This window comes from Typopeltis vanoorti, chromosome 9 (genome assembly GCF_054136105.1).
Source record: "Typopeltis vanoorti isolate ZY-2024b chromosome 9, IOZ_Tvanoo_1.0, whole genome shotgun sequence".
NCBI lineage: Eukaryota > Metazoa > Arthropoda > Arachnida > Uropygi > Thelyphonidae > Typopeltis > Typopeltis vanoorti.
Window position 1 is genome coordinate 37,892,071 of NC_143557.1, and position 1,153,433 is coordinate 39,045,503.

Here is a 1,153,433-nt window from a genome sequence, read left to right on the forward strand (position 1 = left end):
CTCATTGAGAGGACCGGCGTGGAGTGCCGACCTCAGGTGAAATTGATTTAAAGTAATTTTCAGCCAAAAAAAAATTGCAAAGAGTCCATTCTGGATTGGATTCTCTGGTGGGGCTTCAGAGCAAACGCGTGTACAAACTCCCCCTTCCAGACGAAATGAACTGAAGATTCTTAAACTTGGAAACTTGGCATAGGAAAAAAGCAAGTGGGGTTTCGTAAATTTTAAGTGGTAGATGAATGTCATTCCCAGGTTATGAGACTAGCAGTCTGCCTATTATAACCTAAAGTACCTTGAAATAATTCCGTGCTTTTAAGAGCAGAGTTTCCAGATCATACGAGGGGTTATAGAAAGTTCTGATAAACACATAGAACAAAAATAATATTAAAGCGACTAATATAATCACAAGAAAGAACATACGAGGATATAAGAATATAATAACATAAGTTAATTTCATAATTCTTTTACTAGTATGTTCTTTCTTATGGTTATATTAGTTGCTTTAATACCATTTTGTTCTATGTGTTTATCAGAACTTTCCAGATCTCTCCTCCCTCGTATAACGATTATCTCACACAAATTGCCAATATACGATAGATTTACAATCTAGGTGGGATTCACATACAAAACAAAAATCGATGAAAAATTATGTTCTATAGATTTGTGAAGTGGTGTGGTATATTTGGTTGATTTGCATTTTTGTATGCGGGGCGGGATTCTTCGTTATAATCTGGAATGCGCATTTTTAATGTTTGTATGCTTTTCATGCATATTTACACTGTTGTAGTTTTTGCATACTCCTAATTTAACCGTGGGAAGATCGTAGGCTATGTGTGGAACCGAAACCTTTATCCTCGGGAGATTTCTTATTCCTCTCTATTTACCCTCATCCCTTTGATAATTTCTTCCCCAAATAACATCAATGCATTGAAGTGAATCACTCTTTTGGATGAATTTATATAAAGATTATGGGAAGACTGAAGACTACAATTCTGTTGTTTAATAATCTTGCTGAGCTGTTGCATTAACCATTTTCAGGAAATAGGACAAGCATTTAGACTATGCTTGTAGTGGGGCAAGTTGTAGTTCAAGTCTGTCTGTGATTCTTAAGAATCATGGAAGAAGACCGAGAAAGCGAAAACAAAAGAAGTGCAATCGTTGCCGATTAGCTCTTTGTTTTTCGCGGGAAGAAAAGAAAAGAAAAGAATCCGTGATTGGCAAAAATCGACCACAAGAGGGTCAGGGAGATGAAAGTTTTCGTGAGAGGAGAAGGAGCGAATTATGAGCATTCGGAAGAAAGATCTTGAAATAGTCAGAGCAGTTAGATCAGGAAAATGTTGTGATATTAGAAGTCTGTATGTCAAAAGCTTATTTACTTTTGGTTTTCTAGGATACAGGGAAAAGTAAATCCCCTCCCTTTTCTTTATTCTGATTCATTACTATCAGTTGACTGTTGCCGGACTTCGCCGATCGCATAGCTCAGCCACAATTTTCCCGGATAAGTAGCTTCCTTAAAGCCATAACAGAACTCTTTCATAACAAGTCATACGTAACGTTAAGGAATAAATGCTAGATAGCCTTTCAATTACTCTATCTGCGTCACGAGGCTATATAGCCTTGTGCCGCAGATAGAGTAATTGGAAGTGTTAGCCTTTACAATTGCTTAGAAGTAAATAGAAGAAAGGGAAAGAGTTTTCGTGATTTTCAATATTTTCAAATTTCGGATGCTTTCATTTTAATAGCAGCTCGTTGTTTCTCTGTTAACAGCGGAAGCCACCGGAAAATTGTAAACTAGCAATTAAGATAACCAAAACTATGATTTATGGAGTGGCAGTGAAGGTAACAGTCCGTAAGTTTTACCCGCTAAGAAAGAGAATTGATTTATTGTCAAAAAAAAAAAAAAAATGATCCCTCTCTGTACATTGTGAAGATTGTGTTAACACGCTTTAGGAGGCGTTCATGTTAAAATAACGATTCCTAGAGACACTGCTCGATTCTACAAGAGAATTCTGAATATCGAACATTCTTGATGGTTTCTGTAAATGTAATAGGATTATAGATCTCTTTAATTGCCATTTATACTGATACTTTACTTATTCTTTAATCTAGATACAGTTTCCAATCAAGGATCAGAAGCCACAGAGTAAAATGTGCTTAATTGAGGAAAACAAGCACGTTCCTTGCAATCAAGCTGAGCGCGATCTTCACGCTTTCAGGTAAGGATTTCATATAACTGTCGGTGTTTTGCTTTCCTTGCGTACAGCAATGATATTAATATTTCTCATAAATTCATGTAAATAAACCAGTATAGGTGAGAAAACCAGTGCATCATGTTTCATTTTTCGTTGTTAATTAACTTTATTTATTTATTTATTATGATTATATTTATTATTTATTTATTTTCTCAGGGGCTCACTTTAGTGAGTACGGGCGTGGCAAACCCGAGGTACCTAATGCTGGACCATGCCTTACTTCATGTAATATACATCTGTTATATTATCTGTAGACTGGTCCCTCCTCTTCCTCCCTTGATTCTTTCTTTCTTCTCTTCTTGCTCCTTCCCCCGAATGCTATTAGAGTATTCGAGGGGAATCTTTCCTATTTTTCTATGCCATTTCGTCTTGTGCTAACAGGACATTATCAAACACTGTAACATGATCAGGCCATCAAAAAATGTTCATACCGCATCGTCCGTCGCACGGGTTACCAAGGCACGCGTTCGGGTTTTAGGCAGAGGGACCCGTTCGAAAAATATGTTACAGTCTCCCTTAGACACCACTCCTCAGCACTCTGCTAGAGGAAACTTCATCAATGGGCCCGCTACCCGTTTGGGGAGGTGTTTAGGGGCAGCGCAAAGAAATGGTTCTGCAAAAGGACCGAAATGGCAACGACACCAGACTATGGCTTTAGGCAACTGGAATATCTTCTCTCTGACAGGTCGAGGAAGCCAAGCGCTACCGGCTAGACTTAGTCGGGCTTTCTTCGACCAAGAGGAGAGGCTCTGGAACTGTCTACCTGGATAAGGGGTGGAAGCTCTACTACTCTGGTGTGAACCCGACAATATCTGCTCAGGCGGGTGTGGGGATACTCACAAGTCCCCCAGCTGTCAGACTGTGTTGCTGAGTGGATCCCATTGGGGGGACAGGTATATGTTTTAAGGCTTCAGATGAAAAACCATGATTTGGCTGTGGTGCAAGCCTATGCACCTAATCTGGAGTCAGAATACTCTGCCTTCCTAGAGGAATTGGATGCTGCTTTTGACAGGGTGGCAGACATGAAATCAGTCCTGCTAATAGGTGACTTCAATGCACATGTTGGAACAGATGACCAGACATGGAGGGGGTGTGGTTGGGAGGAACAGCACCCCTGACCTTAACGCGAATGGGTTGAAATTATTGGACTTCTGCTGTACCAAGAGCTAGTCCATAATGAATACCTTCTTCCAGCACCGAGAAGTCCATACGTATACCTGGTACAGGGATACACTAGAACAAAGGTCTCTGATTGACTTCTTTATAGTCTCAGCAGAACTATTTTCCTCAGTGTTGGACGTTCGTGTGAGGAGAGGAGCAGAACTGTCAAGTGACCACCACCTTGTTATGTGCACTCTACGGCTTCAGAAACCAGTTGCTACCATCAACACTGGTAGGCCTAAGCAGCTATACCGCGTGAAATGGGAGACATTGGAAAATGAGGCTGTGAGGAAGAATTTTGCAGATGACATTTCCTCCAGGTTCAAACAGATTCCCAAGCACACTGCAGATGTTGAGAAGGAGTGGAAGCTGTTCAGAACAGCTGTCACTGCCTCTGCACTCTCATGCTGTGGCAGAAAGCGGCTCAGCGTGGCAACGGGCAGTGAGCAAAGGACACCTTGATGGAACCAAGAAGTCCAAAAAACTGTCCGGGCAAAAAAAGGAGTCCTACCTAACATGGCTTAGGGTCAGGTCACCTGAGATGCGTTTGCAGTATGCTGAGACACGAAAAGCTGCTACTGAGGCAGTAAAGACAACAAAGCAGAAGGCTTGGGAATCCTTTGGAGAAAGATTAGACTCATCCAATGCAAATGCAAACACAGTATTCTGGCAGACCATCCGCCGCCTTCGAGGGAGGAAATCGTGCACAGCAAGGGCAATTAAGGCCTCTGATGGTGCACTTTTAACAACTGAGAAGGATATCCTCCACAGATGGAGGGAATATTTTGAGAGCCTTCTTAACCCGGGTGGCCCAGCAGTTGTTGACATCCAAAAGGTGCAGATTGGGGGAAATGACTAGTCTCACAGCAAAAGAGGTCCATTTAGCAATAAAATCGCTAAAATCGAACAAGGCCTTAAATTGAGACGGTGTTCTCTGGCCGACTCGAGTGTGTCAGGCTGCTTGAATATCTGGGCGAGCACCAATGCAATGGTAGACAGGTTAGTTACTGCAATAGTTACTGCAATCCTTGTGGTCTCTCTTCTTAAAGACTGGTAATAATACCAGTCTTTAAGAAGGGAGACCACAAGGATTGCAGTAACTATCGTGGCATCTCTCTGCTCAGCCTGCCTGGGAAAGTGTATGCTAAGTGCTTGGAAAGACGGTGCAGGAGCATAGTTGAGTCAAAGTTCCAGGAAGAACAATGTGGCTTTCGTCCTGGTAGAAGCACAACTGACCAAATCTTCACTTTAAGGCAAGTCTTTGAGAAATCTTGGGAATATGCCAAGAATGTCTACACATGTTTTGTGGACTTGGAGAAGGCATATGACCGGGTTCCTCGGGATAAGCTTTGGCAAGTAGTACAGGAGTATGGAGTGGATGGTCAACTATTAGCTGCAATCAAGTCCCTGTATGAATACCCAGAGTTTTGTGTCAGGGTAAACAGCACAAAGTCTGAACCTTTCACAGTTTCCGTTGGCCTCTGCCAAGGGTGTGTTCTGTCACCCCTCCTTTTCATAATATTTATGGACTGGATTGATAGGCACAGCCTAAGCAGTGAGTGTGTCAGAATTGGAAGATGTCACATTGGACGTCTGCTTTTTGCAGATGACCTAGTTCTGCTTAGCTCCACAGATGACTTCCAGCGGACCCTGGATAGGTTTGTAGCTGTTTGTGCAGAAGCAGGATGAAGATCAGTGTGGCCAAAACTGAAACATTTGTGGTCTCAAGACAACCATCCCATGCACTGTACATGTAAGTGGAGTCCCAATGAGGTAGGTGGAGAAGTTTAAATACCTTGGGTCCATATTCACGAATGATGGAAAGTGGGACATAGAGCTAGATTCTCGAATTGGCTTCGCAAGCGCAATATTGCGGGAGCTTGGCCGTTCGGTAGTATTGAAGCGGGAGTTAAGCCAGAAGGCAAAGCTGGCTGTCTTCAATACAGCCTATGTCCCCATCCTCACCTATGGTCATGAGAGTTGGGTAATGACCGAAAGAATGCGGACACGAATCCAAGCGGTTGAAATGAGGTTCCTTCGAGAGGTTGCGGGGCTGACAAGACTCGAGAGAGTCAGAAGCTCTGCAATTCGGGAAACCCTAAATACTCAACCGCTGCTTCTCCGTGTTGAGAGATCACAGTTACGCTGGTACGGGCACCTGGTCAGAATGCCACAAGAGAGGCTCCCTCAACAGGCCCTCTTTGCCAAGCCAGAGGGTGGGGGGGCCATGGACTCGCTGGATAGATTATATCCAAAATCTTGAGTGGACACGTTTGGGAATCCCACCAGAACACCTGAGCTTGGTGGCAGAGGATCGTGACCATTGGAAGTTCCTCTTGCAGCTGTTGCCCCCACAACCCAATTAGGAAAGGTGGGCCTTGAAGATGTATGTATGTATTTATTTATAAGCGACATATACCAGTGCAGAATTTGAATAGCCATAGGGATTGTTTTTGGAAAACAGGATACTAATAAGGAAATTGTCGTTTTGTCTAGCTTTCGTCTTGATATGCTCTGTCGCATTTTAATAATTTGCAAAACAAAAGCGTACAAATTGAGTATAAACTGCGGTATTTGAATGAATTTCTGAAGTTGCAAGCACTAACTTTGGCTCTCTCCTGAAAGGAAAATTTTCGTGTTTTGGTACGTAGCTGTAGGCATAAGTAGTATATTTTCTGCACTTTCTGCATTAATGCTTTAGGTGGGAAATATATTTCTTTTTCTTTGTAAGACCAACTTCAGGCATACTTATTGGAGGCCTGAGGTGGCTTGGAAAAGTTCCGCGTTTGGTGTTTAAAGCAAGATTTTTAGAGTGTCTAACCCTTAGCTCACAGAATGAAATGTCAGAAACATTTTACATTTTGAATTGAGAGAAGCTGTAAATTATTTACGTACTAAATAAAGTCAACTAAAACTGAATTAATAAACATTTTCGTTTCAATGAATATATTCTTTTAATTTTTTTTTCGTGAAATTAGATTCATAAGTGAAAATAGCCAGGCTTTCATGGTTATAATAGCATTATAAGCTCTTTATGAGCTTTCTTGTTTTGCATTAGAATACACATTCAAAGTATACTTAATTATTAAAGCTCTCAGATGAGTTCATGCTTCTTTGATCTTTTTTGTTTTCTCTTATATTTATCCAAGAATATTTTGCCTCGCTTCTATGATTTTTTAATTACAGTTTGCATCACTAGATTTATTGTGATTTTAATTCCTGTGTTTTTTACTTTTTTTATTACAGGACTCAGAAGAAATTTCTCTGTCACCAAAATAGATTGAAGATATTTCAGAAATCTTTTACAAACTTATTGGGCTTTCACAAATCAAGGAAAATGTGCCGCTATTTTCCCCAAGGATCTTGCATGAAAGTAAGGATCTTATTGATGGTTTGCTTGCGGGTTCTAATTCTAACTGTGGCCATTTACTATGCATGTAACTCTTTTTAAGGTACTTAAAAAGGTACGCGTGCGTACGTACGTGCGCGCGCGCGCGTGTGTGTGTGTATGGATAATGACAATATACAGATATCATCAACATATTCGTAACTTTTAAGAACTGTAATTGTAATCAAGATGTTGTGCAGAATATTCCCAAATGTAGCATGCGAACGTGAAGTAATAAATGTAATTTATAAAATAATTCATAATGCACAAAGTAATGGAGATAAATATAAAAATGAAAACATAGCATAGCCTTGACAGGACTGTTCGGTGGATATTCCAGTCTTTTTCACTTTCATTAATTCTGAATTCTTTTGACAGGTTCAGCCATATGACGGAACCTCTTATGCGACATCCTTTCGACTCATTTTAGGTCTCACTCGTCATTGTCGAAAGAAATAACTTCAGTAAACATAAATTCAGTTTGTGCAAACGTCGAAACCACCGACCAGCTACTCTCTGCCTTCACCTAAACCCTGTCGGACACAGATATTGCTGGATAGTGTGACTAATACCACTGATGCCCCCAACACGCTGCCTACTCTCAGAGTGTTAGCACATGGTTATGATAACTGTTACAGTGTTGCTGCTGCTTTTTTTTCTGAACTTTCATATTTTTATTAATACAATATTTTCTGTGAGAGTATTTGTTGCATATTAGGGGCTTTACCGCTGCTCTTTGTCTGCAGTGCTACGTGACTTCGGTTGACTCGCCATTTCGCGTTTCCTCAAAAGAATGTATGTTCTACGCGTGTGTGTTATAACAAACACACTTGAAAACAATCGTCATGAAGATTAAAACAGTGAGATTTATGTTTACATAAAATGCCCTTAAAATCCATAAAAAATAACAGCCGAAGCAACCAAAGCGATGAGCCCATTGTATTGTTCGTTAGTTGCATGTGTTCATCTGACTGGTTTCATGTTTTCCGGAATGAAAAATGTCAGTTACCGAAGAAAAAACTCTGCTTCCTCTGCGTTAGACCTCCAAAATCGTCTTCAGGTGACAATTCCTTAGAAAAGGTGTTCTCACGAAAAGATCTTCATGTATCTCTGTGAAAATGTTTTCGTCACTTAAATTACTTTAAAATAACGAAGGCATTTCGTCAAAAAAAGTTTTTTTTTCTTCCCCTTAGTACCTTTGGAATTTTTGATAGATCTCTTGGTCCTTGGTAATGTGTAAGTATAAATATTTTACATCACTCTTGAAGAACGAGAAAATGGAGAGAGAGAGAGATGTATAAGCCCAGTTTACAGTCACCTTCCTGTTTTGGATAATGTAACATTTGCATATGTGTTTATGTGTCTAATGCGCGCAAATATTGAGCTTTGGTAATTATTATTTAATAGCTATTTGATAAATAAGTACGTTCCCAGAGTTGCTTGTTCATGTTCTATTGCTCTATTATAAAAATGACCAATCCATGAATTTTATAATTAAATTTCATACATCATCTGTAATAATGACGACTTCTTTGTCTCCTGTGTGTATATTGCTGTTATATTCAGTGCTCAAAAGATGCCAGTTCGAAAACCAATCTAATATATTTTGGGTTGCTTTTCCACCTGTGATATTGTTTATAATACTGATAAACTAAAAATGAACTATAGCCCTCACATTGCGCTGTATCATGAATGTAATGATTTTCATCACCCAGTGTGACACCACCCTGTTAATCGAAGGCCTGAAGTGGTTTGATATTTGGTCTCTAGGACAAGAGTCCTAGTTTTCAAACTGGCACCCTCTCTATTATGTGCTGTTAGTTAATATTTCATAGGTGGGATTATCATTGCAAATTAAATTAACATAAAACTAAATTTGTATAGTAAGACAGTGTTTTTTTTTTACATTTAAAAGTAGCTGAATAAAGCATGCTAAAGCCGTTTCTATTAAATTGTTAATGATAAGTGTTTATTACATGTGTATTATTTGTTTCAGGGTGATTCCTGTCGGTTTACTCATACATCTAATTCTTCCTGCGAGTCTCATGAAAATGGAGCAGCTACAGATATGCCCAGTTGTTGCTATTATATTCATATCCTTTCCAGTTTCTGCTTGTTTCTTACAGATTTTATAATGAGGAAATAACAAATGAAGGTCAGAATTTCTGTTCGAAGCATATGTTATTTCTTGTAAACTATAGTTGCGTCTGTCACGTCATTAAATGTTAGAGAAAAATCGTCACTACCTTTTACTAACTTTCAAGTATTGTAAAATTCATTTGCAGATAAAGGGAATGTAGTATGTATTACCTCACCCTACTTCAACTAAGAAACAAAATCTGATTTGCTGCATCTCAGTATCTTCTTCAGATTATGAGGAAAAATAACTTTCTGAAAAATTAAGTTATAAAGGTTCGACTAGGGAAATGAATTATTTTTCCTTGAAATATGTATGAACTTCCTGCTGTAGTAATTTGCTTCAGTGTCCTTCTTATTACAATAACGAAACGATGCTTATATCTGTTTGAGTAGTGTCCTTATAGAATGATCTTAAACATCCTATTAGCAGAGTTCTGCCATGTACACTATGGCCTACTACAAACTACAATTGCTCTTGCTTATCATAATCAACCCCTTGTAGAATGCAGAACAGAAACGAAAGAATTAATGTGAGTATATTTCAGTCATCCTAGAGCATCGGTGTAATCCCTTTCTGGATCAAATATAATTTTCCAGCCCTCTGATATAGCTTATTGGAATCCATCCCATACATATTTCTGAACGGTCACATTTATCACATTGTCGTAGAGCAGTGGTTCTCAAACTTTTTTGTCTGGCGGCACACTAAAATCAATCAATAATTTCACGGCACCCCTAATATTATTTGCGTTTTATAGAGAGTAAAGTTCCGATTAATCGATTCTGAAATACTCGCATATATAACCCATAAATAAATTGATATTACAATATTACAGATACTAAAGATATGAAGAAAAGCGTGCTTAAAAGAAAACAGATTTTATTTAAACTAAATTGGTTTATTTTCAAACAACCCAAAAACATACAAAACAAATTCTATTATAAAGGTTCAGATAATAAAATATGAACTTAATGTGAAATATGTGCCTGGTGTTGTTTGCATATTTCTTTGATATTAGGCCTTGTTTTTGAGAGACATATTCTCATCTCATTTTCAAGGGCCTTTAGTCTTTCTCTCTTCTTTGTTTTAATATTTACGAGTGCAGAAAAACCCAGTTCACACAAATAAGATGTAGAAAATTGCAATAAGATGTTAAGTGCTTTCAATCCTATATTGGGGTACTCCTTCATATTTGTTATCCAAAATGAATTCAGACACATTTCTGAATGCTTCAATCTCAACGTACGATCGTTACTTATATCAATTAATTCTTCGGCTTCTATAAGACTTAACTCACTCATTGCTGATGTTGACTCTACAAATGGATTTCGAATCCAATCGTATAAATTGACTGAAATGTCTGGAAAATAATGGTCAATGTTTTCTTCTAATGTTAAATGGCTGTAAATAAGCGTTTGCAGATCAGTGTTCTTACATTTTCTGGAGGCAACTTTAAGGAACATTTCTACATTGTTGGTGCTTAATTTTATCTTCCACATTTTTATTTAATCTTTAAAAGCTTCAATTTTATCTGTAGATGTCAAAATATTCTCATTTCTTCCTTGCATGTTGGAGTTCAGCTTGTTCAGATGATCGAATATGTCTTAAATAGGCTAGTTTGGAACACCAAAAATCATCTTGTAATAATTTATAGAATTCTGGTTTGTCTTCATTTTGGAAAAACATTAATATTTCTTCTTTAAGTTCAAAAAAACGATCCAATACGCGACCTTTTGAAAGCCATCTTACTTCGGTATGAAGAAGAAGATTCTTGTAATGAGATTGCATCTCTTCACATAGTCCTGCAAATATTCTAGATTTTAACGGTCTGGCCTTGATATAATTAAGCATCTGAATGATTTCTTCTAATACAATTTTTAATTCCATGCCTATTGTCTTTGCCACCAATAATTCACGATGAATGAAGCAATAAGTCGTTATAATGTTCTCGTTTTCTTTTCTAGTAAAGGAAACAAACCCTTTTGTATTCCAACCATAGAAGGTGCGCCATCTGTACATATACCCACACAAGTTTTCCAAGATAGACCATTTGTATTAAAATATGTGTTCATTATATCAAAAACATCTTTACTCGTCGTAGTTTTTTCGAATTCCTTGCAACATAGAAATTCTTCGATAATTTTATCATCTTCAATGAATCGAGTAAAAACAAGTAAGTGTGCTTTACCACCGATATCAGTTGACTCATCTAACTGCAAACTGAAAAATTTTTATTCGATTATTTTGGTTATAACTGACTTTTCAATATCGACTGACAAATCATTAATATGTCTACTCATAGTATCATTTGATAATGGAATCTTCTTTATTTCTTCTTCTGCCTCAGTACCAAAAATTATTCTCACAATTGCTGAACAGGACGGACGAATCAAGGTTTCGCCGATAGTATGAGGCTTCATTTCCTTCGCAATTATTTCAGCGACTAAATAACTCGCTTCTTGAACTCGGTCGGAAATTGTAAACGTACAAAACTTTTACTTTGTTTTTCTTGTAATCTTATTAACTCTTTGAAATATTCAGGATTTTTATTCGACAAGTTGTCATGTTTTGTGGAGAAATGTCGCAATAATTTGCGGAACCATAGCCTCATTTGACAGAACCAAACCACTTAGGTCTGGGAATTAATTTATCACCACACCACGTAAATCTCACTTTTAGATAGCTCTCTCTCTCTCTCTCTCTCTTGATATAAACGAGTTTTTACATTCTTTTTCATTGTTCCCTTTTTACATGAACTTGTTCTTTCTGTTTCTGTTGTTTCATTAGTGCTTTTTTGTTGCTGAACGTTAAAAATAGTCAAATCTTCATTAATGCAAGTATCAGTTTTGATAATTTATTAGTGCGAATTGATTCGCTATCTTTGCTACAAGTAGACATTTCCTTATCGTCAGAATCTTCACTTCTTTTTTTAAGGAAAAAATTATTCATGATTTTGAAGGGCATATGTAACTTTAATATTTTATTTTAAAATTTATTTCAAGTAAATAATTTTTTTTCCGGATGGAAAAAGGAAAAACATTTGTTTACGATGTCTCTCGTTATAGTTGGAATGTATAACAATAAGAAAAACCTCTACTCACTGAATTTAACGACTTTAATATCGTGCTTCGTTTATTCTCACCGATGACAAAAGACTCATGATTTTTGTTTAGGGGAAATGATCATGTATAATACTTGTCACACTGAACAGAGAAATACTAAAACAGACAGCAGGACAACTAACCATTCATTATTTCATTTTCCCCAGTATTTATGTGCCGTCACATATCTAGTTACTACGACACGCGGTGATCTAATGAAATCCCAGGATATAATATAACAGTGATACAAAAAATGATAATTTTTATATACGCTTCATCCATTAAAATCAAAATATATAATTTTTTTGTTTTTGATTTAGTTATTTGTGGCAATTGAATATTTTGCTTTTTTTCAATAAACGATTCAAAATTTCGCGGCACCCAGTTTGAGAACCACTGTCGTAGAGTCATACTTCTGATCTGGTCTGTTTACAGAAATATTGAATGCCGAATCTCTGTTCACTATCTATCCAGGCTTTGTATTTAAAGTAAATTGGCTAAGGTAGTGAAAAAAAAAAATTAAGCGTTTTGCAAGTGCTTGAGACAAAAATTCAATTCAGTCTTCATTCTCAAACTGCAAGTGACAGCTAGCAATCATAACAAATACAAATAGCTTTGAGAGTACAAAATCAGGTGAAAAAAAAAAAAACCCTTCTGTACTAACTGCAATCCTGCCCTCTGGTCTCGTACAAAGACTGTGGGACAACGTCTGATCATCCGTGCTTCCACTTCTCTAGATAGCACTAGTGTAACATCATCTAAAGAAAAAGAAAATTACAACCTAACATTCTTCTCCTGCAGTTCTTGCCTTGACAACATAGTCTTCACTTCAATAGTAGAATCTGTGTGCAACACATCTCCATAGTCTTTGGCCAGAAAATCGAAGAATTTTAAATAACTTTGAATAACTTATATCAAAATTTGATAAGTTAGTTAAAGTTATGAACTCCAACATTAAAACCTACTCTGTCATCACTGTGCTCTTTGATAGTTGGCATCCATCTCACAGAATGGAAACGAGTATATATTCTAAAAAGATCTCACAGCGCCTTAATTTGTTGGCTTATATCCAGAGCCTCATACAAAATCAGATCCCATTTTCTTTAGCTGACTTTTACTTCTAGGCTCTTTCTGGTATGCATCTCATCAGTAATATCCAATAAACTTGCTGTCCTTTTTCCATTCAAGATAGTCCTTCTTCCTGTCGAACAGCTAACTCTGTACACATCCAATAATACCTAATCATAAATGAATTGTTTTCACACCTCACCGACTGTCTCTTGCTGTTTCATACCTTTTCTAAGTTTGTTTACTAAACGGGCATCGTTCATTAATCCACTTTCCTCCAAGCCATTAGAAAGTGAACCGTAGCTAATCAACATCCATTCATAGTTCATCTACTAGAACTACGAATAGTTTGTTGGTTCTACAAACGAGGCAGGCAAGGTACAGGATGTTACATGTTATTCGTTATTGCATGAGTATCAGACTGGTTTATATATTTGTAGCAGCAGGAAAAACCAGGTTTTCAGAATAAAAAATCCCTGCCAATTCCGTATGAGATAGAGCAATTCACTTTCAGTTGGAAAGATCTGGGAGTCACACTCAGATTCCAGCTGAAGGGCGACACAAGAAGCGTCATCCTTGAGACTATGTTATGGAAGCAGTATTCCCTATGGACCATAGAAAATACCGTTCCAGGTATTGGCATAAGTGCAAAAAAGAACATGAGTAGATATCTTCTTCTCACTCTACCTATAATCCATATACACAGCAGCAATGTGTAATACATTCTGCAGCCTTTCGTATTTACAATTAATATGAAAAATTATAAAATAAAGTATGTCATCCTGTTGATGTCAATGATAGTCCAGTGCACTGTAGTATGAACAGTGGCGCACAATTACCGCCACAGCTGAGCGTTTTTCATCCAGTCTAAAAGAGATGTTGATAGGAAGTTACTCCTGTTGAGCAGCCAGAGCGTATGTTCTCTAAAATGCGTGTATAATAACAACAATGTAAGAATAGCAGTATTATTAAATTTGAAGTTTTAAGTCTTATCTTACTTTTAAAACATGCTTAGATAATTCATGGAATTTAGGATATTGTTGAAGTAATAGAAAACAATTTAACATAATACATAAGTTACACAACATTCTTTCCAAAATGTATTTGATGTGCATTTTCCTTTACTGTGTTACAACAGTATTGCAAATCGGGCTGCCTTAGCAACATGAATAAGGAAGGAGTCCCTCGATTTCATCTAGACGATCAAAGACAACATGCTGCTGAGGTAAGACATTATTTTATATATATTTTACTTGTAAATATCTACTTCCGGTGTACGTCTCTCTCTGAAGCAACTTTTCTCACACCTTTTTTCCTAAAGACTGCCAACTACATTCTATAAACACGTCAACAAATTCCTTCTTTCTTCCAACCACTTCTTCACACACACATACACGGCAGGGCACTGCTGTGTTATAGGTTGTGCAGCATCTCGTATGTGAGTTCGATGTTAAAAAAATGTCCAGTTGAACTCTGGTCCTGTTCCTTGGAGAATTCCACTTTCTTTTCTGGAGTTCATTTATTTACAATACCTGAAAATAAATTCCTAGAGACAAACTGATTTTTGTTTTTTTAATCTAAAGTAATTTTGCCTCCTCTACATGGGAAATGGTTGTCGTGAATTTCAGTATGTAGACTTTTCTGAGTGTTAGGAAGGTCTGGGCGGAGCTGTGTATGGAAATACATAAGCATTATGTCTAATTATATCTCAGTAAAGAAATTGCTAGAAAATCATAATGTGGGAAGCGGCAAATACATTTTCGGTTAAAAGTACACATTGGACATAAAAATGTTCAGAATCACTAATATACGATTGAAAAAAAAAAAAAAAAAAACCGAGTGCTAAATATACTAATGTGGCGGAAAGACTGTCTGAAAGTTCATGATTGCTCTAATCATAAATCTGCTAACCAACATTTAATCCTCCATCAGCAGTCTAGTATCACTAAAGAAAGGGATAAATGTAGAGTCAGTGTCACTCATCCCTTTCTTCCTCACAATTGCTTCGTTTCTCTTCTTAGAACATGCAGAAAAAAGAACAAAAGGTACAAACATGCAAGTTGGTAAAAAGACATGAACATTGCCAAAATATGTTGGGTTATTTTATCCCAGAAACTTGGGTTTTTAATTCTGCAATCTAAAAAATGGACTACAGAACGCACTATTTATATAATAATATATAGTGTTAAGAGTCCAGTAGATGGGACATTTGTCTGCTGTGCTCTCTTCCCTGGACGTCAATTAAAATCATTGGCAGGCTTGTGCTAGCTATCTGTGACTAGCTATAGTTCGAGATTGACTATTTATCCCCTTAGTTTCAAATAGTTAGGATTAAACAGCCTCACTTACTACCTTTCGGGAAGAAAAGGCTTTAGCAGATTTATTTAATCATTTATGTAATTGAACTATTTTTGTAGCGACGTTTCTAGACTGTTACTACTTTTGAAAATTTTTCTTCTCTCTCTACCTCCTGACTTAAAATTGCATATAGGTTGCACTTATCCGAAATTACGAATACTCTGAAACCCGAAAGTAGACATTATTTTATCAAGGCAGATCTTTAAAAGGTTCACGTTTTAAAGAAGAATCCCACAGCTTCTGGGTTGCCTATCGCTGCTTTAATAGAATGTCATACCGAAGTGCTAACGGTCGTCTTTGGCTTTACTTTCCCGATAAGTAATACAAGCATGGAAAGAAGGAGAATCCGAACTGCAATATTAGCTGCGAAGTCCAAAAGTGAAAGGTACTACCAGTTCCAGAAGTGTGAACTACATGGTCGCACACTTCTGGAATCTGGAATTCATCCAGAAAATAGTCCGACGTTCAAATTATGACGGTCTCATAATTTGAGAAAGTTGGGACGTATTCTGGGTGAATCATTCCACTAGAAGACAATGCTGATGCCACTCGCTGACTTAAGTACATTCATCTGCATTCTTATGAAGCAATATTTCATTCCCGCTGTTTTCGAACATGGCACTGCATCTGTGAACAGAGTGCTTTTAATTACTAGTTGGTTTCTAGTGCACATGAATGGATGTACGCATCTTCCATTATCTGAGCGTTGGAATGTGTAAGATTAGCGCCAAAGCAATTAAGCAAAGGTCACAGTGTGTTGATTTCCCTTAATATCATTCTTGCTAAATTACACTTATCTCTTCCCGGAAAATATTTACATTATGCGATTGATATGGAGTATTGTCTATGGGCTTCCCAATCGGTCAGATGTAAGTCGCATTAAGTATTTGGGAGTATCGAAAGATGCTTAAGACATCTAGCTAAAGCGCTAGATAAAATTTCGACTTCCTGATATATCAGGTGAAGATATATTAGAAGACATGTTCAGAGTAATAAAAAAAAATAATACTAATATTAAGTTCGGCTGTAAGTTCTCGGAGATAAACGCAGAGCGTTTTCAGTGTTTATACCAGCGAGCCGAACGTTTCTTTACGTTCTTATTTCATCTTAGCATGTAGTTGAATAAGTTCTGGTCGAACGGCAACACTTTATTTCGGCTGTCGAGTAGAATCCTTATTTTAGGTTGGTACGGAAAGGAATTTTATGCGTCTTATGCAAATGACAATATGCTGAGCTTCACACACAAAAAAAGGCTTCTACCAATACACTAATGTACGTTTTGCATGTTTTCGATGCCTTGAGCCTTGCAATAATTTTCGATGGCTGAAATTTTTTAATTGTATCAGCTATTGTCAATCGCCTATACTGTGATGAAACTCAATTCGTTCGCGATGGCGTCAAAAACACTCGCATTTCGCAGGCGTGATTAGAAAGCGAATGCCACTGTGGAAGTAATTCTCTTCATCGCTTCAGTGTGTGTGTAATGTCATGTCCTCTACTATCAGTTCATTTGTTCCATTTATGTTTGAAGATACTGGTGGCATTTGTTTTCCTCACGACGAATTGCTGCTATTCTCTGATGATGAACTTTTGACTACACGTTGCCGTATGCAGTTCCAACATGATTCCCATTTTGAATCATACAGTATTCATGCAAAGGACAGTCCCAATGAAATAATGTGAAGTCCGTTGGATTAAATGAGCTGCATTGATACTGAGGCTGAAAGTGGTATTTTCAAAAACCCGTAGCGAATATGAATTATTGAGCAAGCATTTCATTAGATCTGTGTTTGCTTATGGGTGTTTTTTAATATCGAAAACTTCATACTTTTTTTTTTTAATTTCAGTATCTTCAGCTCATAACCATTCCGTATCGGGTTCATATGACGTTTGTTTGTTTGTTTTAACTCAAAAAGTCCTGGGATGAACAAATACATAATTACTTCCTCAGATGATTAGACGATATCTATATCTGTCACCAAAAATGTCCAGTGTTTGTTTTTTTATTATTCCACCCACGATAGGTTGTGAATCTATTGCAAATGCAAATTAAAATATATATTGTAAAATATATATGATACGTTATTTTAATACATGTTGAAATAATGTACTGCAGTGGCGGCTCCTCCATAAAGGCTGCAGGACTGAATTGAATGCAGCTCCAGCCTTAAGTAAGGGCTGCATCGAATGCAGCTCCATATGGACGATCCGCCACTGATGCATCGCATGTTGTAAATCTATGGTGCATTAGTTTTAGTGCCGTGAGTGAATTAAGAATTAAACAATCCACAAACGTGCTCCAAAAACCAAACATGGAAAGTTTTCATGCCACTACAGACCTCCAGTAATTAGGACGATCTCATACTCAGCGATGAAAAATCATCTGCTACTTGCGATGTAATTTGCTGGATACTCTGTTCAATTAATTGCTAATTTATTTACTTGTTTTGCTGTGCACTTAATGCAGTATCCCAGTTGTTCAAAACAAGTCTAAAACGCACGCTAAACCAGGTGCGATGTCGTAATCATAAAAGCCACATTCATGTCAAGCAGTAAAATAAACAATAAAATAAATCCTGTAAAGCCTTTGCATTTCGTAAAGGCAATGGTGAACATTTTTGTAGCATTTGGAGATCGGTAAGTATCTGTAATCCATCCTTAGTCCTCACCAGTTCTTAACTTGATGTATACCAATGATAAATACACGTATGGGTGACGAGAGTATGGCAGACAACTGATATTTTATATTCCTTCTCCTGACTGGTATTATTGTTTGAAATTGTGTGAACTCGAACTCTCTCTTTTTTTTCCTATATATATATATATATTTTTTTTTTTATTAATTAATTTTTTTTTAAAAGATATATATATATATATATATATACAGTCATCCCTCGACTTACGTCCGGGTTCCGTTCCATCCGGGAGGACGTAAGTTGATATATTAAATCAACAGAGTTATAGGGGTTAGGGACTTAACCGTAATAGTATATTGTCGTTTTAATTTTTAAACCTTATTATAAAACTGTACTGTGCGTTACTGCCGCTATAAAACAGGAGAATAATCACCCAAATCTTCCTCCACATTCACATCTTCATTACCTTCCCTGAACGATCAGGCTGTGGCTCTTCTGGTGTAACCTTTCTTTTTTTTTTTTTTTTTTGAGGAAAATGTCCAATGTGCTTTGCTTATTCCATTTCTTCTTTTCATCATATACTTGTTCATAGCAAGCAAACGCATCATGCACTTTCGTTTTTATTATTAAGCGGCGTTCAACAGTGGCGTCCACGTCTTCAGCCATTTTGAGAACATCGCTAACTGCAAAGCACATTTCTGCAAGACCGTTCACTGTAAATTGTTTAACTATCTCTTCCTGTTTCTCTTTTCCATCTTCCGTTTCTCGTTTTTCCTCTTCTGCAACAGTTGTTCTTCCAGTTTGACCAATTCTTCATTGGTCAACTCTTCAGGGGAACTTTCTATGAGTTGAATTATGTGGCATCATTCACTTCGAGATTCAGATTGTTTGCTAGGTCCGCTATTACAAACTTCCAAAATCATGCACAAACCCTTCTAATGTATTTTTCCATATGCCACTCATACATTGAGAGCTCCCAAGCCACAGCAATATTTTTAACGGCATGATAAATATTGAATGTTTTTCAGAATTGCATGAGAGTCTGGTCATTTCCTTCAGTAGCAGAAATGGCTTGTGAAAAAGTTCTCCGTAGTTAATAAGCCTTAAACACTGCATGAACTCCCTGATCCATCGGTTGGATCAATGAAGTAGTGTTTGGAAGGAGAAACATGATCTTGAACTTGGTGAAGATCACCACTCTAAGACGTATGAGACAGATGACGTGGAGCATTATCTAGAATTAATAAAATTTTAAATTCTACATTTTCTTTCACACAATAGCTTTTTATTTCACTCGCATAACAGTTGATTAAAGCATCCTCAATTTTTGAGTCATCCACGACTAATTATTGCTCCGATAATGAACTGGGAGTATGCTTCCTAATGTTTTTGAAGATTCGTGGATTCTCACTGTGCCATATTACAAATGGTTTCAGTTTATATCCAGCCACATTACCCGTAACAGAATCGTAATACGGGCATTAAGAGTTTTGAAACTAGGTATTGATTTTAGCTTTTTGTGGATGAATGTCCGCTCGGGCATTTTTTTCCGAAACAAGGAGGTCTGATCCATATTAAATATTTGCTGTAGCAAATAATTTTCTTCCGTAATAATTTTATCGAATTTTCCCACAAACTCCTTGGCAGGCTTCTCAGCCACTTGCAGATTCCCATACATTTTCACATTATGCAGCGCAAAACGCTGCTTGAATCTCATGAACCAACCGGAAGAAGCGTTGAATTCGTAGTCATAATTGGGTTTGCTTTCTCCTTCAACATGTTGAAGAGACTTAGTGCCTTAGCGGTTATGGTCATAATGCTAAGGGGTATATGCGCTTTTGGTTCAGGTCCTCTATCCGTGATGCAAGTAGCTTTTCCTTATCATCGATAGGACCTTGTTGTTGCTTCGTCACCATCGTGATTTAAAGGAAGCAGATCCTTTCACAGCCTCTACGATTTTATCCTTATTTTTCAAAATGGTCATCGGTGTAGAATGAGACCATCCGAAGTCATGTGCGATCACATTGACGTGCTTACCAGCTTCATGTTGCTTTATAACTTGCAACTTCGTTTCAAGATCAATTGCTCGCCTCTTTTTCTGTGTTTCTTCACTATTTTTTTTTTTTTTGATTGTGCGTGTAGGGGCCATGTTTCACAAAACATCGCGAAATATTTAACGATAAATATACAAAATAAACAGAGGAACTGTTGAAGACACGTGCCGACTGCCGAGATTGCCGCTGAAAGTGCTGTTGCCACTATGCATGCTTTACTTACCCTCGCTTGCGTCTTGCTCGAAAGTATACCCGAAAATGTTATTTATTCCCTTATGGGATCGTGGAGATATCTTCGAAAGGACAAAACTCGAACGGATGTAAGTCGAGGGATGACTTTATACCTTTTTGTCTTTGATACCTGAAGAAGTTGAATTTTGTTCAACGAAACTAGCACTATCTCAGCATTAAACTTTATTCTTTTTATTCTCGGTATTATTGTCATTCAAACCAATTTTTTCATATATATATATATATATATATATTTAAAGATAATAAATGTTTTAACGCCTTGTCATTCCCCGAAAGGAGAAGGCAGTAAGTCTTTTAGCTCTAATGTTGTAGCCCCTCATTAGTCTCCGCGTCACCATTAAGGCACTTGAATGCTCTTTGATTACGTAAACAAAATGTAACGAAAATATAGCACACGTCTGTATGATTGGTATTATGCATGATTTATGTTGATCATTGACTTTTTCCTCATTTGTGGTCGCCAAAAATCTGAATTTTATTAGTGAAAACGGGAAATTACTAACCTGTGCGAACATACATTTTTGCACTTCGTTGTGAAGTTTCAGAATTCGATCACTAGATGTCTCTAAATTATAGCAATGAAATGGAGCACTGCAAGAAGAAATGAAATGCATTGTGGATAAAATGGCTTACAGTAATTAAGTTTCTGATTACAGAAAACCATTTCACTGATTGATATTAATTGGGGGGGGGTGAAAGTTTTTCGTGGAGAAGAATATACCGACTGTAGGAGAAGTTATATTAGAATAATGCTACTTCGGAATTCAGTAGTGGATTGTGTAGCAGAAATAAAGTTATATTGTGTTCAGTTTAATATATAGAGAGTGGGGGCGGCGGCTCCAAATAGCTTTCAAGATGGAAAAGATCTCTTTCAAAATTACACTTTCACCACTCATTAATATTATTACTATTATTATTATTACTCAGGAATAGCATGCAATATCCCATACCAAATGTACAGTGCGCGGCTTTGAATAGTTTTCAGATAACTGTGGCCACTCTCGTTATTTGCGTTTAATCGTAGAAGTTTTGCCATCGTTCAGGCAATAGGTTAATTATCTAGAATTAATGATTTCTGTTGAAACTGTCTGCTTATTAGGCGTCAGAATTGCGAAAAAAATCTTGGAGTCATTAATCTTCGCACAAATATGATGATACCCTTTCACCCATGAAAACGTGGGTATTAGTATATAGAGATCGTAAGGTTTTGATCTCACATACATGCTATGCAAACAGGCCAGATAGTACAGTCAATTTACAGATATAATACTCTCTCTCTCTCTCTCTCTCAAGATATACAACAGAAAAATGGCAAGAAAGTTGCATTTAATGGCATTACCTCTTACTTTAGATAATCATCAATAAAGCGTTCTCAAGATGATCTAGTGCGTGTGTAAAGTGCTGCCATCTGGTGGTTTCAGGTGATATTTATTGTAGTGAACTACCAATTCCTGGATGAAAGTAACTGGATCTATGAAATAAATAAAATATCATAAATATTAATAACGGATAATAAGTGCGTGAAATTGGTTTGCACGTTATTTTTATAATTGTAAAAGTCAATAATCAGTATAATAGTTCTTTACATTTCCTCTGGTAATGTACACCGTAAGAATACAAGAATGAAATCATTATATTCATAAGAAAAGCATAATGAATATCTTTCCACGGATAAGAATTATGCAAGGATAAGGAATGTCTGATATGAAATGCATGAAGATAATATATGATATCATTGTGATCAGAATATTATCCATAATGTGGTGTTATTATTTCGCCGTCTTCTGCTACAATAAACTTTTACAAAAATGGAATCGTTTACACCACGGGTGGCGAACCTATGGCACGCGTGCCAGAGGTGGCACGCCCGAGAATTTTGCTGGCACGTCAACGATTTACGTATGGTATCCTTTTATACGCATATAAATTATTCAACCTTTTTTTTTAATTGTTACAATACGTACAAGTTAAATTTTGTTTTACAGGAGAGATAGCAGCTATGAAGACATGAATTCTATTGGTGTGGTATTAACAAAAGATCACGCGACCCTTTAAAGACAAATGGAACCAACAATTTTTGAGTTGAAATGCTAATTCTCTTCAACCGAATTCCATAGCATCTGTCATAACAACATTCACTATATATTTCTTAGTTTTAAAACATTCACGACGGGGTGTCGTTTATCGTTCCGACAGAACTTCTCATTACCAGCGGGATCTACTCACACAAAGTTTCAACCCTTGGTTGATTTTTATTGCCTTGCTTGCTTTGAGCTGGAAGGAGAACTTACACAAGCATCATATGGTATGTTTCAATTCATGGTAGAATTTTATTTGAAGTAGGCCTTTGTGATCTGTCATAATGACATCGAGAATTTCAAATGCAATCAAACAAACAGTTATTTCATGTAATTGAAAAATTAGACGTTTTAGTTAGATACTGTGTTTCCGGTGCAATATATGGTTTTGCTCGCATCTATACGGCTTAGTTTCTGTGAGAGGGGTACATGTGATTCATTAGTTAGCGTTTTTATTCCAGCTGTCTCTAATTGCACTATTTGTTGAGAAATATATTACACAGACTGCAGAAGCCTCTGTACCTTATTCAGGGATACAATAAAACTTTTTTTTTTTTTTTTCTTGCATCTACAGTATATAATGGCTGTTGGGGAAGGCGTGTTGTTTTTGTGTGGGAGGTATATATGCAAAACGTTTTAATGTCTTTTTTCGTAAAGTGAAATCAGGGGTGCCAGTTATACTCGAGGGCAAGTTATATTCGACAGTAAGTTCGCCGACAAGTCGACATCCTTCTGCTGCTTCCCCTGCTCCGCTGACTTCTATGGTGAGTTACAATGCATAAATATTTTTCTTACTACCGTTTTTTTTTTTTCAACAACATCATCGAAATCAATTTAATAATACAATAATCAATTTTATACTGAATAATATTATAAATTTTTGGTGATCAGAATGGGATATGTCAATGAAACTTACCACAAGTTAATTTAATGATGTTGGCCTGAGAAAACTACAATATTGTAGCATTAGTCCTGTGATTGATAACTAATTTAAATGCGTACTTTTATATTTCTCAGCATGCTACACCGGATACATAAGTGTATTAATACTCTTTATGATTATTCCATAATTAATTATTAATACTTATTTACTAAAATAAATAGCAAAAAAGCTTCTCATCGGCGGTACAAAATTATATAAATTAAGGATATTCAATCCAATATTAAACGTTAGTTTAATGTATGAACTTTAAAAAAATGAGAAGGTATTTACGAGTAAGTTTGTTGGGACTGGGCCCTCTAATACAGTAAGAATAATTATAAATGCAGTAAAAATACAGTCTTATAGAAAAAGAATTGAGAACGACTGGTCCTTAGGATTCCTTGACTTTTGCTCTTTTCTAATCGCACGTGCGTTTATTAGCATCCGCCAGTAGGCAGAAATAAGCAGCGGCAAGTGCATTATTGGTGCGTATGTGCACTTTTTTGTTTTTGCTACTGTAAATGGGAATTATAAAGATCATTTAATTTAGGCATATAATAAAATGTTGATTTTTTTTGAAACTATAAAAAATGCATTCGATTTAAGTTTTGAGTTATTTTGTTACAGTTCTAGTGACCATGGCTGGCGAAAATAGAAAAGAAAATTATCACAGAGAGTTCCAAAACTGATGGACTGAAGAGTATGGCATGATTAACCAAGACAATAAAGCAATATGTGTTTTATGTTCCGGGACAGTTGTGTGCAGAACGTCGTCAGTAAAACGGCATTATGAGACAAACCATCGCTCCTTGTGAAAAGCAAGGACGAACAGAAAGAATTTATTGCTCGGGCAGTTAAAAATAGGAATATCCAGTCAACAGCCGTAATGAAATTTATCCGCAGTCGTTCAAATATAACTACTGCTAGTTTTTTTTTTTTTTTTTTTTTGCCTCAAATGTAATTGCCAAACACGGGAAACCTTTTAGTGATGGGGAATATATAAAAGAAGCATGGTTAAAATGCGCACCAGTTCTCTTAGAAGATTTTGAAAACAAGGGAAAAATTATTCAAAGAATAAAAGATATGCCTTTGGCTAGAAACACAGTGAAAGATAGAATCATAGAAATGGCTAAAAATATAACTCATCAGCAAAAAATAGATGTAAAATCTTCTGGTTTAATTTCTCTTTGTTTTGATGAGAGTGTTGACATAACGTGATCAGCTCGTTTAGCAATTTTTATTCGTTATTCTGTTGGGAATAATATCAAAGAAGAATTGATAAATTTAACATCATTAGCAACAACAACAAAAGGAATAGATATTTGCAACGCAGTTGTAAATGCACTCGCTGAAAGAGATATAGATCCTTCCAAAATTGTATCAGTAACTACTGATGGTGCTCGCAGTATGACTGGAGAGGAAAATGGGTTCGTCAGTTTATTTACCAAACGTATTGGACATTCAGTTCTGGGTTTTCATTGTATTATACATTGGCAGGTTTTATGCGCAAAGGCTTTTCTACATAATGAGAAAATCATTGAAAAATACAATCAATTAATGAACGTCGAATGGCTTTCGAAATAAATGTTTTTTACTGATTTGTGTTTACATTTAAATGAATTAAATGTTAAACTGTAAGGTGTTAACAAGACAATTATTGTCATGTTTGATTTAATCAAAGCATTCGAAGCTAAATTACCAATTTTTAATCGTGACGTTATTTCCAATACCTTCCGATATTTTCCAAATACAAAAAAATTCTTTGCAGATCTAGAATCCCATGAAAAAACAGATCAAGTTAAATTCACAAAAGAGTTTTCTATATAAATATAAAGAGCCAATAGGCTTCAATTCGGCGCTGCAAACATTATTTAAATTAAGGGGATATTAATCCCACATTATTTTAAAGCCTAATAAGAAACTCAAAGATAGAAATCAAAGAGTTTCACGCCGAATATAGCAAACTATAAAAGTTTCAGCGGATTGTAGCGTACGCTAAAGCACGTAGTTCAACACTAGGGCAACTCGTAGCAGAGGAGGTTAAGTTCTGATAATAGTGATCAGAACTATAATCTTCTCTGCTACGAGTTGCCCTAGTGTTGAACTACGTGCTTTAGCGTACGCTACAATCCGCTGAAACTTTTATAGTTTGCTATATTCGGCGTGAAACTCTTTGATTTCTATCTTTGAGTTTCTTATTCGGCTTTAAAACAATGTGCTATCCCCTTAATTTAAATAGAGTTTTCTACATTTATTCAGTCGATAATCAACAAATTTTCTTCAAGATTTACGCAGTTCAGGCAATTTGCAGACACATGAAAATTTGTTTTGCATCCAGACACAACATCAGCAGATGAACTCAATTTGGAGATTTTCGAGTGGCTGAATTTGGAAGATATAGAAATGCAATTAATTAACCGATTTTCAATCTAGTTCTATATGGAAACAAAAGTTTGTCGATTTGAGAAATGACTTGGAAATAATGGAAAATGATCGATTATTGAGCGCAATTAAAAAGAATACAGAAGAGGAAATATTGAAAACCTGGAATGCCATTCCTGAAACCTTTTGTTGTTTAAAAAAACTAGCGATGGCTATATTATCAATTTTCTCCTCTACATATGCTTGTGAGCCATTATTTTTCGAAATGAATTTTATAAAAGACAGTTTAAGAAATAGAATGACTGAAACACTGATGAATCTCATTTGGCGTGTGTATTACTAACAGTGACAAAATATGAACCTGATATAAATCATTTGGCATCTAATGTAAGTAAACAAACAGACAAACAAGTGAAGTTTGCGCCTGCAAGTGTTGCAAGTCTAGCTGACCCTGCACGTAGTGCAAGACCAAGGCAACTCATGGTAAAAATAGAATAAGCTCTAATTACTAATCTTAATATTTACCCTTAAAGCAAAGCACATCTCCTGGAGGAGATGTATGATGCTTTGTATTAAAGGCAAGGGGCCACTACCCGGGCCGGTTTCGACCTTTATTGAGGTGTATTTAAGTAAAGACCTCTCTAAAAATTAGGACGATCCCTAGACCACTCTATAGTGGCCGAAAGACCGTCCAACTCAGCGTTGTTCCTCAGTGACAGGAAGTAAAGACCTCTCTAAAAATTAGGACGATCCCTAGACCACTCTATAGTGGCCGAAAGACCGTCCAACTCAGCGTTGTTCCTCAGTGACAGGAAGTAAAGACCTCTCTAAAAATTAGGACGATCCCTAGACCACTCCATAGTGGCCGAAAGACCGTCCAACTCAGCGTTGTTCCACTCAGTGACAGGCTCACCCCGTCACCGAGAAGAACTTCTCAGCGTTGGCTCTACCCAGTGGCAGGCTCACCCCACCACCAGCCAGAGCCATAATCTCAGCGGTGGCCCTACTCAGAGATAGGCAAAAACCTATCCCCAAGCGGAGCCTCTCAAAGCCAGCCCCCACCAGTTCCGACCCCTATCGAGGTCTCATCAGTGGGAGCCAGGCTAGAAATACCAAGATTTTAGTAATACAGAGCTTATAAGTATTTTACCAAAACAAGTTTCGATAAGGTGTTTTAACCTTATTAAATAACACTCTCAGGAGGAGATATAAATGTAGAAAGTATTTTACCTTGAGTATAATAAATGTTAAAGATACCAAGATATTTTAAACCTGATTTTACTCCAATTTCCCAAGTAAACAAACAGGCAAACAAGTCAAGTTTGTGCCTGCAAAATCTTGGTATTTCTAGCCTGGCTCCCACTGATGAGACCTCAATAAAGGTCGAAACCGGTCTGGATAGTGGCCCCTTGCCTTTAATACAAAGCATCATACATCTCCTCCAGGAGGTGTGCTTTGCATTAAGGCTAAATATTAAGATTAGTAATCAGAGCTTATTCTATTTTTACCATGAGTTGCCTTGGTCTTGCACTACGTGCAGGGTCAGCTAGACTTGCAACACTTGCAGGCGCAAACTTCATTTGTTTGTCTGTTTCCTTACTTGGGAAATGGAGTAAAACCAGGTTTAAAATTGCTTGGTATCTTTAACATTTATTATACCCAAGGTAAAATACTTTCTATATATATATATATATATATATATATATATATATATATATATTTCATTTTGGGATGTAGCCTATATTATTGTGTGTTTAGGATTAGGCTAAAGCAGCTGACACTATTTAGGTGAGTTTGTTGCCCTGCGTATCAATTAAGAATAATCTCATTGCAAGGTAGACACCGAGACCGGATGATTTATTTTAATCATACGGTTAAAAAAGTGAATTATGAGTTCAATTTTTATGGTACAAGGCAGATAGATCGTAAATTCTCCGTTTAACCATTTTCATTCGATGGAAATGCAAAACTGCTATCTCAGAAAGAAAGGCCTACGAATTTAACATCAAGCGCCTCAGTTGCGCAATTGGAAGAACGACGGTACATTATGCCCTTCGATTGGAATAGGCCGAAGTTCGATTTTCGTCGCGACGGGAGGAATCTTTATCTGGACAATTTCAATCGAAGGTGAGTTAGCGATCTCATACGGAGGGAGCAGGGTTTTTTTCTTCCGGAAACGCGGGTTTTTCATCCCGCATACAGGCAAATCGGCCCTTCAGAACACACGCAATTTACAGACAAAATATACTAGTTGTGGTGCTGGTGGAGGTGGGCGCTAGATGGCGTTGATGGAGATGATTCGTAGTGGATGTTCGGTGTAGTGGTTGAGACAGTTGTAGGTATCCTCCCGCGATGAGTCTTCGGACTCCTTGGAGGTATCAGGTATAATAATGATAATTTAACATCAAACCCAATCTTTTTAACACCATCATTTTGAGGTTATAACACCAACTGTGATAACACATGGATGACTCGATGTATTATCACGTTTTTTTTTAATTTTTTATACCAGAAAGTAGATGAACTGGTTTCATACGTAGGTATAACGTTTTCTTCCCCTAACTAGACACACCGATTTGAGAACAGCGAAATTCACTCAAGAATATCAGAATGTATAATTTTTTTTTTTTAATGTTGTTCCCATTCACGAAAGATTATTTGTAAACCTATAGTACATCTTGTAGCATACGTGGGCTGGATTTTCTTTCTATTTTTATCAATTTTATATATTATTTTTTATTTTTTTATTTTATTTTATTTTTTTTTACAAGTTCGGAAACGTTGCTGTAGAGACCAAACATGGAACTTTTTGAAGCTACTTTAGACCTCCAATAAGCGGGGAGATGATATCATACTTGTCGATGAAATTTATCTTCCACCTAAAGACGATCGCAAACATCCATGCCCACGACAGGATTTGAACCCACTGCCTGTTGGTTGGAGAGCTGGATGCGCTGACCACTCGGCCAACACCAGGTTACAAGTGATTGAGTACATAATACTGTTTAACGGTTGTCAAAGGAATCAAAGACCTTAATCTACAGGGTTATGTAAAAGGGATCTAAATTTGGAAGGTGAAAAAATATAGGGTTCCTGATTTACAGATATAAACGCCCAGAACTTAGATTTTTAAACCATAAAATATCGGAATCGCAAATAAGTATGTGTGCAAGTGAATCTGGAATTTGGGATCGACCCGCAGACTGCACCTAGGAGTCAACTCTCCTCCCTTCTTTAAACAATTACGAAGCAAAGTAATGCATTGAAGAATAGTTCGGAAATCCCGCAAGTATGATCTGCTCTGCCTTCTCTTCTTTATAACTGAGTAGCCAGTTTTCTCTCTAATCGTTTACCACATGTAATCGTGGGCAGCTTCCTATTCAGATTTCACTTTCATTGTAGAAGTGCCTTGCATTTTTATTCCATTGCCTACCATCTTTCTATTATACATAAATGACCTTATTTCACGAACCTCAAACTCTAACAGTAGTTGTGTTGATGTGGTACACTCCATTCATCCTGCTCATTTCACAAATCTTAAAGTGCCTAAATATCCCAAGTTTTTAATAATCTTCTACAACTAGTGCCAAACACAGCCCCGTTCATTTTTTCAGTTAATAATAATAATACAAACTGGCCTTTGATAATATCCACCTCACTAAACAACACTAAATCTCTCTCTCTCTCTCTCTCCTTGGAATGGCTTGTACCTCTAACTTTTCCTGCATTGGTAATTTTCTCAGCTTTCAAAGAACTTGCTGTTTTTGCTGTAGAACATTGTTTTTTACTGGTTTGGAAACCAACTCTGCAAATCCCAAATCCACCGAACTTCAATCACATTAAAAAGTTGGTTTATCCAAAAACTTCCCCTAATTATGCTGTCCATAGGGAGGCAGTTTAGCTAATCGACGATCCAATTCTCTCAACGATTTGCTCATTACAAAATCCCTACAATAACACGAGCGTCACCAATTTACATCTATTTACGGTTCAACTGCTTATCTACCGAACTTTCTTCTCTCGCTCTTCTTTTATCCTATTTGGTTGTTTTATCTCTCTCTCTCTTTCTATATATATATATATATAGAAAATTTGTGTGTGTGTGTGTGTGTGTGTGTGTGTGTGTGTGTGTGTGTGTGTGTGTGTGTGTGTGTGTGTGTGTGTGTGTGTGTGTGTGTGTGTGTGTGTGTGTGTGTGTGTGTGTGCGCGCGCGTGCGAGAGAGAGAGAGATGCTATCTAGAGAAGTCGATATGTCGTGTGCTGTGTGTATTCCCAATCTAGCATGACGAAAAGCACAACGGGAAAAAAAGAAAGAAAGAAAAGAGGGAAAGGAAGGAGCCAAAGAGTAATCCACATGCCTTACAGGTATGTGAAATTTAGGTTTCTCTGAATATAATAGTGGCTTTCTGCCAATATTTATTTTAAACCCTAAATTCTCTGTTTCTGACGTAGTCAAAATAGCTCTTTTTAAAATATCACTTATTTTTATTTAGTGTTTCAAGAATAGCGAGAGCCTAGAACAGAAGTGTCAAGATGTGGGGTTTACCTTTCAGTCTTCCATCATGAAATCTGAGGAGAAACAGAATGAACCCAAGAATTTCTTGGTGGAACAACCTCATCTTCATTCTCATTTCTTTCATCACCGTCAAATGCTGCCCGCATGTCCACAACATCATAAATGTAAAGAGGTGATTGACAATTGCTTCACACCATGCAAGCACCAGGTGCATTATATTGCCAGCATCTACCACAATCTTTGTCTTCTTGGGCTTTCGTGCTCTATGTGTCATAAGTGAGTATAATGCATTTCCCTTTTTCATAGTCACAAAAAAATACCGAGTACAGTTATTTTGTTTGTTTTTTGCATAAATTTACCAGATAAAAGTAAAAATTGCTTCAGTTAGAAGTGCGTTATTCATGAACGACGAAACTGATCGGAGGTCTCTGTCTTTGAGCCTTCCACCGTTTAAGCCATGATAGTCGTGACTAATTTTCGACATATCATCCGTCCTGTACATTCTCTGAGTGGTCTTCGTTTTTGTTTCCCGCTCTCCTTTAAACCGTAAAATGAACGAATTTATTCAGGCATCATCTTGGTTGTGGTGTTTTTATCCCCGTTTTTATTAGCTTTCGTGGATGGGTGACGAAACTCGTGAATAATGACCGTTCAACAGTACAATGCAAATCGTAAATGTCTGTCATTAAAAAAATAAATAACATTGATATAAAACGCTATTGACAATTTTTCCAGTAGTAATGTGTCAGGAAACTTTGGAACCTAAAGCCATGCATAACTAACAAAGCCAATGCTGGTTCGAGTGCTGGCATCGCTCAGTACGTTAACGACAGTGTCATACTTGAAGCACCACAATGGCCTCTAGTCTCGACATAGTGAACTTATAATTATGCAACGTATGAATCGAAAATAATGAATAAATAAAGCCAAAATAGCTTCGTTCCTTACTTATCATTAATCGACGCTATGGAAGTGTAGTTTAGTAGGAAATGAGGTAAAAAATATAACCAACTAAGTATTAAATATGTGTACCTAACTGGTTCAAAAGTAGAAGAAAATACCTAAATTTTATTTTTTAAGTACGAAAAAAATTGGAGATAAGGCATATTCCTACTTACCTTCAGCAAATAAGCTCTGTATGGCAGCATGACAAATTGCTGATAGCAAATATTGCTTTTATCCTTGGGCACACACTGTCACTGACTGTATTTTCACTTTTTTTTTTTAAAGCGTCCAACTCGATGATGACTGAATCAGTGCTATGAAATCCAACTAGTTGATTTTTGTTGCATGTTATGAATCGCATGGCAATATCATAAAATTAACAATGTTATTTTCTTTTCTTTTTTTTTTTTCAGGCATTGTTCATCTGGTTCTGTTCCAAGAACTTCTACTACACCATGCAACACCATAAACTCTCATCAGCGTCCGATAATGAGTCAACAGGAAACAAATGTATTAACCTACCCTGGTATTAATGGAAAATCGTTCTCTAATCTGAGCACTAAAGAACACCTTCGAAAACGCTACCCCACATCGGAACCCATCTCAGGTGAGTAATTTCACATAATAACCTAATCCCTTTAGATTATTATGACTTAAAATCGCAATAGCAATCGAAAATATTATTAAAGAAGCTGATAGTAAGCTTTATGGGCATGGTGAATTCGTCAAATTCGCTCGCGTCACAGCGTGAAAAGAAAAAGAAGAGAGGGAAATGGTCTTTCTGTTTCTTTCACTGTTATTTCAGATTATTGTGAAATATTAGTTGTGAGGAGGTCTCGTAATGTTCACTTTTTTTTTAGGTTTTCTTTGTTAATAAATAGTGTAAATATCTTTACACATCTCAGATATTTGAGTTACCCCACCTTTTGGGCTTTATAGTTCAATAAACACATTAGAAGTTATCTCTGCATTTTAAAGTCAATACCTGACACTTTTTTTTTTTTTTTTTAGTGGGTCAACCAACAAACTATGGAGGATTTGGTTTGTTTATGTGAATCGTACTCAAGAAAAACTGCGATTGTAAACTAGTCATATTTTAGTGTAACAGGATGCTAACAGTTCATGATAACGATCTCATACCGAACGATGAAATTAGACCACCTAAAAACATTCTAAATCAATCTATGCCCACAGTGGAATTCGAAGCCATGGCCTCTCTTGTTTAAAGATCGGAAATGCAGGCATGCGACTCGTTACGTTCAATACCACCGTCGAATGGTAAATCACTAACTTTTATTTTCAGTCGTAGATTCTTGTAAGGATTTAATAGCATTTTTAAGCAGTCATATGCATTGTGCGTGACTGACGTAAAATAGAGCATTTATTCATGTCAATTAAAAAAAAAAGAAAATCAGAATACTTTTCGCAAAAATTTTCTCCGAAACAGATATTGTCCATTTCGGCAATAAGATTGTCAGTTTGCGGATAACTATAGTCTTAGCTGATGTAGCGGTTTTCACTTCACTAGCATTGCGAGGTAAGTTTAGCCTGCAGCCTGGGATAGGCCGCCGGCTATCTACTAAATTTAATAATTTTAATCTTAGTGTTTAATGTGATACGTTTACGAGTCTTTTTCTTTTCATTGGAAGCTAAAGTGTCCTTAATTTAATTTTTATTTTCCATTATTAACAGCAATAAAATAATAGTTATAAACAGTTTAGAAATCACAACTAAACACACCAAAACACACAGAGATGCCACGGCATCGTGAACAAGCTGAGTCCACGAAAACTACGCATGGGTTGTCACGACACTGAAAACGTCGCTAAAATCGTATGAGCAAATGCGATGTCGTATAAGTGGGCATTAATCATAATTAAAAACCATCGTATGAGCAGATCGCCGTAAAGTAAAACTCCATAAGGTGGGGGGTATTTAGGGACGAATTCTCTATGCTTGCTGCGCAAGCTCATTAATTGAGAAAGAAGTATTTATTTGTTAATAAATGCATGCATTTATAAGCATTCCATTTAGGCTTTTATTTTTGTAGACAGAAGACGTCTTAAGCTTGCCCGGCAATAATTGAACTTTGTGTTGTATATCGAAGGCCGATGCTTGCTTGTCTAGTCAAAGCTACCTTGGATTGCTCGGTTGTAGGAGCCTCCAGGTCCTCGCAGCAGCACTGTGATTTCATGCGCGCGCATAGCCATTTCACGTCGTCTCACTCTATTGCTTAAAGACACAGGCCATACGCAGTCCAAGTAGCTCTAGCCAGTGAGCTTCAGCCAGCCTTTACAAGTGTGCGTGTTGCTTGGGAAAATTAAGTTCCAACTAACTTTTTATGACGATGTTATTGACCAGTTCATAAAGAAGAACCGTATGGTAGAATTTGTATTCAAATAGCTAAATTGAAGAAAGATAGAATATCATTTGTAAAATAAATGTTGTATTTGTATGATTAAATGTACATAAATTTCTAAATATATAGTTTTAAATGGTCAGTAATTCATTATTCCGCTAATCAGACTTCAATCACACCTCTCACTCCCTGAATGATAACCAGAGCAAGCGTGGATTTCCAGACCACATTCGCCCCTGGGGGTATTACTATATTATCCTCTCGGTAAACCAGACTGGCAAAGAAATAATTTTAACTTTAAGTTGTCAGATGCCACAAGACGCATAGGTAGCAATTCCAACGCAGAGTTCCCAAATTCTCTCCAATTTTCATCGAGGATAAACGTGTATGACAGATGGTCGTAAATCGAAATATAAACAAACAGCGTTTAGCACCTTAATTAAATGAATTTCTTTCGCATATATCGCATCAATCCAGTAGCTAAATAGGCAGTAATTTATTAATCAGTATACCACTAAGTTTTACGAATTATCTGTTTAAACAATGATAGACTAATGATATACTAATCATTCTGAGCCAGTTCTATATAATCATAAGAAAACATTTTAGTATACCATTGCTTCGCAAAAGTGTCTCCGTATTTTAATTGATACTGATTGTTTATAGAAATCCCACCCGTTGAAGGTTGTAAATCTGTAGTACATTAGTACTGTTGATGAAAAATGGTTACATAATCCCAAACCCTGCACTAGAGACTAAACACCGGGCTAGGAACATAATATGCGCCCTAAAGTCCTTCATAGATACCCATGCTGCAGTGGGATTCTTTTGGCCTATAAGTTAGGGAGCTGAGACGTTATACGCTCGGCCACCAAGCCAAATCGCTATATTCTTTACGTGCAGAAGTAAAAAATTATCAGTACGTTAGAGCTAAGTAGAAAAGCGGTCGTTTGCGCTTTGAAAATTTAAAAGAAGTAAAAGTATTCGCCAATGAAAATTTCAGTATAATTGCCTCGATATACTTACTTGCTGCAAATTTCGGAAAATAATAACGCCGAGTTAAAGTAAACTGTATTTGCAGCATAAAATGCATAAAACGTCGAAATAACATTTAAATACTATTCCTCACTGAACACAATATTTTATGTAATCATTTCATTTACTTTTTTAAAGATTCGACTCGTGTAGACAAGTAAGTTTTTTCATAGTTCAACAAATAAATTGTATAAAGAAATCAGTTCATTCATTCAGTTCAATCTTACACGTATATACAGTACACCCGATATAGAATAGACAACCTACTACTTAAAAAATTAATTGTGCTTTTCTCACAATATACTTTCATTAACAAAGAACCGGTAATTATAAACACAAAAATTAAAATTGGCACAAGTTTATTAAATAGCTACAATACGTCTATTACGTCTTATTCTTCCAACATCTTAAGTAGGTTTGCAATTGTAATATAGTGTAATATGTCCTAAGCTTGTTTTCACTGCTCATAAATTATCTTAGTGTAATTAAATACTTTAGCATTTTGCATAATGAAAAGGCATTTTAATACTTTGATTTAAAAAATAAATTATACTGCATTGACAAGTGTGGATGTCAAAAGTGAGTCTGCATATTTTCTTGTTGTTTTCGTCAATATTTCTCTTCATAACATTTAGTATTTTAAAACATCACCCATAACAATATTTATATTAAATAGGCCAATACCTTGGACGAGTAAAATATTTTTTGTGGCTAGTGATTTTGTTGCATTTTGGGAGCTCTGTTAATAAATATTATTTTTGGAAAGAAAAGCCGTTATTCTTGGTGATTGGTCGGTGGCAGAAAAACCACATAAATATAAACAAACAAACAAATAAGTCTCGCTCTCATTTCTCGTTGGTATTACTGGAATGTAAATTTCTCTCCGTATAACCCTAGTACAGTCATACTTAGCGGTTTACTGTGAGGATAAGACAGAAAGTATCCACAATATATTTACATTTTTGTTTTCGAACGGACCTACTACCCAATTTTCTCATACGGTGCACATCCACACAACAATGGCTCATCGAATTTGCAAAATATTTGCACTTAATCTCGCCAACTAGAAACTTCCATGACATGGTATAACTGCAGGTCATATATGGTTCTGATTATGCTGATCATTATTTTATTTTATTTTTATTTATTTATTTTTTACAACCATACAAAAGCTTGTTCCTCACTAGGTGAAACGCGAGTACTTGCACAGCTCTGTAATTGTAATAAACACATTGAGGATGCATCATTATGAATTACACATAAAGATTAAAAAATCCACTTGCATCTTTTATTCCTCAGAGAGAGTAGGCAAATTAGTCGATCTCTGGCACGGACAAATAGAGTTTTTTTCCTCCGGGAAAAAAACTCGTGATCACTATCTCGTGTTACTTGTCCTAACTAGTCTCGTGGTGAGATTAGTTCAAAGGTCGATTTTTTTTTTATCTGTTAGGTTAAAAATCCAATTTTTCGAAAAAAAAAAAAAAAACATAATTTACTTGCATCAGAGATCAACTCCTGGAAAGAAAAAAAAAAGCCATAGGAAAAACTTACTCTGATTGGCGACTAAAATCGAACCTAAGGTCTTCTGCCTAGAATCTAGTATCACAAATGTTATAGGATGATTTTTCCTTAGGTTGAATAACCTATCATGGCTTGTTAATTGCTCATTGGCCATAGTCATTAAGGTGTACACAGAATGGTTCCAAACTGATGGGAGGGGGGGGGGAACATCTCTGAAGGCTCAAAACACGTCTCCATCAAGGAGGTGTACCTTGTGATGAGAGCAGTATTCCGATTGGACGGCAGAGGAGCGTAAAAAATAAGTGTGCATATCTGACATCGTTATTTCTGAGCCACCACATAGACAGCTACAAGTATGTCGCAAGCAACACGCAGTTCACTCCTCATGCTTATTTCCATTATCCATATCGTTGGAAGTGACATGTGATACATTTTTCCGACCAGAATTAGAACTGAAATCTGTGTATTGACTATCATATGACCAATCACTGTATACCATCCATTTAGCAGCCATCTGCATTTTACCATGTTGCAGTTCCAGGATAATGATAACCATATCACGGATCCTATGTTGTAAAAGGCCATCGAATTTTCCAGATCTCAACCCATTCGAACACCTGTGAGAGTATTCTGGATTGTACCGTGTGGGCGCTGCATTTTCCTTCCGCTAGGCACTATAAGACACTTTGCAGACTTCATGGCTAATCACATAGTCCTTTAGCACGACTGGTATAGGCCATTATCAGCTGACAGGCCGCCCAGCATGATATTAAGCAAACAGTCATTATTCGTCATATTAGCGTATATGTTTGCCGTGAATTTTTGATGTTAAAAACTCTTTTCGGGCAGTATCGAGAAATTTTCTCGTGAAAAATGTTACGTTACGGAAGTGTCACGTTCAAGAGTGTTGCGCGCGCGAACACCGCAGGAGAACTTTGATAAAGACGTTTTTAACGCCTGCTGCTGCTGCCGCCACTATGATACAAAAATTACTTTTGAAACATTTTAAATATGTGCGGTAAGACACATTATGTGTCCTGTTCATAATTTTTAAATCGCTTAAACAACGACCTTCCAAAAATCCAGTTTTCGGCAGAGTTAGAGACCAATGATTCACTTTGCTTTATGGACGTCTTCCTTTAATATTTACCCTGTAAATTTAATTTTCATTACTCATGAATGTTATCAATTTTCTAAATGCTGTATATGACATCAGAACATTAGTTTAAAATAGCTAATTAGAACGATTCTATAAGATTGTTATTTTGTTCGCCTGCCCTGAGGAAACGTCATTCGTAACCATAGCCCTAGGCCTACGGAAAAAAAGACAGTTGCCGACCAGAGGAACTTCTTTAAGCCTTTTTTTTTTTTTTTTTCATCGGTTCCCGAGATAGTCGATTTCTGGCACGGGCAAGTGACTTTTTTCCTTCCACCAACTCGAGTTTTTCTTCCAGTAAAATCTCGACCGTAGAACTCACTCTACGTCAAACCAATATATAGTGTCAGGACCACAAGTAACACTTTCCTACCAATATTGTCTTCCCCGGGACCAATTAAAATCACTGATAGTCGTGGGCCAGTTATTCTGTGATTAGCTGAGAGTGTAGGCTAGCTGCCCACTAGTCATCAGAAGTTAGAGCTAAACGGAAGTACCTATTCCCGTTAGAGAATAAAAGGTGTTTGCGAATTTATTTATTTTAATTTATAGTTATTTTTTACTTTAATTAAAAGTGTCTTTTAATTTTAAGCACCTTCCCCGAAGATTCCAAAAGTTGAAGATTATATACCACTAGAAAAAGAGCCTGATTATTTAAGCACTTCTTCAAAGAGTCCTGATGGTGTGAACAATATAAAAAATAAACTCCATAAAGGAAAATATATTTCGGATGATATTTCTTATCAGGAGAACAACAGCCAATTCTTACAAACTAACAGATGCCAGGAGGATATGGTGGAAGATTTTATGGAATGTGGTTATGAAGCATTGGCAACAACTTTCCTTAAAATAATGAAAGATCAGGTAAGGCGTAAATATATCCGGGCCGGGTTTTTCTAATACAGTACCATGATTAGATTTTTCTCTTGTGAGATATACTGCATTAAAGTGGTAAAAAAAATATCTGAACAAGATGTTATTTTGATGTGCAGAAACAATTTTGTGTGTGCGTGCGTATTCTGAATTAATATTTTGTTACTTTATGCTAAAACTAATAATACTGTATTATTTATAATATATAAAATAGTGCATATTTATTCCTGCGGAAATGACGTTTACATCCATAGCGCAGGCTTCCAGAAGGAAAAACTATTCTAAGTTCGTTTCTAGTCACCGAACAGAGGGAGTGTTTTCTGTTAAACTTGCCAAGAAATTATATATCGTTTAATCCTTTATCCAAGTGTTACCTAAGTTTGTGCGTGGAGTATCTTCGTAAGTGGACTACTTGTGTGTCTGTGGGGGGGGGGGGGGAACTAATGACTTTACACTAATTGCCTTAATATGCAGATTCTGAAGAAAACATTGACTGATTTATCCAGAGAAGCCAATGGTGAAATTGCCTGCAAGGATAGAAAAACCAGAGCACCATGGTGCTCAGGAAGTTAAAGAGACAGTAATGGAAAAGAAGAAAGCATGTTAAAACTTCCTAGAAAGTAAGTTAGTATGTACTCATAAGAACCCAGAGAAAAAAATATAAGTGAAGCAGTGCTCACAAGTAGCTAAACAGAAGCCATAAGAAGAACTAAGAACAGAAGATAGTAAGGTGGCAAAGCATTCTGGGTGCTATTGAAAAACTAAGAAATGGAGGGGGAAATGCTATAAAAGTAATCAGAGGTGATAGAGTGACATAAAAACTGAAAATACCTGTATGAAGTAATTACTTTAAAATATTATTAAATGAAACAAGATCACCATTTATAGTGGTAGCATATATTCATGAGGCTATAATGAGGACTACATATTAATTTTGTATGAGAAAGAAAAAGACATCAAAAACCTGAAATGTGGAAAAATGCAGCTAGAGCAGATGAACATCTGACCAGAAATGTACAAATATGGAGGTATAAAAGTTTTACAGTGGCTTCACTGTATAATTCAGAAATATGATGATATGGTCAAATTCTGAATGATTGAAATAATCTTGTAGTATCCATATGCAGAAAGAGAAATAAAACCAAATGTTAGCAGTCTAGAGCAATTTCCCTTCTCAGTGTTCCAAGTAAGATATTTATGCACTCATACTTGAGAAGAGGATAAGGAAAATTGCAAAAGAGAAACTTAGTGAAGAACAAGCTGGAATTAAACTGAATAGGAGTAGTTAGTCCGCGCGGTTAGTCGTGTGGCTATGCGCTTCGCAACCATATGCCTGGGAAAGGAGTCCTAGGTTCGATTCCCGTTGCTGACGTGAGGAGCTTAAGGATCTCTCTCAGCCATAGCCAAGTTAGCCGTTTTTGGGCAGCAGGGTTTTTCTTCCCAGTTTATTTGTGGTTTTTCATCCCGCAAGCAGGCAAACCGGCTCTGTGAACACACAGGCTACAGTCATAGGACACACCAGGAGGCATAGGGATAGCCACCTTATCCTCAGGATGGCTTAGAAGAGCTAAGGATAGCTCCATAACAGGCCACTAGGCCTAATACGTGAAGGGGAGAGGAAGAAGTCTTAATATCCCGTAATAGAAAGCACACATCCTCTCAGACGTATATAATGCAATGCATTATGGGAAGAGCTATTACCAAACCGCTTTCGACCTCTATTGAGGTGAAAAAAACCTAGAAAAGTGTTCACCACAGGCCGAGAATAGTTAGTATAAGAATGCAAAACAGCCTGATAGTATTAGGAGAAAGAAAAGACAGATGGATAATATGAGAGATAGAAAAAAATCTCAGTTCTGAAGCCAAAGGCTATCCTTTTACCTTTTTCACCAGCCTCATGCAGATGAGCAATCCAAAATCCAGAGATGAATGGTACTGAGTTTAGCCTTTTCTAAGTTAACTGCTTTGAGTTGACGTTCTCTACCCCGGTTTCCTCGCCAGTCATCCCTGCAGTTGACCATAAGGCCATTTAAAAAACATAATAAAATGTTAAATATTAAAATGTCTCATAATAAAAATAGAAATTCATCTCTCCCTGGCGAATATTACATAAAAGGTGAGTGGTTTACATCCTAGCCAAAAATTTGGTGTCCCCTGGAATGCTTGTTTCTAAATACAAAAATCGTCGATCTAAACATAAAATTCCATAATACAATATCGTAAAGCATCTGCCATATTGCTTTTTTTTTCAAAGCCGTGTTTTTACTAACTTTCCGTGAATGATATTTTAACTTGTTAATTATACAAATCAAAATTCTCTTCCCATTGATGACAAGTGGACAAAAAAAAATAAAAAAAAGAAACAAAGAACGAACCTGTTCTGCTGTAAGTAATGGAATACTCAACCCACTACATTATCTGTTCCCATTACACAAGCCAAGCTGCAAACTGTTTCCAATCTGCAGCAGATGTCACAGATTTAATCTCTGATGCTAAAGTACCTCCATTTGGTGGCACTTAATGGAAGCCGACCATACGCAATTCTCCTTGGAACTTCAGTAAGTATTATTGTTAGTACCAAACTGTGGAAGTTTGTGGCGAAAGCGATTTAAGATTTCCTTATACCAAGTTTTTTGTTATTAATGGAAATAATGTCAGTGGATCTTAGAGTTAAGCACAGAATGCTGGTATTCAGAAACAGTCTCAGCTCTTGGACCATTGTAATTACTTATTTCAAAAAGCGGGAGATGAAAACCCAGTAGTACCGCGGAGATGTCTCAACGTGATTGTTCTGTAATATTTAATGGATTTTTGAGGTTGTATTGCTTAAATAGAAAATTTTTACACCAGAGGCCCAAACCCTCCATGCTTCTTGGAAAGCTGAAGAAATTCCTGTTTAACTTCTTGGTATCGGCTTGACCTAAAACAGGGGTCGCCAAACTTCTTTGACCGTCGACCCCTTCAAGAGTTTCTTGACATTTTATCGACCCCCTCTAGTTTACTATTAAGTAATTATAATAGGACAAGCAAAAAAGACGCTCCTGTGAGTTTTTAGATTGTTTATTTTATAGTTACAGTGTTTATTGTATGTATAATATAGTATATATTATTATATTGGCTTGACGTCAAAGGGATACGTTTTTGTTTTTGACGTCCTTCTTAACATTACATATTTGATAGGAAGAATAAATAATATATAAAATAAAATTTAATTTAGATAACAAAATATCAATAATATACAATCATCCTTATATATATATATATATATATATATATATATATAAGTTAAATAAAATAAAAGTTAAATAAAAGAGCCAATAGGCTTCACTTCGGCGATGTAACATTATTTAAATGAAGGGGATATTAAATCCCAGATTCGGCATGAAACTCTTTGATTCCGATCTTTGAGTTTCTTATTCGGCTTTGAAATAATGTGGGATTTAATATCCCCTTCATTCAAATAAAGAAAATAAAACTTTTATTAACTTAGTATACAATTTACTAACGTTGTCAATGTGAAGGGTGTGCTTCGTGACTCTTGACAACATTAGAAATGTTGAGTTCAAAATTAGTAAGTTTCGGCCTTAAATCGCCACGGAATTCTATATCTAGCTTATTTCTTTGTTTTGTTAAAATGGAATTAACCATGTACGTGCCGGCCGGACGGTAACCACCGACATCCGTTTATTGGTAAATACTCATTTTGGCCTACTTGATTGGCCTCCGTAACTATTTTCATGACCTTGCTCCATCTTATAGGTCCTATTCATGTCACTGTTCCCACGATTCACTCTTAATTGCGTTGCCATTCAGGATGGAGGTAATCCAAGTCAACCGAATTAAATATTACCTATACAATGATGTCTTATATTTTTCTATCGACCCCTGAGCCCGAATCGACCATTAACAATGTTATATCGACCACTTTGGCGACCACTGACAAAAAAATTGTACTGTTTACTGTATAATTGTATTATTTCAGCTTCTGTAATGTCTGAAATATTTATTATGTAGAGCTGAGCAGAGAAGATTATAGTTTTAAGTATTATGGCTTTAGAAGAAAAGGAAAGTCGCCAAATTTTCCAGTTTTCTGAGATTTCAATCTTTTTATATATATAAGTTCTTGAAGTGGTAATATTGGATAGGTGGAGAAGGGAATTATAAGTATAGCGAGAGGTTCGCTCTTAAGAGTTAGTCCAAACAGAACCCCTCCGAGATCCTACTTTCCAAAAACTTAATTTTGTCGTGTCAACCTCGGCACTTAATTCACTGATTTTGCTGAATTTTTCCAAAAAATAAAAAAATGTACGTACGTTGACAAAAGTATTTGGATACCTAGTTGTCAAAAATGCATTTTAATTACATTTCTAGCTTCATTGCCAAAGTACTTCCACGGCGTCGGAAGCATGAAGTTGTTCAGGTAGCCATCAGATGTTATGGTTTTGAGCACGTCTACCAAAGGACTAAGCCTCACCTAACTGGAATACTCCCATACCATTACCAAGCCTCCAGCAAACTTGAGAGTCGGAATGATACAGTCCTTCCACGACCGTTCCCTGGTAATATCCAGATCCAAACACGACAATCAGAGAGAAACATTAGAAGCGTGATTCTTCGCTCTGCAGAATCCCTTTCCAATCTACAGTCCATTAACGGTGTGAAAGAAAGACACAAATCCAAACGTCGTTTGGCGTTGAGGAGGTGATATGTGGCTTATTCACTGTAGCTCTACCGTGGTAACCTAAGGCATGCAAGCCTGCGGATAGTTCTAGTGCTGACAGATCTCCCTGTAGCATTTTCCAGGTTGACTGCGAGGTCTGCCGCTGATGACTTGCGTGATTCTCAAACATTCCAAGACAAAGCTCATCGATCTCAAACAGTCAGTGTCGGTAGCCTAGCCAGAGCCTTTTCCTGGGAGGCCACCTTTTATTACCAGATTTACACAGATCCGAAATTTTCATGGTACATAAGGTGTTCAAATACGTTTTTGTCAGTATAGTGTACATGGAATCATAATCCTTCAAAGTGCCTGCTTCATTATCAGCATATTCCAATACTTTATTTTCCTTCATAGTTGAAGAAACTATTATCCGTCGCACAGCACGAGAACTGTCAATCTTCCGCAAAAAATGTTCGTGAATCAATTCAAAGAACAACGGACTAGAAAGGTAACCTTGGTCGACTCCAATTTGAACTTTGACGGGATCTGATACGAACACATTAACTAGGAGACTAATAGTTGTATTCGCAAAGATTCCTTTAATGGTGGATAGCAACCTTTTGTCCCCACGTCAATTTGCTGGATGATGTGGAACAGAAAGGGAAGTCGAACATTAGCAAATGGCTGTGCAAAATCTGAGCACTGCTATTGACTGCTTTTTCACATTAACTAGACGAAATAAATCACAGCAGAAACAGATTAAATTCTACTGCTCGGCCTAACACTCCATACCCTTTGTGCTTTTGATTGTGTCTCATTCCTACTTTGAGCCTGTTATTGATAATGCGGAAAAAGATCTTGTAATCAATATTAGATAGAGAAATAGACCTCCAGCTCTTGATTAGAGGTATGTTCTTTATTAGATTTTGGAATGAGGACAGTTTGGCTTGCTACAAATTCACTTGGTATGCAACATGTAGATAGAAAAGTAATTAAATAGTATAACCGGAATGGGAAGAATAAAATCTCAGGCTTTGCTGTAAAGTTCTATCCCTAGACAGGTGCAGTGATTTTCTTGCCTGGCATTTTTCATCGGCTGTGGTAATTTCAGCGCTGTAATAGGTCTGTCGAGCCCATGAGAACAGGAAGGGCATTAATGTTCCAAGAGTTACAGTTTCCCATAGTACTATTGTCTTCAAACAGATTTTTATATAATTTTTGAAAGGAGTCGGGGATGTCTTGTGTGGTGGACATGTCTTCACGATCCATGTAGATTTGGGTGATAATCCTTTCTTCGTAGAATTTAGTGAACTGTTTATTGAGGAATGCAGTTAAAGAGCTATCTGCTAAGTGCTGCTGGATTCTTAAAATAAGAATAAAAATAAAACTTCTTTCTTCCACTTGTTTCTGCCTTTCCAGTAAAACCTCTAACTTTATGTTAATGTTTTTAACGATGTTGCCGCATCTATACCATTGCGTTGGTTTGCTATGACTCATATCTCTTTATTCGGGGATCTCATTTTTCACTTTTGATAAAAGCATGTTTCTTTACCCATTCAATCATATTCTGTTTTACTGCTTATTTGAATTTTAATCACATATCCTGGTTTCAGGTAACATTATTCCATTTTAAACATAGGGTCTGGAGTTTGTTTGAAAAGATCAATGGGAAATTTGGTAAACGTCTTCAAGGAACTGAATTCTGCTTGTTCCATGCAGTAGAATTTATGTAGGACTGGATTATGATCAGACATGTTGATGTCAAGATGTTTTATCTGAATTATCCTATTTAATGGAAGAAAAGGTATAAATTCGATCAATACAGGAACCAATAACTTCATTCATGTAAGTGTAGACCTGGAGATTAGGAATGCGAATCCTCTAGATGTCTGCTAGTTGAGCTTGTCGAGACATGTTTTTAACTGTGAAAATCTTACTTTTTCACTTCTGGAGTGTATTTCTATGTTATCTAATATAGGGTTTTCGACGCAATTCCAATCAATAGCTGCTTTGATATAGTAGTTACCGTATACATATGCAGTTGTTTTTGGAATTGCAGCTGTTTAACTGTTCCATTAGATGCAGCATAAACATTTATAAACCTTATTTCACATCCATGGTATTTTCAGTGTGTTGTCAAAATTTGCCCTTCTTCATCCCTTTAGATATTACAGAATGACCCAAGGAGATGGGGGAGGAATAAAAATAAGAATCCCTACTCTTCAATAAGAAAGAAGTAGGTATCTATCTGTTCAAGTTTTTATATCTGCAGAAGTACATTTCTTGGAAAAACAAAACCTGATATTATAGTGTAACATTAGTTTCAATACAGGTTGTTTAACTAGCCTTCAGAATCCTGATAATAAGGCAATGCAGAAGAGAGGTGATATCTCATACTTGAGGCTTAACTTCTAGATTATTGGATGAACCGGATGAGGTGTTTAAAATAATTGCTTGTCATTATTTCAGTGTCACGGCTACTGTTCTTGACTTGGAAAAGCTAGTTATTTTCTTTTCATATAGATGCTAATCGTACTGAAAAAATATGGAATATGGTTTCTTTTTGAAAATCTTTTCCGGATATTAAGTTCATTCGGATGTCTTACTTGCTTTTTATTTCCTCTTCTTTGATTTCTCCTTGTATAACAGTTTCATTGGTTTGATTTCATCTTTTATCTGTTCACTTGTCATGCTAGCTTCACTGTTATTAATTTTAGCTAATGTTCCATTTGCATTCGACAGTGAAAGTGTTCCTGCTGTTCTGAAAATTTTGGGCTAATTTCTGACTGATATTGTCTCACACTACGTATGGTTTTACCAAATATGGATGTTTGAAAGCGCCCTCTTTTTTGGATTGAATTAGAAGATCGGTGACTCTTCTTTAATCTTCTCCGACCTGTATATCCGTTGTAATAGGCACTATTACAACGAAATGAGATGTAGAGAACTTTCGCATTTCGACATTTATTGAAGGAAAACCTCTCCAAAAACTGGGTGATATACAAGATTACTCTAAATCTCACCGAGTAACCCTAAATGATCACAAACTCTTCGCTCTTGACCAGAATAACTCCAGGACAGGAAACTCACCAGTGCCATCATTCAGTGACAGGCAGAAACCCGCCACCGAAGAGATCCTCTCTTCTTCCAGGAAGCAAGCCAACCCAAAGACGAATATTATTACTATTCAAGTGTGGGCTTTCTCCAGAAAATCGGATGAACTCTAAAACCATCCAATCAATGAGTGATCCGAAGGATCATTTAACTCATTACTCAGTGGTGGTTGCACTCAGTGACAGAGTCACCCTACCACCGAGCAGAACCGTCCTCACTGAGCTACCCAAAGGATCACCACCAAACTCATCACTCCCAACCTGGGTGACTCCAGGACAGGAAACTCAGCGGTGAATCCACTCAATGAGAGGCAAAAACTGCTATCTAGCAGAACTTCTCTACTCTAAAGATGAACATTACTAATTGCCATCAGTGGGAGCCAGACCCAGATGGATTGCAAGGTTAAATAAATTCAGAAGTTATCTTTTTCCAATATATTGTACAAGTAATAAAAAAAAGTTTGCACATTATTATTAAAATATTCTCGATCAGAGATAACTGTAGAGAGCTTTATCACTTGGTTATGATTTAAATTAAACTTGCTAAGAAATTATATTCTTGATGAATCCTTTATTCGAGTGTAAGTCTGCTTGGTTGGCCGAGTGGTCAGCGTATCCACACTCCAACCAACAGGTTGTGCGTGTGGCCGTGCATGTTTGTGATTGTCTTTAGGTCGAAGATGACTTTCGTCGCTCCGTGTGAGACCACCTTCCCTCTTACTGGAAGCCTCAAGTGGTTGAAAACTTTCATTATTCTCTTAACCAGGGTTTCTGGAACTTTGTAAAAATAAGTGAAAAATACAATTAATATATATAAAATTAATAAAAATGTAAAGAAATCATTAGTCCACCCACAGTTCGAATTTACTATAGGTTTATAAATAAACCATTCGTGAATGGGACCAACACAAAAAAGAGCAAAGTTTGTGTGCGAAGATCTAGAGGCTACTTCTATATAGCTTCATCAATTGCCTTCTCGTAGCCAATATTTCAAAGCACACTCAGACGTGCATAATGCTATCCATTAAGATAGAATCACTACCCAGATTCAATTTCAATCTTCGCTAAGTTCTCATCAATGGAAATCAAGATCCAAAACAATAAGGCAATGCCTCTACATAAAACTAGCTTATTCGTAAAGATACTTCACGCGCAAGCTTTGTTTGCTTATTACACTTGGATAAAGAATGAAACAAGAATATAATTTCTTGCTAAGTTTAATTTAAGTGATAACCGAGTGAAAACTTTCTAGAGCATTTTTCTCAGCTTTTCTTCGCCAGTTTCTCGAGTTAGTCTATCTCTGGCAAGGGCAATAGAGTTTCTGTCTCACTAATTCAGGCATTTAACCTTGTATCCTTGCATCTTAAGCAAATTGGCCATGGAACTCGCACTGTTACTGATAATAATACGAGTATCAAGATTTAATGGCTATGAGGTGGCGGCAGCTGTCTGCTGTTCACTTCTATCTGCACCCTCCTGAAAACTTTGATTTATTAGTAGTTCCGGCTCACTGTTAGTAAATGTTTGAAAGATGAAAACTGATTACCCACTAGTGTCCAAAAAACGTTGTGCTTGAGAAGATCCACCTACTCTCTTAGGAAATTAAAAGGTTTTAGCAGATATATTTATTGTTTATTTTATAATTTATAATTTTATTTAGAGCATTTAGAATATTATGGTATTTTGTGATGAAGATGTAGCATGTATATCTTTGGAATACAATACTTATAAATGTATTTTAGGTGTGATGCAACTTTTATAAATAGTCTTGTCCATCGTGTTTCTTTATACACAAGTTCTATGTAAGTCTGGAAAATGGTGCCAGTTAAGTTACCCAGACCTCAAGTGTGCCCCTCCAAAAATAGATTATGGGCCAGTATAGCTCAATGGAAGTGGCGCTGGCGTCCTCTGCGCATGGTCGCTCGAAGTCAGACTTAAGTTCAACTCTAGTCGCCAACTGGAGGAACTTTTTCTAAGCCTTTCTTCGACCGATTCCGGAGTTAGTCGATCTCGCACGGGAAAGCAGGTTTTTCCTCCAGGAAACTCGGGTTTTTTTATCCCGTGAACTCAAGAAAATTGACCGTAGTACCCACATTATTTCAGACAATAACATATCTTGTTAGGGTTAGATACCAAGAGATGGCACCACTTGTTAGCCAGCCTCTTCATCGGTGGCTGCTATAATTAGTGATAGACATGGGCCAACTGTCTCTGATTGGCTACCGGTGGAGATTGAACTGCCCACTCTGTCTCCAAAAGCTAGATAGGGTATAAAGGACTTGCCTACTCCCTATAAGGGAATAAAAGGCGTAAGCTGATTTATTCTGATTTTGATTTATTATTATTATTATTATTATTATCTTTCACAACGTTAACTTATGATTGGGTAAACAGCCCCATCTACTCCCTATATGGAACAAATAGGCGTTAGCTGATTTATTATTATTATTATTACCAGTTACCCCAAGGGAGTCCAGAACTGCTCATTGAAGGAAGCCATACATCACCCATACCATCTGTCATTCTTCTCTTTAATCTCATCATCACACTAGATGCATTCGTTACTTCAGCAGGCAAACTGTTCACTCACTCTCTGCTCTGTGAGAGAAAAATCTAGGTCTTACATCTTTCTTCACCGCTCATAAATTTAACTTATAAGAATCTTCTCCGCACATTGCGTTCTCTTTGCTACGTTACGTTTGAACTTCAATTTCCTATCCAGCATAAATCTGAGATCCGTAACTTCATCAGTTTCTGAAAGCATAATATACCATTGGAAATCTCATCATGCCAAGGTGCACAACTAACATTTAACATTTAACATTACTAACATTTAGTACACAGCCATTGTCATTTGCTCTCTGTTTCAACTTATTCAGATCCTGAAATTATCCACCACTCCAAATATACTGATAGGTTGGTAGTTCGACAAATCGTTTTTCGTACGAAATGTGCACATTGGAACTATTATACATTCTTTCTATTCCTGTGGGATCTTGCTTGAGCTGAGCTGAGCTAAGACTCAAGTTATACAAGCATTTCAAAGGCAAGCCAGTTATTCCTTTAGCATATGTGCTGATATCCCATCTGTCCCGATTGCCAAATTCTTATCCACATTATGCAACAGCTCTTCAAACTCTCATGTACCTCTAATTCTTCATCCAATGTGGCAGTGTATGGGCAGAGTAGTTAAACATTTGTTGATGTTTTCTTTGAAAAAGTGAGGGTTGTAATCATTGTGGAAAACAGTAACAAAAGAATGTTTCGAGAGCAGAGATATGGAGAAGGATGAGAAATTGGTTGGATAAGTTTGGAGCTGAACTGTATATATAGGTATTGACCAGCAGCTGCTCGTGTTCGCACATGATTATAAGTAAGTCAGCCAATTCAGTGGAGAAGCGTCCATGAAAATAGTTACAGAAAATACATAATGCGACAACAGAGCGTCTAGGAAAGCAACGGGAAAAGGGAGAGATCACCTATTAAGCGATCTCTCTCCTAAATACTGTCATCCATTTTAAGGGAGGGAAATCTTAGATGCTCCACTCAATATATAACGATAATCTAAGGTCTGGTAGATTTCAGATTTGTAATGTGTTAACAATTAAGTAGAAGAGAAGTACTGTTTAGAACGAAAAGAATACCAGAGTGGTGTGTTAGAGACTGAAGAGGTTATGGGCATGATGGGTTTCTGTCAGGACGGCTAGACTGTGTCAGATCATTTCCATACCTGCTATTATTAGTAATAGTTGTAGAAATAGTAGTGGTAGTCGGCTATATTTTAGCCGATTTTGAAGTAGTTAAATAATTTTGTCTGTTATTTAAATCAGATTCTTCCTAGGACACCATCTAGACAGGGTGTACCATGAGGAAATTTTTATATTTACAGTTGATTTACTTAATCATTTTAATCAAAAAATAGAAGAAAATATAGATCACCGTGAATGGGCGGGGAGTTACTGTTCATTCACGCGGCTGTTGCTAGCTGCAGTGCTAGTTAATGATGTGTACATCCAAGTCTCGTTCTCGCAAAAGTTCTTGAAATATACAAACAATGCTTCATAATTTGTCATTCAATTGATCATGTTTAACTATGGATCATATTATCTGGTATCAGAAATCATGCAGCAACGTAATTAAACCTTTACTTTAAAACGTTAAGACTTTGTAAAATAAAATCTCATGTCTTGAGACGCAATCTCTCAGAACACTGACAGTAAAACATACGTTTTTTTCTTTCTTTTTTTGCCACTGTTGAAAACTAAAAACCAAGTGGTGTCATCCAAAAGCATGATTATCATACCCCCCTCCCACACACATAGAGGTTCCACATTCGAATATTGGTAGTTGCAAATATTCATTCATTTTCAGGCTAAAATTTCAGACTGTCTATTCAGACTAAAATAGGTTCGAATCTCATCACTCAACTGTATTTTGTTTGTTTGTCTTGAGATGTACTACAACTCAAAACTTTCACACATGATTTTCTCCATCCGATGTGAAATCATTCGAAGTGAGAAATGGCTTGAAAATAATACCTTATTTTGTTCTAGGACAAACCGCTTAGATTATCGAATTTCTTTTTCATCCACGATATAATATACCTCGAGAAATGTGAACGACCCTAAAGTTTAAATGTTTTTACACCCTTTCTTGGAAGGGATTCTCATTAAATATGTTCTCCTACTGTTGACGTAATTCACCAGTGCATAGAAGTATGTGTCATCGTTGTATTACTCGCTTGTTACTGTGTACGTGCCATCACTCATGAGTGTTATATCGCTTTCTTCTTTAGTCTTATGGTAGTGATCTCACTTATCAAATATCGTCTTTAGAAAATAAAATTGTGCAAAATTAAACTGTCTCTGAATTTTGATGAGACAAAATTCAGAAACAGTTCTCTGGGCTTCAAGAAATATTTCATAATTTCTAGGGAAATTATGAAATATTTCTCGAATGGAATGAAATCTTGGTAGCTGAGAAGACTTTAAGGATGTTTCACGCTTATATCGACAATCCATACAGTTGTTGTTGTTATTTCGGCATACGGTTGAAGCAATTAACGTAATAATTCCACTGTATTAAGTCCATAAATTGCTGGGGATTGCTAGTCGTTGAATTTCAAGAACAGTCTGATACCTTCACATTCTTTTGAATTGGGTATATCTGATTGCTGAGTTTATCAAAGGAATAGAAAATGCAGATGTCCGCACATTTCGTTCCATTAAATCTGATGAAATGGCAGAAATAAAATAGCTTCAGTCGATTTTCTTTCTGACATTTTTTAATTATGTAAGATCCTTTGAAAGGAATGGAAACTGAAGTCAGTAATTCAGTTAAAGAAGCTGAATACTATCCCCAGTGCCGTAACGAGGGCGTGGCGAAAGAGGCCCCCGCCACGGGCACAAAACGTAAAAATTTAAAAAATAAAAATAAATAAATATATATAAAAGTCCGCTATTTTATATTGTATTTTTAAATTTCGGCAATACGGCGCTTTAAACATACAGATTCCGCAACACACTGCAACTCATTTTGATGGGGTCAGTAGTAAGTATTTAACATATTGCATTTAGTAAAAATTGACATGTTACATTTAAATTTTTAAACTTTTTGTCATTTTTGGGTTAGGGGGGCGCAAGTTAGAAACTTGCCACAGGCGCTTCATACCCTCGTTACTGTACTGACCATCCCAGGAGAAGACTGCTTACTTTGATACATTCTGGGAATAGCTGTACACCTGCCTGAAGGGATAATTTCTTAGATCAGAGAATAAGACAGGTTCACCCTGTTAATTTTTTATCACCATGCATCTTTGCATCAGTCCCTGTATAGTGTAATATGGCATGCAGCTAAGTGTTGTGATGAACCCTGCAATGCCTTTCGTGCTCGGCTATTTCCTATCATTCATTTGTTTGTTGTCTGTCCTATTTTAATGTTCCTACATCTTTAGCAGTTGAGGTCTTCAAGGTATTACACTGTATTGATGTGAATCTACAGGTAAAATATTCATTCATTTTAAATGTCTATAAAATACTAACATGAATCTCTACCCTTTTTCAGAATTTCGATGACGATCAAATATCTTCTCTTCTCAAAATAGAAAAGCCCGTGGAATTCCTTAAGGAAGTTATGCAGCTTATTAATACGTTTGAATGCAAAAGAAACCAAGCTGTGGATCATGCACCTTTAACCAGTAAATCAAGCCATCCTGCCAACTGCAGTAGTGTAATACAAACTTGTCAGGTGGCTTCATATAGCAGACCAGCTTCAGAAATAGTGTCTTCATCACTGTCTAGAAAAATGAGAACTGATAACTGTGAGCACATCGAGCCTGCTTTGCATTTTCAACATGAGGCTAAATACAACTGCTCCTCTAAATACAGATTTTCTACATGTGAACCTGCAACAACAGACTCAAAGAGAATGCCACCCATTGTAATTCCCTTGGAGGTTGTCAATCAAACTCAGCCCCGATTCAATCACATAGTTGGTGTTTTGAAAGATCCTCGTATCCAGAAACGGCAGCAGGTGCCTGTTACCGTAAATCAGAAAACATCAACATATGGTTCAGTGAGCACAACTGCAACTAATTTTAATATTGTGGAAACTGCAAAGCCATTCCTGGATGTGGCATGTTCGAGAACATATCGCGATACTGACTTTGTTATCCCTATTAATAATCATTCTGGAAAAGCAATACCGTCAGATTTCAAAATTTCTGACTCACTGCTAAAATTTCACTCCAAATCAACAGCTACTGCAGCTCATGATGATGCATTTTCCACCCTTCCAGTTCCTTCATCAAACGATTTATGGAATTCTGTACACTGTCTGAAGCATCAGAGATTCGGGCAGATACAAAAGCGGCGATCAAAAAATCTCATTGTAGTAGAAACTGATAAAGAACCTATTAAAAGTGAGAGATCTCCAGCAGAAGTATTATATGATGAAACTGACACGAGCACGAAATTCTCCAAAGAAAATAGAAAAGAAAGTGCAACGTCTATTCAGGTTCGGGCAGCTGCTATGAATTATATATCTCCCTTGTCGCTATGTGACGTACCTAATCAGTCATGTACTTCTGGGTATGAGAATAAAATATCAAAGAAGCGCAGGTCTTGGGTACATCGCATTCCAGGAAAAGAGATACATGGCTATCACACTTCTGATGCAGAAAGCAAAATTAAAACACTTTTGACCAACACATCCCAAGCAAATATTAATAAAGAATTTAAACATTTTAATTTAAAGAAGATGTTCAAAACTCTTGATCCTGCTGCATCACCATTTAACTCAATGACATTTCCTTTCACTTAAAGAAAAAAAATCTTATTTCTAACACAAGAAATGAGGATGAAATTTTATTAAAAATATGTTTTATTTAATGTGTAATGCTGAGAATCATGTTATTTGATCTATTAGTATTGAAAGTAGCCAAATTTATGGAATATTGTATTGCTTAAAAGATTTATTCTTTTCAATAAATTTAAGAATTATCAAGAAATGTATAATCTGTGTTTGTCTTTGAAAATAATAGCGTTATGGTTAACTAATAAAAAACACAAACATTAGAGGGGGGAAGAAGAAGACAGTGACATTTAGTGGCTAACTTTCCTAGTGTATAATGTTATGGAATCAAATCAAAGTATTCTATAATAATGCATATAAAAGTCAGATCTTGAATGGATGTCACTAAAGGAGAGAAGGAGAAAGCAGAGATAAAACTTAACTCAGTCTAGTATACCGAAGAAGGATTATATACTATAATTATATACTATAATTACTATAACATAATAATAATAAATTCGTCTTCTCCCTTTGGGGAATAAAAGGAGTTACTAGATTGACTTTGAATAAATCTGATAATACCTTCTATTACCTATAGGGTAAAGCCGTTTTACCCTATCTAACTTTTGAGGGCTGAGCGGGACGATTCGATCGCCACATGTAGCCAGAGATAGCTGGCTCAAGACTATTACTAATTACAAACGGCATCCATAAAGAAGGCAATTTTTGCCATCTCGTTGTCCTTCACCTTAATTCGGTATATAATTGTCTGAAATATGGATTCTACAGTCAATTTGCTTACAGGAGAAAAATCCCCTTGCTGCTGAGAAGTCAACTAATTTGGAAACCAGTCAAAGAAAGGATTAAAACTTCCTCTAGTCGGCTACTGGATTCGAACTAAAATGGCTGTCTTCAGGTGTCTTAGCGGTATGAATACAAACGTCACAGATAATAATAATAAGCTAACGCCTTTTATCCCCTTATAGAGAGTAGGCGAGGCCTTTTAACACCCTATCTAGATTTTGGAGACTGAGTGGACAGTTCAATCTCCACCGGTAGCCAATCAGAGATAACTGGCCCATGTCTATCACTATTTATGGAAGGTCACCGATGAAGAGCGGCAAACAAGTGCTGCCATCTCTTGCTACCTAACTCTAACAGGATATGTTACTGTTTGAAAATAATGTGGGTTCTACTGTCAATTTTCTTGAGTTTACGGGACGAAAAACCCTAGTTTTAGCGAGAAAAAACCACTTGTCCGTACCAGAGATCGACTACGGGAACCAGTCGAAGAAAGGCTCAGAAAACGTTCCTCCAGTCGCAGAGGATGCAAGTGCCGCTTTCACTGAGCTACACAGGCCTTACTTTATTATTTTTATTTTATAAACAACTACATAAATCATAGGTTTGCTTCAAGTGTCTCTTTTCTTCCATCTGTGGGCTGTTTAAAGTAATAAAGAATGTCAGCAACCGTCAACTACTTTAATTACCAAATCGATTCCACTAGTCAGGGTCGACAGCATATGTCTGCTCCTGGATCACTCATCTTGGAATATGTGCCAGAGAACAGTTCAGAGAACCCGTGATAAAATCAGATGGTTCAGTGCATATAATATAATAGTGAAAAGAGTATTCTCTCTTTTGGCTTAACTGCTAATGCGAATATTCCTCATAGCTGTGTTATTTCTCCCATGCTCTTTTTCATATATATAAACGACCTCTCACTGACTTCAAACATTATCCATAGTTTTGATGATGATGATGGTGGAAGTGGGCGGTAGATGGCGTTGATGGAGATGATTCGTAGTAGAGGTTCGGTGTAGTGGTTGAGACAGTTGTAAGTGTCTTTCCGCGATGAGTCTTCAGACTCCTTGGAGGTGTCAGGAATAATAATAATAATAATAATAATAATAATAATAATAATAATAATAATAATAATAATAATAATAATAATAATAATAATAACACTTTTCATTCCTCCTAAATCATATGTCAAATCTGACAGCACTCGAACATCTCAAGCTTCAAGGTTTAAAACAATAAACGAAACAAAGGATTTAAAATAATAGCAGAAGTAGAAGTTATTGAAGTGCCTATTTTTAAAAATGATGCACCGCATTAATAAATAGCTTTCATATGGAAAGAAGTCATTTATTGAGCACAAAACTACAGACAACAAATCGTTGCACAGATTAACAATATCACCAGCAAAGAAACCGAACACCAGACGATAATTATGAGAATGTCATTAAGAATTGTACAGAATTTAGTGGTAACTCTCCAAAATAGAGTTTATTTATTAATTTACGACTGGAAAAACTGTGAACCGTAGTGTAGAATCCCTCCTGTAATAAAATGTGCTTTTTGGAAGAAGGAAACTGATTAGTAACGAGGAACTGCTTTTCATTGATTCTTTTGAATCAAGCGCATTAAGAAGTAGGATAATGCCACTGTTACGAAATCGCAGGAAATTAGCAAACTGTGTGTGGTTTGGAGGATGGGGTTGCTGATATAAACTGAACGCCTTAAATTCCGTTGAGAATGATAGAAATATAAATCACATGGCATATATTGTAGATATATTTAGATGACAAGTGTCAGCAGTTACCGATCTCAAGGAAGTCAGTAATTAAAAATGAATTACGGCTTTGCTGGGCTACTTAGTGAAGAAATTTTAATAGAGTTTGAGTTGGGTTGATTTAAGCAATTAGGATTGCGAGGTTAGGATATTACATGTTAATTTCATGCATTCTTCTCGATTGCCTGTTTTGCCGGATAAAAACCGAATTTTCTAGGGGAAATTTGTGAATTTAGAATACTTATTGGATGTTTCCGAGGATTGTGTAAAATTTACAGTTAGCTTGAAAAGAAAATTAGTTACACGAATGCTAGAATATAATTAATAAATATCGTAAATTTGAGCTAATCCGCTTCATGATATATTGAACATGAATCCTGATGTATAACATCCTGACTAGGTATAACAGAAGAACAGTATCATTCTGATATTCAGGATACTAAATCTGAATAGAGAAATTTTGTTACTTATAAACATAACGGCTAGGAAATGGATTTAAGTTGCTGACTAGTAATGTACAAGTACACTAGCTCCGATCCCTTTATTGAATATGTTTAGAGTGATATGAATTCTCACTTAAGAGAATAAGTTTGATACAAAACTGCTAATAGTCTTGATTAAGATTTATGACTTGTCGAACAGATTAAATGGACCAGTCAAATTAAATGTCGAATGATAGGGAACAGTTTCGCTGATATTGATCCAGGATTGAGATCCTGTGTAGCTCAATGGAAGTGACCTTCGCGTTCCACGACGCTTGATCGCGCGAAGGAAGATCTCGCTTAAATCCTAGAAGAACATTTGAACATTTCCTAAGCCTTTTTCGACCGTTTCCAGAGTTTCTCGATCTCTTTTTTTTCTTCGAACTCGAGTTTTTTCTTCCGAAATTCGGGTTTTTTGTCCCTAAACTCAAGAAAATCGACCATCGAACCCAAATTAAAAAATATATATATATTGCATTAGGTTAAGGACCAAGAAATGACAGCACTTGTTAGCCGTCTCTTCACTGCGTGGCGATTAAACTAGCGATGGCCTTGGGCCAGTTATTTCTGATTAGCCACCAGTGGACTTTGAACTGCCCACTCAGTCTCCAAAAGCTAAATCAGGTTATAACGGCCTGGCCCACTTCCTATACAGGAATAAAAGGTGTTAGCTGACTTCTGATTTTTCTGATCCAGGATTGTGGAATTCAGCTTGTAATAGACTTTTCCTGGATCTGTTAGAGGACTGTTTTATGCCATCAAATATAAAATATACTACAAGAGGAGTGGATATAATCGATTAATCTATTCTATATAAGTAGCGACTTTCAGAGATTTTGGTGAGTGGCGAACTTCAAAAAAAAAAAAAAAAAAGAAATTGCAATTATGAAACTTAACAAAGCTTTAAAGGTAGACAGGATATATTCCACTATGTGTAAATGCATGGTCAAACCATTTCGTGATTAAGGGTAAGAGAGAGAGTTTAATTAGAGAAGGGAAAATGACATCGTAATCGATAAACGAGGACCAAAAAGTGATACGAAGATGGACTGGGAGATGGACTCGGTCCTTGACTCTTTATCCCTTCAGATTGAGGATTGGATATTCCAGCGGAATGCCCATTCCATAATCCTCGATTAAGATTAGGACAATGAAATAGGGCTTCACACTGTTTCTTTTAAGCTGCTGTGTAAAAAACCGGAGATTCTGGGAGGAAAATCGTACAGAGCATGTGTAAGTCAAAAAACACTTAACTTGGGAACGAAGAAATGGCTAGAAAAGATTCCTTTAACTGGCTGTTGACTCTTTTCAAACAACAGCAGCATTTACTTCATTTTCTGACTTATAAAATATCTATTTAGCCTTTAAAATTTAAAAATGCTTTTGAAAACTTGTAAAAAAGTGTTAGTATCATCCTCTAATGAGTTTATTTCCAAAGATAGATAGGCCATCTTCTTTACTTTTAATTGGTTTTTTCAAGAATGCAAGACAGCTAGTCTCTACACTTCAGTCATCCGTGCAAGCAAGTTCATGGTATCCAATTTTGACAGATAAGTGCTATCATCTCGTGGCTTGGAAGCCTAACAGATATATAAATTAAGGAACAAAGAGAAAAATCGCAATAACTCTGGCAGCAGGAAAATACATATGAAAGTCAGATACGTTATGTAAAAAGTGACAATTCTTCCTGGTTATCAAAATTTTGAGGCATTAGGAGAGCTTTTCAGGAGCAGTGGTTATTATTACCAGTTGAGGTATTTTTGTGAGGGATGACCACATTCCTTATTGAGGCACTCTGACAATCTCATTTTGACCTGTCGTGTTTCACTATTATCTTGATGTTCGAATATGTTACTGAACTATGTGTTTACAATTTTTGTAGGATGTTTGCTTTGCATCGCATATGATTACCGCTTTTCAGCAGGTTGCATATAGTTTTTTGAGTTATCGTGATTTTCTCTTTGTTTCTTAATATTTAAAAACCAGTGTATTTGATATGGGAAATAATGTGAGTTCCACTTTTTTAAAGTTGCTGTGTAAAAAATCGGAGTTTCTAGGAAGAAAATCGTATAGCTCTTGTATATCAAAAACCACCAAACTTGGGAACCGGCCGAAGAATAGAATCCTGTAACTGGCCATCGGTTTAACGCTGTGGGAGCAAACTTTTTTCCACCGGACTACGACAATACTAGTATATTAGTGAAGAATTATAGGAATTCTAATTCTTAAAACATTCATCCAAATGAATAATGAATGAGAAAATGGCGTTTCTAAAATAAGGAACCATTATCAGAGACCAGTACCCGCTGATAACAAACCTACATAGTGAAACCTTTAAATCTCAGCAATAAAAGTTAAAAATGCACATGCTTTGTTTCAGATAGGGTGAAACAACTGATAAGAATGGTTCTCATAAGATGAAAAGGGGCATCTCTATAGTATTAGTAACTTTCATTTCTCTATGAATTATTCGCTTGCGCTTAATGAAGAAATGTGAATGTTTATTCTTCTTGATCTAGTTATATTTACTAGCTGAAGACTTTTCAGACTAATTCTTGAAATAATTATATGAATAATATCCAAGAATGATTGCAAGAAAAATATAAATAAAACGATACGCAGGGACGTTTCTATAGAAGGGGGAATTTATCTAATATCCTGCCAAACGCTTCCTAGTGATTTTTTTTTTTTTTCTTCTTCTTTCAAACTGGTGTGTTCTATGTTTGAAAACCGATTGGATGTATTCAGTTTGTGAGAGAGGTTTATGTTTCAAGTAATTGGTAATAAAAGTAGTTGACATAATATAAAAATGGAAGATAACATTTTACCAGTCATCGAATATATATAACTTCAACAGTTTTTTTGAAGCGTTTGTTTTGTTACGTTCCAATTTTAATTTTTTTATTTCGAGTTGTGTCGTATCCCGGTTTATATTGAAATATACATGAACTCGAGAGTACAAAAGTATCGAAACAAGTAGAGAATATGGCGGCTGAGTTCGGAGATCTGCGTAACAAACTGAAGCAATCTATACAGAATCCTGTTATTTCTCACAAGAAAGAAAGAGAGTTAGAAGTTGTCCAGCTAAACCGTTCGAGACGTAGTATACAAGAAAGGCGTAAGTATCGTGACCAGAAGCCCATGTCATATTTGGAAACCCTTAGAAAACTTCACGAAGGAATACAACAGAGGCGTCTGTTTTCAGACGAAGAATGTCAAGCCATAGAAAAGAAAATAGATGAAGTTGTCGCATGTGGAGAAAGAGGAGAATATCGGCAGCATACCGTAGATAGGGCACCTCTTCGCAATAAGTATTTCTTCGGTGAAGGGTACACATACGGTTCACAACTTCTTAAAAAAGGACCCGGAATGGAAAAACTTTATCCCCATGGAGAAGTTGATGAGATACCGAAGTGGATCGAAAATTTGGTTAGTTACAAAATGATCAATGTCTTTCTAAATGTAATTAAATAATTTAAAAAAGTTTTCACATCTGGATGCAGAAACTTCTCTGGTTTTCTTCTGTTTTAAATGTCTAACACGTTTCTGTTGCTGGTTATATATATATATATATATATAACTACATTGACATCATGTATTAAATGTAGACAAGGACACTTTCCAACATTACTGTTATGCCAGATAAACCAAAGGTGAAAACACAATGATCTTAGGATGGGAAAATCAAACATTGACCTTTCTTGACGGACAGATGAACTGGAATCAAACATGAAATCTAGTGATTGTTAAGCTGTAGGCACATCATTATTATATGCTGTTTCAGTATTATAAATTTTGAAACAAAATTCTTTATGCATATATAAGTTATTTAACCAAAATTTATGGACAATATTGCTTCTTTATGATTATTATTATTATTATTTGACACCTCCAGGAAGTCCAAAGACTCATCGAGGGAGAGTGTGCCAACAGCATCGAATGATTGAATCCCTTCCAACTACTAATCGCGCTCAAACTTGCTTAACTTTTTGCATGAGCCATTAGTTGCTGAGGCTCTACCAATCGACTAACCATTGCTGTCATGATTCAGTATCTTTTGAGTGCGCTTGCTATGCTATTTGTTTATGGCATTATATTGCTGTCAGCTGGGGCTTATTAAACACTTTTATAATCCTTCTGGCATTATATTAAGCTTGGAAGAATTTTATGTGATTATACTTCATCTTGGCCAAACAAGGCATTTCCTGTTATTTTAACTTTACTATTCTGTCTGCTGTAGGCTGATTCCATTTTTTCTTTCTTTCATTTTTGGAAATAGGAGAAAATTAAAAAATCACATACCTTTTTGTGTATGTTATTTTTATGTCCTGATGATTCTTTAATATACCAAAGCATCTTCCTGAATGTCATCAATCTCTTCTCCAAGCAGGTGGTATTTGCATGTCTCATTTTTGTCATGTAAAATTTTGGATCTTGTATTCATTAGTATTTAAAATAACATTTATATCATAGTATTTTTATTTTATTATTTTTTTTTTATTACAACTCTGCATATGAGGATTACTAAAATCTAAAGCATTTTAGTACCATTGAATAGTAGTTAGGAAGATAGGAAGTAGTTAGAAAGAAGAAGGAAAAAATTGATCGATATTTCCATGAATAACTTAGCTATTCAAGACATGTAAATGATTCTGTCTTTGAGAAATGATGCTGAAGAAGATAGTGGTTCCAAAGATGAAATGATAATTAATGCCATCCATTTCTTTAAAGAGTGTAAAAAGTTAGTCCATTGAGTTTGAAGTTGAACTACTAAGCATATTTAGGCTTAGGTGATGGTTTATGCTCATATTGAAATTTAATGGAATGAATACAGCTCAGCCACAGAGTTGTCCTCTTCAAGTTGTTAACCTTCCATCAAAAAGACTCGATGAAACAACTGTTACCATCCTTGTTTACAAGTTTGCAGTTGAACCTTAAAAATCATGTAGCATATAGTGTGGCGGCTGCAACTTGCCTCCTAATTACCAACATCAGGCTTGTAGCTTGCCTTCTTTTAGATGGCAATGCTTTCATAAGCATTGCCATCTAAAAGAAATCTTTCCAACATTCACTTCTATGTAAATTCCACAAAGACAACAACAACATAGTCATTAGTAGAGCTTGCAAGGGTAATGCTACTATTGTCCTCAGTACTAATGATTATAATTGCAAAACGAATTTGCTGCTCAGATATGGCACTACTTATAAACCACTAGATTATGATCCCACCAATTCTCAGGAAAAAAAATGCTGCAAAAGCTTATAAAAAATACCACATCTTGATCTGAAGTTGTTAAAAACTCAAACTTTGTAGGCCCTCACCCCACCCCAATATATGGATTGCCAAAAATTTGTAAACCTAATTACCCTCTCTGTCTCTCTGACATTGGAAGTTTTTTCACTTGGTTAGACTATAAATTATATACTTAGTTTAATCCTTTATCCAAGCGTAAGCAAACAAAGTTTGCACCTGAAGTATCTTTCTCTAATCCAGAATAATTTAATAATAAGGTGTGACACCTTTTGGCAACTGGCATATGGAAATATGACTTCTGCATTGCTTCAACCTTGGTATTACCTCTGGGTCTGGCTCCCACTGAAGAGACCTTAATAAATGTTGAAACTGGTCTGGGTAGTGACCCCTTCCCATAATGCATAGCATTATATGTCTGCAAGGAGATGTGCTTTGTATTATGGAATACCAAGGAAAGTGATGAGAATTCAGTCCACCTTTGCCATGAGTTGCCTTAGTCCTGAAGATACCCCAGGCGCAAACTTTGTTTGCTTATACTTGGATAAAGGATTAAACAAAATATATAATTTATAGTCTAACCAAGTGAAAAAACTTCCAACATGGCTCCTTTTTCTTGCAACTTGTCATATATTTGGTCAAACTGGGAAATCTGCGAACATCTCCCTTGGTAAACACAAGAAATACATCTGTTGTCACAACTATTGTCAGTCAGATCTAGTAGGTCATGTATTGAGGCTTAAGTGCTGTGAGGACATCGTGTTGGAGGTTTAATGGAATATTTACAGCACTAGGAAAGGATTAAAGCTAATTTTAATGCTTCCAATGAGACATCTTCAGGGATTACAAATAACTTTTGTAACATGCACTCAAATACAACATAATACTAAGTGAAACATGTGGGTGACTCTAAAGTCCTATTTAGGTGGTGTGCCCTATATGGGCATTTGTAGGTGGAGGATGTAAAGTGGGATCTCTGATAATTAATGTTTCTCAAATTTTCGGATGTTTTATGCAACCCTATTTATTTAAATTTGGTTGATTTCTGAGTGCTGCCACAGATTCTAAAAACAATTTAAATAAATTTAAATATTTATTGAATTTAATCAACCAAATTTAAATAAATATGGTTGCATAAAACTTCCCAAAATTTGGTGTAGCTCAGTAGATGTGCCGTTTGCACTCTATGGCACTTGACCGCAAGAAGAAAGAGACTTGTGTTCAAATCTAGTCACCGACTGGAGGAACATTTTCTAAGCCTTTTTTTCGACCGGTTCCCAAGTTAGTCGATCTCTGGCACGTGGAAGTGAGTTTTTTCTCCCGGAAACTCAGGTTTTTCGACCTGTAAACTCAAGAAAATCGGTCGTCGAACCCATACTATTTTCAGACATAATATTGTGTTAGGATTAGGGCCACGAGATGGCAGCACTTGTTAGCTGCCTTCTTCACTGCATACCAATTAATTAGTGATAGCCTCCGACCAGCTATCTCTGATTGGCTACCAGTGGAGATTGAACTGCCCACTCAGTCTCCAAAAGTTAGATAGGATTAAAATGGCCTCGCCTATTCCCTATATGGGAACAAAAAAGGCATTAGCTTTTTTTTTTTTTTTAATTATCAGATCAGAGATCCCACTTCACATCCTAGAACACCTACAAATGCCCATAGATGGTGCACTATCACCCACATGTTTCACTTTGTATTTAGTGTGTGTTATTAAAGTTATTTGTAATCCCTGAAGATGTCTCGGTGACTAAATATTGAAAGCATTAAAATTAGTTTTAATCCTTTCCTAGTGCTGTAAATATTCCATTAAATCTCCAACATGAAGTCTAGCAGTCCATGCCTTGGATGCCTTGCACAGAATCAGATAGAAGAAAACTATCATGCATCATCACAACAAATACAAACTTGAAGGACTCTTTTTAGAATCAGCAGCAGATTTAAAAAATCAGCCTAATTAAATAAATATGATTGTGTTAAGATTTGGGAATCTGTAATTCTTAAGCCTCTCACCCAATAACTAAGGCTAGCCAATGGCACCCATAGAGGGTACCCCTCATAGGAGTTTAGTTTTAGAATAGTGTGATTTTTTTCTCTTATTGTGTGTTATTACAATTTTAGTATTGTATTCCTGAAGATGTCTGTGACAGAGATAAAATATCAGAATGATTAAACCTGTTTATTAATTATTTCTCTGTGCTGTATTTATTCCATTAAATTTAATTATGAGAAGTTGAACTATATGTAGTACATCACTATCTCTGTTAAGTAATGATTAGACTTTTAATAATTGAAGAGAATTTTCATTTATCAGAAACTTTCATATGATCTTTGCATTTTACTCCACATTTTGAAGTATAAGTATAGTGATGGAAAGGGATGTGGAGGATGCCGTTTTTGCATTTTTAGTGAGCTGTTCATTCTCCTCTCTCAAGAGAGAGAATTTGCTAACTTTTTTTTTTTGTAATAAATAGATCAAGTCACCATATTGGTTATTATAGGCTAAGTCTTCATTACCAACTATTATGCTAGATTCATTACTAAAACAATATTGCTATGATAACCAAGAACCGGAATATTGGTATCTTAAGCAGCAACTTCAATACTGCTATATTAAGCATTATTTCTAAGCAGGCCTCACTTGGTGAAGTGTAGAAGAATTTTATCTGATATGGAACAGAATGAAAAATTTTCACTTTCTCATTTATGGAATATTCTTCTCTAACAGCCTGTAATATTTGTTCATTCTCCTGGCTTGTTTCTGGGAGAGGAAAAAAAAACAAACATATTTGGCATTTTTTATTTTATTTTTTCTGCAGAATTGCATCATGGAAAATTGTTGTAAAACTACACATCTGTTTATAGTATAAAGCACTAAAACAAATTTATTCCAGAAGTGTTCTGGAATAAATTATAAACATAGTGGTAAATACCACATATCATTCTTTTACCTATTGCCAGCCTGTGAGTCTGAGACTGATGCTCACAGTATAGATGAAACTTAGTGTTAAAAAAAAAAAAAAACTTCCTCCTTTACTAATGATCTACAAACTTCCATGATGCATTAGTATTAGTCAAATCAAAGGAATTCTCCAGCATTGAATAGAAAAGCTCCTTGCAAGAAAATTAGTCAATTATTTGCACACTCCTTCAAACATGGGTAAAAGTCATATTCCAGAATTAATATAAACTTAGAGAAAATTTCTCATGTAATGGTTTTATGATCCTCAGGGGCTCACTTTAGTGAGTACGGGTGTGGTAAACCCGAGGTACCTGATGCTAGACCATGCCTTACTTCATGTAATATACATCTGTTATATTATCTGTAGACTGGTCCCTCTTCTTCCTCCCTTGATTATTTCTTTCTTCTCTTCTTGCTCCTTCCCCCAAATGCTATTAGAGTATTCGAGGGGAATCTTTCCTATTTTTCTATGCTATTTCGTCTTGTGCTAACAGGACATTATCAAACACTGTAACATGATCAGGCCATCAAAAAATGTTCATACCGCATCGTCCGTCGCGCGGGTTACCAAGGGATGCGTTCGGGTTTTAGTCAGAGGGACCCATTCGAAAAATATGTTACAGTCTCCCTTAGACACCACTCCTCAGCACTCTGCTAGAGGAAACTTCATCAATGGGCCCGCTACCCGTTTGGGGAGGTGTTTAGGGGCAGTGCAAAGAAATGGTTCTGCAAAAGGACCGAAATGGCAACAACAACGGCACCAGACTATGGCTTTAGGCAATTGGAGTATCTTCTCTCTGACAGGGAAGGAGTTTGAACTGGTTGAGGAAGCCAAGCGCTACCGGCTAGACTTAGTCGGGCTTTCTTCAACCAAGAGGAGAGGCTCTGGAACTGTCAACCTGGATAAGGGGTGGAAGCTCTACTACTCTGGTGTGAGCCCAACAATGTCTGCTCAGGCGGGTGTGAGGATACTCACAAGCCCCCAGCTGTCAGACTGTGTTGATGAGTGGATCTCATTGGGGGGACGGGTATGTGTGTTAAGGCTTCAGATGAAAAACCATGATTTGGCTGTGGCGCAAGCCTATGCACCTAATCTGAAGTCAGAATACTCTGCCTTCCTAGAGGAAGTGGATGCTGCTTTTGACAGGGTGGCAGACATGGAATCAGTCCTGCTAATGGGTGACTTCAATGCACATGTTGGAACAGATGACCAGACATGGAGGGGTGTGGTTGGGAGGAATGGTGCCCCTGACCTTAACGCGAATGGGTTGAAATTATTGGACTTCTGCTGTACTAACAGCTTGTCCATAATGTATACCTGGTACAGGGATACACTAGAACAAAGGTCTCTGATTGACTTCTTTATAGTCTCAGCAGACCTATTTTCCTCAGTGTTGGACGTTCGTGTGAGAAGAGGGGCAGAATTGTTAACTGACCACCACCTTGTTGTGTGCACTCTATGGCTTCAGAAACCAGATGCTACCATCAATGCTGGTAGGCCTAAGCAGCTATACCGCGTGAAATGGGAGACATTGGAAAATGATGCTGTGAGGAAGAATTTTGCAGATGACATTTCCTCCAGGTTCAAAGAGATTCCCAAGTACACTGCAGATGTTGAGGAGGAATGGAAGCTGTTCAGAACAGCTGTCACTGCCTCTGCACCCTCATGGTGTGGCAGAAAGCGGCTCAGCGTGGCAACGGGCAGTGAGAAAAGGACACCTTGGTGGAATCAAGAAGTCCAAAAAACTGTCCGGGCAAAAAAAGGAGTCCTACCTAACATGGCTTAGGGTCAGGTCACCTGAGATGCGTTTGCGGTATGCTGAGGCACGAAAAGCTGCTGCTAAGGCAGTAAAGACAGCAAAGCAGAAGGCTTGGGAATCCTTTGGAGAAAGATTAGACTCATCCTATGCAAATGCAAACAAAATATTCTGGCAGACCATCCGTCACCTTCGAGGGAGGAAATCGTGCACAGCAAGGGCAATTAAGGCCTCTGATGGTGCACTTTTAACAACCGAGAAGGATATCCTCCACAAATGGAGGGAACACTTTGAGAGCCTTCTTAACCCGGGTGGCCCAGCAATTGTGGACATCCAAGAGGTGCAGAGCGGGGCAATGACTAGTCTCACAGCAGAAGAGGTCCATTTAGCAATAAAATCGCTAAAATCGGGCAAGGCTGCTGGCGATGATTAAATTCGGCCCGAAATGCTAAAAGCCTTAAATCGAGACGGTGTTCTCTGGCTGACTTGAGTGTGTCATGCTGCTTGGATATCTGGGCGAGCACCAAAGCAATGGCAGACAGGCATAATAATACCAGTCTTTAAGAAGGGAGACCAGAAGGATTGCACTAACTATCGTGGCATCTCTCTGCTCAGCCTGCCTGGGAAAGTGTATGCTAAGTGCTTGGAAAGACAGTGCAGGAGCATAGTTGAGTCAAAGTTCCAGGAAGAACAATGTGGCTTTCGTCCTGGTAGAAGCACAACTGACCAAATCTTCACTTTAAGGCAAGTCTTTGAGAAATCTTGGGAATATGCCAAGAATGTCTACACATGTTTTGTGGACTTGGAGAAGGCATATGACTGGGTTCCTCGGGATAAGCTTTGGCAAGTAGTACAGGAGTATGGAGTGGATGGTCAACTATTAGCTGCCATCAAGTCCCTGTATGAATGCCAAGAGTTTTGTGTCAGGGTAAACAGCAGAAAGTCTGAACCTTTCACAGTTTCCGTTGGCCTCTGCCAAGGGTGTGTTCTGTCACCCCTCCTTTTCATAATATTTATGGACTGGATTGATAGGCACAGCCGAGGCAGTGAGTGTGTCAGAATTGGAAAATGTAGCATTGGACGTCTGCTTTTTGCAGATGACCTAGTTCTGCTTAGCTCTTCCACAGATGACCTCCAGCAGACCCTGGATAGGTTTGTAGCTGTTTGTGCAGATGCCGGAATGAAGATCAGTGTGGCCAAAACTGAAACATTTGTAGTCTCAAGACAAGCATCCCAGTGCATTCTAAATGTAAGTGGAGTCCCAATGAGACAGGTAGAGAAGTTTGAATACCTTGGGTCCATATTCACGGATGATGGAAAATAGGACGTAGAGCTAGTTACTCGAATTGGCTTAGCAAGCTCAATATTGTGGGAGCTTGGCCGTTCGGTAGCATTGAAGCAGGAGTTAAGCCAGAAGGCAAAGTTGACTGTCTTCAATACAGTCTATGTCCCCCATCCTCACCTATGGTCATGAGAGTTGGGTAACGACCGAAAGAATGCGGACACGAATCCAAGCGGCTGAAATGAGGTTCCTTCGAGGGGTTGCGGGGCTGACAAAACTCGACAGAGTCAGAAGCTCTGCAATTCGGGAAACCCTCAATACTCAACCGCTGCTTCTCCGTGTTGAGAGATCACAGTTACGCTGGTATGGGCACCTGGTCAGGATGCCACAAGAGAGGCTCCCTCAGCCGGCTCTCTTTGCCAAGGCAGAGGGTGGGAGGCCACGTGGAAGGCCAAGGACTTGCTGGATAGATTATATCCAAAACCTTGAGTGGACACGTTTGGGAATCCCACCAGAACACCTGAGCTTGGTGGCAGAGGATCGTGACCATTGGAAGTTCCTCTTGCAGCTGTTGCCCTCACAACCCAATTAGGAAGAGTGGGCCTTGAAGATGTATGTATATATGTATGTAATGGTTTTATGTACTTATGATATGTATGCTAACTAGTAATAATAGTTATGAATGGATCAAGAGCATAGAATGGCTTCATTGTATAGTACTGACAGTTTCATATAATGGTTATGTGCATATTATAATAATTGCATTACACATGACAAGAAGAACTATTCATTGAATACAATAAGTCATTAAATAATGCATACCTTTTCGGCATTAAATGTGTCCCTTTAATGCTTTTTTTTTTTTTTTGCCCAAATTAAATATGCTTTTTTCTTGTATGTTTCTTTTGTGGCTTAAAGAAAGCACAACTTTTACATGGATTAATGCATCTCCTCCCTTGCTAGTTCATATTTTTTCTAAAAGGAATGTTAGGGATTTCATTCCTTTCCTCTTTCTTGTGAATTGCCTGCATTAAGTGTGCTATATTTTATTATTATCATTCAGGCCTCCATGGAGTCAAAAGACTCATCGTGTGAGGTCCTTTCTAAGAAACTCAAATCTATTAAGACTCATCGAGGGAGGTCCCTCCTAGGAAACACAAAGTCTATCATACCACTCCTTAAATGCATTGCCGTTTTCGCTCTCACCACTCCATCAGGCAATGCATTCTATGGTTCAGCCACCCTCCATGCAAAGAAACCACTCCTCACCCTTTTTCTCGCAATTTCCTTTCGTAACTTACAAGGATGGCCCTTGTCATGATTCCCTCCCGCTGCTCAACCAAGCGAAAGAACACCCCACTGTCAACCCTGTAACCACCTCTCAACAGTTTAAAAAGTCTCAATCATATCACCCCTCCTTCTTCTATCCACCAAACTCTACAGTCCACGCTCCCTCAGCCGATCCTCATAACTAACATTGTACAGTCCTGACACCATCTTTGTTATCCGCCTTTGTACCCTTTCCACAGTTAATTTATTCCCTTCAAATCCTGGGGACCAGATCTGAGAACAATAGTTTAAGTGTAATCCCATCAGAGTCTTATACAACGGAATGATAACCATTTTATCACTGCAGGTCAGTGTCCTTCTCATTATTGCAGCAATCCTCTGCGTTACCTTCGCAATATGTCCCCTAAATTTCAAGTTTCTATCAATCATCAAACCCAGATCTCCTACTTCCTCCAGTTTAACTCCTCCCATAGAGTATGCAGCATCCCACCGATGTGTCCCAAACCTCAAGACCTTACATTTTGCTGCATTAAACTGATACCCCCATTCATTTGCCCATCTATCTAGCTTATTCAAATCCTCTTGCAGGGCTACCACATCTGCACTATTACTAATAACCCTTCCCAGCTTCGCATCATCTGCAAACAACCGAATATCCCCTTGCAATCCACGGACAAGGTCATTGATATAAAGGTTAAACAATATAGATTCCACTACTAAGCCTTGTGGAACCCCACTTGTAACCTTCTGCCTCTTTGATATTGCTCCACCATACACAACTCTGATACCTATTGGACAGCCAATCCTGAATCCAGTTGACCAGTCTGACATTCAGATCCATGTGCTGCAACTTGAATATCAGCTTATCATGTGGCACCTTGTCAAATGCCTTTGCTAAGTCTAGGAAAATGGCAGTATATGCCTCTCCTTCATCTAATGCTCTTGTAACTTTATCATAAAAGGCTAGCATATTGCTAAAACAAGAGCGCCCCTTCACAAATCCATGCTTACTCTCACTGATAACATTACCCTCATCTGCCCAATGCTGTATATGGTCCCCTCACTACTTTCTCCAAGATTTTACTAACTACTGATGACAGACAAACTGGTCTATAATTAGACACTTCCAGTCTGCTACCGCCCTTATGCAATGGCATTATCTTACCTTCCTTCCATTCCATGGGCACCTTTCCCGCAGCCAGACTTTCATTGAAAAGCCAGGTCAATGGCGCTGTCAGTTCCTTAGCACATTATCTCAAAACTCGTGGTGAAATACCATCCAGTCCCACAGCTTTACTAACATGCAGAGTACTCAGTATGTGGAACACACTCTCTCCTGCACCTCTAAACCTCGAACCTGCTCTATCCCTCTAGTATTCATATTGAATCCTCCAGGATGAAATACTCCAATAAAGTGTTCATTGAACAATTCCACTATGTCCTCTGCATCAGTCACTCTATTCCCATTTTTATCCCACAGTCATTCTTCCACAGTCATTTCTCCCATAGCTAAAAAATTCCCTAGGATTTTCCTTGGATCTAAGGGCCAATCTTTTCTCATATTCCAGTTTCGCCTTTCTTACCATACTAGTTACTCTTCTAGCATGTGTCTTATATTCTTCATGCCTCTTTTTCTGTTTGTCAGGTGATCAGTTACTCTCAAAGAAGTCGCAACTTCTTTGCACTTTAAGTCATAACTAGAAATAAACAAGAAGTTAAATACCATTTAACAACACTGTAATGGAAAAATATTTCAGTGAAACATGAAAAATGTTTTCTCCTTGAAATATATGATAAAAGAGAATTTAAAAAAAAAATTAAATTCATTTTCTGTAAACAAATAGTATTTATGATAAACAAAATTAAATAATTTGAATGTTGTTAACTTAATATTTTTATTTGATGAATATGAAGCTTTTTGTGGTTTACTTGTTCTTCAGTTAATTTTTGGTATTGAGACCATGTGTTTCTGAACATATAACATGTTACATTGTTTATTTTATTAAACCTGTTATATGTTTAGAAATGTGTATTTATTTATTGTGCCTGTATAGACTTAAGAAAATGATATTTATTTTCATATTGCTAGACTCTGAAGAAAAGCCATTATAGGTTTCATTCTGATCAGAAAAATTGCCATAGAACTCACACTTGTGCAGACAGTAATGCACAAGTAAACCACAGTAATGCAGTTCTGAGTTTAGAGCATTAGATGACAGCACTTTCTGCCATACCTTCTCACAAAATCCTTGGTTCATTGAGCTTGAACTCTCAATCAATGAAGATTAAATGATGGAGAAACTCCCTTTAGAGAAGAAAATGCATTAGAGAGGAGGATGTTTATTATTATTATCATCATCATGCCAAACCTTCAGGAAAGCAGCATCATGGAAGGTCTCCCTCAGCTCACTACAATTTATCATAACTTAAACTCAATACTCCTAGCATTCAACACATATCAAAAATGCATCCCACTTACCCACTACTTTCAGTGCAGAATCTTTTCTTCACTTTCCTCTTCACTCCACTTTTACACAACTCTCAGGAATGGCCTCTCATTCTCTTCTCACATTCCATTCCATGTGTAATCCTATCTGTATTAATCTTTTAAAATCCCCTTACCGACTTTATCACCAGTGGCATTGCTTACCCATTTAGGTTGGGTGTGCTACCATGTGACTATGCAACTCGTGCTACAAAATTCACATCGACTATATGATTGCATTTTTATTGATGTATGAAAGTTTTAAGAGTGCATAGCACATCAGTGCTCATCTTAATTGGTTCGGTGTAATTAATTGTAGGATAACTTTGAATACTTAATTCATCAATAAATATAATTTTAAATATGGAAAGCATAAAGGTCAGATGAACAATAGCTATGCTCAGGGCCACCCCTAGGAATTTTGCCGCCCCGTGCAGTAGCATATTTTGCCGCCCCTTCTCCCTTATTTTTCATATACTTTATGCCAACTTTGCTGCCCCATGCAAATACACGTCGGTAGAGCCTGGCAATGTTTCACGTGCATCATTTATGCGAAGAGTTTACGCTTTGTGTTGAGATTCGATTATCATTGGCAACTACTAGAGTGTGACACTGATAATTTGAATTTTGATATGATATTTAAATACAGTCATATAGTATGTACAAAATTGGAAAAGGTAATTACATCTTCTCCAATTATACCTGAGAAATTATTAGTTTTCCTTATTAAACCAAAGAAAGGCTGAAATAACTTGTTTACTTATTTATACACAAGTTCCAACCTCCTTCAACTATAATCATACAATCCGTGAAAGCAATGGCAAAAAACAGGACATTCAGTACATCATCAACAGTTTCCCCCCCATTGTAAATATGGGCAAAAAATTTATAAATTATTTATAGAAAATTATAAATATATATTAAAAACTTGTCTATATCAGTGTCATAAACACATCACTTCACACATGCAAAATAGATGAAACTTGGAAAACAAAAACAGCAACTCATGACAAAAGACAGTGTTCAATTGGATTGCTTCACACAATAACCAATCACAGCCACTTAAAACTTCTGGTTGCTATTGTCTCAGCGCACACCCTGCCGTGCATTCAAAAGCACTGGAACGCTAAGAATTTGACATACTGCACCATCTGCACTTCTGTTTAAAGGACTCGAAGGTGTCTGTATTTGTGACCACACCTAGGCTGTTAACACTAATGTGATACAATGTTAATGCAGTGATGTCTCCCCTTCATGTGCATTAGTTTACTGTGTTTTAGAAATCACGTGAAGCCAGCAAACAATTGGGAAGTTTTTAACATGAATAAATGCAAAATATAATATCAGTAAAATTGACATTCCATGGGTGTGCACCACACACCTAGCACACCCTGAATATATGCCCGTGGATGTCACCTATCAACTCTGGTTTGTAATTTAGATTTCCTGCTGTTCTTTTCATAAGCAACACTCCAGAGTTTTGATATTGTCTTAATCATTCATCTCCAGAGTCTCTTCAGAATTTACACAGCACATTAAAAACTAAGTGACCAAATGCTATGTGTAGTGATACATCTACTTTCTTATCTCTACTAGTCAGTGTGCACTTAATAAAGTGCACTGTGTATGTATTCAGACTACACTGTGTATGTGTAGTCTGAATAATACTTGTATCTTCTGAGCTTCAAGTTTTTATCAGCCGTTATTCTCAAATCCTGAATTTCACTTACCTCCTCAAGCACAGCTCTACCACTACCATATGCAGTCCTCTGACTTTGTGCTCCGAAGTGTTACACTTTGTGCTATTAATGTAGAAATGGTAATCCCATTTGTTCATCCAAGCTCAAAGTATTTTAAATCTTTCTAAATGGACGTGATGTCATGTCCATTTAAATCACTTTAACTCTCATCAGCTTTGCATTGTTGCCATAACTGAATATCCCCTGTTATTCTATCTCAGAGGCTAAACTTTAAATCTCCCTCTTTATGAACTGATGTGGCTCAAAATTTCTTTTCCACTTAGCTGTTTTCATTTTCCCGTTACCTAATTTTCTAAATACTGGGATCATCTTCCTTGAAGACTTCATAATTTATAATTCAAACTAGCTTCCTTTGTTTAATGTCACAGATCAAACTTTCTGAAGTAATTATTATTAGTAGCGAACTAATGTAAATTGGTATGTAATATTCATGAACTTTGTATCTTTGCTACAACTAAATATCCTGCCATTTCACATGAAATATCTAACCTTTCATGCTAGAGATGGCTGAACTGTGAATCTCCCTCACTTTCTGGACAGTTGAAGCAATCTAAACTGCCTAGAATACTTATGATGCTATCAACATCCTGGACCTTTTCTTAACTGGCTTTCCCTTTAAACATGCTGGCAGCATCAAGTCTCCTTGTAGTAACTCCAACCAGAACCTTAACCATGTTCCCTTTTCTGTAGGTCATCCTTCCTTCATATCCACTACCACTGTATTGGTAGTACCATTTTGGATTATTACCATCCCCTTCCCTCGTGATTTCTGTACTTCTTTTCCATGGTCTTATTACTGTTTCTGGTCTGATCCAAACATCAGCCTTGACATGAAGAAATATCATCAAGCATATTCTGCAAATGTTCTGACCACTATCCAAGCCTTGGTATTCAGAGACAAGCCTGCCAGAGCAGTCTAACATTTAAAAAAAAAAATGGCATATTTGAATGTTTTTAGTCAGAAAACTTAGCTTTGTACTCGCCAAACACTACAATTTCTGCAACATTGTACAAAAAATATCAACAAATCCAAATCAGACTTGGAGAAGGCCAAATGCAAAAAACTTGCTTCTTGCTCAAATGGTCATTGAGCTGGCTGGTCTCTCATTTTTGTAATGGGCCCAATTTTTATCAATCCACTTCTCACATCCTGATGGTACAGTGCTAATATTACCAAAAGATAAGTCTGGTCTTGGCATTAGTCTTTTCCTCCAAGTCCTATATAGAACACAAAGGAAATTAACCAGATAGACCACTGCATTTTTTCTCTGATCTTTTGCCAGAACGACATAAGAAAATATCATCATTGATCTAGATACTAATAAGTTTCCTGCTCCAGAAGTATACTTCCACTTATATTCAAAATTAACATCCATTCCTTATTGCCATATTCATGCTGTCATACTTGTCTGGTATATTCCTAGCAGCATGGAGTCAAGCCTGTTCCAGCCTACATCTAAAAAAAATAAAAAATAAAACCCATGCTCATTACTCCATCTCATTCCTCCCATAAATATTGAGGTCATTGATGGCCAGCTTCTTGACTATTAATGTGGAGTAACAAGTCAACAATTGTTCTGTATGAAATGACAGGTCAGATGTAGATGTCTGTAAGTGGTGGTATACATTGTGTTATGGCCATGAGTATTGGTGCACATAATGTGGAAGTCTGGATTTTTGTTGGATATGGGGATAAACACTCGATTTTTATTTTCTCCTTCTGTTTACCTTTCTGCTTAGTAATGTTATTTAACCAGAAATAGGAATTGGTAGTATGATATGGTACAAAACTTCATATTGTAATGATAGGGAGGATTGTGAGTTTGGTGAGGCCCAATAATTTCAAAACAGAATAGTGAAAGCTGTCATTGGGGAGTGCATATGTGTGGGAGGGGATCGTTGTAGTTATTACATCCAGGAATTGTTAACATAATTACCATTGCCTCTGGATCATTGCAGTTGTCATTGATTTATTGATGACTTGCATGTGCCTCAGTTGGCCTCAGATATATACAACACAGAAAATTTAATCTTGGTCTCTATTTTACATTCTGAATTACTCTTTTAAATTCTTTATATGATCAGCAGTAAGTTTCTTTTATGACTTTAGGATATATTTGCCACAAATTTCACTAAAAGAATCCAGAATAGATATCAGTGCACAACTGCAGATTTCTTTCCATATCCCTAGTCAAGTATCTAGTCGGTCATTTTCAATTTTCAATAGGTTTTAGCATTTTTATTGGATCCATTACATTCTTGAAGTATGGCAACTAAGCCACAGCAAAATATTTTGACATTTCCATATATTGCATGATTTATATGTTCCTATCAGTAATATTATCACTGTTATATTCTCTGGATTGCTATTGTTTTTAAGATTAAGCACAAGAATATTATTTTAAGTACATAAATTAATCCTTAAATCTTTAAAATATAAATTGTTTTGTAAGTAGGGTTGTTTTGAAATTATTGCTGTATAGTAACTAAGGCTATGAAGCCAGTTTTATTGTCTGTTAATTGCATATTCTCTGGCTGGTTTGCTTATTCTGCAGGATTAAAGAGCTAAGTTTCTGGGAGGAAAATTCCTACTCATCTCTATATGAGACAGTTTAATTCATCTTCAGTTGTAAAGCCCTTGTAAAATTTTCCTGTGTCGTAGACAGGATTTGAAATGGTGTACTTACAAAACACTTTCCGACCAAAAGGTGTTTTGTAAGTACACCATTTATTTATTAATATAACTAGGGTGACCAGATTAAAAATTTGTTTGGGTATTCATGATTAGGTTTTGGGGTATTAATTATTGGCCTTGGGGATAATTGCACTATCAAACATAAAGACCGAACAATTATAATAAGATTATTTTATTTCTTTATTTGTAGATTTTCACAATATACAAATGCATGAAACACAGAGTTGGTCAAATTTTGGTACAATTATTCAAATTCATAGCAAGTCTTTAAACAAAATTTAAATATTTTATTTTGGCAGTTATTTTAGAAATATTCTAATGATGTGCTTTGCATAATCATTTACAATATAAATTCAGTAAACCTGATTTATTTTATCAAAAGAGAAGTATTTACCTAACGATATTTTTTATTTGAGCGAATTTCTTTTAGCAATTTTTAAATTTTTTAATACAACTGCATAAAATTCTTTGCATGACATATTGTAATTGGTTTTCACCAGTAATTCTCCCTCAACAGTTTTTACGTCTAATCTGTTCCTGTCCTTTTTCCAAGAGTTGAACATTAAGCTAAATACACACTCACTCATTGCATTTGAGTGAGGCAAATCAAAAACAAAATAATTTTTTCAATATTAGGTACATCGTATGCATTTAAATTTTTTTTCCAAATATCTGTGATATTTTTGAGTTTTTTTGTGTCAATATTTTTATGAAACGATTTTAACAGGACGTATTCTTCATATAGCAAATCAATATTAATGTTGGAAATTTTAAATAAATCTATAACTTTTAAGAAAAGATCAAAATGTGCCACTTCATGTAATTTGAATATATTAAGATACTCATACTTATTATTTTCAAAACTAAATCTTTTTTCAATATACGGAATTAAAGTTTTCAGTAAATCGTCTGCCTTTTTCTTAAACAAATTTATCTCAACTGGTTTGCGACAAGATTTCAATTTTTGTATAGCAAACGAATCCATAAAAACGATCATTTAATTTAGAAAGTAGAGAGTTTCTTAGATTGGCCATTAGGTTAAATAGTTCTATTATAATTGGGCCATCCTGCTCTAGATTACAAATGACGTTTTGGACACAGGTTGCTGCATTTGAAAAGAAAGAAAGATAGACTTCAGCTAATTCGTTCTAAAAAAAATTTTGTAAAATAGGTGGACATCTTTCCAAAGATAGAAAATAGTTTTTCACTGACTCAAAATTTTTGTTTAGCCTATCTACTGTTACTGCTGGAAGGAGTGACAACCATCTTGTAGGAACATGACGCATTAGATCTGAATGTTCTGGTCGCAAAATTCATCATGTTCTTTTAAATTTTCTAACCTTTTACTATGTGAAATTCATAATATGTTTTTAAAATTACACATTCTATATCTACTTCTAAACAGCTTGTAGCTTTTCTTGTTGCATTGTGTAAGACATGGCAAAGACACCCCATATCTATTAAATCCTTATTAAATTTCTTTAATTCTGTAAATACACTCTGATTAATGCTAATACAAAATTTATATTAGCATTATCACCACAAAAACTAACAATGTTCTCAGGATTTAAATTCAGCTTCTTCAACTTTTGAAGTAAGCAAAGTGAAATATCCTTTGAAGTTTCTGACTGGCTGTTAAAGAAACTCAAAAGTTTTGTTTGAACTACTCCACTAGATTTAGAAAAATATCTACACATTAAAGGTAACATTCTAAAGGAAATTCTGATTTTCTCCTAAATTCTCGACAACTGTAGATACACAGTCTTTTGCTAAAACATTTCTTATTATTTTAGATATTTTTGTTCGTGTGAATGTCAATTGAGAAGCGATTTTTGAATCAGTAAATAATGTTTTGAATAATGAACTCATGCAATCCGATGATTGATGATAGTTATGCGCATGTTTCACTGTGTGATAGGCAAACGTAGCTTCGGATGCAACAGTCTTTTGTTCTTCAGTCGAAACTAATGACAATGTCGAGGAAATAAAAAATGAATTTAAAGTTGGATTACTAGCTAATACTTTCCCTTTTAATAAACATCTCCATTTATTATGGAAAATTCATAATTGCACCATAAACATTTCGCTTTACCAACAGCTCTTCCTTTAATCACCCAGGCATAAGTTTTCTGCCACTCCTCGTTGAAATAATTCTGATGTTTTTTCTTCTTTTTTTTCTCTTGATTTAACCTCTGTAATTTTTTCTTCTTCTGTATTTGATGACGATGAAGAGGACATGCTGTGAAAAGGGTTAAAGTAGTATTTATAGAATTTATTGCCTTACGTTAATACAATGAAATAAAAAGATCTCAAGCAGTGACCGCGTGAGCCCATACTCCCCCTCGTGTCAGGCCTGTGACAGGTGCCGAGCATTACAAAGTAAGCATAATATAAATATCCTATAAAACGATCTATATAAGTAGGATACAAAGTTGTTTTTCGAGTCTTTGAGAATGCATTTCAACAAAATATTTACTTGCGGCTAATTTTCTTCTTATATAATCAGCTAAACTTGGTATTATATGATTTGTAACGTTTACATTTTGCTTAATTGGTGGCATTCACAGTAAAGGCAATAGTCGATATTTATTTATTGAGTACAGAAAACTGAAAAATTAATATTATGTCCGAAACCCTGAAAAGGGGTATTTTTCGTACCCCATTTAAGATTTTACAAAAGGGTATTTTATAAATTTAATTCAGTAAATGGGGTACGTCTGGCCACCCTAAATATAACTGATGTAGTTACTTTCCCACTTTGGGCTTAATGGAACTTAAAATATGTAGTTGTGATCTGCATTTAAAACTGTTTCCCCCCCCCCCCAAAAAAAAAGAAAAAAAAACTTGTAAAATAAGATTATCATGCAAGATAAGACTTTCATATGAAATCATCATCATTATGCATATCAAGGATTTAGGCCTAGCATGGCCTGTTCCAGCCTTAGAAGTCATCATTTAATCTTTTAAGAGGACGTCCTGGTTTTCTTTTTCCTAATGGTTATTTCTCATGAAAGAAATAAAGAAAGGATTATTATTATTATTACGGGCGATTCCAGGGATTCCTTAGTTTCATCGAGGGAGGCCCTAAATCATGTCCACACAACTATTCGACATTCTCACAGTATCTATCTTGCCTTCAACTCACTCACCGTCATAGCACCCACAACAGACTCTGGCAGCTTATTCCACTCATTTACCACTCTAAAAGTAAAGAACCCAGCTCTAACTGTTTCCCCCCCCCCCAAAAAAAAAAAGAAAAAAAAACTTGTAAAATAAGATTATCATGCAAGATAAGACTTTCATATGAAATCATCATCATTATGCATATCAAGGATTTAGGCCTAGCATGGCCTGTTCCGGCCTTAGAAGTCATCATTTAATCTTTTAAGAGGACGTCCTGGTTTTCTTTTTCCTAATGGTTATTTCTCATGAAAGAAATAAAGAAAGGATTATTATTATTATTACGGGCGATTCCAGGGATTCCTTAGTTTCATCGAGGGAGGCCCTAAATCATGTCCACACAACTATTCGACATTCTCACAGTATCTATCTTGCCTTCAACTCACTCACCGTCATAGCACCCACAACAGACTCTGGCAGCTTATTCCACTCATTTACCACTCTAAAAGTAAAGAACCCAGCTCTAACACCCTTGCTAACCACACTCTTGCCCAGCTTCCATAGGTGTCCCCTAGTTCTCTCACCACCAGTCCTGTTCTCAAAAATATCCTCTGAATTAATCCTATAGAAACCCTTTAGCAATTTGAATGTCTCAATTATATCTCCCCTTTTCCGCCTGTCAACCAATTTCTGCAACCCACAAATCTTCAGCCTGTTCTCATAAGGTACATTCCATAGACCTGCTATCATCTTGGTCACTCGCCTCTGGATCCTCTCCACCTCCTCCCCATCAAAAAGAAACCTAGGTGACCAAATCTGGGCACAGTAGTCAAGATGAGGTCTTGACTACTGTGAAAAGTAGTCAAGACCTCATCTTGTCAAACTCTTATCAAGGCTCGGTATGAGGTACAATAACTTGCTTGTCTCTGCTCGTCAAAGTATTTTTCAACAACCATGTGCGTTGATGAGCTGATTTAGCCACTTTTGCAATGTTCCGCCTAAACTTCATCTCCCTGTCCACCAACACTCCCAAGTCCCTGGCCTCATCAATCTCCTGCAGTACAGTTCCACCAATGTGGTATACTGCTGCTAATCTTTTCACCCCAAAATACATAACCTTACATTTTGTCACATTAAATTGACATCCATTCTCCTTAGCCCAGAACTCCAATCTATCCAAGTAGTCCTGCAAGATTTTGACATCTTCTGCATTCACTATTGCCCTACCCAACATTGCATCATCAGCGAACAAATGAACTGTTCCTCTTAGATCCTTCCTTATATCGTTAATGAACAAATTAAACAGCAGTGATCCAAGAACAGAACTCTGCGGCACACCACTAGTCACAGGCCGTCTTTCGGACACTACTCCCGAATAAAGTACTCTCTGATATCTCTCCATCAACCACCCACCTATCCATCTCACCAACCCTATATCCATTCCCATATGTTACAGTTTACGGATTAGAATTCCATGTGGTATTCTGTCAAAGGCCTTAGCCAGGTCCAGCAGTATCACTGTAAACCCATTACCCTTATCCAGTTCAGCCGTCACTGTGTTATAAAACTTGAGCAAGTTACTGAGGCATGATCTACCCTTCAAAAACCCATGCTGTCCCCCATACAGTATCTCATTTTCATCAATCCATTCCTGCATTTTTCCCTTGACTACTTTCTCCAAGTCCTTGACAACGACTCCTGATATGCTGATCAGTCAGTAATTTGCTACAGTAGTCTTGGATCCTCCTTTATGCAGTGGAACTATTTTCCCCTCTTTCCACACCTTCAGGACTAAACCAGACCCGAGACTCAGATTAAACAACATGGTCAAGGGCACTGATAATTCTTTAGCCGCTTCACATAAGACCCGTGCCGATATACCATCCAATCCCACAGATGTATTCACATTAAGGTTCTGTAATAGACCATTCACCTCCACCTCATTCTTTCAATGTCACTACCTGGATGATATACTCTTGCAAAGTGCTGGCTCAGTAATTTCACTATATCGACTAATTCAGTGACCTCCTTACCATCGGCATTCCTTAAAATCATTCTGTCATGTACAGTTTTTTTTTTTTTTTTTTTGCTTGCAGCATATTGAAAGAACTGTTTGGGATTCTCTTTAGTTTGCATAGCTAGTTTGCTTTTATAATCCGCTTTTGCTTTTTTTTTTTTTTTTACCACACTCATTACCTTCCTGGTCTACACTTTATACCATTCGTGTGCCTGCAGGTCACCTTTCTCTTTAAATTCCCTCCACAGTTGTTTCTTTTTTTTGCAGCTCAAGCTTAATAGTGTTATTCATCCATTTAACCCCTACTTGTTTTACTATTCGGACCCGAGGTATACAATCTGCCATAACCTCCTGTAAATGCTCCTTGACCACTTCCCATGCTCTATCGACATCCAGCCCTTGCAGTTTTACATGCCATGGCACTGATCCAAGCAATCTCCTAAGCTTGTCATACTTGCCAGCACGGTAATTCCACATATACCCTGTCTTAATCGAAAATTCCGCACCTTTAGCCACCTCCCAGGTCAAGACCTTATGATCACTCTCACCAATAGGTGGCAACATGGTCATATTCATTACAGTCAAAATCTCAGATGCTATTACCAGGTCAAGCACTCTCAAACCCCTAGTATTTTCAATTACATACTGTCTCAGATAGTTATCCCTTAATAATTGAATAAAATCCATTTCCTTCCTCACATGTGTCCTCTCTTCCTTCCAATCAATGTTACCATAGTTGAAATCTCCCATAATAATCACCCTCCTTTCACTCATTTCATCAGTTTGTTTATGCAAGTCATTTGCGATTATGGCCCTCCTAAATTCCTCTCTGTTGTACCGTGGCAACAAACTCACCATCCTAACTCTGTCACTGTTTTCTTTCGCGACCTTTAACAATACTTTCAAGTCCTCTCTCATAAAAAATGTATCTCCTTTCAATTCATTTGTACCCGCCACAACTATCAATTCTTTCACTCTCTGTTTTTGTGCTCTAATACTCTCACTTATATCCTTAAATTTCACACCCGGTAAGTACGATTTAGTTAAACTCCCATCTATCACACCTCTTAATAACAAGTCACCATACAACACTCTTTCCTTCATTTCTGAAACTCTCCCACTCTTACGCTTATTTTTCCTTTCAAACACTTGTTTATTTCCATTAGCCGAGGCACTCTGGAAAGAGTTTTGCAGGTGCTCCAACTGCCGCTGCGCACTGTGTATTACTCCGCGTAATCTGGCGATCTCACTCCTTACAAATAATTCCTCATTTTTTTCATCATTTAAACCATTTTTTCTCTCTCTGTATAATTGCTTTCACTCTCTCTTTGATCACCACTCTCATTGCCATCTTGTACAACATCTAGATCTAAGTGAACAACAAAGTTTGTAAATAAAGTCATGAAATATTTATGGTGAATTATTACTAAATATTTAGATAAGCATATTAAGCAATCCATGTTTATTTTAATGAAATAAAAATCAATGCTTGTTCTAAGCAGTTAAAGTTTCTGCTAAAACATGGGAAATCTCTGCTTTTATGCCACACATTGCCTAATTATCATATTGCTTGAAAGATATCTTATATGCTAGACTTTTGCAGCATACTAATATGCAGTATTATTTTTTGCATTTTGGCACACACATTATGCTAAAATATAGTACTTCAGATTATGTTGATTATTCTTTATTGGTGGCATCAGTCAAAAGTCACTGTAAACATGCAATGTTTGCTGTTATCCTAGAACCAGTTGTTTGTCATCCTAGACAAACTAACAGAATTCTTTTCTATTATATTATTTATATATATATATATAAAATTTCTCAGAAAAACAGCTGGATATACCAAGTGGTATATCCACCTGTCCAGCTTAAAAGCCAAAAATGACAGAGCATCTGTTATCTCTCCCTCTGTGTGTATACATACATATATATATAATATATAATATGGATATATAATCTGGATATACCACTTGGTATATCCAGCTGTTTTTCAGAGAAATTTTTCATATGAAGGAATTGGTTGTGTGTTTAATGTTGTGACGAGGAACTATAGCTCTAATCCAGATGTATTATAATCTGAATCCATTTTTGAAAATTTAATGGCTAAATCATATTCATCTTCGTATGATAAGTCATATCTCTTTCACATTTAAATTTTTAATTAGCTTGTTATCATCAATTACTTGATATGTACCCTCAAGGGATGTGCATACGATACTATGATGGTACCACATGATTAAGCTTATCATGAGGTGCCATGATAAGCTAATCTATCATTTACTGGCTTTACTAATCTATAAATAACTTTCCTCCAAACTTGTCAGCACTGCAATATTGTCATATCTTATATTTCTAAGGCACTTCGACTAAATCAGTTCACCTATATCAGGTGTAGTATGCCCAAAGTGGCATACATACAAATTTTTTGAGCATGTGGAATTCAGAGTGTCCCAAAAAACTTCAAACTTTGAAATACTATCACTCCAGGAATCCACCTTGAGTTGTGACTTGTGCACCCTGTCCTCCCTACCAGATATGCAGTGATTTGTCTAAAGTGGTGAGACATACCGACAAAATTATGTGATTAAATGTCTATGAATATCGCCAAAGTATAATGTTGCAAATTGTCTGCCATCCATGTGTAGCAACAGAAGTCTCAGTAATGTTGAATATCTTTCCTTTTCTCTCCACATTTTATACTTATAAAAAAAGGTTTATCATTTTATGTTAAATTTATTCTGTTAAGCTAAAAGTTATGTTTTATTTTAATACCTTTATTAAAGCATCTTTGAAATAATGTCATTTAGCAAGGACATGAGGACCAGGGTTTTAGCTCGGAGAGTGGTAATTGAATGAAATGGATAGCCTGAGTCATTTGTGAATGCTTTGTCTGTTAATGGTTTCAAAGAGAGTACGATAGATATTGTGTTGATAGTTTAGGTTTCCCATGATGAGTCTTAGGACTCCATGGAGGTACCCATGCAATAATAATAATAGTATTTTTTTTTGTTGTTGTTGTTATGCTTTTATAAAGTAAAATGTGTATGAGAAAAATGATATGCTGTACAAAACTTCAGGGGGCACATGAAATAGTGTTTTAAAGGATTTAGCCAATTTTTGCACGCATCCTTAAAAAGGTTCACGAACCCTCACCTAGATAATGGTGTTCCTCTGCAGTTTCTATTTTAGCATTGAATATCTGTTTTGCTAATATTTTCCTCTCCTCATTCTGTTTAAGTGACCATACTAATGATACTCTAACCACTCCGCCAGCCTGGTTGGCTGAGTGGTTAGAGTATCTGCTCTCCAGTCAAGAGGCTGCAGGTTTGAATCCCACCGTGGGCATGGATGTTTGTGATTGTCTATGTAAAATACTAGTTGTGGTGGTAGTGGACAGTAAATGGCGTTGGTGTGTAGATGATGCGGCTGGCGGATGAGGTTGAGTGGTGGAGACGGAGAGCTGTAGAGTAGGTTAGGTGTCCTCCCTCGATGAGTCTTGGACTCCCTGAAGGTGTCTAATAATAAGAATAATAAAAATACTGACTTGGATTATCTCTGCTCACACATTCCTAAATGTCAACGATGCCAAGTTCTTTTCTCATATCTTCATTTTTAACATGATTCTGTGACTATTTGCTCCCCTCATTTACTCAGAGCTATCATATCTGTGATCTCTAGTCTTTGATCATCTGTTTTATTTCTAATCCATCTCTCAAATCCATAAGTTAAAATTGGTTTGAACACAGTGTTGTATACTGCTAGTTAGTGTTTTAGCTAATTTGTCTAGTATTCCATATAACTTTATTCAGCTGTCTCTCCACCATACCAGCTTTGCAGCTGATTCCGTTGTCTATTTCCATATTTAATTTGCCATCGTCACTAAAAATTATGCATAAAATAGAACTAATAAAACAAGTATTTTACTTGTTTTATTAGTTCTCCATTGAGAATACAACTTTGGCACATGAACACAGCTTGTTCTTCTCCAAGTTTCTCTTTCATAATTTTTCTTGGCCTCTTATCAAGAATGTTTGCATAAATTTTACCTGCAGTACTTAGTAGAGAAATTCCTCTTTAAATTCTTACATTATTTTATTGCACTTTTTTTATGCATGAAAACTATGAGAGCTTTAATCTAATCATCCAGAATTCAACCTTCTGAATTATGCAGTGTGGCAACTGTAAAACTTTTATAGTGACTTTAGTGACACAAAAGTCACTATAAAAGTTTTACATATATAAAATTTATGTTTTATATATAAAAGTCTGTGTCACTAAAGTCACTATAGGTGACATGTAAGGTTTGTAACATACTGCTATTTTGTGTCACCTTTATCATCTCATCCTTTTATGGTACTCTTTCCTTCCCTTTACCACATTGATATCAATATGGTGAAATATATTACCCCTTATGCACTTCGCACCCATCATATTTCAATAGAATATCAAAGGTATTACAGTTTTAATATGTGCTTTGCATCCATGACAACTGTGACACACATGCACACCACAGCTTGTTGGATGGTTAATTGCTTTCATCATTAACAGTAGATAGAGCCTTAGAGGAATAGGAGAAAGCATTGAGTTATTACAGCATGAGCTTTTTAAGACAGTTCCTGATGAATTTGATGTATATTATTTTAGAAATAAATGTAGTCCTCTCTCGTTTTATATATATATATATATATATATATATATCAACCTTGCACAGGAGAGGTCCTCTGAAACCTATGTTATGACAGTGCTATGTAGTCAAATGGTTAGAAGGAAGAAAGGAATTTGCTGTTGTGTTTTTTTTGAAGGCCTAAAGATTTTAATTATTGGGGAAAACAGTTTGGAGAAGACTACTCCAGAGACCAGACGAATGAAGGTAGAGGATAAGAAATTGGTTCAATGAGTTTGAAGTTGAAACATCAGCTGCTTGTGTTTGAATATAATTAGAGGAAAGTGGAAGAGTGGTAGTGGTCTGTTCGGTGGTCAAGAGAGACTTACTCACTTTTGATTAGGATCAATGTGAGAACAGTATTCTAATGTTGAGAAGATTTCAGCTTTATAGTGTCAAGAGTTAGCACATACTTAATCTAGGTATGTGAGTTAGACTTACATACATACTTTCAGAAACAGTAGATGGTGGTGGCTAGAATTGCTTTATTTTATGTTTGCTATCATTGTAGGAAATTTTTTCTTAATAAGAGATAGCATTGCTTGCTGAATGAACTTAATATAGCATTTGTCTTTCACAGCCATACATTTTTTGGTGAAAAATAACCCAGTTTCAACATTCAGATTTATTTCAGGTGTGCTTACCTAGCAAGGAAACTGAGTGCCACTCACCAAGATGAAATCACAGATTACTGCTGGCTAATGGGTAACTTGTTTGTGACACTTAAGCTTTTACATTGGAAACACTGCAGAAGTGACTGAACTGTCATATTGCTCATAATTTGATGTGACCATGATCACTCAAAGACTCGTTTTTGTTATTGCTCACTGCTGGTAGAAAAATCCATATAATTTAATGAATTTATTTAGCATCTAGAATTCCTTCAAGGATTTGTTGAATTCGGTGGCAGAAAGATGCTGCTATAGATTAGTAAACCAGTAGACCATATTAAATGTTCTTGATGTTATAAAATATTTATTTTTCAAAATATTAAGTTTAATTATATTCTGTTATATATATAACTCATTTGTTTTAACTAAATAAGATGCTGATTTATTTTCCAGGTGATAAAACCTATTGTGAAAGCCAAAATTGTGCCTGAAGGTTTTATTAACAGTGCTGTGATCAATGATTATCAGCCAGGAGGATGCATTGTGTCACACATTGACCCTGCACATATATTTGATCGGCCAATCATCTCCGTGTCTTTTATGAGTGATAGTGCTCTTAGTTTTGGATGCAAGTTCAGTTTTAAACCAATCCGTGTTACTGAACCAGTTTTGTGCCTCCCTGTATGCAGAGGTTGTGTTACTAGTTTAAGGTTAGTTTAACTTTTTTTGTGTATTTTCAATAATGGTTAGTTTTTTACTGTGCTGTCAGTGTGTGTGTGTTAAGAAGAAAGTAATGCACATTTCTTTCATTTATGCATAGGATATTTTCAAAGTTACTAGTCATTTTAAAATCACATATCTTTAATGCACAGACCAGCACACATCAAACAAGAACTAGAATAGTGAACTACTGATGGAATGTGTGTTGTGGAAATATTTTGTATTTCTGAAAATGCAGTCTTCTCAGTGTAAGACCAGTGTGTAAGATAACAGATGATTCTCAGATGATAGCATTTTGGAAATGGTTAATAATAAATAAATAAAATAAAAAAACCTTTGAGGAAAAAACGAGCCTCATACTTTTGAAGATATTATCCAGTTGGTCATTTGTTAATATTTGTACAAGGTTAAAATATGACGGTTAAGCACCTTCTACAATCCATTGGTAATGTTGGAAATATGAATTATGTTGTATATACAGTCAGTCCTTAAATTTTGATCACTTGTACTTAGAGCAGCCTAATGCTGCATTCGGTGCTATAGTAAAACCTCTAGTGTACTTTCATTGGTTTTTGTGCTGGCACAGTGTAATATCGCATTTGTGTGGTATAATGTTTGTTTAGGTGAAGGAAATGTTTTTCACTAGTATAATTGGGTCAGTTTGGAGTAGAGTGTAAGACCAGTCTATAAGATAACAGACACTAAAATACCAATATATGCAGGTGGCAATTATTATTAGTGTGTTTAAATGTACCAACCAAATATAGAATTTCTCATAATTATTGGTTTCTGATGTCCTGAAACACCCCCCCTCCCTCCCCCCAATGCATAAAAAATGCACATGCCACAGTTTCTCTGCTCATGGAATGTTATGTTATTTTTGACTTTGGATGTGTGGTCATAAAGTCTATTGATGGTTTCTGATATGTTCTCCATCCTTTGTATAATAATGATAAAATTTTTTCATTTTTTATTTTTTTTTACGGACATATCTTTGTAAAAATAACCATCAAGTGAAAGAGTGATTCTTCTAATGGTGTTGTGAAGAGACCATTCAATTAAGAATGAAAGTGAAAATTATATAGTTATTTTCGCCTTATGATGGGATCGTTGGAATGAAACCCCATCAAGTTTAGGACTGTGTGTGTGTCTGTACAGCCATGAAGTTAGCAGACATGCTAAATGCACTCAAGGATCAGTTATTTGAATATTAATTGAGAGATAAGTGTATATAGCTATCATGGATAAAGAAGTATGAACGGATTGCACCAGTAGTTGTCATCCATTTAGATTTCTGTGCAAAAGAGGACAGTAAATCTGTTAATTTATCACACCATGAAACTGAATTTTCTATGTTTCTATTATTGGTATGATTAGTAACAAAAATTCATAAACATTTTAGGAGCCAACCATAATGTTGATATAGAAATTTAGAGTAGAGAACATGGTATTATTTTAAGATTTATTTTCCATATACATACTGTAAGAAGTATGCTAACAGTGGATATGCTTTATTTCTTTCTTTCTTTCTTTGCAAAAATTATGGAAACAATTACTGTGTTAGAGAGAAACTTCAGTTTAATATAAACCAAAATAATCACTCAACTTTTCAACCTTCACATTAAGGTCATCATCTGGAGTATATGTTTGCAAGTATATATGTGTACAAGTATACACATATATACAAAGAAACAAGGTCAACTGTTAAAACTACTGGCCTGACCTCTAGTGAAAAAAAACTTACTACATCAATGCTAGAGTCCTGTTAATATTATTATCTGTTTGGTTACAAAAATAAATTAAACCAAACAGCATGGATGGTGGCCAATAAAAGCTGAAATAATATTTTAGAGTCCTAAAGTCAGAGTTTGCTTTTAAGAACTAAGTGGTTTGAATATGTGCCATCCAAATTCTTGGGATGTTTATGCCACCATTATTGTAAAGAACAGGTACTGAGAGGTATGCTTCACCAAAATTGTTAAATGTAATGTGTTGTTTGTGTTCTTTTTTTTACAGATAGGGATTATATGTCCAGTTTCCCCAATATATAAGGTAAGCTTGCCAAAACCTACCCGAAAGCAAGTTTTAATTTACAGTCTGAACTCTCTAGTTCATATGAAAACCAGATATTTTGAATGTAATTGAAAGAATCACTGAAAATTCAGCTAAACATATTCTGAAAAGTAATCAAGAAAAACTTAAGGATAAATTTCATATTTTAAAAACAATGGCAAAATTCGAATGCCAATCATATGATCTAACCGATCAGGATATCTCTTCCCTGGCTAATAACTCTAACAGTGAACAGCAAACAAGTGAGATGAGGAGTGATCAACCTATCGAGCCACATCCTAAATAATGGTGAACTCATTACATCAACTTAAACTTCACAGTTGCACCTAGAACTGTTAATAAACTGGATGTTGTATACCACACAGAAAGAGGTGTTAAGTCCCTTCCAAATAATATAGCTGATAAAATTCGTTGAGAAACTAGCAATGTTTTAAATAAAAAGAAAGCCCTATGTAGCATTCTTACAAAAACAGAACTAGCAACAGTCAAGTCATTAAAAGCTAATCGGGATATAATTGTTACAAAATCAGACAACAAAGGTACTGCAATGATTGTCCTTAACAGATCAACTTACATCGATCATATGAATCAACTAGTTTCCGATGACAGTGCTTATCAATTTGTGAACTATAATCCGACTAAGAAGTTTAAGAAAAAAATTGTGAAATTACTTGAGTTTGTCACTTCGTGTCCATTGGACACTGTTAAAAAAAACCTATTACCGCATTATGCCTGTTCTCCCAGAATATATGATGTTCCCAAGGTACACAAACATAACATTCCACTTCAGCCAATAGTTAAAGATATAGACAGCCCAAATTATCACCTAGCCAAGAAATTACCGTCAACACTCATGGAGTTGGTAAGTCATTTCCCCTCCTATATAAGGAACACACAACAACACTTCATAAACAAAATTAAAAACATAACACTTCATTGTTCTCCTTAGAAATTTTTACCAGCTAGGTGGAATGAAGCATTAGCCAGGCATACAAAAATTTTGAATGAGTTAAGAAAGACCCTTTTTCATAACTAATTAAATAGTAATTTTATTAGAAATTACTTCAAACAAGGATAATATTTTATATAGTAATTATAACAAACAAGACTTGGATTTTTCTTATTTTCTCATTAAGTAATGAAAAATCAATGCTCACAGCTTAAAATTCTATACATTAATTCTTCTCTTCTTCTTAGAAGCCCAGTTGTCAGCAGCTTTTTCATAATTAAAATCTGTTGGATCTGGTCCCCTCCAGTGAAATCAGCATCAAATTATTTAGTGTTCTGACTGATGCAATTCCTCATACAGGTTTTTATCTTTTTTAATGCAGAGAAACCTCTTTCACATTCAACTGTGCTCACAGGTATGGCCAGTCCAATAGCAGCTAGTTTTACTAAATTTCGAAAAGACTCTTTGAGCTCAGATTGTTGCTAATTTCAGCAGTATTTGTCTTGGACCTAGATTTTTGTGTATGACTGTCCTATGACATGCAATGCAAGAAATTGAGCTGGTCTCACAAGTATCGAAACTCTCTGGTTCAATTTCTCATCACTGTTAATTAAAAAATGTCTTCAATTTTTTTTCCATTCTTGCTCATTATTTAGCCATGTCAATTCACAACATTAATTAGCCAGGAGTCAGTAAAACCAGCCAGGCGGTTTGCCCATTCAAAAGGTCCTGGGGAGAACATAGCACTTGGTAAAGATGATTTATTAGTCAGTTTTGATGTTTCTGCCCTTTTCACAAATGTTCCAATCAGTGACACAATTCTTCTCTTACCGAACAAATTTACACCCGATATTACAGCTGTTGCCCATGTACTACATTCCAGTAACTTTGTGTGGCAAAATAATTTTTACCTTCAAAAGGAAGGTATGGCCATGGGCTCACCACTACCCCCCCCCCCCCCCCCCCCATTGTTAACTTTTATATGGAAGCTTTTGAGAAACATGCTCTAGATTCCTTTACTTTAAAACCTAGAGTTTGGCTTAGACACATTGACAAAGTTTTATCTGGCCACACAGCTGCCAAACATTAAACACCTTTCTTAGCCACCTGAGCAAACAACACAAGCGTGTGCAATTTACTATCTAAATTGAAAATCAGAACTCGTTTCCTTTCATGGATACACTGGCCACATGTCTTCCCTCAGGCAGTCTATCCTTCACTGTCTACTGCAAGCCTACACATACAGACCCAATATATACATGCTAATTCATATCACCATCCTTTGCAAAAACTTAACACCATCAAAAACAGAGCTATAACAATTTGCTCTAATGAACAAGCTCTTAAACAAGAATTACAAATTATTAGCAATACATTTATAAATAATGGCTATAGCTATAATACTATTAATAAAATTCTTCATAAAGCTTCATCGAAAATAATATAGATTACAGTAACACCATAGTTATCCCATACATTAAAGGGTTATCAGAAAAAATTTAATAGAATTCTGCACCATTATGATCTTAATGCCACTTTTAAACCACCTTTAAAATGAAAAAGAATATTCAACTCCTAATTATTTTTTTATTTTTTAAAATAATTTTAAAAAAAAATTCAACTTATCTAAGGATCCTCTCCTCCCATTGGCTCACCCTGGAGTTTATTGTATCTATTTCACCTTTAACTTACCTTATATATTGGGGAAACTGAATGTACAATCCCTATCCGTAAAAGAGAACACATTAAATTTAACATTTTTGTGAAGCAGGCCTCAGATCACGCTCTTAATACCCTACACCAAATTGATTGGAAAAGTGCCTGTTCTTTGCATCATAAAAAAATCTGATATGAATACAAATTTAAAGAAACCTGTGAAATTTTGATTAATCATCCTAATCTTAACAACAACGGTGGCAAAAATCCCAAGAATTTGGATGGCACACATTCAGCCCTTAGTTCTTCAAGTTTTCCAGCAAATCCTGACTTTAGGACTCATCATCATCATCAAATTTCTGCCATGTACCCTCAAGGGGTGTACAGGATATGATAGTACTACATGAAAAAAATTACATCATTATTAATTTCCTATCTACAATTTTCCTCCAAATCAGTCTGTTACTTGTCAAGACTCCAACATTATCAGATCTTATATTTCTATCGTCTAAAGCATTTTGTACCATATCAATCCACCTATATCTTGGTCTTCCTCTGGGTCGTTTTGCTGCCAACCTGGCAGAGAACACTTGTTTTGCTAATCTTTCCTCGCCCATTCTGTTTAAGTGACCATACCACCTAAGATTAGCTCTGCTAACGCATTCCTGGATGCTGACAATGTCAAGTTCTTTCTAATATCCGTGTTTTTAATATGATATTGCCATTGATGCAATCTGTTCATGCCTATAATCTTTCTCAGGACTCTCATATCGGTGGTCTCTAGTCTTTGGTCAAGTGTTTTACTTCTGACCCAGCTCTCAGATCCATAAGTTAAAACTGGTTTGAACACTGTCTTGTACACAGCTAATTTAGTGTTCCGACTGATTTCTCTCTTATTCCATATGAATTTATTCAATTGACTTCTCACCATACCAGCGTTGCTGATTCTGTTGTCTATTTCTATATTTAATTTACCATCTTCAGTAAATATCGTGCCTAAATAGCTGAAATGTTTTACTTGTTCCACAGGTTCTCCATTCACAACACAGTTGACATTTTCAATGATTCTGCCTATTTTCATTGTCTTTGTCTTTTTATTGCTGACCTTCATACCATATCTATTACAACAGCTATTCAATTTAGTCAGAGAATCTTGCAGACTTGTAGCAGATTTATTTAGAAGTATAACATAATCCGCATAAAGCAAAGAGCTGACATTAACATCTCCAATTTTGATATCATGTTTAATACCACTTTCCTTCATAATGTGATCCATATAGATAATGAATAACAGAGGGGATAATGTACATCCTTGTCTCACACCAGATTTAACATTAAACCATCTTCCTGTACTTCCTTCAATTCTAACTGCTGACTTACAACTCAAATAAAGACTAAGTATTGCTTGATATAATGCCCCATTGACACCATATAACTGAAGCGTATTGAATAGCTTCTCTCTTGGCACCTTGTCATATGCCTTTTCCAGATCGATAAAACTTAAATACAGATCTTTGTTATATTCCCATGCTTTCTCGACTATTTGTCGTAAAGTGAAGATCTGATCCTGACAGCCTCTATTTGACCTGAATCCAGCTTGTTCTTCACCAAGCTTTTCTTCCACAATTCTTCTCAACCGTTTCTCAAGTATACTTGCATAGATCTTGCCAGGAACACTCAGTAGGTAAATACCTCTGTAATTCTCACATGCAGTTTTATTTCCCTTTTTATATATGGGTACTATGAGAGCTCTACTCCAATCATCGGGAATTCGTCCCTCTGTCCAGGCTTTCTGAACTATGCAGTGCAGCCACTGTAAGACTTATACCACCATACTTCAGCATTTCTGGTCGAATATCATCTACTCCTGCTGCCTTTCCACATTTCAAGCCTTTGATGGCTTTTTCTACTTCTAGTATGGATATGTATTCCTGACTGCATGCCTGGTCAGTGTTTTTTACCACTGTGCTGTCATCACTGCTTGTTTCTTTTAGCAGTTTTTCAAAGCAATTACTCCATACTTCAAGGATATCTTTTTCTCCCGTTTTCATGTCACCTTTATCATCTCTAATTCCTTTTACAGCACTCTTTCCTCCATTCTTAAGCTTCTTCAACAACCTCCAGAATATTTTGCCACCTTCTTGATATTTATTTTCTATATTCTTGCCAAAGTCCTCCCATGACTTTTGTTTAGCTAGTTTTACACGGTGTTTAGCATTCTTGCATTTGTCTCTATATTCTCTAAGAGCACAAGCTGACTTATTTGACAGGAACTTTGGTATGCTTTCTTCTTTTCCTTCACTGCCTCTTTAACTTCCTGTGTGCACCAGGGAGTTCTGATTTTTTTATCCTTACATATAACCTCACCACATGCCTCTCTGGCAGAATCAATCAATGTTTTCTTCAGAGTTTGCCACTGAATCTCCAAGGTTTGATTCCTGTTCTCAAACTCTTTCATTTTTTCTTCAATAATCTTTGTGTATTTTAGCCTACAGTTCACATCTGAGAGTTGCTCAACTTTTATTCGCTTTAAAACTTTCTTACATGTTATTCTTTTCAATATGAAATTCAATTTTATCCTGCTCAAGACTAAATAGTGATCACTTCCAATTTCAAATCCTCTGTACACACTGGTGTCCTGCACCAGGGAGAAAACATCACTATCAACAATAACATAGTCAATGAGACTTTTCTTATTCCTAGCCTCTTCTCTCCATGTGAATTTGTGCACATTTTTATGTTGGAAAATGGTGTTAGTAATAACCAGTCCATGTCCTGAGCTGAAATCCAACAGATATTTGCCATTATTATTAGCTTTGTTCTTTTCTCCAAATTTTCCCAAAATATTTTTGTATGTCTCACAATCATTTCCTACTCTGCTATTTAGATCCCCAACAAGGACCAACTTTTCATTTTTCATTGTGTCAGTTGCTTTTTCTGAAGCCTCAAAAAATTCATCCACTTCTACCTTAGTAGAACCTTCTGTGGGACCATAGGCACAAATAAGTCTCATTGTCCAGTTCCCCATTCTCATATTTGCCCACTTTACTCTACTTGAGACTGACTGCCATTCAAGAAGATTAGCCTCGTATTTTGTGTTGGATACTATGGCTACTCCTTCTTTTCCTTGATTGTCATTTCCTGAATATAACAATTTGTATTTATTGTTCAGAAAGATCTCACCAGTTTTGGTCTTTTTTGTTTCAGTCACCCCTATTATGTTGCTCTGGTACTTATCTAATTCCTCAGCTAGCTCCATTTCTTTGCCATTCAGGCTTCTTACGTTGATAGTACCGATCTTTAACTCTGGTGATGTTGAGTTGGGGTTTATTTTCAGATTTGTTCCAGTAGCTGACTTTTCGCTGTTTGCCCTGGTTCCCTGGCGAAAACAACGTGGGCCTTGTTTAACCGGGCGACGCCCCAGCCAGCACGAAATTTTGTCATGTTGTACCATCATTTTATTCTTATTTTGGTTTAACCAATAAGAATACAATTTGGTCGGCTAAATCCCAAATTGCCAGCCCATCCTCGTCCTTTCAGTATCCTAGTAGATACCCAACAGGGTGCACCACGAGAAGGTGAGGATTGGACATTAGGTCAGAAGCCCTGGTCGGTTCTCCACATTCCTTTAAAGGCTATGTGGAGATCTCCTCTCAGTTATACAGCTTTGACCCTTAAGCACCCCACTTTAGGACTCTTAAACAATTATTTCAGCTTTTATTGGCCACCATCCATACTATTTGGTTTAATTTATACCAGGGGTCACCAAACTTCTTTGACCGTCGACCTCTTCAAGAGTTTCTTGACTTTTTATTGACCCCCTCTATTTTACTATTATGTAATTATAATTGGACAAGCAAAAAAGTCACTTATGTGAGATTTTAGATTGTTTATTTTATAGTTACAGTGTTTCTTGTATGTATAATATAGTATATATTATTATATTACTACTACTATTACTATCACTGGTATTACTACCAGTCCTGCTCATCTCTGCAACATAGAGAAGTCTAGTTCATGAATGAATAACGATTGAATTATAATATGTATGTTGATGAATGTTAGAACATTAACGCTCACTTGTATGTTGATGCACAAAAAATAAGACTGGGATCGAATACGTATAAGTAAATAAGAACCGCGCACGTGTTGCAATCTCGCTCTCGTCGCGCCGGCTGGGCGGGAACCACACATCCATTTATTGGTAAATACGTCATTTTGGCCTACTTGATTGGCCTCCGTAACTATTTTCATGACCTTGCTCCATGTTACAGGTCCTATTCATGTCACTGCTTCCACGATTCAATCTTAATTGTGTTGTCATTCAGGATGGAGGTAATCCAAGTTAACCGAATTAAATATTACCCATACAATGATGTCTTATATTTTTCTATCAACCCCCTAACAATGTTATATCGACCCCTGGGGTATGTCGATATCGACCACTTTGGCGACCACTGATTTATACGTATACTTATATTATTATTATTATTTGACACCTTAAGGGAGTCTCCATCACTCAACCTCATCCACCAACGCCGTCTACTGTCCACCACCACTAGTATTTTTCACAGACAATCACAAACATCCATGCCACGGTGGGATTCGAACCCGCAGCCTTTTGGCTTGAGAGCAGATACGCTAACCACTCGACCAATCGGGCTGGCAGTATATGAGTAACTTTGTTAACATGTTACTCTCTAGCTTAATTTATTTTTGCAGCCAAATAGATAATAATATTAACAGGTCTCTAGTGTTGATGTAGTAAAGTTTTTATTCACCAGAGATCAGGCCAGTAGTTTTAATGGTTGACCAAATCAATGTAACTTTAGCATACCATGTAGATTGTAGTGCAGTTTGTTTTCTTTGTATATATGTGTATATTCCATATGATTATTTTGGTTTATATTAAACTGAAGTTTTTTTCTCTAACATGGTAGTTGTTTCCATAATTTTTGCATTGAATTCTGATCGCCATGTAACCGCAAAGGAATGAATTCTCTATTTCTTACTTTGAGATTACCACTGCTGTGCAGGTTATACCGGAATATTCTAGTATTGATCATTAACAGTGTTCATTCATTCCATATTTTGTACTTGCAATGAACCCTAAATTATATCTTTGGGAGAGTAACATTGCCAAACTTTTATCTCTCTCTCGTGATACTCCTTAAGCAGTTAGCATTGCTTTTACATCTGGATAATTCCTGTACTTAGACACTTAAATGTGGTTAACATTGTGGAAATGTGTTAAATGTGGAAAATAAGTCAGGGGAAGACTGTAATATCAGAAAGTTTGCAAAATATTTTGGAGGCTGCTTAAAAAGTTTAGAAATTGAAGAAAGAACACTTAAAAAGAAATCAGAAATGATAAAGGTGACATAAAAATGATCAAAAATATTCTAGATGTCCTGAGTTGTTCCTTTGAAAGACTGTTAAATAAAACAAGCAGTGAGACAGCATGATGGTAGAAAACATTAGAAGAATGCTGAAATTGTAATGCATTGTAATAAATAAATAAATAAATTGTAATTAAACCACATAGAATGACTTCATAGTAAAAAATTGGCTTCACATGAAACTAAACATAAAGTATTGTGGCAGCAAACTACAGTGATCCAGATAGATCACAGTTTCTATTCAGGAGCATTCAAAGGGTCAGTAGAAATAATAAAACATCCACAACAGTGAAACAACGGATGATATTACATCAAGCATAGTCCTCTCTCTCATAAAACATCTGGTACATATGAAAGCCATTGGCATGCATTATGTTATTAGTCTCTTTCTTTCAAACATTTACATTGTGATCGTTACCTGTTTTGCAGCTTAATTTTGTATTGCATTCACTACATATCCTGACGGTGTGAAGTACAGTTTTTTTTCACGAAACTAGTTGAGTATCCAAATAAACATTTTTTACTAGAAAGTTATTCTATCTGGTTTAATATCAGTCTTGCATTTCCATCGTATCTGCATATCACAGAAGCCTTCATAATGAAATTAGAGGAATGCAGTTATAAGTAAATATCATTGCTTAGGTAGAAAAAGCCATCAGAACCTGAAATATGAAGTTATCAAAGTATTACAGCAGGTATACTGCATAATTCAGATCAGGTTAAAGAGTCAAATTTATAATGATTAGAGTCACTTTTCAGAAATATCACATAAATCTCTATTGGTCACGAAACATTTTTCCTCACCCGTAGTATGAATTGTGTGTGTGTAATTTGCACTATCTTCATTTCAGCAACAAAGAGAACATCTTTAATAGAATTAAAAACAGCCAAATTCAAATAAGCAATAATCTGAAAGATTTGCCTTGTCTTTCTTTAATTTTGCTACTAGTCCCTTGTTTTTATCCCAATATGTTACATGCTATTTTGTTCCACTGTCTGCTGACCAATTACTAGTCTTCAGGAACTGATTCATTTCATTCTCTCATCTATCAGAGTACATTGCAACTCAGTTTTGGAGAGGAATTATGTAAACAAATGCTTCCAATTTTTATCAATGCATCTCATCTAAAATATCTGTAGAAGCATCTAGAAGAGATTCTTTGATTTCCTTAACAAATTTTTCTTTAATGCCACCTAACTGACAAATTCTTTATATTTCTCACTTTGATATAAAAATTTTAAAGCCAGTAAATGGTGTATCGAATTTAGCTTTATAATAGGCTGCATTTCAGGTGTTAAAACATTTTACAATGTATCTTTCTTTGGAAAGCAGTGCTGTGTTTCCTGGGCCAAGTCTCTCCCACAACATTTTTTTGAAAATTGAATGTCTCATGCAATCTAATTATTTTCACTTTAAAAAGACCTCAAAAACCTTGTCTTAATCTGGAGTTTCTGTCAGCTGTCCCAGGGTATTTTGTATACATTACAGAATGCATACCCTTTCTAAATCCAGCTTATTCACAGGAACAAGCTGAATTTAGAAAGAATTACAATACTTTGGACCATATTCACACATTAAGACAGCTCATTAAAAAATCAATTGAATACAATAAGCCCTTCTGTCTAGCCTATATAGACTATGAAAAAGCACTCAAAACCCAGGGAACTGAGAAACCATTTATTGAAACACTAAAACATATTTACAATAATGCAATTTCTGTAATTAAATTATATAAAAACAGTGAAAAGTTCCCAATACAAAAAGGCATCCGACAAGGCGACACCATATCTCCCAAATTATTTACAGCTGCACTAGAGGAAGTCTTTAGAAGTCTTGATTGGGAAACAAAAGGAATAAACATAAATGGAGAAATGCTGCATCATCTGAAATTTGCAGATGATATTGTCCTAATAGCAGATAATCTTGAAGATCTAGAAGAAAGGTTAAATCAGCTAAATGAAGCCTCCAGAGTAATTGGATTAAAAATAAATAGAGAAAAAACAAAAATAATGATGAATAAATATATTAACCATAGAACTATCAAAGTTGAAAACCATGAAATAGAATAAGTTAATTCATATGTATATTTGGGCCAATTGTTATTCTTTGAGGAGTGCCAAAGAAAAGAGATTGTATTCACCTTCGATGGATGGCTTATGGGAAAATGAGAGACATATTCAGAAGTGACATCCCTATGAGTCTAAAAAGGAAAGCTTTCGACCAGTGCATACTTCCTGTCTTAACATATGGAGGAGAAACAGGGACTTTAACAGAAGCCCTAAACAAAAAGCTGAGAACAACACGACATCACATGGAAAGAAGTATGCTAAAAATAACATTAAAAGATAGGAAGACAAATACCTGGATAAGATCTCAAACAGATGTCATGGATATTGTAAAATACATTAAACAGGCTAAGCGGAGATGGGCTGGCCATATTGCCAGATGCAGTGATGGGAGATGGACTAGAAAAACAACTGAGTGGAGACCAATGGATGGAGCAAGACAAAGAGGAAGACCGAGAAGAAGGTGGAGGGATAAAGTGGAACAAATTGCAGGAGTGCGATGGATGGGAGAGGCAGAAAACCGAGAATATCATGGGGGAGAACTTTGTCCAACAGTGGACAGAACCAAAAGGTTGAAGAAGAAGAAGACAGAATGCAACTTTATCTTCATAGTACAACCATTTGAATGACTTCAAAGCATTTGTCAATTGTTTTTAGTTAATGACACAACAGAACTCTTTTCTCCATGTTTTTAGTATATTCTGATCTCTTACCTTCTCCTTCAGCTTTGTACTTCACAAAACTAAAAAGTGTAGTTTACATATTTATTTAATTTATGCTCCATGATGAAGGGCAAAGGTATATGAATTATAAATTATTCATAAATATAACTCAATAAGAAACACTAGCAATGGAGCCAGACTAATTTTTCACCATGTTACATCATGGATGTGATTTGGTCTTCAACTTGTCTTTGCAACATTAATTTCTTTTTAAATAATACTATTTAAAAAAAGAAAAGAAAGCATTTTCATCATATAAAATGCTTAATTATATAATTACACTAAGCTAAATCACATCCTGACTTATGAAAATAAGCTTGCTTCAGTACTAAAATTCAGAGAATTACAGTTAGCAGTGAAGCAAATGAAAATCAATCTTGTTAAATTAATTGTTTTTGTTTAATGATATTTCTAATTTTTATAAGAATGGTGAGGACTTGCAAGTTGTGCAAAATAAAATGTTGTTTGAGAAAACTTGTTTGAGGCTCCTCCAATTCAGGAAAAGGTCTGTCTAGTCTCTAGGGTAGAGTTTCTGGATTTTGTAAAACATAAATAAAAAAATACAAAAAAATTAATAAAAATTGAAAAAAAAATCCTTGGCTCACCCATGGTACTGAAGTCTTATGCGAGGATGGTCTGAAAAGTTCTTGGCCTAACAATGAAAAAACGAATTTATAATTTCAAAATTATTTTTATTTTTCAACATAATCTCCCTTAAGACTAATACATTTATTCCAGCGATGCTCCAGTGCCATTCTCCATCCCTGTAGTGGTTTTCAGTAAGATCTGAAAAATGCCCCTCTACAGCTGCAATCACCTCTTGATTCGAAGAAAAACGCTGACCAGCGAGGGAGAGTTTTAGTTTTCGAAAGAGATAGAAGTCAGAGGGAGCCAAATCTGGGAATAGGTTGGATGTGCCAACAATTCATAGTGCAGATCCCTTAATTTTCCCATTGCCAAAACATTTTTGTGGGCAGGTGCACTGTCCTGATGAAAGATGATTTTTTTCTTCTGCAAACCGAGTCTTTTCTCATGAATTTGTTCGTCTGGTCTGGTTAAAAGATCAGAATAATTTTCCCCGGTTATTGTTTTATTTTTGATATTATTTTTTTTGTTTATTATTGATAATTAATAAACAAAATGCCTTCAACATCCCAAAACACTGATGTGCCATGACCTTTCCTGCTGATGGAACCGACTATGTCTTCTTTGGCGCTGAACAACAGGCTTCTGTCTACTGTTTTGACTTCTGTTTGGATTCTGGTGTGTAATGGTGAATCCAAGTCTCATCCATAGAAATAGATCGACACACAAAATCAGTTTTATTCTTGTTTAAATGCTCCAAGCACTGTTCAGAGATTTTCATGCGAATGCATTTTTGATCTACTGTGAGCAAGAGCAGCACCTATCTTGCACAAAGCTTTTTCATATGCAATTCTTCATGCAAAATATATCCTACACGTTCTTTTGAAATGCCTATAGTCTCAGCAATTTCACGCACTTTGACTCGCTAGTCATCCAATACCATATCATGCACTTGATCAATGATTTCTGGTGTTGTTACACTTTTTGGACGTCCTTCACGTGGATTATCTTCAAGGCTGGTATGGCCATGTTTAAACTTGGGAGCCCATTTCTTATTTGTCGAAAATGAAGGAGAAGAGTGCCCATTAACTTTTATGAACTTCGAATGAATTTCTTTTGGTGTTAAACCTTCTTTTAGAAATATAACTGCAAGATATTCAATTTTATCCATTTGAAGAGATACAGACAACACTTTTCCTTCAGACAGCTGTATAAAATAAACTACTTGATAGAATGACTTGCAATTTCACATGAATGTTTATGACAGATATACCAACTTTAGAAAAAAAATCTTGCCGATAGCGTTACCATCTATGGTTAAGGCCGAGAACTTTTCAGACCACCCTCATAGGTTTACAACCTTTTGTGGCTGGGGATTACTTAAAAATCATTGGCAAAATCTGAAGAAAATATGCATGATTCAGCCAGAAAGACATATGGGGGAAGAAAAGAAAAACAAATCACAATGGACCTAAAAATTTTGAGTAATTGGAAAAAAGGGGAATCGTGTTAAAAGCTCTTGCCAAGTAAGTCAGTAGGTGGAGAATGCAGAGACAAATATGCTTTCGTAAGAATATACGATACAGCAGGGTAAGGATGTTAGTGCATGGGAAATAGTTAAGGGTCATCTAGAGAAAGCAGTATTAAATTGTATACCTAAGGGTAATGAAGGTTAATCAGATAAGAGTTAGATGGATGAGTAATTGTCATTAAGCATGAGCTGCAGAAGAAGAAAATGCTGTGGCAGGTATATAAAGAGAAAGGTGACCAGCAAACTCATGAACAGTACATGTCTCAGGCAAGAAAGGTGACCAGCATGGCAAGGAAAGCAAAATCAGATTATGAGAAGAATCTAGCCAAGCAGGCCAAAGGAAATTCCAAAGAGTTCTTTCATTATGAAAGACCTCTTTGGAATTTCCATCAAGTAAAAGGAATGATGACTATAGAAGATTATCCTTAATGAGTGATGATGGTCATGAGGAGACAGAAGCAGATAAATTAGTTGAGTTACTGGATGACCATTTTTCAAGGCTATATCATCCTAGTGAGGTTATTGCTTTAACATGTGACAGATATTGATGTGGGAACATAAGTGGATGAATTGGAGGTTCTTGATATTGCAGAATCTCGATGTAAATACAGCTGTGGAATTATTAGATGGGATATCAGCTCTGGTTTTGAGAGAATGTGCAAGGGAACTGGCATTGCTTCTGACTAGGCTCTTTAAATCTCAGCTCCAGTAGATTTCCAATGGAGTGGAAAGAGGACAAAATAATTCCCTTCAACAAGGGAGGTTCTAAGACTGCAGTAGCAAATTATAGACCAATCAGTATGTCAGGCTTGGTGGTAAAAGTACTAGAAAAATTGGTCAAAAAAAGAATTCAAGAATGGGTAGACAAAAATATGATACTGTATGAGGGTCAACATGGCTTTGTGAAATCTTGGTCATGCCTTAGTAATTTACTAACTTTTTTATAATAGTGACAGCTGAGTTGGATAAAGGAAATGGCTGCATGATGATTTTGCAAAGGCATTTGACAGAATACTGCATGGAACTCTGTTATGCAAATTAGAACAAATGGGAATGGATATGACACTGGTTAAGTGAATAAAAGGGTGGCTACTGGACAGATATCAAAAAGTGGTATATGGAGGGGCAGAATCGAGGCAAACACAGGTGGCTAGTGGTGTGCCACAAGGTTCAGTGCTGGGACTGTTACTGTTTAATTTATACGTAAATGATATAGGAAATAACCTGTAAGGAAATATTCAGTTGTTTGCTGATGATGCGAAATTATGTACTCATGGTGATGTGGAAAGCTTGCAGGACGATTTAAATAGGTTGTCAGTATGAGCAAAACGTAACAGTTGTCAGTTTAATGTGTTGAAATATAAAGTTATGCATTTTGGGAAAAATAGATTACAAGCCATGTATCGTATTGATGGCATTGTTCTCCAGGAAATAGATGAAGCTAAAGATTTAGGGTGGTGGTAGACAGAGTTAAAGTTTAGAGAACATGTTGCTAAGGTAGCCCATAAGATTAATTACTTGCCTATTAAAGAACACATTAACAAGTAGAGATAAGGAAATTGTCATTCCTCTTTATAGGCCCTTGATATGCCCACATCTGGATTACTGGGCTCAAGTCTGGTCTCCTTGGTTTCTTAAGGATGAGGAAGCAGTGGAGAGGATTCAGAGATGAGTGTCCTGTTGAGTGTTTCCTATGAGGATAGATTGAGGATGTGTAGATTGCAGAAGTTGGTTGATAGGAGAAAAATAGGGAATATGATAGAAACATTTAAATTGCTTAAAAGATTTTATAGGGTTGATGCAAGGGAAAATAAGGGAGATTTCAGCACTTGGCTAGAGGGACCAGAACAAGGGGTCATCCCTGGAAGTTGAATAAAAGTGTGGTTAGTTGGGATGTGAGGACTAGATTTTTTGCTTACAGAGTTGTGAATGAGTGGAATGAGTTGCCAGAGTCCATTGTGAGTGCTTTGTCTGTTACTCTGTTCAAGGAGAGATATGATAGATTGGATCTCCCACAATGAGTCTTTGGACTCCATGGAGGTGCCTGTATAATAATAATTGTCTACTGTAAGCCCACACATACTGGCCATTACATAAATAAAACTCTTACCACCACCTATCACAAAAACTTGGAGTCATTAATACCTTTAAAAACAGAACAGTAACAGTTTAATTCCAATGACTAAGCTGTTAAGTGTAATGACAAATTATCAGCATTACAAAACAATTTTTGGTATATCAGAATGAACAAAATTCTTTATAAGACTGCTGCTTAAAATAAAATAAATTACACTAATTTAAGGTTATATATTTGGGTAGCATTAATACCATCTTTTTAAACCTCCTGCAAAGTTAAAGAACTTATTTAACTCCTGCAAATATTTCCTTTCTCCACTGGATCACTTAACTTGCCATATATTGGTAAAACAGGATGCATGATTCCTCTCTGAAAAGGAACAAATGACAAATTTTTTTAATAACTGTAAAATCTGTCCCTTCTCTTCACTGTTTCTTACACCTATTGCTTACAACATACCAAAACCTAGTATGAATACAAATTTAAACAAGACAGAAATTGTAATCAGCAACCCTAATCTGAATGGTGATGGCTTAAAAATCTCAAGAATATGGTTGGCACACATCTGATTCATATAATGCTTGTTCTAACAGGTCATAATAATTAGGAATGTAGACCACCAGCAATCTTTAACTCTAATCATTGATTACTATAGGCATAATTTGACAATAACAGACTTCAAACCTGATTTTAAATACTGATTCGCCACCACTAATAATAAATTGTTAAAGGATAATAGGACTGTAACTTTGACTGCAGTGTTTTGTTTTTTCTTCACCAGAGGTGACTAGTAGGGTAACAGTTGACCAAATTAGTGGTAATTTGGTATATATTGTTTGAATTGTAACATCTTTCTTTCTCTCTCTCTCTCTCTCTCTATATATATACCAGGGGGCTCTGCCCCCCCCCCCCCCAGGCGCCCAACGGTGTTCCGGACTGGTAGGCCGGTTCTCTTTCAATTCTGATGACTCAAATTTTGAAGATTCGACACTCAGGGTAGCCCCTGAGTGTCAAGTCTCCAAAAGGGGAGGCTCCGATCTCCCTGAGTTCCGGACTGGTACGCCGGTTCTCCTTGAATTCTGATGACTCGAATTTTGAAGACTCAAAAGGGGGTATGCCCAGGCTCCTACGGCGCCCAACTTCTTGAGTTCCGGACTGGTAGGCTGGTTCTCCTTGAATTCTGATGACTCAACACTCAGGGTAGCCCCTGAGTTTCAAATTTTTTTCAAATAACTTGACAAAAAACGTTACATAAAAAGGCTTATCATTTTATACACATATATATATATATATATATATATATATATATGTATGTATTCCAGATGACATTAATATGAAGGTTGAAATTTAGGGAAAGTAATGTTGTTACTCCTTTCATAGTAGTGATCTTATCTCCATAATTTTACATAACGAATGCTAGTTACCAATGCCAATCAACACCCTCTCACAGTTCAACTCCAAATCCACAGATTTGGACACATTAACTGTTTCTTCTTCTCTTCCTTCAACCCCTCCACTGCCACCCTCTTGAACAACCTGCAGTCTCATGTTTCTCAAGGAATACAGTCTGCAACTTTTCGAGTTAAATGTGAATAATTTCATTATTGCCCATCCGCAGTACTAGTGTATTATAGGTTTACCAACCTTTCATGGATGGGTTCTTCATTAAAAAAAAGAATAAATAAATAAATAAAATCTCACCTATGTTGTCTATTTGAAGATAGATACAGCATTCTGGAAATTTAGAGAAACTTGTGTTGTTTCATGTTTTTCTTTTCTCCTAACCCTTATCCACGTGTGTCAGCATTTCCAAGACCTTTGATAATCTGCCATAATGGGCTGATTAGCAAATGACAACCATGCAAAGCATCTTATGTTTTGATTTTCATCCTTTATAATTAGGTAGCCAGATTTCTTTGCCAGTGAGGCATGCCTCAAGGACTTGTTATATAATCTACTCTAGCTCGTAGGGAACCCTGTTCTTTCATTAACTTCAAACCTTCTCTATAGTTTTAAACGCTTACCTTCATGTTATTCTTCAGTGGATTGATGACACAACCTTGTCACCTTAAATGCTACCAGAGAACATTCCTGTTTTGTTTTTTTATTTTTCATTAAAAAAAAAAAAAAAAAACTTCACCTCTATTATCTTTAATAACACTTGGCTCACCAAGCAACCAGATTTCTCTTTTAAGGCTGACATTTACCTCTAGTAATATATGCATAACATTTGTGGCTTCCTCAGTTTCTATCTGTTTAAGACATCATTTACATTTGAGCTGCTAACCCACCAAAAATTGCTTCTTCACTCTCTCCTTTCCTTTCCACTCTTGTTGTAAGTTGGAACCACCTTCTTTATGAAGTGCTTCCCAAAGACTACAGCCTCAAGCTGTTCAAAAAAGGAGAGCTTGAGGTTGTTTACCTTTACCCATACATCAGTTTTTGTTATAGATTCTGAAACATCTAATCTATGTGAGTGATATATATATATAAAAACTTCACCATATTCTTTCCTTACTGAATCAATCTGTCATTGTTTCTTGAGATTTTACCACTTGGTTTCTGAGGTTTCGTTTTTGTTTTAAACCTCCTTTACTTTTTCCCAGACTATTTGTGTAGTTGAGGCTACAGTTAATATCTGAGAATTATTCTTCCTTAATTCTTTTTGAACAATAGTATGTATTCTTCATTTCAGTGAAATGAAGAATATAAAGAACCTAAATCACTTCCTCTTTCAGATCTGCATACTCTAGTAGCTTGGACAATCGAAAGGCATGAATAAGACGTTTGGTGTAGGTTTTCTTCACACAGCTTTAATGCATGTATATTAGAACATAGTGTTAGCAATGACTTGTCCATATTCTGAACAGAAATTTTGCTCTTTCCTCTCCAGATTTTTCCAAAGTTCAGTATATTTGCTTTAATTTCCTGCTCTGCAGTTGAGGTCCCCACCAAGAATCAGCTAGTGTTTCTTTTTCTCTTTGATGCTGGTAGTCCTATCTAATGATTTAAAAAAAAAAATTGCTTTCATATTTCCTTACAAGAACATCTCTAGGACCATAGATAGACAAGTATATCACTGTCTGGTACTCCTTTAAAAAACTGTCTACTTTGCTTCTGTTTAAGAATTTTTTTAGATACAGAACTTAAATAAATACAGTATCATGCAAAAAAAAAAAAAAAAAAAAAGCAGTACTTAAATAAATACAACAATACATATTATGGAGTAAACAGATGTCAAAGTTCAGTACTGTTTTTTTTTTTTTTTTGTTTTTGTTTGTTTGTTGTTGTTGTTGTTCATACTGTACTATATCTACTCTTCTCTGTGCCTGATTCCTAGCACTAAATAAATCACTGTATACTTATTGTAGAAGGACCTCACCTGTTTCAGTCTTCTTAGTCTCAGTAATCATTTATGTTAAAAATGATATTTCCTTGTTTTATTTCTAGCTGCACCTTTTTTTTTCCATTGAGGCTTATTACTTTGATGATGCCCATCTTTAATTCTATACAGTTTGTTCAACCGGAGTGACTTTCTCTCTTTGTTTAGGTTACTGAACATAAACTAAATGGATTATAGAAAATGTCTTTGTTTAATTGGCTGATTTTCATCCCATCAGTCTCAATTTTTGATACTGCTTTGTGAAAATTTCATCATCAAATTTCTGACATGTACTCACAAGGGGTGTACAGGATGTTATGATAGCACTACATGAAAAACTTACATCAGTACTAACTTGCTTTCAACAAAAATTGCTCCAAATCAATCTGTTATCTGTCAAGACAACATTATCAGATCTTATATTTCTGTCTTCTAAGGCACTTTTTACTATATCAATCCACCTATATCTTGGTCTTCTAGGTCTTTTTTTATGCCAACATGGCAGAGAACCATGCCACCTGAGATTAGCTCTGCTAATACATTCCTGGATGCAAACAATGTCAAGCTCTTTCCTAATATCGTCATTTTTAATATGATATTGCCATTGATCCATCTGTTCATGCCCCTAATTTTTCTCAGTGGCTCTCATATCTACAGTCTCTAGTCTTTGGTCATGTATTTTTATTTCTAACCCAGCTCTCAGATCCATAAGTTAAAATTGGTTTTCAATGTTTCTGCCTATTTTCATTGTCTTTGTCTTGTTATTGCTCATTTCCATACCTAATTTATCACAACAGTTATCAATTTAGTCAGAGAATCTTTCAGACTTCTACAGAATTTTTTAAAAAGTACAACGTCATCTACATAAAGTAAAGAGCTGAGATTAACATCTAAAATTTTGATATCAGGTTTAATACCACTTTCCTTCGTAATGTGATCCATATAGATAATGAATAATAGAGGGGATAATGTGCATCCTTTATGTAGAAAGTTTTTTACCTTAGGTATATACTATGTTAAAGATACCAAGCAAATTTATAACTTGGTTATAATCCTTTTTCCCAAGTAAGCAAACAGACAAGTAAGTCAAGTTTGCGCCTGAACGTAGTTCAAGTCTGAGGCAACTCGTGGTAAAGGTGGAGTAAGATCCGATCACTTTCCTTAGTATTTTCCCCTAATGCAAAGCACATCCCCTTGCGGCAATGTATGATGCTATGCATTAAAGGCAAGGCCACTACCCAGACCAGTTTATCTGAGAGCTACTCAACTTTTATTCACTTTACAACTTTCTTACTTCTTCTTTTCAGTATGAAATTCAATTTTATCCTGCTCAAGACTAAACGGTGATCACTTCCAGATTCAAATCCTCTGTATAGTCTAGTGCCCTGCACCAGTGAGAAAACATCACTTTCAACAGTAACATAGTCAATGAGACTTTTCTTATTTCTTGCCTCTTCTCTCCATGTGAATTTGTGCACATTTTTATATTGGAACATTGTGTTAGTAATAACCAGTCCATATCCTGAGAAGAAATCCAACAGGTATTTCCGTTACATCAAATAATACACTTCTCATCACTATCTTTTGATACATATCCTCAAGGGATGTACCAGAATACATTTTAAATGCAAAGAGTGTTAATAACTTGCAAGTTCAGTATGATAAATATGCTGCTAGTTAAGTGGGCACTGACTCTACGACTCTGTGGAGGTTACTGTAATAATAATTATTATTATAAAGCAACTTAAAAGATTAAAACCACAATACAAGTTTGTCAAATAGAAAATTATTCATAGAACAAGAAACAAAATTTTATAATTGTAATGACTTTATGTTGTTTTCCCTGAATGGGTAAACATTCATGGATTCACATATTAATCTGAAACCCAATTTTGAAAAAAGTAGACAATATTTCTTTATGGAGAAGTCCCCCTCCTTCCCTTCATAATAACATATATGGTGTAAGTCTCTTATGCTTTGTTAGATGGTGTAACTATATGTAGCCTCTACTCTGAAATTAGAATTCTCCATATTGAAAGCAGTCTTATTATAGTTCAGTTCTTAACTCATACAGTGGCATGCCCATCTGAATGAACTTTGTACCAGAACTCCTCCAACCTGATTGCCACCATTTGATATATATATATATATATATATATACGGGATGATCCAAAAGTGATGTTTGTATTTTATTTTTTATTTTTTTTAATACTTGAAATGTTAATTTCAAGTATTAAAAAACTATTTTTTAATACTTGAAAATTTTATAGATCACTTTCTGCTACATATTAAACATTGGTTGAAAGCATTTGAGTTTATTTAATTAAGGAAATCATAAAAAAATTATAACAAAAAAACAATGAAAGAAAATAAATAGAAATAAAAAAAGGTGTCTTTTGGCACACTCTGTGTTACTCTCAAGGAATGAACTAGATATTGCAGCCTAACACGGTTACAATTTCATGACTAGTTTCAAATCAACAACTTTAATTCCGAATTGATCTGTTATTTTTCTATCAATTTTGTTACAAAACTTATAAACTTATAATTAATTAAAAAAACTTATAAAAGATAAAGTTTGCTGAGCAGTTTTCTATTCTAAGTCTTTCCAAATCTGTAAATTTTTAACAGTGTAGATTTATCCATATCTCTCCATGGTACTTGTTCAATGATAGGTAACATATTCAAGAAATTCTACTGTGGATTTGTAGTGGAAAATCCATACTAGCAGTTATTAACTGGGAGATCTCCCTGATGAAGTTGATGGGTAATCACCTCTCTTTTATTTTGGAGATTAGAAACATATAAACACATATACAGACATCTAGATCTAAGTCTGTTAAATTGCATGTATATGCTAACCACTTTGTCTGTCTTGTAGGATGAAAACCTTGAGTTGGTGGGAGGGTAGGTCTTTGCATCCGAGAAGGGCATTTGCCTTAATAACTGAGTCATGAAGGCTCTTTGCTAAAAACACTAACCAGTAATAACACTTAATGGGTCATAATATTCATTAAGTAAAATACATGTTATCATCCCTCTCTATTCTAGTTGTTCTTCCAAACAACTACCCTATCTTGGTTCAAAGAAAATCAGTTATTACTCATTTTACTACATTTGAAATAAAACAAATTAAGCAGTTCCTTAAAATTTACCAGGAAATATTCCATTATGTGTATTTTTATTATCTGTAGTGGCTTTGCAGCAGATAACATTACTCACTGTGTACGCCCTCAGGATATAAAGAAACGAAGAGCAGTCATTATCCTGAGAAGGTAAGTTTAATATGCTTTTTATGTAAAATTTAAATGAGGGGGTATATGTATACTTACATACATGAGGTTTGTTCAAAATGTTCCTCAACATAAATTATTTAAAATATATACAAAGCTTATGGGCTACGGGAATATATTTCCTTTGAAATATTCTCCTCCTGCCTCAAGTGTTCCCAGCATTTTTCCTGCTTTTAGAAGCAGGAAAAATGCTGGGTAACATATACAAGGTTACCCAGCATTAAAATTAAAACTGTTCTAAAGGAATAGCTCTGCCACCTTCTGTTGCATTTCATTTGTCTTGAAACCTTTGCCCTTTCATTATAGTTTTAGCTTAAAGAATAAAAAGAAGTCACAGGGGATAAAATCTGGTTAGTAAGGTGGATGAAGTATGACTGTGATGTTCCTTTGAGTAGAAATCCGCAACTTGCAAGAGCTTATTCAGTTCTTGCATCTCATGTTCAGAACAAGGGTTATCTTCAATCGAAGTTCAACTATCTTTAACTGTTTTGAAGTACTTGAATGTTTTTGAGTGCTTTAAGGCATTGTCCCTGAAAGCTGTTTTGAGCATTTGATAACACAAAACTTGATGCATACATGTTGTTCATTAATTCCAGACATTACGACAGTCAAAAAGAAGAAAACTCATGCTCATTCATCAAAGCACCTGCAGTGATTTGATGAATGAGCATATTTCATATATCAAACTCTGGTTTAAACTACAGAATTTGACATATTAAATAAGACTTATTTTTCTTACACATGCCAACTTATTTAATTATGCAAATCAGCCTGTGAGGCTGAAAAAACATTTTATCACAGATGGAAGCTAAAACTTGCTAGAAATTGAATTTACTAGATGTAAAATTTTTGCCTTATATCAAAGGCATATTCAGTACATTGACAATAGAGCACAGTTAAAATGCAGATAATGAGTATTTTAAAAAGCACCTCCATAATGTATGGTGATGCTTTCTGCAAATTTAAACAGATCTGATAGACTTCAGTTATCTCCTTTATGTGAAACATTATTGTATCAATCTTCTGTAAATTCTTGATTATTGTCTCATTATAATTGTATGTATTTTTTTTTTATATATATAATTTGGAATTTTTTCACTGATGTCTTAAACACCACAGGTGTCTAAAACATCAAACAGTTTAAAATACAAATGCAGTGCCTTAGATACTAAGGCAAAAATTTTACATCTAGTAAATTGTAAATTCAGTTTTACACAATTTTGGTTTTCAGCTTTATTTTCACAAACACATCAGCTTATGAGTGTAAAATTTTCTTGATTAGTATTTATGTATTTATGCTTAAGTACTGGTTAAAGCTTTGTTTTGTTGAATAAAGACAGCACTAGGCATGAATTGGAGTCCAATTCACTGTAAAGAAAGAAAATAATGTTCTGGTATTTCATTACGTTATGTTCACACACACATATTTTCTCATTCCTTCCTTCCCCCAACAATATGCTATTGTAAAAAGAAGTGAGATATGTTTATCTCATCTTCCTTATACCCTCTTTTACCTTGCGGTGTCGAGGGTCCATTGATTATCGGACTTCACTCCGTTTACAGGATAAGGTGGTCAGCCTTATGCCCCTGTGTATCCTATGGCCTGTAGTGTTGAGTTCTCAAGGCCAGTTTGCCTGCTTTGCGGGATGAAAAACCCCAGAATAAACTGGGGAAAAAACCCTGCTGTCTACGCCCAAGACTGGCTAACTTGGCTATGGCTGAGGAAGATCCTTGAGCTCCTCACGTCACCGACGGGAATCGAACCTAGGACACTCCTTCCCCAGGCATATGGTTGCGAAGCGCATAGCCACTAGGCTAACTGCACAGACTGAGATATGTTTATATAGAGGATATTATCATAATATTAATCCTGTCATAGAGAGATTTTTAATTAATATTAATCCTACTGGCTGCACCATTGTTTAAATATAGGATTTTTATTTATTTTATTTAATCTCTTTTTCTAACAATTATTTTTTTAATTCCAAGTGTACCTATATATAGGGTTCACTCCGATTGGTGCAATGACCTCCTTTTTTACTATTTCTTTCATAATCCAAATAATCACTGACTCAAGACCAAAATACAAAATAAACACATTTAATATAACAAAAACAATGTATATATATATATACACTTCAAACAAATATTACATAACTAACTACAAATTTAATTGGATCCAAGGCCTTTTAAAAATAAACTTACACTTAAGACTAGACTAAACACTTTGTTTTCACAATGACAAAATGTTCATAGTCAGTTTCTCTCTTTGTCAAGGCCCTTTTCCGAAGATATACGACTTTATTCTTCATTTTCATAGGATCCTTTCTCATCACTTATGTAGCATACATTAATTTTTCCTGACTCAATTCTGTCTCTTTTTAGTAGAAATAATAGACCCGGCATCCAACTATAATAAAATTGTTTAAAGTAACACAACTATTCAAATCCGGTAAATATATAAATTTTTAACTGCTTTACATATCACTTTGACAAAATAATTTCAATAACGGGCACATTGCAAGTGCCGAACATTGCGTGTTAGGAAACTAAAACTAATAAACATTCTAACATAAACCATACGCAAAAATATTCAGAATTTTAAATTATGATTATTTTTACACTATTATAAAAACTCACACCTTTATCAATGGCTACAGTTCTGACAGAATTTATAAGATATTTGTTTCTGTCTCCATCTTGCAACCATCTTAACATATTGATTATAGTAATACTATGACTAGTTCTAGTATCTTGGGTACCTCAGAAGCAGTAGCCAAAACTTTAAAAAGTACTACTTTCAAATCCCATATTAGATTGAAACCCGTCTACTTCCCTGAAGACCATCTCCCTACCCTACACTCAATTCAGTTTTTATATTTGTTAGGAGTTCATTGTACTTGCAACATTTTTAAAAAAATAACTGAAAAATCTGCCATCATTTGTCTGAAAGAACATAAATACATCCTATGTATTTCTTATGTCAGGTCTAACAGGTCATGCCTTGACTCCCTGCACTACCACATGATATCAACGTCACATGCGACTAGTATAAATGGGCACACCTATCCACTGTATGTAATCAGTAAACGTTTGCCAGTAATGGGGAAACATGGCAACATAAACCAATTTGACCATGGGCAGATAGTTGAGACCAGAGGGCAAGACCAGTATTTTGGAAACAGCTGCACTTGTTGGTTCCCTCACTACAGTATCAAGGATGTTCCAGGACTGCATTAACCATGAACAGACATCAGCTGAAGGCTCACATTGCTCAGCCATGCTTGGTTAATCCTGAGGTGAGTGTCGAGTGTCACAACTGGTATCTCAACAACAATGTGCAACAGTCACATAGCTCACCTACATGTATTTAATAAATTTCCCACTACAACAGGGAAATTTGACCCATTTTCACATGCATCGTATCTTGCTTTGCCTCAGATTCCATAGTTGGAGACCAACAAGGGCCCATGATGATAGCTAGGCATCGCAAACAACGCCTCACATGAGCCAAGGAACATTGGCAATGGATCCTTGATCAGCAGGCTTCCCTGCTTGTTTGGAGGCCTGAAGTAGCATGGAAAAGTATCATGTTTGATTTCTAGAACAAGGTTTCCAGATTATCTCTAACTTATAGCCAGCCTGTGGTACTAATTCACAGATAGGGTACGAATCCAGATCTTTCCATTCAAAGGCTGACTATTCCATTTAGGTATACTATTAACACAGTTTATAATATAATTTAGTGCACACTCTTAATTGAAATTCAGAAATTAGTAAAATGAAAGATGTATTCTTAGGGATTACTTATATTTATATAAATTGAATAAGTGAATGACTAGCGAGTAGTATAGTAGTATGATGCCACACTTCATTATATTACTAGTTGATAGATTTATTTGCACAGATCAGAATTTAGATCAGTTTGAGCCATAGATTTTTTTTGTGTGAACCTTCTTATAAAATATGTGGTTCTCTCTTTTGTTATCTGGTTCTGGATTTCTTAATATTAAGCAATTAAAAAAAGGTTCTTTAATAGTTTGTGAAATCTAAAATCTACTGCTAGCTAAAATCTACTGTAATGAAAGTTGACAGTAATATGGCATTTTTTGCTTATATTTAATATGTTCTGGTAAACACTTGTTTCAGTTATTACTAGTTCTGAAAAATAACATCAATGTTTCTGAGTTGATAAATTTTTTATTCAGCTGTTTCACAGATGGTTTTCCAGTTTTCAACATAATAAACACTGTTGTAGCAAACTCATTATTCACTCACCATGAACTATCAAAAAAAAAAAAAAAAAACTGCCAGAGCTTTGTGCCATTAATATCATTCTAATGAAAATTTACTATAGGAAGTCTACTGTTACAAACTATTCCCTTGGTTTTTATGAGTTTGCTGTGGTAAGTGTTGCCTGTTAAGGTATTAATGTTGTTATTACTATTCACCATATATATATATATATTATTATTATTATTTATTTATTTATTTATTTTCTCTCTCTCATTAGAGTTCTTCCTGATGCACCTCGTCTTACTTCATCTGAACTTACGTTAATGTCACAATCAAAATCAGTACCTTCTCAAGGTTATTCTACAGAAAATATTTCAGATGACATATCGCATATGCTTTCAGATTTTAAAGAAAAAAATAATAATATGGAAAAGGTCACAGATAACCAAGAAAAAGTTGCACTGTACAAAAGAAAGCTGTCTAGTTCAATATCGTGGGTAGCTTCTTCTTCTGGGCATGTAGATACTGATAAAGATGACGAAGAACCTAAAACCAAAACACGGCGAAAAGAGAGTGAGGATAAGGATGAAAATGCAAGCAGTTTCTCTCAGGATGTAAGTACAGTGAAGCGTATTCACATTAAAAGATCTTGAATGTTTCTACAGTTCTTGTGTAAAATTAGACATTGTGAATACCTATAAATAATATTCACTTGCATTCACTCCGAAGAACTATTGAAGAAAAACCTTATCTATGCACGTTGTAGGAGCATATTCGCCATGAACAGTTTATAGGTTCTTAAACTCTATATGATCTGTATTAATAACAAAATTTCTTGGTGCAAAGAAAACGTTCACATGCAGTTGGCAGTGCATGGCATTTCATTTGAACATTGTAACTTAATATAGTGTTTCATAGTGTTAATACTGGAATGTTGGAGATTTTTCAACATGTAAATATTTATATATGCATCCATGTTTTGCTCTTCTTGGAATATTTTTTCACTTTCATTACTTTCGTCATATCTTATCCAAAAGCTTTACCTTAAATCAAGATTTCATAATCCTGTTTTGTATACAAAGGAAGATAAATGTATTTTATTTCATTAAGGTTATGTAGTTTATTGTAAATTGAAATTGCACAAGATTAGCTTGTAAAGCATCCGTTTTCAAAAGTACCCAATATGTATATAAAAGCTGTGTACACGAAAGAGAAAAGGTCCTATTTTTTTAAATAAAATGCCTATGTGATAGTTATTGAAATACAAGGTCTGATGATTAATCTTCAAAATTACAATTGGTGCTCTGTAAAGCTAGTCATTTTATGTAAAATTATCCAGAATAAACATTTTTACCTGAATAAAATTGCTGAAAGTTTATTATTATGATTATTGCACAGGTACCTTCATGGAGTCCTAAGACTCATCATGGAATAAAAAAAACCTCAGGAATGTAATTTTCACAGGGTGCATAATGCTAGAAAGGCTTTTGGACTGATTAGCTTCACTTCATTGGCTTAAGATAATTCTGTTTTGTACTTTAATTTCTTTTCTTTGTTTACATCAATACTACATCATCTAGAATGTCTTCAAATGTCAGCAGTATGTGTGCAACTTAATTCATAGCTGTTGTTCTCTTGTAATGCATATTTTTGTATTTCTCTTTTTGTGTTATGCACTCGAAGTCTTCCTCTAGTTGTGAGTTCAAATAATAGTTTTTTCTATATTGGTATCTCTAGAGGCTTCTAGTCATTAATTTTATTCAATTATGTCTTATAGCTAAGTAAATCCGTTGCATCAAATGTACGTGTGTGTGTGTGTGTGTGTGTGTGTGTGTGTGTGTGTGTGTGTGTGTGTGTGTGTGTGTGTGTGTGTGTGTGTGTGTGTGTGTGTGTGTAAACACATTAACTGCATTCTGAATGGAGAGCCTATAAACACAGCTATTTAGGCCAGCTGAATAAATTTATATGGAATGAGAGAGAAATTAGCCAGAATACTAAACTAGCAGTACACAAGACGGTGCTCAAACCAATTTTAAGTTATGGATCTGAGAGTTTGGTTAGACAAAACACAAACCGTTTGGAGTATATGCACTTAGTAGGTACTGAGGGGACTCGTAGCCAGTTGTTTGGCTGCAGTTCTGGCCATACCTAATGCTCTGACTTTTGTGTCATATTTGGGTTTGATAACCATTGCATATTTGAACATTGTTAGTTAGTCTTGTAAAACACTTCATAGTAAAGAATAATTATAATAAAAACCTTAATTTCTGTTCAATATATATTTAAATCCTTAAATACTCTTCTTGACCTTTTTCCTGTCCACTGCTAGATATAAGCCTCCCCATAAATTTCCAGTTGTTTCTGTTCTTAATTTAATGTCCACCATCTTATGGCAAACCTTTGTAGACATCCCTCCATCCTTAAACATTACAAAACCTTAAAAAAGAAATATTTCAGTAATTGCCAAACTGACATTGGAATCCCCATAATAACTGAAATCTCCTGGATATCATCTGAAATAATAGATTAGTTTGAAAATCACTAATATGCGCTGTAAAAGATAACAAATTTTACAAATATGATGCCTTGTTTTGTTTGTATGTCAGCCAATAATTTTAATAGAAAATAGGTGGGAATACAGTTATTATTATTATTACTGAATAAATTTTTCTAATTGATTATGATGTATTTAACTTAATAGTCATTAAGGTGACATAAACATAATTTCTTGAAACTTAGGTTGAATAAGAAAAAACACAGTACAATATTGTGGCATTGTTATATAATGAATATTAGACACAACCACCATCAAGTTCTTTGTTATTAAATACCTTAGGACACAGTAATCACAAATGTATATGGATCTTTATTTTTCAAGAAAAGTAAAGTCAGATGTGAGCTACTGGGTAGTTAAACATTAATAAAGAATAAAGTAAAAAATGCCACATACACATCTATTAAATTAATGCTTTTAGTAGTAGCTCCTTACAGCTGCGTCTTCAATTAGATGAGGAAATTATGCTAAAAGCTAATTGTATTGGGAATATATCCTCTCATCTTAGTTCCACACTCACCATTTCCACAACCAGATCTCTCTCTCTCCCCAAAATTAAATGCTAGCTTGCCTTCTTTTTGTTATTTCCCAAATATTCTGTAACAGGACAAAGCTAAGTTCCAGTAGCTTATACAAAGGCAAATAGGTTAATTATCGTGAGCTGTTATTTTATTCTTTTAAAGTCTAGTGATTCAGTGCTGCCTTGTGGGGTGGGATGCTTTACCTGCTTTCATTAACTTAATGAGCATTGAATTTAGCTTTGCTTCATCTCAGAAAGATTGACTGTAGAACTCTATTTCAGACAATAATAAACCATTGAGGAATATCATTATTATTAAGAGAGACCTCCAAGAAGTCAGGAACTTATGATGTCGTAGTGGCTGTTAAATATTCATATTCTCACTCCAAAGTTTTAAAAATGTCAGTAGCCTTGAACTTGATCATCATCAATAGGGAAGCAAAGCCAATTGCTGTCATTTTCTTAAAATGAGGGCTGAAATTAATTCAACCTGCTCCTTTTGGAAGTAAAAAATCATTAGTGAATTTATTTAAAACAATGAATGACAGAAAATGTGACATAAAAGCCATTGAGTCTATCACATTTTGTAAAATGTCACTACATTAAGTTCTTCCTCTCCTATTTAACAATAAGGTAATGATAACTCTAACTGCAGTAAAAAATTCTAGAAATTATTAAAAAAACTAAGGCCCTTTACTGCTTTAATGGACAAACTTACAGAAAAAGCAGATATTATTTTAATACCTTGATTTTAATTCATAAATATTCTGATAATTCATACCCCAAAGGAGTTGGCAGTATTACTTTTACTCCGAAATTTTTGAACATTAGTAGGTAGGCCTAATTGTTAGGTGGAAGTAAAAATAATATGGCAAACAAATGCTATCATCTTGTGTTCTTTTGATTTTTCTGAGCTATGTAACACCTGAATTTCTCCAGAAGAAATCCTATTTACCTGTGTAAAAGAATGACTAACTTCTAAATTCATTGGACAAAAGAAGATATGAAGCCTTGAATAAGTTCATCATTGGTGCACTTTATCAGTATATAAACTTTATAATAAGCATTTTCGATGAACTGTGTATATTCACAGTACTGAAATCAGAATGTATTTGTTCTTTGCAGTTAACTACATGTAGCTTATTTTAAGCAAAGTAAATTACTCAAGATTAAACGTTAATATCACTTATGCTTTTGTAATCATCTCCAGCTTATGCTAGCATCTTCTTCATACTATCCCACATTAATGGCTATTTTTAAGCTTGTTTCATGAACACACACACACATATATATATATATATATATATATATATATACATGTTATTTTTTTTTGACTGACTGAAACCGAGAAAATAGATAAGTTAATTTAGTGGAGCACACGTTTCGTCAAAACGACTTCTTCAGGTATGGTGACACTTAAAGTTAATTAGTCAAGATTAAACGTTAATATCACTTATGCTTTTGTAGTTATCTCCAGCTTATGCTGGCATCTTCTTCGTTACTATCCCACATTAATGGCTATTTTTAGGCTTGTTTCATGAACATATATGTTATTTTTTTTTGACTGACTGAAACCGAGAAAATAGATAATTTAATTTAATGGAGCACACGTTTCATCAAAACGACTTCTTCAGGTGTGGTGACACTTAAAGCAATTAAAAAAACCATAAAAACACTGTGCCATTATAATAACAGACTTGTAAACTGAAGTTAAATTTGAATTGTCGTTATAGTCTGTTCTGTGATTCTGTTGTGCAAATGCGAGCATATGAGTGCACACGTATGCCAGTATCTAATGGCAGAACTGTGCAAGTCAAGTAGACTATAACTGAGGTTGCTGTTGATGTGAGAAGGGTCTAGGACAATTTCTTTGGATTCCAATATGCGCCATTCCACTTCATGACAAATATAAACGTTTGATGTTGCATTCCAATCTACTCCATGTTGGCGGCCTTCATTGTTTGTGTTCACTGAAAATAAGACGTGACTTGAGAGTGTGCTTGCTCTGATTCTATTGTATGAAATGTCTCTCTGATGCTCCTCTAGCTGTATGTGGATTGACTTCTCAGTCTGACAGTAGTATGGCCTCCCACAATCACATATTATTTTATATACACCAGGGAACTGAAGATGGTTATGAGCTTGTTTTGGGTGGCTTAGAACTGATCTTTTGGAAGAGATGAAAGACATTTTTATATTACATTTTTTCAAATTTCTTCCTAGTTTCTGGGAAAGCGAGCTGATGTACACCAAAGAAATATAACTATTGGGTTATTAGGGATCTCTGTGTTGTTTCGAGGGCACTGGTATAGTTGCCTCTTAATGTTTTTGAAAGAGTATCCATTATTTAAGAAATTTCTTTCTATATATTTTAGTTCTTCATTGGCCAACACACATGGATAGATACCTACATGCATCCTCACATCACTATCCCGCACAAAAGTTAGGTATCATTTCCACATTGTCTCACCGTGCTCACTCAGTATTGTCCGATGAAGAAGAACTAAAAAATTAACTAAAATATCTAGAAAGAACTTTCTTAAATAATGGATACTCATCCAAAAACATAAAGAGGCAACTATACCAGCACCCTCGAAACAACACAGAAATCCCTAACAATTCCATCCCAAGGGTTATATTTCTTTACCGTATATCAGCTCACTCTCCCGGAAACTAGGAAGAATTTGCTTCCAAAACTAAGGTCAGTTCTAAACCACCCAAAACAAGCTCATAACTATCTTCTGTTCTCCAGTGTATATAAAATCATATGTGATTGTGGGAGGCCATTCTATGGCCAGGCTGAGAAGTCAATCCTCCTATGGCTAGAGTAGCGCCAGAGAGACATTTCATACAATAGAATCAGAGCAAGCGCACTCTCAAGTCACATCTTATTTTCAGTAAACACAAACGATGAAGGTCGCCAACACGGAGTAGATCGGAACGCAACATCAAACGTTTATATTTGTCACAATGAAGTGGAACGGCGCATAGTGAAATCCAAAGAAATTGTCCTAGACCCTTCTCACAGCAACAGCAACCTCAGTTATAGTCTACCTGACTCGCATTTGCACAACAATAGAATTACAGAACTGACTATAACAACAATAAAAATTTAACTTCAGTTTACAAGTCTTATTATAATGGCACAGTGTTTTTATGGTTTTTTTAATATGCTTGAAGTGTTACCACACCTGAAGTCGTTTTGACGAAACATGTTGTGTGCTCCATTAAATTACCGTATATTCCGCGTATAAATCAACTTATACGTGTGGTCAAAAATTGATTGCTTTCCAAGAAAAAACTGGTATGTATCATACTCTGTTAAATTTATTAGCAATATACAAAAAGGATAAGTAAAAATATTTCAACTTATATGAATACTATATCGAACACTTATATCAAATTTATTTACAGAAAAAATTATTTGCATGTTATATAATTATTTATTTACAAAAGAAAATAGGTAACTACATAATTAAAATTTAATTTTCACTGTCTGAATTCATTGTACTCTGGTTCTGTAATTTCTTCCGGTATTGTCATATAAATTGTATTCGTTTTCTCCATCAGATTTTTGTTAGATATAGCACATTTTTTAAAAGATTTTATTACTATCTGGTTTTATTTTATCCCATGCTTTCGCTACCCATTCACACATAGTTACCAAAGACGCATGTCACATTTGTCCTCCTTTTGTGTAACTTTTCACTGCTTGCATCCACGCATTCCACTGTTTTCGTAAACTGTCTTTAAATGGCTTGTTTATACAAACATCCAACGGTTGCACTAGTGAAGTTAACCCATTTGGAATCACTGCCATATTGGTATTATTCTCTCTTAATAAAGATTTTGTGCTCTCCGTTAAATGGGATTTGAACATGTCCCACACTAAAAGACTGTTTGGATTTTTTAATGCACCTTATCGTGTATTCCAAATACATTTTATCCACAGCTTAACTCCTGCTTCGTCCATCCAACCATTCTCATGAACATGGACAAAAAAGTTTCTTGGAATTTTGATCTATTGTTTTTCTTTTAAAAATTATCATAGGTTTTAATTTAGTACCATCAGCCATACAAGCAAGTACAACGACTGTTTTCATGTCCAGTTGTTTTTAAAGAAATAGTTTTACTTCCCTTCAATTCTACTGTTCTATTCCCGATAATGTCAAACATAACTGGAGTTTCATCCATATTTTTGATTTGAGACAATAAATATTTTTTTTTGCTTTCGTTTAGCAATTATAAATCTTTGAAAACTTAATAACTTATCATCCAAATCCTTTGGCAGGTTCTGTGCGATTTTCGTTTTTAGTCGAAGCACTAAATTTTTCCTTTCCATAAACCGGCTACACCAACTCACTGTAGCTTTGAAGTTTTCACTGTCCTTTTTATTTGCTTTGTCCCACTTCAAAGCAAATAAACGAATATTATTTCTCGTTATAATGAGTCCATTTTGGCGATTTTCTCGAGCCCAATCCGCAACATTATTTTCCAGAATAGGCCACTTACAAATTCCTTTCCGTAATGTGCACTTATTTTTTGTCATTTTCATTATTAAAGTTTCATTTTTTCTCCAATCACGAACTAGTTTTTCGTTTACTCTGAACTGACATGCAGCAACACAGCATTTTCTTTTGCAAATTTAATCACTTTGCACTTAAAACTTGCATCATATTTCATTCTTTTAAAAGGAGCCATTGCACTTTAGTTCACCATTAGTCAACTGGTCAGTGTGAAATAAAATTTCTTTTGTCAACTAGGTATTTTATATATTTTGCTAAAACAAAGAATGGACGGACTAAAAAGGCATTTATGATCCTAGTAGTGATCCTATTTTATGATCCTATGATGCCTGTATAAAAATTTTACTTAAAACTGTCATAATTTTTATTTTTAAAGAAATTTTCCGAGTCGACTTATACAACGAGTATACTATAAAAATTCAAACTCAAAAAATTCCAATATCGACTTGCACGCTGGAATATACGGTAACTTATCTATTTTCTCGGTTTCAGTCGGTCAAAAAAAGATGAACGTATAATCACAGAGTCAATGCAACTAATGATCATATACAGGGTGTTCGGGATAAATTTGACATATTTATAATTAATTATATTTTTCCGTAAGTTACATGTATTAACACACACTTCTCTTCATTTAAAAGTTTGGACCCTTCTTCATTCATATACAAGATGTCAGAAAGGATGGATAGCTGGAACCCACCTGAATCATGGAAGAGAATAACTTGTATCATGATGATTCGTGCCCGCCATCAAAATAAGGATATTACGACTGCTGCCCAATGCTCCCTGAATACAGTAAAAACAATCAGGCATGAACTAGAGACTTGCAATGGTGACTACGAGGATGTAGCAAGAAGAAAGATCCCTAGCAGACGATCTGATTGCGTTCGTACAGCAGAATTCCTCGCAAATCTGCAGGAACAGGTGTTGAAGAACCCTGGCATTGGAATTCGGGCTTTGTTCGTGGAGTTGCTAACTGTAGTCAAGCCCTGGATAACAAGGGTAGCCAATGGTAGGCCGTATGTATGGCAGCAGGATTCGGCCCCTTGCCACACCTCTGGGAAAAGTCAAAAATGGTTGTCTGAAAATTTCTACGACTTCACCAGTCCAAATGTTTGGCCTCCAAACTCCCCAGACCTTAACCCCATGGATTATTTTGTATGGGGCGCAGTTGAAAAAGACACCAATCGCACTTCCAGTAATACAAAAGCCCAGTTAATGGATAAAATTAAAACAGTTTTTGCGGCCCTTCCCAGGGAGACTGTAGCATCAACTTGTTCGAGGTTCCGAAGCAGAATTGAAGCTGTGATCGATGCTAATGGTGGTTATTTTGAGAAAATCTTGTTGATAGTATTGTAATTAACTCTGTCTGTAATGTTTTTTTGTCAATTCATTAAATTTAATAGATACAAAGAAGATTTTCTTTTTCCTTACGAAACTGTCAAATTTATCCCGAACACCCTGTATATGTGTGTATATATATATATTGGTGCTTTGGGTATATTGGGAGAATATTTCAGATAATCTCCTGTTCATCTATTTCAGTTTATGTAAATTTCATCTAAAGCAAATGTAAAAACATATATAATAAAATAAATAAAAATGACTACATAATTTTAGCAGGAGACTTAAATGCAAGAATTGGAAACACGAAAATTAATAATAATATAAGAATACACGGAGAACACACTCTAAACAGAAATGGTAAAAAATTGATTGACTTTGTAGTTTATAATAACCTAAATATAATGAATTCCTTGTATAAACATAAAGACATACATAAATATACTTGAGCAGCAAAAGGATGGAAATCAATATTAGATTACTTCATATTAAATGAAAAGACATCAAAATTTTCACTAGATGTTAGAGTTCACAGAGGATATGAAATAAGCAGTGACCACTTCCTTGTTAAAATAAAATTAAGATTACCACCTAAATGGCTACAAGTAACAAGAACAGAAAAAAAAATTGAAACATTTGTTTATAAAACTAGACTATTGAATGACACAAATGTACAATGGCTATATGAACAAAGAATTAACCAATATCTAGATAAAATAAAACAAAATGAAGAAATAGAAATAGAATGGCTTAATATAGAAACGATACTAAATGCAGCAGCAAATGAAAGCTTAGGAAAGACCAAAAAATTCAATAAAAGAAAAAAACTGAAGATCTGGGATGATACAATCAAAGAAATAATTAAAAAGAAAAAAGAAGAAGCTTATCACAAATGGTTAAGCAGTAAAAGATTAGAAGATGAAATAGAATATAAAAGAATAAGAGCCATAGCTAAAAGAAAAGTCAGAAAAAGACATAGAGAATCATGGAATAAATTTGTTTCTAATTTAGAACATGATTTATATAAAATAAGACCCAATGTATATAAGATTTTGAAACACCTAAATGCAGATACCAAAGAAAACATAATATTAAACACCGAATTAAAATTAGAAGAATTTCTAAATTATTACACAGAACTGTGTACAGACAAATATTTTAAAAAAGACAACTGGTAAACAATTAACGAAAATGAAAAGGAAATTTTTTCCTCCCGGAAACTCGGGTTTTTCGTCCTGTAAACTCAAGAAAATCGACCGTAGAACCCACATTATTTCAGACATTAAATATATTGTGTTAGGGTTAGGGACCACGAGGTGGCGGCACATTTGAGCCGTCTCTCTTCACTGTGTACCGCTTAATTAGTGATAGCCTTGGGCCATCTACCTCTGATTGGTACCAGTGGAGATTGAACTGCCCACTCAGTCTCCAAAAGTTAGATAGGGCTAAATGGCCTCGTCTACTCCTCGTATACGGGAATAAAAAGGCGTTAGCTGATTTTTTTTAAAGGAAATAACTGAAGAAGAATTAGAAATCGTCCTGAAAGAAACAAGAAACGGAAAATCACCTGGAGAAGATAAGCTAGGTTCAGAACTATATAAATACGCAGGAACAAGATTCAAAGGAAGACTCTTATTATTTTTAAATAAAATTTACTCAACTGGTATCCCCCCAATAGAATGGAAAAAAGCAATTGTGATTCCTATCTTTAAGAAAGGTAATACAGATGACCCTAAAAACTATAGAGGTATCAGTATACTAAATTCCTGTTACAAAATATAAAGCAGAATCTTAAATAACAAACTAATGAAATATTCCGAAAACTTTATTCTAGAGGTACAGAATGGATTTAGAAAAGGACGATCATGTATAGACCCAGCCTTTTGCCTAAAATTAATAATAGAGAAAAGAAGAGAATATAATTTGGAAACACATATTGCATTTATTGACTTCGAAAAAGCATTTGACAAAGTTAAAAGAAACATATTATTTAACATATTAAAAGAAAGACAAATACCGAATAATATCCTAAAAGCTATCACAAGTATATATGAAAATAATCAAATACAAATAAGAATAAATCACGAGCTATCATATACAAGAGAGATAAACCAAGGGGTCCGACAGGGATGTCCCCTCTCAGCAACTCTTTTTAATATCTACTTAAATGAAATAATAATAAAATGGAGTAAAAATTTACATCAAGGAATTAAACTTTCAGCTACAGTTAACTTAAACACTCTCCTCTTTGCAGACGACCAAATAATAATTACAAATTCTGAAGATAACTTACAGAAAGCTATTTTAGATCTAAATGAGATATCCAAAGATTATGGTATGATAATATCAACAGAAAAATCAAAAACCATGGCCTTTAAAGGACAAGATCCAGCAAGAACTAAAATAGTAACAGATAACAAGATCTTAGAAAACAGGTGAATTCATTTAACTACCTAGGATGTACGATCACATATGAAAATGAAAAAGATATAAACGTAAAAATTGCAAAATATTTAAAAATAACAGGAGTAATTAACTCTATATTTAAACCAAACCTAGTTCAAAAACAAACCAGGCTAAAAGTATACAATACATTAGTCCTACCGGTCTTAATGTATGATAGCGAAATCTGGACAATAAAACAAAAAGACAAACAAAGATTAACAACAGCAGAAATGAAGTTTATGGGAAAAATTGCAAAGTATACCCTATTTGATCACAAAAGAAACGAAGATATCATGAAAGAACTAAACCAAGAACCAGTAATTGAAAAATTTTAAAAATATAAACATAAATGGATGGAACACGTTCAAAGAATGAAAACAGAAAGATTACCAAAACAAGCCTTAAAGTACAAGCCATTAGGAAAAAGAAAACCAGGACGTCCTCTTAAACGATTCAATGATGACTTCTAAGGCCGGAACAGGCCATGCTAGGCCTAAATCCTTGATACGTGTGATGATGATGATGATGAATCTACCAAAATTTGGTAGGTACCGCCTATGAATGGCAAATAAACGATATATTGTCTTAAAGTGACGTGTTCAATTATTTGTGATAATCGGCAAAGGTCATTTCTAGTTCGAAGTAATCTTCGAATGTGAAATGATGATGGATGGCCAGTAAAGGTCTCCTGTAAACCGTTGCCAAGTTGAGAGAACCACATGTGCACTATTCCAGTTATATCATAATGGAATGATAAAGACTAGTTAATTTTCATCTACCATAAACTGATGCTATTTCTTTCGAAACGGCTAACAGACAATCATTGTTAAGGTTGGCTGATCTATATGCTATTCGGTTTTCCAAGTTCTTTGTGTGGTAAGGTGTTTGTTTTTTCTTTTGGTTTTATTATACTGTATTCTTGTAGTTTCATATTTCTAGGCACACTTTTCGTTTCTGAACTTTTTGCATTTTCAGTGTCATTCTGTTTCAGATTTATTATTAAGTTCAGCACAGTATGGCAGAGAGTGGCAGCATGCTCCTGTAATCTAGCTACTTGGAGCCTGAATTGGAGGACGGTTTTGAGGCTGGGTGCTCTGCACTTTTTGTCCTATGTTGATCGAGTTTCCGCACTAAGCACGGCGTCGATATGGTGACCTCGTGGGCCGGCCAGGTTGGCCGAGTGGTAAACGCTAAGCACTCGGCCAGGCTGCGGTTTCGAATCCCGCCGTGGTCATGAATGTTTGTGATTGTCTGTGAAAATACTAGTGGTTGTGGTGGGGTAGTACATGTAGTTGGTGTAGATGAAGCACCTCACTCTAGTTGGTGGAGATGGAGAGTTGTAGAGTAGCTGCCCTCCCTCAATGAGCCTTTGGACTCCTTGGAGGTGTCACGTAATAATAATAATAATTATTATTATTATGTTCGATGAGGCTGTGTAGCACTGTATGAAAATAGCTTTTGCCTCTGTAGCACTATGCCTCATGAAGAACGATTGCTATAGATTCAATTCTAGCCGCCATGACAAGAAGTTTTCTTACAAGTTCATTAATTCACAAGTATTCATACTATTACAGTTCAATTCTCTCTCTCTCTCTCTCTTTCCCAAAAACTGAAAAGCCTTTATTCATTGATTGTTTGATCCTACTAACATTGAAGCATAAAAGATAGAGCCTGGCTACAATACCTGTTTTCAAAATAATAATAATAAAATAAAACAAAACAAAATAAATTAAATAAAAAAATAAACCTGTATATAGTATTTAATCTTGATTTGGATCCATCTGTAAAGAGGAGTAGCAAACTTGAGAATGGCTTTACGAATAAAATTTACACTGTTTATTTATTTTTTATTTAATTAAAGTAGTACTACATTTCAATAGTATTAAAATAAAATATTCAAACAGACCTCACCTACTCCCTATACGAAAATAAAAGGCGTTAGCTGATTTTATTTATTTATTTATTTTTTGCAATAAGCAAATTTAAAAGTTCAACAAATAAAATTATCATATTTTCCTTCAAGAATATTCAGGTTTTGTTTGTTTGTTTGTATTTACTTTTGAACTCATTTTAAGTAATGCTAAATATTTAATTCTAAGCCTTATGGGTTGGTTTCCGGATAGAGCCGCCGCTGGGAATTTTGCCACCCCGTGTAGTAGCATATTTTGCCGCCCCTTCCCCCTTATTTTTCGTACAGTTTATGCCAATTTTACCGCCGCAAAAAACTTGACGCCCCGTGCAAATGTACATCTTTCACTGTCACTAGAGCCGGCCCTGTTTCCGGATCAGTTCCATGATGATTCAGAAATCAAAACTGCATTACGCTGTATTTGTACTTTCCTGTTTCCTGCTCTGTGGATAGAATGTTAATACACACGCACGTTTCCTGAGAATTAAGAAATCCTCCTAACTTCTACAGCCGGATGCGTTTCTATTAATAATGTTAAATAGACCATTTTTAATTCAGATGGTGAAAAAAAACATTTTTTTTTTTGATGCGCATCTGAATTTTTACAGATATATATATATATATATATATATATATATATATATATATATATATATATATATATATATATATATATATATATATATATATATATATATATATATATATATATAATGCGTATATGCACACATGTACAGTATATGCCTTTAAGTTTCAGTCCTTCAGTGGGCGTTGTAGTACGTAGTATTTCATCTTGATTTGGATCCATCTGGAAAGAAGAGTAGTAAATTTGAGAATGGCTCTACGTGTTGGTTTGGCGTGCAACTGGGTAAATATTTTATCACCATTTTTGAAACCTGAGGAGATTTATATATTAAAAAGAAAGATGTGATTACATATGTATTATTATCATTGTTATTTTAAAAGTTATTTTGATACTTTATATATCTGCAACCGGCTTCTTCATTTCAAGGTTATTAAAGATGCTGTGAAGGGTATACAGTTCAATGAGAGATTTTGCATATACTATATTGTTGATAAGAAAAATATTTTCCACGGTGTTGTTTATTGTTATTGTTTTTGTAGCTATGTTAGCAGAAATGGGTAACCGGGCTTTGGATGGATATACCATTTTGGGACGCAATCCAAATTTCCGTATTTTTATTTGGCCAAAAAAAAAAAAAAAGTTATAAATATAGGAAAGTCTCTAAAAATAGTTAGCAATAAAAAGTAATAAAATATTGAATAATATATTATTAAGAGTAAAGCGCATTCGAGTTTAATTTCATCGGTATGAAAGACTGCGGATGTTACCGATGATGATAAAAGAAAAACAAAAGTTAAATGCCAATTTGTTTTGCTAATCAGTTGCAAAACTGAGTAAAACAAAATACTTTGAGTACTTTTTGAAAATGAGTATTCATATAGTGTCTTCTGTCATTCTCTTAATGGTGTATTTGTTTGTCTTTCACCCCCACTCCCCATCCAACCTTGGAAAGAAACACTTTTTTTTTAGCTATATTATTTATATATTGTTTCGTTCGTGATATACCTGCAAAATAATCATGAATAAGGATAATTATTTTTGAATTTCTCTTTCTTGATAATGTAATGAATTATGTCTAAATTCAGATGCTGGCATTCCATAATCAGCTGCATCACTTTTAATTCCTGTAATTCTATATGTAGCATTTTCAAACATAAAATTTACCATTCAGTAAAATTTTAGTAGTCACAGTGGCACTCTGATACAATCTACCAGTGAAGCTGTTTTCATATATCAGCAGAAGTCTTTACCAATGCATGATTTATTATTTTTTTGTTAAGTATCAAAACCATCCACAAAATTTTGAAAATATTTCTGCAACTATGTTTTCATCTGATTTTATAACTTGGATTGCAGTGTTTTGTAGTATACATATACATATTTGATGCATCATCATTATTTTTTTTTTTTTATATGGCCCTTCTTGGCTATGGAACTATATGATATGCATTTCAATAAAGTGCTGTTTGTAGATAAGAGGATAAAGAGGTGTAGATGGTTGTTGTGTGGAGAAAAGTGCCCACTTATGATTAACCCCTCAGAGATATCATGTAATACTAGTAATTTCTGATTAATTCCAAGATTGTGTTTGAGTAGATCAGGTGAGAGACAGGTCCTCTTTCACTATATTTGTTTATCTTATTCATGGGAGAACTGATAACTGTTTTTTTAAAAACCAAGATTATGGTTAGAAAGTAAATTATACTTGAAAATAAAAAATTATACTCTTGTTTTCATTCTTCATGTGCAAAAGTTTGCACATGAAGTAATGTCATCACAACTAGGCCACTTGTATGGACTGGTGATTGTGCAATACATAACATCTCACAACCAAGCCATAATCCACTTTCTTGTGGTATGGCCTGTTTGCACAAATGGGGGGGGGGCTTTGGTGTGGTGACTGTTGCCATCTAAAAACACATACCTACCCTACTTGGAGGAAATGCCAAAAATAGGTCTTGGAGATAATGTCTTTCATTCTTCAGTGAAACATCATCACCCAGCTTATTGGAGGCATGAAGTGACCAATGCTATGTTGTTTTGTTTCTTGTGTAGTTTCCAGTTTCTGTTCCCTCCCTCCTTCCTTCTTGCATTCATTGAAGACATTTCTATTAATGCTTTCTGTACAATAATTATTTAACTAGGGACCTCCTTTATTTTAATGTATAGCAGTAAAGCAGTTTCTTCAGGATGACTGCCAGACAGTACACAGAACTGAATCTGTTGATAATACTTCTGGAGGATGCCAGAAAAACTGGTGAATAATTCTGCTACTGCTTGCTTTGCCAGCTTGTGAGGACAAACTCAGAGTATACAGCTTGCAGGGGACACCATCTGAAGCCATGCTTGGGTTGTAGTCTGGGCACCTGGGTACTCTCTGTATGAGTGGTGGTGACTATGAGTCCTTCATCCTTCTTGCATGCTCCTGCTCTATACAATTTCTCATTATTTTTACTCATTTTTCTGATAGATAGTATAAAATCTCTTACAAAACACTCATAAAAATCTCAAAAAAAATATCAAAGATGGTACCAAAAAAACAAACAAACAAACATTGACTTTACTAACATCCGAAGTCTCAGTTCTGATATCATTGACCTGCACCACTGCCTATTGACATCAAACCCAATCTGTCCTTCATCACTGAACCACAACTGGCATCCTTCGCAATATCTGACTTCAACTTTTTTCGTTACTTCTTTCATGATGTCTTTCATAAGAAGGGCTGACTTGTGCATCTGTCAGTTCTGATATCCTACAAAAATGGAATCCCTTTATATCATCTGCTTTCAGTCAAGATTTTCTTACTTCACTTTGTTACCTTCATTCGCTGCCTCTTCCCCCTGATGACTTTATTGGCTTGTGTGACTGTTTAGCTCTGAAAGTCAATCATATTCTAATTACCCTAGTAGTGAGAGAAACTTCTTTTGTGATTTTGGTATTCACAATTTAGACTGGCTTCCCTTCTCCAACTTCAGAGCAAGCTGGAAGAGAGCTGAACTGTTTGCTGTCAGTAATGATTAACACAAATTCTTCAACATCCAACTAGAATTCTATAATCCTCATCATTCTCCCAACACCCAGGACTTACTCTAATCGGCTCTCCCTCCAAACACACTGGCAATGTTGTTAGCTCTCCTTTTTTTGGCAAGTTAGATCATAACCTTGTTCATGTTTCCTTTTCTATAGGTGTTTCTTCTCCCAGTCATTCTCAGCCTTATATTTTATCGCATTACAACACAGCCATTTGGGATGACTTTTGGAATTTCTGTGCCTTGTTTTCATGTCCTGATTACTACTTTTGATCCTAGTGCCTGCTCTGATCTAATAACAGAAGTTATTCCTACTGGGATGAGTGCTTTTTGTTTTTATATATATTCTCCACCTCACTCAAGCCCCTCAATGTGTATCCAAATCCTGGTTTTCCAACGATTGTTCCAAAGCAGTCCAAGTCAAAAATTTAACATATTCTCATCAAGTCAAAAATTCCAGCTACTCATGCAGCTTATACTATGGCTCTTAACAGTTGAAATACAAATTATCAACAAATCCAAAGCAGACTTTGTAAGGGCTGGACACACTAGGCTTGTCTACTATTTAAATGGCAGTTGAGCATTCTAGTCCATTGCCAAGAATGTGGGAGTTTCTATCATTCCATGTTCTCACCTCTGATGATACATCCTGATGATACAGTGGTAACATATAGAAGATGTATCTTCTAGATGTTACCATTGTATCATTATGTTGTATCTTCTAGTCAACACCTATTTACAATCCGACTTCAAACATCAACCAACTTTCCATCTTCTTTCATTCCCTACACTTCTGCTCTTTGGAACAGTTTCCCCAAAAGATTACATGAGCCCTTGCCTACACATGGTACTGTCATGTTTTAGGTCTTGAACTGCTTGTATATAGGGTTATAAAACATATCGAGGCTAATATCTCTTCATGTCAGATTGCTGTAATCCATAGTGCACAGTACCTGTTGTATATTACTATGTATTATTTGCTTATGCTTAATTGAAGGGTAAATTCTCTTCCAGAGTATTTATTTACCATATTTTTCAGCTTATAAGATGCACTAGTGTATTGGACGACTCACAATTTTCATGTCAAATTTTTTGAAAATAAAAAATAAAAAATTCTTCTTCGCAGTATAAGACATAACCTACAAATTATGCATTAATTTTTTCATTTAAAATCATAACCTACAAATTATTCATTAATTTTTTCATTTTAAATTTTCATCATCATGCATATCAAGGATTTAGGTCTAGCATGGCCTGTTTCGGCCTTAGAAGTCATCGTTGAATTGTTTTAGAGGACGTCCTAGTTTTCTTTTTCCTAATGGCTTGTACTTTAAGGCTTGTTTTGGTAATCTTTCTGTTTTCATTCTCTGAACGTGTTCCATCCATTTATGTTTATATTTTTAAAATTTTTCTATTACTGGTTCTTGGTTTAATTCTTTCATAATTTCTTCATTTCTTTTGTGATCAAATAGGGTATACTTTGCAGTTTTTCTCATAAACTTCATTTCTGCTGTTATTAATCTTTGTTTGTCTTTTTGTTTTATTGTCCAGATTTCGCTTCCATACATTAAGACTGGTAGGGCTAATGTATTATAATAAATTTCGTTTAATCCTTTATCCAAGTGTGAGCAAACAAAGTTTGGGCCTGAAAATATCATCAGGACTGCGGTAATGTAGTACAACACCGGGCAACTCGTAGCAAAGGTGGACCAAGATAACATTACTCCTATCTCAGTATCTCCCATAATGCAAAACACATCTCCTTGCAGACATGTATAATGTTACGCATTAAGGGAAGGGCCACTACCCAGACTAGTTTCGACCTTTATCGAGGTTTCTTCAGTGGGATCCAGGCCTAGAAGTGGAGACACCAGGCAGAAGCAATGGCAAGGTCATCTTTACCTATACAAGTTGCCAAAAAGTGTGCCACCATTTTATTAAATTACTCTGGATTTAGAGAAGATGTTGAAAGTTTATTTTTTACTTGGTTAGACTATAATAAATTTAGTTTAATTTTTTATCCAAGTGTGAGCAAACAATGTTTGCGCCTGAAAATATCTTCAGGACTGGGGTAAGGTGGTACAACACTGGGAAACTCATAGCAAAGGTGGACCAAGCTGAGATAGGAGTGATGTTAGCTTGGTCCACCTTTGCTACGAGTTCCCCGGTGTTGTACTACCTTACCCTAGATTTCGAAAGTATCTTCAGGCGCAAACTTTGTTTGCTCACACTTGGATAAAGGATTAAACTAAATTTATTATACTCTAACCAAGTGAAAAATAAACTTTCAAAGGCTAATGTATTGTGTGCTTTTAGTCTGGTTTGTTTTTGAACTAGGTTTGGTTTAAATATAGAGTTAATTACACCTGTTATTTTTAAATATTTTGCAATTTTTACGTTTATATCTTTTTCATTTTCATATGTGATCATACATCCTAGGTAGTTAAATGAATTCACCTGTTCTAAGATCTTGTTATCTATTACTATCTTGGTTCTTGCTGGATCTTGTCCTTTAAAGGCCATAGTTTTTGATTTTTCTGTTGATATTATCATACCATAATCTTTGGCTATCTCATTTAGATCTGAAATTTTAAATTTTAATACATTTATTAGATTAAAAAAATCTAATAAATAAAAAAATCATTAAAAAATCATTAAAAAATCTAACATATATATATTATTATTATTATTATTATTTGACACCTCCAGGTAGTCCAAAGACTCATTGAGTGAGAGTGTGCCAACAGCATCGAACAATTGACCCCTTTCCAACTACTAACCGCAACTGAGCCATTGGTAGCAGAGGCTCTTCCAATTGACCAACCTTTGCTGGCAACTCGTGAGCCGGACGTTAGAATATATATTCTAAAGATACTAAGAAATTATGTACTTGTTTTTTATATATGTGTGTGTGTGTGTGTGTGTGTGTGTGTGTGTGTGTGTTAAAAACAAGTATATAGTGTGATATTAGCAATTCTCTTGATGATTATTTCAAGAACGATATATGAAAGTGGTTGCATTATTCTTGAATAAACTTATTTATACAAGTTCTTTCAAAACCTAAGCAAATTATAAATTTATAATGGTAATATAATTTTTTCTTTTAAAAAATTGCATCTTTACAATTTATTTATTTATTTTTTACAAACAGAACCCTGTGTTTATTCATTGAGTTCAAAATTTAGTAAACACAAAGTTGTGGATGAAAATTGTCAGTTTAACAAAAGATGGACATGCGACTAATATTTTACTTGCATGAAAGAACTATTTGCTTAATATGTTGTGAAAAGATATCTGTTCTCAAGGAATATAACATCAAGAGGCATTATAAAACTAAACATTCTTCAAAATTTGACAATTTGCAAGGACAGTTGCACAAAGACAAAGTGAATCAACTGCAAAAAATTTTAAAAAACGCAAAATGTATTTAAAGCTGCTTCATTACCTGCAGATACTGCAGTTCGTGCAAGCTACATTGTTAGTCAAATGTTGGCAAAAATAATGGAATCATTCTCTGATGGAGAAATAGTAAAAGAATGCTTACTAGCAGTAGCAGATGTCGCTTTTCCTGTTAAAAAAAAAAAAAAAAGATTTCGAAAATCAGCTTGTCGCAATTTACAATCCTTCGTAAATTTTGGTAAAACCCCTTTGTAGGTGATTTCAAAAATTTGAATGTGTAATAACCACTTTCTACTCAGAATCATCAGTCATATAAATTGCTATATGTTGATTTGTCTGAATTTCTGGTTGTAATCTTTGTAAATAATGTTTGTCCGTAGATTTTGGACGCCAGTGTATTAGATATACACTGCTATTATATTGAGCTCAACTTTACACCAAATAATTTCAGAATATTCAAGCACTACTGTTTTCCACTTTCACTCTTGAAGAACACAATTCCTCTGCTATCATTAACAGTACCTCCCTTTCTCTCTTCACCTTCCTGTTCTTTTGGAAAATTCTATATTTTGCCATTTCTACTCCTGACAGTATCATCCTCATTCAACCAAGTTTCCCTTGTACCAATAATCTTTGGGCATACTAATTCTATCAATGCTACAAACTCGTCCTCTTTATTTCTGATGTTTCATACATTAGTATACAAGCATAACAATCTCCTCACCACCATCACTCTGTACTCTTTCTGCTATTGTACACTTCTCTCTTTGTTTTGACCATCCTTGTTTCCATGATTCTGACTCTGATTTTCATTCACATCCTTATCATTCCCAATGTTTTGCACTGCATCAATCTTCCCTGCCATTATCACTTACTCACTTTTGCATCCCTATTCTCTCTGTCCTTTCTCAACCTCTCTCTCTCTCTCTCTTCTTCTTCTTCTTCAGCTTCTCCCACTTAAGTGGGGTCGCTGTTTGTAATGAGTCTCTTCCACACCTTCCTGTCTTGGGCTGTCACCACATCCAGGTTCTTCATCTTCCAGTCCTCTTCTACCAGCTCCCTCCATCTCTTCTTTCGCCGCCCACGCTTCCTCCTTCCTTTCACATCCATCTGCATGACCCTTCTTCCCACATATTCGTCCTCCCTCCTCATCACATGACCAAACCATCTCATCCTTGCCTCCTGTATTTTTGCTCCTAAGTTCGTAACTTTCAGTTCCCCTGACATAGTCATTTCTCAAACGATCCTTTCTCGTCACACCGCACATCCACCTAAGCATTCTCATCTCTGCTACTTCCATCTTGCTGCTGTTATTTTTCCTCAGGGCCATACTTTCTATAGCATATGTCATAGCTGGCCTCACTACTGTCCTATAAATTTTGCCTTTCAGATTGATCGGCACCCTCTTATCGCATAGCACTCCAGCCATCTCCCTCCAGTTCCTTCAACCTGCTTGTATCCTGCATCCCAGTTCCTTCTCAGCTCCTCCATCTTCTTCCACTGTTGAACCTAAGTATCTAAAGTCTCTCACCTTCCTGATGACATTTCCTTCCAGCTCCAGATCTGTCTCCTGGCCGCCGCCCACTGCGCAACACATATACTCTGTCTTACTTCTGCTCAGTCTCATACCTCTCTCTTCCAGTACTTTTCTCCATCTTTCCAGTTTAGTTCCCGCTTCTTCTCTTGAATCTACACACAGCAAGATGTCATCTGCATACAACATTATCCAAGGTGCATCTTCTCTCACCTCCTCTGTTACCACCTCCATCACAATATTAAACAGAAATGGACTTAATGCTGACCCTTGATGCAAGCCAACTGTTACTTGAAAACTTTCTGTCTGTCCCAGACAGGTCCGAACACTTGTCTTCACATTTCTGTACATTTCCCTCACCAACCTGACATATTTCTCCGGCACCTTCTTCTCCCTCAGACACCTCCAGACTTCTTGCCTTGGCACTCTATTGTATGCTTTCTCCAGATCAATAAATACCAGATGTAGCTCCCTTTGTTTCTCTCAATATTTTTCCATCATCTGCCGTAACCCAAAGTTAGCATCTGTTGTTGATCTACCAGGCATGAAGCCAAATTGTTCCTTTGCAATCTCCACCTCCTTCCTCAATCTACCATCAAGAACCCTTTCTAGGATCTTGATTGTGTGGGACATCAACATCAACTTTATTCCTCTGTAATTTTTACAGTCTTGTGCATCCTCTTTACTCTTGTAGATGGGAACAAGAGTACTCTCCCTCCATTCCTCGGGTATATTTTCCTGTTGGCAAACTTTCATGAACAGGTCCCACAGCAGGTCAATTCCCTCTTCCCCCAGTGCCTTCCATGCCTCCACTGGAATTCTGTCAGGCCCACTGATTTTTCATTCCTCATCCTCTTCATGGCCTCTGTCACTTCCATTCTACTGATGTTCTGCACCATCCCCTCAGAAGGCTGCCCATCTCCTCTGTGAGTCCTTGCATTTTCCTCATTCAAAAGTCCCTCAAAGTATATTTTCCATCTGTTTCTTATGTCCACATCCCTCCATAATACTCTTCCTTCAGCATCTTTGATCTGCCTCACATGTAAGATGTCCTTTGCTGCTTTATTTCTACATTTCGCTAGTTGGTAAATTTTTCTCTGTCCTTCCTTTGTTTCTAATTGCTCATACAGATCTTGGTATGCCATGGCCTTTGCCTGTGCCACAACTCTCTTGGCTTCTTGCTTTCTCTCTTTGTACACCTCTCTCTCCTCTTCCACTCTTGACTCATCCCACTTCTGCTTTGCCTTCCTCTTAGCTGTCACTGCTACTTGTACATCATTATTCCACCACCAACCCTCCTTCTGCTCTCTAATCTTTCCAGATGTCTCATCAAGTACCTCGATTGCACAGCTCAGGATTACTTTTGAATTATGTTTCCACCAAACTTGTACACTTTCCAGTCCATCCGAAATCCTCTCTAACACCCTCTCCCTAAAACGATTCCTCACACTCTCCTCTTTTAAGCGAAACCACTTAATTGTCTTCATCCCATGGCATCCAGAAGTTCTTATCTTCGATCTTATTTTAAAGTCTGCGCACAGCAGTCGGTGTTGTTGTGCTACTTGATCTGTTGGAATTACTTTACAATTTGTCACAACCTTAAGATGTTTTCTTCTAGTCAAAATGTGGTCAATTTGTGAGCTGTTGTTACTATTAAATGTTATCAAATGTTCTTCCCTCTTGTAGAAAAATGAGTTCACAATTGCCAGATCAAACACAGTAGCATTTGATCTGGCAATTGTGAACTCATTTGTTTTTGTGAACATTGGCAATTGTGAACTCATTTGTTTCCACAACCCTCTCTCCTTCCTGGTTCATCATTCCCACTCCATGGCCAACATGCACCCTTTCACAGTCTCTATTCTATCTTCCTATGTGCCCGTTCAAGTCTCCTCCGACAATCACCATCTCATTTTCTTTCAATTCCCTCATTTCTTCATCTAACACATTCCAGAACTCATCTTTTTCCTCTGCTGTACAACCAACTCGCGGGGCATATACACATAATACGACCACCCGCTCTTCTCCAAGACCCAATTTCATTCGCATGATCCTGTCGTTCCTTCTACCCACGTCCAGTACTTCACCCTTCATTCTGCCACACACCACAATTCCTACACCATTTCTTCCCTCGTTATTCGCTTCAGAGTAGAACAATTTATATCCATCTCCCAGTTCCTTTGCCTTTCCCCCTTTTCACCTTGTCTCCTGCACACATAAAATGTCCAACTTCCTCTTCCTCATCATGTCTGCCACCTCTCTTCCCCTTCCAGTCATGCTTCCAACATTCAGTGTTCCCACTCGCAGCATCCTCTCCACCTGTTGGGCTCGCTTCTTTAACCGCACCCGCCCTTGATGAGTTAGCCCTCGTCTACTTCTCGCAGCTGTAGGGCGATGTGGCTGCACGTCGCTTAAGGGGTACGCCCTAGCCCTTATATCATTTTCTCTTTGACTCATAATCCTCTCTCTCTCTCTCTCGCTTGCTCTCTGCCATTTAGTGATAATAATTTCATATGAATCTTATGTACCCTTACTAAACAATAATTACTCCAAATGACCAGCATTGAACCCATTCAAATGCGTTCTATCAGCTTTGAACCATTCTAACTTTCCTTCAAATTCATTCTATACATTTACAAATTGAATACTCTTTGCCTGACACAATTCAGCCATCTTGTCATTCAGTATCATTGCTCTTGTGTTCACTACTGTCATATCTGGGCAACAAACTAACCTTTCCCACTGACACTATCTTTCACCTCTGGCAACAACTTCTTCAAATTCCTGTCTATATTCTTTTTTACTTTCCAAGTTGTATGTGCCTACAACTAATTCAGATACATGTTTCTTCCTTCTTTGCAAAGCATTTGATATTCATTTTATTGTACCACCTGGAAAACATGTTTTATGCACTTTATTATTTACCACACCTTTAATGATTGAATTGCCATACAAAGCCACCTTATCATCTTTAGATACTTGCTTCTTTCTATTAACCTCTTCATTTACATTAGTTAATCTCTTCTTTAAATGTTCAGTTTCCTCCTCCATACATTTAACCTGAGTCTTCATTGTCACTAACTTTTGCCTAAGCACTTCCATGTCATTTCTATTATTATTGTTCCAAGCATTTCTATCCATTTCCTGATTATTCCTGGTAACACAGTTCTCATTTTTGGAACACCCTAACCTTTCATTGCACTTCTAACACACTATAATACATTCCTTCTTGTCATTTAATCTAATACTTTATAATTTGTAACATTTTTGAGTGCATACATAAAACAATTGTTGCATTGTATCCACTGCAAAAAGTCCAGGGAAAAACTCAATTGAGTTTTTTTTTATTTATCATTTATTTATATTTCATATAAATCTTTTATTTATATGAAACCTTATGTGTTACTGACATATGCTTCTTTACCGTCACTATTTTTGCAATGTTAACTAGCATATATGTAGGCTACTTTCCATATTGAAGAGTAAATACCAGATGGATATGATCAATGTTAGTTCAGAAGTGAGATTTAAGGATTCTTGGTGTGATAGGAAGCATGCAGTTCTTGGTACGTGAAGAATACTTTGCTTTGTTCATCAGTTTAGGAATTGGAAGAAAATAACGATGCCCTGAAGTCAGCCTTGTGTTTGGATGATGTTACAGTGATACCATCTGGATACAAGAGACATTGAAGAAGTTGCATCTGATGGCCTTGGCAAGGGGGGCCAGAAGGCTCAACTTCCATTTGAGCTCAGCTTCCCTTTTCAAAGTCTGTTTTGTTTGGTCATTGGGCTTTTTTCAGCTGTTGTGTGTTACTTTGCAGACCAAGTGAAATGCTGGGGTCTCCAGCAACTTATGATACACAGAATTCTTTTCTTCAACTTGTTCTTATTATGTTCAGATCTCTATGGAGTCAGACTCATCATGAGAGGCACCTTAATTGCACTCATTATTTGCAGATGCCATGCTCTGTCAATGCATTCCAATCAGTGGCGTAGCTAGGGGGGGGGGGTGCGTTGGGGGCGGTCCGCCCCAGGTGACACTTTTTTGGGAGTTTTCACGTGAGACAATTTTATTTGTCGATGATTCTTTTATTTATGTTATTAGTAATTTTTATTACTTAATAATTAGTTTTAACAACTATACTTACAACTAAAATAAAATATGAATATAACAAAACGGTTACAATTCAAATTCTTAAAAATAAAACAATAAAACACATGGCACGACAATTGCTTTATTTGTTTATCGCTTATACCGCGGCAGCTGCATCTCAGCAATGGCACCACAGTCAGCACATTTGCGAAAACACTTTTTTTTTTTTCATCAATGCAACATAAAACTCGAGGCTTTAAAAGTATTTTTAACTGAAAATAGGGATGAATTAGTTAACAATCAGTAACTTACGCTAAAGAAATTTGTGATGATCTGGGGATAGTCATGGATTGTCGGTGTAGAAAGAAGAAACTGATGGCAAGTGAAGAATCACGGATGCTGAATTATCACACGAAACGTAGTTGAGGAGAGAAATGTTTTTTTTTTTTTACTTTACAGAGTGATCCAAGAAATTACTGCGTCATTTCAGCAGCTTCATCTTCTTGCTGAAAATTATGCCTTCCTTACCAGACTGGCTCTACCGACCATGCAGCACATGCATTTGCACGGGGCGACAAATTTTTTGGGACGGCAAATTTGCATTTACTCTGCGTTTGACGAGTAAACGCGTCTTTGCTTGATTTTAATTACCCATGCCGATGCACATTTTCTGAACAGAATTCCACCTTTTAAAGGGTTAATTATCTCTCTATTTCTATAAAAAAATATAGTTTATGATAATTTTTCATTAAATTATGAATTTTCATTAGTTAATGCTACTACTAAAATTTATAATCAGAGATGTTGAAGACTAGCTTAACATCATGGCTTTTAAAATGTCATTTTTTTTAAGGTGAAGAAGTGGCAAAATATGCTATTGCGTGGGACGACAAAATTCGTAGGGCCGGCCCTGTTCCATACTCCATCGAATCTTTTGAATGGTAAATATGAATGTCAACTAAATCATGATCACGATGACATTAATAAGGAGGGTTCCCTCGTTGAGAGAAAAAGACTTCATAGTTTTATTTCTGTTTGCTGCTACGCAAGACAAAACAGAGACGCAGAAGGACGGTCCCCTTGAACTTTTGCAGTTTATTCTAAAATATAGTCTCAAGAACTCAGTTCCAAATATTATAGTACTATTGCGAATTTTCCTCACAATTGCTGTAAGTGTTGCTAGTTGTGAAAGGAGTTTTTCTAAATTAAAATTGATTAAGAATTACCTAAGATCTACAATGAGTATCTTGCATTTAAGAAATCTTGCCATACTCTCTATAGAACAGCAACTGAGTGATGAAATAAACGTCGACAGTGTCATCGACGATTCTGCTAACAGAAAATCAAGAAAAATAACATTTTAGAATATTGGAATTAAAGTTTTACTTCAAAAATCAACAGTATATTAATTTATTTCTCTATATGTCGTTTAGTATTTTTGGTGTGTATTGAGAGGGGCAGCAAACTCGGGGACCGCCCTGGGCAGCAAAAGTTGCAGTTACGCCACTGATTCCAATCATTCACCACTCTATGCAAAAAACCTGCTTCTCACTCCTGTGATCACATCCTCCTTATACATCTTTCAGGGATGCCCTCTTGTTCTCATCTCATCATGCTTTTTGAAAAACCAGGATAGCAATCTGGACTGGGCTTGTGGTTGGAATGAGGAATGAAGGGTCTTCATTCTGGTAAGAATTATTTTGGTTACTTGTTAGAAGCAGATGTCTAGATCAGAAAAGGAGTAGAAATCGTGTCATCCCATTCGATATTATTATGTCGAAGGACATGAGGCTGAGATTGAAAGAAGGGAGACTAGGATAATGTCATGGTGTGAATACCAAGAGGAAAGCTGATGTCTGCAATGTATTTTTCAGGAGAAGTGGTTAGAAGAAATGATGTTGGAGAGACTCAATTATCAAGTATTCTGGTAGATTGGTGAAAACTTCTGTGAAAGAATTGTTACTGACAAGTGAATATCTTGGTGTCTTGGCAAAGACACCAATATATTCACTTGTCAGTAACAATTCAAAATCAAAGCTTGCCAGTTTTGATTGGAATTAAAGAAGGAAAACCATTGAGTTGTGAATGTGTCCTCAGTTGAGACTACATTTGGACTTCAGATGATCCAGCTTCTTAGACAGATAGTGGAAAAGGTCAGCATGGTCTTTGGAATTTGGAGAGGGATATAGGCAACTGAATGTAAGTGAACGGGACAAGGACATTTTGAGCCACTGCAGATTGTAAAGAGGGATTCAAGGTTTGTTTTTCTCTGCCATGGAATATCAGAATTTACAAATGCATCATAGAGATTATTAAAATTCTTAAATAAAATATATTCAAGTGCACAAATGCCAGTAGAATGGAATACAAGTAATGGTAATATCAATATTAAAAAAAAAAGTGCATAAAAGTAAAACCTGCTAATTACAGATGTATGTATTAGTTTGGTCTTTGGAATGTGGAATACGGGGACAGATTGAGGACAGATCGAGAGAATGTAAGTTGAGAGCCTCGTGAATAGGAGGAAGAGGGGGGGGGTATGATTGAGACATATAAGCTGGTCAGGAGTTGTTATCAAGTAGACATGACAGAGATTTTTTTATAGAATGGGAGAGGGGAGTAGAACAAGAGGCCATTGCTGAAAGCTGTATAAGGAGGATGTGAGCAAAGGAGAAAAAAGCAGGTTCTTTGCATGGAGGGTGGTTGGTGAGTGGAATGCATTGCCTGAGTTTGTCGTGGATGTGGACACATTGAATCAGTTTAAGACTCAGTTGGATGAGCATTGTATGCAATAGTGAGTACCTCCCACAGTGAGTCTGACTCCATGGAGATCAAATGTTGATAATTCTAAATATATAGTAGAATAATGAACGAAAAATTAAAAAAAAAAGATGCTTTACAATGGATGTAGCATTTTATAGAATTAAATTTAGAAACTCATCATCTGTTCATAGGCTATGAAAAAACCATTTGTTAAAGTAAAAAAGACATTGTTTTGACATATTGCAAAGAATAAATATACCTAATATCTTATTACAGGCAGTATTGAATGTATACTGAAATACGTATCTGAAAAACAAACAATTAATATATATATGTATGTCAGTGGCATCTTGTGTCCATTTAGGTTGGGTGTGCTGTCTTGTGGCTTATACTCATTAGTTCAGAGGATATATGCATAAGTAAGGTGTCCTCGTTACCTCCAATTGGTGAGAGCGATCATGTGGTATTGACTTGGGAGGTTGCAAAATTCATGGATTTCTCTCTTAAGAAAATATATACATGGAACTACAGGTTAGGCAGTTATAACAAGCTTTGGAGTGAGCTTGCAGCCGTCCCATGGCAAAACATATTGCAGGGGAAAGTGTTAGCAGTGCATGGGATAAAATCAGTGGGTATCTGAGGAAAGCAACATCAGATTGTGTCCCCATGGTGAGAAAGACAAACAAGGTAGGCGTTAAATGGATGAGTAGTAGTATCAAGCTTGATCTGCAAAAAAAGAAAATGTTATGGAGAATTTACAAGGAGAAAGGTGATCAGTACATGAACAGTGCAAGGCTCAAGCTAGGAATGTTACCAGCATAGTAAGAAAAGCTAAATCAGATTATGAGAAGACCTTAGCCAAGGAGATCAAGGGTAATCCCAAAGAGTTCTTCTGCTATGTGGCAAGTAAAAGGAAGAATGACTTCGAAAAGATAACTTTAGTGGGTGCTGATGGTATTGAGGTGGCAAATTCAGATGTAATAGTAGAGTTACTGAGTGATCACTTTTCAAAAGTCTATCACCCAAGTGAGGATATCTCTGTACCTGTAGCAATAACTAATGTGAGAATTGAAGTTAAGAAATCAGAAGTACTTAGTATATTGCAAAATTTAAATATAAACTACTGTAGGTTTAGATGGAATATCAGCTCGTGTGTTGCGTGAATGTGCAATGGAATTGTCAACGCCTCTTACTTGGTTATTTAACTAAAGTTTGAACTTAAGTTAAATATGGTCCCTAGGGAGTGGAAGGAAGGCAAAGTAGTTCCTCTGCATAAAGGTGGCTCTAAAACTGCAGTAGTTAATTACAGACCAATCACCATCTTGGGAGTGGTGGTAAAAGTATTGGAAAAGTTGGTTAAAGACAAAATTCAAGAATGGGTGGATCAGGATATGATACTCTATAGGAGCCAACATGGTTTTGTTAAAGGACGATCCTGCCTTAGCAATTTATTAACTTTTTATAATAGAATGACATCTGAGTTGGACAAAGAAAATGGCTACACAGTGGTATTTTCAGATTTTGCTAAGGCATTTGACAGGATACCTCCAGGGAATATTGTTGCACAAATTGGAGTGGATGGATACTAAATTGGTGATATGGATAGGAGAATGGTTCAGAGAGAAATACCAGAAGGTGGTGTATGGAGGAGCAGAGTCCAGGATGAGACAGGTGACCAGTAGTGTGCCTCAGGGCTCTGTGCTTGGGCCATTATTGTTTAATTTGTATGTAAATGATATAGGAAATGGCTTAAAGGGAGATATTCAGTTATTTGCCGATGATGCAAAGTTCGGTAGCGCAATAAAAAATCAAGCTGAAGTTGAAAGTTTGCAGGATGATTTAAATAAGCTTGCGAAATAGGCAAAAGGTTATGGATGTTAGTTCAATGTGGAAAAGTTTAAAGTTATGCATTTTGGGATTAAAATATAACCAGCTGTGTACTACATTGATGGAACGGTACTCCAAGAGATTGATGAGACTAAAGACTTAGAGGTGTTGGTGGATAGGGAGATGAAGTTCAGGGGACCCATTGCTAAGGTGTCCAAGATTGCACATAGGATTACTTGGTTATCGAGGAACACACTAACATCCAGAGATAAAGAGCTTATTATTCCCTTTTATAAGGTGTTGATACTTCCACATTTGGATTACTGTGCTCAGGTCTGGTCACCTGGATTCCTTGGAGATGTAGAAGTTGTGGAGAGGGTTCAGAGGAAAGTGACTAAGTTGGTGAGTGATGTAAAAAATGCTCCTTATATTAATAGATTGAGAGCTTGTGGATCGCAGAGGTTGGTTGATAGGCAGAGAAGAGGGGATATGATAGAAACATTTAAATTACTAAAAGGTTTTTATAAGATTGATGCAGGGAAAATGTTTCAGCTGTGTGATAGTAATGGAAGAACAAGAGGTCATCCCTGGAAATTAAGGAAAAGTGTGGTTAACAAGGGTGTGAGAACAAGGTTTTTTGCCTTGAGGGTGGTGAATGAGTGGAATGCATTGACTGTCTCTGAGTTCTTAGTCTGTAAATGAATTCAAAAAAAGATAGGATAGATATTGTTTTGATAGTTTGGGTCTTCCCTGATGAGTCTACTGACTCCATGGAGATACCCGTAAGAATAATGCAACTCGCGCTACAAAATTCACATCAATTTGACTGTATGATTGCATTGAGTGTATAGCACATTAGCACTCATCTTAATTGCTCCAATGAAATTACTTGTAAGATAACTTTGAATACTTTAATTTATCAATTAATATGATTTTAAACATGGAAAGCATAAAGGTCAAATGAACAATAGCTGTGAGGAGATTAGAACAATAGCTGTGGTGAGATTAGATTCCCTTTGGCATCTAGAGTGAGACGTGGATAATTTGAATTTTGATACACTTTTTAAATACAGTGATATAATAGGCACAGAAATTAAAAGTAATTACTTGGGAAAATTATTTTTTTCTTGACTGAACTGAAGAAAGGCCGAAATAACTCATTTTACTTATACACAAGTTCCAACCTTATTCGATTATAATCATACCATCTGTTTGATTTAGATTGTATGATTATGACTATGATTATAAATATATATTAAAAACTTGTCTATATTGGTGTCAATTCTGTAGATAAACTTATATGTTGGTTACACATGACTAAATTTTTCAGGAAATGACAACATGTACTAAAAAATTAATTAAAAAAAATTTTAATCAATACCTTCCTATATTTCGGCTATGTTACACTGCCATCTTCTGGGAACATAAACTATGATATTTGCATGCAGGCACTCACAATAAGCAAATGAGCTCGTTGTTAGTGCCTGTGTACGCATATCATAGTTTTATATTCCCAGAAAGTGGCAGTGTAACATTGCCGAAATATAGGAAGGTATTGATTAAAGTTTTTTTTTTTTTAAATTAATATTTTAGTACATGTAATTTCCTGAAAAATTTAAAGTCATATATATCGGTGTCATAAACAATAAGTTCACACTTTACACACGTAAAACAGATGAAACTCAGAAAACAAAAACAGCAACTCATGACAAAGTTGAATTGGATTGCCTTACACAATAACTAATCACAGCTACTAATGACTTTCTGGGTGCTATTGTCTCAGTGCACACCCAGCCTCACCTTCTGGGCAGTTTAAAACTACTGGAATGCTAAGAATTTGATGCTATGTGCCATCTGCATGTCTGTTTAAAGGACTCAAAGGTGTCAGTATATCTGACAACACACCTGGGCTATTAACGTGAATGTGATGCAATGTTTACGCATCAAAGTGTCCTCTTCATGACGCATCAGTATGTTGTGTTTAATTTTAGGAATCACAAGAAGCTAGGAAATACTTAGGGGAGTCTTTAACAGGAATAATGAAAATATATAATACTTATGATATTGCTATTCCATGGGTGTTCACCGCACATCTGGAATATTCGCCCCTGATATTAATGAAATACTAATACAGTGGAATAATTTAAATAAGCCTGGTACAGAAATTTCTTGTAATAAAATACATATGCACTTTTTAAAGAAAGAGCCAAGTGGTTTTATTTTGGTGATGTAAAATAAATAGAAATAGATGAATATAAAAGATCCAACATTATTTGTTGGATTTATTTGAAATATTTGTTGTTGAAATAAGGTTGGACAATAGCATATTTCTATTTAAATATGCTATTGTTTACAAATTAAGTAATATCACATAAGAAAGATAAATTAAAGATACCAAGAAATTATATACTTGGTTTAATTCTTTTATCAGTGGGAGCCAGACCCAGAGGTAATGAAGTAATGCAGAAGTCATATTTTCCTATACATAGCCTAAAGGTGTCATATAAAATACTCTGGATTAGAGATAATTGTTGGATGTTTTTCCACTTGGTTATACTATAAATTAAAGATATCAAGAAATTATATACTTGGTTTAATACTTTATCCAAGTGTAAGCTAAGTTTGTGCCTTAAGTATTTTCAGGACTAAGGCAACTTCAACCTTGATATCACTTCTGGGTCTGGCTTCCACTGATGAGATGTCAATAAAGGTCAAAACCAGTCTAGATAGTGACCCTTCCCATAATGCATAGCATTATTCATGTCTGCAAGGATATGTGCTTTGCATTATGGGATACTAAGGCAAGTGATGTGAAGTCATTAGCTTCTATATACGTGTTACCCTAGTCCTGAAAATACTTCAGGCGTAAACTTTGTTTGCTTACACTTGGATAAAGGATTAAATGAAGTACATAATTTCTTGGTATCTTTTAATTTACAGTATAACCAAGTGGAAATACTTCCAACATAAGATAATTTACCAAGTGTAATACATAATTTGAACATCATAGTTGAACAGTTTGGAATGAAAATATCGATTGATAAAAACTAAAACCATGGCATTTTGTAGACAAACTCCATTAGAACTAAAACAGTTATTAATAATAAAACAGATAAATACTTTTAATTATCATGGATTTGAAATATCACTTGAAGGAGGAAAGGACATCAACTTGAAAACTTCAAATTTTTTGCAGGTTATGGGCCTAAAAAAAAAACAGAAAAAAAAAGCACTTAAAATATACAGTACTCTAGCACTGCCTACATTATTATTATTCAGTGAAATTTGGACAGTAATAAACAAAGAATAAAAATGAATGAAATGAGATTCACAAGGACAACTGCCATATACACATTATTAGAGCGAAAAAGGAATGAAGATATTTTAAAAGAACTAAAATCAGTGGACTAAAGTAAACGAAATTGGATAGAGCACATAAACCAAATGACCAGTATTTTGTATTCTAAACAATTAATAAAATATAAACCAAATAGGAAGGGAAGGCTACTGGGTAGACCTCAAAATAGGTTATTAGATTAAAATGAGACTGCAATAGATCGTATGGTCTGTATCAGTATTTAGTGTTATGATGAACTTTCATGGTTGGGCACTGACACTATTCAATAATGAAATTCCAAGGATATCCTGACAGGAGGGAGGTATCTTGCTTGGAGAGTTGCATATAGCCACTTTCCAGTAAGTGCTATTAAACGGAAGTGCTTTAATGCTGGTGATCTAATCTGTGATATTTATTACAGATTGAGAACAGTAGGGCATGCATTCTAGGATATGTTCTCTTGCCCTGTGTATTTGGAATGGATTGTAATGTGCTGAGCATTCATTCTCATAGCAGTGCATTTTTTTTTATCATGGGATTTAGTTAGTTCACCAGTAGTTAACAACAATGCAAGAAAGAATTTTGATCTATAAAAAATTAACCATTTTTCTACTAAATTCAGTTATCTCAAGTCAAACAGTTGAAAAATCGGTTCTTTGCAATTCACATTTTGCAGGCATGTGGTGACATCTGTTAAGGAATATATTGTCTTCACCTATGTACAGTGCACACCGTGTATAATACATTTCCAAAAATGGAAAGGCAAATCTTGGAAAAAAAATAATGCAAAGTAAGTTTCAGATTTTGAAGTGATACCATTTTAAGTATTGTCAGTATACTGTGCAGACAGTAAAATCAGTTGTACCCGGTATTATTATTATCACAGTAATCTTGTTAAGTGGAGGCCCACTTAACTAGCAATATGTCTATCATATTGAAGCTGGGAATTATTTAACTCCCTGCATTTGCAACACATTCTGGCAATGGGTTCTACTCGCTAACCATTCTCCATGTAAAAAAAAAATATACTCCTCACACCATTTTATTTATTTTACTGCTTTTTAGAGTATCAGTTCAATAAAATAGAAAATTAAAAATTGTATATAAAAATTTTAAAATGTCTTAATATAAAAACTAATACTTAGTTATTATTTTTTTAATTTAAACATAGTAACAAACAAAGAGCATTTATTGCTTTCTTAGCAATGGTTAAAAATGGATATTTGTCTACTTCTGGATGAATTACATTTATAATGTAATTTTGGTCTCTTGCTTGTGAAGTTAAGATTTTGTATACTTTATGTCAATTATAATATGCATCTCAGTTTTAACTTGACCCAGTGTTAAAGTGCATATTATATGTAGGTGAAGACAGTAATTCACTTCAACTCTAGCATTTCTCTGTTTACATCTACTATATGGGGGAAAATATATGTACTGGTGCATGCACACAGAAGAATCTCGCAGCCAGAGTGTAACATGGTCTGTTTCTTCCCAGGAATATTAAAAATAATAGGAAGTCTGCAGGCTGGCAACAGAACTGCATATCATCAGGAAAGTTATACCAGTCAGCTAATAATGAAGCCCTCATTATGTAATAGAATATAGAAGCAGTTGACAAGTCAAGCATGATGTCTGCTAAATGATTGCATAACACCCTAAAGTAGTACTGAAAATTCTTTTTTCACCTCCTGCATGAAATAGTGTAAATTCTCAGATGCTGTACAAAGTAGTAAAACCAGGAAAAAACACTTAAAGATTTTCAACTGACTATCATAAAATAGAATTTTCAAAACTTCAATACACTTTGAGCAACAACCGCTAAAATGGTATTTGCATCACTTGGTAAACAACTTTTCAAAGTAAAAGGAAGATGCTTCTCAATCTTAGTTCTTCCCATACAACAAAAACCCTTTTATTTCTGTGTATGTATTGAAATATCTCATTGGAAGAGAAGAAAAGGCAGAAGAGGAGAGAGAGAGTAGATGTGACAAATGTTGCATTGCTCTGCATGTTACTCTCCCACAGTTTGAAGAATATCATATGATGGCTAAATTTTGAAAGGATGACGGAGGTGATTGATGCAGAATGCTCAGTATTGTATTGAAATACTGTTTTTCAGTAAAACATGATTCATAAGTCAGTTTTGATCAACTTTGAATTGAAGACAAATTTTGCAAGGAGAGTGGCTGGCTTCTGTTTTCTCATCAACAAAAAGGTTAATGAATTTAAAATTTCATTTATGAAAACAACAAAAATGTGGATTCAGAAACAATCAGTATGATATGTAAAGTTTTATAATGTTGTTTGTGTTATGAAAATTCTTTCATTCAGTCTGTTGATTTTTAAACTTAGAAATATCTTAACAGTTACCAAAAATTTTTGCAAGGTAGACCTGTCCTCCCCTTTCCCCCCACATACACTATGCCTATGGTGAAAACCCATCAATTTTTTTTCACCTCAGTATTTTTACAATATTCATATTTCCAATTCAGAATGAAACTAGTTTGGGTAGTGATTCTTCCCATAAACAAGACAGTAGAATCATCTGAAAAGAGTGTGTGATGCATTTTGTGATTATAGTGCAATTTGAAGTTAAGTCATTTACCATAGGCATTAAGATATGTCATACAAAATTTTTTTTGCTGATACTTGGATGTAGGATAAAGCAGAACTTGTTTTGTAAAATAATAGGTGCTGGTATACCTAAATTGCCACCAGGAAAAGTTGAAAATTAAAAGAATTCTGCATCAGTATGTTACTTAATAAAGGTTTATTGTTTCTCCAACCAAGCACTCCTCTGGCATTCTGTTTTTCACTCCATGAATCATTGAATCTCCATACATCACACTTTTAACTGCTCCATTCTTTCTTTCCTCATCTGAATCTCCCTCTCTCTACCCCCCCCCCCCACTCTCCTTGCTTGCTATTTATCCATCCAATCATCACCATCCTACAAATCTGATACACTCCCTAATGTTATCTCCCTTTCCACATTACGCTTATCTTCCTCACCCTCAGTTGTGCACTCATCTCTCCATCTTGGCATTCAGTTTCTGACACACTTCTAGCAAAGTTGGTTATGCTAATATCCATGTCGCCTAGCCCTTCCCATTTCCTACATTTTATGCAAACATGCACTGTCCAGTCTCTTTCCTGGCATATTTCTAATTGCTGGGAAGCAAACATGCCACAAAATCTTGTATTGTACTATTGTACAATCTGGTCTTTAAATGGTGGTGAACTGTGCTATTACATGTTGGCAAAATGAATTACAGCAGTTGCCATTATTGATACACAACACAAAAGACACTGTCAAGGTATATTAAAAATAATAATATGCTAAATAACAAAAACCTCAAAGCATGAACTATTCAGTCTGTATGATATAATGAGATAAGACTCCCTCTAAATTTAAAGCAAATGTCCTAATTATTTATATCGAAACATATTTTTCCTCTGCCACCTCATTAACACTTCCTGCTCTTTTATTTCTGTCTTGCTGCTCTATCTTTTGACTTTAATGTCAGGTTTAATGGTGCTTTTTTCTTAATGTGATCCACATAGATGATGATAAACAGTGAAGATAGTGTACCCTTGTCTTACAGTCGATTTTACATCAAGCTGCCTCCCTCTCTACCTTTGTCAGTTCTGACTTGCAATTAAATGTAGACTGTTTATTGCTCTGTATAATATTCTGTTTACCTAATATGATTGTAGTGTTTCGAAAAGCTTTTTCTTGGCACAAAACTTAAATACAAATTTTTGTTATATTATTTGTTTTTTAAAGGAAAAATCTGATCCTAAAAACTCTTAGCGTGTTTGTTCTCCTCTTAATTTCCCTTCCAATTTTTCTTACTCTTCTCAAGTATACTTGCATAAGTCTTCATAAAGTACTGCAACTTCTTGCAGCAGACTTTGTAAATTGAATATTGTAATACAGTTTATATGAAATGCTTTTTAAAAAAAAAAAAAATATATATATATATATATATAACCAGTTCGGTGCACTCTGTCTTTAGTGTACCGCCAGTCCCTGTCGATAATAATAAAATCATAAATTCTGTATTTTTAATATTTTTCGTTTTTTTTTTTTGTGCATGTGTGTGGATTGTTAATGATTGTTTTTGTTTTCAGGGGCTAAAAGCACTTAGCTTTCCATCTCTAATTAGACTCTATGTATCACCATTAACTGCTGCTGTGCACAATGTAAGTAATGTATTTTTGAAATTTGGTTTTATGTTGTAATAAATTGCATATGTGTTTGTTTATATATATATATATATATATATATATATATATATATATAAAGTCAGGGTAAAGTTAGAGTTTCATATTTCTGAATGGAAGAGAAAAAAATTTAAATGAATGAGTTTTGAAACATTATTTATTACGGATAAAGATTATTTCAAACAAATACGCAAGCAGTTTTGAGGGGATCTCAAACTGCAGTCCACACAGAGGCAGAGCTAGGGAGGGATGGAGGGGGACGATCCGCCCCAGGAGGCACTTTGAACCTTTGTTGAACTTTTGCAGTTAATTCTAAAATACAGTCTCGAGAACTCATTTCCAAATATTGTAATACTACTACTACGAATTTTCCTCACAATTGCTGTAAGTGTTGCTAGTTGTCAGAGGATTTTTCTAAATTAAAATTGATTATGAATTACCTACATTACTATGAAATAGACTTCGAAAATGTCATCGACGATTTTGCTAACAGAAAAGCAAGAAAAATAATATTCCAAATTGTTGAAATTAAGGTTATGGGAAAATTTGAAACAAATTCTCACAAAAGCAGCAACAGAAACCTTAGAAATAAAGCACAAATGGATTAGAAAAAGAGGACTACGAGACTGGAACAAAGAAATAGAAAATATAATAAAATCCAAAAAGGACAGTTACCAGAAATGGCTAAATTCCAAAACAAAAAGAAATAGTGCAGTTGCAAAACGAGAAGGAAAAAACATAGAGAAAGATGGAACAATTTCGTAACAGAACTAGAAAAGGATTTATTTAAGCCACAACCCAAAACCTATAAAGTAATAAAATACATGAATAAAGAAATAAAAGAAAAGATAAAAATACAAACAATAGATTTAGAAAAATGGGTGACCTATTTCCAAAATCTCTGGACAGATGAGAACAATGAATTAAAATTTTATAAGACAAAGAATGACCTAATAGAAAATATCACAATGTTAGAACTGAAAAATATAATAAAGAAGATGAAAAATAGGAAAACGCCAGGAGAAGACAATATAATTAGAGTGTGATATTTTTGTCAACCTTCAGAATGAAGGAAACAGGGATATGACAAGAAACGGCAAGGTTGTACATGAAAATTGTGAGAGTGTGAATGTAGAAAGTGTGAATGACAGTATAAATGGTTTGATGGGTATAGTGTGTTCAGGAATGACAGAGAGAATAAAATGGGGGGAGGAGTATTGTTGATGATAGCTGATGAGCTCCAGCCAAGGAGAATAGAAGTTGAATTGCAGGATAGAGAAAAGAGCACATTTGAGGCCATTTGGTGTGAGATTGTGGCTAGCAGAACTAAATATACAATTGGGTGCTGCTATAGACCAGGTGATGGAAAAGATGGTGGTGACAGTATGCACAAGCAGATAGAAGAAATGGGTGGAAGGAGGGTGATTATTATGGGAGATTTCAACTATGGTCGCATTGATTGGAGTGAGGAGAGGACACACGGGAGGAAGGAACTGGATTTTACGCGGTTATTAAGGGATAACTATCTGCGACAGCATGTAATGGAAAATACTAGGGGTCAGAGAGTGCTTGACCTAGTAATTACATCTGAGGATTTGGCTGTAACAAATATGACCACATTGCCACCAATCGGTGAGAGTGATCATAGGGTCTTAACTTGGGAGGTGGCTAAAGGTGTAGAATTTTCAATTAAGACAGGGTACATGTGGAATTATCGGGCTGGAAAGTATGACAAGCTTAGGAGTTTGATTGGTTCAGTGCCATGGCATGTACAACTGCAAGGACTAGAAGTTGATAGTGCATGGGAGGTAGTTAAGAAGTGCTTGCATGAAGCAATGGCTGACTGTATACCTAGAGTCCGAATAATAAATCAAGTAGGGCTTAAATGGATGAATAACACCATTAAGCTTGAGTTGCAAAAAAAGAAACAACTATGGAGGGAATTTAAGGAGAAGGGTGACCGGCAGGCACATGAACGGTATAAAGCACAGGCCAGAAGGGTGACGAGTGTGGTAAGAAAAGCAAAAAAGGATTACGAAAGAACATTGGCCATGCAGGCTAAAGAGAATCCTAAACAGTTTTTTAGATATGTAGCAAGTAAAAGGAAAAATGTACATGGCAGATTGATTTTAAAGAATGCCGATGGTAAGGAGGTAACTGAATCAGTTGAGATAGTTGAGTTACTGAGTGAGCACTTTGCAAAAGTATATCATCCAGGTGGTGACATTGCAGAAACGAATAAACCAGTAGATTATACGGGAATTGTGGTTAATGAAGTGGAGGTGAGTAGTCTATTGCATAACCTCAATGTCAATACATCTGTGGGATTGGATGGTATACCAGCTCGTGTTGTACGAGAAGCAGCTAAAGAATTGTCAGTACCCTTGACCATTTTGTTTAATTTGAGTCTCGGGTCTGGGTTAGTCCCGAGCGGGTGGAAAGAGGGGAAAATAGTTCCACTGCATAAAGGTGGTTCCAAGACTGCTGTAGTAAATTACCGACCGATTAGCATATCAGGAATCATTGTCAAGGTCTTAGAGAAAATAGTCAAGAGGAAAATACAATATTGGATAGAAGAAAATGGGATACTGTATCGGGGACAGCATGGTTTTGTGAAGGGTAGGTCATGCCTCAGTAACTTGCTCACGTATTATAACACAGTGACGGCTGAACTGGATAAGGGTAATGGGTTTACGGTGATTCTACTGGACCTTGCCAAGGCCTTTGACAGGATTCCACATGGAATTCTAATCAGTAAATTGCAGCATATGGGAATGGACATAGGGTTGGTGAGATGGATAGGAGGGTGGTTGACGGAGAGATATCAGAGAGTGGTTTACTCGGGAGTAGAGTCCACAAGACGGCCTGTGACTAGTGGTGTGCCACAAGGATCTGTTCTTGGACCACTGCTGTTTAATTTGTTCATAAATGATATAGGAAATGATCTGAAAGGAACAGTTCATTTGTTTGCGGATGATGTGAAGTTGGGTAGGGCAATAGTGAATGCAGATGACGTCAAAATTTTGCAGGATGATTTGGATAGATTGGAGGTCGGGGCTAAGGAGAATGGATGTCAGTTTAATGTGGCAAAATGTAAGGTTATGCATTTTGGGGTGAAAAGATTGGCGGCAGTTTACTGCATTGGTGGAACCGTGCTCCAGGATATTGATGAGGCACGAGATTTAGGAGTGTTGGTAGATAAGGAATTGAAATTTAGGGGACACATTGCAAAAGTGACCAAAACAGCTCATCAAATCACTTGGTTGCTGAAGAATACGATGACAAGCAGAGACAAGCAGGTTATTGTTCCTCTGTATCGAGCCTTGATAAGACCTCATCTAGACTACTGTGCTCAGATTTGGTCACCTAGGTTTCTTCTTGATGGGGAGGAGGTGGAGAGGATCCAGAGGCGAGTGACCAAGATGATAGCAGGTCTGTGGAATGAACCGTATGAGAACAGGTTGAGGATTTGTGGGTTGCAAAAATTGGTTGATAGGCGGAGGAGGGGAGATATGATTGAGACATTCAAATTACTGAAGGGTTTCTATAAAATTAATTCGGAAGATATTTTTGAGAACAGGGCTGGTTGTGGGAGGACTAGGGGACATCCATGGAAACTGGGCAAAAGTGTGGTTAGTAAAGGTGTTAGAGCTGGGTTCTTTACTTTTAGAGTAGTGAATGAGTGGAATGCGCTCCCTGAGTCTGTGGTGGATGCTGTGACAGTGAATGAGTTTAAGGCGAGGTATGATAGATACTGTATGAATGTCAAATAGTTGTGATGAATATGATTTGGGGCCTCCCTCGATGAGTCCAATGACTCCCTGGAGTTGCCCGTAATAATAGTAATAATAATAGTAATAAATATAGAACTATACAAAAATGCAGGTGAAAAATTTAATGAAAGACTTTTGAAATTTTTTAATATGGTTTGGATGTCCGGAAAAACCCCTAGCTCTTGGAAAAAAGCACTGGTCATCCCAATCTATAAAAAACTGGTAATTAGTTTACGGAATTAACAACGCATATAAAGATATGGTATGTGCACTCAGGAACTAACACAAAGCAAATGAGGAAGAAAGCAAGAAACTAATATTGTTCCTAAAGTCCTAATGCTGCTCTCTTGCGGGCTAATTTGGTAGTCTTGGCAGTTGGGCTGAAGTTCTCATAATGAAAGTCTCCCAAATTTGGGGCAGTTTCATGCACCCAAATTTGTTGAGGTTAGGAACGTTTTTTAGAGCTGCTGAAGATTCTTTGAATAATCTTTCGTATTTAAACTTGCTGCGATGGATTATTTTTGTTTTCTTCCAACGAATTTTATGGTGGGTATCTAAGGCATGGTCTGCCAGCCCAGAGTGGCTGTACTGGTGAAACCGGATGTAGTCTTGGTGTTCTGAAATCCTGATATTTGTTGTTCTGCCTGTTTGGCCAAAGTAGGGCAATTTGCAGCTGCAAGGGACCTGGTATACACCAGGTAGGTCTAGGGGAAGTGGTTGGTCTTTGGTAGAGCGGATAAGGGATGCCAACTTTTTATATGGTCTGTAACAGGAAGTAAGGTCATATTTTTTGAGGATATTGGTTATTTTTTCAGAGGTGCCCTGGATGTAGGGGATGGTGATAGACTTGGTGTAATCTTTATTGTGGAGGGGGATTGTGGTTTACAGGTTTTAGAATTTTTTTGGATTTTTTGGGGGTTATAGCCATTGGCTAAGAAAGCGTTGAGGATGTGGTTTAGTTCAATAGTCAGGGCCTTGTCATCTGAGCAGATTAATTTTGCCCTGTTATATAGTGTTTTTATCACCCCATATTGTTGTGAGGGGAGGGGGGGGGGATTGCTGGTGAATGTAACTGCCAGTGTGGGTGGGTTTTCTGTAAACAGAGAAAACCAAAGATCCATCAAGCTGGCAGGTGATTAAAGTGTCTAGGAAGTGGAGGGTGTTGCTTTCCTCTTTTTCTAAGGTGAACTGGACTCTGGGATGTTGGTTGTTTAAGTGTGTTAGGAACTTGGAGTGTGTCTGAGCCATGTGGCCAAATAGCAAACACATCATCCACATAACGAAGCCAAATAGTGGGTTTTTGTGGGGCGGAGTTTAAGGCTTTCTCTTCAAATGTCTCCATAAAGAAATTGGCCAAGGGTGGGGAAAGTGGTGAACCCATGGCTGTCCCCTCTATCTGTTTGTAGAACTTTCCTTGCCAAACGAAATAGCCTGAGTTCATTGTGAACTGAAATAGGGCTGAGATATCGGGAGGAAACTTGGCTTGGATGAGCTCAAGGGTTTCTTTGAGTGGGACATTAGTGAATAGGGAGGAGACGTCAAAAAGCCATGGGTTCACCACTTTCCCCACCCTTGGCCAATTTCTTTATGGAGACATTTGAAGAGAAAGCCTTAAACTCCGCCCCACAAAAACCCACTATTTGGCTTCGTTATGTGGATGATGTGTTTGCTATTTGGCCACATGGCTCAGACACACTCCACTCCTTCCTAACACACTTAAACAACCAACATCCCAGAGTCCAGTTCACCTTAGAAAAAGAGGAAAACAACACCCTCCCCTTCCTAGACACTTTAATCACCTGCCAGCTTGATGGATCTTTGGTTTTCTCTGTTTACAGAAAACCCACCCACACTGGCAGATACATTCACCAGCAATTCCCCCCCCCCCCCTCACAACAACATGGGGTGATAAAAACACTATATAACAGGGCAAAATTAATCTGCTCAGATAACAAGGCCCTGACTATTGAACTAAACCACATCCTCAACGCTTTCTTAGCCAATGGCTATAACCCCAAAAAAATCCAAAAAATTCTAAAACCTGTAAACCACAACCCCCTCTACAATAAAGATTACACCAAGTCTATCACCATCCCCTACATCCAGGGCACCTCTGAAAAAATAACCAATATCCTCAAAAAATATGACCTTACTGCCTGTTACAGACCATATAAAAAGTTGGCATCCCTTATCCGCTCTACCAAAGACCAACCACTTCCCCTAGACCTACCTGGTGTATACCAGGTCCCTTGCAGCTGCAAATTGCCCTACTTTGGCCAAACTGGCAGAACAACAAATATCAGGATTTCAGAACACCAAGACTACATCCGGTTTCACCAGTACAGCCACTCTGGGCTGGCAGACCATGCCTTAGATACCCACCATAAAATTCGTTGGAAGAAAACAAAAATAATCCATCGCAGCAAGTTGAAATATGAAAGATTATTCAAAGAATCTTCAGCAGCTCTAAAAAACGTTCCTAACCTCAACAAATTTGGGTGCATGAAACTGCCCCAAATTTGGGAGACTTTCATTATGAGAACTTCAGCCCAGCTGCCAAGAGTACCAAATTAGCCCATAAGAGGGCACCATTAGGACTTTAGGAACAATATTAGTTTCTTGCTTTCTTCCTCATTTGCTTTGTGTTAGTTCCTGAGTGCACATACCATATCTTTATGTTCCCGAAGATGGCAATGTGACATTGCCGAAATATAGAAGTTATTTATTAAAGTTACCTTTAATTAATATACTTTATATGCGTTGTTAATTCCGTAAATTAATTACCAGTTATGTCTAACCAACGTATAAGTCTTACTACTAGAATCTATAAAAAAGGAAATAAAGACAATTGCAATAATTATAGGGGAATTAGCCTGCTGAATACAGGATATAAAATATATGCAGGAATATTAAAAGAGAAACTAAGCAGCATTGTAGAAAACAAATTACTAGAAGAACAAAATGGCTTCCGAAAAGGCCGATCCTGCATAGATCTAATTTTTACTTTAAAATTATTAATAGAAAAGAGAAGAGAATTTCAAAAAGAAACACGTGACGTTTATTGATTATGAAAAAGCTTTTGACAAAATTAGTCGACAAAAATTGTTTAAAATATTAACAAATTTAAACATACCAAACCAACTTTTACAATCTATTCAAGAAATATATACAGGAAATAAAATAGCAGTTAAATTAGAACACACCTCAGAATGGAAAGATATATCAAGAGGAGTACAACAAGGATTTACCCTCTCACCTCTGCTTTTCAATATATATATAAATGAAATATTAACAATCTGGAAACAGCATAACCCATTTGGTATACAAATGACCCTGCAAATGAAGATAGATACACTACTATTTGCAGATGATCAAATAGTATTAGCTACATCAGAAGATGACTTACAAAGATCATTAAAATCATTAAATGATATCTCAAAGCAATATAATATACAATATCCAAAGAAAAAACAAAAATAATGGCATTCAAAGGAGAAAACCCAATAAGAAGTAAAATAGTGATAGATAATAAAATACTAGAACAAGTAAACACTTTCAGATACTTGGGATGTGATCTATCATACGAAGAAGAAAAAGAAATAGACACTAAAATATCAAACTTTGTCAAAGTAAATGGCATAATAAATAGTATATTTAAGCCATCCCTGGTACAAAAACACACTAGAATCAGACTATATAATGTCTTGTCAAAACCAACTCTACTATACGGAAGCGAAACATGGACCATGAAAAGGAAAGATGAAAAACGAATTCAAACAGCAGAAATGAAGTTCCTCAGAAAAACAGCTGGATATACCAAGTGGGACCACAAAACAAATGAAGAAATCTTACAATCCCTAAAAATCAAACCAATTAATTACTACATAAGACAGTATAAACAAAAATGGCTAGAACATTTAAATCGAATGGACAACAGCAGACTACCAAAAATATTATACAGATACAAAATAAGTGGAAAAAGAAGAATCGGAAGACCAAGAAAGAGATGGCATGAGACCCGAACAGGCCACATGGCCTATATTCCATGTTAGGAAGAAGAAGAGAAGACTTCAAAAATAAACATAATGTTTTAATTTATTTCCCTGTGCGTGGTTTGACTTTTTGTAGCATTTTTGATGTGTATTGAGAGGGGAGGCAAAAGCTCTAGCTACACCACTGAATCCACATGTATGATATTCTGCTTATTTTTTTGTAACAAACCACAATGAGGATATAAATGTTTTGCAATTAATTCTATGAAAGTGTGTTTATTGTGTAAAAAAACAAAAACTTAGCATTTTTGATGAATTAAATATGCCACTATGAAGGTTTACAAAATTGTTCAACTTTACCTATAGCTTGGCTCAGAAAATGCAAACGGTTTCTGAATTTGCAAATAATGTTTTCTTATTAATTATGGCTAGTTTTCATAAATATCTATATATGCGATTTTCTCAATTTTCCAGTTAATGAAATTATTGACCTATCAAAAGTGCTTGTGGTGACCATTAAAACTAATGTTCCTGAGATGATAGTAAAAAAATAAGATAGCTCTGAAAATCTCTATTATTTGCATAAAAAGTATGAAGTACATTTACAGTAACTGAAATTTTAACATAAGCAGAAATATTTAATTATGACATTGAATATCTGTTCCCTTAAAAGTTTCCTATATTTTGTGGATGGGAATTGCATTTTTCATGTTGAGTGTTCTTATAAACTAATTGGTGGTCATTGGTATGGTTTTCATTACAGAGCAAGAGCACTGTTTTAATTGTAGTTCATTCTGCTTGAATGGTTTGGTTTAATCGACCTTGATTTAATAATAAGCTGCTGAAGATTTCAAACTTAAATTGTTGCCATCAGCTGGTTAGCATCAATTTGAAAAGTATGAAAAATTGTATAGGTGAACTGTAGACTCAAATACACAAACATCATTGAAAAAAAAATGAAAGACTTTGAAAACAAGAACGAAACCTTGGAGATGTGTTGACCTTGAAGAAAACACTGAGTGATTCAGTCAGAAAGGCATGTGGTGAGGTTGCCTGTAAGGATAGAAAAATTGCACTTCTTATCCATGTTCTTTCAACAGATAGCATGCATCATATCCAGATTTAGCTGGATCTCTAGACGTCCTAGCCGGTAGGAAGGTTAAAGATGAGCATAAATTAACATAGAGAGAACATGTAAGAAATAAGATTATATGAAATGAGAAGTGATCGTTTAATTATGAGTAGGATAAAATTTATCATCACAATTGAATTCTTGTAGTGTACCTTCAATCAAAGTACAGAGCCTCCATAGCTCATTTGGTATAGATGAAACCCTTTGGTCAGAAAGACCTGGGTTTGATTCCTGTCTCTGATGTGTGGAACCTTTAATTGGTCTCTTTCCACTAAAGGTGAGTTAGCTGGTTTCAATGGAAACTTGGGTTTTTCATCCCTCAAAACAGGCAAACCAGCCAACACAGACAAATCTATAATAATAAGATATATATCCTTAATTCCTCATTAGGAGGCCCCCCCCCCCCCCAACACACCCACCCAAAGGGATGGAGAACCCATACGAATAAATAAGGGATGTACAGAATTCCAATGAGAATACTAAGTAATAAAGTTTATATTTTCACTAGCTTTCTATTGTTTTTTTTTTAATTAATTTATTTGTCAGAAAACCAACATTATCAGATGCTACATTTTAGTCTTTCATGGTACTATTAAGTACATCAGTCCGCTCAGATCTTGGTTTTCTTCTGGGTTTTCTCCTCCCATTCTAGTATCAGACACCTATTTTGCTAGTCATTTTTCTCTGCCATTATGTTCAAGTGACCATACCACCCAGCTATGCTCCACATACTTCAATACTAACAGTTTTAGCATTGAAGAATGTGGAGCATAGCTTTCATTCTGTTTAAATGTCTGAATGAAAGACAAGCAGCTTTTGGAGGTAATCTGTAGAATCAAATAATTGGAGAAAGAATGAAACAGTTTAAAAACAAAACTCAAACTTTAGAAACCCAATTCTAAAATCTGAAGATGGATTCAATCATAGAAGCATGTGGTGAAGTTGTCTGCAAGAATACAGAAATCACAATTTTGTGAAGATTCCAAGAAGTCAGAGGTAGTTTTGGACAGGAAGAAATCATATCAGAACTTATTGGCAGATAAGTTAGCATATGCCATTACAGAATATTGAGATTGATAGGTGCAACTGGCTGAACAAAAGTCATAGGAAGATTTTATGAAGAACATAGAAGTTAAACGTGTGTTGCTAAATGTTCTGGATAAGCGCTAACGTAAGTTACAAAAAATGTCCAAGTACCTGTCAGTTTTGGAGACAGACAAAAAGTAATAAATTTGAAATTATATAAAATTGATGTAATAAACTTAAAATGTGGAAAGGCATCTGAAGTAGATGATGATCATCATGTCTATCAAGGATTTAGGCCTAGAGTGGCCTGTTCTGGCCTTAGAAGTCATTGTTGAATCTTTTAAGAGGACATCCTGTTTTCTTTTTCCTGATGGCTTGTACTCTAAGGCAGCGCTTCCCAAACTGGGGGCCGTGAAATAATGAAAACAAATTTTAAATGTTTTAAGACTAAGTCGATTATTTATCTTAAAAGAAATGTATTTAAATTTTATTATTATTTCTTTTTTGTTATTTTTTATATTTTAATGGAAAAAAATCACACATTGGTGCAGGTTCACAAATTTTACTATCTGAATATTTCGGCGCTTAATGAATATTAGTAAATATATGCTTATTCATATAAGTTTCATTTCAAAGCAGAAATCTAAGAATTGCAGTTTCAAATATTTCATCTGATATTGGTGTAGCAGTACTGAAACTCATCCATTACATTAAATGGTTATTAAACTTCTTTTATGTTTTTAATTCTTTCTTTATTACTAATCGTTTTATGTTTCATATGCTTGTACTGCAAATGTATAATAGCATCATATCTTATCTATATGAAAATATAAGATAATGTGCCATGTCAAATGTGTATGTAAGATGCTAAAAATGTAATATTTGCATTTGATTTTTGCAATATTTGCTGTGTATGTTTTGTATTGAATATAAATACAATAAATATTATGATAATGTGTGTATATTAAGATTTTTTTTTGAGAGGGGCCGTGAAATATTTTAAATTTTCTAAAGGGGACCCTGACATCCAGAAGTTTGGGAAGCACTGTTCTAAGACTTGTTTTGGTAATCTTTCTGTTTTCATTCTTTGAACATGTTGATGTAGTAGATGATATACATGATAGATAATATTCAATTAAAAATGAATAAATATGGAGATACAGTGTAAAAGTTTTACAGTAGCTACACTGCATTATTCAAAAGGCTTGATGACAATTCTCTATAATTGGGGTAGAGCTTTCCTTTCCTAAAAGGTGAAATAAAACAATTTCAGAATTACAGAAATTTTTGCCTACTGAGTGCCCATATAAGATTATTGCACATTACTGTAGCAGGAATTTGATGAAGTAAGCAACAATTCTGAAATTATTTTCTTTTCCTTTTTAGAGATGAGAGCTCTACTCCAGTCATACAGAATTTTCACCAGGCCTTTTAAGTACTCTGGGTGCTTAAGGGTCAAAGCTGTATAACTGAGAGGAGACCTCGACATAGCCTTTAAAGGAATGTGGAGAACCGACCAGGGCTTCTGACCTAATGTCCAATCTTCACCTTCTCGTGGTGCACCCTGTTGGGTATCTACTTGGATACTGAATGAACGAGGATGGGCTGGCAATTTGGGATTTAGCCAACCAAATTTTATTCTTATTGGTTAAACCAAAATAAGAATAAAATAATGGTACAACACGACAAAATTTCATGCCGGCTGGGGCGTCGCCCGGTTAAACAAGGCCCCCGTTGTTTTCGCCAGGGAACCAGGGCGAACAGCGAAAAGTCAGCTACTGGAGCAAATCTGAAAACACACCCCAACTCAACATCACCAGACTTAAAGATCGGTACTATCAACATAAGAAGCCTGAATGGGAAAGAAATGGAGCTAGCTGAGGAATTAGATAACTACCAGAGTGACATAATAGTGGTGACTGAAACAAAAAACACAAAAACTGGTGAGATCTTTCTGAACAATAAATACAAAATGTTATATTCAGGCAGTGTCAATCAAGGAAAAAGAGTAGCCATAGTATTCAACACAAAATACGAGGCTAATCTTCTTGAATGGCAGTCAGTCTCAAGTAGAGTAATGTAGCCAAATATGAGAATGGGGAACTGGACAATGAGACTTATTTGTGCCTATAGTCCCACAGAAGGTTCTACTAAGATAGAAGTGGAGGAATTTTTTGATGCTTTAGAAAAAGCAACTGACACAATGAAAAAGGAAAAGTTGGTCCTTGTTGGGGATCTAAATAGCAGAGTAGGAAATGATTGTGAGACATACAAAAATATTTTGGGAAAATTTGGAGAAAAGAGCAAAGCTAATAATAATGGCAAATATCTGCTGGATTTCTGCTCAGGACATGGACTGGTTATTACTAACACCATGTTCCAACATAAAAATGTGCACAAATTCACATGGAGAGAAGACGCAAGTAATAAGAAAAGTCTCATTGACTATGTTATTGTTGATAGTGATGGTTTCTCCCTGGTGCAGGACACAAGAGTGTACAGAGGAATTGAAATTGGAAGCAATCACTATTTAGTCTTGAGCAGGATAAAATTGAATTTCATATTGAAAAGAATAACATGTAAGAAAGTTTTAAAGTGAATAGCTCTCTGATGTGAACTGTAGACTAACATACACATAGATTATTGAAGAAAAAAATGAAAGCGTTTGAGAACAGGAATCAAACCTTGGAGATTCAGTGGCAAGCCCTGATTGATTCAGCTAGAGAAGTATGGGGTGAAGTTGTCTGCAAGGATAGAAAAATTAGAACTGCATGGTGGACACAGAATGTTAAAGAGGAGGTGAAGGAAAAGAAGAAAGCATATCAACAGTTCCTGGCAAATAAGTCAGCTTGTGCTCTTAGAGAATACAGAGACAAATGCAAGAATGCTAAACGCTACGTAAAACTAGCTAAACAAAAGTCATGGGAGGACTTTGGCAAGAATATAGAAAATAAATATCAAGAAGGTGGCAAAATATTCTGGAGGTAGTTGAAGAAGCTTAGGAATGGAGGAAAGAGTGCTGTAAAAGCAGTTAGAGATGATAAAGTTGACATGAAAACGGGAGAAAAAGATATCCTTGAAGTATGGAGTAATTACTTTGAAAAACTGCTAAATGAAACAAGCAGTCATGATAGCACAGTGGTAAAAAACACTGACCAGGCATGCAGTCAGTAATACATATCCATACTTGAAGTAGAAAAAGCCATCAAAGGCTTGAAATGTGTGAAAGGCAGCAGGAGTAGATGATATTCGACCAGAAATGTTGAAGTATGGTGGTATAAAAGTCTTACAGTGGCTGCACTGCATAGTTTAGAAAGCCTGGACAGAGGGACGAATTCCCGATGATTGGAGTAGAGCTCTCATATTACCCATATATAAAATGGGAAATAAAACTGAATGTGAGAATTACAGAGGTATTTACCTACAGATAGAGTATTCCTGGCAAGATCTATGCAAATTAACTTGAGAAACGGTTCAGAAGAATTGTGGAAGAAATGCTTGGTGAAGAACAAGCTGGATTCAGGCCAAATAGAGGCTGTCAGGATCAGATCTTCACTTCACGACAAATAGTCGAGAAAGCATGGGAATATAACAAAAATCTGTATTTAAGTTTTGTCGATCTGGAAAAGGCATATCACAAGGTGCCAAGAGAAAAGCTATTCAATACACTACAGTTATATGATGTCAATGGGGCATTATATCAAGTAATACCTAGTCTTTATTTGAGTTGTAAGTCAGCAGTTAGAATTGAAGGAAGTACAGGAAGATGGTTTAATGTTAAATCTGGTGTGAGACAAGGATGTACATTATCCCTTCCGGTATTCTTTATCTATGTGGATCACATTATGAAGGAAAGTAGTGTTAAACATGATATCAAAATTGGAGATGTTAATGTCAGCGCTTTGCTTTGAATCCGCTGCAATTCTGCAAGATTCTCTGACTAAATTGAATAACTGTTGTAATAGATATAATATGAAGGTCAGCAATAAAAAGACAATGAAAATAGGCAGAATCATTGAAAATGTCAACCTGCTGTGAATGGAGAACCTGTGGAACATTTCAGCTGCTTAGGCACGATTTTTAGTGAAGATGGTAAATTAAATATAGAAATAGACAACAGAAGCAGCAAAGCTGGTATGGTAGGAAGTCAATTGAATAAATTCGTGTGGAATAAGAGAGAAATTAGTCGGAACACTAAATTAGCTGTATACAAGAGTGTTCAAACCAGTTTTAACTTATGGATCTGAGAGCTGGCTCAGAAGTAAAACACTTGACCAAAGTCTAGAGACTGCAGATATGAGTCCTGAGAAAAATTAGAGGTGTGAACAGATGGCATCAATGGAAATATCATATTAAAAACGAGGATATTAGGAAAGAACTTGACATTGTCAGCATCCAGTAATGCGTTAGCAGAGCTAATGTCAGGTGGTATGGTCACTTAAAAGAATGTTCGAGGAAAGATCAGCAAAACAAGCATTCTCTGCCAGGTTGGAAGGAAAACGACCCAGAGGAAGACCAAGATATAAGTGGATTGCACGGTACAATGTGCCTTAGACGATAGAAATATAAGTTCTGATAATGTTGGAATCTTGACAAGTAACAGACTGATTTAGAGGAAAATTGTAGATAGGAAGTTAGTAATGATGTAATTTTTTTCATGTAGTATTATCATATCCTGTACAACCCTTGATGCTAAATGGCAGGAATTTGATGAAATAAAGACTTAAGTTAGGACTCCTAAATATTTCTGAGTCCTCGCCTAATTCAATAGGACTAACTCTGTTTTAAGCTCACTATTACAAAGAGTAAAAGCTCAGACTTTGACAATAGCAAATAGAATATCCTAGCAAATGACATCAAAATCAGTTCATAAAGAATAGGGTGGAAAATTGTACGGAAGAGTGTTTATGTATGACAGGAACTATAAAGCAAAGTAAATTGTAGAAACAGCACACAGGAAATAAATCATGGGGTAACAGACCGAAGGTAATGGTAAGAAATTGTACTTAAGTAACAGAACAAAAAGGAATGGCATAGTCATAAAGAATGCAAAAGTACACGTACAAATGGAAGATACGTAAGAAAGAAGAATATGTAATTATAGATATGAAAATTTAGAATTAATGTTGAAATTTTGAATTATTACATTATTTTGAATTGTTCACTTACTTCAAATCTTCATAATGAACTAAATATGTGCAGGATGTACCATTAAAACCAAAAATATTTAAATCACAAATTCTAATTCAAAATAGATTTTTATGCTATTGTTATATGGTATCTCCATGGAGTCAGAGTCTCATTGTAGGAGACCCTTACTAACTTAATACCTCTCATATCTCTCCTTAAACTCATTCGCTGTCAGGTCATTTGCACCTAATTCTGACAATTCATTTCACTCATTCACCACTTGCCATGCAAAAAAATCTAGTTTGCACACGCTTATTAACCACCTCTTACATAACTTCCATGGATGATCACTAGTTCTCTGATTACTTGTTATTTATTGAAAAATTTCCTTAGCATCATTATAAAAGATCTTTAATATCTTATAAGTTTTTCTCATGTTCCCTCTTTTTTATATATCAACTAAACATTGTAACCCACACAACTTCATCCTATCCCCATTGGGAACATTCCACAGACCTGTCTCAAGCTTGGTCAGTTGTCTCTGAATCCTCCCTAACACCTCCTGATCCCTAAGAAACCCAGGTGACCGAATCTGTGCATAGTAGTCAAAATGTGACTGAATCAGCCTTATAAAGACTGATAATAATTTCACTATCTTTAATTGTTAGCCTGTTTTTCAACCTCCAAGTAATCCTTTGAGCTATTTTATCACTTTTGCAATATGCCCTCTGAACTTCAGCTCTCTGTCCATCATTATCCCCAAGTCTATGGCCTTATTAGTTTCCTGCAATCTAGTACCATCAATTTGATACACAGTATGTAACTTTTTCTACCTGAATTGAATAACTTACATTTTGCATCATAAAATTGACAATCACCCTTCATCCACAACTTATTTAAATCATTGTGCAGGGTATCTTCATCACCTTTATCAACTATTGCCCTTCTCAATATTGCGTCATCAGCAAAGAACTTAATATCTCCCCTGTAGTCTTTCCCTATATCACTGATATACAAATTAGAGTACTGGCTCTACTACAGAACCCTCATTCTCCTAGATTCCATTCCATTTACTCTCTGGTGGCTTTCAGCCCCCTCCCCCATCCATGCTACTAGCTTCATATCCATTCCCATTTGCTCCAACTTTTATAATAGTTTTCCATGTGCTTTCTGTCAAATGCCTTTGCAAAGTCTCATGGTGCAGCCATTTCCTTCACCCACTTCCACTGTCACATTTATTATAAAATATGAATAATTTAATTATTAAAAAAGATGAATAAATAAATTGATGCATAGCTGTGTAGAAGGAACGGATGCAAGTTTTGGATGTGTGGAGTCAGTTTGAGTGAAGATTGGATTTATATAAGAGGGACGGCCTACACTTGAATAGACCTTGAATATTTTTATTATTATATCTGATCCACACACAAAAAGCCACAAGATCTATGGCACATTAGTGCCATGTGTGGCCAATAGGAATAGAAGAAAGGAGTAATCTGTTCACATTTTGCTTGAACAGCTGAGGGATGTAATCTTTGGAGAAGGCAGTGGAGGAGACCTTTCCAAAGTAGATGGAGTGAACGAGGAGGCAGTGAAGTTAGTTCGATGAGTTTTAAGACGGACTGTAAAAGAGTGTTGATTAGCAGTGGCTCTTGTTTTAATGATTTTGGAGGAGAGTCAAGGAATGATAGGGACCAATTCAACAGAACACTTTCCATGAAAGTATCTGTAGAAGAGGCACAAGGCAGAAACTGAATGTCTATGAGAGAAGGATTGAAGTGAGGATGTGAGAGAGAGATATCATTAATTAGCCGGATTGTCCTCTTCTGGACACAATTGAGCAATCTTAGAGAGGATTTTGGTACACCATCTCAAATATGGGAGCAATATTCCATGGCTGGGTGGATTTGAGCTTTATATAGAGTTGGCAGTTGTGAAGGTGTGAAGTAGTGTTATGTGCAAAAAAGTATGCCAAGTGTTTTGGAGGCTGCAGAAGCAATAGTTCAAATGTCTTTCTACCAGGAAAGATCAGAGATGTGCAGGTCGGTTCAAGAAGAGAAATCTGTCATGTTTGGATATCTCAGTATTACTGAAGGCAAGGGAAGGAGGGATATGAGCTCTTTCTTGCTAGTGATCAGACAGATCCAAGTTTTGGTGTTATTGAGGTTTACAAGGTTATCCTTGACCCACTTGGATATAGCTAGGAGATCTGAGTTAGGTCACTGGTCATGATAGATCTTGAGGATTCTAATACTTGAGCATTAACAGGTTTGTCAAATGAAAGGGAGGAATGGAGTGTACCGTCATCAGCAAAGCTATGGATAGGTTTGGAACTCTGAGAGTAGGTCATTTATATACAAGAGGAAAAGAGTGGCTGAAAGAACAGAACCCTGGGGTACTCTGCATTGGTGGGAAAATTTGATGAGAGTAAACCATCCACCATTACAATTAGTGAGCGACCAGCAAGAAAGTTGGCGATCCAGTTGCAGAGTGAGGAAGGCAGACCATAGGATGGCAGTTTGATGAATAGGCCACTGTACTAAACCATCAAATGCCTTTGAAATGTCGAGGGCAACCACGTAAGTTCCTCCAAACTTCCCCATAGCCTGAGTCCATAGATGGGTTGTGACAGCAACATCAGCTGTAGATGACGAGGAATGGATCCATACTGCTTGTCACTGATTAGTTTGTATGTCTCTAGGTGGTTCAAGAGTTAGTTGTTGATGACCTTCTCCATAATTTTTGAGAGAACAGAAGTGAGAGCAGTTGGATGGTAGCTCATTGGTCGACTTTTATCACCTTTCTTTGGATTAAAAGTCAACCGATGAACTACCACCCAACTGCATGTATTTGTCACATGTTCTGTCCATGGGATTTTCAGAGCTCTTCTATAGCACCATATTTCAAAGGCCATTATCTGTTGCCTTACTCTCTTTTTGAATATCCAGGTCTCACTTCCATATGTGAAAATTGGCCACACTAATATTCTTATCATTCTTTTCTTTGTCTCGATACTCACAAATCTTCTGAACAGATCTTTATTTTTCCAGAATGAATCTTTAGCTATGGCTGTTCTTATTTTTATTTCTTTATCTTGCTTTCCATCTGCAGTAAAGTGGATACCTAAATATTTGTATTCTGTTGTATGTTCAATTTTCATATTGTTTATGAATATTTCTGGCTCGGATCTGCTTTCTTTTGAGATTTTCGTAAATTTGGTCTTTTTTGCATTTATATCTAATCCAAGTTCTTTACCTTCTTCAATTAGTAGCTGCAGTAATTTGATTAATTTGTTTGTTTTTTTCTGCTATTAGAATGGTATCATCAGCACATCTAAGATTGTTGTATGTTATACCATTGATACTAATTCCTATGTTTTGTTTTACAGTCTTTTTCATCACTGTCTCACTATAGATATTAAATAGATTTGGGGAAAGGATACAACCTTGTCTAACTCATCTTTTTATTTTCACTACAGAAGTCTCATCGTTAAACAGCTGCATTTTCTGTTTGGTGTAAATCATTTTTATAATCTTAAGTACTTGATCTTCTATGTCTAATTTATCTAATATATTGAACATTTTATTATGTTTTACCCAGTCAGAAGCCTTCTGAAAGTCTATGAAGCATATGTAAATGTTCTTATGTTTCTAGATATCATCATCATCATACGTATCAAAGATTTAGGCCTAGTATGGCCTGTTCCGGCCTTAGAAGTCATCGTTGAATCGTTTAAGAGGACGTCCTGGTTTTCTTTTTCCTAATAGCTTGTACTTTAAGGCTTGTTTTGGTAATCTTTCTGTTTTCATTCTTTGAACGTGTTCCATCCATCTATGTTTATATTTTTTAATTTTTTCAATTACTGGTTCTTGGTTTAATTCTTTCATAATATCTTCGTTTCTTTTGTGATCAAATAGGGTATACTTTGCAGTTTTTCTCATAAACTTCATTTCTGCTGTTGTTAATCTTTGTCTTTTTGTTTTATTGTCCAGATTTCGCTTCCATACATTAAGACCGGTAGGGCTAATGTATTGTATACTTTTAGCCTGGTTTGTTTTTGAACTAAGTTTGGTTTAAATATAGAGTTAATTACTCCTGTTATTTTTAAATATTTTGCAATTTTTATGTTTATATCTTTTTCATTTTCATAAGTGATCATACATCCTAGATAGTTAAATGAATTCACCTGTTCTAAGATCTTGTTATCTAATACTATTTTAGTTCTTGCTGGATCTTGTCCTTTAAAGGCCATAGTTTTTGATTTTTCCGTTGATATTATCATACCATAATCTTTGGATATCTCATTTAGATTTAAAATAGCTTTCTGTAAGTTATCTTCAGAATTTGTAATTATTATTTGGTCGTCTGCAAAGAGGAGAGTGTTTAAGTTAACTGTAGGTGAAAGTTTAATTCCTTGATGTAAATTTTTACTCCATTTTATTATTATTTCATTTAAGTAGATATTAAAAAGAGTTGCTGAGAGGGGACATCCCTGTCGGACCCCTTGGTTTATCTCTCTTGTATATGATAGCTCATGATTTAATCTTATTTGTATTTGATTATTTTCATATATACTTGTGACAGCTTTTAGGATATTATTTGGTATTTGTCTTTCTTTTAATATGTTAAATAATATGTTTCTTTTAACTTTGTCAAATGCTTTTTCAAAGTCAATAAATGCAATATGTGTTTCTAAATTATATTCTCTTCTTTTCTCTATTATTAATTTTAGGCAAAAGGCTGGGTCTATACATGATCGTCCTTTTCTAAATCCATTTTGTACCTCTAGAATAAAGTTTTCGGAATATTTCATTAGTTTGTTATTTAAGATTCTGCTGTATATTTTGTAACATGAATTTAGTATACTGATACCTCTGTAGTTTTTAGGGTCATCTCTATTACCTTTTCTTAAAGATAGGAATCACAATTGCTTTTTTCCATTCTATTGGGGGGATACCAGTTGAGTAAATTTTATTTAAAAATAATAAGAGTCTTCCTTTGAATCTTGTTCCTGCATATTTATATAGTTCAGAACCTAGCTTATCTTCTCCAGGTGATTTTCTGTTTATTGTTTCTTTCAGGCTGATTTCTAATTCTTCTTCAGTTATTTCCTTTTCATTTTCGTTAATTGTTTGCCAGTTGTCTTTTTTAAAATATTTGTCTGTCCACAGTTCTGTGTAGTAATTTAGAAATTCTTCTAATTTCAATTCAGTGTTTAATTTTATGTTTTCTTTGGTATCTGCATTTAGGTGTTTCAATATCTTATATACATTGGGTCTTATTTTATATAAATCATGTTCTAAATTAGAAACAAATTTATTCCATGATTCTCTGTCTTTTTTCCGACTTCTCTTTTAGCTATGGCTCTTATTCTTTTATATTCTATTTCATCTTCTAATCTTTTACTGCTTAACCATTTGTGATAGGCTTCTTCTTTCTTTTTGATTATTTCTTTGATTGTATCATCCCAGATCTTCAGTTTTTTTCTTTTATTGAATTTTTTGGTCTTTCCTAAGCTTTCATTTGCTGCTGCATTTAGTATCGTTTCTATATTAAGCCATTCTATTTCTATTTCTTCATTTTGTTTTATTTTATCTAGATACTGGTTAATTCTTTGTTCATATTTGTGTCATTCAATAGTCTAATTTTATAAACAAATGTTTCAATTTTTCTTTCTGTTCTTGTTACTTGTAGCCATTTAGGTGGTAATCTTAATTTTATTTTAACAAGGAAGTGGTCACTGCTTATTTCATATCCTCTGTGAACTCTAACATCTAGTGAAAATTTTGATGTCTTTTCATTTAATATGAAGTAATCTAATATTGATTTCCATCCTCTTGCTGCCCAAGTATATTTATGTATGTCTTTATGTTTATAGAAGGAATTCATTATTTTTAGGTTATTATAAACTACAAAGTCAATCAATTTTTTACCATTTCTGTTTAGAGAGTGTTCTCCATGTATTCCTATATTATTATTAATTTTCGTGTTTCCAATTCTTGCATTTAAGTCTCCTGCTAAAATTATGTAATCATTTTTATTTATTTTATTATATATGTTTTGTAGCTGATTATAAAAATCAATATTATCCTGCTCTCTTCCTTCTTCTGGGGCATATAAACCAATTATTGTTAAATAGCCTCTATCTATTTTTATTCTAGCTTCTATTATTCTTTCATTCCATAATTTATAATGTTTTAACTGTTTTGAAAGGGAGTTATGAAATGAATCCAAATCATGACTCTTGCTTGTGCTCTTTGGTCTCTGTCGACTCCACTGTATATCACATTAAAATTTTCAGTTCTCATAGTTCCTTTTAATTTCTTTTTTGTTTCAGTGATTACTGCTATTTTAAAATTTCTTTCATTTAATAACTGGTCTAATTCTATTTCTTTATATGCTATTCCTCTTACGTTCCAGTTTGCTATGTGTATTATATTTTGTCGTTTCCATTTTCGTTTTCCCTTTTCCATTCCAGGGTCGTTTCCCATAGATTCAATCCGATTATCTTTTTCTGTCAGCTTACAAGTATGGTTATGTTCTCCATGTCAGGGGACTAGCCTGACGATGGAATAGTTCAGTGGTAGGGCTGCTACCTTAAGGCTTCTGAACTCGCCTTCTTCCGAATTTAAACCCATAGGAGGAATAGGGTATATTGAAGGGGAAAAGGTAGATTATAGAAGAAATATAGTAAGGTTTATAGAGAGGACATAGTTGTTGGCCAGAAATGAAAAGACCCCATGGTCCTCGAGTACTCTAATAGCACAAGGGTCATAAAGTAAGAAGTGTTGGCTGATAAGGCCTTATAGGAAAGATTAAAGTAAGTGGGTCTTCCTCAAAGTAGAAGGAGGAGAGGATAGATCCAGCTAGGGGTCCATGGGAGTGCCGCTTCCCTTACAATCAAGATGATTGCCCTGTTGGTCCACGAGTCCTTATTCAGTATATTCGGACCACCCCACCATATATATATATATATATATATATATATATATATACACACACACACACACATATGGTGGGCTCCCCTATCCGCCACCCAGGGGACGCGCTTTCTAGGGGTTACAGGGACCCTGAGAGGTTTCTAGATCTACCAACCTTAAATACAAATCCTTGTTATATTCCTAAGGTTTCTCAACTATTTGCCTTAAAGTGAAAATCTGACCCTTACAATGCTGTTTGGCCAAGCTTTCCTTTCTATAATTTTTCTTACCATTTCTCAAGGATGCTTGCATAAATCTTACCAGAAACACTCAGTAGGGAACTTTGAATTCTCACATTCAGTTTTATTTCCCTTTTTATAGATGGGTACTATTTGAACTCAACTACAATCAAATTGATCCTCTGACCAGGCTTTTGAATAATGCAATGCAGCCTCTATATTTGAACCATTCTGGTTGAGCTGTTGCCAGCTATTTTTCCATATTTCACATTTTTGAGGTCTTTTTCTACTTCAAATATGGATATGTATTCCTGATTGAATTCCTATTATTATGAGTTTTCTGCCACTGTGTTGACACTGCTTGCTTCATTTAGCAGTCTTACATTGTAATTACTTCAGACTTCTAGAATATCTTTATTTTCAGTTTTCTTGTCACCTTTGTCATCGCTGATTCCTTTTACAGTACTTTTCCTCTATGTCTAAGATTTTTCAATAGCCTCCAGAACAATTCCATCTACTGATGAAGAAAATTTGCGCTATGCTGTCTTTAAGGATTTATGGAAAAATAATTATTACCTTATGGTACTAAATTTGGTGGTGACTTTCTAGCTTATGCAGGTGATCCAATAGTTTCATGCTGTGTACATTATAGTTTGTATTCTGTACACAAAGGAATTACGGGCCATTGATCTGGTGGTCTGGGGAAGGCTTTGAATTCAGGTGAAGAAAACTGTTCTCCTGGGAACATTAAAACCAGAAGGAAATGTGGATTATATTTCTTTACAGTGGGCTGGAAACTAAAGTAATTGCATCTTCACATAATGTACATAGTATTGTATTAATATAAGAATCCAGGCTATTTATAAGCAATTATATAGGAAAAGTGGATACTAGATCCAACATTATTTCAAAGCGAATGTTTATAGAAACTGTGAAAGTTGCATAGGTTGACCTGGGAGCTTGCGAGGGTGCAATCCTCAGCAACCCCACACTACTTGGGGGACATAGGTTCTGCCTAGGCGTTCATGTGTTCACCTTTTGTTGGTTCATTTGATGGGGGTTTCGCTGGCCTAGTGGCTGTTTTGAGCTGGTTGGTTCTCTTTGGAGGCCAGACGGAGGCCTTAAGAGAGCAAAAATTTATATTTAGTAATAAGGAAATTGAAATGTCAGAGAAGTGAATTTTTTTTAAGTGAACTCTTGGTAGGTAAGTGGAAGTTATTACTAAATGAAGCCTTATGGCTTCATTTCAGCGATGTAAAATTACTTAGGCCACTAGATTCAACATTATTTCAAAGCCAAATGTTTTTAGAAACTATGAAAGTTTCTAGAAATGTTTTTAGAAACTATGAAAGTTTCGTAATTTGACCTGAGAACTTACAAGAATACTTATTTATTAGTGCATTTGATAAAGGTTTTTTTAAGTAGCTGAAATGAAGCCTCATGGCTCTTCCTTTGGTGATTACTTTTACGACCAAACGGGTCACTTACAGGGGGTGCATTTCTCTGACATTTCAATTTCCTTGGTGAGTTTTTGCTCCATAGGGTTTCTGCCTGATCTCTGGGGGAAGCCAACCGGTTTGAAGTGGCTGTTGGGCCGGTGAAGCCTTTTTCAAATGCACTGGTGGAAGGTGAGTGTATGAACGCTTGGGCAGTGCCTATATCTTTTGGGGAGTGCAAGCTAAAGCAACTTGGGGATGCCGAGAGTTGTGTTTTTGTAAGCTGTCAGGTCAACTTGGCAAATAAAAGGAAGAATGACTTCAGAAGGACAACTTTAGTGGGTGCTGATGGTATTGAGGTGACCAATTCAGATGTAATAGTAGTTACAGAGTGATCATTTTTCAAAAGTCTATCACCCAAGAGAGGATATCTCTGTACCTGTAGCAATAACTAATGTGAGAATTGAAGTTAAGAAATCAGAGGTACTTAGTATATTGCAAAATTTAAATGCAAACACTGCTGTAAGTTTAGATGGAATATCAGCTCGGGTGTTGCGTGAATTTGCAAAGGAATTGTCAACGCCTCTTACTTGGTTATTTAACTAAAGTTTGAATGGTCCCTAGGCAGTGGAAGAAGGCAAAGTAGTTCCTTTGCATAAAGGTGGCTCTAAAACTGCAGTAGTTAATTACAGACCAATCACCATCTCGGGGATGGTGGTAAAAGTATTGGAAAAGTTGGTTGACGACAAAATTCAAGAATGGGTGGATCAGGATATGATACTCTATAGGTGCAATAGGGTCGATTCTGCCTTAGCAATTTATTAACTTTTTATAATAGAATGACATCTGAGTTGGACAAAGGCTACACAGTGGTACTTTTGGATTTTGGTAAGGCTTTTGACAAGATACCCCATGGAATACTGTTGCACAAATTGGAGTGGATGGATACTAAACTGGTGATATGGATAGGAGAATGGCTCAGGGAGAGATACCAGGTGGTGTATGGAGGAGCAGAGTCTAGGATGAGGCAGGTGACCAGTGGTGTGCCTCGGGGCTCTGTGCTTGGGCCATTGTTGTTTAATGTACATAAATGATATAGGAAATGGCTTAAAGGGAGATATTCAGTTATTTGCTGATGATGCAAAGTTGGGTAGCACAATAAAAAATCAAGCTGATGTTGAGAGTTTGCAGGATGATTTAAATAAGCTGGCAAAATGGACAAAAGGTAATGGATGTCAGTTCAATGTGGAAAAGTGTAAAGTTGACACACTAACATCCAGAGATAAAGAGCTTATTACTCCCCTTTATAAGGTGTTGATACTTACACATTTGGATTACTGTGCTCAGGTCTGGTCATCTGGATTCCTTGGAGATGAGGAGGTTGTGGAGAGGGTTCAGAGAAGAGTGACCAAGTTGGTGAGTGATGTAAAAAATGCTCCCTACATTGATAGATTGAGAGCTTGTGGATTGCAGAGATTAGTTGATAGGTGAAGAGGAGGGGATATGATAGAAACATTTAAATTACTGAAAGGTTTTTATATGATTGATGCAGGGGAAATGTTTCAGCTGTGTGATAATGATGGAAGAACAAGAGGTCATCCCTAGAAATTAAGGAAACGTGTGGTTAACAAAGGTGTGAGAACAAGGTTTTTCACCTGGATGGTGGTGAATGAGTGGAATTCATTGCCTGATTCAGTTTTGAGTTCTTCGTCTGTAAAGGAATTCAAGAAGAGATATGATAGATATTGTTTTGATAATTTGGGTCTCCCACGATAAGTGTACTGACTCCATGGAGATACCTGCAATAATAATTTTGCAACACTGCTGATATTTATTTTCTATATTCTCACTGAAGTCTTCCCACTTGTTTAGCTAGTTTTATACAGTGATTCACTTTGCTACTTTTTTCTGTGTTTTCTAAGAGCACAAGCTGACTTACTTGTGAGGAACTTTCAACATGCTGTCTTCTTTTCTTTGACTGCCTCTTTAACTTCCTGAGTGCACTACGGAGTTTTGATTTTTCTATTGTTACAGACAACCTCACCACGCTCCTCTCTTGCTGAGTCAGCCAATGCTTTCTTCATGGTTTGCAATTGAATTTCCAAAGATTTGGTTCTTGTTTTTAAACTGTTTCATTTTTTTCAGCGATATTTGAGTATGCAGTTCATATCTGAAAGCTGCTCGACTTTGATTCATTTTAAAACTTTCTTATACACTCTTGAAACATGAAAGTGTATTTTATCATGCACAAAACTAAATAGTAATCATTTCCTTTTAAATTCTCTGTATACTCTTGTCCTTAACCATAATAAAGAAATTGCTTTCAACTGAAACATAGTCAATGAGAATTTTCTTATTTCTCACAGTGAATTTATGGACATAATTATATTGAAACATGGTGTTTCAATATAATTAATATTGAAATTAATCCATATCCAGAACAGAAATCCAGCATGCATTTACTGTTATTATTAGCTTTGCTCTTTTCTCCTGAGTTTCCCAAGACATTTCTTTATGTGTATGGTAGTAATCATTCTCTACTCTGTTTAGATCTTCAACAAGAATCAACTTTTCCTTTTTTCATTGTGCCAGCTGCCTTCTTCATTATCTCAAAAAATTCCTCAATTTCTAACTTGGTCACAACCTTCTGTGGGGAATGTGAGCACAAATAAATCTCATTGTCCAGTTCCCCATTCTGATATTTGTCCACATCACGCTAGTTGATATTGCCTGCCATTCAAGAAGATTAACCTCATATTAAAAGAAAGACTCATATTTAGTATTAAATACTATAGCTTCTCTCTCTCTCTTTCTTTCTTTCTTTCTTTCTTTTCCCTGATTGTTATTGCCTGAATATGACATTCTGTATTTGTTGCTTAGAAAGATCTGACCTGCTTTTGTTTCAGTCATGCCTATTATGTCGATTTAGTACTTATCCAATTCTTCTTCTAATTCTATTAGAACAAATCTGCACATATTACTGCTCTCTTTGCCCAGTTACTACAATATGGTTATTTCTTATGGCAAAATGATTTTTACCTACAAAAAGAAAGTACAGCCATGGGCTCACTACTATCACCCCCCCCCCCCCCCCACACACACACACCCCACCATCATTGCCAGCTTTATATGGAAGCTTTTTAGCAACATGCTCTAGATTCCTTCACTTTAAAACTGCCAGTTTATCTTAAATATGCTGACAATGTTTTTATCTGAGCGCATGGCTGCCAGACTTAAAACACCTTCCTCATCTACCTAAACAAACAGCATGAATGCATACAGTTTGCCGCCTGAATTGAAAATCAAAACTTCCTTTTCTGGATTCACTTCTTAAATATCTTCCCTCAGGCAGTCTATCTTTTACAGTCTACTGCAAGATCATACGTCCTGGCCAATACATACTTGCTAACTCTTTCCATTATACTTCACAAAAAATGTCATTAACATCTTGGAAACAGAGCTTTAAGCATTTTTTTTTTTCTAATGAGCAAGAATTACGAATTATTAGCAATATGTTTATAAACAACAGCTATACCAGTAATGCTGTCAGTAAAATTCTTCACAAAAGTACATCAAAAAATGGAAATAATACAGATAACAGTAAAACCATAGCTATTAAATACAAAAGCCTGGTGTGAAAGCAAATTTAAGGAACCCCACAGAGTTTTGATCAACCATCCTAATCTAAACAGCATTGGTTGCCTAAAAATCCCAAGAATATGAATGGTACACATTCAGCCACATAACTTCTGTTCGTATTTCTGATTGCATATTTTCCAACAAACCCTCACTTTAGGACTTGAAATAATAATTTAAGCTCTTATTTCATATATTGGCCACCATCAATACTGTTTTTATTCTGATTTATTTGCGAGCTATGAGTAATCTCCAACCTAACTTTTGTTAATATATCTGTTAGTAATTTCTAGCTTAACAGATACAGGATTAGCTTTTAAGTTTTGTTCCTAACTGGAGGTCAGGCCAGTAGTATTAATGGTTAACTAAATGAGCCTGATTTTAACATGCTGTGTGTATTGTGACATGGCCTTTTTCTTTGTGTGTGCCTGCACACACACACTTCAGATGATCTTGATTTAAAGGTTGAAACATTGAGTGATTATTTTGGTTTATATTAAATTGAAGTTATAATATGGTAGTTGTCTCTGTAATTTACTAGAATGAATTGAGGTAATGAAGACATACAGTACATATTCTGTTGATTTTTGTTTTAAATTGAGAGCTAAAATGTATGTTCTACCAAAATTTTAAGACCATGCAAATTTTTCATGAACTGCTATCAGTTTGGATTTGGATATTTTAGTAACATGCATTTTTGCTTGGAGTTGAATTTGAAAACTCAATCTATCTTTTTCCATAGATTCACCAGATCAGGTTTCTTTGTTTTTGCTTGTGAATAAAATCTGAGGTGCACAGATCTGTAGAAAATAAGTTCCTGATAGATATTGTTCCTGATATAGATATTCCTGATAGTTGTTGAAAGTATATAGAGGAAAGTATATGATTTCATATCAATTGCCTTAGTATCCCATAATGCAATGCATATATCCTTAAGGACATGTATAATGCCATGCATACTAAGGCAATTGATGTGAAGACATTAGCCTCTATATACAAGTATCTCAGTCATGAAGTGACTTCACATGCAAGCTTTGTTTGCTTACACTTGGATAAAGGATGAAACCAAGAATATAATTTCTCGGCATTATTAATTTATAGTTTAACCAAGTGAAAAAACTTTCGACATGACAGTATTCAGAATAACTTTGTTTAGAATAATTAGATTTATCTGCTGGGCAGTAACCTCAACCCAAGTTGAAATTTGTCTTTCATCTTAAGACTTTCATATAAATTCTTGTCACTGTGGGATGTGAAATTATATAATAGGGACTAAAATGCTAATCTTGAAATTAGGGTATCACATATATTTCTGAATGCGTCTTGTATTAACAACTATCTCTTTTAATGACGTCAAAATTTTGCAGGATGATTTGGATAGATTGGAGGTCTGGGCTAAGGAGAATGGATGTCAATTTAATGTGGCAAAATGTAAGGTTATGCATTTTGGGGTGAAAAGATTGGCGGCAGTTTACTGCATTGGTGGAACCGTGCTCCAGGAAATTGATGAGGCACGAGATTTAGGAGTGTTGGTGGATAAGGAATTGAAATTTAGGGGACACATTGCAAAAGTGGCCAAATCAGCTCATCAAATCGCTTGGTTGCTGAAGAATACGTTGACAAGCAGAGACAAGCAGGTTATTGTTCCTCTGTATCGAGCCTTGATAAGACCCCATCTCGACTACTGTGCTCAGATTTGGTCACCTAGGTTTCTTCTTGATGGGGAGGAGGTGGAGAGGATCCAGAGGCGAGTGACCAAGATGATAGCAGGTCTGTGGAATGAACCGTATGAGAACAGGTTGAGGATTTGTGGGTTGTAAAAATTAGTTGATAGGCAGAGGAGGGGAGATATGATTGAGACATTCAAATTACTGAAGGGTTTCTATAAAATTAATTCAGAAGATATTTTTGAGAACAGGGCTGGTTGTGGGAGGACTAGGGGACATCCATGGAAACTGGGCAAAAGTGTGGTTAGTAAAGGTGTTAGAGCTGGGTTCTTTACTTTTAGAGTAGTGAATGAGTGGAATGCGCTCCCTGAGTCTGTGGTGGATGCTGTGACAGTGAATGAGTTTAAGGCGAGGTATGAATGTCGAATAGTTGTGATGAATATGATTTGGGACCTCCCTCGATGAGTCTAATGACTCCCTGGAGTTGCCCGTAATAATAGTAATAATAATAATAGTAATAATAATAATAGTAATAATGTTTTTATTTGTGATGTATGTAAGTTTTTTATGAAATTGTTGCTTCTTGCACTATTTAAAACCATACTTTGTCTTCAGGAACTGTAGTTGCAGCTTCTGTTACTTTAAAAATCCCATTTGGAATTCTAATAAAATGCTGTAATTGAGTAATTATTTATGATTAGAAGTTTTAAGCAATTGTTTTACATGACAATTATAAGAAATTCTTTATGAAATGCTTTAAGATTATAAGAATTATTATAAGAAATGGTTTAAGAAATTCTTAAAGCGAATGTTTGTAGAAACTATGAAAGTTTCGTGAGTTGACCTGAGAGTTGACGAGAACACCATCTTCGGCATTCCTGAGTTGCCTTAACCTGAACTACTTAAAGACATGGGCACTGCCCAAGCATCGATATTTGTGATGTTGGATTTAATATCCACTCTTCCTATGTAATTTTACATCGCTGAAATGAAGCCTTTTCGTGCTTTCTTTAGTAATTATTTTTATGCACTGACTGAGAGTTCACTTATGAAAAATACATTTCTCTGATATTTCAATTTCCTTAATACTGAATGAGAGCTTTTGCTCTCTTAAGGTTTCTTCCTGGTCTCTGAAGAGAACCAACCAGTTCGAAACAGCTGTCAGCTAGTGAAACCTTTATCAAATGTACTAATAAAAGTACATCTATATTAATATATAGATGCTTGGGCAGTGCCCATCATGTCTTTTAAGTATTCCAAGCTAAGGCAACTTGGGGATGCTGAGGATTGCATTCTTGTAAGCTTTCAGTGCAACTTACAAAACTTTCCTAGTTTCTACAAACATTCAGCTTTGAATTAATGTTGAATTTAATATCTACTCTGCCTGTGTAATTTTACATTGCTGAAATGATTCCTTTTGGCTCTTTCTTCAGTAATTAACTTATCATTTTATTTACTATAATAACATAACATGAAAATTTAATCTCTAATTATGATTAGGTGGCAGTCAGCAAGTTTGACCAGAATGTTTATATTCCTTATGAAACAATGGAAAAAAAACTAGAAATTGTCAGAAACAGGTAAGAGTGATTGTGCATGCTTTATTGATGCTTCAGAAATTGTGATATAGATGATTGATAATTCTGTGTGCACAAATTGTTTCTGATTTTCTTTTTTTTCAAGTTTTGATAAAAGCACATCATTGAATCTTGCAACAGTTAATAGCATATTGTTCTGTGTGTATATAAATTTAATTTACAACATTACATTTGAAGTTGAAACATTGAGCCATACACAAGCAGCTAAAAATTATGCTAGACAAGAAATTGTGTTGTTGTTTAATCCTTTACCCAAGTATCGAACAAACTAAAATTGTTCATGAAGTATCTTCACAACTAGGTTGGCCAAGTGGTTTAGCATATCTGCTCTCTAACCAACAGATTGCAGGTTTGAATCTTTGCTGTGTACATGGATGTTTTTGATTGTTTTTAGGGTAGATGAATTTCATATTTCATCATCTGGTGCAAAACTGCTGCCCTGTTTGTTGGGACTTGAAGTGGCTTGAAAAATTTCCCTCTTTGTTCTCTAGAGTACAGTTTCTGAATTATGTAAAATATAAATTAAAAAAAAAATACTAAAACATCAAAAAAAGGAAAAAAATCCTTCATAGCTCATCCACAGTACTAATGTAGTATAACCTTTTCATGAATGGAAATCATATTAAAAAAAAATTCATATCACACTTTCAGATGTGTATATTGCTGTGCATTATAGGAAGAGTCACTACTCTGACTGGTTTTGATCATTTTTGAAGTTTTATCAGCAGAAGTTGGACATGTGGAGATATTGAGAACTAAATCAGTGTAGAAGCCAAAGTGTTCACTCCTGTGAACACTTTATAAATTACTCCAGCACTGCCTGGAGAAAGTACTGTCTTTTCTCAACCACATGAACAAGTAGGCTTTAGAAGTGGTTTCAAGCACCATAAATCATACAGATACTATGAGAACTAATAGAGAGATCCAAAATATGCAGACTCCCACTCTGCTTGGTATTTATTGACTGAGAAAACGTGATTCCATAATAACATCAGCAGTCATGAATGCCTTGAAGACTTGCTCTATACATGGCAGCTACATTAGAATTATTGCTAGCATCTATGAGAACATAGCATTCAGGCTTTTTGAAGACACAAAGCCTGTCAAAATTGAGAAAGGAGTATGCTGTGGCAACATTATATCACCAAACCTATTTTTAATGCTGCTCTACAGAGTGTTTTTCAAGAAATGACTTGGGAAGGAAAATAAATCAAAATTAATGGAGACCACCATACCTAGTTATATTTTGCTGATAACATCATTATTTTTGCCAGTATGCCACCTGAATAATTACATCTACTTAAATTAAAAGATTACAAATGATGGCAGAGCCCAGGGTGAGATTGATAGACATGTGAAACTGGCATTGAGTGCATTTGGTAAAAACCATATCTTTACAGACATCCTACCCTTATGTCTAAAAAGAAAAGTCTTTAACCGGTGCATCCTGGATCAGTAATCAGGGAATTACAAGGAGAGATAAGAAATTGAATACATGGATAAGAGAAATGACAAGTAGAGGATGCCATTTGCATAAAAACCCTAAAATGAAAATGGGTGGCTTACATTGCTAGAATTTCTCACAGCATTGGTCTACAAAGATAATAAACTGAACCCTAAGAGACTGTAAAAGACCTAGAGGATGAACATTTATCTGATGAAGGGATGAAATCAGGAAACACATTGGAGTGGCCTAGTAACAAGCTGCTCAGACTAAGTGGCAAAATCTTGGAAAGACCTTCATCCATGGATTGAGAACAATTGATGATGACATCCAATCAAACAGTTTCTTCTTGTAAGAAGATGGATTCAAGAACTGTTACTTTATGAGTTTAATCTTGAGTATGCCTTCAAGATGTTTTAGTCAGCCAGAGCAGTCTGAAATGCAAATGTTAAGCACAGATCCACAATGTTGTGAAGTGCATCACAGTTTGACTTTAAAAAATTCCAAACTGGTATCATCAGCTTGGCAAGTTCAACAGAAGCTGTACAAATATGGAGCATTTCAATGACTATCACAAGAACATATTTGCCAGTCCACAACTTGTTCCATCAAACATGTGTTGAAAAGTGAATCTACTACAGCAATCTGAACCCTCAAGTTGTAGATCAACCTAAGTCAAACACACACCTTGTCCAAATAGTGGTTAGCTCAAGAAAATAAGGTCATATGAATAATTTAGAGATTATAGTCCACTTTGAGCTGGTTCCAGAAGACTATCATCAGTGATCTCTATTCTCAATAATTGGATTGAGTAGTTACTACTCAGCACTTATCAGATGGACCATGCTAGCAGTCTGCATTATCTTTTCTCTCCAGAAAGTCAGTGCCAGAATGTGCAGTTCATTTGCGAGAGAGAGAAGATGGAGATTGTTTCTTCCTTTTTCTGCAGGTGAAAACTGTTGCCAGAAGCTTCTGGCAACAGTTTTTTTTTGTTGCCATTGCTTCCAAAGACTAAATTTAGTATCATAGAGGATTGAACCACTTGTTGAAAGGCATAAAACATATATATAAAACATAAGCATATATTTTGTTGAATTATGTTTTTCAGTTGTAAATTTATGTGCTAAAATAAAAATGATCTTTAGTGCAGGGTTATTTCTACCTGAAACTTGGGTTTTGAATCTGCAACACGGGAAAATTAACCATTCACTATTTCAGAAAATACATGTCAGATTCAAGGTTGTGAGTTAGTGACATGTCTGCTATACTCTTTTCAAAGCTTTTAAAAATCATTAATGGCCCTGGATGAAAATTTCAAGAAAAAAATTAGGTCAAAAAATAGTTCTCCCAACTTACTTTGGGAAAACAAAAAGGTATTAGTGTATTTATTTATATAGATTACAACACTAGAAAAGTGAAAATTGAGTGAAAGCCAATCAAAAACTGACCATTTATTTACAAATAAAATATAATACACTGCAATATGTATTTGTAAAGCATATTTGTACCTGTTTCACAATCTTCAGTCTAGTGTAATTTTATTTGTTGTTCACTGCAACAGTTCACTGATAACATTTGGTGTACATCAACAGGCAAGTAGAAGAATGCACCTTACCACTGCATCCAATGAATATCAAATAACAAGCTTATGTAGCTATTTTTGTATCTCGCATCTCAGTAAGATTACATAAATCAATTATTCTCTAAACAAACCGGTCTGCTTGGATCAAGCAAGCAATGTATAGCCCCCCCCCCAAGTTTATCTATCATAAAATATCAATGTTGAGCTTATTGAATTAGATGTTTAGTTAATTGTAGCTCTTTCAGGTATGTAGAGTGAGGTGATTCTGTGGATGATTTGGCTGATGATTGAGTGAGGTAGTACTGGTATATGAACTCTACTTTATGCAGATATAATAGAAGAATGTCAGTAGAATATTAAGATACTGATTTTTTTCCCTCTCACCAATTAAGAGACTTTGTCTTTTCATAAAAGTTGAAAAGTTGAAAAGTTCTTTTCATAAAAATAAGTTTCACACTTATTCTACAGTCATTTAAAATTATGTTGGCTGCAATGTGGCAGTTCATGTAAAGTAAGCCACAGTGATGCAAGAGAAAAGAGACCCAAGATTTGTGAGAGAATTTCCATTTTTGGGACTGGTATTTTTCATACAAATATTCAGATTTGTATATTCAAAGCAAGTGCTGTAACTAATCATTTTCATCATCATTTAATTTGTTTTGCATGCAGTTACCTTTTCCACAGATTAAACAGTACTTTGTTTTATTCTCTATCAAATTTAAGTAATTTTTTTTTTAGTTCATAAGTTTTTGTTTTTATTTTTTTATATATGTGTCTTTACTAGTGTATATTATTGTTACCACTAGTATGATTGTTTTAGGTTAAAAAGGCCATTAACATTATCAGAAAAGATTTTATATTCCCATTTGGACCAACCAGAGACTCAGGATATTGAGAGAGGAACCAGTTATTTAAGGCTGCGACCAGACAGAGTAGCTATGCAGGATGCAACTGCGCAGGTATTGTTTATATATATTTTTTTAAAATTTAATTTTTTAAAATAATTTCTTTATTCATGAATTTTTTTTAAAGATTGTATAACTTATTTAAATTAGTCAGTAGTGAAAATATCCTTTATAGTATGAAAAATATCTAAGGTTAAATCCTTCATTTTACACTTAAAGTGCATAGAATTTTAATGAGAACTCTTTCAGCTCAGATTTCATCATAATATTAGAAAAACCAATGGTTTGTGCTAGAATAGCAGAAAAAAGAACAAAGGAATACTGAGATTTAGGTGTTCAGAAGATCTTAGAAGGCCAAAATGTAACATCTGCAATACTGGAGGCCAGACAGATTAATTTAGAAGAAAACTCTTGATAATTAGTAATAATGTGAACTTAATTTAGGGACCATACCACCTTAGATTCAAGTATAATCTTTACAATAAAGATTGTAAAGAATAATTACAAACCCACAAACTACTGAAATTTCACAACTAAGTCCATGGGTATAATTCTGTTCAAAAGCAAATTCTCTGTAGTTGGCTATCCAGCATAATAGTATATTCCTTTACTCTCTCTTTTTCTCTCTCTCTCTCTCAGTTTGCCATACTGAGAGTTGACTATATTAACCAAGTAAGATGGTCTGACACGCTCAGCATACCTGGGCCTGAAGTTTGGAGTACAAGACATATCAGTGTAGTATGATTCACTCATTGCCATTCTTTTTTGACTGACTTATATATTTTATGGTTTGTGTAATTAGGCATCGGTAATTATCAGGCAATAATTTTTCTTGTGTTTTGATTTACTCTACTGGAAAATTCTTTCATATCAATGATAAAGAAATGATGAAATGCTCTAGAGAGCTTCAACTTAGAATAATGAAGCTTCAGCAGTTAAAAAAAGCAGGAATGTAAGGAGATAATAGAAATGCTGTAATGAGAGGTGAATTTAACAGGGATTTACTTTAGTTAAAATAAATGCATATAAACTTGAATAATCACTTGGTGCACAGAATTTTCAACTTTTGTAATGAAGTTGTAATACATTCAACAATATTCATTTTATTTAAACGGTGAAAGAAAGATGTGAACAAGAGAAAATAATTAGACAATAATAGATATAAGCATGTTGTTAAAAAGCGGCATTGATCCTAAATGCAGTTAGTTGTATGAAAAGTTGTAACTGTTTAAATTATATCTCTTATGTTAGATTTTATTTTATTGTTCATTTGCTTTCTTTCATCTCTTTAATTGAGAATGTCCTAAATCTGAACACAAACAGCGGTAAACATTTAAAGATCACTAGTCAGTACATACGAAATATCATTGAAAAACAAGTTAAACAGTAAGGGCCCAAGAACAGAACCCTGAGGCATGCACTGATCACCTTCCTTTTCTGAGACACAGCTCAATCATAATGTCCTATCGTACAGAGAGCCAATCTGCAATCCATCTAACCAATATACTATCTTTTCCTATTCTCTGTAGCTCGTACATCAACTTTTCATGTGGTAATCTATCGAATGCCTTTGCAAAGTCCAAGAATATCACTATGTATGATTCTTCCTTCTTCATCACATTTGTCACCTTTTCATAAAGCATAAGCAGATCTGCCATTTAATAGTAATTCAACTTTATATGATATGTATGAATCATGTTTTTTCTTCTTAATGTCTAAAACTTGCATGTCAGTTCAGTCATGAAGAGGGTTGATCTGTTATCTGTGGTATAGTAGATTCTAATGTTACATAATAGAGAAATTATATCTTTCTCTTATGCATCAAAATGTATTTTCAGTAAATCTTGCCATAATAACACTATAGAAATCTGATCCAGTTATTTTCTTTATATCTCTTACTTCTTTTGTATAGTATGTTATATATTTTGTTAAGTTTAATAACAGTGGTATTTAAAACTTCCTTGTTTCAGATGGCAATGCTGCAGTTTATTTCAAGTGGCTTAAAAAAAGTAAGTTCTTTATTGTTATTATCAAATTGTTTAGGATTATTTATCGTATCTCATGAACCACATAAAAGGTATCATAATTTGATTTTAAGTGAAAGAAACAAGCATTTGAAATGTTATATATCTTTGTTTCAGAATTGTATGATTTATATTGATAATTTTCTAGTTTAGTTGCTTTTCTAAGTAATGTTCAGAGTAGTACTCCAAGCTGCATATTCATGTTACCTGTCATAGCTCTGCCACCTGCATCCACTGGCAGTAAATATTAACAGAAACAAAGAAATGGAAGAATGCTGTTTAACATGAAAATGCATGAACTATGGGACTGAATCCTAAGCATGACATCAGTGAAAGAAAATCCCAATTATATATAAGAACAGAATAAAACATATAGCAGGAGAAAATCTTAATTCTCTCCTGCTATAATATAATATCTTAATCTGAGATGGTGGTCGTTAAGAAAACATTCCAAATGCGACTTTTCCATATCTGATCCTTTTATCCCATATTGTTATTAAGCACATTGAAAGAAACACGTAATCTAGACTATTAGAGAATGAATGATGGTTATCAGATGCAAAACATACAGGTATATTTGTCCTTATAAATTTCATCTATTTTACAAGGACATTATCATTGAGGACAAGAGATTGGTAAGAAAACATTCAGAAGCACTGAATTACATAGTTTGTGTTTACTTCTTGATTCTCAGTATCTGCTATATGCACAGGATAACACTCAGAGTTCAACAGGAACAACGGTAATGAATAACTGTGAACTTTAAAATAGGCATACAATTGGAGCATTTGAGGTTCTGATGGTGCATGGTGTTTGACATTTGTTAGGAAAGAAATTATCAAAATCTATTTGAGTGCAGTATATTGGTTGGATTACAGAGAACTCTTTGGCTATTGTCAGTGCCATGGCAAGCAAGCAAGGCAAAACTTTCCAATTCCAAGAATATGATGTATTCTTGGTGTTATTGAATTCTAATCTCAGCAGAATGGCCCATCTGTCCAAAGTAGCAGTCGACAGAAACATGGTGCTTGATAAACACTAGATGGGATGGGAGAGATAACTTATCCATAACAGAAGGCAGTTTCCAAAATGATTCTAAGTTGGCTTATAGATTATGTTTGCAAAGAACCTGTGCTGCTTGTTCTGATTGCAGTCTGGTTGAAGGATGGAGACTTGGTCATATTTGTTAGCAGTAATCGTGATTTTCAATTCCAACTGAAGGAAATCAGTATGAACAGATTGATTGAATTAAATGCCTAAAACACCATTTTTTTGTGGTTAATGATAATTTGAGAAAGGATATGTGTGTGTGTGTGTGTGTGAGAGAGAGAGAGAGAGAGGGAGATAGACAAGTGGCTAATGAATTTTAAGCTTCGTTCTAAATACATTCAAAATGCATTAGATTTTTGCATAATTTGCATGTTTTTGTAATTTTAAAACATCTTATTCACTAGCAAATTATTTGATCATGGGTAGTGCCAATAATTTATTAAGGAGGTTTTATTTCTAGAGAGTTGGAAATAAACACTACAGTGTTCACTTTTAAAGAATTGCAAAAACACGTGCAATTTTAGTTGCTGGGTTTTCTCCAAAAGTCATAACATAAGCCAATAATCTCCACTTTGTTCTCTCCTTTCATCTTCTTCAAGGTTCAGAACTTTATTTTTCTTTCTATATGTTTTGTAGTAATTAGAAATTGAACCTGATGTACCCCTCCTCCCAACACCAACAGTTGTTCTGTCATCATTGTCATAACATTACAATTGAAAACTTTGAACAGTTTTCTTTCTATATGAGAGTGAGACTAAATCAAAACTTACTAGATGATCTGTGCATTGTAAGGATAATTCAGAAATTTTATTATTGAAATCTATTGATTTTTTATGAAAGAAGCACAGTTTCCTGTAACCGCAGGGAGAAGATTAGATAGGTATCTTGAACATTTTCTTTGTGTAACTTGGGAAGTCCATAAAGCCTTGGAGGAAAAGCATGATGAACTTTTAGCTTTTTTCAGTTTCATCATCATAGGAATGAACTTCATCTAAGAGACTGTTGAGTTTATTGATTTGAATCTTTATCAGTACTTCTGTAAGTAGTAGTATGATCTTGAAGTAAAGGATTAATTTTTCTAAATTAATTATTCTTATCATGAATAACAACTGTGCAATCTCTGTCGGCCTTAGTAATAATTATATTACTAAGGCCGACAGAGATTGCACGATTAAACAAAGTGGAGATTATTGGCTTATGTTATGACTTTTGGAGAAAACCAGCAACTAAAATTGCACGTGTTTTTGCAATTCTTTAAAAGTGAACAATGTAGTGTTTATTTCCAACTCTCTAGAAATAAAACCTCCTTAATAAATTATTGGCAGCCACCTACGATTTTGGTTCATATTAAACTAAAGTTTTACTCAAACACGGTAGTTGTCTCCATAATTTTCCAAAATGTAAAAATGTAATAATTATATTCTTATTAGTTTTGATGTAGTCTTATTCTTTACAAATATCCCTTTGACTGATGCAATCAAATTACTTAATAAAGATTTTTCTCCTGATATTGTAAATTTAATTAACTTTGTCATTAATTCAGGATACATCAGTTGTTGGAATAAATTATACAAGCAGATAGAAGGAACAGCTGTGGGTCTCTCATTTCTCCTACTCTAGCTAATTGTTTTATGGAACATTTTAAACAACATATTCTCAACGTTTTTTCACCTAAACTATCAATTTAGTACAGATATGTTGATGTGCTTTTGCTGCATGGAACTCCTCTTTGTCCAATCTTCGTGGATTTCTGTAGAAAATTAATTCATTAAACCCAAAAATCAAATTTACTGGAGAATTAGAAGATAACTTTCTTCCTTTTCTGGACATTCTCATTCTGAGTTAACCAAATGGCAATCTACAGTTCTCAGTGTATAGAAATCCAACTCATACTGGCAAATACATAGATTCTAACTCTCTTCGTCATCATCGCCACCCTTGTCAGAAATCTGAAATCAAATCTCTAGTTTACAGTGCTCATAAAATATGATCAACTGATTCTCTTTTAAACAAGGAACTGTCTATTATCAGAGATGCTTTTATTTCTAATGGTTATAATACAAAATCTATCCATAAAATAATCAATAATTATGACTTTCATCTTAACCCTCCTCGAGAAGAAGTTTTCAGAATTTGTCTTCCATTTGTTAAATGACTTTTATAAAACAATAGCAAGACTTCTTTGCCAGATTGACTACAAGTCTCTTTCCATCAATGAACTAAATACCTTCCTTATTTCTTCGAAAGACAAATATCCTCCTTTTTCTTATCCTGGAGTTTACAGAATCCCCTGTTCTTGCAGTTTATGTTATTATGAACAGACTGATTGTACTACACAAATTCATCTTGGAGAACATATTCCACTTAAAGAGCCAATGAATCTGGTTTAGCAAGCCACACTTTATCCACAAAATACAGAATTCAGTGGAACAATACCCAAGTTCTACACAAAAGCTATTTACTTCTGAAAAGACTGCATAAAGAAAGCACGATCCTAACCTTAGCAGAAATGATTGCCTTAAAGTTTCTTGATTTTGGAAAGTTTTCCTAGCTAATAATCACCATTCATGCATTTCATAAAATGTAATTAATTATTTAAATGTAAAAATATTTTTAATTATTTCAATTTAATTAATATTTGTTAATGCAGATGGAAGTATTCTCCTACAGTTGGTATAACATAATATTATGCACTTTCAATTTAATAATAGTTGTTCTCTCTTTTTGTGTTTATCTTCCTGTAGTATATTGAAAATGCCTATGAAACATAGCCAAAAATTCTACAAATTAAGTTTTTATTGTAAGTGACTCGTAATTATTTAGTATCATAATGTCTTCTGCTTATATTTTGATTTTCAAATTTATTCTTATCTTGTGCATTGTTAAACATCTGTATAGTACTTCTGCCTATCGGCTGTTCTCTTTCTTTTCTTCCCTTTATTTTTCCAGTGATAATCATTTTCCTCTTCTTGATCTCATTCAGTAGTCTCCTTTTTTAGTTTGCTGTATTAAGTACTTGTTTGTTTGGATTTCTGTCCAGCTAATCCTCATCATTCTTCTTAGAAACCACATCTGCAGAGCCATCAATGTTTTTCCATTTAGTTTTCAATAGTCCATGTTTCTGAGGTGTGCATTAATCAAGAATACATAGCAAATCAGCAGTTGTTGTATTCTTGTATTTATAGTCACTTTTCTGTTGGTAAATATGTTTGTATTAAGAAAGGATGTTTTATCTATTTGTATTCTTTGTTTTATTTCTTAATATATAAATCTATCTATTTGTTCTTTGTGGTGGCCTTGTAAGAATATGTTAAGGTTTTTAATCCATTGACTTATTTGTTTTTATCATTATTTTTGTTTTCTGTATATTTGTTTTTAATTCAAATTTATTGCATTTCTCTGTAAGTAAGTTATATTTTGTAGATCCTCTTCATTCTCAGTGATTAGTACTGTGTCATATTCATATCTTAGGCTATTTATGTTTCTTTCACCAATTGAAATGCCTCTGTATTTTGATTTCTTGCATAATCCTTTCCCGAGAAAACCCTAAACAGCAATGGTAGAATATCCTAAACAACAATACACATCCCATCAGACTCCTCTCTATATCTACCCATTGCGTATCTTTATAACAGATTGTTAGTTATGGTGTATTTTTTTTATTTTTTTATCATTATTATTAAAAATTTTGAGTCCAGACCAATGTTTTTTAATATTTCTGTAAGTTTATCACGAGAGACTGTGTCAAATGCTTTTTTTTGAAATCTGTCAACCCGAGGGTAGACCTGTAACTGTAATATGCATAAATTTGATTATTGTGGCTTTCAGCTTAATCAAAAGAATTCTGTCTGAGATTGGTTAGAAGCCATTTAAAAATTTTGAAGTGCAACTGTCCATTAGAATTCCTGTTCCATTTTCATGCTTGCTTCTACCTAAAAATGTTGATAAGGTACTTCCTGTCTTTATCTCTACAGATTCTGCCCACCTAACCTCACTCATTCCGTAGATGTTGATGTTCATTTATTTTATTTCATATTTGGTGTATTTTGATTTTTTGCATAACCCTTTCCCGAGAAAATCCCAAACAGCAATGGTTAGAATCAATGGTAGAATATCCTACACAGCAATAAACGCTCACATTACTTGTTGCTATGCATAGACTGGAAGGAGTGCAATTTATTAATGTGTGGCATAAGTTTGAAGGAAGAATTGAACCGTATAAGAGTGATGGACTACATTTGAAGGATTTTGGTGCGAGTCATTTGGAGAGGCTGCTGCTGGAGGGAGAGTAATAAGTGCAGAGAATGAATATAAGCAAGTAAGAAGTGATGTGAAAGAGTGGGTACTTTGGAATGAAGAAGTGCATAGCATGAGAGAACAAGTGTGTAAGACAAACAGGGAGACTGAGGGTGGACAGGGGAACACAGCATGAGAAAGATTGATGCTCCAAGAGGATGTGAATACGTGTGTAGACAAAAAGGGAAGTGGATGACCTGGGATGTAGGGAGAACAGTTGGATTTGAAAAAGGTTCTGTGATGAGAAAAAAAAATGGCTCAAGGAAGATAAGGATAAGTCACATCTAAAAATGTAGTGGTGATATCAGTGAAACTTGTTATAGATCCCCGAATGAGCTATGTTGTATATGAATGCTAGATCATATCAGAAACAAGGGAAATGGTTGCATTGATTGAGTTTGTTCACCCAAAAATTGTTCGAATATGGTTAGATGAGGATGACATCCTGAGAGGAATGGAGATGGAAGGGTATGAAGAAGTCAAGTGAAGATAAAAAAAGGGAGGTGGAGTGCTGTTGATGATAGAAAAGAGTTACATCCATACAAAGCAGAGATGAGGGAGAAATAGTGGTTTTGAGGCAGTATGGTGTGAGATAGAGGTGAATAGAATGAAATACTTTGTTGGTCACCCTATTTGCTTATGCATTTCCAGGTCTATAGACCTGGAAATGCATAAGCAAATAGGGTGATCGTTATGGATGATTTTAATTATGGCAATATTAGGATGACTAGATAGATAGAAAAACTCATTTTCTTTACTTCTGTTTGCTATGAGTTTTTTGAGGGACAATTACCTCAAGGTATGTAACAGAGGGCACACGAGAATTTGAGGATTTGATCATCTCATCTGAGAATGTTATAAATGAGGTGTCAGATCTCGCTCCAGTTGGTGAGAGTGACTATGAAGCGATTACTTGTGTTGTTGGCCTGAGGACGTCTGTGAGGAAAGGATATATGTGAAACAACATGGCTGGTGATTATGAGAAGCTCAGGAGACAGCTTGCAGCTGTAGCATGAAATGAAGAGTTAGGTGGAAAGAAGATCAGTAGTGCTTGGGTGATATTCTAAGAAATATCTAGTAGAAGCAATGTCTAAATGTGTTATAAAAAATCAGAAGGTTAAATAAGGTAGGTGTGAAATGGATGAACGAATAGATTAAATATGCAATACAGAGATAGAAAAAAACATTATGTAGGCAACATAAGAGGAATGGTAATAATCCCCAAGAGGAATACAAAGAACAGGCAAGGAGGGTGACTCAGTAAGAGTTGCAAAATTTCAGTATGAGCAGCAGTTAGCTAATGAAGCCCCCCCCGCCAAAAAAAAAAAAAAAATCTAGGGAGTTGTTTTGATATGTAGCCAGCAAAGAAAAAAATTTTGGTAGGATGGCATTGATTGGAGAAAATGGTATAAGAACAACTGCTGCAGAGGATATAGTCGAGATTTTTTAATGAACATAAAGGTCTTTCATCCTTATGAATGTGACATCATGGAGAGTTGGAGAGCAGTGGGTGATGAGGAGGAGAGACTCGCTGACTGTGAGCAAGAGAGGTATATGGGGAATTAAGCATACTTGATGCTAATTAGGCTGTGGGACTTGATGATGTATCTTTTGAAGGAATGTGCCAGGGAGTTGACATCTGCTTTGACGTATTTGTTTAATATGAGTCTTACATTGGGTCAAATTCCAAAGGAGTGGAAGGGAAGGCAAGATTGTACTGCTTCATAAAGGAGGTGACAGAACTCAAGCATCAAATTCTAGGCCAATCTGTGTGTCAGGTGTTGTGGTTAAAATGTTGGAGAGGCAGAATGATAATCAGGATCCAGAATTGGTAAAGGTACATCATGATTTAGTAATCTACTTACAAAAGGTGACAGCAGCATTGGACATGGGAGACAGATACACAGTAGTAACTTAGACTTTACAAAGGCTTTTGATAGATTACTGCATGATAAGTTGATAGTAAACTAGAGCAGATGAGGTTGGATATTAGGCCTAGTTCATTGGTTTAGAGATTGGCTATCTGATAGGTATCAAGTTGTGTATGGGGAGCAATATCCCAGAAGAGGAAAGTCACAAGTTTTGTGCCTCAAGGGTCTGTTTTAGGGAGGCATTGCTGTTTAACCTGTATGTTTATGATATTAGAGAAGATTTGAATGGAGATATTCAGCTGTTTGCAGATAATGCAAAGTTGGGATGAACTCTGAGTAGTAGAAGAGGGCATGGGAGTGGAGATGCCTGTTCATTGTTACAAAGTGGAAGATTTAAATTGTTGAAAAACAAAGATGGGATGTAGACTATTCACTTGGCAGAGATATATTGTTGGAGGTGGAGGAAATAAGTGATCTTGGGGTGATAGTGGATAAGAATCTAAACTTTAGAGGACCATACAATGAATTCTAGCATAGGACACTGACTTGTAGAAGTAAGGAGATTCTAGTTCCATTATGTAAGGCTCTGATTAGGGTGCATATGGACTGTTGTGCACAGATTTGGTCACCTGGTTTTCAAAAGGATGAAGAGATATTGGAGAGAGTGCAGAGGCAATTGACTAAAATAGTTTCTGATCTCTGGAATGCAGAATATGAAGAAAGGTTGAAACAATGCAATTTGCAGAGTCGTGGATTAGGAGGAAGAGGGGTGATATGATAGTGATGTACAAATTGGTAAGAGGATGTTAATAGGATTAACTTTGAAGAAGTTTTTCATAAAATGGTGGGAGAACAAGAGGTCATCTCTGAAAGCTGTATAAGGAGGATGTCAGCAAGGGTCTCTGGAAGTTGTATAAGGAGGATGTGAGCAAGGGAGCGAGAAGCAGTTTTTTTGCATGAAGAGTTGTGAATGATTGTCATGCATTGCCTGAGAGCATGGTGTCCGCAGAGAATTTTAATGTTTTTGGTATGATGAGCTGTTTGCATGACAAAAGAGACCTCCTAGATGAGTCTTTGACACCCCCATGGAGTTATTATCATGGAGTCAAAAAGACTCCATAGTAATGATAATAACAACAATATCCACAGGAAAAAAGTCGAGGATTCTGAATACAGCTGTTTTTCCAACAGTTACTTATAGATGTGAAACTTGGAACGTAAAGAAGTCTGACAGGAAAAGGAGATAGCCACTTTTGGCATGTGGTGGTGTTATAGAAGGCTGCTGAGGATATCATATACTGAAAGGTGGTCAAATTGAAAGGTAAAAATTAAAGATGCCAAGAAATTATATACTCGACTTAATCCTTTATCCAAATGTAAGCAAACAAGTTTGCACCTGAACTGTTTTCAGGACTGGGGGGCAACTCATATATAGAAGCTTATGACTTCACATCACTTGTCTTACTATACCATAATGCAAAGCACATATCCTTTCGGGTATGTATAATGCTATGCATTATGATGAGACCTCAATAAAGGTCGAAACCGGTCTGGGTAGTGATGTGAAGTCATAAGCTTCTATATACGAGTTGTCCCAGTCCTGAAAATAGTTCAGGCACAAACTTGTTTGCTTACACTTGGATAAAGGATTAAACGAAGTATATAATTTCTTGGTATCTTCAATTTATAGTGTGGAAAAATTTCCAACAAATTGAAGGGTGCTAGAAAGGATCAGTAGAACTTTAAGGTTCCTTAAAGATATTGAAAAAAGAAAGCTGAAATATTTTGGACACATCGAAAGGATGGGAGGAGGACTTCTCAATAAAGAATAAGAGGTCAAGTTCCTGGAAAAGAGGAGAGGGGACTAGACCCTCAATGAGATGCATAGATAGTGTGTCTGGAGTGACTGATCTGAAGAGAATTGAAGCCTCCATAAAAAAAAAAAGAAGCCTATAACAGGACTGACTGGTGTGGCACATCACCATGGAATGGAGTAACCATATGACATCTGATAGATGGATGGATGCATAGGCTAGTTTTGCTAATTTTCAACATCAGATGTTGAAGGCCGTGAAGGGTTTACTCCAGTATCATTTTTGTGATTTTACTTCTGAAGGTAAGCCCTTCCCTATTTTTTGAAACAGATAAGCACAGCTTCTGAAACCAATGGCAGTACTGGTTAAAGTAGGTTTTATTTTAACACTCCGACCATGTAATCATGACATTTGACAATGTTTATTTTTGCAATAAACTAAACTAAACCAATATAGAACAAAAGAAGTAGTATATAGTAATTTCAATAGTTCTATAATAATATTATTCACATTTACTAATGTATCTTGCTTTTCCCTTAAGTGTGCTGCCATTGTGCTCTTGGAATACTAGATGGAGGATTTCCAGGTCCTTCCATGGAGGATGTATTTGTGTGACTAACAAATTTTGTCACATATAACCCCGAGAGGAAATCCTCATTCCTTGCTGCACCATCTTCAGTGCTGTTTTGTTCTTCTGAGGAACTTGTCTACTACTTCCACTGATGTAGTCTTCATCAATTTAGATTTAACTGTTTTGAGGGGTCCTTATGGATCTTCGTGGCTGCTGTAGTCACTCAGGATTCCCAAAGTCCCCACCACACATGCACTTGCATTGCCCATCCCATGCTAAACTGGGCTCAGGGATGCTCCTGAGGGTAGATATCAGAATTTGCCAATGCTGATTTTAAAAAAAAAAAAAATCTTGGGGATCATGTTTCAGACCCTTCACTTTCTTAGCCCTAATGTTAGTTTGTTTGCCTTGCTTTATAGAAATAAAGTACTTTATTCACATTTCCCCTAAACTTCTGTAAATTTGTCATGCTAAGTTACAACATTTTTATGACTCTTCATTCTAATGCATTTCTCCTTTTTGTATAAAAGCATTAAATTATTGAAATATTTTATTCATTATTTTGTTTACTTACTCATAAAAATTTTAATGCAATTAGGAACAAACTTCAGTTTACTTATGCATTTCTTTAAATGTGTGTTATTTTGCAAGGTTGCTGTACCATCTACAATACACTGTGATCACTTGATCGAAGCTCAAACTGGAGGTGAAAATGACTTGGCTAGAGCTAAAGTAAGTTATAGAAATATTACTATAAAGGCTAATTGATGAAAATTCATTTGTGGTTATTGAGAAAGCCATGTAAGGCAAGTGATGTTAGGCTTTGAGGGACGTTAGGCAGTGCATTGTAACAATTAGTATAAAAAAAAGTGCATTTCTTAATTTCTGTTAAAGAAAGAATTCTTTGACATAATTAATCTGAGATCAAATTATGCATGATCCTACTTATTTTCCTGTGATTTTTGAATTAAATTTGATTTGGTACTAAATGCTAATTAAAGTAAGATTTAAACTAAAAAAAAAAGAATGTAAACTATGAAAGAACTGTCATCTGAGAAATACGTATCTGAGTATGACCAAGTGAAAAGAAGCATAAATAAGTAATACAGTTGTATTTTTTCATGAAAATACTTATAAGTAGGTAGTACAAAGAAGTTTTTCTTTATGGAAGTTTTTTTTTTTTTTCACCAATTATATATTTGGTTTAATCCTTTATCCAAATGTAAGCAAACAAAATTTGTGCCTGAAGTATTTTCAGGACTGGGGCAACTCGTGGCAAAGGTGGTATAACTTCTCATCGCTTGCCTTAGTATCCCATAATGCAAAGCACATCTCCTTGCAGACATGTATAATGCTATGCATTAAGGGAAAGTCACTACCCAGACTGGTTTCGACCTTTATTGAGGTTCTGTAAGTAAAGACCTCTTTAAAAATTAGGCAGTCCCCCAGACCACTGCCTGCGAGTGACTGAAGGACCGTCCAACTCAGCAGTGGTTCCACTCAGTGACAGACTTGCCCCATCACCAAGAAAATCCCTCAGCAATGGCTCTGCATAATGGCAGGCTCACCCCACCACCAAGCAGAGCCATAATCTCAGCAGTGGCCCCTACTCAGAGACAGGCAAAAACCTATCCCCAAACAGAGCCTCTCACATCTAAGGGAAAGCAACCACTTCTGCACAAAAGCACATCAATGGGAGCCAGACCCAGAGGTGGTGATACCAAGGTGGAAGTAATGGAGAAGTCATATTTCCATATACAAATTGCCAAAAGGTGTCACACTTTATTATTAAAATTCTCTGGATTAGAGATAGTTGATAGAATTTTTTTTTTTTTTTTTTTCACTTGTCTGGGTAGTGACCCTTCCCTTAATGCATAGCATTATACATGTCTGCAAAGAGATGTGCTTTGCATTATGGGATACTAAGGCAAGTGATGAGAAATTATACCGCCTTTGCCATGAGTTGCCCCAGTCCTAAAAATACTTGAGGTGCAAACTTTGTTTTCTTACACTTGGATAAAGGATTAAGCCAAATATATAATTGGAAGTTTTTCTTTAATTATCACAAAGTGGACATAGACAAAGATATCTTAAAAATGTATTTCAAGTACTGGTCTTCAAAAATACTTCAGACATTCTATTTTACTCATCCTTTAAGCAGACATAGAACTAAAAACCAAATACTGATTTTTAGATATACATGTAAAAGTTTTTTTCTCAATTTTGTAAAACTTTTTCCTGTTGTGAATACTTATTTCTGAATTTAATAAGTTGTTGGGCAGAAAATATCCTTTTGATTTAGTATAAAACTTCTTAGAGTAAATCCTGTCAAAGTGATCAAAGCCAGAGGCAATGTCCTGTTACAGTAGCTCCATGTCTTTCTGACATGCATCTGGCGCTTGGAATGCATTATTGTTGTTATATTATATTATATATTATATTATTGTTGTGGGTTTCCATGCCCATAATTTTCAAACTAGAAACAACAAAATAAAACTGCTTACAGAATATGAAAGTTTAACTTAAGATTTATTACCTACAGAATCAATACTGTAGAATGCTGTATTGCCAGCAAAGGTTGGTCAATTGGTAGAGTCTCTGCTACTAATGGCTCATGCAAAAAGTTAAACAAGTTTTAGCGTGGTTAGTAGTTGAAAGGGATCGATCATTCAATGCTATTGGCACACTCTCCCTCGATGAGTCTTTGGACTCCCTGGATGTGTCGCATAATAATAATGCCAAACAACTTCAGCATGTATGCCTTTCGTGGCACTTAAGATATCCAGTCGATTAATAAATTTCCCTCCAAGTGTTCTCCATCATTTGTGGTGTAACTGTTTCTGTCACAGCAACAATTCTGGGCTTCAGTTCATCAAGAGAGGATAAATGGGTCTGGGAAACATGTCCTTCCTGTATTCCTACAAGAAGATATCAAGCAGCGTAATATTGGGTGAGTGTGGAGTTCACGGAATCAGTTCACTGTGCCTAGGAAAATGCATGTTAAGAAATTCTTAGACAATAAGAGTCCAATGTGGCAGTGCCCAATTGTACTGGAACACTACATTTGACTAATGATCTTCCAACTGGAGTAACAGATACAGCTGTAGCATGTCCAGATAGTTCACTGCTGTCACTGTTTTTTCTGCAAAGAAAAAGGGCCCCAAAACTTTTGAACATGACAAAGTACATCAGACATTCACCTTTGGACTATCTCTTTCAAATGCTTGATTGGCATGAGAGTTTTCTGATCCCCATAACCTGCAGTTATGACGATTTACCCTCCTTGATATGCAAAACGTTACTTCATCACTAAATATCTATCTCCAATGGTGAATTTCATCAGCTTTGACCTTTTTGATGAAATGTCTTGGACAAATTGGAAATGGCAGGGTTTATCGTTCGGCTGTAAAGCCTGCACAATCTCAAGTTTGTAGCACGGAGTTGAAGGCAGTTATAAGCAACCCTCCAAACAGTCATTTGTAGATGACTGTTTGGAGGGTTGCTCCAAAAAAAAAAGCTCATCTAGTTGATTTTTGTAGGCTTAGATAAAATGCTTCTTGGATTCGATCAACATCTTCCTGCGAAGTGCTTGATTTTTCCATTCCTATTTGGTGCCGAACACTACCAATCTCTTGGAATTGCTTTAACCAGCATCTAATAGCATTATCTGAAGGTGGATGCTTTCCATAATGAGTTCTGTAACAACTTTGCATTGTGTTAATGGACTTTGTTTCGAAAAACCAAAGTACGAGGTGTGACAATTTAATTCTCGTAACGTTGCACACGCAATAATATTTGTGAGAGGAATGGTTTTAGCATTAAAAGTCTTAATAACCTTAAAAATTGTAGAGATTTTTGTGTCAATTTTCAGCTGTTCAGCAAATAGAAACTCTTCAATCATTTCTTCATTGGTATTTATATAATGCAAGTAGGCCATTAACAAAGTTTCATTGTCACATAAAGTAAAGTTGTCTCATTAAGTTGCAAAGAAAATTCTGTGGTTTTTAAATCATCACAAAGTTCTTTTTTTTCTATGTCCTTTGTCATTTCATCAATTTTTGTTGATACTGAACTGTTGCTGAGAGGAATTGATAATGTCATATTACTTTTACCTGGGCCAATCATAGTATCTAAAACTTCATTTATAGCCAGTAGGATGAGAGTTTTGCCAATAGTATGTGGCTTTCCTCATTTGACAATTAATTTTGAAAGTTTGTAAGAGACACACCAAATCCGTTCTCTTGTTGGTTACTTTTGTTGTGTCCCTTTTTCATTAATTACTTTGTTAATTATGCTCTATACGTTATGTTCGCTCTGTGGTGTCACGTGGTACTGTCTAAGTACAAAGGAATTGCCTCGGGGTTGAGCCAAAATCCAAATACAACAAAGCTTCTGAGGTGGTTCTTCTCTTAAGGTCCTAAGACATTTATTTGTTAATGCTATGCCACTTAGGACAATTAGTTTAAAAGAGAAAATCTTAAACAAGAAGAGTATACTCAAATATACCTCAATGACTAACAACTTTGCAATCGTGACCATAAATTCACTACTTAAATCTACCTCCTAGGTTCTTATATTGTAACAAGTGGTGCACCAGATAGTGTATACAGACAACTGAATAAGAAGAAGCAAAAGATTTGTTCAACATACTAACATTTATACGGTGCATGGAAACTTGGTAAAATTAAATTCATTATTAGAAAATATTGTGCAGATATTATCAGCAAATGTGAGTGTTAAGTCATGCAACTCATATAGGATTGACAATTGTGCTGCTCCAAGCTATATCACACATAAATTCTTCAAATTCCTCTCGAATAAAATCTAGTTAACATGCATTAGCTCCTTATAGACACACATCCTTAGTTTAACAACCTTAAATTTATATTCATTTTCTTTCACAGCTTATAATATGCTACAGTCCTATTCTATCTCTGGTTAAGTCCTCAGATCTTGAATTACATATCATTCATTCACATTAATTAACAAGAAAATTTCACGATACCGTTTTACAGTGAGTTCCTGATCTTGTTCCTTTCTTTACTCGTCTCTGGATCCTTGAAATGATTTCTTCTTGCTGGGGAAAGTATCTCGGATTTCTCGATCATGTATAGGCTTACTCATTTCTTGTAGGTCATCTCCCTTTTTTCAGAGAGATACTTGGGGTAAAGTAACTCCTTCAACATGAAGCATTTTACATAGACTCTGAGCTTTTCCGCAGGCTACCTTGTCTTTTCCGGAATAATGTTATTCTCCTCTGGTTCGCGATACATAACCTTTCCTATAGATACATGCTGCTTTCTTTCTCTTCTGCCGGGAATCGGAGCAGAGATTCCCCTCCCATTCTGGAACTGTACCTCCACTCACAATGGCCACACACTGAAGAAAAAAGCTAAAAAGCCTCTTGGGGGGGGGTTTCCTAACCCTTTTATCACCTCACCCTATCGGCACCTTCCGTAGCCTTCTTCCTCCTCCCGATGCATAGACAGCGCTCAACGTGGTGTCTTTTGGTGGCAGTTTCCTTCCTTTTTTGCTTATTCATCGTGTGCACATGATATACTTGTGGCAAATTCTTTTAATCCTGTGCGTTGGCCTTGAATCAAGCCCTAATTCTTGAAACAAAACGTGAGTCATTTAGCCATGCTTTTTTGTCTTTCTAAATTTTAGGAATATTATACTATTTCAATTATACATTAACGTTCTTTTCCAGAACGTTATTGTATAATTGAAATTTCACAGCCAATTCAACTAGCTCAAGTATCCTATTTATATAATGGGATAACAATCTTTTCTTATACATTTTCACAATAATTTTCTCTTTGCTTAATATATCCTAATTTTGTTCACATATATAATTTACACACTTTGATGCAAGCCATTTTTTTATAGGGTCATTGCTTGTTAAATTATGAAGGAATTAATTTTCTTAAGAACTTTATTAATCACAATTTAACACTTTGTTTTGCAACCAACCCTTTAAGCCCAGAACGATTTTTAAATCTAGTCTTTAATTTGCGAAAGTACTTCACATCCATTTTTACTTTATTTGGATGCTTTGTTCTTAAATGCTCAATCATTCTTGAAGGCTTCATTCCTTTGTTTGAGAAAGTTTTTTTGTCGTATTAAGCACATCAGTAATAACTACTGATTATTTATAGATGGAAGAACTTCATATTTTAAATATTCACTTGAATATTGACAAAACTTTCTTTTTTCACTCATTTTAATGGGCTACAGTGCTACACAATACCAACGAAGTGTGCCGCACGATACCACTGGCTACACTAGATGTATTTATTTTTAATGTAGAAAATTCAGACCAGTAAGTAGCAAATAAAAATGAACAGTATTGCCAGACATACAATATTCTGAACAGTATTGCCAGACATACAATATTCTGAACAGTGTTGCCAAACATACAATATAAATAGAGATGCTAGATTAAATACAGAATTTTTCGCTTCTATTATATCAGTAGTATTATGATGCTTACCACCCACTCCTCCTCAGTATTCATGAATCCTTCATGATTCATGAATACTGAGGAGGGGTGGGTGAGAAAAAATACTCAAATGTTTCAGGGGCCATTCCCAACAAAGTACTGATACCGTAGATACAGTATATGGAAACAGAAGTAAGAAACAAAAGACATATGATGCTAACATAAATGTACCAATATGTTTAATCATTCATGCTGCTGCTGAAAAACCAATAGGGAAAATGTCACCCTTCTTTATTGAAAAAGGTTTAGAAGGACTGGCAGGACACTCCCAAAACTGTTAAGAAATTGCATTCTTGTGATGTCCTTGTGGAAACATTGTGTCAGCAACATTCTGAGAAACTACTGAGAGCAACAATGGGTGGAATAGAAATTACAGTGACATCTCATAAAACACTTCATTCCTGTAGAGGAGTAATATCAGAATGGGATCTCCTTGATGTTCCTGATGAGGAGATATGTTCAGAACTTAAAAATCAAGGAGTGACAGGTGTGAGGCACATCCTGATATGTAGGGATGGTTGCCTAGTTCCAACCAAGAACATCATCCTTACTTTTGATACACCTAAGCCTCTAACATCTGTAAAAGCAGGGTATCTCATCTGTCCTGTTAGAATGTACATCCCTAACCCACTGAGATGCTATAATGTCAGAGATATAGACATGCCCAAACTGCCTGTCATGGTTCTACTACCTGTGCTTGATGTGGTGGTAGCAAAGAGCATGATAACAAATCTTGCTGTGCAAAAAAAAGCTAAATGTGTCAACTGTCAGGGAGATCATCTAGCTTACTCTTGTGCATGTCAGAAATGGAAAGATGAAAAAGAAATACGAAGAATGAAAACAGAGCAAAACATAACATACCAGGATGCAAAAAAGAAAGCTAGCCACTATCACACCTGCTCTGAGAACCTCTTATGCTGACAAGGTAACAATTAAAAAAGTGACAGTAGCAACTCAAATTTGTATGTCTGTTCCACCATCTGATAATTTGACCATACTGGCACCTTATGATCATGAGTCTTTCTCTGTTGAGTGCATAAATCACATGACCTATGGCCTTACTCTAGAGACAACTCCAAAAATGATCCCACTCGATGAAAACCCACTTGTCAAAAAAATTATGGCAAAGATATCACTTAAAGATAAATCACCAGATACTCCCATAGGAAAAATGGATACTTCAGTACCCGGTGAAAGTAAACTAAACTTACCAACTGACTCTAACACATCAGACATATTGAATACTCTACCGGAGGAAACGATGACACTGGCCATCCATACTTTACCAAAACAATTGATAAATATAAATATGACAAAGTTAAGCCCTCAACCTCCCGAAAACCAGACAAGTCTATAAAACCAAAACAATGAGAAAATTTGTACAATGGAACTGTCGTGGATTTCACCAGAATATCGATGATATCAAGATTTTGTTGCAGAAACACAAACCTTTCTGTTTCTGTCTACAGGAAACATACTCATGACCCAGTGAAGACCCTACCTTTAGGAATTTCACTGTTGTATGCAATAATAGAACTGGAAGTGGTCATGCTCATGGAGGAGTAGCTATCCTAGTGGGCAGTCATATTCCTTTCCATCAGGTCCAACTTAATACTTCTCTCTACTTCTCTGGAAGAAGTAGAGATTTGCTTCTTCTCCTTGGGATTTGTTATTACAGTATGTTCAATTTATTTACAACCAAGTGCTGAGTTAAATGAAATTGATCTTGATAACCTTATCTCGCAACTGCCTGAACCCCATACTTTTGATGGGCGACTTTAATGGTCACAATACTCTGTGGGGTAGTGCCAACACTAATAGATGAGGTCGAATCATTGAAAGAATTCTTGATAATAATAACCTCTCCCTTTTAAATAATGAACTCAATACTTTCTTCCATATGCATACCCATTCATATTCTGCAATTGATCTTACAATCTGCTCCCCCTCCATTCTTACAATGATCATGTGGGACGTTGAAGAGAACATATATGGAAGCGAACATATATGGGAACATATATGAAGAGAACATATATGGGAAATGGACCAAGCTGACTGGAACACTTTCTCTCATCTTGCAAAATTTAATGTTGATGCCATCAGTCAAATACCTATCAATGAAGCTGTAAAATATATAACAGAGTGCACTGTCCAGGCAGCAACAGCCTTCATCCCCAAAACATCTCTGTTTCCACTCTATCCAAAGCTTTGGTGGAACCCAGAATGTCAGACAACCAAAAAAGATTAACACAGAGCATGGGATATATTCGTAGATATCCCACCACATCAAACCTTATAGCTTTCAATCGTGCTCGAACCAAAGCACGCTATGTGAGGCGTCAGAGTCAAAAACAATAATGGATCCAATTTACTACATCAATTAATCAAATGACCAGTCCAAAAATTGTATGGGATAAAATCTGGAAAATGAAAGGCAGATATAGAACACATTGTTTGTCTACCTTAGATCATAATGGAGGTGTTTTTGCTGATCCCAAAGCCATTGCAGACACTCTGGGAGAAAATTTTGCCAGAATCTCAACAACAGCTTCATATCCTCCTGAATTTTTAATTCTGAAAGAACAGTAAGAGAAACAAAGGCTAAATTTTTCTACCAATGTTCTTGAGCCATACAATCAGCCATTTGTTAAGGAGGAACTAAAAAGAGCTCTCATACTATCTCACCCTAGTGCAGTAGGGCCTGATGACATCCATTATGAAATGATAAAACATCTACCATCATCTTCTATTGTATAGTAAGAGGAGTTCTCTTACTATACAATAGAATGCTTGTAGAGGAAGGAGGAAGAGTTTCCAAATTCTTGGAATAAATCAATTGTCGTTGCTATCCTAAAACCAGGAAAAGATCCAACACAAGTAAATAAATATCGACCCATTGCTCTGACCAGCTGTCTTTCTAAGATACTAGAGAAAATGGTTAATGCCAGACTTCTGTGGTATTTAGAAAGCAACAATCTTCTCTCCAATACACATTGTGTATTGGAGAGAAGGTTCTGTAGACATCGCTCAACTTTAGACCATTTGGTTCATTTAGAAACTTGTATAAAAGATGCATTTCTGAAGCAAGAACACCTTGTTTTAGTTTTTTTTTTTTTTGACATTGAAAAAGCTTATGACACAGCCTGGAGATATGCCATATTAAAAGACCTCTATAACCTGGATCTTAAAGGACATCTTCCTGTATTTATTAAAAAATTTCTTGCCGGGCGAATTTTCCAAGTCAGAGTGGAAAATTCTTGATCATATCATCAAGAAAAGGTGTTCCTCAAGGCTTTGTCTTAAGTGTGACATTTTTACTGTTAAAATTAACTGAATCACTGTTCAGCTTCCTCCCACTGTAGACAATGCTCTATATGTTGATGATTTCACAATTTACTGCCACTCCTGTAACATGAGGGTAATTGAAAGACAACTTCAGCAAGCAATTGATAATGTTTCTCTGTGAGCTCTTAGTAATGGGTTTAGGTTTTCAACAGAAAAAAGTGTCTGTGTACACTTCTGTCGGAAATGCACGCTCTTCACCTAGATCCTGAATTAAGAATGACACGCACTATTATTCCAGTAGCTACAGAAGCCAAATTCTTGGAACTGATCTTTGACAGTAAACTTGCATTTCTAGCACAGATTCGTCAACTAAGAGAAAAGTGCAAGAGAGCATTGAACCTTCTTTGCACTCTATCCTCTACTGAGTGGGGTGCTGATCAGGTTTCATTGCTCCATCTTTATCATGCACTTATACGTTGAAAGCTGGATTATGGGTCTCAAGTCTATGGTTCTGCAATGGTTGGATTCCATCCATCATCAGGGTATATGGATAATTACTGGTGCCTTTCACACATCACCCACTCAGAGTCTTTATGTTGAAGTAAATGAAGCAGCTCTATCACTTCGACAGAAACAGTTGTCTCTTAATTATGCCCTAAAGATAGTCTCCCAGATCATCCTACATGGACTAATCTCTTTTCTCTTCACTGGGAAGCTGAATACCACACATTTCAAACTGCCATACGTCTTTTTGGTATGCGTATTAAAGAGACTATGCAAGCTCTTGGTATAAATGTTGACAACATTGCGTACACTAAACATAACAGCATCCTTCCATGGCAGGTTTGCACACCATCCTGCAACCCTCTCACTTTATCAGCTATAGAAATCTCATACTCCATCATCTGTCTGCCTCCAATTGTTTAATGCACACTCTGATTTTTTGCCTATTTATTGTGATGGTTCAAGAACTAATACCTCTGTTGGCTGTGCTGCTGTGTTTGCTGACATTACTATCTCCAACCATATCCCACCTGATTGCAGTAATTATACAGCAGAGTTACATGCCATTCAACTTGCACTTCTTCATATAAAAGAAAACTGCTACCAAAAGTGACTCATTGAGCTCTTTACAGGCTATCTCGTCTCCTATGCATAATCCACATCCAGTACTTTATGAGGTGTTACACCTGTTTCACAAAATGAAAATCCTTAATTTTGATGTTCAGTTGTGCTGGATTCCCAGCCACATTAGAATTGAGGGAAATGAGACTTCAGAAGCAGCTGCTAAATCAGCTCAAACTTTCTCCCCGTACTGTTTGACAATACCTTATACAGACTACAGACAGTTTATACGATCAAAGCTAATTGCTCAATGGCAGTCATCATGGCAGGAATTAACAAACAAATTATATAACCTTAAACCTGAAATCAAGCATTGGCATTGTAGTCTGCGAATAAAGAAAAGAGAGGAAGTTGTTCTCACTAGGCTCTGCATAGGTAACCATCATCATACACATTTACTGAGAGCTAATGACCCTCCCATGTGTGAAAAATGCAATACACATCTCACTATTTATCATATACTATTAGAGTGCCAGCACATTGCACGAGAGAGGAATGAAATTTTTGCCTACCTGACAGACCATATACACTCAGGCAGATGCCGACAGACTCCGGCAGATTGCACGATGTGTTTAATTTTTTACAAAGAATTAATTTATACAAACGCATTTACACAAACACACTGTAATTTTGTTTATATGTAAATACTGTATTGCTTCACTTAACTTTTTTACGTATATGTGCAGGAGTTGAGTACTAATGTATATATTATTCTTTAGGTTAATTTCTGACCAATCATGTATTTCTGTAGCCTTGTTACCTTGTTGTAATTTTATTAATATGCAAATACCACACTGCTAAACTTAATTTTTATGCATACATAATGTATAATAATTCCTCTTTAACTCTATGTATTACTGTAATAACATTCGTTGTAATCTTATTATAGTAATTTTATATGTAGATACTGCATTGCCCAGCTTAACTTTTGTGCATACATATTATTTACTAATTTTTTTGACTACTTATGTATTGCTGTAAGACACCTTGTATATTTGTGTAACCTTCTGGTAATTTTGTTTATATGTAGATACCACATTGCCAAATTTTATTTTCATGCATGTTATGTAATAATTCTTTTTGCCTATTTATGTATGGCTGTAAAAACATCTGTTATAATTTTTGAATTTTAATGATTTTTGAATATCCAGTATTCACAATATTCAGCTTACTTGATATATATACTTTGTTTATTATAAGGTAAAACAAAACGAATTTTTGCTGGATGCATTAATGTCCTTTAGCATACCCAATCAGTACTCATAAATTTTTCAATTCCTGGGTTCTCACATTATACTAATCAACAATTCCTGGGAATTAGAAAACCATGCTGTTAACAAGTCATACAGCAAGAATTGTGGTATAAGACCAAAATATAAGATTTTAGTCTTCGTGTAGCAAAGTAATAATGGTTCATCATCAAATTCCTACCATGTACCCTCAAGGGATGTACAGGATATGATAGTACTACATGAAAAATTTACATCATTACTAACTTCCTATCTACAATTTTCCTCCAAATCAGTCTGTTACTTGTCAAGACCCCAACATTATCAGATCTTATATTTCTATCGTCTAAGGCACTTTGTACTGTATCAATCCATCTATACCTTGGTCTTCCTCTGGGTCGTTTTGCTGCCAACTTGGCAGAGAACACTTGTTTTGCTAATCTTTCCTCACCTATGCTGTTTAAGTGACCATACCACCTGAGATTAGCTCTGCTAACACATTCCTGGTGTCAAGTTCTTTCCTAATATCCTTGTTTTTAACATGATATTGCCATTGATGCCATCTGTTCACACTTCTAATCTCTCTCAGGACTCTCATATCTGCAGTCTCTAGTCTTTGGTCAAGTGTTTTACTTCTGAACCAGCTCTCAGATCCATAAGTTAAAACTGGTTTGAACACTGTCTTGTATACAGCTAATTTAGTGTTCCGACTAATTTCTCTCTTATTCCATATGAATTTATTCAATTGACTTCCTACCATACCAGCTTTGTTGATTATGTTGTCTATTTCTATATTTAATTTACCATCTTCACTAAAAATCGTGCCTAAGTAACTGAAATGTTTTACTTGTTCCACAGGTTCTCCGTTCACAACACAGTTTATATTTTCAATGATCCTACCTATTTTGATTGTCTTTGTCTTTTTATTGCTGACCTTCATACCATATCTATTACAACAGTTTATTCAATTTAGTTAGGGAATCTTGCAAACTTGTAGCAGATTTATTTAGAAGTATAACATCATCTGCATAAAGCAAAGAGCTGACATTAACATCTCCAATTCTGATATCATATTTAATACCACTTTCCTTCATAATGGGATCCATATAGATAACGAACAACAGAGGGGATAATGTACATCCTTGTCTCACACCAGATTAACATTAAACTATCTTCCTGTACTTCCTTCAATTCTAACTGCTGACTTACATCTCAAATAAAGATGAAGTATTGCTTGATATAATGCCCCATTGACACCATATAACTATAGCATATTGAATAGCTTCTCTCTTGGCACCTTGTCATATGCCTTTTCCAGATCGACAAAACTTAAATATAGATCTTTGTTATATTCCCATGCTTTCTCAGCTATTTGTTGTAGAGTAAAGATCTGATCCTGACAGCCTCTATTTGGCCTAAATCCAGGCTGTTCTTCACGAAGCTTTTCTTCCACAATTCTTATCAACCTTTTCTCATGTAAACTGGCATAAATCTTGCCAGTTTACTTGAGAAACTCCTCAGTAGGGAAATGCCTCTGTAATTCTCACATTCAGTTTTATTTCCCTTTTTATATGTGGATACTATGAGAGCTCTACTCCAATCATCAGGAATTCGTCCCTCTGTCCAGGCTTTCTGAACTATGCAGTGCAGCCACTGTAAGATTTTTATATAGTTCGCCCACCAATTAGAGATCCTTCGACACTTCTGCACATGTCAGAAAAAGGAGAATCTATTCCGATAATAGGGTAATCAGTCCGTATTGTGGGATGAGTTGGTTATTATTACAGGTTGGAAAATTAACTTCTCTTTTATGATTATTGTAGTTAACTATGTTGCTTGTATAACAGTTCGGAAATTTTACCTATAAAGCACGTAATTTCGCGTGTTGGCGACCAATTCGTACGTCCATCATTTCTTTCTTACCTTCAGCATGAGTCGACTATTCTTGGCAAGATGCCAAACAGAGACCTACAAATGGTGGCGAAGTATACCACCATACGTCAGCATTTCTGGTCGAATATCATCTACTCCTGCTGCTTTTCTACATTTCAAGCTTTTGATGGCTTTTTCTATTTCAAGTATGGATATGTCTATCTGACTGTATGCCTGTTGAGTGTTTTTTACAACTGTGCTATGACTGCTTGTTTCATTTAGCAGTTTTTCGAAGTAATTACTCCATACTTCAAGGATATCGTTTTCTCCCATTTTCATGTCACCTTTATCATCTCTAACTCCTTTTACAGCATTCTTTCCTCCATTTCTAAGCTACTTCAACAACCTCTAGAATATTTTGCCACCTTCTTGATATTTATTTTCTATATTCTTGCCAAAGTCCTCCCATGACTTTTGTTTAGCAAGTTTTACACAGTGTTTAGCATTCTTGCATTTGTCTCTGTATTCTCTAAGATCACAAGCTGACTTATTTGCCAGGAACTTTTGATATGTTTTCTTCTTTTCCTTCACCTCCTCTTTAACTTCCTGTGTCCACCATGGAGTTCTAATTTTTCTATCCTTGCAGACAACTTCACCACATTCCTCTCTAGCTGAATCAATCCGCGTTTTCTTCAAGGCTTGCAACTGAATCTCCAAGGTTTGATTCCTATTCTCAAACTCTTTCATTTTTTCTTCAATAATCTTTATTTTATGTAATTTAGTCTACAGTTCACATCTGAGAGCTGCTCAACTTTTATTCGCTTTAAAACTTTCTTACATGTTATTCTTTTCAATATGAAATTCAATTTTATCCTGCTCAAGACTTAAATAGTGATCGCTTCTAATTTCAAATCCTCTATACACTCTGGTGTCCTGCACCAGGGATAAAACATCACTATCAACAATAACATAGTCAATGAGACTTTTCTTATTCCTTGCCTCTTCTCTCCATGTGAATTTGTGCACATTTTTATGTTGGAACATGGTGTTAGTAATAACCAGTCCATGTCCTGAGCAGAAATCCAACAGATATTTGCCATTAGTATTAGCTTTGCTCTTTCCTCCAAATTTTCCCAAAATATTTTTGTATGTCTCACAATCATTTCCTACTCTGCTATTTAGATCCCCAACAAGGACCAACTTTTCATTTTTCATTGTGTCAGTTGCTTTTTCTAAAGCCTCAAAAAATTCCTCCACTTCTACCTTAGTAGAACCTTCTGTGGGACCATAGGCACAAATAAGTCTCATTGTCCAGTTCCCCATTCTCATATTTGCCCACATCACTCTACTTGAGACTATTTGCCTTTTTCTTTGCCATTCAGGCAAAGAAAATGGTAGGCAGTCTCATGATCCGAGAGGCCTGTTTCTCCAAAATTGTTAAAATTGATGTGTTGTTTGTGTTGTTTTTTATGGATAGGCATTGTATGTCCAGTTTCCCCAATGTAAGGTAAGTTGCAGGTTGTTAGCCTGTAACTTACCATCGTTGTAACTTAACATCGTTGTTTTTCTATATTTTTACATCTTTAAACTCTCTGGGGCCCGTTCCCCTTTTCAGACTCTGACGATATTTGTTTGTTTCAGCTGTGCCAGTCAGAGCCTAAGGACAGAAAATTCTTGTCCTAAGAAGGTTTCCCAGAATTTAAGTGTTATAACCTTGTTAAAAGAATTAAGTAGCTTTAGAAATCTTAGCATGCAGTCATGGCCAAAATCCTCTTAGCTCCCTTATGCATAGGTCCGTAATTTTGTGAGTGGTAAAATCAGTCTCATGCTCAGACAAAACTCAGGCTTACATAGAAAAACATATTTATTAAATGACTAAAGAGATTACAATTAAGTGTAACATGTCAAAGGCAAATCATTGAAATCAAATCTTATTTGATTTCAATGATTTGTTATTTGCTTAACTAAATCGCTAGTTAAGCAAATAAGAAATATTCAAATTGACAAATATACTATTCACATTCCATGGGTGAATTAGGTTCACACATAGCACAAAATATAAGAACAATTTGTAAACTAAACTTTGTCATTTTGACCCCTTTACATTAAATTAGGAACTGCACAATCTTAAGTTCTCAGACTACCAGCCCAACACAGTCACTAAATCGCTGAGCACAAAGTTACTTTAAAGTTCCTTTTCTTCCTAGTCAGAATCTTGTTCCTTCTTTCCTCTAAAGTTAATTATTGCATAGGTAAAAAAGTTTCAGTACTTTACCACTTGACGTGAAGATGTCGTGGTTCTTTCATCTGTCCTTTGTGATTGGATATCTTTCTGCTACAGTAGATTGCCACCACGTGGAAGTCACATGTTCGTTACGAAATGGCCACTTTTCTTTGCTGGACACTCATTCATCTCATGGGTTGCTGTCGCTAGCTCGACTTCCATCAAAAGGAATCCTTTACTGTCTCACATCGGCAAAAGCTTTACTGATGGCCCAGTTTGGAGAACTGCCGTCATCTCGCATGTAGCCTTGTCCGACTTGCGTTAGTCAGCAACGGGAAAAGGTTGAAGCTCTCTGTGGTCAAGCTTCCTTCCGGTCATCAGCATCGCTGGTCCGCATGAGAAAACAGGAACAGAAAAAACGGGGGGGTTCAAACACGCGTGAATTCGTATTTATCCTCTGTCACAGCGCCCTCTTTCCACATTTGAATTTTATTCACGGTGCCTCCCTATTCGCTCTTACAAAGTGGCGTCACATTTCTGCTCCTCGATGAGTACTCTTTTCATGGAACACGAATTCCGTTCGCTTTCCATGACGGTGGTCAGCTTGCAACCATTGGACTCTTGTTATCACTTAGATACACGTTTTTGTATAGAGCATAATTAAACATTAACATTTTAAACAATATATTTATGTTTAGACATACAATCTTCTATTTTTACTTCTTACTAAGGTAAAAATGGGACATGTTCTCTCATATATGCTTACTTTGCTAATAGTACAAGTATTTTATTACTTATTATTGTGTTCTTGTTAAATCTTGAATGAATGATTCTTTTGTTGAAGAGTCCTCATTCAAGATCTAACAAGGGCAAGGTGCAATAGATGCAATAAATTCCAGGGTGTACCAATGGGAAAAGAGGATTCTTTGATGAGTTGGATATGTTTTTTAATTTTAAAGGTGGTTTTAAAGCATAACATTCGACAAAGATGATTTATTATTCAGTTTTGATGTTTCTGCCCTTTTCACAAATCACCCAATCAGTGACAATCCTTCTCCTTCAGAACAGATTTCTGTCCGACATTATGGCTCTTTGTCCACGTACTACTTTCCAGTTACTTCATGTGGTAAAATAAATTTTACCTACAAAAAGAAGGTATGGCCACTATCCCCCCCCCACCACCAATTGCTAACTTTTATATGGAAGCTTTTGAGCATTGTCCTCTAGATTCCTTTACTTTAAAACCTACAGTTTGGCTTAGATATGTTGCCGATGTTTTTTTTGTTTTCTGGCCACACAGCCACCAAATGTTAAGCACATTCCTTAGCCACCTGAACAAACAACATGAACGCATTCAATTTACTACTGAAATTGAAAATCAGAACTTGCTTCCTTTACTGGATACACTGGTCACACGTCTTCCCTCAGGCAGTCTGTCCTTCACTGTTTACCGCAAGCTTACGCATACCAGCCAATATATACATGCAACAACTCATATCACCACCCTTTTCAAAAACTTGGAGTCATTAACACCCTCAAAAACAGAGCTATAACAATTTGCTCTAATGAACAAGCTCTTAAACAATAATTAAAAATTATTAGCAATACACTTATAAATAATTGCCATAGCAAAACTTCTTGTGTAGCGGCTTAAGTGCTGTGAGGACATTATGTTGGAGGTTTAATGGATTTTTTTTACAACACTCAAAAAGAATTAAATTAGAATTTAATGCTTCCTATATTTCGTCCTAGTCACTAGGACATCTACGGGGATTACAAAAACAATTACTGTAACATGCACACAAAAACTTACAATACTAAGCCCAACCACGTCGGTGACACTAAAGTCCTATCTAGGTGGAGCGCCCTCTAAGGGCTGTAGTAGGTGGCCTGGAATGTAAGGTGGGACTTCTGGTGATGAGTGTTTCCCAAATCTTCGGAAGCTTAATGCAACCGTATTTGTTAAGATTTGGTTGGTTTCTGAGAGCTGCTGCTGCTTCTAAGAAAAGTCTCTCTTTCTTGAATTTGCTGTGGTGGAGCATGGTGGTTTTCTTCCATGATACTCTGTGGGTGGTGTACTAAGTTTTTGTGTGCATGTTACAGTAATTGTTTTTGTAATCCCCGTAGATGTCCTAGTGACTAGAATGAAATATAGGAAGCATTAAATTCTAATTTAATTCTTTTTGAGTGTTGTATAAAAAAAAATCCATTAAACCTCCAACATAATGCCATAGCAAAAATTGTATTAATGAAGTTATTCATAAAAATGATATAGATTATTTTACAGTAAAACCATAGCTATCCCATACATTAAAGGGTTATCAGAAAAAATTAATAGAATTCTACACCACTGTAATCTTAATGCCACTTTTAAACCACCTTTAAAATTAAAAAGCATATTCAACTCCTCATGGTTAGCCTAGTGGCTGTGCACTTCGCAACCATATGCCCTGGGAAGGAGTGTCCTAGGTTTGATTCCTGTTGGTGACGTGAGGAGCTGAAGGATTTTCCTCAGCCATAGGCAAGTTAGCCGGTCTTGGGCGTGGACAGTAGGGTTTTTTCCCCCAGTTTATCCTGGGGTTTTTCAGCCTGAAAGCAGGCAAACTAGCCTTGAGAACTCAACACTACAAGACATAGGATACACTGGGGAGTAGGGCTTGACCACCTTATCCTGTGAACGGTTTTAGATCTGATGATTAATAAACCCGCGACACCGCAAGCTAAAAGAGGGTAAAGGGAAGATGAGATTCAACTCCTCTAAGGATACCCCCCCCCCCCCATTGGCACACCCTGAGTTTATTGCACCTGTAACTTACCTTATATTGGAGAAATTGGACTTACAATCCCTATCCATTTAAAAAAAAAAAAAACCATTAAATTTAACAATTTTGGAGAAGCAGGCCTCTCAGATTATGCTCTTAACACTCTACACCAAATTGATTGGAAAAATCCTTCTTCTTTACATCATACATAAACCTGGTATGAATTTTGAAGAAGCCTGTGAAATTTTGATTAACCACTCTAATTTTAACAATAACGGTGGCATAAAAATCTCAAGAATTTGGATGGCACACATTCTTCGTTTTGTTCGTTTTCCACTTTGTTTTACAGTAAACTCTGACTTTAGGACTCTAAGCAATCATTCAGCTTTTATTGGCCACCATCCATATACTGGCTTCTTGTAATTTATTTTATTTTTGCATGTGAACATGTTGCTCCCCAACTTAATATTTAATTTTGTAACCTAATAGATAATAATAACAGGACTCTAGCTTTTGATGTAGTGAGGTTTTTGCCAGAGGTCAGTCCGAAAGTTTTAATGGTTGATCAATAACTTTAGCATACCATGTAGATTGTAGTGCAACTTGTTTCTTTGCATATATGTGTATACTCCAGATGATGACCTTAATGTGAAGGTCGAAACATCGAGTGTTTATTTTGGTTTATATTAAACTAAAGTTTTACTCTAATGCAGTAGGTGTTTCCATAATTTTCAAGATGTTTTCTGATCACCATGTAAGCATTGAGGGAAAGCATTTTCAGTTATCTTCATGTTCAATATAGTTGCCTGAAATGTCTGCAGTTTTCAAGTTGCATGCATTATCGACTTTTGAGGATGTCTGTGGGTACTAAAAGTTTATCCAGGTTCATTGATTTTTGTATGATCAACCTTTTCCCATCAACTTCTAATACCAGAAATAAATCAAAGATGATGCTTACATATTTCTTTCTGAACAACAGTTCACAGATTTTGATTTTGGATCTGCTACTAAGTTGCCATTGTGCTGATGGCAACATGTTTTTTGGTTATCAAACTAGCATACAAAAACAGCACTGCCAAAATATTACCATTGGGAGATATTATTTTAAAGATATGAATTACTTCTTTGGATCTTTAAATTTTTGCAATGTGATTATACTTATAACCCAGTATTGTCTTTACTGTAATCCCCTGATACCAAAATAGTTCTAAATTTATTTCATGAATTTAAGTAGGCTATTTAAAAAAAAGAAAAAAAAGAAAAGCAGTTTTCAGTTCTTCCAAGAAGGAAATTAATATAATAGATATTTTTTATGCATTTGCTTGATTTCTTAATGCACTTAATGAAATGACATGAACATATTCATGTAGGATATCAATAAAGAAGTGTATGCATTCTTGAAAACAGCAGCAGCAAAATACGGCGTTGGATTTTGGAAACCTGGGAGTGGAATCATTCATCAAGTATGAAGGTTTTTTCACATTGCTTTTCTTTATTTTGAATAATAGGTATACCAATCATTACAGCAATAAGTGTATATTTATTATCTATTTTTATAACATACTAAGTTGATAAAGCATAAATTTTTTTAATGTATAATTTATTTGGTTATAATAACTGAAATTCATTATTTCCTACTTTGTTGTGTAATTATATGGACTGGCTGCAGTTCTTCAGTTGTTTGCTGATGATTCAAAGTTGGGAAGAATTATAAGTAGCACTGCTGATGTTAATTCCCTTAAAGGAGATTTGAATAGACTTTTGAATTGGACAAAGGAGTGGGGGGTTGTAGTTCTAATATCAATGAGTGCAAGATGTTGCATTTTGTAGTGGAAATATAAGGCTGTGTACTATATCAATGGTGCCATACTGCCCAAAGTAGATGAGATTAGAGATTTGGGAGTGTTAGCAATATGGAGATTTGGGAGTATTAGCAATATGCGTTCTAAACTTCAGTAGACACTGAAGTTTAGAGCACATATTGCTAATGTTGCAAAGACTGCATATTGTAGTGGTGCTATAATAAGAATTACTCTAACATGTAGGGATAAGGAAGTGGTTCTGCCACTGTATAAAGCACTGGTCAGACCACACTAGGACTATTGTGCTCAAATCTGGTCACCTGGTTTTCAGTGTGATGTGGAGACATTGGATAGTGTCCAGAAGCAAGTGACTAAAACAATGTCAGGACTTTGGACTGCTGGCTATGGAGAGAGAGGTTGAAAAAACGTGGATTGCAGAATTTAGTGGATAGGAGGAAAAGTGGTGATATGATAGAGACATTTAAGTTAGTGAGAGGATTTTATCGGATTAATCCGGTTGAGATTATAAAAAGGTTAGAAGGTGAGAGGGGAAAAACCAGAGGTCATTCCTCTAAGTTATATATCAGGTCATCCCAAAAGTAATGTAGTTTTTTCTTGTTCAAATGTGTCCCAGCTTGTCCAAACATGAATTTTTAAAGCTTTATTAGTACTGCTAAGCTGAGGTGGCCTCATTCTAAGGAATTTCACTTTGCAAGAACATCATACATAAGTTATTATTTAAATAACCCTTTATTATTATGGAGGTCACTGAAGAGCACATCATGCTTTGAGTTCAGAGAAGACAGCAGTGCTACTTACACTGTAAAAAAAAATGTGCATGAAGCGTAGGGCAATAATGTTTTGAATGTGTGAAAGTGCCAGTGATGGTTCCAAAAATTTCGACAAAGGGATTTTAGCTTGAAAGACTCCCCCCCCCCCCCTCCAGCATATTATTGAGAGAAACAGTGCTCTGGGAACCATGTTTTTTTCGATAATGATATGCTGGAAGCTGCTATTGCAAGATATGTCAATGCAACTGTTGAAGATTTAGCAAAAGATCATAATTCATTGTCATTGACCATCCATCACCATTTGCAAGAGCTTGGAATAGTGTCTAAGCTCGGCAAGTGGGTTCCTCACGAACTGACAAACAACAATTGAAGATAGTGCGTCATCATCTGCACTGCTGTTCATTCTCGAGAGGTTCAGTCTCCATTTTTGAATTGTGTAGTCATGAGTGATGAAAAGTGAATACTTTACAAGAATGTTAAGCACCGAAGGCATTAGTTCCTTCAGGGGAACAGGCTAAACCTCAGCCGAAGCAAAACCTTCACCCCCTCAGAAGGTTTTGTTGAGTGTTTAGTGGGATATAGTTGGTATTATACACTCTGAACTCTTGCCACAAAACCAAACAATCACAGCTGAAGTATACTGTGAATAACTCTATCGGGTGATTGAAAAACTGGAAGAAAAGAGGTATTCTCTGGTCATTCGAAAGGGTGTTGTTTTTCATCATGATAATGCAAGCCCTCATAGTGTAAGAATCTCCTGTACCAAGATTGAGGAACTCAGCTAGGAAAAGCTTCCACATCCTTCATATTCTCTTGATCTTGCATCTTCAGATTATCACTTATTTCAAAATTTGCAACATTTCATTAATGAAAAACAATAAGATATATTAGAGGCTCTGAAATTGAGCCTATGCAACTTCTTTGCCTCCAAACCTACCGAATTTTATAGAAATGGCATTATGGAGCTTTCACAATGTATGGAGAGCATTATTGATTCAAATGGAGAATATATATACTTGATTAAATTAGCAAGTGATTTAGCTTTTATATCCTTTCAACACTTAATGCTAAAAATGACATTACTTTTGGGATGACCTGATAAGAGTGTGGTGAAGAGGGGTGTGAGGAGTAGATTTTTTACATGGAGAATTGTCAGTGAATGGAACACATAACGAGAATGTGTTGTTAATGCAAGGAGTGTTAAGGACTTTAAGATTCAGTATGATAAATATGTTGTCAGGTTAATGAACCTACCATGATGAGTGTGCCAACTCCATGGAAGGTGCAATAATAATATTTAACATTCGTTATGAAAAAAAACTTCCGGAGACTACTGACAGGTTTGAGTAATAATTTTAAACAGTTTGTGATATTTTAACATTCATCTCAAGGTCGTCATCTAATATATATGTATGAATGCAAGCTAGATTAAATCTCACTGTGGCACACTTTAAAACAGCTGATTAGTTAGCCAACCGTTTACCTGGCTGCTGTCAGAGGGCAGGAAGAATAAGTTTGAATAATGAAATTAATTACAACTAGTTAGGAGAATAAATTGCATGTCTTAAGTACAGTGATATCAAAATAGCTTGAAATTTATTTCATGAATGGAAAAAAGAATTAAAACAGAAGATAAAGATATTTAAGCTTCAGTAATTATAAGTAGATTATTTTTAAAAAGCAGTTTTTCAATTCTTCCAAGAAAGAAATTAATGCAATAAATATTTTTATATGCATTTGCATATAAAATCTAGAATATCTCCATAACAATAGAGAGATTCTAGATATCTGGAGTAATTATAATTGCCTTGAAGAATTCATAAATAAAGCAAGAGAACAGTGGTAAAAAATCAAGTAAAATGCAGTCAGTAGTAATGTGGTATCCTGCAATAGCTGGAAAACTTTCCTGATGTGATGATAAAAAAATACAGAAGTTGTTAGGTAGGTTTAGCTGTATACTTTTATTTTTAGTTTGAAACATAGACATTCTGCAGCTTCTTAGAGATTGAGAATTCATTAAGAATCTAGGATCTAACAATGGAGCAATTTCTGGTCTAGTCTTAACTTCATATATACTATAAACATAATTTAGATAAAAAGCAAAGTTAATAATAGTAGTCAGTACCTAGGGGATTTCTATTCAGAACATGGACTATCCATTAGTAACACCAAGTTACATCATGAAAATGGGCTTAGATTAACATTAAAAGAAACAAGTCGAATCAGATATTTCAAGAAAATTATCTTTTCAGATAATCAAGAAAAGTCTAATCAGATATTTCACTGTTGTCAGTGATATCTTCATATTGATTCAGAATGCAAGAGAAAAGAATTTCAAATAGTAATTAAAACTCAATTAAAAAGATGAGTGTAATATTGAAAAGAAGAATATGTAAGAAAGTTCTAAAAAGAAAAAAAGAATCAAACCGGCAGCTTACAGAAGGGAGTTATAGAGTCAAATGTACAAATATTATTGAAGAAAAAATGAGAGTTGGAAAACAACCAACCCTTGGAGACTCAGAGAGAAACTTTGACAAAACATTGATTAATTTGACCAGTGAGGTGCTTGGTGAACTTATTTGCAGTAGAAAAATCTTAATATCATGGTGAACTCAAGAACTTCGAGGCAGTATGTATTGGAAATTAAGTAGAGTTATTGAAAGAGTACCTAGTAACTAAAAAAAAAAAAAAAAAAAGAAGCAATGTTACATTAATGAGGCAAATTGTAAGAAAGCTCTATGTAAAAATATAAACCTATATATTGCTAAGCTCAAGTCATGGGAAGACTTTTTTTAAGAATACATACAATACATATCACAAAGACAATGGAATTCTGTGGATGTCTGTTGAAAACACTTAGAAATGAAGGAAAGAATACTGTAAAAGGAATAAAAGACGATAAAGACAGTATTAAAACAGAAGATAAAGATATTTAAGATATTGGAGTAATTATAATTACTTTGAAAGATTCATAAATAAAACAAGAAGAGAATAGTGGTAAACGATCATGCAAAATGCAGTCAGCAGTACGTCAACATTTGAGGTTTCAAAAGTCGTCAAAAACCTGAACTGTGGAAAGGCATAGATGGAACAGATGATATTTGACCAGAAATGCTTAAATATATGGGGGCGTGAAAGTTTTACAATAACAACACTGCATAATTCAGAAGACATGGTCTGAAGGTAAGTTTTCAATTACATATAATAGGATTCACGTACACTACCGATCTGTAATAAAAATAAAATAATCTATATTAGATTACATGGAAATTCCTCTACTAAAGTTTGAGATAAGATTTATGCAAGTATACCTGAGAAGAGACAACAACATGAAGAAAAATTGTTTAAGGAATACTTGGAAGAACAGGCTGGGTTCAGGCAAAATAGTTGTCATGATTTGGATTTCATTTAAAGAAACAAATATGGAAATCAGAAACATAATTGTCTGTCTACCTCTAATCTGTATTCCTTCTTCCGAATTCTCCAGTGCTTCTTTTAACATTGCTTTGGAATACATATTAAACAAAATTGGCGATAGAGAACAGCCTCGTCTTACTCCTCGTTCAATGATACTCGGTTCTGTTGTACCATGTATGTCTCTCACCATGGCAGTTTGTCCCATATATAGTGAAATATTAGCCTTCTGTCTTTCAAATCTATACCAATCTTTTCCATTACTTCCACCATCTTATCCCATTTTACAAAGTCAAAAGCTTTTTCAAAATCTATATAACAGATATTAACTTCTTTATTCACTTCCAGATTTCTTTCACTTACTATTCTTAACAGTCCAATCACATCTCTTGTTTCCCTACCCTTTCTGAAACCAAACTGATCTTCTCCAAGAAATTCATCCACCTTAGATGCAATTCTTCGTTTTAAGATTCTTATAAGTATTTTTGATGTATGGGAAATTAGGCTTATTGTTCTAAAATCCTTGTAGTTAACTGCATTACTTTTCTTTGGTATAGGTATAAATATTAAGGTCATAAAATCTTTTGGAGTGGAAAGTTTCTCAGAGTTGAGGCACATTCCAGGAATGGCCTCTTGTATTTGTATTTGCTGCAGTGCAAAAGAGTGGCTTTCTTTCAACGTATCCTGTGGTGAGTGTCCAAAGCATGATTATCTTTAAAGGTACCAGTTAAATGGTAAACCACTGATTGCTGTATGTACCTTGTATTCCTGTTTCTTTGATTTGCTTGTTTCTCTGCACTGATGATGTATGGTTATTTTCAGCACAAAATATCTTTACTTTCATTTCATTAAAGTTAATTACTGTGGTTATCGTGTAATTTATTGCAAAGCATGATTAACAACTCCAGAGTGGCTGTAATGGGGAAACAGATGTAATTCATGTGTTTTAGATATTCTGATATTGACTGTCCTGCCTGCTTGATCATAGTAGGACAGTTTGCAACTGCAAAGGATCTGGTAGGGTTAAAGTCTTTAGAGTCGATAAGGGATGCCAATTTTTTATGTGGTCAATAAGTTTTTGTAAGGATGTATTTCTTTAGGATTTTTGTTATTTTTTCAGAATATGTGGAATGTTGGTAGATTTTGTGTAATCTCTGCTTGGCTAAGAAAGTGTTGTGAATGTGGTCAAATTCAGTAGCAGAGACCTTTGAAGAAAATGCTTTAAATTCTGTCCCACATAAATCCACTGTTTGGCTATCTTACATAGATGATATGTTCTCCATTTAGTCATATGGTCTGGATACTCAATATATAACATCTAAACCAACATCCCAGGATCTAGTTTGCCATAGAAAAGGAAAACAACAACAGTCTTCTTCTCTTCCTAGACACTGATTACACACAGGACTGATGGATCCCTGCCATTCTCTGTTTTGCAGAAAATCCACACATACTGGTAAATGATTCCATCAGCAGTCACATCACCCCACCCCCTCCCAACAATATGGGATTATAAAAATCCTATATAATGGCAAAATTAATAATTTCTGATAGCAGTACTCCAACCACTGAACTTGACCAAATTCTCAATACTTTCTTATCCAATGTCTACAACTCTACAAAATTCACAAAATTTTAAAACCATGTAACTGCAATTATTTCCAGATTTCACTGCCATCTTCACTAAAAACTATGCCTAAATAGCTGAAATATTTTACTTGTTCTGTAGGATCTCCATTCAGAATACAGCTGGAGTTTTCTATACTTTTGGCTTTTTTAATTCTAATTTTCATGCCATATTTGTTCAGCTGTTATTCAATTTCGTTAAGAATCCTGAGTCTTGTACTAGATGTGTTTAGGAGTACATCATCTGCATAAAGCAAAGAACCAAGTTTAACATTCCAATTCTAATATCATCTTGATACCACTTTCTTTCATAATGTGATCCATATTTTACTTACTTAATCCTCTTCACTCCACCTGGGAGCATGTCTTCCACCATTTTCCACTGGATTCTGTTTTTTGCTTCTGCTTTTATTTGGTTCCAGTTTTTATTAATATTTGCTATTTCTTTCAGTATTGTTCTTTTCTGCATTTCTCCTGGCCTTCCCCATTTCTTCTTTTACCTTGTGGGTTCCAATCTAGAACCTGTTTTACTATTATTTTATCTTCTTTCCTCAACACGTACCCCAACCACCTCCATTTCCTTTCACGTATCTGTTGTAACATGGGTTTCTGGTTTGTTCTCTGCCATAGTTCTTCGTTTGATAGTTGTTTTGGCCAATATATTCCCAGTATCGTTCTTAAACACTTGTTTAGGAAGACCTGGAGATTGTTAACTATCTTTTTGTTTAATATCCATGTATCTGATCCATACATTAGTATTACCTTTACATTTGAGTTAAATATTCTCATTTTAGTTTTTAAAGACAAGTTCTTGTTTTTCCAAATATTTAATATTTCTAAGTTGGTTAAAAGTTGAATAAGCCAGCTGTTTCCTTCTATTTATATCTTCAGTAGTTCCTCCTTTTATTGATAGTATTGAACCAAGGTATATAAACTGTTCTACTTCAAGTGGTGTTTCTTCTATTGTTATTTGTTTATTTTGCTTTGCATTTATTTTCATCAACATTTTTTTTTATTTTTTTATTTATTATAAGACCAACTTTTTTGGCTGTTTCTTCAAGTGTTGTTTTTTGTTCTATATGTTGGTGTTTCTTGAAAGTAAGCATATATCATCTGCAAAACCTAGATCATGGGGTTGGTTTTGAAGTAACCATTGTAATCTTGTATTTCCATGGGATACTTTTCTCATCACCCAGTCTGTGATAATCAAAAACGTAGTAGGGGAGATGATACAACCGTGCCTTACTCCTGTCTTTGTTTTTAAATGGTTCTGAGAGGGTATTTCCATGTATTACTTTAATTTCAACATCTTCATACATTTTTTAAATTATTCTTATTATTTTTTCTGGGTGTCCATAATATCCAAGTAGTTTTCATATGGAAGATCTGTTTATACAGTCAAAAGCTTGTTCAAAATCGATAGCATTTAAATGTAAGCTTGTCTGCCATTCCAGTGATTGTTATGGTATTTGTAAATTCGCAATGTGGTTGGTATATGATCTGTTGGCTCTAAATTCTGCCTGTTCTGGTCTTAGTTGTTTTTCTATTTCTCTTTTGATAATTTCCAATGTGATCCATATAGATGATAAATAAGAGTGGAGATATGTGTATCCTTGTGTTATCCTTGATTTTACATTAAACCATCCTTCTGTGTTTCCTTCAATTCTAACTAAAATTGAAGTATTTCTGAACAGTTTCTGTATAATGTTCCATTCACCCCATATAATTAAAGTATTTTGAAAAGCTTTTCTCTGGGCATCTTGTCGTACACCTTTTGCAGATAAATTAAAGATGCTAAGATATTATATTCTTGGTTTTTGTGTGTGGAACTGCTTCATGACTGGGCTACTTGTATATTAAGACTGACTTCATATTAATCGCCTTAGTATCCCATAATGTAATGCACATATTCTTAAAGATATGAATAATACTATGCATTATGGGAATGGCCACTAAGCAGACCGGTTTAAACCTTTATTGAGGCATGTTTAAGTGCAGGAATACCTCTCCAAAAACGAGTGATCTACAAGATTCTGAATTTCACTGAGTGACCTAAAGGATCACTGCTAAACTCATTACTCCTAATCTGCACTCCGGGACAGGAAACGCAGCAGTAGATCTCCACCCAGTGACAGACAAAAACCTACCACCAAGCAGAGCCTCTCTACTCCCTAGGACGTAAGCAAACCCAACGATAAACATTAGTAAACATTGATGGCGCTAGCTTCGGCATAGCATGTGGCGGTGAATTTGAGCTGTGTAGAAGAAAGTGATTTTTAATTGACGAATAGTCCGTTTTTTTTCCCCGTTTTTCTGCGTTTTTGAGTGCTAAATCGTTTCTCTGAATACGAGTGTACTTCAGTGGTTGTTTTTTGGAAGTTAGTTGCTGTCGCGATATAATATATTTTGGTTACCTTCGGAATCGAATGCATAACGGTGGAAGACAAAACAAAGCTAAGTTTTCATTACTGTATTTAGTTATACTTCATTTTATTTAGTGTACTTAAATGTTTTGTTTTGCTTGTAATTGTTTGTACTTTTTTTTTCTATTTATTTAACGGAATTTATAATTGAATAATTAACGATTACGCTACTCGGCAGTAAGGAATGATGACGGATTCAGCAGCAGTCACAAGTGGCGTATCGCCAAGTCCTCCGCCATTTAAGAACTCAGTTATTAGCAATATCATAAGGGACTTTGTGGCATGCAGTACTTGCGGCATGTATGCGTCTCGGGAATTAGATATGTGGTTTGTGAAAGAGAGCAGAGAGCGTATATGCGCAAAATGCAGGCAGTTGGAGGAAATAAGTGCATTAGAAATATCGATATCCGACTTTGTTGCTCCAGGAACGAGGAATGAATATAGGAAGACAAGTAGTGTGATAGGAGAGAATGAAAAAAAGATATATATGAATGAGAAAATAATAGTTGATAGTGTGGAAGGTGTGAGTGACTGTGAAAGTTTAGGAGATGGTTTTGTTTGGGAGAATGAATTTAGATTAAGAGTGACTGACCTGCAGAGGGAGATAGATGAGTTGAAAGAGGAGGTGGATTGTCTTGTGAATGAGAGCAGAAGTATGAAAGATAAGATTAGGAGAATGGAAGAGATAAATGCAAGGAGAATCAGAGTAGGAGAGAGAGAGAATTTAGGGAGTATGAGTGAGAGGTATGGGGGTGCTAGAAGAGGAGAGAATGGAAACAGTAGAAGAGAGGGAATGAGAGAGAGGTATGGGAATGCTAGCAGACGAGAGGATGGAAACAGTAGGAGAGACGGAATGAGAGAGAGAGATATGGAAGTGCTAGAAGAGGAGAGAATGGAAACGGTAGGAGAGATGGAATGAGAAAGAGGTATGGGAATGCTAGAAGACAAGAGGATGGAAACAGTAGGAGAGACGGAATGAGAGAGAGAGATATGGAAGTGCTAGAAGAGGAGAGAATGGAAACGGTAGGAGAGATGGAATGAGAGAGAGGTATGGGAATGCTAGAAGACAAGAGGATGGAAACAGTAGGAGAGATGGAATGAGAGAGAGAGATATGGAAGTGCTAGAAGAGGAGAGAATGGAAACGGTAGGAGAGATGGAATGAGAGAGAGGTATGGGAATGCTAGAAGACAAGAGGATGGAAACAGTAGGAGAGACGGAATGAGAGAGAGAGATATGGAAGTGCTAGAAGAGGAGAGAATGGAAACGGTAGGAGAGATGGAATGAGAGAGAGGTATGGGAATGCTAGAAGACAAGAGGATGGAAACAGTAGGAGAGACGGAATGAGAGAGAGAGATATGGAAGTGCTAGAAGAGGAGAGAATGGAAACGGTAGGAGAGATGGAATGAGAGAGAGGTATGGGAATGCTAGAAGACAAGAGGATGGAAACAGTAGGAGAGACGGAATGAGAGAGAGAGATATGGAAGTGCTAGAAGAGGAGAGAATGGAAACGGTAGGAGAGATGGAATGAGAGAGGTATGGGAATGCTAGAAGACGAGAGGATGGAAACAGTAGGAGAGACGGAATGAGAGAGAGAGAGAGATATGGAAGTGCTAGAAGAGGAGAGAATGGAGACGGTAGGAGAGATGGAATGAGAGAGAGGTATGGGAATGCTAGAAGACGAGAGGATGGAAACAGTAGAAGAGACAGAATGAGAGAGGGATATGGAAGTGCTAGAAGTGGAGAAAATGGAAACAGTAGGAGAGAGGGAATGAGAGAGATGTATGGGAGTGCTAGAAGAGGAGTGAATGGAAACAGTAGGAGAGAGAGGTATGGGAATGCTAGAAGAGAGAATAACAGTAGAGGAGAGGGAATGAGAGAGACCTATGGGAATGAAAGAAGAGGAGAGAATGGAAACAATAGGAGAGAGGGAGTGGTAAGAGGTATAATGTATGGCGACTCAATGATCCGTGGTGTTCAAGATAGGATGTGTGAGGAGTGTTTGCCAGGAGGAACAATAGAAATGGTGGCTATGGCAATTAAGAGAGGTGAAAGGGTGGATGAGATGATGTGATGGTAGGAACGAATGACTTGAGTGGTAATGTAAGTCGGGCAGCGAGAGATATGAGGTTTTTGCTTGAGACTGTACGGAAGAAGACAGAGAGAGGAAAAATAGTGTGCGTGTTGCCTAGGTATGATAATGATGAGCTGAGCAGAAGAGCGGTGATATTGAATGGCATAATAGCAAGAATGTGTGACAATAGAGGACTGGTATATGTGGATGCTTGGAGTAGGCCGGGATATCGTTAGTGCGTGGGAAATTGTGAAAGAATATTTGTTAGCAGCAATGGTAAGTTGTATACCACGAATGAAGAAGAGGACACAATTTTGAGTAAAGTGGATGACAAACAATATTAAACAGGAATTGGATGTGAAAAAGAGGCTATGGAAGAGATATAAGGAGACAGGTGAAGAGAGGATGCGTGAAGAATATAAGACACAGGCCAGAAGAGTGACTAGTGTGGTAAGGAAAGCGAAACTGGAATATGAGAGGAGATTGGCTCTAAGATCCAAAGAAAATCCTAGGGAATTTTTTAGCTATGTGGCCAGTAGGAGGAGAAATGACTGTGGAAGAATGATATTGTGGGATAAAAATGGGAATAGAGTGACTGATGCAGAGGACATAGTGGAATTGTTCAATGACCACTTTATTGGAGTATTTCATCCTGGAGGAGTCAGTTTTAATGCTAGAGGGATAGGACAGGTTCAAGGTTTAGAGGTACAGGAGGAGAGTGTGTTTCAGATACTGAATACTCTGGATGTCAGTAAAGCTGTGGGACTGGATGGTATTTCACCACGAGTTTTGAGAGAATGTGCTGGGGAACTGACAGTGCCTTTAACCTGGCTTTTCAATGAAAGTCTGGCTTCGGCAAAGGTGCCCAGGGAATGGAAGGAAGGTAAGATGGTGCCATTGCATAAGGGTGGTAACAGACTGGAAGTGTCTAATTATAGACCAGTCTGTGTGTCATCAGTAGTTAAGATCTTGAAGAAAGTAGTGAGGGACCGTATACAGCACTGGGCAGATGAGGGTAATGTTATCTGTGAGAGTCAACATGGATTTGTGAAAGGGCGCTCTTGTTTTAGCAATATGCTGGCCTTTTATAATAAAGTTACAAGAACATTGGATGAGGGAAAGGCATATACTGCAATTTTCTTAGACTTAGCAAAGGCATTTGACAGGGTGCCACATGATAGGCTGATATTTAAGTTGCAACACATGGGTCTGGATGTCAGATTGGTCAACTGGATTCAGGATTGGCTGTCTGATAGGTATCAGAGTTGTGTATGGTGGAGCAGTTTCAAGGAGACAGAAGGTTACAAGTGGGGTCCCACAGGGCTCAGTACTAGGACCTATGTTGTTTAATCTTTATATCAATGACATTTCCAGTGGATTGCAAGGGGATATTCAGTTGTTTGCAGATGATGCGAAGCTGGGAAGGATTATTAGTAATAGTGCAGATGTGGTAGCCCTGCAAGAGGATTTTGAATAAGCTAGATAGATGGGCAAATGAATGGGGGTGTCAGTTTAATCCAGCAAAATGTAAGGTCTTGAGGTTTGGGAAACATCGATGGGATGCTGCATACTCTATGGGAGGAGTTATACTGGAGGAAGTTGGGGAGACAAGAGATCTGGGGTTGATGATTGATAGAAACCTGAAGTTTAGGGGGACATATTGCAAAGGTGGTGAAGGTAACACAGAGGATTGCTGCAATTATGAGAAGGACACTGACCTGCAGAGATAAGAGGGTTATCATTCCATTGTATAAGTCTCTGATCAGACCACACTTGGATTATTGTTCTCAAATTTGGTCCCCAGGATTTGAAGGGGATAAATTAACTGTGGAAAAGATACAAAGACGGATGACAAAGATGGTCTCAGGAGTGTACAAGGATAGTTATGAGAATCGGCTGAGGGAATGTGGACTGCAGAGTTTGGCAGATAGAAGGAGAGGTGATATGATTGAGAGTTTTAAACTGTTGAGAGGTGGTTATAGGGTTGACACTGGGGAGTTCTTTCACTTGGTTGAACAGCGGGAAGGAGTGATGACAAGAGGCCATCCCTGGAAGTTATGAAAGGAAACTGTGAGCAAGAGGGTGAGGAGTGGTTTCTTTGCATGGAGGGTGGTTGAGCCGTGGAATGCATTGCCTGATAGAGTGGTGAGGGCGAGAACGGTCAATGAGTTTAAGGAGTGGTATGATAGATTTTGTGTTTCTTAGGGGGAACCTCCCCTTGATGAGTCTTGACAGACTGTATGTTCTTAGGAAGGACCTCCCACGATGAGTCTTTTGACTCCATGGAGGCCTGAATAATAATAATAATAAATATCAATGGATATCAGTGGGAGCCAAACCCAAAAGTGATACCAAGGTAGAGGTAATGCAGAAGTCATATTTCCACATACAAATAGCCAAAAGGTATCTCACGTTATTACTAAAATACTCTAGATTAGAGATAGATGTTGAAAGCTTTTTTTAATTGGTTATATTATAAAATAAACATGCCAAGAAATTATATTCTTGGTTTCATCCTTTATCCAAGTGTGAGCAAACGAAGTTTGTGTGTGAAGTCACTTCATGACTGGGCTACTTGCATATACAGGCTAATGACCTCACATCAATTGTTTTTGTATACAAGTAGGTCAGTCGTGAAGTGACTTCACACACAAACTTCGTTTGCTCACACTTGGATAAAGGATGAAACCAAGAATATAATTTCTTGGCATTTTTAATTTATAGTATAACCAAGTGAAAAAAACTTTCAACGCCTTTTTCCAGATCTACAAAACTTGGGTGCAGATCCTTGTCATATTCCCACAATTTCTCAACTGTTTGTTTTAAAATGAAAATCTGATCTTGACACCACTTCTATTTGGCCCGAACCCAAAGTAATTTTATAAACTTGGTAACCCTAATATACATTATTCCGAAGGTAAAAAAACTTTACATCTACATCTCCTCTAGAGATTCTTATTCAAAATAAAAACACCTTTTAGCATCTTATATAGGTAAAGTTGATAAGACTCTGTATTACTAAAACCTTGGTATTTAGGGTCTAGCTACTCATTGAGGAGACCTCAAAAAAGGTTCAAACCGGTCTGGGTAGTGACCCCATCCATAATGTATTGCAGTATACATCTCTTAGTGAGATGTGCTTTACATTATGGAAAATACTAAGAATAGTGATCAGAGCTTTACCTACCTTTTACAATGAGTTGCCCTGGTGTTGCACCACCTTTAGACTTGAACTACGTTCAGGCGCAAACTTAACTGTTTGCTTACTTGGGATTAGGAGTAAAATAACCAAGTTTATAAAATTACTTGGTAACCCTAATATATATATATATATATATATATAAAATAAGTTTAATGACTATTACCGAGAAAAAATTATAAACTTATTTTATAATATTCCAACCGAGTTAAAATGAATTGTCAAAATATATATATATATATATATATATACGACAGAATGATCATTGACTCGGTTAACATACATAGTTTTATGAAAAATATTGAATGACTAGAACCGAGATTTAATTAAAAAGGTTTTAATATAAACACACTACTAGTTTCGGCCTGTAACAGCCTTCTTCAGGTGACATTATAAAAGAAAAAACACTAAACATTGAGGGTTAAAAGACTATGAACATCATAGACAGTCTTTATACATAATTAGCATTAAAACGTTGTAGTTGTATTTGAAGCTGTTCTTCCATTTGTTGCATTGTTGGGAGAGTGCGTGCTTGCTGCATCACGTGAACGCCAGTACATGATTACGGCTAAATGACTATCCGGGAGGTTGTAGCTTAAGTTGTTATTTAGATGAACAGGATTGAAGATGATTTCTCTCGATTCCACAATTTTTCTCTCTATTTCGTCACTGCAACGGAAGATGTTTGTAGATTTTTCCCAGCAGACTTTGTGACTTTGGTTATTATCATTAGGATTAGCCGAGAAGAGGATATGACTTGATAATGCACTTGCTCGCTGTCTCTTGTAAGTAATGTCTCTCATGTGTTCTTCCATACGCATTTCGACAGATTTGTCTGTCTGCCCGAAATAAGGAATATCGCAGTCACATAATATTTTATATACGCCAGGGTATTTGAGTTGATGATGACAAGGTTTTGGGTGGCTAATTAAGGAACGGATCTTTGGAAGTGGAGTGAACAAGGTTCTGATATTGTATTTTTTTAGAACTTTTGCTAATTTATGTGAAACAGTACTTATGTAAGGAATAGATATATTGCTTTTGAATCTATTTGTTTCTTCTGAGTGATGTCTGGGAGGATTAAGAAGGAATTTGTTAATGATTTTCTTGGAATATCCATTAACTTCGAAAGAAGTTTTCAGATGGTTTATTTCTGTAAGCAGTTCATTTGGATCATCAAGAAGAGAACGGGCTCTATGTCCCAAGGTGGAAATTATTCCAAGCTTATGAGGAGGGAAATGATGAGATTGACTGTGCAGATATCTGTTGGTATGTGTGGGTTTTCTATATATCGATATTTTTAGTTTACCAGCAGAAGAGCGAGTCAATTTGACATCAAGAAAAGGCAAGGAATTATCCGTTTCAAGCTCAGCAGTAAACTTAATACTTTGATGTCGGCTATTGAGATGTTCGAGGAAAACCATAAGAGATTCATGTCTTCATTGTTTGGAGCCATGGACATGAATCTCTTATGGTTTTCCTCGTTATATATGTGAATATGAAGTTTGCATAAATTCTTATGGTAGATCATTCCTTTGCCTTATAGAATTTAGTCTTGGTGTATACCTGAATCCTCTCTCTCTTTCTCTAATAGCATATTGTTTAATTGTTTATAAGATATTGGCAATCTTGAAAGAAAGGTTGACCTCTAGAAATTAATGATTAGATCCTCTCTCTCTTTAACACCAAGCATGTTTATTATTATGTGCAGAATAGGTAAAATGTTGTTGAAGGTTAAAATGAACGATTAAATTTAACACTGTTAATTCTAATCAAATCAGTTTCTTCCCTAATAACACAGTGTCCTTAGTCAGACTAATGTTTAAAGCACATTAATTTCAAAAATTAACAGAACAATTTCTGTTAATTTTTGAAATGTAGTCCTGTGTAAATGACATTTGCATCCATATTGCTAGACCATCAATTGGCCCAGATAGTTTGCATGACATTAGTAATGAATATTGGATTGCCGCTATTAATCCTACAGAGGGCTTACAGTTAGGTAGTATATACAAAGGGGGGGGGGTCTGGAAAGTTCTGGTAAATACCTAGAACAAAAATGATATTAAAGTGACTGATATAACCATAAGAAAGAACATATACTAGTAGCAGAATAATGGAGGTAACTTATGTACTTATATTCTCATATGTTCTTTCTTGTGGTTATATCAATTGTTTTAATATCATTTTTGTTCTTTTGTTTTAGACGTTTAATTGGTTTTATATTCAGGGATTGTAAAATTTCTTTATTTGTTTTATGGTCCGACTTGTTATATCCAGCTGTTTTTCTGAGAAACTTCATTTCTGCTGTTTGAATTCGTTTTCCATCTTTCCTTTTTATGGTCCATGTTTCGCTTCTGTATAGTAGAGTTTTGACAAGACATTATATAGTGTGATTCTAGTGTGTTTTTGTACTAGGGATGGCTTAAATGCATTATTTATTATGCCATTTACTTGGACACAGTTGGATATTTTGGTGTCTGTCCTTTTCTTCTTCGTATGATAAATCACATCCCAAGTATCTGTTGGCCTCCGCCAAGGGGTGTGTTCTGTCACCCCTTCTTTACATAATATTTATGGACTAGATTAATAGGCACAGCCGAGGCAGTGAGTGTGTCAGAATTAGAAGATGTAGTAGTAGATGTCTGCTTTTATGCAGATGACCTAGTTCTGCTTAGCTCTTCCACAGATAACCTCCAGTGTACCCTGGATAGATTTGTAGCTGTTTGTGCAGAAGCCAGGATGAAGATCAGTGTGGCCAAAACTGAAATATTTGTGGTCTCAAGACAGCCATCCCAGTGCACTCTACATATGAGTGGAGTCCCACTGAGCCAGGTGGAGAAGTTTAAATACCTTGGGTCCATATTCACTAGTGACGGAAAGTGGGACGTTTAGCTCTATATTCAAATTGGCTCAGCAAGCGCAATATTGCGGGAGCTTAGCAGTTCGGTAGTATTGAAGCAGGAGTTAAGCCAGAAGCAAAGCTGGCTGTCTTCAATACAGTCTTATGTCCCCATCCTCACCTATGGTCACGAGAGTTGGGTAATGACTGAAAGAATGCGGACATGAATCCAAGCAACTGAAATGAGGTTCCTTCGAGGGGTTGCAGGGCTGACAAGACTCGACAGAGTCAGAAGCTCTGCAATCCGGGAAACTCTCAATACTCAACTGCTTCTCCGTGTTGAGAGATCACAGTTATGTTGGTACAGGCACCTGGTCAGAATGCCACAAGAGAGGCTCCCCCAGCAGGCCCTCTTTGCCAAGCCAGAGGGTGGGAGGCCAAGGACTTGCTGGATAGATTATATCCAAAACCTTGGGTAGACACATTTGGGAGTCCCACCAGAACACCTGAGCTTGATGGTGGAGGATCGTGACCATTGGAAGTTTCTCTTGCAGTTGCTTCCCCCACAACTCGATTAGGAGAGGTGGGCCTTGAAGATATACCATATTGGCCGGCGTATAAGATACACCCCCTTTTTTGTACACATTTTTTAGGAAAAAAAGATTTGTTAGATCCTCTTCCTGATTCTGCCAAGTTCTTATCATTTTCTCAGTTGGGGTGGCCCGAAATGCCTCTCTGCAGCCCTGTTTTCATGTTCTTTAGCATACGCAATCACACATAGCTTGTATCCAATATTGTAGAAATGCCGGCGTTTTTCAGCCATAATTTGCCAAGAAATTTAGAGAAAATTTAACGGCAGAAAGTTATTACTGTTCTCAACAACCACGACAACAATTGGAAAGTTTAAACGAACAGGAACACAGCTGTGATTGTCGATTATAGCGCATGTGCATCCATTGAACTCTACATAACTGGGATGATCTCACACTCCACAAGGAAGCAAGAAAGAAATCACATAACTCGGAACAGAGAAAATTTCCAGAAACGAAAGTAATAAAAAAACTGAGTATTGGCGTATAAGATGCACTCCGTTTTTCAGACCTATTTTCAAAGAAAAAAGTGCGTCTTATACGCCAGCAAATATGGTATATTGAAAAGTAGAGGTGAGAGGATACATCCTTGTGGTATTCCTCTTGATATATCTTTCATTCTGAAACATGTTCTAATTTAACTGCTATTTTATTTCCTGTATATATTTCTTGAATGGATTGTAAAAGTTGGTTTGGTATATTTAAATCGGTTAATATTTTAAACGATTTTTGTCTACCAATTTTGTCAAAGGCTTTTTCATAATCAATAAAGGCCACGTGTTTTGAAATTCTCTTCTCTTTTCTATTAATAATTTTAGAGTGAAAATTGGATCTATGCAGGATCGGCCTTTTCGGAAACCATTTTGTTCTTCTAGTGGTTTGTCCTCTACAATACTGCTTAGCTTCTCTTTTAATATTCCTGCATATATTTTATATCCTGTATTTAGCAGACTAATTCTCCTATAGTTATTGCAATCGTCTTTATTTCCTTTTTTTTATAGATTGGGATAACCAGTGCTTTTTTCCAAGAGTTAGGAGTTTTTCGAGACATCCAAGCCAAATTAAAAAATTTCAGAAGTCTTTCATTGAATTTTTCACCTGCATTTTTGCATAGTTATATATTTATATTGTCTTCTCCTGGTGTTTTCCTATTTTTCAGTTCTAACATTGTGATATTTTCTGTTAGGTCATTCTTTGCTTTAAATAAAATTTTATTTCGTTGTTCTCATCTGTCCAGAGATTTTGGAAATAGGTCACCCATTTTTTTAAATCTATTGTTTGTATTTTTATCTTTTCTTTTATTTCTTTATTCATGTATTTTATTACTTTATAGGTTTTGGGTTGTGGCTTAAATAAATCTTTTTCTAGTTCTGTTATGAAATTGTTCCATCTCTCTCTGTTTTTTTTCCTTACTTCTCATTTTGCAATTGCACTGTTTCTTTTATACTCTATTTCTGCTTTTATTGTTTTGGAATTTATTCTGTCCTCTTTTTGAGTGTATTATATTTTCAATTTCTTTGTTTGTCTTGTAGTCCTCTTTTTCTAATCCATTTGCGCTTTATTCCTAAGGTTTCTGTTGCTGCCTTTGTGAGAATTTGTTTCAAATTTTCCCATTCATCTTCTGTGTCACTTGATTCATGTGTGGTTTCTGTTTTTAAGTTTGTTCATTTTTGATATTATTGTCTAACTTGGGGATCCTGGAATGAAGAAATTTTGTAGTTGGTAAGAATTTTCAATTTTGTGTGTTTTTAGCCACTTTGGTTTAAATCAAATTTTTGCTGACACCATATAATGATCAGAGTTTAACTCAAAGCCTCGATATGTTCTTACATCTAATATTAACTCTGCTAATTTAAAATTTGCAATAAAGTAGTCAATTACTGATTTGTATCCTCTGGCTGACCAAGTATATTTATGTATTTCCGTGTGTTTAAACACTGAATTCATTATTCCCATATTATAAATATCAAAATCATGCAGTCTGCGACCATTTTGATTACATGTATCTTTACCAAATTTACCTATGTTTGTTTCTTATTTTTTGTTTCCTATTTTGGCATTTAACTCTCCTGCTAGTAGTAAATAGTCTGTTTTGTTTGTTTTATCTATGGCATTCTGTAATTCTTTATAAAATGTGAATTAGCCAATCTCATACGGAGGTAGCAGGGTTTTTTTCTCCCGGAAATTCAGGTTTTTCATCCCTCATACAGACCAATCGGCCCTTCAGAGCACATGCAGTTTACAGACAAAAAATGGTGGTGGTGGTTGTGGGCAGTAGATGGCGTTGATGTAGGTGATTGGTACTAGAGGTTCTGTATAGTAGTGGAGACGTATGAGTTATACGGTAGTTGTCCTCCCGTGATGAGTCTTCGGACTCCTTGGAGGTGTCATGAATAATAATAAGTATATTACTGTGTTCTTTTCCCTCTTCTCTGGCATATGCACCAATTATTATGTGGCCTCTTTCTTGAGTCTAATTTCTATTAGTCTTTCATTCAAATAATTGTAATGTACAGTTTTGTTCTTTAGGGATTTATGTACCATAATCATTATACCTGCTTTTTCTCTTTCTTCTTTTTTTACCCCACTGTAGATTTCTATATAGTTGTTTGTTTCTTTTGTACCTTTTTGTTTTTTTCTTTGTTTCTGTTACTATACATATCGTTATGTTAGCTTGGTTTAGTTGTTTATCAAGTTCTTCTCACATTCCAACTATAGCATAGTTGATGCAGATTGAAAATTAAATTGAATGGACAACAGCAGACTGCCAAAAATATTATACGGATACAAAATAATGGAAAAAGAAGAATCGGAAGACCAAAAAAGAGTTGTCATGAGACCGGAACGAGCCACCTGGCCTAAAATCCATGTTAGGAAGACGTTCTAGGTGTTTATGGGAACTTTCCACACCTCCTTTGTATATTCCTAGAGGAAATATCCATAAACAAACTTGGTTCTTCGTGGATGGAACAGTAAGCAACCAAATGTACCATGTAATAAAAAGAAGTAGGCATAAGACATATATAAGAAATGTCTGCGGCTATAGCATAGTTGATGCAGATACTGATCACTACCTGGTAATAGCATTTCACACTAAGACCCTCTGTTGAATTTATCTACGTGCAAGGCGGAAGTGGCAATAAGTAGGGGATTGCTTTGTAGAGTGAAGCTCCAATATGGTAACATGAAAAATCTTCCTGCCTAATCCTGTGGTTTTTTTTTTTTCTTTCTCACTTTCTGGTCTGGTATCTTACCAAAGTTTTCTTTTGTCTAATCCTGCTACCACTTTTTTTTTTTTTTTTGGATTGTTACATTGAACCCTGCAGCAAACCCCTGAAAATTGCTGGCTAATGGGGCTCTGGCACACCCAATTCCACGAAGAGTGTCTGTCCTGATCAGAAACACGCTACTGTGTCTGGGGCAGCCAACACGTCGATAGTTGTAGTCCGGAATCTCAATGAGAAATATGCTACAAGGACTCTCAACATACTGCAGCTAAACATCAACGGCTCTCAAAAAAAGATGGAGCTTAAGAACATTTTATACAAAAATAGCATCCATATTGCATGCTTACAAGAAACGAAACTAAATTAAAATCTGAAGCTTCAAATCAAAGGCTATTCAACATTAAGGAAAGACAGACCAGATTGTTCTGGCGGAGGTCTGGATATACTCTTATGGACCAAACACATTAAATATAAAGAATTGTATCAACTACAAACAGCAGTATAAATAGTAATACAGAGATTCAAGCAATTGAGATATTTCAATGACACAGTTATCAATGCAGAACTAATTAAGCAACTAAGTCAAACAACGTCAGATACAAAGATCCTTTTAAGAGATCTAAATGCCAAAAGCCCAACTTGGAGCTCCCCACAACTAGATCGGAAAGGAGCACAAATAAAAGACACAGAATCAGCATTAGATATCACAGCAGTAGATTATGAAACTGCGAGTCTTATCCAGTGGAAAATACTAAAGAACGCCATCAGTGATCATAGACCTATTATCACCACAATTAATTTGCAGTTAGACCAAAAACCACATACAAAGAGATCTTGGAACTTCATAAAAGCAAATTGGCCTAAATACACACAACTACTAGAAACATATTGCACTGGTACACCCACTAGTAAAGATCTTGATCAGCAACTACTAAAATTAACTAACAACTTACAGAAAGCTGCAAAAAATTCATTTCCCAAAGGAACCCAAAAAACAATTGGGTTCCATTTTGGAATGATAATAATATCAATGCTATGATCACTGAAAGAGATAATATCAACAAACAGTTAAAACAGAACAATACAGGAGGCAACAGAAGGAAGTTAATAGAATTAACTCAAAACATAGAAGATGAAATTTCTTACTGCAAATAAAAAAAGTGGGAAGAATTCTACAATAGACTTAGATCCAAGAAAAGACTCACAACACTGGAATATCATCAGATTATTAAATAACACAACACTTCCGGATACTGATCACTCTTCGAACACAATCTCCTCAGGAACTAATACAGCAACAACAAACAAACAGGTGGCAAATATACTAGCCAAACATTACTCGAAAAGAAGACAAAAAATGCAGGAAAATTGCAAAACATCTACTAATACAATCCAGAACCTATCCTTCTGAAGACATCTTTACTCAGGATCTTACAATGACAGAACTAGAAACGGCAATTAATTAAATTGACCTTGACAAATTGCCTGGAGTTGATCTTAATCTTTGGATACACGATTAAAAACATGGGAAAAATAGCCAAAAACTGCCTTCTGAAGATATTTAACACCTCCTGGAATACAGGTAAATTACCAAAAATCTGGAAAACATCAGTCATTATACCTTTACTAAAACCTAACAAAAACCCTAATGACTGTAAAAGCTACAGACCAATAGCTTTGACTAACACTCTCTGCAAACTAAATGAAAGAATAATACATACCAGATTTATGAACTGGCTCTTAGAAAATGACAAGATCAATTCTACCAAACTACATACAGGTCTCAACACAGTACAGAAGATCGATTATTTTATCTTTGGCAATCAGTCATAGATTTCAAGAAAAACCACCCAAGAAGACAACAGCAATATTCTTGGATCTCACAGCTGCCTTTCTTCGTGTTTGGAGACAAAAATGAATAAAAATTGCATACGATACTGAAATAAGGGGGAATGTATTAATTTGAATTTCTGATTTCATGAAAGGAAGAAAAATGAAAGTAAAAGTTGCTGGAGTTTACTCCAGCATGCATCTAACTTGGGCTGAAGTCTCGTAAGGTTCTATCTTAAGCCCACTCCTATTTCTCATTTATAGGAACAATATCCATCCTCGCATAACAAGTGACACAAAAATGGCATGCTACGCAGGTGATATAGCAATCTGGCACACAAGCAGTAATCCTCAACAATCTGAAAAAGTCCTAAGTAATTCATTAAAAGGCTTAGAAAGATGGGCAAAGGAACTTAAATTACAGATAAACCCAGAAAAAACAAAACTGAGCATCTTCTCCACTGATAGAAAAAATACACAATTTCAACCCCCCAAATCAAAATATATAGTACCAAAATATTAAAAACAGAGTCTCCAAAATACTTAGGCCTAACCCTAGATACTGAACTGAGATTTACAACTCTTATTACAAATACAGTGGAACCTTGGTTGTCGAATATAATTCGTCCCTAAAGGCTGTTTGGAAACCGATTTGTGTGAAAACTGAAACTATTTTCCCCATAAGAATTAATGTAAAATTGATTAATCCATTCCTGAACCCCAGATGATTGCTTATTTAAAGCTTTATAACAGTACTTCATGCTTAAAATCGTACAAAAACCATGAAAATTCATAAAATCTTACACAAAAGGAATAACACAATAAATAGATAAAATATAGACGAAAATTGATCGCCTCTTTATTTTTGAATATTGTACAGATTGTTGATTTCACCATGCCAAACTGCATAACAAGATCCGAGACACGAATGGCGTTTTCAAGTTTGGATATGGTTTCTTTTCACTTTGCTGCTATCATTGTTCTTCTTCAGCCTCCATGGTGGCTTATTTAATAATAATTTATAGAAAAACAACAAAACACGAAAGAAATCAAGAAAAGGCACTGCAAATTCAAGCAGGTGTCTGCAATGGGCGGAGGCTGTGGCGTAACTGATACTCTCCTGCTGTACATCTCAGCCCACAGAGCACATGGTTCTCAGTTTACCTGTTCAAGAACAGAGATTTTGTTCAGAAAATATGTTCAGGAACCGATTTGTTCGAGATGGGAGTCGTTCGACATACAAGGTTCCACTTTATATCTAATAAAGTTCTTAAAAAGCTTAATATCATCAAAAGGCTTTGTGGCACAAAGTGGAGTGCAAAAACCAATGCCACTCAAAACTATATATACTGCACTCATATAACCCACTATGGAATATGTCTCATCAATCTGGGCTCCAGCTTCTACTAGCTCAAAAGTAGAAGCTTGACAAGAGTACAATCAAGAACAGCAAAAATTATAGGTACAGTCTCATCCACAAATAATTTAAAAAAGCTCAACAAGAATGTGGATTTCGCATATTAGAAGACAGAAGAAAATTCTCCTCAGTTAAATTCACTAACAGAAACAGGAGCCAACAACAGGATCACATCTCACTCAGGACTTTCGATGCCTGGATAAGAAAATCTAGACTAGAGAGATTATCCACTTTACAATACGATCATGAGATTAGAAAACAGATAGACTTAGAACACATGTTCATTGAAATAAGCAAAGAGCCATTCCTTTCCACTATTCTACCAAAAAACACAATTATAAACTTAAATCTCCTCGAACGTTGTTCAAAAAAGGATTCACAGGAAGAAAATAAAAGAAAAGGGCTTGACGCTATACATCAATTAAATAATCCCAAACCATGTCATTGCCTATACCGATGGATCATCTGATGAAGCACTCAACCAAGGAGGTTCAGGGTTTTTTCCTAACTCTACCCGGAGGCGAGGAAATGAAAATCAAAACCACAGCTGGCAAAATAGCTTGAAACTTCACTTGTGAATTAACGGCCATACAAACAGCTCTCAAGTTCTATCTCTCTAATCCAAATATTACAGAAGGAATAACCAGCTACAGTAAATCTAAATCTGGACTTGAAGCATTAAAACATGGAAAAACAAAACTCACAGGAAATTCATGAACTACTAACAACATTAAATTTGAAAAATAAGTACTGCAATGGATACCATCCCATGTAAATATTGAAGGCAATGAAAGAGCAGACAGTCTAGCCAAAGAAGCAAGACATTTATCTCAAAAATTACACCCACTATCACTAACTGATGCTAACTCAGTCGCCAAAATAAGATTGGTAAAACAAACACTCAAGAAGAAGAATGAAATCAGTGAAATTAATGAAAATAGAGTAATAACCACAATCATCACCAGACTAAGAATGGAACATTTTAAAGGCATGAAAATTCAGCCAGACGGAAGTAGGCGCTATGAAGCATGCAAGAACTGTCCAGGAGTTGAACTAACACCTGCCCATATCTATTCTTGTCCAGAAATTGCTGCTGCTCTACAAAAAAAATGACAGTAACCCTAGAGAAAAGCTCTACTCCATCAAAGTTCAACAGATTGCCAAAGCAGTTCTACAGATCCACTGTCATATCTAGAAGCTCTTCAATGGACTTGACAACAACCCTCTGTTCAATGGAGAAATGTTAATAGAAATACCAGTTGGTGTAATATCGAAAAAGTGTGAGGATGTGAACATACAAAATGGAATATGCAGAAAGAATAAACAGGATATACGATATTCATTTTCTCCTGTAGATGATAGTGACTTAGAAAACAAATGGAGACTCAGATGAAAAATTTTATTACTCATTGTTGCAGCAGAAACTTTTCAGTTCACTCACTAGCAGCAGAAAGAAAAACAAATAGTTTAGTAATGCATGGAAAGAGGCTATAAAGAAACATGAAGTTAATGTCACAGTACCCATCACTGGAAAATACAAGTTTATGAGCTGCAGAAATTTAGTTAGTAAAATGCTGCTTCAAGAGAAAAGGCTGATGGAGAAAAAATTAATTGAATTAAAATAAAAAAAGTACAAATAACTCAGTTCTTCAAATGCAGTAGAATACTCAGATACTGTCTAACAACTAAGATTCAATTTCCCAATATAAGAAATTGTTGAGGAATTCAAACAGCACTTTGAGACTATTAATCAAGTTGCTACTACCAGATTGAAAATGACAATTTCACACACAACATTGACTTCAAGAAGGTGGATGAATTCATTTACCTAGGAGCTTTAATAAGCAGCAAGAGTAGATGTCAAACAGAAATTAAAAGAAGAATTACCATGGCGAGGTCAGCAGTGGTGCAGTTGCAGAAAATATGGAAAGACAGAAACATTTCTATCACCACTAAATCAAGACTGGTCAGTAGCCTGGTGTTTTTGATTTTCATTTATGGTTCTGAATTTTGGATACTCAGTGAAAAAGATATGGTCAAGATAAAGAGCTTTGAGATGTGGTGCTTGAGAAGGATATTGAGTCTCCTGGTTGGACATGAGGTCTAATGAAAGTATAATAAGTCAACTAAAAATCAAGAAGCAGCTGTGTGACATGGTAAATGAAAGAATTCTCAAATTACTTTGTCACATTTCAAGATGTGAAAATGACAACCTGGAAAAACTTATTATCCAGGGCAAAGTGGAAGGACAAAGAAAAAGAGAACATACAAGATCAAGATGGTTGGACCAGATTAAAAATATTACCAGACTTATTTTTGAGTTGGCCAGTGCTGCAACAAAAGACAAAAAGAAATGGACAGACATTGTGTCTATATGGTCACGAGTCCTCAGACATGAGGAGAACAAACAAAGAAGATAGTGTTTAGAAATTGAAGTGGAGAATGTTATTATTATTTACTCTCTCCATCGAGTCAGCAGGACTCATCATGGAAAGTTTATTCAACTGACAACATACTGAATCTTATCCTTAACACTTCCTTCATTAACACATTTGGGTAATGTATGCATTCCATTCATTCCACACTTCTCCATGTTAAAAATCTACTCGTACCTCTCTTCATTCCACTCTTACATAACTTCCATGTATGGCCTCTGCTTCTTTCCCTCTTGCCTTCTATTCATTTTATAATCCCCTCTAGATTAATCTGATAAAACCTCCTCACTAACTTACACAATATCTATCATATTACCTCTTTTTCTTCTATCCACCAAACTGCAATACATATTTCTTCAACATCTCTCTCCATAACCAGCATTCCAGATTTCTGATATTGTATTAGTCACTCATCTATAGACCCTCCCCAATGTGTCCACATCACAATGAAAGTGTAGTCTGACCAGTGCTTTATACAGTGGTACAAACATCTCCATATCCCTACAGGTTAGTGTACTTCTTATAATTGTGGCAGTATGATGTGCAATCTTTGCAGCACTTGCAACATGCCTTGTAAACTTCAATCTGCTGTCAACCATCACTCCCAGATCTCGAATCTTATCTTTCCTGCAGTACAGCACCATCAATATAGTACATAGCCTTATGTTTCTGCACTCCAAAATGCAACATATTCCTGATGTACAGGATAATTATGGTAGTACTACATGAAAAAGCTACACCATTAATGAACCTCAATCAACCATTTTCCTCCAAATTACTCTGTTATCTGTCAAGACTACAACATTATCAGATCTTATATTTCTGTCTTTTAAGGCACTTTTTGCTTTATCAATCCATCTACAACTTGGTATAAGTATTCTTTTGCCAACCTGGCAAAAGAATACTTATTTTGCTAATCTTTTCTCTCCCATTTTAAGTGACCATACAACCTGAGATTATCTCTGCTAATATATTTCTGAACGCTAACAATGGCAAGTTCTTTCCTAATATTCACTGCCATCGAAGCCATCTGTTCACTCCACTAAACTTTCTCGGGATTCATATCAGAGGTCTCCAGTTTTTGATCAAGTGTGTTATTTCTATCTCAGCTCTAAGGTCCACAAGTTAAAACTGGTTTGAAATCCGTTTTGTATACAGCCTAATTTCTTTTGTATTCATTATAAATTTAATCAGCTCACTTCCTACCATACCAGCTTTACTAATTCTGTTGTCTATTTCCATATTTAATTTGCCATCTTTGCTAAAAAAAAAAAAAAAAAAAAATTGTGCCTAAGTAGCTGAAATGTTTTACTTGTTTTATAGGTGCACCATTCCATTCTGGATACAGTTGAGATTTTCAATGTTTCTGCCTATTTTAATTGTGTTTGTCTTATTATTGTTGATCTTCATGCAAAATTTATTACAACAGTTATTAAACTTAGTCAGAAAATCTTGCAGACTTGTGCTGGATTTATTCAGAAGTATAGCTTCATCTGCACAAAGAGCTAAGATTACCATCGCTAATTTTGATATAAGATTTAATACTACTTTCCTTCATAATATGATTGGTATAAATCATGAATAACAGTGGAGATAATGTGCACTCTTGTCACACACACACATCTGATTTAGATTTAACATTAAACCATCCTCCTGTACCTCTTTCATTTCTAACTGCTGACTTGCAGATTAAATAGAAACTATGTATTGCATGATATAATGTACCATTCGTACCATATAATTGTAGCTTTCTGAACAGCTTTCCTCTTGGTACCTTGCCGCATTCCTTTTTTCAGATCAACAAAACTTAAATACAAATCCTTGTTATATTCCCAAGATTTCTCAATTATTTGTCTTGAAATGAAAATCTGATTCTGACATCTATTTGGCCTGAATCCAGCTTGTTCTTGGCCAAGCTTCCCTTCCACAATTGTTCTTAGCCTTTTCTTAAGTATACTTGCATAAATTTTACCAGGAACACTCAGTAGGGAAATACTTCTGTAATTCTCACATTCAGTTTTATTTCCCCTTTTTTTTTTTTTTTTTTTTTTATAAATTGGTACTATGAGAGCTTTGCTCCAATCGTACAAAATTCAACCCATGATGAGGTCTTCTGAATTATGCAGTGCAGTCACTGTAAAACTTTTTGGGAGTTTTCAACCACTGTGTTGACACTACTTGTTTCAAAGTAATTACTCCAAACATCTAGAATATCTTTATTTTCAGTTTTCTTGTCACCTTTATCATCTCTGATTCCTTTTACAGTACTTTTTCCTTCATTTCTAAGCTTTTCAATAGCCTCCAGAATATTTTGCTGCCTTCCTGATATTTATTTTGTATGTTTTTACCAAAGTATTTTCATACTTTAGCTACTTTTATTCGTACTTTGCTTTCTTACATTTTTCTCTGTATTCTCTTGGAGCACGAGCTGGTTTACTTGCCAGGAACTTTTGATATACTTTCTTCTTTTTCTTCTTTAACTTCTTAAGTCCACCATGGAGTTCTGATTTTTCTATCCTTATGACCTCATCACATGCTTCTCTGGGTGAATCAGTTAATGTTTTCTTAAGGGTTTGCATTTGAATCTCCAAGGTTTGGTTCTTGTTTTCAATTTCTTTCATTTTTTTTCTTCAGTGATGTTTGTATATTTGAGTCAGCAGTTCATATCTTAAAACTGTCAACTTTGATTTGTTTTAGAACTTTTCTTACACACTATTCTTTTCAATATGAAATTCAACTTTATCCTGCTCAAAACTAAATAGGGATCACTTCCTATTTCAAATCCTCTGTTCATTTTTGTGTACTGAACCAGTGGGAAAACATTGTCAGCTATAACATAGCTAATGAGACTTTTCTTGCATCTTCTCTCCATGTGAATTTGTACACATTTTTATGTTGGAACATGGCATCAGTAATAACTAATCCATGTTCTGAATAGAAATCCAGCAGGCATTTACCATTATTATTAGCTTTGCTCTTTTCTCCAATTTTCCTAAAACATCTCTATGTCTAGTAATCATTTCCTACTCTGCTGTTTAGATCTCTAACAAGGACCAACTTTTCCTATTTCATTGTATCAGCTGCCTTCTTCAACGCCTCACAAAATTCCTCCACTCCGTTTCTTTCTTGATAGAATCTTCTGTGGGACCATAACCCCAAAAAAATCTCATTGTTCAGTTCCCCATTCTGATATTTGCCATCCATACTTGCCTGCCATTCAAGAAAATTATTCTCATATTTAGTATTGAATACTATAGCTACTCCCTCTTTTCCCTGATTGTTATTACCTGGATATAACATTTTGTATTTGTTGCATATAAAGATCTCGCCTGTTTTTGTCTTTGTTTTAGTCACACCCATTATGTCAACCTGGTAGTTATCCAATTCTTTTGGTAGTTACATTGATGCTTCTTATGATGCTTCTTCCTCTAATGCTTCTTACCAATCTTGAGCTCTGCTGATATTGAGTCAGACTGTTTTGTTCCAGTAGCTGACTTTGCATTGTTGGCTCTGGTTCTCTGGTTCATGCGATGCCCCGGGCTGCATGAAATTCTGTTATGTTGTATCATCAGTTTACATTGTGGTTTAACCCAATAAGAATACAGTTTGGTCTGCTACATTCCAATCCATTCCAGGGTATACCACTAGAAGGTGAGGATTGGGCATTAGGTGAGAAGTCCTGGTCGAGTCTCTGCATTCCTTAAAAGGCCATGTGGAGGTCTTCTCACAGTTATACAGCTTTGAACCTTAGGCACCCTCCAGTGCGACACCTTGCATTTATTAATATTAAAACTACAATCCTACTCCTTTGTCCAAGCGAAAAGTCTATTCAGATCTTTCGTTAAAGCAGTAAAAAATAAGACTGCTATTGAAAATAAAAGTACAGCAGAAATTCTGAAAATGGAATACCCTTAACTAAAATTTATGAATTTATCAGCCTAATATGCAAAAAAAAAACAAAAAAACTCACTAGATGGGAATATAGCCACATGGTCTGCTTTTTTTTTTTTAAAAAAAAAAGATCCAGTGATTACCAGTAACAGCATTAGAGACTTGATATGGCTTCTGCTAGGGAATGTTAATAACTGATATCATGTTTTTACATTCTGGCAGTTGTTAGGAAAACATGATGAATTTGATAAAGAATTGTATTTGTCTAGTATTTGTGGACTGAAGTATATGTCACTATACATTGAAACACTAGAGGATGCAGTTAGGGTGTTTACAATATCACAGAAGTATATATTTTAATATGATACAACTATATAACCGCCACACCCTCTGCTAGGTGTATTTCCTACAGGAATATTCTTTGGTCAATTTTTGAAATAAAATCTGGACTTGCCCAAGGAGACTCACACCGAGTCTGTTCATCAAAGCAGAATGAAAATGAATGTGAAGAATACTGTTACCATATGCTTTTCCTTTGGGACTCATTAGGATGCCTAGGAGTCTTGTCTTACATGAGGAAAACGCTAAATATATATGTATTTCATGTACTCACCAACACCAATCCAACTTGGTGTTATTGGTAATAGTTCAGTTGTGGTAGCCCTGAAATAGGATTTGAATAAACTAAACAGATAGGCAAATGAATGGGAGTATCGGTTTAATGCAGCAAATGTGAGGTCTTGAGGTTTGGGACACTTCATACTCTCTTGGAGGAGTTGTACTGGAGGAAGTAGGGGAGATAAGAGATCTGGGGTTGATGATTGATAGAAAACTGAAATTCAGGGGACATATTGCAGAGGTGGTGAAGGTAACACAGAGGATTTCTGCAATACTGAGAAGGACGTTGACGTGCAGAGATAAAAGAGTTATCATTCCGTTGTATAAGACCCTGATCAGACCACACTTAGACTATTGTTCTCAAATTTGGTCCTCAAGGGGATAAATTAACTCTGGAAAGGATACAGAGCAGATAACAAAGATGGTTTCAGGACTGTACAAAGTTAAGAGGATTGGCTGAGGGAATGTGGACTGCAGAGTTTGGTAGATAGAAGGAGAGGTGATATGATTTAAACTGTTGAGAGGTGGTTACAGAATTGACACTGGGGAGTTCTTTCGCTTGTTGAACAGTGGGAAGGCGTGATGACAAGGGGCATCCCTAGTAGTTACAAAAGGAAGCTGTGGTCAAGGAGTGGTATGATAGACTTTGTTTCCTAGGAAGGATCTCCTGTGATGAGTCTTTTGACTCCATGGAGACCTGAATAATAATAATAAATGTATCTTGAGAAGTGAAAATTGAGAAAGCTAATCATAAATATTTTGCAATCTTACAGCTTCTAAAATCCAAATTATTATCAAGAAAATCGAAAGAAAAATTATCTTTAAGTTACACTCCCTAATCAAAAATATCTGGATATGGCTATATACAAATATAAAAAGCCTTGCAATCTTCATAGACAAACATTAACAATACAATGGGCCATATTGAATAGCTGAGTAATTTTCATCATGTCACTGTTATAAGATGCCACCTTTGCAACATCAGTTAGGGAAATTTCTGCCTTTATCAACTGTAAGTGATGTTATTGTGAAGTGGAAATGCCTGACAGCAACAACACGGTTGCAACAAATGTAGACCACATAAAATCACAGAACAGGACTCCCAAGTGCTTGGTGCAAAAAAAATGCAATTTCTTGGTTGAAACACTCTCTCTACAGAGTTCCATAATGTTGGTTCAAGCAAATAGTACCACAACTTTTTTTTTTTGAGAGCCAAAGAACATTGGTTTCCATGGCCATGCTGCACATGAGCCAGGCATCAGGTGGAGTGGTATAAAGCTTGCTGCCATTGTATCTGGAACACTGAAATTGCATTCTCTGGAGTGGTGAATCGCTTTTCTCTCAGACTAATGGCTGAGTCTGGGTTGGCAGATGTCAGGAGAATACTGCCTTCCCAAGTGTGTTGTGTTAACTGTGAAATTTGATAGAGGAGGCATCATGGTTTGGGGCTGTTTTTCATGTCATACTAAACAATTCTGTGCTTCCATCTTTTTGACAACAGTTTGGTGAAGGCCCTTCCTTGACTGGCCTGCATAGAACTCTCATCTCAATCCCATTTTGAACCCTTTGAATTGGATGAATTGGAATGCTAATTGTGAGCTAGGCTGAATCACCCAACGTTAGTGACTGATCTCACTAATGCTCTGGAAAAATGGATTGAATTACTGCAGCAGTGTACCCAAACTCGGTGGAAAGCTTTCCCAGAAGATTGAAAGTAGTTATTAGCAGAGGGTGAAACTACTCCATTTTAATGCCTTTCGTATAAGAGAGTTGAGATGAGCAGGCATCTGGATATTTTCATAGGTGTGAAACCTATAGCTATGAAACATGATTAACAACAAAGGGAGATTATGAAAAACTTGAAGGATTTTTGGACCATTTTACAATCAAAATAATGGACTGTATGAACATAGACTTAATAAAAACTGTTTCAGGGGCCCAACATTCTCTCATTTATGAGTAATTGGAGAATTGAGTTGTTTGGCAGGCATATGTCCAGTTAATGAAACAAGTGCTTACAAATAAAATTGACAAGAAAAGACAGGAGGACTGTCCACTCCCCTGAGCACTATGGATAGGTATTGTAATTAAAGACCTATGGCAGCTGGATAAATACTTTTACTTCAGACAGTCTGTAATAGAGACACCTGGTGAGGGCAGCATTAGACATAAATGGGCCATTAAGCTGTTGAAGGAGTATTTGACTTTCTAAAGAAAGAAAGACCATTATAAGTTGGATTATAGTTACCAACTAGAACTTTTATTAGGCCTTTCTTTAGCAGGTTTCCAAGCTAATTGATCTTTAGCATAGGCAGAAAGGTTGCCCTCTTAGAAACTCTGATTTTTAACCCTGTTATAGTTTTGGCCTGAGGGCTTTGGAAATATAGATAAGTGCTCAGATGGCAGCACTTATCTGTTGTATTTCCCTTGAACACCTTGATCCAGTGATAGCTGATGAGTGGAGACTGGCTGCCCACAGATCATCAGAACATTTAGACTAAAAGAGCTGTTCTTCACCCTTTTGAGAAGGAAAAGTATCAGAAAGTTTTTTTTTTTTTTTCACTGATCTCCAAAAATTAAGGCTAACAGAGTTCCGCCTTTCCCTTTTGATTAAGTGATTTTAGCTTGGCTGATATCTAAAAAAAAGAATAAATAAAAATAAAAAATCAGCTATTTATTACTGTTACTGTGCGACCACAGATGCGAGAGCCATTGCCACTTTTGCGCATGGCAGAAGGCGAATCCATTCCGATAATAGGGTAATCGATGTGTTTTGTGGGATGAGTGTTTATTATTATACTATGGAAAATTTGCTTTTCTTTTATGAAAATTCTAGTTTTTAAAGTGGTAACTACTTTGCTTGTACAACAGTTGGAAAATTTTACGTATAAAGTACGTGATTTTGCGTTTTGGTGACAGATTCATACATCGCCTTATTCCTTTCTTCCCTTCAACATGAATTGACTCTTCTTGGCAATTTGCTAGTGATGGCTCTCAGTTCTGTGGTCCTACAGTATATGGGTGATGAAGTGACTTTTATGAAAATGCCTGTTGAAAGTGTGTAAACCCTAACACATTAGTAATATGTGTAGGCTGTCGGTGAAATAATCTGTAACACCTGTCTTTTAAATTGTTTCAAATGTAAGCAAATTTTATAGCAGCATTTGGGAAGTGGTAGCATGCATTTTAAAACTTAATATAAATATTTATATACTTATTTTGTCTCTGGGAATTTCAGATTATTTTGGAGAACTATTCATTTCCTGGTGTTCTGTTAATTGGAACTGATAGTCACACTCCCAATGGTGGTATGTATGACACCTAATTTTCTTTCTTGTAGTTTGTAGATGCTTGAGAAGCTTAGTATTTCTTAATTTTAAAAAATTCACAGTAGCTATCATTTAAAGAAACTGATTATGGAAATCAGTATCACTTTGTATTGTTCAAAACTAACCATAACTCATTAATAACCCAATCAGACATATAATATTCTGTTGTAGAATGAGCTGAGCTTTAGTTTCAGCTCATCCGGCAACAGACAAATCTATTTATAGAAGAGTAAATGGCTTACAGAAGGGAAGCCTGCATCCACTGTATAAAAGTCTTTTACACTGGTCGCGTTTTAATATTTGTTATTGAAAGTTGATGCCGAGAGAGAGAGAGAGAGAGAGAGAGAGAGGTAATGCGGATAGCATGCATTGGAAAATTATCACAATGAGTGCAGAATGAATAATTATTATAGGTGACTCCTAGGTGTGTGGAAGGGGAAAGGAGGAGGGGGGAAAAGGACATAAAGGGTAAATAGTTATTTGCAGCTTGTGATAGGTAGCTGCCTAAAACACTATATGATTGAAAGAACTGATGATTTAAAGTTTTCGACATGAGAATTTCTTTATAACCTTACTATAATATGGTAATCACATTGTCTCTGATTAAGGAGAGTGATCATGTAGTCTTTCCCTGGGAAGTGACTAATTGAAACTACACAGTGATTATGAAAAACTCTGGATGTAAGAAATTGTCTTGCTGATTTTAAATTTAATTGCAACATTTCTAAGAAATGAGCATCTTTTATATCTCTGATTTGATCTAAGTAATCCATTATATGAATAATAAATAGTCAGGTTTTAACTTGTAGACATTTTTTATTAAAACTAGATGTATTTCCTTGACATGTTTCACTGTCTACATGGCTGACAGCACCTTCATTAGGTTGTTTAACATAAGTAAAAAAAAAAAGAAAATGGCAAAAAAACGTTTCCCAACAGCCTCTATTTCTATAAATTGAAAAGACTGGAATGATAGTTTAATCATGTATATCATTAGGCATATGTTACGTGCAGTTTCTACATTGTTGGGTAAACTATGTATGGGATTGCTGGCATATGAGAGGTCTTGACCATATTAATTAATCATTTCCAAATTTAAGCAACTGTACAGCACAGTCCAGAAAAATGAACAAAAACTACTTTCTGACTTCTAATAAATTTGTATTAAATTTTTCAGACTATTATCTTACTAATATAGAAACTTCAATTCTACACAAAGATTTTAATTATGCTACCATTACTCCAAGATGCATTCCAAAAGTAGACATCATGGCTAGTGTTGAAAAAACTACTAAATTTCTGTCATCACATGAATTATCCACAAGATTACCTAGTGCATCGGTTTTATTAAACAGTCGCCCACCAAAAAATAATATCGCGGCTTTAGAAAAAGACACTTTAAGTAGTTTATGTAATAATGATGAAATCATTATACTTAAAGCAAACAAAGGGAATTCAATGATCATTTTAAACAGTGTGAACTATGACACCAAGATTGCCTTCATTTTATCTGATTTTTCCATGTATTCTGAAATGGACCATGCCCCACTTGGTTGTCACATAAAAACTAACAATATGATTTCCAGTACTTCTGAATTTACAGATGATCCTAATAACTGAAATCTAGACACCTACTCACTCAAATTATATGGCATATCTAAAGTTCATAAGACAGACATCCCTGCCTCCCCTGTCCAATAATGATGGCAGAAGCTCTCCAACATATCCTCTCTCTAAGCACTTAACTTCCTCAAACCTCATATCTGACATACCAATGGTCTGGTAATGGGTTTACCTTTATTGCATCTGATCACCAACTTATACATAGAAAAATATAAGGAAGTAGCTATACCACTGGCCATCTAAAAGCACGTGCCTGGTGGAGATATGTCAATGGCATCTTTATCATTGTGAGTACATGGAAAACATACCAACAAAGACTTTTAAAGAAATCAAATTCATGTTACATAGTAAAAAAGGAAGAAAAATAACCATTCCTAGACATCCTTATCAACAAAAACATTGCTAGACAATTATCATTAGAAGTCTACAGAAAGTATCTACAGGCAAACTTGTTCTATCACCTTCAAAAATTATGTAGAATCAAAACCTTAAAAAATATACTAAAAATGATGACATTAAAAGAAAAGAACTTCAAATCCTCTTCAGTCAGTTCCTTCAAAATGGCTATCAAAAAAGTTTTTGAGTAGCCATTTTGGAGGAACTGATTAAAGAGGATTTGAAATTCTTTTCTTTTCATTCCATCATTTTTTAGTATATTTAAAACTATTTTTTAAGGTTTCGACTTTTGAGTTGCCAAAATAAAAAAAATTAATTTTTTGATGAACCATCTCATGATAATCAAGAAATCAATTACAAAAGAACAGTATCCATGCTTGGCAGTACATCAAGAATAATAGCCCAAATATTAATTGGTCAACATCAGAACGGCCTTCAGACAAGTTAACACCTTACAAAGCTTCTTACATTCGACTACAAACAAAGCTCGATTTTATAAACATCATGGAATATACAAGATTCCATGTTCTTGTGGAGAGATGTGTGCAGGTCAAACTGGGAGAAGTTTTGAAATTCATAACAAAAGAGAAGAAAAAACTGGATTTGCATTACATATCCTCATAGAACGTCACACAGTAAATTGGCAAGCATTCTCTATGCCTCTTTTAGAAGAAAATTACCTCAATAGATTGTTCAAGGAATCTTCAGATGCCATTCACTCAAAATGCACACATAATAGAAACCAAGGAATTGATCCTGGGGTGCTTTGACCCTTAAGCATATAACTGAGAGGAGACCTCCACATAGTCTTTAAAGGAATGTGGAGTACCAACCGGGGCTTCTGACCTAATGTCCAATCTACCTTCTCGCGGTGCACCCTGTTAGGTATCTACTTGGATACTGAACGAACGAGGATGAGCTGGCAATTTGGGATTTAGCCGACCAAATTGTATTGTTATTGGTTTAAATCACAATATTAAATGATGGTACAACATGATAGAATTTCATGCTGACTGGGGCATTGCCTGATTAAACAAGGGTCCCTGTTATTTTTGCCAGGGAACCAGGGCAAACTGCAAAAAGTCAGCTACTGGAACAAATCCTAAAACACACCCCAACTCAATATCATCAGAATTGAAGATCGGTACTATCAACATAAGAAGCCTGAATGGCAAAGAAATGGAGCAGGCAATGACAATCAAGGAAAAGGAGTAGCCATAGTATTCAACACTAAATACGAAGATAATCTTCTTGAATGGCAGGCAATTTCAAGTAGAGTGATGTGGGCATATATCAGAATGGAGAACTGGACAAGGAGACTTATTTGTGCCTATGGTCCCACAGAAGGTTCTACTAAGGTAGAAGTGGATGAATTTTTTGAGGCTTTAGAAAAAGCAACTGACACAATGAAAATTGGTCCTTGTTGGGGATCTGAATAGCAGAGTAGGAAATGATTGTGAGACATACAAAAATATTTTGGGAAAATTTGGAGGAAAGAGCAAAGCTAATAATAATGGCAATTATCTGTTGGATTTCTGCTCAGGACATGGACTGGTTATTATTAACAGCATGTTCCAACATAAAAATGTGCACAAATTCACATGGAGAGAAGAGGCAAGGAATAAGAAAAGTCTCATTGACTATGTTATTGTTGATAGTGATGTTTTCTCCCTGGTGCAGGACACCAGAGTGTGCAGAGGATTTGAAATTGGAAGCGATCACTATTTAGTCTTAGGCAGGATAAAATTGAAAAGAAGAACATGTAGGAAAGTTTTAAAACAAATAAAAGTTGAGCAGCTCTCAGATGTGAACTATTGACTAAAATATACAAACATTATTCAAAAAAAATTAAAGAGTTTAAGAACAGGAATCAAACCTTGGAGATTCAGTGGCAAGCCTTGAAGAAAGCCCTGATTGATTCAACTAGAGAGGCATGTGGTGAGGTTTTCTGCAAGGATAGAAAAATCAGAACTCCCTGGTGTGACACATGAAGTTAAAGAGACAGTGAAGGAAAAGAAGAAAGCATATCAAAAGTTCCTGGCAAATAAGTCAGCTTGTGCTCTTAGAAAATACAGAGACATCATCATCATCATCATCAAATTCCTGCCATTTACCCTCAAGGGGTGTACAGGATATGATAGTGATACATGAAAAAAATTACATCATTATTAATTTCCTATCTACAGTTTTCCTCCAAATCAGTCTGTTACTTGTCAAGACTCCAACATTATCAGATCTTATATTTCTATCGTCTAAAGCATTTTGTACCATATCTTGGTCTTCCTCTGGGTCGTTTTGCTGCCAACCTGGCAGAGAACACTTGTTTTGCTAATCTTTCCTTGCCCATTCTGTTTAAGTGACCATACCACCTAACCACCTAAAATTAGCTCTGCTAACTCATTCCTGGATGCTGACAATGTCAAGTTCTTTCCTAATATCCTCGTTTTTAATATGATATTGCCATTGATGCCATCTGTTCATGCCTATAATCTTTCTCAGGACTCTCATATCTGTGGTCTCTAGTCTTTGGTCAAGTGTTTTACTTCTGACCCAGCTCTCAGATCCATAAGTTAAAACAGGTTTAAACACTGTCTTGTACACAGATAATTTAGTGTTCTGACTGATTTCTCTCTTATTCCATATGAATTTATTCAATTGGCTTCCCACCATACCAGCTTTGCTGATTCTGTTGTCTATTTCTATATTTCATTAACCATCTTCATAAAAACCATGCCTAAATAGCTGAAATGTTTTACTTGTTCCACAGGTTCTCCATTCACAACACAGTTGACATTTTCAATGATTCTGCCTATTACAGCTTTAAGTTACAGCCACTGTAAGACTCTTACACCACCGTACTTCAGCATTTCTGGTCGAATATCATCTACTCCTGCTGCCTTTCCACATTTCAAGCCTTTGACGTCTTTTTCTACCTCAAGTATGGATATGTGTATTCCTGACTGCATGCCTGGTCAGTGTTTTTTATCACTGTGCTGTCATCACTGCTTGTTTCATTTAGCAGTTTTTCAAAGTAATTACTCAATACTTCAAGGATATCTTTTTCTACCACTTTCATGTCACCTTTATCATCTCTAACTCCTCTTACAGCACTCTTTCCTCCATTCCTAAGCTTTTCAACAACCTCCAGAATATTTTGCCACCTTCTTGATATTTATTTTCTATATTCTTGCCAAAGTCCTCCCATGACTTTTGTTTAGCTAGTTTTACACAGTGTTTAGCATTCTTGCATTTGTCTCTATATTCTCTAAGAGCACATACTGACTTATTTGACAGGAAATTTTGGTATGCTTTCTTCTTTTCCTTCACTGCCTCTTTAACTTCCTGTGTCCACCAGGGAGTTCTGATTTTTTTATCCTTACAGATAACCTCACCACATGCCTCTCTGGCAGAATCAATCAATGTTTTCTTCAGAGTTTGCCACTGAATCTCCAAGGTTTGATTCCTGTTCTCAAACTCTTTCATTTTTTCTTCAATAATCTTTGTGTATTTTAGCCTACAGTTCACATCTGAGAGCTGCTCAACTTTTATTCGCTTTAAAACTTTCTTACATGTTATTCTTTTCAATATGAAATTCAATTATATCCTGCTCAAGACTAAATAGTGATCACTTCCAATTTCAAATCCTCTGTACACTCTGGTGTCCTGCACCAGGGAGAAAACATCACTATCAACAATAACATAGTCAATGAGACTTTTCTTATTCCTAGCCTCTTCTCTCCATGTGAATTTGTGCACATTTTTATGTTGGAACATGGTGTTAGTAATAACCAGTCCATGTCCTGAGCAGAAATCCAACAGATATTTGCCATTATTATTAGCTTTGCTCTTTTCTCCAAATTTTCCCAAAATATTTTTGTATGTCTCACAATCATTTCCTACTCTGCTATTTAGATCCCCAACAAGGACCAACTTTTCCTTTTTCATTGTGTCAGTTGCTTTTTCTAAAGCCTCAAAAAATTCCTCCACTTCTACCTTAGTAGAACCTTCTGTGGGACCATAGGCACAAATAAGTCTCATTGTCCAGTTCCCTATTCTCATATTTGCCCACATTACTCTACTTGAGACTGACTGCCATTCAAGAAGATTAGCCTCGTATTTTGTGTTGAATACTATGGCTACTCCTTCTTTTCCTTGATTGTAATTGCCTGAATATAACATTTTGTATTTATTGCTCAGAAAGATCTCACCAGTTTTGGTCTTTTTTGTTTCAGTCACCCCTATTATGTCGATCTGATACTTATCTAATTCCTCAGCTAGCTCCATTTCTTTGCCATTCAGGCATCTTACGTTGATAGTACCGATCTTTAACTCTGGTAATGTTGAGTTGGGGTTTATTTTCAGATTTGTTCCAGTAGCTGACTTTTCGCTGTTTGCCCTGGTTCCCTGGCAAAAACAACGGGGGCCTTGTTTAACCGGGCGACGCCCCAGTCGGCATGAAATTTTGTCATGTTGTACCATCATTCTATAATTTGGTTTAACCAATAAGAATACAATTTTGTCGGCTAAATCCCAAATTGCCAGCCCATCCTCGTCCGTTCAGTATCCAAGTAGATACCCAACAGGGTGCACCACAAGAAGGTGAGGATTGGACATTAGGTCAGAAGCCCTGGTCAGTTCTCTGCATTCCTTTAAAGGCTATGTGGAGGTCTCCTCTCAGTTATACAGCTTTGACCCTTAAGCACCCCTGCAAAGTATACATGATATTAAAAAACTATTTTTGGTTGATAAGGGGTGGTGGTTAGAAATACACATTCATAAAAACAAGCAAGGAACTATACTGGATCCAGTTACATAAAATTACCATAAGAAGTGATATATATATATATATATATATATATATATATATATATATATATATATATAGTTTTATGAAAAATTGAATAACTAGAACCGAGATTTAAGTAAAAAGGTTTTAATCATTAAAGGTTCTAGTCATTCAATTTTTCCTAAAACTATGTATGTTAACAGATTTAATGATCATTCTGTCATATATATATATATATATATATATATGTGTGTGTGTGTGTGCACGCGCGTATACACACTCAATAAAATATACATCTTATAATAAATGAAATATACTATTACAGCAAGATATTTTTTGTAATGTGTGGCTGGAAGAGCTTCATGGATTGATTCGCTGGGTTCAGAATTCAAAGAAAGAAATGAAGGTATGCAAACTTTATTGAAAGCGTGCAGGGAATTCACATTCTCACATTTTAGCAATTCTTAAAGGTTGTAAAATCTACAGCAAATCTGTGCTGTGAGAGTGGCAAAAAGAATGCATCATCAGAAAGTACTTAAAGGACTCCATGTAGAATGAATAATGACATTCAATAAGCAATAATTCTAAATGTTCTTTTACAACTGACAGTTAAAATCACAACAGGAAAGTAAAGCTCACTGCGTTAAGTAAACAGCATTACTAAAAGTAAAACTTGCTGATATAAAGTATAGATACTGTGAATTGCTGCATAATCATTATGCGAATTTCGAATAACTGGGAGTTAATTACTTTTTCTCCGGTATAACAATGAAGAAAATATGGAAACAAATGAAAAGAAATTAACTACATTTCATGTACCTCTAATAAATATGTTATACCTATTCTTTTAAAGTCAAAATCATAGAAATAAATACAAGCTATATTGCACATGCGCATAGCACCAACTCTGAAACAACAACTTGATTGGCCTTCAGAACTTTGAAAAGTGGGGCAGAAATATTAGGTACCATCGGATTAGAGAGATGTGCACAGCTTCGAATTCTTCGAATAATCTCATAATAGCTAGGGCAACAGTTCAAACCGAAACTAGCCTTCAGTAGACCAATACAGTTTCGATACAAATCACCTATTTTTGCAGTGGATTCCTGAGTTTTTTTTTTTTTTTTTAATCTGGTTCCCACTCACAAAAGGTTGTTAATAAATAAACCTATAGTTACTTAAATATAAAGAGCCAATAGGCTTCATTTCGGCGATATAAACATTATTCAAATTAAGGGGCTATACCGTTTGGTATCTATTTGGTCTAGCTACTCACTGATGAAGCCTCAAAAAAGGCTGAAACCAGTCTGGGTAATACAGAGACAAATGTAAGAAAGCTAAACACTGTGTAAAACTAGCTAAACAAAAGTCATGGGAGGACTTTGGCAAGAACATAGAAAATAAATATCAAGAAGGTGGTTAGATATTCTGGAGGTTGTTGAAGAAGCTCAGAAATGGAGGAAAGAGTGCTGTAAAAGGAATTAGAGATAATAAAAGTGATATGAAAATGGGATAAAAAGATATCCTTGAAGTATGGAGTAATTACTTCGAAAAATTGCTAAATGAAACAAGCAGTGATGACAGCACAGTGATAAAAAAAAAAAAAAAAAAAAAAAAAACACTGACCATGCAATCAGGAATACATATCCATGCTTGAAATAGAAAAAAATCATTAGATGTCTAAAATGTGCAAAGGCAGCTGGAGTATATGTTATTAAACCAGAAATTCTCAAGTATGGAGGTATAAAAGTTTTACAGTGTGTACACTGCATAGTTCAGAGGGCCTGGACAGAAGGACGAATTCTAGATGATTGGAGTAGAGCTCTCATAGTCAGTGGCGCACCCAGGGAGGAGGCAAGGTGCTCCCCCCCCCCAAAAAAAAGGAAATGGAAATAAATACTAGAAAAGTTTTCAAAATCCTTTTCCTAATTAAAATTGATTTTTTTAAATTTATGTTGTGTCTTCTATTTCTATACTATTTGTCATGTATTGGTGATCAGTGCAGATGCTGAATCATAGGTCATATGCAATGCGTAGTGTGTTTTTGTAAATCGTCTACTCAATCCCCCCCCCCCCCAAGATTAAATTTTGAGTGCTCGGGCCCCCTCTCCAAGATTAAATCCTGAGGTGTGCCACTGCTCATAGTACCCATATATAAAAAGGGAAATAAAACTGATTGTGAGAATTAGAGGTATTTCTCTACTGAGGTGTTCCTGGTAAGATTTATGCAAGTATACTTGAGAAACAGTTGAGAAGAATTGTGAAAGAGAAGCTTGGTGAGGAACAAGCTGGATTCAGGCCAAATAGTGGCTGTCAGGATCAGATATTCACTTTACGACAAATAGTTGAAAAGTCATAGGAATATAACACAGATCTGTATTTAAGTTTTGTAGATCTGGAAAAGGCATATGACAAGGTGCCAAGAGAGAGAAGCTATTCAAAGTGCTACATTTGTATGGTGTCAGTGGATCATTATATCAAGCAATACTTAGTCTTTATTTGAGTTGTAAGTCAGCAGTTAGAATTGAAGGAAGTACAGAAAGATGGTTTAATGTTAAATCTGGTGTCAGACAAGGATGTACATTATCCCCTCTGGTATTTATTATCTATATGGATTACATTATGAAGGAAAGTGGTATTACACCTGATATTGGAGATGTTCATGTCAGCTCCTTGCTTTATTGCAGATGATATTATACTTCTAAATAAATCTGCTACAAGTCTGCAAGATTCCCTGACTAAATCGAATAACTGTTGTGATAGATATGGTATGAAGGTCAGCAATAACAAGATAATGAAAATAGGGAGAAGCATTGTGAATGTAGAACCTATAGAACAAGTAAAACATTTCAGCTACTTAGGCACGATTTTTAGTGAAGATGGTAAATTAAATATGGAAATAGACAACAGAATCAACAAATCTGGTATGGTAGGAAGTCAACTGAATAAATTTATATGGAATAAGAGAGAAATCTGAAAGCACACCCCAACCCAACATCACCAGAGTTAAAGATCGGTACTATCAAAATAAGAGCCTGAATGGAAAAGAAATGCAGCTGGCTGAGGAATTAGATAAGTACCAGATCGACATAATAGGGGGATGACGGAAACAAAAAAGACAAAAACAAAGGTGAGATGTTTCTGAGCAGTAAATACAAAATGTTATATTCAGGCAATAACAATCAAGGAAAAGAAGGAGTAGCCATAGTATTCAACATTAAATACGAGGCTAATCTTCTTGAATGGCAGGCAGTCTCAAGTAGAGTTTCTTAATCAAGATGTCTAAAAAATGCAGTTGGTTGTTGTTTTTCACTTCCAGAGTGAATTTTATCTTGTTATCTATTGAGTTGATTTTATTCACAAACGAATTTAGGTTTTCTAAGCTGTCTTGCCATATAATGAAGATATCGTCAACATATCTCCACCATGTAGATATTATCTATTTACAGAAAGCCCACAGATACTGGAAGATATCTTCATTATACTTCAAACCATCACAAGACACACAAACTGAGCATTATCCACATGTTGAAATATAGGGCCAGAAAGTTTATATCAGAAGAGGAGGATACATAGACTGAATTCTCACTAATAGCCAATACATTATCACAAAATGGATATCCTCAAAACATCATCAAAAAATATCTATACGGTGACAACCCCAGACAAGAAGAATCACGCTCTCAGCACATTTCTACTGTAGTGATCCCTTTCATCAAGTCAATTTCTTATCAGATAGCCAGAATACTAAGAGCCTACAACATCAGAGTGGTCTTCAAACCAACCACCAGCATCAGACAAGTTTTAGGATCCCCAAAAGATAAGGTACCTTTCTACAAACATCCAGGAATATATTACATTCCTTGCTCCTGTGGTCTTGCCTACATCGGACAAACTTCACTGAGTTTAGAAATCAGACAAAAAGAACATGTTGGTGATGTAAACCACAACAGAAGTATCTCTTCCGGCTTAGCACATCATTTCTGTACATCTAACCACACGATACAGTGGAAAAACAGCTCCATGCCATATCTGAATGACGACTACCGACATCGTTTATTCAAGGAAGCCACAATAGTGTTAATAACCGGTGGAAACCTCAACAGAAATCAGGGTGCAATCCTAAACAGTTCATGGAAAAACCTGATCCTCTCTCTAAATCAATCTGAACTACAGCTAGCCAGTAATCACATTACACGTTTACAACAAACACGCATGCGTGATAATGAATAGGAACAATAAGTTCTCTCTGTCACGCGAATGTGTAACCTTAGCTACTAGTTGGTTTACAACGTTTTTTATGTTCCTTTCAATTTGCATTTATTAGTTTTGCGAAACTGGTAGGCTCTAATGTAGTTTGTTTTTTGTAATGGTCAGTAATAAATAAATTTGTATTTTAATTATATAAACAACCAAATATGTTTAGTTTAAACAGTTCCACTTATCATGCATGTATTTCGCATCATTGGAAATTCTTGGAGTTTTCTGAGTGGTGATGTGTATCATTTATATTTTATATGAAAAGAGCACCCAGTTTCTTGTCCATACTGTGACCCTCAGTTGTATATGTCACCAGTACTTGGACTCATTCCAAACATTTCTGTTGGAGTTGGTGGCAGAGGAATTATATATCATTTATCATATATGCATGATTGTGAAACAAAAATTAATGCTTTTTATTAGATCCTTTCACTTGTTTTTAAATACATCTGACCTGGTTTAATCATTAAAAAAAACCAACTTAATAAATCACTGGAAAAATTGGTCAGAATTAAAAAAAATAATAATAATCATCCCACTTCTTGACACCATAGGATTCATAAAAAGTGCAGGTCAGTATGTCTTCCCTGAGATGTACAAGAGAGGCACAGTATTCCTCTTCCAATTATTCTCTGATACTGTCAAAATATTTAGGCAAGCTTTTATTAAACAGTCATATTGACCATACCTCTTCTTATATAGTGCATAAAGATATGATTCAAAAACTTTTGAAATTTGCCTATTTGAGCAAGTTTAGATGTGTGTTTTATTTTTCTCTGTCTCCTTTAAAGGAGCTCTTAGCTACATCAAAAGTCTGGTGTTCAATGGGAAATAATGAACTATTCCATTGTTTCCCACTCATCCTTTTTAAATGGAAAGGTGAAATATATAACAGTGTATTAGCCATGATAATGCCATTGTTACCTCTGATTACTAATTTATATATGGAAAAATCCAACAAAGCAAGGCCATCTTAAGTTTCCATGTGAGAAAAAATAAAGAAAAAAAACAGTAAACAAGAATTAAGTTGGCTTATTTAATTCATTTTAGTAATTATGGACTGCACAACCATGTTATAAATAATTCTTTTTTTAATTTCCCTACGTTTCGATCTTCATATTAAGATCATCATCTGGAGCATATACAAATATACAAGGACAAGCTGAGTTACATTACACACAGTAAGCTAGAGAAACAATGATTTCATCACTGGTTATTCTATTGGCATGACCTCTAGTGGAAAAAAAAAATACAAATTGATTATTTAGAAACTACATCAAAGCTAAATTCTATTTAAGATAACATGAGAAAAACATTCTTTCTTATAGATGGTCTTCTTTCAGTAACATTACAATTTTTTTTAACATTTCAATTGTTATTTTAGATTCAGGATTCTGGATTACTTACAGTCCTGTTTATAATTAACTCTTAGAGAGAAAGGTTGAATATGTGCATTCCATATGCTTGGGATTTTCAGACCATCATTATTGTTCAGATTTGGGTGGTCGATAAGAATCTCACAGGCTTCCTTGAATTTGCATTCATACCATGTTTTGGTGTGATGTAAACAACTGGTGCTTTTCCAGTCAATTCTATGTAAAGTGTTCAGGGCATGATCCGAAAGGCCAGCTTCACCATAGTTATTATATTTAATGTGTCGTTTATGTTCCTTTTGTCTGATAGGAATTGTGTGTCCTGTTTCCTCTATATATGGTATATTCCATGGTGGGCCAGCGGAGGGAGTGGGTCTTTAGATTAGTTGAGTAAGCTTTTTTAATTTTGCAGGTGGTTTAAAGGTGGCTTTGAGACTGTATTTTTGTAGTATTCTGTTTATTTTATCTGATGTCCATTTAATTTAAGGAATGGTTATAGTTTTATTGTAGTCTGGTTTATCTTTGTTTTTTATTGAGGTCTTGTAGAGAATTTTGTTATTTGGCTGTAACCATTTTTTAGCAAAGTATTGCTGATAACTTTAAATTCATCTTTTAGAGCTTGTTCACTGGAGCAGATTTTCAAAGCCCTGTTTTTTAGAGTATTAATGACACCTAGTTTGTGTTGGGTGGTGGTAGGAGTTTATGTGTATATATTGGCCAGTATGTGTTGGCTTCCGATACACAGTGAAGGAAAGACTGCTTGAAGGAAGACATGTGACAAGTGTATCTAGAAATGGAAGAGTGTTCTGTTTTCAATCTCAATTGTGAACTATTTGTGCTGTTTGTTTGTTTAGGTGGCGAAGGAAAGTGTTTAGTGTCTGGCAGCCATGGGACCAGATCACGAAAACATCATCAACGTATCTAAGCCAGACTTTGGGTTTTAAAGGAGAGGAATCTAGAGCATGTTGCTCAAAATGTTCCATATAAAATTTAGCAGTAGGAGGGATAATGGTGAGCCCATGACTGTGCCTTCTTTTTGTAGGTAGAAAGTGTTTTGTCAAACAAAATAACCAGAACATAATACATGTGCAAAGAGCACCATGATATCTGGAGGGAATTTGTTCTGTAAAAGAAGTATTGTGTCATTGATTAGGACATTCATAAAGAGGGCATACGTGTCAAAACTGACTAATAAATCATCTTTTTCTAATGTAATGTCTTTATGTTTATGAAGTGTTACGTGTTTCTGACATAGGAGGGGGAATGACCTAACAACTCCTTGAGTGTTGCTGCTAATTTCTTGGCTAGGTGATAATTTGGGCTGTCTATACCTTTGACTATCGGCTGGAGTGGTGTGTTTTGTTTGTGTATTTTTGGTAGACCGTAAATTCCCGGGGAACGAGCATAGTGTGGAAACAGTTTTTTGACTGTGTCTTCCGGCCATGTAGTAATAGATTTAAGTAGTTTCTCTGTTTTCTTTTTTATTCTATTGGTTGAGTCGTAGTTAACACGTTGGTATGTACTATTGTCCGAGACTAGCAGATTCACTTTTTCTAAATAAGTGGTTCGGTTTAGAATAACGGTGGCACTTCCTTTATCGGCTCTAGTTATTACTATGTTTGGATTTCATTTTAATGATTTCACCGCCATTTGATTCGTGTTTCGTTAAGTTACTTGTTATTGTTTTCTTGTGATTTATTATTATTATTATGGCTATTATAGCCTGTTTTTGTTTAGGAGTGTCCTTTATTTTAAATACATTGGCTATTTTTACTCAACAAATTTATATATATATTTTAGGGCATTATGGGTGAGTATTGAAGGCAATTATAGCAGAATAAAGGGGAGGAAAAATTTTGTACATATACCTTGTTTTGATACTAGGATGTCTTCAAATTCCGTGTTCCTGCTGAAGGTTGTTTATAGCAAGGGGGGAAGGGCACATGGGTGGGGTGTTTTGATGTGGGAAGAATAAACTGGATACCCGGGTTTATTTTAATAAATAAATATATATATATATATATATATATATATATATATATATATATATATATATATATATATATATATTGTGTTTAAGGGCTTTTTTGGGGGGGGGGGGAGGGTTTACTTACGGAAAAAAACGGGCAGGGGAGAACGTTAACGGGGTGCAAACAGTTTCGATCGACTGACCATCATTGGAACATTTTCAGAACGAGCGTAGGGCTATGTCATGACTGCAAGTTGAATCTGCCAAATAAGGGCATTTGTTGTCGCTAAATGGCTGGAGGCATGGCCTGATTTGTAAGTTGCGGATTGTTCAACATTTGTGGGTGGACGTTGATTGAGTTTTCATCAGATTTTATGGCAATTGTTTCGGATATTCTAAGCATTGTTTTGTTGATTTGCCTTGTCGATTTGTAGGATATGTTTCAGTTCAAGGGCGTGAGCTGCAATTTCTGTCTTCCCTGTACTCTGGATTTTCTTTTTCTTTTTGATGTTGCGATGTTTTTTTGTGTTTAGATGTTCTGGAATGGGGATGTTACAATCCCGGAAGTGCTCTTGTAGTCTAGTCCATAAAGACCTAATGGTAGAGCCAGTGTAGGTGATGTCACAGTCTATTTGACAAGGAAATTTGTAGACTGCATTGTGGTGTTCGAATATTTCTTTGTGTGTTAGAGTTTTAGTGGGTTTTAGGAGAGTTGCTAATTTTTGGTTCGTGGTGAATACTAGCTTATAGTCCATGTGTTTGAAAATGTATTTGTAGGCTTTGTATGTGTTTTGGTTGTATGGCAATTTGATGACCATACATGTAAGGGAGTCTGTTTTGATTGTATTGTTGTTATGATGGGTTTTTGCCATACTGTTCGCGTAATTTATTAGATGTGTGGGATAGTTGCAATTTTTAAAAACCTGTGTTAAATACTTTAATTCCATGTTAAGATAATTACTGTTGGTTGAGAATTTGTAAGCATTGATGAATTGCGATAGGATGACTGATTTTTTAGCAGAATATGGGTGGTATGAATTGAAATCGAGGTAGTTTCCGATATGTGTGGGTTTGTGGAATATGTTCGTAGCTATTTTGTTGTTGGTTCTGATTAATGTCAGGTTTAAGAGATTGATGGATTTGTTCTGTTCTGTTTCCATGGTGAATTTTAGTCTGTTGCTATAATTGTTGAGGGATATTTGTAAACCGGTGATGTGTGAAGGTTTACCAATGCATAGAATATCGTCTATTGATAACGGGGGGATGGAAGGGTGGAGTAGGAGTGATTCTATGTGTGCCAGGAATGATTCTGCTAGTTGTCCACTGATGTTTTGGCCCATTGGGTGACCAAAAATTTGAATATATATGGAGTTGTTGAACTTAAAGAAGTTGGTGGATATTGCGAGTTTGATCAAGTTAAGGATGTCATTTGGTGTTAATTTTGTCTGATGTTCTGGGGACGTCCACGTTAGTGTATAGTGAAGTTGCATCTAGTGAAGTGAGGAAGTCATCTCGGGATGAAGTAATGTTATTTTTTTTCTGGAATAGGTCGTCCGTATTTTTAATCATACAGTTAGACATTGTAAGTAATGGTTTGATGAGTTTGGCAACAAATTTTGAAAAAAGGAGCTGGGTTGTTGTTCTTTTAGGAGACTATTTGTCGTATTGGATAACTGTCTTTGTGGGTTTGATGTTCCCAAACATATAGGGGGTGCGTGTAGTGCGGGTGAGTTGTGTGTCTCATTGTGGTTTTGTCTATTTTGTTTTGACTGTTTGAGGTGTGTAGGGTGCTGTTGATTTGTTTTATGAGGTCGGGGGGTGGGATCATTATGGATTTTTCGGTAGGTGTGTGTTGGTCTTTTAAGATGGCCGTTATTTTGTTGTGGTAATCGGTTTTGTTGATGATGACTACAGTGTCTCCTTTGTCAGCTTTTGTGATCATGATATCTGGGTTCTTTCTTAAGGATAATAGGGCCTATTTGCAAGTTGGGAGTAATGTTGGGTTTCACTATTATTTTGCTATTTATAATGTTTATTTTTTGGAATAATCTCTGTTTGGGTCATTTTCAAGTTTCGCTTGGACTTCAATAATGATGTATTTATTTTTTCGGTATGTATTTAGGGAATATAGCGAAGTTAAGTCCTTTGTTTAGGATGGTGATTTCATCGGGTGTGAGCACGTGGTGTGACAGATTTATGATGGAGTTTTCATGTGTGGGTCGTGAGGTGGTGATGTATGAAGGATTGGGGACTGTATGTATTATGTATTTGGTGCCTGTTAAGGCATTCCATTTTTTTGCATGTCAGGCTTCAGTTAACAGCGCATAGTCGTTGATGTGTGTTTGTGTACTTTCAGAGAAAACCGTCCATTCTTTTGGGGTCATTAAGTTTTTCAATCTATGTTTTGTATTGTGGATATATGAATAAGCTTGATTTTTCTTTATGAATCTGTCATGCATGGCCTGTTTTATGAGCGTGCGTGATGCCCAGTAGGAAATTTTTTTATTCCCGAGAATGGAGCGGTTACCGCGTACTGTAGCAAAGTTTGGCGTGACGTTATGATGTAGGCAATTCTTAAGGAATGTTATGTGTATTTTTTGCACGGTGTATGTAAGGATGGTTCTCTGGTAGGTTTCTTTTGGAAAAATTATACATTTGTCGAATGTATGATGTGAGCCCATGACATAGTTTTAGCACACGCTCCAAACACTAGGCTATCTTATTTTAAGTGTTTTTTTGTGATGGAGGGGGCAGAAGGGGGGGTTGAGTAGAGAGCCAATGGGTGAAGGGTTTTATGGTTACAAAACACAATATAAATTAGGTATTGTTTCTGAGAAAATTCCCATGCTACTCCTCTTAAACACTATTATTATTATTATGGCTATTATAGCCTGTTTTTGTTTAGGGATGTCCCTTATTTTAAATACATTGGCTATTTTTACTCAAAAAATGTATATATATATATTTTAGGGCATTATGGGAGAGTATTGAAGGCAATTATAGCAGAATAAAGGGGAGGAAAAATTTTGTACATACCTTGTTTCGATACCAGGATGTCTTCAAATTCCATGTTCCTGCTGAAGGTTGTTTATAGCAAGGGGGAAGGGCATGTGGGTGGGGTGTTTTGATGTGGGAAGAATAAACTGGAAACTCGGGTTTATTTTAATAATATATATATAAATATATATATATATATATATATTATTGAGTTTAAGGGCGTTTTTTTTTGGAGGGGAGGAAGGGTTTACTTATGGGAAAACAGTGCCAGGAGAGAATGTTAACAGGGTGTGAACCATTTCGATCGACTGACCATCATCGGAACATTTTCGGAATGAGTGTAGGGCTACGTCATGACTGCAAGTTGAATCTGCCAAATAAGGGCGTTTGTTATGATTTATATTTAAAATGTTGGCGGTTTCTAAACGTGTTTTGTCTGCTATGTTATTTCGGGTGAACCTTAAGCCTCTTTCAATATTACAAATAAAATTCAGTTTCACCATCAATTTGGGTGCTATGGCAAAATTTAGACCTTTGCTAAGTAGTGAGAGTTCATCTTTGTTTAAGGCATGGCTAGATAGGTTTACTACGCTACTGTTAGTTGTCGGCAATTGGTGGCTCCTGTTGCTTCTTGTTGGTTGTTAATGTTCACTGTGGAGAAATTTGAATATGTCCGTTGATTTTGTTGATCTTTTAGTCTATGAAATTTGGATATGAGATTTTCTTTTTTAGTTTGAAGGATGTGGTTCAGCGCGTTATCCGTAATCTTTTCGAGGATAATACAAATATCTGTGTTTAAGTAACTTGAAGGTTCAGATTTTTCATTTTACACCTGGTTTTGAGTAGCAGCCAAGGCTATGGGAAAAAACTTGACCGCTACTCAAAACCGCTGCTATGGAACTTTTTGAGCAACATGCTCTAGATTTCTCTCTCCTCTAAAACCCAAAGTCTGGCTTAGATTATGTTGCTGATATTTTTGCGATCTGGTCCCATTGCCACCAGACACTAGACACTTTCCTTAGCCACCTAAACAAACAAACAACACAAACGTATACAGTTCACAATTGAGATTGAAAAACAGAACATACTTCCGTTTCTAGATACACTTGTCGCACGTCTTCATTCTGGCAGTCTTTCCTTCACTGTGTACCAGAAGCCGACACATACTGGCCAATATATACACATAAATTCTTACCACACCACCCAACACAAAAATTAGGTGTCATTAATACTCTATAAAACAGGGCTTTGAAGATCTGCTCCAGTGAACAAGCTCTGAAAGACGAATTTAAAGTTATCAGCAATACTTTTCTAAAAAAATGGTTACAGCCAAATAACAAAATTCTCTACAAGACCTCAATAAAAAACAAAGATAAACCAGACTACAACAAAACTATAACCATTCCTTAAATTAAATGGACATCAGATAAAATAAACAGAATACTACAAAAATACAATCTCAAAGCCACCTTTAAACCTCCTGCAAAATTAAAAAAGCTTACTCAACTAATCTAAAGACCCACTCCCTCCACTGGCCAACCCTGGAGTATACCATATTTATTGCACCTGTAATATACCTTATATAGGGGAAACAGGATGCACAATTCCTATCAGACAAAATGAACATAAACAACACATTAAATATAATAACTATGGTGAAGCTAGCCTTTCGGATCATGCCCTGAACACTTTATATAGAATTGACTGGAAAAGCACCAGTTGTTTACATCAGCGCTTCCCAAACTGTGCGCTGCAGCCTCCTTGGTGGCCATGAAGTAATGAAAACAAATTGAAAATGTTTTAAGACTTAAGTAGATTTTTTTAATCTTAAAAGAAAGGTATTTAATTTTTATTTCTTTTTTTTTTGTTATTTTTTATATTTTAATGGGAAAAATCACACATTGGTGCTAGTTCACAAATTTTGCTTCCTGCATATTTTGCCGTTTAACGAATATTAGTAAATATATTCTTATTATTCATATAAGTTTCATTTCAAAGCAGAAATCTGACAATTGCAGTTTCAAATATTTCACCTGATATTGACCTTTTTTGTAGCAGTATCAAAACACATCATCACATTAAATTGTTATTAAACTTCTTTGAGGTTTTTAATTCATACTTTATTTCTAATCATTTTACGTTTCATGTGCTTGTACTGCAAATGTACAATAACAATGTATCTATCTATATAAAAATATGAGATAAGATAATGTGCTGTGTGAAATGTTTATGTAAGATGCTAAAAATAATAGTTTTTGCTATTTGATTTTTGCAATATTCGCTGTGTATGTTTTGTATTGAATATAAATGAATATAATTTATTTATTTATTTGTATGGAGTTTCCTCCCTTTTTTCTCCCCTGTCCCTATTTGGGCTAGTTGAGCCCGCCTCATGGGGATTAAGTATTTATGGCTGTAGATCCGTGTGTGTTCACGGGGCTAGTTTGCCTGCTTGCGGGATGAAAAACTCCAGATAAACTGGGGGGAAAAAACCCTGCTGTCCACGCCCAAGACCGGCTAACTTGGCTCTGGCTGAGGAAGATCTTTAAACTCCTCATGTCGGCAATGGGAATCGAACCTAGGACACTCTTTCCCCAGGCATATGGTTTCTTAGCACACAGCCACTGGGCTAACCACACGAACAATGAATATAATAATAATATATGTCTATATTATGATTTTTTTTAGGGGGGGGGTGAAATATTTTAATTTTTCCAAAGGGGGCCCTGACATCCAGAAGTTTGGGAAGCACTGGTTTACATCATGCCAAAACATGGTATGAACGCAAATTTAAGGAAACCTGTAAAATTCTTATCAACCACCCCAATCTGAACAATAATGATGGTCTGAAAATCCCAACCATATGGAAGGCACATATTCAACTTTTCTTTCTAAGAGTTAACTATAAACAGGACTGTAGGTAATCCAGAATCCTAAATCTAAAATAACAATTGTAATGTTAAAAATAGGACATTGTTACTGAAAGAAGACTATAAGAAAGTATGTTTTTCTCATGTTACCTTAAATAGAATTTAGTTTGTGAGATTAGTATTCGACAAATGTGAGAGTAGTATTCGATAGCTGGTCGGATTTGCAATTTGTATAAGATTAACAGCTGTTTAGAGGTGAAGTAATGTCTTGAGCGAAAGAGAAATCCTAGTTTTTTGGAAGCTGAGGATGCAATGGTTGTGATGTGTTTGTGCCAGGAGAGGCCTGATGTCAGGGTAATTCCAAGAAGAATCTCCTCTTGTCTGAAAATTTGAATATTATCAAATAAAATTTGAATGTTATCAAAAAGCATGTAGCCTCTGGCAGCAGAAATCACATAATATATCTTTTTTTTTGGTGACTTTGATTTTACAACTGCAACACTTTAGATTGTCATTCAGTTTGTTGGCAATCACCGTGTACTACACTGCTGAGATTCGAGGTACACTAGGTTGACCTTTGTTGCCACCATGTTGAAAGTTTATTTTTCACTTGGTTAGACTATAATAAATTTAGTTTAATCCTTTATCCAAGTGTGAGCAAACAAAGTTTGCGCCTGAAAGTATCTTCAGGACTCGGGTAAGGTAGTACAACACCAGGCAACTCCTTGCAAAGGTGGAGCAAGCTCACATCACTCCTATCTCAGTATCTCCCATAATGCAAAACACATCTCCTTGCGGATATGTATAATGTTATGGATTAAGGGAAGAGCCACTACCCAGACTATTTTCGACCTTTATTGAGGTCTCTTCAGTGGGAGCCAGGCCCAGATGTGGAGATACCAGGCAGAAGCAATAGCAAGGTCATCTCTACCTATAGGAGCTGCCAAAAGGTGTGCCACCTTTTTTATTAAATTACTCTGGATTTAGAAAAAGATGTTGAAAATTTATTTTTCACTTGGTTAGACTATAATAAATAGTGTCCCTTCCCTTAATGCATAACATTATACGTATCCGCAAGGAGATGTGTTTTGTATTATGGGAGATACTGAGATAGGAGTGATGTGAGCTTGCTCCACCTTTACAAGGAGTTACCCGGTGTTGTACCACCTTACCCCAGTCCTGAAGATACTTTCAGGCACAAACTTTGTTTGCTCACACTTGGATAAAGGATTAAACTAAATTTATTATTGTTGTCACCATCTTTACTTTGCATGGTAGGCATAGCAGGCGCTTTCACATAGCTGTTTTTTTAATAGTAAAGATAACTGATTGGATGGACTATGGGTACTTACAAGTTGTGCAGAAGTAATCGGCTCTTTAGTACCCTCTATTAGTTTTCCATTTACTGGTTATTTTGCATGAAAAACACTTGCAATAACGATAAAAAAGTTTGAAAACATCATGAAGTTTTTAAAGATGGTGTTAATCAAGATAATGAATTGCAAGCAAGAGTAGGTAGCTTGCAGAGAGAGAGAGATAGAGCTAGATGCACTGAAAGAAGTGGAATGTCTCAGGAATGAGTTGAGAAGTGTGAAAGAAGAGATTAGGTGAGTAGAGTACACACACTGCAGAGACCAAATGTCAAGAAATGCAAAGCAAATCAGAATAGGAGTGAAAAAGAGTTATGAGATTGATAGAAGAAGAGAGAATGGGAGAGCCAGTAAAAGAGAGGGAATGAAAAGAATGCGAGCAAATGCTGGAACCAGGGATGGAGAGATGACAGAACAAGTATAAAAACAAAGAAGAAAAGTGTTAAAATGAGGGATGCAGGTAAGCAAGGAAGAAACTGAGTGGTAAAAGATGTTTTTTATGGAGACTCGATAATCTGTGGTGTGCAAGATAGAATACCTGAGGAGTTTTTGCTTGGAGGGACGATGGTGTGACTATGGCAATTAAGCAAGGTGAAAGGATGGATGAGATAATTGTGATGATGGACATGAATGACCTGAGAGGCAGTGGGAATAGAGTAGCAAGAGATGTTGAGGTTCATGCTCGAGGTTGTATGGATGAAGACTGTGAGAGGGAAGATAGTTTGTGTGTTGCCCAGGTATAATATGTAGAGTTGTGGAAAAGAGCTCCAATAATCAATAGAATAATAGCCAGTATGTATTGAAAGAGAGGCTTGGAACATGTGGATGCTTGGAGGGCATTTGAGGAGAAATAAACTGTGCGAGAGACGGCTTGCATTTGAATGAGAAAGGACGTAGGCATCTGGAGAAAATACTGTTCTCTGAACAAGTCAGTGTGTCAGTGCAGGGAAACTAGAATTATCAGAGTGGATGGTAACAGGAGTGGTCTCTTGTGGGAATAGTGCTTGGGAGAAGGGGAATACATCAGGTAATGCTGAATCCAGTAGAGTCAAGGGGATAATGATAGGTATAGAAACAGTGACAATGCCTTGATTCTTGCCAGGAGTATATGGAATAAAGAGATGAATTGGTGGCACTGATAGCATCAGCCTTTCCAAAGATTATTGAGATATCTGAGACATGGTTGACAGAAGATGATATACTGATAGGAATAGAAGTAGCAGGGTATAGCATTTTTCAACACGATAGGAAGGACAAATGTGGAGTAGTACTGCTTATGATTAGTGATCACTTATGTCCTCTTAGAGTGGAGGATTTGTAGGGCAATGGCACTAATGGTTTTGAAAACATATTGTGTGAGATAGAGGTGGGCAGGACAGGATATTTAGTGGGGTGTTGCTACAAGCCAGGGAGTATAGAGAAAGAAGAGCAGGAGATGTTTAGGCAGTTGAACTTTGCAAGTGCAAGAAGAATGATTGCTATGGGAGATTTTAACTACATCAGTATAAATTGGGAAGAGGAAACTGTATGTATTAATATGAGAATGGAATTTCTGGAATTGTTGAGGGCAGTTGTCTTTGGTAAAGTAGTAGAAGGAACACATGGTTCAAAAGTTTTAGATTTGGTCATAGCATCAGAAGAGCTGATTATAACTGAGATGGCTTCTCTTCCTCCCAGTTGGAGAGAGTGACCATGTGATTTTGACTTGGAAGATGAATAGATGTGCAGAAGTATCAAAGAGAAAGGAATTATGTATGTAGAATTATATGGTAGGTAATTATAGTAGTCTTAGATATCAACTTGGGGAAGTTCCATGGAGGGAGGAATTGAAAGGGTGAGATATTAGTGCTTGGAAACTTGTGAAGGAATATTAGCAGCAACAGCAACCTGTATACTGCAAGGGAAGAAGAGAACACAATTTGGTGTAAAGTGGATGACAAACAATATCAAATGGGAATTACAGGTAAAAAAAAAGAGGTTATGGAAGAGAGATGAGGAGGGGGATAGAGAGCAGATGCATGAAGAATATAAGACTCAGGCCAGGAGAGTGACTAGTATGGTCATGGCCGGACTAAGACAATTTTGCCCCCCTGGCAAACTCCTTCTTTGGTGCCCCAAGGTTTTTTTTATTTTATTAATATTTAATACTTCCTGATTGTAAGTAGGTATAGATTTTCTCAAATGATTAATAATTTCATAACTTCAAGATTTCTACTTATTATTTCTATTCACTAACAAAAAAATACAATACTACATACAAAAAAAAATTACTAAATTATTGGTTATTAAAAATATTATGGGTTTTACACTTTTCATTTTATCAATTATCATTTACATATATATTTTTCTTGATTTTAAATCTGTGAAAAGAATGAAATTTTTTTTGAATGAAATGCAAGTTTTTATTCTTTCACTAATGTCTATTTTCTGAACAACTGCATTTTCAATAGATAGTAAGGCTAAAGAATTTAATCTCTCGCTCCCCATTGTTGATTGCAAATATGTTTTGATAAGTTTCAATTTGCTGAAACTTCTCTCAGCTGTTGCTACTGTAATAGGAATCGTCAGCTGAATTCTCAATGCAACCGACGTATATGGAATTATATTCTGTAAATTATGTACTTTTAAAAATTGTAAAGTTTCCAATGGCGAATTGATGTTTTCCGAAAGTAAACTGTTTAGAGATTTAATTTCTTAAAAGAGCTTGTTCTCGTCAATGTCACTATTTTTTCATGATGAATTGAATGCAAATCCATACATTGTTTTTTTTTTTAATTCATTTAAATCGCCTATTTTAGTTATATTAAAAAGAAAACCCCAATTTCAAATCTTTCTTCAAGAGATGTTAATATCGTGTCCAAAATGATGTTGAATATTGTTATTCTAAACTTTGTTCTCTCATCAACAGTAACAAGAGTGTCTTCAGATTCATAACTAAATAATTTCGTCCTACAAATTATTCTTTTTTCAGTAAATATTGGCTCCGTTCCTAAAAGCTTTGCTAATTCCTCAGCTTGAGTCAAAGTATTTTCAAATTCTAGTGTACGGTATTGTCTAATGAATTCCGTACATGATTTTAATAAATTTATAACCGTTTTTAAATCCATACTTTTGTTTATTGATTTACTAACTCTGTTAATCCGATGAAGTATGTCATGCCACGCCACTAATATAACTAAAAAGGAATAATCGCAAAGTTTTTCTGCTAGTGTTAAAGATTCAGATTTGGTGGCTGCATCGGTTGAATTTTCACCGAGTATTATCAGTGCATCATGAATTTCGAAAATCTGATACCTAACTGACTTTATTCATTCAATACGACTCTCCTAAAGAGTTTCACAACTGCTTTAACAGTGAAATTTGGTACATTATCAGTTAAAATTTTCCATATAGCAACGGATGTTGAAAATAATGTATAAAGCAGCAATGTCTTGCCCACAATGAAACAGATTGTGGGCAAGACATTGCTGCATCTTCTATAACTAAATTTAAAGAATGGCAGCCACAAGATATGTAAAATGCTTGGGCATTTACTTGCTGTAAACGAGCTTGGACACCTTTATTTTTCCCTCGCATATTGGACCCATTGTCATAGCCCTATCCTCTAATATCATTAATATTTATTTTTAAATCTGAAAGCAACTTAATGATCTTATCATATAATGATTCTCCTGTAGATTCATAGAATGAAACAATGTTCTGTTAAACAAAATGACTTGGTTAAATCTACGAATCATAAAGTAAAAGATAATTGTTCTTTGTGACTAATATCTGGGGTACAATCTAAAATAATTGAAAAGTATTTTGCTTCTTTGGCATGCTTAACAATATCATCGCAAACAACTGATGCCAAAAGAGAAATTATTTCGTTTTGAATAGTTTTGCTGCAATATGTTACATGGGTTTCCTTCGACAAAATGCGACGTACATGTTCGTGCATAATGACATATTTACTCAATAATTCTATCAAACCCCAAAAATTGCCATTATTTGGAGTATACAACCGATCTGATGAACTGTGGAAGCCAAATTATAGGTTGATAAAAATAATATATCACACAGCCTTTTCAATACATTTTTCCAATGCTCTCGTTCTTTAACAATGACTGACTGCATTTCTTCATCTATTGTTGTACTTTTTTAAAATCTTGTATTTGTTTCAACCCATTTGAAATAATTTTTTACATGTTCTGGTGAATTTTCATGACTCTTTAAGTAATCATTTATATGTTTCCACTTACAATGACCAACTGATCCTAAGACTAAAGTTACTTTATTAGAGTAAAATAATTTGCAGCAAATACAAAATAATTTGTTGGCACTCATTGAATAAATAAGCCATTTTCATAAATATTTTTCACCATTTGGAGTTATTCTATAATACATTGATGCTGAAAAACATCAATTTTCTGTGTCTCTGGGATAAACGAAATCAGTACTTTCATCTCTGGTACATTCTAATAAATCTGAAGATAAAATATAATCACGAACTGCGGAGTTTAATGGGAAAGGCCATGTAGCAGGATCGTTATACTGAAAAGTATTTTCAGAAATGTTCTGCAGGTTTTCTTTGAAATTTGTCACTTTTGAATTTGAAATTTACAAATCATTATTTTCATTTTTTTTTTGGATCTTTTTCATTTAGACTTATATGATCAGAGTTTAAATCTCTAGAATATTCATCACATGATGCATCTTCTTTTATTGAAATGTTAAAAGTAGAGTCAGGTGAAAATGAATTTGTTGATTTTAGGAAGTTAGTTAAATAATTTGCACTTTTAGAAATATTTCTTTCATTTTCTAATTTTCTTTTACGGTTTTCTGCTCCAGATAATTTTTTAGAAGACATTTTGAAGGGTTAGAAATTCCAAATTTCTATGATTAAAAAAAAATTGAATATTAACATTAAAAGGGGATTTAATAGCAAAATAATAAAATGTAAACTTACCACTAGATCACCAGGTATGATTATAAATTTCAAGGACAGGCAAAATAAAACAAAAAGAAATACTTAATAATTTCATAACACATTCAGAAACACAGAACGGACAAAGACGATCTTGTGTATTTCTAATTTAATGAACTAACACCTAAAATTAGAATCAGTATGGAGAAAGCCTTTGTTTGACAATTTTTCTGAGAGAGTTTTAAATTAATTAATTGGTTTAGCCAATGCCAATATGCTGCGTGAGTTTTAAATTAGTTAATTGGTTTAGCCAATGCGCCGCGTCATACCAATATTCAACCTTTTGTGCATGCTTCCACCTTGCCTACTGAATATTATGTACATTTTTTATTTGTTTACTAAACTTCTATAATTTGAGCTTTAATTAAAACAACTTTATAGTACATGGTATTTACAATTTAATTTCTTTGAGATCTATCCTATCTTAAATATTAAAAAAAAAAAATCACTCATAATGAATAGTGATGATGACTGTTATAAAATGAAGTCCCCGCTATCTAGCGGTGGTTTATTTTACTGTTACCATTTATTGTTGCTATCAATACATTCTTCACTCTCCTATTCTGCCTATGGACTTTTTAATAAGAAATAAGACCCTACTTATAGCCTTTTCAAAGTTGCATAGATATAAGGCTCTATTGCTGGCCTTAGTTTTGGCGCTCTGGGCAGCTGCCTGGTCACCCCACCCCTTAATCCAGCACTGATTATGGTAAGGAAGGCAAAACTGGAATATGAGAAGTGATTGGTCCTGAGATCCAAAGAAAATCCTAAGAAATTTTTTCGCTGTGTGGTTAGTAGGAGGAGAAATGATTGTGAAAGAATGACATTGTTGAATAAAAATGGGCATAGAGTGACTAATGCAAAGGACATAGTGGAGTTGTTCATTGAACACTTTATTGGGGTATATTTCATTCTGGAGAAGCAGCTTTTAAATACTAAAAGGATAGGGCAGGTTCAAGGTTGGGAAGTGCAGGAAGGGAGTGTGTTTCAAATACTGAGTACTCTGGATGTCAATAAAGCAATGGGACAATGAAAATGTGCTAAAGAACTGACAGCTTCATTGACCTAGGTTTTCATTGAAAGCCTGGCCATGGGAAAAGTACTCGAGGAGTAGAAGAAGGGTAAGATAGTGCCATTGCATAAGGGTTTTAGAAGACTGGAGGTGTCAAACTATAGACTAGTTTGTGTTTCATCAGTAGTTAAGATCTTGAAGAAATTAGTAAGGAATCAATTGGGCAGATGAGGGTAATGTTATCTGTGAGAGTCAGTATGGATTTGTTAAGGGATTGGCTTTTTATAATAAAGTGACAAGAGCAGTTTGTGAGGGAAAGTCATATTCTGCTTTTTTTTATTTTACAAACACATTTGATGGGAGTACCACATGATAAGCCGATATTTAAGTTGCATCACATGGGTTTAGATATCGGGTATATGTGGCTAGTAGGAGGAGAAATGATTGTGAAAGAATGACATTGTTGGATAAAAATGGGAATAGAGTGACTAATGTAAAGGACATAGTGGAGTTGTTCAATGAACACTTTATTGGGGTATATTTCATTCTGGAGAAGAAATTTTAAATACTAAAGGGATAGGGAAGGTTCAAGGGTTGGAAGTGCAGGAAGGGAGTGTGTTTCAAATACTGAGTACTCTGGATGTCAATAAAGCAATAGGACAATGAAAATGTGCTAAAGAACTGACAGCTCCATTGACCTGGGTTTTCATTGAAAGCCTGGCCATGGGAAAGGTACTCGAGGAGTAGAAGAAGGGTAAGATAGTGACATTGCATAAAGGTTTTAGAAGACTGGAAATGTCAAACTATAGACTAGTTTGTGTTTCATCAGTAGTTAAGATCTTGGAGAAATTAGTAAGGGATCAGTTGGGCAGATGAGGGTAATGTTATCTGTGAGAGTCAGCATGGCTTTGTTAAGGGATTGGCTTTTTATAATGAAGTGACAAGAGCAGTTGATGAGGAAAAGTCATATTCTGCTTTTTTTTTTTTTTTTTTACAAACACATTTGATGGGGTACCACATGATCAGCCGATATTTAAGTTGCAGTGCATGGGTTTAGATATCAGGTTAGTGAACTAGATTCAGGATTGGCTATCTGATAAGTATCAGAGAGTTGTATGGGGGGGGGGGGACCACTATGAAGGAGGCAGAAAGTTACAAGCTGGGGTCCCACAGGGCTCATTACTTTGACCTGTATTGTTTAACCTTTATATCAATGATTGTCAATGGATTGCAGGGGGGGGGGATATTCAATTGTTTGCAGATGATGTGAAGCTGGGAAGGGTTATTTGCAGATGTGGTAGCTCTGCAAGAGGATTTGAATAAATATGAACATATTTTCAAATGAATGGGGATATCAGTTTAATTCAGCTAAATGTAAAGTCTCGAAGTTTGGGATACTTCAATAAGAGGTTGCATACTTTATTGGAGGAACTGTAATGGACGATATGGGGGGGGATGCAAGGAATCTGGAAGTGATGATTGATAGAAACCTGAAATTCAGAAACATATTGTGAAGGTGATGAAGGTACTTCAGAGAATTGCTGCAATACTGAGAAGGATGCTGATCTGCAGAGATAAATGAGTTGTTATTCTGTAAAGCTCTGATCAGATCACGGCTGGACTATTGTGTTCAAATTTGGTCTCCAGGATTTGAAGGGGATAAATTAACCATAGAAAGAGTGCAGAGGCAGATAACAAGGGCCTGTATGAGGACTTTACAATGTTAGTTATGAAGATAGGCTAAGAGAATATGGACTGCAGAGTTTAGTAGATAGGAGAGGTGATATGATTGAGACTTTTAAACTGTTGAAGGGTAGTTACAGGGTTGACACTGGGGAGTTCTTTCATTTGGTGGAACAGGGGGAAGGAACAGTGACAAAGGGCCATCCTTGGAAGTTGTGAGCAAGAGGGTAAGGAATGGTTTCTTTGCATGGAGGGTGGTTGAACTATGGAATGCATTGCCTGATAGTGGTGAGAGCTGATCAGTGAGTTCAAGGAGTGTATGATAGAAGATATAATAAATAAATCAGTTGCCAAGAACTCACAAGTACACTGCAGTCTACCTGTCTAAGTACTTAACGCCATATTATCAGAAACTGTTCTACCATATAAGTATAGTTAGAACAGAAAAACCTATCAGTTTATATGAATAAGAGACAACAAAATATTCCTTAAAAAGACATAAGATGCAAAGCCAGTCCAAATAAAATCCTTTGAAGATCTGAATGCCACATTTAAAGGAACACTGTTCTAAAGAAGGGAACAACATATACTAATCCATATGAACACAGACCACCAAGCAGATCTAATTACCCTGGAAATTGACAGCTGCTACATTCTAAACTCGATAAGTGAATGGAAACAAGAGACTGGCCACAGAAAAAGGACTGTCTATTCTTCATATCAACATCAAAAGCACTTAAAAATACTGGCTTACGCTGCGAGCTTATCTGAAGGAAGATATTAGCATTAACAGACGTATCCACAGCAAACGAAGAGGCAACCAGTTACCAAATGCCAATCTTTCAACAACACAAACACTGTAGACAAACTAAACAAGGTGATGGATTAATAATATTTAGCAGGCATAAATTAGAAGTAATAGAAATAGATTAGAATATGTAGAAAATATATGCATCAAAGTAAAAAATATCAAACAAAATAACTGCTTGATATTAAATGCTATCTAATAATGTTAATAGCTCAATTTAAGTACCATAAAATTTCTGACATGATGCCTGGGAGAAAACTGGATGCAATTTTCTACCACAGAAGGCACCTCAGAATACCTTATAATAATAAATGATATAAACATTATGAACATAAATAACAACATAGCATAATACTTGGACCTCCTATCAGCATATAACCTTATTTATACAGTTGTATACAAGAGAAGAGATGATCAAACACAATCACCTCATCCTGTATCAACTACATAAATATATGGCCCCTCCCAAACAGCTATACAGCAGCCATCAAAATATACAAACTGGCAGACCATTATGCCACTGCGCTACAGCTGCATACTAAACCAGAAGCCTTAAAACCCACTGAGACTACAAAACACCATAATAGTGTTATAAATGAATCTATAGTAAATGACAAAATTGGAAAAATAGACTGGATGCAGATAGCATCTTCAGACTAAAGATGCTATCTGCATCCAGTATCTCAGTCTGTATCTCAGACATCTTCTTAAAATATATATAAAGCAAAAATAAAAAATGCTCTCAAACCAGACAGAATCTGTGGATAACAGAAAATATGTTAATAGTTATACAAACATGCCCTATTAAAACAACTTAAGTTGTCTAACAGTACAGTATTACAAGCTAAATACAATAGAAAACAGAATAACCTTAACATCACAGATTAGAACTGCAAAATGAAATTATTATAGAAACAGGTTAATAACAGCTCAGAGTGATATAAAGGAAATCTGGTACCTGATCATTGAAATGCTAGACAATATACACAAAGCCATTGCATCTAAAATGATAAAACATCGCTTTGCTTATGAGCCCAAATCCCTCAAACAGTTGGCAAACAACTTTAATCAGCACTTTGAATTCTGTCCAAATACAGAAAGAAACATTCGCCCCTCGTACAAAGAAATATTTTCCACTAGGACCATGGGCAGTTTAGTCAGTGCAGTTCCCAACATTAACAAAAGAACTGTCACTTGCAATTCATCAAATAACAAAGGACCAGGAATAGACAGAATCAGAACCAAAAGACCTTGAAAGACACTCAACTAACCTATGTCCTGCTATATTAAACTGTTAAATGAAATCTTCGAAATGGGGCACATACCCGAAACACTAAAGACTGCATTAATCACTCCCATACTTAAACAAGGATAAACAAACATTAACTACCTTATAAATAATTTTCACTACAGTCCAAACTACAGAGTAACCAGAACAACATATCAGATAACAAGACACTGTCTACAAACTACATAACATAAGTATAATAATTACTGCAGAAACATTTATTGACTTTGAAAAAGCATTTGACAAAGTTAAAAGAAAGATATTATTTAACATATTAAAAGAAAGACAAATACTAAATAATATCCTAAAAGCTATCGCAAGTATATATGAAAATAATCAAATACAAATAAGATTAAATCACGAGCTATCATATACGAGAGAGATAAACCAAGGGGTCTGACAGGGATGTCCCCTCTCAGCAACTCTTTTTAATATTTACTTAAATGGAATAAAAATTTACAACAAGGAATTAAACTTTCTCCTACAGTGAACTTAAACACTCCTTTTTGCCGACGACCAAATAATAATTACAAATTCTGAAGATAACTTGCAGAAAGCTATTTTTGATCTAAATAAGATAGCCAAAGATTATGGTATGATAATATCAACAGAAAAAATCAAAAACTGGGGCCTTTAAAGGACAAGATCCAGCAAGAACTAAAATAGTAATAGATAACAAGATCTTAGAACAGGTGAATTCATTTAATTACCTAGGATGTACGATCACATATGAAAATGAAAGAGATATAAACGTAAAAATTGCAAAATATTTAAAAATAACAGGTGTAATTAACTCTATATTTAAACCAAACCTAGTTCAAAAACAAACTGGATTAAAAGTATACAATACATTAGCCCTACCAGTCTAAATGTATGGAAACGAAATCTGGACAATAAAACAAAAAGACGAAGATTAATAACAGCAGAAATGAAGTTTATGAGAAAAACTGCAAAGTATACCCTATTTGATCACAAAAGAAATGAAGAAATTATGAAAGAATTAAACCAAGAACCAGTAATAGAAAAAAATTAAAAAAATATAAACATAAATGGATGTAACATGTTCAAAGAATGAAAACAGAAAGATTACCAAAATAAGCCTTAAAGTACAAGCCATTAGGAAAAAGAAAACTAGGACGTCCTCTTAAACGATTCAACGATGACTTCTAAGGCTGAAACAGGCCATGCTAGGCCTAAATCCTTGATACGCATGATGATGATTACTGCAGAAAGCCACCTGAAGCTTCTACATACCTGATGTGATCAATAGACTGCTATTTGAAGAGAGACATCTAGGGACCTACAGAGAGCTGAAACTGGCACTATATAGATATTATAGCAAGACGGAAAATTAGAGGAAATTATTAAAAATAAAAAAATTTCTATCAAACCAATATACCCTATCCTCCCCCTTCAAAAAAAAAAAAAAAAAAAAAAATTAAACAGTGTACATGCAGTGGGCATGTGTACTTGTTTTTACACACTGACTGGAAAAAAGTACACTTATATACAGGGTGTTCGGGATAAATTTGACAGTTTCGTAAGGAAAAAGAAAATCTTCTTTGTATCTATTAAATTTAATGAATTGACAAAAAAACATTACAGGCAGAGTTAATTACAATACTATCAACAAGATTTACTCAAAATAACCACCATTAGCATCGATCACAGCTTCAATTCTGCTTCGGAACCTCGAACAAGCTGATGCTACAGTCTCCCTGGGAAGGGCCGCAAAAACTGTTTTAATTTTATCCATTAACTGGGCTTTTGTATTACTGGAGGTGCGATTGGTGTCTTTTTCAACTGTGCCCCATACAAAATAATCCATGGGGTTAAGGTCTGGGGAGTTTGGAGGCCAAACATTTGGACTGGTGAAGTCGTAGAAATTTTCAGACAACCATTTTTGACTTTTCCCAGAGGTGTGGCAAGGGGCCGAATCCTGCTGCCATACATACGGCCTACCATTGGCTACCCTTGTTATCCAGGGCTTGACTACAGTTAGCAACTCCACGAACAAAGCCCGAATTCCAATGCCAGGGTTCTTCAACACCTGTTCCTGCAGATTTGCAAGGAATTCTGCTGTACGAACGCAATCAGATCGTCTGCTAGGGATCTTTCTTCTTGCTACATCCTCGTAGTCACCATTGCAAGTCTCTAGTTCATGCCTGATTGTTTTTACTGTATTCAGGGAGCATTGGGCAGCAGTCGTAATATCCTTATTTTGATGGCGGGCACGAATCATCATGATACAAGTTATTCTCTTCCATGATTCAGGTGGGTTCCAGCTATCCATCCTTTCTGACATCTTGTATATGAATGAAGAAGGGTCCAAACTTTTAAATGAAGAGAAGTGTGTGTGTTAATACATGTAACTTACGGAAAAATATAATTAATTATAAATATGTCAAATTTATCCCGAACACCCTGTATATCTTTATAAAATATATACATTTCCAATCACATAAATCAACACCTGGTTTGCAACGGGTACTGAAACGAAATCATCCCCATCTGTTATCTTCCTCAGATAAGCTCAGCACAAGCTTCAAGAAAGACATCAGAAACATCACGCAAAAGAAAGAAATTTAGCAAAAACAAATACAGTAATCTTTTAATAGTATATATGTAAATACATTGTATAATAACAAACATGAATATTGATAAATGAATTATCATATACAGTAAAACCACTTTTTTACACTTTTCAGGGGACTGATGGAAAAAAGTGTAAATAGCAGGAAATGTAAAAAAAAATGTTTAAATAAGGCTAAAAGATGACTTACTGCTAGTATGTGAGTCTACATACCAGGTTACAAAATTTAATAACTGAAAATAAATGAATTTACAATTACATTTACTATTTAAAATAATCTTTATTTGTTAATTTTTTTTTTTTTTTTTTATATCGCGCCAGATTGCTTTGCATTGAGTTCAGTGCTTGACCTCTTTTTTTACTATCGTGTTCAAAGTGGACACGGAGAGTCCAAGATCTTTTGCTAAATGCACACGTGTTCCGGAATGCCAATCTACACGTTGCAGAATTGCCATCTTTTCTTCTACCGAAATACATTTTCTGTCTTTTTCATTTCAGTTGCGGAAACAAAACTACAGCTGAAAGTAAGTAACGCCATCTGAGAACAGAAATGCGCTGATTTCCGCAGCAATTGAATCAAAAATCAGTATTGCCACCCGAGAAAAAAACTCAAATCACTGCGAAATAACGTCCACATCAAGTTGTTAATGGCGGGAAAACAATACATTGCAAGAATAGGCCTTAAGACGGGACCAACAGAAAGTGATGTAAATGACAGGAAAATGTAAATTGCAGGAACGTAAAAACGGGGTTTTACTGTATGTTGTAAAATATCTGTACTACATAATATATAAGCAGCATCCAATCATTTTTAGTACTGAAGTTGTAAACAATAGAATCTCACCTTAAGATTAATTGTTTACGTAGACAAGTTTAGATGCATGCCGATACATGTAACTTATGTATTATGTTCTTGTAAGCAGATAAGGACCATGTATATAGTGTAAATAGTAGGTATGAATAATAAATTTTGTCTGAAAAAAAAAAATTATGGACTATTCTATGGAATCTTTAGCCTCATCAAGGGAGGCCTAAACATTATGCCACACACACTATCCAACATTTGTGCAGTAGCCAGCATATTTTGCTTTGAACTCATTCACAGTCATGGCACTTACAACAGACTCTAACAACCTATTTCACTCTCCAAGCAAAAAAAAAAATATATAGTACTGACAGTCCTAACTACACTCTTGTTCAGTTTCCAAGGATATCCTCCCAGTTCTCCTATAACTAGACTTGTTCTGAGAAATTACCTCTATATTAATCTTCTAAAAACCTTCAGTAATTTGTATGCCTTAATCATATGACTCCGTGTCTGTCAACCAATTTTTTGTAATCCACGAATCTTCAACCTGTCTTCATATGGTTCACTTCACAGACCTGCTGCCATGTTAGTCACTCTCCTCATTTGCAGGTGACAGGATTTGCTAGCAGTTTTTGTTTGTCAGGGTATTCTTCAGTAAGCAAGTAATCTGACGAGCTACTTTAGCCACTTTTGCAATATACCCTTTAAACTTTAACTCCCTGTCCATTAACACTCTCATCCCTGGTTTCATCAATTTCTTGGAGTATGGTACATTGCTGGTAATCTTTTCACACCAAAATGCATAACTTGACACACTGCCACTTTTAACTGACATCAATTCTCCTTTGCCCAGACTAGCAGTCTATCCAAATCATCCTGCTTTATTTAATATTATGCATTAATTATTGCTGTACCCAGTTTTGTATCATCAGCAAACAACTGAATAGTTCCTTTCCTATATCATTAATGTACAAATTAAATGATAGTGGCCTAAGAACAAAGCCCTATGGCACACTACTAGACATAATCCTTCTACTGAACTCGACTCCTGAATAAACTTCTCTGATTATCTCCTCAATTGCCCTCTTATCCACTACACTAGCTTTATATCCATTACTACGTGCTGCAATTTATTGATTAGAATTCCACGTAGTGTACTGTTAAAAACTTGCAAAGTCCAGCAGTATCACTGTAAACCCAGTAAAAAATTACCTTTATCCAATTCAGTTGTCACTGTATTATGAAACGTGAGCAAGTAAACAAGGCACAACCTACCCTTCACATAACCATGTACCAAAATGTAGTATCCTATTTTAATTTATTCCCATATTTTTGCTCTTGACCAAGTTTTCCAGTATCTTAACTAAGACTCCTGATTTGCTGCTCGACTAGGAATTTGATACATCAGTCTTGATTCCCTAATGTATGCAATGGAACTATTTACCCCTATTTCCACTCCCTTGGAACTAACCCAGAGCCAAAACTTAGATTAAACAATGTGGGCAAAGGAACTGCCAATTCCCTAGCACCTTTTTGTAATGCTTGAGCTGGTATACCATCTAATCCCATAGCTGTATTCACATCACAGTTCCTTTATATGCTATGTACCCTGTTCATTTACCTCAGTTTTCATATAAGCCTTTGCCTCTCTTGTTACTGCAATATCTTCACCTGGATGATGTATTCTTGCAAAGTGTTCACTTTGTAATTCTGCTGTTTCGTCTGATTCAGTTACCTCCCTACCATTGGCTTTCATTAAAATCATTCCCCCATAAACATTCTACCTTTTATTTGCCACATATTAAAAGAACTCTTTGGGATTATCTTTGGCTTATACTTCTAATTTCTTTTCATACTCTGCTTTTGCCTTTCTTACCACAGTGGTTGGTTACTCTTTTGGCCTGTGCTTTGTACTGCTCATGTGCCTGCTAGTCACCTTTTGGGTGACTAGCAGGTCACTATCAATGCCGTGTTTGTTTTAATTTATCCGTGAGCATTATCTAGCCTAACTTTTGTTAATTTATCTGTTAGTAATTTCTACTGAAGAAAACAGGACTCTAGGTTTGACGTCAGTTTTTTTTTTTTTTTTCTCAGCCTTGACCAAATTAGTGTGTGACTTTAGCATATGCACATGTGCGTATTGTAACATAACTTGTTTCTTTGTATAAATGTGTATACTCCAGGTGATGATCTTGATATGAAGGTTGAAATGGTGGGTGACTATATTTTTATATTAAGCTGAAGTTATTACTATAACATAGTAATGGGCTCTATAATTTTTAAAATAAATGAACACTGTAAATATGAAAGAAAGGATTCATGTTTTCCTGACTGTACTTCTGAAGACACACTGAACGGTACTTTCTCAAGACTCCTGATCCCATTAGCCTTTCAAATGCAAACATCCACCTTACATAAATCTTTCGTTCCATCAAACTCATTCTACACTATTCCTCCTGCACAATCTATTCAGTGACTCTGCAATCATAGCTCTCCTTCTCAGCTTGCCTTTATCATACTGTGACAACAGACTCACAACTTTTACTTTCTCACTGTTCTTTTTCACATGTACTGGTAATTCCCATATCTTCTTGCATGTCACACCTGTCACCTGCAGGTCATTCATACCAACTAAAATAAACATCTCCTTCACCTGCATTCTTACAGCATCTCTAACATGCTTAATCTTGGCTCAAAGGAAACACTATTTTGTCACACTCTTCATAAACACTCCTCTTATTAGTGAATCGCAATACAGAATTCGGAAGCAAAATTTTTTTTTGCTTCCCATTTGCCAGGTATTTCGCTAACCATTCTTCGAACTCGTGGTGCAAGCAATAGCCAGAAATTCCATCTGGGTTATTGCTTGCACCACTCTCAGAACACTTAAGATGAACCCATCCACCAGTTTCATTCTAATTCTATAAATCTTTTAGTCTACAAAGTGCATATATTTCGTGCTCACTGCAGCAAACAAAATCATCCATGTTAAATCACCCACCATTATTTTATGCACCAGTGCCATGACGTACAATATAACATACAGCAAAACAAATATAAAAGCTTCAAAAACCACAGAATTAAGTAAACAACCTAAATTGTAAACCTGCGTTTAGAGTTAAACACTCATTAAAAATAATAATCCAGGAAGGAGTTAAGTATCACCAGATACTTAAAAAAATAACTTGACTTTTGGCACTAAAAGTTGCCATATATAGCACCTTATTCTTTGGGTTGGGCATCATATTATTTTGCTAGCCTCTTTAAATATCCAAACATAGTTATTGAATTCTATGTATGGCATGTTTGTGCATTACCAAAGTACTCGATGTTTTTCTTTGGTGGTGTGTAGAATGCCAAGCCTAAGTTATTTGCTTGTTTCTTCTCCACATCTTTGATATGTTCTTTGAGGTGGATTTTTCCAGATCGACTCATTTCTATTCTGTCATGTTGTACCATCATTTTATGTTGTGGAGAAAAAGATATCCTTGATGTATGGAGTAATTACTTTGAAAAATTGCTAAATGAAACAATCAGGAAGAATACATATCCATACTTGAAGTAGAAAAAGCCATGAAAAGCCTGAAATGTGGAAAGGCAGCTGGAGTAGATGATATTCGAACAGAAATGCTAAGTATGGAGGCATAAAAGTCTTGCAGTGGCTACACTGCATAGTTCAGAAGGCCTGGACAGAGGGATGAATTCCAAATGACTGGAATTGAGCTCTCATAGTACCTGTATATAAAAAGGGAAATAAAACTGAATGTTGAGAATTAGAGATATTGCTCTACTGAGTGTTCCTAGTAAGATTTATGCAAGTATACTTGAGAAATGGTTGAGAAGAATTGTGGAAGACAAGCTTGGTGAAGAACAAGCTGGATTCGGGCCAAATAGAGGCTGTCAGGATCAGATTTTCACTTTATGACAAACAGTTGGGAAATCATGGGAATAAATATAACAAAGATCTGTATTTAAGTTTTGTAGATCTTGAAAAAGGCATATGACAAGGTTCCAAGAGAGAAGCTATTCAAAACGCTACAGTCGTATGGTGTCAATGGGCATTATATCAAGCAATACTTAGTCTTTATTTGAGTTGTAAGTCAGCAGTTAGAATTGAAGGAATACAGGAAGGATTTTCATAATCTATATGAAAACAGAGGTATTCATATAGATTATGAATACCTCTGTTATTCATTATCTATATGGATCACATTATGAAGGAAAGTGGTATTAAACCTGATGTCAAAATTGGAGATGTTAATCTCAAATTTACTTTATGCAGATGATGTTATACGTCTAAATAAATCTGCTACAAGTCCGCAACATTCCCTCACTAAATTGAATAACTAATTTGAAAATTGAATGATGCTGTAATAGATATGGCATGAAGATAATAGATAGATGTAGGTCAGCAATAACAAGACAATGCAAATAACCAAAAAAATTGAAAATATCAACTGCATTGTGAATGGAGAACCTATAGAACAAGTAAAATATTTCAGCTACTTATGTACAATTTTTAATGAAGATGGTAAATTATTATGTAAATAGACAACAGCATCAACAAAGCTGGTATGGTAGGAAGCCAACTGAATAAATTTTTATGGAATAAGAGAGAAATTAGTCAAAACGCTAAATTAGCTGTATACAAGACAGTGTTCAAACCAATTTTAACTTATGGATCTGAGAGCTGGGTTAGAAATAAAACACTTGACTGAAAGACTAGAGACTGCAGATATGAAAGTCCGGAGAAAGATTATGGGCATGAACAAGTGGCATCAATAGCAATATCATATTAAAAATGAGGAAATTAGGAAAGAACTTGACATTGTTAGCATCCAGGAATGCGTTAGCAGAGCTAATCTCAGGTGGTATGGTCACTTAAACAGAATGGAAGAGGAAAGATTAGCAAAACAAGTGTTCTTTCTTCCAGTTTGGCAAGAAAAAGACGCAGAGGAAGACCAAGATATAGGTCGATTGATAGAGTAAAAATTGCCTTAGAAGATAGAGATATACGATCTGATGATGTTTATCATCAAATCTTATATCTCGACAGTTAGCAGATTGATTTGGAGGAAAATTGTAGATAAGTTAATAATGGTGTAAGTTTTTCATGTAGTACTATCATATCCACTACACCTTTTGAGGGTTCTTGTCAAGAATTTTATGATGATTCCTTTGTACAACATAACAAATGCTGCATATAGAAAAAATTTTGTATACCACTAGTTGTTTAAGAGGAGGGTGAGTTTACTTTGCTTATCTTAGTATTCCAGATATTTTGTAGTAGCATGAAAGCAACGTTTACGCTATATTGTTTTAGTATTTTTGTTATTTTATCTGTAACATTTTCATGTAGGATAAGGAATATAGCAATTTGTAGTCAATTTTGTTGCTGTATATCTAAGTGAATATGTGATGGTCTGTTAATTTTTTTTTTTCTGTTTGTATTCAATCTGGAGAGGTACATGACATGGTGATGATACAAGTAATTAAATATCATTCTTTCAAAAAAGTTATATAGTTCTTGCCTGACATATACTATGAACATTTCAGGCCATTGAAATTTCAACTCCTAAAGAACTGATTATTTATTGGAAATCTAAACAGCAATTAAGAAATGAATGCTAGATATATAGAAATTTGATGGAAAAAAATTGAAGAAAAAGACTCGGCTAATAATATATGTTCAGGACTCGGACTATTCATTACTAAAACTGTCTTCCAACATAAAGATATGTATAATTTCACATGGAAAGAACACACAAGAAATAAATCTCAGTGATTATGCTGTTGCTGATAATATCATCACACTAATTCAGAATACAGGAATACAAAGGGTTGTAATGAAAGTGAACATTTAGTTTTGAGTAGGATAAAAATTAAAGAGAAAAATATGTAAGGAAGTTTAAAAAGAATTGGTGTTTGAGCAGTTTTCATAATTAAATTGCAGACTGAATTTTTCACTTGCATTAAGTTATTCTGATACAGTGGACAGAGTGAAAAGGAGAGTGTTAAAGATAATATCAGGATTGCGGAATACTGATTATGAAGATAGATTGAAAATTTGTAGACTGCAGACAGGAGAAAGAGGGGTGATATGATTGAGACACAAACTTCTGAAAAGGTCATACAGGATTTCAATTGATGGAATCTTTTATTTTATGGAGCATGGGGAAAAGACAGAGCATCCTTGAAAGCTTAGAATGAATGCTACTAAGAAGCTGATGCGATCTAGATTTTTCTCTCATAGAGTGGTGCATGATTGAAATGGATTACCATGATATGTTGTGTGTACAAGCAATGCAAATGAATTCAAGAACAAGTATGTCAGCTTGGAAGCCAGTATGTGGCCTCCCTTAATGAGTTGTCCCTGACTTTCTGAAGGTCTGTCTTAATAATCTTTCTAATTAATGTGTAAGATTCATTTGTTGGGCTATTATTTTGTTACCAAGTATTTTTGCCACAATTTACTTGTTTATTACTTCTCTTTTTCACATGATGCCTGTTTCCTGTTAACTTCCAACAAACTTCTTCCTATTATTCAAATTAAGTAGATAGTGAATCCAACATTATTTCTTAGCCGAATAAGAAACTCAAAGATAGAAAATCTATCTAAGAGTTTCAATGCAAATATAGAAAACTATAAAAGTTCGGCAAGTCCAAGCATAAGCCAACAGGTGGTACATGCTGGAGCAACTAATAGTAAAGGTGGAGTAAGCTCCGATCACTGTTTTAGTATTTTCCCTTAATGTAAAGCACATCTTCTAGGAGATGTATGCTCTTGTACATTATGGGAGAGGGTCACTACCCAGACCGGTTTCGACCTTTTTTGAGATCTCGTCAGTGAGTAGATAGACCTAGATGTCAATACTAAGGGTGCAGTAATACAAAGCTTATTTCTTTACTGTGCGAGTCGCCAAAAGGTGCACTACTAAATTACTGAGATAAAGAGCCAATAGGCTTCACTTCAGTGAAGTAAATTTATTCAAATTAAGTGGATATTGAATCCAACATTATTTGAATTAGCTGAATAAGAAACTCAAAGATAGAAAATCCATCTAAGAGTTTCATGCTGAATATAGAAAACTATAAAAGTTCGGTGAGTCCAAGCATAAGCCAGTGATCGGAGCTTACTCCACCTTTACTACGAGTTGCCCCCAGCATGTACCACCTGTTGGCTTATGCTTGGACTCGCTGAACTTTTATAGTTTTCTATATTTGGCATGAAACTCTTAGATTTTCTATCTTTGAGTTTCTTATTTGGCTAAGAAATAATGTTGGATTCAATATCCACTTAATTTGAATAAATTTACTTTGCCGAAGTGAAGCCTGTTGGCTCTTTATCTTCTTCCTATTATTATTATTACTACATGACACCTCCAGGGAGTCCAAAGACTCATCGAGGGAGAGCACCTATTCTACAGTTTTGTCTCCACCACTCAATCCACCAATGAACCTCACCAACACCATCTATCATCTACCACTACTATTTTCACAGACAAACATCCATGCCCACAGTAGGATTCGAATCCCTAGCCTTTTGGCTGGAGAGCAGATATGCTAACCACTCATTCAACCAGGCCGGCAAGTATTCCTAAGCTAAGTATTTCTTATCTTGAGGTCTTGACTATTATTCTCCCCTTTCTTGGAATATTTCTTGGTTCTTTTGGTTATAGTTTATTTTTCATTTATAATTTAGTTTATAGTTTTAGTTTAGTTAGTCTTTCTGTATGGTTTCTTGTATTTATTGTCTCTTTGTTCTTTTTCTTGATTACCTTCTCCATAATAAGCATAGTGATCACTGTCCAGTTCCAGTCCTCTTCTAACTTTAGTATCTCTAACATATTTAATAGCTTCATTCTTGACTATTGCAATTCTGGGCTTTCCATTTTTTACAGATTCTACTATATACTGAGTTAGCTTTGCATAAGGATCCCCCCCGACTTACATATTTGGCACAATAATGAAGTACCATGTGATATCAATATCATGTGCAGCCACTATAAATGGGCACACCTTTTCTCTGTACGTAATCAGTAAATTTTTGCCAGGAATGGTGAAACTTGGTGATGTAAGCCAATTTGACTGTCTGCAGAGAGCTGGGGCCTGGAGAGCAAGTGCCAATATTTCAGAAACAGCCACACTTGTTGGTTGCTCCAGTACTAATGTATCAAGGGTGTACCACGACTGAATTAACCATGAACAGACGTTCAGCAGAAGGGCTCACATTGGTCAGCCATGCATGGTTGATCCTAGAGGTTAGCGTTGGGTGTCATGACTGGTATCTCAGCAGTGACGTGCAACAGTCACACAGCTCACCCACAAGTACAACAGCAGGGCAGCTTGACCCATTTCCAAATGCACTATATGCTGCTCCTTGCTTTGCCACAGCTGTAGATCAACAAGGGTACCCATGATGATGGCTAGGCATTGCAAACAACGCCTCACATCAGCCAAGGAATGTCAGCACTGGCCCCCTTGACAGATGGAAGAAAATCAAATGGAGTGATGAGTCCTGTTTCCTATTGCACCTTGCTGATGGCCAGGTTTGCATTTGCACAGCTGGAATTCAGCAGCAGGCTGATGGAGGTGGGGAGCTTTTTCCTGACACTCGCAAGATCCGTTGGTTATTATCTCGCAAACACTGAATGGTGAATGCTACAGAGATCTATTAGCTGACCATCTCCATCCATATCTGCAGGAAATCTACCCAAACCACAGTGCCATCTTTCATTAGGACAAACATACCTTGTCATCAGTCTTCTACAACTAGTAAGTGGTTGGAGGAACACAATGAATTCACCATATTGCCTTGCCCCCCCCCCCTTTTCTCCCCAACTCTCCTGACTGTAGCCCCAATTGAGCATGTGTCGGATATGCTAGAACAGCATGTGAGAGCTGCTGATTCTCCTCCACGGAATGAACATGAACTGATGGAGTTGTTGCAGTGGACATGGTTCATGTTATGCATGGAGGATGTTCAACACCTTATGGAATCTGTTCCTAGGCTTATTGTAAGCTGTGACTGCATAGAGAGGTGGACCAATGTGTTATTAGGTGGGTGTTCCTAAATTATTTATTATTAATGTATGATGTACAGGTCTCAGGATATTACATACGTATTACATAAAACAGCATAAAAACAATTGTAAAAATCATATTAAAGGGGTACAATTGGTTGAAATGATTAAACATTAAAAAATTAAGAATCAGAGCTTAATCCTTAAATACCGGGTCCACTCCAGGGATTCTGAGGTCAGTTTAAAAAAGTCCTCTTTAGTGCCCGAGAATGAGTAGATAGGGCCCTCAAGCACAATGTGATTGATAGTCTGAATCCTGCTTCTGCATTCACAGTTTAGAGTATCAGACCACTTCCATTTATGCAAGAGATGTTTACATCTTCCATGTCCTGTTCTAATCTGATTTAAAGTGGTCCATACATATCTAGGGAGATCAAAGCCCTCCAGATGAGCTGTTGGATTTGAAATCTGAATGTGAAGATTGGAAGTATGTTGAAGCCAATACTCTCCCCATGACTCACATAGGTCAAAGTTCTGGTCGTTCAGTTGTATTGCACTCCTCTAGTCAGGACGCCTGGGTTTCAGTCTTTGTGACTGAATCCAGTCACAAAGACTGAAATGGAAGGAAATGTCTTGGTGGATAGGCAAGGAACTATTTCCAGTTATTTTTGTCCATAATTTGCTTAAGACTTGGATCTTGCAAAACAAGGGAGGAGCTATATTACTGAGAGTCGAGAGCCAGTAGCCAGGAGTAAATTTTAGAGCACCAGAGATTATCCTCATAGTTTGATTCAGCTGGACATCAGGACTAAAGAAGCATGTGTGCTGTTCAGCCATACAGCAGCACAATACTCTGCTGGAGAATAAACCAAAGACAGTATGCAAGAACTATCATCAAGGTTATGTATTATATTATTACAGGTTTTTAATTTTTCAGCGATATTTTCTGAATGATATTTAAATGTCAAGCTGTCTAGGGTAACTCCTAGGTATTTTGGATTATTGTTAAATTTCACCTGTTTATTTCTGAAGTAAACTTTTGATTTGCCTGGATATTAGCCTGGCTAATTAAACTAATTAGCCTGGATATTACTTGAATGAAAGGATGCAACTTCAGTTTTGTTCAGGTTGGGTTGTAATCACCATTGTCTAAAGCAGGGTTTCCCAAACTTTTTCTACAATGGAACACTTCACAAATCCTGAAATGTTCACGGAACACCTTGGTTATTTTGTAATGTATTAATTAATAATTAATCGTAATTTAGCTTATTTTATTAAGTAATAACTGTTAATTAATTATTAATGATTAATTATTAATAATAATTAATTAATAATTAATTAAACATCAATTAATCATCATTAAATTAATTTGTGCTAATTTTCATTGACATATCCCATTCTGATCACCAAAAATTTATAATATAAGTACTTACGAGTGAATGCAGACGTTTTCTCCTGTGTGCTGGTTTTGTAGGTTAGGTAAATATAAATAAAATAAATGAGTAAATCTAAGCGTTAAGAAAAAACAATCATTTATTGTCAAATGTTAATTAGTAAAAACAAAACACACAAAAATAGTAAAACATATATTGCAAATTAAGTTCTTAATGACTCCGGTGTTATTGAATTACAAATTCTTTTGATATCAGACACAATATTAGAAAGTTGAATTCTCATATTTGGTGTAGCTTTGAATCTGTTCCTGGACTTTGATTTGGTTGCAGCATGATATGAAAATCCTGCCTCGCATAAATATGTTGTTGTAAAAGGAAGTAAAACAAAAATAGCTAGTTTCGACACGCTTGTCCAGAAATCATTTATTGGCAATTCCTTGTATTTTTATCTTAGATCAGAGTCACTAATTAAGTCGATTAGATTTTCATAGTCACTTGCGCTGAGGTCTGCAGGTTTAGCTGTCACTGTAAATGGATTCAGAACCCAGGAATTTTCCTCATTGGATTTTGGAAAATATTGCAAAAGGGTTGATTGCAAGTCATGCAAGTGTTCTAAAATTACGTTAGATACTTCTTCATTTACTTCAGAATTTATTTCAGTCAAAAATTCATGCAAGGTGGGAAAACAATCAAAATTATTCTGTTCAACTGTAGAAATCCAGAATTGCAACTTCCTATCAAAAGATGCAATTTTATCTCTTGTATTAAAAATTGTTATTCTTTCTTGTAATGATAAGTTAATTTCATTGCACTTTGAAATATCTGCCAGATACGCAAGACTCATCAACCATGAAGAATTTCTTAATAATTCAATAAAATTTTGTCCTAAATTATGTGACATCAAGAAGACCATTAACTCACTTTGAAGTTCAAAAAGCCTCAATAATGCTTTTCCTCTGGATAGCCATCTCACTTCACTATGTAATAAAAGTGCATTATGTGCACTACCCATTTCATCGCACAAAATTTTAAATAATCTGGATTGAAGTGGTCGAGATTTTGCATAGTTGATCATTTTTTCGGCTTCATCCAAAATAGTTTTTAAATATGTACGAATTCTTTTTGTTACTAGTGCTTGTCTACGCAAAACACAATGACTTTTTGGTGGCTCTTGTAGCTACTTGCAGGATACGTGTTACAATTCCCTTCACCTTTCCTACCATTGCTTGAGCACCATCTGTACAAATATCAATATACTTCTCCCAACCGATTTCCTGTTTTGTAATATAATTATTAATACAGTTGAATATATCCTATCTGGTAGTTTTTTCTTGTAGATATTCGCACATCAGTAAATCTTCAATACTTTTATGAAATATGTAACGAACAAACACTAGTAATACAGTGAGTCCTGCGACATCTGTAGATTCGTCCATTTGCAATGAATATTCACTGCAGTCTAAGTCAATGAATTAGCTCTTTTTCTATATCAGCATAAAGATCTTTGATGCGGCGTGAAACAGTTTCATTTGATAATTGTACTGCATCTATTTTTTTAGCAGCCTGCTCGTTTAACATGCATGATACAATGTCTTTCACACAAGGCTTAATGAGCGTCTCACCAATTGTATGAGCTTCACCATAAAGTGCAATGCGGTAACTCACGCGAAAAGACGCTTCTGTTGCATTTTCAGTTGTAGCAATTGTAGCCATTTGAAGTTTAGATTTTTCTAGCGAGTCACATCTTTTCTTGAAAAAATGTATATCTTTTCCTTTATAATCAGTGTGGTTCGTTTCTAAGTGCCTACAAAATTTAGCTGGAGTCAAAGAACTGTTTACTAGTATTTTATTACATAAAACATCAGGAGCATGTGTATTGCCAATACACGTAAATCCATAATTTAAATAACTTTCATGGTACCTCCGTTTTGGTCTATTCTTAGATGGCTCTTGTTCTTTAATATTAGCTTTTGAAGAAACCACAGTTTGCAATTCCATATCTTCTTCAATCATACGAGTAGATGTGTCAGCAGAAGTACATGCTCTTCCTTGTGTTAAAGTTCCTGTCTTTAAACAAGAATCTATGGGTATTTTTTCAATAATATTCAAATTCCAATATTTGTCAGAGCTATAATAAAAACAAATAGAATTTTGTTTTAAAGGTAACTTTAGTATGAAAAACAATAAGATTATAAATAAGAAATGTTGAATAATATAAAAGTAAATGAATAATGCAAAATAGTAAAAAAAGACTGCAACACACAAAAGTGAATATGAATTATAACAATACTTGTAAGAAAAGTACTAAACAGTATAAAATAATGTAAAAGCAATTGTAATAAGAATGATTTGATAAAATGTTCAGTAACAAAAATTAAACAGTTCGAAATAAATCAGATATTAATTATAAAATTAGTTAAAAGAGTAAGAAGAATTCTTTTTTTTTTAAAAGTTGCCTCACCTACTCCCCAAATACAGGAATAAAAAGACATTAGCTATTTTTTTTTCCAAGGGCCCAGTCCCAACAAATTTACTTGTAAATACCTTTCCAATTTTTTTTAAAGTTCATATATTAACATAAGTATTAATAATTAATTATGGCATAATCATAAAGATTATTAGGACACTTATGTATTCGGTGTGGCATGTTGACAAATATAAATTACATTTAAATTCGTTATCAATCACTGGACTAATGAAATGTAGCATGTCATAGTTTATTCAGGCAAACATCATTAAATTAATTTCTGCTGATTTTCATTTACATATCCCATTCTGATCACGAAATATATTTATAATATTATTATAAGTACTTACGAGTGAATGCAGACTTTTTCTCCTGTGTGCTGGTAGTTTTCCCCTCCTTTTGTACATCCTGGAGATCTTTGTAGGCTTCAGGTGGATGACTCACTATCTGTTCCGTCACAAACACCTTCAATAAGAGATTGCTTAATACCAAAATTAAACAAAGTGCCTTGTCTCTTATTCATATCAGATTTTAACTCTGTATTCCTATTACTTTTAAAAATATCACGGCACTCGGTTTCAGAACAAGCACTTACACACTGCAATACGAACTTGCGAAGAAAGTATTCAGTAGTAATAGATTTGAGAACCGGATGCAGACTTGATCTTCAATTTCATTGGAAAAATTTTCTTTATACTTCCTTGCTGATTGGTCACTGATATTTGCAACACAGATGTTATTTCGTTCAGTTTTGAGAACACGCTGCCCATTGTTGTAATCGGCTTGCAGGCAATTTTTATGATTGGTCATAAACGGCGGCATTCTCTTTCCCAATTGTTGAAAGATTTCAATGTGTGAAAATCAACGATAATTCATGAATACTTCCATGTTTAAAAATATGCTGTTTGGTCACTGACATTTGCTACACAGATGTCATTTCCTTCAGTTTTGAGAACAGAAGATATGACACCAATTGTTGTAATGGGTTTGCAGGCAATTTTTATGACCTGTCATAAACAGCAGAATTTCCTCTCCCAAATGTTGAAAGGTTTCCATGTGTGAAAATTAACGATACACAGATGTTATTAGGTGTTCTGGGTCTGAGCTTTTCGACATATTCACGAATATTATTCTCCTCAGAATATTTTTACTATAAAATATTTATTCATGAAAAATGCTTCGAAAACTAAAATGACAAATTTCAGAACTTCTCGCGGAACACCTATTCACCTTCCGCAGAACACAGTTTGAGAAACCCTGGTCTAAAGTATTTATCAAGTATAGCCAGATCTTCAGTTAAGATGTTTTCTGCTTTTTGCAATGTAGGATGTTGAGTTGCAATGATATTGTCAGCATACATGAATCTCCGTGATGTTGTCACTGGGATATCACTAATATATAAGTTAAAAAGCAATGGGGCGAGAACTGACTCCTCAGGTAGGCCATTTTTAATCTTAATTTACTTTTGGATTCATTGAGAGATACTTGTATCCATCTTGAGAAAATTCCACCTAGGTTTTAATACTGTTCTTATGATTGGAATATTGAGGCCTACTTTATAGATTATAGGTTGATATTGACTATTTGGAAAATTGTCTGATACTTTCCTAGAGATGGGGATGTGGCTGCCATTATTGTCTGCAGTACAGAAACACAAATCAAGGCTATATCCTCTTTCCTATTTAGAGGAGAGAAAGCTCGGTTTATCTTTGGCAACAAAGGTCAGATAGAGGATTTTCTGATTTTTTCTGACTTACTGGTGAACTGAGTTTCCATCCAATTCACTAGTAAGGTGTCATTTAGGTCATCCTCTCTATAGCCCCAAAGGGAGTGATGACTATTAAAATCTCCCAAGATTATGCTTGGATGTTGTTGTTGGGACAGTACTTGATCAGGCCATTTAACTTAGGGAGGTTTATACACATTGGTTATAGCATAACCAGATATTATGATGGATACACTATATATGTCCATGCTGATGCTTGGTTCATAGATCTTATAATTTGAAATGTCATTTTATATATATATATATATATATATATATATATTTGGAATGGTTTATACTATTGATTATGTTATATCCATATATTTTCCCTCTCATTAGTAGGTCTAAATCAGGGGTCGCAAACTGGCAGCCCACAGGCCGGATAAGGTCCGCGAAGGCTTCATATCCGGCCTGTGACCTTAATGATTTCTGTTTCTAACATCCTGTGGGGATTAAAACAGAAAAAATTCAAACTTCTAAATGTTTTGTAAAGCTTTAAGCAAAAGTAAAACATTACTACAATTCTTTGTACCATGTTTCTATCATCAAATGTTGGCAACACTGAGTGGAAGTTACTTGTCACTCATGTAATTGAACTTATATTTTTAAAATTTAAAAATAAAAATGGTTATAAATTTAAATGGTGGTGTAACTGTTTATGTAAGTCATAAAGGCCTGACAACAAAAGGGCCTTTGTTAGAGCCTTTCTTTTTTTAGTTTGTTTTGGTTCACAGAATAATATTGAATACAGCTTGCATCGGATATACATCTAATTGACTGGCCCTTTGCTGTGTTTGAGAACCCTGTTCTAGATCGTCCTTAGTATGAATTTCCTGTATTACAACTACATCTATTTGATGGTTCAAGATCTTAATAAGAACTTCACATTTATCCCTACTTATATCTTCTATATTTAATTGGCATATTTTTAAGAGTGAGCTCATATTCTTATTTCTCAGGTCCTTGATAGGTGTATGTCAGTTATTTGAGAGCCTGTGTCCGTAAGTCTTACTAGGAGAGTATGGAGCCATCTGTTGCTGTAGACTATTTAGCGTTACCTAGGGTGCACCACAAGGAGTAAGTCTATATTACACCCTGTTCCTAACTTTAGGGTGTTTCTAATGCAAAGCTAACTCAGTATGGTATGATCATGTATTTCATTGTGTAGAAATATGGTGGTCAGATTGTTAGCAATAAAAAAAAAAAGCTTAATGGTCTTTTTTTACATTATCTGGAAGATTCTTTACTATTGTTTCCATTTTTAGTCCCATACATTTCTGATATGTTCACCACGATTGCATCCTATATTCTTTCCAGTTGCTTAGTCAGATGTGTTCTGCATTTGTTCAAGGAATTTTTTTTAGTCTCTTTGCTTTCATTCTTCCTTTGCCTGTATATTATAATCAGGGCGAAACCCTCATTTTTGTTTATTTATTTATTTATTTTTATTAAGTCATTATGCATCCACTGATGAACTTCCATTTTTTAATATGGCCCACTTGATCTTTATGTATGAGGCAGGTAACTTGAGCTTTTGCTTGTTGTGATCTTGGTATCCTACTGAACAACAGCTTGAATCCATCATGTAACATTTCAAATCCTTCTCCTTTTTTTTTCTTTCATATGCAGGTATTTGATTTTAGGCTTTTTAATTTAACAAATTCTATTTTTTTCTGTTTACACTTGTGACATTCCATGTACCAAAATTCATTGTTTGTTATCTGCACCATGTGGATGTACAGAAATTCCAACTGGCTATTGTTCCTTGTTTTTAATCAAAAAATTTTAGTGAAATCAGAAAATTCCTGAAATTTTCCAAAAAATTTCATGAATGCCAGGAATTAGCCTGCAGTGCTTTCTCTTAAGTTGTTGACAAATGCATATTTTATTCTTATTTTCAGTCATTACTGTTCATTTCACCTAACATTGCTCATTGCTCACATTCTCAAAGCACATTTTCTAAAAACATATATTTCCTTCCACAACTAGTGTGTGTGTGTATGTACATGCATGGTCAACTCTTACTTTAGCAAACACCATCATAATAGTGAAAACACTTACTTTAACAAACTTGTAAAAAGTTTGGAAAGCTTCCATTGTCACAAATTATTTATTTGGAACCTATTATTCCTACTCTTGAGGCAAAACGGTTTTGTTTCAAGAGCAAGGTTCCTGGATTCTGTAGTCCTTGCAGTACTAATGTGCTGTGTGTTTAGAACCATTGGCAGATGCAAAAGTCATAATTTTGCAGTTTTGTTATCTCATTTATTTTATTATTATTATGGATATTATTTCTGAGAAAACTCCCATGTTACTCCTCTTAACAAACTATTATATTTATGGCTATTTTGTTTCTGTTTAGGAGCCCCCGTTTAAATGTCATTGGCTTTTTTTACTCACGGATTCTTAGGGCATTGCAGATGTATACTTACCAATAAATATATGTAGCATAAAGGAAGAGAAATTTACACATACCTTTTTTCTGGGTGTTGTGGCTTTTCTTCCTTCTGCGATGTATGTAAATATAATAATAATTATTTTTTTTTTTTAATATTATAGTATTATCATTTGTGTTGTCAGAATGTTTGTTTACTTGAAGATATGTTTTATCATTATTTCAGAAATTGAAAATTATTATTTTTCATGGTTAATCAGGTGGACTTGGAGGTATCTGTATTGGTGTTGGAGGAGCTGATGCTGTTGATGTAATGGCTAATATTCCTTGGGAATTGAAGTGTCCCAAAGTTATCGGTGTTAAACTGACTGGTAGTATGTCAGGATGGACATCACCAAAAGGTAGGTTGCCTCACATTTGTACAATATATTATTTTTCTGTAACTGTTGAATAGTAATTTTACACACACACACACACACAGTGTGACAAATGCTATTGTGCATATAGAATACCAGGCAGAACCATTAGACTGTGGATGTTTGAACATGTCTTTGCTGTTGCCTTAAGTCATATCAAAAAACAGTCAAGCCAATAGTTAACTAGCTGGCAGAGCTTGCATACTGCAATTGTTGGCTTCATCAGAAATATGAGTGAATGGAATTTAGAATAGCATGTTAACTTCAAGTTTTATGCAAAGTTAAGTAAAAGAAACAAGTGAAACTCTTGACATGTTAAGAGTGGTTTATAGTGATTATATGAAAATGTCTAATGTATTTGAGGCAAAATAGCATAAAAGGTTTAATGAGAAATGATAAAAAAACTGAGTAAGCAATGAAATCATCAACATATGAAAATGTAGAAAAAGCGTAGCAGTTAGTTTGACCTGACAGACAATTAAATGTATGGTTAATGTCAGAAAAATTGAATTTAGACTGAGAAACACGGAAGATTTTGACAGACGATTTGGAAATGACAACAATTTCTACAAATTTTGGCTTGTCAAAAGCAGCAGTGCTTTAATGTTTATTCTATGTTTGGCTGTTTTTGATACTTATTACTGGTGATGAAATTTGGAGCTTTCAGTATGATTCTGAAACAAAATGACAATGCATTCAGTGCAAAACATGATCTTCACAAAGACCAAAAAAAAAAAAGAGAGAATGTCACAATCGCAGATCAAGACAATACTTGTTTGAAAATTTTCTGACATTCATTGTTGTATGGTGGCAGTAGTAAAAAGCATCCCAGAAGATTGTTCCAGAAATGTTTTGAACAATGGCAGCATTGTCTCACTAAGTGCATTACTTTACAGAGAGATATTACTTTGAAGATGATAGTACCCTAGTCTACAGGTCAGATAAGCAAATATAATTTCTTTGTGTGGGTCTATCATCTCATTATCATTTTCCTGACCCTTGAGGTGTACTATGTAGGATACTATGAGAGACCTACATGGTTAAGTTTGTATTATTAATCTCCTATTAACAATTTTCTTTCAGATTAGTCTGGTACTCATTAGTGTTCCAATATTGTTATATCCAATATATCAGTCTTTTAGGGCACTTTATATAATCAATCCACCCAGATCTTGGTCTTTCTCTGGGATCTTTTTTCTGCCATCTCAGCATCAAACACCTGTTTTGTTAACCTTTCCTCTCATTCTATTTAAATGACCACACCACCTTAGATTAACTCTGCTCACACATTCTTGAATGCTAACAATGCCATTCCTTGCCAAGATCTTTTTTTAATATAATTCTGCCAACAATGTCATTCCTTCCTAAGATCTTTTATAATATGATTCTGCCAACAATGTCATATGTTCATTTGGAACACGTCTTTTTTTTTTCTCAGCTCTCTGATCAATTGTTTTAGTCCTAAGTCAGTTCTCAGATCCATAAGAGTAAAACTGTCTTGTATATAGTTACTTGATTATATTGATTAATTTTTTTTTTTATTTTATATAAATTTATTCAATTGAACCCCCCCACACACACACACCCCTCATACACACCAGCTTTGCTTATTCTGTTGGCTGTTTCAAAATTTAATTTGCATCTTCACCAAATAGCTGAAATATTTTACTTGTTCTATAGGTTTTCTATCAGGTTGCAGTTGAAGTTTTCTCTGTTTTTGTCTATTTTCATAGTTTTGGTTGTTTTTTTATTTGCTGATTTTCATGCCAAATTTGCTACAGCTATTATTCAATTTATTTAAAGAATCCTAGAGACTTGGGGTGGATTTCTTTAAGAGTAGAACATCTGCAGCAAAGAGTTGAGTTTGATATTTCAGATTTTAATATCAGGTTTAATGCCATTTTCTTTCATAATGATAACACTGCACCTAGACTGTGTACAGATTTAGTCTCCTGGGTTCCAAGGGGATAAAGGAGCTATGGAAAGGGTGCAAAGAAGAGCTATAAAGATTATATCTGGATAATGGAATTTAGATTATGAGGACAGATTGCGAGTATGTGGATTTACAGATTCTGGTTAACAAGAGAAGGAGGGGGGGGGTGATATGATAGAGGTCTATAAACTTCTAAATGAGTGTTATAGGATATCATCTAATGAAAGTTTTCATTAAATGGAAGGTAGTGAGAGAACATGGGGGCATCCATGTAAGTTGAGTTTTCACATTCAGTTTTCTTTTTCTTTTTTTTTTATAGATGGCTTTTATAGTGCTCTACCAAATCATCTGGAATTTGACATCTGATCAAAGCCATCCAAATTACCCCATCTGCATTATGCAGTATAGCTGCACCAAAAATTTTATATCCAAATATTAGATCATTTCTGGTTGAATATCATCTAATTCATCTGTATTTTCACATTAAAGGATTTTCATAGCTTTTTCTATGTAGTGTTTTGATATGTACTCCCATTTTGTATTCCTTTTGGATATTTTCTCCTACTGTTCTGTTACTGCTTGTTTCATTTGAGGCTTTCAAAGTAATTACTCCACATATCCAGAATGTTTCAAAAGTTTCAGTTTTCATGTCACCTTTATCATCTCTTATTCCATTCTGCACTCTTTCTTCCATTTCTGTGCTTTTTCAATGACCTACATAATATTTTGCCACCTTCCTCATAATTATCTTCTATATATTCTTACCAAAGTCTTGTTTCCCATGATACTAATTCTACATGACTTAGCGCTAACATTATTTTCTATGTTCTTTTAGGGAATGTGCAGACTTGTTTGCTATGAACTTTTTAAAAATTTTCTTACATAGAAAGTTTGTGTAATATTAATTTTTATCAAATTCAGTGATGATCAGTTATGCATTATGAAATCCTGAGGCAGTTGATATGTAGGCAACAGCCTGTATGCAAATAGACTAGTTGTGAAGATACTTCACATACAAAATTTGTTTGGTCATGCTTGTGTAAAGGATTAAAAGAAGAATATAATTTCTTGTCAGTTGATGTAAACAGCCTCTACAAGGGGGGGGAAGGAGGTCTGGAATGGTCTGATAAAGACTTAGAACAAAAATGATATTAAAGCAACTGATATAACCACAAGAAAGAACATACTAGTAGCAGAGTTATCAAGGTTTCTTATATCTTCGTATGTTCTTTCTTGTGATTAATATCATTTTTAATATCATTTTTGTACTAGATGTTTATCAGAACTTTCCAGACCTCCCTTATATATATACAAATATACTAGTCATGAAGATACCTCACATACATTGTTTGCTTATCATTGTGTAAAGGATTAAAATAAGAATATAATTTTTTGTCATGGTTACTATTTATATATACCCCAGCTCAACATCACCAGAGTTAAAGATTGGTACTATCAACATAAGAAGCCTGAATGGCAAAGAAATGGAGCTAGCTGAGGAATTAGATAAGCACCATATCGACATAATAGTGGTGACTGAAACAAAAAAGACAAAAACTGGTGAGATCTTTCTGAGCAATAAATACAAAATGTTATATTCAGGCAATAACAATCAAGGAAAAGAAGGAGTAGCCATAGTATCATCATCAAATTCCTGCCATGTACCCTCAAGGGGTGTACAGGATATGACAGTACTACATGAAAAATTTACATCATTACTAACTACAATTTACATTACTATCTACAATTTTCCTCCAAATCAGTCTGTTACTTGTCAAGACTCCAACATTATGAGATCTTATATTTCTATTGCCTAAGGCACTTTGTACCATATCAATCCACCTATATCTTGGTCTTCCTCTGGATCGTTTTGCTGCCAACCTGGCAGAGAACACTTGTTTTGCTAATCTTTCCTCTCCCATTCTATTTAAGTGACCATACCACCTGAGATCAGCTCTGCTAACGCATTCCTGGATGCTGACAATGTCAAGTTCTTTCCTAATATCCTCATTTTTAATATGATATTGCCATTGATGCCATCTGTTCACGCCTCTAATCTTTCTCAGGACTCTCATATCTGCGGTTTCTAGTCCTTCGTCAAGTGTTTTACTTCTGACCAAGCTCTCAGATCCATAAGTTAAAACTGGTTTGAACACTGTCTTGTATACAGCTAATTTAGTGTTCCGACTAATTTCTCTCTTATTCCATATGAATTTATTCAATTGACTTCCCACCATACCAGCTTTGTTGATTCTGTTATCTATTTCCATATTTAATTTACCATCTTCACTACTAAAGATCGTTCCTAAGTAGCTGAAATGTTTTACTTGTTCCACGGGTTCCCCGTACACAACACAGTTGACATTTTCAATGATTCTGCCTATTTTCATTGTCTTTGTCTTTTTATTGCTGACCTTCATACCATATCTATTACAACAGCTATTCAATTTAGTCAGAGAATCTTGCAGACTTGTGGCGGATTTATTTAGAAGTATAACATCATCCGCATAAAGCAAAGAGCTGACATTAACATTTCCAATTTTGATATCAGGTTTAATACCACTTTCCTTCATAATGTGATCCATATAGATAATGAATAACAGAGGGGATAATGTACATCCTTGTCTCACACCAGATTTAACATTAAACCACCTTCCTGTACTTCCTTCAATTCTAACTGCTGACTCACAACTCAAATAAAGACTAAGTATTGCTTGATATAATGCCCCATTGACACCATATAACTGCAGCGTATTGAATAGCTTTGAGTATATTGAGTAGCCATAGTATTTAACACTAAATACGAGACTAATCTTCTTGAATGGCAGGCAGTCTCAAGTAGAGAAATGTGAGCAAATATGAGAATGGGGGAACTGGACAATGAGACTGATTTGTGCCTATGGTCTCACAGAAGGTTCTACTAAGGTAGAAGTGGAGGAATTTTTTGATGCTTTAGAGAAAGCAACTGACACAATGAAAAAGGAAAAGTTGGTCCTTGTTGGGGATCTGAATAGCAGAGTAGGAAATGATTGTCAGACATACAAAAATATTTTGGGAAAATTTGGAGAAAAGAGTAAAGCTAATAATAATGGCAAATACTTGTTGGATTTCTGCTCAGGACATGGACTGGTTATTACTAACACCATGTTCTAATAAAAATGTGCACAAATTCACATGTAAAGAAGAGGCAAGGAATAAGAAAAGTCTCATTGACTATGTTATTGTTGATAGTGATGTTTTTTCCCTGGTGCAAGACACCAGATGTAGTAGTAATATCATATCCTGTATACACCTTGATGGTACATGGCAGGAATTTGATGATGGTGTTCCACCATTTTACCACTTCATCATCATCAAATTCCTAATATGTACCCTCAGGGGGTGTACAGGATATTAGGTTGGTACTGCATTACACTATTACCAACTTCTGATAAGCAGTTTTTCCTCTAAATTAATCTGTTACCTGTGAAGAATCTAAGATTATCAGGTCTTATATTTCTTTATCTTCTAAGGCACTTATTACCCTATCAGTCTATCAACATCTTGGTCTTCCTCTGGGTCTTTTCCTTGCAAGCATGGCTAAAAGCACTTGTTTTTCTAATGTTCCCCATCCCATTCTGTTTAAGTGACCATACCGCCTGATATTAGCTCTGCTAACACATTCCTGAATACTAACAATGTCAAGTTCTTTCCTGATATCCTCATTTTTAATACGATAGTGCCATTGATACCATCTGTTCACTCCACTAATCTTTCTCAGAACTCTCATATCTGTGGTCTCTAGTCTTTGATCAAGTGTTTTATTTCTAACTCAGATATTACTAGTCCCATTTCTTTAACATTGATGCTTCTTTCATTGATAGTACTAATCTTGAACTCTGCTGATGTTGAGTTGGGATATGTTTTGTGATTTGTTCCATTAGCTGACTGTGCACTGTTCGCGTTGGTTCCTTAACAGAAACAATGAGGGCCTTGTTAAACTGGGTAATGCCCCAGCCAGCATGAAATTCTGTTATGTTGAACCATCATTTTACATTCTGGTTTAAGCCAATTAGAATACAGTTTGGTCGACTAAATCCCAAATTCCCAGCCCATCCTCATTCAGTATCCAGGCAGATACCTAACAGGGTGCACCATGAGAAGGTTAAGGATAAGGGCAGAAATCCCGGTCAGTTCTCTGCATTCCTTAAAAGGGTACTTGGAGGTCTCCTTCCAATTATACAGCTTTGACCCTTAGCATCCCCATTTTACTACTTGTATATAGAAAAATAGATGACTAATGCATTTATTTAACCTTGTTATCTTCTTTGTTAGTGGCTATTCTCATAATGTTTTTGCATTATGAGATACTGAGATGTTTTATGTGGAATTATCATTCTCTGTATACTAATAAACCTGTGCTTATGCTTTTGTAAAGGATTAAAATAAGAATGTAATTTCTTGTCCAGCATAAGGGTTCAGAGAATCATTTCTGAAGTTTGAACTCACATACACAGCTGATGCATACATGAGTTTTTTTTTTGACACTGAAAAGCTTATAATCTCCTGAAGATACAACATATTAGATCTCTATAACCTTGGTTTCATAGGATATCTCCATCTCTGTTATTTCTCCCTATCCAGATCTTATTCCAAGTGGGAATCACATTTTCTTGCTCATGTTGGCAAAAGAAATTGATGTCACAGTTAACAATGAGAGCCCTCTGATTATAAATAGTGGTCTTTATGTTGACTTACAATTTTCTCTCATTCCTTTTAAGCACATATAGGTCATTGAAAGATAATTCTAACAAGTTGATAATCTTTACTGTTATGGTCACTCAATAATAGATTTAAATTTTCAGCAGTTAAAAACAAAATTGTCTGTGTACACTTTGTCCAAAATGCACTCAATGCAAATTCCAATTCCACTTCTATCATAAACCAAGTTGCTTCTGGGACTCATTTTTAACAACGTTATTTTCCTTGCACACATTTGCCATTTTACCATCTGTGCCCAATGTGGTAAAAGAGTACAATAATGAATCTTGCTCTGCAAAAAAAAGCTAAATGTGTCAACTGTCAGGGAAATCATCCAGCTTACACTCTTGCATGTCAGAAGTGGAAAGATCAAAAGAAATCATCATCATCATCAAATTCCTGGCATGTACCCTCAAGGGGGTGTACAGGATATGATAGTACTACATGAAAAAAATTGCATCATTGCTAACTTCCTATCTACAATTTTCCTCCAAATCAGTCTGTTACTTGTCAAGACTTCAACATTATCAGATCTTATATTTCTATCATCTAAGGCACTTTGTACCGTATCAATCCACCAATATCTTGGTCTTCCTCTGGGTCGTTTTGCTGCCAACCTGGCAGAGAACACTTGTTTTGCTAATCTTTCTTCACCCATTCTGTTTAAATGACCATACCACCTGAGATTAGCTCAGCTAACGCATTCCTGGATGCTGACAATGTTAAGTTTCTTTCCTAATATCCTCGTTTTTAATATGATATTGCCATTGATGCCATCTGTTCACGCCTCTAATCTTTCTCAGGATTCTCATATCTGCGGTCTCTAGTCTTTCAGTCAAGTGTTTTACTTCTGACCCAGCTTTCAGATCCATAAGATAAAACTGGTTTGAACACTGACTTGTATACAGCTAATTTAGCTGTATACAAGACAGTGTTCAAACCAGTGACTAATCTGACTAATTTCTCTCTTATTCCATATTAATTTATTCATATGGAATAAGAGAGAAGATGGTAAAATCAATATTTCTATATTGATTTTACCATCTTCACTAAAAATCGTGCCTAAGTAGCTGAAATGTTTTACTTGTTCCACAGGTTCTCCATTCACAACACAGTTGACATTTTCAATGATTCTGCCTATTTTCATTGTCTTTGAATTTTTATTGCTGACCTTCATACCATATCTATTACAATAGTTATTCAATTTTGTCAGAGAATCTTGCAGACTTGTAGCGGATTTATTTAGAAGTATAACATCGTCCACATAAAGCAGGACATTAACATCATCAAGTTTGATATCATGTTTAATACCACTTTCCTTCATAATGTGATTCACATAGATAATGAATAACAGAGGGGATAATGTACATCCTTGTCTGACACCAGATTTAACATTAAACCATCTTCCTGTACTTCCTTCAATTCTAACTGCTGACTTACAACTCAAATAAAGACTAGGTATTGCTTGATATAATGCTCCATTGACACCATATGACTGTAGCGTATTGAATAGCTTCTCTCTTGGCACCTTATCATATGCCTTTTCCACATCGACAAAAATTAAATACAGATCTTTGTTATATTCCCATGCTTTCTCACCTGTTTGTCGTAAAGTGAAGATCTGATCCTGACAGCCTCTATTTGGCCCGAATCCAGCTTGTTCTTCACCAAGCTTTTCTTCCACAATTTTTCTCAGCCGTTTCTCAAGTATACTTGCATAGATCTTGTCAGGAACACTCAGTAGGGAAATACCTCTGTAATTCTCACATTCAGTTTTATTTCCCTTTTTATATATGGGCACTATTAGAGCTCTACTCCAATCATCGGGAATTCGTCCCTCTGCCCAGGCTTTCTGAACTATGCAGTGCAACCACTATAAGACTTTTATATCACCATACTTCAGCATTTCTGGTCGAATATCATCTACTCCTACTGCCTTTCCACAATTCAAGCCTTTGATGGCTTTTTCTACTTTAAATATGGATATGTATTCCTGACTGTATGCCTGTTCAGTGCTTTTTAAAACTGTGATATCACTGCTTGTTTCATTGAGCAGTTTTTCAAAGTAATTACTCCATACTTCAAGGATATCTTTTTCTCCAATTTTCATTTCACCTTTATCATCTCTAACTCCTTTTACAGCACTCTTTCCTCCATTCCTAAGTTCCTTCAACAACCTTCAGAATATTTTGCCACCTTCTTGATATTTATTTTCAATATTCTTGCCAAAGTCCTCCCATGACTTTTGTTTAGCTAGTTTTACACAGTGTTTAGCATTCTTGCATTTGTCTCTGTATTCTCTAAGAGCACAAGCTGACTTATTTGCCAGGAACTTTTGGTATGCGTTCTTCTTTTCCTTCACTGCCTCTTTAACTTCCTGTGTCCACCATGGAGTACTAATTTTTCTATCCTTGCAGACAACTTCAACACATGCTGAATCAATCCGTTTTTCCTTCAAGGCTTGCCACTGAATCTCCAAGGTTTGATTCCTGTTCTCAAACTCTTTCATTTTTTCTTCAATAATCTTTATTTCATGTATTTTAGTCTATAGTTCACATCTGAGAGCTGCTGAACTTTTATTTGCTTTAAAACTTTCTTACATGTTCTTCTTTTCAATATGAAATTTAATTTTATCCTGCTCAAGACTAAATAGTGATCACTTCCAATTTCAAATCCTCTATACACTCTGGTGTCCTGCACCAGGGAGAAAACATCACTATCAACAATAACATAGTCAATGAGACTTTTCTTATTCCTTGCCTCTTCTCTCCATGTGAATTTGTGCACATTTTTATGTTGGAATATTGTTATAGTAATAACCAGTCCATGTCCTGAGCAGAAATCCAACAGATATTTGCCATTATTATTAGCTTTGCTCTTTCCTCCAAATTTTCCCAAAATATTTTTGTATGTCTCACAATCATTTCCTACTCTGCTATTTAGATCCCAACAAGGACCAACTTTTCCTTTTTGATTGTGTTAATTGCTTTTTCTAAAGCCTCAAAAAAATAAATTCCTCCACTTCTACCTTAGTAGAACCTTCTGTGCGACCATAGGCACAAATAAGTCTCATTGTCCAGTTCCCCATTCTCATATTTGCCCACATCACTCTACTTGAGACTGACTGCCATTGAAGAAGATTAGCCTCGTATTTTGTGTCGAATACTGTGGCTACTCCTTCTTTTCCTTGATTGTCATTGCCTGAATATAACATTTTGTATTTATTGCTCAGAAAGATCTCACCAGTTTTTGTCTTTTTTGTTTCAGTCACCCTTATTATGTCGATCTGGTACTTATCTAATTCCTCAGCTAGCTTCATTTCTTTGCCATTCAGGCTTCTTATGTTGATAGTACGAATCTTTAACTATGGTGATGTTGTGTTGGGGTGTGTGTGTTTTCAGATTTGTTCCAGTTGCTGACTTTTTGCTGTTTACCCTGGTTCCCTGGCGAAAACAACGTGGGTCTTGTTTAACCAGGCGACGCCCTAGCTGGCATGAAATTTTGTCATGTTGTATCATCATTTTTTATTTTGGTTTAACCAATAAGAATACAATTTGGTCGGCTAAATCCCAAATTGCCAGCCCATCCTCGTTCGTTCAGTATCCAAGTAGATACCCAACAGGGTACACCACGAGAAGGTGAGGATTGGACATTAGGTCAGATCCCTGGTCAGTTCTCCACATTCCTTTAAAGGCTATGTGGAGGTCTCCTCTCAGTTATACAGCTCTGACCCTCATATTGGGATGCAACAAGGAAATTAATCACCACTACACCTGTTCTGAGATTCTGAGAAGGTGGCAGCTAAGAAAATGTCATCAACATCTCAAGCATGTATGTCTATTCTGTAATCTGATAATTTCACCATACATGAACTTTGATTGTAATTGCTTCTCTTTTGAGTACATCATTTGAATTACGTATGGTTTTACTCCAGAGACAACTCCAAAAATGGTTCCATTTAATGAAAACCCACTTTTGTGTGACAAGGATATTACTTAATGATAAACCACCAGACCATGCCTCCTACCTCTTAAAAAAAAAAAAAAAATGAGTACTTTGTTATCCACTGAAAGTAAATTGAATCCTGACACATCAGATGTATTAAATATTTTACCAGTGGAAAAGATGGACACTGGCTGTCCATACTTCCCGAAACAATTGATAAATATAAACCTGACAAAGGTATATATTTAACTATACAAGTCTATAGTTAAATATACTAATTAAATATATTAAATATATAGTTAAATATACCAAAAACTATACAAGTCTATGAAGCCAAAAAAATAAGAACATTTTTGCAATGGAACTGTTTTGGGTTTTGCCAGAATATCGCTGATATCAAGATTTTGTTGCAGAAACACAGATCTTTCAGTTTCTGTCAACAGGAAACATACTTAAGACCCACTGTTCATGTGGTATCTTACCATAAGTAATTTCACTGTTGTATGGAGGGACAGAACTGGAGGAGACCGTCCTCCTCATGGAGGAGTATAAATTGTTGTGTCCCAATTTACGATTCCTACTCTAATCCTACAAATTCCTTTTATCTATATTCTTCTAACTTCTATGCCCTAGATTTTACCAAAACTTAAACCAATATCTAAGTTATTGCTCTCCATAGTACCCCTAATATTTGTATTTATACTGTGCCTTTTGGGATATTTAGTTTAGGATATTACATACATAAACAAGGAGAAAGAACTCAAATATATCTGAAAGTGCAACTATTGCAGTCGTGAAACTTAACTCGATTCTCAACTTAAATTTTCTGCGTGACTAAGTACAATATTTTCAAGTGGTTATCAACTGCACCATTTATGTTGTCATAAATAGGGAGAAAGTCAATCTCGAATATATCTCTTAGTATTTAAATATTATTGCAGTCGTGACACTTAATCTCTTCTTTCCTCAACATTAAATTTCCCGCGTGATTAGGTACGATGATTTTTAAGCGGTGCATTGGATTAGCAACATCAGACAACTCTTTTATCATTGAACGAAAGGTTTATTAAGTTTTTAAACATGGTACAATTCAAATACTAAACTAAAATACTTATAGACTAACAATAAATTATTACAAGCAATATGGCTATTTGTGATTATGCCACCATACACATTAATTCATAAATTCACCTGATGTGAACAAATTAGATCAATTCACACTATCTGATTATTCATACTGAAGTAGAATAACAAATCGTTCACTGCTAACACATACTTGTGACATTTCAGTTATTTTATACATTACATCAGGCATTCAATTCTTAGGATACGTAATTACTTAATTCACACTATTCCGTTATACCGTTATTTGCACTAACACACAATTATGTCATTTAAATATCTTGTGCAATATAACAGACATGCAAAAATACCTTAGGACTCTTAATCATTCACAAATCTTTAACACTAGTCAATCTACGCATAACACATTCTATCATATACTAAAGTCCTAGTATAACTTCAACAGTTCTGTATTGGAATCACGATACTTTTCACAGACAAATTTCTAGCTAACATAGGTTATGATTTACAGTACCTTTCTTGAGCTTTTTGTATGGGCCTTTATTCTTTTCCAAACGACCTCTGGTATAACTTCTCGTAACTCTGGAATACTTTAACACACATATATTTGCTCTACTATTAGCAACGAGGACATCGATCTCTTTACAGCTTTCTGCTTTGCGTAGTTATCACTAGCGTCGAAACGAAGAAGATCCCTCCTTTTCTAGGACTTTATGGCAATTTTTTCTTTGCTTCCTACTCGGGAAAACGGGAATCGAAATCCCACTCACTTTCGTTTCCGTGTTGTGACGAGGAGATATCACCCCTGTCGCCACTCAGGAAAACCCTGTGAACTCCACCGGAACCAAAACCAAACTCCAAGGCCAAAAGTGACTATCCAAAAAGAGAGTCTTTCTCTGGGGGGTTACCAACCCTTTTATAGCTGCTTCCCTAATGGCACCTTTTCTTACTTCCTTTCTCCTCTTTCTACTTGTTTTTTTTAATCATCGACCAATTAGGGTGGCGTTTTCCCGCCAAACGTCATTTGATCGGCAAGCCCGTTCTCAATGTTTCAATCCGGGGATCGGCCCTAAGCGATAGCTTTGCTTTTCTTGTGCTAGCCTGACTTAATCCCCTTTCAAACTTTTTCTGTGAATTCTACTTAATAACTTAATCTCTCACATAACGTATTTTATGACTCACCCCTTTCTACTTATTTACTTAACTCTCTCATTTTTAATCGTATTACAATATTAATCTATACTTTCCTTTGTTAGCTACTTATTTAGTTAGAATTCCTTATTTTAAGTCATATTACAATATTAATACATTCCTTCCTTTATCAGCTATTTTAACAACAACCCTTACGTTTTATACATATTACTGGATGCAAGAAATTTTCCATTAAATGATTCATTTTTTTATGCAGGGGTTTTAATTTATGATATTTATTCTTCATGTTACACCATGATGGCTGAGAATACTATATTCCTAAGATATCAGGTGTAACAATATCTTAATGAGTAATCACTCCTTTCCATCATGTCCAGCTTAATCCTGCTGTGGAAGCAGCAGCAGTTTGCCTATCCATGGAATTTATTATTACAGTATGTTCAGTTTATTTATCACTGAGTGCTGAGTTAAATGGAATCGATCCTGATCTTGCAACTGCCTGAATCCATACTTCTTATGGGTGACTTTAGTGATCACAATACTCTGTGTGGTACTGCCAACACAAATAGATCAGGTCGTATCATTAAACAAATCCTTGACAATAATGACTTCTCCCTTTTGAATAATAGACTCAATACTTTCTTCCATATGCTTACCTGCTCATATTCTGCAGTTGATCTTACAATCTGCCCCTGTCTATTCTACCACTGCTCACTTAAGATGTTAAACATATATGGACGTTATCATTTTTCTGTTCTGTGCATGATGTCTTTATTGGAATCATATTCTCTTACACGGATGCCCATATGGAAAATGGACCATGCTGACTGGAACAGTTTTTCCCATCTCAGTACCAATACAGTGAAACACCTATCAGTGAAGCGGTAAAGTATATAACAGACTGTTTTCTTCAGCCTCCATTCCAAGAACGTCATCTTAATTCCCATTCTATACAAAGCCTTAGTTTTAAAAGTATGCAATTAATGTGATTATGCATTCATGTGCCTGTTTTTACCCTTCCAATAAAGATTGTAAACAAATAATTAAAATAACTAATACAAAAAAGAAAAGTCAACACCCCAACTCAACATCACCAGAGTTGAAGATCGGTACTATCAACATAAGAAGCCTGAATGGCAAAGAAATGGAGCTAGCTGAAGAATTAGATAAGTACCAGATTGACATAATAGGGGTGACTGAAACAAAAAAGACAACAACTGGTGAGATCTTTCTGAGCAATAAATACAAAATGTTATATTCAGGCAATGACAATCAAGGAAAAGAAGGAGTAGCCATAGTATTCAACATTAAATACGAGGCTAATCTTCATGAATGGCAGGCAGTCTCGAGTAGAGTGATGTGGGCAAATATCAGAATGGGGAGCTGGACAATGAGACTTATTTGTGCCTATGGTCCCACAGAAAGCACTACTAAGGTAGAAGTGGAGGAATTTTTTGAGGCTCTAGAGAATGCTACTGACACAATGAAAAAGGAAAAGTTGATCCTTGTTGGGGGTCTAAATAGCAGAGTAGGAAGTGATTGTCAGACATACAAAAATGTTTTGGGAAAATTTGGAGAAATGAGCAAAGCTACTAATAATGGCAAATATCTGTTGGATTTCTGCTCAGGACATGGACTGATTACACAGTCCAACACAATTTTTGCTGACTTTTATATGAAACTTGTTTTTTACTAATTTGGGTGCACTAATTTCAAATATCAAACCCATTTTTCTCTATCACGTCAGGTTTTTCCTCTATGGCATTTTCTTTTTGCTAATTTGTAAGTTTTTGATACTTTTATGGAGGCAGTACTATTTAGAAGATCAAAAAAATCGATTTTTTAATATTATTTTCTGAAAGTATGTACTTTTAAAAATCTGTTCCTAACTTTTTATCAAGAAATTCGAAAAATTCCCGAAGATATAGCCTATTATTCAAAGCGGTGCACAGATCAGGATCGGAGTGCTCACCGCTCTCGCTTGTTAGTAAACGAATAAATGCGTAAGAACCTGCAATGGCACGTACTGGCGCTTTGAATGCGAGAGAGGCCGATAATTAGATACATAACTACTTAACAATATTCATTAAAAATTACAAGAATATTTATAAAAAAATAACAATTTTACTTACACGTGAGTTTCAGGGAATAAATTTTTGTGTGCAGCAATTTCTGCTGTGTGTTCTGTTTTGGCAATCCCTTTGAATACTCCAACAGTTGTCGGCCATCATGTGAGAATCCCATCTTCCTTGGTACCAATCTTCCATAGTTTTTAAGTCTTGATAAAATCTTTCGCCTTGTTCATCGTTTACAGCACCTAAATTCTCGGGAAATCTATCAAGATGACTGTATAGGAAATGAAGCTTTATGCTCATGTTGCAACCTGGGCGCTGGAAATTTTCAAGCATTGTTTCCACTAGATCTTTGTAATTGCACGCTTTTTTGTTTCCAAGAAAGTTATTCGCAACCATCATAAATGAAGTCCAGGCCTCTTTCTCAATTTCGTTCATAGAGTTGATGAAATTTGGGTCTCTCATTAAAGTTCTAATTTGTTGTCCATCAAATACGCCGGCTTTAATTTTTTCATAACTAAGTTGTGGAAATTTTTCACATATGTATTGGAAACAGTCACCTTGTAAATCTAAAGCTTTAACATACTGCTTCATAAGACCTAGTTTGATGTGTAGAGGTGGAAAAATGATTTTTTCTCTGTCGATTAAAGGTTGATTTATAACATTCTGTTCTTCAACATTTAAGGATATTCCAAGAGGCCAATGTTTCTGACTCCATTGTTGGTTTCTAGCTCGACTATCCCAGAAGCATAGAAAACATGGAAACTTTGTATATCCTCTTTGAAAGCCAAGTAAAAAAGTTCACCATTTTAAAATCCACACAGATGAGACAGTTATGGTCTGTATATTTTAATAACTTCAGAACCTTTTTAATGTCCTCATATGTTTTCCTTTAAGTGGACTGATTAGCCAATAGGAATTGAGCCATATGCATTCCCATTGTGTAGTAAGATGCACTTGAGACTTCTGCTTGAACTGTCGATAAATAAATGCCACTCATTTGGATGATGTTGTACAACACTCATTTCAGTTAGTAAACCTGACACATTGTTACAGTAAACAAACCCACACGCGTGTTTAAAATATTGTGCAAGTTACTTTCCCTGCTACGATAAAAAGTTATCTTCGTATCTTGCTCCAGTAAGTTTTTTTCATTGAATCTTGAAGCTAACAATTCCGATGATTCCTTCGATAGGCCCAAATCTCTTACTAAGTCATTCAATTCCGCTTGAGTAAAACTTTGCGGTCCAGAACTAGAAATGAAAGATTCCCTGACTAAATTGAATAACTGTTGTAATAGATATGGTATCAAGGTCAGCAATAAAAAGACAAAGACACTGAAAATAGGTAGAATCGTTGAAAATGTCAACTGTGTTTTGAACGCAGAACCTGTGGAGCAAGTAAAACATTTCAGTTACTTAGGCACGATTTTTAGTGAAGGTGGTAAATGAAATATGGAAAGAGACAACAGAATCAATAAAGCTGGTATTGTACTAAGTCAATTGAATAAATTCATGTGGAATAAGAGAGAAATTAGTCGGAACACTAAATTAGCTATATACAAGACATTGTTCAAACCAGTTTTAACTTATGGATCTGAGAGCTGGGTCAGAAGTAAAACACTTGACCAAAGACTAGAGACTGCAGATATGAGAGTCCTGAGAAAGATTAGAGGCATGAACAGATGGCATCAATGGCAATATCATATTGAAAATGAGGATATTAGGAAAGAACTTGACATTGTCAGCATCCAGGAATGTGTTAGCAGAGCTAATCTCATTGGTATGGTCACTTAAACAGAATGGGCGAGAAAAGATTAGCAAAACAAGTGTTCTCCTCCAGGTTGGCAGGAAAACGACCCAGAGGAAGACCAAGATATAGGTGGATTGATACAGTACAAAGTGCCTTAGACAATAGAAATATACGATCTGATAATGTTGGAGTCTTGACAAGTAACAGACTGATTTGGAGTAAAATTGTAGATAGGATGTTAGTAATGATGTAAATTTTTCATGTAGTATTATCATATTCTGTACACCCCTTGACGGTACATGTCATGAATTTGATGATGATCTATTTATCAGTCAGTCAAATATTTCACTAGTCAGGCTGTAATACTATGGTTGACTAATTTTATGTGATAAATTAAAAGACAGCATTAAATTAGTCATAGGGTTATTCCATGTTTGATTTCTAGAACAGGGTTTCCAAATTAGACAGAAATAAAATTTTTAAAAATGTAAAAATTTAATCCATCCAAAATACTGATAGACTGTAATTATAAAGTAAACAAAATACATGCGTATTAGTGTGTCTATCAGTCTATTACATGATCATTTATTTATTAATGATCATTTTCAGTTCTATCACTAATGGTATATCTGGATCTCTTCTTCATTGTCATTTTCAACAAATGTTAAGGTAAAAACGATCACCATAAACTCTCTCAATAAAATAAAACATTGGCAGATGGATGGGAAGAGTGGCATCTTATGATGTGGCAGAAATTGATAAAACAATCAAAAATTTTTGGATTCTTTTTTTTTTTTTTAGAAATTATATATTTTGAGAGCAGTTAAGAAATTAAATTCTTTCTCAACTTTTCAAACTTGCTACATATTCCATCCTTGGCTAATAAGTAAACTTAAAATAAATGTGCTGAGGTCTACGGTACATTTATTTCAATTTAACATGTCATCATTAGTTACTTTGCAGTATGCTTGAGTGATAAAAGATAAAATGATGCATGCATCTTTTTATTCTTATTGATCACATTTCACTATGACAAAATCAGTGATAATTGACAACTCTATGTAATGACTGACATGCCCCAGCAGGTGCTATAAGTAAGGTTAAAGATATAAAAAAAAAGACTATTTGACATAAAGCATAACATAGAATTGGCATTTAAGTAAACTTGACAGTTAAACTGGAACTCCTAATTTTTCGAATATTATATACATGATCTGCAACCGAAAAATGAGCTAATATATACATGATTTACGACTCATAATTTGATTCATCTTTTGAATGTAGTTAACTGTCTCCCTGATGATGTCCATGTAATATTGAATTAAAGATATTGGAGTTTTTGAATAAATTCTATATACTTTTTGTTTGATGTGTAAGCTGTGAAACCTGCTTTAATATCTCCACATCTTTATCTCCTCTGAACCTAGGAGACAAAATCACTGTACAGTACTCCAGGTGCATTCATATCAAGTTCTTGTAAAGAGGGAAAATCACTTTTTAACCTCTGAGTTTGATTTGTGGCTTTTTTTTAGTGACTTTTGAACTTCCTATCCAGTATAGCTCCAAGATCTTTAGTCTCATTTGTTTCACCAAGTATAATCTTACAGCATAATATGGCATTGGATATCACATCACATCACATCACATCAAGTGCCAAGCTTTACAGTCTAACATTGAATTGATAACCATTGTCATTTGCCTATTCTTCCAGCCTGTTCAGATCATCCTGTAAATGCATCCCTGATTATCCTATTTTTGCATCATCAGTAAACTGAACATAAACTGTTAAGCCTTTCCCCAGAATCATTAATATGTAGATTAAACAATAACGTCCTGAAGCACACCATTGGTCACCTTGGATTTGGCAGATTCACTCTCTTTCTTCCTATACATCACTTCCTTATATCTGTCTATCTGATTGCCACCCACTTATCCAAGTAACAGCTTATATTCCACTCCTCATGTGGTATCTATCAAATGCCTTATCATTCCAACAGTATCAAATTGTCTCTATTCCATTATGCAACTAAGCTGTAGCATGATCATAAAATAAACCACGTAACCATGCAGTTCTTTGCAAAGTATAGCTTCTTTGTCAACCCATTTCTGTATGTGAATTTTTACCAAATTGTTTAAAATTTTTACATGTATTCCAGAGATACTGATAGGTTTATAGTTACACATCAGTCTTTTTACTCCCCTTGTGTAATATCATACATTCTTTCCTGAGCTGAGACTCACATTATACAAACATGTCAAGGGGCTAGCAGGCTGTGAGCAATTGGTGAAATTATGGAAAATTCAAGAGGAAACAATAAATGTAAGTTTGACAGTATATTGTGGTAATTTTAAACTGCTTGTTTTATAATTTCTTCGTTTAGTGGCATTTCAAATAATAATGGACTATGAGTCTATGTATAGTGAGGCAAGGTTTTAAAAGCGTATTAGATGAAGAAATTGTTACCATTATATCTACTGAAACTAATTATTTTTTTTAGTATTGTTAAACTGGGTATACTGTTGGTATGTATAACCATAGTTACAAGTGCTACACAGCAGTTAGATAATTTATATTTTAATGACAATAATTCCAGTGGAGAGGTTTTTTTTTTTTTTTTTATGTTGGGCCCATATACAAGAGGTTGGCTGGTCAACCTATAGTACGTTAGTATAGTATATGGGTGATGGGTTATGAAAGGAGAAACTTGTTTACATTTGATTTAAACACCTGCATATTGTATTCCTTGGGAAATATGTCAGGGGGAAGACTGTTCCACAGTACTGTAGTAGCAGGGATGAATGAGGAGGAAAAGAAACTTGCTCTGTGGGTTTTGAGGTGTACTGTAAAAGGATGTTGGGCGGCAGCTGTACGTGTTCCAATGGGTTTAGTACAGGGTGGGAGAATTATTGATGCTGTTTCAGATGAACATTTCCCGTGAAAGTATTTATAGAATATACAGATTGCAGAGACCAAGCGTCTATGTGAAGGTGAGTGGAGCAAGTTGGTGAGGGATGGGTCATTTATTAGTCTAATTGCTCTCCTCTATATTGAGTTAAGCATTTTGAGGGTGCTTTTTGGAGCCCCACTCCAGATGTGAGAGCAGTATTCGAGTGCTGGGCGGATTTGTGACTTGTATAGTGTTAACAGCTGTTTAGGGGTGAAGTAACGTCTTGAGCGAAAGAGAAAACCTAGTTTTTTGGAAGCTGAGGTTGCAATGGTTGTGATGTGTTTATGCCAGGAGAGGCTTGATGTCAAGGTAATTCCGAGAAGTGAAATTTCATCTTGTCTGTGAATTTGAGTGTCATCAAAAACATTGCTGGGGAAAATGGTTCTTTTTTCTGAGAAATTAGACAGAACTTGGTTTTACTAGCATTGAAGTTGACAAGGTTGTCTGAACCCCCATTGGCTTGGAGATCAGAATTAAGGGCAGCAGTGGTTGATGTTCTGTGGGTTGAAGTGAGTTGTGTAGAGTAGGGTTTCTCAAATGAAAAGGTGGAATGTAATGTGCTGTCATCTGCAAAACTGTGTATTGGGTTAGAGGTCAACTGAAGTAGGTCATTGAAATATAGAAGGAAGAGGGTCGGTGAGAGAACTGAACCTTGAGGGACCCCGGCATTAGTTTGGATGGTGAGAGGATAGGGAGCTGTCTACCATCACACATAGCGTGCATCCAGACAGAAAGCTGGCAATCCATCTGCAGAAGTCCTGAGGCAGTCCAAATGATGAGTACAACAATAAAGATAATGAAGAAATGCTAGTCAAGTGATTTAGTAATAGAAATGATATTATTATAAAAATCTCCATGGAGTCAAAGACTCATCGTGGGAGGTCCACTGTTATACACAGTTTATCATACCGTGCCTTAAATGTATTCACTGTCTCTGCACTCACCACACTCTCGGGCAATGCATTCCAATCACTACTCACCATTCTCCATGCAAAAAATCTGCTTCCTTATACAGCTTCCAGGGATGACCTCTTGTTCTCCTGCTATCTTCACCCATTCTGTGCAAAACCTCCCCGACATTAATCTGGTAATAACCTCTTAACAGCTTATATGTCTCGATCATATCCCACCTCCTCCTTCTATCCACCAATTTCTGCAAATTGAATTTTGTCAATCTGTCTTCATATTCTACATTCCAGAGACCAGAAACCACCTTAGTCAGTTGCCTCTGAACTTTTTCCAATGCATTTTAATCTTTTTGAAAACCAGGTGACCAGATATGTGGCCTGATCAAAGCCTTATACAAAGGAACCATAACATCCTTACTTCTACAAATCGGTGTCCTCCTCATCATTCCCATTTTTTTATCTGCTGTGTTGTCTTCACAATTTTAGTAACATGTTCCTGAAATTTTAGGTCTTTGTCTACAATCACTCCCAGATCTGTCTTCTTCTCTACCTCTTTCAAGATATTTCCACCAATTGTGTACTTTATATCCCATCTCTGCTTCCGAAATTTCAAAACCTTGCACTTTGAAACATTGAATTGACATCCCCACTCATTTACCAATTCAGCCAGTGTATTCAAGTCTTCTTGCAAAGCCACAGCATCTGCTCTACTCCTGATAGCTCTCCCCCAACTTTGCATCATCTGCAAACAACTGCAGACCTCTCCAAATATCATTTACATACAAATTAAACAGCAATGGACCCAAAACAGACCCTTGAGGTACACTACTAGTAACTTTCCTCTTCTGGGATATCACTCTTCCATAGACAACTAGCTGGCCAATCTCCACTCCAGCAAACTAATCTACTGTTCAGCCTCATCCATTCTAATTTAATTACCAGCTTGTCATGTGGCAATTTATCAAATGCCTTTGCAAAATCTAAATATACCACTGTATATGCAACACCCTTATCCAACACATTTGTCACTTTATTATAAAAAGTAAACAGATTGCTAAAGCACGATCTTCCTTTAGTAAATCCATGCTGGCCGCCAAAGAGTATTTTTCTGTTGTTAACCCAATTCTGAATCTTAGTCCTAACTAACTTCTCTAATACCAGACACTCAGACTGGTCTATAATTCAAAGCCTTACTCTTATCACCTCCCTTATGAATTGGAACAATTTTACTCTCTTTCCACTCTTTGAACTTGACTAGTGAGAGGACTAATGTTGAAAATATATGCAAACGCTGTTGTTAACTCTCTGGCACATTCCCTCAAAACACGTGAAATAGCATCAAGTCTCGCAGCCTTATTTACATCAGGTATATTCAATTCCTCATATACCTCCTGTTCACTTACTAACAGTTCCTTTCCTACTGCTTTCAAGTTCTGTATGATGTCACATTGACAAGAATGAAATATCTTTATAAATTGCTCATTAAATATCTAAACTATATCTTCCGCAGCGGTTATCATTCCTCTGTTGTCACCAATCAGTCCCATCCTACTATATCATTCTTTCTTCTACTGGCCACATATCAAAAAAACTCTTTAGGATTTTTAGCTAACTTAAGCTAACTGCTGCTCATACTGCATTTTTGCTACCCTTATCAAGCTAGTCACCTTCCTTGCCCTGCTCTTTGTACTTCTCATGCAACTGGTTGTTATAAATACTCATTTTGTGTTTTTTCCATAATACCTTCTTCTTCCAGATTGCATACCTTATCTCTTGATTCGTCCATTTACACCTACTCTATTTAACCTCTTAACCTTCGGAATACACTCTGATATTGCCTCCACCAAATAGTTCTTGAGTATGGCCCAAGCAGCATTGATATCCTTTCCATCCAGTTCCTCTTTCCAATTTATTATCGCAAGCTGTTTCCTGGGCGTAATTACCAGTCTTATAATTCCACATACATCCCTTTCTGTGGAAGATTATTTTCACAGAGATCATTTTTTGTTATTGCAATGATGACTGATCTCTGTGATAATAAATGGCAAAATGATGATTCAACATCCATAAAACGTTTATTGCAGTGCTGTAGTTAACAAGTAAATAATGATTGGTGAAAGTATAATGTTATAAAAAATCTGAAAATCTATTTCCCAAAACGGTGGAATTCATTTCAAAACTGTCCTTTCATGAGTTTATCATTGGCTTAATAGAAGGGTCAAATTTGTTGAAAAGAAAACAAACTTAATCCACAGAGCCCACATATTATTGGAAAATTTTTGAAAGTGTTGATGCTATTGCTGCTGCTGCTGTGTAATTGAAAAGCACTAGAGGTGGTGGTGCCATCTTTATTGTATGTGTTCGTCGTACATGTTGATTAATTTTGACGGTATATATTAGAACACAGACTGATAACTAAATAATTATTTATTGACTTAATGCTGATATTTCACTGTATTATAACCAGCAAAAACAGTTTCACAGTGCACGAGACTACAACAATATGGTGTAACAGTGGGACTAGTTTGAACAATTATAGCAACAACACAGAGACTAAAGTCTTAATTAGATGCCCTCTGTGTTGGAAAAAAAAAAAAAGACAGAGAAAGCAGGTACTAGTTATGTCTTAAGATGACTTCCTGTCTGTCTTTTTTTTTAACATAGAGGGCACCTAATTAGGACTTTAGTTTTTGTGTTGTTGCTCCAATTGTTCAAACTAGTCCCATTGTTACACCATATTGTTGTAGTCTCGTGCACTGTGACAAACTGACAAACTGTTTTTTGTGCTATGAAGATGCTGGTTATAATACCAGCGAAATATCAGCATTAAGTCAATAAATAATTATTTACTTATCAGTCTGTGTTCTAATATATATGCCGTCAAAATTAATCAACATCTTTATTATATATACTGAGAAAAACATCAAGGGGAGAAGAGTATATACCGTATTTTCCGGTGTATAAGACGCACTTTTTTACCTTAAAAATTCATCTTAAAAATGGGGTGCATCTTATATAATGAAGGTAAAGATTGTTTCCTCTTTTCCAAGTCATATGCACTCCCTTTTATGTTCCAAGATCTTTGTAGGCAGTTAATGGTGCAATCAAATTGATGCGTGACCTTCACATGACTTCTAGTGCGTCATTGGCTAAGAACAGGGAGTCCCTATTCAAATTTCATAATATCTTATCTGAGTAATCAGTTACTGATGTTTATCAGTATTGAGTTGACGTGTTGAGATATTTTGTGTTCGGTTTGATATTTCCCCGTAGATTTTAGTGATGGAAAAAAACAGGCAACATTCATATACTTCAAGTTACAAATTGCAGGAAGAACACGGGAATAGGGAAGCTGAAAGACATTTTGGACCTCTGCCTACAGAAAAAGTTTTTTTTAGGTTTTTTCCAGAAAATTGTATTAAATTTCTTGGGTGCATCTTATACACCAGAAAATACGGTATATTTTTTTTATTCTTTAATGTGTGGGTGGGTGGATGTGTTCTTTCAAATGGCTAATTAATTACAGATTATGCTTAATCTAGTGATTAAGCATAATCTGTAATTGTGATTTAATATTTTTTTAGTATTCCTCTTCAGAAGTTTTCTAAAAGGAATTAGAAATTTTTGTTTGTTACAGATATCTGTAAAAGTAAATTTTACATAAGAATTCTAAATGTCAAAGGCTAGAGGATACTGCAAAGTAAAGTAATACAAAGTATTGTTTTCATTTGTTTGTTTAGATGTAATTCTTAAGGTTGCAGGAATACTGACAGTCAAAGGAGGAACAGGTGCCATAGTAGAGTATTTTGGACCTGGTGTGGATTCAGTCTCTTGCACAGGTGAGTTTTGTAGCATTTGCATATTTTCGAAAAATCTCCTGCTCCTTTGGACATAAAATTCATGATCCCAAACTAAGAAGCTTAAAAAAAAAAAGCTTTATCTGAATTTCTTTATGTTTAATAACCATTTAAAAATCCATTAAAAACATTTAAAATCATTCTTGATTTAAAGTACTATGTACAAAAGTGTTAATTTTTTCATTGCATTTATATGGGCATTCTATATACGAAAACATCAATTACCTGATAGGCATTCTTGAGTGTTGTATAGAATATATGATAGTACTATATGATTACGTTTACATTATTACTAATCTGCTATCAGCAATTTTTCTCCAAGTTAGTCTATCACTTGTCAGCACTCCAATATATTCATAATTTTATATACAGGGTGTTCGGGATAAATTTGACAGTTTCGTAAGGAAAAAGAAAATCTTCTTTGTATCTATTAAATTTAATGAATTGACAAAAAAACATTACAGGCAGAGTTAATTACAATACTATCAACAAGATTTACTCAAAATAACCACCATTAGCATCGATCACAGCTTCAATTCTGCTTCGGAACCTCGAACAAGCTGATGCTACAGTCTCCCTGGGAAGGGCCGCAAAAACTGTTTTAATTTTATCCATTAACTGGGCTTTTGTATTACTGGAAGTGCGATTGGTGTCTTTTTCAACTGCGCCCCATACAAAATAATCCATGGGGTTAAGGTCTGGGGAGTTTGGAGGCCAAACATTTGGACTGGTGAAGTCGTAGAAATTTTCAGACAACCATTTTTGACTTTTCCCAGAGGTGTGGCAAGGGGCCGAATCCTGCTGCCATACATACGGCCTACCATTGGCTACCCTTGTTATCCAGGGCTTGACTACAGTTAGCAACTCCACGAACAAAGCCCGAATTCCAATGCCAGGGTTCTTCAACACCTGTTCCTGCAGATTTGCGAGGAATTCTGCTGTACGAACGCAATCAGATCGTCTGCTAGGGATCTTTCTTCTTGCTACATCCTCGTAGTCACCATTGCAAGTCTCTAGTTCATGCCTGATTGTTTTTACTGTATTCAGGGAGCATTGGGCAGCAGTCGTAATATCCTTATTTTGATGGCGGGCACGAATCATCATGATACAAGTTATTCTCTTCCATGATTCAGGTGGGTTCCAGCTATCCATCCTTTCTGACATCTTGTATATGAATGAAGAAGGGTCCAAACTTTTAAATGAAGAGAAGTGTGTGTTAATACATGTAACTTACGGAAAAATATAATTAATTATAAATATGTCAAATTTATCCCGAACACCCTGTATATATATATATATATATTTTTTTTTTTTTTGTAGGGTACTTCTGATTGAATCGGTCTACCTAGATCGTGGGTTTCCTCTGGATCTTTTTCCTGCACTCTTGGCATCAAATGCCTATTTTGCTTACCTTTCCTCTCCCATTATGTTTAAGAGTGACCATACTCACTTTAAGTTAGCTCTGTTCACACGTTCCTGAATTCTAGCACTGTCAGGTTCCTTCCTAATATCTTCATAATGGCAGAATATGATTCTGCCATTATGTTATCTCTTCACTCTTTAAATTTTTCTCAGAACTCTCATGTCTATAATCTCTGATTGATCAGCATAATTGATCAATTAAAGATCATAAAGCAATTAATCAATGACTGTTTAATCATTGATTAACTGCTTTATTTCTAACTGAACTCTCAGATCAATAAGTTAATGGTGTAACTTAATCTTCTGCCAGTGTGATTTTTCTTTCTATGGATACTCCTTATGTTGATGGTGCCTATGTTCAAATTCTTCTGATGATGTGTTTGTTCCAGTGGGCAAAGCAGGGCAAACACTTTTCGGTGTTTGCCTCCTGCTTCTCAAATGGAAACAGTGAAAGCCTTGTTTTGCCAAGCAATGCCACAGCCAGCAAGAAGTTGTATCACGTTCGTTTCTGGTTTATGTGAATACAGTTTGGATGCAAGTCCCAAATTTCCAGTCCACCCACATTCATTCAATACCCACTGAGTATACTGAATGAATGTGGAATGGCTGGAAACTTGGTCCAATCCTTCTCACATTATAGGTGAGGATTGGACATTAGGTCTGAAGCCCAGTTGGTTCTCTGTATACCTTGAAGGTTATTTGGCAGAGAGGTCTCCTCCCTGTTAACTTGTTTTGATGAGTTAACAGGGAGGAGACCTCTCCGCCAAATAACCTTCAAGGTATGCAGAGAACCAACTGGGCTTCAGACCTAATATCCAATACTCATCTATATGTGAGGAGGATTGGACCAAGTTTCCAGCCATTCCCTGAAAATATGACTTTTACTATGGTTTAGCCATCAGCATATCCATAGGGATAGCTCCCATTGATGATACCTTAATGAAGGTCAAAACTAGTCAGTATAGTGACTCTTCCCATAATGCATGGCAATATACACATGTGAAAGGTAGTCATAAATTCTTGATGACCTCCTCATCAAGATTCAGTACTACATGAAAAGTTTACATTATTACTAACTTCCTATCAGTAGTTTTCCTCCAAATTAGTCCTATGTCAAATATTGTCACATCTTGTATTTCAGCCTTCTCAGGCACTTCTAATTGCTTCAAATACATCTTGGGCTTCATCCGTTTCTTTTTCCTCCCATATCGGAATCATATGCCATTTCCCCCCCCCCCCCCCCCCATCTTTCTTTTCTCTTTCTGTTTAAGCGACAATATTGCCTGAGATTAGCTCTGCTCACACATTCATAAAATGCTAACAGTGTCTACTTCCAAATATCTTAATTTTTAATATTGTTTCAGAGTTTCATATCTGTGGTGCCTATTCTTTGATCAGTTATTTCTAAACCACTTAACTTAAACACTATCTTGTGTACTACTACTTTAATATTTTGGCTGATTTCTCTCATGCCATATTAATTGATTCATTTGACTCCTTGCTTTACCAGCTTTGCTTACCCTATTGTTTATTTCCATATGTAATTCTATCTTTATAAAAGGAAATGCACCTAAATAGCTGAAGTATTTTACTTGTTATATGGGTTCTCTATTGGGAATGTAGTTGAAGTTTTTTGTGTTCCTGCCAAATTTTATACCAAATTTGTTATAGCTATTATTCAGTTTAGTTTAAATAATCCTGATACTTGCAGTGGATTTGTTTTGAAATGCAACATCACATGCACAAAGCATAGGGCTAAGTGTGTCATATCTATTAATTCTAATTATTTGCAATATCTTCAATTCTAACTGTGAATTGCTTACAGCTTAAATATAGACTATATATATATATATATATATATAATATAGTATTAATTCAATATATATATATATTGTGGGAGGGCACACTACTCTACTTCGCTAAACACATCTCATCCCTGACACTACACCACTACTACCATATATATATATATATATATATATATATATATATATATATATATATATATATATATATATATATATATATATATATATATATATATATATATATATATACTAGGGGGGATGCCTACGTGTCCCCCCTGAGTTCCAAACTGGTAGGCCGGTTCTCTTTGAATTCTGATGACTCGAAAGGGGGAACTCCCCTTTTGAGTCATCAGAATTCATATATAAACAATATATATATATATATATATTTTCCTCTTTATAATATTCCATTTACTCCATGTAATTGTAGCATTTTGAAAAGCTTATCTCTTGGCACCTTGTTGTATGCTTTTCCAGATCTACAAAACTTGAATATACTTGCAATATTCCCTTGATTTCTTGGCTGTTTGTCTTAAAAGTGAAAATCTGATCTTGACAACTTGTATTTGGTATGAACTTAGCTTGTTCTTTTCCATGTTTCTCTTTCACAATTTTTCTTAGCTTCCTCAAGCAGAAAGAATAAGGAAACTAATGGAAGATAATCTAAAAGAACATCAAGTAGGATTCAGAAGTGGCAAGAGTACTATATACCAAATATTAGTGTTAAGGTTGTTCTTGCCTGCTTTGGTGACATTTTGAAAATGTGGGGCAGCATAGGTCAGAGTGGTTTTATTTGAATCGTATGCAGTGTATAGGAACATGATATACTTATTGTGGAACATCAGTGATAATGCAGAGACTGTTGTATTCAAAAGTAGGATAAAGCGTCTTTATTCTGCTTTCAGAAAGAACAATACTGTTGGTGTTCGTGATGATGGGCGATAGATGGCATTGATGGTAGTAGTGTCACAGTGGAGAATTAAGTAGTAGTGGAGAGGATGAGATGTGTTTAGCAAAGTAGAGTAGAGTGTCCTCCCACGATGAGTCCTTGGACTCCCTGGAGGTGTCATATAATAATAATAATTATAAGGGAGAATATAAAGAAAATGTCAGTTCAAAGTGCAAGAATCGGTGATTTAAGATTTGCTGATAATGTAGTCAGTATTAAAGAAAATGAAGAACTAGGAAAAAACAGTGCTGAAGTTACGTGAAGAAGGAAAGAGATGTGGGTTGATAATGAACATCATCATAACACTAATTACCGGTATAGAACATATTGGTTTGTTACCATCTCATTATCGATCAATATCCTTTTTTGAGGTCTACTCTGCTTTCTCTTCCCTATTGATTTATATTTTAGTATTGGTTTAGGATGTCGGGTGTTCAATCCATGTTTAGGAAAATGGATCGAACATGGCCATTCGATTTACATGTTCAATCCATTTTTGTTTATAATTGTTTAGTTTTTCTTCTATTGATTTTGTTTTTAGTTCTTTTAAAATGTCTTCGTTCCTTTTTTGATCTAATAATGTATATTTTGCAGTTCTCATAAATCTCATTTCACTTGTTTTTATTCTTTATCTTGTTTGTTTATTGCCCAAATTTCACTGCCATATAATAATGTGGGCACTGCTAAAGTATTGTATATTTTCAAGCGTATTTCTTTTTGTACTATATTTGGGTTGAGTGTTCTATTTATCAGGCCTATAATCTGTAAAAATTGTGAAGTTTTTAATTTTATGTCTTTTTCTCCTTCATATGACATTTCACATCCAAGATAACTGAAAGTATTTATCTGTTCTATTATTTTATTATTAATAACTATTTTGCTTCTAACTGGAGTTTGTCCACAAAATGCCATTGTTTTAGTTTTATCTATGGAAATTTTCATTCCAAACTGTTCTACTATAATGTTTAAATTATATATTGCTCTTTGTAAATTGTCTTCCTTATCTGATATTATTACCTGATCATCTGCAAATAATAGAGTATTTATTTTGTTATTCCGGGAAATTTCTATACGTTGATTGTTTAAGGTGTTCCACTGTATTAATATTTCATTAATGTAAATATTGAAAAGTGTTGGAGACAGAGCACATCCCTGTCTTACTCCTTGGTTTATAGATTGTTTTTCAGACAACTTTTCATTTATTTTTATTTTTATTTCATTATCTTTATATATATTCAATATTGCATGTAGTAAAATATTAGGTATATTTATTCTTTGTAATATATCAAACAGTATATATCTTTTTACTTTGTCAAATGCTTTTTCGTAATCTATAAACAAAAGATGAGTTTCAAATTAAATTCTCTTCTTTTTTCTAAAAGTAGTTTTAAACAAAAAGCAGCATCCATTGTAGAGCGTCCTTTTCTAAATCCATTTTGACATTCTAATAATATTTTTGCACTGTATATTTAGTTTTTCATTAAGTATTCTGCTATATATTTTGTAGCATGTATGCAATAAACTAATACCTCTGTAATAAATTTAGTTTAATCCTTTATCCAAATGTGAGCAAACAAAGTTTGTGCCTGAAAGTATCTTCAGGACTGGGGTCAGGTACTCTTACTACCAAAGCTAATATACAATGCAAGCTGTCAAGAATGATGCAGATTATAACAGTAAAATAAAAACTTATTGCAAGATACATTCACATTTGCATGCTGCCTGATTTTCCTGGATACGTAAATGATGTGATAACCAACAAGTGAGGTCTTGTTCACATACTATGCACAAGTCATAATCCCATTGTGCTTTATCCCAAAACAGGATATTTATTAGAAACTTTAGCTCTGGTTACTTTTAAAACAAGAAATCAGTGGTTATCATCACATGACTATTAAAAGACCATAGACTATTCCAGGAATGAAGATTCACATGCTATTAGGATAAATTGCAAGAACTGTGTAACCGTACCTTACATTAAAGGTTTTGGTGATGATGGGACTTGAATGCTTAAGACAACATTCAAACCAATCAGAAAAACAAAGTTCATTTTGTCCTACCATTGACAATTTGTATATATCCTCTCTCACCCAGGAGTTAATACAATCATGTGCACGCACACTCAAGGAACCATATTATTGGTACAGGTAGGCCATATTAGTCACGGTTAGATACAACATAGGGATTATTTAAAAAATTTTATGATATGTTATGGTGAATCAGGAGTATTTGATGTTGACATCAAATATTATTATAAAATCTTCTAGAGAAAATTAAAAATCTCTGACAGGAAACACACACACACACACACACACACTGATTAAGTTGAGAGACTTCCAAACAGGGCACAGTGGTACAGTGCACTGACTAGTTTTGAACAGGAATTACTGCACCAATGTACCTAAATTCTTGGTCATATTCCTACAGAAATATGCAGGAAATTAATATTGGGAGGATTCATCATGCAGGAGGGGCTGTATACAATACATCCAGTCTGCAGAACAATTTCAGTAACCACCTACCACATCCATTCGCTTTTTTTATCAGCATGAAAAACTATTTTGATATTATTCTTATATCTCCAAGGAATTAAGGACTCATCCAGGGAGGCCATACAACATCCACACCAGCTGTTATACTTTTCTTAAACTCATTCACATTAGATGTACTCACTACTTCAATAGGCATTCTGTTTCACTCACTGATGGTTCTATGAGAGAAAAATTTAGGTCTCGCCCATTTCTTAATGTGTGCAAACTTCCACAGATATTCCCTTGTCCTCTCCTCACCATCAATATAGAGAAAAATGTTATCAACTGATATCCTATAGTGTCTTCTCAAAAGCAAGTTTGTAGACATCTATTATTCACCCCTCTTTCTTTTGTCTACTAGTGTCTGTAGTATATATATATATATATACTTTCAATCTGCCTTTGTAATTCTACATTCTGTAATCACAATATCATCTTTGTAACTTCTTTGCAGCCTTTCCACTACTTTATCCATTTGGAACCCAGGGGATGAAATTGGCACTTGGTAGTCCAGGTGCAGTTATATCAAGACATTGTAAAGAGGCGAAATGACTTCCATATCCTTACATGTCAGTGCTCATTGCAATTATCCTATGAATTGTATTTTCAATTTTTGTTATGCAACTTTTGAACTCCAGATATTTTATCAACCATAACTCCAAGATCTTTAGCCTTATAAGTTTCTCCTAGCATAATCCCAAAAATAGAATATGCCATTGGATTATGCTAAAGTGCATAACTTTAGACTTACTAACACTGAGAAGTCATTATTTATCTACTCATGCTTCCAGCCCTATTCAGATTACCCTATAAAAGCTGTTTATTAGTAACATCCCTAATTGCCCAGCCTACGAGGTCTGACACAGAAAAAACGAGACTGTGCCTTTATCTCTTTTTATTTAACAAATTGAGAAAATCAACTATGATCTCCTTCAAAATAATTCCCTTCCGAGTTGACACACAGCTGCATATGATGCTGCTAATGTTCAAAGCGATTCTGCAGATCATTTGCTGAAAGGCTGTTGAAGATCTCCGTCCTTTTTGCTTTCACATCTTCTACTGACAAAAAATGGGTTCCTTTGAGCACTGATTTGATCTTTGTAGGGAGCCAGGTCCAGCGAGTAGGGTGGGTGCTCAAGCACAGTGATGTTATGATTAGCTAAAAACTGCTTCACAGACAAAGTGTTGTAGGCTGGCATGTTGTCCTGGTGCAAAATCCCACTGTTTCTCCACAGTTCTGGTTGTTTCCTTTTCATGCGTTTATGCAGTTTCGTCGAGACTTCAAGGTAATACCGCTGATTTACCGTCTGGCCACTGAGAACCCACTCTGCCATTACAATACCCTGAATATCAAAGAAAACAAACAACATGGCCTTGAATTTTGAATGACTCATGTGTGCTATTTTTTTGGTCTTGAAGATGTTGCTGACTTCCACTGCATTTATTGTCACTTGGTTTCCGGATCATGCATAAATATCCGAGTTTCATCACAAGTAATTATCGAATTCAACAAATCTGGTTCCTCCTTAATGCATTGCAAAAGGTCCAAACACAGTTCCTTGCGACGTTCTTTTTGTTCATCTGACAACATTTTTGAAACCAGTTTTGCACAAACCTTTTTCATGTTCAATTCTTCCATTAAAATGCATCAAACGTTTTCCCTGTCCAAATGAACTTTCTCAGCTACTCAAACACCCAACCTTCTGGCTTTTTGAATCACATCTTGCCCTTTTTTAATGTTGTCATCAATAACTGCTGTGCATGGGCGGCCTGGGCGATCATCTTTTCTGCCTTCCTAAAATTGTTTGTGCCATTCAAAAACATGTGCATGAGACATGCACTCTTCACCATAAGCCTCATTCAATAATTGAAAAGTTTCCATCACAGATTTCTTCAGTTTCACAAGAAACTTGATGTTAACTCGCCTGTTCACTCTTGCACTCCAATATTTTTCTGACCGTGGGTAAGAAAATGCCTATATTTGAACATGCGTCTACTCATACTGAGTAAAGCGATGGAGTTGAGCCTTGTCTCATGGTGACAGATTAGAACATGCTCTATAATCATTTCTTTGTCTCTCCCCTCCCACTCTCCATTTCCAAGCTACAGGGTTAAGCCTTGTTTTTTTTTTGTGTCAGACCTTGTATATTTGCATAATTGGCAAGCAGCCAAACATTTCCTGTTAGGTCTTTCCCAATATTATTAATATATATAGATGAAACAACAATGCAAAGACTGATCCCTTGAATACACCGCTGGTCACCTTAAATCTGGGAGATTCACATCCACCATATACCATTTACTGATACCTGTCTGTCAGCCACCCATTTATCTAACCAAGTAAACAGTTTATATTCCAATCCCATATTCTCTAGTTTATGCAATAGCCTTTAATTTGGTATCCTATCAAATGCCTTAGCAAAGTCCAACAGTATCGTAGTGTATCCATTCTCTTTAGCCAACTCTGCCATAACATTAATATAAAATATAAGGGAATTGCTTAGACATGACCTCTCTTCAGTAAGCCCATGCTGTTCTTTGCAAAGTATATCTTGTTTGTCCACCCACCCATTTCTGTATACAAGTTCTTACCAACTTCTCTAAAATATTTAAAATTACTCCAGAGATACTTATAGGTCAGTAGTTAGACACATCATTCTTTTCACCCCTTGTTCAATTGGATTATCATACATTCTTTCCATTTTGGATCTTTCCTGAGTTATGACTCAACTTACACAAACATGTCAAGGGCCTAATCAGTTTGGCTGAACATTCCTGTAGTAAACGAGCTGATATTCCATCTGTCATAATTGTGGAATTCTTATCCAGGTTATACAATAGCTCTAGCACTTTCTTCTCGTGCATCTCTATCTCTTTATTCAATGTAGTGGTAGCACGGTATACAATGTTATATGCACCAATTTGATGTATTTGAACTACTTCATCTTGTTCTGGTTGTAGGGTACTGTGTACAATAAGTATTCTTCCATATTCATTTTTCTTTTACTTGCAGTGTAATGAGAAAATTCTTTTGGGTTGCTTTTAGCCTGTGCAGCCAATTTTTTTTCATACTCCAACTTAGTTTTCTGTATGATACTTGTACCTTTTCTGGCATATATTTCATAACTTTTCTCGCTCTTCTCATGATATTCCTTCTCCATCATCTTCTTATGGATCTCTTGTTTAATGATTACACATCCATTTCACTCCCATTCTATTTGTGTTTTGAACTCTAGAGACACATTCAGATATCGCATTATTTAAGCATTTTTCAATGCTTCCCATTCAGCACATGATACCATGTAACCAAAAATAGGATTCTCTTTAGTTTTACCTAATTTCCAGATTTGTAGTTCAGCATATATGTCCTGATTGGAACATACACATAGTTGGCTACTTCCCAGGTCAGTAGCGTGGTCACCATCACCAGTTGGTGGCTAGATAGTCACATCCTTAACTGAGACACCTGATGCTATGATCAGACTAACATTTTGTCCTCGAGTTGCTTCTTTCACATGCTGCTTGCGGAAAGTTGTCACGCAGCAGCTGAATAAATTCTCTTTTGTTCTTATCATGAGCTTGCTCAGCTATCCAATCAATATTAGGATAATTTAAGTCACTCATAATAATTACTTGTTTAGTGCTCATCAGGTAATTTGGCAGTGCATTTCTTCATCTCCAGCATCTGAACCTTACAGGCCTGTAACATATATTCCATCATGTTAGCTTGGACTTATAGCCTCAAAATCAGTGCTGCACAGGACGTTATTACCATTATTGATTTCATATGTTTCTGTTCGAACTGAACTCAAGTCATTCGATATCATTAGCAGTCCCCCCCCCCTCCTCTCCTATCTCTTTTGTCATTTTTAAAAATACTATATCTCTTGCTCCCGATTTGAGTCAGGACAACCAACTCTGAGAACCAGGTTTCACTAATGCCAACAATTTTAGGCCTTGTCATATACACCAAAGCAACAAATTCGACTATTTTTTTATGATGCTCCTGACTTTTATGTATAGACATATGTTACCTCCTTGCTTTTTCTTATACTTAAATCTATAGTCTGCTTGTACAATCCTTGTACAAAGGTCAAAATATTTGTTTATAATTAGTTTCAGTTAGTTGTGAACATCATAAAAAAAAAAAAAAAAGATACGAAGAAATTATATACTTGGTTTAATCCTTTATTCAGGTTTAAGCAAACAAGTTTGTGCCAGAACTATTTTCAGGACTGAGGCAACTCGTATAAAGAAGCTAAGACTTCACATCACTTGCCTTAGTATTCCATAATGCAAAGCACATCTCCTTGCTGACATGTATAATACTATGCATTATGGGAGGGGTCACTACCCAGACCAGTTTCGATCTTTATTGAGGTCTCATCAGTTGGACCCAGAGTTAAGTCAGGATACTAAGGTTGAAGTAATGCAGAAGTCATATTTTCATATACAAGTAGCCAAAAGGTATCTCACCTCATTATTAAAATTCTCTGAATTAGAGAAAGTTGATGGGAGTTGTTTAATAATAAGGCATGACACCTTTTAGCTGCTTCAACCTTAGTATCACCTCTGGGTCTGGGTAGTGACCCTTCCCATAATGCATAACATTATACATGTCTGCAAGGAGAAGTGCTTTGCATTATGGAATACTAAAGCAAGTGATGTGAAGTCTTAGCTTTTTTATATGAGTTGCCCCAGACCTGAAAATAGTTCAGGCTCAAACTTGTTTGTTTCTTGGTATCTTTAATGTATCATAAAAAAAAAAAAAATTTATAGGTTGTAAAGCTATATTAGATTAGTATCGCGGATGATGGATTAAAGATTTGATAATATGGAAGCTCTGCTCTGAAGTGCAAAGATGTATTTTTTCATGCCACTACAGATCTCCTGTAAGTAGAGTGGCGATCTTGCACCAAACTATGATAAACCATCTCCTACTTGAAAAGGTAGGTAATGATTTTCAGTAACCCTACTAGTTATTTGTTTTGTTACATGAGTCATAATTAAGTTTCATGATAAAGTTAATGTAAGTATTTATTGAAATAATGTGCTGATTTAAACTTTCATTCTTGTAATTGTACTATATTTTAAATGATGACCTTAATTAAAAGCACTAAGTTTTTCCTTGAATTAGGTATGGGCACTATTTGTAATATGGGTGCAGAAATTGGTGCAACTACATCTGTTTTTCCTTACAACAAAAGAATGAGGGACTACCTCATAGCAACAAACAGAAAAGGTACATTTTTTGTTGACATCTAAAATAGGGTATTTTTGAAATCTCTTAACCTAAAAAAAAAAAAAAGTTGAAATTTGTATTGTATTATATTATAATTGATTCAAAAATCAAGATGTAAGTGGAAGGAGACTTTCTAATAGTAATTAATGATAAAAGTCACATAAAAATTGATTTTGTAGAATTTTCGACTATGTTTCATAGCCATTTTCAATACATTACAGGAAAATAACAACAAAAAAACTGAGAGAGAGAATAATTGAAAGCATGTGATATTATATATATGCTATCAACTGCAGGAGAATAATTCCATCTGCATTAATAGATCAAGAAATGAAATAAAATAAAAATAAATTAGTTAATAAAATATTTTTAAGTTTAAAGAATTACTGTATATGTCAGCGTATAAGACGAGGCCTAAATTTTAGGCTATTTTTAGGTTTTAAGCTTATATCGGTTGTATAAGACAACCCCCAATTTCTTCTTTCTAGTATTAATGCAACATTAGGTACTGTTGTTATATCCATTAATTTTAAAATTTTTAAACATTTTTAAAAATGGTGTGAAATTATGGATAAATAAGTGTGGAACATACGATCAGGTGGTATAATGAAGAAACGCAGTTTATTATTATGGGATATGTTTCATAGTCATTTAACTGAGAATACTAAATGGCTTCTAGAAAAAAATAACACAAAAATTGCTGTTATACCAGGTGGTTTAACTTCTATATTGCAACCACTAGACGCCTGCTTGAACAAACCATTTAAAGATCACATGTGAGAAGAGTGGACTAATTGGATGTTGACTGGCGAAAAATCATTTACAAATGGTGGATCTATGGGCGCTGCATCACTTGATATGTTGTGCAATTTTGTGATCAAAGTATGGACTAAAGTAAAAGTAGAGACTGTAATAAAATCATTTAAAAAGTGTGGTATCTCTAATCTTATGGATGGTACAAAAGATGATCTGTTGTGAGACACTGACGATGAAAACGAAATCGATTCACCGGATTCGAACTGATATCCATATGACGATCATTTAAACAAAATGCTTTTGACCTAATGTCCAATCCTCACGGTCTCATGGTGCACCCTGTTGGGTATCTACCTGGATACTGAACGAATGACGATGGGCTGGCAATTTGGGATTTAGCCGACCAAATTGTATTCTTATTGGTTAAACCAAAATAAAAAATGATGGTACAACATGACAAAATTTCATGCCGGCTGGGGCATCGCCCGGTTAGACAAGGCCCCCGTTGTTTTCGCCAGGGAACCAGGGCGAACAGCGAAAAGTCAGCTATTGGAACAAATCTGAAAACACACCCCAACTCAACATCACCAGAGTTAAAGATCAGTACTATCAACATAAGAAGCCTGAATGGCAAAGAAATGGAGCTAGCTGAGGAATTAGATAAGTACCAGATCGACATAATATGGGTGACTGAAACAAATAAGACAAAAACTGATGAGATCTTTCTGAGCAATAAATACAAAATGTTATATTCAGGCAATGACAATCAAGGAAAAGAAGGAGTAGCCATAGTATTCAACACAAAATACGAGGCTAATCTTCTTGAATGACAGGCAGTCTCAAGAAGAGTGATGTGGGAAAATATGAGAATGGGGATCTGGACAATGAGACTTATTTGTGCCTATTGTCCCACAGAAGGTTCTACTAAGGTAGAAGTGGAGGAATTTTTTGATGCTTTAGAAAAAGCAACTGACACAATGAAAAAGGAAAAGTTGGTCCTTGTTAGGGATCTGAATAGCAGAGTAGGAAATGATTGTGAGACATACAAAAATATTTTGGGAAAATTTGGAGAAAAGAGCAAAGCTAATAATAATGGCAAATACCTGTTGGATTTCTGCTCAGGACATGGACTAGTTATTACTAACACCATGCTCCAACATAAAAATGTGCACAAATTCACATGGAGAAAAGAGGCAAGTAATAAGAAAAGTCTCATTGACTATGTTATTGTTGATAGTGATGTTTTCTCCCTGGTGCAGGACACCAGAGTGTACAGAGGATTTGAAATTGGAAGTGATCACTATTTAGTCTTGAGCTGGATAAAATTGAATTTCATATTGAAAAGAATAACATGTAAGAAAGTTTTAAAGCGAATAAAAGTTGAGCAGCTCTCAGATGTGAACTGTAGACTAACATACACAAAGGTTATTGAAGAAAAAACGAAAGAGTTTGAGAACAGGAACCAAACCTTGGAGATTCGGTGGCAAGCCTTGAAGAAAACCCTGATCGATTCAGCCAGAGAGGCATGTGGTGAGGTTGTCTGCAAGGATAGAAAAATCAGGACTCCATGGCAGACACAGGAAGTTAAAGAGGTAGTGAAGGAAAAGAAGAAATCATATCAAAAGTTCCTGGCAAATAAATCAGCTTGTGCTCTTAGAGAATACAGAGACAAATGTAAGAAAGCGAAACACTGTGTAAAACTAGCTAAACAACATGGGAGGACTTTGGCAAGAACATAGAAAATAAATATCAAGAAGGTGGCAAAATATTCTGGAGGTTGTGAAGAAGCTTAGAAATGGAGGAAAGAGTGCTGTAAAAGGAGTTAGAGATGATAAAGGTGACATGAAAACTGCAGAAAAAGATATCCTTGAAGTATGGAGTAATTACTTTGAAAAATTGCTAAATCAAACAAGCAATGATAGCACAGTGGTAAAAAACACTCAACAGGCATATAGTCAGGAATACTTATCCATACTTGAAGTAGAAAAAGCCATCAAATGCCTGAAATGTGGAAAGTCAGCAGGAGTAGATGATATTTGACCAGAAATGCTGAGGTATGGTGATATAAAAGTCTTACAGTGGCTGCACTGCATAGTTCAGAAAGCCTGAACAGAGGGACGAATTCCTGATGATTGGAGTAGGGCTCTAATAGTGCCCATATATAAAAAGGGAAATAAAACTGAATGAGAATTACAGAGGTATTTCCCTACTGAGTGTTCCTGACAAGATCTATGGAAGTATACTTGAGAAATGGTTGAGCAGAATTGTGGAAGAAAAGCTTGGTGAAGAACAAGCTGGATTCAAGCCAAATAGAGGCTGTCAGGATCAGATCTTCACTTTACGACAAATAGTCGAGAAAGCATAGGAACATAACAAAGATCTGTATTTAATTTTTGTCTATCTGGAAAAGGCATATGACAAGGTGCAAGAGAGAGAGAAGCTATTCAATACACTACAGTTATATGGTGTCAATGGGGCATTATAGCAAGCAATACTTAGTCTGTTTATGAGTTGTCAGTCGGCAGTTAGAATTGTAGGATGTACAGGAAGATGGTTTAATGTTAAATCTGGTGTGACACAAGGATGTTCATTCTCCCCTCTGTTATTCATTATCTATATGGATCACATTATGAAGGAAAGTGGTATTAAACATGATATCAAAATTGGAGATGTTAATTCAGCTCTTTGCTTTATGCGGACGATGTTATACTTCTTAATAAATCCACTACAAGTTTGCAAGATTCCCTGACTAAATTGCATAACTGTTGTAATAGTTATGGTATGAAAGTCAGCATTAAAAAGACAAAGACAGTGAAAATAGGTAGAATTGTTTGAAAATATCCACTGTGTTGTGAACGGGGAACCTGTGGAACAAGTAAAACATTTCAGCTACTTAGGCACAATTTTTAGTATAGATGGTAAATTAAATATGGAAATAGACAACAGAATCACCAAAGCTGGTATGGTAGGAAATCAATTGAATAACTTCATATGGAATAAGAGAGAAATTAGTCGGAACACTAAATTAGCTGTGTACAAGCCAGTGTTCAAACCAGTTTTCACTTATGGATCTGTGAGAGCTGGGTCAGAAGTAAAACACTTGACCAAAGTCTAGAGACCACAGATATGAGTCCTGAGAAAGATTAGAGGCATGAACAGATGGCATCAATGGCAATACATATTAAAAACGAGGATATTAGGATAGAACTTGACATTGTCGACATCTAGAATGCATTAGCAGAGCAAACTCAGGTGGTATATGCACTTAAATAGAATGGGCGAGGAAAGATTAGCAAAACAAGTGTTCTCTGCCAGGTTGGCAGGAAAACGACCCAGAGGAAGACCAAGATATAGGTGGATTGATACGGCACAATGTGCCTTAGACGATAGAAATATAAGATCTGTAATGATAATATTGGAGTCTTGACAAGTAATAGACTGATTTGGAGGAAAATTGTAGATAGGAAGTTAGTAATGATTTTCATGTAATATTATCATATCATGTACACCCCTTGAGGGTACATGTCATGAAGTTGATGATGAAGAAGAAAATTCACATGAAAATTGAGATTAATAATTATTATTTGTTTTTTTTTAAGACTCACATGTTTTGTAATATTTTAAATAAATTTATGTAACAAAAAAATTAATATGATTTGTTTATAAACACTGCCTATTTTATTATTTATCGATGTATTGTAAGTACCTAAATATTCATCCAAGAAATTAATCTTCCCTTTTTATACTAACTGTATAAGACAACCCATGATTTTGAGGGGTTTTCTGTAGTATTTGAGAGTCGTCTTATACGCCAACATATACAGTAATTATAATTTATGAAACACGGGAATGATGAATATTATTTAGGATAACTTCCCAAAATTGAGAAATTCTTATCGTGGAGTTTACAGAACCACCTACTCTTGCACCTTGTGTTATTATGGACAGACTGGTCGTTCTGCACAAATTCATCTTGAACATCAAGAATATATTTCACTTAAAGAGCCCAGTAAATATGGTTTAATAAGCTATTCCTTATCTACAAAAACACAGAATTCAGTGGAACAAGTTCTACTCAGAAGCTATTCTCTTCCGAAAAGACTGTACAAAGAAATATGTGAAGCACACATTCATAATCCCAACCTTAACAAAAACAACTGCTTTAAAGATTCTCAATTTTGGTTAGTTATCCTGAATAATACTCATCATTCCTGTGTCTAATTCTCATCATTTTGTCTATTAATGCAGATGGAGACATTTTCCTGCAGTCAATAGCGCATATGATATCATGCACTTTCAGTTTAATTAGTCTCTCATTTTCATACTTATTTTCCTGATGTATTGAAAATGGCTGTGAAACACTTCTGAAAATCTACAAATAAACAGTTTTTATGTAAGTCATTAATTAGTATTATAATGTATTGTTAACTAATAATCTAATTCTTATTGGCAGATGTGTGATTTTAAGCTGTTGTAAGAAAGATGATTTTTTTTTTAAATTATTAAGAGCTTTCCTATATTAATTAGTGTATTTTTAGTATATTGTTGGAGTTTTTATTAGTTTTATTGTATTTGATGCATTTACTAATATATTTGTGGGCATGTTAATTTAAGATTGTTTTTAAAAATGCTGCCAAAAGTAAAGGGTAATGTAAATACTGAAGATGAGAACCTTTGTCTTTTGAATAAAAGGATTATAATGCTAATTCTGGATGATAAAAATGAAGATAATTTGACATGTGAAATTTCTAGATTAATGCAATTCATAACACAATTCACCAATGAGTTTAAAAAACAAACAAATTTGTAGGACAAGAAAAAAAGGAATAACTATTAGAGCTAGGAAACTGCAGAAATTGAGAAGATATCAGTGAATAATATAAGGTAAGTTTAGAATGCAATGAAAAAGAAATATGGTACAATGATTTGCTGATTAAATTTGATCTTGATGACAGTGTCACTTGCTTCAAGCTTCGTGGGAGTGAAAATTATTGATTGTAATAAATACAATCAAGAGAGAGAGAAAAGAGATTGTAGCAGTCATACAAACAAATGATTAAGAAAAGATAAATACATCATGAGAATAGCTGGAAGATGCAAGAAAGAAGGGTGAAAGAGTGAAAATTGTTAGTCTTTTGCTAAGATATAGTACTGAAAGAATATGATGACAAAAGATTCGGTATGCTGTCTGTGCAGAAGATATGCAAGTTTTTGGATGTGGGATGAATTTAATGGTAGTGAAGAGGGGTACCCTGCATATGAATGAATTGAGCATCAGGAGCCTGAAGAAATTATTTATTGAAGTGAGACCTAATGCAAAAAGTCAGGGAAACTATGGCAAGAATAGTGTAAGTTCAGATAAAGTATGCTAATTGATAATCATATGAATGTCACTGAGCATGATTCTGAATCTAGTGAAGGGTTGGATCTGTATGCGTCTGGTTCTGACTTTTCGAATAACTTGGGAATGAGAAAATTGACTAACTGGCCAAGTGGACTGCAGATGTAAGTTTTTGAAAAAGCTAGTAAGAAGTTTATGTATATACTCAAATGTCAGGCATGAAGGGGTCTAGCTTGTTGGCTTGGTGAATATCTTTTGGCTTTATATTACTGGCATTAGTGAAACCTGACTTATAGAGTCAGATGTAGTACCTAGAAGAATCAAGTGTTAAGTGTATAGTATTTTTAGAAGAGGAGGTACTATTAATGATACAGATTATTTGAGTCCAGTTAGGTGAGAAACTCATGAAAGTAATAATGTTTCATGTATCAGTGAGCTCAAGGTTATTTGTTGTGGAGTAGAGACTAACAGGATAATACATACATATATATATTTTTTTTTTTTTTTTTATGTTGGACCCATACACAAGAAGTTGTTTGATCAATCTGTAGTACGTCAGTACCATATATGGTAGTGGGTTGGAAAAGGAGAAACTTGTTTATATTTGTTTTAAAAGTCTATATATTGTATTCCTTGGGAAATACATCGGGGGGGAAGACTGTTCCACAGTACAGCAGTAGCAGGGATGAAGGAGGAGGAAAAGAAACCTGTTCTGTGGGTTTCAGGGCGCACTGTGAAAGGATGTTAGGCGGCAGCTGTATGTGTTCCAATGGGCTTAGTACTGAGTTGGGAAATTATTGATGCTATTTCAGATGAACATTTGCCATTGCAGAGACCAAACGTTTATGTGAAAGTGAGGAGAGTGAGTTGGTAAGAGACAGATCATTTATCAACCTAATTGCTCTCCTCTGTATTGAGTCAAGCATTTTGACTCAATTTTGGCGCTCTTAGCTCCCCCCCCCCCAAATGCAAGAGCAGTATTCACTAGCTGAGTGGATTTGTGATTTGTATAAGGTTAATGGCTGTTTAGAGGTGAAGTAATGTATTGAGTGAAAGCGAAATCCTAGTTTCTTGAAAGCTGAGGATGCAATGGTTGTGATGTGTTTATGCCAGGAAAGGCCTGATGTCAGGGTAATTCCAAGAAAAGAAATCTTATCTTGTTTGGAAATTTGATTGTTATCAAAAATAATACTGGAGGAAAATAGTTCTTTTTTGTGAGAAATAAGACAGAACTGGGTTTTACTAGCATTGAAATTGATGAGATTATCTGAACCCCATTGGAGGATGGCTTGGAGGTCAGAATTGAGGGAAGTGGTGGTTAATGTTCTGTAGGTTGAAGTGAGTTGTGTAGAGTAGGGTTTACTAAATGAAAGTGAGGAATGCAGTGTGCTGTCATCTGCAAAACCGTGTATTGGGTTGGAGGTCAACTGAAGTAGGTCATTGATATACAGAAGGAAGAGGGTTAGTGAGAGAACAGAACCTTGTGGAACCCCAGCATTAGTTGGATGGTGAGAAGATAGGGAACCATCTACCATCACACAGTGTACATTCAGACAGAAAGCTGGCAATCCAAGTGCAAAAGTCTTGAGACAGTCCAAATGATAGAAGTTTGCTTAATAAGCCTTTGTGCCAGACACATCAAAAGCTTTGGAGATATCAAATGCAACCACTTGAGATTCACCAAACTTCTCCATAGCATTTGTCCAGAAATGGGTGATTTATGTGAGCAGATCTCTCTCCTGTTGATCAGCAGCAACAGAATCCATATAGGTGGTCATTTATTAGCTGGGTGCCTTCAAGGTAGTGTAGGAACTGGGAATTGATGGTTCTCTCTATTACTTTAGATAGTAATATCTAAACAATTGGAGGAATGCCATCAGGACCAGGAGACTTTTTTTGTCTAATTTGAACAATATTTTTCTGATCTCTTTCTGGCAAAAGGATATTAGAGGCATTATATACTATGCTGGGCATCTGGAATGGTTAGGGAGCATTTACCATTGGCAGTTATATAGCATGCATTGGAGGCAAGTGTGACGCCAGAAGATTAGCTTTTTCTGTGGGTAATGATGCAGTAGTCATCTGGGTATGATAGGGGTGGGAATAGTGTTCGGCAAAAGTTGTGACCATTGTTTTGACAAGAGAGACCAAAAGACTTGGCTGCCTTTTAGTGGATAGGCTGTAAGTTTCCTGGTTTTTGTTTTTTCAAAGTCTGGTTTGGAAGCATTGATAGTTTTATTGCATCTATTTCAGGCTTGAATATAGCATTGGCATATCTTTTGGAGAACCAGTATTTAGTTAGGCAATGGCAGTTGAGAGTAGTGTGGGGAATGTATGTTTTCATGCAATGAAGTAATCCATACTGGCACCAGTACGGATTACTTCATTGATACATTTGGAATTGATTGATACTCTTTTCATAAAATCATATATTAAGAAATGTGGGATAATAATATGTAATGTAAAAATAGTCATAATTTAAGATTATGAATCTTTTTACAGTTGCTTCTGCACATTAGAAATATTAGTTTGCAAGTGGCAATCATATATGGTTAAGAAACAATGTGCCTGATAAGAAATTGATATTTGTTTAAAAAAAAAATCTTTTTTAAAGTTAGTTAAAAAGTTTATTAAAAAATGTTAAGGTACTTACCAGATTATGGGAGTTGTAATAATTTCTGTGATTCTTTATTCTAATTCACAATTGTTTAAGTGTACAGTGATATCTCATGTTCGTCATGAAGGTATTGTTACAATGAGGGAGAGAGAGAGAATGGAAGTTTGAGAACACATACTAGAGAATTTTGTTTTAGGAAGTTTTTGAAAACTTAACAGTCACAATGTATCAATAGAAGATCATGAAAAGGAATCTTAGCAAGGTGATCCTTTGGCTGGAAAAATTGTTACTGACAACAAGTGAATAAAAGGAGATATTAAATAGATGTTTTGTTTCAGTATTCGAAGCGATACTAAATTGGAAAGTGTTTCTGCTGTCTCAAGGTCACTGGTGTATGAATTATTTTCTAGTAACAAGTGATGGAATTGCAGAAATCTGAAACTGTAAAGTGGCATTATTGAAGAAGCTCTATTTTTATACATTCTTGTTTATAAAAGGATAAAAGACACTTTTTCCTCTGGTAAATATTTGTTTCTTGTAATTGCCTGAAGTAAGATGATATTTATACTCAATGTAACAGTGAGGATGAATGTAAAAATATATACTAAATAAGGAAACTATGCATAATCCCATGGAAGTTAAGAAGTTTTATATTTTGAGGAAAGGCCTGATAAAGAACTCTCTCTCTTTCTCTTCTTCTCTGTCCAAAGCAATCTCTTTCATATGTTAACAACTTTGAAAGTCCAATGCAGTTCTAAGGACTTTATGCCATGTAAATCTTGGTCTTCCTCTGGGTCTTGTACCCTCCATTGTGCCCTCTAATACTAGGCAAGGCAGTCTGTCCATTTCCATTTGTGCAATGTGACCAAACCAACAGAGTTGATGCTTTTAACTATATTAAGAATCACTGAATTAGGGATATTCAAATCTTTGCATCACTTGTATATTTGTCATATATTTTGTCCAATGAATTCTTTTGATTTTCCTGAAGCATTTCATTTCATAAGTCAGCATTTTCTTTTCTGTTTGTTTTTTTATGGTCCAAGTTTCTACTCCATAGATATCTGTTGGTAGTATTATAATTTTTTATAATTTTATTTTTAGAGTAGTTGGAATTTTGGGTTTTTCTAAATTTTATTCAGTTTATTCATCATTGACTATGCCATAGATGGTGAACCTATGGCACACGTGCCAGAGGTGGTGCATTAACGATTTACAGGTGATATCCTTTTATACGCTTATAAATTATTCAACTTTTAAATTATTGTGTTAAATTTTAATTATTGCAATACATACAAGTTAAATGTTGTTTTACACGAGAAAGCAGCTATGAAGATGTGCATATGATTGGTGCGGTATTAACCAAAGATCACGTGACCCAAAGACATAAGCAACCAACAAGTGTTGAGTTGAAATGCTAATTCTCTTCAACCGAATTCCATAACATATGAAACTGTCATAGCAATATTTGCTATATATTTCCTAGTTTTAACACATTCACGACGGGGTGACGTTTATCATTCTGACGGAACTTCTCATTACCAGCAGGATCAACTCGCACAAAGCTTCAACCCTTGGTTGAATTTTATTTCTGCTTGTTTGGGTTGAGCTGGCAGGCGAACACACACATGCATTACATGTACAGTGACCATATTTTGTTGGAGAAAATGAAGGACAAATCACTTTTTTTTAGCGAAACAAAATTAGTTTTGTTTCACTAAAACTAAAAAGCTTTATAACGTTTATTGTAAAATATAAGCATATACATAGCATTTTAAACAATCATATTATTACTTTAAAACAGTGGTTCCCAAAGTGTGTGCCACGATTATAAAATTTTCATAATTTTATTTCCATTTTCAATTCAATGTGATAGGACCCGACATCTAGTGGACCTGGTGCAAACCAGTAACTCACTTAGTAATAACTGTTTGCAGAAGCCTCTACAAATGGTTACTAGATGGCGCTCTACAATAATTAAGTTTCTCGAACTTTTTTATTATTATTATTATTATTATTGTTCTGGGAAACTCCAAGGAGTCGACAGACTCATCGAGGGAGGCCCTAACATCATGTCAAGAACAACTATTCAACATTCACACAGTATCTATCATACCTTGCCTTGAACTCATTCACGGTCATAGCACTCACAACAGACTCTGGAAGCTTATTCCACTCATTTACCACTCTCCAAGTAAAGAACCTAGCTCTAACACCCTTGTCAACCACGCTCTTGCCCAGCTTCCATGCATGGCCCCTAGTCCTCCCACCACCAGTCATATTTTCAAAAATATCTTCTGGATCAATCTTATAAAAAAACTTCAGTAATTTGAATGTCTCAATCATATCACCCCTCCTTTGCCTATCGTCCAATTTCTGCAACCCACAAATCTTCAACCTATTCTCATAAGGTTCATTCCACAGACCTGCTATCATCTTGGTCACTCGTCTCTGGACCCTCTCCACTTCCTCCCCATCACGAAGAAACCCTGGTGGCCATAGCTGGGCACAGAAGTCCAGATGGGGTCTTATCAAGGCCCGATACAGAGGACAACAACTTGTTCGTCTCTGCATGTTAAAGTATTTTTCAGAAGCCAAGTGATTTGGTGAGCTGTTTTAGTTACTTTTGCAATGTGCCCCCTAAACTTCAACTCCCTATCCACCAACACTCCCAAATCCCTGGCCTCATCAATCTCCTGGAGTATGGTTCCACCAATGCGATATACTGCTGCTATTCTTTTCACCCCAAAGTGCATAACCTTACACTTTGCCACATTAAACTGACATCCATTTTTCCTAGCCCAGTCCTCCAAACTATCCAAATCATCCTATAAAATTTTGACATCCTGTGCACTCACAATTGCTCTACCCAACTTTCCATCATCAGCAAACAAGTGAACACTTCCTCTCAGATCCTTTCCAATATCATTGATGAACAAATTGAAAAGCAGTGGTCCAAGAACAGAGCCCTGTGGCACTCCACTAGTCACAAGACATCTTTTAGACTCCACTCCTGAATAAACCACTCTTTGATATCTCTCCTTCAACCACCCTCCTATCCATCTCACCAACCCTATATCTATACCCATCTGCTCCAGTTTACTGATTAGGGTTCCATGTGGTATCCTATCAAAGGCCTTGGCAAGGTCCAGTAGTATCACTGTAAACCCATTACCCGTATCCAGTTCAGCCGTCACTGTGTTATAAAACGTGAGCAAGTTACTGAGGCATGATCTACCCTTCACAAAACCATGTTATCCCCCATACAATATCCCATTTTCATCTATCCAATCCTGTATTCTTTTCTTGACTAATTTCTCTAAGACCTTGACAATGATTCCTGATATCCTAATCGGTCGGTAATTTACAACAGCATTCTTGGAACCACCTTTATTCAGTGGAACTATTTACCCCTCTTTTCACCCGCTCGGGACTAACCCAGACCCGAGACTCAAATTAAACAAATTGGTCGAGGGTACTGACAATTCTTTAGCTGCTTCTCGTACAACACGAGCTGGTATACCATCCAATCCCACAGATGTATTGACATTGAGGTTATGCAATAGACTACTCACCTCCACTTCATTAACCACAATTCCCGTATAATCTACTGGTTTATTCGTTTCTGCAATGTTACCACCTGGATGATATACTTTTGCAAAGTAACTCAACTATCTCAACTGATTCATGTGTAGAGGCTTAAGTGCTGTGAGGACATCATGTTGAAGGCTTAATGGATTTTTCACAACATTCAAAAAGAATTAAAATAGAATTTAATACTTCCTATATTTTGTCCTAGTCACTAGGACATCTACGGGGATTACAAAAACAATTAATGTAACATATGCACAAATAACAAACAATACTAAGCCCAACCACGTGGGTGACACTAAAGCCCTACAGCAAATTCAAGAAAGAGAGACTTTTCTTAGAAGCAGCAGCAGCTCTCAAAAACCAACCAAATCTCAATAAATATGGTTGCATTAAGCTTCCGAAGATTTGGGAAACACTCATCACCAGAGTTCCCACCTTACATTCCAGGTCACCTACTACTGCCCTTAGAGGGCGCTCTACCTAGATAGGACTTTAGTGTCACCCACGTGGTTGGGCTTAGTATTGTTTGTTATTTGTGCATATGTTACATTAATTGTTTTTGTAATTCCCGTAGATGTCCTAGTGACTAGGACGAAATATAGGAAGTATTAAATTCTATTTTAATTCTTTTTGAGTGTTGTAAAAAATCCATTAAGCCTTCAACATGATGTCCTCACAGCACTTAAGCCTCTACACACGTATTCTAATCATCCATGGAGAACTAGCACGCAAATCCAAGCAATACGGTAAGTCAAAACTACGACTATCTAGGCAACTAAATAGGCTGGCCTTTTTAAAACGATGTCGGGACACAAGAGTGATACCAAACTGCGTTAAAATGAAGATCAATTTCCATTCTAAAAAAGCACTTCGTATATATAACCGTGCCAGCCAGGCATTACTCCGCGAGCAAATCGCCTCTACACGTGCTACCCTCTCAGTGATGAACGCAGCCATTGGCTCCTTACATTCAGAGCTCTCCACCGTTCTTAACCCTGAACTTTGGGCGATTCTTTCTGGCATTTCGGAAACTTCCGCACAGAGAGAATTCCAAAAAATAAAAAATAAACACATCAAGAAATTTAGCAACCTTGTGGAAAACAAACCACAACCACAAATTCAACCGCTCCAGACAGTAATAAACCTCTCTTCCAAAAGGCTCAACAATGATGCCGTCAGTGCCCTTTGCCTCGGCCATAATTTTGCCGTCGCTCCGAAGGAAGTGCCGGTGCTTGACGTAATGGTGAACATCGAACGTGGAATTGGTCGCTTACCGTCGGAGATAGCTAACAACATCAGACTTGACGTAGCCAACATCCTCGCGCATTCTTCTCCTCCAAAAAGTAATTTATCATATGCCCAACGCACGGCTCTCCTGAAACTACGTAAAGAAAAAAGTATCGTCATCACCAGAGCGGATAAGGGTAATGCCAAAGTCGTTCTTAATACCAGTGAATATAAGCGTAAAATGAACATTATCATCCGCGATCGCGCTACCTACATCCCGCTAGAACACGACCCCACAAAAACACAAGTTAAGAAACTTAAAATTTTACTCAAAAAAGTATCTTCCTGGCCCCCTGATGTCACGAAAAAACTTGAACCTTTCCGCTCCCGTCCCCCCCGAATATACGGTTTACCAAAAATCCACAAACCCAATTCCCCACTCAGGCCTATAGTAGATGCTACCAATGCACCTTGCTGTAGACTATCTAAACAGCTGGCCAACTCTCTGATCCCCCTCACCGGAAGGTCCCCTTCCTATATAAAAAACTCGACCCACTTTAAAGCCCTCACAGAAAATTTAACCTTGAAGAAGACAGACATATTGGTAAGCTTTGATATCTCCTCTTTGTTTACCAATATTCCCTTAATTGACACCTTATCTCTCTTAGAAAACGTTTTTCCCTCTGACATCTTAGATCTCTTTTCCTTTGCCATTAACTGTGGATATTTCTCTTGGAACAACAAAATCTACAAGCAGATAGAGGGAACTGCTATGGGTTCCCCCCTCTCACCCCCCCCCCCCCTTGCCAATTTCTATATGGAAGATTTCGAAAAACGAGCCATAGACTCAGCCCCACTCAAACCTTCTATCTGGCTAAGATATGTAGATGATGTGTTCTCTATTTGGCCTCATGGCCCAGACACGTTAGACTCCTTCCTCAGTCATCTCAGTAGTCTACATCCAAGAATCCAGTTCACTATGGAAAAGGAAAAGAACAATTGTTTACCCTTCCTAGACACCTTAGTCACACGCCTGCCTAATGATACACTTACCTTCACCGTATACAGAAAACCCACACACACACAGGCAGATACATTCACAAACTCTCCCACCACCACCCCTCTCAACAATATGGCATTATTAAAACTCTTACCAAGAGAGCCCACAATCTTTGTTCCAGTGGAACCGCCCTCACGAATGAGCTTAACCACATACACAGCACTTTCCTTTCCAATGGCTACAGCGATCACAGTATCAAAAAAATAATCAACTCCTCCCCCATTCCCCTTCCTTCTCTTCAACAAGATTTTAAAAATGCCATCACCATACCTTACATCCGTGGCACATCTGAAAAAATACCCAAGATACTAAAACAGTACAATCTACACACAGCATATAAGCCCCACCGCAAACTGGCTACCCTTATCCGTTCTACGAAAGATCAGCTCCCTCCTCTCTCTCTGCCTGGAGTTTACAAAGTACCCTGTTCCTGTAAGCTGGCGTACTTTGGACAGACAGGCAGATCAGCATCCATCCGTCTAGAGGAACACAAGTCTTACATCTTCAAACACAACTATGGCCATTCAGGCTTGGCTGACCATGTTTTGGACACCACCCACAGAGTATCATGGAAGAAAACCACCATGCTCCACCACATCAAATTCAAGAAAGAGAGACTTTTCTTAGAAGCAGCAGCAGCTCTCAAAACCCAACCAAATCTCAATAAATATGGTTGCATTAAGCTTCCGAAGATTTGGGAAACACTCATCACCAGAGTTCTCACCTTACATTCCAGGCCACCTACTACTGCCCTTAGAGGGTGCTCTACTTAGATAGGACTTTAGTGTCACCCACGTGGTTGGGCTTAGTATTGTTTGTTATTTGTGCATATGTTACATTAATTGTTTTTGTAATCCCCGTAGATGTCCTAGTGACTAGGACGAAATATAGGAAGTATTAAATTCTATTTTAATTCTTTTTGAGTGTTGTAAAAAATCCATTAAGCCTTCAACATGATCAACTGATTCAGTTACCTCCCTACCATCGGCATTCTTTAAAATCAATCTGCCATGTACATTTTTCCTTTTACTTGCTACATATCTAAAAAACTGTTTAGGATTCTCTTTAGCCTGCATGGCCAATGTTCTTTCGTAATCCTTTTTTGCTTTTCTTACCACACTCGTCACCCTTCTGGCCTGCGCTTTATACCGTTCATGTGCCTGCCGGTCACCCTTCTCCTTAAATTCCCTCCATAGTTGTTTCTTTTTTTGCAGCTCAAGCTTAATGGTGTTATTCATCCATTTAACCCCTATTGATTTATTATTCGGACTCTAGGTATACAGTCAGCCATTGCTTCATGCAAGCATTTCTTAACTACCTCCCATGCACTATCAACTTCTAGTCCTTGCAGTTGTACATGCCATGGCACTGAACCAATCAAACTCCTAAGCTTGTCATACTTTCCAGCTCGATAATTCCACATGTACCCTGTCTTAATTGAAAATTCTACACCTTTAGCCACCTTCCAAGTTAAGACCCTATGATCACTCTCACCGATTGGTGGCAATGTGGTCATATTTGTTACAGCCAAATCCTCAGATGTAATTACTAGGTCAAGCACTCTCTGACCCCTAGTATTTTCCATTACATGCTGTCGCAGATAGTTATCCCTTAATAACCACACAAAATCCAGTTCCTTCCTCCCGTGTGTCCTCTCCTCACTCCAATCAATGCGACCATAGTTGAAATCTCCCATAATAATCACCCTCCTTCCACCCATTTCTTCTATTTGCTTGTGCATACTGTCACCACCATCTTTTCCATCACCTGGTCTATAGCAGCACCCAATTGTATATTTAGTTCTGCTAGCCACAATCTCACACCAAATGGCCTCAAATGTGCTCTTTTCTCTATCCTGTAATTCAACTTCTATTCTCCTTGGCTGGAGCTCATCAGTTATCATCAACAATACTCCTCCACCCATTTTATTCTCTCTGTCATTCCTGAACACACTATACCCATCACATTCAATCCCACTAGTTATATCATCTACAGTCAGCCATGTTTCACTAATACCTATAACCTGTGGTCTGGAAGTGCCAACCATGGCCAAAAACTCTTCCTTCTTGTTCCTAATACTCCTAGTATTAGTGTACATGAATTTAAGACCCCCATTAGCCCCAACCCTACCTTGATGCCTTATATTAACTATCCCACTCAGATTTGTTGTCCTTATTTGCTCTGGCATATTATATTCATTCTTACATTCAACTGCCTCCATAAGGACTGTATATCTACTCCCCCCCCCCCCTTAACAAATCTAGTTTCCCTGAATTTGCACATCCACTACATTCAGCAACACTTTCTCAAGTCTTCTTACAGCATAACCATTCAAATGCAAGCCATCCATCTTATATAGATCCTTTCGCCCATCAAACTCACTCCACACATCCACAAATTCCACACCACTCGTCATACATAACCCACGCATAAAGTCATTCGCAATTATGGCCTTCCTTTTAAACATTTCACTGTCATACCGTGGCAAAAGACTAATCATTCTAACTCTCTCACTCTTTTCTTTTGCTACCTCAAACAATTCATTCAGGTCTTCTATCATTTCCATTTTATCTCCTTTCAAATCATTCGTACCTGCCACAACAATCATTTCTTTCACCCTTTCCTTTTGCTCTCTAATAGACTCAGTTACGTCCTTTATGGTCGTACCAGGTTGGTACGATTTTGTCAAATCCTCTACTAACACACCACGTACTAACGAGTCTCCATACAGCACTCTATCCTTCATTTTGTTCATGTTCACATTCATACGTCTATTTTTCCTGTCATACCTTTTATTATTGGTTGGTTCATTCAGTCTACTTTTGTTCATGCACTCTAGCTGCTGTTTTGCTCTTTCTATCGCACTATTCAACAACGCGATCTCACTCAGTGCATCTATCTCATCTTTTTTATTTTCTGAGAAACCATTTATACTATCATTCACACTTTCTACATTCACACTCTCACAATTTTCATGTACAACCTTGCCGTTTCTTGTCATATCCCTGTTTCCTTCATTCTGAAGGTTGACAAAAATATCACACTCACGATCCGAAATACACTTAAATTCCTCATTCTCCCTACATTTTCTACACACATTCAATCCTTTATTATCATCTAACCACACTCCGACTGCACTCCGCAAAGCGTACATTTCACAGCTAGTACACTGACTCATTTCTTTTATGCTACCGTTCTTTGATAACGATGGCGAACCATCATTACTGGCCGCCATTTTCCTTCGCACAGGTGCCATACTTATTTGCAACGTGTTTTGTCAAATTATACGTTATAACACACCAAAAACAGACGCACTAAAATACGCAAGGCAAACAAAACAAAACTACACAATATTAAGTAATTTGTATCGATAACTGAAAATGATACTTATCTTATCTGGAGCTTGCACGAACACTACACATTACGAATTCATCTAGCGGCGACTTCCCGACATAGATTATGTTATAAAACACTTTAGTAACACTAACCACGCTAATAAAGCTCCAATAATATACCAAAATTACACACTTAAGTCCATTAAATTGAATCCAAAACATCAATAAATCAACAAAAAACACAAATCTCTCAGGAGCTCTCCGATAGCACGTGCATTCACCGGCTAGCCGCGACACCTCTTGGTACTTTGTGTTTGTATATATACATAGCTGTCGGTTTCACGCGGTCTTAGTGTTGAATTAGTTTACAGAGATTGTATCAACTGAATATTGTTGTGATTGAGTCAAGTGAAGTTTTTGAAGTATTTCTTCTCATATGTATTTTTAAAAATGGATCGGTTTTTACTACACAGTAATAAGCATTGTGTGAGAGAGAAAATAAACAGGGCACACCTTCAAATAGTGGCAAGAGTGTGAAGAAGCGTAAATATCGAAAATATGATGACAGTTATTCGGACTTTGGTTTTACGTCGACAGAAGGGAGGCCACAGTGCGTACTGTGTATGACAGTTTTGGCAGCAGAGTGCGTGCTACCAAGTAAGGTGAAATGCCATTTAGAAACCAATCATCCCAGCATGGTTAGTACATCTCGTGACTACTTTACCAGAAAGTTAAAAGAGTTAAATCAACAAAAAGGTAGTTTTTATAAGCAGGCATCAATAGTAAGCAATACTTTGCGAGCATCTTACAAGGTGGCACATAGAATCGCAAAATATAAGAAGCCTCATACCATCGCAGAAGAACTCATTCTGCTGGCTACTCAAGGTATGGTGAACATTATGATGGGTAAGTCTGCTGGGAAGCTGCTTTCAAAAGTGCCTTTGTCCAATAACACTATCAGTCGCAGAATACAGCACACAGCGGAGCGGAGGACTTCAATAATCAATTAATTGAAAAAATAAAAGGGAAGGAATTTGGGTTGCAGCTGGATGAGGCCACAGATGATAATATGCACTTCGCGATGACTCTCTTGTGGTAATATTTTGTCTCGTACGTTTAAACTGCGACAGGAAATTTATATTTTTCTTAGAGGAAGACGACAAGTATACCGAAAATTTTGTGAATGAAGATTTTTTGGTAAAACTAGCATACTTATGTGATTTTTTGAAAAGATGAATGCTCTGAATCTCTCTCTGCAGGGATGCAACATGCACCTTTTAAAGTCAATTGAGAAAATTTCAGCTTTTATAAAAAAAACTAAAACTATTATTATTATTATTGTTCCTGCCAACTCCAAGGAGTCGACAGACTCATCGAGGGAGTCCCTAACATCATGTCAAGAACAACTATTCGACATTCACACAGTATCTATCATACCTTGCCTTCAACTCATTCACGGTCGTAGCACCCACAACAGACTCTGGAAGCTTATTCCACTCATTCACCACTCTCCAAGTAAAAAACCTACCTCTAACACCCTTGTCAACCACACTCTTGCCCAGCTTCCATGCATGGCCCCTAGTCCTCCCACCACCAGTCATATTTTCAAAAATATCTTCTGGATCAATCTTATAGAAACCCTTCAGTAATTTGAATGTCTCAATCATATCACCCCTCCTTCGCCTATCATCCAATTTCTGCAACCCACAAATCTTCAACCTATTCTCATAAGGTTCATTCCACAGACCTGCTATCATCTTGGTCACTCGGCTCTGGACCCTCTCCACTTCCTCCCCATCATGAAGAAACCCTTGCCCATAACTGGGCACAGTAGTCCAGATGGGGTCTTATCAAGGCTCAATACAGAGGAACAACAACTTGTTTGTCTCTGCATGTTAAAGTATTTTTCAGAAGCCAAGTGATTTGGTGAGCTGTTTTAGTCACTTTTGCAATGTGCTCCCTAAACTTCAATTCGCTATTCACCAACACTCCCAAATCCCTGCCTCATCAATCTCCTGGAGTTCGGTTCCACCAATGCGATATACTGCTGCTATTCTTTTCACCCCAAAGTGCATAACCTTACACTTTGCCACGTTAAACTGACATCCATTTTTCCTAGCTCAGTCCTCCAAACTATCCAAATCATCCTGTAAAATTTTGACAACCTCTGCACTCACAATTGCTCTACCCAACTTTGCATCATCAGCAAACAAGTGAACACTTCCTCTTAAATCCTTTCCTATATCATTGATGAACAAATTGAAAAGCACTGGTCCAAGAACCATGTGGTTCCATGTGGTATCCTATCAAAGGCCAGTAGTATCACTGTAAACCCATTACCCCTATCCAGTTCAGCCGTCACTGTGTTATAAAACGTGAGCAAGTTACTGAGGCATGATCTACCATTCACAAAACCATGTTGTCCCCCATACAATATCCCATTTTCATCTATCCAATCCTGTATTCTTTTCTTGACTAATTTCTCTAAGACCTTGACAATGATTCCTGATATGCTAATTGGTCGGTAATTTTCAACAGCAGTCTTTGAACCACCTTTATGCAGTGGAACTATTTACCCCTCTTTCCACCCCCTTGGGACTAACCCAGACCCGAGACTCAAATTAAACAAATTGGTCACGGGTACTGACAATTCTTTAGCTGCTTCTTGTACAACATGAGCTGGTATACCATCCAATACCACAGATGTATTGACATTGAGTTATGCAATAGACTACTCACCTCCACTTCATTCACCACAATTCCTGTATAATCTACTGGTACATTCGTTTCTGCAATGTCACCACCTGGATGATATATTCTTGCAAAGTGCTCACTCAGTAACTCACCTATATCAACTGATTCAGTTACCTCCTTACCATCGGCATTCTTTAAAATCATTCTGCCATGTACATTTTTCCTTTTACTTGCTACATATCTAAAAAACTGTTTAGGATTCTTTTTAGCCTGCATGGCTAATGTTCTTTCGTAATCCTTTTTTGCTTTTCTTACTACACTTGTCACCCTTCTGGCCTGTGCCTTATTCCATTCGTGTGCCTGCCAGTCGCCTTATTCCATTCATGTGCCTGCCAGTCGCCTTTTTCCTTAAATTCCCTCCATAGTTGTTTCTTTTTTTGCAGCTCAAGCTTAATGGTGTTATTCATTCATTTAACCCCTACTTGATTTATTATTCGGACTTTAAGTATACAGTCAGCCATTGCTTCATACAAGCACTTCTTAACTACCTCCCATGCACTATCAACTTCAAGTCCTTGCAGTTGTACATGCTATGGCACTGAACCAATCAAACTCCTAAGCTTGTCATACTTTCCAGTCCGATAATTCCACATGTACCCTGTCTTAATTGAAAATTCTACACCTTAAGCCACCTCCCAAGTCAAGACCCTATGATCACTCTCACCGATTGGTGGCAGTGTGGTCATATTTGTTACAGCCAAATCCTCAGATGTAATTACTAGGTCAAGCACTCTCTGACCCCTAGTATTTTCCATTACATGCTGTCGCCGATAGTTATCCCTTAATAACCGCATAAAATCCAATTCCTTCCTCCCATGTGTCCTCTTTTCACTCCAATCAATGCGACCATAGTTGAAATCTCCCATAATAATCGCCCTCCTTCCACTCATTTCTTTTATTTGCTTGTGCATACTGTCACCACCATCTTTTCCATCACCTGGTCTATAGCAGCACCCAATTGTATATTTAGTTCTGCTAGCCACAATCTCACACTAAATGGCCTCAAATGTGCTCTTTTCTCTATCCTGCAATTCAACTTCTATTCTCCTTGGCTGTAGCTCATCAGCTATCATCAACAATACTCCTCCACCCATTTTATTCTCCCTGTCATTCCTGAACACACTATACCCATCACATTCAATCCCACTAGCTATATCATCTACAGTCAGCCATGTTTCACTAATACCAATAACCTGTGGTCTGGAAGTGCCAACCATGGCCAAAAACTCTTCCTTCTTGTTCCTAATTCTCCTAGCATTAGTGTACATGAATTTAAGACCCCCATTAGCCCCAACCCTACCTTGATGTCTTATATTAACTATCCCACTCTGATTTGTTGTCCTTATTTGCTCTGGCATATTATATTCATTCTTACATTCAACTGCTTCCCTAAGGACTGTATACCTACTCCCCCCCCCCTCAACAAATCTAGTTTCCCTGAATTTGCACATTCACTACATTCAGCAACACTTTCTCAAGTCTTCTTACACCGTAACCATTCAAATGCAAGCCATCCATCTTATATAGATCATTTCACCCGTCGAACTCACTCCACACATCCACAAATTCCACACCACTCGTCATACATAACCCACGCATGAAGTAATTTGCAATTATGGCCCTCCTTTTAAACATTTCATTGTCATACCATGGCAAAAGACTAATCATTCTAACTCTCTCACTCTTTTCTTTTGCTACCTCAAACAATTCATTCAGGTCTTCTATCATTTCCATTTTATCTCCTTTCAAATCATTCGTACCTGCCACAACAATCATTTCTTTAACCCTTTCCTTTTGCTCTCTAATAGACTCAGTTACATCCTTTATGGTCGCACCAGGTTGGTACGATTTTGTCAAATCCTCTACTAACACACCACGTACTAACAGTCTCCATACAGCACTCTATCCTTCATTTTATTCATGTTCACATTCATACGTCTATTTTTCCTGTCATACTTTTTATTATTGGCTGGTTTATTCAGTCGACTTTTGTTCATACACTCTACGCTCTTTGCCCTTTGTATTGCACTATTCAACAACGCAATCTCACTCAATGCATCTATCTCATCTTTTTTATTCTCTGTAAAACCATGAATACTATCATTCACACTCTCACAATTCTCATGTACAACCTTGCCGTTTCTTGTCATATCCCTATTTTCTTCATTCCTGCCACAAAATTCCTGACAAAAATATCACACTCACGATCCGAAATACACTTAAATTCCTCATTCTCCCTACATTTTCTACACACATTCACTCCTTTATTATCATCTAACCGCACTCCGCAAAATGTACATTTCGTAGCTAGTACACTGACTCATGTCTTTTATACTACTGTTCTTTGATAAAGATGGCAAACCATCATTATTGGCCGCCATTTTCCTTCGTTCTGGAGCCATACTTATTTGCAACGTATTTTATCAAATTATAAGTTATAACACACCAAAAACACACAATAGATGCACTAAAATACGCAAAGCAAATAAAACTACGCAATATTAAGTAAATTTATCAACGATAACTGAAAATAATACTTATCTTATCAGGTGCTTGCACAAACACTACCCTATATAATATAATATTTCTGAAATTATGTTATAAAATGCTTTAGTGCAATAACTACAATAAAAACTACAATAATATACTAAAAATACACAATTAACTCTAAGAAAACACTTAATAAATCAGTAAAAATCACAAATCTTTCAGGAGCTCTCTAACAGTACGTCTTTCCACCTGCTACCCTCTACACCACTATGGAAAAAACTATGGAAAAGAAAAATGAATGAAAACAGAGGCAAAGAATGTTTCCCCTTGTTGCAACAGTTTTTGATCTCCAGTGGAGTTGATTTCTCTTGAGGTATGAAATCCATATTTGAAGAACACTTATCACAACTCATCACCTGGTTTGAGAAATATTTTCAAAATGATAATATCGATAAATTTGCATGGATTCAAGATCCATTTAATGCCAGTGCTCCATCTGAATTTACTGTTGCAGAAGAAGAGAATCTTATTGTTGTCTTGCAACAATATGTTAAACAAAATTTAGCAGCATGGAAGTAACTTCATTTTGGATATCAGTAAAAGATGAATATCCCCCCTCTGAGTGAAAAAGCTCAGAGAATTTTAATTCCATTTGCGATGTGCAAAGCTGGATTGTCAACAGTCGCTGTGATAAAAACTAAGTATCGCACAAAAATAAATGTGGAGAAGAAAATGAGGGCGGCTGTGTCCAGTTTTATGCCAAGATTTGAGAAAATGCGCGGTGATCAACAGGCTCATCCATCCCACTGATGATAATTAGTTGAATTTGTTCAATTACTTTTTTTTTTGTGATCTTAAATACGTGTTTTATTTATTTTTACCTAACCCTTTAATTAAAAAAAATGATTCGCAATTTTGCAAAGTGTACTTGTTTGAATTTGACATAGGGTGCCTTGGGTAAACCTGGATTCATCAACGGCGCCGAGAATCGAAAAAGTTTGGGAACCACTGCTTTAAAAAATTTAATTTTGATATACAAGAATGAACTTTTTTTAATAAATCAGGTTTGTGTTTTAAAAATTCATAAAACTATATTCAATTCATGTCGAGGTTCCATTTGGTATAAATTCATGCTTTCAATGTTTCGATTTTTAATTGGTTTTTTTTTACTGGTTCACATATTGTTCACTAAAGAAAATACTCGTTCAGTGGGGGACATTAGATCCAGGGAGACATAAGCAAAATTCAATGATTTTTAAAATGTTTTTAAAAGATACATGTTTATCTGCGAACTATTTAAAATAGTCAATCCTACTATGTCATTTTGTTGCCATTCCTCGATCTTTTCACTGGTGACATAACTTTTAATACACGAAACTTCATCAAATAGTTCGCCATCATCTATGTTTAAGTTCCAGTGACTGGAAATAAACATAACCCTTTCCTCAATCTTCGCCTGCAGAGGAGTTTCTCATAGTAGGACTCATTCAAATATTTCCATTTCCATGAAACTGCTATCCCAGTTATTTAAATAATCAATGCAATTTTGGTAAAATTTATGAATTACATCTTTAAATATGTTGGCATTAATATTCAATTTACTATTTCAATTCACAAAATAAAGGACAAAATGGCCATTTTAGAAAAAAAAAAATCTGAAGGACAGAACAGTGAAATAGAGGACTGTCCTCTTAAATGAAGGACATATGGTCACCTTAATTATATGACATGTTTCAATTCATGGTAGAATTTTATTTCAAGTTAGTCTTTGTGATCTGTCATAATGACATCAAGAATTTCAAATGCAATAAAACAAACACTTATTTCATGTAATTAAAAAATTAAACAATAGTTTTTAGTTAGATACAGTGTTTCACTGCAACATATGGTTGCAATGAAACACAGTTGCTGACTTTAGTCTGTACAGCATAGTTTCTGTGGAAGGGGACAATAATAGTGCATTTGAGACAGCTGGAATAAAAATGGCACTAACTAATGAATCACACTATATCTTGAGAAATATATTACACAGACTGCAAAGGTCTCTGTACCTTATTCAGGGATACAATAAAACTACACTTGTTTTTCTTACATCTCTAGTATAATGGCTTTGCGGAGGGCGTGTTTTTAAAGTGGGGAACGAGTTACTATCGCCTCACCGTGAACATGTTTAAACATTTGTGCGAGGTAATATGCAAAACTTCTTGATATCTTTTTTCGTAAAGTAAAATCAGGGGTGCGAGTTATACGGGAGGGCAAGTTATATTTGAGTGAATATGGTAAGCATTTCTCCGACAAGTTGAGCTACCCCTGCTCAGCTGACTTCTATGGTGAGTTGCAATGCATAAATATACACTGAATAATATCATAAATTTATATATAAATAAATGTTATAAATAAAATATTATTTATAAAATTATAAATAATTATTTATAAAATATTATATATTATTATTATATTATTATTATTAAGAGATACCTCCAGGGAGTCAGAGACTCATCATCATCTTCATTCTCAGCTTCCAAGCTGAGAATGAAGTCTCATCCTTTTCCCACCCTCCATAAATTGAAAAATTCCATTAATTGAAATCCTGTATGACCCTTTCAGAAGTAAGTCTCAATCTTATCACCTCTCTTTCTCCTGTTTTCCAGTGTCTGCAGTCTACAACTTCTCAATCTGTCTTCATAATCGGTATTCCACAATCCTGATATCATTTTTAACACTCTCCTTTGTACTCTCTCCAATATATGAGAATCACAACGGAGACCAGACCTGCGCACAATAGTCCAAGTGAAGTTTTATCAAGGCCTTGTAAAGAGGCAAAATCACATCCTTATCTTTACATGTGAATGTTTGTTTCAGCATTGCAATTATCTTTTGAGTTGTATTTGTAATCTTTGCCACATGGCCCCTAAACTTCAACTTCCTATCTATTAACATCAGTTTTCTAGCCTAATCCCACCAATATAATACGACATTGGATATCTAATGATGCGAAGTGAATGACTTTACATTTACTGACATTGAACTGACACCCATTTTCCCATGCCCACAATTCCAGCCTATTCAAATCATTCTGCAAAGACTACATATCAGCAGCAGTCCTGATTATCTTGTGCCCTTGTGCAATGGAATTACCATACATTCCTTTCATTCCTGCAGAATCTTCCCTGTTCTATGACTCATATTAAACATCCTGGTCAAAGGAATGGCCGGTCAGCTGAACACCATTTTAGCACACATGTTGATATTCCATCAGTCCCTATTGCTGAATTCTTATTCAGTTTGTGCAACAGCTCTAATACCTCGACCTCACACACCTGCGTTTCTTCATCTAAGAGGTAACATTGAGCTGAGTGTTGCGTTCATCAGGTTGATAGCTTTTAAAAATGGACACTCATTAACTGAACAACCTCATCTGCATCTGTAACCCTCACGCTATCTGAATTTAGAAGAGTTATTCTTTCATATTCATTCTTTTTTTTACTTGCAACATATCGATAGAATTCTTGTTGATTATCTTTAGCACACACAGCCAGTTTCTTTTCATAATCAGACTTTGCTTTTCATACAACAGTTGTGACTGTTCTAGCCTGCTGCTTATAATGTTCATAATGGAAATTAATTGATTTTCTATTAATTTTTCCCCTACTAAAAACTGTCTGGCACATCATCAACTTGATTTGTAAATTTTTGGCACGTGCTGGCACGTCAGCAACTCTGTGCCTAAACTTTTGGCATGCTCACATAAAAAGATTTGCTACCACTGGACTATGCTATGGGGGGGGGGGGGGTTATTGTTGCTATACTATTTAAATTTGAAATCAAAGTATGCTCCTTCCTGATTAAGTGTTATCTGTATATCTTCCGGATGTCTTCCAATTTTCATTATCTTAGTTATACTTGAATTTATAATAATAATATAACTTCTGCAGTTTCTTGTAATTTTGCAAGCTGGTATTGGAGATTTGATTTGTTATCTCTTATAATTACTACATCGTCTGTATATATGATATGTGTGATTAGTCTTCCATTGACTTTTACTCCTTTTGTTGAGGAGAATTCTTTAATGAGTTTTTGGATAAAAATGTTAAAAAGACATGGGGGAGAGTGGGCATCCTTGCATAACTCCTTGTTTGATTTCAAATTTTTTTTTTTTGTTTTGTTTTTTGTTAATGGTGGGGTGATATTTTTATATTGAACTACTACACTTATTTTTGAGTTATATTCTGATAGTAGTTTGAAACAAAACTTAGTATTTCAATTTATCAAATATTCTTAATATTTGAATTAGTTTGCCTCTGTTGAGAGAATCAAATGCTTGTTTAAAATCCACAGAACAGCAATAAAGGTCTCTTTCTCTTACCTCTGATGAACATTTATTTATTTATTTATTTTTATTTCTTTTGTAGGAATTTGTTGTGAAAAGCAAACTAAAAAAAAATGTTCGATCTAGTAGACTGACGAAGCGCACATGTAAAACAAACACTTAATAGAATGAGTCGGTGAGAGAATGAATTTATCCTTTAAAGATAAAGATCTTAAAGTATAGTTTTATTTAGGTCTTGGATATGATTTTTTTTATAGTTATTAATTTAATTATATTTACCATGTATATAGTTTTATTTAGTTTCATTAAATATTTTTTTAAATTTGGTCTTGAGTCAGTCATTTCTAGTATTCTGAAAGGAATGAAGTTAAAGTCATTGCACAATTGGATATTGAACTGTTGTAAACTTACTTAACACTTGGTGTGAATATGGTAAGGTGCATCTCTAAGAATTGCATCTTGTGCACAGCACACACAAGTCATTTAAGCGATGATGGTATTGCCTATAATTCAGAGATTAATTAAAATTTATGGAGTTTGCTTTGAAAAATTAAGAATTTTTAATTTAACTTCATGGAATATTTTACCTTATAGAAATTTCCAAATTTCATAAATTATGGCTAAACTCAAATTAAGGAAATACTGCATATGAAGGTATCAGATGCACTAGAAATAGCTGAGTTGCTTTGTGTTCACCCTAGTGAAGTATATAGATTCCAGGCAGAATTATATATTGCTATTAGCTTGCTGGATACTGAGAGGAAACTGGATGAAGAATTGAGTTAAATGAGTTAGAAGTGTGAAAGGTATTATGAGTTTCATTTGCATACAGCAGTTTCAGTGAATGGGATATTGGCATGGGTGTTTGGTTTGATCATCAAGGCACTGGAGAGGGGTGATTAGGGATTGCACTCAAAAGTGAGTAGATAGCACAACCTCTCTAGCAGACAGGATGATTTTGGAAAAAATATATCTTAGTTTAGCAATCTTAATATTAATTAAGATCTTTGAAATCTCCATGGAAGATTATCTTGCTGTTTGTGGAATTAAACTATATGTGATCAAATTTCAGACATAAATAATCAAATGTTAATATTAGTTCTGGAAAATTTCCATGTCAAAGGTTAGCATAGTCATCAGAATTAGGAGAATGGTAAAGGCAACAAATGATAACAAAATGAGGCATTGAAATCTTGGCCATTGCAGATAATATAAACCATATTTCAGGTGTGGTAATCTTTGGTATTGGTCTTGAAAGTGCTGGAAACATTGCATATTCGTGAGCTCTCTCTCTCTCTCTTTATGGATGTGAGACGTAATTGTATCATTTACACCTACGAGGTGGTGTCAAAAAGTTTCAAGACTAGGTTTGTAACACGCCAACAGATGGCAGCACAAGGCTGCACGCACAGTCACAGGGAGCACTACCTTCATAAGTTAGTGTGCCAAAAGACATCGTCCTGTGTACATCGGGAACTGCGCAACTGATGCTATTCTGACCACTTGCATTATCACATCTGCGATTTCATCATGGACAGCAAGTTAGAACAAAGAGCAAACATGAAAATCTGCATGAAACTGGGCAAATCTGCCACAGAAAATTTGACATGATTCGGCAAGTTTACGGGATGCTGCAGTGAATCGTTCGAGGTGTTTTGAGTGGCATGTGTGCTTCAAGAGCAGAAGAACATCACTGGAAGACGATGAGAGATCAGGAAGACCTTCAACAAGCTCAACCCCCCAAAATGTCGAAACCATTTGGCAACTTGTGCATGAGGATCGTCAGAGAACACTCCACAACGTTGCTGCCATTGTCAGTGCGTTATACGGAACAGTTCAGGCATGTTCAAATCCTCACACGTGGATTTGAACATGCACCGTGTTGCTGCCAAGTTCGTCCCCAGGCTGCTGACCCAGGATCAGAAGGAACACTGCGTCAAAGTCTGCCAAGAATTCGTCAGTGTGCCGTGGATGACTCATCCTTCATGTCGAGGATCATTACTGGTGACAAAACTTGGGTGTACGGGTATGACCCTGAGATGAAGCAACAGTCTTCACAGTGGAAGAGCCCATCATCTCCACGACCGAAAAAGGCGAGGAAGGTCCGCTGCTCGACCAAGTGCATGCTCGTCGTCTTTTTCGACATTTGTGGCATTGTGCGTCGAGAATTTGTCCTCAGGGACCAGACCGTCAATAACGAGTTCTGCTGCCAGGTTTTAAGGCAAAAGTGACTGGATCTGTGGTGCGCAAAAAACTGGATTCTCCACAACGACAATGCACCCTGTCACTGAGCTCTCCTCACGTGAGTTTCTCACCACTTCCGCACCCACCCTACTTGCCAGATGTGGCTCCTGTAGACTTCGCCCACTTCTTCCTGAAGATGAAGATCCAGCTCAAAGGTCACCATTTTGACACCATTGCAGAGATCCAGCACAAATTGCAGAAGGTGCTTGACATGCTTCGAAAAGAAGACTTCCAGGACACATTCCAGAAGTGGCAAGAATGCTGGGAGCACTGTATTGATATGCAAGGGGACTATTTTGAAGGTGAAAGTGTGTAAACATAGATAAATAAAGTAATTTCTCGTAAACAGAGCTAGTCTCGAAACCTTTTGATACCACCTCATACATCGGGTGGTTCTTATTGATAGAGATTCAGAGAAACGAAATTTTTCTTGGTGACCTCAATTTCAAAGGTATGTTTTGATTGTGTTGCATGTAAGGATATCTCAGTGGTGGGATTTTTATTATTGTTAGCATGTTTTTTTTTTTTTTTTTTGTGGGTGGTTGGAAGTAAGTACTCTGGTATTACAATGGAATATTACAATCTGAATAATGTTAAAATAGTGAGACTTTAGAGAACAAATAGTAGATGCAGTATAACAGATATTGCATCCTGACAAGCAGGCAGTTTAACTTATAAAAAACACTATGGCATAGTAGCACAGTAGCCTGAGCTGTTGTGCTTTAGGAAATTTCGTTGTTATATTTAAAGTCATAAAATGAATCTTCATAAATAGAGGAATTTTAAAGACTATATGCAGTTTTGATATGTTGCTTAGAGAAGAAGGCATGACTTTGCAATGAGTAAATATAGCTGAAAATCTCTTTCAGACATGTAATTTTCTGGATTTAAGATTGTAGCAGAAGATGAGTATTTGTAAGCATTAACGAATTCTGTTAGTTTATTAATTATTCATATTCATATCATAATTAATGCCATTAATTCATTAACAAATTAATATGACAGTTGTTTTATGCAATAAAACAACTGTCATATTCCATCATCATACCAGCACTAAAATATACCACATTATTTGTGGTATATTTAAGTGCTGGTATGATGATGGAATCTAATGAGGAGTAGATTTGGAAAGTTTATGGATTTAATTTCTCCGTATTCAATAAAAAAAATAGAAAGGCTTATGTGCTGGCACATATTCCTTTCTGCCATTTGATTATTTGACCAGACTGGATGATTAAATTTGATAATATCCCCCTTGATATGCTCAATTTTAATCGTCCAGTCTTTATAGTGTGAGAATTACAAAGGAATTTTCTTATTGAGTATTCTTGGTATGATTTCTCCTTTTTTCACAATTTTGACATTGTGGAACAGGAGAACATGCTGAATTCTTTCTGAAATGAAGCTTGTCAGGTTCAGAATTTCTTTAAGACAAATAATTGAGAAAACATGGGATATATAACAATCTATATTTAAGTTTTGTAGATATGGAAAGGAATATAACAAGGTGTCAAGAGAACAGCTGTTCAGACATTACAATTATGTGGTGTAAATGAGACACTATATTCAACAATACAGTATTTATTGTATATCTGGAATTTAATTTCATTAGATACAGGTAGATGGTTTGGCAAAAATCAGGTAGATATAAGACAAAGATGCATGATATCTCTGCTGTTATTCTTCATTTGTATGGGTCGAAAGAAAGTGGTATTAAACCTGATATCAAAATTGGAGATGTTAATCTCATCTGTTTACTTTATGCAGATGATGTTATTATACTAAATAAATTCAGTGCAAATCTACAGGACTCCTTAACTAATAACCAGGAGTGATCTGATGAACTTAACAATCGAGAGTAAGAATGATTAAAGGGATACATATGTAGCAGAAATTGAAGAACAGAGTGCAATTAATGTTAAGGTGTCAAGAGCGTTGACAGCAAACAAACATGTATGGCTGGTGATAAAATTGAGAGAGTGAATGAGAGCGAAAAAATGATGCATGATATGAATGCTGAGTTGGTTAAGATGAAGCGGATGTGGAGTGAAATGAAGAGAATTCAAGATATATATGGAAGAGTGAAGAAGATGAAAACGAATGATGTCGGCATGAAAGGGGTAACAAAAGACCTGCGTGTGGCATTGTATGGAGGTTTGATTATTAGAGGCGTGGTAAACAAGAAGATGCATAAGGTTTCTTTTCCTGGAGGTAAAATGAATAGAGAGATTGAGGCATTCGATATGAGGAGTAAGCAAGCAAAAGAGTTTGTATTGGTAATAGGGACAAATGACTTGACTGAGAACAAGGAACATATAAGATTGGATATCAGGAGTTGTTGAAAAGGATAAAAGATAATAGTGTGATAGGAAAGGTAATAAGCGGGTTGATCAGGTATGACAGTGGTGAGATGAGGTGGAGAACAAGGATTATGAATGATATGTTAGTGGAAATGTGTAAAGAGAAAGGAGTGCAGTTTGTTAATGTGTGGAATGAGTTTGAAGGATGTGGTGTAAATGTGGAGCTGTATAAAAGTGATGACTGCATTTGAATGGTTTTTGTTGTGAGTCATTTGGAGAGACTGCTGCTGCTGGAAGGTAGAGAAATGAGCGCAGAGAATGAATATGATCAAGTGAGAAATGATGTGAAAGAGAAGGAGAGATTGAAGTGGCAATTATGAACAAAGAAGTGGGTAGCATGAGTATAAAGAATGAGAGAACAGGTGTTCAAGACAGACAGGGAAACAAGGTGGCTCAGGGTGGACAGAGGAACACAGCGTGAATGCATGTGTAGACAAAAAGGGGAGCGGATGACCTGAGATAAAGAGAAAACAGTTGGATTTGAAATTCTAAGATGAATAAGAAAAAAAGAAATGGCTTGAGTTAAGCATGGAAAAGTCACATCAGATAAGTGGTATCAGTGGAATAACCTGCTGTGTTTGTATACAAATGCTAGAAGTGTAAGAAACAAGGAAAATGAAATGGTTGAATTAATTATCTGTTTACCCAAAAATTGTTGGAATAAGTAAGACATGGTTGGATGAGGATTACATCCTGACAGGAATAGAGATGGAAGGGTATGGTGTGTTTTGTGATGATAGAAAGGGTAAAAAGAGAGGAGGAGTGCTATTAATGATAGAATAAGAGTTACGTCCATACAAAGTAGAGATGCAAGAGGGAAATAATGCCACTGGTTTTGAGGCAGTATGGTATGAAATAGAGGTGAATAGAATGAAATACTTAGTTGGATGTTATTATAGACCTGGTAATGTGGATGGTAGTGACCATGAAATTTATAATCAAATTAGCCAAGCAAATAAGAAAAGGGTAATCATTATGGTTGAATTTAATTATGACAGTGTAGACTGGGATGATAAGATAGCAAATGGAAGTAAAGAAAATTAGTTTTTCAAGTTTTAGAGGGACAACTACCTCAGTAACAGAGGGTACATGAGGATTGAGGATCTTGGATTTGATCATCTCATCAGAGGATGTTGTTATAAATTAGGTGTCAAATCAACCTCTAGTTGGTGATAGTGACCATGAAGTGATTACCTGGTTGGTTGCTGTTGCCAGCAGTGCGAGGACTTCTGTAAGGAAAGGTTATGTGTAGAACTACAAGGTGATTATGAGAAACTCATAATCACCTTGTATGGTGTGAAATAGAGGTGAATAGAATGAACTGCAGGTGTAGCATGGAATGAGGAGTTGGCTGGAAAGGAGATCAATGCTGTTTGGGTGATATTCAAAAACTGTCTAGCAGAAGCAATGTTTTAATGTTTCTGCAAGGGTCAGAAGGAAGGTTAAATAAGGTAAGTGTGAAATGGATGAATGAATAGATCAAGCATGTGATACAGAGAAAAAAGGCATTATGGAGGCAACAACAATAATAATCAATTCCATGAGGATTACAAAGAACAGGCAAGGAGGGTGACATAGTTGGTAAGGGTAGGAAAAATGAAGTATGAGTAGCAGTTAGCTAATGAAGCCAAAATGAATCCTAGGGAGTTCTTTCAATAAGTAACCAGCGAGGGGGGGGGGGATTATGGAAGAATGACATTGATAGGCAAAAAATGATATAAGAACAACTGCTGCAGAGTATATAGTTGAGATATTTAACAAGCAGTTCATAAAGGTCTCTCATTCTTGTGAATGTGACATCAAGGTGAGTGTGAGAGCAGTGTATGATGAGGAAGAGAGACTAACTGTAATTAATTGAGCAAGAAGTATATGGGGAATTGAGCAAACGTGATGCTAATAAAACTGTGGGACTTGGTAATATATCACCATGTATTTTGAAGGAATGTGGCAGGGAGTTGGCACCTGCCTTGATATATTTGTTTAATATGAGGTCTTGCAAGATTGTGCTGCTTCATAAGGAAGGTGACAGAACTCAAGCATCAAATAATAGGCCTATCTGTTTGTTACTTGTTGTGGTTAAAGTGTTGAAGAGGGCTGTTGAAAACTAAGATCCAGAATTCAATTCTTGATGATACTGAACTGTTGATGAGAGGAATTGAAGTCATATTACTTTTACCTGGGCCAATCATCATATCTAAAATTTCATTTATAGCTGGTAAGATTAGAGTTTTGCCAATAGTATGTGGCTTTCCACATTTCGTAATTAATTTTGAAAGTTTGTAAGACACAAGTCCCTTCTCTTGTTGGTTACTTTGTTTTGCAACCAACCCTTTAAGTCCAGGACTATTTTTAAATTTAGTTTTTAATTCGCGAAAGTACTTTACATGCATTTTGCTTTATTTGGATGCTTGGTTCTTAAAGGTTCAATCATTCTTCAAGGCTTCAGTCCTTCATTTGAGAAAGTTTTTTCACATATGAAGCACATTAGTAACTGCTCATTATTTATAGACGGAATAACTCCATATTTTAAATATTCACTGGAATATTGACAACACTTTCTTTTTTCACTCATTATAATAGCCCGAATTAATGATTTTCAGTGTAGAAAATTCAGATGACAAAGTAGCCCAATTACTTAACCTTCAATGTAAAAATTCTAAAAAATAAGTAGTGAATAAATTTGAATAGTATTGCCAGACATAGAATATTCTGAACAGTGTTGCCAAACATACAGTATAAATAGGGATGCTAGATTAAATATGGACTTTTTTTGCTTTTATTATATTAGTAGTATAATGCTTACCACCCCCCTTCAGCATTCACAGCACCCCCCAGGGGACACTACTTCCCAGGTTAAGAACTACTGTCTTAACTAATGATCTATAACTTTCCAATTTTCTGTGTAATTTAATTACATTGAAGGATCTATAAGGTAGAACAAATGAAAACAAATGTATTAATGTTTTGCTCACCAGCAATTAGTAGGTCAACCTCCCTTGAAGAGAATTTGTGCTTCTTCTGGGGGTCCATCTAGCCTTGGTCCATTCTGCAGAGATAAGAGCATTAGCCTCAGCAGGATGATCAGTGAACATCCAGACTTTGAGCAGACAAGAAAGTACAAGGGCAGTAGGAACACAGAAATAGACCTTAGTCACAATTAGAAGATACAGCAGGTAGAGTCAACGATGATAAGGCTAATGACGGTGTTTCTTGCAGTACTATCCTAAAATAATTAAGTTCCTCTATAATACTTGTTTCCATTGTAGTGAGCAAGAAAACCTACCAGGGTTTGCTAACCCTGATGGGAGGAACCAACATGTATCATTGGATGGCCCAAGTCAGACAGCCTGTCCCATGTGATGGGCGGTACTCCACACTAGTCAAGCCACAAGGATGGTTTGGGACATCTTTATGTGCCAAAATATAAAAGCAAATTATAACCTCACCATCTTGATGCTATACAAATGTTCAAGTAAAATCAAAATTCTGCATTGCACCATCTAACATTCACATTTGGTTGATGATTCATCTGAGACTTCTTATTTGAACCAACGAGGTATTAATAATTACTTAAATGCACATGAGCCTGCTGGTTGGTTATCATGTATTTTTACTAATGAGAAGTATCAGAAATAAAGGTGATGAATTTTTAATGTTCATATGATTAAGACCTGGCTAACAAAAGAAGTTCTCCATACAGGAATAGAATGTGAAGGGCACAGTGTATTTAGGAAGGATAAGCAGAAAAGTAAAGCAGTTAGTTTGAGGCTGTTTCTTGTGAGGTAGAATTTAACCGAACATAATATATATAGCTGAATTCTTTTACAGGCTGGGGTCATTAGAAAAGTACTGTGAACTGCATAGACAGATAAATGTAGGACTCGTTATTTATGATGATTTTGACTATGGGAATTACAGACTCAAGGGAAGGAAAGCAAGTTTATAGTGCACTGAAGGATAATAAATTAAACAGCATATGATGGAAAGGGACACATGGAGTAAGAATATTGGATCTAGTAATATCATGTAAACCTTGGATGAATGACAAGATACTGAAAATGATGGAGGGAAGAAAGAAACATAATGATCATCCTGAATACAAGAACTTAAAGAGATCAGGAAAGAATGTAGGATTACAAAAGAACTGTGGCTCAACAACAGATGCAAGGAAATTGAACTTCTGGACAAAAAGCACAAAACCAGAGAACTTCATGAAAAAGTTAGGAAGCTGACTAGCAAATCTTGCAAAAATTTTGTAGGCTCTCATTGCATTGAAGATACCAGTGGAAACATCCCAATGGAGAAACACAAAATAAGAGTATTCACAAAAAAGTAAAATAAAGGAACTAGAGAAGGACTCTTCAACATTAGAACTATTATAGAAAGATATCTGGAGAAGCAGAAAGAAGTCTACTTATGTTTTATTGACTACACACAGGCCTTTGACAATATACAACATGAACAACTAATCAAATGCATCAGAAATTTAGGAGTAGATGGTAATAATACTAGATTATTGATAAATCTATATTGGGAGCAAACTCCCTCAATAAAAATATCAGGAGGAATCCCCAGTAAAGAAAGGTGACAGACAAGGCTGTGTTCTTTCTCCTATATTGTTTAACCTCTACTGAAAATATCTTCCAGCAATTAGAAGAATTTAAAGGAGTCGGCATAGGATGCAGGAATATAAACAACTTAAGATATGCAGATGATACAGTACTGCTAGCTGAAAATAAAAAAGATCTTCAAAACCTACTAGAAGAGACGCTGAAGCTAAGTGTAAAATATGGACTTAATTTCAACTTCAAAAAAAACAATCGAGGGAGGACCTAACATCATGTCAAGAACAACTATTTGACATTCGCACAGTATCTATCATACCTCGCCTTGAACTCATTCACAGTCATGGCACCCACAACAGACTCTGGCAGCGTATTCCACTCATTCACCACTCTCCAAGTAAAAAACCTAGCTCTAACACCCTTGCTAACCACATTTTTGCTCATCTTCCATGTATGGCCCCTAGTCCTCCCACCACCAGTCCTATTCTCAAAAATATCTTCTGAATTAATCTTATAGAAACCCTTCAGTAATTTGAATGTCTCAATCATATCAACCCTTTTCCACCTATCAATTAATTTCTGCAACCCACAAATCTTTAACCTGTTCTCATAAGGTTCATTCCATAGACCTGCTGTCATCTTGGTCACTCATCTCTGGATCCTCTCCACCTCCTGAATAAACCACTCTCTGATATCTCTCCATCAACCACCCTCCTATCCATCCCCACATGCTGCAGTTTACTGATTAGAAGTCATATTCTCAAAAATATCTTCTGAATTAATCTTATAGAAACCCTTCAGTAATTTGAATGTCTCAATCATATCACCCCTTTTCCGCCTATCAATTAATTTCTGCAACCCACAGATCTTCAACCTGTTCTCATAAGGTTCATTCCATAGACCTGCTATCATCTTGGTTACTCATCTCTGGATCCTCTCCACCTCCTTCCCATCCAGAAGAAACCCTGGCGCCCATATCTGGGCACAGTAGTCTAGATGGGGTCTTATCAAGGCTTGATACAGAGGAACAATAACCTGTTTGTCTCTGCTTGTTAAAGTATTTTTCAGCAACTAAGTGATTTGATAAGCTGATTTAGCCACTTTTGCGATGTGCCCCCTAAACTTCAACTCCCTATCCACCAACACTACCAAATCCCTAGCCTTGTCAATCTCCTGGAGTACAGTTCCACCAATGTGATATACTGCTGCTAATCTTTTCACCCCAAAATGCATAACCTTACATTTTGCCACATTAAATTGACATCCATTCTCCTTAGCCCAGTCCTCCAAACCATCCAGATCATCTTGCAAAATTTTGGCATCCTGTGCACTCACTGTTGCTCTACCCAACTTTGCATCATCAGCAAACAAATGAACACTTCCTCTCAGATCCTTTCCTATATCATTAATGAACAAATTGAACAGTAGTGGTCCAAGAACAGAACCCTGCAGCACACCTAATCACAGGCCGTCTTTTGGACTCTACTCTTGAATAAACTACTCTCTGATATCTCTCCATCAACCACCCTCCTATCCATCTCACCAACTATATATCCATCCCCACATGCTGCAGTTTACTGATTAGAATTCCATGTGGTATCCTGTCAAAGGCCTTAGCAAGGTCCAGTAGAATCACTGTTAAACCCATTACCTTTATCTAATTTAGCCGTCACTGTGTTATAAAACATGAGCAAGTTACTGAGGCATGATCTACCCTTCACAAAACCATGCTGTCCCCCATACAGTATCCCATTTTCATCTATCCAATCCTGTATTTTTTTCTTGACTATTTTCTCCAAGACCTTGACAACGATTCCTGATATGCTGATCGGTCGGTAATTTACAACAGCAGTCTTGGAACCTCCTTTATGCAGTGGAACTATTTTCCCCTCTTTCCACCCGCTCGGGACTAACCCAGACCTGAGACTCAAATTAAATAAAATGGTCAAGGGCACTGACAATTCTTTAGCCGCTTCACGTACGACACGAGATGGTATACCATTCAATCCCACAAATGTTTTGACATTGAGGTTTTGTAATAGACTATTCACTTCCACTTCATTCACCACAATTCCCGTATAAGCTATGGGTTCATTCATTCCTGCAATGTCACCACCTGGATGATATACTGTTGCAAAGTGCTCGCTCAGTAATTCCACTATATCAACTGATTCGGTTACCTCCCTACCATCAGCATTCTTTAAAATCATTCTGCCATATACATTTTTTCTTTTACTTGCAACATATCGAAAAAACTGTTTGGGATTCTCTTTAGCCTGCATGGCTAATGTTCTTTCATAATCTGCTTTTGCTTTTCTTACCACACTCATTACCCCTCTGGCCTGTGCATTATACCGTTCATGTGCCTGCCAGTCACTTTTCTCCTTAAATTCCCTCCACAGTTGTTTCTTTTTTTGCAGCTCAAGCTGAATGGTGTTATTCATCCATTTAACCCCTACCTGATTTATTATTCAGACTCTAGGTCAACCATTGCCTCCTGCAAACACTTCTTAACCGCCTCCCATGCACTATCACCACCCAGCCCTTGTTTTACATGCCATGGCACTGAACCAATCAAACTCCTAAGCTTGTCATACTTACCAGCTCGATAATTCCACATGCACCCTGTCTTAATTGTAAATTCTTGGCCTAATGAGGTAGATTTGCCTTCAGTTCAAGAAAGTGGGACATACAGTTTTAATTTGAAGTGGAAAATCATACAAGAGATATGAATAAGAAAGTAAGTATATATGTGGAACTATAAGATGGGTGTTATAATAATAAACTGCGAAGGTGGCTGAAGCAGTGCACTGGTATGAAAAATGTGTAGTAGAAAAAATCTACAGTGCTCTGGAAGTAGTAGTGAAAGGTAGTCTCTAGGAAGCTATAGCTGGTTTGCCATCCTTAATCAGGAGGAAAAACTGTTTGGAAGTTGAATGAATGAATATCACTTTTAAGCAAGAGCTGCATAAAAAGAATGTTGAGCAGTATAAAAAGTGGGCTAGGAAACTGATGGTTATGGTGCAGAAGGCAAAGTCAGACTCTGAAAAGCCTTATCTTTAAAGAAGAGAAATCAGAGACACTTTCTGATTATGTGGCAAGTAAAAGAAAAAAATGGGCATTCAATAATAACCTTAACAACTGTGGAAGGCAGGAAAATGTTAGATGCTTCAGAAATACCTGAATTATTAAGCAATGACTTTAGTATGATATTGTTTATCCCAACCAGAGACCAGTTAGCTGTCTTAGTGCTAAGTTTGAACAAGATGAATAGGAAAGAAGCCATGGATGAGTTGGAGGTATTTAAACTATTGCAAGAGCATAATTTGAATTCTGTGGCAGGATTGGATGAGATGAGATTTTGTAAAGGGTAGATTTTGCCTTAGTCATTTGCTTACATCAGTGCTTCCCAAACTTCTGGATGTCAGGGCCCCCCTTTGCAAAAATTAAAATATTTCACGCCCCCCCCTCGAAAAAAAATCGTAATAGAGAGATATATTATAATATTTATTGTATTTATATTCAATACAAAACATACACAGCGAATATTGCAAAAATCAAATGCATATGTTACATTTTTTGCCTCTTACTGTTTGGTTCTGAAGACGATGCGGGCTGTTCTAGTAAAATATGAAATACTGTCCTTTTTTTTTTTTTTTTTTAGTCTGTTTCTGCTTCTGATTGTTCGCGGGATTTTTTTTTTTTTTTATTTTTTATCAGCCACTTATCCATCTCAGGGTTAAATTTTTTAACGTAGAATAGATCAAATAATATCACCACTTACCAATTCTGGCACACCACAGACTGACAACATGAAATTAGTAAATATTACCTGAATAAGGGAATCCCCGAACCAGGAATATTTTTCTTTTTTGTGATTTTTCTCCCTTTACGGTAATTAAGCCTAACACGAAACAGACAGCAAAGGCAGGTTATTAAAACGTGCACATGATTGGTGCGGTATTAACAAAAGATCACACAACCGAAAGATAAAAGCATAGCTGACAATTGAGTTGAAATGCTAACTCTCTTCATCTGAATTCCATATGTGAAACTGCCATAATATTCATTATGTATATATTACTTAGTTTTAACACTTTTACGAATTTTAATTTACAATTTTAACACGTTCGGTTGAATTTTATTGCTGCCTTAGGAAATCGAACTCACACACATCTAATTAATAACAATAGTTTTTAGTTAGATACTGTGTTTGCCCATGCAACATGTGGTTTTGTTTCAGTCTATATATACAGCATAATTTCTGTATGAGGGGACATGTGATTCATTAATTAGTGTGTTTTTATCCCAGTTGTCTCTAATTGCACTATTTGGTGAGAAATATATTACACAGACTGCTCATACCTTATTCACTGGCATAATAATAAAAGTACTTGTTTTTATTGCCTCTGCAGTATAGTGGCTATTAGGGAAGGCGTGTTGTTTACCACTGCAAACGAGTTACTATCTCCCCACATGAACTTGTTTAAGCTTTTTTTCATGCGTGAAGTATATGCAAAACTTTTATTGGTAATAGAAAACTAGCTCGGATGACAGTGATAATATAAAATGAGTTTTGATATGTATATAAAGTCAATATCAACAGTGCCTGATTACGAACGCGTTATTAAAGGGACGGGAAGATTTGGAGCTTCCTTGTAGAGCATTCAAAGTAAATACAATTAACCACTGCTTTGAAATGAAACATATGAATAAGCAATATTTACTAATATTCATTAAGCGCCGAAATACGCAGAAAGCAAAGTTTGTGAACCAACATCAATGTGTGAATTTGTCCATTAAAATATAAAAAATAACAAAATAGAAATAATAAATAATAAAAGTTAAATACGTTTCTTTTAAAATAAAAAAAATCTACTTAGTCTTAAAACATTTTAAAATTGTTTTCATTATATCACGCCCCCTCCCCTCAACAAAACCTACAGCCCACAAGGGGACCGCGGCCCACAGTTTGGGAAGCGCTGGCTTACATGACTAAGGCAAAATTTTATCCAGTTTAGTTGGATAAAGGAAATGGCTACTCACTGATACTGCTGGACTTTGCAAAGGCATTTAACAGGATATCACACAGAACTCTTTTGCATAAACTGAAACAAATGGGGATAGGTATGAAGCTGGTGATTTGGATAAGAGGATGGCTCATGGACAGATAGTCGGGTAGAGAGGGGTTGAGTCTGGAAGAAGATGGGTGACTAGTGGTAGTGGTGAAGTGCAAGGCTTGATACTTGGTCTGCAACTGTTTAATTTGTATATTGGTAATGTAGGAAATGAATTATGGGGAAGTATTCAGTTTGCCAATGATGCAGACTGATAAGCAGAAATAGGGAGCCTGTTATTCCCTTCATAAGATTTTAATAAAGCGATATCTTCACTACAATGCATAGATCTAGTCCTTCTTATCCCAAATTCCATTGGGATAAGGATCACCAAAATTGTGTCAGTGTATGGGATGCCTCCTATTTGAATAGATTGTAGGTCTGCAGGCTTCAAAGACTAGTTGATATACAAAAAAAAGAGGAGACATGATAGAAATGTTTAAGTTATTAAAGGTGTTTTTTTAGGATTGATATTGAATGTTTCTTTTCATTGCTGGAAGGGAGATAACATGGTATGCTTGGTTAGGATTGGCATTAGAACAATGTTTTTTTTCTTGAACTCATTCACTGATGAAGTACTCACAACCAACCAGAGATGAATGAGTATTGTTAATCATGGTTAGAATAAATTTCTCGTGATGAGTCTTAAATTCCATGGATCCAAGAAATAATATCTGCAAGAGAATTAATAACACTTGTGACTTAATTATTCAATTTAAGTCTTAGCATGATAACACTTCTGATGAGTGGAAAGAGAGCAAGGTAATTCCATTATACAAGGGTGCAGCTAGGACAAAAGCAACCCATTATAGACTAGATAGTATCTCTGGAGTAATCAGTAAAGTGTTGGTAAGTTTGGTGGGATACACATCCAGACAGATAAAAAGTATCTTAATTTTCTGTAGAGGGCATTAGCATTGCTAAATAGTTTTTCTTGAGCAATTTTCTCATGTTTTATAGTATGTGACTGTGCAATTGGATGACGGAAAGGGATGTATATTACTTTTGAATTTTGCCAAGGTATGTGACAAGATTCCACACTGGAGGTTGGTACACAGACTCATAATGATTGGTATGCAAAATAACATATTTGTGACCTGGATAGAAGAGTGGTTGAGATGTCAGACAGTAATCTATGGAGGTGCTGAGTCTAAGAGAAGGAGGGTGACCAGTGGAGTACTCCAGTTCTGTACTTGGGCTGTTGTCATTTAACTTGTGTATTAATGAAACTGAAGTTGGCCTGGAAAGTAATATACATTTCTTTGCTGATGATGCAAAATTAGGAAGAATAAAAAGGAGTATTTCCAATAAAGAATCGTTGTAGGATGATTTGAACATAGTTTTCCTGACAAATGGTGATGAGTGTCAGTTTGTTGTTGCTAAGTTTAAGGTTATGTATTTTGAATGAGATATTGCAGGTAGAGTATTATATTAATGGTAATTTGGTGCAAATGGTCATTGAATCTAGATAGTTGGTGGTGGCGACAGACAGAGTTAAAGTTTAGAGGCCACATTGTTAAGGTGGTCATCACATCAGATAACTGCAATGTTTGACGATACCACAAACGTTTGGGGAAAAAGGAAGTTATTCTTCCATTCTTTAGAAGGCTTTGATACTATACTCCAACATGGTCAGCTGGGTTCAGAAGAGATAAGACAGTTGAAAATATTGAGTGGATGGTATCAAAGAAGATATCTAGCCTATGGAATTGTGCATATGAGTACAGACTGAAAAACAGAAAAACATGACTGTAAAACAGCTCCAGGCCACACATTGCCTAAATAGGTATTTAGGCATTGTGTGACCTGGATTCCCCCCCCCCCTCCCATAATGAGTCCTTGACTTCACAGTCTGCATAATAATAATTAATAATCTTTAAGCCATCATTGTGGGTAAGTTATTTGTGGGCTTTTTAGTAGAATGCTCAAGTCATTCATATTTTGGGTTGTTATAGAAATACCTAACAGCTCTGTCCAAGCTGATTTATTAAAATTGGTTTAATCCTATACATCTTGGGATATTTATACCAGGGATATCCCAGGATTAGAGTCTTCATTAAATGTAACCACAGTTTTATAAGGTTAATCAATTTGCATATCACAGTGATGCCATTTCTGAAGTATCGTTGCATAGAATTTTCTTTCAAGGAGTATGGATGGAAGATTTTTCCTGCACTATTGTACTCATTCTGGAATTAAGCATTCCAGAACTGAATCCATCATGCATGATTCATTCAATTCTGTGTTTTGTTTAGTTTTCAACAATGCTTTGCTTCTGATTTCAAATTATGGGTTCTCTATGGATATACTCTATCAAGAATATGGCTATTTTACCACCAATTGGTGACAGTGATCATGCTGTTCTTTCTTGGGAAGTATCTACTTGTATTGAAGCTCCGATTAAATCAGGCTACATGCTGGATTACAAAGCTGGAAATTATGATCAACTTAGAAGAATACTATCTTTGGTCCCGTGGTATCAGGTCCCGTGATATGCAATGAAGTATCGCTGCATAGAATTTTCTTTCAAGGAGTATGGATGGAAAAAATTTTTTCCTGCACCGTTGTACTCATTCTGGAATTAAACATTCCAGGACTGAATCCATCATACATGATTCATTCAATTCTGTGTTTTGTTTAGTTTTCATAATGCTTTGCTTCTGATTTCAAATTATGGGTTCTCTATGGATATATTCTCTGTCAAGAATATGGCTATTTTACCACCAATTGGTGATGACAATGATCATGCTGTTCTTTCTTGGGAAGTATCTACTTGTATTGAAGCGCCGATTAAATCGAAGCTTCAATTTCCAGCTTTGTAATTTAGATACATGCTGAATTACAAAGCTGGAAATTATGATCAATTTAGTAGAATACTATCTTTGGTCCCTTTGGTATCAGTTACTGAATGGAAAAAATGTCAGCAATGCATGGGAATCTTTGAAAAAGTGCTTGAATGAGGCAGTATCTGAATGTATCCCTAGTGTTCGAAGAATAAATAGGTTGGGAGTGAAATGGATGTGCAGCCTTATTAAGCCAGAGATCCACAAGAAGAAGATGACATGGAAAGAATATCCTGAGAATAAGAATGAGAGAAGTTATGAAATATATAAAGCTCAGGCCAGAAAAGTAACGAGTATTGTGAGAAAAGCTAAGACGGAGTATGAAAAGAAATTGGCATGCAAGCTAAAGGCAATCCAAAAGAATTTTATCGTTATGCCACAAGCAAAAGAAAGAATGAATGTGGAAGAATAACTTTATTGAATGCAGATGGTACACGAGTGTCGGAAGCTAAGGAGATTGTTCAGTTAATGAGTGCTCACTTTGATAAGATATATCAACTAGGTGTATGTAGCATGGTGCTACTGCTATGTTGGATGAAGAGTTAGAGGTTCATGAAAATGAGGTTGAACAGCTCTTGCATAACCTGGATAAGAATTTGTCAATAGGGACAGATGGAATATCTGCCCATTCGTTAAAGGAATGTTCAACTGAATTGGCTAGGCCTTTCACACATTCATATAACTTGAGTGTCAGCTCAGGAATGGAAGGAATGTATGATAGTTACATTGCACAAGGGTGGTGCAAAAACTGATGTGTCTAACTACCGACCTTTTAGTATCTCTGGTGTGGTAGTGAAGATTTTAAAGACATTGGTAAGAACTCGCATACAAAAATGGGTAGACAAGCATTCTATACTCTGCAGGGAACAGCATGGGTTTATTTACTAAAGGAAGGTCATGTTTTAGCAATTTGCTCATATTTTATAACTCATTCATTTTACGGCCGAGTTGGATAAATGGAATGGATACACCATGATAATGGATTTTTCTAAGACATTTGATAGATACCACACGACAAGCTGTTGGGTAAACTGGAGAATATGGGATTTCATCTAGATACACAATCGGTCTTTTCTCCTCCCTGAAACATCTTATTGCTCTCAAATACTGCGTTCTAGATAAAACAGTGTCACTTCGCTCCATGATAAGTTTCCGTTTATTCTGGGACTTTTTAAAACAAAATCCGTTTTCATGAAGTATTTTCCTTAAAGTTTCTCTTTTCCAAGAAAAATTAATTTTTTCTTTAAGCACAGGAATCAATTTTGGAACAGTTGGCACTCTTTTCTCGACCATGTAAAATTCATGAATAGTTCTTCTTATAACGTCTACATCAAAATCAATCAAAGCTACGGTTTCGATGGTTTTCTTTCTCTACCACTTTTTTTTGGAGATATAAATTTTGGCTTACCTTCACCTTTTGATTCCCTACAAATTCTTTTAACAGTCGACCTCAATACACCCACAATTGCACTTGCAAGTTTTATGACTTGAGAAAGGGGAACGAGGAGACGAACAAGGCCTTCTGATGATTCTTTTTCGCAGAATGTCAGCACATTATTCAATATTATTTTGCAAGAGCTACTGAAACGTTTAACAACAGAACTTGTTGACTGTATACTGGATCCATCATACAAATTAATAATAAAAAAATAATGCAAAAAAGCGACAACAAAAAGTTGGCGACCAATTAGTACATCCTTCATTTCTTTCTCCCCTTCAGCATGAATCGACTATTCTTGGCAAAATGCCAAGGAGAGACCTACAAACGGTGTCATACAATACCAGGCACACTCAGTAGAGAAATACCTATGTAATTTTTACATTCAGTTTTATTTCCCTTTTTATATATGGGTACTGTGAGAGCTCTACTCCAATCATTTGGAATTTGTCCCTCTGTTCAGGCCACCTGGACTATGCTGTGCAGCCACTGTAAGACTTTTATTCATACTTGAGCATTTCTGTTCGAATATCATTTACTCCTGCTGCCTTTCCACATTTCAGGCTTTTGGTGGCTTTTTCTACTTCAATTATGGATATATATTCCCGACTGCATGTCTGGTCAGTGTTTTTTAAAACTGTGATATCACTGCTTGTTTCATTGAGCAGTTTTTCAAAGTAATTACTCCATACTTCAAGGATATCTTTTTTGCCAGTTTTCATGTCACCTTTATCATCTCTAATTCCTTTTACAGCAGTCTTTCCTCCATTTCTGAGCTTTTTCAATAGCCTTCAGAATATTTTGCCACCTTCTTGATATTTATTTTCTATGTTCTTTCCAAAGTCCTCCCATGACTTTTGTTTATCTAGTTTTACACAGTGTTTGGCTTTCTCACATTTGTCTCTGTATTCTCTAAGAGCACAAGTGGATTTATTTACCAGGAACTTTTTATATGCTTTCTTCTTTTCTTTCACTGCCTCTTTAACTTCCTGTGTCCACCATGGAGTCCTGATTTTTCTATCCTTACAGACAACCTCACCACAAGCCTCTCTGGTGGAATCAGGCAGTATTTTCTTCAGGGCTTGTCACTGAATCTCCAAGATTTGATTCCTGTTCTCAAACTCTTTCATTTTTTCTTCAATAATGTTTGTCTATTTTAGTCTCGGTTTACACCTGAGAGCTGCTCAACTTTTATTCACTTTAAAACTTTCTTACATGTTATTCTTTTCAACATGAAATTCAGTTTTATCTTGCTCAAGACTAAATAGTGATCACTTTCTATTTCAAATCTTCTGTACACTGGTGTACATCACTATCAACAATAACATAGTCAATGAGACTTTTCTTATTCCTTGCCTCTTCTCTCCATGTGAATTTGTTCACATTTTTATGTTTGAACATTATTTTAGTAATAACCAGTCCATGTCCTGTGCAGAAGTCCAATAGGTATTTGCCATTATTATTAGCTTTGCTCTTTTCTCCAAATTTTCCCAAAATATTTTTGTATGTCTGGCAATCATTTTCTACTCGGCTATTTAGATCCCCAACAAGGACCAATTTTTCATTGTGTCAGTTGCTTTCTCTAAAGCCTCAAAAAATTCCTCTGCTTCTACCTTAGCAGAACCTTTGGTGATACCATAGGCACAAATAAGTCTCATTGTCCAATTCCCCATTCTGAAATTTGCCCACAAAACTCTACTTGATATTGCTTGCAATTCAAGATTTGCCTCGTATTTTTGTGTTCAGTACTATAGCTACAACATCTTTTTCCTATTTTCATTGCCTGAATATAACATTTTGTATTTATTGCTCAGAAAAATCTCATCAGATTTTGTCTTTTTTTGTTTCAGTCACCCCTATTATGTTGATCTGGTACTTATCCAATTCCTCAGCTAGCTCCATTTCTTTGCCATTCAGACTTCTTATGTTGATAGTACTAATCTTTAACTCTGGTGATATTGAGTTGGAGTGGGCTTTAGGATTTGTTCCAGTAGCTGACTTTTTGCTGTTTGCCTTGGTTCTCTGGCGAAAACAATGGGGACCTTGTTTAATCTGTCACGCCCCAGCCAGCATGAAATTCTGTCATGTTGTACCATCATTTTTTATTTTGGTTTAAGCAAATAAAGAATAAAATTTGGTCGGCTAAATCCCAAATTGCCAGCTCATCCTCGTTCGTTCAGTATCCAGGGAGATACTTAACAGGGTGCACCACGAGAAGGTGAAGATTGGACATTAAGTTGGAAGCCCTGATTGGTTCTCCACATTCCTTTAAAGGCTGTGTGGAGGTCTCCTCTCAGTTATATAGCTTTGACCCTTAAGCACCCCAAATGGAAAACATATCATCAATAAAGAAATCTAATGTGGAAATGATAAAAACAGCAAAAAAGTAAAGTAAGAACTGCTAGATTAAGTCAAAATACTAAAGACTTAATTAAGAAAAGAGAAGAACTGAGAAGGAAAAAGACGTAAAGGTACTAGAGAAGAAATAGAATTTATTGAGTTTAGAAAACTAGTGATAAGAGAAAGAAATGATATTCGAAGCCATGATATCAATAAAGAAAGAAATTATAGGAAAAGAATAAATCATTGAAAGTGATAAGGAAGGAAACTAATAAGGAAAGAACTGGATTACATGTCTTAAAAATAAAAAGGAAAGTACGAAAAAAATGAAATAATGAAAATATGTGAAGACTTTTATACCACTATGTATGAACATATTTATCTCAGACCCACTGAAGATGACGAAAATGAAGAAGCCGAGATGATACCAGAAATAATGTTTGAAGAAGTAGAGAATGTAATTACAGAAATGAAATTAATAAAATCTGAAGTAAAGATGGAATACTGGCTGAACATCTAAAGGCAAGAGGAAGGACATTATGGAAGGAACTGAATTTATTTAATGACATCATCAAACAAAAAAAAGAACCTAACAATGCAATTATTGTTCTAATCCACAAAAAAAGGAAATAAAGAAGAAATAAATAATTATAGACCAATATGTCTATTATCACAAGTATATAAACTGTTTTCAAAAATATTACTAAATAGATTAATGATGAAGTTCAACCAGTAGAACAAGTTGGTTTTAGAAAAAAAATTACAGAAATGAAATTAATAAAATCTGAAGTAAAGATGGAATACTGGCTGAACATCTAAAGGCAAGAGGAAGGACATTATGGAAGGAACTGAATTTATTTAATGACATCATCAAACAAAAAAAAAAGAACCTAACAATGCAATTATTGTTCTAATCCACAAAAAAAGGAAATAAAGAAGAAATAAATAATTATAGACCAATAAGTCCATTCTCACAAGTATATAAACTGTTTTCAAAAATATTACTAAATAGATTAATGATGAAGTTCAACCAGTAGAACAAGCTGGTTTTAGAAAAAAAAATTTTCCACAATAGACCATATTCATACTATAAACCAATTAATAGAAAAAAGTCACAAATACCAAATAGATCTTTATATGATGTTTATAGATTACACAAAATCTTTTGACTCCATATTTCAAGATGAAATGATAGACACATTGGAAAAACAGAATATAGAAAAGGAAATATATTAGACTAATAATAAACGATACGAAAAAGCAACAGCAACAATAAAACTAGAAAGCATAGGAAAATCATTCTGAATACAAAGAGGAATAAGACGGGTTGCTCCACTTTCTCCCAAAGTCTTCAGTGCAGCATTGGGAAAAATATTTTAAAAATTCAATTGGGAAGTGAAAGGAATTAATATAAATGGAAAGCACTTCAACCATCTAAGATTTGCCGATGACATAGTACTCATCGCAAAGAGTAAAAAAAGAACTACAATCTATGACAAATGAACTATGGTGGGAAAGCCTAAAAATGGGACTTAACATAAATATTGAAAAAACATAGTATATGACAAAAGAATATGAAGAGGAACATAACTGTAGGCAGAAAAGAACTAGATCAAGTAGATGAATATATGTACCTTGGACAAAAAAGAGTTAAAGAAAGGCAAAATAAATATAGAACATATAATAGGAGAACTACCATTGTGTTTAAAAAGGAAAATATTCAACAGGTGTGTGTGTGTGTGTGTGTGTGTGTGTGTGTGTGTGTGTGTGTGTGTGTGTGTGTGTGACACCAGTGTTTACATATGGTAGTGACACATGGAGCTTAACAGAGAAGCAATGTGAAGATCTGAGGATAGCACAAAGAAAACTAGAAAGAAGAATGCTGAAAATTACTTAAAAGGATAAAATTAAGAATGAAGAAATAAGAAAAAAGAGTAAGAGATATATAATAGAAGGGATAAAAAAAAAAATTCAAAATGGAGATGGAACTGGTCATGTAGGGAGAATGAGAGATGAAAGGTGGACAAGATTGATAACAAATGGCAATGGTGGTCAGAGACAAAAGAGAAGAAAAAAATGGAAGAAGGTGGGGAGGACCTATGTCATAAAGTGGATGAAGAAAGAAGATGATATATTTATTTTTAGAATGGATTTTATTGGAAGTTTTTTCACTTGGTTATACTATAAATTAAAGATAACAAGAAAGTATATACTTGGCTTAATCCTTTATCCAAGTGTAAATAAACAAAGTTTGCACCTGAAGTATTTTCAGGACTGGGGCAACTCATATAAAGAAGCTAAGACTTCACATCACTTGCCTTAGTATCCCATAATGCAAAGCCCATCTCTTTGCAGACATGTATAATGCTATGCATTATGGGAAGGGTCACTACCCAGAACAGGGATCACTTCTTATTTTAAATCTTTCTTACTCCATAGCAAATCTTCTGGTCATGACACAAACCATGTAGAAGCTTATCTAGCTTATTTGACTTCGACGGCATTTGTTGACAGTATACTTGTTGGTTGGTTGTCATATTTCTTGGTGGAGAGCTTCCTCTCCTTTGTCATTGGATGGTCTTAGGCTCTGTAATTTTGCAGATATTTTTATTCCTACAAATAAATGACGTTTTTTCACTAACTAAAACTTCTCTTCATAGTTTTACTGATGACAGTACTCAGTTTCTCTTTTTTTTTAATTTGATCAACCCTGTAATTGCCAAATAGTCCCATTTTCAAAATCTCCTCTTTTTGTCTTCCCTTTATGTTAGGCTCAGCCACTTGTCACTAAGTAACTTAGCTACAAAAAAAAAAAAAAATCTAATTCATGCTCTAATAGGGCATTTAATCCTATCTGCATAGTTGGCTGTCTGTCATTGTGTGTATATTCTTTTGTCACTTTGTCTGTATTATGGGATGAAACATTCAAATTTTCTTGGGGAAGCTTGGATTTTCATTAGTATGACACGGAAAACTTTCCACCTCTGAGACTGGCTACCTCATCTGTGATTCAAACTCTAGTCTTTTCAACCAGATAGCATGGTCATTATTTCCTGAGTTATGGAAGCTCTTTTCAAAATCTTCAGTAGCCAGTGTCTTAAATACTGATCTCTTTACTATTCGCTGACCACTATACTTTTTGTCTGACTTAATGGTATTATTGACATAAGAATACATCATATTTATAGCCTTTTCCATTTCCAGAATTCTTGTTTCTGTTTTCTTGTGAAGATATTACCTCAGAATACTGCTCCATTGTTTGCGGGGGTGGTGTACTAAAAATCTCCCCAAAAAAATACTTTATGCTCTCTTGATGATGGCATTCTGCTTAATTGATCCCCCACCCACCCCACACCATCCATACACCCCTTTCAAAAATTCAGTCCAGTTATACCTCTTTATACCTCTTCTGTGGATATTTATATGAATAGTGTTCTCGTGAACTGGCTGCTATTCCTCCACTTTCCTTTAAGCATATAAAAACACAAAGAGCTGTTGGTCACCATCCATTCTTTATCATCACACCTACCAGGCCACCCTCCCATCATCTAACTCTTATTTGAAAGAACCTTTTTCACACTGTTTTCTCTATGATTAAATTCTCTCTTAAAGAAACGTATCAACAGGTTCCTTTTTTTTTTTTTTTTTTTTTTTTTAAAATCCTTAACCACTTATCCATTCCTTATAATCTCTCAAGGGTTGACATCATCATCAAATTCTTGATATGTAGTTCGGTGGAGGGGGGGGGGATATTGCGATAGTACTACATGTAAAGTTTAAATCATTCTAGGGTTGTATATCTATATACAGTATAAAAAAAGACTTAATTTCATCGTAAATCTATTTCATAGCAAGGCTAATGCATGGAATTAAAAGAGACAATATAAATTATATTCTACACAAACATTCTGGTCAAAATTTTGTCTTTTAGTACATAAGAGATCATTATCACTTCTTCTGAAATAAATGATTGTATTTTAAACTAGCAAATTATACCACTGAAAAGAAAAAAAATTTGGTAAAGTAACCATTAATAAATTTAACTGTAGCAAACACTGTTATAACAGACTTACTCACTATAACAAACTACCAGAAAAAGCTATGATCAAAGTCCCACTTGCATACTGCTGGGGTAAAGGAATTTTACTATATCCAACTTCCACTGTAACAAACAATGCTTGTGGGGGCTCTGGGAGTTTGCTATAGTGAGAATTGACTGTATAAATTATAGGTCTTCATTACTGATTTTCTTCCTGCATATTTCAGAAATATCTGATCTGGCAGATAAACATTCAAAACTGTTAAATCCTGATCCAAGTTGTGAGTATGATCAAGTTATCGAGATTAATTTGAATGAGGTAATTTCACTTTATTTTAATGAAGTATTATGCATATTTTTATTGTGTTATAAGGATGCTTTCTTTAGTCTTATATGAAGTTTATGTGCTCTCTAAATTCATTATACATCACTTTCACAAGTTTTAGTTATAATTAGCATGCATTTCCTATTTTTCCAATTGCTCCTATAATCAGATTACATAATGTCCTGAAAGTACTAGTATCAAGAAGGATACCACTGCAGATTATTGAAATGATCAAAGATACACACACACACAATGAATTTATAATAATATATCACATAAAAATATGCATAAAATTCCTATTTCCTATACTAGGTGATTCTTTGAGTCCATGTCTACTTAATATAATTATGGACAAAATAATAACTGAATTTAAACAGAAATTAAATGAAATAAAATTCAAACAATAAAAATTTCATTTCATTGGATATGTAGGTGATGTAATATTACTTACATCAACTGCATATCCGGGAAAAGAAGATTATCTCCAAAAGTAGTTATTTCAATTGCCACAGATATGCAGAGTTCTTACATGGAAATATCAACAGAAATTAAATGTAAAAATATTGGAACAGGTAATGAAATTTAAATATCTAGGAATTATTTTGAATAACTCTAACTGAAGAAGTATGAAAAGCACTTAAAAAAATTAAAGCACTGAGTCAGATTTAGTTCCAGTTGAAATGCTAAAAAAAAGTTAACTTGATTGATGACTGGTATTAATCATCCCAATACCAAAAAACCATATTCATTAAGATGTACTGATTACAGAACATTTAGCTTAATGTTGAAATAAAATAATAGCAGAAGAGCAGTATGAATTCAGAAGTGGAAAAGTACAAGCAATGCAGTAATAAACCTCAGAATGATATGCAAAAGATCAGTTGTTGTTCTTGTACAAAAACATATCTACTTCTGCTTCATACATTTTGAAAAAAACATTTGACTCCCATGCAGGCCCGGCTGGTGGCGTGTGCAATATACACAGGCGCCTAAAAGATGTCAAAAAATATGAGATAAGAGTTTAAACGAACAACGAATGGTACATATAATTATGAATGTACATTGTCTTCCGTTCGGGCCCCTTCAGATCTTCCCAGAAACGAACAAATAAATTCTGAAATTGTGTTCTGGACCTGATTATATCACTCTAATTTTTTATTAAAATTTACGAAAATATACTTAAAATAGTTCTTCTTTATTTTTTTGATGTATCGTAAATCAACTTATGATTAATTATTGAGTTCCATGTAAGGGCCGTATCCTAATTTTAATCGGATTGGATGCATGTGGTCCAGCCCTAAAAGTCGTCTTACTACTGATAACTCATTCTTCTTGACATTCGAGCCTGTTATATTAGCGGGCTGTTAGGGCGGCGTCAGCGACACAAAATAATCGGCGAACTCTTGAGTCTAATGCAAAACATTCTTGTAAAATTCTCTTATCTATTTTCATTGAATCTTCCTGAGAACTAAGCAGACTAGTATTCTGTAACATTTCCAACAAGTTATATTGAACAATTGTTGGCATAAAAGAAATATTGTTTTGTATAAAAGACATAAAGGTAGGATAGCATATTTCACTTACTTTAGAAGAAATGTACCTATGTAACTGGGTTAAAAAAGATTTGTAGAAATAGGTGAAGTGGAATTCCTGGTTTTTTTTTTAAATTTTCAAATATGAGTTAAAGGTCCAACCCTTAGGGTTGATGTTTTCATTAGAAGAATTTAAAAATTATGAATTAATAGAAAATATAGGATAAATATTTGTGAGAACCTCCCAGAACTTTGCTAAAGCAATATTTCAAGGGACTTATCTTCCTTATAGAACCTCAGTGCTTGGGTAAAGTTTTGGGAGGTTGTTTAATAAAACACCAATATAACATCTAATACCAATCTATTTTTCATTCTTAAATTTTTAAACGACGGTAATTTTATCTTTATTTTCAAATTTATGTTATTTTAATAAAAATATTTTTTGCATTTTTCATAATTTTATCATTCTCTAATTTTTGTACCCATTTTTAAATTTTCCAAAAAACCCAGGAAATCCACTTCGCTCGAAATATGGATCGAAAGAAAAAATTGTCTGGTTGGTAGAATAAAAAAAATCAAGAAAAGAGGCTGATAGAGCAATTAAGGAATCAAAGAACGCTGCATAGTTTTCTGCAAGATGGGCAAGACAAGGATAATTCTGTTCACACTATCGAACCAATGGACACAAGTGAGCTTAAGCATGATGGTGGAATTGTAACCATTGTGAGCCCTGGAGCTGAAACTGATGAGGCTTGCATTAAGATTGAATCAAATACTGGTACAGGTGCAACTAAACAGGATGATGGGAACTCAATCGACGTAGTGTTTGAAAGAGAATGTTCAAATAGTGATGTAGAAACGAGTGCTGTGGAGATAACTAGCTATTCTGATCTTGAGAACATAGTGGATTGGCCAGAAAACTTACATTTTCAAATTGAAAAGATAGTACTGAAAGGGCCAGCACGAGCTAAAATTAAACATTATCTGAAAGACCGTCTTGGGTGATCATTTAGCGAAACATATTTCCAATGAAAAACAGCAAATGGTGAATTAGTGGATAGAATATGGCTTGTCTATTCAACCAAATTAGATAGTGTTCTGTTTTTGTTGCAAAATATTTAGTAGTGATGAATTTACCTTAGCAAAGGTTGGCACAAATGATTGGTGACACATGACATTGATTTTGAAGAGACATGAATGAAGCACTCAGAATTTTGATTGTTATGGAAAGTTGACTGAGTTAAAAAACGACTTTCTGGTGGTCAAATCGTTCATTTTTGGACAAACAAATTCTATTTGAGTGAAGTAAAACATTGGGATGAAGTGCTGAAGAGAATAATTTCCCATGTTAACGGTATTAACATGGGAAAGTCATGTTAATGCCATTAGTGCTTTGAAGACCAGATTGAAAGGTATTTATTCTGCATTAAAGAAGTCGTTCAATTGGAAAAAGATTCACTTACACGTATAACAGTGGAATGAATCGCATCAAAATTAGATAGTTTTGAATTCATTTGTGGATTAATGATCTGGCACGACGTACTTACAGAAATACAATTGTACAAGCAAGTTGTTACAATCACAAAGCATGAATATTAAATCAGCAGCAACTGCATTGAAAAGGACAACTGAATTTCTCATTTCCCATAACTCTTAAGATTCTTTCGAGAATTATATTTCCCAAGCAAAATGCATCGCAATAGATGTGGATTTAACAGACAATTTTAGTCCTGAGTTAGATAATCGGATCCGAAAAAGAAAGAAATTCTATGACGAGGAACCAGATACCCCAGAGCCTGTTGATGCAAAAAGGAAATTCAAAACCAAATTTTTTGACATTTTGTTCACAACAGCAATTACTTTAATGAAGGAGCGTTTTGATTCATTTAGTAGTTTTGGAGCCCTTTGAATTTTTGTACAACATTACAGAATGTGATAACATGGAAGACCAACAGTTGGGAAAAAAATGTAGTTCATTATAAAAAGCATTAAGTGACAAAGAAAATAAGGACATTGAAGTAGAAGAACTGCAAATAGAGCTGAAATTATTATCTAGAAAAAGTGAAGAAAATAGTACACCAGAAATGGATTTATAACAACAACCTTGAAGAACTCTTTGCAAATTCACTGATTGCATTGAGAATACGATTGACTTTGCCCATTTCAGTTGCTAAGGGGGAGAGAACATTTTCTAAATTACAATTAATAAAGAACTACCTGTGATCAAGCATGAGTCAAGAAAAACTAAATGGTTTGGCATAATTTCAATAGAAAATAATATTGCTCAGTTTATCAACATTGATGTACTGCAACAGGGATTTCACTAAAATGAAAACCAGACGAATCCCTTTTAGCAAAATTTTACTATTTTATATTATTTTGAAAATTTATATAACTTGAAAAAATTTGTATAAGCAGGACTAATCCATCGGTAACATTATACTGTAAAGCGGTTTTCATTTGTTTTTCATTTCCTGTTCGTTTTATTCACACTTTATTCAAAAAACCTTTTTTGGAAAGGTGCCGAACATTAATCGCGCACACAAGAAAAATACTATGTGCCAGTCCTGCTCCCATGATAAACTTATATAAATCTTACAAAATATTGGTCTGGACTCAAAGGATTCAAGGATAATAATAATAAAAGACATACTGGAATCAACAGTTTTCAATAAAGATACACAATATGCTTTCACAGTGGATAAATATAAAAAGAATCTGACAGTGATGTGTATTATCATCATTGCTCTTTGAGATTGATTGAGGCATTTCATTTGGTGGAAGAAATATAAATAACTTAAAATATGCAGACAATGCAGTATTAATAAACATTGAGATAAAACAAATCTACAAAATATAGTTCATAAACTAACAGATCTGTCATAAATTTGGACTAAAAATAAATACATAAAAAATCTGGGAGGTCTAATCACTGATGGAAAATGTGGACAAGAAATAAAAAGAGGAATACAAATAGCCAAAACAGTCTTTCTTAATATGAAACAAATACTTTCCAACAGAAAAGTCAATATAAATATGAGAATACACCTACTGATTTGCTATGTATATTCATTAATGTACACCTCAGAAATTTGAAAAAAAGATTGATATTGTTGGAGATGTGGTTACTGTGAAGAAAAGAATGATGCAGATTAGCTGGATAGAAAAGCTTACAAGCAAGTACTGCTTGATAGAGCAAACCAAAAATGATTACCGAATGTTATCGGGAAGTGAAATTCTTAGGGCATGTGGTAAGAGAGGGGGGGACTGTCCAATATGATTATCACAGGAAAACTGAGGCGGAAGAGGCCAACCAAGACTTCACTATATGAAGGATGTGAATGCTGGATAGGCAAAATCACTATATACATCTTTAAAGTCACACAAGATAGAAATAAATGTTCTCTCAAGCAGCTACATGTGTAATTAATATCAGATTTAAAACAGTGGCATCTCAGACTTCCCTTCCACGGAAGTCTGAGATGCCAGATTCAGACTCACAGTGAATTAAAGTTTCATAAAGTGAAATAATGTGGAAAGTTTCACATCCAGTAAAAAAATATGTATCAACAGACTAATGTTCCTTATCAGATGCAGAGATGTTGATGTGATTCCATGGTTCTTAGTATTACACCACAAATATAAGCAAGCATCTGAAATCTGTCCTTGAGCAGAAGTTTACATACGAAAGCATACAAGATTTAAATTATCATCAATCAACAGATAAACTTATTTGCTTTGTTCAGAGCTATTGATGTCCTTACCTGCTGGACTGTGGAATAGAGATAGATACTTCTAATAAAGCTTATTACATTTCTGCAGTAACTAGAAGAAAAAAAAAATTCATGCAAAAATTCAATAACTTGTTAGTGGAAAAAGAATACAGCACATCAAACACTTAACTTACAACAAAGTCATTATCAATTCATCTTCATGTATGCTTAAAAATACTGAACGTATTGTATTGTCAAAAGGTTTGACTCTCGCTTCTTTCTCCATGTTAGCAATGATATCACTAATTAATTTTCTTCTTCTGCAGCTTGTCCCACTTAAGTGGGGTCGCTGTTTTTGGTGAGTCTCCTTCACATCCTCCTGTTTTGGGCTGTAACCACACCCAAGTTCTTCATCCTCAAGTCCTCTTCCACCAGCTCCCTCCATCTCTTCTTTGGCCACCCCCCTTCCTCCTCCCCTGCACATACATCTGCATGACCTTTCTTCCCACATATTCGTCCTCCCTCCTCATCACATGACCAAACCATCTCAACCTTGCCTCCTGTATCTTCGCTCCTAAGTTCGTAACTTTCACCGTTCCCCTCACATAGTCATTTCTCAGACGATCCTTTCTGGTCACACCGCACATCCACCTAAGCATTCTTATTTCTGCTACCCCCATCCTGCTGATGTTATTTTCCTCAGGGCCACAGTTTCCATAGCATATGTCATAGCTGGTCTCACTACTGTCCTGTAGATTTTGCCCTTCAGATTGATCGGCAGCATCCTCTTATCGCATAGCACTCCAGCCATCTCTCTCCAATTCCTCCGTCCCACTTGTATCCGGCATCCCACTTCCTTCTCAGCCTGTCCATCCTCTTCCACTGTTGAACCTAAGTATCTAAAGTCCCTAACCTATCACTAATTAATATCCCCCAAAATGATATCATTGCTAACATGGAGAAAGAAAGGACTAAGGACAATTCTGAAAAACACAGCAAATGTAATCTGCATTCAAACAGCATCCAAACTTATTTCCATATTGAGATTTCTGTAGCTGCTGTAGTGATTCATGTTGAAGTTTCTGAAATAAAAACAAGTAGAAACAGGAATAAAAATATTTAATTTTGGGGGACCCTGTAACCCCTAGAGAGGCGTCCCCTGGGTGGCGGATAGGGGAGCCCACCATATGTGTGTGCGTGCGTGCGTGTGTATATGGTGGGATGGTCCGAATATACTAAATAAGGACTCATGGACCAACAGGGCCATAAGGGGCAATCATCTTGATTGTAAGGGAAGCGGCACTTCCATGGACTCCTAGCTGGATCTATCTCCTCTCCTTCTACTACTTTGAGGAAGATCCACTTACTTTAATCTTTCCTATAAGGCCTTATTACCCAACTCTTCTTATTTTATGACCCCTATGCTATTAGAGTACTCGACGGCCATGGGGTCTTTTCATTTCTGGCCTTACAACTATGCCATCTCTATAAACCTTACTGTAATTTTGCCTATAGATTTTGTGTCCTGTAGTAATTATGTCCTGTAGATTTTGCCCTTCAGATTGATCGGCAGCATCCTCTTATCGCATAGCACTCCAGCCATCTCTCTCCAATTCCTCCGTCCCACTTGTATCTGGCATCCCACTTCCTTCTCAGCCTGTCCATCCTCTTCCACTGTTGAACCTAAGTATCTAAAGCCCCTAACCTATCACTAATTAATATCCCCCAAAATGATATCATTGCTAACATGGAGAAAGAAAGGACTAAGGACAATTCTGAAAAACACAGCAAATGTAATCTGCATTCAAACAGCATCCAAACTTATTTCCATATTGAGATTTCTGTAGCTGCTGTAGTGATTCATGTTGAAGTTTCTGAAATAAAAACAAGTAGAAACAGGAATAAAAATATTTAATTTTGGGGGACCCTGTAACCCCTAGAGAGGCGTCCCCTGGGTGGCGGATAAGGGAGCCCACCATATGTGTGTGTGTGTGCGTGCGTGCGTGCGTGCGTGTGTGCGTGTGTATATGGTGGGATGGTCCGAATATACTAAATAAGGACTCATGGACCAACAGGGCCATAAGGGGCAATCATCTTGATTGTAAGGGAAGAGGCACTTCCATGGACCCCTAGCTGGATCTATCTCCTCTCCTTCTACTACTTTGAGGAAGATTCACTTACTTTAATCTTTCCTATAAGGCCTTATTACCCAACTCTTCTTATTTTATGACCCCTATGCTATTAGAGTACTCGACGGCCATGGGGTCTTTTCATTTCTGGCCTTACAACTATGCCATCTCTATAAACCTTACTGTAATTCTTCTATAATCTACTCTTTCCCCCTTCAATATACCCTATTCCTCCTATGGGTTTAAATTCGGAAGAAGGCTAGTTCAGAAGCCTTAAGGTAGCAGCCCTACCACTGAACTATTCCATCGTCAGGCTAGTCCCCTGACATGGAGAACATAATTCTACTAGTAAGCTGACAGAAAAAGATAATCGGATTGAATCTATAGGAAACGACCCTGGAATGGAAAAGGTAAAACAAAAATGGAAACGACAAAATATAATACACATAGCAAACTGGAATGTAAGAGAAATAGCATATAAAGAAATAGAATTAGACCAATTATTAAATGAAAGAAATTTTAAAAAAGCAGTAATAACTGAAACAAAAAAGAAATTAAAAGGAACTATGAGAACTGAAAGTTTTAATGTGATATACAGTGGAGTCGACAGAGACCAAAGAGCACAAGCAGGAGTTATGATTTGGATCCATAACATTCTTTCAAAACAGTTAAAACATTATAAATTATGGAATGAAAGAATAATAGAAGCTGGAATAAAAATAGATAGAGGCTATTTAACAATAATCAGTTTATATGCCCCAGAAGAGGGAAGAGAACAAGATAATATTGATTTTTATAATCAGCTACAAAACAAATATAATAAAATAAATAAAAATGACTACATAATTTTAGCAGGAGACTTAAATGCAAGAATTGGAAACACGAAAATTAATAATAATATAGGAATACATGGAGAACATACTCTAAACAGGAATGGTAAAACATTGATTGACTTTGTAGTTTATAATAACCTAAAAATAATGAATTCCTTCTATAAACATAAAGACATACATAAATATACTTGGGCAGCAAGAGGATGGAAATCATTATTAGTTTACTTTATACTAAATGAAAAGACATCAAAATTTTCACTAGATGTTAGAGTTCACAGAGGATATGAAATAAGCAGTGACCACTTCCTTGTTAAAATAAAATTAAGATTACCACCTAAATGGCTACAAGTAACAAGAACAGAAAGAAAAATTGAAACATTTGTTTATAAAACTAGACTATTGAATGACACAAATGTACAATGGCTATATGAACAAAGAATTAACCAATATCTAGACAAAATAAAACAAAATGAAGAAATAGAAATAGAATGGCTTAATATAAAAACGATACTACTTGCAACAGCAAGTGAAAGCTTGGGAAAGACCAAAAAATTCAATAAAAGAAAAAAACTGAAGATCTGGGATGATACAATCAAAGAAATAATTAAAAAGAAAAAAGAAGAAGCTTATCACAAATGGTTAAGCAGTAAAAGATTAGAAGATGAAATAGAATATAAAAGAATAAGAGCCATAGCTAAAAGAGAAGTCAGAAAAAGACATAGAGAATCATGGAACAAATTTGTTTCTAATTTAGAACATGATTTGTATAAAATAAGACCCAATGTATATAAAATTTTGAAACACTTGAATGCAGATACCAAAGAAAACATAAAATTAAACACTGAACGGAAATTACAAGAATTTCTAAATTACTACACAGAATTGTGGACAGACAAATATTTTAAAAAAGACAACTGGCAAACAATTAATGAAAATGAAAAGGAAATAACTAAAGAAGAATTAGAAATCAGCCTGAAAGAAACAAGAAACGGAAAATCACCTGGAGAAGATAAACTAGGTTCAGAACTATATAAATATGCAGAAACCTAGATTCAAAGAAAGATTCTTATTATTTTTAAATAAAATTTATTCAACTGGTATCCCCCCAATAGAATGGAAAAAAGCAATTGTGATTCCTATCTTTAAAAAAGGTAATAGAGATGACCCTAAAAACTATAGAGGTATCAATATACTAAATTCCTGTTACAAAATATATAGCAGAATCTTAAATAGCAAACTAATGAAATATTCCGAAAACTTTATTTTAGAAGTACAGAATGGATTTAGAAAAGGACGATCATGTATTGACCCGACCTTTTGCCTAAAATTAATAATAGAGAAAAGAAGAGAATACAATTTAGAAACACATATTGCATTTATTGACTTTGAAAAAGCATTTGACAAAGTTAAAAGAAACATATTATTTAACATATTAAAAGAAAGACAAATACCAAATAATATCCTAAAAGCTATCACAAGTATATATGAAAATAATCAAATACAATGAAATAATAATAAAATGGAATAAAAATTTACATCAAGGAATTAAACTTTCTCCTACAGTAAACTTAAACACTCTCCTCTTTGCTGACGACCAAATAATAATTACAAATTCTGAAGATAAACTACAGAAAGCTATTTTAGATCTAAATGAGATATCCAAAGATTATGGTATGATAATGTCAACAGAAAAATCTAAAACTATGGCATTTAAAGGACAAGATCCAGCAAGAACTAAAATAGTAATAGATAACAAGATCTTAGAACAGGTGAATTCATTTAACTACCTAGGATGTATGATCACATATGAAAAAGATATAAACGTAAAAATTGCAAAATATTTAAAAATAACAGGTGTAATTAACTCTATATTTAAACCAAACCTAGTTCAAAAACCAACCCTACCAGTCTTAATGTATGGAAGTGAAATCTGGACAATAAAACAAAAAAACAAACTAAGATTAACAACAGCAGAAATGAAGTTTATGAGAAAAACTGCAAAGTATACCCTATTTGATCACAAAAGAAATGAAGAAATTATGAAAGAATTAAACCAAGAACCAGTAATAGAAAAAATTAAAAAATATAAACATAAATGGATGGAACACGTTCAAATAATGAAAACAGAAAGATTACCAAAACAAACCTTAAAATACAAGCCATTAGGAAAAAGAAGACCAGGACGTCCTCTTAAACGATTCAACGATGACTTCTAAGGCCGGAACAGGCCATGCTAGGCCTAAATCCTTGATATGCATGATGATGATAAAATATTTAATTTATTAACTAAATTACATATTTACCACATGAAGTTTTGCTTGCTAGCATTACCGAAGGTAGATTGAGGATGCACACTAACCAAAGACCAAGTATAAAACAACCTCTATAACTGGGACAGTCACATGTACGTATGGCCTGGATGTGTATGAACAGTCAAGTGCTATTTATACAATCACATTCTCCAGCCAAAGGCTGCTGGTTTGAATCCCGCTGTGGGCATGGATATTTGTGATTGTCTGTGAAAATACTATCTAATGCCGACCACCACTAATGTGGTGGTGGTGGTGGTGGTCGGCATTAGATGGCATTGTGTAGATGATGAAGGTAGTTGCAGTTGGTGGAGAGTTATAGAGTAGATGCCCTCCCTCTGAGTCTTTGGACTCCCTGGAGGTGTTACATAATAATAATAATAATATTCAACTCATATTTTCAGGCTAAAATGAACTTAAAAGATTTAATGACAAAGCAGTTTAAGCGGGAAATTTGACATTCTTGCAGATAAGATGATCCACAACATGTCAGATTATACACTTTTGAACATATATTTTTAGATTATACACTCTTGTAGTATTCAAAGAGCATTCAAATTTCTTGGTCTTTTGATGGCAATCCTTAAATTTGTCATCAAAAAATTACCACAGAATGAATGAAGCAGATGTTGTTAGGCTAAACACCTCAACCTTACTATAAAAATAAATAAAAAAAAAACTATGCTCTCAGGGGAGGAAAAAAGAAATATCCTAGGTAGAAAAGGCAGCCTTTGAAAAATCTAGAATTAAACATAGTAAAGGCAGACAAACAAAATACCATGGTGATCTTGAATCCAGATGATTACAACAATGAATTAAAAGAATTATTATTGGATACATTGACATACATTCCAATAGTGAATAAAAGTAAAACTATATGCCTGTTAGACATTATAAACTGGCCAAAAAATAACTTTGTCCATATCAAAAAAAAAAAATTTTTTTTCTGACACACACCTAGACTATATGTGGGCTACCTAAGGTTTACAAACTTGAAGCTCTGCTGTACCCCATTGTTGATGACATAAATTGTCCTATCTATAAACTTGCTAAATGTTTGACATCCAAGATCAACAAGCACATTGGCAGCACATCATCTTACATTAAAAAAAAAAAAAAAAAAAAAAAATACTCTACACACTTTTAAACCACTATATGGAAACTTCAGTTGGAGGAGAATTATTGATTAGTAATTGCTGGTGTGTCATCTCTTTTCACTAATGGGTGATACACTTGAGCTTTTTTTCAGAATATCCCCCCCCCCCACACACACACACCAAATATTTGCATACTCTTTAAGTACTGACTTAGAGAGAATTTTAGCTGGAATAACCCAATCTTTAAACAAACTGAAGGTGTAGCAGTGGGCTCTAAACTTTTACCTCCATTGGCACTTAATTCATCCCCCCCCCCCCAAAAAAAAGCTCAGATTATGGCTGAGGTACATTGATGATGTATTTGCCATTTGGCCACATGGCCTACAAGATTGTATGATATTTTTACAGTCCTAAAAACTTGAATTACTTTTGAAGAGGAAAAAGTAGAGACTAACCTTCTTTGATACTCTAGTTACATAGCAATCAGATTGGTCACTCACATGCTCAAGTCCTACCATAAGCTCCCCCCCCACACACACACACATGTGTACATGCCGCTTCACATCACCATCCTGCTGAAAAACTTGGAATTTTCAAAACTTGAGCCTGGACAGCCAGAGTGAATTTTGCTCTCAAGACTTGTACTGCAACAACAACAACAAGCTCTACCTACATCATCTGAACAAAAAACCCTTGCCAGAATCCTTAAAAAGAACCTCTTCCCCAGCTAGACTAGACTATACACATACTATATCTCTCCCCTACTTTGCAAACATACAAACTAGATTTGCTCCTAAACAATATAAAATCAGAACAGATTACAAGCCTATGGACAAAGTCTCCATTTTCTTTAGACAAATCAGGGTTCTCTATTATTCTCAAGTCTACAGTATCTCCCTGTCAGTGTGGAATTTAGTATTTTGAACAGGCAGGACGACCACCTTGTGAAGAAGAAAAGAATAAAAAGCACATTCAGCGCATGCCATGGAAAAAGACCATTTCATCAGGTGGAAGAAATCTAGGCACACAGATATCAGTTTAAATAACAGAGGCTGTCCTTGGAACCCATTGAACTGTAATAGAACTTACATTGTAATCCTAAATATATTTTGGTGCATCAGCAGAGTCACAGAACATTACCACAGAAAGTGCATGTTGCCTTCCATACGTGACTGTTTTTGTTCTGAAATCGTTTTATTTTCAGTCTTCATTTGTGTGTGTGTGTGTGTCTTCAAAGTGCCTTTGATAATGCTAGCTTGAACTGGCCAAATGTCACATTGTAAATATTTAATTTAGGTAGTAAATTACGTTAATTCCTGTTTCTACTTAGTTTTTTCCAGAAATGTGTGAAGCATCCATCTATACTTCTATGAACCAGACAGCCACTTCAAAATATCTCAAAAATGGAAGAGACAGTAATATTAAAAGCAGACAAGGGTAGTGCAATTATAGTCATGAACATAGAGGAATATATTGGAAAAATGCAAACCTTACTGAATGATACCAGCACTCGTGACCATACCTGGCAAAACCCACACATACACAAAAAAAATTAGTTTATAAGAACCTTGTCAACTGTCCTGAGGACACCAAGAACTATTGTACTTATAGGCATTCCCTTGATCCAAGAATTTATGAAGCTCCTAAGATACATAAGCAAGGTGTATTACAGTTCATAGTAGATGCCAGATATTCACCCACCTGCTTAACATCTTGCACAGCTAATAGTCGCATTCATAGTCAATATCGACTCCTGCATGAGAAACATGGCATACAAAAGATTTGTTGGTAATAGAGCCATTTGACTTAGCTATCTAGTATAGACATTGCCAACCTGTTAACTAATGCACCCTGAACAGAGATCGTAGGACTACTTCAAGAATTATTCCCACTAGACACTGATTTTAGTTTATTTATTTATTTATATATAATGGTGCATAATTTTTTTTTATGTGATTCCTACCCACAAAAGGCTTTTCTGTAAACCTACAGTATCATCATACCATGGGTGGGTTGAGGATTTTTTTTTTTTCTTTTTGGTATTTTTATTTATTTTTTACATTTTGGAAACCCTGCTCTAGAGACTAAACATTGAACTTTTCAAGCCGCCTAAGGCTTCCAGTATGTGGGGTAGTAGTAGTCTCACACCAGGCAATGAAATTCTCTCACCTAAAGATAATCACAAACATCCATGTCCATGGTGGGATTAAAACCCATGTTGGTTGGAGAGCAGGTACACTAACCACTTGGCCAACCAGGTCAGCTTCTTCCAATTTCAAGACAAATTCTACAAATAGAAAGAAGGCTTTACAATGGGCTCACCACTGTCAGAGCCTTGATGGAATTATGTTTATGGAATCATTTGTAAAACTGATCCTAGAGACATGCAAATTATTTCCTAAAGTTTGGTTACGATAGCCTGACTCTGTAAAAAAAAATATAATTGTTCATCTTAACAATATTCCTGCTCAGCTTTTAAATCACTGTAGAATTAGAAACTACTTTTAGACACTGTCGTACAGGTCTCTGAACAAAATAAACTTGTTTATTCAGTTTAGAGAAAAATGTACTTAGATCTTTCCAGCAAAAATGCAAATACTCCATTATTCTCATAAGCAATTCTGACTTGGTTGGCCAAGTGGATAGCATTACCCAGGATATAGGTTTGAATTCCATGATAGCATTAATGTTTGTGAAAGGCATTAGGTGGTATATGCTCATCGACTGGTGTAAAACCACCATCTCATTTACTGGATGCCTGGAAATGGCTTGAGAATTCTGTTTGTTCTCTAAGGCAAAGTTTGCAACTCATCTAACCTTTAGCATACCCATGTTACAAATATGCTATAGGTTTACAACATTTTGAGGATGATAGTTGAATTAAAGCCAGTGTCATTTTTTTACAGTAAAATAAAGTTATCATTTAAGATTCATCGGTGCCTCTGGTTACTATTTTATTTGTAACATTTCAAATCTTTTTTTTTTTTTTTTTTTTTTTTTTGAGAAATATATTTGTACTTGAAATATTAAAATATGCACCAGTTAATTTAGTTTTCTCTGCAATATTAAATGTAGTATTCTTTTTCAGATGATTTGGATTATCTGAAATCTGAAGGGTTTTTTTTTTTTTTAATATACTAATTTGCATCTATATATGCTGTGTTAACATGTAGAGAGAATGTTAGTGGAGAGGTGTGAGATAATTTGCCTTGAACAGTTGTGTGTTACCAAATTATACATTTGGTAACACACACATGCAGAATCTGTTGATTGGCTCTTGTGTAGGAGAGACTCAGTCCACATTGCAACGTAGGTATCATTTGGCAACACTGCATTTCAATCTCCTGATTTCAACATATTGTGTTATAATGCATCAACCAATCCTACACAACACCCCTAGGAGCTATTGCATCACTGGCGGATACAATGCAGTTGAGTCATGACATTGTTGTCGTAATATGATGCAATCATTAGTATAAAGCAAAGTCTTGTAGGATGAGCAAGTGTTTGTGCAACTTCCTGGGCTACACTCCCATTTACTTCTGCAGTCATAAGTACTACACAAGTGATCCCTGCTGTGTAAATCCAGCAGTAGTGATAACTCGTACTTGTGTTAATAGTGCAAATAACTTTTGTTAATTTGCACTAAACAGCAATTTCTCACCTTTCTAGTTGCTCTTCCTCATTTTGAAATGCAGGCATAAATACATATTCTAGGTCGGTTGTAAAATCATCCTATAGCACATGTAATTACTAAGCAATGCAAAAAAAACTAGAATTAATTCAACAGTTAAGGATATATTTTAGAAAATGCTTCATGCTAATTAAGTGCAAATTAACAAAAGTTATTTGCAGTATTAACACAAGTAAGATTTATCACTACTGCTGGATTTACACAGCAGGGTTCACTTGTGTAGTACTTATGACTGCAGGTGTAAATGGGAATGTAGCCCAGGAAGTTGCACAAACACTCGCTTATCCTACAAGACTTCGCTTTATACTAATGATTGCATCATATTACGACAGCAATGTCATGACTCATCTGCATTGTATCAGCCAGTGATGCAATAGCTCCTAGGGGTGTTGTGTAGGATTGGTTGATGCATTATGACACAATATGTTGAAATCAGGAGATTGAAATACAGTGTTGCGAAAGGATACCTATGTATGCAATGTGGACTGAGTCTCTCCTACACAAGAGCCAATCAACAGATTTTTTTGCTCATTTTCATGTTCAGCACATCGAAGTTAGTAAAGAATTGCTATTTTCATTTCAGAGGCAAATTGTGTGCTTTCAGTGTATTGACATTTTCTGTATGGTGATTTAATGCTAAAGGGTATAATGATAGTGAGTTGCACATGGCTAAGCCATGTGCTACTCCTGAAAGAAAGGAGATTCTCTAACTTAAGAAAAGAAATCAAGATGGCTACATGACTAGCATTGCCATGGCAATAACACTGCCATGCATGATGAAGCTTATGCTATAATAGTCTAAGAAAAGAAGAGATGCTAGGCATCACCTCGTGCTATACTTTGAAGAAAAAAGAAAGAATTTGGAGCTGGCACCTGAAAGGACAGGGATGGTGATTAAGAGGCTTAATTTGACAATTTTTTTTTTAAATTGCTAATAAATATTAGAGCAGTAAAACATAACTAACAAAAGATTCTATGTAATATTGAAAATTACTGATTTTGTCAAAGCATACACACATCCACACACAGAAAAAAACTCAAGTTTTGTTTTTCAGCACCTTTTAAAGGAAACAATATTTTCATTGACAGCTTGAACCTCATGTTAATGGTCCATTCACTCCTGACCTGGCACATCCAATTTCACAGTTAGGCAAAAAAGCTAAAGAGCATGGTTGGCCATTGGATATTAGAGTAGGTAAGTCTCAAACATGAAATGTTTAATTGAAATCATTTGTGTCCATTTTCATGCTTTTTTTTGGTGGATAAAAGTAAGTGTAATGAGTGATCAGGAAACTATATATTTTCTCAGTATCCCAACTGTGAAATTAGTTAAGATGTACATATCTAAATTGTTGCTAGAGGATTCATTAGTGAATCATTTCATTATATAAATACTAAGGAAGTTACTGTGGGGGAGGGGGAAAGAAGAAACAAGGAATATTAATTATAACAGGTAGAAAGCTTGCAGTGAACACTCTGATAGGAAAATAATGCACAAACATTAAAAGAGAGATTAGTGCAATTGGAAAGTTCATGAACTTGGAAAAATAACTTTCATTTGAAGTAATTAATAAAAATGATTATTTATTTTTTACGAAGTAGTCCTTAAATTTAGTTAGGTAATTATATGCTGCCTGGAGTTTCATTCAGCAACAGCGAACGCAATTATGATCAAATTCCCTGTGTATAATGCTTTTGAAAACTCCTCAAATGATAGTGTTGCTAGTCACTATTTCCACACCTGACATATTGACTAAAAATCTCAGCAGTAGAGACTTGAATCAGTGTGGAATTGCATTGCATAATTTGAAATAATTTTGCATGCAAAAAAGGACTACAGCAAGTGAAATTCATAGAACATTTCCTGTCTATGCATTCTGTTTTTGGAGTCAGCAGCATATAAGTTTTCAAATCTGGACAAGTATTTGCCAGCCAAGTTGGTCGAGTGAATAGTCCATAACACTTGTGCATAACAAAAAAAAAAAAAAAAAGAAAGAATGTGATTCAAATCCTGCTCTAGCATGGTTACTTATGAATGTGTGTAGGTGGTAGATGAATTTCATGGTCCAGTGTGATACTACCACCCTGCTTATCAGAGGCCTGAAGTGACTTGAAAAAGAGTTCATTTTTGGTCTTTGGAGCAAGATTTCTGGATTATATTAATCCCTAGCCCACTCTTGGGACTACTAAGTGGTATTTTTGCAACCTTTTATGAATGGAATTGATTTAACGTAAGGCTTCCTTAATTACCCAAATTTTAAGACAGTTTTTCTCAGACCAACTTCTGCTTAACAGCCACATGCCATCCTATCTTTTTCCCTAAAGAGCACTAGCTAGTACTTGAAAAACATATTTAATTTATTGAACTTGCTTATATTTCATTGGATTTCCAGCTGGCATCGTCACAGCACAAATAACAACTATGAAACACACAGCACTTAATGTGCAGCATGGTTGGCTTTTTCCATTTAATTCTGTGTGAGGTAATGTTAAGAGCATGGTTTTCCAGTTCTGACTTGACATGCAGATAATCATGGATGTTAATAGATCTACTAGTCTACCCAAAGTAGGCTAAGCTGCAGGCATAAAAACTTTATATAACTCATGATATGCAAGAGGTTGATGCTTATCCTTAGGGGAATAGGTGAGGTTTCTGGTTGGATGTGTACAGAGCCATACTGGCACATTTCCTGGACAGAACCTGAGTGCTCCAGGACCTCCTTTACAACATGACAAAAACAATCAATATATATACAAAAAACTTTTATTACATTTATTAAAAAAAAAAAAAAACTTATGCTAAGTAAAGACACTACAAATATTTTTTCCTAGACTTCTCTTTTGTAAATGCATTAATAATATAATCATAATTAAAAATTATTCACATCGTTTTCAATAAATAATAGTGATAAATTTGATATTTTAATGCAAAAAGTTTCGTAAATAAACAGAAGATAAATGTTACCATCATGGACACAAAAAATATATGAAAATAAATAGTATTTGGTATTTGTATTCTTGTTTTTTAAATAAGAGCATATGATCTATTTAAATATTGACCTGAAGCAATGACATCCTTTTTTCTGAGCTATGTGTGTGTGTGTGTGTGTGTGTGTGTGTGTATTCCTCAGCTTCTACTCGGTTGTTATGGTACATTTTAAAAAAATAAATATTTAATGACTTTAAACCAAGATAAAATATAAGTTTTAATGAAAATGATACAACTAGTTTCAGCCTTTTACAGCCTTCATCAGGTATACACTAAAGGTAGAACACAATAATAAAAATTGAAGTTACAAAAAACTGAGAATTACAGGCAAAAAATGCAATACATAGAAAAACTTGAAAAATACAACGTTTTCTACACAGAAAATGTTGTATTTTTCAAGTTGTTCTATCTAACGCGCTATTGTTTGTTGCATGCATGCTTGCAAGTTCTCGTGAACACCAGTATTGAACGACTGCAGCATGGCTATCAGGGATGTTGTAACTCAAATTGCTGTTCAAATGTTCAGGATTAAGGAGGATTTCCCTGGATTCCACGATTTTCCTTTCAAACTCATCACTGCAGCGAAATATGTTTTCGGATTTATCCCAGCAAACTGAGTGACTCTGTAGATCATCATGAGGATTGTTTGAGAAAAGAGCATGACTGGATAGCACAGATGCATGTGATCTTTTATAGATGTCTCTCTTATGCTCCTCTATACATAGTTCAATAGATTTGTTAGTCAGTCCAAAATAAGGAATATTACAGTCGCACATTAACTTGTATACACCTGGATATTTCAGGTTGTGATGAATAGGCTTCGGATGGCTTATAAGAGAACAGACTTTATGGAGTGTAGTGAAAAACGTCCTGATGTTGTATTTTTTAAGGACTTTAGCCAATTTATTGGAGACTGAACTAATGTAAGGGATTGAGATGCTACCTTTAAAATCAGTAGTTTCCATAGTACACTGCCTAGGCGGATCCAGAAGAAATTTCTTAATCGTGTTTTCAGAATATCCATTTTGTTTAAAGATAAGAGAAAGGTGATTAATTTCTTTTTGGAGCTTATCTGGTTCATTTAAAAGAGAGTGTGCTCTGTGTCCTAAGGTAGAAATAATTTCGAGCTTTTGTGGTGGAAAGTGATGAGACTGACAGTGCAGATATCTGTTAGTATGAGTGGGTTTTCTGTATATAATGATTTTAAATCTATCAGACTCTCAGGGGACCCAGTAACCCCTAGAGAGCGCGTCCCCTGAGTAGCGGATAGGGGAGCCCACCATGTGTGTGTGTGTACATGCGCGTGCGTGTGTGTGTATATATATATATGGTGGGGTGGTCCGAATATACTGAATAAGGACTCGTGGATCAACAGGGCCATAAGGGGCAATCATCTTGATTATAAGGGAAGCGGCACTCCCATGGACCCCTAGCTGGATCTATCCTCTCCTTCTTCTACTTTGAGGAAGACCCACTTACTTTAATCTTTCCTATAAGGCCTTATCAGCCAACTCTTCTTACTTTATGACCCTTATGCTATTAGAGTACTCAAGGGCCATGGGATCTTTTCATTTCTGGCCTTACAACTATGTCCTCTCTATAAATCTTACTATATTTCTTCTATAATCTACCCTTTCCCCTTCAATATACCCAATTCCTCCTATGGGTTTAAATTCGGAAGAAGGCGAGTTCAGAAGCCTTAAGGTAGCAGCCCTACCACTGAACTATTCCATCATCAGGCTAGTCCCCTGACATGGAGAACATAACCATACTTGTAAGCTGACAGAAAAAGATAATCGGATTGAATCTATGGGAAATGACCCTGGAATGGAAAAGGGAAAACAAAAATGGAAACGACAAAATATAATACACCTAGCAAACTGGAATGTAAGAGGAATAGCATATAAAGAAATAGAATTAGACCAGTTATTAAATGAAAGAAATTTTAAAATAGTAGTAATAACTGAAACAAAAAAGAAATTAAAAGGAACTATGAGAACTGAAAATTTTAATGTGATATACAGTGGAGTCGACAAGACCAAAGAGCACAAGCAGGAGTCATGATTTGGATTCATAACTCCCTTTCAAAACAGTTAAAACATTATAAATTATGGAATGAAAGAATAATAGAAGCTAGAATATAAATAGATAGAGGCTATTTAACAATAATTGGTTTATATGCCCCAGAAGAAGGAAGAGAACAGGATAATATTGATTTTTATAATCAGCTACAAAACATATATAATAAAATAAATAAAAATGATTACATAATTTTAGCAGGAGACTTAAATGCAAGAATTGGAAACACGAAAATTAATAATAATATAGGAATACATGGAGAACACACTCTAAACAGAAATTGTAAAAAATTGATTGACTTTGTAGTTTATAATAACCTAAAAATAATGAATTCCTTCTATAAACATAAAGACATACATAAATATACTTGGGCAGCAATAGGATGGAAATCAATATTAGATTACTTCATATTAAATGAAAAGACATCAAAATTTTCACTACATGTTAGAGTTCACAGAGGATATGAAATAAGCAGTGACCACTTCCTTGTTAAAATAAAATTAAGATTACCACCTAAATGGCTACAAGTAACAAGAACAGAAAGAAAAATTGAAACATTTGTTTATAAAACTAGACTATTGAATGACACAAATGTACAATGGCTATATGAACAAAGAATTAACCAGTATGGAGATAAAATAAAACAAAATGAAGAAATAGAAATAGAATGGCTTAATATAAAAATGATACTAAATGCAGCAGCAAATGAAAGCTTAGGAAAGACCAAAAAATTCAATAAAAGAAAAAAACTGAAGATCTGGAATGATACAATCAAAGAAATAATCAAAAAGAAAAAAGAAGCCTATCACAAATCGTTAAGCAGTAAAAGATTAGAAGATGAAATAGAATATAAAAGAATAAGAGCCATAGCTAAAAGAGAAGTCAGAAAAAGACATAGAGAATCATGGAATAAATTTGTTTCTAATTTAGAACATGATTTATATAAAATAAGACCCAATGTATATAAGATTTTGAAACACCTAAATGCAGATACCAAAGAAAACATAAAATTAAACATTGAATTGAAATTAGAAGAATTTCTAAATTACTACACAGAATTGTGGACAGACAAATATTTTAAAAAAGACAACTGGCAAACAATTAATGAAAAGGAAATAACTGAAGAAGAATTAGAAATCAGCCTGAAAGAAACAAGGAACGGAAAATCACCTGGAGAAGATAAGCTAGGTTCTGAACTATATAAATACGCAGGAACAAGATTCAAAGGAAGACTCTTATTATTTTTAAATAAAATTTACTCAACTGGTATCCCCCCAATAGAATGGAAAAAAGCAATTGTGATTCCTATCTTTAAGATAGGTAATAGAGATGACCCTAAAAGCTATAGAGGTATCAGTATACTAAATTCATGTTACAAAATATACAGCAGAATCTTAAATAACAAACTGAAATATTCCGAAAACTTTATTCTAGAGGTACAAAATGGATTTAGAAAAGGACGATCATGTATAGACCCAGCCTTCTGCCTAAAATTAATAATAGAGAAAAGAAGAGAATATAATTTAGAAACACATATTGCATTTATTGACTTTGAAAAAGCATTTGACAAAGTTAAAAGAAACATATTATTTAACATATTAAAAGAAAGACAAATACCAAATAATATCCTAAAAGCTGTCACAAGTATATATGAAAATAATCAAATACAAATAAGATTAAATCATGAGCTATCATATGCAAGAGAGATAAACCAAGGGGTCCGACAGGGATGTCCCCTCTCAGCAACTCTTTTTAATATATACTTAAATGAAATAATAATAAAATGGAGTAAAAATTTACATCAAGGAATTAAACTTTCACCTACAGTTAACTTAAACACTCTCCTCTTTGCAGACGACCAAATAATAATTACAAATTCTGAAGATAACTTACAGAAAGCTATTTTAAATCTAAATGAGATATCCAAAGATTATGGTATGATAATATCAATGGAAAAATCAAAAACTATGGCCTTTAAAGGACAAGATCCAGCAAGAACTAAAATAGTATTAGATGACAAGATCTTAGAACAGGTGAATTCATTTAACTACCTAGGATGTATGATCACTTATGAAAATGAAAAAGATATAAACATAAAAATTGCAAAATATTTAAAAATAACAGGAGTAATTAACTCTATATTTAAACCAAACCTAGTTCAAAAACAAACCAGACTAAAAGTATACAATACATTAGCCCTACCAGTCTTAATGTATGGAAGCGAAATCTGGACAATAAAACAAAAATACAAACAAAGATTAACAACAGCAGAAATGAAGTTTATGAGAAAAACTGCAAAGTATACCCTATTTGATCACAAAAGAAACGAAGATATTATGAAAGAATTAAACCAAGAACTAGTGATTGAAAAAATTAAAAAATATAAACATAGATGGATGGAATACGTTCAAAGAATGAAAACAGAAAGATTACCAAAACAAGCCTTAAAGTACAAGCCATTAGGAAAATGAAAACCAGGACGTCCTCTTAAACGATTCAATGATGACTTCTAAGGCCGGAACAGGCCATACTAGGCCTAAATCCTTGATACATATGATGATGATGATGAAATCTATCAGAGCATCGTGTAAGAATTATATCCAGGAATGGAAGGCAGTTATTTCGTTCTAGTTCGGCAGTGAATTTTATATTAGAATGCTGGTTGTTAAGATGATGAAGAAAATCCATGAGAGATGTGGGTCCGTGACTCCATATAATGAAAATGTCATCAACATAACATCTCCAAAGTTTCGGCTTAAGTGAGAAGGACGATATTGCTTTCATTTCAAAAATCTTCCAGGAAAATGTTTGCTAGAACCAGGGATAAAGGGTTGCCCATTGCTAGGCCTTGGTTTTGTTTGTAAATGGAGTCTCTATATCTGAAGTAGCCAGATTGAATACAGTGCTTTAATAAAGCAAATATTTTTTTAGACAATTTGTCCTTTAGTAATGTTAATACCTTCTGAGTAGGGACGTTAGTAAATAATGAGATAATGTCAAAACTTGCTATGATATCATTTTCGCTGATTGAAATATTTTTGATATGAGAAACGAAGTCTGTTGTGTTTTTTGACGAACGATGAAGATTTATTAAGAAACACTTGAGGTATTCTGCAAGATGTTTCGAAAGCTTATAAGTAGGACCATCAATCCCTTCCACAATTGGGCGAAGAGGAGTGTTTTCCTTGTGGATCTTCAGAACTCCATAAATGCATGGTATAAGAGGGTGTAGAGAGCGTAAAGAAAGGCGAATATTGTGAGGAAGTTCAATTGTAGTCTTTAACCGATTGTTTGTGTAGTTTTGTAGTTCCCTTGTTGGATCATCCTGAAGAATTGAATATGTAATGTTGTCTTCAAGCCATTGAAGCATTTTATTGTGGTAATCTTCAGAGTTGAGGACGACTGTGGCATTGCCTTTATCTGCAGGTAAAATAATGATGTTTTTGTTCTTTTTAAGATTCTTTAAGGCCTGTCTTTCGGCAAGAGAAAGATTATCTCTTGGAGGTTTGGCATTATTGATAATGAAGATCAATTCAATATGGAGAAGTTTTGATTAGGAATAAGTGAACTGGCTTTTTCTATTTTAGTAAATAGAGATTCTTTTTGAATAAACTTAGGTGAGGGAATGAAATTTAGACCTTTGCTTAGAATATCTTTTTCTGCAACTGTTAAAACATGTGACGAATTGTTTACTACAACTGCGTCAGGATTAAGACAGGCTTTAGTAGGAACAGATGTATTTTGTACTCTCTTAAGAATCTCAAACTTCTTGATAAGATTAAGCTTATTATTATTTTGTATCTGTGTTGCTTGCGCTTCACTGTTAAAGATAAAATCATGAAAATTATCATTATCCATAACCTCTCCAAGTTTTTTAGTTAAAGACCTTTTTTACGTTGAACAAAAATGCAAGACAACATTTTGTATCTGCGATTCTTTTGCTGAGAAGATCTAACTTTGCTGTACAATAAATTCTTTTAGTGTGTTCTATTGTTATTTTTCCCTAAATTTTTCTCACTTAAGCCAAAATTTTGGAGATGTTATGTTGACGACATCTTCATTATATGGAGTCACGGACCCACATCTCTCATGGATTTTCTTCATCTTAACAACCAGCATTCTAATATAAAATTCACTGCCGAACTAGAACGAAATAACTGCCTTCCATTCCTGGATATAATTCTTACACGATGCTCTGATAGATTTAAAATCATTATATACAAAAAACCCACTCATACTAACAGATATCTGCACTGTCAGTCTCATCACTTTCCACCACAAAAGCTCGGAATTATTTCTACCTTAGGACACAGAGCACACTCTCTTTTAAATGAACCAGATGAGCTCCATAAAGAAATGAATCCCCTTTCTCTTATCTTTAAACAAAATGGATATTCTGAAAACACGATTAAGAAATTTCTTCTGGATCCTCCTAGGCAGTGTACTATGGAAACTACTGATTTTAAAGGTAGCATCTCAATCCTTTACATTAGTTCAGTCTCCAATAAATTGGCTAAAGTCCTTAAAAAATACAACATCAGGACGTTTTCACTAACTCCCTAAAGTCCGTTCTCTTATAAGCCATCTGAAGCCTATTCATCACAACCTGAAATATCCATCAGGAATACATCTATAGCCTAAATGCCGAGGCATCTCTAACTGACATCAAAAGAAATTATAAAAAAACATTGAAGAAAATAGGACTGAGAATCAACAGGTTAGTTTTCCTAAAACAGTGTAAATTCAATCAAGTTTTTCCTAATTTCATATTGTTTCAGGAAAAAATAACAACAGAACGCAGTAAAAGAATTTAACTTCAATCAAAGTTAGATCTTCTCAGCGAAAGAATCTCAAATACAAAACACTGTCTTGCATTTTTGTTCAATGTAAAAAAGGTCTTTAACTCAAAAACTTGGAGAGGTTATGGATAATGATAATTTTAATGATTTTATCTTTAACAGTGAAGCGCAAGCAACATGGATACAAAATAATAATAATCTTAATCTTATCAAGAAGTTTGAGATTCTTAAGAGAGTACAAAACACATCTGTTCCTACTAAAGCCTGTATTAATCCTGACAAAGTTGTAGTAAACAATTCATCACATGTTTTAACAGTTGCAGAAAAAGATATTCTAAGCAAAGGACTAAATATTATTTCCTCACCTAAGTTTATTCTAAAAGAATCTCTACTTATTAAAATAGAAAAAGCCAATTCACTTATTCCTAATCATTTGGCAAACTTCTCCATATTGAATCCATCTATTTTAGAGTTTTTGTCTTTTTTTTTTTTTTTTTTGATGTACCGTAAAGTTAACAGTTAGGATAGTTTGCTGTGATCTTGTGTGTTGGTTGCAGGCGGTGAACATGTAGTATTATGTGTATTTGTAGGGACTGTACTAGTCATCTAAAAGGTTTTGTGCTGGTTGAATAGCCTAGCCCTGGCTCTGTGTGTGTAATCTTGATGATGCTATATATGTTATGTTTGGATGAGTGATGTTATGGTTGCTTATTTAAGTAACCTGCTTGTGTATGTGTAAGTTTCCTAGGAAAATGACAGACTCAATGATATAATCACAAGAAAGATATTTATTTAACCAAATATTTCGGTCTGGAAATAGCAGACCATCGTCGGTGGTATTACAAGAACAGTTTAAAAAATATACAGGCTAGAATACTAACAATAGATCGTTGAAATTAGAACATGCCGCGTGATGTTATATCACTAAGTATGAAACGAAATATTTTGAAGTAGAAACATGATTGAATTTGCTATTAAAAAAAAAAAAAAAAAAAAATTAATGAGTAATCTTGATTAGGCTTTCCCAGATTTTTGATATAGATATGCAGTCATTACGATTCAGGTTGGGATTGATGGAACATCAATCATCCATTCTTCACAATAAACCTGAAAAGTCTGGTTTGGCTCAACACGGGATTGAAACTGACCACAGCATCCTTTGGTCCAAGACGTGCCTCTTACATAGATCCCGTTACAGGTTCGAACGTTTGTTCAAGGAAAGCGTGGAGGCCTTGCTCCATCATCCCAACCTGAATCGTAATGACTGCATATCTATATCAAAAATCTGGGAAAGCCTAATCAAGATTACTCATTAATTTTTTTTTTTTTTTTTTTTTTTTTTTTTTTTTTTTTTTTTTTTTTTAATAGCAAATTCAATCATGTTTCTACTTCAAAATATTTCGTTTCATACTTAGTGATATAACATCACGCGGCATGTTCTAATTTCAACGATCTATTGTTAGTATTCTAGCTTGTATATTTTTTAAACTGTTCTTGTAATACCACCGACGATGGTCTGCTATTTCCAGACCGAAATATTTGGTTAAATAAATATCTTTCTTGTGATTACGTGATTATATCATTCAGTCTTATGTCGCAAGTATCCTTAAAACAACAATGACAGACTCACTCATCTAGCAAACTACTGAAAAGTCCCAACCAGATCTCTGTAAACACAATGCTGTTCTAAACAGAATTCACCCTAGCAGATTATTCACTGTAAGTTCGCTATAGTGAATTGATATTTTAATGGTACATTATGTTCTTTACTTTATATCTAAATAGAGGTTATTTATGAATACAGAATTTTTTAATGTAAATTTTTAAGCATCGATAGATTTGTGGAGCTAATGGTTGCTAAGATCCCAAGATAGCTGGAATTTAAGAACCATTGAATTAGCATCCTTGACTATGAATAAAGAAGAATATAGCAGAGTATTATAGTGCAGTATTATAAATCTTGAGCTGAGCAGTTATAATAGTACTAACTACAATCTTATACTCTGTGTGAGAAGAGGAGAGGAAATAGCACTTTGTTACTGCCTTTGTAAACTTTGTCTGTATACTTCTACTAATTATATATTATATTGCCAGAAGTATTAGAAAATCCCAACAAAAATACCTTATGCGCATAGAACATGCAAACAGAGCTTATGTAAATAAGGTAATGACTTTCTTGGAAGATGATAAATGGTTATCACATCCGACTGAACTGAAATTACATGCCTCTATCATACAGTAGTCTGCTATGGTTTGATTTGGGATATGATTTCTATGTGCACAGAACATGCAAATAGAGCTTAAGTAAATAAGGTCTATTTGCATGCTTGAACTAGCTTGAAGCTTGTAAATAAGGTAAATGACTTTCTTGGATGTGTAAATGGTTGTTGTCACATCCAGCTGAACTGAAATTACATCCTCTATCATATAGCAGTCTGCTATGGCTTGATTTGGTGAGACCAGCATGCTTCTAATAGACAAAGGAGTTCTAAACCTAGCTTGAAGCTTGTACCTGAAGGTGAATATCAGTGATAGCACTCAAAACACATGAAGAATGGAGGCTATTTACCTCTGAAACTTCAAAGAGGTGTGTGAACAGTTGTTGAAAGTTTTTTCACTTGGTTATAAATTAAGGTAAAGATGCCAAGAAATTATTTTCTTGTTTAATCCTTTATCCAAGTGTAAGCATACAAAGTTAGCACATGAATTATTTTCACGGCTAGACTACTTGCATATAGAGGCTAATGACTTATTAATTCCCTTAATATTCCATAATGCACGATCAGTGGGAGCCAGAAGATGTAGTAAGGTTGAAGTAATGCAGAAATCATATAGAAGTTGACTCATATGGAAGATGAAACCTCAGTAAAGGTCAAAATCAGTTTTAAGTAGTGGCTGACCCCATAATGCATAACATCACAGCCGAAAGGATGTGTGCTATGCATTATGGGATACTAAGGTAATTAATGTTAAGTTATTACCCTCTGTATACAAGTAAAGATATATATAAGCCTCAGTATAAAGGTGAAGATAATTCACGTTGTATAAAGGATTAAACAAGAATATAATTTCTTGGCTTCTTTAATTTAAGGTATATAAAAAATTTGTTGTATAGACAGAATGCTATGACACAACCAAAAGATGGATCTACACCTTAATAAAAATATATTGTTTTGAACTTTCTCCATATTTCTTACTTTTTCAATACCTTTCACACCATCTTTATCACAAAACATAGCAGAAATACTGGCAATCAAATTCAGTTTAGAACAATTTCAGACTATATTGTATATTAACAGCTATTAATTGCTAAGCATGTTTTTTTTTTTACTTTATTTTAAGTCGTAATGCAGTAATATTTATTCTTCAAAGCCAGCCTCAGATTCAAACTGATTGATGAATCTATCAGTCTGTTTTTCTCATTATAATTCCATACTTATTGACAAATTATGGGGTGCTTGAGGGTTAAAGCTTTATAACTGAGAGGAGACCTCCACATCGCCTTTAAAAGAATGCAGAAAACCGACCAGGGCTGCTTTTGACCTAATGTCCAATCCTCACCTTCTTGTGGTGCACCTTGTTAGGTATCTACTTGGATACTGAATGAACAAAGATGGGCTGCCAGTTTGGGATTTAGCCAACTAAATTGTATTCTTATTGGCTTAGACCAAAATATAAAAATGATAGTATAACATGACAGAATTTCATTCTGCGTGGGGCATCGCCCGGTTAAACAAGGCCTCTGTCGTTTTCGCCAGGGACCCAGGCCAAACAACTAAAGTCAGTTACTGGAACAAATCCTGAAAGACACCGCAAATCGTCACCAGAGTTCAAGATCAGTACTATCAACATAAGAAGCCTGAATGGCAAAGAAATGAAGCTAGCTGAGGAATTAGATAAGTACCAGATCAACATAATAGGGGTGACTGAAATAAAAAAGACAAAATCCAGCGAGATTTTTCTGAGCAATAAATATCCAGGCAATGGCAATCATGAAAAAGAAGTTGTAGCTATAGTATTGAATACAAAATACGAGGCTAATCTTCTTGAATGGCAAATAATATCAAGTAGAGTTTTGTGGGCAAATATCATAATGGGGAATTGGACAATGAGAGACTAATTTGTGCTTATGGTCCCACCAAAGGTTCTGCTAAGGTATAAGTGAGAGAATTTTTTGAGGCTTTAGAGAAAACAACTGACACAATGAAAAATGAAAAGTTGGTCCTTGTTGGGGATCTAAATAGTAGAATATGAAATGATTGTCAGACATACAAAAATATTTTTGGAAAATTTGGAGAAAAGAGCAAAACTAATAATATTGGTAAATACCTGTTAGATTTCTGCTCAGGACTTGGGCTGGTTATTACTAACACAATGTTCCAACATAAAAATGTGCAAAAATTTACATGGAGAGAAGAGGCAAGAAATAAGAAAAGTTTCATCGACCGTGTTATTGTTGATAGTGATGTTTTCTCTTTGGTGCAGGACACCAGAGTGTACACAGGATTTGAAGTTGGAAACAATCACTATTTAGTCTTGAGCAGGGTAAAATTGAATTTCATATGGAAAATAAGAGCATGTAAGAAAGTTCTAATGTGAATAAAAGTTGAGCAGCTCTCAGATGTAAACTGTAGCCTAAAGTAGACAAACATTATTGAAAAAAAAATGAAAGAGTTTGAGAACAGGAATCAAACCTTGGAGACTCATTGAGAAATCCTGAAGAAAACATTGATTGATTCAGCCAGAGAGGCATGTGGTTGGATTGTCTGCAAGGATAGAAAAATCAGAACCCCATGATGGACACAGAAAGTTAAAGAGGCAGTGAAGGAAAAGAAGAAATCATATCAAAAGCTCCTGGTAAATAAGTCAGCTTGTGCTCTTAGAGAATACAGAGAGAAATGTAAGAAAGCCAAACACTGTGTAAAACTAGCTAAACAAAAGTCATAGGAAGACTTTGGTAAGAACATAGAAAATAAATATCAAGAAGGTGGCTAAATATTGTGGAGGTTGTTGAAAAAGCTTAGGAATGGAGGAAAGAGTGCTTTAAAAGGAATTAGAGATGATAAAGGTGACATGGTAACCGGTGAAAAAGATATCCTTGATGTATGGAGTAACTACTTCACAAAATTGTTAAATGAAACAGCAGTGATGCACAGTAGTAAAAAACACTGACCAGGCATGCAGTCGGGAATATATATCCATATTTGAAGTAGAAAAAACCATCAAAAGCCTGAAATGTGAAAAGGCAGCAGGAGTAGACGATATTTGACCAGAAATGCTCAAGTATGAAGGTATAAAATCTTACAGTGGCAGCATTGCATAGTTCAGAAGGCCTGGACAGAGAGATGAATTCCAGATGATTGGAGTAGAGCTCTCATAGTATCCATATATAAAATAGGGAATTCAAACTGAATCTGAGAAGTACCGAGGCATTTCCTTACTATGTGTTCCTGGTAAGATTTATTCAAGTATACTTGAGAAACGGTTGAGAAGGATTGTAGAAGGAAAGCTTGGTGAAGAACAAGCTGGATTCAGGCCAAATAGAGACTGTCAAGATCAAATTTTCATGTTACAACAAATAGTTGAGAAATCATGGGAATATAACAAAGATCTGTATTTAAGTTTTGTACATCTGGAAAAGGCATATGACAGGGTGCCAAGAGAGAAGCTGTTCAAAGTGCTACAGTTGTATGGTGTCAATGGAGCATTGTATCAAGCAATATTTAGTCTTTATTTGAGTTGTAAGTCAGCAGTTAGAATTGAAGGAAGTACAGGAAGATGGTTTTGTGTTAAATCTGATGTCTTACAAGGATGTACATTATCCCACCTGTTATTTATTATCTATATGGATCACATTATGAGGGAAAGTGGTATTAAACCTGATATCAAAATTGGAGATGTGAAACTCTATGCAGATGATGTTATACTTTTAAATAAATGTGCTACAAGTCTGCAAGATTCCCTGACTAAATTGAATAACTCTTGTAATAGATTTGGTATGAAGGTCAGCACTAAAAAGACAAAGACAATGAAAATAGGCAGAAGCATTGAAAATGTCAACTGCATTTTGAATGGAGATCCTATGGAACAAGTAAAACATTTCAGCTATTTAGGCATGATTTTTTAGTGAAGACAGTAAATTAAATATGGAAATAGACAATAGAATCAACAAAGCTGGTATGGTAGGAAGTCAACTGAATAAATTTATATAGAATAAGAGAGAAATTATTCAAAATACTAAATTAGCTGTATACAAGACAGTGTTCAAACCAATTTTTAACTTATGGACCTGAGAGCTGGGTTAGAAATAAATCACTTGACCAAAGACTAGAGACCACAGATATGAGAATCCTGAGAAAGAATAGAGGGGTGAACCAATGGCATCAGTGGCACTGTCGTATTATAAACCAAGATATTAAGAAAGAACTTAATATTTTTAGCATCCAGGAATGTGTTAGCAGAGCTTATCTCAGGTGGTATGGTCAATTAAATAGAATGGGAGAGGACAGATTAGCAAACAAGTGTTCTTTTGCCTTGTTTGCCAAGATATAGGTGGATTGATACAATAAAAAGTGCCTTAGAAGATAGAAATATAAGATCTGATAATGTTGAAGTCTTGACAGGTGACAGATAAATTTGGAGGAAAATTGTATATAGGAAGTTAGTAATGGTGTAAGTTTTTCATGCAGTACTGTCATATCCTGTACATGCTTGAGGTAAATATCAGGAAATTGATGATGATGACTTATTGACAAAACAATTTGAAATTAATATTCACTCCCCTTTCCTTAATTTTTGCAGTTAGAAATGAGCCAGTTAGAGTTATTAACATGAAGCTTATCTTCCTGATACATTTTATTGCTACAAAAGTTCGACTGGAAGAATGCAACTTTTAAAAGGAAATCAGAGTTCAGAATGGTGGTATTAGGAGAGAATGGAGACAGCATACAAAGTTGATAGAATGAATCCAGTCTCTCTGCAGGAGTCTAAACATGGGATTTGGCCACTTCTAATAAGGAAAGTGGTGATACTGCATTGAAAACTGATCTATCAGCTAATGCTGCAAGATACCAACATTTCTTAATTTTGAATATTGTACAGACTAACAAGTTGCAACCCAGTTCATTTAATGAATACAGAACCTTCACTTACATACATGTTACGATGCCCAACAGAAAATGTGTGGTCTGATAATTTACTCTCCTTTCGTGCCAATATATATATATATATTGAATATTCTTCAAGTATCATTCCATGCATTGATGTTTGCATTTATATATCAATGTGTTTTTAATACCCTTGATATATGGAAAACAGTCATCTGCTTATATTTATAACATCAATGGTTCTAAGTGGCAGTAATTTTAAAAGACAAACAAATAAAAATATGATTATACTCACAATGCGAGCTCTCTTCGGCCTATAATTCTTTCTAAAAAAAACAATATATTATTGAAGAGCTGGAATGCTCTTCAACATTTTATATTTAGAAACAGAAATCAGAATAGAAAAACTTGATGTGTGGTTTATCTATGCTATAAAAGTACTAATAGAGAGATGGTCTGCTACAAACAAATGTATGAAGAAGTAAAAAAAAAAAGCGAAAAAAAATTCAAATTATGTATCTTTATGATAAACTTTTTAGAATTATTAATGGAATGAATTATTTTTGAATTATGCATTTAGCTATCTTTGTATTAAACTAATTTATTCTAGAAATGCATAAACAAATTTAAGAATATATCTTATATAAAAAAAAAAAATACAACTTATATTTAGCTTACAAGCACAAGAATTCATTATGGGGGTTCATCTGTTGTCACAAAAGTTTGGCTTTTCCCTTGAAAGGAGTGAGATGTAAAGCCCCTTCCTGAATATTTCCACCAACGTGACTATTTATTGTCTATTGGCTGAGTGATACATCTTACAGACCCAACCATATGCAAGTGTTGGATGAGAACTGGACTTCATCAAAGCTCAGTTCAGTCCATACAAGAACATCGTATCTAAAGTTTGGTCAGACATTGAGATAAACAATCTATTTTGGCTCTTCTAAGGAGAAGAATGTCTTCATCTTTTTTAAGCCTTGTATTTGAATATATTTAAGAGATTTTATCCAGATATCCTTCTCTCTCTCTAAAGCATAAAATTATCAGTTATTGTATTATTATTATTAAAAAAAGAGGATTGGGGGTGGGGAAAGGAAGTTTCCTTGTCTTGAGCATGTTGGATTTTATGCTTGTCTCCAAGAAATAAATATTCTTTGCCCATGTGTTCATATAAAAAAAAAAAAATGTAAAAATCATTATTTAATCATTATGTTTAAGAGAATATTTGTATTTTTTTATTTGGAAAATCTTTTAAAAAAATTATGAATTTATTTTTATAAAAATCTAATGGGATTTCTGAACACAAGTGTTTCTTTTATTCCATTAGGATTAATTGGCAGTTGTACTAATAGTAGCTATGAAGATATGTCCAGAGCTACAGCAGTAGCCCAGCAAGCACTTAAGCATGGCATTAAAAGTCGATCTATATTTACTGTCACTCCAGGATCAGAGCAGATAAGAGCTACAATTGAAAGAGATGGGCAGGTTTGTCTACTTGTGGTTTCAATTTGTGTAGTTTTTATATTTCCCAGTTAATCACTAAAAATCAGAAACTACAGTAGTATAACCATTACTCTAGTTTCTTTGAAATAAAATATGCTTACAGATTCATCTAATTAAGTAAAAAATTAGCATTACACATGCCATAAAATATAGACCCAATACAATCTTAAGGTTGCATGCAGCATTAAATAATATTGATGCCACATTCACCTGTTTTTATTTAAGACTGCATTCTAACAGAATGAAATTTTAAAAGATAATTGTTTAAAATAATTATATTGTCACATGCAAGTTCGGATGCGTTTTGTAAAAATTTGGCATAAAAAATATGATTTCGCTGATTTGAAAGAAATTATTGATTTATTTGTGTTATGCAGTACTATACAGACTGTTCTTGTATTTATTTTTTTGTAGAACTGGAGAGAGAAAAGAAAAAAAAAAAACATGGAAAATTTTCAGATTCTAAGCACTACACAACTTCTTTATAAAAACCTAAACACACATTCTTGTACTTTTGGGTTTACTATTCATCATTTATGCCAGACTTGTATCTATCTTATATTTATCTTCACATTATCTAGTGTGTAGCCTTAACAGATGTGTTAGATATGATAGCCACCATGGTAATTGTAATAATCTCTCTCTCTCTCAGATCTCCTCTTATCTGAGGACTCCTGACCTTCCTGATGATGCTTCACCATTTCTTTCTCTCCTGTGCCTCTATAAGCCTATCTACAAGAATTAGTGATGAAGATGTATTGCCATCTGAGATAGGCTGAAGACTAGATTACCCTTGCACTACAGTTAACAGTATTATTAAAAATAAACAAAAATTTTTGCCGAAGGCAAGTGTTACTACAGTGAACATTACTTTAATTAGGAAGAGGGATAACCTGGTTGCTGATATGGAGAAACTCTTAATCTGGATAAATGCTCAAACTAGTTGCCTTGATCCTTTCAATCATGCTATTATTCAAAATAAAGCCTAAAGCCTTTTCAGTGACATGAAGGTGAGGAAGCAAGCCATGGATGATTTGATAGGTTCAAGAAGAGGTCAAACCTACATCAAAAGGCAAGGAGAGGCAGATACTGTTGCCACACAAAAGAGATCAAATTTTTATTTTAGATAAACCAGTTTTCATACCATCAGGTTTTTTTTTTATTATCTTTCAACTTCAATTTAAGGACATATTTGAGTTACAGAACCTCTGGAACTGAAAGTGAACTAAAATTGCAAAAGATAACTAAAAATAAAAACCCATCAGAGAAATCAAATCTGGAAAAAAATAAAATAAAACTAATTGGAGAACCCACATTAACACAAGAAACTAACAATTATATAAATACATGAAAGTACTATAGAACAGTCTCACAAGTGGAAAACAAGAATAATAAAAATACTACTACTAGAAGATTTTATACAAAATAGCAGAAAGGATCAGGCAGTATTTTTCATATTTGTATTATTATGCAATTCTGAAAAATACTGCCTGATCCTTTCTGCTATTTTGCTGAAATTTTGCTAGTCTGCTGAAAACAATTGCAGACAAGCTAGAGGAGGAGGAGCATCCCAGAAATAAAAAAGCTCAAAATAGAATAGGCCATGAAAGATAAGAAAAAATAATAACAAAAGACAGGAGAAGTGGAATTGTAACAGAAAATTATGAAAGCAGCAAGAGAAACAATAAATTAAGAACTTAAAAGACCTTATACATGATTTCTTTAATTAATATCTTTGTATATGAACAAAGTAACTGCATTTAAAATAAAGGATTGTACCAAGAAAGATACTGTTCCATCCAAATTTTTTAGTGTAGTATTCGAAAGTTCTAAGTGATCTAGATTAGCGTCACTAAGGGATTAAAAATCAATGCTTTAAAAAAAAAAATCATTCATGATGTGAATGAACTATGATATCAATTGAAATAGGATTATTTATAAATTATTGAGAAACTAAGACAAATTGCTGAGACATCTTGGTAATGTAATAAAAATTTGTAGTTAAGTTTTGTAGATCTGGAAAAGGCATAAAGACAAAGTGCCAAGAATAAAGCTCTTGGCACTGTGTCATATGCTACAGTTATATGGTGTAAATGGGACATTATATCAACCAATACATAGCTTATAATAAATTTAGTTTAATCCTTTATCCAAGTGTGAGCAAACAAAGTTTGCGCCTGAAAGTATCTTCAGGACTGAGGTAAGGTGGTACACACCAGGGCAACTCGTTGCAAAGGTGGAGCAAGCTACCAATACTCCTGTCTCAGTATCTCCTATAATGCAAAACACATCTCCTTACGGATATGTCTAATGTTCTGCATTAAGGGAAGGGCCACTACCCAGACTAGTTTTGACCTTTATTGAGGTCTCTTCAGTGGGAGCCAGGCCCAAGCTGAGATACCAGGCAGAAGCATTCGCAGGTCATCTCTACCTATAGGAGTTGCCAATTGGTGTGCCACCCATTTTTAATAAATTACTCTGGATTTAGAGAAAGATGTTGATAGTTTATTTTTCACTTGGTTAGAGTATAATAAATTTAGTTTAATCCTTTATCCAAGTGTGAGCAAACAAAGTTTGCGCCTGAAAGTATCTTCAGGACTGAGGTAAGGTGGTACACACCAGGGCAACTCGTTGCAAAGGTGGAGCAAGCTACCAATACTCCTGTCTCAGTATCTCCTATAATGCAAAACCTTACCTCAGTCCTGAAGATACTTTCAGGTGCAAACTTTGTTTGCTCACACTTGGATAAAGGATTAAACTAAATTTATTATACTCTAACCAAGTGAAAAATAAACTTTCAACATCTTTCTCTAAATCCAGAGTAATTTATTAAAAATGGGTGGCACACCATTTGGCAACTCCTATAGGTAGAGATGACCTGCGAATGCTTCTGCCTGGTATCTCAGCTTGGGCCTGGCTCCCACTGAAGAGACCTCAATAAAGGTCGAAACTAGTCTGGGTAGTGGCCCTTCCCTTAATGCAGAACATTAGACATATCCGTAAGGAGATGTGCAGGCCTAACAACGAAAAAACGAATTTATAATTTCAAAATTATTTTTATTTTTCAACATAATCTCCCTTAAGACTAACATATTTATTCCAGTGATGCTCCAGTGCTATTATTTCGTCCCTGTAGTGGTTCTCAGTAAAATCTGCAAAATACCCCTCTACAGCTGTATTCACCTCTTGATTCGAAGCAAAACGCTGACCAGCAAGGAAGAGTTTTAGTTTTGGGAAAAGATAGAAGTCAGAGGGAGCCAAATCTGGGGAATAGGGTGGATGTTCTAACCATTCATAGTGTAGATCCCTTAATTTTCCCATTTCTAAAATACCTTTGTGGGCAGATGCATTGTCCTGATGAAAGATGATTTTTATCTTCTGAAATCCAGGTCTTTTCTCACAAATTTTTTCGTCTGGTCTGGTTAAAAGATCGGAATAATATTCCCCGGTTATTGTTTTACCCTTTTCAAGATAATTAATAAACAAAATGCCTTTAGCATCCAAAAACACCAATGCCGTGACCTTTCCTGCTGATGGAACAGACTTTGTCTTCTTTGGCACTGAACAACCTGCTTCTGTCCACTTTGACTGCTGTTTGGATTCTGGTGTGTAATGGTGAATATCCAAGTCTCATCCATAGTAATAAATTGATGCACAAAATCAGTTTTCTTCTTTTAAAATGCTCCAAGCACTGTTCAGAGATTTTCATGCAAGTGCATTTTTGATCTGCTGTGAACAAGCAAGGCACCCATCTTGCACAAAACTTTTTCATATGCAATTCTTCATGCAAAATATATCCTTCACGTTCTTTTTAAATGCCTATAGTCTCAGCAATTTCATGCACTTTAACTCGCCAGTCATCCAATACCATATCGTGCACCTGATCAATGATTTCTGGTGTTGTTACACTTTTTTGATCTCCTTCACGTGGATTATCTTCAAGGCTGGTATGGCCATGTTTAAACTCGGCAGCCCATTTTTTAATTGTCGAAAATTGGGCTTTCGACAATTGAAATAAAATAATAAAATAAACTTCGAATGAATTTCTTTTGACGTTAAACCTTCTTTTACAAAGAATTTTATAACCGCACGATGCTCGATTTTATTCATTTCAAGGGATACAGACAACACTTTTGATAGAATGACATGCAATTTCACATGGATACTTATGACAGATGTAGCCACTTAGAAAAAAAATCTCTTGCCGATAGTATTGCCATCTATGGTCGAGGCCGAGAACTTTTCAGACCATCTTCATATAAGACAGTTTTCAAACCAATTTTAACTTATGAATCTGAAAGCTGGGTTAGAAATAAAACACTTGATCAAAGACTAGATTTCTGAGAAAGATTAGTGGAGTGAACAAATGGCATTAATCTCAGTATCACATTTAAAATGACAATATTAGGAAAGAACTTGTCATTGTTTCAAACTAGGTACACAATTTGTCATTTTTGTAAAAATTAAAGATGGAAATTCAAATTTACATCATCTTCAAATTTCTGACATATACCCTTAGGGTATATACAGGATCTTATGATAGTACTACATGAAAAGTTACATCATTACTAACTTCCTGTCAACAATTTTCCTCCAGATAATCATGTTTGTCAACATTCCAATATTATCAGATCTTATATTTCTGTCTTCTAAGACACTTTTTACTGTATCAATCCACCTATATTTTGGTCTTCCTCTGGGTATTTTCCCTGCCATTCTGGCAAAGAAAGAACATTGTTTAGCTAATCTTTTCTCTCCCATTCTGTTTAAGTGGCCATACCACCTGAAATTAGCTCTACTAACAGTTCCCGAATGCTAACAATAGCAAGTTCTTTCCCAATATCTGTGTTTTTAATATTTTATTACTATTGATGCCATCTGTTCAGTTTCCGTAATCTTTCTTAGGACTCGTATCTGTGGTCCTCAAGTCTTTGATCAAGAGTTTTATTTCTAACCCAGCACTCAGATCCATATGCTAAAATTGGGTTGAACACTGTCTTGTACACTGACTAATTTCTTTCTTATTCCATATAAATTTATTCAGTTAACACAAACTTCCGCTTTTTAAACTTGTGTCTATTACTACTGATGGTGCTCCTGCAATGATAGGTAATAAATCAGGCTTCATTTCATTATGTAAAAACGATGACAAATATCCAGATTTTTTAACATACCACTGTATTATTCACCAACAAGTACTGTGTAGTAAAAGATTAAACACAAAAGATGTTTTGGATATTACATATAAAATTGTAAATTCTGTTCGAGGAAAAGTCCTGCAATGGCGGTTATTTAAATTACAGGCAGATGATGATAGGGAACTTCTGTTGTACAATACTGTTCGTTGGCTCAGCAGAAGTCAATTTTTAGAAAGATTTCTTGTATTAATTAACAATATAAAAATTTTTCTTGATGAGAAAGGAGATATTTATCCACAATTGAGTGATAAAAGATGTTTGTTACACTTATCATTTTTAGTAGATTTCTGTATGAAATGAAGCAATTTAAATTTAGAGTTACAAGGTAGAGATAAAAATTTAATTGACATGTTAAGTTCAATAAAAACTTTCCAACAATACTTACTTTTATTAAAGAAAAATATAAATGGCTCCGAATTTAGACATCTCCCATATTTATTAAAAATTTTTGAACAAAATCAAGAAATGCTTCGCTATGATTTAAAAGAATTTATTCGTGAAATAGAATTAGTTGAGGAAGAAATAAATTCAAGATTTAAAGATTTTAATAAATCTGAAATGATTGTATCTTTTATCAGTAATTCATTTAAAGAAAACTTGAACATCACAGAAATTTCAAATAAAATTAGTGGGCTGTTTGATATAAACCAAGCTGAAGTAGAACTTGAGATAATAAACATTCAGAATAGTTTACATTTAAAATCAATAAACAATGAAGTCATTTGGAAGTATGCGCATAAAAAATTCCCAATATTAACTGATTTTGCACGAAAAATTCTGTCGTGTTTCGGATCGACATACTTGTCAGAATCTGCTTTTTCAAATATGACCAGCATAAAAAATCAATTAAGAAACCAAATTACTAATGATCATTTTGATAATTGTCTGCGATTGGCCACTTCTTCATATCAACTTGACTATGAAAATATTGCAAGGTTCAAACAATGCCAAATTTCACATTAACTTTTTTTTTTTTTTAATCAACCAGCATTTCCTGTAACTTGTGAGTTTGTAATCAATCTGTTGTTTTTTCTAACTTTGGTTTTCCAAAATAGAGAAATAAATATTTTATTCCAATATTTTTTTTTTTTTTTTGTATTAAAATAATTAAAAGTGATAAATAAAATTTTAAATACACAAATAAAGTTTTTAGTTGTGTATTTTTTTAGTTGTTTATTTGTGTGTAATCAGATATCAGGTTGGGGGAACGTGATCTATATAAGAGAGTAGATTGCCGAATAACTTATATATAACATAGTAGATCGGCGAGTAACTTATAAGATAGTAGATCGCCGAATAATTATAGAAAAGTAGCTCGCATAGTAAAAAAAAAAAGGTTGAACACCACTGCACTACATTACGCATATCATTGAAAATTGAGCAAGCTGACTGGCCTACCTTTTCTTCAAAAGCAGAATTCAGTTCTGCAACAGTTAGCTCCTTTTTCCTATCAGCAATGCAGCGAGTCATGTGACAGAGTGTATTACACATGCTACCACAACTGCAATTACTAAAACATTTAGTCAGCTTTCACATTTTCCTAAGCCATGATGGAATGACAATTTCAGCCAAAGAAGCCCAGAAAAAAGCTTGGGGTATCTTCCACAGTTACCCCTACAACAACAAACCCAATTGCTTTCAAGCAAAATGCATCCATCATCAGAGCCAAAAAGAATCCTGTATCTAATATACATCTTTCATAATAAGAGCAGTGTCCAGTAAAGAAGGCTGGGACAAAATCTGGAAAATGAAAGGTAAATATACCATCCACCAACCGTTCATCCTTGAACAGAATGGTTGCATAGTTGCCAATCCCACAGCAGGCAACACTCCTGGGGAGATTTTTGCTAAAGCATCAGAAGCATCTTCTTACCTCCCTGAATTCCTTGTCAAAAAAATGTAAAGAGTAAAAACAACAAATTATGTTTTCTTCCATTGGTACTGAAGTATATAACAGGCTATTCAGGAAAGCAGAAATGAAAGCTGTGTTGCTTAAATATCACCCACACTGCTGTTGGTCCAGATAACATTGACTATGAAATGGTTAAACATCTGTTGTTATCATCTATGGATCAACTGTTGCATCTTTACAACAGAATTTTCTTGAACGTATTTCCAGATACGTGGCAAAAGGCAATTATTGCCTTTCCTAAACCAGGCAAGTATCCAGAAACATGCATAAACTATTGACCAACTTCTCTGACCATCTGCTTATGCAAGATTCTGGAAAATGATTCACTCCTGTCTTTTATGGTTTAAGAGAAGCAAACGTTTTTCCAGAATACGATCTGGCTTAAATATCATTCAACAATGATCATCTAGTCCATCTGAAAGCATCCATTAGAGATGGCTTACTGAAATTCTAACATGTAATATTGGTTTTCTTTGATATGGAAAAAGAAGTACACCATGCTGCTTGGAGATTGGAATACTGAAAAATCTACATGATTTCAGTCTCAGAGGAAATCTCCCTCTTTTTTTTTTATCAAAAACTTTCTATATAACCAAACCTTTCTTTCCTGACCACGTAACCAAGAGGAGGGAGTCCCGTAAGGTTTAATTTCAAGTGTCACACTTTTTCAATGAACGTTAACTCGATAACTAAACAACTTCCTTAAATCATAAGTAATGCCTCATATGTGGATGACTTTACCATCTTCTGTCATTTGTGTAATATGAAGGTCATAGAAAGACAACTGCAGCAAGCCATTGATCATATTTCAAAATGAGATATGCAGATTGGTTGAGATTTTCATAGCGGGCAACACGTACGATTTTACTGCAGACATTATGATTTTCATCTTAATCTAGAATTTAGAGAAGGACAACTTTAATCTCAGTTGCACCAGAAGCCAGGTTTTTGTTACTCATGTTTGATAAGAAACTCAGTTTCCTTCCTCATATACATCATTAGAATAACAATAAATAAATATGGATGACACTTATGTTAATTTATTTTGTAGAATTGTGGGTGGTATCTATATTTATTTATTGTTATTTTAATGTCTTAATTTTGAAATCATCTGTGTCAGTTAAAAAACAAGTGTCACAAGGCAGTGAATATCCTTTACACCTTATCTTCCATCCTTCCATCTTTTGGGGTACAGATAGATGGTCTTTGCTTTGTCTCTATCTCACACTTATAATCAAAACCTGATTATGGGTCTCAAGTCCATGCTTATGCCAGAAAGAGAGAGAGAGAGAGCTCCATGATGGCTAGACACTGATCTTTAGTTTGCATGTTTGGGCAAATGAATCACCTCTATCATTTTGACATCAGCAGCGGTCTCTTTTATACACTACAAAAATAAAATTGCTTCCAGAGCATCCCATGTGTTCAACTACTTTTTGTCCAGGATGGGAGAATCTGTACAACACCTGCCATATGATTCTTTGACTTGTGAATAATAGTGCTGTAACAGTCTCTAGATATTGGGGGTACACAACAGAGGCCACTAAACACTCTTCCCCTCTGGCCTACATATACACATAAATTTATATAATACAGGTATCCCTTGCTTAATGCGGTTTTGCTTAACGCGGCGAAATTAATTGCTGCAATCCCTTGATATACGCGGCAAGAATTTTGATTAACGCGTCTTTAACCCTGAGGAGCTCGCAGCTGATCTGACAGATACATGCAAAATGTTTAATATAAATATTCTTACACAATTTAATGTATAGCTTGGAGGTCACGAGTAGCTGTGCATTCATATGTTATGAGTGATATTCCGCACTGTTGTTTTGCTGTCAGTTTGGTTTAATACATGTTATGTAAAGGTTTGTGATATTTGATAGTAAATTTTATCTGAGAGTTACCGCGACCTCCAATATCAGTATAGTATGTTTTTTTTTTTTTTTTTTCAATAGTTTCTAGATTGTAACTGACAATAAATAAACCATCATGTATTACTGAAATAGACAGCCAAAGGCTTATTTATCATACATGTCCTCTAGGAGATGTGCTTTGCATTATGGAAAATACTAAGGAAAGTGATCTGGAGTACTCCACCTTTACTACGAGTTGCCCATAATAATCTCCCAAAAGTTTCTATATATTCGGCACAAAACTCTTGTAGTTTCTATATTCGGCTATGAAATAATGTTGGATTCAATATCCACTTAATTCATTATGTATTATATTTGCAGTGTTTTTTCTTTGTTTTATTGCTTGTTTCCGGAGGTCTGGAGAGTCATTTTGCTTGTTATCATAGAATTTATGCCGATAAGAATAAAACTATTCAAACGACTGTTGATAACTTCTTTTGATAAAAAAAAAAATTCCAGTAAATAATGTATGGTACAGGTATTTATTAAACATTTACTTCGCATTCATTTTTTATCTTTCCTAAAAGAGTACCATATAAAACGAATTATTAATACAGTAATCGATCATGGACGAATTGTAATTTTTACCATTGATTATTAGATTTGATATACGCGGTAACATCGAGGGATTAATTAACCGTGGTAATCGAGGGATACCTGTACATGTATACGACCATTCAGTTTTTCCTTTTGTGGCTACCTAAATGTTCCACCACTCCTGTTGTCTACCAGCAGCTTTTCTATCTCAGAGAATTTAGTACTCTGGTTTTGTACCTGTCTACACAGATGGTTCAAAATTAGAGGCACTAGTGGGATCTTCTGCTGTCTTCCTAAACAGCATATTATCTTCCCAGATCCCACTAGAATATAACAACTTTACAGTTGAACTGTATGCCATAAAGCTTGCACTAAAATACATAAAATTTGCATTGCTTCATAATGTACTGAAATTCACAAAGTTATGGGGAGCCAAAACACATCCAGGGCTCTTCTGAATCTAACATCTCCTCTCTCAGTTAAGAAAGCTACTCCTGGATGTATGCTTCTGTTTGGTTGGATTCTGAGCCATGTTAGGATCAAGGGAAATAAGCTACAGATAATGCATCTAGGCCAGCTCATTTCTCAAGTCTCCATCATCTGCCTATCCATACACTGATTACTGGCAGATTATCAGACACAAACTTCTATTCCAGTAGCAGTCATCGTGAACAAAAGAGAGAGACCACTAATATGCTCTGTAAAATTAAGCCTGAAATTAAATTGTGGCAACCTGGTCTGTAAATGGGAAGCTGTTTTTGCTCAGCTCTACATAGGTTATAGTCATTTTTCACACTCCTTCCAGTTAAGAGATGATGACATGACTGTGTGAATTCTGTAATACCGAACTAACCATCAGTCATATTTTAATTGACTGCTCTCATTTCAGGAACGAGTGTGGTCATTTTTAGCCATACAGCAATTCCTCGATTAATGCGCCTAATGCATTCTTTAAAACAGGCTTATTAATCGAAAACGCACTAATCGAATATAGTAACCTATGGGAAAATGTATAATTCGTTCCTCGGATTTCTTTTTTGACCCTTAATTTTTTATAAAAGAATTAGGGTATGTCTCAGGGCCTAGTTAAAAGAAAACTATGAAGCTGAAAGACAATAAAACATATTCAGAATATAAATTTATTATTCTGCTTCTTAACAAAGAATTGAGCTAACATAGTTTGGCTGGCATTCTGTTTCTTTTTTTCATACAACTGACGGTATGGACCTATTTCCTCTTCTACTACTTCTGCAAATTTTACTGCTTCTCTCTTCATCAGGGTCAGCCACTAAGCATTGCTGCTTAAAATCTTCGATTCCACAAAAACTATTTTCAAATTGTTTCTGTGAAACCTCTTCAGGCTTGTGAGTGATTAAATTTTTCTTCATATTCTTCAGGATCTTCCCGCTGTGCATCTAAATTTAGCAGGTCGGAATCACTCAACTTCTAACGTTGAGTGATTCCGACAGCTAGCATATTGCTAGCAGTAATTTCATTCGACTTTGTGACTTTAAAACAAGACTGAGATTTCTCTGATTTGGCTAGAAAAGTCTTGGAAGGCATTTGCTTCCAAAAAAGGCCGGTTTCATCGACATTAAATATTTGTTGCTCACAATAGTCCCCTTCTTACACAATTTTCTTCAAAATCTTCAGATATCTCCTTATCTGCACTTGCAGCTTCGCCTGTGATTAGAACATTATGTAGGCTATTTCTCTTTTTGAAACGCTCAAATCACCCAGCACTAGCGTGGAATTCTTTGTCTTTTCCATCATTGATAGCTCTTTCTTTCAAGGTTGCAAAGAGGTTTAATGCTTTTGATTTAATAAGGCCAGTGTTTAGCGGGATCCGTTTTTAGTTACAATATTCGATCCATGTAAAAAGAAGTCTCTCTAATTCAATCATTATAATACTTCGATTTTGAGTGCATGCATGATGAACTTGAAGCAGCCTTATCTTTCTCTTCGTATTCAGGAGTTGATTCACCCATTTTTGTGTTCTTGTCCTATCTTTGCTCTGGCCTCGCCTTGTTCATTTTTCTTTATTATTTCAAGTTTTTCTTCCAATCAGATTACTTTTCGAATCATTTCTCACTTCTATTTTTCACTTTACTTTTTTATTTTAAATTATTTTCCTAGCCTTTAATCATGAGTAAAAGAATTAGTAAGCAAAAAATAGAAGTGTGAAAATGATTCAAAAAGTAATCTGATTGGAAGAAAAACTAGCATAATATTCTAATAAATATTAGAATATTATGCTGTGCTCTATGGAACAGCATAATATTCTAATGTTTTCACTGAAATGACACTTAGCCAGGTGGTTTTAGAATTGGACCATCGATGTGATGATAGGAAGGACATCTAATGGACACTGTGCAAGTTTGATTTCAAGATTTGAGAAAATGTGCTGTGAACAACACGCTCACCCATCCCACTAATTACGATTTATTTATTCAATGATTTGATTGTTCAAAATATGTACTTATTTAATACTTTTTTTACATAAATTGTTTTTTGAATTTGAAATACGTGTTTCATTTTTTTTTTTAACTTAACCAACCTAACGTTAATTCTGACTTTGGACACCATGGAAAAATCCTGATACACTAAGGGTGCTGTGAACCAAAAAAGTTTGGGAACACTTGGCTTTTAATACAATACCCAATTTTTATCTGTTTCATATACATTTTTTTTTTTTTTCACACTTGCTTTTTAGATCTTTTTTTCACTCGTTTCATATACACTTGTTTTTGTACATTTGACTATACCTTTTTTACACTTATTTATTTATTAAATTACTTTCACCTTAAATACTTCTAAGATCATTACTGGTACAGTTTTTCCCAAGTAGTCCTTGTGCCATTAAACTTTAAATCAATCAATCGGCATGCTTACAAGCATGCCGATTGATTGATTCAGTGTCATTGCATTCAGGGATTACAAATACATGATGGACATGTGTTCACTGACACAAGAAATAAATCTTCAGTTATATACCTCACATATTAAACCGTAGTGGCAAACCATTGTGCGTGTGTGTTGTTTTGAGAACACCTGTCATATATATATATATATGACATTCTGTGATAACACCTGTTTCATAATCTGTCAGTTCTCACGTCATTGAAAGTGTACAGATGTATATCCTAGAGGTATATCTTTCTGTCTTATATAGCAGATACATGACAGCAGGAATATACTTACAATATATATTTCATTCTGAGCTGGGGTCACTTAATATTTATTGCAGTCTAGTATAATGCTACAAAACAAAGTGTGTGGGAGAGAGTGATACAGAGCTAGAAAAATTTTGGGCTGGCTCACTAGTCAGATATTAATCAGATTGTACTCTATCATGGTCGTCTATTATATCATAGTCACATGTTTAATCCCAGATTTGGTAAATTTATAAGCTTTTGTTAATTTTAAGCTAATTTTTATCCAGTATCGAACTACCATTATTAGTAGTTCTGATTAGCAGAGTGTGTTTATCAGTCTGTGAAGAAATATTCATGCATTTCATAAATAATTCAAGACTGTTTATTACCTTTTTATATTAACGATACTATTAATATAAAATAAAAACATACAGTACCATAAAATCTCTCGGTAAAATAAATTATGTTTAACTACATTACTTGGATTCTGAATTCTGGTTGGCTCTGAAACATTGGATAGATATTCATGTTGGAGGTTTAATTGAATATTCACTAGCAAACGATTAAAAACTAATTTTAATGCTTCCAATATTTCATCTCAGTCACTGAGACATCTTCAGGGATTACAAATAACTTGCAGCACACACAAAGACAACACAATACTAAATGAAATATGTGTGTGACTCTCAAGTCCTATCTAGGTGGTGCGCTCTCTATTTCATAAGTAATTTTATACTTGCTGATTGCTTAATTATATATAATTGATTTTATGCTTGTTCTGTATATTGGGATTGAAAACCACGTGTATGCAGTTTTAGCTTTGTTACTTGCAAACTTCTGGTGTCATACTCGATTGTATGCAATACATTTTGAAGAAGTTACAAAAATATCAATATTTGTTAAATAAACAGACGAGTATTGATCCAGCACAATGACATCTCTCATGCATTTATTTTTAGGCAGAGGTACTCAGAGAATTTGGTGGTATTGTGCTAGCAAATGCATGTGGTCCCTGCATTGGACAGTGGGATAGGTAAGTTAATTATAATTTCATTATCTTTTTGAAATATTTTGAGCAATGTTCTTATCATGCATTAAGCAGGATTGCATATATATGCAATATATATATATATATAAAAAAAACAGTGTTTAACCAAGCCGGGAACAAAAGTTTGGATTTCATTTCACTTTGTGTAATCCACTTACGTGTTAAGTGGATTACACAAATTGCACTTTCTTAAATAAGTGCACTGCAAAAGTGTTGATCGCGTTAGATGAGTGGGTCTTGTCCTTTAATCAGAACAGTTTTAAAGAAATGTGTGATCACTCTGAATGGTATTATGTTGGAATGGATTTTTTACAACACTCAAAAAGAATTAAAATAGAATTAAATACTTCCTATATTTCGTCCTAGTCACTAGGACATCTACGGGGATTACAAAAACAATTAATGTAACATGCACACAAAAACTTACAATACTAAGCCCAACCATGTGGGTGACACTAAAGTTCTATCTAGGTGGAGCGCCCTCTAAGGGCAGTAGTAGGTGGCCTGGAATGTAAGGTGGGACCTCTGGTGATGAGTGTTTCCCAAATCTTCGGAAGCTTAATGCAACCGTATTTATTAAGATTTGGTTGGTTTCTGAGAGCTGCTGCTGCTTCTAAGAAAAGTCTCTCTTTCTTGAATTTGCTGTGGTGCAGCATGGTGGTTTTCTTCCATGATACTCTGTGGGTGGTGTCCAAAACATGGTCAGCCAAGCCTGAATGGCCATAGTTGTGTTTAACGATGTACGACTTGTGTTCCTCCAGGCGGATGGATGCTGATCTGCCTGTCTGTCCAAAGTATGCAAGCTTACAGGAACAGGGTACTTTGTAAACTCCAGGCAGAGAGAGAGGAGGGAGCTGATCTTTCGTAGAACGGATAAGGGTAGCAAGTTTGCAGTAGGGCTTATATGTTGTGTGTAGGTTATACTTTTTTAGTATCTTGGCTATTTTTTCCGAAGTGCCACGGATGTAGGGTATGGTGATGGCATTTTTAAAATCTTGTTGACGAGAGGGACGGGGAATGGAGGAGGAATTGATTATTTTTTTGATACTGTGTTTGCTGTAGCCATTGGAGAGGAAAGTTCTGTGTATGTGGTTAAGCTCAGTAGTGAGGACGGTTTCACTGGAACAAAGATTGTGGGCTCTCTTGGTAAGAGTTTTAATGATGCCATATTGTTGTGAGGAGTGGTGGTGGGAGAGTTTGTGAATGTATCTGCCTGTGTGTGTGTGGGTTTTCTGTATACAGTGAAGGCAAGTGTATCATTAGGCAGGCGTGTGACTAAGGTGTCTAGGAAGGGTAAACAATTGTTCTTTTCCTTTTCCATAGTAAACTGGATTCTTGGATGTAGGCTATTGAGATGACTGAGGAAGGAGTCTAACGTGTCTGGGCCATGAGGCCAAATAGAGAACATCATCATCTACATATCTTAGCCAGATATGTAGGTTTGAGTGGGGCTGAGTCTATGGCTCGTTTTTCGAAATCTTCCATATAGAAATTGGCAAGGGTGGGTGAGAGGGGGAACCCATGGCGGTTACATCTATCTGCTTGTAGATTTTGTTCTTCCAAGAGAAAAAAACGAGCCATAGACTCAGCCCCACTCAAACCTTCTATCTGGCTAAGATATGTAGATGATGTGTTCTCTATTTGGCCTCATGGCCCAGACACGTTAGACTCCTTCCTCAGTCATCTCAATAGCCTACATCCAAGAATCCAGTTTACTATGGAAAAGGAAAAGAACAATTGTGTACCCTTCCTAGACACCTTAGTCACACGCCTGCCTAATGATACACTTGCCTTCACTGTATACAGAAAACCCACACACACAGGCAGATACATTCACAAACTCTCCCACCACCACCCCTCACAACAATATAGCATCATTAAAACTCTTACGAAGAGAGCCCACAATCTTTGAACTTTCCTCTCCAATGGCTACAGCGAACACAGTATCAAAAAAATAATCAATTCCTCCTCCATTCCCCGTCCCTCTCGTCAACAAGATTTTAAAAATGCCATCACCATACCCTACATCCGTGGCACTTCGGAAAAAATAGCCAAGATACTAAAAAAGTATAACCTACACACAACATATAAGCCCTACTGCAAACTTGCTATCCTTATCCGTTCTACGAAAGATCAGCTCCCTCCTCTCTCTCTCTGCCTGGAGTTTACAAAGTACCCTGTTCCTGTAAGCTTGCATACTTTGGACAGACAGGCAGATCAGCACCCATCCGCCTGGAGGAACACAAGTCGTACATCGTTAAACACAACTATGGCCATTCAAGCTTGGCTGACCATGTTTTGGACACCACCCACAGAGTATCATGGAAGAAAACCACCATGCTCCACCACAGCAAATTCAAGAAAGAGAGACTTTTCTTAGAAGCAGCAGCAGCTCTCAGAAACCAACCAAATCTTAATAAATACGGTTGCATTAAGCTTCCGAAGATTTGGGAAACACTCATCACCAGAGGTCCCACCTTACATTCCAGGCCACCTACTACCGCCCTTAGAGGGCGCTCCACCTAGATAGGACTTTAGTGTCACCCACGTGGTTGGGCTGAGTATTGTAAGTTTTTGTATGCATGTTACATTAATTGTTTTTGTAATCCCCGTAGATGTCCTAGTGACTAGGACAAAATATAGGAAGTATTAAATTTTATTTTAATTCTTTTTGAGTGTTGTAAAAAAAATCCATTAAACCTCCAGCATAATGTCCTCGCAGCACTTAAGCCTCTACACAAGAACTCTGAATGGTAAGTACCTTTAAAAATAATTGAAATTTGCTGGTTTTAGAAGTGTCTATTATATATGATACCTCTGTCATGAATTGTATAAGAATAAAATAGTCTTCATTCTGCAAAGGCCAGTTGTTACAACCTGTGATAGCAGTTAGTTAAATATGGAGGCAGTGGGTGCTAAAATATCTTTGGATGACTGTACTCTTTTTCATGTTATCTTGGAAGTAGCAGAATGAGCTACATTTCTGGCGTTTCTTATCATTCGTACTATAGGCTTATGCTGCATAAAATAGTTTCTTAAATTTTTTATGTTATCACATTGTGTGGTACTTTGTATATAATTATTTTGCTACTTTCGTACTTGTGGATGCTAGAATTAGATGTTTCATACCATTAAATTGTTACAGGGAACTTATTTTTGGAAAACACAATTATTAGCGGTGCAGCCTGTAGTAAACAGGCCACACTGCTTCTGAAGGTAGTGGGATATTAGTTCACTGTTACTATAGCAACAGTCGTCGGAGACCACTGAAGGACTTCTTTGTAGCATCTACTGTACAGAAATCTAAAGATGTCCTATTCAAGTTTTGTTCTTTTAGTTCAGTTAAATATGTTTCAAAGCTAGGAGTATTGCATTTTTTTGATCCTAGGTCTATTTTCCAATGACATCTTAACTAGACCTAGGATCATTAAAATGCAATACTCCTAGCTTTGAAACATAGTTAACTGAACTAAAAGAACAAAACTTGAATAGGACATCTTTAGATTTCTGTACAGTGGATGCTACAAAGAAGTCCTTCAGTTAAAGAATGGAGATGTGCTATTGAGGTAAGGATAAGAAAAGAACCAATGGAGTTAGTTTCTAGTTAACAAAAAACTGAAGAACATTATCATGGAATAAAGTGTATATTTATCCAGGCAGGTATCGAGTGTTGTTATCCAAGTTTTGAACCAGTAAGCAATGTTAATAAAGAAAGAAGTTGAAGACTTCTATGGTGATATATCACCATGTCCATGAAAGTAAAATAGGATTTCAAAATCATGGTGAACTTTAATGCGAGAATAGGTATATGAGAACAAGATGAAAACCTGATGAGAAATTTTGAGTATGGCCCAAGGTATGGTGAAAGAACCAGATTAATCGAGTTCATGAAAAATAAAATGAAATTTTCATTTGAAAAGGAAAGTTAATATGTTAAGAAAATCTTTACATAATGAATTATTTTTATTCAAGCAAAATTCACATAGCAAGTGAACATGAAAAATTCAAATGGAAGAAATAGCAAAATTGACTTTGTCCTCGTTAATATATGAAGCATTTCAACAGTGTTTAATTTTTGTCATCTTCAACATTGAAAGTGACTCTTGTTTGGTATGCATTAAGATTTAAGTCATAGAAAAAAAAAAAAGAAGAAGAAAATCCTATGAGAACCAAAATGTAATTTTAATAGTACAGAAATGTACTATTAAAATTTATAAAAGAATAGTTTTATCGGTATATATATACACACACAAGTGCTGATCTACGTGAAAGCAATGACATTGCTTGTAGGCAAATAGGAAACTAGATATTGATAGTGTAATTGCATGAAAGCTTGTACTCATACATTAAGAATGGAGCTTGTTATGAGGGAGAGTCTGTAAGGGATGATACTGGTTTTGTCTAAATGAAAAGCAATGGTTTCAGTAGTTGTGTAAAAAGTTTGGTTGATGAATCAACTCAGACTGCATATTTGGTTTTCAGAGTTTGAATGCAGATCAGCATGGGAAATTTTGATCAATCTAATCTAATCTAAACAGTAATGGTGGCCTAAAATCCCAAGAATATGGATTGCCCACATTCGGCCAAAATACATAGCTTCTTTTTAAGTTCTTTACCAAACCCTCACTTCAGCATTTTAGAACTTCAAGTAAGAATTTCAGCTCTTATTAATAATATTGGGATGGGTTTAACTAGCAATATGCAGCTGTTTGTAGATGATTCCAAATTGGGGAGAACAATCAGAATCAAGCAGATGTTATGGCCTTACAGGAGGGCTTGAATGGATTGCAAGAATGGACAGGTAATTGGAACTGTCAGTTCTGTGTTGCAAAGTATAAGGTTTTGAAATTTGGTAAGCAACAATAGGATGCAAAGTATACACTTGGTGGGAAAACTTTAAAGGAGGTAGAGGAGATGAGAGATTTGGGAGTGGTGGTGGACAGGAATCTGAAATTCAGGGGCCACATTGCACAAGTTGTGAAGATGTTGCATTGCATAATGGCAATGATGTGGAGGACCCTGACATGCAGAAACAGAGATTATGATGTCATTGTATAAGGCCTCAATCAGGCCTCATATGGATTATTATTCACAAATTTAGTCACTGGGTTTTCATGGTGACGAGGATATGTTAGAAAGGGGCTAGAGAAGATTCACAAAGGTTGTCAGTAATCTTTGGAATGTGGAGTACGAGGACAGATTGAGAGAAAATGTAAATTGCAAAGGCTCATGAAGAGGAGGAGGTGGGGAGGGATATGCTTATTAAGACATAAGCTAGTGAGGGGTTGTTGTCAGTTGACATGGAAGATATTTTTCATAGAATGGGAGAGGGGTAGAAAAAGAGGCCATTGCTTGAAACTGTATAAGGAGGGTGTGAGGAGCAGGTTGTTTGCATGGGAGAGTGGTTGGTGAGTGGAGTGCGTGTGAAAGTAGAGGAGATGTGAGATCTGGGAGTGGTGGTGGACAGTTTAAGGCATGGTTGGATGAGCTTTGTGTGCAACAGTGTGTATCTCCCACAATAAGTCTCTGTTTCCATGGAGATCAGATGATGATAATAAAATTAACAAAATAAAAATAAATTGTTTATATATATATATATATATATATACAAGTGTAATATTATAAGATGATAAAAAAACTAAATAAATAAAAAAGAAAGAAATAAAAATGAGCAAAAAAGATTATAAGAATGCCATGTCATACATTAGGGAAATATCAGAAAAAATAGATAAAACACTACATAAATACAACATTAAAGCAACCTTCAAACCTCCTGCAAAATTAATAACTATACTCTGCTCATCCAAAGATCCCCTTTCCTACCTTGCCCACTCAGGGCTTTGCAAAATTCAGTGCACCTGCAACCTCCCTACATCATAGGGAAAACAGGGCACACCATCCTAATAAGAAAAGAGAAAAGTGCCATATTAAATTCCTTCACTATGGTAAGACAGGCCTGTCAGATCATGCACTACAAACATGTCACAGAATCAACTGGAAAGACACAAAGTCCCCACACAGCACCAAAATATGGTTTGAAAGAAAGTTCAAGGAAGCTTGTGAGATGCTGAAACATCATCCAAATTTATACAAGAATGATGGATTAGTAATTCCAAGAATCTGGAGGACCCATCTGCAACTGGCATAGGATCCAGAACATTTTTTTTTTCCTTTTGTTGGCAGAAGGCCAACATAAGAAAACCTCAATATAAGAGACTATTGATGTGTTTAATGTTCTTCCACTGTATTTTTATTTTATTTTTTATCATCTGAATATTATTATACTTATATGTATAAAATCTATTTTATTTTGTTAATTAAAATATATTTATGAATAATTTTTATGTATTGTTTATTATTATTGATTTTTTTTTTTTCCCACTAGAGGTCAGGCTCTGGTAAACAATTAACAAAGCATTTAGATTTATCTTACTTTTGTGTAGTGTCATGTGCATATGTATATTTTCCTGATGATGACCACAACACAGAGGTCAAAATGTTGAGTGTTATTTTCATAATTAGAAGTAAAAATGAATGCTGACAACCATATAACCTTAAAAGAAATAAAAATAATAATATAATGATTGAATTGGACAAGTGAATCACCATCTACTAACAGGTATCGGTAGATTGCAATATCACGGAAAAAAATCTAAAAATAAATTATGCTCGGCTAGAAAGAAATTATATGGATGACTACACCCATCATTATTGTTGTTATTATTACCGTTATTCCGTGGGAACCTCAATGAAATTCAAAAACTTTGTCATAAGTGGGCCTCCATTTTAACCATTATTCATACAATACCATGATCATCAAATTCCTCCTATATACCCCTCAAGGGGGTGTACAGGATATGATAGTATAACATGAAAAATTTACATCATTACTAACTTCCTATCTACAATTTTCCTCCAAATCAGTCTGTTACTTGTCAAGACTCCAACATTATCAGATCTTATATTTCTATCATCTAAGGCACTTTGTACCATATCTATCCACCTATATCTTGGGCTTCCTCTGGGTCATTTTCCTGCAAACCTGGCAGAGAACACTTGTTTTGCTAATCTTTCCTCGCCCATTCTGTTTAAGTGACCATACCACCTGAGATTAGCTCTGCTAACGCATTCCTCGATGCTGACAATGTCAAGTTCTTTCCCAATATCCTCGTTTTTAATGTGATATTGCTATTAATGCCATTTGTTCATGCCTCTAATCTTTCTCAGGACTCTCATATCTGCAGTCTCTAGTCTTTGGTCAAGTGTGGTTTGAACACTGTCTTGTATACAGTTAATTTAGTGTTCCGAACTAATTTCTCTCTTATTCCATATGAATTTATTCAATTGACATCCTACCATACCAGCTTTGTTGATTCTGTTATCTATTTCTATATTTAATTTACCATCTTCACTAAAAATCGTGCCTAAGTAGCTGAAATGTTTTACTTGTTCCACAGGTTCTCCATTCACAACACAGTTGACATTTTCATTGATTCTGCTTATTTTCATTGTCTTTGTCTTTTTATTGCTGACCTTCGTACAATATCTATTACAACAGTTATTCAATTTAGACAGTGAATCTTGCAGACTTGTAGCGGATTTATTTAGAAGTATAACATCGTCCACATAAAGCAGGACATTAACATCATCAAGTTTGATATCATGTTTAATACCACTTTCCTTCATAATGTGATTCACATAGATAATGAATAACAGAGGGGATAATGTACATCCTTGTCTCACAGATTTAACATTAAACCATCTTCTTGTACTTCCTTTGATTCTAACTGCTGACTTACAACTCAAATAAAGACTAAGTATTGCTTGCTATAATGCCCCATTGACACCATATAACTGTAGCATATTCAATAGTTTCTCTCTTGGCACCTTGTCATATGCCTTTTCCAGATAGACAAAAATTAAATACAGATCTGTGTTATATTCCCATGATTTCTCCACTATTTGTCGTAAAGTGAAGATCTGATCCTGACAGCCTCTATTTGATCTGAAACCAGCTTGTTCTTCACCAAGCTTTTCTTCCACAGTTCTTCTCAACCGTTTCTCAAGTATACTTGCATATATCTTGCCAGGAACACTCAGTAGGGAAATACCTCTGTAATTCTCACGTTCGGTTTTATTTCCCTTTTTATATATGGGTACTATGAGAGCTCTACTCCAATCATCAGGAATTCGTCCCTCTGTCCAGTCATTCTGAACTATGCAGTGCAGCCACTGCAAGACTTTTATACCACTATACTTCAGCATTTCTGGTCGAATATCATCTACTCCTGCTGCCTTTCCACATTTCAAGCCTTTGATGGCTTTTTCTACTTCAAGTATGGATATGTCTTCCTGACTGCATGCCTGGTCAGTGTTTTTTACCACTGTGCTGTCATTACTGCTTGTTTCATTTAGCAGTTTTTCAAACTAATTACTCAATATTTCAAGGATATCTTTTTCTCCCGTTTTTCATGTCACCTTTATCATCCTTAACTCGTTTTACAGCACTGTTTCCTCCATTTCTAAGCTTCTTTAACAACCTCTAGAATATTTTGCCACCTTCTTGATATTTATTTTCAATGTTCTTTCCAAAGTCCTTCCATGACTTTTGTTTAGCTAGTTTTACACACTGTTTAGCTTTCTTACAATTGTCTCTGTATTCTCTAAGAGCACAAGCTGACTTATTTGCCAGGAACTTTTGATATGCTTTCTTCTTTTCCTTCACTGCCTCTCTAACTTCCTGTGTCCACCATGGAGTTCTGATTTTTTTTATCCTTGCAGACTACCTCACCACATGCCTCTCTGCTGAATCAATCAGGGTTTTCTTCAAGTCTTGCCACTGAATCTCCAAGAGTTCTCAAACTCTTTCATTTTTTCTTGAATAATCTTTGTGTATTTTAGTCTACAGTTCACATCTGAGAGTTGCTCAACTTTTATTTGCTTTAAAACTTTCAATAAATAATTTTAAATTAAAAAAATTCACCTACCAGAGTGCTCAAAATTGCCTCTAGCCTGTTCCACTTACTCACTTCTCAAAGCAAAAAAAAACTAGTCCTTACATGCTTATTAACCATACTTCTACAACTTCCAAGAATGATCTTTTGTTCTCTCATGTCCTGTCATGAAGTAGAAAATTTCTTCAGCATGCACTCTGTAATATCCTGAGCTTGTTAGTGCCAGGGAATTCCAATTTTTTTTTTTTTTCTTTATATAACCTGACCATCTTCTTTCAGGTCTTCTCAGAAATCTTTTTCCTTCTTATGGCTGCCACTCCAGTAAAACGTTTGTCCATCTATTTTCCTCGAGTCTTGCAAGGTGTCCCTTCCATTTCTTTTGAAGTATGTTTCTCCAATATCTAAAAATTTCATTTTAGCTCTTATTTCTTTATTTTTGATTTTATCTTTGAGTCTTATGTTTAGCAGATATCTTTCCATTCTTCTTTCTGTTTTTTTGCATTTTATCTATTATTTCCTTTTTTGATTGGCCAGACATTGATTTGAACAGTCTTGCTCTGTTCAACCAATGTGTTCAACCGAAAGCTGGCCATCCCATTTCTATTCTTCTTTTCACTTCTTTCATGACTACTTGTATCTTCATTGTTCACAATTTTCATAAGTATATATTTTCATCTACCATTTCAATTTCTTTGCTGTTTACCTTAATAATACTGTCTTTCATTATATCCTTCTCAGTTTGTCGTTATTTTGGTTTTCTCAGAATTAATGTCTAATCCAATTTCTAGTGATTTAGTTGTCAGCTCTTTTATCATTTCTTTTAAATCTTTTATATGTTTGCAATAATAAGAATATCTCGTAAATAGGCTTATACATTGGTTATGTATTACTAAATCACTTAAGGAATTGACAAAGTAGATAAGAATATAAATTAAATTACACTTTAATAAATATTTCCGATATTTCGGCAACGTCACATTGCCCTTCAAAAGGAACTTACAGATAAGGCACGTGCACGTAGGCACTACAACACAGTAACTGAGAATGAAGTGATGAAGCTATTGTTCTCCTAAAAGTTGTGATGGTGCCCCCTAGCGGGCTAAGTAGGTGTTCTTGGCCATTGGGCTGAAGGTCTGCTGATGTAAGCCTCCCACATTTAAGGCAGTCTCATACAACCAAATTTGTTGAGGTTTGGAGAGTTTCTTAGGGCTGAGGCTGATTCCATGAATAGTCTTTTGAATTTGTATTTGCTATGGTGTATTACTGTAGCTGCTTTCTTCTACTGTATTCTGTGGCGTGCATCCAGAGCATGGTCTTCAAGACCAGAGTGGCTGTACGTTTGAAAATGGATGTAGTCCTTGTGTTCCGAAATTCTGATATTCACTGTCCTGCCTATTTGGCCAGAGTAAGACAGTTTACAGCTGCAAGGGACCTGGTATACACCAGGTTATGTCTAGGGGAAGTGGTTGGTCTTTAGTGGAGCGGTTTCACAAGTACAGTCACTCTGGTCTTGCAGACCATGCTCTGGATACACGCTACAGAATACGGTGGAAGAAAGCTACAGTAATACACCGTAGCAAATACAAATTCGAAAGACTATTCATGGAATCAGCCTCAGCCCTAAGAAACTCTCCAAACCTCAACAAATTTGGTTGTATGAGACTGCCCCAAATTTGGGAGGCTTACATCAGCAGACCTTCAGCCCAACTGCCAAGAACATCTACTTAGCCCGCTAGGGGGCACCATCAGGACTTTTAGGAGAACAATAGCTTCATCACTTCATTCTCAGTTACTGTGTTGTAGTGCCTACGTGCACGTGACGTTGCCGAAATATCGGAAATATTTATTAAAGTGTAATTTAATTTATATTCTTATCTACATTGTGAATTCCTTAAGTGATTTAGTAATAAGAATATCAGCAAATCTTAGGTTGTTTGATTTAATTCCATTAATATTGACTTCTTTATTGGACCATTCTAAATTACTCATATGTTCCAGTGTTAATATGAAGAGTTTGGGAGAAATGATGTCTCCTTGCCTTATTCCTTGATTTATGTGAAATTTTTGCTTATTTCATCAAGAATGATATTTGCTGTAGCATTTTCAGTGCCATAATCTCTAAAGTCTTCTATTGTTGATGATGTTTTTACGCAATCAAAAGCTTTTTTTAAAAATCTATGAAAGCCATGTGAAGAGTAAGGTTGTATTCATTGCATTTTTCAATAAGCAGACTTATCGATTGCATATGGTCTATTGTACTGAAGTTCTTTCTGAAACTAGCTTGTTCAGAAGGTTATATTGAATCAAGTCTTATTTCTAATCTGTTGGTTATAATTCTAGTGAAAATCTTATAAAAATGGAATAACAGACTAATAGGTTTACTTTTCTAGTTTTAATTTACTTCCTTTTTTTATGCAATATAATAATGTTTGCATTATTCCATAATTGAGGTGTTCTCCTTTTTTGATGAATTTATTGAAGAGGATTTTCAATTCTTGTTTTAGAATATCCGCACCTTCTTTAATCATCTCTATTATTAAACCATCCTCTTTGGCAGCTTTATTGTTTTCGTTTGTTTTAACGCTTTTTCAGTTTTAAAGAGTTCTAATGGAGGCATATCAGAGGTATTTGCATAGTCCACTTTCTTTTGTTAATTCTGGAGTTTTTTTTCTATCTTCACTTTTATACAGATTCCCATAGAAATTTTTTGCTTCTGTGATTTCTTGTTTGCTGAATAATTTTCTTTCTTTCTGGTCATCAAGAGCTGTAATATTCTTTCTTTCAGATGAAAGATTATTTCTTAGGATTTTGAGGTTTCTAATGTCATCAGTGATTTTTTTGGATCATACTCTTAATATCTTCTTTTATATGTCCTTATTGCCTTAAGTATTTCAGTAGTTCCTCTTTTCTCTTCTGCAATCAGCTGTTTTCTCTTTTCAGTGAAGTTTATTTTTTTTTCTGATAGTTTCCTAGTCCAGCTCCTTTTGTTTTCTGTTAAATTTTCTGCTGATTTAATAAGAAAGTTGTTTTTTTTTTTTCTTCTTCTTCCTGGTCAATGCTTATTCCTGTACTGAATATCATTTGTATATTTTCTTTAAGTTTCTTTTCCACTGATACCTTGAAGATATTCCTATGTGTGTAAAGTGTTTCAGTTTTTATAATATTTTCCTTTTTTTTTTGCAATACTCATCTCTCTCTCAGCTTTCACTGGTATTTCTCTTTTCCTCCTCACCATTCTGTGATCAGTGGTGATGAAAATATGGTTTAAAAGGTTTAAAACACTAACATCTTTGCAGATATGAATTCTTGAAGAAAGTATAAAATCTATTTCATTTTTTGTTGTCCTATTCATGCTCAGACAAATACATCGTCTGTTGGATCTCTTCTTGAAGAATACCCGTTTTCTCAGATTATTTACTTTCATCATGTTATGTGGACAAGCTGGAAATTCTGCCTACATCATCTTGAAGAACATATCTGCTGCTATATGGTCAGTCATGTCTAACTGACCATGTATCTGGATCCTGGGAGGAAACAAACTACTATACTAAATCCACAGGGGGGTAAAAAGTAAATACAAACTGAAACACTTTTTTTTGGAATTAGAAGTTGACTTAAAAAAAAAACCAAACTTCATTAACTATTGTTGCGTGAAACTTTGCACAACCATAGTTGGATTTTGGAAACAGTAATTTGTAGCTTTCTGGCTCAACAACTAAGGCTTTTAAAGGTTCCTACTGGCCTTTAAATGGTTTTTCTCTTCATTTCATGGAATGGATTACGAGTCAGAACTAGAGCACTGGGAAGAGGCTGCCACATAACAGTGGTAGACTCTCAGAAAACATTAATTCAGCCAGAGAGCCATGTGGTGAAGTCATCTACAAATTTATAAAAATAAGACCATGTTGGACTCAGGAAGTTAATGAGGCATTCATGTCAACAAGAAAGATAAAGTCATGGAAAACTTTAAGGATATAGAAAATAAATGTCAGAAATGTAGTAGAATGTTCTGGAGACTATTGATAAAGCTTAGAAATGGAAGAAAGGGTACTATGAAAGTAATTAAAGAGAGGATAAAGGCAGCATATAAATTGATGTTATGGGTGTCTGGAGTAATTATTTTAAAAGATTGTTAAATGCAACAATAAGTGACAGAATAGTATTAGAAAATATTCAAGAGGAATGCAATCAGGAGCACATAGCAGTACCTGAGACAAAAAAAAAGTAATCAAAAACTTAATGTGGAAAAGCAGCTTTAGTAGATGATATTCAACCAGAATTGTTCAAATATAGAGATGTAAAAGTGTTACAGCAGCTACGTTGCATAATTGAGAAGGGTGAATTCAATTGGATTAGAGCTCTTGGTACTTATCTGAACAAAGGGATATAAAATTGTGTGATAATTGCAGAGGATTTTCCCTTTTCCTCTCTAATTCTCAAATTGTTCTTTTACCATATCTGATGGCAAGACATAAAAAGCCATCTTTTATTTTCTCGATACACAAGAATACACACATTGCACCCTTGATTTACATATGGGTTAGTATCTGGAGATGTTAGTGTATATCGAATTGGTTAAAAGTATATCATAAATAAAATCTGAATTATAACGTATTTCAATGATTTACATTCCAGGTAAACATGATGTTCGTTCATATAATAACACAAATTATATTGAAAATATGTAGTATATATCAAATCAACGTAAATTCAACCCAAATTGCAATATATTTCAGTGAGATACATTCCAAGTATGTATGTATGTATATATGAGCCTTTATCATACTCATATATATGTATGTATATGTGAGTATATATGAGCCTTTTTCATACATTAAGAAAAATGTTAATATTTTAAGCAAAACGTATGCATGCGTTAAAATCAGATTTATTGTATAATACTTAGCTGTATAATGGACAGTAAATAGTTATGTTAGCATTACTGAAGAAAGGTCATGATTGTTGGTTACCAAGATTATCTGTCTTCTTAATCACCTAAAGGTTCTTGAAAATTCTTTTTAAAATAAGAATGAAGAGTTGTTGAGGTATCATTTCTTGATACCTCATTTATTTCAAGACATGGTAGTAAGGTCTCAACAACTCTTCTAAAAAGCATAGCTTCATTCCCAGTTAGGATCAGTGTAACCTAACCTTTGCAGGTACTTACCAATTCCAGCTGGAATTTGCTACCAGTTAGGGATTTTTATAGACCATAATGAGATATGTTTCTGCTGCTCCTATTCATGAGTCAGCTGTGCAGCCAAATCTTCCAGAGACCGAGAATCCCTCCTAACTCAATCGCTTTATCAAGCTCAATGTTGCCAAAATCCTATCTCCTGAGCAATTGCAATAATTTCATTTGCAGTTGGTGGCACTTTCTCAAATCCCCTGAAATCATGTATACATTTACTCCAAAGCCACACTCTACATTCATGCCAACTAATTTGATTTCTTTCCAAGCAGCATTGATGTTGTTGATTCTTTCTCAGTTCTGTAGGACCTCCAATATTCTCTATTATTCTTGTTATATTATATAGGAGTCACTTAACATTAAAAGCTAGGTAACTGGAAGGAGATATCTGCATATCCTTTTAAGGAATATGGAGAACCAACCAGAGCTTCTGACCTAATGTACAGTCCCCACCTATTTCTTTTAAGGTTACACGGTGATCAGCATTCATATTAATTAAATTAGGGAAACAAAACACACGTGTTAAAAAGATTATTTTACTGATTAATAATAAAATAATAACTTTACGTTTCGACCCCTGTATTGAGGTCATCTTCAGAAGGATACATTCAGAAGTATAAGAACAAGCTACATGCTGTTGCACTCTATACAAGTAAATTACATCTACGTTGTTAACTAATCTTTTTTCTTAGCCTTCCATCTAGTGGGGGAAAAAAAAAATAAATAAATAAAAATAAAATAAAATAAAATAAACAAAAATAAAATAAAAACTACAATAAACTCTGCTAAAGTCCTCATGTACTAGGATTCTTTTGGAATTATACAGTTATATTACGATTATCTTCTGGATTTGTACAGGTTGCTATTGAATGTTCAAGGGGAAAAAAAAAAAAACTTCACTAGGTCTTGTATTGAGATTTTTCTTTGTGGTTGCTATGAAGGTTGTAGATGGGTCCTCCACATTCTTGGAATTGTTAGACCATCATTTTTATTCAGATTCGGATCATGTTTGAGCATTTCACATGCTTCCTTTTCTGACCACGCACTCCAAACATACCACAGAACTGACTTTCCAGTCAGTTCTGTGGTATGTTTGGAGTGCGTGGTCAGAAAGGCCGGTTTTTCCAAAATAGAGGTATTTTATGTGACGTTTGTGTTCATCCTTTCTGAATGGGATGGTTCGCCCTGTTTCCCCTATGTACGGTATGTTACATGTGCAATCTATTTTGTAAACCCCTGGGTGGGCTAAGTGTGGCAGGGGATCCTATGGAAGAATTGAGTAGGTGTCTTAATTTTGTTGGGGGTTTGAAGGTGGTTTTGATGTTGTATTTGTGTAGTGTTCTGTCTATTTTTTCTGAAATGCCTCTAACATATGGTATAGCAATAGCATTCTTGAAATCTTTTTTGTTATTAGTGGTATCTTTGTGGAGGATCTTGTGAATGGTTTTTATACTGTATCGATTTTTTATAAAGGTATGTTTGATGGTCTCATATTCATGGTTAAGAGCTTGTTCAATTGAACAAATGGTTTGAGCTCTGTGTTTAAGGGTGCTTATAACCCCTAGTTTTTGTGTTGGGTGGTGATAGGAAGTTTCGTGTATGTACTGGCCTGTGTGTGTAGGTTTGCGGTAAACTGAGAAGGAGAGACAGCCTGAAGGAAGACGTGGGACAAGTGTGTCTAGGAATGGAAGAGAGTTGTTTTTTTCTATTTCAATGGTGAATTGGATGCGTTTGTGTCGTTTGTTCAGGTGGCTTAGGAATGTATCTAGTGCTTGGCGGCCGTGTGACCAAATGGCAAAAATATCGTCGACGTATCTGAGCCAAATTTTGGGCTTTAGGCACGCCGATTCTAGAGCTCGTTGCTCAAAATCTTCCATATAAAAGTTCGCTATTGGGGGGGAGAGTGGAGAGCCCATGGCGGTACCTTCTTTTTGAAGGTAAAAATTGTTTTGCCACACGAAATATCCGGAGCAGAGTACGTGGGCAAAGAGGGCCGTGATGTCGTGTGGAAATGTTCTGTAAGAGTAGGATAGTATCATTAATTGGGACATTGGTGAAAAGGGAAGTTATGTCAAAGCTGACTAATAGATCTTGGTCGTTGAGTGTAATATTTTTAATTTTGTTTATGAATTGTTGTGTATTTTTTATGTAGGAAGGGGAATGACCAACCAATTCCTTGAGTGTAGCTGCTAATTTTTTGGCTAAGTAGTAATTCAGACTGTCAGTTCCTTCCACAATAGGACATAATGGCGTGTTTGTTTTGCGTACTTTTGGTAGGCCATAAATTCTGGGTGCGCGGGCATACTGCAGTATTAATTTTTTGATTGTTTCTTCCGGCCATGTGTTAACTGATTTAAGTAGTTCAGTAGTTTTCTTTTTGTTACGTTGCGTGGGGTTGTAATTTACCATTGGGTAGGTGTTGTGGTCAGATGTTGTGGAGGACCCATCTACAACCTTCATAGCAACCACAAAGAAAAATCTCAATACAAGACCTAGTGAAGTTTTTTTTTTTTTTCTCCCCCTTGAACATTCAATAGCAACCTGTACAAATCCAGAAGATAATCGTAATATAACTGTATAATTCCAGAAAAGAGGACTTTAGCAGAGTTAATTGTAGTTTTTATTTTATTTTTATTTTTTTATTTTATTTTATTTTTTTATTTATTTTTTTTTCCCCACTAGACGGAAGGCTAAGAAAAAAAATTAGTTAACAACGTAGATGTAATTTACTTGTATAGAGTGCAATAGCATGTAGCTTGTTCTTATACTTTTGAATGTATCCTTCTGAAGATGACCTCAGTACAGGGATCGAAACGTAAAATTATTATTTTAATATTAATCAGTAAAATAATCTTTTTAACACATGTGTTTTATTTCCCTAATTTAATTAATATGAATGCTGATCACCATGTAACCTTAAAAGAAAGAGTCATCATAATCCATGGAGATATGACCCACAAGCAGTGCAGCCTCTACGGTAAACTAAAGCTACGTATTTCCATGTTAATTAATCGACTGGCCTTTTTGAAACGATGTAGAGACAGTAACTTAATACCGAACTGCATTAAACTGAAGAAGAAATTTACATCAGCTAAAGCGCTCCGTATCTATGCCAGACTAGAAAAAGCTTTGTTAAGAGAACAAATTCACGAGACACGAAAGAACTTAGCATCGACCCAAGCCAAAGTGTTACAACTGAAATTTGAACTATCCACTTACATTAATCAGGAAATTTGGAATATTCTAGACAGAATCACAGACAACTCGGCCCAGCACCTACTACTCAAAAACAAAGAGCACTTAATAACAAAGTTTCAAGCATTAAAACTACAGGAAAGCACAAGACAATTCCGACGCCATAACAGAAGGAGCAGCCAATCACCCAACAACACAGTTAGGAGCAACCAACCACCATTGGACCACTGTCTGGTTATCAACCAATTGGATTACAACCTCACACAAGGTGAACTCTCGCTACTGGAGAAAGTTTATGTTACGCCATTGCTCCGAGGTCAGTAAATAAACTACATATAATTAATATATCATATCGAGAGAGGTTTAAGATCCCTTCCCGCCAATGTAGCTGGCAAAATACGGATGGAAACTGCCTGTTTACTAAATTCAACCAAAAAATTAAGCCACAACCTAAACAAATCGGATAAACTGGACCTCAAATCCCTAAAAAATAACCGTGACATTATTATCACTAAAGCCGATAAAGGGAACACCACTGTTGTTTTAAATTGGACAACCTATATTGAAAAAATGAACCATTTGGTATCGGACCACAACACCTACCAAATGGTAAATTACAACCCCACGCAACGTAACAAAAAGAAAACTACTGAACTATTTAAATCAGTTAACACATGGCCGGAAGAAACAATCAAAAAATTAATACCGCAGTATGCCCGCGCACCCAGAATTTATGGCCTACCAAAAGTACACAAAACAAACACGCCATTACGTCCTATTGTGGAAGGAATTGACAGTCTGAATTACTACTTAGCCAAAAAATTAGCGGCCACACTCAAGGAATTGGTTGGTCATTCCCCTTCCTACATAAAAAATACACAACAATTCATAAACAATTTTAAAAATATTACACTCAACGACCAAGATCTATTAGTCAGCTTTGACATAACTTCCCTTTTCACCAATGTCCCAATTAATGATACTATCCTACTCTTACAGAACATATTTCCACACGACATCACGGCCCTCTTTGCCCACGTATTCCGCTCCGGATATTTCGTGTGGCAAAACAATTTTTACCTTCAAAAAGAAGGTACCGCCATGGGCTATCCACTCCCCCCCCCCAATAGTGAACTTTTATATGGAAGGTTTTGAGCAACGAGCTCTAGAATCGGCGTGCCTAAAGCCCAAAATTTGGCTCAGATATGTCGACGATATTTTCGCCATTTGGTCACACGGCCGCCAAGCACTAGATACATTCCTTAGCCACCTGAACAAACGACACAAACGCATCCAATTCACCATTGAAATAGAAAAAAACAACTCTCTTCCATTCCTAGACACACTTGTCCCACGTCTTCCTTCAGGCTGTCTCTCCTTCTCAGTTTACCGCAAACCTACAGACACAGGCCAGTACATACACGAAACTTCCTATCACCACCCAACACAAAAACTAGGGATTATAAGCACCCTTAAACACAGAGCTCAAACCATTTGTTCAACTGAACAAGCTCTTAACCATGAATATGAGACCATCAAACATACCTTTATAAAAAATCGATACAGTATAAAAACCATTCACAAGATCCTCCACAAAGATACCACTAATAACAAAAAAGATTTCAAGAATGCTATTGCTATACCATATGTTAGAGGCATTTCAGAAAAAATAGACAGAACACTACACAAATACAACATCAAAACCACCTTCAAACCCCCGACAAAATTAAGACACCTACTCAATTCTTCCATAGGATCCCCTGCCACACTTAACCCACCCAGGGGTTTACAAAATAGATTGCACATGTAACATACCGTACATAGGGGAAACAGGGCGAACCATCCCATTCAGAAAGGATGAACACAAACGTCACATAAAATACCTCCATTTTGGAAAAACCGGCCTTTCTGACCACGCACTCCAAACATACCACAGAATTGACTGGAAAGGTACCAAGTCCCTACACCGCACCAAAACCTGGTTCGAGCGGAAATTCAAGGAAGCATGTGAAATGCTCAAACATGTTCCGAATGTGAATAAAAATGATGGTCTAACAATTCCAAGAATGTGGAGGACCCATCTACAACCTTCATAGCAACCACAAAGAAAAATCTCAATACAAGACCTAGTGAAGTTTTTTTTTTTTTCCCTTGAACATTCAATAGCAACCTGTACAAATCCAGAAGATAATCGTAATATAACTGTATAATTCCAGAAGAATCCTAGTACATGAGGACTTTAGCAGAGTTTATTGTAGTTTTTATTTTATTTTATTTTATTTTATTTTATTTTATTTTATTTTTATTTATTTATTTATTTATTTATTTTTTTCCCCACTAGAGGGAAGGCTAAGAAAAAAGATTAGTTAACAACGTAGATGTAATTTACTTGTATAGAGTGCAACAGCATGTAGCTTGTTCTTATACTTCTGAATGTATCCTTCTGAAGATGACCTCAATACAGGGGTCGAAACGTAAAGCTATTATTTTATTATTAATCAGTAAAATAATCTTTTTAATACGTGTGTTTTGTTTCCCTAATTTAATTAATATGAGTCCCCACCTATTTGTGATGCACCCTGTTAGTAGGATTAAATCATATTAAATGTTACTTAGGATTTAACCAATGAAATTGTATTCTTATTGGCTTAAAGCAAATTGTTTGTACAATGTGATGGAATTTCATGCCTGCTGGGTGTCACCCAATTAAAGGAGGCACTTGTCGGAGACCCAGAGTGGTAAATAGTGAAAAGTCAGATTAACAAACTCTATCTAGGTATCAGCAGAATTGAATACAAGCACAAACAACATATATAGTTCAACAGAAAAGAAGTGTAACTGACATAAGAATAGAGAAGTACCATGTTGGCATAACAGATACAAGATGTTATATTTGAGGAAAAATTTCAGAGAATCATAGTGGATATTAGGAAAGAGCTTGACATTGTTAGCATTCAAGAAGTGAGCAGAGCTATCTTAAGTGTTATGGTCACTTATACAGAATGGGAAAAGAAAGGTTAGAAGAACATGTTTGATGTCAGGATAGTGCAATTAAAAGTACTGTAGAAAATTGAAATAGAAAATCTTAAAATATTGGAATTCTGGGAAATAACAAGCTAATTTGGAGGAAAAGTGTCAGTAGGAAGTTAATAATGTGAACTTTTCATGAACTATTGTCATAATATCAAGCAAAAAAGAAAAATAAAAGAGTTGGTAGTTCTGGAAGATACTAATAATTTAAGTAGTGATAAATATAGTATGAGAGAAGATATGAAAGGTCTGTTGAAAGAAGTGAGAAAGAAATGTGAGAGAGTAAAAATTGTAGGTTTGCTACCCAGATATGATAGTACCGAGTTAAGGAGAAGGGCAATGATAAAAGCAAATGATTTCACGCTATGGAAGAAGTGGATTGTTTGTGCTTGTTTTTAGATGTGTGGAGTGATTCATGGCAGAAATGACTTGTATAAGAGGGATGGCTTGCACTTGAATTCATTTGGCATCAGGAGCTTGGAAAAATTACTTCTTGGTTTCAGACCTAATGCAAAGAATCAGGGAAACTAAATCATCAAGGGAGAAATGGGAAAAAATGTGTGTGAAAGTTCAGCTATGGTATGCAGATGTGATAAAGATATGAATAGATTCTAATATGGTTATGTATCTGGTGAAGGGGTGGAAAAATATGCTTTGGGTTCTGACATTTTGAGTACGTCTGGGGAGTGAAAAGATAGTTCTACAAGGCCAGATAGATTACATATCTAATTATAAGAATAGGCTAGGTAGTAATTTATTTTGTCTATACACAAATGCCAGAAGCATCAGAAACAAATTGGTTGAGTTTGTTGCTTTATTGAATATCATGTGGCCTAAGATTGTTGTCATTAGTGAAACCTGGCTATCAGAAATGATAACTGGGATCAAATGTAATGGGTATACTATTTTTAGGAATGACAGAAGACATAGGAGAGGAGGGTGAGTACTACTAATGATATCAGATGACTTAAGTCCCATTAGGGTAGAAATACAAGAAAACAATGATAGTAATAATGCCCCATGTAGCTGTGAGTTTGAGTTTGTCTGGTGTGAAGTGGAGGCTAACAAAATGAAATATATGATGGGGTGTGTCTACAGATCTGCAGCTCATTTACAGGCGATGAAGAAATGCATTGCCAATTTAGTCTTACGCATACCAAATAAGTGATCATTATGAGTGACCTTAATTTTCTAAACATTGATTGGGTAGATGAAAAATCTCATGATAAGAAAGAAGAGGAATTTATTGAATTGTTGCAAGACAACTTTTTCAAGCAGCATGTGTAAAAAGGAACTCAAGATCCAAGAGTACTACATTTCTTCATAGTGTCAGAAGGAGTCTGTTAAGAGTAGGACTAGTTTACCACCAGTTAGTGACAATGATCATGCTGTGCTTTCTTAGGAGGTATCTAATAGTATTGATACTCCAATTAGAACAGGTTACATGTTGAACTACAGGAAATTATGATCAACTTAGGAGAATACTATCTTTGGTCCCATGGTATCAGTTACTGACTGAGAAAAAATGTCACCAATGCATGGGAATCTTGAAAAGTGCTTAAATGAGCTGGTATCTCATTTAAATGAAGTGTTCGAAAAATAAATAGGTAGGGAGTGTAATGGATGTGCAATCTTATTAAGAAGAGACCCACAAGAAATAGATGTGGAAATAATATAGTGAGAATAAGAGTCAGAGGAGTTATGAAATATATAAAGCTCAGGCCAGAAAAGTAATGGATATTGTGCAGAAAACTAAATCAGAATATGAAAAGAAATTGGCAAAAGAAAGAATGAATGTGAAAGAATAATTTTATTGATTGCAGACAGTACTCTAATGTTGGAAACTAATGAGATTGTTCAGTTAATGAGTGTTCACTTTGCTAAGATATCAACCAGGTGCACAGTGGTACATGAAAATGAAGATGAAGAGCTGTTGTATAACCTGGATAAGAATTTGTCAACAGGGACAGATGGAATATCAGCCCATTTGTTAAAGGGAATGGTCAGCTGAATTGGCTAGGCCTGTCACATGTTTGTATAACTTGAGTCTTTAAGGCTTTGATAAGACCACACACCTAGATTTTTGTGTGCAGATTTGGTCTCCCAGATTCCAAGGTGATAAAGAAGCTGTGGAAAGGGTGCAAAGAAGAGTTACAAAGATTATATCCAGATTATGGGATTTAGATGATGACAGATTGTATGTGGATTACAGACTCTGGTTAACAGGAGAAAGAGTAGTGATATTCTAGAGGTCTATAAACTTTTGAATGGGTGTTATAGGATATTGACTGATGAAATTTTTTGTAATGTTGGAAGGTGGGGAGAGAACTCTGGGAAGTATTTTACATTAAACTATTGTCATGTGTTTCTTTCGATTCTAACTGCTGACTTACAACTTAATTGTAGATTCATGGGAATGTAACATGTCAGATCCATGTTAAATTCCCGTGACTGTACATGGATCTGGCCTGAGCATTTTATAAACTTCGTATTTGCCCAGTCTTAGAATACTGCTCTCACATTTGGGGTTGTATACCAAAACATTCCCTAAAAATGCTCAGTGGTATAAAAAAAATGACATTCTGCTTAATATCCCTCTCTTAAAGACTCCCTCCAATTACTTTCTTTAGACATTTCATTTTTACATTATTGCTCCACCAAACTGGTTGCCATCATTCCTCTACTCTTAATTCTATCTGCTACTGCTGTTCTTTGGAACAGCCTTCAGCATATCATATTTCCCAATGAGTAGTACCTCCAGCTTTACAAGAAACACATTAACAGATATAGTGTGCCCACGCTTTAGAGATCTTCACTTGGACACTTGCCAAGAATAGTCGATTCATGCTGAAGGGGAGAAAGAAATGAAGGACGTAGGAAATGGTTGCCAACATGTGAAATCACATGCTTTATACATAAAATTTTCAAACTGTTATACGAGCAACATAGTTAACTACAATGATCATAAAAGAGAAGTTAATTTTCCGACGTGTAATAATAAACAACTCATCCCACAATATGGATTGATTATCCTATTATCAGAATGGATTCTCCTTCTATTGACATGCGCAGAAGTGTCGAAGGATCTGGAATCTGTTGGCATACTATACCCTTTTGATCACATTCCTCATGATGCTTTTGTTGTAAATTTTGTGATCGCTCATGTGAGTTGATAAAACAGTGTTTGGGATAATGCTGTATTTATTTTTGAAATTATGTTTTTATGAATTATGTAAAGTGAGATCATGAATTTTGATTCATTGATTATATATATATATACTTTTTTTTTTAATGTAACTGTGATGAATGTAAATATTTCATGTAGTAATCATAATTTTCAGGAAAGACATAAAAAAAGGAGAGAAGAACACAATTGTAACATCATATAATCGCAATTTTACTGGTCGCAATGATGCCAATCCTGCAACCCATGCATTCGTTACCTCTCCAGAATTAGTAACGGCTTTGTCTATTGCAGGACGCTTAGATTTTAATCCTTTAACCGATGAGCTGACTGGAACAAAAGGTATTCTAACAACATGCACATTTGCATGTGTGTATATTTATATATATATATATATATATATATATATATATATATATGTTGATATCTAAATTCGATATAATAAATAAATATTTAACAAGAATTTCTGTCCAAGGTATGAGAATCAATAATTTAAGATTTTCATATGACAGACATTATTGAAGAACTAGAAAGGACAGTGTTTGAAGCTTTGTGAAGAAGTAAAGGGATTTGGAAACTCATGTTTATGCTTAGGTACTGGTTTACACTCATACTAAAATTTAATGGACAGAATACAATGCAAAAAGAAATAATTAAATAGCAGGCTTAATCATTCCAATATTTTGTGTCACAGAGACATCTTCAGAAATACAGTATTAAAATTGTAATACCACATACAACAACAACAAACATAAAACATCAAAGATGATCAAATCTTGATTAGAGATTAGATTAGAAGGGGATTTTACTCCAAAATGGAGTAACATGCTTCCCATTGGACCCATGGGCATTGATGATGAAATAAATGACACACACATTCCATTAAATCTATGATGGTTTTGATATAATTTGCAGTGGTTTAGCTTATTTTCATTGAAGTGCTAATGTAGTTGTTTCTTCTGTTCAGTTAGTTGTCATGTGAAATTCAGCAAAGAATTTGATAATGTATCATTTAATAAAGTAGTTCACTTGGATCTTTCTTATTGAATCACACTTCTAATCAGAGATGTAGAGATTTTGCAGAGAGATCACTAACCTTTCCTCTTATGTTGTTCTGTTTCTGTTACAGTTCTTGTTGCTTATAGATTCTCTTTCATGTTTTCTTTGCCATTTTATTTGGTCTTTCTGTGGATCTGGTTTTGTCATAGCTTGCTTCCCAAATTTTCTAGAAAGTATTCTATGTTTGCCCTATTATGGTGTCTAGACCTAAGGTTGAGATTAGAAATTTTTTTAACAGATTCATGAACACACTCCATAAAAATACTTTGTAGTTTCTGAATTTAAAAGTCATAGGACAGTTTTTCAAACTGCAGCAATATCTTTATGCATTCTGAAATCATAATGAGTAGTTGTAGGTGAATTGAGAATGGGAAGTCCTGTCTCTTTAATATACCTCATGGGCACAATTGAAGAAATGCTATTGTGCAAATGTGCTATTTGATTTTTACTTTTAAAAAAATTGTATTTTTTTACATCAGTCTCAGGTATATGAAGTTGAAGAATCCAAAGTGTGTTAATGTCATGTGTTGTATGATGATTAGCTAGAGGTAATAAATTGGTTTTGTAAATCTTTTATACTTGATGAGAAATTATATTCTTGTTTCCAATTATACTGATGAACTGATTTATGTACAAACTAAAGTTAGCTTCACTACAAATTGCTATTAGTATTTCATAATGCAGCTTCATTACACTAATGTGAGCTCAATAAGGCTTGGACTGAATTGGACTGAATGACTCTTTCCATAATGTAGAGCTGCATACATCCTATGTGGGAGATATGTTCTGCATTACTGGATACCTACTATCCCATAATGCAGGACATTTTCACTACGTATTGTGTAGTGAAATCAATTGTTGTTTATGTATAAACTTGTAAAATATCATAGCATGAAGATATTTCACATGCAAACTTTTTTTTGTTGTCCTATCTTGGTATTGATTGTAAACTATTTTATACACTATTTTATACACAGATGACTTGAGTTAGTGTTGAGACCTATGATTATAATATTAGTAACATATTTTCATGTGGCAGTGAGCTTGAAGCCATCTGGTGTGAGGTGGAATCTAACAAGATCAAATACATAGTGGGATGTGGCTACATACCCGGTGGATACTTGTTAGTGATGAAGAAATGCATCATCAAATAAAGACAATGGATCTGAATAGAGTAATCATAATGGGGGACTTTACTTATCCAAACATTGATTAGGTAGCAGTAAAATCTCATGAGATGAATGAAACTGAATATATTGAGCTGTTGTGAGACAACTTTCTCAAGCAGCATGTGAGAGAGGGAACTCGAAGTCAAAGAGTGTTAGATTTGATTATAATGTCAGATGGTGTCAGATTGGTGATGGTGATCACACAGTGCTTACTTGGGAAGTGGCTAAGTTTTTGAATGTTCCATTCAGGAAAGGTTACGTGCTGAATTACAAAGCAGAAAATTATGACAAACTGAGTATATTTAGTTCAGTGCAATGGTGTTGGTTGCTGGATGAGAAGAATGTCGACAGTGCATGGAAGCATTTGAAATATACTTAAATGATGCAATATCAGAATATGTCCTGAGAGTTGTTCGAAGAATAAATAGGGTAGGAATCAAATGGATATGTAATCTTATCAATCAAGAAATTTGTAAGAAAAAGGATGATGTTGAAGGAATATTGTGTGCATAAAGGTGATATCTGTTATGAAAATTATAAGCAGCAGGCCAGAAGAGTCACAAGTGTTGTACAGAAAACTAAGTGTGAGTATGAATATAAACTCGCTTTGCAAGCTAAAGATAACTGCAAAGATTTCTGTTGATATGCTGCAAGTAAAAGAAAGAATGAATACGAAAGCATAACTTTACTGAATGCTCATGGTGTGAGGGTGACAGATGCATAAGAGGTTGTTGAACTAATGAGTGCCCATTTTTCTAAATACTATCAACTTGATATATGCAACATTGAGCTCACTACTACCTCTTCACTGGATGAAGAAACTCAAGTGTACGAGGAGGAGGTATTACAGCTGTTGCACAAACTGAATAAGAATTCAGGAATAGGAGCTAATGAGATGTGAGCATGGGCACTGAAAGAGCATTCAGCTGAACTAGCTATTCCTTTGACCAGGCTATTACTTTGAGTCTCAGAACTGGAAAGATTCCAAAGGAGGGGAAAAAATGTATGGTAATCCCATTGCACAGGAATGGTGCGAAGATCAATGTATCCAACTGTTGACCAATCAGTATCTCAGGAGTGGTGATGAAGATTTTGGAATGATTGGTTAAGGCTCGCATTCAGAAATGGGTTGACAGAGGATCTCTACTTTGCAATGAACAGCATAGGTTTACTAAGGGAAGGTCATGTGTTAGCAACTTGCTCACATTCTATAATAATATTACCATTGAACTAGACAAGGAGAATAGATACACCATGATACTTTCGGATTTTGCTAAGGCTTTTGACAGAATACACAATGGCAAACTGTTGCATAAATTGGAGAATATGGGTTGGGATTATAACATGTTAATGTGAATAAGAGAATGGCTGACTGACAGATATCAAAAAGTGATATATGGGGAATGTGAGTCTGCAAGATTTAAGGTAAGCAGTGGTGTACCACAAGCATCAGTTCTTGGTCCACTGTTATTCAATCTATACATTGATGACATTGGGAAGGATTTGACAGGCAACATATAGCTATTTGCTGATGAGGCAAAGCTCGATAGGGTAATCAGGAATGCAGATGATATGCAATACTTGCAGAATGATTTGAATACGCTGGAATTGTGGACATGGGAAAACAGATGCCAATTCAATGCCATTAATTATAAATTCATGCTTTGGCTTGATTGGATATCCAATGTTGTATTATACTGGTGAGATTATGCCAGAAGAAGCTGATCAATCTAGGGATATGGAGTGTTATACATAGGAAGTTGAAGTTTAGGGGCCATGTAGCAAAGATTGCAAATACAACTCAAAAGATAATTGCAATGCTGAAACAGGCTTTCAGATGTAAAGATAAGGATGTCATTTTGCCTCTTTATAAGACCTCATTTGGACTACTGTGTGAAGGTCTAGTCTCCTGGTTTCTGTAGTGAATGTTGACTACAGACAGCAGCAAACAGGAGAAAGAGTGGTGATATGATTGAGAGTAACAAATTTGTGAAAGGCTCATACAGGATTTCAGTTGGTGGGATTTTTTGTTTTATGGAGGGCAAGGAAAGAGAGCAGCCTTGGATGCTGAGAATGAATACTGCTAAGAAGGTGGGTGAGACATAGATTTTTCTCTTATAGAGTGGTACGTGATTTTAATGGATTGTCATTGGATGTTGTGTGTATAAGCAGTCTGAATGAATTCAAGAACAAGTATAATAGCTGATTCATGTATCATGTGGCTTCCCTCAATGACTCCCTGGAGGTTTCTCTTAATAATAATAATACTTGCTTTGGCTGTAATTCCACAGAACCGAACTCCATTGCAAGCTCATCATCCCATTAACTGGAGGCCTGAAGTTTTATCTTTGGATTATGTAAAGTAGCAGGGTTTTTGCATTATCTAAAAAAAAAAAAAAAATTACTTAGCTCAGCCACTGTACTAATGCAATCTAGGGTTTTACAGTCTTTTGTAAATGAGAGTGACATAAAACATTCCAGGAGCAGCAAGTATAAATCATCTTTGTGTAGAGGCTTAAGTGCTGTGAGGACATCATGTTGGAGGCTTAATAGATTGTATACAGCACTCAGAAAGGATTAAAACAGAATTTAATACTTCCTATATTTCATCTCAGTCACTGAGACATCTTCAGGGATTACAAAAAAACTAATGTAACATATACACAAATACAACACAATACTAAGCCCAACCACGTGGGTGATGCTAAAGTCCTAACTAGGTGGAGCGCCCTCTAGGGGCAGTTGTAGGTGGCCTGGAATGTAAGGTGGGATCTCTGATAAGTATTTCCCAAATCTTAGGAAGATTAATGCAACCATATTTATTAAGATTTGGTTGATTTCTGAGAGCTGCTGCTGATTCTAAAAATAGTCTCTTTTTTTTTTGAATTTGCTGTGGTGGAGCATGGTGTTTTTTTTTTTTTTTCCATGAGATCCTATGGGTTGTATCCAAGACATGGTCAGCCAGGCCTGACTGACCATAGTCATGGTTGCAGATGTATGACTTGTGTTCCTCCAGGCTGATGGTTGCTGATCTACCTGTCTGTCCAAAGTATGCCAGCTTACAGGAACAGGGTACTTTATAAACTCCAGGCACTGAGAGAGGAGGGAGCTGAAAAAGATATATATAGAAAAAGACCTTATATATTGATAACATTTAAGTTGATTAGGTTGTCCTCACTTCATTGAATGCTGTAGAGATAAACATTTGAGACATGGTTTGTGTAAGATTTTAAAGTGTAATAGAGTACTCTAATCATCAGAAAAATAGTTCTCATCATTTAGTCAGTGAGATAAGACATCCTTTCTACAAATGTAGAAAGACTGTCTTATTACTTCAAGAAGTAATTGAGCATGGAAGCGGATAATTAAAGCAGGTAAGTAGAGTCCCAAGATATTGCTATTGTAGAAAAAGCTGAAGCTATCCATATCATACACTGAATATACAGAGAGGAAATTAACTCCCTAAAGACAGACTTAATCAGCTTCCTCGTAAATGTCAAAAGTGGCTGCACATGTCCAGAGGATGTAGACAGTGAGATCCCATATCAGGAGTGGCAGAATCTCAATGTGGTCGCTTATTAATCAGTATGCTTTTAGATGGTAAAGTTTTCTGTTAATGACTTTCTTTGCTATTTTACTGAGAACTGAGATTAGGACAATGACTGATAATTGGCTTCTATGTACATTTTTCGAAACAGTCTATAGCAGTGGTGTTCAACCTTTTTTACTATGCGAGCTAAGCTACTTTTCTATAAAAAGTTATTCGGCAAACTACTCTCTTATATATAAGTTATTCAGCGATCTTCTCTCTCTCTCTTATATAGATCACATTCCCCCAACCTGATATCTGATTACGCACAAATAAACAACTAAAAACTTTATTTGTATTTAAAAATTTATTTATGACTTTTAATTATTTTAATACAAAAAAAACAAAACAAAACAAATATATTGGAATAAAATATTTCTCTATTTTGGAAAACTAAAGTTAGAAAAAACAACAGATTGATTACAAACTCACAAGTTACAGGAAATGCGGGTTGATTAAAAAAAAAAAGTTAATGTGAAATTTGGCATTGTTTGGACCTCGCAATATTTTCATAGTCAAGTTCATATGAAGAAGTGGCCAATTGCAGACAATCATCCAAATGATCATTTGTAATTTGGTTTCTTAATTGATTTTTATGACAGTCATATTTGAAAAAGCAGATTCTGACAACTGTCGATCTGAAACACGACAGAATTTTTCGCGCAATATCAGTTAATATTGGGAATTTTTTATGTGCATACTTCCAAATGACTTCATTGTTTATTGATTTTAAATGTAAACTATTCTGAATGTTTATTATCTCAAGTTCTACTTCAGCTTGGTTTATATCAAACAACCCACTAATTTTATTTGAAATTTCTGTGATGTTCAAGTTTTCTTTAAATGAATTATTGATAAAAGATACAATCATTTCAGTTTTATTAAAATCTTTAAATCTTGAATTTATTTCTTCCTCAACTAATTCTATTTCACGAATAAATTCTTTTAAATCATAGCGAAGCATTTCTTGATTTTGTTCAAAAATTTTTAAAAAATATGGGAGATGTCTAAATTCGGAGTCATTTATATTTTTCTTTAATAAAAGTAAGTATTGTTGGAAAGTTTTTATTGAACTTAAAATGTCAATTAAATTTTTATCTCTACCTTGTAGAGATAAAAATAACTCTAAATTTAAACTGCTTCATTTCATATAGAAATCTACTAAAAATGATAAGTGTAACAATCATCTTTCATCACTCAATTGTGGATAAATATCTCCTTTTTTCATCAATAAAAATTTTTATATCATTAATTAATACAAGAAATCTTTCTAAAAATGGACTTCTGCTGAGCCAGCGAACATTATTGTACAACAGAAGTTCCCTATCATCATCTGCCTGTAATTTAAATAACCGCTGTTGCAGGACTTTTCCTCAAACAGAATTTACAATTTTAAATGTAATATCCAAAACATCTTTTATGTTTAATCTTTTACTACACGGTACTTGTTGGTGAATAATACATTGGTATGTTAAAAAATCTGGATATTTGTCATCGTTTTTACATAATGAAATGAAGCCTGATTTATTACCTATCATTGCAGCAGCACCATCAGTAGTAATAGACACAAGTTTAAAAAGCGGAAGTTTATATTGTTTCACAAATTCATCAAATGCCAAAAAAAATGTCTTCTCCCCTAGTCCTTTCCAATAATGGTATAATTTTCAAAAGTTCTTTACTTGAATAATCTTGAAATACCATGCGAATAAATACCATTAACTGAGCAATATCAGTGAAGTCATTTGATTCATCAAATTGTAATGAAAACGCAATACACTGGTAAATGTCTGACATTAACCTGGCCTGGAAACTTTTCTCTGGCAATTGGAACTCTTCCTTTCGACAATTTGAAACCTTGTCTGCGGCCTAGAAGTAGTCTCTCTCTAGTATCTCGAACCGAGAAGCTCCTTTCTGAAAGAAGGAAACTCCTCTCTCAAGCAACGTGGATCTGGGTAGTCTCTCTGATGGCAACTCTTGACCGGGCGGCCTCCTCTCTGACAGCAATTTTGGAACTGATACCCCTTCTGCTTGCTTCAGTCCCTTTTTATTAGGCCTCCTCTGAGACCTCGCATGAAGTTTGGCAACCCCCAAAAAATCAGTATGAGTCTTTCATCTTAAGTTTCAAGTTTGGCATGCCTTTTATTCCCTTCCACTTTCTTTTGATTGTAAGTTGCTGGCCACCAGAAAGTTGTTTGAACTCTTTCTGACTGACTTCGGAGATGTTTACACTTAGAGCCTGCAAACCTTTCTCATACATACAAGTTTCAATAACAATCTTTCTAATGCAGCTATGTACAGCTTCGGCGACAAAAACATTGCCTTTGTTTTTAACACTCTAACATATTCTTATTAAAGCAGTATATACAGTTAGCTTCAAAAGAGTTATTTACAAAAACATCTAATACAAACTATACCGAGACAAACAAAGTTTATTTTTTTACAATATTCACATGGGACTTAACCTAAGTAAAAAATCGATGTAATGTGCTTTGGAATATTTAATATTTAAGCTACAATCGAGTTTTTACACTTTACTTATAATCATATTTACCCAGACTTATAAGAAAATTACTGATTTGACAATTTTAACAAAAAATAAATAAACAATAGCAATACACTTAAAGCGAATTAAAAATAATACAAAATAATGATAAATAAAATATTATGTTTTCAGTTTTAATTAAAGTTATAAGTAAGGAGGAATACACAAGAGATCGACCAAAAATCGCTCCGCGATCGACGGGTTGAACACCCCTGGTATGTAGGCATGCATCCATGCTGTCAGATAGATGCTGACTGAGTATGAAAGAATATAGAAATGTATACACTGGATGTTAATTCTAGAGTACATTTTGAACAGAATGTGGAAGTCACCATCAAGACCAAAACATTTTTTCAGTATATGGCCTATTCAAAATCTTTTGATATCTGATGAAATGTGCATGGTTTTAATCAGACACAACTATCTTTTGTATAACAGGCGAGTTTCTACATTTGATCCTTTCAGAGTCTTGTTGTATTTGTTGCTGGTTGTTCTGCATATGTTACTGACATCGTAATAAGCTGAGATGGAGGATAGATTTTTTTGTCAAAGCACTTGTACATTTTTTTAGAAAATCCATGAATAGTGGAGACAGGAATTTTGAATGAAGTGGAATTTGAACATCTTCATTATAAAAGGATTTATTTTGTTAACTCAGTAAGGTCAAGTGTTTGGATCAGGACAGAAACAGATGACTGAAAAGAATTGTAGAAATTGTGCAGGTCATCCCATTTGATTTGCATTGCTTTCACTATAATGCTGAAGGACAAAGCAGAGAATGAAATGTAGAAAGGATTTTAGGTAAACCATACATGGTGTGGGGGTGGGGGGATGAAGGGTTTGTTTCTTTGTGATGTCAGGAGCCCGGAGCCCAGTGTCTAGACTTTTTAATTTCTGGATCTGAGATTTAGTGGGATCATAGTCTAAAGGTCTGTAGGTGGAGCAGTCTCTAAGAATAACATCCATTTTCTAATTGTATTCACTGGCATTAAGGTTAACAGCAGCACTTTCCTTGTCAGCTCTGGTGATGACTATGCTGTTATTTTCACAATTCCTGGGAGCATTCAGCTGGCAAGATAATAGATTTCTTTTAGAAGACAAATATCCAGAAAGGAAATTGGTGACATTAAACCTAATGTTGTTAGCTATCTCTGGGGCAGAGTTATGGTACTGCATTTGATGTCGAACATCTAATGCCAATACTGGTTTAGGTGCCTGTGCAATAGTGAAACTGTGGCCAAGACTTAAGACACTAATGACAATTTCAGTAATCCTTTTTGACAATGATTTAGCTATTATACAAAAAGGTTGGACTTGAAGCATGGATTCAGAATTCGAAAGACTGATGTACTTTTTGATATTATTTTTAATTTTCAAGAATTCTTTTCTGCAGAGCCTTCTGAAATATTAAAGAGAATTCAAAATTCTCTTTAATTTTTGGTATCCATGCAGAGTTCAGTGTCGACAATAGCTTAGACTAATGAGCTAATGGCTGCATTGGTAGCAATGAGAATGGTGTACATAGCAGTGAACTGTTCATGTAGCAAAGGCAACACGCGCACACTTGTAGGTATGCAGAGCTTTTTTGGATTTGAACTTGATTTTTAAATTGATGCAATTTGGTAAAATTCTAGTATCCCAACATCTTTTAAGAAAGGCTGGCTAGCTTAATTCTATAGATAATAGAAGTTTCATACTGCATTATTTTGCCTTGCTTTTTATATCTTCATTATGAATCAAATTCTGTGTGTTAAGACTTAACACAGCAAAACAGCACTAGGAGAGAATAAGTAATATTTAATTCTTCCAATGTTTCATCTCAGTTACAGAGACATCAGGTAATACAATGAGATTGTAACACACATACAGAGACATCAGGTAATACAATGAGATTGTAACACACACACACACACACACACACACACACACACACACACACACACACACACACACACACACACACACACACACACCATCAGTGTGTAGAAACAAACAATACTGTTGTTTTCAGTACAAAATATCTGTACTTTCATTTCATTAAAGTTAATTACTATGGTCATCGTGTAATTTATTGTTTAACATAATATTTGTTATATTGATATTTAAGAAAGGAGATAGCCATGCTGTGAAAATAAAAGAATCAGCAGGTGTACATATGCACAGTAACAGAAACAAGAATAAAAATCCATACCTCAAATGTAATATATTACAAAATCAAATTTTTGCTTCTGTTTGACAGCCATCAGATCAACAGAATTCTGGTATGTTTTTGATCACTTTAGTCATCATTCTCAAATTCCTGATAATGTCAGGGAATTATTACATTATATTATTTGTAGAAATTGTCAGTTTCAGCAAAAATACATAGTCAACGTCTTTTCCTTTATGAAAGGAAGTTTTCTGTTTATAACTACTTTTTTTGTGTTTATATCTCCCATTCTCCCATATTTTTTTTTTATTTCATATATTCATCTGCTGTTATTATCTTAGGTGAATATCATACTCTCTTTGTACGATCAATCATCCACGTGCATAGCATGACAGCACAACATCTGAACATTATCTACAATAGCGATCAGTAAACATTACTTGTAGTGGAGTATGTACACTTTCGACTGTGACATATTCAGAATGAAGCATCTTGTTAAGTTGTTGATTTTGGTATCATTGCAGATAATGGCTACATGCAATTTAATTTCCAACACTGATGTTTTCTTGAAATCTGCAAACTGATATATTGTTTTCCATCAATAACCTTAAGGCTTTACGGATACAAAAGGTGTTAAGTCCAACCATCCTTAAAATGGCTAAAAGTTATTGAAACTGAGTTTGATGCTGTGTGTGCTTTAAATAAATTTAAAAAAAAAGAATATCATGCTGACATAATAATTTAAAATGAACAAGCAAAATTAATTTTATACACATTTTCTCCTGTTCTAAATGAACAAATAATCTGATTAAATTTGTTGATACACAGATTGTCTCTGAACAAATGTTTGACATATGGTACTGATGTGCTATATTACAATCCTTCATATGTGGAATTGATATATATATATATATAAGTAAAGTAAAAATGTTTAAACAAAATGAAACTGCTTTACAATTTAGATCACTTGTGAATAGAATTATGTACGTTGTAGTGGAATTTAGCAACTGAAGCACGTCATGTTTATTTGACAACATTTACAAATTTGGTTTGCAACATGCTGGGGTTAAACCTCTATAAGGCAAATAATGCTTTTCCCTTATCAAGGTATACACCTTGATAAGGTGTATACCTTGTGAATTTAATATTTAAAATTTTAAATATGAATTTAATATTTAAAAAAAAGGTGGGGATAGGGTTACAGGTGAGTAATGCTTTTTTTTTCTTTTTTTTTTTTAATGTTGGGCTCATATACGAGAGGTTGGCTGGTCAACCGATAGTAATTTAGTGCTGTATATGGGTAGTGGGATGGGAAAGGAGAAACTTGTTGACATTCGATTTAAAAGCCTATATATTGTATTTCTTGGGAAATACATCAGGGGAAGAAGACTGTTCCACAGTACAGCAGTAGCAGGGATGAAGGAGAGGAAAAGAAACTTGTTCTGTGGGTTTCAAGGTGTACTGTGAAGGGATTTTGGGTGGTGGCTGTACGTGTTCCAATGGGTTTAGTACAGAGTGGCAGAATTATTGATGCTGTTTCAGATGAGCATTTTCCATGAAAATGTTTATAGAATATACAAATTGCAGAGAGTAAATGTCTGTATGAAAGTAGGGGGGGGGGGGGGGAGTGAGTTGGTAAGAGATGGATCATTTATCAGTCTAATTGCTCTCCTCTGTATTGAGTCAAGCATTTTGAGGGAGCTTTTAGGAGCCCCACTCCAAATGTGAGAACAGTATTCGATAGCTGGGTGGATTTATGATTTGTATAAGGTTAACAGCTGTTTTGAAGTGAAGTAACGTCTTGAGCGAAAGAGAAAGCCTAGTTTTTTGGAAGCTGAGGAGGCAATGGTTGTGATGTGTTTATGCCAGGAGAGGCCTGATGTCATAGTAATTCCGATAAGAGAGATTTCATCTTGTCTAGGAATTTGAATGTTATCAAAAATAATACTGGAGGAAAATGGTTCTTTTTTTGTGGGAAATAAGACAGATGGGTTTTACTAGTATTGAGGTTATCTGAGCCCCATCAGAGGATGTCTTGGAGGTCTGAATTAAGAGAAGTTGTGGTTGATGTTCCGTGGGTTGAAGTGAGTTATGTAGGGTAAGGTTTATCAAATGAAAGAGAGGAGTGCAATGTGCTTTCATCTGCAAAACTGTGTATTGGGTTGGAGGTCAACTGAAGAAGGTCATTGATGTACAGAAGGAAGAGGGTCGGTGAGAGAACTGAACCTTGTGGGACCCCAGCATTAGTTGAATGGGAGGATAGAGAGCCATCTACCATCACACATAGTGTGCATCCAGAGAGAAAGCTGCTATCCATCTGCAGAAGTCCCGAGACAGTCCAAATGATGTAAGTTTGCTTAGTAAGCCTTTGTGCCAGACCCAGTCAAAGGCTTTAGAGATAACTAAAGTGCAACTACTTGGGATTCACCAAATTTTTCCATGGCATAAGTCCAGAGATGGGTGATATATGAGAGCAGGTCACCTGTTGATCGGCATCGACGGAAACCATACTGGTGGTCGCTTAATAGCTGGGTACCTGCAAAGTAGAGCAGGAGTTGAGAATTGATGGTTTTTATCCATCACTTTAGATAGGATTCAGGTGAGTGAGATAGGTTCATTTGATAAACCTTACCCTACATCCGGTAGTTAGATGGCAGTGATTTGTCACCCTTTTTTGGGAATGGGTTGAATATAGGCCAATTTCCAGGCTTTGGGATATATACCAGTGGAGTAAGAGTGTGTGTACAGATGGCATAGGATAGGAGTCAGTTCTGCTGCACAGACCTTCAGGACAATTGGAAGAATGCCATTAGGGCCAGGAGCTTTTTTTGTGTCTAATTTTGAATAATTGTGTCAAAAGGATACAGGTGGCATTGTATGTTGGGCAGTTGGAATCACTGGGGGACATTTGCCATTGTCAGTTATGCGTGCATTAGAGGCAAAGTTGAAGCCTGGAGATTGGCGTTTTCTGTGGGTGATGTTGCAATTGAGCCATCTGGGTATGAGAGTAGTGTATGGCAAAAGTTGCGACCAATTGCTTTGGCAAGAGATCAAAAGGCATGGCTGCCGCTAGTGCAGGCTGCAAGTCTCCTGCTTTTTGCCTGTTCAAATTCTGTTTTGGAATCATTGATTTTTTTTTTTTTTTTTTTGCATCTGTTTCGCGCTTTGGTATAGGCACTGAAGGAGGATGGCATTCTTAATTTGAGTCAGTTGTGGTATGCCTGATTTTTCATTTGTACAGCCTTGGCACATCTTTTGGAGAAATAGGGTTTGGATAGGGGACCACAATTCAGAGAAGTGTGGGGAATATATGTTTTCATGCCAGTGAGGATTACTTTGGTGATATGTTCAGTGCATATGTTTGGATTGGAAGACTGCAAACAATAGTCCAACCATGGGAATGAAGCATAGTAGTCTCGGAGGCTGTCCCATTTGGCACTGTTATAATGCCAAACTACTCTTGTGCATGTGTGACTGTTTTAACGTTTTTTTTTTTTTTTGAAAGTTTATTTTTCACTTGGTTAGAGTATAATAAAATTAGTTTAATCCTTTATCCAAGTGTGAGTAAACAAAGTTTGCACCTGAAAGTATCTTCAGGACTGGGGTAAGGTGATACAACACCAGGGCAACTCGTTGCAAAGGTGGAACAAGCTACCAACACTCCTATTCTCAGTATCTCCTATAATGCAAAACACATCTCCTTGCGGATATGTCTAATGTTATGCATTAAGGGAAGGGCCACTACCCAGACTAGTTTCGACCTTTATTGAGGTCTTCAGTGGGAGCCAGGCCCAAGTGGAGATACCAGGCAGAAGCATTAGTAGGTCATCTCTACCTATAGGAGTTGCCAAATGGTCTGCCACCCTTTTTTAATAAATTACTCTGGATTTAGAGAAAGATGTTGAAAGTTTATTTTTCACTTGGTTAGAGTATAATAAAATTAGTTTAATCCTTTATCCAAGTGTGAGCAAACAAAGTTTGCGCCTGAAAGTATCTTCAGGACTGGGGTAAGGTGATACAACACCAGGGCAACTCGTTGCAAAGGTGGAGCAAGCTACCAACACTCCTATTCTCATTCTCAGTATCTCCTATATAATGCAAAACACATCTCCTTGCAGATATGTCTAATGTTATGCATTAAGGGAAGGGCCACTACCCAGACTAGTTTCGACCTTTATTGAGGTCTCTTCAGTGGGAGCCAGGCCCAAGTGGAGATACCAGGCAGAAGCATTAGTAGGTCATCTCTACCTGTAGGAGTTGCCAAATGGTGTGCCACCCTTTTTTAATAAATTACTCTGGATTTAGAGAAAGATGTTGAAAGTTTATTTTTCTCTTGGTTAGAGTATAATAAAATTAGTTTGATCCTTTATCCAAGTGTGAGCAAACAAAGTTTGCTCACACTTGGAATGTGTTTTGCATTATAGAAGATACTGAGAATAGGAGTGTTGGTAGCTTGCTCCACCTTTGCAACTAGTTGCCCTGGTGTTGTATCACCTTACCCCAGTCCTGAAGATACTTTCAGGTGCAAACTTTGTTTGCTCACACTTGGATAAAGGATTAAACTAATTTTATTATGTTTTAACGTTGTTGCATGGGGCAGGAGATGAGCACTAGGTTGTGGTCAGAATTGTCCAGGAAGCTCACTACATTCACTGTATATTTGGAAGGGTCATTGATAAGGAAGAGATCTAGGGTATTTGGGGAGTGATTTGGGTTATGTGATATTCTGGTCGGCTTGTGAGCAATTTGTGTAAGGTCATTGATGATGGCAAATATTTCAGCATCTCTGCCTGCAGGATCTGTACAATTGGAAGAGGAAAGCCAGTTGGTATTATGGACATTAAAATCACCTAGGAGGATGATTTCACTACTGGGAGAGTGGGACTGGAGAAAATCAACTTTTTAGGAGAGGTAATTAAAGAGCTTGGAGTGGTTGGTGGTATCAGCAGAGCGATAGAGACAGCAGATGAATTTGACTGAGTGGGGGAGGGATATTTTTAACCAAAGAAGGTCAAAGTTAAGCGATTCAAGGTTAGGTGCTCTCTGGCAGGGTATGTCAAAGCAGATATATGTGCACACACACACTACCCTTGGGGCGAAAGGAGTTAAATAATGTATAGTTTGAATGGTTGATATGGATAGTGCTGGGGAAGGTGAAATTTGAGTTTCTGTTAAGAAGAGTAGGTGGGGTTTGGTTGACTGTAGATGATAGTGGAACACTATTAAGGTTGGAGTTGAGACCACGGATGTTGGTGTAGTGGATATGCAAGAGTCTGTGGGGCATGGCTTTGATCGCAAGGGTCTTACACGTTTCCTATGCAGTGCCTGCATACTGGTCTCTTTTGTGGCTATTAGTGGCATCACTTGGTTTTTTGCACTAGTTTGGTTTGTTTGTAGTCTATGGTCCAGCTGTTGTCTCCATTTTGGCGTTTTTCTTCTAGCTGTCTTCGGAGTTGGTGTCTTTTGTTCCCTTTTTTGCAAAGGTTAAGTCAGGCCAAGCACGTACACGCGATTGGGGGCAACTGTCCTTTAGCTTGCTATTTATCACTGTTATTAATTTGGGTGTGTTTGTCAGTGTATCACAGATCACTTTCACAAGACGTGGAAACTTCATTCCATCCTTTCTTTTGTTTATGGGTTCGAAATGATGACGTTGTATGATATTCCTGGGATCGAAGTTGCATTCACCCGCTAGTTTGCTAACATCATCTTTTAAAAATTTACCGTTTTCCTCCGGAAAGTTCAGGATAACGGCGTTGAGTCTCATGTTTTCAGCCTTGAGCGACGCGTGTACCATTGATGCACTTAAATCTCGGAGTTCATTAGCAGGTACAGATGCACTTGCGATCGGCCGTTGGTTGTCGAGTATCTCGAGCTTTGTTTCTAACTTTCGGATTTTTGGACGAGAAAGTATCGATCGTGTTATTAAGGTGTTGTTCGAGATTTTTGTTTAACAGAAGGAAGGCACATCGAGCAGAAAAAAGGCTGGTTCAGTTCAATAAAAAGCTATAATAGCATGGTCTCACACACTAGGCAATAAAATAGCTACCAATGACATTCACAAACATTTGTGCCGACATTGAGAGTCAAACAAAGTGAGTATTTCTTGGATGGATACTTTATTCACTTCGCCAATCAATCCAGATGGAATTCTATTATGATTGTATGCAATAACAGATATTAAGCAGTTGTGATTCTGTGATTCACATCAAGGATTAAGCATTTGCCTGTTCTGACTCCATTACAGGAAGTCTGTTAAATTTTCTCTTTCAGTCTTAATTTATTTTAATTTAAACTGCTTATTACATAAGCAGTTTAAAAATCTCTTAATTAAATTAAACTTGGCAAGAAATTTTATTCTTGGTTAATCCTTTATTCAAGTGTAAGCAAACAAAGTTTTTGTATGACGTATCTTCATGGCCAGGCTATTTGTATGTAGAGTCTAAAAATAAACTAATAGAGACATTAATTGCCTTAGTATTCCATAATGCAAAGCACGCATCTTTCCAGGCATGTATAGTGTTATGCATTATGGGAAGGGCCACTACCCCGACTGATTTTGATCTTTAATGAGGTACTGTTAAAATGCAGAGGAAGGGGGGTACCTCTCCCCCCCCCCCCCCCAAAAAAAAAAAAAACTGAGTGATCTCATACTAGTTTTGATCTTTGTTTTAAGCCTTAAATGTTGGGAAAGGCTCATGATAAAAGTTTAATGGAGGGAAACAGCACTAGGAAAAGGAGAATTTAATGCTGCCAATATTTTGTCTCAGTTACTGACATCGTCAGGGAGTACAAAATGAGGCTTGTAAAACACACACGCACACACACACACAGTACAAAACTAACTGAAACACATGGACGAAAGAATCATCATCATATTCCTGCCATGTACCCTCAAGGGGTGTACAGGATATGACAGTACTACATGAAAAATTACATCATTACTAACTTCCTATCTACAATTTTCCTCCAAATCAGTCTGTTACTTGTCAAAACTCCAACATTATCAGATCTTATATTTCTATCGTCTAAGGCACTTTGTACCATATCAATCCACCTATATCTTGGTCTTCCTCTGGGTCGTTTTCCTGCCAACCTGGCAGAGAACACTTGTTTTGCTAATCTTTCCTCTCCCATTCTATTTAAGTGACCATACCATCTGAGATTAGCTCTGCTAACACATTCCTGGATGCTGACAATGTCAAGTTCTTTCCTAATATCCTCATTTTTAATATGATGTTGCCATTGATGCCATCTGTTCACGCCTCTAATCTTTCTCAGGACTCTCATATCTGCGGTCTCTAGTCTTTGGTCAAGTGTTTTACTTCTGACCCAGCTCTCAGATCCATAAGTTAAAATTGGTTTGAACACTGTCTTGTATACAGCTAATTTAGTGTTCCGACTAATTTCTTTCTTATTCCATATGAATTTATTCAATTGACTTCCCGCCATACCAGCTTTGCTGATTCTGTTGTCTATTTCTATATTTAGTTTACCATCTTCAATAAAAATTGTGCCTAAGTAGCTGAAATGTTTTACTTGTTCCACAGGTTCTCCATTCACAACACTGTTGACATTTTCAATGATTCTGCCTATTTTCATTGTCTTTGTCTTTTTATTGCTGACCTTCATACCATATCTATTACAACAGCTATTCAATTTAGTCAGAGAATCTTGCAGACTTGTAGCGGATTTATTTAGAAGTATAACATCATCTGCATAAAGCAAAGAGCTGACATTAACATCTCCAATTTTGATATCAGATTTAATACCACATTCCTTCATAATGTGATCCATATAGATAATGAATAACAGAGGGGATAATGTACATCCTTGTCTCACACCAGATTTAACATTAAACCATCTTCCTGTACTTCCTTCAATTCTAACTGCTGACTCACAACTCAAATAAAGACTAAGTATTGCTTGATATAATGCCCCATTGACACCATATAACTGCAGCGTATTGAATAGCTTCTCTCTTGGCACCTTGTCATATGCCTTTTCCAAATCGACAAAACTTAAATACAGATCTTTGTTATATTCCCATGCTTTCTCGACTATTTGCCGTAAAGTGAAGATCTGATCCTGACAGCCTCTATTTGGCCTGAATCCAGCTTGTTCTTCACCAAGCTTTTCTTCCACAATTCTTCTCAACCGTTTCTCAAGTATACTTGCATAGATCTTGCCAGGAACACTCAGTAGGGAAATACCTCTGTAATTCTCACATTCAGTTTTATTTCCCTTTTTATATATGGGTACTATGAGAGCTCTACTCCAATCATCGGGAATTCGTCCCTCTGTCCAGGCTTTCTGAACTATGCAGTGCAGCCACTGTAAGACTCTTATACCACCATACTTCAGCATTTCTGGTCGAATATCATCTACTCCTGCTGCCTTTCCACATTTCAAGCCTTTGATGGCTTTTTCTACTTCAAGTATGGATATGTATTCCTGACTGCATGCCTGGTCAGTGTTTTTTATCACTGTGCTGTCATCACTGCTTGTTTCATTTAGCAGTTTTTCAAAGTAATTACTCCATACTTCAAGGATATCTTTTTCTCCTGTTTTCATTTCACCTTTATCATCTCTAATTCCTTTTACAGCACTCCTTCCTCCATTCCTAAGCTTCTTCAACAACCTCCAGAATATTTTGCCACCTTCTTGATATTTATTTTCTATATTCTTGCCAAAGTCCTCCCATGACTTTTGTTTAGCTAGTTTTACACACTGTTTAGCTTTCTTACATTTGTCTCTGTATTCTGTAAGAGTAAAAGCTGACTTATTTGCCAGGATCTTTTGATATGCTTTCTTCTTTTCCTTCACTGCCTCTTTAACTTCCTGTGTCCACCAGGGAGTTCTGATTTTTTTATCCTTGCACACAACCTCACCACATGCCTCTCTGGCAGAATCAATCAATGTTTCCTTCAGAGTATGCCACTGAATCTCCAAGGTTTGATTCCTGTTCTCAAACTCTTTCATTTTCTTTTCAATAATATTTCTGTATTTTAGTCTACAGTTCACATCTGAGAGCTGCTCAACTTTTATTCGCTTTAAAACTTTCTTACATGTTATTCTTTTCAATATGAAATTCAATTTTATCCTGCTCAAGACTAAATAGTGATCACTTCCAATTTCAAATCCTCTGTACACTCTGGTGTCCTGCACCAGGGAGAAAACATCACTATCAACAATAACATAGTCAATGAGACTTTTCTTATTCCTAGCCTCTTCTCTCCATGTGAATTTGTGCACATTTTTATGTTGGAACATGGTGTTAGTAATAACCAGTCCATGTCCTGAGCAGAAATCCAACAGATATTTGCCATTATTATTTGCTTTACTCTTTTCTCCAAATTTTCCCAAAATATTTTTGTATGTCTCACAATCATTTCCTACTCTGCTATTTAGATCCCCAACAAGGACCAACTTTTCCTTTTTCATTGTGTCAGTTGCTTTTTCTAAAGCGTCAAAAAATTCCTCCACTTCTACCTTAGTAGAACCTTCTGTGGGACCATAGGCACAAATAAGTCTCATTGTCCAGTTTGCCATTCTCATATTTGCCCACATTACTCTACTTGAGACTGACTGCCATTCAAGAAGATTAGCCTCGTATTTTGTGTTGAATACTATGGCTACTCCTTCTTTTCCTTGATTGTCATTGCCTGAATATAACATTTTGTATTTATTGCTCAGAAAGATCTCACCAGTTTTGGTCTTTTTTGTTTCAGTCACCCCTATTATGTCGATCTGGTACTTATCTAATTCCTCAGCTAGCTCCATTTCTTTGCCATTCAGGCTTCTTACATTGATAGTACCGATCTTTAACTCTGGTGATGTTGAGTTGGGGTTTGTTTTCAGATTTGTTCCAGTAGCTGACTTTTCGCTGTTCGCCCTGGTTCTCTGGTGAAAACAACGGGGGCCTTGTTTAACCGGGCGACGCCCCAGCAGGCATGAAATTTTGTGATGTTGTACCATCATTTTTTATTTTGGTTTAACCAATAAGAATACAATTTGGTCGGCTAAATCCCAAATGGCCAGCCCATCCTCGTTCGTTCAGTATCAAAGTAGATACCCAACAGGGTGCACCACGAGAAGGTGAGGATTGGACATTAGGTCAGAAGCCCTGGTCGGTTCTCCGCATTCCTTTAAAGGCTATGTGGAGGTCTCCTCTCAGTTATACAGCTTTGACCCTTAAGCACCACAAATATTATTATTCTTTTTTCTGACACCTCCAAGGAGTCCGAAGACTCATCGCGGGAGGACACCTAGGACACCAAAAAAAAATACACCCCACCTTTTGTGTCCACAAAAGGTGGGGTGCCTTTTGTGGACACCAGTCAGCTGCCTAGCATGTAAACTGGGATCTCGAAGTATTAGTGTTTCTCATATTTTGGAAATTCTATGCAACCATGTTTATTTAAATTAGGCTGAGTTTAAGAGCAGCAGCAGATTCTTAAAAAAAAAGTCATTTTCTTCTAAATTTACTGTGATGGAGCGTAATGGTCTTTATCCAATTGATTTTGTGAACTATATCCAAAGCATGGTCAGCAAGGCAGATTGACCATAGCCATGACTGCAACTGTATTTTTTATGTTCTCCCATTTGGATGGTAGCTGATATTCCTGTATGTCATAGTAGGCCAACTAGCAGAAACCAGAAACTATATACACCTGGTATATAGTTTCTTCCTGAACTTCCTGTATGTCTATAGTAGGCCAAGTAAACTCTATATACACCTGGAACTGAGAGGGAATTGGTCTTTAGTGGAGCAGATAATGGCAGCTTGTTTTCAGTGGGTTTGAAAGTGGTGCAAAGATTGTATTTATTTGATTCTGAATATTCTTTTTTGATTCTAATGTGCCTCAGACATAGGGGATAGTGATTACTACAATCTTTCTGAAAAGGTTGTGGATTGGGAATGATTACTTTTTTTTTTTTTTTTGATAATGTGGGAACTGTAACCATTAGATAGAAAAGTGTGGTGTATATAATGCAGTTCTGTTGCTGGAGAGGTCTCATTGGAACAAAGGCTATAAGCTCTGTGGGTTAGTGTTTTTATAACACCATATTGTTGAGAAAGGGGGGGGGGGTGATGGGAAAGTTTGTGAATGTATTTGCCTGTGTGAGTGGGTTTCCTATATACTGAAAAAGACCTATAACCTGTCCTTGAATACTTTGAGATTCCAGTTTACCTCCTAGGCTGCTAACTGCTGGTCATAGAGGGCACCCTCCCTAATTAGGACTAGTCCAAGGTGGAACTATTGGAAGCATTAAATACTTCTTTTAATCGTTCCTAGTGCCTTTTCTCTCCATTAAACTTGTATCAGTTTTGATCCTAAAGGATCACTACTAAACTCATCACTCACAACAAACTCAACTCTGGCTCAACTCAGTGACAGGCAACAACTTATCACTGAGCAGAACGCTCTACTCCTCAGTAAGCAAGCCACCATCAGTTGGAGCCAGACCAAGACAAGATGCCAAGGTTGAAGTAATGCAGAAGTTATATTTCCAAATATACAAGTAGTAAAAAAGTGTCTCACCTTATTAAAATACTCTAGATTAGAGATTATTATTATTATTTTGTGACACCTCCAGGGAGTCTAAAGACTCGTCGAAGGAGGACACCTACTCTACAACTCTGTCAACACCACTCATTCCACCAACGACAATGAACTGCAACTACACCAACGCCATCTACTGCCCACCATCACCACTAGCATTTTCAGAGACAATCACAATCATCCATGCCCATGGCAAGATTTGAACCCGCAGCTTTTTAGCTGGAGAGTGGTTTTGCTAACCACTTGGCCAACCAGTCTGGCAATTGTTAGTTTTTTTTTTCTCTTGGTTATAATTTCAATTATACTTACCAAAAAATTATATTATTGTTTAATCCTTTATCCAAGTGTAAGCAAACAAAGTTTTCACATGAAGTATCTTTGTGACTGGACTACTTGTATGTAAAGGCTAATGATTTCACATTAATGGACTTTGTATCCCATAATGCAAGGCACACTTCCTTTTGAAAGTGCATAATGGTATGCATTAAGAGAAGGTTGCTATCCAGACTAGTTTCAATGTTTTAGGTAGTTTGTTACCTATCCAAACACACTGAGTGACCTACAAAGTCACTCTAAATCTCCTGACTGACACTAAAGGATCACCATTAAACTCATCACTCCTGACCTGAATCACTCCAGAACAGGAAACTCAGCAGTGGTTCTAATCAGTAACCTGCAAAAACCCACCACCAAACAGAACCCCAGGAAGCAATCCCAAAGATGAATATTAATAAATATTGAGGTAAAGTGTGAGTGATCCACTAGTGGCTCAGGCCCAGAGATGAACATTATTAAATGTCATCAATGGAAGTCAGAACCAGGAAGATAACAAATGGCTGAATTAATGCAGAAATCTATATTTCCCATATGCAAGTAGAGAAAAGTCAGTCTGGATTAGAGATAGTTATAGAAAGTTTTTTTTTACCTGGTTATGATTTAAATTAAATTTGGGAAGGAATTATGTTCTTGACTAATCCTTTCTTCAAGTGAGAGCAAATAAAGTTTGCATGAAGTATCTTCACAACTAGTCAACGTGTATAGTGGCTGATGTTTTCACATTAAATGGCTTAGTGCTCCATAATGCAAAGCATGCATCCTTTTGGATGTATATAATTCTATGCATTACAGGAAGGGCCGCTACCCACACTAGTTTCATCAGTGTGAGCCAGACTCAGAAGAGATATCGAGATTTGAAGTAATGCAGAAGCCATATATTTTTCACATACAAGTAGTAAAAACCTGTATCACCTTTTTATTGAAATTACAGATATTTGTATGAACTTTTTTTTTTACTTTGTTATAATATTTGGTTATTTGCTTTCATTTCGATAAAAGATGAAACAAGAATATAATTTCTTCTCAAGTTTAATTTAAATTAGAACTAAGTGAAAATAACTTTCTGTGACTGTCTCTAATCCAAGGTATGTTAAGTTGATACATCTTTTCACTACTTGAATTTTTATTTTTATTTATTTATTGCATAATTGTTTCTCTTTTGCTAATCCTGTGGCTAAGATATTCAGTTTGACTTTATCCTTAGTAACAGTACAGATAAATAATTAAAAACAGGTTTAATCATTTTGATATATTTGACTATTTTAAGCCTAAAGCCATATGGATGCCTTTTATTAATGCTGTTGAGTGGGAGATCTGAGAATTAAAGTTTCTCATATCTCGGGAAATTTAAGTCAACCATATTTATTTATATTACGCTAGTTTTATAAAATTGTATTTACTGAAATATGCCCCCCCCCCTCTCTCTCCACCAACGTTACTGATGATTTAATTAATTTTGCCATCCATAGGTTACTTCTCTTGGACAGATACCTTATATAAACATATAGAAGGCACATCCATGGGCTCTCCCCTCCTCTGCCATTTCCTGTATGTAGCTCTTGAAAAACATGCTCTTGATGCTGCCATTATCATATCTTCTATTTTGCAAAAATAGATTGCTGTGTTCTCTATTTGACAACATGGCTCAGTCATATTAGATTCATTCCTCTTCCACCTCAACAGTTAACACCCCAGAATCCAGTTCGCTTATTAAAAAAAAAAAGAAAATAACAATAGTCTGCCTACATGACTTTCCATTGGCACACTTTCTTTCTCAGTTTAGAGAAACTCACCCACACAAGTAGATACATAATTTCTCATCATCAAGTCCTTGTCAACAGAGCTTTTAACCTCTATTCTACCCAGGTTTCCATTTTCAGCTGAAGATCTTGCTGTCCAATGGTTACATTGCCAAAGTCACTTGTTTGTGACTCATGGGGGGGGGGGGGCTTCCAGTGATGGTAATGGCCCTTTTCATTCTACCTCTTTGATTTTCTACCCCATATTCTTTGCAATGAGTTTTTTTTTTTACTATCCTATCCTATCTTCCAGACTACCATAACAGGAGGCAAACAATGAACATTCAAAAAGGCAGATCCTAGTAGTCTTGCACTACTATGTCTTCTCCTTTGGCAAGACAGACAGTCCTGTATGGCCCAGCTAGAATCAATTGGCTTGTGTGCAAGGATCAGCAGTGTTGCAGTAAGTCTCCTACCCCATGGAAAAAAGAATTAACGAACATCAGTATTATATTGAATACATGAAACCTCAAAAGTCTGGTCTGACAAAACATAGTATTGACACTAAACACAGTATCTGGTGGGATGAAGCTCGTTTTCTCCATAGAAGCAATTTTAAATATGAACGCCTTTTCAAAAAAAGTTGTGAAGCCCTTTTACATCAGACAAATCTGAATCAGAACGATTGTCTGTTTCTCTCAAAAGTTTGGGAGATTCTCATTTTATGTGCCCATCAAAATAGTTTTAATAATATTAATTATTAATATATTGATTTCTAGCATGCAGCAACAGATTTTGATTGGTAAACTGATTGTTGTATGTACCTTGTATTCCCATTTCTTTGATTTGCTTGTTTCTACACACTGGTGATGTACTGTTATTTTCCATATGAAATATCTGTACTTTCATTTCATTAGATAACTACTGTGGTTATTGTGTAATTTGTTGTTTAACTGCAAAATAGTTGAAGTACCATATATTCTGCCCGAAGAAGTTATGTGGAACATCCAAAGCTTGCAAAATGGAAAACTGCAGGTGAGGATGGAGTTATAGAAATATAATCTTCTGAAAGTAGGTGCAGAAATGATACAAAATCTTAGCAAAACTATTTACCTTATGTCTGAAGAAAAATGATGTACCAAGAGCATGGAAGAAGGCTACCCGAATTAAGAAAGGTGTGGTAGAAGACTTGATGAACTATCTATAATTTTCCTACTGATAGCAGACCGACCCATCAGTCTACTATCAGTAGTTTATAAAGTGTTTACAAAAGTCTTAGCTCATAGGCTTTGTACAACTCTAGACCTAGCACAACGAAAAGAACAGGCATGCTTTCAAAGTTTCTTTAGTGCAATTGACCATATTCAAGTGGTACAACAGATTATTGTACAGTGTAATGAATATCATTTACCATAATGTCATGCTTTTATTGATTAAGTGGTACAACAGATTATTGTACAGTGTAATGAATATCATTTACCATAATGTCATGCTTTTATTGATTATGAGAAAGTCTTTGATTCAGTAAAAAACTTGTGCAATACTTAAAGCATTACAAAACCAACAAATGGCAGAGCCATACATCAGGTCCATCAAATCAGCATATACCAACAGCAATTCATTTCAATGGAAACATCTCTACTATTAAAATACAGAGAGGTATAAGACAGGGTGACACAATATCTCCAAAATTATTCATAGCTTGCCTAGAAGAAATAGTCAAATTTCTTGATTGGGAAGGGAAAGGTCTGAAGATAAATGAAAGATATTTAAGCCATTTATGCTTTGCAGATGACATAGTTATCTTTGCTTCAACTGCACATGAATTACAGTTTTGATGAATTATTATAAAAAAAATTCATACTCTATTCCATGAACTCCAAATTGCTAGCAAAACAGCTGGCCTAAAGATAAACCTAAAGAAGACCCAAGTTATGTTCAGTAGCATGTCCAACCAGAAATAATAAAAATCAATAATGAAGAAAATAAACAAGTAGATCATTATATATACTTAGGACAACAGATATCAATGAAACAAAATATCATGGACAAAATTAAAAGATGCATGATGCATGGATGAAAAGCATTTTGAAAATTACATCCAATATTCAAAAGCTAACTACCATTATGCCTGAAGAGAAAGGTTTTCGACCAATATTTTTCCTATGTTGACATATTGCTGTGAAACATGGACACTGAATGCAACAGAAATTCAAAAATTAAAAATAATGCAATTTATTATGGAAAGCAGTATGCTTGGTCTCTTAAGACTGGATCACAAAAGGAATATGTGGATAAGAAATCAAACCAAAGTCCCTGACATCATAGGAAGAGTGAAACACCTGTAGTGGCAACGGGTTGGGCACATTGCTCGCAGAAAAGATCAACGATGGACAAAGAAGTACTGGATTGGATTCCATGAAAGGAAAAACTATCATGACCCCAACCTAAATCATTTTGGATTGATCATATCATCAGATTTGCAGGAGTGACATGGAAAAGGAGAGCTATGGACAGACAGCTTTTGAGTAATCTAGCTAACACCTTCATCAAGCAGCAAATTGACAATGGCTCATGATGATATAATATTAGAGAAAGAAAAGTGAAGTCATAGCACACTGCATTTATCATCATCAGATTTCTGACATAGTCTCATGGGGTGTACAGGAGCTTATGATAGTATACTACATGAAAGTTACATTATTACTGACTTCTTATCAGCAATTTACCCCTAGCCTGTTATTTATCAACATTCCAATATTATCAGATCTTAGGCACTTTTTACTGTATCAATCCACCTACATCTTGGTCTTCCTCTGGGTCTTTTTCCGGTCATCTTGACAAAGAACACTTGTTTAGCTAATCTTTCCTCTCTCATTCTGTTTGAGTGCCCATACTACCTGAGATTAACCCTGCTAACATATTCCTGAATACTAACAGTGGCAAGTTCTTTCCTAATATCTGTGTTTTTAATATGATACTGCCATTGATACCATCTTTTCCTTTAGTTATACACAGTGATCAGCATTCGTTTCAGTCGAATTATGGAGACTACAACCGTGTTAGAAATAATTACTTTAATTTCCTAATGTTTCAGCTGTCATATTAAGGTCATCATCTGGAGTATACACGTATATGTACAGAGATAATCTATGTTACATTTCAATTAGTATGCCAAAGAGACAATGATTTGGTCAACTGTTATTCTACTGGCCTGACATCTGGTAGGGAAAAGGAAAAAAAAAAACTATATTCTATTTATAACATCATCAGAGAATTTTGCTTTTGCTGTAATAAAACTATCTATATGAATTTGTTCTCTGGTGATGTTATAAAGAGAATATAACTTTGATGTCATTTTTTTTCACTAGAGGTCAGGCCAGTAGAATGATGGTTGATTAAATCATTATTTCTTTGGAACACTGTTTGAAATATGATATACCTTATCTCTGTATACATGTGTGTGTGTGTGCGCACGCCTGCTCCAGGTAATGGAGCAGGCATGCGCACACTTGGCGTGTCCATCACTTTATATGGCTGTCAAAACATCATCAAATTCCTGATATGTACCCTCAAGGGGTGTACAGGATATGATAGTACTACATGAAAAACTTATGTCATCACTAACTTCCTATCTATAATTTTCCTCCAAATCAATCTGCTACCTGTCAAGACTCCAACGTTATCAGATCTTATAGCTCTATCTTCTAAAGCACTTTTTACTGTATCAATCCACCTATATTGTGGTCTTCATCTGGGTCTTAATCCTGCCCTGGCAAAAAACACTTGTTTTGCTAATCTTTCCTTCCCCGTTCTGTTTAAGTGACCATACCACATGAGATTAGCACTGTTAACCTGGATGCTAGCAATGTTAAGTTCTTGCCTCATATCCTCATTTTTAATATGATATTGCCATTGCCACTGATGCAATCTGTTCAAGCCTCTAATCTTTCTCAGGATTCTCATATATGCGGTCCCTAGTCTTTGGTCAAGTGTTTTATTTCTAACCCAGCTCTCAGATCCATAAGTTAAAATTGGTTTAAATACTGTCCTGTATACAGCTAATTTAGTGTTTTGACTAATTTCTCTCTTATTCCATATAAATTTATTTAGTTGACTTCTTACTGTTATAAAGAGTTAAATATCTGTAGCCATTTGTTATAAAAAGAGATTATTTATTAATTAATTATTATCAATCTTCATTTGTTATGAGATTTTCTCTATAATGATTATTTCTATTTCTGAGTGTTTTATATATATATATGCACAAGGGTTCAATTCCGATTGGTAATTGAACTTATTGAGGTAACTGTTTCTTTCAGAATCCGAAAGATCACTGACTCAAGACCAAATACAAAATATACGCTAATAATAAGTTTAGTTTAATCCTTTATCCAAGTGTGAGCAAACAAAGTTTGCACCTGAAAGTATCTTCAGGACTTGGGTAAGGTAGTGCAACACCAGGAAACTCGTTGCAAAGGTGGAGAAAGCTCTCATCACTTCTATCTCAGTATCTCCCATAATGCAAAGCACATCTCCTTGCGGATATGTGTAATGCTATGCATTAAGGCAAGGGCCACTACTCATACCGGTTTCGACCTTTTTTGAGGTCTCGTCAGTGGGAGCCAGGCCCAGTAGTGGAGATACAAAGGCAGAAGCAATGAGAGGTCATTCTAACCTATAGGAGTTGCCAAAGGGTGTGCAACCTTATTATTAAATTACTCTGGATTCAGAGAAAGATGTTGAGAGTTTATTTTTCACTTGGTTAGACTATAATAAATTTAGTTTAATCCTTTATCCAAGTGTGAGCTTTCTCCACCTTTGCAACGAGTTGCCTGGTGTTGCACTACCTTACCCCAGTCCTGAAGATACTTTCAGGTGCAAACTTTGTTTGCTCACACTTGGATAAAGGATTAAATTAAACTTATTATAGTCTAACCAAGTGAAAAATAAACTCTCAACATCTTTTTCTGAATCCGGAGTAATTTAATAATAAGGTTACACACCCTTTAGCAACTCCTATAGGTTAGGATGACCTCTCATTGCTTCTGCCTTTGTATCTCCACTCCTGGGCCTGGCTCCCACTGACGAGACCTCAGTAAAGGTCGAAACCGATATGGGTAGTGGCCCTTGTCTTAATGCATAGCATTACACATATCCGCAAGGAGATATGCTTTGCATTATGGGAGATACTGAGATAGAAGTGATGAGAGCTTTCTCCACCTTTGCAACGAGTTGCCTGGTGTTGCACTACCTTACCCAAGTCCTGAAGATACTTTCAGGTGCAAACTTTGTTTGCTCACACTTGGATAAAGGATTAAACTAAACTGATTATAGTTTAACCAAGTGAAAAATAAACTCTCAACAAAATATACGCATTTTATAAAACAAAAACAATATTTACACTTCAAATAAAATTACACAACTAACTACAAAATTAACTGGATCCAAGGCCTTTTAAAATAAACTTACACTTTAGAGATCACCCATTCTCTGACTCATTCTATTACTGGTTTGTTTAACATATACTAAATCATGTCTATCTACTAGATCAGTGTTTCCCAAACTGTGATCTGCAATTAATTCAAAGGGGGTCTGCAGGATAGTTTATTTTCATTAAACTTTATCTTATCATGTTGCTCACACCTGTTGTTCACACTTGGCCTAATTGATATGTTCATGTTCTTCCGAATATCTCCATTTATAACAGTATTGCATTGTCATAAATGACCCATTTAGTGTTGTTGTAAAATTGTAATTTATTACTTCACTTTATGATATGCAAAATATAAAAAAATTCCATTTTGGATTTTATGAGGGCCGCAGTGAATTAACATTCACTACAGGGGGTTTGCGACATCAAAAAAGATTGGGAAACACTGTACTAGACTAAACACCTTGTTTACACAATAACAAAATGTTCATAGTCAGTTTCTTTGTTAAGGTCTTTTTCCGAAAATAAAAGAATCTTCTTTTGCCTAGAATCCTTTCTCATCACCCTTATGTAGCACACATTATTCCTCCTGACTTTGAAGTATAGATATTCTGAATTCTCCGAAGTATAAGTACTCTTACCTCATGCAGTTCAATTTTGTTAATTTTTGTACCAGCAAAAGGTTTCTTCTACTGCTTTATTTAAGTTGCTAAATTCTGTCTCCTTTTCCAGTAGAAATAACAGATAGATCCGGCGTCCTTAAGACAGATGAAATTTTCTAGTCAGCATTTCCTCGAACATTCCTATAGAACGTCGATTGCAATATTTTCTTTTATTTACCAATACTTATTTACAGTCTTAACTCCTCCACTTTAAAGACTCACAGTTCTATGATTCCTTTTCAGAAGCTTCTATTAATATTCCTCCCACTGTCACATACAACTAAATAAACTTCGTAAGAACAAAATTCCTCCGTCTGCATTCATAAATTTCCATTAGCTCTCCCTTGTTTTTCCTCCGTTACCTTGATACTGAATGCTCCCTCTGTCAGCTGTCAATCACCCATCAAACTCCTCGGTGAGCATACGCACTCCATGAAAGTAGCAAGCAAGAAGTTAGGTATGACTGACTGACATGTTGTCCCTGTTATCATTACGAGAATGTCTTTACAAAACACAGCACTTAATAATTTTAAACCACAATAAAATTTCCAAAAGTAACAAAACTGTCCAAATCCAGTAAGTACATGATTTTTTTTAAATGCTTCCTTTTCATTTTGACAAAATAACATCAATAACAGGCACATCACAAGTGCCGACAATACATATTATGAAACCAAAACTAATAATATACTAACATAAACAATTTGCAAAAATATTCATAATTTTAAATTGACTGTTTTTACACTACCATACTAGCTTTGTTGATTCTGTTTATTTAAATATTTAATTTACCATCTTCACTAAAAATCGTGCCTAAGTAGCTGAAATGTTTTACTTGTGCTATAGGTTCTATTCACAATGCAGAATATTTTCAACACTTATGCCTATTTTCATTGTCTTTGTCTTGTTATTGCTGACCTTCATGCCATATCTATTACAACAGTTATTCAATTTAGTCAGGGAATCTTGCAGACTTGTAGCAGATTTATTTAGAAGTATAACATCATCTGCATAAAGCATTGGTTCTTACCCTTTTCGAAGTCACGGAACACTTTTGATTATAAGAAAAATTTGGGGAACACCAAAAGCATTAGGGCCATAAAACTAACAATAAACATATGCATGGACTTGCCTTTTATAAAAATGGAACTTATTTTAATACGATACTTGAGCTTGTTGGCTTTTGCAGGTTTCAGCAATGTGAGGTCTAATCTCTTTGTCTATATTAGGATGTCTTTCAGGTATTTATATGAGTTAATATTGAGAATCTGAGCTCACACAAATATGATATTGAAAACTGTAACAAAATTTTGAGTGCTCTTTTAGAGAGAGCTGGGTATTCGGCTTGGACAGAAATACAAAATTCCTCAAGATTTATTTCAGAGATTTCATTTTTCCGTTAACAAGGTAACTAATTGTTCTACTTGTAACGAAAATTCACAACTCGATGTATTAACTGTGCAAAATGGATTTCGTATCCAGTTATAATTGTGTGTATTTAAGGAAGGAAAGTAACTTGAAATCTTTTCTTCCAATACTGTTAATTATTCTGTTATAACGGAAATAATTCCCTCTACATTTTTATCCAAAGTAGCCAATTACGCTCAGAACTGTGTCATGTGACATCTTTCACCAGTGGAACACTTGTAACCAGGTCACGGAACACCAGTCAAGAACCACTGGCATAAAGTAAAGAACTGAGATTAACATCTCCAATTTCGATATCAGGTTTAATACCACTTTCCTTCATAATGTGATCCATATAGATAATAAATAACAGAGGGTATAATGTACATCTTTGTCTGACAAGATTTAACATAAAACCGTCTTCCTGTTCTTCCTTCAATTCTAACTGTTGAATTACAACTCAAATAAAGACTAAATATTGCTTGATATAATGCTCCATTGACACCATACAACTATAGCATTTTGAATAGCTTTTCTTTTGGCACCTGTTATATGCCTTTTCCAGATCTGCAAAACTTAAATACAGATCTTTGTTATATTCCCATGATTTCTCAACTACTGTCATAAAGTGAAAATCTGATCCTGACAATTCTATTTGACCTGAATCCAGCTTTTTCTTCACCAAGCTTCCCTTCCACAATCCACTCAACCGTTTCTCAGTATACTTGCATAAATCTTACCAGTGAACACTCAGTAGGGAACACACTATAATTCTCACATTCAGTTTGATTTCCCTTTTTATATATGGGTATTATGAGAGCTCTACTCCAGTCACGTAGGAATCTGTCCCTCTGTCCAGCCTTTCTGAACTATTCAGTGCAGCCACTCTAAGATTTTCATCCCTCCATACTTGAGCATTTCTGGGCACAGTAGTGCCCAGATCTGGGCACCAGGGTTTCTTCTTGATGGGGAGGAGGTAGAGAGGATCCAGAGGTGAGTGACCAAGATGATAGCTGGTCTATGGAATGAACCTTACGAGAACAGGTTGAAGATCTGTGAGTTACAGAAATTGGTTGATAGGCTGAAAAGGTGTGATATGATTGCGACATTCAAATTATTGAGGGGTTTTTACAAGATTAGTTCAGAGGAAACTTTTCAGAACAGGTCTAGTGGTGGGAGAACTAGGAGCCATCCATGGAAACCGAGCAAGAGTGTAGTTAGCAAGGATGTTAGAACTAGGTTTTTTCTTGGAGAGTGGTGAATGAGTGGAACAATCTGCCAGAGTGTGTTGTGGGTGCCATGACTGTGAAGGAGTTCAAAGCAAAGTATGATAGATACTGTGCGAATAGTGATTAGCTCTTGACATGATGTGTAGTTTTTCCCTTGATGAGTCTATGGACTCCTTGAAGTTGCCTGTAATAATAATAATATCATCTACTCCCACTGCTTTTTCACATTTCAGGCTTTTGATGACTTTTTTTACTTCAAGTATCAAAATATATTCCTGATTTCATACCTGTTGAGATTTTTTTACTATTGTGCTGTCACTGATTGTTTCTTTTAGCAATTTTTCAAAATAATTATTCCATACATCAAGGATATCTTTTTCATCAGTTTTCATATCATCTTTATCATCTCTAATTCTTTTTACAGAACCTTTTCTTCCATTTCTGAGCATTTTTTAGACAGCCTCCAGAATATCTTGCCACCTTCTTGCTATTTATTTTTTATGTTCTTACCGATGTCTTCCAATGACTTTTGTTTAGCTAGTTTTACACAGTGTTTGGCTTTCTTCCATTTGTGTCTGTATTTTCTAAGTGCACAAGCTAACTTATTTGCCAGGAACTTTTCATATGCTTGCTTCAAAAGTCTTTCTTGAAAGGTCGAAACATTGGGGAAAAAAAATAATTATTTCTAACGCAGTTTTAGTCTCCATAATCTGTCTGAAATGAATACCATCTGTTCAGCCCCCTATTCTTTCTCAGGACTCTCACATCTGTGGTCCTCCAGTCTTTTGTCAAGAGTTTTATTTCTAGCCCAGCTCTCAGATCAATAAGCTAAAATTGGTTTGAACACTCTTGTAAACAGCTAATTTAGTGTATTGACTAATTTCTTTCTTATTCCATATAAATTTATTGTTGACTTCTTACTACACCAGCATTGCTAATTCTGCTGTCTATTTCCAAATATAATTTGCCATCTTTACTAAAAATGCCTAAATATAGCTGAAAAGTTTTATTTGTTCTCTAGGTTTTCTATTCAGGATGCAGTTGATGTTTTTAATCTTTCTGTCCATTTTCAATGTCTTTGTCCTTTTGTTGCCGATATTCATACCAAATGTATTACAACAGTTATTCAGTTTGGTCAGGAAATTTTGCATACTTGTGTCCTTGATTTATTTAGGAGTAGAACATCATAAAGTAAAAAGCTGAGATTAGCATCTCCAATTTTGATATCACGTTTAGTACCACTTTCGTTCATAATGTGATCCATATATATTATTAATTATAGTGGAGATAATATACACCCTTGTCGCACACCTGACGTAACATCAAACCATCTTCTTGTACCCCCTTCAATTCTGACTGCTGATTTACAACTCAAATAGAGACTATGCTTGATATAATGTCCCATTTACCATATGACCAGTGTTTTGAACAGCTTTCCTCTTGGTCATATGCCTTTTCTAGATATACAAAACGTAAATACAGATCCTTGTTGTATTCCCATGATTTATTAATTATTTGTCATAAATTAAAAATCTGATCCTGACAACGTCTGCTTGGCCTGAACCAAGCTTATTCTTCTCCAAGCTTCTCTGTCACAATTTTTCTTAGTCTTATAGAAGTATTCTTATTTTTCTTAGTCTTAGATTTATAGAAGTATCAAGAATACTTCTATAAATCTTACCAGGAATACTCACCAATGAAATTCCTCTGTAATTCTCACATTGTTTTATTCCGTTTTTTATAGATAGGTACTATGAGCACTCTACTCCAATCATCTGGAAGTTGAACCTCTAACCAGGCTTCTGAATTATGCAGTGTAGCCACTGTAAAACTTGTGTACCTACATATTTTAGCATTTCTGGTCAAATATCACCTATTCTAGCTGCCTTTCCACATTTTAGATTTGTGATAGCTTTTTCTATTTGAAGTACATATATATTCAAGATGTATATGTAATTGATGTATGGGTAATTAAAGTAATTACCCATACATCAAGAATATCTATATCATTAGTTCTCATGTCCCCTTTACTATCTCTTATTCCTTTTACAATACTTTTTCAGTAGTCTCCAGAATATTTTGCCACCTTCCTGATGTTTATTTTCTGTATTCTTACCAAAGTCTTCCCATGACTTTTGTTTAGCTAATTGTACACAAGTATGAAGGGCGAAAATTTTGGAAAAAATTGGTTAGGACTCGCATTCAGAAATGGGTTGACAGAAAATCTCTACTTTGCAATGAACAACATGGGTTTACTAAAGGAAGGTCATGTTTTAAACTTCCTGAGTCTGCCATTGAGTTCTGAGTTTTAGTTTTCTTTCTTTGCAGATTACCTCACCATATGCTCTGGCTGAAAAAAAAAGTTTTCATTAAGGTTTGCTGCTGTATCTCCAAAGTTTGTTTCATGCTTCCAAACTCTCTGTTTTTCTTGAATAATATTTATGTATTTGAGTCTACAGTTCACATCTGATAATGTTCAATTTTGATTCTTTTCAAATCTTTCCTACATACCCTTCTTTTCAATATGAAGTTCAATTTTATCCTGCTCAACACTAAATGGCGATCACTTCCTATTTCAAATCGTCTGTATACTGTTGCGCCATGAATCGGTGGGAAAACATTACTAGTGACAATAACATAGTCAATGAGATTTTCTTATAATACCTTGCATATTTTCTCCATGTGAATTTGTGCACATTTTTATGTGCACAAATGTCTTATGTTTTATGTCTTAGTAATAACTAGTCCATGTCCTAAGGAGAAATCTGGCAGGTACGTACCATTATTATTAGCTTTGTTCTTTTCTCTGAATTTTCTCAAAATATTCTTATATGTCTGGTAATCATTTCCTACTCTGCTGTTCAGATCTCCAACAAGGACCAACTTTTCCTTTTTCATTGTGTCAGTTCCCTTCTCTAATGCCTCGAAAAATTCCTCCACTTCTTCCTTAGTAGAACCTTCAATCTGGTATACTTATCCAATTCTTTTGTTGATGGTGCCAATCTTGATCTCTATTGATGTTGAGTTGAGGTTTTGTTACAGTAGCTGACGTTTTTGCTATTTGTCCTGATTCCCTGACTAAGGCATCAGGTCGAAAGCCTTGGTTGGTTCTTCACATTCCCCAGAAGGCTATGTGGAGGTCTCCTCCCAGTTATCCAGCCTTGACTCTTAAGCAGCCCCTTAAATTTGTTAATTTGTTAATAATTTAATACTTGAAAGAAACTAGCATGATAAGACTAATAAATATAGTTTTTGTCCCTTTTTATATTAGAATTATTTTAATGTTATATTCATTATATCATTATATAAGGAAAGCAAATGAAATTCTGCATTTGCTTTCCTTATATTAAAAGAAATTACATTCATAGATCAGTGTAAGCACTTGACCTTGTTTGAATTTTGTATCATTAGTATATAGTTCTGTATCATACTGCTGTTGCTATATCCTATAAATGATTTAAAAGTGTGCACTATTGAGGATAATTGCATCTATCTTAAATCATTTAAAATTAAATTTTCTTTAATTGTTTTTTTTTGTTGTTGTTTGTTTTAAATTTTTTTTAATTTAACAATTTCTTTAATTGTAAAAATGAATAGCATTTCAGAGATGAAAATGCTATCATTTTCATCTCTGATGAGGATTATGGTACATAATAATACATTGTAGTTTGACTTTAAATGACTCATATATATAATATAAATCTCTCATATATATATATATGGAGCAATTCTACAACCATTATAAACTGCATAACTTGGCTATCTGTCTCTAAATGTTATGTGAAACATAACATACAGGTTACCTGTTAATATACAGGTAATATATATTTAAAATATCATGTTTTTATTTACATAACTTCTCTTTTTTCATTTTTTTTTATATTTTCTTTAGGAGAAAAATTTAAGCTGGATAATCCTTTTGGTGATGAGCTACCAAAGAAGGGTTTTGATCCTGGTGAGGATACTTATCAGCCACCCCCATCTGATGGTTCTGGAATTGCTGTAGATGTTGATCCCAAAAGTCAAAGATTGCAGCTTTTGCAACCCTTTGATCGATGGGATAAAAAAGATCTGACTGATCTTGTGATCCTTATTAAGGTATGACTTGCTTGAATATGAGATGAATAATTAATATAATCAAAAATCCAGATCTTCAAGCATAAAAAATGCTATAAATACATTCAGCCCACACCACAGTGAACACAGGTATAATGAAATATTGAAAAGTTGTTTACAGTACTCTTTAGCTGTACTATACTAATTATAACTCAATATTACAAACAATGGGCATTTCAAAAATTCACAGTAATGAACTATATAGTACACTGCATTTACTAGCAGAGACAATATTACCCCCTCTCTTTTCTCTAAAATTGTACATTGACTCAACAAAGATTCGGTTTAAACTAAATCTATCCATTCCAACTCAGCCATATTCAATTGTTACTGTCATCATAACTAATGTGATCACATTTTGGAAGGGATAGCAGGTATTCTACCAACATACCGATGATTTTCATTGGCATTTGAAAACTTCTGCTCAAAAAGCAGTTTGATTTTGAAGTGATATGAAAGATCTCATTAAAAAAAAAAACTAACAGTGAAGTACCACATAAAAGTGTAATGTTTGCCTAGAATGAATTCAGTGTCTGTGCTCTTACCATAAAGGTAAAAATCTGCAATGGATGGATGTCAGGATGGGAAGTAATAATTCTGTAACTAGAACTATTCCCTAAGGCCATTCTGTCCTTAACTCATCATAAGATTTAATGGAATAAATACAACACAAATAATTATACACACATATTTAATCTATCATATATTTCATCTGTCACTGAGACATGTCAGGAAAACAATATTAAAATTGCAAAAACAAAGCCTAAAGTTCTATGTTGGGTGGAAGGACTAAGAATTAAAGTTTCTCAAGTCTTGGAAAGTTTATTACAACCATATTTATTAAGATTGTTTTTTTTTTCTTTAAAGTTTGTATTTGTTGTGGTGAAGCATAGTAATTTTCTTCCAATTGATTTTGCGCAAGATATCCAAGGCATTGTTAGCTAGACCTGACTCATACTAATGGAGCTAGATGTATTTCTTATGTTCTAGGTGGATGTTTGCAGATCTCTCAGTTCAACCATAATATATAAGTTGCAAGATCAAGGAACTTTGTAAACACCTGAAACAGAGAGAGGAGGTAAAGAATTCTTCGGAGAGCCAGCTTCAGATGAAATTTGAATGCAGTGCAGAGATCTGCATGTGTGTTTGTAGTGGAGGGGGGGACCTCCCAGTGATGGTACTGGCCCCTTTCATTCTTCCTCTTTTCTTGGCTTTACTTCTCTTGAGTCTTTTTTTACTATCCTTTCATCCAGACCATCATCTCTGGGATCCAACGTCTTACCGCTGTGTTTGCCATGTGGTGCGACCCATGGACATCTGGAAAGGTGAGGAGCTTGGTAGACTTGCACTGTTTTGATCTCAGTTTCAGCAAGACGGGTGGTCCTGGGTGCTGGCCAGGATCAATTGGTTATTGGGCTTAACTGTGTTAGGGACCCTGAAATGTTTAAGGTAAAGAATTTATACTCGGGGGGGGGGGGGGGGTATTCAGAACCAGAACTCCCCACCTACCACAGAGCCACATATGGATGCCTGCCTGCTCACTTGCAAGCAATGACTGCACTTGGGAGTGGAACATCAGAGCTATCATGGATACTGTACCAGTAGCAAACAAGCCTTGAATCCTGACCCTAGACCATGGAGGTGAGACTTACTGTAACACTGCTGACCATTGCAGGCAAGGGGCAGCAGTGTTGCAAGGATCTCCCAAAATTTAAGAAATTACATTCTGGTGATAACCTTGTGGAAACACCATGTCAGTGACATTCCAAGAAACTACTGAGAGCAACATCAATGAGTGGAATACCAATCGCAGAAACACCTCATAAAACACTCAAGTCTTATAACAGGAGTGATATCAGAATGGGATATCCTTGATGTTTCTGATGAGGAGATATGTTCAGAGCTTAAAAATCAGGTAGTGATAGGTATGAGGCTCATTCTGATACACAAGGATGGTCACCTGGTTCCAATCAGGATTATCATTCTTACTTTTGATACACCTAAGCCTCCAACATCATAAAAGCAGGGTATCTCAACTGTCCTGTTAGAGCATACAAATTCACTAAGATGCTTTAAATGTCAGAAATATGGGCATGCCCAAACTGCCTGTCATGGTTCTACCATCTGTGCCCAATGTAGTAATAAAGAATAGGATAACAAATCTTGCTCTGTCAAAAAAAGCTAAATGTGTCGACTGTCAGGGAGATCAAGAAGCTTACTTTCATGCATGTCAGAAGTGGAAAGATGAAAAAGAAATACCAGAAATTAAAACAGAACAGAATGTATCATATTGGGATGCAACAAAGATTGTAGACATGTATGTCTATTCCACCATCTGATAATTTCACCATACCTGAACTTTATGATTGCAAGTGCTTCTCTGTTGAGTGCATCGGTTGGATGACATATGGTTTTACTGCAGAGACAACTCCATGTTTGATGAGAAACCACTTGACAAAAGAATTATGGCAAAGATATCACTTAAAGATAAACCACCAGGCATCCCCACATAAAAAATGGATACTTAGGTACCTACTGAAATTAAATTAAACTTGCCAGCTGACCCTTGACACATCAGATGTATTGAATATTTTACCAGAGGAAGAGATGGACACTAGCTGTCCATACTTCCCAAAAACAATTGATATATGAACCTGACAAAGGTAAGCCCTCAACCTCCAAAAATCAGACAAATCTATAAAGCCAAAACAACAGAAAAATTTTTACAATGTAACTGTCATGGATTTCCCCAGAATATCGATGATATCAAGATTTTGCTTCAGAAACACAAACGTTACTGTTTCTCTCTGCAGGAAAGAAACTTAATACCCAATGAGAACCCTAACTTAAGGATTTTCACCATTGTACTCAAGGACAGAATTGGAAGTGTTTTTGTGCATGGAGTAGCTATCCTAGTGGGCAGCCATAATTCCTTTTCATCATGTCCAGCTTATAATATTATTGGGAAGCAGTAGCGATTTGCCTGTCCATGAATTTCTTATTACAGTATGTTCAATTTATTTACTACCGAGTGATGAGTTAAATGAAATCAATCTTGATAACTTTATCTTGCAACTGCCTGAATCCATACTTATTATGGCTGATTTTAATGGTCAAAATATTCTGTAGGGTGGAGACAACATAAATAGATGAGTTGAAATCATTGAATGAATCCTTGACAATATAATGATCTCTCTCTCTTTTGAATAATAGATTCAATATTTTCTTCCATACATCTACCTGCTCATATTCTGCAACTGATTTTACAATCTGTTCCCCCTTCCGTTCTTTCACTGCACACATGGGATGTCGAAGGGAACATATATTATTATTATTATTTGGTAACATCCATGGAGTCCCACTCAACCAGCATGATATCTTCATAATAAGGTTTGAAGTTATTTGCACTATCTGCACTTGGGATGCGTTCCACTCACTAACAACTCTCCACATAAAAAATCTATTCCTCACACCCTTCTTTACCACATCTCTATACAATTTCCAGGGATGGCCTCTCATTCTTCCCATCTTAACGTCCACTCTTTATAATTTCTTCTTTAGTAATCTCATAGAATCCCTTAACTGACTTGAAGGTCTCTATCGTATCTCCTCTTTTCCTGCCATGTACCAACCTCTGTAATCCACATTCAATCAAGTGCTCTTCATAATAACACTCCAGAGTACTGATATCACTTTGGCTATTCATCTTTGGACCCTCTCTAGTGCTTCCACATCACAATGAAAAACTAAGTGATTAAATCTGAACACAATATGTGGTCTGATCAATGCCTTATATAGATGCACCACCACTACCTCCTTATCCCTACACCATATGTAGGGATAAGGAGGTAACGTGTGATGTACCCTCAGAACTTCAGTTCACTGTCCACCGTCACTCCAAGATCCTTGCATTTATTAACATTAAAACTGCTTGTCCAAGCGCTAAAAGTCTATTCAAATTTTCTTGTAGAGAATTAACATCAGCACTATTCCTGATAATCCTCCTAACTTTGCATCATCATCGGCAAACATTTGAAGATCCCCAATCAGTCCACATGAAATATCATTAACAAACAAGTTTAACAGTAGGGCCCAAGAACAAAGCCCTGAGGCACTACACTGGTCATCTTCCTTTTCTGAGACAGCTGCATCATACATAACTTGCTAATATCATTCAGAGAGTCAATCTTCGATCCATCTAACCAATATACTATATATTCCTATCCTCTCCAGTTTGTATACCAACTTATCATATGATAATCTATCAGACGCTTTTGCAAATTGCAAGAATATCGTGCTGTATATGATTCTCTCTTATCCAAAACATTTGTCACCTTATAAAACACAAGCAGATTGCTAAAACAAGACCTGCCCTTCACAACCCAATCCTATATTTTATTTTTAACCAATTTTTCCAACCCAAGTGTTGCAACAAGAAGTAGCGGTGTATTTGAATGGTGTTACAAGAAGTGTTTTGTTTTTCCTGAATTATATTGTGTAGATTTGTATTATAGTACTTTTGTATGATAGCCAGATGGGATATAATCATTTCTGTGGCATTGTGGCTTGAAAAGTGTTTGCTTCAGTTTTTATCTTGATTAATGTGTAAGTGCTTGTTAGCATTACAAAAATGGTGGCCGGAGCAGTAAAGAAGCATATGCCAGCAATGCGGAAGGTCTCAACCCAGAGATCAAATTTTTCCTTGGACTTTTTTGCAGTGGACAAGATGCAACAATTGTTTTTTATATGCATCCAAAAACATTAAAGATTTATTGATGGAGTTAGATGGAATGATAAAAAGGAACATATTATAGTATGTTAGAAGTGGGATGAAAGGCTAAGACATTCTAAAAATGAGAATATGTTACCAGGAAGAATCAGGAAATTGATCAGAGTGCTTCTGATGGTAATAATAGAAGTGATGTGGAAGAGCTTATGTCGAAGTTTAAAGAACAACATAACTGGTGTAAATGACAAGGAAGTTAATAAGAAGCAGCAAATATCTCAGGATGATAGGGTTGCTTTTTATGGTGACTCAATCACTAAATGTGTAAAAGATAAAGTGCACAAGACATGTTTTACAGGTGGTACAATGAAAAGAATATCAGATGCTTTGTATAGAAGGAAGGAAGGAACAGATGTCAGGAAGTGATGAATAATAGTGTCATTGGGAAAATGGTTTGTTGCTCAGATATGACAGTAGTGAACTGAGAAGGAGAGCAATGATACTGAATGACAAAATGGCTGAATTGTGTCAGGCAGAGTGTGTTCATTTTGTGAATGTATGGAATGAATTCGAAGGAAAGTTAGAATGGTTCAATGCTAATGGTATGTATTTGAATGGCTTTGGTGTTGGTCGTTTGGAGTGATTGTTGTTTAATAAGAGGGCACAGAGTCTATACAAAATTATTATTATTATTATGGGCTACTCCAAGGAGTCCGTAGACTCATCTAGGGAGGCCATAAACATCATGTCAGGAACTATCATACTTTGCTTTGAAGTCATTCACAGTCATGGCATCCACAACAGACTCCTGCTATCTATTCCACTCATTCACTACTCTCCAAGCAAAAAACTGATTATAACACCCTTGTTAACTACACTCTTTCTCATTTTCTATGGATGACCTCTTAGTTCTCCCACCACCAGACCTGTTCTGAAAAATTTCCTCTGAATCAATCTTGTAAAAACCCCACAGAAATTTGTATGTCTCAATCATATCACCCCCTTTTCCGCCTATCAACCAGTTTCTGTAACCCAGAAATCTTCAACACCTGTTCTGGTAAGGCCCATTCCATAGAACTGCTACCATCTTGGTCACTTGCCTTTGAATCCTCTCTGCCTCCTCCTCATCAAGAAGAAACCCTGGCTCCCATTGCAGTAGTCAAGTGGGGTCGTATCAGGGTTCAATAAAGAGGAACGATAACCTGCTGGTCTTTGCTCGTCAAAATATTCTTCAGTAAGCAAGTAATCTGATGAACTGCTTTAGCCACTTTTGCTATGTGCCCCTCCCCCCAGAGTTTAACTTCCTATCCACTAACACTCCTGAGTTTATGGCTTCATCAATTTCCTGGAGTACAGTTCCACTAATGTGGCATACAGCTAGTAATCTTTTCACCCCAAAATGCATAACCTTATGCTTTGTCACATTAAAACTGACCCATTCTTCTTTGCCGAGTCTGCCAATCTATTCAAATCATGCTGAATTTGACATCATCTGTATTAGCTATTGCTATATCCAACTTTGCATCATTGGCAAATAACTGAACAGTTCCTCTAGATCCTTTCCTATATCATTAATGTACAAATTAAACAGTAGTAGTCCTAGAACAGAACCCTGTGGCACACCACTAGTCACAGGCATTCTTTTGGACTAGTGGTGTGCCACAGGGCACACCACTAGTCCAAAAATTACTAAAGAAAAAATTTTAGTAATTTTTTCTTTAATTACTCTGTTTAAAGAAATTTAAAACATTTCTGAATTTTTTAAATTCAGAAATTTAAAAAATTTCTGAAAAAAGTTTTCAGATTTTTTCAGAAAAAATTACTCTGTTATTTTTCCATCAACCACCCTCCTATCCATCTCACCAAGCCTATATCCATCCCCGTGTGCTGCAGTTTACTGATTAGAATTCCATGTGGTATCCTGTCAAAGACCTTTGCAAAGTCCAGCAATATCAATGTAAACCCATCTCCACTTACCCATTCCTGTATTTTGCTCTTGACCAACTTCTCCAATACTTTGACAACAACTCATGATATGCTAACTAGTTGGCAATTTGCTACATCAGGTCTTGGAGCCTCCTTTATGCAATGGAACTATTTTCCCCTCATTCCACCTTTCCCTCAGGACTAACCCAGAGTTGAGACTTAGATTAAACAATATGGACAAGGGCACTGACAGTTTTTTTGAAACTGTAAAACTATGTTCCCATAGTTGAAATAATTACCTGTCCTCCACTCATGGAGTCTATTTGCTGATACATATTATCTCCATCACCTTTTCCACCTCCTGGTCTATAGCAGCATCCAACTGTATATTTTGTTCTGCTGGCCTCTATCTCACACCATATAGCCTCAAAAGCTCTATTTTCACTGTCCTGTAGTTGAACTTCTACTCTCTTTGGTTGCAGTTCATCAGCTATCATCAATAACACTCCCCCTTCCCCCATTCTTTTCTCTCTGTCCTCCTGGAACACACTGTACCCTTCACATTCTATCCCACTAACTATATCATCTTCTGTTAGCCGTGTCTCACTAATGCCAGTAACCTGTGGCCAGGATGAAATAAAGTGCAAAAGCCCCTCAGGCCCACTGCTATCCTGATGTTTATACTAACTATCCCATTCTGGTTTGTTACCAGTGGTACTAACTTAGGCATATTGTACACATTCTTACACTCAACATCCCCCCCCCCCCTTTCAAAGAAAAAAAAGAAAGCTCTAGTTTCCCTGATTCTGCACATCCACTTTCACTTCATTCAACAACACTTTTTCCAGTTTTCAAGCACCAGATCCATTCAGGTGATGTAAACCATCCTTATATGAGTCCTTTTGCCAGTCAAACTCACCCCACAAAAAAATTTAATACTTCAGACACACACACACAGTATGTGATGTAGTAGGATTATTAGCCAACTCTGCCTTATGGTTACTCTCCCCATGCCAGTTTCAAGTCTCAGTAAAGGAGGAGGGGTTGGGCATGGAGCTAATCATCCTTTCCCATAAAAATTTCCTAATGATGGAAATCGAGAGCCCAAGTTATCCAGTATACTAGATGTTGGGTGTGTGATGACCTGCAGGATCCCAGATGACTGCTATTTAAGTTGGCAAGAGGATAATGCATGAATCAAGTCTGAATAGCAAAGCCTGCAGGAACTTTGAAACATATGAGGCCATTGACTTCGCCTGAACAAAAACAACAATTCCAACATGGAGTGTTAGAATGTGTTTGATTTCTAAGACTGATGTGTTAGGAGAACATTATGATAATATTTGAGGCCAGTATGAATACATGTGGACCTAACTGGTAGAAAAAAAAAATTTATTCAACACTCCACTAGTTTAATGAACTATAGGAAGTGAACTACACCCTCCTTCCAAAAAAGAAACAGAACTTTTGATAGAAAATAAAACACAGGCCAATTATAATTATTCAAATCATTTATTTCAATCAATATACTCTCCCTCAGCTTCGATACAGCATTTGACACGATCAATTAATTCGTTAAATTAGTTTTTTATATCGGTTTTTGGGATACTGTTGAGGGTCGTGGTTACTGCCGCTTGAACGTTTTCATTGGTGTCTGTCGCTTTCCTTTCATCGGCAAATGAAGTCGGGCAAAGAGAAAGAAGTCACAGGGTGCTAAATCCGGCGAGTGATCCAATACACGAACTTGATTTTTACTCAAAAACTGTCTCACAATGTTCGAACAATGAGGCGGTGCATTATTGTGCAAAAGTGACCAGCTGCCTGCATCACGATATTCATGTCGTATGCGACGAATTCTCACTATCAATCACTTCAAAACTTTGAGATAAAACTCGCCATTGACCGTTTGGCCAGGTGGAACGAATTCTTTGTGGATAATGCCCTTGGAATCGTAGAAACAAATCAGAATTGTCTATACTTTTGACTTCTCCAAGTGACTTTTTTTCGGATGCCCCCTCTTCTGGTAGTCTCCACTCAGCACTCTGGTGCTTTGTTTCAGGCTTATACTCAAACCACGTTTCATAACCAGCAACGATTGTTTCAAGGAAGTTTGAGTCCTTACAAGCGGTTTTAATGAGGTTCTTGCAGTGTTCAATTTGATGCATTTTTTGGTCGTCGGTCAACTTGTGGGGAACAAATCGCGAATTCAATTTACGAAGGCCCAAACGCTCGGTCAAAATGTTGTTCACAGTTGATTTTGGAATCCCGAATTCATCTTCAATCAATCTCATGGACGATTTCGGGTTTTCTTTGATGAAATCACGCACTTTGTTGGATGTTAACTTCTCTCAGTTCAGTTTTTGGACGGCCCGGCTTTTTGTCATCCTCAAGCTTCTCACGACCGCTTCGAAATCACTTAAACCACTCGTAAACTGAGTACTGGATAAGCATTCATCACCGTATACTTTTTGAAGCATTTGATGCAATTCAGTAAAACTTTTACTAAGTTTAACACAAAAATCAATCGCAGCTCTCTGTTTGAAACTCATTTTCTGACCGTTCGTCAAAACACTGTCGCTCTTGGCACTATAACTCGGCTTCTAATGAAACAAATGTCATAAACAGTTGACACAACACTAATGAAGGTTGCCGCTTTCGACAACAAAAAGTTACAACAGGTGGCACCACTAGTTTCTTCTATTTTCAAAAAGTTCGGTTTCTTTTTGAACAGAGGGTGTATGGTGTCATCTATGGGAAGTGAACTATGGTTCACTTCCCATAGATGACACAGTGAATTATATAAACAGTTAGCTACAAGCAGTTGATGAAAACTGCATTAAATATCTGAATAAAGATTAACAATGAAAATTGTACATGTTCTTTGTTGCATCCTGATGATTAGTGATATTATGCAATCTCCAGAGGTCTGTGTGAGTGAGAATTTTTATGAGATAAGACCAGACCTGATGTAATATCATGCCTTGTTTTTTGTTGCATTGCTCTGTTTTTTTTTTAACATCTCAGATGACTCTTCAAAAACTCTGGAATAGAAATTTTAATCCAGTTAGATCATTTCAGTGCATTGCCACAGTACTCTTGGTGTTTAGTTTCTATTGTGTGTTTGTACTGCTAATCCTGATTTGTGGTCTCTATGTCCTTAAAGGTGTTTCTGACATGCATATCGCTCTCTCTAACCTTGCCTGGCTGTCCTTAGATAACATATTCTATGTATTCGAGTGATTTTATAAACCCCCAGGTTTTTTTAAGTGGAGGATATGTAGGTCTTGGAAGCCTAAGAACACTTAAAATCTTGGGTAGTGGAAAAAAAGTAACTATATTCCCTTGCTGATGCAATATTTTTGATCTCTTGTCTGTGACTGACTGAATGTAGGGGAGAAGTACAACTCCTATGGTGTTTGATTTCTAATCCTCTGTAATCTTGTTTTTCATGTTTGTTTGGTAGCTTAGAAAGTTGTTTCAAGATATTATTAACTAATGTTTTATTATAGTCATTCTTTGGTAGAATGGAACTGAAGTATTCTAATTTTTGATTTCTTTTTTTCTGTATGGCTGGAAATCTTGTACATTCTGTCTCATAGAGTTCTTCCAAAAATAGTTCTTGTCCAAAATATTAAAAAACACACATCAGTTCAATAAAAAAAATAGCCATGATATTACATCAAGTGTGGTCTTCTTTCATAAAGAATCTGATGCAAACAGACCTTGAGAGCTTGCTTTGTATCACTAATCATCAGGATGCAACATAGAATATGCATGATTTTCATTGCTAGTTTACATTCATATCTTTAATAAGGTTTTCGTCATCTGCTTGTAGTTTATTGTTTATATAATTCACTATTTTCTCTTGAGGAAGTGAATCATAGTTGTTCACGAATCTAGTAATGTCGAATCAAAATTTTTTTTTAAAAGTTCATAAAATTTATACACAGGCTAGTAGATTATTGCTTATTTTATTGCTTACAGATTATAGAATTATCTGTATATATATTGCTTATACAGAAATTCAGTCACCTTATTAGTTGTCATCAGCCTTCTTTTTCATTTCCTGGAGATCCTCATAAGACAGTTATTAACATTTCAGCCTCTTTCTGCTGAAGAATTAAATTCACTTTCTAAAGGTCTGAATTTTGCAGTAGAACCAAAAGTTATTCCAGTACTGGAATTTTGTTGGCAATTGACAAAGTTCTACGTGATGTTTTTCAGATGTAACTAACTGCCTTTGTTTTCAAATAGTGCAAATTTTTTTTCAAGTCCAAGTTCTTAACTTTGAGTTTGTCTTACTCAGAAATGAAGGCCTTACTATCTCTACAGAGGAACACTGATTTTATTATTATTAGGGCAGATAATGGGAAATCTTTATGTAGTAGTTCAAGATCAAAATGAATACTACAGAAAGTTAACTTTATTGCTATGATTATTTCACATATCATCCCCTTACCAATGAGCCTACAGTACCCAGTAAATAAATCACACATATCGATAATGTCTTCCTGGGATGAAGAAACCAAGAAGAAACTTAAATCTGTCATAGGCATTCTCCTTCCAAAATTCCACAAAGCAAATATTTCATTTCGTCATAGGGTAGACTGCTTTGGCTTTCCTTGCTATAAATTTGCTGAACACCTTTCTAAATTACTTGTAGCATTCACAGGAAAGTACTCTTCATTTATCAAGTACTCTGATGTTTTAAGGATACTTGTGACATAAAGACTGAATAACATAAGCACGTAAACACAAGAAAGATATTTAATTAACCAAGTATTTCAGTCTGGAAATAGCAGACCATCTTCAGTGGCACTACAAGAACAGTTTTAAAAATTACAAGGTGGCATACTAACAATAGATCATTTAAAAATAGAACAAGCCGCATGATGTTATATCACTATTAAAGGGAATATTATTAAGCAGAGACATGATTGAAATAAAGATATTAATTAGTAATATTAAATAACATAAAATTAATATGAATTAATGAGTTATCCTGATTAGACTTTCCAGATTTTTGATATAGATATACAGTCATTCCAATTCAGGTTAGAACGTGGAGTAAGGCCTCTACGCTTTCTTTGAATAAACGTTCAAATTTATAACGGGATCTATGTAAGAGGCAAGTTTTTGACCAAAGGATGTTGTGGTTAGTTTCAATCCCGTGCTGAGCCAATCCAGATTTTTTAGGTTTGTTGTGATGAATGGAGGATTGATGTTCTTGGATTCTTTTTTCAAGAGAACGTCCAGTTTGTCCAAAATAGGAGAGATCACAGTTGCAGGGAATTTGATAAACTCCAGGAAGAGACATAGTTGAGCGTTTGTCTTTAGGAGAAGGAAAATGGGAAGATAATAGACTCCTTACCTTCTTTTTTTAAACAGTATCAATTCATTACATCATTGTATAAAGTTTACTATGGAAATGGAAGAAAACAACCAGTGATCTTTTATAGACATTCTCCTCATCTGGTCACCTTCAAATACTCTTACAACTACAGTTTACAGGAAACCAACATTCACAGGTCGTTATATTCTTAAAGAATCAGCCCATCACCCTTGTCAAAAAACAGGAATCATAAAATGTCTAATCAGAAGAGCCAAAACTAATTGTTCTACTTCTAATTTTCTACAGAAAGAATTTTCTAGTATCCAACAACACATGAAACTCAATGGCTTTTCCAAAAAGGGTGCTCAACATCTTCTCAATTCTTATAATCCACCACAAAACAACAAAGATTCAATACGTCGAGTTCCGATTCCATACATCTCTGGGATTTCAGAACCTATCGCAAGAATTCTGAAGAAATATGAGTTAATAGCTACGTATTCACCTATTAACAAATTATCTTTCCATTTTCCTTCTCCTAAAGACAAACGCTCAACTATGTCTCTTCCTGGAGTTTATCAAATTCCCTGCAACTGTGATCTCTCCTATTTTGGACAAACTGGACGTTCTCTTGAAAAAAGAATCCAAGAACATCAATCCTCCATTCATCACAACAAACCTAAAAAATCTGGATTGGCTCAGCACGGGATTGAAACTAACCACAACATCCTTTGTTCAAAAACTCGCCTCTTACTTAGATCTCGTTATAAATTTGAACGTTTATTCAAAGAAAGCGTAGAGGCCTTACTCCATCCTCCTAACCTAAATCGGAATGATTGTATATCTGTATCAAAAATCTGGTAAAGTCTAATCAGGATAACTCATTAATTCATATTAATTTTGTTATTTAATGTTATTAATTAATATCTTTATTTCAATCATGTCTCTGCTTAAAAATATTCCCTTTAATACTTAGTGATATAACATCATGCGGCTTGTTCTATTTTTAAATGATCTATTGTTAGTATTCTACCTTGTATTTTTTTTTTTAAACTGTTCTTGTAGTGCCACTGAAGATGGTTTGCTATTTCCAGACCGAAATAGTTGGTTAATTAAATATCTTTCTTGTGTTTACGTGCTTATATTATCAAGTATAGTTCTCATTTCAAATTCCATCACTCTACTTGAAATTGTCTGCCATTCAATATGCTTATTCTTATGTTGAATGTTATATCTATTCCTTTCATTCACTGAATACAACTAACATCTTATAATTTTTATTAAACAGAACCTCACCTGTTTGTCTTTCTCATCTTTCTAATAACAACACAATAACACGGTCTCCTCTCTAATTCTTATTCAGTTCCACCTCTTTTTCATTAATACTTCTTTGGCTGATGGCGGCTGTTTTCAGTCCTGCTGATGATGAGCTTGGGTTTTTTTCCCCAGTAGTTTGACTTTTCATTGGTTACCCTGGTGTCCTGAAAACACCATTTGTGTCTTATTTAACTTGGTGACATCCCAGATAACATGACATTTCATCATGTTGTATGATAATTATGATTATGGTTTTAGCCAGTACAGAATACCATGTGGTCAGCTAAGTCTGAAACTGCCAGCCCATCCTCATTCATTTATTATCAGGGTAGATACCTATTGATAGGTCATAAGGCTTACCATGAGAAGGCAAGAATTGGAGATTAGGTCAGAAGCCTCAGTTACTTCTCCACATTTCTTAAAGACCTCCCCTCTCTCTTTCTCTCTACCCTTTATCAAACCATGTGTTCTCTTTTCTGTGCAAATAATTTTATGTTAGACTTCCTACAGCATTGCTCCTAATAGTTGTATTTTGTGATTTAATTGCAAGATAATTCAGTTTATCATGAAGATCCAGGTGTTTTCTGTAGTTTGTTATCAGTGATGGATTAAGCTGGCTCTGGGGCCTAAAATAATAATAAACTGTAGCTTTCACTACAGTTTTATTATTATCATTTTTGAATTTGAAGTTCAGATGTTGGATAAGGCCTCTTTTATTAACCAATTTTAATGCCAGTCTGCTCCAGTCCTTTTTCTTTTTTCTGAACTCAGGGTTCCTGGTGTCGACCAGGTCTGACACCTGCTTGATCTGCCTCTGTTTGTCATAGCACATCATATCATTATACTGGTTTCACTATTTTGTGTCTACCATACTATGATATTAGTTGTGTCTGCCATCTTTCAAACAGGAAAGTCAAAGTCAGCTGCTGTTTTCATCCAATGAAAATAGTGACTGAATGTCACACACACACACACACACATATATATATATTTCACAAGAGAACTATAGGATTAGTGATGGAATAGGAACAGTGAACCATATCAAAGGTAAGGGACCTATAACTGTCTCCTAAATAAATATAATTTAATTTCAGATGTAATTGCTGAGGAAGTTGAAAAGACTGTGTTCAAATATAAAATGAATGTTGGACATTTTTGAGTATTTTTTTCTGATACTGAACTATTGGTACAGAAATAACACTAATGAACTAAGCAATTCTGATAAAATTTTACTGAGTTCAAAAGAGATTTCTTGGAATGAGTAAGATGTCCTATGAAATATTCACTACAAACAGATTTCATACATCGCTCGCTACAGCCTTTATCACTCATGTTACTACAAAACCACATTGATTTATCCAATTTCTTTGAACTAATTCTGTTTAATATTCCTTCTCACTTTTTCAGTTCTCACCCCCCCCCCCAAATTGTTTTTGGTAATTCTAATTTAAGTCATGTAATTTTAAACTCAAGGTGCTTATTTTGATGATTATATCTCAAATGTATTTTAGAACCCACTCTTATCCATTATCTCATTGATGTATGCTCATTTTTGGTCTGTTATTGATGTTACACATATTAGTATTATTTTATGTTGCTATATTATATGTCCTAAATGTAATACAAATTCATTGTTACTGCAACATCTTCATTGAGCACAAAGATGATACTTGTACATATGTGAGCAAAATTTCACTTTCACTGAACCTTTACTCATGTATATGTAATCAATCAATAAATATTTTATTAGTTATGAATGTGAATATCAGATATGCACTCTTCACCCTTTAATTTTCTGAAATTTAATACCATTGAACTACTTAATATGTTTATAATTTGAGCATCATTTATAGGTGAAAGGAAAGTGTACAACTGATCATATTAGTGCTGCTGGTCCATGGCTGAAATATAGAGGTCATCTGGATAATATATCCAACAACATGTTCATTGGGTAAGTTATGTCAGTGTTCTACGATGATTTTGAATACCTTTCCTTATAGGCTTTTTTTAAAATATAATTTTTTCCTTTCAGTATTGTATTGTAGTTGGATTTACAATGATTCCATTCTGTTCTTCCATTGCATGTTAGGCTCAATGGCCTGTCACGGTCAATTAAAGTATTTGCTTAATTAACTTTTGTCTAATTTTTTAAATCTAATTAATGCTCTGATAGGGCAATTAATCCTTTCTGCATAGTGTATTATGTCTATCAATTGCATGTGTTCTCACAGATGGTTTGTCTGCTTGCAGGATGGAAAAGCAGAATTTCTGGGAGGAAAACCCTGCTACCTTTGTAGAAGACTGGCCAACTCATCTTCAGTTGAAAAACTTGAGAAAGTTCTTTGCATTCTACACAGGATTCAAAGCCGTGTATCTTTCCAACAAAAGGGCATCATTGAAACTGACTGAGCTACACTGGCTCAATTTATAGTGATGATTCACCTAAATAATTAAAAAACTACTCTATCTCAGAATGTCCTACTAACATTATGCAAACATGCACCATTAACATTGTATGTTGTCTCCGTATAGCTCTGTATATTAGTACTTATTGATTTAATAAACAAATTTGATTCAGTAAACTAAGTCAGCTGCTGAAACAAACTCCAAATCAACATCAGCAGAGCTCAAGGATGACACTGTCAATATAATGAAAAATGAACAGAAAAGAAATGGAATTAGTAGAAGAATTGGATGAGTACTAGGTCAACATAATAGGTGTTATTAAAACAAACATAGAAGACAGAAGACCGAGATTCTTCTAAATAACAAATATGAGATGATATATTCAGTCAATAATATTCAGGAAAGAGAAGAAGTTGGTATAGTATCCAACACTAAATATAAGGATAATTTTCTTGACTGGCAGGCAGCATCAAAAAGAGTAATGTGGGAAAAAACAATAGAGAATTGGACAATGATACTTATTTGTGCCTGTATTCCAACCCAAGATTGTATTAAGGAACAGGGGAATATTTCAAGTGGGAACACAACTGACACAAGAATGAATAATTGATCCTTGCTAGAGATCTAAACAGCAGAGATGGAAATGAATACTAGACATCGTCAAAATCTTTTAAGGCACTTTTACTGTATCAATCCACCTATATTGTGGTCTTCCTCTGGATCTTTTTCCTGCCAACCTGGCAGAGAACACTTGTGTTGCTAATCTTTCCTCTCCCATTTTGTTTAAGTGACCATACCACCTGAGATTAGCTCTGTTAACATATTCCTGGATGCTAACAATGCCAAGTTCTTCCCTAATTCTTGTAAAAAGCTTATATATTGGTAACACATCATGCATGAGACTGACCCAAATTTGTAAAGCTTGCATCATGCGAACATCAGCCCAAGACAACCCAATATAGCCCGCTTGGGGGCACCATTAGGACTCTAGGAACAACAGTAGTTTCTCTCTTCTGCCTCATTTGCTTTTTGTAGTGCCTGCATGCACGTGTCATAGTTGTATGTTCCCATTGAAGATGGCAATGTGACATTGCCAAAATATAGGAAGTATTTATTAAAGTTTCTTTTAATTAATATTCCAATATACGTCGTAAATTCCTTAAATAATTTAACAGTCAAGTTCTTTCCTAATATCCTCATTTTTAATGTGATATTGCCATTGATGCCATCTGTTCACTCCCCTAATCTTTCTCAGGACTCTCATATCTGTGATCGCCAGTCTTTGGTCAAATGTTTTATTCCTAACCCGGCTCTCAGATCTATAAGTTAAAATAGGTTTGAACACTGTCTTGTATACAGATAATTTAGTGTTTTGACTAATTCTTTCTTATTCCATATAAATTTATTTCGTTAACTTCCTGCCATACCAGCTTTGTTGATTCTGTTGTCTATTTCCATATTTAATTTACTATCTTCACTAAAAATTGTGCCTAAGTAGCTGAAATGTTTTACTTGTTCTATAGGTTCTCCATTCACAATGCAGTTGATATTTTCAATGCTTCTGCCTATTTTCATTGTCTTTGTCTTGTTATTGCTGACCTTCATACCATATCTATTGCAACAGTTATTCAATTTAGTCAGGGAATCTTGCAGATTCATAGCACATTTATTTAGAAGTATAACATTGTCCATATAAGGCAAAGAGCTAACATTAACATGTCCAATTTTGATATCAGGTTTAATACCACTTTCCTTCATAATGTGATCCATATAGATAATGAATAACAGAGAGGATAATGTACATCCTTGTCAGACAAGGATGTACATTAAATTTAACATTAAGCCATCTTTCTGTACTTCTTTCAATTCTAACTGCGAGAGTCTGCCAATGACCTCTCACTTCTGTGGTCGGACTATACCCAATATCACCAAAGCATTTTCATTGCACATTTAGAAAGAAAAATAGATAAAATGAAGGCAGATGCAAAAGGAATATGAGTACATGGAATGAGAATTAATAATCTGAGATTTGCATCTGACATTGTTATTATTGAAGAAGATGAAAGAGAACTACAAAATACATTGAAAACTATTAAATGAGGAAGAAAAGAGATTTGGACTTGTTATGAACTTGAAAAAATAAAGACAATGGTATTTGGTGGAACAAAAGATACAAGTGGATGGAATTGATATAAAAAATGTAGAACAATTCACATAATTTGGAAAGGAAAATGACATATAATTTGGACTGTAAAAAAAGAAATAAAGATCAGGATCGCAAATGGAAGAACATATCTGAAGGCCATGGATAATATCTGGAAAAGTGATCAGCCTGCAAACAAAACTAAGAGTGCTGGAAACATGCATCTTTAGCGGTGTACTGTATGGATCTGAAATAAGGAATCAAGAAAAAGAATTTTGGCAGTTGAAAGAACCTGTTACAGGGAGATTGTAAGAATGGGATCGGTACATAAAATTACAAATGAAGAGCTCTATCGGAAGATAGATACATATGCAGAATGAGTGAAGACCAGAGGATAAAGACATTCATGTTTGGTATTACTGATGGGGTAAGCAGAAGAGGTAGACTACAGAGAATGGATAGACGTAAAGGACTGGTATAGAATGGGTATAATAGAGAAACTGCGCCACTGTGCACTGGACTTCACTATCTTCTTCCAGAGAAAGATGGAAGAAGATAGTGAAGGCGGCATCAGATACCAACGGGCAGCGAGTCCATCGTTCGTGATGATGATGATTTTAGTCTACGGTTCACATCTGAGAGCTGCTCAACTTTTATTCACTTTAAAACTTCCTTGCATGTTTTTCTTTTCAATATGAAATTCCAGAAATACAAGCCATATAGAAGTATTTTGGGGAAAATTTGAAGAAAAGGGCAAAGCTAATAATAATGGTAAGTACCTGTTGGATTTCTACTCAGGACTTGGAGAAGTCATTGGTAACACCATATTCCAATATAAAGATGTGCACAGATACACATGAAGAGAAAGCTAAAGAAATAAGAAAGTCTCATTGACTGTCTAAAGAAAAGTGTTATTGTTGATTGTGATGTCTTCATGCTAGCTCAGAACACAAAAATATATAGAGAATTTGAAAAAAACACGAAGTGATCACCATTTAGTTTTGAGCGCAGGATAAAATAGAATATCATGTTGAAACGAAAAGTGTTTAAAAAAAGATTAAAACTTGAGCAAGGCTTTCATAGGTCAACTGTAGATTCAAATACATAAATATTATTCAAGAAAAAAATGAAAGAGTTTGAAAACAAGAACCAATCCTTACGGAATCATTGGCAGATCCTGAAGAAAACATTGATTGATTCAGCTGGAGAGTCAGTGTTAGTGAGCTTTTCTGCAAGAATAAAAAATTCAGAACTTCATGATGAACTCAGGAAGTTAAAAGTTCAGTCAGATAAAAGAAGAAACCATATCTAAAGTTCCTAGTGCATAAGTCACCATGTGCTCTTAGAGGATACAGAGAAAAATGTAAGAAAGCAAAATATTGTGTAATAAACAAGCCATGGAAAAAATTTTAACAACAACATGGAAAATAAATGTAAAGATGGTGTCAAAATATTCTGGAGGCAATTGAAAAAAACTTAGAAATGGAAGAAAGAGTGTTTTAAAAGGAATCAGAGATAAGTGACAGGAAAACTGAAGATCAAGATATTCTGGATGTCTGGAATGCTTCATTCAGGATGCTGCATCCTGAATGAAGAACCTATAGAACAAGAAAACATTTCGGTATTTTAGGCTTGATTATAGTGAAGATAGCAAATTAAATATGGTAGTAGACAATAGAATTAGCAAAGCTGATATGCTAAGAAGTCGAATGAATAAATTTATTTGGAATAAGAGAGATATAAGTCAAAATGCTAAACTTGCTACATATGTGATAGTGTTCAAACTAATTTGAACTTGGTTAGAAATCAGTCACTTGTCACAGACTGGAGACCACTGATATGGGAGTTCAGAGAAAAATTAAGAGAGTGAACAGATGGCATTATTGGCAATATCATGTTAAAAACAAGGATATTCAAAGAGAACTTGCCACTGTTAGCATTCAGGAATGTGTGAGCAGTGCTTATCTCAGATTGTAGTCATCACTTAAAACAATGGGAGAGGAAAGCATTGCAAAAAAAAAGCATTCCTTGACAGGATGGCAGGAAAAAGACCCAGAAGAATATCAAGTTCTAGATGGGTGGATACATAAATGCCTTGCAAGACTGCAATATAAGTTTTGACATTATTGGAGTCCTGACAGATACCAAATTAGAGACCACATGTTTATTAATGAGAACAAGTTTTATTAAAGTAACAATAACATCCAACAAGTGACTTTGACTTGGTTAGAGTCAAATGCTTTGACTCTAACCAAGGTGTTCCGTAAAAATTTCAGGAATTTGTAAAGTGTTCCGTCGCAGGAAAAATTTCGGAAACACTGGTCTAGTATATATAAAAGGATTTAAAAAAAAGCATTCGTTATGCATGTGATTGAACACAGCTAGTTATTGCTGGCATTATGCATATCATATCACAGGTCTACTTTTGTTAATTCTTGGTGTAGAATTAAACCTTGGGTGAGGTTTATTTGTTGTTTGGGAGGCTAATCCTGATCTGTGCTTCCTTTTCTTCTTAATGTACTTTATGTATTCTGACATGAATGGGGCAGTCTCATGCATCCAAATTTGTTGAGGTTTGGCATGTTCCTAAGGGCTGAGGCTGATTCCTTGCTGTGGTGTATTACTGTGGCTTTCTTCCATCTTATTCTGTGGCAAGTATCCAGAGCATGGTCTGCAAGCCCAGAGTGGCTGTACTGATGAAATCAGATGTAATCCTTATGTTCTGAGATTCTGATATTTGCTGCCCTGCCTGTTTGGCCAAAGTAGGACAATTTACAGCTGCAAGGGACCTGGTATACACCAGGTAGGTCTAGGGGAAGTGGTTGGTCTTTAGTGGTGCGGATAAGGAATGCCAATTTTCTATATGGTCTGTAACAAGTGGCAAGTCATGTTTTTTTAAGATTTTGTTGATTTTTTCTGAGGTGCCTCGGATGTAGGGAATGGTGATGGATTTAGAGTAATCTTTTTTTGTGAAGGGGGAGAGGGGTTGTGGATAACTGGTTTAAGTATTTTTTGGATTCTTTTTTTTTGGGGGGGGAGGTAGTCATTGGCTGAGAAAGTATCACGGATGTGATTTAGTTCAGTGGTTAGGGCTTGATCATTTGAACAGATTATTTTTGCCCTGTTGAATAGTGTCTTAATAACTCCATATGGTTGTGAAGGGGGGGGGGGGGTGATGGGATTGTTGGTGAATGTATCTGCCTGTATGGGTGGGTTTTCTATAAACTGAGATAACCAAGGTTCCATCAGGTTGGCAGGTGACTAGTGTGTGTCTAGGAAGGGGAGGTTATTGTTTTCTCTTTTTCCAGGGTGAACTTGATTCTAGGGTTGTTTAAGTGTGGTTGTTTAAGTGTGTTAGGAAGGAGAGGAATGAATCCGGGCCATGTGGCCAAATAGCGAACACATCATCAACGTAGTGAAGCCATATGGTAGGTTTTTGTGGGGCTGAGTTTAAGGCTTTCTCTTCAAAAGTCTCCATAAAGAAGTTGGCCAAGGGTGGGGAGAGTGGTGAACCCATGGCTGTCCTCTCTATTTGTTTGTAGAATTTTTCCTGCCAAACGAAATAGCCTGAGTTCATTGTAAACTGAAATAGGGCTGAGATATCAGGAAGAAATTTAGCTTGGATTAGCTCTAGGGTTTCTTTGAGGGGTACATTCGTGAATAAGGAGGAGACGTCAAAACTGACCATTGTGTCATTATGTTGGAGTGTAAGGTTTTCTATACTGGCTTTGAAGTGGGCTGAGTTTTTTGTGTGTGATGGTGTGTTGCCAGTATAGTGTGAGAGTGCTTTGGCTAAATGCTTGGCTAGTTTGTAAGTGGGGGAAATCAATGCCATACACTATGGGACGTAATGGCACATTTTCTTTATGTATTTTTGGGAGCCCATATATGCGGGGAAGATCTTTAGTTATATGGTTTTAGTCTGTTGGTAATCTCCACAGGCCAAGAAGCGACCTTCTTAAGGAGCCTATAAAGTTTTCTAATTTGAGAGTTGGTGGGATTGTATTCAGTAGGGAGGTAAGTGGCTCGATCTAATAGTAAAGCCTTAAGCTTACCTGTGTAGTAATAAAGATTGAGTACCACAGTGGCATTCCCCATATCCGCTTTGGTGATAACTATTTCTTTGTTTTTCTTCAATTCTTGTAGTGACTTGTATTCATTAATGGATATGTTGGTTTTTGGAGGTTTTGATTTTGTGAGAACACAGGCTACATCCACTCCGTATTCGTTCGAATTCTTTATTAGCCGCCAATTCGAATGAATACGGAGTCGACATATCAACAATTTTGACAAATTAATAAAGAACTCGGTGTCCAAACCTAAACTACAAACCAACACTGTAGTTAACCTTTCTTCAGTTATCTTGAAGCCTGAAGCACTCAATGCTCTGTCACGTGGTCACAACTTCACCATTACTCCTAGGAAATTACCGGCCAAGGAATTAATGATCCAAATTGAACGCGGGATTCGCCAGCTTCCAAACCACATCGGCAATGATATTAGATTGGATGTAGCCTGTGTTCTCACAAAAACAAAACCTCCAAAAACCAACATATCCATTAATGAATACAAGTCACTACAAGAATTGAAGAAAAACAAAGAAATAGTTATCACCAAAGCGGATAAGGGGAACGCCACTGTGGTACTCAATCTTTATTACTACACAGGTAAGCTTAAGGCTTTACTATTAGATCGAGCCACTTACCTCCATATTGAATACAATCCCACCAACTCTCAAATTAGAAAACTTTATAGGCTCCTTAAGAAGGTCACTTCTTGGCCTGTGGAGATTACCAACAGACTAAAACCATATAACTATAGATCCCCCCTGCATATATGGGCTCCCAAAAATACATAAAGAAAATGTGCCATTACGTCCCATAGTGGATGGCATTGATTTCCCCCACTTACAAACTAGCCAAGCATTTAGCCAAAACGCTCTCACACTATACTGGCAACACACCATCACACATAAAAAAAAACTCAGCCCACTTCAAAGCCAGTATAGAAAACCTTACACTCCAACATAATGGTCAGTTTTGACGTCTCCTCCTTATTCACGAATATCCCCCTCAAAGAAACCTTAGAGCTAATCCAAGCTAAATTTTCTCCCGATATCTCAGCCCTATTTCAGTTTACAGTGAACTCAGGCTATTTCGTTTGGCAGGAAAAATTCTACAAACAGATAGAGGGGACAGCCATGGGTTCACCACTTTCCTTACCCTTGGCCAACTTCTTTATGGAGTGAGACTTTTGAAGAGAAAGCATTAAACTCAGCCCCACAAAAACCTACCATATGGCTTCACTACGTTGATGATGTGTTCGCTATTTGGCCACATGGCCTGGATTCACTCCTCTCCTTCCTAACACACTTAAACAACCAATACCCTAGAATCAAGTTCACCCTGGAAAAAGAGAAAAACAATAACCTCCCCTTCCTAGACACACTAGTCACCCGCCAACCCATCACCATTCCCTACATCCGAGGCACCTCGGAAAAAATCAACAAAATCTTAAAAAAACATGACTTGCCACTTGTTACAGACCATATAGAAAATTGGCATCCCTTATCCGCTCCACTAAAGACCAACCAATTCCTCTAGACCTACCTGGTGTATACCAGGTCCCTTGCAGCTGTAAACTGTCCTACTTTGGCCAAACAGGCAGGACAACAAATATCAGAATCTCAGAACACAAGGATTACATCCGATTTCACCAGTACAGCCACTCTGGGCCTGCAGACCACGCTCTGGTTACGTGCCACAGAATAAGGTGGAAGAAAGCCACAGTAATACACTGCAGCAAGTTTAAATATGAAAGACTATTCATGGAATCAGCCTCAGCCCTTAGGAACATGCCAAACCTCAACAAATTTGGATGCATGAGCCCAAAATTTGAGAAACATTTATCAGAAGAACTTCAGCCCCAAAGGCCAAGAACTACCAATATAGCCTGTCGGGGGGCACCATCAGGACTTTAGGAAAATGGTAGCTTCCTAGCTTCGGTTCTCATTTGCTGTTATGTAGTACTTGCATATACTTGTCTTTGTATTAAGTTCCCAAGAAGATGGCAACTTGACATTTGCCGAAATATCGGAAAGTATATATATTAAAGTTTATTTAATTTATATTTCTAGTGTACGCTGTCAATTCTTTAATTATTAGTTATCACGTTTAACCAGCGTATAAGCCTCTCTACAAGAATTCTGATATAGGATAGGATAGATTGCATTTTTTTTTTTTTTTTTTTTTTAAATCTTGTTTGGTAAAAAGTAACTATCTGGAGGTGTCTAAAAATTTTGTTAATTATCTTTACTTTGTACCTACTGTGGAGAAGAGTATGTTTAAGGTAATGAAGTTCTTTATTCCTGTATTTCTGTTGTACTAGTGCTGTAATCTCATAATGTTATATGGATAACATGAAAATGTGCATGTCAAATTTGCCAAGTGAATTTCTTGACTTTACTGCTAGTAGGCTGTGGATTCAAACTCCACCTTTGCATGGATGTTTGTGAATGTTCTTAGGTTGAATAATTTTTGTTGCATGGTGTGAGAACACCACTTTGCTTATTTGGAGAGTTGAAATGATTTGAAAAAGGGACAGCAGGCCTCCAGGTTAAGCTGATTCTTACACTGCTACTCATTTTATGCACGCGCGCACACACACACAGTTCACCCTTGAAGAATGTGGGTTTGTACTGTGGGTCCGCTTATATGCAGTTTTTTTTTTTTTAATATATATATATATATTGGAAAATTTTTTTGTAAGTTTGCAACAATTTGAAAAAAACTCACAGATGACCTTCTTATCTTAGAAATATCGAAAAAAATTAAGAAAAAGATATGTCATGAATGCATAAAATATATGTAGATACTAGTCTTATAATTTACTACCATAAAATATAGACAAATCTATTATTAAAATTTATCAAAACTTATGCACACCAACACTTACAGACTGTGCATGGCACCATTTGCAGTCGAGAAATGTAAACAAACATAAGGATGCAGTATTAAATCATAACTGCATAAAATTAACTTATCAAATAGTTTAATTAATTAGCAAAAAATAAATATTTTATAATGATTCATTAGTGTATAGGCTAGGCTACTACGAAGCAATTATATTGACACTAAGCTACCATGAAGCCTAGAATGAATCATACTATGAATCATTATACCTATAAATAAATATGAATAATTTATTTTTCACATTAGAAATTGACTCTGCTATTTAACTTCTGATAGTAGGTCTACTTTCATTTATACTTTGGAGATGTTCTAGTTCTTTAAGTTCAACCTCATTGGGTTTCTTCTTTCTATTCTTATGCACTCTTTTAATTCCTTTCTGGCCATACAATATTTCTATACAGCTTTACAAGCATGATTCCTTTGATGCATTCATCTATATATGTGTCATTTTTTTGCTGGAGTCACATGCTTGCATTCAGTGTTGAACCAGTAGTTATATTCAACTCTGCCTACTTTTCCTAATGCCATATTTGATATTGCCGCTATGACATTCTTAAGAGTTTCTCAGGCATCGTTAATACTCTAGCTATCAGAGTAAGGCTTTCATTAATTTTTTTCACTATATCTGGCTTTGATTTTTGATTCCTTCAGTTTTGTATTATTAAACTTTCTGACATGAGATCCATACATCTTCCTTGCATTTGAGATTCTGCTTCTAATCTTTGATATAACTAAATAGTGGTCACAACCAATATTTTCTCCTCTGTAGGATCCATCATGTTGGACAAAATGTCTTGCATCTATTAAGATCAAAGTTGGACAAAATGTCTTGCATCTAAGTTGGGTAGGGCAATAGTGAATGCAGAAGATGTCAAAGTCTTGCAGGATGACTTAGATAGATTGGAGTTCTGGGCTAAGGAGAATGGATGTCAATTTAATGTGACAAAATGTAAGGTTATGCATTTTGGAGTGAAAAGATTAGCAGCAGTATACCACATTGGTGGAACTGTACTCTAAGAGATTGATGAGGCCAGGGACTTGGGAGTGTTGGTGGATAGGGAGATGAAGTTTAGGGGCACATTGCAAAAGTAGCTAAATCAGCTCATCAACTCACTTGGTTGTTGAAAAATACCTTGACGAGCAGAGACAAGCAAGTTATTGTACCTCTGTACCAAGCCTTGATAAGACCTCATCTCGACTACTGTGCCCAGATTTGGTCACCTCGGTTCCTTCTTAATGGAGAGGAGGTGGAGAGGATCCAGAGGCGAGTGACTAAGATGATAACAGGTCTATGGAATGAACCATATGAGAACAGGTTGAAGATTTGTGGGTTGCAGAAACTAGTTGATAGGTGGAGGAGGGGAGATATGATTGAGACATTCAAATTGCTATAGGGATTCTATAGGATTAATTCAGAGGATATTTTTGAGATCAGGACTGGTGGTGGGAGAACTAGGGGACACCTATGGAAGCTGGGCAAGAGTGTGGTTAACAGGGGTGTTAGAGCTGGGTTCTTTACTTTTAGAGTGGTAAACGAGTGGAATAAGCTGCCAGAGTCTGTTGTGGGTGCTATGACAGTAAACGAGTTCAAGACAAGGTATGATAGATACTGTGAGAATGTAATCGCATAGTTGTGTGGACATGATGTTTAGGGCTTCCCTCGATGAGTCTAAGGACTCCTGGAGTCGCCCGAAATAATAATAATAATAATAAAAAAAAGATGTGATCAGTTTGGTTGAAGGTGTTTCCACCAGGAGACCTCCAGGCCATTTTATAAATGTTTTTGTGATTAAACATTGTACTGCCAACAACCATGTTTCTCAAAGAAGCAAAATGGAACAATCCCCATTATCATTGGATTCATTATGTAAACTATATTTCCTAGTGGTTGGCCTGTATGTATCCTCTTTTGCCTATCTTAGCATTCTAATCACCTATCATAATTTTAATATCCTTCTTGGACATTCCTTATAGATTTTATCTAAATCACCATTCATAAAATAGATCTTTTTTTTCAGCATCATTGTTTTCTTCAGTTAGAGCATGTGTACAGATAAAACTGTAGTTACAAAATCGTCCTTTGATTCTTAATCTATACATTCTAGGTAATTTTACTTTGAAGTCCATAAGTTGTTTTATTATCTTGTTTACGATTTGAAGCCTATTCCAAACATGTGATCTTTCTTTTGGCAGCTATAAAATATCATTCTTCTTTTCTGTGATTCCTTCTCCAGCCAAGCTCATTTCTTGTATAGCAGTAATATGTAAGTTACACTTATCTAACTGCTCCAGCAGCATTCTTAGGACTCCAGATCGACAAAGAGAAATTATGTTCCAAAAATATGATCCAATTCTCAAATCCTTAAAACATTTACCATTTTATCGTTGTTCAGTCCATCAGGCCTCAGATTTTGTGACAAGATAATTTTTCAGGGATGGGGTCATCAGCCTCAGGCCCAACCCCCAGGAATCCTGAAGGACCAGTGTTTTCTATTACAGTTGTCTCCCTTAGCTGACTGGTCCCAATTTGAAAGCATTGGGAACTTGCTTTTTTTGCTCTTGCATAACTTAGCCATAAAACTTTGCCCAGTAGACATGACAAAGCCATGCATCATGCATCGGACTTGGTAGGAATAAATAGCATATCCTGTTTTATTAGTACACATCTGTCAGCAAAATGTGCCCTTGAGATCACATACTACCCCTTTGATTCTATTCATCTCATTTTTCTCAGTTAACCCACTCTTGGACACTTTTTATCACAGCCATCATTTTGAACATATGTTCACTCCAATATGCCATTTCAGATTCAAACTTAGAATTGCCTCTTGTTGATCTTCTGTGACTAAAAATTCTCTCTGCCATTCTATCAAATTTATTTGCTATCTATTGTTCACCTAATGCCAGCAATTCAGAGTACAGTGTCATTTTGATTTCCTTTCCCATGGAGTGAAATTTACTTAGTTACTTCCATCCATGTGTGTTTGTTTGTTTGACATTATAAAAAAGCCAAGTAGACTGGTATTTATGAGTTATTATTATTACGTGACACCTCCAGGGAGTCCAAAGACTCATCGAGGGAGTGTACCTGCTCTACAGCTGTCTCCACCACTCAGTCGATCAACTACAACGAACCGCAACTACACCACCACCATCCACCACCAGTATTTTCACAGACAATCGCAAACATTCATGCCCACGGCGAGATTCAAACCCGCAGCCTCTTGGCTGGAGAGCGGATATGTTACCACTCGGCCAACCAGGACGGTGTGGATAGATTCATTCAGTTTCCTTTATTTCAGCCTTCATTCATCATGTGTAAAGTAACAGTTCAAGACAGGAATCCAGCACATGGTATTTAGTTGCCAGCAAAATCTCAAAAGGCAATAATCAGATTATCAGTACATGCAAAATTAGTTTGAGATGTAGTAATAATTTAGGCTTAAAGAAAGAAACTTGTATCATACTAAAATGATTTCCAGGTGAACTTTGATCTCCTTTATAGGCATAGAATTTGCACATGGCATTGATTTCGTCACTCTGGAGTGATATTCCCGGACATTAGATACGATAGTGAATTTTGCTGTAATCAAGAACTCCAGGTGGCTTACACTACTGCTCAGATGTTAGCATCCTTTCTCGTATCTCTATAATGATAGCAGGGAATTATGTCCATATAAGGTAGACAGGAAAGAGAGAAATAGTGGCAATGGTTATGAGGTAGTTTGGTGTATGGTGGAGGTTGACAGGAAGACATTTAGTTGGATGTTGCTATAGGCCAGGGAATGTGGAAGGAAGTGATGAAGGAATGTATAAACAACTTGGGTTAGTGAACAAAGGAAGGGTGATTATTATGGGCAATTTTAATTATGGCAGTATAGACTGCAATGAAGCAATAACATTTGGGAATAATGAAAATGAATTTCTTGAGTTCTGGAGAGACACTATCTCAGGCAGCATGTAAAGGAGGACACGTGAGGATCAAGGGTTTTAGGTCTAATCATTTCGTTAGAGGTTTATAATTGTGATCGGGGGTTTCGCACTTGCCTCTAGTTGGTGAGAGTGATCACTTGGGTTGTGGCTAGCCATATGCAGACTTCTGTGAAGAAAAGATATGTGTTGGAAGTACAAGGCTGGTGATTATGTTCATGATAAAAGTTTAATGGAGTGAAACAGCACTAGGAATTGATTAAAAGTACTATTACCGTTTTCTCTCTATGCCTTATACAATTATTTTCATGGATACTGTTCTGCCAAACTTTTTTCCACACCATTTTTCAACTTTCTCTTAAATTCATAAATGTACAGAGCTTAGTCAGTTTCAGTGACGTCCTTTGGTTGGAAAGACCTGGGTTCAAATCCCATCTAGAACATGAAAAACCTTTATAAAGGCTTTCCAACTGAATGTGAGTTAGCCAGCTTCATATAGAGGTGGCAGGGTTTTAACTCTTGCAAAACAGGCAAACGAGCCAGAAGAAGAACATGCAGTTTACAGACATAAGACACTGGCCTCATAGCCTAAGTTGCTTCTGCTGTAAATCCAAAATAAAACAACCAACATAAACACATGAGCAGCTGTTAATCAAGATTCATTCAGTATCCAGCTCTAAACATACAGATCCAGCTTTTCATCATCCTCTTTTATGCCTTATACCTCTACTCTGGGTCTGCACAGTTAGCCTAGTGACTGTGCGCTTCGCAACCATATGCCTGGGGAAGGAGTGTCCTAGGTTTGATTCCCGTCAGTGACGTGAGGAGCTGAAGGATCTTCTTCAGTCATAGCCAAATTAGCTGGTCTTGGGCATGGACAGTAGGGCTTTTTCCCCAGTTTATCCTGGGGTTTTTCATCCTGCAAAGCAGGCAAACTGGCCTTGAGAACTTAACACTACAGGACATAGGATACACCGGGGTGTAGGGCTGACCACCTTATCCTGTGAACGGTTTAAGGTCCGATGATTAATAAACCCTCGACACTGCAAGGTAATAGAGGGTATAAAGAAGATGAGATGAGAGAGACCTCTACTCTGGAACAGTCTTCCTCACACAGTTTTTCCATAAGATAAATCTTCATTTGCTCACAGAATTTTCAACAGGGTCTTCTTCCTTTGTCCACACACCACTGATATGTTGTTATTATTATCATCTGACTCCATGTAGTCAGAGACTCGTCATTGAAGGTACACGCTATTGCACACAATACTCATCCAATTGTGCCTTAAACTGATTCAATGTGTCTACATTTACATCCTCAAGCATTGCATTCCACACTAACCAACCACTCTCCATGCAGAGAACTTTCTCCAAACTCCTCTGTCACACTCTCCTTATACAGTTTCCAGTGATGGCCTCTTGTTCTATCCCCCTCTCCCATTCAATGAAAAATATCTTCCATGTCAACTAGATAACAACCCCTGACTAGCTTATATGTCTCAATCATATCCTCCTCCTATTCATGAGGCTTTGCAGTTTACATTCTCTCAATCTGTTCTTGTACTTCGCATTCCAAAGACCACTGACCACCTTTGTGAATCTTATCTGAACCCATTATAACATTCTCGTTGCCATGAAAACCCAGTGACCAAATCTGTGCACACTGTACAAGGTCCTGATCAAGGCCTTATACAATGGCATCATAATCTCTTTATTTCTATCTGTATGTCATGATCCTCTGCATTATTGCCATTAAATACAAACTTATCCGATGTGACATTTTCGCAACTTGTGCAATGTGACCCTTAATTTCAGGTCCTTGTCCACCACCACTCCCAGATCTCTCATCTCCTCTACCTCCTGTAAAGTTTCCCTACCAAGTGTATACTTTACATCCCATCATTGCTTAGCAAATTTCAAAACCTTATTCTTTGCAACATTGAACTGACAGTTCCACATACTTGCTCATTCATGCAATCTATTCAAGTCTTCCTGTAAGGCCATAACTGACTTTGCATTGACTCTGCATTGCTCTCCCCAATTTTGCATCATCTGCAAACAGCTGTATATCATTAATCAAACCCATCTAAATATCATTAATGTACAAATTGAACGACAATGGTCTCAAAACCAATCCTTGCAGCACATCACTAGTGACCTTCCTACCTCAGGACCCTACACTCCCATACACAACTTTCTGATACCTTTCTGACAGCCAGTCACTGATCCAACTCAGAATTCTGTTATCCAATCCCATCTGTTTCAATTTATTTAACAGCTTGTGTGGCAGTCTATCAAAACCTTTCACAAAATCCAGGTATATCACTGTACATGCATCTCCCCTATCTAAGGTATTTGTAACCTTGTTATAGTACATAGGTAGGTTAGTAAAACATAATCTACCTTTAACAAGCCCCATGCTGATAACCACACAGAATATGTTGTTATCAATCCATTTCTGTATCCTAGTTCATGCACATCTCTCTCTCTAGTATCTTCACCACATGATGTATAGATTGGCCTATAATTTGTAACCACAGCCTTATCACCATCTTTATGCAGTGGAACAATTTTACCTTCTTTCCATTCCCTTGGAACTTGTGCTGTTGTAAGACTGTTATTAAACAGGCATGCTAATGCTACTGCCAATTCCCTGGAACATTCGCTTAAGATGCATGGTGGTATGTCATCAAATCCTATTACTTTATTGAGTTCAAGATTATTTATTTCTTCAAATACCTCCTGCTCACTCACAATTAAGCCATCTTCTATGTCCTCTACACTTAAGTTCCTCATCATCCTCTTCCACCCTGATGAGGATGAAACATCCTTATAAATTAATCACTGAATACCTCAACAATGTCTTCTGTAGCAGTTACCATTCTGCCATTTTCTTCCATTAACATCATTTTAACATAATCATTCTTCTTTCTCCTTGCTATATCTAAAAAACTCTAGAGTTTTTCTTAGTTTGATTTGCCAATTTCTGCTCATACTGCACTTTTTATTTTCCTTATTCACTGAGTCACTCTCCTGGCTATATCCTTTATACTCTTCATGTGATTGATTATTACCATTATTCCTCTTGTACTGCCTTCAATGTAACTTCTTCCAGATTTCATGCTTTGGCCTCTCATTCATCCATTTTACGCCTACCTTATTCAGCAATTTGGCCTATTCACACATTGATGCTGTTATGTATTTTTTTGTCAGTTCCCAAGCAGCATTTATTTCTGTATCGCTCAATTCCTAATTCCATGCTATAGCTTCAAGCTATCTCCTGAGCTTGTCAATCACCAGCCTTGTACGTCCACATGTATCCTTTCCTCACAGAAGTCTGCATATGGCTAGCCACAACCCAGGTGATCACTTTATGATCACTATCTCCAACTGGAGGAAAGTGTGAAACTTCATTCACAATTACATCCTCTTATTAAAATAATCAGATCTCAAACTCTCAATCCTTGCGTGCCCTCCTTTACATGCTGCCTGAGATAGTTATCACTCAGGAAGTTGAGAAATGAATTCGCCTTATTCCCAAATGTTATCTCTTCATTCAAATCTATACTGCCATAATTAAAATTGCCTATAATAATTAATCTTCCTGTGTTCACTAATCCAAGTTGTTTATACATTTCTTCATCACCACCCTCCACATTCCTTGGTGTATAGCAACATCTAACTAAATATGTCTTCCTGTCAACCTGCACTTTACACCACGCTATCTCATAACCATTGCCACTATTTCCCTCTTTCATGTCTACCTTATGTGGACATAATTTCCTCTGCTATCATCAGCCACACTATCCCTCCCTTCTTTTCCTTTCTATGCATGCATAAAATATTGTATCCTTCCATTTCTATTCTTGTTATGATATTGTCTTCATTCAACCATGTTTCACTTATTCCAACACTTTGGGGACAAATAAACTCAATCAGTGAAACCATTTCATCTCCCTTATTTCTCGTATTTGTACAAAAACACAGCAGTTCATTTTTAGGTCTTTAACCAGTCCTATCCAAGTCACTTGTTGCTTGTGATTTCTGCACCATACTGCCTCCTGCCCAATCACCTTTATCACTGCTTACTACCTATACCTTTCCAGTCTCAACTTCCCCATCCACATTGCAATATACTCCATCTTTATACACACACACACACACACACACACACTGATATTTTCAACATCCACTTTCCCTATACAATGTCTCCCTGTCCACCCAAGCTCCCAGTGTTTTCCTTTTCGTCTTGCATTCCCATTCTCCTTTCATCTCTCACACTACTACTGTTTCCACTGCCAAGCACTTCTGTCTCTTCAATACCACTCTCCTGATCTTTTACTTCATCTCTTTCTTCTGATCTCTTGCTTGCATATTACACTGTACTTCCATCTAGCAATACTTTCTCCAAAGTCATTCAAATTGCAACCCATCATGCCTGTATAATTCCACTCTTCCCGCAAACACATGCCATACATTCACAAACTGTACTTCCTTCTCTTCACACAACTCCGCTAGCATACCATTCATGATTCTGGCTGCAAGACATGACAATCTTTCCCGCTATACTATTATCTTTTATTCTTCTCAATAATCTCCTGATATTCACCATTACGTGCTCCTTATGTCTGCCCACTTAAATCATTTGTCCCCACAACCACCACTAATTCTCTTGCTCGTTTCCTCCTCATGTCTAACGCCTGAATTATCTTGCTCCTTCCTGGATAGCAGACCTTATGAACCCTCTCATACCCCCATACACTGCTATCCTGGAATCGCTCGTCACCTCTTTTATCATTTTTTCTTTCATTCTATTCTTTTGCACACTTTTATTAGCTTACACTAAATGTCTAATATCACTCTGCATATACCTCATTTCATTTTTCATTTTGAGTAAATTTTTCATCAAATTTTGCATTCTGACAATTTCACTCTGTCACTGCCATAGTCTCGCTACCTCTTGTTCTGCTGCACCTTACATTTCCTCCATCATACTTCCTTTCAATCCATTATCACTAACTTTTGCTTCTACATTCTTGCTTTCTCTCACTCCCTTAGTTTCACTAGCTTTTGTTCCTTTTTCATTGATGGCATCTTTTATTTTATCTGTTTCGCATTCATGAACTCATGGTATAATATTGAACTTCCTACAAATCCATACTTTTTCTCATCTCTGTACAGTCTCTCCACAAATACATCTCTTACATTCTACCATGCATACATATCACACTCACTCATGACATTGAACCATTTTTGAAAAGTATGTCATTAATGACACTTGATTTTCGCAGCACTCACCTGATCACACCATTCGACACCCATATGGTTGACCTCATGAGTACAGCTGTTGTGTTCTGTTTAAAGAAGGCAATTTAAATTAACTACATTTTCAGAAATAAACAATACAAGACTAAAATTCAAGCAATATTGCCAATTATTATTCAAAATAGCATTTATCTTTTCCAGAGCTCTTTTCTAACACTATGTTATAGTTAATGCGACTTCTCCTGATATCTGATTGATATAAAAATTATAAGAAAATTAACCCATGCATATACACTCTAGTATTTTTCTGCCACTGATTAAAAATAATAATAATAAATTATTTAAATGTCTTTTTATGATAACTTCACCTTTTTTTGCCTCTAGAAAGCTAATATTGTTTGTTTCTTGGTTGAACTTGTTTCTTTTCTGACAGATTCAAGTCATATTCACCATATCATTGTCTCCTTTGTTGTTTCATAGGCACAAGACAAGGACAGATTTCTAGTGATATCCGGTGAGATTATTAGGTACTTACGTATTGTGATTGAAAGAACAGTGGAACATTGCAGTCTTCATTAGAAGAGACCTGGGTTCAATTCTCATTGTGATGAGGGGAATCCTTATATGGGCTTTTTCAGATGAAGGCGAGTTAACTGATCTCATACGGAGGTAGCAGGGTTTTTCATTCCACATACAGACAAATTTGCCTTCAGAGCACACGCAATTTACAGACAAAAAATACTGATGTATTTTTTGTCTGTAAATAATGATAATGATGTTGGTGATGATGGGCAGTAGATGGCATTGATGGTAGTAGTGTCATGTTATAAGAATTAAGTATTAGTGGAGAGGGTGAGATGTATTTAGCAAAGTAGAGTATCCTCCTTCGGTGAGTCCATGAACTCCATGGAGGCGTCACATAATAAGTATAATAATTCTCATAGACAGGCTTATACGTTGGTTATGCATTATTAAATTACTTAAGGAATTGAACAACGTAGATACAAATATAAATTAAATTACACTTGAATAAATATTTCCGATATTTCGGCAATGTCACGTTGCCATCTTCAAAAGGAACTTACAAAAAAGGCACGTGCACGTAGGCACTACAACACAGTAACTGAGAATGAAGAGATGAAGCTATTGTTCTCCTAAAAGTCCTGATGGTGCCCTCTAGCAGGCTAAGTAGGTGTTCTTGGCCGTTGGGCTGAAGGTCTGCTGATGTAAGCCTCCCAAATTTGGGGCAGTCGCATACAACAAAATTTGTTGAAGTTTGGAGAGTTTCTTAGGGCTGAGGCCGATTCCATAAATAGTCTTTCGAATTTGTATTTGCTACGGTGTATTACTATAGCTTTCTTCCACCGTATTCTGTGGCATGTATCCAGAGCATGGTCTGCAAGACCAGAATGGCTGTACTTGTGAAAATGGATGTAGTCCTTGTGTTCATAAATTCTGATATTCGCTGTCCTGCCTGTTTGGTCAAAGTAAGACAGTTTACAGCTGCAAGGGACCTGGTATACACCAGGTATGTCTAGGGGAAATGGGTGGTCTTTAGTGGAGTGGATAAGGGATGCCAATTTTCTGTATGGCCTGTAACAGGAGGTCAGGTCATGTTTTTTAAAGATTTTGGTAATTTTTTTCTGAGATGCCTCGGATGTAGGGAATGGTGATGGATTTAGAGTAATCCTTATTGTGGAGGGGGCGAGGAGGGCTGTGGTTTGTAAGTTTTAATATTTTTTGGATTTTTGGGGGGGGGGGGGGGAAGGGTAGCCATTGGCTGAGAAAGTGTTGAGGATGCGATTTAGTTCAGTGTTTAGGGCCATGTCATTAGAACAGATTAGTTTAGTCCTGTTGTATAGTGTTTTCACCACTCCATATTGTTGTTGGGGGGGGGGGGATTGTTGGTGAATGTATCGGCCCGTATGGGTGGGTTTTCTATAAACTGAGAAAACCAAGGTTCCATCAGGCTGGCGGGGGGACTAGTGTGTCTAGGAAAGGGTGGCTATTGTTTTCCTCTTTTTCCACGGTGAACTTGATTCTGGGGTGTTGCTTGCTCAACACGTTCATCACTCACGCGATATCGCGTGATGCGAGTTTTCGATGGTTGGCTGATCACGCGTTGTTGCGTGGACGTCACTATCAAGTTTCTAAGCGGAATAGTATAGCGGCCACAGCGAAACGGCGCATAATATTTATATTGGCCACTAGGGAAGGGATCGACTTTCGTGGAGTGGGGATGGCCGCCAGCTATTGTCTATTGTTTATGTTAGCCAGTGCACACAGTGGCAGCGTTCGGACAAGGCGACGATGCGATGATTTTGTTTAGTTATTCGTTGATTTAGCGTGCTTGAAGTTTGGTTTTTATTTATTTTGAGTATTGTTTTTTTTTTTTTTTTTTTTTAGTAAGTTCCCTATAAATGTTGATTTTTGATAATTATTATTTTCTATTTGTAAGTTATTTTTAAAAATTCTATGTGATTATAAAAGACTGATAATTAAAGTTATAATTATTATATTTAAATGTTTTTTATTTCTAAAATATATAACTTATTTGACCGAATTACATATCATGCGATATCGCGTAATAGGTATTTAGAGTACATAAATCCTATGTACATAATAATAAAAGCATATAAATAATATATTAACTTATTTTGAGCACACAATAAAAACTAAATAAAAATATAAAAAAAATTTGGCCACCACACGAAATTCCAATTTTCAGCTTGGCAATGAACGTGTTGAGTGTGTTAAGAAGGAGAGGAGTGTTTCAGAGCCATGTGGCCAAATAGCCAACACATCAATGCAGAGAAGCCATATGGTTGGTTTTTGTGGGGCAGAGGCTAAGGCTTTTTCTTCAAAGGTCTCCATAAAGAAATTGGCCAAGGGTGGGAGAGTGGTGAACCCATGGCTGTACCCTCTATTTGTTTGTAGAATTTTCCCTGCCAAACGAAATAGCCTGAGTTCATTGTGAACTGAAATGGGGCTGAGATATCGGGAGAAAATTTAGCTTGGATTAGCTCTAAAGTTTCCTTCAGTGGGACATTTGTGAATAAGGAGGAGACGTCAAAGCTGACAATTATGTCAGTATGCTGGAGTGTAAGGTTTTCTATGCTGGCTTTGAAGTGGGTTGAGTTTTTTTATGTGTGATAGTGTGTTGCCAGTATAGCGTGTGAGCTCTTTGGCCAAATGTTTAGCTAATTTGTATGTGGGGGAATCAATGCCATCCACTATGGGACGTAATGGCACATTTTCTTTATGTATTTTTGGTAGTCCGTAAATATGGGGGGGGGAGGGTTATAGAGTTAAACGGCTTTAATCTGTTGGTAACTTCTACAGGCCAGGAAGTGACTAGATACAAATATAAAGTATTTATCCAGTCTTACACTGTTCCAACAGTGTAAGACTGGATGTAGCTTGTGTCCACTCCAAAGCAAGACCACTAAAAACCAACATATCCAACAAGGAATATAAAGCTCTGCAGGAAATGAGGAATAATAAAGAATTAGTTATCACCAAAGCGGATAAGGGAAATGCAGGTAGTACTTAACCCAAAAGGACTACACAGGTAAGCTTAAAGCTCTTCTATTAGATCGGGCTACTTACCTCCCTATCGAATACAATCCCACCAACTCACAAATTAGAAAACTTCACAGGCTCCTTAAGAAAGTCACTTTAGCTAAACATCTGGCCAAAGAGCTCACACACTTATACTGGCAACACACCATCACACACAAAAAACTCAGCCCACTTCAAAGCCAGTATAGAAAACCTTACACTCCGACATAATGACATAATGGTCAGTTTTGACGTCTCCCTCCTTATTCATGAATGCCCCTCTCAAAGAAACCTTAGAGCTAATTCAAGCTAAATTTTCTCCCGATATCTCAGCCCTATTTCAGTTCACATTGAAATCAGGCTATTTCGTTTGGCAGGGAAACTTCTACAAACAAATTGAGGGGACAGCTATGGGTTCACCACTCTCCCCACCCTTTGCCAATTTCTTTATGGAGACCTTTGAAGAAAAAGCCTTAGCCTCTGCCCCACAAAAACCAACCATATGGCTTCGCTATGTTGATGATGTGTTTGCTATTTGGCCACGTGGCTCTGAAACACTCCTCTCCTTCTTAACACACTTAAACAACCAACACCCTAGAAACAAGTTCACCCTGGAAAAAGAGGAAAACAACAGCCTCCCTTTCCTAGGCACACTAGTCACCCGCCAGCCTGATGGAACCTCAGTTTTCTCAGTTTAGAGAAAACCCACCCATACTGGCAGATACATTCACCAACAATCCCCCCCCCCTCCCTCACAACAATATGGAGTGGTGAAAACACTATACAACAGGGCTAAACTAATCTGTTCTAACAACATGGCCCTAAACACTGAACTAAATCACATCCTCAACACTTTCTCAGCCAATGGCTACCACCCCCCCCCCCCAAAAAAAAATCCAAAAAATATTAAAACCTACAAACCGCAGCCCCCTTCCCTCCCCTCCACAACAAGGATTACTCTAAATCCATCACCATTCCCTACATCTGAGGCACCTTGGAAAAAAATTACCAAAATCTTAAAAAAACATGACCTGATCTCCTGTTACAGACCATACAGAAAATTGGCATCCCTTATACGCTCCATAGGTTTCCCAAAGACCATAGGTTCCCAAAGTGGGTGGTACTGCCCCCAGTGGGTGCTGAAGCCTTCTAGAGGGTGGGCTATAGTGGGATCAGAAGCATTTGAGGGGCGTTCAGGTGGTCTAGGGATCGGTGGCTCTTTATAGAAGAAATAAATAATATACATTTAAAAATTAATTATTTTCGTGATTCTGTGATTAGATAATCATTTAAAATTTAAATATTGAATTTTAATTCATATGCCTGTCTTACACGATCAATTTTTTATTTCAGTTATTTAATCATTTGCAAATTTACCATGTCAGATAGAAATAGATGTCAATTTTCTATGTCAATGAGAAAATTGAACGTGTCATACAGGATATTTTAACTTCTATTTTTTATATACTTAAAAAATTTATTCATTTTTTGCTATTGTAAAAATTGATCATGCCATACAGGCTTTAGTCTATCCATGCAGCAGACGAGTCTTAACTAGTAGTATGTCGGTCAACTATTACATAGGTAATTCACTCAATTCAGCATGTTTTGACAAGAATATGGGTGCTTGCAGTGACTTATTCAAAGCACGAGTACGATGGTATCGCAAACAAGTCAATGCATGCAAATCGATTCGGGCTAGATTTCAAATGTATAAATACCAGTGGTTTAGGAATAAGTTTCATTATTTTTTGTGTGCTTTGCCAACAATCATCAATCGAAAGTGTGATAGATAAGTGGAGTCATACAAAGTGTAAATTAAATCTTTTATTTTGTGAATATTTTTGCAAATTTTATTACTGCATTATGTCTGAATATAAGAAGAAATGTCGACAGTACAGTATTGAGTATTTGAAATATGGTTTTATTCAGTCTCGAATATTTGAAATATGGTTTTATTCAAACTGTTATAATGTGGGGCATTACAAAATTTATGTCTTGCAAAGTGGGCGGTGGCCCGAAAAAGTTTGACCTTATGCCCTAGACCTACCAGGTCCCTTGCAGCTCTGAACTGCCTTACTTTGGCCAAACAGGCAGGACAGCGAATATCAGAATTTCTGAACACAAGGACTACATCCATTTTCACAAGTACAGCCATTCTGGTCTTGCAGACCATGCTCTGGATACACGTCACAGAATATGGTGGAAGAAAGCTACAGTAATACACCATAGCAAATACAAATTCAAAAGACTATTTATGGAATCAGCCTCAGCCCTAAGAAACTATCCAAACCTCAACAAATTTGGTTGTATGCGACTGCCCCAAATTTGGGAGGCTTACATCAGCAGACCTTCAGCCCAACGGCCAAGAACACCTATTAGCCCGCTAGAGGGCACCATCAGGACTTTTAGGAGAACGATAGCTTCATTCTCAGTTACTATGTTGTAGTGCCTTTTTTGTAAGTTCCTTTTGAAGATGGCAACATGACATTGCTGAAATATCGGAAATATTTATTCAAGTGTAATTTAATTTAATTGTAATTTAATTTAATGATAAATAATAAGTATAATAATATTAACCAACTGTTGATATGTTTTTAATGTTAAGACTTTATTCATTAGCAGTGTGATTTATGTATAACAAATTTCAACCCAAGTATACAAATATAAATTAATTTATATTTGTATCTACGTTGTTCAATTCCTTGAGTAATTTAATAATAAATAATAAGTATACTAATATTAACCAACTGTTGATATGTTTTTAATGTTAAGACTTCATTCATTAGAGTATGATTTATGTGTAACAAATTTCAACCCCAAGTATATCGCTGAAAAAAAAGTATTTTGATTCTAAATATTGGAAATGGGTAAAAAAAGAAAAAAGCTGCAAATAATCACTCTGGTTTTCACGCTATTTTTGAATTTTAAAATTCCATATTAAATGTTTTTCAGTGCAACTAATGCTGACAATGGAGAAGTAAACCAAGTAAAAAATGTAATTAATGCAGATTTAGGATCTGTTCCTGACACTGCCAGATATTACAAAGTAAGTAATTTTTATATTTTATTTCACTTATTTTCTCTAATACTTTGAAGAATAGGTCATTTAATCCTTTTAAATGATTACAAAATGGTTTGGAATCTCTCCTACAGTTAATACATTTCTGATCTTAATAGAATTAGTAATGGATATATCTTTGACTGAGATTATTTGTGAAACTGGTTTCAAGTAAGATTAAGTCAGCACACACACTTCATTTTTCCTCTTTTCACTGCCTGACTAGGGACATAGAGTCTGTTCAACATTATCTTCTTAGATGAAATCAAAGGTTAATAAGTTTTCAAATATTGGAATAGAAGAAGTTAGCTATTCTGTACCATTGGAGAAGATTATTCCAAAGAAGAGATGAATAGAATGAAAGAAGAGAGTAAGTTGGTGTGATAAGTTTGGAGATGAACTGTGCATGTATGTTTACCAGCAGGTTTTCGTATCCTTACATATAGTGGAAAACAGAGGAATAGTGGTTGACAGTTCAGTGGAATGGCACCCACAAAAATACCTGTTTAAAGAGAGAGATGTTGATGCAGAAAGAGAGCATCACTGTGAAAGTTTGGAGGGAGTTTGTAAGAGGAGGATTATCTCTTAAGATCTTAATTCTGAGAAATAAGACAGGATTGTATTTTTGTAGCATGACAATTTACTAGATTACTCCCACTTGAGAATGATGAGAAGACTAGTGTTTTAAGACCTCAATTATGGAAGATCTAGAGGCTTCAGTTATTTGGGCACTACAATGGAATGTGTGAGAAAGATGACGAAGACAATTGTCAACCATTCCATTCTGGAATTAAGCAAGTGAATGGAGTTAAGAATTCAACAAAAAACCAAGATGATGATTCTTCGATTGACAGTGGGAGTGGGGGCGGAGGGGACTTTGAATGTGAAGCAGAAGTTGTATAAGAACTGTAAAGGGGGGATGGATGGTTACAGTTCTTAGTACACATATATTACCTTCAAAGAGTTTGGAATGGAATCATCATGAAGAGATTGAATTTACAAGAAAATGTGATGGACTGCTTGGAGCATTGATATTTATTGTAATATTGGCATGTTCAGCAGTTTCCTCTGTGTGTGTGAGAGAGAAATAGAAATGACCTGAGAGTGAATTGCTCGCCACCAGAAATACGGCAGAAGGGATGGCCTTAACTTAAGTGGAGAGGAGTTGTGAAGGTGGTGTAAGCCTGAGGGTTGCAAGATGTCAGAGGTTGACCATTCACAATAGAGAATAGGATTACAAGGCAACATTGAATAATGGAGATGTCTTTAAAAGTAAAATAATTTAATAATTATGGTCATTTCAGCAGAAACCTTACCAGTGATTGTGAAATGCTTCCTGTAGAATGGTTCTTTGAAATTTAGGAACAGATCAGATTCTGAAGGTGTGTGGGTGGGGGGGGGGTTACGCTTGCTATCCATACTGTTCTACAAGATCAGATACTTAACATGAATATAAAGAATGGCCATATGAATTTTGTTGTTACTAAGATAAGAAGTGAAGCATCTAAGACTATGAGGCCATTGTGTTATGTCTGTTAATAGCATGTATTTTGCTTCTTGTTTATCTGTCTTGCAGAATGAAAAACCTGAGTTTCTGGGAGAAGGAGGGGGGGAGGGAACCCTGCCAACTCTGTATGAGACTGGCTAAAGTGAGTCCTACCATTCACATAATCAGACCTTATTCAGATTCTTCCTCCATGTTGAAATCTTATATCACAGGACAGGAAACCACCAGAAACAGAAAACAAGCCCTTGACATCATTAATCACAAACTCACTTGCGTCTGACAGGAAGATGGAAACTATACTGGCCATGCCTTCCATATGTGCAGAAATTTTGAAATGACACTTGTATATGTACAAATGTAAATAACTAACACCTTTTCACTTATACACCTTCTTCTGCAGCTTTTCCCACTTAAGTAGGGTTGCTGTCTGTAGTGAGTCTCCTCCACAACCTGTCTTGAGTTGTAGCCACATCCACGTTCTTTATCCTCGAGTCCTCCTCCACCATCTCCCTCCATCTCTTCTTTGGCCTCTTTTGGCAAATTTTGAAATGACGCTTGTATATGTACAAATGTAAATAACTAACACCTTTTCACTTATACACCTTCTTCTGCAGCTTTTCCCACTTAAGTAGGGTTGCTGTCTGTAGTGAGTCTCCTCCACAACCTGTCTTGAGTTGTAGCCACATCCACGTTCTTTATCCTCGAGTCCTCCTCCACCATCTCCCTCCATCTCTTCTTTGGCCTCCTGCTCTTCCTCCTCCCCTGCACATCCATCTGCATGACCTTTCTTCCCACATACTCTTTCTCCCTCCTCATCACATGACCTAACCATCTCAACCTTGCTTCCTGTATCTTTGTTCCTAAGTTCGTAACCTTCACCGTTCCCCTTACATAGTCATTTCTCAGACGATCCTTTCTGGTCACACTGCACATCCACCTAAACATTCTCATCTCCACTACCTCCATCCTGCTGATGTTATTTTTCCTCAGGGCCACAGTTTCCATAGCATATGTCATAGCTGGTCTTATTACTGTCCTGTAGATTTTGCTTTTTAAATTGATCACCATCTCTTATTGCATAGCACTCCAGCCATCTCTCTCTCTCTCTCTCTCCAGTTCCTCTATCCTGCATGAGACTTCCTTCTCAACCTCATCATCCTCTTTCATTGTTGAACCTAAGTATCTAGTCACTGACCTTCCTGATGACATTTCCTTCCAGCTGCAGATTTTCTCCTGGCTGCCATCCACTTTGCAACAATTATACTCTTTCTTACTTCTGCTCTGTCTCATACCTCTCTCTTCCAGTACGTTCCTCCAACTTTCCAGCTTAGCTGCCACTTCTTCTCTTGATTCTGCACACAGCATGATGTCATCTGCATAGAACATAGTCCAAGGTGCATCTTCTATCACCACCTCCATCACAATATTAAACAGGAACGGACTTAATGCTGACCCTTGATGCAAGCCAATTGTCACTGGAAAACTTTCTGTCTCTCTCAGGCAGGTCCGAACTCTTGTCTTCACATTTCTGTACATCTCCTGCACCAGCCTGACATATTTCTCTGGTACCTTCTTCTCCCTCAGACACCTCCAGACTTCTTGCCTTGGCACTCTATCATACGCTTTCTACAAATCAATAAATACCAGATGTAGCTCCCATTGCTTCTCTCGAAACTTTTCCATCATCTGCTGTAACCCAAAGCTAGCATCTGTCATCAATCGACCAGGCATGAAGCCAAATTGCTCCTTTGCAATCTCCACCTCCTTCCTTAGTCTTCCATCAAGAACCCTCTCTAGGATTTTCATTGTGTGGAGCATCAGCTTTATTCCTCTGTAATTCATACAGTCTTGTGCATCCTTTTTACTCTTGTAGATGGGGACAAGAGTACTTTCCCTCCATTCCTCAGGTATATTTTCCTGTTGACAAACTTCTATTAACAGGTCCCACAGCAGGTCAATTCCCTCTTCCCCAATGCCTTCCATGCCTCCACTGGGATCCTGGCAGGGCACACTGATTTTCCATTCTTCATCCTCTTTATGGCCTCCTTCACTTCCACTCTACTAATGTTCTGCACCATCCCCCTCATAAGGCTCCCCATCTTCTCTGTGAGTCCTTGCATTTTCTTCATTCAAAAGCCCTTCAAAGTATATTCTCCATCTGTTTCTTATATCCACATCCCCCCTTAATACCCTTCCTCCAGAGTCTTTGATCTGCCTCACATGTACGATGGCCTTTGATGCCTTATTTCTACAGTTTGCCAATCGATAAATCTTTCTCTGTCCTTCCTTTGTTTCTAATTGATCATAAAGGTCTTGATATGCTATAGCTTTTTCTCTCTGTCCACTTCCACTCTTGACTCATCTCACTTCTGCATTGTATTCTACTTAGCCGTCACTGCTTCTTGTACATTATTATTCCACCACCAAACCTCCATCTGCTCTCTAATCTTTCCAGATGCTTCACCAAGCACCTCAATTGCACACTTTAGAATTGCTTTTGAATGATGTCTTGTACACTTTCTAGTCCATCCGACATCCTCTCTAACACCTTCTCCCTAAAACGGTTCCTCACACTCTCTTCTTTTAAGCAAAACCACTTAATTGTCTTCCTCCCATGGCTTCCAAAGGTTCTTATCTTCGACTTTATTTTAAAATCTGCGCACAGCAGCCGGTGTTGCTGCGCCAATTGATCTGTTGGGATTGCCTTACAATTTGTTACTGCCTTAAGATGTTTTCTTCTAGTCAAAATGTAGTCAATCTGTGAACTGTTGTTGCCACTTCTAAATGTTATCAAATGCTCTTCCCTCTTACAAAAAAAGGAGTTCACAATTGCCAGATCAAATGCTACTGCAAAGTCCAAAATCCTCTCTCCTTCCTGGTTCATCATTCCCACTCCATGGCCACCATGCACCCTTTCACAGTCCCTATTCTGTCTCCCTATGTGTCCGTTCAAGTCTCCTCCGACAATCGCCATCTCATTTTCTTCCAGTTCCCTCATTTCTTCATCTATCCATGTATCACATTCCAGATTCATCTTTCTCTTCTGCTGTACAGCCAATTTGTGGGGCGTATACACATAAGACGACCAGTTGCTCTTCTCCAAGACCCAGTTTCATTCACATGATCCTGTCGTTCCTCCTACCCAGTTACACACCTTAATTCAGCTTAATATGTATGGAAAAATGTATCATAAACTGGAAAAAATAAAATAACTAAGAAAGTGGAATAGGCTGAAATGAGAAAGAAAAGGCTAAGAGTGATAGTAATGTATCACATCATATGTTATGATGCAATAGATTATTATATAAAAGTATGCAAGACATACTCAAAGAGCTTCATGTCAGAGGAATCTAGTACCTTGGTGGTACTTGATTCCTCTGACATGTATAAAGTGAGTGTGCAATATTAATCCAGCAGACAGCAAGCCGCCCCCCCCCCCCCACACACACACTTTACCACAGCAGAACTATCATTGAAGTAGAAATGAAACTAAAAACAACAAATTACACCACAACCACAGTAATTAACTTTAATGAAATGAAAGTACAGGTATTTCATACTGAAAATAACAGTACATCATCAGTGCATAGAAACGAGCAAATCAAAGAAACAGGAATACACAATACATACAACAGCTGGTTTACAATTAAAAATGGTTGCTGCATGTTAGAAATGAATATATTAATAAATAATATTAAAACTATTTTTGATGGTTTCATAAAATGAGAAATCTCCCAAACTTTTGAGAGAGAGAGAGAGACAATCATTCTGATTCAGATTTGGCTGGTGTAAAAGGGCTTCGCAACTTTCTTTGAAAAGGCATTCATATTTAAAACTGCTTCTATGGAGAAATCGAGCTTCATGCCACCAGATACTGTGTTTAGTGTCAATACTATGTTGTGCCTGACCAGACTTTTTGAGGTTTCATGCATTCAATATAATATTGATGTTCATTAATTCTTTTTTTCATAGAATGGCCTGTTTGCCCAATGTATGTCAGATTATATTCGCAAGGTAAACACCAGCTAATGATAGAGGTGACAGTTTGTCTTTTGTAGATGGCAACGGATGAGAAATTTTGTTGATAGGAAAATATGTGGAAATAAGGTGATACTGCTTCAAACTCCTACCAATAGGTTCAGAGATACCAGAAACATAAGGGATTGGAACCCTGCAATCTGTTGAAGAATCCTGAGGTGTTTGAACATAGTAGTCAATTATCTGCTGGATTTGATGAGGGTTGTAACCATTAAATTCCATTAAAGTTTTGATAGTGAGAAGTTCTTAAAAAAAAAAGGAAAGAAAAATAAAAAGTTACATCATTATTGACTTTTTCCTCTAAATTAATCTGTTATCTGTCAAGATTCCAATATTATCAAATCATATTTCTGTCATGTAAGGAACTTCCTACTGTATCAATCCACCTAAATCTTGATCTTTCTCTGAATCTTTTTCCCATTTTGTTTAAGTGACCATACCTCACCTGGGATTAACTCTGCTAAACATATGGATGCTAGCAATGTTAAGGTCTTTCTTAATGTCCTCATTTTTAATATGATACCATAGATGCCATCTACCTTTACTCCTTTAATCTTTCTTAGAACTATCATATCTGTGGTCTTCAGTCTTCGATCAAACATTTTAATTCTAATCCAGCTCTCAGATCTACAAATTAAAATTGGTTCAAGCACTATCTTGTGTTCGAATGGCCATAATCAACCAGGAAATGCTCTCTTCTGTTAAACACTGTCTTGTGTTCGAACTGGTGAAATATGCCATAATCACAGGAAATGCTCTCTTCTGTTACTTATTAAATTAGTATTAGGGAGGTCTTAGGGAAAACTGATGCAAAAACAGTATTCATTGGTCGGATGAATTTGTGATTTCTAGAATTAATGGCTGTTCTGAGATAAAATAACTTAATTGAAAGAGAAACCAATTTCCTGGGTGCTGAGGAAGTGTTATTTGTAATATATATGCTAATAAAGGCTGGAGTTTAGTTATCCCGGGGGGGATCTGTACCTCTTCTTCTTGGTAGTTAGCAAAAGTAAGAAAAGGTTATTGTGAGAAATAAAACAGCATTGTTTTATTATCAATGAAATTAACAAGCTTATCAGAATCCTTTCAAACAGTAATAATTGTAGATCAGCTTTTAGAAACTAGAAACTGATACACTTGAATGTCTTAGTAATTTGCAGTGTACAAGGTTGATAGTAAGTGAATTAAAAGAGATTGTGGTACATATCACCATTAGCCTTGGTACTAAAGTAAATCAAATGTTGTTATTTTCCAGAGTTTTTTCATGACATTTGTCCAAAGTTGGATTACAATAAGCAAGGAGATACCTTATTGATTGACACTAGAAAAATCCATACTGAAATTCATTTACTAGTTCAGAAGTTTCTAAGTAGCATAGAAGTTAAGTGTCAGTGGTTTTTTTCCATTCCTTTGAAAAGAATTGCAATGAGAGAAATTGATAATAAAGGGTTTGGGGTTAAATATGAGCTGATTTTCAAGCTACAGCATACATACTAGTGGAATGGGAGAGGATCTGTTTAGGTAAAAAAAGAACAGGAGTTAACTCTGGAGCACAATCCTCAAAATACTTGAAAAAATGCCATCAGGAGAGGATATATATAAGGGCATCAGGATGAGGAGGAGACATCTTTGGGTATCCAGATTCTTCTCTCTGGCAATAAAATCAAAGGGGCATTGCATGTTGCTTGTTTTGATTGGTACCAGAAGGATATTTAACAAGATTATCAGAGAAAGAATGAATGAAAAATAAGAGCCCAGAAGATTGGCTTTTTCTTTGAATAATGATGCAGCAAGTTCAATGAAAGGAAATAAAGTTGGACCAAAGTTATGGCCAACTTTAGCAAGACTATTCAAAAAAAAAAATAAAATTACTATTTCAAAATCTATTAGTATTTAAAATGGAGGCACTTTTTGGAAAATTGGTGTAAAATAATAATGGATATTTCTTATCTTTTAATAAAATTTTTGATTTACTTTTTTTTTTAATCTGAATTCTATCAACAGAAAGGCTGTAAGCCTTTAGTATCTTAGTAATATGGGCTTATATGGGTGGACTTGAGGGTTGGCCTCCAATAAACAGGGTGGTAGTAGTCTCACACTGGACAAATAAGGTCATCTGTTCCCTAAAGACATTGATAAATCAACCATGCCCATGATGGGATTCAAACCCTCAGACTAGTTTGGAGAGGAACTTGGCTAATCACTTGACCAACCATTCTGGCAAAAAGTCACATCAGTGATTCCTGATTCATACTGTAAAGAGTCACTGATTGCTGTTTAATTATAAGGATCATTAATATGTTCAAATTTGTCATAACTTTGCTTATGTCACTTCTTTAACCTTGGATCCAGGTTTAATATAATTTCAGTGAGATAATATGCAATAAACATAGCATGTCATATTTTAATGAGCCTGTGCAGTAATTAAATTGCATAGGATACATCAAATTCCATCCAGAATGCAGAGAAAACCTTTATGAGGGATTTTCAGTTGAAGGTAAATGTCCTCATTTACCTTCAACTCATACAGGGGTGGATGGGTTTTCCCTTCTGGAAACTCAGTTCTTTTCATTTCAGAAAACAGGCAAAAGCTCTGAACACATGCAGTTGACACTTTGCAGGTAGGATTCCTATAAGAGCATTAATTAGATTGATGCCAAATTACTTGGCCATGACAGGTCATTGAGCCTAACATGCAAGGAAGAATGGAAATCTATTTAATGGGGGGTGGAGCATTTAATCAAGCAAAAAATGTCCATAACAAAGCATTGCTTCCTCTTCTTTTCATCCACAATATCTCTACAGGTTTGCAACATTATCTTATTTTTACTGGGAGAGTGAAAATAAATAGTGGAACAAGTACTAAGAAAGGAGAAGGTTTGCTGTAGTAGCTACTTGGGTGAGATTGTTTTAATTGTTAAAACTTAAATTCCTCTTTGAACTTTCATCAGTGCAATAACTATTACTGTATAGCACCTTCATGGACTCTACACCATCTGCACACTCTGCAATAATAACACAGCAAAATCAATGCCACTAAGAAAAATTTTAGTGAAGTAGCTGCTTTTAAATTGCACCTAGTCCTCATTTCTGACATTTCCATGAGAGCAATTATCATATCTTAATAAATTGTAATCAGAGAGCTCTGATGAGTGATTGTGCTTTTGTAGAAATCCATCAAGTATATTAAGTTATAGTTTATGACATGTCAATCAGTTTTTGACTTATTCATTACAAATAGCCACTTGAAACCAAAATTGAAAAGACTCAAAGAAATTTATCAGAGATACTAAATTGCTGGTTGGCTAAGTGAATAGTGTTACTCCATGAATTTGAATTCTACTGCAGGCATGTTTATAAAATTCTTTAAGCCAGATGTTTCAGGCGAAGAAAAATCCTACCGTCACCTTATGAAACAGGTTAACTCACTTTCAGTCGAAAATTTTTTAAAAAAAGGTTCTTCATGTTTTAGATCAGATTCAAACCCTAAAAATCATCATCATCAGATTCCTGATATATACCCACCCTCAAGGGTGTGTACAGGATATGATAGTACTATATGAAAAATTTACATTAAATTTACACCCTAAAAATCATGTTTCATTAAATTCATCTAACCAGAACAGAGTTATTATTTTGTGTAATTTCAAAATGTTTTCCCTCCAAATGATCCAATAGTTTTGATTATCCATAGTACTGGTTACAGTGTGTAAAGGTGTTGAGCAAAATAGGGATGCAAAAGCAAAGCAGCAATAAATTAGCATTGGCATGAAGCATAAGGCAGTTGATATTTCATCTGTTATAGTTGGGTGGTTAAAACAGTATATTTGTTTCTCCAAACATGTAAATCTGGAAGAAATATTTTTTATAAAAAATATCTGGTATTTCTAATGTTCTGAAATATCTCTCTCTCATACAAAGAAAATAATCTACTTTTAGGCGCATGGGATTCGATGGTGTGTAGTGGGAGATGAGAACTATGGTGAAGGTAGCAGTCGAGAACATGCAGCTCTAGAACCTAGACATTTAGGAGGTCGGGCCATTATTGTTAAAAGTTTTGCAAGAATTCATGGTGAGTATGATTGATATTTGTTTCTCCCATCCACAAAGGGTTATGAACCTATGAGTTATTAAAAAGCTGCAATTATAAACCTTGTATGGTACATTAATATCATGGTTGGGTTAAAGTTTTTTTTTTTGTTTTTTTTCCATAATCCATAAACCCTGCTCTAGAGATAAAACATACCTTTTTCAGGCCTTAAGTAAATGGAGCAATGGTCTTATGCAAGGCAGTGAAATTCATCTTCCACCTAAAGGCAGCCTGTTGGCTGAAGAGCTGACATGCTAACCAGTTTTTAAAATCCAGGCCACGGATACTCTGAAAACAAAGTATACTTACCCTAAAAACAAACTATTTCATCAGAAAGTAAAATACTAGGTACTAGAATAATTCCACTGGATTTCAGAACAGATAATGAGAATATTAAGTATAAATCTATTATACAATTGTAAGTTAATAATTTTCTTACAAGGGAAAAAAAAAAAGTTGTGGGGCATTTTCTTATATAAAGAATAATGTATATTCTTTAATGCATATCTGCATATATCAGTATTATTAATATACAAAAAACTATTAAAGATCAGTAGAATTACATATACAGTTCATTCTCACTATAGCTTTTTATAGTGAATTTGCTTTAACATACCATATAGGGCCTGTGGGATTTGGTCAGGGGTTTGCTATGGCAAGAGTTGACTGACTGTACATGCAACAGTGGTCTGAAAAGTTCTCGGCCTAACAATGAAAAAACGAATTTATAATTTCAAAATTATTTTTATCTTTCAACATAATCTCCCTTAAGACTAATACATTTATTCCAGTGATGCTCCAACACCATTATCCCATTCCTGTAGTGGTTCTCAGTAAGATCTGCAAAATACCCCTCTACAGTTGCAATCACCTCTTGATTTGAAGAAAAGCGCTGAACAGCGAGGAAGAATTTTTAGTTTTTGGAAGAGATAGAAGTCAGAGGGAGCCAAATCTGGAGAATAGGATGGATGTTTCAACAATTCATAGTGCAGATCCCTTAATTATCGTATTGCCAAAACACTTTTGTGGGCAGGTGCATTGTCCTGATGAAAGATGATATTTTTCTTCTGCAAACCGGGTCTTTTCTCATGAATTTTTTCATCAAGTCTGGTTAAAAGATCAGAATAATATTCCCTGGATATTGTTTTACCCTTCTCAAGATAATTAATAAACAAAATGTCTTTAGCATCCCAAAACACTGATACTATGACCTTTCCTGCTGATGGAACCTACTTTTTCTTCTTTGACGCTGAACAAGTTTCTGTCCACTGTTTTTACTGCAGTTTGGATTCTAGTGTGTACTGGTGAATCCAAGTCTCATCCATAGTAGTAAATCGACGCACAAAATGTTTTATTCTTGTTAAAATGCTACAAGCACTGTTCAGAGATTTTCATGCAAGTGCATTTTTGATCTGCTGTGAGCAAGCGTTGCACCTATCTTGCGCAAAGCTTTGGCATTCAATACCATATCATGCGCTTGATCAATGATTTCTGGTGTTACACTTTTTGGACATCCTTCACGTGGATCATCTTCTAGACTGGTACAGCCACTTTTAAACTTGGCAGCCCATTTCTTAATTGTCGAAAACGAAGGAGAAGGGTACCCATAAACTTTGACGAACTTTGAATGAATTTATTTTGGTGTTAAACCTTCTTTTACAAAGAATTTTATAACCGCATGGTACTCAATTTTATCCATTTCAAGGGATACAGACAACATTTTTGCTTCAGACAGCTGTATAAAACAAAATACTTAGAATAGAATAACTTGCAATTTCACATGAATGATTGACAGATATACCAACTTAAAAAAAAAAAAAAAAAAATCTCTTGCAGATAATGTTGCCATCTTTGGTCATATGTTAGATATTGCATGACCTACCAAGAAAAAGTTCCATTACTAATGATATTAAAAAAACATGTTTCATGATAACGTTTTTGCATTTTATTCCATTTTGTCTTGCAAAGTTTTTTTTTTTTTATTAATTTACATTACAGTACTATAAGTGGTGAGAGTTAATTGACTGTACATGTTAGATATCAGGAACAAATATTCAGGGTGTGCGGTGTTCATCCATCAAATAGCAATATCATCAATATCTTTTTTGCATTTATTCCCGTTAAAGACTCCCCTAATTATTTCCTGGCTTCATGTGATTCCTAAAAGAAAACACTTTTCGATGCTGAAACATTGTATCACATTCGCATTAATACTCCAGGTGTGCATTCAAAATACATATACCCTTGAGCCCTTTGAAAAGATGTACAGATGCCGCAGCAGGAGTCTAATTCTTAGTGTTAAAATAGTTTTAAACCACTCAGAAGGCGAGGCAGGGTGAGTTCTGAGACAATAGCACCTAAAGGCTTAGATATTGCATGACCTATTCAATTGAACGTTGTCATGGGTTGCTGTTTTTGTTTTTTTGAGTTTAATCTGTTTTGTGTGCATGAAGTTTGAACTGATGTGGTAGGCAAGTTTTATATATAATATATACAAGTTTTTAATACAGGTAGTTCTCACTTTACGAATTCCCGCTTTATGAATTTTTTGGATCAGAATTTTTATTTTCAATTGTGTGCTATGAAGTCGAGTAGGGATGTGTACGGAGAATTACACAGTATGTGATGACATAATAATCAGTTAGAACGAGCCTCAGTCACTCACAAGCCTTACCGATGTAGTGTGTTATTCAGAGTTTACTTCAATTACACCTGTTTTTTTATTATTATTATTATTATTATTATTTTGCTTTCTTTTTAACTATAACCCTTTCACTTTTCCAACAATGTCAAAAAGAAGCAACAGTGCAAAACCAGAAAATGAGCAAAAGAAACAAAGAAAAGTAATTACATTAGAGAAAAAATATGAAATTATTACCTGCCATCAGGCGGGTAGCACTGTTAAAGCCTCTTTCTGAGAAATTTTCTTTGGCCGCTTCTGCAGTTTGCACAATTTTAAAGGATGAAGAAAAATATTTGAAAGCAGTTAAAAATATGCAATCTATGGTTGCTTAATAAAGAAACAGGCAGTATAATTCCTCATATGGAAAAGCTGTTAACTGCTTGGATAAGCGACGAAACTCAACAATTAAATATGCCTATTACCTATACAACGATTTGTACTAAAGCATTAGTTATTTTTAAAATGTTGAAAGACCAAAAAGGTGATAACTGCAAAGAGACTTTTGCTGCAAGTAATGGGTGGTTTTGACCACTATAAAAAGTGAACTGGTTGGCATAACATTAAAGTACAAGGTGAAGCTGCAAGCGCCGACAGTGAGGCTGCAAAATCTTATCCAGAAAAATTAGAAGAAATAATTAAAAAATGAAATTACTTGCCATCGTAGATTTTTAACGTCAGTGAGACAGGTTTTTTTTGGAAACGGATGCCTGCAAGAACTTACATCGCAAAGAAGAATTCTCAATGCCATGTTTTAAAGCATCAAAAGATCGCATCACTCTACTATTAGGAGGAAATGCTGCTGGCGATTGCAAGTTAAAAACCTTTATTTGTACATTGATCAGAAAATCCAAGAAGCTTAAAAGGAATTAATAAAGATACTCTCCCAGTAATATGGAAGGCAAATAAGAAGGCTTGGCTCACAGGTTCCCTATTCGAAGATTGGCTTATGCATCACTTTGTTCCTGAAGTGAAACTTTATCTTGAGAAAAAACAAATTTCATTTAAAGTGCTTCTGATAATTGACTATACATCTAGCCATCCCTCATCAGTAGTTTACATTTGCCTTAATGTAGATATAGTCTTTTTACCTCCAAATACAACTTCTATTTTACAACTAATGGATCAGGGAGTGATTGTGATGTTTAAAGCACATTATCTCAAAGAGACTTTTGAAATGTTAATAGAATCAACTGATAAAGATGGAAACTTTTCTATCAAAGAGTTTTGGAAGTGATTCATCATTTTAGATGCAATGTGGATAACGCAGAGCACCTGGCATAAAGTTTTGGGAAAAAATATGAAAGGAGTATGCCATGAACTTTGTCCTTAGTTTAATAATGATTTCGAAGGCTTTGAAGACCCAACAAAGATTGTGAATTCTGAAACCCAAGTGATCTTAGGTATGGCTAACCAGTTGCAAATGGAAATTTCAGAAGGTGATGTTAATGAGTTGCTTCAATATCACACTATGGAACTCTCACCCAATGATCTCTTTGAATTAGAAGAAGAAGAAAAAGTCAAATAAGATAACAAATATGTAGCTCCAACTCAGTTTTTCATTTTAAAAGGCCTAGAATAAGCATTTAAACTTCTCAGAAAACTCCAGCAATCTTTGAATTGCAAGATTCAGACTTTGGACAATTTAGTAAATTTTCCCACAAAATGAATAATGCTCCTGCTTGTTATCGAGCCATTTTAAACGAAAAGAAGCATCAACGAATGAAAGTCAATGAAGCAGATGATACTCAAGGCCTCCAAACAAAAAAAAAAAAAGATGCATCCAAGCTTCCTAATATATTACCTCGACGGCTGCCAATTCACCCAGTGATATAGAAATGAGCTAATTTTTTTTTCAAAGAATCTTTTTTCGTTTAAAATTTTTCTTATGTTATTTTTTAAATATGTAAATCTTTGGCCAGAAAGGTCTTTTCTCATCATTTAATATCCATTTTATGTTTTATATATTCCTTCTTACAAAATGTAACTCTCTCTTATAGCATTATTCTTAGAAATAATTCTAAGGCAAATAAACTCCCGCTTTATGAATTTCTGATTTACAAATGGTCGCCAGAAACCAATTAATTCGTAAAAGCGGGAACTACCTGTATATGCTTTTGATAAATTTATAACTTTTTTGCCCATATTTACAATGGGAAACAGTATTATAGTAGAAGGATGTAAGCCTCATCCTCCTCTTCCAAATTTTATGCCTTTAAGTAATTCAAAGGTATTTTCTAATATACAGTATCTTAAAACAAACACATTTGTCCCCCACGCTATGCAGCTTTGGTTAGAATTAATAAATTAAAGTGTTCAAAGTTATCCTACAATTAATAGGCATTAGATTGATTAAGATGAGCATTGATATGCTATACATTCTTAAAACTTTCATACGTCGATAAAAAAAAATGCAAATCATACGGTCAAACTGACGAATTTTGTAGCGTGGGTTTCATAAGCCACGACAGCATACCTAATCAAAATGGACACGCAACACCACTGTTAGATATATATTTAATGTTGCATGACCTTTACCAAGAAAAAGTTCCATTACTAGTGATATTAAAAAAAAAAACATGTTTCATGATAACTTTTTTACCACATATGCAATTTTCACTACTGCTAAAAGCTTCCCTTGCCTACACCTTCGCTAGGTATCCTGTCCGTAATTCGCTAATGCATCTTCCATGCATCAAAATACTTTCCCTCCAAGAAAATACTTTTCCTTGGAGGGAAAGTATTTTGATGTCTCAATCACTTAAGACCTAACACCTGTACATCCTTATAGGACTTGACACTCCTCACGCCTCTACTTGAGATGGTTATAGCAAAAAAAGGCCAGCAGCGAGTCATATTCTTCTAAACTGTCTTTTAATGCCAGATTACAGGCATAATAATTTATCTTACCTTCATTTGCCCAACCCAGGTCTTGGTTCAATTCACAGAACTTGGATATCCAGGACTACCATCTCTTGATGCCAAAAGATCAGACTTTCTTATTGCCTACCTCAGTCCTGATATTTGGCTCTTTTCTCACTACCCATCCTTTTTGTTCTTGTTGGTTTTTTATGATGGTATATATTTCATCATGTCCTTTAACTGTAATGTTGTGGGTTCTAAAACAACATTGAGATATGTGTCATAGTCTCTCTGAACTCGCATCCAGTCCTACATAAAGTATCTATAATTATGCCTACCACAGGCTATTTGAGCCTTGGTAACAAGGGCATTTATCCTGGCCCTGACCAGATTACGCTGCTGGCCACATACCGCCACAGATGTTGAGAAGGAGCCCTCTCCAAGCTACTGAAGAACTTTCTGTCAACTGTGAGATATACGTTTTTCCCATCTCTTTCTGTCAAGAGAGTTAGAAACAATATACGTTCTTATCAAAAGCCCAACATAGTATTTTAGTTAATTCTCATTGAATCACAGGAGTTCTAAAGGCAGCTATGGTAAAAGGTGAAGATGAATTTTCAGGTTATTTAACCTTAGATATTTTAAGTGAGGAACCATCCATCTCAATGCAGGAATTCCTAATCCATCAGATTTAACAGCTGCATGCAACTGAAACATCAGTGTGGCGATTTAAGCCAAGATCTCACTGCTTGATGTACTTGTTCAGGATGGTCAAAGTTGGTTTTCATAATACTAAAGAATGGGATAATTTAGGTAGTACAAAATTTAATCATACAATACGTTGCTGAGGCATCAATGGAATTTTATGAAGTTTATCCAGAAATACTGAAAGTTGACTTGACCAAGGTCGTCATTGTTCAGCAAGTGAAAATGTAATCCCAAGTACTGCCACTCATCCAAAATACCAAAAGGTTTAAGAGAGCTGTTGGAAACATTAAATATGTAATCATTTATTTTCCTGTCATAACCTGGTGGTATTAGGATAATGGTAAGAGACTTGTCTTCATTGATAGCAAGACTTCTGGAGGTAAACTAAGCAGCCCAGTTAAACAACTCCTGAAGACCCATCTTAGTTTCAGCAACAAGTATCAAATCATCTGCAGATGCCATTGCTAGCATGACGTATAGAAAGAATAGACAATTTTATCTTCCATACTAATTGTAATAGATACTGTCCTACCACAGATGCGACAACCTTGGCTGGCACAGTGCCAAGAAGAGCCAATTCATGTTTGAAGGAGAGAAAGTAACAAGGTAATATATGAATTCATCACCAACATGCAAAATCACATACTTTATACATAAAATTTTCCAATTGTTGTACAAGCAAAATAGTTAACACTTTAAAAACTAGAATTTTCACAAAAGAAAAGCTAATTTTCCAATGTATAAACACTCATCATTGATTACCCCATTATCAGAATGGATTAGCCCTCTCCTGCCATGTGCAGAAGTGTCAAGAGGTCATGCATCTGTGGTCGGACAGTAACTCAGGAATATAATCTTTAAAAAGAACAGGGCAACCAAATCCTTAAAAGTGCTTCAAGAATAGCAGTATGAGAGACACTATCAAAAGATTTCTGTAAATCCAGCAAATCAATCATAAGTGTAACTTGCAATTGATGAGTTTCAGAAATCAAGGCAGTTAATATGATATTTTCAATTTTAAGATGAAGAAAAACAGTGGGGAAAATCACAAGGAACTATACTGCATCCCATTAGTGGTACTTTACTCAGCCAATAATTGCAGTTCATGTTCAGATCAGTGTACAGATGCACTATTCATAGGCACCATTTCATAAATTTATTTAGCATATGGGAAAAATACAATAAATTAATGTATGAGAAAAACTACAGACTGAGAATTCAGTTAACCAATTGATATCACTATCTGGGAGTAAATGCAAGTATCCGAAGCCTCCAGTCATCTTTGTAGTTGACCATAAGACCACAATGGACTAATAGGATGGACCAGGTGATAAACCTTTCATAATAAAAAGAGAATTTTATCTCCTTCCTGATTAATATTGCCTAAAGTGGGTTGTTTACATCACCTAACCGAAAATTTGGTATCTCCAGAATGCATCTTTCTAAATAGAAAATCATGAAACTGAACAATAAAATAATTTTCATAGGATAATATTCTAAAGAATTTGTATGTCATATTGCTTTTTTCTTTTTTTTCAAAGCCATGTGTTTTCCAAACTTTCCATAGATGATATTTTAACTCATTAATTATACAATGAATAATTCTCGTTCTGTTGGTGACAAGGCAAGAGGTAAGCTATAGAATACATGTTCTGATGTTTCCAATCTGTAGCATGTGCCAGAAACATTTGTTTTCATGTTTTGTGTGTGGGGGGGTGGTTGCGTGCATGCACAAACATGTTATAATTCTTATATTGTATCCTTGATTGTCTGTGACAAATGAAATATTGGAAGTCATTAACATTTTATTAAGTTATTCATTATGCTGACTACATTCCATTAAACTGAAAAATAACTTCAACCAGCACTTAAGCCTAGATACATAGCTGTGATTTTATTCACTGCAAAATTTTTATTGAATTCTGAATTTAATGTGTATGTGTATGTTGTCAAAAAAATGAATTATGTTTAACTTATTCTTATAAAAAGAAATTGCTGACTAAAATATAAACATCCAATTTTGTAGGTAGGGGCACAATATGTAGATAAAGAGCCACAACATGATATATTGTATTTTAATTGTTTTGTATATTTAATTTTTCTTCTAATTTTGATTTAAATAATAAAAAATAAACTCTCAGTTATTATTTAATCAGTTTATTTTGTGGAAACCTGAATTATAATTAGAGTATTAATCTAGTATAAGATAATCATGAGAAAACTATGTTATGAATAAGACATCCTTGTTTTCACTTTTGTATGATGATCCCATCAGACACACTCTAATTGTATTTTTTTTCCCCTCTCCTGAGATTCAACAATGAATTTTATTTTATCTGAGAAGAAAGATTCTTTTCAAAAGAAAACAAATATTTCAAAATAAAACATATTAAAAGCTCAAATAGAAATCCTATTCCAGATTTTTTTCTGAAAATTATCTGGTTGTATATAATAAAACATATGTCACAAAGTCTGAGAAAAATTTCGTGATCACTTTTTTTTCTTTTGTTTCCACTTTCCCCTTGTACAGAAACCAATTTGAAGAAACAAGGTCTCTTACCTCTAACTTTTCAGAATCCTGATGACTATAACAAGATTCATGCTTCTGATAAAATCTCATTGCTGGGACTTAATGATCTTACACCAGGCAAGGTAGGTTATTTACATAAATATTTAAATATTATCAAACAGTTATATTAAACTGGGATGAAGAAAATTTTGTTTCAACTGCTGAGTTCAAAAAAGCAAGTCCATCATAGAACAAAATATTACATGTTACGAAGGTACACTGAAAAGTTGTGATAATCACCATGAAAGAATTGAGGTAGAACCGTGTAACTTACAATATATTCTACATATTCTCCACAAAGTGTTATTTACTTCTTACAATGCTGCTGCATCATTTGCAATACTCAGATAAAAAAAAAAATTTCATTGTTGCACAAACCAGTCCTCAGCTGCAGATATGATTTCATCTGTGGTAAATTTTGTTCCTTTCAAGTGTTTCTTTAAATTTGGAAATAATCAGATGGGGCCAGGTCTGGTGAATAGGGTGGTGAGGCAAACATTGAAAGTGCAAGTTTTGTATTGTCTGTAAGGTTTCATGAGCAGGTGCGTTGTCCTGTGAAAGCAACACTCCTCTGCTCAGTTTCACATCACGTTTTCCTTCAGAATTTCTGAATAAACTGCTGCAGTAACAGTTTTTTTTTTTTTTTTTTCAGGTACTTGGTAAGGATTACACCATCCATATACCAAAAGATAATGACAAGAACCTTCCCTGGTGACTTTTGGGTTCAGAACTTCTTTGGCCATGGAGAACTTTGTGTTTCCACTCCACTGACTATTGTTTGGTCTCTGGGTCATAGTGATGCAGCCATGTGTCATCAACAGTCACGATACGAGTGAGAAAAAAAAATTTTTTAATTGCACCTGATTTTTCAAACATACCCCAAATCCTTTGAGATGACAGCACACATTCTCTCTTTTGGTTGGCATTCAAACATTTGGAGACCCACTTGCTGAGAGCTTCTGTATGTCCAGATGTTGGTGGATAATGATCCCAACTCATTCCCTGGATATCCTTAGCGTCTTTGCAATGTTTTTGCAAAGACTGGTATTCATCTATCATCAAGAATCATGGCATGCACTTCATCAATGTTTTCAGGTGTTGAGGTGTGGAAAGTCTTCCTGACCTGGGGGGATCTGTTGTCAGGATGCACCCATCTGGCCACTTGGATATGCTAGGACACAGTCCCTTAAAATCTCACACAAAGTTTGGTGAATCTCAATTGTGGACTTCTTGCTGCATGAAACACTTGACAGCCTGCAACTCTGTGTCTTTGAATTTCTTCAAAACCTCTGACATGTCTTCTTATATATCCTAAAAGAAAAGGAACAAATTTGATGAAACATGGGAGTTTTAAGATATATTCTTTCTTGTGGTTATATTAGTTTCTTTATTATCGTTTTTGTTCTAGGTATTTTTCGAAACTATTCAGCCCCCCCCCTCTACAAATTTTCTCCTTTGTATCTGTGTAGTAATTTTCTCTGTTAAGAATTGATATACTCAGTATTATCAGCTGGAATTAATCCCACTGAATTACAGTTTCCTTTCAGTATTTATAAATATATATTTCATGTTTTTTTTCCACAGTTTTACAACACAAGACACCAATAAATATAATATATATATTTACTTAGTTACTGATATTTTGCTGGTTTTTGTAAATGACAACACAATTTGTGTCATCCCTTGTCGGAATAGAGAGAGAGAGAGGGTGACAAGTATTAATTTGATCTTTAAAATGACTGTCACCCAAAATTTTGGTCAATTGATACAGCCATATGTGTTGAAGTTTGGGAAATGTTTTAAAGCTGCTTTCTTTTGCTTTCTTCCATATAATGCTTATGGGATTTGAGAGGTCAGTGAAACAAAAAACAGTTGAGGAAACACTACTCACTGTTTTGAGTATGCAGGTTGGAATAAACTAATGGTAACAAGATTTTCAAGTGTATTTTGCAAGTATCCATTTTGTCTGACTGTTTTTGTCCATCCAGATTTTAATGAAATTTTGGATTGATAGATCACATTATTAGTACATTTCCATTGAATGAAACCATAATTTGTCTTTTGTAGGAGTAAAAATTGGTGAAATTTACAAAGTAAAAGCTAGACCGAATTTAATGAAGTTGTAATGAAGTTGTAATTTATCCTTTCTGTACAATAAGGAATAATGGATAGAACTCAGTATAACATAGAATTTAATGAAACTTTGTATTTAAAATGGATTCTAAAATTGTCTCCTCGTCACAGTTTTTGTTTTTAGTGGCAAAATTAGGAGATGATTAAGTTAAATAATGCCTGTCAGCAGCACATAAGCCAGAAACAGCTCATGTGTTATGCTCAATTGCTTCTGTAACAAATGTTGCTTTGCAGGAATGCTGTATTTTTACTCATTTTTTTCCCTCCTCATGTACTTATCCTTAAAACACTTCTTTTATCCTCATGTTTTGAGGCAGGTATCTGGCATGATAGGTGAATTGATCACTCCAGAAAAGCTGATGGTTGGATAATCATTGTCTCAATATCAGTACAGCTTGCATTAATTTTCTATAATCTCTAAACTGACTTATCAGAAAATTCCATCTCTAGAATGTATCCACAATAGACTGATTTATAGAGTATATCATTTTGTGCTGAAAATTGCTGTCCCAACACAAAAGAAAGAAATTCATTTTTAATGTAATGATGTCTGAGAACTAGAATGAACACATCATTCCATCCTCCTCCACACACACACACACACACACACCTTTTTATCATAATAGAACATCCCTTTAGTTAGAAAAGAATTGAGTTCAAATTCACATCATGATTGAGATTTTCCAACTTTTTCCATGGACTGTGACCTAAGGTAGGTAATTTTAGCAAGGAGGTCTGTTATAAAACAAGAATGGCAGCAAGAGACATGATGGATTTTCAGCTAGTGAAGAAGCTGCCTGTTGGTAGCCTTCATCATCAATTTAAACTGTATTGAGGTGAGCGAAATGGGATGACTAGTCTAATGACTAACTTTATCTCCTTCTTTTAGGAGCAGGCTGGATAAAAGCTTGCTCCTGTGCTGATAGATGAGTACAACTGGAGGAGTTCCATCTGGGTTGGAGGCCATATTAGTATGAAGACTGTTAAGTATTTTTTGATGTCCTTCTGGCAAAATATCAGAGGAGATATATACTGTGAATAGAAGGATATTTGCCTTTGTTTTCTTAATAGTTGCAGGAGAAGACTGATTTCAAGAGGTTTACCTTATCTTTAAATCTTCCATTATTCCATAAGGATGAGAGAGAGAGAGAGAAGTGGAAACTTAATAAGGCAAAATTTGCCCAACAGCCTTGACAAAGGACTTAGGAAGGCCCTGATTGTGTTTTTTTTTTTTTTGCATTGTTATGGGCTGTAATATAAGCTGATTGAGAAATTGGTGCCTTTAGCTTGAGCCACTGAGTGTATGCCTCATTTTCAGCTTGGACTGCTTTGACTCACTTGTTGGAAAACCAAGGCTTGGATAAGGGTTGGGGATTTTGAGCAGAATAGGAAATAAAGGAACTCATTACAGCAAGAATAATTTTTTAGATCAGAGCATCAGGGAAGCAATGATGAGAAAAGGCCAAGAATGTTGAGAGAATGATGGGGATTATCTGGAATTCTGATGGATAGGTTAACAATTTCTGTTACATGATTACTGACAGCAAGCAATTTAGCTCCTCACCCAGCTTGCTGTGTGAAATGAGAGGAGAGCCAGTCAGGTTTATAGACATTGAAATCTCTGAGGAAGATTATTCCACTGGTGATTAGGCTATAGGTAATCAAAGAAATCAGAATTAGGAGAGCAATGAAGGTAAGGAAATTATGAGCTAAAGCAGATTATGCAAAGGAGATCCTACCTGTTCTACTCTTCTTACAGAAGGTATCATACTTGATGAACTATGGAAAGCTTAGGTGAGCTGTAGTCGTAGAAGGTGCAAGTTGAAGTTCAGTGATGAATAACAGATTGGGTCTGTAGGTGGTACATATAGTCTAGTAAATATAAACAGTGACAAAAAAGCATTAGATTAAATAATTTGCAAGTATTGAAACAAAGCTAGTTGTTGCTATCATGTTGTGGCATAAAGCATGCCATATCCCAGCTCCACAGTTGTTAAATTTTTGAAGAAGCAGATGAAACTTGGTACAAGATTAAACCTTGGTTTTTGATACACTGTATATGGGGGTGCAGAGCATTTCTGAGGCTTTAAATTTTTTTTAGAAAATGGTTCTGATCACTATAGTGCATTTCTGTTTTTTCCAACTTGTCAATTTCCTCTACATGTTCTGACATCTGGATTTCTCCAGACCATCATGTCTGGCCTACATTGCAAATGCCACAAAAGCATAAAGTCCGTTAACTTCTGATTTCTTTATGGAAGGATGTGAAGGTTTTGGTGGATGTAAGAACCTGGAAAGCTTTTACATTTGAGTAGAAGCCACTCTGACATTGTGATTACAAAGCATCACTGCAATTTTGAAGTAAGGCAATGAGATTGCATTTTTGAAATCTTGTTTATTAGAAGCTGTCTAAAAATTTTTTAATCATCTTCAGTTCATACCTACCCACTGAGGAAGAGAGTGTGTCTAAGGTAATAAAGTTCATTCTCATTTGTGGTTGGTTTTTGTTATACTGAAAAGATCAACCTTTTATTTTCTTACCCAGTCACTTTGAAAGGATGTCAAGGAAGAGTAATTTTTTTTTTGATCATCCAGATCTCAAGTGAATTTAATGTTTGTCCCTGATCAAGTAATGGAATGTCATCAATGTAATTCAACTTTCTGCAAAGTTTTTGATTTTTCAGGATATTTTTAGGTGGCATTCTTTTTGAAGTTTTCAATAAAGTAATTTGCTAGGACTGGTGACATGATGGAACCCATGGAATGTCCTTGTTTGTTTGTTCCCAGTTTATACCCTGAAATGTGAACATGTTTTCCATCCACTGTTTGAATAGTATTCCAAACCATGTCGGAAAGAATAAGTCAATGAAGAAAGTACGCTATGTTGTCCATATGGACATTGGTGAACATACAGACCATATTTAAATCGTCAGGAAATCTGAAGTTCCTATTTTTTTTAATTTTAATTTTTTCTATAAAATGTATTAATGATCCAGATTTCTTCATTTGTAATAAGACTTAATTGTCAACAATTGGTGCCCAGCACCCTTCTAGTAGTCAGTGGAAATTTTGATGTAATATACAGGATATTTCAGAACATTGTCTGTGGAGTTTGCATCTCATAGCATAACATAAGACTATGATTATGCATGAAATTCAAATTCTATTTGAATTTTATTTTCCAACATATTCTTTCACAGTAATTCATTTCAAAGTGTTCAGTTATATTAAACTCTGTCATTGAAGCCACCAAGAACTACTGTCCTGTCGACATCCACACTGCACAGTTCATCTTCATATTTACTGAACCAACTTCTCAGTCTTCCTCTTTTGTATCTTGGAAACAGACTTCTTCATACTGCTTCCCCTGAAGACTCACCTCCAGGAACACTTCATCATTGTCAAATTCCTGACATGTACTATCAAAAGATGTGCAGGATATTATGATAGAAATACATGAAAAAAATTATACAATTACTAACTTTCTATCAACAAATTTAAGAATCTCCTCCTAATTAATCTGTTAAGATTTCAATATTATCAGTTCTTATATTTCTGTCTTCTAAGGGCACTTCTTACTGTATGAATCCATGTACAGGGTGTTTCAAAAGGGGATATGCAACTTTGAATAACAATGGAAGGTAAATAGCAATAGATGAACAATTTTTATTACTGTGCAAATGTAGCATAACACTTGAAGTTTCAATGCAGACAGTTAAAGTTCGATATGACTGCCTCCAGTAATTCTGGAATGCAGCTCATTCAAAATGGCTGGTAGTGGTGGTACAAACACTTGATCTTTCACAAAGCCCCACAAGAAAAAATCTAATGGTGTAAGGTCGAAGGAACGCAGTGGCCATGCTACAGATGCCTCTCTACCAATCCATTTGCCTTGAAAATGGGTGTCAAGGTACAACCTTACATCTGTCAGGTAATGAGGAGGTGCTCCATCTTGCTGGAAATGTAAGCGTCCATCGTAGTCATCATTATTTAATTGTGGTATTAGGTACTATGTAGCATGTCCAGATACACACCACCAGTAACAGTAGACACTGAAAAAAAAAAGGGTCCATACACTTTCTTCTTGCTTAAAATGGCGCAAAAAAATGTTAGCCTTTGGGGTGCCACTAACATGTTCTATGATGGCATGTGGATTTTCATTTTTCCAAAATCTTCAGTTGAGTTTACTTGCCCACTTATGTGAAAAGTGCAGTTGTCACGAACAATCGTGTTCAAAAAAAAAAGTCCTCATTTTGTTCTATCCTACTGATAATTTCAGTACAGAAATCCTGCCATATCTTCTTAAAGTCTTTCTTCAAATTGTATGAGGGTAAATTTGTAAGGCCTTAAATGTAGACACTGTCGTAAAACATGCCATACAGTCACATTGGATTCCAATTTGACAAGACACCCGTTTCGTTGACTTTCCAGGGCTTCTCTGGAAACTTTCCCAAACTTCTTCCATCACAGCATCGGCAGCAAGTTGCCTTCCTGTTGAACTAGAGTGGTGCACAGAACAGCCTGTTTCCACAAAATCAGTTTCTCAAACAAAAACACACAATGTGCTCGCTCTGCCCCATGAAAAGCCGACATGTTCAAATGGTGTGAAGTATCACACCATTCAGTGTTGTCATTTGGTAATAAAGTTACATGAATAAAAATTGATGTGTGTCACTACATTATGACACTCACTCAGCTTTTGTACGTCTTCTGAGTTATTCTCTGTTCCCCTTTGCAGGAGAACAGAGAATAACTCAGAAGATAACTGGTATTTTTCTGGTATCCTGATAACAGAAGATAACTGGTATTTTTCCTGCTATCCTGACAGAATTCCTCTAATCTTTCTCAGAACTCTCATATCTGTGGTATCCAGTCTTCGATCTAGCATTTTATTTCTAACTCAGCTCTCAGATCCACAAATTAAAATTGGTTCAAACACTGTCTTGTATACATCAAGTTTAGTGTTTTGATTAGTTTCACTCTTATTCCAAAAAAATTTATTCTCTTTCTATTGCCATATTTAATTTGCCATCTTCACTTTTCTGCCTAAAAAGCTGAAATGTTTTCTTGTTCTATAGGTTCTCCATTCAAGAGTAACTTTCATTGTTTTCTTCTTAATTGTTCATTTTCTTAATAAATTTATTACAGCAATTAATCAGTTTAGGAAGGGAATCCTGCAGACTTGTATCAGATTTATTTAAGAGAATAACATCGTCTCCATAAAGTAAAGAGCTGAGATTAACATCTCCAATTTTGATATCAGGTTTTAATGCAACTTTCTTTCATAATGTGATCCATTGAGATGATTAATAACAGAGGGGATAACCTGTATCTTTGTCTTACACCTGATTTAACATCAAGCCTTCCTGTACCTCCTTCAATTCTAACTGCTGACTTACAGTAGCAAACAAAGTAATCTACATACTCATGTTTAAAAGAAAAAGTTTAATTTTGCAAGGAAATATGTATATAAAAAAAATTAGTTATAATTTTAAAAATTTATAAGTTATAAACTCCAACTATATCTAATAATTTATTTGTGCTCCTCTGTTCCTTATTAATTCACTAAGGCATGGATTCTACCAACATAGAACACATTTTTTATTTTCTTAATTTTCAAAAATTGATGTTTCACTACATTATGACACTCACTCAGCTTTTGTATGTCTTCCAAGTTGTTCTCTGTTCAGTGTTACGATTATATGATTTGTAACATGATCTTGAAATGCAAAACTGAAAATAGGGATTATTCTAAAATTTGGTATCCTTTTATTAATGTTTCAGTGGTTCAGCTGACATTTCGCTTAGTCTTAGAAACACTGAAATTTTATTATCATTGGAGAATGTGAGGGGGGAAATTACATTGCATCTTCTCTTAAACTCATTCACATTAGATGCACTCAACACTTCAACAGGCAAACTGTCCAACTCTCTCACTACTTTGTTAGAGAATCTAGCTCTTACCCCTTTCTTAACTCTTGTAGAAAGGCTTAGACGTTGGTTATAGATGCTTACCAAATAACTTAAGGAAATTACAACGTATAATAGAATATACATTAAACTAAACTTTAATATATATCCAATATTTCGGCAACGTCACGTTGCCATCTTCAAAAGGAACTTAAAATAAAGACACGTGCATGCAGGCACTAAGCACAGTAAATGAGAATGAAGCGAGGTAGCTATGGTTTTCCTAAAAGTCCTGATGGTGCCCCCTAGCAAGCTATGTAGGTATTCTTGGCCGTTGGGCTGAAGGTCTCCTGATGTAAGCCTCCCAAATTTGGGGCAGTCTCATGCAACCAAACTTGTTGAGGTTTGGCATGTTTCTAAGGGCTGAGGCTGATTCCATGAATAGTCTTTCATATATGAACTTGCTCCGGTGTATTATTGTGGCTTTCTTCCACCGTACTCTGTGGCGAGAGGATACACGCCAGAGTCTGCAAGATTTAAGGTAACCAGTCTGATTCACTCTGTACATTAATGACAACATTGGGAAGGATTTGACAGGTGACATACAGCCATTTGCTGATGATGCAAAGATAGGTAGGGTAATCAGGAATGCTGCTGAATATGCAGTACTTGCAGAATGATTTTAATAGGCAGGAATTGTGGGTATGGGAAAATGGATGTCAGCAAATGTAAAGTCGTTCACTTTGGCGTGATTAGATATTCAATTCCGTATTATATTGGTGGGATTATGCTAGAAGAAACTGATGAGGCTAGGGATCTTGAAGTGTTAGTAGATAGGAAGTTGAAAATGTAGCAAAGATTGCTAATACAACTCAATAGATCATTGCAATGCTGAAATGAACGTTCACATGTAAAGAGGCAAAATGGCATCTTACGAGGCCTTGATAAGACCTTCCTTGGACTATTGTGTTCAGGTCTGGTCTCATGGTTTCCGTTCTGATTCTGATACAGTGGAGAGGTGCAAAGGAGAGTGTTAACAAAACAGGATTGTGAAATACTGATTATGAAGACAGATTGAGAATTTGTAGGCTGTTACACACTATCAAACAGGAGAAAGAGGGGTAATATGATTGAGACTTAGACTTCTGAGAGGGTCATACAGGATTTCAGTTGATGGAATTTTTTAATTTATGGAGGATTGGGGTGGGGGAGCCTCCATAGATAAGTCTGTATAGACGAAGCCCTTTGGGCAGAAAGACCTGGATTCGATTCCCATCAGTGACATGAGGAACCTTTATCTGGTCTCTTTTGACTAAAGGTGAGTTAACCGGTCTCATACGGAGGTGACCCCCCCCCCAAGTAATTCCCGTTTTTCATCCCTCAAAACAGGCAAAAACTTGTCCTGTGAACACACGCACGGCTACAGAAAAGGAAGGCAACAGGAAATCGCCTTGCTCATAAACATTTCCCTAGTAAGGTAGCATACAGCTACCCTCACAAGCCATATGGCTGAAGGGATGGGATAGGATAGGAGGGTGGGGAAAGGACAAGAAAGCATCCTTGGAAGCTGAGAATGAATGCCATTAAGAAGGGGGTGAGGGCTAGAATTTTTCTCTCAAAGGGTGGTGCGTGATTGAAATGGATTGCCATTGGATGCTGTGAGTGGAAGCAGTGTGAATAAATTCAAGAATAAGTATGATAGCTGGTGCATGTAGTATGTGGCTTCCCTCAATGAGTCCCTGACTCCCTGGGGGGTTTCTCTTAATAATAATATTTTATACCTCATGCTGATTCTAAAAATAGTCTCTCAGACTTAATAACTACTATTGTACAGCACAGTAGACTTCCATTTAATCCTGTGCAGGAGTATCCAGAGAATGGTCTACCAGTCATGAACTGCCATACACCTGTATGGCAGTTCATGACTTTGAACTGCATAAGAACTACTCAAATGTAGTAGTTCTTATGCTCTTCAAAGATAGTCATCCAGTCTATGCAAAATAGACTAAATTTCAGGCACAAAAAACTTCACAAACTCCAGGATGTACAAGGGAATGAAGCTGATCCTTAGGAGAATGGATGAAGGTTGCTAGCTGTATGTGTGGTTTGAAAGTGGCTTGGAGATTATATTTTCAGATAACTTCAGCTCTCTTTTCCAGAGTACCTTGAATATAAGAAGTCATTTCCTGAAGCAACAGAATGAGAAATGCAGATAGCTTTGCTGTGGTCTTGTGTTTTTATTTCAGTTAGAATGTGTGAAGCATGTATTTGATAAGACTCTTATAAGCATATATTTTATAAGAGTTTCACCCATTGGTTAAAAAGGGTTCTGAAGTTATGTAGCAAGAGCTGTGTCCTTTGAACAAATAGCTCTGGTTCTTGCTACAGAACTCCAGCTACCTTCACAACACTTTCTTGTTGGGATGGGTGATGATGATTACTTATGTAAGTTCCTTTCAGTGTGTAAGTTTCTTACAAACAAGAAAGGATATGAGCCATTTAGTAGTCATGTAACTAATATGCCTCGGCCAAATAGTAAATATATCATATAACAGTCCTCTCCACTCCTCTTTTTCATTTTCAAAATCTTGTAATGCTCTGGTAATTCATGCTTTAAGATCTTTAACAAATGCCTTAAACACTGATCTCTTTTACCATTTTCCAGAGGGTGAGGATAATCTGGTGAATTTTAATATTGCCAAAATATATTCCTATCTTATTTCCAGAAAGAAAGACCATGCCTCACTCTGTCACAATATTATTCTTGCCAGGATTAGTTTTTTTTTTTTTTTCCTTGAGTTTTAATCTTACATTTGACCTATCCTGGCATAAGCAGATCAGATCCATAGCCTCTATGGCCTCCAAAAAGCACTTCTCTTGATGCTTCACAAAGCTGAAATCCACCTGACCTTAGAATAGTTCCTACCTTTGGAGTGGTGCACATAAGAACCCTCCTCTCAGAATTCTTGAATGTATTTAGAAGCAGGCAATTAATTTAACTGGTTACTCCTTTCTCACTGACTCCTCAGTCACTTTCTCATAGACACCATTGCTGCATGATGTCTCTTTTTTTTTTAAATAAGTATTTCCATGGGCTCTGCTCCATTAACCACTAATCTGGCTACTACCATCCCTCCATTTTCCTCTAATTGTGCACTAACATACTGGTGAACACCTTGTACAGTCATTGAACTAACTTCTCATTTTCTGCTTACCTCCCTTACACCTCTGTTCTTTGGAATGTTTTTCCCCATACTGTTTTTTCTGATGATAATAATCCTCAGGTCTTCAAGAAAGGCATCAACAAATTTCTTTCTTCTTTCTTGCCCCTGCATGGCACTATTGTGTCATATGTCTTGGGACCTTTCATGTGGGAGTTGATATTTAAAAAAAAAAGAAAAGCATAGCCAAACTGTTGGTTTGTGAGTACGTGGTTTCTAGCTTTTCTATGTTGAAAATGGTAGGGGGTGGGGGCATTGCAGTCTCATTTAGCTGTTTGTTTATTTTTCCTTTCCATGAAAAAATAACCTGAACGTATTTTGGATTTGAATGATTCAAGCTATCGAAGTCAGGGAAATGTAGCTTAGGGTCAAGAGTGTCTGGTTGTAGAGTCTTTCAGAAGATTCATAATTTTTAGAATTAGTCATCTATAAAAGTCTTCTAACTTCGAGAAGTATGGCTGCATTCATTTGCCAAAGATTATCTGGCACTTAAAAGGCTGCTATAGGACTATCTTAATAGATGCAAGTTAGGAGATCTAAAAAAGGCAATTCACTTGTTCATCCTGCTAATAATCTTCACTTCTCTGTATTCAGAAAGAAAATACATACTGGACTTTACATTCGTCCTCTTTCACACCATCATAATTGTCAAAAATCTGGCACCATTAAGACTTTAGTACATCGAACACACTCTCTTTGCTATACTGAATTGCTGCTCTCACAAGAAGTAAATCACATCAAGTCCACCTTCTTTACTAATGGTTTTACCAAATCATATGTAGACAAGATGATAAATAATTATAGTTTTGTGTGTCACTATTCCCTATGTTAAAGGTGTCCCAGAAGATAGTGAAAGTACTTAGATCTGTTGGCCTTCAGGTGTCCTTCCATTCTATGAGATCCCATAAAATAGAGCAGTTTGTTTGATTAATGAGTTATCTTTCTCATAGATGTTCATTTTTTATATCAGTAATTCTCCCACTCACCTCCAGATATGTTAAGATATGCTACTACACATACTGATCCCAGAATTGGAAACCTATATACAGATATACAAGGGTGGTCTGAAAAGTTCTCGACCTCAGCCATAGATGACAACACTATTGGCAAGAGATTTTTTTTCTAAATTGGTACATCTGTAATAAGCATCCATGTGTTTATTTTATGCAGCTGTCTGAAGCAAAAGTGTTGTCTATATCCCTTAAAATTGATAAAATTGAGTATTATGCGGTTATAAAATTCTTCGTGAAAGGTTTAACGCCAAAAGAAATTAATTTGAAGTTCATAAAAGTTTATTTATGGGCACTATTCTCCTTCGTTTTCGACAATTAAGAAATGGGCCGCCGAGTTTAAATATGGCCGTACCAGCCCTGAAGATGATCCACATGTCCAAAAAGTGTAACAATACTTTTTGTTATCACTGATAATAAAGAAATCGTTGATCAAGTGCACGATATGGTATTGGATGACCGACGAGAAAGTGCGTGAAATTGCTGAGGGTATAGGCATTTCAAAAGAAAGTGTAGAATATATTTTGCATGAAGAATTGCGTATGAAAAAGCTTTGCACAAGATGGGTGTTGTGCTTACTCACAGCAGATCAAAAACGCACTTGCATGAATATCTCTGAACAGTGCTTGGAGCATTTTAACGAGAATAAAACTGATTTTGTGCATCAATTTATTACAATGGATGAGACTTGAATTCACCATTACACAGCAGAATCAAAACAGTGGACAGAAGCCAGTTCTTCAGCACCAAAGAAGACAGACACACCAGCATCCAAACAGCAGTCAAAACAGTGAACAGAAGCCAGTTGTTCAGCACCAAAGAAGACAGAGTTGGTTCCATCAGCAGGAAAGGTCATGGCATCGGTTTTTTGGCACACTAAAGGCATTTTGTTTATTATCTTGAAAAGGGTAAAACAATAACCAGGCAATGTTATTCTGATCTTTTAACCAGACTAGATGAAAAAATTTGTGAGAAAAGACCTGGTTTGCAGATGAAAAAAAATCATCTTTCATCAGGACAATGCATCTGCCCACAAAGATGTTTTGGCAATGGGAAAATTAAGGGATCTGCCCTATGAATTGTTGGAACATCCACCCTATTCCCCAGATTTGGCTCCCTCTGACTTCTATCTCTTCCAAAAACTAAAACTCTTTCTCACTGGTCAGCATTTTTGTTTGAATCAAGAAGTGATTGCAGTTGTAGAGGGGTATTTTGCAGATCCTACTGAGAACCACTACAGGGACAGGATAATGGCACTGGAGCATCGCTAGAATAAATATATTAGTCTTAAGGGAGATTATGTTGAGAAATAAAAATAATTTTGAAACTATAAATTTGTTTTTTCATTGTTAGGCTTTTCAGAGAAAAGCCTAACAATGAGAACTTTTTTTCTGAAAAGTTTCAGAGAACTTTTCAGACCACTCTCATATGTAACATCACTTATGCAGCATACTTGCAAAATACTTGGTCACATGTATCACTGCATGTTCTAGGCAACTATTTGAGAATACTGCTGGTCGGTAAATTGTCAATAGTGTCAATCACAATGGGGAAAAAAAAGGCTGTTTTGGAGTTCGATAAAGAGCTTATTATGAGTGCCCATCATGGCTGGAGCCAGGATTTTGAAAACAGCAGAGCTGACTGGTTTCTCAAAAGGTGAGATATTCCAGGTGTTTAACCAGTGGTAAAATAATCCACATTGATTGCCTTAAAGGCGTAACTGTGGTCCTAAGACATTCTTTCAGGAATGAAATCACTGTCTTATTAGAAGGTTTTGTACAGACAAACAACTTCCTGTATGCAGTAGTTGACTGAAGCATTTTTATATCTCACTGAACTATGTGCAGGAAATTGAAGAGAATCAGTATTGGCAGTTGCATGCTTCTGCAAAGAACTAGCAAGTTAGTCTACAGTGGCGTCAGGAACACAGTGCCGAGACACTAGAAGACTGGAAAAAAGTCATGTACTCCAGTGAGTCACAGTACACCCTGTTCTGTACCGATGTTAGGCAGAGAGTTTGGTGAGAGCCCAGCTTGCTTTATAATAAACACAACTAGAGGTTCTGGAGGTGTCATGGTGTGGAGGCATGTTCTAATGATGTGGAATGGGTCCACTGATATTGCTGGAAGGTCAGGTGTTCTCCATGGAATATCTGAGCAATGTTGACATTTTAACTAGTATGCGACAGTTGTTTCATGGACGACAGGGCTACTGTCCATCGCACAAGAATTGTTCGGCAGTGGTTTAGTGAGCATGATAGTGACTTCCACAATCTTCCCTGGCAACAACAAAAACAAACCTGTGAACACAGTCCTCTTATCATGAGTCAGTTAAAAGATTGTCTAGTATGGTGTAGATGCAATCCAACACCTTGTGGAATCTATGCCAAATCCCATATGTGCTATAATTTAGGATAAAGGAGGTTCAATATGGTATTAAATAAGTTTCTAAATCTGTGATCAGTATTGTGTAGTAGCTAGTTGCCATCCCTTTATAGTTACTCCAAAGTCACAGGATATTTTTTCTTGTTTATTCCTTCTGCTGTGGCCCTTTCAAATAACATACATTCTTATTTCTTTAAAAAAAAAATTCAAATATAACTTTGAGTTTTTTAATTTTCTAATCAACCTTTCGGAATTGAATCACCTTTGACAACAACAACAGAACCTACTTTCTCAATACTACGACTGTTCCATTCCCAGGAGAATGATATTAAAGATATTGCTTGCTCACACACACAGAATACTGAAGTATTACAGCTTTTACAATTTTAAATGTGTCGTGTTAATACATAGTCTAGTGAAAATATGAGGAACACATTCTGACAGTTTGTAGACCCTCTTACTGCCACTATGCATCATGGATCTCTGCACTTTGAAAGTTGCAGGAGGCATGTTATATCACATCATCAGAATTGCTCTCCATAGATCTCATGGAGAATTTAAATGCCAGGTCTCTTAAGCTGTTCCAGAAATGTTCAAATCCATAAACTTGGCAGCCATGGTAACAACACATTGAAATTGCTGTTGTGATCACCAAAACACGTGACATGGCATAGTGCATTGCATATTCTACTATAACACACCTGTGCCATCCAGAAAGCCAGAAAATAAAATTTCAGCCTCACATTTTGAACATTTTCCGCTTGCTTGAATACATTGCAACCATTACTTTGTCATGTGCCCTAGGTTGGCAGCACAATGCTACTTATAAGTGATGAATAACCCCCTACAAAGCAGGACCATTCAATTCATGTGAATAAGGAGTATAGGAAAGGTGAGAACAAGGGGAGGGGGTCACCTCTTCCTGCCAAAAGAGGTGACTCTTATCCAGAATGACTCTCAAAAGGCCTACAGAGAGAGACTGCACCACTTCCTCCCCCACCAACCAGAACTCTGTTTTGACACTCTTTGTTATATGGAAAGGAAAAAGGGAGTTGTAAAAGTTGTTGAGAATAATCCTGACTCTTGGGTTTCCAAAGAATCTATCATTATGCTGCAAGTAAAAGAAAGAGTGAATTTGAAAGAATAACTCTACTGAATGCAGATGGTATACAGGTGATTGATGCAGAAGTTATTGTTCAACTAATGAGCAGCCATTTTGCTAAAAGCCATCATTCTGGTATATGTAACACTGAACTCGCAGCCATCTCTTCACTGTATGAGGAAACTCATGTGGATGAGGGGAAAGTATTAGAGCTGTTGCACAAACTGAATAAGAATTCGGCAATAAGGACTGATGGGATATCAGCACAGGTGCTAAAAGAGTGTTCAGCTGAACTGAACACTCTCTTTTAGCATCTGTTAAGAAAAACCCTGGTTTTTCAAAAAGATCCACATACCCCTTGCCTCGCCAATAATTCTCCAACATTGCTCTACTTTCTTTAATCATACTCCCATCAGGAGCATGCCGGCCATGTGTACGATGCACACAGGCACCAGGATAGTAAAGGCACCAAAGAGGAGGAAATACTTTAAAGAAACGTTTTTTTGAAGTGATTTTTTTATTGGAGGGGGGATATCGGAGTGCCAACTAAAGTTTTGCACACAGGCGCATCTCCCCCCCCCCGACTCCCATCAAACAGCAGATGAATGTTGTCACCCACATGCCAGAATTCCGGTGAATAAGAAGACAGCCAGCACCATCCTCAAGGTATGTCCAAATTTTCCCTCTTATATTCTTCATATATTTGTAAAACTTCAGTGATGCCCTAGAACTGAGTAAAAAGCCAATGACATTACAAAAAGGGGCACTCCTAAACAAAAATAGGCTAAATAGCCATAAAATTAATATTTTTTTTATTTTTTGCATCCATTTGCCCAGTGTATCTAATTGCAAATTGTTAGAATGGGGTTGCTGATAATACTCCATTTAAGAAATGCACTTCATGCTTAGAGAATGAGTTGCGAGGGGGGGGGGGGGGGGGTATAGGTTCACACACACACACACACACACACACACAAAGTTCATGATAATAAAACAGAACTATAGGAGAGAATAACTACTATTTGGGGTTTTTTTTTTGGTCAAATATATTTATTTTAAACTAAGTTATACCAACTAGTTTCACCAACTGTGGCTGTTGGCTTCATCAGGGTAAAGATTATATAAATGTAAGAACACTTAAACGCTAAAAAACTGTTTGCATTGAAACCATAAATAGACCATACAATTGCATTTAAGTTATGTAATTCACACATAAGTTATACATTTAATAGAACCTTGTTTATTTACAGATAATGCTTTTTTTGAAATCCTGTTTTACAGATTGTAGAATAGGGATTATTTTTGTTTTTGGGGAAGAGAAATTAGTGTAGGATGAAGTTGAATATAACTTTTATTTTCATAAAAAGAAATGCGAAGCTAACAGGAGGAGTTGCATATGCAACTTTTCCTGTTAACTTTGCATTTCTTTTTATTTTTGGTAATTTTTAAATGTCTAGCAAAAGCACTTTCAATTGCATTGAGCCTGATAAGAACAAGGAAAGTAAAGTCATTATTAAATTGCTTAATTTAATAATAATTGCTTTAAGAAAATGACACAATAAATATTGCTTCTGCTAGACCTTCAAGTGCAGAAATATTATTGGCACATTACATTAATCCATGGCAAAAAAGCATGTAATCTGCAAGTATCTTATAGTTAGTCAACTGTATTGCAGATATGGCACTCTTGCACCAGAGTAAGCACTATCATGTTCCATAGAGATAAACATGCTTTGATAACTGGTTTACTTGATATTTTTGATGATACACAAATAACTCATAAAATCAACTGTAAATGTCTCACAGGCTATGAGACAAATGGCTTAAATTCAGTTTTGTATTGTGTTGCTTAATATTTAACTAATCTTCGTTTCATGGAAAAGGACAGGAAATGCTTAAATGTAGGTAAAAACAACCAGAAATGATAAATACACTATGTATTTATCATTTTGGATAGTTTTATCTCATTTATTTCCTAAGAATCAGTCAAGGCATGTCTTGTAGTTGAAAAAATTTTTAATTTTGACAATTTCTATATGTACTATAAATTAATTGAAAACTTCATGCATAATTTAATGTATTATTCGTTTTGTTTTCAGCCTGTGAAATGTGAAATTAAACACGAAGATGGGAAAAAGGAAACAATTCTACTAAATCATACAATGAATGAGACACAGCTTGAATGGTTTAAAGCTGGTAGCGCACTTAATTGTATGGCAGATATGAAAAAAAATTAAGGGTTGGCAGTTTCTATTTAAATTAAATTATAGGACACTGAAGGAGTAAAAGGGACCTAGGAGCCTGCAATAAAAAAAGTTGTGTACTATATATGCAGTAACAAACTTTTAAACAGTTTGATCACATTACGTGAAAATTTACTGCAAGTTTGCAGCAGTCTTTCAGCAGCTAGTCTAATGTGGTAACTATTATGAACATCGCTGAATAGAAATATTCTGTAGATAGTCTTTGTACAGTAGTGAGGGGAGGGATAAATTTTGTATTTTAAAAAATATCATGATAAATTATTGAATCAGTTGTGGAGGGTGCTCACAATCACTTTGCAGCTCTGAATGCTGTAATGACATGAACTAAACAAATTTTTATATTTTTTGTCAAAAGTAAAAGAACTGTTGATTGGCTTTTGACTCTTATTTAAAACATAGGTATACATTAAAGTTCTAGATGATTTAGCATACATACAAAGCCACTAGAAATCTTATTGTTGTATTTGTTAAATACATTGCTTGGAAAGATCAAAGGACACCATAGTGTGAGGAACAAGCAGTCAAGTCACCCACATTAATAAGATGTAGGACCTCCTTTTGCTGAAATGAATGCAGTGATCAATGGAGATTTTAGACCATTATTCCTGTAGGCATATAATCATTTCCTGGATTTTTCAGGGCTCTGTGGAGCCCAATCAAGTGTGGTGATATTCATGTCCACAAACTATACAGTTACACTGGCAGTCTTATGACACGGGACAACACCATCTTGCTGAAAGAGACGGCAATGTGATAATATGGTCTTGTTCATCCTGGTTTGGCCTCGGACCTCTGTTTATGGTCAGTTCCGTAAAAATGCCACAAAGTAGGAAGCATTCCTACTGCCTCGGACCATAAACAGAGGTCCGAGGCCAAACCAGGATGAACAAGACCATATTATCACATTGCCACCTCCGAATTTCATAGTTGGGATTTCTTGCATATTGTGGTTCCACCATTGAAACCCATGTCACGAGCCTCGGTTCTGAATGTTTTCATCAAAATTCATGTTCCAGTCGATGCCTGGAACTACTCATTCATTGTTAGTTGATGAATGGCAGTATTTACATATTATCCTTCATAGCATCCTACAGTCACATTCACCGAATGTGGAGGGTCATCCACTTCAGGTAGCACTTGCAGTTGATTTCCTTTGCTTCCATCTCAGTATGGTATCACTGGTTGTTGATCTGAGATAGCCCAATTCGTCAACAATTTGCTGAACAGATAGGCCTGCCACATGAGATCCTAACATAACGGCTCTTTCAAACTCCATCAATTTCCTTCTTGCAGCCATTATACCCAGACACAGCTGTATTGACTTGGGAGCATCATATTCTTCCAATTTATGCTGGCTACAGACACGACTTGTTACATGGCACGATGCACCTTGTCCATGGGGTATCCATTGACTCTTTCCAAGCAGTGTATATATAATGCTAAATTCCTGGCAATTTCCTGCCTAGAAACATTTACACCTGATAAGTGAGTCAACAGTTGCTCTGAAGTTAGAAATCTTTTACTTAGGGTAAGGGATAAAAAAAGAATATAATGTATTTTCTAACCAAGCAGAAAACAGCCTATCATTTAGATTTTTTTTTTTTTTAATAACATGGTGATAGACTGTGTATGTCTGGATGAACTATCACCTGCAGTACTAATGAATGTACCATGAGTAAGATTTACATCTCTCTCAAAATTTCATGGCAAGAACATACAGAGCCTATTTTTCTCATTTCAGACATTTCTCATCTTTAAACAAGGCTTTTAAATACACACACGTTACGACTTGATAGCCAAGAATAGGAGAAAGAACTGGAATATTGCCATATAAAGTAAATGTAATTTTTCGTGATGCTATGAGCAGAGGAAGTCAATACATGCCTCTCTAAGCCCAGTAACAATGTTATTTGGTTATAAAGATCTGTTTCGTATCTCATATAGAATGTGAAAAATCTTTGTAAAGCAACTTGTGGAATTGACAAGGTTTTCCCTCCTAGAAAACACATACATGTTGGAAGTTTTTCCACTTGGTTATACTATAAAATAAAAAGATACCGAGAAATTATATACTTGGTGTTATACTAATGGTATATATTAAATTATATATATATATATACACACACACACATACACTATCTAACTATCTCTAATCCAGAGTATTTTAATAATAAGGTGTGACACCTTTTGGCTACTTGTATATGAAAGTATGACTTCTGCATTACTTCAACCTTAATATCACCTCTGGGTCTGGCTCCCACTGATGAGATCTCAATAAAGGTTAAAAGTGGTCTGGGTAGTGACCCTTCCCATAATGCTATGCATTATGGGAAGGGTCACTTGCCAGCCTGGTTGGCTGAGTGGTTAGCATATCCACTCTCCAGCCAAAAGGCTGCAGATTCGAATCCCACCATGGACATGGATGTTTGTGATTGTCTTTGAAAATACTAGTGGTGGTCATCAGTAGATGATGTGGTTCACTGTAGTTTATGGATTGAGTGATGGAGACAGAGTGTTTTGGAGTGTGTGTGTGTGTTCCCTATCTTGATGAGTCTTTGGACTCCCTGGAGGTGTCACGTAATAATAATAATTATACGTGTTCATAAGAATGTGTGCTTTGCATTATGGGATACTAAGGCAAGTGATGTGAAGTCATTAGCTTCTATATACAAGTTGCCCCAGTCCTGAAAAATACTTCAGGTGGTGTAGTTTATTTGCTTATACTTGGATAAAGAATTAAACCAAGTATATAATTTCTTGGTATCTTTAATTTATAAGTGACAGGCATGGCAGGTGGTATAGGTTAGGGATTAACTGTCTTATCATAGCAGTTAGGTTTCTATTAAGAAACCTAATTACTTAGCCATGAAAGGCCACAAAGCCTAACACATAAGGAGAAAATGGACAGAGGTGTTCAATGCAACACAGCCTGTAAAAATGAAAACTGCAATCCTTGCTCTAACATCAGCTAATTGTATACTTAATCCTTTGCTATCCATTGATAGAAAGAAAATAGCCTAAGTCATTAAGATTGTATATTAACAGCATTAATCTTCCAGCTAATATAAATAAATAGTGTGCTTGAATGTTACCCTTCACAGTACAAAGCACAAAATTGAAAAACAAGAGATTAGCAAGACTGAGAAGAGAAAGAAGTCAGTAGTCCGAAGTAATAATAAAGGTCAAGCGAACAAATGAGAAGAATGAGTTAAGGAGAAAAAAATGTATGGAGACTCGATAATCCCCTGATTATCGAGTCTCCATAATTCAGGAACAAGAGGAAGTAACAAAATCATGTTTCGCTGACGCAAAAATTCACAATATTAGTCATTCCATCTGGATGCAGAAAGGTAAGGCAAAAGAACTAATTGTCTTGGTTGGCACAAATGATTTGAGAGGCAAGAAGTATTCTGTGAGGGGAGAATGTAAAGGAATTGTTAGAAGAAGCAAAACTGAAAAGCGAGAAGGTGAAGATTGTAAGTCTCCTGCCACACTATGAGAGAGGCGAACTGAGGAGGAGGGTGGCGTTGGTAGCAAATGAATCAATATGTAGGTTGTGCAGAAGAAATGATATAGGATTTGTGGATCTGTAGTTTGTGTGTAACAGAAATGGATTTATATAATGCTGATGGACTGCAGCTAAATAGTTTTGCTGTTAGGTGTTTAGAGAGTGCTTTATTTGCCGAGTATACTGAAGAACAAATTCAGGAAAACTTACACAATTAGAGTAGAAACAGGTGAGTTCGTGTGAAGACACCTATTAGGTGAGTGTGTCAGAATGATGAAGTGCAGAATCTGGTCTCTCAAGCAAGAATATTGAATAGGGTATCCACCTTTACTTCAAATTCAGGAAGTAAAGGTAGATGGGGGGGGGGGGCCTAAAGAAATGCTGCAGTTTCTATATATTAATGCCAGAAGTATCAGGAACAAGAGGGAGTAGTTTTTGGCATTGGCTAGTGCAATCTCACCAAAGTTTTAGACATTATAGACATTAGTGAGACTTTGCTAAACAGAAGATGATAGAATGTGAAAGGTTTAGTATTTTCAGGGAACACAGAAAAGATAGGATGGGGAAGGGGGGGGATACTGCTTATGATAGCAGATGAATTGCAGCCATAAAGAATAGGAGATAGGGAGAAAGGTGGCTGTTCATTTAAAGCAGTCTGGTGTGAGATCAAGGCTAGTAAGACAAAATATACAGTTGGTTGTTGCTATAGGCCAGGGGATTCCAGATGATCGAGACAATATGTATCAGCAAATTAGTACAATAGGTACACGTCAAATGATTATTATGGGGGACTTCAACTATGGAGAAATATTTCCTTCCAGTTGGAAGGAAATATTGTTTATGGAATTTATATATTAATAAGAGATAATTACTTGAGGCAGCATGTGATGGAGAGGACTAGGGGTGTGAGAGTATTGGACCTGGTCATAGAATCAAAAGAGCTATCCATAACCATAACCGATTGGCAAAAGTGAGCAAGCAGTCTTGACTTGGGAGATTGTAAAAACATGAGGAATATTCTATCAAAAAGGGATTATGTGAAGTACAAGGCAGGTAATTATTACAAGTTTAAGAGGAAGCTTAAATCTGTGCCATGGTATAAAACACTGCAAGGGAAGCATGTTCATTGTGCATGGGAGATAGTTAAGGGCATTTAGAGGAAACAATATTAAATTACATACTTAAAGCAAAGAGGGTTAATCAGGTAGGAGTTAGATTATTATTATTATTATTATTACGGGTATCTCCATGGAGTCAGTAGACTCATCGCGGGAGACCCAAACTAGCAAAACAATATCTGTCATATCTCTTCTTGAATTCATTTACAGATGAAGAGCTCACAACAAAGTCAGGCAATGAATTCCACTCATTCACCACCCTCCAGGCAAAAAACCTTGTTCTGACACCTTTGTTTACCACACTCTTCTTTAATTTCCAGAGATGACCTCTTGTTCTTCCATCACTATCACACAGCTGAAACATTTCCCCTGCATCAATCCTATAAAAACCTTTTAGTAATTTGAATGTTTCTATCATATCCCCTCTTCTTCGCCTATCAACCAATCTCTGCAATCCACAAGCTCTCAATCTATCAATGTAGGGAGCATTTTTTATATCACTCACCAACTTGGTCACTCTTCTCTAAACCCTCTCCACAGCCTCCTCATCTCCAAGGAATCCAGGTGACCAGACCTGAGCACAGTAATCCAAATGTGGAAGTATCAGTGCTTTATAAAGGGGAATAATAACCTCTTTATCTCTGGATGTCAGTGTGTTCCTCAACAACCAAGTAATCCTATGTGCAATCTTGGACACCTTAGCAATGTGTCCTCTGAACTTCATCTCCTTATCTACCAATACCCCTAAGTCCCTAGCCTCATCAATCTCTTGGAGTACCTTTCCATCTATGTAGTACACAGCTGGTAATCTTTTAATCCCAAAATGCAAGACTTTACACTTTTCCACATTGAACTGACATCCATTTTCTTTTGCCCATTTTACCAGCTTATTTAAATCCTCCTGCAAACTTTCAACATCAGCTTGATTTTTTATTGCACTACACAACTTTGCATCATCAGCAAACAACTGAATATCTCCCTTTAAGCCGTTTCCTATATCATTTATATACAAATTAAACAACATTGGCCCAAGCACAGAGCCCTGAGGCACACCACTGGTCACCTGCCTCATTCTGGACTCGGCTCCTCCATACACCACCTTATGGTATCTCTCCCTGAGCCATTCTCCTATCCATATCACCAATTTAATATCCATTCCCATCTGCTCCAATTTGCGTAACAGTGTTCTATGGGGTATCCTGTCAAAAGCCTTAGCAAAATCCAGAAGTACCACTGTGTAGCCAGTTCCTTTGTCCAACTCTGATGTTATTCTATTATGGATAGTTAATAGATTGCTAAGGCAGGATCTACCTTTAACAAAACCATGTTGGCCTCTATAGAGTATCATATCCTGATCCACCCATTCTTGAATTTTGTCTTTAACCAACTTTTCCAATACTTTTACCACTACTCCTGAGATGGTGATTGGTCTGTAATTCAATACTGCAGTTTTAGAGCCACCCTTATGCAAAGGAACCACTTTGCCTAACTTCCACTCCCTAGGGACCATACCAGAGTTCAAACTTAAATTAAATATCCAGGTAAGAGGGGTTGACAATTCATTTGCACATTCACGCAACACCCGAGCTGATATTCCATCTAAGCCTACCGCAGTGTTTGCATTTAAGTTTCGCAATATATTTAATACCTCTGATTCTTTAGCTTCAATTCTCACATTAGGTATTGCTATAGGTATAGAGATATCCTCACTTGGGTGATAGACTTTTGAGAAGTGATCACTCAGTAACTCGACTATTACATCTGATTTTGTCACCTCAATACCATCAGCACCCACTAAGGTTATCCTTCCGAAGTCATTCTTCCTCTTACTTGCCACATAGCGGAAGAACTCTTTGGGATTACCCTTGATCTCTTTGGCTAAGGTCTTCTCATAATCTGATTTAGCTTTTCTTACTATGCTGGTAACCTTCCTAGCTTGAGCCTTGTACTGCTCATGGGTGTCCTGATCGCCCTTCTCCTTGTAAATTCTCCATAACATTTTCTTTTTTTGTAGTTCAAGCTTGATACTACTGCTCATCCATCTAATGCCTGCCTTGTTTGACCTCCTGACCATGGGGACACAATCTGATATTGCTTTCCTCAGATACCCGCTGATTTTATCCCAAGCACTGCTAACATCTTTCCCTTGCAATATGTTCTGCCATGGGATGGCTGAGTAATATCATTAAGCATGAGCTACAGAAGAAGAAGAATATGCTGTGAATGGTTTATAAGAAGAAAGGTAACCAGCAAACTCATGAACAGTACACAGCTCAGGCAAGAAAGGTGACCAGCATGGTAAGGAAGGGAAAATCATATTATGAGAAGAATCTAGTCAAGCAGGCCAAAGGAAATCCCAGAATTATTTTGTTACATGGCAAGTAAGAGGTAGAATGACTATGTAAGGTTAACCTTAATGAGTGGTGATGATGGTGTCATGAGGTGACAAAAGCAGATAAAATAGTTGAGTTAGTGACTAACCACTTTGCAAATGGATATTGCAGAATCGCAATATGAATACAGCTGTGGGATTAGATGGGATATTAGCTCAGGTTTTTCAAGAATGTGCAAGGAAACTGGCAATGCCTCTGACTAGAGCTCTTCAAGTCAGAACAGCTCAGTTCTGGTAGAGTTCCAAAGGAGCAAAATAATTCCCTTGCGCAAAGGAGTTATGGCAGTAGCAAATTATAGACCAATCAGTATCTCAGGCATGGTGAAAAAAAGTACTGGAAAAATTGGTCAAAAAAGAAATTCAACAAAGGGTGAATAAAAATGATACAGTCTGAGGGACAACATGCCTTAGTAATTTACTAACTTTTTTATAATAGAGTAACAGTGGTGTTGAATAAAGGTAATGGCTACATAATAATTCTGCTGGAAGGCATTTGGTAGAATACCACATGCAACTCTGTTACACAAATTAGAACAAATGGGGATGATGTGACCTTAGTCATGTAAATAAGGTGGCTGCTGGACAGATATCAGAAAGCAGTATATAGAGGAGAAGAATCCAATCAAAAGGTAGTCAATAGTAGTCTGCCACAAGGTTCAGTACCAGGACTGCTACTGTTTAATTTGTATATAAATGATATAAGAAATAGCCTGAAAGTAAATATTCAGTTGTTTGCTGATTATATTAAATTAGTTAGACTAATAGTTTAATCAAGTTTAATGTGAAGAGCTTGCAGAATGATTTAAATAAGCTGTATGGGCAAAAGATAATGTGGAGAAATTTAAAGTTATACATTTTGGGATAAATAGATTACAAGCTGTGTACCACATTGATGGAAATGTACTTATGGAAATAGATGAAACTATAGATTTAGGGGTGATGGTAAACAGAGTTTAAGTTTAGGTTTTTTGGGCTATTGAAGAAAAATCTCTACTAACAAGTAGAGGTAAAGAAGTTGTTATTCCACTTTCTAAGACCTTGATATATCCACATCTGGATTACTGTGCTCAGGTCTGGTCTCCTGGGGATGAGGAAGCAGTGAAGATTCAGAGGCGAGCAACCAAGATGGTGAGTGGTCTGTGCAGTGTTCCCTCTAAGGATAGATTGAGGGTGTGTAATTGCAGAAGTTGGTTGATAGGAGAAAAAGAGGGGGATATGATAGAAATATTTAAGTTACTTAAAGGTTTTATAGGATTGATGCAGGGGAAATGTTTCAGCACTTGGCTAGAGGGACCAGAACCAGAGATTTATTCAAATTTCCTGCTAATTGAATAAAGGTGTGGTTAATATGGATATGAGGACTAAATTTTTTTGCTTGGAGAGTTGTGAATACTGTCTGTAATGGGCGTTCAAAGAGAGGTATGACAGACTGTGTAGGTAGTTTGGGTCTCCTGCAATGAGTTTTCAAATTCCCATGGAGGTGCCCATACAGTAATGATATTACCTATTTGAAATTTATGGAATTTTTTATAAAATTTGAAATTTTTTCTGCCATGGAAACAATTAGGAAGCGGGTATCTTATAGTCTACTGTTATTTATAATTTAGGTTGTCAGTTTCCTCTCTGGTCATTTGATGTGTTTTATGGTGAATGGATTTCTAAGCCATTGTCCAAGTACTCAGGGACTCCATACGTTTGTCCATAAATGAGCTTACTGATCTCAAATCCTTAGTTTTGTAATGATAGTTCATGCCATTCCTTGTTCACTTGAAAAAACTTAAAATACTCAAACATTCCAACTTTTAAACATCGGTTATGAAAACATTGCAAAGGGATGCTGAAAACATAACCTTTGCCATTCTCTTCGAATTTCTTACCACAACAAGCACAATCTTGTCTTCTTTCCTTTGCTGATTGCCCTCCACCTTGCTTTTCTTGTTTTTTAAACAATCATATCTCATCCACAGTTTCCAAATAGCATGTCTTTTCCTACCCAAGAATAAAGCTCAATTTACATGTGAATTTAGGTTAAACTGCCCACCTGCAGAATACTGTTCTCATATGTGGAGTAGCAACTAAAAATTATTTATGCTACCAAAAGAGAGCAATTCAGCAATTATTTTCTTTCTAGCTTCCTACCTATCAAAACAACTCTCTCATCCTGTTTCATTTTTAGCAGTATCCCCTGGAGCAGTCTTTTTTTTCACTGTGTTCTCCAAAAACAGCAGTAGATTATTTCTGGAGCATGTCCCCCCCCCCCCCCCACACACACACACTGCTGTAGAATTTGCAGCTTCTCTTTTCGGATTAATATTTAAAAAATACAGTTGTTAAAGGCGTTTCGCACACTCAGCAATTTGACCTTCTTTGGGAAATGGTTGAGATAAAAATAAAATAGCGCAAATATTTGTCTCAGTTCTGTTCAGTAAGACAATGACAGCAGCATGTTGAAAGTTTGTTCACTTGGTTATACTATAAATTAAAGATGCCAAGAAATCATATTCTTGGTTTCATCCTTTATCCAAGTAATGGATAAAGGATTAATAAATGGATTAATTACTTTGGTATCCCATAATGCAATGCACGTCCTTACAGACATGTATAATGCTCTGCATTATGGGAAGAGCCACTACACAGACCGGTTTTGACCTTTATTGAGGTCTCATCACTGGGAGCCAGACCCAAAAGTGATACCAAGGTTGAAATAATGCAGAAGTCAAGCTCGCAAAACACATAAAAGTAGTCAAAAGATGTCATACATTATTACTAAAATACTCTGGATTAGAAACCAATACTAAGGCAATTGATGAGAAGTCGTTAGCCTCTATATGCAAGTAGCCAAGTAGTGAAATTACTTCATATGCAAACTTTGTTTGCTTACACTTGGATAAAGGATGAAACCAAGAATATAATTTCATGGCATCTTTAATTTATAGTAGCAGCATATTTAAACAATCTTGGTAGTTCCTATTATTAATTCGAAAAGGGAGAAACTGCAATGAATTATGATGATCTTTAAATTCTCTTACATGAGAAGGCATCACAACCAAAGAGTAAATCTGAGATCCTCTGCAGTCTTTGTATAACTTAGGTGACTAGAATGAGGGGAAACAGTTTTTTTCTATAAACTTACAAAGTCTGTTATGCAGTGAAGCATATACACTTTAACCTATTATGTTTATATGACAAACAGAGAAAGAGTAATCAGAATAAAATCAGAACTGCAAGATAACAGCCTGTGTCTTGATCTAAGTTATGGAGAATGAAAGTGCCCAAGCCATTACTATCCCAGGCTATGTTTATCTTTTATTGTGTGTACAAAGATCTACAAGAAGGAAAAAAAAACTGGCTTTGAAGTAGAACCCCACACTGTAACACAACAGTTAAAAACTGAGACTTTTCAAAAGCGAAGTGCAGAAAGCACTTCGTCCTGTTTTCCCTTCTGTTTAAATGGTACTCATAAATGATATTCTTCCTGTCCCTCATTCAGGTGATACTGTTGTAACACCACCCAAAGACAAGGATCCTCTTCAATTAACCACAAACCATAAGCTGGTATTTCTCGACTCCAACTCCTGTAGATGACCACGACAAAGTATTCTGTGCTTTACTAATAACAGTTTGTTCTATGCCTCCTGTCTTTTGTCAGAATATCAAAAAAAAAATCCCAAATAGCTTAGATAAATTTTATGGTCCTGATGGTTTTCCCAATTGTATTCAAAACTTTTCCTTCAGAATTAACATCTATCAGTGGCAGCTTGTAAAAATTTGTAGTGGTGGGGCTGCAATGCTACCAGCCCAAACTGCACGTAAATCATGTACTCTCCCTGCTAGGTAGTGGTTTGGTGTGGTCTGCATTGAATGCAGCTCCAGCGTTGAGCATACTAGTCAGTACTGATACTAGCCTTAGCCTGCACAGCACATTGACTACTGCAAAATACAACTATTGCTACAAAATGAATTATATAAAACTATCCAGCAGTATTGTATTACAAACAAGAAAATAACGATTTTTAGATAAATATATAAATATTTTTAAATAAAATAATAAAACAGGAACTTTCATTTTATACTGGAGAAGGCTGCAGCCCTTATGGATAAGCTGCCACTGTTATTTACCCATTTCAAAGCAGAGATAAAAACTAGCTATCAAGCTATTATTTCTCACCGAATTTCTTCTAAAAATAAAGGAGAAAAATCAGTCAAATTCTTCATCTTCAGGCCCACCAATTAATCAGTAACTGCAAATATGTGTTCTGCCACTGTTAATCTTGATAACATTACTGATTTTTCTATAGCTTGTGACTTTAGAAACAAGGTAAGGAAAAGTTTGGTGAAATACACACAATTACTCATGACATTTCCAGTGGATTTGTGCTGTTGTGCATATTATTAGGAGCATGAATAATTATAATTTAATAATTACTGTAAACAGTAAAACTATTTTTTTTTTTAAATCTTGAGCCTATACACAAGAGGTTGGTTGATCAACCAACAATACTGTATATATGGGTAATGGATTGGGAAAGGAGAAACTTGTTTACATTTTATTTAAAAGCTTGTATATTGTATTCCTTGGGAAAGATTGTTCCACAGTACAGCAGTAGCAGGGATGAGGAGGAAGAAAGAAACTTGTTCTGTGAAGGGAGGTTGGGTGGCAGCTGCAAGTGTTCCAGTGGACTTAGTACTGAGTGGAGAAGTTATTGTTGCTATTTCTGATGAACAGTTGCCATGGAAATGTTTATAGAACATACTTATTGCAGAAACCAAACACCTGTGCAAAAGAGGGAGGAGCGAATTGGTAAGAGATGGGTTATTAATCAATCTAATTGCCCTCTTTATTAAGTCAATCATTTCAAGGGAACTCTTGATGCTATTTCAGATGAACATTTGCCATGGAAATATTTATCTTTATAGAATATACAAGTTGCAGAGACCAAAAATCTGTGTGAAAGTAAGAGCAGTGAGTTGGAAAGAGAGGGGTCATTTATCAATCTAACTGCTCTCTTCTGTATTGAGTCAAGCATTTTGAGGGAGCTTTTAGGAGCCCCCACTGCAAATGTGAGAGCAGATTTGTGATTCGTATGAGGTCAACAGAGCTGTTCAGAAGTGAAGTAATATCTTGAGCGAAAGAGATCCTAGTTTTTTGGAAGCTGAGGATGCAATGGTTGTGATTTTTTTTTATTCATATTAGGTTCCCCCATTTCTCAACTGTCCCTTAGGTCTGGTTGAGCCCTCCTAGTCAGGGATTAAGTATGTATTTATGACTGTAAATCCGTGCATGTTCACGGGGCTGGTTTGCCTCTTCTGAGGGACGAAAAAAACCCAAGTTTCCGGGTGAAAAATCCCTCTATCTCCATATGATATCGGCTAACTTACCTTTAGTCGAAAGAGATCAGATAAAGGTTCCTCACATCATTGATGGGAATCGAACTCAGTCTTTCCAACCAAAGGGCTTTGTCTATACCGACTGAGCTAGAGAGGCTCTATGGTTGTGATGTATTTATGCCAGTAGAGACTTGATATCAGGGTAATTCCAAGAAGAGAAATCTCATCTTGTCTGGAAATTTGATATCAAAAATAATACTGGGGGGAAATGTTTTTGTGAGAAATAAGACAGAAGCGAGTTTTACTAGCATTGAAATGGACAAGGTTATCTGCGCCCCATTAGAGGATGGCTTGGAGATCAGAATTGAGAGCAGTTATGGTTGAGGTGAGTTGTGTGGAATAAGGTTCATCAAAGGGAGAAGTGCAATGTGCTGTCATCTGCAAAACTGTGTATTGGGTTGGAGGTCATTGATATACAGAAGCAAGAGGGTTGGTGAGAGAACAGAACCCTGTGGAACCCCCGGCATTAGTTAGATAGTAAGAGGATAAGGAACCATGACAACTAGTGTACATTCAGACAGAAAGCGGCAAAAGTCCTGAGACAGTCCAAATGATAGGAGTTTGCTTAATAAGCCTTTGTGCCAGACCCAGTCAAAAGCTTTGGAGATATCAAATGCAACCACCTGAGATTTGTAAAATTGCTCTATGGCATTTGTTCAGAGATGGGTGATTATGAGAGTAGATCTCCTATTGATCGGCAGCGATGGAATTCATGTTGGTGATTGATTAATAGCTGGGTGTCTTTGAGGTAGTGTAGGAGTTGGGAATGGTTTTCTCCATTACTTTAAATAGGACTGAGGCAAGTGAAATAGGGCAGTAGTTAGATGGCAGTGATTTGTTGTTCTTGGGAATGGGTTGAGTATAGGCCAATTTCCAGCCTGTGGGATAGATACCAGTGGAGTAAGAGAGTATGTACAGGTAGCATAGGATAGGAGTCAGTTCTGGTACACAAATGGAGGAATGCCACTGGGGCCAGGAGACTTTTGTGTCTAATTTAGACAATAGGTTTCTGATCTCTTTCTGGCAAAAGGATATAGGGACACTGTATGTTGGGCAGCTGGAATGGTTGGGAGGCATTTACCATTGTCAGTTATGTGTGAATTGGAGGCAAGTGTGAAGTCAGAAAATTGGCTTTTTCTTTGGATGATGATGCAGTAGAGCCATCTGGGTATATGATAGGGGGTGGGAATAGTGTTGGGCAAAGGTTACTAAGGAAAGTGATGAGAACTCAGTCCACGAGTTGCCCCAGTCCTGAAGATACTTCAGGTGCAAACTTTGTTCCCTTACACTTGGATAAAGGATTAAACTAAATATATAATTTATAGTCTAACCAACAGAGGGGGGGGGGGAAACCTCCAAAGTCCTGACAAAAGTTCCAAAGGCACAATGCAAAGAAAATTCACTATAGTATACTGTTTCTAAGGTCCCTGAGAATTTGCTATAGGGAGAGCAACTGTAGTATGAATCACTATCAATGTAATTGTGACTTATATTTACGATGGTGGTCTGAAAAGTTCTTGGCCTAACAATGAAAAAACGAATTTATAATTTCAAAATTATTTTTATTTTTCAACATAATCTCCCTTAAGACTAATACATTTATTCTAGCGATGCTCCAGTGCAATAATTGTTCTCAATAAGATCAGCGAAGAAGAGTTTTAGTTTGGGGAAGAGATAGAAGTCAGAAGGAGCCAAATCTAGGGAATTAGGTGGATGTTCCAACAATTCATAGTGCAGATCCCTTAATTTTCCCATTGCCAAAACACTTTTGTGGGCAGGTGCATTTTCCTGATGATTTTTTTCTTCTGCAAACCGGGTCTTTTCTCACAAATGTTTTCGTGTAGTCTGGTTAAAATATGGGAATAATATTCCCCGGTTATTGTTTTACCCTTTTTAAGATAATTAATAAACAAAATGTCTTGAGCATCCCAAAACACTGATGCTATGACCTTTCCTGCTGATGGAACCTACTTTGTCTTCTTTGGTGCTGAACCACTGGCTTCTGTCCACCGTTTTGACTGCTGTTTGGATGCTGGTATGTAATGGTGATCCAACTCTCATCCATAGTAATAAATCAACGCACAAAATTAGTTTTATTCTTGTTAAAACGCTCCAAGCACTGTTCAGAGATTTTCATGCGAGTGCGTTTTTGATCTGCTGTGAGCAAGCACGGCACCCATCTTGTGCAAAGCTTTTTCATTTGCAATTCTTCATGCAAAATATCCTACACGTTCTTTGGAAATGCCCATAGTCTCAGCAATTTCATGCACTTTGACTCGCGGGTCATCGAATACCATATCGTGCACTTGATCAATGATTTCTGATGCACTTTTTGGACATCCTTCACGTGGATCATCTTCAAGGCTAGTACGGCAACATTTAAACTCGGTAGCCCATTTCTTAATTGTTGAAAACGAAGGAGAAGAGTGTCAATGAACTTCGAATGATTTTTTTTGCGTTACACCTTCTTTTATAAATTATTTTATAACCGCACGATATTCAATTTTATCCATTTCAAGGGATACAGACAACACTTTTGCTTCAGACAACTGCATAAAACAAACTACTTGATAGAATGACTTGCAATTTCACATGGATGCTTACAGGTGTACCAACTTAGAAAAAAAAAAAATCTCTTGCCGATAGTGTTGCCATCTGTGGTCGAAGCCGAGAACTTTTCAGACCACCCTTATATAAAGAAAGCAGGTTGAAATGCGTATTGCATTTTAAGCTAACAAATATCCTAGTATACATAAAATGTAACGCCAACAATCTTAGCAAAAATAAAATGTACCGTATAATCTTATGTTAATAATGGTGCTTTATTGATAAAATTTGCAAAGTGTTCTTTGCCTGTATTAAAAGTATATTATAATCCTTTCTTTTAGTTATATTATATTATAATATAACTTAATATTATAATTTAAAAAACTTCTAATGTTTAAGCTTGTTTAGTATTTAGAGAAGGGGAAAAAATAGAGATGAAATATAATCTAACATAATACTCTCAGTAAGTTGTAACATATTCTTTCATCATAACACTAATTACAGGTATAGACCATATTGGTCTGTTCCAGTCTCATTATCCATCCAATATCTTTTTTGAGGTCTACCCTGCCTTCTCTTTCTAATTGGCTTATATTTTAGTATTTGTTTAGGATGTCAGGTGTTGGCCATTCGGTTTACACATTCAATCCATTTTTGTTTATAATTGTTTAGTTTTTCTTCTATTGATTTTGTTTTTAGTTCTTTTAAAATGTCTTCGTTCCTTTTTTGATCTAATGTATATTTTGCAGTTCATCTCATAAATCTCATTTCACTTGTTTTTATTCTTTACCTTGTTTCTTTATTGCCCAAATTTCACTGCCATATGATAATGTGGGCACTGCTAAAGTATTGTATATTTTCAAGCATGTTTCTTTTTGTACTATAGTTGGGTTGAGTGTATCAGGCCTATAATCTGTAAAAATTTTGAAGTTTTTAATTTTGTCTTTTCCTCCTTCATATGATATTTCACATCCAAGATAACTGAAAGTATTTATCTGTTCTATTATTTTATTATTAATAACTATTTTGCTTCTAACTGGAGTTTGTCCACAAAATGCCATTGTTTTAGTTTTATCTATGGAAATTTTCATTCCAAACTGTTCTACTATAATGTTTAAATTATATATTGCTCTTTGTAAATTGTCTTCCTTATCTGATATTATTACCTGATCATCTGCAAATAATAGAGTATTTATTTTGTTATTCCGGGAAATTTCTATACCTTCATTGTTTAAGGTGTTCCACTGTATTAATATTTCATTAATGTAAATATTGAAAAGTGTTGGAGACAGAGGGCATCCCTGTCTTACTCCTTGGTTTATAGATTGTTTTTCAGACAACTTTTCATTTATTTTTATTTTATTTCATTATCTTTATATATATTCAATATTGCATGTAGTAAAATATTAGGTATATTTATTCTTTGTAATATATCAAACAGTATATATCTTTTTACTTTGTCAAATGCTCTTTCTTAATCTATAAAAAAAAATGAGTTTCCAAATTAAATTCTCTTCTTTTTTCTATAAGTAGTTTTAAACAGAAAGCAGCATCCATTGTAGAGTGTCCTTTTCTAAATTCATTTTGACATTCTAATAATATTTTTGCACTGTATATTTAGTTTTTCATTAAGTATTCTGCTATATATTTTATAGCATGTATTCAATAAACTAATACCTCTGTAGTTTGCAGGTTTTGTTTTATCCTCTTTTTTAAATATAGGTATTACTATGCTTGCATTCCATTTTGTCCATTTGTATATATTTTATTTAAAAATTTTACTAATCTTTGATGAAATTTTTTTCCAGAAAATTTATACAGGTCGGAGTTTATCCCATCTCCTGCTGATTTGCCATTTTTTATTTTATTTAGGTTGTCCTTTAATTCTTTCATTGTTATCGTATCATTTAAGGTATTTTGTAAGTTTCTGGTGTAATTCTTTTTGATGCCAATATTATCTGTCCAAAGATCTGTAAAATAATCCAAGAATTCTTTTACATCTATTTCACAATTTATATTTGCCGTTTCTTTTATATCTGCATTCATGTGTTTTAATATTTTGTATACATTGGGTCTTATTTTGTATATGTCATTTTCTAGATATGATACAAATTTTTCCCAGCTTTCTCTGTCTTTCTGGTTTTTCTTTTGGCTATTGCTTCTCTTTTTTTATATTCAATTTCATCTTCTTGTTTTATGGTACTTAACCATCTTTTAAAAGCCAGCTTTTTATTTTTAGTTATTGTTTTTATTTCATTGTCCCATATATGTAATTTTTTATTTTTGATATTTTTGTGTTCCTAGACTTTCATATGCTGCTGATGCGATAATTTCTTTTATATTATTCCATTGTTTTAGCAATATGCTAGCCTTTTAATGATAAAGTTACATGAGATGAGGGAAAGGCATATACTGCCATTTTCCTAGACTTAGCAAAGGCATTTGACAGGGTACCACATGATAAGCTGATATTCAAGTTGCAGCACGTGTCTGGATGTCAGATTGGTCAACTGGATTCAGGATTGACTGTCCGATAGGTATCAGGGAGTTGTGTATGGTGGAGCAATATCAAAGAGGCAGAAGTTTACAAGTGGGGTTCCACAGGACTCAGTACTGGGACCTATATTGTTTAACCTTTATATCAATGACATTGTCCGTGGATTGCAAGGGGATATTCGGTTGTTTGCGGATGATGCGAAGCTGGGAAGGGTTATTAGTAATAGTGCAGATGTAGTAGCCCTGCAAGAGGATTTGAATAAGCAAGATAGATGGGCAAATGAATGGGGGTATCAGTTTAATGCAGCAAAATGTAAGGTCTTGAGGTTTGGGATGCTGCATACTCTATGGGAGGAGTTAAATTGGAGGAAGTAGGAGAGACAAGAGATCTGGGTTTGATGATTGATAGAAACCTGAAATTTAGGGGACATATTGCAAAGGTAGTGAAGGTAACGCAGAGGATTGCTGTAATAATGAGAAGGACACTGACCTGCAGAGATAAAATGGTTATCATTCCGTTGTATAAGACTGATCAGACCACACTTAACTACTGTTCTCAGATCTGGTCCCCAGGATTTGAAGGGGATAAATTAACTGGAAAGGGTACAAAGGCGGATAACAAAAGATGGTGTCGGGACTGTACAATGTTAGTTATGAGGATCGGCTGAGGGAGTGTGGACTGTAGAGTTTGGTGGATAGAAGAAGGAGGGGTGATATGATTGAGACTTAAACTGTTGAGAGGTGGTTACAGGATTGACACTGGAGTTCTTTTGCTTGGTTGAACAGCGGGAAGAAGTCATGACAAGAGGCCATCCCTGGAAGTTACGAAAGGAAACTGTGAGAAAGAGGGTGAGGAGTGGTTTCTTTATATGGAGGGTGGTTGAATCATGGAATGCATTGCCTGATGAAGTGGTGAGAGCAAGAACGGTCAATGCATTTAAGGAGTGGTATGATAGACTTTGTGTTTCCTAGGAGGGACATACCTCAATGAGTCTTCATAGACTGGTGTTTCTTAGAAAGGACCTCCCACGATGAGTCTTTTGACTCCATGGAGGCCTGAATCTTCTTCTTCTTCTACTACGCGTTATTCCCGCTTCCCATGCAGAGTCCGTGTGTTACTTTAGATGCGACTTCTTGTTAGTACTACTCCCAACCGACCCATTGCCTGATCTGCCGCTGGGAGGGGGGGGGTATATTTTTGACTGTAGAGGCTTATGTTCATGGGGCCTGTTTGCGGGATGAAAAACGCCAGATAAACTGGCAGAAAAAACCCTACTGACCACGCCCAAGACCGGCTAACTTGGCTATGCCTGAGGAAGATCCTCAAATTCCTCACATCTACAACGGGAATCGAACCTGGGACACTCCTTCCCCAGGCATATGGTTGCGAAGCACAAAGCCACTAGGCTAACTGCACGGTATTCCATGGAGGCCTGAATAATAATAATAATTCTTTCTCAGTGTCTTCATTTTCTTGGATTTTTTCTAAGTAGTTATTAATCCTCTGTTGGTATAAATTTCTTGTACTTGAATCATTTAGTAGTCTTACTTTGTAATTAGATTATAGTAATTCGTTTATTTTTTTGTATTTTTTGTCGCCAGTTTGGTGGAAATCTTAGTTTTGCCTGTACTAAATAGTGATCTGTGTCAATTTCTTGCTCTCTTCTAACTTTAATGTCTAGGAAGAGGTTCTTCCATATTCTTATATTGATTTATTTTACTAGTAAATATAGTACTGCATAAAAATGAGGGAAAAAATTTTCCCAAATCTTGAGTGACCAAACATTACATTTTCACCTAAACATTTTTGGCAATGGTTTTAGTTCAGTTTTTATTTTTTTTAATGATGATCTCAAAACAAGCAACTTTTCACAATATATAATTAAGACTGCAGATGAATAGTAGAAAGTCAAAAAGAAGGCATTAACTTTGTAAATATCAAGATTTGGAAATAATTTAAAATAAATATTAAAGATATCACTTTTAGGAAAAACATGTGAAAAGATGCTATTCCAAATGATAGAAGTAGAGGAGCTGAATAAAGAAGGAAAAAAAAAAAATTCTTCTGTGAGTCTGAAGCTGAACTATGAATTGGTGATAGCTAGCCACTACATAATGCCTTAATTTAGAGGGCTAGCAAACTTAGTGACTCCAATTCTGGTGAAGATTAACTATGGAAATTGAAATCTCAATAGGCAATCGATAAAGTGAAAATGAACAGTAGTGTGAAATCATACAGAAAGATTTGGTGAGACAGTGATTAATTAAACAAACTGTTCTCATTTCCAGTCAGCCAATAATTTTAAAGAGTTTTTACCATTAGGGTAGTGCACATGTGTGCAAAGCAGTAGCCTATGTTTGGATATATATATATGATTTATGTATATGTTCAAGCATACGTTTTTAATAGCTGTTCAAAGGACAACAACTGAAGCATAAGAAAAATCTAGTTTCTTGTATACTTAGCAGGAAATGCAAGTACTATAGTTTAATGCCAAGAAAGACTAAAGCTTAGTCATCTCAAGAAGAGAAATCCCACTTCGTTTAAATGATTTTGGTATTCTTAAAAGTAATCAAATGGGAGTTGAGGTTTTTTTTTTTTTTTTTTTTGCTAGACGTAACATTAGGATTAAATTTTTGTTAACATTAAAGTGAACCAGGATATTAGAATACAGCTGAAGAATGGCTTACAGATCGGTAATTAAGGGTACAGATGTGGATGTTTTAGAAATTTCATTTGTATGCCGCATGGTTTGAAATAAAGAGATATGTAACATCATCAGCAAAATTGTGAATGGCTTTTCTGTTGTTATACAGAGTAGGTGCAAGAATTGAATCCTGTTGTAACAGTGTTCATTGCAAAGTTTGAGGATAAAGACTGATCCACTGTCGCATGCAATATGGAACCACACACAGAGAAAGCTGGTAAATCATTTGCAATAACCAGAAGACAAGTCATAAGACAGGAGCTAACATATATCTGTACCAAAAATGTCCACATGCCTTTAAGAGATAAAATTTAAGTGATTTAAAAATTTAAATCACTTAAATTTTTCTAGAGTTTTCTATGACTTTTCTAAAGGCAGATGACATAAGTAAAAAAGATCCCTTGTTTACCAACAGCAGGGTCCATACTGGCAATTATTTGCTGTTGAAAGGTTTCCACAACTGGAAGACAGACCAAAGAAAATCAAGTTTTGAATTATTGACATTAAAAGCATGCCAACAGAGCTCACAAAGAATTTTAAGGCATGTATCTATACACAAATTTATGCACATATACAGAATCAGTATACATAGAATCAATATTATATGAAAGAGATAAGTGTATTCTCCATATATGTGTATATTATACCAATCTTGTACAAAATTTATACTATAGCAAAAATGTATTTTTTTCAAAATTTCTTGTTATAGAATTAAACCATCAATGTATAAAATTTGCACCAAAAAGAACTTTAGAATAGAGGTCAAATATGAGCGGCAAACAATGTATTCTAAAAAAAATATTCTACAGGCATCTTTTGTGCACCATAAGGCACAGGAGATGGTAATATGACAAATCAGTTAAATAATGTAGTCAATAGTAATATGAAGTTTCCTTCTTTTGTATTATTCAAGCAATATGCAATTTTCATCTTTTGCTAATCACTGAAAAATATTATTAAAACAGTTAAGATACATGCATATAATGCTTAATTTGGATAACGAAAGATTAGGATAGGATTATTCTGAATTATAGCTGAAGCAACCAAGGTACGAAGACCAGTATGTTTGTCTGTTAATTGCTTGTATTTCTTCTAGCCAGATTGTCTGTTTTGTAGAATGAAATACCCTGGCACCTCCACACGAGCATTGTTAACACAGCTTCATTGAGGAAAAGCCCTTATCACATTCTAGGATAATGGAAGATAAAATGCATTAACAAAGCTAGTGTGGAGTTAAAAGTCCAAGCTCAGAACATGCATTTTAAATTTTTATTTGCCCATAAATTCACACTGAAATATATTATATAGATACCCAAATGCTTTTACAGAACTTTTTTTTAAAAGGGGAACTATAAAAAAAAAATGGAATTTCATTTATGAAACACAGATAATCAAAAAGCCTTTTATGTTCAAAATTTTAGCTGATAGAACAAAGTCAACTAAAAGATCTGACTTTAGCACCATGTGTTGATTTCTATTTAAATATTCAATAACAAAATAACACAGAAGATTACACTACCAACACATCAAAACAAATTCATAGCCTCTCTCTTGTTATAGAATTAAACCATCAGTATGCAAAATTGGCAAATCACCAAGCAATCTATTTTAACTACTACAAAAATATTATCATTTTTTTCAAGATCTCTTGTGGAATTAAACCATCAAAATGTAAAATTTGAAAATCAAGATCCAACAAACTATTACTTCCATCATACTGAAGTTCATTTAGTGGGTTCTACATGTACTTTGAAGTGATGAACCCAAATCTGCAAACCACAATTATATTACATAAGGATGTTACAAAAGTACCCCCTTTTTTTTTCTTTCGAATATTTAAGAAATTGTCAGAAACTCTTAATATTAAAATTAACATCAAATTATTAATCAGTAATTTTAAATTATTCTCATCGATTTATGTAACTACTACCCTTGAAGGGTTGTAAAATTATAGACCATTAGTGCCGTAGGTGAGAAGATTTTTTTGCATCTTTTTTTATTATATTTTTACCTAATTGAGGAACCATGTTCTAGACACCACACATGAAATTTTCATCCCACTGCAGGCATTCAATAAGCAGAATAGTGGTCTAACACTAGGCAATGAAATCCACCTATCTAGAGACACTCACAAACATCTGTACCTGTAGTCTGTTGGTTGAACAGTGGGTATATTAACTACTCAGCCAATCCAGGCTGGCAAAACTGTTCTTTTCAAGCCATTTTGACTCTTGAGGTATGTTGCAGTAATTTGAAAATGAATGGAAGTTTTGTTTGAGCATATTTAAACACATGTGAACTTTACATTAAGAGATACTACAACATGAACTGATTCTTTTTTTTTTATGATTGTCATATTTAAAAGGGCAACAACTTCTTTCTCTACGCGTTTATCCCGCTTCCAATGCAGGGTCTGTTTGTTACATGTATGTGACTTTTTGTTACTTGCCGTTGGGGGGGGGGGGGGAATCCTGTTGTCCACACCCAAGACTGGCTAACTTGGCTATGACTGAAGAAGATCCTTAAGCTCCTCACGTTGTAGATGGGAATCGAACCTAGGACACTCCTTCCCCAGGTATATGGTTGTGAAGTGCATAGCCACTAGGCTAACCGCGCAGACTGTTTAAAAGGGCAACAACAAAGGATGTAAAAAAAGCAAAGCCTGCTTCTGTTTTCACAAGCTTTAAACATTAGTGCAATCATAAGACAACATAATTTCATTACTTTAACTGTGATATAAGGAAAGCAAAAATCATTATTGCGGCATTTCTATAAGTTAATTTGACTAACCATGGATTCAGGGAACCTATGACTTTGGGGATACCAATGATTTAACGTGAAATAAAAGATCAAACTGCTACTGCTATTTTAAATAATGCATCTGTATTTTCCATGTAAAACAAATATTTGGAATCAGCCATATGACATCAGTACCTGGCCCATCATTGCTGCAAGATGCAAGATAATGCAATGGTGATCTGACTTATGTTGACACGAAGCCACATAATAAAATAAAAGAATTTATGAAGATCTCAACAAACTTCACTTGGAAGAACAACAGGAATTAAATTTTATCTAAATAATCTGATTTTTTTTTTAATACAAACCACAGAGTCTGCAATACCTATAACACAACAGTACTGTATGAATGGTTAACGACAAAGAAGGAAACAATTACAAGTTTCTTGAAACTAGTTGATTATTAATGGTTTTCCCAATAGATACAACTGGGATCTGTATTCATTGGGAAAAACAGTGTGGAGAAGGCTGTTCAAAATAACAGCATATGGAATGAGGAAAGATGAATTTCTTCATTTAGCATATGGCACATGCAGCACACTACTGGATAAAAAAAACATGAATATAATATAAAAACTACAACTGCATATCTAAGTTTCAGATCCATTTCTAGTGCTGATGGTACAGCCTGGAGAAAATCTCGGAGGAAAGATGGAAAATTGGTTGGAGATGCTTCCGTTTCCAGGGCTGACTCTCATATATCTAGTTTATCCTGGCTATAAACATATTACATCCATAGCTTCTTCACTCTTCAAAAAAACTTGTTCTTTTTTTTTTTTGTTCAAAAAACTACTCTCCTGCTCAACTCCTAACACTATAAATTCCAAATGTACTGTTCTTAAAATATTGTTCTCACATATGTGGTTGTGTACCCACCTCTCTAAAAGTTCTTTATTGTATGCCAAAGAGGACAATCCATGTAATTGACAACTACCCCCCCCCCCCCATACTCGTAGGCATTTCTTCCGAACTAACTATTACCAGTCCTGCACTTTCTTCTAATAATGTAAGAACAAAAACAGCCATTGGTCAATATCTCTATCTGATGAGATAGGCCTAAACTGGTGTGGAGGTGGCCCTTCCCATAATGCATAGCATTATACACATCCGAAAGGGCATGTGCTTTGCATTATGGGATACTAATGCAACTGATGTTTAGTCAGTCTCTATAGACAAGTAGCCCAGTCATGAAGATACTTCCCAAGCAAACTTTATAGTCTAACCAAGTGGAAAATTTTTCAATAGCATATGCTTCTCTCAAAAGATAATTACTATTATTTGACACCTCCGGGGAGTCCAAAGACTCATCGAAGGAGGGCACCTGCTCTACAACTCTGTATCCACCAACTGACCTCAATTACACCAATGCCATTTACCGCTGACCACCACTAGTTTTTCCATAGACAATCACAAACATCCATGCCCATGGCAGGATTCGAACCCACAACCTTATGGCTGGAGAGCAAATATGCTGACCACTTGGCCAGAAATATGATGAGAGAAACCATCCAACACACAAACAGAGAGGAAGTTGACAATGAAATTATAAAAGGTAGGAGAGAGATCTGGTAACTTGTTGAGAAGGCTGTGATGCCAGACATGATCAAATGCCTTGGATACATCAAGAACTACCATGAACTTTTCCATATCTTTCCATGGCCTATATCCAAAAGTGAGAAAAGGTCTACTGTAGAATAGGAAAGAGTGAATACATATTAGCATTCAATAACTAGTGATTTCTGAGTAGTGAAGAGGCTGGTGGTGGATGACCTCCATCTCTATCACATTCAAAAGTACTGAGGGAAATGGGACAATAGTTTCATGGCCAACTTTTATCTCTTTTTTTTTTTTTTTTAAGGAAAAGGGTGGATAAAGGTTTGCTTTCATGCTGTTGGAAGGATGACATATGAGTATGACAGCTTATATAGGCAATACAGGATGGATATTAGTTTTGGAACACCAGTTTTAAGCACAACTGGGACCCGGAGAATTATCAGTATCAATATATTAAAGATACCAAGAAATTATATACACAGTGGTATCTCGCTAATCTGAACTGCGGATTGAAAGAAAAAAAAGTTTTATTTATTATTTTATGTACTATTATTTTTATTTAATAATTATTATTACAGTATTTTTTTTTTTCATACTGATTGTGCGGTTATACTGTAGGCCTATTTTGATTTATTGTGTGTTCACGTTTGCTTTTTTATACTTTACAGTATGTACTGTATTGTCGGCATTAATCAATTGATTACTCACCACTATTGCACAATATTTGTGTATCTTTACGTTCCTTCAACAATAACGACAACTTAGACTAAAGCCTGGTTGTACATAACGCTCAATTTTTCTTTGGTTATTGAAATGAAACGTTGTCATTTATTGTTTTGTGTTATTTTTAAGCTTTCAGTAAATGATTATCGATTGTTTTAGTAAGTGCGGTTTTATTTTTCAGATAAATCTAAAAAGTGACAGTTTTATTGTTTATTAACTTCATTTTTTATTTTACTGTTTTTAACACAAATTTATTTCGTTAAAATGGCTACCGGGTCGAAGCCTACCAAAAGAAAGCATGTAACATTATCAATGTCGGATAAGTGTAAAATGATTCAGCGTCTAGGTAAAAGAGTGAAGCTGCCATACAACTTGCTGCCGAATACAATGTCGGCAAATCTACAATCAGTGACATAAAAAAATTTTTTTTTTTAAAGACAGGATTTTAGCTTATGTTTCAGCCACAGAAGAAGGACCAAGCCAAGCAATAAACAAACTCTGAAAACAAGTGATTTTTTTTTTTTACTTGATTCTGCTGATTACACATGGTGGTTTCTTCAAGAAAGAAGGTATCATACTTCCATATCCGGAGACATTTTAAAGCAGAAAGCTAAGCATTTCCGTTCCCAAAAAATACCTGGATCAGAAATTCAAGTGATGGTTGGCTAGAAAAATTTAAGAAACGCCACGGTATTAGGTATCTATCAGTATCAGGGGAAAAACTGTCTACTGACGTTTCCGCCATAGAACCATTTCAAAAACCTTTTTTAGAAAAATTATTTAATTAAATTTAACCGATGATCAAATTTATAATGCGGACGAAAGTGGTCTTTGTTCTAAGTCGTTACCAGAGAAAACTAGTTCCCAGAAATGAATCCTCAGCACCCGGTCGAAAAATATCCAAAGAGCATGTCACGATAATATAAATTAAAGTTACTTATGATTGGTAAATCAAAAATCCCAAGACCATTTAAATACTGCTGACTTCCTGTTTTGTACTGAAGTCAACATAAAGGATGGATGAATGTCGAACTTTTTTCAAACTGGTTTCACAACGATTTCGTGCCGTCTGTTAAAAACTTATTTTGAACAGAAAGCACTTTTATTATTGGGTAACTGTCCTGGACATCAGATGAATTGATTAGTGAAATCGGAAATTTTACGGCAATGTTTTTGCCTCCAAGCTGTACCTCATTTGTTGCAACCAATGGATCAGAACATAATACAATCCATTAAATTAAAATATCGTAAAGTCCTGCTTTTAAATGTAATTTCCTAAAATGATGACGTTACCACATCAATATAAACTTGAAGGATGTAGCAGTCTCATTTGCTGTTGCTTGGGAAGCCGTCGTACCTGAAGCAATTTGAGCTCAGTGGAAAAAACTGTGACCTTCTAGAATTTACCAAGATAATTACGGTGATACACAAAAAGAGGAAATTCAAAACATGCATAATTTGGTTAAAAATATAAATCCAGATGTTGAAATTTCACAGATGTAAAAGAATGGATTACAGATAGCTGAAAGTGAACTCGAAATCAAATTATAAATATGACGCTACAGAATGAATTAAAAGAAAATGATAAAGGACTCGAAGAAAAAAAAAGTAAAACATGAAGAGGCAGTCAGTTGACAGTTTTAGTATGTGTATAGAATGGGCTAAGTAGAATGATACACCATTCCCCAAAATTTTATTGCTAATGCAGCTCCAAGAAGCATTCGATAAAAGTTCAGCTTCCAAGAAGCAAAAGAAAATCGGTGACTTTTTACAAAGAAATAAAACAACTTTTTTTTTCGTGTTGGAAGTTTATTTTTCACTTGGTTAGACTATATAATATAATATAAATTTAGTTTAATCCTTTATCGAAGTGTAAGCAAACAAAGTTTGCACCTGAAAATATCTTCAGGACTGAGGTGAGGTAGTGCAACTCCGAGCAAAGGTGGACCAAGCTCTCATCATTCCTTGTCTCAGTATCTTCCATAATGCAAAGCACATCTTGCAGACATGCATACTGCTATGCATTAAGGGAAGGGTCACTATCCAGACCGGTTTCAACCTTTATTGAGGTCTTGTCAGTGGGAGGCATACCCAAACGTGAAGATATTAAGGCAGAAGCAACAGGATAGGTCATATTTACCTATAGGAGTTTCCAACCGGTGTACCACCTTATTGAATTACTCTAGATTTAGAGAAAGATGTTGGAAGTTTATTTTTTACTTGATTAGACTATAATAAATTTAGTTTAATTCTTTATCCAAGTGTAAGCAAACAAATTCAATAATAAGGTGGTACACCGGTTGGAAACTCTTATAGGTAAATATGACTTCTATTGCTTCTGCCTTTAGTATCTTCACGTTTGGGTCTGCCTCCCGCTGACGAGACCTCAATAAAGGTTGAAACCAGTCTGGGTAGTGGTCCTTCCCTTAATGCATAGCAGTATACATGTCCGCAAGGAAATGTGCTTTGCATTATGGGAGATGCTGAGACAAGGAGTGATGAGAGCTTGGTCCACCTTTTGCTCAGAGTTGCACTACCTTACCTCAGTCCTGAAGATATTTTTAGGTGCAAACTTTGTTTGCTTACACTTGGATAAAGGATTAAACTAAATTTATTATGTTTTTTTTTGTGTGTTAATTTGTGAAACTTTTTTTTGTGTGTTGTGTATAAGAAGAGTACGGTAACGAGGATATGAAGCGCCTGTGGCAAGTGTCTAACTTGTGCAACCCCAACCCAAAAATTTGGAAAAATTTAAATGTAAGTTAAATTTTACTAAATGCAATATGTTAAATACTTGCTATTAATCCCATCAAAATGAGTTGCCTGTAAATCCAATTATCTATTTGTATAAATAAATAATCTATTAAATAAGAAATTTTTATTCATATTCAATGACAAATAAATTAAAGAAATACACAACATAGGTATAATATAAAATAAAATACTAAAAACATAAATAAGTTCAGCATATTTTATAAAGAAATTTTTCTAGCTTTTTCATTTGCAAACACATCTATTATATCGTCATAATTTAATGTTTTTGCAATATCTTTTTCAAATGATATTATAGTCATGTTTGCATCGCTCTTGTCCAATAGAAGAACGAAGGTACGATTTTACAATATTTTCAATTTGCTAAACGAACGTTCGCAGGAAGCTGTTGTTACAGGCATTGTTATGAAAATCCTTAATGCTATGTCTAGATTTGGATACGTGTTTTGTAATGAGAGTTCGTAATTTTTTTGCAAGATTTGAAAAGCGTCCATATCGCCTAAATTTTCAAAAACTTCCATGGCTTGATATTTGATACTCTCAATTTCACATACAAATTCTGGAGCATCTAAGTCGCTATATTTCAATGCCAGGTCAGCTGCGCATCGTTTGAGATCATCTAGCTGCATAATTTTTAAAGCGTAAAGCAATAAATCTATCATTGAGTTGTATGAGTATTAGATCTAAAACCAGACACGTTTATTTTTTTTTTTAGTAATGCAGTTTCATTCATGACAAACGAATCATCAGTAGCTTTCTCATCAGGCATATTTTTTTTTTATTTTGCGCCGTCTCTTTTCTGGAATGTAAGTTTCAATATTCATTGTTATGGCTAAACTTTTTGCCGAATTGTGAAGCGAATCGAAAAAATCATTTCGGTACTGTTGAATTTCATTTTGTAGAGCTTTTATCATTTTTGCAGCATTTTCGACTGTGGTTTTTTTTTTTCTTGTAAAAGTAAATTTACTTTATCTTTCCTAATATTGTATCCCAAAATATTAATAGCGCAACAAAATTAAATTTTGTTAATCATTTTAGCAACATTCGAGCATTTGTTGCAGAGTCTACTGTACCCTGTCTTTGTCCATCACACATTTCATTAAGAAGTTGTGTTATTAAAGGCATTTGATTTCGTAAAGCTTTTACCGTGTTAGCTTTCGCGGACCACCTCGTGTCACTTAAACCATTAAGACGAACAGATAATTTTGCCTTTAAAAGATCCCGTCTACTAGTAGAATTTACAAAAAAAGTTAAACAATTGTTGAATTGTTTCAAAACATGATTTCATTTGAACAGATGTTTGTGCAGCATGAGCGCCTATTAAGGCTGTGAGTAATGCATGGAAAGAACCTCGCCATATTGTTTAAACCCGGCTTGTCCAACCCGCGGGCCGCATGCGGCCCCAGGACGGCTATGAATGCGGCCCAACAAAAAATCGTAAACTTTGAAACTTCATGAGATTGCGACTAAAAATACCATTAATAATACTACAAATACAATTTTAACATGCTATTAATTTATAAGCGATGAATTTTTGAATTTAACATTCTTTAGCAATGAGAGATTCATAAAATCATTTCTCAAATAATTGTATTTATTCAAAATTGCCGCCCATGCGAGTAGTTACTTCTCGACATAATAATGGTGCGCTAGCGCTCTTGCTTCCTACTTTTACCACGTACGTTGGTACGACTTTCAATGTGCATTTGTAAACAGTCGAGTTGACACAGAAGAAAGGTGCAGACGTTACTTATGTTTGTGGCGATTTGGCGAGTAATTTTTAGTAGTAAAAATTTGGCGATTATTAAACCTTGCTTTCTATTTTTTTTTTAAATTCCAGCATGGCTTCCACAGCATCTCCAGAGAACCGGACCAAAAAAAAAGAAAAATTATAGAAGGAAGATTGTTCAACGAAAAGTGGACAGATGACTACTTTTTTGTCGAGGCAAATACTAAGGCAATCTGCTTAATTTGTAGGGAATTTGTGCGTTTTCAAAGACTACAATTCCAAAAGGCATTACGCGCAAAAACATGCTGCGAAATTTAGTGCGTATCAAGGAATGTGTCGTAAAGACAAAACAGCGGAACTGAAAAAAAGTCTATCATCTCAACAAAGTTTTTTTTAAAAAAATAACTGAAACGGATTCTATTGTAAAAGCTAGTTATGTGGTTGCAAACCTGATAGCAAAAAAATCAAAACGGTATGCCGATGGTGAGTTTATTAAGCAATGTATGGAAAGTGTGGCAGATATAATTTGCCCTGATAAAAAAGGGGATTTTTCTAAAATTAGTTTGTCTCACCAGACTATAGCCAGGTGAATTGATGAAATAGGAAAATCTGTCGAAAAAGGTTTGGAGAGTAGAGTTGCTAATTTTAAATTTTATGCTTTGGCGATAGACGAAAGTACTGATGATACTAATACAGCTCAATTGGCAATTTTTATTAGAGGTATTGATGACGTATATAACATCACTGAAGAAATGGCTTCTTTAGTGCTATTAAAAGACATAACTAAATCAAGAGATTTATACGAAGCAGTAAAAAATAAGTTAAAGCGATTTTCTTTGTCCCTTGTAAACATATCTGGTATAGCTACTGATGGTGCCCTGGCGATGATAGGTAAAAGAGATGGACTTGTAAAATTAATAGACGACGATGCAATTGCCTCCCAAAATTTACGTATGATGAAATATCACTGCATAGTACACCAAGAAAATTTATGCGCAAAAGCTTTAAAGATGGATAACGTCATGCAGATTGTCATCAAGGCTGTAAATTTCATGAGGGCGAAGGGATTGAATCATCGCCAATTCTATGAATTCTTTAAATTTATGGATGCTGACAAAGTCGAGGTAAAATGTTGAAAATATTTTATGATTTTCGAAATGAAATCAAGTCGTTTATGGAATCAAAAAAATTTGTGCCAGAACTTGACGATGAAAACTGGCTCAGAGATTTGGCATTTTTAGGACTTGACCGCTCATTTAAATGAGTTAAACATGCGTCTTCAAGGTGAAAACCAACTGATCAATACAATGTTTCAAACTATAACAGCGTTCGAAATGAAACAAACTATGGCAATCTCAAATTAAGGCAAACAATTTTATGCATTTCGACACGGTCCTGTGAACAACGAAAAATGTGTAGCCTTGCTTTTCGATTTGATACAGGAATTTGAGAACAGGTTTCAAGATTTCCGGAAAAATCATCAATCTTTTGGTATATTTGCGACTCCATTTTCAGTCGACATAAACATATTACCTGACATTCAACTTAAAGAAAAATTTGATCATGTCTCTTTACTGGACTTCTATAAGATATATCTTCCCAGAGAAAAATATCGCTTGCTTCACAATCATGCCTTATTCATGTCATTACTATTTGGAAGCACTTATTTTCAAGGATGAAACACACGAAGAATAAAACTAAAACTAAAATATCTGATGAGCACCTTGAGAATTCACTGAGAATTGCAACTACTTCTATCGAAGCATTAGTGTCTCAAAAACAATGTCAAACATATCACTACTTTCATGTTACTATCTTGTCTTTTACTTTTATAATAAAAATTAAGTTTAAAGTACTTAAATATGTTAACTATATATTCTACGTTTTTTTTTTTTTTTCTCATCAGCTATCGTTAGTGTATTTTATGTGTGGCCCAAAACAACTCTTCTTCTTCCAATGTGGCCCAGGGAAGCTAAAAGGTTGGACACCCCTGGTTTAAACGTAATATCCTGGCTTGTACCCCCCCTTGTATTTACATGCCATATTCGCTCCATTATCATATGACTGTCCTCTTATATTTCTAATATTTAATCAGTCTGATATTAACTTTTTTCCGATGTCATTCGCAAGTGCTTCGCCAGTTTTTTCATGTGTCACAATAAAATCTATGAAGGGGATATTAAATCCCACATTGTTTTAAAACCGAATAAGAAATCTTTGAGTTTCTTATTCGGTTTTAAAACAATATGGGATTTAATATCCCCTTAATTTAAATAATATTTATATCGCCGAAATGAAGCCTATTGGCTCTTTATATTTAAGTAACTTAATCGGTGCACCTTTTTGACAACTCGTATAGCAGAGTATATAAGTTCTTTTCGCTATACACTTTGGTATTCGCCCAGGCATCACTCCACCCCAACCAACTCATTCGTGATGCATCAAATTATGATGAAAACGACAGATGGAGACACAAACGTCTGAAGGCAGCTCTGATCATCGCTTCACACGATTCTACACAGCCCTAATTCGGGCGGGCCATGCGCTCAAAAAAAAATTTTTCATATCGATAATCACAATCTAGCGATGAAGGGATAAAAGTCCAAGGGACTGACGTCCATCTCGCCATTTAAGTTAACAGTTAACTTTGGTATTAATTTGGTCTAGCTACTCAGTGATGAGGCCTCAATAAAGGCTGAAACCGGTCTGGGTAGTGACATCCCACCATAATGTAATAACAGCATACATTTCCTAGGAAATGTGTTTTACATTATGGAAAATACCAAGAATAGCGATCAGAACTTTACCACCTTTGCTGCGAGTTGCCCGAGTTTGTACTATGTACTTGGACTACTTGCATTAGCTCACGCTAGTAGTCGTCGATACTTTTATACTATATTCGGCATGAAACTCTCTGATTCCAATCTTTGAGTTTTCTTATTCGGTTTTAAAACAATGTGGGATCCCCTTAATTTAAATCTATGAAGGTTTCTTCAATGCTACATTTATTCGCTTTAGGATCAATGTTAACAAAGCGCAAAATTTGAGTTATCTGTTCCTGGTTAGAAGTGTCAGGTGTGCTCAACAATACAGGCACATATAAAATAAAGTTGTGTACTGTATTATTTTTTAAGTTTTACATTACAGTACAGTAGCTTTTTTTCTATCAGTTACTTCATTTATTTACAGAATTAAATTGCTGTACCATTAGAATCTGATTATTTTTGTCTTAAACGCTAGTTATTGTTGTCTCTTGGGAGAAAATTCGCTAATTCGAACGAACATGGTTTTGATTAGTTCGGATTTGGTGATACCACTATACTTGGTTTAATCCTTTATCCAAGTGTAAGCAAACAAGTTTGCACCTGAACTATTTTCAGGACTGGGGCATCAGTATCAAGCCTAATGAAGATTTTTTGGATGTCCTGGTGAAAACCCAACTGCTATAATACCATGAATAACATCAATGAGCCATTTGTGGTATCACAGGAAGTTGTTTACTTTGTTTTTCTATACAAGAGTTGCAGGAAAGACTGATACCAAGAGGTGTTTGCCATATCTTTGGATAATGTTAGCATCTCTCACATCCAGGGCATCAGAATGTGAGGGATATGGAAACAAAGAGGAGCAGAAGTTACACCCAAGAGCCTTAACAATGGACTAGAAGGCTTGACTGATGGCTAAGCATGAGCCAAGACTTGCAGTCTTGTCAAGACATGTAAGTCTATGGGTGACCAAACCTAACCTAACCAACAGTCTGGCACAAGTTCCCGTACGAGATACGGAAACCGCTAAAAGCTATCGTCGGGCAGTTATTGTCGCTGAGACAGCAGGCAGAGCTGCACGTCACGGCGGCGTCAACTTGGTGTAACTTCCATTTCATCCCCTTTCGGTGAAGTCACATCCGGTTGCGAATGAATACAGAGTACCTCTCACGTAAAAATGCATCCGCTCCGGTCTCCTGTAGACTGCCATGTTAACGAACCGCCCGTTGGAAGGGAAAGAGACCTATTTTCGAAATGGATTCATTCAAAAACAAATAAAGAGCATCAATTTCTATGAGCTGTGCTGTTATCATTGAAAGGTAAGAAATTGCCTGATATGCTATGTTTGGCATTTAAAGAGGAGTGATTCAAAGTAACTAGAGCCTTTAATTTTTTTATTGGGGGTGCTGCAGTGTCTCAGTGCTTATGTATGGGCCGCCACTGATTGGCGGACACAAAAATTAACTGACCTTGCTCATATTGTTCTGATTTTCTAATCAACATTATCACAGCATAAATTACAACTGTGAGATACAGCATCCAATTAAAATCTTATGGAAACAATTCAAATTGTAACTGAAAAGAACCAATGTTTTAACAATGCGCCCCCTCAAGGGGGCAGATAATAGAGAATTTACAGAGAAATTTCTACTTGGCTATTATCTAGATCATTGAGGGTATCAGCAGAACTAATAACCACAACATTAATGCAGAGAGGTTTGAGCTAAACTTCACTGTTACCCAGCTCCTAGAGGGCGCTCTGTTAGGTATTTGTTCTTTTCAGCTACAAGTTGAATAGTTTCCATCATTCATTGAATGCTGTATCTACCACAGTTGCAATTTGTGTCCTGATGATGTTGTTTAATAAACAGCAAAATACTGCTCAGTTCAATAAATTAATTGTCTCTTCTTCTGGAAGAGACGATTAATTTATAAACACTGTGAACTGTTAATCAATCAATCAATACTTTTCCAACTGAAAAAAAAACCTGGAAGACCAAGAATTACCTGGCTGAAATCAATAAAGAACGTTTTGGGATGTAGAACATATAAGGAACTTTTTCGAACAGCAAGGAATAAAGAAGAGTGGAAGATCCTGCTCAAGGGAAGACCTCACTCATCTTAGATGGAAGAAGAAAAAGCGAATTGTTAACATCAAATGATTCAACTTTTCATCCAACTTGATCTACAAAGTTAGAGAAGGAGAATCAGTTTGTATTAAGAACATTCAAGTTAGACTGCGCAAAATCAAATTTTAGAGCAGCTAAATAACAGTCCAACAGGATAACATAGTATAGTTGTCTTAATTAGCAGAGCAGTAAATGAAAAAATGAAAACTATAAAGTGAGGCAAGGAAATTTTGAGCTAGAGCAGATCATAAAGCAATGATTCTACATTTGATAATCTTTGGCAAAGAATGCTGATTTGACAAAAGTGCATGTTCCTCCCTTTTTACAGAATGCATCATGCAAGATACACTTGGAACAGCTGAGGTGGCTTGTAGTTGTAGAAGATGCAAATTGGAGTTCAGATTGAGTTTGGATTCCTGGATTTTCTCTTCTAGAACAGAACTTATTGTTTTCAAGAATGTAAACCTATTTTTACAAAGGGTAAAAAAAAAAAAAAACCCTATCTTCATATTTTTAGACAAAAGGAATAAAGTTATGAATAAAAACACTGGCCCTTGTTTGTCAATGCTTTCAAAACAAGCTTAAAAATTCATCATACAGTAAATGTCCAGTTTGATAGAAGTAACAAAGTATACAAGGAGTATCACTAGAATATCTGTGATTTAAAAGTGAATGCATTACTGTTGGCTATGCAAGGAGTATTTATAAAATAATGCTGCTACTTGTATTTATGGGCAACATTGAAACATTGTGTCAAGAAGACTATCTGCTGTGAAGATTTCACACCAGATAAAGAAAATGTTCCTCACTGACCACAAGAAAATATTTCTGCTGGGAGTGCATATTAAACTATTTCATGACAAAACTATGTTAAAGTACTGAACACAAATGGAATAGAGTTGGCTGCTGGAATGCAGTTAGGCACTGCATTCCAGTACCTCACTCCTCTTTGTTTCCTTCCGTGTAACAACCCCACACATGAGAAATTCCAAAACCTATACCAAAAAGAGCACCATGTATGAACAAGTGATTAGAGACAAAGAAATCTGTTAACATGTTTCTCAAAGAGCTGAAAATTATATTCAATGGGCAGCATTATGTTCATGGTAACATGGTATTAGAAAGACCATTCCAACATATGGAATGAAAGAAGGGGATGAGAAGTTAGTTTGCTAAGTTTTGAACAGGAACTATGTATAAATGACCAGAACTATGTATAAATGACCAGCAGCTGCTTGTGTGTTTTTCCATGATTAGAAGAAAGTGGAGGTATGATGGAAACCATGTTGTGGAACACTGCTCATGAAAATACCTATAAAAAAAGAAAATGTATAAACAGGGCAGCTATGAGAAAGCACCTGGAGGATTTTCTGAAAGAAGGGTCATTAAGCAGATATTTTATGTACTCAGTACTACCACCACCACCACCAAATGTGAGATACGTTCTTAGGGTGGGTAGATTTAGGATTTAAAGTGTATTGTGAGAAGTGTAGATGTTTTGAATGAAAGAGGACACCAAGTATTTGGGTGAATGAGGAGGCAATGTCATGTTTGTACTATGACAAACAGGATGTAAAAGTTGGTCCAAGAAGAGAAAATGGATCTTGGCCAGAGATAAAAAATGTTTATCAAAACTAGGGAAGGGGGGGGGGGGGGTCTTTTCTTCCAAGGAATAACAGAGGATTGTGTCACCTGGCTTCAAAATGGTGAGGAGATCAGTGGTTATAGAAGAGGAAACGCAAACAATTTGAGCAGTGTAAGATTTCAAACAAACAAGAGGCACAGAATATTCTTGTAAAATCTCTCATGATATGTAATTATGTAACTTATCATGTTCACTTTTACATGTTTTTCTAAGGAGATTGCACAAAAAGAAACGTCAAATTTTGTCTGTAATAATCTTGTAATGACTTAACCATGAGCCTTTGTTAAAATAACGTAATGCATGACATCATTATATATAACACTATTAATTCAAGTCCATGTTGATTCCAATGTTCAAGTGAAACATTAGAATCAAAAATGCAGACCTCACAGATAATCAACTTTACAATATGAAGACACTATCAGGAAAGAAATAGGTCATGATCATCTAAATGCCCACATAAGTAAAGAATCTCTATTTTCCAGTCCTTGACCTTCAAATATCTCCATAAATCTAAACCTTACAAAACTCTGTACAAAAAAGAATCAAAAGAAAAGCTCAGAAAAAGGCTTAAATACTATCAACCTTCTTTCATCCTCCAAACAGGTTATTTGTTATAACACTGGATCGTCAGACACCAATATGATTAATGGAGGCGCTGTGCTCGCCTTCTACTCCTGAAAGGTGAAAAACTTGCAATAAAAGTTGGATCTGGGAGAATTGCTTCCAATTCTGCCAGCGAACTTTATGCAATAAATAAAGCACTCGAAGCCTACTTAAAATTATCACCATCTCAACAATCAGAGGGAATTATAATTTATAGTGATTCAAGATCAGCTATCGAGGCAATCAAAAATGGCTATACCGAGCTCACACAAGACATCCATAAACTCTTAAACTAACTAAAATGTTTGGGAAAAAGTTGCATTTTACAATCGATTCCTGCTCATGAAGACATTGATTACAATGAGGCAGTTGATAAATTAGCAATACAGACCAGAGAACTCAACCAAGAAACTGACATGATAACTCCTGCTGATAAAAGCACACTAGCAAAATCTAAATTAATTCCACTAAAATCAGGGACACAACACCAAATTCCCAAAATCAATGCTGACAGAAAGACCACCACCACGATAGCAAGACTGAACAGGACATTTTATGGAAACAGGAATGAAGATCAATACAGATGATATGAGAACATACAGAAACTGCAATAACTGACACCCACTCACATTTTTACCTGTCCAGCAATTACAGCAGCGTTATAATCAATAGACCTTAATCCTGAACAACAGCTCTATATGAACAAAATCATCGACATAGCCAAAGCATTAATAAATTTAGTTTAATCCTTTATCCAAGTGTGAGCAAACAAAGTTTGCACCTGAAAGTATCTTCAGGACTGGGTAATACTGGGTGAGCATTATGGGAGATACTGAGATAGGAGTGATATTAGCTTGGTCCACCTTTGCTACGAGTTGCCCGGTATTGTACTACCTTATCCCAGTCTTGAAGATATTTTCAGGCACAAACTTTGTTTGCTCACACTTGGATAAAGGATTAAACTAAATTTATTATAGTCTAACCAAGTGAAAAATAAACATTCAACATCTTTCTTTAAATCCAGATAATTTAATAAAAAAGGTGGCACATCGTTTGGCAACTCCTATAGGTAAAGATGACCTGCCATTGCTTCTTCCTGGTATCTCCACCTCTGGGCCTGGCTCCCACTGAAGAGACCTCAATAAAGATCGAAACTAGTCTGGGTAGTGGCCCTTCCCTTAATGCATAACATTATACATATCTGCAAGGAGATGTGTTTTGCATTATGGGAGATACTGAGATAGGAGTGATGTTAGCTTGGTCCACCTTTGCTACGAGTTGCCCGGTGTTGTACTACCTTACCCCAGTCATGAAGATATTTTCAGGCACAACCTTTGTTTTCTCACACTTGGATAAAGGATTAAACTAAATTTATTATAGTCTAACCAAGTGAAAAATAAACTTTCAATAAGCAAAGCAGTTCAAGGAGCACATGGAAATATCTAAGACTTCAAACTCATCCTATTATGGCAATTTCAAAAAACGCACGAAGTATGATGCTATCATGTTTGGATGTCAATACATGGCTACACATGGAAGTTTCGAGAGACACGTGCATGCATACAACCAGACCTTTATAAGGCGAGACGTCGAGAAGGACTTTGTCTTAGGGTTTTCACTTTCTCTTACCTGGGTCCACTGCCATGTGAAGTCTGCTGTCAGTAATCGAAAGAGAAGCATCATGGGTTTTGGGTCTCTCAGTATCCTACCTGGGTTAGCTGCCATCAGAAGTACTATGTCAGTCATCGGAAAGAGCTGCACATTGCTACCATGTTAAGGGTCCTAAAAGGCATAGAATAATCGACGACTCAGACAAAGAAAAAATTTGGCAGGAAATCAATAACAAGCCAGCAGAAGGAAAAAAAAGAAGCACTTTTGTGTGAACAAAAGAGTCATGTAAAAGGCAGTGCTGAACGAGAATTGTAAGTACTTATGTGTATGATAATTCTGAACAAGAATGTGTATCAAATGTCTGTTTATGGGTTCAATAAGATAATGTAAATTGATACTGAATTAAGCTTACTCAAGGTATTCTTTATTGTCAGTTTGTGTGTGTGTGGCTGGCAGGATATTCTAGATTGTTATTTAGCTTTAAAGGAAGAAAATTAGAACCAAGTTTGAATTAGGAAGAACTGAAAATAACAAAGAATTAATGAAATTGTATATATATGATAATGTGAATCAAACTGTGTAAATAATGCCTTTTGTTTAATTAAATGGTGTGTGAACAACACATTGGACTGATTTTGTCAATGCATTATCCTGAAATTTTTGAACCTGCATAAGATAAAGTTTAAGGGATCAATAATCAAGCCATGGCTAATTAAAGATAAAGATTAACATCAGCAGGGAATGCTAACAATATCTGCTTTGTCTTTAGTTTAAAATCTTATAATCTTGCTTAATACATAGTCTAACTGGTGCAGTCATAAAACAAATAAATTTGTTAGCCTATAAAGCGTGAGAACATAAGCTCTATTAGAAATAAATAAATGGCAGCAGTCAACCATTCACAACAAATTCACAAATATAAAGTGAAGGAACCTCAAAGACAAAAGCAGGGGTGAGAAATATGTAATAGAAATACAGAACTTATAACATACTGTGATCAGCAAAAGTATGGTATAGATAAGGTTTGAAGCTAGTGGGAAAAGGTCATTAATGTACTGCAGGAAGAATGTGGGTACAAGCACAGAAAGAAATCTAATAAACAAAACTGGCAACTCAATCACAAAGGGAATAAGAAAGTGGCTTGATAAGAAGGCTTCTATTCCACACTCAGTCACATGACTTGGAAATATCAAGAGTGGCCATGTCTTTTTAAACTTTTCTATGGTTTATGTTCGAGGAGATATAATCTGCTGTGAAAGAAAAGTGGTGGAATCTATATTAGTGATCATTAATTAATTGGTGGATCTCCAGGTAGTAAAGCCCAAGATGATTAACTGCTAATCATCTTGGGCATTATTTCTGAGAGTACTGAGGCAGTGGAATGATAGTTTGATGGCTGACTTATCTCCCCTCTGTTTTAGATACAGGATGGATAAAGGCTTACTTCCATACTGTTGAGAGTAGATGCCAGATGAGTATTACAGCTTATATAGTTGGGAAAATGTGACGCAAGATTTGAAAGTTGAGTTGGTTAAGATGAGGCAAGAGATGAAATGGGTGTAGAAAGAAGTTAAGAGAATTCAAGATATATATGGAAGAGTGAAAATGATGAAAACAAATAATGTTGGTATAAAAGAGGTAACAAAAGACCCACGAGTGGCGTTGTATGGTGATTTAATCATTAAAGGTGTGCTGGACGAAAGAATGCACACGGTATGTTTTACTGGAGGTAGAATGAGTAGAGTGATTGAGGCATTAGATATAAGAAGTAAGCGAGGAAAAGAGTTGGTAGTTGTAATAGGTACAAATCACTTGACTGCGAACAAAGAATATGATCAGGAGGTTGTTGAGCCGGATAAAAGAGAATAGTGTGATAGGAAAGGTAGCAAGCATATGTTGCCCAGGTATGACAGTAAGGATTATGAATGATATGTTAGTGGAAATGTGTGAGGAGAAAGGAGTGCAGTTTGTTAATGTGGAATGAGATTGAAGGATGAAGTGAACTGTATAGGAGCAATGGACTGCGTTTGAGTGGTATGAGTCGATTGGAGAGAGAGAGAGAGCTGCTGCTGGAAGGTAGAGAAGTGAATGCAGAGAATGAATCTGATCAAGTGGGAAGTGATGTGGAAGAATGGGAGAGTAAGGAAGATGAGATAGTTATGAACAAAGAAGTGGGTAGCATGAGTATAGAGAATGGAAGAACAGGTGTGCAAGACTGACAGGGAAATGGGGAGACTCAGGGTGGACAGAGGAACACAGCATGAGAAAGGTGGATGTTCCAGGAGGATATGAATACAGTAGACAAAAAGGGAAAGGGATGACCTGAGATCAAAGGAAACCTGTTGGATTTGAAGAAGTTTCTAAGATGAATAAGGAGAAAAAGAAATGGGCTCAAGTTAAGAATGGAGAAGTCACATCAAATAAGTGATATCAGTGAAACTAGTTATAGATCGGAATAAGCTGCTGTGTTTGTATATAAATGCTAGAAATGTAAGAAACAAGGCAAATTAAATGGTTGCATTAATTAAGTCTGTTCATTCAAAAATTGTTGGAATAAGTGAGACATGTTTGGATGAGGACGACATCCTGACAGGAATAGAGATGGAGGGCATGGTGTTTCGTGAGGATAGAAAGGGTAAAAAGGGAGGGGGGAGTGCTACTGATGATAGAGAAAAAGTTATGTCCATACAAAGTAGACATGCAAGAGGGAAATAGTATCAGTGGTTTTGGGGCAGTATGGTGAGATAGAGGTGAATAGAATGAAATACTTAGTTGAATGTTGTTATAGACCTGGTAATGTGGATAGTAGCGAATATGAAATGTATAATCAAATTAGTCAAGCAAATAAGAAAACGGTGACCATTATGAATGATTTTAATTATGGCAATATAGACTGGGATAATTAGATAGCAACTGGAAGTAAAGAAAATGAGTTTCTTGAGTTTTTGAGGGACAACTACCTCTGACAGTATGTAACAGAGGGCACACGAGGATCGAGTGTCTTGGATTGGATCATCTCATCAGAGGATGTAATTATAAATGAGGTGTCAAATCACCCTCCAGTGGTGAGAGTGACCATGAAGTGATTACCTGGGTGGTTGCCAGCAGTGTGAGGACCTCAGTGAGAAAAGGGAATGTATGGAACGACAAGGCTAGTGATTATGAGAAGCTCAGGAGACAGCTTGCAGGTGTAGCATGGAATGAGTTCACTGGAAAAGAGATCAATGCAGTTTGGGGGATATTCAAGAACTATCTGGTAGAAGAAATGTCTAAATGTATTCCAAGGGTCAGAAGGTTAAATAAGGAGGCATGAAATGGATGAATGAAGAGATTAAGCATGCAATACAGAGAAAAAAAGGCATTATAGAGGCAGCATAAGAGAAGTGGTAATAACCAATTCCATTAGGATTACAAAGACCAGGCAAGGAGGGTGACTTTTTGGCTTCATTAGCAGTTAACTAATGAAGCCAAAAAGCTTCATTAGCTAATGATATGTAACCAGCAAAAAAAAAAAAAAAAGATTATGGAAGGATGACATTGACTGGAGAAAATGGTATAAGGACAACTGCTTTGGAAGATATAGTGGAGATACATAATGAGCAGATCATAAAGGTCTTTCATTCTTGTGAATGTGATATCATGGAGAGTTTGAGAGCAGTTGATGATGGAGAGGAGAGACTGACTGTAAGTGAGCAAACCTGATGTTAATAAAGCTGTGGGACTTGATAATATATCACCATGTATTCTGAAGGAATATGCCAGGGAGTTAGCATCTACCTTGACATATTTTTTAATGAGTCTTGCATTGGGTCGAGTTCCAAAGGAGTGGAAGGAGGGCAAGATCGTGCCGCTTCATAAGGGAGGTGATAGAACTCAAGCATCAAATTATAGGCCTATTTGTGTGTCAGGTGTTGTGAGTAAGTTGTAGAAGCTGGTGAGCACTAGGATCCGGAATTGGTTTGACAAAAATGGTATACTTTGATGGACAGCATGGATTTGCTAAAGGGAGGTCATGTTTTAGTAATCTACTTGCTTATTACAATAAGTTGACTGTTTCCTTGGACAGAGGAGAGGGATACACAGTAGTATACTTGGATTTTGCAAAGGCTTTTGTAGATTACCACATGATAAATTGATAGTCAAACGAGAGTGGATGTGGTTGGATACTAGATTAATGCATTCGATTGGAGACTGGCTATCTGATAGGCATCAGCAAGTTGTGTATGGGGGAGCAAATATCCCAGAAGAGGAAAGTCACTAGTGGTGTGCCTCAGGAGTCTGTTTTAGGGCCATTCCTGTTTAACCTGTATGTTAATGATATTGGCAAAGATTTGGATGGGGTTATTCAGTTGTTTGCAGATGATGCAAAGTTGAGACGAACTATAAAGAGAGAGAAGATGTTGCGGTCTGACAAGAAGACTTGAATAGATTGAGTGAATAGGCACGGGAATGGAGATGCCAGTTCAATGTTGCAAAAAATATAAGGTTTTAAAATTTGGGAAACAAAGATGGTATGTAGAATTTATGCTAGGTGGGGATATATTGTTGGAGGTGGAGGAAACAAGATCTTTGGGTGACAACGGATAAGGATTTGAAATTTAGAGGACACAATGCCAAAATTGTGAGGACAACACAAAGAATTCTGGGAATGATGCAGAGGCCACTGACTTGTCAAAGTAAGGAGATTCTTATTTCATTGTATAAGGCTTTGATTAGGCCACACATGGACTACAGTGCACGGATTTTGTCACCTGGTTTTCAAAAGGACAAAGAGATGTTGAAAAGAGTCCAGAAGCGACTGACTAAGGTAGTTTCTGATCTCTGGAATATCGATTTTAAGGAAAGGTTGAGGAGATGCAATTTACAGAGTCTCATGGATAGGAGGAAGAGGGGTGATATGACAGAGACCGACAAGTTAGTAAGGGGTTGTTATAGGATCAATGAGGAGTAAGCATTTAGGCTGCTCTTATAATAATATATAGCATGCAACGCATAAGATCTTTTAACAAAGATGTGCACCACACACACACACACACCGAGTCTGAGACTTGAGCACAAAATGCTTTTCATGTGCACATGGGCTAGCAAAAATTAGAGGAAATATTGAATCAGACCATGAAAGAGAGACACAGAAATCATACAGGCCATCCCAATTGGACTTGTAATGCCATGCAACATAAGGCAGAGTGGTGAGGAGGTCAAATTGTAGATGGAGAAACATGGAATGTTATGGTCCAAACAGCTAAGAGGAGAGTTAACAACAGTCTATTTTGAAGGAGAACTGGTTAAAGATACAGGGCATGAGAATGACAAGGATTATCTATTATCTGGATGGGAGGTGAAGAACTGGTGCTATATCATCTGAAAAATTTCTAAATATTTCAGAAATCAAACAAGGAAAAGTTATTTATTGAATAAGGAAATATTAAAAGATGAAAAATTAAGAGTGTCACTGAAATAGAACTAAAATGCTGGAAATTTTTCAGAGATAATGTTGTACAGTTTGGAAAACAATAAAGCTGAAAATAATTAAAAACTGATTCATAAACTTATAGTAACAAATTATCACAAAATGATGATCAAGATATTACTGAAGATTTGCTTCCTTCGTTTTCACCTGGACTTCTTGAAAATCTTTGTACAGAGGTTAACCATGGAAAATGGAATGCTAGTGATGTGGGGCTATTGCTGATTTCTTTAATGAGGGGATAGTGCTGGCTTTCAAGATGACAAACTGTTTTTAATCACTGAATAATAATTAAACAAATTTAAGTTTTAGTATTATTCTAACAAAAAATTAGGATGTGCTTTTAAATAAACAAGTTCCATTTTTAAATTGTGGGTCAGCATGTTGAGCTACTCCTGAAACAGCACACTATATAAAATGATACATTTAATTGACTATGTGCTTAGTTAATACCAATAAACTGATTTCCCAGCAACTGGGTAATAAAGATATATACAATCATATGTCGTACTGTGAACCTTGCTTTGTATTTTACAGATTTAGCCAACAAAAAAGGTTAAAAATGCTAAAATCAGGTATGCAAGAAAATGAATTTAGCGAAAGAAAATAGTTTATTCATGGCAAATAATATTTATTATATATATATATACGAGGTGGTATCAAAAAGTTTCGAGACTAGCTCTGTTTACGAGAAATTACTTTATTTATCTATGTTTACACACTATCATCTTCAAAATAGTCCCCCTTGCATATCAATACAGTGCTCCCAGCATTCTTGCCACTAATGGAAGGTGTCCTGGAAGTCTTCTTTTCGAAGCATGTCAAGCACCTTCTGCAATTCATGCTGGATCTCTGCAATGGTGTCAAAACGGTGACCTTTGAGCTGGACCTTCATCTTCGGGAAGAGTGCGAAGTCTGCAGGAGCCAAATCTGGCGAGTAGGGTGGATGTGGAAGTGAGATCATGTTGTTTCTGGTGAGAGGAGAGCTCAGTGACAGAGTGCATTGTCGTAATGGAGCATCCAGTTTTTCACACACCACAAATCTGGTCGCTTTCGCTGAATGTCCTCCCTCAGATGCCTTAAAACCTGGCAGTAGAACTCACTATTGACAGTCTGACCCCTGAGGACAAATTCTCGATGCACAATGCCGCGAATGTCGAAACAATGAGCATGCACTTGGTCGAGCTGCAGACCTGCCTCGCCTTTTTCGGTCATGGAGATGATGGGCTCTTCCACTGTAAAGACTGTTGCTTCGTTTCAGGGTCGTACCCGTACACCCAAGTTTCGTCACCGATAATGATCCTCTACGTGAAGGATGGGTCATCCATGGCACACTGATGGAGTTCTTGGCAGACTTCGATGCAGTGTTCCTTCTGCTCCTGGATCAGCAGCCTGGGGATGAACCTGGCAGCAACACAGCGCATGTTCAAATCACACGTGAGGATTACCTGGGCTGTTCTGTATGACACACCGACAATGGCAGCAATGTTGTGGAGTGTTCTCCGACGATCCTCATGCACAAGTTGCCGAATGGTTTCGACATTTTTGGGGGTTGAGCTCATTGAAGGTCTTCCTGATCTCTCATCGTCTTCCAGTGATGTTCTTCTGCTCTTGAAGCACGCGTGCCACTCAAAACACCTCAAACGACTCATTGCAGCATTGCCATAAACTTTCCAAATCACGTCATATGTCTCTGTTGCAGATTTGCCCAGTTTCACAGAATTTCACGTTTGCTCTTTGTTCTAACTTGCTGTCCATGATGAAATCGCAGATGTGGTAATGCAGGTGGTCAGAATAGCATCAGTTGCACAGCTCCTGATGTATACAGAACGATGTCTTTTGGTACACTGACTTATGAAGGTAGGTGCTCCCTGTGACTGTGCGTACAGCCTTGTGCTACCATCTGTTGGCATGTTACAAACCTAGTCTCAAAACATTTTGATACCACCTCGTATATATACATATATATTGCTGAATATATATTATTCAGCAAGACACTTTTTTTGTGTGTGTATATATCTTGATTAAATGAATTAATTTTCAGAAAGAAATTAAAACCTTTTTATTATTATTTATTTTGTCAAACAAAATAATTATTACTTAACAATCCTCATTATTACTCATTATCATAATGGGTCACTTCTTCAGCCAAATGTAGAACCTTGATGTAAATGTCAATGCTGGTTAACAGTTTTCTTTATATTTATGAAGACTGAACAGAGGCTTGTAAAAGAACCTGCTGGTCTGCATCTGAAACAAGTTTTCGTAGCTTCTCAAGAAAAGGCTGCACATTCACTGTTAGCCATTCTTCCACTGTGCTAGGATAGTAAACTTCAATAAGAGCTTCATGTAAATGGGTATATAATGCCTCCATATTGACCAAAAGACTGAAAAAATAATTATAAGAGAAAGAATGTATCAGCTAAAAGGGGATATTTGTGTGTGTGAGAGAGAGAGAGAGAGAGATGGTAAAAGGAAAGATTCTTTCAACTACATAAGAAACTGTGACAGAATCAAAATATTTAAATGCATGAGCTCAGAATGTTCTAAATGCAATGTCAAAATAACTTTATTTCAAATAACATTTTACAATAGCACCAGAAAGTAAGTATTACATTACTTTGCTGATGAGAGTACACTCCATTCCTCCTTTTCATTCAACAAACCTTGTAGTGCTCAAGTATTAAAGTCTTCACAATCTACCACGACCAGTGACCTGAACTCAGATCTTCTAGCTATATCTCAGTGGAGCAAGGACAACCTTGTAAACTTCAATGCTACCAAACTCAGTTCTGTCTGATCTCTAGCAAGAAAGAGCTTTCCCCCCCCCCTTACCTTCAATAATACTGTGATATTCAAACACAATCAGATTTCTCTTCTTGGACGGACCTGCACCTCTGATCTTACCTGGCACAACCACATTTCAACTATAGCTTCTGCGGCTTCCAAAAAAACTCTGTGTACTTTTTTCACACAAGACGTTACTCTCTCAATACATCTTTCTCTCTCTCTCTTTCTCTCACACACACACACAGATACTTTCATGGACAGTGTTCTGCTGAATTGGCCACTATTATTCCTCCACTCTCCTTCAAAATCATTAAAACAAGAGCCAGTGCTAACCAACACCTTTTTACAGTCCATCTTGAAACTCACCAAACCAACTTTCACCGCCTCCTCTTTCATTCCGTCTGCTTCTGTCCTTTGGAACGGTCTCTCCCACACTGCCTTCCCAAAAGATTACAACTCTCAGCTTTTCAAAATGTGAACAGATTTCTCCTTTCTTCTATTCCTCTTGCCCACACATGGCACCGATGTGCTATAGGTCATGTGGCCTTTCAAGTGCGGATCAGATATAAAAACTTAGTATTGTCATTTGTTAGGAATAGTTGGAATTTCTGTACAGCCACTAAGGTTATTAAGGTAGTGTCAATTATGCCTTAATCACACATGTTTGTCTATTTTTTTTTTTTTCAGGAGAAGACAAATAACACGTATAGACCCTGGTCAGATGATACATAAGCAAATGATTGTCTCTCCATTTTTTTTTTTTTCCCACTTGTCAATGCATGTAATAGCATTTTTAAGCAGTCATGTGCATGCATAAATGACAAAGCATTTATTTCCACCAGATATGCAAAAAAAAAAAAGTTATTGTGAATAGCTTGGCATGCTTACGCATAACTGTTGTATTAATTTGTGTAGCACTTTTCACTTCACTAAGAACTTTATCTTTGTTTTAAACAATAGTACTGCAAAGTATGTTTAACCCGTGGTCTATCTCAGTGTCAGATATGCAACTGTCACTAAATTTAATCATTTTAATCTAGTGACAATGGTGAATAAAATTCAAAGTAGGGATGCTGTTACTTCCAGTGAAAAGAAGTATGTAGTGTAACCTGTTTATGCATCTTTTCATTAGAAGCAACAGCATTCTTACTTTGAATTTTATCCACCATTATTCATCACAATAAAATAAAAGTTATAAACAGTTTATAATTCACGATGAAACACCAAAACACAAAGAGATGTAGCAAGTAATGACATCGTAAACAAACAGTTCGCAAACATTGCACACTGCTTCATTGGAGCATCATGTCGCTACAACCATCTTGAGCGAATGCATAAATGAGAACTGGCCATAATTGAAAAGTGCTGTATGAGAGGATTGTTGTAATCTGAGGTATTACTGTATTTGTTTATTTTGTAGGACAAGAAACCTTGCCATTATTATTATCAACAGACCTCCATGGAATCAAGAGACTCATTGTGGGAGGTCCCACTCTCACACGCATTCACTCTCCCTGCACTCACCACATTCTCAAGCATTCCAATCACCTGCCACTCTCCAATAAAAATATTTACTCCTCACACCCACCTTATCCAGCTTCCAGGGGTGGCCTCTCATTCTCTGTCTTCTCCAGATATTCTATGAAAAATCTCATCCATGTTAATCTGGTAATTATCCCTTACCAACTTATATGTCTCAATCATATCTCCCCTATTCCTTCTCTCCACCAAGCTCTGTAATTTGCATTCTCTCAATCTGTCCTCATATTCCAGAGACCAGAAATCAACTAAGTCCGTCACTGATGAACCCTCTCCAACATCTCATCATTCTTTTGAAAACCTGACGACCAAATTTGTGCACAGAAATCCATATGCAGTCTGATCAAAGCCTTGTACAATGGAATCAAAACATACATACTTCTTCATGTCAATGTTCTCCGCATCATTCTCATAATCTGCTGTGTTGTCCTCACAATTTTAGCAAAATGTCCATGAAATTTCAAGTCCCTATCCACCATTACCTACAGATTGTTCATCTCCTCCACCTCCTCTAAAATATCTCCATTTTGAGATTTTCTATATCATTATATCTTTAAGATAGTTCAAGATAATAATTTTTAAAATAAAATTTTGCTGAAAATATTCAAACTAGCATGCCATATACTGTATATTGAAAACAAACAATGCACATGACCTGTGTGGAAGGAACATAATATATAATCAAGAAAATTTGAAGCAAAACACATGGAAGCATCATGCCATTGTGAACTACTTCACAGTGCTTTTGCCAAGAGTTGCTTTCTAATTTCGAATGGCACAACTTTGTGACAGAGTGTAAACATTGTAAACAATGTAGTTAAAGCCACCATTAAATAAGCATGTGTTGACTAATTTTCTAGTGTCTTGCATAAACATTTTGATATTAGAAAATTATCTTTCAGCATTGGCTATGGATAAAAGGAAGAGCGAAATAGCAAGTGTCAATAACAAAAAAGTGAAAAAGTTATCACTTCAGAGTAAAAACTGAATTAAGTGACACATAATAAAGTGATAAGATAGCAAAAATCACCCTATTATATGTCACTTTAATTCATTTTATGAAGCAAAAGTATGAACATACAAAAAGAAACAAGTTGAATTAGCTTCAAACTGTAAAAAACAACTTATGGATATTTGACTAATCTACTAGAATACACTAGAATGTAGACAAAGTTATGAGCTGTTACTGTGATGTGCACACAGAAAAAAGAAACAAAAGTCAATATTTGTCCAAATATTTCTTGCAATTTTTAAAATACATTTTATTTGAAATCTTTTAAAAAACATTTTGTCATCTTTATAGTAATATTGGCAATAAAAAATGGTAAATGTAATTTAAAAAATTTAGTAAAGATTTTGAAAGTTGATAGATGAGTTACTTTTTTTCACTGCTCATTATATTTGATTAACATGTTTCACTGTTAGCATGTGGCAATTTTCTCATATAAAGTGAGGAATTCCCATATTCAACTTCAGGACTTACATAAATTATTACAGAAATGATCCAAAAGAATACTAAAATAAGGTATATTTTGATTCTGAACCTGACAGTGAAAAGAGAGAGGGGTCTCAATTGATCTCCACTGTGAAATAAAGAAAGAAAGTCTAGAAGTGAATAAAGAAGTTAACATCTGTTATATAGATTTTGAGAAAGCTTTTGACTATGTAAAATGGGATCAGATGGTGGAAGTAATGGAAAAGATTGGTATAAATTGGAAAGACAGAAGGCTAATTATCTCACTATACATGGGACAAACTGCCATGGTGAGAGACATATATGGTACAACAGAACCAGGTATCATTGGATGAGGAGTAAGACAAGGCTGTTCTCTGTCACCAATTTTGTTCAACGTGTATTCCGAAGCAATGCTAAAAGAAGCACTGGAGAATTCAGAAGGAATAAAGATTGGAGGTAGACAGATATTTGCAATAAGATACGCAGATGACAAGGCATTACTATCAAACACTGAAGCAGGACTACAACATCTGTTGAACAGATTACTGAAATCCTGTATCAATTATGGAATGAAAATTAACATCAGAAAAACAAAGGTAATGAAAATAGCAAGGAAAGAGGCAAATATGGATATCAGAATAAATGGGGAAAAATTGAATCAAGTAAAGACATTTAAATATCTAGGAAGTGTTATTAGCAGTGATGGAAGATGTAAAAGTGACATAAAAGCAAGAATAGCGATGGGAAGAGATGCCTTTAATAGAAAATGGAATTTATTCAGAAGTAAAATGGATAGAAACCTAAAGAAAAGACTAATAAAATGTTATGTGTGGAGTGTTGCCCTCTATGCATCTGAAACTTGGACACTGAAGAAAGAAGAAAATAAGATTTTGGAAAGCTTTAAGATGTGGATTTGGAGAAGGATGGAAAAAATCAAATGGACAGATAAAATAATTAATGAAGAGGTGTTTTAAAAAAGAGCAGAAGTATGTTAAGGAGGATAAAAAGAAGCAAGGGACACTGGATCGGAAATATTCTGAGAGGGAATGGAATCATCAATCATCAGAGATGCCATCGAAGGAAAAATAGACGGAAAAAGACCCAGAGGAAGAATAAGGAAAACAATGCTAGATGACATGCTCAATGGAGACAGGTACACAACCTTGAAAGAGGAGGCTCAGAACAGAAGAGAGTGGAAGGAAAGTTTCTGCTACTAAAAGAAGAACCTGCTCAATTGCAGAATACTAAAGAATTCTTATGTAGATGCTGTTGTAAAACATGGCACACAAACATGGGGAATTCCAATTTGAAGAGAGATGCCCATGACTTTCCAGAGCTTCTCTGGAGACTTTCTCAAACTTCTTCCACAACAGCAGTATGCAGCCTTCCCGTTGATCTTGGATGATGCACAGAACAGCCCGTTTCCACAAAATTCTTGTGATATGTGTAGATCATGTGCCTACTAGGAAGTTCTTAACCGTATTGCGTATGGAAATTAATCTGAACTTGTGTTGCAGATTTCATTTTCTCAAACCAAAACACACAAAGTGCTCACTCCGCACTATCGATAGTTGGCATTTTCAAATAGAGTTGTAAAAATTGACATGACTAAAAATTGATTTGTTTCACTACATTATGATACTCACTCAGCTTTTGTATATCTTCCAAGTTATTCTCTATTCTCCTGCAAGATGGATACACCCTTTTGAAACACACCCTGTATTACTGTTGAGAAAGTAACTGCTATTATCCATATACTTACATGTGAGCCTTTGGAAGAAACTGGTCAATATGAATAGGATTAGTTCGATTATGTGCAACTTGGTAATTGCTAAAAGCACCTTCAATGCTACAGAAAATGAAACAAAAATTCCTAATATAATTTAACATTTAAACTTTCCATTTAGTTACATTTGTCAATAATTTATATATTTCTGCTGAATATTATTATATGTTGCATTATAATTAATGAAGCAAAATAGACACCCAATGCTCAGCATTATAACAACAGGCAAGAATACATCAGCCTTTTGGCTGAATGAATGAAAGCACTACTATGAATAAAAATAGTTGAGTACAAATTCTTTTTTTTTTTTTTAATTTCCTTCTTAAGAGTTTCTTGCTAAGCAAAGTGGAACAAATTCAAACACTTAACTTAAAAACCAGCTTGGGACAGTACAATAGATGGAAAAGTTGGAAAGACTGAGATCAGTGGATTGTGACAGCTAGTTAAGAAACATTCATTGGAAGACTGTATATTTTCAGTGGAGGGGAAAAAAAGCAATCTGGAGCAAAATGGATGACCTAGAGAAATCAAACAGGAAGTGAGGATGGAAAAGAAGTTATTGAAAGAGTATCAAAAGACAGGTGGAGAATAGTTGCATGAGGAGTATTAAGCTCCAACAAGGAAGGAGACTAATAAAATAAGGAAGGCAAAAATTATAATATGAGAAAGAGAATATTAGCACTGTTATGTGACCAATAGGAGAAGTATAACTAAAGATGAACTACCTTGCTGGATGAAGATAGTAGTCATGCAACCCATGTAGATGAAATAATGGAGCTGTTTAACCAATCAAATAGTTATTAACCACCCAACCGGCCAAGATGTATATATATATATACATCCAGGTTACCATGGATGCTTAGTGCATATTAAAATTGTAATACCATTGATATTACATTGAAATATATGTTGGATACGAAGTGTAGAGGAGTTGTGTGTTTCATCCATATTGACGGCGAAGTGGTTGTTAGGTGCTCGTTTAAGCTAACTAGCAGGTTTAAGGGAATTAATACAGCATAATTAAACCTGTGTTTAATTATTTCTCTATGCTGTATTCATTCCATTAAACCTAATTATATGTTAATTGATCACTTGATTAATGAGTTTCACCCTAGTAAAGAAAGTTTTATTCCACAGGGATAAGGGAGGGTTGAAAGATCAGAAGGGAATAAGAGAATGTATATTGAATGCTAAATTAGTAAGGCAGTGAAAATGGATGAAATTTTACACATCTTAAGGGATAATGATAAGGAACTAGCATGGCCACTGAAGTTGTTTTAATTGAGCAAGTCCCTAAGGAAGGCAGTTCAGTTCCATTAATGTAATACACAGCTTATGATCTCTTCATCCCAAAACATATGACCTCACACCTAGCTACTTTAAACTTGCAGCTATTTACTTTTGTCCATACAGCCAGTCTAGTAAGTCATCCTGCAAGATCTCTATATTATCTTCAACTGACTATTGCTCTTCCCAGTTTTTCATCATCAGCAAACAACTGAATATTTTCCATCAAATCATTTCCTATATCACTGATGAACAAATTATACAGTAGAGGTCCAAGTACTGAGCTCTGCAGTACCATTAGTCACCTGCCCTTGAATCAATTCCTCCATAAACCACTCTCTAATCCAAATCACAAACTTCACATCCATCCCCATATGTTCCAATTTATGCAGGGTTCCAAGCAGTATCCTGACAGAATGCCTCTGCAAAGTACAATTTCACTGTGTATACACTAATTCCTTAATCCAATCTGTCTCTTTATTTGCAAATTACTAAGACAAGACATACCCTTCACAAAACCATGTTGTCTCCTATAAAGGATCATACTGCTGTCTGCCCAGTCCTGAATTCTGACTTTTGCCAACTTCTCCAATACCTTAACCACCACTTGCAAGACAATGATTGGCCTATTATTTGCTACTCCTGTCTTGGAACCTCCTTTATGCAGCCAAACTATTTTGTCCTCTTTCCAATCCCTATTCACCTTCCCAGAACTGCAGCTTAAATTAAAGAGCTTGGTCAGATGAGGTACCAATTTCCTTGCACATTCTCACAATACATGGACTCACATCCACCCTAATCCCATGGCACTGTTCACGTTAAGGTTCTGTAATATCGTAAACAACCCCAATTCATCTACTTCTATTTTCACATTACAATATCACACTAGGCATTGCAATATCTCCTTGGCCTGTACAACATCGCAAAATGATCACTCAATAAATCAGCTATTTTGTTTACTCCTGTTATCTCCTTATCATCAGCACTCAGTAAAATCATCCTTCCACAGTCATTCTTCCTTTAACTTCCCACATAGAGAATTAATTCTCTGGGATTTCTTTCCTTTGGCCCCATCAGCTAGCTTTCTTTCATAATTAGCTTTGGCTTTCCATACCATACAGGGTTACCATTCTTGCTGATCACTTTTTTTCTTTATGTTCCATCCACAACTTTTTTCTGCAACTCCTGTTTAATGATGCTATTCATCCATCTAATTGCATGATTTATCCTCCTGACAGTCTGACTACTTTTTTCAAACAGCCCTTTCATCATCTCCCATATGCTGCTAATGTCTCTCACATCTTAAATTTATTTGCTATAGCACTGTTCTAAGTCGGTTCCTCAGCTTTTCATAAGCAGTTACTTTTTAATTCTATATAAAGCTCTCTTTAACAGAAAAACTCTGCATTATGACATTATCCCAAGTCAAGCCTACATGATCTGCTTTTCCCAAAGCAGAGGAAGTATGGCTACATTGGTTACTGCAAGATGATATGATGAAATCCAGCACTTCCCTAGCTGAAATCCTCCATATTAATTACTCATCCTGCACTCACTGTACTAAGTTGTCACTGCAAGACATCTACATTCTCCCTTATATTTCCCTCCCCTCCTGCAGTGAACAGTAGCAACAAACAATATATATTTCATCCTTTTTGGTTTCTGTCTCACACCAGACAGCTTCATATTGAACTGCCATCTGCATCCCTGTCCTCTTGATGTACTGCTACTCTTTTTGACTTCAATTCTTCTAGTATCAGCAAAATTCCCCTCCTCCAATTTGTTCCCTCTGAAAATCCCCCTTTGCATTCTATCCTTATAATGTGTATTTGGCCAAGTTGAACTAACAATGCCAAAAACTCCTCTCCTTTATTCCAAATACTTCTTGCATTAGTATACATAAACTCAATATGCCCTTTATCCTCCATTACACCTTGTATTATCTCACTGAAGTTAAGAACCTCTGCACTTTCCAACTCACTCTGATCAATACTTTCTCAAGACACCCAACTCTAAATCTATTTAAATGCAAATCATTCTTATATAAGTCCTCCTGTCCATCACACACAACCTTCCTTTTACACCACACCTGCACAGTGAACATTTACAATTAGCTCATCTTCTCAGTTCAACTGCATCATACCATGGCAACATACAACTTTTTTCTACTATTCTTGTTCATTTATATCAGCAATTGTTTCACATTTTCTCACATACCACAGTTGTCAACTGGTACTAATGATTTAGTACCCTTACATCTGCATCCTTACAGTCTGCTAACACTCTTTATCTTGGCCCCTGGGAAACATGTCATCAAAAAGTCTCAAGCACTCCTTTTAAAGCAACATATAAAAAATTCAGTCCTCATTTGCTCTTTCATACTCTGCTTTCTCTCCTTTTGCATCTCTTCAATACCAGTTGCCAGACATTTCTCTAACTGTTCTATCTCATATTTTATTCTCTGAAGAATTTCACACGAGCTCTCTCTCTGTCATTATCATCAGATCATTCTTTTCATTTTCTATCATTTCATTTTTGCTACCACCTGTACCACGTGGATCCTTACTTGTTCCCAACACTTATTTGAAACAACAACCTGATCGATGTTAGCACATTTTCTCGTGTTTCATTGTTCAACATACCACTGTCATTCTTTTTACTCTCCCTACACTTCTGAAACATGACATCCCCCCACACAGAGTGAAACATGCCCAAACCAAATACAGGCAGTAAATAAGCAGGCTTCAGGGCTTTCCAACAGTGTCACAATAGACAAATATGGGTAAGCAAGGAGATCTTAGCGACTTTGATCATGGACATATTATCAGTGACAGATGAGGTGTTCTATCACCCAAGTGGTAAGAACCCTAGGGTTCTCAAGGGCAACTGTATCAAGGGTCTACCTTGAGTATACCATCAATGGACATACCAGTACCCAGCAAGCAAGTAGTGGCTAACCACACACCACTGATGACCAAGGTCAATGCAGACTTTCTAGGTTCGTATAGATCAAACACAGGAAATGGCAGCACAAAAATCACATCCAGTTTCACTGTCGGAGATCCAAGCAGCATCAGAAAGCAAACAGTATGGCATACCATGGGCTATGGGAGCTGACACTCCAATCATGTACCACTGTTGACACCCATTCATCAGGCATTACGCCTCACCCGGTGTCAGGACCATCAAACTGGTCTGCAGAGCAGATTAGAGTTCTGTGGTCTGGTCTGGTCTGCTCTGCTCTGCAGACCAGTTTGATGGTCCTGACACCGGGTGAGGCGTTACCAGTTGTACCGAGCTGATGGGAAGGTGCGGGTATGGTATCGACAGCATGAGGCCATGGCCCCCATCATGCCAGGTAAACTCTGTTAAAGGATGTAGTGGCTCTGTGATGGTTTGGGGAGCCCTCTCATGTGACACATTAGGTCCCTAAATGTGTCTGGAGAGGTCCTTAAACATGGCGAGCTACCAGAATGTGGTGGCTGATCACCTAAACACTTTCATGACATTTGCACATCCTGCAGCTGATGGTCTGGTTCAGTAGGACAATGCGCTGCCCCACTGAGCTATAACCACACAGGCACGGCTTAAGGAATGCTCAACTGAGTTTGGGACAATCCAGTAGCCCCAAGTTCCCCAGATTTAAATCTGATTGAATCTCTCTGGAATGCCATAGAGCAAGACATCAGATCCATAAATCCAAGATGGATATCTAAGGTGCAGTTGTGGACAATGCTGCAACAGGCATGGCTAATTACCTCTAGCAACCCTCTCTGACATCTGGTGGAGTCAATGCCTTGGAGAGTACAGGCAGTTTGTTATTTGTGCTAGAGGAGGACAAACTATTTTTTTTTAGGTAAGTATCTCTAATGTTTTGTGCATTGCATATATTACTAAGCTCAAAAATATTCTTGATAGAAAACTAGTAATTATAACAAAGTGTTCATGTTGTCCCCATAAGTTTGAAATGACTATACTGAGTCATAAAAAAAATCATGATTTTTTTAGTGTTAACTGATTAGGGAAAAGATATTCTGAGTTAGGTAGATATGGGATCAAATTTATGAATATGTTGTCAATATACATAGCAAACTTTGGGCTCTACAGGGAGGGAATCTAGACCACTTTGATCAAAACTTTCCAAATAAAGTGATGAAAAAGAGGGTGACAAAGCTCAATGATAGTTTTATTTTTCTGTAGATAATATTCGTTTTGCACTTCATATGCATGTTGGTGGTAGCCTTGAAAGAAACAGAGAATAATTAATGATTTCACTTTTTTTGGGGGGGGGGGTGCTTAAGGGTCAAAGCTGTATAACTGAGAGGAGACCTCCACATAGCCTTTAAAGGAATGTGGAGAACTGACCAGGGCTTCTGACCTAACGTCCAATCCTCACCTTCTCGTGGTGCACCCTGTTGGGTATCTACTTGGATACTGAACGAAATGAGGATGGGCTGGCAATTTGGGATTTAGCCGACCAAATTGTATTCTTATTGGTTAAACCAAAATAAAAAATGATGGTACAACATGACAAAATTTCATGCCGGCTGGGGCATTGCCCGGTTAAACAAGGCCCCTGTTGTTTTCACCAGGGAACCAGGGCGAACAGCGAAAAGTCAGCTACTGGAACAAATCTGAAAACAAACCCCAACTCAACATCACCAGAGTTAAAGATCGGTACTATCAATGTAAGAAGCCTGAATGGCAAAGAAATAGAGCTAGCTGACGAATTAGATAAGTACCAGATTGACATAATAGGGGTGACTGAAACAAAAAAGACAAAAACTGGCAAGATCTTTCTGAGCAATAAATACAAAATGTTATATTCAGGCAATGACAATCAAGGAAAAGGAGGAGTAGCCATAGTATTCAACACAAAATAAGAGGCTAATCTTCTTGAATGGCAGTCAGTCTCAAGTAGAGTAATGTGGGCAAATATGAGAATGGGGAACTGGACAATGAGACTTATTTGTGCCTATGGTCCCACAGAAGGTTCTACTAAGGTAGAAGTGGAGGAATTTTTTGAGGCTTTAGAAAAAGCAACTGACACAATGAAAAAGGAAAAGTTGGTTCTTGTTGGGGATCTAAATAGCAGAGCAGGAATTGATTGTCAGACATACAAAAATGTTTTGGGAAAATTTGGAGAAAAGAGCAAAGCTAATAATAATGGCAAATATCTGTTGGATTTCTGCTCAGGACATGGACTGGTTATTACTAACACCATGTTCCAACATAAAAATGTGCACAAATTCACATGGAGAGAAGAGGCTAGGAATAAGAAAAGTCTCATTGACTATGTTATTGTTGATACTGATGTTTTCTCCCTGGTGCAGGACACCAGAGTGTACAGAGGATTTGAAATTGGAAGTGATCACTATTTAGTCTTGAGCAGGATAAAATTGAATTTCATATTGAAAAGAATGACATATAAGAAAGTTTTAAAGCGAATAAAAGTTGAGCAGCTCTCAGATGTGAACTGTAGACTAAAATACATAAAGATTATTGAAGGAAAAATGAAAGAGTTTGAGAACAGGAACCAAACCTTGGGAATTCAGTGGCAAGCCTTGAAGAAAACCATGATTGATTCAGCTAGAGAGGCATGTGATGAAGTTGTATGCAAGGATAGAAAAATTAGAACTCCATGGTGGCCACAGGAAGTTAAAGAGGCAGTGAAGGAAAGGAAGAAAGCATATCAAAAGTTCCTGTCAAATAAGTCAGCTTGTGCTCTTAGAGAATATAGAGACAAATGCAAGAATGCTAAACACTGTGTAAAACTAGCTAAACAAAAGTCATGGGAGGACTTTGGCAAGAATATAGAAAATAAATATCAAGAAGGTGGCAAAATATTCTGGAGGTTGTTAAAGAAGCTTAGGAATGGAGGAAAGAGCCGTAAAAGGAGTCAGAGATGATAAAGGTGACATGAAAACGGGAGAAAAAGATATTATTGAAGTATGGAGTAATTATTTTGAAAAACTGCTAAATGAAACAATCAGTGATAGCACAGTGGTAAAAAACACTGACCAGTCATGCGGTCAGGAATACATATCCATACTTGAAGTAGAAAAAGCCATCAAAGGCTTGAAATGTGGAAAGGCAGCAGGAGTAGATGATATTCGACCAGAAATACTGAAGTATGGTGGTATAAGAGTCTTATAGTGGCTTCATTGCATAGTTCAGAAAGCATGGACAGAGGGACGAATTCCCAATGATTGGAGTAGAGCTCTCATAGTACCCATATATAAAAAGGGAAATAAAACTGAATGTGAGAATTACAGAGGTATTTCCCTACTGAGTGTTCCTGGCATGATCTATGCAAGCATACGTGAGAAACAGTTGAGAAGAATTTTGGAAGAAAAGCTTGGTGAAGAACAAGCTGGTTTCAGATCAAACAGAGGCTGTCAGGATCAGATCTTCACTTTACAACAAACAGTCGAGAAAGCATGGGAATATAACAAAGATCTCTATTTAAGTTTTGTCGATTTGGAAAAGGCATATGACAAGGTGCCAAGAGAGAAGCTATTCAATGCGCTGCAGTTATATGGTGTGAATGGAGCATTATATCAAGCAATACTTAGTCTTTATTTGAGTTGTAAGTCAGCAGTTAGAATTGAAGGAAGTACAGGAAGATGGTTAATGTTAAATCTGGTGTGAGACAAGGATGTACATTATCCCCTCTGTTATTCATTATCTATATGGATCACATTATGAAGGAAAGTGGTATTAAACATGATATCAAAATTGGAGATATTAATATCAGCTCTTTGCTTTATGCAGATGATGTTATACTTCTAAATAAATCTGCTACAAGTCTGCAGGATTCTCTGACTAAATTGAATAGCTGTTGTAATAGATATGGTATGAAGATCAGCAATAAAAAGACAAAGAGAATGAAAATAGGCAGAATCATTGAAAATGTCAACTGTGTTGTGAATGGAGAACCTGTGGAACAAGTAAAACATTTCAGCTACTTAGGCACGATTTTTACTGAAGATGGTAAATTAAATATAGAAATAGACAACAGAATCAGCAGGGCTGGTATGGTGGGAAGTCAATTGAATAAATTCATTTGGAATAAGAGAGAAATTAGTCAGAACACTAAATTAGCTGTATACAAGACAGTGTTCAAACCAGTTTTAACTTATGGATCTGAGAACTGGGTCAGAAGTAAAACACTTGACTAAAGACTAGAGACCGCAGATATGAGAGTCCTGAGAAAGATCATAGGTGTAAACAGATGGCATCAATGGCAATATCATATTAAAAATGAGGATATTAGGAAAGAACTTGACATTGTCAGCATCCAGGGATGCGTTAGCAGAGCTAATCTCAAGTGGTATGGTCATCTAAACAGAATGGGCAAGGAAAGATTAGCAAAACTAGTGTTCTCAGCCAGGTTGGCAGCAAAACGACCCAGAGGTAGACCAAGATATAGGTGGATTGATACGGTACAAAGTGCCTTAGACAATAGAAATATAAGATCTGATAATATTGGAGTCTTGACAAGTAACAGACTGATTTGGAAGAAAATTGTAGATAGGAAGTTAGTAATGATGTAATTTTTTTCATGTAGTACTATCATATCCTGTACACCCTTTGAGGGTACATGACAGGAATTTGATGATGACTTTTTTTTTTTAATATTGATCTCATATGTGAGAGGTCTAAGGACCTATAAACAGATCAGTGCCATGTTTGGGGTGTGTAGATAAAAACTCATAAGTTTACTGACATCATTTTTTTGAAGAGTTGCAAGTTGCAGTTGTTTGGAAATGCCTCTTTTATTTCATCTACTTCTGTTCTCTGTTACAGAAGATAGAGGTAGATGGAATAAAAGAGGAAGAGAAGAAGTAGGTGTGACATGTTTGCAGTTGAACAGCAAAAGGAGTGCTAGGCAGCTGCTGCCGTGTAACTCTTTATTAACATGCAACAGAACGTGAAGGAATGGTGGCTGCCAGTTCAGTAGAGCAATGACTATTATATTATCTGTAAAATAGACACAGAGCCAAACACTGTGTCTGGCTTAAGAGTTGGCTGGGTGTAAAATAGCATCCTGAATGAAAGATAATGCCTAATTTTTTGGATGATGAGGATGCTACTGATGTGATAGAGAGAGACTACAGGTGAATACTAGTGAAAGCAGAGAGATCTGATCTTGTCTGGTGATTTGTGTATTACTGATTGTAAGGGAACACGCGCTAAGATTTGTTTTGAGAGAAGAGGCAAGACTAAGTTTTGGTGGATCAGTGTTTAAGGCACTATCTTGATGCTTGGGATATATGCTGACTGCATGGTTTGTCAAAAGAGTAGGATGAATGGAGAATACCATTGTCTGCAAAGCTGTGGATAGGATTAGTGGTAATGGAGAATAGGTCATTTATGTAAATGAGAAAGAAGGCAGGTAATAGGGCAGAGCCTTCAGGTTCCTGCATTGGTGGTGAAGCTCGAAGAGAGAGAACTGGCAACACAATTCAGAGGGTGGCAATTAACTGTTGATAAAAAAAATTGAACAGTAGTAATTCAATCTTATGTTTGGTTAACCAAGTATTCTTTATATATCCAATGACACACACATACACACCTTGTTAACTAAAAATTCAAATATACCACAGTAATTAAATTTTAATAATATGTAGATATTTCGTCTTAAGTATTTTAAGACATCATCAGTACAATTATTGCAAACAATGCTAGGAATTACATTCAAAGGAACAGTTAGTGCACATGCTTACATTGGAATCCCTCTAGACAGAAATGGAGATGGAACCATCTTGTTTTCATTGGATGTGTATATCAAGAAAGGAGATACTTTGTGATGATTCTTTTTCTAGTGTGAATTTGATGCGAAGATGAAGGTTGTTGATCTTATCTAGAAATGAGTATAGTTCTTGTTCAGAGTGACTCCATAGAAATAACCAACATTGTTAGAATGATCTAAGAAAAATATAACCAAATTACCAGCTGACAAATGGGTTGTAAAACAAGATGGTTCCATCTCCACTTCTGTCTATCGAAAACCAACTTTTTCAGGTCGTTACATCCACAATTCATCTGCTCATCATCCATCTCAAAAATATGGCATCATAAAATCTCTGTATCCAGAGCACATAAATTTTGTTCCTCTGAAGAGTCTTTAAAACAAGAATTGGAAATTATTAAAGATACAGCCAAAAACAACTAAAAAAAAAAAATCATCAGCCATTTCCCTACACATCACCCCAGACAAGAAGAAGACAGTAGAATTCCTATATTGTATAAAGGCATCTCTGAACATCTGTCAAAAATTATGAAGAAATACAAACTCGCTGTTACCAATAAACCAATCAACCAGATCCACAATTTGCTACATTCTCCACAAAAGAAACTCTCATCTGTGATGTTACCTGGCATATACGAAATTCCATGTTCTTGTAAGATGTCGTACCACAGACAAACAGGAAGATCTATAAATAAATGCATCTCTGAACACTAAGACCACATCCGTCTGATCAAACCGCACAAATCTGGCTCGCTCAACATCATCATCATCATCAAATTCCTGCCATGTACCCTCAAGGGGTGTACAGGATATGACAGTACTACATGAAAAAATTACATCATTACTAACTTCCTATCTACAATTTTCCTCCAAATCAGTCTGTTACTTGTCAAGACTCCAACATTATCAGATCTTATATCTCTATCGTCTAAGGCACTTTGTACCGTATCAATCCACCTATATCTTGGTCTTCCTCTGGGTCGTTTTCCTGCCAACCTGGCAGAGAACACTTGTTCTCTCAACAGGGAACACTTGCTCGCTCAACATGGAGCTGAAAACTCTAACCATAGGATCCAATGGAAAAACACCAAGCTGCTACATAGATCCTTATATAAAATGAGCGTTTATATAAAGAAAGTACTGAAGCCTTACGTCACAGACACAATCTAAACCGTAATGGCTGTCACTATCCCAAAGGCCTGGGAAATTATTATTCTCAATTATATAAAATAAATTAATCAGATATATTTTAATTTACAGCAGAATATTTATACTTCCTCAAACATGCTACTGTATGCATAGAGGGATTCCAATGTAAGAATGTGCACTAACTGTTCCTTTGAATGTAATTCCTAGTATTGTTTGTAATAACTGTATTGATGATGTCTTAAGATAATTAAGATGAAATATCTACATATTCTTCTCAAGTATTCCATATTCTTCCACTCTCTTCTGTTCTGAGCCTTCTCTTTCAAGGTTGTGTGCCTGTCTCCATTCAGCATGTCATCTAGCATTGTTTTCCTTACTCCTCCTCTGGATTTTTTTCCGTCTATTTTTCCTTTGATAGCATCTCTGATGATTCCATTTCCTCTCAGAATATGTCCGATCCAGTTTCGCTTTCTTCTTTTTATTCTCTTTAACAGACTTCTTTCTTCTTCTACTCTTTTTAAGACCTCTTCATTAGTTATTTTATCTGTCCATTTGATTTTTTCCATCCTTCTCCAAATCCACATCTCAAAGCTTTCCAAAATCTTATTTTCTTCTTTCTTCAGTGTCCAAGTTTCAGCTGCATAGAGGGCAACACTCCACACATAACATTTTATTAGTCATTTCTTTAGGTTTCTGTCCATTTTACTTCTGAATAAATTCCATTTTCTATTAAAGGCAACTCTTCCCATCACTATTCTTACTTTTATGTCACTTTTACATCTTCCATCACTTTACTTGCTAATCACACTTCCTAGATATTTAAATGTCTTTACTTGATTCAATTTTTCCCCATTTATTCTGATATCCATATTTACCTCTTTCCTTGCTATTTTCATTATCCTTGTTTTTATTATGTTAATTTTCATTCCATAATTGATACAGGATTCCAGTACTCTGTTAAACAGATGTTGTAGGCCTGTTTCAGTATTTGATAATAATGCCTTGTCATTTGCGTATTGTATTGCAAATATCTGTCCGCCTCCAATCTTTATTCCTTCTTATTAAAATTTAATTACTGTGGTATATGTGTGAATTTTTAGTTATGAATACTCCACAGGTTTCACCATATAATAAATACCTTGTTAATCTTTTGTTGTTTCTTTGTCTACAAGTTTTCTTTCTACACCTGAAGAAGTCCATGTAATTAGGATGAAATGTGTTTTTTGATTAAAGTAATTATTTATGCAACAAAAAATAACTGATACTGTGTTGAATAGGTCATGATAATGTAGATAGTTAAACTGACTAGTTTTGCCACATATGCTAGTAGCTTCTTCTGAGTTGAGATGAACAAAAAAATACAATAGGGGTAAATATGAACCATTACATAACTAAAACTGAACATGTAAGAACCGTTACACAAAAGTAAAAAAAAAAAAAACAGAAACACATGGAGTGTGAAAGATAGCATAGGTTAGTCATTGTTCGGTAATATGTGGCAAAAATAGTTGGTTTAACTATCTATATTATCACAACTTATTAAACCCAGTGTCTTTTGTCACGTTTGTTTTTTTCGGTAAAAAAATCTACATACCCATCAGTAATTATTTATAGTTTATTCTAGTTTACTGCCTTATACATCATACATGTATGATGTACATCATACATGTACATACACCAGGAAATAGTGACAATAAAATTCATTTCCCATAAAACTTGAACTTTTCTCATACAATACTTTTTCATCTGTCAAATCATTTGGGCCTACCAAAACAACCAACTCTTTTAAACCTCTTTTCATCATGACAGCCTTAATAACATCTGAAAAACATGATTTTGTCATGCTCTTATCACATAATCACCATAAAAAAAATATTAAAAAAAACTCCTCATTTTGTGATATATTTCTTTTTTTTTTTCCCCATTGCACTGCTTCTTTATTTCTCATCTCAGCTCTATGACTTACCAGATGTTTCTGCAATCATTCTAGCTCATGCTTTGTCCAGTAAAGGAGAACATATAAGCATCCTGTTTCTCCCATTATGACCTCATCATTCTCCTGACCTTCCCCATTGAGCTTCTTGCCAATCTTGCTGACACTTCTCACCTTTTGTCAACATTCTCCACTCCATTAATCAGGCTTTTCATTCAACCCCACTCCAAACAATTGCTACTTCCTCCAAAACACTTCTGACTATATTGGCTCACCTAATTTTGCTTCCTCTTCACAATTTTCATCCTATATAATTAATACAGATATACTGCACCGAACTAAATGTTTCATATTAAATTCCCCTAACAAAGATATCTGGGTGTCACTATTATATTATGCAGTTGCGGCACATCAACACCATCCAACGTAGTATAAAGTACATAACTTTTTCTTAACAGCTAAACAACACATCAACATACTCCTAAACAAAAAAGGAACTGCCACAAATTAACTAATATTATCAACTAAATTTTTTAAAAAATGTCTTATCATTTTGATCCATTAACACACAGATTTCTTTTCTGTCATGGCTTTATCTCATATAACCATCCTTCAAATTACTCCAGACTTTTCCCTCCATTTCTAAGCTTTGTTTCAATAGCTTTCAAAATATGTTGCCACATTCGTGATATTTACCTTCTATATTCTTACCAGTTGTATAATGACTTCTAGCTACTTTTACACAGCTTTCTTACATATTTCTCGGGCTGAACTTTTGATTTGATTACTTCTTTTCAACTTCTCAAGTTCACCATACGTTTCGATGTTTCTAATCTTGCAAAAAATTTTGTCAAATACCTCCCATGTTGAATCAATCAACAAGGTTTGAATTATTGTTGAATCAATTAACAATAAGTTTCCAAGTTTTTATGTCAATATACGTTCCACTTATAGTCAACTATCTAAAACCAAAATTATCATAAGCACTAAGTGCACAATTAATTTCAATAGCTGAGCAAATATATAAACTAATGACAAGTTATATTTTGAATCAACAACAGTAAACCTATCTTCAAGTATCCTAAATTTTGGTTTACTAAAGGCAGAATATGTTTATTTATAAATGTGTAGAAAAAATTAAAACAGGGGAAAAAAAAAATATATATATATATATATACATACACATATATATTTGTTTACAGATTACCTTGGATGATGCATAAACACATGATATTCTATAATAAGATTAGTTAAGTGATGGCAATTACTATAGATGCTACCACCAGGAAAACTGGGAGTTAGATCCACAGGTCGAGGTCTATCAAAATATATAAATAAATTTCAGGATTAAAAAGGTTATCTGATGTAATAAATTGCTATTTATTATTTTCAAAATTATTTAATTTTTTTTTCTTTTGGATAAGTATCAAATGATGTGTCAATTAATATTTCATTAATGTAAATACTGAAAAGAGTTGGAGACAGAAGGCATCCCTGTCTTACTCCTTGATTTATAGATTGTTTTTCAGATAACTTTTAATTTATTTTTATTTAATTATCTTTATATATATATTCAATATATTCAATATTGCATGTAGTAAAATATTAGGTATATTTATTCTTTGTAATATATCAAACAGTATATATCTTTTTACTTTGTCAAATGCTTTTTCGTAATCTATAAACAAAAGATGAGTTTCCAAATTAAATTCTCTTCTTTTTTTTATAAATAGTTTTAAACAGAAAGCTGCATCCATTGTAGAGCGTCCTTTTCTAAAACTAGAAACTTAGCTATATTATACTAAATACCTACAAGATATACGAGGGTGGTTCGAAAAGTTCTCGCCCTAACAATGAAAAAATGAATTTATAATTTCAAAATTATTTTCATTTTTCAACATCATCTCCATTAAGACTAATCATCTCCATTATCCTGTTCTTGTAGTAGTTCTCGGTAAGATCTGCAAAATACCTCACTGCAGCTGCAATCACCTCTTGATTCAAAGAAAAATGCTGACCAGCAAAGAAGAGTTTTAGTTTTGGAAAGAGATAGAAGTCAGAGGGAGCCAAATCTGGAGAATAGGATGGATGTTCCAGCAATTCATAGTGCAGATTGCTTAATTTTCTTGCCAAAACACTTTTGTGGGCAGGTGCATTGGCCTGACGAAAGATGATTCTTTTCTAAATATATGAAGAGCCAAAGGCTTCAATTCAGCGACGTAAAATTATTGAAATTAAGGGATATTACATCCCATATTGTTTCACAGCCGAAAAAGAAACTCAAAGAGTTTCATGCCGAATATAGAAACTATATAAAATTCGGCGAGTCTAAGCGTGAGCAAATACCTGGATAGTGCAACACATAACCCATTTGGTATTGCAACACTGAGGCAACTCATAGTAAGGGTGGAGCAAGCTCCGATCATTATTCTTGGTATTTACCCATAATGTGAAACCCAACTCCTAGGGGCCGTATTACTGTTCCACATTATGAGAGAAGGTCACTACCAAGACCGGTTTCAACCTTTATTAAGGTCTCAACGGTGAGTAGCTAGACCTAGATAATACCAAGTTTGTGGCAAACAGAGCTTACATACCCTACTATAAGAATTGCCAAGAAGGTGTCCTAATAAATTATTAAATATATGAAGAGCCAAAGGCTTCAATTCAGCGACGTAAAATTATTGAAATTAAGGGATATTACATCCCATATTGTTTCACAGCCGCAAAAGAAACTCAAAGAGTTTCATGCCGAAATAGAAACTATATAAAATTCGGCGAGTCTAAGCGTGAGCAAATACCTGGATAGTGCAATACATAACCCATTTGGTAGTGCAACACTGAGGCAACTCATAGTAAGGGTGGAGCAAGCTCCGATCACTATTCTTGGTATTTACCCATAATGTGAAACCCAACTCCTAGGGGCCGTATTACTGTTCCACATTATGAGAGAAGGTCACTACCAAGACGGTTTCAACCTTTATTGAGGTCTCATCGGTGAGTAGCTAGACCTAGATAATACCAAGTTTGTGGCAAACAGAGCTTACATACCCTACTATAAGAATTGCCAAGAAGGTGTCCTAATAAATTACTAAATATATGAAGAGCCGAAGGCTTCAATTCAGCGACGTAAAATTATTGAAATTAAGGGATACTACATCCCATATTATTTCACAGCCGAAAAAGAAACTCAAAGAGTTTCATGCCGAATATAGAAACTATATAAAGTTCGGCGAGTCCAAGCATGAGCAAATACCTGGATAGTGCAACACTGAGGCAACTCATAGTAAGGGTGGAGCAAGCTCCGATCACTATTCTTGGTATTTACCCATAATGTGAAACCCAGCTCCTAGGAGCTGTATTACTGTTCCACATTATGAGAGAAGGTCACTACCAAGACCGGTTTCGACCTTTATTGAGGTCTCATCAGTGAGTAGCTAGACCTAGATAATACCAAGTTTGTGGCGAACAGAGCTTACATACCCTACTATACGAATTGCCAAGAAGGTGTCCTAATAAATTACTAAATATATGAAGAGCCAAAGGCTTCAATTCGGCGACGTAAAATTATTGAAATTAAGGGATATTACATCCCATATTGTTTCACAGCCAAAAAAGAAACTCAAAGAGTTTTATGCCGAATATAGAAACTATATAAAGTTTGGTGAGTCCAAGCGTGAGCAAATACCTGGATAGCGCACTATCCAGGTATTTGCTCAGTTTGGCAAGTCCAAGTGTGAATGTTAGAAAAAGCATTGATAGTTGCTTTCTCGAAGTCAACCATTAATGTTTCGGGATCTAATGATGAACGTTGGCCCTTTAAGGCACTGAATAATCTGCTGTAGGTTAATTCTGATTTGTCAGGAAGCAAAGCAAAAAGCTGCCATGGAATCCTTAGGGAGTCTCATGCCAGTCCCAAGCTTTGATAAAGGTGCAGGGTTAGTCAGATGAGTGTCGATGCTCTGACCGTAAAGAAAAAACATGATTGTTATCTGATGCAGATACGATCAACAGCTACAACATGCCGGCTTGAACGTCGCCCGGATCAACAAGGTCTGTGATACCAATCAAGCTATTGGGGGTTGGATTGAAAAGTGGGATACCGAAAGGAAACAGAAACTAACAGAACTATTATCAGTAGGAACATGGAATGTACGGACACTTTGGATGGCAGGAAAACTCAAGAACTGGCAGAGTTGCAATGGACATCAGCAGGAAAGATAAATAGATGTGAAGTCATATGGTCATGGTATGACACCAAGATGAAGCAGGAGTCGGTTTCCTTCATATCCGGCTGACTGCTTTTTTTCACCTCATTACATGTTCTTATATATTGCTCCTCCATTTGTTCTGATGTATTCCTTCTTATCTTCAACATTCTTTTCTCTGTACTAACTTCAGTGTTTCTTGTCTAATACATTTCTTCTCGATCTTCTCTTCTTCTGGTACTGTTTCTTCAACTGAATCTTCCATCGCCTTCATTACTCCTTTTGCTCTTAGATTCGAATTTTTTTCTTTGTCCACACTTTTAAGTTTCTCCTCTAACACTGTTCTGCACCTTCTTCCTATTTCTGCTTCACTTGTTTTTGCTCTTTTCATTTCTGATGAGGGAGTTTATATTTTCTTTTTTTAATTTCAACTTGATGTTTGCAATCCCTAAGCTATGATCCGAGTCTATATCCGCTCCTTGAAAAGTTTGACACTTCTGTACTGATGTTATCCATCTTCTTTTAATCATATCAATCATGTTCTTGGTTTTCCTATCATTTGATCACCACATCCATTTTTCACACTCCTTTTGCTGGAATCTTGTGTTACAGATCATCATATCGTGGTCCACAGCAAATTCTAACATTTTTTCACCTCGTTCATTTCTTTCTCCGAAATCATATTTTCCCATGACTCTTTCCCAACCATCATTATATATTCCGACTTTGGCGTTCCAATCTCCTTCAATAATTAGTACATCTTGTTTTGGTATTGTTTCTATTGTCTCTGTCAGATCTTTGTAAAATAAGTCAATATCCTCATCAGTGCTGTCAGATGTGGGTGCATATATCTGGACTATTGATATATTAAATGGTTTTGCTTGAAATCTTGCTGCTATTCATTCATTGACTGATTTATAGCCTGGGAGTGCCTTTCTAGCTTTTTTGTTAAGAAGGAAACCAACTCCTGCTTCATGCTTGGTGTCATGCCATGACCATATGACTTCGCATCTATTTATCTTTCCTGCTGATGTCCATCACAACTTCACCAGTCCTAGTATATCACACCGATATCTCTTCATTTCCTCACAAAGTAATTCTAGTTTTCCTGCCATCCAATGATAATAGTTTTGTTAGTTTCAGTTTCTGTTTCCTTTCGGTATCCCACTTTTCAATCCAACCCCTGATTGCTCGATTCGTATTGCGGACCTTGTTGATCCAGGCCACGTCCAAGCATGTTGATATTACGTCGTCTGTTTACAAGATGAATCTTATGTCTGTAAGTACCTACATCAATATTGTCTTATATGATACAAAACACTGTAGATGTTATACATATTAATAACACTAGACGTTAAAAATGAAAAGATAATGTGAAAAGAAATTATTCATATTTATTTACAGGAATAACAATTCATGCATTGATAATAAAGAAGCAGCAATATGACTGCTTTATGGTAACCTAGTGCAATCAATACGATTGATTCGCCTAGCCTATACACTAATGAATAAAACGTTAATTTTTTTATTTTATACTAATTAATAATTATTTTATGCAGTTATGATTTAATACTGCATCTTTAAGTTTGTTTACATTTCTCTTGACTGTGAATGGCAATGTACGGTCTGTAAGTGTTTGCATGCATAAGTTTTGATAAATTTTAACTTTTTTTATAATAGATTTGTGTATATTTTATGATAGTAAATGATAAAATAGACTAGTATTTATATATATATTTTATGCATTCATGACTTATCTAACTTTTACTTAATTTTTTCGATATTTCTATGCTATGCAGTTCGTCTGCGAGTTTTTTCAAATTATCAAAATCTCTAAAAACTTTTCCAATATAATATAATTCCAATTTTAAAAAATGCATATAAGTGGACCCATGCAGTTCAAACCTGCATTCTTCAAGTGTCAACTGTACACAATTTCATTATTACAGTACAAAAAGACTATCAATGTTTTCTATCCAAGATGTGGAAGCTTCCACACATGCACCTTGTTTCCTATCCCTGTCCATGTATAGCTCAATGTCCAATTTGTATCACTACTGCCTTACTGATCTATGCAGTAGTCTATATCTGTGAAAAAACTTTCCCATTATAGAAGAATGTGAATTAAGATCAAGTGAAGAAAAAAGGCTATGGAAACCCCATTCTTCAGTGATGAAGTTGGAAGATCTGAATCAGTTTGATATATGTAAGAGTAGTATTGACATTCAAAGGACCACATGACTGAGTGATTCTACAGTGATAATGGCTGATACAGTCTGCAAAAGTGCTCAATCATCCACATCAGTCAATCCTCAGTATGACCAGAATAACAAAATCTCGATCTCATGCAACTGAGAAAATGGAAAGAATGCTAGGTATATGGATTGGGTATCAGAACCAGCAGAATGCCTTTGTCTATTGCAGTCATACAAGAGAAGGAGAAAGATTTGTATGAAGATCTAACAAAATTTGAAAAACAATTGACACTTTATGCTGGAAGATGTGGGCAGTTCAACTGCTATAAGTCACTATGCATTCCACAATCTCAACATGATTGGCAAGGCCACAGCAGCAGATCACATTGCCAATTAAGAATTTCATGAAATTCTCATCAAAGCAAAGATAGCAGAAGGAGATTAGACACTGAGAGGTTATAATTAGAAGTTGAAAACTGCATTGAGAGAGATTCTTAAAAAAGCAGCCTTCAGCATCCAATGAGCTTTCCATTTCAGCATACCAGCTAAAGAAGATGTGGGTAGGATGTAGTATTCAAAAATAAAGAACTACTTTAATAGTTATTTGTTTTATATACTGAATATTTTATTTACTACTCTTATGACTTAATATGTATGAAAAATACTTGAAAGATCACAACTGTGCTCATTTGAGAACGCAACCTCTATTATCCTGTGTTATAAGCTTCCTCTTTTATACATTTTCAATATATGTGCTGATTTTTGAGAACACAACCCTTGTGTATAATGAGAGTTCCTGTATCAGCTATTAACAGATTCAAAAGTCAGAAATATTCTAATTTGTTCACTTCTCTTAATATTTTCCTATAGAGAGTAACTGAAAGATCATGAAAGAAAAGCAGTTGAAACAATAAAGTTATGTAGAATGAAAAGTGGGAGATTGAGATTAGGTGTGAGGTAAATTTCATCGCCTGGTGTGAGACCACTGCCCCACTTCCTGGAGCTCTGAAGTAGCTTAAAAGAGTTCCGTGTTTGGTCCCTAGAGCAGGGTTTTTAGACTAGATAAAAAATGAATAAAATACAGAAAATTATATAAAAATCAGTAAAAATAGAAAAAAAACCCTTAGCCCATCCACAGTATGAATGTACCAATAAACTTTTCGTATGTAGGAGCCACATAATAAAGGGAAATTTATCATAGCTGTCCATTCATAGATGATTTACTCAGATAATAAACTGATGCAATATTTGTCCAGTTCAAACAGAAAACATCCAGTCAAGTTTTTGAATCATGAACTTTGTTGCTATAATATTTAAAATTCAGTATAACAAAAGTAATATTTTGTTAAATCTAACCTTTGACCTTTCTTTGCCTAAACATATCACAGGTATAGCTCCAAAATATTAGGTCCTCTTTGATCCTTAAGTTTTACCTTTACTTCTAAACAATGCTAAGATATCCCCAAATAAACACTGACTCAGATTTATTTCATTCTCCTTTACCTTTTTTTTTTTGCATGAATTTTTCAGATACTTCCATAGTCACTGTTTACCAGAACTGACATGTAGCAGCTAGTTATCACTATCTCAAAATTTAACTCCAAACCTAGAAAATAAATCTGCTTTCTGTTCATTCTTCTGTTGTTCTTTAAATAACATCTTGATGTATTTCCTAAAAATAAAATATTCAATATCCTTCTTTCTCCTCAATTTTTTACTGATTCCTGGTACTCATAGTTTGTAATGATAATTAAAAAAAGAAAAAAAAATCCAAAAGACTAGTTACACAGTGTCATGAATTACTGTTCCTTCACTTTATAGTTAAAAAATTAATAAAAAAATTAAACTTACCTTGGAAAGGGATCTAGTTCAATTTCATTTGTAAAACCCAAAATATTTGAAGCATTTTGAAGACCTTCATCTGACAAATCTCCTGAAAAAAGGATTTGAAAAATAGTTCACAAATAACTTATAGCATAGGCTTAAAAGTACAATTAAAACAACAAAATCAAAAATGTAATACATATATATTTTTTTATTCTAATGATATTTTATAGTAGCATACAAGGAGTGACAGGAAGTATTTCTTTTCACTCAGTTTTTCCATTTTTTCCTATAAATTTCCTGAAAATGGATGGAAAAACTCACAAACAACTTTTAGCATAGCTTTCTATTAATGAAAATCAAAAATTTAATATCATCATACATTTCCAGATAAATCCCTACACAATTTTTCTAGATATTTTTCTTCCTCTGAGTCTTTTCCCTACCATACTGCATCAAACATGTGTGTTGCTAACCTTCCCTCTTCCATTCGGATTAAGTGATCATACCCCCTCAGATTAGCTCTGTTCCCACATTCTTGAATGCTAACAAGTTCCTTCCTAATTTATACATTTTTAATAAGATTTTGCATTGAAGGCATCTCTTCACTCACCTAACTTGTCTCAGAACACTTGTATCTGTAGTGACTTTTGGATGAAGTGTTTTATTTCTAATGTAACTCTCAGATCCAAAAATTAAAATATGTTTGAACATTGCCTTGTATACTGGTAGTTTGGTGTTTTGGCTAATTCATCTCTTATCCCATGAAAATTTATTCACTTGACTACCCACAAGACCAACTTTGCCTATTCTATTGTCTATATCCATATTGTAATTTTGTTTCTGCCTATTTTAATAGTTTTGAGATTTTTATTGCTAATTTTTTACTTATACTTGGATAAAGGATTGAAACAAAAATATAATTTATTGATCGAGTATAATATACTTTGTAGCCAAGTGAAAAACTTTCTCCGGTTATCTCTTATCCAGAATATTTTAATACTAAGGTGATAGATAACTTTAGTACATCATCAATATCATCAAATTCCTGATATGTATCCTCAGGGGATGTACAGGATATTATTACATGAAAATGTTATACTATTACTTCCAATCAACAATTTTTCTCCAAATTAATCTATTATCTGTCAAGACTGCAACATCATCAGATCTTATATTTCTGTCTTCTAAGGCACTTTTTATTATATCAATCCACATAGATTTTGGTCATCCTCCACCTCTTTTCCTTGCAAAAAATGCTTGTTTTTCTATCTTTCCTCTCCCATTCTGTTAAGTGACCATACCACCTGAGATTAGTTCTACTAACATATTCCTGAATGGCAAGTTTGTTCCTAATACCGCCATTTTTAATGTGATATTGCCATTGATGCCATCTGTTCACTCCACTAATCATTCTCAGAACTCTCATATCAGAGATCTCCAGTCCTTGATTAAGTTTTATTTCTAAGCCAGTTCTCAGATTCATAAGTTAAAATTGGTTTGAACACAGTCTTGTATACAGCTAATTTAATGTTTTGGCTAATTTCTTTCTTATTCCATATAAATTTATTTCTTATTCCATATAAACTGACTTAACTTACCATAACCAGCTATAATAATTCTTAATTTGCTGTCTTTGTAAAAATTGTGCCTAAATAGCTGAAATGTTTTACTTGTCCTAAAGGTTCACCATTCAGGATACAATTGACATTTTCAATGTTTCTGACTATTTTCATTGTCTTTTGTCTTTTTTATTGCTGATTCTCATACTAAATTTATTACAACAGTTATTTAATTTAGTCATGAGTTTTGCACACTTGTACAGGATTTATTCAAAAGTATAACATCATCTGCATCAAGTAAAGAGCTAAGATTAACATCACAAATTTTGATATCAGATTTAATACCACTTTTCTTTGTAATGTGATCCATGATGATAATGAATAACAGTGGAGATAATGTGCACCTTTGTCACACACTTGATTTAACATCAAAGCATCTTTCTGTGCCTCCTTGATCTCTAACGGTTATGTTACAGCTTAAATAGACTATATGTTGCTTGATATAATATCCAATTTGCACCATAAAACTGCAGTGTTTTGAAGAGCTTTCCTCTTGGCACCTTGTCATGTGCCTTTTCCCAATCTGTGAAACTTAAAAACAAATCATTGTTATATTTCCAAGATTTCTCAATTATCTATCTTAAAATGAAAATCTAATCCTGAAAACCTCCATTTGGCCTGAATCCAGATTGTTCTTCACCAATTGTTCCTTCCACAACTGTTCTTAGCTGTTGCTCAAGTCATTGTATGTTACACTTTTGAGCAGGCCTACACATTTTACCGTGTAAGCTTCCGTAACCAATAATCTCACAGAATAGGTTGGTTGCTCCTTATTCCCGGTAGTATCCCATGTCTGTCAAAGTGCGTGTTCACCAGTTTGCCTACTTTGAGGGAGGAAAAACATCAGGATAAACTGGAGGAAAAAACCCTGCTGTCCACACCCAAGACCGGCTAACTTGGCTATGGCTGAGGAAGATCCTTTAGCCCCTAACTGCTTAAGTATGCTTGCATAAATCTTACTAGGAACACTTACTTAGGGAAATTCCTCTATAATTCTTATGTTCAGTTTTATTTCCCTTTTTATAGACAGGTACTATGAACTGCTCCAATCATCTGGAATTTGGTCCTCTGAACAGGCCTTCTGAATTATGCAGTGCAGCCACTATTAAACCTCTATTACTTCCATATTTGAGCATTTCTTGTCAAATATCATCTCCTCCAGCTGCCTTTACACATTTCTGATTTTTGATGGATTTTTCTACTTCAAGTAATGATATGTATTCCTGACTGCATTCTGGTTAGGAGTTTTCTACCACCGTGCTAACACTGCTTGTTTCACTTAGCAATCTTTCAAAGTAATTACTTCAGGACATATAGAATATCTTCATCTTCAGTTATTAAGTCATCTTTACTGCCTCTGATTCCTTTCACAGTACTTGTTCCTCCATTTCTAAGTTCTTAACAAAGTCTTCCCATGAATTTTGTTCAGCTAGTTTTACACAGTTTCACTTTCTTACACTTTTTCTGTATTTTTGAAGAGTACAATCTGACTTATTTGTCAGGAACTTTTGATATGCTTTCTTCATTTTCTTAACTTCCTCAGTCCATGATGGAGTTCTGATTTTTCTATCCTTACAGACAACCTCACTGCATTCAAACCCCCCCCCCCCACACACACACACAGGATTTGGCATTATATCTCCAACGTTTCTTTTCATATTCTCATTTTTTCTTCAATGATGTTTGTGTATTTGAGTCTACAGTTCACCTCTGAAAACTGCTCAACTTTGATTCATTTTAAAACTTTCTTATATACACTCTCCTTATAAAATGAAATTCATATCCTGCTCAAAAGTAAATAGTGATCACTTAGTATTTCAAAATCCATGTATATTCTTGTGTCCTGAACCAGTGGGAAAACATCACTATCAACTATAACATTGTCAATGAGACTTTTCTTATTTCTCGCATCTTCTCTCCATGTGAATTTGTACCTCTTTTTGAATACTATATCCTGGTGGCATTGATTTAACCTTAGGATTTTCCTGTGTCTAGCAACAACTGATGAGACTTCAACAATGGTTGAAAATATTCAGTGGTGGTAACTCTTCCTATAATGCTCTCACATTCTGGGATACTAAGGCAACTGATATGAATTCAGTAGCCTCTAAATACAAGTACACTTGTGAAAAACTTTGTGACTTTCTTAATGCCTTGAATAAAGAATTAAAACATGAATCTAAAATAGTAATCCTTTGTAGTAGCCCTTTAGCAGCCTGAGTTGGGCTACTAAAGGGCTGTCGATGAGCAATATATAGCCTCTTGTAGTTAAGTCACCCACCTTCCAGCAGTATAGCCTGTTTCCACAAACAGGGCTCTGGCAAACCTAGCAAGAATTGCCATCACAAAAGTATACCTTCCCTAGTTGAAATGCAAACTAGACCTCTAGGATGAAGATGTCTTTCATTGCCCAGTGAAATACCACCACCTTGCTTATTACGGACCTGAAGAAGCTGCAGCCATGTTTGGTCACTAGAGCAAGGGTTCTGGTTTCTGTCCCTCCCCCCACTCTTCCCACATGTAGTGAGAGTGATACCATCAATGACATATCAGTATCTCACTGTAGGGGGTTAGAACTGTTCCCTATTTGAGGGTACAGCAGAAAAAACAGTTCCACAGGCGCTGCTGGATGGATTCATGGGACCAAACCAGTTAGTAACGAATCTGGAGGCTTCTCAATCAGCCAGCATCAAATCCTGCAACCACGTATTTTGACAGTGCATGACTGGTGGGAGACCAGATACAGTGGCTGCGGGAGAACTGCCGAAGCCACGTGGACTGATGTCCTCTGTTTGGACAGTATGTTTGCAAGTCTATCAACTCTCACTGCATGCCGCTTTCTCTTTATCTCTTCCTCATCAAATACAATGGATCACAATCCAAAGAAATGTGATTTAACAGTGGATCACAAAAATTCTCCCACAAAAAATAGTTCAAAAATTTCATAAAGAAAACAGTTTCAAAAAAAAAATCCAACCATAAAAAAATATCAAAAATCCAACCAAAAAAATCCTAACAAATAACAAAAATTCAATCAAACAACTCAAGAAACATTAATTCTTACCAAAAAAAAAAAAAAAAAGTTTCCACATCCACTTCACAAACATCTGTGGTCTAAACAGCAATATAAACGATATGCACCACCACCTAGTCATCTAAATCAGAAGTATTAATCCTATCAGAACCTCAACAGTCAGTGTTCACCTTAACTGTCCAAATATTAAACAGCTCTTTCTGCCACAAGGGCAGCACTTGTACATTCATCACAACCAGCATACCATGCCAGAGACTACAAACCCTTGAATCCCCAGTTGGATCTACTTTGGCTGAAAATTTCTCTACCAAACCAACCTGCCCTTTTCATATGCTCTATCGCTCTCCAAACTCTGTCAACCACTCTGACCTCTTCAACTATCTCTCTCTCTCTCTCTAAAGATTGACTTTCTGCTGTCAAAATATTCCAATACTGAGGCCATCCTTCTTGAGGACTTCAATGTCCAGAACTCACATTAGCTCCCTTTTCCCAGTTTCACTGATCATGCTGAGGTGTTTGCCATCAGCAATGACCTATCTCAGATCACCAATCTTCCGACCAGAATATCTGACAAGTATGCTGTGGTTGTCAGTTCCCCTCTTGGGAACCGACAACTTGGACAGTCCCATGTCCCTTGACACTACAAGTGAGCCAACTGGGAGGACCTCCATGACATCTATTCCTCTTTCCCATGGTCCAACTACTGCTACAGTTCTTCTGATCCGAACACAAACAAAAAATCCTCACAAGAATGAAGGCTTTTATCCCTTATTCCACTCCAAACTCTCAGCCACCATCCAAGCCTTGGTTCTCAGAAAAATGTGGCAATGCTGTAAAAGAAAAAAACCTCTGCCTGCCACAAATGGCTCAAGACCAAAACTCCAGCTGCTCACTCTGCCTACATTGCTGCTTGCAACAGTTGTAAAAGAATCATCAATAAGTCGAAGTCAGACTGTGAAAGGGTCAAATGCTGCAAAATCACCTCAGCCCATATGGCAGTCACTCCTTCTGGTCCCTTGCTTCACCTAAAGACAAGGCCAACTTACTGGCATCACTTTTCTCTTCTAATTCCTGCATTGATGACTGGGTCAAAGTTCCCTCCAATCTACGAAGAACAGCTCACTTCATGTCTCCCATAGTCTTCTGACAAAAAGAATGCAAAGAATCCTTAACAACCTAAACACAAACAAGGCATCTGCTCCTGATAGTATCCCACCTAGTGTTAAAAAATTGAGCCCCAGAACTAACACCTATCCTGTATCATCTCTTCCTATTCAACTATTCAATCTATCCTATTCAACTGCCATCTACCCTACAACATGGAAACAGGTCCACATCCAACCTATCCCAAAGAAAGACGATAAAAGCCAACCAATGAACTACCATCTAATTACTCTCACTTCTGTTCACTGTAAAGCTATGGATTAGGTTAACAACAAACTTTTGAATCATCTAGACACATACCAACTAATCAGTGACCAGCAGTATCGATTCTGCCACTTGCAATCTACAATTGATCTTCTTGCTTTCACCACTCACCTCTGGACTCAAGCCATGGAGGAATTTGGAGAAACTCATGTTTGCCCTCAACATTTCAAAAGCATTCAATCAGGTTTGGCACAGGGACCTACTTAATTGCCTTTGGTCTGCCTTGGTGTAAATGGTGTAAATTATCCACCATGACCACAAGTCATGGTGGATATTTACTCTCCTCAGATTTCCTCAAAAATGCAGGAGTATCCAAAGGTTCTGTTCTTTCACCCCCCTCTCCTCCACTTGTATATAAATGATCTGCTCTCTCAGACTTCCAATCATATCCATAACTTTGCTGATGACAGTACACTCCATTCTTCCTTTTCATTCAACAAACCTCATAGTGCTCTCAAGTATTAAAATTCTCAAGATCTACCATGACTAGCAACCCAAACTCAGATCTCCTAGCCATATCTCAGTGGGGCAAGGACAACCTTGTAAACTTCAATGCCACCAAAACTAAGTCCTGACTTATCTCTCACAAGGAGCTTGAATCTCTTCCCTCTTACCTTCAGTAATACTGAGATATCCAAGGACAAGATTTCTCTTCTTGGACTGACCTGCACCTTGGATCTTTCCTGGCACAACCACATTTCAACTATACCTTCTGCAGGTGCCAAAAAACTTGGTGTACTGTTTTGCGCAAGACACTACTCTATACAAAGCCAAATCTGTCCAACCATGGAATATTGCTCCCATATTTGGGGTGGTGCACCAAAATCCTCTCTAAGATTGCTCAATTCTGTCCAGAAGATGGCAATCTGGCTAATTAATGATCCCTCTCTCATATATCTACTTCAATCCCTCTCTCACAGACATTCAGTTTCTGACTTGTGCCTCTTCTAGAGATACTTTCATGGACAGTGCTCTGCTGAATTGGCAGCTATTATTGATCCACTCTCCTCGAAAATCATTGAAACAAGCCCCACTACTAACCAACACCCTTTTACTGCCCATCTTGAAACTCACTGAACCAACTTCTCTGCCTCCTTGTTCATTCCATCTACTTCTGCCCTTTGGAACAGTCTCCTCCACTGTGCTTTTTTGAAAAATTACAACTCTCAGCTGTTCAAGCAAAATGTGAACAGATTCCTATTGCCCACACATGGAACTAATGTGCTATAGGTCATGTGGCCTTTCATGTGTGGATTATATATATATATATATTTATATCATCATCATCATACGTATCAAGGATTTAGGCCTAGTATGGCCTGTTCCGGCCTTAGAAGTCATCGTTGAATCGTTTAAGAGGACGTCCTGGTTTTCTTTTTCCTAATGGCTTGTACTTTAAGGCTTGTTTTGGTAATCTTTCTGTTTTCATTCTTTGAACGTGTTCCATCCATCTATGTTTATATTTTTTAATTTTTTCAATTACTGGTTCTTGGTTTAATTCTTTCATAATATCTTCGTTTCTTTTGTGATCAAATAGGGTATACTTTGCAGTTTTTCTCATAAACTTCATTTCTGCTGTTGTTAATCTTTGTTTGTCTTTTTGTTTTATTGTCCAGATTTCGCTTCCATACATTAGGACCGGTAGGGCTAATGTATTGTATACTTTTAGCCTGGTTTGTTTTTAAACTAGGTTTGGTTTAAATATAGAGTTAATTACTCCTGTTATTTTTAAATATTTTGCAATTTTTATGTTTATATCTTTTTCATTTTCATAAGTGATCATACATCCTAGGTAGTTAAATGAATTCACCTGTTCTAAGATCTTGTTATCTAATACTATTTTAGTTCTTGCTGGATCTTGTCCTTTAAAGGCCATAGTTTTTGATTTTTCCGTTGATATTATCATACCATAATCTTTGGATATCTCATTTAGATTTAAAATAGCTTTCTGTAAGTTATCTTCAGAATTTGTAATTATTATTTGGTCGTCTGCAAAGAGGAGAGTGTTTAAGTTAACTGTAGGTGAAAGTTTAATTCCTTGATGTAAATTTTTACTCCATTTTATTATTATTTCATTTAAGTAGATATTAAAAAGAGTTGCTGAGAGGGGACATCCCTGTTGGACCCCTTGGTTTATCTCTCCCGTATATGATAGCCCACGATTCAATCCCATTTGTATCCGATCATTCTCATATATACCCGTGACAGCCTTTAGGACATTATTTGGTATTTGTCTTTCTTTTAATATGTTAAATAATATGTTTCTTTTAACTTATATATATATAAAATAAATCAAGATAAGTCAGATTTAGTAATGTGGAAAGATTAAAAGTACACAAAATGGTATTTACTAAAAAACAAGGCTTCTTCTGGGGACACAATTTCTACATTTGTTTCTTTCAAAAATAGCTGTTTTTTTCTCCAGCTGTTGCAAGCTCCAGTGCAGGCTGAGTGTGAAGCAAGTATTTGTCTTGAAGCATTTCTGACATAAATTTTTTTCTTGGACTGAACTGGAACACACTCTCTCAATAATTAAGGTTCAGAAAGTTAGATTTTGAGTGGAATGGAAGAAGTCCTCATTCCATTAATTGTGTTACTTAAATGGAGCAAGTCTTTGGAATGTTGGCATGGAAATAGTAATTAGAACTATGGAAAGGGGAAGTCATTATGCTATTGTCATGTCAAGATCTAACATGACTAGCGACCCAAACTCAGATCTCCTACCAGAATGCTTTACCATGAAATACATTACCAGAATGGCTGATAAAGTGTTTCTTGGTAAAGGAAACTTGGAAAAGATTATGATCTGCATTACTAACTGGAAAAATCTCTACAGTGTCTCTGTAGTGCAGCAAAAATGATAATGGAACAATGCATCCACTGATTAGAAGAGATCCTAATTTGATTCTCATCATGATGAGAGGAATCTATTTTCATTTTAGTAAAATTACGGAGAATATAACCATGTTAGGAATAATTACTTTAATTTCCCGACGTTTCAACCTTCATATTAAGGATCTGGATTATATCTAGATTATATACATATATACATCATCTGGAGTATATATATATATACACATACAAAGATAAGCTACATCATTACATTTCTAACAGTAAACCAAAGTGACAATGATTTGATCAATCTTTATTCTACTGGTCTGATCTCTAGTGGAAAAAAACACTACATCAATGCTGTATTCTATTTATATCATCATCAAAGAACAAATTCATACAGATAGTGTTAATTCAGCAAAGTGGTAGCCTAATCCATAATTTAACAAGTGTTATATTAGAGCTATGATCTTAGATTGCTTACAGTCCTAATTATAATTAATTCTCAGACCAAAAGGTTAAGTGGATAGAATATGTGCCATCCACATTCTTGGGATTTTTAGACAACCATTATTGTTAAGATTAGGATGGTTGAGAAGAATTTCACAGGCCTCCTTAAATTTATGCTCATACCACATTTTGGTGTGATGTAAACAACAGATGCCTTTCCAATCAATTCTATGTAAAGTATTAAGGGCATGATCGGAAAGGCCAGATTTACCATAGTTATTAAATTTAATATGCCGTTTGTGTTCCTTTTTACTGATAGGAATTGTGCATCCTGTTTCACCTATACAAGGCAAATTACAGATATAATGAATGCGGTATACTCCAGGGTGAGTCAATGGAGGAAGTGGATCCCTGGATGAGTTGAATAAGTTTTTTAATATTGCAGGTTTAATGGTGGCATTAAGGTTGTATTTCTGTAGTATTCTGTTTATTTTATCTGATATACCTTTAATGTATATCATTAAAAGGTGCAGTTTATTAAATGGCTACAGTTTTATTGTAATATGGTTTCTTTTTATTTTTAAGTGAAGTCTTGTGAAGAATTTTGTTGATAGTAATTTAGCTGTAGCCATTTTTCAGGAAGATATTGTTTTTGCTGATAACTTTTAATTCATGTTTAAGTACTTGTTCGCTGGAGCAAATCTTCAAAGCTCTGTTATCTGGCGTGTTGCCCAAAAGCTTCCATATAAAAGTTAGCAATTTGGGGGGGGGGGGGGGGGGAATAGCAGTAAACCCATGGCTGTGCCTTCTTTTTGTAAGTATTTTACCACACAAAATAGCCAGAACATAACACATGGGCAAAGAACTCTGTGATATTGGGTGGGGATTTGTCATGTAAAAGAAGAATTGTATCATTGATTGGGACATTCGTGAAAAGGGGAGAGATGTCAAAACTGACTAATAAATCACTTTTTTTCTAGTGTGATGTCTTTAATTTTGTTTACAAAGTATTGTGTGTTTTTAATAAAGGAGGGAGAATGACCTACCAACTGCTTAAGTGTTGACACTAGTTTCTTGGCTAGATGATAAATGAGGCTATCGATACCTTCAACTATCAGCCAAAGTGGTACATTCTGCTTGTGAATCTTGGGTAAACCATCAATTCTTGGGGAACAAGCATAGTGTGGAAGTAGCTTTTTAACTGTATTATCTGTGGGCTAAGATGTGACTGATTTAAGTGATTTTTCATCATCATCATCAAATTCCTGACATGTACCCTCAAGGGGTGTACAGGCAGTGATTTTTCTGTTTTCTTTTTAATCTGATTAGTTGGGTTATAGTTTACAAGTTGATCGGTGCTGTTGTCTGAGACTAATTGATTCATTTTTTCCAGGTAAGTTGTTCTGTTTAAAATAACAGTGGCACTGCCTTTATCAGCTCCAGTGATTAAGATGTCCTGATTTGCTTTTAAAGATTTGGTTAGGTTACTAGTTATTGATTTAGTATTATTTAAATTGTTCGAGGTTTCTAATCCTATTTTATCAGCTATGGTGTTTAGGTGAAATCTTATGCTTCTTTCAATAAGGTACATAAAATCCAATTTATTAACAGTCCTGGGTGCCACAGCAAAGGTGATGCCTTTACTAAGTAGCAAGAGTTCATTATTGTTCAGGGCATGGCTAAAAAGGTTAATCACATAACTGTTCATCGAAGGCAATTGGTGGCTCCTGTTATCACTTAACTCTGGTTGGCTGTTGGCTGTTCTTGTTATCATTGGATTGTGGTTGGCAGTTTACATTTAATAATGAGAAATTTAAATTTGTCCATTGGCTATTTGAATATTGCAAATCTTTAAGTCTAAGGAATTGGTATAAGTTTTACTTTATTTGTTTCGGGGATATGTTTAGCTGAGTTGTCAGTAATCCTCTCAAGGAAATCCCAAATATCTTGATTTAGATAACTTAAAAGTTCAGATTTTAAATTTAAAATTTGATTCTGAGCAGCTACTAAGTTTTTTTCAAGTAGTCTGAATCTGCTCTCTGGGCATTGCTTTCTCCATATGGTTATATATTCTAAGTGTCTTTGCCAAGGTCTGTCTTTGACAGACATCAAATTTTTTTTTGACGATCAGCATTTTTTGACAAATAAGTTTTTTCGAGTAGTTTGAATCTGCTCTCTGAGCATTGCTTTCTCCATACAGTTATATATTCAAAGTGTCTTTGGCAGACAATTAAGTGCACGATTAATAGCTTATGAATTGCAAATGAATCGAAAAACAGTCAGGGAAATTTTAACTGAAGAATTGGGTATGCGAAAGATTTCTGTGAAGTTTGTGCCTCGGATCTTGATGAACAAACAGAAGCAGCAGCAGCTTCAAGTTGCAACTGATCTTTCTGTTGCAACTTATTTTGCACATGTCTCATAAACGTGTGCAAATAAGCACACGTTTATGAGCGTAATTACAAGTGACGAAACCTGGTGCTTCCAGTACAATCCCGAAACAAAATGCCAGAGCATGCAGTGGAAAACCTTGAGTTTCATCACGTTCGTAGTTCAAGATCATGCTGGAGTGTTTCTTTGATCACAAGGGGATAGTCACTATGAATTCAATGAACACGGACAAACGGTCAACCAACAATGCTATTTAGAGGTGCTGAAAAGATTACGAGATTCTGTTCAGAGAAAAAGATCTGAATTGTGGCCTGACAAGTAGATTATCCATCACAACAATGCACCAAGCCATAGTGTGCTCATCATGAGAGAGTTTCTGGCCAAAAAATCAATTATCGAATTAGTTCATCCTGCTTATTCACCCGACTTCAGCTTCCTGTGATTTCTGGCTGCTTCCAAAATTAAAGACTGCACTAAAAGAAGGAAAATTTTCTGACATCGCTGATATCCAGCACAATGTGATAAAGGAACTCAAGAGTATTCCAAAAAAAGAGTTACAGGCCTGTTTCCAAAAACGGGAACACCATCTAAATCACTGTATAAATGCATAAGGGGACTACTTTTTCGAAGGCCACAGTAGCCACTAATGTATAGTTTTGAATGTAGGTTTTTTACAGTTACATTCCAGGAAATAAATTGTCACACCTTGTATGTGACAGATGACTCCAGATGATGCCTTCATATTAAGGTCGACATTTCAACCTTAATATGAAGGTCAAAACATCAAGCAATTAAAGTAATTTTTTCTAATGCAGTTGTGTTCATAATTTTACTAAAATGAATACTGATCACTGTGTAACACTAAAAGAAAGGAACATATACTTTTTTTTTAACTGAATGTGAGCTAGCATTATCATAGGAAGTAGTGGTTTTTCTTCCAGAAACATGGGTTTACATCCCCAAAAACTGGCCAAGAGAACATGTGCAATTAACAGACAAAAAGATTATCAATGGCAGATGGCATGCCGTGTAGTAGATGGCAGATTAGTGACACAAATGGAAGATTAAGTAATAAGGACAGTGAGTTGTATGATGTGAAGTGCCATCCCATGAACTTCTTAAAGGTGTCACATGATAACGGTATTTGAAGGAGAAATAGTTAAGAAAAGGTCAAAGGTAATAGCAGGGTGGTAAGTCTGGCCATCACTGGTGAGGTTATAAAGTATGCATCCTTTTGCATTATAGTGGCACCAAGAAGGATTATCTGTATTGTTTCTACTCTTCCCCCTTGCCCACCACTTGATCTTAGTACATACTCTGACCAAATCAGTGAAATAAATTTTGTTGGGATGAAGGTTTTCATTGCATTAAAATCCAAAATATGTCAACTAATCAAGCCTTGATTCTCCAAAAATTAACCCAAAGCAGTACAAAGAAATCAGTGTAAATGAAATTAAATGAAGAAATCGTCGTGCATGAACAGCTGCTCCTCCATCCATGCTTTCACCTCTCTGTTTCACATAACAAGTAGCACCATTATACCATCATCCAAAAACAAACCAGGTAGCATTCTTCTTCTTCTAAAACTCCAGCATAGATGATCCAGCCATTCACCTCCTGTCTATCTACCTTAAGGTCAGTACATTATATGCGTCCCCCCCACCTCTGGCCTTTTAAATAGAAATAGGGGAAGAGGGGGGGACATGTAATGTACTGCCTATTCCAAATGTGAAAAGTTTAGCAAAGCCCTTATTAACACATCATGCAAAAATAAATCAACTATACATGATCTTAACACTTACCGTTTATAATTGTCTGTAAACAAACAGCAAGTGAGGGCAAGGATACAGGTAACAATTCACATAAGACTGTAAAGTGGTCATATCTAAAACAGAAAACAATACCCTATAATCATCAGTGGTGCACCCAGGGAGGGGGCCAAGGGTCCTGCCCCCCCCCCCCCCAAAAAAAGAAAAAGTTAAAAAAACACCAGAAAAATTTCCAAAATACTTTTTCTGATTAAAATTCATTTTTTATTTCTAAATCACTTAGGGAATTGAACAACGTAGATTCGAATCTAAATTAAATTATACTTTAATAAATATTTCCGATATTTTGGCAACGTCACGTTGCCATTTTCAAAAGGAACTTACAAAAAGGTCTTTTGTAAGTTCATAGCCTTTTTGTAAGTTCCTTTTGAAAATGGCAACGTGACGTTGTCGAAATATCGGAAATATTTATTAAAGTATAATTTAATTTAGATTCGAATCTACGTTGTTCAATTCCCTAAGTGATTTAGAAATGCATAACCAAGTATAAGCCTGTCTACGAGAATCATTTTTTATTTATGTTGTGTCATGTCTTCTATTTCTATACTACTTATGAATTAGGGGTCACAATAAGGTGAGAAAACCCTATAGCAGTGTTTCTCAACCTATGGTCCACGATGATGGGACATGTGGTCCACGGCTTAAATTAACCAAATAAATCTGCATATTTTAATTATCCAAGCAAAACAAATTAAAATTAAATAAGTAAGTAAAAATTATTAAAATAAAATGAATACTTAAAAAAAAAAATAGCAGCAGCAGCATGTTCATGGAATGAACATGCTGCTGCTGTTCATTCCATGAACAGCAGTATTCTAATTTACACTATTTTAATTTACAGTGGCAGAATGACGAGTAATAAAAGAGGGGTGAAGTGAAAAACAATATAGTTTTATTGCTTCCACCTTCCCTAGCAGTTTTGTCAGATTTGAAGTGAACATATGTTCCACATTTTAACCAATTGCTTGTCGTTTATTGATTTTTATTGTTGAAGGTTTTCCTCCTTCAACCAAGGCTCAATATATCTTCAGAAGTGCTAAGTAATACTTGGACGAAATGTGTTGTGAGTTAACCCCAGTATTTATATATTTTTTCGGAAATTGCGCGAAGGAAAGATAAAAGCAAGCTGACAAATGACTTGAAATGCTAACTCTCTTCAACCGAATTCCAATAATATGTGAAACTGCCATAATAGCATTCACTATATATATATATATATATATATATATCTTAGTTTTAACAGGTTTACGAAATTTAACACTTTCGTTGAATTTTATTGCTACCGAGCAAACTCACACAATCTAATTAATAACAATAGTTTTTAGTTAGATGCTGTGTTTGCCGGTGCAACATATGGTTTTGCTTGAGTCTATATATACAGCATAGTTTCTGTATAAGGGGACATGTGATTTATTAATTAGTGTCATTTTTATCTCAGTTGTATCTAATTGCACTATTTGTTGAGAAATATATTACACAGACTGCTTATACCTTATTCACTGACATAATAAAAGTACTTGTTTTACTTGCCTCTGTAATAATACAGTGGCTATTGGGGAGTGCTTGTTGTTTACCGCAGGAGCACGTTACTAACGCCCCGCTCTAAACGTGTTTCAGCTGTTTTCATTTGCGAGGTATATGAGAAACTTTTTAATTTCTTTTTTCGAAAAGTAAAATCAGGGGTAAGAGTTATATGCGAGTAAGTACGTATTTCAATTATGACTAAGTACATTGGTACCTTCTTTAAAAGGAAAAATAACTCGGATGACAGTGATAATACAAACGGAGTTTGTAATGACAGTTTGTGTGTAGTTTCTGAAGAGAAAGAGATTTGCAACGAATCCACAGAAACACAAAATTCCCATCAGTTGCAATGCGATAATATTAATATGCTTAACGAAAGGAAAGATTTGCTGACTTGCTGGACACTCGACCAGTGGATCGCATTCAAAGGTAAATACAATTGGTTATTTTTTAGGAACATTTTTCTGTTTTGTGACTTTTCTTCCTTTACGGTAATTATGCCTACATTATTGTGTTATTATTCAACAATTGTTTACAGTTTTTGAATGTGTATATAAAGTCAATATCAACAGTCGCCTGTTTACAAATGCGTGATGAAAGGGACGGGGAGGTTTGGAGCTTTCCCGGATAGTATTCAAAAGGTAAATACAATTGGTTATTTTGTATAGGGCCCCAAAACTTATTAGTTTAGAATTTAAAAACTGGGAAAGGGTTTGTGTCTACCTCAAAACTCTGAAACAGAATTTGGAAACATTTTCCGAATAACTTTTTATAAGAAATTTCTGTGGTTTCATTTCACGATCCATTTCAGGCTTGCAGTCATGAGAAAGACCTCTCATTATCAAAAAAAGAGCAGCTAATTGAGAGCTTTCAAGTAACAGTGGGCTTAAAATGCAATTCCGTGATCGTGGTTTGGCTCGATTCTGGATCTCACCTTCAGTGAGAAGTGAATTTCCCGAATTATCTGAAGAAGTCGAAAATCATCATGCAGTTTTCTACAACCTATCTTTGAGAGAAAGGATTTTCATCACTCCTTCAAATAAAAAACAAAATACAGAAATCGTCTTTGTGTGTGCCGATCTTCGACTGAAGTTGACCAATACTGAACCAGATATCCAGCAACTCTGAAAGGCCGAGAAGCTCATCCATCTCATTAAAAGTAAATAGTAACATAATTATATCATATTATTTATTTTTTAATAAAAATTAAAACTGTTTTAATTTTTATCCACAAAATTTAATTTTTTATCTATATATCTGGCCTGGTTGGCCGACTCTCCAGCCAAAAGGCTGCAGGTTCGAATCCCGCTGTGGGCATGGATGTTAGTGATTGTCTGTGAAAATACTACTGGTAGTGGTCGGTGGTAGATAGCGTTGATGTAGATGATGATTGTAGTTGTGGCTGGTGAAGACGGAGAGTTGTAGAGTAGGTGCCCTTCCTCAATGTGTCTTTCGACTGCCTGGAGGTGTTATGTAATAATAATATCCACAAGCTTTATATGTTCATTGTGCATCACATAGTTTGAATTTGGCACTTGGAAATGCTGTATCTGTGACAAATAAGAAATTGCACTGGCATAATTGAAAAGGTACACCATTTCTTCAATACCCCTAAAAGACAGGATATCCTTGTTGTTTATAATACAGGGTGTTTCAAACACCGTTGTTTTCGCCAGGGAACCAGGGCGAACAGCGAAAAGTCAGCTACTGGAACAAATCTGAAAACAAACCCCAACTCAACATCACCAGAGTTAAAGATCGGTACTATCAACGTAAGAAGCCTGAATGGCAAAGAAATGGAGCTAGCTGACGAATTAGATAAGTACCAGATCGACATAATAGGGGCGACTGAAACAAAAAAGACAAAAACTGGTGAGATCTTTCTGAGCAATAAATACAAAATGTTATATTCAAGCAATGACAATCGAGGAAAAGAAGGAGTAGCCATAGTATTTAACACAAAATACGAGGCTAATCTTCTTGAATGGCAGTCAGTCTCAAGTAGAGTAATGTGGGCAAATATGAGAATGGGGAACTGGACAATGAGACTTATTTGTGCCTATGGTCCCACAGAAGGTTCTACTAAGGTAGAAGTGGAGGAATTTTTTGAGGCTTTAGAAAAAGCAACTGACACAATGAAAAAGGAAAAGTTGGTCCTTGTTGGGGATCTAAATAGCAGAGTAGGAAATGATTGTGAGACATACAAAAATATTTTTGGAAAATTTGGAGAAAAGAGCAAAGCTAATAATAATGGCAAATATCTGTTGGATTTCTGCTCAGGACATGGACTGGTTATTACTAACACCATGTACCAACATAAAAATGTGCACAAATTCACATGGAGAGAAGAGGCAAGGAATAAGAAAAGTCTCATTGACTATGTTATTGTTGATAGTGATGTTTTCTCCTTGGTGCAGGACACCAGAGTGTATAGAGGATTTGAAATTGGAAGTGATCACTATTTAGTCTTGAGCAGGATAAAATTGAATTTCATATTGAAAAGAATAACATATAAAAAAGTTTTAAAGCGAATAAAAGTTGAGCAGCTCTCAGATGTGAACTGTAGACTAAAATACATAAAGATTATTGAAGGAAAAATGAAAGAGTTTGAGAACAGGAATCAAACCTTGGAGATTCAGTGGAAAACTCTGAAGAAAACATTGATTGATTCTGCCAGAGAGGCATGTGGTGAGGTTGTCTGCAAGGATAAAAAAATCAGAACTCCCTGGTGGACACAGGAAGTTAAAGAGGCAGTGAAGGAAAAGAAGAAAGCATATCAAAAGTTTCTGTCAAATAAAGTCAGCTTGTGCTCTTAGAGAATATAGAGACAAATGCAAGAATGCTAAACACTGTGTAAAACTAGCTAAACAAAAGTCATGGGAGGACTTTGGCAAGAATATAGAAAATAAATATCAAGAAGGTGGCAAAATATTCTGGAGGTTGTTGAAGAAGCTTAGGAATGGAGGAAAGAGTGCTGTAAAAGCAGTTAGAGATGATAAAGGTGACATGAAAACTGGAGAAAAAGATATCCTTGAAGTATGGAGTAATTACTTTGAAAAACTACTAAATGAAACAAGCAGTGATGACAGCACAGTGGTAAAAAATACTGACCAGGCATGCAGTCAGGAATACATATCCATACTTGAAGTAGAAAAAGCCATCAAAGGCTTTTTCTACTTAAATACATAAATAAATCAGCTATAAGTTTGCCTGACTAAATTGAATAACTGTTGTAATAGATATGGTATGAAGGTCAGCATTAAAAAGACAAAGACAATGAAAATAGGTAGAATTGTCGAAAATGTCAACTGTGTTGTGAATGGAGAACCTGTGGAACAAGTAAAACATTTCAGCTACTTGGGCACAATTTTTAGTGAAGATGGTAAATTAAATATCCAAATAGACAACAGAATTAACAAAGCTGGTATGGTGGGAAGTCAATTGAATAAATTCATATGGAATAAGAGAGAAATTAGTCAGAACACTAAATTAGCTGTATACAAGACAGTGTTCAAACTAGTTTTAACTTATGGATCTGAGAGCTGGGTCAGAAGTAAAACACTTGACCAAAGACTAGAGACCGCAGATATGAGAGTTCTGAGAAAGATTATAGGCGTGAACAGATGGCATCAATGGCAATATCATATTAAAAATGAGGATATTAGGAAAGAACTTGACATTGTCAGCATCCAGAATGCGTTAGCAGAACTAATCTCAGGTGGTATGGTCACCTAAACAGAATGGGCAAGGAAAGATTAGCAAAACAAATGTTCTCTGCCAGGTTGGCAGCAAAACGACCCAGAGGAAGACCAAGATATAGGTGGATTGATACGGTACAAAGTGCCTTAGACGATAGAAATATAAGATCTGATAATGTTGGGGTCTTGACAAGTAACAGACTGATTTGGAGGAAAATTGTAGATAGGAAGTTGTAATGATATAATTTTTTCATGTAGTACTATCATATCCTGTACACCCCTTGTGGGTACATGGCAGGAATTTGATGATGATGATGGTGTTTCAAACAGAATGTCCGATTTCAAAATTGTATATTCGAAAATTGTAATTGTACATTGAGCATTTGTAATTGTGATGAGTGAAACTTTAGGCCTTATTTCATACTTGGTAATTTATTTTGTAAATGTACCACATTTTCATTATTAAATATAATTATTTGAAATCGGGTCATTCTTTTTGAAACACCCTGTATTATAATGTTAATATCTTTTAAGATTTATAATATCTTTATTCAGCTTGCAAAAAATATTTGCGTACACCTTACCATTGTCTAAAATAATGCAAAAATCTTATTGACATCTTAATTGCCCTAAATTTTGTTGATGATGTTATGGCTCAATTAAATACTGTTCGTGAAACACCAGATTCTTCATTTAAAGATATTTATGATGAAGCATGTATAAAAGCCAGTAATTTTAATATTAACATTAAAAAGCCAAGGACTTCATCAAAACAAACATTACGGTCCAATGTTCCAGCCGATTCTGTAGAAGAGTATTTCAGGAGAACTATTTCATTCCATTTATTGACCAAATATTGACTCAACTTCATGACGTTTCACTCGGCACTGCAACATTTTGAAATATATTTTTTTCTCTTCCACCAAATGGAAAAGATGCTCCAACAGCAAGTGCAATGGAAGATTTTTGTCAGTTGTGTGAATTTTATGCCGGTGATTTGCCTTATACAAATCCAACAATTTTGAATGCCGAATTCAAAATTTGTGGTATAAGAAATTTGAAAAACTGTTTGCAATAGCTCCATGCAAAAATGCCGTTGATGCAGTTTCAAAGTGACAAAATGATATATCCTAACATCTATAACTTATTAAAAATATTTTTAATGCTTCCAGTAACAACATGTGTCAGTGAAAGGTCATTTTCTAACTTACGCCTTTTAAAAACCTATTTAAGATCTACCATGACACAATCACGATTGAACGGACTGGCTTTGCTATATATACACACAGATAGAGATTAATGTAACCACGACTGGAATAATTCAAGAGCTTTGTAAAAAGAAAAGAAAACTGGATTTTATTCTTTAAATAAATTTTTATAATCATCTAATGAATTTTATTTAATGAATTTTAGTTGAACAGATAAAAATATTTTTAATGCAAATTCATTGCATTAAATATATTTTTATCCGTTCAACTCGGCCTCCCCTAAGATTAAATCCTGGGTGCACCACTGATAATCATTAGTCTTACATAGTCCCTTTGCAACAATGAAATGGGGGAAAAAATGCTATAAACAATAAATAAAAGTGACAATGAGTAACTAGATTGATTACTGTTAGTTTGCTGATGCAATGATCAGATTCAGCATTCCTGAACCTCATGTCCTCTCCATTAAATGTCGGTATAAATTCCATTTCATTCCTGCCTGTGACCATTCCTACCTATGTCCCCATTGTTGAAATTTCCATAATAATTACCCAACCTGTACTCATCATGCTAATTTGCAAGTGCATGTCATATATGAGGGTGGTTCCATAAATTTCTGCCCTGACTAACTTTTCGATTTGACAGAAAACAACTGTGTCACTTTTCAACATAATTTCCCTTAGCTTCAACACAATTTTCACATTCCTGAATTAACATTTCTAAGTCCTGAAAAAAATTGTCTGTACTTTTGTCTGTGAAATGGCCTAAAACTGTGTCTTTCACCTCACTGTCATCTGCAAATATTCTTCCTCAAAGGTCTTTCTTCAGTTTTAAGAAAGGTAGTGCCTCCAAATGAATGATGCAGGTAGAGAGTTGAAACTGGTATGCTAACCTCCCCATAGATGATGGTGCTAATTGTCATGCATGGTATTTAAAAATTGGCATGAATTTTGTATGTCAGGCCAGAAACTTTTGGAACCTACCTCGTATGTTCTCCCTTATACCCCCTGGAATATAGCAACAATCAATTACATATTTAGTCCTTGGCCTCTATTTCACACCAGATGGCCTCAAATGAACTGCCCTCTGAATACCTGTTCCCCAAAGTTCTGCTATTCTTTTTGGCTTTAATTCCTCTGCTATCATTAGCAAAACCTCTCCCTCCATCTTGTTACTTCTGTCCTCTCTGAAGACACTATATCCCTTGCATTCTATTCCTATGACCCATCATTCTCTCTCTCTCAACATCCCACTAATGCCTATAACTATTAGCCAAGGTTGTGCTAACCAACACCAAAAACTCCTCACCCTTATTTCAAATATTTCTGACATAAGTATACATAAACTGCAATACCCCCTTCATCCCAAAACTGCCCTTATACCTTGTGTTACTTGGTCCACTAAAGTTAGTGCTTACAGCTCACATCTATCATACCTTGGCAACACTCACAACTTTTACTTTCTCACTCTTCTTTTTCACATGCACTAACAAATCTTTCGTCTTCTCACATACCACACTTGTCATTTGCTAAATCATTTATATCAGCCAAAATAAACATCTCTTTCACCTTAACTCTCTGCATCCTTACAGCATAACCAACGTTCTTAATCTTAGCACCTGGAAAATAACGATTTCGTAACACACTCCTCAAGAACTCCTCTTATCAATGAGTCACCATACAAAATCTGATCATTATTCTCATGCTTTCACTATTTCATACTTTTTCTCTCCCCTTTCTTTCGCTTCTGTGTCATACCATCTCCAACAACTCAATCTAACATTTTGTTCTGTGAAGAACTCCACTTCAGTTCACTATCTTTTCCATTACCGTTATCATGCATTTTGTCTTTGAGTGCACCGCTATCATTCTTCATACTCATTCTTCTGGCATTTACTCACAAAACATTTTTGACAAACATGTTCTCTAATTTCTTTCTCCTTCCATAAATATCTCATTCTGCAAAGGTCATACATTTCGTAAATGTTGCAGTGAATGCAATCATGGATGTTAAAATCGCCCAATGTTTTGTGCATCAGCGCATTGACACACAATATGGTGTACAAGAAAACATATATTAAATCTTTCAAAATCAGAAAATTAAGTAGTTTTAACTGTAAAGGTTAGTACCTTTACAGTTAATTAACCAAACACTAATAAATATAATGATTCAAAAGGAATGACTTAACTGTCATTCATACTTCCAAAAAGAACTAATTTTTCAGCACTGAAATTCATCAAATGTTTGTGTGACTTTAGCATACTATCTGGATTGTGATGTAGCTTGTTTATTTGTGTGTGTTGGATGATATGAAGGTTGATCATTTTGGTTCATGAAATTTTCTACTATAACATAGTAGTAATTTTTGTCTTTTTTTTTCTTCCCCAAATGAGTTCCTGTAAGATATAAGGTATATAGAGACAAGTTGTGACAAATGTTCAGAATATACATGTAAAAACAATTTGTTTCGCTGTAGACTAGTGGCATCTTCAAAGTAAGCAATTCCCATGTGCAGCAGTGTATACTTAGATCATGCTATTGTTTACCGTTTAAAACATTTCTGGAACTCATCTTCTGGAATGCTTTTTATTACTGTCAACCACATGACAATCAGAAAATCTGCATCCTTTAGAGGCATTCTTCAGTTTTGGGAACAGCCAAGTATGGTGAATACAGAGGATGGTCCAATTTTGTGACTTATTTTTAGCCAGAAACTTGAAACATGTGCAGGGCATTGTTCCAATGTTCAGCCAAAGCTCATGTCTCTTTCTTACAAACAGCTTCACATAATCTTGCCAGCACTTTTAAATAATAATGCTAGTTCACTGTTTGTTCTTGTTTAGAGGTTGCAATCAAAAACACAACCAAACAAGCATTGCCTTGATCTGGAATTGTGATATTTTGCACCTTTTTCAGTCTTGGTGAAAATGCTTTTCCCTGCATGCTATGACATTTTGTTTCAAGGTCATAGTAAAAGCATCAAGTTTCATTACTAATAATCTCATCTCATCTTCTTTATACCCACTTTTACGTGGTGTCAAGGGTTTTATTAATCATCGGACCTCAAACCGTTCACAGGATAAGGTGGTCAGCCCTACACACCGGTGTATCCTATGTCCTGTAACGTTGAGTTCTCAAGGCCAGTTTGCCTGCTTTGCGGGATGAAAAACCCCAGGATAAACTAGGGAAAAAAACCCTATTGTCTACTCCCGAGACCTGCTAACTTGGCTATGGCTGAGGAAGACCCTTCAGTTCCTCACGTCACCAACGGGAATTGAACCTATGATACTCCTTCCCCAGGCATATGGTTGCAAAGTGTACAATCATTAGGCTAACCGCGCAGACATTACCAATAATAACTGTATTAAAAACAGCTGAACAATTATCAAGTCTCTGCTGCATTTGATCCTAACTCAAAATTGGTGTTACCACTTGGCAGAAATTTTTCTCATTTCCAAATAATCTGCCAAAATCTTCCTCACTGTTTCACTGCAATTCTTCTGACATTATGACTGCACATTGTCTGTCAGACCAAACTAAGTGCTACGCTGTTACCACATTTTTAATGATTGCATGCTTGCTCAGTTCTTTTGTCATCTCTCACATCTTCCTGTTTCTCTTTAAACTTATGCTAATCAGATAGACTATACTGTTTTCATGGTATCATTACCATAAACCACTCTTAGCATGTCTAGAGTTTCACTTGCACTTCTGCTTAAGTTTGCACAAAACTTGATATTAATGTGCTGTTCATTCACCCATTTTTCCAATGAAAGAAAGAAACATGTAGGTGTGAACTCATGCAGGTTAACTATTGGTTTGATTCTTTTGATACAACTCAAGACATCTCCAAACATGCATACTGTATTTACTTGAATATAACTCGCCCTCGTGTATATCTCGCACCCTGATTTTACTTTACGAAAAATGAAATTAAAAGATTTCGTGTATAGTTCACACACAAGAAAAGTTTAAAACTTTAAGAAATAGATAGTGAATGTTGTTATGGCAGTTTCAGATATTTTGGAATTCGGTTGAAGAGAATCAGCATTTCAATTCAACAATCGTTGGCTTGCCTTTGTTGTTAAGTCATGCAATCTTTTGTTAATACCACACCAATCATATGCATCAAGATGGAAGCAACCAGCAGAGGAAATATGGAAGTGAGACCATTGACTTCTACTCGATCTTGGATTGCACGGAGGTGTATTAAGATTAAGAGACCATCCTTAGAAAACTATTGTGCAACTGGATTTTGAGAGCTTGGGCATGATTTCACCAGAAATAGTTAATTTAATTACAGAAGTATTGTCACTAAAAGATTCAAATTATCACGTGATGAAGCTAAGCGGCTGATCATGTAAATAATGTTGATAATTAAAATTTAAATGCATTAATTTTATAAATAATGTGAGCAATTATAAATTATAATGAACACTGAGAATTTAATTATAAACGTCAATTTAGTTTTTTCCTGAAAAACTTTACTTTCTGAAAATCCCCACATATATCTTGCACCATGATTTTTTAACTTTAATTTTGGAGGAAAAAAAGTGCGAGTTATATTCGATTAAATATGGTAGTCACACGGTTCTGCCTGACTCATCACGAGAACAACAGCACGAGGACATTTCAGGAATTTACTGTCACATCTCATTCATCATGACCAGAACATGAACAAAGAAACCTAAGGAAGCAGATGAGAGTAAGAAATATGTAAAAAGTGAGTTTCATACAGCAGCTGAACAGAACTGAGCAAAAATGTGTCCAAAGTAATTTTGAAATCAGCATCTGGTATACCTGAAAATACTTTTTTTAGTGATCTGTTTAATCCATCTTAAGGAACAGGATACTTGAAGTATTAATCCAAACCATGAATCTTCAAGCATATTTTTATAACACTTGGCCTAGTTCTGGAGTTCCAATCAAGTATGTTACGTAGTTATGTTATGTAAAGTAAATGATATAAAAAACATTTACCATATGCAAACATATAATATGTACACTGATCCCTGGCATAGGAGGTAGTGGTTGAGATTGATCATCTGTCCAGCAGACCAAACTTAATACAGCAATCCCTCGATTAGTGTGCCTAATGCGTTCTTTAAAACAGGCACATTAATCGAAAACACACTAATCGAATAGAATAGCCTATGGGAAAATATATAATTTGTTCCTCAGATTTCTTTTTTGACCCTTAATTTTTTTTTTTATAAAAGAATTAGGCTATGTCTCAGGGCCTATTTAAAGGAAAACCATGAAGCTGAAAGACAATAAAACATATTCAGAATATAAATTTATTATTCTGCTTCTTAACGAAGACTTGAACTAACATAGTTTGGCGGGCATTCTGTTTCTTTTTTTCATACAACTGACGGTATGGCACTATTGCCTGTTCTGCAAATTTTAATTTTTGCTCTCTTCACCAGGGTCAGTTTTAAGCATTTCTACTTAAAAAACTTTGATTGTATGAAAATTAGTTTCAAATTGTTTCTGTGAAACCTCTTTGGGCTTGTCAGTGATTAAATTTTCTTCATATTCTTCAGGATCTTCCCGCTATGTATCTAAATTTAGCAGGTCGGTATCACTCAACTTCTCAGAATGAGATGTAATTAACTTAGAATCATTTGAAAAGCCTCTAAAATCATTTGCACAATGTGGAAGAATGTGCTTCCAAATCGCTCACATATTGCTAGCAGTAATTTCAATCGACTTTGCGACTTTATAACCAGGATGAGATTTCTCTAATTTGGCTAGAAAAGTCTTGGAAGGCATTCGCTTCCAAAAAAAAGGCTGGTTTCATCGACATTAAATATTTGTTGATCACAATAGTCTCCTTCTTACACAAATTCTTTTACTCATGATTAAAGGTTAGGAAAACAATTGCAAGTGTTAAACTGTGAATGAAATTATTTTGTATGTTTTTGTTCTTCATTCACATTTAACATAATCTACCATATACCAGGCTAGACTTGTAAATATTATTTAATGTAAACAACTTATTTTACAATTTAATATTCATATAACTACCTTTAATTTTATCTAATATTTAATTAATTAATCAAAGATATATGTATTAATAATGAAAAGACTGTATTAAATATTATTAAGCTATTTTATTTATTACTATATTAATATTATAAGAACTTGTATTTGATAATTTAACTGTGCATTAATTGAAATGTAAATAATGTAAATATTCTCTATTTATTCCTATTTGTAGAAGTTTAACGTTATGCAATAGCTCAATTTTATTGTTTTGTTTTGTTGACATGGAGACGTAAGTGAGCGAGCGCGAGTTTGGAACAGTACGTGAGGAGAAGGTTTATTGAAAAGAGTTTTAGTTAAAGATATCACGAGAACAATTTAGGCGGGAAGAACGGATATATAAGGATGAACGCTGAAAATATAGTTTAGAGAGGAAAAAAAAGAGAGATTGGCATTCGGTTGGAATCGGAGCATTCAGCATTCGGGGAATTAGAGTGTGATATTAGAGAGTCGGCAAGTCACTCAAGCAGCTAATTTAAGTCTACTAGTCGTGAAGCAGTTAGCTAATAAGTTGTAGAATAACAATTATAGCTACGGAAAACAGCTGAGAGACTATTAAATAGACTAGCGATACTTCAGTTGAGATGTAATTTCAGCGCAACTGTATTAAATATTATTAAGCTATTTTATTTATTACTATATTAATATTATAAGAACTTGTATTTGATAATTTAACTGTGCGTTAATTGAAATGTAAATAATGTAAATATTCTCTATTTATTCCTATTTGTAGAAGTTTAACGTTATGCAATAGCTCAATTTTATTGTTTTGTTTTGTTGACATGGAGACGTAAGTGAGCGAGCGCGAGTTTGGAACAGTACGTGAGGAGAAGGTTTATTGAAAAGAGTTTTAGTTAAAGATATCACGAGAACAATTTAGGCGGGAAGAACGGATATATAAGGATGAACGCTGAAAATATAGTTTAGAGAGGAAAAAAAAGAGAGATTGGCATTCGGTTGGAATCGGAGCATTCAGCATTCGGGGAATTAGAGTGTGATATTAGAGAGTCGGCAAGTCACTCAAGCAGCTAATTTAAGTCTACTAGTCGTGAAGCAGTTAGCTAATAAGTTGTAGAATAACAATTATAGCTACGGAAAACAGCTGAGAGACTATTAAATAGACTAGCGATACTTCAGTTGAGATGTAATTTCAGCGCAACTGTATTAAATATTATTAAGCTATTTTATTTATTACTATATTAATATTATAAGAACTTGTATTTGATAATTTAACTGTGCGTTAATTGAAATGTAAATAATGTAAATATTCTCTATTTATTCCTATTTGTAGAAGTTTAACGTTATGCAATAGCTCAATTTTATTGTTTTGTTTTGTTGTCATGGAGACGTAAGTGAGCGAGCACGAGTTTGATATGGAACCTTGAAGCAAAGCACGAAGTTACTAGAGAATAGTAGAGGCTGTAAAGTTGAAGTTTACCGTTAGCTGTGTTTAGATTTATAGTGCCTAAAGAATTAATTGAATGCCGGAGGAATGGACAACTGTGCATATAAAACTTCAAGTTAAGGAATTATTGTGTTACCTTAATTCATGAGTGATCAGTAGTGCTTCATGCAAGAACGTCTGATTATGTGTATTGTGACCGTGAATTAATTCAGTTAATGCTTAGAAGATTTATTTTAATGAGTGCCATTTACGGTTATAAAAAGTGTTTGTGTATAAGTTGATGAAGATTATCAGTAAGATTATTCCAACCATTAATATTCCTATACAGAGAAGTGTGCGAGTTTCATCCTAGAATTTCCCTATACTAACAGTAACTATTGCAGAGAATTAGCTGAAGTGTAAAATTAAAAGTGTTTGTTTGTAAAGAGGTGTTACTGCAATTTTTATTGTAATTGGAACTTAAGGAACTGTGAGGACTGTATTATAGAGATAACAGATTTACCACTGTCTGAGTTTGTATGATTGTACTTATCAGAGAAGCTAAAATGTTTGTGATATCTTAATTACTGATTTGAAGTTAAGTGTAAAATTTGTGATTCTAAAATTAAATGTTTGTTTTTGTTAATCAAAAGTTGTATTTTGCCTGAATCTCTTTTACTGCACCATCTCGGCCAGTATATATAATAACAACATATAAAGGAAAGGTAGTTGAGAGTTGGTTTTTCTTCAATTCTTGAACTGATTCAGATATAAAGTGGCGCAGTCTTTAAATATAAATTTTCTTTATATTTGAATTAGAAATCAACTTGCAACCTATCAATTAGTCAAGAACATCGTAATAGTAATCATGTCGAATCCAAAGTATAGATTGAGAAGAAGTAGGATCCAATACAAGTGGCAATAAGCAAAATGCTATGTAAAGCAGACGACATAAATTTTGGCAGTAAATTTGGAACATAGTGTACATGAAAACAGTGTAGTATGCCATTAAAAAATAACTTTGTAAAATGTTTCAAATCAGTAGCAAAATTATTTCATCCTGGTGAGTGATTTTTTAAATAGTTAGCCATAAAAAATGTATAGATCGAAAATTTTTAAAATCTGTAACGTTTATTTTTAAGATGTATATAGGCACACTAATCAAATTTTTGGGTATCAAAAAAAAAAAATGATGCACTAATCGAGGGATTGCTGTATTCTATAATGAATCAGTTTTCTAAGTATTATTACTTGTCAGGGTGTTCATTAATTTTTATTACTCTTTGTTTCTAGTCTAAAAGGATTTAAACAACTAAACAAGCCACTGCAGGAGACAAGGAATATGATTGGATCATAATAAAAAAATTATTCTATGTTTTTCCCCCACCTCAAGAAGTTGTGAGCAAGCCAAGGATACTGTTTGTTGAGCACTAAAAAGCAACTAGAAGGAAACTATGTAAATAATCAATTAGCATGGGCTGGAAGTAAGACACACTACAAAATAATAAATTTAGTTTAATCCTTTATCCAAGTGTGAGCAAACAAAGTTTGCACCTGAAAATATCTTTAGGACTGGGGTAAGGTAGTACAACACCGGGCAACTTGTAGCAAGATGGACCAAGCTAACATCACTCCTATAGGAGTGATGTTAGCTTATGGAAACAACTCCGGTGTTAGAGGAAAACTTTAGTTTAATATAAATCAAAATAAACACTCAACATTTCAACCTTCACATTAAGGTCATCATCTGGAGTATACACACATATATATACACACAAAGAAACAAGCTGTTACAATCTACATGGTATGCTAAAGTTACTGATCAACCGTTAAAACTATTGGCCTGACCTCTTGGAACTATTGGAAAAAAAGAAAACCTTACTACATCAAAGCTAGAGTCCTGTTAATATTATTATCTATTAGGTTATAAAATTAAATTAAGCTGGAGAGCAACATGTTCACACACAACAAAAAAATTACTCATATAAGTATACATATAAATTACAACCATCATTTTTTATTTTGGTTTAACCAATAAGAATACAATTTGGTCGGCTAAATCCCAAATTGCCAGCCCATCCTCGTTCGTTCAGTATCAAAGTAGATACCCAACAGGGTGCACCACGAGAAGGTGAGGATTGGACATTAGGTCAGAAGCCCTGGTTAGTTCTCCGCATTCCTTTAAAGGCTATGTGGAGGTCTCCTCTCAGTTATACAGCTTTGACCCTTAAGCACCCCCTAGCAGAGCTAATCTCAGATGGTATGGTCACCTAAATAGAATGGGAGAGGAAAGATTAGCAAAACAAGTGTTCTCTGCCAGGTTGGCAGGAAAACGACCCAGAGGAAGACCAAGATATAGGTGGATTGATACGGTACAAAGTGCCTTAGACGATAGAAATATAAGATCTGATAATGTTGGAGTCTTGACAAGTAACAGACTGATTTGAAGGAAAATTGTAGATAGGAAGTTAGTAATGATGTAATTTTTTCATGTAGTACTGTCATATCCTGTACACCCCTTGAGGGTACATGGCAGGAATTTGATGATGATGATGATGATAAATTACAACAAAACAGTATGGATAGTGGCCAATAAAAGCTGAAAAAATTGCTTAGAGTCCTAAAAGCGGGGTTTGCTGGAAAACTAAGTGGGCTGAATGAGTGCCATCCAAATTCTTGGATATTTATGCCACCATTATTGTTAACCACCCTAATCTTAACAATAACAGTAGCATAAAAATCCGAAGAATTTGGAATGCACACATTCAGTCCACATAGTCTTCCCACAAAAACTCTTTAGGATGCTAAAATATTTTTGATCTTTTATTGGCCATTATCCATACTAGTCTGCTGTAATATATATGTATACTTATATGAGTAATTTTTTTTGTGTCAATGTTGATCTCCAGTTCAATTTAAGTGTCATCATCATCTTCCTTATACCCTCTTTTACCTTGCGGTGTCGAGGGTCCATTGATCATCGGACCTCACTCCGTTCACAGGATAAGGTGGTCAGCCTTACGCCCCGGTGTATCCTATGGCCTGTAGTGCTGAGTTCTCAAGGCCAGTTTGTCTGCTTTGCGGGATGAAAAACCCCAGAACAAACTGGGGAAAAAACCCTGCTGTCCACGCCCAAGACTGGCTAACTTGGCTATGGCTGAGGAAGAGCCTTCAAGCTCCTCACGTCACCGACGGGAATCGAACCTAGGACACTCCTTCCCCAGGCATATGGCTGCGAAGCGCATAGCCACTAGGCTAACCGCGCGGACTTCAATTTAAGTTTGTAACCTAATAGATAAAAATAATAATAACATGATTCTAGCTTTAATGCAGCACGGTTTTTATTTTTACCCTGATCAGGCCAATAGTTTTAACAGTTGACCGGTAACTTTAGCATCATGTAGATTGTAGTGCAGCTTGTTTCTTTGTATATATGTGTATACTCCAGATGATGATCTTAATGTGAAAGTCTAAACGTCAAGTGTTTATTTTGGTTTATATTCAACTAAAGTTTTCCTCTAGCGAGGTGGTTCCTTCCATAATTTTCATGATGTATACAACATGAAAATATTACAAGGAAAGCTGCTACTTAAAATTAATAGCATATCATCATCAAATTCCTGACATGCACCCTCAAGGTGTACAGGATATGATAGTACTACATGAAAAACTGATATCATTACTGACTTCCTATCTACAATTTTCCTCTAAATCAATCTGTTACCTGTCAAGAAACCAACATTGTCAGATCTTATGTTTCTATCTTCTAAGGCACTTTTTACCATATTGTTAACCCTGATACCTTAAGAATGTAGAATTCCCAGTTATCATGGTGTAACATGAAGAGAAAATAAAATAAAACCCTGTATAAGAGCTAATACATAAATTACTTAAAGAAAGAAAAATATTCTTGCATCCAAGTAAAATATATAACAAAAAAGTGTTTGAAGAACTAAATAATAAAAGATGGAAAATATTACAGTTGTGGAAAAAAAAAATTTAGCTAAGTAAAGCAGAAAAGATTAGTCATAAAGAATTATATGTGAGAGGCTAGAGATTAAAATAGTAAGCAAAATTTTAGAAAATTTGGAAGGGGGATTAATTTAGAGGCTATCAAAAATAAAAAAAACAAACTATGGCTCAGGGTCAATTCCCGGATTCGAGACATCGTTATGGGCTCGCCGACCAAAGGATGTTTGGCAGAAAAACACCACCCTAATTGGTCGGTGAAGTCGAATCAAGTAAGGGGTGGAGAAAAGAAATTAAAGAAGGTGCCGTTAGGAGTCAAGGTATAAAAGGGTTAGAACCCCCCTCCCCCACAGGCCTTTCCTTTTTCCCGGGATAGTTTCTTCAAGAGCTTTTTCGTATAGGTTTCACGTGGTTTTCCTGAGTAGCGCGATTGGAGTTAATCTCCGTCGTCACAACAAGGTAACAAAAATGAGCGGGATTTCGATTCCGTATTTCCTATGGTAAAAAACGAGGAATGCCATTTAGCCAAAGGAAAGAAGGTATTGTCTAAATGTTTCATCGTCCAGTGAAAAGGAAATCTGTAAAGAAGTCGGTGTCCACGTGGTGAGTTTCACAGCCATTGTATAGATGATTCAAAGTGTGTCCTTAATTATGAAAAGTTAAGATCGCGTAAGCACAGTTCAATGCAAAAAGAACTTAGGAGTGATCATGCCAGGATAGTTCAATAGGAAAAAGGGTAGAGGCAAATATCGAAAACTCAAGAGAAAAAGGTACTGTAAAAATCTCATGTTAACTGAAAATCGTCTGTAATTGTAATCATTATTCTATTACTGAACTGTTGAAGAGACTAAGGAAATTTATACTACGGCTTTAGTACTTGACTGATTATAATGAAAATATATTCGTTAATATTAATATTATATAAGTAATTAGGTGTCCTGAGATTTATGCATGTGTATTGTAACTTATAGAAAAGTTTTAAATGTCAAAGTTATGTGTTAACACAGTGAAAGGATAATTTAATCTACATAGTTTTAAATAGTTAAATAGAGGGAGTTGATCACATATGTCCAGGTGCTACAGCATATAGTATATTCAGACTAATATAGGGTTAACTAAGGTGTTAATTAGATCTGGGATTATAAATATGATTTTTGTGTTGAATTTGTTATGGCGGCATGATCGTAATACCCGTATAGGATCATAGCCAAATTACTTGTGATAAGCTAATGTTAATTTGTAAATGTTTTCTTAGTATTGAATTGAATTATATTAGAAATTGAATTGTACCATACTAATGAGTTTAATAAACCTTTGTTCATTGATAAAACAGTTGTCTGAAATTGCTGCCCAATGCACCACTCAGATATAGATGGATTGATATTGTTGTGTCCCAATTTATGATTATCATTCTATCTAGTGAAATTCTGCTTATCTATATTCAACTTTTATCTATGTACGAGATATCACCCCAAAATACAAATATTTAAGCTATTTCTCCCCTTAGCATCCCTAATATTTATATTATACTGCGCGTTTTGGGACATTTAGTTTGAGATATTAAATACAAAAACAAGGATCAATTACTAAAATATGTCTTGAAAAACGTGCGAACCTAATCATGCGGGAAATTAATGTGTTAAAAAACGAGATAAAGTGTCACGACTGCAATATTGTTTCACATTCAGACATATTTTAGTAATTGATCCTTGTTTTTGTATTTAATATCTCAAACTAAATGTCCCAAAACGCGCAGTATAATATAAATATTAGGGATGCTAAGGGGAGAAATAGCTTAAATATTTGTATTTTGGGGTGATATCTCGTACATAGATAAAAGTTGAATATAGATAAGCAGAATTTCACTAGATAGAATGATAATCATAAATTGGGACACAACAATATCAATCCATCTATATCTGAGTCTTCCTCTGGATCTCTTTAATGACAACCTGGCAGAGAACACTTGTTTTGCTAATCTTTCCTCTCCCATTCTGTTTAAGTGACCATACCACCTGAGATAACAATATCAAGTTCTTTCCTAATTTCCTCATTTTTAATATGATATTGCCATTGGTGCCACCTACTCACACCACTAACCTTTCTCAGGAATCTCATATCCACAGTCTCCAGTCTTTGGTCAAGTATTTTACTTCTAACCCAGCTCTCAGATCCATAAGTTAAAATTGGTTTGAACACTGTTTTGTATACAGCTAATTTAACATTTTGACTAATTTCTCTTATTCCATATAAATTTATTCAGTTGACTTCCTACCATATCAGCTTTGTTGATTCTGTTGTCTATTTTCAAATTTAATTTACCATCTTCACTAAGATGGTAAATTGAATATTAGGCACTAAGAATAGTGCCTAAGCAGCCGAAATGTTTTACTTGTTCATTGGTTTCTCCATTCACAATGCAGTTGATATTTTCAATGCTTCTGCCTATTTTCATTGTCTTTGTCTTGATATTGCTGACCTTTATACCATATCTGTTACAACAGTTATTCAATTTAGTCAGGGAATCTTGGAGACTTGTAACGGATTTATTTAGAAGTATAACATCATCCACATAAAGCAAAGAGCTGACATTAATATCTCCAATTTTGATATCAGGTTTAATACCACTTGCCTTCATAATGTGATCGATATAGATAATGAATAACAGAGGGGATAATGTACATCCTTGTCTTGCACCAGATTTAACATTAACTATCTTCCTGTACTTCCTTCAATTCTAACTGCTGACTTACAACTCAAATAAAGACTAAGTATTGCTTGATATAATGCCCCACTGACACCATACAACTGCAGCATTTTGAATAGCTTCTCTCATGGCACTTTGTCATATGCTTTTTCCAGATCTACAAAACTTAAATACACATCTTTGTTATATTCCCATCACTTCTCAACTATCTGTTGTAAAGTGAAAATCTGATTCCTGACAGCCTCCATTTGGCCTGAATCCAGCTTATTCTTCTCCATGCTTCTCTTCCACAATCCTTGTCAGCCGTTTCTCAAGTATACCGGCATAAATCTTACCAGGAGCACTCGGTAGAAAAATACCTCTGTAATTCTCGTATTCAGTTTTATTTCCCTTTTAATATATGGGTACTATGAGAGCTCAACTCTCATCATCTGGGATTCGTCCCTCTATTCAGGCCTTCTGAACTATGCAGCGCAGCCACTGTAAGACTTTTATACCTCCATTATGGAAGATAGGCAAGAGTGTGGTTATGATAGATTGGCAAGGTATGATAGATACTGTGTGAATGTCGAATAGTTGTTCTTGACATGATGTTAGGGCCTCCCTCGATGAGTCTACGGACTCCTTGCAGTTGCCCGTAATAATAATAATACTTGAGCATTTCTGGTCGAATATTTGCATTTTTACATTAATATTAATAACATTTGTACCACTGTGCTGTCATTGAGTTTCATTTAGCAATTTTTCAAAGTAATTACTCCATACTTCAAGGATATCTTTTTCTCCGGTTTTCATGTCACCTTTATCATCTCTAATTTCTTTTACAGCACTCTTTCCTCCATTTCTGAGCTTCTTCAACAACCTCCTGAATATCTTGCCATTTTCTTGATATTTATTTTCTATGTTCTTACCAAAGTTTTGCTATGACTTTTGTTTAGCTAGTTTTACACAGTGTTAGCTTTCTAACATTTGTCTCTGTATTCTCGAAGAGAGCTAAGCAGGAACTTTTGATATGCTTTCTTCTTTTCCTTCACTGCCTCTTTAACTTTCTGTGTCCACCATGGAGTTATGATTTTTCTATTCTTGCAGACCTCACCACATGACCTCTCTGGATGAATCAATCAATGTTTTCTTCAGGTCTTGCCAGTGAATCTCCTAGGTTTGGTTCCTGTTCCCGAACTCTTTCTTTTTTTCTTGAATAATGTTTATGTATTTTAGTCTACAGTTCACATCTGAGAGCTGCTCAACTTTTATTCGCTTTAAAACTTTCTTACATGTCATACTTTTTGATATGAAATTCAATCTTATCCTGCTTAAGACTAAGTGGTGATCACTTCCAATTTCAAATCCTCTGTACATTCTAGTGTTCTGCACCAGGGAGAACACATCACTATCGACAATAACATAGTCTATGAGACTTTTCTTATTCCTTGTCTCTTCTCTCCATGTGAATTTGTGCACATTTTTATGTTGGAACATGGTGTTAGTAATAACCAGTCAATGTCCTGAGCAGAAATCCAACAGGTAATATAAAGTCATTAATATGCTTTTAATAGCATATAAATTCATAATCATTAAAATAATAATAATAAAAACAGCCTAAAATTATGTGAAAGATTTACATACCTCTGCCAACCAGTAATAGCAATTCCACACACTCTTTGAAATTTAGGAGCCTCTTCTTGTAAAACTTGAATCCAAGCTTTCTGATTAAGCATATGATAGCGGGGTGGTGAAATTATTTGAGTCATTTCAGTTGCTCCCTTAAAAGCGCTAGCTATCCAAATATTTGGAAATACTGCAGAGTACTTATCCCATAATTCTAAAAAACGTTAAACAAGTGCTATTATACATTTAAAACTTTTAAAATTTAAAAGAAGTTTAATATATAATAAATATATAATATAATAGTTTAATATATAATAATTTAAAGGAAATTTAATACTAAAGGAAAGTCATGTTTTAGCAATTTGCTCATATTTTATAACAATGTTACGGCTGAGCTGGATAAAGGGAATGGATAAAAATTACACTATGATAATTTTGGATTTTTCTAAGGCATTTGATAGGATACCACACAAAAGGCTGTTGCATAAACTGGAGAATATGGGATTGGAATATAAACTCTTGACTTAGATCAGGGAATGGTTGATAGACAAATATCAAAAAGTGGTATACAGTGGATGTAAATCTGCCAGATTTAAGATGACCAGTGGTGTTCCTCAGGGTTCAGTTCTTGGGCCATTATTGTTCAATGTATACATTAATGACATCATGAAAGGTCTAACATCAGATGTGCAATCGATTATCGATGATGCGAAGATAGGCAGCGCAAACAGGAATGCTACTAATATTCAGCACTTACAAAATAATTTGAATAGGCTAGAAATTGGGCAAACGAAAATGGCTATAAGTTTAATGTTAGTAAGTGTAAAGTTGTGCACTTTGATGTGATGAGATTTCCAGTGGCATATTATATTAGCAGGGTTTTGCTACAAGAAACTGAGGAGTCAAGGGATCTTGGAGTGATAGCTCTTGGTGGATAGGAATTTGAAATTCAAAGGTCACATAGCAAAAGTTGCAAATACAACTCAGAGGAGAATTGCAATGTTGAAGCAAACCTTGACATCTAAATATAAGGAAATCATTTTGCCTCTTTATAAGGCTTTGAGAAGACCACACCTAGATTATTGTGCGCAGATTTGGTCTCCCGAACTCCAAGGGGATAAAGAAGCTGTGGACAAAGAAGAGTTACAAAGATTATATCCAGATTATAGGATTTAATTCCCATGGAAAGGCTTAGACGTTGGTTATACATTCTTACTAAATAGCTTAAGGAAATTACAACATACAATAGAATATACATTAAAATAAATTTTAATACACTTCCAATATTTCGGCAACGTCACATTGCCATTATCACAGGAACTTAAATACAAGACACGTGCATGCAAGCACAACACACAGTAAATGAGGAACGAAGCAGGAGGCTATTCTTTCTCCTAAAAGTCCTGATGGTGCCCCCTAGTGGGCAATGTTAGTATTCTTGGCCGATTGGGCTGAAGGTCTTCTGATGTAGGTTTCCCAAATTTGGGGCGGTCTCATGCACCCAAATTTGTTTAGGTTTGGATTGTTTCTTAGGGCTGAGGCTGATTCCATGAATAGCCTTTCATATTTGAATTTACTATGGTGTATTATCGTGGCTTTCTTCCACCGTATTCTATAGCGGGTATCCAGTGCATGGTCTGCAAGACCAGAGTGGCTGTATTGGTGAAACGGATGTAGTCCTTGTGTTCTGAAATTCTGATATTAGCTGTCCTGCCTGTTTGGCCAAAGTAGGACAGCTGCAAGGGACTTGGTATACACCAGGTAGGTCTGGAGGGGGGGGGGGGTTGGTCTTTAGTGGAGCAGATAAGGGATGACAATTTTTTATAAGATCTGTAACAAGAAGTTAAGTCATGTTTTTTTAGGATTTTTGTAATTTTTTCCAAGGTGCCTCGGATATAGGGAATGGTGATGGATTTAGAGTAATCCTTGTTGTGGGGGGGGGAATTGTGGTTTATTGGTTTCAATATTTTTTGGATTTTTTTTGGGGATAGCCATTGGCTAAGAAAGTGTTGAGAATGTGGTTTAGTTCTATGGTTAGGGCATTGTCATTTGAACAGATAAGTTTAGCCCTGTTGTGTAGTGTCTTAATGACTCCATATTGTTGTGAGAGGGAGTGGTGGGATTGTTGGTGAATGTATCTGCCTGTATGGGTGGGTTGTCTATAAACTGAGAAAACCAAGGTTCCATCAGGCTGGTGGATGACTAGTGTGTCTAAGAAAGGAAGGCAGTTGTTTTTTTCTTCTTCCAGTGTGAACTTAATTCTGGGATGTTGGTTATTTAAGTGTGTTAGGAGGGAGAGGAGTGCATCGGAGCCATGTGGCCAAATAGCGAATACATCATCAACATAGCGAAGCCATACGGTTGGTTTTTGTGGGGCAGAGTTTAAGGCTTTCTCTTCAAAAGTCTCCATATAAAAGTTGGCCAAGGGTGGGGAGAGTGGAGAACCCATGGCTGTCCCCCTCTATTTGTTTGTAGAATTTTCCTTGCCAACCAAAATAGCCTGAGTTCATTATGAACTGAAATAGGGCTGTGATATTGATAGGAAATTTAGTTTGGATTAGCTCTAAGGATTCTTTGAGTGGGACGTTTGTGAATAGGGAGGAGAAAAACTGACCATTACGTCAGTGTGTTTGAGTGTAAGGTTTTCTATGCTGGGTTTGAAGTGGGCTGAGTTTTTTTATGTGTGATGGTGTGTTGCCAGTATAGTGTGTGAGGGCTTTGGCCAAATGTTTAGCTAGTTTGTATGTGGGGAAATCAATGCCATCCACTATGGGACATAATGGCACATTTTCTTTATGTATTTTTGGGAGTCCATATATACGGGGGGGGGGGGGTATGCAGTTAAACAGTTTTAATTTGTTAGTGACTTCTACAGGCCAAGAAGTGAACTTCTTAAGGAGCCTGTGGAGTTTTCTAATTTGTGAGTTGGTGGGATTGTACTCAATAGGGAGGTAAGTAGCCCGATCTAACAACAGAGCATTCAGCTTACCTGTGTAATCCTTTTGGTTAAGTAATACTTGTTTTTCTTTAATTCTTGAAGAGATTTAATTTCCTTATTGGACATGTTGGTTTTTGGTGGTTTTGCATTGGTCAGAACACAAGCCACATCCAGTCTAATATCGTTGGCGACGTGGTTTGGAAGGTGTCGTATCCCGTGCTCAATTTTTATCATAATGTCTTCAGTAGGTATTCTTCTAGGCGCAATAGCGAAGTTGTGGCCACGTGAGAGAGCATCGAGTGCTTCAGGTTTCAAACTAATTGATGAAAGGTTGACTACCGTGTCAGTAGGAAGTTGTGGTTTGGAGTTCGAGTTCTTTTTTAAATTCTCAAATTTTTTGATGGGTCGTTCCTGTACTTTTTTAAATTCTTTGTCCGCAACAGTGCACGAGATGTCGTATAAAAGAGACCAAATCTCGTGGTTTAAGGTGCTGGAAAGCTCATCTTCGAGTGCCTGGATAACTAAGTTAGCATCAATCAGGTAACAGCGAGTAGCGGCGATTTATTCCCTGAACAAAGCTTGGCTGGCACTGTCATAAATACAGAGAGTCTTTTGGGAAATGAAAGGGTGCTTGAATTTGACACAGTTTGGGATTACCTGGTTATCCCAAGCTATTATGGGATTTAGATTATGAAGATAGATTGTGAGTGTGTGGATTATAGAGTCTGGTTAACAGGAGAAAGAGGGGGGGGGGTGATATGATAGAGGTCTATGAACTTTGAATGGGTGTTATAGGATATCGCCTGATGAAAATTTTCATTATATGGAAGATGGGGATTGAATGGAAGTTGTTTGTTCACAGTCAAGAAAGGGGTAAGAGCTAGGTTTTTCTCCCAGAGAGCAGTGAGTGAGTGGAATAGTTTGCCTTTAGGGGTAGTGAGTGCATCTAGTGTGAATAAATTCAACGGAAGGTATGACAGCTGGTTTGGGTGATTTATAGCCTCCCTCAAATGAGTCCTTGACTCCCTGGATTTCTCAGATAATAATAATAACAATAAAAATTTGAAGTTCCAAAAAATTTTGCATTCTATTATATAAATTATATTACATTACAATAATAAAAAGGATCACAATAAAGGTGTACTTCATAAAATGGAACATAAGTAAATTTACACATTCTTTAATGAATTATTTTATAGCATTACACAGATAGCATTTATGTGACACAGAAATTCTAAAATGCAATATGCTTTAAGAAAGACACTATATTTTGTGTTGTGCTCATACAAAATTTCTGGAATTCTGCCATTCGTTGGAGTTAAAAAGAATAGTGTGCAGGTGATCAACAACATGCCTCTGTTTAGACTGCTGTTCAATTTGGGCATGTTTAATTATCATAAAAACGATTTGAGAGGATGAGTCTGGTTTGAGGCTATATAATGGTAAAAGGTTAGTGTGTATAATGCTCCTGTGAAATTAGTGATTTTTTCTTAGAATAATTAGTTTTTATAGTAATATTATTACTACAAGAGACCTCCACAAAGTCATGGACTTATCAAGAGAGGCTACGTATCACTCACACCATGTCATACCATCTCTTGAATTCATTCACACTATTTGCACTCGCAATCTCCAAAGGCAATCCATTCCAGTCATGCACCACTCTGAGAGGAAAAATCTCTAAATTTTTGAATGCATTCATTCTAACATCCATGAATGTCTGCTTATCCTCACCCCACCCTCCATAAAATGAAAAATCCCATCTACTGGTATCCCTGTATGACCCTTTCAAAAGTTTAAGACTCTATCTGCTACAGGAGATAGAATCTGCAGTTCACAAATTCTCAATCTTTCCTCAAAAACATCCGACAGCCATGATATCATCTTACACTCTCCTTTGCACACACTCTGTACCTCACTAGTCTCAAGTCAACCATTTGCATCACCTAAGAAAGCAGGAAACCAGATCTGCACACAATAGTCCTCATGAAGTCATATCAAAGCCTTGTAAAGAGGAAAACTGAATTTCTTATTCTTACATGTCAGCATTCGTTTCATCATTGCAATTATCCTTGGAGTTGTATTTGAAATTTTTGCTACATGACCATGGAGCTTCAACCCCCCCCCCCCATCTACTAAAACTCTGAGATCCCTGTTCAGTTTCTAGCATAATTTAAAAAAAAAAATTTTTTTTATGTTGAGCCCATACACAGGAGGTTGGTTGGTCAACCTATAGTACATTAGTACTGTGTATGTGTAGTGGGTTGGGAAAGGAGGAATTTGTTTACATTTGATTTGAATGACTTCAAATTGTATTCCTTGGGAAACTCAGCAGGTGGGAGACTGTTCCACAGTGCAGCAGTTGCAGGGATGAAGGAAGAGGAAAAGAAACTTGTTCTGTTTGTTTCTAGGTGTACTGTGAAGGGATGTTGTGCAGCAGCTGCACATGTTCCAACGAGCTTAGTACTGAGTGGAGGAATTATTGATGTTATTTCAGATGAGCATTTCCCATGGAAATATTTGTAGAATATACATACTACAGAAACCATACGTCTGTGTGAAAGTGGGAGGAGAGAGTTGGTAAGGGATGGATCATTGATAAGTCTAATTGCTCTCCTCTGTATTTATGGGAAATAGTACAGAACTGGGTTTTATTGGCATTGAAATTCATGAGGTTATCTGAACCCCATTGTAGGATGGCTTGGAGATCAGAATTGAGGGTGGTAGTGGTGGTGGTTGATATGACTTGTGTAGAGTAAGGCTTATCAAATGCAAGCAAGGAGTTTAGTATGCTATCGTCTGCAAAACTGTGTATTGGGTTAGAGGTCAATTGCAGTAGGTCACTGAAATATAGCAGGCAGAGGGTTGGTGAGAGGACAGAACCTTGTAGGACCCCAGCATTAATTGAATGGTGAGAGGATAGGGAGCCGTCCACCATCACACACAGTGTGCATCGAGACAGAAAGCTGGCAATCCAACTACAGAAGTCCTGGGTCAGACCGAATGATGGTAGTTAGCCTAGTAGGCCTCTGTGCCAGACCCGGTCAAAGCCTTTGGAGATATCTAGTTCAACCACTTGAGATTCGCCAAATCTCTCCATAGCATTTGTCCAGAGATGGGTGACGTATGTGAGTAGATCTCCTGTTGATCGGCAGTGGTAGAATCCATACTGGCAGTCATTTATTTGGTGAGTGTCTTCAAGATAGTGTAGGAGTTGGGAATGGATGATTTTTCCCTTACTTTTGACAGGACTGTGGTAATTGGATGGCAGTGACGTCACCGTTCTTGGGAATGGGCTGAATATAGGCCAATTTACAGTTTGTGGGATAGATTCCAGTGGAGTAAGAGAGTATATATAGGTGACATAAGATAGGAGTCAGTTCTGGAGCACAAACTTTCAGAACAATTGGGGGAATGCCATCAGGGCCAGGAGACGTTTTTGTGTCTAATTTGGACAGTATTTTTCTAATCTCATCTTGGCAAAAGGATATAGGGGGCATTATATGTTGGGTGTCTGGAATGGTTGGGAGACATTTACCATCGTCAGTTATGCATGCATTTGAAGCAAAGTATGAAGCCAGAAGATTGGCTTTTTCTGTGGGTGATGATGCAGTAGAGCCATCTGGGTATCATAGCGGTGAGAATAGTGTTGGAGAGAAGTTACAGCCAATTGCTTATGGCGAGACACCAAAAGGCTCGGCTGCTGTTTGTGCAGGCTGCTAGTTTCCTGCTTTTTGCTCTTTTGAACTCTGTTTTGGAAGCATCGATTGTTTTTTTTTGCATCTATCACGGGCTTCGGTGTAAGCTTTGAAGGAGGATGAGGTTCTTGATTTCGTCCAGTTGTGGTATGTCTGGGTATTCATCTCTACAGCCTTGGCACATCTTTTGGAGAACCAAGGTTTCGTTAGGGAATGGCAGTTCAAAGTGCTGTGTGGAATGTATGTATTCATGCTGGTGAGGATTACTTTGGTAATATGCTCGGTGCATATGTTTGGGTTGGAAGACCGGAAGCAATAGTCCAACCATAGGAATGTGGCATAGAAGTTGCAGAGGCTGTCCCACTTGACACTGTTATAGTGCCAAACTACTCTTGTATGGGAGTGTCTGTGTAAACGTTGTTACATGGGGGAGGAGATGAGCACTAGGTCGTGGTCAGAATTGGCCAGGGGGCTCACTACTTTCACTGTGTATTTGGAGGGGGTCATTGGTGAGGAAGGAAGAGATCTAAGGTATCTGGGAAGTGGTTTGGGTTATCTAGTACTCTGGTTGGCATCTGGACAAGTTGTGTAAGGTTGTTAGTGATGGCAAATGTTTCAGCATCTTTGCCTGCAAGATCTGTACAACTGGAGGAGGAAAGCCAGCTAGTGTTGTGGACGTTAAAATCTCCTAGGAGGATGATTTCGCTGTTGGGAAAGTGGGATTGGAGAAAGTCGATTTTTAGGGAGAGGAAATTAAAGAGCTCAGGGTGGTTGGTTGTGTTGGGGGAGCGATAGAGACAGCAGATAAATTGGACTGAGTGGGGAAGGGATATTTTCAACCAAAGAAGGTCAAAGTTGGGTGATTCTAGGTTGGATGCTCTCTGGCAAGGTATGTCAGAGTGGATGTATTCGCAGACACCACCCTTAGGACGAAAGTTGTTAAAGAGTGAGTAGTTTGGAGGGTTGAGATAAGTGGTGCTGGGGGAAGGTGAGATTTGAATTTCTGCCAGAAAGAGCAGGTGGGGTTTGGTAGACTGTAGGTGGTAGTGGACACTATTCAGGTTGGAGTTTAGGCCACGGATGTTGGTGAAGTGGATGTGTAGGGTTTTGTGAGTCATATGTTGGACCACATGGGTCTTGCACATTTCCTATGCGGTGCCTGCATGCTGGTCTCCATGGTGGCTGCTAGTGGCATCACTTGATTTTTTCACCAGTTTATCTTGTCTGTAGTCGATGATCCAACTGTTGTCACCATTTTGACATTTTTCTTTGAGTTGTCTTCGAAGCTGGCGTCTTTGTTCCCTTTGTGCAAATGATAAGTCTGGTTGTGCACATATGCGCGATTGGGGACAGGCATCTTTGAACTTGTTGTTGATTGCTGTTATTATTTTTTGATCTGCTTGTCGGTGTGTCACAAGTCACTTTTACTAGGCACGGAAAGTTTGTTCCGTCCGTCCTCTTATTTGTAGGCCCGAAACAATGGCACCTGACGATATTCATACAATCGATGTTGCATTCTTCAGCTAGTTTCTTGATGTCCTCTTGTAATGATTTTCCGTCGGGAAGTTCAAAATGATGCCATTGAGTTTTTTGTGTTTGGCCTCCATCAAGTTGTTTACCATTGATGCAATCAGATCACGAAGTAGAGCTTGCATTGCGTTGGTTTTCAATTTGTTCTAGCTTAGCTTCGACTGCACGTATTTTGGAGGTAAAAGTTTCATTTAAAGCACTAATGTGCTGTTCGTGGTTTTTGACATGTTTGCCTATGTTCAGAAGTTGTTTTACTGAAGGGAGGCACAGCGAACAGAAGAACGGCTGGTTAAGTTCCGATAAGTAGCTTTTGCGCAGCTTCGTCTATTTTCACGCAGGAAGCGTGCAGCCAGTGGCAACAGAACTCACAGAATATGCCCTTTTTTCTGTCTGTGACACCAGTTTTGCAGCTGCGGCACGTAATATGTTTGTCGATGGCACTGTGCTGGCAAGACACGTGGTGCTCGTTCGCCGTTGGCTTTTGATGCCGCCATCTTTGCTGCGTACGGTAGGCATCATGAGCGCTTACACGTGGCTGATTTAAAATTGGGAGGATAGCTGATTTAATACACTATAAGTACTTACGGGTTGTACTGAAGTATTCCGCTGCTCAGCACCAGCTGTTAAGGTTTCTGCTTGATGGTTAATTTTGATGAAAAAACATTTATATCGATAACGGTAAACTGGGGAGCACATGGATATCTCAGCATACCGAAGTGCTTAACTTTACATTTACTAACATTGAACTGACAGCCATTTTAAATGGCCACAATTTCAGCTTATCCAAATCATTCTGCAAGTACTGAATGTCAGCTGTTAAATCCTTCCTAATATCATTAATGTAAAGACTGAATAACAATGGACCAAGGACTGATCCCTGGGGTAGATCAGTGGTCACCTTAAATCTTATAAACTCATGTCTCCCATACACCACTCTTTAATATCCATCACTCAGCCATCCTCTCATTCAAATTAGTCATTTATAATCTAATTCCATAAACAGCGTTCCACAATGAATCCTATCAAAAGCTTTAGCAAAGTTCAAAAGTATCATGGTACGTTCATTCTCTGTGTCCAACTTAACCATGACCTTATTATAGAATGTGATTAAGTTACTCAAACATGACGTTCTCTAAGTAAACCCTTTTCAAAAATCTTCACCACTACTCCAGTGACACCGACAGGTCAAGGCAGACACATTAGTCTTTGCACCACCCTTATGCAATGGGATAATCATACATTTTTTCCAATCCTGTGGGATCTTCCCTGAATCTGCACTGATATCCCATCAGTCCCTATTACTGAATTTATATTCAGTTAATGCAAATATTACTGCTGAATTTCATGTATTTCCTGATATTTCATTGGAATGCAGTTAATATTAAGTAGTACTGTAAATTCACAAGAACAATGACAGAAACAACAAAGAGGAATGCTTGTGAAGCTGTTAACAAGGTGACTTTCTCCAGTGAACAGAATCATGTTGTTTCTTAAACTAATGAGGATATCAAGTATGAATTACTCTTATTCTCGAAAATACTCTTATTCTAGAAATTTTAGTGTAGAAATATCTAGACTAAAGCTAATCATTTGATGGGTGACAAGGAAATTACAAAAAGTTAAAAAGTGATTCAAGAAGCATCAGAAGATTTCACATAAAGATGATCAGGTGAGTAAAATCGATTATAAAAAAAGAATATTATATAGTATGGAAATTTAATAATAGAGCATGGAATTAATGACCAGGTGATTACTTCAAGTTTTCTGGGTGCTAAAATCAAAACTTTGACAAATGTAATAAAAAGCACAAATGAAAAGTAAAAGAAATGGTACAGTTGGTAGAATTAATTAGTTTTTGCAGCTACCTGAGCTAGTGACCCCTTTGGGGCATTGACAAGTTTTCAGCTACTGAACAGGTGCCTCAAAAAATCAAGTTCCAAAAACTTGAACGGTCACCTGTTTCAAGTTTTTGGAACTTGATGGTTTAAACATTTGGCCACTGACAAGAACAGTAAGTCTGTTTAAGCCAGTGGTTTGCTTGGTACTTTGCTGTGCAGAAGCTAAGTGAAGTGACAGTACTTGCCTCTGACTATGATGGACTGAGGTTCAGCTCAGTTTTCATGTGGAGTTTTCCAGACAGTGACCCTTTTGGGCACTGATTAGGTTTAAAGCTTGAAACAGTGACCCATTTTGAGGCACCAACAAGTTTGCAGCTACATTTTTGGAACTTGGATGAATCGAAAATTTGGTTTCTCACCTGGTCTCTGATGGAAACCAAACAGCTGTCAGGCCAGGGAAGGGTATAATAAAAGACACTAATAAAAAGGTACTAATATAGACTCATATGCATAGTTCATGTCTTTTAAGTAGCAAACCAAGGCAACTCCCATGTGTCAAAAGTTATATACTCAGAGCTCTCAGGAAAATTTGATCTGGCTATAAAATTTAAACGGATATATATATATATATAATACCCTTTATGTAGATGCTGCACTTATACTTTCCAAGCAGCTGAAGCTAAATCACTTAGTTTACAATGGACTTCATTTGTGCAATTACCTACTTTAAATGAAAATAATAATAAAAATGTAGTAAAAATAAATAAATAAATGCTATGGAAAAATTAAAAATTGCTACTATATGGATGTATATACTTACCTTTGGAGTGGATTATTCAGAGAAAGGTTGCCTATTTTGAAACAGTTTAAACCAGTGATTAAAATACAATAAAATAAGATATTTAACCATTAAAAAGAGTGATAATAACTTAAAGAGAAAACTGTCATCAGATTTCTTGTTCTGAATGATTCTTATCTGTCATATGTATTTACTTAATACATCTCCCATTTTTAGTGTGTTTTCTCTCTCTCTCATTTCTTTCCCTCCACTTTATCATACCGTGAAGGGTGTCAAGCATAGGTCTGTGAGTCATATAATTTTAGTGCTCATCTCACAAACTATCCACAGCAGGGATGTTTACACTAGCAATGTATCCTGTTCACTACTGGTACTGATGAGCAGACATGCAAAAGTGAAAAACTATTCTGAGAATCAGTACATGCAATACTGTTAAAATTTAAAACTAAATTTTTATCTAAGTTTGGTTGTCCAACATCTATTATCATGGCTGTTTCTGCTTTAATGTGCACTCAAACAAAAACAAATTTTATCTAAAGACATTCAAATAATTTTAATTCTTCAGTATCTGAAATAACTATGACTGTACTATGTATTCAAGACAAACAGAATATTTCATGTGACAAATATCTAGAAAATGTTTTGTGAAATAATACTCCACTTTGAAGTCTTATTTCAGACAAGTACAAGTGCTAGCCATTACATGACATCAAAATTGAAATCTTACACAGATAAAGTCCAACTGATCACAATGCTTAACATTAAGATTGTGGAAATGGTGTAGTGCACTGCACCGCACCAGCAGCAGCAATCCACTATCCCAAAAGCAATAAAGACAATCCAAGAATTAGTAGACCTATAGGTCACTCATCAGCAATCCTTGTCAACAGACTGTAGGAAGACTGGGACAAAACAGATGATGAAATTGCAAATGCAATCTCAACCACATTTGTTTTTCAGAATTCTGAATGAAATTTTGAAGATGAGAAAACTGCTGGCACACCAGTGGATAGAAGAGTAGTAAGCAGCTCTCAAGAGGAGTGGCAGAAGAACTGCTGCATCAGTATGGGAGAATGGTTTAAGTACTGTCTCCATAGACAAAATAAGGATATGAGATTTTGAAAACTGAAACCATAAAGGCAATCCTCACAGTGAAAACATCCGACATCTCCTACACCAAAAAAATATCAGTTTCAGCAAAGATAGTTAAATTAATGATGATGGTGCCTTAACAAGAAGAATGAAGTGCTGATCATTTCTCACCTTAAAACTTAAATATATTCTTCTCTCCGACATCACAGATCTACTCCTCTACCATCTGTGCAGGTTATTTCTCTTGAAAGAACAAAATTTCCAAACACATAGAAGATACCGCAATGAGTTCTCCCATTTCACACCCCCTTGCTACTTTTTTACATGAACAGTTTTGAAAAGCAAGCTCTTGACATAGTCCCCTTTAAGCCTCCTATCTAGCTAAGACATAGTGATAATGTGATCGCACTTTGGCCTAAACACATTAGACACATTCCTCCCTCACCTAAATAAATCAACATCCAAAAAATGCATTTTACTCTGAAAAAAGAATAACAACACTCTAGCCTTAATAACATACCTAATGGTAACTTTTCTTTCACAGCATGCAGAATGCCTACTCACACATATATTCACAAACTCTCATTATCCCCATGCCTTCCAGCAGTGTGGTATTATTAATGAAAAGACAGCCATCAATTTCTCCTAACATTTCATCTCTCGCAGCCGACTTAATCATATATGTCATCATCATCAGTGTCCATGAGTTCAGTGCTCATTGGTGTTCAATGCTCTGTCTTCACTATTCTTTGCCATTTCTCTCTGTCCTTTGGAAGATGACTCAAACTTTTTTCATACCACTCACTCCCATCACCTACCTACTTTCATCTTGGCTGTACTCTTCTGTTTGTGATGTCCATTGTACTAAACATTAGAGGTTTAACTTTCTGCTGTTGTCTATCCTGTAAGTACATCCAAAAAGATTAAAAGTTTCCTCTGAATTATTTTCTGCATTAGCTTCTCTTTGCAGTTTATTTTCCTCAGACAGTTTCTTAATTTGTTAACTTCTGCACCCATCAAGCAGTTGGTAGAATCTTTCTATAACATGTTCTTTCAAAAGCCAATATTTGTCTCGTAGTGTCTGACCATTACCCATGTCTCACAACCATAGAGAGAGAGAGAGCTTGAAAATATGCATGTTTTTAGCAGTTTTTGCTTTGTGGTAATAAGGGCCCACTGATTTACTTTTCAATATATTGTAAATGCCTGAAGGTTTACTTTCACTTTATCTTAAGTTCGCTTAACTTCAGCACTGTTCTTTCTAGTTTTTCTGTCATCTGCAAATTGTAACTCAAACTGAAATTCTTCTTATATTTTCCTTTATGACACCCATCGTTCTTACCAACAGCATGATAAAGATGCTTGGGGACATGTCTCATGTTATCTGGAACCATCTTTCTGTTTCTCCACAATTTCTCAAAGCATCCTCTGCATGATATTCTGCAATAAACATATCAGGTTCCTGTCCACTTCATAAGGTTTGAGTACAGTCCATGCCACTTTCTGATCTATACTGTTGAATGATTTCTGAAAGTCTATAGTTTTATTTTGATGTAAAGCTTTCATTCACCACAATTAATTTCAACATTAATACTTGGTGCACAGTCCTCCTGTCTTCTGAATCCTGCTTGCTCATCTTCTAGGTTTTCTTCCATTACTTTCCATATTCTTTCTATTAATATCATAAACACTTTTCCCACATGATTTTTAGAGCCACTGTTCTGTGGTTTTTTGCAGTCCATTTTGCTTCCTTGCTTATAAATGAATATTGATGTCTATTCTTTTGGTGCTTTGCTTTTGTCCCATGTAATGTTACATAACTGCTGCAGTTTGTCCATCTCATCTGCCACTGTCTTTCAGCTCCCAGTGATCTCATCATTCTCAGGACTTTTATGGTACTGCAGATGCTTTATTATATTATGACTTCCTCTCCTATATGTGCCATACCTCATTTAATGGCTAGAATTCCAACAGAATCAACAAAATACTTAATCCATTCCCAAATACTTAACCTACAGATGCAATCACTATTCCCTATGTCTGGGATATATTTAAAAAAAAAGTGAGTGAATAAGTTAACCACTTGTTAACTAGTGAATTAATTATGATTAACAATCCACAAGAACTTTTCATATTTTAACAAATTTCACTTGATCTTTGACAATAGTTTAATCTATGATTTGCAACAGAAACAAAAGGTTGAAATTGAAGTCACAATGTTGCATACTATTTTTTCCTTATGTGCACATCAATAAAAATTTGAAGTATAAAAATGGGATGAGAAATCAAACATACAGGCCTACGTACGGTGCTCGAGCTGAAATTCATCAGGAGGAAGATAATGCCAAACCATCGGTTCTACAAAATGCCCAATTCCTGAAACTGAATTGCAAAGAATTAGTGAACCTTAGTTATATAGTAAACAAGTTGAAAATCAGAAGAGCACTTTTTAAAATTTTAAGATATCTTAATTATTTTTAGAAATTAATTTCTAATTAATACAATCTCATACTTCATTAGTGCACTAAGTATTAATTACTGAAAGCTTTATTAATAAATAACGTTTATATAACTGAACATGCATTTTGAAGATCATCTCTTTAAAGACAATTCTCCTAAACCTACAGTGTAGTACAGATATGTAATGATATTTTTACAATATGGACAGGTTCATCAGATTTAAAACTATTCGTTTCAAAAATAAATATGATACATCTGAGAATTCAGTTTATGTTAGAAGAAAAAAAAATCAACTAGCATTTTCAGATATTTTAATTCTTCTCAACCAGATGGTAGTTTACAATTTTTCTGTTTTTAGAAAAGAAACTTATACTGATTGTTATATTCATGGTAATTCTCACCTCATCACCATCCTAGTCAAAAGGTTCAAAAAAAGAAAATCAGCTAACTCCTTTTATTCCTGTATAGGGAGTATGCAAAGCCATTTTAGCCCTATCTAACTTTTGGAATAACTGAGTGGGCAGTTCAATCTCCACTGATAGCCATATAACTATCACTAAGTTAATCACCACACATTGAAGAGATGGCTAACAAGTGCCGTCATCTTGTGGTCCCTAACACAATATTTTTAATGTCTGAAAATAGTATGGGTTCAAAGGTTGATTTTCTTGAGTTTATGGGATGAAAAACCCGAGTTTCTGGGAGAAAAAAACTGCTTGCCTGTGGCAGAGATCGACTAACTTGGGAACTGGTCAAAAAAAGACTTAGAAAACATTCCTCTATTCGGCGACTAGATTTGAACCCAATCTTCATTCGTGCAGTCAAGCACAGTGGAGTGCAAACACCACTGTGCTTGACTGAGCTATTCTGGTATAATTTTGATAGTAAAACTAACCACAGTATATCAGCCATAATTAATTTTCTTTCCTATTTGAAACTCTTATAATGCCAAAGTGCAAGTCAAAAGGTTGGAACCATTAAAACCTTATTACATTGTGATCATAACATTTGTTCCACTGAAGACCTTTTATAGCAGGAATTGAATTATATCAAATCTACTTTTATGAAAAATGATTTTAATGAATCTTTTATCAAGAAAGCATTTAACAGCTTTAGATGACCAGTCTCTAGATCTCTTGAAGATATCACTCAGATTCCACTCCCATATATTAAATGAATTTCTGAACATATAGCTAAAGTTCTAAAACTTCTTAATATTGCAATATCCTTTCAACCTGTCAAGAAGATTTTTAGCTTCCTTTCTTTACCTAAAGACAAGCTTTCATCACTCAACCTTCCATGTGTCTACCAGATCCCCTGCTCCTGTGGTATGTCCTACTTTGGACAATCTGGCATATCAGCAACCATCTGTCATGAAGAACATAAATCTTATAACTAGTATCAAGAATGTGAGCAATTTGGCCTAGCAGAACATGCCATCTCAACTAAACATAGTTATTTTGGAAGAAAACTAAGCTTTTACATATAAGTAAATCCCTTATAGAGCAGTTATATAAGGAGAGCTGTGAGACCTTTCTACATGGACTGAACTTAAACAGACCTAATGGCTTCCAGTTGTCGACCATAGAGGAAATATAATATCATTTTCATGCAAATTCCTGATTACACACACACTGCTTGGAAATATGTCAACAGACACCATACTATGAGGAACAAACAGCCATGGCGCCCACCTTAATTTGTAGAACCTCCTTTCACTGAAATAAAGTAGCAAACCTACAGGGAATATTTTCCACAAGTGTATGATAGCAATCAATGGGAATTTGGACCATTCTTCCTGTAGGCATGTAATGTAGTCCTGGACTGTTGTGAGGCATATGTCCCTTGAACCCACCCCAATGCTCCAGTTCATCCTGCAGATGTTCAATAGGGTTGAGATCAGGGCTCTGTAGAGGCCAGTCAATAGTGTGGCGACATTCATGTCCACAAACCATGCAGTTACAACAGTAATCACAAAGTAGGAAGCACTGCTTTCTCCAGAATGTTCAGATGCCTCTCAGAGCTCAGTGTTCATGGCACCACAAACATTGGTCTGAAGCCAAACTAGGAAAATCAGGACCATACCATCACACCACTACTTCCAAATTTTATGGTTGAGGTTATGCACTCTGGTAAGAGATGTTCACTGAGCATCTACCAAACCCACATCCATCTATCTGCTTGGTTATGGAGTATGATTCGTCTGCTTGGTAATCTGTGTTATGGAGTATGATTCGTCACTCCATAACACAGATTTCCAAGCTTCCACATCCCAGTAAACAAATGCTCTTTGTACCACTGAAGACAATGCTGTATGCTGGTTAAGGAAATGAGGGCTTGCATATTGCGGTCCTACCATAGAAGCCCATATTGTGAGCCTGTTTTCTGAATGTTTTTGTACTGATCTGTGTTCCAGTTGATGCTAGGAAAACTCTGCATTCAACGTGTTTGTTCATGAATGGCAGTTTTTACATATTATCCTTCATAGCATTCTATGGTCACAATTGGTGAGTCTAGTGGATCGTCCACTGTGGTAGCACTTGCAGTTGACTTGCTGTGTGGTATTACTGATTGTTGACCTGGAATGGTCCAATTTGCCAAACATGTTTAATGCATAGCATTAAACATTAAACATGACAGACAAGCTTGCAACATGGCATCCTATCACAATGCTACTATCAAACTCCGTCAGTTCCCTTCTCACAGCCATTTCACCCAGAAATAGTTTATACCAGCTACAAACATGTGATTCATTACATGGAATGATGCACCTTGCCCATGGGAGTGTCCATTGACTTCTTTCCAAGCAGTGTACATTTTAATTGGGAATTTACTGACCATATACCAATTATATATTTGGTTTAATCCTTTATCCAAGTGTAAGCAAACAAAGTTTGTGCCTGAAGTATTTTCAGGACTGGAGCAACAAGTTCTGATCACTTGCTTTAGTATCTCCCACAATGCAAAACACATCTCTTGGGGACATGTATAATGCTATGAATTGAGGAAAGGGCCACTACCCAGACCAGTTTTGACCTTTATTGAGGTCTCATCAGTGGGAGCCAGACCCAGAGGTGGTGTTACTAAGGTGGAAGTAATGCAGAAGTCATATCACCATATACCAGTTGCCAAAAAGTGTCAATACCTTATTATTAAAATTCTCTGGATTAGAGAGTTGATGGAAGTTTTGCCTGAATCCAAGTTGCTCTTCTTCAGTCTGCAGTTCAACACCAAGCTTCACTTCCATAATTTTTCTTATCCGTTGCTCAAGCATATGTGCATAAATCTTATCAGAAACACTTCATAAGGAAATTAATCTGTAATTCTCATACTGTGCTTTATTTCCCTTTTTATAGATTGGTACTATGAGAGCTCTGCTCCAATCATCTGGAATTTGGCTCTCTGACCAGGCTTTCTGAATTATGCAGTGCAGCCATAGTAAAACTTTCATTTCATATTTCAGTTTCTGGTCAAATATCTACTCCAGCAGCCTTAACACATTTCAGGTTTTTGATGGTTTTTTCTACTTCAAGTATGGATATGTATTCCTGACAGGCATTTTCCACTACTGTGATGACACTGCTTGTTTCATTTAGCAATCTTTTAAAGTAATTAATCCAGGACATCTAGAACTTCTTTATCTGCAGTTTTTATGTCATATTTATCACTTCTGATTCCTTATACTGTACTCTTCCCTCCATTTCTAAGCTTTTTTAGTAGCCTCCAGACTATTTTGCCATCACACAGTGCTTTGCTTTTTTACATTTTTTCTGTATTCTCTTAAGCACAAAAAATTGATTTACTTGCCAGCAACTTTTGATATGCTTTCTTCTTTTCCTTGACTGCCTATTTTAACTTCCTGAGTTAACCATGCAATACTGATTTTTCTATCCATACAGACAACCTCACCACATGCCTCTCTGGTTGAATCACTCAATGTTTACTTCAGGGTGTGCCACTCAATCTCCAAGGTTTGCTTCTTGTATTAAACCTCTTTCATTTTTTCTTGAATAATGTTGGTGTATTTAAGTCTGCAGTTCAACTCCAAAAGCTGCTCAACCTTTGATTTGTTTTATAACTTTCTTACACACTCTTCTTTTCAATTTTATCCTCCTCAAATCTAAATAGTGATCACTTCCTATTTCAAATCCTCTGTATAAACAATAATACAGCCAATGAGACTTTTCTTGCATCTTCTCTACATGTGAATTTGTGCAAATTTTTATGTTGGAACATGGTGTCCTGGACAGAAATCCTGCAAGAACTTACCATTTTATTAGCTATGCTCTTTCCTCCAAATTTTCCCAGAACATTTCTATATGTCTAGTTGCTAATCATTTCCTACGCTGCTGTTTAGATCTCCAACAAGGACTAACTTTTCCAATTTCATTGTGTCAGTTGCCTTCTCTAATGACTTGAAAAATTCCTCAATTTCTTCCTCAGTAGACTCTTCTGTGGGATCATAGGCACAAATTCTTGTTTTTAGAGAAACTTGTGCCACAGTTCTATACAATATATACATATACATGAAAACACAAGGTAAAAGTATTCTTTATTAAATATACTGCCATATATTTCAGTCTGAAATTAACAGACCATCATCAGTGGCTTCAAAAACAGTTGTTACAAGGTAGAATGAAAACAACTGATTTATTCAAAATAGATTGAGCCATGTGATGTTAAATTGCCAACAGCACTTAGTACTATTCTTTAACTGAAGAAAACATTAATCAATAAATTGCAAACATAAATCAATAAAGTGTAAAAATAAATTGCATATATATATATATAAAACTTGTAATATCATACTGAACAGATCATCAGATTTAGTATCTAGTAAACATCCAACATTATGAACCAAGAATGGTATTTTATAAAGACATAAGGTCTTAAGAAATCAACTAGATTCTAGTTGGTTTCTTAAGACCTTATGTCTTTAGCAGATGATGTTTTTTACTTTATGTAGATTATAAATAAATCCAGTACAAGTCTGCAAGATTCCCTGACTAAATTGAATTGTGATAAATTTGGTATGAAAATCCACAATAACAAGACAATGAAAACAGGAAGAAACATTCAAAATATCAACTGCTTTGTGAATGGAGAACCTATAGAACAAGTAAAACATTTCAGCTACTTAGGCACAATTTTTAGTGAAGATGGTAAATTAAATATGGAAATAGACAACAGAAGCAACAAAGCTGGTATAAATTTATACCGACTTAAATTCATACATAAAAATTTATATATTTAACACTGAATAAATTTATATCGAATAAGAGAAAAATTATTGATCATTAAATTCCTGATATGTACCTTCAAGAGGTGTACAGGATATGATAGTACTGCATGAAAAACTTACATCATTACTAACTTCCTATCTACAAATTTCCTCCAAATCAATCTGTTCCCTGTCAAGACTCCAACATTATCACATCTTATATTTCTATCTTCTAAAGCTTTGTTCTTCAACCTGTGGTCCGCGGACCAGTGCTGGTCTGCAGAAATTTCCTGGCGGTCTGCCAAAAATTTCTTCGTCTCTCTCAGAAACAACAGTCCAGCCACGTATATCAAATTTTCTAACCTCTAGCAGCAGCAGATGTCAAACTAGCTAAAAATTGTAATTTTATAACATTGGATTTAATAAATAAAATACTATCTACATTGGTTTATGTTTCTGTCTTAGCCGTCAGCCAGTCCGAGAAATATTTCTCCTATTTTTCCCAGTCCGCAGGTATAAAAAGGTTGAAGAACGCTGTTCTAAAGTACTTTATAGTATATCAATCCACCTGTATCTTGGTCTTCCTCTGGGTCTTTTTCTTGCCAACCTGGCAAAGAACACTTGTTTTGATAATCTTTCCTCTCCCATTCTGTTTAAGTGACCATACCAGATAAGATTAGCTCTGCTAACACATTCCTGGATGCTAACAATATTAAGTTCTTTCCTAATATCCTCGTTTTTTAATATGACATTGCCACTGATGCCATTCACAAATCTAATCTTTTTTAGGACTCTCATATCTGTGGTCTCTAGTCTTGTCAAGTGTTTTATTTCTAAACCAGCTCTCAGAATCCATAAATTAAAATTGGTTGGAACACTGTCTTGTATACACCTAATTTAGTGTTTTGACTATTTTCTCTCTTATTCCATATAAATGTATTCATTTGACTTCCTACCATACCAGTTTTGTTGATTCTGTTGTCATTTCACTTATTTAATTTACTGTCTTCACTAAAAATCATGTCTAAGTATTTTACTTGTTCTATAGGTTCTCCATTCAAAATGCAGTTGATATTTTCAATGCTTCTGCCTATTTTCATTGTCATTGTCTTGTTATTGCTGACCTTCATACCAATTCTATTACAAGAGTTATTCAATTTAGTCAGGGAATCTTGCAGACTTGTAGCAGATTTATTTAGAAGTATAACATCATCTGCATAGAGTAAAGAGCTGAGATTAACATCTCCAATTTTGATATCATGTTTAATACCACTTTCCTTCATAATGTGATCGATATAGATAATAAATAACAGAGGGGATAATGTATGTCCTTGTCTGACACCAGATTTAACATAAAACCATCTTGATGTACTTCCTTCAATTCTAACTGCTGACTTACAACTCAAATAAAGACTATGTATTGCTTGATATAATGCTCCATTGACACCATACAACTGTAGCACTTTGAACAGCTTCTCTCTTGACATCCTGTCATATGCCTTTTCCAGATCTACAAAACTTACATACAGATCTTTGTTATATCATCATGATTTCTCAACTATTTGTCATAACGTGAAAATTTGATCCTGACAACCTCTATTTGGCATGAATCCAGCTCGTTCTTCACCTGGCTTCCCTTCTGCAATCCTTCTCAACCGTTTTTCAAGTATACTTGAATAAATCGTACCAGGAACACTCAGAAGGGAAATACCTCTGTAATTCTCACATTCAGTTTTATTTCCCTTTTTATATATGGATACTATGAGAGCGCTACTCCAATCATCTGGAATTCATCCCTCTGGCCAGGCCTTCTGAGCTATGCAGTGCAGCCACTGTAAGACTTTTATACCTATATACTTGAAATAAAAAAAAAAAAAAGAAAGAAAACACTTGACCAAAAACTAGAGACCACAGATGAGAGTCCTGAACAGATGGCATTAATGGTAATATGATATTAAAAAGGAGATATTAGGAAAGAACTTGACACTGTTCACGTCCAGGAATGTGTTAGCAGAGCTGATCTCGGGTGGTATGGTCATTTAAACAGAATGAGAAAGGAAAGATTAGCAAAATAAGTGTTCTCTGCTCTGCCAGGTTCGCAGGATAAAGACACAGGTGAAGACCAAGATAGAGGTGGACTGATACAGTAAAAAGTGGCTTAGAAAATAGAAATATAAGATTTGATCATGTTGGAGTCATGACAGATAACTGATTGATTTGGAGGAAAATTGTTGGTAGAAAATTAGTAATGATGTAAGTTCTTCATGTAGTACTGTAATAATATCCTGCACACCCCTTGAGGTTACATGTCAGGAATTTGATGATGATTCTTGTTTCAATAGTAATTGGAAGGAAAAAAAACTTTAATGATGTGTTACTCTAATCAAACTTTCCCATATTTTTGATAAGCATAGGCAGTCATTCTGATTCAAGCTAAGGCAGTGAAGCATGGCTTCAGAACTCTCCTTAAATGAGCATTAGAATTTGTACTAACATCTATGTAGAAGGCATGTTTCAGACAAAAGAATGTTGTGGTCTGTCTCTATTCTGTGTTGAGCTAATCCAGATTTATCACATTTTTTGTGGAAAATATATGATTATATGTTCTTGTATTTTTACCAGACTTTTATTCCTATTAATACACTCTCAACGTATTTCCCCTCTTCTAAAGATAAAGATAACTATGTCTCTTCCAGATGCATACCAAGTTCCATGTGACTGCCATCTTTCCTACTTCTATCCTTAATAAGGATAGGCTACTTTCCACATCAACAATATGAGAAAGTCTGATTAGAATAACACATCATTAAAGTTTATCTATATATATATTTTATTTATTTAGTGTATGATGTACAGGTCTCAGCATATTACATAAAACAGCATAAAAACAACTGTAAAAGTCATTAAAAGGAGTACAATAGGTTGAAATGATTAAACATTAAAATTAAGACTCATGAGTCAGAGCTTAATTCTTAAATTCCGTATCCACTCCAGGGATTCTGAGGTCAGTTTAAAAAAGTCCTCTTTAGTACCTGAGAATGAGTAGATAGGGCACTCAAGCACAATGTGATTGATAGTCTGGATCACACATCTGCATTCACAGTTTGGAGTATCAGACCAGTTCCATTTATGCAAGAGATGTTTACATCGCCCATGTCCTGTTCTGATTTGATTTAAAGTGGTCCATACATGTCTAAGGAGATGTTGGATTTGAAATGAGAATTTTGAAGATTGAAGGTATGTTGAAGCCATTACTCTCCCCATGACTCGCATAGGCAGGTTCTGGTCATCATTTGTATTGCACCCCTCCAGGCAGTGCACCTGGATTTCAGTCTTTGTGAGGTATGGAAGGAAATGTTTTGGTGGATAGGTAAGAAACTATTTCCAGTTATTTTTATCCATAATATGCTTAAGGCTTGTGTCCTGCAAAGCGAGGGAGAGGCTATATTACTGAGAGTTGGTAGCCAGTAGCAGATCTTAGAACTCCAGAGATTATCCTCATAGTTTGATTCAGCTGGACATCGACTAAAGAAGCGTGTACATTGTTCAGCCACACAGGAGCACAATACTCTGCTGTAGAATAGATCAAAGACAGTGCGGTAGTACAAAGTGTGTTGGCATCAGCACCGCAAAAAGTACAAGCAAGTTTATGCATTATATTATTACAAGTTTTTAATTTCCAGCAATATTTTCTACATGATATTTAAATGTCAAACTTCTCTCTAGGGTAACTCCTAGGTATTTTGGATGACTGCTAAATTTCACCTGTTTATTTCAGAAGTAAACTTTTGGAATATAGTTGGCCTGGATATTACTAAAATTAAAGGATGCTACTTCAGTTTTGTTGAGGTTAGGTTGCAATCGCCATCGTCTAAAGTATTTATCAAGCACACCCAGATCTTCAGTTAAGATGTTCTCAGCTGTTTGAAATGTTGAATTGCAATGGCAATATCGTCAGCATGCATGAATCTCCGTGATGCTGTCTCTGGGATATCACTAATATATAAGTTAAAGAGCAATGGGGCAAGAAGTGACCCCTGAAGTAGACCATTTTTAATCTTAAAGAATTTACTTTTGGATTCATTGAGAGATACTTGTATCCATCTGTCTGCTAGTATTTGATTAATTAGGTTGGCTAGTTTTGGTGATGGGATAGTTTCTAAGAATTTTAAAATAAGACCCTCTCTCCACACTGTGTCATAAGCAGCAGAGAGGTCAATGAATACTGTTATTGTTTTCAATTGTCTTTCATAACCGTTCTCTATAAAGGTTGTCAAAGCCAGTACTTGATCACGACAACTTCTATCAGGTTTGAAGCCAGCCTGTTCCTGGGGAGTTCTATTATGCATACTTGAAGAAATTCTGTTGTTTATCATTCTTTTGGGAAGTTTCAGGTAGATGCTTAACAAGGCGATAGGATGGTAATTGGAAGCAATATAGGGTCTTTACCAGGTTTTAAGACAACAATGATTTTAGATCTTTTAAAAATTGATATATATATATATCAATTTATTTTTACACTGTTATGAATAACCTTTTCTTCAGTTAAAGCATAGCACTACTGGCGATTTAACATCATGCGGCTCATTGTATTTCGAATAAATCAATTGTTTGCATTCTACCTTGTAACAACTGTTTTTTAAGCCAATAACAATGATGTGTTAATCAGAATGAAATATATGGCAGTATATTTAATAAATAATACTTTTACCTTGTGTTTTTGTGAATATACTGTATATAAGCACAAATAAGTCTCACTGTCCAGTTCCCCTATTCTGATGTTTGCTCACATCCCTCTGCTTGATATTGCCTGCCATTCAAGAAGATTATCCTCACATTTAGTTGTTGAATACTATAGCTACTCCTCCTTTTCCGATATTGTTATTACCTGAATATAACATGTTGTATTTGTTGCCTAAAAAGACACCTATGATGACGATCAGGAACTTATCCAATTCTCCCATTTCTCTGCCACTGATGCTCCTTACATTTATAGTACCAATCTTGAACTTTACTGATGTTGAGTTGGAATGTATTGTGAGGTTTGTTCCAGAAGCTGACTTTGTGTGTTCGCCCTGGTTCTCTGATGAAAACAATGGGTATCTTATTTAACCAGGTGATGTCCCAGATAAAATGAAATTCTATTATGTTGCACCATCATGTTGCATTGTGGTTCAAGCTACGAATACAATTCAGTTGGCTAAATCCGAAATTTTCAGCCCAATCTTGTTCATTCAGTAATAGATATCTACAAGGGTGCACCACGAGAAGGTGAGGATTGGATATTAGGTCAGAAGTCCTGGTTGGTTCTTTGCATTCCTTAAAAGGCTACATGGAGATCTCCTTCCAGTTATTGACCCCCTTAAGCAACCTATTTCAATCTTGTTGAAATAGTTGTTTCAACATGGTAGATTTGTAGTTTATCTTCAAATTCTACTTCTTTTATAATAATATTTCAAAAGTTGATATCTGCTTTCTCAATTCTCTGGAATTGATCTAGTGAATTTGTGCTATCTATCTTGATTCACTGATAAAACATTAGTAACATGCTTTATCAGTTTATGTTATCATAATAAATGCTTAAGTGAAAGTCCTATACTCAGGCCTATAATCTTTACTGCAGTATCCTAGTTGATACTTACTAATGGAATGCCAAAGAAATGTGAAAAATGGCCATTAAGTCAGAAATATTAGTTTGTTCCCATTCTTTACAGGATATATGAATTTTGTTGACTTGGGGAAAATTATCATAACTAAATATAACAAATGTAAGAATATGTCATTCTTACCTTTAATTAATTCACCTTCCATAAGTCTCATCATATCATCCCATATTATTAGAGTAATATTAGGATGCTGCTGGCGAAGAGTACATGCTACAGAACAGATATAGTCCAGAAAAAGATTTTCCTTATTCCAACCTGTCTCTTTTAGTTTTTGTTTACAACGATTACACTCTCCAAGGTGCCAAACCTGAAAGAACAAAATTCGAAAGGAACACTATGCTAGAAATGAGCACTGGATTAAATTTTATGGCAAAGTTGCAGAAAATACAAACTAAAATATTTAAATTTTATTTGTAAGAAGACATCATACTACTAGAAGTCCACAGGTAGACTCTTATGCCTTCTAAACTTCAAAACTAAAAACAGCCTCACTAATTACCTGAACAATTTCATATGTGAAAGTGAAGGACAATAGTTAGATCATTTTAAAATTTGTAAAAATGACAGAAAATGAAAATTGAATGAAGTGAATACAAATGATCCCCCTGAGTTTCATAATTCTTTTTAAAAAATAATAAATGACACAAATGAAAAGTACAGCACTGGATGAAGAATGTCAAAGATTTGATACACTAGTCGGATTCAATAAACTACAAGTGGTTTGATGGGTATAAAGCCTTTATTCAAGGCCTTTTCAATGGCTATAGTAGTCTCTCTCAGTACCCAGAACAATTTATACATACATACATCTTCAAGGCCCACTCTTCCTAATTGGGTTGTGGGGGCAAAAGCTGCAAGAGGAATTTCCAATGGTCACGATCCTCTGCCACCAAGTTCAGGTGTTCTGGTGGGATTCCCAAACGTGTCCACCCAAGGTTTTGGATATAATCTATCCAGCGAGTCCTTGGCCTTCCACGTGGCCTCCCACCCTCTGGCTTGGCAAAGAGGGCCTGCTGAGGGAGCCTCTCTTGTGGCATTCTGACCAGGTGCCCGTACCAGCGTAACTGTGATCTCTCAACACGGAGAAGCAGCGATTGAGTATTGAGGGTTTCCCGAATTGCAGAGCTTCTGACTCTGTCGAGTTTTGTCAGCCCCGCAACCCCTCGAAGGAACCTCATTTCAGCCGCTTGGATTCATGTCTGCATTCTTTCGGTCATTACCCAACTCTCATGACCATAGGTGAGGATGGGGACATAGACTGTATTGAAGACAGTCAACTTTGCCTTCTGGCTTAACTCCCGCTTCAATACTACTGAACGGCCAAGCTCCCGCAATATTGAGCTTGCTAAGCCAATTCGAGTATCTAGCTCTACGTCCCATTTTCCATCATTCGTGAATATGGACCCAAGGTATTTAAACTTCTCCACCTGTCTCATTGGGACTCCACTTACATTTAGAGTGCACTGGGATGGTTGTCTTGAGACCACAAATGTTTCAGTTTTGGCCAAACTGATCTTCATTCCGGCGTCTGCACAAACAGCTACAAACCTATCCAGGGTCCGCTGGAGGTCATCATCTGTGGAAGAGCTAAGCAGAACTAGGTCATCTGCAAAAAGCAGACGTCCAATGCTACATTTTCCAATTCTGACACACTCACTGCCTCGGCTGTGCCTATCAATCCAGTCCATAAATATTATGAAAAGGAGGGGTGACAGAACACACCCTTGGCAGAAGCCAACGGAGACTGTGAAAGGTTCAGACTTTGTGCTGTTTACCCTGCCACAAAACTCTGGGCATTCATACAGGGACTTGATGGCAGCTAATAGTTGACCATCCACTCCATATTCCTGTACTACTTGCCAAAGCTTATCCCGAGGAACCCGGTCATATGCCTTCTCCAAGTCCACAAAACATGTGTAGACATTCTTGGCATATTCCCAAGATTTCTCAAAGACTTGCCTTAAAGTGAAGATTTATACAGAGGTTTAATTTACATGCAAAAACTCTGACAGGTGTATGAATAATTGAGACTTCAGCTCCATCTTATCATTATCATCATGTCTTCATATGAACACTCGAGGAGTGTCCAACAAGATATCATATGGAAACCTTAAGTTAAATCTCGTTTTAAAATGTCATTGTTATCTAGTAGTTTAGTGTTTGGTGCTAATTTTTCTTTATATTTATTCAACTGGCTCCAACCATATCAGCTACCTTTGTATCCATGGTTACCTGGTTCCATATATTTAATTTACTATAATCACTAAAAATTGAGCTATTTAAGTTTAAATGTTTTACTTGTTTTATTGGTTTGCCACTGAGAATACAGACAATATTTTCCATGGTCCTGCCTATTTTCGATTTGGTTAACAACAAGAAGTCTTCTTGAATATTTATACTGGATTTATGGAGAAGCTTAGCATCATAAAATAAAGAACTAGGTTTAATATTTCCTATCAAATATCAATTATCGAGATCAAATATCAGGTTTAATATGATATTGCATAATGTGCCGCAGAGATGATGATGAATAATAGCAAGAGATGGCACATATCCTTGCAAGTCAACCAATTCTACATCAAATCATCTTTCTACATTCCATTCAATTCTATATTAAATATAAGCTATATATTACTCTGGGTACTGTTCCACTTACACCACATAATTGTAATGTTCAAAGAGCTTTTTTTTTTGGCACCATATCATATACTTTTTCTATATCTATAAAACTTAACAGGGTTGTGTAAGGGTCATAACTAGATAACTGGGAGGAGACTTCAATAGCCTTTCAAGGAATGCCGAGAACTGACCTAATGTTCAATTCTCATCTTCTCAAAGTGCACCCACAAGTAGTTATCTGTGTATTAAAAAAAAAAAAAAAAAAAAACTAGGATGAGCTGGAAATTTGGAGTTTTGGTATTGGCTTAAACTAGAAGACAGTGATGATATGACAAAGCAAAAAGTCTACTGGTTAAGCAATATCCCTGCTATTTTCATCAGGGAACCAGGGTGAAAAGCAAAAAGTCAGCTTCCAAAACGAACTCAATGGCAGAATTCAAGATAGATTCACAAACACAAGAGGCATCAACAAAAAAAGAAGTAGAACTGACAGAAGAATTAAAGACACAATCACACTAACATAACTGGTGTTACTGAAAGACAAAAACAGGTGAGATAAATCTAAACAACAACTAAAAAATATTGTATTTGGGAAATGATGATCATGGAAAGGAAGGAGTAGCTATAGTTTTCAACATCAAACATGAATGACAGGTAATATCAGATAGATGGATGCAGGCAAACATCAAACTGGAGAATTGAACAACGAGACTTATTTGTGCCTATGGTCCAACAGAAAGTTCTACTTAGAAAGAAAAGAACAATTTTTTTAAAACATTAGAGAAGACAGCTGACACAGAAAAGAAAAAAAAATGGTCCTTGTTAAAGTTCTAAACAGCTGAGTAGCAAATGAACACACAGAGAAATGTTTGAGGAAAATTATCAGAAAAGCCCAAGGCTAATAATAATGGTAAGTACTTGCCAGATTTTTGTTCAGAACATGGACTAGTCGTTGTGAATGCTAAGTTTTCAACAAATGTACATTAATCATAACTTATTTTAACAGTATTACAATACCAAATGCAATAAATTACAAAAAAAGATGTTTATTAACTGTCTTACAATTTTCTGGATTTCAAACCATCTTCAGAGCACACTACATTTACAATTAACAGGTAACAATGAGTTGAAGCAATTCAAACTGTAATGGAAAAAAGATCTCAAGAAAAAAGATCCTAATTTAGTGCCCTCTAACGTTGTAAAAAAGAATTTTTGCAGCTATGTGGGAATTGATCTTAAGATAATAGTTTTCCAAAATTTTGGCAAATTAATGCAACCATTCATGTTCAGGTTAGAAGAATGCTTCTACAGCCATAACTGACTCTAAAAATAATCTTTCTGACCTGTAATGACTTCTATATAGCACATTAGTTTACTTGTGTGAAAGGGCGTCCAAAGCCAGTCCGGACTTGCCATAATAATGGTAGTGAATGTATTTTTTATGTTCTCCACAGTGTATGTTAACAGATCTTGCTGTCTGTCCACAGTAAACAAAGTAGTAGTCATGTGGAACTTCATACCCTCCAGGATCTGCTAGGGGATGGAGTTTATCCTTAGGCAGAGCTGATCAGTGGTTTCAATGTGGTGCAAAGGCTATATTTTATTAACACATTGGCTATCTTTTCAAATGTACCTTGGTCATAAGGAATAGGAATACCATAGTCTCCCCCACCTTATCTGCAGGTTTGCTATCAGCTGTTTCAGTTATCCGCAGTCAACCCCAGTCCAAAAATATTAAATGGAAAATTTCAGAAATAAACAATTTATAATAACATCAGCAAAGCGGATAATAAAGATCCAACATTATTTCAAAGCCCAATGTTTGTAAAAACTATGAAAGTTTTGTAAGTCGACCTGAGGGCTTACGAGAATACAATCCTCAGCATCCCCAAGTTGCCTTAACTACTTAAGTCAAGTAGTGCAAGCTAAGGCAACGAGGGATGCCAAGGATTGTATTCTCATAAGCTCTCAGGTCAATTTACAAAACTTTCATAGTTTCAACAAACATTCAGTTTTGAAATAATGTCATCATATCATCAAATTCCTGACATATACCTTCAAGGGGTGTACAGGATATGATAGTACTAAATGAAAAATTTACATCATTACTAACTTCCTATCTACAATTTTCCTCCAAATCAGTCTATTACTTGTCAAGACTCCAATATTATCATTATCAGATCTTATATTTCTATCTTCTAAGGCACATTGTACCGTATCAATCCACCTATATCTTGGTCTTCCTCTGGGTCGTTTTCCTGCCAACCTAGCAGAGAACACTTGTTTTGCTAATCTTTCCTTGCCCATTCTGTTTAAGTGACCATACCACCTGAGATTAGCTCTGCTAATGCATTCCTGGATGCTGACAATGTCAAGTTCTTTCCTAATATCCTCGTTTTTAATATGATATTGCCATTGATGCCATCTGTTCACGCCTCTAAAATCTTTCTCAGGACTCTCATATCTGCGGTCTCTAGTCTTTGGTCAAGTGTTTTACTTCTGACCCAGCTCTCAGATCCATAAGTTAAAACTAGTTTGAACACTGTCTTGTATACAGCTAATTTAGTGTTCCGACTAATTTCTCTCTTATTCCATATGAATTTATTCAATTGACTTCCAACCATACCAGCTTTGTTGATTCTGTTGTCTATTTCCATATTTAATTTACCATCTTCAGTAAAAATCGTGCCTAAGTAGCTGAAATGTTTTACTTGTTCCACAGGTTCCCCGTTCATAACACAGTTGACATTTTCAACAATTCTACTTATTTTCATTGTCTTTGTCTTTTTAATGCTGACCTCAGTTATAATGTTGGATCTAATATCCATTTTGCCTATGTAATTTTACATCACCAAAATGAAGCCGTATGGCTCTTTCTTTTAGTAATAGGCAATTCATAAGTTTTAAATTGCACACTGTTCTGAGTAGTTCTTGGTTATCAGATCTACTATAGCGGTATCACAGTGCTTGTGTTTAAGTAACCCTTATTTTACTTAATAATGGCTGCAAAGCTCAAGAGTAGTGATGCTGGCAATTTGGATATGCCAAGAGAAGTGCTTGGCATATGTAAAGTGCTTCCTTTTAAGTGAAAAAGGTGAAAGTTCTCGAATTCATACAATAATAAATAAATAATAATAATAATAAAAAAAAAACATATGCTCAGGTTGCTAAGATTCATTCACATTCATTACAGTATGTTGTTATAATTGTTCTATTTTATTATTAGTTATTGTTGTTAATCTCTTACTTTAATTTAGAAATTAAACTTTATCAGAGGTATGTATGTATAAGAAAAAACATAGCATATATAAGGTTCAGTATTATCTGCAGTTTCAGGTATCCGCAGGGTGTCTTGGAACATATCCCCTGCAGATAAGGGGGGGATGACTACTGTAGTGGTGTTCTGTTCTTGTGTTTGGAGGAGGGGCAGGGGAGTAAGAAGTCCATGTAGTATTTTATCTATTTTGTAGCCATTGGCTAGGAAAGCATGGTAAAGATATTTGAGTTTGATGGAAAATAGCTGCATCGTTAGAACAAATAACCCTAGCTCTGTGTGTAAGTGTTTTTAGAATACCATACTGTTGGGTTAGATGATGATGTGATTGCTTACGTAGATATCTTCCTGTGTGTGTGTGTGTTAACTTTCTATAAATTACAGAAGAAGTTAAGAACTCTCAGTCATGATTACACCTAAACAAGTTCAAAACTAGAAATTATGGTCAACATTGAACAGGTTATCTACAATCTTCCACCTTCAACAGCCAATAATGTGCAGTTAGACATAAGCATCCTGAACAAATCTAAACCACCTTAAAGTTCTATACCACAGAATGAAATAGTGCTTTAAACAAATTATATTATGAGTATTATTTCAAGACACCTCAAATGAGTCCAAAGACTCATCGAGGGAGGGCACCTACACTACAACTCTCTGTCTCCACCACTTAAATCCACCAACCATAGCAAACACAACTTTCATCATCTCCACCAATGCCATCTACTGTTCCCCCCCCCCCCACCACCACCACCACTAGTATCTTTTTGTCTGTAAATAAATTGCATGTGTTCTAAAGGCTGATTTGTCTGCATGCAGGATGAAAAACCAGAGTTTCCAGGAGGAAAAAAAAACATATAAAGATTCATCCCTTCATGATAAGAATCAGATTTCAGCCTTTTCTAAAACAAAGGCACAACATACCATCCTACTTTTTAACTCACTCCACTGTGAACTAAGTTGCTTATCCCCACCCACCCTTACTGACAACACTACTTTCATAAAACATTGTGTCCATTTCAAATGACTATTTAAAAATCACATCCTTAAAATTTCAGACATAACTGTTAGTTTCAATGTCACATCTTGATTTACTAATGTACCACTAGATGCTCTTGATTTATTATAGTCTAATTTCTCCCCTTATCTTCAAATTATTCAAATATATTATGCATGCAGGTTATTTTTACATGTCAAGGAAAAATTTACAAATAGACTAAACGGTACTCCTACTCCTTTAGCTAACTTTTACATGGAACACTTCAAAAACAAAATAGTTACTACAGCTACATACAAGCCTTTAGTGGTCATGCTCTATTGATGATGCATTTGCTATTTAACCTCCATGAACAAGACACTGTGGATTCTTTTGTTACCTACCTAAACAAAAAACATCCTAAAATTCACTTCACAGAAAAATAATCTGTTTGCCTTTCCTTGACACATTAGTCACCTGGATTTCAAGATGGTTTACTATCTTTTTTTCCTTTTATAGAAAGTCGATACACACACAAACACAGGGAAATATCTACTTAAACAACCACATGATCATCATCATCCAGCCCAACAATATGGTATTCTTAAAAACACAAACAGAGCTATTTGTTCTAGTGATGCAGATCTTTCCAAACTTAAATATCTTCACCATATTTTCCTGGCCAATGGCCATAGCTCCTAAAAAATAAATAATAATAATAATAAAATTATAAATGCTAAAAATACTACATAGGCCCTCTTACTCCCCCCCCCCCAAACACATGGGGGAAGGAAGAAAAGACACATGGAAGGAAAAAAATGGAATTTATGCAGTTACTAACAAATAATCATCTGAGGTAGAATGTGAGGGAAGATACCAGGGGTTTGAGAATACTAGAGGATTTGTCTGTAATGAAGACCATTACAGAGAATTTGTCTGTGACCAAACTCCTAGGTCCGTGTGAAAGTGACCACATGGACCTAGGAGGTGGCTAAATGCACGGACTTATCAGGTAAGAGCAGTATATGTGGAATTACAGAGCTGGTAAGTACAACAAACTCAAGAGACTGCTTGGAGTAATGTCATAGCATGAGAAATTGCAAAAGTTGGATGTTGATAGTGCTTGGAGTAATTTGAAGGAAGTAATAACATACTACGAGTCAGTAGGATAAATCAAGTGAGAATTAAATGGATGAATAGCATTATTATGCAGAAGCAACAAAAATAATAATAATAAAATAAAAAATAAAAAAAATTGTGGAGGGGAATTCAAAGAGAAATGTGATCAGCAGGCATGATCAATACAAAGCACTGGCCAGGAGGATTACTAGCATTGCAAGATGATGTATATAATGATGAGAAATCTGATCAACTCCAAAGAACAAACCAAAAATATTTATGGCAGCGATCACTATAATAGAAATAAATAAGGAAATAGTTTACAATTTTGACTAACAGCTGTTTAATGTTTATATTGTTTATACCAGCTGAAGAATGGTATAAACTGCAAACTATAACCAAATAAATATATCTGATAAACACCTTTGTCCCTCACCCCCAAAAGGGAGTAAAAGCAAAGCTGTTTAGCTCCAACTTTATTAGTTATCTTCCCTCCATTTGGAAAATGGAGGAAAAGCAAGTAATCTCAATTTCAGCCAATCATAGATAGCTATCAAATTTTATTAGTAATGATTTCAACTGGCATCTGGAGAAAATAGTACAACAAGAAGCTCTTGTGGTCAATAATACTAGATATTATTCTCTGAAATGGTGCGAGTCTGAAATTGTTTTAGGTGAGATGAATTTCACTGTCTGGTATGAGACCACCACCCTGATTGGTGGATGCTCTAAAGTAACATTTCCATCATCATCGAATTCCTGATATGTACCCTCAAGGGATGTATAGGATATTATTATTATTAAGAGAGACCTCCAGGGAGTCAGAGACTCATCGAGGGAGGCCACATACTACACACATCAGCAATCATACTTATTCTTTAATTCATTCACACTGCTTGCACTCACAACATCCAATGGCAATCCATTCCAATCATGCACCATCCTCTGAGAGAAAAATCTAGCCCTTACACCCTTCTTGGCAGCCCTCATTCTCAGCTTCCAAGGATGCCCTCTCGTCCTTTCCCCACCCTCCATAAATTGAAAAATCCCATCAATTGAAATCCTGTATGACCCTTTCAGCAGTTTGTCTCAATCATATCACCCCTCTTTGCTAGTGTCTGCAATCTACAAATTCTCAACCTGTCTTCATAATCAGTATTCCACAATCCTGATATCATTTTTAACACTCGCCTTTGTACTCTCTCCAATATATCAGAATCACACCGGAAACCAGGAGACCAGACCTGCACACAATAGTCCAAGTGAGGTCTTATCAAGGCCTTGTAAAGAGGCAAAATAACATCCTTATCTTTACATGTGAACGTTCGTTTGAGCATTGCAATTATCTTTTGAGTTGTATTTGCAATCTTTGCCACATGGCCCCTGAACTTCAACTTCCTATCTATTAACACTCCAAGATCCCTAGCCTCATCAGTTTCTTCTACCCTAATCCCACCAATATAATACGACATTGGATAGGTAATCATGCCGAAGTGAATGACTTTATATTTACTGACATTGAACTGACACCCATTTTCCCATGCCCACAATTCCAGCTTATTCAAATCATTCTGCAAGGACTGCATATCAGCAGCATTCATGATTACCCTGCCTATCTTTGCATCATCAGCAAATAATTGTATGTCGCTTGTCAAATCCTTCCCAATATCATTAATATACAGATTGAATAACAGTGGACCAAGCACTGATCCTTGTGGTATGCCACTTGTTACCTTAAACCTTGCAGACTCAGATCCCCCGTATACCACTTTTTGATATCTGTCAGTCAGCCATCCTCTTATCCATGCTAATGTTGTATAACCCAAACCCATTTTCTCCAATTTATGCAGCAGTCTGTCATGTTGTATTCTGTCAAAAGCCTTAGCAAAATCCAAAAGTATCATGGTGTATCCATTCCCCTTGTCTAGTTCAACGGTAACATTGTCACAGAATGTGAGCAAGTTGCTAAAACATGACCTTCCCCTTAGTAAACCCATGTTGTTCATTGCAAAGTAGAGATTCACTGTCAACCCATTTCTTAATACAGGCCCTAACTAATTTTTCTAAAATCTTCACCACCACCACTCTTGAGATACTAATTGGTCAATAGTTTGATACATTGGTCTTTGCACCACTCTTACGCAATGGAATTACCATACATTCCTTCCATTCCTGTGGAATCTTCCCTGTTCTGAGACTCATATTAAACATCCTGGTCAAAGGAATGATCAATTCAGCTGAACACTCTTTTTAGCACACATGCTGATATTCCATCAGTCCCTACTGCTGAATTCTTATTCAGTTTGTGCAACAGCTCTAATACCTCGGCCTCACACACCTGCATTTCTTCACCTAGAAAAGGTGACAGTGAGCTCAATGTTGCGTTCACTAGGTTGATAGGTTTTAACAAAATGGGCACTCATTAACTGAACAACCTCTTCTGCATCAGTAACCCTCACTCCATCTGGATTTAGAAGAGTTATTCTTTCATATTCATTCTTTCTTTTACTTGCAGCATATCGATAGAATTCTTGTAGGTTGTCTTTAGCATGCAGAACCAGTCTCTTTTAATAATAAGACTTTGCTTTCCTTACAACAGTTGTGACTATTCTAGCCTGCTGCTTATAACGTTCATAATGGACATCATCCTTATGCAAACGGTATTCCTTCCACATCGTCCTTTTCTTACAAATCTCTTGCTTAATAAGATTACACATCCATTTGACTCCTACTCTATTTATTCTTCGAACTCTCTGGACACATTCTGATATCGCATCATTTAAAGATTGTTTAAATGCTTCCCATACACTGTCGATATCCTTTCCATCCAGCAACATATCCCATTCCACTGAACTCAGTATACTCCTCAGTTGGTCATAATTTCCTGCTTTGTAGTTCAACATGTAACCTTTTCTGAATGGAACATTCATAAACTTAGAGCCACTTTCCAAGTGAGTACCGCATGATCACTGTCACCAACTGGAGGCAGAATAGTTACGTCTTTAACTGAAATGCCCTCTGACACTATAATCAAATCTAGCACTCTTTGACCTCGAGTTCCTTCTGTCACATGCTGCGAGGAAGTTGTCCCACAACAGCTCAATAAATGCATTTTCATTCTTCTCACGAGATTCTACTGCTACCTAATCAATATTTGTATAATTAAAGTCTCCCATTATGATTACTCTTTTCGCACTCACCTTTTCTATTTGGTGATGCATTTCTTCATCACCAGCAACCGATCCACCATGTCTGTAACAACACCCCCACTGTGTAATTTGTCTTATTAGATTCCACCTTACACCAGATGGCTTCAAACTCACTGCCACGTGAAATATTGTTAGTAGTATTACTACATTCATAGGTCTGAACTCTAACTGGATTTAAGTCATCCAATATCATTAGCAGCATGCCCCCTCCTCTCATATCCACTCTATCCTTCCTAAAAATACTGTACCCATGACACTCGATACCAGTTAATAGGTCTGATTCTGATAGCCAGGTCTCACTAATTCCTACAATCTGAGGTCGCAACATATTGACTAAGGCAACAAACTCTATCCCTTTGTTTCTGATACTCCTAGCATTCGTGTACAGACATAATAATCAACCTTCATGTTCTTTGGTATACCCTTGTTTGCAGTCTGCCTGACCCATTTGGACAACTTGCAGATCTCTACTCTTCTCTAATGCTTTACACATGTAGACATCTTTGCACGCATATGATTGGTCCGAACCGGACGAACACAAACCCGAAATCGTTCTCACCTCGTCAACATTCCCATTATTAACACAGTTATATATCATTTTTGCTCTTACACTCACATTCACATCATTCCTCCCTTTATAATTTAGTTTCCCTGACTCTCTGTGTTAGGTCTCATACCAGTTATTAGTTTTTCCAGACTGCTGATACCAAACAAATTCAGGTGTAGGCCATCCCTCTTATACAAATCCAATCTTCCCTCAAAATCACTCCACACATCCAAAAACTCGCATCCATTCATTCTACATAGCCTACGCATTGAATCGTTTGCCATCATAGCCCTTCTTTTTGATTCATTTTTGTCATAGCGAGGTAAAATACTAACGATTTTCACTTCCTCACTCTTCACTCTCGCCTCTTCCAGCAACCCTTTCATGTCCTCTCTCATACTGAACTTATCACCAGTTAAATCATTCGTACCTACTACAACTACCATTTCACTTACTTTTCTTTTCTGTTTTTGAATTACTTGAGTTATATTTTTAATTTTCACTCCAGGAAAACTCGATGTTATAACTCTCTCATCTATAGCATGTTTTATTATAGAGTCACCATACCAAATAATTTCTTTCTTTTTACTAACAACGTCACTTACCTGATTTTCGTTATTTTTTGACTTACCTGTTTCCTTGCTTTGTTGTTTCTTATTTTCCTGTTCATTTTTCTTTTTCTCCCTGTGCTCATTTAAACGTCTCTCAACTTTTTACAATTCCCACGTTGTCTCTCTGATGATCTGCTTCAACTTCGCTATTTTGGCGGTTAATTCATTTTCGTTAACCACCTCCATGTGCACAATAACTTCGTTAGTAGGGTTAACCTTTTTGTTCTCGGCTGGTGCTTTTTTTTAGCATTACTGTTCTTACCCTTTTTTTTGGCGCCATTTTAAACGTATACTAAATATTAAAATATCTTAATAAAAATATATGATAAAATACCAAATACACTATAAAACACTAAAATCTACACTAGTATACTACAAAACACTAATTGTCTAAAAGAAAACACAATAAAAACAGACAAAAATCCCCAACTTTACAGGAGCACTAAATTCGCCAACCAACCACTATGTATCCTTGAACCAAAGAGCATATGATAGTACTGCATGAAAAACTTACATAACCACTAACTTCCTATCTACAATTTTCCTCCCAGTCAATCTGTTACCTGTCAAGACTCCAACATTATCAGATCTTATATTTCTGTCTCCATATCAATCCACCTATGTCTTGTCTTCCTCTGGGTCTTTTTCCTGCCACACTGGCAGAGAACAAACACTTGTTTTGCTAATCTTTCTTCTCCCATTCTGTTTAAGTGACCATACCTGAGATTAGATCTGCTAACACATTCCTGAATGCTAACAATGTCAAGTTCTTATCTAATATCCTCATTTTTAATATGATATTGTCATTGATGCCATCTGTACATGCCCCTAATCTTTCTTAAGATCCTCATATCTACAGTCTTTGGTCAAGTTTTATTTCTAACCCAGCTCTCAGATCCATAAGTTAAAATTGGTTTGAACACTGTCTTGTATACTGTTAATTTAGTGTTTTGACTAATTTCTCTCTTATTCCATATAAATTTATTCGGTTGACTTCCAACCATACCAGCTTTATTGATTCTGTTGTCTATTTCCATATTTAATTAAAGTAACATTTCCAGACTGTGTAAAAAAATAAATTAAAAAATATATAAAAACATATATAAAATTAATAAAAAAAAATGGAAAGAAATCCTTAGCCTACCCACGGTATGAACTGTACTATAGGTTTATATAAGAATTTTGTAGGAAGTCTGTATGGATGATTTCGAGCTGTGGGATTAAAAGATTAAAAACCCAACTTTCTGGGAAGAAAAAACATACTTGCTCACATCAGACTAACTCAGGACTGGATTTAAAAAAATGCTTAGAAAAAGCTCCTCCAACTGGCAACAAGAAGTGAATTTAGAACAGGCTTTTCTTGGGCAACCTAGTGCTATAAATGCAAATGTCATTTCCACAGGGCTGCACAGGTGTCTAATGAGGAACCTAACTTTCTAAATAATTTTAGAACTTTACAGTTCTAAAACCAAGCATGAAAGCATGTTTTCTAAATGACTTGGGCTGATCTGATTTGAATTATGACAGAAGTAAAGTCTGTTAATTGTGTATTCCTTGGCCAGCTGACTTGCTTTGTGGACAAAAAAACCATGCAGCCATTTCCTATATTTCACTAACTCATCCTATACCTTCAATGTATAAGTCCATAATGATTCATAACATCCTAGACAGGACTTGAAACTTAGTCTTTTCAATCAAAATGCAAATATCACATTTTCACACTTGCAGCTGAATGCATATCAATTTCAGATATGATTTCAAGCAAGAAAAACAAGATGCTGGGAAGTTAAACATCAGAAATGGAGGAAAACTTTGAAAGAGGAAGTCAGTAAGCTGTATGATATTTCAGTAATAAGATTTGTTTTTAATTTTTTTTTCGGGCACATCTTTTATTATTATTACATAATACCTCAATGGAGTACCAGAATTCATTGCAACTATTTACCCCACACATAAGCCCACTATCCACATCATATAATAAATTAAAATTTTATTAGCAGCAAATCAGAATCATCTTTAGAAATTAAAAATACCTCATCAGCTCCTAAGTGAAACTTTTTTACACCTGGGTGGAGCTCTAGAACCTGATTTACAAGTTGAAGAACAAGAGACTGGGCTTCTGAAACACAAGAGGTACCAATATTTACTAATCCTAATTAGATCTACTTCATTTAAAAAACAAATATTTCTTAACATGAAATATTATTACTTTGCAAATCTGAATATTAGAAATACAAATTCCAATAAAACAATAAACTTTAAAAAACATAATTTCTTATCTAATTCAGTAAAGAAACTTAGGAAGTGATGATTTTTGGCAATTTTTTAGTTATCAGTCAATTAGTAAAAATTAATATATATTTCTTACTAAAATAACTATTATTATTATTATTAAATATATTATTATTATATTAAAAATTTTGCTTTTCGTGATGAAAGTTCAGTGCACTGAGAGGCATCGCTGTCAATGAACTTGGATGATACACGGTACTCGTGCCTTTGGTTTTCAATATTTTTAGCATATGTTATAAAATCGAGGACTTCAATAACTGTTCTTTTGTGTGTGAATCCCACAGCAAATTGTAAAAACCTTCAGATATTTAGCACCATGAGTGGGCTAAGGGTAAAATAATCCAAGAACTCTATTTCAGAGACCAAAAATGGTATTTTAACCCATTCGAGCCGTCAACAGTCTCTCATACCACTCCTTAAAACCATTCACTGTCTGCACATTCACCACTCTAATTCATGGTTGAACCACTCTCCATGCAAAATAAAAGTAACTTCTCACCCCTCCTACTCACAACTTCCAAAGATGGCCTCTTCTCCTTGTTCTTCCCCATTCTACTGTATAAAAAATTCCCCTTGTCAATCCTATAAATGCCTCTCAAACACCTTCATCTTCTATCCAAGAAACTCTGTAGTTTGAATTCCTCAGTTTCTCCTCATAACTAACACTGCAGAGTCCTGATATCATTTTAGTAAGCTGCCTCTGTACCCACTCTAGAGTTAATTTATCTTCTTCAAATCCTGTTGACCAGATCTGCAGATGTGGCCTGATCAAGGCTTCCTACAACAGAATCACCACTCTGTTATCTCTACTGCTCAAAATCCATCTTAGTATTGCAGCAATCCTCGGAACTAACCACCACCTTTGCAATATGTGTGCTAAATTGTGAATTTTTATCAGCAACCCAAGATCCCTTGCCTCATCCACCTGCTCTAGTAGAGATCCACAGATAGAATATGCAGCCTCCCATCCATGGATCCCAAATTTCAAGATCTCACATTTAACTGCATTAAACTGATATCCTGATTCATTTGTCCACCTTTCCAACTTATTCAAATTCTCTTAAATTACCAAAACAGCACTATTAGTAATAACTCTTTCAAGCTTCACTGACAAAGATTAAAAGGCAAAGGTCCCAATACTGATCCCTGTGGAACTCCACTTGTGACTTTCTTCTTCCTTGATACAGCTACCCTCTGATATCTATTGCATAGCTATATTCTTTTAAAGAAATTACAACACAGACTACTATATTAACTAAAATAAATTTAATTAACACCTCCAATATTTAATCAAATCAAACTGTCATCATCAGGGGATAAAAAATACAAGATATCTGCATACAGGCACTACACTAAGTAATAGTGTAGTGCCTGCCTGTTCAGCCATAGAAGGATAATTTAAAACTACAAGAGACCTGGTAAACACCTGGTAGGTCTAAAGATTGTGACTGGTTTTTGGTGGAGCAGATAAGGGATGATAATTTTTTATGTAGTCTTTAAGTGGTTGAATTAAGTGAATGAATATTTTTGGGTAACTTAAAGGTCAAAGCCAAAAAAACTGAGAGGAGACCTCCACATCATCTTTAAGGAATGCAGAGAACCAACTGGAGCTTCTGACCTAATGTCCAGGCCTCACCTTCACGTGGTGCACCCTTTAGTAATTATCTACTGTGTATTGAACTAATCCCCCTATACTGCTCACAAAACCAATGAAAATGTCCGAAAACTGATTAACTTAATAGATGGGAGAAAAAGGGAAAATATTCTGACAGTCATCAGAAGAAGACAGATGAAATGGTTCGGACATGTGGAGAGGGATAATGGCATTCCAAAGCAAACCCTAGAAGGAATCGTTCTGGGATCAAGGGTTAGGGGCCAACCTCGATTAAAATGGACTGATAACATCAAAAAATGGACAAATTCCTCCCTTTCTCAACTGACATCAAGAACAAGAGACTGAGACGACTGAAGGAGACTAGCAAAAAGTATCACCTACCAGCCATGAATGACCCAACAGTTCATTTAGGACTATGGGAGAAGAAGAACTGAACTAATAAGGATGAGCTGGCAATTTAGGACTTAGCCGAACAAATTGTACTCTCTACTGGCTTAAACCACAAATGCATATGATGATACAATGATGAGATATCATGCCGGCAGGGGCACTGCCTGGTTAAAGATGGTCCCAGCTGTTTTCACCAGAGTACCAGGACGAACAGTGAAAAGTCGGCTATTGAATCACCAACCCATAAAAATTAAGATAGGAACCATCAATATAAAGAGTATTAACGAAAAGGAAATTGGACTTGCAGAAGAACTGAAAAAGTACTATGCAAACATAATTGGCATTACTGACACAAAAACAGTTGAGATCTTACTAAATAATAAGTAAAGGATGTTCAGGAAATGATCAAGGAAAGAAAGGAGTAGCGATAGCATTCAACACAAAACATGAATATAAACTTCTTGATTGGAAGGCAGTTTCAAGTAGAGTCATGTGGGCAAACTTCAAAATGTAAAAATGGACAATGAAACTTATTTGCTACAGAAGGTTCTTCCGAGGAAGAAGTGGAGGAATTTTTTTGAGTCATTAGAACAGACTGCTGACATGAAAAAAATGGAAAAAGTGATCCTTGTTGGAGATCTGAACAGCAGAGAAGGAAATGAATTCCACCAGGCATATAGAAAAAATTTGGGGAAAATTAGGAGAAAAAGAGCAAAGCGAATAATAATGGTAAGTATTTACTGGACTTCTGCTCAGGACATAGACGAGTCATTTCTAACACCATGTTTCACCATAAAGATGTGCACAAGTTCATATGAAGAGAAGACAAAAGAAATAAGAAAAGTCTCATTTAATGCCATTGTTGATAATTTTAGAAAAAGATTACACTGGGTTTTTTGGACTAATAAATTTAATGATAAATTATACCAACAAGTTTCACCAACTGGGCTGTTTGGCTTCTTCAGGGCATACAAACGGTAAAGACAACTCAAAATCGCAAGTACATAGAACAAACGTATAAAATATAACAAAATTAAAAAGACGCATAACATCATACGCATGGAGCACGTGTTTCATTAGTTATTGTTGTGTGTGCAAGCTCTGTAGTTTGCAGCAAAATTAAATTCTGGCAAGCTTAGCAATCTTTTCCATATATCAGGCAGAATCATTCCTTGATTTCTGTTTAGGCTGCTTTCAGAATGGAGAACCACTGTGGCTTCTTTGAAATTGCGACACCAGAAATTTTCTTCTAGATAAGGCATGGAACTTTTGTCCCATTCAATGGTGTGGCTTTTGTTGAAGAAGTGGAGGGCTAATCCGGAACTATCGTAATTATATATATATATATATATATATATATATTTATTTATTTATTTTATTTTATTTTTTTTTTTTATCATTAGAGGTCAGGCTAGGGAAAAGGATTAATTAATTACGTAGATTTAGTTTACCGGTATACATGGGCTAGAGCATGTAGCTTGGTTCCTTATACACTTGTAGCCGTCCGATGATGACCTCGATACAGAGGTCGAAACGTCAAGTTTTATTTTATTAGTAATTAAAAAAATAATCTGTTCAACACGTGTGTTTTTGTGTCCCTAAATTTATAAATATGTATCCATTCTAATTAAAAAGATTCTTCATAACAACCCCTACCAAGACTCAATATAAATCCTCAATTGTCATCCCTTATGCAGGAACAGTGTCAAAAAAGATTGCAACACACTTCAAACCTTTTGAAATTAGAGTAACTTTCAAACCGATCAGAAACATATTAAGGTCACCAATGCCTTCTTCAAATACGCTGGAGTATACAAGATCCTTGCTCTTGTGGTCTAAACTACATAGGTCAGACATGGAGAAGTCTTGAAATAAGAAAAATGGAACACGTAGGGGATGTTAAAAACAACAGAATAGATAGTTCCAGATTAGCCCTCCACTTCTTCAACACAAGCCACACCATTGAATGGGACAAAAGTTCCATGCCTTATCTAGATGAAAATTTCTGGTGTCGCAATTTCAAAGAAGCCACAGTGGCTCTCTATTCAGAAAGTAGCCTAAACAGAAATCAAGGAATGATTCTGCCTGACATATGGAAAAGATTGCTAAGCTTGCCAGAATTTAATTTTGCTGCAAACTACAGAGCTTGCACACACAACAATAACTAATGAAACATGTGCTCCATGCGTATGATGTTATGCATCTTTTTAATTTTGTTATATTTTATACGTTTGTTCTATGTACTAGCGATTTTGAGTTGTCTTTGCTGTTTGTATGCCCTGAAGAAGCCAAACAGCACAGTTGGTGAAACTTGTTGGCATAATTTATCATTAAATTTATTTCCAAAAAAACCCAGTGTCATCTTATTCTAAAATTAATTATTAAGTTAGTGGCCAAAAAAATATATTCACAGTCATTGTTGATAGTCATATCTTCATGCTTGTTCATAATACAAGAGCATACAGAGGATTTGAAATTGGAAGTGACCATAACTTAGTACTATGTAGGATAAAATTGTATATCATATTGAAAAGAACAGTATGTGAGAAAGTTTTAAAAAAATTAAAGTTGAACAGCTTTCACAAGTAAATTGTAGACTTGACTATACAAACACTATTGAAGAAAAAATGAAAAAAATTGAAAACAACAACCAAATCTTGGCGTCTCAGTGGCAAACTCTGCAGAAGACACTGACTGAGGTATGTGGTAAAGTTTCCTGCAAGGATAGAAAAATAAGAACACCATGGTGGATACAAGAAGTTAAAGAAACATTCTTTAACTTCTTGTCTTGGAAAGTCTTGAAAAAGAAGAAAGCATACCAAAGGTTCCTAGCAAATAAGTTGGCAGATTCTCTAAAATAATACAGAGAAAAATGTAAGAGAACTAAGCCATGTGTAAAAGAAGCTAAACAAAAGTGATGGGAAGTCTTTGGTAAGAATATAGAAAATAAATATTGGGAAGGTGGCAAAATGTTCTGGAGGTTATCGAGGAAGCTTAGAAATGGAGGAAAGAGTACTGTAATAGGAATCAAAGATGACTGATTGAAAACTGAACGACATGAGAAACTGAAGACAAGGGTATCCTACATGTCTGGAGTAATTACTTTGAAAGACTGTTAAATGAACCAAGCAGTGATAGAACTATACTAGAAAAAATACAAGAGAAATGTAAAGAGGAATATATATCAATACTTGCAGTAGAAAAAACTGTCAGAAACTTGATATATGGAAAGGCAGCTGGAGTAGATGATATTCGACCAGAAATGCTTCAGTATGGAGGTATGAAAATTTTTTAGTGATTACACTATATAATTCAGAGGGTCTGGTCAGATGTAAAATTCCCAATGACTGAAGTAGATAGAGCACCCATAGCACCCAGCTATAAAAAAAGGGAATAAAACTGAATGTGAGAATTATAGAGGAATTTCTCTACCAAGTGTCCCAGGTAAGATTTATACAAGAATACTCAAAAAGAGGTTGAGAAATATTGTGGAAGAGAAAATTGGAGAAGAACATGCTAGGTTCAGGTAAAAATAGAGGTTGTCAAGATCACATTTTCACTTTAAGACAAACACAGTTGAGAAATCATGGGAATATCACAAGAATCTGTACTTAGTTCTGCAGATCTGGAAAAGGCATACACCAAAGTGCCTAGAGAAAAGCTTATCTAAAAACTACAATTACATGAGGTGAATGGAACATTATACAGAACAATACAGGGCTGTCAGTCAACACTTAGAATTGAAGAAAATACAGGAAGATGGCTTGATATAAAATCAGAGGTAAGACAAGGATGCACATTATCTCCACTCTTATTCATCATCCATATAGATCACAATATGAAAGAAAGTGGCATTAAGCCTGATATTAGAATTGGAGACGTAAAACTTAGCTCTTTGCTTTATGCGGATAATGTTGTACTCCTAAACATATCTAGTGCAATTAACTAATTAAATTGAATAACAGCTGTAACAAATTTGGCATGAAAATCTGCAATAAAAAGACCAAAACTATGAAAATAGGCAGGAGCACAGAAAACTCCAGCTGAATTATGAATGGAGATCCTATAGAATAAGTAAATATTTCAGCTATTTAGGTTTTTAGTGAAGATGGCAGGTCAAATCTGGAGATAGACAACAGAATAAGCAAAGCTGGTATGCTAGGTAGCCAGCTGAATAAATTTATATGGAATAAGAGAGAAATTATCCAAAACACCAAACTAGTGGTATACAAGACAGTGCTCAAACCATTTCAAGTCATGGATTTGAGAGTTGGGTTAGAAATAAAGCACAGGATCAAAGACTAGATATCACAGATATGAATGTTCTGAGAAAAATTAGAGGAGTGAACCAATGGCATCAATTGCAGGATCATATTAAAATGAAGACATTAGAAATGAACTTGACATTATCAGCATTCAAGAATGTGTCAGCAGAGCTAATTGATTTGGTTAAAAGTTTCTTAGAAGCATGAAATGTTGGATATGACAATATCAGAGTTCTCATAAGTAATAGACTGATTTGGAGATTAATAATAATGTAAACTTAATCATGTAGTGCTATGACAGCACTACATGATTAAGTTTACATTACTATTAATCTGAACACCCCTTAGGAGTACATATCAGGAGATTGATGATGAAGTTCCAAAGTTCCTATAAATTTCTACCACAACTGTTCTTTCAGTTATCTTTGTAACATAACAGCTAAATAACTTTCAAAACATCTTTCTTTCTGAAAAACTGCAACTCATGGAGCTTTTTTCTCACTTGTTCCAAAAATTCTTTCCCTATTTCAATATATCTATAACTCTCTCTCTCTCAACAGCCTTCCCCAGCTGTTTTCTATATTCCTGTCATTTGCTCATTCTCCAACATGCATGACACTTCCGGTTCCACTTCAGTCATGAAGTGAGGGAAACATAGCACTTTGCTTGACAGCAGTAAAAACTCACAGTATCAGCCAAATGATTAAGTCTTTTTAAATATGCATTTTAAACATACACAAACATTAAATTATAATACTTATTTTGGATATAGTAAACTACAAGAAAATCTTCTTGAATGTCTACTACATTCACTCCATAAAACGTTAACACTACATGTAAACACGACATATTAACAGTGAATGACTACTATATATAGTAGTCATTCACTGTTACATGAATCAATTGTGCTTTTATACACAATATACATGCATTAACAACAAAACTGATAATTAGAAACAAAAACTATTTTAACTACTAATTTATGTAAGAAAAATTCTGTAGAACATTTCTGCTAAACTACAATAACCTGAGCAACAGCTGCAAAATCCCTTTACATCTGGTTTACTGCCTCACCAAACCAGCTCTTCCATTCATCTTTCATTCGGCTAACTTAACCGTAGTTCTGTGGAAGAGCCTTACCCATAATTTCCCCCGAAGACTACAACCGCCAACTCTTTAGGAGGAATATCAGTTATTTTGCTTTGGAGCCTCCTTTAATATAATGGACCTCCAGTGTAACTCTGTGAGAACTGAAACTTAAAACAGCCTGAAAAGAAGCAGTTATTTGTCTTGCACTCGTTTGCACTTTCTCCTAACACCCAAACAGATATCCCCTCTAGTCATATGGCTATATTCACATTCAAAAGAAAACTCATTGCAATTTCCTTTGGTCTGTTTAGCTGATTTCCTCTCACTCTTTCTGCCCTTCCTTACAATTATGACTACATTTCTTGCCTGTATTTCACACCACCCAAGAGCTTGCTAATCGCATTATATTTATATTCCCTAAACAATACTTTCTTTATTGTAACTCCTTGTTTATGCCCATGCATTTACTCACTGATTTATACCTTTATCCTGGTCCAATACCACTTTCCTCAGATATCCCTTGGCCATTTCCTATGCACTACTTTTCCTTCCTTGTAGTTTGTTATGCCATGGTATTGCTCCAATTCACCTCCTATGTTTGCCATAATCACCAGCTTTTTTTAGTTCCACATAGATCCTTTCTTGACTGAAAATTTCAAGTTGCCTTCAATTTTTGTTTGGCAGTAAGACTGTTTTAAATGACAGAATTAGGCAAACTTAATAATGTCTACAATATATATTTAAAAAACAGATCTAAGTTCAATTGTTGTGATAACGAATAATCAAAATACAAGGATGGAATTATGAAATGGACCACTTGATGATTGCCTAAGATCATTTTCTTTATTGTCTTCAGCCTTTATTTTCTTTGAAAGTTTCATTTATGAATAATTATAAGATGTGAATGTAACTCTTCAGGTGCATTTTGGAAAATGCATAAGCACTTACGAAATCATTTTGTCCTTTTTTTTTATGAAGAACCCACAAGAGGTTGTTTAACGTATAGTACACTAGTACCACAGATGGACAATAGGGAACTTATTCATATTTGATTTAAAAAACTGTGGACTGTTTTTTAAATCAATAGACCATCACATGGAAAACATGTGATGGAACATTGTTCTACAGAGCAGCAGTGGAATGGATAAACAAAGGAGTAGAAAAATTTATTCTGTGGGTTTGAAGTTGACCTATGAGGGGATGTCGGTTAGTTGCAGCATGTGTTTAGATGGATTGGCAAGAGGGTGGGAGGAATTATTGCTGCCAATTCTGATTGACAGCAGCCATAGAAGTATTTATAGAAGATGCATGCTACAGAGACCGAATGCTTGTGCGAAAGTGAGTGAAGTGTATTGGTGAGAGAGGGGTTGGCAATCAATCTAACTGCTCTTTCCTGTATAGAATTCAGTATTTTCAGGGAGTTCTCAAAGGAGTTCCCAAATATGAGAGCAGTAATCAATGGTCATGCAGATTTGTAGGGTTAAGAGCTGTTTGGAGTTGAAGTAATCCTTGAGCAAAAGAGAAACCCTGATTTTTTTGGATACAGAGGAGCCAATATTTTGTAATGTTTGTACCAAGAGAAATTTGATATTAGAGTTCTCATCTTGAACAGATGATTTGAGTATTGTCAAGGGTAAAATTGGATTACATGACTCCCTGGAGGCGTCATGTAATAATAATTTCAGGCCTCTGATAAGCAGTGCGGTGGTCTCACACCAGGTGATGACATTTATCTCCTGCCTATGCAATGTTTGGGATCAGGTTTTCATGTTGGTTATTTACAGAGTCTGATTTTCTCACTAGCATCCATCCTTTGTAATTGACTGTCTATGCTTAATTATGCTTTGACATTTCTCTTCTAGTTCTTTTCATGTTGCAAGTTTTTTCACTTGGTTATGCTATTCATTAAAAACGCCAAGAAATTATATTCTTGGTTTCATCCTTTATCCGAGTGTAAGCAAACAAAGTCTGAAGTTACTTCACAACTGGTCTACTTGTATATAGAGGCTAATAACTTCACATCAATTGTCTTAGCATCCCATAATGAAAGGTAAATATCCTTACAGACATGTAAAATGCTATGCATTATGGAAGAACCACTACCCAGACTGGTTCCTACCATTATTGAGGTTTGATCGGGTGGGAGCCAGACCCAGATGAGATACCAAGGTTCTTAAAAGAACTGGGCGATGGACTGAGTCCTTGACTCTTTACCCCGTCATCTGAATGAAGAGAATCTGTGTGGATGGAGTGTTATCGAGCTAAAAGCTCCAGTCATGGCTGGGTAACAGGCAATAGCTGAGACTCAGTTAAAACTTCATTGGCTACATCATTGCCATTCGTTACCCTGGAAGTCCTAAAAAGAACTTTTTATTCTGCCTCTTCTCCCTGATACCAAGGTTGAAATAATGCAAAAGTGATATATTTCCCATATAAAAGTAGACAAAAGGTGTCAAACACTATTACTAAAATACTCCAGATCATCATCATCATCAAATTCCTGTCATGTACCCTCAAGGGGTGTACAGGATATGACAGTACTACATGAAAAAAATTACATCATTACTAACTTCCTATCTACAATTTTCCTCCAAATCAGTCTGTTACTTGTCAAGACTCCAACATTATCAGATCTTATATTTCTATCGTCTAAGGCACTTTGTACCATATCAATCCACCTATATCTTGGTCTTCCTCTGGGTCGTTTTCCTGCCAACCTGGCAGAGAACACTTGTTTTGCTAATCTTTCCTCTCCCATTCTATTTAAGTGACCATACCATCTGAGATTAGCTCTGCTAACGCATTCCTGGATGCTGACAATGTCAAGTTCTTTCCTAATATCCTCATTTTTAATATGATATTGCCATTGATGCCATCTGTTCACGCCTCTAATCTTTCTCAGGACTCTCATATCTGCGGTCTCTAGTCTTTGGTCAAGTGTTTTACTTCTGACCCAGCTCTCAGATCCATAAGTTAAAATTGGTTTGAACACAGTCTTGTATACAGCTAATTTAGTGTTCCGACTAATTTCTTTCTTATTCCATATGAATTTATTCAATTGACTTCCCACGATACCAGCTTTGCTGATTCTGTTGTCTATTTCTATATTTAGTTTACCATCTTCAGTAAAAATTGTGCCTAAGTAGCTGAAATGTTTTACTTGTTCCACAGGTTCTTCATTCACAACACAGTTGACATTTTCAATGATTCTGCCTATTTTCATTGTCTTTGTCTTTTTATTGCTGACCTTCATACCATATCTATTACAACAGCTATTCAATTTAGTCAGAGAATCTTGCAGACTTGTAGCGGATTTATTTAGAAGTATAACATCATCCGCATAAAGCAAAGAGCTGACATTAACATCTCCAATTTTGATATCAGGTTGAATACCACATTCCTTCATAATGTGATCCATATAGATAATGAATAACAGAGGGGATAATGTACATCCTTGTCTCACACCAGATTTAACATTAAACCATCTTCCTGTACTTCCTTCAATTCTAACTGCTGACTTGCAACTCAAATAAAGACTAAGTATTGCTTGGTATAATACCCCATTGACACCATATAACTGCAGCGTTTTGAATAGCTTCTCTCTTGGCACCTTGTCATATGCCTTTTCCAAATCGACAAAACTTAAATACAGATCTTTGTTATATTCCCATGCTTTCTCGACTATTTGTCGTAAAGTGAAGATCTGATCCTGACAGCCTCTATTTGGCCTGAATCCAGCTTGTTCTTCACCAAGCTTTTCTTCCACAATTTTTCTCAACCGTTTCTCAAGTATACTTGCATAGATCTTGCCAGGAACACTCAGTAGGGAAATACCTCTGTAATTCTCACATTCAGTTTTATTTCCCTTTTTATATATGGGTACTATGAGAGCTCTACTCCAATCATCGGGAATTCGTCCCTCTGTCCAGGCTTTCTGAACTATGCAGTGCAGCCACTGTAAGACTCTTATACCACCATACTTCAGCATTTCTGGTCGAATATCATCTACTCCTGCTGCCTTTCCACATTTCAAGCCTTTGATGGCTTTTTCTACTTCAAGTATGGATATGTATTCCTGACTGCATGCCTGGTCAGTATTTTTTACCACTGTGCTGTCATCACTGCTTGTTTCATTTAGCAGTTTTTCAAAGTAATTACTCCATACTTCAAGGATATCTTTTTCTCCTGTTTTCATTTCACCTTTATCATCTCTAATTCCTTTTACAGCACTCTTTCCTCCATTCCTAAGCTTCTTCAACAACCTCCAGAATATTTTGCCACCTTCTTGATATTTATTTTCTATATTCTTGCCAAAGTCCTCCCATGACTTTTGTTTAGCTAGTTTTACACACTGTTTAGCTTTCTTACATTTGTCTCTGTATTCTGTAAGAGTAAAAGCTGACTTATTTGCCAGGAACTTTTGATATGCTTTCTTCTTTTCCTTCACTGCCTCTTTGACTTCCTGTGTCCACCAGGGAGTTCTAATTTTTTTATCCTTGCACACAACCTCACCACATGCCTCTCTGGCAGAATCAATCAATGTTTCCTTCAGAGTTTGCCACTGAATCTCCAAGGGTTGATTCCTGTTCTCAAACTCTTTCATTTTCTTTTCAATAATATTTCTGTATTTTAGTCTACAGTTCACATCTGAGAGCTGCTCAACTTTTATTCGCTTTAAAACTTTCTTACATGTTATTCTTTTCAATATGAAATTCAATTTTATCATGCTCAAGACTAAATAGTGATCACTTCCAATTTCAAATCCTCTATACACTCTGGTATCCTGCACCAAGGAGAAAACATCACTATCAACAATAACATAGTCAATGAGACTTTTCTTATTCCTAGCCTCTTCTCTCCATGTGAATTTGTGCACATTTTTATGTTGGAACATGGTGTTAGTAATAACCAGTCCATGTCCTGAGCAGAAATCCAACAGATATTTGCCATTATTATTAGCTTTGCTCTTTTCTCCAAATTTTCCCAAAATATTTTTGTATGTCTCACAATCATTTCCTACTCTACTATTTAGATCCCCAACAAGGACCAACTTTTCCTTTTTCATTGTGTCAGTTGCTTTTTCTAAAGCCTCAAAAAATTCCTCCACTTCTACCTTAGTAGAACCTTCTGTGGGACCATAGGCACAAATAAGTCTCATTGTCCAGTTCCCCATTCTCATATTTGCCCACATTACTCTACTTGAGACTGACTGCCATTCAAGAAGATTAGCCTCGTATTTTGTGTTGAATACTATGGCTACTCCTTCTTTTCCTTGATTGTCATTGCCTGAATATAACATTTTGTATTTATTGCTCAGAAAGATCTCACCAGTTTTGGTCTTTTTTGTTTCAGTCACCCCTATTATGTCGATCTGGTACTTATCTAATTCCTCAGCTAGCTCCATTTCTTTGCCATTCAGGCTTCTTACGTTGATAGTACCGATCTTTAACTCTGGTGATGTTGAGTTGGGGTTTGTTTTCAGATTTGTTCCAGTAGCTGACTTTTCGCTGTTCGTCCTGGTTCCCTGGCGAAAACAACGGGGGCCTTGTTTAACCGGGCGACGCCCCAGCCGGCATGAAATTTTGTCATGTTTTACCATCATTTTTTATTTTGGTTTAACCAATAAGAATACAATTTGGTCGGCTAAATCCCAAATTGCCAGCCCATCCTCGTTCGTTCAGTATCAAAGTAGATACCCAACAGGGTGCACCACGAGAAGGTGAGGATTGGACATTAGGTCAGAAGCCCTGGTCGGTTCTCCGCATTCCTTTAAAGGCTATGTGGAGGTCTCCTCTCAGTTATACAGCTTTGACCCTTAAGCACCCCCAATACTCCAGATTAGAGATAGATGTTGAAAGTCTTTTCACTTGGTTATAATATAAATTAAAGATGCCCAAAATTTATATGGGCATCTTTACTCCTTGTCTGCTTGTCAGGGTATTGAAGGTCATTAAGTGTAAGAAGAAGTTACATCTCTCCATGTAACTATGGGAATGAAGCAGTAACACCTGACAATTTTCTTGGGGTCAAAGTTGCAGTGAACCTCCAAATGTCATAATTTAGCATTGCATCAGTTTCTGAATGGATTAAGATGATAGCATTGTACTTTTTATATTCTGCCTCGATCATGCCTAGACATGAAGCAATGAGATCACGAAGCTTAATAGCATTGTCTGCAATAGGCATGGTAGCTTCGAGATGGTGATCGTGGATTGCTTCTAACTTTTTTTTTTATCATGTGAATTTTCCAGGAAAAGGTGCTGTTCCAGGCTATCCATGGACTTGACAAGGTTTAGGATATGTTTACTGGTGGGAAGGCACAAAGAACAGAAAAATGGCTGGCTGAAGTTGCTTAGGAGTTTGTGCATCAACTCTTCGATTTTAGCATGATTGGAATGAGTCCATTGGCAACAAAAATTGCAAAGTAAACTCTTTTTCTTTTCAGTAATGTTTAGCTTGCAGCTTTAGTATTTTAAAGCTTCAAGAGATCTATCTGCTGTAATGAGACATTTAGTCCTCTGTCATTACTGCCATCTTTACTTCGTACTGCAGGCATGGCTAGCTACAAATTGGTTACTAATGCTTGCTATGGCCAATATTAAAGTATGGAAAAACTTTTTTTAAATGCTTAGAGTACATATGGTTGGTTTAGCAACCTTTAGACACTTGAGAACTAATGCTTTACTTGAGGCATATGGTTACATGAAATCACTTTTAAAGTGTTATAATAACAGAGCACAATGTTCAAGTAACACAATCTAAAATGCCATCTGTGGATATTGTCCACACTGTTCGGGTGTGTGTGTGTATGTATGTAAAATAACTGCTCTCTAGACAGATTTTAATAATCTGAGTCACAAATTTTCGTTAAAATCAAACAATTTGCAGAGGCAAAATTAAATAAAATGATTCTTGTGATATGAAATTATATATATATATATATATATATATATATGCTATAAATTTATTAAAATAATTCCATAGAACAGAAACTGTCTACAATACTGCAGTGATAATGAATTACGTCACATGTCACCAAACAAGAATGCTATTGCAAACATGTTTTTATGATTGGATCATTTCCATACTAGTTGTGCTTGTATCTGATATATCTAAAATAAGCATTTGACACCTTCCAAGTTCTGTCAGGGAGAGGAAGTAGAATTGTATACCACAGAAATATCAGTTGAGATGAAAACTAGAAACAGATAATTACAAGCTTTCTTGAAAGGACATATTTGAATGGATTTATCTTACTTCCTGAGTCAACTGTATGTGTGTGTGTGTGTGAGAGAGAGAGAGAGAGAGAAATAACTATCTATTTTGTCCCATTCTGAAGTCTTCATTTGTTCGAATTAAATTTATTTATGCATTATACTAAGGCAAGAAAAATTTTACACATACAGTGGAATCAACAACAATGCAGAACAATTTCCATATTGTCAAAAGTTTTCTTTAAAAACTTACGTGGGTGGCTTGGACAAAGAGTATTTGGGTACCTCTCCATTTCTCTCATTCCACAGAATTTTTGATGTTTCAGGATAAACTATAAATTATAATGTAATATATAATTACTAAAAAGTTCCTTAATTGCAAAAAGGGTTGAAAATTGGCTGAAAATACATATACATTATGATGGTAAACAATCAAGTATCATATTGGCTGGGCTTTAGGTTATAAAAAACTCCCTTTTTTAACAGGAAAATGTAAACATCAAAATACCAACTAATGAACAACCATATCAAGTGAAGATGGGCAACACAACCTAAAAAGTATCAATGGAAAGGAAGTGGGGCTATCAGAGAAATAACATGTAGACAAAATCAGTGCTACTGACACAAGAAGACCAAAAAGGTGAGATCAAGGCTGATAAGAGTATGATTTACTCAGGTACTAGAGATCAGAATAAGATGGAAAAAGCTACAGCACTCAACACATTAAAGATAAACTTCTTAAATGACAGGTAATTTCAGGAATACTGACACAAACAAATTTTGGAACAGAAAATTTGCTCCAGTGATATGACACAATGTAATAACAGATTTTGTGGAAAAACTATGTGATAGTTTTTCCACAAAACTATCACATAGACAATTTTTTTTTAATTTTCTTAACTAGTTTTGTTAAAATTCTTTTGCTTCACTTCATCAGAATAATTACATGAATAAACTAAAAAATGAAAAAGTAATAACAGTTAACTCTAGTGAAAATATTTGAACATGATTGAACAATGGAAAGCATGCATGCATTATTATGTTGACTGCTGTTTCGTGGGTTGCTGTAGGCTACATACTAATGGTTGATACAAGTGTGTCATTATGAATTAATAAAGACCAAATGATATAAAATCATTCCCTGTTTTTTGTTGCACTGTAGAGGATGTTTCATCTTTCAGCTGATTCTATGAATGCTCTTGAAAAAAATCAGTAATCTATGTGGATCGTTTTTGTTTGTTGCCATGCTACTTGATGTTGTGTTTCTGTTATATGTGCTGTCAGCCCTGATTTGTGTCTTGTTTCATTGACAATGTCTTTGAAATGTTCTGATCGGCATACTTCTCCAGATCTGCCTGTCTGTCCTAGGAAGTATAAACCACAACTACAACTGATTATGTAGACACCTGGTTTTTTAAGTGGCAGATGTGGAGGTTGAGGAAGTTTCAGGTGATTAGAGATCTTGTTGATTAGGTAGAAGGACAACTTGTCCTTCTACCCAATCTGTGACTGACTGTATATACAGGAGAATTACTGCTCCTCTCTAGTTTTGGTTTTCTTGTTCATCTGCCTGTTTTGGAGAGGAATTTTTTTTTTGATTAATGTTCTGGTGTAACCATTTTGGTAAGACTGATCTCAGGTATTGTAGCTCATGGTTCCTTATATCAATTGTGATGGAAATTTCAGTAAGCCCTATCGCATAAGGAACAGATGACAGTATGTTTTGTTTTGTTTTTTTTCCACTCAACTGGGTACTTGTAAGATGTGGCATGCAGGTGAACATCCTATATTTGTTGGTTTCCTACACACTGAGAAGTTGAGTGAATTTTGTTCAGATACCTCAACTAGTGTATCCAAAAACGGTAAAGAACTTGTTTCCAATTCAACAGGGAATTTAATTTGTAGATAAGATTGTCGAGATAGTAGGAGATTTCGTCACCTATCTCTGCAGCAAAACGATATTGTACTCCTAAATGCATCTAGTACAAGTCTCCAAAATTCACTAACTAAATTGAATAACAACTGTAAAAAATTCGGAATGAAAATCAGCAATAGAAAGACCAAAACTATGAAAACAGAAAAAAAAAACACTGAATACATCAACTGCATTCTGAATGGAGAGCCTATAGAACAATAAAATATTTCAGCTATAGTCACAGTTTTTAGTGAAGATGGCAGGTTAAATCTGGAAATAGACAACAGAATAAGCAAAGCTGGTATGGTGGGTAGCCAGCTGAATAAATTTTTATGGAATAAGAGAGAAATTAGTCAAAACATGAAACTAGCAATAGTGCTAGTTTCATGTTTTGACTAATATACAAGACAACATTCAAACCAGTTTCAAGTTATGAATCTGAGAATTGGGTTAGAAATAAAGCACTTGTTCAAATACAAGAGATCACAGATATGCATCAAAGGCAGAATCATTAAAAATGAAGATATTGGAAAGAAACTTGACATTATTAGCATTCAAGAATGTGTCAGCAGAGCTAATCTAAGGTGGAATGGCCACCTAAACAGAAAGGGCAAGGAAAGTCTAGCAAAACAGGTGTTTGATGCCAAGATGGCAGGAAAGCGACCCAGAGGAAGACCAAGGTCTAGGTGGATTGATTTGGTCAGCAGTGCCTTAATATCACGAAATGTTAGATATGACAATGTTATATTTTTCTGTTAATTCTTTACTTCTCAATTCTGCTTTGTCTTTTCTGTTCTTCACTTAAACTTCATGTAAATGGTCAACTGCCTTAACTATCGACTGCCACCATTTATTTATTTCTATTGGATCATATGTTCTCATGCTCTATAGTCTAACAAATGTATTTATTTTACAACTGTGCCAGTTAGACTATGTATTGAGTGTGAGATAAGATTTTAAACTAAAGACAAAGCAGAAATTGTTAGCATTTCCCTTTTACATTAAACTTGACCTTTAATTAGTAATGGTTTGATTACTGATCACTTGAACTATCTCAGGCAGATTCGAAATTTTCAGGATAATGCATTGACAAAATCAGTCCAATGTGTTGTTCACAAACCATTTAAATTAAATCAAAATACATAAAAATTCTGTATATGTGTGTATATGTGTGTGTATGTATGTGTGTGTGTGTGTGTGTTAGTGTTAAAGATATCAAGCTATTTTAAATATAAATAAATAAACCTGGTTTTACTCCATTTCCCAAGTAAGCAAATAGACAAGTCAGGCAAGTTTGCACCTGAAAGTAGGGTTGACCCTGTACGTAGTGCAACTCATGGTAAAGGTGGAATAAGCTCTGATCACTATTCTTAATATTTACTCTTAATGTAAAGCACATCTCCTGGAGGAGATGTATGATGCTATGTATTAAAGGCAAGGGGCCACTACCCAGACTGGTTTCGACCTTTATCGTGGTCTCGTCAGTGGGAACCAGGCTTCGAAATACTAAGATTTAAGTAATACAGAGCTTATAAGTATTTTACCAAAACAAGTTACCATAAGGTGCTTTGATCTTATTAAATAAAAATATCAGGAAATCCCAAGTAAGCAAACAGACTTGTCTGTTTGCTTACTTGGGAAATGGAGTAACACCAGGTTTATTTATTTATATTTAAAATAGCTTGGTATCTTTAACGTATATTATACCTAAGGTAAAAAACTTTACACACACACACACACACACACACACACACACACAGAATTGCATTATGAGTCTTTGTTAATTTCAATTCTTACTGATTCAGACTTAGTTCCATGTTTCTTCCCTTAAAGTTAAATCACAATCTAGAATATCCTGCTAGTCATACATACACAAACTGAAAACAAAGCATATCTTGCTTTGTTTTCAGTTTAAAGCATATAAGCTTAATTCAGTATTAATTTACATTATCTAGTAAAGTACTCTTCTTACTCTTACAATAATTACTTATACACAATTGAGATTAAGGCACACCTTGAGTGAACTTATTTCAATATTAATTTACACAATCTTATTGTACCCATAAACAGACACACTTGATGTACATTCTTGCTTGGGAATATCATATATATAAGTACTTACAATTCTCATTCAGCACTGCCTTTTACAGAGCCTCTGTAACTCAGTCAGTATACATGAAGTCCTGTGGTTGGAAAGACCTGGGTTAGATTCTTGTCAGTGACGTGAGGAACCTTTATCTGGTCTCTTTCAAAAAGGTCAGTTAGTCAGTCTCATACAGAGGTAGGGGATTTTTTCACCCCCAGAACAGGCAAACCGGCCCTGTGAACACACACGGTCAGAAATACTGCCCTTAGGGGATGCAGCAAGGAGTAACGACCCGGTTGCATTAATTAGTTGTGATCCCCTTGGAACTCAACCCATCCTAGGATTGGGGGGATGAGTAAATATGATGATATGATGATAACTACCTTTTACATGAATCTTTTGATCCCATGAAAGTGTTCTTTTTTGTCTTTCTTTCCTTTTGCTGGCTTGTTCTTAACTTCCCACCAAATTTCTTCTTTGTCCGAGTCATCAATTATTTTATGCCTTCCAGGACCGTTAAATGATGGCAATGTGCAGCTCTTTCTTAGCAAGACATCCCAACCAACGCAATACTTCTCGTGGCAGCGGACCCAAGCAAGTGAAGAATGAGAATCCTAAGATTTGCGACGCTCCTCTTTCAATTACCGACAGCTGACCTCACGTGGCGGTATACCTAGGCAAGAGAAGATTTGGAGAACTAGACTTATGTCAGATGATGGATCTCACGTAGCAGTGGACCCAGGTAAGAGAAGACTGAGAAACCTAAGACAAAGTTTTTCTCAACGATTCATATTATAAAGGCCTGGACTTCCAATGCACACAAGCGCGCCCCCTCTCAAATGACCACATATTGTCACGTATTGACATCTCAAAACACGCTTAATGTGTCTTTTAAAACTGCCATACATGGACATGGGTTAGCAGCATTACATAATGACATCATGCACCACATTATTTTAACAAAGGCTCATGGTTAAGTTATTACAAATACAAGATTATTACAGACAAAATTTGAAGTTTAAGTGCAATCTCCTTAGAAAAACATGATAAGTTACATAATTACATATCATGACAGATTTTACAATATTGGAGTCCTCATAAATACTAGACTGATTTGGAGGAAAATTGTTGATAGGTGATGAATAATAATGCAAACTTAATCATGTAGTACTCTCATAGCAACCTGAACATCCCTTGGGGGTACATATCAGGAAACTGAAGATTATGATTATGTAGTTATGCCACAGGTACTTTAAAGATTAGTGTTAAACAATGTTTCCTCTAAGCTGTGCGCATGCACGCACACACACACTCACTTCCTTTCAGAATATCTATAATAATTTTTGAATGTACTATAAAAATGAATTATATGATAAATCATACATGTCACTTATTTCTCCAGTCCTTCACATTAATATTACTCTAATCCATTTAAACTTAATGCACTCTAATTAGTTATTTTAGTACCATCCTACTGTTGGCAAACTGATGCTGATATCAGCAAGTTGCAGGGACATATTTGTTTAGAGTGTCTGAACAAATGTTGAGTCACATGAACTAATGCAAACGGTGATTAATTTTTGTAGCTATGTGATTTAAGTGAATTAATTTAGTGCACACAGTTTTACAGATTGCAGCTAGACAAAAAAAAGGGCAACATTAATATGAGAAATATGTTAGTTTCTAGTCTGAGACTAGAAACTCGGGCAGAAATTGTTTTTCATGCACACATGGAATTCCAATATGCAATAAAGAACATAAATGTTCTTTATTGCATATTGGAAATGAATATATCATCATCATCAAATTCCTGACAGGTACCCTCAAGGGGTGTACAGGATATGATAGTACTACATGAAAAATTTACATCATTACTAACTTCCTTTCTACAATTTTCCTCCAAATCAGTCTGTTATTGTCAAGACTCCAACATTATCAGATCTTATATTTCTATCGCCTAAGGCACTTTGTACCGTATCAATCCACCTATATCTTGGTCTTCCTCTGGGTCGTTTTCCTGCCAACCTGGCAGAGAACACTTGTTTTGCTAATCTTTTCTCGCCCATTCTGTTTAAGTGACCATACCACCTGAGATTAGCTCTGCTAATGCATTCCTGGATGCTGACAATGTCAAGTTCTCTTCTAATATCCTCGTTTTTTATATGATATTGTCATTGATGCCATCTGTTCATGCCTCTAATCTTTCTCAGGACTCTCATATCTGCCATCTCTAGTCTTTGGTCAAGTGTTTTACTTCTGACCTAGTTCTCAGATCCATAAGATAAAACTGGTTTGAACACTGTCTTAATGGTTTGTTCTGTCTAAAACTGTTCTGAAGATTGAATTTATCTATCTATCTATACAAAAAAAATTATCTCAAAGGAATAACTTGTTACACAGTCAATCCTCAACAATGGTGGCTAACCCATGCTAAATAAAATAAAATAACAAAAAATGATTTAAAATGTTCACACCATGTTTAGTGCTACAGTAAAATGCCTACTGTATTTTGTTTGGCTTGCAGCTGAGCAGTATGCCTTTTTTTTTTGGGGGGGGGGGCTTCGATTGGTGCAGTATGATGTTCAGTGGGGAGAAGGGAAATGATTTAACTACAGAAGGTGCCATTTTCATTCCAGTACTAAGTACAATAAACCTAGAAACAAACAGAACAAGTCTCCCCACAATTGCTGCATGGTGGAACGGTCCCCCCATCCTGCTGTAATTCCCAAAGAATACAATTTACAGTCATTTAATCAAATGTAAACAAGTTCTTCCTCTCCCAACCCACTACCCATACACGGTACTAATGTACTATAGGTTGATAAAAAAATAAAAGGAAGCTACCAATAAATTGAATTTTTTGTTTATTATTAGTTAGTTTAAATATACCAAATATAGAACTGCTATTAATTATTGAATATATTTTGGTAAATTGATTTACCAAGATTTATAAAGCACATCAATTAAAAGGAATGAAGAACTGCACTACCCGAAATAGAACTCTCCTGCAACTCCCCTTACTTAAACCAGATTTCAAGAATGCAATCACGCCTTATATCAAAAATGTCATAGACAAAGTGGCTGCATTGCTCTGAAAGTACAACATAAAAGTGGTTTTTTTACCTTGACTAAAAATATCAAGATTCCTATAGCCACCAAAACCTCTACATCACTCCATGAAAAAACCAGGCATCTATGCAATTCATTGCTTTTGTGGCATTTATTATGTAGGCCAGACAGGAAGGTCGGGAGAGATCCACATGGCTGAACATATTAAAGAAGTCAAAAAAAGAAGAGCATAAATCAGGCCTGGCATTCCACACAACCACTACTGGCCATCTAGTACTTTGACAACAAACAAAAATGTGATATATTGATTGTAACTGTTTTACAAGAAAATTTAAAGTAGCCTCGCAAATACATAGGATCCCTACACAATGCAATAAAAATCAAGGTTTAACTTTACATCAAGTATGGTTTGCTTTCATCAAAAATTTAACTGCCACGGACCTAAGATATAAACCTGTGATACCACAGAAAGTGATAGCAACAACTAGCAATGTTCCAACACGCATACAGTAACGAATTTTCCATTTGTATTCTGGTTTATCAAGTATATGTTACAGTTGTGAAGTTATCAAAACATCTAATATGTGTAATTAATTGTTAATAGGCTTTTGTTATATAAAAAATTTAAGCACAAGTACTCCTGATGATGTAAGTCACACAACTTACAAAATTTGTCGGTTTTAATTGCTTATTTTCATTAAACTCTTTAATTACATAATAATGTGGTCTCAATACCAAAAACTTCCCACAGAACTACTAAAACCACAGAAACTTACATCTGCATCTAAGAGAGCAATTTCTCAATTATTCAATCTTCAAACCACCACATTCTGAGTTAACCAATCCTTTAATTGGTTAACATATCAAGAAACTCTCTGGAATAACACATATGCATTCATTTAAATTACTCTTTTAAATTACTTCCAAAAGGACTTGAATAATTATATGATCACTGTAAAATAAAAGAGAAAATTATCCTCGACTGAATTTACTTTTATTAAGTAATTATTATTTCCTTTACAATTCATACTTTATTCACTTATAAAATTCATATGATTCATGGCACAAAAAAATGAAACAATATTTACCTCAAGATGGCCAAATGTTTGCACTAAGGGCATTATTGTTAAACCAGTATTTTCTGCTATCTGCTGTATTTTCTTTATATCTTCTCTGCTGCAAATAATTTCAAACTTATCAACAACCAGGAATTATTCTTTACTTAAATTTAAGAAAGAAAGCAAATTAAAATGAATTAAAAACCAAATTTTTATTTTAAGTTAGAACTGGGAAATCATGAAAATATAACAAGGATCTTTTTTGATGAACTGAACTGGACATCCAACTTGTTACTTGGGAATGTAACACATCAGTCGCCATATGATCTGAAACACGATAAGTTAATTTTATATTTATTGTGTGATAACACTGTGTAAATTTTAGATTGAGTGTTGCTGAGTGATATTTATGATTGGAATGTGGTGTTTGATTAAATATTTTAGATAGCTTTATTTTAAATTCTCTGTTTCTTATTTGGTGCTTTGGAATGAAATGGTGGTAAAAGGGAGATCATTGCATAAATCAGCGAAAAAGACAAAGTGAATGGCTTGGATTTTTTGAGAATGGTATGGTGCACAAATGTACCATTTATACCTGAAGAGATGTTGATGATGTTTATGTGGAGAGGTTGAATAAGAGCAAATGTGGGTATGCAGGAAGTGCAATATGCTGATGGACCATGAGGCTTGTTTGAATCCAAGTAAGGAATGTGGTAAGTTAAGTGAAACTGTTAAAGTATGTGAAACTGATAGTGAAAGAAGGCAAGGGATGAAGTTGGTGCAGAGTACAATGAAGAGAATAGTAGATATGTATGGAAGAGTGAAGAAGAAAAATACAATAAATGATGTCCAAATGAAAGAGGTAACAAAAGATTCAAGAGTTGTGTTACGTGAGGATTCCATTATTAGAAGTGTGGCAAGTGAGAAGATGCACAAGGTTTGTTTTCAAAATGGAATAAGTAGAGAAATTTATGTGTTGGATATGAAGAGTAAGGGAGCAAAAGAGTTGGTAGTGGTAGTAGGAATAAATGACTTGATTGGAAACAAGGAGAATGCAAGACTGGATATGCTGAGAATGAAAGATAACTGTAATAAGAAAGGTAGTCAGTGTATTTGCATGGATATCACAGTGATGAGATGAAACAGAATATGGATTATGAATGATGTTAGCAGAAATGGATGAAGAGAAAGGAATATAGTTTGTGAATGTGTACGATGAGTTTGAAGGATGAATGGAATGTTATGAGTAATGAACTACATTTGAATGGTCTTGGTGTGAGTCATCTGGAGAGAGAGTAATGACTGAAGAGAATGGATCTCAACAAATAAGAAGCAATGTGGAAGAACAGAAGAGTAAGGAATGATGGATTGAAGTGGTTCTTATGAATACATGAGTGTAGAGAATAAGAAAACAAGTGTACAAGAAAGACAGGAAAATGGGAGGGAGAGACAGCATGAAAAAGGTCAATGGTCAAAGAGGACAACAAAAAAAGGAATGGGGGGGTGGCCTTGGAAGTAGGGGGAAACACAGTTGGGTTTGAGAGAGTTATGGCTCAAGGAAGGGATGGAGAAGTCACATCTAATAAGTCGTATCAGTGAAATTTCATATACATCCAGAAATTAACTGTTTTGTTTGGATATGAATGTTAGAAGTATGGCATGAGATGGAGATGAACAGAATGAAATACTTAGTCAGATGCCATAGACCTGGTAATGTGGAGTGGAGTGACAATGAAATGTATAAGCAAATTAACCAAGAAAACAGTGCTCAGTTCCTAGTTCTAACTTTAATTATGGCAATTTCATCCTTGTGAATGTGACATCATGTAGAATTTGAGAGCAATGGGAGGAGGATAGACTGACTGTAAGTGAATAAGAAGCATTTGGGAACATGAGCAAACTTATAAGCAAACTTAAAAGTTAATAAGATTATGATATATCACCACTTTTCAAGGGAATGTGCCAGGGAGCTGACATCTGCCATAGCGTACTTGTTTAAAATGAGTCTTATATTTGGTCAAGTTCCAAAAGAATGGAAAGAAGGCAAGACTGTACCACTTCATAAGGGAGATGACAGAACTCAAGCATCGAATTATAGACCAATCTCTGTCACATGTTGTGGTTAAAGTTTTGGAGAAGTTAGCGAGAACCAAGATCCAGAATTGGGTTGAAAAGAGTGGTACTCTTTTTGATGGATAACATGGATTTGCTAAAGGAAGGTTGTTTTAGTATTCTGCTTACCTATTAGAATAAGGTGATGGGTGCATCAGATAAGGGAGATGGACACAAAATAGTACACTTAGATTTTGAAAAGGTTTTTGATAGATTGAACATAAGTTGATATAGTTGATAATTAAACTAGAGTGGACTGGGTTGGATATTAGATTAGTGCACTGGATTGGAGACTGGCTGTTTGACAGGTATCAGCAAGTTGCATATGGAATAGCAATATCCCAGAAAAGGAAAGTCACTAGCAGTGTGCCTCAAGGGTCTGGATGTTTGGGGAAGGTTTGAATGGGGGATATTCAGTTGTTTGCAGATGGAGCAAAATTGGGAAGAACTATGAGAAGTAGAGCTGATGTGTTATGGCTTTACAAGAGGACTTGAAGAGACTGAATAAATGGGCACAGGAGTGGGGATATCAGTTCAATGTTGCAAAGTGTAAGGTTTTAAAATTTGGAAAACAAAGAGGATGCAGGGTAAACATCTGGTGGAGATATACAGGAGGAAGTGGAAGAAATTATTCTTAGCCTCTTCTCAAGTATGCTTGCATAAATCTTGCCTGAAACAGAGCAAAGAAATTCCTCTGTGACAGTTCCATTTCCTTTTTTTATGGATAGATAGTGTGTTAGCTCTACTCCAATCATTTAGAGTTTAACTTTCTGAATTACAGTGCAGCCACTAAATCTGTTATAGATCCATATTTGAGCATTTCTGGTTGAATATCATCTACTCCAGTTGCCTTTCCACATTAGAAGTTTTTGATGGCATCTTCTATCTCAAGTATTGATCTACTGTTCTTTCACTTCTTTTAGCAATCTTTTCCAAGTAATTTCTCTAGATATCTAAAATACCTTTGTCATCAGTTTTTATGCTACCTTCATCATTTTTAATTCCTTTTACTGTACTCTTTCCTCCATTAACAAGCTTTTTCAAGAGCCTTCAGAACATTTTGCCACATTTCTGATAACAGTTGACTCTTACTATAACAAACATGTCAGACTTGTCAGGACCACAGGAATAGTTTGCTATCATGCATAATGAATTTCCCTTATCACAGCATTGTACCTACAGTGCATGGATTGAGATTTTCCAGTGTTACAGAGAGCGAATTTGTTATAATGGTATTTGCAATAGTGAGAATGAATTGTATTTTTCTTATGTATTCTTACCAAAGCATCTCATCACTTGTTTGGCTAATTCATCATACCTTGGCATGCTTATATTTTTCTCTGTTCTCTCAAGACACCTGCAAATTGACTTCCCAGAAAGTTTTGATATGTTTTCTTCTTTTCCAGGAGTGCATCATTACCTTTTAGTTCACCATGAAGTTAAGATTTTTTTTTATATTTTTGCAGGGCACCTTCACTACATGCATCACTGACTCAATGTTTTCTTCAAATTTTTTCAGTGAGATTCAAAGTTAAGGTCTTGATTTCATACTCTTTCATTTTTTATGCAATAATATCTGCATATTTCAATCAACAGTTCACCTCTGAAAGCTGTTTAACTTTGATTCTTTTTTTAAAACTTTTGGCAAGTTTAACTTTTATACCTATTTTTCTTTTCAATATATTATTTTTATCCTACTAAGAACTAAACAGCAATTACTTACTACTTCAATTTGTTTGTAATCTCAAGAATCTAGAACCAGTGTGAAGATATCACTATCTACAATAACATATCTATAAAATTTGTTTAAGTGTTATTTTCATGTGAATTTATGCACGTCTTTGTGAATAACATGGTATTTGTAATGACTAATGCATGTCCTTAACTGAAATTCAGATTATTATTAGATTGTTGATAAATAGCAATTTAGAAAAATCTCATACAATAATGAACAAAGGGAAAGAACAAATAGCTACAGTACTAAACAATAAACACAAGGATAATCTTAAATGGCATACAATATCAAGTACACTGAGTTAACTTTGCATTAGGAACATCCCCAATTTACATATTTGGCTGGATAACAAAGTACCATGTGATATCAACATCATGTGCAGCTACTATAAATGGGCACACCTATCCTCCGTATGTAATCAGATGCTTACTGATGTAAGCTAATTTGACTGTGCACAGATAGCCGGGGTCCAGAGAGTAAATGCCAGTATTTCGAAAACAGCTGCACTTGTTGGTTGCTCTAGTACTAATGTACCAATGGCATACCAGGACTGGATTAATCATGAACAGACATCCAGCAGAAGGGCTTGCATTGGTCAGCCACACATGGTTGATCCTAGAGGTGAGCATCAGGTGTCACGACTGGTATCTCAGCAATAACATGCAACAGTCACACAGCTCACCCACCAGTATAACAGTGGGGCAATTTAACCCATTTTCACATGCACTGTGTGCCATGCCTTGCTTCGCCTGGGATTCCACTCCAGGAGAACAACAAGGTACCCATGATGACGGCCAGGCATCACAAACAGCACCGCGCATGGGCCAAGGAATATCGACAATGGACCCTTGACAGATGGAAGGAGGTCATTTGGAGTGATAAGTCCCATTTCTTGCTGCACCATGCTGATGGCTGGGTTCACATTTGGCCTAAACAGCATGAAGCTCTATCCCCCTAGTTGCAGAGTTGGAGTTCAAGAGGCTGGTGGAGGTGGGTTTTTTTTCTGTGAAGCTTTCTCCTGGCATGACCTAGGTCTGTTGGTTATCAGAATAACACACCTTGTCATTGGGCTCATATAACTACTGAATGGTTGGAGGAACACAACGAATTTGCCACATTGCCTTGGCCCCCAAACTCCCCTGACTGTAACCCAACTGAACATGTGTGGGATACATGTTCAGTTGGGTTACAGACTGAACATGTGTGGGATACGAGAACTGCTGATCCTCTTCCACGGAATATACATGAACTGACAGAGTTCTTGCAGCAGATGTGGATCAAGTTACATATGGCAGATGTTCAACACCTTCTGGAATCTGTTCTTAGATGAGTCGTGATTGCATAGAGGTGGGCCAATGCATTATTAGGCAAGAATTCCTAATGCAAAGCTAGCTAGGTGTATATTGATGTTGACAAATATCATGAGGAACTGGACATTAACACTTATTTGTGCTTCTGGTTCAATGGAAGGTTCTGGTAAGGATGAAGTAGAGGAAATATTCGAGGCATTAGAGAAGGCAGGTTTGACATTATTTGTGTTATATAATTATAAAAACAAAGAAGACAAAATTGCTTCTGTAACATGAATAATATCAAACCTGGTGCTACTAATTCCTCTGCCAGTTACCCATCTTTTCCATTAATGCTTCTTATGTTGCAGCATATCTATCTTTTTATGTTTTCTTATGTTAAGTTGGAGTTTGTTCCAGTGGCTGATATTTCACTGATAATCCTGGTTTGCTGATGAAACTGCTCCTCGTAAGGCTGGAGGGAACCTTCTCAGTGATGGCACTGACCTTTTCAGTCTTACCTTTTTTCTTTACTTTTCTTCCTGTGTTCTTAGATCAACTTCTCCTGAGTCTTTTTTTTTTTTTTTTTTTACTATCCTTTCTTCCAAACCATCACTAGGATCCAATGTCCTGCCACCATGTTCACTGTGCAGTGCAACTTGAGAATATCCAGAGAAGGGGATCATGGATAGTCTTGCACTACTTTGGCTTCTGCTATGGGAAGATGGGCAGTCCTGGATGGTCATGGATAGAGACCACTAGCCAGCCAGGATCAACTGGCTAGTGGTCTTTCCTGCAAAATTGGATAGGACTCAAGGTTTGCTGTAATGCTGGTATAGCATCCAGTGCAGCTTGGCATTCCACTGCCAAGTGAAGTCTGCTTGCCAGTCCGTTGGTATCCATGTGTGACACTGTGGTGGGTGGGAGTTCTGGTACCAAAATCTCTTGAGCATGAATTCTTCATCCTTAAATGTTTCAGGGGCTATAATAAGGTTCTAACCAAATAGAAACCATAGAAACATCATCTGATAACAGAAATAAAAAGCAAAAGACACAGTGTTTATCATCCATGCAACAGATGAAAAGCTAATAGGGAAAATGACATCCTTTTTTATTCAAAATGGTTTAGAAGGATTGGCAGGATCTCTTAAAACTGTTAAAACTATGTTCTAGTGATATCCTTGTGGAAATATCATGTCAGCAACATTCTGAGAGCAAAATCAATGGATGTAATATCAATGACAGTAACATCTCATAAAACACTTAATTCTTGGAGGGATCTCCTTGATGTTCCAGATGATGAGATATGTTCTAAGCTGAAAGTTTATTGAGTGGCAGGTATCAGGTGCATCCTGATATAGGAAAGGCCACCTGGTTCTGACCAGGAATATCATCCTTACTTTTGATATACCTAAGCCTCCAACATCTCAACTGTCCTGTTAGACTGTACATTCCTAATCCACTAAGATACTTTAAATCTCAGAAATATGGCCATGCCCAAACTGCTTGTTGTGGCTCTACCACCTGTGCCCCCATGTAGTACTAAAGAGTATGATAACAACTCTTGCTCTGCAAAGAAAGTTAAATGTGTTAACTGGCAAGGAGATCATCCAGACTACTCCAGTGCATGTCAGAAGCGGAAGGATGAAAAAGAAATACAAAATATTAAAACAGAACAAAATATATCACATTAGGATGCAAAAAAGGAAGTTAGCTATCACCACCACACCTGTCCTAATAAGATCCTATTATGCTTAAAAGGCAGCAGTTAAGAAAATGCTAACAGTGTTAAGTCGTTATTTTTCCTATAATAATTTTTTACTTCCTTTATGAATTTTCCTCTCTACAATAACTACAAGACTCACAAAATTGCCCTGACTCTAATATCTCTATTTCTTGCTAAAAGAAACGAATCCTCTAATTTCTTTCTGGGGCTGTCTCCTCTTCAGATATCGACAAATTTATTTTTTAAAGCTGCGCCAGCCAATATCTTAGAATAGAGGGGGACTCTTATTCAGGGAGACTTTTCCAGACTCTTGGTGCACATAGGTGAATAAATTTAGTGCTTAAGTGGCTAAGTAAATTCTGGTTTGCAGTCGTAACCTCTATAACAACATGTTATACCTTTCTTTCATTCCCCCCTCCTCCACACACTGCTATGGTTCAGATTAATGAGTGGTAGTTTTGGTTCATATCACAGGCAAAACTCAGGTATAGAAAAAACAATTTTTGGAATCTAAAGACATAATATACACTTAGACCAATCTCACTTTCAATTAGTTCAATGACAAGCTAAATCAAACTGTATCAAACTGATTAATACTCTAATGCATGAACGATAAATCCTTCTTTTAAGTTAGAGATTAAACACACATAATATACACATTATACACTTCTAACCAATATTTTACCTACTATGTTAGTCTTGCATATTAAACTAGTCACAATCATCAATAATCATTCCAGACAATTTGTCTTATGGACATTAGCTACTGCTAAATAATCATTTAAATTTCATAAATACTGTCCATACTCGATTATTACACTACAATGATCTTTCCCTTTTACCAACTGGGTAATTATACAACAAAATCTGTACTTTACCATTTCTTGGGGCAGGATCTCCAGGTCCGTCTGAACTGTCCTTCTTTGTTTGAATTACCTCTCGATACTTCCATAAGCCTGCGTCCACGTGGTGGGTCACTATGGTCATCAGATTAAGCTATGCTCTGCACCTGGCGTTATTCCCTTGTCTATCCGCGATCTGTTTCAGGCCATGCTCGTTTCTAGCTGCCAGTTCATAATATACGTCCGCGATATTATTCTGTCGGAACTTTCAGCAAAGGCAGCATATGCCGACATCTCACACTTTAGTACCGGCAGAAATTCAGACATCGTAGGGAAAAGCGTACCGTCCGATGTCGTACTATTGCCAAGAAACACCGTCAGGAACTTCCGGTCCACGGGAGAAATCGAACCATCATCCAATAGGCGAGAAAAAGCCTTGAGAAAAGGGTGCAAACCCTTTTTATTCTCCGTTCCTTCCTTCCCCCCCCCCTTTTTTTAGCACCCTGTTACTAGCCGCAATAGTGCCCTCTTACTTTTCCGTGGGAATTTCGGTACATCGCGAGATTTCTCACAGCGTCTTCCGAATGTGAATCGGAAACGAATGTGCATCGCTTTCCGAGATTGCCAATGTCTCAGGCCTGCCCATGACCTTTGGACTATTGTTTACATCTAATTTACCCATTCATTGTATACATGATACATTTATATAATACTAACTTATACACAAAGTTCTTTACATGGTCTTACAATTCTACTAAAAGAAGGTAATTCTATTTCCATTTAGAGTCATCATCATCATCATCAAATTCTTGCCATGTACCCTCAAAGGGTGTACAGGATATGATAGTACTACATGAAAAAAATTACATCATTACTAACTTCCTATCTACAATTTTCCTCCAAATCAGTCTATTACTTGTCAAGACTCCAATATTATCATTATCAGATCTTATATTTCTATCTTCTAAGGCACTTTGTACCGTATCAATTCACCTATATCTTGGTCTTCCTCTGGATCGTTTTCCTGCCAACTTGGCAGAGAACACTTGTTTTGCTAATCTTTTCTCGCCCATTCAGTTTAAGTGACCATACCACCTGAGATTAGCTCTGCTAACGCATTCCTGGATGCTGACAATGTCAAGTTCTTTCCTAATATCCTCATTTTTAATATGATATTGTCATTGATGCCATCTGTTCACGCCTCTAATCTTTCTAAGGACTCTCATATCTGCGGTCTCTAGTCTTTGGTCAAGTGTTTTACTTCTGACCCAGCTCTCAGATCATCATCATCAAATTCCTGCCATGTATCCTCAAGGGGGGTGTACAGGATATGATAGTACTACATGAAAAAAATTACATCATTACTAACTTCCTATTTACAATTTTCCTCCAAATCAATCTGTTACTTGTCAAGACTCCAACATTATCAGATTTTATATTTCTATCATCTAAGGCTTTGTACCGTATCAATCCACCTATATCTTGGTCTTCTTCTGGGTCGTTTTGCTGCCAACCTGGCAGAGAACACTTGCTTTGCTAACGCATTCCTGGATGCTGACAATGTCAAGTTCTTTCCTAATATCCTCGTTTTTAATATGATATTGCCATTGATGCCATCTGTTCACGCCTCTAATCTTTCTCGGGACTCTCATATCTCTGGTCTCTAGTCGTTTGTCAAGTGTTTTACTTCTGACCCAGCTCTCAGATCCATAAGTTAAAACTGGTTTGAACACTGTCTTGTATACAGCTAATTTAGTGTTCTGACTAATTTCTCTCTTATTCCATATGAATTTATTCAATTGACTTCCTACCATAACAGCTTTGTTGATTCTGTTGTCTATTTCCATATTTAATTTACCATCTTCAGTAAAAATCGTGCCTAAGTAGCTGAAATGTTTTACTTGTTCCACAGGTTCTCCATTCACAACACAGTTGACATTTTCAATGATTCTGCCTATTTTCATTGTCTTTATCTTTTTATTGCTGACCTTCATACCATATCTATTACAACATTTATTCAATTTAGTCAGAGAATCTTGCAGACTTGTAGTGGATTTATTTAGAAGTATAACATCGTCTGCATAAAAAGAGCTAACATTAACATCTCTAATTTTGATATCATGTTTAATACCACTTCCTTCATAATGTGATCCATATAGATAATGAATAACAGAGGGGATAATGTACATCCTTGTCTTGCACCAGATTTAACATTAACTATTTTCCTGTACTTCCTTCAATTCTAACTGCTGACTTACAACTCAAATAAAGACTAAGTATTGCTTGATATAATGCCCCATTGACACCATATAACTGTAGCGTATTGAATAGCTTCTCTCTTAGCACCTTGTCATATGCCTTTTCCAAATCGACAAAACTTAAATACAGATTTTGTTATATTCCCATGATTTCTCCACTATTTGTTGTAAAGTGAAGATCTGATCCTAACATCCTCTATTTGACCTGAATCCAGCTTGTTCTTCGCCAAGCTTTTCCACAATTTTTCTTCCACAATTCTTCTCAACCGTTTCTCAAGTATACTTGCATATATCTTACCAGGAACACTCATCAGGGATAATATACCTCTGTAATTCTCACATTCAGTTTTATTTTCCATTTTATATATAGGTACTATGAGAGCTCTACTCCAATCATTGGGAATTCATCCATCTGCCCAGGCATTCTGAACTATGCAATGCATCTACTGTAAGACTTTTATACCACCATACTTCAGCATTTCTGGTCGAATACCATCTACTCCTGCTGCCTTTCCACATTTCAAGCCTCTGATGGCTTTTTTCTACTTCAAGTATGGATATGTATTCCTGACTGCATGCCTGGTCAGTGTTTTTTTATCACTGTGCTGTCATCACTGCTTGTTTCATTTAGCAAATTTTCAAAGTAATTACTCCATACTTCAAGGATATCTTTTTCTCCCGTTTTCATTTCACCTTTATCATCTCTAACTCCTTTCACAGCACTCTTTCCTCCAATCCTAAGCTTCTTCAACAACCTCCAGAATATTTTGCCATCTTCTTGATATTTATTTTCTATGTTTTTACCAAAGTCCTCCCATGACTTTTGTTTAGAGTTTTACACACTGTTTAGCTTTCTTACATTTGTCTCTGTATTCTCTAAGAGCACAAGCTGACTTATTTGCCAGGAACTTTTGATATGCTTTCTTCTTTTCCTTCACTGCCTCTTTAACTTCCTGTGTCCATCATGGAGTTCTAATTTTTCTATCCTTGCAGACAACTTCACCACATATCTCTCTAGCTGAATCAACAGGGTTTTCTTCAAGGCTTGCCACTGAATCTCGAAAGTTTGGCTCCTGTTCTTAAAAACTCTTTCATTTTTCCTTCAATAATCTTTGTGTATTTTAGTCTACAGTTCACATCAGAGAGTTGCTCAACTTTTATTCACTTTGAAAGTTTATTTTTCACTAGGTTAGACTATAATAAATTTAGTTTAATCCTTTATCCCAGTGAGAGCAAACAGAGTTTGCGCCTGAAAATATTTTCAGAACTGAATATGGTGTTGTACTATCTTACCTGGGTAAGTAGCGCAACACCAGGATAACTAGTAGCAGAGGTGGAGCAAGCTACCAACACTCCTATTCCAGTATCTCCCATAATGCAAAACCCATCTCCTTGTGGATATGTATACTGTTATGCATTAAGGGATTGGCCACTGCCCAAACTAGTTTCGACCTAGATCGAAACTAGTCTGGGTAGTGGCCAATGAAAATATTTTTACTGGCCAAACTAGCCTGAGTAGTGGCCACTGAAAATATTTTCAGGCGCAAACTTTGTTTGCTCTCACTGGGATAAAGGATTAAACTAAATTTATAATTTTATTAACTTTAAAACTTTCTTACATGTCATTCTTTTCAATATGAAATTCAATTTTATCCTGCTCAAGACTAAATAGTGATCACTTCCAATTTCAAATCCTCTGTACACTCTGGTGTCCTGCACCAAGGAGAAAACATCACTATCAACAATAACATAGTCAATGAGACTTTTCTTATTCCTTGCCTCTTCTCTCCATGTGAATTTGTGCAAATTTTTATGTTGGAACATGGTGTTAGTAATAACCAGTCCATGTCCCGAGTAGAAATCCAACAGATATTTGCCATTATTATTAGCTTTGCTCTTTTCTCCAAATTTTCCCAAAACATTTTTGTATATCTGACAATCACTTCCTACTCTGCTATTTAGATCCCCAACAAGGACCAACTTTTCATTTTTCATTGTATCAGTAGCTTTCTCTAAATCCTTAAAAAATTCCTCCACTTCTACCTTAGTAGAACCTTCTGTGGGACCATAGGCACAAATAAGTCCCATTGTCCAGTTCCCCATTCTGATATTTGCCCAAATCACTCTACTTGACATTGTCTGCGATTCAAGAAGATGAGCCTCGTATTTTGTGTTGAATACTATGGCTACTCCTTCTTTTCCTTGATTGTCATTGCCTGAATATAACATTTTGTATTTATTGCTCAGAAAGATCTCAACAGTTTTTGTCTTTTTTGTTTCAGTCACCCCTATTATGTCGATCTGGTACTTATCTAATTCCTTAGCTAGCTCCATTTCTTTGCCATTCAGGCTTCTTATGTTGATAGTACCGATCTTTAACTCTGGTGATGTTGAGTTGGGGTGTGTTTTCAGATTCATTCCAGTAGCTGACTTTTCGCTGTTCGCCCTGATTCCCTGACGAAAACAATGGGGGCCTTGTTTAACCGGGTGACTCCCCAGCCGGCATGAAATTTTGTCATGTTGTACCATTATTTTGTATTTTGGTTTAACCAATAGGAATACAATTTGGTCGGCTAAATTCCAAATTGCCAGCTCATCCTCGTTCGTCCAGTATCCAGGTAGATACCCAACAGGGTGCACCACGAGAAGGTGAAATTGGACATTAGGTCAGAAGCACTGGTCGGTTCTCTGCATTCCTTTAAAGGCTATGTGGAGGTCTCCTCTCAGTTATACAGCTTTGACCCTTAAGCACCCCACCTCCATTTACAGTTAGTACTTTAATTCTTCTGCTCAAGTACAAGTTTTTTCTCTCAGCTGATTTTTTTGATTTGTTAAATCCTGAATGAATTATTTCTTTAATAAAGTTCTTCATTCAGGATGTAACAACAGCAAAACTCACATGTCTGTTACACCATCTGATAATTTCACCATACCTGAAATTTATAATTGTGAGTGCTTGTCTGTTAAGTGCATCGGTTGCATAATCTATGGTCTCTCTCTGCAAACTATTTCAAAAAATTATCCCATTCAATGAGAACTCGAGTATGTATCAAAAAGCTTATAGCAAAGTAAGCCCTCAACCTCTCAGTTGAGCTTTATCTTTGTCAAGTTTATATTTGTCAACTGATTTTGAGAAGTATGGATGACAATTACCCGTCTTTTCTTCTGGAAAAATGTTCAGTACATCATGTGTTAATTTTTTTTCTATGGGATGTCTGGTAGTTTATAAATATGCTTGCATGAGTTTATGCAAGCTATAGGCACGAATGTTGACAACATTACCTGCACCAAACATTACAGCATTCCTCAATGATGATGTGCAAGATGAAGTTTGCACGTCATCCTGCAACCTATCATGTGCCAACTGAGGAGGTCTCAAACTCCATCATATGTTTACTTGCAATTGCTTAATCCCACAGAACAGCCTGCTCTGATTTCTCATCCAGCTATAGGATGATTCAAGATCTGAGACTTCTGTTTGTTGTGCAGCTGTATTTTCACCTGCTATATCATTCTCCTAATGTACTCTTGTATCTTGTGTTTTCTTGAACACTTTGTCCCTTTCATGATGTTTATTTTCTAGATTCTTACAAACTCTTGTATCTTTTGTGTACAAATTCCAATGAAATTTGTACACAAAAGATACAACAATTAAGTAAATATTAATGACTACATTATTTTGGATGGTGGTATTTTCACACGTTCAGGATACAAGAGTACATAGGAGATTTCATACAGCAAGTGAAAATATGATACTGAAAAGGAAAATATGCATAAAAGTTTGAAAAAGAGTCTGTCTAGCAGCTTTCATAAGTGAATATATAAATGTTATTAGAGATAAAATGACATTCAAAAACACCATATATATTCAGGTCCATTATTCTAAAAAAAAAGGGGGTCATAAAAATCAGTAGCCACATGCGCTATCATCTCTTTGCCTTCACTGCAGCTCTTAAAAATCATGGTCATCAACAACAAACTTGAACTGTAAAGTCCACCAACTAAATAGTTATCAATATGGATAGTGGCGTAGCTAGGGCGAATTAACTGCAAAAGTTCAAAAAGGTCCAAAGTGCTGCCCAGCACTTTGAACCTTTTTGAACTTTTGCAGTTAATTCTAAAATACAGTCTCGAGAACTCAGTTCTAAATATTGTAATACTACTTCAAATTTTCCTCGCAACTTCTGTAAGTGTTGCTAGTTGTGAGAGGAAGTTTTTCTAAATAAAATTTGATTAAGAATTACCTACATTACTGTGAAATAGACTTTGCCAATGTCATTGACGATTTTGCTAACAGAAAATCAAAATTTGTAGTATTTTTGGTGTGTATTGAGAGGAGTGGCAACAGCTCTAGCTATGCCACTGAATATGGATTTGGACAGTCTCGATCCACAGCAGATCTCCTAGCCATCACCATCCATCTTTGGACATATGCCATGAAAAGGTCTGGATAAACTCATGTGGTAGCTCTAGACATTGCCAGGCATTAGATCTGGTGAAGCACAGAGGTCTAGCTTCCCAAATAACCATCTCATGGCTTGCAAATTCTATTTTTTGCAAGTTGATCATTAGCTTCCTTTTGTATCATTCACTATGTCACAGAAGGATGGCTCCTTATATATTCCCATCAATACTGAAACATTCTCAAGGCTCTGTACTTTCAACTTCTCTCTTCCTCCTGTATATAGATGACTTCTCAATAACTAAAATTGCTATCCATAGCTCTGTTGACAACAATATACAGGTAGTCCTCGACTTATGAAGATTCGTACTTATGATGGCCAAAAACGATTATTAAAAATTCTCTAATTTAACTTTGCACCAGCATATACATACATATATCACGTTGCTTTTGTATACGTATCACAGCGTTGCCATTAGTCGATAAGCAAAGCCTATCACCAATAAGCAATAGCCGCTGCTATGATTCACCCACTTCTAATTTATCACAGCCTTTGGTAAGTTAGTTGCTAATCAGCAGTCGAAGTGTTCATTTCTCTCATTGCAACTTTTGTATCTCATCGTAACCCTATAATGTCCAGTAAGAGAAGTAATACTATTGATGAAAATTCCAACATAAAAAAGAAGGCGAGGAAAGCTTTAAGTTTAGATGTTAAAATGAAGGTCATTAAAGCATATGACAAAGGAAAGAAAGCAGTGAAAGAGCACAAGAAGAAAAACTATTGCATTCAACTGTTTCAACAATTATAAAAGATAAATCAAGAATAATGGAGGCAGCTAAAGGAGCAGTTAATATGAAATGTACAATTTTAATGAAAAAAGAGAAGGGCAAATTCATGAAATGGAGAAGCTTTTAATGATATGGATAGATGATCAAATCAACAAGAATATTCCTCTCAGTTTGTTTACGATTCAAACAAAAGCACACAGCCTATTTGACAATTTAAGGAAACAACATGAAGATAAATATGACAAGCATACATTTAATCCTAGTCAAGGTTGGTTTTATCGATTCAAAAGCCGATTTATCTTACATAACATACAAATAACGGGAGAAGCTGCTAGTTCCAATTTTGAAACTGCTGAAATTTTCAAGAAAAATCTGAAAGAGATGATAAAAGATGAAGGCTATCTGCTAGAACAGATTTTTAATGTAGATGAAAACGGACTGTTCTGGAAAAGAATGCTAGAATGAACTTACATTCACAGAGAAGCTACATCGGCACCTGGTTTTAAGGCATTTAAAGATAGGATTATGCTTCTTCTTGGAGGAAATGCTGCTGGTTTTAAATTAAAAACTATTTCTTGTTTACCGTTCACAAAACCCCAGAGCGTTGAAAAATATAGACAAATATAAGTTGCCAGTTTACTACAGGAGTAATCCTAAAACTTGAATGACAATTGTTTTATTCGAGGACTGGTTCTTAAATTGTTGTTTTGAAAAAAACATTCCTTTTAAAATTCTATTGCTGCTTGACAATGATCCAGGACATCCTCTTCACATCGGTGATTTGAATGAAAATATAAATGTGATGTATCTACCGCCCAATACAGCAGCTGTGATTCAACCTATGGATCAAAGAGAGCAGGTAAACACAAGCTAAAGATAGAGACAGCAGTATGTCCTTTGTCAATGCTAACAAATGAAAAATATTATTTATAGGAAAATATGTGGGATTAAGGTGAACTACTTCAAAATTCTATCAAGAGGTTCGGAGATGCCAGAAATATATGAGATTGGCACCCTGTGGTCTAGTGAAGAATCCATAGTTGTTGGAAAGTGGAATTCAAGTGCAAAAATTAAATGTAACCATTTAATTTTTAATTAAAGTTTCGATAGTGAGGTCTTGTTGTATGTCTGTGGGATGAGGAAACATCATGGACTTTATTAATTAATGACGTGAAAACACTGATTTTTGGCAGTTGTGATGACTTAAGATATATGTCATCATCTTCATCAATTTCCTGATATGTATCCTCAAGGAGTGTTCAGGCTATAAAAGTAATGTCATTTTTAACATTACGTTTTGAAAGGATATAAAAGATAAATCACTTGCTAATTGTGAAAGCTTCATCGTGCCATTTCTACAGAATTCAGGAGATCTGAAGGCAAAGAAGTCACATAGACTCAATTGCAGTGTCTCTAATGTATTGTATTGTTTTTCATTAATGAAATGTTGCAAACTTCAAAATAAGTGGTAATCTGAAGGTGCAAGTCATGAAAATACAGAGGATGTAGATGCTTTTCCCAGCCGAGTTCCTCAATCTTGCTACAAGTGATTCTTGGGGGATTCTTGGATTATGAGGAGTGCGTTATCATGGTGAAGAAAACATCCCTTTCGAATGACCAGAGAACAGCTCTTTTTTTTTCAGTTTTTCTTTCAATCGATCGGGTTGTTCACAGTATATTCAGTGCGATTGTTTGGTTTTGTGGCAAGAGTTCAAAGTGTATAATACCAGCCATATCCCACCAAATGCTTAACAAAATCTTCCGAGGGTGAAGGTCTTATTTTGGCTGAGATTTAGCCTGTTCTCCTGAATGAACCCACTGCTTTCAACACTTAACATTCTTGTAAAGTATTCACTTTTCATCACTGGTGAATGCACGACTCAAAAACAGAGACTGAACCTCTCAAGAATGAACAGCAGTGCAGATGTTGATGCACTCTCTTCGATTGTTGTTCATCAGTTCGCGAGGAACCCACTTGTTGAGCTTAGACACTATTCCGAGTTCCTGCAAATGGCGATGGATAGTCAATGATGATGAATTAAGATCTTTTGCTATATCTTCAACAGTTTTGCACTAAATCTTCAGTGGCATTGGCATTTCTTGCAATAGCAACTTCCAGCATATCATTACTGAGACAGAGACAGGGCACCAAGAGCAAAAGGGAGGGGGGGGTCTTTCAAGCTAAAGTCCCCTTGTCAAAATTTTTGGAACCATCACTGGCACTTTTGCACATTTAAAACATAATCACCATACACTTCTTGCACATTTTTTTACAGTGTTAGCAGCAGTGTTGCCTTTTTTGGACTCATAAAGCATGATGTGCCTATTGTGCTCTTCAGTGACCTCCATAGTAATAAAGGGTTATTTAAACAATAACTTATGTATGATGTTCTTACAAGGTAGAATTCCTTAGAATGAGGCCACCACAGCTTAGCAGTACTTATAAAGCTTTAAAAATTCATGATTAGACAAGCTAGGACAAGTACAGTATAAAAACGATGTTTGAACAGGTCCAGTATAAAAACGACATTACTTTCGGGATGACCTGATATCACAACACTGCATCATTAAGTTTACATTATTATTAATTGCCTATCAACAATTTTCCTCCAAATTAGTTTATTACTTGTCAGTACTCCAATACTATCATATCTAACATTTCATTCTTCTAAGGCACTTCTGACTGAATCAATCCACCTGGACCCTGGTCTTCCTCTGGGTCTCTTTCCTGCCATCTTGGCATCAAACACCTATTTTGCTAACGTTTCCTCTCCCATTCTATTTAAGTGATCATACCAGCTTAGATTAGCCCTGCTCACACATTCTTAAGGCAAACAATGTCAAGTTCCTTCCTAATTTCTTCATTTTTAATATGATTCTGCCATCTCTTCAGGACCCAAATTCTTCTAAGAACCCTCATATCTCTGGTCCCTAATCTTTGATCAAGTGCTTTATTTCTAACCCAGCTCTCCTCTCCATAATTTAAAACTGGCTTGAACACTGTCTATATACTGTTAGTTTAGTATTTTGACTAATTTCTCTCTTATTCCATATAAATTTATTGAACTGGCTATCCACTTAACTTGACTTTTATCAAACCATCTTCTTGTATTTCCTTCAAATTCTAACTGCTGGCTTAAAACATAAATATAGATTACGTATTGCCCTGTAAGATGTTCCATTTACTACATTTAACTGACCTGTTTTGAAAAGCACCTTGTCATATGCCTTTTTCAGATCTACGAAACTTAAGTACTGATCCTCATCACTGAAGATCTAAATTATATGAAAACAATAAATCATAGAATAGGTTTAGGTTGGTCTGTAATAGGAAATAAAGTTTGGAATAGTAATAATAATAGTAAGCTGAAACTAAAAATATACAACTCAATGGTAATGCCAATGGTACAGCCTTTGTTGGATAACAAAGAAAAAAGAAGAAATAAAATTACAAGCATTTGAATCCAAATGCTTATGAAATAAACCAAACTAATATTAGACAAACTAAATAAAAAAGAGATTAAAATGATATGGGCATATAAACAGAATGAATCAACAGAGATTACCTTACATTGCTACAGGGATGGAAAACTACCAAACAGACAAGGGACAGACCAAAGATAAGTTGGATCACCAATATTAAGAAAGCTGCTAAGATCAACAGCCTTCAAGATCTTTCAAGAAAGACTTTATTAAGAGAAGAGTAGAGAAAATGGAGTACTCAACCTGTCTTCATGGAAAAGAATCAATCAATGTATTCATTGGCCTTATCCATTAAAACTAATGCTTTTCCCTTATCCACTTTTGAAACAGATATATGGTTCTTTTGTTTTAATGAAAACAGTGCACAAAATTCAATAGTAGTTAAATTACATTTAAGAAAAATATTGTATTCGATGTTATGCAAAGATGATTCAAGATATGGAATAGAATAAGTATGACAGCAAATTCATGTCCTGTAGCTAACACACCAGTTGCAGCATCGGTCAACAGGCATACATTAATAAGAATGCTTCCAGTAATAAATTTTTTGCTTATGACATAACGATTCATATTTTTGCACCAGTCTATGTCAATGTCTTTCATAAGAGTGGATTAATGATTGTTTTGTAGCACCTAGAATGACATCCAATAATTCATCTACTAGCGTATGAGAGTTGTTTGAAAAGTTTGGTAAATTTCCAATAGATGCTGACACAATTCGTTCATTCATACCAGTGTCGGCACGTATCATCTTTTTCATGATCCCTGGCAAAATTTTAGCCACATGCGATGCATAGTTCTCGTATAGCAAACATTTAAAATGATCGCATTCGCATTTTTCATAAAAATAGAGAAAAACAAGTTTCGTGCAGTGATAAAACACTATTATTTGAAGAAGTGGACGGCCACGCAGCTCAAAGCCGAGTTAGATGCGGTTCATTTGGACTCTGCACCAGCATTAAAGACTATTTATTTTTAGATAAATGTGTTTAAACTTGGTCGTAAGTCCATCGAAGATGAAGTGTGCTCCAGATGCTGACTGAGGTCACTACGAAGGAAATGATTGACAAAATCTATAGTATCATTACTATACTATAGTAATGAATACGGTGGATGTGGATCCACCGTATTCACCTGACTTGGCCCTGTGTGATTTCTTGTTCCCAAACTTAAAAATTTGGCTTGGTGGGAAAAATTTTCTTCGAACGAGGATGTCATCAAGGCTGTCAATGACTATTTTGCACAATTTGAAAAATCCTACTTTTAAATGGGATGAAAAAATTGGAAACTTGCTAGACCAAACGTGTAGCCCTCGATGGAGACTATGTTGAGAAATAAAGGTGATTTTTTCCAAAAAAAAAATGTGTTTAACTTATTTTTTTACCAAACTTTTCAAACAATCCTCGTAGCTGAAATTCTTCATGAAGCTTACCTTGTAAAACAGATAATTTCCCAAACTTGTTCGTTGTTTTTGTGCATTCTTCCCTACAAAGGATAATGAGTCTAATCTTTAAAGGTACCTGTGGCATAAAGCACACACAATGATTTTAATGGGTAAACTAATTGTTGTATTATTTATTTTGTATTCCTGTTCTTTAAATTGCTTGATGTTTCCACACAGTGATGATGTTCTGTTAACTTCAGTATGAAATATCAGCGCCTTTCATTAAAGTTTATTACTGTGGTTATTTATTTATTTATATTTTTTTGTTGTTGTTTAATCATTATGACACAGGTACCTTTAAAGATTAGACTCATCCTTCAAGGGGAAGAATTTTCCCTGTGAAGGATAATGACTACAACCATCAACTATTCAAGAAACACATTAAGAGATCCCTTCTTTCTCATTCACTTCTTACCCACATGACATTGCTGTCATGTGGGTAAGAAGTGAATGCATAAAAGAAAAATATTATGTAAGAAAGATTGCATATCCTACAGGGTGTTCGGGATAAATTTGACATATTTATAATTAATTATATTTTTCCGTAAGTTACATGTATTAACACACACTTCTCTTCATTTAAAAGTTTGGACCCTTCTTCATTCATATACAAGATGTCAGAAAGGATGGATAGCTGGAACCCACCTGAATCATGGAAGAGAATAACTTGTATCATGATGATTCGTGCCCGCCATCAAAATAAGGATATTACGACTGCTGCCCAATGCTCCCTGAATACAGTAAAAACAATCAGGCATGAACTAGAGACTTGCAATGGTGACTACGAGGATGTAGCAAGAAGAAAGATCCCTAGCAGACGATCTGATTGCGTTCGTACAGCAGAATTCCTCGCAAATCTGCAGGAACAGGTGTTGAAGAACCCTGGCATTGGAATTCGGGCTTTGTTCGTGGAGTTGCTAACTGTAGTCAAGCCCTGGATAACAAGGGTAGCCAATGGTAGGCCGTATGTATGGCAGCAGGATTCGGCCCCTTGCCACACCTCTGGGAAAAGTCAAAAATGGTTGTCTGAAAATTTCTACGACTTCACCAGTCCAAATGTTTGGCCTCCAAACTCCCCAGACCTTAACCCCATGGATTATTTTGTATGGGGCGCAGTTGAAAAAGACACCAATCGCACTTCCAGTAATACAAAAGCCCAGTTAATGGATAAAATTAAAACAGTTTTTGCGGCCCTTCCCAGGGAGACTGTAGCATCAGCTTGTTCGAGGTTCCGAAGCAGAATTGAAGCTGTGATCGATGCTAATGGTGGTTATTTTGAGTAAATCTTGTTGATAGTATTGTAATTAACTCTGCCTGTAATGTTTTTTTGTCAATTCATTAAATTTAATAGATACAAAGAAGATTTTCTTTTTCCTTACGAAACTGTCAAATTTATCCCGAACACCCTGTATGTCCCATAGGATACGCAATCTCTCATGTGTGGAGTTGATATAAAGTAAAAAATTAGAGTCAGAAAAACTGAGTTGCTTGCTGTAACAGGCTACTCAGCCTGACATGAATGTTTAATGTAAAGAAAAATAATGAAAATGAAAAGTTTAAAGCTCATCATAAGCCTGGATAAGTTTGCTTTAATAATAAAAAGTAAAAAATAAAAATAAAATAATTGAGTACATTTTTAAGAAACTCAAAAACAAACAATAAAGCTTACTGTATAAGATTAATTTTATTACTCTAAATTTCCTTACCATCCAATTAAAGGTATTACATTTGCTGAAGAAGTCTCCAAATATTACTGTTCCTTAATGCTGATAATAACACTTTCATAATTTCTTGTTATGCTCTACAGAATGTGCCACAATTAAACAGTCAACTTATAAATATGTTGCTTTAAGTTTCTGTAAACAGGTTTTACTTTATCCACTTTAAACCTTTAAACACACTTGTCTATGTTTGTCTCACTTTTTGTAATATTTTGAACAGAGTTCACACAAGATTAACAAAAAATAAATAGATAAATAAATCTATTAAACTGCTAATACACAATAGTAACTGTCAATTTAAGGATCATATAAACTAACCTATAGACTTCAGCTGACACAACAGTAAGCAGGTCTCCCTGGTAAGGAAACATATCCTCATACTCAATTAGTAAACCCGTAGCCCCCAACCGCTTGAGCAGTGGAAATAACTGAAATATAAAAGTTAACAGCATTTATTATATTGGAATGTAAGCTGAATTTAACAGGAGAGAGATACTTTTAAAAGATCTAAAGAAGTTCAGTGGTTCCAGTCTCAGAAAATCATCTTCAATATGCAGTTTTCTCTACCATATACATGTTTGTTTACTACTTGTGGTTTTCCATTTTTATCAATCTGCTTAAATAGTTGAAAGTAGTATTAGCTATTAAATCAATATCATTATATTTGAAGAAACCTACTGACATTCAATACAATAATTATACCAAAGGAGCCCATCGCAATACAACATGTTCCTATAATTTAGTAATGAATTAATGAGTTTTTGAAATCTGAAATTAAGCACTTTGCTTTCCTGCAAAGTGCCTGTTTAACAAAAGGAATGGTGACATGATGATGAAGCACTGCTGTCTTAGAGGAAGGGGGGACCCTATGTAATTTATTTCAAGACAGCAGTGCTTCAAGTAGAGCACAGAGAAAGAGATCAATGTACCATAGTCTTAATGGTGCCAGATTTTTTTTTTTTTGACAATGATGATGATGTAAAAGGGTATGAATTTTCTTTCTGAAAATGGAGAAGTGGACTACAATCTGCTTCACAAGGGATAAGTCCATCATATCACTATTCCTTAAGTTAAAATTATCTCTTAAGGTATAGTGGAATTCCTTAGATCAGGTGGCCTACAGGTGTCCTTTTGTCCTATAACAAGATTTCTGCTTTTTTTTAAGCTCTATAAAAGATAAAAGTCTGTCTTTAGCCCAGCCTGAAGTCTGTCATATCCCCTGCCATATAAGTTACCATCAGTGGTGGGCTATAAGGGGCTCGCACGAGTCCTTTGTTAAATTTTTCTCAAATTTGCGAGTCCCTTGTTCCTCTTGTTTAATAATCTTGTAGAACTAGAAAATACTACAGTGGAATGTATACATGCTACTATAATTGCTACTTTAAATTCATATGGATTTTCTGATAACTATATAAAAAATCATTTCATTGCATTTTGTTCTGATAGAGCTAGTGTAATGTTAGGAAACAAATCAGGTGTTGCAATCAAACTTCTACAAAAATTTCCCAACATTGTGATTTGGCATTGCGTAGCTCATCGATTACAATTAGCATTAGACGATTTGATAAAAAAACATTAAGGAAATAAATCATTTTAAAATATTTATGGATAAATTATATGCTTTTTATCATCAATCATCAAAAAATCAACAAGAATTAAATACGATTGCAAAAGACCTTGGTATCGAAATTTTAAAGATCAGCCGTGTGTTTGGACCACGATGGGCAGCTTGCAGTTTACGAACAGCTCTTGCTTTGTGGAGAAATTATCCAGCTTTATGCAAGCATTTTGCATCGAACAATAAATATAAGGGATTTTTAAACCGACTTCTCAATTTGGAATTTTTAAAAAGATCTAGCATTAATGATTGATATTCTGCTTCACCGCCCAAATGATGGACTGAAATTTTCCTTATTATGGGAAACAGCACTTCACACATTCTATAGACAATAGTTTTTTGTTTTTTAATTAATACTTTGTCCCTTGTTTAAATCTGCACACTTAGGACCTTAATGTATTTTAGACATTCCACTTTTCATCATGTGTATATAGTTTGCATGTTGTTTCCATTCTTGAGTCACTTCCAGTTTTCTCTGCAATTGTTTTATCTGAATACTGCTTGAGGCTAAAAAGTCGGTATTAAATAAAAATTATGATATAAGTATTAAATCCATAGTGAGTTGTCATAAATAACTGTCATGTAAAATGTCCATTATTATATTTTTATTTCATTTTTGCTATAATTTCCATAAATTAATTAGAGCTTAGGTTCCAATTTAAGGAATAATCACTTAAAAGAGTTTTTTTTCTACTTGAAGCTCCAATTCTATTAATCTTTATAACAAAGTGAGATGCCCATGCCCTCATATTTCCTTCTATTAAAATAATGCTAATTGCTCTTAGCCCCTAGGCTTTTTTTATTTATTTATTATTTTTATGTTGAGCCCATACACGAGAGGTTAACTGATCAACCTATAGTACATTAGTACCATGTATGGCATCTCACAACTGATCTAGGATACTTAAGTTCACCCTTGAGGAGCACAAGAGTTTAAAGGAATCTTACAGTATAGACATGTGAGATTGTGCAGCTTATGGCTGGTGGAGGTAGAACTCAGTTGTCCCACCTAGCTAGTTCCCAAGGGTCATCTCTGGAAAGGATGACTTGGTGTGTTGCTAGTATGTGAGAAATGGGTAACTATTAGATGCTGTGAGCAAGTCTTTAGCGAATATGTTCAAGGAGAGATAAGATGCATGTTTAATTAAAGTCTGCCCTTGATCAGTTTGGACTTCTTGGAAGGGTATTTAAGACAATGATATGAATGAGTTCAATGTTAGACACTTGGAGCAACTGCTTTTTGATGAGAGAGAAGGTGTACAGACTCAAAATGATGGAGCACTTCCGTAGCGCAATTGGAAGAACGACGGTACATTGCGCCCTTCGATGGGAGGAATCTTTATGTGGACTTTTTCAATCGAAGGTGAGTTAGCCGATCTCATATGGAGGTAGCAAGGTTTTTTCTCCTGGAAACTCGGGTTTTTCATCCCGCATACAGACAAATCGGCCCTTCAGAACACACACAATTTACAGACAAAAAATACTAGTTGTGGTGGTGGGAGGTAGATGGCGTTGATGGAGATGATTGGTAGAGGTTCGGTGTAGTGGTGGAGACAGCTGTATAGTAGGTGCCCTCCTGCGATGAGTCTTCGGCCTCCTTGGAGGTGTCATGAATAATAATAATAATAATAAAATACAGAGAGAGAGTGCAGGGTACTTAAGACAATAATAATATGAATGAGTTCAATGTTGGACACTTGGAGCAACTGCTTTTTGATGAGAGAGGTGTACAGACTCAAAATACAGAGAGTGCAGGCTAAGGATCAGAGAGCAGGGGAGTAAGAGAGAAAAGCAGAATGTGGAAGAGAGGTGTAAAAGATGAATACAAGAATGAGGATAATTATAGATGGGTAGAACAGCAGATTGCAAAAGGGAACTCTGACAGAGTCAGCGGTCTGAGTTCTGTGGGGGGAGAAAGAGAGAGAGGGGTGAAGTACAGCAAACAGAAAAGAGAGATGGTGCTGATGGAATGGTCTTAAATAGAAGGTAATCATTATGTTTGTATACATTCCGTATACTAATGCAAGGTGAATTAGAAATAAAGGAGCTGAGTTTATGAACAATGATTAAATCAGTGTGCTCAAGAATAAGTGGCATAAATAAAACCTATTTAACTTAGAATATATAGGTGTAAATGGAAACTGAGGGGTACAGAATCTTCCAAAGAAAGTCAGGAAGATGAAGGCAGAGGAGGAGTACTGTTAATAATTGCAGAGAAATCATATCTGTTCAGGATGGAAGTGGAAAATAGCAACACATGTGATGGCTCGGAAACTGAAGCAATTGAGGCTATGAGGACAAAGTTTTATATCTGTTAATTACATATGTCCTTCTGGACAACTGGCTAGAATACAGAAGAGAAAACCAAAAATTTCTCAAGAAGGGAAACTCTGCTACCTTCCATATGAGACAGGTGAATTCACATAGCATATGAGTTAGCCTGTTATCAGTTATATATGGTGGCAGTGAGGCCATCTGATATGAGAATGAAATAGGAAGAACAATATATCTAATAGGATGTTGTTATAAACCAAGAACGTTAAGAACACTGATAATGTAAAGTTAGACAAATTGTAATTACCAAGAAATTATATTCTTAGTCATTACTTTATCCAGGTTTAAGTAAACAAAGTTTGCAGGTTGAGCAGCTTCACGACTAAGCTACTTGTACTTAGAGGCTGATGACTTCACATCAATTGCCTTAATATCCCATAATGCAAATGACACTTCCTTTTGGATATGCATAATGATATGCATTATGGAAGGGTCACTACCCAAACCAGTTGCAAACTTTGAGGTCTGATCAGTGGGAGCCAGACCTAGGAAGATACCACAGTTGAATTAATGCAGGTCATATTTCCCACATGTAAGTAGTAAAAAAGTGTGTCACCTTATTATTTAAAACACACTGAATTTCTACAAATTAGTTGAGTAAGTAAAAAGAAGGATGAATCTAATGGTAAACTGTAGTTTTATAGGAATGTGGAATAGAAGGAAATGATGTATGAAATCAAACAGAATTTCTGAGGAATAACTATCTTAAGCAGAATGTGATGGGAGCAACACAACATGTTAAGAGTTTTGAATTTGCAATATCCTCACACATGTAGTTGTGAATGAGGTAACAAATTTATCATCAGTAAAATCACAATGTACTGACTTAGGAGATGGTCAAAAAGGGAAGAATTACTGTCAAGAAAATATACATGAAATTATAAGATAGGCAATTTATGGTAAACTCTATGGTCAATTAGCATCGACACCATGGGTTGATGTGAGAAAAAGGTTGGTGGAATATAGGAACTGATTAGAATGCATCTGATAAACCATACACTGTTTCAAGAGTTAAGCGGCTAAACAGAGTAAAGCACAATTGGGCGAGTAAATAACTTATTAGGAGGTGCAAGACAGTCAGTAATGATAAGATGCATGAGGAATGTACATGCAGGGTAGAAATGTGACAAGCAGTAAGGAAAATGCAATATGCGAGGGCAGCAGCTAAAAAAAAGTTCAAAGGAATTCTTCTACAAGTGGCAACAAGAGAAATAATAATTACAGAATGGAACCTTGATGGATGGTTAGTGATTGATAAATTGTGAGAAGTAAACTACTGAAAGAAATTCAATCACAGAAGAAATGAAAACAGGCATCATTATCAACAAAGTCAGTATCAATGGAAAAAGAAGTGCAACAAGAAAAAAAATTAAGAGATGTAGTATCTTGCTAATATAATTTGCAGTATGATGATAAAGAAGATGAAACATACATGAGATACTGCTAAATAATACCAATGTAAATTTTAAAATCGAGAAATAAGCAGAAGACATTAGAATAAAAATAAATATGGATGCCACTTACACTAATATGGTCAATTAGCATCGACACCATGGGTTGATGTGAGAAAAAGGTTGGTGGAATATAGGAACTGATTAGAATGCATCTGATAAACCATACACTGTTTCAAGAGTTAAGCGGCTAAACAGAGTAAAGCACAATTGGGCGAGTAAATAACTTATTAGGAGGTGCAAGACAGTCAGTAATGATAAGATGCATGAGGAATGTACATGCAGGGTAGAAATGTGACAAGCAGTAAGGAAAATGCAATATGCGAGGGCAGCAGCTAAAAAAAAGTTCAAAGGAATTCTTCTACAAGTGGCAACAAGAGAAATAATAATTACAGAATGGAACCTTGATGGATGGTTAGTGATTGATAAATTGTGAGAAGTAAACTACTGAAAGAAATTCAATCACAGAAGAAATGAAAACAGGCATCATTATCAACAAAGTCAGTATCAATGGAAAAAGAAGTGCAACAAGAAAAAAAATTAAGAGATGTAGTATCTTGCTAATATAATTTGCAGTATGATGATAAAGAAGATGAAACATACGTGAGATACTGCTAAATAATACCAATGTAAATTTTAAAATCGAGAAATAAGCAGAAGACATTAGAATAAAAATAAATATGGATGCCACTTACACTAATTTATTATTTATTTTTGCAGAATTTTTGGCTACATTTCATAGCCGTTATCAATACAGAGTTCATAAAGATAAGAGTTCATCATGTTTTACCTCTCCAACTTTATGGTCTAACAACGTACATAAAGAAAATGTTTCATTAGGATCTATAGTGAATTGCATAGGCTCTCCTATATTAAACTCTCAAGACATCTATCTAATCTTCTCTCTTTACAGGAAATTCTGCTTATTTCCTTAAATATTCAGTAGAATTCAAGAATAAAATTTCAGGGTTATCCTTACAACCCATATGTGTATTAATTAGTTTTGATATAGTTTCACTCTTCACAAACATCCCTCTGGCTGATACAATTGGATTACTATATAATGTTTTCTCTCCTGATATTGTAAAATTATTTGATTTTGTCATTAATTCTTCTATCTGCTTATACAGCTGTTAAAACAAACTGTATAAGCAGATAGAAGGAGCAGCTATGGGATCTCCCATTTCCTCTGCTCTAGCCAATTATTTTAAGGAATGTTTTGAATACCATATTCTCAATGTTTTTTCAATTAGTGTAAGTGGCATCCATATCTATACTATCTATCTGGTAGAGATATGTTATGTTGATGTTTTTGCTGTGGAACTTTTCCTTGTCTGATCTCCATGAATTTCTTGAGAAAATTAATTCAGCATACCCAACAATTAAATTTACACTTGAAACAGTAGATAACAATTGTCTTCCTTTTCTAGATTCTCATTCTACATCAATCTAATGGCAGCTTGTATTTCTCACTATACGGAAAGTCAATGCATACTGGAAAATACATTAATGCTGCTTCACATCATCACTTCTATCAGAAATATGGTATGGTTAAATCTTTTGGTTAACTGAACTCATAAAATTTGTTCTCCTGATTCTCTTTTAAATAATGAACTATCTATTATCAGAGCTACCTTCATCTTCAATGATTATAATGCAAAACCAATCAATAAAATAATTAATTATAGAGTTCATCTTAATCCTCCTCGAGAAGAAGTTTCTACAATTTCTGTTCTATGTGTTAAAGGACTATCAGAAAAACTTGCAAGACTTCTTTGCCAGATTGATCTACACATCTCTTTCCATCTGGTTCATAAACTAAATAGCTTCCTTATCTCTCTGAAAGCCAAATATCCTCCCCTCTCTCTCTCTCTCACATCCTGGAGTTGATAGAATTCCTTGTCTTGCAGTCTGTGTTATTATGGACAGACTGTTTGTTCTGCTCAGATAGTCCTGGAAAAGGAAAAAAAAATTAAGCCAACAGATACGCTGAAGGAATACAGACACAATATGCATAAAAGTTAGGGAAAAACTTTGATAAGAATACAGAAGATAAATATCACAAAATTATTATTATTATTATTATTATTATTATTATTCAGGCCTCCAAGGAGTCAAAAGACTCATCGAGGGAGGTCCCCCCTTGAGAAACACAAAGTCTATCATACCACTCTTTAAACTCACTGACCGTTCTCGCTCCCACCACTCCATCAGGCAATGCATTCCACGGCTCAACCACCCTCCACACAAAGAAACCACTCCTTACCCTCTTGCTCACCGTTTCCTTTCGTAACTTCCAGGGATGGCCTCTTGTCATCACTCCTTCCCGCTGATCAACCAAGCGAAAGAACTCCCCAGTGTCAACCCTGTAACCACCTCTCAACAGTTTAAAAGTCTCAATCATATCACCTCTCCTTCTTCTATCCACCAAACTCTGCAGTCCACATTCTCTCAGTCGATCCTCATAACTATCCTTGTACAGTCCTGAAACCATCTTTGTCATCCGTCTTTGTATCCTTTCCACAGTTAATTTATCCCCTTCAAATCCTGGGGACCAAATCTGAGAACAATAGTCCAAGTGTGGTCTGATCAGAGACTTATACAACGGAATGATAACCCTCTTATCTCTGCAGGTCAGCGTCTTTCTCATAATAGCAGCAATCCTCTGTGTTACCTTCACCACCTTTGCAATATGTCCCCTAAACTTCAGGTTTCTATCAATCATCAACCCCAGATCTCTTGTCTCCCCTACTTCCTCCAGTATAACTCCTCCCATAGAGTATGCAGCATCCCATCGATGTTTCCCAAACCTCAAGACCTTACATTTTGCTGCATTAAACTGACACCCCCATTCATTTGCCCATCTATCTAGCTTATTTAAATCCTCTTGCAGGGCTACCACATCTGCACTATTACTAATAATCCTTCCCAGCTTCGCATCATCTGCAAACAACTGAATATCCCCCTGCAATCCACTGGCTATGTCATTATATAAAGGTTAAACAATATAGGTCCTAGTACTGAGCCCTGTGGGACCCCACTTGTAACCCTCTGCCTCCTGGAAACTGCTCCACCATACACAACTCTCTGATACCTATCAGACAGCCAATCCTGAATCCAGTTGACCAATCTGACATCCAGACCCATGTGCTGCAACTTAAATATCAGCTTATCATGTGGCACCCTGTCAAATACCTAATATTCTGGACACTACTGGCAAATCTTAGAAATGTTGGAAAAAGAGAGGAATCAAGATGATAAAGGCAACTTAAAAACTGAGGATAAAGATATCCTGAATGTCTGGAATTATTATTTCAGCAATTACTAATAAAAATAATTAAGAATGTTTCATAATTAGTAATTATTTTACTAGCTAGTTATGAATAATTTTACTAATTACTTTGGAAAATGGTTAAATGAGAATAACAGTGACAGACTAGTTGCAGAAAATACTCAAGAGGAAGGTAATCAGGAATATATATTAATACATGAGGCAGAAAAAAAGCTATGAAAACTGAAAAAGGAAAGATAGCTGGGACAGGCAATATCTGGTAATTCAAATAGACTGGTCAGAAGATAAAATTCAGATGACAGGAACTCTAATAGTATCTATTTGGAAATAGGGAAATAAAACTCAGTTCAGTGAAAGCGACACTAAGATTTATGCAAGCATATCTGAGAAGAAGGCAAAAGTATATGAGGAAGAAAAATCTGGGAAGAAGAAGGATTTAGGCCAAAGTGAGATTATAATGATCAGAATTTTACTTTACAACAAACAGTCAAGAAAATCAAGAGAACATAAAAAGACTTGAATTTAAGTTTTGTAGGTTTGGATTAAGGCATAAACAATGATAAAAGAGGAGAAAAGATACTGAAAGTCTACAATTAAATTATGTAATGGGATATCGCAATACAATAATATCCAATCTATACTTAAAGCAATGAGTCAACAATTAGAATTCAAGGGAAAAGAGAGAGAGAGAGAGAGATGGTGTAAAACTCGATGTAGCTTAAAAATACCAAAGCGCTTTACATCGATTTTTACAGAGGTCAAGTCTGATGAGAAAGCTACAAAAAAATAACCTTGTCTGTCTCTATGTATTTTATTAATGTAAATAACCCTATGGGAATTGATTGTGTTTACTGTTTTAACTAAAGTATCTAGAATGTTAAAAACAAAGGCAATGCTTTGCCATTGGAACTTTTATATAGCTATGTATAAGAGCACAAGAAGGTTGTTTACGATAAAGTGTGTGAGAAAGTTGTTTGTAAGCTTTGTGCACGAACACCTTCAAAGCTGGTATCCAAGAGGTCCGCTAGTTTTAGAGAAGTTTCCGCTGCCCGACAAGACGAGGAAAAAAAAAACGGGCCGGCTTTAACAAAAGGATCAAGGAGAACTGCCGATTTCTTCGGGGTTTACAACCCTTGGTGCAAGGTGCAGAGAAAGGAAAATAAAAGAGGACTGAGCCGAACATTGGTAGGCAGTCTCCAGCAGAGAACGTAAGCAGTTTCTGGCAGAGAACTAGGGGCAGTTTACAGCAAAGAACCAGAGGCAGTAGAGAGGAGTGTCCAGATCCAGATGCCAACAGAGGAGAGTCCAGGTCCAGCTGCTGACAGAGGAGAGCCGAGATCTAGTTGCCGAGAGAGCCAGAGAAAAATTGGGAGAACAGCCGATGCCAAGTGTTGGTCGGATGTCCTAGTGCTGCGGGAAGTCAACGGAAGCCAAAAGCTGCAGAACGATCTTCAAGCCTGAATGCTGAAACTTCTTGCCTGAACTTTTGGGCACCGGGAAGATTGTAGTCCAAGACCCACCAAATATTCCGACGAAGCGCCCCCCTGAAACAAGACTCTCCGGACAGAAACCTAAGGCCTGTGTTGATAGAAAAACCATAGTGACTTTGATGAAGGACCTATGGAAGGTGTCATGACAAAGAGCCTCCGTAAGTGTGTCCAATCTCTAATGTACATTCTTTTTGTAATCTAAGAGATATGTCATAGATGGACTGATAAGAAATAGTAATAAGAAATATCTATAAGAGAGTCCTCTGATTTGCTGTTAACTGGAATATAAATTGTAAGATAACTTGCCATAACTAGCTAATCTCTAGAGTCCTCTGGGTTGTTAACTGGAATATAAATATAAATTGTAAGATAACTTGCAATAGTTAGTTAATTTCTTTATGAGTAAATTAGACTCAGCAATTTGGTTTTCTTAAGCAGAGAAGTAACAGGGTAAATAGAGTGTTTAGTCATTTAATATTGAAAAGAAAAAGTTTGTTTCTTTATACCAAAAGCATAAAGGATAGGTAGAGAAGAGTAACCTCCCTATCGCTTATTTAATGTACTTTATTTAAAATGTAAATAAATGTGTTTTAATTATATGTTTATAGAGCCGTTTATAGAGTTTATATGCCGCCTGATTGTTTATTTTACAATGCACTGTTTCTAAAAAAAAAATATCGGACTTGTAAGCGGGAAACCAAGTGAGATAGCCAAAGCATATAGTTAAGTGCAAATAGACCACGACTGTTTGTGTAAAGTTTTCCTGAAGGAAATTTGTGTTAGAGAAAGAGAGAGAGAAATCAACTGGCCGTATTACTGAGTTTTATGCCAATTAAATTATATTAGTGGCACAGTCTCAAAAAAAAAAAAAAAAAATTCTCTAGTATCCTTAGGCATAAGACTCGTAGTGTGAAAGGTAGATAAACATAGTACGCAATAGTATAAGAAAGAAATGTTACGAGAGAGAAGGCGCGCACTGCTAATTAGAATAACGGTATTTCAAAGGCGCAATAACCAAGCAGGCTTTATAAATAACAAGTAATAGCAACGCATTATTACAATGGTCTGATATAATATCATGTGTAAGACAAGGGTTCCTACTATATCCACTATTATTTATCATCTATAAGAGCGCATTATCAAGAAAGTAGCATTAAATCCAATATCAAAATTAGGCATGTTAAAATGATATTATACTTCTAAATAAATTCTTTAGCTGGAGTACTGCTGTAACAACTATGATATAAGATTTGCAATAAAAATGACAAAGTAAAAAAATAGGCAGGCATGTTGAAAATATAAATTTAAGTACCTCCATAATGTAGCTGAAAGAGCAGTGGGACAATGCACAAAATGAGTAGAAAGGCTAAGGTGTTGGCAGTTCATGTAGAGTTTTTAATTACTGTTTAATTCATAACACAAAAAACTTACTAATAAAAATATAAATAATATATTTATTTACTTAGTTGCTGATATTCTGCTAGTTTTACACTCAACATCTACAGAGTACAAAGAGTTTGCAAACAGTAACAATTAGTTAGTGGGAACAGTTGAAAATTGTAAGGGAGAATACAAAGAAGTACAGTCCTAATTAGAATCATCTATTGTTGGATACACACACAGAGAGAGGATAATGAGTATTAATTTCATCATAAAATGATCTCCCAGATTTTTGGTAACCTGATACAGCCATGCTTGAGGTTTAGCAAAAATGTTTTAAAACTGCTGGTGATTCCGAGAAAAAAAAAAAGAAAAAAAACATTCTCCGACTTGCAATGACTTCTGTTGTTTAATTTTGACGGTATATATCAGAACACAGAATTGTAAGTAAATAATTATTTATCGACCTACTGCTGAAATATCAGCAGTAGGCCGATACTGTTTTTGTCCTCAGCATCTTCAGAGGACAAAAACACAGTTTGTAACAGTACACGAGACTACAACAACATGGTGTAACTAGTTTACAAAAAATTGTAGCAACACAATATAGTCCTAATTAGGCACCCTCTATCTTAAAAGAGAGAGAGAGAGAAAGCAGGTATTAGTTATGTCTTAAGATGACTGTCTCCCAAATCTTAGGCAAATTTATATAGCCATATTTGTTGAGATTCGGAGTATGTTTCAAGGTTTCTAAGATCAATCTCTCTGACTTGTAAAAGTTTGTGCAGTACTTTCGTTTTCTTCCATTTGATCCTGTGTGGAGGGATATCCAAAGCATGGTCTGCTAGGCCCAACTTGCCATAGAGATAGTGCTGGATAGTGTATCTTTCATGTTCACTGATGCGGATATCCAGTTCTTCCTGTTTGACTGTAGTAAGCTTGATCACACGAGCAGGGTACTTCGTAGACTCCTGGATGTGATAAAGGAGGGATGCTGTCCTTGAGTGAACGATGAGAGTAGCTAATTTGGCACACGGTCTGAATACAGTGCGTAGTTGATGCTTATTGAGAATTCTAGATATTTTTTCCGATGTGCCTTTAATGTAGGGGATGGTGACTGTTTTGTTGTAGTTTTCTGTGGTGGATAGTGGGAGGGGGTTTCTTAAGAGTATTTGATATTTTGTTTATCTTATGCAGATTATAGCCATTGGCCAAGAAGGTGTGGCATAAGTGAGTCAGTTCAGCAGCAAGAGCATTGTTCATTTAACACTATTAACAAAACTACAAGACCTCAATAAAAAACAAAGATAAACCAGACTACAATAAAACTATAACCATTCCTTACATTAAAGGGACATTAGATAAAATAAACAGAATACTACAAAAATACGACCTCAAAGCCACCTTTAAACCTCCTGCAAAATTAAAAAGCTTACTCAACTCATCCAAAAACCCACTCCTTCTACTGTCTCACCCTGAAGTATAAGTGCAATGAAACAGGATGCACAATTCCTATCAAACAAAAGGAACATAAACGACACATTAAATATAATAACTATGGTGAAGCTGGCCTTTCTGATCATGCCCTGAATACACTACATAGAATTGAATGGAAAAGCACCAGTTGTTTACATCACACCAAAACATGGTATGAAAGCAAATTTAAGGAAGCCCATGAGATTCTTATCAACCACCCCAATCTGAACAATAATGATGGTCTAAAAATCCCAAGCATATGGAAGGCACATATTCTACCCATGGAACCTTTCTCTCCAAGAGGTAACTAGAAACAAGACTGTAGATAATCCAGAATCCTAAATCAAAAATAACAATTGCAATGATAAAAAAATAGTCTTCTTCAGTAACAATGATGTCCTATCTATATAAAAAAGAATGTCTTTCTCATGTTATGCTAAACAGAATTTAGCTTTGATGTAGTTTCTAAATTAAGTTGTAATTTTTTTTTTTTTTCACTAGAAGTCATGCCAGTAGAATAACCCGTGATCAAATCATTGTTTCTTTAGCTTACTGTGTGCAATGTAACTCTGCTTGTCGAAAGGAGAAAGAGCATTGTCATTCAAACAGATTGCTCTCACTGTGTGGGTTAGCGTTTTTAAGATACCCTACTGTTAAGAAGGGTGATGGTGTGAATATCTGTGTAAATATCTCCCTGTATGTGTGGGTTTTCTAAAAACTGAGAATGATAAGGACTTGGAACTATTTAAATTCACAATACATGCAGGATATTTCACATGGAAAAGGAAAATACACAAACAATTAGATGGGACAGCTATGGGCTCCCCCCCTTTCTTCCCCTTAGCCAACTTCTACATAGAACACCTGGAAAAACCATCTATCAATACAGCCTCTCCAGGCTACGCTATGTTGACGATATGCTTGCTATTTGGCCATATGGCATAGGCACATTGGATACATTCTTAGTGCATTTAAACAGCCAACACCCCAAAATCCACTTTACAATGGAACTGGAAGCTAATAACTGTCTGCCCTTCCTGGATACACTAATCACACGTCTTCCAGATGGTTCCTTATCATTCTCAGTTTTTAGAAAACTCACACATACGGGGAGATATTTACACAAACAATCAAACCATCACCCTTCTCAACAGTATGGTATCTTAAAAACGCTAACCCACAGAGCGAGAGCAATCTGTTCTAATGACAATGCTCTTGCTGCTGAACTGGCTAACTTATGCCACACCGTCTTGGCCAATGACTATAATCTGCATAAGATAAACAAAATACTAAATGCTCCTAAAAAAACCCTCCCACTATCCACCGCAGAAAACTACAACAAAACACTTTCTTTTAAGGTTACACGATGATCAACATTCATATTTATGAATTTAGGGACACAAAACACGTGTTGCAAAACAGTCACCATCCCGTACATTAAAGGCACATCAGAAAAGATATCTAGAATTCTCAATAAACATCAACTACGCACCGTATTCAGACCGTGTGCCAAATTAGCAACTCATCATTCACTCAAGGACAGCATCCCTCCTTTATCACATCCAGGCGTCTACAAAGCCCTGCTCGTGTGATCAAGCTTACTACAGTCAAACAGGAAGAACTGGATATCCACATCAGTGAACATGAAAGATACATCCGGCACTATCGCTATGGCAAGTTGGGCCTAGCAGACTATGCTTTGGATATCCCTGCACACAGGATCAACTGGAAGAAAACAAAAGTACTGCACAGAAGCCCTTGAAACATATTCCAAATCTCAACAAATATGGCTGTATAAATTTGCCTAATATTTGGGAGGCAGTCATCTTAAGGCATAACTAGTACCTGCTTTTTCTCTCTCTCTCTCTTTTTAAGATAGAGGGCACCTAATTAGGACTTTAGTCTTTGTGGTGTCGCTACAATTTTTTGTAAACTAGTCCCTTTGTCACACCATATTGTTGCTGTAGTCTCACATACTGTGACAAACTATGTTTTTGTGCTCTGAGATGCTGGTTATAAAACCAGCAAAATATCAGCAATAAGTTAATAAATAATTATTTGCTCATAATTCTGTGTTCTGATATATACCGTCAAAATTAAACAACATGTATGACGAACACAAAAGCCTTTTTACAAGTTTGTAATGACTTCTGTGTAGCACTTTTGTTTTCTTCCATTTAATCCTATGTGAAGGGATGCCAAGACGACGTGGTCTGCTAGTCCTGATTTGCCATAACAATGGTGCCAAATGTATTTCTTATGTTTCCTGAGGTGGATACCCACTCTAATTGTTGCTGTTTGCTACTGTGTGTTTGTTTAATACTGTGTGTAACCCCAACTATGAAATTCAGAGGTGCAGTGTGATGGTATGATCTTGCTTTCCCTGGTTTCACAACAGACCTCTGTTTGTGGTACCACAAACACTGAACTTCGAAAGGTATTGGAACATTCTGGACAACACAATGCTTCCTACTTCGTGGCATTTCTACAGAACTGACCATTGTCTGTTTCAGCAAGACAATGCACCATGTCATAAGGCTGCTGCTGCTGTAATTGCATGGTTTGTGCGCATGAATGTCACCACACTTGAATGGTCTCCACAGAACCTTGATCTCAACCCTATTGAAGTGGGATGAACTGGAATCAAATTTAAATCAAATTTATGAAGCTTTCATAGTTTCTAAAACATTCAGCTTTGAAATAATGTTGGATCTTTAATATTTAATTAAGTAAATAAATTAGTTAATAATTTAATAAATTAGTAAGTAAATTAGCTAGCAGTAGAGCATTTAGTATTTAGCATTCAGTTATAATAGTTCCAAATGCCTTTTCAAAATCTAGAAATCCCAAAAACAACTTTCCACCATGGTTTAATGTTTTCTCCCCAATAATTCTTAGACAAGTTATAGCCTCTCTAGTTCCTCTGTTGGTTCTGAATTCAAACTGTTCCTCATTCATTTCTTTTTCTATTTTATTCCTAATTCTCTCTAAAATTATTTGCACCAGAATTTTTGCTGTGTGAGTTATAAGACTTATCGTTCTAAAATTGTTACAGTCTAAAACTCCCATCTTTTTTGGAATGGGGATAAAAATTGATCTTCTAAACTCCTCTGGTAATTCTTGTCCCTCATAAATTCCGTTAATAATTTGCCATAACACTTCCATAACTTTTTCACCTACATTCCTCATAAGTTCTATCTGTATACCATCTATTCCAGGGGATTTTCCTTCTTTCATCTTCTGAATTGCTAGATTCAATTCCTCCCTCATGATGCACAGTCTCTGCCCACTATGTTCTTTCCTTTGATTTTCTCCTCTTTCCCTGTCTTCATAAAGTTTACTTACATATTCTTCCCATCTCTGTAATATCTTCTCTTTTTCTATCAGAATTTCACCTCTTTCATTCTTGATTGCTCCAGTCCTTAGCATCTTTCTCCTTCCTGTCATTATATTAATGTTTTTATAAACACCTTTTATGTCCTTTCTTTCTGCCTTTGCTGTTGTATCTTTACTTATTTCATCTAACCACTCTTCCTTTTTCCTTCTGATCTCTCTTTGTATCTCTCTACTCAAGTCTTTATACTGCTTTTTTATCTCCTCTGTTTTACTATTAACTAACGTTCTTCTTTGTGTTATTTTCCTCAAAATATTTTCCGTCATCCATGGATATTGAAAATGGAAATTTTAAAGAGATTATATTGGTCACAAATAGCATCAGTATGTGTAAATGGAGAAGAAACAGGAGAATTCCCGGTAGAGAGAGGAGTCAGACAAGGATGCAAGTTATCACCATTATTGTTTAACTTTTATAGTGAACAGATGTTTAGAGAGGCACTTGAGGATGTAGAAGAAGGAATAAAAATAAACGGAAGAATCATTAATAACTTAAGATATACAGATGATGTAGTAGTGATGGCAGAAAGTGAAAATGGGTTACAACAAATTATTCAAAGAATTGAAAACTCTTGTAAAGAGTATGGACTAAGAATTAACATAAAAAAGACCAAGATAATGATAATGGGCAGAAAAATAGGAGATAATGTAAAGATAAGATGTGGAGGAAAGATTTTAGAAGAAGTGGAAAGATTTCAATATTTAGGTAGCTGGATCTCAGAGAAAGGAACTTCAGAGTTGGACATTAGAAATAGAATAGACAAAGCTAAATCGGCATTTATGGAAATGAAGAGAATTTTAATAAACAAGAACACTAAAATAGGCGTTAGAATTGGAATAGTTAAAGCAACAGTTTGGAGTATTGCAAGTTATGGAAGTGAGTCATGGACACTAAGAAAGAGAGATATGGAAAGAATTAATGCACTGGAAATGTGGTGTTATAGAAAGATGGAAAAGATTAGCTATACAGAAAGAATATCAAATCAAGAAGTTTTAAGACGAGTTGGGATGGAAAGAACACTGCTAAAAAATATTATGCAAAGAAAGTCTAGATTTGCAGGACATCTTCTGAGAGGTTCTTCGGGACAACTGACAAGAACTATATTACAAGGGAAAGTTGAGGGGAAGAGAAGACGTGGAAGACCAACTAGAGAGTGGTTTAATGACATCGTGGAATGGACTGGTTTAAGAATGATGGAAGCGACAGATAGACAGAAATGGAGAAGAGCTGCTCATCTGCTGCAACCCTCTTGCTAGAGGATGCTACCAGACGACGACGACGATGAGAGCATTTAGTATTTAGCATTCAGTTATAGTAGTTCCTTGGCACTATTTGAATGATGGTGGCAACTACAGCTCCAATTACCAAGTCCTTCCCATTTAAGGACTATTTTGCATAACATATTACAAGATTTTGTGGCATGTGGTGCTTGTTATATGTATGCATCCTGGCAGTTGGATATGTGGCAGGTGAGAGAAGGAGGAATGCATATATGTGCAAAATGTAGGCAATGGGAGGAAATTAGTGAGTTAGATATTACAATAACCGACCTCGCTACATCAGGGGTGGGAGAATCTCAACATAGAGAGACAAGTAGTGTTATAGAGGGTGAGAATAATGAGCAGAATATGAATGAAAAAATAAGAGTGGGGAGTGTGGAAGGCTTGAATAATTGTGAAGTTCTCAAAGATTGTCTTGATTGGGAGGATGAATGGCGAGCAAGAGTGGCTCATTTGCAAAGAGAGAGAGATAGAAGAGAGAGAGAGAGAGAGAGAGAGAGAGAGAGAGATGAGCTGAAAGAGGAAGGGGAATGTCTCGGGAATGAGATGGGAAGTATGGAAGAGGAGATATTAGGCGAATCAGAGTAGGAATGAGAGTTATGGGAATGATAGAAGAGGAGAGAATAGAAACAGTAGAAGAGAAAAAATGAGAGAGAGTTATGAGCATGATAGAAGAGAAGAGAATGGAAACAGTCAGAGAGAGAAAATGAGAAGAATCATTATTATTATATCACACTTCCAGGGAGTCCAAGACTCATCAAGGGAGGGCATCAACTCTATACATCTCTTCATCTCACTACTCCACCAACCTTCATCATCTAACACCAACACCATCTACCGCCAACTATCACCACTAGTGCTTTCACAGACAATCACAAACATCCATGCCCACGGAGGGATTCAAACCTGCAGCCTTTTGGAGAGCGGATACGCTAACCACTCGGCCAACCAGGCTGGCCTGAACGTGAGGGAGGAGTGCTGGAACTAGGCACAGAGTGATGCCTGGACAGCAGGTAAGTAAGGGGAACACAGAGAGAAAGGGTTAGAGGAGAGAGAGAGAGATGCAAGTGAGCAATCAAGGAACAGAGTGGTAAGAGATATGATGTATGGAGACTCGATGATCTGTCGTGTGCAAGACAGGATGTCAGAGGAGTGTTTGCCTGGAAGAACGATAGAAAGTGTGGCTATGGCAATTAAGCGAGGCAGTGTAAATCGGATGGCGAGAGACCTGAGATTCATGCTTGAGGTTGTACAAAAGAAAACAGAGAGAACAAAGATAGTGTGTGTTATCCAGGTATGACAATGATGAGCTGAGAAGAAAAGCAGTAATAATGAATAGAATAATAGCCAGAATGTGTCAGAAGAGAGGATTGGAATATGTGGATGCTTGGAGGGCATTTGAGGACAAAAAGGAGCTGTATGCGAGAGACCTCTTGCATTTGAATGAGTAAAGACGTAGGCATCTGGAGAGATTGTGGTTTTTTCTGAATGAGCCGGTGTGTCAATGCAGGGTAACTAGAATTCCTAGGGCAAATGGTAGCAGGGGTGGCCTCTTGTGGGAATGGGTGCTTGAAGGAAGGGGGACGACATCAGGTAACACTGAGTCCAGTGGAGTCTGGAGGGGATAATGACAGGTATAGAAGCAGTGGCATTTTTATGCTTTATACTAATGCCAGGAGTATCTGGAATAAAGAAGATTATTTGATGGTGCTGATAGCATCAGCCTGGCCAAAGATTATTGGGATCTCTGAGACATGGTTGACGGAAGAGGATATAATAACAGGAATAGAAGTAGCAGAGTACAGCATTTTTCAGCAGGATAAGAAGAGAAAACACAGTGATGGAGTACTGCTTATGATAAATGATAACTTATGTCCTCTAAAAGTAGAGACTTTGGAAGGCAGTGACACTTTTGAAAGCACATGGTGTGAGGTAGAGGTGGATAAGACAGGATATTTAGTAGGGTGATGTTACAAGCCAAGGAGCACAGAGGGTGGGGAGCAGGAGATGTTTAGGCAGTTAAGCTTGGCAAGTGCAAAAAGAATGATTGTTATGGGAGATTTTTAACTATAGCAGTATAAGTTGGGAAGAGGAAAATGCATGTTGTAATAAGGGAATGGAATTTCTAGAATTTTTGAGGGACAAATGTCTTAGATAACATGTAATAGAGGGAACAAAAGGTTCAAGAGTTTTGGATTTGGTCATAGCATCAGAAGAACTGATAATAACTGAGATGACATCTCTACCCCTGTTGGAGAGAATGACCATGTGGTTTTGACTTGGAAGATGAATAGACATGCAGGAGTATCAAAGAAAAGGGAACGTATGTGGAATTATAAGACAGGTGATTATAATAGTCTTAGATATCAACTTGGGGCAGTTCCATGGATGGCAGAATTGGAAGGCCAGGATATCATTAGTGCTTGGGAAATTGTGAAGGAATACTTGTTAGCAGCAATAGTAAGCTGTATTCCATGAGTGAACAAATGGACACAATTTGGTGTAAAGTGGATGACAAACAATATCAAACAGGAACTGCAGGTGAAAAAGAGGTTAAGGAGAGGGATGGACAGCAGATGCATGAAGAATATAAGACTCAAGCCAGGAGGGTGACTAATATGGTAAGGAAGGCAAAACTGGAATATGAGAAGAGAGTGACACTAGGATCCAAAGAAAATCCTAGAGAATTTTTTAGTTATGTGGCCAATAGGAGGAGAAATGATTGTGGAAGAATGACATTGTTGGATAAAAATGGGAATAGAGTGACTGATGCAAAGGACATGGTGGAGTTGTTCAATAAACACTTTATTAGAGTATTTCATCCTGGAGGCGTAAGTTTTAATACTAGAGGGATAAGGCAGGTTCAAGGTTTAGAGGTGCAAGAGGAGAGTGTGTTCCAAATACTCAATACTCTGGATGTCAGTAAAGCTGTGGGACTAGATGGTATTTCATCACGGGGTTTTGAGAGAATATGCTAAAGAAATGACAGCTCCGATGACCTGGCTTTTCAAGGAAAGTCTGGCTACGGGAAAGGTACCCAAGGAATGGAAGAAAGGTAAGATACTGCCGTTGCATAAGGGTGGTAGTAGACTGGATGTATCTAACTATAGGCCAGTTTGTGTTTCATCAGCAGTTCTTAAGATCTGGGAGAATTAGTGAGGTACCATATACTGTGTTGGGCAGATGAGAGTAATGTTATCTGCGAGAGTCAACATCGATTTGTTAAGGGGAACTCTTGCTTTAGTAATATGATTGACTTTTTATAATATAGTAACAAGAGCAGTTGATGAGGGAAAGGCATATACTGCCATTTTTTTTTTGGATGTTACAAAGGCATTTGACAGGGTGCCACATGATAAGCTGATATTTAAGTTGCAGCACATGGGTTTAGATGTCAGATTAGTCGGCTGGATTTAGGACTGGCTGTCTGATAGATATCAGAGAGAGTTGTATATGGTGGAGCAGTATCAAGGAGGCAGAAGATTACAAGTGGGGTACCACAGGGCTCAATACTGGGACCTATATTGTTTAACCTTTATATCAATGTCAATGGATTGCAGGGGGATATTCAGTTGTTTGCAGATGATATGAAGCTGGGAAGGGTTATTAGTAATAGTGCAGATGCAGCAGTCCTGCAAGAGGATTTGAATAAACTAGACAGATGGGCAAATGAATGGGAGTATCGGTTTAATGCAGCAAAATGTAAAGTCTTGAAGTTTGGGATACATCGATGACAGGCTGCATACTTGAAGAAGTAGGGGAGACAAGAGATCTGGGGGTGATGACTGATAGAAAACTGAAATTCAGGGAACATATTGCAAAGGTGGTGAAGGTAGCCAAGAGGATTGCTGCAATACTGAGAAGGATGCTGACCTGCAGAGATAAAAGAGTTATTGTTCCATTGTATAAGACCCTGATCAGACCACACTTAGACTATTGTTCTCAAATTTGGTCCCCAGGATTTGAAGGGAATAAATTAACTGTGGAAAGAGGAAAAAAGGTACAGAGGCAGATAACAAAGATAGTTTCAGTACTGAACAATGTTAGTTATGAGGATCGGCTTAGAGAATGTGGACTGCAGAGTTTGGTAGATAGAAGAAGGAGAGGTTCCACATTGAGACTGATATGATTGAGACTTTTAAACTGTTGAGAGGTAGTTACAGGGTCGAGGAAATCTTTTGCTTGGTGGAACAGCGGGAAGGAGTGATGACAAGGGGCCATCCCTGGAAGTTGCAAGCAAGAGGTGAGGAGTAGTTTCTTTGCATGGAGATTGGTTGAACTGTGTAATGTATTGCCTGATAGTGGTGATAGCAAGAATGATCAATGAATTCAATATGATAGACTTTGTGTTTCCTAGGAAGGACCTCCCACGATGGGTTTTTTGACTCCATGGAGGCCTGAATAATAATAATAATAATAGCATCCACTTTTTCTATGTAATACTCATTAAAAATTGATATAAAAATTAAATATTTATTTTTTTTGCTCAACACATTTCTTTATAAAATTTAATTCTCAAAGTTTAAAATTTAATTAAGAATTATGCTAACTTGCAGAATGAAGAAACATTAAAAAAATATGTGCAATAATATATTTATAGCTGCTGTTCTGTTGTAATTAGGGATGTAGTGAAGCATGATTTGATTAAATACTAAATATTTGGTTTGCATTTCAGCCAAAGCATACTGATTTAAACTTTACAAACAAATAATGTTTTGAACAAAAAAAAAAAAAAAAAAAAAAAAAAATACACTCAGGTATATTTTAACACGTTAAAAAAACCTGCAGTCTTGTATTTTTTGTAACACATTCATGCTGGTCTATGTTTCACATGTGTCATGCATCTGCCATTAGCTCACTTGATTTTGTATATTTGCATTTCCACTGCTTCAGGTGAGCAGGCATGTTTTTATACAGCAATTATATTATCAGTTATTTTATTTTTTTCAAGACAAACAACATCTCATTTCTTCTCCCTCCTCAAAATGAAGCCCTTCAGTAATTCTCACAAGCATAACTAGAGTTTATAGGATGACATGTAATTTATTGTCCACTAGAGTAATTTTTATTGCATCACCCATAATAGCACAATATATTTATTAAATATATTTGTCTAACAAATATATTTACATTCATGCTTATTCTTTCCCTCAGACAGTCTTCAAAGAGTTCATGATTATTGATTTTAAATTTAAAAATACAATTATAAAATATGTCTTAATTATTAGTGACTTATATAATTGGAAAGCAAAGTCTTTTCCTTTAATAAGTTGGGTTTTTCTCTGGAAAGCACACGTAACAATACTTTGCATGCTTGGTAGAAAACAAGTCGAAAGCATGAAATGATGTCATATCCCACCAATGGGAGTACTGAAGGATACAATTTATCCAGTGTCTAGCATGAACATGTTAAAAATTGATTATACAAAAGATTGAGAAAATATTAAACACTGTGTGTGTGATAACTCATTGAATAACATAACCATGTTAACATGCAAAATTAAAATTTTATGTTTTAACTTAAATAAAACAGTCATTTAATTTTACAGATACATTTATTAAAAATTAGAAAAATAATGCTCTCATTTCCAGATGATGCACTCACAACCAAGTCTGACAACACATTTCACTCATTCACCACTATCCAACCCAAAAATATCTAGTCCTCACACCCTTGTTAACCACAATCTCACTTAATTTCCAAGGATGACCTCTTGTTCTTCCACCACTAGCCAACTGCTAAAATATTTCCTCTGCATCAATCCTATAAAACCCTTTTAGTAACATTAATGTTTCTATCATATCTTCTCTTCTCTGCCTATCAACCCACCTTCTATAAATGTAGGGAAAATTCCACGGACTACTCACCAACTAGCCCACTCACCTTTGAATCTTTTTTACCACTTAATCATCTCCACAAAATCCTGAGTAATCCATATGAGGAGATTAACAGATATCTGATTTTAAATTGTTAAATACAGAACAATTATGGATTTAATAATCAAAATGAAGTCACAATAAACTGTAATGTAAGAAAAGCAATTTTTAGGCATTTTCTGGAAGAAGTCTACTTCTGGTTTCTTCATACATATTTCTGGCTTATTTTTAGAAGCCAGAAATATAGGAAGTTTTCAGTATTCAGACCACATTGTAATATAAGGAGTTTATTAAAAATAAACAATTAAAATCTGACAAGTTTCATGCGTCATAAGACTTGCATCATCAGGGTAGTGGTATATATAGGTGTTGGAACATTGTTAGTTGTTTCTATCATGTTCTGTGGTATCATGCATGCTATATCTGAGGTCCGTGGCAGTTAAATTTTTGATGAAAGCATCATTTGTGCAGCTTCTTTAAATTTTCTTGTGAAACAGTTATTATCAATATATGACATTTTTGTTTGTTGCCAAAGTACTTGATGGCCAGTAGTGGCTATGTGGAATGCCAGGCCTGATGTTCTCTTTTTTTTTTTTTTGATGTCTTTTACATGTTCAGATATGCGGATGTCTCCCAACCTTCCTGTCTAGTCTACATAACAAATGCCACAAGAGCAACGAATCTCATAGATGCCTAGTTTTTTCATGGGGTGATGTGGAAGTTTGGTGGATGTATGAATCTTGATATTTTTTGTAAAGGTAAAAAAAGCCACTCTTATGTTGTACTCGCAGAGCAATGCAGCCACATCGTCTGTGACATTTTCGATGTAAGGTGTGATTGCATTCTTGAAATCTTGTTTAAGTAAGGAGAGGTTGCAGGAGAGGTATTAAGATTTTTTCTGATCGTCTTGGGTTCAAAACCATTAAGTGCAAGATTCTATTTCAGGTAGTGCTGTTCTTCATTCCTTTTAATTGGCTTGGTTGATATATTGTATGCCCTGTATTGTAAAGTTTTAATTATGTCTATCTTTTGCAATGGATGGTAGTATGAAGCAGCATTTAAAAATATTCCCGCTGTGGTAGATTTTCTATATACGGAGAAGGATAACCTTTTTTCCTCTTCATTGACAAGGATATCAAGGAAAGGTAAATTTTTGTTCTGTTCTAGTTCGATAGTGAATTTTATATTGGGATGCAAGTTGTTCAGATAATCTTTGAAAGCAATCAACTTATCCGCTGTTTGCAACCAAATGACGAAAATATCACTGACTTAACATAACCAAACTTTTGGTTTCATCTGATGGGTTTTTAATGCATTAGTTTCAAAATTTTCCATAAACAGGTTGGAGAAAGGGGGGAATCCCCCTTTCTCCAACCCATGGCAAGTCCGTTTTGTTCCATTATTTGTCTTGAAATATGAGGAATGGGGGGGGGAACTGTTTATGGAAAAAATTTTCCATAAACAGGTTGGAGAAAGGGGGGGGGGGGGAGTCCCTTTCTCCAACCCGCGATCACAGTATTTTTTTAATACTGTGATCGCTGTAGCCATTGGAGAGGAAAGTGATGTGTATGTGGTCAAGCTCAGTTGTAAGGGTGGTTCCACTGGAACAAAGATTGTAGGCTCTCTTGATTAGAGTTTTAATAATGCCATATTGTTGAGCAAGGTGGTGGTGGTGAGAGAGTTTGTGAATGTATCTGCCTGTGTGCATGGGTTTTCTATATACAGTGAAGGAAAGTGTACCGTTAGGAAGGCGTGTAACTAAGGTGTCTAGGAAGAGTAAACAACTGTTCTTTTCCTTTTCCATCGTAAACTGGATTCTTGGATGTAGGCTGTTGAGGAAGGAGTCTGATGTGTCTGGGTCATGAGGCCAAATAGAGAACACATCATCTACATATCTTAGCCAGATAGAAGGTTTGAGAGGGGCTGAATCTATGGCTCATTTTTCAAAATCTTCCATATAAATATTGGCAAGAGGAAGGGGGGGGGGGGGAACCCATGGCTGTTCCCTCTATCTGCTTGTAGATTTTGTTCTTCCAAGAAAAATAACCAGAATTAATGGCAAAGGAAAAGAGATCTAAGATGTCAGAAGGAAAAACATTTTCTAAGAGTGTTAAGGTATCTTAACACTCGTAGAAATTATTCCTGCTTCCTATGCAGGGTCTGTGTGTTACTTAGATGCGACTTCTTGTTAGTACCACTCCCAACCAACCTGTCGTCTAGCCTGTCGCTGGGGGGGGGGATATATTTTTGACTGTGGCAGCGTATGATCACGGGGCTGGTTTGCCTGCTAGCGGGGAAGAAAAACGGCAGATAAACTGGTGGAAAAAACCCTACTGCCCGCACCCAAGACCAGCTAACTTGGCTATGGCTGAGGAAGATCCTCAAATTCCTCACGTCTTCGACGGGAATCGAACCTGGGACCTGAGTCATATGGTTGCGAAGCATAAAGCCACTAGGCTAACCGCGCGGACTAAGAGTGTTAAGGTATCTATTAAGGGAATATTGGTAAACAATGAGATGTCAAAGCTTACCAATATGTCTGTGTTATTTAAGGTTAAATTTTCTATGAGGGTTTTAAAATGGGTAGAGTTTTTTATATAGAATGTGGAAAGTCCAGTGACGGGGGTCAGAGAGTTGGCCAGTTGTTTTGACAGTTTGTAACAAGGTACATTAGGGCATCTACTATAGGTCCTAGTGGGGTATTGGGTTTGTGGATTTTTGGTAGACTGTATATTCGAGGGGGGGAACAGAAAGGTTTGAATTTTTTTTTCGTGATGTCCAAGGACCAGGAAGATACTTTTTAAGTAAGTTTTTTAATTTTTTAACTTGTGTTTTTTTGGGGGTCGTGTTCTAGCAGGGTGTAGGTTAGACTATAATAAAGTTTATTTATTATAGTCTAACCAAGTAAAAAAAAAAAAAAACTTCCAATATCTTTCTCTAAATCCAGAGTAATTTAATAATAAGGTGAGATATCTTTTGGCAACTCGTATAGGTAAATATGACTTCTGCATTGCTTCCACCTTAGTATCACCACCTCTGGGTCTGGCTCCCACTGACAAGACCTCAATAAAGGTCGAAACCAGTCTGGGTAGTGGCCCTTCCCTTAATGGATAGTATTATACATGTCTGCAAGGAGATGTGCTTTGCATTATGGGAGATACTAAGATAAGGAGTGATGAGAGTTTGGTCCACCTTTACCACGAGTTGCCTCAGTCCTGAAGATACTTCAGGTGCAAACTTTGTTTGCTTACACTTCTATAAAGGATTAAGCTAAATTTATTATAGTAACCAAGTGAAAAAAAAAAAACTTCCGTCTGGGTTTTTGATTTACAGATGATTCTGTTTTTGCTAAGTTTGATGTCGGAGAATCTCTCCTTTCTACAATTGGCTGTAACGGAATATCTTTTTTGTATATTTTTGGTGTGCCATAAATTCTTGGGACCAATGAATGTTTTGATGATAAAGATTTTTTTAATTCTTCTGGCCAATTAGGTAGCTTTTTTTTTCACAGCCTTTAAAGAATTAAGACGAGATGAAAACACAGTAATAGTCAAAGCAGATAAAGGAAATACAACAGTAGTTATGAATTCAGATGAATATGCAAGAAAAATGAACAGACTATTAGAAGATTCCAATACCTATTCATCCTTAGACAGGGATCCCACAAGGCGCACACATAATAAAATCAATGACTTGATCAAAAAGTTACCTAATTGGCTAAAAGAATTTTAAAAAATCAAGGCTTAATTTTACACCAAGTATGGTCTGCTTTCATCAAAAATTTAAATACCACGAACCTAGGATATAACGTGTGATACCACAGAACATGATAGCAACAACCAGCACTGTTCCAACACGCATACATTAAAGAATTTATCATTTGTATTCTGGTTTATCAATTATTTAACAGTTATGAAATTATCAAAAACATCTAATATATAATTAATAGGTTGTGTTTTACACAACCTATTAATTGTTAATAGGTTGTGTAAAACAACCTATTAACAATTAATGAGTAAAATTAACAATATTAACAATTGTTGAGTAAAACTTTTATGTACCACTACCACTGATGATGCAAGTCTTACCATGCATGAAACTTGTAAGGTTTTAATTGTTTATTTTTAATAAACTCCTTATATTACAATGTGGTCTCAATACCGAAAACTTCCTACAGAATTGCTTAACCATATGTGTACACATATGTGAAACCTATGTGTACATCTTGAAGCCAGAAATATTTATGAAGAAACTCTTCTTAAATATTTCTTCTCACTGTATATGCTCATAGCTGGTGCCAAAAGAAATTTTCTTGCTATTGCACTCAAAATGAGCAACACATGATTTTCAATTCTTGCCACCACAGTAATGGATCATCAGTTCTTTTTAAAGTGGCTTATTAAAATATGTAATCTTCTCATCATTAATCTTTTTTCATGGTTGATTCCGCTTTCAACCTAATGGCGATACAGCAGCAGAAGTAATATCGTCAAAATGCTGCCATAATTTACTACAATTTTTATTTTTGCTTTGAATTTCTGACAATCTGACTTTTTTTTTTTGCATCACTTGATACTTCTGAATCATATTTCTCATTAATCAGCATGCTTTTAACATGATCAATTTTGTCTGACTTGAGAAATACTAACATAAATTTTGCATCTATTATTGAAATAATATTTATTTCCAAATAAAGTATCAAATTGTAAAATAATATTAATTATTTAAAATTTAACTATGTCTGAACTTAACTTTTATTTTACTTTATTCTGCTTCACTAAGTTAGGACTATAAACTTCTTTAACACAAACTTCTCGAGGTTAGGCTTATTAAGTCTGCTTTACCTATACCTCACAATGTTAATCTCACCGTGACCAATTTTTGTCCCCCCCGCTATTAAACAAACTTTGTGTTATAAGTCTAACGTATGCAGTCCCCACTCCCGCACAAAAATCAAATTAGGAAATTTATTATTTTTTTTCCGACTGTGCCACCTAATTTGATTAAATATTGTTTGAAAGATAGGGTGAAGAAAATAGGAATTAATCACAAAGTATATACATTATAACATATATACACATTTACACAAGAATATTATTTAATTTGCCAAATATTTCAGTCTGAATATTACAGACCATCTTCAGTGGCAACATAGGAATAGTTATAAAAAACAATGTGGCATACAAACAATTGATCATTCACAAATAGAACGAGCCGCATGATGTCATATCACTAAGTATTAAAAGAGTAAACATTTTTTTGTATCAGAGTCATGATTAAATTAAAGACATTAATTCAGAAATTCATGTAATAATCTTAAATAACATTAGACTAATATAGGAAATTTCAAAAAAAAAAATAAATAAATAAATAATAAAATTAATGTGTTAATCTGATTAAACTTTCCCAAATTTTTGATACAGATATACGGCCATTACGATTCAAGTTAGGACGTTGAAGTAAGGCCTCCACACGTTCTTTAAATAAACATTCAAATTTATAGCGACATCTGTGTAGGAGGTGAGTCTTGGACCAGAGGATGTTGTGACTTGTTTCTATTCCGTGCTGAGCTAATCCAGATTTCTTGGGTTTGTGTTGAATGGATGATTGATGCTCTTGAATTCTTTTTTCTATAGAGCATCCAGTTTGTCCAAAGTAGGAAAGATTACAGTTACATGGAACTTGATACACTCCAGGTAGAGATATAGTTGAGCGTCTCTACCTGGAGTGTAGAGACATAGTTGAGCGTTTATCTTTAGAAGAAGGAAAATGGGTGGATAATTTGTTAATAGGTGTATAAGTGGCTGTTAAATCATATTTCTCCAGAATTCTTGAAATTGGTTCTGAAATCCCGGAAATGTAAGGATATTGGAACTCGACGTATTGAATCTTTGCTGTTTTGTGTTGGATTGTAAGAATCAAAAAGATGTTGTGTACTCTTTTCGGAGAAGTCGTTTAGTTTCATATGATGTTTGATAGTCGAAAGTTCTTTCTGTAATAAATGAGAAGTTGAACAATTAGTTTTGGCTCGTCGGATTAAACATTTTATGATTCCTGTTTTTTGACAAGGATGATGGGCAGATTCTTTGAGAATATAACAACCTGTGAAAGTTGGTTTTCTGTAAACTGTTGTTTTAAGAATACCTGAAGGCGAACGGATGAGGAGGATGTCTAAAAATGATAACTCGTTGTCTTTTTCAATCTCCATGGTAAACTTTATACGAGGATGTAAGGAATTGATACTGCTTAAAAAGGAAGGTAAGAAGTCTCTGTTATGAGGCTATACAGCTAAGATGTAATATATCTATGTAATATAATGTAATATCTAAGTAATATAATATATCGTCTATATATCTAACCCAAAAGGATGGTTGAGGGAATATAGATGAGAACAGGACTTCTTCTAGATGTTCCAAATAAAAGTTGGCTAGAGCAGGAGAGTGTGTGGACTTCCCATGGCTGTTCCTTCCACTTGGTTGTAAAATTTGTTTTGACATAAGAAATATCCAGAGTGCGTTATGAAATCAAATAAAACTTTTTTAAATAACGAAACCTGTGGTGAGATTATACTTAAAAGAAACACACATATTAACCACAGTGAAAATTATTTATGTAAATATTTCATCCTAAGTATCTTAGGACATCATCAGTACAGTAGTTTAAACAATAATAAGAATAACATACAGTTAGGGCGCATGATTACAATAGAATCTCATTAAATGTGTGTAACATTGTGTAACACATTAAAGAAGTAAAAAAATAATAATAATCATAATTATTATCATTTTACACAATTTTGTATGACAATTTCCCATACTTTAGGAATAGTAAGAACGTCGTTGCAGTATAAGTTTGATCTGTGTAGTAGGGCTTCAGAACTTTCTTTATATAAACGTTCATGTTTATATAAAGATCTATGTAAAAGTTTAGACTTTTCCCAATGGATCCTATTTTCAATTCCGTGTTGAGAGAGGACAGATTTCTGCAGTTCTGCAAAAAGACGAATGAGGTCTTGATGTTCCGAGATGCATTTCTGAACAGACCTACCTGTCTGTCCAAAGTAAGACAATCTCAGAAATCTGGCATCATCAGTCACTTTCCCACACATCAAACCAGACAAGAAGAAGTTCATAGGATTCCCATACCTTACGTCAAAGGCATCTCTGAACGTCTTTCTAAAATTATGAAGAAATACAATTTTGCCACTACTTACAAACCTATCAACCAAATTTACAACTTGTTACCTTCTCCTAAGGACAAACTCTCACCTTTAATGTTGCCTGGCATTTATGAGATTCCATGCTCATGCAAATTGTCTTACTTTGGACAGACAGGTAGGTCTGTTCAGAAACGCATCTCGGAACATCAAGACCACATTCCTCTTTTTAATTTCCACATTCCGCAGAAATCTGGCCTCTCTCAACACAGAATTGAAAATCCAAGCCATAGGATACATTGGGAAAAGTCTAAACTTTTACATAGATCTTTATATAAACATGAACATTTATATAAAGAACCTTCTGAAGCCCTACTACACAGACCAAATTTAAACCACAACAATGTTCTTACTATTCCTAAAATATGGGAAATTGTCATGCAAAATTGTGTAAAATAATAATAATTGTTATTTTTTTTACTTAAATTAAGGGGATATTAAATCCCATATAGTTTTAAAACCGAATAAGAAACTCAAAGATTGGAATCAAAGAGTTTCTTGCCGAATATAGTAAAACTATAAAGTATCGGCGACACTAGCGTTAGCCAATGCAAGTGACCCTAGTACGTAGTACAATACAGGGCGACTCGTTGCAAAGGTGGGGGAAGTTCAGATCGCTATTCTTAGGTATTTTCCATAATGTAAAAACACATTTCCTAGGAAATGTAAGCTGTTATTACATTATGGAGGGAGGTCACTACCCAGACCGGTTTCAGCCTTTTTTGAGGCTTCATCAGTGAGTAGCTAGACCTAATACCAAAGTGTATAGCGAAAAGAACTTATATATATTCTGCGAACAAGTTTTCCAAACAGGTGCAACCATTAAGTTACTTAAGTATAAAGAGCTAATAAGCTTCATTTCGGCAATGAAAACATTACTTAAATTAAGGGGATATTAAATCCCACATAGTTTTAAAACCGAATAAGAAACTCAAAGATTGGAATCAGAGAGTTTCTTGCCGAATATAGTAAAACTATAAAGTATTGGCGACACTAGCGTTAGAACTCGTTCGCAGAATATATATAAGTTCTTTTCGCTATACACTTTGGTATTAGGTCTAGCTACTCACTGATGAAGCCTCAAAAAAGGCTGAAACCGGTCTGGGTAGTGACCTCCCTCCATAATGTAATAACAGCATACATTTCCTAGGAAATGTGTTTTTACATTATGGAAAATACCTAAGAATAGCGATCTGAACTTCCCCCACCTTTGCAACGAGTCGTCCTGTATTGTACTACGTACTAGGGTCACTTGCATTGGCTAACGCTAGTGTCGCCGATACTTTATAGTTTTACTATATTCGGCAAGAAACTCTCTGATTCCAATCTTTGAGTTTCTTATTCGGTTTTAAAACTATGTGGGATTTAATATCCCCTTAATTTAAGTAATGTTTTCATTGCCGAAATGAAGCTAATTAGCTCTTTATACTTAATTTTTTTTTTTTTTTTACTTCTTTAACATGTTATGCACATTTAATGAGATTCTATTGTAATCATGCGCCCTAACTGTATGTTATTCCTATTATTGTTTAAACTACTGTACTGATGATGTCCTAAGATACTTAGGATGAAATATTTACAAGTAAATAATTTTCACTGTGGTTAATAACTTTATAATGTTTTGTGGGACGATGCCAGCAAGTAATTCTAAAGTCTCTTTGAGAGGTACATTCGTGTATAAAGATTCTATATCAAAGCTAACCATAAGAACTGTAGGTTGTAATGCGATATTTTTCAATTTATTTAAGAAATCTGAAGAGTTTTTCAAAAGAGAGCGTGAGTTGCCTATGCGTGATTTCAATAATTTAGCTAGATATTTGGCTATGCGATAAGTAGGAGAATCAATATAATCCACTATAGGGCGAAGAGGAATATCTGTCTTATGTATTTTAGGTAGACCATAAAACCTAGGAGGCCTTGCAAAATGAGTTTTTTGCCTTTCAATCGTATCTACATCCAAACTTATGACCTCATCTAGCTCATGCGTCGAGTTCCAATTTCTTATGATGTTGATTACATTTCCGGGATTTCAGAACCAATTTCAAGAATTCTGAAGAAATATGATTAAACAGCCACTTATACACCTATTACCAAATTATCCACCCATTTTCCTTTTAAAGATAAACGCTCAACTATATCTCTAATTGGTGTGTATCAAGTTCCATGTAACTGTAATCTTTCCTACTTTGGACAAACTGGACGCTCCATAGAAAAAAGAATTCAAGAGCATCAATCATCCATTCAACACAAGAAACCCAAGAAATCTGGATTAGCTCAGCACAGAATAGAAACAAGCCACAACATCCTCTGGTCCAAGACTCGCCTCCTACACAGATGCCACTATAAATTTGAATGTTTATTTTAAAAAATTGTGGAGGCCTTACTTCAACGTCCTAACTTGAATCATAATGACTGTATATCTGTATCAAAAATTTGGGAAAGTTTAATCAGGATAACACATTAATTTTATTATTTGTTTATTTATTTATTTATTTTTTTAAAATTTCTTATATTAGTCTAATATTATTTAAGATTATTACATGAATTTCTGAATTAATGTCTTTAATTTAATCATGACTGATAAAAAAAATGTTTACTCTTTTAATACTTAGCGATATGACATCACGCGGCTTGTTCTATTTGTGAATGATCAATTGTTCGTATTCCACCTTGTTTTTTAAAACTATTCCTATGTAGCCACTGAAGATGGTCTGTAATATTCAGACTGAAATATTTACCAAATTAAATAATATTCTTGTGTAAATGTGTATATATTTTATAATCCTAATGTCACAAGTATCTTTAAAGAATCAAAATATATGCATATTAATTCTCTATATGCAAGTTGTGACTTGTATCTTATTATGCCTGCAGGTTCGCTAAATTTTTTTCGAGATAGTGCATTGGCTAAGGAATAAAACCAGATAATTACAAGGCAAAACATTTATTGTGATCTAGAGCAATAGGTGCAGAGCACATAATAATTACTGCGAATTTTACTCAAAAGTTTTAACACATTAAAAAATGCAATTCTAGCAACAGAACGTACTGTGCATTCACTACCAAAAGAAACTCATTATACCTTAACATAAAGATGTCTCCTATGACACAACTATGTTCTTCCTATCACATAATTCTTCCTATCACATATAAGCTTACAAGTTAACATTATTCTTCCTATAAGAATCTGTAGCATAATATTCTTCCAGCCACATACAATATTTATTTAACACTATTCCTGATTTTTATTACATAGAATCTCTTAAATCAAACATACTTAACAACACATAATCTTCCCTCTACTTATAACCAAGTTGCCCCCTTTTTACAAATAATATCTCGCAATCACACACGATTCCGAGGTACATTCTCTTAGCAAAATGCAATTTAAATTATTGCTTACTTGCAACTATCATGAGTGGAAAGTCCAATTAGCTCACAGCAAACTATATCGAGACTGGAGTGTCTTCTGTCTGGTCAGTCTTCATGCTGCTTGGACTGCGTTGGCATTTTCCCATAAAATTTTCCTCCATTGATCTTGCTGGGGTTCTGCCATAGCTACCCAGAGCCTAGAGAGAGGGCTGGCGGTGGAAAAACATGAGCCTTTGGTGGTGGGAAAATCAAGCCTCCTGGATGAAAGGAAGGAGCCCCAAGGAAGTCGAAAATAGAAAGCCTAAAAGTCCCGAGCCAAGCGCTGCATTTGCTTTTTATGAAGATTTTCAGCCCTTTGTTCTTAATGATGAACTTACCAGGATTAGCCAGTAGTAAAATGATGTCATTGCTGGCCGTTCAACCATACGATCTATGGATGGTACTTATCACTGTTAATCTGGCTTAATCCCTACTAACAGGTCAAAATGTATGTGCATTCTTACAGTAAATTTTATAACATCTTATTTAGTACATTTTTCTTTAATAATTTCAAACAAAAAACTAGAAAATCTATAGCAAAAATTTTACAAAGTTTAATTTCTCACGAGAGATTTTACAAAATCTAATTTCCTCACGGAGAATTTTTTTTTTTTTTTTCACAGTTCCTACTCTGAAGAAATTATCATCTTTAGATAAACACATTTGCAGAGTTGCAATAGTTGAGAACACTTCCAAAAATTAAAGCAAATTTGAATTCATGGTTTTGGTAATTTCCTCAAAAGGTTTCAATAAATTTAACAGTGGTTCCATTAAAGACCACTGATTTGAACTCAACATATTTAAATTGTTGTCAATTGTCTAGATAGTTAATACTCTTTTTTGTTAATGTATTCGTTGTAGCATATAAAAAGTAGAGTTCTACTGAGTAGGTATATCTTGAATTGATTTTATATGACTGGTATTCAATTCAGTTTGAATATCTTTTAGTTTTGAGCATGCAGCACAATGATTAGCCTCCCTACTGGCCTGAACCTATATGCGTCCAGCAAAACTAGGATGTGATGCATGCTCTGTTGAAAGAAAACGGATAAGAAGGTATGATAATCCTTCATGCTGAGGCAAACACTTAACCAGATTAACTCATGTTCATAGCTGTGTCTCAGTTATCTAGAGCAAAAAATGCAGTTGCCTGTCTGTTCGGTAATGGAAGTCTTAGTTATACTGAATAGACTAAAATATATAGAATTTTTTTTTTCTACTTCTTTTATCATATTAATTGTTTTTTAATGTCAGGACAAAATAAGAGATCCCTGCATACTTTATTCAGTTAAATATTGCTTTACCTTTGAAAACCAATGTGATTATCAATTTTTTGTTCTAATTGTGTCTAATCATTTAGTCAACAATACATTTCATTTGTTCTTGAAGAACTTGATTGAAGATAATTATTTTTATCAAACAATTATTTTATAAAATAATGAAAATTAAAAACATAAAAATAACAGGTCATATATGATCCAAATTAATTTTTTTTTTTTTCACAATCATATTTTGAAGAATACTTAAAATACATCTGCACTTTGACCATTTTGGTTATAGTAAACAATATACAAATCTTTAATCTTTAGAGGCACCTGTGGCATAGTATATTTAATAATAAAACACGCAAAAACCACAGTAATAACTTTTAATTAATAAAGGTACAAATATTTTGTACTGAAATTAACAGTACATCTTCAGTGTCATACAAACAGTTAAAAGAACAGAATACAAAGTAAAGAACAGTCGGTGGATCACCAATTAACATAGTTGCTGCGAGCTAGGAGATTAATTATTAAATATTATTAATCTTTTAAAGATAATTAATTTTTATTCATGGTTGCATAAAATAAAAGTCTCCCAGATTTTTGAGAGAGTGAGACAGTCATTTCAATTTAGATTCGGCCGATGTAAAATGGCTTCACAACTTTCTTTAAAAAGGCGTTCATATTTTAACCTGCATCTATGGAGGAGAAGAGCTTTATCCCACTGGATATTATAAGTAGTGTCAATGCTGTGTTGTGCTAGACCAGACTTATGAGGTTTCATGTATTCAATATAATATCGATGTTCCTAATTAATTCTTTTTTCCACAGAACAGCCTTTGTCCAAAATAAGATACATTGCATTCACATGGTATTTGGTAAACACCTACCAAAGATAGAGGTGACAGTTTATCTTTTGTAGAAGGCAATAAATAAGAATTTTGTTGATAGGAATATACGTGGGAATCAGATGATACTTCTTCAGAATTCTGCCTATCGGTTCTGAGATGCCTGGAACGTAAGGGATTGGAACTCTGCGGTCTGTTGAAGAAACCTGAGGTATTGGATAATAGGACTCAATTATCTGCTGGATTTGATTGGGGCTGTAACCATTTGATTCTATTAACTTTTTTATAGTGGAAAGTTCTTGTTGTAAGATTACTGGAGAGGAGCACACTTTATGTGCTCTATTAATTAAGGATTTGATAATGCCAACTTTTTGAGATGTAATGGGCTACCCATGGCATGGGTAGCCCTCTGTCTCCCCCTTTCGCAAACTATTTTTTGAAACACTTCGAAGACAATATGTTTTCATCCATTCATCCTCAACCCTCTCTTTGGTTTCGTTATGTCGATGATGTTTTTGCTATTTGGCCATATACTGAAGAAAAACTCTCCACATTTCTACAACAGATAAATAGCCTTCACCCACGTATTCAATTCACCATGGAAAAATAAAATTCTGGTAGTTTACCATTCTTGGTTATCCTCCTTACACGTACATCTTCTGGTACTTTGTCTACAAGTGTCTATCGAAAACCTACATTCACTGGCAGATACATTCATCAAAAGTCTGCTCATCATACATTTCAAAATACTATTTTACCAAATACTATGTGAATGCAATGTATCTTATTTTGGACAAACAGGCCGTTCTGTGTAAAAAAGAATTAAGGAACATCAATATTATATCGAATACATGAAACCTCATAAGTCTGGTCTAGCACAACACAGCATTGACACTACTCATAATATCCAGTGAAATAAAGCTCTTCTCCTCCACAGATGCAGGTTCAAATATGAACACCTTTCTAAAGAAAGTTGTGAAGCTATTTTACATTGGCCGAATCTAAATCGAAATGTCTCACTCTCTCAAAAATCTGGGAGACTTTTATTTTATGCAACCATCAATAAAAATTAATTATCTTTAAAGGATTAATAATATTTAGTAATTAATCTCCTAGCATGCAGCAACTATGTTAATTGGTGATCCACCTACTGTGGATCACCAATTAACATAATTGCTTTGTATTCCATTCTTTACTTTGTATTCCATTCTTTTATCTGTTTGTATGACAGACAGAGATGTACTGTTAATTTCAGTATGAAATTATTATTATTATTATGGGCGACTCCAAGGAGTCCTTCTCATCGAGGGAGGCCCAAAACATCATGTCCATCACAACTATTCGACATTCACACAGTATCTATCATACTTTGCCTTGAACTCATTCACCGTCATAGCACCCACAACAGACTCTGGCAGCTTATTCCACTCATTCACCACTCTAAAAGTAAAAAACCCAGCTCTAACGCCCTCTAACCACACTCTTGCCCAGCTTCCATGGATGTCCCTTAGTCCTCCCACCACCAGTCCTGTTCTCAAAAATATCCTCTGAATTAATCCTATAGAAACCCTTAAGCAATTTGAATGTCTCAATCATATCTCCCCTTTTCCGCCTATCAACTAATTTCTGCAACCCACAAATCTTCAACCTGTTTTTATAAGGTTCATTTCATAGACCTGCTATCATCTTGGTCACTCGCCTCTGGATCCTCTCAACCTCCTCCCCATCAAGAAGAAACCTAGGTGACCAAATCTGGGCAGAGTAGTTGAGATGGAGTCTTATCAAGGCTCGATACAGAGGAACAATAACTTGCTTATCTCTGCTCGCCAAAGTATTCTTCAGCATCCAAGTGATTTGATGAGCTGATTTAGTCCCTTTTGCAATGTCCCCCCCCTCCCCACCTAAACTTCAACTCCCTATCCACCAACACTCCCAAGTCCCTGGCCTCATCAATCTCCTGGAGTACAGTTCCACCATTGTGATATACTGCTGCTAATCGTTTCACCCCAAAATGCATAACCTTACATTTTGCCACATTAAATTGACATCCATTCTCCTTAGCCCAGACCTCCAATCTATCCAAATCGTCCTGCAAAATTTTGACATCTTCTGCATTCACTATTGCCCTACCCAACTTTGCATCATCAGCGAACAAATGAACCGTTCCTCTCAGATCCTTCCCTATATCGTTAATGAACAAATTAAACAGCAGTGGTCCAAGAACAGAACCCTGCAGCACATCACTAGTCAGGCTGTCTTTTGGACTCTACTCCTTAGTAAACTATTCTCTGGTATCTCTCCACCCTCCTATCCATCTCACCAACCCTATATCCATTCCCATATGTTGCAGTTTACAGATTAAATTCCATGTAGTATCCTGTCAAAGGCCTTAACCAGGTTCAGCAGTATCACTGTAAACCCATTATCCTTATCCAGTTCAGCCGTCACTGTGTTATAAAACCTGAGCAAGTTACTGAGGCATGATCTACCCTTCACAAAACGATGCTGTTCCCCATACAGTATTTCATTTTCATCAATCCATTCCTGTATTTTTCCCTTGACTACTTTCTCCAAGACCTTGACAATGACTCCTGATACTGATCGGTCGGTAATTTGCAACAGTAGTCTTGGATCCTCCTTTATGCAGTGGGACTATTTTCTTCTCTTTCCACCCCTTTGGGATTAAACTAGACCCAAGACGCGGATTAAACAATATGTTCAAGTGCACTGACAATTCTTTAGCCGCTTCACGTAAGACCTGTGCTAGTATACCGTCCAATCCCACAGATGTATTCACATTAAGGTTCTGTAATAGACTATTCACCTCCACTTCATTCACTACAATTCCCCTATAAACTAATGGTTCCTTCATTCCTTCAATGTCACCACCTGGATGATATACTCTTGCAAACTGCTCACTCAGTAATTCCACTATATCAACTGATTCAGTGACCTTCCTACCATCGGCATTCCTTAAAATCATTCTGCCGTGTACAGTTTTCTTTTACTTGCAGCATATTGAAAGAACTGTTTGGGATTCTCTTTAGCTTGCATGGCTAATTTCCTTTCATAATCCGCAATTGCTTTTCTTAACACACTCGTTACCCTTCTGGCCTGTGCTTTATACTGTTCGTGTGCCTGCAGATCACCATTCTCCTCATCCCCCTTCACAGTTGTTTCTTTTTTTGCAACTCAAGTTTAATGGTGTTATTCATCCATTTAATCGCTACTTGATTTACTATTCGGACTCTAGGTATACAGTCAGCCATAACCTTCTGCAAATGCTCCTTGACCACTTCCCATGCCCTATCAACATACAGCCCTTGCAGTTTTACATGCCATGGCACTGAACCAAGCAATGTCCTAAGCTTGTCATACTTGCCAGCACAGTAATTCCACATGTACCCTGTCTTAATCGAAAATTTCACACATTTAGCCACCTCCCAGGTCAAGACCCTGTGATCACTCTCACCAATAGGTGGCAACATAGTCATATTCATTACAGTCAAATTCTCAGATGCTATTACTAGGTCAAGCACTCTCGAACCCCTAGTATTTTCCATTACATGCTGTCTCAGATAGTTATCCTCTCAGATAGTTATCCCTTAGTAACTGAATAAAATCCAGTTCCTTCCTCACATGTGTCCTCTCCTCCTTCCAATCGATGTTACCATAGTTGAAATCCCCCATAATAATTACCCTCCTTCCACTCATCTCATCAATTTGTCTATGCATACGATCTCCACCATCTATTCCATCACCTGGTCTATAGCAGCACCCAACTGTACATTTTGTTCCGTTAGTCTCAATCTCACACCATATAGCCTCAAATGAGCTCTTTTCACTATCCTGCAATACAACTATTCTCCTTGGCTGCAGTTCATCAGCTATCATCAATAGCACTCCTCCCCCCATTTTATTCTCTCTGTCCCTCCTGAACACATTATACCCTACACATTCTATCCCACTAACTATATCATCTTCTGTCAGCCATGTTTCACTAATGCCAATAACCTGTGGCCAGGAAGAGCCAACCAAGGCCAAAAATTCTTCTTTCTTGTTCCTAATACTCCTGGCATTAGTATACATGAAATGCAGAGGTTCCATTTGTCCTACCCCTATCTTGATGCATTATACTAACTATCCCATTCTGATTTCTTGTCCTTCCTACTGGCTTTGGCACATTATATACATTCTTACACTTAACTGCCTCACTGATGTCTGCATATCCACTTCCTCCCCTCCTTAATAGTTTTAGTTTCCCTGATTTTGCACATCCACTCTCACTTCACTGAGCAACACTTTTTCCAGTCTTTGCACACCAAATCCATTCAAATGTAAGCCATCCATCTTGTACAAATCCTTTCACCCATCAAACTCACTCCACACATCCACACCACACCGTCTGTATAACCTGTGAAATATTTTTACTTTTATTAAATGTTATTACTGTGGTTTTTACGTGTTTTATTATTAAATACAAATCTTTATTCATATCACATAATTTATATTCTTTATAACAATTGATTGTTTCCCAGTACAATCACCCATTACAAATTGAAAGAAATTTATGAAGTAATTGTTATGCTTATATTTCCTGCTAGTTTAGATATTATGTGGCAGTTTTAAAGTAAGCAATACTTTTGCTATAATCTATCATTCGAAATAAGGATAGATGCATGCACCAAAAGTGAAATTTCATTTCCAAATTTTTCATAATAGAATTAATATTGTATTTTGCCTTTGATGGCTAACCCCCCCCCCCAACTCCAGCAACACTATCTCTCTCTCTCTCTCACACACACACATACACATGCACACACAAAATGCTATGTAACATAGCTGCACTTTCTTTTTATTTGAATTCATTATTTTTCCAAAGTAAGTGTGTACCAGGTATCTTAATTTTTTGATTCCATAAACTGAAATTATTATAAATTAGTACATTTTGTATATTTTCTGATTTACATTATTTCCTGATTATTATAAACAGGAAATTATGTGATATTGGGTAATTTGGGAAATCAATGTTTAATAAAACACTGTTATCCTACAATAGCAATATCAGACCTGTTTGAAACATCTGCTAATCAATCAGAAAGGTGAAAAACAAAATAAGAAATACAGAATCAACAAAGCCGGTATGGTAGGCAGTCAATTGAATAAATTCATATGGAATAAGAGAGAAATTAGTTGGAACACTAAATTAGCTGTATACAAGACAGTGTTCAAACCACTTTTAACTTATGGATCTGAGAGCTGGGTCAGAAGTAAAACACTTGACCAAAGACTAGAGACCGCAGATATAAGTCCTGAGAAAGATTATAGGCATGAAAGATGGCATCAATGGCAATATCATATTAAAAATGAGGATATTAGGAAAGAACTTGACATTGTCAGCATCCAGGAATGCGTTAGCAGAGCTAATCTCAGCTGGTATGGTCACTTAAACAGAATGGGCGAGGAAAGATTAGCAAAACAAGTGTTCTCTGCCAGGTTGGCAGGAAAACGACCCAGAGGAAGACCAAGATATAGGTGGATTGATACAGGTACAAGGTGCCTTAGACGATAGAAATATAAGATCTGATAATGTTGGAGTCTTGTCAAGTAACAGACTGATTTGGAGGAAATTGTAGATAGGAAGTTAGTAATGATGTAAATTTTTCATGTAGTTCTATCATATCCTGTACACCCCTTGAGGGTACATGGCAGGAATTTGATGATGATGCATGTAAGATATTAAGCTATTTGTTGCTTGGTCTTTTACTGTGCCTACATCATTCAACAGAATGGCAAACCCAGAGAAATTCAGGCAGTGGAGATAGTCAATGCACAAAATCAAGAGCTGATATGCAAAAAGAAATGGAATATGAGAGAATGTAAGATATTAAGATATTGGGCTTATCGACAATGTATATACATAATAATACACATTTTGTATATGCCATATTTCAGGACTGCAAAAATTAATTCTTACCTCCTAATAAATTTATAGGTGTCTATGTTAATGAGTATGCTGTATGTGTATTAATATAACGTAATTCCAAAATATAGTCAGAAATATAGTCTTCTAAAGATATAGTATCATTATCACAAAAGTAACAAGCCTTTAGTTTAAAATTTCAAACATAATTTGCATTTAATTATTCAAAGTGTTTATGTAAATTTAACTGCTGAAGAATATATTTTTGACTGACAAATATTTAACTATTTTGCATATTTCTATACTGATTCCTACCAATTCATAGTATGATATCCTTGGGGGAGCTCCTTTTAAATCAAGATGAACAAGTCTAGAGATGTAAAAAAAAAAAAAAAAAAAAAAAAAGAGAGAGAGAGATAATCAAAAATACAAATAAAAAAAAGCAAATATCTCTGATTTTTGAAATTATAATAAGAAGTTTAATTTCCAGAACCGAACAATAAGTAAAACATAGTATATATTGTTTTATGAAGAAAAGAAAATGAATTAAACATCATTTTTAAAGAGGTATCCTAGCAAAATTAATTCCTTGAAAAAGGAACTCGGTGTGATTACACATAAAAAGTTATGGCTGTATTTCTTGGCCTCATGTTTGAGGCCAAGAAAGAAAAGCAAGAAAAACAGTTTCCAGTACTAAAAAGAAAAACATCATTACTATGTTCTCAACATTTTTAAACAATGCTGTTTAATTATAACATTAAATTATATTAAATTATAACATTAAATTACAAATTATATTTGTTGTACAATGAAACCTGTGGAAAATTCATGACTAAACAAACAAACACACGTAATAACCACAGTAATAAGTTTTAATAAGTAAATAGTTCATCCTAAGTATCAAAGGACATCGTCCCATACTTTAGGAATAGCAAAAACGTCATTAAGGTTTAGATTTGGTCTGTGAAGTAGGGCTTCAGCACTTTCTTTTAATAAACCTTCATGTTTATATAAAGATCTATGCAAAAGTTTGGTCTTTTCTTAACCCAATGGATCCTATGGTTTGGGTTTTCAACTCCGTGTTGTGCAAGGCCAGATTTCTGCAATTTGATAAGACGGATATGGTCTTGATGTTCCGAAATGAGTTTATGAACAGATCTACCTGTCTGTCCTTCTCCTAAAGACAAACTCTCACCTCTGATGCTACCTGGCATGTACGAAGTTCCATGATGCTGTAAACTGTCTTACTATGGACAGACAGGTAGACAACACATTTCGGAACATCAAGACCATATCTGTCTTATCAAATGGCAGAAATCTGTCTCGCACAACACAAAGTTGAAAACCCAAACCATAGAATACATTGGAAAAAGACCAAACTTCTACATAGATGTTTATATAAACATGAGCATTTATATAAAGAAAGTGCTGAAGCCCTACTTCACAGACCAAATTTAAACCGTAATGACGTTCTTGCTATTCCTAAAGCATGGGAAATTGTCATACAAAACTGTGTAAATTAATAATTTTTTTATGTATGTTATTTTATTTTAACGTAACATTTTTTTCTTCCCTTCAGATATATTTTAATTTAATTCTATAACACTATTGCATGCATATTGAGATTCCATTGTAATCATGCGCCCTAATGTTATTCCTAGTATTGTTTGAATTAACTGTACTGATGATGTCCTTTCATACTTAGGATGAAATATTTACTTATTAAAACTTATTACTGTGGTTATTACATGTTTGTTTGTTTAGTCACAAATTATATTTGTACAGAGTGATATAAAGTTATCGCTGTGTTAAAAATATTTTCAAATATGATATCCTACACATACCGGCAATTGAATTAGAAACTTATTTAATACCGTGTTGAACATCCTTCAGTGACTGCCAGCACCAATCCTCTTCAATTTCTTGTGCATAGTTCAGTTAGATATGGGTCAGGAAAAGCCCTTACAAAATGCTTCAGTCAATTGCTGCACGCAGAAAGTTCTGTTTGTTCATACAAGCCTTCTCAGATGACAGCGATCTTGTTCCTGACAGAATGTCTTAAGACTACAATTACGCCTCTTAGACAGGCAACGTGGGTCATTTTTTTCACTGATTAAACAACTGGATATCTCACCTTTGAGAAACCAGTCAGCTCTGCTGTTTTTAAAATTGTGGCTCCCACAATAAGCCCTTTATCAAACTCCAAAAGATCCTTTGTTTTCCCATCATGATCAACACTAGTGGCGATTACTGACCAGTGGCATTCTTAAATAGTTTCACAGAACAAGCGACCAAGTATCTGCATACACGATGCATAAGTGATGTTTACGTACAACTGCACAAATTTTCTAAATCAGTGGCAAGATATGTGTAGAATTACAATGAGCATCTAATTTTCACTTTTTAGGTGGGAGATGAATATTGCCCAGTGCGAGACCACTGCCCCAATTATTAGAGACCTGTTGTTGCTTGAAAACGTTTCATGCTTGGTCTCTAGAGCAGTGCTTCCCAAACTTCTGGATATCAGGGCTCCCTTTGGAAAAATTTAAATATTTCACGGCCCCCTCGAAAAAAAAAAATCAAATATTACATTTTTAGTATCTTACATACACATTTGACATGGCACATTATCTCATATTTTTATATAGATTGATATATTGTTATTGTACATTTGCAGTACAAGCACATGAAATGTAAAACGATTAGTAATAAAGAAAGAATTATAAACTTAAAAGAAGTTTAATAGCAATTTAAAGTGATGGATGTGTCATACTGCTACACAAAAAGTCAATATCAGGTGCAATATTTGAAACTGCAATTCTTAGATTTCTGCTTTGAAATGAAATTTATATGAATAAGCATATAGTTACTAATATTCATTAAGCGCCGAAATACGCAGGAAGCAAAATTTGTGAACCCGCAATTTTTTTTCCATTAAAATATAAAAAATTAAAAAAAAGAAATAATAAAAATTAAATACGTTTCCTTTAAGATAAAAAAATCTACTTAGTCTTAAAACAGTTTAAATTTGTTTTCATTATTTCACCCTCCCCTCAACAAAACCTACGGCCCCCAAGGGGGCCGCAGCCCACAGTTTGGGAAGCGCTGCTCTAGAGCAAGGTTCTGGACTATGTAAGAAATTAATTAAAAATGCAAAAAATATATATAAAATTGATAAAAACAGAAAAAAAAACTCCTTAGCCCACCCACAGCACAAAATGGTACTACAGGTTTGCAAATAATCTTTCGTGGGCGGGAGCAACATAAAAAACATTGAAGAAGACAGTTGCTTTTTATAATGAGATCCTGGGAAGGATGAAATATCTAAATTTGGGTGATTGTGTCACCTCACAAACTATTTACAGTGATGGGCTATTCCAAAGATTGCAATATATATATATATATATATATATATATATATATATATATATATATATATATATATATCGCAATAATCTTTGGAATTTATAATCTTTTTATAAATTCAAAATATAGAGAATCATTATAAAAAAATTAAAAAAAAATCTATATGCCTTTACCATTATTTTAGGAAATATAAGAATAAAAAATGACCATGAGTGGGCTAATGATTTTTTTCACTTTTTTTTTTTTTTAACATAAATTTTTATTGTTTTGTATTTTTATTAATTTTTTTTACCTTGGTCTGGAAACTTGCTCTAGAGAACAAACACTGAACTTTTTCAAGTCACTTCAGGCTCCAATAAGTGACATGCCTTGGCAATGAAATTTATCTTATGCCTAAATACAATCTCAAACATCTATTGGAATCCACAGCTTGTTGGTTGGAGAGCAGACAGGCTAACCACTCAGTCAACCAAATATCTCCAATCAAGTCCCATGCTATCTCATGAAGCAAGAAATTTAAAATCTGATAATATTTTAGAAGATTTTGCTGAACAAACTTTTTTTTTTTTTGTAAAAAATTGGACCTTAATTGGGCCTCATGTTTTGCTATGGCCAGGAAACAGGAAATAATAAAACCAATAACTGTACATTTTTTTAATGAATTATACAACTTTCAGCAAAACTGATTTTGTGGACTATGATACCTTTCCGGCATACAAAAAAAAAAAAAAAAAAAGTAGCTAAATGGTCAACTTATCACAGTGTTTTCTATTAACATTCCTGGGATTAGTTATAGAACATATTCTTCCCTGAGGAGAAAATAGTACTATTCCTATGAAACTTTAATAATACTATTCCAAAATGGTAAAGTGAATTATTATTTTATGGCATCTCCATGGTGTCTTGAGACTTACTGTGGGAGACCCAAATCAACCATCATACATACAAGTCCTATCATACCTCTCCTTGAATCCATTCACTGTCAGGGAACTCACAAACAATTCTGGTAATCGATTCCACTTAGTCACCACCCTCCAACCAAAAAATCTGGTCCACACACTCCTACTAACCACTTTTGCACAACTTCCACAAATGGCCCCTAGTTCTCTGACTATTTGTCATATATTGAAAAATTTCATTTGCATCAATTTTATAAAATCCCCTTTAATATCTTAGTAGTTTCTATCATGTCCCCCTCTTTTCTGCCTATCAACTAAACTTTGTAACTCACAAACCTCCAACCTATCCTCATAGGAGTATTCCACAGACCTGTTACCATCTTGGTCATGTCTCTGAATCCTCTCGACAAACCAACTGGTCCCCAAGAAACCCAGGTGACCAAATCTGTGCACAGTAGGCAAGATGTGGCCAAATCATAGCCTTATAAAGAGGGATAACAACTTCTTTATTTTTACTTGTTAGCATGCTTTTCAACATCCAAGTGATTTGTTGAGCTATTTTACCAACTTTTGCAATATGCTCTCTGAACTTTAACTTTTTGTCCACCATTATTCCCAAGTCCTTAGCCACATCAATTTCCTACAATCCAATACCATCAATATGATACACCATATGCAATCTTTTCAACCAAAAATCTTTTCAAACCAACCTTACATTTTACAACATTAAATTGACAATCATTATCCTTTGCCCATGATGCCAATTTATTTAAATCTTCCTGCAGGATATCTACATCATCTTTATCAACTATTGCTCTCCTCAATTTTGCATCATCAGCAAACAACTAAATATCCCCTTTTAAATCTTTTTCTAAGTCATTGATATACAAATTAAATAGTAGTGGCCCTAGTACCAAACAACCCTGAGGTACTCCACTAGTCACTATTACTCTCCTAGATTCCACTCTACCATATACAACTCTCTGGTGTCTAATCCATCAGCCATCCCCTCATCCATACTACTAGCCTCATATCCATTCCAATCTGCTCCAGTTTTTGTAATAATTTTCCACATTTATACCTAAGAATAGTGATCAGAACTTTACCGACTTTGCTGCGAGATTTCCGGTATTGCACTACGTGCTAGGGTCACTTGCATTTAGCGGACGCTTAGTGATTGCCGATACTTTATAGTTTACTATACTATATTCGGCAAGAAACTCTCTGATTCCAATCTTTGAGTTTCTTATTCGGTTTTAAAACAATGTGGGATTTAATATCCCCTTAATTTAAATAATGTTTTTGTTGCCGAAATGAAGCTTATTAGCTCTTTATATTTAAGTTCCACATGGTATTCTGTCAAATGCCTTGGCAAAGTCAAGCAGTATCGTGGTGTAGCCAATACCTTTATCTTTATCCAATTCTGGGTCACTTTATTACAAAATGTCAATAAGTTACCAAGGGCCTCATGTTGGAGGCTTAATGGATTGATACAGCACTCAAAAAATGAGTGCTATATACAATCTTTCTGAGTGCTGTATACAATCCATTAAGCCTCCAACATGATATCCTCAATTTAAGCACTTAAGCCTCTACACACGGGTTACTAAGGGCTTACCCTTTACAAAGCCATGCTGTCCACTATAGAATATTGCATCCCTATCCACACACTGTTGTATTTTACCTTTCACCAACTTTTCCAATACTTTAACAACCACTCCCAATATAACAATCGATTTCTAGTTTTCCACCTGTCTTGGAGCCACCTTCATGCAATTGTATTATCTTACCCTCTTTTCACTCAATTGAAAACCCTTCCAGAGATGAAACTTAGATTGAACAACTTCGTCAGAGGCAATGCTAATTCTCTTGCACATTCATGTAGTACATGGGCTGTCATCCATCATTACAGTCACCTTCCTTGTGGTAATTAAATATGCATTAGGGCATAGATGTTATTATTATTATTACGTAACACCTCCAGGGAGTCCAAAGGCTCATCGAGGGAGGGAACCAACTCTACAACTCTCCATCTCCAACACTCCACCAACTGCAACTACCTTCATCATCTACACCAATGCCATCTACCACCAACTACCACCACTAATATTTTCAAAGACAATTACAAACATTCATGCCCATGGCGGGATTCGAACCTGCAGCCTTTTGGCTGGAGAGGGAGGATATGCTAACCACTCAGCCAACCAGGCTGGCAAATGTTTAAATGACTTGAAGTCCTGACAAATGGGATATAGTTCTGTTCTCTGAGGAAGCTTGTTTTAGCCTACAAATGGATTCTAGATGTTGTTCGATCTGGAGGAGAGAACATGGGATGCAGTACCATCCCTCCAACATTAGAGAAGGGAATACTTACAGAATAATGATCAATAGTCACACAGTTCAACATCATTCTGGAAAATTTATGCAAGCGCCTCGCCTCCAAGAAACCAAGCAGTCAATGAAAGAGGGCCTCTACTGGGTTATTGCACAATACCTAAATACCTATAATCTTTCTTCATAAACATTCAACCCATGTGACAAGAAAAACCTGGATCTAATATGCTTTCTATCCAACTCTACTAAACTTTCGGGTATGATCCCCAGTTTTCTCCCACCCATCATAAGCTGCAAAATCTCACTTGAGTATATTATATCTCCTCACCAAATTGTTTGTCATATCTCCTTTTGTTCATCTATTACTCAAACTTGGAAGACCATACTTCCTTGGTCTGTCCTCATATGCATAATTCTGTAGGCAAGTATCATCTTGATGACTTGCTGTTGATTCTTTTTTGTTGTTGTTGTCTCCTTTTCTCCTGTGAGCTCGAATGAACTTTAATTCTCTGTCTACCACCTCCAAGTCTCTCTCTCTAGCAACAATGCCCATTTGCAGTAATTATCATTAATATAATACTCAGCCTGCAGTTTCCTCATTCCAAAATGCATAACCTTGTTCTTAACATTGAAATAAAATCCATTATCATTTGCCCATATAACTAGTTCATTTAGATCAAACTGCAACAATTCTTTATCAGAAATATCCATCATCACCTTAAATAATTTTTAATCATGGAAACAATATCCCTTATCCAACTCTGCTGTTACTATATTAAAGACATGAGCAGTACGAACTTAGCATAGGCATAAATTGGAAATTAATATGCATAAACTGATTAGCTGGAGCATAAGGACTAGATTTTTTGCTTTAGGAATTATGAATGAGTGGAATTGGTTGCCAGAGTCAGTTGTTTAATATTTATTATTATTGTATAATAATGATGATAATAAATTAAGTAAAGACAAAACTAGCACTTAATAAAAAAAATTCTGTGATTAGTACCTCATCAAATCATTAGAGTGAACATGCGTAAAGAATGGACAGTTACATGAAGCAAGAACGGAATGAACAGACATCACAGAGAGCTTTCTTTCTACAGCTCTGCAGCTGGTCACATGATATTATCAGGAACCAGTGGAGGATAGGGCTTGTTATAGAGTATGTAACAAAGTGTGTAAAGAAAATGTTTAAAAAGAAAATTTACTAAAATAAAACTGCATACATGTGGTACATATAAATTATAAAAATCAACAGATTATAGGGAAAAGACTGCCATCTAGATAAGACATCAAGACAAAAGACCAATCCATTTCTTGATGTTCTCACAAAATATGTGCAGCAAGGACATTTTCTTTCTCACATTCTGTTTCTAAGTAGAAGAGTCTGATAGAATATACATTTTGGTCACAATTAAAACTTTTCAAGATAACTGAGACCACAGGGACATTTAGATCAAACTGCAAGAATTCTTTATCAGAAATATCCATTATCACCTTAAATAACTTTTAATTTCCCTTGTCTGCTTAGAGCAGTGTTTTCTCTAAGTGTGGTACGCATACCCCCAGGGGTACGTGAAATATCTCCAGGGGTAGGGGGGGGATGCGGCAATTTTCGGCTATGCACCATTAATTCATAGATTCGTTATTAAGAAAAAAATATATATGAATTTCCTACTCAAATTGTGATAACTGCTTCAATTGAATAGGTTGCAAATTTGCAGGCGATCACTTGTGAATCTTCTTCAGCTTCGTATGTGAATGTATATTGTGAGCTTGCAACAACGCAAAGAGTGTACAATAGCGACTGATAAAAAAAGTAATTATATGAATCATTAGTAGATGTAATTAAGACAGTTAAACAGATATTAATCAATATGCTTCATTATTTGATCATGAAAAAAAATTGTTGTTAGTTAAAATAACGATTAATGGGTTTATACTACTTTTACAGTGATAATTGCTTTAATAATGTATGAAAGTTATAATACCTATAATAAATATAACTATTTAGCATACAAATTCTTAAGTATGGATCAATGGTTCAGGACTGGATTTATAAAATGCACAAAAGAGAGCAATATAGAAGATACAAGTAGCTGTAAGCAACAAGAAAACATTATTATTGTATCTGGATCAAATGAAATTCAAAAGGGTTGTCGACTGACATCTGTAAGGAACCAACTAGGAAGAAGATGAAAAACCTTAAGTATGATATGAATTACTTGAAATGTGGATTTTTATGGACGGGAAATGAAGAGGAACCTATTCCATTATGTCTCCTTTGTGGTGAAATTTTAAAAAAATGAAAGCATGAAACCATCTGATTTAAATCGAAACATAATGAATCCAAGGACAAACCTGTGGAATTTTTTTCAAAATAAATTTAGAATTTAGAACTAGATTCTGATGATTTCTTAAAAAATAAATACAACAAGAATATGTTATCATCATCATTTTGGCTACAAATACAGAATGAATTTCCTGAATTAACAGATAAAGCTCTAAGGTTAATTTTTCCATTTCCAAGTTCACATCTGTGCGAAGTTAGATTTTCGGCCCTTGTAGATATTAAGATGAAGAAGAAGAACCACATTATAGATCTCAAACCGCATCTGAGATTGAAATTAACAATTTAGAGCCAAATATTGTTGAAATTTTATCCCACCATAAGCAATTTCACTCCACTCGCTGATGATAAATTATTAAAATTAAGTAAAAATTTATAGTATCTTTACACATTTTGTTCTATTAAAATACATACACATCTTAATTCAAATAAAATAGGCATTTACAATGAAATATATTTATTTATTTATTTATTATTTAGATAAGGGGTACTTGCTAATAATGAAAAGTTAAGAAGGGGTACACGGATCTGCAGTTTGAGAAACACTGGCTTAGAGGAAGACTATATCATGATTATTACATAAATTTTAGTGTTATTATTATTATTATTATTATTACGGGCAACTCCAGGGAGTCATTAGACTCATCGAGGGAGGCCCCAATCATTTTCATCACAACTATTCGACATTCATACAGTATCTATCATACCTCGCCTTAAACTCATTCACTGTCACAGCATCCACCACAGACTTAGGGAGCGCATTCCACTCATTCACTACTCTAAAAGTAAAGAACCCAGCTCTAACACCTTTACTAACCACACTTTTGCCCAGTTTCCATGGATGTCCCCTAGTCCTCCCACAACCAGCCCTGTTCTCAAAAATATCTTCTGAATTAATTTTATAGAAACCCTTCAGTAATTTGAATGTCTCAATCATATCTCCCCTCCTCCGCCTATCAACCAATTTTTGCAACCCACAAATCCTCAACCTGTTCTCATACGGTTCATTCCACAGACCTGCTATCATCTTGGTCACTCGCCTCTGGATCCTCTCCACCTCCTCCCCATCAAGAAGAAACCTAGGTGACCAAATCTGAGCACAGTAGTCGAGATGAGGTCTTATCAAGGCTCGATACAGAGGAACAATAACCTGCTTGTCTCTGCTTGTCAACGTATTCTTCAGCAACCAAGTGATTTGATGAGCTGATTTGGCCACTTTTGCAATGTGTCCCCTAAATTTCAATTCCTTATCCACCAACACTCCTAAATCTCGTGCCTCATCAATTTCCTGGAGCACGGTTCCACCAATGCAGTAAACTGCCTCCCATCTTTTCACCCCAAAATGCATAACCTTACATTTTGCCACATTAAATTGACATCCATTCTCCCTAGCCCAGACCTCCAATCTATCCAAATCATCCTGCAAAATTTTGACGTCATCTGCATTCACTATTGCCCACCCAACTTCGCATCATCCGCAAACAAATGAACTGTTCCTCTCAGATCCTTTCCTATATCATTTATGAACAAATTAAACAGCAGTGGTCCAAGAACAGATCCTTGTGGTACACCACTAGTCACAGGCCGTCTTGTGGACTCTACTCCTGAGTAAACCACTCTCTGATATCTCTCTGTCAACCACCCTCCTATCCATCTCACCAACCCTATGTCCATTCCCATATGCTGCAATTTACTGATTAGAATTCCATGTGGTATCCTGTCAAAGGCCTTAGCAAGGTCCAGCAGAATCACTGTAAACCCATTACCCTTATCCAGTTCAGCCGTCACTGTGTTATAATACGTGAGCAAGTTACTGAGGCATGACCTACCCTTCACAAAACCATGCTGTCCCCGATACAGTATCCCATTTTCTTCTATCCAATCTTGTATTTTCCTCTTGACTATTTTCTCTAAGACCTTGATAATGATTCCTGTTATGCTGATTGGCCGGTAATTTTCAACAGCAACTTGGAACCACCTTTGTGCAGTGGAACTATTTTCCCCTCTTTCCACCCCCTTGGGACTGACCCAGTCCTGAGGCTCAAATTAAACATTTGAGTTATCCTTTCCAATTTAGTAATAGTGCTTTTTGAGAAACTAAATAAAAGGACATGCAATAATGCAGCAATTAGTCTAGTGTTTAAAGCCTCTTCAGATAAAAATTTAGTGGCTCTTTTTCACACTGGCAATGACAGCTACTTTTGTTATGTGAAGACAAGTAACTGCCAATCCAAAACCTTTATTTAAAATGGCAGTGTCTATGTCAGGGGTGGGCAAGTTCTTTGGTAATAAGAGCCACATACAATACTTTTCATACATTTTTGGATGTTCAAGAGCCACAGAAACAATTATTTTAAAATCGTATTTATAAATAACAAAAAATACAACTATACAGGGTGTTCGGGATAAATTTGACATATTTATAATTAATTATATTTTTCCGTAAGTTACATGTATTAACACACACTTCTCTTCATTTAAAAGTTTGGACCCTTCTTCATTCATATACAAGATGTCAGAAAGGATGGATAGCTGGAACCCACCTGAATCATGGAAGAGAATAACTTGTATCATGATGATTCGTGCCCGCCATCAAAATAAGGATATTACGACTGCTGCCCAATGCTCCCTGAATACAGTAAAAACAATCAGGCATGAACTAGAGACTTGCAATGGTGACTACGAGGATGTAGCAAGAAGAAAGATCCCTAGCAGACGATCTGATTGCATTCGTACAGCAGAATTCCTCGCAAATCTGCAGGAACAGGTGTTGAAGAACCCTGGCATTGGAATTCGGGCTTTGTTCGTGGAGTTGCTAACTGTAGTCAAGCCCTGGATAACAAGGGTAGCCAATGGTAGGCTGTATGTATGGCAGCAGGATTCGGCCCCTTGCCACACCTCTGGGAAAAGTCAAAAATGGTTGTCTGAAAATTTCTACGACTTCACCAGTCCAAATGTTTGGCCTCCAAACTCCCCAGACCTTAACCCTATGGATTATTTTGTATGGGGCGCAGTTGAAAAAGACACCAATCGCACTTCCAGTAATACAAAAGCCCAGTTAATGGATAAAATTAAAACAGTTTTTGCGGCCCTTCCCAGGGAGACTGTAGCATCAGCTTGTTCGAGGTTCCGAAGCAGAATTGAAGCTGTGATCGATGCTAATGGTGGTTATTTTGAGTAAATCTTGTTGATAGTATTGTAATTAACTCTGCCTGTAATGTTTTTTTGTCAATTCATTAAATTTAATAGATACAAAGAAGATTTTCTTTTTCCTTACGAAACTGTCAAATTTATCCCGAACACCCTGTATAGTAGTCCTACTCGCCAAAGAAGAATATGTTTAATCTCTACTTGTTGGAGTCTTTGATTGAGTCTCCATTTGTGCAGTTAATAGTTTAAAATCTAGCTGGTAGGATATCAAAGCTGTTCTAAAAAGCTCAGTGAGGTGGCTGTTAGTGAAGATAGCACGATGTTTTGACTTGACAAATTTCATTGCAGAGAAGAGAGAGAGAGATTCATAGCAGTAAGTTATCCCAAAAACAGAGAGTATTCGGAAGCCAGTTTTCTGAAGATTGGATACTTTGCTTCTGGGATTTGTTTCCAAAAGTCAGTTACAGATGAGCTTTTATGTACTAGTTCAAACCCACATCTTCCTGCAGCTCAATAAGCTCTGTCTCTATTGAAGCAACATCCACGGTAAAAGGTGCAACAACAGGACATCCACCATTGATGACATCAATCACAAAACGCTTCGCAAGAAATTCAAAACATGGCTTTAACTTTTTTTAGTTTCTTAAACCTATTCTCGGAATCATTATAAAGTGTTTCTAAGTTTCCTTCGTATTGTTTCAGTTTACTGTGTTTAATTTCCGCATCAGGAAAAGCAGTTATTCTTAATTTAAGGTTTATTTTATTCTAAAAACTGATTGGGCAAGTTCTGTAATAACTTTGTTCCTTCCTTCAAGTGCCAGATTTAAATACTGGAGGTGTTGCATTTAAATCTGGAAAACAGATTTAAATGCAACACCTCCAGTATTTACAGACAACACCTTTAAAACATTTAAAGGTGTTGTCTGTAAAGAACAACATCCTGTATCTACCCATCCATGATCTTCTAGATGTGGGCATTTCTTTTTCTTTTCTTTCATGAAAGCTATGATTTGTTCAAAAAGAGCAACAAACTTATTCAGAAGATTGATAGTTGATAGCCATCTTACAACAGAGTAGAATGAAAGGTCACTTGATTTTTCTTCAAGCTTCAGCTCCTCAATAAAATTTCTAAATTCACAGTGTATTTTTGCACCTGTCCAAATGAAATTCACAATTTCTAAAAGGCAATTTATAACATTGTTGAACTTGAAGTGTTTGCTTACTAAATGCTCAAAGTGAATGATACAATTAATAAAGAGACATTCAGGATTGATATCATGTGTCAATTGCCCAAATAGGCCAGTATTTTGACCTACCATAGCTGGTGCTCCAGCTGTTGCAATGCTAACAAGTTTATGCAATGGTAGTTGAGCATTAAATAAAGCTCTGTTAAGTGCATTTTTGATGTCAATACCTTTTGTGGTTTCCTTTAAGCTTATCAAGTCTAAAAATTCTTCTTTTACATTTCCATCGTTTGTAACATGGCAAACAAATATAGCTAGCTGAGGGATATCTTGAATTTCTGTAGATTCATCCAATGCTAAGCTGAAAGCAATGCAGCTTTTCAGATCACTCTGCAGTGAACATACGATTGTAGAACTAATTTCAGAAATACGTCTCTCAGCAGTGCAGCAGGAGATAGGAATTTGTTCTATTGCCTGTTTAAGTTTTGAGTTCTCTGGAGCAAGAATTACAATCACATCACTAATATTCAATTTTACAAATTCTCCATAACTGTAAGGTAGTTTACTTCGAGCAATATTCCAAGCTATAACAAAACTAGCTTCAGTAGCCAAATCACTTTGCTTACAGAGGGAAAATAGGCTATTTTTTTGAGTGACAAAATAATAATTCAAGCATTTTATCTTGTTTTTCAGCAGTACTGATTCAGGAGGAAATTCAGATTCATATTTTTATGATTACATTCATGGTGACACTTTAAATTACTGGCTTTAAAGTGGCTGATGGTTGTATGACAGATAAGACACAGAGCCTTTTCACCCTTAACAGTAAAATCAAAATCATCCCCCCCATAGTTGGTTAAACACTCTCTTTTCTTGTTTGTATTTTCGTTTTATACGCTTCTGTTGCTCAGTAATTTTAAACAAGGGTTTTATAACTTTCACTAAAGTCAATCTTAAGTATTTATTAATCAGAAAAGTACTTATGTACACTAGACTACACTAGTTATGTTCCACTACCACCATAAGTGCGTAACTTGTGTGTACTGCATGAAGAGTGATGACGCAGAGTCCAGACAACGAAGGCAGTGGGAAATGCATATTTTGGAACTAATTTTGGTGGGAGCGACACAGGCCATCAAAATATTCGAATACTGATACATACTATACTACTATAGATTATTAATATAAAAGTTTATGAAAAATGGCAATGAAAACCAATATTGTCTCGGGAACCACTCAGAGTAGCTTTGGGAGCCGCAGTTTGTCCACCGTTGGTCTATGTGATTAAGTTTGTAATTGGAAAGATTTACAAATACTTTTTCCCCAGATAATGAATGGTTATTCTGTTATAAGAACTTGTACAGGAAGTTAAACTTCTTTGAAAAACAGTCACTGCAGTACTTATTTAACTTTTAAGGTTTTCTGAAATGTTATCAATGAAATTCCAAGTAACTGAAGGTAATGAACTAGCATTAGTGCTATTTTCAATAGAAAATAGCACTAATCTGGTGATTCAAATTTGAGGATGTAAAATGAAACACACTAGTCTGAAAATCATTTGAATTTTACAGGAATAAACATTTGCTTTATTACTTAAAAAGTTTGGAATAATAGAACTGTCTCCATTTCTTCCAAAATAGGAAATCAGAAAAATTCACCTTTTTTTTGTGTGTGTGTGTACATTGTAGCTTCTCTAGATGACGTGCCAATTCCCACATCTTCCAGTCAAGACTCAACATGCAGAAATGAAATTACAGGAGCAGAAGATTAAACACACTATACTCATCAGATTTATTAAGATTTATTGTAGTACAAAACAAAATCTCTAAGTGTGTGCTGTAAATAAGTAATGGCTTCATCAGGAAGATAAACTTATTAGGGAATATACAAAAATTCTGAACACTTCTAATAATTGTTTTTAAAATGCATTATTATACAGGTATATCCATGGAGTCAGAACACTCATCAGAGGAGATTCATTATTTACACAATACATGCCCACAGACTTTCCTTTGTCACTTCATCCCTAGGGAATCCAGGTGACCAGATCTGCATGTAGTAGTCCAGATGTGGCTACACTAAAGTCTCATAAAGAGGGAACAATAACTTCTCAATCCCTGCTTGTTAGTGTGTTCTTCAATAACCACACAATCAGATATGACGTTTGGCTACCTTTGCAATATGCCCACCAAATTTCAACTCCCTATCCACAATTATCCTCCCCCAAGTCCTGCTCTCATCAGTTTCCTTAAATTCAGTTATATCACTATATTACACAGCTTGTGATCTTTTCTTCCCAAAATGCATTACCTAACACTTGGCCTCATTAAACTGGCAGCCCATATATCTTTGTCCATACTGCTAATCTACTAAAATCATCCTGAAGAATCTCTACATCACCTTATTTACTATCGCTTTTCTCAGTTTTGCATCATCAGCAAACAACTGAATATTTCTCATCAAATCATTTCCTATGCCACAAATTAAATAACAGAGGACTAAGTACTGACCCCTGTAGTACACCACTAGTTGCCTACCTTCTCCTGGACTCAACTTCTCCACAAAACACTCTTTGATATCTATCCTTCAGCCACACTCTAATCCGAATCACCAGATACATATCCATCCTTCTTTGCTCCAATTTATGTAACAGAGATCTATGTGTAATCTTGACAAATGGCTTTGCTAAGAACATCAGTATCACTGTTTAGCCATTTTCCTTATCAAACTCCATTGTAACTTGATCATAAAAAGTAAAGTCAATTATTATGACAAGACAAACCCTTCACAAAAGGATGTTGTACCTCAGAGTATCTTATTCATATCAACCCAGTCCTGAATTCTATCTTTCAACAATTTCTCCAATACCTTAACCATCACTCCTGAGATGTCAATTGGCCTATAATTTACTGCTTCTGTCATGGCAACTCCTTTAATTGTAACTTAAGAAAGTCACAACAGTTTCTGTGGTTTATACACATCTGCTATTATCATCAGCAGCCATTTTCTGTCTACTGTTAGAGAAGGCATCCCTCAAAGCCCTCCATTCAATTCTATCTTAAGCTTTTCTTTGCCAATGAATTTCAACGACCTCTTTAATTTCATCATCCCATCATCTCTTTGTTCATATAGATCTCTTTCATCTTCACATAGCTTTCTTTCCATTTCTTAGATACCATTCATCATCTTTGTCCATTTTTGAGTGTTTCTTCTTGCAACAACACTTGCCCATTGCCATCCAGATCTTTTAATGGCTGTTATAATATTTCTCTCTCACCATAGTCTGAGGTCTGATCCAAGTCTGTGCTTTCTATCTAGAATAGTAATACCAAGTAACGATATTTCCATTTTCCTCTAAGTAATCCTGAGCGTTTCAATTTTTTAGTCTAAGTTTCACTTCCATATGTCATGAACAGAAGTATACAATTGCCTAATATTTTTAAGGCAGAATGGGATGCTTTTTTTGAGTACTTCATGGTATTTCCAAAGGCTGTCTGACAAACTTGAATCCTACATAAATTTTTTTTCACAATCTCCTTCTACTATGATCTTTTCTCCTAGATAAACATAGGAGGTTACTATATCAATTTCCTGGTGTCCCATTTGTACTGGCGTTTTGGTGATGTATTTATTATACATTATTTTTGTTTTGTCTTTGTTTACATTTAATTATTTCTTTTTACTTTTTTGCATTCAATTCATTGATCATTTATGGAAATTATTCTGCAGAGTTTCCTAAAAGAACAATGTCATCAGAGAATCGTAGGTAATCTAGTTCTTTCCAATTTACCATAATTCCATTATTTTTCCAATCCAGGTTTTTAAAAATTTCTTCCAGGCAGTTGTACATAAGTGAAATGGCATCTACTTGTCTAACTCCTTTTCTTTTTTATTATAGGAAATTTCACTTTTGTTCCTCATTTTATAGCTGCAGTTGAATATATATATATATATATATGACTAAGTATATCAATGCAAGTTTTTTCAAATCCTTGATTTTTGAGGGCTTCTAAAATAGCTAATGTTGAGAATGAATCAAGTGCCTTTTCATATTACACACACACACACACACACACACACACACACACACACACACACACACACACACACATATATATATTTTTTTTCAGAATTCATTTTTACTCAGTTGGAATATTATGAAAAAGCTTTAATGACTGATACCGAGAGGAAAAAAAAGATGACATGGTATATTTGAAAAGATACTACTACTAGTTTACTAGTTTCGTTGAATTGAACGAAAATTCAACGAAACTAGTAAACTAGTAGTATCTTTTCAAATATACCATGTCATCTTTTTTTCTCTCGGTATCAGTCATTAAAGCTTTTTCATATATATATATATATATATATATATATATTGATCATATCACGCATATATATATGTGTGTGTGTATGTGTAATATGATCAATAGTGCTGTAGGTTTTTTTGAATCCCGCTTGTTCTCTAGGTTAACAAAAATCTAGTTTGTTTTGTATTCTGTCACTCACTAATGATTTCTGTGAAAATTCTGTATATTGTTGAAAGGAGACTGACAGGGTGGTAATCTTTAATATCTTCTCTGTCTCCATTTTTAAAACTACAAAAAGGATACCATTAATACAGGTCTGCTATAATGAAAACAAACTACATATTATTATTATTATTATTAGACACCTCCAGGGAGTCCAAAGACTCATCGAGGGAGAGTGTGCCAACAGCATCGAATGATTGGTCCCCTTCCAACTACAAACTGCGTTCCAACTTACTTAACTGCCAGCCTGGTTGGCTGAGTAGTTAGCATACCCACTCTCCAACCAACAGGCCGTGGGTTTGAATCCTGCTGTGTGCATAGATGGTTGTGATTGTCTTTAGGTGGAAGATGAATTTCACTGCCCAGTGTGAGACACCACCATTTCACTTATTGGAGGCCTGAAATGGCTTGCAAAAGTTCCATGTTTGGTCTCTACAGCACGGTTTCCAGACCATGTAAAAATAAATTTTTAAAAAAATACAAAAAATATATAAATTGACAATGAGTCAATGGAAAAAAAAAAAAATCCTTAGTCCACCCATGGTACAAGTGCACTATAATCTTTCATGGGTGGTAACTACATACATAAAAAAACAAAAATGGCTTATATATATATATATATATAGGCCAAAAAAAAAAAAAGTCACTGAGTTCAAATGTTGTGTTATCATGTAAAGTTAATACACAAAAATCCTACAACAGTGGATTCTTGTACTGATATCACATTTCTGATATAACAGGTAACCAAACTATAAATGTACAGCAATGTAGTAACAATCATAACATATCATAAATGGGCTGGTTGCAGTAAACCACAAATATGAAACACAAGCATCATTTTTGATTTTCGGAAATATACACATGCTTTTCTTTCTTCATCTTACTGCTGTATTCCTTCCTTTTAAAATAATATGAATTCTTGTACTGACATATGAAAAACAAAAGGCTGGTGATAGTACTAAAAAATTTGTGGATAGCTTAAACACAAATGACAAAACTGTAAAGAACAAAGCCCTAATGATTTATATTTACACTTCATTAGGAAAAATAATTTTAAACAGTGACCATTTGGGAAGACTACATTGACATTTGCAAAGAAACAATATGTTAAATCAGTGTTTCTCAAAGTGTGGTATGCGTACCCCCCCCCGGGAGGGTACACGAAAGGTCATTAGGGGGTACGTGGCAATTTTCGGCTATGCATAATTAAAGGAGTCATATTTTTCAACAAACAGTGCAATTAGAGACAACCGGGGAAAAAAAAAACTAACTAATGAATCACATCCCCTCTCCAACAGAAACTGCTGTATAGACCAAGCAAAACCATATGTTGCCGGTGGAACATATGGTTTTGCTTGACACCACCCCTGTCGTTAACATGTTAAAACTAAGAAATATATAGTGAATGTGTTTCAGATATTATGGAATTCGGTTGAAGGGAATTAGCATTTCAACTAAACTGTTGAAATGCTAATTTGTCTTTGGTTCGTGCAATCTTTTGTTAATACCGCACCAATCATATGCAGTTCTTCGCTGCTCTACCTATCTCAAGTCATGTAAACTACTGGTAATTTTTGCTTGAAATAATGGGAAAGACGATGACGCTATTTGGGTAGATGACTTTGACAATGCACACAAAGAAGCTGTTCTCAATGCCAAAAGTAGTGATAGCAAGTAGGAGCTTCTTGGTAAGTCGCACCATTTTCAGTTTTTTTCTGAAAATTCCCGCACGTATCTCGCAACACGATTTTTTAGCTTTAATTTTGGGAAAAAAGTTAGAGTTATATTCAAGTAAATAGAGTATTTTTTTTAGCTTTCATATTCTTACGTATGAATCATTGGTTAAAGATTGGATTTATAAAAATCCCAAAAGAGAGCAATATAGCAAATACAAGTAGCTGTAAGCAACAAGAAAATGTTGATATTGCATCTGGATCAAATAAAATTGATGAGTGTGTCGTCTGACATCTCTAGAGAACCAAAATGTAAAAATAAATCATATTTTTTGTTTACATGAACATATACATTCAAATAAAATAGATATTGAATTTTAATTAATATTTTAAATTAATTTATTAATGTTGATTAATTCATTTTTAATTAATTAGGGATTACTTGGTAATAATGAAAATTTAAGAAGGGGTACGTGGATAACTGAAGTTTGAGAAACACTGTGTTAAATAATAGACAGCCAGGTGATTTCTGGGTATATAACTGCAAAACTCAGTAAAAACTTAAAAATATTACTTTCTGGTCTAAAGCATTATACTGAGATTTTAATGAGTTATCTTTAACTTTTTTATGATTTTTTGGCCCCAATATATGTATATTATATATAAATAATCAGAAGAAACGGTCAGTCATCTTCAAATGGTTAACTGTGACTTTAATATTAGCTGATTTAGAAAATAAAGCAGATAAGAAAAGTAATTTATTATTTGTTTACATAAGCACAAGAACAAGTAATAATAGTCTCCTCATTAAATTTTTGAATTGAAAAACAAATACATAAAAATGTTTCTTCCTCACTCAATATCAGAGCACCCACAACTATACTTCAAGTATTAATCACCTTGCTTTATTGCCTAGTAGTTATTCAAATATCAGTGTGGTAATAATAAATACAAGCTAATTATATCAGGATGTCATACTTTGTGATATGTTAAGCTCATATAGATGTATGACATTTCAAACATAGTAGATATCACAGCATTCTAAGTCGCAAATAACTCATGCTAGAGAAATGGTTGCAAACTCGTGCTATAGATTAACACTTAAATATACTTAGCTACTCAAAGGATCTTACTTTTCAAACTGAGGTGAAGAAATATCCAATGAACTCATGATTAAGCATGAAAAAATGTCCAAGAAGAAAATTCTCTCTCTCAAACTCTATAAGATCTAGAAATAAAGTACAGAAAATTCTATAAAAGGTGAAATCTTATATCAAAATAATAAAATTAATATAGCAACAACCAATTATATAAAAAACCAGTCTTTTGACTCCATGGAGGCCTGAATAATAATAATAATAATAATAATAATAATAATAATAATAATAATATCTCAAATGAAAGGTCACACTAACTTAATGCATAAAATTATTAACCTAGTAGTTATTCAAAATATCAATGCAATAATAATACAAGCTAATTATATCAGGATATCATATTTTCAATGAAATATCACATTGAACTTCAGTGAATTTTATTATATAAATATAATTCAAATGTGTTCCTTCTCTATTCAAAAATGATATATAAGTTTCTCAAAATTGTAGCCTGTTTTTGATACCTTGGAGGCTTGAAATAATACTAATTTAATCCTCTTAGTCCTCCCAAGAAAATTAAGAAATCAGCAGACATGTTACTACATACATGAGGAATGAAGTGAAATGTAAGTACCAACACACGAAGACATAGGAAATAGGTTGATGTGAGCTGTTTAAAAAAAGATAAGTAATAGTAGCAAGGAAGAATCATTATTGTGTTCATTTCGTTACCAATACTTGAAGTTTTTTTTTAAGTTTGTGCTATTGAAATTGATTCAACATGGCAATGCCAGTTCTAACACGATGTCACCGGGCCTACCATCATTTAAAGATTGTGTTATTCATAACATAGTTAATGATTCTGTAGCTTGTTATGCATGTGACATGTGCATTTTGTTGTTTAAAAATGTGGCAGGTGAAGAATAGGAATGTGTGTGTGTGTGTGTGTACCTGAAATGTAGGCAGTGGGAAGTGCAGAGAGACATAAGTATTTCAATCTCAAGATTTAGCAGCAGAAGAGATTGTGCTTCAGAAACAGATGAAATTCAATTTGTGGGTAATAGTAGTGTGTTGGAGGGCAGAGAGAATGTGAAAGATGTACACATGGATTTGACCTTGGTCAGTGTGGTAGAGGAAAAGTTTGATGGCCATGATTGTGTGTGTCAACAGGAGATAAAAGGAATGAAGACTGATTTGAGTAGGATGAATGGAGATATCAGGGAGCCGGAGAGGATAGCTAAAGAGAAGGGCATCAGAAAGCAAGGGAGAGAGGAAGCCAAGAGAATGGGAGAGACAGGGAAAGTGAGGAAAGGTGAGAAAGTGTGGAATCAAGGGATGGAGAAATGAGAGGATGAAAGAAAAGTGGGAGAGAAAGAGAAAAAAACTGGAACCAGTAAGAGTAAAGGATGTCCCTGAAAGAAGGATGAATGAATTTGTTTGTATTATCATGTAAAGAGATCCAATGATTCAGAGTGTGCAGAGTAGAGTTTCAGAGGAGTCTTTGCCTGATGGAAAGACAGTATGGTGATAGCAGTGAAGAGGAGTGAAATGCAGAGGAGATGATAGTAATGGTTCATACAAGTGACCTGAGCAGGAGCATGAATTGTGTAGCGTGAGATTTGAGGTTAATGTTAGGAATAGTGCAGCAGAAATGTGTCCGAGGAAAAACAGTGTGTTGCCCCATTATGATAATGCAGATTGGAGAGGAAGAGCAGTGATAACAAATAAGATGATAGTGAGATTGTGTAGGAAGAGAAGTCTGGAATATGTGGATGCGTGGAGTACATTAAGGTTAGAAGAGAACTGTATACAAAAGATGGATTACATTTGAATGCAGAAGGGTGCAATCATTTGGAGATTGTTGTTTTCTGGGCAAGTAAGTGTGTCGGGGCAGAGAAACCAGAATTGCACAGGTGGAAGGTGGTAGGAATAGCCTCATGTGGCTTGAGAAATGAGAGGGTGCACACTATATTGTAGAGCCAGGTGAAGTATGAGGAGAGTAATAATGACTATAAGAATACTGGCAATATCCTGGTTTTCTGTATTCAAATACTTAGGAGCATTAGAAATAAAGGGAATGAGTATGAAGCACTGATTGACTTGGTCTCTCCAAAGATTGTTGGTAACAGTGAAAGTTGATTAACTGAGGAGAATGTTCTAACAGGTACAGAAATCAAAGGGCATAGCATATTTCAACAGGATAGGAAAGGTAAATGTGGTAATGAAGTGTTATGATAAGAGATGAACTGTGCCCTCTCAGGATGGAGAATCACTGTAGAAATAACGCTAATGTCTTTGAGAGTATTGGCATGAGATGAATGGTTATAAGACAAGACATTCAGCAAGATCTAGGGAATATAGAGGTGATGAACAGAAAATATTTAAGCAAATTAGTTTGGCAAGTGCACAGCAAGTGATCATTATGAGAGACTTCAACAATATAAAGTGAGTAGAGGAGGCAGCATTCACAACCAAAATTTTTTTTTTTTCTTGAGGGATAACTGACTTAGTAGCATGTGGACCAAATCCCAAACCCTTGATCCTCGTGGAGGGAACATGAGGATCAAGGGTTTGGGATTTGGTCAGGGCATCAGAGGATCTGAATGTGACTGAGATATCACATTCAGATCCTCAGTTGCTATTGCCCCAGTTGGTGAGAGTGACCACGTAGTCCTGACTTGGAGGATGAATAGGCATATAGAAGTATCAAGGCAGAAGAAATGTATATGGAATTATACAGCAGGAAACTATCATAGACTTAGAAACTGGCTTGCAGCAGTACAACAGAAGAAAAAATCTGAAGTGAGGGAGAGTTAATAGGGCATGGGAGATACTTAAGAAAAAAAATTGTTGACAGCAATGGCAGATTGTATACCTTGAATGAAGAAGATAGAACAATTTGGAGTCAAATGGATAAGAAAAATAAAGGATGAATTGCAGATAAAAAATGGATTATGGAAGACATAAAGAGAGAGGTGGAGAAAGGTTGCATGAGGAATATAAGGCTCAGGCTAGGAAAGTGACTAGTATTGTAAGGAGAAAAATCTAGGCAATAATAAGTTTAGTTTAATCCTTTATCCAAGTGTGAGCAAACAAAGTTTACACCTGAAAGTATCTTCAGGACTGGGGTAAGGTAGTGGTTAGGAGCATTAGAAACACCAGGCAACTCGTTGCAAAGGTGGAGAAAGCTCTCATCACTCCTATCTCAGTATCTCCTATAATGCAAAGCACATCTCCTTGCGGATAATAAACTCTCAACATCAAAAATCTAGGCAATCCAAGGAGTTTTTTCACTATGTGGTATGTAAGAGGAAAAATAATAGTGGATGGACTAACTTGCTGGATGAAAATTAGGCTCAGGTGACCAATGCAGATGACATAGTTAAACTATTTAATGATCACTTTGTTAGTTTCCCATCCCGGTACAGCAGGCTTTATTCCCAGAAGGATGATGTGTGTGGTGAAGTATTACAAGTGAATGAAGAGGATGTGTACTGAGTACAATTACTGTGTATACTAAATGTCATTAAGGCAAGGACACTAGATGGAATTTCACGTGTTTTAAGGGAATGTGTTGTGGAACTCAGTGTGCTACTGCATAAAGTTGTAGAATAGAGATATCAAACTATAAGCCTGTTTGTAATTTCTTCTGTAGTTGTTAAGATCTTGGAGAAACTGGTAAGAACTTGTATATAGAATGGGTCAGATGAGGGCAATATTATTTATGGAGGTTAGCATGGATTTGTTAAAGGAAGCTCTTGTTTTAGTAATGTGGTTACCTTTTACAATAGAGTAACAAGAGCAGTGGATGAGGGTATGGCATACACAGTTATTTTTTTTTGGATTTTTCAAAAGCATTTGACAGGTGCCTAAAAACTTAAAAACAAACTTGCCACATGGTAAGTTCATTTTTAAGTTGCAACATATGGATTTGGATATCTGGTTACTGGATTGGACTGACTGCTGACGTTCTGATAAATATCAGAGATAATAAAAAGGATGTCAAATGGGATATGAAGTTGTGATAGATAATGGCAAAGTGGTATATGAGGGAGCAGGCAGTATCAGGGAATAGAAAGGTTACAAGTCAAGTTCCACAGGGTTCACATTACTGGGACCATTACTGTTCAATATTTATATCAATGATATTGTTACCGGATACAGGGAGATATTCAGTTGTTTGCAGATAATGGGAAGTTTGGGGTTATTAATAATAGTGCTGATGCTTTGGCTCTTCAAGACTATTTGAATAAGCTAAAAAGATGGGCAAATGAATAGGGGTTATCAGTTTAATGCAACTAAAATGTAAGGTTTTGAAATTTGGGATCCACAAATGGGATGCTTCATACACAATTGGTGGAGTTATGCTGGAAGAAGCAGAGGAAGAAAGAGATCTTGGGGTAATTGTAAATAGAAGTTTGAAGTTCACAGACATATTGCATAAGTTGTGAAGACATCTCAGAGAATTACTGCAATGTTGAAGAGGACATTGACTGCAAGAGATAAAAGTATGGTGGTCCCATTGTATACAGCTCTGATCAGACAACATCTGAACTTCTGTGTTCAGATCTGAACACAGTGGAATTTGAAGTAACCTTGGGGAGGGTGCAGAAATGGATAATAAAAATGATATCGAGACTGTAGAATGGTGATCTCACAAGGCCAGACTGAGGACATGCAGACTACTGAGTTTGCTGGACAGAAGATGGGGGGGGGGGGGGATGAGACATTCAATCTGTTCTGTTGAGGGGGGAGGTATCAGATTAACACTGAGGTTTTTCATGTGATAGAATGAGGGGAAGGAAGAAGAACAGGGGGTGATCCCTGAATGTTACAAAAGGAATTAGTAAATAAAAGGGTAAGAAGTAAGATTTCTGCATGGAGAATGGTAGAGGCATTGAATGTATTGCCCGAGAGGGTGGTGAAAGTGCAAATGGTGGAGGAGTTTAAGGAGTGGTATGATAGACTTTCTACTGACAAGTGTTGACCTTCTACGATGAGTCTTGTGACTCCATGGAGGTCAAGAAAATAATAAAAAGGATGCTGAAAGGGATATGAAGTTGTGCCGGGCAATGGTAAGGTGGTTAGTGTCACCTATTTATGACAACAGTGAGCTAAGGAGGAGGAAAGCAGATAATTAATGGCATGGTGGCTGAATGTGTAATGTACAATTTGTGAAGATACAGAAGGAATGCCTATTCACTTTATATTTGTACCCCAAAATGCACTTAGTGATTTGGGATAAAAACTGAAGAGCATATGAATGTATGTATATGCGGAATGGGGGGGGGAGAATTCTGGCTGATAAAATAAAATAGATGAGATTAAAAAGCTGAAAACTAAGAAATTAAAATTTTTTTGTTACTTATTTAACATTCCTTTTACAAGAAGTTACACAAAATTCAAGAAGCATACAAAACAAATTACTCCAGTTTGTTAAAAAATGCACAAAAATAATAAGTAAAAAGATTCACTGAAAATTATGAATTCATTATTAAAAGTGATAGAAACTAACATGTTGTAGTAAAACTTCAGTTTAATATAAACCAAAATAATCACTTGATGTTTCGACCTTCATGGCAAGGTCATCATCTAGAGCAGGCGTGGCCAACTTCATTGTATATGAGGGCCAATATATGATGAGTGGTAGCGTCACGGGCCACACACTTTTAGATAGAACTTAAAAAAAAAAAAAAAAAAAACTCTGCATTTTTTCAAGGCAATAGTTATATGTATTGAATTACTATATTTGTTAAATCATTTTACTACTGGGAGAACAATATAAAATACTTGATTGATTTAAATATAAGTTGTTAAATTAAATTTAATTACATATTTCTGTATATATCTATAATATATATATATAAAGCAATTTTGATTCTCTGTTGAGAATATAAATTGTTTCCGTCATCAGAAATAATGAATATAACTAGTATATCAATCAGAAAATCTGCGCTCGAAACTAATAGCTAAATTGATAATACATATAATTTAATATAGTTTTTATCCTGCTGCGAGTCTGTTGGCCATCTATGATCTAGAGCAGGGGTTCCCAACCTTTTGGTTTCCTAGAGCACATTCTAAAATACCGATAGGGCGACGGGCACCATCTATTTTTTCAAGCAATTTTTTTGAATTCTTTTGTTAAATGAATACATACAAAGTTTACATTATAATCAAATGTTTTATTACTTAAAAGTTGATTTACATTATATAAAAATTTAAATATATATATGTAAGTTAGTGTGATCTTTGGCATTGCATTTCATTGGCCAGTGCTTCATAATTATTATGATATTCCAGTTCTTAAACTGGAATGAACAACTTCGAATGCACGTCTACTTTACATTATATGCATTTAATACTCGTCATATATCATTATTAACGCATGCATCATATAGCATGCCATGAATTGTTGCGTGATTATTTCAAACTATACGGCACACGGTTGAACAGCGGCGGGCACACACAAATTGGTCAATGGGCACCATGGTGCCCGCGGGCATAGGGTTGGAAACCCCTGATCTAGAGTATAGATATATATATATATATATACAAAGAAACAAGCTACATTACAATCTACAAAGTCACAAAAATTTGAATTCATACAAAAACCGGGTATGAATGCAAATTTAAAGATGCCTATGAAATTTTGATCAACCATCCTAATCTTAGTAATAATGGTGGCATAAAATCCCAAGAAGTTGGATAGCATACATTCAGTCCACTGAAGTTTGAGTTTTCAGCAAATAAATACTTACTTCTAATTCTAACTGACCATCATCTATACTGTTTTGTTCTAATTTATGTAAATAATTATGTGAGTGAATGTTGCTATCTAGCTTAATATATCTCTTAATGATTTATAACCAAATAGATAATGATAACAGGAATCTAGCTTTGATGCAGTAAGGTTGTTTTTTTTTCCAGAGGTCAAGCTGGTTTTAATGGTTGATCAAATTGCTGAGACTTTAGCATACCATGTAAATTGCAATGTAGCTTGTTTCTTAGTAATTATATGTGTGTACTCTTAATATATGTGTATACTCCAGATTACACTTTTGCCACAGAACAATCTTCACCCACCAGTTCACAGACTCGTGTCCTTCAGCACTACAAGGGTACCAACTGGGAAGACCTCTGCGACTTCTATTCCTACATCCCATGTCTGACTATTGCTTCAGTTCTTCTGATCCAAACACCAGCTCAGACCAAATAACAGAAATAATCCTCACAGGAATGAAGGGTTTCATCTCATATTCCACTCCAAATTTTCAGCCACCATTCAAGCCTTGATTCTCAAAAGAATGTGCCAATGCTGTAAAAGAAAAAACCTCTCCTTACCATAAATGGCTCAAAACCAAAACTCGAGCTGTCCAGTCTGCCTATACTGCAGCTTGCAACTGCTGCAAAAGAATCATCGCCAAGTCAGACTTTGAAAGGGCCAAATGCTGCAAACTCACCTCCTACCCAAATGGCAGTCACTCCTTCTGGTCCCTTGCCAAGGCAACTGGGTACAACTTCCACCCACTAGATTTCCAACACCACTATCACATCCAGATGGTGGTGTAGTTACCTCACATAAAGACAAGCCCAACTTAGTGACTCCTACATTGGAGTGAAAAAAACAAGGCATTTGGACCTGATGGTATCCCACCTATCATGTTAAAAAAATTGTGCCCCAAAACTAACACCTATCCTGTAGCACCTCTTCAATCTATCCTATTCAACTGGCATCTACCCTACAACATGGAAACAGTTTCACATCCAGCCCATCCGAAAGAATGGTGATAAAAATCAACTAACAAAGTACCATCCAATTGATCTTATTTCTGTTCTCTCTAAAATTATGAAGAAGGTCATCAACAACCAACTAATCAGTGACCAGCAGTATGGATTCCGCAACTCGAGATCTACAGCTGATCTTAATTTCACCACCCACCTCTGGACTCAGGCTATGGAGAAATTTGGAGAAACTCACGTGGTTGTCCTTGATATTTCAGAGGCATTTGATTGGGTTTGGCACAGGGCCTACTGAAGAAACTGCCATCCTATGGTCTGCGTTCCTAACTCTGCAACTGGATTGCCAACTTTCTCACTGGTCACTCACTGCATGTCATGATGGATGGTTTACTCTCCTCACACTTCCCAACAAATGCAGGAGTACCTTAGGGTTCTGTTCTTTTCACCCACTCTCTTCCTCTTGTATATAAATTACCTGCTCTCACAGACTTCCAATCATATCCATAGCTTTGCCAATGAAAGTACACTCTGTTCCTCCATTTCATTCAACAAATATTGTAGTGCTCATGTATTAGAATCCTCAAGCTCTACCCTGACCAGTGATCAGAACTCAGATCTCCTAGCTGTATCCCAGTGGGGAAAGGACAACCTTGTCAACTTCAATGCCATCAAAACTCAGTTCTGTCTGATCTCTCAGAAGAAAGAGCTCGCATTCCTCTCCCTTACCTTCAGTAATACTGAGATATCCAAACATGATCAGATTTCTCTTCTTGTACTAGCCTGCACCTCCAATCTTTCCTGGCACAACCACATTTCAACTATAGCTTCTGCAGCTGCCAAAAAATTCTGTGTACTTTTTCACATAAGACATTACTTCAAACTTTCACAGCTGCTAACTTTTTTTTTACAAAGCTCAAATCTACACAGCCATGGAATATTGCTCCCATATTTGGGATGGTGCAGCAAAATCCTCTCTCAGATTGCTCGATTCTATTCAGAAGTGGGCAATCCAGATAATTAATAATTCCTCTCTCTCTCACACACATCCCCACTTCAATCTGTCTCTCACAGACATTCAGTTTCTGCCTTTCTTCTACAGATACTTTAATGGATAAGTGTTCTGCTGAACTGGACACTATGTGCCTCCAGGATTTTGTTCTTGGGCCCCTGCTGTTTAACGTGTTTGTAAACGATATATCATGTGGACTGACTGAGGATCTTCAGTTATTTGCTGATGATACAAAGTTGGGAAGAATTATAAGTAGCACTGCTGATGCCAAATCCCTTCAGGAAGATTTGAATAGACTTTTTACTTGGACAAAAGAGTGGGGGTGTAGTTTTAATATCAATAAGTGCAAGGTGTTGCATTTTGAAGTGCAGAAATATAAGGCTGTGTACTATATCGATGGTGTAGTACTGCAGGAAGTGGATGAGATTAGAGATTTGGGAGTGATGGTTGATAGTAGTCTGCTAGGGTTGTACATCGTAGTGCTGCTATGATAAGTACTCTAACATGCAAGGATAAGGAAGTGGTTGTGCCACTGTATAAGACACTGGTCAGACCACACTTGGACTATTGTGCTCAGATCTGGTCACCTGGTTTTCAATGTGATGTGGACATTGGAGAGGGACCAGAGGCAAGTGACTAAGACAATATCGGGACTTTGGAATACTGGCTATGGAGAGAGGTTGAAGAAGTGGAAGCCCATACATAAGCACTGCGACACCGCAGTACCCCCAAGGAAAAAATGAAAAAATTAAATTTTGTGTTTATAAATAATAACAATGCTTACAACAACATTATATATGTGCAGTACAACATGTTAAAGGTTACATCTTATGTTTTGACATTGATCGAATAGTTAATAATTGGAATTGTTCGATTAACGCTTTAGATTACTAAACAAATGCACTGCGATCTAATGCCAATATTTGTTTGCTCTTGTCATTGCACATTACGTCATTCCCAACTGTAACTGCTCAAACAGCAGTGTATTTTTAGTATGCTTACTTGCCTTATTTCTGTGAGATATGAAACGTTTATTATTGGTGCGTGTGCCTGGTGAACTATTTTTTGTAAATCTTATTTTATTTTGTTAAAATAACATATAATTATTTATTTATTATAGATACAAGGCTGAATTATGATGAGTGTCACTGTTGAAAATATGAAAAGAATTATATTTTTTCGATTATCGTTACACAAAACAAATGCACTGCGATCTAACGCCGATATTCGTTTGCACTTGTCATTGCTATTGATACGAAACTTTTATTATTGATGTTTGTTCGTGGTGAGGATGACATATTTTTAATAAAGCAATTTTTAATATGTAAATTTATTTATTAATAAATTCGTTACTGATTAGGAAAAAAAAGTGGTTTTTTTTTTGTTTGTTTTGTATATGCAGCACCCCCCCCTTAAATTTTCACCGGCCACCACTGGGTTGAAGAGATGTGGATTGTAGAGTTTGGTGGATAGGAGGAAGAGAGGTAATACGATAGAGACATTTAAGTTAGTGTGAGAGAATTTTATCAGATTAATCCAGAGGGAAAGAACCAGAGGTCATTCCTGGAAGTTATGTAAAAGTGTGGTGAAGGGTGCGAGGAGTAGATTTTATACATGGAGAATTGTCAGTGAATGGAATGCATTACCAGAATGTGTTGTTAATGCAAGGAGTGTTAAGGACTTTAAGATTCTATATGATAAATATGTTGTCAGTTGAATGAACCTCCCATGATGAGTCTGTCGACTCCATGGAGGGTGTAATAATAAAAATAATTATTATTATTATTCCTTCACTCTCCTCCAAAAATCATTAAAGAGTCACTGTTAATCAACACCCTTTTATAGTCCATCTTGGAACTCCCCAAACTAACTTCGCTGCCTCCTCTTTCATTTCATTTACTTCTGTCCTTTGGAAGAGTCTCCCACCGCCCCCACTCTGCCTTCCCCAAAGATTACAACTTTCAACTTCATCTTCAAGAAAATTGTGAACAGATTCCTCCTTTCTTCTATTCCTCTTGCCCACACACACACACACTGCACTAATGTGCTCTAGGTCTTGTGCCCTTTCATCTATGGATCAGATATAAAAACTAAAAAAAAGAAATAAAAATGATGAACCTTAATATGAAGATCAAAATGAGTGATTATTTTGGTTTATAATAAACTGAAGTTTTACTATAACATAATACTCCATGAAGGAGCAGTATTGAAAGATACATGGAAAAATCTGATTAATTGATCAAGTATAGTGGAACTACAGTACGCTAAAAACTATGTAACGCGTATTCACAATAATGACTGAAGCATCTTGCTACATGCACACATTGTCACGCGAGCTGTCAAATTTGGTTGCCTAACCGTTATAAACAGTTCTGTATTCTTTCATTTTTTTGCATTTATTATTTTTTCACCTTTTTTAGTCTTGACAAAGCTAGACAGTATGCTAGCGAAACTAGTCAGCGTTCCTGTACATATGTGAATCAGAATAAGTTTTTGTGTTTATTATAGTACTTGTTTCTATAATTTTTAATAATGAATGCTGATCACCATGTAACTATGAAAGAAACGAAAATTATAAAGAATTTCAAATTGCCTACCTTTTTCCAATGTATATACATAATGAAATATTCATTCTATTGAAGAAAGCCCAGACTTTATGGATTTAGTGTTGTCAAGTTTTATAAACTGGTGACATATACACACACACACACACACACACACACACACACACTACTTGCATTGCTAGATAAATTCTCTAAGAAGTTCACGGCACTCCTCAAACACTGTATTTTATCTAGATATTTCAAATATAAAAATAAAACATACAAACAGAACTCTGTTTAGCCATCAGCAGTCCTCTTTCACCATTTTAGCAAATCTTTATATGGAAACATTCAAAAACAAGGTCCTAGAAAAATACCATCAAAAACCAAAATTACAGAAAAAGGTACACTGATATGTTCTTAGTCTGGAACCAAGGACTACCTTCACTTCTGCATTTTCGTGACTTGAATTGTCAACATCCTAACATAAAATTCACCTATGAATTAGAATCAAATGGTTCACTCCCAATTCTGGCTCTTCTGCTAACATTCCTTAGAATAGGGAAAATTAAAAGTTTCTATATTTTGAAAGCCTACAGATATCTACATTCCTTTTCCCATCATTACAGACTTCAAAAACTGGATATTATTTCCACACTAGGAGCAAGAGCTTGCCAATTAATCGCTGACAAGGATGAACTAGCCAAAGAACTTCAACATTTAATAAACACTTTTCTTCAACATGTCTAGACTACTCAACCGACATGAGGCCAGAGAAATTTCCAACAAAGAAGAAAACGGAGGATTCATCATGCTTCCATATATTAGCTCTATTTCCATAAAACTAGCAAAAATACTTAAGGAATATAAATTCAAAATATTATTTACTTCCCCTTTATCAAGATGAGATCACTACTCCAATCCACAAAACCTTGACATAAACACCTGGACATTAAAGTGGGCTATTAGCTATGGTACAATTGCCAGTCATCTTACTATGGACAAACAGAAAAATCAACTGAACAACGTATTGAAGAAAAAGTTTGAAGGAGTGAAGCCTCAGCTTTGTCATCACGTGCTCTCTTCAGCTGACCCATGACATGCTTCGTAAATGAGACATCAAGTTTTATGGCATAAATCGGGATTATTACATCGCTGCTATGATACAACAGAGAGAAAAATCTGGGAGTCTTTGGAAATGGTATTAGATCCTAAACATCTAAATATTAACCAAAGCATCAACTTGTCTGAGTCTGAGTACATCCTAGCCTTCGTTGCTAAGTAGAAGCACATGGTGGGTCTGCCTACTGCTGTGTAGGGATGAGGCTTGGTGAGATCTTGGCCTTTGTCAGGCAGAGGTTCAGAACAGTGTTTCAAACAGAACTATGAGATTCATAAGATATCCAAGCCCTGGAGCTACATGAGAGTGATCTTTTTAGGTGACTCATGAGTTTCTGGAATCCTAAGCAATTTGAACAAACTTACAGTCTGGTCTCTAATGAGAACAACACTGAAAAAAACCTCTCTCATACCTGTGAAACCTTAATCAAAAGCACTGAGAAAAGACAAACATACAAATGAGGATATCTTAATTCTCTTTAATACAATCATCCCAACCATCAACCATCCTTCTGCTTCTGGGTACGATATACTGATGATATATTTGCAATCTGGCCTCATCCCAAAGATACACTCTATGCATTTCATTGAAAAGATAAACACTCTACATCCTTGTATACTAGTGGTACTCAAATTTGGGGAATGTTAATAGTGCAGGCAAACTGGTTGGAGTAGCGAGAAGTATCCTTTGTGAATCAGTATGCTAACAACAGGCAAGTTGGGCAGCTACATTCCTGAGATGTGTATTTTTAGTTTTTCAGCGATTTTCTTCTTCAAATGAAATGGCAGATTTTAAGGAGCAAAGAATCAACATCAAATTTGGCTTCAACCTCAAAAAAATTGCTGCAAAAACTCACCAAATACTTAAGGTAGTGTTTGGCAATAATCTATGAGCCACAGCAAAATCTTTTTAAAAATGCACCACGATATACTAAAATCAGTCAACAATGAGCATTCTTGAAAACATTGCAAAAGTATGCAAGATTATCCTTGCTGATCACGGGCAAACTATCCATCAAGTCTGTGAGAATACATGACTGTCATATGAGACAGCAATGCATGGTATCTAAGGTTTCAAACACAAGATGCATTGCTGCAAAATTTGTGCTGCGACTGCTGGGCAATGACCAGAAAGAATGTCACATTGCTGTCTGCAGGGTGCTCAAACATCAAATGAGAGATGATCCCAACTTAATTGGGGTCATCTTTAGTTGGTTGTTGCTACAGACTTGGCAATGTGGAGAGAAGTAAAGGAAATATATAGATAAATTAGCCTGGAAAATAAGAGTCTATAAGATATATAAGAGAAAATATTTAAAAAATATGAACAGCAGCTGGGGGGGAGGGCACAAGGAAAATGAATTTCTTGAGTTTTTGTGAGACAACTACCTAGGCTGTTAAAGATACCAAGCAATTTTAAACCTGGTTTTATTCCATTTTTTCCCAAGTAAGCAAACAGACAAAATGTCAAGTTTGCACCTGCAATTGATGCAAGACTAGCTGATCCCACAGGTTGTGCAAGACCAAGGCAACTCGTGGTAAAGGTGGAGCAAGCTCTGATCACTAATCTTAATATTTACCCTTAATGCCAAAACACATCTCCAAGAAGGGGATGTATGATGTTTTGTATTAAAGGCAAGGGGCCATTACCCAGACCGGTTTCGACCTTTATTGAGGTCTCATCAGTGGGAGCCAGGCTAGAAATATCAAGATTTAGTAATGCAGAGCTTGTAAGTACTTTACCAAAACAAGTTACCATAAGGTGTTATAACCTTATTAAATAAAAATCTCAGGAGGAGATATAAATGTAGAAAGTATTTTTAACTTGGGTATAATTATGTTAAAGATACCAAGCAATTTTTTGTGCTTACTTGGGAAAAAATGGAGTAAAACCAGGTTTAAAATTGCTTGGTATCTTTAACATAATTATATCCAAGTTAAAAATACTTTCTACATTTATATCTCCTCCTGAGATTTTTATTTAATAAGGTTATAACACCTTATGGTAACTTGTTTTGGTAAAGTACTTACAAGCTCTGCATTACTAAATCTTGGTATTTCTAGCCTGGCTCCCACTGATGAGACCTCAATAAAGGTCGAAACCGGTCTGGGTAGCGGCCCCTTGCCTTTAATACAAAACATCATACATCCCCTTCTTGGAGATGTGTTTTGGCATTAAGGGTAAATATTAAGATTAGTGATCAGAGCTTGCTCCACCTTTACCACGAGTTGCCTTGGTCTTGCACTACCTGTGGGATCAGCTAGTCTTGCATCAATTGCAGGTGCAAACTTGACATTTTGTCTGTTTGCTTACTTGGGAAAAAATGGAGTAAAACCAGGTTTAAAATTGCTTGGTATCTTTAACATAATTATACCCAAGTTAAAAATACTTTCTACAACTACCTAGCTACCTAGGCTGCCTACATAACTGGGAACACATGTGGATCGAGGAGATTGAATTCGATCATCTCCATCTCATCAGAGGATGAGCTAAATGATTTGTGAAATCTATCTCCACTTGGTGAGGGTCACCATGAACTGATAACTTGGATGGTGGCCAGCATATAACAACTTCTGCAAAAAAGAAAAATATGTGGGACTATAAGGCTGATGATTACGACAAACTGAGGAGATGCCCTGCAGCTATATCATGAGATGCAGAATTAGACAGAAAGGAGATCAATGATGCTTGGGAACTAAATAAGAAATATCTGGCAGAGGCACTGTCTGGAATGTATTCCAAAGTTCAGAAGGTTAAATAATGTAGGTATGAAATGGATTAATGATGAGGTGAGCCATGTAATCTAGAAGGCAGCATTATGGAGGAAGCAAAAGATAATCAGTTGCATGAGGAATACAAGAGCAGGCAAGGAAGATGACCCATTTGGTAAGGGTTGAAAAAGTGCAGTAGGAACCAGCAGTTAATGAGGAAAAAAGAAGACTGATTATAAAATGAATTCATGAAAATGGTAGAATGATAACTACTGCAGAGAATATAGCTGATATATTAAATGAGCTATTCATATAGATATTTAATCTTCATTAATGAGAACATCATGCAGAACTTGAGTGCATTAGAAAGGAAAGGGCAATGATGCAGAGTGAGTAGAAAATATGAGGAATTTAGTAAACTTCGTGCTAATAAGACTATAGTGCTTGAGGATATATAACTGCATGTTCTGAGAGAATGTTCCCAACAACTTTTGTCATACCAGACAAACTTCCAAAGGAGTGAAAACAGAGCAAAACTGCTCCACTTAATGTTGTTTTCAAGTCCATTAAAGAGCTTCTAGATATGACCGTGGATCTGTACAACTGCTTTGGCAATCTGTTGAACTTTGGACTAGAGCTTTTCTCTACGGTTATTGTCAATTTTCTGTAGAGCAGCAGCAACTGCTGGACAAGAATAGATATAGGCAGGTTAGTTCAACTCCTGGACAGTTCTTGCATGTTTCATAGTTTCTACTACAGCCTGGATGAATTTTCATGCCTTTAAAATATTCTGTCATTAGTCTGGCGATGATTGTAGTTATTTCTCTATTTTCATTAATTTCACTGATATCATTCTTCTTTTTGATAGTTTGTTTTACTAATCTTATTTTGGCGACAGAGTTGTCATTTAGTGATAGTGGGTATAATTTTTGAAGTAAGTATCTTGCTTCTTTGGCTGGTCTGTCTGCTCTTTCATTGCCTTCAACATTTACATGGGCTGGTATCCATTGCAATGTACAGTTCTTATTTTTCAAATTTAAAGTTGTTAGTGAATTTCTTGTGTGAGTTTTGTTTTTCCATTTTTAATGCCTCAAGTGCAGATTTTGAGTTGCTGCAGATGGTATTTGTTCTGTATATGTTTATTACTGGATTTGAGAGATAGAACTTGAGAGCTGCTTGTATGGCTGTTAATTTACAAGTGAAGTTTGAGCTATTTTGCTAGCTGTGGTTTTGATTTGCATTTCCTTAACTCCAGGAACAGTGAGAAAAATAACCCTGATCCTCCTTGGTTAAGTGCTTCATCAGATGATCCACCAGTGAAGGCAATGATATGGTTTAGATTATTTGTGATGTATAGTGTCAAATCCTTTTCTTTTAGCCTTTATGTCGGTGGATTGCGGGGGGGATATTCAGTTGTTTGTGGGTGATGCGGGGCTGGGAGGGATTGTTGGTAATGGTGCAGATGCAGCAGCCCTCCAAGAGGATTTCAATAAGCTAGATGGATGAACGGGTGAGTGGGGGGGGGGGGTCTTGGGGTTTTGGGAAACATCGATTGGACACTGCATACTCTATGGGAGGAGTTATACTGGAGGAGGTGGGGGAGATGGGAGATCTGGGATTGATGATTGGTGGAGACCTGAAGTTTAGGGGACATACTGTGGAGTTGGTGAGGGTAGCACAGAGGATTGCTGCAGTAATGAGGGGACACTGACCTGCAGAGATAAAACAGTTATCATTCCGTTGTGTAGGACCCTGGTCGAACTGCACTTGGACTGTTGTTCTCGGATTTGGTCCCCAGGATTTGGGGGGAGATAGATTGGCTGTGGAGGGGGGTGCAGGTGAGGATGGCAGGGATGGTTTCGGGACTGTGCAATGATAGTTATGAGGATGGCTGGGGGGGTGTGGACTGCGGGGTTTGGTGGACAGAGGAGGGAAAGGTGAAACTTTTGATGTGGTTGAGACTTTTGGGCTGTTGAGAGGTGGTTGCGGGGTTGACACTGGAGAGTTCTTTCGCTTGGTTGGGCAGTGGGAGGGGGTGATGACAGGGGGCCATCCCTGGAGTTTGCGAAAGGAATCTGTGAGAGCAAGAGGGTGAGGAGTGGTTTCTTCACATGGGAGGGGGGGGTTGAGCCATGGGATGCATTGCCTGGTAGAGTGGTGAGAGCGGTCAACGAGTTTGGAGAGTGGTGTGGTGGACTTCCCCTTGATGAGTCTTGGTGGACTTTGTGTTTCTTGGGAGGAACCTCCCGCGGTGAGTCTTTTGACTCCATGGAGGCCGGAATAATAGTAATAGTGATTTATTTTCATGCTGTGAATCCTTTTTTGAACAAAATTCTAGGAGATTTAAGTTTATCATCGTATTTTTTGGTAGTATTGTGGAAAAGAATGGCTCTTTGCTTATTTCAATGGACAGGTGCTCTAAGTCGATCTGTTTTTTAATTTCATGATCGTATTGTACAGTAGATGATTTCTTTAGTCTAGATTTTCTTGTCCAGACATTGAAAGTCCTGAGAAAGATGTGATCCTGTTGTTGGCTTTTGATTGTTAGTTAATTTAAGTGTGGAGAGTTTTCTTCTGTCTTCTAGTATGCTGTGGGCTTCACACTGAACAAGAGTGTGAAGCCCACACTCTTGTTGAGCTTTTAAATTATTTGTGGATGAGACTGCACCTATAATAATTTTTGCTGCTCTTGATTGTAATTTTTCTTTTGAGCTAGAAGAAGCTGGAGCCCAGATTGATGAGTTATATTCCACAGTGGGTCGTATGAGTGCTGTATATGGCAACTCGCAGCAAAGGTGGATCAAGCTCTCAGCTCCTTGTCTCAGTATCTCCCATATGCAGCACATCTTGCAGACATGTATACTGCTATGCATTAAGGGAAGGGCCACTACCCATACCAGCTTCGACCCCCATTGAGGTCTTGTTAGTGGGAGCCAGGCCCAGAGCAGAGAATACAATGATACAAAAATAGCATGCTATGCAGATGATTTAGCAGTCTGGCACACAAGCAGGAAGTGTCTTCGGTTTTCCCACTTTGTTTTACAAAGTATTTTGATGATATTAAGCTTTTTAAGAGCTTTATTAAATATCTTTGTAATATGAGTTGTAAATCTCAGTTCTGTATCTAGGGTTAGGCCGAAGTATTTTGGAGACTCCATTTTTTTCTATTTTGGTATTATATATTTTGATTTGGGGGTTGTAATTGTGTCTATTTTTTCTATCAGTGAAGAAGATGCTCAGTTTTGTTTTTTTCTTGGTTTATCTGTAATTTGAGTTCCTTTACCCAATCTTTCTAAGCCTTTTATTGAATTATTCAGGACTTTTTCAGATTATTGGGGTTTCCTGCTTGTGTGCCAGATTGCTAAATCATCTGCATAGCATGCTATTTTTGTATCATTGTATTAGCAGATGTTTTGCAATTTTCCTGCACTTTTTGTCTTCTTTGTTGTATTCCACAGTTTGCAGTTTGCTTACTTTAGAGTAACGTTTGGCTAGTATATTTGCCATCTGTTTGTTTGTTGCTGTATTAGTTCCTGAGGAAATTGTGTTCCACTTAATAATGGAAGTAAAAGACTAAGGCTTCAAATTATAAGCCAATCTGTGTTTCTGGATTTGTGATTTAAGTGTCAGAGCAGTTAATGAGAATGAAGATTCAGAACTGGGGTTGACAACAGCAGCATTTCATGGCCAGCATGGGTTTTCTAAATGGAGTTATGTCTTGGTAATATACCTTACTTATTAAAGCAATGTGACAAATGCATTAGAAAAGGAAGAATCATACACAGAGGTATATTTAAATTTTGCAAAAGTTTTTGATAGATAGATGGGATACTAAGGCAAATTGTTGTGAACAACCTCTATATAAAAGTATCCTAACACAAACATTGTTTGCTTAAACTTTGATAGAAGATTAAAAAAGTATATAATTTATTGTCAACTAAGTTAATTTGTAACCAAGTGAGCAAAAGAAATCTACAAATAAATTTGTGCTGACACTGCTGAGCGATGACATTAACTCAACCTTTGTATCTTCCTAGATCTGGTTCCCACTGATGAGACCTCAATGACGGTCGACACTAGTCTGGGTAGTAACTTTAACCATAATGTATAGCAATATACAGGTCCAAAAGTAAGCGTGAGTGTATTATGGTAGGTTTACCAAAGCGGGCTCCACGAATCTTGTTCACAAACATTCACTATTTTTTTTAATTAATGAATCGAATGCGATTCGCATCAAACAACTGTCCTGTAGATTAAAAAACTTAAATTTGTTAATTTTACGGAACATTAAATTGCAAAATGGTGATGTTTATTGTTTCTTCCATTTTTTTTCATGTTTATTTTAAAGAATAAGTTGTGACGGCTCCTCAAAAAAATTTTGCTTGCTTTAGGCAAACACAGCAAGGAGTTTGGGAAACTCTGCCTTACGAGATGCTTAAGACAACTGATGTGAAATCAACAGTCTCAATACACAAGTAGCTCAGTCGTGAACTTTGCTTTCACTTGGATGAAGGTTACTCAAGAATATAATTTCTTGGTTGCACTGTGACATTCCATTCCGCAGGTAAGGGATTATGTGTCATGCTTTTTGCAAATTTTCCAATCGAGACATTTTCTTTCCATAGATACCTTTCTGACAAAGCGTGAAAAAGAATGTCTCGACACGAAATTAGCTTCAGCAAACAAACTAAATTACCTTTACTATACAGAAGGAACTGGTTAAAGATAGAAACATGAGGGGGAAATAAATATACATACGCCTGTATCAGTCCTGTGTACAACTAACAGGAAACACATGATCTTGCTTGTACACAAATCCTAAACAGAACACTAAAAAACCTGAGAACGAGAATATACAAAACATGTAACACAAACAATATACAAAATGACATCGTTGCGTACACCGCGTGATTTTGATTCAATGATATACTGTATTAATTCTAATGTACTCTGCTAGCATTCATTACCATAAACGCTCTATTAATAACTTCCAGGATATAAATATATATAATGTAATATAATAATCAACATGAAATCAAAAAATCAGCTAACGCCTATGTTGTTCCCGTATAGGGAGTAGGGGGGGCCGCTTACCCTTGAAATTAATGTAATAAACCTAAGTTGTTATATTACATTATATATACATTTACACCCTGGAAGTTATTAACAGAGCGTTTATGTACCCTGTTACCATTCATAACCATCAACGCTCTGTTAATAACTTCCAGGGTATAAATGTATATATAATGTAATATAACAACTTAGTTTTATTACATTAATTTCATGTTGATACTTTTGAGTGCCTATTTAAGCATACCCGTACTAGGCATGCCCTTCGTTTTATGCACCCCAGTGGTGCACTCAAGATTTAATCTGGGGGGGGGGGGGGAATAGACGATTTGAGAATACACACTACGCATTGCATACGAGCTATGACTGAGCATCTGCAGTGATCGCCAATACATGATACCTGTGATCTCCTCTGGCTCGGCTCAGGGAAACGAAGTAGCGCCCGGGCACTACTTCGTTCACCTTGCGTTCACAGCGCCCAGGATTCACGAGAGAGCTATAGGGTATTTCCACCTTATGTGACCGCTAATTCATAAGTAGAATAGAAACAGAAGACACGACACAACATAAATTAAAAAAAAAAATGAATTGTAATTAGCAAACGATTTTTGGAAATTTTTCTAGTGTTTTTTCCTTTTTCATTGGGGGCAGGTCCCCCTGTCCCCTCCCTGGGTGCCCCAATGATACACACTATGAAGTTTTCTAACAAGATTATTATTATTATTATTATTTCGGGCAACTCCAAGGATTCGACAGACTCATCGAGGGAGGCCCAAAACATCATGTCCATCACAACTATTCGACATTCACACAGTATCTATCATACCTCGCCTTGAACTCATTCATGGTCATAGCACCCACAACAGACTCTGGCAGCTTATTCCACTCATTCACCATCTCCAAGTAAAAAACCTACCTCTAACACCCCCTCCTAACCACATTCTTGCCCAGCTTCCATGTATGGCCCCTAGTCCTCCCACCACCAGTCCTATTCTCAAAAATATCTTCTGGATTAATATTATAGAAACCCTTCAGTAATTTGAATGTCTCAATCATATCTCCCCTTTTCCGCCTATCAACTAATTTCTGCAACCCACAAATCTTCAACCTGTTCTTATAAGGTTCATTCCACAGATCTGCTATCATCTTGGTCAATCGTCTCTGGATCCTCTCCACCTCCTCCACATCAAGAAGAAACCCTGGCGCCCATATCTGGGGGGCACAGTAGTCTAGATGGGGGGGTCTTATCAAGGCTCGATACAGAGGAATAATAACTTGTTTGTCTCTGCTTGTTAAAGTATTTTTCAGAAGCCAAGTGATTTGATGAGCTGATTTAGCCACTTTTGCTATGTGCCTCCTAAACTTCAACTCCCTATCCACCAACACTCCCAAATCCCTGGCCTCATCAATCTCCTGGAGTATGGTTCCACCAATGTGATATACTGCTGCTAATCTTTTCACCCCAAAATGCATAACCTTACACTTTGCCACATTAAATTGACATCCTCCATTAGCCCAGTCCTACAAACTATCCAAATCATCTTGCAAAATTTTGACATCCTCTGCACTCACAAATGCCCTACCCAACTTTGCATCTCAGCAAACAAGTGATCACTTCCTCTCAGATCCTTTCCCATGTCGTTAATGAATAAATCGAAAAGTAGTGGTCAAAGAACAGAACCCTGCGGTACACCACTAGTCACAAGCCATCTTTTGGACTCAACTCCTGAATAAATCACTCTCTGGTATCTCTCCATCAACCACCCTCCTATCCATCTCACCAACCCTATATCCATCCCCGTCTGCTCCAGTTTACTGATTAGAGTTCCATGTGGTATCCTGTCAAAAATGAATCTATTTTTTTCTATTTCGGTATCTCTCGGCTTCCAGTCACTCTACTCATTAAATTCATTTAAATAAATCGGCCTCGCTTACCCCCTATACAGGAATAAAAAAAAAAACTGATTTTTTTTCTGATAGTATTGGATTTAACAGGTGCCCTCCCTCGACGAGTCTATGGACTCACTGGAGGTGTCAAATAATAATAAAAATATTTTTTTTCAAAGTTATTTTTTGCATTGGTTTTACTATACTGTACATGAAAGATATCAAGAAATTATATATAATGCCTGTGCAGCTCAGTATAATTCAAGTCAAGTCGCCAAACAGAGGGACTTTTTCTAAGCCTTTCTTCCACTGATTCCCGAGTTAGTCGATCTCTGGCACAGGCAAGCAGGTTTTTTCTCCTGGACACTCGAGTTTTTCGTCCGGTAAACTCAAGAAAATCGACCGTAGAACCCACATTATTTCAGACAGCAACATATCCTGTTAGGGTTTGGTACCAAAAAATGGCAGAACTTGTTTGCCGGTCACTTCATTGGTTGCTGCCTGTAATTAGTGATAGTCATGGGCCAGCTATCTCTGATTGGACACTGGTGCAGATTGAACTTCCCACTCAGTCTCCAAAAGCTAGATAGGGTTAATTGGTGAGGCACATTAATCCTATCTAGCTTTACTTCGTTTTAATACTTCACCCTAGGAAGCAGAAACAATGTTTTGTGAGTGAAATATATTCACTTCTAAGCTACTTTCATATAAAGGCAGCGCCTCATTTATCATAAGGTGCATTAGGCGCAAGCCGGGGCCTCATTCTCTATGGGGCCACATTTTAAAACCTTACATTTGAACAAACATTTGAAAATTCGCTTCTATATTCTCAGCAAAGTGAAAGAACATAAAGTTGTCTTGTTCCGTTGCACTGATTTGAAGAATAAAAGACAGCAAATTTATTATTACTAAATAGATTCATTCCAAAGGCTGATCTCTGGTCATTTCATGGTTGATTATATTCGCGCATGTGAAATCCGTTTTTATTTTTGGAAAGAGACAATAAATAAATTTCTTTATTTATTATCTGCAGCAAAAGAACAAGGTCAACTGTCGTAGGACAGCTCTAAAATAGCCATTCAGGGATTAACGGCGGAAGGGATTAATTGCATGATAAAAAGTAGAATTCTAATGAAGTTTTGATCCATGAAAAATGCTGGGTGGTCTGGCTATTTCATTCACCTCGGCCTTTAGGAAGGTTAAGTGTCATTCATACGCACGCTTAACAAATGATAGTTTAGTTACCGTTTTTTGGCTGGTATTTGTAAAGCAGTATACAAATGTACGTATATATATAATTATATGGTTCAAGTAGTTGTCGCAGTCAGTAAGAATATATTTTTAATTAATTTATTATTCTTATTTTACTGTTACTCGTTTATTTTAACAAAACCCAGATATATCTTTATTATGTTTATTTTGGATTTAATAAATATTCATTTCACTTTTGATAGTACAATACACATAACATGCCAAGAAAGTTTAAATCCGGAGATGGTAAAAGAAAATGACTCAGAGAAAAGAAAAAAACTGCAAAATAGTCAAAAGGGGACAATTTTGTCTTTCTTGCGTTCTGAAAATGAAGGAAGTAAAGATAGAAGTTTTTCCACTTGGTTATACTATAAATTAAAGATACCAAAAAAATTATATACTTGGTAAATCCTTTATCCAAGTGTAAGCAAACAAAGTTTGCACCTGAAGTATTTTTAGTACTAAAGCAACTCGTATATAAAGACTAATCACTTCACATCAAGGCTAGTGATGTCAAGTCATTAGCCTCTATATAAGAGTTGCCCAGTTCTGAAAATATTTCAGGTGCAAAATTTGTTTGCTTATACTTGGATAAAGGACTCACCAAATGTATAATTTCTTGGTATCTTTAATTTAAAGGAAGTGAAGAATTTCTCGCAAATAAAGTTGCACCTCAAATTTCTCGGGATGAAAGTGAAACATTGGTATTAGTATCAGGAGATGAAAGTGAAAACGAAGAACATCAAAATAATGTGGAAAACACAGGAGAGATAGAAGTAAATGAAAGAAATCAAGACGGTTTTGAAGAAAATTTTCAATGGGAGTCTGTATTTACCAGCAAGCAAGCAAGCTATCTCTTATCCTACTGATATAGCAGTGTGGCCAATTAGTATTAATGAACAATTAATTTATCGAGCATATTTTAATAAATATATCTCTAAATGTTGGTGAAATCGAAAATTTATAAAAAAAATGATACACAGAACAAAATAGAATATATGTCAGAAATGTAAATGAATCACCTTTTTACTGTCAAAAGGCGAATGGAACAAAGGACAAACGAGAGTGGCTAATTTTTTTCAGAAAGCAGCAATTCAATTTGCTGCTTTGTTTGTAAATTGTTTTCTGAGTCAAATAACAGATTAATGAAAGGTTTTAAAGACTGGAGAAATATAACACAAATCTGATTGATTACGAGCGTTCTACTCAGCATATAGGAGCGATGTGCACATATTGCAAAAGAAAATCAAGTTCTGTAAATAGTCGGATTGATTTTGAATTGATGAAACAAATACAATCTGAAAAAAAAAAATATTGGAGAGAGGTTTTGAAAAGCATAAAAAAATAAATAAAAGCCAGACTTTTTACTCCCGTAGGCGAGGCCATTTAGCCCTATCTAACTTTTGGAGAGGGTAATTCAATTTCCAGTGGTACCCGATCAGAGACAGCTGGTCCAAGGCTATCACTAATTAAGCGGCACGCAGTGAAGAGAGACTGCTCAACAAGTACCGTCTCGGCAATTGTTGGGTATATATAAAACATCACGTGGTCCCTAACCGTAACACTCGTATTTAATGTCTGAAATAATGTGGGTTCTACGGTCGATTTTCTTGAGTTTACGGGACGAAAAACCCGAGTTTCTGGGAGAAAAAACCCGCTTGCCCGTGTCAGAGATCGACTAACTCGGTAACCGATCGATAAACGGCTTAGAAAAATTTCTTCTAGTTATCGACTGGATTCGAAACCAGGAAGTCTTCCTTTCCGCGGTCAAGCGCAGTGGTATGCAAACGCCACATCCACAGAGCTACACAGAATAATAGCTACTATTAAGTTACTGAGTAAACTAGGGCTAGCATTTAGAGGCAATGCAAGTGATATTTTTTCTGATTCTTGGAGAGATTATTTATCGTATTTACATTTACATAGGTGAATTTGATGATTTTTTAAAACATCACATGAAAATGTACGCCAACTGTGGTTCTGGCAGATCAAATTATCTTTCTTAACACACTTCTGATGAATTCATAGCTTTAATTTCTAATAAAACAAGAGAAACATTAACATGAGAAATGAAGGAAACTGCTTATTTTGCAATAATCCTCGATTCAACGCCACACGTTGCCCATATTGACCAACTAGCCATTGTATTTAGGTGAGTTACCGCAAATTCTGACATTAGAGAAACATTTATCGTGTTCATCAGTATTAAATAACACAATTCCTTATATTTAGAAGAGGAAGTATTAAAAAATTTAGAAGATTATCTTTAGAGATAAAAACGTGCCGAGGACAAACTATGATAACGCTGCCAATATGAAAGGTGTCTATACAAATTTACAAGCTAGGCTGAAAAAACATAGTCCCTCTGCACATTATGTGTACCATGCTTTAATCATACCCTAAATTCAATTGGCAACTATGCCGCGGAATCTTGTCCGGAAACAGAAATAGTGCAATATTTTTTGTTTTATTCAAAATGTATATAATTACTTTTCATCTTCAACAAGAAGATGGAATATACTCCTTAAACACATAGAAAAAATTCTTTAACAATTAAAAGACTAAGTGAAACGAGGTGGTCCGCAAGTGTTGATGCGATATTGGCTTTAAAACGTGGATATACGTAAACAAATTAAAGAGGCATTACTCGAACTATTCATTTCTCCTCATGAAAATTTCTTAGAGAGCTTATCATTGGATAAAAATTTTGACAATTCAGAAACAGCAATTTCAACAGTTGTATGGGACAGAATTTTACAACGAACAATGCTACTAGTAAATGTTTACAGGATCGCTATATGGATTTGTTGTTAGCTAATCATTTATTCTAGTCTTTTGTTGGTTTTATTTTAGATATAAGAAATAGTTCTACTGCTTTAAATAAAGAAGTGAATTTTTAACAGATGTGACAAAATTTAAAGATGAGAAGGAAATAGTGAAAAAACAAAAAATATGATGAAGTTTCACAATCTAACGATGAGTTTATATTACATGGGAAAGAAAATTTCATCGTTACATACATACATACAACTTCAAGGCCCACCTTTCCTAATTGGGTTGTGGGGGCAACAGCTGCAAGAGGAACCTCCAATGGTCACGATCCTCTGCCACCAAGCTCATCTGTGTTGGTGGGATTCCCAAACGTGTCCACCCATGGTTTTGGATATAATCTATCCAGCGAGTCCTTGGCCTTCCATGTGGCCTCCCATCTTCTGGCTTGGCAAAGAGGGCCTGCTGAGGGAGCCTCTCTTGTGACATTCTGACCAGGTGCCCGTACCAACGTAACTGTGATCTCTCAACACGGAGAAGCAGCGGTTGAGTAATGAAGGTTTCCCGAATTGCAGAGCTTCTAACGCTATCGAGTCTTGTTAGCCCCGTAACCACTCAAAGGAACCTTATTTCAGCCGCTTGGATTCGTGTCCGCATTCTTTCGGTCATTACCCAACTCTCATGACCATAGGTGAGGATGGGGACATAGACTGTATTGAAGACAGCCAGCTTTGCCTTCTGGCTTAACTCCTGCTTCAATCCTACCGAACGGCCAAACTCCCGCAATATTGAGCTAAGCCAATTCGAGTATCTAGCTCTACGTCCCATTTTCCATCATTCGTGAATATGGACGCAAGGTATTTTAACATCTCCACCTACCTCATTGGGACTCCACTTACATGTACAGTGCCTTAAGATGGTTGTCTAGAGACCACAAATGTTCCAGTTTTGGCCACACTCATCTTAATTCTAGTGTCTGCACAAACAGCTACAAACTTATCCAGGGTCCGCTGGAGGTCATCTGTGGAAGAGCTAGGAAGAACTATGTCATCTGCAAAAAGCAGACATCCAATGCTACATCTTCCAATTCTAACACACTCACTGCCTCGACTGTGCCTATCAATCCAGTCCATAAATATTATGAAAAGGAGGGATGACAGAACACACCCTTGGCGGAGGTTAATGTAGACTGTGAGAGGTTCAGACTTCACGGTAAACTTCAGGGTAGACTTGTGTCATGGTAAACGTGCTGTTTACCCTGACACAAAACTCTGGGCCTTCATACAGGGACTTGATGGCAGCTAATAGTTGGCCATCCACTGTATAATCCTATACTACTTGCCAAAGCTTATCCCGAGGAACCCGGTCATATGCCTTCTCCAAGTCCGCAAAACGTGTAGACATTCTTGGCATGTTCCCAAGATTTCTCAAAGACTTGCCTTAAAGTGAATATTTGGTCAGTTATGCTTCTACCAGGACGATAGCCACATTGTTCTTTCTGGAACTTTGACTCAACTATGCTCCTGCACCGTCTTTCCAAGCACCAAGCATACACTTTCCCAGGCAGTCTGAGTAGAGAGATGCCACGATAGTTACTGCAATCCTTGTGGTCTCCCTTATTGAAGACTGGTATTATTATGCCGGTCTGTCATTGCTTTGGTGCTCGCCCAGATATCCAAGCAGCCTGACACACTCGAATCAGCCAGAGAACACAGTCTCGATTTAAGGCTTTTAGCATTTCGGGCTGAATTTCATCATCGCCAGCAGCCTTGCCTGATTTTAGAGATTTTATTGCTTAATGGACCTTTTCTGCTGTGAGACTAGTCATTGCCCCGATCTGCACCTCTTGGATGTCCACAACTGCTGGGCTACCCAGGTTAAGAAGCCTCTCAAAGTATTCCCTCCATATGTGAAGGATATCCTTCTCGGTTGTTAAAAGTGCACCATCAGAAGCCTTAATTGCCTTTGCTGTGCACGATTTCCTCCCTCGAAGGCGGCGGATGGTCTGCCAGAATACTTTGTTTGCATTTTCATAGGATGAGTCTAATCTTTCTCCAAAGGATTCCCAAGCCTTCTGCTTTGCTGTCTTTACTGCCTCAACAGCAGCTTTTCGTGCCTCACCATACCGCAAACGCATCTCAGGTGACCTGACCCTAAGCCATGTTTAGTAGGACTCTTTTTTTGCCAGGACAGTTTTTTGGACTTCTTGGTTCCACCGAGGTGTCTTTTTCTTACTGCCCGTTGCCACGTCGAGCCGCTTTCTGCCACAGCATGAGAGTGCAGAGGCAGTAACAGCTTCCACTCCTCCTCAACATCTGCATTATGCTTGAGAATCTCTTTGAACCTGGAGGAAATGTCATCTGCAAAATTCTTCCTCTCAGCCTCATTTTCCAATGCCTCCCATTTCGTCACGTGGTATAGCTGCTTAAGCCTACCAGCGTTGATGGTATAATCTGGTTTCTGAAGAGGTAGAGTGCACACAACAAAGTGGTGGTCAGTTGAGAGTTCTGCCCCTCTTCTCACATGAACACGGAGTAAAATAAGTCTGCTAAGACTATAAAGAAATCAATCAGAGACCTTTGTTAGGATCCATTGGAAAAAATCTAAACTTTTACTTAGATCTTTATATAAACATAAACGTTTATACAAAGAAAGTTTTGAAGCGCTATTACACAGACCAAACTTATACCGCAACGACGTTCTTACTATTCCTAAAGTATGGGAAATTGTCATACAAAATTGTGTTAAATATTTTTTTTGTTAACTTCTGTAACACGTTACTCACGTTGAATGAGATTCTATTGTAATCATGCGCCCTAACTGTATGTTATTCCTATTATTGTTTTAAACTACTGTTCTGATGTCCTAAGATACTTAGGATGAAATATTTACAATGAAATAATTTTCACTGTGGTTGATACGTGTGTTTCGTTTAATTGTAACATCATATATTACACTAAAACTTCGGTGATTATACAAGTCAATTAATAGGGAAAATATTTGATATATTAGAAGATGTGAAATGGACTGCATAATCTTTCTTTTCTACCTTGACATTAGATTCAAGAGGTGATACCATAGAAACACAAGATGATAAAGATGTTAAGTAATCTAGATTGACATCCCTATCAACTACAGAAGAAATGGTTGACTCAGATGACATAACAAAACTAGAAAATAAAGAATTGATGTCATCACTACTCAAAATTCTGACTGGCAGGTGAAAATTAACTGTAGCATCAGAAACTGAATAGGACAATACACTGTTATGCACACATTCACATGAATTGATGAAAGGATTGTTGTCATCAGTACCCAAGATTTTGACTGGCAGGTGAGAATTAACTGTAGCATCAGAAACTGAATGAGACAATACACTTGTATGTACACATTCATCTGACAGTTGGCCTTCAACAACCAGGTAAACAATGATTGGTTTCCCTGTTTCCTGACAATCATTACCTAAAGCTCCCTGCTGTGTGCCTTCCACAGAATCATAGTACTTATTGGCAACTTCCAAAAAATCTTTCATTTTTAGGAACTCCACAGATTTTAACAATGATGGAAGCATATCCCATGAAATATTAATTTCTCCATGGTACATATATTGGACCATCAACCATAAGTCATTGAACTTCATATCATTTAATGTCACAACAGGATGGCTACTTGGGTTCTCTCACAATAAGCTGTATAGAAGAGTGCTGCTTGCAGAAAACTATTTTGTGAGCCTTAAGGGTCATTCCCTCACACGATAATTTTACATCCACCAAACTTTCACACCCAAGTAATTTATTAAAAGCAGATAATATATTAGGTTTGTGATTGTGCCCTTTGAAGCAAATTGTCTGTGATGTTATTATCATATTGAGTTCTGAACTAGGATTAAAATAAATTACTCATATTATGATTCTTTAAAATACCATGTCTCTAACTACTTAAAAAACTACAGGATTGCGAAAATGTTTCATTAAACAAATCATTACACAAACAAGTAATTTATTAAAAGCAGATAATATATTAGGTGTGTGATTGTGCCCTTTGAAGCAAATTGTCTGTGATCTTATTATCATATTGAGTTCTGAACTAGGATTAAAATAAAATACTCATATTAGGATTCTTTAAAAAACCATGTCTCTAACTACTTAAAAAACTGCAGGATTTGCGAAAATGCTTCATTAAACAAATCATTACACAAAAGCATTAAACAATAAAATTACCTAACAAAATTTACATACGTTGCTTGAAATAATTATCTCAGTATTATACACTTATAATCAGTAGTTTTCGTTTAACATCCAGTACACATGCTTGGGGAATGGTTGGATTAGGGTTAACAAAAACGCGATCACAACAGCATATTAGGTTTAACAACATCACTACCACAATTGCCCATTAGGCTTAATGCAAGATTCTATACTCATACAATCTGATATCAAATACAAACCAATTATACCAAATAAAAATACCCTACACAAAAATATAAACACATACTTCAAAGAAAGCCTGTGTTGCTCAGTGGATATGGCGTTTGTACACCACGGCGCTTGGCCGCACGAAGGAAGACTTGGTTTCGAATCTAGTCGGCGACTAGAGAAAATTTTTCTAAGCCTTTTTTCGACCGGTTCCCGAGTTAGTCGATCTCTGGCACGGGCAAGTTGGTTTTTCCTCCCGGAAACTCGGGTTTTTCGTCCCGCGAACGCAAGAAAATCGACCGTAGAACCCACATTATTTCAGACATTATATATATTGTGTTAGGGTTAGGGACCACGAGATGGCGGCACATTTGAGTCGTCTCTCTTCACTGTGTACTGCTTAATTAGTGATAGCCTTGGGCCATCTATCTCTGATTGGGTACCAGTGGAGATTGAACTGCCCACTCAGTCTCCAAAAGTTAGATAGGGCTAAATGGCCTCGCCTACTTCCCGTATTCGGGAATGAAAAGGCGTTAGCTGATTTTTTTTTTTTTTTTTTTACTTCAAAAGAAACATTTAACGAAGAATCTGGGAATATGAGTTATCTGCACGAAGAGACCGAAGTTTCTGATGGCAAAATCATTTATACAAACCCAATCGTGAACTGTGATTTTTTTTTGAACATCCAACACTTCCAAATGAATGTCCAAATATTTAAAGAGACGGAGTAAACACAATAAGCAGTACGAACACTCTACTACTGGCACAAATTGCATATAAACAACAGTGGAACTGCGCGACGGACAGTGTCGCATTACGCTAATACCGCATTCAATAATAAAAGAGCAAAACGCCATTTAGATATAATTACATATGTTTGACTACAACTTTCATCTTTATTGGCTTAAAGGGTGAAGCAGATGCTTTTCATATTCTGTGCTGTCTGATGAGGATAAACTGTGAGAGGGAAAATATTAATGAGCCTGTTGCTCGCCCTGAGTGGGCCTGAGGATTAATTATTGAGGTTGCAATTTAGAATAGCTTTTGGTCTTTTGTACTTGGTGTAATCTGTTTCGTCGTAATTCGCAGCTAGCTGAATTAAATAATTAGGATGCACAGTGCTATTGAAAAGAACTTAGTTGGTATAGTCTGCATGAAGGTGTAAATATAGGGGACTTCTGTGTCCCGGAGAAGTTGCACAGTGCGTATGAACCATGGTGCGTTCAGAATTATTCTGAGACATTTATTCTGCACACGTTGTATTTTCAGGATATTAGTATTAGCAGTATGACTCCAAGACGGAGAAGCATAGATGAGTATAGGACGAATCATCAATTTATATAGAAGTAGTTTGATTCTGATGCTCAATTTGCTACTTCTGTTTATTAGAGGATAGAGATGTGTAATGATTTTTGATGTCTTTAAACATTGAGACTTGATAATGGAGCTGAAAGTCAATTTTCTGCCCAACAATATGCCAAGATATTTGATCTCAGACTGCCAAGGGATTTCTCTGTTAAACAGGAGAACGTGTTCAGTAGGAAGCATTGATCTTCTGGCGAACAGTACGGCTACACTTTTCTGAGGATTTATTTTTATTCGCCATTTGGTGAAATATTGTTCAATTATCAGTAGATTTTCCTGCAGACGTTTGATTTCTAGGTGCGGTTTTAAAGATCTGGCTAGTATCGCTGTATCATCCCCATACAGCCTTGATAGAAGATAGTGGGTTGTGCGAAATATCACATATAAATGGAGAAAAGAGTTGGTGCCAGTGGTGATCCTTGTGGGACACCAGCTAAGATGCGTTTTTTGTGTGGAGAGTGTGCCATTTAACTTAACTTGCATGCGCCTATCATAGAGGTATGATCTGATCAGGTGAACCACTTCCAATGGTATTCCAAATGTTATCATTTTATACAGCAAGCCATAGTGTTAGACTTTGTTGAATGCGCTGGCTATGTCAATGAAAACAGCCCCGGTGCACTGACCCCAGTTAAATCCCGTGGTAACATATTCTACCAATCTGTATACTTGTTGTGTAGTGCTATGAAACTGTCGTAATCCAAATTGCTCCTCAGGAAGAATGTTTAATTTGTGCACAAGTTCTTGGAGTCTGGTGAGAATGACTTTCTCAGTAATTTTGCCCAGGTTGGAGATGAGGCTAATTGGCCTGTAGTTTTGATGTGATCATGAGTCTTATCTTGGCTTATGGACTGGGATTACATTTTCTAGTTTCCACTGGGAAGGAAAATATTTGTCGTGTAAGATGGAGTTTATAATGTTAGTCAGATGCACAATAGCTGTCTGGGGTAGTAGTTTTATCACCTTGTTTGTGATTTCATCAGGTCCAGGAGCCTTTTTGTTTTTAAGCTTCTTGATTACGTCGTATAATTCTGCAGGTGGGTGCAATTTGACTAGAGCATGTGAGAGAAAGTTTGAGCGAAGAACTGCCATGTCTATGAACCTTGTATATGTGATTGAAGTCGAGATGGTCATATGAGAGTTTCATTGCTTTTCTAGAGATGTTACTATTGCCTCGGCTTTGTCTGCGTTGGTATGAATAAGGCCAGTATCTGTTTGGAGAGGAGGAAGAGGTTTGTTTTCATTGTTGATATTTTTGATAAGATTCCATATGGAGTGATTGTCAGTACAGATAGAATTCAATTTTCTTTCCCAAATTTGATATCTGTGCGTTCTGAGGGCATCTTTAACTGCAGAGTTGAATCTGTTCAAGATTCTTTTTATCTTGAGGTGCTCGCGTGTTGCGATATATTTTTCTTGCTCTGTTCTTTTCTCTGATCAAGTTAATAATGTCTTCTGGCAAGTGATTAGATCTTGGGGTAGTTCTGGATATAGTTACAGTTGCAACGGCTGTGTGGATTTGTTTAGTTAGATCCTTTATAGCCGTTTCAATTACCTCTGTGGATTTAATCAATGGTATACAGGACCGATATATTTCTGGAATACTTTGGAGAGCTTATCCCAAGGTATATATTAGTGGGGGGGGGGAAATAGGTTATCCTGGTTTCCCAGCTTTAATAGAATGGTATTGTGGTCAGATGAAAGATCATTTAGAGTCACTACAGTATACTGGATTCTTACATTCTGTAGGATAGTTATGTCTAGTACATCAGCCCGACCGTATGTGTTGTGATGGATAGGCGCTGTGGGGCCTGCCACAACCACATTGTTGGATCCAGAGTAGTTAGCGAGTATGTGACCATTTTTTTTGTGGAACGGCTATTCCAGATAGGATGCTTGGCGTTTAAGTTGCCAGTCATGATGACAGGATCTCTGTTGATGAGAACAGCATTCAGATCTGAACACAGTAATGTTTTTTTGCGGAGGATTATATGCTGCGAAAATCCTTAGTTTCTCCACTGTGCACGTGAGAATTTCTATGCCTGCAATCTCGAGATTAATGGTGGATGGAATATTTATAGAGTGATGATTGATGTAATTTTTAATGTAAATAGCAGTGCCGCCTCCTTTGCAGGATAATCTGTCAGTTCTGTACATCTGGTATCCATTTATTTTGGGATTATCTGATGGTCGGAGATGGGTCTCATTTATCAAGAGTATATCTGGCTGACACCTTTAGGCGAACTCCCTGAACTCCAAGATTCTACCCCTGAATCCGTTTGCATTCCATGCTACGATCTGTAAAGAATCTGGTTTTATTTTATTTCTGTTCATGAGTGAGCGCTGAGATAATAACTTGTGTGTCCTTTAGAAATCTATTTGTAGAGCATGGTGAAGGGTTGGATCTGCTAAAATCCAACAGCATATTTGCCAAGGAAGAGGAAATGATAGCTTTCAGATTTGGATGTGATGTTGGCTGTTCCAGGGATGTCTGTTCAGGGCGAGTTACATCAGCATATGTCCTAGACTGTTGTTTCTGAGTTGTTCTTTTAGGGGCCTCAGATATCAGTAGATGGGGTTCTGATCCTTTATGTTGAACTATAGGAGGCTGTGCAGTAGTCTCTGACATAAGGGTGCTAAGAGAGGAAGAGTATGCTTCTTCTTCTGGTTTTCTATTTCTTGGATTGTGTGCGCATCCTCTGTAGTTGGCACATTTAGCTGGGGTGTATTTTGGCTTAGAGCATGTATTTGTGGGTGGCTGACTCCACATTTTAAGCATTTAAATTCAGCCTTACACATTTTCTGGGCGTGACCAAACTTCTGACATCTATGGCATTGCCTTGAATCCCTTTTTCTTAATGGTTCTATAGTGATTTTCAGTCCACAGATGGACGTCAGATCATATATGTGCTTGTAGGTTTGACTGATCTCTACTAACACCAGTGGCATTTGAGTTCTGTCCCTCCTGGTCATTCTGCTGACCTTTACGGGAGGTAAATCTTTCTGGTGTAGATATGCAGTGATTTCTTCTGTGGAAATATCTTCAGATACACCCTTAATCACTACCCTGAGGTTTTTTCTGATCCCAGTGAAAAGGTGTCGTCCTGAATACCTCTGGTATTCAATTCAGAGGTTAACCGTCGATAATCCATCACTGTCCTGGGTTGGATTTTAATACCGTCTGTGACATTTTTTTGCTTGGCTGTATGAGATCTGTAAGTTGTACATCGTAGTCCTTAGGGACATCCATTTATTCTTTCACACAGAATAATTGGGGGTATATTTTCCCTTGAGGAGAAAGGAGAGTCCGGGACAGAGCCATCTTCTTCTATTTCATCCGCATTTGGTGGTTCAGAGGCTGCAGTTTTGCGTTTTTTTGCGAGCGCGAACCTCCTGATAATCGGTGTGGTCAGTAAGGGAATTATCCCCAGGAGTTGTCGCTATTTCGCTAGCGCTGTCTTGAAGAAGTTCTAAGAGTTGAGAATCATCTGTATCAACTTCTTTCATTTCTTGAACTACAACCTTTCCTGACCATTTTGTGTGAAGCAGATTGCCTACATGTTTAAATATTTGCCAGAAGCTGTTTAAAATTAAGTTCTTCGTACGGTGCATCCATGGTTAGACCCAAGCCTTGTTCTGTACAGCAGGACATGACTTTCCCTTTCCACAATAATAATAATAGACAGTTTCTAATGAAGTAAATGAAGGAGTGAAACAATGGCGATACTAATGGCAGTAGGCCTAGAGTATCGCCCTTGTTTTGAAATTTGTTGGCTGACTTACTTAGCTGATTCTTTGGACCTCTTTAAAAAATAAACCGATTGATTATAGTAGTAAAATTATTTACTACTAGTAAATGTACTAGTCAAAATTCCTTGAATCACATTTTATATCAACTATCAAAATCCCGCACGTCAGACATCATCGCTTTCTACCATAACTCTCTAGATATGTTTGACTTTTTTTTTCTGAACATAGATATACATGAAGACAAGTACAAGATTGGTATTAACAAAATTTTACAAAAATGTGACTGATATTGATTCAGAAAAATTTATTGATGAAGTTAAGCAATTTTTAATAATGGTAAAGGAAGAAACTTCTTCAATTAAAAATATGTACAATTTATAAACGATGGGTTAAGGTCCTACTTTTCCGAACGTAGTAACAATATTAAAAATATTTTTGACGATGCCTATTTCAAATGCAAATGCTGAACGTTCATTTTCAGTGTTGAAACGAATAAAAATTATTTAAGAAGCAACTTGCAAGAAAATTAAACAAGTGACCTGTTGTTATTATGCATTGAATTAGATGTAATGTACTCGATTAATTACGATGACATAAAAAAAAATCAGCTACCACCTTTTATTCCCTTTAAGTCCTTATAAGGACTGGCTTAAAGGGGCGAAGCAAGAATGCTTTTCATCTTCCCCGTTATCTGTAGAGGAGAGTGTAGGGATAAGGTGTTATTGAGCTATTAAAGCTCTGATCATGACAGGAGGGTAACAGCAATAGCCGAACCTCAGTTTGAACTTCATTGGCTTCAGCATTGCCATCCATTACCGTCCAAGGGTATTAATCACCGCATCTCACGGTCGTCTTCTTAAATCCTATTCCCTTTATAGGGAGTAGGCGAGGCCTTTATACCCTATCTAGCTTTCGGAGATTGAGTGGGCAGTTCAATCTCCATCGGTAGCCAATCAGAAATAGCTAGCCCATGTTTATCACTAATTATAGCAGCCGCTGATGAAGAGGCTGACAAACAGGTGCTGTTTGCCGGCCTCTTGGTACCTAACCCTAATAAGATATTTTACTGTCTGAAATAATGTGGGTACTACGGTCGATTTTCTTGAGTTTACGGGATAAAAAACCCGAGTTTACGGAGGAAAAATCCACTTGCTCGTGCCAGAGATCGACTAACTCGGGAAATGGTCGAAGAAAGGCTTAGAAAAAGTTCCTCCAGTCGGCGACTAGACTTGAACTTAAGTCTGACTTCAAGCGAACAAGTCAGACTCGGTGGAAGTGGCAAGTGCCACTTCCACCGAGCTACACAGGCATTACGATGACATTATAGATATATTTGCTAAAACCCAAGGTCTGAAAAATAAAATAAAAATAATAACTTTTAGTTATTAATTTTTACCTTTCTTACAGTACTTATACCTTTCCTTGAACATAGTTACCAATAAATTGCGCTCGATAGAGTCTCGCAATCCATTACCCTCATTCACCAATATTCGACAACAACAACAACAAAAAAGCTACCCATAATGTCCTTGCTAGACATGCTATTACTCATTTTCCATGAGAAATGTTTTTTGTTCTCACGCCTCTAGTCATGTACTGAAATTTTCATCTTCCTCAATCGTATATAACCTTTTTACGAGTTATACGTTTCTTTCGTATCTGTTAATTTTTGCCAATTAGATAACTTCTGCAGTCCACATTTATCTCAATCTAGCCTCATAGGAAGAAAAGTCATCAATTTTTCACTTGTGTATGGATCCTTCCCAGGGCAGATCTGAGAGTATCTGATGCCCCTAGGCAAAGAAACTTTAGGCGCCCCTATACCTTATCTCTCTCTATATATATATATTGTCATACTCAAACAAACATAAGCCCCGAAGTCTTAGTGTCCCTGGACGGTTGCCTAGGTATGACTAATGATAAACCGGCCCTGATCCTCCCCACAACTTTTTTCCCAAAAAAACTGGTGACTAGGTAAACCCAGAAGTAATAGTTAAACTGCTTAATTATGAAATATGTGGCAGCGAAAGAAGAGTTTCAATGGCAATAAAAAACAGGCTGATTTCGACACACAGAGGATATGGAATCTTTACAAAGATATTTTATTCACTAATAAGCTTGCATGTTTCTTACAGCTCTCGAGAATGCCACCGAAAAACTCGTATCACCACTATTCGTTGACCACAGTTCCTGTACGACGCTGTAAATGCAATCTGTGAATTCAGTACATGATACATAGAAACGATCAGTGTAACTGAAACGGTTTAGTAGTGCATCATCAATGATACTGTCTATGTAACTGAAAAGGTTTAGTGCTTTCATTGTCAAGGGAAACTGCTAATTTTTATGAACACCGTGTGATCTGTTTACACATTAGGTACAACTCAAATAGGATATATTAAGATTTAGTATCCTTTGCTTTAGTTTGATGCTAGACATCGATATACCTGTATAGACTCTAAATATTTCATATTTGCAAAGGTACACATTGATAGTAAATTTAGGTGCTTATTATATACCTTTGAAACAAGATGCTATGTTGTTGGTTCTTGACAACTTGGATCTTCTCCGTGGCCGCTGCGGGCTGTGCAGACTTGGAACAGTCGCCCGAGCAACAGCATTCTAAAATATTTTGCCTGAAAACAATATGAGAACCCGCTTGAGGTTCTCATTTTTCAATTATACTATTAAATATTGAAAGTAGCTTGTAGGAAAGGTAGGCCAACTCCTAAGCTACGTGTCATTGAATAATTAAATTTTTTGCTCCTTGAAAATAAAACAGAGCCATATTTTGGTTGCAATGTTGTATTCGACTCTTTCTACATTTTCATGCAATAAAGTATTTGTAGCAACTGCCGTTTTTTTTTTCTTGTTCTTTTTTTCCCCACTCTTTTTCTTTCTTTCTTGCTTTTATTTTATTTTATTTTATTTTTGTGTGTGCGTCTGTGTGTGGGTTACGTCTGGACACAACACATGTTCATCGCATCCTATTTTGTTTATTCTAAAGCATGTTTTGAAGTGTGTTTTACAGCGACGCTCTGCATTTTTATGCCTTGGCGTTATTTGTTCTTAGTAGTTTAGTGGCATTAAAGATGAGTCTTGTTGAAGAAGTAGGTGATTCTAGTAACGATAATGCCATGGATCTTACAGTTAACCGGACTGAGAAAGATGAAAAGCTGGTAATTTTAATTTTTTCAATTTTCTGAATGTTGTTATTTATATTTCTTGGTACACTGTTATTCGTTCTTAGTTGCATCGTAATGACGAGCATTGGAACATAGCATTGATCAAGATATTGAATCGAGAGACTAAGTATTGCCTGAGAATTAAGATTCAGCATAAGAAATGTTATATGGTTATACAAAAAAGCTACTAATACAAAAACGATTAATAACGTTTCATTTTTTTTTCTTATATGGCAATATTATCGCAGATATGTCATGCGCAATGAAGGAAATTTATAAATGGCACTTCATTTAAACATTCGGGGAAGAATTGTAATGTTGGAATACTGGATTATATATTTAAAAAAAAAAAATCTAACGTTCTTTCTTACAGACACCCAAAAACGATGGTCTTCAAATGAATATCTGATTGTTAATAAGCTTATCACCATTAACTGTTTTAATTAAGTTTTTTTTAATCCCTTTCTGTATTTTTTATAATTTTAATTGAAATTTTTTTGTTATTTCAACCCTCCATGAACTCATTTGCCTTGGCGTTTGAGGGTCTGCATGCAATACTTGTCACACCTTACCTTGAAGTTTAATTGTTTGGTCATCTGCCACCCACTATAGCAGTGCATTCAATTTGTCTACCATCCTTCAGGTAGAGAGGGTACTTTTCAATCTTTTACCTCCTGTACCCTTATACAGCTATCAGGGAAGGCCTGCTGTTCTCTCATCATCCCATGTAGTAATAAACTACATCTCTGTGAAGCTTCTTACTGGCATATATCTCTTCTTTTCTTACTTACCTGACTAGCTATGCAGATCAAACTTCTTCAGACTATGTTATACTCAACAGTCCAGAAAACAAGATCTCTCCACAGTATTAGACCAGGAGGGCTATTAAGTAGTTTCTTATATACTGGCATAATTATATTCTTATTTCCACTAGTCCACGTCTTTCTCACTATTATTTTAGCTTTCTGGTTTCATTTTGCGACTGTTGTAGTGACCTTCTATCTACAATCATTCCAAATCTTCATTTTCTGGAGTGCACTTCAGCCTCCATTTCTTTTGGAAGAACTGCAGAACCTTTCAGTTGGCAGCCTTAAACTGATAATCACCTATTAATCCCTCTGCCATCCTTGGATTTATGTGTTGATATAATCCATTGGGTTATATCATCAACACACAAAATAAACAGTAGCAACTTCAGAATTCGTTGGAAGTATTGTCTGGTAAAATGCCATTACTGTGCTTACTAGAAGTCTAAAGTGGCTGTTGCCATGTTTAGTTTCAAATTTCTATTCTCCCATCTTTTTTGACAAGACCTTGATATGCCAAGCATACTGTTTAGAACTCCAAACCTCCATTCAAGGGTACAACAGTTAAGCAGTTCTGAAGGCTAGTCATTAATTATTACATGTGATCACACATATGTTGTATGGCAACTCCATTATTAAAGGTGTGCTGGAGGATAAAATGCACAAGGTATGTTTTCCAGGCGCTAAAATGAGTAGAGTAATTGAGGCATTGGATATGAGGCAGGAGCGAGCAAAAGACAAAGAGTGTGTCAGAATGGTTATCAGGAGGCTGCTTAGAAGGATAAAAGAAAATAGTGTGACAGGAAGGGTAGTTAGCGTGTTGCCTAGGTATGACTGTGGTGAAATGATGCGGAGAGCAAGGATTATGCTGGCTAAAATGTGTGAGGAGACGGGAGTACAGTTTGTTAATGTGTGGAATGAGTTTGAGGGACGAAGTGAGCTGTATGGGAGTGAGGGACTGCATTTGAGTGCTTATGGTGTGAGTCGCTTGGAGAGACTGCTGCTGGAAGGTAGAGAAGTGAATCAGATCGAGTGGGAAGTGATGTGGAAGAGTGGGAAAGTAAGACAGGAGAGATTGAAGAGGTGGTTATGAATGGGGAAGTGAATGGTATGAGTATAGAAAATGAGAGAATGGGTGTGCAAGAGGAGCAGGGAAATGGGGAGGCTTAGGGTGGACAGGGGTACACAGCATGAGAAAGGTGGATGCTCCAAGAGGAGGTGAGCATGTGTAGGCAGGAAAGGATTGGGATGACCAGGGATCAAGAGGAAACAGTTGGAATTGAAAAGGGTTTTAAAATGAAGAAGCAGAAAGGGAAATGGCCCCAGTTGAGCATGGAGAGATCGAGTGAGTGGTATCAGTGGAACTAGCTGTAGATCCAGAAATTAGCTGTTGTGTTTGTATACAAATGCTAGAAGTATAAGAAACAAGGCAGATGAAATGGTTGCACTAATTGCATTTGTTCACCCAAACATTGTTGCAATAAGTGAGACAAGGTTGGAAGAGGATGATATCCTGACAGGAATAGAGATGGAAGGGTATGATGTGTTTCGTGAGGACAGAAGGGGTATAAAGGGAGGGGGAGTGCTACTGATGATAGAGAAAGAGTTATGTCCATATAAAGTAGAGATGCAAGAAGGAAATAGTGCCAGTGATTTTGAGGCAGTATGGTGTGAGATAGAGGTGAATGGAATCAAATACTTGGTGGGATGTTGTTATAGACCAGGTAATGTGGATGGTGGTGATAATGAAATGTACAATCAAATTAGCCAAGTAAATAAGAAAAGGGTGATCATTATGGGTGATTTTAATTATGACAATATAGACTGGAATGATGAGATAGTAACTGGAAGTAAAGATGAGTTTTTGAGGGATAACTACCTCAGACAGTATGTAACAGAGGGCACACGAGGATTGAGGGTCTTGGATTTGGTCATCTCATCAGAGGATGTAATTATAAATGAGGTGTCAAATCATCCACCAATTGGTGAGAGTGACTATGAGGTGATTACCTGGGTGGTTGCCAGCAGTGTGAGGACCTCTGTGAGAAGAGGGCATATGTGGAACTACAAGGGGTGTGATTATGAAGAGCTCAGGAGACAGCTTGCGGGTGTAGCATGGAATGAGGAGTTAGCTGGAAAAGAGATCAATGCAACTTGGGGGATTTTCAAAAACTGTTTAGTAGATGCAATGTCTAAATGTATTCCAAGGGTGAGAAGGTTAAATAAGGTGGGTGTGAGATGGATGAATAAAGAGATTAAGCATGCTATACAGAGAAAAAGGGCATTGTGGAGGCAGCATAAGAGAAGTGGAAGTAACCAATTCCATGAGTTCTACAAAGACCAAGTAAGGAGTGTGACTTGGTGAGGGTAGCTGAAGAGAGGTATGAACAGAATCCTAAGTAATTCTTTTGATATGTGGCCAGCAAAAGAAAGAATAATTATGGAAGGATGACATTGATTGGAGAAAATGGTATAAAGACAGCTGATGCAGAATGTGTGGTGGAGATACTTAATGAACAGTTCATAAAGATCTTTCAATCTTATGAATGTGACTTCATGGAGGGATTGAGAGCAGTTGATGATGGGGAGGAGAGACTGACTGTAGGTGAGCAAGAGGTGTATGGGGAGTTGAGTAAACTAGATGTTAATAAGGCTGTGGGACTTGGTAATATATCACCACGTATTCTGAAAGAATGTGCCAGGGAGTTGACACCTGCCTTGACATATTTTTTTTAATATGAGTCTTGCACTCGGTCAAGGCAAGATTGTGCTACTTCATAAAGGAGGTGATCGAACTCAAGCATCAAACTATAGACCTATCTGTGTGTCAGGTGTTGTGGTTAAGTTGTTGGAGAAGCTTGTGAGAACTTGGATCCAGAGTTGGGTTGATAACAATGGTATTATCTTTGATGGACAGCATGGATTTGCTAAAGGGAGGTCATGTTTTAGTAATCTACTTACTTATTACAATAAAGTGGCTGCTTCCTTGGACAGAGGAAAAGGATACACAGTAATATACTTGGATTTCATAAAGGCTTTTGATAGAGTACCTCATGATAGGTTGACAGTCAAACTAGAGCAGATGGGGTTGGATATTAGATTGGTGCATTGGATTGGAGACTGGCTATCTGATAGGTATCAACAAGTTGTGTATGGGAAGTGATATCCAGGGAAAGGAAAGTCACTAGTGGAGTGCCTCAGGGGTCTGTTTTAGGTCTATTACTGTTTAACTTGTATATTAATGATATAGGCTAAGATTTGGATGGAGATATTCAGTTGTTTGCAGATGATGCAAAGTTTGGACGAACCATGAAGTGTAGTGAAGATGTGGCCTTACAGGATGACTTGAATAGATTGAGTGATTGGGCAAGGAAATGGGGATGTGAATTCAATGTTGCAAAATGTAAGGTTTTAAAATTTGGAAAACAAAGATGGGATGCAGAATTTATGCTTGGTGAGAATATATTGTTGGAGGTAGAGGAAATAAGAGATCTGGGGATGATAGTGGATAAGGATCTAAAATTTAGGGGACACATCACCAAAATTGTGAAGACAACACAAAGGCTTCTTGGAATGATGCAGAGGACACTGATGTGTAGAAGTAGGGAGATTCTTGTTCCGTTGTATAAGGCTTTGATTAGGCCACACATGGACTATTGTGCCCAGATTTGGTCACCGGGTTTTCAGAAGGATGAAGAGATGTTGGAATGGGTCCAAAGGAGACTGACTAAGGTAGTTTCTGACCTCTGGAATGTCGAGTAAAGATTGAGAAGATGTAATTTGCAGAGTCTGGTGGACAGGAGGAAGAGGTGAGATATGATAGAGACCTGCAAGTTGGTAAGGGGTTGTTATAGGATCAATGCTGGAGATGTTTTACAGAGAATAGTGGGAGAACCAGAGGTCATTTCTGGAAACTGTATAAAGAGGATGTGAGTAGGGGAGTGAGAGGCAGGTTTTTTTCGTGCAGAGTTGTGAATGATTGGAATGCCTTGCCTGAGAATGTGGTGTCTGCAAAATGTTTGAATGTGTTTAAAACATGGTATGATGATTATAATTACAGCTATTTTGCCTGCTTCAGTTTAGGAGTACCCCTCCTAAAGTAGAGGGGTACTCCTAAACTGAAGCAGACAAAATAGCTGTAATTATAATAGTTTATAAAGAGGAGTAACATGGGAGTTTTCCCAGAAATAATATACATGGTATGATGAGCTGTGTGTGTGATAAAAGGACCTCCCAGATGAGTCTTTGACTCCATGAGGTCTTGGGGTGGTAATAATAATAGTACCATATCAATAGAGTTGGCCATCTAATAAATGATATACTGATTTGCTGCACTATCATTAGCCATACTGACCTTCTGCTCTCTCAATCCACAGCTGATCTCCTTGTCCCTGGAACGTCATGGAAAGGTTTGGAGAAACTAATTTGATTCCTCTTCCCTTGACATTTGATTGGATTTAGCACATAGGCCAATTTTCCAGATTATGATCTCACAGTCTGCCAACTGCTCTTTACATTTGGAGATCAAGTTTTAATTCACAATACAAAACAAAAATAAATAAATAATATATTTACTTAGCTATTGATATTTTGTTGGTTTTATACCCAACAGCCTCAGAGCATAACTTGTCACAGTACACAAACAGCAACAATTAGTTAATAGGAGGAACAGCTTAAAATTATAATAGACAACATAAAGAACTAAATTCCTAATTGCCATCATCTGTAGTTGGATAAAGAATGATGTTAACAAGTATGAATATAATCTAAAACAACTGTCTTCTAGATTTTTGGGTAAACTAGTACACCCATATTTGTTGAAATTTGAGGAATTTTTAATGATTATAATTTGTGTTTTTTTTTTTTTTTTTTTTACCTATCTGATCCTGTGTGCAGGAGTGTCCAAGGCATGGTTTGCTAGTCCAGATTTTCCAAATGTATGCATATGTTCTTCGATTTAGATGTCAAACTCCTATCTATTCATAGCAGCCAGGTCACCAGTAGAAGACACTTCATATACTCCTGGATGTGATAAAGGAGTAAGGTTGTCCTTAGGTAAATGGATAATGGATTGCTAGGTTGTATGGTTTAAATGTGCTGTGAAATTTATATTTATTAAACATTATGGATAGGTTTCCAGATATGCCCTGAATGTATGGGATAGTAACAGTTTTGTTGTGGTCAGGCAGGAAGATCTGTTTGTATTTGCCTCAAAGAACGTAAGATGTGCATAGATACCATCATCATGGTAAATTAGAATTAGCAAACCATTGCAGACATTGGAAATCCTTTTACTTATGATCAGATGTGGAAAAAACTGGAGTGCTATGTAGAAGACATTACAAGTTGGGTGCTGATTTTGGAATCAGCTTTAAAACTTTCCCCAAACCCCAACAGATGTGACTGTATCAATTTACCAAAAATCTGCAAAACAGTAATTTTAAGATCAACTTAATAGTCATTAGCATCTCTTTTTATCCAATAATTGATTATGCCAATTAGGATTCTCTGGCTGTCTTACAATTTTAAACTGTTCCCACTATTAATTAAGCATTGCTGTTTGTATACTGTGACATACTGTCTGTGCTCTGAAGATGCTTGGTATAAAATCAGCAAAATATCAGCAAACCTGGTTGATTTCATGAAAGCTGACTCTCAGAGTCAGGTATAGGTAGTAACTGGAATTGAGTGTAAAGAGTATAATGTTTTTAGGTAGAATAGAAAAGATACGAAAGGAGGGTGGGGTACTCCTAATGATATCAGATGATTTGAGTCCACTTAGGCTAGTAACTCATGAAAATAATAGTAAAAATGTCCCATGTAGCAGTGAGTTTGAGTATCTGGTGTGGAGACTAATGATGATATATATAGTGGACTGTTCCCACAGACCTCACAGTTCATTTGCTGGAGACAAAGAAATGCATCACCAAATTACCCTGTGGGTACTAATATGAATAATCGGAATGGGTGATTTAAATTATTATTATTATTATTACTTGACACCTCCAAAGAGTCCAAAGATTCATTGAGGGAGGGCACCTACTCTACAACTCTCTGTTGTATGCCTTCCCTACTACACCTATTGATTAGGTAGCAGAGAAAATTTTGATAAATTTGGAGAATTTATTGAGCTGTTCTGAGACAACTTTCTCCAGTGACAATGCAATCAAGTTATTAGAATGTCTCGTTTAAGGATATGAATGTTTTGCAGCTAGTTTGTGGCAGTGATCATGCCGTACTGACCCAGGAAGTAGCTAAGTATATAAATGTTTCAATTAAGATGGGTTATATGATGAACTGCAGAGTTGGAAGTATGACAATCTCAGGAAAATACTATGTTCAGTCCAGTGATATTATTTACTGAATGGAAAAGATAGCAGCAAATGGAAATCTTTGAAAGATGCTTATATGATCCAGTATCTGAATGTGTCCCTAGAGTTCAAATGACAAATAGGATTGGAATGAAATGGATATGCAGCTTTATTAAGAAACTGATGATGTGGAAAGAATGTTGTGAGAATAAAGGTGAGAGAAGTTATGAAATATGTAAAGCACAGGCCAGAAAAGTTATGGGTATGGTATGGAAAGTTAAGTTGGAGTATGAAAATAAATTGGCTGTGTAAGTTAAAGGCAATATATGCTGCAAGTAAAAGAAAGTATGAATGCAGAATAATAATTGAGTGAATGATCTACCTTTGTATCAGGAACAGATTGTTCAAATTATGAGTGCTCACTTTGTTAAGATCTATATAACTGGTTTATGTAACATAGCACATAATGGTACCACTACATTTAATGAAAAGAAGATAGGTGCACAAGGAAGAGATTCTAGAGCTGTTGCATAACCTAGATCAGAATTCAGCAATAGGGACAGATTGGATATCAGCATGTATGCTGAAAGAATGTAAGCCAACCTGGCTAGATCCTTTTCATTTTTTTTCTCTATAATTTGAGTCTTGGCTCAGGATGGATCCCACAGAAATGGGAAGAATGCTAATATCATTTATACCATTTGACAAGGGTAGTGAAAGACCAATGTGTATAAATATAAACTTATTAGTATCCCTGGAGTGGTTCTGAATATTTTAGAGAATATTGCAAGAACTCAGACAGATGTGTTGACTGACACGCTATACTTTACTTTGAACATGGGTTTCTTTTCAAGTGAGTGAACCTCAGAAAGGGTATTATAGGATGTCAGTCGATGAAATTTTTCATTATATGGAAAGTGAGGTGACAAGGGAGAATCTGCAGAAGTAAAGTTTGTGACATTAAGAAAGGGGCAAGAACTAAATTTTTCTCTCACAGATCAATGAGCTAGTGGAACAGTTTGACTACTGAAGTGATGAGTGCAATTAGTGCGAAAGGATGTAAGAAAAGTGGCTAACTAGTTTGAAATGCCATTTTGGTTGTAAATTTTAATTGTGATTAAAATTTTTGAATTTTATTATCAAATTTGTTACATCAGTTATTCAATTTATTTAAAGAATCTTGCAGATTGACTGGATTTATAGGAGTATAACATCATTTGCATCAAGTAAGGACCTGACATTAGGTTTATAGCCATTTCTTCATAATGTGATTCATGTTGAAGTTTTTGGAATAAAAACTTTGTGGAATGATGAAAATAAATAATTTACTGACTAAATGAATTATTCACACACTGAATAATTCACGCTGAGGGAATGTGGACTGCAGAGTTTTGTAGATAGAAGAAGGAGAGGTGATATGTTTGAGACTTTTTAACTGTTGAGAAGTAGTTACAGGATTGACACTGGGGAGTTCTTTCGCTTGGTGGAACAGTGGGAAGAAGCAATGATAAGGGGCCATCCCTGGTAGTTACGAAAGGAAGCTGTGAGCAAGAGGGTGAAGAGTGGTTTCTTTACATGGAGGGTGGTTGAACCGTGGCATGCATTGCCTGATAGAGGGGTGAGAGCAAGAATGGTCAATGAGTTCAAGGAGTGGTATGGTGGACTTTGTGTTTCCTAGAAGGACCTCCGACGATGAGTCTATATCGTGGGAGGTCCTGAATAATAATCATCATCATTCCTATCAAGGATTTAGGCCTAGAGTGTCCTGTTCCAGCCTTAGTAGTCATTGTTCAATCTTTTAAGAGGACATCCTGGTTTTCTTTTTCCTAATGGCTTGCATTTTAAGGCTTGTTTTGGTAATCTTTCTGTTTTCATTCTTTGAACATGTTCTATCCATTTATGTTTATATTTTTTAATTTTTTCTATTACTGATTCCTGGTTTAATTCTTTCATAATTTCTTCATTTCTCTTGTGATCAAATAGAGTATACTTTGCATTTTTTCTCATAAACTTCATTTCAACTGTTATTAATCTTTGTTTGTCTTTTTGTTTTTTTGTCCAGATTTCACTTCCATACATCAGGACTGGTAGGGCTAATGTATTGTATACTTTTAGTCTGGTTTGTTTTTGAACTAGGCTTGGTTTAAAAGACTTAATCACACCTGTTATAAAGTTAATCACACCTTACCCCAGTCCTGAAGATATTTTCAAGCACAAACTTTGTTTGCTTACACTTGGATTAAATTAAATTTATTATAGTCTAACCAAGTGAAAAATAAACTTCCAACATCTTTCTCTAAATCCAGAGTAATTCAATAAAAAGGTGGTACACCTGTTGGCAACTCCTGTAGGTAAATATGACCTTTCCTATTGCTTCTGCCTTAGTATCTCCACGTTTGGGTCTGCCTCCCACTGACAAGACCTCAATAAAGGTTGAAACCGGTCTGGGTAGTGGTCTTTCCCTTAATGCATAGCAGTATACATATCCACAGGGAGATGTGCTTTGCATTATGAGAGATACTGAGACAAGGAGTGATGAGAGCTTGGTCCACCTTTGCTCGGAGTTGCCTGGTGTTGCACTACCTTAACCCAGTCCTGAAGATATTTTCAGGCGCACTTTGTTTGCTTGGATAAAGGATTAAATTAAATTTATTATAATTTAACCAAGTGAAAAATTAACTTCAAACACTTGTTATTTTTAAATATTGCAATTTTTAGGTTTATATCTTTTTCATTTTCATATGTAATCATACAACCTAGGTAGTTAAATGAATTCACCTGTTCTAAAATCTTGTTATCTATTACTATTTTAGTTCTTACTGGATCTTGTCCTTTAAAGGCCATAGTTTTTGATTTTACTGTTGATATTATCATACCATATCTTTGGCTATCTCATTTAGATTTAAAATAGCTTTCTGTAAGTTATCTTCAGAATTTATAATTATTATTTGGTCATCGGCAAAAAGGAGAGTGTTTAATAATAATAATAATAATTTACTTTTAGAGAGGAGTGTTTTTTTAACTATTGGCTACATTCTTCAGTATATGTTCTGAGTGTAAGGCTGGGATTCTTGTGGTAAGCCAAGTTGTTTTTCTTCAACCAATTTGGTATGCCTTTTTGTTAAACCAAGGCTTGGAAAATGAGTGAGAATTTTGGGTAGAATAAGGAATGTAGTCCTTCAATGAGGTAATTTCTGTGACTTGCTCAGAACAGGTGCTTGGACCTGAAAAGTGAAGTAGTTGTAGTCTGGCCATGGGAAAGAATAATAGAAGTTCTGGTGCTTAGTACCTCTGTAGCCAAAGGATGCAAGGTTGGGAGTGGTTGGATGGAGGGTGTTCTAGGTTGAGGAGAAACATGCTCAACATAGCAATCTGAAAGGAGAGGTGTTCTTTATGATAAGTATCTAGAAGGATAACTGTTAAAAAGAAAATCAAGAGTATTGGAAGAATGGAGAGGGAGTTATCAGAAATTTTCAGATTGGTAGATGTATGATTTACATTAGGTAGCTCATTGCTTATAGCAAAGGCTTCTGCATCTTGGTCAGCAATGTTGAAAAGTTCTCGACCTGAAGATCACTTAGGAGGACGACTTTGCTATTTTTATAGCTGGACTGCAGAAAGCTGAGCTTTGTGGATAGGAAAAGAGAGGTGAGAGTGCTTTCAAAATCTGGGGAGCAGTAAATATAGCATATGAATGTTATTGAATGGGACAAGCAAACTTTGAGCCAGAGGAGGTCAAAAGTATATAAATAAATAATTAGCTGGAAAAAAGTGTTGGATTTCATAAATGCAAGTGAAATCTAACATTGTGGTGAAATGACTCTTGCAGTGTGCAATTAGGACAGTAAAGGTAGATTATAGTTGTTGTAGCGGAAATTTGGATTTATCACGAGTAGGATGTCTAGTCTGAATGACTAAGTGATGGGGTGTCACTTATGTTAGTAGTTATGCTGTGGATGTATAGTGGATGTGGAAGCAAATTTTTTGTAAGGATTCTGAGTTGGCAGCCGTTGAACGGTATCACTCATATTGCTTGGAGAAGAGAGGAACGACAGCAACTGGGAATCCTGCTTTGAAGTCTGGACATGACATTCATGACTTCAGGCCTCTAATATCTGGTAGTGGTGTTTCATTGGTATTGGTCATTTACTACCTAGCGGATCTAGTTAGTATTTCTTTCAAACTAGGAAGGTATCCTTTTGCAGTTGGAATGCTTGCAGAGTATGCAAGCCCCTTTTTTGGAAACTGGCCACACTGATAGAATGTGGGGTTGACACTTTCCGGGGGGGGGCATATTACACATCACCTGCCCATTACTGGCCAAAAGATTGCAAACCTATTTGGTTTGCAATCTTTTGGAACAAGAAAGAAATTAGTCAAAACAATAAATTAGCTGTATACAAGACAGTGTTCAAACCAATTTTAACTTATGGATCTGAGAGCTGGGTTGGATATAAAACACTTAATCGAAGACTGGAGACTTCAGATATGAGAGTTCTGAGAGAGTTTAGTGGAGTGAACAGATGGCATCAGTGGCACTATCACATTTAAAAATGAGAATATTAGGAAAGAACTTGCCATTGTTAGCATTTAGGAATGTGCTAGTAAAGCTAATCTCAGGTGGTATGGTCACTTGAATAGAATGGGAGATTAGTAAAACAAGTGTTCTTTGCCAGGTTGGCATGAAAAAGATCCAGAGGAAGACCAAGATGTAGATGGATTAGGATTAATACAGTAAAAAGTGCCTTAAATTACAGAATTATAAGATGTGATAATGTTGGAGTCTTTACAGATAACAGATTAATTTGGAGAAAAATTGTTGATTGAACGTTAGTAATGGGTGTAAGTTATCCTGTGTAAGTTATCCCAATAAGTTATCCTTGAGGATACATATTGGGAATTTGATGATGAGCCCATTAACAAGAGGTTAGCAGCCTGTAACATACTAGTACTGTGTGTCATGAATAAAAAGTTGAGGAAAAAAAAGAAAATTTCATTAACATTAGATTTGAAGAGGTTGTTCTTTTGTCAAGTACATTAGAAGGAATGTTAGTCCAAACAGCAGTAGGATGGAATAAATGAATGAAGAAGAATTTATTCTGAGTTTGAAGGACAGTAGAGTACATAAGAGGTTTTCTTAAATCCATTAAGACATGTGCTACTGCACGTCATTGGATTTAGAAGAAACTGGGGACATTGTACTTGTTCATTAGAATTAGCATTATCAGTGTTAATCAGACTTTGCCTTCAACTCATTTACTGTTTTCACTTGCCAGTACACTTAAATAATGCATTTGTATTCATTCACCACTCAAGATGCATGCAAAAGAGTGAGGAGCACATTATCTTCTGATTCTTTTGTACAAATTCTGTCCTTATATATTTTCCAGTAATGGTCTCATGTTCTGCTTCTGTTTCCTTCTCCTCACTTCAGTCAGTGAAAAATCTCTTCTGCATGAATCTCTATAAACCAGTCATTAACTTATGTCTGAACCATACCCTCTTGTTATCACCAGGCTCTGCAGATAGTGATTCTTTAGTTTGTCCTCATACCCAACATTTCAGAGACATGACACCAACTTAGTCATTTATGTCAGGAAAGGTTGCAGTTATCTCACCTCATGTCAGGATTTGGGTTTTGCAAGAAGTAAGGTTGAGAAACGTTTTTGAGAAAGAAAACGGTATTGAGTTTTTCTAGCATTGAAGTTAATAAGATTATCAAAATTCCATTGAAGAACGTTCTGAATGGCAGTATTTATGGTTGTAGACTGATATTCTATAAGATTTAGATTAACACCATGGTGTTGCAAAATATGCATATTTCTTTTCACCATATGTACTCTACCTGAGTTGAAAAAGAGCATGTCAGCAGTATTTAAAACTGATAGCCAACAAATTAGAAAAAAAGAGGTTTTCTAATCTGCTGTACAACTCAACCAGTTACTTTGATATGTAAATAGCAGTAAATTTGTGATTATGCTCAGGACTGGCACATAGTATTTTTCTTGTGTGTGCGATTAATGTTCGGCGCCTTTCCAAAAAAGTTTTTTTGAATAAATTGTGAATAAAACGAACAGGAAATAAAAAACAAATGAAGACCGCTTTACAGTATAATGTTACCTACAGATAGTCCTGCTTATACAAATTTTTTCAAGTTATATAAATTTTCAAAATAATATAAAATAGTAATATAAAGTTAAGAGATTTATTCAAGTATTCTTTACATTAATTTTGCCAAAACTCGTCTGGCTTTCATTTTAGCAAAATCCTGTCGCAGTACATCAATGTTGATAGACTGAGCATTATTATTTTCTATTGAAATTAGTGCCAAACCATTTAGTTTTTATTGACTCATGCTTGATTGCAGGTAGTTCTTTTTTAATTGTAATTTAGAAAATGTTTTCTCTCCCTTAGCAACTGAAACGGGCAAAGCCAATAGTATTCTCAATGTAATCAGTGAATTTGCAAAGAGTTCTTCAAGGTTGTTGTTATAAATCCACTTCAAAACCATTTCTGGTGTACTATTTTCTTCAATTTGTCTAGATAATAATTTCCGCTCTATTTGCAGTTCTTTTGCTTCAATGTCCTTGTTTACTTTGTCACTTAATGCTTTTTTTAATGAACTACATTTTTCTTCCAATTGTTGGTCTTCCATGTTATCACATTGTGTAATGTTGTACAAAATTTCAAAGGGCTCCAAAACGCTCCTTCGTTTTGAATTTCCTTTTTGCATCATTGGGCTCTGGGGTATCTGGTTCCTCGTCAAAGAATTTCTTTCTCTTTCGGATCCGATTATCTAACTCAGGACTAAAATCGGCTGTTAAATCCGCATCTATTCGATGCATTTTGCTTGGGAAATATAATTCTCGAAGGAATCTTATGAGAAATGAGAAATTCAGTTGTCCTTTTCAACTCAGTTGCTGCTGATTTAACATTCACGCTTTGTGATTATAACAACTTGCTTGTACAATTGATTTCTGTTAATACGTCGTGCCAGATCATTAATCCACAAATGAATTAAAAACTATCTAATTTTGATGTGATTGATTCCGCTGTTATACGTGTAAGTGAATCTTTTTCCAATTGAACGACTTTTTTTAACTCAGAATAAATACCTTTCAATCCGGTTTTCAAAGCACGAACGGCATTAACATGGTTTTCCCATCTAGTATCACTTCACGATTTCACTGTCAATTTACAACACATGGACTGAAAAATATGCCAACACTTTGTCGATCCCAAGAAAAACTTGTAAATTATTTGAATGGTTGAAAAAAAATTAACAATATCAATAGCTTCATTTACTGCATCAACAACGACTAAATTTAAGGAATGGCAGACACATGGAATGAAAAAGGCTCTTGGATTGATATTTGCAATTTGAGACTGCACACCGTTTCTTTTACCTTGCATGTTGGCTCCGTTGTCGTAGCCTTGACCACGAAGATTCATAATAGATAAATCACTTTGTTTCAAAGAATTTAAAATTTCTTCGGTCATCTTTACTACAGTTGTTTCTACAACGTTGATAAATTCCAAAAAACTTTCTTTAATTTCCACATTGGCATTGTGACCCTCAGCTGCTTTTTCGATGTGGATGTAATGCACAACAATGGACATCTGTTCTTTATGACTTTGATTAGGTGTACAATCCACAATAATTGAGAAATACATTGCATTTTTGACCATGTCCAAAATCTTATCCTTTGTAGCTTTGGCGATCAATAAAATAATTTCCTTTTGGATATCTTTTCCGAAGTAATGAATCTTGTGTGGATTTTCTACTGCCTGTTTTACATGTTTTTCTAAGAATGGATCAAATTTTGAGAACAACTCGACCAACTTTAAAAATTTACCATTATTTTCGGTGAATAATTTATCGAAAACCCTCTAAATGCCATATTTTCCGAGGCCATCATTAAAATCATTGAAATTATTCTCTTCAGCACTTCATCCCAATGTTTTACTTCACTCAAATAGAATTTGTTCGTCAAAGAATCAATGGTTTGACCACTAGAAAGTCATTTTTTTAACTCAGTCAACTTTCCATAACAATCAAAATGCTGAGTGCTTCGTTCATGTCTCTTTAAAATCAACGTCATGTGTCCCCAATCATTTGTGCCGGCTTTTGCTAAGGTAAATTCATCACTACTAAATATTTTGCAACAAAAATGGAACACTCTAACTAATTTGGTTGAATATACAAACCAAGTTCTATCCACTAATTCACCATTTGCTGTTTTTCGTTGGAAATATATTTTGCTAAATGATCGCCCAACACGGTCTTTCGGATAATGTTTAATGTTAGCTCATGCTGGCCCTTTCAGTACTATCTTTTCAATTTGAAAATGTAAGTTTTCTGGCCAATCTGCTATGTTTTCAAGATCAGAATAGCTAGTCATCTCCACAGCACTCGTTTCTACATCACTATTTGAACATTCCCTTTCAAACACTACGTCGATTGAGTTCCCATCATCCTGTTTAGTTGCACTTGTACCAGTATTTGATTCAATCTTAATGCAAGTTTCATCAGTTTCAGCCCCAGGCCTCACAATGGTTACAATTCCACCATCATGCTTAAGCTCACTTGTGTCCATTGGTTCAATAGTGTGAACAGAATTATCCTTGTCTTGTCCATCTTGCAGAAAACAATGCAGCATTCTTTGATTCCTTAATTTCTCTGTCAGCCTCTTACCTCGATTTTGTTTATTCTGCCAACCAGACAATTTTCTCTTTCGATCCATATTTCGGGCGAAGTGGATTTCCTGGGTTTTTTTGAAAATTTAAAAATGGGTACAAAAATTAGAGAGTGATAAAATTATGAAAAATGCAAAAAATATTTTTATTAAAATAACATAAATTTGAAAATAAAGATAAAATTACTGTCTTTTAAAAATTTAAGAACGAAAAATATTGATTGGTATTAGATGTTATATTGGTGTTTTATTAAAATCTTTATTGTTTATTAAATATTAAACAATGTGAAAACCTCCCAGAGCTTACCCAAGCACTATTTTTGAGGATTCTATAAGGAAGATAAGTCCCTTGAAATATTGCTTTGGCAAACTTCTGGGAGGTTCTCACAAATATTTATCCAATATTTTCTATTAATTCATAATTTTTAAAATTTTTAAATTCTTTTAATGAAAACATCAACCCTAAGGGTTAGACCTTTAACTCATATTTGAAAATTTCTACAAATCTTTTTAAACCTAGTTACATAGGTACATTTCTTCTAAAGCAAGTGAAATATCCTACCTTTATGTCTTTTATACAGTATTTCTTTTATATTGTTCAATATAACTTGTTGGAAATGTTAAAGAATACTAGCCTACTTAGTTCTCTCAAGAAGATTTAACGAAAATAGATAAGAGAATTTTACAAGAATGTTTTGCATTGGACTCGAGAGTTCGCCGATTATTTTGTGTTGCTGACGCCACCCTAACAGCTCGCTAATATAACAGGCTCGAATGTCGAGAAGAATGAGTTATCAGTAGTAAGCCGACTTTTAGGGCCAGACCACATGCATCTGATCCAATTAAAATTCGGATACTAGACAAAAAAAACAGCCTTCGTGTGCTGTCGACTATAGAGTTTGCGTTGATAAAACACAATATGATGGATGGATGTTTGACAAAATTCGCCATTATATTGTGTTTTATGAATGTAGATGTTTGGCAAAATTCAAAATCGTATCTTTGGAACACAACCAATGCATGCTCTGGTTTTTTTTATTCTGTATTTTGCCAAACATCCATCTATCATATTGTGTTTTATCAATGCCACTATAGTCGACAGTACACGGAGGCTGTTTTTTTGTCTAGTATCCGGATTTTAATCGGATCGGATGCATGTGGTCCAGCCCTTACATGGAACTCAACAATTAATCATAAGTTGATTTATTGATACATCAAAAAATAAAGAACTATTTTTGGTATATTTTCGTAAATTTTAATCAGAAATTACAGTGATATAATCGGGTCCAGGATACAATTTCAGAATTTATTTGTTCATTTCCGGGAAGATCTGAAGGGGCCTGAATGGAAGACGACGTACATTCATAATTATATGTACTATTCATTGTTCGTTTAAACTCTTATCTCAATATTTTTTGACATCTTTTAGGTGCTTTTTCTTCTGCGGTGCCTATGTATATTGCACACTTCGCACATGCCACCAGACGGGCCTGATTATGCTGTTGTGTATGTGGTTAACAGAAGTTATCAATAGAAGACCTTAAGCAAGGATTAAGGATGGAGTAATAATGCAGATAATGGGATATAAAATGATCTACGTGTAATTTCTAATCAATGGCTAATGGAACGTACCTCAAAATATACTCACTTTAATCCCATTTTACCTTAGATGTAATTATTATTATTATCATCCAACCTCCATGGAGTCAGAGACTCACTGTGGGAGGTACACACTATTTCACACAATGCTCATCCAACCGTCCCTTAAAATGATTCGTTGTCTACATTCACAACACACTCAGGCAATGCATTCCACTCCCCAACCACTCAATTATACCCCCGTCCTTTCCTCCTATTCACAAAGCTTTGCAATTTACATTCTCTCAATATGTCCTCATATTCCATTGTGGGAGGTACACACTATTTCACACAATGCTCATCCAACCGTCCCTTAAAATGATTCATTGTCTATTCACAACACACTCAGGCAATGCATTCCACTCTCCAACCACTCAATTATACCCCCGTCCTTTCCTCCTATTCACAAAGCTTTGCAATTTACATTCTCTCAATATGTCCTCATATTCCATTCCAAACGTTCATTCCAAAGACCGCTGACAACCATTGTGAATCTTCTCTCGACCCTTTCCAACATAAACTCATCACCATGAAAACTAGTGACCAGGTCTGTGCACAATAATCCATATGAGGCCCGATCAAGGCCTTATGCCTGACATCATAACCTCTTTATTTCTGTATGTGAAGGTCCTCTGCATCATTGCCATTATCCAATGACATCTTCAGAACTTGTTCAGTGTATTCCCTGAACTTCAGGTCCTTGTCCACTACTATTCCCAGATCTCTCATCTCCTTTAAAGTTTCCCCACCAAATGTATTATTTGCTTACCAAATTTCAAAACCTTACACTTTTCAACATTGAACTGATAGTTCCACTTATCTGTCCATTCATGTAATCTGTTCGAGTCCTCCTGCAAGGCTATAACAATCTGCTTACTCTACACTGCTCTCCCCAATTTTGTCATCTGCAAACAGCTGCATAGCACTAGTCAAACCCATCCCAATATCATTAACATACAAATTGAACAACAATGGTTCCAAAAATGACCCCTGTGGTATACTACTAGTGACTTTCCTCTTATGGGATACCACATCCCCATAAACAACTTTCTGATACTATCTGACAGCCAGTCACTGATTCAACTCAGAAGTCTGTTATCCAATCCCATCTGCTTCAATTTATTGAATAGTTTGTCATATGGGAGCTTATCAAAAGCTTTTGCAAAATTCAAATGCACCACTGTATATGCGTCTCCCCTGTCCAAGGTATTTGTCACAGTGTTATAGTACATAAATAAGTTAGTAAAACTTGATCTCCCCTTAACAAACTCATGCTGATAACCACCAAGAATACTGCTATTTTCAACCCAGTTCTGTATCCTACTTCTCACCATTCTTTCCAGCACCTTCACCACAACTCCAGATATACAGATTTGCCTATAATATGAAGGCACAACCTTCTCACCACCTTTATGCACCAATTATGTATTTGGTTTAATCCTTTATCCAAGTGTAAGTAAACAAAGTTTGCACCTGAAGTATTTTCAGGACTGGGGCAACTCGTGGTAAAGGTGGTATAACTTCTCATCACTTGCCTTAGTATCCCATAGTCTGGCTCCCACTGATGAGACCTCAATAAAGGTTCAAACCGGTCTGGGTAGTGACTCTTCCCTTAATGCATAGCATTATACATGTCTGCAAGGAGATGTGCTTTGCATTATGGGATACTAAGGCAAGTGATGAGAAGTTATACCACCTTTGCTACGAGTTGCCCCGTCCTGAAAATACTTCAGGCAAACTTTGTTTGCTTACACTTGGATAAAGGATTACACCAAATACATAATTAATAGCATAGCCAAGTGAGTGAAAAAACTTCCATCACCTTTATGCAGCAGTGGAACAATTTTACCTTCCTTCCACTCCCTGAAACCTTTTCTTAAGATACCTCCTGCTCACTGACAGTTAAGCCATCCTCTCCTATGTCCTCCACACTTAAGTTGCTCATGATTCTACCCTGATCAGAATGAAACACCCTTATAAATTGATCACTGAATACCTCAACAATGTCTTCTGCAGCAGTTACCATTCTACCATTTTCATCCATTAACATCATCTTTCCATGATAATTTTTCCTTCTACTTGCTACATATCTAAAAAAAAAAAAAAAAAACTCTAGAGTTTTTCTTAGTCTGATTTCCAGTCATACTGCACTTTTGTTTTCCTTACTGAGTCACTCTTCTGGCTTGTTCTTTATACTCTTCATGAAACTGATTAATACATTATTCATCTTATACTGCCTCCAAAGTACCTTCTTCCTAATTTCATCTTAAGCCCCTCATTCATCCATTTTACACCTACCGTATTTAGCCTTTTGAATACATTCACACATTGATGCTGTTATGTATTTGTTTGTCAGTTCCCAAGCAGCATTTATTTCCTTATCGTTCAACTCCTCATTCCATGCTACAGCTCCAAGCTGTCTCCTGAGCTTGTCATAATCACCAGCCTTATAATTCCACATATATCCTTTCCTAACACAAGTCTGCATATCCTTTCCTCACACAAGTCCACAACCCAGGTGATCACTTTCACCAACTGGAGGAAAGTGTGAAACCCAACTTACAATTACATTCACTGATGATATGATCAGATCTAAAACTTTCTATTCTCGCATATCCTCCTTTACTTGCTGCCTGAGGTAGTTATCTCTCAAGCACTCAAGAAATTCATGTTCCTTATTCCCAAATGCTATTTTTTCATTCCAATCTATACCACCATAATTAAAATCATCCATAATAATTACCCTTCCTTTGTTCACTAATCCAAGTTGTTTATACATTTCTTCATCACTACGCTCCACATTCCCTGGCATATTGCAACATCCAACTAAATATGTCTTCCTGTCAACTTCTACATTACATCACACTGCCTCATAACCAGTGCCACTTTATTTATTCTTATGGCAAAAGGAATACAGAACAGCTACAGGTCAATTTCCAGTCTGGAAAGTCAATCCAAGGCCTCATCCATCACTTTGTGGATGTCCTGTAGGCCACCACCATGAAATTGGTGCCTTGGACAATCGTTCACAGTATGAGTAATCGTCTGAGCCATGGGAGAACAATCACAATAACGGTGGTCTAACAGCCTTCATTTATGTAGTAGGTAACCACACCTGCCTTGGTAGTTCTGATCCTGTTGATAGATGACCAAATCTTCCTAGGAAGAGCAAAACCAGGCTGTGGAGAACAGGGGATCTTCTACCAGGAAGCCATTTGTTGGATCAGTTACCTCTCCACATGTGTTGATGGCAGGGCAGCTGAAGAGAGTTCGTCCATTGACTAGAAAGGCTTTCTAGATTTTAGGCAAAGACTGGGTGGATTTATGAGAGTGGTGCAGGGGCAGGAGTGGGTTGCTCATTGCTTTATTAAATTATTTAATTGAGGCTTGTCTTCTCCATATTTTTGGTGGAGCAATGTTAAATAGAACAGGCAGTCAGGAGAGAGGGGTGCTTCTCACTGTCTTACTTATTGTGCACATGGTAGTTTAGCTGGGTGTCTATGATGTTAGTGTGTGTGTGTGCACTTCTTTCCCAGACAGGGGCACAATATTCTGCTGAAGAGAATGCGAGGGCTGGTGCAAATGACCTTAGGGCTTCTGCACCACAACCCCAGGAAACAATATCATTTCCAGCAAGCCTTGAAATGATATTGTTTTTCGTTTTAATTTTGTTGGACAGATTGGTGATGTGCTTTTAATAGGTTAGGCTTCTGTCCAGGTTCACTCCAAGGTATTTCAGGTGAGGCTCGTGTTCTACCATTTTTCCACAGAAAGAAAGGTTGAGGTGTCGATTTGCCTCAGCATTGTTGAGGTGAAATACTGTGGACACAGTTTTTGTTGGATTTGGATTCAAGTACCACTGCTTGAAGTACTCTTCCAGGATGTTCAGGTCTGTGTTCAACATTGATTCCAGGTTGGCAAAGGAGGTAGATGGATGTCAGATTGCTAGGTCATCAGCATACATATACTTACTTGAGCTGGTATGTGGTAAGTCGTACACATAGATGTTAAAGAATAAAATGGATAACACAGAGCCCTGTGGGAGACCGTTGTAAAGGAATCTGGGCCTGCTCTTTTCTGCCAGTATGGATCCAGATCTTTCTGTTGGAGAGAATGGATTCAAAAAGCTGGAAAGTTTTTTTGCACCTTATATTTCCTAGCTTTAGGAGAAGGCCCCTGATCCAGGGACCATTGGGAGCACTCCCAATTAAACAAGCTTTAAGGAGAAATTCTTTTTCTTAAAAATTATGATGACTGGAAAACTACCAAATCTGTGGCAGGAAGCCAAAATAATTGCCGTGCCAAAACCAGTGCCACTATTGCCCTCTTTCATGTCTACTTTATGTGGACTTAATTTCCCTGCTATCATCAGTAGCACTCCCCCCTCCTTTTCTTTGCTATCCTCAAAAATACTGTATCCTTCCATCTCTATTCCCATAATTACCATTGTGTTCCTTGCAAAAAAAAATAAACTTGCTGCTGTTTTTGCAGCATAGCTAGAAGACCTATAATTCAAAGTTCTGTGAATTATTTCCTTTGTTGTTTATTTTAGGATTTAATTTGATTGGACAAAAATTTCACTTGCATTATTTATTTCATCTGATTCAGGGTTTTTAGGAGATTTGTAAGATTGCAAGGTGACACGAATAATGAGATATTTGTTTACATGCTTTCAAGTGAAACTAAATGTTTGAAATATGTTCAACTTGCTTATAATACTAGACAGGTGATTTGGTTTTATGCTATTTTTAGGTACCTTTTACTAGTAGGCTAATATGTTATCCACTACGACTTACAAAAGGGGACTCCATAAAAGCTGCACTTCTTCAGTTTGTGAAAGATCAGTGTTTAACTGCTGCCTTTATATTAAGTTGTGTTGGAAGTGTTTCTGAAGCTACCATTCGCTTTGCTGAGGATGAAAATGGACAAATAAAAGTATGTTTTATGGCATAATACCAGTTTCAAATTTCTAATTTCATTAAAAATTTAAGTATTCATTATTAAGTGTAATATTATGATGAAGTATTCTATGTGTAAGATATCAGATGACCTTGATATAAAGGCCAAAATGTCAGTATTATTTTTGTAATTATAAGTAAAGCAATTAATTGCTCTAATATGTCTCCATAATTCTTATACAAATGAAAGTATTGACCACTGTGTAACCTTAAAAGAAAAATCATATTCAGTAATGTAAATAACTTTATTTTACACTTCACATAAAATGTGAAAAGTTCATATTTTATGTGAAGTGTATCTCCTGAATGCAAAAGTGTGTGTCACCAATCCTCTTAACTAACATGGTGATTATAGCTGTAATCATCCAAGATTGTTTCATCTTGCACATCTGCAAGAGTATAATAACAAAAAAAAAAAAAAAAAAAAAAATTTGGCCCTCATTCTCCGAAAAGTGGATTGTTTCTAATAAAGGCAGTGGATAGTGCACAGTCAGAGGGTACTAAGAATCCCCTAGAGGTATGGAGAGAGAGAGAGAGGTGCCATTTGATACCAACCTTGATTACGTATAATGGATGATCCCTTTCCTCTGATGCAAGACTTCTTGAACCGGAGGACCAACTTAGTAAAATTTAACTGGAACATTGTTGGACTAAGTGAAGTACGGAGAAAGACCTTATGGTGGACACCTCTTCTACTACAAGGTCAGAGACAATGGGTGCCTTTGTGGTATAGATATTATTATTAATAAGAAACTGAAAAAGAATATTGTAGAAATTGAAAGTTCTTCAGATAGTGGCAAAGCTAGCCAATCTAATTGTCCAAGCGATATCATTTATAACATCCAGGCATATGTACCCATCACAAGTTATGAGGATGATGAAGTTGAATCTTTCTATGAAGAAATCTGACACCTGGGTAATAAAGGAAAACCATAACTTAAATTATTATGCAAGGATTGGTCAACAACAAGAAGATAATTCTTGTTGTTGGCCAGGGTGAAAGAAATGAACTAGTAGAATTTGCAGAAACAGATTAAAAAAAAAAACTTCATTATGAACTTTTTTTTTAAAAAAAAAACAAACAGGAAGTGGAGAGATAAGTGAAATAGAATTTCATCTTAACTAAAAAAAAATAATATATATATATATACAGGGTGTTCGGGATAAATTTGACAGTTTCGTAAGGAAAAAGAAAATCTTCTTTGTATCTATTAAATTTAATGAATTGACAAAAAACATTACAGGCAGAGTTAATTACAATACTATCAACAAGATTTACTCAAAATAACCACCATTAGCATCGATCACAGCTTCAATCCTGCTTCGGAACCTCGAACAAGCTGATGCTACAGTCTCCCTGGGAAGGGCCGCAAAAACTGTTTTAATTTTATCCATTAACTGGGCTTTTGTATTACTGGAAGTGCGATTGGTGTCTTTTTCAACTGCGCCCCATACAAAATAATCCATGGGGTTAAGGTCTGGGGAGTTTGGAGGCCAAACATTTGGACTGGTGAAGTCGTAGAAATTTTCAGACAACCATTTTTGACTTTTCCCAGAGGTGTGGCAAGGGGCCGAATCCTGCTGCCATACATACGGCCTACCATTGGCTACCCTTGTTATCCAGGGCTTGACTACAGTGTTTAGCAACTCCACATAGCCATCTGAAGTCAACCTGAGGCCCTCTTGGAAAAAATGCGGAGGCATCACATTGCCTTCAGAGGATACACATCCGAAAACCATCACAGTTTGGGGAAATTTAGTCTGCATTACACGAGGAATGTCCTTTGTACTGTATGCAAGCCATCTGTTATTCTGCGTGTTGTGTTTTTGATCCTGGCAAAAGTTTTTCTCATCGGAAAAGAACCAGATTGTTTGTGGTTCCGCAGGATGTTTCACTTTGCTTAGAAGTTTCTTCGCGTTTATCAAACGTTTTTCACGGGCCTTTTCTGTAAGCAGCTGACCTTTGCGGCGCTTGTATGAGTAGTAGCGGAGGTCTTCATTGAGTGCAAGCTTCATAGTAGAGGCTGCAACATTCATTTCACGTGACAAAGCCCGAATTCCAATGCCAGGGATCTTCAACACCTGTTCCTGCAGATTTGCGAGGAATTCTGCTGTACGAACGCAATCAGATCGTCTGCTAGGGATCTTTCTTCTTGCTACATCCTCGTAGTCACCATTGCAAGTCTCTAGTTCATGCCTGATTGTTTTTACTGTATTCAGGGAGCATTGGGCAGCAGTCGAAATATCCTTATTTTGATGGCCAGCACGAATCATCATGATACAAGTTATTCTCTTCCATGATTCAGGTGGATTCCAGCTATCCATCCTTTCTGACATCTTGTATATGAATGAAGAAGGGTCCAACCTTTTAAATGAAGAGAAGTGTGTGTTAATACATGTAACTTACGGAAAAATATAATTAATTATAAATATGTCAAATTTATCCCGAACACCCTGTATATATATATATATATATATATATATATATATCATTCAAGACTGAACTGTTCTTCACAAATTCAGCACAGGCAGTGATCATTGAATGGTGATATGTAAAATGTCACATAATTAGAAAGATAGAAAATGATAATGAAATCAGGTGAATGAATTGTTATGGCAGAGTTCAGCTATAGTTCAATATTCATTGTTGAAAGCCACTCTAAAACCTTCCTTTGATACTTAGTGTCAAAGGAAGTGCTGAATTTGTTAAGAACTGAATTTGTCTTGAATGATATATATCATGTATCTCTCTCTCTCTCTGCAGGAGATATACTTCATGTATCTCCTGTAGATAGCTGTGGAAAAGCAAAGGGGACAGTCACCTGGTGATATATTTGATAGTCTCTAGAATATGGGTACAGCCACAGTAAGGGCTGTTTGCCATATTCCATTTATTAGGAGATAGCTGCATCTGCCTTGATTCACTCTTTTTCTGTTGACAGTTGTCCATAACCTTCTAGGAAGATGGACTGGCAGCTTCAGGGGTCTTTCACAAGAGAGCCATTTGTTAGCAAGTTCATAGCCCATTGTTGGTTCCACATATAATGAGTTGAAGGTGCTGGACCAGAAAAGGCTTTGGTGATGTCTCAAGAAAGTTGTCTCGACTCCACCAAAACAATGTCCACACCTTTCCACCTTAACAATGAGGAGGCAAACTGCCAACTCAACCTAACTTTCTGTTTTGCAGCCAAGTCAAGCATGATTCTCGTCTGCAATACCTGGGAGTGAACCTGGATAGAAGTGTGATCTACAAAAATCATATTTGTAAAGTAAAAAACAAAATAAAAATGAGAGACAACATAATCTGAAGACTAAGTGGAACAAGCTGGGGTTGTAGAGCTGAGTACTTAGGATCTCAGGCCTGGCACTTGTTCACTGTGCTGAAGAGTACTGCGCACCAGTCTGAGAAAGAAGTACTCACACAAACATTATTGACTCTCAACTGAACATAACCATGTGCACGATTAGCAGGACCTTGAAATCCACCCCTCTGCCCTGACTACAAGTGCTTTCCAACATAGCCCCACCAAATATACAAAGAAGGCAGGCTTCACTAAAAGAACTGGAAAAATCACAAATAACTCTTTACTGCCTCTGCACTCAACCTTTATGATTATAAATCAAGTAAAATCAATACAACAAATCTTCAGAACTGTAAATCATTTCAAATGGAACTCAAAAATTGTTCCTTGCCACTAGAAAAAAAGTCTTAAAAGAAGAAGAAAATGACATAACAGTTAACAGGAGAATTATCAAAACACTGATGGAAGTGTCCACAGAGATACTTGAAAAAAAGAGGCTTTCAGAAAAGATCAAAGTACTCATTAAGAAATATGAAGCTCAACAAAGAAAATCTATCTACTGTCTTGCAAAGTTCAGAATACTCTACTGCAGAAGATAGATTTTCTTTGTTATTACTTTCTTTAGTATTACAGAGGACATAAGAAAGTACAACTGTGAGCTTATTCAGAAAACAATTGAAAATAGCATCTCCAGACTACATCTTAAAAGCTGTAGTCTGGAGATGGTACTTGCCCAAAACCAAGGTCGAATTCCAATGGGTGGAACAGTGATTCTCTTATATAAAAAAGGAGACAGAGAAGACCTGAAAAATTATATACTTATTAGCCTCTTACCTGTAATTTATAAACTGTTCACAGGAGTGCTGTTGCACTGTCTGGAGAAAGTGCTGTCCTTTGCTCAGCCATGTGAATAAGTAGGTTTCAGCACCATAGATAACACAAGTACTACAAGAACTAATAGAGAGGTCCAACAAATACAATCTCCCACTCTGCTTGGCATTCATTGACTATGAGGAGGCATTTGATTCCATAAGAACATTAGCAGTCATTAACTCCCTGAAGTCTTGTTCCATAGATGAAAACTACTTTAGAATTATTGCCAACATCTATGAGAATGCGACAGCAAAATTCAAGCTTTTTGAAGGCCTCTCAATATTGGGATAGGAGTATGCCAGGGTGACACCATATCGGCAAAACTTTTTAATGCAGCACTACAGTGTTTTTCTAGCAATGAATTGGGAAGGAAAGCAAATCAAAATTAATGGAGACCACTTTACTTAATTGTGTTTTGCTGATGACATCATTGTTTTCACCAATACTCAACCTGAATTACAAAACATGATTCAGCAACTTGCACATAAAAGTAAAGAAGTGGGACTGCAGATGAACTTGGAGAAGAGTCAAGTAATGTTGAACAACTTCACAGATAAATCATATATATGTTGAGGAATGCTGGAAAATGTGAATAATTTACATGCACCTGAATATTCTGCCATCATTTCAAATTCATATCCAGAGAGAAATAGACAGATGCATGAAACTGGCATGGAGTATTTAAAAATTATATCTTTAAGAGCACCTTACCCTATGTCTAAAGAGAAAGGTTCTTAACCAGTACATCCTACCAATTGTTACCTATTGATCAGAGACTTTGACCCTTACCTATTATAATATAGGTAAGGGTCAAAAAATGTATTCTATTTCTATTATAATAATAGAAATAGAATACATAAATAAGATAATTGACAAGAATGGAAGACGTCATTATCCACATGAAAACTCTAAAAAAAAATGCATATTGCTAGAAGATCTGACCAAATGGACTACAGAAATAATAAACTGGACCCCAGAGACTGTAAAATACATACAGGATGACCATTTAGCTGATGGAGGGATGAAATCAAGAAACATGTTGAAGTGGCATAGCAACAAGCAGCCCAGGACAAGATCAACTGGACAAATCTTGGAAAGATCTTCATTCAGCAGTGGATTGAGAATAGATGATGATTTTACACACACACACACTGCTTGAAAAGAGGTCAAGAGCCATTCCCAGGCAAGGTGCATTGTGCCATGTAACAAGTTGCATGTTTTAGCCAGTTTAAATCGGAGGAATGTGATGCTCCCAAGTTAGTGCAACTGTGTCTGGGTGAAATGGATGCAAGAACAGAACTGATGGAATTTGAAAGAGGTGTTGTGATAGGATGCCATGTTGCAAGCCTATCTGTTTGGTAAATTGTTAATGAATTGGACCATCCCACTCCAGCAGTATGATATAATAAACTGGGGTCCATTTTATTATACCATACTGAGATGGAAGTTCAGAAAGTCAACTGTAAGTGCTACCTGCAGTGGATGACTCACCACACAGATATGACCATAGAGTGCTACAAAGGATAATATGCAAAATCTTCTATTTGTCAGCTGACACATTGAATGTGAGGTGCCAGGCATTGACTGGAACATGATTATACACAAAAACATCCAGAACCAAGGCTCACAACATGGGTTTCCATGGTAGGACTACAATACGCAAGTCCCACATCACCTTAACCAACATGCAGAATCATCTTCAGTGATGCAAAGAGTGTGTACAGTGAGATGTGGAAGTGTGGAAAGCTGTGCTATGGAGTTATGAATCACACTACACCCTCTACCAAGCAGATGGATGGGCATGGTGGATGCCCACTGAACATCTGTGGCCTTGGACTTCGGTCTGCTGCCATGAACATTGACCTCCAAGAGGTATGTGAACATTCTAGCTACACAATGATTCCTACTTGTGGTGTTTCTCTGTAACTGACCATTGCCTCTTTCAGCAAGACAATGCACAACGTCATAAGGTCTACTGCTGTAACTGCGTGGTTTATGGATATGAACATCACCACACTTGACTGGTCTCCACAGAGCTCTGATCTCAATCCTATTGAACATTGTGGAATGAACTAGAGCATCGGGTGAGGTCAAAGGACATCTGCCCCACAGCACTCCCAGACTTCATTGCATGTCTACAGGAAGAATGGTTCAAAATTCCCTTTGATTGCCACATACACTTGTGGAAAGTATGCCCCATAGGATTGCTGAGCCATTGCAGCAAAAGAAGGTTTTACATCTTATTGAGGTGGTTGTCATGACTGTTTGTTCCTCATATTACGGTGTTTGTTGACTTCTTTCCAAGCTGTGTGTAATATTTGTACTTTCCCTTCTCGTCCATCCCTTGGGACAGGTGGGGTCCCCTAATTGAGGAGTTTATGATGAAATTAATGCAGCTGGCTCATCACACTTCTGCTGCATCCTCGAAGGGCAAGTATTCATGATTGTAGGTCTGTATGTTCACCGGATTGGCTTGCCTGTTCTGGTTTCTCTTTATAGGTAAGAAAGTATGGTATTCTTTATTATCCAAACCTCCTCTTTCTTTTCTAGTTTAAAACCTATAAAAGCGTGCCAAATAGTTCCACTGCTTAAAGGAGGCTCCAAGACAGAAGTAGTAAATTATAGGCTTATCACTATCTCAGGTGTTGATGGTTAAGGTATTAGAGAAGTTGATAAAAGGCAGAATTCAGGGCTGGGTCGATAGGATGGCTGCCAGTTTAATGTAGTCAAGTGTAGTGCTGTGTGCTTTATTGATGGAATTAAATTGCCGGAATGGTGGACAGGGAGTTGAAGTTCAGAGGGCATGTAAATTGCATGCAAATTATGAAAGGGGTTTTATACAAAATTGACACTGAAGACTTGTTTCAATACATAGCAAGAAGGAAGAGAACGAGGGAGTTGCCTGTAGAAATTATCAGTGTGGTAGCAGGGGATGCTGGAATTAGATTTTTTGCTTAGTGGGTGGTGAATTGGTGGAATTGCTTGGTAGATGAATAGCTAAGAATAGCTTTCAGAGGTATGATAGATATTGTATGAATAACGGTTGTCCCACAATGAATCTTCTGACTCCATGGAGTGATATACTGTAATACTGTATATAATACTGTAATCATAATAAAAACTGTATTGGTTGATCAGACTAAGTTCCATGCATGTTTCAGTTCATTGGGAATCAGTTTATTAGTTGCTTTAATTTATTACTGTTTTTTTGCATGGTTATGAAGTAAATTATATTCTTGTTTTAAGCCTTTACCCATGCACAAGCAAACAAAAGTTTGCATGTTAGCTGTTTTCATGACTAACATGTTAGCTGAGTTCACATTGGATTGCCTCAGTATCCCATAATGTACAGAACACTCCCTTTCAGACATGTATTATGGGAAGAGTTTGCTATTCATACCAGTTGTGACCTGTATTGAGAGTTCATCAGAAGGGTTGAAACCTGCACACCACTCAAGAATATAATTTCTAGTGAAGTATAATTTAGTTTCTAACCAAGCATAAAAATTGCCACAATTATCTGTAATTGAGAGTATTTTAATAATATGTAGATTGATTTTACTAATTAAATAGGAAAATATAACCTATGCATCAGTTTACCTCTCAGTATCTCCACAAGTCCAGCTCTTGCTGATGAGACCTCAATAAAGGTCTAACAGAACAGGGTTTTTTTTCAGTACCTACCACCTGTCAGCAATCGGAATAGAATTTTGATTTTTATAATTAATGAATTAAAATACCATTTATGGAAGATAAGAAAGAAACATGGATTTGAAAATCAGCAATATGATATACAAATACTTTATAATATTCAATTGTGGAAATTTTGTTCAGTCAGCTTCTAATTTTTTTAGGAAATGACAACGTAAACTAAATTATTCATTATAAAAACTTTAATGAATAACTACCTATATTTCGGCCATGTTACATTGTCATCTTCAGGGATCACAAAACAATGATATGTGCATTCACACTAAGCAAATGAAGCTGAAGAAAGGCAACAAAAGTTGGTCTTAGAGTCCTAAATGGTGGGCTCAGGTGGTTTGTCTTGGCTGTTGAGCTGACAGTCTTGGAACGTATGCTCCACAAATTTGAGGTAGTCATGCACCGAAATTTGTTGAGGTTTGGAAAGTTTTTCAGAGCTGAGGCAGATTCAAGGAATAGTCTGTCATACTTGTACTTCCTGTGGTGTAATAAAGGGGCCTTCTTCCACCGTATCCTGTGGTGGGTGTCCAAAGCATGATCAGCAAGTCCTGAGTGGCCTAATTGGTGGTATTCCTTGTGTTTAGATAACCTGATATTGGTTGTCCTGCCTGTTTTGCCTTAGTAGGACAGTTTGCAACTGCATGGGACCTGGTATACTCCAGGTCAGTCTAGGGGAAGTGACTGGTCTTTGGTGGAGCAGATAAGAGATGCCAATTTCTTATATGGTTTGTAACTGGTTGTGAGATCATATTTCCTTGGGATTTTTATTTTTTCAGATGTACCTCAGATATATATGGAATGGTGATAGATTTAGAGTAATCTCTGCTTTGAATATGGTGGGGGGGATAGGTTATAGTTACCTGGTTTTAACATTTTTTGGATTTATTGGGGGTTGTAGCCATTGGCTAAGAAGGTGTTAAGGATATGGTTAAGTTCAGTAGTTAGAGCACTGTTATCTGAACTAATTAATTTTGCCCTGTTATATAGGGTTTTTTATAATTCCATATTGTTGGGAGGAGGGGGGGGGTGCTGGTGAATGTATCCACCTGTATGTGTAGGTTTTCTATAAATGGAGAAAGCCAGGGATCCATCAGGTTAGAGTGTAATCAGAGTGTCTAGGAAAGGGAGATTGCTGCTGTTTTCCTTTTCCAAGGTAAACTGGATCCTGGGATGTTGATTGTTTAAGTGTGTTGATAATTGTTGAATGTATCCAGGCCATCTTTGCGCTTTAGTTTCAGTTGGTGTTTTGGTTATTTATGAGACTGGTGAAAAAGGAAAACTGATAGCCTTTTACTATATGATGATAGAGAAAAAGGCCTGAGCTCTTTTATACCTCTCATACTATCTGTCTGTCATTTCTTTCTCATATAAGAGAGCCTAATACTATCAGACTCTCTTGCACCCCCTTTATGTTTTTTCCTCAATAAAGGTCTAAACTGGTGTGGGTAGTAACCTCTCCCCATGTTGCTTGGCAGCAAACATGTCCAAATGGTGGTTGTGTGTGTGTGTGGGGGGGGTTGCTTGTGAGATACTGAGGCAATTTGATGTGAAGTATATACAGGCCTGTTCTGTGCCAGGGTGCAGTGAACCTGGGCTGCACAATTTAAGGACAGTATATAATTGAACACGTTCATAAAAAAATAGGGAATAAATAATGTACTGAACTGTTTGTGCATATTTGTCACCTTCGAATGTGAGGGGCTGAGTCGCTGGGTAGTTAAATAAATGGTACGAGCTTCAACACAGTTTAATCACTGCACTTAGCATACTGAACAAACATTTTGGGAGTAAAATAGAGAATGCACAGTAGGTGCATTCTCTATTTTGTAATAATGGCTACATACAATAAATAATAAGAATGGTAATATAAATATGCAAAAACAAAGTAATTAACACTAAACAAAAAATAAATATTTTATGCTTAATACATAATGGAATGGGATCTCTTGTTTTTATAATGAAAATAAACATACGGGACATGTTTATTCCAAATTACTCGAGTAAGCTTCTTCTGCATTTTTTTTTTCTTTAATTCAAGAAATTTATGTCTATTTTTCTTCTCCCACTTATCGTTGGCATGTTCTTCAAAATTTAACATTAACTGTTAAACCTCTTTATGATACTAGATGGAAAAGCAGAGTATAAGCCATGAAACCCTTAAAATATAATTTAGGAGAAATCTATGATGCATTATGAGTTGTCTGAGTATATGAGTAAAGATGGAAATTCAAAATTTCAGGCAAAATGTTAAGTTGTGATATGGTACAATATTTTGTCATAAGTGAATGTAGCTAGTAAAATGTTACAAAAAATTGATTCTAGTATTTAAAATGGTATAGAAGTATTACAAAATTTAAAAAATTATAGGTCTTCTGATGAATTTCAAAATGTTTTATGCGAAGCAAGAGAATTAGCAAAAGAAATAGAAGCTGATACTATGTTTCCTCCTCTGTCAGTAATTCGACAATGTAAAAAGAAAAGAATGTTTGATTATGAAAGCACAGATGAATCTATTCAAGAGCCAGAAACGAATTTTAAAATCAATTTCTTTTTTTGCCATTTTGGACACAAGTTTAAATTCTTTAAATGAAAGATTTGAACTGTTGAAATTACATAACGATAATTTTGGCTTTCTTTGTGGCATCCCCAGTTTATCAAACATTCCGAAAGAAACAAGAATGAAGCATTGTCTAGATCTACAAAATAAATTATCTAATGACACCAGAAAAGAAACTGATATAAATGCCCTAGATAACGATGAATTAGATACTATTAAAGATTGTTTAAAACTACAAATGACATGTTTAGATATTTTGCAATTTATATTTGAAAATAATTTAATATTATTTCCAAATTTGGTAATAGCTTTACGTATTTTTTTAATAATACCATTAACAGTTGCTTCTGGAGAAAGATCCTTTTCAAAATTAAAATTAATAAAAAATCACTTATGATCGAGTATGTCACAAGAAAGATTAAAAAATTTATCCATATTAAGTATAGAAAATGAAATATGTAGCAATTTAGATTTTTCTGTAATGAAAGCCAGAAGAACATCTCAGTAGGAAATGAATAAAAATAAGGTTTTTTTACTATTTGTGTTTTTTCTTTATTTTAATATACATTCCTCTTAATGTGCAGTATAATAAAATAATTCATAATGTGTTATTGTACCTTGGGATCTTTTAATTTTTAATGGAAGGGGGCACAAAAATTTTGCACTCAAGCGGAACCCACGGAACAGCCCTGAGTATATAAGTAGCCTATTTGTGAAGATACTTCACATGCAAACTTTCATTTGCTCATGCTTGGGGAAAGGATTAAAATAAAAATATAATTTCCCATCAAGAATAAGCTAGTTTAACTTACTATTCCATTCTTTGTTTGTGGACTTCCTCTCTAGCACAGAAGATAACTATGAAACTGGGCTGAAAATGGGTGTAATTTGGCTTATTAGCTTAAAAAAATTTCATGTTGGGATTAACAAACTATTTTCTGGATGCTCCTAAAATATTGTGCAATTCTAATTTTGGATTTTATTTACTTTTATGCAGCATAAATTCATCTTTGGAAAGAGAGAGGGAGTAGCAATATTTAAATAGGATACTCTTCAAACAAATTAGTTCTGAAAAATTAAACTTTACAAAAATTATCTTCCTGCTTTTTTTTTTTTTTTTTTAAATCTTGAATCAAGTATGTGTAGTATTTTCTTTAAGGTAAATAATATCAAAGTCAAAGGCTTCGTTCCAATTAGTTATTTTCTGTTTATATGAACTCTGTTTTTCTGACATTTGTTGGATATTTCTTCTTCACAGATTATCAATTTGACATAACTGGTTAAAGTATGTGCTGCTTGGTTGGTAACGAGGTTAGCATATCTACTCTCCAAACCAACAGGTTCATTGATTGTCTAGGTAGGAGATTAATTTTATTGCTTGGTGCTAGACTACCACCCCACTTGTTGGAGGCTTAAAATGACTTCAGAAAGTTCCATGTTTGATTGTCTCTGGAGTAGCATTTCCAGACTATGTAAAAAAAACATCTAAAAACATCAAAAAAAAAAAAAAATTCTTAGCCCACCCATGGCACAAATGTTTTTATATGTGGTTTCCACCCAAGAAAAGTTATTAGTAAATCTATAGTATATTTGTACCATGGATGAGCTAAGGATTTCTTTTATTTATTTTTAGATAGTACAGAAACCCTGCTCTAAAGACCAAACTTTGTCAAGCCACTTCAGGACTTCAATAAGCTGAGGTCTCACACTGAGCATTGAAATTCATCGTCCACCTAAATGTATAAATAAATAATAATAAAAAAAAACTTTTATGGGTGGGTGTCATCAAAATAAACGAAGAAAAGTTATTTAGTTTCCGCTAACCAATGAGTGACTAAAATAATAACCATTGTCAAAATTCATTTCTTTGATGTATTGGAAAACACAATTTTTTGCATTCATTTTAGAAATTATGAACTTTACGACTGTGTTATAAATAACTATTTTAATTTTCCGATGTTTCAACCTTCGTATTAAGGTCATCATCTGGAGTATATACAAGGACAAGTTGAGTTACATTTCACACAGTAAGCTAAAGAAACAATGATTTGATCACTGGTTATTCTACTAGCATGACCTCTAGTGGAAAAAAAAAAAGATAAAATTAAAAATTAATTATTTAGAAACTACATCAAAGCTAAATTCTATTTAAGATAACATGAGAGAAACATTCTCTCAAATAGATAGTTTCTTATAGTAACAATGATGTCCTATTTTTAACATGACAATTGTTATATTAGATTTAAGATTCTGGATTATCTACAGTCCTGTTTATAGTTAACTTTTAGGGAGAAAGGTTCTGTGGGTAGAATTAATATTAGAATTAGAATTAATTGGTATTAATTTTAATTGTGGGTAGAATATGTGCCTTCCATATGCTTGGGATTTTTAGACCAACATTATTGTTCAGAATGGGGTGATTGATAAGAATCTCACAGGCTTCCTTAAATTTGTGTTCATACCATGTTTTGATGTGATGTAAACAACTGGTGTTTTTCCAGTCAATTCTATGTAAAGTGTTCAGGGCATGATCAGAAAGACCAGCTTCACAATAGTTTACATAGATGTAAAGTTTACACTTTACATAGAATTGACTGGAAAAGCACCAGTTGTTTACATCACATCAAAACATGGTATGAACGCAAATTTAAGGAAGCCTGTGAGATTCTTATAAACCACCCCAATCTGAACAGTAATGTTGGTCTAAAAATTCCAAGCATATGGAAGGCACATATTCTATCCACAGAACCTTTCTCCCTAAGAGTAAACTATAAACAGGACTGTAGATAATCCAGAATCCTAAATTTAATATAACAATTGTCATGTTAAAAATAGGACATCATTGTTACTGTAAGAAAACTATCTATATGAAAGAATGTTTCTCTCATATTATCTTAAATAGAATTTAGCTTTGATGTAGTTTCTAAAAAATTAATTTTTAATTTTATCTTTTTTTTTTTTCCACTAGAGGTCATGCTAGTAGAATAACCAGTGATCAAATCATTGTTTCTTTAGCTTACTGTGTGAAATGTAACTCAACTTGTCCTTGTATATTTGTATATACTCCAGATGATCTTAATATGAAAGTCAAAATGTTGGGAAATTAAAATAGTAATTTTAATTTCCCACCGTTATAAAGTCCATAATTTCTAAAATGAATGCTGATCACCGTGCAACACTAAAAGAAAGGAAACAATTTTTTGCAATTATAATGATTTTACTTGGAAAAGTTGGAAACCTTTATCATATAAAATATTAAAACATTGCAGATGTGTTAAGACTTAATGTGAAAATCAAGCAGTTTCACATCTTTACATTATTGTCTTAAACTGGCCATGAATATCATTTACAACCTAAGAACTTTTGCCGATATCTATTTCTATGGTAGAGTTCAAATCCACTATCTAGGTTGGAGAGCAGAGATTCTTCACTTGACACAATGAGATTTTCAACTTTGTTAATGTGAGTGGATGGTGGGAGAGGAGAGAGAGAAAGAGAGAATAAGCACATATGTTTAATAATATATATATGTTTTTGTTTTGTTTTTTTAGGAAAGACACTTTAAAGAATATTTTGAAATTATATCTTTGAGTGGAACCCTGTCTGGTGAAAGAGGACACTTACAAGTTTCTTTAGGAAATAAGGAGGGCCAAGTGATTGGTGGTCATCTAACAGGTGACCTTACTGTTTTCATGACAGCTGAGATCGTAATTGGCAGCTGTCCTGATTTGACTTTTACTCGAGAATTTGATGACAGTACAGGATTTCAAGAACTAGTAGTAAGCAAAAATCCATGATGAATTGTTGATTTTCATGATTTTAAAATATTACATGAAGTAATTATTTGTAATGAAGGGGGAATGTATATGAGAAAATAAGTTCATATATGACAGGAAATAAGAATTATTATTACTTTTTTTTTTTTTTTTTTTTTTTTGCATTAGCCTTTTGGCAATTATTTGCTGGACCAATTATAACTGATCTTCATTCAAAGATTCAGAAATTATGGTCTTAAGATACCGGTTTGGTGAAATCTTGCTTTGCAGTGATATATATGTGGATTCTAAAAATGGCTTCAGATGTGTGCGTTAGTCCAGAAACTTTATGTAGTTTTTACAGACTATCACCAATAGCTGAGTGAGGAAAGCATCCATACTACTGTTCATTATTTTTCAGTGAAGCATACTGAGAGAGTTATTCTGCCATGTGACGTTTTTACTTAGAATAACTGCACTGATATCTTGTTGCTTTTATTACAAAGTTAGAATGGCAGTGTATATAAGAATATTTGTTTGAATGAAATAGCCCTTTATAATGACACATAATTCTTACAAGTCAAAAATGATTTATGATGCTCAATCTGGCACATACTGTTAATCTTCTGATGAATTGTCAGTGTAATTTATTTGTGTGAAAAATATTGCTGTTATGAATTGTAATCTGATCAAAATGCAACAGGTTAGATCTTTTAATGAACATTTTATATGGTATCATGGAGCACCTACCTTTTTGATTGCACATTTTGTAATTTTAAATAGAAAATTTACATCTTCATTATACTAAATTGCTGTGTATATTAAAAATATATTAGCAGCAATCTACAGTATTAATAAGCTATTATTTATTCTGATCAGTGTAGTAGGTTCAGCATAAATATTTTCTAATTTACTAAAAAAAAATAATTTCTTGAAATGCACAATTTTCTACTGTCCTATATACAAGTAGTAGAAATTGTGAATAGTTCTCAGATAAATGTAAATGTGTATTAATTGTTATAAGTTTTTTTTTGCAAAATCATTCTTAGAAATATACCAGTTATGAGATTATACAGAGCAAAATTTTATAATATAATATTTCTAATATATAGATTTTGATTTCAGAAGAGAGTCTTAACTTACATTCATTTTGTGTATAAGCTCAAAACTGTGAATTTCATGATTACTCTGTTAAATATAGTAGGTAGATCATCATTCACTTTTATTTAAACCACTCATTCTCATTTGAATAAAGGTTCAATTTATGTCATAAAATTCCTTTAAAACACAAAATTACTCTTTGTAAGCTGAAATTACTTAGAGGTGTTCCATTTGTGCCTTGGAAGGTCTATAAATGGAAAGGTAAGCCAGGTTGATGAGTATTATCCAGAAATGATATTGAGATTTATCTGGATGGTTTATCTAAATGATAAACAATTGACATTTCTTCATGTCATAATTGTGACTAGTTTCTATCACATCAACGATAACTCACTTTTACAGGGGAACTAACTTTGCTGCATTTTGTTGCATCATTTGCTATTGAACTAAAGGAAACAAAAGCAGTTCATAATTTGAAAGAACTGAGAATGAAATCAGTTGTAAAACAAGTCTTCTCTCAATGAATTGAAAGCCATCCATGCAGTGGGACTGTATTGATATCCTACTTATTTGGTCACAAAGTCTAGACAACTTCTTATTCCTCCTTATCTATCAAAATTCCAGTTCAGCATCAAACTAGAAAAGAATAATCAAGTCTTCATGGATGCCACAATTAATAAAATAAGGTTTGCTCATTCACATTAAGTGTTAAAAAAAAAAACACCCCATGGGATGTTTTTGGCATGCCATTTATATCCTAAAGGCATTCTTTCTAGCACAACTATCAATACAGAATTTCGACATCCTTAACATAAATTGTATTTCTAGATACATTGCTTCAATTGTTTTTGGCATGCCATTTATATCCTAAAGGCATTCTTTCTAGCGCAACTATCAATACAGAATTTCAACATCCTTAACATAAATTGTATTTCTAGATACATTGCTTCAATTTTGCAAAACTTCATCATGGTTACTTATCAACATTTCTCAGAAATATTTAGGCATAACAAAATCTTTGGCACCTACAGGCCAAACAAGCTGAAGTTATGAAATCCAAGAAGAAGAACATTGTAGCAGTATTCACATGATAAACACAATAAAAGATTTGTTGTGAGGGGTAAACTACACCAGGGGTCAGTTAACTGTTGTAGTAGTAGTATAATATTATATCATGTTTGGAAATCTTTTCAGTGGAAGCAAACAAAATTTCCTTATGCCTAGTTAAAGGATTAAAACAAGAATATAATTTCTTGTATGCTACAATATGATTTACTGTGTAATCAAATGAAAAAAAACTTTCTATGATATCGAGAAACAGTTAACCACATGTGTAACAGATCAGTTATTTTGAACGTAATAAATTTTTACCCTTCACTGAACCAAGCATTGCTGCATTTGTATTTTAGTGTTGCCTTGCAAAACTTTAAATGCTGGCATAATCAGGGATAAACGATTATTCACAAAATATATAAAATTTTAATAAAAAATTGTCACATGAAGCCTAGATGGTTTTTATTGCTTATTGTTATTCTTCAGTAAGACTGACATAAACAGATATTGAAATTAGTCCTGAATTGTTGGAAAATTTCAGTACTAAACAGTGAAGAGGAACAAAAATATGAAGGATGATAAAGTGCAGAAATTCTTATAATATGCAAAGTATCTTGGTAAATGGCAGCATTCTTTTGATCACTGTTTGATGCTTAAGCATCCAAATCGGTGTGAATTATGGTAGAGGGGGGGAAAGTTATAATAAATTTATGTAATATTGAAAATGTATATTTTTATGTTATTTAGCAGGAAAAAGTATATTATTGAGGGATACAACCTCAAGATAAGATTTTCTGGTAGTTTCACTGCTTATGTCATTACTAGCAGTAATGTGATTAATGTATTTAGTTTAATTCTTGAGATGCAGGGACCAGGATTTTTTTTTTTTTTCTTGTTTCACACACGCAACTTTAATTATATATTTAGTACATTTTAATGAACAACTCTGAATTGTAATGTGATAGTGAATGTGATACACCATTTTTTTATAATGTATTAAGGTTTCTATGACTTAAAGAATGCTTACACAATAAAAAAGATATGAACTTAGAAATGTGTGTGATGGTAGCTGTTATAATATATAGATTGCCATATTGGGTGGGGGTTACTGAAATTACAGTACAATGATTTCTGAATTATATGACTGTTAAGAAGTAGGCAAAACTCCAGTTAACTGACCAGCAAATTGATTTCTCGATACTCTGGATAACTGAGAGATCATTGCAGGAACAGTAAAAGATTTTCTCTGTTATTCTTGTTATATTTATATTTGTATGATTCCAGACTAGGTATCATTTACTTAGTTGGGACATGGATTACCAATTAATTAAAAAACAATAGAAAAGAAGATATTGTTGATTTGGTTCTTAATATTAATTTTAGATAACTAAGAATTTTGTGTTCAACATGTAATATCAATCCTTATTTTACCATTACCTTGTGTATAAATCTCAGTCAAGCATATCCTATCCTAGTAGAATTCCTAATTAATTTTGAAGCTACCTTGTCTGTAACACTAATCAGTCTATACTCCATTCAGTAAATCTTATAAATAACTCTTGCAGACTTCTGGTTAGAAGGTATATTCCAATCTTGGCAATTCAGTACCTCTGCACAGGGAAAATATATCATCCATATCCCTGTTCTAGTTTTTTCCTCTTGTGTTATCTCATGCTATAAATCTTTTCTGTCATACTGTATCTTTTTCTTCCTGATCATCATTTGCATAATCACTCAGAAATTACTTGCTAAATTTCTTTGAAGTCAGCTGATTCATTAAAATTCATCTAGCTGAACTATCACTATTCACAGTATTACTTTTAAACGATGTTCTTGATTCTCTTATCCTATACCACCCCCACCCCCCCAAGTTTGATTTCTTGAAATTTTGCCCTTGATGTTTTCTAATTACCACTTCACTCCTTAGTGATCATGTGACCTTGGCAGGAGAATTAAAACTAATGCATCTCCATGATATATATGGGATTAAAACTTAGAATTGAGTGCATAACTTAATATGATGTGTGTTAAAACTAATGCATATCCCATCATTAAGTAAAGACATTAAAACAAATTTCTTCATTTCATAAGACCCCAGGAGCTTATCTTTGAAATTCTGTGCATTAGATATTATGATATTGAGGATCCTGTTTCCTCTAGAGTTCACATATACATTCATGCTTCTTCAGAAACTACCCACCTTTTTCCCTACATTTTGAAGAAACTGGCACTTAATATTATTAGCATTTCCTCTACTAGGGTGACATTCTCCACCATTCGTTTTCAGTGCTTAAGCATCAGATTTTTTCAAAGCAGGAATTCAGTGTATCATCAATAGCATAGCTTAAATCTTTCTTGATCAACTATAATAGCTCCTTCTTTTCCTTAACAATGTATCTTAAAGGAGTGTACAAGATATTTTAATGATAATAATAATGTAAACTGTTCATCTAATACTAACGTCTATCAAAATTTTTCTTCCAATTCTTATCTGTCATTGCTTCAGTATTGTCTGATCCTTTCACTTTATTCCATGTCCGTGCGGTTAGCCTAGTGGCTTTGCGCTTCGCAACCATATGCCCGGGGAAGGAGTGTCCTAGGTTTGATTTCCATCGATGACGCGAGGAGCTTAAGGATCTTCTTCAGCCATAGCCAAGTTAGCCGGTCTTGGGCGTGGACAGCAGTGTTTTTTCATCCCGCAAGTAGGCAAACCAGCCCCGTGAACACACACGGATTACAGGCCTGATTTGTCAGCTATGCCTGTTCTGGAGCCCAGATAAAATTTTTAGGGACTGAGATGGTGCTATACCTCCCTGTAAAGGGGACTCACGGCCATTGTACCATCATACGATAATTATTAATTACCTTATTTCATATACTTCTTCACTAAAAATTGCACTAAAATAGCAGAGTTATGGGTACTCAATCTAAAATGCAAGTGATGTTTTCTGTATTCCTACCTATTATTTTCTTGGTTTTGGTCTTTTTATTGCCAATTTTCATACTATATTTGTTACAGCAGTTATTCAGTCTGCTCAGAGACGTGGAGTGGATTTATTTAGGAGTACAGGCAAACCTCTACTTATGAACAATTTGCATTTACAAACATTGTAAGGACTGATAAATTGGGATTTTAATTTATTTTGTGTGCAGCAGAAAATGTTTAATCTGGTAATTTATTCCTCTTTCTTTGCCATAGTGAATATTCTTAATTTGCTGAACATAATCAACGTGTTAATAATGAGGATGCATTTCAAGGGTAATTAAAAAACAGAATGGTATAAGTATAGTACTCTGTTTATTATTATACTTCCAGGGAGTCAAGAGTTCATTTAGGGAGGCTATACATCATCCACACTAGCCGTCACAACTTCTTTTAAACTCATTCACATTAGATGGACTCACTACTTCAACAGGCAAGCTCTTCCACTCTCTGCTCTGTGAGAGAAAAATCTAACTCTTATCCCTTTCTTAACTGCACACAAATTTAACTTCCACATGTGTTCTACCTTCACCTTCTCTATTATTGAAAACTTTATCAATTTATTTGACAGCCTTTTCACGGCGTCTTTATCCCTTTGGCACCTAGATCAAATCTGTGCACAGTAATGCAGATGTGGTTGTATCAAGGCAAAATGATTTCCATATCACAGTTATCCTCTGAGTTATGTTTGCAATTTTTGTTGTTACCCTTGAACTTCAAATTCTCATCCACCATAACTCCAAGGTTAGTGGATGTAACCAAACAGCAGTTTATATTCCAATCCCATATTCTCTACTTTATTCATAAGGCTTTCATCTGCTGTCTCCTATCAAATGCCTAAGAAAGTCCAACAGTGTATCTATTCCCTTTATTCTACTCACCTGTAACATGATTATAAGATATGACTAAATTGCTCATAGTGTTACACTTCATTTATGGTGTAGGGGAAACAGGCATAGTGATTGTGAAAGTTGCTATAAGTGACAAAAAAATTATTTTTTTTCAAAAGAAAGTAAACTGGCTATAAAAAAAACAACCTGAAAATGGAAACTACTAGTTTCAACTGGTCATATTTATACTGTCGGTCATTTTAAAAGAGAGACAAAAAAATTATGTGATTATAGTTGGAATATAAGCTCTGTGTCTAGTTATTTGACTGAACAGAGCTTGTATTGCACTGCTCAGTCTAGCTATTTGTAAAAAAAAAAAAAAAAAAAAAAAAAAAAACATTTTTTGAGAGTTGACTTGCCAACCTAATGTATGAAGAAATGTAGGAGAAAAAAAAGAGTGAAATCATTTACTCTATTTTTCGCCTTAATAAGATGTACCATTGTATTGGACGCATCACATTTTTCATGTAAATATTATTTTTTTAATACATGTATTATCCGTTTATTAGATTATAAAAAATATTCTTAAAAAAATCGAACATATAAAATAATTTTTATAAATTTCATTAATCTTCTTTTCAAATCTTTATTCATCTTCATCTTTACTCTCAAAATTTTTTGAACTTGATTCTTATCAGAAACCAAGTTATCGCTGTACTGTCAAGAGAATTACTAATGCCACACTTTTGAAAAGATTTTATAATAATTCTTTATTATATGGAATGAAGTGGGTTTCACTTTATTCCATGAACTCATTACCCATTCGCACACCCTGTTAAATTGTGACCTTCTTTCTCCTACCTGTAGATGTTGCCTCAAAATTTGGAGATTACATCCAATCAACCCATTTCTACCTCATAAATCCTTTAGATGGTTTGTTTATTGATAAATATAAAGGTTGAAGCTCAGGGCGAGCCCTCCTGGGATTACAGCTATTTTTGTGAGGTTCATTCTTATCAGCTTCAGTTTTATGACATCTAAACTGATCCCATACTAACAAAGCAGGCTTTTGACATAAATAGCCAGCCGGATCATACCTTTTTTTAGATGAATATGATGTAAACTCCTTTGGTTATTGCTTTTCTTTTAAAAAAGTGGCAATTTTTTTCCATCTGCAGAGCATGACAAACAACAACATAGTTGGTTTTTTCATGACGAGAAGTTTTAACAGTAATATTTTTTTTACCTTTAGAGTCAACAGTTTTGTTCGAGGGCACATCAAAAGTCAGAGACACTTCATCAATGTTAGCTCTCTGTGAAAGTTAAAAAATTGTCTTGTTTTTTAGCATTTATGATGAATCTGTGAAACTTGGTAATTTTATTTTTGAATTCGGCTGGTATTTTTTGTGATAACTTCTCATTTTTGCACGCATGCATAAATCATTTCTCTCTTCATAAATCTAAAGCACCATGATGGCAACCCTGTAAATTTTTCTGTTGCGAATAATTCTGCTCGTTGAAAAATCACTTTTGTAGATAAACAGCAACCTGACCTTCTTTGGTCCATTATCCAAATTTTTAATTCATTTTCAGTTTCTGGTCATTTTGCTGAGATTGTATCATTTAGAATTTGCTTCTATTAATTGCTGCTCTTGTTTCCTCCAAGTGCATACCGTTTTTTCTGTAGGCTGAGGCTAAAATGCTGCCCTATTGCCATTCTTTTTTTGCATACTCAATCACACTATGCTTAAACACAATTGTATAGCTGTCTGTGTTTCATAGAATCCATGGGTTATAAAACAAATTTAAATATAATGCACGACAACTGCGCATACATAAAAAAATACATTAGTATATATATAAGATATATCCTAATTTTTAGATACAAAAAAGGTGCATCTTATAAGGCAAAAATACAGTAATTATTTTCAAGTTAGGTATCTTTATAATTAAATTGAATATCTCTAATTCTGTGTGAATCTTCACACTTCGTGGAAATAGGTATGAATTGCTTTGTATGATGATCTGTTTACATCATATTTTGAACAGATTTTCTCTTTGCACTGTGTCATATGCTACAAGACTTTCATACAAATCCTTATCCCATTTCTTAATTATCAGCTGTAAAGTGAAACTCTAAGCATGACAACATCTGTTTGGCCTGAACTTAGCATGTTGTTGTTATTATTATTATTACATGACACCTCCAAGGAGTCCAAAGACTCATTCTCCAACATCCATGCCCACGACAGGATTCGAACCTGCAGCCTTTAGGCTGAAGAGCAGATACGCTAACTACTTGGCCAACAAGGCTGGAGTTTGTGCAAAATACGGTTTTCCAAACTATATCTTCCACAATCAGTTCTTTTAATTCTAACATTCAGTTTTATGTCTTTTTATAGATGGGTACTATGTGAGAGCTATTCCTGTCATCTGGAATTTGACATTCTGACTCTGCTGGCTTCTGAAAAATTCATACCTCCATTGTTGAGAATTTTTGGTTTCATGTACTGAGGACTGCATTTTTCTTGCAAATGTTTTGCTACTTTCTGTCACTTGTTTCATATAGCAATTTCTCAATTTTTTACAGTACTCTTTCTTCCATAGCTTTCAGAACATATCACCACCTTTGTAATATTTGTCTTCTACATTCTTAGTCTTTTTTTTACACATTATTTCATTTCTGTACATTTTTCTCTGCATTCACTCAGAACATATGCTGACTTGTTAGAAATTTTCAATATGCTTTTATCTTTTCTAAGACAATCTCTTTAACTTGAATAAATTTAACTTCCCCCTGAATCAGTAATGATTTTCTTCAGATTCTGCACCCAAGTTTTGACTCTTGTTTTCAAATTTTCATTTTTTTTTCTTCCATGAATATTTGTATATTTCCATCTACAGTTCACTTATAAAAGCTGCTTGACTGTGATTTTTTTTATTTTAAACTTTTGTATAAAGTTTTCTTTTTAGTATAAAATTGATGTTTGTCTTTCTCAAAAACAAGTGATCACTTCCAAATCACCAGTATATTCTTTTGTCCTGAACTAACATGACAGTTTTGATATCAGTGGTAACATAGTTCTATATGTCTAACATTCATTTTCTACTCTGCTTTTTTTAGATCTCCAACAAGGACCAACTTTGCTATCTTCTGTAATGACCTTGATTCCTCTGCTTCTCTCTTAGTAGAACATGAATAACTCTCATTGTCCAATTCAACCTTTTTGAGGTTTGTCCACACCACTCCTCTTGAAACTGCCAGCCATGCAAGATTGCGTTTAGTGTTGAGCATTATAGCTAGCTCTTCATTTTCCTGAATGTAAAATCATGTAATTGTTACTGTCATAAATAAGACAAACAAATGAGAAGAATCTCATGTGATGCCAGTTATGTCAGTGTGGTACTATACTGATTCTTCTGCCAGTTCTTTTTTTTTTTTTCTTGTTTGAGACTATGTAGATGACAGGCAGTCTGGTATGAGTCTCAATCTCTTCTACCAGCTGACTGTTTACTGATCACCCTGGTTCCCTAACAAAAACAGCACTAGTAGTTTAGCCAGATGCTCTAGCTTACATGATGTGTCAGAATTTTTTTTTTTTGCTTAAGACAATATAGAATACAATGTATTTGGATAAATTCATGTTGCCTGAGACATTTGTTCAAGAATTCTAGAAATTCCATTTCCTCATTACTGTATGCTGTTTACTTGTTTTTTACTGTCCTGTCCAGACAGTAAAAAACAAGTTGATCAGACACAGACCACTCAGAAAGGAGGATCCTAGTAATCTTGCATTACATTGGCCTCTAGTTTGGCAAGGTGGGCAGGGGTCAACAATGCCTGCTACCCTGTGGTCCAGGACGGGCTTAAAGCTTGCTGTGGTGCTGGTAATAGCATCTGAGATAGCCCTGGCATTCTGCTCCTGAACAGTCATTACTTGCCAGTCAAAGTGTGTGTGTGTGGAGTGCTCTGGCACCAAACAAAAAAATCTCTTGACCATGAATTCTTCATCCTCAAATATTTCAGGATCATTAACAAGGGTCCCAACCAAGTATTGATACCATAAATACGTCCTTTGATAACAGAATTAAGAAATAAAAGATGTGATATCAGTATAAATGTACTTATGTGATCACCTGTGCAACAGGTGAAAAAGCCAATATGAAAAATGTCACCATTCTTTCAAGAGTTCAGAAGCACTGGCAGAATTTCCTGAAACAGTCAAGAAACTACATTCTGGTGATATCCTTCTGGAAACATCTAGTCAGTAACACTCAGAAAAATTACTAAAGGCTACATCAATGAGTAACATACCAATTATAGTGGCACTTCATAGAACACTAAACTCTTCTAGAGGAGTGATATCAGAATAAAATCTCCTTGATGTTCCCGATGAGGGGATATATAAGTTACAGGTATAAGATACGTCCTGATACATAGAGATGGTCATTTGGTTCCGACCAGAAACATCATCCTTACCAAACTGCCTGTCATGGCTCTGCCACCTGTGCCTGATGCGGTAGGAAACAACATAACAAATCTTGCTCTGCAGAGAAGGCTAAATGCATCAAATGTCAGGGAGATCGTCCATGTTGTTCTCTTGTATGTCAAGTGGAAGGATGAAGAAGAAATGCAAAAAGGAAGTTAGCCAACACACACTGTCCCGAAATCCTCATGCTGAGAAGGTGGCAATTATTAACAGCAGCTCAAACTCTGTCTATTCCACCATTCCTGAACTACATTACAAGTGTGTCTCTGTGGAGCACATCAGTAGCACAACTTGCAGTCTCACTCCTGAAACGGACCAGGAGTGAGACTGTAGATTGAAAAAAAAAAAGGATACATCTCTTCAGTATCCACTGAAAGTTAAGTGAAACTTATCAAATGATATATACTGAACATTTTTACAGAGGAAGAGATGGACACTGGTTTTCCATATTTCCCAAAATCTAATGATTTTGGGAAGTTAAGGGAAGCCCTAAACCACTCTGGAAATACACAGGTCTACAAAGCCGAAACAATAGGAAAATTTTTACAGTGGATTTTGCCAGAATATCGATGATAGCAAGAGTCAGCTGCAGAAAACATTTAAAACCCAGTGAAGAATTTCACTGTTGTTTGTAAGGACAGAACTGGAGATGTCCTGCAGCTATCCTTGTGGGCAATCATGCTTCTTTCCATCATCTCCAGTTTAATACTGCTCTAGAAACAGTAGTGATTTGCCCATCTGTGGGATTTTTTTATTATAGTATGTTCCATATTAAACTGGGTTATGTGTTAAATGAGGTGGAACTTCATAATCTTATGTTGCAACTGCCTTAGCGCATACTTCTTATGAGTGACTTTAATGGACACAATACTGTGGAGTAGAGCAAACACAAATGAATGAGTTATACCATCGAGCAAATGCTTGACATTCATGACGTCTTCCTTCTTAATAATAGTATTTTCTTTCATATGCCTACCTATTCATATACTGCAATAATCCTATATTCTGCTCTCCTGACATTTTTCTACTGTTCATATGGGAAGTTGAAGAGAACATATTCCTGTCTTTAGAGGAACCATTTCTTTTACATGGATGCATGTGTAGAAAATGGACCAGGCTTAAAAATATTTTTTCTCATCTTACAAAATTTAATGCTGAAGTAGTCAGTCAAACACCAGAAATCAGAGAAGTACATAACAGACTGCAATAGCCACAATTACAAAAACATCATCTCAATTTCCACTCTATTCGAAACCGTGGTGAAATTCTGAGTGCCAAGCAGCCAAAAGATATGGGGGTATATATCATAAATATCCTACTGCATCACATGTCCTCAGGCCAAAGCACATTATGTTAAATGTCAGAGTGAAAAACAGTCTTGAATCCGGTTTACATCATCTGTTAATCAAACAATAAATTCAAAACATCATATGGGATAAGATCAAGAAAATGAAAGATGTTGAACATACCATTTGTCCACCATGGATGTGCTGTTGCTGAACTCACAGCTATGGATAATATAAAATTATTGCAGTATATGAAAACATTTTGGGAGAAAATATTGCTATAATCTCAGCAACAGCTTTATATTCTCCTAAATTTTTAATAAGAACAAGAGAAGCAGTGCCATACTCATATCATGATTTTAGAATGGGAGAAAGCATTATTCCAATATTGACAGAACGCTTACATTCCTTACACATTTATCAACTTAAGGACAAGTGCAAAAAACAGGTAACACCCCTTGTACTCTATCCTCTACAGAATGAGGGGAGGGCTGATCAACATTCCTTGCTCCAACTCTATTGTGCACTTGTACAGTCGAAGCTTGATATGGGTTCCAAGTTTCCAGTTCTGCAAGGAAGAGCATGTTTAGATGGTTGGACCTTATTCATCATTAAGTTATACAAATAGTTGCTGGAGCTTTTCACATATTGCCAATTCAAAGTTGGACAGTTTTTGTGGGAACAGGTTCTGAGATTTTTTGAAACAGTCCTCAATGTCTGATAATCTCTGTCGTTTTTGCCTGCTGTTTCTCTTCGATCTTGCCTTGAATGAGAACTATAGTGTAAGCAAAACAAGAACATTCAATGCTGCAACCACAGATTCTATTCCTAATTATCTTTGAATTTTCATTATTTTGTCCAATATATATATATAATGCATATCAGAGATTATGAAATGTGTGTATATGATCTCTGTTTATATATACACATTATATAATGTATAAACACACTGGACAAAAAAAAATTATAGAATGCAAATTTTATTTCTTGATATGGAGTTATACTACGACCTGCTTTAACCCTTTAACTGCTGAGAATGTATTATTATGGGCTTGGAAATACACACCTGCTTTACTGAGCCCATATATGTACAGTTGGTGCGCCTCTCATATTCACACTTCGCTGGTAGGTTCCTCCATCTATTGCCAACCAATTGAAGTTTATTTGACTTGGGTTTCTGTCCTTGTATGACATCTAAAGAGAAAATTTTGAACTGATGCATAAACCACGTGACTGCAGGGATGTTATAATATGGCGTCTACCAGTAAATATCCGCCATTATCTTACTGATGATCAAATTGATGAATTGTTAACAACAAATGAGTCGGGAGAAGAATTGTCCGAGTTAAGTGGATTGTGTACTTCAGATGAAGAAGATCCTGGTGATGTAAGTGTTACAAGCGAGCAAGATAGTGACAAAAGTCTCGATACGAACATGCATACCGAAGATGTATTGTTCAAGTGGCATGATGATGCATTTACTCCGTGTACACGAATTTGATAGCAGTAATTCAGGAATAATTGCAGGTAATATCACTGATGATTCTTCAGCTTTAGATATTTTTGAACACTTTTTTACTATAGGACTAACGACAACAATAGCTGACAAACAAGTTTCATACCTTCACCACTAAAGCAGTGAAAAAACACCACCCCTCAAGAACTTTACATTTTTCTAGCTATTACAAAAAACTATTTTTCCACCTTCTGGATATGACCATACTCTAAATTCCCTCTGTCTTTAGTGGGAATTTAGAGTATAAAGTAAAATTTGGAAAAAAAACAAACTTAGCAGATTACCAACTCATGCTTATCAGGGAGGTTGAAAGGACGTCTATCACCTGGAGATCAACCACTGTGTCTCAAAGAAAAGCATTTCCCTTCTCTTGAGAAGAAGAAGAATGCAGTCAAGTTTGTTATGTCTGTTCCAATACCATTCTTGAGAGCCGGTATATGTGCACAGCCCTGTTTTGAAAAATATTATTCCATGCTAAATTTTTAGGATTTTCATACTCTGGCACTTGGTAGGCTTAGTAATAACTGTTGTAAATAATAGTGCTCTTTATATATTTTGATTAATTTCTACATAAAATAATTGTTAATTTACATAATCAAGTGGACACCCCTTGATTATACAAATTTTATAAAACACTATTGCTATTTTTGTGAGTGAACAAGTGTATATCAAGAATGTATGATGCTGTCTGGACTTTTTACTTCAGTAAAAATTTTAATTGATTTTATTTATTAATTTTTGCAAAATTAATTCAGCACATGGGACAATGTCAGTAGAATATAAAATCAGCAGTTAAAGGGTTAATTACGGTTTCGATTTTTTTTTCCCGGCATGCTGTCAGTATGACTCATTATCACATGCATATCAAGTTTATTCCACTCAATACTTAAAAGATCCCTTAATTCAGCCCAATTTGTAGGGTGTTGATATTTCTTCTTTAGGCCCTTTCTAACATGTTCCAGATTTTTTCAACATTCAGATCAAGTGAATTTGGCTGGCCAGTTGAAATGTGGAACAACTTTCTCATGTTCTGCAGACCAATCCAGTACAATTCTAATTTGATGGAAACGAGTGTTACCTTGAAACTCGGGATTTACTATGTATCCTTGTTCCAAAATCTAGACAAATGGCAATACTTCTTTATTTAAAAATGTCAGGTAATCCATTGATTTTGTGTAATTGGACATCTCAATGAATTAGCCAACTCCAGAAATTGAAATGCATCCCCAAATGCATGAGTGATACTACCACCTTCTTTTTGTGCAGCTCTTTGGACACATTCAGGAATAAATTCTTCTCCAGTCTTCCACATGACCCTGGAGCAGCTATCATTGGAATATACATGCAGAATCTGGATTTGTCGGTCTGATCAGTGGTCTAGTGACAATGCTGTTTTGCCTATCAGGAGTCTTGAGAAAAAATATTAATTGATATGAAACCTAACACAAAGAGCAACTGAATCAGGGAACGGTTATCAACACAGAAAGATTCTGTGTTCGTCTGGTTTGAACCTATCAAGCATGTGTAAAGATGTCTACATAAGAACAGAGATCTGCAAGTTGTCACACTGGATATACCATATACTTGGAGACCACAGACAAGTGTATACAAAAGAGAATGCAGGTAACTTATGTCTGTACACGAATGCTCTGAGTATCAGAAACAAAGGTGTAGTTTGTTGCTTTGGTTAATATATTGGGACCTGGCTATCAGAAGCAAACCTACTAACTGATATCGAGTGAAAGGTATTTTTAGGAAGGATAGGAGTGGGCATGCTGCTAATGATATCAGATGACTTGAATCCAGTTAGAGTTGTGACTACAATACTAGTAACAGTGTGTTTGAAGCAGAATGTACAAGATTAAATACATAGTGGGATGTTGTTACAGACCTGGTGGATCAGTTACTAGTTGACAAAGAAATGCATCACCAAATAAATACAATGGGTGCAAAAAGAGTAATCATAATGGGGGACTTGAATTATTCCAACATTGATTGGGTAGCTGTATTGTATGAGAAGAACGAAACTGAATTTATTGAGCTGTTGCAAGACAACTTCCTCAAGCAGCATGTTAAAGAAGGAATGTGTGGGCAAAGAGTATCGGGGGGGTAGACCTAACTATTTTGCCTCCAGTTGGTGACAGTGAACATGTGGTACTCACTTGGGGAGTGGCTAAATCTGTGAATGTTGCATTCAGGAAAGGTTATATGTTGATCTATAAAGCAGGAATTATAACCAAATGAGGAATATTCTGAGTTCAGTGCAATGGTATCAATTGCTGGATGGGAAGAATATCAATGGTGCATTGGAAGCATTTAAAAAAAAATAACTTAAATGATGCTTGATGCAGAAGTGATTGTTCAACTAATGAGCAGCCATTTTGCTAAAAGCTATCAACCTGATATATGTAACATTGAACTCACCATATTAGGAAATACTAGAGCTTCTTATTCGGTTGCATAAACCGAATAAGAACAACATGGATGCTAAAAGAGTGTTCAGCTGAACTGGCTATATAATTTGGGTCTCAGAACAGGGAAGATTCCACAGAAATGGAAAGAATGTATGATTATCCCATTGCACAAGGGTGGTGCAAAGACAGACATTTCCAACTATCAATCAGCATCTCAGGAGTGGTGGTGAAAATTATGGAAAAGTTGGTTAGGACTCACATTCAGAAATGGGTTGACAGAGAAGCTCTCTACCTTTGTGAAGAATAACATGGGTTTACTAAGGAAAGGTAATGTTTTAGCAACTTGCTCACATTCTATAATGTTACCACTGAGTCATCAAAATCCAAAAGTATTATGGGGTATCCATTCCCCTTGTCTAAGACTTGACAGAATTACAGCATGGAACTGCATAAGGGGATAGTTGTCTGACAGATATCAAAAATCATATATATGGGGATGTGAATCTGCAGGTTTCAAAGTAACCACTGCTGTGCTTCAAGAATTAATCCTTGGTCCATTCAGTCTGTACATTAATGACATTGGAAAGAATTTGAAATGCGACATACAGCTATTTGCTGATGATACAAAGATATGTAGAGTAATCAGGAGTGCTGCTGATACGTAGTACTTGCAGAATGATTCATTTCAATGTTAATAAATGTAAGGTCATGTCATGCACTTTGTTGTTGTAAGATATCCAATGTCATATTATATTGATGGGATTATGCTGGATGAAACTTATCAGGCTTAGAGATCTTGGAGTTTTAGTAGATTTGACGTTGAAGTATCATATAGCGAATACAACTCAGAGAATAATTGTAATGCTGAAACAAACCTTAACGTATAAAGATAAGGTAGACATTTTGCCTCTTTACAATGCCTTGATAAGACCAGGTTTCCGTGGCGATTGTCAAAAATGATATCCGGATTGATTATGAAGACAGACTGAGAATTTGTAGACTGCAGATACTAGCAAACAGGAGAAAGGGGTGATATGATTGAGCCTTCCGAAAGGGTTATACAGAATTTCAGTAGATGGATTTTTTAATTTTATGCAGGCAGGGAAAGGACTTGAGAATGAGGGCTAGATTTTTCTGTTATAGAGTAGTGCATGAATGAATTCAAGAATAGGTATGAACACTGGTGCGAATCTTTAAGGCCAAATAATGATTTCTCAATTATTTGGCCTTAAACTACCTTGTTCTGCACCAAGCTTCTCTTCCACAAATCTTATCAGGAACACTCAGTAATGATTCACATTCAGTTTTATTTCCCTTTTTTCTATATGGGTAAGAGAGCTCTACTCCATTCTTCTGAATTATGCAGTGCAGCCACTGTAAGACTTTTATACCTCCAGTTGCCTTTCCACATTTCATCGATTATGTATGCCTGTTGAGTGTTTTTTTTACTACTGTGAATCACTGATTGTTTCGTTTAGCAATTTTTCAAAGTAATTACTCTGTACATCAAGGGATATCTTTTTCTCCAGTTTTCATGTCACCTTTATCATCTCTAATTCCTTTTAATAGCACTCTTTCTTCCATTTCTGAGCTTTTTTAACAATCTCCTGCCACCTTCTCTTATCAAAATCTTCCCATGATTTTTGTTTAGACTAAAATATTTAACCGTATAACGAACAAGTTCTCAGGCTAGAGATAAGGGATCACTACCACTTGGTAAACAAATTTTAGATCTCAACACCATCTTTTCTCATCAAGTCAGGTACTGCAGTGTTGAGATCCAAAGTTTATTTACCCAGTGGTAATTATCCTTAATATCTCTTGGATGCTTTACCTAACAAATTTTTATAAGTGTTTTTCCTTACACCACAAAACATTTTTCTTTTTCAGCTGTTAAAGGATCAGAATCATAAAAGCTGCTTACTGTGTATAGCTTTGGTCTATTTTTATATTCTGAAAAGATATTTTATTTAAAACTACAGAAATGTATTGCTGGGAGAGAATCACCAGACTACCTTTTGTACTTTGCATGTGGGGAAAGCTATAGTTTGAATACCATTTAGAATGCAAGGAACTTTGAAAAGTTCTTATATAAAGGCTTCCAGTTTCTCATGCAAGCAAGAACTAGTCAAATAATCAAGCTGGTCTGGTTGACATCCCTTCTACCAATAGACTGTGGGCACAGGCATGTATGTCTTAAAGTGGTGCATGAATTTCACTGTCCAGTGTGAGACCTTCTTATTGGAATTTTCATGATTAGCTGTTGTATTAATATTTAACATACTATAAAATCTCTCATGGGAGGGATTCGCAAATACTTATAATGGTTACAGAAAAGCCTTTTCATTTGGTTATACTATAAATTAAAGATACCAAGTGTAAGCAAAACAAATTTTGTGCCTGAAGTATTTTCGGGACTAGGGCTACTCATATATAGAAGCTAATGACTACACATCCCTTGCCTTAGTATCTCATAATGTAAAGCACATATCCTTACAGACATGTATAATGCTATGCATTATGGGAAGAGTCACTACCTAGACTGGTTTTGACCTTTATTGAAGTCTCATTTCAGGTCCAAATTTATAATTTCTTGGTTATACTATAAATTAAAGATACCAAGTGGAAAAACTTCCACATATCCAGTAGAACCAGGTATAAAGTTGTGAACTGTTATACTTGTGGAAGGCTGCCTGCTCTGATTACACTTTCTTGGTATTTTTAATCCTATAGCAATGTATACACAAAGTTTACATGTGAAGTATCTTCATTACTAGCATATGTAAAGGCTGTGTTAACTTTGTATTATCTCATAATACAAAGCACAACATGTATACTGCTGAAGGTCTCCTTAGTAGGAGCTAAATCAATGCAAACATGTTTTTTGTACGGAGTTTGTTTATTTATGCTTGGATAAAATAAGAATATAATTTGTTATTTATCCATGGAGAGCTGATTTTCCATTCAGCCAGCATATCTACAAACTAATATTTGTGGTGGAAGATCTTTTGTATAGTTATATATATAAAATAATAATGAAAACTGGTTTTTATTTGATTGTGGACTGGTATGGTTTTATCTTCAAGATATTTTCTTAATAACATCAAACAATTTTATCAAGTAATGTGGATTTCTGATTTTATTTAAAAAAAAAAATCATTTATTGCTAAGAAAAATGTGTATACATACAATAAACAATGAGCTCTTCAATTCACAAAAATTGGCACACAATAATGAGGTTCAAGTTCAAACACTGTAATTAAAACAGTTTGTGTATCACAAATAATAGAGTACTATTATTATAAAATTTTCATATCCCATAACTATCAGAGATCTCTGTGATTCTGCATAACCTCACAAAAAAAAAAGTCTTCAGTTTCTCACAAATGAAGGTGTGGGGAAAATAACTAACAATTACACTGTTAATCCAGGATGACTGCTTAAGCACTTAACTAAAAACATTTACTGATCAATATACTTAATATTTTTACTTCATTGTAGTTGCAAAAAGTCACTAAGAACATAACACAGGGAGGACATGCATTTATCTGTACAATGTAAACTGTTAAAGATTCCCCTCAGCAATTCTATCCTTAAGTTTATTTTTGTCCCCTAAGTGAGAATAAAAAGAGTTCACATTAATCCATTCACAGTCAAAAACTAGAAAGGAAATACAGAAATATTAAGTATCATAAGGACTGTCAAATGTACAAAAATTACCCAATAAGTGAGTTGGCATATACAGACAACACAACAGTAATGTATCATTAGATAGATAAATATCGTTTGCTAAGATGCAACCTTTCAGGTTTTTTTCTTCAATAAAATATAGTATTAGTTCTTTGATTTAGTCTGAATATAGAATGGAATTATAGAAGTTTAATAAAAACCACAAGTAACAGCATGTATCTTGTTTGAAAAAACCGTGTAGGTTTTTTTTTTTTTAATGTTCAGTAGACAAATTTTAACAGTGTAAAAAGTGGTACATTTCATGGATAGTTTTATAATGCATTTGGAGTGTGTTTAATGGAAGAAAAGACTTGAATTCATTTGGCAGCAAGAGCCTGGAAAAATTACTTATTGGGATGATACTTAATGCAGAGTGTCAGGGAAAATATGCCACAGTTCAGTTATGGTATGCAAACATGATAAAAATATAAATGGCTTGGTTATTTATGCAGGGGAAGAGAAAGTTTTACAAGGCCAAATAGATTGCTTATCTAATTATCAGAATAGGCTAGGTGGTAATTTGTCTACATACGTCAGGAGCATCAGCAACAAAGGGGTTGAGTTTGTCGCTTTATTCAATCTGACGTGGTCTGATATTGTTGCTATTAGTGGAACTTGGATATGGTAACTGGTATACTATTTTTACTAATGACATCGAACAACTTAAGTTCAGTTAGGGTAGAAATGCAAGAAAATGTCCCATGTGGCAGTGAGACTAAGTAATGCATCACTTGATTGGATAGAAAAGGAATTGGTGGAAGGCAATTTGTTCAGAGCATCAGACAGGATCAATTAAGAACATGACTATTTTACCACCAATCATGTCGTGCTTTCTTAGGAAGTAGCTAGTTATATTGATGTTCCCATTATATAACAGGTGACATGCTGAGTGGGTGTAGTAATAGTGTCACCATTATGGCTCTTTGAAAGATCTGAATAAGCCTGTTTAAATTTTGGGATCAACAAATATAAGGTGGTGGTTGTGTTATATATATAGTCTTCAGCATTTAGAAGGGATGAAAGAACCCTAGACAGTGGAATGTGAGGATGATATAAGACAACAGTTGTGAAATTGGAGCTTGGGACATGATTTTGCCAGAAATAATTTAATTGCAGAAGTGTTGTCACTAAAAAAATTCAAATATATTGCATGTGTAAGTGAATGGCTATTTAGCCTATTTTTGTTTAGGAGTGTCATTGGCTTTTTTACTCAGTTCTAGGGCATGACTGAAGAATATAATATAAGAGGGAAAATTCTGATATACCCTTAGGATGTTGCTTCTTAAATTAAATATTATTAAAAGGTGAGGGGTAGAGCAAGTGGGAGAACTTGCTCTACCCCCACCTTTTTCAAACATACTCCTGCCACGATGCCACTGAATAAGAAGACAGCCAGCAACCTCCTAAATTTCCCTCTTATATATTCATCTATGCCCTAGAACTAAGTAAAAAGCCAATGACATTATAAAAAAAGGGGCACTCCTAAACAAAAATAGCCAGAAAATTAATTTCTTAGAGGAGTAACGTGGAAATTTTCCCAGAAATAAAACTTATAAGTAAATATTTGTGTTAGCAGAATGATCCTTTATTTTATGCAGCTACTCCCCACTGGCAAGCCCTGTGCATACACAGATGAAGGATTTTGATTATCATATGAATAAAAATTTGTTGTAGTAGGAGTGAACTGTATATCAGAACTTATTTTGCAATTATACTATGCCTATGGATTCATAATCTTATGTAAGAGTACGGAGCTATTATCTAAATGGCTTGACCACCAAAGTGTATTTTAGTAAATTCTGTTACCAGATTGGCATTACATAACTCTCTAACAAAGAGGCTCTGGGTTAAAATTCCTGTACTGAGCATGGATGTTTGTGATTAAATGGAGCTGTCCCATGTTTTTTTTTTTTTTTTTAAACATTAACAGCAGTAAGTTTTATATTCACCCAGTGGATATGTGCATAAAAGCTAAGCCTGAGGTGGATAATGTACAAACTGAAATAAGAATTCAGCATGATGAGTTTACTCAGGGGGAGCTCATGTTTGAGCAACTTGCTTGCATTTTATAATGTTAGCAGTGGGTTAGACAAGGGAATTATAGTAGGAGTTTGAAGACAATGGCTGGCTGGTGGTGTATCACAGAAATTAGTCCCGTGTCTACTGCTATTCAAACTTTGCATTAATAACGTTGGGAAGGATTTGACAGACATAGCTGATGAACATTTTCAGAATATGCAAATTGCAGAGACTAAATGTCTGTGGGAGTGAGTTGGGTGATTTGTCAATTAGACTGATAAATTGAGTCAAACATTTTGATGGAGCCCCACTCCAAATGTGAGAACAGTATTCGATAGTTGGGTGGATTTGTATAAGGTTAACAGCTGTTTAGAAGTGAAGTAGCATCCTAGTTTTTTGGAAGCTGAGGATGCAATGGTTGTGATGTGTTTATGCCAGGAGAGGCCTGATGTCAAGGGAATTCCGAGAAGAGAAATCTCATCTTGTCTGAGAATTTGTGTTGTCAAAAATAAGACAGAAGTTGGTGAGGTTATCTGAGCCCCATTGGAGGTCAGAATTAAGGGAAGTTGTGTACGGTAAGGTTTATCAAATAAAAGGGAGGAGTGCAACTTGCTGTGATCCAAAACTATTGGGTTGGAGGTCATTGATATACAGAAGAGGGTCAGTGAGAGGATGGGCAGCCATCTACCATCACACGTAGTATGCATCCAGACAGAAAGCTGGAAGTTTGCTTAGTAAGCCTTTTTGCCAGACCTGGTCAGAGGCTTCAGAGATAACAAGTGCAACTACTTGGATTTGCCAAATTTCTCCATGGCATTTGTCCAGAGATGGGTGATATATGAGAGATCACCTGTTGATCAACATCGACAAATCCATACTGGTGATGCGCTTAATAGCTAGGAGAAACTTAAGATAGAGTCGGAGTTGAGAATTGATGGTTTTCTTCATTACTTTAGATAGGACGGTAGTCAGATGGCAGCGATTTGTCACTCTTTTTACGAATGAGTTGAATATAAGCCAATTTCCAAGTTTCGGATATATATACCAGTGGAGTAAGAGAGTATTGTACAGACAGGATATGAGTTAGTGCTGGAGGAATGCCATCAGGTTTATGATCTTTTTCTGGCAAAAGGATACATGAGGCTAGAGATAGAAAGTTCAAGGGTCCTATAGCAAACACAACTCTGAGGATAACTGCAATGAATACTAAGTTGTCAAAGGAAGAAAATGACTTCCTTACTGTTACAAAGAAAATCGTGTGTGCCAATAGTGCAAAATGAGTATTACAGATAATATTAGGACTTTGGAATGTAAACACAAGAAAGATGGATGATGAGAGCCAGATCTTTCTCTTAGAGTGGTTCATGAATTCAAAAAAGGCATGACAGCTGGTGAGGGTAATATGTGGTCTCCCAATAATAATGCACCATGAGAACATTGATTTGCGATTACAGCAAATGCTTCAAAATGTTGTTAGCCTATACAAGTTAATTTGCTTTTTCAATTTACCTCTGTATAATACAATAGGGCTAAGTTGATTATGAGCACATCTACTGAGAAAACTCATTTACTTAGTATATTATTAAAGGAAGTTAAACTTATCGATTTATTTCAGTGGTGTGATATCTTTTGATTTTAGTACCAAATGCATACATAATAACATTTAATTAATCTGTGAGCAATTAACACCCATTTACAAATAATAAAACTGTGTATTTAAAAACTATATATAATTTCTTTTGGCAAGTTAATATTACTTGCTAAAAAAATAAGATGCAGACAACTCTCTTTCTATAGCATTATTGCTAGGGCACTTGGTTTTGTTAAAAACACTAGATATAGTTGATTTCGACTAGAATAAATTCAACACCTCTTCTAAATAAAAATCACTGAACTTTTAAAAGTTCAGTGTAAGTACTGGTCAAGGGATGATAAATTTTCTACAGCAATAAAAAAAATTATGAAACTTAAGAAAATAACAACTTAAGAGTACAATTCTGTTTTAAAGTGTACATCCCAAAAGGGGTGGAGGTTTAGCTCATATCCATACTTTCTGTTGAAGCAGTATCCTCTGGCTGCAGAAGTAAGATTACAAACCAATGCCAAGGAAATTTCCAGAGCTCCAACTTTTGCCTAAAGGGATGCAAAGAGAACACTTCTTAATATATTGTGACTTTATTATATATTTAGTCAGTGATTGTGTAATGTGGATGATTAAAACAATATTCTCCTATCACTGGCAGTAACTTTTATTAAAAACTAGATATATTAAAGTACTGCCTGCACACAAGAACCAACAAATGGTTTATTCATGAATACTTACCATCAAAAATATTTGAAAATTTCTAGATGCTTGAGCAGTGTTGGCTCGTAAGAATCCTTACTCGTAATAATTTTTTTGCTGTTCCTTAGGAATGAATTATATAAATGTGATATATTTCAATAGCAATACATGATCCACTTTACACTTAACTAGCTTTTACTGTACTTGCTCTGAACATGATATATTCTTTGGTTTGAAATCACACCAAAGTTATGGTGGGTATATTTTGTTAATATAAAACACTTTTAAAATTCTGCTCGATGGAGTTGTCATATAACACTAGAATTCTAACTTGGAGAGTAGAGCCAATAATACTTCATGTTAAATCTCTTTATCTATCCCTGTGAGCTAATGTATGAACCTAAAGAATCCCACCACAACCCCATTTCCCTCTTAAATATATATTTCACAATATTTTAACAAAGAAAAAATAAAAATCAATGGCATGTATTTAGATTTCAACACGTTGATCCTGAAATTCATTATAGTTGTAAATACGATGTAACAGGCTCATTTTGAAGTTTACTCATCTGGCTTTGTAATAAAATTAATATACTGAACTCTAGAACTCCTTTCTCATCTTTACGTACATATATATGTGTGGTGTTCGCATAGTTCAAAACATCACAGTAAGCCACCAACCTATAAACCTGTCGTTTCTATCTCCCCGCCAAGAAACCCATACCTGTACACAATTATCACGATGTGGGTGTATCAAAGCCTTATTCAATAACACTAAGTAATTCTCGTGTGGACAGACTTATGTGTTCGTCGAACATGTTGTTTATTATTTTAACGGTATAATAGAACACAGAAACTAAGTAAATAATTAATTTAATATATATATCAGCATCAAGTTAATAAATTAATTATTTACTTAGTTTCTGTGTTCTATTATACCGTTAAAATAATAAACAACTAAGTAATTCTATTTGAGTAGTGTAATAGTTAACTGCCTTGATTAACTATTACACTACCCAATTTTTCCTGTATCCTTTACCACCACTTCGGAGATATTGATTTGTCTATAATAATTCAGTATTTTTATCTCATACTTTTTTGACTGTCTTCTATTCCCTTGGAGGAAATTTCTAGAGGACATGTCCTCTAAATAGGGGAATGTCTCTCAGAGCTGAGTGATAGCAGGGAAATGAAATACCTCTTGTGGGCCAACAGCAACATCTGAATGTACCATTGAGGTTGGTTTAAATAAATAGAAGAGGATGGCCAAGGATTTAAGTTGTCTGGCAGTGGACAGTGATCTGAGTATCTCAGATTTAATAACACTTTTTCTTCATAATGTAATGTGCATCATTGTCATACACACATGATTTAACATCAGACTATGTATTGCTCAATACAATGTCCCATTTTGAACATTTTTCCTTGGCAATCTCATGTACCTTTTTGCAGATCTCTAAAACTTGATCTGTTTTTAAGTTTTAGAGATTTGCCATGATTTCTCAATATTTTGTTTTAAAGTGAAAATCTGATCCCAACTTATTCTTAGCCTTTTTTCAAAGTGTGCTTGCATATTACCAGGAACACTCAGTTTTATTTCACTTTTTATAAATGAGAACTCTACTCAATCTGGAATTCAACCAGAAATAGTCAAATATGATCTACTCTAGCTGTTTTTTAACACCACAATCTTCCAACGTAATCAATTACTCCAAATATCTTGACTTTTCATATCACATTACTCTTTCCTACAGAACATTTTGACACCCACTTACAAAAGTCTTAGACTCTGGTAGCTAATTTTACACAATGCTTCACTTTTGTACATTGATATCTCCAAGGATTAACTTTTCTTTGTATCAATTATACTTTAAGGTCTCAGAAAATTTCTCCACTTCTTGATTAGTAGAATCTAATATGGGACAGTAGATACAAGTAACCCTTAACGTGGATGTTAGGTTCCATAGAAATGCCGCATTATGCAAGACTCAGATCACGTAGAAAAAGTAGGGCTAGGTTCCGAAATCATTTATATAAAAAAAAAAATTTTTTTTTTTTTTTATTTAATTCAGGTAAGTTAAGAAAACATAGTATAAAATTATATGTAAACTTCATTGCACCAATGTTTTAGGCAAAATAAAGTGTATATTTTAATCTTCATCACTGGAAATCATTTGCATACTTAAGCTGATTTGGTTAACAAGAAGTCAGTAATAAGACCTTGCTTACCACTATGCTGCAATTTTTTTTTATTAAGTTCATAATACGGAGCTAAACAAATATCCAATTGTGTCATGAATTTTCCAGAGTGCTCCATAAAATAACATTCTTGCCAAGTTCAATCCTTCTGCTAATTTCTTTAACGGATTCATTGCAATGAAAATCTTCGGCAGAACTTTCCCCGCCATCTATTAATTTGCTAATTTTGTTTTCAACCATATCACAAAAAATTTATTTTTTACATAATGTTTTTTTTTTTGGTGATTTACATACAATATGTAAAGTACTCAGCTTGAGATTAACACTCTTATGATTTTTAATGTGCTTTCCTGGCAGAAAACAAAGAAATTTTCAACAATAAGCACTTTATATGGTAAACAATTGACGTACATTTGTGCTAAAGAGTATTTCCCCTAATATAAATTCACTATGGGCAGATGCAAATTTAATTTTTAAGTTCGCACATTGAAAAATATATGAAAAGATAAAGTGTTACTATAGTTTGTAGACCGTCTTATACGAGGTTACCTGTACATCTCATTCTACTTGTCCTTCAAGAATATTATCTTCATATTTAGTAGTGAACACTAAATATAAAATCTTGCCTGTTTTTGTTCCAGTAGCTGACTTGTTTGCCCTGACTTCCTTACAAAAACAGCTTGGAGCATTGTCCCAGCCAGCATGAAATTCTATCATATTGTAACATCATTTAATTGGCTAAATTCCAAGCCCATTTTCAGTATCCAGAGAACTATGTGGTCTCCTTCAAGTTATCCAAACAATTCTGCACAAATTTATAAGCATAAGACACAGAACTATAGCCATTTGCTTAAATAGCATCTTCCAAAAAGAATTCAAATATATTTCACTGGTCATGGATATAATCCTGCAAAAATAAGATTACTCTGAATTTAAATACATTTGGCTGTAAAAAAACTGCTTGAAATTTTTTTTCAAGCATTGTTTTTATTCAACTAACTACACATTATGCTCCTTTGCAATTCACACTGGAAAAAACTGTAGCCAAAATATTAGTGATGAAGCATTCACTTTCTTATCCAAATCATATGCATGTATATATAGATTGGAAGAAAAAGGAAATGTGTCCGTGCATTTAAAAGTAAAGCATGCAGATGTTTAAATTTTTAATATTATGCCTATTTGCAATAAATAGGCATAATAAAGTAAAACCAAATAATAAATGCAGTGTTTGTGACTAAATACTAACATTTACAGTCAAGCAACTGCAACTCTTACTCTATTAATAATTTTACATTTGCCAAGATTAAAAAATGGACAACTTCCCCAGGATCTTGGTTACATTAACCACCTATGATGTATTTACTGTCATGCAAAGCACAAATATTAACTTTCATATGGTTGGTAGAATATGGCAATACATGTGTGAAACCATCAGTAAGGCTGAACTGTAAAACTTCATCTGACATCTACCAGTTAGCTCAAGATAGAGATATTTGCAATATAAATCTCTTTTTCCTTTTCACAATAAGATACAATGAAACTATGCACTGTATAATTCAGAAGGGACGAATTCCAGATGATTGGAGTAGAGATCTCATAGTAAAGGGGATATAAAACAATGTGAGAATTACTGAGTGCTCGTGGTAAGATTTATGCTGGATTCAGGATCAGATTTTCACTTTATGACAAATCATGGGAATATAACAGAGATCTAAGTTTTGTAAATCTAGAAAAGGCATATGATAAGATGCCAAGAGAAAAGCTATTCAAAATGGTACAGTTGTATTGGTGTCAATGGGGCATTAGTGTCCTAGGTTTGATTCCTGTCAATTGCATGAGGAGCTCAGATCTGTCTCAGCCAATAATAGGAGTGGTGATGCAGCAGAGGAGTGGTCTCAGCCACTCCTCTGCTGCATCCCCTAATGTTCACTTAACTTCCTACCATATTTAATTTACCATCTTCACAATTCTTGGTGAAGATGGTAAATTAAACATAGTAGGAAGTTAAGTGAAAAATTTACAATAGAGAAATTAGCTGTATACAAGACAGTGCAGTGCTCAAACTATGGATCTGAGAGCTAGGTTAAAAATAAAAGATGGTAATATCATATTAGGAAAGACTTGACATTGTTAGCAGAGGTAATCTCAGGTGGGAGAGGAAAGATTACCAAAACAAGTGTTCTCTGGCAGGAGGAAGACCAAGATATAGGTGGATTGATAAAGTAAAAAGTGCCTTAGAAGACAGAAATATAAGATCTGATAATGTTGGAGGAAAATTGTTGATAGGAAGTTACTAATGATCTAAGTTCTTGTTGTCTTTACAGCCCACAACTTGGATCATTTAAACTTCTGCTTCTAAACTGAAGATACATCTCAATGGTATCCATTTTGAAACATACTAAAGAGTTTTACTATGACAACTTTGAAAAACAGGATATGTGAATACAGACTTCAGTAGGAAGCTATCATAGTGGAGGCATTACTTTTGGAATACCTCTAATTTTCAGTATGAAATAAACCCTGAAGCACAACATCCTAATTTAAGTTATTTCATTGATTAAGTGTAAACTTTCACTGACAATGCTTCTAGTGGTTAAACAAAATTAGTACCATTTATAGTTTACCTCTGAAACTGAAATTAAAAACTATTCCCTTTGAAGATATATATCTTCAAAGGGAATAGTTTTTCACCCATATTCTCCAATTTACGTAACAGTATGTCTACTTGCAGCACATCAATAGAATTCTTGGGTTGTCTTTAGCATGCAGAGCCAGTTTCTTTTCATACAACAGTTAATGGACTTGCTTAATAAGATTATGCATTCATTTGACTTCTACCCTACTTATACTTCAAACTCTCAGAACACATTCTGATATCACATCGTTTAAATGCTTCCCATTCCACTGAACTCAGTACACTCCTCAGTTGGTCAAGCATGTAACCTGACTCAAAAAAAAAAAATACCGTTCGCTTGTCCTTTAAACATGCAGCATGCTTTATTGCCGAAAAGGATTTTTTGTGGGGAGCTAATAAGCTTTGAAATACTGCTGACCCAATGTGAAGTGATTATAAGTAGAAGGCTGGAATAGTCACAATGGACATCATTTTCTTATGAATCTCTTGCTTAATAAGATTACACATTCTGATATCAGAAATCACTTTTTTTTTTAATACCTCAAAGTAAATATTCATTTTTATGAAGAATAAGAGAAACACATGGTAATTGTGCCATTGTACTTAGAGGTGGCAGTAACAACTACCAATTGCATAATATTACCGTTCTAAGGTGCCATATATATGCAAGTTGTGTGAAAAATATTTTTCCTATTCCATAGTCATCATTGAAGAACATTTATGACATCCATCCTCATATCTCACCTACAATTAGATTACAAGGTGGTGGATCTGATAATCCAGTTTTTTTCTTGCAATCATTATTTTAGTGATGCAAAGGCATGAAAGGATTATTTATGTGCTTGTCAAGCCTAACCTTGATTAATTAAGAGAAATTCTTTGAATGTATGCTATAGTGCAAGCCAATTATATTTGATTTTTTTTTTCTGATGCACTGTTAAATGGTGTACTTTGTGTTCTCTTTTCAGTTTTAAAAAGGAATGAGACACACCAAATTATTCCATGCACATGACTAGAGAGAACACAATCAATATATTTTGCAGGTTTAAGTTTTCAGAAAGGCTGCCATAAGATTTTTATGTGGCTTTAACTTTTTCTACCTTTTATTGGTTAGAATAAGTTTTCAGAGTAATCCAAGCATGAAACTTTTGTGGGTTGTGGTTATCACATTAGGTAGATAATTTTCATTACTCAAAAGACCTTAAATCCTTTCTGGGAAGAATGTTAAACTTCATCAAATTCCTGACATGTATAAGATGAGAAGTTTTTCATGTAGTACTATCTTATCTGATCTTATATTTCTATCTTCTAAGACACTTTTTACTGTATCAATCCACCTATATCTTGGTCTTCCTCTGGATCTTTTTCCTGGCAGAGAACACTTGTTTTGTTAATCTATCCTCTCCCATTCTATCAAGTGATAAAACTATCTGAGATTGGCTCTGCTAACAGTGTCAAGTTCTTCCTTAATATCCTCATTTTTTTATTTAATTTAAAATGATATTGCCACTGATACCATCTGTTCACACTCCTAATCTTTCTCAGATCCATAAGTTAAAATCGACTTGAACGGTGTCTTTTATACTGCTAATTTCTCTTATTATATATAAAATTTATTCATGGCCTGAATCTAGCTTCCCTTCCACAATCTTACCAAGAACACTCATTACGGAAATACCTCTGTAATTCTCACTTATTTTTTTTTATCTTTGGGAGTCTGCTCCAATCATCTGGAATTCGTCCCTCTGAATATCTATTCCTGATTGCATGCCTGTTGACTGTGCTGTTAGCAATTTTTCGAAGAAATTACTCTATACATCAAGGATATCTTTTTCTCCAGTTTTCATGTCACCTTTATCATCTCTAATTAGTTTTCCAGCATTCTTTCCTGTTCTTACAAACGTCTTCTCATGACATTTGTCGCTGTATTATCTAAGAACAGACTTGTTTGCCAGGAACTTTCGATATGCTTCCTTCACTACCTCTTTAACTTCCTATGTCCACCATGGAGTTCTGATATTTCTCTCCTTGCAGACAACCGCACCACATGCCTCTCTGGCTGAATCAATCAATGTTTCGTTCCTGTTCTCAAAATCATTCAAGTAAAAATGTTTGTGTATTGTGTTTATTCTACATTCGAGAGCTGCTCAACTTTTATTCACTTCAAAACTTTCTTCTGTGTTCTTTTCAGTATGAAATTAAATTTTATCCTGCTCAAGCTAAATGGTGATCACTTCTAATTTCAAATCCTCTATACACTCTATTGTCCTGCACCAGTGAGGAAACATCACTATCAACAATGAGACTTTTGTTATTCCTTGCCCTCTTCTCTCCATGTGAATTTGTGCACATTTTTATATTAGTAATAACCAGTCCATGTCTTTGCTCTTTTCTTTTCTCAAAATATTTCTGCATGTGACAATCATTTCCTATTCTGCTATTTAGATCCCAACAAGGACCAACCTTTCCTTTTTTGTTGCGTCAGTTGCTTTCTCTAAAGCCACAAACAATTCCTCCACTTCTACCTTAGCAGAACCTTCTGTGGGACACAAATAATTCTCATTGTCCAATCACCGTACTTAATATTGCCTGCCATTCAAGAAGGTTAGCCTCGTATTTAGTGTTGAATACTATAGCTACTCCTTCTTTTCCCTGAATATAACATTTTGTATTTATTGCTTAGAAATATCTTAACAGTTTTTGTTTCAGTCACTCATCCAATTCTTTGCCATGCAGGCTTCTTGTGTTGATAGTACGATCTTAAACTCTGGCGATGTTGGGTTGGGATTTGTTCCAGTAGCTAACTTTTTTGCTGTTCACCCTGCTTCCCTGGCGAAAACAACGGGGGGGGCCTTGTTTAACTTGGCAAAGCTCCAGCTGGCATGAAATTCTGTCATGTTGTACCATCATTCTATATTGTCGTTTAACCCAACCAATGAGAATACAATTTGGTTGGCTAAATCCCAAATTGCCAGCACATCCTCATTCTTTCAGTATCCAGGCAGATATCTAGCAGGGTGAGGATTGGACATTTGGTCAGAAGGCATCCTTAGTTATGCAGCTTTGTCTCTTAAGCACCCTGACACATTACTTATGGGTAACCATTTTTAAAACATGGTTCTGAAAACAAACTGAAGTCTTAACAATAACTAGAGCGAAAGTAAATCCAAGGCTTCAAAATATTCTTTGTGGGTTTTTATTTAACTGACATATCACTTAAAAAAAGTTTGACAACCTAATGAGAAAAATACATGTTGCAAGAGAAATTTCTCATATCTCAGGGTTGATTTCAAGCAAAAAAAATTCCCATTTCCAATGCAATTCAAAATTATGGAGAGGGGAACAGTTACCTTCATTTCTCATTACACTGCAGTTCAGTTTGTCTAGTTACTCAAAACTATGCTGGCAGAATTTCCAAATAAGTACATCGACATCCACTTCATTTATATATATACTCTGTAATAATGGCAATGTCAGAGCTGCTGATTTCTCAACTATACTTGCTCTTAATGAATAAGGTACTTTAAATAGTATTACAGATATGTTGAGCAACTGTATCTTCAGTGTTTTTTACCACTGTGCTGTTGTCACTGCTTGTTTCAAAGTAATTACTCCATACTTCAAGGATATCTTTTTCTCCTGTTTTTATGTCACCTTTATCATCTCTAACTCATTTCACAACACTCTTTCCTCCATTCCTACTTCAAGAATATTTATTTTCTATATTCTTGCCAAAGTCTTCCGATGACTTTTGTTTAGCATTCTTGCATTTGTTTCTGTATTCTCTAAGAGCATAAGCTGACCTATTTGACAGGAACTTTTGATATGCTTTCTTCTTTTCCTTCACTGCCTCTTTAACTTCTATTGTGACTGGAAAATTTTCCAGTCATGAGGATATATTTGTAATTACAATTTATCATATTGTCTCTTTGTCAACCTACATCTCAATTATATCTTGTTTGTTCCAACAATCCAAATTTCCTTAAATTTATCTTCTTCAAGTCAACAGTTCATAGTCCTGGTATCTTAAATCACCTTCCTCATAACTCAGGTGACCAGATTTGGATCAAGGCCTTATAATGAGGAACAGTAACTTGCATTCTTTTGCATCTTCAAAACAGATGATTTGTCCACTATCTCACCTACCTTCATAACTGTTATATTGGTTGGGAGTCCCAACCAATATAACACAATCTCCTCAATTCAAAACCTAACAGTTAGAAACAATACTAATCTATTGACGTCATCACGAAGGTATATGATAGTATAGTACTCATTCCAAGCTTCTTCATCTTTCTATTTTCATGTATGTATGTGCATACAATTTCTGCTTAATGATGCTATTCATTAAACTCTTACCTACTTTGTCCTTAAATACTGGCCATGCACTCTACCATGGCTTTTTTTTTTTTAATCAGACACTCTTGGATGGACTCCTATGAGTAACCTTCCCTCCACCACCCATGTCAGGAATGCATGATCTCTCTATCTCCCTCCAAAAGGAGGAAAAATGGATACTTTATCCTTTGATGTTATCACTAGATTCAATACCCTTTTTCTTAGTCCCCCTGTCACATATCTATCAGTAACTCTATAAATTTCTTTCTTTCCTTGCATTATGGGAAACTTGAGATAAATTTCAAAATTTCCTGTGATGATTATTTGCTTGATATCTGAAGTTTCACCTTTCTCTACACACTCCAATAACAACATCCTCCCATATATTTTATCTTAAGTAGCAGATGAATTTCATCACCCATACGAGACCACCATTGCTTAGTTGATGCTTGGGGTGGCTGAAAAAGTATTAGTTTCAAAATGGGATTCCAAGATTATCTAACCTCTTAGCCATCAATATTATATGAAATGCAATATATAAAAAACAATATTACTTTGAAAAATTATTAAATGAATTATTACTAACTTGAAATGCTTAAATATGTGGTTTAATATTAATATGACCTAGCCTTAATAATAAGGCTAGGTCATACAACTGACTCCCATTCTACCAATCCATAAAAAGATAAAAGTATTATAGAAGAATTTCCCTTCTATATGAATTGGTGGGGTGGCAGACATGACAAAAATAGATGTAACCAGGATTTGTGTAATATCAATACCAGTGCTTTGTGGTATAATCAACACCAAAAGGCAAAAAAAAAATTAATTTATTATGTGAATAACCACTAACACTTAAGCCTGTCTATGACAAATCTTTTTTCTTCTCTCATGGTATATGAAAAGAAACACAACTGGACAGCATTTAGTTAGAGTACTCAGACTACTTGGAGGTGCCAAAGTCTCAAGCAAAACGGTGGAGAGTTTTTAAGACCATTTAGAAAAAAAAAAAAAAAATCTTAGGTATATTATAATGACTGTTGTTGATAAAGTAAATTATGACTACCTGCAGTTAAGTTTATTGGTTTTGACAAAAATACTGACTAATTTCACCAACAAGTGAAAGTGGCCTCTTCAGAGTGAATAAAGATCAGGGAAATTGTTTATAGTATTAACAATCAAAGTAAGAGGAGCAAGTGAAGTGTGGCATGCATCATCTTCTAGCATGTTTGCCACACTTCACTGGCTCCTTGTGCTTCAATTGTTAATACTATAAATGGTTTCTCTCATCATCTTTATTCAACCTGGAGAAATCACGTGTTTTTATTTGTTAACCAATTAAGCTTTCCCCCCCCCCCCCAGTGCTTTTAATATTACAAGTTCATACTAAACTCAAGATTGCAAGGGGAGGATCAGAAGAAAGCCACTATGTCAATTCAAACAGTATATTAATAATAAGGGTGAAGAGTTTGTGGCCTTGATACAATTAGTCAGTCCACAAATGATTAACAGAGAAATAGAAAATGTAATAGTTATAGCATTTTTTTTTTTTTTTTTTTGAAAAGAGGAGGTGGGGAGATTTTAGAAGAGTTGTGTCCTCTCAGTGTGATAGCTGAAGAAAGCAGTAATCATGATGATGGCTTTAGGACCATTCAGTGTGAGGTTAGCAAAAACGTTAAATATTTAGGGATGTTGCTACAGGCCAGGGAATGCAGAGGGAGATGGGAGTGGTGAGTGACAGGAACCATCATGCATGAATAAGGAGATTGAATTCTTTGAGACTCGAGTGTTAGATTTAAAATAACACTGTCTCATACAGTGATAACAGATGATACTACCATGTGGTCAGGCAGGTAAAAGCTTCATGGACCATGAGTATTTCATGCAGGGGTTAGGAGCAGTGTTGAACAGCAATAGAAAGGAGGACAGAAGACTGACAGTTCAAGAATGGGAAGTGTTTAGAATATTAAGTAACCTTGATGCTAATAAGGCTGTAGGATATCACCACTTATATTATGGGAATCCAAAAGAGTGGGCAGCTTGGCTGTTCAATAGAAACAATCTCAGAAGAGTCAAAAGTATAGACAAGTGTAGTGGTGAAGGTGTCAGAGATGGAATACAAACCTGATTTGATAAGAATGAAAACCTTTCATGAGAGAGTAGCATGGGCTTGTTGTGGGGAGGTCATGCTTCTAGTAACTTGGTTACATTTTATAATAGGGTGACTAGTGTATTGGACAAAGGAGATGCTCATGCTGTTGATTTAGCTAAAGCATTTCATTTCCTTATGATAAACTACTGTTGAAACTGAGCAGGACAGAGATGGATAGTCATCTGATAGGAGCTAGCAAGTTGTGTATGGAGGTTCAGTGAAGTACCACAGGGTTTTAATTTTGGACCACTGTTGTTTAACTTGTGAAAGGAGATATTGAGCTCTTTGCTTTTTCCTAATTTGGTATCATTGGCAATGTCAGGAAGTTCTGATGTGTTATTGTTACAAGAGAATTTGAATAGGTTTGTACTCTGGAGTGCAAAATGTAAAGTTATGCAGCTTGACCAGAGAAAATAGAATGAGGTTTACCATATTGGAGGAGGGTGCATTGCAAAAGTTGTAAGGGTTACCCAGAAAATTGCATAAGGCATTAATTAGACCTCATTTGGATTTCTATGCACAGATCTGATCACCTGGCTATGTAGGAGATAAGGAAACACTGAAGAGAGTGCAGAAGCAAATAACTATGACTGCATCAGAGCTTGGCAGATAGAAGGAAGGGGGGGGAGTGATGAGAGATCATTCCCAAAAACTGTATAAAGGTCATGTGAGTAAGGAAATGAAAAGGAGATCCCCCCCCGGTAGGTACTGAATTCTCTAACTGAATGTATTCAAAGTAGGGTATGAGTGTTCAATCTCTCATAATGAGTCTTAGAAGTAATGCTATTACTAAATATGGTAAACATACCTGAGCAATATGTATTTTAACTCTATAAATCCTTTTACAGAGGATAATGCCTAGTCCTCATTCATTGGAAGCTGTACACCCATAGAAGACAAAATATTACTAGCTGGTCCTGATATGCCTTGCTGAGCATTATAAGATTCTAATATATTCTTGAGAGCTGTTAAATCAACATCAACAGGATGAAAATCATCATGTTCATCATCAATATCTAATGTATCTTCAATTCTTGAGCTTTTATCTTTATCCTATTAGAAGAAAAAAAAAAAAATTATTTTATAACAACAACATTTAAGTTCTAGGTTTCCTTACTATTTTTTTCTAATTTTAGGGCAGCAATGCATGAAAATTGTTACACACCCACAAGTATGAGCTTTAATCTGTCTATACTCTAAAATGGCAGATCGATTGATGAAGTGAATAATGGAACTGTTAAATCTCACTAGAGGGATCTACAGAGCGCTACAGGTTTAGCATGTATACTTTCTAGCCAATAAATCATATGTTCAAATACCACTGAGTGCATGTTTTTTTGGTGGAAGATGCTTGCTCCTAGTCTACTAATCTGCTTAACTGAGGCCTGAAGTGGCTTAAAAATATTGTTTGGTTGTTTCCAGAGAAAGATTTCCAGACTGACTAACCATTATACCCTATTTGTGGTGGAAGGGGAAAAAACAAAACAAAACCACAGGTAACCCTTTATTTTTTCAACACGCGACATAAAAATCAAATTTTATCTTCGTTAAATTTGCATCTGCCCATAGCGAATTTATATTAGGGGAAATACCATTTAGCACACATGTACATCAATTGTTTATTGTTGAAAATTGTCTTTGTTTTCTGCCAGGAAAGCGCATTAAAATTCATAAGTGTGTTAATCTCAAGCTGAGCACTTTATTTTTTGGTGAGTTACATACAATATGTAATGCTTTTTTTTTTATATATACTAATGGCCACTTAAGAGCACTTTTGCGATAAGGTTGAAAACAAAATTAGTGAATTAACTTATGGGGAAATAGATTTAAATGAGGAGGAACTGGTACAATTAATAGATGACGTCGAAATATTCTGATGAATCTGTTAAAGAAATTAGCAGAAGGATTCAAACTTGGCAAGAAAGTCATTTTATGGATAATGATCTCTCAATGGAGCACTCCAGAAAATTCACGAGACAATTGCATATTTGTTTAGCTCCATATTATGAACAAATAAAAAATTGCAGCATAGTGGTGAGCAAGGTTTTATTACTGACTTCTTGATAACTAAATCAGCTTAAATATGCAATGAGAATTATACAAATGATGTCCAAGAGATGATGATTAAAATATACACTTTATTTTATTTTGCTAAAACATTTATGCAATGAAGTTTATGTAAAATTTTATACTATGTATTTGCTTCATAGTTTATGTTTTCTTAACTTACATGAATTAAATAAAAATATATTTTTGTTGGATATGTCATTGTTTATATCAGGGGTTTCCAACCTTTTTGTTTCCTAGAGCACATTCTAAAATACCGGTAGGGCGACGGGCACCATCTATTTTTTCAAGCAAATTTTTTGAATTCGTTTGTTAAATGAATACATATAAAGTTTACGTTATAATCAAATGTTTTATTACTTAAAAGTTTACAGTATATAAAAATTTAAATATATATATGTTAAGTTAATGTGATCTTTGTCATTGCATTTCATTAGCCAGTGCTTCATAATTAGGAGAATATGATGATATTCCACTTCTTAAACTGGAATGAACAACTTCGAATGCACATCTACTTTACGTTGTATGCGTTTAATACCCGTTATGTGTCATTAACACACGAGTCATATAGCATGTCATGAATTGTTGCGTGATTATTTCAAACTATACGACACACGGTGGGCACCCCTGGTTTATATAATCTTAGAAAAAGTAGGGTTAGTTTCTGAAATTATTATTTTTTTTATGTGATCTGAGTCTCACATAACGCGGCATTTCTATAGAACCTAACATCAGCATTATATGAGGGTTACCTGTACTGTATAAGATGTACAAAGGATATGGGCCAGAAATGGAAAGACCCTATAGTCCTTGAGTAGGCTAATAAGGCCTTATAGGAAAGATTAAAGTGAGTGGATCTTCTTCAAAGTAGAGCATGGGAGTGCTACTTCCCTTACAATCAAGATGATTGTCCCTTATGGCCCACGAGTCCTTATTCAATATATTCGGACCACCATATCGGGTGGGCTCCTCTATCTGCCACCTAAGGGAAGCACTCTCTAAAGGTTACAGGGTCCCATGAAAGGAAAAGCATGATGATGATTAATATATCTACATATTTATAATTTTTTTACTATGTATTTGTTTCATAAAATAAGAACAATAGAAAATACTACTGTAAGCAGCAAATATTTGTTATACCTTCTCTTAAGCACATTTACACTAACCACTTCAATACCAAACTGTTCTATACACTCACTGCTCTGTGAGAAAAAAAATCTAGTTCTCCTCTGTGATCTCTGCCCACTTCCATATAAAGAAAAACTTTATCAGTTGATATCCTATAACATCAATTCAGAAGTTAATATACCTCTATCATATAACTCCTCTTTCTCCTGCTAACCAGAGTCTAGTCCACACTCAATCTGTCCCCATAATCCTGATATAATCTTTGCCCTTTCCACAGCTTCTTTTTCCCCTTGAAACCCAGGAGACCAAATCTGCAAACAATAATCCAGATGTAGTCATATCAAGTTTTGTTTCAACATTACACTTATCCTTTGGGTTGCATTTGCAACTTTTATTATGCGACCTTTGTACTTTGAATTCCTGCCAAACCACATAACTTTGTCGGTTTAATGTTAGTAAGTGCAGTCTATTAGCATCCCTGATTGCCCTACCTGTGTGAGTGGGTTTTCTATACACAGTGAAGGAGATGTTACCATTCGGAAGGTGTGTCATTAATGTGTCTAGGAAGGGTAAACTGTTGTTATTTTCCTTTTTCCATCATAAACTGGATTTTTGGGTGTAAACTATTGAGGTGACTGAGAAAAGAGTAATGTATCTGGGCCACGAGGCCAGATAGAAGTTTGAGAGGGGCTGAGTCTATGGCCTGTTTCAAACATTTCCATAATAAAAATTGGCAAGTGGGAACCCATAGCAGTTCCTTCTGTTTTAAATTTTATCCTCCCAAGAAAAATATCCGGAATTGATGGCAAAGGAAAAGAGATGTAAGACATCAGAAGAGAAAATGGTTTATACGAGTTTTAAGGTGTCATTTAAGGGAATATTGGCAAACAGTGAGGTGATGTCAAAGCTTACCAATATATCTGTAAAGTTAGATTTTCAATCAAGATTTTAAAATGGATAGAGTTTTTTTTTATATATAGGATAAGTCCAGGGAGGGTGTAAGAGAGTTTGTCAGCTATTTTGACAATTTGTAGCATGAAGCATCTACTGTAGGTCTTAGGTAAATATATCCAGGAGGGACGGGACAAGAAACAAAGGGTTCGAGGTTTTTTTTTTGTGATGTCTGGTAGCCAGGAAGATACTTAAAAAAGCTTACATTTTGTAGGAGGTAGGTAGCACCATCTCAGAGAATAATATCCATTTTTGATTATATTCCATGGTGCTGCAGGCAAAGAATTCACTTTTATGGACAACAATGCCACATAACACTACATGAGTAGTGGAGGTACTTCTGGAGACTGAGGATATTAATCGAATTGAGTGGCCAACATGATACCCAGATCTCAATCCCACAGAACATGTTTAGGACACAACAGGGAGATGAGTGGGCCAGTTTGCCTCAAGAACTCCTGAATCACTTGGTGCCAAACATGGTTCGACGTTGCAAGAACTGCATCGCAGTTCAGGATGGACATGTTCCACTCTGAATTCTTCCTGCATAGTTTTTTGTAAACATTGTACGTTAATTACTTAACTGCATCCTTAGGAAATTTGTATAATATAATTTATTAGCATGCTGGCAATAAATTTATGTCCACATTTGGTTGTCATGAAAAATCTTTTCATATATAGGTAAAAAAGTAGTAGCACGGTGCACCTGTGCTACTACTTTGTAACATACACCTGGTTAATATAGCTTAGCAAAGTGAGTCATCATTAATTTAACAATCTCATCAATTCCTGACACATCTGCATTCAGTAAAGTTATTCTTTCACATTCTGATTTAGCTTTCTGCACAATGCTCATAATGTTTCTGACCTGCACTTTATACATTTCATAGCTCCTCTCACATATTTCTTCTGCTTAATCATCAAGAGAGACTGTTTCATAGCTTGATGTACAATTTCCTTTTCCTGATGAATAAGTTAAAGAGTTCATAATTATGCACAAAACTTATTCAAAATTGTAAGAATTGATAATGAAAAACCAGAGGTTTTTCATTATCAATTCTTACAACTGAATGATTTTGCATAATAGTTGAACTAAATAAAATAATAGCAAAAAAGCAATTGCAACAAACATTAAAAAATAAGCTTTTGTGGTTCCAATTAGAAAGTGAACAGATAAGCCACATATTGTAGTTTCTGAAACTTGGCTTATCATAAAAAAGTGTCATCAGAAGGGATAGGAACACGATGGTCCTAGACCACAACAGGTTATTTAGTGAGTAACAGAAGCAAATTATTAATAACAGATGGCTTCAATATCAGTAAAAAATGACACCTCTTTATTTATGTAACTCTAAAAACAATTGTTTTTAGAGTTAAATTTATGATAGCTTTTCACTAATTTGGACTGTAAGATAGTGCTGTTTAGCACCCCCCCCCCCCCGAAAGTAATTAAAAAAAGGAAACATTTTTATAATACATAATTAAAATAAAACACATTTGGATCATATATACATAAGTTTATAAATACAATCACAAAATGTGTACCCTCTGAGCTTTTAATGCCACAAAATTCTTAATTCACCCAAATCTGTTCAATATTCTTTGATTATGGTTGCTCATAATTTTATTTAAAATCTTTTCCCTGAAGCCACTGATACTGATAGTGTTAGATAAATTTTACAACCTTCTCTCAAAAAACAGTCAATTCAAATATATATGTAAGATCACACAAGATACAATACCAGGCACATGCAACCATGGCTATACTATTTCTAAATGAATATAGGCCGGATACATCATATGGACATTGTATATATAATTCTGGGATTCCTTAAATGGAGCTATAAAAATAAATTTTATTATACATATAATCAGTCAAAATGTAGTCCCTTTGATTTGCCGCCCTTGTGCAGTGGACCTTCTGTTTAGTACTCAGTGTGTGAAGATATTTCTTGTGGTGACCAAGGCAAAATAATTCTTAAATATTAAACAGAGCCTAGTAGAAAGGCTTATACATTGGTTGCACATGATTACTAAATAACTTAAGGAATTCACAACGTATACTGGAATATAAAGTAAAATAAACTTTAATATATACTTCCTATATTTCAGCAACATCACATTGCCATCTTCATGGGAACATAAAATTAAGACACATGCATACAGGCACTAAAAACAGCAAATGAGGTCAAAGCGAGGAAACTACTGTTTTTCCTAAAGTCCTGATGGCTAGTCGACGGCGTCCCTTGTCATCGACACATTGTACACCACGGCAGTTTTCTGGCAGCTGTGGTTTTACGCGATTCCATGTATTCACGGTACACTCTTGATGCAGTGGCCCGTGAAAAGCCCAGTGCCCCATGCATCTGACTGTGATCTCGAGCCTTCCCCATTCTGTGCTCGACTATTACTCGGATGTCATCCCCATCACGCACCACTATTCCATTCACTGGGGCGACCACAGCACCATTTCATCAACACGGCAGGTATCTCTAATTCAACTGCTCATGAGTGTATTACAATAGTTATTATGATGTGGTCCGCTTAAATTTCGACAGAGTCTTTGGAAGGATTCCATATATGTTTTAAATGTGCTGTTGAGATTATTAATAAGATACTAAGAACAGAGTTCTTTGGAGCCACACAAAATGTCTTCACTCCATTGTGATCAAATTCGATTGTCCTTTCTTTAAAAAAAACCCTAAAAAATCGTCTGAACCTGAACTCATCAGGCTGTATGCCAATTATCCAAGTTTTGGGAAGTGATCACTATTAATTGTTCATAAGTTTTTTGTTTTTAATCAATGCAAATTACTACAATTGTTACTTGGAACTCTGGTAGTGTAGCATCATTCTTTCCTGCTCTTTCGTCTCCATTCTATTTAAGTAATTATTCATCTCAGATAGATAATCATAAAGAGCTAATAAATTACTGGCACAGGAATGAATAACCACTTCCACTAACCTAAGCAGATGTATAACATATAAAGGACGTTACTCTGAAAAATAAACCATACCAAACAAGTATACCTAATATCAATTTGTCTCAAGTATAATTTTCAAAGCCTCTCATATATTTGTCATATGACTAGAATGGACAAAATCGATTCTAATACCATTCACAAAAAAGGAAACAAAACATAACAATTGCTCTAACAAGTCATGGAAAACTACTTATGATGATATTAACAGAAGAAAATCTGGAAGATATAAAACATACAACAAACGATGCCAGAGTGAGCATTTTTGTATTGATGTCGGTTTAGTAAAAATAGATTTCTGAGCACTAACTTTTCTCTTCAAATTACGTACTTGTCCAACATATTCTTAGTATTTAGTGGCATGGTGCTATATGTAGTGGAGTTTGAGGTTATATTCCTTGCGCACAGACAATACTTGCAAACACACAAGGAACTGTGGTTTGTTGTCGTTACTGTTTATAAACAGAAATTCATTTCTCCTGAAATGAGCTGTTTTCTTCACAGATGTTAAGTTTCTTACTAATAGTACACAAAGGCTGAAGTAACTGACCAAGGGACACAAATTACAACAATAACACTGTTAACTGAAACTGATCACTGTAACCAGAGCAGAGCAAGTGACTTTCAATCATGAGTTACTCTGGAGTGCATAGAAATCTACCACTCCCACAACTCGCACAGAGAAGCAGTAGATTTTATAAATTGAGTAATCTTTTTAAACCAATTTTGATTCTGTGTTGAGAATATAAATTGTTTCCAACATCAGAAATAATAAATACAACTAGTATATCAATCAGAAAATCTGCGGTCGAAACTAATAGCTAAATTAATAATACATATAATTTAATATAGTTTTTATCCTGCTGTTGGCCACCTATGCTCTAAAGCATTGCTCCCCCTGCATGAATGTGTGATACCCATTAGGAAAATCTCATTGGCATCAAAATTGCAAGAGATCTTGTGTTTCTCTAGAAAGTCAGTTCCTAATATTAGAAAATGATAAAAATGATTTTTATCATTTTCAATGATAAAAAAAGACTTTTTTTTTATCATTGAAACTGGACTTAGGCAGGGTTGTGTGCTATCTGGGCTATTATTTATAATTTTAATTGATTGGATTATGAAAAATTCAATTAATCATCAAAAGAGAGGAATATGTTGGGACTTCACATCCACACTGGAAGACCTTGATTTTGCTGATGACATAGTGCAGCTAAAAACTGATGACTATGCTCGCTGCACAGAAACTGTGGGTCTAGATGTAAACAAGAAGAAAACCAAGGTCATGTGAGTAAATGAAAAATCAAATAAAGAAATTAAGTTAAAAAATGAAACAATAGAAAATGTTGATACTTTTACATACCTTGGATCAGTAATAAATAAACAAGGCGGGTACTGACGAAGACATTTTACTAAGAATTGCTAAAGCACAAAATTGTTTCAGGTCATTAAACAAATTATGGAAAGCATCAAATATTACAGTTAAAGTGAAAATTAATGTATATAAATCTATTTTGCGAGCAATACTGCTATATGGCTCTGAAACTTGGAAACTTACCAAGGCATAAAGTAATAAATTGGACATTTTCCAAAACAAGTGTTTAAGAAGAATTTTAAAAATCTTCTGGTCAAATACAATTATTAATGAGGAACTTTTAGATGAAGAGATTCGCCTAAGAAGATGGAAATGGACCGGGAAATTCTGTTTATCCCCATGTTCTTCACATGGGGATAAACAGAATTCCCCTAGTAGCACTGAGTTGGGCTCCAGAAAGAAGACACTCTAGAGGTCGTCCAAAATTAATTTGGAGAAGAATGATGGAATCCGAAATGAAGGAGGCAAGATGGGAGAGTTGGGCAGAAGCAAGAGCAGCTGCGAGGGACAGGGGACAGATGGAAAACCAGTAGGCACAGAAAGACTTGATGATGATGCTGGTGAGCAATAATCTCCAAGGTCACTGAAATATAGGAGTTTTGCTGCCAATACATAAAGTAAGCGTAGGTGACGTCAGGGCACTTCCGGGACGTCCGATGATATAAAAGGCTGTGATTGGCAGGCGAAAGGGCTTTTTTCAAATTTTTCTGGAATCTTGAAAGGAGTAGGGAGATCTTGGGAAGTTCGCTGGTAGGTAACCCCAGTGCAAGGGGAGAGTCAAGAGCTGTATTCAAAGGAACCTTCCGAGATGTTCTTTGACAAAAGTACCGACCACATGTATGCTGATATGCTGCAACCAGAGTAGTTCCTAACATCGCCGAAGAACTATATTACTTTTCCAAGGGAGAGAACTTGCAAGACAACAACCATCGAATAGTACCTGATCACAGCCGTTTCGCAAGAATGAGGAAGGAACCAGCAAAACTCATCCATACTCCTCGTAAACCCTAGGACTTTACAAGATACTGAGAGCTAGTAAGTAGATTGCTCTATGTTAATGTCCAAGATTGTTTGTGTAGATAATCAATGCTAGTCCTGTTTAATCAATTGTAGTACGTAGCAAAGAAGTTAGAGAGTCGAGCGTTAGTTTGTATGTGCATAAATGAATGGTGTAAGTTTGTATATTGCATGTGTTAAATAACGCATAGAAAGTGGTACATATATTTTGTCTTAAATTTTATAAAATTGAATGCAAGACTTTGCGGGCTAAGGACCTTTCAAGTGATATATAAGTTGAGTGAGATTTCCTTGTTTAATGTCTCAAATGATTAGCTTTATGTGATATGCCCATTGCTGTTGTAAAAATAAACATGTCTTGTCTTGTAAATATCTTGCCTGATCTTTATCAATGCACTGTCTCACAAAAACTAATCAGACCTGCGTGACCAGGGTAAAGTAACCACCATGACTGTACAATTCAGAGTTGCTTGAGATTAATGAACAAAGAGCTCTTTTATATGCTTAGCAAATAAATTCTCATGTTTGTAAAGAAAAAAAAAATTACATGGTTCTTGATGGCACAGTCATTAACTAAAATAAATTTTACAAGGACTATTAAACATTAGCATTCTAAATTGAGGATTTCCTCTTAAATAGAGGTTTTTCCTTATTTCGTGACACTAGCACGTATAAGGGTATACCTTATGATGTTGCGGGGGGGGGGGGGGAGAGAATAAGTTAAGTGGATTACAAGCTGGCTTGACCATAGCCAAATAGTATCAGACGTGAGTTTTAAGATTAGAACATCCTAGCCAAAGATAGAGGTTACCGTCTCTGAAGGAACTTAACATAAGCTTGTGCAGACACAGATATCAATGTGGGGGGGGGGGGGATTCATTAAAGATAAGAGTAACTCAAAAACAATTGCAAATGGCACAGTCGGTAGGGTTCAATCCACTTAATCAACATCGAGAATAATGTGGATTTGAGACAGTTTTGGTTTTAGCTTTTAAGAAACTTTTTCTTTGTTACATAATCATAAATAGTGATCTTTCAAATAATGCCACGATGGGCGACAAGGAGTTTTTTCATACTATAAACCCTCACCTTGTCATTCCACAATTTTCTGTGGACGACAATGACGATGTATTATAATTTTTTGGTTTCGTTGAAGAGTTGAGAAAAGTTGGTAATTGGTCGGATTTTCAACTATTGATTCTACTTCGGAATAAACTGTTTGGAAGGGCCAAGAACTTTCTGTATTCATCTCCGATACTTAGGGACACATTAAAATACACGAAGTTCAAAGACACCTTAATTTCCCAGTTCTCTAAAGTAAGAAGTATGAGCCCAAACCTTTGGAAATTGCAGTTGTGCTCAAGAAAAGGAGAGTGTTGCGGACTTAGACTATTTGCAATGGTCAGTAATCGATTGTATAAGCGTCTCCAAGGATGATAAACCTCATCTTGACTGGGCAGTATTCCACCAGTTCAGGTTAGGAATAAAGGATGAACTGAAGGAGATCACTTACAAAAAGAGGATCACTAATCTAGAGGAATGTTACCTGGCTGTGAAGGAGAGAGAGAGGAAAAGCTTGGAGACGTTCGTCCCACTTCTAACACCAGCCAACTTCATGCTATAAAAAGGACAGATGATTCCTCTTGTGACGTTATGGGTGAAAAAGGCCTAACTACAAATAAAGGAAAGTCCATTAAGGATCATAAAGAAAGGTAGGAGGAATGAGGAAATGCCTTCAATGTTAAACATATAACAGACAATAAGATAACCATCCCAAAGGAAATAGACTACTGACCTGGAGGAATTACGCTCGATAGTTAGACATGAGGTAGAAAGGCTTGATGCTGTTATTAAGCAACTCAGAGAACTAACAGCAAGGGTCTCTGAAATCAGTCCTTGTCAAGAGGAAAGGAATGATGAGGTAAAGATCAAAAAAGAGCCCCCCCCCCAATGTTTCCTTATTCTATATCAGCAAACTTATTCCTCTCCAGTTTTCACACTTAGTCAACTCTCCTTTTTTGGAGATTTTTATAATTACTGCTTCTTTCCATTGTTCGGGTATTTTTTCTGTCTTCCATATTTCATTATATAAGCTTTGTAATTTGGCAGTAGTTGTGTTAAGATCAGCTTTTAACTTTATGGCATTGATATTATCATTTCCACATGCTTTGTTAGATTTTAGTGCCCTTGCTCAACAAAATCTCATATTCGGAAATGTTCAAAATGGGTATTACGCTAGTTGCAATATTTTGTGCCTGTTGAGATCCTGTATCTACCTTTACATTCAAAGTTTCTTCAAAATAGTCTTTCCATCTTGCTTCGAATTTGAAGTCAATCATCAATAACCTCTTTGTTTGTCTCTAATGGAGGAAGGGATTGCTTTTTTTGTTACCACTGATTTGGTTTATAATCTGATAAAGTTGTCTAATTTGTCCATTTTCTGCAGTATGTTGCGCTTCTTTTGCTAATTCTTCAATATATTTTCTCTTGTCAGCCTCTTGCAGCTCTCTTTACGCTTTTATTTAGTTCATTATAGCGATTGCTATGTACCTTATATAATTGTTCTGAATTTGATTTGTTCATTAATGATTTAATCTTTTTTTCTCTCTTCAATGATCTGTCAAGTTTCTGCAGTTAATCATTCATTATTTTTCTTTGTTTACCAATTAGATATCATCAGTAACTTCATTGTATGTATTCCTGAAGTTTTTCCAATATTCTTTCACTTTGTTTTCTACTGTTACATCTTGATTTTCCTCTAATATATTGAATCTGTTCTTTATCTTCAAAATAAACTTTACTCTTGTTTCTTTAATTTTAAATTTTTCAATATCAAATGCAGTTCTTGAACCTCTTATTTCTTAATACACTTTGAAATTTTAATTTCAACTTCGTCACTAACAAGAAGTGGTCAGAACCAACATCTGAACCACATTTGACTCTCACATCAAGCATGGATCTTACAAATTTACTATTGATAGCAACATGATCAATTTGGTTTCTTGTATTGCTGTCCGGTGAGATCCAAGTCAATTTATGTACTTCTTTATGCTTGAATTTACTTCCTCTAATGACAAAGTTGTTCATTTCACAAAAGGATACAAACATCATGCCATTTTCAGTTTGGTTCTCCACAAGCCTCGAAACCTAAGGATTTTTCTTCTACGCATGACCTTTTACCCACTTTTGCATTATGATTGCCAATGAGTATTATCATATCGTGTTTTTGGAATTGTTCATAAAAACATTCTTTTATTTCTTCATCTGCATCATTAGTAGGTGTGTAAACCTGCAAAACAGAAAGTTTGATAAATATGGAATAGAACTTGGCTTTTATAATTCTCTCATTTACTGGTTCCCATTTCATCAGGCTTCTGGTTACGACATTAGCGCAACTCCTTTTTCATGCTTCTCCTCTGGTCCGGAGTACAGTATTGTCTTGTTGTCTTTAGTTATAAGCAGTGCTTTTTTTGCTTGTAATTGCCCATTTCATTTGTTACCTGCATAGTTTTCCCTACCTGGTACAGTGTTCTGACATTCCATGATCCAATCTTTAAATTTTTTTGTGGCTTCATAAGTAGCTCTTTCAACAACGAGGGTTCTGAAAGGCTTTCCCCTTGATGGTGTCATATATATATGTTATCCACATCAGACCAGGCTAGATAACTGTCTTCTGGGGGTCTCAAGTCACATCTGTTGACAGGAGCATTTGTTCATCCAGATTTGCAGTTTCCATAATCAGATAATTTTTACAAGGAGGGGGTGTTAGCCCTTCACCCAATCCCTGAAGAGGACCCGGCTATACCCATGGAGACTGGGTCTCCATTTATCACCTCTTATGATACGCAGGAGTGTGGTTGGGGGTATTCTACTACCTGTCCCAACAGGGGGAAGCTCACTAACATAATTCTGTCTAATCCTTTTAGTTAAATATACTTGTAATTCTAGATTCAGTTATTTTCACAATATAATACAAAGTTCAATACATTAAAGCGGGTTATATACACTTCTAATTTTATATATTTTATGACCTATGTAAAATCGATATAGGTGAAACAAAAAGTTCTTTGTGTCACCATAAAAGATTTTAAAATATTGCAGAGACTGCTGTAAGAAAATGTGGAGAAATAGGAAGATGGTTCTGGATAAACAGAAGCATAAGATAAGAAGATCCAACATACTGGAAACATTCATATTCACAAGTGCTCTTTATGATTGTGAGATGAATACTGGCTTTAAAGGAACACATTATAGAAAGCTTCTACAAACTGGATGGGTGCAAAAGTTTACAAATTAAGAAAACTAAAGCTTTCTGGATATATCTTCAGAAAGGATAACAACAGAAAAATCAAACCTTGATGCTTGGTACAATACAGACAGTGTAAGCAGAAGGGGAGGGTCAAGGCAAAAGTGGGTAGATGGTGTGAAGGAGTGGGGTAGAAAGAGTTTGCAGGATTTGAGTCACCTAGCAATGGACAGAAAGAAATGGCAGAGAATGGTGAAACTGATTGCTTTACTTATTCAAAGTGAAAAATAATCAGTGAGTTTTCTTGCTGATGACTTCACACAGTACCACAATAGCTTTACTGATATATATTTGCTTGTTATATATTTCTCAAGAGGTCACTTGGTATTATACTCTTTAAAAGGTATCTTATAATGGAGTTTGAAATGCACATTTTTTCACACTTGTGGTAGTTGTTCTACAGTGATTTATATGCACCCATTCCATTTTGATCAGGTCAGCAAAAAAAAAAAAAAAAAACGCTCAGCATGTTCTATAGTATGCAACATTTAAGTCAATGAGTCATGTTCACGATGAGCCTATTTGTCTAATCCACCTGATCATGACATATCAAATAGAGGTATAATCAAAGATACTGACAATGTTGAGAAATCAGTCTACAGGAAGGATGAATTTCTCAAGAAACACTGTCAAAATTCCCAATGGACACTTTCATGAAAAGCTTATATCATTACTATGGAGAAATTTCCTCAAAATTAATCTATTATCTGTCATGACTCCAGTATTGTCAGATCTTATATTTCAGGTTTCAACACCACTTCTTACTGTATCAATCCACATACTTCATGGTCGTCCTCTGGGTCTCTTTTTCCTGCAATCCTAGCCCAAATCATTTGTTAATCTATTATCTGTCATGACTCCAGTATTGTCAGATCTTATATTTCAGGTTTCAACACCACTTCTTACTGTATCAATCCACATACTTCATGGTCGTCCTCTGGGTCTCTTTTTCCTGCAATCCTAGCCCAAATCATTTGTTAATCTATTATCTGTCATGACTCCAGTATTGTCAGATCTTATATTTCAGGTTTCAACACCACTTCTTACTGTATCAATCCACATACTTCATGGTCGTCCTCTGGGTCTCTTTTTCCTGCAATCCTAGCCCAAATCATTTGTTTTGTTAGCTTTTTCTCTAAGTGATTATACCACCTGAGCTTAGCTCTGCTCACACATTCCTGAATGCTAACAACATCAAGTTCCTTCCTAATATGATTCTGCCACTGATAACAGTTTGCTGACTATTCACTTCGTTAATGTTTCTCAGAATTGGCATATCAGTGGTCTATAGTCTTTGGCAAAATGTTTAATTTTTAATCTAGCTGTCAAATCCATAGGTTAAAATTGGTTTCAATACCATCCTGTATACAGCTAGTTTAATTACTCGCTTCATTTCATATAAATTTATTCAGTTGACTTTCTACCATGCCAGCATTACTAATTCTGTTGTCTATTCCCATCTTCACTAAAAATTGTTCCTAAATAGCTGAAATGTTTTACTTGTTCTGTGGGTTCTCTAAGGAAACAGTTGATGTTTTCAATGTTCCTGCTAAATTTATTACAGCAGTTCTTTCTTTTAAAGTTATACGGTGGTCAGCATTCATAGTGAAGAATTTATGGAGACATAACTTGTAATTAAGAAAATAATGTTTGATGCTTCAACCTCTATACTGAGGTCATCATCAGGAAAACATACATATGTACAGGAGACTACACAAAAGTAAGATGAATCTAAATGCTTTGTTAATCATTTACCATAGCCTGACCTCTGGCAGAAAAAAAACAACAACTAAATAAAATATATACTGAATTAAAAATTAATTAACAACATAAACTTTTCTTACGTCAGTATAATAATATACAGATGATAAATAAAAAGTTTTATAGCAGAACTACATTAAACAATTTCTGAAGTCCTCTCATATTAGGGTTTTCTTCTGCAAAAAAAAAAAAAAAAAAAAAAACATTTCCATAATGGTGGTAGATGAATAATGTTTGTTCTGACAGAGATTCAGTTCTTGTTTCCAGGTTGTTCTTTATTAGTTTATCTTTGGTGCAAGCAAATAGAATTTTTTTTTTCTTTCCCAGAAAAATTAACCACAGAACGTGTACTCTTTCAGATAACAATAGCAGTTAGGGTCTCACATTACAAGAGTGGTAATTGCTACTGAATTCCTAACCCAAAGTGTATTAAAATATTTGGTGTTAGCTTTTAAGTCTTCAAAGAATAAAAGGTATTAGAGAATTTATTATTTTTCTCAAACTAGCCTTTATTAATACATCTGGAATCAAAATTATAGAATTGTACCACCTAAAAAAACAAAAGAGTGATATAATAAAGAGTACAGTTTTGTACGTAACATGACAAATTTTATTCACGTTCTAATGTATCATCAATAATAATAAGAGGGTTGTTTGAAAAGTTTGGTAAATTTCCAATAGATGGCGACACAATTCGTTCATTCATACCAGTGTCGGCACATATCTTTTTCTTGACCCGTGGCAAAATTTTATCCACGTGCAGCACGTAGTTCTCGTTCAGCAAACATTTAAAATGACTGTGTTTGCATTTTTCATAAAAATGGAGAAAAACGAGTTTCATGCAGTGATAAACTTTTATTTGAAGAAGTGGACATCGATCAAAGTAAAGTTAGATGCAGTTCATGGGACTCTGCACTAGCATTAAAGACTATTTATTTTTGGATAAATGAGTTTAAACAAGGTCGTAAGACCATTGAAGTTGAAGCACACTCCGGAAGCCCGACTGAGGTCACTACGAAGGAAATGATTGACAAAATCCATGGTATCATTATGGAAGACTGCCAAGTGAAAGTGCATGAGATTGTACTGTACGCCCACAGATGAGAGACCCTTCGACACATGTCAAAAGAAGGAGAATCCATTATGATAATAGGTTAATCAATCTGTATTGTGGGATGAGTTGTTTATTATTGCACGTTGGAAAATTAATTTCTAAAATTAGTTTTTAAAGTAGTAACTATTTTGCTTGTATAATAGTTGGAAAATTTTACATATAAAGCACGTGATGTCGCATGTTGGAACCAATTCGTACATCGCCTTATTTCTTTCTCCCCTTCAACATGAATTGATTCTTCTTGGCAGGTCTGCCAACAATGGCTCTCACTTCTGTGGTCAGACAGTAGGCATCTCAACTGAATGGATGTATAATATCCTGCATGAAAAATTGCACATGAAAAAGCTGTGTGCACACGATGAGTGCCACAATTGTTGACTGTCGATCAAATAAGCATGCAAAAAGACATTTCAATGCAGTGTTTGGCAATGTTTAATCATAATTTGCAGGATTTTATTCCATTGATTCGTGACTGTAGACACAAGTTGGATCCACCATTACACACCTGAGTTCAAGCAGCAGTCAAAACAGTGGACAATGCCTGGGGAAAGAGCACCGAAAAAAGCAAAGACCATTTTGTCAACTGAGAAGGTGATGACCACTGTTTTTTGGGATTTCCAAGGAATTATCATGATAGACTATTTGGGAAAGGGTTAGACAATAACAGGAGTCTATTATGCATCATTCTGCTTAAAATTGGACTGTTTAAAAGAAAAAAAACAGCCAAGATTGGTACACAAAAAATTGCTCTTTCATCAAGACAATGCGCTGTCACACACATCAGCTGTCCCAATGGCAACATTGCACAAACTGAGGTTCGAATTGGTTCCACATTAACCATATTCACCTGACATGACCCTATGTGACTTCTTATTCAAACTTAAAAATTTGGCTCAGTGGGAAAAAATTGTATTCGAATGAGGATATCGATGACTATTTTGCACAATTTGACAAATCCTACTTTTTAGATGGGATGAAAAAATTGGAAACTGGCTGGACCAAATGTGTAGATCTCAATGGCGACTACGTTGAGAAATAAAGGTGATTTTTTTTCCAAAAAAATGTGTTTATTTTTATATAACTTATTTTTTTACCAAACTTTTCAAACAACAGATGGTATTTCACTGTTATATAAGTGGAATGGAATACTAGGAGCAATCCATTCAGTGAAAAAAACAACTTTAATTCTAACTTCAATGTAAGTATTAGCTCTCTCTCTGTGTATATTGCTTAATTTAAAAGGAGGATAATAAAGTACTGATTTTTTACTTAATAGGCAAAATGCTTGCAGTAATTGTACAAAGCTTACAGAATCAGGCCTATGATTTGTCTTGATATTGCATCACTTAACACTCTTCGGAAGGTCCATATGTTTAGTGAAACTGCTATCATCAGTGTTTTTGATTAAAGGTTCCATTTACTTGACAACAATGTTCAGAACTTGTTCAATCTCTTCAGTGGTTGTGAGAATCCAGAAAAGCTGTTGTATTTGTTTCAGTATGAGTCCACCCACAAAAGGTGGGCAGAGAGGAATTTTTATTTTTTTCTTGGAGGCTATTGAATGAGAAATGTTGAAGATGGCATGAAATCTGAAGCAATTATACTGAAAGATTATTAAATGAAACACTCAGTGACAGAAAATGTTCAAGTGTAATGCAATTGGTAATACATATCAATCGATGTAGAAAGACCAGCCAGTAAATGATATTTGATCAGAATGTCCAGGCATAACAGTTTTTTTTTTTTTTTTTTTTTACAATAGCTACACTGCATAATGAGCAGGTCACTTGGCAAGATCCCTAGAGGATATCGAAAAACAGCTCAGTGTCACATGGACAAGGGTGGGAGAGGTCTTTGCCCTGCATTGAGACATCTATGCTAACAAATAAAAGCTCTATCAAAATGTTCAACTCAATACAGAGGAGAGCAATTAAACTTATCAATGATCCATCCCTTACCAACTCTCTCCCCCCACTTTCACACAGACGTATGGTTTCTGCAGTATGTATATTCTACAAATATTTCCATGGGAAATGCTCATCTGAAATAACATCAATAATTCCTCTGCTGAGTACTAAGCTCATTGGAACATGTGCAGCTACTGCACAACATCCCTTCACAGTATACCTAGAAACAAACAGAACAAGTTTCTTTTCCTCTTCCTTCATCCCTGCAACTGCTGCACTGTGGAACAGTCTCCCAAGGAATACAATTTAAAGTCATTGAAATCAAATGTAAACAAATTCCTCCTTTCCCAACCCACTACCCATACACGATACTAATGTACTATAGGTTGACCAACCAACCTCCTGTGTATGGGCTCAACATAAAAAAAAAAAAAAAATACTGCATAAAGGCCTAAATCTGGATGATCTTAAAGACCTCTTACTAGGTTCAGACTAGTCTTACTTCTTAGTTCAGACTAAAGTGAAAAATTAATCTTTAAGATCAATTTTTCACTTTATGACAAATAGTTAAAAACATTGTCAGAATATAATAATAATAAGGATCTATATTATAGTTTCAGAGATCTGGAAAAAGTATATGCTACAGTTATATAATGGATAAATTGAGCATTATACAGAGCAATACATAGTCTAAATTTAAGTTGTAAGTTAGTAATTAGAATTGACGTTCAGGAAGGTGGTTTGGTGTGAAATAGGAATGCACAACATTTCCACTGCTGTTCATCATCTATATCAATCACATTACAAAAAAAAAGTGGCATTTATACCTCATATCAAAACTGGAAATATGGATCTTTGCATTATGCTGTTATATTCTTAAATAAATCCTTCTTCGGGTTTCCTTAACTTAAATGAATGACTGCTGTTACACATTTGATATGAATATGCATTTTCAATGGACCAAGTAGAGTTTATTACTTTGATGGACCTGTGTTTCACTCAGGATTTCTCCATGAGTGCAGGTCACAAAGATGCCTCCAACAATCTCAATCTTGAGCCTCTCTCTTCCATGTTATACTCATAGATTTCACTAGTGGATCTTCCAATCTTGTAGGTGGTCCTTCCTGGTTTTCTCTTTATTCTTGGTTGACAGTTGGGTATTCTATATGTCCACCTGTTATCCCAGAGTCCCATCTCATCTTGCTTTCATATACTGCGGTTACCACATCTTTTATGCATTATCTCTTTCTTAGTTCTGTGTTTCTAACATGTTCCATTTTCTGATGTTACAAATCCTATGTTCTATTGCATGCTAAGTTATTCTGAGAGTTTCTTCTTCTTTTGTGTTGTTCCATGTTTCTGATCCATATGTGAGTAATGGAAGAATGTCACTATTAAATAGTGTTACACCCTGATAACTTAAGAATGCGAAAATTTCAGTTATCATGATGTAACAAGAGAAGAAATAAAAACCCTGTAAAGATAACTAAGTAAGCAAGCTTGTTCCTAAGCAGATATCGTTATGAGCTTATGAAAGTAACGAATACAAAAAATTAAAAGAAAGAAAAATATGCTTGCATCCAAGTAAAAAAATATAGCTGAAATTGTTTGTTGAACTAAAAAAAAAAAAAAAAAAAGGGAAAGGAATTTTATTACAGTTGTGATATGATAAAATAAGGTTAAGTAAAGCAAAGAAGATTAGTCATAGGATTTTGTATGTGAGAGGCTAGTTTTTACACTTGAAATAAGAGATTAGAGATTCAGGTTAATGCTTAGAAAATTTTGGAAAGGGGATTAATTTAGTATAGATGACATAGAGGTTAGCTTAAACAAAAACCAAAGCTCAAGGTCATAATTCCCAAATTGAGACTTCGTCACGTGTCAGTCGCGTGCACAAAAATGATGTTTTGGCAGAAAAACAGCACTGTAATTGGTCAGTGAAATTGACTCCAGTAAGGGGAGGAAGAAAAGAAATTGAAGAAGGTGCCGGTAGGGGTCATCGTATAAAAGGGTTATACGATGACCCCCCCCCCCCATCAAGTGGCGCTTTTATCCTGAGAATTTTCTTCACGAGTCTTCGTATAGGTCTCGCGGTTTTCCTGAGTGACGGGTTAGGAGTTTTCTCTGTCCGACACAATAAGGAAACAAAGTGTGCAGGATTTCGATTCCGTGTTCCTATTGTAAGAAATGAGGGATGCCATTTAGTTAAAAAGAAAGAAGATAATGTCAGTGTGTTTCATCGTCCAGTGATCGTAACGAGAGAAAGAAAATTCTATAAAGAAGTCAGTGCCCACGTGGTGAATTTCACAGCCATAGAATAGATGATCCTATGTATGTCCTTGATTGAAGAATGTAAGGTAAAGATTGTGAAAGCCCATCTTAGTGCCAAAAGAACTTAGGAGTGATAAGTTATAGAAGAGTTCGTCCTAGGAAGGTAAAATATCGGAAAAAGGTAGAGACCAGTGTAGAAGACCCAAGTCAAAAGGTACTGTAAAATCTCGTGTCAATTCAAATTACATGTAACTGTAGTCATTGTTCAATTACTGAACAGTTGAAAGGATTAATGAGAATTATACTAGGACTTTAGTACATGTCAAACTAGAATAAAAATGAGCTTGTTACTATTAATTAATACGCATTCATGTGCCTAGAGATTTATGCATATACATTGTATTTTAATTAAGAGAGTTTTAAGGGTCAAAAGGTGTGTATTAGCTCAGCGAAAGGATAATTTTAATCCATATTGTCTTAGTGAGAGAATTAGAGTTTATATATGTCCTAGAAAATACAGAATTACAGTGTGATCAGACCAGTAAAGGGTTAAACAAAGGATCAACTAGTTCTAGGATTATACATGTTTGTATGTATAGAATCTGTTATGGCGATATGATCACAATTCTCGTATAGGATCTTAACCTAATACTTGTGATTAGCTAGTGAAAATTTATATTGTATATTCTTAGTATTGAATTGAGTTTTATTTGATAAAGAATGAATTGTACCATGTTCAAGAGTTCAATAAACTTTTGTTCATTGAAAATACAGTTGTCTGAGATCGTCGCTCAATGCACCACTTGTAAAAACGTACGAACCTAATCACGCGTGGGGGATTTCGTTAAGTCACGAGATAAAGGTCACGACTGCATATTAGTTTCACACTCAGACATATTTTGGTAATTGCTCCTTGTTTTTGAATTTTATATCTTAAAATGAAGGGCGTAGTATAAAATAAGTATTTAGGGACACTAAGGTGAGAAGAAGCTTGAATATTTGTATTTGGGTGATATCTCGTATATAGATAAGATTTGGATAAAGACAAATAGAGTTTCACATGTAAGGATAGTTGAAAGCCTAATAATCATAAATTGGGACACAACAATAGTTTTGCCTTTGCAGAGATGCCAAGATTTGGATCAGTAAGGTTTCTTTTAGTCTGTTGAATGATAGCCATGCAGCTTCTTTCTTTTTTGCTAGTTCTTCAGATAAATCATTATTCATTTTTATCCTAAGTAATTGTAGGAGTCAGCTTGTTCTATAGGGATGTTATTAATACATAGGTGGCTGTCATTTGTGTAGATGTTTTTGATCCATTTTGTTTTTTCTAGATTCATTTCTAAGCCTGTCTTACTGCTGTTTGTGTATATTTTTTCACCCATTTCTTCTAGGTCTTTTGGGTTATGGGGTATCAGTACTAAATCATCAGTACACATAAGGATTTGTAGTTTTTCACCATCTATGCTTATTCGTCCATTTAGGTCTTTTTTTTTTTTTCAGAATGTATTCTAAAGTGCTGGTAAATAAATTAGGGGAGAGGAGTCGCCTTGGCGGACCCCCTTTTTATATCTATATTTATAGATTGATCAAATAGGGATATTTGTGTGGTCTGATTTTTGTTAATTTCTTTTATCATGCAAGTAGAGTACACATTTATTTCCAGTAAGGCACTAATGACTGCATTGTGTTCTATGGTATCAAATGCTTTTTTAAAATCAATAAAGAGGAAACAGAGGGATTCGGTATTCTCTACATTTTTCTCTTAGTTGTGAAATGACCTGGATATGATCTATTGTGGATAAGCCTCTTCTGAATCCTGCTTGCTCTCTACTGGAGTTGTCTTCGAGTGTGTTTTGGATTCTGTTCATGATTTTATACATGTGAGAGAGTAGACAGATTGGACGATAGTTTTTTTATGTCTTCCTTGTTCCCTTTTTTGAATAGAAGTATGGTTTTTGAAGTCTTCCATTCCTCTGGAATCTTTCTTTCTTTGAAGTACCACGTGAATCTGGTACTTCACGTAAAATGAGTAAAGGTAAATCCTCAGGACTTGATCATGTTAAGGCTGAAGAAATCCAACAAGGTGGACCAATTATTTCCAAGGCTTTGAAAATAATTGGTCCACCTTGTTGGATTTCTTCAGCCTTAACATGATTAAGTCTTGAGGCTTTACCTTTACTCATTTTCTTAAGGGCATGTTCTATTTCTTCTGGAAGTACGTCTGGTATATTGTTTGGTTTTGGAATGATAGGTTCTGAAACTTGGGACTTAGTTGCATAGAGATCTTTATAAAAATTCTGCACAATTTCTTCTATCCTTTTTCTATTAGTATATTTTTTTCTATTTTGATCCTGTAAAGCAGATGGAATTGACTGTTTAAAATTTAAGTCTTTCTCAATTTTTTTCAGGCTGGTTTTTGCCTGCACTGCTTCTCTTAGTTTTTGTAGTATTCTGGAATTCTTTTCCTTAATAACTTACAGATAATTTTGAATGAAGATGGCAAATTAAACATGAAAATAGACAATAGGAGAATAAGCAAACTTGCTATAGTAATGAGATATGGATAAGATTAGCATTTTGAATAATTTATAAGTAACTTTATACAAAATGGAATTCAAACCAGCTTTAATTTATGGATCTGAGAGTTGAGTTAGAAATATAATACTTAATCAAAGACTAGAAACCAAAAATATGAGATTTTTGAAAAAAACTGGGGTGTGAATAGATGTCATCAATGGCAAAATCGTATGAAGTTATTAGGAAGTAATGTGACTTTGTTAGCATTTAGGAATTTGTGAGCAAAGCTTATCCGGTCAACTAAACAGATGTTTCATGCCAGGATGATAGGGAAACCAAGATATATGTGGACTGATGCCATTCAAACTGCTTCAGAAGACAGAAACATAAGACCTGACAATACCCAATTAATTTAGAAAAAATGGTCAACAGAAAATTACTAATAATACAATGTATAGTACTACCACAGTAATCTGTACACTCAAGGAGGGTACTTATCACAAAGTTAGTTACTATTATCACTATCTAATATAAGCATCTGGCCTAATTGGCCAAGTGGCTAGTTGGTTGAATCTCACACTGGGCATAGATGTTTGCAATTGTCTTTTGGAAGAGTGATCTCATATCATACAATGAATTTCATCGCCTGGTGCAAGATCACTGCCCCTGAAAATGGTCCATATTTGGTCTCTAGAGCAGAGTTTGCAGAAAGAATCAAAAATATATATACACCATCCAGGATACTCATAAATTATATAGATTTACACCCTTTTGTGTGTGGAAATCACATAAAGTAGTAGGAATAATTAGAGTTCGTTTGCTATAGTGAACTTCTTTTAACATAGCTTGACTTATAGGGCTTTGGTCAAGTATTTTCAGTAGTGCACAACAGTTTCTAACTAGATTTTACAAGTGTTTGCTTAGAATGAAAGTTGACTGCATTAATTTTGTAATGACAATTAATCATCATAATCAAATTTTCCTGAGCTTCTAAGCTGTACACACACATGCCTATTAACTACAGACACATTTTTGAATGTACTATAAAAATTAATTATATGATAAATCAATCACACTTGTCACTTGTTTTTTTTTTTAGCCTCCACTGTCTCCATCCAATATTACTCTAACTCTAAAAATTAAAGATGCTAAGAAATTATATTATTGATTTAAGCAGTGGCCATTCCCATAATGTGCTGCATTATGCATGTCTAAAAGAATATGTTTTGCATTATAGGATGCTAAGGCAATTGATATGAAGTCATTAGTCTCTATATACAAGTAGCCCAGTAATGAAGATACTTCGTGTGCAAACACTGTTGGTTAATCTTGAATAAAGGATTAAACCAAGAATATAATTTCTTGGGATTTTTAATTGATAGTATAACCAGGTGAAAAAACTTTCAATATCTTACTCTATCCCATTCCAACTTAATACTATAATTAGTTACTTTTAGTCTGTGCTATGTGGGTGAACTGATATCAGCAAGTTGCAGAGGCATATTGTTTAGAGTGTGTGTACTGTCTAGACAGTACAGTTATGGATTTTTGTTTTTATGTGGATTTACACAAATTAATTTAGTGCTTGCAACTTTACAGGTTATAGCTAGACAAACAAGGGGCAACATCAATATGAGAAATATTACATTAGCAGTTTTAGAGAATTAAACCCTCAAAAGTAACTGGAAAGGAATTGTAAATTCATTTAAATTTGAGTGGCTAGGCAAATATGATGAAATGGTAATGCCAACATTGTCATCAAATTAAGAGTTTGTGGCTCTTAATCTGAGCTCACAATGGTGTAAGTTCTATGACTTTCACCATTGTGAGCACAGGCAACCACACACACACATCGAATCTGAGACTGGATACTTATGCACAAAAGTTACAGGGAATATGGTGTATAGAATATTATGATAATACTACACGAAAAAGTACGATCATTATGAACTGCCTATCAACAATTTTTTGCAAATTAATCTGTCAAGATTCCAATATTATCAGATCTTATATTTCTGTCTTCTAAGGCATATCTTACCGTATCAATCCACCTAGACCTCGGGCTTCCAATGGGATTTTTCCCTCCCATTCTGGAAAAAAAAAATCTTTTGCTAATATTTCCTCTCCAACTCTCCTCTCCGACAATGAGGTGACAGATGCAGTTTTAGGCCATTTTGCAGAGTACAGACTATTTTTTCAAGGGCAGAGAAATGTTAATTCAAAGATGTGAAAAGTAAAGGGAGATTATGTTGAAAAGTGACACAGTTGTTTTCTTTCTATCCTCATATTAGGAAAGAACATGGGCAATATCATATTTTTAATATGATATTGTCCGCAATGCCATCTATTCACTCTCCTAATCTTTCTCAGAACTCTCATGCCTGTGGTCTCCATTCTTTAATCATGTTATTTCTAACCCAGTTCTCAGATCCATAAGTTAAAATTGGTTTGAACACTGTCTTGTATGCAGCTAATTTAGTGTTTGACTAATTTCTCTCTTTATTTCATATAAATTTATTCAGCTGACTTTTAACCATTCCAGCTCTGTTAATTCTGCCATATTTAATTTGATATCTTCACTAAAAATTGTGCCTACATAACTGAAATGATTTACTTGTTCTATATATTTTTCATTCAAGTTGCTATTTATGTTTTCTATATTTCTGCCTTTTAATTGCTGATTTTCATACCAAATTTATTACAGCAGTTATTCAATTTAGAGAATTCTGTAGACTTATACTGGGTTCATTTAGAAGTATAACATCATTTACATGAAGTAAAGAGACCTGAGATTAACAGCTCCAATTTTGATATCAGTTCCTTCAATAATGTGCATCCTTGTCTCACACCTGCTTTAACATCAAACCATCTTCCTGTACCTCTTTCAATTCTAACTGCTGACATACAACTCAAATATATATATTTGAGTTGTATGTCAGCAGTAAATGAGACATTATGTTCTGCCCAATATAATGTCTCATTCACACCATATAACTGTAGAATTTTGAATGGCTTTTCTCGTCTTATATATACCTTTTCAAGATCTACAAAAGTTCAATACAGATTCTTGTTATATTCCCATATCTCAACTATTTGTGTAATTAAAGTGAAAATCTGATACTGACAACCTCTATTTGGCCTGAAGCTTGCTTGTTCTTCTTCAAGCTTCCTTAACCTCTTCTCGTATACAAAAAAGTTTCAAAAAAGTATACATGCATAAGTCTTACTAGCAACACACAGTAAGAAAATTCCTCTGCAATTCTCACATTCAGTTTTATTTCCTTTTTTTATAGATGGGTACTATAACCAGATTGCTCCCTCGAAACTAGGATCATCAAGCAAAAATTGTCATACTTCGGACATAATATGCAAGCAAATGAGTCTGGAGAAGATGAAGACCAAGAATTAGATGGGTGGATGGAGTTTAAAGCAGCAACTGGAGTGCACTTGGAGGTTCTGAAAGACATGGCCAAGGACAGATCGGAATGGAGAGTGTATGTTCATGGAGTCGCCTATGAGCTTATGACTTATGAGCTCTACTCTAATCATCTGGAATTCAACCCTCTGACCAGGTCTTCAGAATTATGCAGTATAGCCATTGTAAACCTCCATATTTGAGCATTTCTATTTCAAGCACTAATATACATTTCTGTTGAGTGTTTTCTTCCATCATGCTGTCACTGTTTGTTTCAGAGTAATCACTCCAGACATGTAAAATATCTTTATCTTCAATTTACATTTCACCTGTGAAATGTTGTTCAACTGATTTGTTTTAAAACTTTCTTACGCACTCTTCTTTTCAATATGATATTCAATTTTATCCTGCTTACTACTAAATGGTGATCACTTCCAATTTTAAATCCTATGTATACTCTTGTGTCCTGAACCAGTATGAAGATAACACTATCAACAAGATTTTACTTTTCTTATTTCATCTCTCCATGTGAATTTATGCACATCTTTCTGTTGAAACATGGCATTAGTAATAACTAGTACATGTAACAGAGACCATTTTCTCCAAATATTTTTATATCTGGTAAACAAGGACCAAGTTTTTGCTGTGTCACCTGTTTTCTCTAAGGCCTCAAAGAATTCTTCCACTAGTTTAAACTCTCTCTACCTGGATCCCTCGATTAGAGGCATTTGACATAACACATCGTTTGACTAACACATTGCACGCTAAGTGGCTGTAATGTTCAAAATTGAGTACCGTGCTGTGATAAAGTTTTTTGCCAAGTGCTGTCAAACAGCAATTGGATGATGTTTATGGGGAAGCTTCTCCTTCATATTCCACTGTTAAGAAATGGGGTAAACAGTTTTGCCTAGGAAGAGATGTGATGACTGAGGAAAATGTCTCTCTTGTTGAGGAGGAATTGCTCAATGACAGAGCTAAAGCTCAAAGAAATCTCAAATTCTAAGGAATCTAAAGTTTTTTGCCAAGTGCTGTCAAACAGTGATTGGATGATGTTTATGGGGAAGCTTCTTTCATATTCCACTGTTAAGGAATGGGTTAAACAGTTTTGCCTAGGAAGAGATGTGATGACTGAGGAAAATGTCTCTCTTGTTGAGGAGGAATTGCTCAATGACAGAGCTAAAGCTCAAAGAAATCTCAACAAGGTTGGGGCTTTCCTATAACAACTGTCTTTTGCATCATGTGACCTGTTTCCACAAGTTTTTAGAGGTTTGCTGGAATCCACTGTCACTGGAGATGAAACAATGGTCCTTTATTATGATCCTCTTTCCAAAAGGAATCCATGGAGTGGTGCAAAGCACTGCTCAGAAAAGCCAAGGTCACTCAGTCCACTAAGAAGATCATGGCAATAATCTCTTGGGATTGCCAAGGAAAGAAATACCACCATGAATGCAGAATATTGTGCTTCGCTCCTGCACAAACTGTGTGATGCCATAAAGGAGAAGGGATGAGGAATGCTGAGTTATGGTGCTTACCTGCTTCACGGCAATGCTCCAGTCCATACAGCTATTGTTGTGAAGGCTGGGGCTTCCAGGAGATTGAACACCCACCCTACAGCCTAGATCTAGCACCCAGTGACTACTTCTTGAAGAAAATATTGCAGATGACAATGAGGTGAAAGATGCAGTTTTGTGCCATTTTGCAGAGTACAAACTATTTTTTCAATGGCATAGAAATGTTAATTCAAAGATGTGAAAAGTAAAGGGAGATTATGTTGAAAAGTGACACAGTTGTTTTCTTTCTATCGCCTCTAAAGGTTAGGCAGGAAATGAATGGGAAAATTCGAAGAAAAAGGACAGCGCCAACAGTAATAGCGAATACAGATTTCTGCTTAACACTATGCACAAATTCATATAGAGAGAAAACATGGCTTCAGGGTATAGAAGTTGTGGGTGGGATAAATAGGTTTAAAAGTTTCAAAAAAGAATCAGTCTAACACTTTTAGAGGTGAATAAGTTCTAATAGCTAGAGAAAAACTGAAAGGCTGAATATAAAAACTAAATTTTGGAGACCCAGTCACTGTTAGATAGTACATGGTCATAACATGTTAGGAAGCTTCCTAACCAAGTATCACTAATGAGGCTAATGGAGAGTCATGTCAGATATGAAAAAATTTTTCATGAAAAATACCAAAACAACTAAAACAAAATCCCATGCAAGTATGCATTTCTGATATCCACTTCACTAATATGTGAGGCCTTAATATAAACATTAAAGACAATACACGATCACCTATGTGTGTAATTCCTTACTTAACTTCAATTGCATTCTCTAGAACTAAAAGTTCACTTTATCTTATGCATATCTTTCATAACAATGTTACAAAATGTGAATTTGTCAGATCTAACATTCCATGCTAGAGATTACTAAACCTTGAATCAGTCTCTATAAGATCTCCATACTGATCTCTAAAATTTGATTTTCTACTGTCTAATTAGCCAAAGAGTGAGATCAAATAACACTCATCTTTTTTCCCAACACCTTTTATACCTGTAACTTTCTGTGGGAAGTTTTCAGTATTGAGACCACATTGTAATATAAATAAGGAGTTTATTAAAACTCAACAAGTTTCATGTGTCATAAGACTTACATCATCAGGGGTAGTGGTACATATTAGTTTTACATAACAAAAGCCTAATAACAATTAATTACACATATTAGATGTTTTGATAACTTCACAACTGTTAAATATATTGATAAACCAGAATACAAACGATAAATTCATTACTGTATGTATGTGTTGGAACATTGCAGTTGTTGCTATCACATTCTGTGGCAGTTAAATTTTTGACGAAAGCAGATCATACTTGATATAAAATTAAGACTTGATTTTTATTGCATTGTGTAGGATCCTAAGCATTTGTGAGGCTTCTTTAAATTTTCTTGTGAAACAGTTATTATCAACATATAACATCTTTGTTTGTTGCCAGAGTACTTGAAGGCCAGTAGTGGTTGTGTGGAATGCCACACCCGATTTGTGCTCCATTTTTTTTCCCCCGTTTTTTACATGTTCAGACATGCAGCTCTCTCCTGACCTTCTTAACAAATTCTATGCGATGTAGGAATCTTGATATTTTTGTAAAAGTAAAAAAGCCACTTAGTCTGTGACAATCTTGAAATCTTGTTAAGTAAGGGAGTTGCAGGAGATATATTAACAATTTTTCTGATTGTTTTGGGTTCAAAACCATTCCTTTTAATTGACATGCTTGATATATTGTGAAGCAGCACCCTGATATAAAATTCACTCTTGAACTAGGACAACACAAAAAATTACCTTTTCTTAATATCCTTGTTGAAGTAAACAAAGAGTCAAAAAGGTTATCCTTCTCCATATAACAGAAAACCTACCACAACAGGAAGATTTTTAAATGCCGCTTCACAACACCATCCACTGCAAAAAATAAACATAAGTAAAACTTTACGAGACAGGGCATGTACAATATATGCCCTGTCTCGTAAAGTCCCACAATATATCAACCACTATCTAAGATTTCATTTACCAACAAAAGCTAACGTAGTCTAAGATAAAAATCGCATATTGCAAATGGATCAAGTCAAAAACCTCTACTTCACAGTCTACACCTGTAAAAACATTAATAAATCAAATTTATACTTTGAAAAGGTCAAATGCAAAAACAAACTGCTTCTCATTAAATGGCCAGCCTTTGGGTTTTTCACTAAGACCTGGATGTAACTTCTGCTTCTTTCATCCAGATAATACCATGGTAACATCACAAAAAGTGAGGCATCCCTTTTTTCCTCTAATTTTTATATAAACAACCAAAGAAAATCATCTCTCACTATAGTATAAAAAAACTCAATACACGCCTCTTCTTAATCTTTCACCAGAAAGACACAGAAAAATTATCACTAATCTAATACGTGGAGCCATGATACTAATAAGTCTCCTGGTCCACATGGTATTATTCTGTTGATTTATTAAAAACTTGTGCTCTAGAATTAACACCCATCCTGTATTATTATTATCTATACAAACTGGCATACTTGTTTGGCCTCTACCAACAGCATGGAACAAGCATGTAAATAGCCTATTCCAGAAAAGGGAGATAAATGTCAGTCATGAAACTTTCATACTACTGTCCTTGCCTCATGCTCTTGAAAGTAATGGAAAAGATCATTAACAGCTAACTTCTTCACCACCTGAAGGCCCACCAAATAATTACTCGTTATTGTGGAAATGCTAGATGTGAGAATTATGTCAAGAAGAAACTTTAATCATGATTGGAGATCATCAGCATTGAAATACTCTAGCTTACCTTCATTCCACTAACAGATGATTTCCTATTAATGTGCACCTCCTTCTGTACATTAATGATCATCTCTCACTAACCTCAAATCCTATCCTTAAGTCTGCTGATAACAGCATGTTCCATTCCTCTTGTTAGATCATGAATGAGGCCTGCCTCTGCTAAACAGACCCTCGTTAAGGATCTAACAAGAACAGAGCCTAAATAAAGAAAATACCTGTACTGCTGGTGAAAACTGTACTAGAAAGAAATAAGGAAAGGGGGTGAAGTGTATCATGTAATTGTCTATTAAGTGTATATCCATTCACCCAATGGAGAGGAAACATTGTAAAATATTAATATGTGTATAAATTGGAAGTGGAAAATAATATGTGTAAACAGAAATAGAAGAATAATATGTGTAAGTTGCAACAAACAAAAAAAAAGGGAAATGTTGACAATCAACCCAAGGACAGATTTTAGGAAAAAAATTTGCATGCCACAGTGATGACTAAGTGTCATAAGGTCCATGACCTTGATAAACCCATTGTTGAACCTTACAAGCAAGATTTCGCAAATTCTATGGGAGGAGCTCTCTCACGGGTTTGAGATGAAGGTCTTTGATGCGACCGTGCCTGTAAGCTGCAGGACAAAAAGGGAGTTGATGGTCAGAAAATTGAGAGAGTGGGGAAGAAGGTGAAAGAGGTATGACGTGAGAAGGAGGTCCGACAAAAAACCTCCAAGTGCAGACCGACGGGGAAAAAAGGCTTGGATCCAAAATGAGACCCGAGCCGTGATGTCCCTCCTGTAGGGTACAGAAGTTGCAGACAAGCACCTCAGATGTTTCCCAACGACGGCGAAAATACAGTGCACGTCAATCCATGAGATGGGAAAGCAATCTGCAGAGTGAACAAAGGTCAAACCAGGATAGGCACGTGACTTGCATGTGGTAATTGAGTGAGACTGTATGCTGCAAGAAATGGTAAGGTAATTTTGACCTATCTAAAGTTCAAGAGGGAGCATTGAATGAAAAATTCAGTTTAAGCACATTTGCAGAGACTATTTTGTTAGTTAGTGGAACTTTTAGGGACATTGGACTGGTAGTCCGAAGAGATATGTTATGTGATCCTTGCAGAAAAAATTTGTGTGTATGTTACCTTAGCTGTCTCCCTAAAGATACATGTCTAGACAATTCGTAGTATATACCTATGTGCATGCCCTCTCTTAGAAGATAATAGATATATCATATTCTGAAATTGTCATGTAATGCTACTTGAAGTGTTTAATCTAATTTAAGGGAATTAACGAATTGCTTGATTTATGTTTCATGTATACTGATAGTGTAAAATAAAACTTTATGTTTATAATTGAATCCTGGTCATCGAATTGTGTTTGAGAACGACATTGCCACTCACCAAAATACGGACCGTGACAAAAGGGAAAAATGTGATTACGTAATATCAAGGCTAGAAAAGGGCACTACTGCAATCTCCCAAAAATCCAGACACCATCCTGCCTGATTAGAGTCAAGCAGGATAGTTATCTAGATCAGGGAAAAGGCCCACAGTTTATTAAGATAGACAACTCTAACTGGCGCAGAACAAATAAATTTGTTAGTCCATGATGCAGGGAGAATTTTACGATCCCTGGCCACAAGGAAGCAATTGATAAGTCAGATTCAAAATTAAGAACCAACACTCACGAGGCACCAGTCTAACACTCTTCATTCAATAAATCTTGCAGTGCTCAAATGATTCCAGCTTCAGATTTTCATTAACTATTGGCTTAAATAATGATCTGTTCACCATTCTTCAGTAGGGTGAAGAAAATCTGGTGAACTGCACTGCTACCAAAACAGAGTCCCTTATTTCTAGAAAAAGATATTCTGAGACAGATGAACTGGAATTATTCAGTATATTGAAAAATAGCAATGTGAATACAGCTGTGGGTCTGGACAGTATGTCTGCTCTTGTGCTATGAGAATGTGCAAGTGAACTGGTGGTGCCTCTGATGAAGTTGTTTAATCTAAGTCTCAGCTCTTGCAAGATTCCAAGTGAGTAGAAAGAGGGTAAGATAGTTCCATTACATAAAGGTGGCTCCAAGACAGAAGTAGCAAATTATAGACCAATTAGTATCTCTGGAGTGGTGGTTAAAGTATCTGAAAAGTTGGTTAAAAGTAAAATTCAGGAATAGGTGGATAGGAATATGATACTTTATGAAGGGACAGCATGGCTTTGTAAAAGATAGATCCTGCCTCAGTAATTCATTCACATTTTATTATAAGGTGACAGCAGAATGGGATAAAGGAAATGGCTACACCATGATAAACTATTACATAAGTTGGAGCAAATGGGAATGGATATGAGGGTGACTAGTGAAGTGTCTCATGGCTCTGTGATAGGACCACTACTCTTTAATTTGTATATAAATGATATAGCAGATATGAAGGGTGATTCAGTTATTTGTCAATGATGCAGAATCTTACAAGATGATTAAAATAAATTGGCAGTGTAAGCAAAGGACAATGGTTGTCATTTCAATGTTGCAAAATTTAAGGTAATGCACTTCAGGATGAAAAGATTAGACACTTCGTATCATATTGATGGCACTAGAGATTTGAAATTCACAGGATGCATTGCAAGAGTTGGCAAAATAGCTCAGCAGATTACTTGAATGCTGAAGAGCACACTGACAAGTAAAGATAGGGAGGTAATTATTCCTCTTTATAAAGCCACATGTTGATAATTGTGCACAGATTTGGTCACTTGCTTGGGAGTTCTGGAGAGGATTCAGAGACGAGTGACCAAGCTGGTCACATGTAGAATGTTCCCTATGAGGGGATAGATTGAGGGTGTGTGGGTTGCAGAGTTTAGCTGACAGAAATTATAAGATTGACACAGACAAAATTTTTCAATACATGGGGAGCAGGGGGAAAACAAGGGATCACACTTGAAAGTGGTCTACGAGTGTGCAGACTAGGTTCTTTTCTTGGAGAGTGGTGAATGAGTGGAATGGGTTGTCGAAGATGGTTGTGAGCACCCCAACAGTCTTTTGACTCCATGGAGTGACCACATAAATAATAATAATTCTCCTTTCCCCCTTTAACATTATTATCCAATCAATAGAAGTTTTCTCTTCTTGTGTCGACTTCAGCATTTAGCCTTTCCTGGCACAGATGTACATCACACCCATAGCCTCCATCACTTCAAAAAAACTTGGTGTCCTATTTCATTAGAAACACTGCTACTCATATCACACACTATGTCGATTCCTAATCAGCCCTACCTTAGAATACTGTTCTAACATTTGGAGTGGTGCACCCAAAACTTCCTTGAATCTAGGGTATTTCATTCACTATGGTTAAACAATCTGTTTACCTATAGTGAATGAAATACACCAGCATCTTAAACTTCATATCAGTAGCATTTCAATCGTTCACTTAACACGTTTCACATCAAATTCCTGCCATGTACCCTAGAGGGTACATGACAGGAATTGATAGTACCAAATGAAAAATTTACATCATTACTAACTTCCTATCTACAATTTTCCTCCAAATCAGTCTGTTACCTGTCAAGACTCCAACATTATCAGATCTTATATTGCTGTCTTTTAAGGCACTTTGTACTGTATAAATCCACTTATATCTTAGTCTCCCTCTTGGTCTTTTTCCCTGCCAACCTGGCAGAGAACACTTGTTGTGCTAATCCTTCCTCTCCCATTCTGTTCAAGTGACCATACCACCTGAGATTAGCTCTGCTAACGCATTCCTGGATGCTAACAATGTCAACAAGTTCCTTCCTAATATCCCTGCTTTTAATATGATATTGCCATTGATGCTCTGTTCATGCCCCCTAATCTTCCTCAGGACTCTCATATCTCTGGTCTCTAGTCAGGTGTTTTACTTCTGACCCAGCTCTCAGATCCACAAGTTAAAATTGGTTTGAAACAGTATCTTTTACACTGCTAAGTTAGTGTTTTGACCAATTTCCCTCTTATTCCATATAAATTTATTCAATTGACTTCCTACCATACCAGCTTTGTTGATTGATTCTGTTCTCTATTTCCATATTTAATTTACCATCTTCACTAAAAATCGTGCCTAAGTAGCTGAAATGTTTTACTTGTTCTATAGGTTCTCCATTCACAATGCAGTTTGTGATGTTTTTAATGCTTCTGCCCATTTCATTGTCTTTGTCTTGTTATTGCTGACCTTCAAACCAAATCTATTACAAGAGTTATTCAATTTAGCCAGGAAATCTTGCAGACTTGTAGCGGATTTATTTAAAAGTATAACATCATCCGCATAAAGTGTTGACATTAACATCTCCAATTCTGATATCATGTTTAATACCACTTTTCTTCGTAATGTGATTTATATAGATAATGAATAACATAGGGGATAATGATAACTAATAATTAAGGAATTGACAGCGTACACTAGAAATATAAATTAAATAAACTTTAATATATATTTTCCGATATTTCGGCAAACGTCACGCTGCCATCTTCGTGGGAACTTATTACAAAGACAAGTGCACACAAGTACTACATAACAGCAAATGAGAACCGAAGCTAGGAAGCTAACGTTTTCCTAAAGTCCTGATGGTGCCCCCTGGCGGGCTATATTGGTAGTTCTTGGCCTTTGGGCTGAAGTTCTTCTGATAAATGTTTCCCAAATTTGGGGCAGTCTCATGCATCCAAATTTGTTGAGGTTTGGCATGTTCCTAAGGGCTGAGGCTGATTCCATGAATAGTCTTTCATATTTGAACTTGCTGCGGTGTATTACTGTGGCTTTCTTCCATCTTATTCTGTGGCGAGTATCCAGAGCATGGTCTGCAAGCCCAGAGTGGCTGTACTTGTGAAATCGGATGTAATCCTTGTGTTCTGAGATTCTGATATTTGCTGTCCTGCCTGTTTGGCCAAAGTAGGACAGTTTACAGCTGCAAGGGAACAGGTATACACCAGGTAGGTCTAGGGGAAGTGATTGGTCTTTAGTGGAGCGGATAAGGGATGCCAATTTTCTATGTGGTTTGTAACAGGTTGTCAGGTCATGTTTTTTTAAAATTTTGTTGATTTTTTTCCGAGGTGCCTCGGATGTAGGGAATGGTGATGGATTTAGAGTAATCTTTTTTGTGAAGGAGAGGGGATGGTGGGTTGTGGATAACTGGGTTAAGTATTTTTTGGATTCTTTTGGGGGGGTAGCCATGACTGAGAAAGTGTCATGGATGTGATTTAGTTCAGTGGTTAGGGCTTGATCATTTGAACAGATTATTTTTGCCCTGTTGAATAGTGTCTTAATAACTCCATATTGTTGTGAGGGGGTGATGGGATTGTTAGTGAATATATCTGCCTGTATGGGTGGGTTTTCTATAAACTGAGAAAACCAAGGTTCCATCAGGTTGGCGGGTGACTAGTGTGTCTAGGAAGGGGAGGTTATTGTTTTCCTCTTTTTCCAGGGTGAACTTGATTCTAGGGTGTTGGTTGTTTAAGTGTGTTAGGAAGGAGAGGAGTGAATCTGGGCCATGTGGCCAAATAGCAAACACATCATCAACGTAGCAAAGCCATATGGTAGGTTTTTGTGGGGCTGAGTTTAAGGCTTTCTCTTCAAAAGTCTCCATAAAGAAGTTAGCCAAGGGTGGGGAAAGTGGTGAACCCATGGCTGTCCCCCTCTATCTGTTTGTAGAATTTTTCCTGCCAAACGAAATAGCCTGAGTTTATTGTAAACTGAAATAGGGCTAAGATATCGGGAGGAAATTTAACTTGGATTAGCTCTAAGGTTTCTTTGAGGGGAACATTATTAGTTATCATGTATAACCAGCGTATAAGGCTCTCAACAAGAATAGGGGATAATGTACATCCATGTCTGATTCCAGATTTAACATTAAACCATCTTCCTGTACTTTAATTCTAACTGCTGACTTATAACTCAAATAAAGACTAAGTACAAGATGTGACTATTAAATAACAAGACTGGTTGCAAAAATGAGGTTTATTACAATTGTACACGTTAATTGTTATCCACCTTAACATACTCCCCTCCTCTATATATACACCGTTGTATACGAATTTTCCATTGTTGGAAGAAGTACTGCAAGTCATCAGGTGTTATCTGCTTCAGTAGCACTGCCGTTTTCAGAATCAAATTTGCATTGACATCATGGAAAAGCTGACAGTGGAGCCGGACTTGCTAGAGATCATCATATGTGATGAGATGTGAATTTTCCAGTACGATCCGGAAACAAAGAGCCAATCAATGCACTGGAAAACTCCCACGTCACCGAAAATGAAAAATGCAAGAATGAGCAAGTCAAAACTGAAGGCAATGCTGATCTTTTTTTTTTTTTTTTGATATCAATGGAACGGGAATGGTTGAACAGGTACCAGAGGGTCAGACAGTAAACCAACATTATTACCTTGAGGTTCTGACCAAGCTGAGAGAACAAGTGAGGAAGAAGAAGAAAAGATCTGATCTGTGGAAGAACAACACTCCAGTCGACCGTGCACTCTCTGTAAAGATGTATCTGGATGATAAGAAGATCCCAGTGTTAGACCATCCACCTTACTTGCTAGACTTAGCTCCATGCAACTTTTACCTTTTTCCAAAGTTGAAATCTGCATTGAAGGGTACCCATTTTCAGTCAGTGAATGAGGTTAAGGAGAAAACAGCAGCTACTGAAGCAGATAACACTTGACTGTGACTTGCAGCACTGCTTCCAACAATGGAAAATTCGTATGCAATGATGTATAGATAGAGGAGGGGAGTATGTTGAAGGGAATAACAATTAACTTGTACAATTGTAATAATAAACCACATTTTTGCAACCAGTCTCGTTATTTAATAGCCATACTCCGTATAGCTTAATATAATGCCCTATTGACACCATATAACTGTAGTGTTTTGAATAGCTTCTCTCTTGGCACCCTGTCATATGCCTTTTCCAGATCTACAAAACTTAAATACAGATTTTTGTTATATTCCATGATTTCTCAACTATTTGTCGTAAAGTTAAAATCTGATCCTGACAGCCTGTTTGGCCTGAATCCAGCTTGTTCTTCACCAAGGTTTTCTTCCATAATCTTTCTCAACCTTTTCTCAAGTATACTTGAGAAATGGATAAATCTTATTAGGAACACTCAGTAGAGAAATACCTCTGTAATTTTTACATTCAGTTTTATTTCCCTTCTTATATATGGGTACTATGAGAGCTCTACTCCAATCAACTGGAATTCGTTCCTCTGTCTAGGCCATCTGAACTATGCAGTGCAGAATTGCTGTAAGACTTTTATACCTCCATATACTTTAGAATTTCTGGTTGAATATCATCTACTCCTGCTGCCTTTCCACATTTTAGGCCTTTGATGGATTTTTCTACTTCAAGTATGGATATGTATTCCTTACTGCATCTCTGGTGATTGTTTTTTTTTTACCACTGCTTGTTTTATTTAGCAATTTTTCAAAGTAATTACTCCATACTTCAAGGATATCTTTTTCTCCAATTTTCATGTCACCTCTAATTCCTTTTACAGCACTCTTTCTTCCATCATTTCTGAGCTTCTTCAACAACCTCCAAAATATCTTGCCACCTTCTTGATATTTATTTTCTATGTTCTTACCAAAGTCTTCCCATGACTTTAGTTTAGCTAGTTTTACACAGTGATCGTTTTTTGTTTTTTTTTTAATACTCCTGCTTTTCCCCCTGATTGTTATTGCCTGAATATAACATTTTCTATTTATTGTTCAGAAAGATCTTACCAGTTTCTGTCTTTTTTGTTACAGTCATTCCTATTATGTCGATCTGGTACTTATCCAATTCCTCAGCTAGCTCCATTTCCTTGCCATTCTGGCTTCTTATGTTGATAGTACCAATCTTGAACTCTGGTGATGTTAAGTTGGGATGGGTTTAGGATTTGTTCCAGTAGTAGCTGACTTTTCGCTGTTCACCATGGTTCTCTTGCAAAAACAACAGGGGTCTTGTTTAATCAGGCGAATCCCCAGCCGGCATGAAATTCTGTCATGTTGTACAATCATTTTATATTTTGGTTTAAGCCAATAATACAATTTGGTTGGCTAAATCCCAAATTGCCAGCCCATCCTCGTTCGTTCAGTATCCAGGTATATACCTAACAGGGTGTACCATGAGAAGGGGAGGACTGGACATAAGGTCAGAAGCCCAGGTTGGTTCTCCGCATTCCTTTAAAGGCTATGTGGAGGTCTCCTCTCAGTTATACAGACCCTTACACCCCCAACATGTTTTGCATGATAGAAAAACATGTCATAGCCAGTAGGGTGGTTAATGGATAGCCTCTTCTCTTGCAGACTCCAATTGTTTTCTCATAGAGGCTCTGTTTCTACATTGTATTTTTTAATTTTTAATAGATTGGTCCTATGTTATCTCTACTCCCATTATCTAGAATTTGATATTCTGAATTATGCAGTGTAGCCATTATTAAAATAGAAATTTCTACTTTTAAACTCAAAAAAAAGCATATGCCAAAGTTTCAAGGGAAAAAAAAAAAAAAAAAAATATATATATATATATATATATATATACAAAACATTAATTCTGTGTAGTGTAAGTGGACTGTTACACAGGGTGAGGCATAGCATATGGCTTCAAGTCAGCAGTTAGAAATAAAAGAGAAGCCAGGATTATATATCTCCACTGTTATTTATAATATATATATATATATATGTGTGTGAAATTAAGTTGTACTAAACCCGATTTAGTACAAGTGAAAGTGGACTATTACACAGGGTGAGGCATACATTTGGCTTCAAGTCAGCAGTTAGAAATAAAGATTCCTATTTCAAATAGGAAATATTAATCTTAGCTCAAGATTCTTATTCAAAATTAATTATTGTTACAAGGTATTAAAATAAACAATGAAAAGAACTGTGAAAACAGGCAAGAAAATATCAAACTGCACTGTTAGTATAGAATAGGTTGTACATTTTAACAACAACATTATTTCAGGGAAGATGGCAAATTATATATTGAAAGTGATAAATAGAAATAAGACTGGTATATATTACACTCATGATAGGGAATCTGGTTGAATAAATTAATATACAGAACAAGAGAGAAATCAGCCAACGACTAAAGTAGCTATATAAAAGAGCCTTGAAATGAATTTTGTCAAATGATAGGGAATCTGGTTGAATAAATTAATATACAGAACAAGAGAGAAATCAGCCAACGACTAAAGTAGCTATATAAAAGAGCCTTGAAATAAATTTTGTCAAATGAATCGTAGCTGGGTTGGATCTAAAACAGATGATCCAAAATTGGAGAAAAATTAATGATGTGAGCAGACAGCATCTAGAGCAGAACCAAAGTTATCAGAAAAGAAAACTTGACGTTATTGATATGTAAACGCAGATAACATAAAACAGAATGGGAGATGAAAGTTAAATAGAAAAAAGGTGTTTAAAGCACATATCAGAAGATCAAAATGTAGGATCTGCTCTAATCAGAAACTTAAATACAGAAAATTATGTATATGCACACATATAATTACTGTGTGTTTTAAATCATATTTCTCAGCAGCAATGATTAACAGCAGGTGTGGATTATGCTGCCTCTCTGTTATCATCAAATTCACTCTGCATGTCTAATTTCTTATCGGATGTTCACATGCTTGTTTTATCATATTCAGAGTAGCTACTTCTGAAATGCTGAAGATGAATACAAATATACTGGTTGAAATTCTTGAATTATTAACTTGTTTAATTTATTCATAAGCTTCAAGGATAGTAAAGAAATGTATGTATTTTTTTTTCACCATCTTTCTTAATGAAAAGTTTATCTAAAATTTAAATATTAGTTAACATTATGTGATCATAAAATAATTTTTAAAAAATTATTTACATTAAATACTTACATTTATCTGAACTTTTGTAGATTCTTGATTATGTCTAGGCGATGTCAACCTTTCGAAACTAAGACCAACATTTGTATGTGTTAATTCTCTATCCATCTGTTCCATATACACATTCATATCTTCTAACAGTTCAGCTGCTTTCTGAGGTGATTTTTCTTTGTTAATATCTGTATTAAAAAAAAATCAAACATTCAAAATTAACTTCATTAATTATTGAAAAACAATCATCATTATTAGTTTAGCAATGTCTTTTTTAAAAATGTTCTATTACTTTATAGGTCCTTAGTCAGCCAAGTGGATAATATCATCATTCTCCAGCCAAAAGGCTGTGGGTTCAAATTCTATTGTAGGCATGGATGTTCATTCTTTAGAGAAACTTGTGATATTAAGATTATAACATATAGACACGTTTACACAAGAATATTATATTTTAATTTGTCAAATATTTCAGTCTGAAAATAACAGAAAATAAGATAGTCTGTTATTTTCAGACTGAAATATTTGGCAAATTAAAATATAATATTCTTGTGTAAACGTGTCTATATGTTATAATGGATGTTCATGAATGTCTGATAACAAATAAATTTTTGTCATCTGTTACCTAAAATGTAGGAGGCCTGGAAAAAAAAGTACTATGTTTGGTCTTTTAAGAATGGAGCAATTGGCAATCCATTCATATCTTACACAGACCACTGTTGAGATTTTTTTCCCCTGCACCTGTCTAGATAAATTTTCTTTAAATAGCCATGTCACCATTGAACATGGTGACATGTCCAACATGGTGAAAAAGTTGCATTTTACAATGGAATCCTGCTCATGTAGGCATTGATTACAATAAAGCAGCTGATAAATTAGCAAAAGAGGCCAGAGAACTCAACCAAGGAACTCACATGATAACTCTTGCTGATGCCAATGCACTAGCAAAAGCTATACTAATTCCACTGAAATCAGTGATACAACATCAAATTCCTGATATCAGTGCTGACAGAAAGACCACAACGATAGCAAGACTATGAACAGGACATTATAGAGGAATGAAGATCAATATAGATGATACGAGAACATATAGAAACTGCAACAACTGCCCCAATACCGAACTGACACCCACTCACATCTTTACCTGTCCAGCAATTACAGCAGCCTTGCAAGAAATAGATCCTAATCCTGAATAACAGCTCTATACAAACAAAATCATCAACATAGCCAAAGCAGTACAAGGAGCACACGGAAACATCTAAGACTCTTCAAAAGACAAGACAACAACATACCCTTGCAAGTGGGCATGGGTCCCATACTGCCAAGAGCATCCCCAGGTTGCAGATAGGGGAATGGCCTCTGGATACATAGTTTAGCTGCAAATAAACTGGGAAAGCTCTGAATAAGCAGTCATGGACAATGGGATGGCATCTACCAACAGGAAGTGGTGAGATAGACAGTGCCATGGCTATCTCTATAAAAAGCCACATATTTCCAGTGACAAGATGCGACATGGTGAAGTGTAACTGCCATTCAATAAGTTACAGCAGCAACAACTTTCATCCTGATCAGCAGAAGATCACCAGACGTGACAACGGTGTAAAGGATACTGTGGTAGGTGGACATTCATGAAGAATGAGAAACAGCTAGCACACTGAGCCACTTTAGAAGGCTATTGCTGGACAAGGAAGGCAACAGGATACCACCTTTCTATTTTTCCCTGTAAGACAGCAGTATGGATGGAAATTCTAAGAGATAGTAAAGCACACAATGGCTCAATACTTGTGCATGACAGGAGAAGAAGCAAGGCTTCCCAGGTTGTAAACCAGTGAAATCCTTGTACATTCACTGGGACGTGGAATGTGAGAACCCTGCCACAAATTGGAAAATTTGAAGAGAGAAATGGATAGATTAAAAATAGCCATATTGGGAACTAGTGAAATGAGATGGAAAGGAACTGGAGACTTTTGGAGTGGTGATTACAGAATCATTTATTCATGTGATGAGACAGCAAAAAATGGAATCACAATTGTTCTCAATAAGGAATGGGGAATAAGAGTAATCAACTCAATAAAATGTAGCAGCAGATTGATAAGGATAAAACTAGAAGCAAAATCAACAAATATTATAATAATACAAGCTTACATGCCTACTAGCGACAACAATGATGATGAAGTTGAGAGAGAGAGAGTATATGTAGATATTAATGAATCTAATCAAACTCACCAAAAAAGGAAGATAATCTTATTGTCATGGGTGAAGGCAAAGATGTAGAGAGGTGGGAAAGTATAGACTTGGATGCCGAAATGAAAGTGGAGATAGACTCTTGGAGTTCTGCCACCAATTCAATTTGATCATTACTAATACCTAATATGAGGTACCAAAAAGAAGAAGTTATACTTGGAAAATGTCAGGGGTTATAGGAAGGTACCAAATAGATTATATTATTACAAGAAATAGGTTTAAAAAAAAGCAAAATCATGCAAAAGCTACCCGGGAGCTGATGTTGACAGTGACCTCAATTTGGTTTTATTGAAATGCAATCTAAAATTTAAAAAGCTGTCACAACCAAGGAAAAGATCCAAATGGAACATAAATAACCTGAAAACAGAGGAAAATCATAGAAACTATAAACAGCAAACTGATAAAAGCATTAAAATTGGAGAGAGGGAAAAGAAAAACATAGAGGAAAAATAGACTCACTTGAAGGATACAATCATCACAAGGCTGCCTATGCAATGACTGCATAGAATTAAGGAACAAGCAAATAAAAAAGCCATGGATCACCCAGGACATTCTATATCTAATAGATGAAAGAAGAAAATACAAAACCTCTCTAAATGAAGAAAAATGAAGAAAGCAAAGACAAATATAAGATAAATAAAAAGTGTAAAGAAGCAAAAGAACAATGGTATACAGAGAAATGTAAAGAAAATAGAAGATCTAACAAAGACTGGAAGAATCGATAAAGCTTATAACATTATAAAAGGAATAAGCCAGCAAAACAAGACAAGAAGTACAATTATCAAAAATAAACAGGGGAACATACTTAAAGATAAGGAAGAAATTTCGGAAAGAGTACTTAGAAGATCTATATAGTGGAAAAGATCTAGATGCAGGGCTATAGAAGATGAAACAAGACTTGATGTGGAAGAAATTGGTCCAACTGTATTAAAAGACGAATTTGAATCGGCACTAAATGAAATGTCAGCCAACAAGGCACCAGGATAACATTCCCTCAGAATTAATAAAATATTCAGGAAACATAACTAAATCATACATTTTCAAGATCATAAAGGATATATATATATATGAAACAGGGATCATTCCCAAAGACTTTACACAATGCTCTCTCATACCCATTCCTAAAGTAAATAATGCAAACAAGTGTGAAAATCATCAAACAATAAGCTTAATATCACATGCTTCGAAAATACTTCTAAAAAATTATACAAAAAATGCTGAAGAGTATATTGGCAATGACCAGTTTGGATTCAGGAAGCAGCAGGGAACAAGAGAAGCAATCCTAGCGCTAAGAACGGTTATCAAAAGAAGATTTGAGAAGAATCAAGATACTCTGATAGTCTTTCTTGACTTGGAAAAAAGCCTTTGATAGTATTGATATTGACTGGAACCAAATGTTTCACCTCCTAAAAACAATAAAGGTAGATTGGAGAGATAGAAGGCTCATATTTAATCTTTACAAGCACCAAGAAGCCCTAATAGAAACCGCCAGCAGTAAGACAAAAACTGCAATAGCAAGAATACGTAGAGGTGTAAGACAAGAGAGTGCTCTCTTTCACCCATAATGTTTAATTTCTACATTGAGGATGCAATAAATAAATTGAAAGAACTAATAGAAACAGGAATTAAGATAAATGGAATTGATATTAACTGGCTATGGTTTGCAGAGATGATATAGCAATTATAGCTGATAACAAAGACAAACTGAAAGCCACCCTGACAAAGATGGAAGAAATTTTCACACAGTACAGCCTAAAAATTAATTACAAGTAAAGCAAATCCAATGAAAATAAACCTGGAAATAATAATAAACTAATACAACAGATATCCTCTTTTAAATATCTTGGAAGTCTTATTACAGAAGATGGAAGAAACCAATCAGATATTAAAGCACGAATAATCTTGGCCAAAAAAAAAAAAATATTCTACAACAAGAAGAAACATTTTTACTGGTAAAGGACTTGGCACCCAGTTCAAAAGAGGCTAGTTGAAACTTCCATATGGAGCATTGCATTATATGGTTGTGAGGTTTGGATGCTAACAAAACAAGACATCAAAAGGTTGGAGGCATTTGAACTTTGGTGCTGGAGAAAGATGATGAAAATTAGTTGGACAGAAAAAGTAATGAAGCTCTAAATATGGTTCATGAAGAGTGGTCACTAATGAACCACATCAATAAGAGAAGAAAAAGCCTAAATGGACACCATCTGAAGCATGGGGGGACTGATTACAGAAATAATGGAGGTAACTGTAGAAGAAAATAGGCCACGAGGCAGACCAAGAATTTCATATATAAATAACATAATGATGCTAAGAGTTATGAAGAGATAAAAGGTCACAAGACTGGATGCTATGATGTGCTGCTATAACTAACCAATCTTCGGACTGATGGACCAAAGAAGAAGAAGAGATCATACAAGTGAGGTTAATGTTGTGACATGAAACAGAGACTTATGTGGGAACAGAGGTTATTGAATTGGAGGTACTTGGGATATTGCATAATCTCAGTGTGAATACAGCTGTAGGATTAGTTTTGCAGGAATGTGATGGAACTGGCAATGCCTCTGACTAGGTTCTTTTATTCAGGTCTCAGCTCTGGTAGAATTCCAAACAAGTAAAAAGAGGGCAAAATTATTCCCTTGCATAAGGAAGTTATAAGACTGCAGTAGCAAATTAGAACAATCAGTATTTCAGGAGTTGTGTGGATAGGAATATGATACTGTATGAGGGACAACATGGCTTTGTGAAGGGTCAGTCATGCCTTAGTAATATACTAACTTTTCATAAAGGAGTTACAGCTGAGTTGGATAAGGAAAATGGCTGCATTATGATTCTGCTGGATTTTGCAAAGGTATTTTGAGAGAAAAACCACAAGAACTCTATTACACAAATTAGAACAAATGGGGATGGATATAACACTAGTTAAGTGGATAAGAAGGCAAATGCTGGACAAATATCAAAAAGTGGTATATGGAGGAGAAGAATCCAGCTGAAAGCTAGTGAATAGTGGTGTGCTGCAAGGTTCAGTACTAGGACCACTACTGTTTAATTTGTACGTAAATGATATAGGAAATAATCTGAAAGGAAATATTCAGTTGTTTGCCAATGATGCAAAAAGTAATAGTGAAGAGCTTGCAGGATGATTTAAATAGTCTGTCATTATGGGCATCAGGTTAATGTGAAGAAATGTAAAGTTATGCATTTTGGGATACAGAGTTTATAAGTTGCGTACAACACTGATGGAAATGGATGAAACTAGGGATTTAGCTATGGTGGTAGACAGAGTTGAAGTTTATAGGGCATAGTGCTAATGTAGCTCATAAGATTACTTGGTAATTAAAGAACACACCAAGTAGAGATAAGGAAGTTGTGCCATCCTGTTTATAAGACCTTGATACATTCTCATCTGGATTACTGTGCTCAGGTCTGGTCTTATGGGTTTCTTGAGGATGTGGAAGTGGTGGAGAGTAGTCTGTTGAACATTTCCTATGAGGATAGATTAAGGGTGTGTGTGTGGACTGGACTGCAGAAGTAGGTTGATAGGCAAAAAAGAGGGGATATGATAGAAACATTTACTTAAAGGGTTTGATGAAGGGAAATGTTTCAGTAGTTGTATGGGGCAGAACAAGGAGAGTTGTGAATGAATGGAAATGGCAGCCAGAGTCAGTTATTAGCGCTTTGTCTGTTAATGGTTCAAGGAGAGGTGATAGATTGTGTCTCCTGCGCAGAGTCTTCGGACTCCATCGAGACGTCTGTACAATAATATATGCATGAATATTAAAAGAGAAACTAAACAATATTATAGAGACCAATCTATTCGAAGAACAGAATGGATTCTGAATAGGCCAGTCTTGCATATACTCGATATTTACTCTAAAATTATTAATCTAAAAGAGAAGAAAATTTCAACATGAAACACGTCTTTCATTGATTATGAAAAAGCCTTACATAAAAATTAATAGACAAAAATTGCTTAAAATATATACAGGAAATAAAATATCAGAACGGAAAGATACATTAAGGATGTACCCTATTACTCTACTTTTGGAATATACAGTAAAACCCCTTTTTTACACTTTCCAGGGGACTGATGGAAAAAAGTGTAAATAGCAGGAAATGTAAAAAACATTAAAAAGAGGCTAAAAGATGACTTACTGCTAGTATGTGACTCTGCATACTAGATTACAAAATTTAATAACTGAAAATAAATGAATTTAAAATTACTTACACTTAACCATTTAAAAAAAATCTTTAATTGTTGATTGTTTTTACTTTTTCTGCACTTTTATATGTTCCACCTGCCTATCCACAGTATATAAGGCATTAAATGCCCTCATCGTCTCCAGATGCACTTGCAATACACCACCTCAAAACAGAGATAGCTTCCATTGCTTCTTTACTAGTAGGGATGGTAGGTTCTTAATCACAGTCTTCTTCAACCACTTCTTCATCAAGGTGGTTGGAAAGGATATCTTCTACACTTGGTACCACTGATGTGATCACACCAGCATCAACACAGTCTTGAAATGAGGAACATTCATCCATTACATACCAGTTGTTGTTGGACTCTGACATATCTTCTTCTTCCTCCTGTAGTTGTTCCTCCTCTTCCACAAACGTAACTCCTGCCTTCTGGAAACAGTTGGATATGGTTTCAGGAGTAACATGTAACCATGCCTTAGCCACATCAAGGATTGATATGGTCATTTGTTTTGGGACCATACCATTATCATGCATAAACACAGCTTTTTCAACAAGCATTTTTCTATATTTCCATTTAAATGCATGGATGATGCCCAGATCTAATGGCTGAAGCTCACTTGTACAATTAGGGAGGAAAGAACACTAATCTAATATTTCTGAGTTGCAGATCTTCAGAGTATGCAGGACATTTGTCTAGCAGTTGTAGTATTTTGTGGTGATTTGCCCCCATTTTAGCATCCAGAGCATGCATGGTGGATGTGAAGATGCTGCTGGTCATCACTGCTGTGCTGTTGGCATCATACTTAGTAGGCAGATTTTTCACGTTCTTAAAATACCTTGGCTTTTTAAATTTACCAATTACCAGTGGAGGTAATTTTTCTGATCCATCAGCATTGACCATGAGCAAACCGTTACCCTCTGCTTGCTGAGTTTTCCACCGTGATACTTCTCTCCTTTAAAACAATGTTTTACTTGGCAGCATGTTATAAAAGAGCCCAGTTTTATCAACATTGAAAATATTTTTTATTTCATAGTCCTGAATAATAGTCTTTAGTTCATGTTTCCACTGTTTACAGTTTCCCATGCAACACTATTACTTTCTCAACACACTTGATTATACACAATATTGTGACGAGTCTTGAAACGATTAACCGATCCATTTGACGCAGTAAAATCATTAATCCCCAACCTCGCAGCAAATTCAAGGGCTTTCGCTTGAAGTATAGTACCATCGACTGGAATATCCAACACTCTCATAGAAACAAACCACTCCACCACAAGTTTATCCAATTCATCATCTGGATATATTTTCATTTTTTTTTTTGACATACACCAGATTGCTTTGCATTGAGTTCAATGCTTGCCGTGTTTTTTACTATCGTGTTCAAAGTGGACACAGAGAGTCCAAGATCTTTTGCTAATTGCACACGTGTTCCGGCATGCAGATCTACACGTCGCAGAATTGCCATCTTTTCTTCTACTGAAATACATTTTCTGTCTTTTTTCTCCATGTTACTAAATGGAGAAAAAAGACCGCCACCACAACTTGAAAGCAACTATCACACACTAAATTACGTAGCAGAAATTCTGCAACCACGTGCTTCTGAATTGCGACTACGAACACCAACACTGCAAGCTAGTGAAGCGATATGTCACAAACTGTGGTTTATTCACTGATATCTAATATTCATGAGTATTTGTTACTTGTTACTATTGTTACTTGGTAGAAGTGTGAATGTGATTTCACAATTTGTTTATGATCCTTGTTCACGATTTCAATACAGCACTGTGAATGTGAAATCGCATCACAACATGTTACGGGTGCCATGAGCTACTGATATGAAAACTTCACGGAATCACTCATTGCTACTGTAAGTGATGGTGGAAATGAAACTACAGCTGAAAGCAATGCCATCTGGGAACAGAAATGAGCAGATTTCTACAGAAATCGATTTGAATGAGAGGAAATCAATTCGAAAATCACTGTTGCCACCCAAGAAAAAACTGCAAATCACGTCCACATCAAGTTGTTAATGGTGGGAAAACAATATATCATAAGAATAGGCCTTAAGACAGGACCAACTGAAAATGGCGTAAATGGCAGGAAAATGTAAAACCGGGTTTTACTATATGTATTAGTTATGTTTCATCGAGTAGCCCTCGACTCCTGGCGATCCCATGAACACACACTCTGCATTCAGATCTATCTCCGACCATGTCACCCAGAATTTCCAAGTGCACCCCCAGTTGCCTCCCCAACTCAATCCACCCATCCAATTCCCGGTCCCCTTCTTCTCCTGACTCCATCAACTCTAGACTATCATTTGCTCGCATAATATGTCCAAAGTATGACAATTTTTGCTTGATGATCATAGCTTCGAGGGAGCAATCTTGCTTTATTCCACCCATCACCGATTTATTGGCCTGCCCTGCAGTCCATGGTATTCTTAGCAAGCATCTCCAAACCCACAATTCAAATGCATTTATCTTCCCTCTTTCACTCTTTCCCAGGGTCCAACCCCCACATCCACACAGTACTACAGGAAACACCATTGCTTTCACTATTCTGATTTTTGTTAAGAGGCTAATAATTTTATCTTTAAAGATCTTGCTTAAATTTGTCATTGCTTTCTTTCCGAGTAACAATCCTCTTCCAACCTCCTCAGCAAATAACCATCTTTATCAATTTGGGATCTCAGTACAAAATTGTTAACTGCCTCCACTCTCTCTCCATCCACTTCAAAATCATTAAGTTCACATGTTGCCATAACTTTTGTCCCTTTAAGGTTAAATTCAAGACCACATTTAGCACTTTCCTCTTTAAATTTCACAATAAGTTCCTCCAAATCCTCCTTGCACTCTGCCAGCAAAGCGGTATCATCTGCATACCCCAAACTATTACTACCCCTCCAGCCCTGCCACTCCCAAAATGCATTCATGGTACAAGTCAAACATGGAAGGGAGACAAAATACATCCCTGTCGCACCCCCTCACCCATTATGAAATACCCAGTTTCTCCAAGATCTGCTCAGATGGTAGCGCTTGTTCACAATAAAGACTCCTCAGAAGAACAACGAAATGCTCTGGGACTCACATTGCCCCCAACACAGAGTCAAAAGCCATGCTATAGTCAAGGAAACAAAGGTAGACATTCCCTTGATACTCCTGTGCTCTATTCACTATCCATCTCACATTGGCGATCTGATTCCCCGTTCCTCCGCCCTGCATATATAAATAAAATTATAACAATCTGGAAACAACATAACCCATTTGGTGTACAAATAAACTCACAAATAAAGATAGATACTGTATTATTTGCAAATGATCAAATTGTATTAATTACATCAGAAGATGATTTTACTAATTTACAAAGATTAGTAAAATCATTAAGAATCATTAAAATCATTTCAGAACAATATAATATGAGAATATTAAATGTAAAGACAAAAATAATGGCTTTCAAAGGAGAAAACCAATAAGTAAAATAGCAATAGATAATAAAATATTAGAACAAGTAAATACTTTCAAATACCTGGGATGCAACTTATCACATGAAGATGAGAAAAAAAAAAAAAAACTATAGACATTAAAATATCAAAAGTAACTACATAATAATAATATATTTAAGTCATCCCTGGGACAAAAACACACCAGAATCATACTATGTAATGTCCTGCCTAAATCGATTTTATTATATGGAAGTGAAACATGGACTGTAAAAAAGAAGAATGAAAATTTAGGTAAACTGGGAATGACAAACTCTTCTGAAACCATGAGAATCCAGCAAAAATCTCTAAGCTAAGGTGATCTGAAAAAGGCATATGATATCAAGGAAAAAATACTCCAGAATGCATTGGAACTGAAGTTTACATAAAGTAAAGCACTGTAGAATAACTGCTGTTATTTGTATCTACATGGGTCACAGTATAAAGGAAAGGATAATAAACCTGATTTCAATTTAGAAATTAAGCTTAGTTTTTATGTATATGATGTTATCCTCTTAAAACCAATTTTTACATATATAATTGATCCAAGAATGGAAAAAAAGCTACAAGAGGAGATTGCTCAGAAATATTCAAGTAGTAAACAGATGGTAAAAATGGCAGAATCAAATTAAAAATTAAGAAATCAGGAAAGAATCTTACAATATTCAGGACTGTGTAAGGTTATGCTTCACATGTATACGAAGTATAAGCCTCCACAAGCTAAGTTGGTTCGATGATATCCTTTGGCCAGAAAGACCTGGGTGTGAATCCCATCTAAGAAACAAACAACCTCTATCAGGGATTTTCAGATGATGAGCGAGATGTTCCAATACTGAGACAAGCTTTTTCTCCTACAAGACAGACAAACTGGCCATAATACACTATGCAGATAAGATTAACTATCCTATCAAAGCATTAATTAGGTTTAAAAAAATAAGCCATGGTACTTGTCCAATTGAGCCTAATATGCAAGAAGATGGGAACGGGTGTATATGAAGCAAAAATGACAAGAAGATTGAGAGAAGGATTAAGATATAGATGATATATTATACTTGACAAGAAATTATATTATTTAAAGCATAAGCATAAGTTTGTACATGAAGTATCTTCACAACTAGTCTACTTGCATATAAAGGTTGCTGACTTCACATCAACTGGCAGCATTATGGGAACAGTCACTACCCAGACCAACCTTCAGTGATGTCTCATCAGTGGGAACTAGACCCAAGAAGATGTTAATATAAAATAAATTAGGTCACATATGTTCCATAAACAAGTAGAAAATGGTGGATAACCATTTAGATCAGCAATAGTTGTCAACTGTTTTTTTCACTTGGTTACAAAAGCATTATGGTATACTGAGTGATATGAAGTCAACAGCCTCTACATACAAGTAGACTAGTCATGAAGATACTTCAGATGCAAACTTGGCTTACACTTCGATAAATGATTAAGACAAGAATAATATTTCATAGCCAAGTGAAAAAAACAATATGTTTTTTACAATTATCTTTGATCCAGATTATTTTAATAATATGGTGACTCACTATTTTCTTACTTGTATATGGAAAATATGACTAATGCTTTGATTTAACCTTAGTATTTTCCTGCATCTAGCTCCCACAGATGAGACCTCAATAAAGGTTGAAACCAGTCTGGGTAGTGATCCTTCGTAACCAAGTGAAAAAAAAAAACTTTCTACCTAAAAGATATATAGGTGAATGAATGCAATTAGAGAAGATAAAAAATAAGAGCTGATACAACATCGGAGACATAACAAATAAACCCATTGGGAAGAAAATTGGCAATAGGACACTAGTTAATGACATAGTAACTATATTAGGCCATTAGAATATCTGATGAATTCATGTTAAGTATCCCTCAAGGATACACCAGAAAACTATGATAGAATATTAGATTCATATCTCTCCCACTCACTCAGCAAGAAGATGTGTAAACAAATTATAAATGCTATGGATCTTCATTCTGACATGGTATCTACCTTCATTCAGTAGGACATCTTCTTCATCACTGTAGCCACTCATTGAAGAACTGGACTGATCACTGTCCGATTCTGGAATAGAAAAATCTGGAAGAGAAAAAAAAAAAAAAATATATATATGTTACGGATAATGTAATAAATCCGATTATTAATAATTACCAACTATTATTAATACAAACCAAATAACGAGGTTAAAGTGAATAATTTATGAGAATTAATCACATGAACCGGTAATTATTAATAATTCCTAGAGGAGTCTGGTAAATGTAATAAAAACATGTTTTATAAAAAATATTTTATTTAATAGGAGATAAATACCTTATTATATGATTATATTGTTGTCCAGTTAAAAACAAATTACTTATTTTTGCAGGAAAGATCTCTGTAGCACTTGGAAAATTACAAAGGATTTCTGACTTTTTACATTTGCAGCGATTTGAGTTACAATGGTCTGTACAATTGCAATGTTGGAAACCTTGACCACCTAAATTAGAATTCTTGCGGGCACATTTTCTTAGACATCTCAATATCAGGAACTTCGTTAACTGAAATAAACGTTTCCTTACAAACGGTAAATCTGTTCCTCGAATAGAGTTGGTTTAAAATACCATATTTTGTACCTACTTTATATAGGTTTTCATTCTCAATAGAAATTATAACAGCTATAATATTCCAGTTATTGGTCTTAGCCCTATCTGCATCTGAATAAATGCAGATAGGGCTAAATTTTATCCCTTCCAAAATGGTTGGAAGGGATAAAATTTATTCAATTTATGAAAAGCAGAGCACAATAGATCGCAGTCCTTATGAAACTATGTTTGAAAACATACTTACCAGTCGATACCTTGTCAGAAATCATGAGTGAAGAAGATCAAACTAATAAGGATGTTTAATGTCAGAAGATAATCTCAGAGAGGGAAAGCAGTATTAGGACAGAGAACGGTGACAATGTAGAAGTGGAAATAGATGATATGAGTGAATACTTATCTGTTGGAGAGCCAAATCGAAGGAACACAACATTCTTCTTAAAGAGGAACGATTGACAAGGAAGATAAAATAAAAAATTTAACTAATGTTGGATTAGAAAATAATGAATGAAGTAAGGAAAGTACTTCTTTTGCACTCAATGAAATCACAAAAAAAATTCAAGAATCTCGAAACTCTGCTAAGAGTCACTTAAGAAGCAAGCTGAAAAAATGTTACGACTTTCAATGACTAAATTTCCAGATGCAAATTGGGCTAAGACCAATAATCGGAATATTATAGCTGTTATAATTTCTATTGAGAATGAAAACCTATATAAATTGGTACAAAATATGGTATTGTAAACCAATTCTATTCGAGGAACAAATTTACTGTTTGTAAGGAAACTTTTATTTCAGTTAATGAAGTTCCTGATATTGAGATAAGTCTAAGAGAATGGGAATGTGACCGCAAGAATTCTAATTTAGGTGGTCAAGGTTTCCAATATTGCAATTGTACAGCCCATTGTAACTCAAATCGCTGCAAATGTAAGTCAGAAATCCTTTGTAATTCCAAGTGCCACAGAGGTCTTTCCTACAAAAATAAGTAATTTGTTTTAACCAGACAACAATATAATCATATAATTAGGTATTTATCTCCTATTTTTTCTGAAACATGTTTTTATTACATTTACAGACTCCTCTAGGAATTATTACTAATTACCGGTTCATGTGATTAATTCTCATAAATTATTCACTTTAACCTCATTATTTGGTTTGTATTAATAATAACCGGATTTATTACATTATCCATAACATATACACATACACAGGGTATCAAAAGTATACCTGTTTAAGGCCTTGAGGAGCACCACTTAGTTATTGAAATGCTGCAAAACTTTGTGGGGATACATTGTACATCACACAAAAGCAATATCTGAGAAAAAAATAGTTGCAAAATTCACCACCAAGGGGCACTGTATGACATACCAAATGTAGATGTATTTTTTCTGTGTGTGTGTAAGGAGAAAAGCGACAAAAGCATAAATAACACATTTTTATTCACTTCCATTATGCATTCAAGGACTATTCTTCAATGTGCTGCCCTTCCCAGTATGCCACAAACTTCATCCTTTGCACAGTGTGTTCAACAGTAGAACGCAGCAGGTCGGGACTGATGTTGCTCACATGCAGGCAATTTATAATGATAATTCTGATAAACTCTATCTTTGAGAAATCCACTAGAGCCAAAAGTCACAGGGGATCAGATCAGGTAGTCATGCTTTGGAAAATGCATGGCTGATCACTGGATTCAATGAAATGTTCCCAAAGAACCTCTTATATGGATCAACCAATGTGTGCAAGGGCCCGTCCTGCACGAAAATGACTGAATCCGTGCTCATGCGCTGCTGCCGTAGCTGTGGCACAACAAAATTTTTTATCATATCACAATACCTCTCAGCAGTAACTGAGCAGGTGACAGGCCCTGACTGGTGAATGTCCTCAAAGAAGAATGGTCCAATGATAATGAAGCTGTAAGCCCACACCAGGTAGTAACTTTGGGTGAATGTGAAGGAATTTGTTGGATTGCATGTGGATTTTGCATAACCCATGCCCAGCAATTGTTTGTATTCACAGCTCCATTCAGGTGAAAGTAAGCCTTAATTCTCCACAAAATCATCCATGGTCATGCAGCGTCCAACTCCACATGAGCAAGGAATGTTAAAGTGAATGTCAGTCAACTTTCAAAGCCCTGTAGGCACAACTCTTTTGTCAGGGTTATCTTGAATGGAGTAGAAATGCAAAATCTTCATGACAGTTGTATAAAGCACATCCATGTGTCCTAATACAACACGTGCTGCAGGAATCAATGCTATTACAACAGTAGTAGCTACTTCATTCACTGAACTGAATGGTTTGCAAACTCTGCCATGTGTAACTCCCAATGATCCTGTTTCTTCAAAATGACTAATCATTTGTTGCCAGAGTGTATTTCTAGCTCACCTCCACGTGGTGCACCCTGGGTAATGCTAAACGAGCTAGAGCAATTGCTGGCAGCCAGACCTATCTTAACGATCTCCTGACTATAGACACATGAAACCAAAAACTATACAATCACCAATCGGTTTTTTTTCAGGACACAAAAAAAGAAAACTGGGTGCTAATTTCTGGATTTGCCAACAGCTTTGCTAAAAGTCAATATCTTTCAAAAATCCTTCAAGAAAATGAAACAGACGTAACTGTCATTCAAGAGACTAACACAGATAATGAACAACAACTGAAATCTAAGGGAAAAATTGCAGGGTATATACTAGGAGCTACACATCACCAAGCTCATGGCTGTGCAACTTAAGTATACAATAATATAAAGAATGCTCACTTAATATCAGCACATATTAATCAGAATATACACACTCTCATAGCGAAAATTGAAGATCTCACAGTGGTTAACATCTATATGCCTCCCCTAGTAGAATGGCTACCTGAAGTAATTCCCATATTTCCACATCTTACTATTTACATAAGAGATTTTAATAGCATCACACCCTGTGGATTTACAATAATAATGATGGAAATGGTGAAGCATTAACAAAATGGGCTGAGCAGAACAATCTTAGCTTAAATTTGATGCAAAGCACAAAGGAACCTTTAAGGATGCAGCATGGAAGAGGGAATACAACCCAGACCTCTGCTTCGTTACCCAAAATTTGCAAAATCAGCTGCTAAACACAAGACGAGTCTTTGAAGATTTTCCACACAGCCAACACTGCCCAGTATTGGTAGAAGTAGGAATACAAATACCAAAAATATGGTCCATTCCACAACCAAGATGGAATTTTAGGAAAGAGAACTAGCAGGACTTTTCTCAAGAACTGGATAAAATGGTAAGATGGATACAACCTGTGAGTGAAAATTACAACAGATTCATTGGAGCAGTCATATCAACAGTGAAGAAGTCATATTCCAAGGGAATACATACCTGGCTGGAATAAAGACTGTGAAAAGCTATTCCAAGTCTATTTAGAATCTGGTGACTTTGACATAGCTGATGAATTACCCCAGAAGCTTGATAACAAGCACAGAGAAAAATAGATAAAATAAAAACTACAGAAGACTTAAGACTTTAAACAATCAAGTAGAAAAACATGGAGCCTATTAAAGAAGTTAGGTGGAAGTAACCCATTCACTTGTAAAGATCCTTTGGTGACTCCAGATCAAATTGCCTGTCGAATAACCTCGCTGTCTAGAGCCCCTCAAGATCATCAACATACACAACAGGTTAAAAGATCACTAAGAAACTTAAGACAAAGTGCAGCTGATAGTTCCCAATTTTCAAGAGAATTTACCAAGACGAAATAACTGATGCCTTAAAGGAGGTTAAAACTGGCAAAGCATCAGGCTTTGATGGTATTCATCCTGAATTTTGGTTAATTATGGAAAAAATGCTCGTCAATGGCTAACAAGATTCTTTTCTCACATTTTAAGGATGGGAAACCTTCCAACAGTCTTTAAAAGAATCAAAATAATAGCCATATTAAAACCCAACAGAGTTTTGTATGAAGAAGCAGATGGTTACAAATAGGGTCCTGCAGGGCTCATTACTGGGACCTGCATTGTTTAGCCTTTATATCAATTAATTGCAGGAGAAACATTCAGTTGTTTGCAGATGTGGTAGTCTTTCAAGAGGATTTGAATAAGCTGGACAGATGGGCAATGAATGGGGATATTGGTTTAATTCAACTAAATGCAGTCTTGAAGTTTGGATGTAAAAGTATAATAACAGCTGTAAAAAATCAGGAATGAAAATCAGCAATAGGAAGACCAAAACTATGAAAACAGAAAAAAACACTGAATACATAAACTGCATTCTGAATGGAGAGCCTATAGAACAATAAAATATTTCAGATATTCAGGCACAGTTTTTAGTGAAGATGGCAATTTTTAAATCTGGAAATAGACAACAGAATAAGCAAAGCTGGTATGGTGGGTAGCCAGCTGAATAAATTCATATGGAATAAGAGAAAAAAATTAGCCAAAACACCAAACTAGAAGTACAAGACAATGTTCAAACCAGTTTTAAGTTATGGTTCTGAGAGTTGTGTTAGAAATAAAACACTTGATCAAAAACTAGAGATATGGGGGTTTTGAGAAAAATTAGTGGAGTGAACCAATGAGGTGAACCGGTGGCAGAATCATATTAAAAATAAAGATATTAGAAAGAAACTTAACATTAATAGCATTCAAGAATGTGTAAGAAGAGCTAATCTAAGATGGTATGGCCACTTCAATATATATTGGATGACGAAAGGTTGGCAAAACAGGTGTTTGATGCCAAGAAAGAAATCCAGAGGTCTGGGCGGATTGATTCAGTCAAAAGTGCCTTAGAAGCATGAAATGTTAGATATGACAATACTGAAGTGCTAACAAGTAATAGATTAATTTGGAGAAAAATTGTGAACAGGAGATTAATAATGATGTATACTCAATCATGTAGTGCTGTCTTAATAGCCTGAACATCCCTTGATGGTACATATCAGAAAATTGAAAGTAAGGATCAAATCTTTTACCACTATTACAAAATAGAAAAGGAATGATAATATGTGGGATTGGAGATCTATACTTACCTAGAATGGCATTAACAGCATCAGAAAATATATCAGGGTCAAAGTCAACTTTCTGCTTCTTATTTTTTGAGTTATATTTAGGAAATTCTGCACCATCTAAACTAGATGTATGACTAACAAATGCGTTCAAACTAGTAGTTATTTTGTTAGCTAAGCGTTCCTCTTTGCTAAATTCAAGAAAATGAAAAATCACATTTACTACCAGTGAACAAAAATTTGAAAATAGTGTATTATTATTTGCTGTTAGTACAAGATACAATAACATGCTTTACCACAATTTCTTAAGATAAATAATTATTAGATATTACTGTTGTTTGAAAATTAATTCTACTTTATTTCGACACTCAGCCAATCTAGAGTACTGTAAATGATAAGCTCAGTACCATTCACATTACAATTATTATTATTAGAATAATTCTTTGTATACATATAACATAATTTTTTTATTTGTTTGTTTACCTTTCTTTATCGATATCACTAACTGTTAACTTTGTTCTAGACCTTTCATTAGGGTTCATTTTGTATAAAGTTTCATCCAGCTGTTCAGGTGTTAAAGTTAGCCAATTGTCATCTGCAAAAAAAAAAAAAAAAAAAAAAAAAAAAAACAATTTAATGGAGATTGAATAATTAATCGATTACAAATTTTGTATATAATTGGTATTTTTTAGTGTATATATATAGGGAAAAAAATCATCTAAGGATTAACAACAACAACAAAAATATGAAGCAATATCAAGAATATCGGTCACACCAATATTCTTGATATTGCCAAAATTTAACCAGGTTTATTGTCATTTTTTAAATTTATTTCTTATTTAATTTCTTTTTTATGTTGCTCCTACTCACAAAAGGTTATTTGCAAACCTACAGTACATTTTGTACCATGGGTGGGTTTAGGATTTTTTTTTCATCAATTATTGATATATATATATATATATATAAAGCTCCGTAGCGCAATTGGAAAAACGACGGTATTGTGCCCTTCGATTGGAATAGGCCTAAGTTCAATTCTCGTCGTGACGGGAGGAATTTTTATCTGCACGATTTCAATCGAAGGTGAATTAGCCGATCTCATCTGGAGGTAGCAGGGTTTTTTCTCCTGGAAACTTGGGTTTTTCATCCCACATACAGACAAATCGGCCCTTCAGAACACACACAATTTACAGACAAAAAATACTAGTTGTGATGGCCAGTAGATGGCGTTGATGGAGATGATTCGTGGTAGAGGTTCGGTGTAGTGGTTGAGACAGCTGTAGGTGTCCTCCCGCGACGAGTCTTCGGACTCCTTGGAGGTGTCAGAAAAAAGAATAATAATATTTGTGGTGCGTACGGTTGAAAGTTGTATAACTGAGAGGAGACCTCCACATAGCCTTTAAAGGAATGCAGAGAACCGACCAGGGCTTCTGACCTAATGTCCAATCCTCCTTCTCGTGGTGCACCCTATTGGGTATCTACTTAGATACTGAACGAACGATGATGGGCTGGCAATTTGGGATTTAGCTGACCAAATTGTATTCTTACTGGCTTAAACCAATATAGAAAATGATGGTACAACATAACAAAATTTCATGCCAGTTGGGGCGTCGCCTGGTTAAACAAGGCCCCCGTTGTTTCCACCAGGGAACCAGCGTGAACAGCGAAAAGTCAGCTACTGGAACAAATCTGAAAGCACACACCAACTCAACATTGATTAGTTGAGTAGCCATAGTATTCAACACAAAATACGAGGCTAATCTTCCTGAATGCAGGCAGTCTCAAGTATAGTGATGTGGGCAAATATCAGAATGGGGAATAGGACAATGAGATTTATTTGTGCCTATGGTCCCACAGAAGGTTCTACTAAAGTAGAAGTGAAGGAATTTTTTGATGCTTTAGAAAAAGCAACTGGCACAATGAAAAAGGAAAAGTTGGTCCTTGTTGGGGATCTAAATAGCAGAGTAGGAAATGATTGTCAGACTTACAAAAATATTTTGGGAAAATTTGGAGAAAAGAGCAAAGCTAATAATAATGGCAAATATCAGTTGGATTTCTTCTCAGGACATGGACTGGTTATTACTAACACCATATTCCAACATAAAAATGTGCACAAATTCACATGGAGAGAAGAGGCAAGGAATAAGAAAAGTCTCATTGACTATGTTATTGTTGATAGTGATGTTTTTCTCCCTGGTGCAGGACACCAGAGTGTACAGAGGATTTGAAATTGGAAGTGATCACTATTTAGTCTTGAGCAGGATAAAATTGAATTTCATATTGAAAAGAATGCCATGTAAGAAAGTTTTAAAGCGAATAAAAGTTGAGCAGCTCTCAGATGTGAACTGTAGACTAAAATACACAAAGATTATTGAATAAAAAATGAAAGAGTTTGAGAACAGAAACCGAACCTTGGAGATTCAATGGCAAGCCTTGAAGAAAACCCAGATTGATTAAGCCAGAGAGATATGTGGTCAGGTTGCTGCAAGGATAGAAAAATCAGAACTCCATGGCAGACACAGAAAGTTAAAGAGGGAGTGAAGGAAAAGAAGAAAGCATATAAAAAGTTCCTGGCAAATAAATCAGCTTGTGCTCTTAGAGAATACAGAGAGAAATGTAAAAAAGTAAAATACTGTGTAAAACTAGCTAAACAAAAGTCATGGGAAGACTTTGGCAAGAATATAGAAAATAAATATCAGGAAGATGGCAAAACATTCTGGAGGCTGTTGAAAAAGTTCAGAAATGGAGGAAAGAGTGCAATAAAAGAAATTAGAGATGATAAAGTTGACATGAAAACAGGAGAAAAAGATATCCTTGAAGTATGGAGTAATTACTTTGAAAAACTGCTAAAAGAAACAAGCAGTGATGATAGCACAGTGGTAAAAAACACTGACCATGCATGCAGTCAGAAATGCATATCCATACTTGAAGTAGAAAAAGCCATCAAAGACTTGAAATGTGGAAAGGCAGCAGGAGTAGATGATATTCGACCAGAAATGCTGAAGTATGGTGGTATAAGAGTCTTACAGTGGCTGCACTGCATAGTTCAGAAAGCCTGGACAGAGGGACGAATTCCCGATGATTGGAGTAGAGCTCTCATAGTACCCATATATAAAAAGGGAAATAAAACTGAATGTGAAAATTACAGAGGTATTTCCCTACTGAGTGTTCCTGGCAAGATCGATGCAAGTATACTTGAGAAACGGTTGAGAAGAATTGTGGAAGAAAAGCTTGGTGAAGAACAAGCTGGATTCAGGCCAAACAGGCTGTCAGGATCAGATTTTCACTTTACAACAAATAGTGGAGAAATCATGGGAATATAACACAGATCTGTATTTAAGTTTTGTCAATTTGGAAAAGGCATATGACAGGGTGCCAAGAGAGAAGCTATTCAATACGGTGCAGTTATATGGTGTCAATGGGGCATTATATCAAGCAATACTTGGTCTTTATTTGAGTTGTAAGTCAGCAATTAGAATTAAAGGAAGTACAGGAAGATGGTTTAATGTTAAATCTGGTGTGAGACAAGGATGTACATTATTCCCTCTGTTATTCATTATCTATATGGATCACATTATGAAGGAAAGTGGTATTAAACATGATATCAGAATTGGAGATGTTAATGTCAGCTCTTTGCTTTATGCGAACAATGTTATACTTCTAAATAAATCCGCTACAAGTTTGCAAGATTCCCTGACTAAATTGAATAACTGTTGTAATAGTATGTGATGAAGGTCAGCATTAAAAAGACAATGAAAATAGGTAGAATTAGGTAGAAAATAGGTTGAAAATGTTAACTGTTTGTGAACAGGGAACCTGTGGAACAAGTAAAACATTTCATCTAATTAGGCACGATTTTTAGTGAAGATGGTAAATTAAATATGGAAACAGACAACAGAATCAACAAAGCTGGTATGGTAGGCAGTCAATTGAATAAATTCATATGGAATGAGAGAAATTAGTCGGAACACTAAATTAGTATACAAGACAGTGTTCAAACCAGTTTTAACTTAGGGATCTGAGAGCTGGGTCAGAAGTAAAACACTTGACCAAAGACTAGAGACCGCAGATATGAGTCCTGAGAAATATTATAGGCGTGAACAGATGGCATCAATGGCAATATCATATTAAAAACGAGGATATCAGGAAAGAACTTAATATTGTCAGCATCCAGGAATGCATTAGCAGAGCTAATCTCAGGTGGTATGGTCACTTAAACAGAATGGGCGAGAAAAGATTAGCAAAACAAGTGTTCTCTGTCAGGTTGGCAGCAAAACGACCCAGAGGAAGACCAAGATATAGGTGGATTGATACGGTACAAAGTGCCTTAGATGATAGAAATATAAGATCTGATAATGTTGGAGAGTCTTGACAAGTAACAGACTGATTTGGAGGAAAATTGTAGATAGGAAGTTAGTAATGACGTAAATTTTTCATTTAGTACTATCATATCCTGTACACCCCTTGAGGGTACATGTCAGGAATTTGATGATAATATTTGTATTTTTAATTTATCTTTTACATAGTCTGGAAACCCTGTTCTAGAGACCCAACATAAAACTTATCACAAGTGGCTTGAAAAAGTGAAACAATGGTCTCACACTGGGCGATGAAATTCATCTTCCACCTAATGACAATCACAAACATCCATTCCCATGGCAGAATCCAAACCAGCAGCCTGATGGTCAGAAAGCGTGTATGCTAAACCACTCAGCCAACCAAGCCGGCATGTGAATCCCATCCATCAAGATGTTGTAAATGCTAAGGGTTGAATAACCTGGAAAAACCTAAAGAACAAATGTGGACTTTTTGAAGTCTTAAAAAGACTGCTCAAACATCGAAGCCCACAGTGGAATTCGAAACCTAAAACCTGTTTTTTAAGAAAGACATAGCCAGCTAAGTTTTCTATCTAAATACCAGGAAAATAGTGCAAAAAAAAAAAACGGTAAACAAAATCAAAAGAATGCCATACATTGAGATACTTTAGCATTAAAAGAGCTGCTGACAAGATTAACTAGAATGTCAGAATATCAAATTTTCAGTATTAGACTTCTGATGATTGCTTGAAGTGCAGAATGAAACTCAGAAAAAAAAAAAAAAATATATATATATATATATATATATATATTATTAAAACTTGCTGCTGTTCTTTCAGATTCAGGAACTTTTAAATACAAAAATGATCTTAACACCACAAGAAAAATTATCTGTGCTGTTGAATACATCAGAAAGGGTCAATGGTATAAAACCACAAGGAAGGAATATGATTTTAAAAAAAAAAAAAAAAAGGAAATGTTTCGGATGCTTTAAATAAAGCAGCAGAAGCCAGAGTGCTTATTGAAAACAAACATGTAGACCTTTATGCTTCAATAATTAATATTTCCAAGAAGTCTCTGGAAACTTTATCAGAAAACAAATTTTGCAAAACATGGTTTCAAGAAGATTGACGTGACTGTTTACACTTCTTGCATTTTCTTGATGGGTGATTTCAAAGAGATTATGGTCAATGAAGTGCCCAGACCTTAGTCATGCGATTTCTTTTTTATGAGGATTTTTTAAAGTACACATGTATTCATATCAAACTCATACAATGGAAGAAATACAGTTCAACATGCAGTGGGTAGCAATATCAAACAAGATGTTAAGAAATATGAACCTGCATTAAGGGTTCTGCAAGTAAACAATTTCACTAGACTTCATCTTTCTTTTGTGGACAAATTGCTACAAAATTCATATGGCTTTCTGCAGGAATTTCTGGAATGGAATGCTATCTTTAGATCTCATGAGGTTGCATAGATTTTGAAAACGGTTAGTAAGCAACAGTAATATTTTAATCTTTTGGTAAAAGCAATATGAAAAAAATTCCACTTAGGAATAGCAGGAAGATTATCCTCTGTAACATAACACTATGACCAAATGGAAAAAGCACTGTATATGTGAAGTATATGAAAAAAAAAAAAAAAAAAAAAAAAAAAAAATGCCAGGATCATCAGGGACAAAAGGATTACGTTCTGGCTTAGTAAATACATTAGGACCTAAGGTTATTTGGAATTAGTGAAACTGAGCTCTCAGTCATATGTAACTGAATTGAGTGTAGATTAAATTATTTTCAGGAAGAAGGAAGAACAGAAGAGACAGGAGGGAAGGATGTGGAGTGCTACTAATGATATTAGATGATTTGAGTCTGGTCAGAGTAGAAACTCTTGTAAGCAATAATAGTAATAATGCTCCATGTAGAAGCATTATTACTATTATTGTTTGAGTTTGAGGGCATCTGACATGAAATGAAGGCTAATTAGATGAAATATATATAGTGGTGTATCAGTTATTGGAGATGATGAAATGCATTGCTAAATTACTCTAATGGGTATTAAACATGTAATCATGGTGACTTAAATTACCCTAATATATATTAGATAGCAGAGAAAACTCATGATAAGAATGAAGAAGAATTTACTGAGATGTTGCAAGACAACTTTCTCAAGCAACATGTGAAAAGGGGGACTTGAGGTCAAAGGGTGTTTGATTTGACCATGACATCAGAAGTCTCTCAGTTAAGGATGCGACTGTAATGCCACCAGTTGGTGATTATGCCATAATGATCTAAGCATATCAAATTCCAATGTTCCAATTATAAAGGAATACATGCTTACAGAATACTATATTTGATTGACAATATCAGTTACTGCATGAGATGGATATCAGCAGTGATTGAAATCTAAAATGATACAGTATCTGAATGTCTCTAAAATTCAAAGAACAAATAGGGTAGGAGTGAAATGGATGTGAATCTGAAAATCTGAAAACAAACCCCAACTCAACATCACCAGAGTTAAAGATCGGTACTATCAACGTAAGAAGCCTGAATGGCAAAGAAATGGAGCTAGCTGAGGAATTAGATAAGTACCAGATCGACATAATAGGGGTGACTGAAACAAAAAAGACCAAAACTGGTGAGATCTTTCTGAGCAACAACATTGCCTGAATATAACAAAATGTTATATTCAGGCAATAACAATCAAGGAAAAGAAGGAGTAGCCATAGTATTCAACACAAAATACGAGGCTAATCTTCTTGAATGGCAGTCAGTCTCAAGTAGAGTAATGTGGGCAAATATGAGAATGGAGAACTGGACAATGAGACTTATTTGTGCCTATGGTCCCACAGAAGGTTCTACTAAGGTAGAAGTGGAGGAATTTTTTGAGGCTTTAGAAAAAGCAACTGATACAATGAAAAAGGAAAAGTTGGTCGTTGTTAGGGATCTGAATAGCAGAGTAGGAAATGATTGTGAGACATACAAAAATATTTTGGGAAAATTTGGAGAAAAGAGCAAAGCTAATAATAATGGCAAATATCTGTTGGATTTCTGCTCAGGACATGGACTGGTTATTACTAACACCATGTTCCAACATAAAAATGTGCACAAATTCACATGGAGAGAAGAGGCTAGGAATAAGAAAAGTCTCATTGACTATGTTATTGTTGATAGTGATGTTTTCTCCCTGGTGCAGGACACCAGAGTGTACAGAGGATTTGAAATTGGAAGTGATCACTATTTAGTCTTGAGCAGGATACAATTGAATTTCATATTGAAAAGAATAACATGTAAGAAAGTTTTAAAGCGAATAAAAGTTGAGCAGCTCTCAGATGTAAACTGTAGACTAAAATACAGAAATATTATTGAAAAGAAAATGAAAGAGTTTGAGAACAGGAATCAAACCTTGGAGATTCAGTGGCAAACTCTGAAGGAAACATTGATTGATTCTGCCAGAGAGGCATGTGGTGAGGTTGTGTGCAGAGATAAAAAAATCAGAACTCCCTGGTGGACACAGGAAGTTAAAGAGGCAGTGAAGGAAAAGAAAAAAGCATATCAAAAGTTCCTGGCAAATAAGTCAGCTTTTACTCTTACAGAATACAGAGACAAATGTAAGAAAGCTAAACAGTGTGTAAAACTAGCTAAACAAAAGTCATGGGAGGACTTTGGCAAGAATATAGAAAATAAATATCAAGAAGGTGGCAAAATATTCTGGAGGTTGTTGAAGAGGCTTAGGAATGGAGGAAAGAGCGCTGTAAAAGGAATTAGAGATGATAAAGGTGAAATGAAAACAGGAGAAAAAGATATCCTTGAAGTATGGAGTAATTACTTTGAAAAACTGCTAAATGAAACAAGCAGTGATGACAGCACAGTGATAAAAAACACTGACCAGGCATGCAGTCAGGAATACATATCCATACTTGAAGTAGAAAAAGCCATCAAAGGCTTGAAATGTGGAAAGGCAGCAGGAGTAGATGATATTCGACCAGAAATGCTGAAGTATGGTGGTATAAGAGTCTTGCAGTGGCTGCACTGCATAGTTCAGAAAGCCTGGACAGAGGGACGAATTACCGATGATTGGAGTAGAGCTCTCATAGTACCCATATATAAAAAGGGAAATAAAACTGAATGTGAGAATTACAGAGGTATTTCCCTACTGAGTGTTCCTGGCAAGATCTATGCAAGTATACTTGAGAAACGGTTGAGAAGAATTGTGGAAGAAAAGCTTGGTGAAGAACAAGCTGGATTCAGGCCAAATAGAGGCTGTCAGAATCAGATCTTCACTTTACGACAAATAGTCGAGAAAGCATGGGAATATAACAAAGATTTGTATTTAAGTTTTGTCGATTTGGAAAAGGCATATGACAAGGTGCCAAGAGAGAAGCTATTCAATACGCTGCAGTTATATGGTGTCAATGGGGCATTATATCAAGCAATACTTAGTCTTTATTTGAGTTGTGAGTCAGCAGTTAGAATTGAAGGAAGTACAGGAAGATGGTTTAATGTTAAATCTGGTGTGAGACAAGGATGTACATTATCCCCTCTGTTATTCATTATCTATATGGATCACATTATGAAGGAATGTGGTATTAAACCTGATATCAAAATTGGAGATGTTAATGTCAGCTCTTTGCTTTATGCAGATGATGTTATACTTCTAAATAAATCTGCTACAAGTCTGCATGATTCTCTGACTAAATTGAATAGCTGTTGTAATAGATATGGTATGAAGGTCAGCAATAAAAAGACAAAGACAATGAAAATAGGCAGAATCATTGAAAATGTCAACTGTGTTGTGAATGGAGAACTTGTGGAACAAGTAAAACATTTCAGCTACTTAGGCACAATTTTTACTGAAGATGGTAAACTAAATATAGAAATAGACAACAGAATCAGCAAAGCTGGTATCGTGGGAAGTCAATTGAATAAATTCATATGGAATAAGAAAGAAATTAGTCGGAACACTAAATTAGCTGTATACAAGACTGTGTTCAAACCAATTTTAACTTATGGATCTGAGAGCTGGGTCAGAAGTAAAACACTTGACCAAAGACTAGAGACCGCAGATATGAGAGTCCTGAGAAAGATTAGAGGCGTGAACAGATGGCATCAATGGCAATATCATATTAAAAATGAGGATATTAGGAAAGAACTTGACATTGTCAGCATCCAGGAATGCATTAGCAGAGCTAATCTCAGATGGTATGGTCACTTAAATAGAATGGGAGAGGAAAGATTAGCAAAACAAGTGTTCTCTGCCAGGTTGGCAGGAAAATCCACCTATATCTTGGTCTTCCTCTGGGTGGGACCCAGAGGAAGACCAAGATATAGGTGGATTGATACGGTACAAAGTGCCTTAGACAATAGAAATATAAGATCTGATAATGTTGGAGTCTTGACAAGTAACAGACTGATTTGGAGGAAAATTGTAGATAGGAAGTCAGTAATGATGTAATTTTTTCATGTAGTACTGTCATATCCTGTACACCCCTTGAGGGTACATGGCAGGAATTTGATGATGATGATGATGGTGAAATGGATGTGCAACCTTATTAAATAAGAGATAACAATACGATGATGTGGAAAGAACATTGTGAGAATAAAGATGAGAGGAGTTATGAAATACATAAAGAGCAGATGAGAAAAATTGTACAAGCATGCTAGGGGCAACTCAAAAGAATGAATAAAGTAGAACCTTACTAAATGCTAACAGTAAATTAGTGTCTGAAGCAGATGAATCTGTTATAATGAGCTCTCTCACTTCATTAAGATCTATTAGCTTGATGTATGTAACATAGAGCACAGTCCTACCAATACACGGGATGAGAGAGGTACAAGAAGTCTCCTAGGAGGATGATTTCGCTGTTGGGAAAGTGGGATTGGAGAAAGTCGATTTTTAGGGAGATGAAATTAAAGAGCTCAGGGTGGTTGGTTGGTGGTGTTGGGAGAGCGATAGAGACAGCAGGTGAATTGGACTGAGTGGGAAAGGGATATTTTCAACCAAAGAAGGTCAAAGCTGGGTGATTCTAGGTTGGGTGCTCTCTGGCAAGGTATGTCAGAGTGGATGTATGTGCAGACACCACCCTTATGACGAAAGTTGTTAAAGAGTGAGCAGTTTCGAAGGTTGAGATAAGTGGTGCTTGGGGAGGTGAGATTTGAGTTTCTGCCAGGAAGAGCAGGTGGGGTTTGGCAGACTGCAGGTGGTAGTGGACACTATTCAGATTGGAGTTTAGGCCACAGATGTTGGTGAAGTGGATGTGTAGGGTTCTGTGAGTCATATGTTGGACCGCATGGGTCTTGCACATTTTCTATGCGGTGCCTGCATGCTGGTCTCCATGGCGGCTGCTAGTGGCATCACTTGTTTTTTTTTCATCAGTTTATCTTGTCTGTAGTCAATGATCCAACGGTTGTCACCATTTTGACATTTTTCTTCGAGTTGTCTTCGAAGCTGGCGTCTTTGTTTCCTTTGTGCAAATGATAAGTCTGGTTGTGCACGTATGCGCGATTGGGAATAGGTGTCTTTGAACTTGTTGTTGATCGCTGTTATTATTTTTGATGTGCTTGTCGGCGTGTCACAAGTCACTTTTACTAGGCACGGAAAGTTCGTTCCGTTCTTCCTTTTATTTATAGGCTCAAAATGATGGCACCTGATGATATTCTTAGGATTGATGTTGCATTCTTCAGCTAATTTGTTGCAATGATTTTCCGTTTTCTGCCGGGAAGTTCAAAATGATGGTGTTGAATTTTTTATGTTTGGCCTCCAAGTTGTTTGCCGTTGATGCGATTAGATCACGAAGTTCTTTTGCTGATGAAGTACAGCTTGAGTTGTGCTGGTTTTCAATTTGTTCAAGCTTAGCTTCAACTGCACGTATTTTGGAGGTAAAAGTTTCATTTAAAGCACTGATGTGCTGTTCAAGGTTTTCGACATGTTTACCTATGTTCAGAAGTTGTTTTACTGAAGGGAGGCACAGCGAACAGAAGGACGGCTGGGTAAGTCGATAAGTAGCTTTACTTCTTTTACTTTTTACTTAGCTTCATCTATTTTCACTAAGGAAGCGTGCAGCAAGTGGCAACAGAACTCACAGCCCTTTTTTCTGTCTGTGACACCAGTTTTGCAGCTGCGGCACGTAATAGGTTTGTTGGCGGCACTGTGCTGGGCGAGACACGTGGTGCTTGTTCGCTGTTGGCTTTTGATGCCGCCATCTTTGCTGCATATGGTAGGCATCGTGAGTGCTTACATGTGGCTGATTTAGAATTGGAAAGATAGCTGATTTAATACATTATAAATACTTATAGGTTATACTGAAGTATCCCGCTGCTCAGCACCCGCTGTTGAGGTTTCCACTTGATGGTTAATTTCGATGAAAAAACAGTTGCAATAATGGTAAACTGGAGAGCACAAGTTCTGAGCAGCTACTGCATAACCTGGACAAAAATTCAGCAACAAAAATAGATGAAATATCAGCACAAATGCTAAAGGAATATTCAAATGAGCTGGTTAGGCTTTTGATCCAACTGCATAATTTGAGTCATATCGAATTATGCAGTCTCAGAAATGAAAAGAATGTGACAGTCCTGTTATACAAAGGCAGTGCAAAAACTGATATATCGAACTGTAGACACATCGGGATCTCTAGAGCAGTGGTAAAGATTTTAGAGAAGTTGGTGAGAACTTACATACAGAAATAGGTTGACAGATAAGGTGTACTTTGCAAGGAACAGCATAAGTTTACTAATGGAGATCATATCTGAATAATTTACTCATTTTTTTATAATAATGTTACAGGTGAGTTGGATAAGGGAAATGAATACACTATGATACTGTTGGACTTCATTAGGGGGCATTGGGCAGATGCCCACATCAAAGGCTGTTGCATAAATCAGAGGATATAGAACTGGAATATAAACTACTGAATTGGGTAACAGGCAGTTGACAGATAGAAAGTGAAAATGTGTGTGTGTGTTGGTAGGATTCAAGGCGACCATTGGTGTCCCTCGGGAATCAGTCCTCAGAGCAATATTGTTCAATGCATACACTAATGATATTAGTATAGCAAGAAAGCTGAGCAGACACAATAACACCTGCAATACAAGACTTAATGTTCTTTAGTTTATATTTTTAACACCTCTTTTAATATGTATGAATAAGTGATTAAGAAGAAAGAATAAATCCTATTAATTAGTTTCTTGAAGTGATGAGGAGGAGAGGTACTCATTGGCAAAAGAGTATGAAGATAGATGAGAAGTTGGCTTGATGTGCTTGAAGTTGAACTGTGTATGGATGCTGACCAGTGGCTACTTGTGTTATTAAATGATTACAGGAAATTGAACAAATGAAGAGTTTTTCGTGGAGAGATGCATATATGAAAGTACCTATTAAAAAGATATGATGCAGAAACAGAGCATCCATTCTCAAGTAATTGGAAGTGAATTTGAGAGAGAAAGAGAAATTAACATTATTAGGCAGACTGTCATCTGCTGTATTTAATCAAGAATTCTTGGGGAGGTGTTGAGTGTGCCATCTCAAAGGTGAGAACAGTATTTTAAGGACGATTCAGATTTGGGATTTATGAAGTATTAGGAGTTGACAGGAGAGAAGCAGTGTTTTGACTGAATATCCTGAAATATGTTTATTCCAGGATAAGCTAGATGTGAAAGTCAGCCCAAGAAGGAGAAACTAATTTTGAAAGAATATTATCATGTGAGTGAGTAAGTGAAGTAAGATCTTTCTTATGGATAATAAGACAAGAATGTTTTGATAGCATTTAAATTCCCTATATTATCTCCACCTCACTTGAAAATGGTGAGATTAGTATTTAAGACACTGGTTATGAAAGATCCTGAAACTTGCTTGAATCATCTGAGGTTCAACAAGGTTTCTGTAATGAAGAGGAACGAAAAATACTGTCATCAGCAAAACTAGGGGTAGGATTTGAAGTTATATATATATATATAGAGAGAGAGATGGGTGAGAAGTACAGAACTATGATAGGAAACCCTCCACTATAACAAGCAATGAATGACCAGAGAGGAAACTGAAAATGCAATCACAAAGGGTAGGAGGCAGACAATAAGATGGTAGCTTGATGAGAAAGCCTCAATGCCAGACATGATCATATGCCTTAGAAATATCAAGCACTGCAGGAGAGGGGGGGGGGAGTCTTCATGGAGTGGAGAATAAAGGCACTCATTGCATCAAGAACAATTTTAGCCCAAGCAAGTGCTTGGATTATGAGAGCTACAATAATCAGACTATGGAAAAAGGCATAATGTCATTCCAACTGGCATCATTTTAGTGCCACAAGATACATGGCTGATACATTAGAAAAAAACAGCTGGCAGAACAATGATCTACAGAAAAAGAAATAGGGAAAAGGTTATGATCAGAGGTACCAAGAGGAAAGCTAACATCAAATCTAGATGTGAAAGATGTGTCTCGGGTGTTGGAAGAATGATGAAGATTAACTAGTATTCTGATAAGTCAGTAAGAGTGATTTATATTAGTTCATTACTGAGAGCAAACATTTCTGCTTTGCTTCTCTTCCAACTTGGCCTGTGAAGTTAGAGAAAGAGAGCCAGTGTGAATTATGGATGTTGAAATCTCAGGAAGATGAACTCACTGAGTAGTCAGACTGTATGTGATCAACTTTCTGAGATAAATCATCAAAAAGGTCACTACAGTCATCAGAATGAGGAGAATGGTAAAGATAGCAAATGAAGCGAGGAATCTTAAGCAGATTCCAGACCTATAACTTTTGACATGGGATATCACATCTAAGGACCATGTTCCACCCTTCTTATAGAAAGTAGCATTTTGATGTAATGTGGAAAGATGAGGTGAGCTGTGGTTATAGAGGATGAATGCCAGCCAAGACTCAGATCTGGATGACTCTAAATGGTGGTGAAACTTGGGTTGTTTGCAAAGCTGGTGCGGAAGCGCTTTTTAAGGTGAAATTTCCCAGTATCTTTGTTGTTAGCAATTTTTCTACATTTTTGATATTTTTCAAAATGTTTTGTTGGTTTTCGTAGGAAATTTTAACTGCAGTGACTATAATGTCCCTAGTATAAATCATTCTTCTCTGCATTTACACTATTTTTTTGTGCTATTTTCCTGTTACCTATCCCAAAGAAACTACTAGATATTTATGTAACAAACTTATGTTGCATTATTGGTTTTTTTTTTTTTTTTTTTGTATAATAAACTAAGATAAATAAAAAATCTTTTAAGTTCTATTGAAATGAACTGCTGAATACTGATAATACCAAGATTTCATTTAGTATGTGTGTGTGTGGGGGTTGGAATCTTCATTATAAATCATAGTGAATTCACATAGAGCAAGGACCAAATTTCCATAAGAGTCAATGTAATTTAGTTTAGACATGGGAAAATGATACCCATACTATCAGAAAAAATATGTTAAATATTCTATGTAAACAGCTCATTTAACATACCACACAATATCATATCATAAGTACAATGGAGCATAATGTAAATGTACTTATGACACCTAAACTAACATTCATATCTACGGAAAAAAACATATATTTAAGAACCACTTAAACTGCTGGTTTAGGGTGTCAAAAATGAAAGATAAGCAAAAAATACTAAGTGGATTATCCACTTCCATCCTATCACCTTCCCCCAGTGACAAATGTTTAGAGACCAGAGGGTCTTGAGGATGATTAGGCTATTTTCCCATGATTTATGTTTTCTTGACTGCCTCTTTAAAAGGACTGTTTGCTTCCCTCCACATAGTTTTTCATATCGGTGGTGTACCAAGGTCACAGGAAATGCCTATCACTCATAAAACACTTCCTTATGCTTTATAACATAAGGAAGTGTTCTATCCAGTCATAGCTAGTATGCACACAAGCTGCCGTACTAATTCTTTCAAGATGAACATACACATATGTAAATGATAGTATTACATGAAAAGTTTACATTAACTTCTTATCAGCAAGTTTCCTCCAAATTAGGGATACAATAATAATAATCCTCATCATTAAATTCCTGATACATATTCCTGGTGTGTGTGTGTGGGGGGGGGGGGGACATACAGGATAACTATGATAGTACTATGTGAAAAAATTACATGATTACTAACTTCCGATCAACAATTTTCCAAATTAATCTGTTAAGACTAACATTATCAAATCCTATATTTCTGTCTTTTACACTATGTGAAAGATGTGTCCCATTTGTTGGAAGAATGATGAAGATGATCTAGTATTCTGGTAAGTTGGTAAGAGTGATTTATATTAGTTCATTACTGAGAGCAAACATTTCTGCTTCGCTTCTAGCTTGGTTTGTGAAATTAGTGAAAGAGATAAAAAAATGAGAATATTCATTCCTAATATCCTCATTTTTTGTGATACTGCCATTTATGCCATCTGTTCACTCCACTAATCTTTATCAGAAAACTCTCACATCAGAGGTCTTGTCTTTGATCAAGTGTTTTATTTCTAACCCTCTCAGATCCATAAGTTAAAATTTGTTTGAACATTGTCTTGTATACGGCAAAACGTTTAAGCTAGTGTTTTAACTAATTTCCTTCTTGTTCCAAATAAATTTATTCATTTGACTTCCTATCAATCATACCACACCAGCTTTACTAATTCTGTTGTCTATTTCCATATTAAATTTGCCATCTACACTAAAAATTGTGCCTAAATAGCTTAAATGTTTACTGTATCAATCCATCTACATCTTGTTTTTTTTTCCCTGCCAAAGAACACTTGTTTTGCTGATCTTTCCTCTCTGATTCTGTTTAGGTGACCACCTCAGTTTAGCTTGTCTAACACATTCCTGAATGCTAACAATGGCAAGTTCATTCTTAATATGCTAATTTTTTATGTGATACTGCCACCTGTTCACTCCACTAATCTTTATCAGAAAACTCTCACATCAGAGGTCTTGTCTTTGATCAAGTGTTTTATTTCTAACCCTCTCAGATCCATAAGTTAAAATTTGTTTGAACATTGTCTTGTATACGGCAAAACGTTTAAGCTAGTGTTTTAACTAATTTCCTTCTTGTTCCAAATAAATTTATTCATTTGACTTCCTATCAATCATACCACACCAGCTTTACTAATTCTGTTGTCTATTTCCATATTAAATTTGCCATCTACACTAAAAATTGTGCCTAAATAGCTTAAATGTTTACTGTATCAATCCATCTACATCTTGTTTTTTTTTCCCTGCCAAAGAACACTTGTTTTGCTGATCTTTCCTCTCTGATTCTGTTTAGGTGACCACCTCAGTTTAGCTTGTCTAACACATTCCTGAATGCTAACAATGGCAAGTTCATTCTTAATATGCTAATTTTTTATGTGATACTGCCACCTGTTCACTCCACTAATCTTTATCAGAACTCTCGTCTCTGATCAAGTGTTTTATTTCTAACCCAACTCTTAGATCCATAAGTTAAAACTCGTTTGAACATTGTTTTGTATACAGCAAAGTGTTTAAGTTGGTGTTTTAACTAATTTCTTTCTTATTCCAAGTAAATTTATTCATTTGACTTCCTACCATACCACACCAGCTTTACTAATTCTGTTGTCTATTTCCATATTAAATTTGCCATCTACAATAAAAATTGTGCCTAAATAGCTGAAATGTTTTACTTGTTCTATAGGTTCACCATTCAGGATACAGTAGATGTTTACAATGTTTCTGCCTATTTTCATTGTTTTCATCCCAAATTTATTACAATATACTGGTTCAAGTCTGCAAGATTCCCTTGCAGACTTGATTTAATACTACTTTCCTTCATAATGCGATCCATATAATGAAAAACAGTGGAGATAACGTGCACCCTTGTCTGACACTAGATTTAACATGAAACCATCTTCCTTTACCTCCTTCAATTCTAACTGCTGACTTACAGTTTAAAAAGAAACTATGTATTGCTCGATATAATGTCATATTTACACCATATAACTGTAGCATTTTTAAAAGTTTTGCTCCTGGCACCTTATCATATGCCTTTTCCAGATCAACAAAACAAATATGAATCCTTATATTCCCAAGATTTCTATACTATTTGTCTCAAAGTGAAAATATAATGATGACCTCTATTTGGCCTGAATCTTGTTCTTCACCAATCTTCCCTTCCACCATTTTTCTTAGCCATTTCTCAAGTATATTTGCATAAATCTTGCCAGGAACATTCAGTTAGGAAATACCTCTGTATCTGCCACATTCAGTTTTATTTCCCTTTTTAAAGATGGGTAGTATGAGAGCTCTGCTCCAATCATCTGAAATTCAACCCTCTGACCAGGCCTTCTAAATTATGCAATGCAGCCACTGTAAAACTTTTATACTTTAATATTTGAGCATTTCGGGTTGAACACAATCTACTCTAGCTGTCTTTCCACATTTCAGGTTTTTGATGACTTTTTCTACTTCAAATATGAATATATATTCCTGTTGTGAGTTTTTCTACCACTGTACTGACACTGCTTGTTTCATTTAGCAGTCTTCAAAGTAATTACTCTACATCTAGAATATCTGTATTATTTAGAAAGCATCAACCTGTTTTTGTCTTCTTCATTTCAGAGATGCTAATTATGTCCATGTCACTTTTCCAGTTCTTCTGCAAGCTCAATTTCCTTTTCATTAATACTCCCCTTGTGCTACTGGTTGGTCAGTTCTAACATTTGATTTGTTGTTCTTCTTCTAGATGCAGCACTTAAATCTGTTCACCCTGGTTTCCTGATGAAAACAGTGGGATCCTTATTTAACTGGGAGATGTCCCAGCCAGCATGGAAATCTGATCATGCTATACTATGATATGTATTTCTGGTTTAATCCAATTTGGTCAGCCCCCCCCCCCCCCACCCCCCCCCCCCCCCACCCCCCCCCCCCCCCACCCCCCCCCCCCCCCACCCCCCCCCCCCCCCACCCCCCCCCCCCCCCACCCCCCCCCCCCCCCACCCCCCCCCCCCCCCACCCCCCCCCCCCCCCACCCCCCCCCCCCCCCACCCCCCCCCCCCCCCACCCCCCCCCCCCCCCACCCCCCCCCCCCCCCACCCCCCCCCCCCCCCACCCCCCCCCCCCCCCACCCCCCCCCCCCCCCACCCCCCCCCCCCCCCACCCCCCCCCCCCCCCACCCCCCCCCCCCCCCACCCCCCCCCCCCCCCACCCCCCCCCCCCCCCACCCCCCCCCCCCCCCACCCCCCCCCCCCCCCACCCCCCCCCCCCCCCACCCCCCCCCCCCCCCACCCCCCCCCCCCCCCACCCCCCCCCCCCCCCACCCCCCCCCCCCCCCACCCCCCCCCCCCCCCACCCCCCCCCCCCCCCACCCCCCCCCCCCCCCACCCCCAACTCTGGGCTTGCAAACCACGCTCTGGATACTCGCCACAGAATAAGATGGAAAAAAGCCACAGTCATACACCGCAGCAAGTTCAAGTATGAAAGACTATTCATGGAATCAGCCTCAGCCCTTAGGAACATGCCAAACCTCAACAAATTTGGATGCATGAGACTGCCCCAAATTTGGGAAACAATTATCAGAAGAACTTTAGCCCAAAGGCCAAGAACCACCAATATAGCCCGCCAGGGGGCACCACCAGGACTTTAGGAAAACGTTAGCTTCCTAGCTTCAGTTCTCATTTGCTGTTATGTAGTACTTGTGTGCACTTGTCTTTGTAATAAGTTCCCAAGAAGATGGCAACGTGACGTTTGCCGAAATATCGGAAAGTATATATTAAAGTTTATTTAATTTATATTTCTAGTATACGCTGTCAATTCCTTAAATATTAGTTATCATGTTTAACCAGCGTATAAGCCTCTCAACAAACATAAATAATCTGCTACATGTGCTTCTTGTTTATACCATGTTAGTTTATTACATTACCTGTGTAATTAAAAGTGCAAAAGAATTTTGTTTAATGATATATCTTCTGTTTGTTATTTTGTGCTGATTTAATATCTGACAAAATAAAATGCTGGATGTGTCCAATGTTATATTATTTGTTGCCATGCCACAATGTCGACAGTGATACCAGGCATACCAAATGTCATGTATCCAGAGTCTTCATAAACAAATAGTTCATAATTGATTACTTTATAAATGTTTACTTATGAGTTAAAGTTGACATACCATCTGCAGGCTGGAGATATTTCTCAGCCATTTTCAATTCATCAAAGTTTATCAACAAGGTGTTCAGAAGATGTGCAACACGAGTGCCAGGCTTTATAGAACTGTTATCTCTTGTATTACCCACTGTTTGGCAATAAAAATTTTTAGCCTCCAACAGTAGCTTTCTATAGAGAACTGAACCTTCAAGTTCATCCTGAAAAGAGTACATTGTGTTTTAATATTATTATTATGTACAAGTAAATTTTAAATACAGGGTTCCAGAAATACACTCATGAGTTAATGAAGGCATTGGCTTTCTTAACTGCACCATCAATTTTTTAACTTGAGTGGATTTTTGGACCACCTAAAAATAACCATTATGTTGTCCCTTTTCTTCTTCAACACACTATAAATGGACTCCATTTCAAAAATATGTCTACCATATTTGACTTGATTTTCACCTAAATAATATTAAATTCAGTAATGCAGCCTTCATCATATCACTAAACATATCAGAAATAAACTTTCATCTTAAAAGATGAGATAAAAGGACATACCTAGAAAATATTTTTATGCAATATATTTTAATAAAAAAAAAAGTAATAGTGTCTATGCAAAAGGCAACTGTTGATTAATAATATTTCAAAAAATTGGGAAAGAAATTTTGGTTTTAAGCTGTAGGAGTTATGGGTTGCAGAGGACTGATTATTTTATGTTGCATTGATATAACAATACTGTTAAGACTCTGATACACTGTATTTAATTACATCCAGTACACCTGAATGAAACAGAATGTAATTAAATCCAATTAATCAGAATTCTATAGGGCGGGGGGGTCAACACTTAAAATTAACATTGCATCTATGTGTATGTGATATTTCAGGATATATTCCAAGGGATGAAGAGTTGATGGCTGAGAAGTAAGCTGCTTCTAAATCACACCCAGACCAACCATCGTCATTAGATACTTGATATGTACTCTCAAGGGTTAAAGATACCATGATAGTACAGGAGAAATACTATATCCTATGGAAAAGTCGCAGCCTATATCTGACAGAACAGAACCAATATTATTTTAAGTTTATTACTGCAAACACTGAAAGCTAAAAATCTTCAAAATGACAAATTGAATTTCCTAGCAAATGACATTGCAAACTACAACTGGAAATTTTCATTTGTTGAACACAGCATGTATTTTTAACTTCATCTACACAGAACAGCAGCAACAGATGTGAAAACGAAATAACTATATCATAGAGTAAAGAATCTTCTTTGTCACGAAAGTAAATTTCACAGTTTACACACATGCAACAAAAATTACAGTATATGTTGGCTTATAAGACGACTCTCAAATACTACAGAAAACCCCTCGAAATCATGGGTCGTCTTATACAGCGAGTATAAAAAGAGAAGCTTAATTTCTTGGATGAACATTTAGGTAGTTACAATACATCATTATATAAGAAAATAGGCAGTGTTTATAAACAAATCTGATTAATTTTTTGTTCTATAAATTTATTTAAAATATAAGTCTTGAAAAACAAATAATAATTATTAATCTCAATTTTTTTCAGAATCTATTGAAAATAGTTCTTCAGATTCATTGTTTAAATGATCGTCATATGGATGCCAGTTCGAATTCGGTGAATTGATTTCGTTTTCATCTTCATCAGTGTCCCGCAACAGATCATCTTCCATACCATCCATAAGATTAGAGATACCACATTTTTTAAATGATTTTATTACAGTCTCTACTTTTACTATATTCCATGCTTTGATCATAAAATTGCACAACATATCAAGTGATGCAGTGCACATAGATCCACTGTTTGTAAATGATTTTTCGCCAGTCAATATCCAATTATTCCACTCTTCTCGCATGTGATCTTTAAATGGTTTGTTCAGGCAGACTAGACGTCTGCCACTAGGCAGACGTCTAGTGGTTGCAATACACAAGTTAAACTACCTGGTATAAGAGCAATTTTTGTGTTATTTTTTTCTAGAAGACTTTTAGTATTCTCAGTTAAATGACTACGAAACATATCCCATACTAATAAACTGTTTCTTTATTATACCGCCTGGTTCGCATGTTCCACACATTATTTATCCATAATTTCACACGATTTTTGTCCATCCATCCTTTTTCATGAAAATGTACAAAAACACCCGAAGGAAATTTTATCTTAGGTTTAGTTTTACATTTGAAGATGATCATTGGTTTTAACTCGGTTCCATCAGCCAAACATGACAACACAACCGTGAACCTTGTTTTTTCATGACCTGTACTTCGAACTAGCATACTCTTACCTTTAGACTCCACTGTTTTATTGCTTATCATATCAAAGCTCATAGGAGTTTCATCCATATTTCCAATATTTGACAATAGAAATTTATGTTCTTGTCGCAACTGAATAATAAATTTATGTAAACTGGTAAGTTTGTGGTCAAGATCTGCTGGTAGTTTTTGAGCAATTTTAGTTTTTTGTCGTATTACCAGATTTTGTCTATTCATAAAATGATTACACCATCCTAATGTAGCTTGAAATTCTATACTTTCATCTGGATTCAATCTTGACCATTTTAGTGCATATGCTCTAATCCTATTTCTTGAAACAAGATAACCATTCTGCCTTTGTTCGAATACCAACATGATTTTCCAGTTGTGGCCATCGGGTGATCCCCGTTCTCATCACAGATTTTTTCTTTGACAGTTTTTTTTTAAATATCTTCTTTCTTCCTCCATTCTTTTACCATCTCCTCGGTTATGTCAAACTTTCTTGCAGCAGCACAGTTATTAGTTTGCTTTGCCATTTCAATTACCCTTATTTTAAATTGAGCTTCATACTTTCTTTGTTTTGTTGCTGGTTTCATGATTTTAAATGATAGTTTTAATAATCCTAATATTTTAAAAAATGCAAATTAATAATTAATTAAAATTGGGGCTAATCACATTTAATTAAGGTAATTCTCATAAATACTAAACCTATGCTATGCAAAAAAATAACGGATATAACAACAATACCTAACGTTGCATCAATACAAGAAAGAAGAAATTGGGGGGGGGGGGGTCGTCTTATACAACTGACTTAAGCTTAAAACCTAAAAATAGCCTAAACTTTAGGCCTCGTCTTATACACCGGTCATCCTATATGCCGACATATACGGTATATAGAATTTATTCAAAAACTCCAACATATTTCATCCAATATTATGTGGACTTGGGAGAAGACAGACCGTTAACTACATTCAAAAGATGAATCAAAATAATGAGTCATAAATCAGGCATATGTTGGCTCATGTCTCAGTCGAAGTATATATATATTTTTTCTATGCAACTTACTACATTGTTCCTTTGAACTCTAATATTGTAACATCATATACTTAAGCTGTGACTGAGATACACGCTAATATAAAGATAAAGAATTACATGAGGAAATTAGAGTACCATCAGAAGAGACTAACTGAGAATGTGAAGGGATAGAAACAAATAGATGGTCCTAGACCAGCAGATTATTCAGTGAGTTACAAAAGCAAATTATTATTAATAGATGGCTTTAATATCAGCGATACTGGCTAGTAGAATGAAACAGCATTTTTTTATTTATCTAACTTATTAATTTATAATAGCTTTTCACTAATTTGGACTGTAAGATTTTGCTGTATAGTACTGTCTGTTTGCTTTCTCAGGCTTTGAAGATATTTCTCATGGTGATCAAGGCAAAATAATTCTTATAGCCATTTATTTCTTATTATTAAACAATAGTGATAACCAACATCTAAGTATTCATTGATTTATTAAGCAGAGCACTTTATGATTTGTTAAGGGAAGATCAATTCAAACATTTAAATTTTAGTGACAAGACCACAAGAGAAATAGATTACAGTAATTATTATGATGTGGTCTGTTTAAATTTCAACAGTCTTTGGGAGGATTCTACACACAAACTCCATGAAACATATGCTTTAACTGTGCTGCTGAGATTACTGAAACATGTGAAATGATAAAAAGTCGTCCAACCCTGAACCCATCAGGCTGTATGCCAATATCCAAATTTTGGGAAGTGATCACCATTAACTGTTCGTAAGTTGTTTTTTTTAATCTATGCAACTTACTACAATTATTCCTTTGAACTCTAGACTATCCAAGACACGAGCACACACGATTTATGACTGTTCCATTAAAGCTATTAATCATGATCATCATCAAATTCCTGAAATGTACCCCCAGGAGGAGGAGAGGGGTACAAGATACTACATGAAAAAGGAGGGATACTACTTCCTATTGAAAACTTTCCTCAAAATTAATCTGTTATCTGTCAAGACCCCAATAATATTTGGATCTTGTATTTCTTCTAAAGCACTTTTTACTGTATCAATCCACCTAGATCTTGGTCCTCCTCTGGGTCTTTTCCCATTCTGTTGAAGTGCCAATACCACCTGAGATTAGCTCTGCCATCATCAAATTCTTTCCTAATATTCTCATTTTTAATATGATATTGCAGATGGTGATGCCGCCTGTTCACTCCCCTAATCATTCTAAGAACTATCACATCTGTGGTCTCCAGCATTTGATCGAGGGTTTTATTTAGAAATAACCCATATAACCCAGCTCTAAGATCCATAAGTTAAAATTAGTTTGAACATTCTCTATTATACAACTAATTTAGTGTTTTGACTAATTTCTTTCTTATTCCGTATGAATTTATTCAGCTGACTTCATATCATATCACCTTAACTAATTCTGTTGTCTATTTCTATATTTAATTTACCAACTTCACTAAAAATTGTGTCGAAGAAGCTGAAATGTTTTACTTGTTCTATAGGTTCACCATTCAGAATACAGTTGTTTTCAATGTTTCTGCCTATTTTCATACCAGCGGATGTAACTCAATGACTAATGTTCATAGCAGAACGAGGCAAATGACAGTTTACTGTCAAAACCTGCCGCTAAGTGTGCTCTCTGTGCCAGTTGACACACTATTTAAAAAGTTCGGTCTTTTTTTGAACATACCTCATATATGAGTATATGTGTGTATACGAGGGTGGTCTGAAAAGTTCTCTGCCTAACAATGAAAAAATGAATTTATAATTTCAAAATTATTTTTATTTTTCAACATAATCTCCCTTAAGACTAACACATTTATTCCAGTGATGCTCCAGCGCCATTATTTCGTCCCTGTAGTGGTTCTCAGTAAAATCTGCAAAATACCCCTCTACAGCTGTATTCACCTCTTGATTCGAAGCAAAACGCTGACCAGCAAGGAAGAGTTTTAGTTTTGGGAAGAGATAGAAGTCAGAGGGAGACAAATCTGGGGAATAGGGTGAATGTTCCATCAATTCATAGTGCAGATCCCTTAATTTTCCGATTGCCAAAACACCTTTGTGGGCAGGTGCATTGTCCTGATGAAGGATGATTTTTTTTCCTTCTGCGAACCGGGTCTTTTCTCACGAATTTTTTTGTCTAGTCTGGTTAAAAGATCGGAATAATATTCCCCAGTTATTGTTTAACCTTTTTCAAGATAATTAATAAACAAAATGCCTTTAGCATCCCAAAACACCGATGTCATGATCTTTCCTGCTGATGGAACCAACTTTGTTGCTGAACAACCAGCTTCTGTCCACTGTTTTGACTGTTGTTTGAATTCTGGTGTGTAATAGTGAATTCAAGTCTTATCCATAGTAATAAATAGACACACAAAATCAGTTTTATTCTTGTTAAAACACTTGTTAGCACTGTTCAGGGATTTTCATGCGAGTGCATTTTTGATCTGCTGTGAGCAAGCGCAGCACCCATCTTGTGCAAAGCTTATTCATTTGCAACTCTTCGTTCAAATTATATCTTACATGTTCTTTTGAAATGCCTATAGTCTCAGCAATTTCACACACTTTGACTCGCCGGTCATCCAATACCATATCATGCACTTGATCAATGATTTCTGGTGTTGTTACACTTTTGGGACATTCTTCGTGTGGATCATCTTCAAGACTGGTATCGGCACGTTTAAACTAGGCAGCAAATTTCTTAATTGTCGAAAACGAAGGAGAAGAGTGCCTTAAACTTTTATGAACTCGAATAAATTTCTGTTGGTGTTAAACCTTCTTTTATAAAGAATTTTATAACCGCACAATACTCAATTTTATCCATTTCAAGGGACAACACTTTTGCTTCAGACAGCAGTAAAAAACAAAACAACTCAATGGAATGACTTGCAATTTCATAGGGATGCTTATGACAGATGTACCAACTTGGAAAAAAAAAAATCTTGCGTATAGTATTGCCATCTATGGTCGAGGCCAAGAACTTTTCAGACCACCCTCGTATATATGTATGTATATAACAAAATTAAGGGGTAAGGAAGATAAAGAAGGGAGGTAAACATGCATACAAATAGCATACAGAATATCTGATTATTCACAATTTTACACAAAGCTACTAAAGTGATAAATTCAGGTGGGAAATGGTGACTGAAGTCAGTAAACAGAATAATACTGATGGAACTACATAGAAACATGCAAAAATACAAATTCAAACAGTAATGAGTGAAATCTAAGAAAAAAGAGAGAATTAGAAGAATACAAAATTAACATTAAGTTAAATTAATTTCACTAACCTGAAAACTTTGGTGGTCAAACATCATAAATGGTCACTTCCAGTTAAAAAAAAAAACAGTTACAGGGATACAAGTGATGAACAGCTACCCTACATTAGTCAGCCTAAGGAAAGAGAGAAAGTGACTGGCACAACTGTTGCGAACAAGTCAGCTTCCTAAATGGACTGAGACCTTATGATGGACAGCTGGCATAAGTTGATACCACTCTTAAAACTGTAAATTAAAGAAATATGGTACATTTTGCAGTATTTCTTTAATTGGACTTGAATTAAAAGTTATGAAGTTTCTATAATTAACAGTTCATCTTGTGTTAATTTATGTCAGTAAGAATAAAAATTCTAAATATTCCTTTCCTAATGATAAAGTATTTTAGATTGTATACTTTTTTTTTTTTTATATGTGTAACAGAAGAATGCTTCTTCAAATGAATACTTGTCCAGTTGAAACCTTGATATGTATATAGTAGAAGCAAATGTTCCATGAATATAATTTTAAAAAGAAGTATTAAAAGCATATTTTTATTTTGCTTCTCCTAGCAATGCAAGTAAAAAGTATGGTGTAGAGCTGCAATTAAATCAGTTAGCTGTTCTATGGTAACACTACAGCTACAAAAGAAACTTACACCAGAAAAGTTCACTACTGAACAGACTTAAAATAATATGCCTTTAAGATGTTTCAGCTATACTTAACAAATTAAAAATTACTTTAACTGAATTAAATTCAGTTAAAATAACTAAGTGATTTGTTTGGCAGTCAAAATAATCCATATTCACATTTTAGAAATATAAAATATGAACCAAACACCAAATTGGTAAAAAAATAAAAACTTCAATCTGTTACAAAAAAAAAAAAAAAAAAACAAGAAACATAAAAATGTTTTAAGTTAAAATCTAAAATTCCAGTATAAAATAATGTAAATATATTAAAAGTAGATTCAAAATCAACTAAAATGAAGCATTCTGTAAACAATAGTTCTGTTTCTTCTACTGTTACTCATGCTAGAAAATAAATCAATTTAAATGGCATGTGTCTGGATAGATTTACAATGGGAGAATTCATAAGCAAAACTGAAGTTCTTGACATGAAAATTAAAGAATTTAAAATTTAAATAAGAAAATTATTTCCCACTCAGCAATTATACTAAAACAGTTGTTTTTTTACAGCAGGAGGTCCAGTGAAGTGTGGAATCCTGAATAGAGGCAGAGAAGTAGTAAAGTGTTCACTTTAAAACAAAGTACCATGTAAAGAGAGCATAACCTCAATGATATTCAGACCTTGAAGCATTCGTTTCAGACAAATTATGGAGACTACAACCAGGTTAAAAATAATTACTTTGATTTCCCGATATTTCGACCTTCATATTAAGGTCATAATCTGGAGTATATATACATATATATACAGAGACAAGCTATATTACATTTCAAACAGTATGCCAAAGAGACAATGATCTGATCAAACATTATTCTATTTATAATATTATCATAGAACAAATTCATATAGATAGTTTTATTACAGTAACAATGATGTCCTAATTTAACATGATAATTGTTATATTACATTTAAGACCCTGGATTACCTACCTATGGTCCTATTTATAGTTAGCTCTTAGGGAGAAAGGTTAAGTGGATAGAATATGTGCCTTCCATATTCTTGGGATTTTTAGACCATCATTGTTGTTAAGATTAGGGTGGCTGATAAGAATTAATTTCACAGGCCTCCTTAAATTTACTTTCATACCATGTTTTTTTGGTGATGTAAACAACAGGTGCCTTTCAAGTCAATTCTATGTAGAGTATTCAGGCTATGATCAGACAGGCCAGATTTACCATAGTTATTAAACTGAATGTTCTGTTAAATTAGGACATCACAAAAAAAGACCTTGTAGCAGTTTTGTATTCATTAATAATTAAACAATTAAAATTAATGAAATATGAAGTAGATCATTAATATATAAATATACTAACTCACTTCAATTTAAATGACCACTAAGTGAACAGGACAATAAGAAGCAAGCCATAAAAGAATAATATTTTAACATGAAAGTTAAAATGCCAAGAAATGTGAAAATGTAGAATAAAATAATAAATTCTGGCAAACAGCTTGCTAGGCAAAAACAAACTTGTTTTTTGGAAAGAGTGAGGAAAAGAAGTTTTTGGGAACTTCCAATGGAAAGCAAATTACTGTGCTCTTCAGTTTGAGATAAGAGAGTCCAACATCTCATTTTTACCTCAAACTGTATGTCTGCTGCCTAAAGAAAATCTAAAACAATGTCTTTTCTGTTTAAACTAAACATATTTGGTCATTTATATAATTCAAATAATTACTGACCATTTACGAAAAACAAACTACATTAGAGCCTACCAGTTTTGCCAGCAAACTGTCTGGCTTTTTCAAGGCGTTTAAAGAGACATAAAAACTAGTAAATGCAAATTGAAAGTAACATAAAAAAACGTTGTAAACTAACTAGTAGCTAATTATTTATTAATTACTTAATAAATAAGTTACTTATTTATTAAGTAATTAATAAACAAGTTTGTATTTGAATGTCTTTTCTGCTAAAATAAAATAAATCTTTCTTTGCAGTACAAGAAAAAGGAGAAAAAGCAAAATATACTACATTTAATATATATAAACTGTTACAATGATAGAACAGTTTTTTCTATTCTACTTCTTAGATATGCAAAAATGATTCCTTCAGAGTCCAAGAATATTTCTGAATACTGATAATGCCACAGCAATTACATAAACCAATACCTGTCATTCAAATTACGAAATCCCTTTCCCCCAAGCAGTAGGTGTGCATCATAAAATTGTAGCAATCAAAATTCTAAGTAATGAGTATGGTAATGCATACTACTTTACCTTGAATTGTCTTTTCCTTCAAAATTATGCATATAAATACTTTATTTTCTTTAGGAAAGGAAAAGGAATTAAAAGTCCGTGTGTGGTTGTCATCAAACAATTTAGAATTTTTTACCTTATAACAAAGAAGAACAACAAAGAATTAAGTTTAAACACAAAATGAACTGTTACTATGCAAACTTCATAACTTTTAATTAAACTTCTAATGAAAGAAATACTGTAATTTCATAATATTTAAGTACAGTTTGACTTTTTCATACCAGCTGTGACAATCACTTTCACATCATATGATCAACTACCCCAAGGATAACTGCAGGCTTGCTGTTCATGACTTGTTACAATGATAGAACCCAACCCATCTCTTTTTATAATTTGAAGTACATTTTTCAGGTTATTTTGATTCTAAGAGTACACACCACACATATTTAATTCATTAATTTAACATAACATTCTGAAATTTAAACTTTAATTCTAGACTTATTTTTATAATTTCATACCTAACTATTCTCTTCTTTCTTATACATCTCCCACTATTGTTTGAATCTGTACATTTTTCATGTTGTCAATTTATGTGCTTAAGCTAGCCTGGTTGGCCAAGTGGTTAGTATATTTGCTCTCCAACCAAAAGACAGCAGGTTCAAATCCTGCCACAGGCAGTGATGTTTGTGATTGCCTTAAGATGGGAGATGAATGCCATCACCTGGTGTAACACCACATACTGGCGGCCTTAAGTGACTTCAAAAAGTTTCATGTTTATGGTCTCTAGAGCAGGATTTCCAGATTATGTAAACCAGTGGTCGCCAAAGGGGTTGAATGAGGCCGAAAGAAAAATATAAGACATCACTGTATGGGTAATATTTTAATTCGGTTAACTTGGATTACCTCCATGACAAAACACATGGAGGTAATGACAACGCAATTAAGAGTGAATCGTGGGATCAGTACCTCAATCTTATAGGTCCATGAATAGGACCTGTAAGATGGAGTAAGATCATGAAAATAGTTACTGAGGCCAATCAAGTAGGCCAAAATTACGTATTTAACAATAAACGGATGTTGGTGGTCCTGTCGGCCGGCGCAGTGGGAGCGAGATTGCAACACGTGCGTGGTTCTTATTTACTGATACTTACAAGTATTCGATCCAGTCTCATTTTTGCGCATTGACATACAAGTGAGCGTTAATGTTCTAAAATTCATCAACATACATATTATAATTCAATCATTATTCATCATCATCAAATTCCTGCCATGGACCCTCAAGGGGTGTACAGGATATGATAGTACTACATGAAAAATTTATGTCATTACTAACTTCCTATCTACAATTTTCCTCCAAATCAGTCTGTTACTTGTCAAGACTTCAACATTATCAGATCTTATATTTCTATCGTCTAAGGCACTCTGTACCGTATCAATCCACCTATATCTTGGTCTTCCTCTGGGTCGTTTTGCTGCCAACCTGGCAGAGAACACTTGTTTTGCTAATCTTTCCTCGCCCATTCTGTTTAAGTGACCATACCACCTGAGATTAGCTCTGCTAATGCATTCCTGGATGCTGACAATGTCAAGTTCTTTCCTAATATCCTCATTTTTAATATGATATTGCCATTGATGCCATCTGTTCACGCCTATAATCTTTCTCAGGACTCTCATATCTGCGGTCTCTAGTCTTTGATCAAGTGTTTTACTTCTGACTCAGCTCTAAAATCCATAAGTTAAAACTGGTTTGAACACTGTCTTGTATACAGTTAATTTAGTGTTCAGACTCATTTCTCTCTTATTCCATATGAATTTATTCAATTGACTTCCCACCATACCAGCTTTGCTGATTCTGTTGTATATTTCTATATTTAATTTACCATCTTCAGTAAAAATCATGCCTAAGTAGCTGAAATGTTTTACTTGTTCCACAGGTTCTCCATTCACAACACAGTTGACATTTTCAATGATTCTGCCTATTTTCATTGTTTTTGTCTTTTTATTGCTGATCTTCATAACATATCTATTACAACAGCTATTCAATTTAGTCAGAGAATCTTGCAGACTTGTAGCGGATTTATTTAGAAGTATAACATCATCCGCATAAAGCAAAGAGCTGACATTAATATCTCCAATTTTGATATCATGTTTAATACCACTTTCCTTCATAATGTGATCCATATAGATAATGAATAACAGAGGGGATAATGTACATCCTTGTCTCACACCAGATTTAACATTAAACCATCTTCCTGTACTTCCTTCAATTCTAAATGCTGACTTACAATTCAAATAAAGACTAAGTATTGCTTGATATAATGCCCCATTGACACCATATAACTGCAGCATATTGAATAGCTTCTCTCTCTCTCTCTTGGCACCTTGTCATATGCCTTTTCCAAATCGACAAAACTTAAATAGAGATCTTTGTAATATTCCCTTGCTTTCTCGACTATTTGTCTTAAGTTAAGATCTGATCCTGACAGCCACTATTTGGCCTGAATCCAACTTGTTCTTCACCAAGCTTTTCTTCCACAATTCTTCTCAACTATACTTGCATAGATCTTGCCAGGAACACTCAGTAGGGAAATACCTCCATAATTCTCACATTCAGTTTTATTTCCCTTTTTATATATTGGTACTATGAGAGCTCTACTCCAATCATCGGGAATTCGTCCCTCTGTCCAGGCTTTCTGAACTATGCAGTGCAGCCACTGTAAGACTCTTATACCACCATACTTCAGGATTTCTGGTCGAATATCATCTACTCCTGCTGCCTTTCCACATTTCAAGCCTTTGATGGCTTTTTCTATTTCAAGTATGGATATGTATTCCTGACTGCATGCCTGGTCAGTGTTTTTTTACCACTGTGCTATCATCACTGCTTGTTTCATTTAGCAGTTTTTCAAAGTAATTACTCCATATTTCAAGGATATATTTTTCTCCCATTTTCATGTCACCTTTATCATCTCTAACTCCTTTTACAGCACTCTTTTCTCCATACCTAAGCTTCTTCAACAACCTCCAGAATATCTTACCACCTTCTTGATATTTATTTTCTATGTTCTTGCCAAAGTCCTCCCATGAGTTTGGTTTAGCTAGTTTTACACAGTGTTTAGCATTTTTGCATTTGTCTCTATATTCTCTAAGAGCACAAGCTGACTTTATTTGACAGAAACTTTTGATATGCTTTCTTCTTTTCCTTCACTGCCTCTTTAACTTCCTGTGTCCACCAGGGAGTTCTGATTTTTTTATCCTTGCAGAGAACCTCACCACATGCCTCTCTGGCTGAATCAATCAATGTTTTCTTCAGAGTTTGCCACTGAATCTCCAAGGTTTGATTCCTGTTCTCAAACTCTTTCATTTTTTCTTCAATAATCTTTGTATATTTTAGTCTACAGTTCACATCTGAGAGCTGCTCAACTTTTATTCGCTTTAAAACTTTCTTACATGTCATTCTTTTCAATATGAAATTCAATTTTATCCTGCTCAAGACTAAATAGTGATCACTTCCAATTTCAAATCCTCTGTACACTCTGGTGTCCTGCACCAGGGAGAAAACATGACTATCAACAATAACATTGTCAATGAGACTTTTCTTATTCCTTGCCTCTTCTCTCCATGTGAATTTGTGCACATTTTTATGTTGGAACATAGTGTTATAAACTTTATATATGTTATAAAATTTATATATTGTGTTTAAATTCAAACTGAACTATTACATACCTTGAAATAGCCTTTTGCTTTGAGAATGTGAACAAAGTGCTTCCATCGGTGATCTTCAAAGTCTGCACACTCAAAATTCAAGGAACTTACTGATTTATCAGCACCAGCTACTAAAATTTCAAATCCACAAGCCTACAGAAAAATGTCTACTTTCAGTTTTGCTTAAATAATCTTAAAAACATTTATATGAAATCAAATTTAGTTGTTTAGAATTAACATCAAAGTACAGGTATTAATGTTGCATCTGTCAAATGCATGTGCTCTTGAACTGGTTTTTTTCTTTAACACTTCATGAATTCCTAAGGAGTTTCTGCTCAATTTCTTATAAACTATTCTTGATGGCTGACTGTGAACAAACTTAAACAATTTGACTTAAGGATGAATCCTACAACAGTCACATGGACATCATGTCTGACTAGTGAAAAGTTAATCTAAAACAACATGTGATGATCAATCATACAATTTTAGTAATAATTTCTTCTGCTCATAACTGGTTCTAGAAACCACATAAAAGAGATAATCCTTAGAAGTTGATTCCCAAACTTTTCGATTGCATGTTTTACTGAGAGCCTATGAGTATTAAAAGCAACCAATTCCAGGCCAAGGTTACTGAATAATAATTACGAAAAAAATTTGTATTTTTCAGTTTCAAATTGAATAATATTTAACAATGAAATACAGTAGAACTCGGTTATAACGAATTCCACAGGACTGCATATATTTGTTCGTAATAACCGTTATTCGTTATATCCAAGGAGGTCATAATTTGAGCGAATTAAAAATGTTTTCAGATTTTTCTCAGCATAGGTATATTGGGTAACATAAATACATATGTGCATACATATAAAGAACAAAAATTTATTTTTAAAACTTCACATTTTTACATAAAAAAATCATCAAGCGTGCTTTGCTTTGCACAAGACGCATATTTCATACGTTTGAAATTGTTCCTCATACCACTAAGATGCTTGAATGTGTCGTCTGAACTTACAGATCGCAATTCCCTAAATCTTGTTAAAATATGTAAAGCACTTTCTGCTTCACACCAGGTAACGATTTTCTCATCATTGCTATTTTCTTCCTCGGAGTCACTACTACTATTATCTTCTTCTGGTGTATGAGAGATTTGTTTTAAGATGTCAGTGTCTGTCGGTATACCCGAAGTTGCGATGCCATTATCAATGTCTATAAAATTATCAATCTCTGCGCATGTTTCAAAATCGTTCAAGTTTCGCGCTTTTAACCACGCTGATAACGGTAAGTTATCCTCTTCGTGTTCTTCAGATTCGCACTCGTATTTCGCAAGACTGGCTTTCTTAAAACAGTTTTGTATCGTAGACGATGACACCAAATTCCAAGCATCACTCATTAAACGTATTGCGTGAAGTACACTGATCTTCGAGTCGTAAGCATAAGCATTTTCTGCAGATTTTTCTCTGCGTTCTATCAGTTCCAAGACTAACAGATGACGAAAATGGGATTTAAAACATCTAATTACACCTTGATCAAGTGGTTGCAAGACAGATGTCACATTCGGTGGCAAAAAAACAAGTTTTATGTTTGTTAAATTAGCCACTACAGGATGGGCAGGACAGTTGTCTATCAATAACAAAATTTTCCAGTTAAAATCTACTGCGAAGATTTTTATCCCACTTGCGAATTTAATTTTCGAAAATTGAAGATGTCATCCAGGCCTTCTTATTCGCTGTATAATCGACAGGAAGTTTCTTTATGTTTTTAAAGCATCTAGGCTTTGCCGATTTTCCAATTACAAGAAGCTTTCTTTTATCGCTACCGGTCATGTTCGCACAAACTAAAACTGTGAGTCTATTTTTGATAAGTTTTCCGCCAATGCACTTTTCATTTTTAAATTGAAAAGTTTTATCAGGCGTTAGATTATTAAAAAACTCTGTTTCGTCTGCATTATAAATGTTGTTGTATCCATACCTTCGTTTGATGTCTGGCCATACATTCTTGATCCAGTCAGAAACAACTTTTTGTCAATGGACAACGCCTCGCCACTTACTTTTGTGTTCTGTTTCTGTTCTTAAAGCGATCGATTCACCCATTGTTGCATTTAAAATCACTATAACCAAGTTGAAGAGCAAATTTTTCAGCTTGAACTTTCAAAATTGGTCCACTAATAGGTAAGCCAGCGGTTCTTTGCACTTTAAACCATGAGAGAAGTGCCTCGTCAACGTCACTTTTATTACACTTCAATAAATTGTTTTCAAAAGCTTTCAGAGTCAACTTGCGATTCTTCCAAATTGTTGATATTGTTGATGGGGAGAAACCATACTTCTTTACTACTGTCAGATTTGATTGGCCACTTTCCACCTCCCGTATAATTTCTACTTTTTCGGAAACCGATAAAATTTTCCGTTTGACTCCTGACATTTTTCCACAACCAGAAAATGCGTACGTACGAAATGTCAGTAAAGGAATGGCTAATGTGTATTATTCGTTCGTTATTCCCGTGAAACGAATTCGTAATAAACATGAAATACATGCATTAAATCAAATGTACTTCAAATATACCTTCAAAATTATTCGTTATAAACGTGAATTCGCTGTAACCGTGATCGTTATAACCGAGTTCTACTGTATATTATTAAAGAAACAATTATAATTTTTTTTTAGCTTTTAACACACAATGTTAAACATAAAACTAAAACAATACATTTTTAAGATATTAATATGAAAATTCAAATTAAAAATTCTAGTGATTGCAGATGTTTGCCAATTCTTCCAGTAATATACTTCCCTATATGTAGAGTAAATTTACTTGCTATATCTTTCTCTCTCACTGCTGAATTTCAAAACTGTTCTTTGCTGATCCATTAATGAACACATTCTTCCACTCTCACTGAAAATGAAAGGTCTATTATCCCCTTCCTTCTATGATCAAAATCTTTCCAAAGAAACTTGATTGTGGAAGAGTTATTTCACCGAGCACTTTTTTTTTTACATTTTTAATACAATTTTCAATGACATGGACTCTCCAATATTGAATTATTGTTAAATTAAAATCATTTTACTATAATAATATAATAATTATTTAAATTAAATTAATATCCTTTGCTACGAGTTGTCCGGTATTGTACTACGTACTAGGGCCACTTGCATTAGCTCACGCTAGTGGTCGCCGATACTTTATAGTTTACTATATTCGGCAAGAAACTCTCTGATTCCAATCTTTGAGTTTCTTATTCGGTTTTAAAACAATGTGGGATTTAATATCTTCTTAATTTAAATAATGTTTATATCGCCGAAATGAAGCTTATTAGCTCTTTATATTTAAGTAACTTAATGGTTGCACCTGTTTGGAAACTCGTATAGCAGAGTATATAAGTTCTTTTCACTATACACTCTGGTATTAATTGGTCTAGCTACTCACTGATGAAGCCTCAAAAAAGGCTGAAACCGGTCTGGGTAGTGACCTTCCACCATAATGTAATAACAGCATACATTTCCTAGGAAATGTGTTTTTACATTATGGGAAATACCTAAGAATAGCGATCAGAACTTCGCCACCTTTGCTACGAGTTGTCCGGTATTGTACAACGTCCTAAGGTCACTTGCATTAGCTCACGCTAGTGGTCGCCGTTACTTTATAGTTTACTATATTCGGCAAGAAACTCTCTGATTCCAATCTTTGAGTTTCTTATTCGGTTTTAAAACAATGTAGGATTTAATATCCCCTTAATTTAAATAATGTTTATATCGCCAAGGGGTGCTTAAGGGTCAAAGCTGTATAACTGAGAGGAGACCTCCACATAGCCTTTAAAGGAATGCGGAGAACCGACCAGGGCTTCTGACCTAATGTCCAATCCTCACCTTCCCGTGGTGCACCCTATTGGGTATCTACTTGGATATTGAACGAACGAGGATGGGCTGGCAATTTGGGATTTAGCCGACCAAATTGTATTCTTATTGGTTAAACCAAAATAAAAAATGGTACAACATGACAAAATTTCATGCCAGCTGGGATGTCGCCTGGTTAAACAAGGCCCACGTTGTTTTTGCCAGGGAACCAGGGTGAACAGCGAAAAGTCAGCTACTGGAACAAATCTGAAAACAAACCCCAACTCAACATCACCAGAGTTAAAGATTGGTACTATCAACATAAGAAGCCTGAATGGCAAAGAAATGGAGCTAGCTGAGGAATTAGATAAGTACCAGATCGACATAATAGGTGAGATATTTCTGAGCAATAAATACAAAATGTTATATTCAGGCAATGACAATCTAGGAAAAGAAGGAGTAGCCATAGTACTCAACACAAAATACGAGGATCATCTTCTTGAATCGCAGACAATGTCAAGTAGAGTGATTTGGGCAAATATCAGAATGGGGAACTGGACAATGGGACTTATTTGTGCCAATGGTCCCACAGAAGGTTCTACTAAGGTAGAAGTGTAGGAATTTTTTAAGGATTTAGAGAAAGCTACTGATACAATGAAAAAGGAAAAGTTGGTCCTTGTTGGGGATCTAAATAGCACAGTAGGAAGTGATTGTCAGATATACAAAAATGTTTTGGGAAAATTTGGAGAAAAGAGCAAAGCTAATAATAATGGCAAATACCTGTTGGATTTCTACTCGGGACATGGACTGGTTATTACTAACACCATGTTCCAACATAAAAATGTGCACAAATTCACATGGAGAGAAGAGGCTAGGAATAAGAAAATTCTCATTGACTATGTTATTGTTGATAGTGATGTTTTCTCCCTGGTGCAGGACACCAGAGTGGACACAGGATTTGAAATTGGAAGCGATCACTATTTATTCTTGAGCAGGATAAAATTGAATTTCATATTGAAAAGAATAACATGTAAGAAAGTTTTAAAGCGAATAAAAGTGGAGCAGCTCTCAGATGTGAACTGTAGACTAAAATACACAAAGATTATTGAAGAAAAAATGAAAGAGTTTGAGAACAGGAATCAAACCTTGCAGATTCAGTAGCAAACTCTGAAGAAAACATTGATTGATTCTGCCAGAGAGAGGCATGTGGTGAGGTTGTCTGTAAGGATAAAAAAATCAGAACTCCCTGGTGGACACAGGAAGTTAAAGAGACAGTGAAGGAAAAGAAGAAAGCATATCAAAAGTTTCTGTCAAATAAAGTCAACTTGTGCTCTTAGAGAATATAGAGACAAATGCAAGAATGCTAAACACTGTGTAAAACCAGCAAAACAAAAGTCATGGGAGGACTTTGGTAAGAATATAGAAAATAAATATCAAGAAGGTGGCAAAATATTCTGGAGGCTGTTGAAGAAGCTTAGGAATGGAGGAAAGAGTGCTGTAAAAGGAATTAGAGATGATAAAGGTGACATGAAAACGGGAGAAAAAGAGATCCTTGAAGTATGGAGTAATTACTTTGAAAAACTGCTAAATGAAACAAGCAGTGATGACAGCACAGTGGTAAAAAACACTGACCATGCATGCAGTCAGAAATGCATATCCATACTTGAAGTAGAAAAAGCCATCAAGGCTTGAAATGTGGAAAAACAGCAGGAGTAGATGATATTCGACCAGAAATGCTGAAGTATGGTGGTATAAGAGTCTTACAGTGGTTGCACTGCATAGTTCAGAAAGCCTGGACAGAGGGACGAATTCCCGATGATTGGAGTAGAGCTCTCATAGTACCCATATATAAAAAAGGGAAATAAAACTGAATGTGAGAATTACAGAGGTATTTCCCTACTGAGTGTTCCTGGCAAGATCTATGCAAGTATACTTGAGAAATGGAAGAACTGTAGAAGAAAAGCTTGGTGAAGAACAAGCTGGATTCAGGCCAAATAGAGGCTGTCAGGATCAGATTTTCACTTTACGACAAATAGTCGAGAAAGCATGGGAATATCACAAAGATCTGTATTTAAGTTTTGTCGATTTCGAAAAGGCATATGACCAGGTGCCAAGAGAGAGAAGCTATTCAATACGCTACAATTATACGGTGTCGATGGGGCATTATATCAAGCAATACTTAGTCTTTATTTGAGTTGTAAGTCAGCAGTTAGAATTGAAGGAAGTACAGAAAGATGGTCATAATCATCATCATCATCATCAAATTCCTGCCATGTACCCTCAAGGGGTGTACAGGATATGGCAGTACTACATGAAAAAATTACATCATTACTAACTTCCTATCTACAATTTTCCTCCAAATCAGTCTGTTACTTGTCAAGACTCCAACATTATCAGATCTTATATTTCTATCGTCTAAGGCACTTTGTACCGTATCAATCCACCTATATCTTGGTCTTCCTCTGGGTCGTTTTCCTGCCAACCTGGCAGAGAACACTTGTTTTGCTAATCTTTCCTCTCCCATTCTATTTAAGTGACCATACCATCTGAGATTAGCTCTGCTAACGCATTCCTGGATGCTGACAATGTCAAGTTCTTTCCTAATATCCTCGTTTTTAATATGATATTGCCATTGATGCCATCTGTTCACGCCTCTAATCTTTCTCAGGACTCTCATATCTGCGGTCTCTAGTCTCTGGTCAAGTGTTTTACTTCTGACCCAGCTCTCAGATCCATAAGTTAAAATTGGTTTGAACACAGTCTTGTATACAGCTAATTTAGTGTTCCGACTAATTTCTCTCTTATTCCATGAATTTATTCAATTGACTTCCCACGATACCAGCTTTGCTGATTCTGTTGTCTATTTCTATATTTAGTTTACCATCTTCAGTAAAAATTGTGCCTAAGTAGCTGAAATGTTTTACTTGTTCCACAGGTTCTCCATTCACAACACAGTTGATATTTTCAATGATTCTGCCTATTTTCATTGTCTTTGTCTTTTTATTGCTGACCTTCATACCATATCTATTACAACAGCTATTCAATTTAGTCAGAGAATCTTGCAGACTTGTAGCGGATTTATTTAGAAGTATAACATCATCCTCATAAAGCAAAGAGCTGACATTAACATCTCCAATTTTGATATCAGGTTTAATACCACATTCCTTCATAATGTGATCCATATAGATAATGAATAACAGAGGGGATAATGTACATCCTTGTCTCACACCAGATTTAACATTAAACCATCTTCCTGTACTTCCTTCAATTCTAACTGCTGACTCACAACTCAAATAAAGACTAAGTATTGCTTGATATAATGCCCCATTGACACCATATAACTGCAGCGTATTGAATAGCTTCTCTCTTGGAACCTTGTCATATGCCTTTTCCAAATCGACAAAACTTAAATACAGATCTTTGTTATATTCCAATGTTTCTCGACTATTTGTCGTAAAGTGAAGATCTGATCCTGACAGCCTCTATTTGGCCTGAATCCAGCTTGTTCTTCACCAAGCTTTTCTTTCACAATTCTTCTCAACCGTTTCTCAAGTATACTTGCATAGATCTTGCCAGGAACACTCAGTAGGGAAATACCTCTGTAATTCTCACATTCAGTTTTATTTCCCTTTTTATATATGGGTACTATGAGAGCTCTACTCCAATCATCGGGAATTCGTCCCTCTGTCCAGGCTTTCTGAACTATGCAGTGCAGCCACTGTAAGACTCTTATACCACCATACTTCAGCATTTCTGGTCGAATATCATCTACTCCTGCTGCCTTTCCACATTTCAAGCCTTTGATGGCTTTTTCTACTTCAAGTATGGATATGTATTCCTTACTGCATGCCTGGTCAGTGTTTTTTTTTATCACTGTGCTGTCATCACTGCTTGTTTCATTTAGCAGTTTTTCAAAGTAATTACTCCATACTTCAAGGATATCTTTTTCTCCTGTTTTCATGTCACCTTTATCATCTCTAATTCCTTTTACAGCACTCTTTACTCCATTCCTAAGCTTCTTCAACAACCTCCAGAATATTTTGCCACCTTCTTGATATTTATTTTCTATATTCTTGCCAAAGTCCTCCCATGACTTTTGTTTAGCTAGTTTTACACACTGTTTAGCTTTCTTACATTTGTCTCTGTATTCTGTAAGAGTAAAAGCTGACTTATTTGCCAGGAACTTTTGATATGCTTTCTTCTTTTCCTTCACTGCCTCTTTAACTTCCTGTGTCCACCAGGGAGTTCTGATTTTTTTATCTTTGCACACAACCTCACCACATGCCTCTCTGGCAGAATCAATCAATGTTTCCTTCAGAGTTTGCCACTGAATCTCCAAAGTGTGATTCCTGTTCTCAAACTCTTTCATTTTCTTTTCAATAATATTTCTGTATTTTAGTCTACAGTTTACATCTGAGAGCTGCTCAACTTTTATTCGCTTTAAAACTTTCTTACATGTTATTCTTTTCAATATGAAATTCAATTTTATCCTGCTCAAGACTAAATAGTGATCACTTCCAATTTCAAATCCTCTGTACACTCTGGTGTCCTGCACCAGGGAGAAAACATCACTATCAACAATAACATAGTCAATGAGAATTTTCTTATTCCTAGCCTCTTCTCTCCATGTGAATTTGTGCACATTTTTATGTTGGAACATGGTGTTAGTAATAACCAGTCCATGTCCTGAGCAGAAATCCAACAGATATTTGCCATTATTATTAGCTTTGCTCTTTTCTCCAAATTTTCCCAAAATATTTTTGTATGTCTCACAATCATTTCCTACTCTACTATTTAGATCTCCAACAAGGACCAACTTTTCCTTTTTCATTGTGTCAGTTGCTTTTTCTAAAGCCTCAAAAAATTCCTCCGCTTCTACCTTAGTAGAACCTTCTGTGGGACCATAAGCACAAATAAGTCTCATTGTCCAGTTCCCCATTCTCATATTTGCCCACATTACTCTACTTGAGACTGACTGCCATTCAAGAAGATTAGCCTCGTATTTTGTGTTGAATACTATGGCTACTCCTTCTTTTCCTTGATTGTTATTGCCTGAATATAACATTTTGTATTTATTGCTCAGAAAGATCTCACCAGTTTTGGTCTTTTTTGTTTCAGTCACCCCTATTATGTCGATCTGGTACTTATCTAATTCCTCAGCTAGCTCCATTTCTTTGCCATTCAGGCTTCTTACGTTGATAGTACCGATCTTTAACTCTGGTGATGTTGAGTTGGGGTTTGTTTTCAGATTTGTTCCAGTAGCTGACTTTTCGCTGTTTGCCCTGGTTCCCTGGCAAAAACAACGGGGGCCTTCTTTAACCGGGCGACGCCACAGCCGGCATGAAATTTTGTCATGTTGTACCATCATTTTTTATTTTGGTTTAACCAATAAGAATACAATTTGGTCGGCTAAATCCCAAATTGCCAGCCCATCCTCGTTCGTTCAGTATCAAAATAGATACCCAACAGGGTGCACCACGAGAAGGTGAGGATTGGACATTAGGTCAGAAGCCCTGGTCGGTTCTCCGCATTCCTTTAAAGGCTATGTGGAGGTCTCCTCTCAGTTATACAGCTTTGACCCTTAAGCACCCCAGGAAGATGGTTTAATGTTAAATCTGGTGTGAGACAAGGATGTACATTATCCCCTCTGTTATTCATTATCTATATGGATCACATTATGAAGGAAAGTGGTATTAAACATGATATCAAAATTGGAGATGTTAATGTCAGCTCATTGCTTTATGCGGATGATGTTATACTTCTAAATAAATCTGCTACAAGTCTGCAAGATTCTCTGACTAAATTGAGTAGCTGTTGTAATAGATATGGTATGAAGGTCAGCAATAAAAAGACAAAGACAATGAAAATAGGCAGAATCATTGAAAATGCCAACTGTGTTGTGAATGGAGAACCTGGAACAAGTAAAACATTTCAGCTATTTAGGCACGATTTTTACTGAAGATGGTAAATTGAATATAGAAATATACAACAGAATCAGCAAAGCTGGTATGGTAGGAAGTCAATTGAATAAATTCATATGGAATAAGAGAGAAATTAGTCGGAACACTAAATTAGCTGTATACAAGACAGTGTTCAAACCAGTTTTAACTTATGGATTGAGAGCTGGGTCAGAAGTAAAACACTTGATCAAAGACTAGAGACCACAGATATGAGAGTCCTGAGAAAGATTATAGGTGTGAACAGATGGCATCAATGGCAATATCATATTAAAAACGAGGATATTAGGAAAGAACTTGACATTGTCAGCATCCAGAAATGCGTTAGCAGAGCTAATCTCAGGTGGTATGGTCACTTAAACAGAATGGGCGAGGAAAGATTAGCAAATCAAATGTTCTCTGCCAGGTTGGCAGCAAAACGACCCAGAGGAAGACCAAGATATAGGTGGATTGATACGGTACAAAATGCCTTAGACGATAGAAATATAAGATCTGATAATGTTGGAGTCTTGACAAGTAACAGACTGATTTGGAGGAAAATTGTAGTTAGGAAATTAATAATGATGTAATTTTTTTCATGTAGTACTATCATATCCTGTACATCCCTTGAGGGTACATGGCAGGAATTTGATTATGATGATGATTATATCGCCGAAATGAAGCTTATTAGCTCTTTATATTTAAGTAATCATTTTACATTATATAAGATACTAAAAAACCGTAATGGCAAGATAACGAAGATAACAGACTGATTTGGAGGAAAATTGTAGTTAGGAAATTAATAATGATGTAATTTTTTTCATGTAGTACTATCATATCCTGTACATCCCTTGAGGGTACATGGCAGGAATTTGATTATGATGATGATTATATCGCCGAAATGAAGCTTATTAGCTCTTTATATTTAAGTAATCATTTTACATTATATAAGATACTAAAAAACCGTAATGGCAAGATAACGAAAAAAAAATACATCTGCTCTGCTCAATGTTTTCCCCTTTTATAATGTTGTAAGAAATAAACAATATATGTAATTTTACATATTTCGTTAGTGTGTTTGATTCCTGCAATATTTTAGTATTTCTTTCCAACATATATTTATCTTAAAAGAGAACTACTTTTCCCACCTTAAAATAAATATATGTTACATTAGCTTATCTGAGTCTCAATAAATAAGACAAGAGAATTGTAATAGAAAAAGAAATTAATTAAATTAAATAATTTAATTACTATAAAAATTACACAACATAATTATTTACATAAAATTCACTTTAAAAGAGTTGTACTTTCTCTCCTCAAACACTTAAATTTCATTTCAGGAATTTAAACAACAAAAAAATAACAACCAAAACAAATTTTTGTGAAAATCCTTTAGAGCAGCGTTTCTCAACCTTTCTAAGCCCAAGGACCAGTAAAATGCCTAAAACAATTATGCGGATTTCTAACTTACAGAGGTGTAGCTGGGGGGAGGAGTTCTGCCCCTGGTGGCACCTTTTTTGGCATTTATGAAATCTTGCCATAGTGTCTATAAAACAGCAACTGAGTGATAAAATAGACTTCAACAATTTTGTAAACAGAAAAGCAAGAAACATAACATTTTAGAAAGTTGGATTTAAAGTTTTACTTCAAAAATAAACAGTGTTTTAATTTATTTCTCTATTCGTTGTTTTGACATTTTGTAATTTATTTTAAAAAAACCTATGTAGGAATTACCAACGTTTCGGAAAAACTGTGCCATTTATAACATAATAAATCTAAAGCATGTTTTGTTTTGAATACATATGGCAATATAATTAATTATATTGGAAGTAAATGATTAAAAGTGTATCATCAATGAACAAAGTTTTAATTTTGATTAAACAAATAAATAAGATGATATAATTATGTTACTACTTACTTTTAATAAGATGGTTGTGCTCCTCGGCCCTTGCAGAGTTGCTGGATATCTGGTTCAATATGGTCAACTTCAGTCGAAGATCGACACACACTAAGATGATTACTGTATTTTGTTTTTATTTGAAGGAGCAATGAAAATCCTTTCTCACAAAGATATGTTCTAGAAAACTGCATGACGATTTTCAGTACTTCTTCAGATAATTCCGGAAATTCACTTCTCACTGAAAACGAGATCCAAAATCGAGAAAACCAAGATCACGGAATTACATTTTAAGCCCACTGTCACTTGAAAGATCAATTAACTGTTCCTTTTTCGATAATGAAAAATCATTCTCGTGACTGCAAGCCTGAAATGGATCGAGAACACACAGAAATTTCTTATAAAAGTTATTCGTAAAATATGTTTCAAAATTCCATTTCAGATTTTTGAGGTGGTCACAAACCTGTTCCACAAACTCAGAATGAAGTTGGTGGAATGGGTTTATCATTTTCCACTAAAAAGGATTCCAATGTTGGAAAAGGTGCAAATCGTCTGTCTTTTACATAATTAATCCATAAAAACAATTTTTTCTCGAATGCCTTTATTTTGTCGTAGGCATCAAGAACAGTTAAAAAATTTCACTGAAGTGAGAGATTTAGTTCATTTAATTTCGAAAAAATGTCTGAAAGATAGAATAGTGTTGATAACCACGCTTCGTCAACAAGGAGTGATGTAAAATCAGAATTATGTTCATTTACAAATAATAAAACTTCGTGCCTTAATTGAAATAACCTTGTTAGTACTTTGCCCCTGGAAAGCCAGCGAATTTCAGAATGAAGCAAAAGTTTATACAACTTTTGCTTCATTCTGAAACATTTCTCTGCCCATTTCATCGCAGAGTACTGAAAATAATGTTAATTAACAGTCGAGCTTTAATAAAATTTACTACCTTGACAGCGTTGTATAGCACAGTTTTAAATCCTGGTGACATTCCTTTGGAGGCTAACGCTTCCCTATGTACCCAATTCATATCCGGAGTTACTTCCTTGACCTTAGAAACAATCCCACTATGCCTGCCTGTAAGAGCGCGAGCTCCATCCGAACAGAAGCCTATACATTTTTCCCACTGGATCCCTTTGTTTATTATGTAATTATTGAGAGTGAGAAATATTTCTTCTCTAGTTGTTCGGGATGACAAAATTCTATAAAACAGAATATCATCATGAATGTTGTTATCATGCGCATATCTTACGTAGCATATTAACTGTGCATCGTTTGTAACATCAGTAGTCTCGTCTATTTGTAACGCATAATAGACGAGACTACTGCTTAACTTTTTCGATTAATTAAGATTCTATGTCACCTGTCATATCATTAATTCTGCGACCAACAGTGTCATTTGAAAAAGGAATCAAATTAACATCTTTTAGTAACTTGTTGCCAAACACAGTTTTTACCACATCTTTTATAGCTGGAAGTATTAAATTTTCCCCAATAGAACGAGGTTTCCCCATTTTCGCTATACACAAACTTAAGAGATAGGATGCTTCCAGTGCTTTGCTATTAATGGAACCCATGGCTGAAATTATATGTTTCCCATGATTGAATGTCCCTAAGCATCGCCGAAAAAATTCAATTGGCTTATTTTTCACATCACAATGTTTAGTTTCTAAATGTTGTCCGAGTTTTGCAGGTTTCATGCACTTGTTCGACAACACTTCATAACACAAAACACACTGAGGTTTCTGTTTACTTTCATCTCCACACCAAGTAAACCTGAATTCGAAATATCAACTGTTATATTTTCTACTGTATTTTTTCTTTGAACTGCTTGTTACTTCTATTTTAATAGTATCAGATTTACTCACCATTACAACATGTGTATTAGGGTTAGCATTACATGTTTCATTTGCTCTTCATTTCAAAGTCCTAGTTCTAAGCCACTTTTCTGTTATTAAAAAAACGTTTCCGAAAAATATATAAATACTGGGATTAACTCACAACACACTTTGTTCAAGTATCACTTAGTACTTCTGAAGATATACTGAGCCTTGGTTGAAGGAAACCTTCAATAATAAAATCAATAAACGACAAGCAATTGGTTGAAATTGGATAACATATGTTCACTTCAAATCTGACAAAACAGCAAGGGAAGGCGGAAGCAATAAACCGATATTGTTGTTCACTTCACCCCTCTTTTATTATTCTTCACTAGTCTTTTATTATGACGAATAATAAAAGACTGGTGAAGTGAACAACAATATAGTTTTATTGCTTCCGCCTTTGAACATTCTGGTGCTAATTGTTAATTTTTTTTAAGGCTCCATTTGATTTCAATAATTTTTACTTATTCAATTTTAATTTTTGTTGGAATAATTAAAAAATATATATTTATTTAATTAATTTAAGTCTGCCTGTGGACCACAGGTTGAGAAACACTGCTTTAGAGGATTAACAAGTTTTACTTTCAAATACTTTGAGCCACCATAGCTCAGTCAGTATAGACAAAGCCCTGGGTTCCATTACCGTCGTTGATGTGGTCTCTTTCGACAAAAGGCAAGTATTAGCCGGTCTCATAAGAAGGCACGGTTTTTTTCACCCAGAAACTCAGGTTCCCCCCCCCCCCCCCATGAACACATGGATTAGTGATGAATACATCCCAAACCAAGCCTGGATAAAATGGGGAGGGGGGGGCACAATATGGTGAACTACCCAGTAAAAATCTCCCCAGGAACACTTTGTGGACAATGCCTACAAAGTCACCTAGGGTCGAAAATGATGTGCTTCTGATGACCACCAGAAGATGAAAGAATTACTTTCAAATAAATCTACAGGCTTTTGGGGGAAAAAATGCTTCTGCCACAATAGCATTGTTGAACAAAAAAAAATTGTCCTGAAATGCACAAAATATGACTCCATTTCCACTGAATATTAGGTCTTATAAACTAAGAAATGCAGAGTGAATGTTGTGTCACTGCTCTGTCAAATGTTAAGTCCAATTATGCAAGCTAAATCTGTGCACTTTTATCCATCAAGGCCATTACTGCTAACTGTATTTTTATCAATGTACTGTTTAACAATTATTTAACAATTTTCACATGCTCCTGTTAATAATGTGCATGCACACGATAAGTCACAAATTCTGTTATAACTGTTATACTGTGATTTACATTAAGTCACAATATTTGCTAATTTGCTAGTAATGAGAAATAAACAGTATATATCATGGAATTTTAAAAATACAGATATGTAATACATAAATATTTCTTCTTATTACTATTCTAATGTTTTTAATGCAAACTTTTTTCTTTGTGCATATGCTGCACAGAAAAAAGCAATAAAAGAACAGTTAAATATCATTTCTTTTGCTACTTGTAAAGAAAATATGTCCAGAGTGGAGATGGTAATTCACTTCCCATTAATTTTCTTATGCCATGAAAGCTACATAAACTGTTGAGCACAAAAGAAAAATATCTTGCCCAGCTAACCATTCCTCATCCACAACCATATAATAAACTGGGATATTTCCACTGTGTCATATTTGGAAGAAAATCTTTTGTTCCAGACTCTAAAAGAATCCATTAGTTATCCATTCATGAGTCTTTGAACAGGAATCAAGGTCTTATATTAAATGACATCTGGAAATCTCTCATGAAATCCTATAACATCTAGGATTTCAATTCTGCCAACAATCACCTCCAGTCTTTGCTTGATGACAGTTAACACATGACATGTGACTTCAGATTCATGAATCAACTTATCTTGTTCTGCTTTATTTAAACTCTAATAAAGCCACCAGTTTTACTGTGAATAAAACTAATCAGATATCAGTTTCTAAATATAAATAAAAGAGTGACATAAAAAAAAACATCTCTTTTAATCTCGGCATCGCTCCAGTGACTAATTCCATTTAACAGAATTTACAAAATTTGAAGTTATATACATTCAAAGGTGTCATCCCAAGTTATTTACATAATAGTGTGAAAATATAAAAAGAAGTTTTTTATATGTTCCTGTCATTCTTCTTTTGGACGTAGGAACCTACAAAATAAAAATATTTTCTCTAATTATTAGCTACCTGAAAGTTGCCTACATGCTCCTGTATGTAATAGCAAATAAGTTATTGCCAACAGGAGTTTTAAGGAATTCTAATATGGCAATCATATCAGATATGTTACAAAGCTGCTAATTTTTTAGAATTTGGTTCTTTCTTTCTTTCTTCTTGTTCTTTTTTTTTTTTATTATTTTTTTATAATTCATCATCATCAATTTCTGACATGTGTTCTCAAGGGGTGTACAGGATATGATAGTACTACATGAAAAATTTACATCATTACTAACTTCATATCTACAATTTTCCTCCAAATCAGTCTGTTACTTGTCAAGACTACAACATTATCAGATCTTATATTTCTATCGTCAAAGGCACTCTGTACCGTATCAATCCACCTATATCTTGGTCTTCCTCTGGGTCGTTTTGCTGCCAACCTGGCAGAGAACACTTGTTTTGCTAATCTTTCCTCGCCCATTCTGTTTAAGTGAACATACCACCTGAGATTAGCTCTGCTAATGCGTTCCTGGATGCTGACAATGTCAAGTTCTTTCCTAATATCCTCGTTTTTTAATATGATATTGCCATTGATGCCATCTGTTCACACCTATAATCTTTCTCAGGACTCTCATATCTGTGGTCTCTAGTCTTTGATCAAGTGTTTTACTTCTGACTCAGCTCTAAGATCCATAAGTTAAAACTGGTTTGAAAACTGTCTTGTATACAGCTAATTTAGTGTTCCGACTAATTTCTCTCTTATTCCATATGAATTTATTCAATTGACTTCCCACCATACCAGCTTTGCTGATTCTGTTGTCTATTTCTATATTTAATTTACCATCTTCAGTAAAAATCATGCCTAAGTAGCTGAAATGTTTTACTTGTTCCACAGGTTCTCCATTCACAACACAGTTGACATTTTCAATGATTCTGCCTATTTCATTGTCTTTGTCTTTTTAATGCTCTTCATACTATATCTATTACAACAGCTATTCAATTTAGTCAGAGAATCTTGCAGACTTGTAGTGGATTTATTTAGAAGTATAACATCATCCGCATAAAGCAAAGAGCTGACATTAACATCTCAAATTTTGATATCATGTTTAATAACACTTTCCTTCATAATGTGATCCATATAGATAATGAATAACAGAGGGAATAATGTACATCCTTTTCTCACACCAGATTTAATATTAAACCATCTTCCTGTACTTCCTTCAATTCTAACTGCTGACTTACAACTCAAATAAAGACTAAGTATTGCTTGATATAATGCCCCATTGACACCATATAACTGCAGCATATTGAATAGCTTCTCTCTTGGCGCCTTGTCACATGTCTTTTCCAGATCAACAAAACTTAAATACAGATCTTTGTTATATTCCCATGCTTTCTCAACTATTTGTCGTAAAGTGAAGATCTGATCCTGACAGCCTCTATTTGGCCTGAATCCAGCTTGTTTTTCACCAAGCTTTTCTTCCACAATTCTTCTCAAACATTTCTCAAATATACTTGCATAGATCTTGCCAGGAACACTCAGTAGGGAAATACCTCTGTAATTCCCACATTCAGTTTTATTTCCCTTTTTATATATGGGTACTATTAGAGCTCTACTCCAATCATCGGGAATTCGTCCCTCTTTCCAGGCTTTCTGAACTAGCAGTGCAACCACTGTAAGACTTTTATACCACCATACTTCAGCATTTCTGGTCGAATATCATCTACTCCTGCAGCCTTTCCACATTTCAAGCCTTTGATGGCTTTTTCTACTTCAAGTATGGATATGCATTTCTGACTGCATGCATGGTCAGTGTTTTTTACCACTGTGCTATCACTGCTTGTTTCATTTAGCAATTTTTCTAAGTAATTACTCCATACTTCAAGAATATCTTTTTCTCCCGTTTTCATGTGACCTTTATCATCTCTAACTCCTTTTACAGCACTCTTTCCTCCATTTCTAAGCTTCTTCAACAACTTGAATATTTCTGGAATATTTTGCCACCTTCTTGATATTTATTTTCTATGTTCTTGCCAAAGTCCTCCCATGACTTTTGTTTAGCTAGTTTTACACACTGTTTAGCTTTCTTACATTTGTCTCTGTATTCTCTAAGAGCACAAGCTGACTTATTTGTCAGGAACTTTTGATATGCTTTCTTCTTTTCCTCCACTGCCTCTTTAACTTCCTGTGTCCACTATGGAGTTATGATTTTTCTATTCTTGCAGACTACCTCACCACATGCCTCTCTGGCTGAATCAATCACGGTTTTCTTCAAGGCTTGCCACTGAATCTCCAAGGTTTGGTTCCTGTTCTCAAACCCTTTCATTTTTTCTTCAATAATCTTTGTGTATTTTAGTCTACAGTTCACATCTGAGAGCTGCTCAACTTTTATTTGCTTTAAAACTTTCTTACATGTTATTCTTTTCAATATGAAATTCAATTTTATCCTGCTCAAGACTAAATAGTGATCATTCCAATTTCAAATCCTCTGTACACTCTGGTGTCCTGTACCAGGAAGAAAACATCACTATCAACAATAACATTGTCAATGAGACTTTTCTTATTCTTTGCTTCTTCTCTCCATGTGAATTTGTGCACATTTTTATGTTGGAACATGGTGTTAGTAATAACCCGTTCCTGTCCTGAGCAGAAATCCAACAGGTATTTGAAATTATTATTAGCTTTGCTCTTTTCTCCAAATTTTCCCAAAATATTTTTGTATGTCTGACAATCATTTCCTACTCTGCTATTTAGATCCCCAACAATGACAAACTTTTCCTTTTTCACTGTGTCAGTTACTTTTTCTAAAGCATCAAAAAATTCCTCCACTTCTACCTTAGTAGAACCTTCTGTGGGACCATAGGCACAAATAAGTCTCATTGTCCAGTTCCCCATTCTCAGATTTGCCCACATTACTCTACTTGAGACTGACTGCCATTCAAGAAGATTAGTCTCGTATTTTGTGTTGAATACTATGGCTACTCTTTCTTTTCCTTCATTGTCATTTCCTGATTATAACATTTTGTATTTATTTCTCAGAAAGATCTCACCAGTTTTTGTCTTTTTTGTTTCAGTCACCCCTATTATGTCGATCTGGTACTTATCTAATTTCTCAGCTAGCTCCATTTCTTTGCCATTCAGGCTTCTTACGTTGATAGTACCGATCTTTAACTCTGGTGATGTTGAGTTGGTGTGTGCTTTCAGATTTGTTCGAGTAGCTGCCTTTTCGCTGTTCGCCCTGGTTCCCTGGCGGAAACAATGCAGACCTTGTTTAACCAAGCGATGCCCCAGCCGGTATGAAATTTTGTCATGTTGTACAATCATTTTCTATATTGGTTTAAGCCAATAAGAATACAATTTGGTTGGCTAAATCCCAAATTGCCAAACCATCCTCGTTCGTTCAGTATCCAGGTTGATACCCTACAGGGTGCACCACGAGAAGGTGAGGATTGGACATTAGGTCAAAAGCCCTGGTCGGTTCTCCTCATTCCTTTAAAGGGTATGTGGAGGTCTCCTCTCAGTTATACAGCTTTGACCCTTAAACACCCCTTTTTTATAATTTCAACTGTATATTTAAAGCAAGAATGAAATAAACCACAGAAATTATATTATTCCTAATAAAGTAATTATAAAACTTCATGAAATACTGTGTTGGACAATTATAACTTATACACTCTAGAGCAGTGCTTTTGTTGAGGGGGGGGGGGGCCATGAAATAATGAAAACAAATTTAAAATGTTTTAAGACTAAGTAGATTTTTTTTAATTCAAAAGAAATATATTTAACTTTTATTATTTCTTTTTTGTTATTTTTTATATTTTAATGGAAAAATCCAAACATTGCTGTTGGTTCACAAACTTTGCTTCCTGCGTATTTCGCGTTTAATGAATATTAGTAAATATTGCTTATTCATATGTTTCATTTTAAAGCAGTGGTTAATTGTATTTACTTCAAATGCTCTCCAGGGAAGCTCTAAATCTTTCTGTCCCTTTCATCACGCGTTCGTAATCAGGGACTGTTGATACTGGCTTTATATACATATCAAAACTCGTTTTATATTATCACTGTCATCCGAGCTAGTTTTCTGTTACCAATAAAAGTTTTGCATATACTTCACACATGAAAAAAAGCCTAAACAAGTTCATGAGGGGGGGAGACAGTAACTCGCTTGCAGTGGTAAACAACACGCCCTCCTAACAGCCACTATACTGCAGAGGCAATAAAAACAAGTACTTTTATTATGCCAGTGAATAAAGTATGAAGAGTCTGTGTAATATATTTCTCAACAAATAGTGCAATTAGAGACAACTGGGATAAAAACACACTAATTAATGAATCACATGTCCCTTCATACAGAAACTATGCTGTATAGACTGAAACAAAACCATATGTTGCATGGGCAAACACAGTATCTAACTAAAAGCTATTGTTATTAATTAGATGTGTGTGAGTTCGATTTCCCAAGGCAGCAATAAAATTCAACCGAACATGTTAAAATTGGTAAAAGTGTTAAAACTAAGTAATATATATAATGAATGTTATGGCAGTTTCACATATGGAATTCGGTTGAAGAGAGTTAGCATTTCAACTCAATTGTCAGCTATGCTTTTATCTTTCAGTTGCACGATCTTTTGTTAATACCGCACCAATCATATGCATGTTTTAATAACCTGCCTTAGCTGTTTGTTTCGCATTAGACTTAATTACCGTAAAGGGAGAAAAGTCACAAAAGAGAAATATGTTCCTGGTCCGGGGATTCCCTTATTCAGGTAATATTCACTAATTTCATGTTATCAGTCTGTGGTGTGCCAGTATTGGTAAGTGGTGATATTATTTGATCTATTCTACGTTAAAAAATTTAACCCTGAGATGGATAAGTGGCTGATAAAAAATAAAAAAAATTCTGGTGAACAATCAGAAACAGACTCAAAAAAAAAAAAAGGACAGTATTTCATATTTTATCAGAACAGCCTGCATCGTCTTCAGAACCAAACGATAAGAGGCAAAAAATGTAATATATGCATTTGATTTTTGCAATATTCGCTGTGTATGTTTTGTATTGAATATAAATACAATAAATATTATAATAATATATCTCTCTATTACGATTTTTTTTCAATGGGGTGGCCGTGAAATATTTTAATTTTTGCAAAGGGGGGGACCTGACATCCAGAAGTTTGGGAAGCACTGCTTTAGAGGATATAATATATATGATGATGATCATATCATCTATTATGCACTTTGAAAGATGAATGTTATTTAAATGAGATATGTTAAATAATGGTAAGAACATACTGAAATTCTGTTCGAGAAAAGGAGTAATCATTGCTAATACCATGTTCCATGTGCACAAATTCGCATAGAGAGATCACAAGAAATGGGAAAAGTTTCATGGACTATGTTGTCAAAAGTGATATCTTTGTGCTGGTTCAGGAGGACAGAAGAGTATAATAGGGGATTTGAAACATGAACTATCACCATTTAATTATAAGCAGAATAAAATTGAATATCATACCGAAAAGTGTGTAAGATTTAATAAGAATCCAAGTTGAGCATCTTTCAGAGATGAACTGTAAACTCAAATATACACATATTACTGAAGTAAAAATGAAAGAGTTTGAAGACCAGAATCAAACCTTGGAGACTCAGTAGCAACCTCTAAGGAAAAGAATGATTGATACAGGGAAACAACAGTGAAGTCATCTGCAAGGACAGAAAATCAGAACTTCATCATGGACTTGAAAAGTTAAAAAAGCAGTCATGAAAATGAAGAAAGCATATTGAAAGATCCTACAAAGTAAATCAGTATGTGCTCGAAGGAAATACAGATTTCTGATAAATATAAGAAAGCAAAGCAGTATATTGATACAACTAAACTAAACTCATGGGAAGGCTTTGGCAAAAATATGGAAGAAAAAATATCAGGAAGGGGCAAAACATTCTGGAGGCTATTGAAAAAGCTTAAAAATGAGGAAAGAGTATGCAAAAGAGATCAGTAATGATAAATGTAACATGAAAACTGACTATATTCTAGATGACTAGAGTGAGTACTGTAAAAGATTATTGAATGAAATTAAAAGTGACAGAACAGTGGTAGAAAACATTCAAGAGGAATATAGTTAGGAGAACATATTAGTACTTGAGATAGAGAAAGGTAGCTGAAGTAAATGATATTCAACCTTCTAATGCTCAAATGTTGTTATTATTATTTAAGACAACCCAGAGTCAAGGACTCATCAAGGGAGGCTATACATCACTCACATCAGTTGTCATACCATCTCTTAAACTTTTTCATATTCAATGCACTTACTACTCCAACAGGCAAACTCTTCTATTCACTCACTGCTCAGAGAAAGATATCTAGCTCTTACATCTTTTTTAACTGTGCACAAACTTCCATGAATGTCCCATCCACCATGTTCTCTCCCTATCTTGCATATAAAGAAAAAGAAAAATGGATATCCTACAACACCCAAATCACACCTACTCCTGTTTAACTAGTATCTGCATTCCACATACTCTCAATCTGATCTCATAATCTACATTCCATAATCCTGATATATATATATAATCTTAGAACTCTTCTTTGCACCCTTTCCACAGCTTCTTTATTTCCTTTGAACACAGGAGATCAAATCTGCCCACAATAGTCCAGGTGTAGTTGTATCAAGGCCTTGTAAAGAGGCAAAATAACTTCTATACCTTATATGTCAATGTTCATTTCAACATTACAATCATTCTATCGGTTGTATTTGTAATTTTTGTTATGTGACATTTGAAATTTGAATTCCTGTCCACCTTCTCCATAATCCCATAGCATAACCTAGCATAATCCCATCAATATATTATGCCACTAGAAGCCTCATCGCACCAAAGTGCATAACTTTTGCACTTGCTAACGTTGACAGCCATTATCATTTGCCCACATTTCTAGCCTATTCAAATCATTCCATAATTGTCAGATATCAATGGCATTCCTGATTATTATGCCTATCTTTATATCATCATCAAACAACATCGCCTGTCAGATAAGAAGGATTTCTTCCCAATATTATTAATGTACAGATTGAACGACAGTAGTCCAAGGTCTGATCCCTTGGGTATACCACCACCAATGGTCACCTTAAATCTAGCAGATTCACACCATATACCACTTCCTGATATCCATCCCTCAGCTTATCCAAGTTAATAGTTTATATTCCAATCCCATCTCCTCCAGTTTACGCAATAGCCTTTCATGTGGTATTCTATCAAATACCTTAGCAAAGTCCAACAGTATCATAGTATATATCTTTGTCCAACTCGGCCGTAATGCATTATTATTATTATAAAATATGAGCAAATTGCTAAAACATGACCTTCCACGATTACTCATGCTGTTCTTGCAAAATAGTTTGTCTGTCAACTTATTTCTGTTAAAGAGTTCTTACCAACTTCTCTGAAATCTTCACCACCACCACTCCAGAGATACTGATAGGTCGACAGTTAGATGCATCAATTTTTGCACCACTCTCATAAAACAGAACTATCACACATTCTTTCCATTTCATGTGAGATCTTTCCTGAGCTAAGGCAAGTTATACAAACACACCAAGGACATAACCAATTCAGATGAGCATCCCTTTAGCATAGATGCCGTTATCCCATTGCCAAATTCTTATGGGTTATGCAACAGTTTTTAAACTTCTTCCTTCAGTGTAGAGATAGCAATATGAGCCATGTTACATTCGTAAAATTATTTTTCCACATTCATTTTTTCTGTTACCTACAGCATAACAATAAAACTCTTTTTGGATTTCCTTTAGCCTGCAGAACCAATTTAGCTTTACATGTAATACATGTAACTTTTCTGGCTTGCACTTTATACATTCCATAACTCCTCTCCCTTATTCTTACGATATTCCTTCTACATCTTCTTTTTAGGTATCACTTATTTAAAAAGTTGCTTATCCATTTCACATCAATCATATTTGTTTTTCGAATTCTAGGGATAGTATCCTTCAGATACTGCCTCATTAAGCACCTTTTCAAAGTTTCTCATGCACTGCTGATATCTTTCCCTTCAGTGATAACTGATACCATGAAACTAAAGATAGTATTCTCCCAAGTATGTCATAATTTCCAGCTCTGTAGTTCAGCATGTAACTGTTCTAACTGGAACATTCATAGAGTTGGATTAGAAATAAAACACTTAACCAAAGAGTAGAGACCACAGATATGAGAGTTCTGAGAAAGATTAGGGGAGTGAACAGATGGAATCAATGGCAGAACCATATTAAAAATGACATTGTTAGCAATTCAAGAACATGTCAGCAGAACTAATCTAAGATGGTATGATCCTTTAAACAGAACGAGAGAGGAAATGTTGCCAAAAATAAGCATTTTTTTTTTTTTTTTTTGCCAGGATAGGAGCCTCCTCTATTGTAAGTTCTTATATCAAAATATCTTATATTTGAACTGACAATACTGTAGTCTTGGAAAATAACAGATTAATGTGGAGGAAAATTGTTGATATGTAGTGTCATTCAGTATAATAGCATCAAGAATAGCAACTTCCTACTATTGTTTCACTACTGCACTAGCTTTACTACACACTATTTTATTCTTCCTTTTCCTAAAATTCTTCAACTTTTGTGAACAGAAATAGCAGTTGTCAAAGTGACTAGGTGGCAGATCATGGGAACGGCAGACCGTAATTTTATCTTAATCTTCGAAACATAACAAAATCACATATAATATGTTAGTTTTACATCAAGAAATGATTTGATATAGATATGTGACCACAAATATCAAGTAAACACAACCATACTTGGTGTAGTATAGTGACCTGATATGCAGCTCAATTCAATAGTTTTGAACTAATTTCCTCTTGCATAAGCTCAATGGCCTTTATGAAGCATGCTCTGATAGGCAGTTAATTCTATCTGCATAGTGAAGTGTTTTTCAAAATGCAGGTCATGACATCAATTTAGACTGTTGCAACCAGCATTTTTTTTTTAATTAAATAAAATAGAGGATATCAGTGTACTCATCACAGAATTTTTAGTTATAACACATTCATGTCAGGTGTCACATCCCACATTTCACTTCAAGTGGGAACTTGACACTATAATGTCCCTTTCATGTCAAGCAGGAGCATTTTTACAAAGTTCTGAATATATACAGCATACTATCTAGTTTGAATGGTTATGGTTTAGATTAGATTTTCTTTATAAAATGACTATTGGTAACTGTCTTAATGATACCAATAATCTCAATGCACTACTGATTTCAGGTTTCTTTCTGTAGCCAGACCACATCTTTTCTGCAACTGAAAATGTGAAATAGGTTGTTAGGACAATGTACTTGGTTAGATATTGTGTGTGTGTGTGTGTGTGTGTGTGTGTGTGTGTAGTACTACAATAAAATTTTATTTTGTTTGCAGGAGCGCAGTTGTTTTTTATTATGCAGTCATTTTCATTCCAGTTGTCCCAGTTTACACTAATTGTCGCTAACATACAGTACACAGACTAACTGTTTTGTACTGTATTTAGTGATAGATTACTTGTTTTTCTGGCATCTGTAGTATGATGTCTGTTGGAGGGGAGATATTTTTCACTATACAGGGACATTTTCATTCTAGTCTTCCCAAAGAATAGGCATAGTGAGCAAAAGTCTGTTTATTCCTGTGAATAAAAATGAATCCTTGTGTGTTTTATGGCAAGCCCAACCATCCCATTCAATAAAATATTCCCTTTCTATAGTGTAGTGTATAGGAAAAACAAAAACTCAAACATAAACACTAGTTTGAGTTTTTGTTTTTCCTATATCATATTTAAATGTTAATAAACTTATATTTAATAATTAACTATGTTGGATTTTTCATTGTAATACATTATATGCAGTAAAGATACATGTTGTGTTGTGAAACTTTTGTTTATCTTAATACATACATACTTTTAATATATATATATATATATATATTAAATGTGTGTGTACTAAGTTGTAATGTAAAATCTTTTTTATTGTGGATCATGGTCAGAAGAGTTTAAAAGCACTAGCATAGTGTGTTACAGCTGTCGGCTGCATGTTCTTCTGGCCAATTTACTTATTTTGTAAGATGAGCCGGTTTTGAATATGCTAATAATAAGCTTTAAACCTTCCTAATAAATAGTGAATTATGCAATTAACTAAGACATTATATTTCAAAACTTAAAAATAATTATTACTCAAGCCAAAAGAGTTCATAAGTTTACCAGTTTCATTCCAAGATTATATGCTTGATATTCAGGACTGCTTGGTGGAGGGATATTCCAACCAATCTTTTTGTCTGGCAAGTAATTTTGTTGTACAAGCTGGGCATACAAACATCTGGTGAACATTACCTAAAATATATTAAATATCAATGTATAATTAAGAAAAAAAAAAAGTTTGAACCAGCCTACTTTTTTGTCATACATAAAGTAATTTGGTCCAAACTCTAACTGTATTCTTATTCAAGGATCAAAGAAAAGGGAATCTTTGTAGTTTCTTCAGGTGTCAGTATTATACTTGAGAAATTAAAATTTGCTTATCAGCCCTTATAGATCTTTCAAACTGATATCTGTTCTTCTTACACTATATGTATGAATATATATCTGAGAAATAATTCAGATATGTGACACATGATGTTAAGTTTTAATTTGTATAGGTTTTGTCAGGGTAACTGTTCCTAGTGTTTCACTGAGTGAGTTATGATGCAAAGAAACTGGTTAACTAGTGATCTTTCTTTCATTCTTTACTATTAATGTTATAACAGTATTTCAAATTTCCACATCATCCTACTACAAAGATTCCAAAACTGTGGGGTTATGCTGCAAGTGTATTATGTAAGTTAACATGCAAAGAGATGAAAATATCTCTTGCTACCACTATATGAGAACTGAACTGATCTTTAATTGAAAAGCCTCTATAAATGTTTCTCTTGTACTATGACCACAACTCAACTTAGGTTCTGGAAATCAAAGTGTATCAGCACCACAGTTACTGAGTGCACCCTTAAAATTCTGAAGCATACCCTCCAGACAGTAGAGGTAAGAAATGCATTTTCTTTATGACAACACACTGTATCAATGGGAATTTAATTAGAAATTTCTGGTAGTTTGTTATACTGAGGAAATGTGTTATAACAGTATTTACTATAGTCAGAGATGACTGTACAAGAGTGGAGTTTTTACTCAGCATGTTTCATTCAAATGCATGTGTAATGTAGAGTGTTCTCTCTTCAGATTTTCCTATTAATGTGGGCATTCCTGAAGTTTGTTATTTCACCCACCCTCTTTCTCATATATAAACCACCTTCTCTCACTGACTTCAAACTTTATCCACTGTTTGCTGATGAGAGCACTAATCATTCCCCCTATTCATACAATAAACTCTGCAGTGCTTGAACATATCAAGCTCCAAGATCATCTACAATTAGTGTCTTAAACTCCAATAAATTCATTTTTCTGGGGCAGGGGGCAATTTGTTCCTCTCTTACCTTTGATAATCTGGTCCAGCTTAAAGTCTGGACCAGATTTTCTTCTTGGACTTACACTTACCTCTGGCCTTTTCTGGCACAAACATCACTTTCTACAGCATTCTTGACTACTAAAACTTTTTTATTTTTAACTCAGGATGTTACTTTTCATCAGTCCAACAATAACTTTGTACAAATCCCAAATCTACCCTGCTCTGAATATTGCTCTCACATTTGAAGTAGTACACAAAAAAATCTCTTAAAATTCTTGAGACTGTCTAGAAGAGGGTGGTTCAACTATTACTCTCTCCAGCCACTTGGAGAGATGTTTAGTTGGTTTTACACTGTGTTTCTTCTATAGATATTCTTCTTCTTCTTCATGCCCCCCCCCCCAACATATCTGTTAAACCTATAATAACAAACAGCTATCCAACATCTTTTTATACTGGAAATGCTGATTTACCAACCTTGCTACTCCCATTCCTCTTTTCATTCTATCTACTAATGAGATCTGTGAAACAATGAAGTATTCCCCGAACGCAACTTCTCTTGACCTCTGTAGGTTAGCTGTATTAAAACTGAGATATCACATAAACACAAATTTTTCAAAAAATCTCAAAATGATTTAACATTAAATTAATAATAAGGTATTATTTTGTAAAGTTGTTAAACACTTGTTTTCATTTGCTCTGAGCAAAATGTTATTTTTATCTTTGGCTACTGAATTCTTGCTTAGATATAAAAATCTCTTCAAGTTAGATATATTACGCTTGATTGTAATTTTGTATGAGCTTGAGAGTCTGAAATATTTGTGCTGTTTCTATAACGTTCAATTATGAAAATTCACTGTGCTGTCACTAAGACAGAAGTGAAAGTTATTACTTTATTCATGTTGTGAAAATAATTAGGCGAACTTACCTTAGTGCACAAGAGATAGTAAAAGTTGCTGAGTTGCATTTCTGAGCACGTGCAGAAGTGAAAAAGATGTTATGAAATGTTGCCAAGCATTCAGCTATTCAGAAGGAAGGTAAGGAAAACATCAGGAGTAAAATTGCAGTGTTTGTCTTTTCAATATATTAAGATAAAACAGAAATTAGAAAAGTCAGAAATGAAAGAAAGAAAAAATATCCTTGCATAAAGTGATAGGTGTGAAGTTTTTGTAGTCAGTATTTCATATAAAATTTAATTCAGACAGAGCTAAAAAAGAAATTTACTCATTGCCAGTTCATATTGAAATGGGTCCAGTAATGTTTATTTTATTTAGGAATCTCAGTATGATAAGTGATCTGAAACAGTTGATAAGGTTTTAGTTATTTCTTTAATAGCTTTCAATATAGAAAAAAAAAGTTGTTCTGAAGTGTGTTGACGAGGTTTTCAGTAATTTATTCAATGGAGTTTGTTGTTACTTTTATATACACATTACGCAGCAATGTGCAAAATACTTGATGTGGTGCATAACCATGTGTTTGAGGTATCTATTTAACAATGCTGTTGGTCAGTAGACATCAATAGTGTTGATCACAATGGGAAATTCAAAGGATCTTTCAGAGTTCAATAAAGGGATTATTTAGGGTGCCCGTCTCAATGGAGACATGATTTTGAAAATAGCAGAGCTAACTGCTTTCTCAAAAGGCGAGATATCTCAAGTATTAATCAGTGGAAAAATAACCCACTCTGCTTGTCTAAGAAGTGTAACTGTGGTCCTAACAGAGTCTGTCAGGAATGAGATTGCTGTCACCTGAGATGGCTTGTACTGACAAACAGGAGTTACTGTGTGCAGCAATTGACCAAAGCATTTAATGAAGGCTGTTCCCAACCCATATCTCACTGAACAAACTAAGTTATGGGCAGAGAATTGAAGAGGATCAGTATTGGCAGTCACATGCCTATATGGAACACACTGATTTCTGAGAAGAACCAGAAAGTTCATCTGTAGTGGTATCAGGACACATCATGACTGAACACTGGAAGACTGAAAAAAAAGTTATGTCATGTGATCCAACGACTTGTGGTACACCTTGTTCTGTAATGACGGTAGCCAGAGAGTTTAGTGGGAGCCCCATGAAATTAGCCCAGCTTGCTTTGTAAACACAACTCACGGTGTCATGGTGTGGGACATCTTCTGTTAGTACAGAACAGGTCACCTGATGTCACTAGAAAGTCGAGTGTCATCCAAGGAATATCTGAACATTTTTGTCGATCAAGTCCATCCTGAAATGTTGACTTTTTACCCAGCAGGGGATGGTTTTCATGGATGACAATGCTACTATCCATCACACAAGAATTGTTCAGCAATAGTTCAGTGAACATGACAGCAACTTCCACTATCTTCCATGGCCATCGCAAAATCCAGATCTATGGGGCATGTTAGAAATACAGATCTGTGAGCAAAGTCCTCTTCCATGAAATCTGAGTCAGTTAAAGGACTGTCTAGTGAATGCCTAGTATGCTGTAGATGTAATCCAAGACCTTGTGGAATATATGCCAAACAGAATATGTATTGTAATTTAGGCTAAAGGAAGTCCAACAAGTTATTAAATAAAAGTTTCTAATTTAGTGGCCAGTATGTGCAGAAAGTGAAGTATCTGTGGATGAAACATATGTTTCTTCAGCATTCCATGATTTCAGATGCAAGAAGAGTTTGACTTATGTTGCTGTCATATTGATTCTTATGTTAATCTTTCTCCCCTGTGAATTTAAGAATACAAATTTCTGTAGGAATCAAGAAATTGAAATTAAAAAAGTTTTGTTTACACAGAATAACTGTTAGCTTATGAAAATTGAAGGGAATCTGTATAGTTAGTGTGTTTAATTATGTTAGAGGTTGTGATTTGAAGAATATACTGTTGCTTGCATAGTTAAAAAATACATTTGATGCTGTATATATTTGTGTGATTTGTAAATTAAATATTTTTATTTAGGTAAGGTGTGTGAAGACTCACTCTCTTAATAGGTTTAATGAATTAATTGTTCATTTAGAAGATTAGATGTTTATGTGAGATTCTGTGATGTGAATCTATGTGCAAGATTAATTTGTAGTTTGGTCTCAGGTGTTTCCTTTTATTTTAAAATTCAGGAGTTCAACCACTCAGAGTGAAGGGAGTATTTTATTCAGGAAAATTTTATACAAAGAAAGAAAGTAAAATATACACTTATCACCAACCACACCCACACAAAGCAGTGATTTATCTCAGACTTTGCAGCATTACAGGAAGTGATATAAACTGTTTTTTTTAAAAAATAATAATGATTATTATTATTATTCAAGAAGCAGTGACAAAACTGTGATATAAAATATCTAGGAGGAAAAATATTATCAAGAATTAAATCAGGGATATTTCTCTTTACCACGTAACTGGAGAACTCTCATAGAGCTTTGTTCCAATTATCTGGAATTGGACTTTCTGAATTGTGCAGCACAGCTACTGTAAAAATTTCATACTTCCTTTAAGTATTTTTTGCAGAACATCATCTACTCCAGCTGCCATTTCACATTTCAGATTTATCACAGTTTTCTTTCTAACCCTGGTAGTTATGAGTATATTTCAGTACTGGAGGTAAAAAAAAAAAAAAAAATTGCTTTCATAAGTGCAATATGCAGTGTAAAAGGTATTTAAATCTAAATCAATAAATTAGATATTTAGTCTTTTGATGCCTCCAGTGTTTCATATCTTGTTGCAGGGATGTCATCAGAGGAATATAATAAAGATCTGTATAAAAAAAAAAAAAAAGTGACACATACACAGCATGTGTTTGCTGTTATCTTTATTATATTCTCCCTGATGATGTAATAAGCAACAAAATATTAGAGAACAAATCTGTTTCAACATGTGTGTTTTGAAATGTTATTTTTTATGTCATTCACACGTTTTTTTTTTTTTTTTTTAAAGTTTAATATTTCTGGTCATTGTAGATAATGGATCTTCAATAAGCAAAATGGTGAATCCTCATCTACCATCCCTACTCACGCATCATATTCAGAACCAAATAAGTACATTAAGTTAACAAATTATCAAGCTGAAACAACTGAATAATTACATGAACAGGCAGCACTAAATGTACTAACACTAACAACTAATGGGCTTTTGAGGTATCTACAGCCAGTTGTTGAAAAAGTACAATGAAAGCTATATTCTCGATCTCATCAGTCTTAAGTGAGAAGCTGGACATTCTAAAACTTCAAAACATAAAGTTCAGTCTATGGAGGATACACAAATTATTTAATTCTTGGAACATTTGTGTCAATAAATATGCTATATGGTTCTTATCTTTTGTATGGTGAATTGTCATAAATATTTCTCATGTGAAAATTAAACTACTGAAAATTTAATACAAATAAATTTAAATATAAAATACATTATCATCATCATATTCCTGACATGTACTCTTAAGAGTGTACAAGATATGATAGCACTACATGAAAAACTTACATTACCACTAACTTACTACCTACAATTTTCCTCCAAATCAGTCTGTTACCTGTCAAGACTCCAACATTATCAGATCTTATATTGCTGTCTTCTAAGGCACTTTTTACTGTATCAATCCACCTATATCTTGGTCTTCCTCTGGGTCTTTTTTCCTGCCAACCTGGCAGAGAACACGTTGTGCTAATCTTTCCTCTCCCATTCTGTTTAAGTGACCATACCACCTGAGATTAGCTCTGTTAACACATTCCTGGATGCTAACAAGTTCTTTCCTAATATCCTTTTTTAATATGATATTGCCATTGATACCATCTGTTCGCGTTCCTAATATTTCTTAGGACTCGCATATCTGCAGTCTCTAGTCTTTGGTCAAGTGTTTTATTTCTAATCCAGATCCATAATGGTTGAGAATTCAGGGAAACAAAACACACGTGTTAAAATAAATACTTTACTTAATACTAAGAAAGTAACAACCCAAGCCAATGTGTTACAACAAAAATTAGAGCCGCCATCTAGCTACATTAATCCCGATATTTGGGATATTCTAGACAATATCACAGACGACTCAGCAAAGCACATTTTACTTAAAAACAAAGAAAAACTAGTAGCAAAGTTCCAAGCATTAAAACACCAAGAAAGCAACAGACAATCGGGACGCCATATCCAAAGGAGCAGCCAATCACAAACTAACATTACTAGCAGAAACCAATCACCCACAAGCGAAGTCGGGAGCAACCAATCACCAACAGACCACGGCCAAGTTACCAACAAATCAAGATACAACCTCAACCAAGGAGAACTCTCTCTGCCGGAAATAGGTTTGAACTAAGGCATTGCGCCGAGGTCACTTAACAAATTAGATTTCATTTATCATATTGAAAGCGGTTTAAGATCCTCCCCTCCAATCTAGCTGACAAAATGCCTTTTTCATGCATCGACTTTTACAGAGGTCGCATCTCATAAACACGCTAAACAAACTGTGTATAACATTGTAAATAATCTTAAAAGCCCATGTATTTAACCCCAAGGAATTAACATGCAAGATTGTACAAAACAGAAAAAGTCTAAAATGTAAGGTTCAAGGGCAATGCCTTAGAAATCGGCATTGTACTGATGTCAGAATTTGTATATAGTGTAAGTGAAATTTAATGTGCTCAAAGTCAGCCTGCTACCACCTTCAAGGTCAGTGGTAAATGGGTGGTATACTTCTGAAATAGTTCCGCCTTTTCGAAAACAGGATTAAGTGTGCATATTCGGTGAGAACTAAAAGTGAGCTTTAACGTGAAGGTCAAGACAGTTTGCGCAGGAATATTCGGGGATCTTGACCCTTCATCCAGAGACCCGAGAAAATTGTATAAGTCATCAAGAATGAAGAAACAGGTCGACACCAGGAAGGAAGGGAGGAAGAGAAGAGAGAACTTTAGAAGGAGTCGATTCGCCGTGTCTGTCAGTCTGGTTGAAGTCATGAAGGACAGCCAATGGAGCCGTGAACCTACCGATGAAGAAGAGGAGCAGGACCATGTATTCCCAATAGGACAATCTGCTGAGTAACTCGATCATTGGACACCCTTCGGAAGATTCATAGACATCGGAAAAAAAGTGCTCCAGGCCCCGCGAGTCATTCCGAGAGAGACGACAGTGACAACGGAATCTCTGCATGAAAGTAAAAACCTGAAATGGAAGAGAAGCCCTGGAAGGAACTAGGAACGAGTGAATACTAGAGTCAAAGAAGATATGCGAGTTAATTTCATTGTGTTTGCTTATGATGTGTGAAACTGTCTGAGAAGGGCTGATAAATTTCTTTAAGTGTTGTTAAAAATAGTCAGAGAATAGTTTGTTTACAGTTATAGTTAGAATTACTAGTTATAAGTAACAGAGCATGATATTTCTTGAATTGTAATGGGCTGATAGTTTTTTTTTAATGTTGATAAAATATAATATGTTGCATGGCTCAGTGCATTTTCTGAAGGTTAAAATGCTCTAGGTTTTAAGCTTAAAGTGGAGTTAAGAAAGAATCTTTCCCTATTGTATGATGTTGTATAATTACAGTTTAATGTAAATAAATATGCTTGTTTTGTTCACAAAGTGTGCCGCCTGATCTTTACGCAATGCACTGTTTTGAAATAAACACGAACTTGTGAGCAAAGGAATTTAATGATAGCCACGACTGTTTAACGTTAAGAAAGGCTTTAGGATAATTTCAGAGTGAACTCTATTGGAAGTATTATCAAGTCTTATACCACAAAGAGAGGACTGGTGGCGCAGTCGATTAATCTAATAAATTTTCAGAGTTCTCCCGGTATAGGAAAGATACTAAAGGTAAAGTTAAGAGAGAATAGGAACTTAAAGTAGTAAAGGATAAAGAGTCAAAAGGCAGTAGAGATAAACTACTAAAAGTAGAGAAAATAGATAGAGAAAAGATTAATAAAAGATTACATTGGTGCAGTGAAAAGCCATAATGTTAACAAGGTGCAAATAGAGGTATACGAAGAATGACTTTTAATGGGATTATATTGATCAAGTGCATATAATAAACAACTATGTTATACCAAACAGTTTCACCAACTAAGGCTGTTGGCATCTTCAGGGTACATAACTGATGTAAGGCACTAAAAAGTAAAAAACTGTTACAAACTTAATCAACCGATTCCAATTATATTAAACAAAGAACAGAGTGCATAAAATACATGCATAGAGCGTGCATGATCTCACTTGTTCTTATTTAGGAACGTACTATAGTTGAACGTACTATAGAACGTACTTAGTCTTACCTGAACTGAATTACAGGTAAGACTAATCTTACCTGTAATTCAGTTCTGGCGAATTGAGAGATCTAATAAGGGTCTTCCAGATCACAGGTAAGATTAGTCCTTGGTTCCTGTTAAGGTTTTGTATGCAGCAGGCAACTGTTGTGGCCTCTTTAAAAATTCAGGGGCGGAAGTCCTCCTTCATGTAAGGAATTGTGCTTCTATCCTACTCTATGGTTCGTTCTTGAGAAATGAAAAACTAACTCCGATTTTGATAGAGTGCGATAGAGGCACAATTAGAGGCACACTTACATAGAGGAGGACTTCCGCTCCCGAATTTTTAAAGAGGACACAACAGTTGCCCGCTGCATACTCGCCCGGTTAAACAAGGCCGACGTTGTTTTCGCCAGAGAACCAGAGCGAACAGCGAAAAGTCAGCTACTGGAACAAATCTGAAAACAAACCCCAACTGAACATCACCAAAGATAAAGATTGGTACTATCGACATAAGAAGATTGAATGGCAAAGAAATGGAGCTAGCTGAGGAATTAGATAAATACCAGATCGACATAATAGGGATGATTGAAACAAAAAAGACAAAAACTGGTGAGATCTTTCTGAGCAATAAATACAAAATGTTATATTCAGGCAATGGCAATCAAGGAAAAGAAGGAGTAGCCATAGTATTCAACACAAAATACGAGGCTAATCATCTTGAATGGCAGTCAGTCTCAAGTAGAGTAATGTGGGAAAATATGAGAATGGGAAACTGGACAATGACACTTATTTGTGCCTATGGTCCCACAGAAGGTTCTACTAAGGTAGAAGTGAAGGAATTTTTTGATGCTTTAGAAAAAACAACTGACACAATGAAAAAGGAAAAGTTGGTCCTTGTTGGGGATCTAAATAGCATAGTAGGAAATGATTGTGAGATATACAAAAATATTTTGGGAAAATTTGGAGAAAAGAGCAAAGCTAATAATAACGGCAAATATCTGTTGGATTTCTGTTCAGGACATGGAATGGTTATTACTAACACTAAATTCCAACATAAAAAAGGCACAAATTCACATGGAGAGAGGAGGCAAGGAATAAGAAAAGTCTCATTGACTATGTTATTGTTGATAGTGATGTTTTCTCCCTGGTGCAGGACACCAGAATGCACAGAGGATTTGAAATTGGAAGTGATCACTATTTAGTCTTGAGCAGGATAAAATTGAATTTCATATTGAAAAGAATGATATGTAAGAAAGTTTTAAAGCGAATAAAAGTTGAGCAGCTCTCAGATGTGAACTGTAGACTAAAATACACAAAGATTATTGAAGAAAAAATGAAAGAGGTTGAGAACAGGAATCAAACCTTGGAGATTCAGTGGCAAACTCTGAAGAAAACATTGATTGATTCTGCCAGAGAGGCATGTGGTGAGGTTGTCTGCAAGGAAAAAAAATCAAAACTCCCTGGTGGACACAGGAAGTTAAAGAGGCAGTGCAGGAAAAGAAGAAAGCATATCAAAAGTTCCTGTCAAATAAGTCAGCTTATGCTCATAGAGAATACAGAGACAAATGCAAGAATGCTAAACACTGTGTAAAACTAGCAAAACAAAAGTCATGGGAGGACTTTGGCAAGAATATAGAAAATAAATATCAAGAAGGTGGCAAAATATTCTGGAAGTTGTTGAAGAAGCTTAGGAATGGAGGAAAGAGTGCTAGAGATGATAAAGGTGACATGAAAACGGAAGAAAAAGATATCCTTGAAGTATGTAGTAATTACTTTGAAAAACTGCTAAATTAAACAAGCAGTGATGATAGCACAGTGATAAAAAACACTGACCAGGCATGCAGTCAGGAATACATATCCATACTTGAAGTAGAAAAAGCCATCAAAGGCTTGAAATGTGGAAAGGCAGCAGGAGTAGATGATATTCGACCAGAAATGCTGAAGTATGGTGGTATAAGAGTCTTACAGTGGCTGCACTGCATAGTTCAGAAAGCCTGGACAGAGGGACGAATTCCCGATGATTGGAGTAGAGCTCTCATAGTACCCATATATAAAAAGGGAAATAAAACTGCATGTGAGAATTACAGAGGTATTTCCCTACTGAGTGTTCCTGGCAAGATCTATGCAAGTATACTTGAGAAACAGTTGAGAAGAATTGTGAAAGAAAAGCTTGGTGAAGAACAAGCTGGATTCAGGCCAAATAGAGGCTGTCAGGATCAGATCTTCACTTTACGACAAATAGTCGAGAAAGCATGGGAATATAACAAAGTTCGTTCAGTATCCAGGTTGATACCCAACAGGGTGCACCACGAGAAGATGAGGATTGGACATTAGGTCAGAAGCCCTGGTCGGTTCTCCGTATTCCTTTAAAGGGTATGTGGAGGTCACCTCTCAGTTATACAGCTATGACCCTTAAGCACCCCTTTTTTATATTTTTCCAAATTAAATCAATTTAAAAAATGAAAGATATGATATGCAAAATACATACCTCAGTCATAACCCTGGTTTCGGGAGGAAAGTATTTCATCACACGACAAACCTGGAACAGACATACATGTTAAACAGAGATGCTCAAGGAGGTGGAAAAAAAAGTTTCAAAATCATTTTTTAATATCAAATTTTTAAGGAATGCTTATTTACTAGTGGTATGTATGAGCAGTGTTCAAAAAACAAACAGAAATAATTTGGATGTTTCACAAATAGCTTTTTTGTATGGAGGACAGTTGGACAAAGAAATTGGTTTGTTCATTGCCTGATAGAGTGATGAATGTGTAGAAAACGAATGGATTTAAGGAGCAGTATGATAGACTTTGTGCTAAGATAGGTCTCTCATAATGAGTCTAACGACTCTGTGGAGTCTATTATAATAATAATAATGTGATTAATAGGATAAATATATTAGATGTTAAAACATTTTTTTTTTTTAGAATTAAGAAAATCAGGTATCTTATCTTCGTCATAACTTTATAACATATGCTGCTACACTGAATATTATTATTAAGAGATACTCATTGAGGAAGGCCACATACTACACACACACACCAGCTATCATACTTATTCTTGAATTCATTCACGCTGCTTGCACTCGCAACACCCAATGGCAATCAATTCATTCTTGTATGCCTTCATTTCTAAATTAACACAAAAGATAATTCCTTGGAAGAATACTGTAACATTACATTATCTATTAATATAAATCAATAATTCATTAACAATATAGCAGTTTGTGTCTCATTTCCATTTTCATCTATAAAATGCATCTATTAATATTAAATATCTCAATTTTTTTTTGGTAAATTTTACTAACATTCGGCAAAGTATGTGATTTAAATGCCTACTAAAAATTGAATTCAACTGTTTCTGAGAAACAAGTTTCAGGACAGTTTTAACATTTCATGTTAGATGCTAAACACGTGGGAAAAAGACTATATTTTTATTGCCTCTGATATTTTACTGCTTGTTACAAAGGTATCAGAGAGGAAGAGAAAGGGCATAAAAAAATGGAGAAACATTTAAAAGTAACACAAATCACTTGGAATGAATTTATTCATGTGGCTTTATGTTTCGTTAAAATGTTTTTTTTTTTTTTTTTTTTTTTTTTACATTCCTTATTATAAGCTGTTATTATTCCTTATTATAAGACAAGCATCTCTGATGTGCATACTTCTCCTGGAGCAGACCGTGGTACATACCATCAGCAAGTAAGTGCCAAAGTAAGACCAAAATGCTGATACCTTCCAAGTCATGTACATTCCATCAGACTAGATATTAGAGTAATTCCTAATGGATTCACAGAAGACACATCAACTCGGTTGGATGATATTTTGGAGACCAATGAAGAGAACTTAGCAGAAATACTTTGGGAAGGAGTCAAGGTAATAATTCAGGATACAGCGAAGAAGTATCTCGACCCAATAAGAAGACCAAGAGACCCATGGATATCAGATTCAACATGGGAACTAATCAAAAGAAGGCAGTTTGAAAAACAAAGTGACACAGGGCCTGAAGGATATAAGAGATTACATAGAGAAGTCAGAAGAGCAATCAAGCAGGACAAGGAAAAGTTCTATACTAATAAATGTAAAGAGATAGAGTTCCAGATGAGGAGGCATAATTATGAAAGGATGTTTTATTTAAATTTGTGACTTTACACGTTCGCTGCCACGCTCCTCAGGCATAGTTTGTTCCCGCACGCCAAGTGCTTTCGCGTCTTCAAGGTCACTACGACTAATCTCGTAGCCGGCTCATCAAACAGAATTTTGTTTCATAGGCCAACTATGAGTAATCTCGTATCACTTCAACCTATATATTACATGCGCTGACAATGGTGTCTATTGCGTCTAGTCTAGTTTTAGTTTCTTGTCTCTAAGAACCTTCAATTTCGCCATGGCCAGTAAAAGAAAACTTACTGATATAGAAGTAGAAGCTTATGCTAATATGAGCAATGATGAATTTCATGAAATATTTGGTTCCGATTCCAAACATGATCCTACAGATGACTCTAGCGGTGACTTAGATGATGAAGAAACTTTTGAAGATGAAGTTAGCATCCAGTCAAATACATCAACATCTATTTATTGGGAAAATTCAGAACAAGAGCCCCCACAATTTTACTTTGTTGAAACTGCAGGTTTTAAAATTGACACTGGAAATTTCAGTATCAAAAGGTTAGTTGAACTTTTCTTATCTGAAGATTTTCTCACAATTTTAGTAGAACAAACCAATTTATACGCTTTACAAAATATTGAGCAAAGCCGAGCACAGATTAAAAAAAGTCAAAGAATTTCAAACTGGAAAGCAATAGACATACCTTAAATGAAATTAATTCTTGGTATAGAAATAATTTCATATTTCTATATCTTTTACTTCATATGGGTCCTTGTAATTTACCATCTATTGAGCATTATTGGAGTACAAATCAACTTTACAATTTGCCATTTTGGCACTCTAAAATGAGCCAAAATCGATTTCGAATTTTATTGCGTCATTTGCATTTAGAAGATAATTCCCAAGCAGTTAATGATAAACTGCACAAATTAAGATCAGTCCTAGATTTTTAATAATGTAATGCGAAATAGCTACACACCAGTATTTATTGTGTATTGATGAGTCAATGGTGTTGTGGCACAGTAGACTGGCGTTTCAGCAATACATAAAAAACAAAAAACATAAATATGGTGTGAAATTCTATGAAGTATGCGAATCGAATGGATTGGTGATAAAAATAAAAATTTATACAGGAAAATCTGAATCCTCTTTAGCGAAAATGGGTCACGTATATGATATTGTATTCCACTTGATGGAAGAATATTTAGACAGGGGTGATGTTATTGCATATGGACAATTTTTATAATTCTGTAGCTCTGACAGAATCGCTTACAGGCAGAAAAACACACATGTGTGGAACGCTGAGAAATAATAGGAAAAACAATCCACCAGATGTTATTCAGAAGAAACTAAAGGAAGGGGAATTTGTCTGGAAAAGAAGAGATCCCGTTGTAGTCAGCAAATGGAAGGATAAGAGGGAAGTGCATGAAGTTAGGGATTATAATTTGGGTATGTCAGGCACTGATCTTTCTGATCAAATGCTTTCTTACTATTCCATCTTACGAAAGACAATTAGATGGCCAAAGAAATTGGCAATATGCATTTTTGAGGTATACATTCAAAATGCGCATAAATTTATCTCAGTTTTTGTTGGAATGCATGAGCTTACAGCAAGAGAATATAAGGAGGAATCATAATTTTCATTATTTGGAAATTTTACCACCAACAGAAAAAAGAATCGCCCGACAAAGCCATGCCATGTGTGTACATGAAACAAACGATGCAAAACATGTTATTATTATGTCCTGTTTGCCAGGAAAATCCACCATTCTTAATTTGAATAAATTGTTTGTTTATTTTATTGATTGGTTTTTATTTTTATTGATTTACAAATTACGTGTTATACTATGGATTAACTCGCACTTGGCATAGGATGTTGGAAATCGACATACAAGTATATTCGTAGTTGGCTTCTGAGGCACATATATAATATACTATATTTTATTTGAAATTATTTCCCTTCTACCAAGCCCCCCCCCCAGACGTGCTCTCCACTTTATTCAGAATCCAAGGGTCCAAATTAAGGTAATTATACTAAGGGTTAACTCGTGTTTGGCATAAGAGGTCAGTAAATCGACATACGAGTATACGCGTAGTTGGCAGCAAACGTGTTAAAGCACAAGTTTAAGCCTAAATTGAATGTCATCGAAGACAGGAATGGAGCAATACTAACATACAAACTGGAAATCAAACACAGATGGAAATAATACTGTGAGGAACTGTACAACAGATAAAGAAAATTTGGAGCAGCTCCGTTACGAGGAAAATTTGATTTGGAACCTTCTAGTCCTCCCCCCATCCCCACCCAGCCAATGTCTATAGATATCCCCCCCCCAACCCAACCAGCCATGATGTCTATAGATGTCCACCTAAATCTAAATATGACTCTGTTATGGATGTTACGGAGAGTCATATTTAGATTTAGCTGGACGTCTATAGACATCATGGCTGGTGGGGGGGGGGGGGGGGAGGACTTGGAGGTTCCTCGTAAGGGAGCTGCTGCAAATTTTCTTTATCTGTTGTACAGCTCCTCACAGCATTATTTCCATCTGTTTTTGATTTCCAGTTCTTATGTTAGTATTGCTCCATTCCTGACATTCAATTTAGGCTTAAGCTTGTGTTTTAACACGTTCACTGCCAACCACGAGTATACTTGTAGTTCGTATATGAGCTTCACAAGCCAACTACGAGTATACTCATATGTCAATTTACCGACCTCTATGCCAAACACGAGTTAATCCTTAGTACAATTACCTTAATTTGGACCCTTGGATTCTGAATAAAGAGGAGGGCACGTCTGGGGCTTGGTAGAAGGGAAATAATTTCAACTAAAATATAGTATATTATATATGTGCCTCAGAAGCCAACTATGAAGATACTTGTATGTCGATTACAACATCCAACGGCAAGCGCGAGTTAATCCGTATAAAATACGTAAATTTGTAAATCAATTTAAAACTAATAAAATCAATAAAAATAAAAACCAATCAATAAAATAAAAAAACAATTTTTCAAATTAAGAATGGTACATTTTAAAACAATTTTCCATGCACAATGTAGTTTTTCCTGGCTAACATGACAATAATAACGTGTTTCATGTTGTTGTTTGTTTCATGTACACACACGGCATGGCTTTGTCGAGCGATTATTTTTTCTGCTGGTGGTAAAAATTTCCAAATAATGAAAATCACGATTCCTCCTGATATTCTCTGATACTGTAAGCTCATGCATTCCAACAGAAACTGAGAGAAATTGATCTCTAAATTTTAATGCAGTCATTGCATTTCCAGTAATCATGTAATAAAATTTATGTGCATTTTGAATGTATACCTCAAAAATGCACATTGCCAATTTCTTTTGCCATCTAATTGTCTTTCGTAAGGTGGAATAGTAAGAAAGCATTTGATCAGAAAGATCGGTGCCTGACATACCCAAATTATAATCCCTAACGTTATTTGGTTTTAATTGAAATTTACCATTCCAATTTTGCACTTCAACCATTTCAAATTTCTGCATATTTGAAATGGAAAGAACTTCCCTCTTATCCTTCCATTTGCTGACTACAACAAGACCTCTTCTTTGCAGACAAATTCCCCTTTCTTTAGTTTCTTCTGAATAACATCTGGTGGATTGTTTTTCCTATTATTTCTCAACGTTCCACATGTACATTTTTCTGTCAGTAAGCGATTCCAGAGCTACAGAATTATAAAAACTGTCCATATGCAATACATAACCCATGTCTAAATATTCTTCCATCAAGTGGAATACAATATCATACGTGTGACTCATTTTCGCTAAAGAGGATTCAGATTTTCCTGTATAAATTTTTATATTTATCACCAATCCATTCGATTCGCATAATTCATAAAATTTCATGCCATATTTATGGGTTTTTTTTTATGTATTGCTGAAATGCCAGTCTACCGTGCCACAACACCATTGACTCATCAATACATAAGTTTCTGTCTGCTGTGTAGCTATTTCGCATTACACTATTAAAATGATCTAGAACTGGTCTTAATTTGTGCAATTTATCATTAGCTGCTTGGGAATTTCTGCGAAATGCAAATGACGCAATAAAATTTGAAATCAATTTTGGCTCATTTTAGATAGCCAAAATGGCAAATTGTAAAGTTGATTTGTACTCCAATAATGCTCAATAGACGGTAAATTACAAGGACCCATATGAAGTAAAAGTCCAAGAAATAATTTCATTTCAGGTATGTCTGTTGCTTTCCAGTTTGAAATTGTTTGACTTTTTTTGATCTGCACTCAGCTTTGCTCAATATTTTATAAAGCATACAAATTGGTTTGTTCTACTAAAATTGTGAGAAAATCTTCAAAAAGAAAAGTGCAACAAACCTTTTGATACTGAAATTTCTAGTGTCAATTTTAAAACCTGCAGTTTCAACAAAGTAAAATTGTGGGGGTTCTCATTCTGAATTTTCCCAATAAGTAGATGTTGATGTATTTGGCTGGATGCTAACTTCATCTTCAAAAGTTCCTTCATCATCTAAGTCACCGCTAGAGTCATCTGTAGGATCATCTTTGGAATCGGAACCAAATATTTCATGAAATTCATCATTGCTCATATTAGCATAAGCTTCTACTTTTATATCAGTAAGTTTACTTTTACTGGTCATGGCAAAATTAAAGGTTCTTAGAGACAGAAACTAAAACTAGACTAGACGCAATAAACACCATCGTCAGCGCATTTAATATATATAGGTTGAAGTGATACGAGATTACTCGTAGTTGGCCTATGAAACAAAATTCTATCTGATAAGCTGGGCTACGAGATTAGTCACAGTGACCTTGAAGACGTGAATGCGCTTGGCATGCGGGAACAAACTATGCCTGAGGAGCTTGGCAGCGAAGTTGTAAAGTCACAAACTTAAATAAAACATCCTTTCATAATTTTGCCTCCTCACCTGGAACTCTATCTCTTTACATTTATTAGTATAGAACTTTTCCTTTTTGTTCCTGCTTGATGGCTCTTCTGACTTCTCTATGTAATCTCTTGTATTCTTCAGTCCTGGTATCTCTTTGTTTTTCAAACTGCCTTCTTTTGATTAGTACCCATGTTGAATCCAATATCCATGGGTCTTCTTATTGGGTCAAGATACTTCTTCACTGTATCCTGTATTATTACCTTGACTCCTTCCCCAAGTATTTCTGGTAAGTTCTCCTCATTGGTCTCCAAAATATCATCCAACCAAGTTGATGTGTCTTCTGTGAATCCATTAGGAATTACTCTAACATCCAATCTGGTGGGATGTGCCTGACTTGGAAGGTATCAGAGTTTTGGTCTTACTTTGGCACTTACTAGCTGATGGTCTGTACCACAGTCTGCTCCAGGACAAGTATGCACATCAGAGATGCTTGTCTTATAATAAGGAATAATAACAGCTTATAATAAGGAATGTAAAAAAAAAAAATTAAGAGAATTATACTAAGGGTTAACTCGTGTTTGGCATAGGAGGTCGGTAAATTGACATACGAGTATATTCGTAGTTGGCTTGTGAAGCTCATATATGAACTACGAGTGTACTCGTAGTTGGCAGGGAACATGTTAACACACAAGCTTAAGCCTGAATTGAATGTCATCAAAGACAGGAAAGGAGCAATACTAACATAAGAACTGGAAATCAAAAACAGATGGAAATAATACTGTGAGGAACTGTACAACAGATAAAGAAAATTTGGAGCAGCTCCCTTACGAGGAAAAATTGATTTGGAACCTCCTAGTCCCCCCCCCCCCCCCCCACTACCAGCCATGATGTCTATAGATGTCCAGCTAAATCTAAATATGACTCTGTAACATCCGTTACAGAGTCATATTTAGTGTGGGTAAACAGCTTAATAGCAGCCTCAGGTGCAGATGGAATCGCAGCAAAGTTAAGGCTATAGGGTATGGAGGGATAAGTGTTTCATAGATAGATTACAAGGATATGGGAGGAAGGATCATGGCCCAGAGTCTGTACGAAGTTGGTTTTCATACCACTACATAAGAAGGGAGATATGAAGGATTGCAAAAACTATAGAACTATTAGTTTAATATCTCATGCAAGCAAGATTTTATTAAAGATCATTCTAAATAGGATTGAGGCGAAAGTTGAGACAGGGATGCCAGGAACAAGCAGGTTTTAAGAAATGTAAGGGTATCAGAGATCAGATCCTTTGCTTTACACAGATCACAAAGAAAGTATAAAGAATTTAGACTCGCTATGGTATTGTGTTTCATAGACTACTCTAAAGATTTTGACTGTGTTCAGCAGGTGAAACTGTGGGAAGTAATGAAAAGAATGGGTTTTCCTCAATACACTTTCAGGCCGATAGCTAACTTGTACAGGGAGCAAGAAGCCATGGTAAGAATGGGTGTTGGATTAACTGATTGGCTTCAGGTTGGAAAGGGAGTTAGGCAAGGATGTCTACTTTCTCTTCACTTGTTTAGTATTTATGCTGAGGACATCTTGCATGTAGCACTCAACACAGGAATTAGGATAGGTGGTAAATCAATCTGTAATATGAGGTATGCTGATGATACAGTACTCCTCTGCATTGACAAAGAAGAACTAGGACTGATTCTTGACAAAGTAAGAGCAGAGGACTTCAGCTCAATCTCAGCAAGACAAAGATTATAGTTCTCAAATGAAATACACATGGAAGCTCCTGAGAAACAACTGTACCTTATCGGAGAAAGAATTGAGGAAGTCAGCAAGTTCAAGTACCTGGGATCCATTATTAATGTGAAGAATTCCTGTTCAAAAGATGTCAGAAGAAGATCAGGAATGGCCAGAGACTTGTCTAAAATCTGAAAGGATTTCCAACAGCAATTTATGGATGTGAGACTTGGAACCTAAAGCAGTCTGACTGGAAAAGGATAGATGCTTTTTAGATGTGGTATCACAGAAGGCTGTTGAGGATATCATACATTAAAGGCAGAGAAATTAATGGGTACTAAAAAGGATCAGTAGAACTTTAAGGCTCCTTAAAGGATATTATATTCCTGGAAAAAGAGAAAGAGGTAGACTGTCAATGAGAAAGATGGATGGTGTGTCTGGAGTGACTGATCTTCAGAGAGTTGAAGCCTCCAGAAAAGCATACAACAGGACCGTCCAACATGGTGAGGACTGGTGTGGCATGTCATGGAGATTCTGAGTGACCATACAGCATCAGCTGATGTCCAGTGAATAGATAGATGGATTATAAGCTCTGTGTGTGTGTGGGGGGGGGGGGGGGGGGAAGGGGCTCACATGTGTTAAACCATTAGTGTATTTATTTTTTCTGGTACAGTAGATCTCCCACTTTTACAATCGGTAATAATTTTCTATTATTACTTTATGAAATGCAAGACCACAAAAGCAAACTATCAATGGATGTAATATCCTTTTACCTCAAGTTGCTGAATTGGAACTTGAGGTAAAAGGTTGACTGAGATCAAAAAGCACAACTGGGATTAAAACATTTTAATTAGTAATGAATGATTTCCAATAACTAAATCACATGGTTTATTTTTATCCAGTGACAGAGTTTTATGTCATAAAATAATGCATACATATTTACATTTAAAAAAAAAAAAAAAAAACACCCTTTCTGCCTGGATAACTTCATATACAGAAAAGGAATCCTACGGCGTTAAAGGGAACTAGTGTAATTTGCCTTGCTCTTCATTTATTGTCAATTTAGTATGTAGTTAAAGTGGAAAGCAATAACATTACAAGAGAAGCATGAAATTTTTAGACTACAGAAATCCTGAATGAAATTGGTGTAACTTAATCTACATTTCGTTGTCTCATTCTATGATAAACATTATCTTAAAGAATATAAAATAAGGTTTATATTATATTTTAGAGTTCAAACTGTATTTCCAGGAAGTAACTCCCATTCAAGAAACTGGGAGTTAGGAAAAATTAGTGTTTGATTTTTGATGGTTGACAGTTTCCCAGGAACAAATCAGATTGCAAAAGTGGAGGGGTCTACCCCTATTCAACGTTGAATAAGCTGAAGTTATACAAATATAGCAAATCTGACAGTGGTTCTCAAACTTTGTCTCAGCGGCACAATAAATATGGTGTGAAGTCACCCATGACAAATTCTAATGTTCTTTGTCAATAATCCTGCACTAGTCAATTGCTTAATCATTATAAGCTATCTAGCTTTATAACTGGCATTACAAAGATTAATAATTGAAAGATAAATTATTGACAATATATACTGTTTTGGAAATACAGGTCTTAATATCTAAATATTTAAAAATTGAAAGAAGTTTAGTTAGAAGTTTATAAACATTTACTTTCATGTCAATGGGATCCCTCATATAGAAAGCTTGAACAGCAGCTGATAACAATGAAGGTTCATGCTTCAAAAGTGCAGCTACAGCAGCAGGAACATAACAATGAGACCTATGTTGAAACATTCTGATCTGTTGTGGATAGCTGTTATTAAAAAAATACCATCACAAAAAATTAAATTTTATACTTTTAGTTTGTAAAAAAAATTATATATAGTTAATAAACTGATTTGTAGGTGCAAATCAACTATATTAGATCACATACAGGCATATATTTCAAGAACAACTCAAGGTAGAATCATCATCATCATCATCATCAAATTCCTGCCATGTACTCTCAAGGGGGTGTACAGGATATGACAGTACTACATGAAAAAAAATTACATCATTACTAACTTCCTATCTACAATTTTCCTCCAAATCAGTGTGTTACTTAAAAAGACTCCAACATTATCAGATCTTATATTTCTATCATCTAAGGAACTTTGTACCATATCAATCCACCTATATCTTGGTCTCGTGCCAACCTGGCAGAGAACACTTGTTTTGCTAATCTTTCTTCACCCATGTTTTTAATATGATATTGCCATTGATGCAATCTGTTCACGCCTATAATCTTTCTCAGGATTCTCATATCTGCGGTCTCTAGACTTTGGTCGAGTGTTTTACTTCTAACCCAGCTCTTAGATCCATAAGTTAAAACTAGTTTGAACACTGTCTTGTATACAGCTAATTTAGTGTTCCGGCTAATTTCTCTCATATTCCGACATATTCCATATGAATTTATTCAATTAACTTCCTACCATACCAGCTTTACTGATTCTGTTGTCTATTTCTATATTTAATTTACCATCTTCAGTAAAAATCGTGCCTAAGTAGCCGAAATGTTTCACTTGTTCCACTGGTTCTCCATTCACAACACAGTTGACATTTTCAATGATTCTGCCTATTTTCATTGTCTTTGTCTTTTTATTGCTGACCTTCATACCATATCTATTACAACAGTTATTCAATTTAGTCAGAGAATCTTGCAGACTTGTAGTGGATTTATTTAGAAGTATAACATCATCTGCATAAAAGCAAAGAGCTGATATTAACATCTCCAATTTTGATATCATGTTTAATACCGATTTCCTTCATAATGTGATCCATATAGATAATGAATAACAGAGGGGATAATGTACATCCTTGTCTCACACCAGATTTAACATTAAACGATCTTCCTGTACTTCCTTCAATTCTAACTGCTGACTTGCAACTCAAATAAAGACTAAGTATTGCTTGATATAATGCCCCATTGACACCATATAACTTCAGCGTATTGAATAGCGTCTCTCTTGGCACCTTGTCATATGCCTTTTCCAAATTGACAAAACTTAAATACAGATCTCTGTTATATTCCCATGCTTTCTCGACTATTTGTCGTAAAGTGAAGATCTGATCCTGATAGCCTCTATTTGGCCTGAATCCAGCTTGTTCTTCACCAAACTTTTCTTCCACAATTCTTTTCAACCATTTCTCAAATATACTTGCATAGATCTTGCCAGGAACACTCAGTAGTGAAATACCTCTGTAATTCTCACATTCAGTTTTATTTCCCTTTTTATATATGGGTACTATGAGAGCTCTACTCCAATCTTCGGGAATTCGTCCCTCTGTCCAGGCTTTCTGAACTATGCAGTGCAGCCACTGTAAGACTCTTATACCACCATACTTCAGCATTTCTGGTCAAATATCATCTACTCCTGCTGCCTTTCCACATTTCAAGCCTTTGATGGCTTTTTCTACTTCAAGTATGGATATGTATTCCTGACTGCATGCCTGGTCAGTGTTTTTTACCACTGTGCTGTCATCACTGCTTGTTTCATTTAGCAGATTTTCAAAGTAATTACACCATACTTCAAGGATCTCTTTTTCTCCCGTTTTCATGTCACCTTTATCATCTCTAATTCCTTTTACAGCACTCTTTCCTCCATTCCTAAACTTCTTCAACAACCTCCAGAATATTTTGCCACCTTATTGATATTTATTTTCTATATTCTTGCCAAAGTCCTCCCATGACTTTTGTTTAGCTAGTTTTACACAGTGTTTAGCATTCTTGCATTTGTCTCTGTATTCTTTAAGAGCACAAGCTGACTTATTTGACAGGAACATTTGATGTGGTTTCTCCTTTTCCTTCACTGCATCTTTAACTTCCTGTGTCCACCAGGGAGTTCTGATTTTTTTATCCTTGCAGACAACCTCACCACATGCCTCTCTGACAGAAACAATCAATGTTTTCTTCAGAGTTTGCCACTGAATCGCCAAGGTTTGATTCCTGTTCTCAAACTCTTTCATTTTTTCTTCAATAATCTTTGTGTATTTTAGTCTACAGTTCACATCTGAGAGCTGCTCAACTTTTATTCGCTTTAAAACTTTCTTACATGTTATTCTTTTCAATATGAAATTCAATTTTATCCTGCTCAAGACTAAATAGTGATCACTTCCAATTTCAAATCCTCTGTACACTCTGGTGTCCTACACCAGGGAGAAAACATCACTATCAACAATAACATAGTCAATGAGACTTTTCTTATTCCTTCCTCTTCTCTCCATGTGAATTTGTGCACATTTTTTATGTTGGAACATAGTGTTAGTAATAACCAGTCCATGTCCTGAGCAGAAATCCAACAGATATTTACCATTATTATTAGCTCTTCTCTTTTCTCCAAATTTTCCCAAAATATTTTTGTATGTCTCACAATCATTTCCTACTCTGCTATTTAGATCCCCAACAAGGACCAACTTTTCCTTTTCCATTGTGTCAGTTGCTTTTTCTAAACTTCAAAAAATTCCTCCACTTCTATCTTAGTAGAACCTTCTGTGGGACCATAGGCACAAATAAGTGTCATTGTCCAGTTCCCCATTCTCACATTTCTGTACTTGAGACTGACTGCCATTCAAGAAGATTAGCCTCATATTTTGTGTTGAATACTATGGCTACTCCTTCTTTTCCTTGATTGTCACTGCCTGAATATAACATTTTGTATTAATTGCTCAGAAAGATCTCAATATTTGTCACCCCTATTATGTCGATCTGGTACTTATCTAATTCCTCAGCTAGCTCCATTTCTTTGCCATTCAGGCTTCTTACGTTGATAGTACCAATCTTTAACTCTGGTGATGTTGAGTTAGGGTTTGTTTTCAGATTTGTTCCAGTAGCCGACTTTTCGCTATTCGCCCTGGTTCCCTGGCGAAAACAACGGGGGGCTGGTTTAACCGGGCGACGCCCCAGCTGGCATGAAATTTTGTCATGTCGTACCATCATTTTGTATTTTGGTTTAACCAATAAGAATACAATTTGGTGAAAACAACGGGGGCCTGGTTTAACCGGGCGATGCCTCAGTCGGTATGAAATTTTGTCATGTCGTACCATCATTTTTTATTTTGGTTTAACCAATAAGAATACAATTTGGTCAGCTAAATCCCAAATTGCCAGCCCATCCTCGTTCGTTCAGTATCCAAGTAGATACCCAACAGGGTGCACCATTAGAAGGTTAGGATTGGACATTAGGTCAGAAGCCATGGTCGGTTCTCTGCATTCCTTTAAAGGCTATGTGGAGGTCTCTTCTCAGTTATACAGCTTTGACCCTTAAGGAAGAATCATGACAGTGATAATATGTTTTCTCCTGAAATGATATCACATTTTCAAGGCAGTATGTCAAAAGTTTCTTCAGTTTTACCATATAAAAGGAGAGCCTTGAAATATTTAAGGAAAAAAATAAATGTAACTCTTGCAAGATTAAGTAGAATAACAGGAAACAATGAATTATAAATGAATTCTCCAAATGATTCCTTTCTGACAAGAGGTGTCCAAGCATAGCATAGCTGCAATCATAATTACAATAACAGTGTACAGTAAACAATACAACAGAGCTCAAATTCTTATTGCCTGACACATTTTTAAGTTTTATAAAATCTAGGTGAAAAATGTCCATTGGCATCATATTAAATTATCTGTTCATCAGTTGACCTATTGATTTACTGCTTGCCAACAGACTGTAAATCAGCAGTATCTTCAGGATTAACGAGGGATCAGGTATCTAACTCTGCAAAAAAAGAAAATCAGAAGAAATTAGCTTTGCAAATGCAGATCGACAAAGCCACTGCGACATCTTAGCATTATAACCACCATGCCGATTGTTGGAATCTGTATAGTGTCTCTCGCATCACAACACTATAAGCCAAGATGTGGATTACATACATCAGCAGATTAGTACAATGAGTGCAGGTTGAGTAATTATTATAAATTAAAGATGCCAAGAAATTATATTCTTAGTTGAATCCTTTATCCAAGTGTAAGCAAACAAAGTTTGCATGTGAAGTAACTTCCCAACTGAGCAACTTATATATAGAAGCTAATGATGTGATATCATTAGCTTCGATATATATAAGTATCCCAGAATGCAAAGAACATATCCTTTCGAACATGTATGCTATGCATTATGGGAAGGATCACTATCCAGTGGCCCTTCACTTAAGGACATGTATAATACATAGCATTATTCATGTCCTAAAGAATATGTGCTTTGCATTATGGGATACTGAGGCAAGTGATGTGAAGTCATTAGCCTCTATATACGAGTTGTCCAGACGCACAAACTGTTTTTGCTTACACTTGGATAAAGGATTAAACCAAGAATATAATTTCTTGGCACCTTTAATTGATAGTATTACCAAGCGGAAAAACTTTCAACATCTATCTCTAATCCAGAGTATCTTAGTAATAAGGTGTGACACCTTTTGTCTATTTGTACACAGAAATATGACTTCTGCATTACTTCAACCTTGGTATCACTTCTGGGTCTGGCTTTCACTGATGTTAAGCATTACAGCTTCAAAATTCCATAAAATATTGCAGACCTACTCCTGTACTAACCTATGTTTTCATCTTCCTCTGTTTGGAGTAAATTAATGAATAATTATAAAGGTCTGAAAGCTGAGATTGTTCCTAAATACTACAACACTATGCTTAACTCTAAGACAGCTACAACACTTTGGCATTGACATTCTTTCCATTAAAAAAAGTAAAATTTGGTATAAAGAAATCTTTAATCTTTTTCATTGCAAACTTCCACAGTTGGGTACCGACAACAATACTTTGTTCCATAACTTATTGAAATTCCAAGGATACCCTAACAGGAGGGATCTTGCTTGGAGAATTGCAAATGGCCACCTTCCAGTCAATACCATCGAATGGAGGTACTTTAACATTGTAAGAGCAATCTGTGACATCTGTTACCAATTGGAAAATGGTAGAACATGCATTCTATAGCTGCCCTCTTGCCCTGCATATTTGGAACAGATTATTTAACGTATTGGGCATTCCGTTACTTACAACAGAACGGGTTATTTTTCTGCAGTAGCCACCACCTGTCAGCAATGGGAAGAGAATTTTGATTTTTATAATTAATGAATTAAAACATCATTTGCAGAAGGTCAGAAAGAAACATGGACTTAAAAACCAGCAAAATGACATCCTAAAACCAGATGATTTTTTGTATTTAGAAAGAAGCATTCTAAGATATATTAAATTTTTGACTAGATGGTGTAGACCATCCAGATTATATAATATTCACCAGGGGGAGATAAAATGCTGTCTATCCTCGCTATGAGAGATTTTTTAAATAGTTCCATCCTCTTAATTCAATGTGGTATCATAGTCAATTGCAAGGATGACTGGAGAGCAATCCCAGGCAAAGAAGGCTAACTCAAGGCAGTTATAACCCAGATGGGGCTAACTACTTGGTATCAGTCATCTTTGTGCTTCAGTTTCAGTTGGTCTTTTGGTTGTTCATCTATATGAGATTGGTGAAAAAGGAAAACTGATAGCCTTTGGCTATATGAAGATAGAAAAGAGCTAAGATCTTTTCTTTATCTCTCTCATACTATCTATCTGCCTCTTCTTTCTCCTAATACTATCAGGCTCTCTTGCACCCCTTTACTTTTCACCTCAATAAAAGTCGAAACCAGCCTGGGTAGTGACCTTTTCCATACTGCATAACATTATATATGTCTGAAAGGATATGTACTTTGCATTATAGGGTACTAAGGCAAGTAATGTGAAGTCATTAGCCTCTATATAAGAGTTGCCCAGTCATGAAGTTACTTCACATGCAAACTTTGTTTGCTTACACTGGATAAAGGATTAAACCAAGAATATAATTTCTTGGCATTTTTAATTTATAGTATAACCAAGTGGAAAAACTTTCAGCATCTATTATGTAATTATTATGGTGGACTTCAACTTGGAAGATTCAGACTGGAAGGAGGAAATATCATGTGGCAGGAAGCAAATGGAATTTATGCACTTAATGAGAGATAATTACTTGAAGCGGTATGCGGGACTCGGAGTTCATGAGTGTTGGATCTGATTATAGGATCACAAGACCTGTCCATAACTAATTTGGCCACATTGCCTCCAATTGAGGAGAATGATCATTTAGTCTTGACTTGGGAGGTAGCAAACCATAGCACAGCTGCAATCATGAATTAAGTAATAGTGCATAATAAACAATGCAACTGAGCTCAAATTCTTATTGACTGACATTTTTATTTTTTATAAAAGCTCAGTGAAAAAATGTCCATTGGCATCAGGTTAAATGGTCTGGTCATCAACCGACCCACTGATCCACTGCTTACCAACAGATTGTAAATCAGTAGCATCTTCAGGATTAATAAGGGATCAGATAGATCTAACTCTGAAAATAAAGAAAATATGACAAGCTTGGAAGACAGCTTGAAGCAGTAACATGGCATAAAAATCGGCAAGAGAAAGATATTCACAGTGCAAGGGAGATAGTCAAAGAGTATCTGGAGGAAGCAATATCAGACTGTATACCCAAGATTAGGAGAGTAAATCAGGAAGGGGATAGGTGGATGAGTAGTTAAGCATGAGCTGCAAAAAGAAAATGTTGTGGAGGGTACATAATTAGAAAGGTGAGCAGCAAGTTCGTGAACAGTCAAGCAAGAAAGGTGACCGGCATGGTAAGGAAGGTAAAATTAGATTACAAGAAAGAAATTAACTGAGCAGGCAAAAAGGAAATCCCAAATAGAATTTTTGTTTATGTGTGGCAAGCAGAAGGAAGAATGACTGTAGAAGGATAATTTTAATGACTGCTGATGGCAGAGAGGTGACAGAGGCAAACAAAATAGTTGGGCTACTGAGTGAACCCTTTAGAGTGGTATCATCCAAGTAAGGATACTGCTGTGGCAGAGGTGATGAAAGGAACTGATGTGAAAACAGAGGTTGATGAATTGGAGGTACTTAGATATTGCAGAATCTCAATGCATATACAGTTCTAGGATTAGATGGAATATAGATATCAGCTCACATTTGACTTTGACTAGATGGTTTAATTTAAGTCTTAGTTCTGGCAAATTCCCGAGAGTAAAAGGAGAACAAAATAATTCCTTTACATAAAGGAGGATCTAAGTCTGTAGTAGCAAATTATGGACCAAACAGTATCTCAGGCAAAAGTATTGGAAAAGTTAGTCAAAAAGAGATTTACTGAATAACTGGATAAGAATATGATACTCTCTATGAGGGATATCATTGCTCTGTGAACAGCAGGTCATGAGTAATAAATTAATAACTATTCATAATAGTAACAGATAACCTGGATAAGGGAAATCGCTTCACGATGATACTGTTGAATTTTGCAAAGGCATTTGACAGGATACTACATGGAACTCTAATACAAACTGAAGCAAATGGGGATGTATGTGAAACAGGTGATATAGATATCATTTCCTATATACATAAATGATATAGGAAATAAACTGAAGGGAGGTATCCAATTTTTTGCTGATGACGCAAAGTTAGGTATGGTATTAGTTAATCAAGATGATGTAAAGCTTGCAGGATGATTTAAAGAGGCTGACAGTGTGGACAAAACATCATCATCATCAAATTCCTGCCATGTACCCTCAAAGGGGATACAGGATATGATAGTGCTACATGAAAAAAAATTACATCATTACTAACTTCCTATCTACAATTTTCCTCCAAATCAGTCTGTTACTTGTCAAGACTACAACATTATCAGATCTTATATTTCTATCGTCTAAGACACTTTGTACCGTATCAATCCACCTATATCTTGGTCTTCCTGTGGGTCGTTTTCCTACCAACCAGGCAGAGAACACTTGTTTTGCTAATCTTTCTTCGCCCAATCTGTTTAAGTGACCATGCCACCTGAGATTAGCTCAGCTAACGCATTCCTGGATGCTGACAATGTCAAGTTCTTTCCTAATATCCTTGTTTTTAATATGATATTGCCATTGATGCCATCTGTTCACGCCTATAATCTTTCTCAGGACTCTCATATTTGCGGTCTTTAGTCTTTGGTCAAGTGTTTTACTTCTGACCAAGCTCTCTGATCCATAAGTTAAAACTGGTTTGAACACTGTCTTGTATACAGCTAATTTAGTGTTCCAACTAATTTCTCTCTTATTCCATGTGAATTTATTCAATTGACTTCCCACCATACCAGCTTTGCTGATTCTGTTGTCTATTTCTATATTGAATTTACCATCTTCACTAAAAATCGTGCCTAAGTAGCTAAAACGTTTTACTTGTTCCACAGGTTTCCATTCACAATACAGTTGATATTTTCAATGATTCTGCCTATTTTCATTGTCTTTGTCTTTTTATTGTATCTATTACAACAGCTATTCAATTTAGTCAGAGAATCTTTCAGACCTGTAGCGGAATTATTTAGAAGTATAACATCATCCGCATAAAGCAAAGAGCTGACATTAACATCTCCAATTTTGATATCAGGTTTAATACCACATTCCTTCATAATGTGATCCATATAGATAATGAATAACAGAGGGGATAATGTACATCCTTGTCTCACACCAGATTTAACATTAAACCATCTTCCTGTACTTCCTTCAGTTCTAATTGCTGACTTACAACTCAAATAAAGACTAAGTATTGCTTGATATAATGCCCCATTGACACCATATAATTGCAGTGTATTGAATAGCTTCTCTCTTGGCACTTTGTCATAAGCCTTTTCCAAATCGACAAACGTTAAATATAGATCTTTGTTATCTTCCAATGCTTTCTCGACTATTTGTCGTAAAGTGAAGATCTGATCCTGACAGCCTCTATCCTGAATCCAGCTTGTTCTTCACCAAGCTTTTCTTCTACAGTTCTTCTCAACCGTTTATCAACTATACTTGCATAGATCTTGCCAGGAACACTCAGTAGGGAAATACCTCTGTAATTCTCACATTCAGTTTTATTTCCCTTTTTATATATGGGTACTATGCGAGCTCTACTCCAATCATCGGGAATTTGTCCCTCTGTCCAGGCTTTCTGAACTATGCCACTGTAAGACTCTTATACCACCGTACTTCAGCATTTCTGGTCGAATATCATCTACTCCTGCTGCCTTTCCACCTTTGATGGCTTTTTCTACTTCAAGTATGAATATGCATTCCTGACTGCATGCCTGGTCAGTGTTTTTTTACCACTGTGCTGTCATCACTGCTTGTTTAATTTAGCAGTTTTTCAAAGTAATTACTCCATACTTCAAGGATATCTTTTTCTTCCGTTTTCATGTCACCTTTATCATCTCTAACTCCTTTTACAGCACTCTTTCCTCCATTCCTAAGCTTCTTCAACAACCTCCAGAATATTTTGACACCTTCTTGATATTTATTTTCTATATTCTTGCCAAAGTCCTCCCATGACTTTTGTTTAGCTAGTTTTACACAGTGTTTAGCATTCTTGCATTTGTCTCTGTATTCTCTAAGAGCACAAGCTGACTTATTTGACAGGAACTTTTGATATGCTTTCTTCTTTTCCTGCACTGCCTCTTTAACTTCCTGTATCCATCAGGGAGTTCTGATTTTTTTATCCTTGCAGACAACCTCACCACATGACTCTTTGGCAGAATCAATCAATGTTTTCTTCAGAGTTTGTCACTGAATCTCCAAGGTTTGATTCCTGTTCTCAAACTCTTTCATTTTTTCTTCAATAATCTTTGTGTATTTTAGTCTACAGTTCACCTCTGAGAGCTGCTCAACTTTTATTTGCTTTAAAACTTTCTTACATGTTATTCTTTTCAATATGAAATTCAATTTTATCCTGCTCAAGACTAAATAGTGACCACTTCCAATTTCAAATCCTCTGTACACTCTGGTGTCCTGCACCAGGGAGAAAACATCACTATCAACAATAACATAGTCAATGAGACTTTTCTTATTCCTTGCCTCTTCTCTCCATGTGAATTTGTGCACATTTTTATGTTGGAACATGGTGTTAGTAATAACCAGTCCATGTCCTGAGCAGAAATCCAACAGATATTTGCCATTATTATTAGCTTTGCTCTTTTCTCCAAATTTTCCCAATATTTTTGTATGTCTCACAATTATTTCCTACTCTGCTATTTATATCCCCAACAAGGACCAACTTTTCCTTTTTCATTGTGTCAGTTGCTTTTTCTAAAGCATGAAAAAATTCCTCCACTTCTACCTTAGTAGAACCTTCTGTGGGACCATAGGCACAAATAAGTCTCATTGTCCAATTCCCCATTCTGATATTTGCCCACATCAATCTACTTGAGACTGCCTGCTATTCAAGAAGATTAGCCTCGTATTTTGTGTTGAATACTATGGCTACTCCTTCTTTTCCTTGATTGTCATTTCCTGAGTATAACAATTTGTATTTATTGCTCAGAAAGATCTCACCAGTTTTTGTCTTTTTTGTTTCAGTCACCCCTATTATGTCGATCTGGTACTTATCTAATTCTTCAGCTAGCTCCATTTCTTTGCCATTCAGGCTTCTTATGTTGATAGTACCGATCTTTAACTCTGGTGATGTTGAGTTGGGGTTTGTTTTCAGATTTGTTCCAGTAGCTGACTTTTCGCTGTTCGCCCTGGTTCCCTGGCGAAAACAACGGGGGCCTTGTTTCACCGGGCGATGCCTTAGTCAGTATGAAATTGTGTCATGTCGTACCATCATTTTTTATTTTGGTTTAACCAATAAGAATACAATTTGGTCAGCTAAATCCCAAATTGCCAGTCCATCCTCATTCATTCAGTATCTAAGTAGATACCCAACAAGGTGCACCACGAGAAGGTGAGGAGTGGACATTAGGTCAGAAGCCCTGGTCGGTTCTTCGCATTCCTTTAAAGGCTATGTGGAGGTCTCCTCTCAGTTATACAGCTTTGACCCTTAAGCACCCCTGGACAAAACATAACAGATATTAATTTAAAGTGGCAAAAGTGTAAAGTTATACATTTTGGAATAAAAAGATTATTCCAATCTATTTATTCTTTGAACACTAGAGATACAATCAGATACCACCTCATTTAAGCACTTTATCAGATTCCCATGCATCGCTAACATTTTCCTATTCGGTAACTGATACATGGGACCACAGATAGTATTCTCCTAAGCTGATTATAATTTCCAGCTTTGTAGTTCAGCATATAACCTGTTTGAATGGGAACATCAATATAATTAGATACTTCTCAAGAAAGCATGGCATGATCACTGTCACCAACTGATAGTAAAATAGTCATATTCTTAACAGAACTTCTTCTGATGCTATGAACAAATCTAACACTCTTTCATCTTGAGTTCCTTCTTTCAAGTACTGGTTGAAAAAAATTGTCTCGGAACAATTCAATAAATTTTTCTTCATTTTTATAATGAGATCTCTCTTCTAACCAATCAACATTTGGATAATTAAAGTCACCCATAATGATCACTCATTTCGTACCCATAAGGCTAAATTGGCAATGCATTTCTTCGTCTGCTACAAATGAGCAGCCAGATCTGTAGAAACAACCCCACCATACATTTCATTCTGTTAGCCTCCAATTCATACCAGATAGCCTCAAACTCACTGCTACATGGGACATTACTACCATCTTTAATATTTAATTAATGTATTATGAATTAATATATAATTAATATTTTATTACACATTGTTATTTTCAAAGCTGAGTATATGCAGAAACTTTTCAAATGTTTCAAAAATTTGACCAGAGAGCTTATGAGAATACAATTCTTGTACTGGAATTGCCTTACTTGCACTACTTAAGACATGAGCACTACCCAAGCATCTGCATATTCAGTTTGAAATAATGTTTGATCTTTAATATCCATTATTTCTAAGTAATTCAAATCTAATTTTATCTGTACTATCAATATTATTAATTACTATTTAGACTGAAATGAAATTCATCATTATCTTGTAAATTACTGAAAATAATTTAATTTTACATTAGAGTAATGTTTTTACTTAATTGATTTTGTAGAAAGTTCACTTGGGTAATTAAATTAAAGTTGCTAAGAAATTATATATATGTATTATTGTTCTAATTCTTCATCCAACTGTACACAAACACAGTTTTAAAGTGAAATATCTTCATGACTAGACTACTTGTATACAGAGACTGATGATTTCAAATCAACTGCCTTGACATCCCATCACGTAAACCTGCACTTCTTTTGGATATGAATAATGCTAAGTATTATGAGAGGGCCACTACCCAAACCAGTTTCAAACCTTTATCTAGATGTGGCCCTTCTACAAAGCTGAGTATTAAGCATGTCCAAAAGGAAATGTGCTTTGCACACTAAGACAAATATTGTGAAATAATCAGCCTCTATACATACAAATAATCTAGTCATGAAGATACTTGCAGTAAAGCTTGTTTGCTTACACCTGAATGGAAAAATTGAACAAGAAAATAATTTCTTTGCAATAATTGATTTTATAATATCATATAATGTTTTTGTTCTGGATGAGTATAACCTATTTCTAATTCTATGGGAGTGGCCATATGACGTCACAGGAATGTCACATGTAAATAAGAATGCTAGCACTCTGAATGCTAGTATTCAGATCCAGAAGTTAAAATTGGTTTAAACACTATCTTGTATAGAGCTAATTTAGTGTTCTAATTTCTTTCTTATTTGATATAAATTTATCCAGTGGGTTTTCTACAATACCAGTTTTACTAATTCTATAGTATATTTCCGTATTTAATTTGCCATCTTCACTAAAAATTGTGCCTAAACAGCTGAAATGTTTTATTTGTTCTATAGGTCCATCATTCAGTTCATGTTTTCAATGTTTCTGTCTATTTTCATTGTCTTTGTCTTTTTATTGCTGATTTTTATATTAAATTTATTATAACAGTTATTCAATTATTCAGGGAATCTTGCAGACTTGTACCAGATTTATTCAGAAGCATAACATCATCCACAATAAAGTTAAGAGCCAAATCTAATATCAAAAATAGCCAATTTTGATATTAGATTTAACAGCACTTTCCTTCATAATGTGATCCATGTAGACAATGAATAACAGTGGAGATAATGTATATCCTTGTCACACACACTTGATTTAACATCAAACCATCTACCTATAACTCCTTCAAATCAACTGCTGACTTACAGCTTAAATATTGTCATCATCGTCATCAATTTCCTTATATGTACCCTCAAGGGGGTATTCAGGTTACTATTACAGAACTATATGATTAAGTTTACATTATTATTAACCTCCTATCAATTATTTTCCACAAAATCAATCTATTACTTGTGATCACTACAATATTTTCATATCTAACGTTTTGTACTTCTAAGATACTTCTGACTGAATCAATCCACCTAGACATCTGGGTCTCTTTCCTACCAGCTTGGCATCAAGCACTTGTTTTGCTAGCATTTCCTCATCCAATCTATTTAAGTGGCTATACCATACCATATTAGCTTAGTTCTCAGTATTCATTCTTGAATGCTAACATTATAAGCTCTTTGTTTTTAATATAATTAATTTTTTCATTCATTTTAACATAATTCATTATCATTTTTAAAATAATTCTGCCACTGACGCCATAGGTTCATTCCCCTAATTTTTCTCAGAATCTTCATATCTGTGGTCTCTAGTCTTTGATCAAGTGCTTTATTTCTAACCCAACTCTCAGATCCATAACTTAAAACTGATTTGAACATTGCTAGTTTGGTGTTTTGGCTAATTTCTCTCTTCTTCCATATAAATTTATTCAGCTAGTTATCCATCATACCAGCTTTGCTTATTCTGTTGTCTATTTCCAGATTGAACTTGCCATCTTCACTAAAAACTGTGCCTAAATAGCTGAAATATTTTACTTGTTCTTTAAGAACAATTCATCCAGAAAGCAGCTGAAGTTTTCTATGTGCCTGCCTATGTTCATAGTTTTTGGTCACTTTATTGCTGATTTTCATGCCAAATTTGTTATAGCTGTTATTCAATTTAGTTAGAGACTCTTGGAGATTTGCACTAGATGCTTAGGAGTACAACGTTATCTGCATAAAGTAAAGAGCTAAGTTTGACATTTCCAATTCTAATATCAGGTCTAATGCCACTTTCTTTCATTATGTGATCAATATAGATGATGAATAAGAGTGGAAATAATGTGCACCATTGTCTTATCCCTGATTTTACATCAAACCATTTCCTGCATTTGCTTCAAATTCTAACTGCTTGAGTGACAACTTAAATATAGATTATGTATTATTCTGTATAATATTCCATTCACGTCACATAATTGTAGTGTTTTGAAAAGCTTTTCTCTGGGCACTTTGCTGTATGCCTTTTCCATATCTACAAAACTTAAGTACAGATCCCTGTCATATACCCACGATTTCTCAACTATTTGTCTTAAAGTACAAATCTGATCTTGACCTCTATTTGACCTGAACATGGAGAAGAACAAAGTTCAGGGTTCAAGTTTGTTTGTTCTTCTCCAAGTTTCTCTTGAACAATCTCTCAATCTCTTTCTAAATATGCTAGCATAAATCTTACCTGGAACACTTAGTAGAGAAATTCCTCTGCAATTCTCACATTCAGCTTTATTTCCTTTTTTTTACAGATGTGTACTATGAGAGCTCACTCCAATCATATGAAATTCGACTTTCTGACCAGGTCCTCTGAATTATGCAGTGTGGCCACTGCAAAACTTTTACACCCTCATACTTAAGCATTTCTGGTCAAATATCATATGCTCCAGCTACCTATCCACATTTCAAATTTTTTTATGGCATTTTCAATCTCAAAAATTGATATGTACTCCTCTTTGCATTCCTCTTGAAAATTTTCTAGTATGGTTCTGTCACTGCTTGGTTCATTTACCAGTCTTTCAAAGTAATTACTCTAGATACCCAGGATATCCTTATTTTTTATTTTCATGTCACCACTATCATCTTTGATTCCTCTTACAGTACCTCTTTTCTTTATTTCTAAACTTCTTCAATAGCCTTCAGAACATTTTTGCCACCTTCCTGATATTTATTTTCCATACTCTTACCAAAGTCATCCCAAGACTTTTATTTAACTACTTTTACACATAACTTATCTTATTTCATCATTTTTCTCTGTATTCTTTTAGGACATCTGCAGACTTATTTACTAGGAACTTTTGAAATGCTTCCTTAACTTCTTGGATCCACAGGTAAATCTACAATTTATTTGTAAAGGCTGCTCAACTTTAATTCTTCTTAAAAGTTTCTTACATACTACTGTTATTTTCAATGTGATATCCATTTTTTAGGGGTGCTTAAGGGTCAAAGCTATATAAATGAGAGGAGACCTCCACATAGATTTAAAGAAATGCGGAGAACCGATCAGGGCTTCTGACCTAATGTTCAATCCAAACATTCTCAAGGTGCACCCTGTTATGTATCTACCTGGATACTGAATGAGGACGGACTGGCAATTTGGGATTTAGCCAACCAAGTTGTATTCTTATTGGCTTAAACCAAAATATCAAATCATGGTACAACATGACAGAATTTCATGCCAGCTGAGGAGTCGGTAAGTTAAACAAGGCCCCTGTTGTTTTTGCCAGGGAACCATGGTGAACAGGAAAAGTCAGCTACTGGAACAAATCCTAAAACCCAACCCAATTCAATATCACCAGAGTTCAAGATCAGCACTATCAACATAAGAAGACTGAATGGCAAAGAAATGGAGCTAGCTGAGGAATTGGATAAGTACCAGATCGACATAATAGTGTTGACTGAAACAAAAAAGAAAAAACTGGTTAGATCTTTCTGAGCAATAAATACAATGTTATATTCAGGCAATGACGATCAAGGAAATGAATGAGTAGTCATAGTATTCAACACTAAATAGGAGACTAATCTTCTCGAATGGCAGGCAGTATCAAGTAGAGTGATGTGGGCAAATATGAGAATGGGGAACTGGACAATGACACTTATTTGTGCCTATGGTCAGACAGGCACAAATAAGTAACTAAGATAGAAGCAGAGGAATTTTGTGAGGCTTTAGAGAAAGCAACTGACACAATGAAAAAGGAAAAGTTGTTCATTGTTGAGGATCTAAATAGCAGAGTAGGAAATGATTGTCAGACATACAAAAATATTTTGGGAAAATTTGAAGAAAAGAGAAAAGCTAATAATAATGGTAAATATCTGTTGGATTTTTGCTCAGGACATGGACTGGTTATTACTAACACCATGTTCCAACATAAAAAATGTGCACAAATTCACATGGAGAGAAGAGGCAAGGAATAAGAAAAGTCTCACTGACTATGTTATTGTTGATAGTGATGTTTTCTCCCTGGTGCAGAACACCAGAGTGTACAGAGGTTTTGAAATTGGAAGTGATCACTATTTAGTCTTGAGCAGGATAAAATTGAATTTCATATTGAAAAGAATAGCATGTAAGAAAGTTTTTAAAGTGAATAAAAGTTGAGCAGCTCTCAGATGTAAACTGTAGACTAAAATACACAAAGATTATTGAAGAAAAAATGAAAGAGTTTGAGAACAGGAATCAAACCTTGGAGATTCAGTGGCAAACTCTGAAGAAAACATTGATTGATTCTGCAGAGAGGCATGTGGTGAGGTTGTCTGTAAGGAAAGAAAAATCAGAACTCCATGGTGGACACAGGAAGTTAAAGAGGCAATAAAGGAAAAGAAGACAGCATATCAAAAGTTCCTGGCAATTAATTAAGCTTGAGCTCTTAGAGAATACAGAGACAAATGTAAGAAAGCTAAACATTGCATAAAACTAGCTGAACTAAAGTCATGGGAGGACTTTGGTGAGAACATAGAAAATAAATATCAAGAAGGTGGCAAGATATTCTGGAAGTTGTTGAAGAAGCTCAGAAATGGAGGAAAGAGTGCTGTAAAAGGAGTTAGAGATGATAAAGGTGACATGAAAACGGGAGCAAAAGATATCCTTGAAGTATGGAGTAATTACTTTGAAAAATTGCTTAATGAAACAAGCAGTGATGACAGCACAGTGGTAAAAAACACTGACCAGGCATGCAGTCAGGAATACATATCCATACTTGAAGTAGAAAAAAGCCATCAAAAGCCTGAAATGTGGAAAGGCAGCAGGAGTAGATGATATTCGACCAGAAATGCTCAAGTATAAAGGTATAAAAGTCTTACAGTGGCTGCATTGCATAGTTCAGAAGGCCTGAACAGAGGGATGAATTCCAGATGATTGGAGTAGAGCTCTCTCATAGTACCCATATATAAAAAAAAAAGGGAAATAAAACTGAATGTTAGAATTACAGAGGTATTTCTCAACTGAGTGTTCCTGGTAAGATATATGCAAGTATACTTGAGAAGGATTGTGGAAGAAAAACTTGGTGAAGAACAGCTGGATTTAAGTTTTGTAGATCTGGAAAAGGTATATGACAAGGTGCCAAGAGAGAAGCTATTCAAAACGCTACAGTTCTATGGTGTCAATGGGGCATTATATCAAGCAATATTTAGTCTTTATTCAAGTTGTAAGTCAGCAGTTAGAATTGAAGGAAGTACAGGAAGATGGTTTAATGTTAAATGTGGTGTCAGACAAGGATGTACATTATCCCCTCAGTATTTCATTATCTATATGGATCACAATATGAAAGAAAGTGGTATTAAACATGATATCAAAATTAGAGATGTTAATCTCAGCTGTTTGCTTTAAGCAGATGATGTTATACTTCTAAATAAATCCACTGCAAGTTTCCCTGACTAAATTGAATAACTCTTGTAATAGATTTGGTTTGAAGGTCAGCAATAACAAGACAATTAAAATGGCAGAAGCATTAAAATATCAACTGCATTGTGAATGGAGAACCTATAGAACAAGTAAAACATTTTAGCTACTTAGACACGATTTTTAGTGAAGATGATAAACTAAATATGGAAATAGACAACAAAATCAACAAAGCTGGTATGGTGGGAAGTCAGCTGAATAAATTTATATGGAGTAAGAGAGAAATTAGCCAAACACTAAACTAGCTGTATACAAGACAGTGTTCAAGCCAATTTTAACTTATGGATCTGAGAGCTGGGTGAGAAGTAAAACACTTGACCAAAGACTAGAGACCGAAGATATGAGAGTCCTGTGAAAGATTAGGGGCATGAACAGATGGCATCAATGGCAATTATCATATTAAAAACAAGGATATTAGGAAAGAACTTGACATTGTTAGCATCCAGGAATGTGTTACCAGTGCGAATTTCAGGTGGTATGGTCACTTATAAGTCTGGGATGGGAAAGATTAGCAAAACAAGTGTTCTCTTCCATGTTGGCTGGAAAAAGACCTAGAGTAAGACTAAGATATAGGTGAACTGATACAGTAAAAAGTGCCTTAGAAGATAGAAATATAAGATCTGAACAATGTTGGAGTGTTGACAGCTAACAGACTGATTTGGAGGAAAATTGTAGATAGGAAGTTAGTAATGATGTAAATTTTTCATGTAGTACTATCATATCCTGTACACCCCTTGAGGGAACATGTCAGAAATTTGATGATGATATCCATTTTTATCCTGCTTAGTACTAAGTAATGATCACTTCCAATTTCAAATCTTCTGGACACTCTTCTATCCTGAACCAGCATGATGATATCAGTATCAATGTCACTGATAGTATCAATTTGGCTTTTCGTATTTCTTGTTTCTTCTCTCCATGTGAACTCGACTACATCTTTATGTTGAAACATGCCATTATTAATGACTAGTCCATGTCTTGAGAGGAAGTCCAGTTATTACCATTATTATTAGCTTTGCTCTTTTGTCCAGATTTTCCCAAAATGTTCCTATATACCTGGTGGGACTCATTTCATACTCTGTTGTTCAGACCTCCAACAAGGACCACTTTTTCTATTTTCTTTATGGCAGCTGCCTGTTCTAATGACTCAAAAAAATTCCTCCTTTAGAAGAACCTTCTGTGGAGCCATAGGCACAAATAAGTTTCATTCTCCATTTCCCCCAATTTGAAGTATGCCCACCAGTGGCGGCTCGTGGGGGTGCTGCAACTTTCGAAATATACATACACACTGTAAGTACTGTATATACGTGTTTGGATAAAATATCAAAATTATGGTAAAAATTTTTAAAAAAATTAAACATGAAAAAATATTGTTTATTATCAATAAAATTATACAGTTTAGTATAATTCAAAATTACTTAAAAATAAAATCCATTCCTTTAACTGTAATTAAAGGGGATTTAAAATTTTTGGACATTACAATTAAATCCTTTAATTGTAATGTCCAAATATTTAAAGAGACGGAGTAAACACGATAAGCACTACGAAACTCTACTACCGGCACAAACTGCATATAAACAACAGTGGAACTGCACGATGGACAGTGGTGCATTATGCTAATAACCTGCATATGCTTGAGAGCGTAGCAATGTGACACTGTGGTAAACACGGTGCTGCTAGTGTCCTTCGCCCTCTCAAGTGCTACAAGATGGATTTTTATTATTTTTTTATACAAAATAAGAGAATGGTATAGGATTGTTGATGATAAAATTAAATATTACAAGCAAATATAAATAAATTAATAAATATATTTATAAATCGAGAAAAATTGATGGTGCTGCAGTTCCGCAGTGCCTATGCACGAGCCACCCCTGATGCCCGCATAACTATACTTGAAACTGCCTTACAATCAAGAAGTTTATCTTCATGTAGCTGACTTTGCACTGTTGGCCCTGTTCGTGTAAACATGCCCCCCCCCCCTTTCTCAAATCTCTTCCCATCCAAAGTACTAACATACATTAGGATATTTGTATACATTAGGAAATCCGTATACATTTGAATACAGATTTCATCATTTTCTTTTGCTAACAGTATATTTTAGTTAAGCATTTTCTTTCTTAAGAATGAATTTCTAATAGTTAATAAACACTAAGAAATTCTATGGAAGTGATGACCTAGAGTAAGACCACATATAAAGTTGCAAGCTCAATCAATCCATTATGCTTGCAACTGTAGGGTAATATCAGTATAGTAATTGTTGCATATATTGTATTAATTAAAATTTAGTAACACTTACCCACATATACGATGCTCGATCGATTTTTGTACAGCATCATTGGCTAAAGCATAACAGGAATGCTGCCTAATGACTAAAATTGCATGTGAAATCGTGGGTGTTTCCTTAGGCAGTGAAGTGATTTCAGCTGGATTCTTGGCAACAGGAATTATATGCAATTTACCTTGATACAAATAAATCTTAAAAAGAAAATTAAGACATTTTCACAAATGAAGTATCAAATAAATCTACAAAAATTGTATTTTACTCATTTATCTTTTACAGTAAAAACCTCCTTTTCACTTGAAGAATTGTCAAATATATTAATTTAAAACCGTATCATTAAGACAGAATTTCAGTTTCAATGAGCTAAGCTCGTATGTTTCATCTACTTCATTTAATTACTTTCACAGCAGTTATCATATTATTCCTATTAATTGTGATAAAACAAACTGGCATTATAAATGAAATAATTAGATTAGCAGAACACTGGGAATACAAATCTAACATTCTATTTATAGAATAAATTATATTCCTCATATTTTGGATTAGTTATTTCTTTGGTAATGGTAGTTCCTTTTTATATCTTTCTTAACCTTTACACTGGCAAGCTCAAGTTATTTTGAGCATTATAATAAAGCGTTCAAGATAACGTGTGTCCTAGCTGAACTTGAGCATTCTAGAACATATTTTTAAATTAAAAAAAAACTTGGCTGAATCAACTTTTAAACGTGTTTGCATCTTGCAGGTATGTTCTGACATCCATAATGAATATTAATTCCACTCAAACATTTTTTTGACTGTATCTGCTATCTTGAGGAAAATAGTTGTATTGATGCACATATCAGAAGAAATTTCCTGGCCAATGGTCCATACTTCCCAATGTCAATAAAAATGGCATCTAAGTACAGTCATCCCTCAACTTACGTACGGGTTCCATTCCTTCTCGCAGGATGTAAGTCGATACATGAAATCAACAGAGTTATAGGGGTTAGGGACTTAATCGTAATAAGTATACTCTCATTTTAATTTTTAAACCTTATTATAAAACTGTACTGTGTGTTAGTGCTGCAATAAATGTGATGTTTTCCTATACTTGTATTGTAACATCTTTATTCTCTTATATCTCTATGCTTATTTACTAATTAGCAGTGCACGCTTTCTCTCTCATAACCATTCTCACTTACTTTACTGCGTTTATCCACCTTCCGCATTTATTAGTCGTATGCCTATGAACACTGAAAAATTTATTTGTCAGATTGCACCATCAGTATATGAAATATTCGGCATAAGACTCAATAAAACTTCTGGTAGATCTTTCTCTCTCTTTTACTAGCGTAAATTCCTTCAACTAAGTTTACATAAACAGTCGTGGTTCTTAAGTAATAAAACTGCGCTTCTAATGTCTTAGTTGTTTCCTGCTCAAAAGTCCAATTTATTTAGGAACAGTGCAGTTGTAAAATAAAGGATCAGGCAGCACTCTTTTAACAAATAATTAAAACACATTTATTTACATTAATATGAAACATACATGAATCAAACAACAGGGAGATTGCTTTCTCTACCCATCTATAAAATCTTTAGTATAAAATAAGAACCCTTTCACTTCAACACTAAATAATCTGTTTAACTCTAAAATTTATTTACTCTCTGCTTACAAATTCAACTTATTAAACTTCTAGTTTACTCGCAAAGAGGTTATTTTTACAAATTAGATATCAACTTCTAACATGCCAATTCACTCTCTTATGGACACTTCTTATTACTATTAAACTAATTCTTAAGTCCATATACAACATATCTCCTAGATTATAAGAAAAAATATACAAAGGGAAGTAACTTACAGAGGCTCTGTATCGTACATTCAGTCAAGTCTTTTACTTAAGTCTTTAGGACTTTTCTTTCATCTCGAGTTTTAGGCTTCCTTCAGGAGTGTCTTGCTACAGCAGTATCACTTTGGGATATTAACAGGCTTTTTGACTGCAGTCTGCGGTACTTAAATAGCACATATACAAGAGGTTTCAGCATGCGAGCAAATTCTCCTCTGGATCCTTACTTCAGGAACTATTGCTTCTAATTGCCGCCACTTCTGCTACTAATTGCCGATCACTGTAACTGCCGCTGACTGGCTCTAGCTCTTTTCGGTAACAGCGCTTCGTCTTTGCTCTATTGGTAACTGGATCTCGGCTCTTCTCTTTAGTAACTGGGGGTCTTGCCTCACCTCTTTTCTCTGCCACCACTGCTCTGGTTTGGATTCAGCTTATGGTCGGCTCAGTCCGCTTTTATTTTGCGATCTCGGTTTATGGCACTAAGGATAGTTAAACCCCGAAGAATTCGGCACGACTCCTTCATCTTCCTTTAAGTTCAACCCGCACTTTGTTTTCTCCGTGCACTCTTTTGATCGTAAGTTGCTGGCCAGCGTAAAGTTTTTTGAACCTTTTAGACTGACTTTAGAAGTGTTTATGCACAGAGCTTGTAAACACTTTCTCTTACACACAAAAGGGGTGCTTAAGGGTCAAAGCTGTATAACTGAGAGGAGACCTCCGCATAGCCTTTAAAGGAATGCGGAGAACCGACCATGGCTTCTGACCTAATGTCCAATCCTCACCTTCTCGATGTGCACCCTGTTGGGTATCTACTTGGATATTGAACGAACGAGGATGAGCTGGCAATTTGAGATTTAGCTGAAATTGTATTCTTATTGGTTAAACGAAAATAAAAAAAATGATGGTACAACATGAAAAAATTTCATGCCGGCTGGGACTTCGCCCAGTTAAACAAGACCCCCGTTATTTTCGCCAGGGAACCAGGGCGAACAGCGAAAAGTCAGCTACTGGAACAAATCTGAAAACAAACCCCAACTCAACATCACCAGAGTTAAAGATCGGTACTATCAACGTAAGAAGACTGAATGGCAAAGAAATGGAGCTAGCTGAGGAATTAGATAAGTACCAGATCAACATAATAGGGGTGACTGAAACAAAAAAGACAAAAACTGGTGAGATCTTTCTGAGCAATAAATACAAAATGTTATATTCAGGCAATGACAATCAAGGAAAAGAAGGAGTAGCCATAGTATTCAACACAAAATATGAGGCTAATCTTCTTGAATGGCAGTCAGTCTCAAGCAGAGTAATATGGGCAAATATGAGAATGGGGAACTGGACAATGAGACTTATTTGTGCCTATGGTCCCACAGAAGGTTCTACTAAGTTAGAAGTGTAGGAATTTTTTGAGGCTCAAGAGAAAGCTACTGACATAATGAAAAAAGAAAAGTTGGTCATCGTTGGGGATCTAAATAGCAGAGTAGGAAGTGATTGTCAGACATACAAAAATGTTTTGGGAAAATTTGGAGAAAAGAGCAAAGCTAATAATAATGGCAAATATCTGTTGGATTTCTGCTCAGGACATGGACTGGTTATTACTAACACCGTATTCCAACATAAAAATGTGCACAAATTCACATGGAGAGAAGAGGCTGGGAATAAGAAAAGTCTCATTGACTATGTTATTGTTGATAGTGATTTTTTCTCCCTGGTGCAGGACACCAGAGTGTACACAGAGGATTTGAAATTGGAAGCGATCACTATTTAGTCTTGAGCAGGATAAAATTGAATTTCATATTGAAAAGAATAACATGTAAGAAAGTTTTAAAGCAAATAAAAGTGGAGTAGCTCTCAGATGTGAACTGTAGACTAAAATACACAAACATTATTGAAGAAAAAATGAAAGAGTTTGAGAACAGGAATCTAACATTGGAGATTCAGTGGCAAACTCTGAAGAAAACATTGACTGATTCTGCCAGAGAGGCATGTGGTGAGGTTGTCTGCAAAGATAAAAAAAATCAGAACTCCCTGGTGGACACAGGAAGTTAAAGAGGCAGTGAAGGAAAAGAAGAAAGCATCAAAAGTTCCTGTCAAATAAGTCAGCTTGTGCTCATAGAGAATACAGAGAGAAATGTAAAAAAGTAAAATACTGTGTAAAACTAGCTAAACAAAAGTCATGGGAAGACTTTGGCAAGAATATAGAAAATAAATATCAGGAAGATGGCAAAACATTCTGGAGGCTGTTGAAAAAGTTCAGAAATGGAGGAAAGAGTGCAATAAAAGAAATTAGAGATGATAAAGTTGACATGAAAACAGGAGAAAAAGATATCCTTGAAGTATGGAGTAATTACTTTGAAAAACTGCTAAAAGAAACAAGCAGTGATGATAGCACAGTGGTAAAAAACACTGACCATGCATATCCATACTTGAAGTAGAAAAAGCCATCAAAGACTTGAAATGTGGAAAGGCAGCAGGAGTAGATGATATTCGACCAGAAATGCTGAAGTATGGTGGTATAAGAGTCTTACAGTGGCTGCACTGCATAGTTCAGAAAGCCTGGACAGAGGGACGAATTCCCGATGATTGGAGTAGAGCTCTCATAGTACCCATATATAAAAAGGGAAATAAAACTGAATGTGAGAATTACAGAGGTATTTCCCTACTGAGTGTTCCTGGTAAGATCGATGCAAGTATACTTGAGAAACGGTTGAGAAGAATTGTGGAAGAAAAGCTTGGTGAAGAACAAGCTGGATTCAGGCCAAATAGAGGCTATCAGGATCAGATCTTCACTTTACGACAAATAGTCGAGAAAGCATGGGAATATAACAGAGATCTGTATTTAAGTTTTGTCAATTTGGAAAAGGCATATGACAAGGTGCCAAGAGAGACGCTATTCAATACGCTGAAGTTATATGGTGTCAATGGGGCATTATATCAAGCAATACTTAGTCTTTATTTGAGTTGCAAGTCAGCAGTTAGAATTGAAGGAAGTACAGGAAGATTGTTTAATGTTAAATCTGGTGTGAGACAAGGATGTACATTATCCCCTCTGTTATTCATTATCTATATGGATCACATTATGAAGGAAAGTGGTATTAAACATGATATCAAAATTGGAGATGTTAATGTCAGCTCTTTGCTTTATGCAGATGATGTTATACTTCTAAATAAATATGCTACAAGTCTGCAAGATTCTCTGACTAAATTGAATAGCTGTTGTAATAGATATGGTATGAAGGTCAGCAATAAAAAGACAAAGACAATGAAAATAGGCAGAATCATTGAAAATGTCAATTGTGTTGTGAATGGAGAACCTGTGGAACAAGTAAAACATTTCAGCTACTTAGGCACGATTTTACTGAGGATGGTAAATTAAATATAGAAATAGAGAACAGAATCAGCAAAGCTGGTATGGTGGGAAGTCAATTGAATAAATTCATATGGAATAAGAGAGAAATTAATCAGAACACTAAAATAGAGACCACAGATATGAGAGTCCTGAGAAAATTATAGGCATGAACAGATGGCATCAATGGCAATATCATATTAAAATTGAGGATATTATGAAAGAACTTGACATTGTCAGCATCCATTAATGCGTTAGCAGAGCTAATCTCAGATGGTATGGTCACTTAAACAGAATGGGCAAAGAAAGATTAGCCAAACAAGTGTTCTCTGCCAGGTTGGCAGCAAAACGACCCAGAGGAAGACCGAGATATAGGTGGATTGATACAGTACAAAGTGCTTTAGACGATAGAAATATAAGATCTGATAATGTTGGAGTCTTGACAAGTAACAGACTGATTTGGAGGAAAATTGTAGATAGGAAGTTAGTAATGATGTAATTTTTTTCATGTAGTACTATCGTATCCTGTACACCCCTTGAGGGTACATGGCAGGAATTTGATGATGATGATAACAAAATTTGTAAACAACCTTTCTTATGCCCTCACAGAGAGCTATTGCACAACATTCTGGTGGCAAAACATTGCCTTCATTTTTGACATTCTAAAATATTGTCGTTAAAGGAGTAAATACGGTTAATTTCCATAGGATTATTTACAATAATATCTAGCATAAAACATACAGAGACAAACAAGGTTATTTTTACAATATTCTCATGGGACTTGACCTCTGTAAAAAATCGATGTAAAGTTTGAGTTTTACAGTGCCACTATAAAACAGGAGAATAATCACCCAAATCTCTCCACAATCACATCTTCATTACCTTCCCTGTGTGAATGATCAGGCTGTGGCTCTTCTGGTGTAACCTTTGTTTTTTTTGATGAAAATGTCCAATGTGCTTTGCTTATTCCTCTTCTTCTTTTCATCATAAATTTGTTCATAGCAAGCAAACACATCATATACTTTCGTTTATATTATTAAGTAGCGTTCAACATTGGGGGTCCATGTCTTCAGCCATTTTGAGAACATCGCTAACTGCAAAGAACGTTTCTGCAAGACCCTTCACTGTAAATTGTTTAACTACCTCTTCCTGTTTCTCGGAGGAACAACTGTTTTCCTCTTCTGCAACAGTTGTTCCTCCAGTTCGACCAATTCTTCGTTGGTCAACTCTTCAGGGGAACTTTCTATAAGTTGAATTATGTCATCATTCACTTCAAGAATAAACACAAATAAATAGATAAAATATAGACGAAAATTGATTGTCTCTTTATTTTTGAGTTTTGTACAGATCATTGATTTCGCCATACCGAACTGCATAGCAAGATCCAAGACAGAATGCCATTTTCATGTTTGGATATGATTTCTTTTTTTTTCACCTCTATCGTGGTTCAAGCCACTTTTCTTTTCGCTTTGCTGCTATCACTATCCTTCTTCAACTCCACAGCGGCTTATTTAATAATAATTTATAAAAAAAAAAAACACAAAATACAAAGAAAATCAAGAAAAGGCACTGAAAATTCAAGAATGTGAATGAATTTAAGGGGAAGTATGACAGGTATTGTGTGAATAATGGTTAGTATGCAATGTTGGGTCTCTCTCCCATGATGAGTCTTTTTCCATGGAGGCACCTTATAATAATATATAATAGGTGTCTTAAATTAATTAATTCTCCAGAAATTTCAGAAGGTGTCTGCACTGAGCAGAGGCTACGGCGTAACTGACGCTCTCCCACCGTAATCTCAGCCCGCAGAGCATGTGGTTGCGGTTTGCCTGTTCGGGAACCGAAATTCTGTTCGGAAACCAATTTGTTCGAGATAAGAGTCATTCAACAACTGAGTATTCCATCAACCAAGATCCTGTATGACCCTTTGAGAAGTTTGTAAGTTTCAATCATATCACCTCTTTTTCTCCTGTTTCCAAGTGTCATTTTTAACACTGTACTTTGCACTCTCTTTCTCTCTCTCTCTCTCCACTGTATCAGAATCACAATGGAAACCAGGAGATCAGACCTGCACACAACAGTCCAAGTGAGGTCTTATCAAGGCCTTGTAAAGAGATAAAATGGCATCCTTATCTTTACACATGAAAGTTCATTTCAGCATTACAATTAACTTTTGAGTTGTATTTGCAATCTTTACTACATGGCCCCTGAACTTCAACTTACTATCTACTAACAATCCAAGATCCCTAACTTGATCAGTTTCTTCTAACATAATTCCACCAATTTAATACGACAATGGATATCTAATCATGCCAAAATGCATGACTTTACATTTACTCACATTGAACTGACATCCATTTTCCCATACCCACAATTCCAGCCTATTCAAATCATTCTGCAAGTACTGCATATCAGCAGCATTCCTGATTACCCTACCTATCTTCGCATTGTCAGCAAATAGCTGTATGTTGCCTGTCCACTCCTTCCCAATATCATTACTGATCCTTGTGGTACACCACTGGTTACCTTAATCTTACAGAATCACATATCCCATATATACCACTTTTTGATATCTGTTAGTCAACCATTCTCTTATTCGCACTAATATTTTATAATCAAATGGATATTCTCCCCTTTACGCAACAATCTATCATTGTGTATTCTGTCAAAAGCCTTAGGAAAATCCAAAAGCATCATGGTGTATCCATTCCCTTTGTCTAGTTCAATGGTAACATTATTATAGAATGTGAGCAAGTTGTTAAAACATGACCTTTTCTTAGTAAACCCATGCTGTTCATTGCAAAGTAGAGATTCACTGCCAACCCATTTCTGAATGCGAGCCCTAACCAATTTTTCCCAAACTTTTCACCAGCACTCCTGAGATACTGATTGGTCGATAGTTTGATACATCAGGTTTTTGTCTTTGCACCACTCTTGTGCATATATGTGTATGTGTGTGTGTGTTGTATGCCAAGTCACAATGTAAAATGTATTTTTAGTTGTGGGCTGCACTCAGAAAAGTTTGAAAAACAGTGGTGTAAGTGATAAAGAGATTAGCGAAAGCCAAGAAAAGTGAATATAGCACAAATATAGTGATTGTTGTCTTCCTGCTTTGGTTTTTTGGACAAGGAACTTAGGGGATAAGATGATGATGCTGATGTTCTAGCAAAAATCTCTCCAAATGCTGTTGAGGAGCTGTGCAGTCATTATGTTCTAAGCTGGAGCTGATGGATAGCATATCTGCCTTTCATTTTCTGGATTTTTTCCCATATTTCTTTGCTGTTGGTGGATCTTGTTACAGAAAATGCATATTGGATCTGGGATTCCTTCTGGCTCTGTGGATAGATGTATCTTGTTTAGGCTCAAGCACATTTGAAAGCAATTAGGATTGTTGTTGTAGTGAGGTATCTGCAGAAAATACTTCAAGCTTTTCTCTGGGATTCTTTGGTTGCTGTGCAACTGTCATTCCACTGTGGCTTAGGAAAGTATGGAAACCAACTAGATGTTTTAGGAATTGCAGTTGTGGCAGATTGTATAATACACTTCATTACATGATTCACTGGATCACTGACAGGAGATGAAGTGACCATCTCTCTGTAGAATTCTGCTAATGAAGAACAGGTGAACTAGTCAGCTTGCTCAATTTTCCACTGACATTCGTGATGCAGAACATGGTTGCCAATGCAGAAAGGATGATATCATGGGAATAGGTTAGATCATTCCCAAATAGGTTATCAGTTTCCCACTTAAACAGGAAAAAGGAGGATGATCAGAGTTAAGATGATGGCAGTGAATTTCTGAGTAGGAGTAGGCATATGGAAGAAGGTATTGCTTCCTGTGTTTAAGAGGGAGAGATTATTGTTGCTGAGCATAAGCTCAACCAGTCTTCTTCTAATGTTTGTGTAGGCACTACAACACAAAATATTGTGTCCATTTAAATCCCCATTTAAAAGTAATGGGGATGGTAACTACAATATGCCATAATCAAGGTCATTTTTGGGATACATATGCAGCAAAGAAGGAAGGCATATGCAACATGCTGCTATTAGAATTCCAAATGAGATCAGATAGCAACTGCTTCTATGTTCATGTTAAGGCTGGTGGCTCCTCTCTGGGTAGATCCATCTCCAGTCCTCTCCTTGTGACTGATGGTAACATTACAGAATGCCAGATCACTCAGCTTTAGACAAGTTTCCTGCAGGCAGAAACATATCGATTTATACTTCTACAAGACAGCTTTGATGTCAGTGATGTTTTGTTGGAATCGTTGACAATTCCATTGCAAGAATGTTTTCATTATTTCTTTTTGGTAGTATCACCTGGCTCCTATGTGGAGAGGTTTCATTTTCATTAGTCTTGATTTTTTTTCTTTTTTGTGAGTGGTGGATAGCCAGTATCCACCTGTTAACAGTATGATATGCATTTTTTTTCAGATTTACTATTTTCAAACAGCAGTAATAAGTTTCACCTCAGTTATCACTGTCAATGTCAGTATTTTCATACAGCACATTTTTAGTAATAGTTAAAATGAATTTTCTCCATTTTCTTGCAAAATACATCAGCACAGCTTGTAACATTTCTTTTGTGATAATGTTGTCATTTTTTTTTAATCTATTCACTTAGTTTTATCTTGACATTGTCTTGGAGATGGTTTTTAATATTTTCAAAATTCTTCATAAAGATTACAGTATTTTAACCTCCTTACCAGCCAAGCTGGATGAAAGAGTCAGCTATCTTAGCATTTTTATGGATCTAAACATCATCAGCATTCTACCTTTCATTATGTAATTACCCTTCTCTGCCGTTAATCCTTTAATGATTGTAGTGCCATTAGCAGACTAACTGTGATGGAGCAACCTTTGCATCATTTGACTTACCGTGTCTATTGTATTATTTGGAATATTCTTCATGTCCTGTTATATTTAACTTTTGCTTCACAATTTACTGTGTATCTTCCCAAAAATAAAAATGAATTTCACATATGCAAAAATATATAATCAATCCTGAAATGACTACAGATCAGCCTTTGCAATGAATTTATTTAGCAGTAGTAAATGGAACAAGACAATTTATGTTCTCTAGGAAACAGGAAATACAAAACAAGAATAGGGAGATTTGGTGAAGATACTGGTAATTAATATTCTCATAAACTGTAAGATTTTGTCATTTATAATATGAAAATAATGAACTCAGTATTTAAACATAAAGAAATAAATAAATATACATGGTCAGCCAGAGGATATAACTCAGTTATTGACTACACTATCCCGAATTTTAAATTAACGGAGTTAATCCTAGAAGTCAGCATATATTGAGGCCTTGAATTAAACTCTAACCATTTCATTGTATTGGAAAATTCAATTTAAACTAAAATGGCCAGTTTAAAAAAAACTAAATTAAAACTAAATATAAATAAATGGAAAATAACTATCAACTGAGTTACAAAATTTCTTCATTACAAGATCCCCATAATAGGCAACAATATCAGAAATTCACTGATTTAAAAGCAGAAATCAGTGATCAAGATCAAATCCTGACAAGAAAGCTTAGGAATAAAGAATAAATGGAACAGACAAAGAAGACTATGAAACTGGGACAAAGAAATAGAAACGATTATAAAAACAAAAATAGAGAATTACCAGAAATGGCTCAATTCCAAGACAATAGAAACAAAAATAGAGTACAACTGCAAAAGAAGAAGGAAAAAACATAGAGATGGAAAAATTTTGTATAACTGAACTAGAAAAGGATATAACTAAGCCATAACCAAAAACCTATAAAATACACGAACAAAGTAATAAAAGAAAAGGTAAAATACAAATAATAGATTTAGAAAAATGGGTAACTCATTTTCAAAATCTCTGGACTGGTGATAATAAAGTAAACTTTTATACAACAAAAAATGATTTAACAGAAAATATTTTGAATATTTTGATTTCAGAACTAAAAAATACAATTTCAAATGAGGAATGACAGTGGAAAGTCTGTTTGACAGAGGAAGTCAAACAGACTGGCAAGAATACCTTGGAAACTTGCCTGCTAAGATGGGCACATGCAATACTGTTAGGTTTAATTAGAATAGTTTGATAAATAGATAACATTAAATCAGCATCAAGCATATGGCTGAAACAGATGATCAATGCAAGATAAAGAAAAGGGATCAACTTGGATTGTAAAGGCTAACAGATGTGATACAACTAATAAAACGACTGAATTGAAATCAGGAGCAAAAAGAGTTGCATACCATATGTGAGACATCCCAAATGGTATATAAAAACATACTACTATTTGGGATATACTAGGCCTGTTTAATTGGAAATCAAATGAACAAAGGAGCAGCAGCACTGGATGATACAGCAGAATGGTTGCATAGAGTGATGAAATCTGATTTACTATTCAATGCGAATCGAAGGACAACTGTATAGTGACAACAACATGAAGCATCATGCCTGGTTGCAAGGAAAGGCAGCAGAGATCATCTAAGACATGTTTTCCTGGCATTCTTTAGTAGACCCTTCAAATTAGTAGAGCAGTCGCTGAATTTTGAAGACTATCATATTGTTACCAACTAAGTATACTTGATTCGTGCTGATCATTCACCATGTATGCAATGGACACTTCCAAAAGGATTAAGGTATGTGTTGTAAAGCAGTGATTATACAAACATGACAGTGACTTTAGTTTCATTTATTTACCGATATCCTCTATCACCTACATCTTGATCAGATGATGGACATATATAGGAAATAGTGGAACAAGATGTTCAGGAAAGAGAGATTCCATCAAAATTTCATGAGACTGCAGGAATTCACTACAGCTATATGGACAAAAACATCATCATCATCAAATTCCTGCCATGTACCCTCAAGGGGTGTACAGGATATGATAGTACTACATGAAAAAAATTATAGAATACAGAATGGACAAAAACATCTGTGGATTATTCTAAGAACCTTGTAGAGTCAATATGTTAAGATGTTGACTCCACTATGCTCACAGTGGTCTGAGAACTATGAAGCACATATCTCTAACAGACCAGCCACTGCAGTATAGGTTTACAACCTTTTGTGGACAGGATTAAAAATAACTTACTAATATCTTTCTTTCAAACTTCATGGTTTGCAGTACTAGCAATCGTCATGTACAAATACACACTTCTAAAGAAGAAATTATTAGAAATAAAATATCTGTACTTACTCTATTTATACTTGTGTCAGGATTAAGCCACTTTGGAATGTAATCTGCAGCTTCAATCAGCAAAAATTCACCATCATTGTCTTCTAGTCTGTAAAATAAATATCTGAAAATATCAGTATATCCAAAAGCAAACCAAAAAGAAAGTGATGAAATCTATTTTTATTAATCAGGAGGAAGTACAAAAACAATCATCAAATTCCCATAAATATCAAACATGTCCAAGTGTGCTATAATACTACTAAAGGATTATATTACTACCAGTTCCCCATAACAATTTTTCCACAAATTGATCTGTTATATTCAAGATGCCAATATTAAAATATTATAATTTGGTCATTTAGGGAACTTCACACTGCATCCACCTGGATCTTGGTCTTTCTGTAGGCCATCTTTTACCTTCCATCCTGACATAAAACACCTGTTCTGCTAATCTGTTCTTTCTGATTATGTTTTTAAGTGACCATATCAACTTAGATTAGCTCTGCTGATACATTCCTGAATGCTAACAATGTCAAGGTCCTTCCTATTATCTTCATTTTTAATCTGATTCTACCAATATCTTCTGTTCATCATCACCTCCTAATTTTCCTCACATTGTTATCTCTTTCCTTTGATCAGTTTTTATTTTTAAACCAACTCTCAGATTCAAAGTTCCAATAGATTTAAAACACTGTGGACGAGTTTGTAGATAGGTAGTACGAGAGATCTGCTCCAATTATCAAGAATTTAACCTTTTGAATTATGCAGTGTAAAACTTTGAATTATCCACTGCAAAACTTTTATACCTCCATATTTGAGTATGTCTAGTTGAATATTATCTATTCTAGAAGCTTTTCTACATTTCAGATTTCTGGTGGCATTTTCTATCTCAAGTAGTGAAGAGTACCCTTAATTGTACTGTTGAATTTTTTCTACCACTGTTCTATCACTACCATTTAACAATATTTTAGGATAATTACTCCAGATATTCAGAATATCTTTATTTTCAGCTGTTTATATAATCTGTGATCCCTTTTATAGTACTCTTCCTCTATTTCAAAAGCCTCCAGAACATTTTGTCACCTTCATGATATTTATCCTTTCCATTTTCCCCATATCTTTCCATAACCTTAGTTAGTTTGACACATTAACTTAGCTTTCTTACATGTTTCTTTGTATTCTCTAATGATACTTACTCATTTACTACCAGGGGCTTTAGATATGATTTCTTCTTCTCTAAGATTGCCACTTTAATTTCTTGAATATAACATGCAGCAGTTATGACTTTTCTATCATTGCACCCTTTTTTGTGATCATTATTTTCTGCATGTAACATCTACAGTTTAGAAGTCTCCTATCTGTTTATGTCTTCTTCATCTTAGTAACACCAATTATGTATGAAAGTGTATTTTGTGATTCTTCAGCTAACTTCACCATTTTTGCACTTGTGCTTCTTATGCTGATCTTATGTTATGCTACTTCTTTTATCCTGTTGATCCTGGTTCAATGATGAAAATGGTCACTAAGGTCCTTCTTTTAGCTGCCAACATCCCAACCAACATGACATCTGTTTTTGTTTTAACACATTATTTGTGCATGATTTAAATCAGTAAGATTTCTTTGGTCAGCTAAATTGCAGATTGCAAACCATTCTTGTTCAGTGTTCACATGGATACCTAATAATGGGACACCAGGGATGGTGAGGATGGTGATTGCTGGCACAATCAGTTCTTCGCAGCTCTTTAGGCTATATGGTGTGGTTTGTGTTATCTAGCTCCTCTGATGCTTAAGCGATTCATTTTCAGTTGTTAGATACCTCTAATGAACTCTGCTATGCCATATTTGGCATGTTTTTTTTTTTTTTAGTGCCATGCGCAGGTTAAAGATTTATTTTTGTATTTTCATTTAGTTTTTAGATAATCTGAAACTGTACTCTAGAAACCCAACATGGAACCTTTTTTCAAGCTACTTCAGATCCAATAAGCAGGTGGTGGTCTCATATTAGGCAATGAAATTCATCTCCCACCTACAGACAATCACAAACATCCATATCCCATAAGAAGAATTTGAGCAAGCAGTCTACAGGGTTGGAGAAGAGATATACTAATTTACCACTTGGCCAACAAGGCCAGCACAAATGAGGATCCTGCTCAAATGAGAATTTATGATGATTAAAAGCTACTGTGTGACCACAGATGCGAGACCGCTCAACACTTCTGCATATGGCAGAAGAAGGTGAACCTATTCAGATAATAGGATAAGCAATGTGTTTCGTGGGATGAGTGTTTATTATTAAATGTTGGAAAATTAGCTTTTCTTTTATGAAAATTCTAGTTTTAAAAGTGGTAACTATTTTGCTTGTACAACAGCTGGAAAATTTTACATATAAGGCACGTCATTTTGCATGTTGGTAATGAATTCGTACATCGCCTTATTCCTTTCTCCCTCTTCAACATGAATTGACTCTTCTTGCACATTGTCAGCCGAGGGTCTTGCATCTGTGGTCGGATGGTACATATTTCTTGAATAAAAGCACACAAATGTTAAGGGCACTTTTTACACCAACATTGATGCTGTGCATGACCAAATTACAATCTGTAATCTATCTGCTCTTTCAAGAGGCTGAAACCACCACTACTAATTTAACATCTAGCTTAAGCTGCAGATTACATTCCAAAAACTGTGTGTAATTGTCAGTGATTTCTTAGATCCTATGAGGTTGCACACATTTTGTTGTATCAAGAAACTGATAGTATGACCTCATCAGCATCATACATAACTTACTGTATACAGGTGTCCCTTGATATATGCGGCTTCGATTAATGCGGTTTTGATTAGTGCAAAAAAAAATTATGACCATAAACTTGATATATGCAGTATCAAATTTAATTAGTGCGGCCCAAAAGGTTTGAAAATAAGCAAAGGTTAGACTTGGTCAACGACACCGATCAGATCACATGGTATGAGTCATGTTCCATTAGTAACTCACTCTCGGCCCCAGTGCTTCAATTTATCAGCAGAGTGTGGCACGTACAGACGTATATGTGTATGTATTACAGTGTATGCTTACGTCCTATCAGTATATCACGTAATTTTCAAATTATTTAAAGCATTACACTTCGTAACCATGGCCTCGAAAAAGAGTAACAAACGAAAACTTATTACTTTGGATACTAAAATTGACATTATTAAAAGGTTTGATAACGTATAAAACAAAGCAAACATTTGAAGAGTCACAGTTTAGATAAACAAATTGATTGTTATCGCAAAATCATGGAGGAGAAAAAAAAAGCTACCACTGTTCAATTTACGTTAGATAAGTTTTTTTTTTATAAAAAACAAATATTTAGATAAGTTTTTATGTAACAAATATGTATAAATAGAATATATAAATACATGTCACCTTAAAAAATAAATGTTTAAATTTTTATATTTTGCAGGATTCATTATAATTATTCCCATTAATTCTCTTAACATTGAATGATGCGGTGTCCATCGAGGATTAATTAACTGCATATATCAAGGGATACCTGTATGTGTATATATATATATATATATATATAGAGAGAGAGAGAGAGAGAGAGAGACAAACAGCATGACAGAAACTTAATGAGACCAAACTAAGATTTTGCTATCCAGGAAGATTTGCTATAATGAATTTTTTTAAAAAAAACATAGTGGCTTCTATGGGATTTCAGGCTGGGACTTTCTGATGAAGCTGCTGTGCTGAGCCATAATATATGTGATTCACATGTTATATTGATGTTTACTAATGCTCTTCTTAATGGAGTAAAAAGAAGATCTTGTTTGTCCTTAGTGGAAGGCAAAAAAAAAAAAATTTGCGTTACATGAAAGAAATGTGTTGGAAATGCCAGCCAGATATATACTATGTTTACAAAAGTATTCGGATGCCTTACATGCCATGTAAATTTCACATCTTGCAACATGCAAATATTCAGAGAGTGTCTGCATAAGTCTGGTAATAAGAAATGGGATATGCTGCATGTTTTGCACTGTACTCAATATCAAGATATTGAGAACATGGATCACAAAAATGCCACAACACATCATACACGAGCAGTGGAGATACTTCTGGAGACCAAGGATATTAATCGAATAGAGTGGCCAGCATGCTCCTCAGATCTTAAACTGATAAAACACATTTGGGACACAATAGGGAGATGCACAGTGCTTGAAATTCCCCTCCAGAAAACAAGCGATGCCTTATCTTTGTTCTGAAGAAGGAATGGGCCGGTTTGCTTAAGAACTCCTGAATCACTTGGAGCTACATGTGAGAGCTGCATAGTCTCTCCACATAGTTTTCTGTAAGCACTGTACATGAATTCCTTAACTATGTCCTTAGGGAATTTGTAATGTTTGCCCGTATTGCAATTTAATTTGTACGAAATTTATAAAACTTATTTTATGTAATATAATTTCTTAGTATGCTGGCAATAAATTTATGTCCACATTTGGCTGTAGTCATTTTTTCAAATACAGATAAAAATGTAGTTCATCCTTAGCTATTAGACACTAGTGCACTTTGTCTGCAATTTAGCTGATGTTTATCCTGAATAACCATGTTAGCTCATCAGCAATATGCAGCATCCAATTAAAGCATCATTTACACAAGTAATATACTAAGCAATAGTGCAAATACCCTAATATTTCCACTATAGAGGAATTCTCGTCACCAATATTCTGATAAACCACATAGCATGTATATATTTTAGTTCACGAACAAACTTACAAGCTAAATCATCAGTCTCCATCTTAGTCAAGTTCAGTGGTGTCGCATGGCCATTTAGGTTGGGTGTGCTGTCATGTGGCAATCTCCACCAAAATTCACATCGATTTGACTGAATAATTGCATTTTTATTAATGTGTGGAAGTTTTAATAGTGTATAGCACATAAGCAGTCATCTTAATTGGTCCAATGCAATATTGAACAATCCGCTCTCTACGAAAGCCTGTGGGTTGGAATCCCACTGTGGGTATAGATGTTTGTGATTGTCTGTGGAAATACTAGTGGTGGTGAACGGTAGATGGCGTTGGTGTAGTTGCTGTGCTAGTTGTAGTTGGTGGACCGAGTGGTAGAAACAGAGATGTAGAGTACATGGCCTCCCTTGATGACTCTTTGGACAACCTGGAGGTGTCATGTAATAATATTTGTATCCTAAACACGTCAGTTTACATATCACGCATGGAAAACAGATGAAACACAGAAAACATTAAACAGCAACTCATGACAAATGACAACATTCAATTGGATTGCTTCACACAATAACCAATCACAACCACTAATGATTTTTGGAGGTGCTATTGTCTCAGCACGCACGCACACACACACACACACACACACACACACAACCTGACTCGCCTTCTGGGTGGTTTGAAACCCACTGGAATGATAACAATTTGACATGTCGTGCTACCTGTATGTCTGTTCAAAGAGCTCTAAGGAGTCCATATTTGTGACTGCACATCTGGGCTACTAATGTGAACGTGATGCAATGTTTATGTGTCGAAAAGTGTCCTCTTCATGAAGCATTAGTATATTGTGTTTAATTTTAAGAATCACATGAAGCCAGAAAACAATTAGGGGAGTCTTCAACAGGAATAAATGCAAAAATATAATATCATTGATATTGCTATTCTGTGGGTAACCACACACCCTGAATATATGCCCCAGGTAAAGTATGAGTCATTAGCACTGCATTCAATGATAATATCAGCTACTATAATATAATCCTCTTTCAGTTCTTTCTAGAACTTTTTCAATTTCTCTTGACTTATGAAATATATAAATAACTTGCATGTGATATGAATTCAAATGGTGGCTGGCTGGCTGCAAACAGAATTGCAGCAAAATAATCTGATTACATAAGGAAGCGTTAAAATACTTACTTCACTATGAGATTTTTATCTTCTTTGGTTAAGCTGAGGAGAAGAAATACTATAAACCATTCATCCTCTACATTATCTCCATAGTTTGTTGATCCAGAGATGTGTGGAGGGATGCCTATTTAAATTTATATAATTGAAATGTACAACTAAACTTTGTCATACTGTGCACAGAAAGAGTAAATCATTATTTATAATTCATTCAGTTAATCTATGTGGAATATGTCAAGTATTATATTACAATAAGAATAAACAAGCATGGAAATTATTCAAGAATCATAAAAAGATATATTTCACTATACTGGTTTTAACTGCTCTACCAGGTTTAGTGGCTCAACCAATTTTACTTGAGAAATGGGTATAATTTACTTTCAGTGGCCTTTAGTAAAATGTACTCTCAGATTGCCTCTAAGATTAAAGATTATATCTAGCAGCATTAGTACAGGCTACAAAAATCTATGAGTTTAAAAAAAAACAAAAAACTAATTCCACGGCTTTCTATCTACAGTTATTACTTAATTAGAAAGCATGACATCTACTTCTTTTTTTTTTTTTTTTTTTTCAAGGAAATATGGACAGATATTTAGGGGGGAAAAAAGCAACTATAAAGCACAAAATTAATATCCATATTTATTTTATTTATTATTTTGTTTTTTCAAGGAGACATGGTCAGTCATAACGCATCTCCAGATAAACCAGAAAATTGGCAATATTGCTGTTTTATCTGGATATCATGGTATCAGTACTACATAAGTGCATAACAGCTGCATTATATTTGATTATATGTTACTTTTTACAATACTGGAAGTGTTCTTGGAATGGTGTTAACTGAAATCCATAAAAATTTCTTATTACAATACAAAAATAGATGTAGGAAGGTAAAGGCATTACCCTGTATCTCTGGCCAAAGGCTATGTAAAAGACTAATATAAAATTTTAAACTACTTGAAGGAGTCCTCAGGGTCATCGAGGGAGGCTCTAAACATCATGACAATCACTATCCAACTTTTGCGCAGTGTCTATCATATTTTTCTTTGAACTCATTCACAGTCATGGCACCTACAACAGACTCAGGCAACCTATTCCACTAATTCACCACTCTCCAAGCAAAAAACTTGCTTGGAGAGTGGTGAATGCACCATTACTAACTACTATCTTACTCAGTTTCCAAGGATGGCCTCAAGTTCTCCAACCACCAACAGACCTGTTCTGAAAAATTTCCTCTGAATTAATCTTGTAAAAATCCTTCCGTAATTTGTATGTCTCAATCACATCACCCCTTTTCTGCCTATCCACCAGTTTCTGTATCACAAATCTTCAACCTGTTCTCATAAGGTTCATTCCATAGACCTGCTACCATCTTGATCACTTGCCAAGAAAACCTGGCACCCAGATCTATGCGCAATAGTCAAGATGGGGCATTATAAATGCTCAATAATTATTATTATTATTATCCTAAGACCCCATGGAGTCAAAGACTCATCTAGGAGGTCCTTTTGTCATACACACAGCTCATCATACTGTGCCTTAAACACATGCAGACACCACCCTCTCAGACAAGGCATTCCATTCGTTCACAACTCTGCATGCAAAAAACCTGCTTCTTACTTCCCTGCTCACAGCCTTCCCCATCCTGGAAAGAGAACCAGAGGTCATCCTTCCAGGGATGACCTCTGGTTCTCCCCTAATCTCCCACCGCTTTCTGTAAAAGCTCTTCAACATTGATCCTATAACAACCCCTTACTAACTTTTAGGTCTATCATATCACCCCCCCCCCCTCTTCCTCCTATCCACTACTCTGTAAATTGCATCTCCTCAACTTTTCCTCATATTCGACATTTCAGAGATCAGAAACTACCTTACTCAGTCACCTCTCAATCCTTTCCAACATCCCTTGATCCTTTTGAAAACCAGGTGACCAAATCTGTGCATGATACTCCATGTGTGGCCTAATCAAAACCTTATACAATGGGACAAGAATCTCCTTACTTCTACAAGTCGGTGTCCTCCAAATCATTCCCAGAATTCGTTGTGTTATCTTCACAATTTTGACAATGTGTCCCCTAAATTTCAAATCCTTATCCACTATCACCCTAAGATCTCGTTTCCTCCACCTCCAACAATATATCCCACCAAACGTAAATTCTACATCCTTATCCACTATCACCCTAAGTTCTCTCGTTTCCTCCACCTCCAACAATATATACCCACCAAGTGTAAATTCTACATCACATCTTTGTTTTCCAAATTTTAAAACCTTACATTTTGCAACATTGAACTGGCATCCCCATTCCCAAGCCCATTCACTCAATCTATTCAAGTCTTCTTGTAAGACCACAACATCTTCTCTACTATTCATAGTTCATCCCACTTTGCATCATCTGCAAACAACTGAATATCCCCAACCAAATCTTTGTCAATATCATTAACATACAGGTTAAACAGCAAATGGCCCCTGAGGAACATCACTAGTTACTTTCCTCTTCTGGGATATTGCTCCCTAATACTCAACTAGCTGATACCTATCAGACAGCCAGTCTTTGATCCAATGCACTAATCTAATATCCAAATCCATCCACTCTAGTTTGATTATGAACTTATCAAGTGGTAATCTATCAAAAGCCTATGTAAAATCTAAATCTCCTTTGTCCATGCAGCTGTCACCTTATTAGAATAAGCATGTGGATTACTAAAACATGACTTCTCTTTGGCAAATCTGTGCTGTCCATCAAAGATCATACCAATGTCTTCAACCCAATTCTGGATTTTGACTCTCACTAGCCTCTCCAACACTTTAACACCACAACACCTAATCTTTAAACTGCAATTGCATTCACACTGTTTGATCCAGTGGTTTTGTTTTGTGTTTTTCACTCTGATATATGCTGTACTAGACAGCTGAAATTTACAAAAAAAAAACAACTTGTAATGTGTAATTATATTTTCATATTTTATTCATCAGTGGCTCTCAAAACTTGTCAAGTTTATTTGTTATTTTTATAAAATTGGTTATAATTAATAAATATGCGGTCTGTATACTGGAAGTCAGATTAATATTTGCTTAACCACAGATAACATTTTTGTTTGGAAGAAAACTATTGATAGGTTAGTAATAATGTAGTACTGTCATAATATCCTATACATTCCCTGGGGATGCATAACAGGAATTTAATGATTATGATGATTAACCTAAATAATCAAAAAAATGTACTTGATCCCCGAATGTGCTAATAACCGCCACACTGAATAGTTATTAGTACATTTAATTTATAACAATAAATTTTGAATTAAAAATAACTCAGCAGAATGGATTAAGTGCAAGAGAAATAAGAGCATCTGCTCAGTCAGCCTAGTGGCTATGTGCTTCACAACCATATGCCTGGGTTCGATTCCTGTTGCCGACATAAGGAGCTTAAGGATCTTTCTCAGACATAGCCAAGTTAGCCGGTGTTGGGAGTGGACAGCACGATTTTTCTCCACAGTTTATCTGGCTTTTTTTCCTTCCACAAGCAGGCAAACTGGCCCAATGAACACACACAGCTATAGCCATAGAATATACCGGGAAGCACAGGGCTAGTCACCTTATTCCTTGGGATGGGTACAACTTAGAAGGGCTTAAGATAGCCCTATAACTGGCCTAACATGCAGAAGGGAGAAGAAGAAATAAGAGCTGGAAGTGTAAGCTAGAGCAAGTTTGTAATAATGTAATAGTAAGTGATTGCAAAAGCAAGAATGTGAATGTAAACAGAAGAGTAATTGCATGATCTAACATAACAAAAAATTTTATTTGTTTAGTTACTTCACAATTTTTTTTTTTTTTTTTTTTGTTTGCTTATGCTAGAGTAAAATATCGATAACATTAGCTATTGGTAACATGTGATAACATGAAAATATGCATGTCAAATTTGCCAAGTGAATATATCTTGACTTTACAGCTAATAGGATGTAGGTTCAAACTCCACTTTTGCATGGATGTGTGTGAATGTGCTTAGGCGGAATAATTTTTGTTGCATGGTGTGAGACCACATTGGAGTTCCTGCAGGATGACAAACAGACTGACAGTACAAAGGTAAATGACTGCCAGTTTAATGTAGCCAAATGTAAGAGCTTTGAGAAGGAATCACAAGCTGTGTACTATACTGACAGAACTGAATTGTTGGAAATTGATGAGACCAGGGATTTGGATGATAGTGGAAGAGAAGTTGAAGTTTAGAGGACATATTGCAAAAGAAGCCAAAACAACTACATCAGATTATGTAGTTGTTTGAAAGACATCATGACAAATAGGGATAAGGAGATCATTATACCCAGGGCTTAAAAAATTTTGTGCTGGCTCACCATTCAACAAAATATCTCATTCGATAGATGTTAACCTGGGTGTTAAATAGGGTCATCTATTTCACACTTGTGTTTATTCACAGATCTGGTCAATTTATAAGCTTTTGTTAATGCTGTGGTTAGTTGAAGTAAAATTATTTATGTTAATACGTTTATCAGTCTGTGAAGAAAAAAATTCATGCATTTTTTACAAGTGATGTACAATAATTTATTATTTTTATTATTAATGCCATTTTTTTCTACATTTTCACTTTTAACACTACATATCTTGAATAGCTTTTATGAGAAAAACAATTTCTTCGTTTGATTTCCAGTATGGGGATCACGTTTCTATTTACTATGCCACAGAAAAATTCGTTTTCATACAACAATTTCTTCTTTTCCAGTATAAACAAACAGTGGAATAATAAATTTAGTTTAATCCTTTATCCAAGTGTGAGCAAACAAAGTTTGCACCTGAAAGTATCTTCAGGACTGGGGTAAGGTGGTACAACAACTCAGCTTGGGCCTGGCTCCCACAGAAGATACCTCAATAAAGGTCGAAACTAGTCTGGGTAGTGGCCCTTCCCTTAATGCATAACATTAGACATATCCGCAAGAAGATGTGTTTTGCATTATAGGAGATACTGAGACAGGAGTGTTGGTAGCTTGCTCCACCTTTGCAATGAGTTGCCCTGGTGTTGTACCACCTTACCCCAGTCCTGAAGATACTTTCAGGCGCAAATTTTGTTTGCTCACACTTGGATAAAGGATTAAACTAAATTTATTATACTCTAACCAAGTGAAAAATAAACTTTCAAACAAACAGTGGAAACATCCAGTATCATAAAAACTCTCAATAAAATAAAACTCTCTTGTCTGCACATGTATATATTTAACTGCACAATGTAATGTAACTACATTAGCATTTTTGAATTCTGACTTGCTCCAAAACACTGTCAGACAGACAGGGTCAGTGATGCTACATGACACAGCAGCAACTGACAACATTCGATTAGGTTATGTTTGGTTGATTATTATGATTTTCTATGAATTATATATTTATTTTAATCCTTTATCCAAGTGTAAGCAAACAAAGTTTGCACCTGAAGTATTTTCAGGACTGGGGTGACTCGTCATTGCTTCAAGCTTGGTATCACCTGTGTGTCTGGCTCCCACTGAAGAGACCTAAATAAAGGTTGAAACCAGTCTGGGTAGCGACTGCAAAGAGATGTGCTTTGCATTATGGGATACTAAAGCAAGTGTTGTAAAGTCTTGAATTTGAAAGAATTGCCCCAGTCCTAAAGATACTTAAGGCACAAACTTAGTTTGCTAACACTTAGATAACAGATTAAACTAATTATATAATTTATAGTCTAACCAATTGAAAAAACTTCCAACATTATGATTTTCTCATAATGGAATATGACCAGAGAAGGAAAGATAGATAACATACCCATCATTTTATCTCGGGATAGCACTCAGTTGTACTGCGATGTAACCAGTTAATCACATGTCGACCTAAAACAGATATGCAACAGGCAGTTGTAATCAGCTTATTTCTTACCTAGTGATTGAATTTGATTGCTAATAGAGGATGTTAAAACTTTGAAATATGTTGGGAAAATAAATACTTATTTTTTCTCAACTTTCAAAGTTTTAACATCCACTATTCCATTATGAGAAAAATCATAATAACCAAACCAAACTACTGTGGCTGTGCACACATGATTAAAATAAATGATAATACACATACAACAGAAGTCACAATATGTGAGTCTACTGGACATGGAATTTAAAGACAAATGTAGTTATAAGATTTTATGACAATACTATCCGCAAAAGACTAGAAATCTATACTGTATTGGCAATGAGTGAGAGCCTAGAGATGAAAACCTTTTATATTTTTAATGTCATTACAGATATTCAAAAATCATGAAATTTTTCCATATGAAAAATAAGTCATCCACTTTAAGGCTAACAAACATTTATGCCACAACACAGACAGCTATACAGTACATAATTTGCTTTTATAGTATGATGCTATCTTTAACATGAAAAGGTGCAGATCTAGAAGCTACAAACCATTACAAGGCTTTCAACACAATCGTTAAAATTGATAAAATCTCCATCTGGATGAAGACATCCCCATTTCTCAAATAATAAGCTATAAATGATTTACGTTTTTTTTTTTTTTTCCATTCATATCCAACCTACTCTAATAAAAATTAAAAAAAAATCAGACTAATATATTTCGTAATCATTAATTTTTTCCTCTCATAAACCTTGCATTTTCTCTCATCTTTATGCCAAATGGTTGTTCTAGAATTATTATTAGTGTATCCACAGCAGTAAAGTATCCTTGAAGACAAGATGATGAAAGCAAACTTACCACTGCTTTATGTACACTAAATGAAAAAGAAGAGGAGGCAATACTAATTACTTTCAGAAATGTATTGGTATCAAAGCTAGTATAAATTGCCTCTACCCGTCATCAAGTAGTGTTCAACCACAGTATAAGAGAGGGGGGGGAAATATATATACTAATAATAATACCTGGTTGTTCTTCAGCAACATGAAGTTTAAAAGGTTCATTCTGCCAAATATATTCCGAGAGATAAGGACTCAACTTTGCTGTATAATCGTCTATGATCTCTTCCAATGCTTTCCTGATGCTATTGGAAGCTTTGTCATCTATTTTAGGAAAAAGCATGTAATTAACACAATCGTCAGGAATTTCAGATCTAAAAGCAGCCATATTTGCCAATTCCTAACTTCTATACTTCAACCATATGCCCTCCGTTAGGTGGAGAAAATACAAAACGCCAATTTGTAAGCACCATAACATTATTTTCATAGAAATATATTACGATGACAGAATTCAAGGAAGGAGCTGTATTATTTTTAAGAAGCAAAATACAGTAATGCAACATGTAGTTTAATAAATATATAAAATCGCGAAACAATTATTAATTAAAATATGGCAATTTTTTTTTCTAAAATTCAAACCTAAAGAAATGTTTTTTTGCTTATAGCTTCTCTCGGAAGAACATCGAGCCTACAGATTAGCAACCTTTGCAAAGCCAAAAATAAGGGAACAACTTTGTCATTTTTATTATTGTTTTTTTAAACTAGGGTGTCAGGCAAATGACAAATAAATCCTGTAAAACTAAAACAAAAAAGTCTTTGAAGAATAACATTCACATTAAAAAATAAATAACCTAACGTCTTTTATTAGATAGGCAACCTTCCCTACCAATCAACTAAGGCTCTTAGGAAAGAATGTGCAGCAGGCAACTGCCATCATCTCGTACTCCTAAACTGGTGTATCCGTAATAACCCAAGTTCTGCAATCAAGTTTTTGAGATGCGGGTTTAACAACCACAGTTTACGAGAAGAGAAAATAAACAACTTGCCAGTGCAAAGGTTGACAAAGGAAGAAAGACCCAGGAAAAATGTTTCTCTAGTTGGTGACTAGAAACGAAGACAATATTTCTCTGGAAGCGCAGGCCATTTCGAAAAGTTTTTCGACGGTTCCTGAGTTAGTCGATCTCTGGCATGAGCAAGCGGGTTTTGTCTCCGAGTAACTTGGGGTTTTTCGTCCCGTAAACTCAAGAAAATCGACCGTAGAACCAAAACTATTTCAGACATTAAATATATTGTGTTACGGACTACGAGATGGCGGCACTTGTTGAGCCATTTATTCACTGCGTGGCACTTAATTAGTGATAGCCGTGGGACAACTATCTCTGACTGGATACCGGTGGAAATTGAACTGCCCAATCAGTCTTCAAAAGTTAGATAGGGCTTAAACTACCTCGCCTTCTCCCTACATGGGAATAAAAAGGCGTTAGCTGATTTTTTTTAATTCTACATATGCACCTTTTCACGAATAAATGATATATACAGTTTTTTTATTTGACCACACCAGCTTATAACTAAGACAAATAGATGTTGAGCATCTGCTACAGCTTCAATCCAAAAATGCTGTACTTTTATCAAACTGTACTTATTAATAAAATATAAAAGTAGCAGAATTTTATTACTATTTTTTTTTCTTGGTGTGTAGAAATGAACACATATTAGGCACTATAAAATGGTGAAACAATGATTTTTGGACTTCTTGAATGAAATTTTCGATAAACCAATTAATTGAGAATAATATCTGTGTAAAAAGAAGTTGACAGATCGATCGACTTTTCGGATCTGGGAAAATGGATATGTCGACTTATTTAAGTTTGCAGTTACACCTCTGTATTATATCATGAATATCTTGATACCCAGAATGGTTCCATAAATTAAGAAACAAGAAGAAAAATCGCGATAACTCCGGGGGGGGGGTGAAATCCGAAAGTCAAGTGTATTATTATTGCATGTGTACCTCCATGAAGTCCAAAGATTCATCGCATGAGACCCATACTCTCAATAAAATATCTATCGTACCTCTCCTTGAAACCATTAACAGACAAATAGTTCTCTCTCTCTTGCTAATTAACTCTTACCCAACTTCCAGGGATGATCTCTTGTAGCCAATTGCTGAAACATTAACCATTCATCAATTCTATAAAATACTTTTAAGTAACTTAAATGTTTCTATCATATCTCTCCTTTTTCACCTATCAACCAACTTTTGCAATCCAGAAATTCTCAATCAGTCCTCATAGGAAGCATTCCATAGACCACTCGCCTCTGGATCCTCTACACCACTTCCTCATCCCAGAAGCCTAGGCGATCAGACCTGAGCACAGTAATCAAGGCTTTATAAAGATGAAAAATAGTTCTCTTATCCCTGCTTGTTAGTGTCATGTTCTTCAATAACAAAGTAATCCTGTGAGCTACCCTGGGTACTTTAGCAATATGCCCTCTAAACTTCAACTCTCTAACTACTACTCCCAAATCCCTTACTTCATGATTTTCTTCAAATAAGGTCCTTCAATGAGATACACAGCTTTTTATCCCAAAATGTAAATGAACATTTACTCTCCTGTATATGAAAATACGACTACTGTATTACTTCAACCTTGGTATCACCTCTGGATCTGACTTCCACTGAGGAGACTTCAATAAAGGTCAAAACCGGTCTGGGTAGTGACCCCTCCCGTAACTATGAGATACTACTAAGGCAAGTGATGTTAAGTCATAACACCTTTATCACAAGTTCCTCACTCTTGAAAATAGTTCAGGTGCAGCCTTGTTTACTTACACTTGGATAAACTATTAAACCAAGTATATAATTTCTTGGTATCTTTAATTTATAGTATAACGAAGTGGAAAAACTTTCAACAACTAACTCTAATCCAGAGTATTTTAATAAGAAGGTGCAACACCTTTCGGCAACTTGTATATGAAAATATGACTTCTGCATTACTTCAGCCTTGGTATGCGGGGATTGGATTGAATCAATCGACCGTGAGATGCGGTGATTGATTCATTCAATCCAATACTCTTGGAGGGTAATGGATGGCAATGCTGTAGCCAGTGAAGTTCTAACTGAGGCTTGGCTATTGCTGTTACCCTCCTGCCATGATCAGAGCTTTAATTTAATAGCTCAATAACACCTTATCCCTACACTGTCCTCTACAGATAACGGGGAATATGAAAAGCATTCTTGCTTCGCCCTTTTAAGCCAGTCCTTATAAGGATTTGGTATGCGGTGGATCGACCGAATGGGTGAATCAATCGATCGTGAGATGCGGTGATTGATTCATTAATACCTTTGGAGGGTAATAGATGGCAATGAAGTTTAACTGAGGTTCGGCTGTTGCTGTTACCCCCTTGGGCGATGAGATTCGAGAGTTTTTGAGTTCGCTCTCTTAAGGTTTTTGCCTTAAGGGAGTAATTTGAGTCTCTGGGGAAAGTGTTCTCCGGCACGGCCCGCTGGGGGGCTTTGTCGGTGGATTATTTTCTTCGGAATTTGAGCGGTTCTGCTCGGTGATTGGGGAGCCCGTCACTGAGTGGAATCAACGCTGAGATATGGACGGTCTTTCGCCCACTATGGAGTGGCCTAGAGATCGTCCGAATTTTTGAGATGTCACCTTTACTTACACAGTCGGTGATGATCGATTCATTCAATCCAATACCCTTGGAGGGCAATGCTGTAGCTAATGAAGTTCTAACTGAGGCTCGGCTATTGCTGTTACCCTCCTGCCATGATCAGAGCTTTAATTGCTCAATAACACCTTATCCCTACACTGTCCTCTACAGATAACGGGAAAGATGAAAAGTATTCTTGCTTCGCCCTTTTAAGCCAGTCCTTATAAGGACTTGGTATGCGGTCTCGCGATAGTCCTTTAATGTGATGTATTTTGTGTTTATACGCTATACAGAAGTCTTTGAGATCCAGCTCAAGTAAGCATATGTTTGAATATTTTAAACATGAACAGTTTAAGTCCCGATGACTTTATCCAATCGTTGGATAAGAAGCTGGCGCTCGACCTCCTCAAAAAGCTGTTGAAGAAATTTGAGGTAGAGTGGCCAGGGTTTCCAAAACTATATTCAGTGACAGACGACTCCACAGAAGGGGACAACTCAACACCAGGGGAAGACGAACCTGATAATCTCTGCTCCCACTGCAAAACCCATGCTCGGAAAAAACGTAAAACAGCAGAGACTCAGATAAACGAGGGGATGAAAGAAGATACCCCCCAACACTGACCTCCCCACATCCAACAACGAAAAAGTTCAACCAATTGTTCTACGGAAAAAAGAACGTTGGACAGCCCTTAGGCCTATTATGGGCAAAAAACGTAGACGATGGAGATAAAATCCAGCCTGCCACAGTAGGTGACTACAGATTCCTCACAAAAACCATGGATGAGTCAAATATTAAATATCATACTTACTCACTGAAGTCGGAGAAAAACCTAAAAGTTGTACTCAGGGGAGTAACAGAAAACATCTGCACAGATAAATTACTGAAGACCTCTGCCTCCACGATCTCTCACCTGTGAATGTTAGCAAAATGCTATGGGCTGACAAGAGTCCAATGCCCCTAGTACTTGTTGAGATACCCAACACACACACAAGAACATATACAACATAACGATATGTGGTCTGAAAATCACAACAGAACCACTAAGGAAAAGAGCCTCGTCGGGCCAGTGCTACAGATGTCAGAAGTACGGACACACACACTTCTGACATCTGTAGTCTCAAATGTGGGCAAAACCACCCCACAACAACCCGCTCAAAACCCAGGACTTCACCAGCCAAATGCGCGAACTGCAGGAGATCCCACCCGGCTGCAGTCACTACCTTAAGAATAAAACAGACAACAAAAGGAAACAGATCTCTCAACCCTGCCCACAGGCACCAGAGTTGACGGCTCCCCAGTTTCCTAACACCAACAAAATACCAGCTCTCATAAATGGAAAATACCAACAGTCTGGAAAACCACCGTCGAAGCAGGACATACGCCAAAGTAGCCTGCTCATCCAAAGATATCCAGCAGAACCAAATTCTTCCAAACATGACAACAGTCATCACAGCCTCATTGGCAACATGCTTCAAGACTTCAGTAAGTCAAACCTTCACCAAACTCCACAAAAAGATTTTTAAAAGAAACTCAAACCATATTATCAATGCTTGTTAATGAATAAAACTAGATTACTCCCAGACTCACTACAGATCGCCGCTTGTAACGCCAATGGCCTAAAAAACAAGACACTGGAGCTTCAAGAATTCTCTCACAGATACAACCCTGACATCATCCTAATTAATGAAACTCATCTAAGACCTGCAGACAATCCAAAACTGAGAGGCTACACACTATATAGAAATGACCGACTGGACTACAGAGGTGGTGGTACAGCCATATTTATCAGGAACTGCATCAAGCACAATGGAATACTCACCCCCACCCAACCCAACCTAGAACTCACTGGTGTCGAAGTCCACACAAACTCAACTGGAAGACTTAAAATCTACACCACCTACAACTCCCTTGCTAAGACCCTGCTATTTTCTGACTTGGATACTGTACTAGTTATAAATGAATCCATCATCGTCCCTGGGGACTTAAACTCCAAACATCCCTCCTGGAACAACAGAACTACAAATAAAAATGGCCGTATCCTCTTCAGGATTAAACAACGCTGTCGTAACAGGACCCACTCAACCAACCCACTACTGCCGACATCCTAGACATCACCATCCTACACAACATCAAATACCAGCACAGCATTCAAGCACTGAACGAATTATCATCAGACCACAACCCAATCCTACTTCACTTAGGGAACAAAGACCAGTCACCTCCCAATCCATGGTCTGGGAGAAACTTAGGAAAGTGCTACCAAAACACATTGGTCCGGTTCCCCATATAAAAGCCAAGGAAGAAATAGACACGGCAATAAAGAACCTTGCTAATCAAATCAATAAAGCCATAACAGCAGCCACAGTATCCACGATTACCCACAAACAAAATCGTCTCCCGGAAGAAATCATGGGCCTAATAAGGGAAAAAACAGACAAAGAAAAAGATATCACAACACTTGTGCTCACCAGGACAAAACAGCCCTCAACAGATTAAACAAATCTCTCCAGAACCACAGGAACTAACAATGGTACAACAAGCTCACCTCCATCTCCACAGCAGATCATTCCATATGTAAATTCCTAAACAACCTCAGGAACAAGCGCAAATCCCCCCCCCCTCTGCAAACAGAATAGCACCTTGCATACACAAATGCTGACAAAGCCGAAGCTATAGCAAGAAACCTAGAGAAACAATGCAGTCCTGCATATGAGAACCTAAACATCAGCCATGTATACAAGATCCATCATAAAGTCAGGTTCACAGTAAATCATCCCGATGTCAATCCAAGCCCTATAATGCCTACCTCACCTACCGAAATAATCGGCATCATCAACCATCTCAAGATCAAAAAATCCCCAGGTCCTGACGGTATCACTAACCAAATCATCAGTGCACTACCATGCAAAGCCATAGCACATCTGGCAAACATCATAAACTCCATCCTCAAATGGCAGCACTTCCCCCAGTCATGGAAAATAGCTGACATCATCCCAATTCACAAACCAGGCAAAGACCCACACCTACCTGAAAATTACCGTCCCTTAGGGAAAATAGCTGAGAAAATCAGCCTCATCAGACTCCAAGATCATGTCAACCAACTAAATATCATTCCACAAGAACAATTTGGCTTCCGTCAAAATCACAGCACCACCCAACAGATGTATAGACTGGTAAAATAGAATACATCACCACACTGGAGCCGTCTTCCTAGACATCTCAAAGGCCTTCGATAAGATCTGGCACCAAGGCCTCCTCTACAAACCTATCATCGCTAACCTTCCACTAAACATGATACACCTGATCAAATCATACCTTTCCAACAGGAGGATGCAAGTCAAAATCAATGAAACAGTCTCAACCCAATGGAAAATCCTCGCTGGAGTTCCTCAAGGATCACTGCTAGCCACGATCCTGTTCAACATCTATATGGCAGACATACCTCAAAATCCTCTTACATCCACCATCGCCCTTTATGCAGATGACACGGCTATTCTAGCCAGATCTCTCCAAACACATCTCGTTACCAAAAAACTACAAGACACTATCCTGAATCTAGAAAAATGGTTTAAAGACTGGCGACTACAATTAAACCCCCAGAAAAGCAAAATGATACCCTTCACAAGAAGACGAGCATCCCTCAAAGGAGACATCACCCTGTTCAACTCTAAAATTCCCTGGAAAACAGAAGCAAAATACCTCTGAAAAATTCTCGATAAGCGATTATGCTTCAACAGCCACATCAAGAGCACATGCACCGAAGCTTCAAAAGTTATGGCCCAGCTATACCCCTTGATCAACAGACAGCAAACTAAGCTCAAGAAACAAAATTCTACTGTACAAGACAGTGATCTGTCCCACATTTATATACGCCTCCCCAACCTGGAGCTATACCTCCAAGACAAACATCCTCAAGTTACAAAGACTACAGAACAAGTGCCTGTGAATGATACTGGACGCCCAGATCCACCAGTACATAAATATCCCCTACATCTCTCCACTACTACGCTCCCTAGCAGAAAAATTCTTTATGAAGACATCTACGCATCGAAACCAACTAATACAGCAAGCCGGAAACTATGACAGTAATGACTGCTGGAAACATAAAAGACCGAAAGCCATCCTAACACTCGACGACGAATAACCACTTCTGCCCACTCAGAGTGAGCTAAAATAGCTCACAAATCTCTCCCATCACTGCTCCCGAAACAGGCAACAGGGAATATGAAAAACGTCAAGCTTCACCTTCTGCGCCATATATGTCCTGTGTCCTGCTTGGTATTACCTCTGGGACTGGCTCCCACTGAAGAGACCTCAATAAAGTCGAAACCGGTTGGTGGTTTGATTCCGGAGGAGCAGAGTTTTTGCCTTAGGGAGCTTTTGAGCATCTAGGGATTTGGATTCGTTGGGGTGGCCTGTATTAGGGCTTCCTTGTCTGATTCTTTTCTTGGAATATGAGCACTTCTGCTTGGTGATATGGGAGCCTGTCACTGAGCAGAGCCACTACTGAGTTAAATGATCACTCGGGTCGCTCACTGTTGAGTGATCGCACGAGTTTTTGGAGAGTAACCCCGCACTTAAACAGGGAAAACAGTCTGGGTAGTGACCTTTCCCATAATGCATAACATTATACATGTCCGCAAGGAGATGTTCTCTGCATTATGGGATACTAAAGCAAGTGATGTGAGGTCATAACACCTTTACGAGTTGCCTCAGTCCTGAAAATAGTTCAGGCACAAACTTGTTTGCTTATACATGGATAAAGGATTAAATCAAGTATATAATTTCTTGGCATCTTTAATTTATAATGCAACAAAGTGGAAAAACTTTCAACAACATTTGTTGCAGTTTGTATAAGTGTTTCACGTGGTATTCCCTCAAAATCCAGAAGTATTTCACTGTAAGGCCTGATAAATAGAACACTCAATCCAAATATAGTACAAAAAGAAACACACTTGAAAATATACAATACTTTAGTGGTTCCCACATTATTGTAAAAAAAAAATCAGCTAACGCCATTTTATTCCCGTATATACAGGGAGTAGGCGAGGTCTTTTTTTAGCCCTATCTAATTTTTTGGAAACTGAGTGGGCAGTTCAATCTCCACTGGTACCCTATCAGAGATAGCTGGCAAAAGGCTATCACTAATTAAGCGGCACGCAGTGAAAAGAGACGGCTCTACATGTGCTGCCATTTCGTGGTCTCTTATCCTAATACTCGTATTCGATGTCTGAAATAATGTGGGTTTTACGGTTGATTTTCTTGAGTTTACGAGAGAAAAAACCCGCTTGCCCGTGCCAGAGATCGACTAACTCGGGAACTGGTCGAAAAAAAGGCTTAGAAAAATTTCCTCTAGTCGCCGACTAGACTCGAAATAAAGTCTTCCATCGTGCGGCCAAGTGCCGTGATATGCAAACGCCACATCCAATGAGCTACACATTATTGTATGGCAGTGAAATTTGGCAATAAACAAAGAATAAAAACAAGAGTAATGAGATTTATGAGAATAACTGCAAAATGCACATTATTAGACCAAAAAAGGAACGATGGCATTTTAAAAGAACTAAAAACAAAATCAACAGAAGAAAAACTAAACAATTATAAACAAAAATGGTTAGAACCGAATGGCCAGCACCTGACAACAAATACTGAAATATAACCCAATTGGAAAGAGAAGGCAGGGTAGACCTCAAAAAATTATATTGGATGGATGATACTGGAACAGACCAATATAGTTAATACCCGTGATTAGCGTTATGATGATGATATTTCACTGTATTGTAAAATGTTAGTAGATTACTATGGCATAACTGATCCTTCAGAAAGCCGTACTGTCCCTCATAGTGTATAATATTCTTACCCACCCATTCCTTAATTTTTTTTTTGACCAACTTTTCCAGTACTTTACCACCATGCCTGAGATACTGATTGGTCTATAATTTACTGCCACAGGCTTAGATCCTGCTTTAATTTCTTGGGACATTGCCAGAGCTGACAGTTAGGTTAAACAGCCTAGTCAAAGGTATCGACAGTTTTCCCCTGCACATTTTCTTAAAACGCGCACTGATATCCCAACTAAGCTGTATATTAAGTAAAAAGAGATGCTAAGGTTGGATGTCATATATAAATGAGTGGCGCTGTCAGCAGTATATGCAAATAAGCCACAGCATAAAAGATAGCATTTTTGAATGGTTTTCTATTTAGTGTCTTGAGCGAGAACAAGACATTTCGTGATAGTATCATTCTTGGATATTACTTCAAAACATTATTTAACCGATAAATTCCAGAGACAAGAAACCATAGTAGTATGGGTGGCACTTCTGACAAGATCAAGATCAAGATAAGATAAGGAATCGTGACGTGATTGGTTGATGACGTCATTGTGTGCATGGCTTCATGGGTGTGGAATGTTTGGAATTTCCGTGTGGGCAAGTGTGTCACTGGCTTCAGCTCTTGTGTTTTGGTTCGCGTATGGGATTATGGCTGATGGTAGAGATAAGGATTCGTGTTGTGATTGGTGGTGCAGTTCTGACAATATGAAGATCAAGATAAGATAAGGAATGGTGAGGTGGGTGTGTGTTGTTTTCAGATGTAGATAAGTGACGTCATTTGTTATTTGTAAATAAATGTCGTCATTTGTTATTTTTAAATAAGTGACGTTGTTGTTTTGAATGGAAAGGATGATATTAGTGGATAAGAAATCGTGTCGTGATTGGTGCTCACTTCTGACAAGATCAAGATAAGATAAGGAATGGTGAGGTGGGTGTGTGTTGTTTTCAGATGTAGATAAGTGACGTCATTTGTTAGTTGTAAATAAGTGACGTTATTGTTTTGAATGGAAAGGGAAATATATTAGTGGATAAGAAATCGTGTCGTGATTGGTGCTCACTTCTGACAAGATCAAGATCAAGATAAGATAAGGAATCGTGACGTGAAAGTTTGTTGTTATTGAGTTTGGAATGATAATTTAATTTAACTATATTCCATGTCACACAAACATACAGTTTTTTTTTCTTCTCTAGATGGTTGTACTAATTTTCCAATACATTTTGGGTATTTCTTTCCTGTTAAAGTGTGGGAATTCTTAGAGAAAGTCGTGATGGCTCTCGTGTTTCGATCTTTTCTGAATAATTAATTATATACTTAAAGTACCTGTCCTTAAACACACACACACATACACATTAGACATAAAAAAATCGCTAATGTGTCCATGTTGATACTCTAATATATAACCTATGATTATTCTTATGGAAAAAAAAAAAACTATTCAGTATTAGAATTGCGCTTACCAAACAACATGCGATCAGTTATGTTTAAGTTAAAAAAGTACTTACAGCTTTCCAGATGACTCTTCGAAATTCGATTATTCCAAAATAGTTCAATTTTATATCCACAACACAACACAAACACAAAAACCACAAAGAATGAAATTTCTGTAAATACTGTAACCTGAACTAGTTACTTCTTCCTTTAGATTATGGAGCGTAGATGGTGAGGTTTCGTCATTGCAATATCCCCCAGCGAGCGCTTTTCTTCAAAGGGGATGACATGAGTCACATCCGTAAATTGGGAATTTATTTTCCAACACTGAATATTTCTCATTAAGTGTTTTACAGTAGGTTTTCTGAATATTCCAATTGTTGATTAACATGTATTCACAGAACACAAACACAAATCTGAAAAGAACATTTCACTTTTTCATTATAGCTTACTGTGGCTAACATATATTCACACCACAAAACACACAAAACATAGGAGTTGATAGATATTTCTGTAAATAACCAGAAAAGCTAGTGGACTACTTAATTTACTTTAGTATCCATTTGGTTCTCTGTATTAATCTTTCCCACGGGTGTCCATCCTCGGTAGGAAGCTCTATGCGCTGTTTTGTTTAGGGTAAGTGTTATATCCGGTTTCGAATTCCGATTGCTGTTAGAGTATGGAATTCAGACAAGTGAAATTATTATTTTTTTTTCAAATTGATTGGTTATTTTCTGTATTTTACTTTTACAGGTCATATTCTAACAGAATAACTGAGCAGAATTAATAAATATATATAAAGTATATGAGACTTAGTTGAATATTTAATTTAGATTACTATCCGATTGGTTCGTTCTCTGTTTAATTCCTTCCCACAGTTGCTCATGCTATGTTTCCTAAGCTTGGTAGGAAAGTCTATGCGCCTTTTTGTTTAGGGTAAGTGTAATTTCCTGTTTCGAATTCCGAGTGCTGTTAAGGTATGGAATTCTGACAAGTGAAATTATTTTTTTTTTTTTTTTCAAATTGAATGGCTATTTTCTGTATTTTACTTTTAAAAATCAGTTTAATTACATATTCTAACAGAATAACTGAGCAAAATTAACGAATAAATAAAATGTGAATTTATTTTCCAACACTGTAGATTTCTCACGAATTTCAGATTTCAGAAGTAGATTTAGTAGATTTAGTAGAAGTAGACGTAGATTTCAGAAGTCGTATCTTAAAGATATCTCTCTCTTATCCGGTCGCCAACTTGTTGTACCTAGGTGAAAAATAGTGTGTGTGTGTAGTAACGTGTTGGTTTAAAATATCTAATGGCTCTGTAAAATAACCAAATTCTAGCAGTATTGTAATTTCAGGTGAAATCTTCTGCACTAAAATTCTGGTTATTAAAATAATACTCGATTTTTTTTTTTTTTTTGCTTCCAAGAGTTGACAGATTCTTGATATATTTGAGGGCTTGCATGAACAAATAAGACTTTTAACTCACTGAGTCAAAAAAAATAAATAAATAAAATAAAATAACAAAAATCTAGTTAGTTTGTGGCATTAAATTTTACAAGGAGAAAAAAAAAAAAAAAGTTATCTTCCTTCTTAAATTTGTATAACACATATAACGACACCCAATTTGTTCATTTTAATTTACACATTTTATTGAATGAAATATTATTTACAAATTGTATTTACTGAATCTAACAATACAGAAAATAAATAAATAAACTGAAAAATACATCAAAGGTTCTTCCCGACTTGTGGAATTGCCATCACATGGTTTTTGACAATGTGACTCTCATCTGAAAGTTAATTTTTCGTTTGGCATTCGTTGGGAATTTATTATTGTAGTAAAATTAAGGGTTGTGTATTTATTTCTTTGAATCCAATACGCATACTTCAGAGAATTATTAAAAGCACAGAATCTTTCGTTATGTTTCCAAAAGCATTTAAAAGTACACGTTATGTTTTCACGTTTTGGGCATCCAATTTCATTTAAATCAAGAACAGGCCTCCCTATTAACTTCGTTAATGTTTTTGATTTTTCTCTTCCTTTGGCAAGTAATATATGATATTTGCATGTTGATTCTATCATCCAATCTCTTAGTTTGTCCAAAGCTAGTGAACCAATTTCCCACTTCAGCTGATGGTTATATTTTATTAACCAAGAATTCTGTTTTTTAACTCTTTCAGGTAATTCTTTCCAACTACAAGGTGATTTTGTCACTGCATATCTTACACTAAATCCATCAGAAATACAAATTTCTTTAGGAAATAAATTTGAACTCTTGTTCAACAAAAATTGTACATCAATTATCCCAATGATAGCTGAAAATTCGTATTTTTCACCCACTGTCGATTTTTCATAATCGTTTTCCTTCATTCTTCTTCTTCGATTACTTCATATGGCACCACAAATAAATAGTTATTTATTATTATTTCACTGATCGTATACTTTATGGTAACTTTCGTTTACAAAATTCTAAACAATTAGAACTTTTCACAAAGAAACTTTCAATGAATTTGTGGCTCACCCATTATTTTTGCATTACCAAACACAAATCACAAAACAGCAGTTGCAGTGGATGAACGATTACCTTTAGTCCAAACTCACTCGACTCTCTGGTATTTTCTTATAGTACTGTTTACACTTACCATCCCCTACCCTGACCGTTCCTTCAAAAATGAACCTTTGCGCAGATGACTCAACGACATGTTTTCACATGCTGTTGGATATACTGTTGGTGTGTTTTTATCTTACTTTGTGTAGGGAAAGGTAAAATTTGTATATGTGTTATCTGTAGAGTACAAACATTTTCTCTATGCCAAACTTTAAAGAAGTGTTAAAGTCACGTTTTGTTGGTTTAATTAGGTGCTTCTCTTTTTCTCTCTCTGTAAAATAACCAAATTCTAACAGTTCGGATTTTCGATTATGTGAACGATTTGTTTTCAGATAACTCAAATAATGTCAATAGATAGCATTAGACAATTTCTAAAATAATCAATACATGGATTTTCGTTTTCAACACTTTTTTTTTTCCTGTCCTGGCATTAATTTCACAGTTGTGATTTTTTTTAAATAATTAAACAGAATTGCATTAAGATATAAAGTTGTGGATTTAAATATCAAGATCTAATCAGAATAACTGAGTAAAAATTCACTGTGGAAAAACACAACAACAAAAACACACATCTTTGTTCATTTAAGTTTACAAATGCACATTTTATTTTGCTGAAATACTATTTACAAGTATATTCACTGAGAAAAATTCGAAACATGTAATTACCTAAAAATATTTCACAATATTTAGTTTAGACTCTTAACATTTTCCAAAGAGTTCAATGAATAAAATTTTTGTTACTCACTGTTTCTTGGTTACATTACATCAAAATAGCTGGTCACGCAAAAGAATTTTTAAATCAGATACCATGGTAACCACACTTCCATACGTTTGATATTGTGTCAGTCTGGAAATGACACCATGCCTCGCTAAACATTCTGTGTATTCTTTTGTCAGCAAATATACACAAACAGTTTTTGTAAAATGTTCGTAAATGTCCCAAAATAAAGAATCTTTATCGAATTGGATAAAATCTTGAAAATCTAATTTTACCATTGATGAATTTAAATGTTGAGCGATAATGTTTCCCATTAAACGGACAGATGGTAATTCAGTTTCCAAAAATAGTAAATGATTATCAATGTCGTACATTTTTGTTGAAAATCTCTCAGCTTCTTCACAACTAATAGAAAAAACCTTACTTCCATCAGCTCCTGTATCATCAAGTATTAGTTCCCCATCTTGGCATTTCAGAATATAACAATCACCGAGGTCCATTTCGTAGTCAACTCTTCTTTGCAAGTAGCCGAGGATATCAGACCACTTCCTGCGTAATTTTTCCCAAGTGGTCCGGGATAAATACATCACAATGTACGTGTCTTCTAAAATAATAATCGGTTTCCATCCTTTTAGAGCTAGGTGAAGAGTTTTGTCTCGTGCTATTTTCCTGAAGAAAGAAAATTTCAATGACTTTTGTGGCTCACCCATTATTTTACTTTACTTTACTTTCCTGGATACCAATCACCACAACACAATACGATAACTTCACAGGATGAACGAATTGTCGTAACTGCAAAGACACTTGACTCGTTTATTTTTCCTTATAGTACTGTTTACCTGACCTTAACCCTGACCGTTCCTTCCAAAATGAAACTTTTGCGCAGATGATTCACGGACATGTTTCTACATGGTGTTGGATAAACCATGACGACAATGACGGATGTGTGTCACCCTGGGAAAATTCCAAGATATCTTATCTCAAAAACATCACCCACAATTCCATAGCCAAACAAAACATGACAACAATGTCGTTATGTGTTTGGATATTTCTGGGGAACATATGTCTCTCATACTGTGATATCACAGAGGGTGACAGATGTCTTCCCTGCAATGCTCCCCCAACCTAACCCCATCACCCTAGTCTCTCACAATCCCCTCTCCTCCAGAAGATGTCTGCTCAGCCTAGTGGAGATGAGTGAGCTCATCGTTTGCGGATATCTTTTAGTGATGTCACCTCCAATTGATACTAATAACTTTTTTGGGAAAAAAAAAATTTAAAAAACTGGTTTTTTATGATAACTTTTTAGGAAAAAAACGCGTTTTTTATGAAAACTTTTTTTGGAAAAAAAAATAAAAAAACGCGTTTTTTTATTTTTTGGGGGTTGGGGAAGCATTGCAGGGAAGACATCTGCAGGGAAGACATTTTACAAAAACTGTTTGTGTATATTTGCTGACAAAAGAATACACAGAATGTTTAGCGAGGCATGGTGTCATTTCCAGACTGACACAATATCAAACGTATGGAAGTGTGGTTACCATGGTATCTGATTTAAAAATTCTTTTGCGTGACCAGCTATTTTGATGTAATGTAACCAAGAAACAGTGAGTAACAAAAATTTTATTCATTGAACTCTTTGGAAAATGTTAAGAGTCTAAACTAAATATTGTGAAATATTTTTAGGTAATTACATGTTTCGAATTTTTCTCAGTGAATATACTTGTAAATAGTATTTCAGCAAAATAAAATGTGCATTTGTAAACTTAAATGAACAAAGATGTGTGTTTTTGTTGTTGTGTTTTTCCACAGTGAATTTTTACTCAGTTATTCTGATTAGATCTTGATATTTAAATCCACAACTTTATATCTTCATGCAATTCTGTTTAATTATTTAAAAAAAAATCACAACTGTGAAATTAATGCCAGGACAGGAAAAAAAAAAGTGTTGAAAACGAAAATCCATGTATTGATTATTTTAGAAATTGTCTAATGCTATCTATTGACATTATTTGAGTTATCTGAAAACAAATCGTTCACATAATCGAAAATCCGAACTGTTAGAATTTGGTTATTTTACAGAGAGAGAAAGAGAGAAGCATCTAATTAAACCAACAAAACGTGACTTTAACACTTCTTTAAAGTTTGGCATAGAGAAAATGTTTGTACTCTACAGATAACACATATACAAATTTTACCTTTCCCTACACAAAGTAAGATAAAAACACACCAACAGTATATCCAACAGCATGTGAAAACATGTCGTTGAGTCATCTGCGCAAAGGTTCATTTTTGAAGGAACGGTCGGGGTAGGGGATGGTAAGTGAAAACAGTACTATAAGAAAATACCAGAGAGTCGAGTGAGTTTGGACTAAAGGTAATCGTTCATCCACTGCAACTGCTGTTTTGTGATTTGTGTTTGGTAATGCAAAAATAATGGGTGAGCCACAAATTCATTGAAAGTTTCTTTGTGAAAAGTTCTAATTGTTTAGAATTTTGTAAACGAAAGTTACCATAAAGTATACGATCAGAGCTAATAATCAGTGAAATAATAATAAATAACTATTTATTTGTGGTGCCATATGAAGTAATCGAAGAAGAAGAATGAAGGAAAACGATTATGAAAAATCGACAGTGGGTGAAAAATACGAATTTTCAGCTATCATTGGGATAATTGATGTACAATTTTTGTTGAACAAGAGTTCAAATTTATTTCCTAAAGAAATTTGTATTTCTGATGGATTTAGTGTAAGATATGCAGTGACAAAATCACCTTGTAGTTGGAAAGAATTACCTGAAAGAGTTAAAAAACAGAATTCTTGGTTAATAAAATATAACCATCAGCTGAAGTGGGAAATTGGTTCACTAGCTTTGGACAAACTAAGAGATTGGATGATAGAATCAACATGCAAATATCATATATTACTTGCCAAAGGAAGAGAAAAATCAAAAACATTAACGAAGTTAATAGGGAGGCCTGTTCTTGATTTAAATGAAATTGGATGCCCAAAACGTGAAAACATAACGTGTACTTTTAAATGCTTTTGGAAACATAACGAAAGATTCTGTGCTTTTAATAATTCTCTGAAGTATGCGTATTGGATTCAAAGAAATAAATACACAACCCTTAATTTTACTACAATAATAAATTCCCAACGAATGCCAAACGAAAAATTAACTTTCAGATGAGAGTCACATTGTCAAAAACCATGTGATGGCAATTCCACAAGTCGGGAAGAACCTTTGATGTATTTTTCAGTTTATTTATTTATTTTCTGTATTGTTAGATTCAGTAAATACAATTTGTAAATAATATTTCATTCAATAAAATGTGTAAATTAAAATGAACAAATTGGGTGTCGTATATGTGTTATACAAATTTAAGAAGGAAGATAACTTTTTTTTTTTTCTCCTTGTAAAATTTAATGCCACAAACTAACTAGATTTTTGTTATTTTATTTTATTTATTTATTTTTTTTGACTCAGTGAGTTAAAAGTCTTATTTGTTCATGCAAGCCCTCAAATATATCAAGAATCTGTCAACTCTTGGAAGCAAAAAAAAAAAAAAAAATCGAGTATTATTTTAATAACCAGAATTTTAGTGCAGAAGATTTCACCTGAAATTACAATACTGCTAGAATTTGGTTATTTTACAGAGCCATTAGATATTTTAAACCAACACGTTACTACACACACACACTATTTTTCACCTAGGTACAACAAGTTGGCGACCGGATAAGAGAGAGATATCTTTAAGATACGACTTCTGAAATCTACGTCTACTTCTACTAAATCTACTTCTGAAATCTGAAATTCGTGAGAAATCTACAGTGTTGGAAAATAAATTCACATTTTATTTATTCGTTAATTTTGCTCAGTTATTCTGTTAGAATATGTAATTAAACTGATTTTTAAAAGTAAAATACAGAAAATAGCCATTCAATTTGAAAAAAAAAAATAAAATAATTTCACTTGTCAGAATTCCATACCTTAACAGCACTCGGAATTCGAAACAGGAAATTACACTTACCCTAAACAAAAAGGCGCATAGACTTTCCTACCAAGCTTAGGAAACATAGCATGAGCAACTGTGGGAAGGAATTAAACAGAGAACGAACCAATCGGATAGTAATCTAAATTAAATATTCAACTAAGTCTCATATACTTTATATATATTTATTAATTCTGCTCAGTTATTCTGTTAGAATATGACCTGTAAAAGTAAAATACAGAAAATAACCAATCAATTTGAAAAAAAAAATAATAATTTCACTTGTCTGAATTCCATACTCTAACAGCAATCGGAATTCGAAACCGGAAATAACACTTACCCTAAACAAAACAGCGCATAGAGCTTCCTACCGAGGATGGACACCCGTGGGAAAGATTAATACAGAGAACCAAATGGATACTAAAGTAAATTAAGTAGTCCACTAGCTTTTCTGGTTATTTACAGAAATATCTATCAACTCCTATGTTTTGTGTGTTTTGTGGTGTGAATATATGTTAGCCACAGTAAGCTATAATGAAAAAGTGAAATGTTCTTTTCAGATTTGTGTTTGTGTTCTGTGAATACATGTTAATCAACAATTGGAATATTCAGAAAACCTACTGTAAAAGACTTAATGAGAAATATTCAGTGTTGGAAAATAAATTCCCAATTTACGGATGTGACTCATGTCATCCCCTTTGAAGAAAAGCGCTCGCTGGGGGATATTGCAATGACGAAACCTCACCATGTATGCTCCGTAATCTAAAGGAAGAAGTAACTAGTTCAGGTTACAGTATTTACAGAAATTTCATTCTTTGTGGTTTTTGTGTTTGTGTTGTGTTGTGGATATAAAATTGAACTATTTTGGAATAATCGAATTTCGAAGAGTCATCTGGAAAGCTGTAAGTACTTTTTTAACTTAAACATAACTGATCGCATGTTGTTTGGTAAGCGTAATTCTAATACTGAATAGTTTTTTTTTTTTTCCATAAGAATAATCATAGGTTATATATTAGAGTATCAACATGGACACATTAGCGATTTTTTATGTCTAATGTGTATGTGTGTGTGTGTGTGTGTGTGTTTAAGGACAGGTACTTTAAGTATATAATTAATTATTCAGAAAAGATCGAAACACAAGAGCCATCACGACTTTCTCTAAGAATTCCCACACTTTAACAGGAAAGAAATACCCAAAATGTATTGGAAAATTAGTACAACCATCTAGAGAAGAAAAAAAAACTGTATGTTTGTGTGACATGGAATATAGTTAAATTAAATTATCATTCCAAACTCAATAACAACAAACTTTCACGTCACGATTCCTTATCTTATCTTGATCTTGATCTTGTCAGAAGTGAGCACCAATCACGACACGATTTCTTATCCACTAATATATTTCCCTTTCCATTCAAAACAATAACGTCACTTATTTACAACTAACAAATGACGTCACTTATCTACATCTGAAAACAACACACACCCACGACACGATTCCTTATCTTATCTTGATCTTGTCAGAAGTGAGCACCAATCACGACACGATTTCTTATCCACTAATATCATCCTTTCCATTCAAAACAACAACGTCACTTATTTAAAAATAACAAATGACGACATTTATTTACAAATAACAAATGACGTCACTTATCTACATCTGAAAACAACACCCACCCACCTCACCATTCCTTATCTTATCTTGATCTTCATATTGTCAGAACTGCACCACCAATCACAACACGAATCCTTATCTCTACCATCACCCATAATCGAACCAAAACACAAGAGCTGAAGCCAGTGACACACTTGCCCACACGGAAATTCCAAACATTCCACACCCATGAAGCCATGCACACAATGACGTCATCAACCAATCACGTCACGATTTCTTATCTTATCTTGATCTTGTCAGAAGTGCCACCCATACTACTAACCATAAGACTAGAGGCCATCCAAAATTCAGGCACAGGTAGCCAGAGATAGTCGCATGTGACTCGTTCCATGGTGAATGGAACCAACACATTGTCAATGTAGCATTTGCTATTCAAAGTCACAGTTACACCACCGTCTTCAGTAAACTAGGATCCAAGTGATGGCGAACCTTTTTATGTGCAATTGCCAAAAATTTACAAATGGAATTGCTGACGTGCCAGCGCATGCCAAAAATTTACCAATCGATTTACTGATGTGCGAGGCAGTTTTTAATAGGGGAAAAATTAACCTAACTGAATTTATTTATTTATAATTTTATAAATAATATTTATATATAAATTTATAATGTTGTTCAGTGTAAATTGTTTTTCATTATGTTGGTTTGAAAAAAAAACAGTAGTGAGAAAAATATTTATGCATTGTAACTCACCATCGAAGTTAGCTGAGCAAAGGATGTCAACTTGTCAGCGAAACGCTTACCATATTTATTCAAAAATAACTCCCCCCCCTCGATGTTACTTTACGAAAAAAAGTCATTAAAAAGTGTTGCATATGCCTTGCACACGAAAAATGTTTAAACATGTCCACGTGGAGGTGATAGTAACTCGCTCCCTGTGATTAACAACACGCCCTCCCCAACAGCCATTATACTGCAGATGCAAGAAAAACCAAGTAGTTTTATTATATCCCTGATTAAGGTACGGAGGCTTTTGCAGTTTGTGTAATATATTTTTCAACAAATGTTACAACGGAAACAGTATCTAATTAAAAACTCTTGTTGTGTTTGTTTTATTGCATTTGAAATTCTCGATGTCATTATGAGATCACAAAGATTTTCAAATAAAATTTTACCACGAATTGAAATATGCCATAGAATGCATGTTTGAGTTCCTGCGAGTTCAAACGCAAACAAGCAGCAATAAAATTCAGCCAAAGGTTTAAACTTTGCATGAGTTGATAAAGAGAAGTTCTGTCAGAACGATAAACGACACCCCATCGTGAATGTGTTCAAACTAAGAAATATATAGTGAATGTTATGACAGTTTCACATGTTATGAAAATCGGTTGAAGAGAATTAGCATTTCAACTCAACAATTGTCGGTTGCCTTTGTTTTTGGGTCGCGCGACATTTCGTTAATACCGCACCAATCATATGCACTTCTTCATAGCTGCTCTCTGGTGTAAAACAAAATTTAACTTGTATGTATTGTAACAATTAAAATAGGTTGAATAATTTATAAGCGTATAAAAGGATATCACCTGTAAATCGTTGACATGCCATCTATGAATTATGCCATGGCCAGTGTGGTGATATTCTCGCCGTGAAGAGGTTTTTTCCTCCTTGGACAAATTCAGGTCTCAAGAAATCTGTCAGTTCGTCTGTTAATCTGACCGCCTAGATAGAAATGCGCTTCATCCGAGAACCAGACCTTATGGAGGTAGGACGGATCTTCATAGACATTGGCTGGCACGCGTGCAGAGTATTCCCTCCGTGCAGCGCAATCCATTGATGTTATACACTGACTCACTGAATGATGTATGAAATGGCATCCCCAGCTCCTTAAGCATTCCTAGTAGCGGCAGATCACTCCCAGTACGTCGGAACCTCTCGATTAAGGCAATGATGACACTATTGTTCGTGACAGGCTTAAGGAAACAATGAACAAACTGCTCACAAAGTTGTCGTAATCTTGCACCATTTGCTGTTCTAACTCTGTATGAATGAAAATAATGCTCAACAATAAACGTCTTTTCTTTCAACGTGCTGGTCTGATCTGAGGGGGGGGGCGGGAATATTCCTTACTGTGGCTCTTTCATAATCGGATTTTGACCAATTGTCTTCATGTATCCATTTGTTGCTGAAACTGAATTAAACTATTTATGTACGATTTTTGCAGGTATTTCTTTCGTATCTCATAACGTACTGATTTTCATCGAACTGCATAAAAATTCATCATATATTTGTTGAGATATTGTGATTTTTTATATACTTTTTTATAATTTGTGGGCATCCAAACATGGCCGGAAATTAAAACGGGCACGTGCTAGAGTAGTAGCAGCAAGTTAAATGCATAAAATATGGAATGGAAATGACTTGGCGACATCGTATTTCTGATAGCCCACCAATTTAAATAACTCTGGTATCACGAAAATAAACTTAAAACAAATTTCAAATATATGCTATGAGCCTAAGTTTTATATAAAAAATAGTACAACAACAACACAGATTCATAGTAAATATTCAAAAACTGAGATTGGGAAAGCAAAGAAGACATATAATAATTGTAATTGCAAGTTAATTATCTTGATATTGACTGAAACGTAAAAGAATCTAATAAGATACTTTTACGTTTCAGTCATTTTGTTATTTTCTAGATTTTTATCTAGAAAATAAGAAAGCCAGTTGTACAAGCGAAGACCAGCATTTCACATTTAGATTTAGACTCTTCTTATTTTTTAACAATGTTTTTAGGAGAAAATAAAAATCGATATATCCCACGAACGGGATTTTAATTCATTCATTTTTTTTCTGAATCACTGTTTGTCATCAACTGTTGTGGAAGAGAATCATACTGATCGTGATTTCAGAATCCTAACAAAAGACTAAAGAAACACAAATATACACCCAAATGAATGAATTATAACACTCAGAAACTGCAGAATGAACAAATTATCAGGGAATTATAAGCTACTGTTACGTGGATACATTCTGTAGTGATGTATCCACATACCGATATTTGGAATACTGACCATGTTAGTCAGTATTCCAAAAGGCAAGAGGGAAGGATGCAATATGTATTAGTATACAGAGGGCTCTCTAAATTTTGAAACACCAATTTTTTTTATTAGTGTTTATATGACATTTTATTTAAAATTAACTGAAATATACTTTCAAATTAAACATTATTTCCATTAAGTTAATTGTGTTGTTGGTCAAATGGAGCGCTTCCACTCTCCTACCAATAGGTCGTAGTTGTAATCCAACTCTAGTCGTGGAATTTTGTATGCCTTTAAAAGTGGTAGATGAAGTTTATCACGCCGGCGTAAGAGAGAAAATAGTGCATACACTATTTAAATACTCACGTGGGATATATCGATTTTTATTTTCTCCTAAAAACATTCTTAAAAAATAAGAAGAGTCTAAATTTTATTTAAAAAAATCAGCTAACGCCTTTTTATTCCCGTATATAGGGAGGGAGTAGACGAGGCCGTTTTTTAGCACTAACTTTTGGAGACTGAGTGAGCAGTTCAAACTCCACTGGTACCCAATCAGAGATAGCTGGCCCAAGGCTATCACTAATTAAGCAGCAAGCAATGAAGAGAGACGGCTCAACAAGTGCTGCCATCTCGTGGTCCCTAACCGCCGAATTTAATGTCTGAAATAATGTGGGTTCTACAGTCGATTTTCTTGAATTTACGGGACGAAAAACCCGCTTGCCCGTGCCAGAGATCGACTAACTCGGGCTTTTTAAACCAATTTTTCTAAGCTTTTTAGACCGTGAAAAAAACTTAGAAAAATTTTTTCTAGTCGGCGACTAGATTCGAGACCAAGATGTCTTCCTTCATGTGGTCAAGCGCCACATCCACTGAGCTACACAGGCTCTCTAAATTTTGTAATGAATGTATACTTAATAAGAAAATATAGTTTCCATTTGCGTGTTCAAGATATTGAATTAAATAA

General features: G+C 35.6%; 6 protein-coding genes across 12 annotated transcripts in view; 4 read left to right on the top strand and 2 right to left on the bottom strand.

Moving 5' to 3' along the window:
- The window catches only part of LOC150102980 (uncharacterized), a 166,714-nt gene extending 113,233 nt beyond the window's left edge, over positions 1-53,481 (top strand). The window contains exons 4-11 of the mRNA XM_090398061.1: positions 2,107-2,213; positions 6,657-6,783; positions 8,795-8,890; positions 14,240-14,332; positions 30,283-30,581; positions 31,664-31,857; positions 37,914-38,185; positions 52,031-53,481. Of these exons, the coding sequence (XP_090254187.1) occupies positions 2,146-2,213; positions 6,657-6,783; positions 8,795-8,890; positions 14,240-14,332; positions 30,283-30,581; positions 31,664-31,857; positions 37,914-38,185; positions 52,031-53,287 (2,406 nt within the window). The 5' untranslated portion in view covers positions 2,107-2,145 and the 3' untranslated portion in view covers positions 53,288-53,481. The remainder of the gene's footprint in view (positions 1-2,106; positions 2,214-6,656; positions 6,784-8,794; positions 8,891-14,239; positions 14,333-30,282; positions 30,582-31,663; positions 31,858-37,913; positions 38,186-52,030) is intronic.
- A 5,567-nt stretch (positions 53,482-59,048) lies between these two features.
- LOC150102981 (RNA demethylase ALKBH5-like) lies at positions 59,049-116,270 on the top strand. The gene is made up of 4 exons (XM_090397837.1): positions 59,049-59,746; positions 86,670-86,926; positions 110,572-110,652; positions 115,184-116,270. Exons 1-4 carry the CDS (start codon positions 59,303-59,305, stop codon positions 115,557-115,559), a joined length of 1,158 nt encoding a protein of 385 aa, XP_090253963.1. The 5' UTR covers positions 59,049-59,302; the 3' UTR covers positions 115,560-116,270.
- Positions 116,271-128,977: 12,707 nt separating this feature from the next.
- LOC150102982 (aconitate hydratase, mitochondrial-like) lies at positions 128,978-580,590 on the top strand. The gene is made up of 22 exons (XM_090398314.1): positions 128,978-129,072; positions 152,913-152,984; positions 183,457-183,536; positions 187,401-187,539; positions 189,456-189,494; positions 199,763-199,843; positions 219,481-219,573; positions 253,526-253,595; positions 305,723-305,863; positions 330,152-330,250; positions 342,116-342,220; positions 394,898-394,989; positions 411,392-411,497; positions 428,606-428,763; positions 442,459-442,532; positions 466,259-466,443; positions 502,876-503,081; positions 518,254-518,351; positions 543,632-543,725; positions 553,222-553,354; positions 562,153-562,274; positions 580,051-580,590. Exons 1-22 carry the CDS (start codon positions 129,040-129,042, stop codon positions 580,186-580,188), a joined length of 2,358 nt encoding a protein of 785 aa, XP_090254440.1. The 5' UTR covers positions 128,978-129,039; the 3' UTR covers positions 580,189-580,590.
- A 45,628-nt stretch (positions 580,591-626,218) lies between these two features.
- Positions 626,219-855,997, bottom strand: LOC150102983 (hexosaminidase D-like). Of its 3 annotated transcripts, none has more exons than XM_090397339.1 (15): positions 855,942-855,997; positions 836,094-836,188; positions 815,788-815,842; positions 773,536-773,645; positions 751,447-751,531; positions 743,542-743,620; positions 728,457-728,542; positions 714,192-714,375; positions 703,029-703,103; positions 688,845-689,040; positions 666,654-666,736; positions 653,122-653,203; positions 646,075-646,185; positions 631,720-631,806; positions 626,219-626,559 (listed from the first exon to the last, which is right to left on the bottom strand). In XM_090397339.1, the coding sequence occupies exons 2-15, from the start codon at positions 836,129-836,131 to the stop codon at positions 626,376-626,378; spliced, it is 1,455 nt and encodes a 484-aa protein (XP_090253465.1). In that variant the 5' UTR covers positions 836,132-836,188; positions 855,942-855,997; the 3' UTR covers positions 626,219-626,375. The 3 variants fall into 3 exon arrangements, 2 of the variants coding, with proteins under 2 accessions (XP_090253465.1, XP_090253464.1); XM_090397338.1 differs by having other exon boundaries at positions 751,447-751,534; XR_016548766.1 differs by having other exon boundaries at positions 626,426-626,559; positions 631,604-631,806; positions 751,447-751,534.
- Positions 855,998-874,739: 18,742 nt separating this feature from the next.
- LOC150102984 (uncharacterized) lies at positions 874,740-947,850 on the top strand. Of its 3 annotated transcripts, none has more exons than XM_090398293.1 (4): positions 874,740-874,869; positions 897,079-897,261; positions 911,273-911,500; positions 947,645-947,850. In XM_090398293.1, the coding sequence occupies exons 1-4, from the start codon at positions 874,783-874,785 to the stop codon at positions 947,657-947,659; spliced, it is 513 nt and encodes a 170-aa protein (XP_090254419.1). In that variant the 5' UTR covers positions 874,740-874,782; the 3' UTR covers positions 947,660-947,850. The 3 variants fall into 3 exon arrangements, with proteins under 3 accessions (XP_090254419.1, XP_090254417.1, XP_090254418.1); XM_090398291.1 differs by lacking the exon at positions 947,645-947,850 and adding an exon at positions 920,568-920,645; XM_090398292.1 differs by lacking the exon at positions 947,645-947,850 and having other exon boundaries at positions 911,273-914,084.
- Positions 926,537-1,129,965, bottom strand: ecd (ecdysoneless cell cycle regulator). Of its 3 annotated transcripts, none has more exons than XM_090398288.1 (15): positions 1,129,764-1,129,965; positions 1,122,894-1,123,008; positions 1,117,008-1,117,095; positions 1,104,660-1,104,838; positions 1,084,296-1,084,437; positions 1,074,381-1,074,431; positions 1,063,478-1,063,606; positions 1,037,557-1,037,688; positions 1,024,400-1,024,592; positions 1,005,467-1,005,578; positions 1,005,008-1,005,174; positions 999,421-999,507; positions 987,511-987,677; positions 947,317-947,561; positions 926,537-935,030 (listed from the first exon to the last, which is right to left on the bottom strand). In XM_090398288.1, the coding sequence occupies exons 1-14, from the start codon at positions 1,129,963-1,129,965 to the stop codon at positions 947,367-947,369; spliced, it is 1,959 nt and encodes a 652-aa protein (XP_090254414.1). In that variant the 3' UTR covers positions 926,537-935,030; positions 947,317-947,366. The 3 variants fall into 3 exon arrangements, with proteins under 3 accessions (XP_090254414.1, XP_090254413.1, XP_090254415.1); XM_090398287.1 differs by having other exon boundaries at positions 1,117,008-1,117,110; XM_090398289.1 differs by lacking the exon at positions 999,421-999,507 and having other exon boundaries at positions 1,117,008-1,117,110.
- Between the last annotated feature and the right edge of the window lie 23,468 nt (positions 1,129,966-1,153,433).

Coding starts and splice junctions, on each gene's coding strand:
- LOC150102981 (XM_090397837.1), top strand. CDS start 59,303: ATGGCGGCTGAGTTCGGAGATCTGCGTAACAAACTGAAGCAATCTATA. Junction 59,747..86,669: donor CGAAGTGGATCGAAAATTTG/GTTAGTTACAAA, acceptor TTTATTTTCCAG/GTGATAAAACCTATTGTGAA. Junction 110,653..115,183: donor GCAGTCATTATCCTGAGAAG/GTAAGTTTAATA, acceptor CTCTCTCATTAG/AGTTCTTCCTGATGCACCTC.
- LOC150102982 (XM_090398314.1), top strand. CDS start 129,040: ATGGCTCTACGTGTTGGTTTGGCGTGCAACTGG. Junction 394,990..411,391: donor TCGAGATTAATTTGAATGAG/GTAATTTCACTT, acceptor TTTCATTGACAG/CTTGAACCTCATGTTAATGG. Junction 503,082..518,253: donor ATCTTGTGATCCTTATTAAG/GTATGACTTGCT, acceptor CATCATTTATAG/GTGAAAGGAAAGTGTACAAC.
- LOC150102983 (XM_090397338.1), bottom strand. CDS start 836,131: ATGAGTTCATTGGATATTTCTTCACCTCAGTTTGAAAA. Junction 773,646..815,787: donor GGATATCATACTATGAATTG/GTAGGAATCAGT, acceptor TTTATATTTCAG/TTATTTCCACTGCTCAAGCG. Junction 728,543..743,541: donor TCTTTGTCCAAGCCACCCAC/GTAAGTTTTTAA, acceptor CTTGTGTTTCAG/AAGCCCAGTCTCTTGTTCTT.
- LOC150102984 (XM_090398291.1), top strand. CDS start 874,783: ATGAGTCTTGTTGAAGAAGTAGGTGATTCTAGTAACGATAATGCCATG. Junction 874,870..897,078: donor CTGAGAAAGATGAAAAGCTG/GTAATTTTAATT, acceptor TGCTATTTTTAG/GTACCTTTTACTAGTAGGCT. Junction 911,501..920,567: donor CAGGATTTCAAGAACTAGTA/GTAAGCAAAAAT, acceptor TGCTTTTTTTAG/ATCTCCAACAAGGACCAACT.
- ecd (XM_090398287.1), bottom strand. CDS start 1,129,965: ATGGCTGCTTTTAGATCTGAAATTCCTGACGATTGTGTTAATTACATG. Junction 1,084,438..1,104,659: donor ATCGAGCATCGTATATGTGG/GTAAGTGTTACT, acceptor TTTTAATAACAG/CTATCCACAACAGATCAGAA. Junction 1,074,432..1,084,295: donor GGGATCCCATTGACATGAAA/GTAAATGTTTAT, acceptor TGTCTGTTCCAG/GTTTGTCGTGTGATGAAATA.